The 1153433-nt window shown below is 42.3% G+C and overlaps 12 protein-coding genes, 2 long non-coding RNA genes and 1 other non-coding gene across 64 annotated transcripts in view; 6 read left to right on the forward strand and 9 right to left on the reverse strand.

Annotated features, from left to right (window-relative positions):
* Nucleotides 1-36301: 36301 nt before the first annotated feature.
* On the reverse strand, nucleotides 36302-64870 carry LOC148182751 (uncharacterized). 2 transcript variants are annotated; one of them, XR_015774265.1, is made up of 6 exons: nucleotides 64822-64870; nucleotides 64568-64607; nucleotides 48133-48418; nucleotides 44968-45138; nucleotides 44361-44428; nucleotides 36302-36697 (listed from the first exon to the last, which is right to left on the reverse strand). It is a non-coding gene; the product is annotated as an uncharacterized LOC148182751 (long non-coding RNA). The 2 variants fall into 2 exon arrangements; XR_015774264.1 differs by lacking the exon at nucleotides 36302-36697 and adding an exon at nucleotides 41869-42121.
* A 5692-nt stretch (nucleotides 64871-70562) lies between these two features.
* FBRSL1 (fibrosin like 1) lies at nucleotides 70563-572988 on the forward strand. 19 transcript variants are annotated; one of them, XM_014253901.2, is made up of 20 exons: nucleotides 70563-70856; nucleotides 205035-205235; nucleotides 289692-289793; nucleotides 300489-300524; nucleotides 402390-402419; nucleotides 477835-477888; nucleotides 517683-517728; nucleotides 545697-546093; nucleotides 547681-547934; nucleotides 551954-552441; nucleotides 554570-554620; nucleotides 555541-555636; nucleotides 559024-559095; nucleotides 559662-559700; nucleotides 560537-560608; nucleotides 561860-561992; nucleotides 565144-565221; nucleotides 566666-566749; nucleotides 567739-567979; nucleotides 570003-572988. In XM_014253901.2, the coding sequence occupies exons 1-20, from the start codon at nucleotides 70563-70565 to the stop codon at nucleotides 571234-571236; spliced, it is 4002 nt and encodes a 1333-aa protein (XP_014109376.2). In that variant the 3' UTR covers nucleotides 571237-572988. The 19 variants fall into 19 exon arrangements, with proteins under 19 accessions (XP_014109376.2, XP_014109380.2, XP_014109378.2 ...); XM_014253905.2 differs by having other exon boundaries at nucleotides 551954-552114; nucleotides 570003-572987; XM_014253903.2 differs by having other exon boundaries at nucleotides 552206-552441; nucleotides 570003-572987.
* A 32912-nt stretch (nucleotides 572989-605900) lies between these two features.
* On the forward strand, nucleotides 605901-644472 carry CHFR (checkpoint with forkhead and ring finger domains). Of its 6 annotated transcripts, none has more exons than XR_001331552.2 (21): nucleotides 605901-605970; nucleotides 606355-606502; nucleotides 608328-608427; nucleotides 613168-613277; nucleotides 614851-614910; nucleotides 615064-615276; nucleotides 615966-616181; nucleotides 616472-616628; nucleotides 616856-617010; nucleotides 617503-617665; nucleotides 618472-618614; nucleotides 619108-619227; nucleotides 619525-619608; nucleotides 620325-620395; nucleotides 621004-621091; nucleotides 621259-621366; nucleotides 622448-622520; nucleotides 624644-624800; nucleotides 634988-635123; nucleotides 635213-635449; nucleotides 644406-644472. XR_001331552.2 is itself a non-coding variant. In XM_005524353.3 (18 exons), the coding sequence occupies exons 2-18, from the start codon at nucleotides 606367-606369 to the stop codon at nucleotides 624684-624686; spliced, it is 2040 nt and encodes a 679-aa protein (XP_005524410.2). In that variant the 5' UTR covers nucleotides 605901-605970; nucleotides 606355-606366; the 3' UTR covers nucleotides 624687-627413. The 6 variants fall into 6 exon arrangements, 1 of the variants encoding a protein (XP_005524410.2); XR_001331551.2 differs by lacking the exon at nucleotides 644406-644472 and adding an exon at nucleotides 644265-644403; XR_001331556.2 differs by lacking the exon at nucleotides 644406-644472 and adding an exon at nucleotides 644265-644403 and having other exon boundaries at nucleotides 635229-635449.
* Nucleotides 631098-662961, reverse strand: LOC106628249 (uncharacterized). Of its 3 annotated transcripts, none has more exons than XM_014253657.2 (7): nucleotides 662767-662961; nucleotides 644162-645144; nucleotides 640049-640100; nucleotides 639846-639948; nucleotides 638439-638602; nucleotides 634384-634629; nucleotides 631098-633753 (listed from the first exon to the last, which is right to left on the reverse strand). In XM_014253657.2, exons 1-7 carry the CDS (start codon nucleotides 662842-662844, stop codon nucleotides 633016-633018), a joined length of 2364 nt encoding a protein of 787 aa, XP_014109132.2. In that variant the 5' UTR covers nucleotides 662845-662961; the 3' UTR covers nucleotides 631098-633015. The 3 variants fall into 3 exon arrangements, with proteins under 3 accessions (XP_014109132.2, XP_087921366.1, XP_087921367.1); XM_088065240.1 differs by lacking the exon at nucleotides 662767-662961 and adding an exon at nucleotides 658276-658338; XM_088065241.1 differs by lacking the exon at nucleotides 662767-662961 and adding an exon at nucleotides 652825-652926.
* Nucleotides 662962-669454: 6493 nt separating this feature from the next.
* GOLGA3 (golgin A3) lies at nucleotides 669455-694863 on the forward strand. Of its 3 annotated transcripts, none has more exons than XM_005524355.3 (24): nucleotides 669455-669536; nucleotides 671220-671569; nucleotides 674405-674686; nucleotides 675524-675636; nucleotides 676111-676802; nucleotides 678007-678118; nucleotides 679184-679490; nucleotides 680092-680294; nucleotides 680491-680628; nucleotides 681570-681731; nucleotides 682489-682857; nucleotides 683181-683258; nucleotides 684222-684485; nucleotides 684989-685083; nucleotides 685247-685463; nucleotides 686051-686194; nucleotides 686831-687028; nucleotides 687518-687634; nucleotides 687867-688006; nucleotides 688800-688932; nucleotides 689127-689249; nucleotides 689600-689764; nucleotides 689972-690132; nucleotides 690629-694863. In XM_005524355.3, exons 2-24 carry the CDS (start codon nucleotides 671440-671442, stop codon nucleotides 690834-690836), a joined length of 4551 nt encoding a protein of 1516 aa, XP_005524412.2. In that variant the 5' UTR covers nucleotides 669455-669536; nucleotides 671220-671439; the 3' UTR covers nucleotides 690837-694863. The 3 variants fall into 3 exon arrangements, with proteins under 3 accessions (XP_005524412.2, XP_014109352.2, XP_087921080.1); XM_014253877.2 differs by having other exon boundaries at nucleotides 674405-674563; nucleotides 690629-694862; XM_088064954.1 differs by lacking the exon at nucleotides 674405-674686.
* An 854-nt stretch (nucleotides 694864-695717) lies between these two features.
* On the forward strand, nucleotides 695718-713109 carry ANKLE2 (ankyrin repeat and LEM domain containing 2). 2 transcript variants are annotated; one of them, XM_088064865.1, is made up of 13 exons: nucleotides 695718-696030; nucleotides 699439-699870; nucleotides 700822-700962; nucleotides 701834-702027; nucleotides 702861-703049; nucleotides 703398-703520; nucleotides 703870-703936; nucleotides 704569-704750; nucleotides 706161-706267; nucleotides 707118-707311; nucleotides 707926-708607; nucleotides 708760-708891; nucleotides 709639-713109. In XM_088064865.1, exons 1-13 carry the CDS (start codon nucleotides 695766-695768, stop codon nucleotides 709856-709858), a joined length of 2928 nt encoding a protein of 975 aa, XP_087920991.1. In that variant the 5' UTR covers nucleotides 695718-695765; the 3' UTR covers nucleotides 709859-713109. The 2 variants fall into 2 exon arrangements, with proteins under 2 accessions (XP_087920991.1, XP_005524413.2); XM_005524356.3 differs by having other exon boundaries at nucleotides 695720-696030; nucleotides 700822-701013.
* Nucleotides 713110-713242: 133 nt separating this feature from the next.
* Nucleotides 713243-722437, reverse strand: PGAM5 (PGAM family member 5, mitochondrial serine/threonine protein phosphatase). Of its 2 annotated transcripts, none has more exons than XM_005524358.3 (6): nucleotides 722168-722437; nucleotides 719060-719238; nucleotides 717706-717831; nucleotides 717166-717254; nucleotides 716737-716867; nucleotides 713243-714923 (listed from the first exon to the last, which is right to left on the reverse strand). In XM_005524358.3, the coding sequence occupies exons 1-6, from the start codon at nucleotides 722422-722424 to the stop codon at nucleotides 714773-714775; spliced, it is 933 nt and encodes a 310-aa protein (XP_005524415.1). In that variant the 5' UTR covers nucleotides 722425-722437; the 3' UTR covers nucleotides 713243-714772. The 2 variants fall into 2 exon arrangements, with proteins under 2 accessions (XP_005524415.1, XP_005524414.1); XM_005524357.3 differs by having other exon boundaries at nucleotides 716737-716870.
* Nucleotides 722438-740016: 17579 nt separating this feature from the next.
* ZDHHC8 (zDHHC palmitoyltransferase 8) lies at nucleotides 740017-846785 on the reverse strand. The gene is made up of 11 exons (XM_014253949.2): nucleotides 846563-846785; nucleotides 760489-760610; nucleotides 757038-757195; nucleotides 753723-753895; nucleotides 752436-752538; nucleotides 749068-749159; nucleotides 747302-747434; nucleotides 746316-746433; nucleotides 745507-745616; nucleotides 741559-742595; nucleotides 740017-740212 (listed from the first exon to the last, which is right to left on the reverse strand). Exons 1-11 carry the CDS (start codon nucleotides 846664-846666, stop codon nucleotides 740041-740043), a joined length of 2322 nt encoding a protein of 773 aa, XP_014109424.1. The 5' UTR covers nucleotides 846667-846785; the 3' UTR covers nucleotides 740017-740040.
* LOC148182752 (uncharacterized) lies at nucleotides 787830-788820 on the reverse strand. The gene is made up of 3 exons (XR_015774228.1): nucleotides 788786-788820; nucleotides 788671-788698; nucleotides 787830-788161 (listed from the first exon to the last, which is right to left on the reverse strand). It is a non-coding gene; the product is annotated as an uncharacterized LOC148182752 (long non-coding RNA).
* A 7204-nt stretch (nucleotides 846786-853989) lies between the features above and the next one.
* On the reverse strand, nucleotides 853990-863693 carry RANBP1 (RAN binding protein 1). Its single transcript, XM_005524360.3, has 6 exons — nucleotides 863597-863693; nucleotides 861703-861839; nucleotides 860529-860686; nucleotides 858721-858849; nucleotides 856744-856809; nucleotides 853990-855837 (listed from the first exon to the last, which is right to left on the reverse strand). The coding sequence occupies exons 1-6, from the start codon at nucleotides 863609-863611 to the stop codon at nucleotides 855713-855715; spliced, it is 630 nt and encodes a 209-aa protein (XP_005524417.1). The 5' UTR covers nucleotides 863612-863693; the 3' UTR covers nucleotides 853990-855712.
* Nucleotides 856533-856664, reverse strand: LOC148182753 (small nucleolar RNA SNORA77). Its single transcript, XR_015774303.1, has one exon. It is a non-coding gene; the product is annotated as a small nucleolar RNA SNORA77 (small nucleolar RNA).
* Nucleotides 863694-863794: 101 nt separating the features above from the next.
* On the forward strand, nucleotides 863795-870845 carry TRMT2A (tRNA methyltransferase 2A). The gene is made up of 12 exons (XM_088065222.1): nucleotides 863795-863853; nucleotides 864126-864774; nucleotides 865473-865581; nucleotides 866068-866249; nucleotides 867091-867205; nucleotides 867464-867579; nucleotides 868138-868249; nucleotides 868716-868838; nucleotides 869130-869205; nucleotides 869711-869827; nucleotides 870046-870142; nucleotides 870464-870845. The coding sequence occupies exons 2-12, from the start codon at nucleotides 864194-864196 to the stop codon at nucleotides 870744-870746; spliced, it is 1911 nt and encodes a 636-aa protein (XP_087921348.1). The 5' UTR covers nucleotides 863795-863853; nucleotides 864126-864193; the 3' UTR covers nucleotides 870747-870845.
* Nucleotides 867888-891830, reverse strand: DGCR8 (DGCR8 microprocessor complex subunit). Of its 2 annotated transcripts, XM_088065221.1 has the most exons (15): nucleotides 891699-891830; nucleotides 884933-885933; nucleotides 884344-884506; nucleotides 883044-883186; nucleotides 882060-882342; nucleotides 880363-880560; nucleotides 879899-880000; nucleotides 879243-879341; nucleotides 878790-878872; nucleotides 877570-877670; nucleotides 877026-877132; nucleotides 876681-876808; nucleotides 876243-876356; nucleotides 875854-875905; nucleotides 867888-867952 (listed from the first exon to the last, which is right to left on the reverse strand). In XM_088065221.1, exons 2-15 carry the CDS (start codon nucleotides 885653-885655, stop codon nucleotides 867888-867890), a joined length of 2361 nt encoding a protein of 786 aa, XP_087921347.1. In that variant the 5' UTR covers nucleotides 885656-885933; nucleotides 891699-891830. The 2 variants fall into 2 exon arrangements, with proteins under 2 accessions (XP_087921347.1, XP_005524418.1); XM_005524361.3 differs by lacking the exon at nucleotides 867888-867952 and having other exon boundaries at nucleotides 875387-875905.
* A 4216-nt stretch (nucleotides 891831-896046) lies between these two features.
* On the reverse strand, nucleotides 896047-920857 carry TANGO2 (transport and golgi organization 2 homolog). Of its 4 annotated transcripts, XM_014253967.2 has the most exons (10): nucleotides 920793-920810; nucleotides 918417-918473; nucleotides 915470-915590; nucleotides 911277-911365; nucleotides 910955-911074; nucleotides 909844-909958; nucleotides 903008-903078; nucleotides 902465-902618; nucleotides 900678-900782; nucleotides 896047-898896 (listed from the first exon to the last, which is right to left on the reverse strand). In XM_014253967.2, exons 3-10 carry the CDS (start codon nucleotides 915523-915525, stop codon nucleotides 898776-898778), a joined length of 831 nt encoding a protein of 276 aa, XP_014109442.1. In that variant the 5' UTR covers nucleotides 915526-915590; nucleotides 918417-918473; nucleotides 920793-920810; the 3' UTR covers nucleotides 896047-898775. The 4 variants fall into 4 exon arrangements, 3 of the variants coding, with proteins under 3 accessions (XP_014109442.1, XP_005524420.1, XP_014109441.1); XM_005524363.3 differs by lacking the exon at nucleotides 918417-918473 and having other exon boundaries at nucleotides 920793-920857; XR_001331563.2 differs by lacking the exons at nucleotides 915470-915590; nucleotides 918417-918473; nucleotides 920793-920810 and having other exon boundaries at nucleotides 896047-896645; nucleotides 897111-898896; nucleotides 911277-911457.
* A 3492-nt stretch (nucleotides 920858-924349) lies between these two features.
* ARVCF (ARVCF delta catenin family member) overlaps nucleotides 924350-1153433 on the forward strand; it is a 247023-nt gene continuing 17939 nt past the window's right edge. Inside the window, exons 1-15 of one of the 16 annotated variants that reach the window (XM_088064812.1) lie at nucleotides 924890-925055; nucleotides 939024-939091; nucleotides 1007697-1007763; nucleotides 1015834-1015935; nucleotides 1020313-1020558; nucleotides 1075270-1075308; nucleotides 1082873-1083031; nucleotides 1091517-1092124; nucleotides 1098855-1099354; nucleotides 1107143-1107326; nucleotides 1120335-1120452; nucleotides 1121703-1121874; nucleotides 1124163-1124180; nucleotides 1128614-1128685; nucleotides 1152477-1152604. In XM_088064812.1, coding sequence (XP_087920938.1) covers nucleotides 1020343-1020558; nucleotides 1075270-1075308; nucleotides 1082873-1083031; nucleotides 1091517-1092124; nucleotides 1098855-1099354; nucleotides 1107143-1107326; nucleotides 1120335-1120452; nucleotides 1121703-1121874; nucleotides 1124163-1124180; nucleotides 1128614-1128685; nucleotides 1152477-1152604 — 2214 coding nt within the window. In that variant the 5' untranslated portion in view covers nucleotides 924890-925055; nucleotides 939024-939091; nucleotides 1007697-1007763; nucleotides 1015834-1015935; nucleotides 1020313-1020342. Of the gene's footprint in view, nucleotides 924596-924889; nucleotides 925056-939023; nucleotides 939092-1007696; nucleotides 1007764-1010870; nucleotides 1010890-1015833; nucleotides 1015936-1020312; nucleotides 1020559-1032995; nucleotides 1033104-1033514; nucleotides 1033838-1062928; nucleotides 1062948-1075269; nucleotides 1075309-1082872; nucleotides 1083032-1091516; nucleotides 1092125-1098854; nucleotides 1099355-1107142; nucleotides 1107327-1120334; nucleotides 1120453-1121702; nucleotides 1121875-1124162; nucleotides 1124181-1128613; nucleotides 1128686-1152476; nucleotides 1152605-1153433 lie in introns of those variants that run through there. The other 15 variants (XM_088064818.1, XM_088064814.1, XM_088064813.1 and 12 more) reach the window with 15 other exon arrangements.

Consider the following 1153433-nt stretch of genomic DNA (forward strand, 5'->3'; position numbering starts at 1 on the left):
AATAAATCACTTAAGTATTCAGAGTTCATATCCCATTAATTCAACAGCACAAGATACAGAGGAAAAGACAAAGGCTGAAGAAAAGGCCAAGGACGCTACAGCAACGTTCTTCAGTGTGGATTTTTTTACCCTCCATTCTTGTAATACAAAAGATAACTCTGTCTCCTGGCTTATCGAGATACATTTGTACAGATTAAAAACACACCTCTTTGCCTTTGCATTCTGCTGTAAATGATTAGCTCATGGTATCATTAAGCAGCCACTGTGCCAGCCCCAAGGTTCTGATTTAAGCCACAAAAACAGGGAAATTCAGAGGGAACCTGCCTGTGAACCTGTGAGGAGCAGGCAGGCAGGCAGAACACTGCCACATCCTTACCCTTGCAGGCAGATGGGGAGATGGGGCTGCACATGCAGCCTCAGCTCTACAGGAGAGGCTGGTCCCAATTCCTGCACCAGGAAAAAAGAGCATTTTCCTGCTGACTGGTGCCATTTGGAAACATGGATACTGTACCCAGGCAAGGGCATATCTCCCATCTGGAGCAGCCCAGTGACCTCACCTCCAAGATTCCGCTCTGGTTTGAGGCTGGCTGTGAGGTGGGAGTGGAAGTTTCCAAAGCCTTGGGCACAATCCAAGGAAGTGTCCCTGCAGAGAAATCGCTGTCCCCATCCTGAAAACCCAGTTCAGCAGGAAGGAGCAGGCTGCAGGAGAGTAGTCAGATAGCTCAGAGGATGGGAAACGGGATCACACCTTAGAAAAGCCACTGAAAAATAGCTGATGCACAGCCCTGCAGCCTGTAAGACCTGGATGTTGCTCTGCTGCAAAGATCTGTTTGCAAACGTTCAATGTCAGGCCTTGGAGAAATTCAAGAGTGGCTCTGGTCCCAACCCTCACACTGCCAGGTTTGTGCTGTTCCATCACCCTGCTTCATATTCCTTTTTAAAACCAGCATTGCAGGCACCTAAGTTCTCTCTGTCTCCCAGAAATTATTGCTGGGTCAGAGAAATTCAGCTACAGGCAACCTCCCAAGGAACGGGTGTGCTTGTACCCCAAAAGACTCTACTCCTAGGTTTTCTTCAGCTGCAAACCATAGAACTAACTCAAGGAAAGGCATTTCTTTGTCACATTCCAGACCGGCACAAATTAATGTATCAGCATTAAAAGTCCATGAGAAATGGGGTTAATTACAGAAACGATGACCTTTATATACAGCAGCTCAGGCATGGGCTGCTCTCATACATCATCACGTTAGGAAGAGCCACTTACTGACACACAACAGCAAATAATAAATAATAAATAATTAATCCATCAAACTAAATTGAACCTTGTGTAATGTAGTCCTGACAAACCATAGATTAATTTGCCTAATCCATCATCTGTTAATCCTTCATCCCCAAGAAATGCACATAAGTGCTACAACTGTGTCCTTCAAGCCTGTTCCTACAGGCAGGGAGACTCAGGTACAGTCTTCTTGAAATCCATCAACTGAATTTCCCACCTTTAGCAAACACTGCCAGAGCATTGCAGATTTCATATGTCAAAGGTGGATAACTGGATCATCAGAAATTCTGGATTTATGAAAGCACAAAAATAACAATCAGGGGTTTATATCATCTGTAACTAAGCCGGTTACACTGAGCTTAGTGCATTGTTTGCACTATATAAATAATAAATGCTAATATTCAATGTTAAAGGAAACTGGAGCTGTAACCCATACTAGTAGATCTACACAGTAAAGCTCATTGCATAAAAGCTTGCACATTACAATAGGGCTCTTGGTAGAAGGAGGAAATGAAGAGGATTTCAAGGTTTCAAATGTATTTTATTCTGAGTCTGTTTGGGGTTTTGCAGCTGTGGGAGAGGCGACACAGCCTAGCTGGGGAGCTGTACCTGGAGAGGACACAGAAGTGGTGGGTGTGCCCACCTTACTACAGGTTCTGGAAATTGGCAATGTATTTCTGTAGTGCAAAATGGTCCCAGAAAATCCAGCAACCACCGGATTTAAGTGCAATAAAATCTCCCAAGCTTTCTGCAATAATCAGAAGCTTTTGTGTCAAACTCAGTTGAAGTCAAAGGAGCAAACCAGCAGCTGGTACCAAGCTCTGCAGCAGGAGACAGGCAGGAAGGCAGGCACCCAGGCAAGTTTGCTACTCAGATCCTCCCAACTTCCCAGGTTAGTTGGGAAATTTGGTCCAGAATTCTTAAAAACTAAAGGAACCCAGTATATTTTTCCCCTTTCATGCTGAGTAACAAGTTCCACAGCAGTGGAAATACTAACTTATCCAAACCAGTATTAGACACCAGAAGGCTGCCTACTCCCACACAAGAGCTGGAAATCTGTGTCTGGTTTTAAATAAAAAGCCAAGAAGCCAGCAATTAAATACTTCTCCTTCCTGTAACAGATTACTCCAAAGTCGAGTTGTTTCCCAGTCTTATTGTCCAATCTAATTAATTTTTTCTTTGCAACATCACTTGCATTTGCTTTAACTGTCAAGTGACACCATGAAGTGACAGTGCCAAACCTGCCCAAGAGCTGCAGGGGAGCCCTGCAGCCCTTTTGCATTCAGCATTAACCCCTCCTGTTCACACTCAGCTTGTGTGGCTAATGGATCCTGTGTGTGCAGGCCTGCAGGGTCCTTCCCTGGCACAGGGACCAGGAGGATGCCTCTTGTGGCATCAGCACAGCAAAAATCTTGAAAAACATCCCAGAGATGTCAGGAGCAGCAAAGGCTGGCAGGAGTGGCCTTACGTGGCAGCAAAGAACAGCAGCTTGCATTGGTCCTGCACCCCCTCTATCCCCAGGCAGAAAATATAGTTTGAGGGAAAAAGCTTTCAGAATAGAAAAGCAGGACTGCTGAGTGGGAGACAACACAAACAACCATTGCTACACCTCAGGGAGAGGACACTGCACTCCTAATGAAGTCTCTAGGGCAGAATTACAAAGTATTAACATGCTCGTGTGTAAAAAGTGCAGTGATGGCTAAAAGCTGGAAACCAAGGGTTAATGGAAGAAGCCACAGTCACCTGTGCAAATGCATATTTTATGTTCTCAGAGGACAACTATGCCAACTGCTCGGCAGCCAGGAACTCTTTCTTAAGAGCTACTGTCATAAGCTTCTGATCTAGTTCATAAATAATCATCAAATGAAATGATTTATGGATTTGCTGAACTAAAACTTTCTCTGTTCTTCCTCAGCTCCTCTTCGATGCCTGGGAGAGGAGGGGGATGCAGCAGAGCTGCAGGAGCTGGGGCTGGTTAAGATTGTCCCTTGCTTTGCCAGGGGCAGTGTAGGCAGCTGAACCTGGCACAGGGATACCCATGGGATGGACCTGGGGACAATCTCAGGACCCTCCTTGGGTCCCAATGGCCACGATCATGTCTGGGACCTGGCCCAGGCTCCTGCCCTGCACAGCTTCTTTCAGGTGCTGGCTTGTGCCAGCTGGGAAAAACTTATCCCAAGGCAGTGATGGTTAGATTATTTCCCAGACATTAATCTCAAAAATCCCAGTCCATTTTTGCCAGTTATCCCTTTACTCAGAAAAGCCAGACTGAACATAAGTTGACACCCAGGTGTTAAACGATTATCACTATATAAATAAATGTCATCACATTTAAATCACAACCCAACCTAACTTTGACGTCAGCCCTGCTTTCGGCAGAAGGTTGGACTTGGTGACCTCTGGAAGGCCCTTGCAACCTAAATTATTCTTTGATCTGGTGTTTTTTCCCCAACAGAAATTTCCATCTCTTTTACCAGAAGTAATTTATTGCAAGCCACAGCCAAAAGAAAGTTTAATAATAGCTACCTCCTATTTTGGAACTGTGTTGGATTCAAAGCTTTAAGAGAAGTAAATACATTTAAAAGACACTGAAGCCTTTAAAAGAGGGCACAAGTTGCAATCCTGCAGCACTCTGCACAAGGCAGGCACCCAGTTCCAGTGCTGCCATGACTGCCTTCATATCCATTGCTATTTGATTTTATAATGGTATCCAATTACCTTTCATAGCATAGAAGACACACTTAAAATATGCCCTATATTTTGTTTTTTTCTTATTGCTAAAGCCTGAACTTGCTTGTAGTGATTTGCAGGCTGCCCTTCTCTTCCTGGGAGCACCAGTCAGCACCCAGCAGTGTATTTTTGGTTTATTTATAGGAACTGGGGGTGAGATGGTTATTGTGGGGGGGACAGTCCCTTGCTAAGACACCCCAAGAACTGCCTCTCCCCCTTGCCAGAGCCAGGGGTGTCCCCACGGCCCCGCCAAGCAGCCACAGCCGCTGCCAGGATCAAGCCGCGCTTGTGTCGGGCTTTGATGTTCCCAGGTGGAAGGAGCTGTAGCGGCACGGTGGAGTGTTGTTTTTACACAAGATTTATCAGCACAGTTAACACTCCGCCACGGAGCTGCTCTGCCAGCATGCCCTGAATGGCAATGAGCGCTCGCCAGCCCGGCTGCTGCCGCAGGTACCGCTGACACTCACCTTCAAAGGCTCCCCAAACAGCAGCCTCACCTCCAGCTCCCCAAGGACAGCTCAGCCCCTCGCAGGGAAGGCAGGGAGGCGCAGAGGTCATGGACTGGCTTTGTGATGGGCTTGGAAGAGCCAGGATTCAAAAGAGATTTAAGTATCTTATTTTCACACAGACGTTTATATAGGGCTTACGCATTGTACTGCCTGGAGGAACCTCGCGCTTCAGCGTACCAGACTTTTGGTGGGTTAGGATATATTTTATCCTGAGCTGTGTAATTTTTCAATATCCAACAGGATGAGCTGCTCTGTAAAATAGAGTTCTCAAGCAGAAGCTTTGTTGAATTTTAACAGAGACGCATCAATGAATCCACACTGAGATCCCAAGGAGATCAAACAGGAGGCTAGAAAAATTACAGGAGAAAGCATCTGGGATCCTTTGGGGGAAAACTGTCAAAGTATCACAGGAAAATATAAAGCTTGATGGGGTATCAAGAGGTCATCCATCCAGTGTTTATAAACCTTTAAAAATCACTTAACTCTTTAATCTAGAAGTCACAGACTGCTTTGTACACTGCTGGCACAATTGCCCTACTTGCAAACCTAACCAGGATTTGGACCAATGCTGAAATGTGGTTTTTCTTCTCCCATTTTAATTTTTAATCCTCCTGCATGATTTATTCCTTCTTGGTTGTCTTCTGAGCTACCATGGGAAGTACTGTGAACACCTGGCCTCACCTTGCAAAGTCAAAGTGCCATCAAAACCATCCACACCAGCCCAAGACAAAATGCTGTTCTCTTCAGTGACCTCCAACCTCCATCCCACACCTCACCCCATCATCTGAGATCAGGGTTCCTGTGGTTTCCCTGCGCAGGGACGTGCTCTGTTACAGGCTTTTAAAAACAGAGCATCTCTTCATATATCTCTTGTCAAAACATCCCCAGTTTCTTCCAATCAAAGCTGGCATGAGTAAGTCTGACAAAAGCAAATGGCTCTTACTGGATTCACAAAGGAACATAGCTTTGAAATTCCAGAGTCATCTCTGGACCTCTGTGGAGACAATATTTTACAGATCCAGCTGTGCTGCCCAAGAGAAAAGACCAGCAATTTAATTAAATACTATGCCTCTAATCCTTATAGCTCACTGTCCTGCCCAAATTTGACTGTCTCCTAACCTACCCTTTGCTGTAGGAAAGGCTTATCAATACCAGGCACTGAGACCAGATAATCTGTGCAGCCTCTGTACAAGATCCTCCTGATCTCACCCAGAGCCAATCCCACCTCTCCCAACCCTTGCTGCAGGACTCTGGGCTCATCACCATCCACCCATCAGGATACACAACCTTTGGGATGGCACCAAGCAGCACCTTTCCATATCCATACACAAAACCTTCCCCCCCATCGGCATTCAAAGCCTTTGATACGACACCAAGTGGGGTTTGGGGTTTTTTTACATATTTGGGCAGATGGAAGCAAGCATTTCCCACACCTTTCCCACACCTCCCCGGAACACGCCCAGCCCATCCAACTCCTTTCCCAACCACAGGAACCGCAACCCTCTGTGATTTGTGTACGTAACTAATGCGCCGAGGTCTGCTTTTTGTTTAAATAGCTGTGAAAAGCAGAGTGTGTGTTTTACCCAGAGATATATTACACTTGATTAGCCGGGGCGCTGGAGCGCGAATGCTACAACAGGAGACGGACGTGCTTAACCAGCGGTTTGAGCCCGCACTCCGGTACCGCGAGGTCAAGGGAAAGATTAACTATATCTGACTGCCGTGTCAAAACACTCAATTGCAGCATTTATAAACCCACAGAACTAGTTGACTCGGTCGGCAGAGCAGATTTATTTCCCTCCCCGTAGCTCCCGCGAAACCAACCGGGGCAGTTGGCGGGGCCAAGTTTGCTTTCGGCTCCTGCCAAAGGGCAGGGACAGCTGAGAAGTTCAGATGGAGATGGGAAGATTTCAATATCTTCAGACAAAAACAGTCAGTCTAGGGGAAAAGGTGGTGATTTTTCAGTTGCCTCTGCTTATGGCTGACCCCCAGCCAGGTATGTAATTCAGCTCTATAAGTCACCTGTCTAAATGCTATTTTAATAGAAGAATCCCATTTCCCCGCTCTTCAACACATGTAACACACACATAATAACTTCTGGTTTACACTCAAAAACCTTGTGAAAAAAAATCCTACTTTTCACGCTAGGGATGTTTGGGTTTTATTGCTCTGTAGAATCCTAAAAAGGTGTTTCTGTGCAAAACAAGCTGAAGGTGACCCCAGAAGAGAGCTTCCCAAGGGAGCCCTCCCACTTCAAAATCAGCATTTTTTCAGGATACTGTGTTGTAAACTCATGGTTAGATTTGGAACTGCACATACAGCTCTTGAAGTGCAAGTCTAGTGTTTTATCTTAGTATACATCACCACTGGAAAAGATTGAGTGATGACCAGTGTGAGTAGACAACTGCAGCTTGTGGCTGCTGAGAATCAGAATTTAGACAACTGGGATAAAGAAAAAAAACCAAACAAAAAAACCCCCAAACAAACAAAGAAAATACCCTCCCCCAAAAAAAACCCCAAACAAAAATAAACAAACAAATACCATTTCTTCAGCTTTATGAGATATGTATGACTGAGGAAAAAGGCTTTGCTTCCCTTCTGCTCCCAAATTCAATATTTTTTTCTCAACATCCAGACTCAATTCTGGAACTTATTCTATGCAACAATATGAACTTCTGTCACTTCAAATTTTTCCATATCAAACTCAGATGTCATCATGTGATGTTACCAACAGCTTATTCCTCCCTATTTCATCTGTGTTTTCAGCATCAAGGCCAGGACTGGAGATGTGACCAGTATTTAAAGAAAAAGGTGCCAGACATCCAGGGTCAGTGTCCCAAGAGCACATCTCCTCTTCACCACACATCTTGCAGGTACTTTAAGGAGCTATTGCTCCTGATGCTCTGCAAAATCTCTGTATTTCAAGCCTGTAAGAGCACTTTGGTTGCCAGGGGCAGGACCAGTGCATCCAAGAGATACCAAAACAAGAAGAGCTCATCCTTCAAAGCCTCCTAGGTGTTTCTTAGCCTACTCCAGGCCCTGTGAACTCCCCAGCTCAAACCAGCCATTGTTCAAGGGTTCCTGCTCTACACCGTGCTGCACCCCACAGCCGTGCCCGCCTTAGCCTGGCACAAGACACAGACACAACTTCTGTGTTGTGAATGTTTCTGGGTAGAGACTGTCTGGATAAACCAGATGCTTCAGCACCCTGAGCTATGCTGCAGGGGTGCAATTTTGTTTTTCAACTGCACTTAGTAGCGTTCTGACTTGCAGGTTTCACTTTTTAATAGCAAACACATTCTGTAGGTGCCAGAGAACATTTCAAAGCATTTCAGTGGAGTCCTTTTACCTCCACAGCCTGGGGGCACATACACTGAAACAACAGCTGAAATCCAATTACTGAGGAATATTCCCAAGTGCATTTCCATAGGTAATTTGTTAGTCTGTTGGAACATGCAAAGTGATTTTTCTCCACTTCTTGATGCTGTACCATAGGCTCCTAGGTTGAAGATTTCTATCCAAATTGCCAAGTAACTACCACAGGAAAGTAATCCACATGACATGGGGAACAACCTGCCAGCACCTCCCAGGACACAGCCCTCACCTTTGATTTGACAAGAAGTTCATCAGCCCAGACCCACCACAATCCCTGCTATCACCCGGGTTTCTCATTGCCCAATTGGTTTGATGCATAAAGACATGAGAAGCCGGAAAGTATTTTTCCTTCAGCATCCTGCTTATTGATTTAGCAAGGAGCTGACACAGACGTGCAGTTCTAGAGACAAGCAGTAATGCAATCCCTTCATCTGCTGTCACTCAAAATCACACAAGCTGGCTGCTGCCATAAGGGGAGGAGTGGCCACCCTGCTCATTTTGGGACTGCCAAACAACCCAGCCAGGAGCTTTGTCCTTATTAGGGAGGCCCCCCATGATTGCCACCACATCTGTGCTGTATGTGCCATCACTGTACATCAAACGCTGTGCCCAGGAAACCTCCACGTGCTGGGCACACACAGAGACAGCCACCATGTCCTTCCCTTCTCGTGACAGCCAAGGAAAGGGAACCATGGCATGAACCAACCCAGAAACCACCGCTGTGGTGGCCCTGCTTGGGGTGCTCTCCCACTCTGTTGGGGGTGCCCACAACTTCGACCCAGGGGAAGGACCCCAGCTGAGCCCCTCACAACCACGTCAGTAACACAGGACAGGGTCACAGCATGGGCTGGTTTGCAGGTGGGAACACCTCATCCACTCAGTGTCATCCCCACTGGTGAAATATCACTGGAAATTGGGCTAATTTCAGAAAAATGAGACAAAAATTAAACGGACAAAGTTTGGGTCAGAGTGACAAGGAACATAATCAGAAAAGAGCATAGATGAACTGCCTGTGAGTTAAAGATAATTCAGGGCAAATTAAAGGATCTGAACTCCTACTGAGAGCCACTGATTTAGAATTATGAAGTTAACTTACAGCAATCATTTTCTATATGAAAGCAATTACGGATGGGTTAAAAGCTTCTGTTATTATGGATTGTGTATGGCTGCCACAGAGGGTTCAGTCTCCCAGGATGAAATTTTAGCCTTCGTGAAAAACTACTATATCCTGTATGCCAAATCTTGTTCACCCATCAGAAAGTCATTGAACATCAGACATTTTATTAACCAATGCAAATGCAGACAGCCAGGGAGAGGTAGATAGGGAACATCCTGCTCGCCAATAAAGCGCATACACACAAATCACCATGGTTCACTTCCCAAAATAATCACACAGGCTCAAACACACAGCTGTGATGGATGGCAAATTTCCAAGTCTTAATGCATCAGAAAGCAGAACCGTTGTTTGAAGTGGTCATCTCTTGAGGGGAAGAGAAAAGTCAGGGAAAAGCTTGTGAGAAACCTGCAAGCACGGGGCCATCCCCAGGAACAGCCTGGTGGTGTCTGCAGGAAGGTCACCAGCCACGGTGACAGTGGCCTCCTCCATCTGCTGCTACCTGGGCTGAGGCTCCAAAGCAGCAGCAGCAGCAGCTCCCACAGGGAGACAAAGGGATGTCAGAGAGCAACACCCCAGCTCCTGCTCTCACCCCTTGGCAGGAGAAATGGGGCACTTGGGGTCTGGGGGCACAGCCTCTTGTGGGACAGATCAGCCTCATCTCCACTGCCCCCAGAGCTCTGAGGAACAGCCCCCAGGACAGCTGCCTGCCCTGCCTGCCCCTAACCCAGCCCAGTCTGGCCACAGGGTCACGCAGCAACAGCTCGCAAATGGAGCTGACGAAACCACTTACCAAAACAATCTATTATACTGAGCCTCTTCCTTCTCTTCATTCTTAATTGGGCTTTATTTCTTGTTTGGTGTTTTCTGAGCAGTTAAACGAGTTGACAGACCTTTTGTTTCTGGAATGAAAATGAGATTTTGACTGCAATGTGCATGGCAATGAGCCGAGTGTGTGAGGGCATCTCCATCTTTCAGGGAGGAGAATTGGAAGGTGGGGGGGAGCAAAGGGAAAGCTGTCCAAGACCTAGTGCAAACCAAAGGTTCAGAGGTGTTCTGTCAGCAGGTGCAATGATGTGGATATCTGGATTTCTGCTGCTGCCCAGGCTGTGAGAGCAGGAGGGGTGTGAAGCCACAGCCAGCCTGGCCCATATGTTCAAAGAGCAGCCTTGGGGCTCTGCAGGCATCGAGCACTTGCTCCCCAGGGGCCAGCAGGGACTCAACACAAGGCTCTGATGGTCAGCATGGATCCATAATTGACAGTTACCACAGATGAAATTTAGCAGCTAAACTGAGAGGGTTGTGATAACAGCACTGAACCCAGCAGTGCTGCAAAGGCAGGGGGGAAGCAAGGCTGGTGCATAATGCATGAGGGGGGAGCCCACAGCACTGACAGCAAGGGCTAAATGCTGCTTGCAGAGAGGTGGAAGGCGAAGATATCCTTGGATTCACTGAAATCAGAGTCCTCATGAGGAGACAGGGAAGTTCATTCTCATTACACCATCCTCCACTCCATCTTTCCTGAGTTCACTCCAGATCCTGCTCTGGCTCACCTAAGGGCAAGGGCAGAGATCTTCTGGCAGGGGGCTGTAAGCCTGAACACAAATCCTCACAGGTATTTCTGTGCTCTCCTGCTAATTCCCTCAGTGCAAGAGAATCTCTCTATTTGCTACACACAGCCATTAGTACCTGTGGGTGATCGAGATGGAGGATCCTCATGGTTTTCCCAGGGCCATGCAGAAATTCCATGGCAAACACAGCTCCAGGCACCACATGAATAATGGAGCATCCTTACAGCTTTTGGGAAACTTCTGGTTTCCTGCATGGGTTCCTGGCTTAAAGGTAAATGTGATAAATAAGTGAAACAAAGCTTTGCATTCCCAGAAATCCCCTGCTACTGTGGATTTGGAATCTTTATTACCACCTCAAAAGTGCTGTTTAAAGTGGTATCTTTTGAGGGAAAACCCCCAAAGCAGCCATAAAAACTGATAAATGATCACTGGGAAGCAACAAAAGAAGAAATTCAATCATTTTCCCTTTCTGTTCATCTTTTCCATGCATGTTGTCCATAGCATAGTCAACACAAGGAATGGCACCTATTTAGCACTATTGATCCAGCTTACTTCAGTAACAAACCACATTAAGTTAAAATCAATACCAGCCACTCTTAAACTGATTTAGGAGTGTCCACACAAAGGGGCTCACACCAGTTTAGACAGATTTGCTTTGTAACTAATTTAGTTAAAACATGCAATCTAGGGACTGATCTGTGCTGTGAACAGCTGGGAGGCATTAATTCCTGGGGTTGAAAGGCATCAATTCCCAAGTGTCATCAATGGCCCTCAAGGGACAGGATAGGGGAAGTGTCACTGACAAACATCCATTTTTCTTGGCAAAACATACAGGTCTCCCTCACTCCAAAAGCCAAAGAGATGGGGGAAACCCAAAGAAAACCAAATTAAGCTCAGAGTTAATTTTATTTCTACAGCTCAAACTTTGCATTAAAAAAAAAAAAAAAAAAAAAAAAGGCAAACTAAAGCTGCTAGAGACAAACAGCTCAGAAAGCCATGTTTTATTTTTCCCCCTGGAATATTGACTCAGCAAGGCACATGCACTGCAGATCACTGTGCCCACCATAAATCCAGCAGCACTGGAGTTTGCAGTTCAGGTTGCAGCACCAGCCAAGTGAGCAAGGTTAGGGAATGCAGCAAGGGGAGGATTTGACAGTGCTGTTTATCACAGCAACCTTCTGCTGGTTGGACACTCGAGGGTCTGTGTGTGTGCAGGACAGGATGAGAGGGAGCACAGCACAGGTTCCATCACGCACCATGACCCCTGGCAGTGCTGAGCCAGGCTGTAAATCTCAGCACAACAGAGGGATCTTATTTCAAAGGAGATGTGGCTTCAGTGTTCAGTCAAGTGCAAGCTCAAGGGCCTCCATCAGATGTGATGCCAGGGAAAGGCTCAAGGAAAACTTTTGGTGTTCCCCATCCTGGCCAAGGGGAGGGAGCCCAGGCCCTGGGAGGCCCTGCCAAACCTGTGCCTCAGCACCCAAAAAGTTGACACATCATAAAGAAATCAGTAAAGACTATCTCAGGCTTGAGCTTCAGAGGGAAACTATCAAAAGTTTGCTCAGAACTTGGGGATTCTTGGAGCAAAGAGCACCAGGCCAGAACAGCTCTGGCTCATCTACAGCAAAGGAGAGAAGAGGAAATCAAGCTCCTCATCCCATGCTTTTTGCCCACAATATCATAAAATTATTGCTTTTATGGCTCTTTTACACCTTGGAGAAATATGTGGAAAAGTATCAAGCCAGTGATGTTTGTTTGGTTTAAAACCAGATCTTTAGGTTTCAGTTGTGCCTGGGTTTGTGGTGGTTACAGCCATGGGATGATCACAGAGCACCCACACAGCACTGTCAAATCAGCAGGGGCAATCTACAGAGCCCTTCAAGAGCTACACACCTCCAGTGTCTAAACCCTGTTCATTTATTTCTCCTCCTCTCTCCCTACTCCCTCCCTGCAGCTGCAGGCACCATTTCCCATCCCTGTTCATTACCTCAGGAGATCAGGATCAGCCAACCCACTAAAAGCCTTCCAAAAGGCAGGAAACACCACACTTCACTGCTGCTTATCCACCTACAAAATATGCATGTTCAGGCATCTTCTCACCTCAGCTGCTTTTAAACCTGCCACTCAGAAGTGGTTTGGGGCTTCAGTTTTGGGCTGTAACTCTGCTTTGTGATTTTCTGGATTTCTGGAAGAGATTTTAAAATGGTTTTCCCTGCTATTCCCAGGTAATAATTTGTTTCACAGAAAAAATCAAGAGTTATACTTATGTTGCTGAACTAAACACGGGAATGTTTAGGAAATAGAAATAAACCTTTTCATGTTTTATTATTTATTTTGCTTTAAAGCCTCAGGTGCTAAAAATTAGCCTCCACTGTTCCATAAAAATACAAGGAATGGGTCTTTACCCAGAGTAAATAAATTAGGTAAAGAAAAAAAGTTACTTTCCACATATTGTTGATGGGTGTAGAGCATTCCTAAAGAGGGACAAATCCTGCTGAGATGTCCTGCCTGGGGTCTCCAAGGGCAGCAGGCACTCGGATCCCAGAGCCAAGCAGGGTTGGGTGCTTGCATCCCAAGCTCCTGGGCAAGGGATGGTATCTGTGATATGCGGATATCTCCACATGAACTGCTCCAACCACACCAAGTACTGCATCCCATCCTCACCCTGGAATCAAACACATCTGGGAGCAGCCAGTGCCTTTCCCCAGCACTGCACTGAAATCCTTATTTAGCCGACAAAACACAATCCCACTCACTCCAGAGACCAGGACTGGAGCTGGGAGGATGGGCATCTGTCATCAGGCTTAATGCTGCAGCTGAAAGGCAGAGCCAGGGCTCTGCGAGCGCGATGACAAACGCGCCACCAAGGACACCGACCACGTGGCTGTGATTGCACCGGGGGTTATCGGCAGGGAAAGCCAGCATGCAGCTCACATGGCCATTTAAGGCCTTCTCTGATGCATAGAAGGAGAGAAAATCCCTTCTGTAGGTGCTCCATTGCAGGGAAACATGAATTAAGATGAGCAAGGTGGTGAGCAAGGATTTTCCAAATCACCAGACCTAAAGAGAAAACCGAGACTCTTATGGGCACAAAGCCCACACTTGTAGAAGCTTCTGCTGGGGATGCTGATGAGGATCCTCACTGCCAAATGCTAATGCCAACTGCATTGGTGGTGGTGAGAGGGTGACATTTGGTCTGGTCTCTTTCTTTTGAGCACATACACACATTTTACAGTGCCAAAGCTACTTTGCAACAGGAGGACTTAAAACTCACTTGCAAAATATGCTGCAAGCAATGATAAGAAATTAATCTATTTTCACTGTCTAATCTAATGTGTGTGGCAAGGCTCCTGCCATTCTACTGCACCCAGTCACAGCTAATCTGGGAGAGCCCAAAAAGCTCTGCCCAGGTCACTCTGTTTCTGCTTTCCTCAGAGCCACAAAAGGAGCTGGGATGGGAAAAATCTGCAGTGCTCAAAAAAAACCACTTCCAAGCCCAGCATCTGAGCCCTTACCAGAATTTTTGGTATATACAGCCAGTCCTTAATTCAGTTTGATTCACAGAAAATGCCACAAGCCATGTTGGTTTTGCATTATTCCAGAGTAAAATAAAAGCGTATTGGGGTTTGTGGTTTCAAAGGAAGCATTAAGTGCCTATTGACCACATCCTCCCAGTCATTCCTGCTCTCCATTTCTGACAGGAGCTCAATTCACCCTCCCTGCAGTGCCCTTAGCAAGGTCTCACCTGAGGGCTCAGACTTGCTCAGGATGCTGTGGGGGCTGGTGTTCCCATGGCTTTTGAGTCCTCTCCCACTGTGAAGGTCCAGTATTAGCAATGCTCCCCCAGGCATCCCTCAGGCACATGGAACTGCACTTCTCTCTGGCCAGCCAGCCAGGAAGAAGTTGAAGCCAAAGACTAGGAGAAGAAAGGTGCTCAGGTTGAGGCAGACAGAGGCACTTTCTGACTGTTGTGTGATTCGGGCTGATGGTGCAGCAGAGGCCACAGGACTGGCAGGGGTTGTGTTTAGGGTCACAAATCCGCCCTTCCTATCATCCTGTCCTGTCTCCAACCTGCACTTATTCCCTCCACCTGCTGAGCATTCTCAGAGACATAAAAGCTCCCATCTGACTGTAAATTCACGCTGCCAAGGGGCCTGCACCTTGCTGCTGTCCCCACACGAGTATGTCCCAAACACATGGCTCTGACCCAGGAGAGCTGCAGGGATGTCTCCCACCTCTCCCCTGCACTGGGGGCATTCCCAGCCCAGGGAACAGGGACAAGCCCAGGTCACTGCACATCCTCATCAGCCCCTCTGCCCAGGCAGCTCAGGCCAAGCCCTGGGAGAGGGACAGGAGCCATCCAGCCCTTTTGCTGTGGCCATGAGTCGTGGTCAGCTCGAGGCCACCCGGCTCTGTTTGCAGCACTGCCGCTGGTTCAGCACACTCAGAGGCTGAGAAAGCAGCTTTACCACATCTTGGCAGTATAAGGACTTTTTAAAAAAATAAATTTAAAAAATCAAAAAGCCATTAACTAAGGTTTGTTTAATCAGGATTTGCAAAGCACTGAGAGATACTCAGGCACAGTTAAGTGCAGACTAACATCTCTAATCACCAAGTGTCAAGATGTACAGAGCTGCCTATAGATGTGAAGAGGCACTTAGCCCACAAAAGCCCCCCTGTTCCACTGCTTCTGGAGTATCTCTGTGAGCCTGGGGCTGGATTTACCAGGAGATGGGATGCCTCCAGATGAATGCACAGGATTTAAATGCACCTGGAATGGGGCTTCAGCTGGGTGACAGCCAACAGGATCAGGCCACCATGGTCCAGGGGTATCTTTGGGTTCTTAGGCTGCTTTGGCTGCTGAAACAAAGCACTTTACCCTTGAGACAGAGCACCATGGGAAGCACAGTGTCTCCAGCCACCCTACCTCAAGACTAAATCACATCTTTTTTGCCTTACCTTCAAAGCAATAAATGCAAGAAAGGATTTATTGCTTTTTAACAAGTGCCACAGAACATGTATTTCATTAATTTACACAGGAGGAGGGGGGGAGGCAAAGCCAGTTCAATAAATTCTCCCAGACTATTGCTTTGAAACAAACAACTGTGCAGATCCAGGCTGTGGATGTCACAGCAAAAGCTTTTATCCAGATGAGCTATGTGTTCAACAGGGTGACTAAAATGCTTCAAGAAAATTAAACAAAAAAAAATAAGAAGAAACCCAAAGAGGGTGGAGACAATGGAGCCGCTCTCTACAAAAGGCAACGTATCACTGACATGTTGTTTGAACTCCCAGTGGTATATTAAAAAAATAAAAATAAACCCCCTCTGAACCACAGCTGCATCCTTAGCTCTCACTGTTGTGTTATTTTAGCTTGGAGGGGAAAACGACATTGCTAATGCCTGTTTCTTCTCTCTTCCCCCCCACCCAGAGAGGAAGAAGCGTTTGTTTTCCTTACAGTGTTTACCATGAGGATGGTGTGGCTCCACTCCCTTCAGCCTGGGGAGAAAGGGAAGAGTGTTTGGAGAGGGGTGGCTTCAGGGTGGGATCCTTCCCATCTGATTTACTGGCGAGGCCAGAGCAAATAAAAGGGATAGTCTTTCCCCCACCCCGAGCACAGCAGGGCTGCAGATGTGAACAGTGAATACAAAATCCCGCCTGAGCCCACAGCATTTCTTTGACAATAGAAAATAAATAGCTCCATATTTGTTTATTTAGTTAACTTCACTTCTGAGGGATTCATTTTGTGCTACTGGAGAGGAGGAAATGGGGATGAGATGAGGCTGGCTGGGCAGCCTTGCAGACCCTGCTGCTGCTGACACCGGTCCTCACCACAAAGCCTGATGCTCTCCTGACTGTGTCACCCCTGGGAAACCCACAGGGATGCGGTGCCAGCCCTTTGCTGAGCTGTCTCAAGATCACCAAACATGCCAGGAGCGATGTCTCACAGTGCCAAGTGCCCCAAGCCCAGGGGCAGGTGGTGCTGCTTGGCCAGCCATGCACTCACAGGGGACCCAAAATGTCCAGGGGCTCATGCCAGCTTTGCCCTGTTTGTGACCCCCACACAGCTGTCACCCCTGCACAGCTACACAGGCTCAGCAATGCAGAGCCGAACTGTCAGGGCAAGGGTGGCTGGGGAGAACCTTCCCTCAGCTTCCTGCACTCGTGCTGCTTCCTCCACATCACCACTGCACTGAGGGTACAGGAGCACCTTCGCCCTGGGATGGGATGGGATGGGATGAAACCAGGGTGGGACAGGGAGTGTGATGAGAACCTCCACACAGCATGAGGGGATTTCCCCTTTCACCACAAAAACAGCTGCAAGAGGTCAGAAACTGGCCCATGACCACTGAGGGAGCAGAGGCAGGAGGATGAAGCAGTGAAATATCAACCAAAGTGACCCAGTGGTTCTGCAACAGAGGCAGGACAAGAAGTGTTTTCTGCTGGCACGTCCTGCACTGCTGGTTTCCATGAGATTATGGCATAAGGACTGGCACATGAATTGCACAAGCTCCAACCATCCCAGTTTCCATTTTACCTTTCCATCTCGTATTTCTTCTCTCTCACAGAAAGCAAACCAGAGGCAGACAAATACCAGTGTGTGCAAACTCATCCTTACCTCCTGAAGAACATATCAAACAGTTCTGACACCAGCAGCTCAGGCACACACTGTTCTCAATGCCACTTATCAGGCACAAACCTTTCACTTGCACACCCCTTTCTGAGCTCCAAATAATGAAGCATTCTCTTCCCTTAAAAAAAAAAAAGATCCCAAACAAAGCAAGTAAGCAAAGCACAAAGTCTCAGTGAAGGCAAGATGAGATGGGGAAGAACAGACAGATCCAAGGGTGCTCCAGGTCCACCTCAGGCTTCTTTCAGGATTCAGGCTCGAGCAGCTAAAATCACCATCAGGTTCACTGAGGGTCAGCAGGAGCAGCAGGGCAGTGCTGGGGGCCATCCTGAATAACCCTGTCAGGGAGACACCGACCTGCTGGGGAGGAACCTTCCTCCAACACCTCATGGAACACCCACTGGCATTTTAAATGTGTCCTGTCTTCCTTTGGCCTCCTGGGAGCTGGCTGCGTGTCCTCCAACCAACACACCCCATTTCATGGGTTTTTAACACCACTACCACAAAGTTAACTCAATGTAGACACACACTCAGGGGATTTTCCATTTTCTGTCAGGCTCTGTGCCTCTTGCCCAAGGCCTGCAGAGCTCCTGGACACTGGCAGCCACTGTCCCCCACCATGTTTAAAGGCAAATATTGAAGGTGTTCATTTAAACAACTAGCAAATACATCACCCTTATCAGAAAGTGTTCTGTTTGATCTGCTTTGCTGTCAGATAAGAGGAAAAGCAGAGGGTTTTGTTAAAAAGTGTACAAAATCTTTTTCCCAATAATTACTGTTAAAATTTTCTAGTTACATAAAGAGAGGAATTATTCTTTCTATTTTCTGATGATTTCCAGATTTGTTTTTAAAAATATTCCCTCAAATACCAACATTTCTGCTGCCTCCGCTTTCTGCCCTGCTCATTGCTGCACCTTCTCAGCACCTCACAAATCTCAATTAACCTCAGTCAGCCTGGGAGGTAAAGGCATATTAATAATCCTGTCTGAGATATGGAGAGACCAAAGCTGTTAGCAAATGAGGCCAACACTTCACACTGAGTGCCAAGGACTGACACTGCTTGATTTGGGGAGCAGGGAGGTAGAGTAGGAGCTTCAGGGCTCCGCACCTTCCCAGCAGCATGTCCAGAGTTCACAACACAGGGAGCTGGCTCTGGGAGCTGGTGGCAGAGCCAGTTCAACTGGAATTATTCTGCTAATTACATTTCAGCACCCTCACTGAAACATTTCTGCTCAACAAGATGTAGCACCGAAACCACTAAATCAGTTTTTCCCAAAGGATTATAGATTTTGAAACCCAAACTGCGTTTTCAACCCTAAACTCAGTCCTGTTGATTCCTTTTCCCCTCATATTTCCCCATGCTCTGGTACAGGTCATCACTCCCTCATCACTTTTACTGGGCTGATCCGCACAGAATCTACAAGATAACAAACTGCTCTTATTCCAATTTCACAAGGCAGGAGGGGAGCACAGACAAATTAATTTGGTTAGCTGCTATCACAAGCATCTATGGCACAGCCAGGGGAGGGACACCCCAAGTCAGAGGCTCATCTTAACATCTGCTCTATAATTCCTCTGAGATATCAGCTGGGATTTGACCTTGTAGCTACTTGAGCAGACATAGTGAGCTCTAAAACAACCTTCAAAGAGACAATATTACATGGCTGCTTCCTATATCACATTAAGATAACACTAATAATGTTTTTAAATTGTGCGTTATAAAAGGAGGCAACGAGAGATTAAGGCTACTGATATTTTCCCTACAAAAATTTTCAGTCTCTCCAGAGCAGCTTTGTCACAGGGTTTAGGGCTCTGAGAATTACAGTTACTCTGCTTTATTCCCCCTCGACCCTCTCAAAAGGCAATTGCCCAGGTTATAAAGCTACTAAAATGTACCACACCTTACCTGACTCCTGTTTTCCTGAGGGCATCAGCCCATGAAGCACCGTGGCAGGCAATCCCCAAAGCCTTGTCCACGAGCAAGAAAGCCTGGTGGGTGACAGCCTGCAGGTGACATCCACCAATTCTTGTGGACACACACATGAAAAAGGCATCAGCACACCACAGAACCCCTCCTAGATAGCAGGATAACAGCTTCCTATGCCAGCTTAACCAGGAGTTAACCAGCTCCACTTGCACCAACCACAGCCTCACAACATTCCTCTCTTCATTTCTTTCAAATGAGATACATCCCAGCCAATTAGCTAATAATTAAACCTGACTTCCAGGGCTCAGAAGATTTTAGGGCACCAGTTCCAAAGACTAAGCCTCCTCCCAGCCAGTTTCCCATAGGTTTGAGCTCAGGACACATTTCTGTGTCTCAGGGCTCGGGGTGATTCTTGGTGCAGGGGCTGCGATGTGCCCAGCCCAGCCTCGGTCACTGCTCTCCCTTTATCTCCCCTTGCTGCAATAAACACCAATGCAAGGACCCAGAGTTCTTGGTCCCCTGCCAAAGTCCCTTCCTCTCTGCAAATAGCCCGGAAGAGGGTTTGTGACACCAACCTTTGCCTTTTTTTCCTTTCCTTTGCAGGCACTTCCCTCTCACAGGGTGTGAGGTTTCCCTCACCTGCTCATGGGACATGCTACAAGCCTTCTGTCTGCTAAGCTTAGAGATTAATCTGCCAGCCAGGAAACCATGTGGGACTGGTGGTGAGACCCAGACTGAATGTAAAACTGGAGACAAAAGCATTGAGAGCCTGCAAAACTGCTCAGATTAACAGCAGGCGACAGAAAGGCCTTCACAGGCAGGACAGTAGCACACACTCTGCCCTCCCTTAGCTGTCACTGCAAAACGAAATTGCAGATCTCAAGTGCCAAGGGAAAAAAAAAGAACTTGATCCAAAGAGAAAATCTCACCCAAACTAGCCTTCAGATGGGTCAGCAGTGGGGAGCTGGCAGCAGCCATGGAGAGAAGTTGAGCCCCTGCTCCCCATTCTCCCCCTGCCCCAAGGATGCTCATTTTTATTTCCCCCCTGGAGCAACAAGTCAACCCATCCTGACTGATATTAATTGCTTATGGAAGAAAATAGGCATTTCCTATCATATTTTCCTCCAGCACTTGGGTGGGACAGCAGCAGGCTGATGGTGTTTTGGCAGATGATGTTTTGGCAGCAGCAGGGACCTGGGGAGTTGGTGGGAGCTCAGCCCAGCACTTGCTCAGGGTGGGACGGGAAATTCACTGTGGATGTCGGTCAGCAAGATGTGACTGCCTCGAGTTAAAAGCAGAAGCATTTTAATAAAAAATATGCCTCTGAGTCACAATGCTCCAGGGATCAGTGGTGTACTGTCTTACCCACCAACCTCACTCAGGGACTTTTTTAAGGTCAGGATCTGGGATTAAAATTGCTCAGCTGTGAAGGGAATAAACACTTGGTCATGTTTGCTCACTCGAGCTAAAGGTGAGTCACCTGTAATAACATTCAGAGGGAAAATTATATGAGTAATACTTTGAGAACAAGGTATGAAAAATACCAAGAGGGAGCCTTGTGATGTATTTAATAATCACGACCCCTTGCTGAATCATGATCCTCTCAAAGAACCGTTCCCTCGCGCTCAGCATCATTTGATTGCGTGGCTCTGGAGCGTGCTAACCCTAAACCATTCTGCAAATACATTTGTGTCTCTCAGCTCTATCTGTGTTTAGAGAGTGCCTTGGAGAACACATTAAACACTTCAGCTGCTAAAGCGAGTGTCAGCGCTGTCCCAAGAGCCTCTGAACTAAATGATGTCGTTAGGCACATCGTGGGAATAGTCATATTAATCTCCCGTCTCTGAGCAGAGCTGCCTTTACACCAGAGCCACGGGGGTCAAAGTGGGTGTGTTGGCACGTTTTCAGCAGCTCCCAGCTGCTGGTACCGGCAGCAGCACGAGCTGTACGAGGCCTGACCCTGCTGCTGGCTCCTGTGGAGCTGGAAATGGAGGAGCAGGTGGGAGATTCTGGCCAGGGCTCCCCACAGCCAGCACTTGCCTCGCCACCTGCCAGTGTCTCCTCAGCCCTTCCAGGCTCCTGCCACACACTGTGCTCCCAGCCCAGCAAAGGCACACCAGCCTTGAGGGATGAGCATCCACACCTCAAGATAGGCTTGGATCAAGGGATCAGAGCCAGGGAAGTGCCTACTGCTGTAAGGCCAGGGGTCCTGGCTGCTCCTCCCAGGCAGCTCTCATGTGCTATGAGCTGCTCTTGAAAGCTGGCCAAGTCCCTGGAGAAGCTCAAGCATCATCCTCAAGCTTCCTGGCAGGCTTCAGGTTTGGATTTACAGCATGGTAAAGCACAGTGGGGAGCTGGGAGGAGGCTGAGCCGTGGGTGCAGTGGTAGCAGAGCAACTCTCCAGCCCCAAGAGCAGAGTTGCAGGTGCCCCAGAGCACAGAGGCAGCGATGGGCTGTGCCTGGCAGAGGGAGGTGATCTGCTCCCAGCCATCAGTTTTCCTGTGCCGTCCTTGCCGTGTGCTCCGGGACGCATTGCTCACGCTGCCGGGCAGCAGGATCCTGACACAGCTGTAATGTAATTTTGCATGTGTTAATTTCATTTCTTGGCTTTGCTCAGGATCAGCTATTATTCTGCTGAGAGCGTAACCAGGAACGGGTGAAGCTGGTTCAGAGAAAACAGCCAAGCCCATGCCTTTCATTTCCCCTCTCCTCCCAACTGCTGTGACCTTTGCCCATTATTAGAACCAAAATTGAAATAAGCCTTTTCTCTCTGAAGCTCTGAAATACTCAGCTGTGAGTCAAATTCATGGAACAAGGGAACTGATTCAGACAGCCACAAGCTATTGTTTCAGTTCCACCTTAAAGCAGTTCCAGCTCTGTCAGCTCTTTTCTTTCCTCCTTTTATAACCCAGCTGGGAAAAGCCCCAGTAAGAGGCCAGTTGACACTGGGGATGGAGGCACTGGGCTGCTCAGAGCTCTTTACAAAGCAGCAGCACACACCTCCCGTGCTGTCCTGCCCAGGCAGGGGCTTGTGTCACTGAGGGGACAGACCCTGTCTGTTGTCACCTTGCTGGGAAACCAATGCCATGATATGGCAAATATTGAGTGGGTGGCTCCTGAGGCAGGAGCTGGTTCTTTGGAGTGCCTTGGTTTAACTAGATCCCAAAAAGGCCAGCAGCTCTACTGTATCCCTTGGAGAAGGGAAGAAGCCCCACTTGAAGGACTGTTCTGCACAGTCTCACTCCCACAGCACACCCATCTTTAGCCACCAGCATGACAAACTCTGCCTGGACATCCCTGCAAGCTGCACAGCTCCTAGAGGAGGCTTCCTGCACTGGTGTGAGCATTTCTCCCAATCCCACCCCGTCTCTGAACCACAGGTTTGTACTGGTACAGACCTCAGTGTAGCTACACCCATGCCCAGTTCTCTGGAGAAGGTAAGCCAAGCCCCTAGGAAAAAGGCTATTATGGGATTCTCTGAGTCACCCTGTGCCTTCTCCAGTTATACTTAAACCTGATACTGATCCATAGTGTTGTTGAAAGCAGAAATTAAGCAGATGAACAAGTAGCTGGGAAAGCACTTTAAAGACTTCTTCATCAAAGGTGTTTTCAAAGTATTTTCCAACTCGTTATCCTTTAGCATAAATACACCACCCAGGTTCCCAGGAGCCTTTGGGGTAAGAAGATCAGTGTGGTAAGGAAGCCTCCTCTCTGCCAAAGTCTGATATTTGAGCAGCTCCTACTTGCAAAATAACACAGGCACCTGTTGTTTGTTTTGGCAATTCTGAAATCACAGTGTTCCCATAAACTCCACACACACACACACACACGGGTTCTGGGAGAGCCCTGGCTCTCAGTGCTGGAGGAGATAGTGCTATTTAAATAAATAAATCCTCAAGGTTTCTGAGGGATTTAGCCAAGACTATATGGAAAAATTAGACTGCAACTGTCAAATAGTTGAGATTTAGGCCCAAAGGCCATGAAAGGTGTCTGTTCTTGTTCCATTGCAATGAGAGCATGCCAGACATGACCACAACTGAGCACAGCTCCTGGTAACAGAAGTGCTTCTTAACAAGGAGAGATGGAATTTGCTTTTAGAGCACCTTTGCCACCCAGCCCAATGGAAATCTCACAAGCAATGTGGTGAAAGGTAAAATTGAGATGCAAACCTGAATTTAAAACCACCAAGAACTAGAGCTGGCACCCACACGTGTGCAGGCATGATGATGTGTTGCTGCAGGACCCTGAGTAGGGATGGGCACAGGGGCTCTGCACCATACTAGGGAGGAATGGAAAGGAGGCTTTTTGTCCTCTTCCAGAAAGAAAAGCAAGCCCATGGATATTAACTGCAGAGCTGTGCATGAAATAACAACCTGTTAGCCAGCCTCTTGCCTGAAAAATGTTTGTTTTGTACAGTGTTTATGCAGAAAATTTTTTCAGACACCCAAGACAGTTGTGATTACTCACCTTAATGTTCAGCATTTATCCATATCTATCTCATGGTAGTTAACATACGCAAGCCAGCCAGGCTTAGCAAATCTTTGCCCTTTCCTACATTATTGATCTGACATTTCCTCTGGAGTATTTCAACTGAGAATTAAATTAACGCCGTATCTATGGATATTACCTAGTTAAAGCAGACCAGCTGCACAGGCTGGCACACCCTTTGTTCAGTCAATCACCCTCTTCCTTTTATTAATTCATGAAACCTTGTTGTTATTTCTTAAAAGTGGAAGATGCCATTAGCAATGCTAATGAAAACTACCAGGCTCATTATGGGCAGTGCTCTGCAGCCAACCCCCAAGAGCTCTCTCCGTCCTGCAGAGACCTCGCTCTGCCATTCCCAGGCAGTAGGGATAGGTTTACTTTCCCTCAGACATGTTCTTTGGGGAAGATATGCCTGTCCACGAGCTGTGTGGTGACCAGACAAACCAGCTCCCTGCTCCACCTGGGGAACCTCCAGGAGTCCCCTGGGATGGTTCCACCTGACTTCTGGTGCCAAGCAGGAGTCAGCACAGGTAGGAACAGCATTATCCCTGTTCTTTCCCTCCTCTTTTTAGGCTCAAACTATCAAGATGTTTCCACAGTTAAATATTCATTTTCCCTTTTTTCTTTTATGTCACAGAAACACCACTGAAAGATCAGCAGGAAAAACAGATTACTCAGGAAAGGCTGTTTGGCCTCAGGAAGAGGTATCCTCAGCATAGACTCAACTGCCTTCCTGGATTTGCAGGGCTTTCTTTGGTATTTAATAAAGATTGCAGCTCTGACACTAAAGAGAAACATCTGCTGCCTTGTGTCTGGCTGGCTTTAACAGCCTTTATTTTTCCTTCTTAAGAGAACAGTTTGGATTGATTAAGACTCAAGCAAAGTATTTTATACTTTGATACATCCCCAGCTTGTTGAAATCTTACCTGAAATCTTAAAAAACCCCAAACAAACCTACAAAAAAACCCAGTACACAAAATGAAAGTCTGGAAAACATGTGAAGGCCCAGAAACTTCAAAGCAGCACTTTCAAGGCTGAAGACTGGATCTAAACACTTTTGTGTTTAGACAAAAGTGCTTTTAGGCTGCTCCAGCCACAAAGAAAGCCTTCAGCTGGGCTCTGCTCAGGCTGGGGCTTCACCTGCACAAAGCTTTGCTGCAGCTGACGGGTTCCCAGCTTGTACACACACACAGGAGCCTCGTGAAGACCAAACTGGGCAAAATCCCCACTCTTGGATTCTGTCTGACCTTCCACCCATGTGGAGAGAGAAACATCCAAAAGTTTCATGTTGCTGGATGACTTGGAGATGTGATGGGAGAACCTGAGGATGCTCTAACACCTGCAGAACTGCATCTTCAGACTGGAACAAGATAAATTTTCAGTTTGAAGAGTGATAGTACACATAGCATAAGGAAAACAAACGTGAGCTGGTGTTTTTTATCACATATAAAGCTCTGAACAGGAATCAGTGCAGTCCTGTTGACTCCAAGCATAGAATACCTCTAGGTAAATAGAAATACTTCTGCTTCACATATTGCCCTGGGTTATTCCTCCATGGAATACCCAAAAAGAGGTTTTTGCTGTCAGATTTCACTTACTTCTTTAACAGTCTTCTACTTTTAGTTTGCAAAAAGGAAAGCTGCCAGAGAAGATGATAAATGTTAATGTTGGTAAATGCACTGTGCTGGGTGAAGTCAGGGAGCATTCAGGCAGATGATGGCTCTGTAAAAGCATTTCAGAGGAGAGGAGCTCAGGGCTGGCTTGATGCTGGGACATGCTCTGGGTTGCTGCTCTGCACCCCAGCATGACCAGCCACAGGGTAAGGGGTTAAGCACCTGCAGCCTCAGCAAGAGGCCTCCCTCACGCTAAAAACTCATCACTTGAATAGCCCAGCTCAGCAAAAAAAGCCTCCATTTCAGAGATAGGGAAATGATGTGCTATGGTCCCTTGCACAGCTTAGCTGATGGGGTTTAGAAATAATGTGCTTTGCTTCTGTTATCAAATATAAAATAATTCCTTGCTTCTGTGCACCCAAAGATTCCGTTTGTGTCAAGCATAGTGTATATTTTGTACCGTGGGTAACAAGTGCCCACTGGGGTTTAGGCTGGGGCTATTTCATCTCCCCCTGACCACAGGCACCAGCCAGGGACCACCCTCAGTCAGCTCCTCTGTATTTTGTTTCCCCTAAGGATTGTCCCTGTGGTAGCAGGGACATTTAATTCACTCCCTTCTCCTGTAGTTTAATTGCTGAAATTATATTATAGAACTGGAGAAGGACACAAACCATACAAACCAAATCCCTGGAAACATCGTGACACCCAACCACAACCCACTCTCCTCACAAAGAAGAAATCACATCAGGTCAGCTTCTGCACAGCCAGTTTATTTAGCTAAGACAAGAGAGTTGCTGGAGCAAATAATTGAGGAATAATATGATAAAACACAGTAATAGCAATAACTGCCTTTACTGATGTGCCTCTGAATGAGACGTGCTCAGTGTGCTGCACGTGCCCCACGTGCTGCCATGTGCTGTCATTTCCTTGCTCTGAACAGATTTGCTGAAGATTTGAGCCCTAATCTGTGCACTGTAACATTATCTCTGCATTTGTATTTGTGTGCTGATCTTCTGTGGTTAGACGTGGCTTTGGCTCCCGCAGGGCTCCCTAACACACTGTGATCCTGCCTGCTCCAAATAACTGCACACTAGGTTTTACATGGGGTTGGGGTGGGGTGGTTTTTTTAGAATTTTTTGGTTTGGTTTTTTTTGGTTTTTTTTAAAACAACAGATTTTTGGTGTCTGACCCCAATGCTCACCCTGGATTTCAGAACTGCAAAGGCATCTACTGACTTTGGCAAGGGGCCTCATCCAGGTACCCAAAAACCTGAGCACAGAGCAGGTCCTCAGCTGATGTAAAATCTGTGAGAGTCCACTGCATTCCAAGGCAGGATCTCTCTGAACCACTGTCCACTGAAAATGCAAGAAGCCAAGTGTAGACCCCAAACTGTTGCCAAATAATGTTGTTTTTTTAATGTGCTCAAAATGAAACAGTCCATGTCAGGAGCATTATCCTGAGAAGGAAGAGCACCTGCCGCTCCTATGGTCACAGCCTCCCTTTCCATTTATCTTGGGCTTCTGACTCCTTAATCTGTTGTGGAATGTCATTTAATTAAGCATTTTCAGGGTTCACTCTAGGCCGTGGGATTATGCTGTAAGCAGGCAACGCTGGCCTGAAGTTGTGATAATTAAGGCCACGAAGGACAGCTTGGCACATTGTCTAATCAGGGAGCCAACATAAATATGCCAGAGCTGGTACTAAATATTTCCATGGTAGAAGCACTCAGACTTACTAGATGGGGTTTCCCCTAATCATAAAGGAATAGAGAAATAAGAAAATAAAAGAAAGTGCTTTTTCCAGTTAAATTAAATTAAAAAAAGAAATAAAGGACATTAGAAACATTCTTGACAGAGGAGCGGCTGAAAAGGTCTAATTCCAACCTTACTAATTTTATGCTTTTATGAGTAAAGGATTAATGAGCACTAGGCAGGGGAGGAGCTGGGCAGTGTAGGGCACCGCCGCCTTCTGCACCCCAGCTCCGAGCCAGGGACTCGTGAGCTGCCCTGCGAGACCAAACCTGCTCTCTGATGGGAACTGGTGCAGCTGGGCTGACCCGAGGGAGCTGCTGTGGATCCACCAGAAGAGCTGCCAGTGCCACCTGTGCCCCTGGACACGGAGCAGGGCCAGGGCTGCAGCTGCTGAGCGCTGGCACCAGCTCCGCAAAATCTCTTCCTCCCCACGCAGGGCAGCACAGCAAGGGGTCAGAGGGGTCCCCACAGCACTCGTCAGGCAGCCTGGGGAAGGAGAAGAATAAATTAGTGGAGGAGAAGAATAAATTCAGTCCCAAGGCCCAGTTCCCTCTGCCAGTACCTCTGCGCAATGGCTCGCTGCCCAGCGGCATCCCTGGCAGGCACGGAGCACTTGTGGGTCACAGGAAGCAAAACCTCCTCCTACACTGAAGGTGAGGAGGTGTTTCTTGTGTTCCTGCCTTCACTTCTCCCCCTCAGCTCCAGCTGACACACTGCTTCCTGGGCATCACCTCTCCTCCTGTCTCCATTCTCTCCCTCCCACTGCAGTTCTGAGCTCCACACCATCACTGCTCTGTGCAGTTTCAGGCAAATGACTGTGGAAAAACACAGAACCCCTCAGCACAAGAGCACCTGCCAGGTTTCCATGCTGGTGAGACCCAGTGGGCACCCACCACCCAGTGCTGCCCTCCCAGCCTACAGTTCATGCACAGGCAACAGCCTCAGGCGTTTTCCCCTGTTCCCTGCTCCTCTCATGGGATAGGAATTTACACATCATGATGTTTCTCTTACTGATAATCTTGTCTGTTTTCCAGGTTTGCTTGGGCTTCTTGTATGCTGGCAGAGGTTTATTTTATCCTTCAACAGGCTCAAACACAGCAGATGGGTACAACCAGCTCAGCTACCTGCTGGAAAGTCTGTATTATGGCTGTACTATGAATGCTCACAGAAGTTTCTTTGAAAATTACCAAGTGTGACACACAGTTTTGGGTTCGAGGGCTCCTATTGTTTCCAGTATTGCCAGACACAGAAAGTTCATATAATACAACAACAATGTTCAGGGCATTACAAAGGAAAAGGGGGAAAGATGCATTCAATTTATACAATGTGATTATAGAAGAAAGACTGCAAGGCTGGATTTAAAAGAAGAAATAGAGAGACAAATGATAAATAAAAAAGAGCTCTATAGTCTAAGGATAAATTCAAGTAACAGTGTCTCCTGGTTACTAAACTGAATTTTACAGGACAGGGAGACACTTGAATGTCCAGCACCAAGCACTAGCAGGGCTCTCTGTGATCCAATGCAGCAGTGGATCTCACCGCTGCCATTCACACAAAGACTTGCAGGAGCCAGGCCACTCTCCTCCTTTTATGTGCACCTGAGCAAAATGCAAAACAGGCTGGGAACAAGCACTGCTCTCCCTTTTTGTGCCAAGCAGGCCCCGGGATCTGACAGCCGGGGCTGCGCACGCGGCATTGCTTCCCCAGCGCCTCCTCATTAGAAGCCTCTCCTGAAACATGCTCGGTGTCATATCCATTTAGCATCAGGTGACAGGCATTTTCTTCTGTAACGTTCACTTTAACAGTGGTATTATTACTTTTACTTGAGTGCTTTGATTTAAGCCACGGGAGATGTCACAAATTAGTGTTTACAAAACTTAACACGAGGGGGCTGTCAGTACTTGCTTGAAGACAAGGATTTAGACAGTTGAGACCCCATTGAGGAGGTAGCAGACTAATTGCAGGAGCCAGGGTACAGAAGGATTCTAGACCTAAGTGTCACCTCAAGCAGAAGTGAAATTAATGATGCTCAGAGCGTAGCTCAGTGAAATGAAACACCCTTCCCCCCTTTTGTTGTTTGTTGTTGTTGTTGTTGCTTGGGTTTTTTACACTCTGCAAAAAGGAATTAAAAGAACAGAGTGACAGAGTCCAGCTCACCTTGGTAACTGCTCTATCTGCTTACAGCATCCTGCCAGTGCCCATGAGATACATGAACACACTCAAACAGTGAGCATCTCTCTGCTCCTCACTCGTAAACCAGCACCAGAGTTCTGTGCTGCAAGAGAACAGATTCCAAGAGGGCTTGAATAAATTGCCTTGTGATTCAAGGAGCATATACAAATTCTTCTGTGATCCAAGAATTCAATGATACTATCTGTTAGTTGGGAGATTTTGTTTTCCAGCAGTTAGCTATCCAAGTGGAAGGAATCTGTTGTGCATTCAGGAAAGTGTGAAAAATACATGTAATTGCTCTGACTAATAAGCAGTCAGGAGAAATACAAATTGCAGAAGTGTGATATTTAAATTCCTTCAAGTATAGAAGGCATCAGTGTGCAGAGGAATGCAGAGTATCCCTTAGAAACACGGCTCTCCTAAGAGGCCCTTCAGCAAGGCAAGGTATTCCCATGTTCACTGCTAATGAACAACAACCTGCCACTAAACACACACCAGCACTAATGAGGAGTTTGATACAAGTGCAGCTTCCTTTGTGAGATGAACACACCACCTCAGAGCCACCAAAGTGGCCGAAGGTCCCATCAGACACCTCCTCTGCAGCCTTTCATCATGATTCATTGCACTGCTCAGTGCAAATCACAAGCTACAAAATTGCATTATCAGTGCAGCTCTTTTTAATCAATTCAAGGTAGTGATGTTTAAATATCTCCTGCACTGAAAAGCAATTGCTGTTTAAACCCAATTTTTTTTTTAAAGAAATCATTATAACATTCTCATAATTGCTTATCTCTCAGAAGAAGATAACGCAGACACAGCTGCTATTTCAAAGGCCATTTTATACATGTAACTCAAACAGTCACATCTGAAATACAGCAGAGATTCTCTCTAATTCAGGAACCCATTTATTGCTGACTGCATCGTGTGACAGGGCTGTGGCCTTAATTACACTCACACCAGAGGTATTTATACACTGTGATTTGCCCAAGGACTTTTTCCTCCGCTGGGCCCCCCTTCAGCAAAACATTTCAAGAGATGCTCAAGATCACACTCAAGTGATTTACTGAGCATTTCTACACCGATTTTAGGGAGCTGTTTTCCCGTGGATGATGCTCCCTTTGTTTCACCCAGCCAGTCACACAGAGCACCTCGTGTGCCCCACCAGCCACCTCTGCTCAGTGTGGGTGGGGGGGTTCAAACCTCAGCATCACCCCCATGTTCAACCTTGGAGCCCAGGGCCTGCCTCTCTAATAGAAAACCTCAGGAAAATATCTGTGTGGTAGATAAGGTCACATAATGCTGCTGGGGTCAACAGCCATCTCTATCTGCCTGGATTTTAAAGAGGAAATATGATCTTGCCTTGAAATTGAATATCTCCCTTGTCCGCAGGTGAGCGAGCACTTCCTCCTGCCTGTAACCTGGCACGCTGCTTCCCCTCCCAGCACAGCCACGGCAGCAAGGCTGCACCCCTGGGGGTGCTCAAATGCTCAAATGCCAGTGGCCAGGAGCAGGAGAGCACCCACAGATAAATACACCAACTCCTGTTATCAGTGGGATATCAACTCCCACAGGGCTCCCCAAGAGCGCCCCTCCCATACTGCTATCCCCCTTTTTGCTGCTTTCCTTGCCTGTCCAGCCTCTCAGGCCAGCAGGAGGGGATGATCTCCCAGGACCCTGCATCCCTGCACACAGCAGTGTCCTCAGGCAGGTGCCCACAGCATATTCCCATCCCACCCCCAGGGGTGAGCCCCATCTCAGCACCCTTTGATGCGGTGCCTGCTCCACCCAATACAATCAGAGGCTCTGGGAGATTGCAATTCACATTTCCATCGGTGATTAGATACCCCAGGAGCCTCCCAGGAGCCCATATTTCCACCAGTTCACAAGCAGTTCATGCCCTTCACCTGATGTGGCCTGAGATGTGGATCTCCAGCTCCACAGTACACATTCCTCCAGGGGTGGACCCCAGGACCAAACCCTTTCTCCCATCCTCTCCTGCAAGGAACAGAACTAAGCACAGTGCCCAAGCACCAGGTTTGGGAAGTCCCAAAACATGATGGCCCACCAGGATCATCCATCTTCCATGTAGTACAGGCCTTAGGGCTTCCAAAAATTAATGACAGTAGAAAACCAGAGAGATTTCTTAGGAAAATATACATCCCGATATTACTACTGCTAGTACTGAAGAAGGCACTGGTGCTTGTGTTGTTCCAACAGTTAATTATCTTCACTTTTAAAAATGTGCATCCTTTTTCCCCTGACAGAAAACTACGCCAACAAATTAGTCAAGCTAATCAGTGCCCTGACTCACTACCTAACATCTAAGAGCAGGAGAAAGAGATGAGATAAAATACATGGGTAATACAGGTTCTAGAAAACTACAGATAAAAAATACTCTGGAAACTAGGTTAAATTACCAGGAAGATAAAGCACATTAAAAAACAGGAGGATGTGAATCAATAATTTACATTTCAGAACAGTTACTCAGACATTTACAAGAGCTTTCAAACACCTGTCTCCCTCATCCCTCTCTAAATCTTGACCCTGACAATGATCCCCAGCAATTTCCTCAGAACTGAACTAATTTTCACAACCTCCTGTGATTTTGCTAGACAGGAACATGGCAAGTGAATGGAAAGGGAGAAAATATTTGGGGTGTAGGAGGGGATCCAGAATCTCACTTGATTGCAATTGTTGCCACCAACACAGCGTAGGTGATTTCCCACCACTTATAATTTAAACGAATTAATGCAGTTGTGCTGCTAGACATTGTGTTTAAGGACACAGAGCCCCTGATGCTGTTAACACAGCTGGAATGCCAGCTCGGAAATGTCAGCTTTCCTCCCTGCACTGCAAAACCTCTACTGTTAATTTTGACATCTGGTTTTTAGTGAGATGCATTTCTTGCAGAGCAAATGCACACTGACAAATCCAGGGCCCTCTGTGTATTTTGGTAAATTGCAATCCATTATGAATATATATCTTGCTGTAATGAAATGTTAGGTTTGCAGTTGCAACGCAAGCTGTCCAAGTATCTGGTGGGAACATTTAATAACAATAATATTTTGCTACCTCATTTAAGTATCCCTAATACACTTGCCTGGATGAGTTTTTCCCCCGATATATTAACAGCTTAATAGCACACAGGTGAAAGCAGCGAGGTGATATTGAGATTAAAAACTGCCCTGGCAGCTTGGAGCCTCTCTGCAGAGGAAGCAGAACATTGACATGTCTGCAGCAGCTCCCATTGGGATCTGGCTGACAGCAAACATCATGGATCAAGACAGTCCTGCGACGATGCACAGCTCAATTACTGCACACTGCTGGCCCCCAGTGTGTTCTGAGGGCCTGGCCACGTGTCCCGGGGATCTGGGGGTGGTGGGGGGTACACCGAGCACGTCCCCCGCAGGGAAGGAAGCAGGGCTGATGAAAAGCCCTCCCTGCACCTGCTTTCCAGCACTATAAGGAAGGAGTCCTTACTCTTTTCAGTGATAAACTATTTATTTTTCTCCATTTAGCTCAAAATATTTGGAACACAAAATTAGATCCTGATGTGGAGAATCGCATCTGTCCCAGAGGAGAAGGGCTGAGGACACAGTCGGGGTGCCAGGGGAGCAGCCCACACCCAGGCCAGCCCGAGCGCTCGCCAGGCCTCGGGACCGCGCCTTCGAATGCTTCAAACGCTGCTTGTGAGCAGCTGCAGCACGGCAGGCAGCATGCTCCAGGCTGCATCCAGGCCTGACCCATCCCGAGATCCACTCGCTTCAGCTGGCTCAGTTTGATTTGGCCCTGGGTGCGTATCCCAGTAAATCACCTCCTGTCACCAGCACAGGCCTCCAAAGGCCTCAGCCTGGTGGCAGCTCCGGCTCCCTCCACTCCAGAGGGGCTGGCTCTGCTCAGGCAGCCGGGATCTGGTGACAGGAATGCTCAGCAGCGCTTTGTCTTACAAGATCACATTGCTCCAGCAACCAGCGAGTCAGCACAGCCCTGCCCGCCTGGCAATGTGCTCCCTGCCCGGGGGGAGCTGCACAGGCTGAGGGGGCCCAAAATCCCCCTGCCCGCCCGGCCCTCAGGCTCTGCCGGCACACACAGGCGCTGCTCAGGAGCAGGAGCTTCTGGTTGTGCGCTGGACACCCAGAGGAGAGGTGATAAAACCCAGCCTTGGGACAGACACACAAACCCAGGCGCTTCAAAGCCCGCAGTCACGCAGTGCTGGTCTCAGATCTGCGCTCACACGGGGCCAGGGAGAGGAGAACAGACCCAGGCAGTGCCCTGGGAGCTCCAGCTCATCAGCTGCTCAGGGTTAGAGCCTCTCTGAGCAAAGCAAAAAGCAATCAGCCCCAGTGGGCCAGGGACCTTCACCTTTTTCTGCAATATTGCAAAGTTAGTTAATTTAGCCCAAGGCTTCAGGAATATCTGACTCTACCTGATATTAAGGATTCGGTCAGAAATAGATTAAAAAGGAGGCAGCAGTTGAGTAAATAATGGCAAGCCAGAAAAAAAAGTACAGTGGGGCCTAGACACCAGAAAAACAGACCAAGGAGATATTTAGACAATTTTTCATCTCATGAATTTTGCAAGAATTGCTCTCTATCTTAAATTATATAAAATAAAAATAAACTATAGCATCTAGAACAAAAACCTCAAGAAGGCATTAAAACTTTTTGATGCTGTTTATCATCAAGAAAAATGAATGTAAGGTAGTGGGGGGAAGGAAGCTTAGCAGCACAGGTACTATAGTTCCCAGGGGTTTATGGGCAGCCTTGGTGTGGGAAGAGGGAAGTTCTCCCAAAGCTCTGCATGCAGACTGGATTCAAGCAGCCACACAGAGTTACACCACAGACAAACAGGCAAGAAAGAGAATCACAGGTCCTCATTTCTTCTAAATTGCTCACCACGTCTTGCTCTAGGCACATAAAATTTGGAATGCTATCCAACATATATCAAGACTCCAGACAGTAAAATCTAGAAGGAATTAGGAGCTGTGTTTTTTCCTCTCAAGTCAGTACCTCGTCCATCTACTGGAGCAGTCCTGATCCCAGATAAAAAAAGTTTGCACCATCTGCTATTACTGTCAAATTTATTATTATACTCCTTGGGTGTATTTTTTTTTTTTAAAGTGCTGCTTCATAGGAGGGAAGCCAAGCTCACAGTGGAAAGACTTAACTGACATCAGGGATCTGGATCAGACCCCTAGTGAGTGGAAGAGAATGAATATTAATTCCTAACTTTCCTATTTGAGCGTGATGTGCCCCCGGGCTTGTTGCTTGTCTTAGCAGAATCCCTATCTCCTGCTTAGGCATGACAATATTTGTCAAGTGCAATGCTCATTAGTCTGCTGTGTGGTCAGGCCAGCAGTGTATAAACACTGGGGAAGATCAGGTAGGGACTAAAGGTCTGTGCTTTGTGGTCAATTACAGCCATCAGCATTAATGATGTCACCATGGAGAGCCACACGGCGAGGACAGAGGGAAGCGCTTTCCCAAGGCTGGTCTTGACAACATACCTTGGCTACGAGCAGCTGAAAAATGAAGTGTGCACCTCCAGCCCCTGCCTAACCCTCTCGGTGATTTATTTCAAGAATAGTCTAGTGGCTTCTTTTTTTAATACCTGAATGAAAGACAGGCTTTCTAACCTGAAGTGCATTCTCTTGTATTCTTCAGAATTCACACTGTTGATGATACTTCAACCTGATGTCTAATCAAAGAGAGAAGCAGCAGCACAGGAGCTGAAGGAAGTTTCCTAGCTATGCCTTTGTTTTGAACTTTACACTTACCCTCCCAAACCCTGGGATTCCTCAGCAATCCCTGACATTTTGACTCTAATTACTTGGAGTGTTCTTGTCACAGTTCCTATGCAAACTTGGGGGAAAAAAATAGGGTTTATTAGCCCTCTGCTCTTAAAAAAAATTATTTTTTAAAAATTTTAATATTTATTAAAACGGGGATTTAGGTTTGCAACCTCTTAAAAGAGAAGGATAAAAAATCCACTTTAAGTCTTACAAAAGCAGAAAGATGTGGCAATACTTAAAAATACTCGCTAGAGGAAAACTAATGTTATGGATAATCATCTTCAACTGGCAACATCCCACTTAGCAGCACAGGAGAAGGGCCACTCATCAGGCCTCTGCTGCCAACCCACTGCAGGGCAGTGCTTCAGTGAAAGCACCATCAATGAAAGCAGAAATAACACAAGCTTTTGCAGTCCTTACTCAGTTCCCCAAGCCCACTGGAGCACTATAAATACAAACAAGCATGAGACGGCAGTAGTAGGTCCTGAAAGCCCAGTGAAATTTGGCATATACATGATGGCTTAGATAAGCATGGGTATTCCAAACTAAAAAATCTAACCCAAAAATCCATGGTCCAGCCCTTCCCTAAGCAGGAAATTACTTAAGCTCAATTTTAAGCGGGATTTAAAACCATGTACTTAAGCTTAGGACAGGTTGAATGCCTTGCTGAAGGAGGAGTGCTTTGATCAGTCATCATTTGTTTAACCTATGACCATTCATTTCAATTTAATTGGCATCCATCATCCTCACCAATGCAGTGTAACAGAGCACTAATATGGGGGGCCTGGCCATATCCCAGTCATTTAATTGCATTTGTCAGCCTAAACTGAGCCCTCCATGTAAGGATATTTACGTACTTGTCCATGGACAGGCAAACTAGCATTCAATATTTGATGCATTCTCTAAAAAAGAAAACCACATTTTCTGTAAGTGAGGTGCAGCTCAGCTGGTAATCCAAACTCTCAGCATCCATGAAATCCTGCAATCCATTTGTGCCTGCTTTGTAGAGCTGACGTTTGCTTGGTGGTCTAAAGCCTTTTATTTTTCTGTTTTCCTCTCCAGCATGTGCTCTTGTACTTACCAGGGCACTTACAGTATTATTTAGGTTGCTGCCTGCGATATTTTCTAGCTACTAGAAGACAGTTTCTTAGACATTTTCATAATGTTTTGAAATGCTGATGAGGATTTAGCATTAAAATTAATGGCAGCCAGCCGTGGTCTTTCAGATGTGAAAGACTGTGCAGTATTTTCTGGGAAAAAAGGGGGAGCAGTGGGGAGAAGAATGGAGATATAAATAGCCAGTCTTGCTTTTTTCTAGGCAGGATCCTTTTAATCATGTAAAATAGATTTTAAAGATTAAAGACTCTAGGCTCCTTTCTGCCTTTGCTCATGTCTCGTATCACCAATTTTTTTGTATGCAATTTGAATGAAAAAGGACACACATGGTGTTTCCATTTGCATTATCCCAAACTGGAATTTCCTGGAAGATCTTAGCCCCTACCTCCTTTGCTGCAAGGAGGAAGCCACCACACCTGTGTGGAACAACACAAAACAAGAGGAAAAAAAAAAAGCCAAAAAAACATTACCCTGCTTCTTGGACCAGGAGCTTCAGTTTTCTGATATTTCATTTGGAGCTATGTCTTATGAGCTGAAAAGGAGACAGAAGCAATACGGTCCAGCAGGTGTGTATGTATGAGCTGCAGCCTCAGATTTCATCCAAACATCATAAAACTGTGCATGGAAAACCTGCATTTTGAAATGATTGAAATAGGGGCATCAGCATTGGGAAAAATGGCTGCACCAGGGGTAAGAGATCTGTCCCACTCAGAAGGCTCAGTGGTACCAGGGGTGTTCTGCAAGAGCTGCCAAAAGTGGAGGGCAGAGAGGAGCCCAGCTCCACAGAGGAGCAGTGAATCAAAGTTCTCCTGCAGGACAACACAGCCTGGCAAGAAGCCAGAGGAGATGCTGGGAGGAGAGGGTAGATGAAAGAATTGAAAATCTGGGGCAGAATAGTCTGTACATGCCCATGAACAGTCTGCTGACAGAGCTGGAACCAAGAGACTTCCTTCTTCTGCCACTGGCATGATAAACCCTGCTTTGCCACATCACTCCCTCTCACCGAGACACACAATGCAACAGGACTTGCATCTCAGCACAGGTCAGTTTTCATTCTTAAATCTACTTTTCCAATACAGGAAAATTATGACCAATTCCTCTTAGACATTGGCCAGAGCATCCTTTCTCCACATTACACTCCTCAGAGTTGCAGCTACAGTCCCATTCAGTTTCCACCTGCAACTCCCCTGGAGCAGGAAGTCCCTCATCTCCTCCAGGATTCTGAGGCCAACAAAAATCAGTGCTGGATGTATTGGTTTTATTATCTGTACTTAGTTTTACTTCTCAAATGACACAGGCATGGGACATCTGGATAATTCTCCTTGATTACATTTATAAATACTCAGAGCATCCTAACTTTGTTCCGTATACTAAAATATCAGTGGCCTCATCAGCTAGATATTCTTTCATATTCATAAGCCAAAGAATAGAAAGGAAACAAAGGACAGTGTTCATCAGACACAAACCATAAATCCTCCTAATGACATTTGGAATTCACCTAAAAACCCTGTCCAAACCTGAGACAGTTTTCTGGTGAACTTCAGCTCCGTGGGTTTAATAAGTAGAGTCCTGTACCCCACACAATTACTCTGCCATGCACGTGGCCTGTGGAGAGAGAGGTACCTAAGAGCAGAAAAGCCAAGTTTATATTTAAGAAGCTGTTGTCATTGTGAGCAGTGCCTTTTTGTTGGGACTGCATGGTTAGAGTGAAAATAAATCATAGCACAGTTTGTATTGGATTAGACCTTTAGACATCATGTAGTCCAATCCCTCTGCATTGACCTCAATGGGATCAGATTGCTCAGAGCCCCATCTAACCTGTCCTTGAATGTTTTCCATGGATGGGGCATCCATCACCAATCTGGGCCATGTATTCCAGTGCTTTACCATATTCATCAGAACAAAAAAATTCTCCCTTACATCTAAACCAAACACACGCAAACGGACTGCAAGAAAATAAAACATGTCTGTTATTACAGGGAAAGACTTTTTCTTGACAGCTCTGGAAGTGAAAGTTCACAAAGCACATAAAGTGTGGGAAGCACAAACCTCCCACAAGAGCCTCCAGCAGCGTGCCCAGGGCATGAGGGCAGCGTGTTCCCAGCCTCCAGGCCTGGTCCTGCCTCTGCCAAAAGTGGCCACCAGCATTTTCAATTAACTCCAGGTGGGTTCGTTCCACTTGGAGCTGAACCAAAACGCTCCCCTTGCTGCTCGGATACTGCACATACTCTGCTCACTCCCGGCCTGCAGATCTGTTTCAAGGTCCTGACCCGAGTTTTTAAAGCCCTTAATAGGCGAGGGCCTAATGAACCTTGGGGACTGCTTCTTGTTGCACAGTCCAAAGCAGCAGCTGTGATTGCTCTGGGTGAGCAGGGCTAAGTGAGCTCAGGGTGAAGCCCTCCTCGCTTTCTGCAGCCAAGCCTCCTGCCACCAAAGCCTCAGCCCTGACTTTTAACAAGAATAACACCCTCAGATGCTCATCTGCAGTCCTGCCACAGCCTTCTCCACTGTGGCTGCTGCAGCATTCATTAAAACATAGCACAAGATAAAGAAAGGCTGCATTTAAAAAAAAAAAAAACAACAAACATTTTAGGAAAAGGACATTTCTTCAGGTCTTTGCCAAAAGCCATGGTGAGGTCATGTCCTCAAGAGCAAAGGGAGAGGGACATTTTCTTAGATTATAGAGAAGCAGGTTTGGGAGTGAACTTGAGAGGTGAAGGTCTCATCCCTGCTAGGGTACAGCAAGGGCAGCTCAAGCACAGGCACCCAAATGGAGCAGCTCTGCAGTGAACAGGACCAGCTCACTTCACATCCAGAACAGCACAGCCAGACCCTCACAGCATTACCCCTCACAGCAAACTTTGGGAGAGGCCATGCCAGATGTGTGTGTGGAATCTTCATACTTGGTAGGAGCCAACACTACATGCAGCTGAAAGAAGAAATTCCCAATTCCTGGTATATTAATGCTCCCTCGTTTGCTTATCAGGCTCTTCTCACTCTTGCACATGCAGCCTCTGCTTTTTCTGCTACACAGCTATGAATAGAAATGCAGAATTACCCTGCCCCTAAATGCTGATTTGAAAGCTTGTCTGTACCTCCATCCTGTTTGCCACACGCTATTTCATACTTTAATATCAACTTTAAAATAGATGAGAGGCTGATGAGCTGAAACACATCCAGCCTGTTACTCCTACAGCACTAGCACCACTCTCTCCCTGCAGTCTTCCTCTCCTTCATATCCATCTGTCCCCTTTGGCTCGCTCTGCCACCTGTCCTATCCTTTCAGCAGAGCACAGCCCTTGCTCAGCCAGAGCTCACCTGCGCCTTCCAGGGGCCCATCAGGCAGTTTTTGCTGAAGCCCTCGTCTTGCCAAGCAAGTCATTCCTCTGCTCCTACTCTTTGAACTTCAGCTGGCCACACTGGGCCCTTCTGGACATCGTGTTCATCTGCTTTCACAGCCTGCTGTGTTTTGTAAGCACATGCTCCTTCAAAAGAATAAGCAGTAATTACTGCAGCCACACCTATACTGGAAATGCTTGTGCAATGATCTGTAGCTCATACAGAGAAAACAAAAGCTGTAAAGCAATAAGCATCCATTTGATATCTGGTCCTTCTCTGCAGCAGGGACCCAATTCTTTGAAGCCCTGAGCTGCCATAGCCCCTGAGGGACTTCAGTTTCTTCTCACACATGCAAATACAAATAAGAAGTCACATTATTGAGGCCAAGTGAGTTATGCAGGTGTAACCTCAATGTGACAGAGAGAGCTCATGGATGTCAACGGAGCCTGGAACAGGTGCTCTTTCATTCTTCACACAATTTTTCATTCTCAGCCACTTGTTTTGGCCATGTACAGCTGGTGCAATAGGATGGCTGATATTTAGGAGAAATCACACACTTAGATCAATGCACACTGCAGGTATTCAGCTGGAACCAAATATGTTGGAAGCAGTGTAAACCCCAGGGGGCTTGTTCTCTAATCAATAAACACGAGGAATGTATGCCACTGAGTTATTGCTGCAGTGTTAATTGTAGCTATACAGGAGGGGTTTTTCATTGCTAAAGAAATACATCTTCAAGAAGTGTGGCTTTTACAAAACAGAGATGATATGAAAAATACATTGCTATTCACTTCTCTGATGTTTTAGGCTTTAGGAAAGCATAGAAGGTTCTCTGTTTTGTGGCTAATTAGAATCTCCCTGTGCTGCCTCAAGAAGGAGAAAGGGAAGTGTTCAGAGTGTTTCCAATGCCCTGGCTTACCACAAGTGACATTTAAGCAGTCACCTGGGGGAAAATCCCAATGGGAGCACTGACAAAGCTTACCATTTGAAAAAGGTCACACCTTCTCTTCTTGCTCTGAATAGATGGTGCTGACCTTAAAAACCTTCCAATCCCAATCCCCCTCCTCCATAAGCATGTGATGGAGCAGCCAGCCAGGGCACTTCCAGCCAGGAGGAGATGCAGGGCACCATTGCTCTGCAGAATTTTCTTATGCCTTGTTTGCCTCTTGATAAATTGCAGGTAAAACTGCTGAGAGCAGGTGCTCCCCAGTATCAGCAGCACAGGCATCAGTACAGGAGCACCAGGCAGGGCACAGGCTGCAGTGGGGTAGAGATACCCCTCTCTAAGGTGTCTGCCTTGAAAACAGATGGCAAAAATATGATAGCACTACAAACCCAGGTGGATGTGGCATTTGGTGTAAGTATGAAGGAAAAAGGGGCATTCATAAAGAGCAGCTTTAATCAAGGCATTCAGAGCAGGAATCGCCACTTAGCAGCTTTGACTCAGCCTCTGGAAGAGCTATTAGATACAGACACTAAAAAAAAAACTAGCCAGCTAAAGTTAGCTGTGTGAGACCCCTCTCTTGTTTCATTGATTAAAGCCCATCCTCACTCATCAATTTAATTAGAGAAACAAAAGAACAGACAGATGGAGAAACTTCTTCACCCTGTGGATGGAAACTAAACCTCTGGTAACACTTTGAGCACAAGGTCAGGCCAGGCTCTCAGAGCAGAAGTCAAACCTGGATTCATGAGGTTCTAGCTCAGGACCTCAGTTGAACCTCCCAGTGTAATCCTCTTAGTCTGAACCTGTAAGTGTCAGCCCTAACTCTTCAACATTGTGGGGAGTTGCCATCCTAGCACCAGGCTGTCAGAGTAGAAGCAGCCCCATGCCAGGCAGCTGAGCTCAAATATAGCTCTCTGCCCCCCTCAGTACCAATCAGAGGCCAATCCTCCACACGGGCTGCAGAGACTTCCAACTGAGTCATCCTGTGGGATGAAACAGGACAGCCCACAGCGGTAATCCCAAATGCTGCAGTATGCTAGAAAATCAGTCCCTGACTGCTGCAGTCATGAAAATACAATAAACATGCCCTATGATTCCATTTTTAGTTGCTTTTCAATGCAGCACTGCAGTTTGTCAGGCTTTCTTGTCCCAGCTGGAATAGATGAATTGCTGATGCTTTTTAGGACCATTGGCAGATGAGCACAATAGAAACATCGCTCAGATATTGATGACTAATGCACACAGAACGTTTCCAAAAACTGTGTTGCCATCGCAGCTAAACAAAGTGTACTAAATTAACATTCACATGGAAGGAGAGGAGCTCATTTCCACATATTCAGCATTTAAATGAACCTATGGCACCACTGTGAAACTCAGCTGAAATCAAAAACTGGCCACAGTTCTCTTGAAAGTTTCATGGACCTACCAAACCCTAACTCAGGTTTCAGGTTGGCAGCAAAGCCATCTCACAGGATCTCACAGATCTCTCACAGGGTTTGGGATTTCATTATAGAAACTTCTAGCCACTACTAGAAGAGCTTCTCTCGGGTCACAGACCTGCAGATATCATCCTCTCTTTAAATTTTTGTTGCCTTGCTACAGAATTGACATGAATTACTTGTAAGGAAGAGTCTGGCACATTTCAAGGCTCAGAAATCTTTTACCAGCTCAAAGAAATTAGATCAGCTTCTTCATGGGAAACCTCCCAGACAGTTTTCCCTTCAGGACTGGAAGTAATCCGCTTGAGCATGGCACAAGACAGGGCTGCCCTGCAGAGGTAACAAAAATCCTTGCAATGGCTGAAAATGCCACCACCACAACAAGTGAAAGCACAGAAAAAATAACCTAATTTAGAAAGCAATAACCAACACATCTAAGAGCAAGACAAGGGAGCTACAGACAGACTAATGCAGCAAAAGGAAGAGCCCTCTGTCTGGAGCAGGGTTGAGAATATGACTCATGAAGAAGTTGCTGTCATCTCTGACTAAACCTTATATTGAAGCCCAGATACAAAATGATCTGACTCCATGGAGAGTTCAAGCACTTGGAGGGAAACAGAACTCCCAGCTCCAGTTCCCAGCTCTCACAGCATTTGAACTCTCCTACACAGGGTTGATCCACCCACTTGAAAAATTATAAGCAGAAAAAAAAAAAACAAATCCCAAAAAAAACCTACCCCAAAACCTTTTTTCCTGCCCTGCGTGCTCTTAAACTTCCTATTATGACAACAATAAAACTTATACATGCAGAAGCACAAACCATTTCAAGTCTCCAAGACAGTGCTGCTTGTTTTGTGGCTCAAGTTAAACATTTCCTTCAACACTTCGTGAGGACTGATGTTTCAATACACGTAGATTGTCTTGAGTATTTTTTCTAGCCCCTTATTCACATAATAGTTTGTTCTTCAGGTACAAACAGGGCAGATCTCACTATCTCTGGCTATGGTATCAAACCCAAAAAATCCCTTTTTGTACAGATTTCAATCACCTTTGCAAAGATAAAACTTGTATTGACTCACAGTGTGCTGTTTGCAGTGCCATCAAACCATTAAGAACCCTAGATACTGGCTCATATTTCATAGATAAATATCCATTATTCCTCTTTAAACAGGAATATCACCTCCATGCTCGTGGTGATTGCAACTGCTGAGAGCCAAACAGGGTGGATATATTTTAACAAAAAGCTCCCTTCCAACAGACTGAGCCCATATTCGTGAAATTATTGAGGGGAGAGAGGGAAGAACAGGAAATGTTCCTGAAAATAGTAGAATGTTTTTATATATCTCATGGATTTCTGTTTCATTTAGATATGGGAGCAGTGCCTTTAATGTAACTAACATGTGGCAACCACAGGGTAACCACTGAGAGTAAATCTGTCCTGCAGGAGGAAGCTCAAATGCAGAAGGGTTTGTTTCAACTGCTAGGAAAGAATCAAGAAGTCTTTTTAGCACTGGTCTCAACTGGGGGTGGAGGGGAGGAGAACTGAGAGAACACTAATAGTGACAGCTGAAAACAGAAACGTCTCAGCATTTGTGGGTGGGGGAATCAAACAGGTCCCAGCATCCTGTCAGTGCTCCTGTTTATGCTCCAGATTTATTCTTGTTGGGGGAAAAAAAAAAACATAGATCTACAAGTCTTGAGGTGGTCTTGGGATAGATACCTTTATTACCAGCAGTTAATCATAGCATTGCTAGAGATGCACACATTTCTGTGCAAAAGGCATGCAAGCTAGAGGAATTGCAGTAAGGCTTGGCTCAAATTGCCCTATTGTTGGGAGATCACAGTCGGTTTCACTGCTTTCCTTCAATATTCCCATCAGGACTGCAACTCCCTTGCTTTGTTCCCCAGACAGCCCAGCATTTAACAGATGTCCTGAGTAAATCATGATCATTTGGTAGGCTTTGGGAATAGAAGCTAGATGGAAAAATCACAGTCTAATAAAACAATCAAAAAAGTACCAGCACATTACAGGCCATTTCAAAATAAATTAGGGTATCTTTTAAATCTCTACACAACAATTTGTATTTGAAATCAAAAGACCGTATGTCATTGACTTTCCCCTGAGTAATCTAAGTGAGAGAGCTCTCTGAGGTGCAGTAATAGGATGTAAGTGAAGAACTGGGTATTATTTTACCCGTGCTGTGATAATCTGAATGCATCACTGCCCAGCATCATAAACAGTGAAGTGAGAAGAACAAACAGCACTTTTAAACCCCCATTGCATTTGGGGGCTGTAGGAAGGGGTGGGAGACCAGGTCTCCAGTGAGAGGGAAAGCAAACATTTAAAACTAAAGCAGAAGCAATGCAGTATTATTTAAAGTCTAAAGAGGAAAACTACAAAAGCCTGCTTTTCACCTCTCCAAGAAGGAAAAAAAGGCAAGTCAGAAGCAATGTCAAGAAATAATGTTGCAAGCAGGGAGTGCAGTTCTTAATAATCAGCAGTATTTTAAAGATCTTCTTGAAGTTTTGCACTGAGACACTATAATTAAGGAAAGAAATCAAAGCTTACCAGTTATCATCTGTCTGGAGCAGGGAGGGAGCTGATGCTACAGGATCTTTTCCACGGAGTAATGCACACTGCAGAAATAGCAGAAGGGAAAAGAAGTAACAGAGCCTTTACAGACAACAACAGCAGCCCCGTAAGTCATGCTCTGTTTTCCTTCTCTTTTCCCGGCCAGCCAGGAGGGTTTCCTCCTTCTCCCCCAGGCACAGCCCCCTTTCCCCTGCCCAGCATCCCACCACCCACACGGGGACAGGCTCCAGGCTTCATTTTAATGGTGTCAAGAAGGGGAACCCAAGCCTTTAAGCTGCCTCTGGCACAGACTGGGGTGAACAATGCAGCCACCCGGGAGCAGGATTATCTAAAGGAAGGCTCAGCTCAGTTCTGAGTCTTACCTGCACTAATCAGGGCAAATAAATTATTTTTAAAGCATGAAGACAGAGAAAAGGATGATTATGTGTAATTATTTTTAAGAACTCTTTTAACATCCTTTTCAATGTGAACTGTGTGAGTTAATGCTACACACACTGAGGAGCCCACAGAGGTTTCTCTGTCTGGGAAAGGATTCTCACACAGAGATTTGCCTCCCAGAAGATAGCTGTATCTGCTTGCCTACCTGCATCCTCCACAGCCTACACAGAGCCAGGCAGACACTGCCCAAGCAGGGCACACAGCTCCCTCCTCCTCTCTTTAATTTGTGTGTTTGCCCAAAGACACCTGGGATCACCAAGCACAAGAGTCACCCAGCACACCAGAGGGAAGGTACATCTGTTATTCTGCACCAAATCTGGAAAACAAAAAAGTGCCATCTGATAATCATATTCAACAAGCAAACTCCTGCTTTTCCCTTTCCTTCCTCCTCACTTCAGTTCACAACACAATGATCTAGTGTTGTGGGCTTGCATCTGTTTGCCAGGCCATTCACATTTGATTTCTTTCGTCTTTTGTAATTTTTCTTATGCCTTCCACAGAGAAGGCAGGTAACACTGCACAGAACTCCTACGTCACAGGACCCCAAGAAAAACACAGGTACAGTTCAGTGGGATACATACCTGCACTGAATAAAAACCCTCACGGACTGATCTGTGAGCTGCTCCTGAATTACTAAGGGTGATTGGATCTGAGAAACATAATAGCTTTGTACACCAAGCTAGTCCTCCTTTGACTCCAAATGCAAAATTACCATTTTTCTGCTGAAAGGGTGATTTCATGCCATAACTTGCATGACTAAGGTTTCCAGAGAAGACTTTTGTTTAGATAAGGACAAGAGATGCCCTGAGGCTTGTATTGTAATGTTATATGGATATATAGATAAAGAAATTTTTTGTTGAGCTGAGGGTGTGGTGTGATTTTTATCTGCATGATTACTTACTGACAGACACTGGGAACAGCAAGATTCTTCCTGACCTTTTTTCACCTCTGCCTGGTTGGTTACAAGCTTCAGAGCCAGTGCAGTTCTGAGTACCACAGGCAGCCCAAACTGCAGCTGGTTCCTCTGTGTGCCCACCATCAACTCTCCCAAGGCACTTCAGGAGCATTGCTGGAAGCTTCATTGTGTGTCTTGTCTGAGGCCATTCACTATTCTTATCTTCTACTTGAGACAGTGGATTATGTCAGTTCAGATTACTAGAAGGCTGTAGAACTCTATCTCAGCCTAAAAATTAATTCTCAGCAATTTCTGAACTCAAGAGCAAAGCATGAGATTGGATGGTTCAGATTCAGTAACGTCAAAAACAGACTCACTGAAGGGATAGCTAATCCCAAGAACTACAAAACCTTTTAACCAAATCAGAAAATGAAAATCACTCCTGTTTTCCAGACAAGAAAGGACAAATGAAACCACTGTCTGTCAAGGTATGACAGAGGACCTTCAACTGCTGGCTGAGGAAAGCTGCAGTAAGGCAGAAGAGAAAGACCATGGGATAAAAGCCCTGATCTGGCAGCCCTTCCCCAGCCTGCTGTGGAGCCCGTGTGCTGACCCTGGGCTGCTTTGGGAACACTCACAGCAAATGGCTGCCCTCCAGCTTTGCAGCTAAACATGTTTCCCTTCTCCTTGCCTTCTAATTGATATCCCAAATCAGAAACCTTGAGCTTGTCTTTAAACATGAGCATAATCTCAGGCTCAGACAACTGATCCTCCAGCAGGAACATAAAGACAGGCAGTAATCGGCTCCAGCAGTGAACCAGAGTCAAGAACAAGTCATGGAAATAGCATTTCACAGTATTGACTGTCAGGTTTTGTGATATATGATCTCGTGGAGTACTTTGTTTTGTCCAGCCATCTAAGTTTCAAAAGTTTCAATAGTAAAACTGAAGCTTTCTTCTAGCCAGAAAGATATCAGTGAGTGACACAAGTACAACAACTGCAGTTTAAGCCACGTAGTTCAACAATACCATCACAACAAGCTCCTGATAATGGGACAAGCCCAGTAGCCCATTAATTCAAGTCACAGGGGTAAGGTAGTTAAAAACAAATATGAAAATATTGCTGAAAATACAAGTACTTCTAAAACTTAATCCAACTCTAAAAGCTTCAAAATATTAAAGAAATATTTTTCCATCCAGTTTCATTGATAACAGCATTTGAAGAATCCTCTTTCAGCAAAAGTTGACAGTTTGAAAGGTTTTAAGGGTTTTTTTTCCTCCTACTTTTGCTTTCAAACTATCCATGATGCAGCACAGCATCACAGTGGCACTTTGTTAAGGGGATTGAATCCTCTGTTCCTTTAAGCCTGAAGATTCTTCACACTTTCAGCCTTATCCTTATTCAGCTATGGGAAGGGAAATAATCTGTCTTGGATTTTACTCCACATTTCAAAATACCAAAACCATCCAAACAAGAATTGCTTGTGTACAGGGCAAAGTCTCTGTTTTGACTGGCACCCAGGAGGAATTATGACATACTATCATCAAAGCAAACTGCAGATTATGGGGTAAGCAAAACGAGTTTTCTCAGTTTTCCGAGTTTTCTCATCATACAAATATCTCTGTAATTAAACAGGTAAAATATATAGGCGTTGAAACCTTGGAACCAATGTAGTAAATTGATTTTTAAAAATTAACTACCATCCACACAGAAGATGTGTCCTGAGCATATGAAAAGCATATGCAACTTTATTATATATATGCTTTTAAATAGCATTCTATCAGGTTTTGTGGATATGTATACACACAGAAGTATTTAGCACATCCACATCGTGGTCACACATGTGCACAAATGCACTGTTCTGCAGTGGAAGAATAGTTCTGCATAGGAACTATTATAAATTTCATCTTAGCATAAAGACTCATCTTGGTGCCTTGGAAAGAGGTGCAGTTCAGAACCTTCAAAAAGTTTGAGCACCAAGACTAGCACCCTAACACATTGCATAGAAATCTTTCGGCTGATTTCTTGAGAGATGTTTCTTTAGGAACATGAAGAAAAAAAAAAGAAAGTAATGGCTTTGTAGTTATTAAACACAGACATTAAGAGTTGGAATTTGAAATATTTCTGTAAGCTTATAAAAACTTGGAAGATGCAACAAATTAATTTGAATCAGATAACACAAAACAAATATTGGGCATGCACCAAAAGAGTCTTCCTGAAAGTCATCACCTCTCCCCACAGCACATCACCACCTTGACAAGATGAATAGGGCAGCCAGACACTGTCACTGAATCTCCAAATGAATAACGTAACAGATAAGGACAGAGTAAAGATTTTTAGCCAAAATGCAAATAAGAAATTCTATATTTTCCAAAGTCTGGTTTTCATCAACTTTGACCTCAATCAGTTTCTTACCTCTCAAACATTTGCTTTTCATAATTCCACTTTTCTAACAAAGCTCTTCCAAAGTCCTCTAATCGATGTGTATTTGTAAAGCCACACAGGTCCTTTGTTGAAGCTTCTATTCTAATCTGGGAACTTTAATTTTCAGAGAAGCCGATTCCTTAGTGGTACGGAAGCATCAAGATGAAGGTTCAGTGAACCCAAGGTCAGTAAGTCACGCATTTCTTTTGACTAGTATTTGTTCTTGACAAGCAGGCTGCTCACAAATCCCTTTTGCAAGTTTAAGGCTCTGTGTAGCCTGCAGAGACAAAATTAGAATATAAACATCTACTCACTAGAGAAAACAAGGGAGTTATTGTCACTGTAAAGAAGGGGACATCTAAACCATACCCCCTCTGCATTAATTCCATTATTGTACACAGGCAAGATGACAGTTATACCACCAAGTAAACTGCAGTTATCTAGTCAAATGATCATTTAATGTTCTTTATTTTACTTTTTCTAAGGAAAATTGATTTCCTGCTATTTATGTTCTGGGTATTTCATTGTGCTGTGATTATAAACCAGACTGAATGCATTTCCACTGACTCCCTGCAAAGTGTGTTTTACAGCCCTTCCTGTTTGCACAACGCAAGATGTCTTTTTTAATTGCCAGTCTGTTTTTTTTAAGTAGGATGCATGCTTGTTTGTTTACTCAGAAGCTCTGAGAGAGCCAGGCTGGACTCCAGTCTTCCAACAGGCTGCTGTGAGAAATGGAAGGAAATATCCCCAATAACAATGTCTCTATGCAAATGACAAAACCGCCCACAGCCCATTAAACTTCATCAAGGCTTTGCAGATCTCTGAAATTTAACTTGTAAGGACAATTCCTGGGGTGGGTTCTGGGTGACAGCTGTCACTTGTGTCCCATCAGGTGCTCCCTTCCATTCTGCTGGGAGGGTTTCCAGCTGGAGTGGTCAGTGCAGAGCAGCACAGCTGGAGCTGGCTGAGCCTGAGCAGCAGCAGCACCAGGACTGAACCCACATCTCCACATCCTTTCTCCCTCACCCCCATTAGCCTCTTATCTCAGCCCTGCCAGGGCACAGGAATAATGGGAAATGACAATTCAGGGAGTGCTGCAGCAACTGGTGTTTGAGCTGATAGAACAGCAAGGCATGGCCAAGCTCTGCTGCTGGTGTGAGCTGGGTTTATCAGGGAATTCACCCAAATTACCTCATCTTTGAGAAAATTAAGTGATCCCTTACTTGAGAATGTGCAAACTTTCCACCTCTCATCTAGTTAGTTTACCCACCCCCAGGCTGAGAGCCTTTGAAGGACAGACATTTAGGCTCAGCTTTTGAAACACATTCAACATCCTGTGAATATTTTTTTTTATTATTTCCTCCCCACATCTCAGTATGTAAAACCTTATTGCTGTGGAAATAAAGGTGTGAAAAATCAATCAGGGACCTGAGCAAGCAATAAAAAACCTAACGTAGCATCACAGGCTTACCACCAGCACTTAAAAAGAAGCTCTCTGCAGAACTGTGTGGGAGATACTCCCTATGACACTAGGGTTTTGATGGACATACCCAGTATTTTGCATAATCCAGCAACAATTTACCTAGAAAATCACAGTCACCTTCACAAACACATAGCTCTATAAATATTATTTTACTGCTGTCCTGGTCTTTTTTAGCATCCCCCAGACAACCCTGAAACACTCAAGAAAAGGGGGATTTTGGCAACTGAAAAGTTGACAGGCACACACAAACACACACCCTGTAACCCCAGTTACAAGACACTTTCTTGGCTGCCCATATAGAAAATTCATGAAAACTACAGTGAACAGCATGGAACAGAGGTCAGCAAAAATACAAGAGCTGCTCCATCAGCATGAGTGTCAGCCCTTTGCTGACAACAAAACACAAGTTCATCACAGCTTAACAGGGACAAATCTACATCTGAAAGAATTAAAAGTGAATAAACTCACCTTAATCCAGCCTTGCAAACCCTGGGCTCCTAATCCGCTGCTGCCCAAGCTGGAGAGTGCTATGACAGCGTGGCAGGACATGTTTAATCAGCAGCATGACCTGACCTGTTGTGCAGGGAGAGCCCTGTGTGCCCACATCCCAGGCCTGGCCTGTGCTGCAGCATTGCTGGCGCTTACTCTGCCGTTACCGCGCATGGCTCCGTCCCGGCGTCAGAGAACCCGAGAGCACGGGCCATCGCCCCTCTCTGAGCTCAACACAGCACCAGCTGACCCCCAACACCCCCACCACACTCCTCTCTTGGTTAGACAGAAGCTCACTCTCAGTAATGCCTTTCAAATTCCCAGCCATGCCTTTTTAATGGATCCTCCCCAAAACAGCCACTGCTCCTAGAAGCAGGCTCTTGGCTGGTGAGATGTTCTTCCCAGAATTCTCAAAGGCAAGAGCTGAAGAGGGGGCTTGTATGCACCAGACAAGCACATTAAGCTCTGCATGAGTCTGTGCATGCACTCTATTCTGCAGACAAGTCATTAGCTGAGCTATTTCCCAGTCAGATTAGGAAAGAAAATCCCAAAATTATGAAGTTGAACTTGCAGGGCTTGATTCTCTGCTAGACTGGCTAATTCTAGTGAAAATTCCAGATACAGCAAGTGTAAGACAATGCTACATGAGAACCAACCTCATTGAAATCACCAGGATAGTCCTTTGAAAGGACCATCTCATTCAGTGTCCCATTGTGAAAGTGTTCCCAAGAGAGGTCCAATTGCAAATGAGAACTACAGGGAATTGTGAGAAAACAATTCTCCAGGCTTTAAGGATAAATCCTCACATCTCTTGGTCACAGCTCTAGTTCTCCCAGGTTTGTGAGGAAGCTCACAGTGCTGATGGTACTGAGCTCATGTAAGTGTCAGTTATTTTGGAATCTCTCCAGAGAGAAATATTTTGACAGTCATATTCTGTTCATTATTCTTCCAAGAGAGGAAACACGCACGTTGTTATCAAAAGGAGCACAGTCAGCCCACCATGCTCTTGCCTGACTGGCTTACTTATCTTGATAAATGCCAGCTAAGATCAGGACTTAGTGCCATTAGATGTGTCTAAAACATGAAGCTGTCATTACTGTGTCAGCACCAAGGACTGTTTCCAACTGTGATAATGGTGGGACCACGTTTTGAACAAAGACAGATTTGAGCCTGCAATGGCCTGCCACACCAGCTGGTTCCCATTACTGCACAGAGACCTTTTGCTCATGATTATGAGCTTCGCCATTTCTTTCTTTTTAATTGGAAACCAGAAATATCCTCCCCATCTATGACTCATATTGGGCCTAGCAAACGGTTACCTCATGGTTAGGGGCTGGCAGGGTTGGAGTCTGCAAGAGTTCAAAGATCTGTTTGATGCAAAGCCTGAAGAGCAGCGGGTCAAGAGCTCCAGACTGCAACCAGCTCTGCCACAAAGATCCTGCATCCTCATCCTCCCACCCTGCTGAAGCTCCAGCAGCACAGGCACCACGGACACAGAGCTGGTGACACACAGTGCTGGTGCCAGAATGCATCTCTGGAGCTCCTTTTTGACACTGGTCAGCTCTAAGGTGAGAAGCTGGATACCAACAGCGAGATGGAAAGAACTCAGATTCATTCCTACCTGACTCAGCTCAACATTTAGGCAAAAATGTTCCCTGTCCAGCAAAGCACTTAAGTATGTGGTTTAATTTATAAAGGTAAATGTTTATGTGCTTTGGACTGTTGAACTGGCAGCTATTACACCATTACACCAACTGCTATGTATGTACATATAATTATATATAGACAACTGTTGTTAAAATATGTATCTATAGCTGGTTTTAATCTCAGGTTTAAGGGATTCTCAGTGGGTTTGTAGAAATTACATCACCCTGCAAACAAACATAATTACATACATCATTCAGTTGCTTTTCATTTTCCTAGCAGAGATGTGTCCCTGCAAGGCAGCAGCCTGTGCTTTCTTCCCCTAAGCCAGCACCTGAAGCTGTGTCATGTTCCTGTTCCCACCAGACTGAGTGCAGAAGATTCCACATGAATATAGATTTAAGACTTGCTGCTTGAAAATGTGCAATGTCAAGTGTCCCACTGAGTTTTACTGAGTTGGCTGTGGCAATATCAGCTACCCGGTGCAGCATGATCATTTTAGACTTTAATCCTGCCTAATCCTGTTCTACAGGGTTTCATATTCCCTCCCATCCTCTTTGCCTGACAGTTTTGGCACCTATACCACGCACATTACACTACCTATATTGAAAATTAAGATCATTCTGGTGTCTTAAGGTAAGGACTTTTGCTGACCACAGGGTTTATCTGAGACCCAAAACCCAGCAGCTTGGAGTTCTGTCCAATCTCAGCTCACACCATTTAAATTCAGTTGTGCTGAGAGCTCCCCACATTTTGCTCAGTTTACACTCCAGTTGGTGGCATCTCTTATTTACAGTACATTGTAATGCAAATAGTTTACAGCTATTCAGCATAACAAAACCTTGATTTCAGAAGAAGCAGAAATCATGTGCCTCTTCTTTTGATTTTTTTTTTCCCTCCTATGGCAAAGCAACAACTTACCACCCCTAAAATAAAATCAGTTAGAAAAAAAGAAATGTAATTAATTTCCTAGTAAATAGACACAGCATTAGAAGCAATTTGTTGCACTGTCTCTCTTGAGCTGCAGGGTTAACATCAGGTGGAAGTTTGGCCCTTGTTTGATTAGGAACTGCTGGTTTTGGAGCAGGCACTGGGTGTCCTCCCCCCCGAGGAAGGGAAGTGCTCTTTAGGTGCCCAGACACCGCAGAGGCCACAACCCAGTTGCCATTCTCTAACAGCCAAGTTTCACATTTAAAAGTATTTCACTTCCATAAAGAAGGTAATAATGCCTCCTGAAATGAGGAGAGAGATGAACCCACAACGAGCACTAGACTGAAAGGGGAGAGGCAGTAAAATGGTCTTGTAAACAACTTAGAGTGGAGACACTGTGCTGCACGCTCCTAATGCTCCAGTCCTAGAAAAATGACAGGATTCCTGAAAACAGCTGTGGGCAATGTGAAAATGAATGTCAGAGACTGCAAGGGCATCATTTTGAAAGGTAGATATGTATCTTAGAGCTGTCTTCAGGGCAAGTATAATTCAGCAAACCAAAGAGAGAAAGAAAATAACCTTGTTCAGAATATGGCAACTCATGATCCCAGGTGGGCAGCAGTAAGAAAGGAAATTGTTATTTACTACCCCCCCAATGCCTGACAGGCCCTCATTTGAGGTAAAACACACAAAGGTATCTTATGGACCAACCAGAAAGTTTTAAACGGAAAGCACCTGAGTCTATATCCAGTAAGAGCTTCTAAAGCCACAGGGGTGTCAGCCCCAGGTTTCAGGGTAAAACTTTCAATATCCTGTAAGACAAACTGTTTGCAGCCTCCTCAGGTGAAGGACAATAAGATCTGGTAATTCTCTTCTTTAGACTCTGAAAACTGAGGTGTTTCGGGGCCTTTTCATTAAGCTCAAAAACATTCAAGGGATTCACTGATAGTGAGCACCTAGGCAAGAATCTCACACTCATCTTTGGAGGGAGCCCCAGAGGAGAGGAAGGATGGCCCACAGCCTTTGCTGTTAGCTGGGATGGGGAAGTCTGGGTTCATTTCCAGGTCTGACACCAGCTAGGAGCCATGCTTCCTCCTTCTTCTGCTTGGACATCTCATCTGTGCAGTCAGAAAGACCGAGCCAACAGCAATCCTTTACCTCCCACTCTGCAGGTAATTAGCTACTGCAAGCTTCCCAGTACCACAGAGGCCTCAAACTAGAAGTGGTGCATTACATGATGGGTCAGAACAGAACAGATTTTACCAACAAAGCAGCTGTGGATATTTGAGGCAGAGGTTGAATGCAGTTAACATATTCCAAAATCATTCTGCTATCCTATGTTGTCACTATTCAACAACTAAAAAATATAGATATAGATTTTTATGCCTTGAACTTTCTTCTTTTGACAAAGCACTTTTGCTGAGGATTTTGGAAGGTTGCTACAGTACTTTTACTTTGTTCAAGTGTCCCTGATGACAACCATATCCTGGAGTGTATTAGAGTTTAAAAATATAGCAGCAAGATAAGCAGTGGCAGGAAGATAGAGGAATTCAGAACTTCGAGATTCAGAAGAAAAGATATTTCTAATCTCTGCTGCAAATATAAGACAAAGTGGATAAGGCAGACAAGCATGAGGAGGCTGCTACAAACAGGAGAGGCTGGAAAGAAGGAAAGGAGGAAGGGAGGGGGAGCTTCTCACACCAGCAAGTTGGATAGCAAGATGAGAGAGAGGTCACAGCAAGACAAGTAGAGCAAGCAAGGAGAGCTCCACAGAGATACAGCCTAGAAGACAGGTCAGGGCAAGTCTGTGTCTATGGTTTGCTTTGTTCTTATTTTTGGCTTTCCACATACTTTCAAAAGGAGAGGTTATCAGATAAGATTTGATGTGACACCATTAAGACAGAAGGTTTTTCCAGCTCTATTGTGTGCATGACATTCCTTCCCCTCTGGTCTCCAGAGAGAGCTTGTACATCTGGGGATGTAATCTGCAAAGCACGAACACAGGACTGCACAGCGATGCTGCCTTTGGTGAGGAATTTGATCAAAGGTGCAATTTAAAGTGGGTGTTTAATGGCCTCATGGTGTTTCTTTACCCTGGGATTGTACAGCCCAGCCTGTAACATACCCCTTTGTGCTACCAACAGGTGCTGGGAAGTGTGCCAATGTCCTCGTCTCACAGAAAGCTTCCTCCTTTCCTGATGGACTCCCCATGCTGAAGGAATTCTAGACCTTCACTGCTGTAAGGCAGGAGATTCAGCCACCTCAGCTAAAGAACAATAATTGGTACCAGATGTTGATTTCCTGAGGGTTAAGTCTACAAGAATATAATATATTGGAAAGGGGGAGGAAAAAAAAAAAAAGAAGCGCGTTTTATAGCAATGCTCTGGGAATTGAGGAGAGATGTAAACGGAAAGGCTGCTTTCCACTGCAGCAGTCAAAAGTGCCATATTTCTAAAGGTCAGAAGATTCTGCATAATCAACATGGGAAAAAAATACTGGTGTGGAACACTTGGCAAAAAGAATCAGTAACCATAGAGGTGTATAATAGTATCACCAGTGGTGCTGCCAAGGTGAAAGAGGACCTGATGCTGTTAGCTTGCTGAATACACACTAAGACACCAGCAGATGAGATGGGGGCTGAGGTGGGAGGAAACTATCATTCTAAGACTTCAGCTGCTCTTTTACAGGAACCTACCAATTCCTCCCTTCTCTGTACGTTCTTTCCATTCACCTTCACACTGAATAATCTCCAAGAACTCCATTCTCAAAGCATTTTCCATGTTGCCCACTGTATGCATTAAATTCTGTCAATTTATGCCTTGCACCAAAATTACTTTAGACTGCTTTAGTTTTAAACAAAACTCCAGACCTCCCATGGCCACGTGGACTCAGACAGATGGCACTGGAAAACTGCTCAGCACTCCCTTTCTTGCAGAACTTCTCTAAGTGACACACACAGGATATCACATTGCCCAGCACAGATACTGCTCCCAACAACCCACCCTCGAGCCATTGGGTTTTATCCCTCCCAGCAGTAGCCAGAGGACACAGGAGAAAGCAGAAGCAGTGACACAGCTAAACATAGGAGCTGTGGGAAGACAACAGGAACATGGCAGAGATGCATAAAGATGTCAGAGGTAGAGGGAAATGACAACAGGGATGGGCGAGACGAGGATATTGCAAAGCCGAAATGAGAAGCCTGCCAAGACTGCTGTGGTGGAGGAGCACACAGGACTGGACAAACTCCCATTGCTCGTACAAACACTCCTTGTTTGCCATTTAATATTCAGTGCTATTTTACAGCAGCAGGATGTCCCTGACTCTTCCCCTGCCTTGGAATGTAAATAGCAGCTGTCTGTGCTGGTGGTGCAGGGCCTTGCTGCCGGCGTGCTCTGCCACCAGCATGGCCTCGCAGGAGGCAGGAGAAAACCCAGCTTGTTAATCTTGACAGGGCTTAGGAGAGAGATCAGATTTGAGCAGTTCAGCATCAACAAGACTTGGATAATTCTAGACATGCAGAGGAGATCTCTAAGTACCTAAGGAACCCTCTTGGTGGTGATACTCAGCTGCTCACAGCAGTAGGCAGGAGCAGTCAGGATTATCCTTTAGGATTTAGGTGCCTAAATTCTTCCTTAAGGTCCTCCTTAGGCATCCATTCCTTCCTGTAATTCCATCACTCAAAAATAAACAAATAAATAAATCACTGCCCCTTGTCTTCCCTGTCCATGGAGCACTGGTTAAAAACACCTGACTCTCCGAATAAATCCGGGCATCCTGAAATCTCATTTGCTCTTTGCAGCCTTGCAGCTGACTTTGGTACAGCAGGGTGATACCATAAATTCACAGAACTGTTTAGGTTGGAAAAGGCCTTTAAGACCATTGAGTCCAGCAGTTAAACAAAAGATAAATAACAGATAAATAGATAAGAAGATAAATAACCTTCAGAAATAGACAAGAGTGCAAGGAACAAACAACTACAGCAGGAGATCATGAAACAAAAATACAAAAACAATAACAAAGATTGATCTACTTCGGTCCTAGTGGAGCAACTCACATTACTGCTCTGCCCCTGGGATTGCCTTTGGGTTCCCTCCAAATTGACCACAGCCACACAATTGAGGTTTTGAGGGCTACTCATAATTTTTCTCTTTTTACTGTAACTTGGCCCCAAGAATCCCTCACAGGAAGCCTTTCTAATATCCTCTCTCTTATACTAATTATAAAGGAGTAGAAATATTAAGATCCCCTTGCAAGGAACCTGAGGATTCCTGCAGAGCTTGTTTCAATGTAAATCTCCTTAGTAACAAAGGAAATGGAGGGGGGAAGAGAAGGAGTCTGCACAGGATTTGCAGCCTGCTTTTCTAGGGGTGTTTGCTGCCACGCTGTTCCAGAGATGATTCAGCCTCTCCCCATCAGCACCCCTCACCGCTCCTAACTTCTGGCAAGGATCACCCAAGAGGAATGTGGGTTTTTTTCAAAGTTCTCAATGAGGTATCAGCTGTTCTTTAAAGAGATTATGGTGGGAGCATTCCTAGCACATTGACTCCACTGTGCAGCCAGCCTTGTGATTAAATGGCTCAGCAAAGGTGGTTTCCAAGGATAAACTGTGCCAGGGATGACAACATTTCCTCACCAAAGGGGGGAGAATCTAATAAAAAATAAGGATAGAGGGAAACTGCTCTAGCTCTACAGCTATTATTAGTGTCTCAGAGCATTGTCACTGCTTTGCCTGTGCTGTCAGATGTCACTTTGCATCAGTTCTGGGCAATGCTCAGAAGAAAAATGGTGAAACTCATTGAATTCTGCAATGCATGACTGGGCTCCGCAGCAGGGCCGCACAGAGGGTTAAGTGACCTCTTAATGCTGGTGGGAGCACTGCTCAACAAGTTCAAGTGGGCTCTCCAATAATTTATGCAAACACCTTTTTGCATAGACTGGCAATTTATAGCAATTTATCCCTTCTCTCCAGCTGCTCTCACAAAGCATAAAACAGGTATTTAAAAATTAGTTCCATCACTCTGTCCTACTGTCCCCTGCAGCTGCTCCCTGCTGAACTGGCAATCCAAATGAAGGGGAAAAGACAACTGAGGCAAGGAGATGACTGATATATAATGGACACTCAGACTTTTGGGCACACTTGCTTGGAACACAAGTCTGGGCCATGAGCAACATACATAACGCAGCAGCACAGCTAAATCCCTACACCCACCTTCTCTGGGAATTTGCTTTTCCATATTCATTCTACTTTTTGGAGGACCACCCTTTTCATCCTCATTTGTTTTTCAGGGGCAGCTTCCCAGCATAAAGCTGAGCAACTTTGTCTCAGTGAAGAACTCTGCCCTCAGCAGATGCTGACTTGAATTCTTTCTGCTTTGAGGAAGCACGTTATGAACATCCTCTGCTCTCTCAGGAGTCCAGCACCAGCACATGCTCTTTTTCCCTGCTCAGGATGACAGAATGGTTGAGTTCATTCTGCTGCTCACGTGGCAGTTTACTTTGAACTCTGTGTACAAGCCAAGTTAATCGGAGCTGACATGAGACCTACACACATCCTATAGCATCCACATTACATGCTTTTAAATGCTTGCCTTTGCTCTGAACTGAAAGCCACAGCCACCAAGAAGAGAGAGACGTATCTAGTTTTCCTTATGATCTTAGTCACCTGCCAACACAGTTTGTCTGCTCCAGCAGAACACAGGATTGTTTAACAGCCAGCTAAACACAAGTTAAAATGGCAGCTTTGGGGGTGGGGGGAAATAAAGAAACAAAATCCACAGGTGTTAGTGATTTCTCAAAATGGTCTAAAATCACACCTTAAAATCCTGGCTGCAGACAGATTCTGTATTCTTGAGGTGAATTTTGGGAAGCTAATTTAAGTTCTCCTTTCAAAACATCTATTAGCAATTCGTCACACTTGATGTGACTGGGAGCAATGTCATGCTGACGGCTGCAAGATTTCAGCCAGACTTGTAGATCAGAGGACCTGATGGATTGCACTTTTAAGTACCTGCACAGCTCTGAAGCTCAAATTGACTGTCTGGCAGTATTCTTTCTGTCTGATGTCCTGCTGCACTGAAAGCTTGATATTAAGGAAAACCTTTCATAGTTTTGACCACGATGTCCAAACCTCAGAACATTGAGGGCAAATAGATTTTTATTTTCTGAAGACAACAAAAAACAGCTGTGTATACACATAGGCCGTGATGTAACATTGGGAAAATCAGAGAGAGACTGAAGCCTTTTTGTATGCAGACACACACCTGATTCCCTGGGAGAAGGCAATGCACTGGCATGAATTCTCCATGGTCATCCTGGAGGGGGAAGACAGCTCTGACAGCTGCTTGATGAGACAGATCCCACAGCTCCCATTTCATCAAGGGCCCTGTCCCCTCCATTTGCTGGGCTCTGCTCCACTACAAGTTTATTACTGGCCATGTCCTGCTACCTTGAGAGTCAAAAGCTCCACTGAGCATCTTTGTTTTTCTGGTAGACCAAATCAGGAATAACCCCAAAACTAGAGGAGAAGGAAATAAAAAAAAACTCTCATGCACAAATATTTGAGCTGTTAAGTACCACTGGGGAGCTCTTAGATTACAAAGCACAAGCAGAATTTAATGATCATCCAAAGACACAAGTGTGGAAGCACATGAATTCCAATTTGGGAATGAATTCTTTGAGTGTTGTGCTCCTTTGTTTCCAAGGTCTGAATTTGTATTATCTATTTTAGCAGCAATGCTACTGGTAATGCTTTTCCCCTTCCCTCAAGAAAAAAAGTAGTAATGTCTAGTTTAATTTGTTTTCTCTAAGCTGCTGCCTTTGAGCTTTTCAGAGTGACACAGGCGTCAACGCAAAATTTCACCAACTCCAAAAGCTTTTCCTTTGGTTTAATCACAGTTAAAGGTTGAGCAACAAGCACACAAAGGCTATCTCAGGTGTAAAAAAATAAAAGGGTGAAGAAGTACATCAAGTACATCAGAAGTCTGCCAGGCAGAAAGCAAATGGCTAAATTTATAGAGGTGGTTCCTGCTAACAGAAGAGCTGCTCAGCCCCAGCTATTTCATTACTACTGCACTAAAGGATCCTAGGGACGTTCTTTTTTGAGGTGTAGGCAATTCAGAGAGCTGAAACAGCACTGTAATTTGCCCTATGAAAAATGAGTAGGTGTTCACAGTTCATTTCCCAACAGAGAAAGTCATGCACATCACAGAAACCATCATCATGCACAGAACTAATAGCTGCCCTGCTCAGCAGGCACACCCATGCACATCACGGCAGCCTTGCAGTGCCCCAGCTCTCACCACATAAGAACAAGAGACTTTGGTTGGCAACACTGCCAGCAAAGCACCTTTTTTCCCAGATCTACAGGCAGGTGAAAAAATACAGCAGTGCTGTAAGTAAGTAAATATGAACAACCAACACTAGACTGCTGAAACCACAAAACAAATTGAAAACGGTGAAACATTCCCAGAGAAATCCCCTGCTCCCAGCTGAACTGGAATAAAAACATACAGAGAGCCATAAACACAAAGTGAAAAACTCAAGGGTGTGGGGGAGAGGATGCAAAGCTAACAAAATGTTGGATAAATGGTATAAAACCTGCTGCTGCTTATCAGAATGAGTAACATCAGCTGTGGTCAAAGGGCAGTGGCTGGACAGGACATGGTATTTTTCACATTCCTGCTGTAGGCAAAGGAGAGGGCAAGGCTTGGGAACCTCAGAGCACCAGCTCTTGGGATTCCAGCAGCTAGCTATGAGCCTACACAGGGACTCTGCCTTAAACCCAGGCAAAGTCTTGGAAAACCTCAGGACCCCTCTGGAAGGCCATTAGACTGATTTCTGCTTGGATATTGCCAAAATAAACCGAAGTCAAAATTGGACGTGGCTGAGTCCAATTTCACCTTGATTAGTATTTACATAAGGCACAGGGAAATGGGAGAGGAGCACATAAATAATGTACTGTTTGTTGCAGGTCTCTCAGGAGGGGAGGTCTCAGCTCTGGTATTGATCTGCATGCACACACCAGCTCCCTATGCAGAAACCCCAAATTTCTCTATTTGTATTATTACTTTTTAAATATATTATTTATATTAAAAAAACCCACCTCTATGCACAGAAGTAAACTTCCAGAAGCTGAGTCACACAGGTTGGGGTGCAGACTCAGGCTTTACTACACCAAAGGGTCAGACAGCTGCATTCCAGAGCCCTTTATGGAAAAACAAGGGGAGCTCCCAGATATGGTTAATTTAGAAGATGCTCTCCATTTCCTTCACTTCTTTTCTTCTAGTGAAATTCACATTTATGACAACAGTTCCAGGAAATGCAAACTTGGGAGGGGCTGATTGTTGCATTTTTCCTCCTGTTACAGTACCAGTGCTTATCCACCCAGTCCTAATATAAGTTGGGGGGACTCCAAAACAAAATTATTACCTGGGAATGACTCAATACCACCAGTTTCTAAGGCAGCTGCACAATACAGTATTACTCAACAGCCACAAGCTGTCGGTGCCACCTGTGAGAGCAAAGTGAGAACAGTTTCTCTTCCCTATTCTCATTCTTTTCATGTTGGAAGGAGTGGTTAACTTCATGCTCAGTCCACGTAGGTAGAGGTGGAGGGCATCTGGACACTTCTTCTTTACCTTGGTGAACATTTTTAGGAAAATAATTCCAATACTTTCTTTGAAGAGACTTTTTCACTTCTACTTATCCTACTCTGAACTTCTGGGTTTTTTAAAGGACACCACGATCCCCTACCACACTGCCCCCCAAAGCACCAGGTGTATCTGACCCTGGTTTGCAAGGTCCTGGGAGGCATCTGCAGGCATTCAGCCAGAATGATAGAAAATGGCAAAGCAATGATTAGACCCCACCATATGTTGGGAGCTACAGTGTTCCTCTGCAGGTTTACAGCCCTAGAGCTGGAAGTTTACAGCCTTTAGCTGTAAGTTAAGTAGCTGAGGGTATTACTAATGGCAAGAGGCATCTAAAGTGTCCAACACAGCAGCTATCCCCTGATAAGACCCTCACACTGAGCCAGCAAGAGAGGTAGCTCAAAGATTCAGCATCACAATTTTCCTGATGCATCAACGTCTCACAAGTTTGCAGCAAATGAATGTCATCCTCAAGCACACTGTTAGGAAAGATTGCTTAAAACTAATTAGCTCAGTAACAATGGCCTGTCATTATGCTACTAAGTCACCAGCACGAGCACATAAGTTACAGTGACAGCTCAGGGTATAAAATAAGTGCCTTTATATCGAAATTTGCAAAGTGCTTAGCAGTCAAATGCCAATCTATTCACTTCTGGTAATATTGCATAGTTTCCTCTTAATAGACTGCTCCAAACTCCCACACACAGATATGACTTATTTTACTACAGAGAGGTCTTTCTACTTCATACACTGTCCGTGCACAAATATAGAAAGCTTTTTAAAGTGCATTTATTTCTACAGTGTTGATTCATTCCACATCAGTATGAACATGAGATTCAGAACATGACTTTAGAAAAAGCTGAAGGTAATGGAACAAAAACTCTCTCTTGGGTGACTTAGCCAGGGATGCATGATAAACTGAAGGTAAGGACCGGATTTTGAGGGGCAAGAACATCAGCAGTTCCCACATGCAGCACTTTACAAGATTTCCCCAGTAGAGAAGGAAATAGTTATTGCTATAATTATTTCATAGTTCCAGTCAGCTGCATTCGGTTGTACTGTTATATTCCAATAGCAGGAAAATGGAATACAGTAAACTATAAATATCTGTCAGAATTCCTTTGAAAGGACAACAGTTAATTGCATATCTTGATCTCCTGCCGTGCAGAGCTTGCATTCCAGGTTAGAAAGGTACAGATTGTTATTGATTTAATTCTCTTGAAACATGTGTGGTATAAAACTGTTCAAAAGACTTATGGGGGAGAAATATATGCTTCCAAAGGAAGTCCTACAGCACAAGGCTGTGGCAGGCTACCTTCTTGTAAAATGCTTTCTGAAATTCAATACAATCCCTTCCAAAGGCCCTCACAGCCCCCTCAATAAATTGAGGCTCCTTGCTTCATTTGCAGAAGTGAAATTAAATCAGTGAATCAGATGAGGGACAACAAAAGATTAGCAATAGTATGAGGTGCATATAAAAATTCTCTGTGTTAAGAATAATTCAGTCCTTATTACACACTCACTCTAACAGATCCATTCCCATCTTTCCTGTTTTTCTTTCATCTAACTTCCAGTTCTACCCTTCTCTTTGCAAAATGATCCCAGGAAGTCAAGCCAATCCTTTTGACAATTATACTCTTCTATCTTTGAATCCACTTCTGATTTGGCTTGTGCAAAGCTGTTCTGGTGACCCAAAGGCATCAGGACATACAACTGTGCAGTAATTAGTTAAGCCTCATCCACTCTGGGAATAAATTTCATGGAATAAATTTCATCATAGGCATGGACAGCAGTGAAGGTGAAGCCCTGTTTAACACTTGTCCAGCTCATCTACTTGCCACTGAGGTAACTTGACCCAGTGTAAATTATGTATCATTGTGATTTTGCCAGCCTCCCTCAGTGCACAGCCTGCTGCTGGTACACAGAGAGCCAAAACCACACTGCAGGGAAGCCTTTACTAACAAGTTACACAGCTACTAGTAAATAGCTTACTCCCAGATTCTGTAATTAAGATGACACAACTTCCTAACGATTGCTTTAAAGTGACAAAATATTAGTGGGAGAAATGCTGCAGAAATGTTTCAGCACCTGTTTATCATGACCATGTGTCAAGCTCCATTTGCACACCCTGCCAGCCTTTATTAGGAGAGGTCTGCAAGTTGTAGACTGCCAAATATACCTTCTCTGAATCAGTTGTTACTAGCTTTCCCTTCAATTTCCAGGCTTAGGACACAAAATCACCAGTCTCAATCTTCAGGTTTCCCAGGGTGGGTGGGTGAGGGCTCTTTATTGTTCATTTGGGAATTTTTAATTTTTTTTTTTTCTTTGAAGCATTAGCTGATTAATAATATGCACTGAGGGATTAAAATGAAATGCATTGCTTTAACAAATTTAAGAATAAATTGAGCACAACCTACAGGACACTTAGAAACAGAAGCAAGTTCTACCCAAGGAAAATTCCCAACACAACATTTGCACCCAATAAAACTGAAAAGGTTGTTACTTTTATTCACCCCTAAGCACCCTGCACCACGACACACCGAGCAGGAGGCTGTGCACAACGTTCTAAAGGCAAGCAAAAGAATCATTAAATAGATGGCTGAGCCCAGCAGGATCTGGGCATCCCTAGCCAAGCAGGACACAGCATTAGGCAATCTCTGGGCCTGACAGCAGACACAGCAGAGCTTTTTCCAGGGGAGGCAAGGGGAGCTCTGAGCTGCCCCAAAGCCCCCCATAGCATGCAAGCCTTGGGCATGGAGCATCCCTTTCCCAGGGCTGCAGCAGCACTCAGAACCCGCAGCCAGCGCTGCCACCCGAGGGAGAGCAGACAGGCAGAAATACAGACAGCAACCCAGGTGTGAGAGGGGTGGGGAAAGTTTCACCGGGATGAAGTAGGTACGAAAGGATCTCTGGAGGAGAAGAAAAAAAAAATAAAAATTAGAGAGATAGCTAAGATAACAGACAGCAAACGCAGACAGGGTGCAAATGGGGAATTCTTCCAACAGATTTGTACCACGCAGGATCACAGGAAGCGTTTGGGCTCACTGCTGCATAGGTGAGGAATGTACTAAAGACATTATGGGAGAGGAGCACTGGGCTTTTGTCTCTCGAGCTCCATTTCTGTGGTTTAAAGCAAGGATAAAGATAATAACATCCTGTCCTGAAACAATTTCAGGAGCTAAATAGAGTATATACAGTCAAGTAAAATTAAGCTATTGTTATTAACTCTCACCTTCTCTCACCCATGATATCAGATGAAAAAGACAGTTTCTCTGAAGAAGGAAAAAAAGCATCATAAGAACTACCATTCATACTGCTATTAACTATAATAGCATAAATCCTCAATATCTTACTATTACAGATAGACTTGAACTCCTTCTCTTTCTTATTAAAATTCCCTCTCCTTTGCCCACAGAAGCAGGGAATTCCTCCCTCACACCCTGGCTGTGAGATGAATTCAGACAGAACCCCCTGCTCCCCACACACCTGCCTGGCAGGAAGGCTGAGTGTCCCAGAGCTGCTATGGCTGGGCTGGGGAAAGGGGCTGTACCTTCCACCCCCTCCTTTATGACTCCTCAGACCAGCAAAATCACCCCATGTCAGCATATGGAAGCAATTAGTCAAGGAGGGGAGGGTCAGATGCAGCTCTCTAAGCATTGATTGCAAGCTCACAGTTTCTCCCAAAGGCAAAAAAAAAAAAAAAAAGTGTAGTTGAACCCTTGGAGCAGATAGGCTGAAGCTGATTTATTGGGGTGATTTAGATCCGTTAAAACAAATTTAATTTTGAATACAATTTTATATCAATTAACAGAGTCTCACAAGTGTAGCCATTAAGGAATCTCTTTCCAAAACCAAAGCCAAATATTCAAGATTTATGAGACTGACTTGCCATGTTGGAAGTAACTAATTATTCGTAATGATTCTTTGTACTCTGACAGTGATTATGTATTTTCAGTGCAAATGACCATGATGAAGCAAGTGATAAAGGCAGCCCATGTTTGTGAAAGGGATACCAAGCAGTTAAGGCCTGATTGTTTTGGCAAAGTATTGGGGTAGCAGGGAAAGGAACAACAGAAAATAACTAAGCTCATCGACACAATCCCCAGTTTATTTAACATCCTGAAGTGTCTCCTGGTGCATGTCAGAGCTGTAATGAAAGTCTGTGGTCTCCTTTTATTGCCTTAAGCAATTTTGTATTCAGTTTATTTATTGTGACCTTTTGGTTGTCCTTCCACCTTGGACATGACAGTCTTTAACAAAGCAAAGCCTTGCAGACTCAGCTTGCAGCATTTGCGACAGATTGTGGAGTGTGTTTGGGGTGAGAGGAACAACAGAGATTTGGGACATGATTCTCATTTGCATTGAATTTTCTTCACCTCACTCTGATGGCACTGGGCAGGAAATCATAGCAGCAGCCCTGCTTCCACCTCCACTGGATGAAGGAAATGTCTCTGGATTACTCTGCCCTGATTGAAGTACCTGTGAATCGAAAATGATAGTTACACAGGGATTGGGTAGATTTTTCACACTGCCTCAGGCTAGGCAGGACACAAAAGCACCGCCTTTCTCCTTTCTCATAACTTCCAGTACTGCCCCAGCCACAGGAACAGAGTAATCGAGAACAAAGTCCCTGTTGCAGTGAGGTGCTCAGTGCCAGCAGGGTTAATGTCCAGGGGCAGGCTTGTGGCGAGAGCAATGCCATGTTTACTGCTGCTGCTGCTCTGATGCCACTCTCACTCCAGCTATGAACAAGGGTCTAATTTCTGATCCTCAAAAGGCAAAGGCATAGCGAGTTTGTCATTAAAATCCGCAGCAGCGTGCATGTGATTAAAATGTTAATGTCAATATTGTAATCAAGGTCTGACTCACAGGACAGCTGGTAAGAGACTTGATCTGTATTGCTTAGCCCCAGTCACCTGATGCAGACCAGGGTTCCGGACCGGTTGTGCCCCATCACATGGCAGGGATTGGCATTCACTGGCTCGTGTGGCGAGCTGGAGGCTGGGAAGGGACAATCAGCTCAAACCCAATACTGCTCAGCTCAGGTCCAATACTGGTAAGTTCAGCTGTGCCTGCACTCCAGCCAGAGGAAAGCTTTTCAACAAATTTCCTTGGCATCACCTGAGCTGCAGCTCTGCTGCAAAGGCACTCATGTCCCCTGCCTACCTGCAGTGCTGCTCCTGGCTTGTCCTGGTCCCTGGCCTCACCCGCCCATCTCCCTTGCTTTTGGAATTTTTTGTGCTAGTTTCTATCCAGTTGAGTTTTAGACATTTAAGCCTGTGGTAAATTTTGCCTGATGTTGTCTAAGCACCCAAAGAGCTATAGTCTGCAAAGCTTCTTTTCAGTAAATTCAGGATTAATGAAGAAGGCCTCTCTATTGTTGGAATGTCTAATACAATTATCCACTGAATGAATGGACTAGGCAGCAGTGGAGGGCTCCCAGGTTTGTGGCAGGGAATTGTCTGTTTTAACATCCATCTGTTTTCATTCCCTCTGATCCATTATCATTCACCTAGAGTTATAACATGATGAATATCATTGTGTGGAATGCCATTTGATGCTGGGGGGAAACAAAACCACTGTACGTCTGCCTTCCATTGAAAACACAAAATTGCCTTGGTGGAAGGAAAGGCATGATTGATTCAGAGATGCTGTTTCAAGCAGAGGCATCCTTTCCCTTGTGGACTGTTTGATTTTGTTAATTCCTTTGGATGACCCTTCTGCTGCATCTTTCAACAAGAAAAAATATATATACAAATATGAAAATAACTATGGACAATCATAGTGCTGCTGAATTTGTGGAGTTAATTGAAAAAAATAATGGTATTCACAACTTTCCCCAGAAGGCACCTTTGGTTTATGTTCCCAGTGACATTAAACTCCATACGTAAACACGGGATGAGAATCTTGATGACCCTGCTGACAGGAAATAAAGAAAGGAACTTTACAGGCAATTTCCACTGTCCTTGTTGGTCAGCAAATTTGGAAGTGAATGAAAAAAAGAGAACTAGAAATGCATATTAATGATGGAGAGCCTAAAGCACAACAGGAGCGAGATGAGTCCTAGCAGGAGAAACTGTTAAAAATGTCCCAGTTTATCTTTTTTAATGACTTGCCCTTATGATGTACTTATAAGCAACACAGAAATTACCTTGTAAATAAAAGGACAGGCTCACCAGTGTAAAAATAACTTGGTGAACTCAGTGGAAATTCTCGTTTCTAGAAAGTGTCCCTTAAAAAACTGGTAAAGCAAATGCAGTTGCTAAACCAAATCCGTTGTTTAACTGTGTGTATCCAAACAGAGACTATTCATTAATGACCATCTCCAGGATCTTGGTTGTGCCTTTTAAATGCCATCCACTTAAAAAAATATTGTACAGTTACTTAACAAAACAGGAAATATCCTTTGGAAATCCACAAAGTCCAGCAAAGCCCAGGGCAGATAACTGTCTGGCTCCCCACTAGCCTGTAATTACCCAAGGAAGCAGCTAGATTTAGCTATCTTCCTTCTTTAATTGGCATGCAAAAGATTATAGGATTTTATTAGGACACAAATGACACCGATACAAGTGTGATTGAGGCATGCAATGCATGACTGACTATTTGCATTAAGAGGCTTTGCGCTACACATGGGATTTCTACCTTTGGTTTTAAATGGCTTAAATTTAAATGACGTTTCTATGCTACATTTTAAGAGGATGATATTTATTTTAGCACTTGTCTAAGTAAGGTAGGGCAACGCTGTTGCCAGAAACCCTTCTACTGTTTGGGCCAGGTGGAAGTGGGTTAATTTTTGACTACTCTGTTGTTACAATTAGATCAGGAACAAAAGCAAATGGTGGGAAAATGGGCATTGAAGTGCCCACCTCGAAGTTTTGATGAGTGTGTTACACACTCAGCTGCCAGCCTGCCACTTCTGGGGACACCAGCCTGAGGAAACCACCATCCCTGGTGATGACTGAACTGGAATATAGTGGGAGCAAGTAGCAGGAGATTTTTTTGGCTTCCTTTATTTCCATGGCTCCCACTAACTCTGAATCTCCTTCATGGATTTTTCCCCTTATACATGAATCACAAGGGATTTCTTTAGGCTTTTTTTAAAAACATCTTTCTAATGTCTCTCACATCCAGAAATAAAGGCCCAGGGAAGGTGAAAGCAGCTGAAGAAGTAAGGAATTAAGCCGAGTCACTCCAACTGAGCAAAGCCAGCCCCACACAAGGAAGGGAGTAACCAGAAGCGATGGTAACATGCTACAATATCTGACTCTGTGCAATAAAAGATGGTATCAGGAGAATTAAGTCCTGCTACCACTGTGATATGTAGGACAGCCCCATGCAGGAGCCCTGATGCAGGCACACCTTCCTCAGTGCTGTCCTTGGGACTGGGCACTGCACAGCTGCTCAGTTGGCCACCAAGCCAGCCCCTGTCCCAAGGGAATGCCTCAGGACCAAGCCTTTGGCCAGGTGATCCTGGAGAGAGGAAAGGGCCTGAAACTGCAGGGAATCAAGAGAGGAACCAGCTGGCTCCCGCATTGCAGAGCCCGAACAAAACCTCATCGAGATGAATGGACGGGGAGCAGGAGCTAATGAACAGTGTCTCCTGCTTCCACCTCCATGAGTCCCAACCCTCGGTTCCCTTACACTGCTCCATGTCCCACCTACAGCTCCGGGTGCCCAGCGCCCGTGTCCTGCACCCACATCACCAGCTCATTTCCCAACTTGTCCCTTGACACGCAGATTGTTCCCTAGCTCATCCCTCCACTCATTCCACGTCTCTCAGCTCTTCCTGCGTTCCCCAACTTGTCCAGAGCCCCCAAGCGATCCCTCAGCCTGACCCTCGGTCCAGCATGCACAACTCATGCCGCAGCTCGTTCCCTGTCCCTGGCTCACTCCTCTCCCCCGGGAGGCGTTTGACCCCCAGCCCTTCCCGCAGCTCAGCCCCGGTCCCAGCGCTCTCCGCAGCTCGTCCCGTGTCCCCGGCTCCCCTCCATCCCCTCGGCTCGCCCCTCCATCCCCTGTCCCGGCCCGCGGCGCTGCCCCTTCCGTGTCCCGGGCCCGCGGGCCGGGGGAAACTTTTCCCGGGGGCTGGGGCGGTTGCCGGCGCCCCCGGCCCGCGCGGAGGGGAGGCGAGGCGGCGGCGGGGCGGGAAGGAGGAGGAGGAAGGGGGGGGGCCGGGGGCACGGCCGGGCCTGCGCCGGGGAATGACGCGCAGCTGGCAGCCCTGCTCATGCGCGGCCGGCCGGGCGGTGCTAGCGCCGCGTCCCAGCTCGGGGAGAATGGGGCGGCATCCGGGCAGCGCCGACTGAGCGGCTTCTGGGGGCCGGGGCTGCGCCGCGCCGCGGGCGGCCGGGCTGGGGCGGGCGGGCGAGCGCCATCCGGCAGCGGGCGGCGGCGGCGGGGGCGCCGCGCCGCGCCGGCGGGGGGCTGCGAGCCGCCGGCGGCGCCCGGCGAGGAGGGGGCGGCGGCGGCGGGCGGCGGCGGCGCGGGGCGGCGGCGGGGGCTGCCCAGGGATTGTCTCGCTCGTCCCGCGGCAAGAAAGTTGGGCGGCGAGCGCGGCGGCGGCGGCGGCCCCCCCGGCGGTGCGCGGCGGCCGGAGCGGGGCCCCGGAGCGGCGCTGCCCCCGGGGAGGGGGCGCCGCGCCTGGATTATCCCGAGCTGGGTCGAGCCTCCCGGATCTGCCTCTCTCCTCCGCGCCGAGTGAATCCGAGGTGTCCTCGTCCTGATCCAGATAAATCTTCCCCCCCTTCTCTTTTTTTTTTTTTTTTTTTTTTTTTTTTTCCTCCCCTCCTCTTCCCGTCGTTGCTTTTTTGGGGGGGTGGGGGGAGGCGGGGGGTGGAAATTTGTCAAGGTCATTCCGTGGATTTAATATTTTTTGTGTGTGTGTGCCGCTCGCCCCACCGCCACCGCCACCCAGCCTTGCTCTGTGGATTATCATCGCCCTGGATCCGAGGCTCTGAACAGCAGGATTTTTTTTTTGTTGTTGTTGTTGTTGATGATATTTTTTTTAATTATTATTATTATTATTTTTTAAGGGCTCCGGGGTTTGGAGAGGGGAAGCGGTGAGTTGGAGGGGGGCGACTTTTCTCTCCCCCCGCGCCCCCCCCACTCCCACCCACCCCCACCCCCCCTCCCCGCGCCTGGCCTTCTCCTTTTCATTTTTTTTAAATTTTTTAATTATTATTATTATTATTATTTTTAAATTTTTTTAATTTGCTTCTTCTTCGGCGATGGATGGGAAAATCCGGCAGAGCCGGAGGTCGAGGTCGCAGCGGGACCGCGTGCGGCGGCGGGAGGCGGCGGCCCGCGACCCGCGGAACCAGAGCCCGTCCTCGGGCTCCGAGAAGGAGCCGAGCCCCGGCAAGGAGAACGGCGGCCAGAACTGCACCGCCCCGCGGGGCCCGCCGCCCGCCGCCCGCGCCGCCCGGCCCCCGCGCCGCCGCCGCCGCGAGTCCAGCTCCCAGGAAGAGGACCTGATCGGTGGCTTCGCCATCGCCAGCTTCAACACCCTGGAAGCGCTGGAGGTAAGAGCGCCGGGGGGCTCTGCCCTGCCGCGGGGAGGGGGCTGGGGCGGCGGGGAGTGGGGCGGGGGGGGGGGTGTGCTTGGAAGGGAAAAGGAAAGGAAAAAAAAAAAAAAAAAGGATTTGAGAAAGGAAGCGCGGCGCTTTCAGGCTGCTGAATTTTGCAAATAGCAATTAACGTGCATTAATCCTGGTGTCAGCCCGGGGGGATCCCGGGGCTGCGGTCGGGAGGGTGCCGGGCCGGCCCCGGTGATCGCGGCTCCGCTGGCAACTTGCTGCCCCCCGTCCCTGCCCCTCTCCCCTCCTCTGCCCTGCTCCGGCCGCTGCTCGCCATCACTTCGGGCAAGTCAAATGTTTGTTTGGGGTTTTAATTGGCTGCAAAATATTCCTGGCGTGTTGGGATGGTCCGGCATTGTTGTGAATGGTGGAGCTTCCCCCCTCCCGCCCTCCTTCCTCCCACTCCCCCCTCCTCCAGCTCGGGAGTTTGTGTTTGCATTGCCAAAATGTTACTTTATCTGTCTCCGGAGATTGTTAGCAAATGGCTAGTGTTTGACATTTTGTGGAAAAGAGATGTTTAAATGGATAATAATCCCTCGGTTGTAATTCCCATTTTTGAAGTAATTGAACAAATTCTTCATCTCTTGTTGACTGTACATATTTTCCTGGTGTTAATAGGCTGGCAAAAAATATTGCTTGTCTAACTTATTACAAACAATATTTGCTGAGCAAATACTGCCTGCCTTGTCTGAGCTAAGTTAAGCAGAGCAGGAAATTTAATATTTTCAGAGGGGCATTGACAAACTATGACTTTGGCTTTTGATTATTGTTTAGTTTGTGTACGAGGGGAAGAAGTGAGTTGTCGAGAGGAAGCACCTCACAAGTTGCTTGTTGGGTGTAATAACTTGAATTCCCAGTAAATATGGGCAATCCTGGTGCTTTTGCCCACTTTCTTTGACACACCATGGTGGAAACGTGGGCAAAGTTTTGGGTGCTCTCCCTCCTTTGGATTTCCTGCCTCTTATGTATCTATTAACCTGTGTTCCAGCAGTGAAGAGTGCCGCACGGGCTGATGAACACTCTGATTTCCCCTGGGATTTTTAATGTCTTTGGCTCAGACTGTGAGGTCCCATTTTGTTCACGGGCTTTGCTGCTCCCCAGCCCACCCCTCCTGCCGCGCAGGCCTCTGGTGGCATCGTGGTTGTTGGGACTTTGCCTGTAGGACCAACTTCTGCGAGTGCCAGAGATGGGCCCTGTACACCCGTGGAGGTGTCAGCGGTGGCCTTGGCCATCTGCCCTGGTGCCTGAGCCCTTCTGGGCGGGCCAGGGCTTCTGCTCAGCAGGGACATGTAGCCCAGGGGTCCCTGAGCAGCTCTGGGTGTGCAGGTGCTGGAGAGGGAAGAGGGTTTGTCTTAGCTTGGTGATGGCTGTTTGGCTTTTTGTGGTGTCATTTGTGGGGTGTTGTCCTAACAGGAAAGCCGACTACTTTGTGTATGCAGAGCTGATAATGAGTGAGCAGTCTGCTTTCGTGTGCCTCTAAACCAAGCCCTAGACCTGTCTGTATAACCTTATTATTTTTTTTTTTTTCTTGGGCATGCTCTTAGTCAAATATGCATCAGCAGATAGGTCCAATTAAACCCCTGAGTCTCTACTGAGCTGTCAGGGAAGAAAGTAAAATTCATCTTCCTGCAGAAATTTTCAACCATGATGAGCACATTATCAGGAAATAGGATTCAAATGGTAGTGCAGTCCCTCCAGGCTGATGGGGAAAACTCTGCGCTTTTCAGATGGGGTGAGCCTTGTTACTGAATCACCCAAACCTTGATAATGAGGTACACAAGGGTAGAGAGTGACCTTAAATATCTGCCACCCCGAGGTACTTCTGTTTGTGGAAGTTCTTCTGGTTTTTCTTTAGAAAGAAACAAAAAAAGTCTTTACAAAATGATCCACTTTGAAATTCTTGCAAAAAACTTCAGTACCACCCGAAATTAACCTGTTTCTACTATATTTACCAACATGTCAGAGAACACCAGCTGAAATTAACTGATTTACACTGTACTTACCAACATGTTAGAAAACAACACGTGTACACCTCTGCAGCTGTGGTAGTTTACACCTCAGAGGGAAAAGTGTGAGCAGACTTCACCTGTTTCACACCAACCAGGTGTGTTATATTTGAGGTTGTGTTCTTGGACATAATGATGGTGTGCATTTCCTAAATCCCTGTAAAACTAGAAAGAAGGAAATACTCCACATTGTGTGGATTTTTCCCTGTAGCGCTGCCTTGGCCCGTGGGTGATGTCTGGCAGATGTGATGTAGCAGCAAGGGAAGGGGATGTTTAAGGCAAAAGCGCTTTAAAGCAGTATATGCCCATGTAAATGACTGAAATGACAAAGTCATTTTGTGTGTTCTGGAGTGGTGTTCTCTGGTGAACTTGACTTCAGCAGGTGGTTTTCTTCTCCCTTGGATGAAATCTGTATTTTGGTATTTTATATGGTATATTGGTATATTTAATATTGGTATATTTGGAATTATATCTGTATTTTTTTATTATATTTGTATTTTAAAAGGATTTAAAATCTGTAAAGCTTTTTAAATAAGAATTGAGACCTTCTAGGCTCATGAGGGGGAAGAAAGTGTATAAGTGAGTACATGGCCTAGGGACAGTAGTGAACTGAGAAAGTATTGTATTTAATTTTTTAATCCAAAAAGGAGCTTTTGCTGCATATGTGGTAGTTCATTGTGGTCTAAGTTGGTTTGTTTCTTGATGTTACAGTGATCTCTGATTATGTTTAATAGACTAACTAAGCCTTGGGTTTCCCCTTGGAAATGATATTTCTCAGTGTTTAGGTAGAACTTAATGGTAGAATCATTTGGAAGAGGTAAGGTGGTTTTTGGTTTGTTTTTCTTTGTATCTCACCATATTGTGAATTCCCCTTCCCCACTGAAGCTAATTCTCACCACTGGTGTTCCTGTAAATAAAGGGTGCTTTATAGAATAAATACATGTATTCTTCCTTTGTGTTGACCTGGGAGTATGAGCAGTTCAGGTTAATACTGACGGATGGCTTTGAGGTCTCCTTTAGCTCTCTGGTGTGAATTTTAGGCATTCTGGATTTTAACTCATGTGGCAATGTTTCCTTTGGCAGTTGTCATCTGAAAATCATGTGTCTTGTTTCAGTGATACTTGTGACTGGACTTATGTATCTCCTACCATCTTCCAAATAAAGACTGAGTTGCTTATATATGTATATTTTTTTTAATTAAGTAAAAAGAAAAACAAAAAGCCTCATAGACACACAAGCAACAGCCTCTTTCTGTATATAAGAAGTTAAAACTTCTCCTTTCTCTTCCTTCCTGGACCTTCCTGTATAAATCTGGCTCGGGTTTCGTGCAGGTTATGGCTGATGTGTGTGCAGTGGTATTTTGTTTGGGGTTTTTTAGCAGCCAGCCACTCACCACGACTTGGGATGTAATTTGCTGTGACCTTTTGGCTCGAGGTGGTCAGTGAGACGGTCCCAGCCTGGAAAAACCATCAGGTGCTGGTGCTGCCCAGGAGATGGTTGCTGTGCCAGGGGTCAGGAAAGCTGTGGGCTGAGGAAAGGGGGATTTCTCCCCGCCTTCCGAAATGAATGGGATGGATGTGAGCATGTGTGTATATTCATTACGTTCAGATGAAGCTGCTAATTATTCTTGAAGGTGATTGGTGAATCAGAGCGAGAGAATCTAAATGAGTGAGTCGGTAGTTGAGGGCTCTCTCTGATCATAGCTGTTCCTTTCAAGTATGAAAAACAGCGCTAAAAGGGAACTTCATCAGAATGTTAATGAATGCGATCTTTGAGAGCAATTGTTCTCCCAAAGTAGTTGAAAAGACAAGGGGTTGTGTTTTCTTTTTGTCTGTTGTTTATAATTTTTAGAGAATCCAGCAAAGCTTTGGAGCTCTGAATGGAAATTTTAACTTTCTTGAGGGAGGTGTGTGTGTGTGTATGGGTTTTTTAAGGAATGCTTAACCTGTTTATAGAATCTTGTGGAGAATCCATGCTCAGACGCATGTGGAGTGATGTGTTGTGTAGAAGCAGATCCCTAAGCTGAAAAGGGGCAGACCTTGACTCGCTGCACGTGGTGTTGAAGTGGAGATGCTGCCCTTACAAGCTGAGCTGGGGCCCAGCTGTGCCCCAAGGAGATGAATGCTTTACCCACTCTCCCTGTTCATATCCAGAGGTCTGGCAGTGCTGCCTCGCAGCCCCTTCTCTGCTGCTTGTGCCTCGGTGTAGCAGAGTTTAGAAAACCTATTGCTCCTGGGCTTCCGGTCAAAATCCCTAAGTTCTCCAGCTGTCATCTTGATAAGGCAGTTTTCACATGTGTGCTGTATGCTATCCTGTTACTGTTGCTCTGATCTCTCATTGATAAGAAAACCAATGTATTTAACTGCAGCTTCCTGTTCCAAAGGTTTTGTGCTAGCTCCACTGACCTAGTGTTGTAACTTCTGATTTGTCACCATTTCTCTCAATGTCTGCTTTGCAGCTTAAATTTTTCCATAGCTAGCTTATGTCTTAAAACAAATTTCTAGATATTTAAGTATTATTTCCTTTTACTTAGTTGTCAAGTGATGGTGTATCAAGCTAGCATTTGTGATGGCCAGTTATTCCTCTTAAAAAGTGCTTTTAACCTCAGGAAAGCTAATGATTTTCTGGATGATGCTCTAAAGGCTCTAAATGCCTTTTGGTTTTCCTTAAGGCTTGCTAGTCTCCATTGATTTGTTCTTCTAGCTGTTGATTTTCTTTTCTCTTTTTTCTTTTTTTTTTTTTTGTCATCTTGTCTGAAGCAGGTATTTAAGGTATCTTTGTTGTTGTTGAGGAATCAGAGGTGATTAAAGCAGAGGGGAAGAGCTCTGGGTAGCCTGAAGTATCTGCTCATCTGGGCCAGGAACTGAGGGGAGCAATGCTCCCTACAAACCGTGGTGGTTTCGGTGGTGTGCTGTGGTAAGGAAGGATCCAGCTCTTCTGCTGGATAGGGAATTCTCTGCCTCATCAGTGAAATGTTCCAGGATTAAAAGAGTGATGGGGTGCATGGCAAGTAGAGCCACTGCCTGGGGCCATCCCTGCAGCCATGGTCAGGGCACCTTTTGCGCACATAAAGTGGCTGCAGGGATGCTGGAGAAAGGAAATTGCTTGGAAATCCCAGCCAAGCTCAGGGGTCACCCTCATCCCTACCTGAGGTTTCATTTTTAACTCAGATTGCATTTGATTCTGTCTATCTGGGTGTTTTGAAAGACCTCTTAATATCCTACCAATTTTTCCAAAGTGCTTCCCCATAGTATAACTGCTCTGTCTTTCTTGAGCACTCTGAAACCTGGGGAAAAACATGAGGTGAAGTTTGCTGAAATGGCAAGTAGACCAACCATCACAGAGAAATTCAGAAGATATATTCAGTTTTAAAATTAATTAGAATCTATAATATTTTTAAAATTAAGGTACTCTGTATTGCGCAGGTAAGATTTTTTTTGGTAATAAAAGGGATATTATTGCGCAGGTAAGATTTTTTTTTTTGTAATAAAAGGGATATAATAGAATTAGTGTTCCACTTCACTTGGATAATAAATGTTTACTTTCAATAGTGCATTTGACTTCATGCCTAGTACAAAGTGAAAACTTTACTGTCCTCCCAGTATGCTAAGAAGATGCACTTTTTATCATTTATCTCAGTTATTTCACAGAATGAGACTCACTGTCACAATGTTATTTTCAGGGGAAATAGCAGTGAAGAAGGGAGCTGGGTGAGATCAGCCAGGTGTTTCTTGTTTCTGTGGTAGATCCCTGCTTGCTCTGCAGAAGGGCTGGCGGTCATGCAACTGCACTTCTGAAAAAAATCCATTTTGGTACAGAGATGCAGTACTGTGGCTGGAGACATGTTGATAGAGAGATTCTGGGGTGATTTGTTTCTTCCCCTTTTGCTTCCCTGCTTTTTTTGGGTGAGATGTGAAATTCCCCAGGCACAGCTCCTCTGTGTCAGGCTTTGCATGCACACAGATCCCAAACTTGAGTGCACCTTGTCTGGGTGGAGCGTTGTCAAAATGTTCTTACTGCTTCAGCTTCTCCAGCGGCTGGGCTTTGTCCTGGTGATGTTGTGGGAATTTTGTGTAGTGTGTGGTGCTGCAGCAAGTACTCAAGAGAGAACAGTATCAGCAGTACTGAAACGCTGTTTCCTGCTTGATGCAGTTTGGTTTTTTTTAAAATAAAGATTTGAAATACAGTGTGTAGGGTGTGCATCTTGGTATCGGTTGCAGGTGAACATCCAGCTCTAAGTGAGAACAATTTCCAATTCACTGCACTTTAATGCCTCCAGTTTATCATGGTAAACGTATAAAAGTTTTATGTAGGTGAAGTGGCTCTAGCTGTTTAAATATCTCCTGGCTCTACTGTGTTCAGCACAACAGAGGCTGTGACTGTTCCAGCCATGCTCTTCAGAAGGAAAGGAGCTGGAGCATGGTGTTACCAGCCCTCATCTCCTTGAGAAATAGTCTGCTTTTCAAGACTAATGAACTATTAAAAATACTGCTCTGATGCTGAAAGGAGAATCAGTCTTTATGTTCTTAATCCAGAAACATTTAACGTGGAGGCGAGGTTAACCAGCTCCTGAGCCACCCAGGCAAAACCGACCTGTGTGTAGTTGTCGGTCCAGTTCCTCTGGTGCGAGAGTTGTGAAAGCTGGGCAGGTCCGAACTGCACTGGCTCTGGGGCTCCCACCTGCAGCAGCCAGGCCAGCAGTGCCAAGCCCCAGTGACAGGCAGAGAGGTGAGTGTCACCCTTTGCAGCTTAATTATTTTGTAGTGAGTGACTGGATGTGAAGTGCACAATTACCTGGCTAACAGGAACACGGGGGCTGCGCTTGGATGATCCAGGATGAATGGAGAGCGTTTCTTTTGTAGCTCTGTCTTGCTTCGAGCCAAAAAGGGACTGAACTTGAACAAAAGTTGCATCTGCAAGGTCAGTGGTTGGCATGGATAAGGGGATTGAAGGGATCAAAATTATTTCCCTGCGCCACTGGCTGCAAAACATGGGCTTATGGCACCATTCCTGTCTCTCCCTTTGTGCTCAGAGCAAAGCTTTTTTAATCTTGTGCTGGCTATCTATAGTGCCACACAAACGTGGCAATTTGAAGTTAAATGTTCTATTTTGAGGGCTGCCGTGCACCGTCAGCAGGGCAAGGAGCTGTGCTGGGGCTCTTCTCCTCTGCCCACAGCCTGTCTTGCTCTCTCTTCTGCACAGGTTGTCATAGAGAGGAATTCAGAAAATACACATGGATAATGCACTTGTGCCTGTAGTCTGAATGTGAAGCTCATAATGTTTGTGGTTTGATATCATTGTGTTACCTTGCCCTTCACCAGATGTTCGTTCTAGATTCATAAAAATGAGGCAGTTATTCTTGGGTGTTTTGCTTTTTCCATCCCCCCCTCCCCAATTTTAAATATAGATTGATTCACTCTGATGCTAGGGTGTCCCTGACCTAACCTGTACTTAGTGACGAGATGCTGAAGTTAGGAGGAAGCGTGCAGCCCAAGTTGGGAAACAAGTGGTAATTCAGGGCTGCTGGGTGGCTGCTGAAGGACACCAAGCTCGTTCCTTTAACCCCTCCTGCTCCTTAGTGAAGCTGAAGCTTCTTTCCTGGGAGCTGTTATTTGTAGAGAGGAGCAAAAACCCCAAAGAGTTCCAAGGAAAGTGTGTCTCAAAGCTTACAATGACATCAAGTGCATCAGGTAATAAAATGCATTATTGCTGTTGATGTTTGGGTGGCCTTTAAATGTCTCTTGCACTGCTGTAGAAGAGGATGTGCAGCCTCTTAACTCCATTTGGCCTGAGCACATACCCGCACTCAGGGGAGTGAGACTCAGGATGATGTGCAGCTAAGAGATGTTTATGGAATCAGTCGAACTTGATATAAAATAATTATGATGTTTTGACATCTTGTTAATAACTTGCAGCCATTGGAAGAAATGGAATTATGGCATTCTCAGTCCTTGATGGAAACTTGGCATTTCTTTCAGATTGTAAAATTAAAGAAAAAATGTGAAAGCCATTAAAATAGTTGGATGTGGTGCCTGGGAAAAATGATGGGCTGCTTGATTGAAAAAGTGCTTAATTCCAATTGAAGTTCATTCCAATTCAGTTCTGCCCATTTCCCTGCATCTGTAGTGGAGAAGGAAAAGGGCTGATTCTCCCAAAATCTGTCTGTGAGAGTGTTTTGGGTGTCACTTGGCTCTTCATCTTATCTGTGAACTAAGTGGAAGGAAATCCTAGCGAGCATTAGACATGAGAGAAAAGTCTTGTCACCTGTAATGACTAAAATCCCCTGAAGTGTTGCCAGCGTGTACTTTAGGAATCATATAATTATATGATTATTGAAAGAGACATAAAAGACCTCATGGCAAAAACCTTAGAAAGGGGGAGGAAGGGAATCCGTATGCAAATGAAGATATGCAGAATTTGCTGTCTCTTTTTTTTTTATTTTTTTCCCTAGTTATTTTTCAGTCCAAAGCTCAGTAATTGCTTTTATGGGGATTACTTAATAAAACTGGGGCATGCAAAGGAGGGAGAAATTGTTTATGCCGAGTCACAGGGCTGGCTTGGAGTCTTACGGTGTTGGAGGCAAAATGGATTTTAAAAGTAAAACTGCAAAGTGGGTTTTCTGCTGAGAGAAAATAGCTATTTGTTGAAATGTTATCCTACAATAAAAGAGTTTTGTGGTCTGGCGGTTAAGCAGAGGGGTCCGGAAGCTGAGATAACGGGGTTTTCTTTCTGACTCTGCCACAAGTTTCCTCTTGCTGAGCTCTGGGCAAGTCCTTTCGTCACTGCCCGTGTCACCCTGGCTGTGCCACTGCTGGGGTACCTGCTGGGAGCTGGAAGTGCCACTCAGGGAAACTCCTGTCACCCCTGTGACGTGACAGAGCTGTCTCAAACCTGCCCTGCGTGCTGTGTTCGTGCAGGAGGTACGGGAGAGCCTCTGATGTCAGAATCTCCTTGTACAAACTCGCAGGGAAATGTTTCTCTGCTGCCACAGCAGGCGTGTGAGAGCCTTTCTTGTGGCCTGTCCTGAGCAGTGCCATGCCCTGCTCTGGGCGCTGCTGATGGTGCAAATGCAGCCAGAGATTTTCCTGAGCTCTAGTTCTCCTCTCAGAGCTAAAATACAGGCCTTGACTTCAGGCTTCTTAAGTTCCCCTAAGCTTCATCAGACCTTCCTGATGCTCTGGATTTATAATCTTGCTTGTCATAGCAGCACTCATTCATGCATTTACTAGGAAACTCTCCTGATGCAGAACAGACGTATCTCAAGAGAGGTTTTATTGCAAGATAGGCAAAAACTGCCTTCCATTTTTTTTCTCAGGCTTAACTAAAGCACTTGATGCATTAAAAAAAAGGAAAAAAAACCCTGTCATACTGCTATTAGTGTTGAGTTAGTGAATATTTTGCAAGCTCTCCCCAGGAAAGAACACCACCACTTACTCTGGTACTCTGGCTTGGCATGGAATAGTACAAAGTTGTGATACGAGTTCACTGGTGTGATTTTTAGCTGAAAATGACAATGGTTTTCCAACCAGATGGATTTTATAACTTGCCTGCCATCAGCTCATCCATCAAACTCCGCAGAGATCTGTACATTCGTGTCAGTGTGCACATGGCAATGTTGTTGATTACATCAAACAAGCTGATAACTCTCTTGGAGCCCTGTTCCCTCTTGCTGGGCAGCCCCTGGGGTGGGTTTGGCAGTGAGGGGAGTGGGTGGGGGTTTGTTCTCAGCCTGTCCCTGTGGGTTTTTGCTGGCAGCAGGAGCTGAGCTGTGTCCCCAGCTCCTGGCCATGGCTGTGGAGGTGGCTGCAGCTGCAGGGTCTGTGTAATTCGTGCGGGGAGTGGATACAGGCGCCGGCGTTTCCAGAGCTGTTTGTATTGGGAAGAGGGGTCATGGAACACAAGTGAGAGCCTCTGGGCTGCACAGGGTCTGTCACTTGATTTCACACAGCTCTTTTACGCTCATACATGACTTTTCTTCTATGTTGCTGGATGATGCTAAGTCACACAGGGTGTGTGACTTGGAAATTGAAATTTTAGCTGCATCCAGGCAAAAGTGTGTGCAAGAGTCAATCAGAAAAGGTTCCTGTGCTCATTACTAAGTCACTTGTACAAGTTTTAGGCTTTTTGTAAGGAAGGATGCTCTTTTTAGCAGCTGTTGGATAGAGGAGCCCCATATTAACATCAAGCTCATTTGCCCTGGCTGGAAAGTGACCCTGTGTTTTGGCAGGTGTAGGACAGGCTGTTTCCAAACCAGAGGTTATGGAACTGCTGTAACAGGGCCTGTGTAAACTTATGTAAGCTCCCAGGTGATGCCTCAGACAAACAGCTATATGTAGCTTGTTTTCTTGGTGGGTTCCCAAGAATTATTTTTGAAGTTTGGTTTTTTTTTTTGTTTTTTGGGTTTTTTTTAAAAAAAAAAACAAAACCAACCAAACAAAAAAACCCAGTTCACGCAAGCTGTTTACAGAGAGATCACCTTTGGTTTCTTACCTTCAGCTGTGTTGTGTCCTGAGAAACACATGGATGGCTTGTGGAGTCTCTTGAGTGTGTTGTCTGGTTCTCTTCTGCCCAGGGTTATATAATTATAAAGTTGCTGGTCTCTAAACACTTGTGCTGTAGCTCTGAGGCCAGCCATGCTATTGGATTGTAAGATTATTAATATTAATAATTAATTAATATTATTTCCCATGACTGTTGCAAGGTGCTGAGCTGCTCAGGTGGAGCAGGCACGTGTGGCTTTCCAGGGGAGGCAGTTCCAGCCTGGCTCTTGGGCATGACTGAGGGCTCTGGTTTCCTGATCAGCACTTCCTGCCCAAAATGTATCAGTGGATTTTCTTTACCACTGCCAAAATAAATGCTGCAGACAATCCAGGGCCAGGAATGTCATCATCATCAGGTTACTGGGTTTCTGCCTGAAGGTCAGCTGTGTCTGCTACTAAATAGCTGTTTGCTGATATGGTGTCTGCAATCATACACCACTCCTGGTGGCACGTTTTCACTGGAGTTTTGGCATGGAGCTCTGTGGCCCAAACAGGGGCGTGTTTGATGATACTTGTAAGGTTGGTACAACCTGCAAAGATACTAATTCGACCTAAAAAAGGGCAGAGTGTGAACTGTGAGTGTTTATCTGTGTTAAGTATGATGTGCTGGCCATCCAAAATTGAGTTAATTTGATTTGCTGTCCTCCTGTGGCATGGGATGGGGTCAGCAGCTGGGGTGGTCTTGAGCAGCGTGGTGAGATGCTGTAATGCAGAGCATGTGTTAGCATCAGGGCTGGTAAATGGGCAGCTTCTGGCGTTCCCTGCAGGCAAATAAAGCTTGTCTTCCCTTGGGGTGCTCCTTGGTTTGTTTTTTGTGTACTTCTGATTATCTGCTAGTTACCTGCAGGTGAATTTTCACTGTTCAGTGCACTTACCTGGGCAAAAAGGAGCAGCTGCTGAAGAAGGGGAATAAATTTTTGTCTTGAGCAATAAATGAATTCTCCTTGTTCTTTTACATCTTCCTCCTTTTGTGCACATGTGTGTTAAAATTCCCATTCCCTGTTTATATATGTTTAGCAGATGAAGTCAGTGGTGTTTTTTCCCAGTATTACCTTTACGATGTTCTGAACATAAGCAGAATGTGATTATTCACTGAGTCTCTGCTGAATGCTGCAGGAATAATGAGTCTGTGCCTAAAGCATAAAGCCAGACACATAAAGCATGCCAATAAGAATGCAGACATGGGGGAAAAATACAAAGTGTAGCTTCTCCTACCAATTTTACTCGAGCATTCCAGTACTTATTTTGAGTTAGGAGAAGATGAATCATGATGTAAGACTGGTATTTTGATGTGAGGGAGCTGGGGAGAGTGTGGGGGTCCCTTCCCACCATAGGAATCTGTGTTCTCTGGGGAGAGTTACAGCTCCCAGCAGTGCACTTTAACTGGTGTGCCTCTGGAAGTGAAAAAACATGGGGGTAAAAACATCACCTAGCTTTGTGTCTTTATGGGGATCAAGCCTTTTCAAAAAGAGTAAATTTTGGTATCTTGCAATGTATTCCTGATGCTGGTGAAAGGAACAAAAGTAGGCTGTGGATGTTTTCCCACCTGGTGCATCGATATCCCATTGGCTCTGCCTTCCCAGGCAGCTGCCAAATTAGAAACTTTGGAATGTCTTTTTGCAGATCCTTTTCAAGAAGGTCAGAATTTGGGTTGCAGCTGAATTACCAAGTAAAACCTTTGCTGTGTTGTGCAGAAATGTTTTTAGACTTTCTAGTTCTTCTAATGATACATTACCAGGCTTTAAAGTTGAATGAACTTGAAATATCACCTCTGTTTAGCAGCATTTGAACTTTGTTTTCTACTTCCTTCAGCCTCAAAAAAGAAATAATATTGTGTCCTCTTTAGACTATGGCCACTGAAATGGTTTGTCTCTATTGTTAAAACAAGAATGAGAAACTGGGTACCTAATTACCCAGTGCTGCTCCTTTTAATTTTGAAAGTTCATCCTTTGCCCCTGCTCTTTTTAATGTAGATTTTCTAAACAGCATCTAAAAATGTGTGCCTAAAAGACCTAATTAGTGTTGATACTTCAATATCTGAGCTTATAATTTAGCTTTTTTAATAGGGCATCTGGGTATCAGCACTAAATATGAAGAAAATTGAACCTATTCCAAAGTGAGTGTAATTTAATTGAGGATGGGGGAAGAAACAACCCTAAAACTTCAGCCTGAAATATTTGTTTGGGCACTGCATGTTTGGGCACACTTTGTTTGTCCCAGGGAGGGAAGGGGGAAAATGATATTTAATTAATGCTTCAGTAATACCATGCTCACTTAGCTTTATGGTTTTAGAAAAATTTGCCTAGGCAAAGTTGTCCTGCCCAAGGTGGATATCTGTTTAGTTGATATTTTAAGTCTGATACAGCATTGTTCACACCTTCTTGCAATGTAATACAGGAATAAATGGGAAACCCAATCTCCTTAGCACCCTGAGTCGCACAGACAGGCCGTGCTCTGAGACAGGGATTTATTTCATGCATGGTGGCCTAGACACGAAACAAATGTGTAGAAAAGGGAATTATGTAGAATTGAAAGTGACAATTATGCAAACATTCCAGTTGAGGAAGAAGTAAATTCTTCTCTTTTTCCATGTGCTCGGTTTCAGAGCTAACGAGCAGCCTCTTGGGGGTTTTGCTCTCTGTGTTTGTATCTGTCATATCTCTCTCATCTCACTTGCTTCTTGTTCCTTTTTTTTTTTTTCCCCTGGTTTGACCTTATTTTCCCTTTTGTTCCATGGAGTCATTCAATCTTTGTACTGCCGGGTTTGTTTACCTTGCCAGAGGAAAATGTTAGCACCCTTCCATTTAGGAGCCCAGGGCTGCTGTGCTCAGTCCCTTGCAGCCCAGCACCGTGGTCTTCACTCCCTGCCCAGGCACAGGAAGACTGATGGCATCCAGATCCCTTTATTCAATTGTTTTTTTGCTTTTATAGGGAGGAGAAGCTGGTGAGAGAAGAAACAAGCTGTGAAAATAGCTCTGTGTTTAGATGGACACCCTTTTGCAAGGCTAAACAAGTTGATCTTCCACGCTGCTGGGTAATTCCCACGCCTGCAGAAACAGGGAGAGAGTGAGCAGGGAGCTGGGGCTGTGACCACTTTAATCTGACATAAGTATGTGTTTTTGCTGAAGGGGATGGTCTTTTCCTGCCCTGGCTGCTTGTCCCGATTACCTCCCTTGTGCCAGCGCTAGCACTTCTGCTGCCAGGAAAATGAATTCCCTGCTTCCCTGATCTGGCTGGCTGCACAGCCACACAAATGCCCTTCTGGGTGGGACACAGGGGAGGAGGGGTTCAGAGCAGATGTGTATTGATGAAAGAAGCTCTGCAAATATGGCCTGAGCCTTTGGAGCAGGATTACAGCTACACGTTCTTTCTGTGTTTCAGGTCATCTTCCAAGTCGGCTGAAATGGGCAGTGTGGGTTGTGCTGGAGTGACTCTGGTCTTGGTTATGGTTCTGAAGTTGGTCATATATGGGGTAGTGGGGAGTGGCTGAGGGTAGAAGGGATTACTGGGAAAGATAAAACCTCACTTGCAAGTTAATTGCTCTGAGAACAGAGTTTCTACCTTGTTTGCAGTGCTTACTTTCAATGTGACAGGGAGAAAGAGGAGACAAGCTTTTTTGTGCTTGGCTGGTTGCTCGGAGTGGATGAGGTATCTAACCCTTTTGATGGCAGAAAGTTAAAAGCAGTTCAGTCTGTAAATGGCATTTGTAGCTCTGTTCACACAATAATTCCTCCTTTTTAGCCTTCTGTTCTTTTATTCTCCTCCTATCTTTCCGTCTGTACTACATCCCATGCATGTGTTGCATTAAGGAGAAACCTGTATTGGATATTAAATCCCAAGAGTGGGGGAAGAAGGAGCTCTTCTAATCAGTGTCATTTTCCCAGCTGTAATCCCACAGAGGGATTGAAGAAAGTGCTGGGAGGATAAGATCAGTGTTTGAGCCCAGCTAACGCTGGCTCTGCTGTGTGAAAATGGCTTTAATGGAGCTTGGTTGTGTGGGGAGAAAATTGCACGTAAATTGTGCAAATTTCTAAATAAAAAGCCTCTAATTGCGCTAAAAGAGGGAGGAGGGCCCCTCTTGTGTGCACATGGGAGACTTCAGTGAGCATAAGTAACCTCTGTGGCACAGCAGTCGTTGACCTTGTCAAGCCCTGCCATCGGAGGTCATGTGTGGTGAAGTGGGCTGCCACAGGGGATCAGCACATCTGGGCAGAGGGTTTTTCCTTCTGAGCTTGTGTACGCCAAATCCCACCTCCAGCAGCACACGTGGAGTCATCAGAGAGCGCAAGGAGCGAGGGCATGGGGAGGCACCTGCCAGAGGAGCAGGGCAGAAACCTGTCTGGAGCCAGGGGCTTTCTTGGCCCCAGCTGCGGGAGAAAGAACACTTGGTTACACCATGGACTCCCAGTTCCATGAAGGAGAAGGTGGACTTGAAATTTAACCATAAAACCCCACAAACTTGCCTTGGTAATCTTATAATTAGATACTTTTGAACAGAAAACTGTCATTTTGCCCAGATTTCCCTTAGAGTTTTGCATGCACAAATGTTCCCTTATAGTTTTGCATCCTCCCTACACTGGTTAGTTTGGTATGAAAGGTGCAGTTTTATCCAGAAGGAGGCTGATACGCTGATTTACTGGGCTGAAAATATGCAGAGGATGATGTTTTGTTATAAATCTCAGAAGGAATGAGCGGTGTATCGGCTCCCATGTAAGACTTCACAATTACTGAGTGAAGATATTAGGCCCAATTCACAGATGGTAGTGTCTGAAGTACAACGAAAACAGATAATTACCAGCAACTGATCCGTTTGCTCTGTGCCTAAAGGAGAGAATATTTAAGGCTGGCTTTCCTGCTTGAATGAAGTGTTTATTAGAAAGCTTGATGCCATGGCATCCTTGAAGTCTGTACATTGCAGTGTCAAATTTTATACACACCTGTTCTGCTTTGCCTCCTGTATTCTTTTACATTTCTGCCTTAGTTGAATTAATTTCATACTCCAAGAAGAAAGTATTATAAGAAAATTACCAATACTTCCAGCAGGAATAGTTGGTATCTTAGTAGGTAGAGGAGGCATTAAAGTTGAAGATCTCTGGTCTTTCTGTTTGCCAGTAAAGGACATTATTTGTCACTGATGCCCAGTCACCTCCTGGATGAGGAAAGAAATGATAATGCTCTGCTCCTGCCTTAGTTGTGAGCTCCTAGAACGAAGCTGTAGTTGGTTGTAGCTATTCAAAGACTGGGTGCTGATGGTGTTTGGTATTTGTGCTAAATTTTTGTTAGGCAGGAAAATGAGAGTTGTGCGTATTTATGAGTTGTAGAAAGCACTCTCTGAACAGCATCAGGGAAATGATGCTGAGGGTTGGTTGTTGGAGGTTCTCTGTTCGGGGGTTTCAGGCCCACAGGTGCTGGTGACACCACGAACATGCAGCCCACACTGGGGTTTGTAGCACTGGTGGCTTCTCGGGCTTCTTCAGAGGCTACACAGTTCCTACTCAGAGGTGTTCGAAACTGCTGGGCACGGGTGGTTTTGTACAGTCACCTTTAGAAGTTACACCTCGACTTCTTGCCAGGACCTATGGGGCACAGAGGAAGGTCTGGACCTTTGTCACAGCAGTGGTGGAGCTCTGGATGGAACGTGGAGTCTCCTGTTTCGGCACTTACTGCACCATATTGCATCTGAAATACCGGGTTGGACTTGGAGAATTAAGTGGCGCAATTATGAAGCGGAGGAAAAAAACACCACTTATGTGGTGGCTGTGATAAATTAGTCATTTTGTACCTCCAAATAGCCAATTATTCCTCTGACTGGCTTTTATCTGACCAATTTGCATGTGCAGTCATGGTAACTGGTTTGCAGATTAGGTGCAGAATTTCATGTGGATCTGATGTTGCGTTTTCGTCTTGCTCCCTTGGAAGCAAAACGCATGGATGAGGGGTGCTGTGTAACTCATTACTGTTAGCTGCTTTGTTTTTTCACTCTCAAAGCTTCTTCAGACTTGAAAGAAACAAGATGGCTCACTCTTCTAGGTTGGTGGTTTTGTTTTTTTTTAATATCAGATGAGATGATTTAAAGTGGTCCCAGCTCCATAGAAGTTGCATCACAGATTTCATTTGTATTGGCGTTCTTGGCTGCACCTTTTGAGAACACATTGTTTGAGGGCTGGGAACTCACTGGAGCTGCAGTGTATTTCAAAAGAGGTGTGAAAGGAGAAAAATTTAAAGAAAGGTGAAGGAAAAATGAACAGAAACAGCTTGGAGTCACCAGGGGTGAAATGGTGCCTCGCTGAAGCAAGTGTCAAAACTCTGTCCTCGCTGGTGCCAAATTGCCATGGCTGCTCTCTGACTTGGATCTGAAGCTGAAAATTAACAAATGGTAGTATATTTAATATTGTACACCTAGAGAGCTAAGTGAAGGCTTAATTTGAAGAATATTAATTATTCAGGTAGCTGAATTTTGCTAGTAGGTTACACATAAGCTCTGTTTCTGTCAGGGATTTGTGTCAATTTAGCATGCTGTGGACTTTGTAGAATCTCTGATTTGAAGAGTCTTTGAAGTGGAAAAATGATATAAAATATTTGCCAACAGCCACCCAACTTTTTAAAGCTTCATTTCCTTCAAATAAGTCAGCCTTTTTAAAAAACAAACAAAACTGAGTTGCAAGTACAAGAATAAGAGGATGTTTTTTCAAAAGCTGTTTTTTTTATATAGGCTCCAGCAATTCAGCTGTAGTTACCTTGGTCTCCAGTGCTGCTAAAGACAAATTAAGCTAATAAAACAGTATCTTGCAACATCATTAACAAATAAATGGGCTAATCTATATGCAAGTTTCTTGTCACACCAAGTTTAAACTGCTTGAGCATTTCCTCTTTTGGTGAGAGGCAGAGGTTTTTATAAACATAACCTTTTCAAGGGTCTGTGGAACAATACCTTGTCAATCATTCGGTATTTAGGGATTGAAGATTGTATGGTAAGAAGTATTTTGAGGAAATTATATGTTTATTTTCTTGTGACAGCTTCATGTTGAGCTGAAGGCAGGTTCCAGGGAGGCAGCTGTATCCACCTGCCTGGTGTTACACAATTTCATTGGGAGCTGAAGGAGTTTCCTTGGTTTCCATCATGTCCCAGCTAGTGTATGATCAGTATGAAGTGAATGTGGGTGCACATCCATGTGTGAGCAAATGTGTTTTTTCTCCTCTATGTGCTGAAAATAGTTGGACCTGTCTTAGGTTGCTTGTAAACTCCTGCTTCTTCTTTTGCCTGATCTTTTGGATTGAGCCACTCATGGCACTGTATATTTTTTTGAGTAGAGCAGCACCTGTGAAGTGTCCTGGTCTTGCATAAAGCCTTCTATTAAAATAATTGCAGGTGCACAAGCACCTAGCTTTAAATTCTCTGAGCTGTTTAAACTTGTGAGTTTTTTCACATCCTGCTTACTGAATTATCAGGGCGTACGTTTTATTAAAACTGGGTGTGAAATTTAATTTTTGCAAATAATTTTCTCTGCAGTAGTTGCTCAAGAGCCCTTCCAAAGTACTTTCAGCACAGCTTGGGGCAAAGCTGGGAAAATCAGAGTTGAAAATTGGGGCATGTCACTTTTCCCCTGTCTAGATAAGTTATTTAATCTCTGTCCCTCTGTTTCTTCTGTAAAACAAGGATAACTTATCTCCTGGTACTTTACTGCTTAGTAGTTGTAAACCCTGCAAGCAGGATCTTTTTGATAGGGAGTACATTAAGATTAAAGTACACGGTGTTTTGTTCTGAAGAGTTTGAGGATGAAATTTATAGGCAACTGTAAGCTGCATGTTTTCTTATGATAAAATTGGGAGATGCAGTATAAAGGAACAGACACTGGTACTGGCCGTGTAACTTGCAGCTTTACAGTACAAACAGCCTCTTGTTTGTGGTGATAAAGGCAAGAAATCCAGTGTATTCTACCAGCTACAAATAGCTGCATGGGGTAGAGCTTTTCACTCTGTAAAAATGGTCTTTTTCTCATTCTCAAATCAGTCTCTCAGCTGTTCCTGCTAAAAGGTCCTCTCTCCACTTGTTTAGTGGCTGTGAATTTTTGTTACTCTTAGCAGGAAAAAGCATCTTTCGATGCTGAACATCCTTCAGCCATTGCTGTTCTCTCCTCCCCCTCCCATTCCTATATTCTAAGGATTTAGTTTGTGAAATTCCCCCCAATCCTTTGGCTTAATCAGCTGGAAAGTGCAGACAGCAGCTTGGCAAGGTAGTAGGTTGCTCTGGATGATCGTCCTTCTCCCAGGCACTGTTGCCTGCCCCTGCTTGGTTCTGCAGAAGGCTGATGGGTTGCTGGCTCTGGGATTGCTGTGGCACATGGGAGTGCCCTGCAGAGCTGCCCAGGGCAGAGCCCTTCCCCTGCAGCTGCCCTTGGGAGTTCGGTCTCATCTTATTGAGCTCTGCAGAGCCCAGTAGCAGCCCTGCTTTGTTTACCCCCCACCCCCCAGTTCTTCTGGGTATTGTGTAAATATTGGGAATATTGAGGAGGGGGATAAGGTTTGTGTGGATGAGGAAGAATTTTGGGGAGAGAAATTGGCTTGGTAGCCTTGGGATATGATTTTATAACTAATAACTGGAGATGTCTCTTCGCTTCTCTCTAATGGATCCATTGTCTTAAAGGTTTTTGGTGACAAGATTCAAAATTGATATTTAATCTTCGACGCGGGAAAAATGAAAAACTGAAATATCATTTCTCCTCAAGACTGTACATTTAGATATTTCTAGATGTGTGTCTGTGGGTTGTTCTTCATTCCCAGCCCCTTCCACAAACACAGCTCATCATCTTGTGCCATTGATCATTCCCTTGTGGTTCTGAGCCAGAAAATCTCAAATGCTTTTTATATCTGCTTAGGGGACTTTTTAATAATAATGGGACCCTGGGGCAGGTGTCCTGGAAAGCTTTTCAATGGTGGATCAAAATCTACTAAAATTAAAAAAAAAAAACAAAAAACTGCTAATGCCCAACCCTAAACCCACTCAAATTGTGTAAATGCACATAACGAATACTGTGAGCCATTTGCTTCCCCAGAATTCACACTGGTGCACTGTTTAACCTGTGATGGGTTAAATACCCCAAAGAGAGGTTTTGGAGTACAGGCCTTAGATCTTGCAAAATGAGCAAATCATAGTTCAGGCAGGTGTGTGCAAGGCTACTTTAAAAAGAGCAGAGGGCCACATTAACAGGGCTGTAGCTGGGATAAGCAGGAGAGTTATGCATGGAGCTACTGTAGTAATTGCTGCCAAGGCTGGTCTGCATCCCTTTACAAGAGAATTACATCCATAGCATGGTATTAACGTGTTTGCATGAAATCAGGGTGAGTCTGGGCTGGGGCACTGCCTCTAGACCTTGCCAGAGCTCTAGATCATTGCCTAAAGAGGGAATTTTGCAGTGGCAGAGGACCATCAGGGGGAAAACTTTCCTTTGGGACTGGATCCTAGTTATTTTGTTGATACCTTTTCCATAAATTCCAGCAAAAAGCAGCAGAATACCCAGATATGGAGAAGCAGGTGGGTCAATGGCAGGGTTGCATTATGTTCTGTATCTTGTTACTTGGTCATTTTGTTTTTTCCTCTGCATTTTGTTGAATTCTCCATCTCTTGGTGTACATAGTAGATGGGAAAATTGCAGGGAGAGTTGCACAAAGCTGCCTTTCTTGTTATTTCTGCTTAAATCTCACGTGACAGTTGGACAGAAGCTGTTTTCACTGCTTGAAGTGAGGGGGAGGTGAAATGGGTGGTGGATTTCTAAAGAAAACTATATATACTTATTTTTCTGCATGCAGGCGGCTTGTGTTTGTGGTGGTGTGGGCAAGGAAGCACCTCATTACACAATCTATATCGGGTCTGTAGTGAAGAGAGCTTGATTTCCTCCTGGGAACAGATTTATCTCCCATGACAAGCGAGTTTAGATACCCCTGTGGAGGGGATTTATTCTGCCTTTCCTTCCCAACCGCTGAGTGCTGGGGAAAATGAATGCAGTGGGAACACAGGGTGCACTTTGCCTTTTCATTTCTTTGTTCCTTTTTTAGTTATTTCTCTTTCCCCCCTCCTTTCAGTGGGACAGTAGGTGCAGGGTGGAGATGTTTCCAAACCACATTAATTGGTTGTGACGCCACTTGGCCTCTGGCCAGAGCTGACCAGCCAGGGCCAGTCATCACCGCTGTGGTGTGGCCAGACCGATCTGGGCTTGCATCACAGCCCGAGCCCTTTGCTCTCAGGAGGGCTGGAAAAAACACAGTTGAGCTGTGGTTGGGATTTCCTGGCTCGGATGCAGGAGCTGCAGCGCTGTTTCCCAAGACTGGGGCTGGTGGGTTGGTAACTGCCCCAGCAAACTGCAGGAGATGGCAGGACTGTGTTTCCTGCATCTGCTGCTGCTTCCCCAGGGCCGCCTTCCCCAGGACTGTGCTGCTGGGGTTGGTGAGGCTTCACAGACACCTGGGTGTGCTGGGGCACCCATGGATCCACTGTGACTGAAAACAAGGGCAAGGAGTCAAAATAGAGTAAATACTCTAATAATGGAGAACTAGCCATGCTTGACTCCCCACACCCATGGCCTCCTTCACCCTGAGGTCAGTGGCTTGCAGGAGGACTGACTCACCCCCGGTTCCTACTGAATAAAACATTCCAACTGCAGTCTCAAAGTGGAAGTGGAGCTGGTCCTGCAGTGCTGGAGCTCCAAGCAAGCTCCTGGCCAGCCTTCCCAGCAGCAGCACAGGGCCAGGCAGTTGTTCATCCGGAGCTCTGTGAGGTGCAGCAAGCCAAGGAGAGAGGAGTGGTCCCCTGGGGGTCCTGCAGCCACTGTCCCTCGGGCTGGGCTGTAGCTGAGCAATCTGTCTTCAGTGCATTGCTCAGTGCTAGGAGCAAGTCAGGCTCTGTGTCCAAAAAGAAGTTTTGCCATGGGAGTCAGGTGAACTGAGAGCATGGCTGTGCTGCTGGGCTTGGCCAGCTTCGTTACAAAACTCTGCCCCTCCTATTGCTCTTACAGCAATTAAACCTCAAATTTGAGTTGGTGTTTTAAAATCTCTTGAGATTTAAAAACTCTTGAGAGCAGCAGTCAGGGCTGGGATGCAATACAGTGCTGTATCACGGAAAGAGAGGAGCAGTTGGCACTGGTATTACACACCCAGGTTGTTTTTAGTGTGATAGTCTATATGTTTCTTAAGGTAAATAATGAAAAGTACATTTACTTGTCGATTTAAATCTCTACATCCCTGGACTTTGGGCCAGTTCACTTCTAAACCTGAGTGTTTCTTTTGCTGCAGAAACTCTTCTCTCATTCCACCACTTTCCTCCCCCTAGGAGTGTGGGGATGCCAAGCCAGGCTCAGCTCATGTAATGCAAGTCGAGCAGTGAGCCTGGCTTTAGGCGAAGGCTGTGAGCAGGGAACGTTATCCCAGGCTGGCATTTGTGCTCTCTGGATTCATGGGGACACACGGTGTACAGCGGGAAAGGGTGGGAGAATGAGCACCATTGTTTGCCAGGGGATAATGTCTGCACAGTGTGAAAGTCAGCTGGAGACTTGGCACAACAGAATTGCAGTGTGCACACGCACGTGGTGCCCTGGGGACAGCCAGCACTTCCCTCTGCCTGTGGGGCTTCTGGTGTGGTTGGCACATATGCACGGTCTTATATGATATTTAATAGCAAGGATGGGTGATCAGGTTTAGTTTGGGTTGCTTTCATGCATGTCTAGATAAACACCTTACAAAAAGAGATGAAACAAAGGTCATCTCACGCACACAACAAAAATGTGGCAAAAATACGTTGTAGTTGCACCAATTTTCTTTACCACATGACTTTATTGGACTAGAGAGGAAATAGGAACCCAAGGGAGGTATATTGAAGAGATGACCTTTTGAAGTCCGTGAGAAAAATAATTTGTCCGAAAGCTTACAGTTACATATTAAAAGATGTCACCTTCCTGCTCCTCTCTCCATATCTTTCTCCTGTAGTTGTTTGTGCATCAGTCTCATAGGCTGTTTTCCTCTGGCTTATTTGCTGACTGTAGGTATGTGGTACTTGTCTGTTCTCTCTGAATTCTGTTCTCCTTGGCTGTCTGAAAAAGCCTGCCTTTAGCAGACAGCAGCAGTGAGCAGTAGAAGCACAGGCACATGTGAGTGAATGGCAGAACAGGATTTGAGTGTTGTTGTGTGTTTTGAGAAATGGTGATCCTTCCCCTGAAGGACTGAGCTCTCAAATGTGAACCTGGCAATCCCCCTGAATTGGACTTGGCTTTCTCTGGGAACTGTAAAACCAGCAAATTTTCAAAACCTCCTGCTAATGGCTTGCTGAGTGAAGATCAATAGAGATGCTGAGAGGAGCCAGGCCTAGAGAAAAAACATATAATGCAAGCTGCCTGATTAATTTGCTCTGGAGAATAAAAGCCTTCAGAGATGAGAACAGGGTATAAAATAAGCAGTTATAGACTTGCTTTCCACTGAGTAGAATATGTTAACTTCAGTCTGGTTAAGAGTTTCCAGCATTAGTTTTGTAATGGCATAGTATAATTTGGTGTGAGAGGGAATAGTCAAAGTATGGATGAGACCCCTGCCTATTGCTCTGCCACCCAAAAGCCACCTTTACTTCTAATCCATGTGTTGTGCAAGCACAGGAAGTGAGATGTGTTGGCTTCAAAACTGGAGTATGTATCTGCTTCTAGTCCTCCAAGTAGGTTCATGATTTCTCTTGTCAATGCAGGAGTTGAAACAGACCTGGCTGTAAACAAGAATAAGAAACTGTTTTCTTCCCTTTTGGGCGGTTTCAGTCTGTATTTAAATACAGTATTTCTTCAGGAGAATTAGAGTCATCTCTGTTCTCTGAGTCACGTTTAACCAGCTTTGTTGGGCAACCACATCTGGGGTGGGGAGTGCTGTGGGTGAACTGCTGGGTCCCAAAATTGAAGATGGGCAGGGAACAAAGCTGCCCTTGGAAGTGTTTGCACGCTTGCTGGTCAGACACTCCTAGTTCAGACTGCTGCCTTCCCAAGCCCAGTGGCTTGCATGCTTGTGGTGTTGTTCTTCTTGATGGGTCCAGTCAAGAAAAGTCAGTTTTCCAAAAGAAAAGAGCTTTAAAGGCTGTTTTCTTGCACATTCTTGTGTTGCCATGATGCCCATGCTCAGACCACTGCTGGTAAAGAAAGGAAATTAGGATTTTGGCCATGACACTGGTCCTAATATTTTCCCTCTGTTTAGAAGGGTTTGTTAATCACAGGTGTCCAGAACCCCCAGTAAATATCCCGGTGGTGCTTCAGCAGCAGCAAAGGTGTGGTGGTGGCTTGGCTAGATCCTGGAGTGATTACTTGGGCTTTCTGCACTACTGTGTTTCCACTGAGAAGAAAAATGTTATCCTAAAATCTTGTTTTCATGTTTGTTCTCAAGCTACTTAACATGCATGGTTTATTTTTAGAGAAAACAATGTCAGCCAGATTTGTGCTAATTGTTGGCAACAGTATGTTAGCCCCTCAAATGCTGACAGGGAGACAATGTTTGGTGATTGCAGCCATGCAAAAGCTAAAAATGACTTTAATTAAACAATCATGAAGTATACTTTGCAATGTATGAGTAAAATAGTGCGTTTTTCTGTATTGGAGTTTTATTTATGTAGTTCTTTTTCGCTCAGCTGATTGCAGGTGTTGTGTGACAAATTGGATCTCATTGTGTTCTGTCTTTAATTATTATTTCTGAACATATGAAAAAGATGAAGACTGTGACAAGTCCCTCTCCTCGTGACCCCTCCCCTTTGCTAGCATTGTAGCTGCTCTCTGCTTTAATTGCATTTATTTGTGGGTTTTGTTTGGTTTTTAATTTGCTGTGTAGGGTTTTCATTGGCCTTTCTTTGGTTGCATTTTCACAGATCTTCCTTTAGTTATTTGAATGTTTGAAGGCCTTGGCTCACTTCGTAGTGCTGAGGCTCAGCTGAGCGACAAACACTGGTTTTTCTTGGTTTGTGTGTGCAAGCAGAGCACATTTGGTCCCAGCTTTCTTGTGGGCCAGTTTGGGGTGCAGCACAGGTGGGTCCCTCGCCTTCCTCATGAGCTGCCCTTCCTCTGCTGGGTCTGGAGGGGCCCCACAGGATTGAGGGCTGCAGGGAGACCCCAAAGTGTTCTTTTTGTCCAGCCATGAACAGCACAGTGCATTTCTTGCCCCTGGTGTTTTGCTTTGTCTCAGGGATGTTCTGAAACTCCCTGGAATCCTGCTTGGTCTTGGGAGGAAGAGCAGCAGTTGCTCTCTGAGGATACACAAAATAATTGCTGTGTATCTGGTGCAATTACCAACTGACTAATTTGGGAGTGTACTTAGGCACCATGTGGTTTATTGTCAAGTTTCATTATAATTTTGCAAAATCTTAATAAGAAAGTTTGGGAAGGGAAAAAAATCCCCACGACCCAAAAATCCCCACAGTCGGGAATGATGAATGTTCTCCAAAGTAATATTATTAAATTTATTTTTAATTTAATTTTTCTTTAAATCTGAATATGCTTGTAGAAGTTGATGCTTCTGACTCTAGGGAGGTTCTTGTTAGCAGCCTGGGGGTCCTATTGATGGCAATTGTAGTAAATGAATTTTAATAAATATGAAATTATGATTCTGTTCCAATTCTCCTACCCTACTGAAATACAATTGTGATTTGGCCTGGAACACACCTTTTTACTTTAGTTTTATAGAATAATGAGGCTTATGGGGCTGGTTTTTTTTTTTTTTTTCATTTCTTTTCCTTGAGAAATCAATTATGTATTTTGTGTGGTGCCAGAGTAAACAGTGCATTCCAGAGCAGAGCAAAGAGCACAGCAGCTTGACTCTAATTCCAGTGTTGCATCTTGTCTACCTTAAATCTCTAGCCATTTTAAAACCACTTAGAATTAATTATTGAGCTTTAAAGCTCCCCTTCTCTGGTTCCTGCCTACAGTAGCCAGCACAAGAAAGGAGGATTGGATATAAATAAATGGAATGCATTGCATTCTCTGGTTTGAAGACATTTTTTTTTCTTCATTTATAACCTTTCAAGTGGAATTGCCTATTGAAACGTGACTGTTGGTGTTGAATCAAGTGGCAGGGCTCCATGAGGCTTCAGTGCTGTGCAGTGACAGTGCAAAGGAAATTAGGTGTTTCAAAGAGATGAACAAATTAGAAGGCAGAGAGTGCTACTTACGGCATATTAAAATAGGAGTTTTAAAGGGCCTTTGAACTTACTTTTCAGTGGCTGGGTCAGAAACATGCTGTTTAGCTTGACAAAACTGCTCTTTCCTCTTTTGTTTGCTTGCATTGCTGGGTCTAGGGGAAGCAAGAAAGGAGGTTTTGTATAAGCAAGCTTGTCCAAAAGCTTAAATCAGCTGGGTTTGTTGTTGGTGTCTCCTAAATACTCTTTAGCACTGGTAGCGCTGGTCATATATTTCTTCGTTCTTACTTCGCCGTGGTGGTTATTAAATCCTTTTTCTGCTGCAACTCAGACCAGGTCCAGTGTGTGTGCTGTTGTTTTTTCCAGAAGGTAAATATATTGGTGTGACACCTTTAGAGCATCCTCACCACCTGTACCTGTTCTAACCCCTCCTATCCCTCCTCCCGTCTCTCCACTAAAATGCCAGGCTGCCTGCTGTGGCCATCTTTGATCAAACAGCTTTTATTTTCATTCTGTACTGTGAGAAGCTGCTCCAATTTTAGTAATGTAGTGGGTAGAAACAAACTAAGAAACTACTTGGAGGAAACGTAGTGTATCCCAATTAGCCAGAAGAAGCAAAAGGAAAAACATTGAGAGCAAACCCAAGCAAGCAGCCAGGAAAGCCAGCACTGTTTATTTTTGGCAGGAGCTGCTGAATGGAAGCTGCTTGTAGTTAATGCTGTTGGTAGCAAGACGCAGCCGGGGTCAGGTTACAGCTCGGATTCAGTGACCACTAAATGGTTTTCCTTTTTCTCTCTCCTCATTTCTTCCCCTTCTCTTCCTTTTGCATAGATGCTTGGAGGACTTCTCTGGCCCTGGGTGCCCTTGGAGGAGGATGCTGGGTGAAATGATCTGCAGCAAACCCAGCAGCTCAGTAGCTGTTGCGCATTGCTGAGGGTCACTCTGCCTGTTGTGCCGCTCCTGGCACAGAGAGAGCTGCTTGTATTTCAAAGCAATGCAACAGAAAACATTACAGGGAGAGCCAGAGTGGGCCAGCACAGTGAACTGGGGCTGTCCAGCTTTGGCAGAGGGGGCAGGAGCTGCTGCAGTGGCCACAGAGGTGCCGAGAGCCAGGCTGGCACGTCTGCCATCAGCATGCCAACAGCGTATTAAACAGATCATGTTGTGTAATGCCGGGGTTTGATCACAGCCCTGGGCAGGAATGAAGGCTTTTGATATGAGTGAAAGCGCCTGATGAAAGATAAATAGAGGAATTCCTTAGAAAACAATAGGGAGATGTGCTGGAGGATGGAAAATGTATTTGCTGGTGGGTGGAAAGAGCCCCTTCCTTTCCCTCTGTGCATCCTCTACTGCTTCTGCTCCTCAGCCTCTGTGACTTTCAAAGTCACTTTTTGTTTGCTTCTCTCTGGAATTTTAAAAGGAGATAAAAGTCACACTAAAAACCAACTCCACAACAAAAAACAACCAACCCTCCCTTTCAAACACAAGCAAATGAGCACAACCACACACAAAAAACAAAAAACTTAAACAATTTTAAAGTTAAGTTTTGTGTTCTCTTTCCTGTCAATTGCTCTATTGCTTGTTTTTTTTCAAGGAGGAAAAAAACCCCAAAACATAATTTGTGTTTGTTTGTAGATTAGAAGAAACTTCTCTCGAAACAGAATATGGAGTAGATGTTTCAATATAATTTTGCAAGGTAAATAGTCTCCCTCAGTCTTCCACTTTAAATACTTGAATTCCCTGTTTTACAGTTCCTGGATTGAAACAGTAAAGAAAATTCTCCCACCAGCATCCTCTGAACTGGGAGAAGAGATCTTTTATCTAACCCACAGTCTGGCATGTTTATTAATGCCGTTTGCTACACTGTTACAGTTCATTAACGCCAAGTGGGGAAGTTTTAAATCCAGACAACAAGTACTTTCTAATTAGAGTTAAGGGATAGCTTGTTGCAGCAGTAATCTTCTGTTTTGCTGTAATGGTTTTAAAGTAAAAAAAAAAAAAAAAATGTAAAAAAAAAAAAAGGAAGCTCACATCACTACAGAGTTTCTGTGTGGCAGAACTATTGGAAAATTGGTCATCTCCTGGCAGGCAATGTCTGTGTTATTTTTCCTTCTCCTCCCTACAAATCAATGATTATAACTAGTTTTCTCCTTATGCTGTGGTTCCCTTTTTGGTGTCTGTGTAAGCGTTCAGATGTGAAATACAGCATTACTGTACTGCTGTGTGGAAGTGCAGAATTGAGATGCATTGGCTGTAGTGCTGGGGAGCCCTGCTGTATTTTTCATATTCCCATTTAGTGAGACGCAAAGATTAGCTGCAGCTCAGTCATCCTGCAGCATTTCTGGAAGTAACTGAAAATCTATCTAATTGCAAAGCCCAAGGCTCAGAAAAAGCACATATGTGTAATTCACAAAAGAGAGCAGCTAAAGATTGGAAGGCTATTGTAATCTTATCTCAGTGGGGGAAAAATTAAGGATGTATTTGGCTCAAATTATTCTCTTTGTCTCCCTAGCTGTGAGAATGAGTAATGATGGTCTTCCTACAAAACTGGTGTTTTAAATTATCTCCTTTTTGTCACTGGGTGGTCACTGCACTGTTGAGGTGGGCTTGGTGGCTGGTGTGGGTGAGATCTCAGCTGAGATTTCAGCTTCAGCAGAGGTTCTGAGATTTCAGAACCCTGAGTGCTTATACAGTGCCCTCTTCATATTAGTGCTGGGATTCTAATGTGCACTTTTCCTAAGGTTAGGAAATCTCACCTTGTGGATGACACCCAGTCACTCCAGATCCTGGAGGCTCCTGCTTGACTATGGTCACATAGGCGTTGGTAGAGCTACACTTGTTTGATGCATACATTACATTTAAACTGCTTTGGTTGTAAACTAAGGGAAGGAAGGGCAGAGAGTAAATGTTCTATTGGTACATTTCCTTCAATGCACATACCTGTCCCTGAAATGAGTTTACAGGTAGCAGCAACTCATTGAATTGATTCACTTAGTTCAAATGTGTCCTACCCCCCAAGTGGTGGGACTGAAAATCAGCTTGATAATTTAAATCTTGAAATTATTGATTTTTCACTACTGGAAAAAAAAATATTGAATTATTTTGTCTCTAAAGGAAACATTGAATCTCTGGATGGAAATGGTTGGTTGTATTTCTGGAAAAAACAATTTGCCGAGCAGTTCCCAGAAGCTACATTTGTTCCTCTTGAAGCATCTGGCCAGGAAGAAGGTCTTGCAAGGGAATCTAATGCTCCTGACTGGGCACACAAATATTCACATACTTAGGAACAGAGTTTAAATTTTAATAGGCAAGTGTAACTGTTGAGAAAGCAGATGTACTGCTTTTAGTTCAGTTGTGCAGAGACTTCTCACATGTTTACAGTTAAGGAAACGGGAAGTCCCATGGGAGGTTGGGGGAAATACTTGGAAACATGCTGTGGCTCTCTGCTAGATGAAGGCTAATGCTGTACTCATTTTTTTATTTAAATTCTGCTAACATTTTGTTAGTCAAAACCCCCTAAAATCTGCAAGAAAACTGTACAGCAGTGCTTTTAGTTAATTTCTTATTCACAAGACCCTGGAGCAATTCCTAGATTTTCTGGTAAGTTGTTGAAATTACTCCCATTTCACTACTGCTGATGTAAACCTTGCTAGTGAGACAAGAAGACAAGAATTTGCTTTAGCCAGCATTTGAACGAGCCACCACAGTGTCCCTGTGACAGCTGAGCCCAAACTGTGACAGGGTGGCCCAGCTGCCTGTTGTCCCCATGTGTGTGTTTTACCAGAGCCCATCTCTCGGCTGGGCTGAGTCAGGAGTTTCCCCGTCCTCCTTTTTGTCACAATTTTGTCTAATTAGAGTTAAGGGCCTTCAGGAAGTGACAGCCTTGACTGTGGTTTGCCTTCTTAAAAAACCCCCAAATATTTATTTTCCATATATTGCAGTTATTCTCTGAAGAGGAATAAACCGTACTGCAATATTATGTCCTATAAATGAGCCTGTGTAATCTTTCCGTTCCCTTTAGTGAGCTTCACCCACTCCTTGGAGCGGAGGGGAGGCTCTCTGCTGGCCTCCGCTCAAAGCACGCTTGGGCCTTTTCAGGGCGGAATTAAGACTTTAAGGAATGGTGCAGTTTGTTGGCAGGAAAACACAGCAACGCTGTGCATCTTCTGTGAGCACCTTCCCTGACTTTAGCAGGAGTCCCAGAGCAGTGAACCCCGATGAGCTTTCCCGGGCTCCATGGTTTGAGGCCTACATGTGGCGACTGCAGAGACGGACATGTCTGACAGCTATGGAGGAGCCAAACAATGCCTCACAATCAGGCAGTCTTAAACTCCGTGCAGCACTGATACACTGCTTTGTCCAAGTCAAAAGCAGATGGAGAGTGAGCTGCTAGAGCTGAAATAAGTAGGAGTAGTTGTTTTTAATTTGCAGCAGGTGAAATAAAGCTTTGACCACTTAGGTTCTTTTTTTAGGGGTTTTGTTTCGTTTTTTGTTGGGATTTTCTCTTGGTGTCCGTGGTGTGTGTTCTGGAGAAGCAGTTGGGACCATTAATCATTGAGGAACTTGCCCAGTTTTGGTTTTGGCTGAGCAGTTTGTGGAGGGCATTGTGCTGCGCACGGGTGGCACGATGTGTCTGGGGAAACGGAGGGTGTTGGAGTGAGGCAGGGAAGGGCAGCTATTGTCTGCAGCCATGCTTGCCTTGCTGCTGAGGACAGAGCAGCTGCTCCCCTGAGGAGCTCCGCTCTGTGTGGGTGAGCTGCTGTTCCTGCCCTTGCTTCCACAAGGGAGAGTGTAGGCATGGACTTGAAGGAACTTGTCTGCCATGGCAGGTTGAACTCGGTGGTGTGATTCCCCTGCCCACCTACTCCGTGGAGACTTCCCTGCACAACTCAGACTTTTAAATACATTTTCTACCAATTGCGTTTTCTTTGCAGCAAAGTGTTATGGCAGGGTCTTAGTGGATGAGGGTTTTTGTGTGTGTGACTCCTTCAGACTTGCATTTGGAAGTGTGTCTGAGGTGGAAGGCAGTGGAACGTGACTCACAGTGAGGATTATTTCCCTCCCAGCAGTCTTTGAGCAGGTTGGGTTTGATGGCTGAGGAAATGACAGTCTGACTTGTCTGTAAGGTCAGTGGGTTCCAAGCACTTTCTGTTAAATCTCTGTTTCTAGTATTTTCTGAAGTTTTTGAATTCAGTCCAACAGTCATTTCCTAGTTTGTCAGGAAATTGTTTTGCTGCTTTATTGAATGAACTGCAAAATAATTCCAAGGAGGAGAAAATGTCTTAAGGAGAGTCTCAGCAATGTTTTAACTGCTGGTGCCTGGTAAAACTGTGTAGATCAAAGGTACCCATCCAGCTTTTTTATCCTCATTGCTTTCAGCAATGATATTAAATTGATTCTCAGGCAACTGGAAAATGCTGGGTGGAAGTTAATCAATAAATGCACAGCAACATCTCTTCATCCATACCAGCAGGACCCTGGTTGATGGAGGAGCTGCTTTAGGTCCATTGAACCCTGAGTGTAGCAGAGGAAAAAAGGCTGTGAAGTTTTTCCTACTCAAAGGCTTAGTGGAAGGTTTATGAGCTGGGTAGAGCATCTTTTCCTTGATCCTCCTGGGCTGCAGTTTTGATGGTGGGTCACGGCTGGATTTGGTGCTGGCCCTTGACAGTGTACTTTTTTCTGGATGTGGCTCTGGCCTTCCACCTCTCTGGCCAGTGAATGAAAAACACTGCACAAGGGATTTCACCTTTTACATCAGTGTCAGTGACTTTCAATTTACAATATTATGGAAACAATATCTCTTAGTTTTCCTTTCATGGGTCATACTTAGTACTTACTTTATTATTTGCTCTCTGATAGGGTCCCACCCTCTTGCTGCATAACTTGTTTTCCTGGAGGCTGGACCTGCCTCTAGTTGAAAATATTGCCAAGCAAAAACTAAATAGCTGGCTCAGATGAACTGCTAGAAAATGTTTCTACTAAGTCTGTGTAGGAGGACAGAAAGGGAGAGGCTGTATCATGGCTGCAGAATAATGTAGAAGTCATATGCTAAGTAACTTCCAGTAAGTAGTAAACTTTTTCACTGAGTTGGTATTAAGAAATATGAAAAAGTGACACAATAATAGTGCACTTTGAGTATTGTCCTCCTTCTCTGCACTGGCCAGGCTTCTACTCTGCCTGCCAAAGCCCAAGCTTCATATAATAGATGCTTTCTTAAAATAAAGCTGTATTGAAAACCAGTGAGAGGCTTTAGTGATACTAAACCCCCACCCAGTTATGAAATGCTCAAAGGAGTTTTTGTTTTTGTAGGTTTTTTTTCCTGTTGTGGTAAGACTGATAATGTGATTGGAGAAGGTGGTTGGAACTTGAACATGTGTTTTAGAAGCACCCAGACTTTAAATGTTATATTGCTGAGGTGAAAGTGTTTAAGTGCTGCTGAGGAGCAGGGTCTGGATTTGTCCCAGTCTGGGCTTGTATAGGGTCTGGAAAAATACCTGAGGCTGGTGCTAGCAACCTTCTAAGGCTGAGGACAGCCTGCATATCCCCTGGACCAAAGCCCTTCCAAAGGGTTAGGTAGTCTCCAAAAAAATGTCCCGTTTGAGATGCCAGTGTTTGATCCCAGACACGACTAGCTGTGTAAAAAAAACCTGTGTGTAATTTACTGGATTCCTGCTGCAGGGAGGCTTTTGTTTTTGATGCACAATTTGATGGGTGCCCTGGGGAGGGTGTGGAATTCCTTCCTGATAGCAGTTTTGGGGCATGAGGGAATGAACTTTCCATGGAGGCTAATGGCCCACTCAGTGTAGCAAAGCTACATTACTTCCCTGAGCCAGAGGCAGTGGAAACAATCCTGAAGTGAAAGCTCTAGGTGATCAGACACTATATTGTAAAAATTTTTGCCACAAACGTATCTTATCTTGGGCTTGTTAGTGCCTTAGCATCCCCCTCCTGTCCCCACTTCCAGCTCTCCCCTCTTGTTTTACAGCTGCTGTCAGCCCCAGGTGGGAGCTGTTGCAGCCTCACCTTGGAGGGTCAGCAAAGCTGGACTCCATGTGCTGCCACCAGGGTCTTAGGGGAGGAACACCTGTGTGGCAAGAAGTCTGTTGCTGCTGTTCCATGGCCCCAGCCTGAAGAATGCGGGGAAAATACCCCGGGAGCAAAGCTTGACTCAGCAGGAGAGCCCTGCTGCCTGTCCGCACCAGGCAGGCCTGCTCACAGTAAATATTCTTCTTCCCAAAATGCTGCAGCAGCTCAGCCCAAAAGCTGTGTGGTAGCTTTGCCTGTTGGCATTGCTCTAGGTAAGAGTTCTCTGCAGGCTTATCTCTATCCCCTCTAAGCAGGGACGTGTCAGACCTTAATTCCCTTCGGGCTGTGTCATTGAACCTCAGCATCTCATTTTATCCCCTTACACAGAGCCTTAAAGAAGATGCAGCCATCTGAGGGCTGCAGGAGCCAGGGCTGGACTGGAGTGCTGCTCCAGGAGGATCTGCCTGAGCCTCTGATGCAGATTTCTGGCATCTCTTTTCAGTCTAATGGGTTCCTGCTCTGTCTGCTCACAGGCTTCCCTCTGAGCTGAGCCCTGGTGCTCACACTCCATGAATAAAGAGCTGCTCTGTTGCTCCTGGGATCCTTAAGACGATGCTAGGAGCTGTCTGATTTGTCTTTTGCTCTCCAAATAATTACTCAGACTTTAAGAAGTCTGAGAGCAAATTTCATGGTGAAGGAACCTCATGTGTTACACAGAGCCCAGGCTGTTCTGCAGGAAGAGTTCATGCTTTGGCTTCTGCAGGATGTTTCAAAGCAGAGGAAAGAGCTCTGTGTGTATTTATGTGTATATAGCTGTGGGTCTGATGGGATGTGGATGCCTCAGGCTGCTGCAGAATTCACCACAGTCTGGGGCTAGAAAAGTTGCAGGTAGAGATTTGTTGAGCTACAGGCTGAGCTGGCATACAGTGTCTCAGATAAATGTGTCTGTGAGTCCTGATCAGAAGAACCCTTTTATTTTCTCATGTTTTTTAACTTCAGAATTTAGTTGAGCTGGATCTCAGAGCACTCTGGATTTCAGTGCTGACTCAGACAACTCATTAATTGTGCACAATTTTATATTCCACTAGCTGCAAGGGAAGAAAACCTCCCTTTCAAGGGTTAACTGATAGGGTTAATGGCTCTGACTATGGCCACTTGACCTGGTGTTCTGACACCAGGTGTTGTGACCAGCTGCTGGTCATTATGTAAATGAGCTTCTCACCTGAAAAGAGTTACCACATTAAGTCTCACAATAAATAAATGGCTCCCACCTCACTCTGGCCAGAGTAAGTGCTGTTAGCTGGGGAGGAAGGAGATGTGCTGTTTTGACGTTGTGCCTTTTTATCAGCTCCGGCATCAGAAATTTTAATTTGACTTCGAAAAAACGTTGGAGGAATTTCAAGATCTTTTGTTACTGATACAAAGTCCAGAGGAGTTTCAGTGAGAAGACATGCTTGGCTGTCCTCTAACAACACATGAGTTATGAGTTATGTCCTGCTGTTGCTGCCTGTGCTCTGGAAACTTCTATAGAAGGCAAGTTGGGTTGTAGCTGGAAGGAGTATGCTTTTCTAGACATATTCAGTAAATACAAAATTACTTCCTTTTCCTTTTTCTGTTTGGTGGCCTGGAAATGCAGCTTACATGTATTTGATGAAATTAAGTATGTTTATTTTGAATAAGTATATGGGGTATTTTTCTTTGCTTTGAGCTCTGTAATAGGGAAGACAGGTGTATATTCTGCTGTCATTTCTTCCTGATGGTGAAATCTCAGACTGAGAAGCTAGATCAGTGCAGATAAAAATTATAATTGAAAACCCTTCCAAAGAACCCCCTGCCATTAGAATTGCAGTAGAATATGTGACACAGTGTGAATTGCAGCTTGCTCAGAAAAGGGCACTGCTGTGGGAGAGGGTTTAAGATGAAGTCTGGTTGCAGGTGAGAGATTTCCCTTTTGGGTTTCCTTTGAGAGGTGGAGCAGCTGGTAATAGCAGATTTCTTTCTTCTATGTGGCCCTTGCTATCTGTGTGCTGTGCTCATGCTGCTGGATTGTTGTTTTGGTAACAAACTGCTCAGTCACAGAAACTCTCACTCAGGCACTGGGGTGACACTGCTGTGGAGCTGGCAGACATGGGCTATCATGACTGTAGGGTTATTTTAGCATTATCAAAAGGCTGAAAGAGGAAAGAACCATCAATATATCTTGAAGCAATGGCCAGAACCTGAGATTGGCAGGGGTAGACCAGATGCACACACAAATGCCGTGGTTAAACACTTAATAGGATTTGGGGGAATTCTTCTTTTTCCCGGGTTGATTCTCTTAATATTTCTGTAGTCTCTACAGAAGTGTGCCTTTCTTCAGTGATGCTAAAACCAATTAGGGCAGAAGTTCTGACTTAGGCTTTGAATTTTCAAGTTGAAACTAAGTTACAGATAGCTTTCAAGGTCAGTATGTAGTTGCATGCTATGAAATTTAATTGATATTTTTCTTCCCTAAAGCACTGACATATTAGCAGGCAGCTCATCACTTGCATAGTATTCCCTTGGACATCATTAAATTTAACCTGGGATGCTTTATCTCTGAAGGACTTGTATTCAAATTTTAAACACTTTCTTTTTCCAGAAATAAGTGATAAATTCTACTTAATGTTTCCAAAGGAAGTATTGCACGATGAGAAACAGGAGGAAGGAGGATTTAAGAGTGGGAGTGCACACATGTAATACTGAGCAGAAATGTTTTAGATGGAAAAAGATGGAGGAGCTGAAGTTAAAGGTCTTTGGAGAAAAACAAAGCGGAGAGTTTAAGTGCACGAATATTGCCAAGATAGAAGTAATTTTTTTGTTAAAATATTTAATGCAAAATAACAGCATTTTCATTATTGTGCTTTATAGAAGCTCAAAATGTTTGGAGATCATTCCTAAAGCATTACCAAATGTACAGAGAACAGACTCCATTTGTCCTTGAAAGAGCGCATTTTGGGGGATCATTTAAATCACATAAAGGTAATATGCAAAAGCACTTGCCCTCTTCAGAAGTTTGGACTCTTTTCAAGTTTTCACTGGGTATCTAAGCAAGGCAGTCTGTATTATTAATCACCTCATACTTAAGTCCAGATTTTTCATAGCTAATGAGATTTTTCCAGAGTGGCCAATACCTGAACAGTGCGTTTGGTATAATAATGCGCAATAACAGAAAAATGATGTGTGAGCCAAATGTTATGTGATTCCAGTGCTGGACTCTGTCCTATTTATTCCTGGCAAGAGATCACATACCATAAGGGAGTGGTGATGCTTCCAGAAATCCATGGCACGTGATGTGTTTTTCTTCACTGAGGCACGAGGCGATGTGCCATGAAATGTCAGCTCCTTCTCTGTTTCATAAGTGAGTTTGTTCATTCAAGGGAGACAGCAGCATTTGTAATTAGGCAGGTGAAATTGCTAGGAGAAGCATCCTGTGTCCCTCTTCCAAATTCAGGTCAAGGTGTTGTGTGTGTAATCAACTCTATGAAGTAATTTGTGTTTATATTATAAGTTAGAATGAGCAAAACTCTGGCCTGTGAGAAGCTGGAGAGCAGAAGGGGGTTTTATTTTAGTACATAATCAAGCGAAAAGAACAATATCACTTTTATGTTGATAGCCAGGATTAAATTATTCTTGGACTCATTATTAAATGAAGCATATGATTAAATATTGAAATGAAGACTATTATTTTTCATATCTGCATTGGAATGAGGAAAAAGGGGGGAGAAACCCCTGCTATGGATGACTCAGTTCCTGTATCCAAAGCAGTGGGAGAGAAAGGAGCTGTTTCCTCACGGATGAGTCCTGGCTTTGCAGCCTGGGGAGGAGGAGGTATTTACATGTGGTTGGGGACAGCAGGCATTACTTACCCCTCATCACAGCTGTGCAGGTGGAATGAGGCACCTCTTGTAGGTGCATCACCAGCATCATCAGTGCTTGGCATAATGCTCTAGGATCTGCTGCTTTTCTCAAAGGGATCCTCTCTCTGCCAGCACTGAGAGATAATGATCTCCCAGAAGACCCAATTTCCTGCTGCTGACTTACATATGTGTACATCTCTTAAAGCAGATGCTGGCTCAAAATATACATTTAAGTGGATAAATAAATACTGGAGTATTTAGTTGCTGTGAGAGATCCCAGTGAGGTTAGTGCTGTGCTAAATCCTGCTTGACTGGGTCCTGTTTTACTCAACCTCCCTAAGAGCTGTGCCCCAAGGGTCTGCACAGCAAAGGTGATGGACAAAAAAGGAATGAAATATCATTAACCCCAAACTGCAGGAGTTGTGCTTCAGGTCCTCAATGTGTGCTTTTCTAAAGCCATGTGAAACACTTCCCAGAGGCTCAAACTCTCTCTTGTTTATGGCCCAGTTACACATGTGTGCATGTAATCTAAACAAAACCCCACTACCAGCAGCTCTTGCAGCGTATTTCTGCTTTCAGGTGGGGGTGAATGTGCTTCTTTGCCTGCAGTTTATGGGGAAGAAGCCAAATTGGTAGAAGCATGTCTGAGAGACATGGTATTTCTAGTTAAGTCAGAATACCATAGGGGGTAGGAACTGGGAAGGAAGTGAAATTGCCAAGCATGATTCTCAGTCTGTTTTGGTTTACCATATATGAATCAGTCTGATGGGGGAACTTGGGAACTTGGCTGAGAGATGGAAAAACATTACTTATGGAAGCAGAAAGTGATGTTATGTTGATTTGTGTGCTACCGAACCTCTTTACAAGAAAAGAGATTTCAGTTCTGAGTGCTGTGGATGGCAGCTGCATTGTGCTAATGGCAGTGGTCTGTCCTGCTGGGTTCTCTGTGGTTTCTGCACTCACTCCTGTGCTAAGGTGGATAAAGTGGAATGACCCTTTTTCCCTAAGTGAAACTAGAACATTTTAATTGATTTCCCTGCCATGCCTGCAGCTGAAGGAGTTTCCCTCATGCAATTACTGGCCTTTTTCACATGATGAAAAAATAAGAATTTGAAATGTCAGAGGAGAGTTGCGGATGAGAAATTGATTTCAAATTCAGGTGGTACATTATGTGTGACAGTCTGCAGTGTGAGCTGAGTGATGGGAAAGACTTCATGTTGCAATGTGTCATTCTCAACCTCCTCTGAAGGCACATCCCTTTTCCTGTGTGTTGCTCCCAGTTCCCACAGCTGGCTCAAGAGGGGAGAGCAGATGAGGAACATGGTCTTTTATCCCAGGGTTAGACACATCAAGCTCTCTTGACTCCAACCACAGAAAAGTGCATGAAAGTTTGCTGCTTCTGAGTAACATCCTCAGTGTTTCTATTTCTGCCAGATCTCAGAGGTGCGATTTTGGCTGCTGCAGCTCCCTGTTGGCCCCGTGGCTCAGAGCATTGGCTTCACTCAGCCCATCACTGTCCCCTCCCATGCCTTGGTCCTCTGTGTTTTTGCAGTCTTTGTATCTATGCCATTCCCTCAAATGGGGAGAGGGAGCTTCCCAAATCATCCTGAGGATGACTTTGATGATGAATGAAGCTGTCTGTGTTAGTTGCAAGGAACACACAAGAGTGAGTAGCACAGCAATATGTGTGTTTTCTAAGGCTTTTTTCTGCTGCTCTGGTAAAATAGCTGCCCTTGCACCATTTGTTGCTTGTTTGGTAAACTTTCTCATACAGCTATTAAAAGTATTTAGTTTATTGTTGAATTGATGGTACTATTAATAGTCTAACTCGGTAGGAATGAGTGGAAGTTGGTAGAGTTAGTAAAGGTAGGCCTTACCCAGGCTCCATTTTGTTATTTTTATCAGTGACAGATGTGCTTTGTTGGCATGCTGTCCCCCACAGCTGAATTGCATCAAAGTCCTCATAGTCTTGGAACTATACCATTTAGAAACCAAAAAAAAAACCTGGTTTGGACTGTGGAGCTGAATTTTAGATTGATTCTGTGGGGTTGTTTGTGTAATTACTTAAAAGTGTATCCCCAAACTTGCTGAGCAGTGTTTCTAAATCAGACTTCAGTCCGGTTTGCAGTGTCAATAAACCTCACGAGCGACTTGGCAGTCAGCTTTTGAACTGTCAGTGGGCAAAGTCCAGCTGCAGCCGGGCTTGCGTCACGAGCAGTACCCGAATGTCCCACGAGACGAGTGTGTCGAGTTGCAGTTTAATGTGTGTTTTCCTGTGCCTGGGATCTTGGAGTTCTTGTAGCCATTGGAGGACCATTGGCTGCTGTGTTGATTCACATCTTTAAATAACAGAACCTGCCATGGGCTGATCGCATCGATTCCACACTGGCAACTAATGAAGCAGATCAAATACACCAGGGAGGCTCTGCTCTTCCAGAAATTAAAGTTTTCGTTATAGAAGTGTGGAAATTGAAGACTATTAATTTTGTTCTCTTGACAGTTGTTATTAAATCCTACTTATTTCATGTGGTCTCAATTATTTTCAATTTTGACATTTCAGTGCACAGGAGATCTGTGCAAAAAAAAGCCCAGTTACTCTAGAAGTTACTGACAGATCTGGAAGTGTTTTAAGTGGGGAGCCTTGGGGTTATTTCTACTACATCTGGAGCTAAAATATTCACAATGAAATTCCCACTGCCAATGCTGGAACCTGCCCCTTTGCAGCCTGCCTCAGTCCTGGGCGGGCAGCATCGTGTTCTTTATATCAGAGCTTCCCTTTCTGAGGTGTTCAGAACTGCAGGTAGAAGCAGAGTAGGTTTATGTTCTAGCACCATTTCTAGGTGGAAAATAGTGTGAAAATGAGACCTTTTATCCAAGTCTCTAGCAGAGATTTCCTAAGCTCACGTAAGCCTGAGCTGGGAAAACATAAAGGGAAAGGTCTCTAAAATAAGATCCTTTTGCTCTTATTAATGCTTAGAGAAGGCTTCCCAAGTTGCTTGCAGTGAAGAGCATTATGGATTTTATTTTAAAGCTATGTCACATTTACTTCATTGCTCAATACAAAATATCCCAGTGCTAAGTCAAACTAAACTCATTTTTTTCCCCTCCTGTTTCTGCATTGCTGGTTTGATCCCCAGATATAGAAGATCAGCAGAAATCCCCTACCATTTAAAAGGATTAGAACTGGCTGGTGAGATTTTGGCTGTAGAATTAACTGGTGGGAGCAGTTTTAAAGTAATACTGCGCAGGTCAAATGTGGGGATGCATTGTGTGTTTCTGTATTGAGCAGAAAACAAGGGGTGCAGTCCTTAAGCACAATTCTGTGGTCTTGCCTGCTCAAAATGTGCTTTTATACTTTCTGCTGGGCTTTGCGTTTCAAGCTTTCTTTTTCACTTGGCACTTGTATTTCAATTACTCCTGTTGCCTTGTACCTCTTTGCTTGTCTTTTGTGGTCTGGGTAGTCCCTTTCTTTCCAAGTGAAATTCTACTTCTACCTCACTGGTCGTCCCTCTGGTGTGGAACCTGCTCTGCTGGTGATCATGATTAATGACCACACCAAGCCTGCTTGTCTAAACTCTTACTTTTTCTGGCACAAATGTGAAGGCTGAGGGGTCCACCAGGGCTCACAACAGCAGCTTTTCACTTTATTGCATTGCCTGCCACCACATCCTCTCAAAACTTCCTTTTATTTCTTGGAGCAGTAGCAGGGCGCTTGTCTCAAATGGTGTGGGAGAGCAGCAGGGAAGGGTTTGAGCTGTTTGGGGCGCTCGTGGCTCTGGTTAGCCAGGAATGAAGAGGTGCTCAGTAGAGGAAGAAGCATCCCCCCATTGCCTTTTTTTTCTTGAAGTCTGTTTTCTCTATGGCTCCCCCCTTTTCCCAGTCAGCAGAAAGTGAGGTTCAGAATCTTGTGCTGCTAGATCCTGCTGCTGAATCTGATTCCTCAATCTCCACCAGTAGGTTCAGGAAGTCAGTGAGATTTGGCTGTACCCGAGTGTTCCTTACACTGTGAATTATTTTTGTTAGAAATGGAAATGAGCCTTCTGAGGAAATAAGTTTGATTTATGCTTCAGAAGTTTATCTTCTTGCTCTCAGCTAATGTTTCTGTTGAGTTTTTTGGTACCTTCAGTACCTGATTGAACAGTTCTGCTGTGTTAATTCAAGCTATTTTCAACATTGGTATTAAGCCAGGGTTTTTAAGGAGAATGTCAGTCAAACTGACTTTGGACAGCCTTTGCCCTATTCTGACTGATGCTAATCTTTGCTCTGGAGAGCCTGTGACCACGGCAGCAGGTGACCTGTGTGTGTCTGCCCTGTGGTGGTGTTATCTGGGCCTGTGTTGGCCATCCATGCCAGTAATTAACACCTGCACAACATCCTTAATTTTGAAGTGCTACAGGAGATGTTTTCTGTAACACAGAAGCTGTTGGGAACTGTCTGAGGGAAGTGAGAGAAAACTGGAGTAGAGTGAATTTACTAAGTTAAGTGTCTTGTACAAGGGGTTGGAGGCAACCTTTTTATACAAAGGTGGGGGACACCTGTCTCGGTGTGTTTGCAGTTTTCATGTGAGCAAAATTTAGGGGAAAAATTTAGATTGGGAGCATAGCCAAATTTCCACCTTTCTGAAAGTATCTTGCAAAACTGGCTTCAGTTACTGTGCTCTAGGGTTGGCTTCTTGCAAGTGCTGTGGGGAAGGGTTGGTTTGGTTTTTAATTGCTTGTCATCTGAAATAAGGCTCCAGACCGTCTCTGGCTTGGGTTAAAAAAGACCTGTCCTCAAAAGTGAGTAATTTCCTGGCTATACTTCGCTTACTACATATATGAGCCAGAAAAAGCTCTTCAGTCTCAGAAATCCAACAAGCCATCTGAAGAGTGAGGTTTCTGGTGATTTAAATCTCTGTCTCCTGATGTGTGTATTGAGCCAAATCTAGAATGCAGCTTTTCCAGTATAACAGCAGATTGATGTGCACTGGTTTTGTCAGAGATGCTGCTGTAGTTAAGGACTGGGGAAAGTACCTGCACTTCATATGCAATATTAAATATTGCTTCTGAAATAAGATACTACTTTTGGTTAGTGTGTCCAGTTTAATAATTAACTTCAGGGAGAAAATTCTGCTGATAAGACTGGTTTACAGTTCAAGAGTTACCTGACTAATCAACAAATCCTTTTGTATACCAAATATGAATAGCTACTCGACTGAAATGTTATTTTTATTTTTTAGAAATGGAGTGTATTAGCTAAGGCTTGGAGCTTGGGAGCTCTGACTGCAGTCAGTATTATCAGTTAGATTTTAGAGATAGGAAATTGAGGCAAATAGTAAACAATTTGCCTGAGGTTAAATGAGAAATACGTGACAGCTTCTGATGTCTCCTTTTTATTTGCTGCCCGTGTCTGCTTAGAACTTGACAGAAGCTATTTTTTGTTCCCCAACCTTATTATAGCACCTAGCACTCAGATTTTGATTTAAGCCTTTAGCCTTTGATTTGAGAGCACAGTGGCTCCTGTAACATGGTAATGCTGAGCCCTGTGAGTCTCTCGGCATGTAACGATCAACATTTGAACAGAAGTAGCAAAAGGACTGCAAATACTCTTAATTCCTTTTCTCATGCTGTCTGCTGTCGTGCTAATAAATTCACAAAGCTTATGTGATTAAAAACTTGAGAACCTGGTGCACTTTATGAGCTCTAATTAAAAGCGGTGGAGAACTTGAAGCTTTCTTTGAAGGGTTGGAGGTGGCTTTGAGAGCGGGTTGCTGGCAGCAGGGCCAGGGCTGTGGCAGTGTGGTGGGGTTTGCTGCAGGGCAGGATGTGGTTCTGTGCTGGGTGTACCTCTGCAGCCCCAACCAGCCTGCCTGGGGCTCTGACACAGGGAGTGTCTCACTGAGTCACTGGTGTCTTGCTGTGACCTGGGTATTTTTGCTCAGTGCTGCAGTGGGTCGCTGACTGATGTGGCTGAGTTACTAAAGAGGACAAAAGAAGTGCTAGTAAAAATAGTGTTTTTCACCAGTGTCTAGTCCATAAAAGTGGTATGCTTGCATGGTGAGTCTGTATTTAGTGGTTCCGGATTTAAAAACAGTTCCCCTTTTTGCCTCCAGATCCAAGGATGGCACTTCATCTTCCCTCTTTAAATTGATGTGCTGCAGAAGATGCACTCCTGCTCTCCTGAGCTGCTGCCTCAGGGCTGTTGGTGCCACAGGGTCACTGATGGGGTGTTTCAATGCAATAGAACCAGTGTCTAATTGGGATCAATGGGTGGCTGAAACCTTTGTGTCCAGGCTGCCTGGTCTCTGTGCAGAAGCTGGGTGGGTGATGCTGTAGTCATGGGTGAGGTGATGGTGAAGGCCATTGTGTTCAGCCTTGGCCATCATCACACAATGAAAGCCATCACCGCCCTCCTTATGGAAGGAAATTGAAGTAAAGCAGTGTCAGGCTGTGTCCTCCAAATTTCACTGCTTGGCTTTAGCCACAGTCCTGTTGTCTGTCTTAGTTTGCTCTGTTCTTGATTTACTACAAGAAATAAATGTAATTTCGGCTTTGAGTTGGTGCACTCAATAAACTCTGGCTTCTTGGCTGCTAACCTGAGCTGAGTAATGCTGAATGAATGAATCATCTCTGCACAGCAGCAGCTGGGGAAAGGCTTCCTTCAAGGATGAATCCTGCAGTTTGTTTAGCAGCACACAGGGCAGTGGCTGTGGCATTGTCTGTGGTTCAGGGGACAACAGGATGGCTCTGCTAGCGTGCAGCAGTCTGGACTCAAGCACAGGAACACCAGGGCCCAACTGGGATTGCTGGGCTTAGCCCTGCCCTGCATTCCAGGGAACCAAGAGACAAGTACCCTACTCTGCTGGAAGCTTGATCTTACTAAAGAGTAATCGTTAACAGAGGATATGTGAGCATAATTTACTGGGTATCAGAATGTCTCTTTAAACATTGCACTAAATTAAAAAACAAAAACTGCTATGCAGGATTTTATTGTTTCTTTATGAAATGCAGCTGTTCAATTTGTGTTTTCCCTCGTTATATTCACTGTCCCTCAGCCATTCATCATTACAGCTCTCTGGAGCCGTGATTGCTCCCCACTCTCAAATGTTAAAAACCCATCAGAAGAGTCCAGTTGGAATTTTCCAAGCATGCATGGCATCTTGGCATCACAGTTTTCATTAATTCTAGTGACATTAAGGGTTGAGATCCCCCAGGTAGTCTTTTAGAAATACTTGTTTCCATGAATACTAGTTCCCATGAATAAGAAAATGGTGAAGGAATTTTTGCCTCCAAACTCTTTTTTTTTTTTTTGGTTTCCTTTTTTTATCTCTTGAAGTGACTAGAAGCAAGCACTTCAGTTATCCTGTTGGTAAAAGCTCCCTCCAGCAGTAAATGGGAGCTGGTGGTGTGATAGGGAGCCCATAGCTGGCACACAGAACACTTAAATTAAAGCAGCATCTCTGCAGGTACATATTTAAAACTAAAATATTACAGCAAGTTAAAACAACTTTGGCAGCATGTGCAAATTACTTGGCAAAAGTGTTAATTTCCTTGTTAAACGTCGTAGCAGAAAGGGCCTTTGATCCCAGCAGCCTGTTGGGAGTCCTTCCTAATTGTTATCAAACTATCCTGTAGCTTTAAACAGATAAGACCTAATTAGCTAAAGTGGTGCTGCATTTTTTCAAAATAAAGAGTGCCCTCTCAGTGTTAGGCACCTGTGTTTCTGTGCTTTCAGATTGAATTACAAATTTGGTGCAATGCCCGACATAGGACTTTAAGCAAGGGCTTGACTGTGGCACTCGGTGACTTGCAGCAGCAGAGAGGAGACTGTGGCTTGTAGACACCCCAAGAAGAAGGCACAAATAACCCCCTTCAGATGGGAGGCAGAATGTTAAACATTTCTAATGACAGCAATATGAAGGGCTGATAGAAGTCTCTGTTTTTTCTGGGTTTTTTATTTTTGTATCGTTTGTGCTGTGAAAAGGAACGGGGGAAAATGCATCAATGGAGCCAGGTCTGACTTCCTTGTCTTGATGTAAAGAGTCTTCTCCACATCAAAGGATGACTTTAATGATGGATCTGAAATTCTCTCTATTTTTAATCACAGGCTATTATTTTTAATCACAGGCCACCACAGAGGAGAAGGAGATATGTTGGAAATGCCATATTCTTGTGTCTTCTCCACCCATGTGCTTCCAAGGGGAAAACTGAAGCATTAAGGATTTGGTTCAACACCTGTTAGGTTACTCAAGGAAAAACAAAGACTTTGCCAGATGTTTAAGAAGAAACATATGGCAGGCAGGGAGGGAGAAACTGTGCCAATTTGTCTGTTTAATCAATCAAACTTGTAACAATCAATGCTATTGTCCATACCCTTAATAAATAATTGTTCCCATGAAATGATGTTTAATGCAGAGTTCACTAATGGCCCATGGCAGTGGGCAGAATGAAGCATGCAGTAGGTTTTCCTTTTTTCCCTTGCTGATGGTGCAGAGCTTTTGAGTTTTCCTTGTTCCATGTGTTTAAGACCCAAACTAAACAAAAAACAATCAATTCTGGGTATAGATCAAACCACCTGCACAGTTTTCAGAGGTCAGTTGAATTTTAGTTTCATTGAGTATCAGGGAAAGTTGTTCTGCAAGATACTTTGTGGATGTTGGTTCCTGGAAGTTCTGAAGCTTAGGTTCCTTCTTGATATAAAGTAGAAATAAAAAATAGCACCTTTTCTTTCACCACAGGCTGCCACCGTTTGCAGTCTATCTAGAAAAATACTGTTGCTGTAAATCCAGAGAAGCCCCTTAGTGGTGTGATAGGGTTGTGAAAGGCAATGGTTTCCAGTGGTTTCCTGGAGAAACTCTCCACACCGGGTCCCATCAAAGATGCTTTTGGACCTGCAAGGATTGAGCCCTGAGTGTTTAACCTGCCCCCTCCCCCTGGCTGCATTCTCCAGTCTTTGGCCGTGGGTCAGAAGGCACTGAGCAAGCTGGGGATGCTTTCTTAGTCATACAAATGTGGAGCATGTTAGGATAAGCAACTTGTCATTAAAGGCAGGGCACAGTTCAGCTGCTGACATTATCTCGCAGTGGTTCGCCTTCTGTCGCATCGTAATGATTAATCACAGCCCTGTGCCATGTGTTACCAGGCAGCCTGCATTTGCTTAGCAGTCAGGAACTACTACACGTTCTCTGCTGCCTTAATCCCCTGTGACTGTTTCCTAATGCTAACAGTGCTGAACAATGGGATATCATGACAGCTTGTGATTGATTCTTTTTTTTTTTCTTTTTCCCTCTTTTGCAAGGAATTGGGAATTTCCCGGTTTAAGATGCTTACTTAGCTACATCTTGCTGTCAGTGATTAAGAACTGCACTGGTTGCTGCCATTATCAAGTAACTTCTGACTCTTCTATAATTTGCTATTTTGGCCAAGAAAATAAGTGTATTTCCTTTCTGTAAGTTCAGTGTGTGCTCATGAATTGTTTGGTAGCCAAGTACTAGGTCAAACAGGGGAGCATTTGGAGCTCAGGTTTGCTTCAGCTCCTCTGTACAGCTCACCCCTCCTCAGGCACTGGAGAGCTTGCAGGAGCTTGAAGGACCTTGTGTCTTTAAAAAGTCTCAATTGACATCCTTGGATTCCAGCTCTGCAATCTTTTCTTCATTACAGTGCAGATGGAACTAGTTTTATTCTGCTTGGGAAACAAAAAGCCCCAGTTGTCAGAGAGCATACACAGTTTGTTAAAGGGAAGTCAGGGTTTGCCTCAGTCTGCGCCACAAGAGTTGGATAGAAGAGCTCCATAGGATGTGGGAACAGCAATGTGATTTTAAAAGGCACTAAAGTCAGCTAAAGACAGTATTTTTCTTAATTCATACCTTTTTTGCTGATGTCAGAAACTTGTTTAGGCCCAGCTCAGTGTATGCTTTAGCTGTCAGGCTCTTTGTGAGTGCGGTGATTATTGTTAAGTGAAGCATATGCTAATCCAGGTCGAAATATGCTTTTTCTCTCTTGCGTGACACTGTGTTAATTAAAACATCCCTTTGCTGTAGGAGCTGATGGTGGGGAGTGCCATGGTGTTTCCTTAGCACAGCTCAGCTCAGGTTGGCCACTGCTGCCAGCCAAGGGCTCCAGAGGCTGTGGATCCTGGCCCTGCTTCTGCTGGGCACCTCGTGCCTTTGACCAGAACTGAATAATTAATGCCAAAATTGGCTAAAATGCGGCTTTGGAGAAAAGCTGAAGTTTGTGGGGGAGTGCTCCAGTGTGAATGATTCATGGCCATTTCTTCCCCACCCTCTGCTCTGCTGTGGCTTGTTTTTCTGGGAATGAAAAATGCCAGAAGGTGGAAGGAGAAAGAAAGGGCTATCCTTTTTCCCCAACCTCATATAATCTCCTTAATTTTCTTTGCATAAACTGATTCTCATTTCCTGGCACCTTTTTTCAAACTCTGGGAGGCATTATGTCCACTGAATTTCATTTTGGAATAATGAAACTGCTTTGCATGAGGGGCTAAATTATGCCCCTGTAGAATTTTTAATTGTTCTTTTTTTTCCCCCTGACTTTCTGGGTATCTAAAGGAGGCTTTCCTGCTTTAATCCAGATCACTGGGATTTGGTTATATATCAGATGCAAATCTCTTTGCAAATCCTTCTTTATAAACTGTTGTTGACTTTTCTGTTGATATTTTTTTTTTTAATTTTTATTTTATGCCCCATCTCAATGGGGTACATATGTTCTGAGGTTTGAATTTTTGAGGAGTGCATCCCAAATGAGTTATGAGAGATCTGACAGCCTACAGTATCTATCTTGTATAAGCTCTTGCATTTTCTGGGGTGCAGAAATGAAAAGTTGGTCATTGTTCTAAAGACTTTTTTGCGTGGCTTCCCTGGCAGAGCAGTCCCTTGTGTTTACCAGGCTTGACTCTGGAGCCAGGGGGAGGAGAAAAAGTTGAGGCTGTGGTTTATTCATCATTAATGGGATCCAAGGGTGTCACATCTTGGTGTTTTCAAGTATGAGGTTCTTCAACTCTGTGAGGGTCATAACAGAAAAGAGGACTTCTGTAATTGAAATTATTCTGAAGACAGCTGGATTTAGAATAAGTGTATTAAGCAATATGTGAGGCAGCGGAAAACAGCACTTCTGTGGTTGAAAGGAGAGGGCCAAAGATGAAAATGTCTTAGAGCCTGATTAATTGGTGATCTCATGTATTACTGCCCTTTGCTACAGATGGAAAAAAAAATCCCTAGGATGACTTATTAAATGATTAGTTTTATCTTTGTGTAGTTGGCTGATTGCAGTACAATAAGTCATTTTGTTGCTATTGCTGTTTAAAATTACAGTTTGATCTGGAGTAGAGAAGTGTAACAGAAATAGGGTAAAACATAATAGCACCAGATGCTGGGATTAGAGCCTGGAAACAGGATCAAACTGAGGAATTACAATACAGGCGAATACAGAAAAAGGTGCTGGTGATAACTGATCAGAGATGGTTAATCCTCTGGGACAGGAGGGATATGGGAAAGGCAGCAATCTCCAGTTGGCTGGGAGAATGCAGCTGGGACATGCAGTGTCCTGTGTGTCAAAAAGGTGAATGCAGGAAGGAATAGACCCCCTGAAACATGTGGATGGTGATTCTGGGGTGAGCTGCTGCTTCATGAACCTCTGTTAGTCAAACAGTACCTGAGGCTGGGTTCAGTGTGGGACAGTCCCTCGTGTTCCTCTGTGATTATGAAGGTGCAGTGGATTCCTTTGGCGGATAGTAACAAAAAAAAAGCACCTCTAACCCCAAGTATCAGTGATCCTCATAGCTGATGTAGTGCCTTCAGGTAGGGTATCATAGCATGGTTTAGGTGGAAAAAGACTTCCAAGGTTGAATCCAGCCATATGGAACAGATCTTTACAGCCTCTTCTATGTTGGGTGCTAGGAAATGAAAACAAAACTTTTTTTTTTTAATCTTTACTAGAATGCACCTAATTAAAAACAACAAAAAAAACCATCCAGATTGTAATAGCAAAATATGCTTTAATCACAGTGTGACCCTTTTATAATGGTTTTCTTGTCACAACTGTAATTGCTGATGCTTTGATACTTCCACCAGCATGGCTTACAAAAGTTGCAACATGAATATAGAAAGGATGTGTACTGAATTTTGCAGTTTTAAAAACATCAAAGCAAAGCTGTGACATTGATTTTTATTCTTTTGTTGTTCATCTGCATATTCTTGCATCTGTAGGGAAAGCAGGCAGTGACTAACAGCTGGTGAGTACTTAGAGAGTGGTTTGGGGTTGGTACAAGGTGAAAACACTAAGCAGTTATCCAGGATCCATTATGTATTTACATGCAGCTGTTTACCTTTCGAGGCAGTGGTTATAATATTTAAAAGCCAACGTTTGCTGTCACATTGTAGGGTAATTTCCTTGTGTTGTGACAACAGCAGAAGTGCTGGTGTTTTGTCAGTGGATTTTCATTGCTCAAGATCCTTAAACAAAGAGAGGGACTCCTGGGCATTTCCCTCTGACAAAGAGTTTTATCTCATTGTCCCTTGTGGCAACCCAGCCTTCCTTCCTTTACAAACATCTTGCAAGACGGTGTATGGATTGAAGGAGGCTTGGTGGTAATAAACCTGCTAGGATTTTTTGCCTGGATGCTAGGAATTTATAATAAATGTGATGAAAAGCTGCTCCTTGATACCACTGCCCAAAAGCAGCCCCAAACAGAAAGCTTTATAGCCCCAATGTGCTTGGGGTGAGACAGCAGTGTTTATCCCATCTCCTTGGTGAAGGGCTTGCATGAGGTTGTTCCTAATTCCTCTCCCTGCTTGTTTATCCCTGTTTGCAGGCAGGAGCAGTTCCCACCGCCCGGGAGCTGCAGCGAGCGCGGCTGTCAGTGTGAGAGGCAGACAATTGAATCAAGGCACTAAAACATGCCACTCCAAAGCTGTTTAAATCATCCTAATGCGAATTATGAATTTATTACAATACATATTACCTCAGGGGACAGAGAGGGAAGGGAGATCTGAAGGGGCTGTTTGTAAACATGTAAAACAATAAGCGTTTCCTGCGTTGCCACCGCGACAGGGAGCTCGCCTGCTGAAATAAAACCTAAATAAATAAGTGTGTAGACAGGCAGCAGCTCACCTGGGGTCAGCTTGCTCCCAGTGGGTCAGGTAACAACTGCTTCCCAAAAAGAAAAGAAAAAGAGCAGCAAACCAGCAAACAATAGTGACCCTTGGTCCTGAGGGGACCAGGAGGGGGCCAAATCTTTGAATGTCACAGTTTGCTGTTTGTGGAGCAGAAGTGCTGTGCTTTGCATGGTGAAATGTGGCCTGTGCTTTAGACAAGCTGCCACAAACTTAGAAGACAGACAAGGTTGGAAAACCACAAATTCAGCACTGTTTCCTAAGGGGAGAGGAAAGAAATGCACACCTCTTGGGGTGTATCACAAAAAGCACATGGACACAGGATTTCCCTGAACAATGTTTCTGAATGTGTGTAGCTCTTGTTTGGGGATTTTTCTTCAGTTCTTAGCAGCAGTGCTGATCCTTGGTGTCAGCCTCAGCTGTCACTTCTGGGATGCTTTGAGAGGTGAGATCACCAGCAGCTGCCTTCCCCACCTTCAGCTCTTCACACCATCAGTGGGCTGTGTGCTCCAGAGAGGATGGGCATCCTCTGATGGTGCAGAGCCCTGCCAGCTGCTCCATGCCACTCCCTGAGGAGCAGTGCTGGGACAGCGAATTCCACTCACTGCTGACTGGGAGAACATGACAAAGGAGACGGCAGCTTAGGGAGGAATGGCTCCATATCCCAGTGCTTCTGCTCTTGAGAGCTCCACGAGGGCTCTGCAGGGGATGGCACTGACTGGTGTGGAGGTAATGATTTATAAAGTGGAGGACCTAAACATAGTTCAGGCTGCATTGCCAGCATGCTGGCTGTCCTCAAAGGACTCTGGAATATGCTGCGTTGCAAGACTGCAGCGATTTGGCTGCAAGCTATATTTAGCCTATTTATTCTTTGTTGGTGTATAATGTGCAGTTCAGTGGAAAACTTGGTCTCTCCGAAAAGGAGGTTTGAACTGGAGTCAAGACAGGGAAAACACCATCTGTCTAGAAACCATTTTTCTTAAGCGATTTGAAGGGGGAGGCTGTGTACGTAAGATATATGTGCATGTTGCTTGGTTTGCTGCTCGGGTCTTTTTATTTAAAGTTTTTTTTCCCCCCTTCTTCAATGGTCTTTTGTCCTGTATGTTATTAAAGGCTGTTAAAGATGTAGACAGCAAAATGCACTTTGTAATTCAACTTTATAGACTAAGTCTTTAGTAAGAAAATGGAATTGTTTTTCTGCTCACTGTGAACAACACCAGTGCTAGGGTAAAAATCAACTGTGCTTTGGGGAGGAGATTATTCCTGTTGGAAGCACCCTTAAATGTTGAACAAGGATTAGTCCTATTGTGTTAAGGAATGGAAAAGAGCAACAAATACTGTCTGTTTTAAAGTGCTCGCAGTCTGGGATGAAAGGTTGGCAAACTGAATAGGTCACAGTGAGTAGCAGCAGGCTGGTGGTGGCTCCCAGCAGTTCATGCGTGCAGGAAATATTTGTGCTGTGCCTTGCCAAGGAATGTGTGCCATCACTTAGAAATGAGTTCAGGAATTACCTTTGGGAAGTGGCTGTAGCCTGAGATGTGCTCCCCTGGGATTTCCTGCGTTCCCAAGACATTGTCTGCCCTCATAGAAATTAGAGCCTGATCACCTATTCAGAGAGGTAATGCAGAAGGTGTTCTGAGGTTGGCTGGGGGGGAGGAGAGAAATTGTGACAGCTTTGCTATGTATTATTTTTTTAAGTTTATATAGTGTGTCTGCATAATGATACAGGTATCTTAAAATACTGCTATAAAATGACTGTGTAAATAAATTGTGGATAGACCATACATGGAACAAAATTCCATCTATTCCTTTTGAGTTTAAATAGGCAAAGAGTCTTTATGCAGATAACCCTTTCTTAGATAACATTTCCTTAGTTTTAATAATGTTATATATGAAATATTGCTTTTTATGGCTATGCAATACCTTTTTATGCTGTTTCTTGGGTGTCTGTTCATCTGTCTCCATAATTATATTTTACTTCCTGGAATTACACAATCCATCAATGTCGGGAAGGGCAGGGTGGTTAAGGGTTGCTCTGAGACTCATCAGACAAATGCAATGCATTGCTGGCAGTTACAATTATATCATTATTACAATGGAGAAATTTCTTCTCCCCTCCCCAGATTCCACGTTTTAAAAAACACGTCATAAAATAGAAATCTCAATTTCTCACTGTGGCTTTATAAATATAAAATCTAATTTAAAAATAGCCCGTGGTGAGTATTTTTAAATGAATTGTTCTTTGGCTTTGATACAGCGTGCACATATCAAAGGGTCTGGCTGTAATGGTGTTTGATTGCTGCCTGGATTTTCTTGCTCTGGAGACTTTTTTCATGGGAAAACTTGGGTTGTACTTGGAGAATGTTCCAGCAGAGCTGACTGCAATGGGCAGAAACCACAGCGTGGTACATGTTTTACACAGCCTGAATTGTACATGGTGGCTGTCAATGACCAGTGTCAAAAAATGTAAATAGATTAAAAAAAAAACAACAAAAAAAAGTAAAATAAAAATAATACTATCTAAAAATAAGCACAACTTAAAAATCAGTAAAAATGAAAAAATAATTAAAAATCAGAAATAGTTCTGAAGTTTTTTTAAATGTAAGGATAAGGAACTAAAGAAATATAGCATGTCCTGTACTTAACATACGGTGTGAAAGACTGAGCTGAAATATTTTTGAAATTTAAAATGGGAAATGCAAGGGACTGGAGTTTGGGGATACATGGTTCATTCAGCCAGCATTACAAATATCTTATTGTGATTATTAATCCACCCCTGCAGAGCCAGGTGCCCAGCTCACTGTGAAGCAGGCTGCTCACTCTTGGGAAGAAGCATAAAAAGTCTTGTGGAACAAAAAAAGGCAGCGAGGTCCCGACCTCGCTGGGCACTGTGAGCCAGTTGTGGTGGTAAAGATGAACAGCAGGAATGCTGCCATGTGGGTTTGGTGGAAATCTGCTCTGATGAGCTGTGCTGCTTTTGAAGCCAGCTTCAAGCTCTGTCAGCTGGATGAGGCGGAGTTTCACCCCCAGGGCTCAGTGTTTTGGGATCTGATACACTTTGTTCTACTCAAGGAAAAAAAATAAACCTGAATTTCTAATTCGTGGTCCAACGGTGGTTTTTTTCTGGGCAGGCAGGTGTGATTCTCTGACTCCCTCAGCCTGTGCCATGCACAGATATTCCCACATCAGTACCCACATGGGTATTGGCATAAAGTGCAAATCTATAAATTATAGAGGCAGGTGATAAATGGGAGAGGCTGCAGGTGCACTTCAGCACTGCAGTCTCTTAAATCCTCGTAGCTGAGGGTTTTCTTCTTTTCCCTTTTCTTCCTCAGCAGTTAAGCATAAAGGCCTTGGGCTTTGCTTCCACCTCCTTGAATTCTTCAGAGTGCACATCACAGTGTCTTTAAACAGTGTGAGACGTGTCGGGGAACTGAAGGCATTAGCAGAGCGCTGGGATTTATTGGCAGATTGACAGCCTGATAGGCACACTCCCTTTCTTCTCTGTTTGTCACTCTTTGATACTTTCCTTTTCACGCTCCAGGAGGAGGGAGGGATCCCACTGTAACACTCAATGTCTTCAGCAGTTCTGCTCTGCAAAATGCTTTATCTTGGTTTAAGATTTTATTTTTTTTTTTTAAGTCTGAAGTTCACCTTATCCTTAAAAGTGCATAATTTACCAGACCTCCTGTGATAACTTTGTGTCTTGCAGAGAAACCAAAATGGGAACTGTGCTTATTAAAACTAAATTAGTATAAAAAAGACAAAAGTTTCTCCTTTGTGGGAATGCTAGCAACTGGTGTGAAAGCCAGGGATGTTGCTGCTTTGTTGGTGTGAGGATAGCAAATTGAGATGGTATCTTGGGAAACTGAATCTCTCTCATGATCTGCGTTGAGCAGTGCTCAGTTTCAGACTCAATAGACTAAGAGAGAGAGGCTGGTTACATGAGCTTGGGACTTAAATACACTTCTCAGCTCTGATGTTTCACAGGTTAATCTCCCTGTGCCTCCCTTACCAAGGTTTTCAACAAGACTAAAAATACTCCCTCTGTCACTTGCATCTGTTCTGCGTTTTTCATTTAAAAGACAGTTAAACCCAGCAGTGCTGTCTATGTGTTTTTTACTGAGTGCACTTACACACCGAGGCTGTGCAGTGAGCCTTGTAGCTGGCTTAAAGCTTGCACCCCTAAAACTGGGGTCTGTACCAATCAGAACAATTTATTTTAACCTGTATAAGCACAAAATGCTGACCCTTAGTATACAGTTTACTTTCTCCAGCTATTGGCAGCTCTGACCGTGCCTGTGTGGCGCTGAGTAGCAGCAGCCAGTATTGCTTACCCCGGATCCTCTGCCTGCAGCAGATAATGCCTCAAAGCTCCTTCCTCCTGTGCATTTAAAGTACACAGCCGTATTAGAAGATTAAGTTACTTTGAACGGGAACAGCTCCCTTATTGTAGCTCAGGCTGGTTTTCACTTTGTTCCATTTAAGATGTTGCCAAGGCTCACTGTGACTTTCTTTCTTCCGTGATGTAGTTGCAGAGCATGAAATTGTTTGGTGCTGGATAATGCAGTAACCATGGGGCTATTGCTGTTATCTTTAAGGTATTAGGCAGCTGTAATTTCTCTTTACATTTTGGTGTCCAGGTGGATTGGTTTCTGTAGGTTTGTTTAGGGTTTTTTTGGGGGTGTGGGTGCTATTACTGCCACTTCTTTTTTTCCGTAGAGTCTTTCCCTGCCTGGCTTTGTACCTCCCCAAACTGTCAGATGAAGAATGAATACATTTGGTAGAGAAATCAGACCATTAATTCTGCAAGATGTTTTCAGTGATATGTCAAGATCTCAGTTTTTTAGAAAGGACTGGTTAGAGGAGGAACCCATCTGATCACTTCAGATCGAGCAATTAACTTCTTAACAGCTGGAAAAAAGATTGCGAGTGATGTGATTCTTCACACCAGCAGCAGTTAGCTATTCCAACCACAGTTTTAAAATGCTTTGAACAGGAGATTAGTGTCTTGCTCATTTTGCAGATGAGCAAACAGAAGTACAGAGGGGAGATGAACAGGCTCAAGCAGTAGGTCAACAGCAGAGCCAAAAGAATGAATCCCGGCTGTCTAAATCCGATCTGTTAGAGCTGAGGCAATAATGTTTCCCCTAGGATTACTTCATCTGCCAGGGATGACAGGGCCAAAATTTTCAAGGCTTTATTTTATTTTAATTTTTTTTCTTTAATATGTGGGTGACTGAACGAAATCCTCATAGTGAATGTCCAGTGCTTTGCGGACACATGAGAGCCCCTGGTTCAGCATGTCTCATCTTTGTGAGACCTAAGGAGCAAAACCAGAATGCTGCTCTGCACACTTGAGAGCTGGTTCAGGGAGCCTTGAGCTGTTTCTGAGTCCCAGCTCAGTGTGCCAGCTGCCTTTGCCATGCCCTTGGTGGCATTTTAAAGCAGGTCTGGAAGGAGCAGTGGGGCTGGGGCTCTGCTGTTCATAGAGCTACAGAGGCAGCCAGTTGTGCATCCTGGTGGTGAGAGCCAGGGAACTTCCCCCTCTCCTGCAGCCCGTGCTTGGGCAGACCTGTTCACTTTCCACTCCCTCTGGGCTCCTGGGGCTCTCATCTGATGTAGCTGTTCCATGGCCATGCTTCCCCATTAATCACGGACCTGCAGCTAAATTTTGGGTTGGAGTTTGGCTGTGGGAGTTCATGCAGGCTCTGCTTTGCACTCGAGAGGCCTTGCTGCTCCCCTTGCTGTGTTGTTCTGTAGCTGGGTTTAAAATATATATTGTTGCTGGCATTGGAATCCATATCTGCTCCCAGCATATGCTATTGGCACAATACCAGCAGATGCTGTTGAGCGGTATCAAATCTCGAGGCGCAGCTCTGCTCTGAAGTGTGACTCTGTGAAATGGCACCGTGGGGTTCCTCCTCGGCGTCTCGGTGACTTACATGTGAAGCTCTCTCTCGGTGAAAGATGCTGGTTGTTTGTTTTTAACAGCCCTCTTGACAAACCAAACTTGTAATGGATTTGGTTTTAAGGGAAATGGAGGGGCTGGGGTGGGTTTCTGGCTCCTGTCCTTGCTCACAGCTTCTCTCCCATCCTCCTTCTGTCTCAGTTGTGCAGCAGGGAAGCTCTTGGGGCTGGGGAAGGGGCATTTCAGTGCCAAAGGAGTCAGGCTGCCCTTGCAGGTTACAAATATTTCCATTTTGCTGTTTAATAACAAGTTGGTCATGCTCTATTTGAAACTCTCTTAAAAATGCAAAATCCATTGGGGGGAATAAAAAATTCAGAGATGTCAAGAATTAGCATTGTCAAGAATGGGGGTTTAGTTATAAAAAAAGAAATAAAGTGAATGAATGCTGAGTAAATATTCTTCTTTACATCTTTCTATCCTTATTCTCCTTTTTGCTTGTTTGAGATGAAATGATTATAAGCAAACTTACTGCACAACTGACTCTTTGCTTATTGTTCCTCCTCCTATGAAGTGCGGTGCCATCTGGCACATGGACAAGTGGGGAAGATTGATGGCTAACAAAGAGCACCATTCATTTTCTCCTACCAGATTTGGACAGAAAACAAACGTTTTTAATCAAATCTATATGTTTCTAAGGAATATTGGCTGCTGAAAATTTGCCAGCAGCTGAATTTCCCCCCCCTTCCCTGGCTTGTGAGAATTATATCCTGCCAGGCTGATTCATGGATGGGACAGTGTGGGTGCTGTTTCTCCTGTGCCTTGTTTTCTTTCATCTTATTGAGAGACAAGCAAAATAAAGGGCTGTCGGTGCTGAGGAGAGAAGAGGGGGAATGGCTATGTGTGGTAGCACAAATAGTCTTAAAATTCAAGAGTACAGTTGTTTTAATGGCCTCACAATGAATCATGCAAAACAACTGTCTGAAGAAAACACACAGTTGCTTTCAATGAAGCAACTAAAACATCAGTGGAAAGTTGGCCTGCAGCGTTCTTTCATTTTCCTGAGAAAAATGAAAGATTCATGGATTCTTCCTCCCATCTATCTTCTCTCAATAATTATGCAGACACTGGATAATACAGGAATTTAGGATCCATAAGGGGAATTCAGCCATGGTGCTCGACTGGGAGGGGGAGATTCAGGATTTCCTGGGAGGGTGGAAGGGATGATCCCTGGTATGGAGCAGCTGAACCACAGAGTGATGGGGAAAGCCATCACTTTACCTCTTTAGACCTCTAGGTTAGGGAGCTTGGAGGAGGTTCTGGGATGTGGCCTGGCTTCCATGCAACAGAGGATAATCAGCTGCATGGCACAAGAAAGGAGGTGGTTAAGGCAGAGATTGTCAGTTTTTAGGGTTCAAGGAACGTTATCATAGATGTTTAAATATCCTGGCAAGTTAGATGTTTAAATATCCTGGGAGCTAGAGGGATGCTGGCCTTACTTAGCTGTGTTTTCACCAGGCACATTTAATATGAGGGGAGCTTTTGCTTTCTGCTAAGATACGAAAAGGGGGGGAAAAAAAAAGACTTGGCCATTTGAATATTAAATTCAGATGCCTTTAATAGTACCTATAAATTAATGGGATTTCATGCCCAGCATTCAAAAAAGCATTGTAAAGAGGATGTGGATATGTAAAGATAAAATGGATTTTGTAGCACTTTAGCTGTGGAAAGAAAATTATTTTCGTTTTGATTTTTTTAATGTATTTTTTTTCCCTTTGAAGTCAAATAATGGACTTAATTAACTCTAAGCACCTGGATTTGAAGCTTTGAAAATGATCCTTTCATTGCAGTGCTGCTGAATTTTCTGGAAAGTTGCATCTGCAGGTACACAGCCTTGTACAATGTACATGTGCTGTTTGCTGTGGTGCTGGTGGCAGGCACAGCCTGAAGCTGCTGCAAGTCTGAGCCTGGGGTGTCCTGGGGTCCCCCAGATCCCCAGGGCAGCTGGGAGCATCTGCAGAGGCTTGGGAAGAGAGGGGAGAAGGGACAGCTCTGCTGCGTGGTGTTCAAAGGAGAAATAAAACCAGCTGAGGGAAGGGAGTGACTGTGTTGACACAGAAAGTTTCCAACTGTTATATTTATATGTAAGTTCAGATCTTAAATTGCACTTGAAGCAGGCAGATTTATATTCCTTTCAAGCATTGATGCATACTGTTCCCCTCTTCTTTTCTTCCTGCTGCTATAAATCTGGATGCTCTTGTTGATATAAATATTCCGTCTTTTAAAGAAACTTAAAACTTTCCATGCCCTGAATCAAGTCTTAAGGGCTTTACATTGCATGGGATGATTAAGTTCCTTTTATAGGTCTTTAATTTGCTGCCTTTTAAATATTTCCTTGCACCTTTTTTGCATAATAGGAAAATACAGAAGGAAATGAATTTCAGATAGAGGGACAGCTGGTCTTTGAAGGAGAAAGCTTGTGTTTCTCTGCTTTGAGATGGTTTGTAGAAAAAAGTGGATCTGAAGAGGGTGGCATGGCCAGGAAAGGGTTCAGGGTGGAAATGTGCATATTCCCTGCTTCCTTAAAACGTGCTGGTGTGGCCTCTTAGCAGGGCAAAAGTGAGAAGCTGTGGCAAAACTTGGAAGGTGTTTTTTTTTTTTTTTGCTCTCCCATGACTCTGCACAAAGGCTTTAATTAATGAATCCAATGATGCTGCTAAATGCCTGTGGTGCTCCCCTGCGGACATTCCGAGCCATTTGGCCCCCAGGAGGGTGCAGAATCCTCACTCTGTGGGCTGGATAGTGCTGCCCTAGGCTGGAGACAGCCCTGGCAAATACCCCTCAGTTTGTTGAGAGGCTTGGCTTGATGTGTAAGAGCTGAAAACACTCAAATAGGAGTGCTGTGAAGAGAGGGATCTCATAATCTTTGTGCCTGACAGGAATCCATGGGTGGGCTGGGGAACCAGCACAAAGCAGTGTTTGGGGCTGGGTGTCTGTGTGCCCTCTCTGACTGGTGTTAGTGATGACTTTGATGTCATAAATGTGTATTTAACCAGCAGCGTGGCTGAGCGAGCTGATGTGCAGCCTGTAGAAGCAAAGGGGTGGCTTTCCATTGTCTTCAGTGAGTTGTGGATTAACTCTCAGGAGAATAATAATATCATGGTTTACTTGGCAGTAACAATGCTAGCAGTGCTGTTTGACTGCAGACAATAAACGGAGCAAGTTATGGAAAACATGATAGCCCTGTCTTGAACAGGAGGAGAGCCACTCAGACATGAAAGCAATTCTTTTTGCATACTATTTCTGTGAGGAACTTTCAGCAGGGTATTTTGATGTATGGCTTCTACGTAGATGAAGTGCCAGACCTTAACTGGATAAAGATATAATTAAATTTTCAGTGAAATTGCTGAGAGTGATCTATGAAGCCTCGTTTGGAAGTTCCTGGAGAAGGGGAGACCTGTTGCCCCTCGGAAGTGCAGAACTCTGGCTGTGAGATGCTCGCTGAGTTTGAGGGCTGGCACCACCACCCTTCGTGCTGTGCTGGGATGCTCCCCCTTCAACAGCTGTGCTCAGGAGCCAGTGGTGTGGTATGTCACATCTGGGAGGGACCTTCTTTGGTTTTTAAGTTCTTTTATATGAGCACACTGAACCTTTTCCCATCCTGGAGATGCTCCTGCTGATCAGACCTGCTGTGCTCAGCAGAGGAAACGCTCTGGGTTTGATGCCAAGTTAATGATGTGGACTCTCCAACTTCCCACAGGAGGATAGAAGCAGTGTTTGAATATTCACACAGGTTGAGTTTCCAGGAGGAGTCCTTGTGAGGCAGCGTTTATGGGCCTTGGGTGTCACTTAATGTTGGTCTCTGCATAGACCCAGGTGTGCCAGGGCTTGTTGACTCACTGATTTGCTGTTTGTCCAGCTAGAGTGACCATTTGTGGTCCTGCCTGGTGGTTTCTTTGTTTTGTGGGTGGCAGTGTGAAATACATAGCTGCTCAGAAAGAAAAAAAAATAAAAAAAGGGGCATTATGTCGTAGGCTTATTTAAAAAAAGGTGAGGAAGACTAAACAGAGATTAAGCAAGAGTTCTTAAACAGGAGGAGTGCAAATCCTCAAGGCACCCAAAGGTCTGATCCTCAGAGGTAATTAGTAGGTAGCCCTATTAATTTTAATGGCAGCTCTGAGCTGTTAAAGCCTGGCTATTGCCTCTACATTTTAAATATTATTAAATGTTACACATTCTAAGTACTTCATTGCTCTCATTTAAGAAAAAAGGCAGCTTGTTCATTGGGTGCCTCACTGAAAATTATTTTTATTTTTAGTGCCTGTTGGAAAGCAGGTACGCTCTTCTGGGAGGCAAGCTGCTGTTAGTGTAATTGTACTCCTGTGCTGCTCACAGCTTCAGGGAAATCCCTTCAGGCTGTGCTTGGGAAGAGGCACCAGGTGATGAAGGTGTATGTTGATAATCCTTGGCTTTGAATGTTCCTCCAAAGCCAGAGCTGTGCCACCATACAGCTTCTGAGTGACAGATGCTGGAAGTGTCACGCGGTGCCACAAGAAGTCATTTGATGCTGGAGTAGGGATAAATGGTCCTGCCAAGTTTTAACAGCCTTTTATTTCTGTGGCTGGTAGGACCCGTCCTTGGGTGGCAGAAGCTGCTTTGAAAGGCTCCTCCTTGGCATTTCCAATAGCTCTCACATGCTTGTATGCTTTGTGTCTCCTTTTACTCCCTTGCTTCTCCCAAGCAGGTGCCTGGGATCTCAGTTGAGCTTGTGACACGTGTTTTAAAAAACCCTGGAAAATACAGTTGTTTTGCAGACCTGATTCTGTGTGGGGCTGTAGCAGCTGAAGATGTTTATGTGGGGGGGTGACAGTGACTTGTTGCTGGAGGGGGGGGATGGTGCAGCTGGCTGTCCTTGGGCCAGCAGTGCAGATGTGACTTCCCTCTGGTTTTGGGAGTGAAGAGCATTTAACCTTTCCTGGGTGCTCTGTGGCATGTGAGGTGAGTTGGAAACCCCAAGTTTAGGGATTCCTTTGAGGGTGTCCTGGCAGCCTGTCAGGTCCCAAAGGGATTTGACATCCACAGTGCTACACTGATTTTCGAGTAGAGGAGGTCAGAGCTTTTCCTAGGCTTTTATTTGTTTTGCTCCTAGTTCATTCCAGGTCGAGTTGTGAATGGAGCTCTCATGGGCTGTGCCCCAGAAATGCCTGGCTGCCCTAAGCTTTCCTCTGTGTGCAGTGGGGTTGGTATTGCCCAAGAACCCTGCCTGAGGAGCTGCTCAGTATTCTTAGGGCATGGGATAGTCCTGAGCAGTCCCACGGTGATGGGGGTAGGAGATGTTTGAGAGCATTGCTGTGCTAGGGCAGGTGGGCATGGTGTGAGCAAACATCCTCACAGGAGGGGTGAAGGATGAACTGCAGTGGCAGCAAGTGGTGCCCAAAAACCTCTTGCAGAGGTAAACTGCTTGAGTGATGATCCCTTTTTACTTGCTTCATGTGTAAAATACAACCTGCAGCATCTCCCTCAAGTAGCAATGTCCTTCCACATCTCTCTTTTATTGGAATACGTGGGAAGTGTTTCAAAACTCACCTGTTCTTACTCTGTTATAGCACTGGGAGAGAGGGTAGTAAAAACAAGCCCCTGCCATTTCCGAGCAACCTTGATTGTCTGGCGCTGAGACTTACTGCAGCTTGCAGTTTGCTGCCTTCACAAATGGCTGATTGAGCAAGAAGTGAGGCAGCTCTGGATTTCTGCCTCCCTTTGCCTCCCACCCTTAGGAAGCAGGCTCCCAGTGTGGTGTACATGTATTATACCAGCTGATTTAGTATTAGCATCAAACCCTGCCCATGCTGTTATCTTCTGAGGGAGGCATTTGGAAGGGAGCTGATACTGGAACGTCTTCACAGGCTCACAACAGGATGCTGAGTTAGTCTGGGGTGCTCGGCTGGCACTCCACCAACAAGCTGATTTTGGCTGAGCAGATGTCTGTTAATCTTTGTGACTGTGGTGGGCTGACCCTGGCTGGATGCCAGGTGTCCACCAAAGCTGCTCTGTCACTCAGCTCAGCTGGACAGGGGAGAGAAGGTACAGCAAAAGATTTGTGTGTCAAGATAAGGATGGAGAGATAACTCACCAGTTACCATCACAGGCAAACCAGACTCGACTTGGGAAGTTAGTTTAGCTTATACCCAGTCAAATCAGAGTAGGGTAGTGAGAAATAAACACAAATCTTAAAACCTGCCCAGCTTTTTTTCCCCTTTCTTAAGTCTCTCATCCCAGAGGCTCTGCCACTGTCACTGATGGGCTCAGCCTTGGCCAGTGGTGGGTCCATCTCAGAGCCAGCTGGCCTTGGCTCCACTGGAAAAGGGGGAAGCTTCTGCCAGCTGCTCACAGGGACCACACCTACAGCAGCTCCATCCCCTCGACTGCCAAACCTCACCCCACAAACCCAGCACAGTGAGCAGCTACCTTGCCATTCTGTCAAGCACAGCCTAGAGGACAGATGTTTGATGAAAGCGCTGAAATATTTAACTAGGATATTTTTCCCCCTGCAGCCGAGATTGCTTGTTGTGCCTATTAATCTTTTACAAGTCTTGCATCTGCTCAGAGGTGGGTTGTTTCAGGCTTCCAATGAATTCTGTGTGTATGTGCATGGTTTGAAAGAGTAGTGTAATGAACAAACATGATGTGTATGTGAATAAATTGAATACATAAAGCAGATGAATTAATCCTTCCATTGCTGAAAATCTCTTACAGTAAAAATAATAAAAAAAAAACCTATAATGCCCCTTCTCTTCTGGGCATTTACTCCTCTCTTTCAGGAGCATCTTTACCCTCCATTTTGTAAAATTAGGATTTCAATGTGCATGTCCTTAAAGAGCGTTTGTCCTTTCATCTCTGGTTTTGTAAAGCCTGGGTGCAGCATTGCTAGGTAATGCAGCGCTCTCACCCCGAGTTAGCAGCTCTCTTGTTTATTAAGAATTTATTTTCAGCTAAAACAGTATCTTTCTGTAAAGCTTGTTTCTCCTGCATGCACTTATAATCAGAGGCACTTGTGTCTCCCTTTCCTCCTGTGGTACCAGGTGTGTTCACCAGGGCTGGTGACTGGAACAGCAGCCTGGGGGAACCAGGGGGATTGAAAAAGCAAAGAAATCACTTGCAAAATTTCCTCTCCCCCACCAGGAATAGTCTTGTTGGGACAGTATTTTGTACCCTGTGTTGAACTTCAGAAAAAAACCTCAGCCCTATAATTAATAGTTAATAGGGATTAATACTTGTAACATTATTAAAAAGGTCTCCAATGCACTTTTTCTTTCTTTGTTAATTCTGACTTAATGGCTTATAGCTGTTTTTTTCTCCTGGTCTATTGCAGCCTGCTTTTCTTTGAATATTGCAATTCTGAGCTTAAAATCCAGTATTCTTTTAAATATCTCATGGGCGTAATCCAGTTTTTGTTTTCTTTAAAGTTCCTTGGCTTTTGAATCCCCCTCTTCTTTTCTCCCTGTATTAACTAAATTGAAGTAAAATGGGAAATTGTCACACAGAGCCATCTAACTTCCCCCTTGTCTGAATAGATGATAAGTTACTCAGTAAGAGTAGCACCAATTTGAAAATGATTTAGCACAGCCAGAGTTCTGCTAACCACTTTGAGAACATTTCAGGGCAATCCCATGAGATGATGGTGTATGATGATAATTATGCTTTAGCAGAATAGGCCTATGGGATGAGCAGCTCAAGCTCAGGCACTTATATGCAGTCTGTGCTTTAAGTCTGTGCAGTTTATTCAGTTTTAAGAATCAGGTTTTCTTCTCTGCATGTTCATATTTTATATGCAAGATTAACTTGCTTGGTCTGTAAAATTCACCAGATATTTTCTGTTTGTGGGAACCTGCCTAGTTTGAGTGATGTTGCTGTGACGACAGTCCCAGTGATGTCTTCCCTGAGCAAATGTTCTCAGAAAGTGTTCTCACTTAATTGTAATCGAAAATTAATTGTTCAGCTGTCTGTCGTCTTCTTTCATGCCTCATGTATTCTGCCCAGTAACATTCTTCTTTACTATGATTCATTAGTCTTCAGATTGCTTAAAAATATCCTGGACTGGAAAGACATATTAGCGAAGTCATAACTGTATTGGCGGATGAATATAATCTCTTTTCAAGTGTCTACATATGTGCCAAGATCACATCAAGCATACAGAGAATAAATGAGTGGGCTTGTGAATGAGCAGGCTTCTGAAGGGCTTCTTTTGTTAATCACTAGCAAAATTGGCCAGAGAACTTAAACAAAAATCCAGTTGGCTTTTTTTAGAATTTTTATCACTTTTTACTCATCACCAATGTGTTTTTTTTAACGTAAGATCTTGTTGTCCACCTGTTCCTCCTGTGAAACCTGTTGTGCTGGACCTCAAAATATAATAGAGTCTTTAGAGGCGTTTGTAGAATTGCTGTATTAATCATGCCAGATTATTACGAATTTGCTGCGGGGCGGTCCCCCAATGCTTGCCATGTAAGCATAAGTAGGATTTCCTAAAGCACTGGTATTGCCTGAGAGGGGAAAATCCACAGGAGAGAGAGAAATGGTGATTTTTACTAGAAGCATAATTGTTACATTGTGATTTGCCATGATTTTTTGTCCTGTAAGTCAAGCCCAGTTGAGGGAAACCATCCTGTGGCACAGGGAGGGGAGGAGATGCTGCGGGCTGGAGGGCTTGGAAGGGTGACTCAACATCTGTCACATCTGCTTGGCAATGTTTTTTTCTCTTATTGGTGTTCAGCTGCTTTTATGAGAGATGAGCAAGACGTGGGGTCTTGAGTTTAGCTTAAGGATTGAAGAAATGACAGAATGTGTCCAAAACAGCGCACACAGTTGTGTGTGCAGCTTCCACCACGTCATTTTGTGGTGAGGAAGAGAGGTGGGGGGAAAAAAAAAATGTTGGGAACCTGAAGTGTGACCTCAGAGCTATTTACACACATCATGTCTCCATCTGTTCCACAAACATCACTGAGCAGGGGTGAGCCCTGGCATGGGACCGGCTGTGCCTCAGGTGTGAGCTCTGTTTGCAGTGTGAGCCTGGGCTTGACGTGGCTGGTTAATGGAACTCACTTGGGCAAAATAATAGAGGGTGTCAGGCTTTCCTTTTTGTTACATTCATAGGTTATTATGTAGGACATCCAAGCTGTCTTTCTAAATATGGTGAGATTTAGTACAAGGAGTACTAAAGGAGTACAAGGAAATTAAAATGGAAAGTATAAGCAAGGCAGGCATTTATAAATGATTGAACTAAATTACACTCAGTAGAAAGAGCTGCAGCTGTGACAGCGATGTTTCTTTCTTCAGGTAAATAACATTACCCATCATTACTGGTTATGCTAAAGGACCATAATTCCATGTTAACATGTCTTATTGCAGCCTGATAAGTCATAGCCTAATCTCCATTACCAGGCTGCCCATAAATATTAGAGATACGTGGCACAGGGAAGGTAAGGAATGAAATCTGGTTTTGATGCAGCAGTATCAGTGCTAACTGGCCTCTGACAGGTCACAGCTGAGTCATTTGAGATAAAGCAATTCCTGGAATGTGTATGATGACTTTTCTTTTTTATTTAGTTAAATATAAAGCTTTGTTGTCACCTGTTCACTTTTTTAAAGAAAAATAAATTGTCCCAAAAAGCCTTGATGACTTTTGCATATGAGGAAATATAAACCAGTTTTAGCTTTAAGGTTGTGAGGGTGTTGTGCCACAAATGCAATACCACTGTTGTTTTCGCTTCAGTAAGTTATTGCTTTTTGTGGACAATAAAACCACAGGCTGTTGAAATTATATGGTATAATAATGGAGTCAAATCCACATGTTCAAGTGATCCTGTGTGTTTTTGACATTTTATTAAATTGATGAGTGGGTAAAAGGTTGGTTTTTTTTCTCCTTTGCTGCTAGAGTTTGAAAGAAAACAGAGAAACACAAACCTTTTCACTTAACTATTCCTAGAAAACATACATGGTATTTTTCACTTCTTTTCAAAGCAGTTGAGAATGTACATCCCTTGGGATGGGCTGGAAGAAAAAGACACTGAATTCCCTTCCTGTTGGACTTGTTAACTTTTCAATTCATGGTGAATTGCAACCAGCACTTGTTTACTGTAGAAACACTTAGATTGAAGTTGAAATCAATGGGTTAGCTTTGTTTTGTGACCCTTTCACAAGCATCGCATGCCAAATCCACTGAAACAATGTCCTTTGAGAGCTCAGTGTGGTTTTTTCCCCTCCCTATTCTACACGACAGAATGTGCAGGAGCAGCGTTTTTAATATGTTAAAGTACCAAAGACAAGTTTGAAACTGTTACATGACTAATGACAGGTGACCATGTTCCCAACTCACCTGTCTGTTCCCTGCAGTTAGAATGATAATAGTGCTGCAAACTGAGAACTCTCTTGGACAGCCTTATCCCTGGGATGGGGTGGGAAAGGGATGCTCTGTGATCTCTCTAAAAGGTAAATAATTTTGGGCTCTAAGAGAGCAAAAGCTGACCAATAATTGTAAAAATCCTGTCAGGGAAAAGGGCAAGAAGAAACTTGAGATACAGGAGTGTGAGTAAATCAATGTGGAACAAGTTAGGGCACGAACTTGGAAAATACCTGTGGTGTCTTAAAGGTCTTTTCCAACCTAATCCCATAACTAGCTGTGTGCAGCGAGTGTGGGGAAGCCTGTCCATCTTCCCCAGCTGCAGAGATGGGTCAGTCTGGATTTGGGGAGGACCCCCACATCAATGCAGTGATGGATACACTGGTGCTGTTTTCCTTGGGCGAGTAGCGTGTGCTCACCATCATGGGTTTGCAGAGATAAAAATGAAATTTATTCCTGTTGCTTAGTTGTGTGTTTTCCTCTGATTCTGCTGGGTTTTTTCATTGTTCTCTGTTACCAATCCATGCTTTCAAATCTTGCTTTCCCTGCATTGGATTTATAGAGGGAGCACAAGGGAAAGATGAAATGAAGTAATATATTTTGCTTGTTGTTGTCTTGCTGTCAATTGAGTCTCAGTGGTACCATTACTCATTTTATGACATGCTGCCATACCTGGGTGAATTTTGCTCCCCTCTGTGTGTTTGGTTGAATTTCTAAACCTGTTTTTGTGGGTTGCCATACACCCTGAGACTGGAGAAGTGTGCATTTTCTAAATTCAGTTACTTTTTGAGCTTTCAAATCTTTCCTCCCCCCACCCCCATGTATCAGTCTGTATTTGTGAGAGCTCTCCAGGGCTGGAAGTGAGCTTTATCCTTGTTGACAAAATTAGCTGGTTTGCAGTGTGTGTGTGCCAGTGACTGTATGCAGGTCTGGTGGAGTGTAATTACAGATCCCAAAAGATGTAATAGTGAGGTTGACTGAGGTATCTTTATTTTTGCAGAGCTCTGTTCTGTAAAGGCGCTTGTGACAAAAGCTTATTTTACTTACACGAACATTCAGAATGGTTGGCTTTGTTGGATTTCTGGAATCATAGGGTGGTTTGGATTGCTAGGGACCTTCCAAACCCCCTCTTCCCCCTGCCACAGGCAGGAACACCTTCCTCTAGACCAGGTTGCTCCACCCTGTCCAACCTGGCCTTGAACAGTTCCAGGGGTGGGGCAGCCCCAGCTTCTCCTGGCATCCTGTTCTAGTATCTCCCTGTGCTCGCAGGGAGGAGCCCAATTCTGCTCCTAATCAGAACGACCACAGTCACAGATGTTTAGGAGCCTTCACTCCAGGTGTTTGGAGATGGATCTGAGCACAGCTCTGTGCTTTCCTACTTCTTCCTTGTGAGCTCCAAGTGCAGTAGAAACGTTTTATGAAGCTCACATGGCATAAGAGAAGATAGAGTTTCTTTTCTGTGTGTGAAAGCTGTGGAGTCCTTTGTGTGTGCATGCAGTTTATGATTCCTGTTGCTAACAGCTGGTTTTATAGAATGTGGTTAGCAGGATTAGCAAGTGTCTATTGGCTCCAAGGAGCTGGATGCAAGCAGCAAACTGCTAGTGCACCCCTACAAAATCCTTGTTTTTGCACTTTCAAATGATTATCTTTGGGCTATACCTGGTTAAGGGCCCCTTGGGTTCAATGCTAGAAGTGTGAAGTTTGTGGTAGCAAGTGCCTGGCTGACTAGGTATAGTTGTACTGGTTAAAAGAGAGGTGTTAAAAATGTTTTCAGTGAGAACTTTTAGCTGAGACTATGATTACAGATCACAAACTGGTTCTAAAAGTTGACTAAAAGGGTAGTAAACATGTCCCTAATTATAACAGTTGGATTTTGAGCATTTCTCACAGGGATGATTCAGCTGAAGGCTGAGAAATTTTGGTGTAAAGCCTTCAGTGAATCCCAGCTCAGGGACAGGGAGTAGAGAGTTTGAGAGCAGAGCAAGAGAGCCTGTAGGTCAAATGAACCATCTTTTAGCCCAGAGTGAAGGTGCAGGCCAAGTTTTTTGTCCCCTCCAGTGCACTCCAAGGTTTCCTATATCCCAGCTTTCTTGAAAGTGAAACAGAGTTTTTCTCTCGGCTCCTCCCGACTGTGAGTTAGAGCTGCTGGCTCTCTTGGAGTGAACCCACCAGTTGTGTCTCCACAAAGTTCAAGATCAGACCAGTCCGGAAAATAAGGCTGTCAAGTTCAATTTAAAGAAAGAGGATTTTTATTTAGTTTGGTCTATTCAAATGCAAGCATAGGGAAGACGAGCCAATGTCATCTACCACATTATTGCTATGTTGTGTTTAGGGTTATAACACTAACAGTAATACTGACACAGGCTGGCATCTGTTTTGTCTCAGCTTTAGTGATTGAAAATTACCCAAAGCCATCATGCTTTTGGGTCTGAGATAATGTGGGGGAGAGGATTAGCCAAGAAGCCTGCTCAACATGGGGCTGTTACCCCTGCTAAAATATCTCTGTGGGTGACTTGGATGTTGGTAGAGGAGATTGCATGTTGGTTTGGAGGAGAATTCTTTTGAGCCTAGACAGTAATTTCATAATTAGCCCTTAAAATTACATGGTAGTGAAAACTCAGAAACATTAAAGATCACTAACATTAAAGCATCTGTTTTATATTTTAGCTATTCTTGTCTGGATCCCACTTGCAGCCCTTTAAAAAGGAAGTGAAAAAGATAGTGTGCTTTGAATTAGTGCAAGGATTGGTTAGAAGGGTGAAGATGATTAAAAGCAGCTACCAAACTGGCCATAAGCACAGGCCATGGCATGCTCTGAAAGGACAGGGAAATATTTTTGCACAGTCAGAAGTGTGTGTGTGCTGAACAAGTAGATTCAGTCTTCACTGTCTCTAATATCTGATGATGTAAAGTTTACTTCAGGTAACATAATTTTCAGACGTCCATTGGTACAACAGTGATACTTCCACAAAGTACAGGACTTTGTCTCCTAGTATGAGCTTTGTGAGTTTGGGTAAGACTTAAGTGAATAGAATTTACAGTTTTAAAGAAGTCTGGTGGCTGTTTCCAATGTTGTTCTTGACCGAGATTTTTCATTTTCCTTCTGGTGATGGCCTGTTGCTCAAAAAGAAACAGAAAACGATGCCACTGGAATCAAGTGTTATACCAAATTACTGAAATTTAACATTGGTTTCTCCCTACTGCCCCCACCTTGTTTTCCTTACTTAGAAGCTGGTGGCTGTTTAGGAATAAATCCTACTTTTTTTTTGCATTCCAGTTGTCCAAGGTGTATGTACACAGCTGGTTTAGGAACATGCAAAAATCCTTTTTCTGAAATGGGCGTTCTAGACCAGCTCAATTCCCACCTACAAGGTCACTTAAGCTTAAACCATTTTCAAGTATTTTCAGAGCTTGTCCACAGGAGACTGCACATAGTTACTGTGTCGCTGAAAAATCCCACCTTTCTGTATGAGTGGGTGGAACCACATGGCTGGGTCAAGCCTCCTAATTATCCTCCACCTGGCAAGAAAGTCTGTGTCCAGAGGAAATTATGGCCTGAAGCTCTGTAGAGTGGAGCTGTGTGGGGCTTTGCTTTTGTCTCTGGTACTTGAGAAAAGGCTTCGTGTCACACAGACATGTGAAATGCTTTCAGCATCCCCACTGGTAACTGGCTGATGAGTCACGGATCAAAAACATTCAGAAAAAATCAATTTAGCCGTCCTTAACTTCGTATTGTAGAGAAGGAAGGTATGACTTAATTGCTTTTCTGTAACAGTAGAGGTATTTTAAAAACTGTGTTGAAAAACATTTCCATTAGTTTTTGGTCTAAATAGTGTTTATGGTATTTTCTATCTTAATTTATTCTGCCTGTATGTATCTCATTTTTAAATGTCAGTTTGCCTTTCGATAAAATTAAGTGTAAGGTGATGACTAACATCACAGCTTTTCCCAACAGTTTACACATTTGCATTTTCCTAGGGCCTTCATTCAAACAGCAAAAATACAGACTAGGTAGGAATAAATTATTTGAGGAAATGTTTAAGTGAAAGACTCATAGTACCAGCAAATGTAATTGTAATTTTTCCAGTCATGTGAGTTTCTTGCTTTTGTTTGGGTTTTGTGCCTCTTAGGAGTGTCTGAAAGAGACTTGGAAGCCCAGATCTGCCTGGGCTCTAAAGTAAAAAATGGAGCCCTTCCTTCCACCGAGGCTCCAGAGCCAGCCCTGGCCATGCCCTGAGCCCAGGCACCACCTGGTTGGGTTTGACCCCATTTTCTTCTTTGACACAGGCTTGTGTGACTCTCTGAGCGTGTCCTCAGGCACTCTGCTTTTGCTGTTTAGCCACAAAGCTGGTCTCTGTTGAGAGGTGCACCAGCAGAGCAGAGACCTGGCACAGGTCTCTCAGCGCTGCTGAAACTTGATTGTGGTTAACACCTTGCTGAAACGCCAGTGAGACCTTAGAGTCATCTGTCCTGTCACCACAGTGCTTTCCTGCCTCTCATCACTTTTTATGCCCCTTCTGCCTAGAGAAGTATTTTAAACCTTTGAAATGTTAATGCTTTATGGCTTAAGTATCTCCAGAAAACGCAAGGCAGAATCATGGATTTGTGCATGGCAGCTGAGCAAAACTAAGCTAGTGGTGTCTCCAGCCTAGATTTTTGTTGTTAAACACTGTATTCCTCAGTTCAGAGAGCACTTATAACCCCCATGCTTTGTGGAGGAAGCTTTTCTGTTTCCTGGACTCCTCACTGTGCTACCTGCTGTAGCAATGGCCAGCCACTGGGATGTTGATCTGAGATTATCTAAAATGGGGTATTTTCTGTCTGCTGACACCATCCAGATCTCTCCCACTGCTTTCAGGGAAGAGAGTGTGTAACAGATGTACCTCATCTTTTGCAGGGTGGTCTAGACTGTCATGGTGGTTTAGAAATAAAATGTATTAATAATGAATGTTCAGAACACCACCATTACTATTTGTGATATTTATTCACAACTGCTTTGATCCTCCTCTCTTCAGTCTTGGCTGCAGTGCAAGGGGCAGAATAAAACCTGTGATTTGAAGCCCTGGTGGGGAGGGGTGAGCTTGGGGATTGGGAAGTTCCTTCACACAGAGCAAACACTGCACAAGGGTGATTTCTGCTGGGAAAAGGGCAAGAGGAGGGAATGGGGAAAAAAACCATAAAATATGTTCGAGGCCAAGAGTGTCTTTTTGTTTAAACAAACTTTTGTAGTTAATAAGAAAAAAAAGCTTGAAAGAGAGGAGGGTACAGTGAAGGGAGCTGGAGGGTGAGAATGTGAATTCAGCAGCACAGAGATGCAGGTCTGACAGTCCAGCGTGGGGTGGAACTGCTGTGTGTCCGGTCTGGGCAGCAGAACGGAGGTTTCAGACTTAACCAGAGCTCTTCAGCTGCTGGGGCAATCCATGATGCCTGCCTGGGAGAAAGCCTTGGTGTTCTTGTGCATCCCCTGCCTCCTGAGGGCTGCAAAGATCCTCTTTCCATGTTTGCTGGGGAGGGCTGATGTCTTAAATCAACTGTACCCCAGTTTCAAAGGGCTGGTAAGTGGGGGAAAAACTCCGCCTGAATTGCTGGTATGAGAGGAAGTTTTATTTCAAGCAGACTTTTAAAATACATGTTCCCAGCGTTTATCAGCGCATGCCCTGAGCCAAGTTATGATTCTTCTCAGATTTTTGTTCCCAGGGCCAACCCACCCTCAATGTTCATTAGCAAATAAAAGCACCACATGACCCACACACTTGGCTAGCTGCACCCCAGCCATCTTCTAAGCATTTGAAGTAGTAGTACAACTTGCATACATTTCCCAAGCAAGCTCAGTAATGTTGTGTTTGGAGAGTTTGAGCCAACTGGTTTTAGTTCCAAGAGAAACACTGTGTGTTCACCCACTTTACCTTTAAAGCAAGAGAGAAGAAAAAGGCTTGTATGGCCTTTGTTTTGTCATCTCTCCCATGGGGCTGCTTAACTGCCCTCTTGACATTTCTTTTGCAAAAGAGATAGTAGCTTTCAATGTTTTCTTAAAAGATATAGTGAAAAGAAATCACTGAGGTGCTGGTCCCAGTGGAGGGAACTGAACTTTACGTGTTGATTGCCTCATGTTGTTGGTAGTTACCTTTTACAGACTCCTCTAGAAGCAATCAAAATGCTGCAAACTGGAAATGAGTGCAGTGGGAGACTCAGATGATTGCTGCAGTGACACAGTTTTGGTACCCTCAGGAAGGGATAGGCTGTCCCCACCATCTTTTCATCCATTCCAGCTTTCAGATTTGTGGCAAGGCTGAGAGGAATCAAAGGGTTGCTGATAGACTTGATGGGTTTGAAAAGGCTGAGGGAGAAGTGAACGTGTTTGAAGCAGCCTCTGGGGATACTGATGAATGAACATCTGGTAAAAATGAAGTATTGCTTAGTGCAATAAAAATAGCCCCAACAAAGTGCAAGGTGGCTAACAGCCAGGAGATGGCTGATGGTACAGTGGCTATGCTGGTACATTTTGCAAACTGCACAGAGGTTTCTCATGCTGCATGTAGCCCAAGCCTCACAATCCTGAATACAGCACAGACAGTACCTACTGCCCTGTCTTGGGCTATCCCCAGCCCCATTTACATAGCTCTTCTCTAGACCATCAGGCATCTGCTTTCTGAAGTCCTAACCAGTACTGTGAAGTGACCTGTGACTGTGACAGATGGTTCATAAACATACGCGTTTTGTTTAGGTGGTCAAATCGTGGTGCGTTGTAGGAAGCTGATGTACGTAGGAGGAGTTTTCAGCAAATTGGGTCCCAGGTTGTAAAAAGGACAAAGAGAAGTTTTAAAACTGGTGAAAATGGCCATAAGGTATGAAAATAGCTTTCCTAAATACAGCATCCTCTGCTGATGAGTCCACTGAGTGTCTGGTTTTCAGTTTATATGTCTGAACTTTCCTGTTGTATCCTTTGTGTCTCAGCTAAATATGTTTGAAATCAGGGCAAGTCTCTCTATTTCACTGGACCCAAGGTAAGAATTTTGCTTACAGTGAAGCAAAATTAATTGTAAGGGATCCAGAAAAGGTTTCTAAGGAATGTCATACTTTTCTGTAGTGCTCAATAAACTAATTTTAGTAAATTGACAGTGTTCTCTATTAAAGCAGATTAGACAAATCATGTGTTCACTGCTGTCAAGTGTCAACAGTGGTTTGATTAATGCAAAGTAATGTTGTTTGACTGATTGTTTGTGGCTGTCCATAAGATTTTGAATGTGGGGTTGTAAATTAATGAGTTGGGAGCGTTTTTCACTCCTGATGGTGGTCCAGAGCCAGATTTTGGAAAGAATCAAAGGTAAACCATTTGATTTGGGTGTACTTTTTGAGGGAGAGAACATTCTGTTCCCATGAGTGCTTTTCAGCGAGGGAACCTGCTTTGCCTGGCGTCTTTAGAGATGGGACATCATGCTCCAGCCCAGGGCTGTTTCACCATCACTGCCCCTTGGCAGAACCGGTTCAGGCTCTGTTCCACCACCTGCCCACAAGACTGGTATCTCAGGAAAGGTTACAGGAGATGAGAGTTCTGGTTCATGTGAGCAATTTTACATTGTATCATAGGGCAAGCAAGCAGCACTTGGTCACTGATGTACCCGAGCTGCCTTCTACAAACCCACCTGGGTAATTATTTGAAATACCACTGAATGCCTCAAGTATACTATGTGTTTGACAAATCCAGGAAAAGGTATTTTCTCTGAATAGTATCTTTTAGGTGCACTGTGTGTCAATCCCTATTTACTTCTACTCTTTCTCACTTTCCAGCTTATCTCTGGCCAATTTAAATAAATTGACCTTTGGGGTTTTTGAGGTAGAAAGGAATAAAGATGTGACTAAAATGTCATGAAAGCTGCTGGGTTGACTCAAGGGATCTCTGTACCATGTTATCTTTCCTTTTATCTAAAACTCTGTTCTGATGTGCTTTGATCTTCAAGGATTTTTAAAACATGCTTTTTTTATGTGCAAATGGCTACTAAGAATTTTACAGATTCACAGCATGTGTGTAGTGTAGGGCTCTCTCAAGACTGTTTTTGATATCTGCACAAAAAAAAAATAATCCCATAGCACCTAAACAAGCTTACTTTGTATGATTATACCTGGGTCTTAAAGGTGTTGTAAGTGTGTTTTTTTGTCTGGGTGTTGAGGCATTTTAAGGATTTGGTTTGATTCTCCTAATTTTACAGATAGTGGGGGATATTGGGAACTGGGAAATAGTTGTTTGGGAGTGGGGAGAGAGAGCAAGAAGGGATTTTTGTTTCCAAAAACGCTGGGGAATGGAGACACAAATAGCAACTGTCTTGCCTGAACACCCAGTCTGGTACTCCATAGGATTGCATATGTTTTTTTTCCAGGGCATGCAGGCCTACAGCTGATGAAGTACATGATGTCTGGTGTTTGGTTTACATGTACATTTATTTTTATTTAGCTAAGGTTTTTAATATCTCATGAAGACATGTTTATTTGCCTTAAAATCTGACTTTTCCCTTGTGTAATTTTCAGGCTCTGGAAGACTTCTAGTATCTCAGTTGAAACCAGAGCCTGATCTTCCCGTTTGGCTCTGGCAGATGTTGTGGAGGATAAACAAAGAAAAATCTGTGGAGCTTTTCTGTTTATTTTTACTGCAGTCTAATTTGTGTTCTGGTGGAACAGGAGTATGGTGTAGGACTGCAGGAAGTGCAGTACAAGTGGTGCTGGAGGAAGGGGGTATCATCTCTTTCCGATTGCACATTTGGACTGTGCATCTGAATAGCTGAACGTTTTCATGTGCTTTGCTAATTTGTTGTAAAACAAGGCTGACTGATAGCAGCGTTCCAAAGAATCTGAACTGGAAATGGTCGTGCAAATTACTCAGCACCATTCAGTCACCACCAAAGCCATTCGTTTCCTTGGAGAATGTTGAGAGGAGCCCTGATTAATTAAATCAACAGGAATGGACAGGAAAAGGAATAATAGATAAACAGCTGTTCAGAGATGAGATTTAAAAAAAAATCATTCATCAAGCAGGACACGGGATATGTGGGGAGATCTTTTCAATACTTGGCTAGTGGCATCCAGGAGGGGACACCCCCTTTTCTCCCAAGCCTTTCCAGCCGTCTCTGGAAGGAGGCAGAGATCAGGGAAGCGAGCCCTGATCTTGCTGACCCTTCTGTGCTAATGCCTTTCCTCCGTGGCACCTCCTGAGAGCTGGCACAGCTCTCCTGCACCAGCAGGCACGTCTATGCTGCCATCTGTACTGCCTGCACAGAGGCAATGGTGCCAAATTCCAGCCAGGCCCTGGCGAGAGACTCTCTCTGCTGGGCTGGGAGATGGAGCAGGGATGGAGCTCCCCCTGCACACTCTCTCTCCAGCGTGCTGTTCCCAAACCTGGTGCTCCCCACTCTTCTTGGGTGTCTGGGTGATGTGGGGTGAAGATGGTGTGTGCAGCCCAAGGCTGCTGCAGCTTCAGAGCCTTGGGTCCCTTGGTTCATTTTTCGAGTTTGACAGAGCAGGGGAATCAAACAGTGAGGGAGCAGAGAAGAGTTGTGATGGAGTGAGGAGAGTTGCAGCCCTGATGTGTTCTTCTTTTGCTCCTCTTCACCTGCTAGCGGTTGGCTCTGTTTTTCCCAGTGCACTGCTGAGAGCTGCTATAAACTGCAGACTTGATCTTGCCAAATGCAAGTTAAAATGTCACAATGTTCCTCAAATCCTTTTTTAAAACTTCAGACTTCTAAGGCACTCTTCCCCCAGTATTTTCTCCTCTTTATTCTTTCTTCTCCTATGATTCATGAAGTGACCGTGTGCTCCTGTGCATTAAAAAAAAAGCAAGCATTATGTTCATAATGCGTCAGATCACACAGAACTACGTTTTGCTGGCAGGTTTGCACAAGCTCCCATTCTGCATATTGGAATATTTTCATGCTGGCTTCCAAAATTCATGAGCAAGGGCAGGCTAGGTTTTTGTGTTGGACAGAAATCAAAGGATCTGGAAATGTAGCCAGTGACTGTAGAATAAAAGCAATTACCACATGCAACAGTATGTAAATGTGTTTATTAGGAATGTGTATGTCCCTTGTTAGCGTGTATCTTAGTGCCACAGTGTCTTTCATTGTGACAATGGTCTTGTGAAACATAATAGCGCTGTTTTTCCCATTTTGTAAAGCTTCATCCTAAATAACTTCCCCTTCAAATTAATTCTTTTGGCCCCTTTTCAGACATGCTATTATTTTCTTTCCTTACCAGCCATCTAGTGATGTGGTTGACCTTGGTTTTCATATCCTGCAGGCCCGATCAACTACTTCCTGAAAAATATTTGACCAAGGGGAAATGCAAGGCAGGACAGAGATTTCTGACATGTTCTGCTTTCTGTGCACAAGCTAGATGGTGATGAGGCAGGAGAAGCTTGTAGAATAACCTTGGAGGCTGTGGGGATGATCAGGAAATTATCTTTTGGAAGTCTGTCAGTGCTGACTCTTGAAAAGCAAATAACCTCACCCCCCAGGTAAACAGACATAAATAAGGTGGTGTGGATGGAGTGGGCAAAGGAGGTTTTGCTGTACCTGGGTAAGAAACAAGCTTTGACAGCTGGTTAAAGGCACAGGTGGTGCAGTGCAGGGTGCTCTGTGGAAATGTTTTCTGAAGCACTGGGAGAGATTTTGTTGTCATCTTTACCTTGAACCACATCTGTGCAACATCTGGTGTTTTAAAAGCACATACCTGTCATTAGGTGCACATAATTAATTTATTTTGAAACTCTGTTTAATTTTTTGTAATGAGGCACAGGCTGTTTTTCTCTTCAGTGGGGAAACTTTGTTTGAGAGTATACTTACAGCAGGCAAGTCTATCTGAAAATGTTGTAAGAGCAGCAAAGCTTTTGGCCTTGAAAAGAGGGTAAAGACTTCTGAAGAAAACACCTTCCACCACTTGATAACACATTTTTGGCAGGAAAGAGTTCTTCACGTCATAAAGTTTGTCTGATCCAACCAAACTTCCTATTCATGTAGCAGTACTTTAATGGGAATTAAGTAGATCATCTGTCTCATGTTTGTTGCTAGAGGCTGTGCAAGGTGAGGGCTGCAGGTCAGCCTCTCTGTGTCTGTCTCCTGTGGCCACCGGATGGTCAGTGCTGAAGTACAAATGTAGCACAGTGTGTGTGGCAAATCTGCCTCCTTTCCAACTTTTGAAAGCTGTCCTGAAGGCTGGAAACAGGACAGCAGTGAGCTCGAGCCAGGGTGGCTTTGGGAGAAAGGGGAAAGTATATAAAAAGTGCAGACCTGCAGCTCAGGATATAAAAACCCCTTCCTTCCTGTAAGCAGTGGCGTGAGGATTGCAGGTGATTGGTGTTCACCTACTGGTGGCTTTCCCAGCAGCTGTCATAATGTTATTCTTTTCAACAGCCTCTTTTGTTTCTGTTAAGAAACTGTTTCAAGTATTTCAGCCTTGATCCTGTGAGAAGGAATTAAAAGTTTTGGCAGCTGGAGTTGATCCACTGCTCCCTTCCCTCCCCCCAGAAACACTCCCTGGGGAGCTGTGGCCACAGTCACTGTCTGCAGTGGCCCCAGCGCTGGGTGGGCACGGGGTGGCTGCAGCTGAATGTGCCAGGGTGAGTGGCAGTGGTGAAATAGCTGTGCCAGTCTTCCCTGCTGTGTGTGAGGGAGCCCTTAATAAGAATTGAAAGCTCATTCTTGCTGTGGATACAGTTCAAAAGCCAGCACGGATGGTTGTGGGGGTCTTGTGTTGGGGAAGGGGAATCACTGCCCTTTGAGCTGGTGTTTGAATGAGAAAGGATTAGTAGAAAGGCACCAAAGACTGGCTCTCACAGCAAGTTTTCTTCAGCATTTGTGTTTGGTGGTGGCTGGGGGCTGTGTTAAGCTTGGCTGGACACCCAGCAGGACCGGTGTGTTTAAAGTGGCAGAAGAGCCTGGGCTGAGCCCAGGGGCCAGCAGCCCGTGGCAGGAGGGCACCTCTCCTGGGTGGCTCCTGTGTCACACTGGGGCTGGGGAGGAGGCTGAGGGCTCAGCCTGACCCACCTGTGCCCATCAGCAGCAGTGCCACATGTCCCTGACCCTGCTGAACGGGGCTTTGCTCCCCGCTGCTCCTGCCCTGTCCCTGAGGCCAGCCTGTGTCCTGGGCACCCAGCCCTGCCCCACCTGCCCGGGGGAGCAGCAGGGAGCAGGAGGTGAGCTGGAGCATGGAATAAGGAGTTCGTCAGGAAAAACTGGTAGGGTTCTATTTGGGGATGACACTTGGATGTGCCAGCAGGAGGGAAGGAGGGAGAGCAGTGCTGGGAAATGGAGACCTAAAGAAGTGGTGGGTGCAGGTGGAGGGGGACGTGAGGTGAAATTTTGGCAAGCGCTGCTGAGAGCAGTGAACCAGGGGGCTTCTGTATCCTGGCAGGGACACAGCAGGGCTGTTTGTCTGGGAATTGGTGGGGTCCCATCTGGGTTTGGGGGGCTGTGGTGCCTCCTGGAAAAGGGAGCAGATTTCAAAGTATCTGCCATACCTGTGACAGCTTCCTGCCAGCTGCTGGCCACGGTTGATGAAAGCAAACCACAGACATACTTGAGCCACTGGTATGATGTGGAAAAAACAGAAGAGAGAGAAAAGAAATGCAGCCACGAGAAGGGAGGGGGTCTGGCTCAGTTGGAGTGAGGCTGCTTACACAGCAGTGAGTACAGGGAATGGATGCACATCTGTGGTACTTGGGGATCATCAGGCTCGGGAGACCTTTTTCTTTCCTTTTTTTTCCTTCCAGTTAATTTCCCACAAAAGGTCATGGCCTGACATGGTCATGGCTGATTTGCAATCCCTGCCCAGCCTTTCTGTGCTCAGGGCTCCTTCGGTGTTCAGGACTGTTTGCTCAGGGCAATGATTTGACTCCAGTCCACTTGCCTCAGACTGCTAAAAACCCTTCTCTGCACTTGCCTGTAGTTAGGCTGTGATTTTTCTAGTTCTCTGAGTGATTTGCCTTCTCTCCTGATATAATTTAGACAGGGAACTGTAATCAATCAATCAGCATAGTAATTGCCTCTTTAGCATTGCGGACAGTTGAGAGATTGCCTTGCATTTAACAAGTCCTCTCTGGTGGAGACAGAGCTCAGAGGTCAGCACCTTCTGACTCCAGGGATCTGCTCCCTGGGGATTATGTGCCTCTCTTTTGGGGGATACAGTGCAGGGAGAGCAGTGCAATTGAACTTACAGTGCTTGCTCTACATGTCCTAGACAAGAATGGCAGCAGTGGGATTCTGAGATCCTTACTGGCTGCTTGGCTAGAACATTACCATGGGACACATTTCCAGGAGGAATCATAGTGGGATCATGGTCAATTGGTTTCTTGAGTTACATGGAGATTTAAAGGTGGTATTTGCTCATATTTGGCAAGGTAGCATGGGGGGACGTGATCCAGAATTTCATTTGAAAGGGAACATGTTGTGTAGACTTCCCCCCAAATACAGCTCTGAAGAGGTGGACCTGTCCTTTGAAACAAAGGGAGAGGACAGTTTGCCTGTAGGACATGTAGAAGTCGATGAGTAAGATGAGTTGGCAAGCAGACTGTGAAGCTTATTCCAGGTAGTTATACTTCCTGTGATACTATTTTCTGAGTCATTGACTTGACTTTTATCAGGTAGCAAGACCCTAGTGGGTTTTGGTCAACCTGCTTTTCCTGTCCATCTGCATAACATCTCACTGCCTGGCAGATGTTTACAGTGCTGTCCCAAAGTCCCTTTTCAAAAAGCAATAATCCAGATAAATGGCAGTTCCTGCAGAGAAGCCAGTTCAGATCATTGGTCAGTGAACCACATAGTTCTGCTGCTGTAAAACCACTACTTCTGCTATTTACAATGTTAGAAACATGTTAAAAATGTACAGCTTTATCCCTTCCCCTCTCTTCCCTTGACAGCTGCTGTGTGGTGATCCCAGGCAGTTAACTTACACTGTCATTTTTGGCAGGAGCAGGCTGGTTGCATTCAGCAGCCACCAAAACCTCACACATTTGATTTCAGAAGTTCTCCCACAACAAGGTAATAATAAAACATGAAATCAACAAACACTCCTTCAGACTAGAACAGAAAAATAAAAAAAATGCAAAGGTCAGTAAGCGACATTAAAATGTAAAATCTGAGAGCACATAAAAATGAACAAGTCTCTGACAGCAAACATGAGTGGATCTGAGCTCACAGAAATCTGAGCTCCAGTGCAGATGCCTGCAGTTGCTGGTGTCCAGTTAAACTGGGGGCACAGGAACGAGTTCTCAGTCATGCCAGTCCGAGCAGTTTTGTGTTTCTCCTTCCCACACGCGTGATGTGCTGTGCCAGCTGAAGGCTTCTGAGATGGCTGAGCTCTTCCACACTGGTGGAAGCTCTTTGCTTCCCCTCCCCTTCACCAGTTCAGGGAATTGGCTGATCCGGGAGCGCCTGTTCTGTGAAACCCAAGTGGCAGTTGTGCCAGCAGGAGATAGTCTCCTCCCCCCATTTTCTTCTCCCCCTTTTTTTAATGTTAAATAAGAGTGTTAATTCCTTCTGCCATTCTCCATTTCCTGGTCTGAATGGATGTTGAAATAGTTGTACTGCCACAACTTGCAGCAGGGAGCACCCAGTGGCATGAGGCCGGGCATGGGGTGGGAAGGGAGAGGGCATGACAGGAACTGCTGTAAGCCACTGTTACTGCCAAGCACATCACAGAACCACAGCCTAAGTGCTACTGAAAGATTCAATAAATATTCAGCAGCAGAAATATGTCCATTGTGAATTAAATTGTAAAAAAAAAAATAGTTAATTCAGATTTGGACATCCAGTAGGAGGGTGTCTGTAGCTTGCTGCAGAATTGCTCTTAGCAATTTGAGTATTTTTCTGCTTATTGTTCAGAATTCCACTGGAAGTTTGATATTTGGTTTCTGGAACCTGTTTAAAGAGAGTCTTTAGACAGTTTAACACCTTAAAATAGAATTTCTCTTGCAGTCTATACAGAGGAAATAAGCACTTCATGAACTATTGTCATTAAAAAGCAGCTGTTGAGGGTTTTACTGTGGGGCTTTGCATGTAGTTCTGTTCATTGTAGAGTCCTTTCATGGGGATATGGGGTGTGCATCATTAGGGAGTGTACAGAAACCAAGACAAAATATGGCTTTAGAAATTGCTCTGAAATGTTGCATCTAAACCAGCCAAGAAGAAAAGGATAAACCTTATCATGTCCTTTTCTGAAGACTCTTTAGAACCTGGGTTTATATAAGAAATGAGTTGCCAGGTTTCCTGCCTTGCTGGCTCCTGGTCTCACAGCACTTGTTCTCTCCTGCCCATCTCCAAAGGCTCTCCACGAACACCAGATTGCCGAGCAGGTGCTCTGTGACTCTCGCTCTCTAGCAAGGCAAAGGAGAGCTTTTGCTTGTGTTTTGCAGTAGGAGTTCATCTGTGTTGTAATTTAAGTAATTTGTTGTTCTCCAAGAAGGTTTAACACGCACCTCCCCTTCCCAAATCAAAAGCCCCACTCTGTGTCTTTATCCATGCAGTTTTCACTCCCGTGAGGTGGTTGGCACCGTGCTGCGTGGCAGTGTGAAGCCAAGCCTTGCCAGAAGGCTGATAGGTATTTTTAGCATAGCCTGTTTGGCAAGGAAAGGGCCGTGTCCCTCTTTCCCCCTGCGAAAGGAAGCAGGACCACAGGCCATGGTGTGGTTGGATGGTGCTTGTGTTGCTTTTTTAAACTCTTATTGGGGTAACTGGTTGCCTTTGCCTCTTGTTTGTAAAGAAATGTTTAATGCATGGGTGCTCCAGTTTCCACAGCTGTCTTAGCTTTTGCCTTTCCCTGTCTGTCTCTCCCTATTTTTTCCTCTCTTTGTCTCAAATTAGCGCCACAATTAAAGTGTGAAGCCTGCTGGCAGCTCACTAGTAATTACTGTACAATGAAAGAGAGGAACATCTGTCAAAGCTAGGACAAGATAACAGCTGTAATTGATTGCCACATCATGGAGCTTGACCACCAGCAGATGGCTGGGGCCAGTTTTGGAAAACCAATAACAGCAGCGATCCCAGGGATTCAGGGTGACTCTTCTGAGGTGACAGCCTGGGATTTCACCTGTTCAAGAGCTGCTACACAGGGCTCCATCCTTTTGGTTCCTTTATTTGGTTTTCCTTGTTTGTTTGTAAAGTCCCTGCTCGCCTCCGAAGCCGCACCGCAGAGCAGCATATGCTGCCGCGAGCGAGGCACTGGAGCTGCAAGCCGTGGCTCCATGGGAATTGGCAACACTTGGCACTCCACGGCTCAGGAAGTGCCTCCCGTCACTGCAACACTTGTGAAAAAGCACAGAAGCAAGTTCAAATTCATTGCAAAACGCAGGGATCCCTTCTTAGGCGAGCTTTTAACAAGCAAATGGAGGGGGAAGCCATTTACTGCAGAGCATATGGGGCTCCTGCAACAGAATTAAATTGCTCTGAGTACTTGCCTGGAGATAATAGGGTCTGGTGCCCATGTTGCATCCCCCCCAATTCATAGTTCCAACTCTCATCTCCTGTGTTGGTCTCGATGGCCAAGTTGACAGGATAAGGTCTGAGTTTGTCACAGCATCACAACTGGTAAAACCTGCAGACTCAGGCTATCCAGGAGCTGTCATTGTTTCCACTCCAGTGCTGGCACTCTGTTTGACTGCATTGTTTCCAGCGTGTTTGTGGCACATTCTCTATACACCAGAATTGTTGCTGAAGAGGCAGAGAATGAATAATCTCTGGAGAGAAGGGTCTAACTTTTATTACACATAATGTCACATGCTTTGTGGTAGCAGTGAGATAAGGCCTGAGGAATTGGTTCTGTCCTTATTCTGTAGTTTACCTTTTCTGGTCACATACATATATACAGCAAGCACAAGGGTTTTTTCTTTTCCAATGTCTTCAAACCCAAAGGAGTGTTTGGCAGGGGGGGTTGGGGGAATCTTCTCTTGTTTTCCATGAGAAAGCAAAATGCCTCAGTGTAAATGAATTGCAGAGACTGGGTGTGAATCCCAAACTGCAGAGAGCCTGAATAGCTGCTGCCATTCAGCTCTCCTGGTGTTCAGTCATAGGGTTAATTGTTGAACAATTAGTGCTGCATTTCAAAGGCAATCAGACAAATTGGCTCAGGTATGGTGAGCAGTTTCACCTTGCACACCACCCTCCTCCCATCCTTGCCGTGACTCAGTTGGATGGAGCTTCCTGGGTTATTGTGTAAAACAGCAGCTTGTTTTAAACAGTGCAATCTGTCATTAATTCAGCTAATAAATCACAGCATAAGAACAAGAGTCTTGCGAGATTAACATCTACAATCAATTGGGAATTACAACATTGGCTTTCATAGGCAAAGCTGATCGTTAAGTCATGGAAAATTTATTACTTAACAAATCTGCTTATAAAAAGCGTTGACTTGAAGCCTTTATAGATTGTACTTATTATCAGATATTCGCAGTTTTTGATGAAAGGTTAAATAACTATAGTTGTGCTCAGGGTTTGAATTGCAAAAAGCAATGGGCAATTTTCTAAGGTAGACAAATTTTTGTGGAATGATCCTATTCAAGTATGCAGTTCTTGTGAATCACAATCCTCTTATCATGACAATACCTATGTTAAATGTCATAGGAGGCCAAAAGCATCTTGTTAAGTGTTCCAACAAGTCTTCAAACCATTCCTGCTGGTGCAAAGTGAAGTGAGATGTGTTAGTTTTTCTTTATCTGCAATGGAAGAATTCAGTTAGAGCTACAGTACCACCATTGTTGAGGCTTTCATGTCCTCTAACAAAGAAAAGAAAGTCTCTTGAAGTTTTCTATTAAAAAAAAAAATAGATACCTATGTAGAATAAAACAAAGTCCAAGGAATACACTGTACAATGTTGTATTTAAGGGCATTCTTCATCCCTAAAATTAAACACCTGCTTGAGTGAGAGCATGGATTCTTCACCCTCAGTATCACCCCATACTTTCTGTTCAGAATAACCAGAAGGTAACAGTACGGTGTATGCACAATACTCGATTTTTTTTTGTGATGTGCAGAACATGTAGCCTTAAATTTAATTGAAAGTGCTACTGGATATTCCAGTGGCAGCTCACCCTGAATGAGACTGAACAGCTGAATCCTGGAGATAACTAGCAGAGTTTCCGATATTTATTTATTTGCCTGTTTCTTTCATTAGCTGGATTTTTAACAGTTGCAGCAATTTTTAAAAAAAATGTGCAGATTTGATCCTGGTAACTGCTCACTTAGCACCTGTTCAGGTATGTAGTAGTCATTTCCTACCTCGTGGATATGGTGTTTTTTGGGCTGGAGTGTCTGGGGGATGGTATCTAGCGGGTCCTAACCCAAGTGTTACTGTCACAATTTGATTTGGGAAGACCCCTCTTCTTACATATATATGTATATATTCGTGTCTGTTTCCTGTTTCTGCGTAGCCACCCTGTATTTTACTCCCAGGAGAGCTCGATGTGAGGCTGGCAGCAGCGAGGGCAGTGGATGCTCGGCGCTTGAGGTGCGGATCTGGAGGCTGAGGCAGGAGAGGAGGTGATGTCAGCATCTGGGGCGCGTGCCAGCTCGGTGCCATTCATGCTGCGCTGGCAGCGGGCTCCAGAGAGTGCAAGAAAGTGGAGAAATGGAGGGGGAGGACAGAGAATGCAGAGAAAACAGCTCTGAAAATAGAGGAGAGGAGAGGGCAAACGCTGGAATTAATAATTGAAGGAGAATATTTATGGTGTGCGGACAGGGTACAGTACCAGCCGGGACTGTGTGAAGCACTAATGCGGCTTCAGCAATGAATTCCCCATCCCTTCACCCCTGTGTGCCTTGTTGGTGGCACCTCGGGGTTAGTGTCCTTTGCATTTATATGCATTCCAGAGCGGTGGAGACGCCGGCAGGCAGCACACTTGACATGGAGAGCCCCTTTGTGCTCCTGAGCAGCAGGTCAGCGAGTGAGCAGGGTTTGAATAAGCAGCCCTTGTGTCTTCATATGTCTCTCTGATCCCTCGAACAAAACCAGCATACGAAAGGCAGTAAGGCAATGTGAAGGCCTCCTAAATGTCACCGTAATGTCAGCAGTACTGGGAGCAGAGCAGCCTCTGAAGAGCAGAAAGCTTTGTAATATTTATAGAAACAGAATTTGTTAAAAATACATTTGCCTGTTACAGTTCAACCTTTTGGAGTCCTCGCTCCTTTCAGCTCCGGGAGTGGGTGGTGAGTTGAGAGTCTCTGCATGTGTTCCAGGCTGGATTTAAGCTGTTGCAGTCAGGCTGGGATCCTAGCAAATGCTGGAAAATCTGAGAGTTGATATTGTGGTCCAGGAACAGTCATGGCCCTTCTACCAAAGGAGTTTAAAGTCTCTTTAAAAATAAGCCTTTTCTACCTTTCTCTGTGTAAATGTCAAGGGGCTCAGAACCAGTTTTGCATTTGCAAAGCAAGGGTAAATGTGGTGCAAAGCAGATAGTGATTTTTTTTCTCCTACCAGATAACTGAGTCCCTGGCAAGGCATGAGATACCTGGCACCCCATCCCTGGAAACCCGTTTTGTCTCTTGGTAGCTGGAGTGGGAGCTGACTGCTGAGAACAAGGCAGACCTGTCTGCTTGTTTTTGCAGAGCGTGCTGCCTTTAACTGCACTACCGTCATGGTTTGTCTTGTCACCATGATCACAGCCATGTAATGCGTTTACAGCATAACAAAGTGGACCTGGAAAACAACCAGGAAATGGAGCAAGAGAATGCTGTGAAATTACCCTGGATAAACCTGTCTCTTGCCCCATGTTGTGCAGAAATGCTGGTGATGGCTCTGCTGTTCCACACTGCCTGTCAAACAGCAGTGGGGGCTGGCAACAGGCAGGCAGTGCCCGTGATCCAAATGGTCAGCAGTGTTTTCCTCCCATAGCCCCTTCGAACAACTGGGACATCTGGTCCATGTGTAACAACTTGTGCTGTTAGCACTGTTGAAAGCACTGCTGCTTGAGAGCATCAGGCTGGATCCTCAGTCACAGGCACCTATGCAACATAAAAAATACTTTCTTCAGCAAGGTAGAATTGCTGATCCTCATCTAGGTTTGTTTTTTTTTTCTTGCTCTGGATTTCTTACACTGTTTCTATTCCCCCTCCAAGCTTAGGGGAAAACCTCTTCAGCTGGTCAGTCAGCACCCTGACCGGAACTTTTAAAAGACAAATTACTGCTTAAAAACAGTGTGAATCCCTCTCCTTTCCCTCCCCTTTCACTCCCTTTTTCCCCATTCCAGCTCTTAGTTGCTTACATTCCTGATGTGTCTGGCGAGCAGGAGTCTGGAAGATGCATTGATTCTTGATTCCCAGCTTGGTGCTTCTGGTCTTGCTGCTCCCATTTATCTGACCTTTGTTACAGTGAGGTGGAAAAAATATCTCTAATCCTACTGAGCTGATGTTGTCTGGGTTGAACACACAGCTGTCATGTTTTAGAGCACAGTATAAGGCTACATAGGATATATTCCATTGGGGGAGCAGGAAATAATTCTTTTGTTCTATGTGTTTGATATTGTGCAACATTTCCTGGTACCAGATTTGCTACTGTGCTGCCCGCCTCTCACTGATGTCTTCTGGTGTGTAGCAGTGTGCTGGGAGAGCAGAGCACTCACTGCCCCTTCTTGCTCAAACCATATGTTTTGCAAAGGCATTTTCTCCCTCCCTCCCACCCTTCTGAGCAGGAAAGGCCCAACAGAACACGTAACAGCTCCTGCTGGTTTCCCTTCCCTGCACATTAAAGTCACTGACAAACACACCACTTCAGTATTGTGGACTGAAAACCACCAGAGCTCAGATGCAGAACCAATCTCTGTTCATGCGCTGCTGTCACAGCAACCCAGAATCTGGGACGAGGCAGCTGGCCCAAGGTGTAACCACAGAGCCATCCTGGGCCCTGTGAGCTCTGCTGTTGTTTGTGGGTTTGCACAGCAATGTCTTGGCTTCCCTCCCAGCACCTCTGCTCTCCCAGGAGCTGGAGCTCAGCACCAGCGAGCGCAGCTTTGTTTTACTTGCTGGGAATGGCTGCGGAGGGAATGGATGGAGAAGTGCTGCTTGGTGGATTAATAGTGTTTCTCAGCAGTTAGTGGGTGCTTTGATTACAGTGTGTCTTTTTTAATGACCACTTGACTGCAGGTGGTGAAGGATGGCTTTAAAAGGTCCTTTTAAAATTACTTTCAGACTCCACAAAGAAATATAAAATTATACCTTTTCCCCTTCCAGCAGAGCTCTAGCAGAGCTGTTACTTGCTTCTAGCATATAGAGCTACGTGCACCTTTTTGATTTGTCTCTTTTATCAGTCTCTTCTTGCGTGTTTTTTTCCCTATGGGCAACTAAATTGCTTTGGAGGGAGGAGGAAGATTATCGAAAGGAGTGTTTATCCATCTTAATTAGTGCTCTGTTGACAAAAATTATTTTGAGTATTTGCTGCACAGTAGTTACTGTTCATGTAAATCTATTTTTTTTAACTTGAATTTACATGTCTATTTCTTGGACTAAGTTATTGATGGGACTTAGTGCAGCTGGCTACTGTTTCCCCTTGGCCACCAGATCCTTGATGACTATTTTTGGTTAGTTGTTTGCCCTTCATTGCCCTGCAGGGTTGCCATAGGCTGTACATCCCGTATAGACTGTGGTGGTTCAAAGCAGGAGAGCTGTGCTCTGGCAATAAGCTGGGGTCACCTGGTTTTGGAGCTCCACCAAAAGAGGTTTAGAGCTGCAGCCCTTGATCATGACCACAGAGTGACTGTACCCAGGGGTGGCTGCAGGGAGGGCTTGGGGAAAGGAGATGTCAGGACATGTCTGCAGAACTAAACAAGGATCCACTGTGTCTGGTCTCCCCTCTGTTTGTTATCAGAAGGTAGAAAAGAAGTGGTGGGCAGAAGAACTCGAATGCTGAGCACAGCACTCCTTATGCTCACTGACAGTTTCTGGAAGCTTGCACTGCCACTTCCATTAATCCTCTAACACATGTGAGAAGTTTTGTAGCAAAAGCTCAGCTATTCCCTAGCTTGGAGAGGAAGTAAAGTATCTAACGGCTTGAAGGGATTTGTGGACTTGCTTGGCTCTTGTACCCTGTAAAAAACCAACCCAGCTCTTGTAGCCCATATCCTTCTGGAATAGTCACTCAAAAACTGCTGCGGGCCTCTGCAGGGGACTGACAATACAGTTATGCAAGAACAGTATGTGTTGAGGTGTGGGATGCATTGATATCCAGTGATGAGCATGCTGTTGCTCGTAAATATCTCCCCTTCACAAGCTAGAGATTACATTTAGTGGCAGATTCTGTGCAAAAGCCCTTCTGGTGGCATGGTAGTGGTGTAAACTGCACCAAAGAAATTGAAAATTCCTAACGTCATGTGGTGTTGAATGTAAAGAGGTAATTTCCTCCATGCTCTTAGAAGAAAAGGTGTCCATGTAGTGTCATCCTGGGCATAAGTTGTCCTGGTCACTAGTGGCTGGTTTAATTTCACAAATTTATTTTTCTGACTCCAAAGAAAAATAATGGCTATGCCATCAGTAATGATTGCAGAGTGCCTTGAAGTCCTTAAGTGGAGGATACTGTAAAGGGATGGTCTTTAGGCTTTGTGCTATTGCATTAACAATTTCTAATGACAATCCCTGCCTGTCCTCTCCCATCTCCCTGTTCTTTGCCTTGGATTTTTAAAGAAACGTGGCAGGACCATTTCAGTTTTGAGCAGAACTTTTCAAATCCAGTGTGAAAAACCGCCTGCCTCTGTGGTTTACTGACTCCTTGGGTAATGTCCCTTTAAAGCAGCAGCTGCTGCCAAGGTCTGGACGCTGTGGTCACTAAATCATTTAGAGCTGTGCTGTAGCTGAGGGCTTCCAGCTTCGCCTTTTGTTACTGTCACACAGTGGGACCTGGAAGAGCGCCAGGGCTGCAGGCGCCTATTGTGCAGGAAAGCCGCACATCTGCAGTAGAAGACGAAAACTGGATGTCAGCTGCCTGAGCAAAACTTCTCAAAAGTGGTGTCGGAAGGCCCTGAAAGGGGGGCTGGCAGGCTTTTTTCTCTTCATCTTGGTGCAGCCGGGCTGTTCTGGCGTGTTTTGAATCCTGATCTGTCTCTGTGTTTTTAAGCTCTACCTTTCATTTTGGTGGAGGGGATGGTGGTGGTAAGAGAGAAGCGTGGCCAGAATCTTTATAACTGTAATAGACTGCGACAAAAGGTCTATTCACTTCTTGATGAACCAGGGATTTACGTGCATTAGTCCCCACTCTTCGGAGTACAGAGAGGGGACAACTGCCTGATGAAAGGAAAAAATCCTCTATTCTATGCACCCCTTCTGTCACCCCCACACCAAGTCAGTCAGTGATGTCTGACAGGGCTGTTCAATAATCAGGAATCTGCAAACTCTCTGCTTGGGGGAAGTGTTTCTGCACTTTGCTTTCTTGAGCATTCACACAGAGCAGCAGGAGCTCTTTTATTTATTTTAGCTTTCTATTAATTTTAATTTTCAGTCCAAATGTTTGCAAACATAAATTAAGTAGGGATGGGTTTACATCACAGCCAAGATGAAATTTGTGTATAATGTATATATATAGTACAGAAACAGCATGCTTGTCTCATTAGTGCAGTCAGAAGTAATTGCTCTGAGTCTGAACATTTATGTTATAGCAGAGCCCACAAGATTTAAAAAAGGTCCATGCTGCTGGATGCTGTATGAACTTGTGGAGTAAGCAAAAGCGAATGAGTTTTAAGACCTCCTTCAATATTCCAAACAAGGCTGGGTTTTTTCCTTGAGTTGAGGGAATACCTTTTTCTTACAATGTATTTCTCTACCCATCCCACCTCTTTGTAGGTAATCACTGAGTCAGTCTTCTCCAGGTTGTGAGTGGACTGAAACCATGCTCTGCCTTTCAGGGAGAGGACTGAGCTTGCTGTGACCACAGCGTGTCCAAAGCTGTCTCAGGGCAGCGTGGTTATGGTGGGGACCTGGGGTGGGGCTTGGCCTCTTGAAGAGCTGTGTGAGGATCTCTGTGCCTTGAGATGCTGATCAACATTGGAAATAGCTGAAGTAACTGATGCGAAACATCTTGTGAACAGTGGGAAGGCCAAATTTGCTGTATTGCAGAGGTCTGAGAGCGTCTCAGAACACTGGAAAGGATTATTCAAAACAGCAACATATGTGTATGGTATGTGGTGTAATGCAGAGGAAAACACCGGCTTCTGTGGCATCCAGCCCCTTCCTGTCTGCTGGTGCTGAAGAGCTCTGACCCTTGGCATGTGCTGCAGTCCCTTTGTGCCTGCACACGTCTGGCAGGGGACGATAGGAAGGAGAAGTGCTGCTTTCCTTTAAAAACAAAGTGGAGGACAGGAAGGAACAGCTGCTCTGTAAGCAGCTGTCTACTGATGCAAGTGTGTTTTCTATTAAGACACAATTGGGAATGATGTACCCACACTAAGGGAAGATCTGATGCTGTAGCTTATGTTCATGTTTTGGGGCTGGAAAAGTGTTCTCATCCTGTCTCCATAGCACTCTACTTTGTGAGCTCCTTCATTCACACTCCTGCATGCTGCCAAAATATGAATGTATTTCCAGGGACATGGGACAAACTCACATTCTTAATTCCTCCTGAAAACGCATTCTCTGAACCATCTCCTTGGGCAGGCATAGAAAGAACCATGTTTTGTTTCTTCTTTTAACATTTAAGCGTGACCCTGTGCTACAGTTCATGAAGTCAAAGCTGTGAATCCCTGTTCCCTGGGGTTTTCTACTAGCTGTCTTTGGCTCTGGGATAATATGCCAGGAAAACTCTCAGGATTTATGAAACCACAGCCTGGCTGGATTATGCTAGCAGTATATTTGGAAATGCAATTGGTCTCTTGAAACCAAAAATAACAGTGCGCTATTTTTCATAGGGCTCTCATACTGCTGATACAGCTAATGATTAGAGAAGATTTGGAAAGAGTTATAGCAAATCATAAAAATAAATCTGAACTGAGGTCATAATTCAAGAGGAACCTTTAGTAAGTCTAGGCACGTCATGTTTTCCTGATTAGAGGTCACTCAGCCTGCATACTTTCTGTAGTCAGTTAATTCTGTACAGCCTGCATGTTAGTGTCCTGTATCCAGTATAACCGAGCTTAAGCTTTATTTTTCAAGGGATTAGATTTTGTAGCACTCTGCCAGTCTACTTTTACAGTTACTGACAGCTGTAGTTAAGTTTTGAAAGGTGGATTAGTCCTCTTCACTGCTCTCTGTGCCCCAGCACAGCTCACCTGCAGTACAGATGGACGTGGCTGTGCTGGGTACTGGCAGAGACATTGCAGGAGCACTGGGGAATCCATCCAGCACAGCAGGCTCAGGGCTTGGGCTGTAGTTACTGTGATGGTATTTTGGTTGCAGACACACCCCTGTGGTGCCTAAAACACCAGTCAGAAATCTGCCAGGGGAATGAGAAGGTTGATACACAAATTAGGAGAGTCTACAGAGGGGTTTGGTTTCTAAAAGAAACAGACAAGTTTTGATCTTAAGGATCACCCTGCTGCCAGCAATGGGTCTGAATAGGCAGGAGTTTGAAGCAGGAACCCCCATGAATTACTGCTGTGTTTGTCTTTGGAATTGCTGGCCATGGAGGGGGTGTGGGATGTGTGTGTTGGTGGTTAATGGTGTGAAGGTCTGTAGCTGATACTGGCAGCCAGGGTCTTTAGATTATGCAAATGGCCAATGCATTATTAGTGAAGCACTGTTCAATTTTTAATGTAGTACATGGAAGCATAGTGATATTACTGCCATTATTTAATTAGAAAGTTGTCTGGGCAACCATTGCAATCCTACTTTGAATTTTTGCATGTTAATAACTGCTTTGTACGAAGTTGGAAGTGCCCAGTTTTAATAACATCACATGTGTAAATACTGTTGTCTTCAGATTGCTGAGACCTTTCAGCAATACCGAGGGGAGGGAAACAGTCTGTATACAAATGTTTAAACTTCATTCTGACCTTGTAAATCCTGTTTCCTCCCCAAGTGCAAATCTGGTGCAATGCAAACAGCAGTGCTTCAAAAATAACCCTAATTAGCAATTAGCTGCAATAAATCAAGCTTGGATGGGTGTGCTCAGTGCTGTTGAATTTGATACTATATTATGGCACAAGTTGTATAATAGACATTGAACTGTTTTAGCTTGTAACACTGCTTTTCTCACATTAAGTAAAATATCTAAATGTCATGTGAATTTCAGCAGCAATGTAGTGGATCATATGTACACTTTTGGTATAGTACAGATTTGCTTTCTGCATAAGGATAACAGATAATCTTAGCTATGTGCTGCTGAGGTATTGATGTCTTTATTCAATATTAAGAAATATAAAGATTCAGCCATCCTGGTTTCCTTCCGAACTGTGTCAGGTTTAAATATAATGATTTCTGGTAGCAGCCAGAAAAAGCTAGAGACATGAGAGGGATCTGGGGGCTAACTGGGCTTGTAAAAAGGCAAATGGTATTTTGATGATATTCTAACCGGAATGACGAGAAGTGCATTTTCATGACCCTGGATTCATGAGTTTTTTAAGATCCTTTAGCAGTAACTGGAAACTGTTCAGTGTTTTCTGACGTGTCCTGTGCTGTTCATGGATACTGGAGAAGCAATTCTTCTCTGAAAACAAGAATCAGTGCTGGTGGTCTCAAGTGTGGGAAGATGACAGCAGTCAACAGAGCAAGCACTGAGATACCTCTTCAGCAAGATATTTAAAAAAATGAAGTTCAACCTATCTCTATGAATGGCTTTTTATTTTTCCTTAGCAGCGAAGGTTTAAGGCACCGTGTGCAGCTGTGGGGCTCTGGCAGGACCCCGGTGGAGTGTGGGGTCTGTAAGGAACCCAGAGCTGCTGCTGGCCCCGAGGAGGGGCTGAGTTAGCCCCCAGTGCTGCTGTGGATGCTGCACCGGCGAGTTTTCATTCCTCTGATAGCCAGTCAAGGGTGGAGCCCTTTGCTTCCAGTGCTTTCCTTCTGATTTTGTTTTCTTCTGGCTGGTTTGGGCGTTTATTGCACCACCGAGTTCTTGTTTACGGCTTTGAATCTGCCTTTGAAACTTTGTATCACTGTTAGAGTGACATTTTGATAATGCAGATTTGGATTTTGGGGAAGTTTGCTGTCAGTTTTGTCAAACTGAAATGTCAATGTAATCCCTAAATAGTAAATACCAATTAATCTATTTTTCAAAGCAGTGATATAAATAAAACTTTATATTTTGCATACATATTTTACACAATACTTGTTTTGTTTGATCCTCCTTTAAGTTAGATAAATATTACTGTTAGGCTTCTGGGTCAGGTGCTAAAATTAGGAGCCTTTTCCATTGATTCCCAATCCCACAGCTCAGTTAAAAGATTACATTGACTGGATTTGTCTTTATTTAAATTTGCTACAATGTGAGCAGTGTGGCCTGATGGTTACATTCAGGGCCTCTAAAGTGGCCATAATTCATATCTGACTTGGTCAGACAGTTTGCTTTCTTTCAGTTAAAAAAGTCAATATTATATTACTGTACAGGAAAAAAAGTGACATTAGTGTCTCTTACACCTCAGTTTCTTTGAAAGAGAATGTAATTATTGCTACTAATTTAGATGGTGGATCCCTAATTTATCACTAGCCATGTTCTCAGTATACTTTACTTAATTCCTTTCTTGATTTTGATCTGTGCATTACAGAATTATAATGCTATTGTTAGAGGTCACCCCCCTTCAGTTTCTGGAAGGATGGTGCCTTGCTGAAGTTCTATCATGGCAGGAATGGTACTGTTGTGTTGAAGGGGCAGAGAAAAGCAGGTGCCAGAGGTCTGTTTCTGTTTGAAGCTGTAAGAACTTGTGGTGACTTTGTTCTACTGGGTGAGGGAAAAGCACTGCCCTGTATATGATCAAGTAGCAGAGGTGACATTTTCTTCTTGTGACTGAATGAGCTTTGAGGGAGTAGGAAAAAATAGAGGTGCATTTGCAAGGAAATCCAATTAAAAAAATTTAATTCTGTGTGTACAGGAGCGAAGGCTCTCTTTTGGGATGAAATTAGAAATCAGAGTAAGGGGTGATGATTTAAACCGTGTATGTATGGCTTTTAATCTGAAAGAAGTGCTTCCTCTGGGTCTGTTTCTAAATCTTCTGTTCTTATCATACCTTATTGTTTCTGCTGAGTTTCCCTGGATGTCCTCACTGTGCTGAGGCTCATTGTGACCTTCAGGACAGGCAGCTGCTGTGCAGGAGGTGTCTGTGGTACTGACCCCCCAGCCCTGCCCTCTCTGTAGGGTATCAGAGGTGTGTCTTTGTGGGTTCTTACCCTCTCTTGGACTCTTCCATATATTAAAGGATAGGTTTGACTGAATTTCTAAGTGAAATTTTATTCTCTGCAATAACTGAGTTTTAGGATATAAACCAAACAAAGATGAGTGTTGTCTTTCTCTGCATGTTTTCGATATGCTGTTTGCGTGCTTTGAATTTCTATGCAAAGACCTTCTCCGTGTATTTTGAAGACAGGTAGTTTCATTTTGAACTGTGCTTTAAAGGATGTTGGCTCTTATTCAACTAACAAGTGAAATCCTTTAACAACTCCAGTCTTAACCTGAAATTTGTGTTGTCTTCTTCATAATCTTACTCCACTCATAACTGACTGTGTGTCATGTAGTAGCAAAGATGCTGATAGTGTTGTCAGCACCAGCTGTCCCTCTTTGCAGCCGTTTCTTGTACTGAATTATTTACTACTGGGATTTATGCTGTGTATATAGTGTAAAAGTTTTATCACAGCAATTGTGCATGTAAACTAGTACTGGGTACAGAGATGGTCTCCAAAGTGTTAGAGGAATGCTGAAGGGAAGGACCTCAGTTTAATTGGTTTTATCTGTGGCTCCAGATTTATTCATTCTTCTCTTTATCTGTAGCTTTACAAATAGTCATTCTCCATAATTTGACATATTATATGGCTCAGTAATTATGTTCTAATTGTGGAATCCCTTAACTACAAGGTATAGTTCCACAAAAGGTTTGGGTCTTTTATTCCCAGTTGTATTCTACAGTTCCTTAATTGTAGGCACATTTCCATGGGATTTTTTTTTCAAAGGAATGTGAGGGTTCCCAGTACTGGAAAACTTTAGATTCGTATTGTGACTCTTATTTTCAGGCAGTGAGACAGGAGTGAGTAATGAAGAGAAGAATGAAAAGATTGAAGGGCAACTGTTAGCCAAAAGTCTTAGGTTAGTCCTTCAGTGAAGCCAGCAAGAATCACAGTACTTAAACTTTATCTGAACTAAAAGGGAGGAGAGTGTATATCTCATAAACTTACAGCATGGTACATTGATATGTAAGCAGATTGAAGTAGTTTAATGTACCTGTGACTAGTGTCTTTTTTGATGACTTCTCTGGATATCTCTAATTTAAGAGAGCACTGAAGTGCATCCAGTAGGTGGCTATTACAGTAGTTCAGGACTTCTCCAAAGTGACAGTCGGCAGATGACATTTTTTTTAAGAGAAAATAAAAAATCCAATTTATTAAAGGCTTAATTGTAGTGAGCCGAGAGTGTCCCTGAAGCGTGGTCACCACTCCTGCTGGGTGGAGTATCTGCAGTGCTTTTGTTGTAGGTTTGGAGCCCATTGTTCACTGATGCTTTCCTGGGCAAAGGCCTCACAGTGCCTTACTAAATGTGCTCAATTAGAGCTGCCTCCCTTATATTTGTACAGATTATTTCCTGTAATCTGTTGATTTAATGTCCATCCAGGTGACAGTCTCTTTGTCCTTCTGGGCAGCTGTTTGGTCAGACTGGGAGTGCTAGAAGACAACAGCACTGTGCAGTGAGGCCAGAGATGCCTGCTGGGTTAGCTCATTTCTGAGGAGTTTGAAAATATTAGCAAATGTACAAACCAGCAGCGTTATGTGCTTTGCCAAAGCAAGCATTTTTACTTGCCAGCTATTCCCTGCTGTATTAGAAATCTTCAGGGAAGAAATGCCTGCCCCCCTGCCCTCCTCAAAAAGGGCTGCATTATCTGATATTACAAAAAACAATATATTGCAGAGCTCAGTACTCTTCTAAAGTATATTTCCTAAAGATGTGTCCCAATTTTATTGTAATGTAACATCTTGGATCTATCAAGACCTGGAATTGTTATGAGATGCTGGACACGTTCCCAACCATGTAATTTGATGCTGTTTTGTTTGACAAACAAGAATATGTAGCTTGCAGTTGCCACGGTGTGAGTGGTAAGTGATAAATCACAGGTGTGGTGCTTAGCTGGGGACTCCTGGATTGTTTCCAGTAATTTTCAGAATATGTGGAGGTGGTGGTGCAAAGCAGACTCAAATCTGGTTTTCAGGGCTCAGAGACTTGGTGGGGGCAGGAAGGAAAGAGCAGAGGAAAACCCTTAATGCCATTCCTGTATGTGTGCATAGAGGTTGGAAAGCCAGTTACATCTTTTCACCTTTATGGGAGTTGCTTTTTTGTTGCAAAAGGTATAAATACCACTTTTTGTTTAGCTGTTTATATAAATTTCTAATAAGTACATTGCCTTTAATTTTAGAGAGGGATAAAGGTTTGTTTTCTTGTGCTTGAGCCTCAGAATTGCGCTGCCCTCACTTTTAGAGAGGCATTGTTTTCTTGCACTTGAGCCATGCTAAATGGGCATCAAAAATAGCTTGAGAAGGTGCTTGGGACCACGGTGAAGGCAGATACAGAGCCTTGTGTGTGTGCCTGCACAAACTCAGGGTATTTCCCAAGTATGTTTGTCAGGGTCATCTTTTAAAAAGAGTGGTGGGAGGATTTATTTATCCAGTAGTCTTCAGCCAGAGGCACTCAGAGGTGGGTGTCACATCCTCCTGACATAAAGGGTCCATGAAGAATAGTAGATCATGAGTAATAAATAGTGTTCTGTGCTGGAGGAGTTCCAGTTCAGAGGTGGACTGTCCTTTAGTTACCAAAATTGATGTAGAGAGCCCTTTACCCGGTCTGGGTTTGATGGTCGGTATTATTTCTGTCTAAAATTCTGAGAAGAGGATGTCCTGAGTCTGTTACTGCCTTCCTTATTAACAGGAATTGTACTTCACTACCAGTGGGCAGAATTTGGCTCTTTAGAGACGTCCTATTAAATGCTTTAGGGAATAGGTCATACATGATGTGTTCATTTCCTTAGTGTAATTCCCTATCACCAATGCCATTAAATGCACCATTACCAACCATCTTATGTAAATGATATTTCCAGTCTTTTCTCTTAGCTCAAAATACCCTTTTGGAGGGCTTTTGATTAGTTGAACTCAATTTGCTCAAAGGTTAGCGTGTTAAATTAGTATTTGGTTTTCATTAACCTGTGGAGTAATATCTTGTCATTAGGAAAGGCCTTTTGCAGGGTCTCCGTCATCATTCATTTCTTGTAGCCAAGTGCCTGTTCCTTTCTATCCAATTCACTCTGTAAAGGATGCTGCTGTAAAAAAGCAGCTTGTCCTTTGTATCACATAAAAAAAGTCTGTGGTGGGATGTTGACCCAGATGTGTTCTGTGTAGTGGGCTCAGTTAGCAAGAGTATCTGTTTCATTCTGGAATTTTTTTAAGTTAGTATTCAGTTAGGTTTTGTCGAGGTGTTATTGTTACAATTTCTTAAGAGCATTTATTGCTTTGCTGACTGAGGCACAGTTGAGTGATCAAAAATTAACAGTATAAAGAAATGACTGTGGGGAAACAGATGACTTTCTACAGTGGCAGACTTTCAAGAGACACAAATTAGAAAATCCAAAATACGCTCCTAAGGAAAGTTGAGTTGCATTTTGTTTCCTAAATAATGATAGCTTGCCTTTATATCTGCAGGAAAGGTTGTAAAGGCAGGGGTCTAAACATATGGTTGCAGTAGATTCCTGAATAATGCTTGGGCTATCTATTATCCTGTAATTGCTACCTATCAAGGCTGTACTGCATTAATATGACTGATCATCCGAGGTGGTGCAGCCATCTCCTGCTCCTGTTCTGCCCAATGCCTCATTCTGAAGTACAGTCATGTTCCTTCCTCCTGATGCATCTCTCCTGCTCATACCAAATTGATAAAAGCAGCATATTTGAACATAAATAAAATTAATGGAGCAATAAAACAAAAGAAATTGTATTCTACTAAATCCTCTCTGTTTGCTTTGCTTAAAAAAACAATACCTTACTCCAGGGATAAAGGGAAGCAGCACACACAAGCTCTGAATCAAGTGAGTTTCTTATGTGCTTTCCATCTCAAAAGAGGGAAGCATCCATGCAAATGGTTGCTTTTAAAAAGCAAACCCAGCAATTAATCTTTGGTGCCTAAGACCAACAGTAGAATATGGACTGAGATTTTCTTCCAGTGCTGAGCAAAAGTCAAAATCGGAGAGGAAAGATGGCAAGTTCCTGTCCTCATGGAAAATAGGAATGATTTTTGTCTTGTAAGCTAAAATTTAATCCTGCTTATGATTTATTACCTTTATCAGCTCACCAGTTCTGGCTGCAGAAACTGCTTGAGTTTTGCCCCACCAAAAAAAAACAGCTTTAAAACATGACTGCTTATAGAAAGATGTTTGACATTGAGCAACTCTTCCCCCCCACCCATTTATTCATTTTATTAGCAATTTCACAATTGCAATGTGTGCTTCTGGAGCTGTAGCAGTAATCACAGTGTAGCTGAAATGCTTCAGGTTGGTGTCATCTCATAACACAAACTGGTGACCAAAGTGCATTCAGGAGTGGCCATATGGCATCTCTAAGATGGCACTGAGATAACTCTGTTCTTCTGCTTTGCCTGCAAAGACACCAATGTGCTAAGGTAGGAGGAAATACAGATTTGTCGGAGCTTTTTTCTAAGAACAGTGGCTGTGCCCCAGGAGAAGGCTCAGACAGATAATGCCCCTTCTCACCTCTGAGGAGACTACAGGAGGGCTGGTCCTGGCAGGGCTCAGTGGGAAGAATTTGAGACCTGTGCACTTCAGGGTTTTACCTGGTAAAGCAGGAATTAGAATGCTTTAGAGTTTGAATTTTCTGTACAAGGCTTTTCTGCATTAAAAATTACAGAAACAATAAAAAAAACTCTAAAATACAAAACTCACTCTTACTTTACAAAAAAAAAATAAATCAAAGAACAGAAGCAGCCCAATTTGTTATGTTTCATTGAACCGAGATTTAGAAATTCCCTTAATGATTAATTTAATTTAACTTACTAAATTTTTGTTGCTTCTAGGTTTTTAAAAGTTAAATTACACAAATTTGTTACTACACATGAATAATAGCAAAGGAAAGAAAGTAGAACATGATTAAAGTGTGAATTTCCTGGGGAATGTTGCTTTAACAAAAGAATCACCTTTTGTTTCTGAGGCGTCGCAATATTAGAATCACGTGGGTTATGAATTATGTATATTAGAACTTTGTTTATAAACAAAGGTTGGTTCTAAGTGGAAAAAAATTATTGCTGATGCTCATGACCTAATGTAGGCAAAGGTTTAAGGCATCTGTTTTAGCTTTTGCTTTCTAATCTCGCTTGTAATTGCTTGTTCTGCATTTGCCCTTTCACTCCTAAGAGAGGTTTCACTTTTCCCCTGCCAGCAGCAGCTGCAGGGTTTGCCCTGCGTGTGGCAGAGGCCTGTGCTGCCTGCTCTCAGCATTCCCAACCTCTCTGCTGAGCCTGGGAAAGCGTTTTGTTCCCAGCTCAGCTGCAGAAACCCCTGGGATGAGGAGGATGCTCCCCAGCACCAGCGCTGATACGGGGCTTGGGAAGCTGTTCCCCTCTGCAAGGAGCCCGCAGTGCAGCTCTGAGCTTCCTCAGCCGTAATCATTTTGAAGCACGGTGTCATAAAGTAATCGTGCTTGGCTTAGAGGAATTGCCTGGGATTGTTTCAGGCCAAACTGTCAAGAGGGAAGAGTGGAGCGGCAGTTTATTGAATCTAAAGCCTGAGCTCACCTTTGGTACGTCTACATTCCAGTTTAAAGAGCCCTTAAAATCGCTTTCTTCCGTGCCTCTCAGCAGCGCTGCGTGGGCAAACACATTCTTTCAGAGAGTTTGCTTAGGGTTGTAAATGGGTGCTTTTTCTGGATCAAGTGCTCTCCTGAGCTGTGTGGCTGTCCCGTGAGGGGCTGGCTGCAGCGGCCCGGCCCAAACAGCCCGGCCTGCATGGGGCTCTTCAGGGAGGGGCCGGGGGAAATGTCAACTGGAAAATCATTTGCAGAGCAGACACTCCGCCTCAGTTTTTCCTGCCGCCACGCTCCAGATTTTCTGGGTCTTTGGGTGTGTTTTGTGTTGGGTTTTTCTGCTTTTTGACGTTGCCTTTTGAGATCACAGGGCTTCCTCTGGCTGAGCACTCAGGCTAGGTCAGCTAAACAGAAAATCAAGTGCTAAATGTTAGGCCAAAGGATATTAATATGTGTTCAGATTAATCTGTCTCATGTGCACATCCTCGGTTGCCAATGGAAATAGGGCCTTTCTTGCCATTTCCCCACCAAGCTGAGGTGCTGCAGCCCTGTGGGGGAACACTGGGCAAATAATGCTGATCCTGGGTTGAGTGGGATTCCCCCGATTGCACCCTGAGCTGATTCCAGCTCAGGATTCTCATAACAAATGATTATTGTTATGATTCTCATAACAAATGTGATTAGTTTCTGGTAGCGGGGCAGAGGGAGGGACGTGGGAGCTGACAGCAAGTGGCGGGTGCAGGGCACAGGCGTAGGCGAGACTTGGCAGGTATCCTAGAGAATTTAGAGTGCAGATTGTGATAGGGACTGCTTAGAACAAAGGGTCTGTCACTCCTTAGCTTCCCTTGGAAGAAGGTATACCAGCTCTTCTCTGATTCTATTGGCTTTATTCTCCTTTAAATCACTTTTGGAAAGGCGGAATTAAAAACTAGCTTAAGAGCAGTCAGGAAAATGAAGCAAAACAGTTGCAGGCTTAAGCTTTCAGCAGCAACACAGGCACATCTCCTGGCAAGAGACATCTTGACTTGGAAAAGCACATGCCACTTCTGCTTGGGGCTGTGTCAGGATCCTAGGACAAATTCTGAAGTTTTGAACCCTGCAGAAGTTGCTCTGATGCAAGAGCTGAGCTGGGCAGGATCATGTTGGAACAGCTCTGTCTATTTCTTCCCCCCAGGGCACTGTTTTCATCTCCGTCCTATCCCAGAAAGGGAGAAACCTGATTTGTTTCCCTCCCTTCTCAGTGCTCAGCAGTATAAGTTTTAGTAGCAAATTCCAGTCCAGTATATTATACCAGTCTTAGACTTGCCAAAACTGTGTACACCAACCAGACTTGATTGAAAATTGGAATTAAAAAAGTTGTAAAACCTCATCATTTGTGTTTAAGACTTCCCTGTTTTGCATAGCTCTTTCATCCCCCTAAAACTGGTCTCTCAGCCATCACACCTTCCCAAGCCTTCCAGATCAGAGCTTCCCTCCTCCAAAGTGCTGGGTTTTGTTCCTTCCAGGCAGCAGTGGGGATGGTGTTTCTTCCATGCATGCGTGGAAGGACCCTTTTAGCCTTTTTGGTCTAGAATCTGTGGATAATTATCAAGGGTCAATGAGAGCCAATTGACAAACCCAAGTTTGTGTGTGCTGTAGAGCAGTGGATGTATGTGAAAATTCTTTAGATGTCCACTGGCAAGAAGCCACACTTTGCAAAGACTGTAAATCATTACCCTATTAATTGATAAGGCCCTATTTTAATTTATTTTTTTTTCCAAGATTTCTGGGCAGAAGTGAAGGAATGTGAAACATGCTGAGTTAGGAACTTAATAACCCCTTGCCCTCACATGTGCAGTCTGCTACAGATGGAAACTGATCCCACAGTGCTATTTGTATTTTATACGTGTTCATTTCTTTTATTCTTTTTATGTTGACCAAAAAGGAATCTTTCATGGGAGTACAGCAAATTTATTTTAAATGATGTATTATTTACACAGTGGTAATGGCTTCTTTGTAAAGATGTCTTTTGAAACTTTTTAGCATGCATATTATCATTTAAATTCACACACAGAGACTATTTAAAATGTGTATTACAGTGTCCATGTGTATTTAGAGGCTTGTGTATATTATTTTATCCTAATGGGTAATCCATCTTTTCACTGTGTATTTAGGGACACTTAAATCCATGGATTATTCAGCAGTTGTGTATGCACATTGGCTTTGCAAGCTGAAATTCAGATCAAATGTTACTGTGTTTAAAAAGAAAAACACACCCAGAAAATTAGTAAACTAGCTTTCCTTGCACTGCTCCTGGGGGGGGGGACCCTCTAAGAATCAGTCCATGGATATTTTGTACCAAAAGGTACTGCCTTTGTCAGAAAAAAAAAAATAAAGAAAAAAACCCTCCCAGTAAAAAGTAGTGCTCTTACTCCTCTCCTGTCTTGTGTTTGCATTCCCTTTGACTTCCAGAGAAACAGTGAGGAGCTGAAAGTTTTAATTTAAGAAAAAAGATTTCTCTTAATTTTTGGCAGTAGCTCTGCCTACTAAAGCAGAGTAGTGTTTTCTTTGTCAAACCTGCTGTCATTTGAAGCAGGGGCAATTGGCAGTTTTGGAAAACTCTCCATTATGAAGACTTAATTTTCAGACTTCAACCTGGTCGTCTCTTGGATGGAGAAATACCTCTGACAAGCTTAGTTCTGGTCTCATTTTGCATGTGTGTTTTCACTGATGCCATGAAAGAACAGGTTAAGCCTGGTTTGCTTTTTCTATTTTCTTATTTTCTTTTTTTTCCAACAGTCTGCAAACCCAGAGCTGCTGACACTTTGTGGAAAGCTTTACTGTCTAGAAAAAATAAAAATTCTGCTTTTCTCTCCATTTTGCTTGTTTATTTCCATGAGTGGTAACCTGAAAAAAGAATCTCTCTGGATAATTTGTCTGCTTTTGGGGCAGTCTTGAACTGTAGATAGCAATCAGTGCTGCTCATTCTTCAAGGAACACAAAGGTAACAGAGAGCTGAGAACTTGTACACATTTTAAAGAGCAGATCTTCGGATTTGGGGTGGATCAGGCTGATGAAACAGGAATGTACAGGCAGGAAAACAGACTCCAGCAGCTTGTGAGGCTCCTTCCCTTGCTCAGTGATCCCTGGCGCAGGGCAGCAGTGTGTCCTTGGGACACTGCCTCCCACCTGAGGAACTGCTTGCTCTAGGCTTTCAGTGGTTTGGTGGGTTTTTTAAAGGATGCTAATCCATGAAAAACCATGACAGGTGCACCTGGATTCAGGACTGGAGGACTGTAATCCGCTGGTTTTTTTTCCTTAAAAGAACTCTGAGTATTTTTATTCTGAAGTCCCTTGAAAAATATACAAAGTGGATATACAAAAGCTGGTAAGCAGCTAAAGGAGTGGAATGTAGAAACTGCCTGTGTTCAGTGGTGGTAGCAAACAGTTTGTAAGCTGTGTGCAGGTGCAAAGGAGCATCTCTCAAGCCTTGGACAGCAGCCTCTGAGCATCGTCTGCAATCCTGCTAAAATCAACTCTTTGATATGCAAAAAGGGAAGGGATTGGATTCAGCCATCCGAGACAAGGCAGCTCAGGCAGTGTGAACGCTCAGGCAGAGAAAGCACAAGCGTGTCCTGAAGAATGAGGCACTTGTACCTACTGGAGTCAAGCAAGCAGATGTCTTTCTGCTCTCTTGTACTCCACAAATACGGTATTTGCTGCTGTATAAGCAGCTATGCAAGCCAGTTGCTGGAGTATCTTTTCATCAAATGGCACAAAATTGATAATCAGCACAGTTTCAAGGTGGAGGAGGGCATGCAGCAGAAAAAAAAACCAAGCAGGTAGCTTTTAGTAAGTCTACAGATGTTGGGCATGACCTCGCACAAAGTTTGTATTGGCCCTCTAGGGAGTTGCAGGTGGTGCCATCTGAAACAGTGGAACTTGGGTCTGTGTCCTTTTTTTTTTTTCATTCTTTTTCTTCCTTTTTTTCTCCCTGGAATATTATTTTTATTATCTTCCTGACTGTGCAGTTTTCTGGTACTTGGGTGCACACAGAGTTTCTCTTGGTGACAGCAGAAGGACTGCTATCATAAAAGTATTTTTCAGCTCTAGGCTGGCACCATTAGTCTCCTGTGAACCGTGAATAGAGCAGACCAGACCATCAGTCCTGCTGGTAAGAGCAAATGCCATTCCCTGGGAGTCTCTTTCGCTGGAAGTAGCTGAGCTTGGTGAAGGGAACACCCAAACTAAAAGTCACTGTTTTGCTCTTTTGATTTTTGACATAAACACTGTAATTAACTTCTGATCACCATCAATTTTCATGTGCCTAATTCCATGGAAATGTTAATGTAGGAAAGGCACAGACATTTATCAGCTCTCAACCAAGTAATGTAGGGGTGTCTGTTCTGCCAAATGCTTTAGGTTTTTCATACCAGTGTATTATTTACCATTTCCTCAAATATCTCATATAGCAGTCGTGAGTGAAGAGACCAATACCAAAGCAGAAAGTGTGAAGCTTTTGACTGTCTTGAATGGGTCATTTTGAAGGCTTTCTTCAAATCTCAGCTGTTCTAAATTAAGTGCTGCTAGGTAGATGTTACAGAATTTGCCTTCTGCATGAAGAGAGGGAATTTTTCCACCCCCACTTTTCAGCCTACTATTACTGCTACAAGAGGCTTGTCATCCTACACTTCTTAAGGAAGCCAGATTTTTGGCTCGCGTTCAAACATATGTTTCTCTGCTGCTGCCTTGTATGCTCTCTGATCTGCCATTGGAAACCAGTTTCAAGTGATGCTCTTCCCCAAATTTCCTTCCCCCACTCCTGAAATGTTGTAAGCATCTATGAAGTACGACTGGTGGATTGACAAGAAAAATCATGTCTCCTCAAAAGACTGAACTTTATTATTCTATAGCCACTTTATAGATTTTTTCAGCCTGTTTAAAACATGTGTTAAAAAAAATCTGTAGCACTGTTATCCCAGACATCAGGAACCTGTACTAAAAGAGAAAGGTATTCTATTTATTAACAGCAGTATTGTTAGTATTGTTTAAATATTTAATGGAGAAATTATAGACTGTTCATTGGCTGCAGTGCAGGAGTTTCAAGGACCTGAATTCCCATGTTAGCAATTTGTACGGGTCTGTGGTGCTTTCTAGTCTGTGTGAATGTGACCTGCATCTAAATGAAAGCAGCTGGTGGAGGCATGAAGTGCAAAACATGGTGTTCAAACACATAAAGGCTGGCTGCTCCCGTGGGCAGACACTGTCCTGGGACCTTTGCCTTCTCAGCTTTTGGAAGTTTTAATAACCAGTCTGGAGGAGTAGCTACAGCAGCAGATGCTTTGTCCTGTGAGTCTGTAACCAGGCCATCCTCAGATTGTTTCAGCCCGTAATGAAGTGTCAGTGAAAAGGTGCTCAGTGGGGTTACTGGATGTGTGATTCAAGAAAGTACTTCTATATAGAGCAAAAACTGTAAAGAAAAGCTCCATATTTGGGCCATGTAAGAGGAGGCTTAAACTCTGGGAGTTGCTGTGCCAACTGTCTGAGGTGTAAGGGAAAGAGTAGTTAGTGCTTTGTATTTACCAGGTTAGGAAGTGCTAGAGGATTTAGCAGCTGCTTAATTGGGTGAAGTCAGGGTTTATTATATTAGGTTTGGGCAGTCCTTTGTTTTGGGTTTGTTACAGGTAACTTCAAATACTGCATTAAAGAAAAAATGCCTCGCAAATTCCCAATTCTCTGTGGGTTGTTCTTTCCCAAATTACCAATTTTTAGAATCTCTCTCCATGCAGGTCCTGCCTCTCTAAATAAACCTGCTGCTTCTGCCTTACCAAGCAATTCCTGCACTCCCGTGGGTGCTGCTGGGGTTCTGATGCTGATGATACCTGTCTCAGGTGTGAGGCAGGGCTTAGCCAAGCTGGCACCTGGCTGCCAGCCCTGCAAACCTGGCCCTTGGGGCCACTGCTGGGAGGCTTTGATGCTCTTGCTTCCCAGTGGTGATAAACTCCTCCAACTCTGGGGGCTCTGCACCACTCATGGTGACTCTACTGAGCCATTTTTCACCCTGAATTTCTCTAGTCCTGAATCTGCACCTTTAAGGAGGAAGCAGCAGTCAAACAAAAGCATAAATTCAAGAAAGAGTGCTTTAAAACTCAGCAGGTTTTTATCCAGATATTCTCTCAAGTTTGGGGACTGCAGAGAGGTGTTGGGTCACCTCTGGCAGCTTTTAGTGGATTTGTTGTGGCAATCAGAAGAACAAACCCCCTTCTGCTCTAGCACATATTTGCCAGTCTGCAGAGCTCCCTGGAGCTCTGCCTTACCTGTTCTGGGCATCACCTCTCTGCTGCTACCTGCAAGCTGCTGGCAGGTGCATCACAGCTTCATCTTCCTGCTACAGCTCAAACAGCAGGAACTGCCAAAAGGAGACATTTTCACATATTTATTTATTCAAGGTTAAGCTTTCCAAGAAGGCATGTAAAAATACAGTAATGCACATGGATGCATTTTCATAAAGGCTTCAGAAAGACTTTCCTAAGTAAATGTTGAGTGACAGCTGTGTGCTTTGTTTGGAAGTTTTTGAGAAACGCTGGTAGAAAATATTTAGATCAGGTTTGGTTTTCTGGGGATTTGTTTGTTTTTTCAAGGAGTATGGCTTGTATTTGTCAATTCACAAGGTTTGTTCATGAAGTGATACTTTTTCCACAGTATTTGAAATTCTCACAACAGAGGGAGAAAAGCTTCAGTTAGCCCTTTAGCCTTCCATTCAAGTAAACAATAGTGGGCATAGCCAAAAATCTTGCTAACAGGCAAAAGCCTGTTTATACTGCTGCTGAGACAAACAATATTAATTATATCAGAGAATCAGGAGTGTACTTTTACTCCAAAGCTTTGTTTGACAACTCTCAGACTGTGACTGGAGGTGTTGCTTGCAAATTCAGCCTGCTGTCCAGGGGCCCCTGCAGTTAAAAGGGGTTTCACATACTCTCTTTTGACCATCACTTTCCTCTCTTTTTATCTTGTTTTGGCTATGGTTCTCTGTGGTTGCAGGGGTGTGTACATGCTTCGATTTAAAGAAGGATTTTTGAAAGGAATTATGATAAATATTTTCCAAATTATGTCAAAATCCGATACATTTTTCATTAGTCTGACATTTCAGGACAGAAACAGGATGGAAACTTTGTGCTTCAACAGGATCATCACAATCATCTGTGTAATGTTATCCTTGCCATAAAATGCCTCGTGTGCCAGATGATGCACTTGCATGCTTAGATAAATTTTCCAAAACCTTACATTTTCCTGTTTTGAAGGAAAAGTAGTAACAAATTGATTGGAAAGAACAACAGAAAGAAACTCCCATTAAATAATTCCATGGTCTCCAAGTCCCAGGAGTGAGTGTGGGCAGAGCCATGGCAACTTTATTCTTTGGCAGGACCTTCCCACAAGTGTCCTGGGCCAGTGGCCTGTCAGGGTTCCAGAGGCTGCAGAGGCTCTGGCAGTGTCATTGCTCACAGTGCAGGGAAGGCTTTGCAGGAAGGGAAGAAGGTGAGCAGCTTTGAAGTCCTTAGCACTAATGAGACATGGTTGTTACTGAGGAAAACTGTAGGGGCTTCATTTGTGCCTTTGGTTTAAAACTGAAGACTGATTAAAGCGTAGCTTCCAAAAAGTTGAAAGTCTTTGTGGTTGGAAATGTAGATCAGTAGGAAAACGGAAAGGATTTGTTCAGGAACCAAAGCTCTTAATTCTGACAAACCCTTGTCTTTTTGTTCCACTGACCTTCTCCAAGACTAAATACTAATGTTTCTTCCAAGTGCTCCTCCTGCCTTGACCTTTCTGCCTGGGCTGGTGAAACACTGTCCGGGTCCTTCTCGTCTCTTGATGGCTTCAAGCCTCTCACTGCTGACCTCTCACACATTTTATACCTTTCCTTTCTCTGCTCTGCCTGCACAGTTGTTCAAGATGCAATTTAGACATAATCTTTCAGGTTTATCTCTGGCTGTGCCATCCCTGGTGTTGCTGCATTAGATTAAAATGAGGAAGGGGACCAACTTCAGATGTGGTGAGTGTGGGTAGTGGACAAGAGGTTTGTCCTAGACAAGTCTGTGTATTCACTGAATGGGGAGATCTCAGCCAAATCACTTATTTATTCATTCTTCTGTTCCCCAGCCTGCCTTGGCTGCAGGTGTTCTGATATCAGAAAGGCTGGTTACTCTACTGGTGGCAGTACATGTTTGCTTTATCTTTAACCTGACAAGCCATTTGTGCTCCAGGGCATGTGTAAGAAGAATTAAATGCAAACAGTCAGAGTCCTCTGCAGGTTAGAGACAAGAAAGATAGTGCAAAGGGATTAAGGATTAAAGGGAGAACAGCCATAAGCGGGATAGAAGGTTCATTTATGCACTTGGCTCCAACTAGATAAATATTTATGAGCGAGGGGAATGGATGGTTGTAAGAATTTCTGCCGTTTGCATAAGTAGGGAAAATATAAAATTCTTGAAGATTTTGGCACTGTTGACATTCAGAGATTTTCTTTTTTCGTAGAAGTTTGAAGGAGTTAGGAGCACAGATCCCATTTAAAGCCTTTATTAGCTACATATTTATGGCCACTCCAATTCTCTTTGAAAGTTGGAAAATACTGTATTTCTTGGTTGAACTGTACTTGATCTGCTCTTGATACTCTTTTCACTTGCTTCTCTTCAGAGTAAGTTTTCTATTCATGGGTTTTCACTAAGCTATGTAGATAATACACTACTCTCACCGTACAGTATAATTTTCAATTTATTGTGCAGATTTCAATTTATTGTGGATCTACACAATAAAGTAGTACGAGGTGAAAGGTACTCTTTACTTGGGTTTTTAGTGGTGTTTTTTTTTCTTGTTTCAAAACAAATGACCAATGAAAAGACATTGAGAGGGTGGGAAGTCTGTTGGTGATGGAAATAAAAGGAAGAGTCTTTGAAAATGAAATTATGACACTAGGCCAAATTCCAGCAAAGTTTCAGGGAGACACTTGCAAGGAAATGAGGTTCGTTAATTGTTTGCCTTGAAGTATTAAGTGATTAAGAGAAAATGCTTGCCCTTAGTGATTTGATGCTTTGCCTGCTTGACTGGCAGCAGTCATTTGTGCAGTCTCAAGGGTCTAGGTTGGGTTTAACCTGCCAACTTTTGCTAGACGAGATAAAGGCTTTACACTGACATGGCTAAAAACATTGGCAAGCATCGAGAAAGTTCATTTATATAATTGTTTTGATAATTCTTATGAATATATTCGGAACCTCATTTTGCAGAGATGAGTCAAATCATAATTGCAGGAGTGTTTAAACAAGGGCTTTGCATGGGGAAGACATGCAATTGTGGTACTTTCAGAGCTGTTACTGCAGCTAAAGGAGCAGACCAGGAGGAGCTGCCCAGTCTGCACTGCAGACTCATTTCAAGAAGTCCTCATGGTTGTTCCTGCCAGGCAGGATAAGGAGCTTGTCAGTTCCAGTGACACAAAAGCCACTGAAAAATGACATGGCCAAATTTGCCAAGTGCTTTTCTTGATGGGCAGAGCGTAAGGAGGACAAATCCCCGGTGAGCACGCAAGCTGCTGGCAGAGCTGTGCGGGACTGACAGGAGAGAGCTGTCAGCTTCTCCCAGGCTGGATGTTGTAGGAAAGCTCCCAGTCCCTGCCTGCCCAGGCTCCCAGCCTTACTCTGGGCCATTCCTGCCAAGTACAAGGAAAAGCAGCACCTCCTTCAACCTTGGGATGTGGCAGTGCTGGGGATAAGGCGCTATTCAGGCTCTCGCTGCTCTGTCATACGCGGTGTTGCCCATGAAACTGCCATTTTACGTTGATTTCCTACACCTCTGCATGAATTTATCATTAACAGCTTTATCATGCTGTTCTTATGAGAAATTCCAGATTGTCGCCCCTGGGAAGTTTATCCAGGGCTATCTTTACAGCTCTTTGGGAAGTGGGAAGAGGAATCTAAGCATGGATTTAATTTCTTTAGATGTGGGGATTTAGAGACACCTGTTCTGCAGCTAATCTTAGGTTTTCTTTGCACTTAAGTTTAATTCCATGCCTTGTATTTTCATCCTTAGTCCAGAATCTCAGCACTGACAAGGACCAGAAAGTCATAGCTTCACTATTTTGCAGGTGAAGTTGCTTTTTCTTTCATTGGTGTTACCAATTCATTAAAGGACAAACCCCAGTAAGACAAAGGATGTCTTATTCCTGATTCATCCCTGTCTTTGTATGCAGGTGAGACTTCACAGCAGACCAGAAATCCTTTTAAAAGTGTGTCACTAGTGTGGAAAGTAGGCATCTTTCTTTATGGTACACTGAGGCAGCAAAAATGTTTCTTATTTTCCCTTGCACTGGCTTTTTAGCAGTGTTTGAAGTATGTGGTTTCCAGATCTTGGATTTGGAGCGGCTTAAGATCAGAGTTATGTGAGTGATTAAGGTACATGTGATTTTATGCCATCAGGAGGACTTCTTAAAGAACAGGCTTTGATTGAGAGCAAGCAGCCATGTAAGAGACAAATGGTAGAACTTTGCATTGACTTCTGCACTGTGCAAGTGTGGTGGTGCTGCTGGGAGGACAGCAGTGGCAGACACTGCTGTCACGAGGATAAATTTTGGGTTTTAGACTCAGAGGATTCAGCGGTGTATATTTATATATTATTCAGATGCATTCCTTGCATCCCTTTTCTCATGCTTGTTTGTCTGTCAGGGACTTATCTCCAACAGGACTTGTAGAAAAATGATGTTGGCTTTTTGAAGAGACTGCAGAGCAGCAGAAGGACTTTGCAATTATGGTATTTTGATACAGAAAAATCTATTTTAAGCACAAAATGGGGAGTTTGAAGTCTAGTTGGTGGCAGATGAGGTCCTGGCTGGTTTCCTGATACATTGTTCTGTGGAGATGAGGGAGGAGGGGAGCGTGTTTCATCACTGGACCTCACCATCTAGTCTGGATGACCTCCTGTTCCAGCTCTCCAGGATTTAGAAGAAACTGTGCAATAACCCCATAAAACAACTTGTAATGTTATGGATCAGCAAGCTCAAAATGCCTCCTTTTCTTCAAGTGGGGCTGTGGAGCGTGGTTGTCCTGTGCAGCTGCCGTGGGTGGGTGAGGCTGGGAGCTCTGTCTGGGGCTGCTGGCACTGTGCAATGAATGGGGCACGTCTTGCACAGCCTTCTGCTCCTCTGGAGAGCCTTGTTCTTATTGCTCTTCAGTCTCCTCCCATTACAGATAGTCTAATTCTATCATGCTGGGATTAGGTGACCCCACTGAGAGGAGCTAAGGGGACCAGTTGTTCTGTGCTTCAGAGGCACAGCCCTGGTTTCTCTAATCTCAGAAAGCCACCCTACATAACCCTGAGGAGTTTCCTCTGGGAGCGGGAGCTTTCCCTTCCTCTGCTGGGTGTGTTGCCAGTGCTCCTCCCAGGCCAGGTTTGTGACACCCCCAGATGTGCAGCTCTGCTCTCCAGGGGGACAGTGTCGGTAGATGAGCATGGACTCTTGGACACTGAACAAGCTTTATGCCATTTACATCTTGGGAACTCTGTTTTTCTCTGAGATCTGAAAGCCCCAGGTACTTGGTTCAATATATTTTGATGTTGAGGGGTTTTTTGTCCCAGCTTTATTATTTGTTAATGCAGATATTGAACAGAAGCATGAGAGCTGCATTCCAAACTGTTCAGCTGGAAGGTTTCAAAACCAGGCAGACAAAAGCAGTTTCCAGAAGGTATGTTTGTACTAGGTTCTTAGCATAGCACTATTTAACTTCTTTTAATCAGTGACCTGGAGCAGAAAAAATAAAACCATTACTCATAAAGCTCTCAGATAACACACAGATTAGGTGGAGTGCAAGATAAGGCAGGGCCTGAGTGACTGGGACCGCTCTGTGAACAGGGTGTTCTGATGCAATAAAATGCCATACTCTAGAGACAAAATGAGGGCCCTTCTGGTATAATGAGGAGATGGAAGAGGGATAGCTGTCTCCTGGGAAATGACTAGCCTGAAAGAGACTGCCCTGTCAAGGCAGATAACCATCTGAACTGGAGTTTTCCCAGCCTAACTGTGCCCAAGATGGAATGTGTAGACAGGGAAGTACTGAGCTGAGTAGGTCTATGGTGGTTATAGCCCTATATTTAGCATTGACACAAGTGTAACCTGAATTCTGTATTCCATCCTGATGCTTGCAGTTCAAGAACATTGGTTAAAATTGGAGAAACTTCAAGACAAGTGTCGTGAGGACTGTTAAAAGATTCAGAAAATCTGTTTGGCAGTGAAGGACTCCAGGAGCTCTGTCTGTTTTATTGTAGGGGAGGGCAAAGGGTGACATGACTACAATTTATAACAGCCTGTGAAGGGCAGAGAAATTTGATAATAGAGAGCTCTTCTGTCTGGCAGTCAAAACTGTAAGGAGATCCAGTGGCTGGAAGGCTCTAACACTGATACTTTTAGACAAGAGATAAGCTGCAAAATTTTACTGGGGTGAATAATTAATGACTGTAGCCGTTTACCAAGGGTTGTGATGACTCCATTTCTGGATATCTGTGAACTGAACCTTTCTAAACAAGAGGCTGTGTTTGAGTCTGGGATTAATTCAGACAAGTCTGGTGGCCTGTGTTACAGCAGTGTATCTGCAGTTTTGAGGAAGTAGATTTTTCTTTTAAAACAGTCTGGGAATTCATTGACACCTGAGGAGACAAAGCTGTTGCCCAGGTATGTGAGTTTTAAGAGCTCTCTGTGCGCTTAAAGTTTTTTTTATGTTGTTCTCAAAGTTTATGTTGATCTTGAACAGTTCCAACTTGCAGATGCTGCTAGAGCTCTTGCTAGGAAAAGTGCATTTTTGAGGTTAGTTGTACACCAGAGAGAAGTGGATCACTTTCCGTGTCATGCTGCTGCTTCTCAAGATTCAAACCATTGGGGAAGCAGTGTTTGCTGTTTTTTCCCTGATATTGCAGTTATATTTTGTAAACTGCTGAATGCTCAGTTGGAGCTTTTGGAATAGGAGGACACCTGGCACCTTTGATGCATTTTGTTTTGCCCTGAACTACACTGATGTTCATGCTGAAGAGTTAGCTGAATGTTTGCTTTTGACCTTACTCTGGAGGATCCTGCCTGCCTCCTTATCCAGGATTTTGGGGGAATCTACTAACAACTGACATTGATGATGTTGAGAAAATATTGTAATATAGGTGCACTAAAATTGCTGGGGCTCTAAGCACTCTAATCTCTCACTTCTTTATGAGGTTTGTGCTTGTTTTGCTTACATGCCACCAAGTGGGTCAAGTTTAGCCAGCGCTGTTATTAATGCTGGAGCAAGTCTCCAGCGGGCTATTTTTAGCAGCCAGGGCTGTTGTTGAGAGCTTGCGCTTGCTAAAAATGCCTTGGAATGATTTCACAAGCGATACTGTCTGTGGTGGAATTTGCACACCAGCTGTCTGTCTTCAGGCCAGTTGATTGTGTTGACACGAATTCCCTGTGATTTGTCATCTCTGCCTCCCGCTCACGATGGCTGTGACAGGCGTGCTATCAGTGTCTGATGGCAGGGAGGGGTAAGTGACAGCAGCAGCCTCGTCGCTGACAGCTTGGGAAACGCTGAGATGGCAGGGGGACCTTGGCCTTCACTGGGATCTGATTTTTCCTTTGGCACCCTACCTCGCTGCTGCCATCCTCCCTGTGAGCTCCATCCCTCAGCCGAGGCCTTTCCATGGAGCTGCTCGGCAGTATTTTCAACATCTCCCTGGTTTAAGTGGATTCCTCTGCTGCTGAGCTTTATTTTATGTCTGGGGGTGGCCTTCTCTCCTAAGCTAATAGGACAGATAAAATGTAAACCAAATTTTCAGAGAGAGAATGCCCCAAGAAACAAGGCATGACGTGGGTTCTCTGCAAATGGTGATTCTGGGTTTGAGTTCTCTGCTCGTTTCATGTGTAGTCTGACTGTGTATGGTTCAGTTCTGTTAGAGGAAAGGAAAGATATGAGGTTTATAAATTAAGTGATTAAGTTATTAAAATTTATTACCTAGTGTATATCCGGGGTAGTTTTTAACCTCCCAAATAAAATAAAAAAGACTTGCTCCTGTAAACACTATACAGAGAGATGTGAAATGGTACCTTTGACTATCTTCAAAGTGAAATTAATAGTTCAGTTAGTGAAATAAAAGGGTGTTAGCTCTTATACAGGGATTTCAATGTGTTTTAAGTCCTGGAAGTACAGAATCGGGACATAACTTTGTGCTTTGTGAGTGAGAGGTGAATCAAAGCTGCTGTGATTAAATGATTATGAATTCATTTCAGGACTTGTTTTATAACAAATCCACTGATGAATGCAAACAGTACAAAACTTTCGATTCACAGACCTTCAAAGCAACTCTTTGCTCTTGTCTCTTGAATCTGAAATATTCTACTAATTTTTTAGTGTTACACGGATACAGATTTCAAGTAAATCTGAAACTATGCTAGGAAGGCAAACAGGCAGCTAGTGATGCTTTATAATGCTGTAGGATTTTTGCTTCCAGAGGCTTTCATGCAACTCTTGGCCCAAGCCTGTAGAGGAAATGAGTTTGGTTTTATACTAATTCCTAGTGGATTTTTGTCCATGTTACAAGTGATGTGTGGCTTGTCTGGCAGTCAGAAACCTTCCCTGAGTAAAGATTGAATTAGAGAATGTGTTTTAATAAGGCTTGATGGGGAAATATGTCTGGATGAAGCTCTGTACAATTTTGCACCTCTTGATTTTATAGGCACCAAGTTTGGCAGAAATTATTAAAAAAGGGGGGAGGGGCAGAAATTGTTAGTGGTGGTATATTTATAATTTGCTGTGGAAGAAATCAGTCTCTCATTACAAGCCTGTAATGGTGTTTGTGCCCTTTTGTTTGATGTATGCAGTATTGTATTTCTGTCCTTCAGCTCCTGCGTTTTGCCACGTGGGAGACTCTGTTCTGCCACAAAGGCATCTTTCTCCTTCTCTGTCAGTCTGAGCCCAGCTCTGAGTTATCTGTCCTGAAGGTGAAGGGGCTGCACCAGCAGCAATAAGCAGCGCTTGAAAACCCCATGCAATGGCTCCTGAATAATTCAGCTGGCAGGCACTTTGTGCTTCTGCTCACTCTTTCAAGTGAGAGCCTTACCCGAGAACCTGCTTGGGGCTTTCTGGTTCTGAGTGCTTGGAAGTGATTTCAGAGGAAGGCATTTGAATTGTGCCTAAAATAATTGATGCCAGAAAGAGCTCTAGGGCCAAGACAAGTTTAAGCTGTGGGGGCACTGATGCCTCCTGTTGGAGAGGTGATGGGAAGGGTGCTCAGCCCCACTCCCTGCACAGGGTCTGCGTTTCTGGCCACTCAGCAGCAGATATCTCTGTGGGCAAACTTGCTGGAGAACCCAGATCTCTTTTCCTTAGAGTGCACGAAGACTGGAGGGGGATGTGGGCATCAAACTCCTTCACTATGCTCAAAAGAATGACATTTTTAACCCAGCTTTTTGAAAAATGAACTTTATTTCCTTTACTGTTCCCAATATCTACGTTCTCTTCTCTGTACTTCCCTTCCACTGACTTACCTATTTTTACCTTGGCTAAAGGCTGGGATTAACTCTGTGTGACTGTACATGCAGTCTCAAATGATATATTTCAATATCATGGAAAGGTCCAGAATGAAGTTTTCTGGTGATCAAGAAGCAAGGAAAGGGAAGATGTGCTGCACTGACCGGCTTTGTTAAAAATTCTGTGGTACAACCACCCCTGCTGCAGGGAGGTGAGCACAGAGCTATTCCAAGACTCCCTAACTCTTATCACTTTGTAAATTAACCCTGTGGTATGAATCCAGACTCTTGGTGCTGGGCTATGAAGAAGAAAAGCAGATTTTGGAAGTTGCTTGTTGTCAACTTGAAGTTGCAGTTTTGTGTCTGGCTCACTTGTGCTCTGCACTGGGATCAGAGGGGTCTGAAGCTGATCAGAAGTTAAGTCACATTTAATTTGTAACCTGTGAACATCATTAGTTTATTAGCTAGTCACTTGTGCCTGCTGCCTTTGGTCTTTGCAAGTCTTTGTGGCTCAAACATTCACTTCAGGTGTGTGCTGGAGGTCTTTAGGAAGTGACCTATCCAGATTTATCCTTGCAGTTGTTGGCCAGAACAAATTTCAGTCCTGTGTTTCTCGAGCTAGGATACATACTGGTTTATCTGTATTTAACAGATAATTTATGCTCTGGGCTTGTCTGTTAGAGGTGGCATCTGTGATCAAAAAAAGGAAAACGTAGAAGTGTGTGTGAACTGATTAATATAAAGGCAAGTGCACAGGTGTTATTAAGTGAGTGCATATGCTGCTTCTAAAACAGTGTTTGCTCTTTAGCTATTGCTATGGATATCTGAGCTGGTGCTGTAAGTTAATCCTTTTAATCTTTTATAAAGAGATTCAGACATGGAGTTCTGTTTATTGTTCTTTTACCTCCCCCTCCTTCCATTCACTAAAATAAGTCACCATAGCATATTCAGAGCATCATGATTTTTTGGTTCCTTGTGATATAAGGAACTTAGAAAAAGGCACACTGATAGGAGTTTCTTATTCAGATTTCCAGCCACTTAATGCAACCTCTGGCTGATAAGAGTAGAAATAAAGTGTATGCATTTTTACTGCAGTGTCCTCAAATACCCTTAACGCTTGAGCAAAGGTTTATGAGTTTATTTAAAGAATATTGAGAGCATTTGGATTTGGTGACCTTTTTTTCAGTCAAACACTGGTGGAACTTCATCATCACTTCTGAATGAGATGATTTGACCTTTATCAAGAATTTAAAACCTCTGGACCCAGAAGAAGAATCCAAAAACCTACTTCTTTCAGAGTAATTATAAGCACATGGCTAGATCTAGCAGTGCCATTTCTTTTTTAATTGCAGTAATGTGCTCTACACAAATACGTGGAGAATATGAGCACTGCTAAAGGAGACTCAAGTGAAGGAAAATTCCTGTGCTGTGGTTCTTGTTGAAAGTAGTTGAAGAAAATGCAAGTTTTCACAGTTTTTGGGGGTTATTTTCTTCTTCATTAAAATGCTTCCCTATGGAAGCCAGACTGAGGCAACCAGCATGGTTATTGACACAAATGACTTAAAACATACATCAGAAGAAAGGACAGGGTATGGGACATCCATTTCTGTGCTGGACCAGTCTTTGCAGACAAAGATCCACTTTCCCCCATGAGGAAGTTATGAGTGTCTTAAAACAATGACATGGTGTTTCCTCACTGTTTCGTCAGCCCAAACACAAGGTAAAATCAGATACTGTTGTAAAAGTGTTCCTTGGGGGGAGAATGAAATCCACACTTCTGAGTGAGTAAATTCAGCTGGAGTAGATTTTTTCCTCTTCCTTTGGTACACAAAAAGTACTTTGCTTGCTTGTTTAAATCTGTAACCCGTAATAAACCCTTAATTTTTGTGTGGTTAGCTTGAATTTACAGTTCTCCTTTTCTTTTCTTTTTAAGTTTCCTTCATCTCTGTAACCAACAAGCTGCATTAATCCTTTCTGTATACACAGATTCATAATCTGTTGTTGAAAGTATTATCCTTTCCTTCTAGGGATCAGATGTCAAAAGCAGTGTTTGGGATTCTCTCTTTTTCTTCAGATTGCTGCAACTGTAGGGTTTTTTCTTCAGTGAATGGTAGGATAAACCACTCTGTTCCTCAAGTACTTACACAGGCTGTATGAAAACTGTAGCCCAACATAATGGTTTTAACTTGGTAAGGAGGGGTTACTCCTCTTTTAATACGTAAGAAGCGAGGGCAGAGAGATGAGAGATGGGGATTCATTGTCCCTGAGGGCTCCTGCTGCAGCAGCTGAAGGTGATTTAACTGTGATCAGTTTATAGTTTGCAGTAATCCATCAGGTTATGAACCACAGGGACTGTGGGCTGGATAAGCTCTGTGCTGTCAGCTGCACTTGCGGGGTGGTAAATTCCAGCAGAAGGGCAGGGAGGAGTCAGGTGGGAGCTCTCCCAGCCACTGCCATTAAATCTACCGAGGTCACAGGGACAGGTGCCTTAAGGACACACCTTTGCAGCCCTCAGTGCTCAGGGATGGCTGGAGGGATGGCTCTGCATGGTGACCAGGGGCTTGCTGGTGGCAGTGGCTCCCAGTTGAGGGCACCTGCAGTGCCCCAGGTGCGTCGGTGTTGTATGTGAATTTAGCAGCTTTTGTTACACAGGTGGGGTCCTGGGCTGTGAGGGGAGGTCACTGCACCTGGCAGTGCTGTGGTAGCATCACTGGAGCCAGACAGTAAATTGTCCTGCCCCTGCCCCAAGCTTGGCTCCTGATGTGTCCTGCCTGCCTTTCTGCCAGGTGCTCCTTCTGCCCGGAGCCTTGGTAATGGTTCTTCTTCGATGGGCCTGAAATTTCAATCTCAATTACTTTCAGCTGCACTTCTCTGAGAACTGTGCTTCCACAGTACATGCTAAATTGTTTGGAAGGACTACATATGCCTCAGGATCAAAATGCAACAGGAAACGTCAGCAGCATGTCTAAATAAACATCTCTGTCTCCCTTACAAGAGTGTTTAGCAGCTCCGTTGGCAGATGTTTCTATAAAATGTTAAATACTGTGCTTTCCAATCCTCCTAACTGTTTTTAATGCAGCAAATAGCAGAGGACAGGGAAACCAGCTGAGGAAGGTAGGCAAAGAATGGTAGAGCCCTAAAGAGTCAGAGGTTCTGTAGAAACAAAAAGTGAAAGTGAGTCCTGGGAATTAGTGTTTTGTTGATAATGGTGGAGTTTAAAATCCTTTATTACTGAAGTGCTTTGGTTTGGATGTGTAAAAGTACAGAAGGCAATAGGTTGGTTTCATGCAAATAAAGGACTTGGTGACTGATGTCTGATTATAAAGTTTTGGGAGTTTTCTATGTACATTCTTGTATCAATAACCTGAATTACCAAGTTTTAGAAGCATAAAACCTGAACAGAACTTTGTCATCTGTTTCATGGGTTGTTTCTGTAGTTGTTGCTTTGTTTGGGGATTTTTTTTCCCTTGTGCGTCCCTTGCAACCTCTTAAAATGCTTTTATTATTATTATTACTTTTGCTTTGGTGTGGTAGGAGAACAAGAAACTTATTCTTTCTTTTTCAGTTCCTCTTTGTGTCTTCCATCTCTTCATTCCTTCATCACACAATGTGTTTCAAGTTAAGCTCAGGTTTGTGTAAGAACAGGGCAGTGACTTTGCTGCCTGGGGCAGTCCCTGCTCCCTCTGCTGCCCAGGCTCAGCAGTCCCTGCCTGGGGAGCTGGGGCAGCCAACCTGTCCAGTTCAGTGTGCTGCTGCCCAGGTTGTTTGTGGGGCTGCAGGGACTGACAGAGGAATTATGAGTTGTCCCACGGGTGTCTCCACCAGCCCTGATGAAGGAAAAGGGCTTTCTCAAGGTCATTCCCAGCTGGGATGGGTAGCAGGGATGGGAGCCCGACATGGCCCTTGCACCAGCACCTCCTCAGTGCCCAGCAGAGACAATTAGCGCCTTCATTCTAATCGCCCTGGGTGCTTCTGCAGGCTGTTTTCCTTCCAAATGTTTTAAATGCCTGCGATACTGTCAAGTACCAGAAAGTCAGATTAGATAAGGGGAAGTAGCAAGTGTGTGCTGAGAGCCGGTGGAAGTTGCCTTTGCCTGGGGACAGCGGTGGGTGCAGGCTGGGCTCTGTGCTGGAGGTTGGTTTTCCATGTTCCTGTCCCTTGTTCCTTTCCTCTGGAACCACGTCACCTTTCAGGCTTGAGGCAAGAGCTGGATCCTGAAAGCAGAGGCCAGGCATTAGGGGCTGAAGCTGGGAAAGGCACTGTGCTGGCAGTGTTATCACTGCAAAATTGAGGAAGGGATAATTGGCTTGTTCTGTAAAGCCAGCTGATCTCTGGGCATGAATGAAAACAGGTCAGGCTCAGAACAAGGTTTGACTACTCCGTGTAAAATACTGGGTTTTTAGAAGGTGGATAGGTTGTCTGTGTTTTCTTAAACTGTAATAGGCATTTGGTCTGATTACTCGGTGATTCCTGGGGTTTTTTTGAATTGGCATAATCTAAGATCATGATTGTTCTCTCTTCTCCACCACTGTGACTTTCCTTGTCTCAGTGGAGTTCACAGCTGCATAAAACCATGTAGGTGAATGCAGAATTGGATGGTAGATGTGATATGAGACATCCCACTAGTTCTCTTGAACAGATTGCAATTCATGCTGTTACCTAAGTATTCTCACTTCCTTACTGCCAAATCATCCCTGAAATGCTAGAAACTGAAACTAGAAGAATCTACAGCATTGTATCCTGGTAGCAGGAGAGAAGGAAGGAGTGGCCTGTACCATGGCTGGGAGGCCAGGCTTTAAGAAGTTCTAAAACATGGAATAACATGTTGGTTTTGTCTGCTGTGTGATGCCAGGAGACCATCATGCAAGAGTAAATGTGAAAATAGAGGTGGAAAAATCAGGCTTTTAAACGTATGGATTAGTTTTGGGGCAGGAGAAGAAATGTGATATCCTCTGCTTCAAACCTACCCCAGGAAAAACACCTTGCATCTTTGTTTGGTTTTGTTCATGGGGTTTGTTTGTTTTTATTGTCATGTTTTCTACAAACAAAACCAATGCTTACCTGGATCTTATCTGCCTGAGAAATTCTCAGCCCTTCTATTGCTCTGAAGTCACTTAACTGGCCCCGTGTTTGCAGCTTGCTGAGCTGGCTTTGCAAAGGCTGAAAAGATTTGGAGTCTGTGCTGCTGCACTGATATGTCACTTTATCTGTCAGCCAGGAGTCTCTTCTGTCCTCTTTATATACACATGCCCATGCTGGCCAGATGGTGCTGGATTTGGGTGCCATCCAGAGCAGAGCATTAGAAAGGCCAGGTTATGTGTCATATTTCAAAAGCCAAGAAGTGCTGCCAGTTCTGCTCCTCTGGTAACAAGCAGCTTGACTTAATATATTGATCATGTTGTCCTTGCTATTCTCAAGCTGATTTCATCTAAGGCACTCCAAGGGATCTAAGGTTGAAGCTGTACAGATACCACCTGTTGCCCACTCTGTAGCTAATATCTGCATTTGCACATACTGTGTGTCCTGGAAAAATCTGCTCTGTACCACCACCATGAAACCCTTCCCAGTGCCAGAAGGAGATTTTGACAGTGTTTGTCTGTTTGTTCTTCTGCAGCACAATATGATTAGGGGCTGGGAGATGAAGATTTGCCAGAGAACTGATGTTTGATTTGGGGCGAGCTGCTTTGCAATTGTTAATTTCTCATTCTTTAAAAGTAGAGGTCAAAATGCTGATTTCCTTTGTGTTGTGCTTTAAGAATTGCTAATGACAAAAGCTTGATAAAAGCCAAATTGTGATGCTATTTATAAATTATGAAAGAACTCTCCCTCACCTTCTCAGCATGCTTTTTTTTTTTTTTTCCTAGAGGCAGACTTTTGCTAATGGGATGTGAAAGCCACAAACCCCATCTGTATCAATAAGAGAGTCGTGTGGAGAGAGAGAGATGTGGTGTGGAGAGAGATGGGGAATTAAGTGCCATTAAGCACGTGTTAATTAACATGGCCCTGCACTCCCCGGGTTGCTGCCTTCTGTGGGATGGGTGCACACTGAAGCCAGTCTTTCTGGTTTTTATAGCCTTTACATTGTCAGCCCGGATCTGTAAGGTTTAAGAACAAACTTGCTTCTGATATCTGTGCAAAAAGAGTGCTGGTGTCTTGGTCACCTGCTCTTTCAGATTCTGCTGAAACTCGAGAACTAATGCTTATAATTTTGCTCGGTCACAGTGGGGAACTTGGGAAATCCAGATCCTTCACTGGAAACAAATACCTCAAAACCCCTGTGTTTTTAAACCCCTTTCTGCTTTAGTGAGCACTTCTGTTCTGATGTGTGAAATTTCCCCTTGTGCCCTTCTATCAGCTTTTTGAAATGGAGTACTCTTGATATTATCTTTTTATCAGCAGTTTTTACTATCATAGGGCTCCCTGAATTCCTTGACAAGAGCTGCTTTGCACACAAAAGCGAGATTATCAAAGGCTCCAGGAGAGACGCTGTGACCCGTTGGGTGCCGGGTTTGGGAACAGGACTGAGCACTGGGGGGGCAGAGCTGGAGGATTCTGCAGACATCCCGTGGCACTTTGTCTCTTAGCAACAGCCTCCCGAGATGGAGGTGGCAGAGGGGACACTGGCCTGCTGCACCCCAGCATCTCCCTGCTCTGCTGGCCAGGGTCTTCTCAGCTCATGCCTGAAGTGCTGCTGCTCAGGCGTGATGTGGGCTCCAAGAGTCCCCTGGGTTACACCGTGATGGAGATGACAGCTTTATTAACAGCAGCTGCAAAACGCTTTTATAGGTATTTGTCATCTTGAAAGTTCTCTGTTGTTGCACGTTTGAGCTGTGCTGCAGCTTTTACCTGATTTTATGAGCAATTTTTAAAACAGCTTTGAGACCAAGTATCTCACGCGTGAGGTGTGCTTGTTCTCCGTTGCTTGTGGTGTTGTAGGGTTGTTAGCAGTGTGTGTACGTACAATATAATTGCCATGTCAGCTTCTCTGTTTCTGGTTATCTACATAAGGAAGCAGAGAGCTGGTGGAGATGTCAGCTGTGATGTGGGTTATTAAGAACTACAAGACAGAAGTAATCACAAGAAACCCTGCTTCCACACAGGCTGTTCCCCAGAGTCTCTGGTTGCATCTGTTCCATCTTAACCCTTCTCACGTTGGCTGGGTTTTTTGGTTCTTGACAAAGGGTTATGCCTGTTTGAACAAATAAATGCTGTGTGCTGCATCTGTATTTCTCTCTCTTTGATCTTTACTGTTGACAAGGTGCTGTGAACATTAAACGAGAGGCAAAGTTGAACTCTCAGAGATGTACAAGAATCAGATATTCAAGTATTCCTAACTAATTTGAATGGGTCAGCAGGGATGAAAGTTGCTGCTCTGTATCATGTTTTAATTCCCTATTGTGCTTCAAAGTTGAGGGCTACCAGCAAATGGAAAACTTTGCATGAATGCCTCTTTCTCTAATCTCTGGCTGCAAAGTCTTGTTCCAGTAAGGAAGAAAAATGTCCTACAGGCCGGCCAGCCTTCTGTTTCGGGTCTGGGAAGTGCAGATAGATGTTTCTGTGTCTGAAAGCTAAGCATTAAAAGAGACTTGAAATTTAGCATGGGAATTGAGGAAATGGTTGCAAAGAGACACAGCTTAGCACCTCTTGGTTGGTGGAAGACTGAGGTCCTCTACACATGATGGAAAGAGAATGGCAGAGCCGATGAAAACTTGGAGCACTGTCTCTGGATTCGGTGAGAGAGCGTGGAGTGAGTGACAGCACCTGCTCTGCTGAGCTCTGTCCCTCCAGTGGGTTATTGTCCTGGCAGCTCTGGCTGTATTTGACATGCTTGGATGAGTGGATCACATCACTCCCATTCTTGCTGTGTTTGTTCTTTTATACTTTAATTGTCTGCTGTCCTCGTTGGGTGTTTGCTTAGTTACTTCTTCCTTCGTGGCAAGTGAGAGTAACCAGGCAAAGTGCAGAGGCTCCTTTTCCTCAGGAACAGTAATGGATGTGCTGATTTATCTGTTCCTTCTTGTATGGCCCGTTGCAAGCTGATGTACCCAGGATCTGGTGGTGTCATTTGTCAATCTCTCAGAAGTCTCTCTTCCTATTAGCATTACATTTGCCCTCCATTTCTTGCTTTCAAGATTTCATGTCCCAGAGGAAACTGGGCTGGAAATGAGAATGAAATATGGGTTTCCTTCTTAAAAAGAAAATAAACCAAACTTTAAGGGCTTCCTATTGGAATGTGATGGGATTGGACTCCTATCTCTTATCCTTTGAAAATCCCAGCTGGAATTATTTAATGTCAAAGCCTGGAATTTCCCAGTGTGAAATTCATGGCTGGCTAAGGATGCCCTGGGGATTAGAGAGACATCACTTTGCCAGGGTAGCTTTGCTGTCACTGCAGGAGACCTCAGTCACACAAAGGGACGTTGCTGGTCTGTCCTGCTTCAAAGCTGAATCTTGAGGATGAGATTCCTCAATTCCCATTGAGGTTACATGCTGTGTGACTGACAGCTGGATTGGGGTGGAATAAACCAGAGCGAGTAACACTTTGCACTGCCTGGGAATAAAGAGGGGAAGAAAATGAGGGAGATGAGCAAAACATAATCTGCTGATTTTCTTGTGTGCTAAGAGGATAGTTTGCTAGTGCACATCCAAAATTTCCCTGAGACAACAGCTGGGTGATTTTGCTCATCTGGCTGCATGATAAAAGAGTCAGATTAGATGATTACAATAATTTAATCTGTTCCAAAATTACAATAAAAGAAAAATCCATGTTATGGGACCCTGATGTCTTGCAAAGATTTAGCTTAGATAACAGCACTCTCCTTTGCAGAAATCTCTAAGTTTTGGAGGATGTCTTCTCAGTATCAAAGTAGTTGTATAAAGAAAAAGCAGCATATTTGAACAGGATACTGGGTAACCACTAAATGCTTTTTTGTCCCTCTGGTCAAGGATGAATGCTTTAAGTATGCATCAGTGTCTGTGTTTGGGATCTATAAAGCAAAACAGAAGCTGGTGGCTGGATGTGCACTGACTGGTGAGGTGTTAACAAGGTGCTGTTTCTGAGACTCATAAATCAGCAGTGCTTTAGGTGATGGGGGGAGAGGGAAGAGCAACTCTGAAAGCATAACCTTGCTGGCCTCTCTTTCGAAACTGTTGATCTCTCTATAAAAGAGGATTTGCCCTGCTGTTCTAATAAGAGTGATAATATATGTGCAATTAGAATTTAATAATTATTTGTGTGACTGGATCTACTGCATAAGCTGGTTCAAGTGATTGTGTAACCTTTGCATTGTGTTCATTATCTAATGTTAAAATAACAGCTGGAAGTTGAGAGACTGACATGCAGTTTTAAAATTACAGAGCTTGAAATTGCTGCTGTCTGTAAACATATGAAAATCTATTAATGACCTTTGAGCTCTCTGACTGAAAATGTTTTGTAACATAGAATACATTAAAATTGCCTGCTGCTATTGTGTATGTTTCCCATTTCTCAGCAATTGCCTAGGATATAAATGAATGTTTTGCCTCTGCCACAGATATCAGACTATTTGAAACTATTCTAGGAAGCCCTAAGGATATATTGAAACATTTTGCTGCTCGTTGTTTGTTCAAGCAAAGCAGTTATAGAAGAGCACACGTGGTGTGCTGAGTCCCTGGATGTGGGAGAACATCTCTGCTGGCCACACTGACAGCTGCAGGCCTGCACTGTGCAATGCAGCACATTCCAGCAGCGCAGGAGCAGGGGTGGCCAGGGTGGCACAGATGCACTGTCCTGGGCTTTTCATTGGCACATGTGACATTCAGATAGAAAGGCATCTCTCTCCTGCTAGATGTCATCCTGCTCAGAGCCTTCCCCTTAGGTTGCAGTAATGTGCTATGGACAGCTGTTTCTGGAGGAGGCTGACTTCTACATATTTCTTCTTGTTGAACCATCTATATTTCTTGTCATTTGTTTCCCAGCCAGAGGAAAAGTACCAGAGGACTAATTATTGAATACACATTCTAGAGCTCATGACAGCTGAACTGAAAATTGTTGCCTACCACTGAGGGCAACTGCAGAGTTGGTAAAAAAAATGCCTCTAGTGTCATGGTGTTTAAACATAGATTAATTTATAATGCAGCCCCAGGGATCAGGACATGGCTGTTTTTATTTCTGGAGACTCTCAGCCCTAGAGCAGGGCTGGCAGGAGTGAGTTAGCGAGCGCCCGTCTCTTGGCGCGGTGTTGGCTGGCTTTGTGCGGGCTGTGTGGAACTGCAGAGCTCACAGCCTGCTCTGCTGGAGCTGAGGAGCGTTCACCCTCTGCTCTGCAGCAGTGCTGGGAACAGCACCCTTCCTGGAAGGTGGGAATAAAGAGTGTGGGCTGGGAGCAGAGCCTCAGAGCGTCTGCAGTTACTGGTAGAGCGAATGTGTTCGAGGCTGTCACCGTGTGGGAGATCCGTCTGGAGCTTTCGTGCTGTAGGTGCTACTGCCTTGAGAGCAGTACATTTTTCGTGGCTGTGTTTTAAAAGTACATACCATGAAGCAAACATGTGGTGGAATCCTAAAAAATAGAGAAAAACTTTGTATTTAGCAGGTGGAAGCCTTGAATTACTTTAGAAATCAGGTGGAGGTTCCTGAAGTCATGACCAAGCTGCCTGAGGTTATAGCTGTATCTCTTCAGTCAATATGAAGCTACTCACATGGGAGTCAGTACAATCATACTGTGGCTGTTGTGTATTTCACACTGTGAAGATCAAAACTTTAAATGCAGGAGTATAGATGGAGGAGAGCAATTTAAGCCCTTGCCTTTGGTAAATGAGCCATGTGTCCAGTCCATCTGCCCAGCCTCAACTTGGCTCAACTCCATTGCCAGAGTCCAGCTCATGGAAGCATGACATTCCCCTCCACAGAGGTAGAAGCAGTTGAGTCTTCTCCTTTTAATTTTAAAGAGAGATGTAGTATTTCTAAGCATTCCTTTCTATAGTAATAAACAGGCTGGGGGCGTTTTTACTCAACACTGTGTTTCTGGTTTTATCTGACTGGCTTGAAAATTGGTAATGATGAATGCATCCAGCTGCCATACCAGTCTGTGCTGGTAGGATCCTCACGCCTTTTCCTTTCCACACCTGGCTTTCGGGAAGGAGCTGCTTCTTCAGGTCCTAATTCTGCCACTTGGTGGGAGCTGTTTGAATTCAAGGAGTGCCTGTTAGAATAGTCTGGGGAGAGGGAAATTAGTTCAGGTGAACTGCTTAAAGGCTGCTCTGTCAAGAAGTATGTGTTTGCTGGCTATCAGCAGTGTGGGTTCAGCAGTGTCCTTGGATAGTGGCACACTTGAGGAATGTCTTCCCAAAACACTGGACCTGGAGTGTGTGCCTGATTGTGTCACTTGCTTACTTGCTTGGATACCTTCAGAAGTGATGACCCCAGGTCATGTTCTTGAAGATGGGGATGTTTTTGCAGTCTGTCACTTGTGGGATGCTGGGCAGTGTGTGGTGCTGCTGCCATTCCTGAAGGGTCCCTGGGGAAGGAACTGGGAGGGTGGGAGCTAGCAGGAAGGATGTGAGCTCTGTGCTCAGCATTCACAGCTGGCAGTGCAGCGATCAAATCAGCTGGAGAAGGTGCACAGCACAAGCACTTTCCAGCTCCTTTGTACACAACATAAACCAGGCAGGCTGAGCTCCCAATCTTGCCCGAAAGCAGCTTTGGCCAAAATGTACTTTTTATCTGCAGTGAAAGCTGGGCAGGGCAGCCTGGTGGTGCATGGGCAGCAGCACCTTTCAGCACTCCTGCAGGCTGTAAAAGCTGGGCAGGCTGCACTTGCAATATGCCTCATTTCATCTACCTGAAAATGGTGCCCCAGCTTCCCTTCAATCATTTAAGCTCCCTTGCTCTCTGACACACTTTCCGCTGACAGTAATTCTGTGAGCACTCGTCGGGCATTTACTGCCATCACTGGAGGAAATACTGATGGCTTAAAATGGGATCATTTCCTTTCTGATGGACAGCAAGCACCTGTGGGAGTCCTAATAGCTGTGCAGTGTCTGCGAGGAGGCAGCAAGGAAGACGGGTGCAGCTCTCTGCAGGCTCTGAGGAGGAAACAGGAGAGGGAGAAAGTCACGGCTGGCTGCCTGTGGGGCTGGGGGAGTGCGGTTTCAAACGGGAGATTTTGTGTATCCACCTCCCTGATGGGTGATGGTGGAGAAGGGCTCATACCAAAAACATGGACAACATATGCTCGCATTGGTGCGGATTTCCTCGGCCTCCTGCTAAAATGAACGTGTTTGCTGTGTGCGTTCTGACTTTTATTGTCCCCTAAATGACTGTTAAACACTCTGTTTCCAGGTACTTCCACCTAATATCGAGGGAGAGGAATGGAATTGAAAAGGAAGGGAACAGTGTCTCCCCAGTTTTTAAAAACAGTTACTGCTCAGCACTATATCATTATTTATTCAGATCTTGTGCAAGCAAAGCCTTGTAAATTCAACGTGGATTGAAATGCATTTAAAAGAATAGTGAACTGCCCTTCCTTTTTGTAAATTTTGACTGTTTTGTTGAAGTAACATTTTTCCAAGCTTCTACTTGGTACTGTGTCTTTGAGGTCCGAGAAGCAAAGGTCTTAATTCTCGGGAGACATAACAAGCGGGTGTTCAGCAGAGTATGGCAGCTTGCTCTTCAGCTATTCATAGGTGACAGGAACGTAGCCTCTGGTAATAAATTGGAGTGTTTCAATTACAGCAAGTTTCTTGGTTCATCCACTTGTATTGCTAAGTTAAATCACGTATCATAAACCTGCAAACCAGTGTCAGCTTCAAATGTCTTAACATTTCCAAATCTGTCTTGTCAAAAAGTCATCTTATTCTTGAGCTAAGCATGTGACAGGGTCAGAGCAAATGTGATGCATTTTAAAAAGCAGGACCCCAACTCATCTGGAATATGTCAGCTGTGAAAGGAGAATTGCAGTCCAAGGTTAAACAAGCAAGGATTTCATTTGCAATCATTTTAATTGATATTGATTGCGCTGCTTGAACGTCAGGTCAAAGCAAGAAAGTCACTTCAAATCTAGACTCCTGTTTCTGCCTTTTAAAACAGCTTTAGTGTCTTTGGCTGAGAGGCTGGGGGAGCTTGGGTTATGTTTGCAGTGAAGTTCGCAGTGGGGGAGAAGAGAGGGCTGGAAAGTAAAACAAACAAGTGCGTGTAATATTACAGGAGAAGTGAGAACTTGCCATCGGTGGAAATTGAGCTGTCTGGCTGGACATGCCAGCAGACTGCTTCCCAAAGTGCCCTGGGCTCTGGGAGAGTGAATCTGGGCTGGCCTCCTGCCATGGGGGGCTCCCAGCAAGGAGCCACAGAGCTGAGCTATGGGCCAGCCCTCCTTCCTTCCAGCCTGCCTTCACTGCCAGCAAACTCTGCCCCACAGCTCCCCAGAGCAGAGCTCAAACTTCTCCCCTCTCCCACTATTAAATGTGCTTCTACTCATTTTCCAGGTCTCCAGTCATGTTTTCTGCCTGTTCACCCTGCTGAGTTCAAATTCAGTCACCTTGGGGTGGTCCTATCTGATGCCCTTCAGTGGTCCTTTTTTATCCCTTTTTTTCTTTCCTTATTATTCACCTAATTTCACTTGCCCATTGGCTATTCATCTCTTCTTGTGCTGGCTCCTGTTCTTGCAGTGGTTTCTCTCTCTCTACGGACCTGTATTCAAATCCATGCTTTAAAGTTAGTCTTTCATGTACATTTCTCATGTATATCTCCAATACTATCTTTCCATTTGAATTGCTGTTGCCTGTGTCCCCTTTATAGAAATAAATGGATAGTAGGTTTGTGTTAGTAGTGGTCCTGTCTGTATTTGTAATGTGCTTTGTCTGCTTAGAAAGCACGAGAACATTGTCAGCTATTGTTTCTGTGGTGCTATTCTATAAACTGAGTATCAAGTCAATAGGAATATTTAAAAATGAACCTACTTAAAAATCAGTTTCAGGTCCTTTCTGAGCCAGGATCTCTCACATAACTATTAAACAAACACGTTTGACAACCCTACTGCTATTTGCATGATAAAATTGATATAAGGATAGATGGTGCTCAGATCCTGAGGGGCTTTTCCATTGCAGTTTTTTGAGAGAAGCTGGAGGCAGAAGCATGAACAAGCAGGGTCAGTTTCCGAGGCAGCAGTGGTTTTTATTTCCTTTATGTGGATCCTTCTCCCATTTGATGTTCGGCAGGATATTTCACATTGCCCAACTTAAGGAATAAGTGCTGTAGTGAAGAGCTGTGGAAAGAGAAGCTGGAGGCTGTTTCCCTTCTGGGAAATCAGCCCATATCATCTTGTGAAGCTGGCAGAGGCAGTCTGGCAGGAATGGAGTGTAACCAGGCTGAGCCTCGCAGTGTCCGATGGGCCCTGGGGACAGGGGATTGTGATGGACTTGATTTTGCACCGGGGCTGCATTTCGAACTGATGCTCGAGGGCTAAGGATAGTTATTTTAATATTTGTAGGTGTTATTTTTACCCTCTGCATCCCAGCAGCACACCTCTAGTGTTTTCATCTAGCTGTGTGGGTTTTGGACATTTTCTTCAGGTTCTTTAAGTGTTCCCTGTGTATGAAAGGTATTTACAACCAGAGCGTTCCCCTGCACGCTTTCTGAGATCTCAGAGCTGTGTAAATTTGGAGGATTAAGGCCGAGTTTGAGCTGGGCTGAGCAAACGGGCAGTGATAACTCCAGCCAGTGGATGGCTGTGAGCTTGTGCCAGGCTCCTCCAGGGCTGGTCATTATTTCTTGATCAAACAGAAAACGTGGAGTCCATTGTGCAGAAGTCTCTTGCTGTGGCATTTTATGGGTAAGAACAGCCTCAATTCCAGAGCTTAGGGCTGTGCACCCACATTATTCCCAGCTTTAAACTGAGCAGTGTGTACCTTGAGTGTCTTTGGAGATTGCAGCTGTGCCTTGGTGGGAGAAGAAAAATGGCTTTTCAGGAAGGAGTGTTCCAAGTGATTAAGGGTTCCTGACAGATCTGCTGCAAGCTGAGGTGCAATTGCATAACTAGCTTGGGCTGAACAGTGATGGGAAAAAAATCACAAAGGTTTTTATTGTGGACTCCCAAAATCTGTTGCAGAGCCTAGGTTACATACTCGGGTTGCCAGCCTTTGCCAGGGTCTTTGTCAGTGAATCTTCACAGCTGCTGGTGAGCGAGGTCTCCAGGGAGAGCTGGAGGAGGTACCACAATGCCATTTTCAGGTGAAGTGTTCTTTGGTGTCTGTGCATCCAAATAAACAAATAAGGAGATAGGATCTGTATGTTTCATGGAGTAACTGCCAGGAAAGAGTCTCTGAAGAAAGGCCTAATTCTTCCTTATCTGTAACCATGTAGCAAATTAGAACCATCTGCACTCCATCTGCAGCCCAGACAGACAAGGGGCTGCAGATGGAGAGGCTGTAGCCTGCCCTGGAAGGTGTCAGAGAAATTCTGAAGTGAGGACAGGTAGGAAACAGTCCTGGAAGCAATAAGTAGTAAGGAACAAAACAGTTTTCTATGTTCTGCAGCAAGATTTAGCAGTCTTGTTTCTGGAACTGAGAAGAGAGAATGGGCCTAGATCCACCAGCCTTCCCTGGAGAAGGGGATTTACTGGACCTGTGACAGCAAAGGTAGTCAGCTCTGCAGACCCCTGGCTTGGACAGAAACCACAAGACTGATGTGAAGACCTGTTGACTTTGGGGTTTGACTTCAGATACTGTTGCTGTGTGAATCTCCAGGTTTTACCTGATGTGCAGAGGGTGAAAATACCTGCTGTTCTGGGCTTGCCTGGGGGGAAGGCTCACCTGCAGGCTGGGATTTCTGGATTGAAGTCAAGGTTGATCAATAAATGTCCACTCTTGTGATGTACTGTATATTCTGGATGTGCTTAAATTTTCCAGCAATTGCCTGTGCACAAGCACAGATGCATATCCAAAAATAGTAAGCTCTTGTGCTAAGTGAGGTCCCCAACTTGGAGGTCATAAACTTTAGTAAAAGAGCAATCACTGGAAGGCTCTTTGAGCAGAGCAAATAGAAAGGAAACAAAGGAAGCAAGAACAGAAACCCCATTAGCCCCCTCCTGCTCTCTGCCTGAGGCTGCAGAGGTCTGCATTTAGCAGCCCAGAGAACACCCCGCTGTCACCCTCTGCCAGCGAGGACATGCTGAGTTCAGTGTCCTGCCTTCCCAGAAAAAAGTCCTGGGAGCTGTGTCCTCTGCTGAAGCAGGGAGAAAAGGGACTCTGGAGCAGGGTCTCCAGTCACATGAACGAACGTGGCTTTGTCTCTGGGGCTGCCCGAGGTCTCTCTGCACTGAGGCAGGAGCAGCCTCGGCCTTGGGGCTTAATTCAAGGCTGTTTGCAAAGTGCTTGAGATTCTTGGATGGCACTACAAGTGAATGAATTATTTCCTTGGCTTTGATCCAGCTATAACTGTATTTCATGAATTAATTTTGCTAGTAGCTCAGTGATGAGACAAGCCTTAAATCTCCAGACAAAATAGGGATGAAAAGCTGCATTTCAAAGTAGGGAATTTTGTAGGATTCAGTAAGGAGAAAAACACAAATTTCCAGGCCAGTTCTGTGGTGAAAGGAATCGTCTGAAAACCTGCAGTGAATGTGCTGTGGGTACCAAGGGAAGACTTTGCCTAAAGCATTAAAAGAGGGCCAACCAGCATGTGAAACCAGGTGGAGTTTAAACTGAAATGGTAATTTATTGGCTTTGAAGGTATCCTTAGAAGTGAATATTGCCCCTCAAGCCAAGAGTGCATGATTTGCTGGTGCTCTCAGGTGGTGGCATTCCCCTGGCCCAACCTCCTTTCTCCCCCATCAAAGGTCCATGTCACCTCCTGCAGCATCTTCCTTGCACCTGCTGCCACATCCCAAGCTGCATCTGGCTTTGTGCAGAAGTGCACGTTTCTGGTGATTCCTCTTTCTAATGTTTTGCTGAATGTCAGTTAGCAGGTATCATTTCCACGTGACAAGTTTTTGATTAGTTACTGAAGATCAGCATTTTGATTTTTATCTCAGTAGCTTCCCAGTAAACAGCATTGACCTTCTTCAATTGGCATCTTGAACTACTGCTTTAAAGTTTTATCTTTAAACTAAAAACCAAACTGAGCAGCTAAACACTGATTTATAATCCTTTATCATTCATGGAGATCAGTGCCAGACAGGTGTTTTCCTTGCTCTTTCCCCAGTAATGGACTTGGCAAGCTGAGCTGTGTTCTGTACCTCCAAGACAGTGCTGGTATTTTAATTTTGGTGGAAGGGTTGTATCTTTGGGGGGTTTACAACTTGATATATCTGTGTGTGCTCTAAGAGGAGCCTCCAGCCCCACAGGACTCCTGTGCAAGGTGCACAGAGGTTGGGTGCTGGCTGATTATCTGGAGCCTGGGCTGGAATTGGAAACAGCTGTATTTTATTGCCTCAGTTCTAATTTCTGTGTCTGTGACCCTAAAGTGCCAGTGTATCATCTCACTTCCCAGGGAAGGGTAACTTTAAACAAGTGAGTGATTTGGAGTGGAATCAGCATGTTGTACACTGAGGCAGTCAATTCACTAATTAAAGGAGAGGGGGAGGAAGTAATCTGGAGCAATCAGCAGGGCATTTCATTCCAGTTTCTAATTTTCTTTTTTTGTTGGGCTTCGGTTTTTGTGAGACTAGAGAGCTAATGATTTTCATGGGCTCTTTTGCAGTACTGAAGGTGTGTGCATTGATGTGAGCAGTTGTATTGTGATCTCCATTCATGTAAGATACAAATATCTGTCATGTAACTGCTTGAGTCAAAAGACTCAAGCGAGGCATTTAGAAAAATATCTGTGGCTGAATTTTGGCGTAGTAAGCTGTGTTTTTAGGGTATTTCCTAATCTATTTACCTCACATAAAAAAATAAATGGAAGAGATATCCTACAAAACATTCCTGTAAGAATTCAGTTTTTATCCTTGAGCAGTTAATAAAAGACATAAGGGAAAAATTTATCAGCTGCAGTGACCAATGTTAGAGTGATTTGGCATGTATATTATTTCTTCAACTCTGTTTCCACATGGTGTGCATAGAGAGGAAGTTTGGTACCTTGTCTTACTGGGAGTTCAACTTCCAGTCCTCAGAGAGGCCAGGGATAGCAGGAGTAATTCACCTCTCTGATCTCACTTCCAGTGTTAATCATTATGACATGACATATCTGCTTTTAAACTGTGCTTGGATTGTGTGTTAGAGCCTGGTTCAGGGTAGACACTTAACACTTAGAAGTGTTCAACCTCTGTTGTGTGTTTGGATCCCATTGATCTCTCTGGCTCAGGGAATTCGTGGTAGGGCTTTAGAAATGCCTTTCTCCATATGAATGCTGCTGTGAATCAGAGACTGTCAGCCCCAAGGGGCAGGTCTGATATGTTTTGTTCTCAGATCAGAAACAAAATAAAACCCACCTCTGTTTCACTTGAACAGTTTAAGGCTTCCCTTCAGGATGCTGATTTGCTCATGTGCTATTGACGTATGGTTTCTGAATTAATGATGTGAGCTCATTTTCATACCCAGCTCCAGCGTCACTGAAATTAATCAAACACATAGCCTGGAGAATATTCATCCTAATATAATCTAAAATTACTGTTTGCATTGTGCATGTCTAATTCTTCATCGTAAGCCATCTCTGGAAGATACAGTCTTGTTTGTGTTTTTATTCAGTATTTATACAGCTTAATGCTTAAAGGTAGCCACAAAGAACTGAAAGAACTTACCATTCTCTTTTTTCATCTCCTTTACAGAAGGACATGTCACTAAAGCCTCAGGAGCGGAAGGAGAAATGGGAGAGGCATCCAGGCAAGAAACCTAGAGAATCTGAAAACTGTGTAACAGCTGAGCCAAGTGAAAATGGCCATAACAACGATGCGGGGAGCTCGGAGAGAGAGGCAGAACGAGGCAAGGAACGGATGAAGAAGAAATTTCCCTTGAAGCTATCCAAACAGGTAGGGAAATACTTCTCATCTGAGGCGACTGTCGTGGTGTTGGCCACTGTGAGATGATGTCCTTGCTGGTAGGTGAGGTTGTCCATGTAAATGGCTTCTCTGGTAACCTGTGCTGGTGAAAACAAAGTCTCTTAGAAGACTTGTGGCTGAGTGCACAGATCCTGTGTTGAGGGCAGGTTCCATAAGCTGAAGTGGAATCCAGGTGTACTGAGTAATGTAGGAAGGAAGGAGCAGACGTCCTTTGTGTCCTGCAGCTTTGATACAGTGCAGTGGTTCATACAGTAGATTTGTGGTCCTGAACACAAGTAGAAATCGTCCATCAGATCATAACCTCCTTTGGTTATGATAATCCTCCTTTGGAGGATTTGAGCTGGGCAATGTGAACCTGCAGGTTACAAACTTCTGTGTCCATCTCATGACTCGAGTTTCACTTACCCCCAAAACAGAGTGCTGAGGAAGAGTGACTATTCCAAGTATTTTAAAAGTGGAAAGTAATTTTACAGGAAGTTGTGCTCTGGGCAGTCTTTCCTGTGTACCCTTCTAAAATGTGGTGGAGTGTTAATGAATGAAGAGTTGTCATGCTGGAGGGAATTATTCCAGTGACTCCATCTGAGCCAGTGTGTAGAGGGTCAGGTGACAAAGAAAAGGCACTGTGGCTGGCAGGCTCTTTATCAGTTAACTGCTGCTCAGCAGGGAGGTTTGTTAGTGACTCAGTGTGCATTCATGGGTTGGCAGTCCCCATGGCCCAGCAGCATCTCTCCGTGGACACTTTCCCAGTTGTCCTTAACAGGGTGCCGAGTGGCAGCCAGTGGGAACGCCAGTGTACTTGACCTTCCAGCATTTGTTCCAAGCTAAGAAACACACTAAGATGAAAAAGTGGTTTTTATTCTCCATTTCTCCAGCAGAAAAAGAGCTGTTTAACTCAAGCCACCTTCTGTTCTGTGAAACTAATCCTGTGTGTGTGCCAGACAGCCAAAGATTGAATTGTCCAGTTACTGGAAATGTTTTTTCAGACTTACAGTACTTTAATATTTAAAAAGATGATGAAGGTTATGTCTTGCAGCCCTCCCCTATAACTTCTCCACCACATACTCTGTGCTTCAGGCTATTGATTTAAAAGGGCTCATCACATTTTAAGTTAGAAAAATGGTCTCATGGTCTGGTGGAAGTTGTTTCTTCAGTTCTAAAATTACACTGCAAGAAATGCAGTGCATGGCAGGGATTTGCATAGTTGTGGATGTGTGAGACAGTGGGGAGGTTCTCTCTTCCTGCGGGAGGAAAAGGTTGTCAACAGCAACATCTTCTACATGAAATTTAAAACTCAGTTTCACATAGTTGTGTCCACTAAGGGATTTCATGGCACTTCCATAGAAACCTCTGGAGTAAGAGATTTTGTTGTACTGGCAGACTCCAATTTCTCTCATACTCTGCTGCCTTAGTTTATTGCTATATGAATTTTGAAAAATGAGGATGTTTTTACTTACTTCTTCTGAGTAGTATTTGCCTGCCATCAGTGATTAAATAGGGGATTTGCTGCCACATTCATAAAAACCTGAATTCAATTTCCATTGTTTAGTTTTTTTTAACCTGCAAGGATAGGTAACAAACTCTAAAAAGAGTGAGGAGCTTGCATAAAGAGTATAAAAGAAAACCTGTGATGAGTGACTCATTAATACATGGTGCCTCTTTAAATAAGTCACACTTAGAATTCCTCTCTTGTTGGAAAGGGAGGTTTTTTAAATACCTGCGATTATCCTAGCTGATACAATTTTCACAAGTTTGGAAGTCTGTAAGGTTGATGAAAGTAGCAGCAAAATCTAAACTACATAAATAGGCTATTCTTAGTTCAAACTCATTATGCAAATGATATAGACAAGTTCAATAATTTTTACTTCTTTTTAGTAACCACAAAGTTCACACATAAAATTCTGGCGTTTCCTGCCAAGCTGTCTAGACAAATTGGCTGTAATATTAACTTTCCTGGAATTTGGGGGGTGATTTTTACATCTCAGGGTTATTAAACATAGGTTTATACCTAATTTGGATAGCTTACTGTAATTAATGCTAATTATACTGAAATGTTGTTTAGAAATTACTGTTCAATTTGAAGCTTTCCTTCTACTCTCATCTCTTCTCTTTACAATGCTACTGAATTGTCATCTTTTTTATGCAGCCTCCTCTAATAAATCAAATTGGGCATTATAATTATGGCATTCTGCTAATCCTTGTAGAGAGGTGCAAAGTGGTAAGCTGATTTCAGTGCCAGGTTGTCTGCTTTGTTTAGAAAATGAGATTTGTACTTCACTCCATTTGACAAAGCATCCAGATTGCTTTGCTCCTGAATATTTGGTTGTTCTGTACCTCAGGCTATGGGGAGAGGGCTGCAAGAACCAATCTGTCCTTTCCAGCCTATTACTCTCAACTGTGTATAAAAATCATTTAAACACATTTATCTCTTGCTGTAACTAAGCAGAGGGAGAAAAAGGCATTTCAAATAGTCTAGGTTGTTTTGTCCAAGATTTGTCAGAGTTTGGGGCTGCTCTCAAGTCATGTACACAAGGAAAAGTGCTGACTTGAAACTGTGGTTCTAGGGATCAAAAAAAGCTCTTGGCAGTCATCAGGATCAGGTACGTCAAGGAGCTGAGAAAGTGCTCAAAGCTGGGGGTGTATTTTGGTGTAGCAGAGTGGCCTTGGGTAAAAGCAGCCCCTCTGAAAGGCTGAAACTGCTTCCAGCACAGGAGCATTCCTTGCAGGCTGAGCCACTGCCTTCTCAAAAGGTCCTGTTCAAAGTTAACCCAGTGGTTGGGGGAAAGGAATCCCCCCCCAAAGTGCAGACAGTGCTAGTGTGGGAGAGCAGCCCCTCACCTCTTTAAGGGATTTAAAGGGTGAGATTTTTAATTTGATTAGATTAAGTAATAGATACATGTAAGATGAAACCTCTTAGTGCTCCCATGTGTGTCCTATATTCTAGTTTTTGGAGAGTCACTCTTTGAACTTGGAGTCAGTCCTTGATTAACTTTAGTTGAGCTGTTCTTCTCTTTTCTGGTTTCGTTTTTGGAGTTGCTTATTCCTCTGAATGTCTGAGCACTGCGGATGTAGAACAGTTGGGATTTTGGGTTTTTTTACCATTTTTCCTGGGCTTTAGAACCCATTGCCCTTTCTGTACAATGACCACCTTCTGAAAAGGCTTGGGGCTCATAGGAAGGAGTTGCTGGTATTTCCAGTTAGCTTAACCTCAGACCCTCTGTTTAGTCAGCTTGGGAGCATCACGGTGTGTTGAATATATTTAGATGTTAAATGCGGCTGTAATAACACAGTGTTCTGCAAATAGTCATTTGTCACGAAGATTAGTGTCTTACACCTCCTCCTTCCTTTTCTCCCCCACTGTTTAAATCACCCGAGATGAGGGAGAGTCTCAGAGAAGCTGAGGAGAGCAGGGTGGTGTAGCACGTATTTAGTGCTCAGAAATAGCGTGCTGGGTTTGGAGCCTGGGAGGAGAGGGCAGGGGAGTGATCACGGTCCTGTTGCTCCAGAGGTGACATCTCTGTGACTTGAGCAGAGCTTCCTGCAGGGAGGGAAAGCACAGCTAATTCCCGAGGCTCATTCACTGCCCAGCCTTCCCCAAACTGCTGAGCTCCATCGGGGATTAATGGATCGCCTTGCCATGGCTCTTGCTGGACTGGAACTGCTAAATTGCATTAACAAGTTTGATTAGCTCTTCATGTGGTTTCTCTGTGATGCTCATCATCTCATTATCCAACATTCATTAATGGATATAACACCCTCCCTGCCCCCCCAGGAGGGCTGTGCTCCGGGTTACTGCTGATCTGAGCTAAAGGTGATACAGTAAGTCATTTTTTCCATCCAGGATGCAAGTTGCTTCTTCTGATGTCTAGGTGAAAATTGATAGCTCCTTTTCAAGCCATTTACATACCCTTGGCCCCATTTGTGTGTGGTGGTGGTACTGAAAGGCTGTGGGGCCTTTTCCCAGACAGAGGGAAACGGTCTAGATACTCATCTGGATAATGAAATACTGTGGAAAATTTCCTTTGGCATCATATTGCTCATGCTGACAGTTGGGCAATAGGACCGTGTAGCTGCTTGAGTTCTACTTGTATTTTTCAGATAATGATAAATAGTATTTATCATGCTTGGATTTGAATCCACTGGTGGGCTGGAGGCAGTGTGTGCTTAGTGGTGCACAGTTCAGAGACTGAAATGTCCCTTTCTTTGCTGAGCTTCAGCAGCCACATAGGAGACGGAGTCTGAAAAATAACCTTTGGAGTCTTTGTCTTTAGCCAGAGGACATGGATATGCCTGTTCTTCCGTGTCTTAGTAATGTAGCATTTGGAAGCTGAGTTGTGTCTAAGAGGGTCTAGCTATAACAGTAAATTATTCTGTTACCTTCAGTATCTCAGGCTACTAAAACCCAAAGAATTCTAGTCAGTCAGTGTACAGGAAAAAAAAAAAGAAAAAGAAGAAAGGTTGCCTTTAATGTGGGTTTTGGGGATTGGTTTGGTTTGGTCTGTGCTGCTTTGGTGTTTGCATTTCACTGCTTTTGAAGGCTGAAATTATACAAACTAGTTTCTTTTTGTTTCTAATTGATGTTACCCTTTTTGTTAGCAGATATTGTTATTTAAACGTTCTTTGAAACTAAACAACAAAGCAAGAGGAAAAAAGTCCATTTTCTTTTAATCAGCAAAATGTTGCTTAAAAGCAGGATCCATTTCTACCTTTGTAAGAACAAGAATGTTCAATTTGGACACGAAAGCTCTCACGCCCGATTTCTTTTAAGCAGGCATTTGTGTTGGCTGGGGGAGCAGGGCTCATAAGGCAGTGCCATTACCTGGGTGAATTACCTGGGTGAATTACCTGGGTGAAGCCCCTGCCCCAGACTTTGGCTGTCTGGAGAGGAAAGCCAGGGTTTGGCTTCTCCCAGAGCTTTGGTTCCATCCAGAGTGGACGGGGCTGGCAGTGGAGGTCACTGGGCTTGGTGAGTCGCGGTGCTGGGCTCCAGCGAAGCCTTCCCAAACAGCAGCTCCCTCCTGAATTTATGAACAGCCTGGCTGGCTCCAAAGCTCCTGGTGAGGGTGCAGAGCAGGGTCCTGGCCCCGGGGATTTGGGAGGAGGCCCTTGTTCCTTGCAGCCACAGATGGCCCTGCCCTGCTCCCTCCCGCTAATCTGCAGCTGCAGAGGCTCCACAGCTGCCTGGGAAACCACTGGGGAGCAACGGTGCAAAGCACTGAGATGGGCAACACAGCATCCAGGCATTAGCTTTGCTAATCCAAGCCCTAAAATCAGCCTCATTTCAATCAATAGCAATCTGTTTGCACTGTCAGGAACTAATTTAAAAATCTGCTTTAAGTCTTGGTTAGGCACTTGGTATTCTGTTTTTGGGATCAAAGTAGAGGGAAGCAGTGGGCATAGCACAGCAGTGGCAGGAGGAGGAAAAACCCTTTGTAAATAAAAAGTGGATGTTTATTTTCCAAATGAAACCCTGCTATTACAAAGAAGTTGTTGTTTTTGCTAAATTTATCCAAGAATTCATCAAGATTCTTGAAGTGGCTGCAGAGCCACAAGAGGGAGAATTTTGCAGAGTGTGTAGTTTGTTTAAAATGCTGTACCAACTTTAGACCATTAAAGTCTGCAATACAGCTGTGGCACAGGTAACTTCATCATGGGATTGCAGCCACCTTTGGAGAGCTACAGCAGGGCTTCCAGAACAGATTTCTGTAACACACTGCTTCAGGAGCAGTGCAAAACAGTGCCATAAACCCTCTGGGAACTGTGACAGGAGGCGGCCTTTGCTTAAGCCAGAAAAAATATATTTCAAAACCCTCTGCAGTTCTGGTAGGGAAACATAAATTGAAGAGATTATGCTTAATAGAATTGTAGGGTGTCCAACTATTTTTAGACTAATGCTGAAGAACGAAACAGAAGCATATGCTGGTTTTTATTACACTGCAAATACTATTTTCTGAACAGTGATGTAAAGCATGTTTTGGCTGGTGGAAGTGTGATATGTGAAAGAATGTGGCTTTATCTTTTTCAGGGAAGAGTGAAACGCTTGTCTGGACCAGTGGATTCCCTTTTTGACCCTCCCTTGTCAGTACTGCTGCTCCATGTGCCCCACTTGTCCCTGCTTTCAGAGAGCTCTCCTGATTCTTCTAGAGAGGCTCAGCTGCCTCTGAGTGCAGCTCCTTGCTGTGCTGGGCAGGGCTGGCTCACCTGGCCAGAATTTTACTGCCATGGGCTTTTCTGGAGTGGGGCACAGGCATTTCCTACAGGGGGCAATCCAGGGGGAGCAGCTCCCACCGGACAGGACTCGTCCCCAGCAAACAGGGGCTTGCAAACATATCTTGAGCTGATGCTCCTGGTGGTTTCAAAGTCAAGACAGGTCAGAAAATTCAAGTGGTAGGAAGATAGTTAAGCTATGCCTGTGTGTGGAAAATCAAACCAGTTATAAGCTTCATGCTTTAAAACTCTTGCTGGCCACCTTTAACTTCTCTGCCTGCATTTAGATGACTGATAAGGACTTTGGGTCACATTTGCTTAAATTTAGCCTCAGAGAGGAGCAGAATAAAGGGAAACAAGGCGATCCTCTCTTCTCCATGACAGTCTGTGTGTAGCTGTGAATGAATCTCATTACAGCAGCTTCTTTTGAAAGGGAGAAATAAAAAGGAAATTTCATTGCCAACAGCTTATGTGGCATTAGATGCTATAAAAAAGGTTGTTGGTGGTCATTGGTTACATTGTTATAAAAGAAGAGCTAAATGGTCTGTTATTTAGTGAAGGGGATTTAATTACATGAAGTAATTTACAGGAAGCTATAACCACTTCTGTCTTTTTCTCTGTTGATATAATTGGTTGACACAATGCACTAAGTCCTCTTTAACTTCTTCCTTCGTCTCACTTTATTTGTATATTTCTTTTGGAGAAGGTACCAAGATAGAACACTTCTTTTGGATCTTGTGATTTTAGCAAGTTGAAAAATGGAGTAGTGTGAGCTATTTTAATAGATTCAGAGCCGTGGCTGGAGGTTTTTATTGTGCATCTCTTCATACTGTGGGATAGGACATGTTCCAGGTGTCCTGTGAGATGTATAGAGACCTTATTCCTGGGTTCAGTGTGGATGCTGCAGGCCCTGAAGAACCCACAGTCTTTTTGGATGTTGTTTTTCTGATTTGGACAAGAAGCATCTAAAAGGTCACTTCTTTTGATTTAAGCACTAGCTGCCCAGTGTTTTAGCTAACTTTGCAGAAGAGGCTGGAATGTGTTACCTAATTGTAGCTTCTGTTCCTCTGCTTGCACCACATGTCTGCAGTGATATTTGGGATGATCCACAGGTATTTCTGTTGGTGTGAAATAAGCACAATTGATGCAGACAGCCAATATTCTTCTCCTAGCACACTTATCAGTATGATGACTAAACCATCTGTGCCTCTCCAGTCTAAATCAGCTGATTTAAAACAAACAAAATGACATCCCAATGTCACATGTGGTTGAGGCAGGATAAATACCTTTTTTCACAGGGTACTGTTACTTTCCTCATGCAGAATTTGTCCTTGCTGACTGCTGGCCGTGGAGGCTGAGATACCCAGTGTGCCAGGAGCTGTAGCAGGATTGCTTTGGCAGCTGCCAGTCTTTGCCTGAAGTCATTCAGTGGCACTGGTCCAGCTGACTTGGCTTTCCTTGTGGAAGCATATCAAAGATGATGCTGTTTTCCACCTCTCAGTTGCTCTCGCCTCCCAAACTGCAGCCTCGGGCAGTGTTACCCACACCCCTCAGCCTCTTTCTGTGTGGGTTCTTAAGGGAGATAATTTTCATACTTCTGCCTGATGGATGGTTTACATGAGCTGTTGAGAATATACACAGCTTGAGTGAGCACATCTTTGGTTTGAAGGCATCTCTTAGGCAAAATAAGCACTTGCATTTTTCCTGCAAGCAAGGTTATTAGTAGCTATTCAGGTGAATGCCGTTGCACAATTGTTTTGGCAGAATCAGTCTATTTTCCCTAATGTTTTGTCTTAAAGAAACATAAAAATTAAATAAAGGCAGCAGGGGTTTGTGATAGATTTAAAGCTCTTCCAAACTTACTGGCTGTGAGAGTCCTAAGGTGTAGTTAGGTATCTTTAACTCAGGAGGTGAAATATGTTATGTCTGTATGTAGGTTTTTCCAGCTATTAGCATTCTGAGTTGATTCTAAAATTTTTCTGAAGTTGAGCCTTGAAATGAATTTATTAAAAAAAAAGAAATCCTAGCAAGGTTTCATGTGTTAATTTTAGGAATTATACTTGTAAACTCTCGTTATCCTTACATGCAAAAGTTTGGGCTTGTTTTTCTTTCTGGTAGCTGTCTTTCAAGTTTGCTTTTTCTGCAGTTGGAATTGTTGAGATTACAAAGCAAAGTATTCTTTGGGTAGCTACTGGATTCTGAGTGTTGGTGTCTAAAGTCAATGGTGTAAATATGTGCAGGTTTTTTAATGAAAAAAAAAAAAATTGTTTAGCTTCACCTTTTCTTCCCCATTCCACTTTCTCCTGCTTAAAGGGTTTTAGTTCAGCTCCAGGGAAAGGAGCACAGGCTGGATTCTTCCTTCATCTGCAGATCCATTTCCAGTTAAAGCTGAAGATTACCAATGGGTTTCACTTTGCTCTGACATTTTCTCTTACAGCTCTCCTTGACTCATTGAAATGAATACTAAAAACAAGGAAAAAATTCTTTCCGGGGTAAATCTTACCCACTGGAATAATATTGCTAAAAGAATCCAGAGATGAGGTAGTGGATCAAATAGGGGGTGCTGTCCAGGGCAGCTTGAAAATACCAGTGCCATGATGAACAGCCCTGTGATGCTGTAACATTGCAGCCTCCTGGAAAGTGGTACTCATGAACTTGTTTTTCTGTTGGCTCTCAAAACTTTCAAGTGGTCATAGGGCAATATTTTACAATTTAACATGACATTTATTGGCTATAGTGTCAGTCAGAAATATCTCCTTGGAGTTAGAGCTTCAGTCCTTTTAGGATCGAAGCTGGAGGTAGCTCAGCTGGACATTGTGGATGTGGAGTCAATCTGCAGCTTTAACATGAAAAAAAAAAGAATGTTCCAGTTTCCAGTTACTTTTTAGCTCATATGAAGCAGTTTCAGTGTATAAAGGTGTAAATGGGGATGACACAAAGGGAGTCATATTGCGAGTGGTGCCTGAACTGAGGGCTTTGAACTTGTTCCACATTTGTACGTGTGCTCCTTTTCTTCCTGCTTCAGACTGCAGAAAGCCACGATATAAAAATAAACCAGTTATTCTTTCCTTACTGCATAGGAAATAACCATAACAGCAGAACAAAGCAGAGGTCTCAAAACACAAACCCTGTTCTGCAGAGCTGGATTTGGTGTTTTCCCACCACGTGTCCATGCCCTCTGTCAGAGGGGCTGGCAGTGTGACCCAAAATGTTCCTGGGCCATGGTGGTGTGATGGCTGAGAGCCACTGGAGATTGCTTCCCCATTTTTGTCTCTCACTTTCCTTGTGACTGCCTCATTTTGTTCATAAAGCAGCTTGTAATTGAGTGTTTGACAAAGAAGTGTTTACAAGCAGTGTTTCTTGTGCATAACTGCCTAGCTGAGGGGAATAACAATTTGGGTCTGAATTTCAGCCCTCCTTTGTCACTGTCATATCATCGTCAGTGGCAGTGCTGTCTCTGCTTAAAGAGAAAGATGGATTAAAATTGTGTCAGGGCATGGCACCCAGGTGGGAATGTGTGGTCTGGGAAGAAGCTGCCAACTTTTCTTAGTGGCTCTGCTCATCTTTTGTCCGTGTCCTGATTTTTGAGCATACCAAGGTGTGTGTGCTGATGAATTAGCAGGTGTGGTGACTTCAGGGTTTTACATGTGGAGTCTGCTGTTTTAGGGAGAATTCTGTTCTGGCCATGTGAAATGTGAGGGTTGGAGTTCTGTCAGATTTTAAACCTTCTCTGGCCATTGTGTTGGCTGAGATGCTGTCCTAATCTGTGTGGGGGTGTGGTTGGAGTTCAGTCTTCATGGGTTGAAGCTGACAGTGCAGGTGGGACCAGTGTAACCAAAATAAAAACCACGTTTAGCTATCACACAGGGAGAAAGGTGCTCCAGGATTAAGCTTTTTAGTTCAGGCAGTATGTGGGTGTTTCAACTGTCCATGCTAAAACCCTTCTAGAAATTCTGCCAAGCGGGCAGGGTGTGAAGGGAACAGAAGCAATGCAGTTATGCATGAGTAAGGAACAGCTCAGGCTTTATTTAGATCCATTATAGGCCATTAGCAAAGGGTAATTTTTTTTTTTTCTTTTGAGGGGAGTGCCTTTTAAGGGGCTGTTTGCAGGACTTAGCATGCTTGTTCAGAAGGGATGGGAATCAGCCTTAGGGAATAAGCAAAGACAATCCCTGGAATCGCCCACAGGTAACTGGAGGCATGTGGAGCTCCAGACACACTCCGGGTTGGGGGCTGCATGGGATGGTTCCCGTTACCATCAGTGCCAGTCTGTGACTAAAACCCTCACACAGAGTGAAAAGAAATAAATCACAGCATATGAAACTAAAGTCATGCAGTCAGGCATGAGTAAGAGTGGTACTCAGGCATTGTGGCCAATGAGATTAACTCCTTTCCTGCTGCTGGATGCAAGCCTGAAGTGATTTCTGTAGCAAGTCTGCTACTGTCACATCTGATTTTCTGGGCGGAGTTATTACTTACTGGCTGATACTGGTGTGTTGAGCAAAACCAGGCCAACAGTCACAGCTTTAGTGACAAAACGAGGAGAGGGTTAATGCGATGACTGCATCTGTGAATTGGTGCTATTGCTTGTCAGAGTTATTTGACTGTAGCTATGTACTGAACTGTTAAATTCCTGTACAAAGGTGACCACACATCCAGAGTGCTCTTTATTTGTCCTTATGCAAAAACAGGTTTTTTGCTAAGACATCTTCCCAATCCCCTTAGCCTTGTTCTGAATCATCCTGCCGCGTTGAGTAGCTCGGTAAATAAACAGTGTGGTTTTATGTGCCTGTACAAATGCTGGGTATTCCCTCCCTGTTTACCTGACTTGTCAAGAGCAGAGGGAGAAGAAAAATGTCTTTGTGACAGCTTTTTTTTTTTTTTTTTTCCTTTATAGCGAAGCAAAGGAATAAAGGGATTATTTTTTTTCCCCCAGTCTACCCACAGCAGCAGCACCAGGGACCTCTAGTAAATTGATCAAGGAACATATTTGACCTTAGGGCTGCTTGTTAGAGAACATGGTTATTGGCACGTTGTAATAGCAGATGTAATAAAGTCTGCATTGTCCCAGAGAAAAAAAAATCTCAGAAGTGTATTTTGTGGTGGGTTTTTGTGTTGGTGAGGTTTTGGGGGTTTGGTTTTTTTGTGTGCGTGTTATTTAGTAAGAACTGCATTGTCATATGACAACCTTGGGTCATCTCAAATAGGCATAAGCCTAAGGCAGAGCCAAAAGCAGATATTTTGGTATTTAGTAGGGTTTTGCTGATCCAAGAAACAGGGAAATAATATTTTTCAGGAATTGGCTGTCTTTATAGTGCTTTGTGTTCATCCAACTATCACGTAGCTTTGTAAAGATGATTTCAAAAACCCAATTTTATTCCTGCAGCTTTTGAGTTCTAGCTGCTTGAATTACATTTTTTTTTTCTTAACTTTTCTTCGGTTATATAATTATCACCACGCTGGATCTCAGCATTTACTGACCTGCCACTGTACTCGAAGAATAGAAATTTTTTTACAGTCTCACGATAACTGGTCATCACAAATTATTATTTTTCTGTGGGAGTGTTTCAGTGGCTTGAAATTTGGTGTGTGTGAAGTCTGAACACATGTATGTGTCCTTCCTGTGAATGAAAAAATACAGAAGAGGATAAACTGTGTTGGGAGTTTCTTCCCTGTGAGGGTGGTGAGGCCCTGGCTCAGACTGCCCAGAGAAGCTGTGGCTCCATCCCTGGAAGTGCCCGGGTTGGATGGGGCTGAAACTGCCCCCATAAGGATTCAGTTCATTGGGAGCCTAAATCCCAATGACTTGATGATGCAATATGCTCCTTGTTCACTTCAGCATTTACACAAATCCCACATACCAAGTTTACTCTGATTTCTAGTTTCATATTCTGATCACTTTCACTAGGATAAATGTCTTCTACTTTGATAGATCCAGGCACATAAAATGTGCAAGCTGTTTTAAGATGTTTGTTGTGCTCCATTAATGAGACTCAGAATAGGATTTCTGATCATTCCAGAGGCTTCCTTCTGTGGCATCGTGTGCTCGTTTTCCTAATGGTTATTATTTATTTATTTTGGCAGAATGTCTGTAACTTACGTAGGCAATATGAGGAATTTGTACTGCTTCAGCTGTATGCACTTGCAGGATGTAGGAAAGGAGAGGATTTTTGCAGCGCTCAGCACCCACATTGATCAGGTGTATCCTGTCATTCAGAGACCTGTGGAGATGTGATGATCTTGAGGTGGATCTGCTAAACCTGTAGAAAGCTGAAGGCCTTTTCCACTTGCTTCCTGCAGCAAAGGCTGCTAATACAACTACACAAATGGGAGTCCTTAGTTAATTCCTGGCTAAGTGTTGACACACTTCTTGACTTGGAGCTTGTTCTGACAGAATTAGGATTTAATGGGTAGAAGTCAATCTTTTCTGTCTACCTATCCAATAAATGGGCTGTTTCCGGTGCTGAACTACATATGTTAAAATAAAAACTAAGCAAGTGATACATTCTTTTTCACTATCAGATAGTGTCTTTCACCTAGTAGTCACTCTGTAAAGAATTAATTTGTACGTGGTTTATTCCTGTATTGAATACAAATCTTGATCTCTAGCATGATGATATGTGGTATCTGAGTTGGGGTTTGTTTTATATTTCCAGACACATATTTTAGAAGCTCTTCTCCTCATTCTCCTCAAAAAATAGCTCTGTCTGGGAGAGGAGGAGAGACCATATTCCTGCCAGTAGTTCTAGTTGATAAAGCTGTTGAGTTTAAAGGATTTCTGCTACTGACTTGTGCTACTAGATTGTTGGGCAAGAGGATTAGCTGCTTAGCCATCTTTTGTGTGTCTGCTTATCTGTAACAGGGAGAAAATAATTTTTACTTCGTTTTTAAAATGTTTGCAATACACAGAAGAAAAGCAGCAGGGGACATGATGATTATTACCATACAGGAGAATACAACACTATTTTTTCAACCTAAAGAAGGAAGAGAGAAGGTCATTGCTGTGGGAGTCTGGGTATTGCAAGGTTTAAGGGACCAGCCTTAAGTTGTGGAACCTCATCATCCATAGACTTGTCTGGATTTGGAAACAGCACTGGCACATCAGCTCAGAGCTGACTCAGAGCAAAACGAGCTGGTTCAGACAGAGGACATGAGAGAAGTGACTCCATCCAAGTCAGTATTTCTGCATCATGCCAGATGAATGTGCCAGGTCAGGTGCCCAGGATGGATGCCAGCATCAGGTTTCAAGGGCTTGCTTAGAGGTGCTGAGCACTGTTCAATGATTTAATCCAGCAAGAACCTTGCAGAAAGCCCTGGCAATTGCCAAGGATGATCTAATGCTGGTATTAATCATCATGTCCTGATTGAGAACTAGGTGTGAGTACTGAGGGTGTTTCCACAGTACAAACCCAGGCAAGGATCTTGATAGCAAACTTGCTGAGCCAGTTTTTAAGCCTAACCATTTTCTTTTTCTTGATTATATATCCTCTAAAAGTCTTCTAGGGTAAAGAACTGGTTAGAAGTACTGAATGTGTAATTTTGTGGTTTTTCTGTCTTTGGTAGCTGCCTCCTTGGGTAGCTTTAGGAAGGAATAGATCCAGTTAAGGAAGCTTGGAATAGGGCGCAGGTATGTAATGTTCTGAAATAGCCCCACTTGATTATGAGCTTAGAGTATGAAATGTACATAGAGCCAATAGCAGTGAGCTAAATAGGCTTGCCAAGAAAAAAAAATAAGTTCCTGCAATTCAGTGTTAATTCATTTATTTTATTCTTCCCAGAAGTGGCATTTGTTTATGTGCTGCCCTTAGCTCAGAGACCCACACCTCCATCTCTTGTGTGGTCTTCTGGTCCTCCTGCAGTGAATGCAGGAACCCTTTGCTTTCCTCACTGACCTCAGGTGGGAAGTGGCAAAAGGAGTTGTCAAGGTCTAGCTGGGTGTGAGGGTGGCAGATCTGTGCTTCAGGGGGTTTGGCATCCAAAAGATTTTCCCTAACAGAAGATGGAAGGGAAATAGCAGCTGCCAGTGGGTTGTGTTGGCACCTCCGGTGTTGGTGGCTTACATTCTGTTTGCTGAAACTAACTGGAAAATATTCCAAATTCTTAAAATTCTGCCTGCCCAGCAAAATCCACAGGGAGTGTGGCATTCCTCGTCATGGGAATGATTGTCTCATTTAGCAACAAGTTGCGACTACTCAGTGGCATAGGCTTGAGCAGAGAGGAGGAGCAGGAACGCAGGCCTGTGGGGATCCCAGCTTGTTAACCTCAGCTGCCTTGGGCTCTGCTACCTCCCGTGTGCTACCTGGAGGGAAATGCTGTGGGTGCATTCATCCATGTCACAGCCCAACCTTGGCTGTGCTTTGTAGATGTTCCCTTGGAGCCACTCGTGTGGAAGTGGGACAGTTGGGCTTTATGCGAATGCATGTGCATATCTGTCAGGTTTACTCTTGCAGCTTAACCGTAATTCATTACATAAAGCCTGTTTGTCACACATGACTTTAAACATCCACGGGCCAGTCTCGTGTGCTAACTCCAGTGTTGGCTTTAAACACAGTGAGGAAGGGACTGCAGTTCACCTCAGATGTAAGCACAGAGGGTGAATGTGGCCTGTGATGGGAATCCTGCTCCTGACCCAGTGCTGTACCTGCCTTTGTTGAAGCACCAGAGGTTCAAGTGACTTGCCAAAGGTTGCAGAGCAAGGGAGTAACTCCACTGACATTTGATATCAGGAGCCTTCTGCTTCCCAGTCTGCTGCTGATTTACACTTTCATCCTTCAGTACACATAACTGCTGCTTGAATTAAGCTGTGACACATCTTCACTTCAGTGTAAAATTATTTCAAGTTAGACCTTGCAAAAGGAATGTCGTTCCTTCCACAAACACGGCGTAGGTTCAGCCCGTTCCCACCTGGTCCGTGTGCTAGTTCAGCAGTACTGACTAATAAATTACAATTATTGAGGTATCAATTCATCATGTATGAGGCATGGTGTTGCCTGTTCCACTGCATTGACCGAAGCCGTTTGCTGGCTGCTAATGTACTGCGGTTTTACTCTGTCTTGTCCCGTAATGATGGGATCCCTTGTACCAATTTGAATCCTATTAGATTGCAATTAATTTCTCTCTGCTGCAAACTGAGGCTGAGTCAAGTGCTGTTCAGTGCAGAGCTTACAACATGGATATATCACAAGGGTGAAGTGCTAAGAACCCAGCCTGAACAATTTTTTAATCTGTGCTTCATGTTCCCCAACTTCCCTAATGGCACTAATTAGCAAAGCAAATTCCTTGCTTTGGGAGCACGAGTGTGAGCAAGTGAGGAGCAGAAAGATACAACTGGTTTGAGAATGAGAATCAGAAAGGGGGGCAATTGCAGAAAGTCGTTCTTGTGGGGGAGGGATCTCTGCCTTGAGGTACAAGAGGTTTTTATTTCACTGCAGTGGGACATTCTGCTACAAGACTCGTTGAGCTGGCTTTGTTTCACAGCAAGTCATTTAATGGATGGAAAGTCCTGCTACAGGATCCATGAGGAGCCTGTTCAGGCGTTGCTTTGATATTCTTGGTAGGAGAGTGCCTCGGCAAGGTTGGTGCTGTGTTAGGATCGGTGTTTCTCAGGCAGTGCAGGTGCATTGAAACCCCTCCCTCAGAGGGGACAGCCTCAGGGCCTCAGAAAGTCTCTAAGTGGTCTTCCTCAGCTCTGATTCTGTAAACATCCTGAGGATGCCAACACACAGTGCAGTCATCTGGAGAGTAGCAAAAGTAAAGTTGCTCCGTGGAGGAAAATTTAAAAAAGCCCATCTAGGGACCCCCATCTGTGCTGGAGCTGTGCTTTCAGTGATAAGTAAATATGTAAATGTCAGCATGCAGTCACAAAACAGTGTTGTTTTACAGTTCAAGTTCAGATTTTGGAGAAGGAACTTGATTGCGCCATCACAGTGTGGTTTCTACTGGGTAAATTGATCCTTGGAGGCAAACTAGATTAATAATAGGAGGAGACAGATTTAGAATTCGTTCTTCTCTGTGGTTTCTATAAACTGAGCGATACTTCTGGGCTCTTTGTTGCTCTAGCAATTTTCTCTCTGTTGGATGATGACCCTTTCAATAAGTGGTCATCCACATTGAATTTTTCTGACTCAGAGCTTAAAAAACAGGGCTTTTTATTGACTATAGAATTCCCATACTGTAGCTTGACCTCGCTGTCGGCTTTCTTTGGAGACTATACAGAGATTTCAGCTAATGCCAAAAGAAGCCATTCACCTTTTAAGCTTTCTTTTCCCTGGCTCATAATCTACATCTGAGCAAAACATAAAGTATTGCTTATCTCCCATCTGCAAAGCCTCAGTAAGCTCTGGGCTATAAGAGTGCTGCCCGACAGCTGTGACACCGCTCTGCAGCACCGGGAGCTGCCACAGCCCTGGCAGAGGCGGCTCTTGGGGCAGGCAATGGCTCAGACAAAGTGGGCATATTGCTTTAATTTTTCTTTACTTATAGAACCACTCACATTGGAAAAGAGCTTTAGGATCAAGTATTGCATGTAAGCTTTGTATACTTACTGTCTTTTATTAACTTACAACTGCTGTCACATATGACACTGAGAGCCCGCTGGGCTGCCTTCAGGAAAGGGAATGGATTTCAACTCAGTGTAAATCCAAACAAGAAGAAGAAATGCTGTTACATATTACTATTTGCTGTTTGCATTTGAAATTTCACATTGTATTTGTTCCAATTTTTTTGTTGGTCTTTCACTGAGAGTTTACAGCTCTCTGGGGATATAGCACAGAAAAGATATTTGGGGTAGGATAGGAAGGAGAAGGAATGAAGGAGAGGATGCAAAGAAATTAAGAAAGCTTCTACTAAAGTACAATTCTAGATTGTTTGTCAAGCTGAAATGGTTTTATCTTTCATTTTGAGGCAGACACTTTTCATGTGCTGTTCTCCTCCTTAATTAATTTTGTTCTATTGCATATTTATACTGTGTCTTACTACTGTAAGTAAGTGGCTAAAATACTACCTCTAAACAAAGCTTCTTGAAATGATTAAAAGTTGATGTTTATGTGTACTTGTAGTTTTGGGGTCTTTCCACTGGAAAGAAATATTTCACCCTAATTTATACTACATGAAAATCCCCTTAATCATAGCAGGAAGAAAGGTGGTTTCTCGAGTGAGCTGTGAAAGGTGTGTGGGTCATCTCTAGATGCACAAATGACCTTCAGCAGGTTATTTAAGGTATGTTGCTCCCAACTGTTCTGTGTCTAAAGCCAGGCATAACACCTTCCTATTACACACAGAAGCTGTAGGTTAACATTTTGTGACCATTACATATTGCAATCTTGCTGAGATTGGGGTAGCCTATAAAAAGAACCAATCTAACCTTCCATGTGATCGAGTAGGAATTTGACTTTCAGACTCCCTTCAGAACGCACCTAATATGAAGCTATTAAATCTGCATGTCAGATTACAAAATAATGTAAATTGGTGGATGTTGGTGGATGAAAGGTACAGATGGCAGTCTCTGGACCCTGTCAAAGTGTTATAAAATCAAGCTTGGAAAAATGAAGGTTTTGAGAGTACCTTGTTAGGTTTGCATGGGGGTTTTGATTTGAATTACTCGGTGCTGCTTAGCAGAGGAGAGGTGGTAACTTTACAACTGCACCCGTGGGCTGAATGCAGCCTGCAAGATATGTAGGATTTTTTTGTCTGGTGCATGATGGAGCCCTGATTTACTCCTGGAATAAAGAAATCTAGGAGGGGGGAGGTCCATCAGCCCAACACGCACTGATTTGTGCTCTCTCTGGTGAGCAGTACTTCTTGGGAAGGGAAGTGCAGCGTGGCACAGATCAGCACGATGAGATGGAGCTCCAGGGAAGCAGAGCAGGGCAGGATTCCATCCCGGCTCCGAGCGTGGAATGCCGTATTTCCCCACCATGGCTTGCTGTCTGCTTCCTCCTCCTGAGAACTGCTTTGCCTTGCAGGCTGCTGCAGTGGGTGTTGGAGACTGACTTGGAGCTGGCTGCAGTCAGAGGAGTTATTTTTACAGTTTACATTGCCCGAGGGTCTGACCTGTGTTCCCCTCCTTGCAGCTCTCGCTCCCCCGGCGTGCCAGGGATGTGAAATCCAGAGCATCTCCCAACGTGCACTTGGCAGTTTGTGTCTGTATCTCTCCAGATGGAAGGGCAGTGGGGGTTGTGTGCATTGATTGCTGACCCTTTGAAATGTTGGCTCTTCCAATTGCTTGAATTTTTTATAAATATTAAGTCTCTGCATAAATGATTTTGTACAACTCCTACAAAGCATAAAAGAGGAGAGGTTAAATTGAAAATGAGGTATATTGGACTTCAGAGCACAAAGATAAATACGTATTTAAGTTGAAGTTTAAATGAATAGTTCCTCTGGATATCTACGAGTGGGTTCAGAGGGTAATTTTTTTCTTAACCTTAATATGTTCCACTCTAGCTGTGCAGATCTAATTAGTGTGAGCAGCACTGACAGGACTGTGGCACTATCACTGTGCAGGCAAACTGGGCAAGGCAGAAGGAAACCAGAGTCAATGTTCTGGACTTTTTCCCCATTTGTCATTAAGTTTCATTCATCTCAGTCCTGGCAAGTTGCTGATGTTCCCTGTCAGTGGCCTGGCCAGGGAGGATATTCCATATGCTGCATAAACCCAGGATATCCCTGGAAAGGGTAGGCACTCCAAATATATTGCAAGGTAGTAATTCTTGGATTATTTACCTTTGTTTTGGTTTGGTTTTTTTCTTTTTTTGTTTGACTTTTCTTGACCTACTGGTTCTTGGGATAAGTGATGCATGAAGACAGTAAGTGATTGCCAATCTTGTGTTGTCTTTAGTGGTTTTTTGCTGGTGCACCTTCAAGGATGTGGCCATCTCCAATTGTTCCTCTGACGCTTGGCATGTCCTATTTGGCTTCTTACAAAAGCACCAGAATTTTCATAGATCCATCAGTGTTCTTCTCAGGGGCCCTATTTGGAAAATACATTTTCCAGACAGGAAGTTTTTTAAGAATACTGCTGGGTACTTTTACAGTAACACAGACAAACCCCTTTTGAATATCCTCAAAGTGCAGAGCTATTTTCAGATCAGAGATGGATTTAAGATGTTAAAAGGACCATTTTATCATGTAAGAATTAGTTGACTGTGATTTCTGCATTATTCTAATATCAATCACAACTGTTTGCAAGTCATCACAATTGTGCAGCTGTAGCAAAAATGAAAGTTAAGCCCATGGCTTTGAGAATTCCTGTGTCTTTGTTTTGTAATCAGTCATAAACTGTCTTAAAAAGATAAACTAATGAAAGATTTGGGTTTTGATCTAGAGATAAGGAAGTCCTGTATGGTGGTTGCTCAGAGTTATGAAACCTAATGTTCAGAATCATAATATTGTCCTCAAAATAGATGATACTTCAGCATAAAATATTTAAATCTGAATGCTTGCCATTTAGGTACATAACTTTTAAATCCTGCAGTTATGAGGGCTGCTTAAAAGGCTTTGTGGAAGGAAGAAAATTTAGATTTTTTTCAGATCCCAAGACTCCAGGATGTTGAATTTGAGAAAAATCTACTAAATATCAGAAGACTGCCAACTCTCTTGAGTTAATGACTGTGTTCTCCTGTCACAATGGTTGTGCTTCATTTTGCATTAGAATGTTGTCTAACAGCAAGTGGCACTTCTGATTCTTTTGTAATTTCCAAGCAAAACACTGTTTGCAAAATAAACATGCTGAGCATTTCCTAAACCTAATGTCATCAGCAGAAGTGAACTGCATAGCTGGGTCAGTTCTTTGGTGGAACAGACATGGGTGGCTTCTCTTAATAGTTGCTGCACAGATGTGAGCCCCAAATTGTTTTCTTCCTTCTTTCAGCTTGAGCAGACTGCAGCTGTGCTATGTCAGTTTATTGCTGCGCAGTGGAGAATGAAGCAAAACCTTCCTACTTTGCTGCTGTTCAACAGAGTTGACAGTAAGACAAAGCAGAATTGCTGTGCTGCCGTTCTTGGAGCGCTGCTCTGGTGAAATGGCCCGAGGATGGCTGCCGCACCACGAGGTCTGAGCACCAGCTCAGGACAGATCTCGTAAAGGGAACTGAGCTATTTCTCCTCTGTATCACCCCTCCTTAGGGAAGGGAGAGAGGGGGGAAAAAAAAAGGTTTTGCTTAACCCCTACTGCTGTGGATTGTTGTATTATTTAATTAAAATAATAATCTAAATAATGTAAGAATATATTATGCATTATAAAATATAAATCAGGGAGGTGGCAGGATGGGCAGTGATGCAGGAACCTGGTATTTCTTCTCTGCATCTTTTTATGCTAGAACAAATCAGGCTAGAAATTCATGTATCTCCAACAGTAAAGCTTATATGGCAGCAGGGCCAACTTAACTGGGATGTGATCAGAGGGGTTTTTTTTTGCCAAGCCTGAGTTTCTCCCCCAGAGAAGCCTTCAAAATTTAAGGCAAATGTCATTAATGAGCATGGTTACTGTCACCTGTTTGTTTATGCAGTGAAGTTTATCAGCCTTGTGTTTGTGAAATCCTGCCCTGCATTAGATGAAAACCTTGAAGCTTGAGTGCAGAACGTAACTAGTAGTAACAATCAAGTGGCCACAAAACTTACCCTTTGCCATCAATTTCTTAGTCTTCTGCAGAAAGGTTATTATTGCAGTGCTGCAGGTGGGGAAGCTGAAGGCAAGGCTTGTGGGGAGGGCTGGATTCACCGTGGGTATGCAGCAAGCAAACCCAGGAGGAGCAGAAGCAGCCCCCAGGCCCCCTGTTCTCATGGCTCTGGTGGGGACTGCATTTCCTCCCTGTTACTGAACCTGCATTACGAGTGGAGATAACTTTGAAGAGCAAAGCCACAGGAGAGCAGTCAGCCATGCAGTGGTATTTGAGTTTGTTCCTACACATGGGCGATAAGTGCTGGTAGTTAGATAGCACTGTAGGAAAGCTGCGGGTAAACGTTGATTCATGTGTTTAAGGGTATCCGCTGTGTGCGCGGGGGAGGTACTGAAGTTGTCTCTCTGCGTGTGTGTAGGAGGGATATTAAAGATCCAACTTGTCAGGGTGTAAATTCATGCCAGAATGAAGAAAAGACAACGTTCCAAGTGGAGGCTTGCTGTATGGTTGAATTCCCGTGATGCATCGGGGAGACAACAAAGGTGATGCAGACCGAGCACTGAGGTTGGGTGATGCAGAGGAACTGGAAAGGAAACCACAAACCCCTGCTCTGTGCAAATGAGAGCAGTAGTGGCAGTGAAGATTAGTGCCTTCTGAGAAAGCTTCAGTGGTAGGCAGTGTAGAGGGAGTCCTGTCTGCAGGTCAGGGTGCTGGGCCTGCTGGGCTGTTGGTAAAACTGAGCTAAAACACAGGAACTATCTTAAAAATTTGCATGTAATCTGCTGAACTTTCTTGGAGCAGAAGTTGTAGAAAGAAAAGGGAACTAGGACAAAAAGCTAGTCAGTAACCCTGAGAGAGTGGTGCTTGTAGGTGAGGTGTCTGTTATACCTGTAAAGCACATCTCACTTGGAAGGCCCAAATGGCCCAGGCTCTCTTCCTGTACGTGATGATCTTTTGGTGACTTAATATTTATGGCATGAGCCACAGGCCATCCAAGCCAGTCAGACCTAGTCTGGGAGAGCTGAAAATATGACAGTCTGAGTAAGTAGCATTTGAGAGTATCAAAGAGCTATAATAATGTGGATAGCATTACATTAGAAAACCAAGGTGGGAGGATTACATGAAAGCAAAACACACAGACAGGCCCCAAGGGGAGACCATCCACCACAAAGGATAATTTCCTATGGGATTGAGACCCAAGAGCACATTCCTCTGAGGCTGCTTTAAAGCATCCAGGCAAGACATCTGAGGAGAGAGAAGAAATTCATAATGCTTTTCTTAAACAACTGTGTGTAGCTGGAGCAGATGCAGCAGTGCCTGGTCTACAGCTCTATCATTCGTCTGGACTCCTACATGTTTTCCTCCCTGTGATCTCCTTTTCAACCTAAGAAGGATGTTTTTGAGATTTTTTTTTTTTCCCTTCAGGGAGAAAAGAGGGGAAACATCTTTCATCTGTGTTTTGGTTTTGTTTTTGCTATGTAGGCAGTGCTGCAGCCAGATCCAGGCTGTTCCCTGGGAATTGTTCTGACTTTGCAGGACGGCACAGTGGTGTTACCACAGCTTTTCCCACAAAACTGGAAGGGTTTTCAAAGTGTCTTCAGTGCTTAATCCTGGTGGTTGATAACCTAAATTCAATAAGCAGTGACTTTTGTCTCCCCCTCCCAAGTTAGATGCTGTTTATAGCCCTTTCTCCCAGACGTTCTTTGGAGTAAGCGAATCCCACACAGACTTGTGTGCACGCTTGTACATGTAGTGGCTGTATACACTGCCACAAAGGATTATATACAGTCTTGGACAGGGCAGCTTTGGAGTCTTTGTGAAGCTGTTGCAGTGCTTTGCCCTTTAGTGTTTGTGTGAAGGGCCAGGAGGAGGATGCTGGCTGTATTTCCCTTTTTCCCCACTCCAGTCCATGATGGAAACACAGCAGGTCCATGAGGTGCTGCTGTTCCACACAGTGCCCTGGCAGGAGAGTTGGGGTATGTGAGGCACAGGTTTCTCCTGTGACAGCAGGACCTGCTTGTGCGCTTCTGTGCAGAGAAAAGCTGTAGTTCAGTTTGTCATTTCAGCTTCAGACCTCTGGGAACAGAGAGACTTTTATTATGGGGAATGTGCTGGGGAAGGAGCAACAGCATTTAAAAAAAACAAACCAGTCCAGTTCCTTTGCATGACAGTAAAATATTCAGAGAAATATGTGCTCTTTATGCAGTAGGCATCCTGAAACAAGGCATTGGCACCTCTATAATACAGAAACTGGAGCAAGATGTTTGGAAGAGACAGATAGACAGCTGGTTTGTGCCCAACTTGTGGTTGTACGTAATCCATCACTGCCAGGCCTGAAAACAAGCAGGAGCTCACAGGCACTGACTTCCTGGCACTGTGTCTATTCAGCAAAAGCTCAGTGGTGGCATGAAGCTTTTCAAGGCTGTGGAGAGATGCAAACAATCCCTTCATTCTCCCTTTGCTGGGGAAGCTGCTGGTAGGTGGAAGCAGCTGAAATCTTTGGGCTGCTGCAGTCCTGGAGGAGCTGAGAGCCAGATGATTTTCCCTTTATGATCAATCTGCACCACTGGCCAGCTGGTGGGATAAGCCACGTTTTCAGGGAAAAGGAGAATGAAGTAGGAGGATTTGGCTTGCGGCAGAAGGTTGTGTTAGAAAGTCTCCTAAAAACTCTTTTACTGTTCTTGCACAGAATTTGTTGTTATTATTATTACTCCAGAAGCCTGTAGTGTGATAAAAATTCCTTCTGGCCATAGTGCCAATGCTGTGCCCTCAGTGGTGATGACAGAGCAGTCTGGGGGACATGCAGATATGTCTGTATTGAAATATTGAAATACCCATCTTATTGCCGTGAGTCTTGGGACCAATTTGTTCCTTGTTACCTCATTGGCCTGAATTCCATAATTCAGGTATGGACACAAGGCTTTCTTGGAGCTTATTGGAGACCACAGCTTAGACATTCATAGTGTGTGTTGTGTGTCAACTGAATTTGGTGGCTGGATTTTTGAGGGTTTTTTATTTTGAAAATTGATGACTTTCTGGGTGATTTTTGTTTCTGTAAGAACAGCAGTACAGCCCTTGGTGTTGTGTGGTTCAGAGCATACTGAAAGCAGCAGAAAAGGTGCCTGTGGACTATGTAGGATTTGGAAGCCAGCCAAACACCACTTTATTGCAGATTTATTGCAGATTTCGTGTATTTTTCTTAAGATGATTGCTACTGGATATATGTTCAGGCCTGCTACTGATTAACAGCCAATAGGGAAATATCCTCTTTCCCCGAAATTGTTAATGATTTGCAAGCTGGTGCTTATGTTGGGAGAGGTTTTGGTGCTGGGCTTTAAGCAGAATGGGACTGATGTGTGGTATAACTTAACATATCTGTTATCAACAGTTACAGCTTCTGTAGAATAATAGAAAAGATAATACAGAATCATGTAATTAAATATCCTGTTAAAGGCCCTGAAGGCAAAGTATTGAACCAAGGAAAGGGCCTAATTTTTAATTTCTTTTCAAATTTTTTATTTTATTCTGGAGCCCACACTTCAGCAGTTAACATCGTGCTTAGCTGCCATGTACAGTTCTGCTCACTGCCCTGCAGAGGCTGAACAATGTGTCTCTTCCCTGCAGCAGGTGAATAAAATATTTGGGGAATTACTGTGGCTTAGCCCTGCTGACTTCAGTGCAACTATTGACGTATTTGGGGTTCATTCTTTGTTGCTTCAAAAGCAACAGTCTCTGGGTTTTGGGGCTTGATTTTTTCAAGCCCCTCCTCTCCAGTCTACTATTACACAAATACTTCACAACCCTTTGATCTTCAATTGCTTTCTTGCTCTTTATTTAAGCATGTTTATGACAGCTTCTGGGTTGGGAAGGTGGTTGGTAATAACGTATGTTCCAGTAAAACATGACACAAACAAACAAGTGATTCTGCAAGAAGTCCTGCTCAACAAAACGTGTTGAAAAACACAAAGCCTGTGATACAGTGTCTTTTCCTTTGGCTGTAATTGTTCTGCTCTTTGTATTATCTTACACAACATGACCACACCACCCGCTGCTCTGACTTCTGAAAAAACAAAACTGCTCATCCATGAGCCAAGAGGAACCAGAGTGATTCTAAATTACATAAATTGTAGAGGAAATGACTTATTCTGTTGGGCTGCTTACTACTGAATGAGCTTCTCTTCATCTGCAGCATGGCATTGATCAACTCCACAAATTTCTGTTAACCACGGGTTCCTCAGGGCTGTTGGTAGAGGCTGCAGTGGCAGGTGTGGAGCTGCTGGGTTCCAATCCATGCTGGTGGACTCTGCTGAGCTGTTAGTGTGCAGAACAGTGTCCTGGGATGCACAGGATTTCATGGCAGTAAACACCAGGACAGCACTCCTGGCATCTGTACTGTCCTAAGACTGTCTGGCCTTCAGTTGGTGCTGCCAACCTACACCCCACATCCCAGCTGCATGCAAATGAAACAGAATTCTGGCAAAACTGCAGAGATTGGTTGTCCCGGTGTTTTACCTCTTTTTTTTTTTGTTGTTGTTATTGCTTTATATTGTAGCAGTTGAAAACATCTCCACTCCCAAGGCTTTTGCTGGAAATTTCTTCCCCACTCACTGTCTTATCACACGTCCTCCCTCATTCTCACTTTGCATCCACTGTGAAATGACAGTTTCCCAAAGGGGAACTCACCTTAGCGGTTGCTAAGCTGTTTATTTCACTGGTCCCTAACACCCTGCAATTTCCTGCAGACAACTGGAGGGTTTAATTTGTGAGATGTCTCTGGTGGGTTGTGTTCTGCCTTTGCAGGGGACAGAGCATGTAATCTAATAGGTGGTTTGTTTGCTTTCCTTTTCCAAGTGCTAGAGTTGTGTTTCTGTTGCAATACCTTTTCTGTTTTTGAGGATAATGAATGTTAACAAATCACTGGGAGTGAAAATAAAAATAGAGAAGGAAAGTAGGTAAGATACCACTGCAAGCTTGGCTTTGTGGATCCTTTTTTAATAGCAAAAAAAAAGTGACATCAGCTCTGCTGCAGGCATGAATTAAAGATGAGAACTTAATAAAACTTGTTGGAGGGGAGAGGGAGGCAGGAAAGTGGAGCTAAAGCAACGATGTCTTTATTTTTAAGCAGACAGCACCACCTCTGCTTCAGCTCTCCGAGATGGCGATGGAGAAGAACAAAAAACAGCTTCCGAAGTGGTCTGTGAATCAAAAGTGCCCTCTGCTGGGAAAACCCTGCATGAGGGAGCGCTTCCAGCCCGGACCCAAAAGCCTAATTACCCTCTTTTCCCGGGGAAGAGGCTGGATGTGGTCCAGGACGCTCTCAGCAGTTGCCTTTGCCATTACATGCCCTGTCGGGATTGCAGTCTGAACATGTCACAGGGTATTGGTGCAGTCTGTGATTTCATTAGGGCTCGACATCACGTGTGTGTGGTTGCTCAGTCACTGCTCCGCTCCTTGAGAACAGACAACAGGAATTTGCATTTGCAGTATTGCCACGTGAAGGATAAGAATCAGGATGCGAATTCTGTGCAGATAACATCATCCTTAGCAAATAAATAAGTGATAAAATGGGATGGAGCTGGGAAGGAGCCTTCAGTAGCCCTGATTTAATTCTTATTTGTTTTACGTGAGCAGCATTGATGAAGCACGTGGTGTCTGTGCCAAACCACACAGCCCTGCAGGGAGCCCTTGTTCTTCTGGGGCTCTTGTGTGCCTCTGGCACAGGCACTGCCCCGTCTGAACCTGCTGGTGGCTTGGTTGCCCCAGCAGGAATATTTATGTGCTCCCTGCTGCTCAGCCCAATGGTGCTTCTGCATCTTCCATCAGCTCCTTCATGGGACTGTACAGAGGGGGCTCCAAGGGTGGAGGATGCAGGGCTGTGGGGAGGACATTGGTGTGAGGGTCCATAAGGGGAGCTGGGGGTAAGCACTGGGACATTCCTGTCGGGTTCATGGGCTTCTCTGGGAGTCCAGCCCTCCTGCTCTTGCAAAGCTGCCTGCAGCCTACACATCCTTCAAATTTAGGAAGAGTGGAGGCTCCATCTCCGTGCATGTCCTGTGCTTCAAAGCTGTTGTGAAATGAACTATTGGCTTGCAAAAATACAGCTCTCACCAGTTAGATCCTTGCTGCAAGTTCAGCTGCTTGCCATCTCCAGCTGGGTGTTGCTGTTCCAATCTGTAAGTGCACAGAAGCACAAACAAGAAAAATCAACAAACAATAAAAATCCAATTGAAAAAAAAAATCAACAAAGAACAGTAAAAATCCAATTAAAAACATCCACGTAAGTGTACAAGGTTTCAGCTGTTAGTACTTTGTTCTGAGCTTCTTTATCAATTTCAGTGACAAGGGCTGTTTCTTATCTAAAGTAATTTATCTTAACATCTGGAGCAAAAAGGAATTGATCTATCTTGTTATTTGTCATCACAAAAGATTGTTTTAGAAGATTAATAGAGATATAAAAATAGCAGAAATCAGAGCAAATAGCTAACCTGATCTTAAAAATACGGTTAGTACTGGTGTGCTGTTTGTGCCTCTTGGGAAGAGAAGCTGCTGTATGATGCATCAGGTTGATGTTATATAGCAGCAAGGAGTGATACTGATGAATTCTGAAGGAAGAGCTGGCCAGGAAAGGAGGGAAATAATCCTTGTGGCTATGAAACGGGCTTGAAATCCTCCGGGATTTGTAACGGAAGCCTTTTTTGTCAAAGGAGCTGTGGAGCAAGTGTCCCAGGTTTCACTGTGCTGGCACTGGTTGATTTTGGCAGGCAGGAGTTTTTCCTATAATTGTCCTTGAGAAGCCTTTGATTGTTCTGCCTGCACTCGTGGGTGGGAAGGCAGCTTTATTTAAGGAGGAATAAATATTTATTCTCTTGGAGCGCTTGCCACAGCTGCTGCTTTGCAGAAAGATGGTGGTTTCAGTAAGAAGCGAGTCATGCAAACTGTGCTTTTATGAATTTGCACCTGCTGAGCTGTGGTTTGGGTCTGAATGAATCAGAGGTAAAGTTCACCAAAAGTGGTAAGTTTTGACTGTCTAAACCCAGTGAATTATTCATTCCTTTCTCCCAAATCCATTGAATTACTGCCTAATGCTCCTGCCGATGCTCTGGGTGGATTTCTTTGTAAATTTGGATGTTTCAGGTGCACAGCAATCATTTGGCCTGTTTTCAGATTTGATTTCAGAAGAAATGCAGAGCTAAGTCTTGTCATCCAAAATACCTGTGAATTCAGAAATGGGGGTTTGGTGCCCAATTCAAACAATGCATTGAATTGTCAGCGTGGTTTCTGTCTGTTTCTGTTTACAGCAAGAAATGGTGGTTTTAAACTATGTGAAATGCCTGTGTTTGCTGTAGAGAGCTGTTATCTCTGAAACCTACCACCAGTTAAATGTCATATTGCCTGTTAGAGTGTGTTGTGTGCTTGGCAAGATGTACTTGAGCAAAACATGGATTGTACAGGAAGTATTTACATAATACATATGCTCCTAATGGTATTTGGTTTCTTAGTTACTGGGTGTTTGTTGGTCTGTTTTGGCATTTCATCCTGTCATCAACTTTTGGATCCAGACATTCAGGAGTGGCCTTTTAGGAGTTGTAGGAATGGAGAAGTGTGCTGCAGACAAAACACAAATTCAAATGCCATGAATGCAGGATTTTTCTAATCGGTTTCTTCAAAAGTGGGGTATTTAAGTGGCTTTGTAATAGTTTTTAATCCACTCCAGTTTCTTCCTGCTTCTCCATGCACACTTCTAACATAGAATTTACAGACTGATGTTCCTCTTTCCAGGTAGCAAATATGAATTGGAAAACTGAGATTACAAAAAAAGGAAAGACCCCATATTGTAATAATATAATGCATATTTCTAAGCAATATTTGGTGCATTTCTAAGAGTGGCAGTGATGTTTTCAGAGGAATTTGGTGCTCAGTTCAGCCCCAGGATATGTCTTGTAATGGAGAGGTTATGCTGGGCTTCTGTAAAAAGGCACCTGCTGCTGGCAGCTCCTCGGGAATGGTGTCCTGGGACCATCCTGCCCTTCCTCTTCCACTGTGGGAGCTGTGGATGCTCTGTGTTGGGGCATGCCAGGCATGAGCCATGTTCACCTCCAAAAGGGAAAACCCTGATGCCCCAGCTGCTGTCCCTGCCAGCAGAAGCAGAGCTTTAGCAGCTCAGTGCCCTCAATTAATGAATTAATGGTAATTGAGTGTGCCTGGGGAGAGAGTGCCAAGTGCTGATGCTGGACAGGAGTGACAGGGCACAAACCACGTCAGAGGCTGCTGGTGTGTCTGTACCAGGTCAGGGTTTCACTCTCACCGTGAAGGTCTGCACCTTGGGAGGGGGACATGCACAGGGTCTTCTCTGGAGAGGCAGCACATTGGCTTCTTCACACCTCAGTGGGAGGGGATGTATTTCAAGGGGTTGATCCAGTGATTTGGAGGACGTGTTTAGTCAGCAAAGGAAAGGAGGCTCAGCTGAGGGAACTGCCCTGCGATCTCAGCATGGGGCATGAAATGAGATCTGTGAAATGACTCCTCATTAATCTGTCTCATTAGCAAGATGGGGGGCTGTATCTGATGCAGAGTGTTCCTTTTCTATTGTTCCCCATGTTGGTGATTTCCAAGTATAACAAACCAAATTCCCTCTGCATAGGCAGTCCCTGAAGATAGCTGATCCACTGGTGTTTCTCATCTTTGCATCTCTCTCTGTTTCTGCATGGAGAAACAACTGCTTGTCTCAGTGTAGAAAGACACAGATTAAAAAGCAACACTTGGTTGCTCTTTTGTCAGTATTTCAGCATGGCATTCCTCCTCAAAGAAGTTCCAAGTTGTAAAATCCCTGAAAGCTCAAGCAGGATGTGCTGCTGTCTCTGCCCCTTTGTGGGGGAAGCGAGGGCAGCCCAAGCTCCGGGCTGTGCACTTGCTGAGGTCAGACTTTCTTGTCTCTTCCTTCCAGTGCTTTTCCTCTTTCCATTTTCTGATGAAATGAGGCCATCCTGATAGAAAAGAATGCCATGTACTCTTGGTGTTTCTGGTTTGTTTGTTATTTTAAAAGCTTGGATTTTTTTCATATTTTAGTAGTACTTTAGGAAGGAAAAAAAAAATTCATGCAGAAGTCTTCATTATTTTGATCATGATTCTTTGCAAAGAGTTTTTTTCCTAATAAGAAGTCCTGCTGTGTACATGATGTTTGGTCATTAAAAATAAACTTTATGAGGAAGTTAAATTTTAGGAATTTCCTCCTTTGATAAACTAACAGGTTTTGCTTGTGATAGAGCATTCTGAATACCAGTGCTTTCCCACTCCTCAGGAGTTGCTACCCCAGCTCATGTCCATTGGTCTGCAGCAAAGCATGAAGATGGGGAGGCAGAGAGAAAGTAGATGGAAATGTTTGGTTGCTTTGTTTGACATGGAGACAGTGAGATAGCATCCTGAAGGCTGTGGTTTTGGTTTGGACATTCAAAAATGGGCAGATCCAAAGGTTTTTCAAAATGCAGTGTAGGTCTCCTTCTGCTGAGCTGCACCTCTCTTTGCAGACGCTGCTCTGACTCTCTCTCCCCCTCGTGACTGCCTGCATCTCGTCCCTGCTGCTCCTACTCCTGCTCCTTGGATTCTCCTTTCTTAAGCACTTTGGGAAATAAACACCGGAGGTGTTCCACCAGCTACTCTGGATGGGGCCTTGTAGTGCAGTGTCAGTGGAACAGGAGCTTGAGGGAGTGTCCTGGAGTTGTCACATGCATAGAAAGCTCATGGTTTGGGGAAGTGATCATCACTTACCCAAAGAATCCTGCCAAGTGAAATGAAGAAAGCAGAAAATGTAACACTAAGTTTAAACATCCTTGAGTGTGAAACCAGTTAAGAAACTTAGCCTGAGTTACTTGCTATGCATAAACTGAGGCAGGTGTTTCTGGAGTAATATTTTACCTATTGATGTCTGTATTGGTGAGCATCTTCTGCTTATTGCCCTGGCCTGGCTCTGGGGCCTTGTTTGTTGTTGAATGTGAAGTGCTGGTGAGAACCAGTCCAGCTGGGGATTTGGTTTCCTGCTGGTTGAACTGGTATTTGCAAGCACTGAAGGATTAGCAGTGTTGTGATTTGCAGAGCTTTGCAAAGCAAAGAGGGGAAAGGCACTGCCATGGACCTGTCGCACACTGGTGAAGTGCTTAAGCACCATCTCAGGCAGGATCCTCACTGTCAGGGCAGTGTTAAAACAAGATGCTTAAACCCTTCTAAAGCTGCTGATTATTGAACAGAAACACAGAGCTCAGGAAAGCTATTAGTATGCTAAACCAGCCTTGTTTTCTCACTTAATTTTAATGTGAATAACTTTATTTTAAATTGGTGCTGGTAAGAATCGGGAAAAGCTTTCTGAGAGAGCTTTTTCCTTGCTGTTAGAATAACCTCATTTCAGGCTCCACTGTGAGACTTTGTGGCAGCTCCTTTTCGTTGGAAGGTTGCCCCAGGTGACTTACGGTTCATGCACTCTTGTAAGTGCTATTAATTTGTGAGGTTTCAGTGGTTAGACTGAGCTGCTAAGTGGGCTCTGAGCAGATAATGAGGTCAAGCAGGGAAGAGAGGGAAGAATCCTGCAGGTTCCCACTTGGCATTTGTACCCAAGTTGCACATTTTATGGAGATTTTTGTCCTAAAAGCAAAGTTCCTATAAAATCATCATTTTGCAGAGGTTGATTTGCAATATTTGTCCAAACCTGAAAGAAAACCTAGTTGTTCATGCTCTGTGGTGCTGCTCTTGAGATCACTGCTGTCACGCTGAAATGGAATTTACTGCTGTTTGTTTTGGATCATTTTGTGCTGCATTAGAATGAAGAAACTACTCAAATGCTGGTCCTTGTTCTCTGAGGGATTTTGCAAGGTAAGTTGCACTGTTACTAAGGTGGAAAAGCACTGCTTAGGATATTTGATAAAGAAAGCAGGTTGTGAAGCATAGGAGGGTGCAAAACTAGCTGTAGAAGGAGCACTATTGTCATGTATTCAGTCACAGGAAAGCCTCAAGTACGTTAGCTGAAGCAGTTTGCAAACAACTGTCTTCTGTATTTTACCCTAATCTGTCCCCTGGCTTTGATCTTTTAATAATCTTCATCTTATAAATACATCACTGAAGTCCTAGGTTGCACAAGGATTTTATGTAGTTTCTGGGATTTGATTATCCATTGCACTCACTCTGAAAGTTTCAAATACAGTCATTCAGCACGTCCAGGCTGGGAGGTAGCTGTGAGTACCTCATGAGAGGCTCTCTTTTTGCGTTTTGAGGCGAGTGCATGACCCTACACTCTTCAGAGTTGACACAAGTGGAGCCTTTGGTGGATGTTAAGTCAAACCAAGAGTTTAAGGAAAGTCCCACTGTTTCTGCCACTGCACCAGCAATCCTGTCCATTGAAGCTTTTTGTGTAACACTGAATTCTTGCAGAATTTACCTTTCAGGTGGTAATTTCAGTGGGATTATTGATGGTGCGTATAGTGAAACACTAATGTAGGATCAAGATCATCTTTAAATCTACTCCTTGCAGGTCCAGATACAAAGGGAATGTTCTGCATAAGGGAACTGGCAGCACTGGTTCTGGCCCACAGCCAGCTGCTCCTTCACAGATGAATCAAAGTTACTTGAAGAAACCAGGTCTTGAAAGGATCTCTCTCTATTTCTGCAAGCATGGTATGATTTTTAACAGCTGTCGTATTGACCCAGGCGAGGAAAGCTTCAGTCTTTTTTAATAGAGCGATGAGAACATGCCTGTTCAGTAATACTGCAGATGGCAAATGTTTCTGTGCTATGCAAAGTCTGTTGGGCGAAGGTGACCGTGGTAGTCATAAGACATTTTCTGTAATAGCGCGCTGTGGTTTCAAAATGTGCATTTATGCTCCCTTGACACTTATTTTTTCAGCACTCAGGGTTTCATTAACATTGTAGTGATATCTTCAGTTGGATTTGATTTGCATACAGAATACATGCTTAAAAAGGGGCTCATGGCTGAGTCTTCTGTTGCTTTTTGGCTGATGTCTTTCCTCCTGAGCTGCAGCTCAGTGAACAGCACAGAAACTCAGCACTGCACTGTTTCACTTGCCATTAATTTCTTTGAGAGAGGGAATTAGCATTGTGGCAACCTCCTGTTCTGTAAGCACATGGAATAAATGCATCACATTGTGACTGTGGGTTTTTTCCAAGACATGTACTAGGTGATGGTATAATTGGGTTTTTGCAACGTGAACGAGTCCGTGCTGGAAAATGTGGGTAATGGGGAGACTGGGGAGGTGTTGAAAGTGGACAGAAGCTGTTCAGGTTTGGTTAGCAGCATTGACTGGGGCAGTGGCTGAAGGAAGGGAGCCAGGGCCCTGCAGTGACAGGGGGTAAATGGCACTGCTGTCCTGTAGCCAAGGGCGCGTGGGCAGTGCTGGGCAAGCACTCACTGCTGTGGAGAGAAAAGAGAGGTGTTAGCACAGAGAAGCAGAATGTGTTCTGCAAACACTGTGGTTTAAGGAAATAGAAGGTGTGTTGGTTGTGGACAGGCTGGTGCTGGAGTTCAGTGGCAAAGGGGGATGCAGAAGACAGAAAGCCTTTGGGACGACAGTGCTGTGTGAGCAGCGTGTGGTACTCTGAGCTGACTTTGGAGTCATCCTGTTGGGTTTACAGGGCACACAGGCCTGCAGAGGCACAATCCAGCTCTCTTGCTTACCAAGGCAAGGCACAAATGTGTCTGTTGTACCACAAGTGGTGGTTTGAGTGTCCCATTGAGCTCTGTGAGGAATGTGGCTTTCCCCTCGGAGCCGCTCTGGGAAGAGCTTGGAGAATCACTTGTTCCTGTAAGCATGTCCTTAGATCTGGGTGTCAGAGCATGTGACAGCATTTGTGCTCTGCTTTGCTCAGGAACCTGCTTCAGTAGAGTGGGAGTATTGATAATAAGTTATAAAAAAATACTTCATCCACCCTGCAAAACCCATTACTGTCAGTGTTATTTATAAGTGGTGTATCAGAATCCCCCGTGAGAGGTGGGAGCTGATGACACTGAGCAAATTGCAGCCTATTGCAGGGGTTTTTTCTTGTTTACATTTGACTACTGATGCCTGGAAAATAGAGAAGGTAGCTTAGCTATCACCAGCTGAAGTCACAGTGCTTGTTGATGCCAGGATATCAAAGTGTGTATCACTGAAGTAAAAATGTGGAAACTTAGTTCTGTGTGCCTCACTTGTTGTCTGTTGCCAAATATTAGTCATAGGCTACTACAGCAGTAAACTCAGTTCCATCCTTCTGAAAGTATAACCACTTGCTATAACCTTCATAAGTTTTAATTAAAAAGTGCATGTAATGATTTTGGGATTGAATCCAATTTCATATGCTGTTTAAATTAAGAAATAAAATTATTTCCATCAGGCTTTTAGTTCAAGGCTTGTGGCTGCTGGATCATTTCCTTTTTCATCAGTTTCTGAGTTTTAAAATGGCTTATGAACTTTAGTGAAATCATTTAGAAATGGATTTCATGCGGAATAGTTAATAAATGGATAGCACAACCATGTAGCAAAATGAATCTTGTTTGCATCTCAAGCAGCACAAATTTAAATAAAACGCAGCGCTTTGCATAACAGCATTTGTTTTTAATGCTGGCAGTATTTTTCAAGCCACCTCCAGTGTCCTTCATTTTTCACCAGGATATCTTTGGCAGCAAGGAGGATTTTTCAGGGCCTGATTCAAGGTACATAATTGGAGCAGTGAGACTACACACACAAAGTGTCAGTTAATGGATGAGGCTGGTTTAATTGTAGGCTGCTCAGAAATAACCCAAGAAACACTTCACTGGTAGCTAATGCAAAGGTGTAATTAGACTTCTACACAAGTGTAATTAGTCTGATTGCATAGAAAGAAAGAGAGTTCATAAGGTATTTCAAATGTGTGCAGACATTTTGTCTCAACTGTCTTGTCCCTAAGCTTCTGCTGTATTTGTGTAGAAGTTGAATAAATAAGCACATTCCTCTTTATCTGGCAGTTACCTGTAATCCTCCATGCTTCCACAATGGGTTTTACATTGTTGTGTGGTTATTTTCAAGGGAAGCACCAGTGCTGCCATGCCCAGGCCAGGGTGAGGCTGTGCCCATGTTCAGCTGTTTAAAACAGGGAGAAAAAAAAAACAAAGCCTGTTTTTTGAGAAATGGTGTCTAGGTTTATTCTACATTTGTTTAAGCAGTGGTAAAGAAGAGAAGAATGCTTGCAGTAGTCAGTAGTTGTTGCCAGTTGTGAGCATAGAGAAACCCAGAGGAAATGTAGCTCTGAATCAGGAGCATAAAACACAGGACTGTTTCTAGCAGTGTCTAACAGGGGAAACGATTTCTACGAAAAAAATCAAATCTGCTGCACCAGTGAGGGACACTGAGGGGATGCTGTGGATTTCTTTACATCACCATGAAGCAAAAAGTATAAAGCCTTCCAGCTGGTATTGTGTGTTCTCTGAATTCCGTATGATGAATGAATAAAGGTAACATGTGACATTTAGTGTTTATAAGCTGATGTTTTAATGAAAGAAGCACACATTTTAATCAAATAAGGGCTATATGTCCCCACTCCTGTTCCCAGCATCCCAGTGCATGGCCCAGAACCCCTCTTTGGACTAAGGGGCAAAACAGGTTTTAATTTTAGTTTTGGAGAGGCTGAACTAGAGAACAATAAATTAATAACTTTCTAAATCAACGGGGCATGAGTTCATCCTTAGTTCAAGTTATTTACTTCCCTATTAAGAATGCAGTTGGGTGAAGTGTCAGCATCACTTTGCTGTCTATGTGCTTAGGTAGGTAAATAACCTCAGTGAAAAACAAGTCTCACAAAAAAGTGTCTTTACTTTGCTATTTTATACTTCCACACTAGAGTATCTCTGAATGCTTTTGTGGAGTAAATCCCAACATATGGCTCAAAGTTGATTATAAAATACAGACACTTCTGTGTGGTTATCTTGTTCCATTCTTCTCCCAGCTCGGTAATGGCCATAACTGTTCTGTCTGACAGCTGTGCAGTGACTGTACAAAACGAGACAGTGGATCCAGTCCAGCTCCCAGAGTGCCAGCATCTGCACTCGTTGGCTCCAGTTTGCTTTTGGCAGTCCTGACTGAGAAACCACTGATTCATTCAGCAGAGAGACTGAAGCTGAGTCTGACCCTTAGAGGAGCTGCTGCTGGGCCAGTGGAGACCCACACTGGTGTATTGGCAAAGTTCACACCTTCAGGCCTCCTGCTGTGTTTTACTGTGTGTGAATATGATTTCAGCATCCTGGAATACCTATGGAAGAGCAGGGCCACTTTGTCTGGCTGCAGGGGTGCCCTGTATCACAGTGGAATGGTCCAGGGGGGTGGTCATCTCTAACTGGGGCTTTGTCTTTGCTGCAGAAACAGGAAAAGAGGGAAGAGTTCCCATAACCAAAGTTAGAAACAAGAAACCAGACTACAGTAAGTGGGGAGGTGGTAACAGGAAGTCAGTGGTATGGAAGGGACAGAAGAGACGAAAATCTCCTATACCCTCATATTGCTTGTTTTGGATTAAGACCTTGTTGCTGTCTCCTGCTAGTCCAGTTTGCTCCTATGTGACCTTTAATTTCCAGTCTTTCCCTTCTCCACTCACATTTTTATTTCTTTTCCTGGTTACTGTGGGTTGTACTGAGGGGTGAAAAAAGCAGGTCATCATATGTGCTTTGATACTGGATAGCATTCATGACACATCATGGGCTCAAAAAACAGAGCTGGGGCTTTACAGAAATGGTAAATATTTATTTCCTGTCCTGAATTGGTCACATTTCTCAAGCAGAGGATGCCTGACCAAATCCTTAACTTGGGTGGTTTTCAGTAGACTTCTGCCTCCCAATTGTTTCCTTATCCAGGATAACAGGAAAGAATATAGAAGAGCACCATCCTGAGTTGCTGTTACAGGCTGGCACCCTTTAGCTACCTTTAGCTGAGGCTCTTGAGCACAGCATAGCTTATTTTCTCTAGTTTTGTTAAGTGGTAGCATTTATTATCTGCCAGGTGCTGGTAAGTTGTGTGATTACTGCAGCTTGTTTGTCTTTGCCCTCTAGCTCAGATGGCTCTTGTGGGCCTCGATAAGTGAAGAAACACCATCTGGCTGCTGCTGCAGGATGCTGGGAGATTTCCATCTTTCACTTCTTTCGAGCTGGAGTCTTTTTTTACATTTTAGAAAGCCTAGGGACACTTCCAGCTCTGTTTTCCCCTTGTTTCTTTCTGAGCTGAAGAATGTCTCATACCCTCTTATTTACAGCCACTTGCTCCAGGCAGGCGTTGTCAGAGAGCATTAAGTGTTGGGAGCTGACAGAGCTTTTCAGGGTTCCTGCCTCCCTGCTCTCCTGGTGACTGGAGGGAGGATCCTGGTGGTAGCTCAGTGAAATGTCTGACAGAGAATTGCTTTTCTGAAACGCTGCAGATGTTACGTAGCTGAGCAAAGGTGGGTGTTCTGTAATTCCCCACACACACAGCACGTAGGTCTGTTGTCAGGAGGAAAAACCCATCTTCAATGAGGTGTGTGTGTGTCAAATGAAAAGTTATATAATAGCAACTCAAATCTGACCAGGCTTTTGGGTCTAAATTAGTTTTTATACCAAGAGGGAGAGAGAGGAATAGATGTAATGGTTATTACTGTGCAGAGCTAAAGGTAGTAGGGAGACACAGTGGAGGGAGCAGCAATATTTAAGCAGGTCAGTTCTCATCCTTCTACCTCCTCTGCAGCTGCATTAAAATGTCTTTTATAAGAAACCTGTTGTCAATCAAATGAGGCAATGTTATGTATCCATTTCTCTGTAGTAGCTGCATAATTATAGGCAGTGTAACTTCAAGGAGGAGATGCAATAAGATAAATGGGAGAATTGCTCAGGACAGAGGGGTTAAGGGTGAGCTCTGTGGGTGGGAAGTGTTTGTTCCTTTGCATAGGTAATGCTGGCTGCAAACCACTTCCATGGGTTGTTTTTCCCCATTCACCCTTCAGTGGGGAAAAACAGGGTATTGTTTTCCCTTGAGAAATATAAAGTGTTTGAGGCTTCCCACATCTCCTCGTGTTAGAGGCTCCTGGTGGCTGAGTGTGTGAAGGAGCTGCTTGAAATAGGGCTCTGCAGCCCTGAGTCTATCTGTGGCTCTGCCATCTGGCTCCTCCGGGCTGTGAGGATTAAAGCTGGCTGGGGGAATGACAAAGCTGTTTTGTTGCAGCTTCTGAGATTTCAAAGTTTGTTTTGGTTCAGTGTTGCAACAAAAGGAAAAGCTTTTGAATGTTGTTTGCAACATAAGCGTGTGTTGAAATACCTCATTTTGTACAGCATGGGTGAGGATCAGCCAAGTAGCTGCCAGATGTAAAATGGCTGGAGACAGCTTTGTGCTGGAAGAGCAGAGACTGGGTTGTATTTTATTTGCCCAGCCATTTTCTTGAACACAGCACTCTTGGCATCAGAGAAAATTATATTCTTGCTTTGTTGGCCAAAAATAGCCACCTAATAGCCACCTCCAGAAAGAGTTTCCTCCTTTATGCTGTATGGGGGGCATCTATTGCATACAGTTGTGGAGCAAGGTATTATATATATTATAATTTATATATATATGTTATAGGCACTGAGCTGGTCCTGCTGCAAAGCAGCACTGCTGCCTCTTTCCACCGGGCTTTCTCCATAATGCCAGCTGCTGCCTCATGGCAGGACAGCTGTGGGTTAGCATCAGAGTCCACTGCGTTTTCTCTTAGTGGTTTCGTTTTGGTTTTGTCTTTTTCTTCCGCGTTTTGGGAGTTTTTTAGCCATACCAGTTTCCTCATGGGCACCATCACCTTTGCTAAGGTGCAGGAGCAGCAGTGTCCTGGAGAAGATTCCACGTTTTTGGCCTCTGTGTAGGTTTGTGTCACATAGAAGTCCCTGCACAATTGCGTCCCTAAGGTTGCAGCACGGGCTGATATTTTAATCTCATTAACCTGTTCAAGTTGAGAGATTATTGACATGAGTAACTCCTGGCCAGATAGAGGATTTAGAGGGGAGGAGGATGAATTGCACTTAATAAAATAATAGATCCCTCTCTCTCCAAGCCCCAGGATTCTGCTTGGAGCTGTTTAATCCAACCACAACAGTTTACAACAGCTAAAACAATCATAGGTGCGGTGTGTGCTTGCAGGTTTGTGATATGGCCATTTAGTTGAGCAATACTCTTCCACTGTGGACAAGACAACGCGGAGTTTTAACAGCACATTGAAGAGTTTTTATTTTTCAGGCAGTACAAGCTATGACAAATCATGATTTTTTCAATTAAAATCAATAACAATGCAAGCTAAATAAAAGATTCAACAGCAGGTAGGTGGTTCAGCTGGTAAATTGATCTCCTCTGGGTGCAGGTGAATGTGCATCACGATGTTTCTGTCATTAAATAATTTCTGTGGTGAGAGACACAATCAGCTTTATTAATGTGAGTATTCTTGTGGACATCTAATATAAATCAATGCCTGCTGGAGAACTTTGTGTAATTGGCTAGAGAGATGTCAAAGCAATGTATTAGAGAGCAGTTTACTAATCTTTGCAAAGTGGATTTAAAAGTGTGTTGACTGGAGAGGAGTAGTAAGTGTTCATACTGTTCTTTTCAGAGTAAAATGAAAATAAAGTTTGCACAGGCTTAAGAAAAAAAAAAATCTACAGGATTTACAACTCCCTGTGTTAGTGCTACTGTGGCTTGAATTCATGATCAAAAACAAGATTGTATTGTTTTAGTAGCACAACTGAACAAAGTTCTGGATACTTCACATTAGTTTTCAACTGTGGAAAGATCACAAAGTAACTGGGATATTGTGAATCAAGTTGGTTAATAATACACCAGAAGTGATAAGATACGAGACTGAAAAGTCCCTGAGTCTTTACCTTCCTTATCTCTTATCACTCTCCTTAATAGTTATAGTTTTAGATTAAGTAACCTCTCATATCATAAAATAATTTACAGTTTATTGGTGCACGATACAATTTTGCTTCCTATTGAGCCTTTTATTGAGCTTTCAAAAATGTCAAAGGTCAGCTTTTTTATTTTGTCCCTTGTAGCAAGTGCTTTTCATTTCACAAGTAAGAATGTTGTTACTTAAAAGATACTGATACTCACTTTCCTGGTCAAGGTTTAGAAGAGGATAAACCGGAGCAGAGGACTTTCAGTCAAGCAGGCAGGATTAGAGGCCGGGCACATTTTATTCAGCTTGCTGTGCTCTTCTCTGTGGCTTTAAGAGCTCATTCCTCAGTCTCCTCCACTGCAGAATGGAAAGAAGACTCAATCACACACTTTCCTTACTGTGGCTCTGCTAGTTAAACATTTTTAAAGATTTAGGGGATGGCAAGTTTTCAGTGTTAATTATTAACCTGCCTCTAACTGTCCTGTACTGTAGCTTTCACTTCTCCAGTTCTACATTTTTCTTTCATTGTTCATCTTGTCCTCACTGCAGTGAAGAACACGCTTTCCCTGGCTCCTGGGGACCATGCAGGGTTGTGTCAGCCCAAATAATCACAGACCCTGGTGCTGTGGGAGCTTCAGCCAGGCTGTGGCTGGGCAAGATGGGCTTTGTGTGACAAAACAGACCTGGGGAGCTGGGGCTGCTCCAGCTGAAGGTGGGAAGCAGGAGGGAAGTATTTCTGGTCCTGCCTTTCCCTTCAGTTTCTCTGTTGTATGAAGCCAGCAGGTTTTGGCTGCTTGTTTTCAGTTTGGTGAGATGGTGGAAGATAGAAGTTCATTTTTTTTTCTTGTTATTTTCTTTATTTTCCAACTTACTTGGTTTTGCTGGGGGTGGTAGTTGGTGTATACAACACTATGCTATACTCTAGAGATCTCAGTTCTGTTCTTAGTCCTTGTTTTACTGAGAAACATTCTAGTTGTCTTACTGGAACATGAAAATACAGTGAAAACTCTTCTAATTGCTTATAGCAGCTCTCCACCTGAAGGAAAAGCTTGAACTGCTCAGTGACAACAGGCTCATCCTCTGATGGGAGATTCTGCACATATTTCCAAATCCTCTATCAGTTTGTGAATCATATTAGTATTGATTAAAAACTGTTATGTGGTGCAAAGCATTGAGCAGGGGTTTAGTTGGATGATGATAGTGTCTGATTGTCTGAATACAAAATTGGTGTTAATGAAAACATTTCTGGAGCCTGTGGAGTTAAGATCACAAAGGGGAACAAGAGTTCTGAGTCTCAGCTGTTCTAACATAGAGCAGATGGTTAACTTGCCTCCTAAATCTTTGCACAAATTGAGTAAATTCTCAGGACTATCCACAATCTTTCAACCCGTTCCCAATTTTTTTTTGAACGCCAGGAATATGAAAATCAGATCCAGGCTGTGGAAAAGTAAGGATTTTGCAAGAGTGAGAAAGTGTGAGTCAGAAATAAGACCTCAGGTTCCACTTGCAGCATTTTGCCTGCCGCAGGTTGGTTTGATGGGAGTTGGGAATTCTGTCCTTGAGGCAGCAGGGAAGTGAACTGTTTAATGCCTCTTCTCTGGTAGTCTCAGATGAAGTGCAGTATAGAAATGCTTAGTCCTGGCATTCTTCAAATTATCCCAGCAACATTGTGAGAAATAATGTTATTCTAAGTTGTTTTTTCTTGTAATATCAGTACTAATTTCAGTTTCTCTGAAATTTTCTGTTCTCTAGTCTCTCACAGAACCGTGAGCTTTGTTTCAGCATTTCTCATGCATTTTCTTTTATTTCCTTTATGAAGAATTCAATTTGCTGCAGCAAAATAATCTTAGTACTGATATAATAGATATATTAAAGTTGGAATTACCTTGGTAGCAATAAAGGACAGGGTTTTATTGCTTGCTTATCAAGGGGGGTTTGTGTTTATGAGTTCGCTGAGAAGTGCATTACATTAGAACTAAATTTAACCTGGCTTGGTAGCAACAGCATGCATAGGTAATCCATAAAGACAGTTCAGATTTATATGGTAATAGTTTAAAGAAGTTAAAAAAAATAAAAAGTTAAGGGCTTTAATGTTTTTTTACTTGACAATGAAGTTGTCAGTAGTATTGATAAAATAGATGAGTAGCTATTTTTAAAGATTTTCTGGAAAGAAAACCAAATAACTGCTAATCAATAGGAAAGCTCTTGTAGATGGAAAGCATTCCTAGTCATCTGAGGAGGAGCTCAGGCTGCAGCAATTTGGATAATACTGATCAAAATCCATCTCTGTCTCTTAGGTAGAAATTAATGATTCTTGTTGCAGACTGTACAGCTCAGCAAAATCAAGTGTTGTTAGCAACAGATTATAGGCCCCAAGTGTTTTATTCTTAGATCTTGTAAAAAGTAGAGGGAAAGAGCAGACCACTTTACAGGGTAATTCCATTTTTCAGGTTAATTTAATTTATATCTGATGAGCTACAGCTTTTAGAAGGAGCAGTCGCATGTCAAGATTAGAAGCTTGGATTGACCAGAGCTGTGTATAGTGTAAAGTGGTGAGTGAGTAGTTGGGCTGCTTCTATTGAATTTTTAAGAAGTCATTATTCACCTAGTTCTGTGGTAGTACTGACAGCTGCTTTGTCATCTGAAAAACCTGATTTGAATAAAAAAAAATCAAGAGGGTCGTTTTCTTGTCTTGAGTAGCTTCACCAGTCTTGTTCCCTGAACCAGAGAAGTCTTTGGTTAACATGAAGATCCGCTTGGCATCCCAGCAGCTCAGCACCTGAAATTCTTCCGATCCCTAGCAATTTAGGAATTTTCATGTCTGAATATGTGAAGGCATTTAATAGCAATTGTTTTGGGTAACAGCATGAGTACCCACTCAAGACACCTGCTCCTCAGTCTCCACCTGGCTGCTGTTTATGTGGGTACTTTCCAGTGCCTCTGCTGTAAACTTCTGGATGGAAGATGATCTATTAATGATGTCAGCTGTTAAACAGCAGTTAATTAGAAGATCATTAATTAAGTTAATTTAAATTACAGGCAGTAAGTTGCATCCAACTGATGTTTGAGGGGGCTATTGTTGCTTTGCCAGCAGAGAGTAAGGCTGTGGTGTGGGACAGAACAACCACAGAAGGAGGAATAACTCATTTTGTGTTGAGAAGTATGGCTTCTGAAGAGCTTTAGTAATTGGTCAAACAAAAAGCTTCACTTTTGCTTTCTTCAGAAGTGCCCTTGTTCATGCAACGTGACCTCACATTTTTAGACAGCTCTTGGTAAAAGGGAATTTGAGTTCTTTTCTGTTGTGTCACACGGTGTTTGCTTCCATTTGTCAATTCAGTTAACCTAATCAGCAGCAGCAATGGTGTCCCTGTGGTTCCAGTGGCTGTGCAGACACATCTCTCTCATTCCTGCTGGCTCTTGCCCTTGGTGCTGTCCCTGGGGAGCAGGAAGCAGCACCCGGGGGACGCGCAGTCCCCAGTGCCACGCTGGGCCATCGACCCGAGCAGGTGGGCACGGCTGAGGGCCGGAGTCGATGTGGTGTTTGTCCAGCTCAGCACAGCTGGGGAGGGAATTGTTTCCATGTGCTCTGCTTTAAAGGCAGGCTTTTGCTTTCAAGGGCAGGCAAGGAGGAAGCAAATCTACAAAGTCTGGGCAATGTAGCTTTAATTAGAGTTGTACATCTTGATGGAGCAGAGGTAAAAAGGAGGAGACTGTATGGTGTAACCTTCATTTTTGTTAAGTTCCCTGATAAGCCATTGATTTGATAAGAAATATTGCTCCATTGGCTGAGTTTGCAGGGTGCAGCTCCCTGATAAGCATGTGTTTACTGTCTGCCATAAATGCCTGAAGTGACAGTTTATGGTGGGTTGGATGGGATGTTTTAAATGCTGAGTGGCTGCATCATGACTGTGCTTTCACAGGTGAGCTCGCTGTGCACTCAGGTTGGCTGAAGAATCAGCTTGAGCTGTGATGTTCATTTCTCCTTGGAGCAGAGCAGTTGGACACAGGGCAATGCACAGCCCTTGCAAATATTATACAATAGGAACCCATTAGAACACATCATCCAGCCCAAATAACCTCCCAGAAAAAGCCTTGCAGGAGGAACGCAAAGATGATGTGTATTTTGATACAAACCGCATGTCTTTCAGGACTAGCTGATCATTTTCTTCCTATATGGTAGGCACTCATGCTGTCAGATCTTGATGTCACCTCCTTTAGAGCAATATTCATATACACCCAGGTTTTCATACCTCGTGAATGAGACCACCACTGGTGGATTTCCTTGATGTCAGAGACCCAATGCTTTCCCAGTCAGAGGTATTCAGGGGTTAAAAAAATCATTGGTTTTTACAGTGTAAGAGAAAGGAAATAATAACTCATCTCTCTTTGTGCTAATGAAGGCTACCATGGTATATTTGTAGTTCTGTTCCTACCTGTGCTAGATAATTTTTCTGGAACTCAGGATATATTTTTTCTGATTAAAACTGAAGACACTCTATTATTTCTTTAACCATATTTAAGTCTTGTAATGTAAACGAATTAGTTTGCATTTCACATGTCAGACACTGATTTATAGAGGAAAATGGGAGTTTGCGTCTGGTATGTCTCTTGATTCATTAACTTTTGATTGAAGAAAGGTTTTGAAATAAGGTGTAGAAGAATTTTCCATCTTTAGCGATTTTTTGGGGTTTGCAACATCTGATTTTTATTTTTTTTTCCCCTGGTGTGCATATACCAAGAAATCTTGAATTCCCTTTCTGGATTTGGGAAGCTCAACCTGAAGGAATTGAGCAATTTCTCTAGTCTGAACTGTTCACTATCTGTTTATACGAAGACAGCACCTCTGGCACTCAGTGGTGGCACCACAGATCCTCCAGGAGCTCTCCTCTGGTCACTTTGGGTAACTTTGGTGGCTCTGCTGCTCTTGCAGGTGCTGGGTGTGCCCAGGGCCATTGCACAAGAGCTGAGCATGGCTCCCCAGCCTTGTGGGAGCTGTGGAAAGCCCAGGGTAAGCTCCTTTGGTTCTAAAGCTGCTCTGCCCTGTGCTGTGGACAGAAGCATTATGTGATACAGGCAAGTTCTGCTTAGCATTGGAGTCACAGCAATGTCTTAGTAGCTTAATATCACTTCTCTGCTCCAGCATAAAGACAGAAATAATTAGGAATTGTGTCAAAGCAGTTTGGTGACCAGAGGAAGTTGCATCAGATGGACTGATGCTTCTGTCCAGTAGAGGTAGCTGGTTTTGTTCTGGTTTTGTATATCATTTGCCAGCCACATTTAGCATGAGTGTTTTCAGATGTCCCATATATCACAGTCTAGCCTGACGTAAAAAGTCTCTTGCCAAAAAAAGAAAAAGTAGAATGAGACACTGGATGTTCTGGCCAGTGAATGATTTTGGAAGATGAGCCACTGAGCTAATCCTGCCTTGTGGCATGTGGGTGAGATGTTCTAGGTGAAAATCCCACGGGACAACGAAGAACATATTTCTGCTGTGTTACACCCAGTCACACCAGGGCTGGGGCTGATCCTGATCCTCATGTTTGATGCCTTTGATTTCCCTCTCCTCTCCCACACAGCAGCTTGTGACAGATGTAGCCACCGCTTTTAACGATGGACCTTTGTGGAGCTGGGGAAAATGGCCACTTGAATTCAGAGGGAAAATAATGATCCTTTTGATTAAGCAAGCTGGCGTTGGCGGCTGGGCTGCGCCACCGGAGGGGAGAGCTCAAAGGGCACCTGCCTGTAACACGAACGATGGCAGGAAGTGTGCCTGGCTGCAGGAGAGAAAAATTGGCCTTGTGTTTGGAAAGAACAGAGGAAGAGAGATTAGAGGTTAAACTGGAAAGGGTGTTAAAATATTCTCAGTGTATGATGGCTGTAGCAGTGGATTTAAATTGCTGAAATTACCTTGTCAGGATGCCTTATCAGCTGCTGTTCTAGAGATTGTTTGGTTTAGATAAGAACTGGAGTGCGATAAGACCTTGATAACAGTTTAGAGATTACAGCTCTTTTGAAACTGCTGGCACTTGCCAGGGGCTCTGAGCTGCAAGAGCTACGCTTGGATTTATTCCACTACCTTTTTTTTTTTTTTTTGTCTGCCCCCCTTCTCTTCTTTTGTTTCATGTTTTTATTTAAGTCCTTAAGCTGTTGTTTTAGATTCTCATTATTTTGAGCCAGGCAGCCTCTTCTGAGCACTTCTGGGGAGCGGTGCATGTGCGTAGAGGAGGGGACCCGTCCTGAGGAGTGGAGGTGAATGCTGAGGGAGAGAAGAAAACCAAGGTACTGCTGTGCCTCTTGCTGTCCGATTCCATTTCAGACTCTGAGCTGTTTCTGGAGGATACAAAATGTTGGGTCACACAGTAGGTTTGGGAGCTTTCTCTGGGTACTTCCCCAAAGTTCCTGTAACAATCTGTTAGTTTACAGCAGTTCATTGAATGGGGGTGTAAAACACCAGCCCTTAAAAATCTATGCTGTGTTTGTGGCAGCACGTTTTGTGTTCTTCATACTATTTTTGACTGTGTTATCTCTCGGGGTTTGTGATTTTGTGGGGTTATTTTTAAATAGAGACCAGTAACAAGCCTCCAGTTGAACTCATCCCATCTGCATGCAATGAATGGGACAGAAACAGGGTTACAGAAACCAATGTGGTGGTTTTGTCTACTTCTTATTGAAGGTGATTTATATGGTATGGCTGTATTTTGGTTCTGCCTTTCTTCTAATAAATTATGCACTCAGCAGCTCTTGCAAATCTGAGAGCGTGTATGCTGCTTAGTTTTCCAGAATAATTCAGATTGGTTTGTTTTTTGTGTAAATATAATTTGAAAGGAGGAAGCAGAGGAACTCATAAGTACAACAAGGAAAATTCTGAAGTTGTAGGACTATGGTTAGAAAGTGGAAATTGAGGTTGAATTTTTGTGGTGAAAATCCTTTGTAGTGTTTGCTTTCAGATTTCTGCTCGTGCTTATTAGGATTAATAGTAAAGCAGTGCATTCAGGCATTCCATCTCTACTCGTGTTTTTAGCCTGTCCAGACAAAGGATAAAGTTAAAAACACTTCGAAAAAAACATGAGGAAGAAATACTGCTGCTGTTAGAGGAGTATTCATCCTGTTGCTGTTGTGTGTACCTGAAGATACTCTTGTCCTGAGGTTATGTGGCTCTGCCAGGAGCTGCATGCAATTATAGCTGAAGTTACAGAGAAGTGGAAGGTGTTGGTGCTTCCTCATCTTGGTTATTTGTGCTGTTCCTCCAACCCAAGAGTCTGGAGATGTCAGGGTGGTTGCAACATGAACCTGCCTCTTGTAGTGTGCTTGAATTTTGGTTTTGCTTTTTATTGTGGTTTGTGTAGCACAGTGATTTGATTTTTCCCCCCCCACCTTTAGTAGCAAATCTGGTGTGTCCCCTGTTCCTCAGGTCAGCCTGATAACAAGCTGAGTGCTCCAGTTGGCTCAGGCACAACATGTTCTACAAAGTCCACAACAAAACTTTGGACCACATGAGTTTGACTATCTGGGGATATGTCAATAATTGCAACACAAAGTACCAGGGGAAACTGTACTCTGGAATAACCAGACTTTGCTTCATTGTTGGCTTTGTTTTTGTTGGGTTTCTTTCTTTGTTTTTAAACTGAAATGCTTCTATTTTTCCTATAATATGGGAGGAATTTTTCTGGCAGTTGACTTACTGAATGTATGCCCATGCCTGCCTGCAACTGCTGAAACACATCATCCAAAAGCACCAGTAAGTGAAATTTAAGGGATTGCTAGTTCTCTATATTAGTATATCTCAAAACATCAGTTTTAAAATAACACTGCAGAGTGACCACCTGAATTCCTAAGGGTTGTAAAGGAGGCTTGTGAAAGGAATTTAGCAACAGATGAACCACAGCAGAAATACAGCTCCAAACAATTTGAGTTATCAAATCTAATCAAATAATAAGAATGAACAAATAAGCTATCCAGCAACTGAGACACTTAATGAGCACTGGTTTAGAGTCTTTTTAATTGTATTCAGGCACTCATGGGCTGTGTTTGCAAGTCTGTGTTTATGACTTGAGACTGTACACTTTGTTTTTTCCTCTTAATGAAAGCTCAACATTTCTTTTGTTCCAGCAAATTTCAGAACTTAGAAGATGATGCCAAATTATCACATGCCTCACTACAAAACAAAGAGCTGGCAGCATTGCCTTCCTAGGGGAAACTGGAAATATCCCAGGCTTGCTCCAGCCGTGCTCTAATTTGAGGTTTAACGCTCTGTTAACATCAGCCCAGGGCTGCATCACTGGAGGAGATGTGGGCTGGGACTGGTGAGAGCCAGGAGTCCCCGATCTCTGCGCTGGATGGGGATGGTCAGAGCCAGGAGCTGGAGAGAACTTGCACAGAGAAGGCAGGGTGGCTTTACCCCTGGGTCAGACTGTGGCTGAGGATTGCAAAGGATGCCCAAGTGAGCTGCAGTTGGTCTGTGGTGGGGTGGTTGACAGCCAGTTTATGGTCCATCAGAGGATTGCAGTCAGTGGCTTGGGTGCAAGTAGTCCTTGTGGGTCTTCCCTTCAAGGTGCAGAGTTTCACAGAGTTCCTGTGGACACAGTCTCACTGATTCCTGTGTGAGAAGAAGCTGTCAAAGCCAAGGTGAGGCATTTCAAAGTGTTCTTCACAAAACTCAGAGGTTTTGCTTTTTACCTTAAAATTTCATTTTGAATCTCGGCTCCATTTCAGGTGATGCTAAAAGTGAAACTCAGCCACCTCTTCTTAGGCTGGAACTTACCAACAAAGATCTTGCAGCTCACCAATGGTTTGCAGTGGAAAAAGGCAAATGATGTGTCATTCTTCTGGTTCTTAAGAAGTGTCTTAGGGAGAGTTACAGTTCTGCAGATGGAGGTTCAAAAGCTGGATGTTCCTGCTCTATCTCCCTGTTGCTATCTGGATGGTTCAGCTAGAACTCCTTACAGAAGGAGATCTCAGCTTGATGCTTCCTTCAGCACATTCTGCTTAGGCAATTAGGAGGTAAACTCTGCATTACCTCTGTGATTTGGTGAAAATAGTGACAAGACAGTGGTGTCCCTTCCTCTAGAGCCTGACTCTGAGTTAGGACGATACTATTAATGAAACTCTTTGTTATATCCTACGTGCAAGTAATTCTGTCACTGTTCTCTACCAGCAAAAAGGCAGTAACTCAAATTGCACAAAGGTTTTAATACCAGTCTCAGTGGTTGCTGTGGGCCCTAGCACCACGTCTGCCTGGAGGAAAGGGTGGTGACAGAACTGCATCCCCTCAGGTTGCTTGTCTTCCTCTGTGTGTGTGAGAGAAAATGGAGCATATACATGAAGAGGGTCTAACTAGTGAAACCACAGTGCAGTTAGGAAATGCATAGAGGCTCAGAAGTTATGTCTCTAAAGATCTGGTTTGTGACCCGCTGGTCACCTTTCTCATGTCTCTTAAGACATGAACAGTCTTACAGTAAAAACTAAGTGCAATTACAGTGCTCAGAACAGCTTCAAAGTGGCCTGGTTAATTTTGGGTTTGAGTTTGACCCCAGAAGCAGGTCAGTTGCATGGGATGGCGGGCTTACATCTTGAAGATTATGACTAAACCACACCAATTTATTTAGCTACAGTGAAGAATTTGAGTTATTCAGGGTTGGTTTTTCTTTTCCGTATAACCTCTCAAGAAAGGCAAACTTTAAGCTACCACACACAGCTGGTGTTTCTAATAAGACACAGATGTGTTTTGGGATCTCTTCCCATCTCCTGCAACATTTAAATGTAGATAAATAGAACTTAATCAGCTATAAATAACAGCGTGTCATGCCTGTGGATCACTAACCTTCTCTAGGACTCCCACAGGACTAGGGTTAAGCTTAATTACCTCAGTCTACTGCAAACAACAGGATAATCAGCTGTTGGATATTGCATGGGGAAAGGTGGAGGGAGCACAAAGAAGCAAGTCAACATCCCTGGCCAGTGACTTGATGCTCCAGTGCTCAGTGTAGGGTACTTGGAATGCTTCAAGACTGAGGGGATACTTTTATTCCCTGTTTTGGTTTCAGTGCACAGGAGGTTTAATGTCAGTCCTACATCTGTGAGTGTTGTCTTAAAAACAAACTCAGGAGATGCCTATGAGCTCTTTTTTCCTCCCCTTAGGGATATCTTCCTCCCCTTAGGGATAGCTGCTCAGACTTGCTGTATAAAAAGGTGGTGATTGTGGCTGTTAGCTCTGTTGTAGATGAAGGCAAGTTATTCCTCTGTGGCCGCTGCATATTGCTAATTTAGGAGGGCAGATTGGTATGTCTGGTCTGGAGTGTGGTGGCCATCAGCCACAGGCAGTTCTCCTGGGCTGGAGGAGTCAATGTCTGTCAGCTTCCAGCGCTGGGCTCTGTGTGTCTGGCCAGGCTGGCCTGCGTGGGAATGTGTTACAGAGCTGCTGTCTTCTAGCAGCTTTCTGCTGGAGCAAATGTGAGGCAGATGGTGGTGGAACCACTGAGACCAATCATCCCTTGCTGCTGGGTCCTGCTCTTCCTGTCCAGGCACTGCTCAGCTCTTTGCTCAACACACTACTTCGTTTCCACGCTTTGGAGGGACCATGGGCATCACTCTTCCAAAGGACAGGCCATGACAAGGGAAACTGTGGTGTCCCAAACTGCTCATTGTTGGCATTTGTACTAGTATTTTTGCTGCCGCTTCTCTCAAGAGCACTGGTGAAAAGATGCTAGACATTTTTACTGCTCGACATTTTCCCCTGTTAGTTTCTGTTCTTGCCTGATGGTTAACAGAAATGGGGCTTCTTATTTCATAACCTTTTCCCAGCTACAGTAAATTTGAGCCACAGATTTGTTTTTTTACAGTAGATTTGATTTACAGCCAAGCTGTTTCTGCCCCACATGCCTGCTCTCCAGTAACACAAGTGTTGGGCTTTGCTGGGCAAAGCCTTGGCGATTCAGCCAGGAACTCGGGGCAGTCCTTACAGCTCTCCTGAACAAAAGGGCCTCACAAGGGCTGTCTGGAAGAAAAACTGCGGTGCCTGACATTCAGGGTGTGATTTGTGGTGTGGATTATATGCAGTTCAACTGCAGGGACTCTGGGTTGGGCTTGGCTCAACACTCCATGGGTTTCAATGTCTGCTACTGTCCCTGCACCGCTTCTCTTCTCAAAGAGAGAACAGGTATTGGGTGTACAGCAAACACAACATTACCTCTGACTTTTTCTCTTTCCTTGTGTCCCTGTAAGCTGCATTTCCTTCATGGCAGGTGATTAAAGGTTTTATGAGGGAGGAGAGCCATACCTGGAGGCTGTGCTGGGGCAGAGCTGGCCAGCCCTGCCGCCCCTTCCCGTACGCAGCCCCTGCTTGTTTGATTTCCCCTGCTGCGGGCCAGCCTCAGGAAGACAGGGGAATATTTATTTATAAGCTGTCTGTACAGATGTTTTCGTTGTGGTTTGCGGTGCATTGGTGCCACTTAGTGGGAGGAGAATTGAATTGACAGCTTTAACAGTTCAGGGGAAAACAAGGAGAGACGGGTTCCATGTTCCAGCCCCCCTCCACCTCCCAGCAGTATTTCTGCAGTTTAAAGACAAATCCAAACCTGCTGCTAGCCACAGAGCTGTGGTGGGTTTGGGAGCTGGCTGTTGGCAGAGTAGTGCTGGCAGGCTGGGCATGCACTGACCCTCATCCCAACAGCAAAGCTGCATGGAAGGCACTGCAGAATATTAGGCTAAATAGGCTTTGCTAATAGAAAATGCTAATCCAGCCATGCCTTGTGTTTAGCAGGTTTTGGCAGGCTTAAAAATCATCCTCTCTCTGTTACGATTTCCATTATTTTAGGTGTGGCAGGAAGGGTGATGGATCAGGATGGTATTAGCTTTGATTCAGTTTTGGAGGAGCCAATCTATACAAAATGTTAACAGTATTTATTCAAAATCATTTAACTAGGTTTTGTATTGATTTCCCTACAGAAAGGCCTGTGGGAAAGAAAGAAAACCCTGTGCTGTGATATTTGTAAGCAGTCTATTCTGCTCCCCCAGATAAATGCTTCATGTTAACTAATGGTACCTGAAATAGGCTCAATGTCTGCTGTTGGCAGTCATGGACATGGCCATCAGCCACATGTCCCCATGAGCCTGGAGAGTCACAGTGAGGGTGCAGGGGAGCACACTGCACTCAAAAGGCTTTTGCATCATCCTCTGTTGTGTGTGTGGGGGTGTTCCACCTTGTCAAGATGCTTAAGAACATCTTGTGTTTGATTGGTATCTATGTATTTTTTTCTTGTGTAGGATGGGACACCTCGGGCTGCTTTTACCTTGAGCTGAATTGAATTTCTGAATTGGATTGTTGTTGTTTGCACATGGGCTCCTTACTCCCTTGACTCATTTCTCTGTGCTCCTCATGCAGTGGTGCATGTCCCTGAGCTCCAGAGGGTTTGGAACCCCTCCACGTGGGGAACTGCTGCTAATTTTAGTGACATTTCTGGGCATGGAACGAGTTCCACTTTCAGTCCTTAAGAAAACGTGCTGTGCCCAAGGATTGTGCTTGCTGGCTTTAATCATACCTGCTGTGGCTCTCATCTTAGCTGGTCCCATTACCCTCAGCAGGAAGAGCAGCCCTCGCAGAGGCTGGCACATCCCACCCACGGAGGTGTTTCCCGGAGCCCTTGGTGCTCCATGTGCGCTGTGGAGCTCGTGGCTGGGACAGGAGGCAGATGAGAGCAGCTGTGGGTGCCTGTCCTGGTGCCACCCCTGCACAGCTCTGCACCAGCCTGGCCTGTGCTCCCTGCCTGTGGCCATCCCCTCCCAGTTCTGGGTGATGCTCCCGGGGCACAAACACTGGGATCTTGTGCCTGGTTTGGAGCCCCTTTGTGCCTCTCTTGCGCTCTCACCAGAGGGCACTGCACAACACGTCGCAGCCTAATAAATAACCTCTTAACCTGCTTAGCTGCTTTATGCTCAGTGGCATGTTTTACAACGTTACCTGGAGTCCTTGAATGCTGGTTCCCATGGCAACCTGATAATAGCATTTTTATTCTTTATTACTATCACTGTTTTATTGCTGCCTTGTTCAAATGCGCTGTCATCTTTATTTTGCCTTGGTGTGTGCGTGCAAGCCACAAATCTGTTTCTCAAAATTATATTATTAAACCATTTAGTGAATTTAGAAAAAGGGTGATGATCTGTCACTGTCGATTTAATATTAAATGGAGAAGCATGCCATAAATGGAAATGAGCTAGAAAGAAAAATAAACTAGCAACTCAAATATTGATACAGACAGCTTAGGATATTTGATGGAGGTGCAAATAGTTGGGTAAGAGCAAATTAATAGAAGAAAGGCAGCTTCTGTAAGGGAATGTAATAATCCTAATTTGCATGAGAGGGCAAATTGACAGCATCCAGATGTTCTTAGGAGTGAAGTTTGGCCAAAGATTATAATGGGAGCAAGGACCTCAACTATTTTAGGATGAATCTTAATACATTGAGAGCACCTGTATGGCCCAATGGGGAGCAGCCAAAAATCAAGCTGCAAGTATGGATCAGGCTGTGGATAACTCATTGTTTGCACCATACTTCCACTCCGTTGATCCTATGGTTGATGTCTCCCGCTTCTCTGCAAGGGTCAAGGAAGATTTCTTCTGGGTGATAGCTGGGCTTCAGGAGTGGGGGCAGGAGAATCACCTTTGCTGAAGGATGAGGTAGAGCTGGAGATGGGGTGCAAGTCCTCCCAGGGGTGCTCAATTAGAAGTTGCAAAAGTCAACCATTGGCAGATTTGGTGTTGGGAAGGACAGTGGGATTAACACAGGCCTGGGCAGAGAGAGAGTTTGCTTCCTTCCCAGTGCTGGGCACAGTGTTCATCTGTTGGGGGATTGTTTGGGGTAGCTGTGCTTCCAGTGGGGCTGGCCCTGCTGCAGCCTGGCTGGCAGGGGCTCCTTGGGGCTGGTTAATCACAGCTTGCCAGCAGGAGGGGGTTTCTGTGCAGGGCAAAGACTGCGTTTGTGGGAGCGGCAAAGCAAACAGAGTTAAAGGCAGGGTGATGCTGTGCACACAGGAGCCAGCTGGCAGACCCCAGATAACAGATATCTTCCCAAGCACATGTTAGGAGCAGTGCTGTTTTCAATGGCTCCCTTGTCCATGCTGTCGTCTTCCCATCCTGCTCGAAGTATTAGGGGGCTGCTGTAAAAATATTTGTTCTTTCTGAGCTCCTCTGTCTAAGTCACTCTTTCCTATCGACTGCTACTGCGAGCGAACACGGCTGGAGGATGTAAGTATCCCCTGTGCAGAGGGAGGATGTTGAAAGGACTGGGGTCAGGGCTGACTCCTCCAGGGTGATCTCCCGTATCTGAGGAATGGAGAGGCATCATTTGGAAAGGTATAAATTATCTAGGACAGCACATAGAATTTTACAACCTGTACTTAAATCCTTCATTATATCTTCTGCCAGCAGCAAGGCAGATTCTGCAGCCTTTTCTAAGGACACTGAGCTGAAGATTCAGATGCTTTGGAGGATGTGTTGTCTGTCCTTCCAGAAAAATCTGAGGGTTTTTTTTTTTAATCCTCTCCCTTCATTCTTTGCCAGTTCCTCTATTTTGGGGCGATGTTTTGTAGCAGGACAGGTTTGACTGTGATACTTTGGCATGAAAATTTCTTCTAAGTGCTTGAATTACACCTTTGTTCATCTCCAGAACCCAAAGCAGAACAGATGCAAACTGATCTGTAACTGGAATTCAGTCCTTGGGAAATTTAGGAAATGAGTCCACCTGGGCAGAATAGCCGTTCTAAAACAAAAACATTTCTGGATTGCCAGACTGCTGATTATTAAGAAGGAAAGTAGGGAGAGCAGCATGGGGAAGACAATGGGTTTCGGGGAAGTGGATTTCAGTCAGCTCAGAGCTGCAGTCTTGGCAAGCTGCTCTGGCTGAAGAGGAAGTTTGGGAGAGTTAAAGGTTTCTTAGAGAAGTAAATTCAATACACAAGTAGAACTCCCTTAATGGAGAGGACAGATGGGAAACATAGTAAGAGATTACTTTAGCTAAATCACGGGGTCTTTAATGACCTGAAACTCAAAAGCAACATAAAAATATTGGAGAGTAGGTAGAACTATTGAGAATAATTTTATCATGAACATGTAAAGAAAATTGAGAAGCCAAGGTCCAAATGAGCTACAATTGGCAAAAGACAAAAAGGGCAGCCAGAGGGGTTTCTGTGAATGTGTTTGCAGCAAGAGCTGGGCCAGGGAATGAGTTAGTCCGCTGTTCTGTGGAAAGGAAAAGCTCTTAGAAGATGGAAGTGAAAAAGCAGAAGTACCAAATGACTTTTTTATTCCTTCTGTTCTTCCTGAGAGGGTCAGCTGCAGCCAGCATGCTCTCAGAAAAGAGGGAAAGAATAGGTTTGAATGCAGAGCAGAGCCTGGAGGAATTCAGCTCCAGATAGTTAGAAAACTGGCTTAAGTGATTTCAGTGCCATTAGTGATAATCTTTGAAAATCTGTGGAGGACAAATGAGGCTTGAGAAGACTGCAGAAAATTTAATGGGATATCTTTCAAAAAGGGAGAAAGGGGGGAGCTGCAGGCTGGGAAGCCTGTAATGCCTAGGGAATATTTTTCAGGAGAGTATGATAAAGATGATGAAGTTGTTTTTAAGCACATAGAAGGCAGCAGTCCCTGGGAGAGGTGGAGCTCCTCAGCAATCTCCATCTCCATTAACACTTGGAAGACGAGCTAGTGATCGCAGTTGCTCTGCAGGTCCTGCCGAGCTGAGACAGGTACAAGCACAGCCAAGTTCAGGACTAGGATTCAGGGGATCTGAAATAATAGAAAAGGTCTGAAAAAGGAGGGTTCCAGCTTAGCAGTGCTAAGCAAAGAAGGACTGAACTGTAAAAGACCAGAAGTGGTTGGGTTCCTCTTCTACCAGAAATGATAAAGTGTGAGTGGAGGGTTTGGGGTTTAAAGGAGCTTGATCACAAAATGCCCTGGCATCTGCAATGGCATCTTTTTGTAGGGGTGGGGGGAAAAAGTCATCAGGAAACAGAAATATGGTTTCCTATAAGATATTCAAAGCACTTTGTTCCCTTTATTCGGTTCTGGTGGTGGCTACAGTATATTTCATTCTGGACATCACTGTCCAGGGGGAGGATACAGGCTGTCAGAAGAGACATTAGGAGAAATTTGCAGCATGAGGGCTAGTTCAGCATGGGGACCAGCTTCCCTGGGGAAGCTGCAGCTGCAGAGAAGCAAAAGCACCCTCAGGTGATAATTCAGCTCAAGATAAAAGTGATTTATTTATTATTTTTTAAATCATTCCTTTACCTCATAGCAGAAAAGCTGAGAGATTTATTCATGCTCAGGGAGTAGTAATGGTAAGTAAATGAAAATAGAGAATTCCAACCTAATTGGCAAAAAAAGGGGCTTTTTTGGGCATGCAGGTTGTAAGGTAAGACAAGCTTTTGGGCATCTCATGAAAAGGTTGTTGTGCCTGGATGCTGCTTTCTCCTTTCTTTTTATTTTTATCCCCAGGTAGCGCAGCTGGATAATAATAGTAATAAAGCTCCAACTTCTTGTGACTTTGACTCCTCTGGGATCCTTGAATTGTTACATTGAAACATCAACAAAACTGTAAAATGTTTTTGTTGTGTTCTTGTACGCGAAAGTGGAATTTTCTGATTTTATACTGTGGGTTAGTGAGAGAGATCCCTGATTTAAATACTGCTGGTTTGCATGAAATGCTAAAGCACAGTGCCTGGAAATTCCTTGGTTCATTGTTGATTTTTCATATCTCCTGTCTAGCTCTAAGGGTGCCTGAAGACCTATAAAAACATAAAACCCGAATAGACAGAAATTAATACCAAGTTCTTCAAAAGGGAAATGGAGAATATAAGTGGTGTCTGGGGTGACATCAACATTTGGATTCCCCTCTTTCAGTCTGAAATCAGGCTTAGGATGGAGATGAAATGGCATCCAAGAGTTTTCATGACAGGAAGAGTCTTCAGACATCAGAAGACTCTTTAATTATGAGCGGAGTGATTCATTCAGTGGTCGGCATCTGTATCTCGTTAAAGTCTGAAATCCTTCACTGTTTCTCCTTTAAATATGAAGGTATCCCTGTTTTATCTTTTTTGGCTTAGCAGAGCTATATTTTATGTCAGGTCAGTGCAGTGTACCGTTGGAGCGAGCCTGAGTTATGTGCAGATTATTTAATGCTGAAAATGTTGAGCAAATGTAATTCACCTGTGCTGCTTTCTCCAGAATCTTTTCTCCTTCAGCAACCAAGCTCAGCAGAAAAGCAGCTTGAAATTAAATTGGAGGATTAATTTCAAATTATTTGGGGAATGGGAGTTACCAAAGAAAATAAAATACTCTTTGTGTTTATTCCTGCTGAGCCCTAATCAACAAGTGAGGATTTTCCTGGGGCAGACTATCTCAGTGAGCCCAACCCAACTCCTGCTCAAGCTGATGGAAGGAAAAAAACAACTCCCAAGTACTTCAATGGGAGCAGCCTGCTTTGAACTAACTTTTATTGTGGTGGAGAAATATGCATTCTGTCTGCAAGACATTGACAATAAATACCTGTGCAGACCAACAGAGCTCAGTACAGCAGGATGGAGGGTCAGGCAAGATAATCACAGGTGAAAACCTTTTGTTACACGTTCCTTTCCCCCATGCCACCAGAAAACTGCAAGGTATATTTTGGATCAGTAAAGGAGGACTTTTCAGGATAAAAGTTAGAACTTGCCAGAATTTCTCAATTTTTTTCCCACCATCTTGCTGTGATTATTTTTTTAGATTTTGGAAAATGGGGTGTGTGCACACGAAGAATTTTACAACCAAGTAGAAGCAAAAATTAGTTTTTTTACATCAGTCATGATTAATGCAAGGGCTTTCTACTCTACTGCCTCTTTCCAAAATGCATTAAGGCTGTCAGATGTAAATTGGGGGCATCAAAGCACTTTCTGCATAGGATTATGAGGTGGTCTGTAGTGCAGCTTGCTCTGAATTTTCCCAATGTGTCCAGTGCCAAGCACAAATTGCATTTTAAAAGCAATGTTTTGTTTGGCCACCATGTATTAATCTAACTGCATTCAGCAGCTGTGTGGTTAAATTCTAGTTTGCCAGTTGGCTTTAGGGTTTAAAAGAGAAACACAGCAGCAACAGGTTTCTGGGCCTTGTGTGTGATAAAGTGGTGCTGGAAAGAGTGGGAGAGGAGCGAGTGTGGAGGTGCCTTAATTCATCAAGGGCAAGCACTGAGCCACGCAGGCGTTTGTTGCTCTTTGGTGGGTGTTATGATCTGCCCAGAAATACCAAAAAAGAGGGAGACCTAGGTGGAAAGTTGGGACGAAAATATATAGGGAGCTGGAAAGAGGGCTGACTGCCAAAATCTGTGGTGTTACAGTTGGCCCCCAGCTTTGCTCCTTGCTTGTCTTGGCGCTGGAGTTGCAAGACAAATATATTTGTTTTACTGTTGTTCATGAAATCTGGCTGGCTGCAGAGTGATGGTGCTGAGCAGCGGGGAGACTTCATCTCATGAGTCATCTGTGAATGGGGAGCCAGGACAGAGGGTGATGATTTGGGTCACGCAGGCTGGGAGGTGCAGGTTTGATGCTCTCTTTCATGAGCACTTCAGCAGTAAGGAAAGGCCCCAGAGGCTGAAGCTCTCTCTCCTGCAGGCTGGAGCAGCAATGCTCTGCTGGAGCAGGGCTCTCTGGTAAAGGAGAGAATGTGGGATGGAGCAGGAGCAGTTTCCTGCTGTCCCAAGAGGAAGGAGGTGGGGAGAGTAAGGAAGAATCATCGGTGGTTACAGCATCCTGATTCAGGAGATTGTTTCCTTGGAGCAGCAAAGAGCTGAATTCAGTCTCCAAGCCCTGTTCTTTCTCTGTGTAACAGAAATCACATCAATGCCCAGCTCGGCAGAGTACTGTGAGGATAAATCCACTGAGGACTCTGAAGTGCTCAGATAAATGCCTGTGAGAGCACAGGGAGGCATTTGTGCTTGTATGAGGGATAAGTGCTTTATTAGTAATGACCCAGAAAGGACAGAGCTACTTGCAGGTATAGTAAGCACAAGCACCTCCTATAGTTGACAGGCTCTTGGTATAAATCATTTGTGGAATAAATGACAAAAGAGAATTCATGCTTCCTAGAGGAGAAGGGAAAAAGTCTCTGCTGCATTTAATAAAAATGAAAATTTGGTAATGGATAATACGAGTCTAGAGAGGGTCACAGTCTGCTTGACAGGAGCTGTAAGGTCACAGATTAAGTAGGTGCCCAAGTCAGTTGCAGCAATATACAGGAGATTATTGAAGGAAGATGCATCCTGGGAGCCTCTCCCACAGAACAGCAAGTTCTGGAGTAGCTGTAAGTGTGGTTTTGCACAGAATTCAAAGTTACTTTTGCAGAAAACAACTAATTGTATGTTTGACATCACACGTTCTAAACAGCCAGGTTGGGTTCCAGCCTCATCCTCCTTTGAACTTTGGAAGATCCCTCTAAAACAGGGCAGGGAGAGCTTGCCCTTTGTTGTGCTTCCAGCATGGTCCCATCTTACAGGGAGAGGGGTGTCCAGCTCCCTCCCTGATGCTTCTGGCCACATGTTCCCTCTCCCTCAGCCAACAGTGTAAGTGTTCGTAACTTCTGGAGAGAGCTCAACCAGCCAAAAGCTAATGTGATGAGAAAAAAAATTGGGTTTTTTTGGGGCTAATTTCCTGAGTTGTCTCACCACTTAGTCATAAAGGTACGGGTACAAGAGAGAAGGTGGGAACATGTGGCTGGGGGCAAAGAGAGGAGTGGGAATTGCATAGCTTATAACTCACATCACCTAGAGCTGCCATGGGACTGCCACGTCTGGGCTGTTGTGGCTCTGTCTCCTTGGAATGGAAGAAGTGCATGGGGCCAGGGTGAGGTGTTCCTTTGGCCTGTGGCAGCCTGGTGCTGCTCTGTCTGACTGCTCCCCGTGTTCTCCCCAGGCCTGCTGCAGGGAAGGAGCAGTGGAGGCAGCATCCTCCCCATGGTCTTCCAAAAAAAAAAAATAAAATTAATGGGTTGGCTGGGGAGCAACAAGCAACTGCTGCTGCTGCTCTGCGGTGGCCACAGCCTGGGAAAGATACAGAAATGTACCTGGGCAGGTTCTGCTTGTGGAAAAGCATGAATTTTAGCTCATTAAACCACCAAGGCTCCAAACATTGTAAAGCCGAGGTCAGGAAGTAGCTGTAAATTGAGTGACTGGAAAGGAAACCCAATTAGCTGCTTGTCGTTTTTCCGGAGCTCCTGCGTGGAGGTCATGCTGGTGTTCGTCACAGCAAAAGGCCTCCAGGTTGGTGCAGTTCATCTCAATCGATACAGGCTTTCACTCTCCTGCAGTCCTGTTCCCCAGCACTATCTTTAACTGCAGAAAAAAGTATTTGAAAGGTTTCTCTTCTATCTGGCTGGATTTTCCCTGTTATAGTAGTTCAGACTTCTCCTGTGAGTCTGATTCCTCCTGCTCTCCAGAATTCACATTCTTCAGGCATATAGCAACTCCTAGCAGTTATTTTCCCCACAGTGATCACTCTAGAGCCAAGTTACACATCTCATGTTGTAGAAATTTTCTTTTAAAAATACGTTACTTCAGCTCCAGTAATAAGCATTTGTTAGTGTGGGTTTTTTTTTTTTTCCTTCCAACAGCTTTATTAGTGTCTAGAAGACTGGCCAATGTACAGAATTAAGATGCATTTAGGCTGGAGAGGTGCAGCTCTCTTCCTTTTCTGTGCAATGGTGCCTTGTTTGTACCTAGCCAAAGTTTTGCTTACCCAGGCACCTCACTTTATCATGCTGCATACTCTTGCCTAGATTGCTGTTTTTCCTCACCACCCTGGCCAGCTGTATGTGCCAGATGCACTTGTAGTTCTTGAGACACAAAGCCATGACCAGCGGTGTGACTGTGCTGGGAAAACACTTGCTGGCCTGGTCATCTCACAGCTAAGCCCAGGGGTTTGTAACTCAAGAATGAGACTTTCACTATTGCCCTGAAAACAGAAGCATAAAAGGAATTAATTTGGAAAGAGCTTCATGTAGAATGTTTATGTGCCGCCCTGCTGCCAAGACACCTTGCCAGCTGGGTGGTAGCAGCATGGGGCTTAACTTCTCTCTCTCTGTGCCAACAGGATGACTTAACCTATCCTTTTTATCCCTGAACAAAAGAAAAAGCTGATGATTTGAACAGATGTTTTGCAAATTAGGAGCTGGCTCATGGTGCAGTAGGGGAGTGGTGTGGTCTTTGAACCAAGCTTTGTCATGTGCTTCCTGCCTGTGCCCCCCACCCTGTGCCTAGCTGGGTCTTTTTCCAAAGGACAGAGATCACAGATTGCCAAATGGAGAGACCTTTGGGGCAGGAGAAGCTGGCAGCTCGTGCCTGCTTGTGAGCAGCTGTGTTTTGCTGTCAGGAGAAGCAGCAGCACAGCTCTGGGGGTGGCAGTGGCAGAAGGTGTCTCGGTGCTCATGGTGGGAAGGCGGCAGAGAGGAGGAGAAGCTGGAGGTGTTTGGGACTGGAATTGCACAGTGTGCCTGGACAGGGGGTGATATGGAAGGGTTTTGGATATGCAGCAATGAGTGAGAATCACAGCCTGCCAAGCTGGTTATGGTGGTAGGAATGGCTCATTCCCCAGAGGAAACTGGGGCTCTCCAAAGCCTCCTTAATCCAAAGAAATGGCAGCAATTTAGCAACATCATTTTCTGAGTGCACCTAGTTAAAGTGGTGCAGTCCCTTAGCATGAACACTCAAATTGGTTTAGGAGTGGCTGAGATAGATCAAATGTATTGGAACCAGCTAATTTGAGAGCGCCCATGCAACGGGGTTACACCAATTTAACATCATCAGTTTCAACGCCAGCAGCTGCATTCGTGCAGTGTTTGCAGGCTGACAGAGACAGCAACTAGGAAATGGCCTGAAGAGGCATTTTTCACTCAGAAAGTGTGCAAAGCTACTAAAATTAATAAAACCCTTGTGGTTTTAATCATAGCAGAAACTTGTGTTATGATCTCAAAGGGATTGGCCTTTCTGGGGACAGAAGGGATATTGTTTTCTTAGTTTTCTACGGAAAGAATAGTAGAAGTGCATGATTTCCATATTTTGTGCTTGTATCTCCTAAAGTCTTTCACAAACATTCTCTCAAAAATGCAAATTTTAAGACACTGAGAGACAGATCAGGGTCTGCACGACAGTCAGGTGTCCCAGCATGTGAGATTATAGTAAAAAAAATGAAAAATTAAGTCTCATTTTTCTGCACGTGAGTGCTTGGCATCCTTCGAGGCTGCTCTCATGCCTAACTAAAGTTGGTTCTTTATGCAATATATTTCTTCCTACACTTGAGAGATCTCTTCCCATCCTCCCCCTGCTCTGTGGTGTTACTGCGCTTCCCCAGCTACAATTAAAATGTTGACACCTGGCTTGGCTCTGCAGATTAGGATTTGATTTTCTGTAATTATATGTTATCGCTCACATTCAGTAGCAATTTTGCCTTCTGTACAGTATGATAACACTTATTAATTCAATAAAAGAAATCAATTCACAGGCAATTTCCAAATGTAACACCTTGGTAACTGAGTACTAACCAATCAGATTATGCATCTGACATTGTGCCTTGTCATTTAATCAGTAATGGGTGATTGCAAAAGCAGATATATGTCAGATGTTAATTACAAGTAACACAGTTTGGGACCATAATGTTAGCAGTGCCTGTTTTGTTAGGATGCTGTGCTGAATATAGCTAATATTTGACTTGCACTTAAGTATTATTTACAGTAAATGGAACGATAAGGATATTTATTCTGTCTCTGTGTTCCGACAGATGTATTAAATTTTCTTTTTAATCAGTGGAACGCTGAGTGTTAATGGACTGCCATGCGGTGTATGTGGGATGTGGAGGTGGGTTTGTTTATAGGGAACATGCTCCATCTTATCTTTTAGAAAGTTATACAGTCTTGCTTTCCTGTGGCTTTTTTTTATCTTTTTCAAGTATTTTACTGCCAATCAACTCTTTCCATCAGATGTTTGTTGTGGAAAAATACACGTGAAATCTGTGGGTATGCACCACCTCAGAAGCTGCCAAGACCTTCCCACCTCTCCCTCCTGTCCCTTGCAGCAGGTCCCAGGTGAAATGTCCTCTTCTGGAGAGAATTAACTGTGGGCAGGTGACTGGAATCACCATTTTCACCTGCCATTTTTCCCCTTTAGCTTTCACTCCCACCTGATGTTTTCTCCCCTTCAGGATGTCTTCAGGCTCAAACACAGTTGTTCACTGTTCAAGGTGTTAGCTGGGGCTTGTTGCCCTCCTGGGTCTGCTGATTGTGACTCACAACATGGGCTGTCCTTATCCTCAGCTGCCTGCTGGGCACTCCATGCGCTTCCACTGGTGACCAGAGACCTGCAGGACCTGGCCCTTTAGTTTTGTGTCTTCACTTTAAAGATATATTTATTCTGTGTGATTAGGACCTATTAGTCCCCTTGAATCAAGATGAGAACAGGTGTAATGTGCCCAAAACTGACATTTCAGCTTAGCCAAGTGTTATCATGCTGACACAACCTTCCTTTCAGCTTTGTAATTAAGTTAGAGCCAAGGCCACCAGCTATTGAACTCTACAAAGCAAGTATATAAGATGCAAGGAATCTCCAATAAAGTTGTAAAACAATTAGATGGCACCAGCCCAGGGTGCTGAGGTTTCATTGGATACTTACCTAATTTTATTATAACAGCAGCATTCTAAAACAGCAGCTCTGGGGCACAGTCTATTAATTTACCACTCTGCATATTCATTAAATCTTACAAGCTGGCATCAGTGTTTTGTTTTTAGCAACTTATTTATTGGAAGAGGGAGGCATATTCAGTGTTAGATGACTTATATTTTCTTCTCAGTAAACCACTATCATTCAGAGTTTGCCTAAAATGAGGCAATTCATACAAGTTGGGGTAAATTTTTCCATTGAAGTGATTTGATAATGGTTGATAAAGCAACATGGAGCTTATAAAACCATTTGCTGTGAAATTTCAACAGAAGTTTCTCTTCTGCCCCAAGATATCATCATTTTCAGGGAGGTGAAAGGATTGGAGATGGAAATGGCAATACATATTTCAGCCATAGCCTGTTTTCCCCTCTCTCCATTTTACATACTGACAGGGTAATGTTAAGTTCTCTCTTTATTAATCATTCATAGAGAAGAAAAAGGTCCTTCAAAATAATTCTTTTCTATGTAAGACTCTCTATTGTGATGACGAGTATTTGGTTTTGTTTCTCTTTTCATTACTGTCCTACTATAATTGAACCAGTCAGTGATGTTAGCAGAGCTCTGACAACTCAGACCCTGATGTGTGAATCTTGGCTTCTTACTCCAGTGTGGCTTTCTTGAACTTCCAAGGAAGCAGAGTGTTTATTTTAAATGTCCATGCCAGTAGTGAATCAATTTGATGTTTTGCAATAACTAATGATGAGAGCGCCTAAACCTTGTAAATGGTCAGTTTTTGAATTGTCTTGTTGCACAGAAGTTTAGAAAATCCATTGCCCCTTCAAGAGTTCTTACTGTGCTAAATATGTATTTCTGTAATGAAAGATAGTTATGGTCTTAATTCTTTTCTGAAGAAGAATAACTTAAACTATTTTATCGTGAGAATTTGCAGTTCTAGTTTGGAACTTCTGAAAGTTTTCTCAGTGTCCTTAATGCAGTGAAAAAATGTTTTTTCTCTCCCTTCCCTGCAGCTGGGCCTGGGGAGCAAAGTATGACCCTGGTGTTTCCTGGCAGAGTGTAACTGATAGATAAATTGATACTGGAAATAACGTGGAGCCACTGAAACTAGGTCAAGCGGCTGGTTTGTCTGTGATATGAGAGACTTTTATTTATCCTTTAAAAAAGGATTTATAATGGGATTCTCTGCATGTTTGTGCATATTGAAGGAGAAGCAGATCATGGGCTGCAGGGTTTGATCAAGCTGGGGCAGAGCAGTGATTTTTAAAAGGCAATGCTGGCAGAAGCAGTGAAAATTTTATGAATGCACAAGTAACCTCATGTCACACAGGGATTATTCCTTTAATGTGTTTATGCCTTTATCAAGGATGGGATGGCTTTGTTGCCTAGCTATATAGCATTAACTTGCTACTATCTGAGAAATAATACCCATTAGTAAGTTCTGACTTAGGTATTTATTTCCCATGTTCCTTATCTGGTATAGGTTGATATAAATCCTTCTCCTGACAAATCAGAACATGGATGAGTTTCCTCTGGCAAAACCTGATATTGCAGCTCGTCCTTTAGCTCTCAGGCCTCACGGGTTTAACATCAGTGGTTTGACCTCTCCCCATTCTGAGGATACCCTGAGCACTGCTATCTGTAGAGATGCATGATGACAGAGCAATCATACTTCGTGCTGAAGATTACGGTGCTTTTGGCAGTCTCAGATAAACTCAGCCTCACAAGCTGAGCATAATGACATTATGTAGAACTGGTTTCTATTTGGGGGGGGGGAAAAAACCCAGGAGGGAGAGTGATAGTGGAGATGAATGTGCCTGATGTCAGAGCTGGGGTAGAACTTGACTCTGCCATGTTTGCCAGCCCCTGTGCTGTCCTGGCTGCTGGACAGACGGCTTGTGTTTTGCTGGATAAGCAGATGTCTTGGAGAATTAGGGATTGCTGTCACCGGCCTGATGGCAAGAGTCCAATCTGCTCTTTGACATGGAGGCTTTGCCTCTATTATCTTTCCATATGTGTGTTTTCCTGTCCAAGGATTTCATGGAAATGAGTGTTAGACATTGGGATGAGTGAGTCTCCTCAAGGTCACTTTGCTCTGTGGGCAGGTACGGTGTGCTGCCGCTCACAACCAACCACCAGTCAAACCTTCATGGAGCTGTGCTGAAAAACACAGGACCACAGAGCTGGGAGTCTTCACCCAGCAGGACCTAGACATGTCAGTGGAACTCAGAGGCATTTAAAAAGCACTTTTAAGTACTTACATTCTTTCCCTATATTTAAATTCCATTACCACAGTTTTATGTTGGAAGTCTCATGGCCACCAAGAAGATTCACTGAGTTTGGGAGCTGTATCTCCTGCATTGCTTGTACTGATTTAACACATATAACCAGTTATGAGGCAAGTAAAATTTTTACCTGTAATAAAGCTTTTCATTTCAACAAAGAGCATTTCAACACTTCAGCATTCTCAGATTTGGAAGGATACAGTATAGATCTTAAAATGCATGGTTGATTTAGTTTAAGCAGTGATAGTAAAGATGGATAAAACGAGAAATAAACTCTCACTTGCAAGGTCATTATTTCTCACTTCTAGGTCATTTGATTTATTTGCCAGCATACTGCAAGCTCTGAGAGCTGAGTAGATGCTTATCCGTGGTAACAGTTTTACTTTATCCTACCCAGTGTTCCTACTGATGGGTAGAGTAAAACCTGGCTTTCAACCACGATGGAGGGGCACAGCGATCCTTAATGACAAAGCTGGAATCTCTGCTTTCTGTTCAAGCACAAGGTTTGTCAAAGAACAGTGTGGATTTTTACCATTCTAGTTGGAACTGGCTCTTTATCACCTGTTTTTCCTTTGGGAAATCAGAAATCCATGATAGCACCAAAGGACTTAATTTTAAGGCAGTGTGTAGGTCTCTAGAGCAGATGGGAGAAACTTGGATTGAATTAGAACCATATTGTGAAAGGTGATCATTGTACTCCCCTCTGAATTTTCTGAATCTACTTAGGAGGATGTTTAGGAGAAGAGGGAAAGGATTTAAAATACCAAGTTGCCATTCTGGGAGTATAATCCCTAGGCTACTTCCTTTTTTAAGGGGTTATACTCTAGAATTCAACAAACAATTAAAATTAGTCCTCAGAAGTGCTGACCATCACACAACTACTCCTGTCTCAGCCATGCCAGGAATGTCCCCTGCCTTTCTGCCAGCACCTCCTCCCTTCCACTGACCCTCCCGTCTGTCCCCAATTTGGGTCCCACTTCACGGTGAGGCTTTCAGGGCTCTGAGCCAGCGTGTGAACCTTGTGCTCTGTGTGCAGCTGCAGTTAATCCATGCTCCAGGTTGCTGTTCTCATCAGAAACGTGGGGAGAAAGCGGTGGTGGGAAGATGGGAGAGGGCTCGGCGTTCCCACGCACGACAGCAGCCCTGCGGTTTCCGGGCTCTGTGGGGAGGGAAGGAGGGTGGTGGCTTAGGGGGAGAGCAGCAGCCAATTTAAATCACTTCAGCTCTGCTTAGGGCTGTAGCTAAAACTTCCAGAAGTTAGAAGTTCATGTGACCAATCAGAGAGACTCTCCTGCCAAATTATGTGATGAAAAGCAGAGCAGATGATGTGACGGCTCCTTCCAGATGTCCCTTGTACAGCCACCGCTGCTCTCGGATTGATCATAAGGAATTGAAGAGCCTGTGCAGCAGCTAAGCAGGGCTGTGTGCCTTTCACAGCACCACGAGCTGCTTCCATGGTTTATGTTCCGTGGTATATCAGCAACAGAGCAGCCCGGGTACAAAGCCTGTGTGAAAACTGATCCTTGGTGAAATGGGAATTTACTAATGTGGTGTGTTCCTCTCAAAAATAAAATTGAGCTTTACCCATATTGCTATTAAAGTATAAAGCTTTAATTATGCCCTAAATCCACTTCTTTAGCTGGGGGGCTCACATGATTAGCAGCAAGGAAAAAAAAAATGGCATCTGGAGAGGCTGTGTGGTGCCATGTTTTCCCATATGTGAAATTTTATACAGTACAAATTATTAAACACCAAACCTCCGGAGAAAGATTGTAATGAAAAATTTAGCACTCCCCCATCAGGCTGCAACTAATTTGCCTTCTGACTAGATCTGAAAGAATGGAGGGCTGTGCTGGTGGTAACCCTTGATGAGTAGCTGGCAAGAGGAAACAAGCTCTATTATAATATAGTGCAACAGGAGCTGTGGGGTGATGCTTCTGCGGACAGCTTCTCTGAGACACATTTAAGGTAAACATAAAGAAAAAATAAATCACTGTTTTCAACAAAGGTCTGTGGGAGCATATCCTCTTTTTTCTATTTTGATTTTGGCCTCAAGCTCCCAGTTTTCATCTTGCAACACTTCTTTGGAACAGAGATGTGCAGGAGAGAGGAGACTCGGACCAGGTGCTCTCTGGCTCACGTGTTGGGGCATCCTGTCTTGTTCCTTCACCTTCCCCTGCCCTTCTCCTGCTTGCAGCTGAAACATTCAACCCTGCACACTCAGGGGCTTCAGATGTGAGAGCAGGAGGAGCTGCTCACTGCTGTCAGAGGCTGTTCCCCAGGAGATAGTGATGGTGTTTATAGAAATACACAGCTAATGGTGGACTCTTTATGGTCCTGCTTTACATTTTTGTTTGTGAAAGAACATTAATTACCATTTTCTTTAAAACAGTTAATAGATAATTTCCCTTTTTTCCTCATCTTCTTCTCCACCCCCCCTTTTCTTTTCCCCCTTTCTTTTTATTTTAAGTTTGGCCCTGCAGAATTTTGAAGGCATGCAACTTGACAGGTCAAGCCAAAAGGATGCTGAAGGTAGCCTGATGTGACTGGAGGCACCCGCTGTGTGCTTCTCTGTGATTAACCATTGTTACACTCTGCTAGGTGCTTATTACAATTAAATTCTTCCTTCCCAGAGCAGCCTGTGTTATCCTGATTGGCACGGGGAAGAGCTGACAGTGTTTGCAGCAAAAGGCTGGATTCTCCACAAGCACCTGCTTTTTTCTGGCCAGTTTTTTCCACGTTTCTTGCTAACAAAAGAAAGGCCCCATGTGACCCCAGGGGCAATTTATATTGTCTTGTTACAGCTGGAACATGATTTTAAAAACAGGGAAGTAACCTTGTCATGTGCAGTGTGTCCTCTGGCTCAGAAAGCCTCCAAATCCCAAATTTCCTTAAATAATTTACCTCACCATCCCCAAGTTCATACTTGCCCCTGAAAGCTAGGGATCCATTTTTCCTGGATACTTCAGAAGGAAAGGGCTGCAGGCACAAAAATCCTCCTCACTGAGTCAATCTAAAATCCAGATTTCGCAGTCTAAGTCCAAGAAAACTCAGCGCCGGCAGATTGCTCTTGGCCCCTGCCTGGCAGGGTGTTGATTAATAATTTGAACCTGCAAATCCTCTTTCAACTTCTGTGAAATCTAAATTGTCCATCTGAGGCTTGCTTCTTTCAAAACAATTCTACTGTGATTTTCACTGCCAGCATAATTCTTTGTAAAATAGATAACCCTGTCAGTGGCAAAGCTGTGCTGCACACCTGGAAGGCAGCACAGCTGCCTGGCTGCTGGCAGATGAATGTGGAGAGCTGAGAAGAGCAGAATGGAAAACTGAGTTCAGTTCAGAAATACCCAGCTACATTCTGCTTCATTTGTACTGAACCATATATGTTTGTTTCAGAAGTTTTAATTTTTTTTTTGTTAAGGCTGAAATTTTGGGGATAGGACAGGAGAGATTGGAATCTAAATGCCTTTAGGGGGTCAAGTTGCGGTTAGAAAATCTCAGCTTTGGGACTTGCCAGAAAATAATGGTGCAGCCACTTACTCAAGCAAGTCACTGTTTGAGGCTGCTCCTGCCACTGCATTCTCCCTGGGGCAGGAGGTGGTTTAGGGGGATAAAGCAACAGAGGTTTCTGTGAGATGAGTTACAGGCTTTTGCACAGGTGGCCTGGGAGGTGGGAGCGTGCTGGTGCTGCTGGGTGCATTTTTAGGAGGGATAACACCAAGCTTTGACAAATGTGTTGTAGTTTGCAAACTTAATGGTGTTATGAGATGCTTTCATGTTTTCTGCTTAACTGCTCTGTCTCCATTTTGGCTCCTTTTTTATGGATTTGGTAAAATGATACGATTTTACTCTTGCATCAGTGCAAATCCATAGTAATTCTATTAATGCAAGAAAAAACAACACCTGGTTTTGGAAACCGTGAGAAAAGCAATTGCTGTGGTGTTTTTGAAAAAGGACCTTGTTTGCCCAGTAATTCAATATTGCTCTATCATCTCAATAATGAGAGTTCAGCTTATAATGGCAGCACATTACAAAGAAGGCCATACAATTTAAACATGTTTTAAATCCAACTAATAAGTATGAATTGATTTTCAAGGGGAAAAATGCATAAAACTAGTCTTTTACCATATGTTTCAACTCTACCAGAAACCTTACTTGAATGGTATTTCAATGTGCTTTACCTATTGTGCCGCAAACTTTTTCAGGCTCTGTCAAGTTGTACTAAAGCTTTAAAAATACAGATGGTGGTAAAATCCCCAGTGGAAAACAGCCTTCTATTTCAAACTTCAGTACTGTTTTTTTCTCTTCTAGTTCATGCAGATTTTGACAGATCAGAAGAAATATTCACAGCTTGATGCAGCTGGATTCTTCTTTGGCATGAGCAGAAACATCTGGCCCCAAAACAGTGCATTTTACCAAAGGGCTGAAATGCATGCACGTGCATCTGTTGTGCTAATATATTTTTCTGTGAACTCAGATGTTAATTGCTTTGTTTTGCTGAGACAACAGTGTTGGTTGAGTGAATAAGGTTGTTTCCTTTAGTCCTCTGTTAGTGGTTTTCTTTAGCAAGTGATACTGTTTTAAATAGGAAACTGCCAGGTACAGTGTGAGCAGCAGTAAGATGCAAAGTGTTTTGAGCAAGGATATTTACACTGCAGTGGTATCTAGATATGTATTGTTATAAAGGATTTGTATGTCCACTGAGACAACTATTAGCAAAAAAAACCCATATGAGACCAGTTTGACATCTCCAGAAGAAATGTTCAATTTCTACATCAATATTTTAGAGGTTTTGGCTATCCCCGCTTGCTACTTCTGTTGTTCTCTTTCTTCTCGTCTGCAGGCAGCAACAAAGGAACAATAAAATTGGGATAATTACCTGGTTATTTAGCTCTACCCATAGAGCCTTCATAAGTTTTGTTATTTTGGGCTTTGTTCCTTTTCCCACACTTGTTCTTTCAGGAAGAGCTACCAGTTCAGAGAAGCTCTTTTCTTGACTTCTGATCTCTGGATTGAGCTTTCAGTTCTGTTCTCCCCGATTCTGGGCCCCTGTGCTGCTTGTAAAGATCCCATGGTGTGACAGACCCTGGTCACTTCTCTGATCTGTATCCAAGGTACTTGGAAGCCTCCTGCCTTGGGCAGCAGTCACAGATCTTTGTGCCACAGTAAAACCTCACTGACGCGTGTACCAAGAGCACCCAAATCCCACCAGTTCTTCCCAGTAGCAAAGGCCATGCTCCCTTATCCCTTTTTCACACAACCTGCCTTATCTGCTGGCTTCATTTTTTCATGCTGTAACTCTATGTCTCTTTTTACTAAAATATTTCCTGTGGAGGTGTAGGGTTTCCATGTAGAATCCAAGAAAGCAGCAATTCCTTTTTTTGCTTTCTCAGCAAGCTCTACTCTATTAACATTATGCTTTCATTCTAAGAAATATTTGCTTACATGTCACCCAGGGAGAATGATCTTGTGGTTAAGATGCAAGATGGTTGCTGTTAAAAGCAGCAGCGCTTTTAGGCATCCTGTTTTCTCTGTAGTTGTAGTCCCAGCCTTGTTCCAGGTTCATTGCTTGATGTTCCCAAAGTCATTTGGTCTTTTCATCCCTTCCGAGAAGGGGTGATAACACTACCCACTGCACATCCTTGCTATTTAAATTTGATGGGTATTTGCAGAGCATTTGGAGATGCTCTCAGGAAATATTAGTAGGATCATTAATAAATGCATCTTGCTATTACAGCATCCTCTAAGGTGCTGTGTATATAATTCTAGACTTTCCCACTGAGCAAGTAGAGAAAGCAGATGCTTATTACTGTTTAAAATACCTTTCTCTGCACCAAATGTGACAAGGAAGATGAGCATTTCCTGAAGTTAAGTCCATCCTTATGGGAAGGACTGCAGCAGGCTCAATTAACTGGGCTGTTACTTTAATTTCATTTTTAGAAGCTTCTTGTTCCAGTTCAAGTTAAATTGATTGATAACTTATTTAAACTGAGCAAAATGAAGGTTTGGCTTAAAACTTGACAAGCATTTACAATACTTTAAATCAACTCCAAATCAAGCTTTTAGTTGAACTAGTGGACTTGTTTATTTTGGGTTTTGACAAGCCTTTGTGCTCTCTGTGAAACAGTGCAGGTGCAATGGCTCACATTTCTCTGGGCCTGCCTTAGGCAGGCTTCCCCTCCTCTGGACCCTGCTCATCCCCAGGCACAGCCTGACCCCTTTCTGGAAGGCACCAATTACATTTTTCTCTCCAGAATCAGTGAGGAGAAGCTGTCTAAACTCACAGGGAGCAATTCAGGCCAGCTGGATAACCCTCAGTGTCTGCCTGGTGTTTACATCTGCAGTTTGCCCTTTCAGCTGTATCAAAGCTACAGAGTGCCAGCCAGCCCTTTTGTGACTGAGAAATGTTAAAACCCACACTTGGCTTTAGGGAGTGCCAAGCCACTCCTGTGCTGCAAATCAGGAGTACAGACAGGGCCAACAACAAGAATTTTTCTCTACTGTAAGCTACTGGAATCTGTGGGAAGAAGGTAGGGCAGGATCCCAGTCCATCTGCACTGAGCTTTCGGTGCTGGCTTTAGTTCCTTGCATGTTTGTGTCCCTTGATGGTAGCGAGTATCAACCAGCTATTTCGAGGAGCTCTGGGCTCAGCCTGACAGCAGAGCTGCCTTCCAAAGAGCTGCTTCCCCTTCCTCATCAGTGAACATTAATCTCAAAGTTCAGTGATCATTAGCTAAAATAATTGTCACCCCTTTTTAGTTACTTGGGACTGGAAATTACCAAAGAGTTTCACCTTAGTTGCTTAGCCTCTAATTGTTATTAGATTTTTGTTTTCTTCAGGATGTCGATCAGCAAACAGGATGTCCCCTGGGCATTTAGAGGAAATTGCTTCTGTGTTTCCTTGAGGAGCTGGCTGTGCCTGCTCTGGTAGTTTCAACACTTTCCTCAAATCAGAAAACCTTGCCCTGGTGGTTCATGGCCTTACTGAAAGTTTCCTTGACAACCCCAATGTTGTGACTGATCACAAGGGATGATCACCACCAGACACACAGTGATGTTTCAAGTTGCCTCTGCCTCAAGTCCAGACCTGCAGAGGTGTGAGGTTTGCTCTGATTTTTGCCAGAGGTGACTTGGTTCATCTGCTAGTGCAGGGAGCCTGGAGAAAATGGCTTTGGCCCTTGCTGAGCTGAAGCAGCTGTGGTTAGCTCTCCATTGCCTCTGGGAGACATGGCACAGCTGGCCGGGGGACAAAGACCTCTGCCAGGGAAAGGACAGATCCCAAAAGTCTAGGCAGAGTTCAAGGAGGGACTTTGTAGAGTTTGAATTAGTAATAAAAGCAAATTGTAGGTCTGGCTTGAGCAAGGTAGGAGCTGGAATAAAACAACTCATGGTGGTGTGCATGGGAATTGTCTCTGCTTTGCTAAATTCCCACTGTGCCAGCCAGCCATCAGTTCCTTCCACGTTGAAGCGGTGGTTCTCTTCTTGCCTTTACTGCCAGCAGTTCCCCCAGCTGCTGTGAGGCTGGAGCCTTGCTCCTCCTGGGTTTTATGGGATCGTCAGCCATAAAAGGGATGTGACTGTGGGCTGGTCTGAGAAGGGCTGGGAACACGAGATGTCAGGCCAGACCCTGGGCATGTGGGAGACTGTCTCCTGTCATTTGAACTGTGCCACTCCAGCTTAGCCTCACCCCAGTGATGGGCAAGAAAAGTGTTTTGGGGTCCATTTCTACTCCATGGGAAGTGTCAGGCTGTGACTGTCCTGATGGGGGCAGGGACCAGCACGGCTGGGGCTCTGCTCAGCTCTGCGATCTTTGACAGCAGTTTCTGCAAAATTCATTATTCCCTAGGCAGCCTTTGCATTTATTTATTTACTTTGTATCTTTTATTTTTTCACTTTGGTTTATTAGTTGCATGTGTGGCTTTATCTGGATAAAAATGCATGCAATTTATGCATGCCTACAGTAGCATATGTTTTATATATTGGCTTTACAGGGATGGTACTGATTCCTGAATTAATTTGAACAGCAAATTGTTGTTGTATCTGCACACAGTATGTCTTTTCTTTTTTTAACATGTATTATATGACACACATCTGGTGGTGTTTTAACTGTGTTATTGTGGTGCCTCAGAGTCCTAGCAATGAATTTGAAACTCAACTGTGCTAAGCACAGCTTTTTCACATGGGATGCTTGGAGGGGTTGAGCAAATTGTTGAGCAAGAATGTGGGTGTTTTTGTCTCTGCCTTGAATCATGGACAAGAACCCAAAGAAGGGGTTTGCAGGCTGCCTTCACTGTAGGGCAGCATCCGGGGCAGCTGTTGTGCCCAGCTCTAGATAAGGAGAGACCTGCAGTGCTCACACCTGGAGAATTGCTGCCAATTTTTGCATTTTTAAATGGTGGTTCACTTGGTCTCTGTGATCCCCGTAAGAAGGACTTGGAGCAATTCAGGACAACTCTCCAAGTTTGTCCCATGGGTTAGGCTGTACTCACCACGGGCTGTCTGTTCAGTAGAGCTGTGCCTTGCTGGTGCACTGGGGATGCTGAAGACCTTCCAAAATCATTCCTGTCAATGCTGTATCCAAGTCAAAGTGGCCTCTCTTCCCTTGCTGAGGGGTTGGATTAGTTCCCTTTGGGTGTGGCATTATGCAGGAAGCCCGGTGTCACCTCCCAGCTTTCCCCAACAGGCTCTGTTTGGCAGCACAGCCTCTCTTCTGCAGGAGCTACAGGCAGCTGCTCTCATTCCTCATACCCATGGTGCAGCCCTGCTTTGGGATATGTTTTTTCTCCTGAGGTGTGTTTTACACAGAATTCAAGCTGCTGCTTAAAGCTGCCTCCCCCTCCTCTTCCTTATTTATTCTAAAAAGGTATCATTGGCATCTGTGAATTTTATCTGCAGTGGTTTTGATAACATATTTTCCCAGATATTGATGGGACTATTGAATAGCTGCAAACCTTGTTTAAATCCTTTTACCTTCTGTAGCAAACATTAATGTTTATTTATTGACACTGCCTTCTGAGAACTCAGCTGATATGGTCTCCACTTAAAATTTGCCTTATTGATATTTATATAGCAGTAACTTTTATCAGAATGTCTTGCAGCATGAGTGCATCTAGAATCCTAAATGCATCACATTTATCCAGTTTCCTTTTCAACCAAACTTATTGAAGAAATGAAACCAAGCTTATTCAAGAAAAATAATTTTCCAGAAAAACCTTGTTGAAATAATTTAATTGAGTCAATTTACTTCAGTTCTGGTTTTCTTCTGCTGCTCAAGCCAGGAATCACAGCACTGAGCCTATAGCAGCCCAGCCAGGCCTGGTTGCTTTTCTGAAATATGTCTCCAATACTTGTCTTTTGTCTGTTTTCTCAGTGGATATTCCAAGATCAGCTGAAACACCTGTGTGACAGGGTCTCCCATTCTGTAGCTTGTGCAACAGGTCTGAACTTTGTTCTTGGTAAATGTTGTCTGATACCTTCCTTTAGCTATCAGAAGGCTGGGGAATGTCTGTTTGCTTCCCAAGGTTGAGGCTGAACTGCACTGAATGCTTTGCCTGTCTGACATAATTAGTAATAAGTTTACCTTGCTTTTTACAATCTTCTTTTACTAAAATCACTTTTGAAGGTTATCCTCACCTTTCATATAGAAACCAAAACCCTCAGTTTTGTGGAGCAGCATTACAAGAACTACTGTAATATACAGAGATATTTTTCTTGGTGGAATTTCCTAATATATTTTGAAACATCTCCTGCAGCTTTGGACAATTTAATATGTATATTAAATCTACTTTTGCTTTGAACATCACAGCTGTTGATATTAGCCTTTAATAGATGGTATCTGTATGCATAGATGGCAGCAATGTTAAAGCTGTCAATTCTGATTGCCTCCTACATGGTGTTTAAAAGCATCGTGTAAGCTCAGCCTAATTTAGTCTGTTGGCTCCAGCTGAACACAGCTCTCTTCTTGCTAAGTGGATGCTTTAGTCAATCATCCCTCTGTCCTGCTTGGAACTACTTCCCTTACAGTGATCCTTTCGCTATGGTCCACTGCACCAGATTGGTAACACTTGATGCATCTGCTCTTAAGAGTTCTGAGCTCATCTTCAGTGTATCCATTTCTTTCCCATTACCAAAAAAAAAATGTGCCAAATCAATTTTCTATTTGATGCATATTGGATGACATTTTATAACCGAGAATCACAGGTCCAAATCATCTTTATGTGAAACTTGAAGCTACAAATCTTATTTTCAAGAGGCACGGAGGCTTTCAGTTCTCTCATGGGCTATTTATTGGATGCTACTCCTTGAAACCTGTCACCTCGTTGTGATCTTCACCTCATGCTCTAGGGGAACTTCTGCTCTGCTGCCTAGAGCTCCTTCTCCTCCTCCTCCTCCTCCTTCACCGATTTAGTGACTTCGGGGCTGTTTCTCTTGCATATTCTCACTCCCCTCTCTGGCTGCAATTGATGCTCTGCAGCAACTTTTTCCCCTTCTTAACTGCGTTGTTCCAGAGGTGCTGCCACCATTGCTGATGGGCCTGGCTGTGGCCAGCCATGGAGCCAGCTGGCATTGTCACCACTGGACATGGGGGAAGCTTTGGGCAGCTGTCACAGAAGCCACCGTGCCACCAAGACTTTGCCACACAAACGCAATTTGTGCCCCTCTGTCGCCCTGCCTGCCTCTCCAGCCAGCCCCGAGGGCTGGTAGGTGCCATCTGTGTCTGCGTGCCGTGTTGTGGAGGGCAGGTTTCAGTTAAATGGGTTGGGAATGCTGTTTCCCCCTCAGCAGTCCAAGTCCCGCTCCGGCACGCGCGCTCGCTGGCTGTAACCTAAGCGGGTCTGGGCTGACACAGTTTATCACTGACGTATGTCAAACCCAGATTTTCCCAGCTGTCTGCTGCCATCTGCCAAGTGCGGCTGGGGGCATGCAGAGTGCAGTTTGCTACGCAGGCCTGATGGCAGCTGTAAAATCGAGCAGTTTTGCCTGCTTAAGCACCAGCTTTTTTCCAAAATAAGCATTAGCTCTCGCATGGCAGCGAGGCTCCTGATCCTGAGAGTGCGGGCCGTGGTGAAGCGGTGCCGGCTCTGCTCCATAGCCAAGGCCACCTGCCAGCCCAGAAGCTGTGAAAAATCATTGCAGCGGTTCCAGAGCTGCAGTAAAGCCAGCCCCACTGCTCCATACGGCCTCTGTGTGCTGGGCACTGAGGAGAAAGGCTTCTCCTGGCCCCCAGGGCACTGGCCTCCTTTGATGGCACCTCTCGAGAACCATGAGGTCAAACAGAGTTCCTGCCTAGCCAGAAGTAGCACCAGCTCTGCAGAAGTGTCTCTCGGGGAGCTGAAGCTGAGCTCATCTCAGGACATTGCCCTGGCTAGTCACAGTACCAGACAGGAGTTATTCCAAAAACTGCAAAGGCAGCTGCCTGTACCAAAGGAGCTTGGATTTAATTTGCACTTAGAAATGGCAGGTGACCCTCATATCTGGTTGCAAGCCTTAAGATGTAAAGTCAGGTTGTTATTGAGTAGTTAATATTGCTCAAGTAGCTGAGAAACTTTCAGTGGCTTTTGAATATTTTGGTTTTTCATTCATAATACTTTTTATTACAGGAGGTGGTTGTACTTGCCTTGCTTTAGCAGCTGACTCAGTCTAAGCACAGAAATCCTTTGCTAGCATCAATTCAAGTTCTCTACATCCCAAGGAGAGGTAAAAACAAGCCACTGTGTTGCAGACTGCTTGACTGCAGCACAGGCTATTGATGTAAATTAGCCAAAAGAAACTGGTAAACCAGGATTAGAGAACCAGTAGTGTGCACAGCAGGTAAATGTGCAAGCAGTAACCTTTGAAACATCATAGAACTGAGTGACTGCTAAAAAAAAAAGGACAATTATCCTTCAGTATTGTAACACTACTGCTGTTTGCTTCTTCATCACAGTAAGTAAAAACGGACATGTCATATTTAAAATGAGTTATGGCGAAGATAGCCCATCACAGTATCCACAGCAGCACCACCCAATTAGAAAAACTACTCTAATCCAACCTGATGCTACTGTCATTTTTAAAAATGAGCTCTACTTCAATCATAAAATACTCAGACCGTAACATTGCTTTCTACGCCATATGTCCTTATTTAGAGGGGAGAAAAAATGATTGCACCCTTAATTCAAAGGAAACGTTTCCCTCTGAGCCAGAACTCAATAAAATGTATCAAAAAAAATTGTGGAAAAGGCCAAGCAAAGAAAATCAAATTGTAGCGTGTGAAACGATTTAAGGAGGGACCTGGGGAATACATAATCTCCAAACTGCCAAGTTAGAGCAAGTATAAAATATACAAACAAGCCTGATATTTTTCCCAGTTGATCTCATTATGAGGTATGCTTGGGATAGATAAATTTTGTTAGAATGCATTAAGGCTGGATTTTCAAGGAAACAAATCAGAAGTAATGTGTTTAGCTGATTCCACCTTGTTTTGATACGTTGGTCTTTTCAGGTTTAAAGAAGTACATTTTTAAAGCCAAACGGTTTGTTTTGTTTCAAACATTAAAACCAGAGGCAACTGGGTGGCTTTCCTCCCCCTTCTGGAAAACAGACATTTAAAATTTCAGCGTGGTCTTTAATCATTGGGGTAGAGCTCTGTGCACTGTTTCACTGCCACTTATTGCTGCCTGCCTAAAATACACGGAGCTAGCCTTGAGTGCAATCCCTTAACAGACTGTTTCATCCACAAATAGTACTTTTTCCAAGTTGCCAATATATTTTAATTAAATTGTCCATTTGTATTTATTAAGGCAGTTTACTGTCTCCTGCTGCAGAAAGCTGCTACTGCTGATAGTCTACCAGAGAAACATGAGCTTATCTGGGACTTGATAATAAAATGCAAGCATATGTTAGCAAAAAAGTCTCTCAAAATATTGTTTAAGCATCCTTTATTGGGAAGGGGACAGGCCATACAACTATTTTGGTAAGTTTTTGGAACAGTTGGTGTTATCAATTCTTGTAGCTATAGGAAATCATGATCTTTGTTAGAATGAAATGTTACCTGCAGGAATTTTTCTTCAACCCTGTAGAAAGAGTTGGAAAAGGGTCCTTTGGCAGAGCTGATGATAAAGTCATTACCTGCTGATGAGACGTAAAGTGGTGTTCAGCAGCATTAGTTTAGATAGATGAGCATGATAAAGTTGATTCATCCCTGTCTCTGTTGATCTGAAAGCTTGGACCTAAACTCTGGGACTTGGATGCCTCTCAGCTCTACCCACTTATCTCCAAGTGGCTCCTGCCAAAATAGATTTACCATGAAGTCAGTAACATGGAAATCCAAAGGTTGTGTTTGGTCTGTCCTCTCTCTCAAGACAAATGAAAGTGGATCGTCCAGAGCTTTAAGAAGGAATTGAACTTTCTTCTTGAAGTTAATGTATTCCTGAAAGGAAGTAGCCTGGCTCAATGCTGTGTGGGACTTTTTGCCCTTTTGATCTGAAAGGGCAGCTTTGTTTTCATGGACCATTCCTGGCTCCAGAGTGCAGCACAAAGTAGGTGGGTGCCATTCCTGCTGGTGCCTGTCCACTGGCAGAGGTGACAGGATTAGCAGATTAATAGACCCATCTGAGCCACCAGAACAGAATCTCTGAGATTAATATCTTAATTATGTCTCTCCCTGAGGCTTCTGCTTTCTGTCTTTCCTTCAGAACTGTGCAGAGAGGTTGCTGGGAATTTCTTTTCCCACCCTGTGTGTATGCAAGACCCGTTTTGTACAACACAGATACAAACCCAAGCAGCAGCAAGGGGTTTAAAATGAGACTGCTGTGACTTTAAGAGTGAGGAAAAAAAACTGTTAAGGAAGGAAAATAAAAATCCCACAGCCTGTTGTAGCAGCTGTAGCTTCAGATCGTGTGGAAAATGAAGGCAGATGATTCAATTTGGCCTGTGCCCCGAGTACATTTCCAAATGCTTCTGTGTGTGCGCAAGATAATGAACAAATATATTGAGATGGCACAAGATCAGTCCGAGTTTGCCGCTGCACAGGCCGCGGAGCTCCCAGTAGGAGTGCACTAGCTGTGCTGGGTTAATGGGGGTGAGGGTCAGCAAGCCCAGCACCTTTCAGAACAACTTAAGAAAAGAATTTGTCTCCTTTTGCCCCGGGCTCCCCGTGGCACTCAAATGGAGCTTGTGATAAATCGAAGTGTATTTATTAATAATGAGCAGGGGCAGCGTGCCCATGATGTGAAAATAGGTGTGCCAAATAAAAACGTGCTTTCCTCTGACATCGGAAAAGCTTAAGTAAATGGAGAGCAGGCTGATCTATTATGATTAAAAAGCAGGGGCTGAGAGCCAGCATAGTGGTAATGAAAAAGCCCTTTTAGGGAAATAAGGCCCATTCTGCCCATTCATATATTCCTCCACCCCCCACCCCACAGGAAGAAGTAGGGAGGGGGAAGTTGGATGGGAGAGATGGAAAGGCAGCAGCATTCCAGGGTAGCAGAGCTGGAGTTATTACTGGGATGAGTTATGGTATTTAATCATGCTACATGATGTCCAACAGCGCAAGGTTCATAATTCTTGGCTCCAAACGTGGCTCGGGACTGTCCGTGAGCACCTGCAGAATGCAAATTGATCATGGCCTTGCAAACCCTCTGTACCTACCCCTGGTCCTTCCCTGCCTGCAGCCCTGGCCCGCTCCCACCGAGCTGGGAACAGCCTCTTTCATGTTCTCAAACACAAATCTGGCGTTCCTGGTGAAAGCTGGACTGCAGCTACTGCAGAGAGCTGCGATTGCCTGCTTTGCTCTGCGGTGTGTGCAGGGTCTGGGGTGTTATTTATCTCGCAGGAGACTGCGTTGGTCTGGTTTTTAAGTGGCTTTGGGTTTAATCAATGCTTTTGGAGAATTGCCTTAACTTCAGCAATGAAACTCTGCTGGAGTAAAACTTCAGCACCTATTCAAAATTTCAGTTCATATACATGGACATTAATGTCTTGCTGTCTTAGGGTTTGGAAGAGATAAATTAACAAATAGCTTCAGTTGTCCCCATGTGCCTTTTTATTTTCTTCCAGCTTTGCTCTCCTGAGGTGACACAGTAGTCAGCCTTTGTCTAAGACAAGATTCCCTCCCACCTCCAGCCCTCTGGAGACAAGGCTGAGTAGCACCTTTCCAAGCCCTTCTCTGCAGAGCTGTGGGCACCAGAGTTGTTTTGAGACATTTTGCTTCTCAGATAGCTCCCAAAACACTTTGAGCAGACCTAAGGGCAGCTCAATCAAACACACTCAGGTTTGGCCCGCACACTTCCCCTGCTGTTCCCCAGTCTCTGTTTTGGCTCTGTTATGCTCGCTGGAACCCTCCAGTTCCAGTTTGGAAGACAGTTTGGATTAATCCTGCCTCAAACAGAGAAAACCCATCCATGGAATTGTTTTTGCTCAAGGACCTGGGTGCACTCAGTGGGTAATGCAGAGGGACGGGGACAGGCTGTGTCTCAAAAGGATTTGTCTCAAAAGGATTTGATTTTAGGTGAGAACAGCCTGTAATGTTGAATTGCATTTGTAATTCTGGTTGTTGAAGGACATTGCCACTGTGTGTAAATACCCTGGGCAATCAGTATGGGCTGCTCAAGTGTTAGATGGGGTATTTGGCTGATCCACCTGGGGTGTTTAATCCCCGTGGCTGGTGTTGCACCAGTGCCTCTGGAGGTCCCTGGCAATTGTTGTATGTGGATTTGGGGAGTTGGTTGGCTTTGTGCTGAGCTGGAGGTGACATTCCCAGGCTGGGAGCAGCTCCAGGAGCCCACCTCAGCTTTGCAAACTCTGAAACAGTAATGACTTTTTCCAAGGGAGAGTGATACTAGTTTCTATAGTAAAACTCAATCGGGGAACGTGGTCAGGAGGAATTTCTGGAACTCAGGCAAAAACACCCAGAGAAAATCACTAGAAATCAAGCAGCTGAGCCAGTGGCAACTTTGGGAAAGAAGTTTTTGACCAGTTTGCTAATACCCAGGTCTGTTGGTAGTGCCCCTGAAACCAATGCATCCATTTAGCAGAACAACTTGTCCTCCTCCTTGGGTCCTGCATGTGGCTCATTAGGGTAATTACTGATGAATTAAGGCAGCTTGGCTGAGCGCTGGGGCTGCGGGTGTGCGGGCTCCCCTGCTGGCAGGCAGCAGGTGTAAATGAACAAGATCTGTCAAAAAGGCTGATGACCCTCTTAATTCACAGCAGCAAACTGGGGACAGAGGTAGTGCAGCAAGTTTAATAATTGATATTTACTTGGAAAGGTTAATGGCAGCAGTGATGCTTCTAATTTGCTTGCCCGTGCAAGACCTTGTCAGGTCAAATTGTCTCAATTTGTTACTGCGTGTGTAGGTGTAGTTTTCCTTTAATGAAATTTGGAGAAAAGAAACAGGTGGTGTTTGGAGCTGACTGTAACTCAAGAAAAGCAGCAAAAGGATCCAGTCTGGTAACAGGCTGGGTGAGTCTGTGCTAACTTTAAACAGCTGGCAATTTAGTCCTTTTGAATTAATTCTAGCAACCATTTGCACTTGGGAAGGTTAAAGGATTTGGAATGGCATAATTTATTTTCCCTTTAATTTGCAGCTGTCTAGGAGTTGTTTAGGTCAGAAGTGTAATAATTTTGACAGGCTTTGATGTGTTCCTAGGTGGGAGGGAGAAGGTTTTGGATCAGAAAGTTGCAGAATTCAATGGGCATTTCTGTACTGTATTAGGGAAATTGTAATTCTGCCCTGTAATGGTTAAGTGGCTCCTATTTCAGGGCAAAACAAAGCACCTGCTGTGTCTGGAAGGATTGGAATTGGCAGGTCAGATACTTTACATCCAAGAGTTTCAGAAGAGCTGGCTGATGACTTGAAACCAGTGGAGTTGGGTTTTGAGTAAGTGTAGAAAGACCCAGATGACAGAAAAAATCTGGTGTGCCAGTGTTATGAAAAGCTGTAATTAATGGGGTATTACCATTTGTCTTATTGGCTTGGCATCAATCCTAGGCAAGATAATGGCATAGCTGAAGTAGTAATTGCTTAATAAAGACCTCAAAAAGAGTAAAATAAGTGAATGACAATCATTTAATGTATTTAGGAAAAAAAATTTACCAAATTTACTTAATTATATGTGGAATTAAAAATTTGATGGCTTATGGCCAATATTGATGAAGGATAGTTAGATTTCTCTTTTCAGTGTTGTTGACCTATTTATTAAGGAAACAGACAGTATGGATTGAACATTATGAACTTCAAGTGGATTATTTCTTGCCTTGATACATGGTGTGGATAGTTCCAAATTCAAGCTCACTGTTGTTGGAAATGCTTCTAGCAGATCCTAGCAGGGATTGCCTCTCATTGCTGTGCTGTGCTTTTGAAGATTTTGACATAGGAGCAAAGATAAAATACTTGTTTTGATAAAAGTTTTCAGGTGGGCAATATTTGAAAGGTGGTGGGCAAGGAGTGAGCCAGGGCACTGCACTGAGAGTGGTGGTTGTGTGATGAGGTTGGCCACGATAAAATTTTGCTTTCTATCACTTAAATGTGTCCAAATGTCTTATCCTGCAGAAGGTGTATTGATGAGGCAAAGGTGGCAAAGGCATGCAGAGCAAGGACATTAATCAGAAATCTACTGAGCATGATACTTTTCCTTCTACTTCTTTTCCTTTTACTTCTGCTACCCAAGCCCATACAGGGCTGTGCACTCTGGAGGAGAACTGGAGCTCGTTGTCCGTACACTACTCTGAACATTTAATTAAAATATTAACAGACTGTGGGGCACTGGGCTGGCAGCACTGTAAAACATCCATGGAGTGCAGTGACCAGTGCTGCCAGCGCTCTGATAGCTGTGCCCATGTGGTGACAGCATGCCCAGTGTGCCCAGTGCCACAGGGGTTACATCAGCACCAGGAGCAAACCCTGCTGGCTGCCAGCGCCACCATGGAACAGGACAGCAAGAAACAAAGGGATTTTATTGCCATTAAAAATACCAATTTGTACAAGCCGACATTTTAAATAGTGTAATTTAAATGGAACCAAACTGATATGAATAGAACCTATTAATAAATTAAACACTTCTTTCCACCCAATATTTCACGAGGGAATTAGCAGAATAATTTGTTAGTAAATGAGCCCAGGAATGAAGCTGTGAATGACATCTATCCTACCCCTGTCCTCCCCCGTAACACTCTTTGCAGATGTAAGAGGAAGGTTGCTGTGATTGCAAGCGTTGGCTCTCTCACTTCTATCCAAACACAAGCACAACTTCAGGTGAAGGGAGTGGGATGATTTAGCAGTTAAAGCACCAGCCTTGGCTGTAAGAATTAATCCTGCTCTACTTCAGATTCTGTGTGGTATCTCAAATTGTTTCAGGCCAGTGTCCCTCAGAGGCCATCATGAGCTCTCAGTGCAGTCCCTGGGGTGTCCCCAGGGCACATCTCCGGGCTGGGAAGCGATGGCCTGGCCGCTGCGTCAGGCAGCAGCAGTGTCCCAGCTTGAGGGGTGCTGGGAGCAGAGTGAAGGGGGTTTGTCCATCCCCTTCCCCTCCAGGCCCCCGAGCACTTTGGCACAACCTTGCCTAAGGTTCCAAAGAATTGCCAGAAGCACTTTCCCTCTCACACTAGTGAACAGGAGTGTGGGCACACGTGGTCAAGCACGACTGCAGAGAAGCCCCGTGCATTCCATCCCTTCCACGGCGCCGTGGGCGTAGGACTGAAACATTGACTAACCTCGGGAACAGGTGTCAGAGCAGTGCTTGAAAATCTCCTTTTTCCCCCTCCTTCTTCTCCCTCTAGATGAAGGTCCCTACAAGCAGAAGTGGCAGAAATAGCGAGGAAGACAGCATCAGGGAGGCCACAAGCTCTCAGCGGAGCAGCTCAAGGGACCGTCTCAGTGATGTAAGTACCATTCAGGAGAAAGCATCGCTTCATTGCAGCAATTCCCGCTGCTGACATGGCTTTTCATAAATCTTGCTGAACAAATGTTGGCATCCAGAGGTCACTGTGTAATAACTTTTTTTTATGTCATGATTGAGTGTTACGGCATAAGTGGTTGAGCTGCCTTGCAAACACTATAATCATGGTGCAAATAATATGATAAGCGAAAGATCAGAGATGGGAAAACAAAATGGAATTGTTATTCCTTGGGGAAAAATGGCTTGATGTTTTGTCTTGTTTTTTTCAAAGAAGTTGTGTTAAAAAGCTTTTTACAGCATCTTTGGGTTTAACTGCTGCACGTAATCACATAGTTTGGGTGCAAAGTTAGTTCATCTAATTTTATGCTTCCTGCCGCCAAGATACGAGAGGGTTTTGGAGGAAAGCTGTCTTTCTCTCAGGAAATTCGATGGTACATTGAGTGAAATGTTATGATAAAACAAAAGCAAACGGTGCCTTAGTGTGTAAACACACAAATGGGCTTTTGAGTCACCAAGAAATCAATGGCAGTGCTGGGATAATTTTATACGAAGGCTTTTTGTGTTAGCAATTAGCATTTCGCCTTCATTAAAACATGATTTTTTACTAATTAGGACCTTTCCCGTTAGGAGAGATTTAAATGAAGAACAATAATCAAACGCTGGCACGAGCATGTCTGAAATATTAAATTTGCCATTTCAATGGCAAGCCACAGAAATCCCAGAGCGAGTGGTTTTCATGTTGAGTTCTATTAATGTAAAATATGCTTCATAACTAAAACCTGTCACAGAAAACGGCTCACACCAGCTAAATTCAATTGGACAGTTAATTTAGCTTTAAAATTGAAAACACTACCTCCGCTTCAGGATGCAAAAGGAAGGGGGGGGAAGCCTTTGATAAGTGTAATGTATTTGCTATTAAGGCTTTCAGAGCCCGTTCTACAGGAGGAAAAGGGAGAAAAAGGGGAAAAAAATGGCTCCCACAAATGTGTTTAAAAGCTGAAAGTATTTATTAAAAATGTCAGCAGAAAAGTGCTTTTGGCAGATTAAAGCGGGATTCAGCTTGACAGCTCTGACAGGGAAATGTGACGGGGGAAAATTCTCTCTACATGTTTGGAGTGTGAATGGGGCGCTGTAAACAGCCGACGCAGTGGGAGGAAGAGAAAAATAACGTGTCCTGTGATCTGCTTCCAGGATTGCGAGCCCACGCGCCGCCGTGGGGCCGGGCAGCCGGGGGGGCCCCGGGACAGATCCCCTTGCTGTGGGACATCTTTGGCTGTGCTATTAGTCAATAACGATGGTAATTTTATATACACGTACATCGATGCGATTCCCTGCCTCCCCTCCCCTCCTGACGGGTGTGTGAGAGCCTGGGAGCTGCAGGAAAGGAATAACATATTCTAGCTTAGCCATTAGCTCAGGTCAAAGCGTTAAGTGGTCTTGGAGACTTTTCTTGTTAAACCAATGCACTTCCAGTATTTCTCCTCCTTTCCCTTTGCCCCCAAAGTTGCAGGCTGAGCCTGTAGGAATTGACTCTGAGTGCCTAATTCCTGCAAAATCTTCAAAGCCTGTTCAGCAGCCAAGTGAAATTCAGTGGGAAATGAGCACTCTGTTCTTTTTTATTCAGCGGAGACGTTTGGGCAGTGCCTGGAGGCCGGGGCACACTTCAGAGCTTTGCTGAAGCTGCTCTCGTGACCTGGCGACCCATCGCAAATGAGAATTTTTCAAATTAGTAATTAAACAGTTTGAAAAGTAAGGTTCGTGAATCGCAGAATGCTCTTCGTTCATTATTTGATGAGTGCAATTTAGCTTTAATTACATATAACGCTGCCTCGTGCACTGGTACATGTTCTGTAGCCTATTTAGCGACTGTCTGAAAGCCTTAGCAAGTCCCATGGGTGCAGTCAGGTGGCTTTCCCCATTTCTGTGCGAAGGGATGAGGAGGCCTGGTTCTCTTACTGTAGAGAGGGAGCAGGGAAAGGGAGAGGAGACAACCACATGCTTCTGAGCGATTCCTGCAGGATTTCCTGTCCAGCCATGCCTGGTCCCTGTTGGCTCTGGAGCGGTGTGTCCCTGTTTAAATACCTGCCGTGCCACACAAGTGTCACAGCTCCTTTTGTGTCCTCAGGATCAGGACCACAGGGCAGTCAGGATGTCCGAGAAGGCAGGGATTGTATTTCCTCGAGGCTGGTGGTTACAAAGCGAGGCTCCAGTGCCCCTGCAGATGGATGCTCTGCAGCAGGAGGCACCTGGGCTGTTTCTCACTCTCCTGCTGTTCCTCGGTGCATTTGGCCTTCAGGAGTGCTTTTTGTGCTGCCTTTCCCACTAAGTGGGATGTGAACAATGGAGTAAATGAGGCAGGAGGTGACAGGTCTGGCTGCTGTAGGGTAGCACACAGCAGGTGTGGTGGGAAATGTGCCTATCAGTGCTGGCTGTAGCTGTGCCATCTCAGGAGCACTGGATCCTCCCTCCAGCTTCATTGGTCCCCATTTCAGAAGTGCTGTTCTGAACAGCTTAGCCCCTCTGTGCCATTTGTTTCTTGAGGTGACTTGTTCAATGGGATGCCAGCAAGTTGTTCTTTATTTACATTAATGCATGTCATTAGTCTCTAATGGACCATGAAGTCAAGAGGTGGCCTGGTCTGTCATGGAATAATTGCACTCTAAAGAAAACTGAGGCAAATGATTGATTATGTTGTGCACACACACACAAACAGCCATTGGTTTGTCCACTACGAAACCCAGAGCATTTTTCTCCTTCCTTGCCACAAGTGAAAACTCTGTGGGGAGAGAATGATACAATTTCATAGTGAGACAGTAATTGTCTGGCTTGTATAGTAAGTCTTTCCAGACATTACACTGAGTGGCATTTATTATGGGTCATTGGGGGAAAAAAATGCTTATTATGTTCTAGTGAAATCATCTCTGGCTGCAGAGGTTTGATTTGTTGAGGCTGGGCTCTTCTTTGGGATGATGAAACTTCAGAGCAGAAAACCAGTGAAGTTTTAGCCCAGTTTTTGTGGTGCAGAGAGGAGATGGGAATCTGCAACTTGTTTATGTTCCCAGTGTTGATGTAAAAGTTCCTTAAAAACTACTACAGAGCTGACATCCTTATTACAGGTACTCTCAGGTCTTCTACAACCAAAACAGAGTCAACAGCCTTTTTCCAAAATGGGATTTTCCTCTGCTGCCTTTCAGTGTGAGGTAATTGGAAGTTACCAGAGAATTAAGAGCCAGATAAGGCATATTGCTATTTTGTTGTGTTGACCCAAGTAAAAGTGGAAAGCTTGGGCATTTTGTTTTGGTTTTCCCCATGTTCCATAATTGTCCTAATCTTTTCTGATGTCCTGAACATTCCAAAAATCCACACAGAGCCTTGTATAATGGCTTGAAAAAAGGGTTTTTATCTTTTTCTTGACCCATCAGCTTAAGAACTGCCTGCTTTTTAATGGATTTTCTCCCTCACTAAATTGAATGGATCGTCCCTCATTATCATTTAAATAGAAGCCTCACTCCCTGTGAACATGGAAAATTTGAATGTGGTAGTAGAGCTGTGATAATTTGAAATATTCGGAAGGTGGGGGCAAGGAGGGGGAGCAGGCGGCAGAGTGCAGAATTGCTGAATGTAATTGTCATGGATTCTCAATTTTGTTGCCACAAGATGGGAAAATAGACTAATAATTGTCTTCCAACCCTAGTAGAATAGTTGCCCTAGTTAGCTGAAGCTAACACTCTAATTGTCATGGGGGCACAGAGATGAATGAGGATGTATGCAGGGCACAGCCAGGGCTAAATTGAGTGATATACTAAGGCAAAGAGCAAATTGGCAATTATTGGCCCAGCTGAAAAGGTTGGCAGGTGTGCTGCCTTCTCAGGAGCCCTTAGGGGGAAATTGGAAATATAAAATATCGACCATAAATACTTGCTGATTAGGAAATATGTTGCAAGAGGTGCTGGCCACTTAAGAGTCAAAACTCTCCTTTTCAAGGGATTGGCTTCAGCTGTGCATAAAACCAGCAAGCGCTGCTACTAAGTTGTTGAGAGCCTTTTCCTCTCATCCCCCAGGCTATCTTTTCTAATTTTTCATCATCCTATCCTTGTACATTTGTTTGTTTTTCTTTAAACATAATGAATGAAAAGCAGTCTTTTAGGAAATGCGAAGATTTTCCTCTCTCTAAATGTTCTTTGATAAGTGTTTAGCATATTGTATAGGCTAGATATAAAATTCTCTCTCTGATAGATGAATACAAAAAAACTTCTGTGATTTCTAATTCAGGCAGTTCACTGTGATCTGCTTTTCTTTGTGTGCCATCACAGGCACTGTCTCCCCCTTCCCTCCTTCTTCCCATACCACACTTCCCCTCCTGGGGCACGGGGATTAGAGCAACAGCAGGGTACAAAGCTGGAGGTCCCTCATGTGTGCCTCAGGCTGAAGTACCTTGCCAGAAGCACAATCAGATGAGCCTCTGAAGTTAGAATTGGACCACAGTCACACCACATCTCCATATTCATCCACACTGTAAACTTTGGTGTGTGTAGGATGCCTGGTCTTGTCTCCAGCAGGGTGGCAGTGGGACCTCAGTGCCATGGTCAGGGGTGTTAAAGAGAGCATTGAGGGAGTTTTTGGGAGGTCTGGGGTTAGCAACATGTGGGCTGCAAATTTTGTGGCATGTGATGTCCATTGTTCCCCACGTGTGACACACTGGGATCTGATCTGCAGTTTGAAAAGCAGAGTAAGAAAAAGAGTAGCAGCAAGATAGTTTTAAGACCCCTGCCACAAACCATGACTCTTGGGAAACTGTTTTGAATATTCATCAGAGGATCATGAGACATTGCAAATTCCATTCTTCTGGAGGCAAAAATTCCCATACCTTCAGCATGCTGTCTGCTTTTACCTGGGTCCCACAAAACACCAAATGCTTACATGGAAACATCTTCAGCAGAAATTAAGTTCTAATGACTGGCATGAGGTTTCAGTGAGGGATAGTTAGGAAGAAAGAAAGTCTGGGGAAGTTTTGTGAAGCTGGCAGAGGTGATGGTTTGAATGGAAGCAGCACTCATGTAGGTTCTCTGCATCTCTGTGAGGTCTTTTCCTGTTGTTCCTGCCTAACTGCACTCAGTTCATTCCTGGTCAGTGGCCATCTTTCCTTCTGCTGTCTGCAGCCATCAGCTGTAGGAATAAAAGTGTCTTGGGTGGAAGCTGTTCTGTAGCTTATCAAGCCAGTTACAGATGTTCAGACCTTGCAGAATTTGATATTTTACCAGACTGGTTTTGCAGTGGTTCCAAGCATAACACACTCTGTTTATCCAACAGAATAAAGTAAGTGAATTCAAGAAGGAACACATTCAAGTGTTGCATGACATCCAAATCATTCATTATGTGTTGGGGTTATCTTGTCAGGTCCGGGTTTCTAATCTCAGCGAACATCAGATGCACTGGGTGACCTTTGCCATGTCAATTGAACTCATTGTATCAGCAGACGGGAGCGTGGCTATGGAAATTAATTGCGCTAAGAGTCTCTGTGTTAAGGTCTGGGATATCTCCTGCCCTTGGCTCTTTTTGCCCTCCTCTCCACTTACCCTTCTCATTGCAAGATACTTGAGTTTTATAAGGGACTTGCTTGGGAAGGAAATGTGAGACTTCTGCAGTATTCGAAGCTGAACCCATACTCTGTTGTTGAGTGCTCTATAAATGACCAAGGGGAGGGTAAACAGATGCAGTTCCTGGTGCCTCTGCCCTCTCTGACTGTGGAATTGGGAAGGAGTGGAAGGTGGGTACAGCTGAGGTGAGTGTCATCCTGAACAAATGCTATAAAACAGAATTCAAAGCCAGATCTCTCTGTACATACTATTGATTACCTCTGCTGAGAGCTACCCAGGCAAATCAGGCTTGCAGCACTGGGGCTCATGGTAAGGTTGGGCGTGTGATTTGGCAAGGCAAGATTTGTCATTAAGTAGGAGCTGGGAATTCTGCTTCAGTTCCCTCCTCTTCTGGGTGCTCCTCGGGTGCCACTGGGCACATTTGAGTCTTTCCCTGCCTCAGTTTCCACACTAACACAAGGGTGGCATTAACAGTAGTGGTTGGAGGCTGCTTTTGGGGACTGTCCTTTGCCACATGGGAACAGCTATTGGCTGAAAACAGCCATTTCAACAGCTGCCTTGGAGGTACTTGATGCACTCCTGGTTTCAGCCAGTGAAAGTGGCACATGTCAGAAAAGCAGGAATGAACTCTTGACATTTCAGGAATACGTGAATATGCCTTTAGCCAAAGAGTATGGAAGGGAGCACTACAAACGAGCTGGTTTTGTGGCTGTGCTGCCATCAGCTGCTTTTAACTAATCCCCTTATAGTTTGGTTTTATATCAAGGACACAAAAAATCCAAGGTGAAACCTGCCTGACCCATTCAGAGTGGGGAATTGGCTTGAGGTGCCCTATTACCTTGATTATTGTTGGATTTTAAAGCCCTTCCTGCTGTCTTTCAAGTTCAGTAAGTAACCCAATAGCTTTAAGAAACTGAACAGAGGGTGTCTTAATTTCTTTTGCATCATGAGAGCAGTGGAAGGCCATGCTTTTATTTATATAAGGGAAATAACTTTTCCTGTCAATTTAATAGACAATCTTGGAAAACCTGCTGCAGGTTATTGGTGAGATTTTCTCATGATTTTCTTTTCTAAATTGCAGTTGCCATTTTTATCACAAAGAAAGAAAGAAATCTTTTAAATACAGTTGCAGATAGCATTGTAACTCAAGCTCTCAAGGACATCAGTGGGGGGGTAGTAGAGTCTTTCAGCAGTAAGATTTTGCCTTTGCTGCCAGAAAGGTGTATTTTTTTATATCTAGTGTAATTAACACAAGAGCTATCCCAGGGTAGAAATAATTCACTCTCTGACATAACTGAAATGTCTTGTCTGTGCTGTCTGGTTTTGTTTTTAACCTTGGGCTTAAAAGGAACCAAAAATCTTTAGTTGTAAAAGAGCACATCATCTGCAAAATATTATAAGCCATTTATCTTTATGCACAAATGCCACCTAGCAGTTCAGCTCCACTTCTGCATCATTAAATGCCCAGACCATATTCATTTGCCCCTAACTAATAACAGTCTCTCCCTAGGAACGCTGGGTATTCCAAACAGCCCTGGAAGAGGCAGAAGCTGGTGCTCAGGCCAGGCAGAGAGGGGAGAGGGCTGCTGCCCTCCCTGAGGCTTTGCCTGGGGCTGCTGGGTGGATTCTGTGGCTGGCTGGGTGGGATCACAGTCCTGGCTTTGAACTGTGTGTTTGTCAGCCCCTTTCCTGCCTGCCATGGTTTCTCCAGGCAGTGTTTGAGGGCCAGAGCTGAGCCTTCTTGGGTGCCTGTGTCGAAGGAGTCGGAGCTGGTTTGGGTTTCAGTCTCAGGTGAGCCAGAGGTCCCAGGCAGGTGCTGTGCTGGTGGCAGCAGCACCAGGGGGAGTGTGGCTGGCTGGGTACCACGGGCACCATCATACCCTGCTGCTTGAGGCCCTTCTGACAAGGAGAAAATTGACCAAAACAGCAAATAGACTCTTTGGAGAGTTTTCTGACAGCCCTCCATGTAAGTGCTCCTGTCCTTGTAGGTAAGAGCCTCAGTAAGTTGTTCCAGCTGAAGGCTTGCCCCAGTAATTACTCCTGCCAGACAAGCACTCATTCACTGTGAAAGGAGTTTTCTTCAGCTTTGGGTAGATGCCAAGTTAAACTTCCACTAAGATTTCTTATATTTGCAGCCACAATTGATTACTTCTCTCATTATTTGATCTTGATATAGAGACATACGGGCTGAGCTGTGTTTGTATTAACCAGCAAAGAATTTTTTCTTTAGGAACATCCATCACAGTTGCATGCAAAATGTTCTGCTCTGGCACTCGTAGCTGATATTAGCTGGGTTTTTTTCTGAATTGCTACATGTGACAATTGGTATGGATCTGCCTAAAGAGCCACAGTATTCCCAGCTAACCAAGAAAGCAATAGTGGTTTGGTAGATGTGCAAAAAAATGCATGCGAACGTGCATGAGAGTTCATAAACGTAATTGTTGGAAGAGATTTTACAAGTTGACTCCAAAGTATTCACCAGTTACTAATTTTATATATGCAGTAAAAATTCTGAGGGGGGGGAAACCCCACTCTTTTTCACCGCTGATTTTCAGGAAATTTGGTGTTAAATCTTTTAAGAGAGAAGAGGCTCTTGGATGTGAAAAATACCAGAGTCAATTGCCATTCAGTTTTAATTATTTCTGATGTAACACTTTATCCAATAACTGGTTTTATTGTTTTCTACTCAGTGGTTTTAAATCAATGGTCTGCAGATTCCTGGGGTTCTTGGACATCTTGGGGTGCCTGAAAGTTGTCTTAAGAAAAGCTGGTCTGTTGTTAGTGTGCTCAAGTTTGTCGTCCAAGAGTCTGCTCCATCCCAGGAAAATGTTTTGCATGTGCACAATGCTCAAAGATTGAAAATAAGTGTGAGAGTGAAGAGATGCTCTGAGGCTGTTTCCCCAGAGAAAAGCTTCTAATGAAACCTCTTGTTTCTGTTTTTGGTTATTTCCAATTTGTTAGACCTTGTCATTCTTGGTTAAATCTCAGTTGATGGAGGGCTGGAGTGAGAACTTCCACCCTTTTTCCTTTCCTCCTCCTGCCTTTCCAAGCAGGTAATTTGCCTCCTCGTCATTTCTGTGTTTACTTTAGGTGAACTGCCTGATCAAGCTCTCCAAAGTGTTGGAACACATAATTGTGTTCAGCTGTTTGACATAGTTATGTAGATAGCAGGATATTGTTATTAACCTTTTTCTATACAAGGCTGAATTCCATGACTACTTTGGGGTATAGAATACTTACAGAGAGGGATAAGTTTGTCATAGTTTCTCAGAAATAGAGGTGTCACTGCCCTTCATTTCACTGGTCTGTAGCTTTATTTCTGGGCAGTTTATATTAGGTAGGTTTATAAATAAATCCCTGGGTTTTTTGTGATGTATGAAGGCAGTGGCCAAATCTGTGTGCAATATGCAGAAGGTGGGAATTCAAATGCTGTTGTCAATGTTGTTGCTGCCTCAGGCTCCCCTGTGGAAGCTGTCCTTTTCCAGCAGCACAGAGGTCTCTGGAGCTGCAGCAGGACAGAGGTGCAGGTGTAGCATGCCGGGGTGGGACTGGCACCCCGTCACACCTTGGCTGCAGACCTGTTTGTAAGAGCTGGGTCACATCTTTCCTTCTGTCTGGCACTCTCATTCTTGTGCCAGCTGACAAGAGGATTAACAGGGAGCCCTTTTCCCACACCCACATAATTGTAGGACTTGGCTCTTGTCTCTTCTTTGGGAGCTTTCCTCCATGGGCACTCGTCTGGAGAATTGCCTGCCCAGTGTCAGAGGCAGGTGCAAGCCACTGGCACAGAGCTTGTGTGGGCAGAGAATTGCATTTTCCACTGAGAGCAAGAGTCTGGGAAAGCTTTTTTTGTATATCCAGGTATCCTCTGATCAAAAGGTTTTCAAACTGCTAGTACAAAGGGACTGTTATCTTGCTGGTGAAAAATTACAAGTATTTGCAATCAGTTTGTATCAATCTCTTTGGGGTGTTGTGCTGTGCTGATTTAGTAACGTGGTAACTTCTGGCACTGCTGCAAAAAGACAAAACAATCCTCAAGATCAGCCTGCAACAATTTGGTATTTTTGGTACCCACTAGAACATCAGTCTTAGAAACAGGACTGCTAAGACTCCCTGGATCTTGTTTAATAAAATCATGTAGCGAGGGCATCATGATTATAAATCACACTTGGAAATTGGCCTGCAGAGTACTTGCTGGGTTATGTGGTGTCATGTGTTCCTGGCTCCTTTTTAATTTCCGAAAAGAAGGCATATAGCAGCAGCTGGAGCTAGAGGTGGAATTCATTTAGCTGCTTCAGGAAAGCCACTGCCAGCAAAAACACAGCAGCTCAACAGTCTTTGGTTGTAGAGAGGGGAAAGGGATCCAAGTGACTGGAGCTGGTGTAATGAGAAGGAAAAGAACCAAATGATTTGGCAGCATGTGAAAGAGGTAAGGATGTGGTAGAGAAAGGAGCAGGAGGAGCTGAGATGAAGAGCAGGAGTAAACAATGTAATTTAACTTATTCAAAAGGGACAGAATGCTTATTAAAGCTCTGAGAGATGATAAATTAGTGCTTTGCTGCTATTGTTATTTCAGATAGAGTTGTCATATGGTAATGCTGCAGCAATGAAGGCTGGAGGCTCACAGATTCGTAGAGGGGAATGGAAAGTGGGATATTTGGTTACATGATTGAGAGCTGGGAGTCGATGAGGCAAAATGATTCTGGAGAGCATCCTTACATGTGCGTGCTGTTCCCAGGAAGGTGCCGTCACGTCCTGAAGAGGGATGGTTCAAAGTGTGTGTCCTGCTGCTGTGAAGACGTGTCCCACGCTGAGAGCTTTTACCTTGGTCGGGAGGAGCTGTCGAAGCCCTGCTCTGGCTTATGAAACCCTGTCTGAAATAGCCCCAGAGCCCTCACCTGGAAGTGCTCTCAGGCTGTTACTCCTGTGGCAGCACACAGAATATCAGGAGATCATTTGAGGTTGTGGAGTTTTCCCCTAAGGAATACTGGGCTGGGGGAGGGAATCGCAAAATGATTCTTATCTTACATTACACAGAATCTCTTGCATTACTTACTGTGGCATATTGTTTCCTCCCACAGAGTTCTGCTCAATCGCTTTCAGGAAGAGGCTACTCCGTAAGTCATTTTACAGCTAATTCTTTCACTTCTGTTGATGTTGATTGCAGAGGTTTACACTACCTATTGCACAGCCACTGCCATGGAAGAAATGCAGAACAGAAAACAGGGTGAGAGCTCAGGGCTGTTGTGCACCTGGCAGGGGACAGCCCTGACGTGTGAGAGTGCGTTAAGAGCCTGGGGGCTTCTTAATTTAATATTAAACTTATAGGGAGGGGTTTTTTAGTCAGTTTGTGGTGTGTTTCAGCTAGATAGTCACCTCTGGAGAGTTACAAGACCTGAGTAGGGAGAGTTTTCAATACCAGTAGGAGATGCTTCTCTCCTCTTCTCCCTTCCCCATACAGGTTTTCATTTGGGTGTTAAATACAAGAATATCAAATACACAGTTACTCCCATTTTACAAAGAATTGCAACCCTCACCATTGTGAACAACAAGAAAGGCAATATTCTCTTATTTACAAGCTTGCCTGTTTTCAGGGGAGGCTGTTGCTGATGTTTCCCTCACAGGAGTGCCACAATGTTCAAGGGTGGTGTTACAGGGTCAGGGCACTGTGCACATCTGCCTGTGTATGCAATGTACCAGACATGTTTAATTGTCCATTTCTGTTCATATGTACCTTATTTGTGTGTGCAATAATGACGTTTCTTCATGTAGAAGTGGATTAATTTGTTTGGCTTGGGTACATTTTCTGCTCAGCTGTCCAAAAAGGCAGGCACAGACATCACTGAGTAGAGTAATACAGAAATAGGAGAGGGTGTGAGAGGCTTAGCAAAGTCAACATGAAAATTCCCGGAATCACATTATATCTGACTCTCAAAACAAATGTATGGTGGGGAGATATGATACCCTGGTTGTTCAGCCAGTGAGTCATGTGGAGTGCAAAGGTTCTAGATGAAGGTATATGCAAATCTGAACGTGAATGTCTCAGTTCAGCAAACAATTCCTGCCTTCACTGATTGACAGTAATTTCTGTTTTCACAACCTCTGCCATGATAAAGTTTTGCCTTCTAGGTGAATGGTCCCAAACTGTTTCATACCAAGAGCTAAAGCTGCTCATTCTGTATAGGACCAGAACAAGGGTGGGTTTTGTGTGCTTCAGGAAGCTGATGTGGAAGCCTGGGACATATTTATTTTTTACGATAATCACCAGAATTATTTACTTTCAATGGTTTGTGTTGTAAGATTAGGGTGTTGGAACTTGCTGAGCTTCTACCCAGTGCACAGAATAAAAATTGCCAGGCAGTGCAGAATTTTTGGTCTGATTTCATAGCAACACTGTCCCATGCTATCATGCATATTATCAGAAATTAATAATCCATTACAAAATAACATGTGACTTGAAAAGTCTCACAGTTTTAATGAAATAACGTCACAAATTTTTAGACAGTAGTCACATGTCTACGAAGTATCCTCCTGTCTGAATCTTGCCGGTATCCCAGGTGAGTATCATTGCTTAATTCATTGAGGGATGATGAATGTTTGCTCTAGGACCCATTAAGTGCTGCTTACCATATATTTGGAGAATCAGATTCACCTAAGCTTCTAAAGGCAGATGCTTTATCTTCTATTTTTCTGTAAAATGCCATGCATGCCCATGGCACCACATAAATAATAATGAATCATCTTCACAGATTTTATGACTGAGGGCCTGGTTTGGGAACTAAACAATTTCCCTGTGGCTATAACATAGGTTGCAAAATCATAATGGAAAAAGGCCAAAGAATTCTTCTCAGAGTCTCAAGGCCAATAAATCATAGGACTGTTTTCTTCCATTGCTGGCTATTCAGAAATTTATTTTTGTTTCTCAGAGAAATGATTTTGAGAAAATTACTAGCTCCTTCTCTGTGCATGTGTGGGGACAAGGTTCTCTTATTTCACCAACCCATAACTTCTCAAGGGAGGTAAGAGCTTTCTGCATGCCAGAGCAGTATTTTGAGATCATGAGTAGTGTGAACTGGCATTGCTTTCCTTTCTGGATTGCCATTTTCCCTGTTAAACTGCCTTCTGCCCCATCGTGTGCCAGCTCTTGAGGCTGTTTTCCCCCAAGACTCCAATGCTGCTCTAAATGGATTTAGCAAAAGTCAGAGACTGCCATTTCCAGCACTGCCAGACCTCAGTGGCCCAAACTCCCATGGGAAGCTGATTCTCGCAGGTGGCACAGAGCTATTCAAACACCAGATCCAGACAACTGGCCCCACACCAGGAGTTGTCCATAACATCTAGAACAGTTTTCATTTTCTCACAAAAGCAGCTGTCTATGAATCATGAAGTCACTCTTTTGGCTCTGCCCCTGTTTACATCGGACAGGTTGTTTCCCAGACATGGTGAAAGCAGTGGTAGCAGGAGGCACGGCGGAGACGCCGCTGTGCTGGGTGTTCCTCCTGATAGCTGTGATGATGCCTTGTGTTGTGGAAGACTTGTGGAATGATGATCTGTATCCTTACTCAGTGAAGTTCTTGTACTGGGTTCCATTGGCAGCTGTTTAAATACCACAAACTATTTTGTGCGTGCTCAATTTTAATTACCTCATTCTGAATCCGCACTCTTCATCATTCACTTGCGTCAGCTGTCCTTGCAGAGATGTTTGCTTTCAGAAACATTTGTAGAAAATGCACATTTTAAGGGAATAAGCATTTGCAAAGAGAGAACTTCAAACCTACAGTAGGAATCTTGCATGAAAAATATCTCAGTCCAAGGTTTGGCTTGTCCAGTGGAGCCATCAAGGCCTGTCAGGCAGTCAGAGCAGGCTCGTTGGTGAAGAACCTCAGCACATGCCTCGTCCATAAAGTGCAGACTCTGGAGCTAGAGGCAGGAGGAAAACTAAATGCAAGTGTCTAAATAACTAACTTCTGAGCATTGGATATTCCAGCAACTTCCTTGACTTCAGGCTTCCCGTGGAACATTAAGTGCCTAAATAAGGAGCTTGCTTGAAATAGCTGTGAAAGTCTGGTCTCATTGAAGTTACCCCATAACCTCTGGCGAGCTCCAGTTGCACCTAGATTTAATTTGAGCCTCAAAACCACCAGTAACAGTGACCTGGCATATAGTTTCAGAGTCTCCTGTACATACCATGGGCAAAATCTCTTATAAAGCTATTTCCCAAAAGGAAGTTACAGATGATGTTTACTTTTACTTGGGTAGGAGAAGACACTTCTATGTCTGCAGTGCTGCTGCAAGCTCCTTGTCTCGTCAGCAGCATGTGTTTTGTATCCTTATCTCATTAAATGTATGCTTCTGCTGTGCTGAGAAATAGAACAGGAGTTTGTTTATGGAGGTTAATATCTCATTCCCTCTATGGTTACATTTGTCTGATAAACTACTCCAGCCATTTGTCACATTTTCTGCATGCACAAATGAGATTAGTGTTCTTAGAGAGGTCTGTCTGTCCTCTGAGCAGACAAAACAGATCCTCTTTTTTGGTAACAGGATGAGAGGCCTGTCTACCTGAACATGCACTTATTTGTTAGAAAGTACATAGAGAATCAGAAATTAGAATTAGTTGAGATTTCTATATATCACTGATAAATATCCACCCTGTGGATATTTGTCAAGTTTTTTTCTGATAGTTAACTTAGAACCAAACATAGTTATAAAGTAGTTACAATGAATATAAGATCAATACATACAGTTTGTTATTAGTTGCTAAAAAGCTGCAGTTGCTTATAAGGTTGAGTGCACTGTAGAGACAAAGCCAAGCTGCAGCTGAACTTGACTCAGTTTTGTAGAGAGGATGGAAAAGGATAGAGCTAGGGAGTATGTAGTAGCTTAAAAAAATAAACAGAAAACCTCTTCCAATAAATTATGTAGTTTATTTATAGAGCATCTGTGCAGCTGTTTGTCTTCTGAAATGGAAGGGGCTAAAATATGGGAGTGAATAAAAGAATAAACTTGAAAGGCATATGGCAAATGGGTAGCCAGTGAGCCAACCTGTCTGAGTGTGCCTTGGAACAAAAGTACAGAAGGATGAGACGTCGTTGTTTGGTTTTATTTGTTCTTGAAAGGGATTTTTCTTTTTTAAATAAAAACAGTAACATACACTTGGCAACAGCAGCAGCTGATTTTTATTCTGAGCTTCTGTAAAATATCAAAGTCTTTGTAGCCTAGTCAAATCCCTGGCAGCTGATCAAATTCTGTTGGTTTTACATCTTCCTTGTTGAGCGCCGGAAACCAGTGTCTCAGATAACTCAGGCTGGAGCTCGTGGATAGGGAGAAATGTGCAGAACACCGTAAGGCTTGCAGAGACTCTTGGGTCATCCAGAGTCAGCTCAGGGCTATCTGCTGCCTTCATTCCTCCTGCTTGGTGATGTAGCCTGAGAACAGTTATCCCCTGGGTGAAGTTGAACCTGAGGTGACTCAGGCAAGTGCTGGGAAGGCTGTGAGCACCCTGAGCCCACTGCAGCGTCTGCCTGGACCCCAGTCTGCCCCTTCCTGGCTGTTCCTCTCAAGTGATCTTGTTCATTTTTGGAACTGACTTTCCAGCCAGTTTGGATCTTTGGTGGCAAAAATCTTTACAGCCATCCAGGGCTCCTCTCCTGTGCTGCGTGCTCAGAGTTGCTGTGCAGTGGGGCTGTTGCCCAAAAGAGCTACCCACAACCACCCTGCCCCTGTCAGATGTCTTTGGCTCATGCCCATGAGTGCACTTGCTGGGACAACCAGTTCTGAGCTGCATTCCCCTGGTTTGCAGCACAGAGATAGTGCCCAGCTCAGCGACCTCAGTGTGAGGGAGGACAGGTACAAATGGCTGCAAAGTGCTGAGAAATCACCAGCTGAGGAACTGTTGACTCTGCAGGTTTATATCCCCTGTGAAGCTCTTTTCATGGCCTCTCAGCTTTGTGCCAGCTCAGTGCAGTTCTGTGAAACCCTGAAGCAGATGGTGCCCGCTGAGATGACTGTTCTCAGGCCAGAAATCCTTGGTGAGCGTGGGCAGGTTCATGGCTTTGGTGTAGTGGTTACAGGGGCTCACTGAAGATCACACCAGAAGCATTCCCCAGTCCACTGTGTGCTTCAAGATGCTCTTGTGCTGTTAGGTTGGAGCCAAATTATCACTTGGAAAAGTACCTTCAACAGTATCTTTTCTGTACAGACCCTGAGTCAGTGCCATTTCCCACGTGGATCCCAGGGATCATTGTACACCTTGACATCCTTGAGATGGCCATGGAGAAACTGATATCCTGAGAAGGATAAATTTCTACATAAAGATAAAAATATTGCAATGAAGTATGTCATATGGCAGTTTGGGAATTCTTGAGTGTGCTTCCCTCATGGTGTGGAAGCACACTCAGAGACCGGAGGCACATTGGAATTGTGACAAACAGGGTTTTTGCACCTGCTGCTCTGTCACACACTAATGAAAAATCTCTTCTGTAGGTGGGTAACGTTTCTTGGCTGGGTTGGAAAATTCATTGTATTTTAGGACCTCTGATAAATTAGCATTTTTCTGTGCCAAAAATCAATATTGGAAACAGGGCTCTTGTTATGAATCTAAAACTCCTTGAGCTGGAGCCAAAGGTAAACGATAAAACTGAATTTGTATTTCTTACAATAGTGTGCCTGTGAGCTGGCAATGCGAGAAAGACTTTCTGGGCAAGATTTATGAATAAAGGAGTAATAATTCCAAAATAAGTATCAATCTCCTTTTGCCATGATGCCAAGCATAAAAGAGGGACTCTAATTGTCTTTTTCTTCTGGACAAGAAAAAGAATGGCAGATAGGTGCCCTTCAGGTAGAACAATACTCTGTCTTCTTTGAAAGATAGAGAAAAGAAGAAAAAGGGACTATAAAAAAGTGATGTGGTCTGCAAGTGCAGTGACAGCACAAAAGATTTAAAAAGATAGAAAAATAATAATATGGAATAGAAGCATAAAGTATTTTGAAAGGAGTTTTCCCTGTAAGATACCAGGAGTTTTAGAGAGCCAGGAATAAAATGGTGGGTGTCAGCCCAAAGCACTTAACTTCTGCTGGTTTTCTTTTCCCATGTTCCTAAATAGCCTCGCTTCACAAAAGCTTTCCCCATGCTTGAATTCACCTGGACAGAGTGAGTTCACTGAATAAATAGAGAGTTTGTTTGCTCTTAGTGCTGTGTGGGATGGAGCCAGGTTGCTGTAAGCCAGCTGAGGACTGGCCTCTTGGCTCCATGGACTGTCCCATAAGCCATGAGCTCAAACTGAGCTGAGTAATTAGTCCACGTATTATTCCAGATCCGTGGGAGCTCTTTTGAGGGTTTTTGAAACATCCCATGAAAAGCTTAAGCAGAAGTACAAACATAAATAAACTACATACTTCAGCTTTACAAATATTGAAGTCCATGAACTTCCTTACAACACATTTTCCTTTAGAAGTTTGCTTTTCTGAAAGTCTGTTTCTTCTTAGATGACCTCTGCTTTTAATTAGGATGAAAAGTCCCATGGATTTTCACTCATCTCCACAGCCATAAGCAAGCACAAAGGGCCCTCTCTGGCTGAGTTTCCCCTGCCTGAGCAGTGGCCTTGGCAGTGAGGCTGTCTCGGAGGCTCAGCAGTGGTGCCCCTTTGTCCCTGTGGTCGGAGTGGGACGGGATGATCCCCATTTCCATAAACCCGCCCAGCTGCAGGGAGGCACAGCCAGCTGACACCGTGAGCCCCTCGAGGGATGGGACATATGACTTTGTGTGTGATTTTTGCCTGTGTTTTTAATCTCCTGCCGCTGCCCTCCGCTCAGGGCAGTGGGGAGGAGCAGACCTCTAATCTGACTAGAAAGACGCTATTGTTAAACAGACGCATCCCCCGAAATTCCCAGTGCTCCTTGGCTTTTGGGCTGGGATAACCTCGCTGTCACTGGCCTTGCACGCTAAAATGAGAAGTTGTCCTAAATCCATCTTGAATTCACCAGCCTGGAAAGGATTACATCCTGCTGAAGAGGAAAGGCAGAGGATTTTGAGAATATCTGGTCTTTATTTCTGGACCTTTTTGATGAAGACTGTCCTGAAGCAGTTGTGTCATATATGTGCTGTAGCTTTCTTTGTGTAGCAGGGCAGGGTTATTTGCTTGCGTGTCTCAGCTGTTCTCACATTGTTGTTTGCTCTCAGGACTCTCTTTCCTTAGAATCCATTGCCTCATTTTTACTCCCTTTTCCTTTCCCAAAGCTAACAAAAAGATGATTAAAGCAGACAGCTGATTAAAATCAGGGCTCCTTACCTAACTACCACAGTGAGCAGGGGTTAAGTGTGGGGCCTCTTGGGGGATTTGCTTTTGATTTTTGTTTAATTCTCTGATAGTCTTGTGCAGTGAGAATGGGCAGTTCTGGTGTTTTATAATTACAGAGGGGGCTAAAATAGTCCATTTCTGAGGGTGCTTGTTGTGCTGGGTGCTGTGGTAGGTTCCTCAGAGGAAACTCACGGGGGTGGTTAGAAAAGGGGTTTACACTCTCTAGTTTTGTCTCATATTTCACTGTGCCCTTGCAGAAACTGCACCCAAAACCACAGTGTGTAAGGGGAGCAGCAGAGGAAATAACAGTGCCACTTCAGAATGCAATTGTAGAAATAAAAAATGAACATGTTTTGTTGGCCTTGATAGCTGGTGAACAAGAGAGCTCAAGGAAAAGGGATCGATTGCATCAACTTTGTGGGTGTTATTGGCATTAGGGAACACTGCCTGTCATCTTGAAGCATCATAAATATTTAATTGTGCAGCTAAGTGGAATACTCTGGTTGCTTATCAGTCCCAAAATGGTCTTCCCTATGTTAAACTGTATTGAAATGAAATAGTCTAGAGAGGGTAAGTTATTCGGGTGATTGTAAAACTAGTCACTACACATGCAGAGTGTAGGGAACAGTTCCTGTAGGTTGGTGGGTTTTATTCAATTTCATCACTTGTATTTCTTCCTTGTCACCTTTTTTTTTTTTAATTGGGATTTGTTATTATAAGTGAGAGAGATCTTCAGTTTCTTTCCTGTCCTAACAGAGGACAAAAATGCAACTTTAATTTAGCAAAACAACAGATGCAACCCTAAGTCAGCTCTCACACCAAAGAAAACTTTTGATAACATGCTGAAGGTGTGGGGGCTCTGCTGTGAAAGCTGCAAATGCTTGGAAATCTGCTGTAGGCTGAGGTTTCTCTCCTCACTTCGTGTTTCAGCCTGGATGCAATCGAGCTGGCTGCTAAAATGTGAATGTACTGGGCCATGTGGCTCCTCTGCAGTGTGAAGGCAGCTCTCCTGCACTCCCTGTGGGGTGAGAGAACAGAGGGGCTCCTTGCTGCTGTCCCTGTGCAGGTGGCTCAGGCAGGAGCCTGGCGTTCTGGGCTGCCTTTCCAGGAACTGTTCAGCTCTTGCTGCAACAGTACAAGACTTGCTGAAGAGCAACTTTCTGATCTGCAGTGCTTGCATTGCTGGGAGAGGAGCATTCAGATGGAAACCCTGGTCAGCCGTGTGAGATGTTTTCTGTACAGGGTCAGTGTTTTCATTTCCTGCTGCCTCAGCATTTCAGCATCACAGCTACTCGTGGTCCACACCAGCCCCAGTCACCATGACCTGCTGGTTACATTTTAGAAATGTGTCCTTTCTCCTTTTTATAGCAAATAAATAAATTAAGAGAGACTTCCTATATGATGCAAAAGGACCTTTCTAAGAGCTGCAGTTCTAGAAAGCCAGGGAACGCAGGGAAATGGCTGCAATGGATTGGCAATACAATGGATTCATTGTAACTTGGGTGTGAGATAGCAATCAGGCTGGGGCAGCAGATCTTTGCAATACCGTTTGGCAAGTGGTAAGGCCAAGTAGTCTCTGCTTGTTCCCTGTCTCTTTATTTTGCTAGATACCTTTAGGGAGGCAGTGGTGTAATTCTGAAATTCAAGCACTGCTGTATCCAAAAGTTGTTTTAAAACCCTTCCATCAATGATACTTAGTTTCATGGAGAAATTTTTAAGTTCCAGTTCAGAATACCTCATGTTTCAGCATAGTTTTCAGGTGACTGTAGCTGTTCTTTTTTTTCTCAGCTCATCACAGGTCAGAAACTCAAAGGCATTAAGGTTGAGTAGAACAATTGTTCATCACTCTGAGCTCTGCTTTGTTTTTGTGGGAATTGTCTGCTTCTGTAGCAGCTTTAGTTTCATTACTTGTTACAAAGTTTGGTTTACTAACCTGCTCTAGGAGCAGATACAACCACCAAAGCTGCTTTTTAATTAGCCCTGTGGTCCATCCGGTGTAGATGTGCTGACGTCCTGGCTGTACAATGTACTTCCAATGAAAGGGAACAGTCTGCCATAGAGTCTTGTGACCTTGAGGTCAGTTTTGTGCTCAAAATTGCTTTTGATTATGGAGTTAGTATGTGTCTCAAAAATATAATAAAAAAATCCAGCAAGCACCTAGCAGTCCTTACAGAGTGCTGCTGAGTTACACACTCAAGTGGCATCACATCTAGATTTTAATGGAATTAACCACTTTATTTATAGATACTTTCCAATGCCATGCTTCTGGTTGTGAATATTTAAAGGTTTTCAACCTGAATGATGGAAAATTGGCGTACAATTACATCACTGTGGACATGACTGCAGTGGTTTCTACAGGAATGTAGCCTGATTCCTGCCTTTACTGTCTGCATTTCATCTCTAAGAAGATGCTATATGTTGGATAAGATTTTGTGTGCCTGAACACTTACAGCCTAGATCTGTAGTATCCTGAGGAATTTTCTTGTCTGATTAATTCACCACATGTGTTCACCAGAAAGCCTCAGGACACTGGCAGTTTTTGGGAAGATGTTAGATGTAGCTGCTAGGTACTTGCAAACCTCAGTTCAGTTTTTTTAGACTGATATTTTGTTATCTGTAAACAATAAAAAATTTTGGAACTGATTAGAAGCTCTCATGTGTGGTTTCCTGGACACAGGGTTGAAATGGTTCATGCTGCCCTGAAATCAGCAGGACAATTTTTGGACATCCTGTAGCAATTAGAGTGCTGTAGATGAGGGATGGTACAGACTGTGTAGTGTGTGCTTTGAACTCGTGCAGCAGCATTCTCAGACCAGTTGGTAATTACCAAAGGAAAAAATTGTTGCATTTGAGGTGGGTAACACATCTGGGTCGATGAAATTCTGCCATCACCTGCAGGGCAGCAGCGACATTGAACAGCTGAGAAGTTAAACTCAGTGAGATACTTGTAATAAACCAAAGATTCAAAATTTGATCTCAGAAATCACTTTTCTAAAAGGCTTTCTCTGCAAGCATTCCTCATAGCAAAATACTGAGCAGGTGTTGACACAAGCATGGTTATAAGGCTCGTGACCAAAGTTAGCTCAAACCAGTTCACAGAACATGTTTTCCTCATATATTCATGACTCCTCCAAAGCTGCTTAGTAGCATCTAGTAGCATCCTGGCTGGAGTCACAAAGATTAGGATGTCACAGAGCACTGTGTGACTGGCAGGCATCGAGCTGTAATGGGTGCAGGATACTCATAGACTTTGCCTAAGTACCTTTCTTTTCCCCTCAAGACTCATTCTCTGAGGAGCCCTAATTCAGTTCATTTCTAGAGAGCTGGGGAAGAGGGCAGGAGAGAATAATGAATGGTCCCTTGAAAACAAGAGGCAGCAATAGACGCCACAGGACGACCCAAACAGCCTATTTAACTGCAGCCAGTTTCCTGCTGAAGATTCATTTCGAAGAGATTGCGAGAGCACTCGAACAGGAAGCTGCAGCTTCACCAAACAGTTTCAGTATCAGTGTGTTATCTGTGGTCATTCCCCTCCACAGCTTGCGGCTGGCTTCTGGTTAGCAGAGACAGACACTTTGAGCTGAGCTGGCATCAGTTCCCACCTACTTAATCAGTTAAGTTGTGAGCCCTGTGGTTAGCTCGAATCCCCTGGTCGTCTTGTGGATTGCCAGTGACAGGAAGGGGGAGATGCATTGAGTGGTTCCGGCAGGAATAGCTTGGTTATCTGATGGTCACCCCAGAGACTGATAAAATTATGTGAGCTCTTTTCTGAGAAGACATCAAAAAAGCAGAAACTTGTCTCTAACCACCTGAAGAGTTTACAACGTCAAGGGAAACTTTGCTTATCTTGAAAGCCTCAAAACTGTTAACCCACCTTCACTACTGCAGACCACAGCACTGCCTCAGACTCGCGAACAGAGTACAGAAAGAAGTATAGACCGTCGTGTGCAAAGCTGTAAATTCTTACTGAGGAAACAGTATCGTTCAGATCTTCCAAAATTACTTTGGCACTTCAGATTCAGAGGTGCACAACTCAAAACATATGAGAGAACCAGGCTGTTCCGAGGAAATGTGCTCCGTATTTTTAGAAAACTTGGCCTCCTTGAGTCTGTCATGTTGTCAGGAGTTTGGGCAAGCAAAATGATGAATCACTTTTGGAAGTGTAGCCTGTTTGATGAACCTGAATTGATCAGAAGCCAAACTGATGGTGACTGTGACAAGGGCTTGCAAAGGTTAAACAGAGAAGGTGGTCATACCGTGAGAAAAACTTAGGACACTTGGTTTGTTTTTAGCATGTATTTGCTGAGCAGATTGGACTTCAGAGAAAACCTTAAGTAAATGAGCTTTTTAATTAGTACTTTTAAAGAGGTATTGGGCAGGTTACTCTGAGCCTCAGTGCCTTAGTATTTCTGGCCTTAAAATGGAGTAGTGGTACTTGGGTCTTTTTTGAGGTGTGTAGATGAGAGATTGTTTTACTGAGTATTTACCAAACTAGGTGAGGTAGTTCTGAAGATCCACTTAAATTTTTGGTTTGTACCTAGAGTATAGAGAGCTCTGTGCTGCTTGTCCCATGTCCCTGTCTGACCGTCCTTCTCCTCAAACCAAGCCTCTCAGCTTCTGTCCCAGGCCACAGCTTGCAGCCAGCTCCCCATGCTGCAGGTGCCTGTCCTGGTAGTGTCTGGGCTGGACTCCTGCAGATGCTGCTGAGCAAGCATGGGAAAATCGATGCCTCCTACTGGAGCAAGGGATTGGGATGTCTCTTCCATGGGAGGGAGGCTCCCGTGGCTGGTCCAGAGCCCTCATGCCCATCACATCAGCCCTGGGCACTCCAGCCCCCTCCTCACTCTGCTGACTTTGGAATAAAAGCTAAGGTAGGCTTGGCAGTCAGGCTCCATCAGCACAGCCTCACCCCATACCTGCACATCTCGAAACTGCACACTGAATTCACACAATGTGATGTGTGACTTGTAGCTGTAACAATCCCCGTGATGAAATCCTGCCTGTCTGCTGCTTTTATCCAGGTTTTGAAATCAAGGCTGGGTGTTTGTAAGGGTGTGTGTCTGTATAGGAGGCATGAGAGATGCTTTAGTCTGCTGATGTTGTTTGGCTCAGCCTCTGTCAGTGACAACCGCAGCAATCAGTGTATTCTGGACTCAAAGCTATTTCCTTTCCTGCTGCAGATTATGTCTGGTATGCATAACGTGTTAATTTAACAAAGCAGTTCTTTTGATACAGCTTTAATTTTTTAACAACAGCTCGAAGGCAATGATGTACAGATTATATAGTGTCAGTTTCCCAATTAAAGTTTTACAGGAAAATACTCTGGTTTTGCTTTAAGCTTGTTTTGAATTCTTCCTTCTGGCACTTGTGCAAATGGAAACTGTGCTATTGCAAAGCATCCATTTGAAACCTTGAAATATTTATTGAGGCTGCATTGAATACTGAAGCAGGAATCTTCCTGTAGGCTTGTTGATGTCTGTCATATGCATTTATTTTGTAATTAAATGTCTGGAAGCTTGTGTGTGTGCCTGAGTGGTTGGTTTCTTACGTTTTATTTCTTGCAGGTTTTGTTGTTGTTACACTGGTTTTTCTGATAAATGCCTTTAACTCATCACTTTTAAGAGTTCTATGAAAAATTATCCACAGCCAGACCACATCTTTGATTTACAGTAATGAACCTCCTACTAACTATTGTGCAAACACTGAGGAGGTGGCTAAACCGCTGCCCTTCCTAGAACACCAGGCTTGTGAAGCTCATTGCTGCAGCAGAACATGCCTGTTTGAAGGCTGGAGGACGGAGAGCACCTGAAGGGACTAGTGAGAAGATTTACACATTACCCACAAACTGAACTATTTTTTTTCCCCCTTGTTTTTTCTCTTCTTCCCAGCCCTCTGTCTTGGATAATACCAGGTCAGTGTCCTTTCCTGTTTATACAGACTGGAAGCAACAGGGACTGACCATATCCAAAATTCCCCCCAGAGTGTGTTCCAGGGGATGTGTTGGTGTGGAGCATACGCTGAATCTCAAGGGGAAAGGCACTGGCATTAGACAGCACCAGGAGTTACCAGCTCTGGTGACAGCAGACCATGCCTCTGTGACGCTGCAGAACCAAATGCTCCTTTGGCATTTCCCTTGTACCCTGGGGGCTCTCTCCAAGTACTCCCCACTGCTCATCCTGACCCGAGGCATATCCCTGCTCCAAGAGTTTCGCTGTCCTGGAGGTCGTGTGATGACTAGCACTAGAGTATCAGACACCCAGTTCAGATTAACTTGCAGCCTGGCATGAGTTATTGCCCAGATTTGCAAGGCAGCAGGGTAGTATGAAGGTCTCTGTGGTTGCATTGCAATCCAGCTGCTTTTAAAGGATAGGGAGAATGATCCCTGAACTTGTGCCCACCCAATGGGCTGGAGCTGGGCAGGCAACTTCTCTGCCTTCAGAATGTGCTGAGAGTCTGAAGAATTCCCTTCTGCCAGAGTGCCAAGGAAACCACCTGGCCCACTTTGAAACCAAATGCTGCGTCTCATGTGTTTATCACTTCCCTTGTTTCTGTTCTTTTTCTGTTTCCAACTAATCTCTTTGGATTAGTCCTACTGCTGGATAATTATGACTTTCATATCTACATCTATTTCTCAAGCTTGGCTGCATTATTTTTGGGCAGCTATTTAAGACTTTGTTTAGTTTAAAAAAATATTGTGTCCATATTTGCATTTCAGAACTCACAAACAATGATACTTCTCACAGTACATCATTCTTCAAATATTTTTCTTAACAAGTAGAACTTTTTCAGTCGTGCCAGAATCAGCTTCATTATATGAATCCTATTTATGGATCCTATTTAGAGCATTTGTAGGGAGGGAATTAAATGGGCTGTTCTCACAGATACATATATCTGGTCCCATATGAGAAGGGAGAATGTAAGAATTAGTTGATATCTCAAGAAAATTATAACAGTTACTGAAGAGAAAGGCCCTTCCTTTTTTTTTGTTCCTTCCCTTCCTTTTTTTCTTTCCTTCCTGGAAATAAAGTACACATTTATGTGGGAAATAAATGCCAAAGCCTTCATTATCAACACCAAAAGAAATTGATTCTGCAGCAGTGTTCTAGTTCAGTGACTTTATTTGTATAAAGGCCAATGAATGATGTAAAGATGATGGTTTTATCTGAAGAATGTTAGCACAAGCTGACATGTACCCTCTGCAGCATGATGGGCTGCACCTGGTTGGTGCAGAGAGCACAAGTGTGGGCAGAGTGGCCTGTCAGGCCCCACTTCATCCCTCACCTCAGGAGGTTTTAAAACATCTTGGGGAAGCAGCAACCCAGCTCAGGGATTTTGGAAAGTGTTTCTGTTGAGTTCCTCAGTTGAGTGATGGCCAGTGAGCTATTGGGTTGGCACTCCTCAAAAGTTTCCAGTACTACTGCAGCATTGAATGAAAAAAATAATGGAAGTTGTTTTAGACAATGCCGTTTAAATGAAGAGGATGTGTTCAAACGTGCATAAAGAGCAATGCAAATGAATTTTAAATTAATCTGATGTTTAGAAAGGAGGAGTTTGGCATGTTTTTAACTAGAGTGTCAGCATGGTGCCCATCTTGTTGGCCCAAAGTGCTCTGACATGCTGCCTCAGTGACTTGGGCTTCAAAGTTTCTGTTCAGGTGGTTGGGTCACCCATCAAAACAGGCTCACGGGGAGATCAAAGGGGAGGGCAGGTTCTCCACAGAGAGAGAAGAATTAGAAGGGAAGTTTCACATTCATTTTCTTCATTGCTATACTGGACAGCCAGGGAAAGTGAGCAGAAGATGGTTGTGTGAAGGGACTGAGTAATGTGAAAATGTGCAGAATCAAAGCTGCTCTGGGGGGCTGCCTGCCAGCTCTGAGGTGTGGGGCCAACAGGATGATCATTATCTATGAGGTGTGTGAATGGTTCAGCCTCTGAACAGCACATTTGGCACTACCAACTGGTTTATCTAGAGGTCTGGGGGAACATTTTAGAGGTTTTTTTTGCCTTTGTTTTACTTGAGAAATGGAGTGTAAAAGAAAGATCCTCAATAGGACTAGTTTCTGCTTCACATCACGGATGGTTTACACCTGGTCTGACCAAAACCTTATCTCTGATCTGTCTGCCTTGAGCAAACATCCTTGTGGGTATTCTGTTCAGGTAGCTCTTTACCTCACTGGCCGTGGACAATGAGTGGGAGAATAGAAAGATTTTCATCTCTGTTTATGACAGCAGTAGAAAGTTGCAGGAATCCCAAGAAAACACAATCCAGAGAAGGGAGTGGGTCTTTGTCAGCTCAGCAGGACCACAGCATGGCTGTGACTCATGGCTTTACTGAGTGTGGTGCTTTTCACTCACCAGTACCTAATCCAGTTGATTGATTTTGTCAGAATTTGTTTTAAAAGGAATGAATTCTAATCAGTGGTTGTGAAACTTAAGGCAAACATGTCATTGAAAATAAGGTTTGTTCAAGATCTCATGATGTGAGGTTTTTCAGACATTTAAATGTGTTCAATTGCTGTGAAGCTGGAAGCACAGGTAGGAAAGAGTCGTAATTAAAGTCTCATTGTGAGGAACCAGATTCAGAACTTCCTGGAGCCTTGCTGATAGCATTTTCTGATTCCAGACTCATAGTAATGTGTTTTTAATATTTATTTGGGTTTCAGTTTGGTCAAAGTCTGTTGCCATTTTACCCAAACCTCTTTTATAATGGTAGGTTTCTCTCATACCTCACTTGGAGTCTTGCTGGTGGTTTTCAACCTCTTCCAATTTGCAAACAGCCTAAGAAAAATACCACTAAAGTTGCAGAGCCCTATATTTTGAATGCAAAGCCATCTTGACCACAGGCTTGCTTTTCTTAGCTACCTTTCTACAGCTCATTTAAGAAGTACTCAGCAAAGCTGGAGGTCTTATGTCCCAGGGCTGAAAACCAGTAGCTTAATCCAGTGGGGCCCCGTTTCTGGTTCCTGGCTCTGCTGTAGCATGAATACAGACTGTGCAAACCATGTTTTACAGAAATTTTGTTCAATATAAGCATGTCTTCAGCGTCAGTGCAGACTGTCTACAGCACTGGCCTTTCTTCCTTCTGACTGGAGTTGGGGTTGGATTTGTTTGAATACTGTGGTGCTTTCTGACGCCTATTTAATTTTGCTGGAGTGGTATTTTTGTGACACCATGGTGCTGTGAGAGTTGTAAATTATTCTTTTACTCAAGCAGACTTTATAATTTGGTGGGAAAAATTGCTTTCCAGCAAAACTCAGCCTGAAAGTTAACATGTTCATTAGTCACTGCAGTGGCCCACAGTAGTACGACTTGTGGATTATTTTACAATATGTACTTTTCTGCTTTCCTGCACAAATGTAATATGAAAGTTGCTTTTATATTAATCTTTAAAGATTCGGCCTTGAATGCTTATAATTTCTGCATCCTGAATATTAACCAACAAAGGAAGTGAGGTTTTGTGTTCAAAGCCAGGAGGAGAGACAGGAGGTCTGTGCTGTATTCCCAGCGCTCCCGTAATCTTGCTCTGGGATCTGGGGCGTGCTGTTTGCTGTGCCTCACTTTAGCTCATGCGTGGGGCAGGGAGACCTTCTGGGTGTATTCACTGGCCCGCTTGTGTGGAAGCTTTGATGCTCTATGGGATTGCCGGTGGAAAAATGTCATATTGTGTTCAGAGCGCAGGAATCCGTGTGTTTAGAAGTTACCCCAGCAGTTCCAAATGGCATTTCTTCCACTTCTGGCCAGGACTGGCATCTCCCACGAACACCCCCATCTTCACTGCTATTTTCCCCCTTATTTGTTTTGCACACGGGAGCTCAAGGAGATGTGGACTTTCAGAATCAGTACAACTATAGATGATGGTTTATCCTTGAATTCTGCATTTTTCAGCATCCTGGTGTGCAAAGGTGCCTGTCCCCAAAAAGTTCCTGCAGAAGCCTGTCGCACTGTGTTACAGCTGGTCCCTTATTAACTCTGAATTTCCCTAGTTCCTTTGCCTTTCCAGGTTTGAGTTAGACGGCTTGATGTTACTTCAGAGCCGTCCTTTTGATGGCTGGAAACGATAATAGCCTGTGTCATCTGCCCTTTAGAGGGAAGGGTTATGCCTCGTCCTTTATTCCTGGTCTCTCCTGACAAAACCCGTCCCACAATGCGCCCGAGCCGCTCGCAGGTGTTCCCGCCGCTCTGCCCTCTCACATGCACCGCAAATTAGTAACAGAAGCTAATGGCCCAGCATGCGGCCATCAAAGGGCTGACAATTCCAGCCTTTGCAAAGGACCCTTTATGTCGGAGCCCCCCACGAGCCCTGTCCGGCTGAAAAGGCCGTTTGTGTGTCCCTGTGTGCGGGCCGCTGCCGCGCCCCGCCGGCCGCAGGCCTCACGCTGCGCCCCGGGCCTGTTGCTGCTGGCAACAGATAAAAATCGCTGTTCGCCACAGCGGGGCCGCAGCACATCAATCATCCGCCCAGATAAAGGCCTCGGGCCTTTGGCCCCAGCCCTCGCTTGTTCCTAAATAATTTCCACTGGCTGAGCATGCTATGGTGTAGGCTGGGTAATTCAGTCCAGAAAACTTCATTTCACTAAAAATGCTTTGATTCTTTTTTTTTTTTTTTTTTTCCCCTCTCTTCTCCCCACCCCCCCTTTTTTTTTTTCTTTCCGAAGACTGTTTTTGTTCAAATAGATGTTTGTTTCAAAAGGGGGAATTTAACTGATGAAAGGGATGCCGTGAAAGTTCAGAGTGAGAATAATAAATAGGACTGTGTGGTTAAATGTAAAGTACAACCAAGCGGCAGCAAAAAGAATTAGCATTTACCGGGAGTAACAAAGCACCTTCGCACTTTAGAAGACGCCTTTCAGCTTTGGCATCGTTCAGCTTCCTGAATTTATATATATTTAAATAGAGATTAATCTTTATATATGGATAACATCATTTCCACCACACCTTTATTAAAGAGATTTATAGCTGGATATCAAATTACACTTTTAATACAGCCTAGTTGATTTTTTGGTAGCAGCAAATCATATTTGTAACTCCGAATAACTAAACAAATTTGACAGTAGCAAATTTTCTCCTTGACACAGCTAATTCTTCATCCTGTCCTAATGTTCTGCTGTAAAGCCATAAGAAATTGTGATGCTTAGAGCCTGACAGTCATAGGTTTTGTTCTTGCCACTTAGCAATCCTTCAAAGAAGAAACCATTGCAATTTAAATTGAGGGACATCACAGACTCCATAGCAGGGAAACGCTCTTTGTAGATAAGCCCTGTTTTGTAATCTTGCTGGCTTGTGCTGTAAGGATAGGGTAGGTGGGATATAGAGGAATATTGAAGGTAAAAATCAAGTGTTAGGTCACAAATAAAATCGCTGTGGAAACCCTAAAAATTAAATCTCAGCCAGCCTGCCCTCTGCACAAGCGTCTTTGCATACTAATTGCATGGGTCTTTGTATTATTGTAGATACTAATTACCACTAGTTCTCAGTGGGAATTGGACACCTAATTCTCTAATGCTGCTTTTAACCTCCCAGCTTACAAGCCTTGCATCTCGAGGCACCTTGATCCCACTGCTGTCTTCCAAGTACAGGCTTGTTCCAGCACACAGGCACTGCTGCTGCGTTGGTGATGGAGAATCCTGCAAAATTTTGCAGTGTAGGCATCATCTCTGGGTTGGATGTGAGGATGGACTTGAACAACGGCTGGAAAGGATGGCTGAATAGCAATTCCTCTCTGAGTCTGCTGCAGTCACTTTACTGGGCTTTACTTTGCCTTATTGCTTGTATGGATGTGTTGAAGCTAAAAAGGGCAATTAAAAGAGTTAAATTCTTACCTGAATGGTATTCATGGGAGCTGAGCCTTTCCTTTCACCCAGGCAGGACTTCATCCAGAGCGCCCTGACAAAGCACAGAGCTTCTGATATACGACTTGTTGCTTTGTAGAACCTGGTCTGCATTTCACACTCTACTGGATGAATGTGATTTATATGAAGAATTTGAGAAGTTTTTTGTGGAAACAGTAGAGATATTGGCCTGACAGAGTATGCTTGTGTGCTTTGTCCTTCAGTATCTTCTCTAAAAACAAAACAGATTTTAAGATTGATCCTGTTGGATTTTGAGATAGGTAACAGTAAAATAGTTTCCATCCAGCAAGGTCACTGTAAATGCTGGCATCAGATCTGAATGATGTACCACTACCCTGTTTCCACTTCTGCTTCTTTTTTTTAAAAAACTCCTATATAATGCTGCCTAAGAAATATTGCAGGGAATGACAGAGAAGGGTAGGCTTAAATAACCCTGAGGGTGCTTATCTTCCTTGGCATTAACTTCATATCCACATTCATTACATGAATGGGCCAGGGAAACTGTTTCTGTGACAAATTGGAGTGCAGGGTAGGTTGAACAGGCTCAGTTCAATTTTGGGTAATGGTATACAATCATCTCTATGGCGATGCGTAATGCATGGTGTAGTTCCTCATTTAGAGAAGTTTGAATGCATAAAGCCCTATAAGAAACACTGAGATAACTCAGTTTCCTATTTTCAGAAGGAGTTGCAGTGTGCACAATTAGCTCCTCCATTCCCTCCTCTTCCTGTTAATAACACCAGAGAGGAGCTTCCCTCCGTCTCTAACACTGCCTTGTCAGGGCTGAGCTTCAGCTGCAGCTGCGAGGAAGATGGGGAGCATGTGAGAGGTGCTCAGGCAGGAGATGGACAGGCACATTGACACAGCCATTATTATTCCATGGCAGCCAGGATGGGTTACTCTTCCATCGCCCTGTTGCGTGCATACATCAGACAAAAGACAGCTTCAATTTGAATGGGAAGATGAGTGGAGTCGGTGCTCGGGGAGAGCAGCCTCCAGAATCTTAACTAACACGTCTGAGCCTTGCTGTACAACATGGCTGGGAGTTTGCTGAAAGGCTGCTTGTGGAAAATGTAACAGCACTTGTTGATAAATGTTCTTCGTGCTAATTGACCACTGTGTTTGCAGACAGATGCACTGACCTAGAGCTTCCCACGTGCTCGTGCAGATCCCTAAGATGGGCTAATTAACTTCTCCATCTTCATTTCCTTGGCAAAATCCACTAAACAGAGTTATGCAAAGCAAGTGAAAGAAAACATTGGGCTGTAAGGAGGAGGAGACCTGTGCTACATATAATTTGTGTGTTAAGAAACGGCCAGCACTGGGTATCATCAGGGAAAGACACAAAATTTCCTCTTTTATGTGTATAAATGAGAATAAGAAATTATCAAGAAGTCAAGAAATTGTTCTTCCTACCAGTTTTTAAATTTGGATGTAATTTTATCAGCTAAACCTAGAACTTTCATCCTGCTTTTTAAGGCTTGTCTGATAGGTACCCTATGGAAGCATTTTAATCACAGTGACTGCTGCTAGGCACCAGGAGGTTTACTTTATTTTTTTAATTAGGTACAGGTCCGCTGGCAACATTTTCTTCCATTTGTGTTAGATTGATGCCTGACTTGGCCTAAATGGTTCACAACTGTCACAACTTCCCAGTGTTACTGCCTTCGTTTCCTGGTGTGCACTGGTTATTGGGTGCTGTACATTACCATGCTGATGGCACCTGCTCAGCACTGCTGGTTACACAAGAGGATGAGACTGTTATTGTGCCTGTGATCTTTGCAATATGGGTGTGATGATGTTTCAGCCTGCCTTGCCATTCCTTTCAACGTGGTGTGGATCCCACCACCTTGTGTGTTTAAATTATTGCTAAATTGCAGTGTTTTGAAGCCACAGGAATATTGCTTAAAGAACTCTTCTCATAAAACAGCTCATTAATATGTGTGATATTCAGGGTTTGCCAAAAGTTTTGTGGTCTGTCTTGCCTCCTCCACTCTTCGCTCCTCTCTGCCCTCAAAATGTCTGCAGGAAAGCGTGGGCAAAATTCATTCCCCTGTGGCTGTTTCAAACTACACAGTTCGGGCTCATCCTTTGATCCCTCCTCATGACTTTATTTCATTATCCCTTAAGTATAAGGAGGAAAGTTAATGACATCATAAAAACTAGAACTCTATAAAAGATGTTTCTGCTGATTTACTGCCAATGTACTAGCAGCATGTCATATAACTGCCCATTAAAGATGGTGAGTTGCTCTCCTGCCTGCAGCTTTCCTTATCACCAGCCCTTTTATTTATGACCAGATTATAGGGATTGGGTGTGCATGGTAAAACATAAAACTTATTTTTATCATGCATATAATTAACCCTTTAGTTATGGAATTAAGTTGCATCCATCCTTCTTTTTAATTTGAAAAGGAATTATTAAATGTTCCTGTTTTAATGTGTTGCTGAGAGAATGCAGTTCATGGTTTCTGGTTATATCTGTCTTTCCCTGTCCAGGCATTACCTAAATAATTATGATCAGTGAAGAGGACAGGAGGGACAGCAGAACCTTCATTACTTAAATAAACAAAATCAAATTTTTCCTGTTCAAGGAAGCTGAAGTTGATCTATTAAAACCCTAATCTTCTTGTTTGCCTGCTTCTTAAATTCTAGTTCTTCAGTTCCCTCCCCATCCCCTTCTGATACACAGTCAGCTTGTTAAGCAGTTATTTGCCATCACAGGATCCTTCACCACTCTCCCTGGGAGATCTGTCTGGTCGTGCAGCTTCAGGCTGTTGCTTTGAGCACCATAACGAGAGTGTTTCTGTAGTACCCTTCCCAGTAGTACCTTTCCTGTTTGCAAGGAAAGCTTGTTTTGGCTACCAGGAACAATTTTGAATGCCGAACACTCCCTCCCTCCCACCTACAGCTCTAGATACTTCAAGATAAGCTTCCTACTCTGAAATTAGGGCTCCTCTGAAAGCATCTTGAGTTGTAGACAAGAGTGAGGAAAAGATTGGGTGTTTTCACATGACTTATTGCTCCTGAGAACCTTTGTCAGTGAAGTTACTTGTTTAAAATCAATCATGTTCCTTGTGTATCAGGCATCTTCTATTAATGCAGCCATGGTGGTTTGTGTGCTGGATGCGAGGTATTGGATCCCGGTCTTGGGAATGTGCAATGATCGACTTTACATTATTAAAAGTTGTTTGTCTTTTTGTCTTTTACCCAGTTAGTTCTGATTTTGTTTTGCTGATCATGAATTGCTGACAAAGAGCAGGCATTCCTCAAGTGAAAAGCCAGAACAAAGTTTTGCATTCATACCATCTCTGTTACCCAGGCTTTTTATTAATACTGACATAGTTCTTGAAAACGTCTAAGAACAAATGGTCTCTAATAGCTGTTTTGCTGGGTTTTTCCTTGGCTGTAGTAGGAGTTTAGGATTCCCATGTGCAGAGCTGATAGGCTGCTGTAGGGAGATGATAGTGAGGGGGACACTGTGCTGGCTACACATTTGCCACTTGTCTCAACGGGGAAATTCTCTCTGATTGTTTCAGTTGTTTTGAGCCGGTTTCCTCCCCCTCCCAGGAAAGAGAGGGAAATGTGATGTATGATTGCATAAGATCATTTTTATTCATGTGAGTGATGAAATAGGAGAAGTTCCAAATGAGGAAGTCATAAAGAAAAATAATAAAGGAAGGAAGCAATGAATTCAAGTCTCAGTGCTTTGTTGTGTGGCTGTGATTTATAAAGAAGTATTTATTTATTTCTTACTTTTCTGCATAGAGTAAGACAAATAATAATAATGTTTAAAAATAAAGTATTTCTGTGTCCATACTGGCTCCTGGCTGCCTGTGATCTGCTCACATTTTATTTAGGATACAGTAGGTATCTCTAAGCTGGCAATAGCATTGATGCTTAAATCTAGGCAATAAACAGTAATTTTGGTTTTTTTAATATCCCCATTTTATGAGTAGTAAAGAATAGCAAGTATCACACTGTTCTGAGGGAAAGGTATTGAGCATGACCCACTCTTAATTACAAAACTGTTTTAGTTGATCTGGTGGCTTTAAATGATGCAGAACAACGCTGTTGCCTTTGAGGCAAACCTTGGTAATTGTAGAACTCTGTAATAGGTGGGTGTTCAAATTGAGTGGAGACTCCCAGGTCCCTGGGTATCTGTGCTTGAGACTCAGAACCTGTCAAACAGGAGGGGAAGCTTTTTGCAGGAACCTCTCCTTACATGCTGGTTTTAAGAGTGGTGGTATCTCAGTTTGTTGGCTTAATGAGAATAGGCTTCCTAAATCATAAAGGTCAGATATTCCGTGTGTGCATTGGACCAGGTATTCCACGAGCTCTGCTCCCCCTCATCGGGGCTTCCAAAGATCCTGTGCTCATTGAAAGCTTAATTAATTAATAAGTAATCAGTTTTCAGCTCTAGGGTATCAATTTGAAGGAAAAATTGATTTTCAAACCCAAATGTCTAAGACTATTTATATTCTGAAACAACTGTGCATGTCAAAGTCCTATTTAGAAAAGTGTCCAACTCCACTCAAGGGCAGGCAGCCTGAGGAATAAATTAATTTTTACCCATCAGTGGATGAGTGTTACAGAGAAGCTCTGAATATCAGTGCACTGGTGAGGAGGAACCTTGTGATTCTCACACCTGAATCAAAATTGGCCAAGTATTTAAAATGCACATTTCATTGCTGCCAGACATTTACCTAGGATGAACATTAATAGGATGAGAGGGAAAAAAATTAGAGGTTCAACAATAATTTGAAGTTCTCTGTTTATAATGTGAGAAATCATCAATTAATTCCATACCTGGAATAAAACATGCCCTAAGGCCTACCATCTGCCCACATTTAAACTTGAAGATAATAGGTTTGGAAGAGAAGTTTGTAATTATTTGCTAGGTGGTTCTGATTAATTTACAAGGAAAATTGCTAATACTGGTAGTGTATTACCCTGGGGCCAAGTGGAAATCACAATATTGCAGAAAGGGATAACAGGTAAATGATGGCTTGTGTGTTATCTGTTAGCCTGATTGGACAGTCTGATTATTTTTTCTTAAGCCACTAATGGATGCATATAAGATTAGAGTGTGCTTTGGACAACATGACTATAATTCTCACCTAACAGGCTATAGAAAGTAGGAAGTAAATATACCCCAGTGGCATTCTTAGAAATTAAAAATGCTAAAGGCTAGATTGTGGAATTATAACAGATTTACAGCAGTGTGACTGAGATCACAATCTTGCCTTGTAGCACTGAAAAATACATTTATGGGGTGATCTGTACTAGAAAGAAATTATTACACAGGGAATGCATGGGAGCAGACTACTCTGGCAAGTACCCGTGTGCTTTCAAGATGTGCTGAAAAAGCCACTGCAGAGTCTTGTATGAAATTCAAGTTGAAAAATACTTTACTGGACTGTAGCCCAGTGAGTATGGAAGAAGATAATTTATTTTGAACTCTGAAATATTTGGTTTTGGCTGCTACTTAGCGCTCTTTGGAGAACACTGTGGACCTTCTGTGCACCATTACAGTTACAGCTGCGCAGCTGCACGATTAGAGACTGACCTTTAAAAAGGGTGTGAATTCTGTGTTGCCAAGGTACAACTGGTGGAGCACATGGCATGTGTGATGTAGAGAGTCCTGCAATAACAGCAGAAAATTGGTAAGGTGAGACAGAGAGCCCCTGTCTCCCTGGCTGCTGGCCAGAGCCACTGCCATCAGCTTCACTGCTTCTCCAGTTCACTCCTGCTCCTGTGTGGGTTGTTTTACTCAGTGATAGCAAAAGCTGAATGGTTTAGGACTCCTAAAATGTTTTGGGTGGGTCTTCAGGTTAGGATAAAACAGTCTCATCCATTTCAAGCAGGAACAAGCTCCTAAACAGTACCTCCTTCCCTGTGATAGAATTCTCCCATGTAGCTGGGATCAAGCAGGGAAGCAGAGCTGTTGGTCCTCAGCAGCTTGTGTGCACATACCCTGGTTCCTGGTGACTTACAGATCTCCCTCAGTTCCGTCAGACCCAATAAGTTATGAGTCTCTGACAGCCTGCTGCATTTTTAGAAGGAAGAGGTAACAGTCATAACAGAGGAAAAAACCAGACTGGAATAGGTTTTTGTTTTCCTTTTCTGTTCCATCTTGTGTTTTCTCTGTCATTGTAGAACCTTCCCTTACCTCCTCCCTTCTGCTGGGAGCTCTCCTGGCTGCCACTCATCTCTAAATAGTTGTGATAACTTGCAGCATCGGGTTTGTGCTGGTGGATTGTTGCCATACGCCACTGTAAGTTGTCAGTGAGCATCTGAAGCTGTCAGTCAAGCCACTCTTTCCAAGTCCTGCTGCTGTGTGAGCCTGAAAGCCTCCCCAGCTGCCCCTGCCTTCCCCCAGGACGAGGCTTTGCCCAAGCTCAGCGTGCTGCTGCGATGCTGCTGGTGTGCAGGGATAGCTGTGCTGCTATCAGACCTGGCAGGGATCTGGGCAGAAATTTATTTCCATGGTCAAGTGCCTAAGGTAGTGGAAAGCTGGTGCACCAGCAAGAAGAGAGGTTCTGGCAGGTTGCAGAGACAAGCTCCATGGCATGGGATTGTCCCCATGCCGTGGGTCAGTCCATCATCTCTCCATGCTCTGCTCTCTGCCATGGCTTCTGGTGCAGAGGAATTGCATCCACCCAGCAAAATGCTCAGGAGGGGGATGCTGTGAGAGGCTGAGTGTCTGTCTCATTCTGGTTTAACTTTGGCAGAGGGTTTGGTCCTGATTGCCCCTGATTTAATTGTTCAGACAACCATCTATTTACCATCAGTCTGTACAGAGCTTTCGTTCAAGCTAAACAGACATATGCTCTTTGTCACTGTCACCGTGTCAGCGAAGTTGCAGGCACTGCACTTCCAGCACTTCCTTCTATTGTCCAAAAACTATTTTGGAGAAACTGGAAGAAGCTACCTGCATTGTCTTGCCTGGATCTTCTTAGTTACACTTCAGCCCTTCATATTCAGGGAGTTCTGAGAGTAATGTAATTTTTTTCTTTCCTCTGGTTACTTTTTAATTAATATCCTGTAACTGCTTCAGACTTGGGAGGAAAGTGGTTTTGGATTTCTCTTTTATCAGGTGACTTTAATTATTCACACCATTGACTTCATTAAATTGAAACACCTTAAAATTATGGGTGAAATGATGATCTTTGGAACAAGACAAAAATTATTCTTAATTTTTTGGAAGCAAAATGGCTAAAGTGCCTCCAAAGCCACATGTCCCTGCTGTGAGCAGACAGATGCTACATTACTCATGCTCTGCTGTGTCCCAGTGGGTGGTGCCTGCAGACTCCCCTCCTCTGCACTGACCCATGGGGTTAAATACAAATTGACATTAAATTAGTTCCTGCTTCTGTTGGTAGTTTTTCATTTCTATTCCATAGCTTTGAGACTAAAACTAAGGAGTTGATAGGCACAAGAGGGGATGTTGGAAGCCAGTGTGGTGAGTCTGTTGTGTGGTTATTGTTCTTCATCCCGTGACATCCCAAAATGCTGGTCATTAAAAGACTTTTGCTTTAGAAAAGCACTTCCAGCTTTCAAATTCATGCATCTTAATGCAAAAAGCTTGTGCCTTGGTTATATCTCACAGCATCAAAAATTTAAGTCTTCTAACTGGCAGGATCACAGTCTCCTGCCTGTTGTTGTGAAATTCACATTGTTGGCAATATTGCAAATGAAAACAGGAAAATATGGGATGAAGGAGCATTGTTCCAGCAACTTCAGTGCTCCCTCAGTTGTATTTATTTAGACATTGCCAGTGGATTTGGTTATTTTTGTGTTCCTGTTGTTTTTAGTAATTGTGTGGATTGTGGCAGGGTGGAACGATCACACTTGCATGAACTGCTGAGTCCTGTGTTGTTTAGGACTGCATTGTGCTCTTCAGTTCTGCTGAACTTCACTGGTCATCCTGTCATTCCTCAAACTGCCTGCCAAAGTCATTAGGACCTTTTAATAATTGTTCGCTTATGGTGACAGAAGTACCAGGATCTGCTTTTCTTGTGCCAGTGCAGACGCGGCACAGATGAGAAGTTAAAATTAATGTCATCTAGGAACCAAATAACCTCCATTACACACCACATCTGGTTCAGAAATGATCATCCAGAGCAGTTCTTTCAGCCCTCACAGGTGGGTGTGCACCCACCGAGTGGGCAGCTCCATTTCTGCCAGCACAGGAAGAGCTGCAGCTGGGGATGGTGCTCCTGGCTGGCTGTGGGTGAGGTGGGTGCTGGTGGCAGGGCTCTCCTGCTCCTAAAGCCATGGACTCACAGCTGGGAAGGCACAGGGTCACAAAAACCCTGTGGGAGCAGCAAACCCTGCTCCCTTTGTCATGCAGGGGCCCTCTCTGAGTCATGTACTCCCCTTCAGAAAAAAGCATCTTAGTTTAAGTGCACCACCATATCAGTACATAATTATCCTGTAGCACAGCTATCTATTCTCTCAGTTACCTGTTCTGACTAAGTACATTTATTAAAATGTGATGGTGGGAGCTGTCTTTTAAAGGAAAATCAAACTGAGAGCTGCAGGCTGCCCTTTAGTCATGTAATAGGTCTGGTCTAAAGTGCCGCTGGGTCCTGTGCCCTGAAATCCTTTCTCAACCAGGGCAAGAAAATTAAACTTGCAAGCTAATTTGACATTTAATTATATATATATGTAAACAGGCAAGTAAGTGTGTCCAAATCAATCCTTGAAAAGTGTGTTTTGAACTACAGAACATTTCTATCCTTGCAGAATGACAGTTAAAACATTGCTGTTAAAGCAGCAAATGGAAATTTCAGTTGCTTGTCAAAACAAGCAGCACTTTCCTTCTGCAGAGCCTAAGATGCTGAACAATAGGCAGCACCTTGCAAAACGGCATCTTCGTTATGCAGGCAGGTTTCTAATTCATGCAGGAGCAGTGTATTATTTCTCCATAACACTTTATAATAAGTGGACATTAAATTAATGCTACATGACAATGGAATTCCTGCAGAGTTATGTACTACCCTGAGGCAAGTGCCAAAGGGATTTGGTGCGATTAAAAGGAGACAGTGGAAGTGGAAGGAGGAGGGAACTGATGGCTTATGGCAGGCGCCTCAGCTCAGCTGAGGATAACAGGACTGCTCAAGGGTTCCAGGCCTGAGGGAGGGCTAAAAAAATCCACAAGCCCAAACCTGAACTCAAACCATAAATGTTAGATTTTCTGGCTCAGATTCTTGGGAAAATGATTAACGTCCTTTGCTACATTCTCACAACTTTAATCATTAAAATCCCTTTGTCTTAAATGTGAGCAGGATGCATGTGTGAATTTGGCTCCATGGATCAGAGCCATGGGAAGCTGTAGCTGAGGGGGAGAGTTTCACACACTTTGAACTGAAAAGGATGGGAGAGGATCACAGCTGTCTCATGTCCACAGGGAGATCGTGCCAGTTCCTGAGGAGATCTGTGATGGGACTGTGCCATATGCATGAAACCCTCATTGGCAAGAGATCTTCTTTCCTCCCCTTTCTCCTATCCAGGGTACTGAGTTGCAGCATGCTGATTAGAAGTGTTCTTTAGAGGAAATAAGAGCCAGGCATGAAAAAGAAAGAGCAGCAGCATTTGCTGTCTTCTTGACCATGATGGAATCCCTTGGACTTGATGACTGAAGTGTACACAAGATAAAACTTGTGTTCATCTCTCCCGTACAAAGCCGAATTCCAAATAACAGGGAGTCCTGTATTCCTCCATTCTCACTGCCCATCCCAGTTTGCTGCCTTTGAAAATACCAATTTGAATCCAAGCAAGAACTCAAGAGCAGCATACTCATGGGAGAAAAAGAGAGTTGTTTTTCTCATGAGTATTTTTACTAGGCAGTGGCAGTCAATAGGCTTTTTCTGTGTGTGCCACAAAGGCATAGCAGACAGTTAGAGAGCAGGCATGCAGGCATGCTGTATCATCATCCCTGCAGAGAAGAGAAGTAGCAGGCAGTTTCCTTCCTTCATGGCAAAGAGCCTGTAAATGAAATCTTCTCTCTGAAGACATAGCAGAGGCCAGATGGGAGAGGAAACCTAACCTGGAGTGTAAAAGCGGTGTCCTGCTGCTGACTTCTTGGAGGACAACAAACAGTCGGAGGCAGCCTTTGACCAGCTCGGTTGGTGGTAGGTGCTGATGAATAATTGGGCAGAAGGCAGCGAGTGCTGCTGTTTCATGTCACCAGGACATGTTTCAGTCTGAAGCCGGAGCCATTTTCTTATTGGTACAGCAAGAGCTCTGTATTCCTTCCCTCCTGGGTCTGCAGCAACACCGGTCCCAAGGGAAGCTGCAGGGACCATCCTTTCCCCTAAAGAAAGTAAGAGTTGAACAGTTGTGTCCAGGGAACTGCAGCCCTGTTTGTCTAAAGGGGTGGTGATTTCTGTTCCCAGATCTGCTTTCTCCCCAGTCTTTACAAGAAGAAGCTGTCATTGTACGTCTGTGTAGCCTGAGCACACGCTGAGGGAGCAGGTGTATAATTGGTTCCCTGTTTCACCGAGCCGTGACCTTCCAGAAAGAGCCCCTGCATTTGTGCAGCACTTGATAATATCCCAAAATCTCCAAAATCTCACTCTGGTTTGGAGTAATCATAAAAATGAGTTTCTGTGAAAATAAATAAATAAATAAAGCTTATCCTTGTTAGCAAGTGCTACCTGAGGCTGTCAAATGGCCGTGCTGACAGGATGTTCTGTTTCCACAAAGCTCTCTGTATTCACGAGGGTATAATGTGCAATTCACAGCCTTGGCTGCTGCTTTCCAACTTCCCCAAGATCTGCAGTCTCCTCGTGAGCAGATGTTACTAAATCCCAAACCCCTTATAAAGTCTTTTCAGGTAATTCATCCTTCTCTCTCTTGTTTGATGCTCTGAAATGTATTTTTTAAACACCCACATTCAGCCAAGAAATATGACAAATAATTCAGATAGCACAGAGATCTTTCTTCTTGGTGCCTTAGAGTTAACAATGCCTGCCAATGGTGTGCTCATGGCAAATAAATATCAGAAACAGGATAGTCTAAAAGGATGTCTCAGAAAAGGAAATAGAGATAGGCAGAGATACAAAGATAAGTTGGAACAAAGAAATGTCATGAGCTAATTATTCTCAGCACATTATCAGAGATGAATGGCACATACGTCATGTGCAGTTACCTTCCTGTGAACCAGAAAGTATAGATTAGCAGCAGACGTATCTGGTGGGTCTTGATGGTCTGTTGGGCTGATCAATAGCATCAGTCCTATCTTTCTTTTCTCTAGGTTAAAATAATAATAATGCCTTGCAATTTGGTGGGCACCCAAGTTGCTGTGAGAGCAGGGACAGGGCTCTGGGCCAGTCTCCGTGGGGTTTCTTAGGCACTTTCCATTACAAGTTTGCCTAATTGCTGTAGTAAAGTATTACTGGACAAATAGTAATGACAGGAAACACAACAAACATTACTTGAAAGGTTTTGTATCAGCAGGGCTTTTGTTTTTAACTGCACAGGAGTAAATGCAACATATTATGAAGGAAAAACTAGTGGTATTTAACACATACCTACGAGTAGATACTTGCTGCATAATCTCATAAAAGGACAGTACGAATGTCTTCCTTGGGAATTACCTTTCCCTTTCATGCTGATTTAGAATGTTTTTGTTTCATGCTGAAGTCTGAGCTACATCCATGGAATTTACCAAGCCTTCTTCCCTCCCCTGCAGCTCAGCTCCAAGCCCAGGTGGGCAGTGGGGCTGCAGGAAGCAGAGCCCAGGTCAGTCTCTGAGCTGTGTCCTTGGCCTGGCCCTCCTCTGCCCTCAGTCCATCAGTGAAGAAGGTGCAAGTCACAGCTTCATTGTCTTTTCCATCAAAATGCAGGCGTGTCTAATGCTGGTAGCTGATTTTCTTTCTCCATGCCCTCTCTTTCATTTTCTGGTATTCCCATGTCCTGACTTGGATCATTCCAGCTGAGGATTTCTAGAAGGATGCCTTTGTAACTTAATGCTGAACTGAGTTTGATGATGCAACCTGTGCAAGGGAAGCAAATGAAGAGCACAGGTTCTTCCCCATTGCCTTAGTCTGGGCTGTGCTCTCTGGTGTGTGACTTGGAAAGTAAAGGTCAGGATGGTTCATTGCCTCTCTCAATCCTTTTTGCTTGTAAATTTATGCTTTCTTCCTCCAATTCAACTTAAATTTCAAAAACCAATGGGCCAGACCTTTAGCTGGAGTAAATTGTCATAGCTCCATTGATTTCAACTGAGTGTGGCAGCTTTCACCAGTGAAAAATCGGTCCTGTAAGCTGAAATTATTAACTTACAAAAACATTTGATGATCACATTTGTAGTTTTCTATTGTTTTAATGTACTGTGACAGTCTTTAGAAGGATGGTAGCTCATGATTGAATTATCTTTTTGTCCTTTCTAAAAATTTAACTATTTTTTGTTCTCTTAAGGAGATAGATGTCTGTGTTCAGAATATTTGTTTTGTAGTGATAATGCTTTGCAGATGCTGTTAAAATCCTAGTCCATGGGAGCCGAGCAGGAGCTTCTCCTTTTTAGTTATTACTTTTTAAACCTCTACCATAAGTGACTGGGTGTTGGTTTGCATGGCACCTGTGCATTATCTGCAAGTTATATGGGAATCCTTGGGAGATTTCAGGCTTTGTGTTGTAGGGCAGGTCAGCAGCTGGGGTAACTGAGCTATATTGCCTCCAGTTCACACCACTTAAGAGTCTGGACCAACTTATGAAAATGATTGTGGAATAATTTTGATGTAATGAAGACCTAGCTCTGTGTGAAAAGCACTTGGGCTGATTTGCTGAAGTCTGTGAGCACTGAGTAATCGCAGTGAGCGTGTTGTTAGGGAGGCTGTGCCATGAGCAGCTCCAGCCATTTCCCTCCAGAGCTGAGTCTGAGTCAGGAATGACAGAGAAATATCTGGCAATTTAATGCTTAGGTTTCTTGTACACAAGAAAAAATAAAGTTTTGCCTGTGCTTAGTACTTGGAAGAATTAATTATTCTGATTTTCTGCAATACCTTTCCCCACGCCGAGTGACACAGGGCATTTGTCATTTGCCGTTTGACCTGGTTTTTATAGAACATACTTAAATGCAGTTTAATTTCATCAAGATTTATGCACAGTAAATTTCCAATTATTACTCATGTCTTAACGGCTTCATCCAGAAAGCTTGAAGCTTTTCCCCAGCATATGATCAGATGTTCTTTAGCACTATAAAATTAGTTAGAAAGTAATTTTCTTAATTTGGTTTCTTGCAACCAAATAAATGAAAATCCATCTCCAGCTGAAGCTGCGGGATTTAGGGTTTTCCTTTATTAAAGAGAAATTATAATCTATAAAGCAGGGATGTGGCTGGGGACGAGTATTAACTACTAAAAGGCTTATCTGCCATAATATCTTAGAGATGCTTCAGCAGCTAGTAATTCCCCATTGACATTTCTTATATATTTTGCTTGCAGCAAGAAATAGGACAACTCTTATGTATCCTAAGTAAAAAAAAAAAGTAGGATTTGTGTTAACACTCTCTCTTCTTCATGACTTGTGACATACTGGTATAAAAACAGCAAGGACCCCGATTTAATATAAGTTTGACACCAATTCATGGAAGCATTTAAGCATTTGCTTAAGTACATTCTTATTCAACAAAGCACTTAAAACATTCTTGGCTCCAGGCACTTTCTTTAAGTCCTGTTAATTTTAATGAAATTTAAGCGTGTGCCTAACTTTAAATAGATGCTTAACGGCTCAACTGAGCAGAGCTACATTTTAGATACATGACACTGATGTTCTTTTTCTGGTGAGAAGAGAAACAGTAATTCCCCATGGTTGTGGTTACTGAAAGACATGGAGACGTGCCATGATTGACTGGAGGTAGAGGGAGAAAAATGACATAGTGCAGGTGTTGCTGACAGGACTTGAAGTGAAATTAGGAAGCCCGAGATCCCAAGCTCCTCCAAAACCTTGGGTGTCTTCAATCCTGCCTCATCAAGGTTCTATTTTGCACTGCCAGCCTCTCTGCCAATGTCAGTATTCACTGTGTAAATTCCTCTCCCTATGGAATAAAGTCTTGTCACTTTCCTCTATCATCTGTCTGTCAATTTTTCCATGTTTTGTTGATTGACAACATTATGTAAGCTGACCTCAAGCCATTTCCATAAGTACAGATGATAATCGGGGCACCCAGCAGCCAACATTAACCATGCCAGCTCCCTGTCTTCTGCAAAGAAATACATAAAATGTGATAATGAGTAAATGAAGTGTGAAGGCTTTCCTTCCTCTGATTTATGTGCAGAAGTGTTTCTAATTTTCCTGATGTTATCTCCCTTTACAGGATATAATTACCTGATTTACTTGATTGCCTTCTGGGAATATTTTTTATAAATTGACTTAAAATTGTTTATACTGTTGCAAACTGATAATTTCATAAAGTGCCTGCTAATCTGCTTGAGTTGTTTGTTGTATTTTATTTTGTATTTTTCCTCTCTGCCCTTCATTACTTCCATTTGTAGTTATTATGGGAAGTTGATATCATGCTTTGGACTAAGCTGGAAGTAGAACAGCTTGTCAAGACTATTCATGTTGTTGCCTCAACATGTTACTAAGAATAGAGCCCCTTACTTCACTTTATCAAACAAAACCAGGGCTTTAACTTTTAATATACATGACAGCACCTCAGGAGGTCTTAGGAAAGTTCTCCATGTGAAATGTGGTGCATAAGATCCCTTTTATTCAAACAGATGTTGGCGAGAAACTGTCTCACTTCACTTGTCTTAAATTCCTAAAAATGTGAAGGCTTGGACTGAGCAATAAAATGTGTTTCCATTGTCCTTCAAAGACTTTGAGCAAGGGAACATCTGGAGGAACTCTTGGGCTTCCTTGAAGTTTACGACAAGACAATAATGGGCTTTTTTGTTTACAGTCGTTACGTGGACACGGGGTAGCGATTTATCCTTTGAAATCTATAAAGCTGTATTTGGGAACAGAGGAACGAGCCTGTTGAAAAGCACTGAGTATTTGGTTTGTATTTTACATTCCTAAATGGCTTGTAGATGTAGTCCCTATGGATACCTCAAGGATCTTTGTGTTTCCAGAGAGGAAAGCAGTTTCGGGAGATACTTTACGTGCACTGCAGCCAAGAGCTCTGTGTTCCTCCTCAGTGGTAGTGATGCTCCCTGATACCGTGGCAAATTGGTCATTTGGCTCAGGATTTCATTGTGACCTGGCTGGCAGTTCTGAGCCATTTCAGCTGTCACATCTCTGGCTCTCACGTTCATATTCCATCCTATTGTGCTGTGCCCATTACCCCGGGGTGAAGGCACCTGTGCCAAGAAGGTGCCAGCAGTGGAGATGCTTTCACCTGTCTCAGGGCCAAGCTTGTGCAAAGATCCCCGCGGATTGTGGTGATGTCTCAGTAGCTTTTAGTGCCCTTATTTTGGGTTTGTAACTTCAGATGTGTTATGTTTAGAGAAGAGCTAACAACTGCTTAGTGCTGTTAAAGAGAAGGGATAATTATGATTTTATTTAATAGCTTCTCTAACATGCTGCTCTATCTGATTAGCATAAACTGAGCACTGAGCGAAGTGAAGAAGCCTCTCCGTCATTGCACTCACTGTGTTTATTGTTATTGTGCCGTGTCCCCCCTCTGGAGCTGCCTTGGGTTGATGGCTTGCATTTGTTCAATGATACTTTACCTCCAGCTCTCCCAAAATGGCATCTGTTGCCCGGAGGCCACATGCTCCTCCCGTATAGGCAATTGTGTGATCTGTAAATAGCTATTAGACTGGCATGGCCTAAATTAACTGCAAATTGACAACTCAATTGTAAAACAAAAAATGACCTAGTAATTAACAGGATATTTCCATAAAGGCGTAATTACCATTTAGCAGGCCGCTAGTTGTACTTCCCTTTATTCTAATAAAGCCTCTTTTTATTTCATCCCTCTGCCACAGAAAATATCATTGTTCCCATTTTTATCAATTTTTCAAGCTGACTTCAGGAAAATAAATGAGGACGAGTGAGTAGTCTGTCTCTGTCCTCCCCTTCCCTCTCCTGGGGGGAAGAGTCAAGTTTATTTGTACTAAACAACCTTCCCTTAGCGGGGGTTTGGTTTCTTTGTTTTAACTTGGCGATAGCATCTTAACTCTGCTTCTCAAAGTTAAAGGCCTTCTTCCTTTTGTCACTTACAATCACTGGTATGTTGGGCTCTCCCAGCAGCTCTTCCCCACCCCCTCATCCCTTCTCCTCCTCCAGCCCAGGGAAATAATGGCACTGATGAGCTCTTATCTTTTTGTCACACTCCTGCCAGCAGAGGAGACAAATTGATTTATGTATGTGGCATCCTACTCCTGATAGCGCCATAATTTACCACTAAATATTGCTTTGACACAATAGTTTTGTAACAAATACATAATGCATATTGCTCTACTTTCCCTCCACCTCAATCGGTTTTTGAATTAATGGAGTGAGACTCCCTCAATTCAGAGGAATCTCTTGTCCAACGCCTGCGTGGAGCCTCACGGAATACCAATCTGCTGCCTCTCCTCCTTCTCTGCTTAGTGTCACCTTGAAATGAAGCTGGCTCCCCCATTAGGTTTTTTCCCCTTCCTTGCACTGTCAAATGAGGCGGTTCTTCACTCCTTCACAAGGAGTGATGCTTTACTCAAAAAGGCCTGACTTGATTTATTAGATAAAGAAATAAATTGTGTAAAAGGCTGGAAGGCTTTGCTTGTCCTTGCACAGAGCTGAAGTGCTACACGGGAGCTTGCAGCCGCTGGTTTCATTACACTGGAGCAACACACTTGGAAATCCTTTCTGAATAAAAAAGGACAGACACTTTCTGTCTGACTTGATTGATAGACTGTCTCTGCCTCCCGTCCTCACCACCACAGAGAACAGATCCCACAAAGGGGATTCTTCATCCTCAGTAATTATTCAGGCAAGTGAACAGCAATACCATCCATAATGGTTCTATCACTGAAACCATCCTTGTGTTTTCTTGTCACTTGGTTTAGGAACAAAGCAAGAGAAGCAAAGGTGAAATTGGGAAGTGGAGGTGTTGGGGGCCTTTCAGAACACGTGGTATAAAACACAGACTTAAGCTGGAAATTACATAAACTGGGCCTGGTTAACAGCAGCACAGGTGTGATGACTTTTTTTTTTTACTCCTTTTGCGTATGTACTTCACATCAAAGTGCAGCTTTCCTCAGTTAACCTGATGGGTACTTTAAGAAGCAAAAAGAGGATAAAGATTTATTTTCCTGTATTATTCTGCATGTATTTTGACGAGCAAGGGAGACTGTGCCCCCATGACAACATTTGAAATTACTCTGCATTTGTGTGGCGAGCAGTCTGCTGAGGCTGATTGAAACCAATCCCCTGCCCTCCAGAGCAGTCCGTGAGATGCCATGATTACCAAAGCCCGCACACTCGATGAAAGCCCTGGCACTTTTATGTCTGCCTGTTTTCCCTGCTGCCCCTTTGCTCTCTTTTTGATTTCCCATTTCTTCCTTTACCAGTCGGGGCATAGAGAACCTGGAGGTGTGGGGGAGAATTGTGAGGAGCAGCTGCTTAGCAAATCCATCAGTGACACAGGGTAAGCCTGGCAGGGGCCGAAATGTCATATTTAAAGCCAGGCATTTTGCACTGGTTCCTGAATTCAGGTGTCCTGCCCCACCTCCCTGATCCCCTCTTGCAGTTCAAAGCAGCCATGCACCTGCTTTGTGGCAATTACCCTACACTTACGTGCTGCTAATAATGGATGTTTGCTCCTTGCGGGTCTTGTACTAATTTTCAGTCAAGCTCTATTGAAAAAGAGGAACTTCTGAAATGATTATGGGTTGTAAACTCTATCTGGCAAATTACTACATATTTCTAGCACAGTTTCAGTTGTCAAAGATACTTCTCAGCCTGTATGCTTCCAAACAGTCCTATCAATTATGTTCCTTTTGACGTTTGAGTAGAGCTACTGTCAGCTCACTTAGCAGCAGTTTTTCTTTGCTTTTGCAGCTTGCTTGTGTAACCAAGTACACGAAGCCCAGGGGAGTCTGAATCCTAAAGCAGTCATAAATGAAAAGTTCTGTTTTCTATGATTTTTTCTTTTCTGGCTGGGAGAGAGGTTATTTACAGGCAGGTCAGATTTGAATTTCAAATGATGGTGGAAAACAGAGATGGAAAAGACAGTTTGTCTAAGTGTGTCTCATTGCAGGTGATCAGACTGTGCCCAGCTGTGTACATGCAGCCTGGCTGCTGGTGGCCAAAGCAGCAGCAGCCTTTCTACATGCCCCTGGGAAGGTTGCTGTCTTGCAGTTCCTCTAAATTGTAATTTATTTAATGAATCTTAGTATTCTTCCACTGCACGCGAGCCAGAGTAACAGATTTAATGTTTCCCCTCTTTAGGTGTATGTTTCAGTATATTGTTAGTTGTAGTTTTTCTTAACATGATCTAATGACAACATACTTTCCCTCCAGCATGGCATTTTTGCATGGCTGTTGCTGTCAAGGCCTTCTTGTTCAATTCATTCTGTCATAAGTCATGAAGAGATTGCTTCAGCTCCCTAATTATTTTTGCTGTTTGATTCTCTCCAGTTGAGCAGCATCATTGTAATTCAGGAAGGTCTGTTGCTGGCCATGGTCTTTGAGCAGTGTCAAAGCTTTTAGACACAAAATGATGGATTCTCTCTTTCTCTGCCATGTAGTGCCAGCTCATACGTCACAGTGATACATCATCACTGTAAGTTTTTTCAATCAGTGTACTGAGCTGAAAATATATGACCCAGCCAGCTGATCTTAACTGAAACTGACGTTAATTCTCGTGATTTGGCAAGTGAAGACAAAAATATTGCAGGATTACATGTATGTGTCCAACTTACCTGTTCTGGATGAGCAAAGGAATAGAATTTTGTGAGGCTGCCACAGGTGTATGCTGAAAATATGGGACTGAATATAAACCCTTTAAGGCTCTAACCCACTTTTACTGCTACCCATTTCCTGGTTTTATTGTCTTCTCTGTTTTGAGGAAAAGTCTCTTGCAGCATCTTGGATTTTCTATCATTTTATTGCTTGACCCCATGAATTGTCATGTTGTCAGATGCTCATGCATTTTGAGAGGGATGCTATTAGATGTGATTCTTTCAAAAGACTCGAGAACTGGTAATCTCTAATTACATATGGCCAAGAAAATTTGTTACCTGAGCCAAACAGCATTAGTAGATGAGATATTAGTATTTCTTTCAAATTCCACATTTATGAAATGCAGGAAGTTGTGCTGATGAAAATTATGTGCAGTATTTAGCAAAGACAAGGCTGTCAAGTACTGGATTACTGCAGTTTTCTTAAACCTCTTTTCTCCTTGAAAATCACAGCATCAATTTACTATAAACATTGCCTAAGTAACCAACACTGAGCCAACTCTTCCATTTCTCTTTTGTTTGAGAAATCCCTTCTTGAATTGTTCACTAAAATTATAGCATTTAGGAGAGGGAAATAGCTCACAGTCATCAACATTATCTCTTCAATTTTAAGAATACCAGTGTCTTATCACTCAGGCAGTTGTTGAGCAATTAATTTCTCTGCCTCTATGCAAGAGGAAACAAAACAGCTGGGTGCCTATCAGAAACATTCATTATAATGCCAGAGTAATTAAGAGGTTCTCTTAAATGATAACTTTCCTGATCTTTTGGATGATCCTGAGTAGGATGCTTGCTAAGGCTGGTCACAATTGGTTAATTACTGTCCTACAAGTTATTAAAGTTTAAGAGGAGCAGTGCTAGTTGCCACTGGCTCTGTGTGTGTTTACAAGTGCAGCATTATGGAAAAGAGTGCCAGTGAAGGCACTGAGGATTTCATACATTTGGGAGGATTGATGGGGATCTACACTTCTCATAAAATACTGATAAATTGCTCCTTTTAAACCTTCTGTTTGTCTGTATCTCCCCACCCAGTTCCCTTTCATGTGTTTCATGTCCAGAAACTACAATTGAGATTTGATCTTGCCACAAGGAAAAGAGGCAAAGTTGGAAACTGTTGTTCATTAAGTGAATGGTTGTAACTCACAAAATTACTGTGTGTGACCACAGGTAACCACCAATGAAAGTTTTAGTTGACTTTGTCAACTACATCCTTAGTTGTCCCTGGAAGAGTGATATGGGTGACATTTACCTTTGTCTCATATTCTAGTCTCTGCTTTCTCCAATCTTCCCTTTCATATCTTGCTGCTGAAGGAAAGTTTACATGTTTTTCTACCCACATGGTTGCACTAATTTTGTGCAAAATCTGGGTCACAAGAATCTGAATTCCAGTCAGCACCTTTTAAAATTAACAGCTTTCTGAAAGCAGCCCTTCCCATTTCTCACAGTAAAGGTCTCCTCCTTTGATATGGGTAAGGTGAATCAGCTTGTTCTTCACACAATCATCCAGAATTTGGCTCTTGTCAGGAAACTGCCAAGCCTTTGAAGTATGGACAGTCAACAAGGTGTTTGTGCTGTGGTTCATGGCCACCTTAATATTTCCAATCAGGGGTAGTGACAGTTCAAGTACAATGCAGCCAAGTGCACTGTCTAATAAGGTTGTATAATTTTGATGTAACAGCCTAGCTCTGTTGTACTATTAAAGCTTTAAAATATTAATGCTCGTTAATGGTGTCACTCAGCCATTTTATATGATTAGTTTTAAGTCTCTCTTGGGTAGGCAAGAAGGGGAATTTTTAATGAAATGTTCCCTGCTCATCTGACCTGCTGTATTACTGCATGAATGCCATTTTTATGAGGCAGGTTTATGACGTTCATTACTCTGCTCCTTGAGCCACTTCATGGCTGCTGTAATTTTTAAAGAAGAGATAAAAATAAGTCAGTTCTTTCTTTGCAGTCAAGAAGCTCTGCATTCTAGCTTTGACCTTTAAGCTGTCATGCATGGATTAATCACATTTCAGCTGGAGATTGTTTTAGACTTAATACTAGCAGTGGACTGATTAGCTTACTTGCCTCACTGGTGACTTCTTAAGGAGGTTTGTCAATGATTTAGACAAAAAAGACAAATTCCAAATAGCTTTGTTTCTAACCTGCCAGCTTTGTGTGTCTGTGTGCATTCACATAGGTATACTTGCACATGTCAAATCTACGTGATAATGCATGTATTTTGTATGTAGATAACCTTAGTGCTACAACCATAGGTTCTTAGCATGGAAAAATATGATTTGAGAAGCACTGGAACAGGAACCAAAATTCTGGACTCCCACTTCAGAGCTATAACTAAAGAAGCTTTTTCTTTGAGAAAGAGAAAAAAAGCTAAATTTTAAAAAAAAGTTACCCCAAAACATCAGCACTTGAACAGCTGTTTCCAGGTGGAATGGTATCACTTTGTTATCTGCTGTAAATGGGATCAGAAGTTTAACTGCAGCCAGCAGCTTCATACAGAAATTTGACAGAACAATAGCACAGAGCTGCTGCTGTTATTAGCAGCAGTGTAAGGTTTATGACCTTTGATAAGCAAATCTGGTGGGAACACTACAGTGAAGTGCTTAGGACTGGCAGAAATGATATTTCATGATTCAGTGATCATTTAAAGAAAGTTCTTGAAGGAGGAAAAGAAACAAGTGCTGTCTCAGTCAGAATCAAAGTGTGGGAGAGGAACTCAGCCGTTGGAAGGTGTAAAGACATAAGGAAAGCCTGGATGGAACATGCAAAGTGAGAAATTTAAAAATCTGAGGAGTCCTTAACTTTTATAAGGGAATGCTTGTTTTTCCCCTTGGTGTCAGAACATTCCTGTAAGCACTGGAAAGTACACTTGCTTCCTAAACCAGATGTTTAGAGGATGTAGGTGAGAAATCACGTCATAAAATCTTCACTTACACAGTGAGAGCTGTGGCGTTGCACAGTAAGTAGAGTTTTAGCCAATGTGTGAGGCTTGAATGTGTTTTCTTGTTAAAAAGATCCAGCACCTCAGTGCATTGCAGCTCTTCATTAGCCAGCTGGGGAAGGACTACGACTGAAGTAATCTGTTGGGGAAAGGCAAGGAGGGAGAAGACACTTGGTGACCCTCCTGCTGCCACGGTGCCGAACATCAGAGCAGTTAGCAGGACCATGGCAGGTGTTCACATGGAGAAATGCAGACAAGAGAACAGACTAGAGAGGCACAAAGCTCAGCCTGGGTCTCCTGGATGGAGGAACAATGCAACATCCTTGTGCTGTGCTGCAGTGTGAAATAAATAGAGCCCGTAGCTTGTCAAACAGCAGATAAAAGGTTCCCTTTTATGGGGTTTTGGGGTGATAAAATAAATAATGACAGCAGAGGCAGAGCAGTTTGTGCATTCAGCTAGAAGAACCCTGTGATAAAAATAAAGCTGTATCATACATGTTGTGTAGATGTACTTTACTATTTGATACTTGTATATCAATGGAAGTTGAAGATATTTTATTCCAGCTTCAAAATTTCTGTTTTCAAATGATTAGAAGTGCTTTCTCCATGGTGCCATTGCATTCATGTGACCTTCTGTGAGCTCCTTTCTCTCCCTCAGTGCCTTGCTGCCTCCCTCATATTGCTGTGATCTGGGGTGGGGGACTGAGGAAATGCTACTGCAATGTAGTAGCCAATTTTTTCTTAAATATTTAAGAGCTCTAGTTTTCATTTGTGACAGCAGTTGGAGGAATGTTACAGTGTATTATCACAGTGCATGGTATTACTTAGTGAAATGTAAGGCTCTAAAAGACACTATTTTAGAGTCCTGGTTAAGAAACAAATGTATTATGCATGCCTACATCTGCTTTTACTAAAGTGACAGGTACTAACTGTGCTGCTCTCCTCTTCCATTCACCTTTTTAATATGATTATCTGACTGTTTCAACAGAGCATAATTTGAAGAATGGATTATATACTGAGCATTCTTAATAAGACATGATAAAAGAGCAATTCATTTACTCCTCCCTTAAGTTTCACATGAGCTGAGTGAAAATTCTGCTGGTGCTTCTTTTGTGGGAAAATCAAAAAGCATTGGTGCTGGGAGCTGCTCTCAATCATCCTGGTTTCTTTCTTACCTTTATAGGTAATGAGACAAAACATGCTGCATTATCACATCAATTAGATTCAAAGGAGGGATGATAAGATTAATCCTGTTTTATGGAGAAATTGAGTTGTTATCGCATGTGGCTCATTATTATGAAAAATAGTTAAAATAAGGAAGATGTTCAGTGTAGCAGGGATGGCCTTGGTGCAGCTGAGGATGAGGTCAGGGGTGTGATACTTCACTCAGAGGACAGACCTGTCACCGTCTCTTGATGATAATTTTTAACCACATCAGCCCTTGGATTGGAAGCCCTGCTAGCTTAATCCTGACCTTTTTTTTTTTACCCCCTAAAATTGATGGTGCAATTATTTCCTCTAAAAGTCAGTAGCTGTAGCTTTATCCTTTTCTCACTTTGCCTACCATTGAGATGTCAGTAAAAAGCTTTCTCAGGAAAGGTTATGGAAGAGGTGAGGTACCTAGACAATCTTTTATTGGACAAACTGCTGTAGCTGGAGAAAACAGACAAGCCCTTCTTTAGGTCTGGAGCAGAAGTGTCAAACTTCCTGCTGAGTGCAGCTTAGGAACGGGTAAATGGGATGAGCTTATTGTGTTCAAGTACCTCCAGTCTTACTGAAAAAAATAAAAAAGAGAGAAGCAAAAGCAAATCCAGCTTAATTCATCATGTGGGAGCTCACGGCACAGCATGTTTTCCCCTTGCTAGGTGGTTCTGTGTTCTCAGGAGGCATTGGGTGTTTCACACAAACACCAGGCAGAACGTGTGCCACGTGGTTCAAAGCTCTCTCAACTTGGCCTCAATCTGTGAGGGATCAGCTCTTCATGAAAACAGAATAATTATCCTAGCATGGACAGGGAAGTGGCTTAGTGTTAAGTGACAGAGAAAGTACCTGTTTTGCATGCTGAAATATCTATTTCCCAAAAAAAAAAAGCAACAAACCAACTCCTCCCTGGCCATGATAGCTTCTTCCTCTCGTTATTGCTGGTGTGGGATCTGTACTGGAGCACTGAACCTGATGCAGGTAGCACTCCATGATAATGTACTTAATGTTGTATTGCTAGGTACATAAAGGAATATAAATTTAATTTAATGGAATTATGAAAATCAATAAAGTTAAGCATGAAAACTCATCCAACACCCAATCCTGCATACAGTTTTTATCTTGATGTTCACTTCTGTGTTTCCCCAGTTGCAAACACTAAAATCTTCCCCATGTGACCTCAGACAGGGCACTCACCATCTGTGTCTCCTTATCTCCTATGCACATGCTGACAGTATTTGCAAAGTGCTTTTTTTGGGGGAGGAGGGGGAGTTTTACAAGGGCAACTTTCTAGCATTTAATTATTTTATGTGACCCACATGCTTTTCTTTGTACATTGCGCTCTTATGGTCTGAAGATTCCTAAATACTTTGCAGCACATTGTGTTCCCTCTGTGGGCACCAGAGAAGGAACGTGTCTGTGCTGTGTTGTGTCTGACCCTGCCGAGGGAGTTTGGCAGTGCAGGTCCTTATAATGGACAGCTCAAGAAAAGAGTGATAATCCTGCAGCAGGAAACTGTGTTTTCAGAAAGACAATTGCTTTTCCTGCCTTGTCACGCTCTCCAAGGGACCCTCCCTGCACGGAGGAGCTGTCTGTGTGTGCACCTTATCCTTGCATGGGCTCGTAAAATGATTCTAAACACAGACTTTGCTCTCTGTTACTTCCCACTTTCTAAACAGTGCCTATCACCCTCTTCCTCCAGTAAAATAATCCTGGAAGCCTAATTGTGGTGGCCTTCCTGTTGAACTGTATATCATGCAGCTGTCTCCGAGACAGCTATAAATCCCAGTATTTATGTACCCTGAGCTTCCAAGTATCTTTAACTTTTATTGAAAAAGACAACATTAAATTACAGAGTTGGAGTAGCTCTCCTCCTCTCCTCCCATCTGGCAAGAGCCTGTCCTGCCTTTCCAAGTGGGCAAAGCTTGCACAGACCTTTGATAAATTCACTGTCGGCCTCCTGAGCTTGCGTTTTCTTCCGCGATGCTGAACGTTTATCAACATGTGGGACCTTTGTTTCCATCTCTGCTGTTGTGGCCCTCAGAAATGCCCCATATCAGTGCCCCTCTTTGAAGGGCTGGTCAGGAGCACGGTGCAAGAGGGTTGTCTTTGTGGTGCCCGCACCTATCAGCACACTGCTAATTACCTCAACGTTATTTATACCTCACTTCTTGAAGTCTGGAACACAACCTTTCCATTTTAATTTGAAGCCTTATCTTGGAGCTGAAAGATAAAACCAAAACATTGCATTTGTGTGTAGATATCTGTTAGGAAACAATTTGGGCAACAATTAAGATATAGTCAGAGGAGGGGAAATTCCTCGTGCTGTGGGTCTTTGTGGAAGCACCAGAAGAGAATTTTTTTAAAACTTCCAGTGATTTTCTGGGCACTCTGAAATGGCAGAGTTGCAGCAAGCAGGCAGGGTTTATTTCATCATTGTTTTACTGAAGTCTGTACAGACATTTATGTGCCCTGTAGGACTGTACATTGTTCAGCTCAAGGGCTTGCCTTTTGCCCGGTGGTGGAGAAAACCTGCCCGTAGCAGATGTGGAATTTGGCTTGACCAGTCCTGGGCTGGTGATGGTTTTTCTGCCTGTGGTGGTTTTTCCTTAGCTGGAGTCTGCAATGGTGTGCTGCTTTCCATCACTGCCTGCAGAGCCTTGGCTGTGCTCATGCTGCAGCAATCCATGCTGGTTTCTGCTTCCATTCCTGGGATATTGGCAGAAAGGCTGCAGGACATTCCCACAAAAGACTTTGAACCAAGCTGGAGGTGAGGGTCAGTCCTGCCTGGGGTCTAGCCTGGTAGGATGACTTCTCCCCTCGCAGCCATGGGCTCCCAGTATTTCAGGAACTCTCTGCCAGAGCCACTTTCTTCCCACAATATTAAATTGTTCTGCATTTCAATTGTGTTGCTAAATCATGTAAACCTTAGTAATTAGAGTCTCTGTTGAGCAAGATGCTTGTAGGTCAGCTGCACGTATTAGTAGAGAGTTCCAGTCATAAACATGTTTAATTTGGTGGTGTGCAACTCTGCACTCAGCATGCAAGTAAAGAGTTCACTGTAGCTGCCTATTAGTAATTATCATCACTTTATAGCCTGTGTTCTCTCTGTTTCATTGTTGCTTCAAAAATATATTACCTTAGAAAAGTGGATGGGCAGAGGAGTCAGAAAATCCTCCTTATCTTCTTTCCCAAATTATATTTTAAAACTAAAAATCATAAGTTAAACTGCATCTTGCCTTATGTTATTATTTTTCTGTCATGCATGGTGAAGGGGGAATATTTTATTTAAAGGGTTTATAGACAGGTTAATTGACTTCTGACTTAGTAGAAATGTTTCACTTGGAAGTCCTGGATTCTAAAATGGATCCAATTGTCCTAAATTTGAAGAAAATTGTGCTCTGTTTTCCCTTTAGAGCTCTCCCATATGCTAATTCTTATTTTATATCATAAATATGCAGCGACAGCACTCGTGGGTTTTCTCTTTTTTCACACCATACATTATGTTACATGTTTGAGAGCAGAATTCATCATTTACACTCTGAGTGACTGGAAGGATGCTCAGTGCTGTGCACAAGTTGTTTGGGTGTCCCTGTCAGCAGGGACTCTTGGAGGACCTACTTTATTTCTAGTTTGTGTATTCTGGCTAGATTTTAAATGTACTTCAATGATTACATATTTTCCATTAAAAAAGGGGAGTGGGGGAACAATGTGATGGCAAACCAATAAATCCAGGAGCATGAAATGAGAGCTTGGTCTAGGAAGTCACATCAGGAAGCAGGGGGAAGTGGGAATGACCAATCTGAGCAGTATGCTGTAGCTTCCCTTTTATTTCCAGTACAACAAGCTGTAGGTCTTCCTTGCAAAGCACTTGTTTAATTACAGCTTCAGGAACATAAAGCCTGTTATTATTTTAACAGAAGGAGCAGAGACTGAAATAAAGCTGAGCTGGGCCCATGTCTTTTCCTGGCAACTTGTAATTTCATGGATCGAAAAAACACCTGTTCAGTGGGGAATCCTTATCATTATGTTTTAGATTTCCCCATTAATTTATTTTACAGTCTTTAAGCACATATGCAGATGGAAAGCAATCACGTTTAAGGCCTCTCATCACTCTCTCCCTAGGAATTATGGTGAGGATGTCACTTGTTCCTTAATTTACCACAGCAGGCTCAGGATTTACCTGTGAGTTACGAGCAGGTGCTCCTGGGGACAGTGGGACACAGGGACATGCTCTGCAGGGCACCAGGCACAGCCCCATCCCTGGGAAGGGGTCACCTGCAGCTCAGCACTCATAGTGCTCTGGGGCTCTGCACCCGTGTCAAGATTAAAATCTTCACCTTCAGCCACCATCACATAGCCAGGAGTTATAAAACTATTCCACTGAAATAGCTCAAAAAAATTAGACTCAAAAAGGCACCTTGTGTCCTTGTAAGCAGGATTTAGCAGCATTTGGTTTTGGAGGTGGCTGCCTTTAGTCCTGACCCCGGGGCAGGGTTTGAGGATGTGCTGTCCCCCCTTGCTGGCAGTGGGAGGCAGGGTCAGGGCACAAAGGTGAGCTGTGAGGCCACACCACGTGTGACTTGGAGCATAAACAGGAGCATTTCCCCAGAGCTTGAGGCTGGAGTCGCAGCCATTGGGTTGGATTTGAATGAAAGCAGCAAATCTATGAAGTGCTGAAAATGCTGATTTGGTTCTTTGGTCTTTTTTCTATAGAAGAATATCTGGTTTTTTGTGCTGTCGAAGTGGAATAAGGTTTGAACATTGAACTGAAGTGACCCTTTGCAGGACCAAAGAGAGCACCTGGAGATGAAGGCTGAACCCAGTTTGGCTTGGAGCAATTAGCTTGTATTACAAATGACAAAATGAGATAAGGTGATCATGAGGTCTTCCCAGCTCAGGGAACTGCCAGTGGGATATGGCAATTTCCATTTTCACTGGGCAGCTCAAATCAGAATCAGTTAAAAGCTGTAGCTGCCTGATGCCTGTTGAACACCTTAAATGGAATGCTCTGGGTGACAGCACAGTGTGTCCCAGCGGGTGGTTCCTGGTACCCACAAACTCTGGCAGTGGCACTGGCCCCAGGGCAACTGGGCTCTGCTCTCTCTGAGGCATTCACAGAAGGAATTCTTCCCTGTGAGGGTGGTGAGGCGCTGGAACAGGCTGCCCAGGAGCAGCTGCCTCATCCCTGGAAGTGTCTAAGGCCAGGTTGGATGGGGTATTGAGCAAGGAGCAGCTGAGGTCATCCCCAAGCATGGATGTGGCCACATGGCAGCAAGGGATCAAGAGTCTCCCATGGTGTGCAGTGAATTTTGTGCCACCAGCACCCTAAAGGTACCATGTGTGCAACAGGCTGTGGGGTGGGCACACTGCTGGTGCCATTCCTTGGACAGGGCCTGGTAAAGCAGAGGATGGAGTTTGTCCTAGGATAGACTGGAGTGCTGCTGTTCTAGCAATTTGTTAATAAATACGCATAAAAATTGAAGCAAAAGAGTATCGATGCTACCTCATGATCATTTGGCTCCACATAAATTTCGTGACAAGGAGGAAAGTAATCTGTTGTGGGGGAGAGCGTGGAGGCTTCTCTTCTTTCACCCTCCCCTCCTTCATTCCTCTTTTAATAAAGAAAATCACTTTTCTTTGTCACCATTTTAATGATTCCCAGGGCACTTCACAGCACAGACATAAATCTGGAAATCAGCTCTCAGAAGGAATGAGAGATTTCTCTTCTCTAAATCACAAAAGTATGCTGAGCTCTTTGTAAATCCCCACAACAATGTAATTGCGGTTCTCCCATCATTATGTGGAATGTTTTTGGTGGCTTGTTTACAAGCTAAATAAATAGCTGTGCAAAACATCTGGAACCACAGTATGTCTTAAAAAGCTGCTTTTAGTCGGGCTTGGAATCTCAATTATTACTGGGCTTGAGTCTTTCTGATCTGATTGGGATATATTAATAATCTGTATGGAAATATTTGCCTGAAATATGATTAATGCTCTTAATTATTCATAGTGAGAGTTAGAATGATTAGTGTTTTATGGGGAAACTGCATTGATCTTTCTGTGTAGTAAAAACCCACAAAACCAAGGCGTAACTACCTTGTGCCCAGATGGTTCTTTATGTCCAGTTAATGCCAACTATTAACAAGCACAGGGGGTTAGGGCAGAACCAAGAGTGAGAGAGGTGCAGGAACTTTCATCAAAATCTTAGGTAAACTCTTGGTATCCCAGGGTTTTACCTGATAGGCGTTGTACTGTGGAGCAATGTTGGGGTTCTTTCAGCCCTGCCAATATGTTTCCCAAGAACAGAAGCTAAAATTCTTAAAATGAAAGCTAATCCATTGAAGTTTAGTAGATTAGTTTGTGTAATAGTAAATAATAATAATAATAATAATAATAATAATAATAATAATAGGTGGTAGCAAGCAGTGTGGTCTCCTGAAGTCTTGGCTGAGGCATCAGGAAACCTGCAACTGCATCCATCAGCTCATGGTGACAATGTTTCTCAGCTACAGAACCTTCCCAGCTGATTTTGAAGATCCCATTGCATTACTGTGAACCTGGGCAAGCAATCTCATTTCAGCAGATGTTTTAAGCTGGGTGGGAATGCTCATAACTAGGTAAACCTTTTCCTCTGGGAGGAACACGCTGATTTTTTGTCTGTGATTCACTCAGTTGCCTTTGTGTGGTCCTACAGTGTGGACACTTGGGATCAGTAGGAGAAAGGGTCTGGAGTGGAGGGGCTCCAGGAGGAGACCTGCCCTGGGGATGCCCCTGGGCTCTGGGTAGACCTAAACAATTCTCATTTGAGTTCTGCAACATCCAGTGTAAGTTCTAGTTCCAGCACTCATGTAAGGACTTAGTAAATCAACACGAAATGTATGATAGTTACTGTACTGGTAAATCATGTTGCCTGGGTCATTGCCCACATTAGCCTAACACAGTAGCTCTTGTGATTTGTGTGGGGATGTCAGTGCAGTGCTGTGCCTGGTAGAGGTCTGTGTGTTGTTTTCCAGCCCCAAAAGAAATTCTGAATAGGCTGTCCCAGAGAAGAAATTCTCCCCTGTGTTTTTGGAATGGTTGTATTAATCTAAAATGATTTCTCAAAGGCAGAGGCAAACTGAGTGCATGAAAGGCTTTCCAAAGCTTTTGGAAAAAGCAGAGGTGCTGGGGTAGATCACCATCCTTCCAGCAATGAGCATGGGAGAGTTGATTCTGCTAAGAGAAAGGAGGGACTAGATGGTCCTATCAGAGCTGGGATGCTGTGAAGGCTGCAGGGTGAAGTTCTTCCCAAAAATCTCAGTTTAAGTGGTCAAAAGCCAAAACTGGGTGGCAGAGCCTGGAGTCTGCTACTTCTCATTGTTTGCCTCATTCTTCTGATTTTGTGGGCCTTCAGGAAACATTTGGGATTCTCATCAAAATTGGACAGTTTGCTACTGTACTCCCTTTTTTTAAAAAAAAAAAATAAATGAGGTTTTTATCATTGCAACTGGGGATTTCTTTTTTCCCTCAATACACAAGGGGATAATGGGTTCTGAGAGCAAGTGCTGCAACAGCCAGGAACCCTTGAGACAATAGACCAGCCTTCAGAAGAGTTTGTGTGACTCTGGACCACTTATTGGGGTTACCAAAATGTTGAGAGATGGAATAATTGGCAGATTCCTGTCCTTGTCACATGCAGTGAAAAAGGATTGACCCAAAAAACCTTAAGTTCTTTTCTCTATCAGGTATTTGGGAATTGCTGTAGCTGCCTCATGGCCCTGTGAAAAAAATTAAGTACAATGAAAGCAAAACAACTGATATTAATATGTGATTAAAATAAGCTTTTCTAAGCTTAACACTAGTCCTTGTGCTGGTTATTGAGTACAATGGAAATTGCACTGTAAATTTTCCATGCAACATTGAGAAAATAATACTTACAGTATGTTTGATGGTCTTTTACACTGCAATTAGCAGGGAAAGATTGCTCTGGGGAAGGGTTTTCCTTTTCAAATGCAACATTTCAGAATGGAATAAGACTTTGTTTACTAGTCTGGTATTGAAATGATTACTTTTAAAGCGTGACTTGAGCAACCCTGATTGCCTCCTGCAATGAAGGGGGAGAGAATGAAATTCCCATTTTCTACCACAGCAAAGTCTCCTTCCTTGTGTCACTTGAAGGATCTGTGGTGCTCAGCCACATGAATTGAGTCCTATGGATTTCAAAAGTTTTGCTTTTCAAAGTTGGGAGGAGCTGCACCAGTTGTAACTTTTATGAGGAAAAATCTGTTATAGAATAAGCCTAAAAGGGAAAAGAAAACATGTCTGTCCAGGCTGGCCAACTGGCACAGGCCTACGTAGTAGTAAAATGGGTAATTTTCAGCCACATGGGCCAGGGAAGATCCAGAACTGGGCTTTTTCCCTTCCTTCCTTCTTTCAGAGTACTTTGGAGACTTCTAAAATAAGCCACAGTTCAGTCCAGAAAAATAGCCACTCTAAAATCACTTCCATCCGTGGCCGGGGGTATGTCATACTCGAGTTTACTGGAGCGCTGTGGAAAGTCTGTGCACTTGTCAAAAAAAAAAACAACAAAAAAGAGGAACGGGGGATCTTTTTCTTCCAACCACCCCCTCTTTCATGCCTTCCCAAATCTGTCATAAAAGGTATCCCAAGGTGGTTGTTAGTGAGCTCCCCTCATGAGAGATGATTAAAGCCAGATGAGTCGGAGCCCCGAAACACAGTCCCTTTGTTAGGGAAAACAAAGGCCTTGGTAATTGGATTCACATTGAGTGAGGCACTTAAAACAGCAAAGTAACAAGAAAAATCTGCCGGGTTATGTCATAACTGCCAGGGTGGGTGTTTTGTTATTTTAAAAGAGCATGACCGTCTCATTTTTTTACTAGCTTAGTCTGGTATATTGAAGTGGAAGATTAAAAAAAAATATATATCCCCAATTGTAACATATTTTACACAACCAACAGAGAGAGTTTGGGACATGGGAAGCAGCAGGATCCGGAGCAGGTCACCACGCTGCTGCAACAGCCATAAAGCAAGGAGCTACTTCCATCTGTTTGCCAATGTTGCAATGTGCTGCATAGGATATACCCTCCAGGAGCCTTTGGCGGGGCAAGGAGTCAATCCCAGCATATCACTCATCCTTAAATCTCACTTATTTGGCTCATGGATAAACTATTCAGCTTCCAGTTGGCCTGTGGAGTCATTTTCCATAGCTTGGGAGCAGGCTTGTACAGATGGGAATTAGTCGTCACCATCTTGTGCTGTTTGGGGAGAAAGCTAATAAATACCAAATTGAAGGGAGACCTGAGCTGTCTTGGGGATTTACTGCAGGAGTGCGTGTCTTCCAGACCTTTGATCATCGATTTTGCTTGGAGCACTAACAGTGCAAGGAACAGCTGAATGTGCCAGGTTATCAGGCCTCCAAAAAAACAGGTCGGTGTTACTTACAGAGGTGCTGGTGAGATCTTGCAGGAAGGATGTGAAGTGGCTTTCAAGAATTGCTTTTCACTGTGTCATGGCAAACAATTTTAGATTTAATATGCAAATGTCTGCCAAAGAAAAGTATCTGGTTTGGCAAAGACTGATTTATTCCATCATAGGCTCCAGAGTAAAAATAAAAACAACTACAGAAAATAATCTGCTCTGAAGATCCCAGCGTCTATAAAAGATTAGTCTTAAGAAGAGTTAGCAGAGTGTTGAAAAATGTCGTGTCTTGTTTTCCATTGAAACTTGGCTGGCAATCTTGGATGGAAAACCCAGAATCACACAGCCTAACACCCGCAAAGCTCAGCACTTTTCAGCTCAGATTAAAACACTCGTAGTCGTCTGCTTTCTTGTTGCAAAGGCGTGATGCACACAGCTCCTGGGAAGAGCAAACCTTTGATTACCAAGTCATTAGGTAAGGGGTAGTGCTCATTCCTCGCTTTGGAGACAGTAGAGATCTTCTTTATTAAAATTTCACAATGCTCTCGGGGATTAAGGCACCCAGTTTCCATTAATTTGAATTAAGCATCCAGATCCTGCTGGTAGCTTTGTAAAAACAGCTTTTCTTCCTCAGAGTTAGTGTACCTGTAGTTCAGGGGTTTTGTTCTGGATCCCAACATCCCCAGCAGGAGCTGGGTTCAGTGTGAGGCCACAACAGGTTTTACAAACAGTCAAACTCTCCCCCTCCATCAGGCACTGAGGTGATGCACAGCTGAATAACAGGAATTTTCCCTTTTTTTTCTTCAAGTGGGGTTACTCTCCCTTGAAGGAGCTGCAGCATTTGTGCTTCACAGGGTGTCTGTCTTCCTCTCCTCAGCTGCACAGTCACTTGTCTGAGCTCTTGGTGCATCTCCATCATCCCTGTTCAGACCTGAGTTCCTATGGAAGTCCAGCAGCAGCAGCTTCTCTCTGTGCTGGCCTTTCTTGGTTCTCATTCAGCCTCTGGATTTAAGCTCCCAGGAAAAGTAAAAGAGATCTTGCAGGAATAAGGAGTTCCCACTTCATTCTTTACTTAGATGGGAAAGAGCCAAAGGGATTTAATTCTCTTTTTGCCCTTGCTGACTCTGAGAGCAGCAGGAGAAAGCTACCAAAGCTGCTCTTTGGCTGAGTTGTTGCAGAATTTAGAGCCTAAAGCCATGTCTCGTTTCTATAAGGCCCTCATGCTCTGTTGGTAATCTCTGAACTGTTTCTTCAGGGATGAACAAACCTCAGTCACTGAGTGTGAACTGAAAAAAAAGGTACTAGACTGTGGTGCAGCTTTTCCAGGAGCTGTGAGCGCAGGCTGATGTATTCCACAAGGGAATAGAGTCATTTCCCTCCTACACATCTGTTGTTACATCTCTGCTCCTGGTCCAGCACAAGCATAATTTCCCAAGACTCTCCTGCAGGGAAGAGTTGCGAATGCAGCCCTTAAGTCCTAACTGAGCCCTTGAATCTTAGGCCTTAGTGGGGTTGCTGTGATACAAATTAAGCCTAACCTGTAAATCAATTTGACAGTTACTCAGAATTGGCTGGGGATAGCAGCTGAAACCCACTTCTACAACTGCTGCAGATGATGGGGTTGCAGAAGCTCACGCATTTGGGGAGCACACAGGGAAAGCAGGGAGATAGATGGACTCTCATCTGGGAGAGACCAGGTGGAAGAGCAAAACCAAGAGCCAGCAGAGCCTTTGTACAGTCTTCCCAGCCTCATCCCCCATGGTTCAGGTGTAGCAGGCAGCCCCTCAGGGTGCTCAAAGCAGAGAAGGCTTAGCCCATCTCCGTACCAGCCCCACTCAGAATGACAACAGCAGGGTAATAAGGAGCTAGCATCTAGCACTGTGCTGGGGAGGAGGGAGCCACAGCTCTCCTCATCCCTGCCAACCCATTCCACGTTTGTCTGCAGTCGGGCTTATTGCTCACAGAAACCTGAACTGCCTGTAATGCACCAGATGTGCAAAAAGAGCAGCCGTTCCTCTTGCTATCATAGGCAGCCACACTTACAACAACAGCGACTTGTGCTTTGATTGCTTGTCTAAAACTAAAATTCAATTATGCAGTGCAGGCAGGCTTTGCTGTGACACAGAGGGTTAGAAATTAATGTTAACACTGTTTCTGGTTAAGACTTTTTGTGTTGATAAATAATTCATAAGGCAGTTAGCTCTTTGAGTCTGGCAACACAAGAATATATTAATACAGTAGACTCAGCTAAAGGTCAGCCCTGAACAGTGAAGCATCTGAGCCATCTTTTATTCATTTTCTGACACAGACTCATTAATTATTACCACATTTGAAGGTCTGCACGGGAAAAGTGCTAATGAGAAAAAGGATATTGGGTTTGATATCTGACGCTCACTCTTTGAAATTACTTTAGATTTAAAAAAAAAGGGAGCAGAGAGAACAATACAAAACAGGCCAGGTAAGACCTTTTCTTTAATAAAAATTAAAATTAAAAAATGAAAGACTAAAGATAAATTGGGAGACATTATTCAGTCAAAACCAGGTGCTGCTGGGCTGCCAGTTTGAGTGGCTGATGGGTGATGAAGTTTTTAAGGAAGCATTAATAAATACATGATTAAAAGATGTATCTATTTAGGTGAGATGTAGTTGCTTTGATGCTTACATGTTGCCCTCAGGTTTGTTTTCCATATTTTTCATTTTGTCTGACCATTTACCTTCCTACACTGTTCATGATCACAAAAATGAGGGTTCTTCTGGCTTTGTGCTGTTGCTCCTGATGTTTTTCTATACTTTTTCCATGCCATGCTGGTTTTAAATACCTTACAAAACCTACCTTGATACACTTATCTGTGCAGCCATCTACCACCAAAGGAGATGGTTGCTTTTCTCATTTAGCCTGGTTTCCTAAGAAAGCATGATCTGTGCAATCACATGTCCTTGTGTGTGTGTCTGTACTTCCCCATTCTAATAATCTTTTTAATCACATCAGAGAGTTGGTCCATCAAATTTGATGGAACAATAAATATCTCAAATCCAGTAAATTCTTGCAGTGTTTGTGAGGGAAGAAAAGGAAAAGAGCACATCTTCAGTCTTTCCAGTAGGGAAAATGTTGAAGCTTAAGCTTATACCTTATTAGATATCAGAGAATTTACACAAGAAGGAACTCTAAGCACAGGCCAAAGGCAATGGGGCCTCGTTAGCAATTCTGCTTGGGGAAGTGTCTGGGGACAGGATGTGAGCACACCTCTGTTTATCCATAACACAGATGAGGTCTCCTCATGCTTTCAAATTCGTTAGCACAGGTATGTCTTGTATTTATTAATGAACATACAGGAGCCAGACCTGGGCAGTTCATGGAATTCAGTGGGGCTGTGATGATAGCAGCTTGAAGATTTGATGTGTGTGTGTGCAACTTGAAAAAGATATATACTTCCAGCTCCTGGACTTCCAAATAATGGCTGGTCTTTAACATTAGGTTAAAGTCAGGCCACCACTACACCCTATAATCTTTACTGCTTATGGCATGTTTCCATGGAGTTCCTGGGGAAATGCAGCAGCCTGATAGGGAAATACTGCACTGCTTACATGACTTTGGTCTATGAAACATTCCTTATTTACACAGTGCAGCCTGTGCTTTGAACTGATACTGTAGCTGTGAAAGAGGGGAAGGTTTTTTTGTGTGCTAGTAGATAAATGGAAACCTGTCTCATGGGCAGAAAGAAATGATCGATCTATTTTGAGTTTCATTTAGTCTCACTCAGAAAAAAATATATTTTCTTAAACAGTGCTGAAATGGTTGCTTTACAAATAGAGCTTTTCTCCATGCAATCAAAATTGCACTAAAAGATACACCCATTATTGATGTGAAAAATTGAACCACATTGAAATACAGATATAATATGGTGGGTTTGATACAGTCATTGAAGGGAAGAGAGCACTGAAGCTAAGACCAAACTCTTCCTTAGCTTTCATGCCACTGTGCTTTGTTGCTGCTCAGTGTGCAGGAGGGGAGAGCTTGCTTCTTACAGTGCACCATCATGCAGGGCTGTCGTGCTTCATCACAGGTAATCCCATCTGTCTCACAGGAGTTTACAGAAACATCTTCTCTCCACACAGTAAAATGTCCTCATCTTCACAACCCAACTGCCAACCTGAAACTTCCACTACAATGTCACCTACTGCAGGGAGCAGCTTAGACTCCTGAAATAAGTGCAGTTATTTGTCAAAAATGACTGGACTGTGACTTCTTCCTAAATTAAGGCAAAATTAAAAGTTTTAAGGTAAATGTTACTCACCTTGGTTAAAAGTCACCTGATTTTTCAAGAAGGCTTTGAAATACAGAGATCCACTTCTCATCCATCCCTGGGTTGTAGCTGCTGGTACAATGGAGAGACCTTCCCTTTGTCAGAGCTCGGCTGAGTAAACTGGCAAACTATTCACTAAACCAGTGAATGATGTTTCAAGGCTGTGAAAATATTAGCATGTAATGTAACATCTCTGGAAATGTAATGTTTGCTACAGCTGTGTATAAATTTGTTTAATGGGTCTCTAACTCACCATCAGACTCATAAAGGCAGCCACTGTACAGGCTATTAGGCTGCAGTAACTTAATTGCTCGTTAATTGGGTAATTAGTGCTTTGTTTTGCTTTAAAGCCTAAACACTCATAAAAAGTGAATTAGCTGAGTAAACAAGAATGGAATTTTCATGATATGCTGTCCCAGTTATTGCACATAATTAATCAACCTTTTATTATCATTCCTTTTTCTTTTTTTTTCCCCTCTTGGTGAGTGCCTCAGGTAGGTTGGATAAACATCCCAGTTCAAAGCCCAAGGAGAGATACTGGAAGGCCCCCAGTATCTCTCATTAGCTGAGGGTGGTATCTACATATTCCATGGTTAAGGGGGTTTGTGGACTGTCCCCAGAAGCAGAGAGGTTCGTGGGCAACTCAAGTGGCTGGGACTTGGTGGAGCCAGTTGGCCCTTAGGTGGGAAGCTGTGCAAGAAAGGACTAATATACCTCTTCCCATTTCCTGCTATAGTGGTGTTCAGTTCCACAGCTCAGACTAATCTACCAGAAATGTAAATGAAAACCCAGCAGCCTGGAAAACTGGTTTATTTAACCAAGATGTGCATTAACATGAAACTATTGCTGTACTACCTTAGGTATTTGGGCAAGAGATGGGCCTGCAAATGAATGTTCTTAGTAGTAAATGTCCCCCTGGCTTTAACACAGGTAGTTAAACTAAATATTGGGAAAGGAAGAAATTAATGGAAAGCCTGTTTGCACACAACTGTAGGAAGCTTAATTTGCACTCCCAAACAGGATCGCAGCATCCTCATCCCTGCCAGGGTCACACAGTCCTGGAGGCCAGAAGGATTGCAATTGCCCTGCTGCTTAAACATCTTTAATTGGGACAACAGCCTTTGCTCTAACGAGTGGCTGTAGGTCCTCCATGGTGCTCTGCCTTCCATTGCTGGGCCTGACTGTTTAATGATGTCTTCATTGGCTTGGAGAACTCCTCAAGAGTAGGAGAGCAGGAAAGAAAGGGATTGGTGCCTTTTTTGTTATGTTTATTCTTGCTCTAGAGAAAATTTTAAAGGCAGGACAGCTGAGGTAGAATAGTGCTCTCATCAAGTAATATTACATGTAGAATTTTACACGTGAAGAACATTATGGTTCCAGTCTAATGCTGGGTTTCCACATTGAAGGGAAGTTAAGTATTTACTGGTAGAAGCAAATGTCAGCTGCCTGAGCGTTGACTGAGCAAGGCTAAAAGATTTGGTGCACAAAGAGAGCACGAAATGCAATTAAAGTGAGTCCCAGTAACTTTTATATTTGGCACTTGTGGTCAGATGTTGATACTAAATATAAGCAGAACTCTACTGTAAAAATTAGACCTCTTTTATTGCAGAGCAATTGAGGTTTTACGAAGAATGGCACCAATCCACAGAGGCCTTTTCCTAGTGAGCTGATAAAGGGAACAGCTGCAAACTTTGACGCGTAGAAAGTTTGAGTTAGGAATCTTTGATCTGCTTGAATATATGAAGTTAAACACTTCTTTCATGCTTTACATTTTCCAGATTCAGCACTGTCTATGGTTGCTTTCTTGGCTGTGCTCTGTACAGGCATCAGTTAGCAAAGGGCTGAATGGTCTGTGAAGGAGAGCACCAGGCTCTTCCCTCCAGCATCGTAGGTTGGCTCTGGATGGCCTCCTGGGAGCAGAGTTTCTTACAGATCTGGTTTGGTGTGTGCTTTTTATTTAAAACCCATCTGTCTGTAACATGCAGAAGTTTGCCACGTAGCTGCTGCTGCTGTGTTGTGAGACTGGAGCATGAAAGGGGTTGGCTGGTGGTGTGGCTGTGGCTTTCTAGGGCTCAGAACTCGGCTGAATATGGCCTAGACCTTTTGTTGATCCTGAGGAGGAGGAGGGCTCCTGGTATCTGCAGATAATGTGCATGATACAGATGCTGAAAAAAAGGTTTTTGCTCAGGAGGAGGGCTGGAGCTAAAGGAAGGACTGGCCAGAGTTAGGAACCAGGCGCCTGGAGTTACAATAGCCAGATGAATCCTGTCTTGATTGTCTCTTACAGACCTGGCATTTCTTGAAGTCACTAATTGAGCAATAAACACTCCTTTTCTTTGTTGACTGCAGTAACTCCACTAGACCATCACTTATGGGTTTTACTTCTTGAGAGATTGTGCCATACAAAACTTATAAAAACTCAGGAAGAGACTTTGCTGTTATGAAAAGAATGAGAAAGAGTGATCTTAATGAAAAGATTGAAACTATTTGAAATACCTTTCCCTGCACTTTTTTTATGTATGCTGCAAAATTCCCTACAATAATGCTGACTTTAAAAAAACATGTGTGAAAGGTGTGTATTTTTTTCCACGTAATCTTATACCCTCACCATTTCTGTTTAAAGTAGCATTCCGGATAAGTTTTGGAGAATCACAGAAAATGTGTTCTGTAATTTGTACTATTCATGAACTTCAAGGGTTTATTTTTCCCTTTTGAGGAGATTTTTCCAGTCTACACGGAAATATTGGCTCCTCCAAAACTGTGCTGGAATTTTTAAAATTGGCTGGAGGTCTAAATGCCGGGAATTAACAGGCTTCAGCCTTTCTTTATGAACGCATATTAAGCTATATGTAAAACATACATTTCTCCCAAATAGCGATTCATCATCTATTAATGCTCAGGCTGCAGTGCCTGGCACGTGCTGGAAGGAGTAGACAGCAGGTTTCCCGTTAACCACTGCTTGGCTCTGCCCATGAAATACCTGCAGCCACATTCGTCCCAGGCAGGGTGCAAATTTGCAAAGCAGACAGACTGCCAAGGTGAGGCAAATGTGATTTATTGTTTCATAGTTGCCTAAGTTCTGCTTGTGTCTTGGAAACTTCACTTGCTGGGTAGCTGCTGAGGAGAGGAGGAAAGGAGACAACTCTGTAAGCACCAGTGCTCAAGAGCCTTCTGTGATGGTATGTTAGGAGCAGTCAACATCCAAATTGGAACCTCTCATTGAAGACAGTCCTCAAAGCTGAAGCTCCTTGTGTTTTTTGTCTTGTGTGCAAATACACTCACATTTATCTAAGCAAGTGAAAAGCAGGTTTTGGGTTTAACCTTTAATGCATTGGCCAAATGAAAGCTTCTCTTGCTTTTGCTCAGGATCTCCGTTTTCTCATTTTTTCGGGATTATATTTTCTGTCTTTCATTTGTGAATCACCTTCCTTGAAAGCACAGTCCATAGTGGAAAAAACTTTCTAGCTGGATCCCATGTGTTCCTTAGCAAAACTGAGCCTGAGAAGTGAAGTGAGCATTGATGGAGCTGGAGGAGGCGGGTGTTACCTGGAAGCTGGCACAAATCAGCTAAGTGCTCTCATGGGAAATTGTGAAGTTCCTGGCAGGCTTGTTATTAGGTGTGGATAATTAGTAGCAAAACAGATCATAATGGGGTGAAGCATTATCGTGGAAGAGTCGTCCGTCCTTTGTGAATCCCCCAAATGGCACGGGGAGGGATTGGTTTTTTCCAAGTGTCTTGCCCTCAACCCTTTGGATATAACCAAGGAAGCATGCAGACATTTCTTCTCCCTCCCAGATTTTCTGCTGAGATAGAGTGGTTCAGCTTGATGTTATTGTTATTATTGCTGGTATCATAATAAGGGTGACAGTTTTGTCATGGCGGGATACAGCCCTGTGCAGAACCCCACCCCCGGAAGGCTGTGACATTGTTTGGCAGCTGCCTTGATCTCTCTGTTTCAGGGAGTTTTCAGGGGGACTGTAAGGGATGATAAAGGCTGACAGAGAAGATCAAGCTGATAAATAGTCGGAAATTTTTCACATAAAAAACCCAGCAAATCTCAAAACAGAGCCGCAGCAGCAGAGAGATTTATGTATTATGTATTGAAAAATACAAGCGTGGCACGCTTTGTGAATGCTGGATCGCTGGCTCTCCTCAGCTGGGCTTTCCAGTCTATTAAATTACTCTGGGCCATAATCTGTTATAATAAATCGTTTGCATAGCACCTCTGGAGCACACTGCCAAGCAGAGAAAAACAGGCGACTTTTCCTTTGAAAAGCTTGTGGCCTGACCAGTGAGGAGTCACAAATGGGGCAGTGGTTCAGGAGAAAGGAGATGGAAAAATTATTAGGAAGAGGGGGTGGCAAGGGAGGTTTTCCTGGGAGGGTTGTTTTTTATAGTGACTGCGTAAAGGACGAGAGTTGGGGCTGAAAGATGAGGAGGGAAGAAGAGGCTGGAAAATAAAAGAGAGCAGGATGGGATTTCTATCATTTAGCCTCCATGGGATCAAGTGCATTACTGCTCTGAATAATGCCCTCGTTTAGTTCCATTGTGTGATGGATTTGAAGCTTCAAAACATAAATGAAACTAAGGGCCTAGATAGCCTAATGCTGTTATAAATTTTGAAGACTTGGTTTCAAATATGATTCAGGGGCCTTAGTGAAATACGTTTGGGGATCTCTGCTCCATCCCTGTTGGGTAATTGTGCACATCACAGAAACATCACATCCTGGCATGATGCTGGTGCTCTGCCAAATGGAGGCTCTGAGGCTGCAATAGCAAGGGCAGCTGCAAGTTGTGATTTAGGAATGTTGGCTGGGAGATGTGGAGGCAAAGTCTACAAAGTTTCTGCCTAGAAAGCGTTTTAAAAAAAGGAAAGAAAAAAGAATCTCCAAGTTAATTCTCTTGTGGAAAAAAGCATGTTGGGAAAGAGGCAAATACTTTGTGAAATTGCCAATGCCCCATTTCCCTGGGTTATAAAACTTCTGGCAAACACATCAGCTGTATTCCCCTCCCCTTTCAGATTACATGTAGTGTGCTTGAAATAATTTTTTAACGAATCACAACATTAAAAAGGAGGACAAAAGTCTGATTAGTATCTGCTAGGTCAAAGATGAAATGCTGGCCTAATGCACAGCAGAAGTAGCCGCTTCCATTACTGTTGCTATTCTAAGAGTCATGGTCACTGTCTGGTTGTGTCCACCACGTGGGATTACTGACATTTCTCTCTGTCATCCAAAAACATAGAAAAACTTAGGCTGCAAACATCCTCAACTCTGTTTGAGTAGCTCTAATTTACATGCCTTAGGTAGGCGTAAAAAGTGAGAAATGACCTTTTCAACATGACTTCAGATATTAAAACGATCTTACAATCTTATTATCATGAGAACATTTCGCAGAGTATTAAGCTCAATAAATTACCTTTTCCCCAAGCTGCTAACCCTCGATCCCTCAGGGGCAGCTGCAGCAACGATGTTGGTTCACGGCCTTCTTATTTTAGCTGAATTGCTTAATTGGTATGTGTTCTACATCCCCGATTGAGTATTTGGAGCACAAATGAAGGTTAGAACCTTTGCGCTAGTTATCGACTGGAAGAAAATTGATTCACGCTCAGGAGTGCAGTTGGGAGACAATTCACAATCCTCCCTTGGAAGGAAAGATTCTGCTCTTTTCTTTTCCCCTAGATTTCTTGCAAAGGTCACTCCAGCTGAACACGGTCATATTTCTGGTTTGGTGGTTGCTTTTTACACAGCAAATCACTGTTTGAGAGCCGGAGTTTGAGTTTCCTGGATGCGTTTGTAGCTGAACTTGAAATTGAGATGCTGGGGATGTTGTCCTTCCCTCTCCCTGCCTCCCCCTGGTCTTTGCACACCTGCTGTTCTCCAGAAGAGATGTCCCTGTGTGGGGCATCTATAGAAAAACAAGTTGTAATTCCCCAAGTGTTCTCCACCTTCGTTGGATCCCAGAGAACGGAGGGGAGGGTTACGAAAGACGTCACTGTTCCAGCTCCCGACCTCAAGATGTATCCCATGAAGTGACTTCCCAAAGACATGTTTCATTGTGCTGAGCATCTTTAGTTCAGTGAGTGAAAATAAATCCTTAAGTAAAGGTCATTCAAGATGAAGCTCAGAAATGCCAGAAAGTGACAGCAAAATGTACCAAATTGCTTTGCTGAACAAATTTAAACTGAGTGCACGTGCTTTGCACTGCCTGATAATTGATCTTTTCTTTGCAATATGATCAAGCCCTTCTGCATCAGCTGCTTTGTTTTTTTTTATGATCTCTGTAGCAGGAACCTGAGCTTTCTTGTGGCCTGTATTAATAGAAACATCAAAATGGCAGCGATTCTGCTTTCTTTTTAATGTTCATTAAAGGGCAAACATGTGACTTAGCCGGCCTCAGCAAGATTCCCTGTGGCTCCATGAGTATGCCAAAAAGAGAGGCAAGGCAGCCAAAGCAAGAGGCATTCCTGGACTACAGAGCATGTTACACATAATCCAGAAGGGAAATGGAAAGAAAAAGCTTAAAAGTCAGACAGACATGGAGGGGGCAGCAGGATGTCAGCTCAGCATGTTGACATGCCACAATCTGTTAGCTCAGTCTCATTAATACGGAGGCCAGTGAGAGAGGAGATAGACAGGATTGGAAATTTGGCAGCATCAAATAAACCCAGACAGAGTCACCGGGATGCCATGAGATGCTCCGTCTAAGGAGCACTGTAAAATTAGAACAGAGCTCTGCTCTTCAATTCAGCAGTGAGCAGCGTGCCACCTTGAGTACTTTGTTCAGTGGGTGATAACTAATCTGAGCACTGGTAGATCTCCCCCATTGCTTCCAGGGACAGCAACGCAGCAGAAATGGTGATTTTTGTGTAATGCATGACCAGGTACAATGGGAGAGCCCATTTGCTATGACAGGTTTTGCCTCTGTAACTCACTCGCCCTGTGGTGAACTCCCTGCAGAGTTATGGTGGCCATTGGCCACCGTCCAGGGTCAGTGGCTTTCCCAGGCACTGCAGAGGTGGAATGATTGTGGAGGCTTGAGACAACTGATATCTTAAAGATAATTCCAGTGCTGGCTGTTTTCTGAAGGTGTGTAAATGCCATAGTCTGAAGGACCCTGTGGAAAGCTGGAGTTTTTTTATTTGGCCACTTGCCTTTATTTTTTCTTTTTTGTGGCACCCTATACTTTACTGAAAGCCCTTGGATGACACTGAGAATCTTAAAACTTGTGGTAAGCACTTTGATAGTTTAAATGTATAAATTCAGATTTGTTCTGGCAAAAGAATAAGTGTTTTAGCTACTTGCATAGGAAATCTAACAGAAAATTATCCACTGCGTGGAATGTAAAAGAGAAAGATATCACTGTCCTAGAAATCTGTAAGGTAAAAATATAAAATATCAACTACAAATCAGCATTCAGAGATAGCGACAGTAGTTCTGTGAATGTCTCGGTTTGTTTTTGGATTTACCCTGAGTTGTGTATTATCTTTATTTTAACACAGCTAAGATTTCAGAGCCAAAGTCAAATATCAGCATGATCAGTGACTGACCATAAAAATAAGTAAATGGAGCACTCCCCTGATTCTTGGCACTTCTGCAATGTTTTTTCTTGGTATTGTTTGGAAGAGTCTCTTGGGACCTTCAAAATGAAAACGTTTCCTTATGTTTTCTCTTCCATTAAAGCTGACACTGAACTGGAGGTTACTCTTGCTGTCAAACTGTTGGTGTTTGGGGCTTTTATTTTGGCCTTTTTTTTTTTTTTTCTGTGAGAAAAGTAAAAAGCCTTTCAGTAATTTCTTTTAAATACTCTTGCATCTCACACAAATACAGATAAAACAAGATAGGCAACAGCTCATGACTGAAGCAGAAAAAGTGGTATTTGTATCTTGTGTCACGGTACTTACCTTACTTAGGTTGTTCCAGCTCTCCTGCTGTGCCTGCAGAGGGTGGGAATGTCACCTTTCCCCCTCCCAAGGAACAAAAGCAGAAGGGCCAGCAATGCCACACCAGGGTTTTCCCAAAGGAAATCCAACAAATGTGAGCATGTTAGGAAAGATGCAGTTGTCTCATGCTGGAAGCAGACGTGGTGATCTGTCCTGTCCCCAGGACAAGCCTTCCTCCTGAAGGACCACACACTCTCCTGTGTTGTCTCAGTCACAGGAAAGAAACTCAGTTCTGATCTTGGGCCTTCAAAACTTATTGTCTGGTTTCTCTTTTTCTTAAAAAAAAATAAAAATATCTGCACACACATGGATTTTCTGTGGTCTAAATGTATTTATCACTCTTCTAATAACCCACAGGGTTATCCTGGCTGGGTCTGCCCTACGACATGGCCACAGCTCATTTTGCCATTCTGATAAAAGCAGCATAGTCCTGAAACCACTTGAGATCTCCCTTGGCTGAAAAGAAATATGTTTGTTATTAGGCTGTGTAGAACATAAATAATTGTATTGGGACTGAAATAATATTTGTAGCTTTTATTTATATTGTGAGTGCTTGCAGTGAAAGGTCTAAGGAGCAAATGAGCAAATACCTTTTTTTCAGTGTCTGTATCATGCACATTGTCTGCAGATACTAGACATCAATTCCATAACTTAAAAGTTACAGAAAGCTAACTGTAAATAATGTCAACATTTTCTTTGTCATCCCAGAGCACTCAGTAATCTCTTAGATAACTTGGATGTAAGCCGTGGAGTGCTGTAGCAGTAAGGTCCAAGGCTTTGAACTTGATTCAAAATTGTATGGAAACCTAGTTTAAATCATGAAGATTTTGATGTTCTTATAGTAAGTTTTCTTGCCAAAGGGACAAATTGCAGTATTTCGTATTACTTAGGCTTTTTGAGTACTGTGCTCTTCATGCCTAACATGCTGTCAGTTCTGTGACCTACATGGCAGCATTGAAGCTGCAGTCCAGCTTCCCTTCCCTCTGGACCATGTCCTTTGGCACTGCCTTGGTTGCACCCCAGATTTTTTACCTTTTGTGCATAGATCTTTCACAGGAAGAGAGAGACATTAATGTACAAAGTGTCCAACCAAGCTTTCTGTGTCAGGAAAACCACCAAAGTGGTGGCAACTTGGAGGTGAAGTAACGGAGGCATGTGACACTTTGGGACCTTTTGTGTTTATTTCCACCTTCCTGACATTTATTCAACAGTGTTGAGTCTTCAACAGCGTCTTTAAGGCAAAAAAATGTGTCCCACCTTCCTTTAACATGTTTTTCCCTTGTGCCTCTCGGCTGGTGAGCTGCTGTCGTTGACTGGAATAGCCAAGTTACCGAAAAAACAGGAGTCCTGGCTGTGTTCCTCAGGGGAAATGGGGAGGCAGAGACACCCCATATTCTGGGTGCCGTTGCAGTGGAGCCCAGGCTGAGCTGGGGGCACCAGGTCCAGGAGGAGACAGGAGCGGAAGCGTCCAATTCTCACCCTGCCAGCTCCGGGCTGGCAAACCTCCCTGCTGGCAGCCAGGCCACTGGGGGCAGCCTCCGATTGAATTTCCCAGCCTGGAAAATGTTCTAAGAAAGGAAAAGGAGTTAAAACAAAAATAGACAAAACATGCCAAATGGCAGCCAGGAAGCCAAGAGCAGGTTCTAGGCCAGAGGCCAAGCCGGGCTGAGCGTGGCGGCGTCTGACGCGCAGTCGGGACGGGGACAGGGCCGCACCTCGCAAAGGAGCAGCAGCCACCAGCATTGGTGCCAGGGGGGTTTTGGAAAAGGAAACAGCCCTCCAAGTCTCCTTCTAGGAAAAGCACGTTCTAGGGGCAAAAAGGATGAGTTTTTAAGAAAAACTAGGCAAGCCAGCACAGCGTTGGCAAGCGTAAAATTCTGGATCCTCAAGCTGGCTTTTAATTATTTCTTTTTGCCATTTTTTCACATCCTGATTTTTCAAGAAAATATTTAAATGTCAGGACAAAAGTGATCCCTGTGACACAGAGAGCAGCTGTGGAGGTGTGAAATGGGAGGGGTGTGGGTGTGAGAGCAGGCTGAGCACAGGGAGGGTGTTTGGATGAGCGATGCTGAGCAGCCACCTCGCAGTCAGACTGCAGGTGATCAAATACAGGTGGCTAAGAGCTTTAGGGAGTTTCAAGCCAACATAGTAAAATACAGAATATTCTTTCATAAAAAAGTACTTCTCAGGGCCAGATGGAACCAGTTCCTTTCATGCTTTATGTATAACCCAAACCAGTTAATTTTATTCTTTTAGTCTTGTGAGCCTGGTAACTTGGGTTTGGCCAGTTCTCATCATGCTCAGCTCCCCTAGTCTGGATCAGAAGACTGAGCAGTGATGAACCACAGCAGGCCAGGGAATGGGGCAGGGAGTGCTCTGGGGGGATAGCTGGACAGATACCTCCTGGCCTCCTTTCCTGCACATACTGCATATCATATCTGCTTCCAGCCTTGTCTTCAGGATGGTTCAAATCCACTGGTTTTCTTTCTCCTTTTTCGTATTTCAGCAGCAGCAGTGACCCACCATCTTACACCAGGTTTCTGAATTTGTCCAGTTTTACCATACCACCATTTCTTGTTTTGTTTTCTGTTCATCCAGGAATAAAAACAATTATATTACCAGTAAGTCTCTTCAAACCCACTAAAGGAAACTTTGAACCAATAGTGATTAGCTTATAATCATTGTGGTCCAAGCTTTGGCTTAAAGCAAAGAAGCCCTTGTATCCAGCATATGAAAAGATACATAATTCTAGTTTCCATCTTCTGAAGCTCCTGAATCAGCAGTAGGAATTCTTCCCAAACGTGGAGGGCGTGTATGAGCTCAAAAGCTTTGAGATTCTTGGATCTCTTTTTTCCTGGGAAGGGTGGGAGCAAAAAGAAGGCACAGAATGTTCTCATAAGCTTTCACAGGGAAAACAATATGGTGAGATTGAGAAGATAACACATGTGGAAGGAATGTACTCTTAAGATTAAGGCACTTGAGAGGGAGATCTTGGGTACAAGATGTGTTTCCTTGATTAATTCTCATTGCCTGTGCTTGTGGCAGAGAGAAAAAGGGGAATGAGTATGAGCAAGGTGGGCTTATGTCTGCTCTGCTGGGCTCTTCTGGTTCACCTTTTTGTTGTGTTCCTCAGCTCAGACATTGACTGCAGCACAAGGAGTTGCCTGGCTTACATCATCACCCAGGCTTCCGTGGGGTGGTTTTGTCACTGGTTTTCTCTTGAAGTTACAGTTGTGCAAAAGCCATCTGTTTTCAGTGAGTTGAGCAAGTTTCCTCCTCCTGTTTCTTAGAAGGATAGCAAGAAGCAAACAATCAGGTTGAAGGAGAAACTGAGAAATATTTATTAATACTTGCTTTGAATGTGTTTTACTGCAAAGAAGCTAAAGAATCAATATATATTTTAATTCCACTAGGGAGGAATGAGTGACTCACTGACAAAACTCCACTGTCTGTGCTGGGTGGAGTTTTGCAGGTTTATGCTTGTTGACATTAGTATCTTCTAAATTGACGGTTTTAATTAAACATCCCAACTCTAGTCAGAAATTTTGTTTCTTTAATGCAAAATAAGTCAAATTTTGCAAAATGGTCTTACCAATTAAGATCAGGATGTAAGTTTATCAGATTAAAAGTAAAGCTCACTTTTCTTTGTTCTTTAATGGAGGGCTGGATGTTTTGAGCATGTAGCCAGCCCAGGTCACTCAACCACAAAAGTCTTTTCAAAGGTATTTAAATTGACAGCACAGCCTAACGAAAAGAACTTGCTTTTATTTCTGTTTTCATGACAAAGAATTACATTAAATGAGGGAAGTTATCAGGCTGAATCTTTGTTATCCTAAACTTATGTTTGGAATAGAATAAATTAGAGGATCAGGTTCTTTTGTAGTCATTGCTGGATTTAGTGATTGTGTAACTGAATATGAAATTAAAGCCTCGTCTTTTTGGAAGTGGTCGAATACACAAATACATCCAAAGATTTCTTTGATGTGGTCTTTTTTTTTTTTTTTTCTTTTTGCAGTTGTAGTTTTTAAACACACAACTAAGCTTTTGTTGAAAATCTGTGGGGCACAGGTGATGATTAGGAACCAAAATTCTAGATCTTGAGAGAAGAGTTGAGATCCAGATTTGCTTGTGTTGGGGAGATTTGGAAAAGGAGGAATATTTGGTGATAGCTTTTGCTTCTTATGATGTGCATATAAAAATGGCAAAAGATCCATAAAGTGTAAATGACAAGTATGTGAAGAGGGGACTGCAGCCTCTGTTACAGATGTGGTGTCATTCCTCTCTCAGACTCCACGTGTTTTGAATAGGTGGGTTAATTTCTTGTGTTTGGGATGTTACTTGATACCCAGATGATAAGATTTTTCGGGTCTGAGGGCTGTGTTTACTCTAGAGGAGCTTAAAGTGGCCAAGGAGAGAAAAAGAGAGTAAACAGTTAATGTGTTCAGGAAACAAGACTTCAAAGTTTGCTGTGAGAGTAACATTCTTCCTCCTGAAAGTTCAAAATGCCAGACTCTAAAAGCCACTCAGTACTTCAAAAGCAAATGTATCACAGTAATGCATAACCTTCTAGATAAGGTGTCTCCTGCCAGCAGGAAAAAGGAAAGTATGTGTGAGTGTGTGTGAAACAGACAGAGATGTTGGGTGTGGTGGGCAGGGTCTGGGTTCCAGCTGTGTAGAGATGGTTTTTCTTAGTGAAACCCTGAAGCAGGGCTGGAGACAGAGCTGAGAGCTCCTCAGTGGCACTTGACTTCATCTCATCTCTCGGTATTCCTCGTGGCAGGAGGTGTGACAGAGTGCGGAGCCATAAGAGCCCACGGTGCAGCTGCTCCTGCTCAGTCCAGCAGCATGAAAATTATCTGTACAGATTGCATGTGCTCTGTGTCCTCCACATTTCTCAGTATTTCCAGTCCTGTTTCACAAAACCATGTCTGCACCAGTTTCAGCAGGAGCACACACACAGCATTTGGCAAGTGTGCTGCTACATGCAGATTTTTTGGGGAAGTGAGTCAAAGTAGGAGTAATGACTTTCATGAATCATTGTGGTAATAGAGAAATTCTCTTTATTGACCTGTGTGGCTGGCACTGATACCAGTCAGTACTCTGTGGGGCTGTGGGAAACCTTATGAACATCATTCATTTAAGGAATAAACAAAAAATAAAACAAAAAAGGCATCTAGAATGCATATTATTTCCATTGCAGCCTCTTAGCAAAAAATTGTCTCTAGTCCACTGCAACTATGCAACATTTAATATGCATTATTATTCTTCCCCTATTCTTTCAAAGACATTTTAACTGTTGTTTTCCATAATTAAAGGATTGCTCTCCTCCTCCCAAGAGATTAAATTATAGAAATCATTGTTAAGGTTGGAAAAGACATCCAAGATCATCAAGTCCAGCCATCCATGTAGCACCACCACCAATTGTTCACCACTAAACCATAGCATCAAGTCCATATCCATACATTTTTTTAGCACCTCCAGGGATGGCAATTCCACCACTTCCCCGGGCAACAAGTGGTTGATGGTCCAGCAGTAGCTGTGTGTCAGCAAACCCTGTACATCAGTGGGACAGTAATTTCAAAGAGACCTTCCCTGCAAGAGCAAAACCCGTTTTGGCCTCTGATGCTGCTTCCCATCCAGGTGCTTAGAACACTCTGGGATCAAGCTTCTTTCCATCATCCCTCTTTACTTGGTCCTGTTGTCCCATAAAGAACAAACAGCCGTCTCTGAAGCACTGAGCATGAGCCTGGGCATGAAGTGGTGGTGGTGGGTCTGTTAGAAGAGCAGGACTGAGAGCCTTCAGCTCCACTTCCAAAGCTTCCACAACCCTGCACATGGCCATTCCCTGCTTCCTCTTTAGCTTTGGAGCAGCAAATGTCTTTTATGATATTTTGGTGTGGCACGTAGCCAAAGCTTGGGCAAGGGCAAGTGATGGAGAACTATTTTTTCCCACTGTATCACCAGACAGGTAGATAGGTGAGTCAGTAGATAGAAGGATAAGGATGCAACTAAAAGTATTTCAAGCTCTGTTTCAAGCTGTAGCAATCAGCCAGTCCTTTCCCACTGATGCATAGCAGATAGGTGCATAAAACCATACAGCTTCTTTTTTCTTTAAAAGCCCGTGCACGCTTGAATATTCTGTCCTGTTTTCAGCAGCAGTGCAGCTGCACCAGGGCTAACAAAAATCAAATAGTAGACAAGGCCTATTCTCTCAGTGCACTCACAGGTTTTTTCATGGCATTGTAGTAAAAACACCTGAGCCCTGTCTATTTTCAGATACACAGGGCTGCTGGAAAATGAGTGTGTTTTGTAGTGTACCAGAGACCGCAGAGAAGGTTCCTTGGTCTATAACAAATGCTGCTGGAGAACATTAAGCAGCAATTCGCTGTTTCATTTGCAGGAAATAGGATGTTTTTGAAGTGTGACAATGTGTCTGCTTAAATTTTGATGAGACACAGATTCACAAAAAGTAATAAGGGTTTGTTAACCGTCCCAGAGTGCTTGCTGCAGAGGGGGGTGTCTGTTTTCAGTGTCAGCTGATGGGGAAGGACGTTTTGTCGGCCAGTGTCACTGCTCATTCACTGGATCTGGTCTCCATGTGTTAAGGAGAAGGACAGAAAAGTGTCACTGGCCACTGAGCATTTCTCACAGCTGACCAGTTCCTTGAAATCAAGCTATTCCAACCTGCTGGAGGTATGCACTGGAAAGAGTCCTTAATTAAAACTCACTTGGAATTAGAGCCTAATATGGGCCAGATAGCTGAAGAGCACTGCAGGAAGTGGAGACTTCTGGTGTTTTACATATTAATTTGTTAGATATGCTGTAGGGCAAGCCTTTTCCTTTCCTAGGTGCCAGGACTGATGCTTTTATGAACTGGCATGGGCTTTCTGTGTACTGATTTCCATTCCCTTTGTAAGGCCACTATCCTGGTGTTCCAGTGGTCCCTTCAGCAGCTCTGTGCTTCAGGAGCGCTGTGGGGCTGTGTGAGTCTTGCTGGGTTATCCTGTGAGCTTATTTTCACAAGGTCGATGTGAGTTAATAAGGCAGCTCCATTTCAAAGCTTAGGTGGCTTTATCCTCTTGCCTTCTGCTGGGAACTGTTAGCAGCATTTACCTTCTTCTTTCTCAGATGTCTGAGATGTACTTTGGACCATTCCACATTTTTTGTTTGTGTAAAGTACAGTAAAAACTGCAAACAGGAAGGATGTATGTGATTGCCTGCTGGTTATGAAAGCTCCTGTAAGCGCCAGCTTGGAACAAAGGAAGCACTGAAAAAGGCAACTGTAAAGAAGCAAAGGATTAATTTTAATGCAGTTTAGAAATTCCAGCAACTTTTTTCTGAGTGTAGAATAAACATTTTAGTGAATCGAGTGAAACAATCTGGAGGAAACAGGGATTTGTGTTCTTCTTGATGGACTTGATCCAATTTTTAGTGGAAATTATCCTTCAAAGCTTTACTGAGGCCCAGATTTGAAAAAAGCAGCCCTTCCTATCAAGCCTGTTCAGATGAATCATTGTTCATTATTTGTGTTATACATTAATGTGTGGTTGCTTCCATCCAGATAGATGTTCTGCCATATGCAAGCACATATTAGAGCCAGTCTTTGCCAAGAGCTTTCTTGATAGCAGAGGAGGGAAGCAGGATGGGAGAGGAGGAGGAAGGAGGGTTGGATGACAAACCAAGCGCCAACAGGGAATGTGATTTCCAGAAAAAACCTCCACTGAAAGTCTGCCAGTATAAAACCAAGGTTGCCTCCCCACACATCTTCCTCTAATAGCCCATCATCCATGGGCTCCCAAGACATTTGATTGCACCCACCTCCTCCTTGTATGCATTTCCTTAGCTGGGAAATCACACTGTCTCTGAGCATGATTTATTAAGGCTCAAATTGAAATGTTATAAATAATGGGAGGTGACTTGGTGGAGCTGTGCTGCTGTCCAGAGCACCAGCATAAAGGTCACAGCACATGCAGAAGAGAGTCACCTTCACAGCCCAGCTGTTATTCCTGGACCTAGCAATGGCCTTAGGAGATGAACTAATAAAAAACACCATGGCAGAATGGATATACAGCAGCCTGAGTGCACACTTCTTCATTTGATTCTGCATCAAATACAGTCTATGATTTTTATCTCCATCACCTCAAAGCAAAAATAAATAAATAAAATACAGATTTTCCCACCTGTTATGCATTACTATACTTACCCTGTGCAATTGAATCCAAAAGAGATGAAAAGAGGGTTAATTACCATATGTCAGTGTTTCAGATTCCACAGATTCTGGGGATTATGACACTATTCAAAAATTGCCAAAGATTCAGAGATAAATATTTTGCTTCTCATCAACAAGAAGGTTCACTGCCTGGAAATATCCCATCCCTCCATCACACAAGATCCTGTACTGGAGCAGTGGCTGGGATCAGGGAAAAAAAAACACATTTGAGTGTAGATTCATTCCTGCAGGCACATTCCATTCCAGAGATTCAGTGGGCCAAGCACATCACTGGATGCTTTGCAGCTGAGGAATAAGACAGCAGAGGTTTTGGCCCCTCTCTTCAGAAGTAAGAACCATTTATCAGGACTCCATTCCTGGTTCCTCATGTGCCCCGGGGGGGGGCTGCACTCAGCCAAACGTGAAGGGGTGTTGGAGCACTAGAGATAGTTTATCTTTCACTAAAACATCCGATCTTGATTTTCAAGTGTTACAAGGTATTATGGTGTTAGTGATGGACTGCCACATTCAGACCTTCTGAGTCTGGCAAGAGCATGCATCTGCCACATTAACTACTTCACTTCTTTTTGCTCATATTAAATACTTGAGTTTATTCCTATTTTCTGTAGGTAATTATAATCAACTGTATAGTTTTTCTCTCCATTTTTGCTAGTTATAATTAGATTTCACAGGGACTGTATGTTATTTTTCTTGTCATTTTAGGAAGACAAAAACACTGATATAATAGCTTTCATTGCTATAACGTTTTCATGTCAGCTTCAAAAAACACAGAAATGGTGAATGATCTGGAACTTCCTCACTCACCAAGAGGGAAAGAGAGGCACAGCTGAGTTAGGTCAGTTGTTCCAGTCCCAAGTGCTCATGGCTTGGTTCAGAGCAGACATTTCACCTCAGCTCCTCCTGATCTCTCAGACAAACTGGGAGAGTACTCTGGGCCCTCTCAGGGGTTTACAAATCTTCTTTTTACCTTTCTTTCTTCTGAAGAAAGGTGTAAAATAGGGTTGCTTTCACAAGATGTGCATAAAGAAGGCAGCTGTTACCAAGCTCTGAATAGACCTGATTAATCAGATGTATCCACAGCGGGATGTTGTGTGTCTTGTGTGTAATTTGGAGCTGGATGTTTTTACCTCTAGCACACCTTAAAAACCTCTCTGGATAGTTCTCAGTAAGTCTTCCATCGATCATATGGAATTTTTTCAGCTAAAATCTGCTTTCCATTTACTTTTCACCTTCAAATTGCAGTTCCCCAAGGTCCTTTATAGAGAACTATAAATTGTAGATAGACGTTTTTGATTCTTTTTATTCAAGCTTAATATCTTGCTCAGTTAGTGAACCCTTAGGAATTGCCGTGTGGCCCCTTATAACCGGGGTGGTAATAAAGTGGTGGATTTGCAGAAACCCTATAAAAATGTGTGCAACGGTAAATTGTATTTAGGCTACTACTGGGGAGAGAGGCATGAATGTACAATTATGAGAAGGATGTCCCTGAAGAGAGATTTCAGTCCGTTGCCATAGTCTAAATCCTCTATCTTGTGGTGCACAAGGTAATTCAAGCATAGAGCAGAGGATTTTTTTTTCTAAAGAGATTATATTACCCATCTCCTCTGTTGATGGATTTTATTGCACAGGTTCACTGAGAGTTTTATTATTGCATTACTTAATGTGTTTTTGAGGTTCCTGAAACATTTAAAATATAATAATGAGTTGAGCTGTATGCCTGCACTTGGCTCCTCTCAATCTGTGACCCCGGTGAGCGGCCGGCCCAGCAGCTCCCCGAGGAGTCCATGGCTGTGGTGGATCCCAGAGCCCTGATCCCCTGGAGAACGGCTTGCATGTTAAACAAACTTGTCAGATATCGCCTAAATAACAGATTCCAGTCCTTTGCCATCTTTCAAAATAGGGCAAGGGTGAGTTATGGCAAAGATGGAGCCATGGCTATGGGATGTGCCTGTGATTGACAGGCTGCTTCTGGTGCCACATCTCCTTTTCAAAGCCAGCTGCTCAGATAACGAAGTGTTGTTAAGAGCTGTGACACTGGTCACACCATTTTAAAGAAGTGTTGTGGTGTTATTAAAAAAAAAAGCATTCCCATGTGGAAATCATGGCATAACATCCTTCTTAATAATGTGATAACATGGACCGCAGTCTTAGTTCTCTTCAAACAGATAAGAACTTCTTACTAATTAGCAGGAATGTTTATATTGTGTTGATAGGCTGATTTTTGAGACTCAATGTAGAGTCTTAAAAAAAAAAAAGTGTTTCTTCATTACAGGGTTTTTTCATATAGAAAACAGAGGATTTTGCCTGCCTAACTGCATTTTTTTCTGTTGTTCTCAGGAGAGTGGGAACAGTGGAATAGTTCAGCATTCATACATTGTTTGCTAACCCAATCTAAAAGCAGCCTGGGAATATAGATCTCTATTACAGTGAATTCCCATACTGCTAATGTCAGAAATGATACAATATTTTGGTAAAATAGCAACTTCCACTACTAGCAGTAGGAAGGTTCCAGGCTTGTGATTATAACGTAAGACAAAAATTAACAAAACCACCATGACTGAACCATCTCAGGTGCTCTTTTGCAAGGTTTCCCTTGGGCTTTGCCAGGCTGTGGACTGCAGGGCAAATCCCGCAGAGTGCTGCCATGGCTGAGACAAGCAGTCATGTTGGATTTCTTCTCTGGATTTTGTTTTCCCAAATGGGTATGTGGTTACCTGCAGCACCACAAAGTTCTCTCAACAGGAAAAGTTTTCCACACCCTACAGGGCTTAATGAATCCAATTTTCAGCCATTTTTCCAATAATGGGAGCCTGAAGTAGTTCAGTAGAATGCACACAAGTGCAGACTTTTTACAGCTTGGTAAAGTCTCAAATGAGTTTGCCTGAAAGTTCGTATTCATAGCTTACAGAGCAATGCTTAACATGAGTAGGGCAGTAATACTGGATAGGGTCTCTTAAATATTTGAGTCTTTTTCACTCCCTTTTCCAGTGAATTACACAGATCTAAGGTTTAGATTCTGGCATCTGAGTGTGGGGATGAACTGAGACCATTTAGCTCAGTATGACAGTGATATACCATCTGAATTTTAGAGGAACCATGTCTCTACACTCCGGAAAGTCGCTTTATTTTTCACTATATTGAAAACAAATCTACTTTATTCCCTTAACTGTTATTGCCAAATACACTTTCCTTTTGTGTTACCTGTGCCTTGCCATGTTTCCGACGCTGGTGAATAGCAACTATCAAATGTTCAAAGGTTCCTTCAGGATTACATTCACTACAACCAAAGCAGCCCACTTGTGTCTCTGAGCTCTTGTGTCTAGTAGTCTCTGTGCTATAAGCCACATCTACAAATGAAAAAAATCCTGGATAGGCAGCTGGAGACAAGGGAAATGTTCTCCTGTTGCATGGCTGAGGACAGTTAATCTGGCAGCCTTCGTTAGGCGATGCTTAGCTGATAATGAACCTCAGCAAATGGCCTGCATTCAATATGCAGTCCTCTGTGTGTTTGAATGTTTCACCAGTCCACAATATAGTTTAAGCTTTATGCTTCTAATTTTACTCAATGGAAACCAGATGAAATGAAAACAAGAATAGTCAAAAGAAAACACTGTTTGAAATATAGGCCTGTGAGCAAGGAAAAACCCTGAATTCTTTCTAAACCCAGATGAGTCACCAACCCACTGTAAGAGCTGCCTCAATCACTTGAGTACTCTCCATCTTTTATTAAGTTCAGCAGGAAAAGAGCTTAAGCCACGATAAAACTGACCCTGCAGCTGCATTATTTTCTTGGGCAAAATCAGCCTGGGATGGAAGATGCCGTGATTTCACAGATCAGAATGGTGGAGGCTGGCCAGGTTTCACCCAGCAGATTTAGTCACTGTTCTGGTGGCTCTGCCTGGTGTATTCCCCTCCTCTTAACCATTGGCCACGATCAATTCGGCTGCGTCTGCGTCGAGTTTCCTCTTTGCGGTGGATGTGTAGGAGGCTGAATTTTGGTTCTCATGAAAGCGAGAGAGCAAGCGGTGGCCAAGCATGGGATGTGCAGGTGCTGCTGAGGAGCTCAGTCATAACTCAGAGCCTCAGCTGGGACCTGAAACTGCCCCAGCTATTTAGGGCTTAACTGAGCCGCTGTGGCCCCAGCGGGACCGAGGTGTCTCGTGTCTTGGGGACACGGACACGCTTCCACGGAGATCAATCTGTGATTCTGAGTCTTATTTGCATTACTAGTAGAGGCAGACCATTTTTTAGACATTGATCTTTTAAAATGTTAAGGTAAGATACCATCATGGTTTAAACATATTAGTAAATAATAAACAGAGATAAACCTCTTAGAGGAAAGAAGTCTGGGAACAGACATGCTTTAGATCTTCTCCTGTTTGGTGAAGGATTTGTCCTTTCTAAGTTCTATCGCTTCAATCAGACTTTATCTTGTAGATTGGACCCAAACCTGAAAAATCAATGCACTGGGTGGTAATTTAAAAATGCACAGACTGAGTATCCGTGGTTTGGTACCATGGAAGTTCCTCTTAGACCTAAAGTAAATGCCTTTTCCATGGCAAATGATAGGCCATCTTTAAGTTCTCTGTTTCTTTTTGAATACAAGCACATTTTAATTTTTTTCAAAGCCGTTACCAACATTGTTTCAGCTCAAATGCTCTTTTTCTAGGACTATCTGGGAAAAACACAAGGGATCCACTGTTTTATATACAGCTAATAGGTTTGTCTTCTCCCTTGGAGGTTTAGTTACAGGATGTCTGGTAAAGTAGAAACCAAATTGGTCATGCTGGTAGTGCTGGTGACTCACATAGAGACATTGTCATATTGAAAACTGGAGCAAAGCGGTGCAGTTGCTGGGGCTGCAGCTCAAGCTTGATGAATGTTTTGGGCCAGCAACAATGGACAAAACCTGCCCTCGTTTGCTCCATTATGTTCTCAGTGAGGAGCTCCAGAGCACAAACCAGCTACAAATTGGTCCAGCTGAGATACTGATATGAAAATCTACAGGACACTTTTCTCTAGTCAGAACTTCTTTGTGCATGAGCTGCTCTGTGATCTAACAGATTTCACCTGCAGCATTGCGGTGATCTGAAATGAGAGGCAGCACTTCCCACCATGGCAGGAGCACACAGGAGTGCAAGGGAAGAGCAGGCAGGGGAAGAGACAGCTTTGTTGGATGTAAAGGAAACAGAAAAAGAAGGCACTTAGCAGGGGTGAAGACTGAAACAAAATGGTTTGTGAAGGATTCGTGCTCACTGCTACTGAAAGTGAGTGGTGGAGCCCAAACACTCGTTTCAGAAGGAAGCTGGTCAGGATCTCAGTAACCTCAGACAGGGAGGAAGCTCAGCATCGGTGCAGGATTGACACCTGAACCCTGCTCTGTTGTTCCCCAATGAAGACTCAGAAATTACTATGGAGGTGTATTTATTTTTTCTTTTTCATTTGTGGGTCACCACAGTGTTACATGATGAAGAAGTGCAAGCTCAGGTCACGTAATCAGCAAATGGATTTTGAATTCTTCTGTTTTTTAACAGGCCAGGTGTTTTCTTAGCAGTCACAGAGTAATGTTCTACTAGAGTCATGCTAGAGTCAGGCTCAGACTGGAACCAGAAACTTCCAAAATGTTCCACACCCAGTGCTGAATTCTCCATGTGTCTACCAAGCACTGAAGCAGGCGTATGTGGATAGGATTTGCAAGTGTAGGCTGTCCAAAAGACACAGTGAGTACAGTGTCAGCTTTAGAAAAGCAAAATTAGTAATTTCACATCAGCTGTCTATCCCCACTCGCTGTTCCCAGCAGATTTAGAGTGCAGCTGAGAATCCATCCTCACAATTTTGCCAGGAAGGCAAATCTCTGAAAGACGCTTCCTGCAACAAAAATACGCATCCCGAGAAGGAGAAGATTGTTTGCTCAGAGAAGTGCAGCCAGGGAGTCAAGTATGGAAGAGAACAGCTGGGAAGAGCAGTGTTGTGTCTTTTTGCACCCAGAAGAGCTGAGAGGGGCTGGCTGAGGCAGCGGTGGCGGGGGGACGCCTGCGATGCGGGAGCTGAGCGTGCTGAGCTGAGAGCCTGTGGCAGTCACCAGCACACAGGGCACTGTCAGTACTTGAGAGAGGCACACTGAGGTTAAATGCCCTGCATCATTCTTTATCACCCAGATAACATACAGAATTGATGAAGCCAGAGTGTTTATTTACGTTGCCTTTGACTTTTCATCTCTTGTTTACTGTGTTTCCTCTAAACATCAACAGATTATCTTTCAAAGGCCAGGATGGCACTCATCCGCAACAGTTTATAAAAGAAGAGAAAAAAACTGACAGCATTCTTTCCTGTCACTTAATTGTAAAACAAAGACTTAGTATCCTTAATAACTTTTTGCTTTTAGAGTAGAAGTTGATTCCCATTTCTTTTCCTGGCAGGGACATGATGGCAATAGTGGAGTAAAGTTTTAGTAGATGTGAAGGAGAAAGTGTATTGACTGAAGAATTTGCTGCTTGTAAGGGTTTGTAGTTCTTGGAGACTTGAAACTTCCCAGTTCTGGGAATTTAGGGATTTGGCTGCATCATTCATGAGTGGTCAAAGTCTTCTGCTTTAACTGATGGGCTGCAGCTTTGCCCCTAAAGACTCAGTACTGGGAAACCTAAGTGTTGCCTTCCAATTCCAGTGTCATTATTAGAAAATTCTGGTAAATACCTCTGTGACTGCCAAACCCTTCTGGGTTTAGTGGTACCAACACTAGCAAGAGAAATGCCTCCCAGGCTCTTGAGTCACAGGCAGCAATATGGTGTTACATATTAAACGAAGCCTAACACAGGTATAGGAAACCCCTGCAAAACATTCGGACCAGGAAATTTGGGGTTCTAAAGAAGAGTCTAGTTCCAAAATAGTGCTGTAGAAGAGAATGAGTATACATTTGTGAACTTTTGGCTCCACTGAGATCTTAAACACTGCCATGATTATGAAAGGTTTTTCCTTGTTTAGTTAATATTTTTAGCTGAAGGTTCTTGCCTAAGTTTAGAGACTCAAGCATATGTTAAATCTGTCTACTTGCCAAAAAAGCTTTCTGGGAAGTGAGATTAATTAAGAAATTACCTCAAATTCCCAATTCAGGCTTCTCTTCTTGCAGCATGTTCCATGTTACTGATGTGTGGTGTTATTGTAAGATCAACACAGAGCACACAGACTGTGGTGAGGTTGTTGGCTTGTCTTTGTCCAATAGTCTGTTCTGGAACAGCTGGTATGTTGAGAATTTTGATGCAGAACAATTTTTAAAAGCATGGGAACATGGATTAAGGAAGTTTTTGATTTGAAGAGTGATTCTTAGTGACTCACCTGAGGGGTTTCTCTTTATTAAACTAACAAGGAAAGAAAACACTGAGCAGTTCAGACTTTGAAGGCCTCATCAAATTCCTGCTTCTGCTATGGTGAATTTGATTAGGGAAGGGAAGTAGTTTCACATGATCCCAAAAGCTTTTGTGTTACACTTGTTTCTTGTTAGTCCACTAAACAGCCTTGTTCTCCTCACACTTGATCTATGCCTGACCTACATGTCAGCAAACAGCAATTCCTTTTGTAATCTTAAAAAAAAAAAACCCTCAGCTGAGTTTTAATAAAGGTGCAGCCAACTTGCAAAGCATTCGCGTGTCTAAAGCCAGTTACTTGAAAAGAGGGTTTAGATCTTCTTAGAAGCCATGCCAGGCATAGTGGGATCTTGCTTCCCATTTAAAAGGTGACATTTTGGACTGTGTAGAGTCCTCATAAATTTTTTGACCAACAAAGTTTCCCTGGAGCCCAGTATCTGACTGTCAGCTCAAAGGTACATTTGGACTGTTTTCAGAGTGATGTGCAGACATCAGCACTTCATTACACCAGATGAACCATCTTAGTTGCTGTGTTTTGGGCAGGTTGGTGTTGGGAGTGCTGTGCCCTTAGCAGAACAGCCATTTCGGTTCAGTTTTATTGTAAACTGGGTGAATGATGCTGGAAGATGCCATTGGCCAGTGAAAATACATTGACAAGGTCACATGTAGCCTATAAAACTCCTGTTCCTTTTAGATCCAGCTGACAGGCATCCTTTAGAATTGAATATTGCTGTGTAACCTTCCCAAGGACCTCCAGAGCTGAAATATTTGACAAGAAAACTGAAGCTCAACACCAAGGTCTTTCCTGCTCATGAATTTTTCATGTCTTTGTTTGAAAAATGCTAGGCAGTAAAACCCTCTCGTTATCTCTGCTGTAAGGAACGGTAATTAACATTCACACTGGAAAAAAAAAACCAACAAAAACAAACCAAAACAAAAAGAACTGTCTTGTTTCTGTTGAAGCTTAATTGCTGTGTTGATTTTATCTTTTAGGTTTGTGTGTCTCAGTGAAGGCCCCACTCATGCTCTCCTCTTTCTCTTCCTTCTTCCTCGCTCTTTCTATTACAAATCCCAATATCAGTCTCATGGAAGCCAACAAAACGTACACCATTGGCTATGATCAGATCAGGATTCAGCCTTGAATCCTGCATCTTCCCATGAAAGGATGGGTTAACTATCCCTACAGGTAGTTGGTGTTATCCATGCCCTCCTTTGCATTTAGGTGCTGATAAACTGTTTTGTTGTGATGGGTTTAATAAAAGCCATGGTACCTTAGACCTGGCAGCCCAGACTGAAACAGTCCTGTTTCAGCAGCGAGGGCTCCATGCTGCTGTGCTCCTCCAAAGTCACTCCCTGTATCACAGCTCATGCCTAGATCTCACACGGGTATCTGAAGAAAATATTGCCAGCCTGAAAATACATCCTGGGAATCGTCTAAATTCCCTTAAAATATGGAAGAGTATTATTCCCTGCCCTTCAAGGGAGTAATCTTTATCCAGTGAAAGTTTTGGCACATTCCAGGTATCACTTTTCTTAGGAAGGGAGAACTGATGCTTCCTAGAGCCTTCTCTGATCCATACTCATTAATAAATAGGACCAGAGAGAAGGCACATGAGGTCTGTATTCCTCAGGCTTTCTACAGTAGCCAAAATGAACTTTTTGCTGACCTTCCTCATAGCCTGTGACAGTGACTTTGAGACCCCCAGCTTCCCCCGATGAGCTGAGGTGCTGTCCAGATCCAGTCATGTTGACCTCCAGTACCCATTTTATACACTGTGGGCAAACATGTGGTTGCAAAATGTTAATGGAAAGATAATAGTATTGCCTGACCTGCCTTTTTTTTTGGTGCAGAGAACAGTATATTGTGATAAATGACAAATTATTGTGCATAGTAAACTAATACAATGACTTTAACAGACTCACTGACAGTTCTTACAGGAGTGTGGGAACAGGTTAACCACTCTTCAGCTCTCTGGCAAACCCTAATTATTAGCTGCTTTATCAATGAATATCTGAGAAATCCTTTTTTTTTTTGACCAGAAAATCCTGTACCTAGTCCTTATTGCTGCTGAAAGGGAAGCAAGTATGCTGATTTACCTACATGCCAGTCACTCCATCAATGCAATGTAATAAAACAAATGTGGTTTGGAAAATTTGCAGTTCATTTGCATTGAGGGTGAAAAAAAAAATCTTTATTCAAAGATAATTATTGCTTAAGAACTTGCTACAAAAATACCAATGGATTTTTCTTTTTAAATATTGTTTAATATTCATAATATGTTACACAGAAGAAAAGTACATATCCCTACCGATCTGTCACAGGTAGGACTGGTGAACAATAGATACTGTTCTACATGGGAAGTGCAAAAAGCTTTAGCTAGGATAAGGGTCATTATCATCATTAGTATTATCATTTTACTCCTCCTTAAACTCTGAAATAAATTGAACTAAGACTTTTCAACAGTTAAGAACCTGATGGAGTTTAATTAACCCGTTAAAGAAAATTCCACTACAGAGTTGAAAACTGATGAGGGGAAATTTAAATTAATGTATTTTAGTTGATCAAAGCACAATCCATGGAACAAAAGCTTCTGAACATAATTTTTTTAGCCTCCCCTAGATGTTGAAGAGCATTAAGCCTGTAAAAATTATCATTAATGTATGTCAACTCCCCCAGTTTCATTTTCTGGTGACTTTGAGCAGATGTAGTTCACATTTATAACCAGCATGATCTTCACCATCTGAACATTCATGATTTTATGAAATAAGACCCTTGAGACATAATGTTTTATTCCCTCAGGGTGAGATGTACCCATGAAGTGACTCAGATGGAAAGCTTGTCTCTGTTACACTGACTAAACTTTCTCTCTGTGGTGGCACCAAGACTGTCAAATCAGTGGGCGGCGTGGTGTGATTGGCAGTGCCGTTTTGAAGGTCGTTTTGCTCAATGTATTCAAAGTGAGACAGATGTGGCTTTTTTTTTTCAGTTCTTACTCTGATTAATTGCCTCATTCAATTTCAACTCTATTGCAGTTAAACATTAATTCAGTAGGACTTAATAATGTATTCATTTATGATCTTGCTTGTGCATTAATGACAATGATTTGCTGTTTTTTTAATTATAGGGATCCATGCAATGCGTATTTTACATCCACTTACAGGAAAATGCTATACACTCTTGTTCTTTTATGTCAGATAAATTAAGCACTCAAAGAAGTGCTGAAGTACTTTATGAAATATTTCATTCTAAATATTTGCTACAAAATATGTGTTGCTACAGACTCTAGCTTTAAAAACACTTGGCAAAGATTTGTATATACCTAGGGATTACATCTTTTCATACATTATGTGAGTGATAGTCCTAGACCTCTACAAGAGCCCACTACAGACAAATGTGCATCCTGCATAATAAGAAAGTGCCTTTGTTTCATTTTAACAGTAATTAGGAGGTTTGCTTTGTTTTGTCTTTCTTCTGCCTCAGTTCTTTTCAGTAACTCAGGCATTGGAGGATGAGTGGTTTAACGTGGTTTCTGTATCATGACAATCTGTCTTCCAACCATGGGGCATAACTAGGGGACCCCACTTACCCTGGTCCCCAAATATTATTTTTAGCATCAACTTACAGAGATTTTGCTAAGCTTGAAGTGCAACTGTGATGCATCTGTAGTAGTTTTAATTCTGCATGGTTTTTGTTTTACTGGGACTTTTCTTGGTCACGTTTCTTACTCCATAAAACAAAACCAGTTTTTGTTCTCTGAGCCTCCACATGTATTTCTGCATCATAATGGAGATCAAAAGTAAACATTCACACACTGAGTGTTTCCTTGTTTTGTGCCTACTGTTTCAGTACATTTCATCTTCATTTTATTTCAAACCACGGCGTGTAGCGCCTGCTCCCACAGATGTGGTTACCTAATCTTGCTCAGTACTTTTATAGGATTAGAGCCACACGTCTTCCCTGCATTGCACTGCCTCCTGGCACCTCAGTCTTAACTCAGACATGGCTGGAGCTGGAAGTACTAGTTTGCCTGGTAATCCTCAGAGGTTACCAGATTGGGCATTAAGAGCCTTCCCGTGGTCACATTTATACTACTCGTGGTTCCTGCTAGCATAATTACTCAGTGTAGCTTGAAAGGTCTGATCACCTACCGCTAAAATGACACTTTAATGGGGATTACAGTTTTCCAGCTCGAGTGTTCAGTGGCTTTAATTAAGCAGGAAAAGGCCAGATCAGTAGCAGAGTCAACATCTCTCTGTTGGATGGCATTCTGGTTTGATCCCAGGCTCTGCATTGGTCCCACGAGAGTGATGGATTGGGATGGCCTTTTGGCTGTAAATGATTTTACATATTCTGCCACATACTATTCCTCTGATCCAGATTTCATTCTCTACCACCTTACTGAAGTCCAGTTTCAAAATTTCTGATGAGAGCTGAATTTTTTATTTTCTTTTTCTTTTTTTCCACTCTCCATTCTGAGGGTACATCTTTTTTTTTTTTTTTTTTTTTTTTTTTTTTTTTTTTTTTCCTTCTGCATGTCAGGCCAAATATTTTTTCTTTCTCATTACTACTCTTGGGAAGATAGTTGTTTATGTTCCACTAAGGCCATTAGATTTTGAAGTTTTGGTTCAGCAAATGTTTACTGATTCCTGAGTTATTTCTGTATCTCACAAACCAATGGGAGTATTACTGGTGATGGTAGAGGGAGGCAAAACAGTGTTTTTCAAATAATTATGAGCTCTATCTTTCCGTGTTAAATATTTTCATCTATCTATCTTAAATTTCTTCACTGGGGCATTGAATTCTCCTTCTCTCTCTCTTGTATAAAACTTTTGTTTATACACTTGAAATTTAAAGTGTTTCCTTGTGTCTCATGGGTTATTCAATCTTTGGGCAGAGAGTTTAAACTTCTGCAGTTTCTTATTTACTGATCTGTATTGCATTGGGGCATCAACCAGGCTAAGACAGAAATTCTAATTAGCACTTTACATCTTCAAAGCATTGTACAAACGTGAACTAATCATATATTAATCATGTTGAATTTTATGTTGGCTTATGTATTCTCTCTCATGTGCTGTATGTTACAACCATCATACCATGAACCATAACGTTGGAGAGATAAATCCAAGCTCATCAGTGTTGTGCTCTTTAGAAGAAAGGCAGTTGTCTCAAAATAGCTCCTGCTGCTTTTCTTCCTTGTCTTTAACATTTGGCACTATCAGTAGTCATTTGAAAAATTACCATCCTTATTTCTATGGACTGTCCAATTATGGTTGCTCTAATCTGTTCACTCTGATTTCTGCTTCTTCTGATTGTTGCTTCACTGACCTGTTTTCTGTCATTATGAGGGTCCTGGAGTTGCTAGGTAGCATGTAGCATTGTTTTAATTTTAAAAATATAACATGTAGTATTTGTGCCCAAATTGATTCTTCTTCCCTAAGCCCATTTAATTACTTTAGAATCTGCCTCTTGCTCCTTTTTATTTGTTTCTAAATAAAATAGCAAGAAGTTGTTAGGGTACCAATACTGTTTGCTTTGGTGAGAGCATTGGCACTGTGCTGGACTGTCTGTGACAAATGCACCCCTGTTGCCTGTGCAGTGGTTCTGATTCACATCTTTGTCAGGCCTGACTTAACTACAGGATCTACCAAAAATAAAAACACAGTAGATTCGTTTTTAATAGATTAATTTTTAATAGTCACTCCTTGAGTAAAATAAGTGAATTTAATCGTGAGGAAGATCAGCAAGAGGACATCTAATCAAAGTGTCCTGGTGTCATACTGCGGGTAAATATTTAGAACCTGGTCCTGCAGCATGTGAGTCCTGTCATTTCCCACCATCCCACCAACCATTTGCTCGTTGCAAAACCTGTGTCCACATGATTTCCAAACATCAGGGCAGGTCCTTGTGGAGCTCGTTGAGCACCACAGGCTGGTAAGGGGCAGCGGAGCATCTGAGGTGCCAGGGTGTTGGGTGGGGGCTTTAGGATCCTGAAGGTTTTCAGGTGACTGAGCATTATATAAACTTGTAGTTCGTGCTGCCTGTGCTCAGAGGATTGTTTCTGATCTGAACCTCTATTAACTCTAACATGATGCAATTTGCTTAGACATTACCGTGCTAATTACATGTTAACTTTTCATACTTACCATGTACTAAACCTCCCAGAGGAAAATACTGTATTCAGAACAAAAAAGATTTAGAGTTCATACGCTTAAAAGAATGCATAAGACACTGTCAGGAACAGAGTATTGAAGTGATCTATCTTCCTAATAACTAAAATAAGCAGCATTGTGTTGTTGATGTAGAAATTTTTCAGTGAACCTCGGTTAGTTATTTGAAATATGGTAGGATGATGGTTCCCACTCATGTATTTCATTTGTTTGTCATCCTTTTCAGAATGGAAATTTCTGAGAACAGATTGTGCTGAAAACTTTTATGAAATAATTGCACACAAAAATTTGTGTGTGGACTTAAGGTACAAATACTCTTCAGAGCAAAATATAACTTTTGTTGATACTTAATGGGTTAGTACTGCATTTCTGGATATTACATTAAATCAGATCAATAGAAAAAATGAGGAAATACATCACACCATGCATTTATCATGTGTGTCATTGTCTTTAGAGGTCATCAGATAAGCAAATAAGAAAGTGATTTCTCATTTCTTATTTTCAATGAGCAATTACTAGTAATGTTGAAATATATTATGCATCATTACTTGTTCGGTGTCCTTTATTAAAAAAGAGGAATAGAGGTTTAATGAAAGGTCTTTAGATAACCTGAAAGTTGTAGAAATATAGGGAACTCACTTAAAGCAAATTTTTAATGAAAAAAAAATTTAATGTTACTGCTCCTTTTCCCTTAGCACTGGGTTCTCACAATAGGACTCTGGGGTGAAAGATGCAGCAGTGTTGTCCTCCAAGAGTCAGGAAAATCCAGGTTCAGAACCACTTGGCAGATTGTGGTTCAAGTTAGGAAGTGAATCAAGTCCTTGCTTGCACTCTTGTCTTCTGAGCACTTCACTGCTTTCCAAACCTCCAGTGATGAGCAGCAGAGAGGAAGGTGAAGTGGATGTTACCAGTAGCATTTGCAGTAACATGGATAGGAACTGTTTTATTAACTCCACACAGGAGAACCTTCCCACCATCCCTGGTGGAGGAGCAGCCAGGGGAGAGAAGCAAAGCTCGAGCAAAGGTGGCTGATGTGCAGAGCCATGTCTCACTCTGCTTTACTACTGGTAGCCATGGCAACCCCAGGACATTAACTTATGCAGTGATTGCAAGCCGTGAGCATCAAAGCAAGTAATTAGGGAGACAAATGGGAAGTCTTGATGGATTCTTCCATCAAGATCAAAGCTTTATATTAAAGTTTTTCATTCATTTGGGAACAAGCACTGAGATTATTTGTATGTTCTATTAGGCTATCAATGAAAATGGGGACCAAAGCTAGATTGTTCCATAATTTTTCAGGGAAGGGCCACTCAACTGAGCCCAAAACCATTTAATAGCCATGATCCAGTCAGGTCCAATCAGGAGTTTGACTTGCTGAATGAGACCACTGGAGTAGTCAGCTCACCTCTAGATATTTTCAGGAGAAAATCATGCTAAGCTGAGGTTTTCCTCATCATTTCCAGGAGCATTAACTGTAACTAAAAAATTTTAAGAATGCAATTTTTAATCCATGACATGTGCTTCTAAAGATTCATATGATTAGGGGATTCACTCTCAATATCTTCAGATCAAGAACAGAGGAGAGTTACTGTCTGAAATGTAATGACTTGTGCTATATGAATGCTCTGAAGTGATACTCCGTGTTCCCTTCTGCCTTTATACTTTAACACATCTTCTTTAATGAAACACACTGGGCAGCAAAAACCCTGTGGGCAGCATGAGGTCCTCAAACAACAGGGGAGAACATCAATTGAATGAAGCAACAACAACTAATTGTAATGTAGATCTTTGCACAAACTTTTGCATGGGCAAGGTCTCTCAGTACTGGGCATTTAGAGTGAATTTTCAAACACTGTATTTCCTGTTTTCCCCCAACTGCACATGTTTCAATAACCATAGGGTCTATTTCTCTTTTTCCAAGATTTGCTTTTCTGAAAGGTAACTTATCTAAATTAGGCAGGAGTTTTTCAAATGAATGAAACTTCCACAGCACTCCATTGAGTACTGAGCTTCATGTAGGATGCAGCAACAGTCCCTAGAGCATCAATAACTTCATTTTGCTGGGAGTTTAAGGCAGGCATTAATATTTGGGTTGGACTTTCATTTTTAATTGATGAAGGAAAAGACTATCTGCCTTTCTTTGCTTCTTGATAACGCAAGCTTCTCTTTAGTAACTTCAAACACCCCAATTCTTCAGTTAAAGGCGAATTAAGTTTTCCTGTATTTAAAATTAGCTCTCTGAGGGTGGCATCAGCTCTGTTTCTTTTATGTTTTAAGTCCCAGTTCTTTAATCTGTTTCTAATACATTCTGTTCAGCAATTTTGCATTTCTGTTTTAGTGGAAGCAATGCTGATTAATTCCTTCTTATGACATCTGTGGCTGCATCCTAGATTAAACCTACTCTAATACAGAGCCTATCATTAAGTGTTAAATATTCTTGCAAGGCTACTTAAATTAGATTCAACATCAGTGGATCATTTAGTAGAGAGTCGTTAATTCTCCATCTTATGGCAAGGCCACATTCTGGTGATGCTTTTAATCAGAAGATTATTGAGGTATGATTTGAAAGGGATATGCTGCCCATATTTTGCCTTTGGGCAAATTATGAAAGGTCAAGTTGCCAAGGAAACAAAACTAAGATAACATTACTAATTCCTGACTCCAAGAGTTGTCTTTCTTGATCATATCATTTGCTCAATGTACATGCTTAGAAAAGATACCAGCTGACAATATCTCTGCCATTTAGTTTAATGGAAAATGGCTTTATAATTCTTGCTCCTCTAGATAGTGTTCACAGTGATGACAAGGCTCACCAGAATACTTAGCCTCCGTGGAATCCACACATGGGTTGGTTTGTTCACAGATAAGGTAAATTATTCCTGACTTATGGAAGGGAAAGGAAGGAAGGGAAGGGTTACAATTTACATATTCAAAGATAGCTGCAAAGTTAAGACGTTACCAGTTTTGACAGGCTAATTTACAGCTCTTTAGAGAATCCTGATGTTCATAAAGTGAAGAGCACTTGATAACACAACTTCATTAAGGCCCCTCAAGTTAAACACTCAGAGTTGCTTCTTCTGGTCACTGGTCAGGCCACTGGAAGAGCCAGGAAGATTTCTCCAATATTTGCTGCTATCCTGAGTGTCATGCTTCCTCTTTTTCTGTCATTTTCTCTTCTCCTTTCCTATTCCAGGTGGGAAGCAACAGTATAGGATTGGCTCCAGTGCAAGAGAGCCTGCACGGAGTAACAGCATGTTATGATGTTCCTGCCCCTTTCTCCTTTCCATCCACATGTATCTGTGTGTATAATGTGCGTGTGTTTGTGTTCAATTTCTTGTCCTTCCTTTGGAGAACTCATGAGAAAGGAATCATTTAGTTCCCTTGAGTATCAACATCTGAGATTGTGGTAGATTCTGTCCTTAAATTTTCGTTGGGAACTGTGCTGTGTCGTAGGGCACTGCATAATGAATACGACCCTGCCAATCAAGACACACTGTTTTATATCACTTATTACTAAATTGAAAATGGTGTTTTACTACAGCAATAAAGGGCTGGTACAGCATGAGGTACATTTTTATACAACTCTATGAACTTTGTCATTGAAAACATTATAGCCTTGAATTTGAGAGCACAGTGGAAGGCAGTATAATTTGATTACCTATATTAATCAAGTAGAGTACAACATATAAAACCAGTAATGCATAAGTCTGACTGGAGCCAGATAACCCTCTTGTGCATCTTAGAAAGATTTATTTTCAGTAATATAATTCATTTGACATGAAAGTATCATAATTGCAGTTGCTAGGAAGGATTTCTTTCTTTCCTTTTTTAGGGAAAAAAACTATCATGCTTTCAAGAGCAGTTTGTTCTTCTAAAGCTCTGCTTACTGAAAATTGAAAACAAAGATTTGTTTTCGTAATTGTGGCAATTATTCATTAGCACAGTCGTTTGTTTTGAATACTGCTTCTGCTTCATGAACAAGTATTAGGTGTGAATTTAAAAGAATATTTTCTGCTGTACATTGATTATATTGATTATTAGTACTGTCATTCTCAGCCTGTGCTTCTAAAAGCAGCCCAGAAGCTCTTGAGCCTTCAGTTACCTGTGCAAGTACTTTGCATAAACTCTGAGAAGAACTTCCCCTCACTCACTCCATGAAAAGGCTTTAAAGCATATTTAAAGACACTGATTACTCTGCAGTCTATGTAAACCCCTGTTGTTACTCGATATGCAGTAGGGACACGTACTAATAATAGTATTATTGTGAGTTGCTGTTTATGCATTTTATTGCTAAGTGTGGCTGCAATCCACACGTGAGCTGGTTAGTGTATCACAGCTGAGACAGCAAAATTCACAAGTGAAAAAAGAACAACCAACTGTGCCACAGCTCCCCTTGGAGCAGGAAAACTTGCCTGCTTTATAGTGACAATGCACACAAACTGAGAGGGGTTAAATTATCCTGGTCAAGGTATTTTCCAGTTCTTCAAACAGATTTCCTATTCGCCTGTGTTCATCATAACTTACTGGAAAATAAAAGGTTTGTATAATTCAGTGTGTTCTGACTCTGTGACAAATACATAATAGGTTGTTCCAGCTAATTATTATTTCCTCATTGTGCTAATAAAAGGTGATAGAGCCCATTCCCAACAGTGTTTGTAGCCCCATCTCATTATTGGTCCACAGAGCAGTAAGTTGTTTTTTTCCATTTTTCCTCTTCAGTCTGTTCTTTTTCTCTTCTTTCCTCTCCTGATGAGATGTTTTCTCTTTCTTTTAATCTCTAATTGCTCAAGTCTGGATTTGACATATAGGGGGTCGTCTGTGCCAAGGAAACACTTTGACATGCTGGAACTTTTATTCATAAATGACATCTATCCACATAGCTGAGCATGTCCTCATCAGCTCTGGAAGGAAAATACAAATTTAAAAAGTGACAGCAGAAAGCATAAATTTGTTCAAGCCTGTTCAGGAAGTTTCAGGGTGGCTTAGCTAAGGATACTCACATTCCCATCTTTCAGCAGTTTTGGCCAACCCTTGTCTTGGTCTTTGAGGTCAGTGCTGGTCAAGCTACCTTGGCAGTCTGAAAGCAGAGCAGTGAGAGAGGAGGCTCCATTTGTAAATCATTACCTTTCCATCAATCATGGACATCTTGGGGGCTGACAAGAACAAATTAGTATCTAGGGGCATTGAAAGAGAGGAGCAGACATAGTAAGGCAGGGGAAAGCCTTTACAGTTTTACCTGAAGTAGGATATATATGTTTTCAAAATTGCTTAGTGTTTAAAGGTTTGTCATTTAGTGGTCCAAAGTGTTCTCCAGGTAATGGCATAGGTTTTGAAGCTTTTATATTTAGCTTTTATGGGGCATAATTCTCTAAGAGTGAATAACCAACTGTGTTATTTTCATATCAAATTAGCTTGAAGTCTCTGCTATATTCCTTAGATTACATTGAAGACACCCAAATGTATGTCCTAGGGAATGCTTGTCCTTCGCTTCCAAGACATACCTACTTTAATATTTTTAAGATCTAAATAGAATGAAAGGAAAAAAGCAGACTTAATTTGCATTGTATTAATGCTAATGACAGCTGCTGGATATTGGGGGTGGTGGGGGTGTGCAGAGGTGGTTTTCAGTTTTCATATTTAAAATCTTTTTTATTTCTGTCTCGATATTTTTTTGTTCCAGGGTTGTTCGCCTGTGGTGAGTGGGGGCAGCCATCCCTTAAGGTTTATTTTAAAAGCAGTGGTTGAAATCTGTAAGCACATGCTCAGGGTTTCCTTCGAGGAATAGGCCTTCTGTAGATGTCTCAATTCTTGTGCTAAATATTTTACCAGATTTGAATTTTAATGTTCAATAATGCAAACATTAATGGTAGCTATAGTAAGCTTAATATTTTTTACCCACAACAACATAAACCTTGCTATGAGTTAAATAGCAGTGGAATTAAATAACATTAATTATTACATTAATTATATATAAGTGTAGTTAATCTTGTCCCTGCCAGCAACAGGGACTTGTAGAGACTAAAGGCATTTGACAAAACAAAGCAGCTGATTCACATAACCTTCATATATTCATTAAGTGAAGAATGAGCTGAAGTTCTTTTCACTGAATTAATGTATTTTGAGAACACAGTAGGTGCTTTAGATTGTTTTCCACGTCCAGAATCCCAAATTAAACAGTGCTCTAAAATATTCTCTTTACCCCAGTAGTGGAGTGTTTCCAGGTGTGTAGCTGGTCAGCCCAGCTTCAGCCACCTGAATTCAGCCTGGCTTCAGCCACTCCTGCCAGGGCCAGCCTAGGTGGTTACAGCAGAGATTTGCCTTCATACCTGAGTCATGTCAGCTCTGATTCTAAAATTAGTCCCCATGTCTGAATGTTCATTTTTGGGCCTTCAGCTTGAATTTGAATGTGAAAAGCTGTAATATACCTGGGGGGGAACTTTAGGGCTCTCAGATGGATGTCTTCATGCATAACCTGGTGTGTTCTTTTGTTGCTGCTCCACTTGGATTTAAAGGGAAAATAAGGAGGAAATGAAGTTGGCAACACAAGAAAAACTGTGTGTGTGTAAATATGTACATAAACAAATTAAATGTATAAATGAAATAAAATAAACATTCACGTGAATGAGCTGTAGGAAACCACAGCAAGTTTGATAACCAGAAATCCATCACCCTGATTCCGGAGGGTGGCTGTCATTAAGCAGGATAGGGAGGTATTTGGAAATGCTTTTCCTCCTGAATTCTGTGCTGAAATCCTCTCTAACAGCTTCCTGCAGCTCATAATGGTTCTGCACGGAGGGAAGACAGCCATGCATGTTCTCTACTAAATAAATATGTAAATGGAGCTCCCAAACACAGTCACACACCATGGAGTCACAAGGCTGAGAATAGCTAGATGCTTTCCATTAGAGGGAGGGTACTTTAACAAATTCTGTTGTTTTGTACTGGCCCAATAGTTTTTGGTGACTCCACAGTGACATGGACATGGTAATGGACTAGATTTGCAATCCAAATAGAAGAAAACTGATGTTTATAGTAAATGGGGAATTACTAGACAGATCATTATGGTTAAAGTGGCTTTTGACTATATCCATATTAAGTCCTGAACTCCTTAATTTTAGAGAAAGCTTATAACCCCCTCTCCAAATAGCAGCAGCCTCTCATTGTTATAAATAATGGCTTTAAGCCATTTTTCTTCTGTTGGCCATATAATCTAGGCATCCTTGCATTAAACAAAATTAGAGTTGCTCTGTGCAGTGAGTCACTGCAAATCCCATCTCGGTTTCTGCTCCCCCCAGAAGAGCGTGAGGAGGGACCAAAGCAGCTGGGGCAGGGGTCCAGGTAACTGAGCCAGGAGGTTTGTGGTAAAGGGAAGCAAGGCAAGATGTCACTTGCAAGCACATGGTGTTAGTCATAGCTTAAAACAAGAGAATTAGAAAGTAATGGGTGTTTCTCTGGTTCCTTAGTGAAAACCCAAATACAGCTCCTGTTATGTCTCCAAGACTGTCTGTCTAATGAAAAGAAAATGAGTGACAGGTGACACAATGCCCAGGCGAGGGAAGAGTGAAAAGAGCTTGTGTGCACTTCAGAAGAGAAGCAGACTGCATCCCTTTTCTTGACAGTTTCCTCTATTTTGTAAATCGGTGAAATTCAGTGTCAACCATTCAACTTTGCGTGCGCTGTTCTTTCAATTACTCAAGTGTTGCTGTGGGTGCACCAGTGGAGGTGTATGGGAAACAAGGAGACATGGGAAAGAGGTGAAAAAGCTTCAGTTCATTATTTGTGTGATCCCTGCCAATGCTGGGCTAAGTGTGGTCCATAATTCACATTACCCTTTGGTGTAATCATAGACAGTACAAGTGAAAATTACCTCCTGCATTGTCTGATCACTCTCTTTCTTGGCAAATACGGGCTGAAATTAAGCATAAAATTGTATGTTGGGCTTCCCAAGCTTTCCCAAGGGTGCTGAGATTCTGCAACCATAAATACAATGAGTCAGTCACAGTCAGTAAATTGACTTCCAGACAGCTACATCAGCCTACCATTAAATACTTAGAATGAGTCCAAATAGTGAAAGTGAGAGAGAGTATATATTGAAAGAGGTGTGTTATGTGGAGATAGATAGATAGATAGATAGATAGATAGATAGATAGATAGATAGATAGATAGATAGATAGATTTTTTTCTGACCATTGAGTAGAATAGATTGATTCTGGAAAGAGCATCATTAAATCATCCCAAAACTACGGCAAAGCATTCTACTGTATATTAAGGCCTGAAGTAGGAGTTATGATATGGTAAACCAGCCAGAAAGCCTCTCCTGAGTGTGCCACCAAACTCTGGTGTGTAGATGGCATTGGATGCTGACCTCTCTATTTTTAATGAATGTGTCTTTATTAAGCATTTAGGTAGCAACATTCATCTGTGGAGGCTCCAGTAAAAGACTGCAGTATGGAAAGATCTTTTTTACCTCTCCTATGGGGGGAAGGGCATGGATGTGGGAAATGAAGAGAAATCTGGTGGCTCTTACAGCTTTTTCAAGATGGTTTGGTCACTCTCCTTTGAACTAGGTCATTTTTAGACTTGGCTGGAAAGTAGGCAGCTATAGATCTTATTTTGCAGATATCAAGGAATAATTTGTGATCATCCCTTTTTCTCCAAAGTGCTTTCCTGTGTATAGGTATAATAATAAAGAAACCATTTTCAGCATAAAAGATGTGCTTGTCAAGCCACAGCAATGATTTTCCAGTTCCTGGCTTTTTTAGTTGTGTAGCCTTCTAATATTTCTGCTTGAATTCTTTCACGACAGAAGCAAATGAAAATTACACCGTGGTTTTTAGGTCTCTGTTCCCTGATTTTTGCTTGTCATGTCATGAACTTCTTCGAAGCAGTGAAATGGCAGCCCATCTCCCTGAGAGCTCCAGACAGATTTCTAAAGTTGTCTTGTTAACAGCTTGTCAGAAACCTACATTTCAGTCTCGCTGAGTTTATATCATGGAAAAAAAAAAAAAAAAAAAAAAAAAAAAGTTGCTGGAAATTATGATTTTTACAGGTTCTGACATTTTTCTAAAGAACTGAAATGCTCAAGGCTGCTGTCTCCCTTAACAGGCTGTGCTGTTTTGGGTAATATTCTGCGTTGCATCAACTGAACATCAGAGCAACATTCAGTTTCTTCCCTTTAACATGTTCTTTGAATTATTTAAGGTGTTTTGATGTTGGCTAGAATTCATAACAAAGTCCTCCAGCTTTTATCCTAAAATATCAAAAAGGTTGAGATTTTTTCCTTTCCCCCCTCCCTTTTCTCCCTCTTCCCTAACCCTTCCTCCCTCCCTCCTCCCGCTTTTAATAGATCCTTGCATGGATCATCAGGGGACTTTCTTTTATGTTGTACAGCATGAAATGACTTAGTCAGGGTCTTCCTGATTAATTTATGAGTGCTATGGAAAAGGGAAGGGGGGAAAAACAGTCCTTGAGGGATTGACCCTAAGCTGCAGCAGATCAACTCAATTTTATGGAATGAAAAGAGACTTAAACAGTATTTTTAGCGTCGGTTTCTCAAGCCACAGAGGTAGAGAAGCTCCCTGCATCCGGCAGGCTGGAGCAGGGCGAGAGGTGCCCATCTCTCAGGGTGGCTGATGGAGTGGAGCTCGAGTCTTTGGAGGCACCGAGCACGTTCAGAGTTAAAGCTGTGGCAGATTGGTGGATTAATGTGCTCTGCCTCCAAGGGACAAATGCTCTTTTTTCTTTTTTTCTTTTTCCCCTTTTCCCTTCCCCTTGCTCTTTCCTTCCCCACTCTGGGCTTGCAGATGACAGCTGTTGGTCACTTAACAAAATGTCCTCTTGATTGCTGCTTCACAACAGGGGCCCCCTCAGACCAAACAGCACATAGCCCGTACAATGCATCACTGCCCCTCAAAATTAGTTATAGTGCTCTGGGCTATTCTCGGCTGCCATAGCTAATACTCTCTTGCTGTTCTTCTCTCTCCCCCTCGCCCTCCCCCTCTGCAGACAAAGGCTCAGCCTATACATCTGTAGTGCTCATAACCTCCCCCTTCCCCCAGCCAAATGCTGAGGAGAGAAAGGGAAAAAAAAAAAATTGCTGCCCTGAGGCTCAATCTGTTTCTTACAGCTCTACCCCGGCACTTGGAAGCCTGAGCTGGTCTAGCCATGGGGAGGCCCTGACTCATTTCATCAAGCTGTCAGGGAGGCAGTGGAGCTAAGAGGACTCTGCTGCCTGGGGCAAGTTCAAGTCAACATTCGATTTCCGTCCTCCCCCCGGCCCCCGCCTTTTGCTTGGACACTTTCTGTGCTCTGGATCTAAACTTCTCCCTGAGCTGCAGCAGCTCACAGCTTCTTGCCAGGAGGAAGGACTTGTGGGACCTTATAAAGGACACAGTGGCAAAATTGCTGCAATAAATCAGTGGCCCTCTGACACTTGGCGGTAGCTTAATGTTTTGGCACTTTCTTTCCTGTGTATGCCTCAAGTCCCATTAGCAAGCTTTTCTGTCAGTCTGGCTCATGATAAAACTCTCTCTTCCTATCATCTTAAGCAAGCCCCTGCAGACATGAATCTGATGCCAGACTTAATAGGAAACAACACCCTCCCCTGCACACACAGGCGCGCATCCATACGCGCTGCCACTGCTCCTGGGAAGTTAGCTCAGAGGGCATGGAGAAGGGAGGGCTCTTAAAAATAGGCTTGAATTTACTCCTTCCTTTAAAAGAAACATTAACAACCCAGGATTTGAGCTTAGTACTTGCTATTAAAAGAAAATTCAGTAACTAAATATGGTTGGAAATAATAAGATAGCAGTAACATGGCTGTGGAGTGGGTGTGCAGGCTGCATAGGTGTCTATACTGTTCATATATTCTGTGCAACTTTCTGCATACGTATTCTACCCTGACAGCTTTCATTGTAATGTTATAGGCACTATATTTAATATTTTTGCCTCCTGTTTTCTCAGCCTTGCACTTCCCCAGACAGTTCTAGTTGCAGGTAGACTGGTTAGATTACATGTCCCTCCAGGCTGGGATCTGTTTCTTCGCATGGCTAGCTTAGATGTCTATCACCCTCTGCTTAATCATAATATAAATAATATCTATAGGTATGTGTGTTTATGTGGAGAGGAAAAAGCAAGCCTTTCTCTCAGCTGTCTGGGCAGGAACCTGTAATTCCTGTGCTGTACGGTGTCTGGCACCACAGGGCCCACAACCTTGGGACTGTGTAGGCACAATCTAAATCAAACCACTGGGTTTGGGTGAAGTAGGAGATAACCATGTTTGTGTGGATAAGCTGAGGTGACTTCTCAAAAGCTTGGAGGAAGTGGTTCCATTTGAAATAACCATATTTCCCTGCACCCATCATGACATCACATCCAGATATTGCCAATCTTGTCGCAGTCTTAGGAGACTTGGTTGGGTTTGTTTTCATCTCTTGGTATGAGATAGTTTACATGACTATGTGATGCCAGTTAATCAATGTAGTGTTTTTATCATGTGAAGCAAGGCTGGATGATGTAGTAGTTAAAACATTGTGGGTGAGAAAAGAATCAAAGGATGTACTTCTGATTCCTAAACTGACCAGAAAACAACAAGAATCATCGTACAGTTTTAATACAGGTTGTAAGGAGCTCGATGCCAGTCTAAAGGTAAGAGAAGGTTCTTTGCCAAATATGCTGTTGCCTGTTTTACAGTAGCCATAAGTTCATCTTTGTCCCCTCTTGAGGCAGTTTGTAGAAGCAGGTGATGGAATGTATCACAGCTCCGTGACTGATGGGAAAGCCATGATGGAGAGGGGTCTTGAAAAGTGAGATTTCACCCCAGGCATCAAAAAAATGAGAAGCCACAAGGCCCAGTCTACACACATGGATGCTCTGTCTGTGATTCCTGAGTTTTGTGTTGTTCCTGCTGAACCTCACCTCATGGGAGGCTTCGTTCTGACTGGAATCTGTCACTGCAAGAAATTTTTTTTCCAAAAAAGCTTTCCAAAAAGCTGCACAATTAGGGGTCGACTTTGCAAACATTCTTGGTGGAATTGAGAGGCAATTGGCACAACTCAGTGAATAATCCCTTTAGGAGCCTTTATGAACCCGGTACAATGGCTGTTTACAGTCCTGCTTATAGACCAGGAGTGTTAACAGGCCTTTAGAAAAATCCAGGTAATTGAAGCTTTTGTCTTTCAATGAGCCCCCGTTGCTTTCAACAGTTGCCATTCTCCACATTTTCTTTAACTTTTTTTTTGTTTTGACAAGGGCTTTTGTCCCTCAACAACAGCAGCGTGGGAGGTGAGGCTGGCCGGGTGGTGGCCTTGGTCTTCGCGGGGCGCAGCAAGGCCTCCTCCTCCTCCTCACACGGGATAAGTTGGCTTTTAAGACACAGAAAATCCTCTGTGGCCAAACCAAAGTTTCTCCTGTGACTCCATCATTCATTTCCACATCCCAGCGATGCAGGTCCCTGCCTCAGTGTCTGTGCTGAGCCGGGGCTCTGCGGGGGCGGAGGTGAGGAGGAGGAGGAGGCTGGAGGAGAGCAGGCGTGTGGAGGCTGAAGGCTGTTCCCACAAAAACTGAACCAGCCCCTCGAAACCGGAGGTTTTCGACACACACACACCCAGCCAAGGGAAGGGACAGGGGTCAGCAGTGGTTCTGCTTTTTGCAGCTCTGTCTGGGCCCGTTTGGTTTTGCTGTTGTTGGTTTTTCTGTGCTGTTGCTCATTCAGCAGCCTCTGGGTTCCTGTTTCTTGATGCAAGTGTGGGAGCCTGTTCCTTTTGCATAAAACAAAGAAAACCTGTGGGAATTCTGAAGCTTAGGGCCTTTTCCACCAAAGCTGGTTGTATTTTTTCCAGGAGTCGGTGGGAGGTTAGCATAGGTTGGTAGCCACGAGTTTCAAGTTTTTGTTTTCTCGTATGTTAAGCAGAAGCCCAAATTTTATATATATCAATGTGTTAATTCTTCCCCACCATCTCTCATCCTGTAGGCCAGTTTGGAGCATTCTCACATGGATTAAGATAAGTATTTTGGTGGTTTAAAGCCAGGTACCAGGAACCAATGCGGAGGGACAGGTTGTGTATGAGTGATCCTACATATCTGCAGAGGGGGCAGAGGACTTGCTTCACAAGGCAAACGAGAAATTAGGCAACTCTCTGCCAAAAATGCAGTTTTTAAACCACTCATCTTGCAATCACAGCTTCACAGAAGGCTCTGTGTCCACACAGAGCCACATTCAAATGTGGATTTGTGTCCACAGCCCTGCTGTCTTCTGCAATTTCAAGACTGATGCAATCATGATTGAAGTAAGGAAGATGCAAGCTAAAACGAAACAAAATTCTTTGCTGTCTTTTCCATTTTAAAAGCAATTAATTATGAAGTCTTTACAGATCCTGAATGGGGAAAAATGTATCCTCAGAGAGCAGATGTTTGCTTCATTTGTCTGTTTATAAAATCTAGCATGTGGATTTGATGGTTCACTGGCTTTTTGCAACTTTCACTTATCTACATGAGACAAAGTTGCATATTGGTACAAAGCAAAATTAGGCATCTAAATAAAGTAATTCTGCACCTTTAGTACCATAAACCATCTGTAAGAGGGTTTTATCCTCACTATAGATACACAAGTTTTGGAGGTCAAATATGTTTTCAACAGGAAAACCCTCTCCTCTTTTCTTTTTAACGTCATAATGCACTAAGAAATAGGAAGATGAGTTTTGTTACAAAAACAGAGAAGACTAAAATACTACCTTGTATTTGAATAATAATGGTTACTAAAGTTAAAAATGTTGTTTATATCTCAAATATTTTTAAGCTAAATTTGGTAATGTTTACAGTACTGAGGTTCTATTAAACCTGGATTCAATAAGCGAAAGCATCTGAGATTTAGTGATAATTTTGAATGCTTTCTAGTCAGTGGATTTCGAAGTTTAATTTATTTGGTTATTTTTTTTTACTGCAGTGTATAATTTTTAAGCCCCTGTTAGAATTAAAATTTGTGTTCATATTACCTAAGCATACCAGTTGAAGAAACCCATGGCTGAGTGTGCTAACTTATTTTTATGCCGTTCTTGCGATAGGTGTAATTCTACTGTAACATGCTTTAGTCTGAACGATGAATCACATCATCAAAATATGCTGCCTCAAAAATACAAGTGCTCATGTTGAGTGAGCACCAAGATTAAAATAGTAACCTCGGATAATTTCACATAGACAGGCTTTAAAGGGTAAAATAACAAGGTCTTTGTGACGCACTCCATTATGCCGATAATTTGGGGGAATGCACAGTCCCTGTAGCATTAGGGCTTGATTCGAGCTCCCCCTGGGTGGAGGTGAAAGGTTTCCCTCCACTCAGCCAGTGTTTCTCAGGAGCATGTAAATAATAAGAAGTGGACTGCTGTGACTGCATCTTCACCCACCCCCCACCTCAGTTTGATGAATGTGTTGCTCTGTCAGTGTGAGTTATCGTTGTCTTGAGCAAGCACAAATGCAGCAGGTACTGGGGCAGCCTTTGCCCAGCAAACCTGTTTCAGCATGTCTCACTGTGATGGACAATTAGTCCCATTCCAAGCCCAGAGCAAGCACTTTTAATTGTTTGTGGTTGCGTGACACGGGTTTGGGGAGGTTAGCAGATGGCTGCTCATGAGGATTTATCAGGACTGATTTTACTTCTAGTTTGTGAAAAAAACGGAAACTGTGTTTTGTATCATAATTTCCATAAAGGTCAGTGACAGAATAAAAGTCACAAAAAAGGCATAAATGGCTTTTGGCAAGGTATTTACTAAAGACATCTGATGTTCTTGCCTACTAGAAAGCAATTGGCTGGGACTTTGTGTGCTTTGCTGGTATTAACACTGGTTTTTCCTACAGAACTTCCCCACCCACAGCTCCTTGCCCCCACAAGGCAGTGTCCTATTACTTCTTCCATTTCTCTTCAGGTTCTTTCTTTTCCAGAATGGTTGCACATACAATTAGATCTGTGCACATGCTACTAAACAGTTGGATTTCTCTGTGGAAAGCTTGCTGTGGATCATGTGGGGCAGTGTAAAATGGTTTCCTTTTGAAAGAAAAAGAGTTCTGCTTAGACAAGACTATAGAAAAAAAGATTCCATAAACCAAACATTTCACTCTAGTAAAATGGGAATTAGGTGTGAGTTAGGCAGCTGAGCACTCTTCACTGCAGAAGCACTGTGGGAGATTCCTCCAATATATTTGGGCTGTTTGTGTGCTTGGTGTGTTTCAGAGACTTTAAAAATATAAGGTTCCTTTGAGTATTTAGAGTCAGTCATTCCATGTGCCAAATAGAAAAAGAGATTAAATATTCTCTCGTAAGTCAGCAGAAAACTAAGAATGTAGCAGCTGAAATTTCTGCTGTGTGACTTGAGGATAAAAGAATGTGACAGGAAAGATTCCCCTTCCCCACTCCAGGAGGAAATCTGGACAAAATGACCAAACAGATCATTCTTTTACATTCAGGACACCAAAGCATGTGCATTCTCATGGCCATTTCCACATTTGAAGCTTGCCACTGCTGGCTTGCAGAGTCCCCTCTTGCTGACCCAGTGAACTCTCTAGGGTGCTGCCAGTTACAGAGACCTGCTGGGCCATCCCCATCAGCAGTTGGCTGAAGGAGAAAATTCCCTTTGGGCATCAAGGCTACAGAACACACTGACCACCTCTGTCAGCATAACAGACACCAAGAAACTTACTGCTGTTCCCAACTGTAAATCTTTCTAAGCTCCAGCCAGCAAGATGTGCATGTCCTGAAATGTTCAGTGCTCAAGTTATCTTTCCATCATTTGTGCTGTGAAAATAGAGCATTTCATTTTCAGAGCTTGAAAGAGATTGCACTCCAAAACTCTTTAAGTAAACACTTCCTCCTGGGATCGTGATCTCGTTCAAACTAAAAAATGTACCAGAATTTATGATGTATTTTAATTACTATTCTTGGTACCACTCATTAAATTAGAAATTGATTGCCAGTTTCACAGTTTCCTTGTTAAATGACAAAGTGCTTATCAAGGTGAAGCAATGCAAAACTGTTACTATATATTCCACAATTTGGGATGACAAAAAGGCATGTTTTTTGTTGTGGTCCTCATGTTACGGTGGTTGTTATAATGCATCACTGATTGTCTTTTTTATTTAAAGTTTGCCTTCCCCCATCCAAGTAAGAGTACACCATAAATTTGTATAAGAGAGGATCTGGCTTTGTCTGGTTTATGCTAGCAATGTAAAAGGCATTACTGCAAACATCAGAAGTGTGTTTCATTGAACTGTGAACATCATAAACAGCTATCCAAAAGATTTAAGAGGATGATGCAAAAGATCCCTATACATAAAGGTGTTTCTCAAAATCCTTTTTTCTCTCTCTAATCCACAGTGTGACAGCGAGAGCGATATTGACGATAAGGTAAGACTGAATTTTCTTATTTCATGTGCTTGGAAATTCCCTGATAGTCAAAATAAGAATGAATTTGAAAATAACGTTTTCCTGCAGTCTTCTTGTCAAATTCAAAAATATCTACAATTGAATGAAAAAGCACCAGATCAGCTACTCTGTGATCTTCACTGGCCTCTATTTACAGGAACGCAAGTCCCATTAATATAATAGTCTTTATTGATTATTATGTGAGCATTTGGTGAGACCCGAGTTAGCGCTGTTTCAGAGGAAGTTTCCTCTGATAACTTGTCAGGAGCCAGTATTTTATATATAGTAATCTTTGAAGATGTCGATTTTGTAATCAATTTAGAAGACGGGACCTGCCCTCCCAAGGCAGTGTGGTAACTGTCAAGGAGTGTTTTGTCATGTTGCATGCATATTTATCACAGAGCAATGATTTTTCTGACCTTCTTTTGAATACAGAGGTTGGCCATTGAAAGGTTGTAGTGGTGTGTTTGTGTATGGGAATTTCTTGTTCACCTCTGCAAGGAAAACAGACAAGTCCCACTGTGTAGCACCAGTAGTACCGTGCTTTTCAACATCAAATATATAAAAGACTTGAGTATTCCTTGCCAGCTTCTGGCAGATCAAACCTGGCAGTCTCAGGTCAGATCTTCATCAAACCTCAATTATATTTTGGCTGTCCAGTCTCCTGCATTCATTCATGAGAAGCTGTGGTGCAGAGTTTTCTCCTGGATCAGCATTACACAAGTAAAAGCTGACTTCAGACAGCCCTGTGTCCTCAGCAGCACACCTGGCTGCATCAGGGGTTACCATGAGTTCAAGAGACTGCTCTGAAAGCTTCTCCTGGTTAAGTCTTTTGCTTTTTGTTAGTATTGTTAGAACTTTAGAAACATCAGGGTTTCTTCAACTTATTCTTTTAAAAATCCCCTCAGATACTAAATATCCTTGGAGTATGGCAAAAGCTGTGTGAGATGAAGGCTTGATTGACGAGCAACATTTAAATTGTGTGTGTTGAATGAAAGAAACTGTACATAATTTATTTTATATTATTTTAAATTTAGATGTGTATATATGTATAAAGTCACTCCCTGAAACCACCCCTCTCCCCAAGTTCTGTTTCTTACAAGGTTACACAGCAGCAGAGCTGACAGCAGGGGTGGTGAGGGTGAAATATTATTCCCTAAAAGCTTAGATACCATGGGGTTAAAACGTTTCTCAGACTGCCCAATCAAAGGAAGTAAAAGCAATCACTTAGAAAACTGTTTAAAGATCTGCCAGTCAAACCTCAGATGAAGTTGTAAGTGACATGTAGTTTTATTATACAGCTATGCTATTAATGATTATCTAAATTACACTGGTAGACCCAGCTAGCGGCATTACATCTGAGACTGACGTTTGTTAGATTAGGTTTGACTTCACCTTGTAGAGAAGAAATTGAAATCTGAACAACATTGATTAGCTTTCAGAATGTGGGATCTGAGGTTACCTTCAGAGGAAGCTGCATTGTGTTTGGCTGGTAACTTGCTGTCCTTTACAGCAAATGAAAGGCTATTATAGCGTTCCTTACCATTAATATGACATTTCTTTACATTTCTGTAACTGTAATTTGACCTTCTAGGCTCACCTACTTCCTAGCTACTTCTCCTTAAGGTGACTTTGCCTTAATAATAACATTTCTTTTCTTCATAAGGAAAGCAGCACAAGATCATCATCTTTCTATCTCTTGCCTGATCTGCAGAGACATGAAACATGACACGGTCCTATTAAATAAGTCTCTGGAATTGAGTGGGGTTGCTTTTATTGTCAGCAAAGGTGTAGGCATGTAAACTCACCAGGGCTGAAGTGAAGATGCTTCAAACCTTTCATAGGGCTAATGTAAGGGCAGCATTGCCTTCCAATTGGGGAACACAGAGCCTGACTCACTCTGTTGATACCTGACATACTGCACTCCCCTGGAAACTCATTCAGTGTTTGTCTAAAACTCAACCTGACTGATGCAACAAAGAGCTAGAAAAATTTTGGTGTGACTGTCCTGTGGGACTACATTCATTTTCCTCCTTCATGTGATGGGAAAATGCATCTCCTGCTAATGCTCCCAGGCTATTGCAGCCAGATGGAGTATTCAACATCGTGCCCAGCCCAGCACCAGCCTTCCCAAATTACGTGATGTGTCTGCTTCTTTCCCCACTGCTACAGAGCAATGCTGCTCTGCTGCCTGGTCAGCAAGAACCAGCTTTTTCAAGGTACACCTACACACACTGGCACTAAGGAAGGGCAGGGCAGGAATTACTAATGTACTTTTGATTTGCATAACATTTTTTGTTAGTCATAAACAGTGGGTCAGTGTTGCCTGCATTAAATTCATGAGGAAAGCAGACAAAAGAAGTTCATGTACGAGTACAAACTGAGTCAGCAACTGAGCTAGAAGCAAAACTGAAATTTTCCACCTCCTACTTCTCTCTGTACCATGCTAGTAATTATCCACTGTTTATTTAGTTCAAAGGTGTATGGGCTATTGAGCTCTTAATGTTTTCAAACATAGACGTTAGAGTAAAATTAAGGTTTTACCCTCACTACGTTGTAAAATATAAACACATTCCCAATGTTTTTTTCCTTGTGCAGGGTTCCAGGGGAGAAAAGGAATTGAGCATAGTCAGTCACATGTACAGTGTATCAGAAAGAGGAGCCATTACGTTAGTGCGAGGTACAGTTTCACAGCAGATTGTGAGTGTTTCCAAACATTGCACTGCTGTTTTTAATAATCAGAGAAGAGGAGCTCAAGGCTGGGGACTTGTCAATCCCATCTACTTTCTGAGAACTGTCTCTGGCCGAGTATAGCCTTTCACTTCTGCATCACTGCTGAAATCTCAGAGGAAGTAAGTGGGATGATAGTTTCTCACACCTATCATTCTGTCACCATGCGCTTCTCACAGAACTGTTCAAGATACCCAAACTAATAAAGTGAGCTGTCCAGCCATTTAACCAAGCGAGAAGCTTAGCAAGTCATGCGTTCCCAGGGATGGAAATGCAAATCCTGCTTCCTTTACTGTATGTTCAGTGAAGGACATTGGTTTGGGCTCTGCAGCTGTAGGAGGCTCGCAGTGTTTCTTGCTCAAGCTGTGGAAATGATACTGTGCTTTTTGAGACGGAGGAGGGAGAGAAAGGGAGTCAGTCTGATACTTGTATTACACTGTCTCTTCTCTGTGCAGTAGCTGAGATGTGAAGCTCACGGTCCATAAACATTGTTACTGAAAATATATACTTCCTTTAATAGCAACAACAGCATTAACAGATAGCAATTACCCTTCATTTTCAGGAACTATAAAGTCTCCATTAATTCAAGATTTATGTAGTTATAGCATTTAGCACAGGAATAACACCACAGAGAATTGGTTTATACACATGTAATGAGAGAGCTTATGGCATACTTTAGTGAACATTAACATAATAGAGTAATATAAACCATCAACAGTTCCACTTATTGTCTCTTACCTGCTTTAGCATCACTGTGAAAAGTGGCTAGCAGCTTGGTAATGTGCTCTGTTAAATGGTGTTCTGCAGAAAGCCAAAAGTCAACTTGTGTAAAACAAGGGAATGAGTAATCTCTGCTCGTTACTCCAAAATGTTGCTCTCATTTTTTTAATAACAGTGTTCAAGATTGCATTTAAAAAGGCGCCTGTTTCTTTCTTGAAAAGTAATTCAGTGTTCATGTTCTTTCAGTCTTGGACTTCTGTCTGCTCTGTGTGAAATTGTGGGTTGTCAGCTTAATTACATGGCCCCGCCATGTAAGTGAGCTCTCCAAATCAGGGGTTAGATATCAAGTGTTCTTCATTTAGTGTGGTGCTAAGTAAGATGTGCAAAAAATGAACTGTATTTCTAAGTTCAGTCAGTGTTTACTGTGTATTTGTTCTGTAGTTTATGTTTTAGCTATAGCAAGCAACCTCTGAGGCAGGTAAAGTTAAATCCAAGGTGAAGACAAAAAGTTTTGAAGTAATTTTTTTCTCATGACTTTCTGCAGCAGCGCAGTGAGTTCCTTAGGCTGTGCTTGTGGCAATGTGAATCAGCCTTGCAAGGCTGTAGTTTGCTAATCCCAGCATCCCAGTAGGTGCCTGGAAGTCGGCAGCAACATGAGAGCAGGTGCGGTTTAGCCCGTGATGGATGGGAGGGGAGCAGCACGGTGGTGCTGTGATCCCTCCACCTGGGGCTGGGTTCCCATCCTGCTGCAAAAACACAGAACAGCTCATGGCTTAAGGGTGAGATGAGAGAGAAGGGACACAGGTGAGTGGGGGGACACTGTCAGCAGCAGCACTGTTTCAGTATGCCAGCAGCCTCGTTGCTGTCCAGCTTTGACTTCGTAGGTAGTGATCTAAAGGGGGTATTTGTAGGTATTAAGGTTTTGGAGGCATTTGAGAGGGAAAGTCAGGTAGTTTTATGGTTGTGAATGGGAAGTTATTCTCTGTAGCAAAAGGCACAGTAGTAAGTAGTGAGGAAATGCTTATCTGAAAGTTTAGCAAGGGGGTGATTGAATCAGACCAATCATGTTTGAATTGAATGGATTGAATCAGACCAGACATACAGTGGGAGATGAAAGTTTACAACCATGCTGAATGTCTGTGTTGGGAAGAAGAGGTAAGCTGTGAAAGAGTCAAAACACAAAGAATGATAGTTTGCCATTCAGGAAGTGAGAAGCTGTGTAGGAAGCAAAGCCACAGACTGGGAAAATGATCGTGCAGCAACTTTTCCTTGGCACAAGGACACAGTTACATCTGTTGTCACCAAAGGAAAGACAAAATGGTAAATGAAGGGTGAGGTAGCTTGACCAAGAATGTAGTTATGTGGATAAACAGAAGATGTTCATTATGTTACAGAGAACAAGGATATATGGGACTTAAAATATAGGCTGAATATTTTGATGTCAGGAGTATTGTGAGTCAGAGAGTGCTGAGAACTGTGGGCTTGAGTGAGAGATAGAGGTGATAAGAGTAGAAGCAATGAGAAGAATAAACTCTATGGAAGATCTGGGGGATGAAATTATCACTATTTCAGCTGTGTCGACCTTGAAAGGGTATCCATAAACCCACAGGAAAAATCATCGATAGCTCAGGCAGCAGGAGAAAGGGATGCAATAATGAGGAGAGGTCTAGGAGTTGCTCTGGCAGAAATGGTCACTCTGTGTGTGTGTGCTTGTGTGTGAGATTACCCAGCAGTAAGAAAAGCCCCCTCTAGCACTGTTGCTGGAGGCTTATTTTCCTCTGCTCATTATGTTTTATCTGGCATCGGAAACAAGAGGTTCCACCTGATTTATTTTTGTGAGGCTGGAAGTTTAGTTCCCACTTCAGGTAATCTGTTATTTGCTATTTTTGAAGCCTACCCAGACCAAGGTCCCCAAACAGGTTTTGTCTATCATTTGATTGTCCTTCTCTCTGTGAAATTAAACTTGGTACTTTTCCAGAAATTGAGATTCATACTGGTTGCAGCAGAAGGGAAAGATCAAACATGGAATTGAACCTAGGGCTTTCACATGGCACTATTTGCACTCTGTTAGCTTTACACTTCAGTCTATGACAGTTTTCAGCTGTGGCTAATGAGAAATCTCCATTTGCCAGTTACTTCCCAGCTGTGTTCTCAGACAGAACTGAAGTGGTTTTTACCATAGGATGCTCTGGCTTATGGACAACAGTGCTGAATGTCTTTGTGGAAGTGTGTGGCTGGGCTCTGCTGCAGGCTTAGCATCATGCAGTAGTGTTGCATGTCTGCATGTGCATGCAGATGCATGCGCAGAATCAGTGCTTCTGCTAAGGTTTATTTCTTGCAGACAGAAACCCCAGTGATACAGAGTGAGAACTAGTGAGAAAGCTCTCTCCTATGTAGTAATAACTGGGTAGAGAACTGTTAGTTCTCCTAATGGAAGAAAGCCTCTGTTTTACAATCTGCATGTTGTTATTAAAAACAGATCTGCTTTTTAAACAATATCAAAATATTGAATTTAAAATAACCTTGTAGCCCTTGAAAGATTTGGGTGCTATAAACAGGCAAATGCAATGTTGTGCCAGTACGGGAAGACAAAAAAAAATACACCACTCAGTGAATTTATTTCATCGTTCTTCATGAATAGATTTACCAGAAAAATAGCATCCTCTAAGCCCACTGCTTACCCAGTTCACTCAGTTGCTTTTTGGGAAATGCCAGATGGGGGAGAGACTTGGCATGCCCTGGGCTTCCATTGCTCCACCCACCATGTGCGTGGAGCAGACACAAAGGTTCCCACTGAGACTTGGGGCAGTTGAGTTAAGCCCTGCAAGTCCTTCCAGAGGGAGAGGAGCCTTCCAAGTTGTGCTTCTCAGCTATAGCTCTGGTAAATATTATTAGTAATAATAGCCCTTTTTGACCTTTATATTTAAATAAAGCAAGAACGCAGTTAAAAAAATGAAATGGAGTCAAAGCTTCAGCACCAATGTGCTCCCCTCCTACTGAGATTTTGTGTTTTTCTCTTATCCAGACAAAAACTCAAATTTTAAATACATTAGTTGGTATATAACAAGCTGAGTCATCACAGTCTGTGGTGCCCATATTCATTTTTGAAAATGTAGAAAAGAAGTTTCAGAGCAAGCAATGAGAAGAGCCTTCTAGTTTGCTGAAAAAAAATCCATCATTAACTCTCATAAAAGGCTTGAAGAGATCTTCTGGGGAGCTCTTGGGCACAAGAGGATAATACCAGTTCTGTTGCTGGCGGTCAGCATGTCCCTGACTCTCTGCTTTCTCCACTGTTTAACATCCCCCTGTTCCAGTTCCCCATCCAGGAACATTTTCTTATCATACCAGGGACTTTGTGAAGAAACTTTTAAGATGTGAGGCAACAGAGAAGAGAGCGGTTGTGTGCAGCTGTCTACCCCCATCAAGAAACACCATTATAACTTTATGAGGTAGTCTGAACTCCAAAGGGCTACCTGTGCAATGGCAGTAACTCCTTGGAAGGTGATCAGGGAGAACATAACAGAGTAGGCAGGTGATAGGAATTGGCAATTGAGTTAGGCAATTCAATTAATTAAATGGAATGATATAATTAACCGTAAAGATGCCAAGGAGATGAGAATTCTGGAGGGTGCATGCTCCAATAGCCACAATTGCAGGCCCTCATTTGGCTTGCAGAGTTTCTCATTCCTGTATTCCAAAATCATTTGCCAGGTTAAGTAGTACAGAAGGGCACAGTGTGTCCCCTGGGCAGGAATAAAGGATACAGCTCAAGTGGGCTCTGTTCCTGCCCTGGCTGCACCTGGGGTGGGAAAATGAACCTTCCTCTGCTCTGCCCACCCTTGATACCCAAAGCACATTATCTGCAAACATGAAACTTTTCCCTCATCATGAAATTCAAGTTAGAATGTCACTTCTGATTTCATATTATTCATTAGTTTCTCCGTGTGCACTGTTAAGGTGGTGTCATTCCAGTTAATACTTCATATTTTTTCTAACGTTTTCTGATGGTCTTTAATACCAAGTTCTACCCAGCTGCATTTTTCTTGAGAGGGAAAATGTTCTCCTTAGCAAATGGCTCACATTTGGTTTTGTAGTATCTGAAAGCTTCACTTGATTCCTTTTATGGCTCATTGTCTTCCAAAGTTTCTGCATTTTGATAAGTTTCCTCTTATTTTATTGGACACCTGTATGACTGTCTGAGGAATGTGGTTCTGCATTTCAGCAGAGCTGTGCATAAGTTCAAAACAGAGCAGTGGCTTGAATGAAGCTTTTATGAGTTCTTGTCTGCTTAAGGTGAGCTCTGCAGGTTGTGCTCTGGGACACAGCTCCCATCAACTCTGTGTCTGGAGTGTCAGAAGCATCAGCAGGCCTTGATCATACCCAGTGTGATCATACCCAGTCTCCACTACTAGATGGTCAGATGGAAATATCTCAAACACATGTAACAGGCTCAGTTTCCAAGGTTTCCAAGCCTTTCCTTGGCCTTTGCCACACCTGTGTCAAAATTAGTTGGAGATCTTTGCCTAAATCTTTGGCAGCAGCTGACTTAATTTGTGGTTTACTACTCCTGACAGTTTATTGGGGAAGCAAAGCGTGCCTTCATCTCCAATAATAAACAGCCCACCCGCCGACACTTTGACAGACTTAATGGTTTTTTTATACAAAAATGGACAGACTTAATGTTTCAACTGTAGCGATCATCTGTCCTGATCTCCTTAATGAAATTAGATTAAGTGCACCTGGGAAAATGCTGAGACGGCACATTGCCTTCATCACCTTCCTTAATTTAAAACCAATTTGCGGGGAAAATATCCTCTGAAGCTGAGGGAGGCAGAGAGAAGGGGGAGGGAAGGGGATTTTAAAATCTATCTGGGTAGCTACTGGCAATTTTAATTCCTTTCCCTGCTGGCAATGTGAAATATTAACAGCCATAAGAACTGAAAGTTTAAAGACTTACTAGCCCTTTTGCCTGTCTTAGGGGAAACAGAAACAAAACAAAATCTTTACCATCAGGATCACATATAGGAACAAAGTCCAGGATATGCTGAGGCTCAGAGTTGGGGCTGGGCAGGGAAGAGAGAAATGGCTGAAAATGAAAGTATCTTCTTCCAAGAGCTAGACCATGTTTTCCTAAAATATATTGTAACCTCTAGGTATTGGTGGTGCTCACTGTCTGCTTTTACCTTGATAATGATTTAGTTGTGCCAAAAAATAGTAATCTGCCCACCTAACTGTGCAATCAGCTGCAATATGTGCAACATAATGTGACCTGAAAATGGCTGTGAATGTTCCTTTGGCTCGTTCTGAGGACAGCAAGAAACATATCTTTTTAATTAAAAACAAAATGTTGCAAAGAATAACAATAACTTTTTTTTTTTCCACAAAGGATGATTCCTGTTCTCTCACTGACTCCACTGATTGGAAACACGCTAACAGCTAGCTCAAGGTCTTCCAGTGCTGAGGTGGTCAGAGAGCACAGTAGTCTGGGATAGGCTGGAAAGTCTCTTTATAGTGGAATTTTAAATGCTTACAGCCTTTGATATTTGGGCTGTTAGAGTCCAGCCCAGCAATGCAGTTGATTCATCCATCTCCTGTCTCCAATTTCAGTATTGCAGGAACAGGAAAATTCACACTAGAGATGGGCATTCTCTGCTGCTTGAAGATGATTATCTGTTTTTGCTTGGAATTGGCTTTGTTCTTCATGAAATCTTTCATAGACCAGGTTGGGCAGAGATGTCCACCTCGTGTCTGGCTGCTCTCAGGATCACTGTGAACCCACAGCAGAAAGGGAAATCCCATGTAACCCAGTGCTCTAGAAATGCCTGGTAACAGGCTGGGGTTTTGTTGAGGTAATTGATGCACAGTCACTCCCATTCCTCCAGCTGCTCCTGACCACCCCTCAGGACCTCAGTCATGGTGACCTGTGAAGAAAAAGTCATTCAGAACAACCACGTTGAATGTCTCAGCTAAATTATATTAATTAGTGAAGGTTGGGCCCCATTTTCAAAAGTGCTGCTCACCCTAATCAGTCAGCAGTGTCCATGGATGCTCTGTGCATCCCAAAATCTGTTCAGCCATTTTCATCCACTTGACTGGTCTATCACTGGGACTCCTTACGTAAGTAGGAGTTTGTATGAGTAGCCCAATTGCTGTCAATGAATAATTTAAATGATTTAAGCCTCAGACGTGCTTCTTAATAATGAGGGAAATCAGCCCCATATGTCCTTGTCCATAAATACTAGAAGATGGGTACAAGTCACTTTTAAATGGGATTCATTTATTTTTAAATGGAATCATGATAAGTGTTTTAAAGGTAATCAAGCATGTGTCGCTATCCTGAATATTATAAATATAAAAGAACATTAGCCTAAAATTGAAGGGGATCCCGTTCATATATAAACTCAATTAAGGTATCATGCAAGGATAAAAGCACAGAGTAACCTTTGGTAACCAACAAAGATTTTAAGGTGTCTGATCTTTTTATTAATTGCCAGAAAGGTGGCTGAAATGACCAATGTCTGTTATACATGTCCCTATATATTATGGACACTCAGATCCCAGTTCCTGAGTGACTGCAGCAATTTTCACCCCCTTTAAATTTGTCAATAGCCTCACCCTGCCTGCAGAAGGTGAAACTGAAGGAAGATTTTTTTTGTACTGTGATTACTGAGCTTGTTTCCATGAAACAGCATATATCCTACCAAAAAGGTCTCCTTTCTATCCTTGTATTTTTAGTCTCCTTTTTTTTTTTTTTTTTGTGAAACATGAGTTTCTTGTCCTTTTCCCATCTCTCAGTTTTTGTCTGACAGCATCAGTGGCACCTCCTCTGCTCTGCCTGTGCTGTGGCCCTGGGCTGTGAGATGCCAATCTCTTGCTGGTGGTTTTCTCCATGAGACAGGCTGTCTTCAAGGACTCTGTGGCTCTTCCCCACAAAACCTAACAGATGTTGTATATAGGATGCTATGCAGTTTGTGATTGTATTTACAGCAAGTGTTACATTTTAGGATCCATGAGACAGAGAATCCATATTGAGACACAGGGAAGGGGAGAAGTGTGCCTGCCAGTTATTTTTAGTAGCTCTGTAAAGTCAATTAGAACTAAAGCAGATGTGTATTAGAAGTTAAATCATATTAAGAATAGCACTGTACTAGCTGCCATTTTCATCTGGAGGCAGGTGCAAGTCTGTCTGTGCCACTTGCTTATAATGTGATCTAGTGGGAAAAAAAAAAGGATCTTTTTAAGCCATCTTATCAGCTTCAAAAGTTATTATATCCCACCTTCTTAGTTGGTATGATCACTGGTGTTGAATTGGTTTGTCAGTGCTGCCAGTTTGCATTGCCATGGATGTAGAGGAGGTAGGAGGAAGGACAGTTCTCACTTGGGCAATGTTAAAGTTTCCAGCTACAATTCTTGGCTGTTCAGCTGGTGGATATATTTGGTGCAGTAGCAGTGCTTGAAAACATTTCAAACAGGCCTGTAAGCCCCAATGATCATTAAATCCATTCTGTTTTATAATTTCAAACTTTCTTCTCCTTCCCTACCCTGCCTCCCCTTTGCCTTCCCTCTGCCTCGTGGTTGTCTTTCAAGTTAATGTTGTCCAAGGCAGATAAAGAACACAAAAAGGATTGAATGGAGGTAGAAAAGGTGATGTTGTTATCTCTTAATTTAGTTACTCTTTTTCCCTCTATTCAGCAGAATGACTGAGCAATGCTAATCATGTACCTAAGTCTCCTCTGCATCAGTTTAAATCTTGAAGTGCTGTGAGACAGCGGATTAAGGCTGTACCCTAGTGCCCTGCTCAAACCAGATTTTGGTTTTTCACTCATTCCCAAACACAGGAAACCCACAGGCGTTGGGATCGTGTTTGGAGTCAGGGCTGTAGTGGCACAAGAGCCCCATTTCTTGTGGCTGAGTGCTGAAACTCGCTGTTCCCTGACCTTCAGTTGTGGCTGTGTCTCAGGCTTGTACCTTAGGCAAAACTCCCATTCATCGTGCCATTGTAAAGAGCAAACATTGGGGGGGCAAAATAACTCTGCGGCGAGAACTGGATAATGTAGTTCAAGTCCATGGCCTAATTCCTCTGATGATGTTGTTTAAAACATTATTTTCTCATTACCCTTTGTGAGCTGAGCTTCAGAGCTCTCCATTAAAAATAACAGCAGTGACTTGAATTAATTGGTTAGAAAACATTTCTTCTCTCAGCCCTGTTCCACAACAAAACCTGAGGAAGCCAAGAAAAATGCTGGCCCAGATTTGGAAGAAGTTTTGTTTAGAGGCCTGAAGCCTACACGTTGCTCTGCAGCAAACACACACACATCCATGGCTCTGTTCTAACTGCCTTGGGTTTACAGGAAAAGAAGCCAGGCTGGCTGCAGGGCTCAAAAACAGTTGCTTGCCAGATTCTGATTTATTTGACAGCCTCCATAATAAAGTAACTATTTGTCTAACTCTTCCTGATTAGTCTGAAGAGGTTCTGCCAATCTGAAGAGGATTGACTAGTCAGGAAACCGCTGGTATTTTGGCTTTTTTTTTTTTTTTTTCCTTCTTTAAGGGCTGTGATATTATTTGCAATAATTTCTCCTTTATTAAGTTTGGCATTTCAAAATTATTCACTGCTGCAATGTGAACATTTTCCACATCAACAATAAGTCTATTACGGAGAAATTTACAAAAACAAAATGACTTCATATTGCTTGCAGATGTATTCTGTAAAAGTAATTGTTTTTCACTAGATTTTAATGTTTCTAGGCCTTTGTAAACATAATGCCTAAATACTTTTATTCAATAAACGAGACCCATTCAGTAATTGCTTGCACATTTGAAGTCCAGTAAATAAGGAGCAGATTTCAACCAAAATCTGTGTATCATTTAAGCTGCTTAGGTCACAGCCCTAGGGAAGAAAAGAACTGGTGAGAAACTTGTGTTTTCAGAAGTGGAGAACTGTGACTTCAGAAACCAAGACAAATAAGCCCCATTTCTCTTTAATTAGTGGATTCCTGCTTTCTTTATTCTTCATTCAGTAAGGCTGGGAATTCAAAGGAGGCTGGAGATGTTAAGCATTCTGTTCTCTGGGCTTTCTTTATAGTCTGGGGATACCAAAGTCCTTGAGGCTCCATTGGAAATCCCATCACACAAACCCATATTTCTTTCCTTGAATGCATTGTTTTCAGGTTGGAAGCACCATTGTGTGTAGACGGAGAACATACACGCATGTGGAACGGAAATTGTGGCTGATGTCACTGAATGTGTGCCTTGGTTTTGTGTGTGTTAGGTTTAGTATGTACTAGTTTTTAAAAGCCAGAAGTATGGGAGACCTTGTTGAAGCTAGAAGAAGCTCTAGGAAGCATCTTGATGTCTTAAATTTGGGCAAAATGTCAAAACTTAAAACAAAAAAGGCAGTGCATGAATTGTCATGCAAGAAAAATAACTTACAGAGCAAAGTAGAATCCAGAAATAAAATTGAAATAAAAACAAAACCAAACAAATACCACATGTATTGTAATTTTTGTGTGAGACATGTTTGATGGAGTCCTTAAATCAAACAGCTTACTGACTGCATTGATGAGCTCTCATCATGCCTGAGGAAAGTAATACCCAGTGAAGTATTTTCTGTGGTGGTTTGTTTTCCTCTACAGATATTTTACAAGGCACGGGAACCTTTTAATGGAATCAGGGAGGGAAAAGGTGGTCTAAAAGACAATGTGTAGTTAGTTTTCCCTGGGACTTTGTTACCTTCTGTTCTCCAGACACTGTTTTCTGATGGGTGAATCTCTGGCCTGTTCAAAGGCAGCAATAAAATCCTGTTTCATTTAAGAATGACCAAGATTTCAGCTAGTATCAGCAAGAATGCACCTCACTGGCCCTTAGGCCATCATGGTCTTTTAACATGGGTGCACAGGTGAACACAGTGGCAAAGTTGGTTTTTCCCTGGATGAAGGTGTGTGCAGGAAATGAGCACAAGGAAATGTCATCCCTTGTGGCACTGGGGATGTGGGGTACAGCAGGTCACACTGACCCCGTTCCAGGTGACAAGTCATGAAAAAGCAGACCCTTTGAGAAAAACTGGCTTTGTATATATCAGTCCTTAATCTTTTGCTCATGTGTGCGACGGGGTGTTTCCCTGTTATCACAGGTCATTCCCAGCCAGCTCGCTCCATGTCTGATTCCTTCTCCTTTCCCCCCCTCCTATCCAAAGAACAACAACCCTAAAACCCCATAAAGCTTTGCAGCTGTTTTCACACATAATTAAATTGTCCTGGGTAATCCTTGCCGGTGGCCTTTCGTACAGTGGTGGGGGAATGGCATTGAAGGTGAATCACACCGTGATTTGATTACTGGGATTCCTGTCCAGATCAGCTGCTGCACGAAGGCCTCTCTGATGTTTCCAGGGCTCAGTAAAGCTTCACACAGGGAAGAGACATTCCTTGTTCCTCATAGCAGCTGCCTCTGCCTGCATAGGGTGAAGGAGACACAGAGCAGGGAGAGGAGCTTTAGACTCTAAGTGTGGTTGTGGCTTGGATGTTGCTTGTGAGCCTTCCCTGACAGACCTCTGGACAGACTGCTGTGATCCATTCTGTTTAGAAACTCCCTTACTGGTTTTGATTTATCTATCATTTTCACTTGGCCTGAGGTTTGTATCTGCTCTTCCACCTGTACATCTTCCTCTCCTGTGCCTTAACTTTTGGTTCTTTATCAGATATTTCATGTTAAAGCATAGTGTAAAAACATCAAATCAAAGGAAATAAAGGGTGTCTTGAAGTGACCCTTGAGCATCAAGAGCTGCACTTTTCTTCTGAAGTTAGCAGAGGCTGTAGCATTTTTTAGAGCAGGAGTGAGCTGGAATGTATTCTCCTTCAGGAAAGTCAGAAAAATCAGTGTAACAAACAGGGACATACCAAAGCTTTTTTTTCTTACTGGGTAATCTCTCCAGGGAATTACATATGCTGAGTATTGCCATGATACATGCTCTTCATTATGTCTCTCAGCACACACCACCCCTGCTGAAAGTGCTTCCATTCACTTGTTATCTAATCTCTGTCATCAGAGGTCAATGGATACAGCCCAAGGTCCTCCCTTGGCTTATTTCCAAGCAAAAGCCCTGCATCCCTTGAAAAAGCCTGTCTCAAATGGAGTATAAACAGGGCCTTGTCTTACACACTATCCAGGAATCCAAGTTCTTCAATGTGATTTTCCTGGGCTGTGATAGTCAGTCTCGCAGCTTTGTTACTGATTTCCAAAGATAGCTCTGGTGGTGATGTTGGAAATGACCCGTGTGTTGTATCAAAGCTCCCAGGAGCTCCAGGCAAGGACCAGATCCTCACTAGGATACTTAGATCACCAAAAGGCTTTCCCCTCTACAGGTGGCTCATGTAGCAGGGAGAAGGCAGGAGAGAGTGTGCATGGGCTCTAAAGACGTCACATAAGCCAGCAAGGTGAGGAATGGCTTTGTCAGTCCTGGGAGACCTAACTGCTGTCTATGGCACTGCTATTAAAGAAAGTTTGGAGGAGGATAATGAGGCAGGTCTGTAGGTGTTAGTGGGAAGCTCCTCCCAGGTGCGAGGAGATGGTGGAAGGAAGTGTGGTCCAAGAGGTGGGTGCAGGAGACTGGTCCCAAGCTGTTCTCACTGTGGTTGGGCATGTAGGTGCTCTCCAGATGACTGCAGGACGATGAGAGGAGATGCAGGAGAGGTGCAATGTTTTGTGCAGTAGCTGTGCTTTGTAATAACCTCTGTTGTTAGAGGAACAGAAACTTGCATCCTAAGGAAAACACCCGGGTTGATAGGCTGTCCTGTAGTCTGACTAGACATTTATGCATGAAGGAGGGTCACATCACAGTAATTGGATTACCTAATAAATAGCTGGATGTGGTCCTGTTATAGACAGGGAAGGCTTGCAGAGCACTCCCCTTTCTTTAATTGCTGCTTTAGCCTCCTGGTAGGAATTGGGAGGTGTTGGGGAAATGACACAATAGCAGTTTCAGGAGCATTGCTCATGAATCACTGTCTGAGTACATCCTCTGCTCTAGTCTGTGTCATACAGCAAGTGGTTTTTATGACTATTTTGTTTGTTCCTTTGATTTATTCCTAGCATTCTTCTGAAACTGCCAAGGCAAGGTAAAAGATGCTTGTCTCTCAGTGAGTTCTTGTAAGTCTAAAGTTCAGGGTTATTTTCTAAAGGCAAAATGAGCATGGAAAATCTTGTCCAATCTCTGCACAATTTTTTTCCTTGAAACATCATTTGTCTCTGTCATGTGCAGCTGATTTCATTCTCTGCTAGAAGATTCTCGCTGGTAAGCTTTGCTGTCATTCTGGGTACACAAATTATCCTTGTATATTTTGGAATAGCTTTGGAGATGTGTTCTCCTCATTCTTCTCAAAGTCACAGAACATAGATGTCTTTTCCACCCTCCTGTAAACAGGACAGGAAGGAAAGCCAGATGTCAAGGTTATCCTGAAATTTATACCAAGAAGCTCTGCCTTTACATGCTTACACACTGCCCAGACTTTGGCATTGTGAATTTCCTTATTGAGAGTCTTCTTCAGACTGAATTATTTGGTTGAATTTCAGCTGAAACACTTCAGCAGAGTGAAATCTTCCACTTAGTTTTCCTCGCTGCCAGCAAAGTTCTGGAGCAGAGAATATGGTAGATGGCAAAAGCACATCCGTTTACACTTACAGCTTTTCCTGTTGGCATCCAGCAGTGTGGAAGAAGATGACAGGTGCTGCAGGGTGGAGGTGTGGGCCTGATGTGGTGTTGGGGAACCAGAGCTTGTCAAGGCATTGCTGAGGAAATGTGGGAGCCAGATTTTGAAAACAAAGCACAACTAAAGCATGTGTGCAAAGGGGAGCTAAACGAAGATTGCATGGACAACCCAAAGTATTTTTTTTCCCTAGATTTTTTAAAATGCTTTACTTTGCATCTTTAAACATTTGCTTTTTTTCATGCCTGGTTTTATGGCACTTGAAATAAGTGAGACTATATAAAAAGCAGTGTTACATTTTGTGTGAGCCAAGGAGCCATCCTGAAGTGAGAAGCAAGAAAGTGTTCATCAAATGCCTGTATATGTTGTTGGGTGCAAACAGATGTTCTCTGTATGAAACTTGGATAGGAACACAAGTTTAGCAAAGCCTTCTCTTGCCTTTTGCTGCTGCTTTTAGGGACACATCAGCCTTCCAGAGATCAGTTTCTGCAGATGGTACAAACCATTGTTTTTTCTTAAAAAGGTTTGCCAAGCTTGTCCCTGATTGTAAACCTTTATTTCCTGTAATTTAAACAAATGGTGCATTTCAGAAGTGACTCAGTTCCTTGAAATAAAGATGTATCTCTGCTAGCTGACTAGATGGAAGCCTGGTTCATCTATACTGCTGCCTTTCCCAAAGCTACTGCATGGCCCATAACACTGCACACAGCTCTTCTCAGCTTTTCTCTGAATACTTCCACAATCTCTTTCATACCAACCTGAGTCTGAAAGGGTGTTTGGGTACGTTTTCAAACCATCAATATTTGAGTAGATTGGCAAAAAGCAAGGCAGTTGTTTCCAGAACTGACACTGCTTTCCAGAAAAGCAGACAGGTTTGAGATGGCCTCTGGCTTTGTGTCCATACCAGGTTGCTCAAGTATGCAAGTCAACTAATGCAAGTCAACTAAAATGATAAAGCTGAAAGCCAAGTGAAAGCATGTCCACATGGAGGATGCCTTTTGTGACATTTCTTTACTGAACTGATCTGTAAAGGTCTAAAGTTGTTTTGAGTTGTATAATTATTTTAACTAGTCTGTCTTGTCTTTAGACCTTTGCTTTGCCTTCCTTTGTCTTTCTTTACTGTACCTGTATTTTGGGTATCATAGCACTAGTTTGATGCTCAGAAAGCTCTGAGTGTTAACTAATTCCTCCTTCTAACCTGTCTTACTTGCTGCCTGATGACCCATTAGGCAATTGTTTTTAATTAGCAAGTTAACTACTAGCCTGCAGAGCCATGGTTAAAAGAAAAAACCGAAGCTAAATGAAACATTTAGCTTCTCAAAAGTGTGGGTTAGGTTATTTACAATCCTTCTTGTAAACTTCTTGAGTGTATTTATTAAGAGTGGGGAATTTTTGTAGCTGGTAGCCTCCTTATCGTGTCCTGCAGTGTCTTTAGTAAACAGGGAAAAAGAAGACACTGTTTACTTCTTGTTGAAAAACCCCAAATTATTGTCTAGAACAGAGATTTCATCAGATACTTGTGGTAGCCAGAGAGATTTGCACAGGCTCCAGACACCTGCATAAGAAGAGCTGCAAAACCTGTTGATGGAATGAATGACATGCAGGGACTCTACCAAAACTCTCCTTAGATTTCAGCATAAGTGAAAACAAATGTTCTGCTGTAAATATCCCCCAGGTGAATACATTTTTTCTCTTCACAGCTTTGAAACATGCTTCAGGCTAGAGGGGCTCCCTGGAGAGGGAATTTAGCGCTCTGAGCTAAAGGTCAGGGTCAGGTCACTCTGCTCCATTTGAAATTTGGCACCTAGGTACATATGGCAACTGCATCATCCCAGGGGCTAATTTGCCAAATCAGATTGCATCCTCTTTCATTGCTGTGTGCCAAGCTCTTATGTCAGTCTACTCCCTGCAAAGTTGACTGTTGAACATCCAAGACCTTCTTGTAGCACCAGTCACTTTCAGCAGCTGAGCTCCCTTGGAAGAAAACCAGAGCACACCTACCTGATAATAAGAACAACATTTACACGGTGGTTTGGATTTCAAAACTTTATTAAGCATCAAAGGCGAAGTTGCACTTGACCCTTGGAGGCATTTACAAGCAGCTCTCTTCCTTGCTCATGCACAAGGGCCGTGGGATGAGTGGATGGAGCTGTAGCCTCCATAGAGGTGCAGACCCTGTCTCACAGCCTCTCCTGTGAAGCCAGCACCTCCCAGGAGCTCCCCAAGAGCTTAAACCAAGGCAGAGATGGATGAGAGAAAGAAGCAGAGACACTGGAGAGGGTAAATGGTAAGGATAGGGGTATGCAAGAGCATTTGTTTGGCTCAGTGCAGAATCCACAATGCTCTGGGCATTATCACGCTTGAGTCAGAGTCAGGTTATTACAAAGCCCCACTTGGGATGCCATGGTTATCTTTACACTACAGCTTAAATAGGTTGGTCTGGGGTAGGAGGAGGTTGCCAAAAACTCCTGCTGCACATACAGTTACGCTGAGAAACTATTTTTTTCCCGGTACGGCTTTGCTTTGATAGGTTTTGTTACTGGGATGAGTTGCATGCAGTGTTTCAGTTTTACTGGCATTAATACACATGTTATTGTTGAGAGTTTCTAAACCTGGATGTCCTTTCTTTAAGACAGTTATGGAAGTGAAACAATGGAAGGACTGCAGTGAGTTTCTGCCAGTGATTAGAGTGAGATTTGGGATGGTTTTATTCCTGCTCCTGCACCCAGTTATAAAAGCTATCCTGTACTGGCAGCTATAAAAGGCATCTCTGTTGTGTCAGTCATCTGGATGCTTTTGCAAAGGCTGGGGCAGGGAGGCCGCAGGGGAGGGCAGAGGAAATGCTGAGAAAGAGGGGGGAACTTTGGAAAACCCAGAAGGTGCTGGAGGCTTCAGCTTGCTTCAATTAGTGGAAGTCAGTGTGCACCTCCTTCCCTCACTGCCTCCCTTTGATCTTTCTTAAAGGTGTAATGCTAGAAACAGATTTAATCATGATACAAAAAAAACGGGAAATGCAGTCTGTAGCTTTTTTGATTATTCCCTCAAAAGGGCCTTGGAGATTTTAGCTTTCTTTTTCTTCTGGCCTTGGAGATAGGCATGTTCATATAACCCTGCTGGTTTATCATTCCTATCAGTAACACGCCTGCTGCCCTGATCCAGCATTTCCTGATACGGAGTCTGTGCCTGAAAAGTGCCAGCTCCGAGGGGCTTCTGAGGATGACGATTGTTTTCTCTGCAGACGGGTGAGAACAGTGGTTCTGGGAGCACATTCCCTGCCAGATAATGGTGCACCCACCCTCTGCCCTCTGTTTCTGCTGAGCAGACAGTTGCCCTGATTTGTAAGTGCTCTCCAATGCCTGTGCTCCTTTTTCCTCCCCTTTTTTCAACACAACGAAAGGTTCATGTGTTTAACCTTTAGAGGCATTATCGTTGGTCTCTGTTCCCCTTGCCAAGAGGATGGGGATGTTTGTGAGTAATGAAGTCCAGGAGCAGGATGGAGCTTGGGACCAGAAGGTTGTGTTTATCTGCTATGGCATCCTCACCACAGTCATGCAGTTGGGAGGAAAGATAATCTTGTATTTCGAGTGACTGAAGCCTCTTAACAGGAGATAAAAATACCTCTCAGAAAAATTGCTGGCTAAATACCCATTGGTATTATGCTGTGTCCAAAAGTCAGGGAAGAATTTTTAGCCTGTCAAGCTACTGAGAGCAAATGTGAGCCATGTTTTACCCTAATTCAGTAAAATAAAAAACAAGCCAAAATGTTTTGTAAAAATTAGTCTTTGATCTTTCCTAATGTGCAGCCTGTGTTAGTGGTCACAGCTGTCCAATTCTCTCAGCCTGTTTCTGTTCTCCCTGATGCCATTTTTACATTGGTGCAGTTTCAGTGGCGTCAGTGGAGCGGTTCCAGATTTATACCAGCAGTTTGGCAAACCCCAAATGTCTAAAAATCATGAGTCAGGCTCCGGAAAATAACGTGATTTTTCTTAAAAATCATTATTTAGATCAACACATTGGATTTGGGGTATGTTTTTTAATTTTCTTTTGGATGTTTCTGCTGATGGGTGCAGCAGATTTTCTTTAACCTATCTGTGAGGTCTGAAGATTAGTTTGCAGTTGCCAGTGAAAGCTGTGACTCCTGCTCGAGCACAGCACTCCTTTAAAACTTCTAACCTTGGAACTTTTAAAGCAGAACTTTAGCCAGATATTCTTGCTCTCTGTCTGGGCAGCACTTGGAGGGAAGTCTCTTTTCTGGCCCATGCTCTGAACCCTAACACATATATAAAATGTGGTAATTAATTGGCACAATTAATAATCATAATTTTAATCCACATTATCAATATAACAATCATCAGTATTTTATATGAGAATCCTGAGAGTTGTCAGAATTGCATTTCAGTAAGAACAGAACACATTCACTTCTCTGTTGACTGATTTTTACCAAGCCTGAAGACAGAACACGAAGCATCCTACTCCGAGCAAGTTTAGTTTTAGCTTGGAACCACGACACCAAGAGTGCAGCCAAGTGCTGGAGTTCCTAGTGAGCTAATATTTTATATTCCTGGTTGGATTAGTTAAACTGCTCGGCAGGAAAGCCTGTGTGTGTGTGCGCTTGCACGGATCTAAACAAAGCTTCTTCACACACACACAGGAAGCCAGCCAGCTACTCCATTGATTGTGGGTTTGTCTTTCTGTTGCCCATGCCTGTGCCTTTTATCATTTATTTGGAAAGTTAATGAAAACAAGCTTAGTACAAGGAAAAGCACCCAGCAGAGCAGCCATCAATGCTGCAGAAGTTTCTTCTTGCCTGCTTATAATTAATGCCTCTTCCAGCAGAGAGAGACTTAATGTGGCAAAGCCAGCCAGCATATGCATCAGTCTGCTGGAACGGTGATTATTGATAATGGCTGGGAGGGAAAGCTGCCTTAGGTAGAAAGAAGACAGCAGGTCTTACCTTGTGTCAAGGAAAGTGGGATGACAATAATTTTTTTGAAAAATCATTTTAAAAAGTTAATATTTCGGCTGTCACAATGACACCAGCAGCTCTGGGTGGTGTTGGCTGTGCTGTAGAGCTGTTCTGAAAGACTTAACATGTATTATAAGTCCAGTCTGGCGTGCTGGTGCACAAATGCCACTTGTGTTGCTTAAAAACAGTGAGCCAAATGTATTTTGGAAACAAAAGATGAACCCAGTACAGCATTTCTGGTTAGTGTAAAGCATGAACTGTGTGAACTGGAATTAAATATGCATCGAGCTTAATGAGGAAGGTTGTAAGCAAAGCAGAGGAGTGATGGATGGTGATCTCCACTGAGGTGGTCATGCAGATCTCCTGGAATAAATGTTGTACAATTCATGTGGTTCATTGTGCCAGGCTTACCACAAACTCCTGCAGCTCTTGGCCTTGGGCTTTGGAGACACTGCCTCACACAGTATGGCCTTCAGCCATACTCAGACCAGCATTTTTCTCCTGTGGGATTTTAGAATTCCTGTGTAGATGGTGAGTTAATGACCCAGCAAATTAATTGCTTCATGAGGCTGCATTAATAATTGATGTTCTCTTACTCCTTTTCATATTATATACAAGCTCTCTGTTCAGCATCTGCAACTAAAACAGGAAAAATTACTAAATTTCTTATAATCCCTCACTGAGCATGCCAATCTGGCAGGATGGGGTGAGTACTCAGGTACTGCTTTTAGTGCTGTACTGAGGAAATAAATTGTATCAACAGGATCTGAAGTTGCAGGAACACTTGCTGCCAAAGGGGTAATGAGAGGTCACTTTTTCAGATTAGGGGTTGTGCCTTTCTTGCAGGAAGCTACATCTCAGTTGATACCTGCCTGGTGTCTGGAGGAAAGAGCAGTGAAAGCTCTGACTTAAATCCACATCAGCAAGAGAACACATTTAATTGAGAGGCCTTATCTGCACAGAGTATTGTTGGTTGTGTGACTTTGCTTTCTCAATACATATTTCTTATTCTTGCAGCTCTACCTTTGAGAGCCCCTGATAACAAATCACTGTCACTTAATTGTCTGGGACTTTGTTCTTTCTTCAGATTATTAAATGAGGTGGTTTAAACATTAAGTGCAGGAGATCACTGATGGGCCTCTGTTAAGCTACTGTACTACTGGGAGAGATAACTAGAGATAAAGCGTGATGTTTTCAGGGAAAAAAAAAGCATTTCTAGGAGGAGGTGGATGTGCTAGTGACTGGTGTTTAACCTGGTTTGATGGCAGCTGATGGCCCTGAGTCGCAGCCACGCGTTCCTTCTGGCATTACCACCATTCTGTGTTTGGGAGTGAGCTGCTCCGGGAAACTCAGCTAGCTGAAAAGTTGGAGGTTTGGGTTTGCCTTCTCTTCATCTGGGACAGCTCTGGATTTCTGTGTTATTTCATGAATTCCAGTGCTGGCACTGAAGAGGAGAGGGGAACATGCAGCCAGGGAGCCCACTGTGTTTAAAGCTCCTGTGGCAGAGCATCTAGGTATCAAAGATGAAGGAAGTTTATTTCTAATCAACCAGTCTTACATTTCAATCAAAGAGTTTAAATTTATACACATAAATAATTCATGCACTTATTATGCTCCACATTCAGAATGCGGAACGCACATTAACTTGTCCTTGTCCCACTCTAACAGATATGCAAGTGTGATCATCCCTGTTTTATTAGGGGAAAATGATACCAAAGGTGAGATCTTGGTGCATTAAAATTCGTACAGACCCCCTCCCCCTTGCAGCTAGATTTTCTCTTGAAATAACTGAGATGTCTGACTGTTGCTCTGAGGGTAGTCGTGGCACTTTCTAGCTCCAGTGCAATGACTGTGTCACAGAAAGGATATTAGGGTAGTTATGTAGCAGAAATAAGTGAGTGTGGCACTGCCTCAGTGCTCCCAGGAATTAATAACCCCACAGGGATGTGAATGCCATACCTGCTTTGCCATTTTTAGTCCACAGGGTAATGCCACCTCTCATCTGAAAACCAGAAATAAGTGTGATCACTAATGATTTATGCTGAAAAGTATATCCTTGCCTCTTCTAGGAGGATAAAATTAGTTATTAAGCTTGATTGTGTTCAATTTTAAAAATTTGGCTAGTTCTTGAAAGAATATTTCATACAATACACATGAGTAAGCCTTTGGCTTGGGGAAAAGTGTTGTGCCTTTCCAGTTGCTGCTCAGTTTTGTGTTGTTCTAATTCATTTTCTTTGTTTGATTTTTGTCTTGGCAAGATCCTGACTTGTTATTTCACAGTTTGAGGAATTAACATTTCCTTTTGATTGAAGATACAATTTAACATTATATGTAAACATTGTATTGCAGCAAGTGTCACCTGAAATGTCTAAAGTAGACTCTGAATCTGTATGAATAATGGGTTAGTCTTTCAAGTGTTATTGGAGTAGTGACTGGTCCATCTTCCCCTGCTGTAAAGTCCTCCAGTTGTAAGGCTGTGCCTTCTACACTTCAGCCTCCACGTTATTAGCAATCCACTAATCCACACCACAAATCACCACTCCTGACTCATTTAAAAGAGCTGCCTGGGAGAGGGCATGGGGCTGACACAATGTCCCTGCCTTCCTGGCCAGGCTGCAGGCGGAGCTGGAAGCCCAGCCCGATGTGGGGATTGTCTGGCACTTCCCTTGCAGGGCTGTTGACAATTGCCTGTAGTTTTGCCAAACTTTAACTTGTTGGAGCTGAAATTTTCCATGTCGTGTGTCTGCCTGCAGCTGATTTCCTTTTCTTTGAAAGTTCAAATAGAAAGATTTGGCTGCCTAAAAAAAATAAGGTAGGGAGAAATAAATTGGTTTGGTCATATTATAAGCACTTGCAAATAGTTTGCTAAGGAGCTTGCACACTTACATACTTTGAAGCAAGGACGGGAAATTTGGCCAGGACTTAGCCCTGTGGAAGACAGATGCCTTTTGCTGTCTCTACAAAAGTTTCCTAATTCCTGCCAAGTCAGAATACTCTCAGAAGGATCAGTTTGCACATTCTGAGAGTTTCAGGAAAACACAGGTAGGCTTTTGAAAGGAAAATACGATTTCCTAAGTAGTTTGCTGGATATTCTATATATGGAGTTTCCCAAAAGGCAATCTCATAAAGACAAGTCTTCCACCAGGAAAAAAATGAATGCTTAGAGCTGCTTGGCAGCCAAGATCACAAGAAACCCCAAGTGTACTTAAAGGGCACCTGATAAGATCAGTGAAAAAATACCCATTACCACCTCTTGCTTCTGGAACTCGTGTAAATCTGTCTGCACTTGCCTTTCACACTTTTAATTGAAAACATTAAAGGGTGGGGGGAGCATTTGAGCAGATTAGCTAATTGATTGATTATTTACAAGGAATCAAAATTAGAGGGACAATGATGTCTTTTTAGAGAGGCGTCAAGGCAAATTATATAATTATCAAGTTACCCATATGCACAGTTTGACGTGCACAACGCTGCAGCATCCATTTGTACACAAATCATGCATCAGGGGTTTTCCTAGCACATTTTAAGAGAATTTAACGTGCCTTTCTCAAAACCACAAAAGCAATGCCATAGTGTATTAAGAATGAAATATTTAACTCTGGCAGCAAGCGCTTGTCTACCTCATGGATGCCAGTAGAGGTTTCAGTGCAGTATTGACCATGGCTTTGCTGAATGCTCTGGGGCCAAATCCCTCTCCTGCTTATTCCTGGGCCAGAGACAGGCTCATGAAGAATGTATGTTAATGTGCACCATATTCCCAGCCATCTGTTGACCCCATCTGACTTGTTCTTGCCTGTGCCTGTGGGGCTGCTCTCAGGGGAGAGCCAGCAAAGGTCAGGAGGGCACCCAAGCCTTGTTGTAAGCTGCCGAGTGGCAGTACCATCTGTAAGACTTTCTTCCTCTGCTTCTGTTCCAAATCTGCCTTATTGGGGGTGGTGGACAAGTATTTTGATATAATTAGTTAATCCTGAAAGAGCCAGCCCCCATCCCCAGCAGCCAGCAGTCCCGTCCCGGCTGGAGCAGACCCGCCAGAGGGAGGGACCTGCAAGTTCATTCTGGTTGTGCTGTTTGCTGACAGCCCTCGAAGCCCATGGGGATAGCTTGGCCAGAAGTGATTCCTTGCAATGAATGGTGTGATTTGTGCCAAGTGTTTTGAGACTATCTTCTTCTTCTTCTTTTTTCTTTTTTTTTTTTCTTTTTAATATTCATGTATTCAGTACTTTTGTCTCGTTATGGGCAGCCTACCATTTTGGCATTTTGAAATTTAAGCACCTTTCTTAGTAGCAAAAGGCAAGTTCTCCAACGTTTCCCCAGTGACATTCACCCTTGGATGTCTGTTACAAACTTGGCAAGCAAAAATGACGGATCAAGCACAGAACCTGGCCTCCTCTCCAAGGTGCCTTGATTTCTTATCTCTGAAGCTGGATTATTTTGCACAGATCTTGCTGTTTCATAGGTTTCATGGTCCTATTTCATTTAATGCCAACTTGGGGACACATGAGCCCAGCGTAAAATGTCATCACAATGTTTGAGAGTGGTTTTGAGAGTCTGTTCTGCACATACTAAAAACTGTGTCAATACATAGTCAGGCTTTTAAAAGTGGTGTTTATAGCACCATAATGACTCTGTATCTAGGTCTTGAATCAGAACAGGGTGTGGGCCCTTTACAATGTGAATACAATAACATGTATTAAATAACATTGAGAAGTTACTGCCAGTGCACAGTAGCCAATTTTCCAATGTTGATACCTGAGAACAACAAACCACGAGTGAGGCTGGCCAGGCTGGTGGCCTCAGGCCAGCTTTTCCCCAGGCAAGTGTCTCAAATCAGCCTGGTTCAAGGTGAACTCGGTGCTCGGTGGGGCTGAGCCTTTGCAGCAGCACCCTGTCCTTGGCAGGAGCTGTCTCTGCCCAGCACCCGGGGCCTGACCCCCTCCCCAGGCTGCCCTTGCATGGCTGGCTGGGGAGCCAGACTTTAGAGACCCTGTTGTGAAAGTGTTGATCTAGATCCCCAGGAAATCCTGTTAAGCAACAACAGAAGTGCCTGGGGCAGGGGGAAAAAAAAAAATAAATCTGTCTGCTCTGAGCTGTGGCCCTCTCATTTGCATTCAACATATGTCCTCTTCGTTTGTGTGTCAAAATAACCCTGCCCCAGTTGCCTCAAGCAAAGAGATTAGATCTGGGGAGGAGGCTTGCACCAGGACAACTTTTAGCACAACAAGGAAATTCTGAAAGAGTAGAGATAATTAAAAACAAGAGATGAAAGCTAGCTCAGTCAGCTTGCTTGACATAGCCAAGTATCTCCCAATATTTCAAGAAACCTCTCAGTATCCAGAACTGTCCATCATCCACCCTGTTCTCCCCTGCCAGCACGATCTGGCATTTTAAAATTAAAATTGTTGTGCATGTCCTGCTGACTCATATGTTGTGCATCTCTCTTCTGTCCAGATTTGGGATGAAATCTTGGCCCTGTGCTGTAAGCCTGTGTTGTGCAGGAGGTCAGAGCAGTTAATCAAAATGGATCATTCTAGCTTTATAGCATAAAAGTCAGTTAAGTCATTGGCAAAACTCCTGCTGATGCCTGTAAATGCGGAATTCGAACTATATAACCCCAAGACAGCAAATGGCTGGCTGTAAGATTCTGAGCCCAGCTCTTCTGTTTAGAACTCCAAAGCCTCTCATGCTTATTTACCTTCCTTTTTTCGCACGTCCCATGGATTTGAAGTGCTGAGATTTTTTAATGACAAGAGCAAAGCCTTGTTTCCTAGGAATAAAATGTGGTTTTGATTTATTATTTTTTTGAGTGAAAATGAATGGCTTGAAAATACCCCTAATCCATTTCTTACCTTTTTCACAGTGAAATTTCTTTTGCCATTACAATAAAACAAATATATTTTTAATAGGATCAAGGGGAAAAGTTCTAGGATAAGTTTGCACCATATTTCTGCCTACAGCTGAAATCTCAAATCTACCTCACAAACCCTTAAAAATAGTGAGGAGGAAAGGATCACTAATAGCCTTAAAACTAGTTTTGAAACTCACCATAAGAACATTATCTGTAAAGGCTACATGTTGGTTACACTGACTTAGCAATAATAAGCAATAAAAATAAAGTACACTGCAAGGCTGAAACAAGCGTGAAAGCCTAAAATGTGAATTTTGGAACCTTCCATAGTGATGTGGTTGACCCGTGCTGCTGTAGTCAGGGTTTCTGCATGAAGATACACCTGCTGTTTAGCCCCCTGCTTTGTTTGGAAGCTCTTGCTCCTGCTTTTCATTGGCCCCATTGCTGGAAAATGCAACTGGGGCTGCACCACAGAGGATGGGGTGGCTGATGGGCCTGTGGAACACATTTTGCTGTACATAGGTAACCTACCAGACCTTCAGTTTAGGTGAGTCCTAAATAGAATGGAAACTAGCCTTGGATGAAATGCACAGTTACCTTTGTGTCTTCTCGGGGGGCTGGGAACTCTCCTTGGGGCAGAGAAAGCTCCAGTAAGTTATGCAAACACTATTGTGTGAGACTTGTGTAAGGGCTAAATCATTTTAGCCTCTGGGCTAAATGGTTTGATTGGATGGAAACCATTTAAGATGAGACTGGGTTTTTTTTCCTTGAAATAGTTTATTCCCTGACCACATTTTAAGTAGCTAGAATGTTTTGCTTGGTGGAGTGTATGACTGTGGGGGGTAGAGAGCAAGGGAAAGGGAATTGGGACTCATTTTTGTGGATATCCCAAAATAACCCAAATGAAGACAATCCAACCTGAAATGTAAGAATTCCCAGAGGCTTCTTGGTCACAGGATATATTTCCACATTGTATTAGAGCAATTCCCTGAACTGGAGAAGACAGAGGCAGTGCTGGCTGACTTGTAGTTTTACTGCCCAATTGTTTATTAGCAATCCTGCTGTGCAAAAGCATTGAAGAAATGGAAGTTATTCAGAGGCGACTCTGAGCCAGATTTGATTGTTAGCAGCTTTAGGGATTTGGCTATTAGCTGGTGTGTTCTGTGGTAATGGAATATTGTAAAAATGTTTATATAAAAAAGTGCAAATGTCAAGGCAGCGTGTATGTGAATAACTCTTCATACAGTAATAGTTCTTAGAAGCAAAAGTTACCAGAAGGGTAAGAGTAAAAAAAAAGTTACTCTGACAGATTTGGTTAGTCTTTAATTTACTTTGCTGTAAAACCAAGTCCTTTACCTAGCCTGCACACCGGGCCCAAATTATAGAGTTTGGAACCCCAGAACTGTCTGACCTGACTACTGATGATCAAGGCAATTCTTTTTATTACTGCCATGAGGTTTGCAGCGGGCTGCAGGGTTGTGCATTGAAAGTACATCAGTGCTTTTAGGGTGAACTGGTGTTTTAGGTCGATCGGTAGGAGATAAATTGGAGCTTTCAGCACCCACTAAAGAGATGGAGGTAATTTTTTTCCTCTTTTTCATCAGCAATTTGCACAGCCATTTCCAGTAATGGGGATAGGGCACATCACAGTTTGGGGGCCAGGGATGACTTCAACAGCAGAGCACGAATGTGGAACCCTTTATCTCCAACACAGCAACTCACAGCTGCTCCTGACTGCTCTGCTGCTCCTGTCCCCCAAAACTGCCATCCTTTTTGGATAGCCACAGAAGGGTAAATTAATTAAAGCTATCATTACACAGTCAGCCAGTTGTATTCATCTCCAGCCTGTGCTTGGTAGGTTTCTGAATAAATGCCCACTCGTGCTGTCTCAGGGTCACTATTCCTGCCTGTTTCCAGCCTGGATAACTGTGGTTGCGTCAGCTTGTGCTCGAAGGTTATCTACTCAACCAGTAGGATTACAAGGGCAATATATTTCTTAATGAAAATGTTGATTCTGGAGTACAGTTATAGGGTCATTTACATTATTATGCACATAATCTCTTTCAAAGCAGGGGGTCTAGAATGACCTTTTAAGGCCCCTTTCTGTACTGCATTTCTATGATTCTATGAAGTCCTTGCTGAAAACAAATAAATGTTATCAACATTCCTATAAATTATTCATTTTTTAAATCCACTGGTCATTATAAGATGATTGGCATAAGTAATAATCTGTGTTAGGGATGCGAGGGAGAGCGAAACGATAAAAAGCCTCCTTGATGTTCTGCTGCTGTTTGTCATCCTTTCGGGAGAAAGAGGGGTCTGACAGCCCTCCAGCTTTGCCCTCACAGGACCTGGGCTCCAGGCCCTGCACTTCCACTGCTTCTTTTGTGGTCTTGACAAGTCATTAGGGGAAGACTGAAGCAGTGTTTTCAAAGCATCTTAGCTGCACTTCAGCTGGCTGCCCTGCTGCTCCCATCCCCCCGACTGCCCGGCCTCGCAGACTGCATTAATCAAAACTGTCCGTAGACGTTCAGACACTTGTATCCATCTCCAGCCTGTCCTGCTTCTGTTTGGCCCACAAGCAGCTTTGAAATGTGCTTCTTGCCTGTGTTTTGATTTTTCTAGGTTTCTAAAAAGACCTTTGCTTTGCATTTCTGTTTTCAAACACATATTGTAAAAAATAGATCTTTTGTGTGTAAACACTGTGCCCCAAAATCAGCTGTATTCTCCTTCTGCTCACCCTCATCTTCCAGTGACAGAGAAATAAGGGGAGCTGCTTGCAAGTGGCTCAAACACATCTGACCAGACATCCAGGGCTGCAGCTTCATTGTGCTGTGCCAGGTCAGTGGAGTCACCACAAATACAGGGCTCCTCACTCCCCGGCTGACCAAACTGCTACGAAGCAAAGAACAAGAAATAAAGCTGCTCATACTCATTTGGCTGCAATAAATGGGTTTCAACCATAAGTCTTTGATTTCCTCTGCAGACACTTTCAAACACTGTGCCTGTAGTTATTATTTTTAATCCCTATGAACTCACAGCACGGGCTGGATGCTGGTGACCATGGTGGCGTGGGTTAGACAGCTCCTCGAAACATTGATTTTGAATCTCACTTTTAACTTAACCAAATGTTGCTGGTGGGCTCAGATACGTACAATTAGCTCACTTAAAATGATGCCTCCGGTGTGCTAAGACACCTAAAATTAGGACCAGAAGTTAGGCAGTTAATCTGTAAAGCTCAATAAAGCCCCCTGTTTCATCCAAGGGTTGTCAGAAAATTCGTTCCACATCTGTACAGAAAAAAAGCGAGGTGTAAACTGCCAAGAACCATTTTAATGATGGCTGGAGAAAAAAGCAGCCAGATGGCAGGCTCTGCTGTGGCTGCGGTTGGTATTTAACTGCTTTTTTATTGGAAAAATATGGGGTGAAAAATTGTGTGGGACTCATTAGGCAGCCTGCTGCGATTCTGATCAGCTTGCCAATCTGTTCAGTGTGGCAAAGATCCAAACAGCCATAAATTTTTAGCAGAGGCTTATAATCTATGACTTGGAGCTTGTTAAACCTTCTCTACTCCCCCCACTTTTGTACATTGCTTGGTTTGGGGTTTTTTTTTTCCCTTTTTTATTTTTTAATAAAAGCTTCAGGGCTCAAGCTGTGCTGGAAAAAAAAAAGGGGGGGGGATCAAGTCTCTCACAAAAAAGCTCCAGTGAATAGCACATCTCTTCACTCCTTCTCAAAGTAAGAGTCCATAACACAAGTTTAATTTTCCTGATCCTGCATATTAACTAAAAAATTGGGTGTGCAGCAACATCTGAAGCAAGAGAGTGAGTGTTGTTATCTTTCCACTGGCGTAAAGGAGCAGAGGAAATCCTCCTGCTCCTCTTTTGTCATCTTCAGAGGGAGGAAGGTTGCTGGAGGAGAGGGCTGTTTTTGCGGGCAGGCAGCTCCATGGTGTTTTACCTTTTTGCCGAAACAATCCCAAAGTGAAGAATATGCAAATTTCAGAATTTCATAGCTTGGAGCAAAGTGTTAGGATCACAGCACGGCTGGCGCTCAGGGGAGACGGTAAACTGCTGGCAGGGTTTTAATTTTCCGTCGTAGTGGTGTCTGGATACCGAAGGATTCACAAAGGATCCTAAGAGGAAACTTAAAGCTTCCTTTTTCTTAATATTTGCATATTACAGAAATCGATTTCAGACAAAGGAAAAAGAGGTTTTAGAGGCTGCTGTGACACGTTTCCAAGTAACATACACAGAGCTATTGATCTGGCCACTTTTACGGAGATGGAAAATAAGCAGCCAGTACTCCTTCATGGGAGTATAAATATTGGTTTTGAAAGATTTATGGAAGCAAGAGGCCAGCAGTGGTGTATATCGTCTCCAGTATATCTACTGGTAAAAATACTGAAATATTTCTCAGAAATTGCCCCAAAAACATGAAATAAAATTATAATCTGTGGAGTTTTGATGATTAACTGAAGCACTGCTCTGCTGAAATATTCTTATAATGATAACACTGAACTCGTGCATTTATATCTGGGCATGCACTGTGCATGTGTGCTGCAGGTTCAAGGTTATTTCAAAGAAATGTTTTAAACAGAGCAGTGAGCCAGTTAAAAAGATGTGTATGCAAATAGATCAGTGTGCACAATTGCTGTCACAAACAGCTAAACCAGAGTCCTTCTTGCTTGGCCAAGGCAAAGGTGTTGACTCCTGCAGAAAGTGAGTGGGACTTCAGCTGATTGACTTGGATTTTTTGTGCAATTTTAAATATGGCAGGAGCATTAAAATGAACGTCTGCCCAGCCCTAGTGTCAATGATTGGGATTTCCTTTTAACTAGCATTTCCAGTAGCATGTCTCTTCTCATTATATTTTGGGACAACAGTGCAACAGAAATAGAGAAGAGCTAGCAGACTTCCTTGCAAATGCCACTGAATTTGTTTTAATGCTGGCCAAGGCTTCTCTAGCTAATTGTCTGCACCAAAATCAGAGCCCACATAGATGGGTGTTCTCCTGCTTTGTCCAAGCTTACATGTACCTATTTCCCTCACCTTCTACTAAAAACTGGCATTTCTTGCTACTAGCTAATTTCTTCTAGCTGTTATCTTTGTCTAGAGTACACATGTAAATAGGGAAGATAAAAGGTGACTTCTTTCACAGAATTGTAAAAACAAGAAAAGAACACTATGAAAAAGCCTAGGGATGTTGTCTAATATTTGCTATAAACATAATACAATCAGAAATTCTATGTTATGAAAAGAGGATAAATGAGCAGATAGTGATAAGAAAATCCAAGGGTGCAGTGATCTACTTGCAGTCTTCCTCCTTTTTTGTGTTCTGCCAGTGGGAATGTTTGTATATTACTGTTCAAAGAAAAACTGTCTATTTTCTTCCTAAAGTAATAATTTATCGTGCATGAAGGACACTTTTTATTCATATTGACTTGTCTGTGTTTAGAGAAAGTTGTGTTTTTCCTTCCACTGCTACAGGACTTAGGGGTTTGGGGCTTGGGCTGGTTGTGGGTTTTTTGGGATATTTCTGCCACTTGGAGTGGGTTTTCTTTAAACAAAAAGTTGAATCACGCCTCTGTCTTCCCAGCTGGCCTCAGACTTGCAGAGACAGCCAATTTTTCTTCACTTCCAGGAAACTGGTTTATTCCTTCCCCTCCCCACCTCGACATCCATACATTCATAACACAGCTCCTGCCTGTGGAAAAGCCTCTCTCGCCCTCCAGCACACAGCATCTCCTAAAGGTGTTGAGAGGACTTTACTCTCCAGTGCCGCCTTCTTGTTTCTCTTTATGCCTGTCTGCGGGGTGTGTAGCCATGAAAACAGCCTTATCACAGCCTGTCTAGCAATAAGATCCATGAATACTTTGGCTGTTCCCCAGGATGGTGTGAGCACAGCATGCCTGTCACTCACGGCAGAGCGGGGAGCAGAGCGGCAGGGTGACAGCCGAGTCGCTGAATTTTATTTGGTGTGGGAGGAGGCTGAAGAGGGACTACTGGCGTGTCACCAAATCTTATAATTTTGCTGCAAAATGTATCCTTAAAGGCACAGCTCCCGGAAATCTGCAGTGAGATAAGGAATTTCGGCTTTGCTACAAAGGAGAAATTAACCTGTGCAGCCACTAAGGAGACTTGGCAATAGGAGTCACCCCACTGCAAAGTCAGCGAGGAAATAGAAGGAATGCCCACTGTATTTATTTAATTTAATTATTTAATTAATCCAGGTTTGAAGCCAAACTTCTGATTAGTTGGGAAAAAGGGAGGAAGGCAAATGGGCAAAGACTGATTTGTGTTCTCTACATTTGGTGGTTCACTGGAAACAAGAATTGCCAATGTGCCTCTGGTAGTTCCCACTGGGAAGAGCTTTTCCTCCTTGTTTTGAAAAAGTGAAATAATTAATTAGGATAGGATCTTCTCAGATACCACTAATCTTGCCTCTGTTTCCAGAGGCTTCCATCAAAGGCCAGCTGTGGTTTTGGGAAGTGAATGCTACATGTGGGGTGGATTCAATCCTCTTCTCTCTTCTTTTCTCTTCTCTCTTCTCTTCTCTTCTCTTCTCTTCTCTTCTCTTCTCTTCTCTTCTCTTCTCTTCTCTTCTCTTCTCTTCTCTTCTCTTCTCTTCTCTTCTCTTCTCTTCTCCTCTCCTCTCCTCTCCTTCTCTCCTCTCCTCTCCTCTTCTCTCCTCTCCTCTCCTCTCCTCTCCTCTCTCTCCTCTCCTCTCCTCTCCTCTCCTCCTCTCCTCTCCTCTCCTCTCCTCTCCTCTCCTCTCCTCTCCTCTCCTCTCCTCTCCTCTCCTCTCCTCTCCTCTCCTCTCCTCTCCTCTCCTCTCCTCTCCTCTCCTCTCCTCTCCTCTCCTCTCCTCTCCTCTCCTCTCCTCTCCTCTCCTCTCCTCTCCTCTCCTCTCCTCTCCTCTCCTCTCCTCTCCTCTCCTCTCCTCTCCTCTCCTCTCTCTCCCTCTCCTCTCCTCTCCTCTCCTCTCCTCTCCTCTCCTCCTCTCCTCTCCTCTCCTCTCCTCTCCTCTCCTCTCCTCTCCTCTCCTCTCCTCTCCTCTCCTCTCCTCTCCTCTCCTCTCCTCTCCTCTCCTCTCCTCTCCTCTCCTCTCCTCTCCTCTCCTCTCCTCTCCTCTCCTCTCCTCTCCTCTCCTCTCCTCCTCCTCCTCTCCTCCCCTCCCCCTCCCCTCCCCTCCCCTCCCCTCCCCTCCCCTCCCCTCCCCTCCCCTCCCCTCCCCTCCCCTCCCCTCTCCTCAACATCAACTAGAGGCTGAACTCAATTTATGTTAGTAATCTGGAAAGAAAGGACCAAGTTCCCCAAAAGCTGTTCATTCTTATTGTACAGTATAAAGTGTCACATCCTCCTGGCCAGGCTTTTCAGCACAGGGTGATGTGGAAGGTGATGCCGTCAGAGCTGCTGCAATCAGGGCAGGAGGTTCCTGAGCTCTGTGCTGGGAATGGGAGCAAATGCCAGTTCAGAACAGGTCCCAGCTGGGCACAGCCCTGTTCCAGTCTAGGTCCTCACCACCATCATCTGCTGCATGGACTGTGGGCGAGCAGAACAGCATCTCCAGGACTAACTTTGGGTTAGCAGGTGGACAGGAAACGTCTCTCTGGAGCTGCTATTATTTAATGTATAGCCTGGATACCAGCTGGCTGTATTTAGTGAGTGTATTTTTTTCCTGTACATCAGCAATGTACAGAAAATGTTGTTTGCCTTATTTTAAATGCCATGTTTCTATACACAGCAGCTTTGTGGGGGTTACAGAACCCTCACCAAAGCTGGGGTCGGCAGTCCCTTCCCTGTGCCACCTGCATGAACAAGCTGCTGTAACAGCCTCACTTTATAAGATGCTCCTTTAAATAAATAAAGACAACTCCCAGCAGGTACTAGCCCTTTACTTGCTAATAACACTCAAGTCCTTTTGGCTCTCCAAAACATCCCTTAAGAGAGGGGATTCTGCATTAAGCAACTTGTTCTGTCAGGAGCGATTCGCTCTGCAGCAGGTCTGGCCCGCGGAAGAGACGGTCGTCATCTGTGCAGCCTCTGCCTGGGGAGGAGGAGACACGATAAATGAAACAGATTAGTCATCTACAGGAGGACTTGATCGTCTGTCTTCCCAGATCTCTACGCTTCCAATGGAAGATCTAATTTTTCAATAAAGATAATTCAATTAGGAGGTTTTAATTAGGGAGTTGAAGCTGATTCCCCCCCACACTTCTTCCTGTAGCTGTCAGCCTCTGCACAGGAGCATCCGTGCCGCTCCATCCACGCTTCTCTTTCATTTATTTTTTTCAATTCCAATCATCCTGGTGGAAGAAAGCAGGGAAGGGGGAAAGATGATGAAGAGAGAACAGGGACATAAAAAAAAAATAAAAATAAATAAAAAAAGACCCACAGCATGTTGTGTCATTAAAAAGTGCCTTGTATTACCCGGGAGCTTCTCCATCTGCTTTCGGTGGGCATCCCAGGAGGACTTGGCGATTATGAAGGAATTCTCGGAGGCCATTACTGGGAAGAGGAAAAAAGGCTTGCTGCAGACAGCTTAATGGACTAATTTGTAACTGTGAGAGCAGGAGAAATGAGTTGTTGGCCACGTTTTAATTTGACAGCGAGTGGCAGAACGAATGCGAAATGTGATGAGTGAGCAGGCGCGCTCCTTTTCGCCGTGCACTTTGCAGGGGCCCCTTGGCTTTCCCGTGGGGGCTGTCACTATTATTTTTTGCCTTCCCCATCCAAGTGAGGATGGTGGGGGCAAATTAGTGGGAGGTGCAAGGGGTGAGGACAGGTTGGAGGAGGGGAAACGTTATCAAGCAAACAAGGCTCAGGATCCAATTTTATGCCAGTGTGAGGAAGACAGGAGGGGACAGCTAAAGAAATTACCAGTATGTCTTAATTCTTTGTGTGATGAATGGGAGGAAGGTGCCTTATGAAGAGCATTTTCTCTGTAACAACTTTGTTGTCTGACATATGTGCAACACTGCCTTTAGGTGATCCTTGTGTCCAAAGGTGATGACCAGCCAAAGCAAAACTTGGTGGTCTTACCAGGAGAAACTGGAGCTCTGAATTAGGCTCATAAAGCTGATGTGCAGTTGTTGACCATTACCCAAAACTTGTGTCCTTGCTACAGCCGCTCAGAAGCCCTTACCCTCCAGTGCTGGTGCTTCCTCTGCCTTGCAGGGACCCCCTCACGCCTCTGACTCTGCCCAGTCCTACCTGTGCCCTTTGGGCATGGCATTAATTCAGGTGGTATCTGACACTGAGCCAGGAAAGCCTGGCAACTGCCACCCCTGCTTGCTGCTCCCATGAAAAGCCTTGATTGTGGTCTGATGGGCAGCTTCAGCACCCAGCAGCCTTCCCTTGCCCTGGGGTGCCTCTGGGCACATCTCTCACCCTTTGGACTGAGGTTCCTGCCTGAGGGCAAAGGCAGTGCATTGCTTTCCCTGCATCAGGAGGCCTCTGTTCCACACTCATGTTTTGTCAGATCCGTTGTTCTTTAGCTTGTGATGTTTAAAAATCCGTGCTTCCCCACCCAGAGGCTATAGCAGAGCAGCTTGTATTTACTGATAGATAAATAAGTGTGGTTCTGTCCATGCTACCTTCTTGGCAAGCAGTGCTCACCAGAGCTCCCCATCATGCACTGTATCTTTTCTATTATGTGTTCTTTACTAAAGCTCATATAAGGGGAAAAAATTCCAATTGGCTGCTGTCTTTTCCAGTGGGTTCTCTTCAGTGACCTGTTATGAGGTTGTATGATTTAAAAAATACTAATTCTGCCAGAAAACACACATGGATTGGTAATAAAATAAATTTATATATATGAGCTGAATATTTATGGTTCTCTTCCCATGCTGCACTGTCAAGGTATGATGATGACATAAATTGCATGAGAGTTTCTTGCAGGACAGCAGACCAGATATCATCCCATACTCTTGACGGGTTCTTGGAGTGGTCAGGGAGTCTGTATCACCACCAGACAAAATTCCAGTTCCCTCTCCTGGACTGCTGTTCCTCACAGCTATGTGCTGTATGGAGGGCTCCTCTGTGGGGTGGGGGATCTACTACATGGCCCCTCTGTGTCATGTCCACCTTTAAGTGCCTGTAAAACCTAATAGGAGCCATAAATCTTCCTCAGAGCCTTTACTAAGCACCTAGAAGGAGTTTGACATTGCCTGATGATTACAAGAATTTATTTCTATTACATCCAACTCCCCTTGATTTTCTAAATGTTTCTTTAAAGACAGATTAACCTTGTTTGAAATCTTCATATAATTCACATTAATTTTATGTAGCTCTAGACTTTTCAGTGGGGTGGAAGATCTAAGAAGACAGAAGCCCACACTTGGTCATGGCATGGAGAGAAGATGACAAAGAGAAAGAAGACTATTCTCCCAATCAGTACAAAACATTGGCTTTGTGCCTCTGTAACTCGTTAAGCCTCGGCTCTTGCTTTGGTGTTTTGATAGAGGGTGACAGGCAAAGGACCTTTTCAGTGCTTATTTTCATCTCACCTACTTGCCTGTTTCATCTCTATCTCTGAACACAGATCTCCAGAAGAGAAAGTATTGGGATTTCTCCAAGCTGTCACCCAGCCTCAAGATGTGATCAGTCTAGGGCAGCAAGAAAACTAAATATAAGGAAGATAGAGTGTGTATGGCTGTATTTATCAAGAGGACTAAGTGAATGAAATCCATGTTGCCTCCAGGATTTCTGTTCACACCTCAACCTGTCCCCTTTGAATCTGGAAACATGGCCCTCTGGTTTCAATCCTGCATGCCCAGGCGTACGGATGGAAACTAAAATTCCTAGATAGCAGCAGCCAAGACATTCATTTACAACAAATGTGGTCTTATATGTGGGACTCCACTCCCACTGGGCTGCGAGCCCATTGTAAGCAGGGCTGGAGAGCTGGGGGTAGGGCTCTCTCATTCCCAGGTAAAATCTTTAAGGCTCATGTAAACTTTTGGGGGTCCCATGCTCTGGGTGTGTGGTACCTCAAAAAGCAGAGCTCGGTGGTTGTGTAAATTCCTGCCTTGCAGCAGCTTCCCTTCCCAAGCCAGCAAGGCTCCTGCTGCTGCCGTGGCCGCTCGCCCCCCTTTCACCTTCCAGCTCACTGCGTCTGTTCCTGGAGGCCCCGGGAGGCTTTAACAACCACTAGATTGTTAGTGACAGTCAGACACTTTAACACTTAAAGTAGAAGGTTTGATTTAATCGCAAGGCTGTCATTTATTATTTGTCTGCTGTGTTCCACTGGGGCGCCCGCTGATCAACTGCCTGCTCCCAGGAGGGCTTTTTTTTTCTTTTTTTTTTTTCTTTTTTTTTTTCTTCTTTTTTTTTTTTTTTTTTTTGTTATGTCTAAATCCTCAATACAAATTGCAGCGCTCCTAGATCTCCCAGCGGGACCCATTACCGCCTGTGGGGCATTAAGGATCATTAATAGTGCTGTCAGCAAGCTAGCCAGTTGGTTAGCTTCTCATAAATAGGAAATTAATCCATCTACTTCATTAATAATGCCGAGTGTAGCTATTTTGTTGCACTTGATGTAAGGGGCCCTGTGTTTGTCTGTAATGCGATAAGACAGGACTCCAAATTAGCATTGAATGTCTGATACAAGAGTGCAGACTCAATTACTTAGTGGAAAGGTTTTTGTTTTGGTTGGGATTTTTTTGTGGTTTGTTTTTTTCCCCCCCCAAACCTCTTTAAAGTTCTTGATCAGCAAGGGGAAAAAAAACAATACTACTGATTTGCTCCATTATTTGTGTTTTACAAGTTCTGTTTCCATTGCTTGTTTCTGTTTTTAAGAATAAATTGTTGGGGAGGGAAACCAGTGAGTGAGAAATGGGGCCACACCTGGCAGGAAAAGCAAAATGCATTAATTAGAGACAGGGCTAACTAGCTGCGCTCATCAAGCCTTCTGTGTTGAGGGCTTGGGGAGGGGGATTTGCTTTTTACTTGTGTCTCTAGTTCAGGAATCATTACTCCACTGATGGATATTATATTTCACTTTGGAGGAGGAGGAGAGGAGGAGCAGTAATAGAGCAGGTTAAAGGAGAAAATGATCCATGGTAAGAGTCGTCCAGCTTTTTATGAGAAAATCATTTGCCTACCCAGCAAAGGCAGAGTCCCTGATGGGTGGTATTGGAACCACTTAGAGGATATGAAGAATTCAGAGTACATTTATCTATTGCATTTCTAATTAGTTTTGCTTAATAATATCTAAGCACCAGGAACAAAATAGAGAGTTGCATGGCAATTATCTATAAAAGTACTTCATCCTATGCTTCTGTGCCGTTCGGATCTTCCTGCATTTCCTTCCTTCCTATAACTTTCTCATCAGTGCATGGGAAAATACAAGTAATTTTTCAGCCCTAATTACTAAGGAAAAGCTTTTCAACAGGGGAATGGTTTCCCTCTTGCCCTGGAAAGACTGTACATATGCCTTTTTGTACTTCAGCCTTGTGAGATTGTTTTCAGCCAAACAAAAAATTCAACTCGGATGACTGGCTCTCACTAGAGCTGGAGTTTGCAGTATGGGGAACCACTCAGTTCCATGGGAATTTTATCCAAAGCTTTGGGGAAACTTTGCTGGCAGTTTCCTTTGTGATACTTGAAGAAATTGCTTTCACTGGCTTTTGAGCAATGTGCTGTTAAGTAGCATGTGGAGGAGAGATTATAAACATGTAACCATATCAGGTCCCTGCCTCTGTCTGGGGCTCCACAGCACTGCCACAACATAAATAACAATCATTATAACTAATTACTGTTTGGGCATTAGGGAGGGAAAGCACTTGTATTTATTTTTATAATGGGAGGCAAATAAATTTCTGAAATATCAAGAGGAGAGAGGAAAGAGCTTCTATAAAGTGATGTGATAAATAGATTTGGAAACATTCCAGTTCTCAGAAGCCAGTAGTCTGGAATGGATATTTTCTGTTGACAAACTCTTCAAACCATGTGAGCTGTGCTGTATTTATTTACATCAGTTTTGCAGTAGAAATGCATTTTCCAAAAGTGGCATGTGAACGAAAAAGTACAGTACCACAGTAGGAATGATCCCAGAAGGAAAAGATGTAGAGGATTTCCATACCAGGCCATGGAGAAGCTTGCATTTTTGTGCTAGATGCACGTTGCACAGTGGTGCCATCTGAGAAATAGCCCTGACGTGCAAAACATCCAAAGAAATTCAGGAGGCAAAAACTCTACCTCTAAAAATGTCCCTATGGACACCTTCAAACTTTACAAATATTCATTGTCCAAATTCCAGTGATGGTTCTGAATTTGACAATTGCCCTCTAGGACAAGCAAGAACAAAAGGATAAATCCAAACAGCTTTGACTGTAGAATTGCACTGGATGGGGGAAGAAGGAAGTGTTGGAAATTCATCTGTAGGAACTGTGCAGATTGACTCCATTTCCAAGGCATATCTTTTTTAGACTGCTGTCTTCTCCTGTTTGGAACTGTTTTGTGGTGTACAGTGAGTGGCAATCACAGCAAGCTGTCTGTCTCCATGTCCCCTCACCTATATATTATTAGCAGCAGTGGTGCCGAGAATCCAGTGGCCGTAAAAAGCCCAGCTGCAGCCAAAATCCTAATGCACTTCCAATTCCCAGTGCATTAAGCTTGGAAGAGTCTGTTGTGTATTATCCCAGGCTCTGTCCAGTTTCTCTAGAGGTTTTCTGGTGCTAAAACCTTTGCAAGCATTTTTGTAAAATGCTTAATGCTTTGAAACTTAACCTCATTACACTCCAGTCTATTTCTGTTGAAGGAGAAGGGAGCATGGGAAGGATCTTTTCCCCGAAAATAAAAAGTCCAGCCAACATAAGTTAGATGCTTTGGAGGTTCTTTTATTGTAAACTACAGGAAAGGACTTTGGCAATGTGTTGAAATTGTTAGATTAAAGCTTTTCCCTCCATCACCCCCCATTCTGCCATTAAAGACCAATGCTGCTGTAAACAATTTATGGCTTTCTTAAAGGAAGTCAGATAATCCTGGCTGATTTGTGGCCATTCCTTTATTGCCTTGCCAAACTCTGCTTTGTCATTTCTGGTTGGAGGAGAAAGCACACACAGCCACATATGCGCAAGTTTCTGACCTCATTTTGAATGTTTTGAGAGAGTGAGCACATGTGTCTTCAGGAAAAAAAAAAAAAGTGAAAGAAAAAAATCATAGAGTAAAAGAAGAATAATTTCCCTAGTAATTATGTTTTTTAAGAAATATGGGGTGTAAAATATACCATTACTGATTTTACAATCACTTGGCCAGTCAGGCAGGAGAGCTGGCTGACCCAACCTAGCAGAGAGCACCACTTCGCATTAGTGTCAAAATGGATGTTTAGTCGTGTGCAGCCATGGTGAAATTGGAAGTGGAAAGGAGCCAATGCTTCTTTCAGAGAGAGGGCAATAAGAAACCCTCCCTCTTGTTTTACAAATCTCTCCAGGGATGATGAAAATGGCTCTCTTCAGCATCCATTCGTCTTTAGTTCTAGATCAGCACATGTGGTAGGAAAATGTGTAGATATGTCATGGCTTCAGAGAGACTGCAAAAATAAAAGGGGCACGTTTTTCCCTCTGCAGCCCTCCTCCTCCTTGCATTGGGAATAATTGTTACCAATTAGTGAATATTTATTGTTGTAAGCAGGGCTTGTAGTTGAGCATATAATGACAGTGGCCTGGCACATTTCATTAGACGCGCTTTGCGGTAGCAGGTGTGCACTGCCTGTGTCTCTGGTTTGGAGTGTGAATACACCCTGGATGGAGATAGAACCACTTCAGTTTTAGGATGGCATAGATGTGTAAACAAAAAATGTTGTGAAGAGCGGGGGTTGACAACAAACAAAAAGAGATTGATTTTAAAGACCTGTCCCGTAAAATACCCAGCGCTAAGATTGTTGAGTGCTCAATTCTGCTGTGAGCATTGGAGGGTTTGCAAGTGCCTAGCTCCTCTCCAAGTTGGGCCAGAGAAGTTTCAAGAAGTATATCCTGAAATTCAGGGACACAGAACTGCAGGGACATTTTTTTCTTAGAAATAGTGATTCTGAGATTTGTGTCCAGAGCCATATGGAGAGACTTTGATGGAACCAGACTTTCCACTTCCTAGAGTCTACACTCATCAAACTTTCTAAAAAGCAAGAATGTTGATTCTTTTACCATAAGGGTGAATTGCTTCAGGAAACCCAAGTCTGAAGGTATTTTGAAAAGCTGGTAGCAAGGAGATTCTGATTTATATTGCTCAGAAATGGCTGCAGTGGAGAAGGCCTGCACTGGCTTTAGTGCCACAGTGCTGCTATAGACTTTTCAGATACCAACTTCATTTCTCTTTCGTTCTGTCCAGTCCAACTGTGCATGAAGCAGCAGACTAGACTGGAGGTAACTCAGTTGTAAAGCATCATTTGACAAACTGTTAAAATTTCTCCTGAATGGAGCATAATCCATGTTTGTGGCAGGGTTGAGCTGATTATGTTATGAAATGGCATTCGATGCAGAACAAAGTATTGCCACAGCAATAATTTCCAGCATCCAGCTCTAACAATAAGTCATCCCCAGATCCCTACCACAGAGGGCCAGGCTCTTTGTTTATAGTCGAAATGAGAATTGTGAGACTGCAACCCTGCTTGGCTTAAGCAAGAGCTGTGACATCTCACCAGTGTTGTATTAATAAGAAGACTATTAAGACCCTACACGGCCGAGCTGTGTCTCCAGCCTGCCATGACCTCTCTCCTGACAGACTTTGTCTGAGTGGGGTTTCTCCTTGGAGAGGATCAGCAGGACTCAGCCAGAAAGGAATCTGCTCCTGAGGAAGCAACACCTGGGGAGGGAGAGCTGTGCTGAGCTCTGCCACATCTCAGCAGTCAGTGTGAGCACACACTTAGAGGTGGTTCCTTTCTCCAGTTTCACTGCTGAATTGGTTGGAGTTGCAGAAGCCCAGGGCAATACAGCTGTAGTAACACTTCCATTTTTTCAGAAAGTCATTGGTACATGAACTAATCCTTTCAAAACACATGTAACATCTGTAGGTTCTTAACTACTTTCCTTATTAATACAACACTGGTGAATAAAGGGACAATGTTGTTATAGATTATTAGTAATAAACATGTCACCCCTTGAAGTATATATATTTTATTAGCCTCTTCCTAGCACGGCCCATTTTTCAACTGGTTATAATTTCTCTTACTTATTCTTTCCTTCATAAATTTTAGAAGACTTCCTATGTGCATGCTTGCAGTAGCAAAAATAGCCTTTGAAGATTCGTGTGCACCTTTTTTCAGCCCATTTTTGAAAACTGCTTTATTTTGTGTTTAGAATGAATGATTTTTTTTTTTAGCGTAAGTAAGGAGGACTTTTTTGGTTTTAAAGTCATAATCAATAGTGATTGCAAAAGAGCCCAGAGGATGCTCTGGATTTGTAATGCCAGGAAAGCCTAAATAGGCTTTTGTGATACGATTCATTGATACCCAGTAATGGTTTAACTCAAACGATAAAGGGATTTTTCCTTTCACTCTGTGTTTTGGTGATGATGTTCCACTTCTTTGCTGGCTAATATCTGTCAATTTCCACTAGTCACAGAAAAGAGAAAGAGAAAAAGTAAATGAAGCACCAACAAATAGGAGTTTTTTCAGCAATTTCTTTGAACTACCAGCTTCAGCAGTGGCTGAAGTGGTTAGTGGTTAGATCTCTTTAACTGAACAGTCTCCAGTGGGAGCACATAGTAATAAGTGTTTGATGTCTTCTCCAGCCTCTTGGAGCAAAGTTGTCTCACCATTTCTTGCTCTCTGATGGTGTTTGTATCCAGTGGTTGTTACTGAACCCATTTCCCTGCATTTTGGGTTGCCACCATTGAACTGCCACTTCTTTATTGACACTCTGGATTCATCAAGCTCATAAAATTAAACTGGATGTGAAATGCTGCAATTAGGCTTCAGTAATATATGTGGTTTTAACATGAAATCATCGCTGGTTTAATCCTGTCCATTCCTGCTTTTTCATATCCCAGTGCTCCTAATCTTTGGAAATGTAGTTCCCTCTGTGTGGGGTGGGAGCCCTGGGTTCCCCTCCAGAGCAAACCTGCTGCAGCTGGGTCAGGCAAACCCCATCTGGCTAATTTATGAGCAGCACTAATGGGTCCTCGAGGGACCCCATCAGGAGCCTCATCCAGGATGCGATGCTCGTGACACAAACCTCCAGGGGAGACTGGGGCTGGTTTTAGGAAGAACCTCAGGATGAAACAGGAAAGCACAGGATATCTCTGGGGGATGGAAAAATTATCACCCCCACAGCTACCGTTGTTCTGTCTCTCATGATCTCTGAACAAATGTCCCTGCATCGTCAGGTCAGAAATCTGCACAGATAAATTTGTGTGACGTGTTTTTTCTCTCCTGTGTTTAATGGCTACCCAGTCAATAAATAATTATTAAGCAATGATATAAGAGCTGCACTCTCAGAAAATTCAAAGTTTAGTTTCAGGAAAATGAATTCATCCAGGAAAAACACCTTTGTGCAATAAAGACTTGAGAAAGTAAAATGAGATTGAGAGCTTTCTTTCCCCAGGCTTGGATATTGCTTTATCAATACAGTTCTGTCAATAAGCTGTGAACAAACGCAGGCCTTGTCAGATTTACTAACTAATCACAGAAAAGTGTTGGCAGGGCTTAAAGGATTGAGTGACCAGACATAGTAACTCATTTTAAGTGTTTCTGCTTGCTGCATTTTTTTTCCTTCTTTTTTTTTTTTTTTTTTCCTTTCCTGCTCCTTACTTTTGCTGTTTTAAGTGAACAGGACAGCAAATATCTTCTGGTACCTTCTGTCACACAGAAAGGAAAGATGGGAAAATTCCATAGATTTTGCTTGTCTTCAACCTAGGTCCTGAGCTACAGACACAAAAATATATGTGCCTAAATACTGCCTCTCATTAGGTGCATGCACATCTTTACAAGCAAATATATATATTACATGTATGTGCTGCCTGTGTAAGCACGTGGTAGATTCTTAACTGAAGGCATTCCATGGCTCTGATGGCTCTGCAGTGATTTCCACCCTCAGCTTTAGTGGAGCTGCTCATTTGGGCTCTTGATAACAGGTTTTCCTTTAACTGAAAAGACGAAACGGGTACATTGGAAAACGCTTTTTTCCTCTTCCTCTCCATAATTTCTGTCATGAATTCCTCTGTTTTTGCTGTTCGTTCCCTGCTGGCAGTTGCCATCTGTAGCAATTTTTTCTTCTGCCAGAAGGATTGGCAAGCAACTCCCTCCAGTGCCCACATCAGCGATGCCTGGGCGACAGCCGGGTGCCAGAGCGCTGCACTACCTGCACCTCTCCCCCCTTCCCCCACCCACACCTTCCTGCTCACACAGCCTCAATATGTCACTTTTGGAACAAAGCTGTGCTGCCAGGGCCACCAGATCTCTGCCAGCCTGCCTGGGGGCTCCTGGGGTCCAGCCCTGGCGTGCCCCTCCTGCAGCCTGAGCACGCCCCAAAGGTAGGGCTGCTTTTCCCTCCACCTTTCTCTGCAGGCAAGGGAGGATTATATTTCAGTATGGCTTGCTTGAAAGGCAGGGCTTGGCTAAAGCAGCTCCAGCTCACATTTGCTTCCCGTTGGGAGATTCAGACCTAAAGTTAGAGTTAATTAAGTCAATAGCCCCTGTTAGAAATGCCACAAAGCAATGATGGTGTCAGGAGAATCCTTCTTCAGAAAGGCTGGGGTTTAGATTGAAAGCATTAATCTTGGCAAGAGCGAGGGAAGGAAGGACAGAAAGAAAGGAAAAAAAATAAGAAAGAAAGAAAACACTATTCAAGTATGAATGTTTTTTAGATCACAAAAAAAAAAGTGTTGCTACAAGAAGGAGCAGATCCTCCATTTTCTAAAAAATGGGGAAAAAAGGGTTTTATTGCAAATTAAAAATAGTTTTGTGTGTGTGAGGCTTGTGATGGTTATTAACCTGCAGGTTGCTGATGTGAATGATGGATCTGGTGTTCTTGAGAAGCAAATTTTAGATTATTTGTTGTAAAGGGACAGATATATTTGTGTACACATATATATGCACAAGATATATGTTTCCATGTGGACTTTGGCTTTGTTTAAAGCACCCATTCTGTACTCCTAATGCCTGAGACTCTGCATCATCTTGAAAGAAGTTCAGACAAAGAGAACTCTTAACTCCACGCAGCGGTGGAAGGGATGTGGCAGCTGGAAGATGCGCTGGGGTTATCGCAGCTGCCATAAATATCCCTGAGACCTGCAAGGAGCTTGATGCAATAGCTCGGCGGGCAGGGCAGGAGGGGCAGGCAGGAGCCATCTCATGTTGGATTTTTCTGTCAGAATCCAGGTGAGCAGGAGTCCTGCTGCAAAAATGTCCTGCAGAGGATTGCTGGTGCAATTTAACAGTGGCCAGCAGTCAGGGCTGGCGCTAATTTCTCTGTGTGTGAGAACGTGCGTATCGACCTTAGTGTGAGCAGTCTGTTCCTCCCAAAGCTGAAAAAGGAACATATGCAAGAAAGACTGGGGCTTTGGTAAACCAGGTCATTTGTGGCGTGGATGAATTTGGCCATGGGACAAGTGGCTGTAGGTCTCACAGGAGCTGTGTGTGTCAGGCCTGGCTGCAGCTCCTTTCCTACTTTCCAGAGCCCCCAGAGCTCTGCCTCTGGCCATGTTTCACAGTCAGGCTCTTCCCCTCGTGTCCCTGGTGGCAGCCCAGAAGGACCTGAACTCGGCTACCTGACAGCACCTAATGCAGAGAGCAGGGCTCCTGTTTCACCCGGCAGCCAGAGCTGCACGGCTTTCCCCCAAAGTCTCTGCCGGTGTGAGAGCAGTTTCAGTGGCTCAGGCTCTGGTGGAAAGACTAAGAGCCTCTCTCTCCCCCAGCTGTCAAGGAAACTTGAGGAGGCATTCAAATGAGAGACACATGGATGTTTATAATTCACAGTTTTGCCATTGTTGTCACCAGAGATTTGTTCTTCCTGCTTGGTGAAGGGAAAAAAGGAAGGATAAAATTGGTACCATAACATGGCCAGACATAACTTGTTTGAAAGATGGGCCTCCAATTATTTACTTAAGGAAATAGTGGGAGATTTATTAATAACCTCTGGCGACTTAAATAGCTCTAGTGATTTCCATGTGTGACCTGAGGCCTCAGCCTTCCTGGCTGATTAGACACGAAACTCAACTAAAGAGCTGACCTGGTTGGTTTCAAGCGCTCTGCTGGTTAACTCCCAGATGTGAGGCCGAGGAAAAACAACGTCTGTCAGAGCCATTACAGAGCGCTCTGCTACAACAGATTTAATCTTGCCCCTGATTTCAGAGGAAACTGTGCAGTAGGAGGGCTGAAGCTGTAATGATCTCTTAACACAAAAAACTATTCTCTTCCATGCATCTGAGAGTGAGCAAAAGTCCTCATCTATCACTGCCTGAGCCGGGAAGTCTCCGCTGTCGTTTATGGATGTGTCACTTTTTTCTTCTTGACAAAAAAAAAAGGATTTTTTTTTAAATATAAAACCCAGAATAGTATATTTTTTTTTTCTGGCTATGTGTACTAGTATTTCCTGGGGCTGGTATCCATATTGCTGCTGGATGGTTTTGCCAGATGTTGTCTATATAAGATAGCTGGTGACCCTGAAATATCTCTTAGGCTTTACATCACCACACCAGGATCTGCTCATTCTCTTTGTTTCTTTTCTAATAGAAGCTGCCATGGATTGGAAACAAAACTTTTCCTAAAAAACACCAAACGACCCTCTTTTTGCCTTCCATTGCCTCCAAATAAATAAGAGTACCCCATGAGGGGGCAAGAAAAAAGAGAAAGCCAGAGGGAGAGTTTTTTTGGGGACCACTACCTCTGCTCGGCTTTTGCTGGGGTCACCACACTGATTTCTGATGCTTTTGAGCACAGGGTGGATAACTCCTTACAGATTCCAGTATGTTCCCAACTGACGGGGATGAGAAGAAATGTTAATGTCTTACAGACTTTTTGTGGGACTAGAAGACTAAAAGCAAATTAGGGAAAAACAACAGAAATTAAACCAGCTAGAATTGCATTAGCATAGCTTGGCTCTGATTGAAATTAAGGAGGTGTTCAATTACCAAATGGTGGCTGGTATCTGACCTGAAAACAACTCAACCTGATGCAACAAATTGAATAAAACAGCACTGAAAAATAATTTAGATCTACTTAAAGAATATGCTGATGTTGTGGAACTTGGTGCTGTGTTAGCATTCATCTTGATGTCTCTTTTCAAATTGGCTTCCATACTCAGGCCCTGCTCATGCCTTTTCTTTAATTTTGCAAAAATTTATGACTAATAGAAACTGAAAGGAACAAATGGTGGTGTTGTTTATAGGTGGTAGCTTTAAAAAGGAAAAAAAAGAGGCTTAAGTGTTTTCCTGTGATTTATAAAGATAGCCAAAGGCTGACTAGGGGAGTTAGGGGTTTTGTTTGGTCTGGAAATCTTGGTGATTTTCTGCTGGTTGTGCATTGTCCAGCTGACTCTTAAGGACTTAAAGAATCCACAAAATTGCATGGCCATGAAGGATCATCATGTAGAAAGCTTAAAAGAATAAAATAGTTTTATTCAAGCTGTTCAGGCTTTCTACTGCTGAAGATTCTTGTGGTAGAAGTACAGTGGATAAAATCTCAGGAGGTGTATACATGTATTGTTAAAAAAATGTTTTGGATGGCCTTTGTACAGCACAAGGGAACAATGAAAGCACAAATGAGCATTTTTTTAAAAAGCCTTTTCTAAGAATTACTTTTACAAGTGCTAAGAAGTAAAATACATCCTGACCTAGGCACTGTTGATATTCACAGTCATACTAGGCACTAAGGACATGACTTAAATCATTGATCTTAAACTGTGCAAAACTCAACATGGACTTTCTTCTTTTTTAAGCCAGGATTAAATAGATTTATCTTGATCTTAATTTAAATTTGCCTAGGCTTAAATCAAATTGAATTGGAAACAACTGATCTAAGTTTTGCCACACATTAGCAGAACTGTTTTTTAGAACTGTAGAAATTTGTACATAGACAGGAAGTTATTGTGAATTAGGCTATTTAATTAATTAGATGTCTCTGGCTAACTGCTAGCCAAGGATTTTGGATCGTGACGTTTTCATCATGTCTTGCATCAAACTTATATAGGGTAATTCCAAATCTGTGCTGTGCTTTGTAACTGAGATATGAGACTAAAGAATGTGATTAAGAACTTGTGTTATTTTGGGGTTCACAGAATATGAAATTTAAGTTACGTCTGGGTGCTTGCAATGTGGGACTTGGTTGAGTCTGATAAATAGATTTGAGTCACTTAATCAAATATCAGAAAATATTTCCCAGAAAATATTTCATTTTTAACAGGGAGGTCTTGGTTTCTAAATGAGGTATTTTTCTCTGCCTTACCCCAGCCTTTGGGTGATGAGGCAATGCATTTAGATCACATTTTTAAGCTTCAAAGTGCTAGAAATTTATCATTTTCTGTTTCATTGAACACCAAGATTCCCACAGAATTACACTTAGAGATGGGCTTCAAGAAAAACAACAATCATACAACTTAAGAATTGCACTGTGAATGTAAGTCTGAGAAGGAGCTCTAGACCTCAGAGTTATATCCCTGTTCATCTGTACCCTATTGAAGCAAACTCCTCCTGCAGAAAATGCCATAATAATTCTACTTTTGCAAGACATTTGGACACAGCATTGTTTAAATTACTTAGAGGAATAGGAGTCAAAAAACTCTACTGAATATGTTCAGCTGTTGCACCACAATTTTATCACAGTAATAGAGCAGCTGCATGATACCCATAGGAATAAACAATTTATTCAGTTTAATATCTTATTTGGATCATCTTTTTAAATTGGGATGGCAAGAAGTGCAAGATACTTTGTCACTGAAATGATTAGAGAAGCTTGTTTTTTTAATTGAGAACTATGGAAAACCTTTGAAAATTTGGGGAAAAAAAATAGCAGCATTCTGCATGTGACCGAATTCCCCGCTTTGCAGCAAATTTTAGAGCTTTGTTCAGATCCAAATGTTGTGGAGATCAGAGGAATTACCGTATGGGGACGGTTTGTCTAGCACAGAAATCCCTGCTCCATCAGTGGTCTGCAGGAGATGCTTGGGAAGGAATGTAAGAACCAGGATTGTGCAGGGTGAACCTTTCCCCAGGCTTATCCTCCCCGCCTCTGGCAATCGGCACTTCAGGAACTTCCTGAGCCAGAGGTCGTATCTAGACCATTGTGTTTAATTGCCACTGGTGGACTTATCCCCCATGAATTTGTCTAATCTTTTTTTGAACTCATTTATATTTTTGGCCTCGGCAACATCCTGTGGCAGTGAATTCCACAATTTAATGACATGTCAGTATGGAAAAACTGCTTCCTTGTGTTTGGTGTAAAGAAAGGTTTACAGGTTTTATTCAGCAAAACTGATTGCAGCTCAGACATCAAAATTAGCACTTTTCTGAAATGAGGTCTTGATTCGAAGTTCTCCAGAGTCAAGAAGGTCTGCATTATTTTTTTGCAGAATTAAAAACATTTTAAGTTTCCAGACTTGTTTGACACTAGCAACATATTTTTCTGTCAGTCAGGCAAATTATGTGAAAGAATTTGGTCATACCACTCAAAAGATGGATTTCTGACTCTTACAGCTAATTCAGTTGCTGTTATTGATGGTGTTAGTAGTAAAAACCCACTAATACCCAGCCTGAGCAGAGTGATAGCCAACATATGGTGCTGCCTGAAGTCCCTGTTTCCTCAGAATTTCATTGATAGCAAAAAGCACTCAAGCTGGAATTAGCCAAGTGTTGTTTGTAGTGGAGTATGTTTTACTTCATTTTGACCACTTCAAACAAGCGTTTTCCTTCGGCTTTCTCCAGTTCTTGGTGACATGTCAAGATTTCAGTCAACCAAGAATTGGCGCAAGATGTACTTTGGGGCTGAAGAGGGAGCAGATTTGGAGCCTTCCAAGAGAAAGGAGCACACTTCTGTTTCCTACTGTGTCATCCTCCCAGCTCAGCTTCCCTCCTGTCCTGTGAAAAGAGAAAGGAAGCGTGTCTGGGAGTCCTCAGAGAGCTGCTGGCTGCATCCAGAAGGCTGGAGCTGGCAGGCAGAGTGCTCACTTGGAAGTGGTGGGTCCCTGACAGCAGGCATCCTTTCAGAAAGGAAAAGACAGGGAAAACATGAAGAATAACCAAAATAACACACTGATCCCAAGTGTAAAATGGAGCACCAGCCTCCTTCTTTGATGGGATAGAGCAAGGCAGGGTATGGAGGGAGGCAGAGGGTGCCTGGTGTTTGGCCAGCAGATGGAACTGCGGCAGAAGGACGGGTTCTGGCACACTGCCCTCACAAAAAGGCCACTGCAAAGGCTGTCCAACTATTTAGTACAATAAAAGAAATTACCTCTGCCTACAAACCTCACCCTGTGCTTGTGGTGGCACAGAGGGGTTAAAGTGATCAGGAATTGCAGGCCATCCAGCAGCTCTCCCTCCATATTACCAGGTAGCTGGTGTCTCCACACAGGGTTCTTTTGCCTTTTTCTAAAGTGTGACAACCCATGCATCTTTCTCTATTTTTTCCCTAAATACTCCATCTCCTAAGTCTCTTATTCTTAATGATGGAAGTTTTTTTCTGCAGCTATTTGAGTGGAGTTGCAGAGGGCAGAGCTGTCCCACAGCTGGTCACCTCCCTGCCCTGGTGTCCCAGCAGAGCCAGAAAGGGAGCAGATGTTTCCTAAGCAGGGATTTCATTTTTGGGTGTTGATATCAGGAGGTTTAGTTAAATCTTTGCCTATAGTGTAAATTCATTAGTATAGGTGCAAAAAGCTAAGAACCAAAATCCATTTTTGAGTTTTCAATTTGTCTTGATTTTCAGAGCTCCTTATCTCGTATTGACTTAGGTATCTAATGACCCAATTCATCAAGTAGTTTAAGCATGTCGCTAATTTTAATCAAGTGCGTAATCCCACATTTAGTTAGGCACACGTATAAGTATCTTTCTAAATGAAAAATGGGTATAAAGCCTAATTTAAGACAAATCCCTGCTTGAAAGTGTTGCCTTTGTTCTTGGTGAGGAAAATGAAAGAGGGAGTATTTTTGTAAGGAGACGTTTTCAGGGCAGATCTTCGGCATGGAGCCAGAGATGTGCAGTGGAGCTCTTCCCCTCAAGGGCCGTCTGTAAGGTGAGGCAGCGGCGTCTCCCCAGCTCCTCCTCATGTGCTGACCCTCCCCTCCCTGACATCCATCCCCCTCGCCTAACAGTGACAAATGGAGTTATAATATTGGTTGTTGAACCATAAGCTGTAGATAAATGTGCTTCTGAGAACCACCATTAAGTCCCTAAATGGATTATATATATTTGGTTTAGAAACCTAATATTTAATATTAGTGTACTCTCCAGCGGTTGGCTTTATTTCTCTTGATAATCTATTCCCACTCCATTTCCTTTTAGATTTCTAACCTCATTAAACCTTTCATATCACAGTTATTTTCTGTTCTAAACAAAATTAAAGACACACCATCCCCAGGTTTTAAGAGTCTAATTTTACTCCTGAACTGGAGGAAACACAGAGATAAACATTCTTTTCGGTGATGAATTTTAAAACCGCTTTACGAGTCAGCTGAAATTGCTAACCATATTGAGGATTGTAAAAGTCTGTGAAAGGCAGCATAATAAATGATGCTTGAAATGGCATTTGTTGTATGGGAGTTCAGATGCTTACATGCTATCTTCCCCTTTTTTTGTATAAAATGTGAGGATGTATCTCACGTCATACAGTACCTTAAGAATTTATAACATTTTGCTTCTGGTCTGATTGTCTGCAAGGAATCTCAGTTACCAGCAGGGGTTCCTTAAATTCTCATGGCCAGGAGAAAGCTGTATCTGTGTAATACTCTGCTCCCAGTGTGCACATTAAACTGGTTTTTCTTGATCGAGGACACATTTCTTCCTTATCATCGGGCACTTTGGCACATTGCTTGTTCTGATATATATAAGTATTGCACTCTGCCTTACTAGACACATTAAAATTGTGTTTGACCATTCTTCTTGTTATACAATGCCCTGGCCCCTACAGTGGCTGCTGTAAGAAAAAATGCAATATATGTGCTGTTGAAAAGAAATCTGCAGGCTGGAGGAAGCTCTAAAACATATCCTTTATTTGCCCAAATCCATTTCTGTTTCCCTTGTTTTCCTATAAGGCCTATAATACCTCTGCTAATTATCAGATTGCATTAATGACATTAAATCAGGGTTATACACTTCATAGCCTGCCTGCTCCTTCTCTTTCCACTTCCACCAGAGTCCTATAGCTGTGTGATGACATCCCATCAATGTGCAACATTCCCAGCACAGCTGATGGGGATCTCACAAGCACAGGATCATAGGGAACTCTCTGTTGCAGGCTTGTTGTGTGTGGTGACTGCAACAGCAGCTCACATAGTTCTGCTACTTCTAATTCCAGTGCCAAGACCTATAGTCTGAACTAGTAATTAGCACTTTGCATCTCAAACAGACTTGTCTTTCCTTTGCCTTGTGGCAGGGCAGATACTGCTGTTTTCCATCCCTGTTGTGCAGGCAGGGAAGGTTGAGGCAGGGGCAGGGTACCCAGGTACTTACACTGCACATCAATAGCCAGAATTACCACCAGCAGCTCCTGGCTCCCTGTCCTTTGCTCATCTGTTAGTCTATAAGGTGGGAGCTAACATTTTAGGGATTTAAAATCAGAGACAGGGGGCTCTGCAATTTGCAGAAGCTCTCAACATGCCGCAGGAGCAGGCCTGGTGACAATAGGCATTTGTTTGACATAGAAAAAATGATAGCGAAAATTGGCCGAGCAGTTTCTGATCACTGAAGTCCCTGCTGATAGCTTTGTGCTACTCTTGTTCAAATTCACAGTAAGAAACAGCATGGTGCTAATCGCTGAGAAGTTCTGGGAGAAGCCTGGTCAGCAGGGTGCTTATATGAAGAGTGATGTGATGAATTGATAGGGAAATAGGTCTTTACCCTGACCCTTTTCCTCTCCCTTCCAATTGCATGGAGCAGTTGACGATCACCAGAAACTTTCCTGGCAAACTGACCCGCAGTTTTGCTGGTTTACATTTGTTTTCAGGGGTTTAGCATCATTGTCTTTGACAGGATGCTCTTCTCTGGGACTTGGTTGTGGCTACATATGAAGTTCCTACATCTGTGTTCTCCTCCTGTGTTCTTCCACCATACATAACATCATTCAGATGAGGACAATGTCCTTGAGTGCACTGTGATGCAAGAGGATGCATTATTACCACAAGGGCATTTTGAGCCAGTTTCCGCCAGGATTATTACACCCTGTGAATTCATTATGCTCCTGCTCACCTGTTTTTGGAGTATGTGACAGTGTGATCATCCTCCTTTCAAAGGGCAGGAGCAGGCAGCTGGGCTGCTCCGTTTTAAGCTCTAATGGTTGCTTATTTAATACGGTTTTATTTTCACCCACCCATAGCAATCATCGCCTTAAAAATCACCTCCATTATATCCATTCTGTTCTCCACTGCTGAACAAATCAATGCACCTCTGGCAGTCAGAGGCTGTGTGAGTGTGCGGGAATCCTGAGGAATCAATAGCACCCAGGTGCATCAGAGAGGATTAGAGGTTTTCCCCAGGGAGAAACGGCTGGCGAGAGAGGCCCCCTGTTCTCATGATTCAGCAGCTCCACTCCAGTTTCCCATTTCAAATACGGAACAGCAAGCTCTAAATCTTCCATGCCTGAGTGCAGAGTGGAGAGCCCAGTACAAAGTTACATTTCGGTTTGCACTGACAGATGGAAAACCATAATAACGTCCCTTTCTCCATGAGGAGTGATGGGTTCCCACAAGGCAGGAGAGATTCCGAGTGCCGCTGCAGAGGCTCAGGCAGTGCCAGGAGCTGGATGCTCATGTGAGAATCCAACGGATGTTGCGTGGTGTCTCGCCCTAGGTGGGATAGTTGCCATCTGTTCTACAGCAATGCTGTCTCAGACTGTTTGCAAATCTTCTCCAGTACCCCAAAAATGCTGGAGGTTGAAGAAAGCAGGGGGGAGTGAAAGCCTTTAAGGGCTGAGATAGATTTCAGGAGGAGATCAGGGTGGGAAAGCATGTTTCTACTCTGCTGCACGAGTGGAGACAAAGGATTTTAGACGCAGGCTTGGTACTTCTCACCAATATTATATTTACTTTTAGGGGTTAATATGGGGCATCTGAATCCACCATCACTCAGCAGGCATCAGGATGAAAGAGACAGACCCTTATGACCATAAAATAGTGATAATCCAATGCCATAATGTTAATGAGCCTCAGGTTTCCAGGCTTGCCATATGCAACCCCCTGTTGGCTTTAGCAGACGCTACCATATGTGTCAGGTGTCCAGAAACAGGCTTTTTTTCCCATTTCCCATCTTGGAAGAGATGCCTTTCTGCAGAAAAAAATCTGCAAGTTCGCCTGTAGGTCAAAATAAAAAGGTTTTTCATCAAAGGAACAAGTTTCCTTCCCGTTTTGCTCACTGATGCTTTCAGAAGCTTTTCTCATTTACGTCCATCGTGCCAAGTCAACTCCTGGTGTTCCTGTGCTAGAGACACTCAGCCTGCCTTGGACTGACTCTGAGAGTTGGGAGCAGATGTTGGCTCTGTGACAGGTCTGTGTCAGCAACGTGTTTTGATAAGAACAGACTATTCCCAGCTGGTTTCTGAAGAGTTTCACTCTTTTTCTCTGTTTTCCTCCTCTCTTGCTTTGAGCCCTTCATCAGCCTCACAGCACACATTCTGAAAAGATTCTCTTTTCTTGATGTTGTTTTATTTTCTGTATGTTTTGGGGTATTTTTTAGAATGTTATCCTTTACATGGTTGGGAATCCCCCAAATTCAGCTTTTCCTTTGCTGACTAATTTCCATGGAAGAAAACTCTGCATTTCTTTCAGTCAAGCAAGAACACGGAGACATGCAGTCCCTGTTTAATGTAGCTCTGCCACCAGGAACCAAATAAAAACCCAGATTTAACACAGTTAGCTACATCCTTTCTGGGAGCTCTTGGTGTGCAGCCCAGGGCTGAGCTTTGGTATCACTAATCTGGGCAGGCTGTGGGAGATGGGCACAGCTGAGCCCAGGGAGTGTCAGGGGTGGAGAATCACGTCCAAACGGGAATGCGTTCCCTGCCTGCAGCCCAGCAGTGCTGTCAGCCAAACCATGGGTTTCTGTCAATGTGTTACTGGCCTCCAAATAAAGACTTGAAGAGGAGGAAGCTTGTGATGTCTCTCTAGATTAAATGTGGGAACCAAAGTTCACCCACCACGCTTCTTATCTTCGATCAGATTCAGTGTTAGATTAGTGTCAGAAGACTGAAGACTGTTGGGATAATTTTTTATTCCACCTCCACCTTCATGCATCTGCTTACCTGGTTAATTGTGGTTGGAAAATCCTGCAGTCCCTTATTTTAAATATATATGACATTTCTCTTGCCTCGACAGGGCAGGAGCTCTTGGCTGAGCCCACGCTCCTAGAGGATTCTTCAGAAAGAGATCCATTTGCAGAGCCAGTAGCCAATTTCCAGGCTCATTATTGAAGCAGTGTGTGATCGTGAACAAGTTACTTGTCCTCTTTATGCTGTAAATCTATAAAACCAGGGGGAAAGTAGAACCTCTTGGAGCTCCATACAATTCACACCCTCTGTATTGTCTTGGGTTACAGTGAAACTGCACGAGCCACGCTGGCCCAAGTAAATAACTCTTCTTTTTTGCCAGGAGTCTGTAAGACCTGGTTGTTCATTCAACCGCTTTCTCCTGGAGTCCCAAACTCCCTGCAGCAGTTTCTAGGTGAACAGCAGGCTTGGGGACTGTGTTGTAATGGGAGACCTCTGCTTCCCTTTTAACCAGGACTTCAACCCTGCAAAACAATCAGCTCTTCCCTTTCCATTGAGAGGCAGCAGTATCTAATCAGGTTTCAGTCCTTTGTTGTATCTATTGATCCTCAGCACTGTAAGATGCAAATTGCCATGCCTGACAGGATTCAGGGTGTTTTATCATCAATGGAGAGTAATTATCCTTGGCTGCACCAATATTGGATTGTTAAGCCCCAGGATAATGCACAAGGTAAAGACATTTAGAAGGCAGTCCACCTTGGGGATTTGTGTAAATGTGATGGATAGAGTGAGAGCAGGATAGCTGAATTACAGCCCCAGGGACTGACAGCTGCATGGGGCTGTAGCCTTGATAATCCTTACAGAGAAGCTGGTGCTGCAGTTGGTATTGAGACACAAAGTGTGTCTAAAGCTGTAAGTTTCCCTTTCTGTTTAATCCTTGTAATGTGTATGTGCTGAAGAAGAAAACTTATGCAAGATTTGAATGGATTCTCTGTTCTTGTGAGAATAGCCAAACAACTTCTGCTGTTCATTTATTTATTTAACTAAATTTCAAGCTTTTCAAGTGAGCATATTTTATAGGCAGAAGGGTGTTTGGGTGCTTATTTCATTGTCTGTGGATTCCAGTTCAATACTAAAAGCAGAATTACAATTTAATAAGTAGGAGATGCTTTTATTTTTTTGGAAAATATCTGGTTAACCATTGCAATATTCTGGAGCATAAAGTAGTTAAGCTGTCTTAGCTGTGGGGAGAAAATGTATGTCAGCAGAGATGCCATGTTAGCTGACTAATCCTTGGCTGATAGCAGCAAACCTGAAAGTAGTTTCAGGGAAGAAAATCTCTTTTTCCAGAGTTATCCATATGAGCTGAGTCTTATACCTGTCACTTTTTTTTTTTTTTGAACAGACCATTTCTGTAGCTGTGAAATAAATAAGAGCAGAGATATAAAGAGGAAAAGGAGTGTTGGTGTCTAGAAACTGCTGAGATGAATGTTGAGGGTAGCTCCCAAAGACCTTCAGGCTTCAGATGCAACACTAAACTTGCAAGCTGCGAGTTAACATTTTTTAATGTTTTTAGTGGCAGTTCTTCCTTGTCAGGCAACTCCTTGTGTTTGACCAAGGCCATGACTAAGATCAGCCAACTTGCTTGGCATGCAAAGCATGCTTTATTCTTGTTAAAGCTGCTAAGGATACTGTAGAGCAAATGCCAGAAACTTAAGCAAATAGTCCATGTTTTACCAGAACTGGGCCAGATTTTGCAGCTCTTTGCAGCTCTGTGCTGGCAGCCCATGCCCTGTGCTGCCACGGAGGCGCTGGGGCTGCTGTACTCCTGTGGGATTTTTCTGACATCCTTCACAAGCGCCCCTGGCTGCTTCATTTCACACGTTATCATCAAAGTGTGCAACAAGCTCCTTACATTGCTCCAGACCTTCAGACAAGCGGGAGAGGGGGTTTGCTCCACAGTCAGTTCTGACTGCAGTTTGGAAATAGGAGAAAATTGAGAAAGATTAAGAAAATTGTCTCGCATACCTACGCTGTTTGTCATGTTTTTAAAAGGGAACAAGTCTCACAGATGTTTTGATTGCCAAGTCAGAAATGCAGTGCTCAGGAGGATAGAGTCCAGGGAAGTCATGTTGGGGAACAGAATGGCCCCCCAAGCTAGGAGGGGGTTCTGTGAATGAAGAAAAATGTTGCCGTGGAAGCTGGTGCTGGTTGGGTTTCTCCCCCTGCCCTTGGCTGCCCAGAGCTTTTGAGATGCCCTCCAGGGAGTGCTGCTGGGGGAAAGCAGCTCCTGCAGCCACCGGCCCCATCTGCCCTGCTCTGCTGAGCTGTGCTGGCCTGGGCCACGTCCCTGCAGGCGATCCTGCTGCCGGCTGCGAGCGCAGGAGCCCGGCAGCCGCTCGGGCAGATGCTGCGGGCCAGCAGCCTGGAGCTCAGATCCGTAATTGGCTCCCTGCAGCTCCGCAGGCTGCTCCCACCTCGCCCTGGGCTTTCCTGGGAGGCTGCAGCACCGCTCCTCCTGGGACAGCCATGCCTTGAACCCCCCGAGTGTGCCGGGCGCGCACAGCCTCGAGTGGAGACACTGAGATCCGTATTTCAATATAACCCTGATGCTTTTCTGCCCATACTCCTCCCCTGCTGCATGGGAACACTGGGGCTTCTCCAGGCTGTCGAATCTGTGGCCAATTTCTGGAAATGTCAGTGTATGTAGGGCAGTATCTTTGGGGAATTTTTGTTGTGTGCTCCCTCTTCCCCACAATCCCTCCTCATTTTCCCCAGAAGCATCTCAAAGCTGTGCAGTTCTGCAATTGAAATGTGCCACGGCTCATAGAATTCCTTGGGATGCAGAGAGCAGGTTTGTGGCCAGCTGACAGGGCTAACCACTGTACTCGTGTGGGGACCCACAAGTAGAGTTCTTCTAACGATGAACTGGTGATAAAATTCCAAATACCCCAATCCTGGAGTTTGGGGAACTCAAGACCTAGACCCTCATTTTATAGCAGGGCCTGAATCTTACTTAGACCAAGCCAGAAATCGTGTGAGCTGAGAGGTTTGGCCCTCAGAAGCGGGGGGAGATGCTGGTGCAGAACCAGAGCTGAGACCTCTCCTGCCCCATGGCATCGTGCCACAGCCAAAGCCTGCAGAATCCTGTAGTCAGTACAGATATTTTAGGTGAAGTATATGTGAGTGGAGGATCAATACCATATGGCATGCGTGTTAAAATAAAAACATGCGTACACTCAGGGCTGGATTTGCTGTATTCTGCACGAAAGTAAGGGTTTTTTTATAGGGAAAATGGTTAGATTTGATGGCGGTATGTAATTAGTAGTTTGCCAGCAATAATTACAGGGCTGTGCTCCAGAATAAATTATGTAGCATTCCTGTGCATATAATATGGTATACCACAAAATAGGAGTTGGAAAATTGCAACATTGCTGGATCATCATATATCTGACATGTTGAAGGGGTTTTTTTTTGCTCTGATAGTTTATGAAAAATAGTAAGTATGGTGCACTGTGAACCAAAAGGCTTGCTTTGTTAAATTAACCACAATTGCAACCACAAATTATGGCTTCACAAACTATAGATTTAACACTGGCTTTTCATAAATAGAGCTTCTTTGTGTTCTAACAAAACATACATGAAAGAATGGAGCTGTACAGAGATGCCAAAGTAGCACTTTCAAAATCATCAGCCCATTCAAATCTTTGGAATACAATCATAATATTTGTTTAAAGTTTAATATACAGAAAGGAAATTCATAGAAATCCCATAAGCTTAACACAGTTCTGGTGTAATTTCTGTGTGCCTTAATGAAATAATAGCAAGATAGCAACCTTGAAGGATAGGTTTGTATTAATTTGAAACTTTGTGTACATTTGGAAGTTTCACACAAGTGAATAATTAGTCACTAAGTGACTAAGCAAAGTTCCTGCAAAATGAAACAGGATAGAAAAATCCCTCTGTGTTTTTTACACATAACATGTCCCTGTATGCAAAGGACCCAAATCTTTTCCAAGCAGAGGGAGTTGTGCCAGTTTCTACCAAAGGTAAATGTACCAAATAAAAGAGTTTTCTCCAATACTGCATGATAGCTGTAGATTTCTCCAAGTTTTAAAATATCCTACAGATTATTGGCATGCTCATCCCAATTTTGAAAGGCATAGTTTTGGCAGCAGCCAACTGAGGAGGGCCATGTGTTAACATCCTGGTTTAGCAATATGTATTCCCACATGCTAAGCTCTCGTACAAATACAGTTTTTATTGCTGTTGACTTCAAACAAAGATGCTTTGACATCTAAAGTTGTATATGTTACAGATGCGATGCCTAAGCATACTCATGCTGTATATTTCAGGATGAGCTGGCTGTGGTCCCAATTATCCAATGGAGTATAAACACTCCTAGGATACAGGGCCCCATACGGAGAGTCGCTTCCCTGTGTTGTGCTGTGTTGTACTGCACTGGAACATCTTGCCGTGTCTGACGTTTTGTACTCCAGCTCATTTGCACGTTGTTGCTTAACACAATGTATAAATAACATATAGGAGCAGGCAACATCTCTTGTAGTCTGCCTTGGAACGTGGCACAAGCATCCTCAAGGATGGCTTGAGTCAATCCCAAATCCATAGGGTAGCAGGGCCTCCCTTACTTTCCCATTCTGTGTTCTCTCATCCTCACACTAACAGTGAGAAGGACAATAATAATCCAGTTTGGAAGCATTTCTAAGGGGAAAAAAAAAAAAGTGTTATTTATTGGCCAAAATCTTTTGTGCTAAGCAGTTTAAGGCTTGCCATTTTGAAATGGTGTTGGTGATTGGCTTTTCCTTTGCAGCAATAGGTTGGCTTTCTGGAAAAAAAACCTTTTAAAAGTTGAGTAAAGTAAAAAGTTAAAATGTTCCACCACTATTCTCAGCAGAAAACCAGAGTTCTGCTTTACTTCTGCACCCATTTTTACAAGTAACCTGAGTCCAGGAAGGGCTGTCTGGAGCTGTCTTCTTCTGTCCCTGTGAAAGCTCCAGGTTTTGTCCTAGCTGCTCTACAGCTGTGTTGAGTCTCCAACACAGTAAAGCAACAACTCATACACTATCTGTTCTGTTTAGACTCACCCAGCAGTAGAATTCCTGCCACTCCTTTCATTTGCATCCAGGAGGTAGCTGAGCTGGCACTTTGGAGGCGTAGAAGCAGCCCACATCTCTCAGGAGCATCCTTTTGGGGATGGTTTGCCAGGAGGGAGGTCTGTGAGGGCTGGCAGATCCACTGGAGATGGGGAACCCCGGGGGCTGCACCACATTTGGCAAGAATCCAAAAAAATACAAGTCTCACCCGTCTCCTTGTGGTTTTGTTCTTCAAAGGTAACTGGATTTGCACATAAGGTTTTCACTCCTGTGGCTGGCAGTGTGTGTACAGGAGTTCTTGTAATAATAATTAGCTGCAAATATTTTGCATCTAATTCTGAAAGGTTACTTCAAAGAAACATCAAGTCTTATCGTTCAGGATCTTTTCTAATGTCAAAATACAGATTCATGAGTGAAGCACTGCAATTACAAGGATGTATAGAGAATCACAAAGGTATTTATTCTTGTCCTGGCTAGTTTATAGTAGCAAAAATTGCAAGTGGAAAGGCTAAGAAAATGTATTCTAAAAACAAACGTGTAATTGTTTTGTTGAGAGTTAGAGTCAACAGTGTTTATTCATGAGGCTTAGCTGCCCCAGGCGAGAGCAATCAGACTGGAGGTACCACCTCCTGTATCCTTGTTCTCTTTAATTGGAGCCATAGCCTTGGATGGCCCGAGGCGAAGGGCCGTCTTTAACTGTATTCTGTTCGGTTTATGAACATTTGAAAGTGCAGTGGAAAAAAACATTCTTTTGTTTAGACAGTTTCAGACTTCCCCTCCCTTTTCTGTTCAGCAAGTGAAAATTTTATGTCAAAATCAAGCTCTTGAGCAGCTATAGATTTTGCATGTAACGTGATCCTCCAATGGCTAAATAGTTTTGCAGTGTTGTTAGGCCTGGGAGCGGAGCTGTGCGTCACCAGCAGGCTCTGGGATGGATGCAGAGCTGCAGTGCTGCTCCAGCACTGTCTGCACAGCCCTGGCAGGAGGGGCCAGCTTGGCCCCACCGCACTCCCTCGCCCCACACACGCCGGCTTTTGAGGCAAATCAGAGCATATTTTAACAGTGTGTAACTTCACTTCTATTTTAGGCCCTGTGAGGGTACCTAGCACAGCCCCAGCCTGGGGGCAGGTTCAATAACAGATTCAATAAAACTCCTCTCCGGCTGCCTCCCTGCAGAAGCCCAGGTGGGGACGCACGGTGCAGGAGGCGGCAGCATCTGTTATTGAATCTCACCCAGAGTTTATCCAAGCTCTTCCTGAGTGTTTTTCTCCTCTCTCTACTGCATAATCCTGATTTCCTCACGATATCCTTATGCAACACAATGGTTAAGTGCTTTCTCCGTCTGTTGTCAGCGCTGCCAGTATCAAGCTGCTTGAAGCTTTTAGCTCCAAAATAAGAAGTGTGCTCTGGCTGCTCAGGGTGAGAGTCTTCTGTGCTCTCTTCAAGCATCAGTCTGGTCTGATGGATCCTGTCTCGAGGGAGGGCTCTCCACTTGAGACAGATATGCTGGTGGAGTGGATGGCTGTGGTCCTGCAGCCTTGAGTCAGGCCTGAGTGAAAACAATAGCCCCAGCCTATCTCATCTCATCTCATCTCATCTCATCTCATCTCATCTCATCTCATCTCATCTCATCTCATCTCAGAGAACAATCACACTGGCCCCTCACCCTGGTGTCCCAGCACCTTCAAGAGATTAGCCCTAGCTTGGTGTGGAGTCCATCGTGTGGTCTGCTCATGCTGTATGTAAGGTGTTGGTGGTCAGATAGCATCTTTAAAAGACAAGACAACAAGAATACACCCCACCTCAGCTTGGCTTTCACATTGCCCCAGCCCAGTGCCTGGCCGTGGTGCTCTGAGAGGAGAGTTCAAGCAAGTAACACCCAATTTTGTCATCCTGGTTTGCACATTCGAGGGCTGAACCGAGAACACAAAATGAGCATCTGATCTTGCACCCTGTGTGCACTTAGCCACCAATCCCCACCTTTCTGGAAGGGTGTGAAGTGGTTTCCCCTGTCATTGATGCTACTTTAGGTTTATTCTGTGCTGCTTCAAACCACCTTTGTCCCCCATTGTGTTCTACTGGAGTCAGAAGCAGGCGAGAAGGGAAAGGGACAGTGTGGCAGGTGACTGATGGGATGAGTCCTTGGCTCCAGGAACACTTGTCCTTCATTGGTGGTGACTCACTAGGATCCTCTGAAGGTCCATGCAAACAGAGGTTTGGAGCTCTTCAGAGCCCTTTCAGGGGAATGGCCATTAATTTCCCACATCTTCTTAAAATAACATTTCTGAGTGGTTTACCAGATATCCCAGATTCTCTAGGCTATCACTCCAGTCGTATCTTCAATGCAGCAAATAACAAGGCTTTAAGAGGCACCTATTTATTTAGTTATTTCATACAATTGGCAAGGCTTAAGTCCTGTCCCTGAATGGTATCAATTCTAGTAAGAAGTATGTCATAGCCCTAGAGACTTTATCTAAACAATCACAGTTTTCTGGAGTGCAGTCTTCAGATTTGAGTTATTACATTTAAACTTCTGGTCTCCTTAGCAAAACACCCTCCCTTCCATCCCATTTCATTGCCCCAGATCCAAGGTTGAACTGTCTAGAGGATGGCATAATATTTGCTGCATATTTGCCTTGACAAATGGCTAATTCCCACTCAGATCCGTGGGGGTTTGCTGTGCACCAGGGACAGCAGGCTTCTTAGCTTCCTTGCCGAGAATATTTGTTTAAATGCAGCAAGTCCTTTCTCCAGTGTTGTCTTTGCAGAATGTGGAGGGGTGAGTCTTTTGATGTTTGTATTTACAGTGTTTTCACATCTGGATGTCATTTGTGACACAGGCTCTCCTCCTTTTTCTATCCCTGTGTCTTCCTGTAAAATTCATTTTGAACATACAAGCTCATGTGGCTTTAATGTGTGGTAGTTGGCCAATGCATTTAGCAGGCCTGTAGTAGGCCAATAAAGAACTACCTTGGGTCATGCTGTGCGCTCTTGTAAATTTATCCCGAATTAACCCTGATTGGCATCCAGCTCCCCTGCCGTAAAGATACAGATGTGCATGCTCTCCAACATCTGCTGCTTTGTGAGGAGCTGTGCCATAAATCCACAACCCCCCGTGACCTGCAGGCTGGGCTGAGGCTTTGGGGACGCTCCTGTGCTCGCTGAGCAGGGTGGGTACCTGCAGGAGGCAGGTGGCAGCGCTCCTGACGCAAGGGCAGCTCCGTCCTTGCGCTTCCACATGAAAATCCTGTTGGTGTTGCAAGAAGGTGTTCCTCTCCCTCAGCAACACCAAGGTACAGCCTCCGGTGTAGATCCTTCTTGTGGCTCCCTGTTTCATGCAAGTGGTTTGAATATCCTCGTCCAACAGGTTTCTTTGGGGCTCCTATTAAGTCAGCTTCATCTTTTAAAATGCAAACTTGGGCATGGCAGAGCAGGCTCTCTCTGCCGCCTTCACTTGCAGAGGAAAGCCGGGGAATGAGATCAGTGAGAGCAGCCAGAGCGTCGCTGCAGTCCTGCAGCCAGCCAGGATGCAAAGGGAAAAACATACCCATCAATTTCTAAATGTCAGCTGAGATCCCCTGGAAATTATTTATTGTGTCTGCTGTCATATTTAATGATTTAACAATATACTAATAATCATAATATATTAACTTTGTGTAGTGATATACCAATCAATATAAAATAATGAACGCATCTAAATGGATTTAATAGTATACAGATGTTTACCGCCTTTCTCCCTGAAGATTTTCAGATAATTTCAGCAGACCAGCTGAAAACTGAGCTCGGGCAGTTCCTTTCTGCTACCCCAGAGGCAGTCGCAGTGCTGGGGCCATTTGGGAGCACCCCAAAATCATGCCGAAGGCTCGTGGCTGTGATGCCCCAGTCCCGCACGGGGAGAGGAGGGCAGGGCTGGCCCCGTCCCCATGAATCACCTTTACTGCGGCAGGTGCTAACCAGGCATGTCAGGCAGCGGGGATTGTCGGTCCTGTGGCCATTGATTAACCATTTATTAAAGCACCTATGAATCACGGCAATAGTAATTATATTTTAAATATACCTACTAACAACTGTTTTGCAACGGGAAAGGTTAATCACGATTAAACATTTCCTTTCCTTTTCTCCCTCTGCCCGGATCCAAATGCCCTGGGGGTCCAAATGCATCTCAGGGACACAGGAGGCTGCAACTAACAGGGAAAATAGAGGGAAAGGAGCCCAACCTCAGCCCATCGACAGAGCGGTGGCGGGGAGGGAGCGTGAGCACACACGCACACCAGGCATGCACACACCCGGGCGTTCAGAGAGCGCTGACACGCTTCATCCATCCTTCGTGTGCTCACATGCAGTGTTCACAGTCCATGCACACAGAAACCACACATACCGTGCACACACCGGGCACACACCGGGCACACACCGTGCACACACCGTGCACACACCGGGCACACACCGGGCACACACCGGGCACACACCGTGCACACACCGGGCACAGCGGCTGTGTGCGCGCACACACACACACACGGACCGTGCACACGTGTGCTGGCTGTGCACAGACACGGCTCACACACACTGCACCAAGCGCACGCTCGCACACGGACACAGACTGTGCACGCACAGACACAGGCCGTGCACGCACGCGGTGCACACAGGGACAATGCGCACACACACACACCCACACACACCTGCCGTGCGGACACGGCCCCTGCACACCTGTGCACGTGTGCGCGCCCGGACGGTCCCAGGGCACGGAGCGGGCGCTGTTGCTCCCACCCACGCTCACTGCCATTCTCGCACTAAACTCGGGCTGACTCTCGCACCTCTGGCGTCCCCCGCCCGCGCGCCCCCGCGGCGGGGCGGGGCCGGGGCCGGGCGGGCGCGCGCGCGGGAGCGGCGCGGGGCCGCGCGTCTCGCGGCCGGATTGGCCCCGCGGCGCGGGCGGGCGGGGCGGGGCGGGGCGGGGCGCGGCGGGCGCGGCCGCGCGGAGCAGTCGCGCCGCGGAGCGCCCGGGGAGCGGCACCGCCGCCGCGGAGCGGAGCGGGCTCGGCGCGGTGCCTCCCCGTCCGTGCTTGGGAATAATGGCTACCGAGGCGTGAACCACGACAAGAAAGAAAGAAAGAAACCCGCCGCCGGGGGAAGCCCCTGGATGGGGCCGGGCTGGCGCTGCCTGCGGAGCTGAGCGTTCCCCTGCTCGGATGCCGGCCGGAGCCGCCGCCTGGGTCGCTTTTTTTTTTTTTTTTTTGCTGTTTTTTTTTACCTTTTTTTGGTACGTCTGTGGGCTTTTCGCCCCTTCGTGTGTTTTTGGCCCCGCGGGTGATGGACCCGTAGCGCCGTCTTCGCGGCGGCTCCGGGGCTGAGCGGGAGCGGGGGCGCAAACTTTGAGCCCCGGGTTCGGCCGGGGGGAGAAAAAGAACAAAAAAAAAAACCTAAGGGGGGGAAAAAAATAAAAAAGAAGGAAAAAAAAAAAAAGCGAGGAGACGCTGTGCCTGCAGCCCCAGGAAGAGCGGAGGGAAGGAGCGAGCGGCGGAGGACCGCGGCGGGAGGAGGAGGCGGGGGCCGGCGGGACCCCCGGGGCACCTCCGGGCCGGGAGCCGCGTTGTGCCGCTGCAGGGGGGCCCCGAGCGGCTCCGCTCCGCGCCGCGCCCGCCCGGCCGCGCCCGGAGGATCATCCCGCGGGGGCCCGGCGGGCCGGCGGGGCTCGCCATGGTCTGCGCTCCGCGCGGTGAGTAGCGGCGGGCGGGTGGGCGCCCTCCGGGCCGGGAACCCCCCCACCCCCGGGGACTTCTCGTCCCCTCCCCGAGCTCCGTTCCTCGGCGGGGGAAGTGTTTTCCAGCCGGGGAGCTGGCGGCTTTGCGGTCAGCCGAGGGGAGGAAATCGCCGTGCTTCCCGCCGGTGTGGTGGCGGCTCCGTGCGTGCGGTCTCTATGTGTTTCTCTTTTTCTTCTTTCCCTCTTGCGCCGTTTTCGGCGCGGCCGGGGAGGCTGGTTCGGTTTTGCCGGCCCCGGTGGCTTCCTCGGGGTGGTTCGCGCCGCGTTCTCCCGAGCGGGGGCCGGGATGCGGAGGGGCAGGAGCCGCTCCTTGCCCATTCCCGGAGGCGAACCGTGGAGCGCTCCGACCAGAATTATGGAGGTTTTTTTGCGAGAAACTGGGTGTGTTTAAATAAAACAGAAGACAAGAAAGAGACGCAGCACCGCGGAACTGCTTGGATGCGATGCGCTCCCGAGCTGCCTTTTTTTTTTCCTTTTTTTTTTTTTCCTTTTTTTTTTCCACCCCATTTCGCACATTCCTCCAGTGCGACCGCATCCCCCTTCCCACCCTCGCGGGGAGGGTGAATAATAAATATTGAAGCTGTGCCTTCCCCGGGGGCAGCGCGGGTGCCCCGGCGGACACGGCTGCTCCCAGCCGCGGGTGGCCGTGCCCGCCCCGCAGCGCGGCTCCCCTACAGCGGCACATCCCGGCTTGGCTCTGCCGGCTCTCGCCGGCTGCCTGCCGCTGGAGCCGGCCGCCGGATGAGGCTGATGTTGGTCTGGGATTTCTGGCTGTTGAAAACGGTAACAAACTCAAAAAAAATCCGTGCCCGGCGGTTTAACCCTTTCGGTGCGGCCACAGCCCCTCTACGCTCACAAGGAATAGCAAGTCTTAAAATGGTCGTCGTGGATTTTTTTTTATTTATTTTTTTTTTCCTTGTGTCTTTTGGGCAGAGGGATCACCGGCGCTAGTGGGCCGGGCAGGTTGTGCGGGCCAGGCTGGATCGCGGGGTGCGGGGCTGCCGGGCTCTGCTCCCCTCCCCGCGCCTGCTGCGGGGCCGCTCTGCTTAGCCTGAATGAAAAATTTAATCCAATTAAGAAATTAAACCTTGTGTGTTTAAAGTGACAAATTTGAAAAGGGGAGGGGGAGGCGAAATAAGATTTCCAGGTCACTGGTTAACTAAAGATGGTTTGGAAAAAGAGCTCGGGAATAAGGTGAGGGCAGAGGGAAGGAAAGAAGGACCTTTTTAAATGGCAAAGGCTTGTGTGTCTCTCTGGAATTTAAACTCGTTTTTAGGCTTGTAAAATCTTCTTGAAGTTGTGCATTTATCTCAGGAGGCTGCTTGCCAGCTAATCTTCTCAAGGCATGTCCTGATTTTTTGTAACACTACAGTATCTGAGGTCCTTTTAACCTAATTTTGTAACAAAGATAATTTCTTGTTATGTAAGTTGCTGTTCTGAATGATTGCTTTGGGTCTTGGAGAGCGTCCTTAACTGGTCTCCCCTGTGCCACAGAAACTGGAATTATTTACTCCGTTATCAATTCTTGAAAGAAAGCCTTGCTCAACTGGAAAAGGCTGCCAAGGTATTACAGGAAAATAGAGTCTTCCCATTCTTCTTTCTGGAGAGTTAAATCTCTGGTCATCCCTGATCAGAATTTACTTCAGAGGTTTATGTTTATGTATAAATCCGATTTTCCCCACATACAGACTTACAAGGGTGAGCTGCTTGAATTATACACACAGCATTAACTTCCTACAAGTGGCAGGCTCCTAATGCTCTCTTCAAGAATTTTCTTCTTTGCTGACAGCAGTTCCCTAAAACTGCCCTGTGCTAAAGCCAGAAGGCACCAGCTTGAGATATCTGATTTTCTTTTCCAGTGGAGATTAATGCTGTAAGACAAGGCAGGCAGTGTTTTATTTAGCTGGATACCAAGTTTTCACTGGTATACAGTGGGGTTTTTTTTAAATTTTATTTTGTTTGGAAGGTGGGCTATTCTGAGTGAAACCTTAAGCCTTGTTTATCTGAGAGGGGCAGTCTGTTCTCATAAACAAACGAAGGAGCGAAATATATCCCAGTGTTATTCTATCAGGACATGCAGTCATCTGCTGGACCTTGTGGCCTGGGCTGGCTAAATCAAATAGCAGTGTCACACATAGCTCTGGTATTTTGGAGTTAAAAAGGGGATTGGAGTATGTCTCGAGTTCCAGTGACAAACTACAGATATTTAGCAGCAGTTGATAATTATTTTCCTCTGATTTTCAAGAATGTGCAATCTGGAAGTGTTAACTTTGAGCAAGGGATATAAATATTATTGGTTGCTGCTGTTGCTTTTTAAAGCAAACCTGGTAGGATGTTTAGTGGTGATATGTTGACAGAAGTGGCAGTGAAAAGGGGCTGCATTCTTCAGCTGTCTGGTCTGTGCTGTATGGGACTTTTGGAAAGCACAGATGTGTATGTCATTTTGTACCTTAATTTTTTTTTTCTTTTCTTTTTTCTTCTTATTCCTTGATTCCCAGAATCCCTGTGTTGAATGACCCACAATATTTAGGGCTTGTGGTGTTTGGATACATTGGAATATGAAACAGTCTTTTAAAATCCATTACAGATTGATTCAAATAAAACTATTTGTAGCATCAGAATAGGAAATGTAAGATGGTTAATTTTAATGACTTTATAAGTTTGCAAGATCTGAGGTCAGGCAGGTATAAGAACGTGTTACTCCTTGCTTAACAGCGTGTTTGAGCAAAGATTGACATCGCGCACCAGAAATGGAAATTTTAGGGTCTCCTGAAAGTCTTTTTTTATCCTGCTGAATAAAGATGGAAATTCTAAAGTAGGTAAAGAAGCATATGGTTTTACCAGAAATTATTTCCTAGACTGATCAATTACTAGGAGATGTAATGAGAAATATACTCCTTAGGGGGAGGAAGGAGGGATTGCCATTACATAATATCCTTTGGGAGAATTTCTGTATCGCATAATGAGGTTGATGATGGAGCATTTGGGGAAAATGCCTATGGATAGGAATTTGTTCTTCAGATTTCCATCAGGAAAACATATTACTGGGAAACAGGCTTGTTAGAAGTAGTACTGATATGTTAGGTGGGTGCTTTGCCTCTATACACATTTCTTTTGTTCTTATAACTACTGTGTAAGAGATTAGGTAACTGTAAGATTGAAACATCCACAGAACAAGAGATGCCAGTGAATAATTTCCTCATTTACTTAACACCAAGGGTAAACCATTAAGGGCTTATGTTCTCTTCTAGGCTTCGTTGAATTATTTCTGTTTGTCTATTGAAAATAGGTCCTAAGGAGAAGTAAATCGCTAGCCTTAATGGGGTAAACTCAGAATTGCCTTACCCTCATGCTGGTGCAAATGAAATATGTAGAAACCTATGTAGATGATGTGTGGATTCAGCAAAACTTGATAGTTGGACACATATTTTCAGAGTCCATATGATATCCTAAGGATCGCCTTGGAGTTGTCTTTCAGATGGAGAAGCAAGCGCTTATTAAAAGTTACTTAAATAGGGTCTTACTCTTTTAGTAGCAGTTGCCTTAAGGAGGTAAATAATCCATTTCCACACACCTGCCCTTGAGCTCTGTTGATGCTCGGAGTCCAGGGAGAGGTGAGGCTCCAGGAGCCACAGCCTGGCCCAGAGGTGTTAAAACCAACAGAGGAAAAGGTGAACAACCTTAACACCTCTGTCACTGCTGGGGAATTTGCCTAATTTGAGCTGCTCATTTAAAACCTCGAGTGCTGGTGATTTTAGCAGTGTTTCAGATGGCTCGGCCAGCTTGCGTCCCTGGAGTTGCAAATGCATTCCAGCTTGGCGGCTTCCTCTGACAGTTGGGTTGTGGGGGCGCAGTGACCCCTGACGGTGTCGGGGGTCTGTCCCGGGTGGGCACAGCCCGGGTGGGCACAGCCCGGGCGGAATTTGGGGATTGGGGGCGGAATTTGGGGGTTCGGGTGCGGGGCCGGAGCGCTCGGGCTGAGCGCGCTCGGAGCGCGGCGTGCGCCACCGTGTGGCTGCAGGTGCGCACTGCGCCAGGTGCGCCCCCAGCACCGGCCCGGCCGCGGGGGCTGCGCCAGCTCGGGCCACCGGCACTTGTGTCACTTAGCTGTCCTGAGCCACCAGATCCTGCCCCAGCTCGGGCCACCGGCACTTGTGTCACTTAGCTGTCCTGAGCCACCAGATCCTGCCCCAGCTCGGGCCACCGGCACTTGTGTCACTTAGCTGTTCTGAGCCACCAGATCCTGCCCCAGCTCGGGCCACCGGCACTTGTGTCACTTAGCTGTCCTGAGCCACCAGATCCTGCCCCAGCTCGGGCCACCGGCACTTGTGTCACTTAGCTGTTCTGAGCCACCAGATCCTGCCCCAGCTCGGGAAACCGGCACTTGTGTCACGTAGCTTTTCTGAGCTGCCCCAGCTTGGGGCAGTGTCACTTACCTGTCCTCAGCCATGAGATCCTGGTCCATGGAAGTACAAACCACAGTGCTGGCTGCTCACTGCTAACGGGTGTCTTTCTGTTTGTGTCAGGTTTGTGTCAGGGCTTGGCTTTCCAAAAATTAGGAACATGGTGCTGGATTTAAGCGCTGAGAGTTTGCATGAAGGAATTAGTGACTTTTCTGCACAGTGTAGAAGTTGTTTCTGCACCATTGCCATCAAGGAAATGGAAGATAAGTGTGAGTGATACCGGTGTCAGGACTTGATTGCAAGTGGTGATTTTCCTTGCTGCCCTGTCCTGTTATCTGCCAGCCAGGGCTTCACAGACAGGGACCCCTGCATTAACAATCTCAGAGACACGGGTAGTGACAGCATCTCTCAAGGCAGCTAATGTAATTTTGAGCACAACCTGTGATGGATTGTTCTTGGAAACTTCAACTAGAATGGTGCTGTTGACATGGACGTAGAAAAATAGGTTCTTGAAAACACCCATTTGTACCTTATAGGGCTGCATGGAAAGGGTTAAAAATAAATGCGTTCTTTAATCCTGTAAAAATAAACATTATTTTCTGGTGGGTGGTAAGAGGAGAGCTGGAGTTTACACTATGCCAGCATTTCAAGGTGGCTGTTTATGTTGCTACCAAAGATATTTCTAGCTTGCTTACAAAATGAGGTTTTTTAAAAAAATTTGCTTTTATTTTGCAAGTATTCAGTCTAACTTATGTTCTTGTGGAAAGAGTGTTACAGTTAAATTTCTGTGGAAGGTAGCTGCAAGATTTTTAATATTGAGTTGAAGCAGTCTGGGTACATTGTTTGCCATAATGTTTCTGTGGGGGGTAAAAAACATCTGTACATGAATGCTGTTCCTGCAGTAACTGCTATTCCAGAGGAGAATCGGGGACAATAATGGATATAAATCTGAGGGGTTTTTTTTCCTGGAGGAATCAACAATAAAAAGTGTTTAGGCTATTAAGATACCTGCAAGAATATCCTCACTCCAGAGCTGTCGGTTATAAAGTTATAGTGTATTCTGCCTTCAAAATGGTTGGAAATCCATCATAAATATCTCTTTCCCACATCCCCTCTATCTCCCTGGATGATTGGCTTTCTAGCAAAGCCTTCCGTAGAGGGTGTACTGTAATCCTTTTACGTTACTCCTTCAGTGCAGATTACGCAGCAAGAAATAATTAGGAGATTAATTTTCACCTGTCACTGCCAATAATAGATAACCTTGATACAGTGACAGGGCGAGGAATTTGGGGAGAGCGGGAAAGCGTTTAACCCTGTAGCAATTGCTGCAGGGACCAGGCAGAAAATGGTTGCCAGAACATGACCTCCCTGCTCGCTGTCACGGGAAGGCAGAGGCGCGTGAAGCTTTCAGCTCTCCCGCGGACGCTTTGCCTTTATCCGCGAACGTGCGCTGCAAAATTCGCTCTGTGCCGCAACGGTGCCACACGCGCCTCGTGCTAATCAGCCCCGAGCAGCCGTCGGAGACCTTTGTAGCTTAGTCTTTTAATTCAAATGCAGTTCTGTTGCTTTTCATGATTTCAATTCCCAATCTGACTGGTATTCCTAGGCTGCGAGGGAAAGGAGCAAACTAATGAAGATGGCTTCATTAGGCAGAGCGTGGTTTAGCCCTTGCTTCTCTCCAACAAAAGCAGCTGAAAAAACATCCCAGAAGTAACTGGGCTTTTGGTCTTCAGAGAAAGCAGAGCTGAGGTGTTTCTGCTCCCTTTCAAAATTAATTACTAGCTCTCATCAGGTGAGCTTAAAATGCAGCCTGTGCTCTAAGGCACTGAAGGTAAATGGAAGGAAAAAAAAAGCCACTCTCCCCACACACACACACACTGGCTTCTTTTTTATTTTTTCTCTCTTTTGTGCTTAAGTTTACAATCTGTTGAAAATGTAATGGGAAACCAGCCTACAGAAAATGCCATTATTCATATCATCGTGAGCTCATTTATTTTATCTGCAATAGTAATGATAAGACAGACTGCTTGGCAATGCTGATAAGCTGAGAAATATCTTAGAGCTATTTGTAAAAGTTAAAGCAGATCTTGGTACTGAGAGATAGGGAAACTGATGAGCCTTTGGGCAATCTGCAGAGCTGAAAGCTAATAAAGATTTTAATAGGAAGGCCTCATTAGGATTAGGGAGATCTATTATCTGCGATTTACACAACACAAACAGTGGGGCAACTTCAATTTTTGCTTCTTTGTTCATTAAATATTATTGCTGAATGTGAAGCCTTTTAACTCGGATCTCGATCTCTTCCTCTTCAAGGAGCCATCACCAGTTGATGGCTGAGAAAAAATAAAAGGGGCAGCTGATGTGGGGATGTGTTTGCCACACGGGAGCAATGCCAGCAAGCCCTCATAGTCAGGGACCAGTCGCTTGTTGGAGGTATAGAAATGAAGTTGTTTGCAGGTGCCTGGGCGGCAGGCTTCTCCTTAGTGTCTTTTTTTCTGTTGTGAACAATATTTATAAACTTCTGGTCCTGAACAGCATCTTTAGAAAGAAATAAACACATTGCTGTTGTGCTGGTTCTCTGGATGGTGACACTGAAATACTGCTGTGGGATAGCCTGGCCACCCAGATCAGCCTGGTGGAGTGGCTTCTTCATTAATCATGCTCACCTCATGGATCTCTTCCAGTAGAGGAGCTGTCTCCAGTGCCATTGGGATTGCTGTGGTAGGAGTAGGTGCCATGGGTGAACTGATCTTGTGGTAGTTACACACAGGACTGATTTTAGCACATGTGGATTCTTACCCATGTGATGTAGAAAAGCTCACTTCTTGAGGTTGTGCAAACACCTCATGGGCTCAGTTGCTTTAGTCCTCGTGTAACACAGTGTGTAAGGTTCTTTCAGCAGCTTACTTGCACATTAGTTTACCTGGGTTACAGATGCATTTAATATTTTTCTTGAGGACCATCCAGGCACTTTTTTTTGTGGTTCAGCTGAATTGTAAAGCAGGGGCAGAAGCTGTGCTGGAAAATTCTTTGGTTTGCATTTGAAGTCCAAAACATGTTGTAACCTCATTCTGCTAACCTGCAGGTGAAACCATTTCTACACACAGGTGATGAGATCTAATTGAACCTCTAATGCAGATGAAGGGCTTTGTTAGGTGATACCTGTGCTGGCTGTCAGAGGCCACATGTGTGACCACACTTGTGTTTGGGAGTTGTCTGTTTTCTTCCCTGTGTGGAGCACACATGTGTTACAAAGTCTCAACTTCCCATTTTTGTGGCACAGACCAGCTCCTCTGCTGCTGCTGGATCAAATAACCCCAGTGGTAACTACAGCAACATTGCTTCCATGGAAAAGTAATATTTGGAAAGCATGTTCTTGTATCTTCACAGCATCAGAAGCCACAGAGAAGTCTCTTCTAGACTATAGTTTGAGTTCTGCTGGTTCAAACCAGTGCTTCCATTGGGCCTACAGAGAGCAGTGCAAAGATAGATTGAACTCCAAGTATTCCATCCTCAATGTGCTTAAGGAGCTCAGAGCAGCTGGAGCTGTAATCCCCTCCCCTGTGCCAGCAGCAGTGTGGAGACAGATGGGCAGAGCTGGGAGCACCTCCTGCCCAGGACTAGAATAAGTGTCTCACAGTGGTTGGTGTCAGTCTGTCGCACCTTTGTAACCACTCACAGGTTCTGTCAGCGAACCAGCGCGGCCTCCGAAGGAAGTAGCGCTGTTTGCACCTAACGTGTTGCTCCAGCAGGGCTGCCATTTGAGACGTTTCTAATATTTATGTTTGATATGAATGAAACTTTTTGTTTTGTCTGTAGACCGCAACGGAACTGGAGCTGACTCGTATCAGGAGTGCCTTGATAACAAGCAAGGTATGAGATCAAGTCTCTCCAACATGGGCACTTGGGACTGATTTAGCTTGATTTCTTGCAGCTGAATTGGTTGCTGTCTCTGTCTCTCTCACTCTGTCTCCCTTTTTTTCCCCCCTTTTTTTCCCCCCCCACTGTCTCCAAGCCAATTCACTGTTAACAGTTCCATGTCAGCTAACCTGTTAGCTCAGGGTCTCATTGCACATTTGTGATAAATCTTGTTTCTAGCACCCCAAACGCTCACCTATTAATGGAGGAAGTGGGAAGATTGTAAAACAGAAGTAGCATGTGCACTTGCTTGCAGCTGTCTTCTTCCTCGAGGTTTAGTTGCAGAGCCAAGCAGAAAAATACTAAAGTTGAGCTAAGCAAAGGCACGTGCTAGGCTGGGTTACCTTAACACCAGACACCCTGTTAAAATTGGTGTGCTGACATGCTGCCTCAGACTTGTCCAGCCTGCTGTCTTCTGCCATTCTGAAGTTGGTAAGAGCTGGAAACATCTCTTGTGACCTACAAGAGAGTGATAACAGTAAAGGAGGAATCTGCTCTCCTTTTGCTGTAAGCCTGGAAACAAGAGTCGCATCAGTAAAAACGAAAATTGTAAAAAGTACCTCAGAAGCAGGACTTCAAATGGCAAAATCATGGATGCTGTATTTAGGAAAAGGGTTGGTGTGTTGTGTTCTCTTCAGATACCCTCTCTGAGAACTGCAGTCAGAAGTGCCACTCCATCACTGTAGCCATGTAGTAAGTGTTGAACCTTCTGGTAATCAGGGAGCATAAGCACCCTTCAGTCCAGAATATCATTCGTTATAATCCGCAGCGAAGAGATAAGAGGAAATGCTTATCCTAACCAGGTTATAGGCATCAATTACAGGTCAACTTTTACCCTGCTGTTGACCCAGATCTGTGACAGTAGCTAGAATGATCATTTCCTGAAATTCTGATCCTTCTTGCGTAATTTTCTAAAGTAGGACCAAGAAACAGAAAAAGACCTGTCCCAATTTTGGTGCTTGGTTGGGTTTAATTTTCCACAGGTGTCTCCGCTTTCAGTATCCATCAATCAGTGTTACATGTGCTTTAAGTCAAAGCTGCCATGAGTTACATCTCCCCTTGCTTGTTGTTGGGTTTGGGAAGGGATTATTTGGGGGGTGGGGGTTGGGATTTTTTGCTTGTTTTATTTCCTCCTCTCAAAAAAAATAAAAAAATAGGTACACTGTTTCTTTGGAGGCCTTTATGGTCATCTTATTTTTCACTATTTTTCTCTACTGACTGTAGAAAATACCTAATTATTGCTAAGCTTTCATTTCAGAAGTTACAACTGGAAGACTAATGTGGAAGAACTTTAATCAATAATGGCAATTCTTATTAGATTAAGTTTAAAAGTCTTGTAGACAAGTGTAATTCAGGATGCTCCTTTGATAGATAATTTGTTCTTAGGAAGAACGGTTTTCTCCAGTAACATTTTTCTCGTTGGCTGGGGGAGGCTGATCCACTTGTCATTTTGTAGAAAGCAATCAAGTTTCATATTTAACGAAAAATGAGTATTCTCATTTTTGGAAACTAATTGCAGTCCCTTTGATGTGCCAGTTACCCTGATTTATCTGACAGGTGGTATTAAACGGCGTTATATCCATTACTTTCATTTGTCTGTTAATACTCCAGATTTTTCTTGCAGTGTGATAGGTTTCTTTGGCTTCATTGTTAACACATGAGCAAACTGTATCATTAGGAGTACTTTCAATCCAGTAGGAATTGGATCTGGTTTGGGTAATTTACCATGTCCATGCTGCATCATCATGCGTAAAGCAACAACCTTTAAGAATGCAGAGGTTTAAAGGAAAAAGTATACACAGTAACTCATAGTCAGTCTCTTACTGACTCTTTTATATTTTGTGAGCATGCCTTAGAGTTGAATCCACCATTTGCAACAATTTACAGAATATAAAATACATAGCTGACAGTGGACCCATAATTTTGGTTGTTTCTGTTACGTTCAAAACAAAACACCACCAAAGGCTGAAAGTAGCAGTGGCTTTTTAAAAGTATTAAATCATCAAGCGATGTGAAATGCTATTGCCATGGATTCCTTTTATAACAGCATGCTTGTCTCCTGGAAATTATGCTATAATGAGGTTTGGTTTATATATTTTACCCCTCTCCTCATTAAAGTGCTATCTCTCGGAAGAAGCGCTTTGTGTTTTGAAATACTGCGCGGTTAAAACGAAGGCAGGTTTATAACGATTTAATGTACTTGGGAGCCAAGGTTTTGCAGCTTTATGGCAAAGATGTTTTAACAAAGGGCTTTATGGTAAGGGTGTGCTGTATTTTAGTCAGGCAGTTGCTCAGGGGAAAATTTTCAGTGTGAGCATGTCACAGCAGCAAGGAGAAATTCAGAGCGAAACAGGCCTCCGAGATCCAGTCTCCAGCTTGGCTGGTATTAAGGCTTAATTCTATGCAGTTTCAAGCCCTGATTTTTCTTTATTTCTTTCACCTCATCACTAAAGGGAGACAAAGCCTTGTGCCATATCATGTAACATCACAAGCAGGCCATTTATGCTTGGCATTTTTGTGCTCCGAGGTAGGGTGCAGGAGGGTGTGCTGGCAACAGCCACAGGTAGGATTGTTATACCCTCTCAGAATGGAGCTTGCTTTTTCAGCTTTATAACTCCAATATTCATTATTAAAATTGCACCCTAAAAGCAAGGCATTTTCTGAGTGTTTGTGGTTTGTAAGTAGAGAGGACAGCAGTTCAGAGCAGTTGCCCATCCACCGCAGCAGAAGACGTGTCCTGGATCTGCCTGTTTCTCTGGGATACACTTAAAATCCCATGGTTTCCTGAGAGCCAGAGGGTTCTGCCATGGAAAACAGGTATAAAATTGCTACCAGACGTAGTTGTTTCTGGAGCTTCTCAATAGGAACTCACTGTTATTGTTAATAAAACAGTGCTGGTGTAGAGGTTTAGGCAATGAAAAGCCCTTAGTGAGGGCCCTGGTGACAGCCAGGAGACATCATCTCTCATCCTTGAAATAGTGTGTAGAGAAATTGAGGCTGATTCCAAGTGTTTCATGTTATCATCTGTAGCACCTTCTCTTATTCATAGAAAATGGTGTTTCACTTTGCTTGAGCAGTCTTCTCTGTGTCTCCATGCCCTCAGGTGGGCTGGTAATGGGTATTTTGCCTACTGGGCTCCAGCTTTCCAAGCAGAGCTCCAGGATTCCTGCTGGAGGAATTCAATGCCTTTCACTTTTCCAACTTCTCCTGAGGAGTTTTTCCCCACAGATGAATTAGCTGGTATTTTTCCAAGAACATGGCTTCATCTTTTTTGTGGCACTGATAACTCTTTCTGTTTTTCTTCAGCTACGTTACACCACTTCCTGAGTTCAGTGTTGCTTGCTGCTGGTTGATTTTGTTAGCTCACTGATTTTTGTTACCTCAAGAGGGAGGATGAATGTAATTTGGAGCAGTGTTTGGGGGAACATCCAGGAGGAAGGATGGTTTACCTTGACAGAGATCAAAATGTGTCTGCAGTAGAGCCAGTAGCACCTTGGAGGTGATGGAGAACCGAGTGCTCCTGCCCTGGGTTTGTGCTGTGAGTGGATCCCAGCTGGACTGCTGAGCACAGATAGGATGCCTGTAGCATCAGGCTTGATTTTGAGGTAGTGGCCATAAACCAAAGACTTTTTCATCCTGTTTGCAGTCCCCTGGGCTGTGCAGTCCCAGTGTGTGTCATCTTCTATTAGTCTCGATGCAACCAATGACCTTGTTTGTGTGAGCACATTAAGCACAACATTAATGGCTAATTTGACTACTTTGGATTCAGACAGGCTGCAATCAATCACCTGAACTCTCCTGACAGCAAATATGCTTGGATGGGATTAAGGAGAAAGGGTAAAATGCCTGCTTGGGCCAAAACTCTAGGAAATTGGAAAATTGCATGTGAGCCTGTGTAGCTGATGTAACTGTAGCACTTGGTGGAAACTTGTTCTTCACTGGAAAAAAAAGCTGCAAAAGTGAGAAATGTGTGGTCTTCATAGAGGTTTGTTCAGCCTTCTTCCTGCCTGTCAAATACTGGCATGGTAAATGAGACCACCATGATACAGAGGCATCTTTTAGAAGATGTTATTGGGATAAGTTTAACCTCTTTGAGTTTTTGGATCCCTTTTGATCCCCAGCAGGATTAGTTTCAGAATGGCAAAGATTAATTATGAAGCAGATAAATAAAAATGGCAGACTGGCATATAGCTGGACTGGAAAGTACAGTCAAAATAGTTCTGTCACTGAAGATGTTATTTCCATTAAGTGTTTTGAGATTTAATATTGATTTCAGTGAAATTACCCTTGAAAACAGATTTCCTCCAAACCTTTATTTTTATATATTTGTTTTGGAACTATTTTTGGAGGCAGAAAAATGAAACTCCAGCTTCAAACAGTTTTTATGTTTTGAAATTGGCTTTTTTCACCGTATGAACAATTTTTAAAATATTACTTTTATTTGTATTCCAGTCATGCCTGTGCATACTAGTTATGGGCTAAATGTCATTTTGCCAACCACAACGCAGACTGGGGGGGATCAGTTTCTGCCTGAAAATGCTTTGGGTGTGTATTTCTGATGGGTTGCATTGATTGCCAGTGCCTATTTGAAGAAAAACCCAGCAACATTCTCTTTTTACAATATGTTGTCTGCCTTTTTGTTTAAAGAATTATAAATAAATCAGCAGATTTTCCACAAAAACACATATGCTTTCTTCTTGATGAACACGATGATGCACCAAGAATCCTTGCAAGAGGCCTTCAGTCTCCTTCAAGTAGAGGATAGGGTTGAAACTAAAATTTTAAGTAACTCCCTTAAAAAGGATGCTGGTGGAGCCTTCTTAGCAGAAGAATTGCCATTTTCTGACTAATTTTTTTTTTTTTGCCAGCATGGGAACAAAGAAAGAAAGAAAGGAGGAGGCAGAATAAAAGCCTGTGTGAGTGTACATACAGAGGCTGCAGCTCTCTAGACTGGTAATGGTATCTGGAAAGGGTCCAGGCTGTTGTAAATATGAACTTTTGTCAATATTCCCCAAGCTTCTTTGGACTCTAGGGTGGGCTTTATTAGCTGAAGGTCACACCATTGTGCTGTGTCCCTCTCCTGAGACCTCTGATACCTTTCTGAAAGGACAGCCCATTATCCCTGGGCTTAGAAGCCAGCTTTCTCTTCAGTGGTGCTGAAGCTGATAAGCTTAAGAGGCATATTTCATCCCCCCACTGCTGCTTTCAGGAAACAAACAGTGTTTATCATTCCTGATTAATTCCAGTTGAACAAAAAAATAAAATAGAAGGCATGTGTGTGTGCACACGTGCACGGGGACACAGCTGAATTTTTTTTTGAGGCTGTTCTTGTGTAAGGTCAGCTCACGGCACTGGCCACAGCCAGCAGTGTCTGGAGCTGGAGATTTGCTTTTCCTGGGTGCTGTGTCCAAAGATGGATTTAGTTAGAGGACCCTGGACTGCAATCAGTGTGAGGAGAAAGGGGTGGAAACGGGGATGGGGTAGCAGCAGCCTGAGCATCAAGGTTGGAATTGATTTGTGGCAATTAAGCATTAAGGTCTGCAAGAGCAGGCCCACCCGCTGGGAGATTGGCTTTCCATCACCTGGGGAAGATGAATGGCCCCAGAAGAAAAAGGGGCAGGGATTTTGTACTCAGCTACCTGAAAAGAATCACAAAACCACCATATCTCACTTCGGTATCTTGCAGCCCTCTTTATCATAGCTAAATCCCTTTGCTGGGAGTTGTATGCAAGCAAGTTGGCAGATAAAAATGCTAGTTGCTGCTGCTTTTTCTCCATTCCTCTCTTTGGCTGTGGCTTGAAGTCTGCTTGGAGGTGTCTTACTGACTTTCTTGTTAGTCCTCTATCAACAGGACTGTGTTCCCTGCATGGCTCTCAGTTTCTTAGGGTTATTTTTTTCCCCTCGTACAGATATGCAGAGTGTGGAATTAATAACGATGAGTAACACGTGCAACAAATAACATATTGCCCCTCTGTGCTGATGCAGCATGTAAAGCACCCAGGTGGCGTGTCCCAGTGGCCAGGTCACCCACTCGTGCTGTGTGCTCCTCCAGCATGCCCTTGATGGGCAGGACACCTCAGCTGTCTGTACATCTCGAGGTTTTTGAGTGGAAAATGAGAGTACTGGCACTGTCCACAGTCCTGTTCATTTGGATGAGTGTGTAACTGCAGCCCAAGTCAGGTATTTTGGTCACAGCCCAAGTTGGGTCACAGATCATCTAAGTAATGTATGTTGCATCAGATTTTTATTTCACTTCCAGCGTGGGCTGTGTTTAAACCAGATTCTCTGTACTGAGTTTACAACTGGCTTAATTTCCTTTGCCAGAACAGAGATGGAACAAAATTAAAAAACAATTTTGCAAAGCTATATTTACTTTTTACCAGTGAGGACAATATTTAAAGATGGATTTTGGTACTGTGGCTCCAGTGCTAATGTAAACAGGGTCTGATGGGAAAGGCTGTAAAATAATAGGGCTGTTGGTCATGTTTGGGGAAAAAGAAATTTCCATAGTACATTTCAAACTGCAATAACTCTGAAGGTTTGGCTGGCCAAAGCCAACTAGCATTTCTGATTTAAAATTGGTGCAGTAGGATGCAGTGGACTGGTGGGCCACTAGTAGCATTTTTTCAAAGATAAACTACACAAGCCTTTGTGAATTGGGGCACTTACTTTTGTGAATTGGGTTAAACTTGTCATTCTTCACATGAAATAGAATACAGTTAAGTTTTAGAGGAGAATCTCCTAAGATAAACTGCAGACTCCTTTCTAAGGACAAAGTAGATTTGAGGAAGATAATTATCTAGTAATCTTAGTGAAAGCTGCATACATGGTTCTTTCTCCAGATGGGTTAACATCGTGGAAAGATTTTTATCAGTCCAGTCGTGCACCACAGACTGCAGTAGCATATGTACTTGCTTGGACCCCAAGTTTAGTGATAAGTGAAATGTTAATATGTGCTTGGCAGAGCAAGCTCTTAATTTCCCTTAAAATGGAGGGGGCAGAAATGATCTCATTGGACAAGATGTCTTTGGGCTACTGCCCACTGTTAGGTATGTCCTAGACAGGGTTTATTTACTTGGTGTGGGCAGATTATTTCCCTTTCCCTCCCTAAATCTGGCCTGCAGTAACTGTTAGCAAAAGAGCTTTCCACCTCCTGTATTGCAGGAAGTGTTTGAGCTCTTGTTGAAATATGAATCTCCCTTCCTTTATGAAAATTAAGAACCACTTTCTCACATGGCAAAGTGATAATAAAGACTGAAATTGGATCTATAACTTCATGAAAAGAAAAAGAATTTTTTTAAAGACAAATCATGCATGGTAATACCTTCATTGTTCTCTCACTGTGTTCTTTGTATTGCTTAACTCCCTTCGAACAAAGAACCCATAACTGGAATTGTAAAAATAATCCAGGCATTTAAGTCAAAACTCAAAAGGCCCTTGGGAATCTCACGCAAAGGTGTGCCCTTGAAATGGTGGTTTATGAATTGTCTGAACAGGTTTCAACATCCTGGCCCTGAGGAAATCTATGGGAATTTTGCTGCTGACTTCAGCGGGGTCAGGATTCCACACTTGGCGCTTTGTACGCACTGCCGGGCATTGAGCAGAGCCGTCTTTCAGCCTTTGAGAAAGTCTGACTCCCTCCTCACAGGCAGGCGGGAGATTTTCTACTTGGTTGCACTTGTGAATTCTAGTTAAGGGAATTGCTTTTGGTCCCTCCATCTTTGTCACTTACTTAAACAAACATGCAAACTGGAAACACGCACTTGCTCGAGTTTCAGCAGCGAGTGCCTCCTCGAGACTCTTGTTACTGATCTAGAACTTTGATTGGGAAAGTGGTTTTAAGATGAGGTTCAGTCATGCTTAAGTGAGACCAATTGGGCAGAGAGATGAGAAATTTTATTCTTACTTGCCATTCAGATGTCTGAACCCAGCTAGTTTAAAGTATGAAGGTTCGGTCCCTGAACTTGAGAACAGATCAGTAGGGAGGCTGTAAATTGAAGCAATGAGTATTTCTTTAGCAGTTTATTGCAAAATAATGGGGTTTTGAAAATACAGGTCTATCCAGGGTCAAAGTCACTGGGAAAGAAAGGTACTTCAATAAACAATGGGGGAATTAGTCTGAAATTTGCATGCAGACTCAGATAACCAGGGCCCTTTAAAACCCACTTGAACGTAGATTGAGGAGGAGGCAGAGCCACAGGACCTCTCCCAGCCCCTCCCATTTCAGTAACTCTGGTCAGATGTCTCATCCCTGCCAGGGTATTTGAGCAAATCAGTGGTTTGTCTGGCTCTGATTGTTGTGAACATGGACATTATCTTCCTCTGTCATGTCACAGTCCAGGGAGAGGACGGTGAGTTACCAGAGTTGGAGGGAATTTCCCTGTGTCCCCAGTCTTCCCCACTCATGGTGCAGTGGCCAGTGACATCATCTGTTGCTTAAGAACTGCTGTTGATGAAATGGGCTCTATATTTAATGAAAAGCAAAACCCAAAGAAACCATATTACCCAGAAACATGGTCTAGGGTGCCAAGAAAATGGCACACTTTAGTTGCCTCATCCTAGTTCTCCATCAAGAGGAAAAAGTTAAGGAATAATTACTAGAGAAAACCTCCTAAGCTTTCAGCAGAGCAGACTGTTGTTCATGCAGAGTAACTCCACAAAGCTCAACAACCTGGTTTATAGCAAACTTGTTTTTAATTAGTGCTAGAAAGATTAGGTCTGAAATGTGAGCTGTGTGTCACTCGTGTTGCTCTCAGTAGATGGGAAGCTACATCCCAGGTATATCACAAGAGCTTATTTAGACTTCCCTGCCACCCGGGATCGCAGAAATGTTGCAGTGGCAGAAAGATTGGCTGCCACCAAGATTTTGTTTAGCTGTAATGGAACGTGAAAAAGCTTGAAAATTTCTTGAAGTTGCCTGGAGAGGCCTGGCTGTTGTGTCAGCTGGAGTATTTTGTTTGAAAGCTGCTCAAGAGAGGGACATTTCTTAGAATAGTTTGCAATAAGTAACAATCACACCCCAGTATGAACAATTAGAGAACATTAGAAATAAATGGTTAATTTTTCCCTGCTTTTCTTGCCCAAAAAAGAATGCGTTGTTCTCACTTAGCTGCATCTTGAGGGCTTTCTTTAATGATCCATCTCCTTCTATCCAGTATGGAAAGAAAAACAAAACAGTTAGAGACCTTCCTTCGTCTCCATGTGATTTTAATCTCATTCATTCATTCCTAATAATTTTGAAGGATTATAAAAGAAAAACCTGTTAAATCTTCGTTCTTGTTTCTTTTCTTTCTCTCCCAAACATCATCATTTGTTCTGTTACCATGTTGCATTTCTTTACCCATGAATCAGCTGCCTTTTTATTTTTGCTCTCTATAACAAAAGTCGGGCGGGGAGGGAGGGAGGGAGGGGGCAATGGGAGCGCTGCTTCCTTTGATTCGTTCGATGCACAAGTGTTCCTTGGCCTTTCATACCCAGGAGTGGATGCGGCTCTTGAACAAATTGGACCTACTTGTTTGCTGGCCTAGGCCATCTTGTTATCCAGCCAGCTGTGTTTTGATCTTGGAGGGCCATTTGAAGATTAAATTGAGACATCTTTTGTTACTATTAAGTGCAGTAATTAAATCAGCTCAGTGTTATTTAAGTGTGGAAAATGTCGCTTTGCTGGCCCATGGGTGTCTGAAGTTGCCATTAGACAGCTGTGTTGCTTGCGGTGCTAATGATGAAGAGGTAGGAGAAAAGAGCCAAGTGCTCTCTAAATAATTTTCAACTCTTTCTGGGTTATGCTGGATCCCCTCCCCACCTTTTTGTGTGATGTTTCTTCTCCATCTCTCCTCAATTCATGAAGAACAAGGTTTTTGAGAGGGAACTCGAGCTTTGTCGGGCGGAGAGCTGGCAGCGAGTGCCCAGTCCTGAGCGGAGGGGTGGAATGGTGCGGGTGAAACATGCTGAGTTCTCTGGATGGCAGCTCCTGCCCCATCTCTGAGTTTGCAGTTGTTGGCTCTGTGAACAGCAGAGGCTGACCTAGCAGGGTGGATCTAATAAATGAGCATAGTTGGCTGCCTCCCCTCCTTCCTCTGTGGTGGGAGTCTGCCAGTCGGGTCAAGCACGGCGAGTACATCCCATGAGGGTCATTGTAATACAGTTTGCTGGTGCAGACTGGCCTGACTGTGAAGTGGTGGCACCTGGGAGATGTGAACTCTGGCTCAGGCCAGGGCTGCTATCATTCAGAGGTCACCTGGGGCTTACTGGGGCAAGTCAGTTGCCCTTCCCCAGCCCCCTTTGCCTGCTGCTTGCTGAGCAGATCGCTTTGAGAGAAGTGGCTGGAGGTGATGATTGGCAGCAGGGAGCGGAGCAGACAGACGCTGGAAGAGAAAGTGAGATCCTCAGTGGGAAAGGCAGTTCTTTGGAGGTCGAGTATGTTTTAATGCTGGGTTAAGTTGCACAGCAGTATTGGCTCATTGCTACTGGCAACACTGATCACTTGAGCGTTGCCTTACCCTTCCCATGGTGCCCTTTAGAACCCTGTCTTACCTCCTGTGTGCAACTGAACATTCTCCTTGCTGCTCCCGCAGTGAAACCCGGCAGCTCTCGCTCCTTAACAGAGGAGCAGCCACCAGGCTCAGCCACAGCCCGTTCTGCTGCCTGTGCCCTCCGAGGCAGAGCGTGCTGCTCCCAGCCTTCCTCCTCCCGAGCTCCCAGCCTTCCTCCTCCCGAGCTCCCAGCCTTCCTCCTCCCGAGCTCCCAGCCTTCCTCCTCCCGAGCTCCCAGCCTTCCCCATCCCGAGCTCCCAGCCTTCCCCATCCCGAGCTCCCAGCCTTCCCCATCCCGAGCTCCCAGCCTTCCTCCTCCTGAGCTCCCAGCCTTCCTCCTCCTGAGCTCCCAGCCTTCCCCATCCCGAGCTCCCAGCCTTCCCCATCCTGAGTTCCTTGTTAGCCTCTCCTCCCAGATGCGCCCAGCTCTGGTCTCCCATCCCCAGTAATTGCCCAGCAACATGTATTTGCATTGCTTTCTACGCCGCCGTGTTTTATGGAGGGGGAAGTGTGTTTGCACTTCAGGAGTGTTTCTGAGCTGTGGCAAGGGCAGAAGAATGGCAGATGGGTGGGGATGAGAGAATCGGGAGCGTGATGAATCTGTTTTCTTACCTTGTTTAAAATTGCCTGTTAAAATTCAGCAGCCGCACCTCCGATCAGCCTAATGGTGTCTGCCATGTTGCGAATACACAGTCATTAGTTGGTCCAATTCATGCATGCTGAGGTAGGAGGGTGATGTGAATGCAAAGGAGCTGGAGAGAATGGGAGCTGGGGGGGCAGGGGAAGGAGGGGGAGAAGCTTGGTAATACAGTGACAATGAAACATACGGTAGTCACACTGGAAAACTTTCTCCTTCATTAGCAGGGATCTGTTGAGTTTCTGCTCACATTAGGGTAATTAACACAAGTACAGATTGTTGAACATCTGTGCAGTTTAACTATATGGCCGGTTCCCAGGCTTTAAACAGGGCTGTGAGGAGCCAAATGCAAAGCAGTATGAAAAGCCCACACACTATTCATTTTACTGAAATTAGCATTTCTGGATGAAAGCTGATGTTGCACGTCGGCTATAAATTTTCTCTGGTCTGTTGCCAGGTTGGCTAATGATCTGAGGTTAGTGTTTGTTAAAAAAAATTTAAAATTTGTTACTTTTAATATTCTGGAGGGGAAGTTTCTTAAAAGGCAAAACAAAAAGCAAGCAAAACAAAGCATATGGGTATATTATATGTAATGTTCTTCTAATCTTTTTCCATTGGAAACTCAGGAAGGAATTGCTGGTTCAGCCTCTCTCAGAGGCTCTTGGCTCCATGAAACTATCAAGGGTTTTTTAGTATTTCTGACCAAACTGCAGTTTTAATTTTCTAGTCTTGTAAAAGCCTGGGAGGCTCTGCTTACTGTGTGTTGTAGATATGAGCAGTGTAAATGAAATGCAGAATTCTGTCTGCAGGATGGTGACTGCACAGGTATTGCTTCTCCACACATCACCATATTTATGGACAGTCTTCTGCCGTGCTTATCCCAGAGAAATGTTGTGTTTGCATCTCAAAGTTTCCTCCTTGCTCCCCTTTTTGACCTTGCCCAGCTGAGAGCACAGATTTTTTCCACAGGTGGAATTAAGTGTTCAAGGCCAGGCTGGGTGGGGCTTTGAACAGTGTGGTCCAGTGGAAGATGTCCCTGCTCATGGCAAAGGGGTTGGAACTCAATGGGCTTTCAAGTCCCTTCCAACCCAAACCATTCTATGCTTCTATGAGTTGCTGTGAGGTGGGAAGCCCTTATAGCTGGGACAAGAATTAGTGTGCCATGTGTGCCAGGAAATTTTGTCTCAATGGAGAAGACTTTCATGTGTGAAGATAAAAAGCCTACCAATGTGCATAAAAAGAATAATCCTCATTAGCACTATTTTGTCCCTGCTTTTTTCACTAAGTAAAAAATTCTGTTCATAGTGGAGGTTTTTTTTAATGTAATCCCTGTGGGCTGATGTGAACAGAGCTGACCTTTGAAACACTATTGAAATTTTAAAAGGTTTGTATATTTTTTTGTTTAATTGGGAAAGTAAGGGGTTTGGTGTCTTGGAGGAAGTGTTATTCTTACCACAATTGAGTGATTTGATCCTTCAGTTCACCCTCAGCTCCTGCTCTGTAATGGCTTATGCTCCAGCCCAGAATTCAGTTTGGCATCACTTGAGATTGTTGGTGAAGTTGTTGCTGTTGCACTCACCAGCTCCTCAAAAGTCTTCTGGCAAGCATCAGAAACTGTCATAGCTTCATATTCTTTGTGACTAAAAAACCTTCTGGGACCAAAATCCAGTCTTCAGATTCAGTCCTGCAGATGTCTCAGCCTCCAGGAGCTCCATCACCCTCATCCCTGTAATTCAGCCTCATAAATGGTTTGTCATTGAAGGATCTCTTTCTGGGGTGAAAGTGCCCACACAAGACAGACTTGCTGAATCATACAAAACTCTGCAAGTTCGTTTAAAATGTGGTTTTATTTCTGAAGCACTAATTTAACTAATCTAGTCCAAAATGAAATTTAGTCTGGCCTTCTTACTTTTGTAACAGCTTTTCAGGTAATTATGTGTGTATATGTGCACACAGGTGCACACTAGTTTAGTTAGGAAGAGAAAAACTGAGTGAAATGTTTAGCTACATTAGACTTACCTTCTCCACAAAGGATGTCAGAAAGTGGCATGTTGCTTGGTCACAAGAGCTGGGAGAGCATCATCTGAGGGTGACAGAGGGCATTGGCCCTTTCAAAGCAGGGTTGCAGTGAACTGAGCTTTGAGATTTCCTCTGTGGTGGTCTTGCCAAGAGGGTCCTGACTCCTTGGATAAGAAGTACTTGTTCAAAACTAAATTGGAAGGAAAAAAGTATCCTTGCTGTTACTGTTTGGTTTTTTCCTGGACTCAGTAATAGGGTTACTTTGACTACTGGTAGATTGTGTGACTGAAGTGGATGTTCAGTCTTAACCATGGTTAACATCTGTGCTCCCTAGATTTGTACCCTCTGTATCCCTGCTTGGATTTTATTTTGTCTCATTCAAGGAAAACCCAGCTCTATGCAAGAGAGTCATGTTCAGAAGAAAAACCCAAAGAATATTTCTGTTAAAATAAACAGACAGACCTGGATTATTTTCACTATTGGGCAAATCTAACTCACCTATTTGGGTATGTGGAACTGACCATGAAATTAAGGGGCTTTTGTATCTGTAGATAGCCAGAATTTTAACAAAATATTTCTTTATTAGTTCCATTTCACCCCTGTTTTTTGAGACTGTTTCCCACAAACTGGACTTAAAATGCCAGAAAATGGCAATGGATCCAGAGAAGTGGTTTTGTGATTTTGGTAGATAGGAAAACTGCAGCTGGTGAAACGTGTGTGTCAGCCTTCAGTTAAAACAGCTATATCTGAATATATGTGTAATGTTTTTTCTAGCAGAATTTTCCAGTGTGTACTGGAATGCACTGAGAAACTTGAGAGCATCGTTTTGAAGGCCTCTGGAAGTTCCCTTGGAATTGTCACTTCATGTATCACTAGGCCGGCTTCTGTGGAGCAACAAGTTCTCTTGTTCTCCTGCTCTGAGCAGGCAGATGTATTTATTTAGATACCTAAAATAACTCGGAGAGCTTGACACTGTTGTTTGGGCAGGCTGCACATCCTCAGCCACCTCTCAGACCTTTATCAGACTCCAAACCAAGCGTGTCTTGCTAACTCTGCAGTTGCGTGGTTGGAATTATCTCCATTGTGTAGATGGGAACGCTGAAACAGATTGGAAATTACTTGCCCCAGGCCATCTAATGCTGACAATAGACCACACAGTCCCTCAGCCTCTTTCTGTGCCAAAACCATTCTCTTGTGTCTGCATATGGAAAAAACAGAGTAGATCGAGCGGAGAGCGGTATTTTTTGTGATAACAATGTGCATTGGGTCCCACAAGGCCATCGGACAGTGATGGATACACCGCTGTGAAGTAAAAATCACCCAGAGATGTGCAGGAGGAAGGGCTGGAGCAGTCTTTGGGCAGGGGAGCAGGCAGGAGATGCAGCCAGCAGCGGGTCCGGCAGCCCCTGCGCCAGCAGCGCATTTGCATTCTCCTGTCAGGGAGCTGGAAGCTGCCACCGAGCAGTTTATACTCAGCCTGTGCTGGCCTTGAATTATGCATGACCAATTTATCATGCCCCCAGCTGAAAAACTAATTGTGTCCCTGGGATATATTTACTAGAAATTGTAGTTTGCTGTGCTGGGGTCCCCGGAGTGTCCGGCAGAGCAAACGACTGGGAAGTCGGAGCATGTTCAGAACAGGACCCCTGGCTCTACTGCAGCCCCCGTGCTGTTGATAGATTTTTCACTTCGATTGCCTTTCCAAGGGTTTTCCCCCTCCTTCCTATTTTTTTACACTGCATTACACTTAATCGGGCTGCAGGAGTCCTTCCAGTAGAGTCCAGTATTAAAAAGCACACGATGTGCCTGTAAAAAGGCAGTTTATTCAGGAAATGCCAGCCAGGTTGGGGGAAGGGGGCTGCTTTCTTCTGTGTGAGGTTTTACTCTTTTTTTTAATAAGCACAGTGTGGCTTCATATAATGTCTCCAATTACTGTGAACGTCCCCTCCCTCTCCAGGTCTGGTGATGAGATTCGCTAATTACTGTCATTTGAGCAAGAGGTTGAGGAGGAGAGGATTTCTTTTCCTCACACAGAGCTTGTGGGGTGGGCTGAAGCTTGCAAACTCTATTACCACCAGGTCTGTTGGAGGAACATACAATGTCCCAAATGGAGTTTTTCAGTGGTGAAGTGACAACTGCCAAACCTTTATCAGGCTGTAAACCCTCTCGTGAGGTTGTACTAAATCATAAAGATCATCAGTGGGGGCGAGGTTTGAAAGGGAAGGAGGCAGTTCGCTGATAAATTAATCACCAAGTTCAGTCTGTCCTCCCCCACTTGTCACAGAAGGAGAATGTCAAGGAGTTAATCACACTAAAGGAGTCAACAGTAACAAGTCTCAGAGGCAGAGGAGTCCTCTGGAATCTCTTGTTCCCTTTCTGTTCTCCTCCTTGTCTGATCTCGTACATTTCTGCCTGAGCCAAGGAGCCACATCTCCAAGGTCATCAGGAGCTGTGCCAGCTCTGTCTGCATGGCTTCACTGCTGGCAGCACAGGCACATGAGTCAAGGCCTGCTGTTCAGAGAGGCTGGGAGACCACAAGCCAGGGCTTAGGAGAGGATTGCTCCCCCTCCAGGGGCAGGAGCCTTTCTTCTGACGGTGCCAAAATGGACTGTGCACTCCATGGCCAGGCCAGGCTCTCCCACTGCTTTGATGGGATTTAGTGCATGTCCTTTTGGGAACTGAGCTGCAGGGAGTGTGAACTGGGCTGGGACAAAGGTGCTGGCAGAGGTGCTTTCTTAAGTAATTTTAAGATTTATGAAGCAGTTTATGCAAACTGTTTGTAGCAAGGGTGTTGGATGGGAAGCTGAAAGAAGTGAAGGTGGATTTACGTAGTTTCTGAGTGTCACAGATCTGGATCAGCTTGTAAACATTCAAAAGCTCTTTACAGCTTACCTCTTTATAGTTCCCCAAATTTGTATTCATCATCAGTTCCCCAGAAAGATCTGGTGAAAAGATTTGTTCAGGTGACTACACGTCCTGCTGTGGAAAAAGTAGAGCGGATCTGCCATGTGATGAAATCATGCTCCTCTTCACTGAAATATGTGATGCAACCAGCATGAAAACATCTGAAGCTTGTAAGATCATTTCACAGGGAAGGTATAAACAAGTTTGTCCCTTTATGCTCCCAACCAAAGCAAAACCACTACAGAGTTCAAGGCTGGCATGGACTGCCAAGTCAGGACTACCCATATTGTATCTCCTGAAACCCTGGTGAATGAGAAGCAGTCATGAGTCAAGAGATGTCCTTGCAGATCCAGCACCCTGAGGTTGCCTTGCTCCCTTGAAGCTGCTGATTTCCAAAGAACAGTGGGCTGGTCATGGAGCTGAGTGGTTCAATGGGTCTGTGCAGAGGGACAAAGGAAATTCTTGAGCTGAGCTGTACGATGTTTGTTCCAGTCCATTTTTCTGGAGGATGTTGTAGCACTTATGAAATTACTGTGCTTTCTGAACAGTGGGGAGAGCACAAGACAGACAGACTGGGAATAGGATGGAGACCATTTTGATGTAGCAGCATCAAAACTGGTATGTACTGGTATGGAAAAGGTAGGGTAGTAGACAATGCACATCACAGCATCTTTTGCTAGGTTTGTTTTTTTTTTAGCTGCAGCAACCCAGTGTCTGGATGCTTCTGCCCTTTCATCATTCAGAATGAAACACATTAGTGAATCCAGGTTATTTTCCTTTTGCTGGTGGTTCTTATTAGCTTGTTAATGATCTTGCTAGGTTTTAAGTGCCTACAAATGTGAGTTCACGGATAACTTGAGTTCAGGGCAGCCATCCTTGGCACAGTGTCCTGATTTTTCCTATGAAAATCTTCCATGTTTTGTTCTATTCCAGCCCCTGTTAACTTGTGATTATAAATAGAGGGAAAAAAACCACTGGCACTGTGTCACTTTATGGATATTGCTCTTCCCTGAACCTGCCTTTTCTGCTCTTTCCAAGGGAGCTTCTCTGGCAATTCACAGTTTCTGATTCGCTCTAGTGGGGTTTTTTTCCTCAGTTTTATTATTCAGGCACTTTTGGCTTTGCTGCTTTTTGTCAGTCTGTTGCTGTGCTGTGTTCAAGTTGCCAGAGCTGTTTGGTTTTCTCCCGTTCACTTTGCTGTGGTTGCAGTGGGATGAGAAGCTCCCAGGGTTGCTGGGGAGGGTCAGGTGCAGAGGAACCCACAAACAAGCCATGGCAGCAGCTCAGAAGATGCAAAAAGGTGGTGAAATTGGGGTAAAATAGAAGTCAGTGACTGTTTTATAACAGGCTACATGACACAGACTGTCACTCCCCTCACTCACATTCTTCTCACCCAGAGGTCCTGTCCTCGATCCTTTTCTTCCTCCTCCTCTTTCCTTCCTGTAGCTAGGATACACTGCAGTGTCAGTTTTCATTTAGTCCTGTGCCTAAAGTTATGTAAATAGAGAAAAGCAAGTAGTGATCATCAAAGAGAGATGTGATTTTAAGAAGGGGATCTTGTTTTATTCACGCTGAAGTGTTGAGGGGAATTACACTAACATCAGCTACAACTTAAACATAGCACTTTGCTACCACAGTTTCAAATAAGTGTGAACTTAACTAAAGCACCATTCTAGCTTGGGAATTTCTGGAGGGGTTGGATGGAGCCCCATGTTCTGAGTATTTTTAAAGTGTCACCATGTTTCTCCCACTCAGGAACGAGAAGTAATAAAAATAGATGGAGGAAAGGGGCAATGCCTTTTTCTCATAATACAACCATGGAAGCATCTCTGGAGACATGTGCACATACAGTGGCACATCCACATCCCTGCCTTAGGGAGCTGTGGAGGAATTCTGAGGCGGGGGCGGGGTGGGGGGGTGGCAGGGAGAGTGGGAGAATAAACCTTGCCGCTCTAAGAAATCCTGAAAATGTCCATCAGAAACGCAGCGAGTATTCGGAGGCTGCTGGAAGCGTTCCAGTATCGGAGTCTTTGTCTCCATCCATCAGAGGCACTGCAATCTTTGTGCCCCCAGCTTCAAACAAGGGCTTCACGCTGTCCTTGCAATCTGCCTTTATGCAGCGGAGTGTGGAGGCTTCTAATTACGAGGCCGAGCGGCGCGGCGGGTGGGGAGCCGTGCTGCGCCCCACAGCCGCGCACCTGATTATCCGTTGCTGAGGTCGTTAGAAGGGTTACTCCCGAGTTTAAGCCTGCTCTGCAAGACCCCTAATTATATGCTGCTCTGCAAGTTGCATTAAAAAGAAATTGTTGAAAAGACAAAGGACAGAATAACATTTCCTCCCTCGTCTTCCCCTCTCTCCCCCCACCGCCCCGCGGCACACACAGACACACTCCCCCACCTCTCCCTGCTGGGCCCAGAGCTACTTCTCACGCTTGAGTTGGTGCAAGCTCTGATAAAGCCATTGAAAGATGCAGCAGGGAGACAGAGCGCTCCCAGGGACAGAGGGAAGCAGAAGAGGAAGCCGAAGTAAAATGACCCCCTCCCAGGTAGATACAGCCAGGCGCTGCTTGCTGAAGGAGTTGTCCCACAGAGCAGAATTAGAGAAGAGATTAACCGTCCTTTATTGTTTTGTTTCACTTCCTAGGGAGCAATGTAATGTGGTTTCTTCCATCGTGAAAAACCTGCTTCATCTGGAGCTCCAGGAAGCCTGAATCACTATAGATAAGGCATTCAAAGTGCAGTATCCCTTGCACATGCTGCCAGTTCTCATTTTAATCTCCCCAGACATCAAAAAAATTAAAATGTAAAATTCTAAGCTATGCAGTTGAGTGACATGAAGGCTGCATTCGCTGCAGTGCAATTTGCAAATCTGGGACATGCACACATGTGTCCATTCCTGTCAGAGATAACGGGTTTATGTGTGCTTTCCATGAGCCCATGAAGTGTACCACTAGCAGAGATAGAGAATTGAATGGGTTCTTCATTACCACATGTCTGGACTGCTAATGAAACTAAGCCCAGGTTGATAACAGTAGCACTAAATATTCCCAGCACTTCCTGGTGCAAGGGTAACATTTTCAATTTATGATGGAGATTATTACCGGGGTATCTACAGTACCAAGGGCAATGTTTTTTTTCAAGATTGCTATTTCAGGGGTAGGTGTTTTTATTACTCCCTGCATTCTAGTTATACATGAAAGCCTGAGTGCCAGACCAGGATTTCTCCACACTAGGTTCTGTACCTATGTGGTGGGGAAAGAAAGGATTCTGTGCTGCAGATCTGGATTTTCTGAGATGTGGCTATGAAATTTTTTCTTTGCTTCTGTAGCTGTAGAGAAACTCATATTTGAACAGGAATTTCAAAGTCAAAATGTCAAGGTTTGAGTCACTTCCGCAGTGGAGTACCTTGCTGACTCTGTCACGTTGTACTGTGCTCTAATCTGTGAGCTTTAAACCTTGCTCGGTCTCTTGGATATCTCGGCAGCAGTGCTCCATTGTATGCTCCTTGTTTCTTACTAGTTTGGCTTCATTTCATTCTGGTGCAGAGCACTGGATTCACTGCCCGCCCAAGGCACTAACAGCAGGGGAACTTCTGCCCCTCCTGTCTCGTGAGACACTTATTTTTTTTCCCATGCCCATGTTCTCATGCATTCACTTTGTGTGGTGAGGAAGGTCTCTGCAGCAGTCTCTGGGGCTCTGGTTTGCATGGCTGAAGGGAGCAGAGGTGCAGCCACACTGGCAGCACAACACCTTATTCCTGTGCAATTGTTGGCATTCTCTCCAAAGCTCTGGCTCAGGCACCAGGGAAGGGTTGAATGAGCTTCTCCTGGTCACCATGTGCTCACCTGCATCACTCCCTCCAAGGCAAGATCCCAAACCTCTGAAGGATCACTTCTTTGTGTTTAATGTGAACTCACAAGCCTCTCTCTGTGTACAATGTGAAATAAACCCAAACCCTGAATCTGATAACCCCATTTTCTTTGCATCAGTTTGATGTACCCCTTTTTCTCTCTCGTGCCCTTCTTTTCACCATTGCCTCTTAAAACATTTCTTAGGTGTGGTTATTGTGGGGCATCGTTCCTGGCTGCCTACCCAACAGTAGGGTGAAGATGGCCCTTATCCCACCTGCAGTTTTATATGGCTTTTATGTTTTGGCAAGGATACCAGCTCCCTAAAGTTACTCTAGAGAGCAAAATCTTTGTTTCAAACAATATTTGGAGATCTTCAAGTCATGACTCTTTATTTTCATGACATCTGTGCCTTAAGATCAAAATCTCTTTGATTTAAAAATGTCATTTCATTTGGGCTGGAGGTGTAACCTTGTCTTCTGGCCAGGTGCAGGAGTGCTGGTACTTGTTTAGTAGCTGTGGTACTCTCTTTGTCCTGCACACTCTCCAGTGAGCCTCTCATCAGCTGTTTGGTTTTTGTTCTGTGGTATCTCCCTGCTTTAAAAGGTGCAAAGAGTGATCACAGTGTTTTCATGCATGGTTTGTCATTTCTTCAGCCCCAAAGTCCCCAGAGTCTGCAAGTTGAGTCATTTTTCTACTGCCAGAGTTGTGCAAGAGGTTTGCCTTAGGAGACAGCAGAGAGTCTTGAGGCTTCAGCCATACATTGTTGAACAGTCTCCAGAGTACGTGTCAGTTTGGAGTAAAAGAGCTTGAAATCTAGAAGCAGGGAAGATAAAAATGAATGTGATTATAGTGCTTTTCAAACCTCATACACAGGCAAGTTAATGAAGCAGGCAGGATGTTCAGCCATAGGTCCCTTAACTTGTGTTTGTCACCATAACCCACGCTCATGGCATGAGCCACTGCTGCCTTTGGAAAATAGCACTCTGACCTCTGTCTGCCAAGGAGGGCTAGAAGAAACAGGGTATCTCACTTGAGCCATGACACCTTTAATGTGATCATTTTTCCTGTCTCAGAATCAAAAAGTGTCTAAATTCTTACCTGTCATCTCAGATGTCTGGCTCTGGCTCAGAGGCCACCTGGATAAGAACTCAGACAAGCCAGATATGGCTTACCCCCTCTAGACAGGGGAAGGATAGCTTTTTATTTTTTATATTTTACCATGCTTTTCTTTCCCTTGTGTGAAAATGTTTTTGGGAAACAGATAAGCACTGGCTGAGATCAGGTATATGTTTGTACTACTGGAGATGAACAAAGAGTGCTTTGATAGAGCTGTATTTCTTTATTAATTACTTCCCTGTTACAAAGACTGGATCTCCTGGCTGTAGCCCAGGTAGATGTGAAATATCCACCACAAAATGCTGCAGTAGCAATGCAAAAGAAATATGCTTGGGTTTATATGAGACAGTGATAAAATGGGCCCATGAAAACACATGTGCCAAGCTGATGCAACCCTGGCCCTACAGCTGGTGTTGATATGTGGTGGCCTTGCACACCAGAAGGATTTGCTGCCATGAATTATGACTCCAGTTCCACCCTGGGCTCCTTAATTTCTGCAGAGGAGAACTGAATACTTTACAGTGGCTGCTGCAGATTTATGTTAGGATGTGTTTGTGGCAATTGTCTATATCCACTTCAGTTTGTGGCCTGGTGAAGTGTATTGAAAGAATCTGGTCTTCAAAGGTTTGGAGAGATCAGGGAGCAAAGGAAGGGATACAGATGAGACAATGAATGGCTGGCAATTATCTAAATTTCAATGGAGTGCTTTAGCTGGGACTTTCTGAACAGTTGTGCATTTTTCTGTTTGAAAAACTCAAGACAAATCTCATCCACTCTTGCACAGCTAAAGAAAATGTTTATATTTGAAGTAAGGGATGAGCAGGTGGGTAGAATGTGACTTCTTTCGTGCCAACCCTGAGCCTTAGTGTAATAGAAAGTGTAAAGTCATAGAGTCAGTGGTCATGATTCAGAGTCAAAAGGTTACAGGGTAAAAAAGAAGTGAATAAAAATAGAGTTCCTTATTTATGCCTTTTAAGTAGTTGAGCTTTCTGTCTGGCCAGCTGCCATAGCCTTAGGACTGTAGCAGCCCTGTGTATGGACAGCTTTCTTTCCTAACATTTCATCCCTCCGTTTATCCCTTCCACTCTTTAGGGTTGATACTAGGCAAATATGTTTTAAAAACATTGTCAGTGGCCACTGCTCTCACCTCGTCTTCACCAGCACTTGTGCTGTGGCTGCAACTGGTGGAGCTGGGGTGAGCAGGAAGCTGGGATGGATCAGTTCAGCAGAGGTTAATGCCACTGGTGTGCCACAAGAGCCCCCTATTAAATCTGAACCTTGCAAAGATGTCTGAAAACCAGCAGAGCGGGTGGCTAGAAGATTAACTCTGCACAGGGACACTTTGGAGAGCAGAGAGCCACAATAGCGGTTTCAGTGCCAGCTTTGTCCCAGCTGCCAGAAGGGACTTTGTCAGGGGAGTCCTTTACCATGGCACTGCTCCCCCAGCTGCTGGAACAATTGCTTGAGACCATTGGCAGTCAGCATGATTAAAGCAGCCTTCAGGCAGCTTTATTTTACATGGGCAGCTGTCCAAGTCCAAGGGTTGGCTCTGCCTGGAAGGATGGAGAAGGAAGTTTGCCATGTTGTACCTTTCTTCTGTCTGTGCTTAAGGGTCAGGCCAGGCTTTGTGGTTGATCTGTAGTCATCCCATGTTGAGTCCATTGAACGCTCCCAGTACCTCTAGGTATTGACTGATCTGACAGGACAGATTTTTTTTCCTATGTACATAATGGTGCCATTTAATTGAATTACTTACCTAATCTATTGCTAGATGAACTAGGATTTTAGCTGTATGAATTTACAATACAAGCCAGGAGCACCCTTAGAACTTAAACCTCTTTCCTTTTTCTCAAACTGGGTTGCAGCTGTTCAATCCCATTTGCAAACCATAAGTAATGCAACTGCTGATAACACAGTTATCAGTGTTGGGATTGAACAGCAGGAACCACACAATGCTTCTTGCTCAAGCTTTGGTTTCTTCCTTAGACCAGGTAGAGCCTTTCCTTTGCCTTTGTGTTTTTAAAAATGGGAGCTAGGAGGTATGCTTACCAAAATGGATTTTTGTCCCAATGGGAATAACCCTCTTTTGCTTTCCTCTGCTTTTCATATGTGAGTATGTAAATATATGTAAATGTATACAGGGGCTTGGATTTACCCTCTTCCTCTCCCCCTCCCATGTATAATGTATGTGTTAAACACGTAATCATTAATCAACTTTGTGGGGAGTGGAGACAAGAAGGGCTCTTTGGTGATAGATGTATACTCGTGACTGTGCTTGTATGCGTGTTTATTAGGCAGCACAGTGCTATCAAAAGAAACTCCAGGTCCCCAAGGATAAGAAACAGCACAGGGAACAAATGAAGAGGCAAAAAAAAATCCAACCCCTCTTACTGTAAAACCCTCTGTCTTCTACCATCTGTCTCCTTTTTTGGAGTGAAATAAATTGGGGAGAGAGCTTTGAATAAGGTGCTTATTTGTAATGCACTGAAACACTCCTGTAGAACAGAGGCGAAGTTATGGTTAATGTTGCCTCTGATGGCTGGGAGTGTTGGAGGCAGGATGACATTATTTCTTTTGTCTGTACATGCTGGAAGTGGTTTAGAGAAAAAAAAGCCTTCAGGATATCATGCACAAGCACAACTATTTCTGAGGTTTTAATATCATGTTTGATGTTATGGAAGGCACAAATTAAAGGTGGTCATTGCCCTGAAGTATTCATAATAAAGACAACAAAACCCACAGTGGTTCTTTGTGAATACCCAGCTCAGAACATGCTTCAGGCTGCTCTCTGTTGCTGGAGGAGGACTTGGGGCTCTGGAATTATGTGTCTAGAGATTAAGGTAGAGGTACAGGGATTGACTTCTTTGCATTAGTTGCATACAGCAGTAAGTCTTGGGACCTGAAAGCTTTGGACTGGATGTCGAAAACCAAATATTTCCTTGGTTGTGCTAGAGGGGAGCTTAGACTGGTAGAATTGTGCTTATGGTCTTGCACAAAATTGTGTTGTGCAAAATGATAAAGTTGCAACAGACCTGTTTGGGGAAAAAACTAAAAATCCAAACTCTTTAGGTGCCTTAGATTATTTTTTGCTGTTCTTATTTAGCTTGTGCTTACAAGTGCCTATTTTGAGAAATACCTAGTCAAATAGATATTTTAAATGAGCTTAAAAAGTGGCTTTGTCTCACTGTGTGTAGAAGTGCTGCACCTTTTGCTTTGTGTTCCTGCAGAGCTGGGCAGGAGACACCCAGGTGTGACTGGAGGTGCTGAGGAAGCAGCAGTCCCAGCTCCATCTGCTCCGAGGCCAGAAGCCCGCACCAGCCAGGGCACAGGGGAAGGGTTTGCGAGTGTGTTCATGGGGACCGGCAGCAGTGAGACCAGGAGGCAAATGGGAAAGCAAAATTCCATTTTCTGCAGTCTGCTCAATGTAGAGAAGCTGATGGATTGGCTGCAGGATGCCAGATTTGTCAAGGTGTATCTGGTATTGTTTTAGCAAAGGAAAAAGAACAATAAAATCCCAGGAAGGTTATACTCAACAACAGATACATACATTTGTTTTGCACTAAGCTAGGCGATGTTTATGATAACATACCTTCATCCATTCTGGCTATTTTTCTTTATTTTCTGTTTATTTCCTCCTCCTATATGCCAGTCAGCACTTCCAAATTGTTTTAGAGATAAGCTGAAAGCCACAGAAATTCAGAATTTTCCTAAACTGTTGACGGTTCAGGTCTGCATTTTTGTTTTTGGAGGTCTTACCACTATTTTATTTTTCACAGAAGGAATAAACCAGGTATTGGTTTAGGAAAGTGCTTCAGCTGTAGTGAGATTGAGCACATACATGGAGCTAAGCATTTGATCAAGTGCCTTTCTGAATGCACTTTCTAGAAAATTGATGTCCCTTCCGCTGCTCTTGCTAAGCTAATCGGGAGATGCTGAGGTCTGATCAGAGCCTTTTGTGCATTTTCAAGATAGTGTCTCTGGAGGATCATTACACACATCCCTCTGCAGAGACTACAAGGAGATTGTCACCAGGAAAGTGTTAGTCACTGTGTATTAACATGCAGGATTATTCTGCCTCTTTCTTCACTGTAAGCTTTTCATCTCCTTACTAAGCAGGCACAGTCATGTCTGGGCTAAAATCACAAAGGTTTCTTACAATGCTCTGTTTGTGCTTCCAGTTCAGAAATAAACTCTGGTGAAATGAGCTGTTAGCTGTTGTGGGACTTGGGAAGAGAGGCAGGGAAAGGGCAGTGGCTTCCGCCTCTCCTGCCACAAGGAGTGTGAAGGGAGATGAGCCAGGACCAAGGCCCAGGAGCCCAGTGCTCGGCTCCTGGAGGTGCAGGTGTCTGGGGGTAAATGACCTGACGGCTGAGTGGAGTTGTTGATGCCTTGGCCAATGAACAGCTGGTCAGCCAAAGAGAGGTCGAGTACAGCTTGCTCTCCTGGTCCTTCCAAAAGCATCTCCCCTGCAAAGCTGGTGGTTGAACACACAGCAGTGATGTTCCTCCTCCAGCTGGACAGCTTTCCTGCCCAGAGCCATGGCCATGCCTGCAGCAACAAGGCAAGCCATGTCTGTGAGCATGCTGGAAACCCTCCAGCCGGCGGCTGAGCATGACAAGCATTAATCAGCCACTGAAAAAACATTTCCCCCTCAGACATCACCGTGAAGGGAGAAGAGCAAAGCCAGATCAGTGGTGCTCTGCATATTCACAGGTCCATGAGCAAACACAGTAGAGAGTTTTAAAACACAAACAGACAGACATCTATCGCTCGCCGCAGGCAAATGAAATTTATGGGTGAAATTGTACCGGTATATATGGAAAATTAACCTAGTAATTGCCCTGCAATTATGCCTCATCAAAGCAACTGCTGTTTGATGGCGTGTCCTGCTACACCACCTTCCCAGTACAAGTCATGCATCTACACTTACAGCTTTCCATCCTTCTTGAGAACCACCAGACTCCAAATGGAGCGGAACTATGTTTTTGTTGGAAATAGCTGGTTACTGATACAAACCAGTTACTGGAGATGTTTCTTATAGTTTGTGTGTGAGGAAATGGCCTGTTTTTGTGGTCAGCAGTTGGCATGGTATGCATTTGACTGCTTTAATAGTTTTTGCAACCCCACCCAAATACTCACTGTAGTACAAAAGAAATAAATTTGGAAGAGCTGCTTGGGTGTAGCTGATCACATATTCACCCTATTAGCTTCAGCTGGCCTGTAGAGTTCCTGTACCCAGAACATTGAGAACACAGAGCTTTTGGAAATAAAACTAGCTGTTCCCTATGTCAGATCAGTTCATGTCTGTACAGTTGGTTTCTCGACTGGAATTGCCAGTAACATCATTGGCAAAGGCTCTGAATGACATTTTTTGTCCATTTAGGTTTGGGGGATTTTTTTGTTTTGTCTCTCTGATTGTATTCATAAAGGAAAAATTGCAAAGAAAACAGTCAAAGGAAAGTCAAGAGTACATTCATTGTACAAGAAGGAAAAGATTATAGCAGGGAGGCATAATGTATTGGAAGTGAAAGCCTGTTCCCATCTATTGGGGATTTTCTCAAGATTGTGAATGTACATGTCTACTAGAAGAATGGGGAAAGAAGGGCTGACACTTTGTGGGGTTCAGACAAAAGAATATAGATCCTTTTCCCTTCACATCAAGTGGTCCATGGAAATTAAATTGTCCTCTCAATGCAGGGGGGAGTTCCTGTCCAGAATGGATCACAGCATGGTGGTGACTGTAAAGAGGTTTTCTCTTCTACTACCCCACTCCACAGGGCATTTGCTTGAAGAGCATAATTAGGATGTGCATCTGGAAAAACACACGGCCAGACAGAGATACAGTAACACACTGGAACTCAAGTGCATTTTAGTCTGCTGCAGATGATAGAAAAACTGAGATGAGCATTGGTTAAACTTACTTCCCATGAACTTCCTCTCATCATTTCTTCACATACTTTGGTTTATTCACATACAGACCTCTTTCTGTCATGGAGAAGGTTGGGTTATTTAAATGCCATGAAAGAAGTTTGATTTAAGAGGAAGTTTGAAAAAGAGAATGAAGGCCTGGAAAGCTTGTCATGCTTTGGACAGAGGGCACAAAGAGCCTGGGTAACTCTGTTGGCCCAGGGTTTATAGTGTGGCTGTTGGTGCCACAGCTGGTTTCTCTGGGCTGGGAGGTGCTGAAGGGAGTTTGTTGTTGGCCAAGTTAGTCCTAGATTGCAGGGAGTGGTGAGATGCAGGAACTGAGAGTCTTTCAGGATTTTTGGAGACAAGGATGAGAAGATTGTTTGTGAAAGCAACTGGAATGGGGCATGGAAAAATCCAGGAAGGCTGTTTTACCCACGGGTGAAACTCTCTCTTTGGTTTGGACCATAGCCAGCGGCACAGAGTAACAGAAACTTTTGAATTCATCCATCTGCTGCTTGGCCAGTCCTCGCTGGAGGCTCAAATGGAGCTGCCTGTTCTGGAACCATTTTAGCTCGAATCAGCTCCCAGAAGACGGTTGTTAATAACTCATGTCTCACCAGCCCTCTCCTCCTTCTCTCCCTAAACACTGGGCTGGGAGACTGCAGGAACTCAGGCTCTCCTGGTCAGGCCAGCAGCAAGGTGACAGGCTGAGGTCATCTGCTAAAGCCATCGCCGTCCTGCAGAGCAGCCGCAGGTCAGAGCACAGCTCAGCACTGCGCTCACTTTCTGCCTACTTTAATGCTTTAAACAGGGCTGTGCATTCAGCAGTTATTTGTATAAGCATTCTCCAGGCATTTGAAAAAGACTTCTGTTTTCCAGAGAAGAGGAGGAAAGGGGCCTGAAGGAGCTACGTGGGGCAGAGTAGGGGCGAGCGATAGGGGAGCAACCAAAATAGAGGGGTTTGGCTGGGCTCATGTGGGGGTGGCTGTGGGCAGACACAGTGCTGCACATAGACTTGATAGGGCTCCCCCACACCTGATATTAAATCAGAGAAAAGCCTTCCACCTTCTGGTGCTGGGAGTTATGCTTTTTAGAGCTGAGTTCGACAGTTGTTATTGCAATTTTGTGGTGCTCTTTTGATTTACAGCTGTTTTTACGACCATTGAGGCAGCCACAAATCGAGGAAATCTCATAAAACAGAGAGTAAACGTCTCCTTCACAACCCAGGCAGAGTTTTGGCATCCGTGCTTATTCCATAGAGCAGGATGTGTAAACAATATTGTGTCCCCTGAGTGGCTGATATCAGTACAGTTAAGTGGTAACAGCTTGAAAAATGCATTTCTCATCTATTGGTGGTAAAACTCAAAATGGGCCCCCAGGCTAAAGTAAATTGGTGACATTTTGCAGTAGAAAGGGGGGGGGAAAAAGGGGGGGAAAAAAAGAGGGGCAGCAATTGGAAATGCAGAGCCCCAGCTTTGAAAGCAGTGGGACTGGAGCCAAAGTTGGATTTATCTGCATTATTGCAGTATAGAAATAAATGGATCCACCGCACTTGTTGCAAAGCGTATCTAATTGGAGAAGACAGATTATATGTTGGCTGCAAATGGGGGACTGCCCCATTCACCACCTTCTTATACAGATGAGGTCAGTTAATGCCATATTTAGTCAAGGTACAACAATGAGAGCTTCTTTCTTGACTTACTGTATAGCACAGGAAAAAAGCTTGGTGACCCTTTGCTATGGAAAGTAGGTGAGTGCACTTCACTGCCCTTGAATGAGTATGGGATAGGAAGCCAGATGTTTTGCAGATGTGAACCATAGGCTTCCTTCCATATTTTTTCCTCTGCAGCCTCCATTTGTAGGGAAATTTATATGTTATTCTTTTTTAAGGTGTTCCTAATCCCTTCTGTTGGGTCTTTAAATGCGTGCCTTCTGTGGTGGGCGAGGGTGTCCCACCAGTGGGAACAGAGCTGTGGGGAACAGGCACTCCAACAGAGGCTTTTTTCCCTAAAATGTAGAAACACAAGACTTGAGACAGAGGGAGAAGGGTTGATGGGCAGACTTGATAATGAAGTTAAAAGAGTCAATCTAATAAACACCAGAGAGACAGCTTCTAGAATTTCACCATGTTTTGGGATTACCGCATTCGCATTGTTTACCTAATGAATATTTGATATTTCTTTCATGTATAGAGTTGCTGTTACATGATGGGGGTGACAGGAGGTGGTGCCATCCTGCAGCTTCTCCATCTGATTACCATGGGTCTGCTGAACATAACGAGAGGGGGTCCGGTCCAGCTCAAATTAATCTGGTGTCTGTTGGCGGAGGAGAAGTATGAGAAGACCTTGGGCAGCTGTCTGCTTCACAGAGCCTGGCAGGGAGTTCTCAAATAAAAAAGCTGTCGTTCCTTTCCTGGACTCATACTCAGCATCTACTTGCCCAGTTCTAATTAACCTAATGGATAGTGTTAAAACTGGGCATCTGCAAGGGTTTGTAAACCAAAAATCCAGGTGGTTCGGGAAATAGTTTCCTCGTTGGATCAACAGAGGAGGAGAAGGCAGATGATCATTCATTTTTGTTTGATTTTGCTTTCCGGTGCTGTTTGAAAAGAGCTAGTCTGAAGATGTTGAGTTAGGTGGTGGCAGCCCTCTATTTCTGCAATTTCCATGGGCAAAATGGGAATGGCCATTCCCCAAGATCATGCACACACCCAGCGCTGTTGGTGGTAAAGCTGCACTGAATGACACTTTTATCCAAAGGTTATTTGTTAAATTCTTTACTGATGTGTTAATAGAAAGCACTGGACAGGAGGTGGTTGCAGTGTTTGCTTATGAATGTCTTCATGCTGGTAACATTTTAATTAAAATTTTACCTTCTGGAGTCATGTGCATGGGAATCTCAGCTTCCATACATATTAGGCTTCCAAGGAAAAATCCAGCTGTGTGTCGTGGTCTCAAGGATTAAACTTGAGCACTTAAATTTAGAAATTAATATTGACAAAAGTAGACAGATATCCAAATCGGTTTCCTTTAAATATAATTTAGAAGTTGTATTAGATTTTAAATCTTTTTAGTGTGAGTCCCCTTGGTTTTTATAATTATTTTGCACTGTCCTACCACAAGCACGAAGCTGGAGGGCTACAGAGGGTGCTAGCACTGAAGCAGAGGAGAGCAATCCCTGAGCCACAGTCCACTAGAAGAGGCAAATCTCCTAAATCTCTGTGCTCTTACAGCAGCTGAGGTGCTCAGAGGAGGCAGGGCCAGCACTGCTCCAGTACAGCCCACATGACTGTAATATTCATCTTGTAATAAGAATCTCTCCTACACATAATTCTGCTGGGATTGAAAATTTCCCAGTAAACCTCTTAGCAAGGCTGCTGAATTAAAAAGAGGAGATACTTCTTAGGTGGTGAAGTCTGCCTGAATCACACGATCTCTGCAGGAGCTGCCAGTGCTCCTGGGCACATCCTAACTCTGCTTGTCAGGTGCTGGTGGGCCAGTGGCCCCATCCAGGAGCTCTGAGTCTCATGGGATTTGCCCTGGCATTCAGTATGAACACATCCAGCACGCCACAGCTCTGAGCTGAAGCCAGGGATGTGCTTTGTGTCCAAACCGAGTAATCTTCTGCATGAAAGGGGAGCCCAGTTCAGCAGCCCCATCCTCCTGGGCTGCACAGCTGTGCAAGGAGTGGACCTGGGAAAGAACGGTGCTTTTGTGCAGCGCAGTTATGTGTTTAACATAATAAATGTTTATTGTCCTCTGGAGCAAAGGAGCAATAGGCTAAATTATAGCCCGGGGAAGGAAAGCTAGAATCATGAGGTATAGGCTGTTAATTATCTCTTTTTTTTTTTAGCTGTCATAATGTACTGGCGTTTGCCTGCAGCTCCCCCCCTCCCACTGCTCCATTACCTCCACCACCACTATCTCTAAAATATCTGCTTCCCCTACCACTGGGCCCTCCTCCTCTCTGGCCTCCTGCTCTTTCATTTGTAAGGCATCTCTGGCCTCCTGAGAGATTTGTGACTTCTCTCCCAGCAGCCGCTTACGGTGATAAAGGCCCTCAGACTGCCTCTCTCTGATTAATCAGCCCTCGTGCAGCCTCGATAGGGTGTTAATTTGTAAACTCAGTGGACAGGCAACTGTGATAAGCCTCTGCAGCTGCTGTGTGTCTGCCGGGGGGATGGGCAGATAAGGCTTCAGCCCTGGGACGCAGCCAAGAAATATTTTGGAGCAGTGAATTAGAAACAACAACAACAAAAGAGCCTTCTGCAGAGGCACTCCTTTGAGGTTGCTGTGGGTAAGACTGCTAGTTTCAATGGCAGCAGACAAGGGCTGCCGTGCTGATAAGCTCCCTGACCCCCCAGGACCAGGAAAGGACCACGTCAGGATTGCATCCTCAGCTGGGAAATTCTGTCAGAGGGATGTCCGTGTGTCGCATGCCATGGTCTGGGCCAGGAGAACAGTGAGATTTCTGTGCCTCATGCACTCACCTGCAGTTAACCTGATGCTTTTCAGAGAATTTGATGCTGGTTTATCAGGGATGTCTGGCGTGACATGTCACCTGCAAGAAACGCTGTCCAGAACAACATCAGTGTCAAATTATTTTTGAGCACCCTTAAATGTTTGCTCTGTGATATGGTTCACAGCATGAAATTCTGTAGAGTCCACTATGTATCTAGCATATGGATTGAAAAGAAGAATACAGCATTTTCCCTAGAGAGCAGACCATGCTGAGTGGTCTGAGAACAGAGAGTAGTGCTCTGAGAAATAGCAAAGCTGGGGGTTAAGGTCTAGAACACCCAGGCAGATTGGAGCAGGCTGTAGTGATGACAGGCATGCATTCTGTTTGTCTGCTCAAGGAGGTTATGTTGAGTGTTTCTGGTGTTCTCATGCAATTTTCCCTTTTTTATTGATTTGATTATGGTTTCTTCAAAACTTGAAAGAAGGAGATAGTTCCCTGAATTTTTATCAGTGCTTTGGTTTTGCTGAATCCTAATAATCCTGCCATTGTTGGCCTCCCTAATTGTTCTAATATTATCTGACAATATGGAACAGATGATGGAAGCAGTTCCTTCCCTGTCTGCCAATGCAGGTTGTTATTCAGTTCATTTTTGAGCTGCAGCAATCCTCAGACAGACAGTGACCTTTTTATGAAATCAAATGTCTTGCAAAACCCTCTTGGTCTCTGAGCTGTGATTTATAGCCATTTGTGTTGGAGAAAGCTGCAGGTGGGATTTGGGTGACACATAATTGGTTAAAAGATAAAATAAAATGAAGGTTGCCCTGCTGGTACAGTGATGGCAGGAGCTACAGGAATGAATTGCTTGGCAGTGCAGAGCCTGGCCCTCCTCCTCCCGCCCTCCTCCATCGCTTGCCAAGTCCTGTCTGGCAGGCCATTACAATGATAAATGCAGGTAGCTGGCAAAGACCACAGCTGAGAGTTTGTTCTAGCATGCCAAACCCTGCTTGGCATTCCCAGTTGGTGCCAGCATTTGCACTCTTACTCAGTTTGACGGAAACCAGGACATGAGGTGTGAATTTATGTCCGCATCCTTCCAGGAGAGAGTTGGGATAATGAAATGCCAAGGCAGCCCTGGGAGCAGCAGAGTAATTTGGTAGGTACCAAACAACAGTCTGCCACCTGTCATTCGCAGCACAGTCCCTGCTCTCCCCCATCACTCTTCCTACAGTGCAGCCTTTGAATGATAAGAAGTTTTAGATAGTTCTGCAAAGAGCACTCGCTGTTCCCTTTGATTTAGTGCAAATAAAAAGCCGTATCCCCGCCAAATAGATGGGCTGACTAGATAGGATCAAGCTGTAATGACAATAGTACAAACTGCTATAGCTGTGTTACACAGCATTCCCAACCTTTCCTACCTGAAGGTAGGTTTTCCCTTTTGTTTGTAGCAAATAATAAATCAGTAATCAAATCTGTGCTTGCCTAAGTGAGTGTCTAGGCAATGAAAAAATTTTGAATGTGGAAGTGTGGGCTGAAAAGTCTGTTTTGGGAGGGAGTCAGCTCTGAGAAAGGCATGAGGGCTCTGGTGTTTGAGATGTTTTAAACCACACAAAGCCCTTTTCTCACTGTTTTCCTGACTGTGGTGTGTATCAGTTGCCTTTAACACAGACACATCATTGCCTCCTACTTACCCTGAGCTGCAGCCTCATCCAGTGGCACAGGGAGAAGACTGTCCCCTGGACATTGATAGAATACCCAGGAGCATATGAACATGTGTTATGGGGAAATCACTGCTGATTAGAGTGGAAAATAGCAGGAGTGTAAAGCAAAGGTAGATTTGGTCATGGTTGGGGAGCTGAGGTTTGAAGGAGGAAGATTCTGAGATAAAGACCAAGTGCAGCCTAATTTAAGTTAGGACACACAGGCACACTAACATTTAGCAAGTATTTTGGCTGGTTTTAATAAGGGACAGCTGGAAATTCTCTTCCCTCATTGGTGTCTCTCAAAATGGCTGAGGAACCTTCTACAGCTGTCTGAGGAGCCTTGGTGAGTTCCAGGAACTCCCCAGCTTCCTCTCTTCTCCTCCCTCACTAAATTTTTTTTTCAGTACATGTATTTATTTATTTATTGGAGCTGAGCTGGGAAGGAGAGGGAGTTTGATCTTTTCCTTTGGGAGACAGCAACTGCTCAGAGGAAGATGAATCATAAAGCATCACTAATGGAGGGGATGGGAAGGGGAGATCTCTGGGCTGCAGCCATTCCCAGGGGCTGGGGGGATGGTTTGAGGAGAGAGGGAAGGGGAGTTAGCAGGCCTGTGGCCTGAGGCTCTGATGGCAGACATGCTGGAGGTCAGATGTCCCTCTGTGTCAGAGGATTCAGTCACCCTTTGTCACGGGAAGAGGCACATCTGTGCAATAAGCAACACACCACAGCAGTGTATGTTTAAGAATTGCTGCTGGATTTAAACCAGATTGTTCAGTCCCACAATGGTTGTAAAATGACAAGGAACATGCTCAGGGTTCAAAACATTGTTAATTTAAGCTTATTACTGTCTTGCCAGAAGAGGACCAGAACAAGATGTCAAACTTGTGGAGGAGCAATGAGCTTGGTTCCTCACTGCCCTGCACTGAGTCAGACTCAGCAGCGTTTCCTTCAGTGCCTTCCAGTCCTCATCCACTCCGCCTCCCATTCCATTTGCCATTGTGTAAAGTTCATGTAATTCAGTGGTGAATTAGGACCAGTGATCTTTGCTTCTAGGCTCTCTGTGGCCTAGTTTAATCTGTGTTCCCAGGCTTGTGCTAACTTCTCAAAGGGGCTGTTGCAAAAAACAGTCATGGTTATATAAACTGCTGAGAGAAATGAGCATTCTTGGAAGAAAAAGTGACAAAGAGGCGAGTGCATGGTGACAGTCCCTTCCAGGAGCAGAGCAGTGCTGAATATGTGTGTGTTAAATGAATGTGAGGTGGGAACCTAAACAAGTGTGTTGCTGTATGGAAGTACAATCCGAGAAACATTTTGTATCTAGTGAGCATTCTATAGAGTAAAGTCATTGGAAGACCCATCACTACCATGGTCTTGAATCGTAACTGAACTAGAATTATCTGTGGCATTTAAGGCATTGCCGTTTCAATAAGTAGTTGCTTGTTTGAGGTGTTTGTGCTGCATGTTTCACTGTGATGTGTTAGGGTGTAACTGAAGGTACAACTGCATTTTTAGGATTGTTGCTAGAAAGGTGGAGATTGATTCTTGCGTAGGGAATATTATTTATTATTAGTCCTTATTTGCTCTGCAGGTCAACAGATAGAATTTCATAAATGATCCTAACTATCAGCTGTAACCAGATTTATCAGTGACCTGGTCACCGTTCAGGTTTCTAAATGGATTTTTGGAAATGCTCCATACCCAGTAGCTCCAGTCAGGTTGATGCCCCAAAGGCAGCTGCTGAGTGCTGAGCCCTCTTGAAAGCCCAGTCTATAAATTCTGTGGGAAGATAATCACAGTGTGGATTTGTAGAAGTCCTGTTCCCTCTTGCTTAATCCCTCACACAGCTGGGCTGTGCTGTGTCCCAGCCAGCTGTGTACCACAAAGCTGGATATTCCTGGAAGGTTCACAAAAATTACTGAATCACAGGTCTGACTTTTCTTTTGTCTTCCTAACTGAGCTGTGGTTTCTCTCCAAAAACAGTGCAGGTTTTGGAAAGACTGTAGGCACCCTTAAAACATCTCCTCACAATGCAGGCAGTGTTACCCATGGGCTGCTTCTATATCCTGAAATGTGTAGAATACTTTGTTGGTCTTAAGGGGGATTTTTACTTTGGGTTTTTGTGTGCATGTGTGCTATTTCTAGGCTTCTCTTGCACCTTTCCATACATATCAATTTCCATTTCCTACAGAAGAATCACAACCCAAACAATACCTTCCTGTTTTAGTGATTGTTCTCATGTTACTGGATGAGGGGTCTGGTATGAATGGCTTGCAGAGTGAACTGCAAAGTAGTAAAGCAGTACTGATGTGCTGAAATTCTCTGCTGGACAAGCGATCAAATGGCATTGGAGTGGTTGGTGAAAACAGGAGAGACAGATGAAAGGAAAGAATGAAAATTGATCCAGAATTTTCAGGTAGTGTCCGTGCTTTATGCTAAAACTTTCTCTAAGCGTATCCAGCACTTCTGGTTTGGAAATCTCCCAGAGAAGGGTTTTCCTGTGAGCTACTTAGTGCTTGCTAAGTTCAGTAATTGTGCAAACAGTCTCTCTTGTGACTGGCTCTTGGCTGTCTAGTAGATAGGCAGCCATCCAGATCTAAAACTGTATTTTACTGTCTCCTTCTTCTGCCTACCGTGCTGGACTCATTTGGAGGGAATGCTTGGCTTTTGCCCTGTACATGACATACATACCAGGTCCCTAACACTACTTTGCTTGGTCCTTGTGAACCAGAACAGCAGCCTTATTAGCAGTTTCCTGGTGTCTTGCTATCAGGCTCCTGGAGTATCAGGCTTGGATCTGGCAATTGGTGCTCCAGGAGATGGCATGAAGGTCCACAGAGCCTCTGTTGTGCTGATAAGGAACAGTTCTATTCCCTGTTAGCCATTTATAGGCTACGGATAAAGGCGGGGAAAAGAAGTAATTACTGTGAGGCCTGACATAATTTACAGTGCTGTCTTTGTCAGGTGATGTTGTTCTGTTATATATAATCATTAAATTATTAATCTGCAAGAGCTCTTGCACCTTTCAGCTGCCTTGGGTTAGTGGGAACCTGGATGGATGAGGCATGGACTTCATTATGCCTCACTGCTCACCTTCAGAGGAGAGGGTGTGCTACATCCTTTGTGGTTACCACCTCACATTTGAGGAAAAAGCTGCCTTTGCTGAGCTTTTAGTGCTGAAAATTGAATCGGTGTTTATATGTGCTGGGTTCAAGGGGAGGTAGGGGGAGGGACTGCAGCACCACTCCTCTGCTTGCTCTCTGCAAAGCAGAAAAGGGCAGAAATGTTATTTGCCTCTGCAGTGTACTCAGCCTGGCTTCAAGCTGTCACAGAACTGGGTGGAGGCATTTTCCTCTGTAGGTCTAGAGTAGAAAAGAAGGAAAATCAAAAGGTGACAAAGGATTGGTAACTTCATTGAATAAGCCACAAAGGGGACCTGGAAGGCTTGGTGTCATCAAAAGGGTGCTGGGTCTTAGAGATTCAGCAACATGAGGTTAGCTCAGGAACTGCTGCTCTGGGGAGAGATGTCAGATACTCTTCAAGTGCCACGGTTGTTACTGGGGACGAGGGTGGGACTGTGCAAGCAGCATTTTTATGAACACAAGCCTGTGGTGGGTTCTGTGGTGTGGGCTGTGCTCCGGGGCAAGGGAGACGAGCAGCCAGGGAACAAGGAAGGGTGGAGGTGTCTTCTTTCTGTGAGCTTCAGGCTGGGCAGGTCTCTCTGCCTTACACAGCAACAAAAAGGAACTTGGGGGGTTTGTGAGATGGTCCTTCAGATGGAAACAGGCAGGAGGCAACAAGAAGGGGAGAAAAGGAAATTTTTAGTTTAATTTTGCAATCAAAGAACATGTGATCTCCTGTGATGGCTTGAACTCTGCATAAAAGACTCCAAATGCCTGGTTTTGTTCACAAGGGAAGAATTCCACTTTATTAATATTATTTTTAAATCCCTCCTTAAACATATGCAAGTGATTTGCTTGGAACAGCAGTATTTGGGAGGGGACTTGTTTTAGCAGATGTGTTGGTTTGCTGGATTTTTTCACTCATTAGTGGGCTCCCTCAGACACATAGGTTTTATTGTATGCTTTCTTTAAAGGGTGACTGATAGGGTTGAATGATGTATTCAGGCTCTTCCTCCCCCAGCTTCCCTCCTGCCTTTGCAGCAGCTCACAGAATATCCTATTGCACAGGCATTCACTGTTTCAGAATGGTGCTCGTGCCAAAAACTGCTCAGATCTGGAGCTAGAAATCACCAGAAGTGAGAGCAAAAGTTACTGTAAACTCTAGGTGTGAAGATTTCTGTCTGTGAACTGAAGCTGCGATGCTGAAAACGCTGCTCTGTAAATGTTGACTCTGATTGTGGAAGGCGGTGGCACACGCTGATAGCAGGAGACTGAGCAATAATCTGGGTGTTTTACTTTGTCTTTAAAGTGAATTTTCTGGCTTGACTTCCTTAAACATTGTTTTCATATAGTCTGGACCTGTAGCACCGAGGTCTTTAGCTCCCGGCTGAGCACGGCCGGTCTGCGCGGTGCCGGGGTGCACAGAAGGGAGCGAGCTGGTGGCTTCCACAAAGTGGTGGCTGTGAGACCGGACTCTGCAGACCAGGGGAAGCACAAAGCTTCTCCCAGCTGGGGTGGCAGAGCAGCTCCTGGCTCCCCAGGAAGGGCTCTCCTAAGCAGGCTCCTCTGGAGAGCTGCACACCCCAGCGTCCGGACCCGGCACTTAGGATTTGTGGCTCAGTGGCCGATTTACTGCTGGGGCTTTAGTGCAAGCCACGCCGAAGTTTCATTGCCTGTAAAATGGGGGAATCGTATTTATCCACCTGCCACGTGTCCAAGTGCTTGTGGAGTGCTTTGAGAGTAGGCCCTGGCTTTGTGTGAGCTGCTAGCATGGGTGAGTTCCCAGAGCCTGCAGATGTGTTCTGCGTCCGTGGTGACTTGGTGTTGATTATAAGTGAAAAATCTTCTAACAATGGGTTGTAAATTCAGAGTTGGCTGTCAAACGTTTTATGCACCGCTGTTGTTGCTGCTGTGTGACGCTGTTACACTTTCTTTGCAAACCAGCCTAGGCAAAACATTGTTTAATCCTGGTTCTTCCTCTTTTTAATCCATGCAGTGAAGGGATCGTGCAGGTAACTGATTTTCCCTAAGATTTTAGGGTCTTTTTGCTGAGCTGTGTAACGATCATACATGCCACAGCTACACGTGCAGCTTTGTCGTGGACATAATTCAGAATTTTTTTCTTATGTGTCTCAGCCTCAACCTATTTTTCATGTTGTTTTCCCTCTCTTTTTTATACATTTGCATTAAGTAAGACATTCAGTGCTTGCAGTGCCACTTTTCTTAGAAGTAACATTAATGGATCACTCTTGCTTCTTACTATATCTCATGCAGAACTTCTTGCATTTTACTATTTGTTTTTTTCCTTCTGAGTCGTCATTTAAAATATATAGCAATGTAATACAATTTGTAGTGCTCTTTATCCTGCAAATCTCCCAAGGCACCTTAGAATAAAATCAATAAAATCAAAAATAAAATCAACTTAGTTCAGCCATGTGTTGAATTAATTAATTGTTTTTAAAGCAGAGCCAGGGGAAAAAGGCTTTTTTCACTTTCAGTATCTTTTGCTCGTCAGCTTTGTACTTCACCCCATTTTATTCATGCAGCAGTCAGTGCCAACACGTTGATACTTTCTTGTAGATGGTAGTAAAGTTGATCGTGCTCCTGCTCCCAGACCAGCTTTGATTCTGGAGAGGCTGCTTGCTATTTTATCAGATAGCGAGGAGGAAAAGCTTATGCTGAAATCGGTTGACTGTTTGATATCAGTGGGGGGAGGAAAGGAAGCCATCAAATTAACTCATAAAAGCTTTATTTACGATGAATGGACTTTTTTTTCCTGTCTGTCGTTATCATCTTGTCTGTAACCCAGTGACCCTGATTATCTTGAAGCTGTTTACAAGGTTTAGGTTAATTGGATTTCTTTAACTATTTCCCAGAGCTGTGAGGAGCACAAATACACTGCTGTGGAGTTCAGACAGCATAGTGCAATCCAGTCTGCAAGGATACGGGCTTCTTCCAAGAGGAAGTCATTTTATTTCATACTCAACTAAGTGCATAGCAGCATGTACCTATCATTTGGCATAATATTAAACAACACCCTCCTTCATACAGATGTGTTCAGTTGCAACTTGTGTTTCCAATACACAAATTACATTCTGCATGTTCAGCAAGAACTGAGCTTATTTTCAGTGAGAGAGCCTTTGAAATGTGTTTTGGTTTGTTTTTTGTTTTTTTTTTTTCCTTCAGCTTGATAGCAGTTTCACTGGTTTTGTTTTTATATGAGGAATCATGGATAAAATAGCTGTGCATTGCATGGCTGCCTAAATAAATGAGACAGGAGGATGTAGTTGGGTGAGATCAGGACAGTCCTCTTGCTTGGCTTTCATCTCCTCAGGATGCATGCTCGTTCTTTAATGGCACAACATTGCACCCTCCAGGTGCAATGCGCAACTGCAGGTCTCCAGATAACCCACTTGTTTTATGAGCTGTGTTTTTGTGAGCAAGCCTTCCGAATTTCTCCTTCAGGATTATTCACCCTCTCTTTCTCTTCCTTTTTCAGGCTTCTGTAGGCTCTGAGAAGCTGTTCTCTCCTGCAGCAAATAAAGGTAAGTAATCCGGAGAAATGCTTTCCTTATCTTACAGCAAGAGATTTGGGTTGTGAATCCATATCGTGCGAATAGCGGGACATCAGTTTTGCCAGAGCCTGTAGCTTGGCCACACACGTTGTCACAAAGATCAGCTTTACAGGCTTGTGATGATTTAAGTTAAAATTTAGAGCTGCATTGTCTCGGTGTGGGGTGGGACTTCTTCCCTCCCAGTAAGATTTGAAGTGTCTTGGAGAGAGGGATTACTGACAAAGGTCCTTACTGTAGGGGAATATGTTTCTCCCTCTAATACAATCAAATCCTCATTTCTTTTAAACAAATCAGTATTTCAGTGCTGTCTGTGTCATCCTGACAAGGGCTTGCCCATCCCTCCCCTGCCAGTGCCCATTTGTCCCTGTGCATCTGTGTTCTCCAGGACGCGGTGGCGGGTGCTCGGCGCAGCTCCGCTCCTGCTGTTAATGACAGTTACCTGTGGTAGGCACTGGGTGTTGCTAAGAGACTGCCTCGTTCCACATCCCCCTGGGGGGCACAGACACACATCTCTAAATGCGCCAAGCCCTCCTCAGAGGGCTCAGCACAGCCGTAAAACCGGGCTGCTCTGCTTTCGTGTCTTCCCGGGGATAGTCTCACTGAGATGGATGCTGGGCAGAAATGCCGAGGAAACAGCCTTGGAGAGGGCAGAGTGTGGTACATGGTGGACAGCATTGTGCTGGGAATGGTTCCACTTCGCCATGCAAGGAGGTTTGTGTGGCTCCAAATGAATTGCCAGGGCTTGTGGCTGTCTGCAGCATCCTCTGCACTGAGCTGCAAAATAAAATGAGTTCACAGCAACAGTGGATGTGTTAGGGGCACACAAATACCCCAAAGAGGGGAGATGAGGCCCATCAGCAAGAAGTGATGAAATAACCTCCTTGCATTATTTCAGTGGGGCCAAGAAAGGAACAGTTTGCAGTTGTGTAGGAGTAGGTGCTGGACATGGAAAGGCGTTTGGTGGTTGTGTGCTCCATCACCTGGATCCAGGCCCAGTTTTTAGCTGGGCTCTTCAGCAGCAGTAACTATTAGGAATTCTCTTTCGTTCCAAGCTTTGCAGATTTTCAATGCCAAATGTGGAAACCGATGACAAGCCCATTATGTTATTACATTTGTAGATATTTTTACAAAAGTATGCAGCTTTATCTGGGGGAAAGAGGGAAATTTAAACAAATGGTGGGGAAGAACATTTCTCTTCTCTCACTTGGCTCAATGATAAGGCAAACCAGATTGCCCATACGGCACTGCCTCGGCAAAACAAAAATCTTGCCATCCTGCATAAAGCCTGGCACAGAGATTTGCTGGAGAGGCTTATGTTGAAGCGTTAGCAGCTTTGTTGGCTCCTCCTTGTGCTGAAGCCCAAGATCCCCCACCCCTTCATATCATAGAGCAGCTCAGCAACATGAGTTTTCAAAATACCTCCCTATCAGGAAGTTAAATGTGCGAATGCCTGTGAATTTGCTGAAGTTTGTGTTCAGTGCTGTTTATATCCCTGTAATTTCAGCCTGTTCCTGTTTGCTTTAATGTGGGTGTAGACACTGCCAGCTTTGGGTTCAGATCATGGGTTTTGTCTCAGACTTCTCTTTTACCCTGACCGTGTACCGATGTACATCGCTGATGGCATGGCCTGCCATCGTAGGCAAGCTCTCCTGAGGCTGCCTCAGCGTTTGGCACTTGGCTTGAGAGGTGAGAGAAATTTGCCTCGGCAAAGATTTTGTGCAGAAACCCAAACAGTGCTAAATTTTACCCCTCGCCCTGTTATCACTCCAGCAATGCAAGAGCCAGATTTGTCTCTTGCACATGCAAATGAGCGCCGCTCCTACAAGACCAGGCTCGAGGATGCCATATGGCCGGGAGAAAGTGACTTTCAAAGCATTGCACTTAAATTCCTTTTGTGAGATAAGAGCGTTGATTTAAGGCCGTGTTCTCAAGGGCTGGAGCCGTGGTGGCTCTGTGGGGAGGGGGTTAGCTCCACACAGTTTCCTGATGGGCACAAGCGTGATGCGGCACGTGCTCGTCCTCTCCCGTGGGCATTTGCACTGTGCCCTTCTTTTGTAAACACTGGCGGCCTTTTTGGAGAGATATTAGCTAGCAAATGTGCAGCATCCATGCTGCAGCTTTTATTGAAGGTAACCAGGCTTCTAAAACACATAAAGTGGATCCATTGTCTGGTGCAACTCCCCAGTGCTCCCAGTTCATTGTTTGGTGCAACTCCCTCTGTTCCCACAAACTTTCTCCCTGGGGATGTGTTTGGCCCTGTGTATTTGTTTTATTCTGTCCTAGTTTATCAGCAGCTTAGCAATGCAATTAAGTATTAAGATAGGCGGGTTACGCTTATTTGAGGCTGGAACAGCTGTAAAATGTAACCTTTGACCGCATCTGAGAGCTCCACAAAAGGCCAGAGGAGCAGCGCCTTTTGTCTGGGGCTCTCTGGGTAACGTTTGCCTTTGCCCCCTCCCCGGTGGGGCCGCCGTGGTGGCCGTGCTCCTCCTCCTGCCACCAGCTCATCTGCAACAGCAGATGCACGGCGTGGATGTCCACTTTGGGGACCAGTCACTATTATGCTGCAGAGAGAGGTGTCCTGACCCGGGGTGACCTCGGTAGTCACAGCTGTGAAATAGGCTGAATGGGGCACTTTGAGCTTCCAGCAGAAGAGGAGATTAAATCCTCTGTGTGAGGAAATAATAATTAAAAGTAAGAGCAGAGAAGCTCTGATCTGCTCTGCTGAGAGTCTTTGTTTTCTGACGCAGAAAAGTGTTTGTTTGGCTAACTTGTCACTGCAGTACAGAGTTACAAGGGCATTTGCTTCCGAGGGCCGGGTGTTACATCGTCCTGGAGAATAAATCAATAAACAAATAATAAAGGTCTGTTTGCTCTCTCATGCTGCTCCTTTCTCACAGGAATCTGCCAGCCAGCCCTTCCTTTTTCTGAAGGGCGAGTACCAGGAAAGGCAGGGGAAGCACAGGCGAAAGCCAAATCTGTCCCCATGTCTCCAGGTAGGAGCACGAGGCAGAGGGGTGACGGTCAGGATAGGGAGGCAGATGAGTTGTGGGGCTGAGGAGGTGAGAGGGACAGTCACCCCTCAGTCACTGCAAGGACCTCCTCCTGCTGTGATCGTATTTTGAAGTGTGTGGGGTAGGATAGTTTGTATTTTCTGGTCTGGAGCACTGGGTTCTCCCTGCTGGCTCTCTCCAGCTGCGGCCTTCCCTCGTGGGTCTGGCTGGAGGCAGTTGAGCTTTCTCGCACCAGTCCTTGCTCCAGAGCTGCTGTATGCCAGGGAAAAAGCAGCAGAGATGGTGCCTTTTGTACCACAATAGCCTTGCAGCTGCAGCCCAGGTGTCCTGCTGGGTCCTTAGTGTTTGTACCCAAGGCCACTGTGGCAGTGAGGGTGAAATGGGCGTCTTAAAGGAGCTGTTTCTCTTGCTTGGTTTGATAGGTCAAAGGCCCCAGGGAGGAAAACCTCCATCGAAAAATGGAGCCTGGGCAGCAGCCAGGGTTTCTCCATTCATAACCCCAGGCAGGTTGTGGGTGGGGAGGTGCCTGTGAGATGAAAGAGGTGTCCAGGAGCCCCCAGAGCATGAGATGCCCATGAAGGAGCCAGACCTGCACAGCCCTGTCTGCCCTGCAGCCCCGGGAGGCACTGGGCAGCAGCAGGGGGGAAAAGAGCTTTGAAGTCTGTTGAAGAGTATGTTGCTCGTATCTTTGGATCAGAATCAAGCTGGGCATGGAGGGAGCAGTGTAATCCATCTGTCTGGTGGCACAGAGTGGCTGGCCAGCACCCAGCCCTGCCCTGGCTGTTGGGGGCCCGCTGAGCTCCATGCCTCAATTTCCCCCTCCTGCAAAATGAAGACTAATACTTGTCAGCCAAGTGCGCTCAGAGACTTAATTAATGAATGTTTGTCAAGCGATTTATCAAGAGATCCTTTTAATGAGAAATTCCATAAACAGTGCAGGGCTTCATTTTCATGGCAATAATAAATGACAGTGAAAGTAAGTCTTATCCTTCCCCCGCATATGCACCCCCCCAGGAAAAAAGATTGCTTACCCTCCGCTCTTACTTCTCCCTGGGTTTCTAGGCAGAGGGCTTTGAAGTGCTATCTTTCATCATGAACTGTACACATCCTCAAAGCTCTAAAGCTCACAGCCTGTGTCTTATCCCTCTGACAAGAGGGAGGCAAGCTTTCTCGGCATGCAGGTCATAATTGTCAGCCATGGGATGTGCCGCAGCCACCCGCCCCAGCGGGCTAATGCAGCTTATGCTTCTTTGAAGTTCCCTCCCTTTATTTTCTGTCCTCTTGACCACAAAACTGTGCCTTGGGCCAGCAAGAGAGATTTCTTGTTCAGAGACGACACTGAGCTCTGACAAGCACATCTGAACCAGAGAAGAACCCTTGTTCCTCTGAGATCACTGCTCCATAATGTTGTTGCCTTAAGGGGACTGTCTCTCCTTTTTCTCTCTGCTTCTTCTCTTCCTTTTTCTTTTTTTTTTTTTTTTTTTCTCTTTAATTCAGCACTAAACTGTCACACTAAATCATTTTAAAAGCTGGAACTACAAAACCTCCAGTGTAGGACATGCTGTTAAAAACTGATGGTTATTACTGTGAGATGGGGTGAGAGGGCACAGGAGGGGCAGGGGGGCAGGGGCAGGATGGGAGAGCAGCAAGCCAGCTCTCCAGGAGGAACCTGTGAGTGCCCGGTGAAGCAGAAAACAACCTGAATGCAGCTGAGCTCAGAATACCGTGCTTGGCACAGGTTTGCAGCAGCAGCACTGACAGGGGAGTCAGGAGCCCAGGCTTGCCATGCTGCCTGCGTGCCTTGGTGCTGTCCCCCGGCGCTCTGTCTCCAGTTGTCAGGGCAGAGACTTCCTGTCTGGGCTGGGACAGCATCTCCTGTAATCAAGTCCACCTCTCCTTCAGGGCTTTACCTTACTGTGCCAGGAGAGAGAGCTTTCCATCACTGGAAGGTCTGCACAGACGGAGCAAACAAGTCTCATTGCACCCGGTCAGGCAATTAGCTGTGTTTTACATGAATGGAGGTCAGGAGAGATGTCATAAATTTTCCCAGTTTTCTTGTGTGGGGTCCACAATGGGATCTGAGCTGCATCCTGTCTCTTGATCTCAGTTTTATCCCTATGTCCTGGATACATTTTGATGAGGTCACCATCTTGTGCTTGATTACCTGCACAGCCAGGGAGCTTGAGTGGGATGATAATTTACAGCTGAGCCTTTGGACAAGAGTCCACCATGATTACAGGCATGCAAAAATTTCCACTGCAGCATCTGTAATAATAAATAAGTAATGCATTTAGTTAGATAGCAGCCATATTGCTATGATTTATACAGTGCTCAGGATGCTCTGCAGCTGCTCCCCATGCTGCATCTCTGGTGATTGTATCAGACTTACAAGACTCTGTGTTTTTCATGAAACCCAGGCCCTCAGAGGATTGTACCAAAATCTAAGATTTAATTTTATTATTTAGGCAAGACTTTAGTCTTCCTGACTACAGAGAAGAGCCTAGAACTTTCGATTCTTCTGTGCTTCGGAGCCAACAAGCAGTCATAAAGAAGCCCAAACACTTCAATTTCAACCTTGTTTTAAAGATGGTTTGTGATCTATAAACACTTCTGGGGTTGGCAATACTGGATACCGTGAGTTTAATGATAAATCCAGCGTGTGAGTCCATCCCACCATCCTCTTTTTGAAAAGTTCTGTCTAATTTTGCCACTACCAGGATGAGTGAATTAGCTTTCTTGCATATGTATGGACATAATTATACAGTGGTCCGAGAAGGAGGACTTGGATTTTCAAAAAAGCATGGGTCACCAAGATAATCACCCAAGTCACAGCCAGTTACCCACATTTCAAACCAAAACTAGACACAGAAAATAGTGCAGTAAGTGCAGTCTTTTAGTATTGTGGTTTTCTGATTTTGCAGGCTAGGCTCTGGAAAGTTCATTCTTCTCTTTGGGAGCAGGAATGCACTCTCTGTCTCCCCTGTTAGCTATTCTGTATGTATTTATTAGTCCAGGCTGTAGCCATCCCTATCTGCAGCAGCTGTCTGTGAAATTATGATGGACAAGCAAGAGACCATTCACTGTAACCACACTGTCCGGTTAGTTTGGTAAAACTCAGACTGCAAAAGTGGATAATTTATTAACTTTGACACAAACTGAGTGTTGTGTGCCTCCCAGAGTGAGAGCTGCCTCGTGCAGGCCAGCAGGGTTTGCTTGCACTGGTGGCCATATGGTTTGCACAGCCATCTCCAGGCTTCTCCCCTTCCACTGAACCAGCATAGAGCTTTCTTTGTAGCTTCAGGCTGCAGCCAGGAGAGTTGAAAAGTTGAATTATAAACATTTCCAGGCCTTCTGGTTGGTATCTTGTGTTTTGTTTTGTTATTTTAAGGATGTGGGGTATGTTGCTGCATTCCTGTCAGTGGGATTAGAATGAATAGAAGCAATACTGTTGGAGATAAAATGTGTTTAATTATTTATTTGAGAATTACAGACTGAAATTGCTTTTTGATTTAAAGCTTCCAAGTCATGGATATGTTTTTGGAGTAGAGAGAGACTCACAGAAACATATATATGCACAATTATCTAGGGTAATGTAAGAAGTCTCTTTGCTCAACTGCCCTTCCTCCACAGAATTTGTTCATTTCCTTAAAGATTTTAAATTTCAAATGCGGCTTTGTTAAGTATCACAGAAAGCTAACAGCATGCTGTGCCTTGCCCACCAAAACATAAATAAAATAAATAAAGTCTTCGTTGTATAAATGTTATGAAGTGGGTGGTTTATTTTCTTTAATTATATTTTTTATTTAAAATAAACTATAAAAGCAAAATATTTTATATCCTGAACGTGCCAGCACAAACTCATATTGATTGAGTAGGCACATTCTAGCTTTTCTCAGTTCATGTAAAAGTAGATAAAAGGACCATCAAACTGTAAATCAGAAGAAAAAAGCAGAAATTCCTTCCAAGTGCATGTAGAGGTTTACATTGCCTAGGCTGTTAAAGGACATTTGAAAGATATCATCTTTTCACTCCTCGTTTATAGCTTGTTTTTCTTTTTTCTCGAGTAGCAAAAGCCAACAGGTAAAGTCTCAGTGCTCGCCAGCAGTCCCTGGTTGCATCTCAGCACTGAAGGATGCTGTAGGGTGGTGAATTTAAGAGCAGCAGTTGCAACCCCCACGAAACTGTTGGGTCTTCTCAATTCTGCTTTTAAAATACCTCAGAGACATGTTTTATTCATGGAAGATTTTGTAAAGCTTCAGTTTCTGAGAAAATTAAACGCTGGATATAAAGCTGGTTCCCTCTTCCAATGAGTGAGCAGTGCAGGATGAGGGGAGGTGTCTGGTGTGGGTCTGGGCTGTGCCCAGCTCACCCCCAGGATTTAAACCAGCCTTGCTCCCTGCAAAGGGGAGTCCTTGTTCTCTCCAGCCCCCCAGCCTGAGCCTCTGCTCAGCCCAGGCTTGTGCTGGTTTTCCCAGCTCTCCCATGCCCCTTTCCGAGCTGCCCTTCCCCCTGAGCTCTGTTTCTGTGTTAGTGGAGCAGTTTGATTCCCCGTGGGTGGCTGTGCTGGGCTGTGTAAGAGCCCACTGGGGACTCTGCAGACACAGCAGCCCCTCGCTGGCAGGTCACAGGCACAGGACAGGGCAGCCTGGCCATCCACGGGGGATTTGACAAGGCAGTGCTGGTGCAGGGGGAGCTGGATCTGACCCCAGGTCAGCTGGTGTTTCCTTCTGGGCAATCAATGGGAGTGATCAATGAGACCAGGGCATGCTGTTTAATTGCAAATGGATCTGGCTACTCTTTTGTGTGCAATGCTGGTGAGGTCTGTAAGTCCCAGCAAGAGACCTGGGGAACAGAGGATGCTGTCAGCATGTTGCTGCTTCTCCTGCTCCTCTCACTGCCCCTCTGGAGACTGAGACCTTCCTCCCAGAGCAGGGCTGGGGCTGATGACAGGACCCTGCTGTCCTGCTCAGCCTGTAGCAGTTCATGCTGTTTCTGCTTTGGGCTTGGTTTTTCTGTATTAGTTTCATTTGAAATCAGTGCTGTGAGTGATGGAGCTCTCTGTTCCTGTCCTGTGGGAGGGGAGGAGGGAGGCCGGGTTCAGGGCTTGCTTTCAGCCATGGGTTCCTGCCGTTTTCTTCTTTAATAACCGTGTGAGCCCTGCACACATGTGCTCGCTGCTTCCCTCACCTCCGTGCTTCGCTGGCCATCCTTCCTGCTAACAAGGGCTGAACACATTCCCTGTGGAGCCTGTTAATGTTGCTGCCGAGCTGCCTGGGGACTCACAGCATGAGGCTTTCCTTCCATCTCTGCTGCTCCGGGCACTCGGCCCCAGCTCCCGGCCTCGGTTCAGCCAGGTAAAGCCATACTGACTCCATTGACTTCCCTCTATTTATTTGGGTTTACACCAATGTATAAGAGCAGGACTTGGCAGAGTGTTTGTGTTTGCGTGGCTCTTTTTCTGAAAAGGATACTTGTTCTAGTTTGTTGGGCTTCTTCCCCAAACGGTAAATATTTTCTTGTAAATTGCTGGGACAGAAAAGTGACTACAGTGCTTTTAGTTCATGTAGTTGCTTAAAATTGATGGCAAAGACTTGCAGGAGGTAATAGGAAATTAAAATATTTTTATATTTTTTTAACCATCCTGCAAAATTTATTGCAGAATTATATCCCCACTCTGGGATTCTGTCGGACAGTTCAAAAAGCCTGTGGAAAGGTTCTTGTTCACCATTAAATTTTTAAAGTTATTGAAGTAATTTTATGTAACCCTATTAAATTTCTGAAGAAACATACTGGTTTCATCACTAATAAATTCTTAAAGGCTTATCCATAAGGGAATAGTCAGAGTTCCAGATCTCTCTCCAATGAAGTGGACATTAACGTTTTGCCCTGTTGGAGATATATTCTTAAAAGAAATTCACCAGCAAGGTGAGTGGCGAAGCTGGGAGGGCCCAATTGCACCCAAATACATCATCCAGCACTGTGGGGTGGTAGGTGCTTTGCCAGCCAACTCCACTGGAGTTAGGGTGAAGATTTTAGAAAGTGGAAGTTTGTTGTTTTAAAAGGTGAGGAAGAAGATTGACGATGCATCTATACAGATAAATCCTGGTGGGGTGTTAAACTTAGACCCTGGCATCTTTCTGAGCAAAATAATCTTCAAGAGAGGTTGCAGCCTTGAAAAAGACACAGTGAAGCCTGGAAGGTCTCAGGCACTCATGGTGCTTTCAAATTACTGCAAAATAATGCCTTGACTGTGCTTTTGCACCGCATCCAGAAAAGCACAGAGAAACTTCCTCCCAGTGAAAGCAGAGCATCAAGCTGGCTTTGTGCTTCACTTAGTGCTCACAAGCGCCTTTCGTGTGTGAGTGCAGAGCCACCTGATGCACAGCGAACGGGCTAGGAGGGAAATAAAATTGTGTAATTGCCAGTTTCCTTCAATTCCGCTCCCTCTCCCGTTGTGCATAAAGGAGGCTATTTAAGTCTCAGCTGGAGTGAGGCTTGGTAATAAGCAGACATCTCTGAACCTGCATCTGCTGCTGGTGTCTGCTAAGTTTGTTCTGTATTTCCATATTTATTGACAATCCAGTTCTGGGAGAGATCTGTCTGTGAAAGACATACTGTGAAACCTGTGGAAGAGGAGTTTGTCCCTTCAGTCCCATGAGTCCTCATCCTTGGGACATCTTGGGAAGTGCAGGACCAGGCAGCATCACCAAAGCTCACATTAGAGTTTGCAAACCCACATGAAGCTGTGTTGGCTTGCAAAGCCAGAGCCTGCTCCCTGGGAAGCTCTGTGCAAACCAGGGTGGCAGAAAATCCTTGTTGGATGAAGCAGCTAACATTTTAGTGTTTCTCAGTATTATGTGATTTGGCTTCTGAACAGCTGAGCCGTCCCCAGCCACTTGCTTTCGTACATGGCCCACATCTCTGGGCACAGGAGAGGTGCTCACAGAGTAAGCTCTGCAGAGACAAGCTGATTTAATACAGGCTTAATGGCTGGAGGAGGAAATTTACAGAGTGAGCATTGAATGTTTATACAATGATGAACATGTCATTATTTTTGTTATTGAACCAGTCTTTGAAACTGAGCTAGAAACACGCAACCAACAACTAGAATATGTTCATTACATTCTGTACTGATCAATTTAGTAACCAAAGTGGAGTAGATTATTTTATGCCTTTCATTGTATCAACAAAAATGTTCTCTGAGCATAATATATCTTTTGGCCTGAAATACTCTTGTGTTACAGGCCAGTCTGTGGGCTCTTTATGTCATTCTAGCAGTATGTGCTGTAAAGCTGCCTTCAGCAGACATCTGGGGACTCCCCACTGACTGGCATCACAGTCAGCCAAGCTTAGTTGTGAGGCCAGGGCAGAAAAGGGCCTGACTCAGTGTTTGTGAGCAGCAGAGCACCCTTTTGCCAGCCATGCAGGTGGGAGTAATTGAGAGACCTCTGAAGATATTCCAGGTGGCTCTGTGAGCTGTAGCAGGAGTTGAGATGCCCCTGAGAGCCCATGTCAGTCATCCCAAGGCTGCTCCAGTGTAGCCTGGGCTATGCTGCTTGCAGTCTCTCCCACTAATACCATTGCTTCACACTAATAAGGCCAGCATGGCTGCATGAGGAGCCAGAGTTTGAAAACACTGCCAGAGAGGCTCTCTTCTCTCATCAATTCTCTCCTCCCAAAGACTGAAGAGAACTAGGTCTAGGTTTTTGGCTCAGACCCCTGCCTGCTGCATACATTTCCTCCACCAAATGGACACAACTATAAACCTCTTTCTGCATCATTTCCTGCAGGCCTGTACTAAACATGCTGCCCAGGTGTCCCCATGTAAAGCCACTTCTTGCTGTGTCTGCTTCTGTTGCTGCTGGCAGACTTGTCTTCGCGTGCTCACGGCAGGGCTCCCATCACAGCGTGTTCATTTTAAACAAACAAAGACTGCATTTTGATTCGGAAGGGACTTTCCCATCACTTTGTATCAGAGTTTCTCTTAAAAGGAAAGGCTGGATTTTGTTTTGGTTTATTTTGTTTTCCTCTCTTTTAATATGATCCCTGCAATTTTGTTTTCACTGAAATATTGACTGGCAGCGTTGCAAATTGCCTGCATGCAGTCAGGAGCTTGCCAGCACTTTCTTACTCAGCTAGCCGTCAAGGTTGTGGATTCCACCACAATCGGTGCCAGGAAAGCTGTTGATCAAAAATATTCCTAACATCTGTGAATCCTCTCCATCCAAATGAGATGTAGTTACATTCTCCTTTTCCCTACGCTCCTTCCGAAGTGTTGCTTCAGACACCTAGAAAGCCCTGGTTGCAAATCATAAGCTGATCTCTGTTTGATTTGCAGCTCCATTTCCAACTCTGTCGAAATCCAATATAAACTTTGAAGTGCCCTTCCCCCAAGCATAATACATGAAAAATATCTGCCTCCAAAGGGAGAGCAGATGAGGTTTCTTTGCCCCAAGCATCATTTGATCCAGATGCTGTCCCATGCTGTCTGTGGCCAGTGTGGTCACAGGCCAACAAGGAGGGTCTTGTGTGGGTGGGGAGAGAGGACAGGGTGCAGAGGAGGCTGCCAGGTGTGCCCAAAGCCTCTCTCTCTCTCTCACACACACACACAGACACATACACACACACACACACACACACACACACGAGTGTGTGTGCACACAATTCTGCCAGCAGAAGGAGGGGACTGGGGGCGGGGGCGAAAAGCCTGATTTCCCTTCCACCCTGTTCCTACCACCACCACCAATTCACAAGCCAACTATTAAATAATTAACGTACCCAGTGGGGCAGGAGGAATCAAAAGCTGTTGTGTTCCCAAGTTTTCTCTGGCTCTGAAAGGCACGTCTCGCTGTGTATTCTGGCACCTCGGAGCGGGTTTTCCTCCCTCCTTCGCCTCCCCCTTATTATCCCGTATGTGTGCTGGAGAGGGAAGTGGCGTTCCCAGCCCAGCGGGGGATGCCTGTTATTTCAGACTAGCAACAGGGGAAAAGGAACAGCCTGTTGCCTGATTGATGTTTGTTTTTTGTGGACAGACACCAAAGGTTCATTAGAGACGGAAGGTTTGGGAAGAGGGGGGTGGCGGCGGGGGAGACGCTCGCTCTTAAGGAACTATTGTACCCCTGTGCACTAACTTGGGCCTGCACTTTCTTTGACTTCTGTGAATGTCTCAGCTGTACCATTTTGGCCCTGGCAACTCTAGGAAAATATACACACCACAGAGGTTCCAGTGAAAGCTCTGCAATGAGGGGGTCAGGGGAAAAGGAAGGGGAGGAGAGAACAATGCAGTAGGTTTTGCTGTAATTAATTTCAAATGTGCTGCTTGCTCATCTGTTCTCCTCAGGTTTCAAAGAGAACAAGGGGAGCTTGCAGGGCTTTTCCTACCACATCTGCATCTTTCCAGCGGTGGGCTTGGAAAGGCATCTTTCCTTCCATCTGTGGGTTTGACCGGTCTGGTGATGTGGAACACTGAGGGCAGCACAAACCAATGCTGAAAATGATGTGCTGTCCAGGGGTGGAGGAGAGAGAGATGGAGGAGGGGTGTGGAGGAGCTTCTTTTCTTACCACACTGAGTAAATGAAGCTGGAGAGACTGAGGAGGTTGGTACTGGGTAACGCAGATTTTTCTGCAAAGAGTTAGGAGAGCCTGTTTGCTTAAATAACAAATGTTATGTGCTACTGTTGTTGGTCCTGAACTGCTTCCAGGTTTTGGTGCAGGTGAACTGCTACAAAGCTTTAAAAGGTTTGGGTCAAACTCTCAATCTCTTGCTGACTTCATGCCTTTGAAAAATCTCACTTCCTATAATTGGGTGGTAGCTAGTAAGTTTAGTGTTAAACCTTTGGTATTATGGCATCTTGAGTAGAAATAGTTTCTTCTGATTGCTGTGTCTGAAAATTCATCTGTTGGACTGTGCTGTATGACACACAAAACAGGAGCTTGGCATCTGCCAAAGGGCACTGTCCTCGTGTCCTTTGCCTTCAGGGCTCAATATCGATGAAGTCACACAATTGCAGCAGTAAAGAGAAGCAAAATGGGCCTGTTAGACTATTGACTTTACTCCCCTCAACAAGATAACCAGATGCTAATTTGATAGCACTATGAATCTTAGCCAGAAAAATCAGTAAAACAGAAACTTAAATTACACCAAATTACTGTTAGTGCTTTAACAGCTCTATTTTCAAATTGCTCCTTGCTTAGCAGCTTGCACTGAACACTGGAGCTGGTGGATAATGACCTCTTGTCTAAACACGTGGCTACTTTACGATCCTTAGCTCTTAGAAAAACCAACCTCAGTATCGGGCGATGGATATTTCTGAAGTTTGCCCATAAGGAAAACATTTCCACAGGGTGATTGAAGAAAGTGTTCTCTTTTCTGGTCAGAAACCAACTCAGTGCAGCCACAACATGCTGAATACCCCGAAGGTACTTGAGGTGGGCGCTTGTTTGTAATACAGTCCTCTCCAGGATGCCAGTGCTGGTGTGTGACAAGTAGAGCGTGACCATACAGTGATAAATGTTTCTGTGGTTCTTTGGAAGGGATGTAAATACTGCAGTGCTGTTCCAGGCTGTGTAAGGGAGTGTGTTGGGTTTTGTAGTCTTAGAAACTAAATAGACTTCCTGGCACTGGTGTGGGGCTGGCTGCTGAAAAGCTGGTCAGTGATGGAGTTTCACCAAATGTATGTGCAGTGCATGGGGTGGGGTGGGCACAACTTCAGGCTGTGAACAGGGAAAATTGGTATGGAGAACCAAAGATAGGGGGAGAAGCCCAGAGCTTCAGAATGTGGCATATCTCTAGAAGACTGCAAGGACTTCAGATCTTTTTCTCTATAAATTACTTGTGGAGGAAAGGGAAATCACATTTGGAGAACATTCAAACCCACTGTCACCCCCTCTTTGTGGAGAGAAACCCATATGAGAAAGGAGGAAGAGCTGAGTCAAGTCCAGATTTAATTTCCTGATCTTCCTCCATAGGAAGAAATATCTCTTCCTTTTAACTCTTGAACAAACAACTGCATTGGCCACATCAGAGTGAAGTATCCATTAGATCACATCCAGATAAAACTGGATTCAGCATTTTCTCCTGGTCATGGATGTTTTTGTACCTTGTGCTTGCCAGCAAATACATGCAAGAAGCAATACCTGAGGTCTCTGCAGAAAGCACATCTATTCCTCTGCCTCCTTCGCTTGTAGCTGGGTTGGAGACCATATCCTAATTCCCTGCACACAGGGAGCAGCCATAACAGCACTTTGGAGCTCAGCAGGGGTGCTTTGAATGCTCGATCTCAAGTCTTGGCCATGTCTTTCCAGCTTGTCGCCTCTCCCTTCATCAGTTTTGACAGCAAGGGAAGAAGAAAGGCGGATGGCAGGGCTGGAGAGGGGAGCAAGCTGCTGTCCCGGGGCTGCGGTTCTTTCCAGGAGAGCTGCTGTCTCCAAGTGCCACACAGTGAGCCCAGCCTTTGCCAGCCATGTCCTGGGGGTCCTTTCCAAGTCAGAATTCTTTACCTGTCAAATATAAGGCAAGAGATTAAGGTATATTGTTCACCTCAGTATATTGTGATGTTTCTCTCCAAGGCTGAAGATCAGAAAGTTACTGTAGAGGGGTTTTGCTAGAGAATAAAAGCAAAGCCCCAAGGAGGGTTTTGCAGGTCTGGCTTTTTGATCTAGCACAAAACTTTGTTCAAACATTGGATGGTTTCTATATATTTGAAAAGGATAGAGGCTTTTGCTGGTTTTGTAAAGCCAGATCTCACAATCCAGGGCAGAAGACAGGCTCAGCCCTTAGCCTGTCCCATCAGGCTCTGGAACTGATGCAGTGTTCCTGAAACTCCCCGTAATGCAGGCAGAGTCACCCTGCTCCTTGGCATCCCGGGAGGCAGGGCTGCAGGGACAGGGACAGTTCATCCTGCCTGTCCTGCAGCTGCAGGGCTGGGCTGCCAGGGGGGCACAGAGCACACACAGCAGCAGGATGTGCCTGCCATCCAGGCAGCTCCCACGGGTGCTCAGTATAAACCATGGGAATCGGACTTTTCCTCTCCTTTTATTAGTTACAAATGATTTTTCTCTCCTTTGAAGGATTCCTACCACCTGTTCCTGTCAGCCAGCGAGATTTGCTTTAGAAGCTCATCTTAAAAAGGGAGAAGGGAGGGATGGGGTATTTCAGGAGCCTTGAACCACTGAGAGTTTGCCTTTGGAGATTCACAAGGGAAGAACAGGGATAGGGAATGCTGTAGGGAGGTATTAAATGAGGCCCTTTTGTTTCACTCCTTGTAGAGCATGAAAATGCCCAAGGCATGAATACTCTGTTCAGATTATTCTTGAACATTTAAATGTCTGTTCTGGTAATTTATAAAATGAAGGGGAGGGAAATGCCTTACACAAGGAAGAAACGGGAGACCTTTACTGCCATCCAGCACTGGTAAATGGGGAGTTGTTCTCTGCTGCTGTGGGAAGAGGGGGAGAAGGTGGATTTATCTTGTGGATGCAGCAAAGCTTTAGTCCCCAGAGATGTAGTGTGGCATCGGAGGGGCTGACTGCTCCCTCGGTGTCTCTTTCCTCCTTTCATAATGGGAATATCTTTGCTTCTTTCCTGCCACTCGTGGTTGAGTTCAGTCTTAGAAGAGGACAGGATTTTTCAGAAACATACAGCACCCAGCATAAGGGGAATCTGGCTTTGGTTTTAACAAATTCATGGGAAGAAACATATTCATTCAGAGCAGGTTCTCCAAGCCTCTGGCAGGCTGAGAGCTCATTGGGAACAGCCCAGCTCAGAGCCAGCCTGCCTGCCAAACAAAGGGCTGAGGAGAACCCTCTGAAAAACACAGGAATACTTGCTGTCTGTGAGAGATTGTTCCATCATTTCCCCTGCTTCCCATCTCTATATAGAAAATAATGGGTGCTCTGTCCCTCCTGGCCTAATTCCTGTTTGTTGAGTGACCATAAGGTAGAAGGTAGCCCAGTCATTGCTGTTAGCCACGAGCATAACCTGTAACAAAAGCCCTGTTGCTTGTGTTTCTCTTGTGACAATTACCCCACTGTGAGGTCCACAAACCCAGCATGGACCAGTGCTACTGTTTTCTGTCTTCTGGGAAAACTGACAGAGCAAAGCCAATATAGGTCACTTCTGTTAGGGTGAGGAATCAGGAGAATGGTGTGGATTTTATTACTTTCAGATATTTGGGCTAGAGGCTCTCATGCTGTCAGAGCTGAATCAACTCTCAGCCAGTTTGCACACAACATATGTGATAGATTTTGCAAATGAATATGTTAATGTGGGAGGAGGTGGTTTTCCCTGAAACCAGTTGCTGGCACTTTGGAGTGCTGTCCTCAAAAACAAAATCATATTGTGTTCTCAAAACCAAGACCAGTGGCACTGGCCCTTGGATTCTGCCCCTTGAGAGATGAGGCATTTCATTTGTAATCTTTGAATTGATTAACCATTTTGAGGTCCATTAGAATAATGCATTTCTCCTCCCTGCAAAGATCTAGAATGTCATCTCCAGTTAGTTTAATATGAGCAAAAGTGCCTCAAACCATTGCTGAAGGGCTGAGATGAGGAGCTGCATCATTGCACTTCCCTGTGAGCCCCTTTGGTACAGAAGCTATGAATTGCTTCTTCCTGTGCTAAGATTTCCTATCAGTTGCAAATACTTAGTATTTCTGAGCCTTCCCTTGTGCAGAGGGCAGCACTTCTCCAGCCTGTGGGATCTGGAGTTGATGGGGAGCCAGGTAGCCCTGGGTGGAGATACAAAGGCTCAATTCTGACTTCACAGAGAACTGCTTGAAAGGAAACACAGAAATAATGAGTGAATGATGTTGACTGCTATGCTAATGTGGAAACTCTCAAGAATTAGCTTAGACCTCACTTTTCTCTCCTAATGTGCAAGAATCTGGGAATACAGGAATTTGCCAAACCCAAGTAGCTGCTTAGTACTCTAGGCCTGTTTGTGTTTGTGCAGTTTGGAAAAACTGTGACATGGAGAGGACTTGAAGGAAAAACTTACAGTGACTTCAGTGGGATTGCTGGTACACATGGCAAACATGTAAAAACAAGAATATGAATTAGACAGCAATTACTGTCTTGGAAAAATATCTGCAGGCTAAGCCCACATACTTACTTGTCTCCTTTCTTTCACCCAATACTGAAATGAAAATGTGCAGCCATTTCAGACCAGACTATTCCTGTGATTATCTTTGCAGAAGTCTGAGCCTGTACTTGTTTGTTGCCCAAGACAGAGGTTAGATGTGGCAGTGCCTGCCCAATTCCAGCTCAGAGCGTAACATGGGGATTGTGAGAGTTGTGGCTCTGCCTGGGAAGTGGGAGAGCTCCAAGCTGTGTGCTGCTGGGGCTCCTGCACACCCCAGGCACCAAAAAAGCCAAATTCCTCAGTCAGTAGAGCAGTGAATACCCTCCTGAACGAGTTCCCTCACTACAGGAGTCGTCTCATGCATGTCAGAATCACAACCTGCAGCAGATTCCATCCAGCAGCCTTGTGGAATTGGTTGTGCTTGATGATCTTCGCAGGGCCACTGCAGTGGATGTAAAGGGACCCCAAGGAGTCAGTGGGAAGAGGAGTGTAGAGCACACATCTGGGTTTGCAAGTGCTGAGTGACTGTTCCAGGCTTTTTGCACATCCAGGCTGGCATCACAGCAATCCGTGCTGTCTTGCACCCTCCAGCCTCATAAGACTTTTTTCCAGAGCCATAAACCCTCACACAAGAAGAGATTCAAGAGTACCTTTTCATTAATAGGGTGTGATTCCATTGCAAAGCACAGCACAGTGTTCCTCTGTTAGCTCTTACTAGATGCCAGATCATACATTATCCTCCAGCATATCCAGCACTAAAATATTTCCAGAATTTCTACTGCCCATTGAAGAATTCACACTTCATCAAAGGAGAAAGCTGGAAGGAGCTTTGCAGCTGCGCTTCACACACTGAGATCATACTGAAGGAGTTTTCCTTCTGCAGTGCAGTGAAGTGTTCTTTTCTTTCCCTTATTGCATACCAAACCACTCTTTTCCTGTTTAGAAGGAAAAACCAATCATTTCTCACATTTTTCTTCTCAAGCATTCTGCAAAGCCATCCCTCAGATGATGTTGCATTCTGTAAGTGTTGTTCCTGTTGAACCAGGTGGGACAGAAAAGATTTTTTTGGAAGATGCAACACCTTCCAGTGTGAGGAGTGGAGACGCTATCCCAAAAAATCAAGGATTGAGAACTGAAGGAAAGCTCCTCTGTTCAAGAACTTTTGTTATCAGTAGTTAATAACTGTGATTCATGTGCAACACAGTCCGGTTTTCTTGATAGTGGGCGTGTTTAAAGGAAGAGTGAACTTTTTCAATCTTAAAAAGCAAAAGGCCATCTGTGACTTCCTGATGCTGTTTACAAACGTTTTTTGCCTGTGCTGTGCTGTCAGTAGCTGTATTTATTCATTGCTCACTCTGTGAATTAAAATGTTGAGGCAGCTCCTGACATGCTTCTTCCAGCGCATCCTTTTGGAGTGAATTTTTGGTTGCCATAGGGACTAAATCCAAAGGGCACACACCATTCAAGTAAATGTTCCCTGATTAACAACTTGCAGCTTGTCCCTTAAATATTTTAATTATCCATGATGCAACTGGAAATGTTGTTGAATGTATTCAATCTGTTAGTTTCAATATCTCAATTTTTTCTTAAGATGCCATTCCAGCAGCTCAGGAGCTGGATTTTGACCATGCATAGAGGAGTGATGTCTTACTGCTTTTAAACTTGCAGGAAAATTCTTCCAGTTTCTCTTCATCCTGACACTACATTCTCAACCAAGTTAGTGGAAAGAGGTGCTACTTCACAACTGCAAGTGAAATGGAGGCAATTAGGTAACAGCTGAACATGCTGGTTTAGGGTAATAATGTGCTGCTACTGAATCCATGGGAGGGGTCTGCCTGAAATGGGCCTCCTTGTGCCTGGGAATGAAGAGAGAGGGCAGTGGGAAAATGCAGGGTATGGGGAGCTGCTGGAAAGCAGTGGCCCCATTTGGCAGGCATTCGATCTCAAGTGTTGTTTTCACAAATTATGAGCATATTAGCACTAATGTGACAGCAGCTACTGAGCTGTGAGGGTTGGACATAACAAATAAACAAGATGGGATTTTGCTGATTTGTACATGGTTGGTCACTCCTCTGGGTTCCTGCTGAGCAGAGATCTGTCACCTTGCAGCACAACTTTGCAGTCTCACAGCTCCATAACATCATGGACCTCACTCAAGTTACTGAGACTGTTTCTAAACAGATCTGTTTGCTGCCCTTTAGGGAGGAAGAAAACTGGTTTTTTGGGGCTCTTTCTGCTTTTGCTGGTGTGGGGAATAGATCATCTCCCTGCCTTCCTTTAGTAAAAGCTGCCTGGTGGTGGGAAGCCATGGTGAGACCCCAGCAGTAACATTGCCCCTCTGCCTGCTGCTTTTCTTGTGCTGCCTGACCTTGTGCCATTTTTCCACGCCAGCAGCAAGGGGAAGCAGGTAGGCAGGAGCCAGTGCACACAGGCTGAAGGGTAAGGTATGAACTTGTCTTGATTAGCTCTGTGGTGTGGGTCCATCACCACTTAATTGGCTGCCAATAGCTCCCCTAATGAAGGATGATGGATTGGGCTCCAGGGCTGTGGGAAGGGGCCAACCTTCAGAAAAATGGATGCTCAGAAAAACATCTCTCACCTGGAAAGGATGGAGAGCCAAGAGTCTGAGAGTGGACAGTTCTTCTTTCCTTCCATCAGGACAGGCATCAGTTGCCTTCCAAGGCAGAGGTGGGGATTTCTGTGACCCTGCATACGCTTGGCTGGTTAGGGCAATCATCTGTTCCCAGCAGAGATGATCTGGTGTTTCAGAATGTTCTTTCTTGCCTTTTTCTGGTTCTGGTTAGCAAGTGTGCTTTCTCAGCCAGACGTTGACTTAACTTCTCCAGGCTGGAAGATCCGAAAGGTCATTCACGCTCCTCCGGAACTGTCTCACTTTCTGATTTTACTTTAAATCATTCTCTGGGAGTTTGGAGCTCTGATGTAATTTTAAAAAAAAGAATCAAAACCTTCATAAGACTGTGCAGATGAAACAAAATTGTTGTCTTAGCCCACACAGGGTATTATGCAGCCTGGCAGATCCCTTCCTTGTAGCAATAAGAAAAGGATTTGGCATTTAACCTCTTGAAATTAAACCAGAGTGTGAACTTCAATAGTTCAATCTTATCAGGGCTTTGCTAGAATAACAAATTGTGAAAAAATGTAATCATGTCTCCAATGTGACCTTGGCAGATCTGACTCTGTGATGTGAGAGATTAGGTAACTCCAAGCAGATGTCTGTTTATTTTGAAAATAATAGTTATAAAATCTTTCTTTTCCCAGTTTGTTTGCACTGCCTGTGAAAGATATGACAGAGAGAATTGTGGTCTGCATGGAGCTCTGTGTTACAAGCTGCTCTATTATGCTGAGCAGTAATTGCTCTTGGAGGTTTGAGTTATCGATCTATTGGTGGGGGTTCAATTTCAGTGTAAAGACCTGTGTTCATGATTTAATTGGAGTGATTAATAACTCACTCACAGGCTAGATGGGAATCAATATGGATTTCAAACAGCAAAAGTAGTATATTTTCTCTGGTAATGTAGTAGTTGGTGGTTTATTATTTTCCTTTGTTTGCCTAATTAAAATTAAAAAATTCCTCGGTTTATAACAGTTCTGTCTGTTCAAAAGCTTACAGCTGGAGTTGAGGATGTGTGCTTGCTTGCTTTCATATTGGGGGAGTATCTTTCTAAATAACTTTTTTACCTTGTTGCTTGTCTGTCATTCAGATTAGGTGTACAAGAGGCCATCACACATTAAAAAACAGAACAAGACAAACACACCTTTAGTACACAACTACAAGAAGCTTTAGTAATGTTTTCTGGCCAGAGAAGTAGAGTGTCTCCTATGTCACTGGTTTGTATGCATTCAGCATCTGCTTAGGAGCAGTGCTGAAGAGATTTAACCCATTTGATCCAGCATTATAGCCCTGGATTAAAAAGCCTGTATGAAACTTTCAATCTCATTACAACGCCAGCATCCACAGTAGGTGATTTAGCTGCAAATCCAGTTCCAGCTTTGCATTGAGATATTGCCAGAAGCAGCATTGCTAGGAAAATGCAGTGTGACTTACTTTGGGGGGGATTTAAATGGTGATCCTTCTTCTTTATGCTGTGGCCCCAATCCCTGTGTTTGGCACCCATTTTCATTCAGCTCCTGCAGCTTTGGTGTGTCATCATGCATGCTTACAGCTAACATGCCTCGATAGAGCATGGAAAGCTCCCAAATCTCTAGGAATAAAACATCCCATTAAAGAACCATAGAGCAGCAAATAGGCGTCAAGTCCATAGATCTTATTGCAGTTGCTCAGTTTCTGCAGGAGTGGGGGAAACCTTTCTGTGCTTCAAGCTTTCTCAACAAAGGCTCTTATCTACAGAGCTGCCTGAGGAAAACATGCAGTGTAGTGTGTTTGAATTTTCTTTTTGATTTCTAGAGTCCAGTAAGCTTCCTGATGGGCAACAGAATCCCATGCTCAGATTAATCCTAGTGATGGCAGACCTTTTCTTATTAACATTCACAAACATCTTGGTGTATATGTGAGCTACAGACTGAAAACACCAATCTGAATGGAAGCATTTTCATTTTAAATAGGTATTTCTTTAAGAAATCTTTCCTACTCATTCTGGAAGGATCAAAGTAAACGTAAATTGCCATTTTTTGGTTGAGGGAGAAACTTCAATCATACTGAGAGTGCTTGGGGTAACCTGAAGCTCAGGTGGCATGAGCATTATGGGGGTGGTGATGACCCAGAGCTGGCTCTGGGGAGCGCCCACGGGATGTGTCTGTGTGGCTGCAGGAGAGAGGAGCTCTCTGCCCCGGTGTGCCCCTAACGTGGAAATCCTGGAGCACATCAGCCCTCCCTTCTTGGGAGTTGCTGGCTCTGTGATAAAAATGAGAGCTGCTTTCCTTGTCGTGACACTATGGAAATGACTTGAAGATATTTCACTTTTTAAATTCGGGCGCTTTGGGAGGGAGGGTAGGGGAAGACACCCTTGGAAGTTAATTCTGAGGACCAAGCTGACAGCTTTTTGCCACTGTTGCTTTCTTCTAGGTTGAAAAGCTGAAGGCTTGTTACAGCCCCAGCACACAGCAATCTAGCAGGTTAAATGACTTGGGCAACACAGTTTATTAAAACTGGCAAGTGCTCGCTCCAGTTCTCTTCCTGATAGTCAGGGCTGCCTGGGAGAGTAATTGATAGTGGCAGCTGTTGGGAGGGTGTTTCAGATTGCGGCGGGGCGATGTGACTTGACAGACAGCTCTGTGCAAATGAACTGAGTGATAGGGGATGAATCCAGACCGGGCTGGGGAGCTGCTTCCCACTTGGTCTTGGGAATGGGGCTGTGGGAGCCACACCAGGAACAAAGGCCAGCTCCTCTACACACGGGGTCAGAGCCGGGCACAAGGGTTTGTGCTCACACTCAGTTTACTTTTCTCTGTGAGAAAACACTGTAATTTTTTGTGGGAAATCCACCAGGAGCCCATGATGTTCAGAGGAGCCCATGGCACAGGAGAACACTGTTTTGGCACAGCCTAATGTTTAGTACTGCTGTCATGATGGAAACTTGGCCTTTGCTTCTCAGTAATGTTAAAAATTGTCGTGTTGCACACCATGGACTCTTCCAGACAGGAGTTTTATGTGCAAGTCCCACATCTTTATGTCTTATCTTGAGCTGATTTGCATTAAAATAGGTGGAGGATCTCTGTGCCCCCTTTGTTGGGGAGCTTCTGTGCTGTAGTTCTGCTTGCCTTACCTTTGCAAACAGCCTAATCGCTTAAAGTCTTAAGTAGTGCTACTCTCCTAAAATGCAATGAAAAAGCCATTTATATAAAAGCAAAAGCCATCTAGGGATAAAGAATTAGCACTTAAATATTGATTTTCACTTGTAAGCACTCTACTAGCATCACTGTTATCGCTGTCAACACAAAATGCTTTATTCTGTCTTGTGCTTATATGTTCCATATCCACAATACATTATGCAGCAGCCTAGAAGTTCAATTTAAAATAAAATTTAGAAAAAAAACCACAAAATGTTTGCTGAGGTTCATTTAGTCATTTCTTTGTTTTGACCTACTCCTGTAAAGTCCTGCTCTTCTTTACTCATTCCCCTTGCTGATTCTTCAAAACTCTTCTCTGGGACTCATCAACTGGCTCTGAAATTCTCTGCTTCTTGCCATGTATAATTCCTGTGGTGGTGCTTTTGTAGCGTTTCTTGCTGGAATATGGAGCAGGGTTCACCACGGCCAGTCTGGCCTGTGTCTGTTTACAAGGATATGTACAGGATGGATAGATGGGCTACAGATGGTGGTTGTTGTGTTTCTTGGGAAACTGCCATTGGTAAAGATGTCATTGATGGATGTAGGAGAGGAATTTCTAGCATCACCCCATCACCCTTGCTGTTTGAATGCAACAAGGGAGACTGCAGAGGGAGGCTGCAGAAAGACGTCTGAATGACTCCACTTTCCTTTTTTTCAAGAGACAAAGGAAAGGCGTGCAAGCAAGATTAGATTATTTCCAATCACATTGTACGTGTGTTGACAGTCCCCTTTCAGCAGCAACCAGCAGCTTGCAAAGAGCAAGAGGCAGGGCTGGAACTGCTGTTGCCCTAAGTACTGTTTGTATAACACAGTAACTGCTTATTGGAGTTCTCAAAGCAGCCTTTACATGTTTAATCCCTTGCACTTGAGCTACTCTTAATCAGCCTGAAAGCAAATTCCTGTAACAGAAAGGTTTAATTTGTGTCTGGGACTTTCTGTATTGTGCTTAGCCTGCAGTGCTGTGTAGTTACACACTGGCAGGCATATCACCCTGGGCAGCCTTGGGGATGGGCAGTGCACGGTTATTCCACTCACAGACTCAGAATTCAGGAAACTTTCAGATGGGGTCTTGGCTGATGGTCTCTCAGTTTTGGGCAACCCCTCCTGAAGCACACTTTATACAGTAGTTGAAGCTGTTGTTGACTTTGAGGTTTCCCTTAAACTTCACCTCCGGTTTCTACAGATTTACACAGCAGGAGCTAAAGCTCTCTGTGCTTTTAAAATTATTTTCTTCTTTACCTGTTGGAGTTGGAATTGGATGTAGCCCAAGATGTAGGGAGGTTAGCATTTTGCAACACTCCAAATGAACAAATTAGTCAATCAGGGAGGCAAGAATTACTAATCCCATGTTGTTGGAGTTTTTTTCTTGTTAGAGCAGTTTCAGCCTTTTCTTCCCTGTCTCTCACACTCAGTCATCATTCATCCCTGTGAGATCAAGACATGTTCCACTGTCTGTTCATTTAAGAAAACCTCTCAATGGAAGAAGTCCAAGGTGTTTGGTTAGAAAATAAACAAAAGTTGGCATGCTCAAAAGGGGTAGTGCTCTGCACGGTAGAGAGTGGCAGATGTGATCCAGCCTTCCTGTAGCATGGCTGGAACATGAATCATTACAAATGTCACATTTCCTGTGAAGGGGCAAGCTGAACTGACATGCGTTCAGGTTTAATTAAGGTTGAATTATTGGAGCTGACTGTCAAGTCTTAGGCAAATTGGCTCAGCCTGTTATCATTAAGCATGAAAATTACTCTAGGACTTGGTAAAAATAAACACATTTTTGCCTCTAGAACGTTGTGCTGTGGTCAGGTGGGTCTGTGTTTTTGTTGGGGCAGTTGTGCTCAGCTCCATGGGTCCATCTGCTCAGGAGGGCTGGATTAGCAGCCCAAGAACAGAAATTTCTGAAAGAATCTCAATGCAACCTGATCCAGCTTGCACAAAAGGGAATATTTGGTTGCTTTCCTTGGGATATTTCCATATGTGAGCAGCAGTCAGTCTGGTCAGAGCTTGGGCACAAAGGGGTGTAGTTCTCTTAGGAGGGATATTCAAGCATCCTGCACAGAAACTACAGAGTTTGACATCCTGATCAAAATGGGCAGCATCCCTCATTAAAATCATTAAGATTAACTTTCTGAGGGATTTCAGGAAAGATAGCTCAGAGAATTCCATGTGTGTATTGCAGCCATCAGAAGGAGAAATGACAAAGGCACCAAACACACCAGGATTGTTCCCTTCCTGTGTGGTGGCTGACAAGGCTTGGGGACTGCTCTCTCAGATGTTTTTCCCCTCTTGCCCATGAATTTACATCATATCTTTATCTTCTCAGTGCTTCTGCTTTTGTGCAACATGGCTGCAAAAGGAGAGAAGATACTCCCACTCATGCCTGTAGCTTTTCTGGCGAGGGGGAAACTGGCATGTGGATATTTTCATTGCTGTCGAGAATGAAATGCAAAAACATTGCAGTACTGCATCCTGAGAGATGGAAATTGGCAGCAGGAATTAGTCATGTACCCCTAGTACTAACTAATACAACCAGGCTTGGCTGGTCAATTCAGTCAGCAAGGGAGCCTGAGCTTTTGCTTTGAGAAAATTGCAAATGAGAACTAATGCTGAAACCACAGGGAATCAATAGTTGCACATAAAACTGGTCAAACAGCTGCTTTTAATGTGGGACTTTATTGATTTGTTTTGGATCTAATTGACTTTTTACTCAACTAACTTTTGTGGTGCCAGTGTGTTTTGAATATACACCATTAGTCTACATTGCCTATAATTACACAATATGAAGTTTAACTCTGTAGGAGGAGGCCTGTTGGATGCAAAGAGCTAATGGGCTCTGAGGAAACCTATGCTCAGGAATGAAACCCAATTGCTTTTAATGGGTAGCTCCTGAAAAACAGTGGAATCTACAGCTGTTAACCACTTGCTCCAAAAGGCAGTGTGGGGAGCCCTGGCTTGACTAGGCAATGACAATTTTTCAACTGTTAGCAGTAAAATCTGAGGAAAATTTACAAGCATAGGTGGCACTATAAAAAATAATGATGTGCAAGAGCATTGAGAATTTGACTTTAAAAATAAATTCTAAATAGCAATGGAACCAAGTCTAGCTACATCTCACAACCAGGTTACCTGTGATGCATGAATTCATATTTGATAAAGAAATTCACTGAAATGAGAGGCTTATATTTATTGTAGGGAGTAATTTAGGATCTCCAGACATTGTGTCAAACCTGTAAAGATATATAAGGTGCTGGAAAGTACAGTGTTGATAGTGCTTGCTGCCAGCCAGAACACTGGTGTTTGGAAAGGGTTCTGTTCCTGTTACTTGTGGGTTTGAGGCCCCAAGACCTCAAGACATTTTCAGCTGATAAATATGGTTCATATGTTTCCATTCATCCTCTTCTCACATTCTGAATTTGTGCATGTACAGTGATGAGCTGATTGATGGATGGATGAGGGAAATGGGGCGCTGGTGAGAGTGCAGGCAGAGCCAGAAGCAGTGTGGGAAGCTGCCTTTTATCTCCAGTAAGGAGATACCATCACCATGTGGGCTTTCTGGGTACAGAACATGAGCTGGTGTGCTGCAGGCTGTGATTCATCACTGTCCTCCTCCCATTTGATGCCAGCACGGTGGCACTCGGGCTGTGGAAGTGGCAGTGGGGGCTCTGGCCTCGCATGGGCTGGTTCTCAAACGCTGGTCAGAGTGTCTGCACGGCCAGAATTAGCTCACGGGGTGTGTTGTGTGTTATTTCCACACCCTCCTACATCAGGAACTGGCTCAGTCCTTTGATGAGATGGGAGAATTTCAAAGGTGGAATTTGTTTGTGAGGGTGTTGGGAGCATGTTAATGAGTGTAGGTAGCATCTCTTGGGTGTCTGCAAGGCAGTGAAATGCAGGCAGCCCCCAGCACATTTTGGTGGGTAACAAAAGTGTGTCTCCTGAAAGTCAGAGGTGCTGTGTGTGCACAGTGGGCTGTGTGCATGTGGAACACACCAACAAGCTTAGGTCTTGTAGCCTATGAAGAGCTTTTCTTGTAATTGTGGGTATGTGTGCACTCAAGGATACACAGATTAGGGTGAAAAGGGAGTTAGAGTGGGAGTTGAATTGCTTTCATGTTGGTCTTTTCAGTTGTCTTCAATCTTTCGGATACTGCTTGATCTGAAATATCTCTTCTTTCCTCCCTTTTTCCTTTCCAGCCTTTTAACTCTTTGGGATGCTTTGTTTAGCTTAATTATGAAAAATGGCAGGTTTTGGCACCACAAAAGGAGTAATTGCATATGGAATTCCCTCTGTAGGTGCATTTTGCAAGGGTGCAGCATTCCTGTTAGTTTCAGCAGGCCAAGCATACAGATGTTTGCACTGTTTAGGGTAAGCAGGACTACATTTGGGTGCCCACTGAACCTCTGACTGGATTTTTCCAGCATTCTCTGTTTTGTTCTTCCACACAAGTGTGTGGCCAGGGGACAGCAGCTTCTCTGCAGAGCGAGCTGTCCCATCCTTTGCTACAGAGATCCCAGGCAGTGTCCATCCTAGAAGACAGGTAGGGTTATCATTAAGGATTGATGCTTGGGTCATGGTGCATTGTAGCTGGAGTTGAGCCTAAATCCAATGTGGGTTACCTTGAAAGGGCATTGAGAAAATGAAATGTCTTAGTGATGTGTCTCAGCCTGTGTTTCATGAACATGAAACTTATATTGAGCAGGAAATACTGAGGCAGTAACTTGAGACATGTTCACACTCCTATTGTACATAACCTTGGGCCCCTGAAGAAGTCACAAAGCTGTGTGTTCTCTGTAGTACACGTTCATTTAATGACAGCTAAGTCTCTTGCACACATGCTAAAAGTACTGTGGACTGCCCAGTCAAGGACAGCGGAAGGACAGACTCAAACACACATCCATCTTGTCGCAGCAGTGCTCCCACGGTGCTCCCACGAGCTGAAACATGACTTGTTTTTTCCCAGGCATACGTTCTACCAAGCAGAGAAAGAATCACAGACCTCTCAGCATGTGCTTTGTTCTTTTTCTCGTTGCTCCATAAGGTCCCACCTTGAATGACAAGCCAGAAGCGAAAGCAGCCAATGTCCCCAAGGTGTCTGGGCTAGAGCGGAGCCGGGAGCTGAGCACCGACGTGCCCTTCGCCCTGCCCATCCCCAGCCCCCAGCCAGTCGCTGCCGTTGTGACTTCGACTTCCTCAGCGCCCACGTCAAGTGCCAGAGCAAGCCCACTGCTGAAGAAGGAGCCAGTGATTTCAGCACCAGCACCACCCAGGCTCACGCCTCAGCCGCAGCCTCGGCCGCAGTCACAACCTCAACCTCGGCCGCAGTCGCAGCCGCAGTTAATCCCTGACCTTCGGAGCCAGCCTCCGAGCCACATCCCTCCGCCTCTCAACTACCAAGTGCATCACCAGGTGGCCCACAACGGACTCAATAATATCAGGTAGGGGAAGGGATGCTCACATCATCTTCAGGCTGCTGCAGAGCTAAAGCTTGCTTCAAGCAGATAGAAATTGCTGGGAGGCAAGGCGAGCACTCATCTGGGTGAGATGGTCTATGCTTTGGATATTGGACTTCAGGATCTGACTGCAGGATGGTTTTTCCAGCTGTGGTAGATCAGTGCATTTGAAACGTGATAAATGAGGTGATAAATGCACACCTTCTGGGAGAAAGGCACGTGTTCCTTTCAGTCCAGTTTCAAGTAAAATTTTGCATGGTCTTGTCTGAGCTGGCCAGCTCTTGACTTAGAAATTTAAGGTGGTTCGAGTTTGAGCAACGCCTTCGTTCCACATTCAGAAATACTTCCATTGCTCACGGTTATCAGATTTTTTGGCTCACCAGCATTAAAAGAGGAATATCTGTCTTGGCCTCTGATCCTTGTGGGTCCTTTCCAACTCATAATATCCTGTGATCTGTATTGGAAAAGGCTGTGTCCCTGAGACCAGGGTTCCAATGTGGGCTGATAAATCTGCTTCAATCTGACACGTTCAGATCTTGCAGGAGGCTTAGCTCTGCTGTTTAAATTGCATCCATCCAGTTAGGAGGGTGTGTGAAAATGGTATGGATAAAATGTTTCTAGAGAAAAGAGTTTAGTCAGTCAACTGGAACCTGTATAGTCTTTTTGCTGGTATAGAAAACATGCCTTGCCTCCCAAGCAAGAGCTAGGCTAGTTTAAACAAGATGAGAAAACTGATTTAAAGCATAATATTTGACTGCACAAAGGTTAAAATATGAATACAGAGAGCTGCCATTAATGTGTATTTCATAGTATCCTGCATACTTAAGCTCTGTTGTGGTTTCACCTTGTAAATGCCACCATAGTATAAATGGTGAATAATATTTTTCAAACTATTCAAGATCTCTCTGAGGTTTAGCTTGCAACAGATATTCAGTATTGTGGGAATTACACGACTAATAACTGCGGTGATAGTGTGTTTCAGCCCACAAAACTTAGATCACTTGCAATGGAGTAATAATAATAGAAGAAGACATAAAATACGAATTAGTATGAGGAAAATTATTAACACGGTGTGCATTTGCATGCTTGTGTGACTACAACTGCACAGCACATGTGCAGCAGATCCAGCAGGGTCCCAGTCACTCGTGCTGTGCAGCTCTGCACACCCAGAGCAACAGAAGAAGAAATTGGTGTCACTGTGTCCTCTGGTCACAAGGATCCACATGGACTCTGCAAGGTCATTCAGAGGCTCCATAAAGGTGCTCCATAAAATCCAGCTTCCTCTGTGGCCTTCATCAGTACTCAGAGATAGCTCTGAGGGTTGTAGCACTGGAGGAAATGTCCCTCCAGAGAGCCCAAGGCCCGTTCTGCCCTGTTGGAGACCATCATTAAGATTCGTTAACTGTCTCCGCTGCCATTAAGACAAGTAAAAGCGTAAGCCTGGGGAGATCAATGTTCCATAGTTGTGTTGTTTCTGGTAGCATATTTCCTGCACTGTTTCAGTCCTGTATTGTAACACACTCCTTCTCTCTTTGTCTCTCTCCCATTCCTCCCATCTCTTTCCCTCTGCAGCCGGAGCAGCAGTGCTAGCAGCGCAACGAGCATCAGCCTCCCGAAACACCTGCCCCTGTCTCCCCAGATTCCGCCACACCATTCCTCCGGCCCAGCTCTGCCCCTCTCCATCTCTAATCTTGCTACCTCGCACTTCTCTCTCAGATCGCAGACCCAACACCAGCACCATCCGGCCATGTTCGCCACCCCACCCACGCTGCCACCTCCACCAGCGTTACCCACCAACAGCCTCGTGATACCAGGGCACCCTGCGGGTAGGTCCCTTCTTCTGCCAGGGCTAATCGGCTGTGCATGCACTGGAGGGTGTTGAGACATGGGCTGGCTGGTGGGCAGGTGAAATACCTTGACACAGACCCCTCAGTGTGTGCTGGAACTGTGACAGTGCTCATAAAGCAGGTAGGAGACCTTGACGTGCTTTACCAGATGAGAGATTGTAGACACATCACTGCAGCTTCCTATAGGAAGTCTTCAAAACAAATGCTTCAGAAAAGCCAAAAATATCCTGTTCAGGGCATGAGTGTGGCATTCCACAGTCCTCAGACACTTTTTAGATTAACAGAGGAGTGATGTACAGTTTGCCATTCTCCCCTTCTCTCTCCCCTCTTCAAAGAAAGCTGCTGCTGTTAGAACTGATGAAAAAATACTGTTCCTACAATTGTTCTAACTGAGCACTTGAATCTAACTGAATCCCTTGCCTGATCCTTCGACCAGCAGCACATCCTGCTGGCAGAGCAGGATCCTCTGCCTGCTGCAGCACAACTGCTCTGTGCCCATGGCTCTGTGGCCTTTCAGTCTGAGTCAGAGACAGCTCAGCTGACAAGCTCTGCTGTTCTGCTCTCACTGTCTTTGCATCCTTTTAAAAAGTTTCCTTTGTTCACCCTGGCCCCCATTCTATTGTCACTTCTGCCCTAAATGCCCTGTTTATAGCTTATCCATTAGCCTACAGCTGTCCCTGGAAGAGACCCTGGCAGCTGGAGACTTTCCTGCAACTTTCACTTGTTGGGGCCTCCTTTTGATCTGGCATTTGACTCCACAGCTAACTCAGCAGGGATTAAACAGGACAAGCATTCTGCAAAAAACACACTCTCCGTTTCCTATGAAGTCAGTTAAAGGAATAAGGAAATGACAGATTTGCTGTGGAAAAATCTGATGGTCTTCCATCCCTCTTTTTTGCTTCCAGGAGCAAAATAATGTCTCGTTATTTATTACTGCTCCTTTAAGTGAAAAGAAAAAGTATGAATTGGTCCAAAGTGAGCTCTGAGAACGATGATAGACAAAAGTGGTGTGGGTTCCCTGCCAGAGACAGGACCACATAGGCCAAAGCTGGCAGCTGTCACAGGCCCTGGCACCATCTAGAATTTCAACCACATGGCTGAGAAGATGTTGGCAGCGCTGTGGGAGACCTATTCATTGCTTCCCCTGTTTAAGGAAGGACTACTGTGATGGAGACTTTGAAAGCAAAGTGAAAGGAAATAGCAAAGCTCTCACTAAAAGCATGATATTGCAGACACTGAAAGCAAGTATGTTTTCACCATTAACTTCAGGAGATGCAAGATCAAGTGACCTATTCACATTCAGCTGCTTGCCAGGAAACAGAAACAGTCTTGCTCCTACTAAAAGGGTTTCTCCTGCAATTTCAGTATGAGCAGCCTAAGTTAGTGGAGGGAAAGGTCTGGGTGTCTAACCCTGCAGACAGTGAAATGCCTCTTGTCTGCACTGTATGAAATGCCTGCAAAGTGGCACATCATAAAATCAATACAGAGTGCTGCAGAACCAGGAGCTTCTGTTGTCATTCACATAAAACTTCCTTAAAAGCAAACAATATTGCTGAGCTGCCCTGAAGAGCGAGACAAGAATGCGCTTCTGGTGGCATTTCTTCCTTTTGAAACCTGAAGGTAATACAAATAACTTAGGAGCAACCCTTGTTGGGCTTCTGCCATCTGCTCAGGGGCTGCCCTGGTGAAGGATACACAGAGGAAAGAGTGGTTTGTGTCTGAATGTGAGGGCACCATGAGCAGGAGTGACCTTTCTGTGCCATGCCCAGCTGGTGTGTGCACAGTTCAGTGTTTGCAGGTCCCAAGGGCTGCTCGGGCACCCTGCTCCTTCTTATTGTGTGACTGCACTTGACATCACTGGCAGGTACCAGAGCTGAGCTCTGATCCAGACATTGCTCAGCACCCCTCACAGAGCTGGGCTGTTCCTGTGCAATTCCATCCTTAACAGCTGCTCTTCCAAGTGCCACACAGCTTCTCCAAACATCTCCAGGCCTTTGCTTTTCCTGAAGGAGGCCAAAGTTGTGGTAGAGGGCTATGGGTTGGAGCCAGCTGCAAATCAGTCTGACTTCCAGTCTCTTAAAGAAATTGGTCTTTCCAAAGAAATTTGATTGGTGTTTCCAAAGAAATTGGATATCAGAGCACTCACAACTGCCAACTTGCTTTTATCTCTCCCTCCAGAAAAGTGGATTATCTTGATGCTAACAGAAGGATTCAGTTTCTTTAAGTCATGCCAGATTTAAAAGCATAAACACACACACACATAAAATCATGCTCGTATTCTCTAAAGAGGTTAGGTTTTGAACCTAAGTGCTTTTAGCCTATAGTTTTTTTCTTATTTGCTCAATCCAAGGAGAACCCATTATAGAGTCTTCTGCTCCAGTGCCTTAGGCTTCAGTATCACAAATATATATACTTTCTGATTTTGTATTAATTATTATATGGATTGTAGCAGTACACAGTACCTACTCTTAGCAGTACATTTATTACTGAAAAGCAAATGGCTTAGGCACCCAAAATTTGCTTTCAAATGTGACTTTCAATTGTAGGCTTCTAAGTGGTAGTAGAGACCTTGAAGTTCTCCATCAGAGTGCCTGTTTTTAAAGATCTTAAACATGTCACTTCAGAAGGTGATTGATTTAGACATTTCTAATGTTACTGTAAAAAACTGAAGTGAAAGAAATCCCTGCAGAACATGAAATAAAACTTTAAAGTGCAGGTGTTCTTTTGCCCCTTTATATTCAGAGCTGTAGTTTAAAGGGGTTGTTACAGTGAAAGAAAGTGTCAATTCAGAAGCAAGTAGATCAGTCAGGACTGGGTGTGTGTCATCCACAGCTGGGGACACAGGTTGGTCTTGGTTTAAAAAATACGTAACATGTTGGATGCTAATCCCTGTTTGAGGTTCTTAGGCACAGCCACAGATAGATTTAATTGTTATACCAGCAGACATTTTGGAGAAGTGGACATTGGTCCTTATTGTCTTCAGTGACATCATTTCTAAAGCACTGGTGTCTTCCACTGCCCTGAACCACATTCACATTCAATGCAAGTTGTTATTCCAGAGGAAGATGCTGAGAAGAGGCCACGTCATATGGTGGAACATTTTGTTTCAGCAGCCACTGCAACCTTGATGAGATCTTGAGCCACTTCAATGTTTGTCCTCTTTCCACTGATTCCTCCTCTGTATTTTCTCAGAGGAGAAAAGCCTGGAGGCAATGACAAAAAACAAGAATTACAGCCTGTTACAAGTTGAGGGAAGCACTGCTTGCTATTTAAGATCTCAAAAAAAAAAAAACAACTTACTGCAAAGAAGGCCTTGATTTATAGGACAGATGTTTCTGGCCATTGCGTGCATGTCCTGAGGCTGAGCATGAGGGGATGGCACAGGGATGGATGTCCAAGCAGGCAGTTTCCAGCCACCCAAACCCACAAGTACCTCACTGTACTGCAGATCTTAACAAAATTTTACCTGTGAAGTACATACATGTCAGAGCTTAACACACACCAATTTCTGTGTGTGTGTGCGCACCTCTGACTGTCGCATGCCCAGAGGATGAAGGTCAGTCCTGCTCATTTGAAAGTGAGCTGTTGGCCTCCAGGGCACCCCCAGCACCTCACTGGGGTGGGAAGTGCAGCTCCCATGAGCCTGGGAGGTGTGACCCCAGAGGTGAGGCTGGATCTCTGAGGTGTGACCCCAGAGGTGAGGCTGGATCTCTGAGGTGTGACCCCAGAGGTGAGGCTGGATCTCTGAGGTGTGATCCCAGAGGTGAGGCTGGATCTCTGAGGTGTGATCCCAGAGGTGAGGCTGGATCTCTGAGGTGTGATCCCAGAGGTGAGTGATGCTGGCTCTCCGGGGCAGGGTCCCAGACACACCTGGTGGCAGCAGGTGCCGGGGAGGACAGAGACGGGCGGGCGCGGGCGGGCGGGCGGGGCGAGGCGGAGTGCGAGCCCCGATGATGTTTTCTGCTGTGATGACTCATGGTGTTCTCTCTTGTCTTTAGATACCAGCCTGTTGATATCATTCAACCAACCAATCATGTATTGCCAGCCTCATTCGGGGATTCTGATTGGTACTTTGTCACAGGCATCTCTCTTACCTCCACCAATGAGTCCTCACGTAGAAAACCACCACAGCATGACCTGCAGAAACAGGGAATGCCAGGTGAATATTGACTCTTTCTCCTCCGTCTTTGTGGTACTCACAGGCCCACGGGCCTCTGTGTCTTTTTTTTTTCTCTCTCTCTCTCCTCTAGATCACGAACTGCTCAGGCAAGAGCTGAACAACCGGTTTTTGGTTCAGAGTTCGGACCGGGCCGCTGCCTCACTTGGCCCGGTGCCGCTGCTGAGAGCGGAGTTTCACCAGCACCAACACACGCATCAGCACCAACACACCCACCAGCACACATTCACTCCTTTTCCATCCAGCTTGCCCCAGACGCCGCTCATGCCGCCCTCTGCACCTCCCATGGTGCGTACCCCAGCCCAAAATGTGAGGATAAGTAGAGCATCTCTGGTCAAAAAGCCTAACCCACTCTTGTCAAACAAAACCCAGCCCTCTTCATTTCAGCCAGGTGTGCTGTCCCTGCCCTTCCAACCTGGAGGCCAGCACTCCCAAAGGGACCCCCTTTCCACCCAGAGTCCCCACACCAAGCCTCCTGGTCCCCCGTGCTGCTACCCATGAGCAGATACAGCACCCACAAGACAAGTCCAGAATCCCTTTACTTTCCTTTTCATGTGTCCTGCTGTGTATTTCCACTCCCCCGTTCCCAGAGCCAGCTGCCTTGACACATCAGAAGACACCAACCAGGATGCCACAGGATGGGTGGCTTCCAGCCCTACCCACTGTCCCCACAGCTGCTGGGTGCAAGGCAGTCCTGCTGGCTTACCCACAGCTCTCACCACAGTGCAGCATCTCATCCCGTACCAGTTCTGTCCCCCTTCCTCCTAATACCTGATCTGTATTGATTTAGGCATTTTATTACTTGATTACGTCAAGAAGCACTAATCTGTGTGTGGCTGGTTCTGCTGAGAGGGATCCTCCTGGCCGTGTAATAAGCATTTGGTCATTGAATTTGCTTGTAACACAATGGGACTCTGCTGCAGCTGTTACAAAATTGTTAGGGACCTGCTACAAATGGATTTTGTCAGTACTTTAAAATGCACTCTCTCCCCATTTCTGGCAATTACTTTGTGAGATTGAAAGCACAAGATTGAGCTTTTTTCCCCCCTCTCAGTTTCACACTGTGTCCAAAATGTAGAAACAACCCTGTTTAAGGCTAGCAAAAGCAGTCTTTGGGAAGAACTACCAAGGACTCAAGGAGCATAGTGTTTCCCACTTTCTTTCCCACTGCTGACTGCTCAATGACATTCTTGGGTTGTAATCTGCTTAGCAGCGAGACAATTAAGAGCAATATCATCCACCCAAAATCCAGCCCCAGGTGTTTGCTCAGTGTACTTGTGTGTAAACACCTTCCCTTCTCTGTTTGGTCTGTGTAAAACAATCCCAAATCTTTTCTCAGAAGTCTCCTGTGTTATTTAAGAACTGTGATACCCAAGCTTGTGAACAGCTCCCTCCCCTCCCACCCGTGCCCATGGATGTCAGACTTCAGACCAAAAACAACTTGCAAGGCTCTTTTGTTATATTTCACTCACATCTTCTTATATTCCACTAGATCAGGTCTGCTAATCCCAACACCAGAGAAGTGTTGAAATTACAGCTGCATGTGTTTGGTAATTTATGGTATTTACACTGGAGGGGATATGGCTCCAGTAATAACTGTAATTAATGAAATTACAAATCTACTCTCCTGCACATAGAGGAGTGTGAAACAGCAGCTGACTTGCCAAATAAGCAGCTTTTCCTGGGGTCCTACAGCTCCCTTCCCTGGCTTCTTCCCCTTTCCCTCCTCCCCAGCAGAATGTACATATTGTTCAGAAATGCAATGTGTGTGTACTTTGGGTTTGCTTCCAAGATGGTACGGGACAAACAGGGCACAGACTACACACATGGAGGTGTTAAAACCCCGTGCTGGAATGGAAAAAGGTTACAGTCACCTTTTCTCTGGGGAACTCTCCCTTTTTCAGGGGAGGGAGAACATATCAAGATTTGTGTATCTAAAGTAATTCTGCCCTTTCCCAAAGAATTTTGGTGCTTACATGAACCCAGAAAACTGGGAATTGGTATTGGCTGCCCCACAGTAGATGTTGGGGTCTAATGGGAAAATGTTTCTTACTTGCTAGTCTGTGATCTAGTTCAGCAATCCAGGGGCAGATCCCAGATCGGGAACTGGAGCTGAACTTCCCTGTGTTCCACTGTGCTGCAGTATCAGGACTGCTGTCTTCCCAGAGCAGGAGCCTGTTCATGCAGTGCCTGAGACTGGCTTCTGCAGTGAGCCTTGGCAGTGCCCAGCATGGCCTGGGGGCTCCTCTGGGTTAGCCTGGGGAAATCACTCATCTCCCTGATGAGCGAGTATGGAATAACCAGTCAGTTCTGCTCTGTTAAACGCTTAACACACGGGCCATGATTATTTGTCTGTGTTGAAATCCTGATGTGTCTTCTACTGCCAAAACCAAACTCACCTGTTTGCTTTTTTTTTTTTTTTCTCTTTTCTTTCCAGTTTGACAAGTACGCTCCCAAATTAGACAACCCTTACTTTCGACATTCCAACGTGAGTGCTCACCTTCCTCCTGGGTTTCTTTGTTAATGGTGCTGCTTGCTCTTCTTTTGCTTGTTTTCAATTGATGAGTAGTGTTTTGATCCATTCATTTCTAAAGCTCTTTTTCTGTCTCAATTTTTATGTTTTTAAGGTACCAACTTTTCTTTGGGCTTTTTTTTTTATTTTTAATTTATTTTTTTAAATTCTCTGTCTCCTGCATTTTTGCTGCTGCGGCTCTGTATCGCTGTGCCTGGGATGGCAGGGAATGCGCAGGAATTGCTCAATCAGTGGTCATTGCAGTACCTTTGCAGCTGGTGCTTCTCCCAGTGCAGCAGCCCGGAGTGCATGGCTCTTTCACAAGGTTTTGCTCAGGTCACAGGAGTAAGTCAGACTGGTGGTTTCTTCCTGGTGCTCCCCACTGCTCCAAAGCACAAAAAACTACATGTTTTGGGACTTGTAAAACTGCTGTGTGTGCTCAGGAGAGGCCTAAGCAAAATTTCACCCAGCCTACACAACTACAAGGTGGTGTGCATGTTGCCTGTGGTTAGAGTACAGTGCAGCATCTTGTGGTTCCTTTGCTTTAAAAATTAAAACAGGTCACATTTCAAAACAGGATCAATTCGTTTGCAACAGCAGAAAAATGCAAAGTTAATGGAAAGTGAACATAAACCTCAAATTATGCTCTGTGCTTCCTGCAATAGTCCACAATTTTTAAAGGCACATTCATTCAGCACTATCTAGAAAATTTATCAGATGAGTGCATTTTTCAAGTTTTGGCTTTGCTCTTAAAAATTTTGAAAGCAAATTTATCATGTATTTTCACTGTGGCACTTGTTCAGCACAGTATTATTTTTGTATGTGCCAGGTTTGGCACCTACCTCCATTATTGTTCAAGTCATCCTGTGACATAAGCATCTCTTTTTCTTTTGTAGTTCTTTCCAACCTATCCTCCAGCAATGCCTGGAATGCCACCCATGCTTCCACATTCAGGTCCCTTTGGGTCACTTCAGGGAGCATTTCAACCGAAGGTACAAACTTCTTCTTCTGAAGGCTTTGTTCTTTTGCTGGGAGAGAAACTGTGTTCAGAGTCTCGTCTCTGGTGATTTTGTAGCACATGATTTGAATAGCAGAAGTGCAGCACAGGGTTGGAAAGGATCGCCCCGCAGAACTGTGAGCATCCTCTGCACAAAGCAGCCAACACTACAGCAGAAATTTTCTCTTGGCACTGCAGATCCTTCCTTGGAAAGGATGTAATGGTTCACTTGGGAGGTCTGCTGAAACTGGAGGAGAAGCATACAGTGAAGTGCATTATTTTGATTGAAATATTTACAGCTCATAATAGACCGATGAGTCCCAAATCATTTTATAAATCTAATGGTCTGAGATTGCAAAAGATAAACTGTGTTTATTCCCAGAAAAAAACAATGAGAATTTGACTGCACAAGTGTGGGAACAATAGGGAGAGACTGCTGGAAATGGGTAGAGCAATTTGAAGGAGCTGAATTTTTATTCCCAGCTCCAACACTGTTTGACCTTGGGCAAGTTGCTTAAACCTTCTGTTCCTCAGCTTCCTCATCTATAAAGTTATCTTGCAGTGGGTTTTATAAGGGTTGATTAATGCCTGCAAGCTTCTTTGAGATAATGTGTTTGAAAGGTGCCCTGCAGCTGTAACATGTCATTACAACTACCACTGATTGGCATTTGGAAATGTTGCCATTATAACCCCTATTTTTTGGCAAATTCTGTGGTGTGCACTGCTTTTTTTTTCCCTCCCAGACATATTATTTTTATTAACTATTTTTAAATGTACCAAAACTGTTAAATCTCTTCAAACAAGACGTAATAAATTGTATCTATATAGCATTTGTTTGAAAATGGAGCATGTACTCCATTTGTAAGGTGACATGTTCAGCTTCCTTATGTGCTGTGATTTTAGAGATTCCTTATCTTGAACTGCATTTTCATAGAACTCTGCTACTGTGTAAGAAGGCTTGAAGGACCAGCACTGTAGCCAGGCCATTCCTGTTGGCATTTGGAAGGTGATTTCCATACCCACACCAAGCAGGTCTGATGGATGTGCTTCCCTCAGCAGTCTCGCTGGCATCAGTGGAAGTCAGTAATTAGCAACTGCTGCAAATAAGGCCCTTTACAACCTTCTCCCTTAACTTAATGCTATTAATGGAAGCCAGAGGAGTTCCTCAGTGCCCATTGAATCCTTGACATCATTTTGTTTTAGGGATACATTACAAATAGCAAAGTCTCTAAAATGGCTTTGCTCAGAGGGAGTTTTGGAGGTGGTGGCTGCAGGCCTACAGAAGGAGCAGTTCATGGAAGCAGAGGGAGCAAGAGGGGCAGAACACAGCCATCCCTTGATGGAGTATGTCTGCCAGTGTTAATTGTTGTTACTCTTGCAAGGGGTGACAGGGAGTCCCTGCAGACCCCAAGTAGTCAGGGTGTGAACATGATTTTCCAAGAAAAGGAGCTGCAGGAATAAGGTGGAATTGGACAAATTTTGCTCACATGCAGCCAGGGCTGTTTTGCCATAGCATTCCTTCTTCATGAGGAGCTGCTGCCATGGCATGGCATGGCACCTTCTTCTGCTTTTCATCCTCACTACAGAGCTTCACAGATCTCACTGTGAAATACCATTAGGCCAAGGAGCAGTTTCATAGTAGAGAAAGAAAAAGTGAGCACAGACCCTTTACATTTTTAAGCAGTTCCTAGTGCTGTTATAACTACCTTTTAATTCATTTTAGATACATCCAACATTTGCTAGCTTGAGTTCAAGCAGTGCAAGGTCACACTCTGGTGCCATGGTTAATCACTGACATAATTTGTCTGCACTGATCTCTGCACAGTGCAGTATTTACATGCAATCTAACATCTGAAAAAGAGAGGGATAGGTTGAAAAATGGATCTGCAGCTTTGGCACATTGCTTTCCAGTTTCCCAGAGAAGGCAGGGCTGAACTCTAGGCAAAGCCACTCCAGTCATCGTTACTGCATCGTTCTTCCATGGTTTCTCCCTCCCAGGCTGTTTGACTAAAGCCTGCATAATCACTACAGACCTGATGATTTGGTTTTGGCACTCTGACTCCTGCAGTTCTTGCTTTCCAAAGCACAGATCTTGGTTTTGTTTTTCCCCTTCCCATGTCATTTGCCTACAGCTGTGCGTGAGTCCACTGCACATAAATCCAGGCTGACGGTAAATTTCTCAGTGAGTTTCCCGAAGGCCATTTCTCACAAGCTAAGAACTTGAAAAGGTCAGAAGTATTCAGTTTACTTTGCTGGAGGAAGCATTCACATCTTTCTCCAGGGCACAAAGGGACAGGATGACACCGTGCTATTAACATGTTGTGATCTTGAAGCTCTTGCCTGTATGAAAGCTGTAACTGATTTGCCACCTTGTATCTACCTCAGCTGTCAGAGATGCCCTGAGAGCTCCCATCTGCCTGGGGAGTGCATTGACTTACCTACACACGCACGAGAATTCGCTTCCTAATGAGTCTGGAACTTACGTAGCCTTAGACGAACTAAAATCTACCTTCCCTCCCACACCCAGGGTTGTACTCATGCCTTGTACTGTTTGAATTCTACTATAATTTGACCTAAAACATGAGTGGAATGATCTCTTGGGGAATGAGGTTTAACCCCTCTGCACTCAGCTGTGTGGAGGCACCAGGTGCAGTTGCTCTGGGAGTGGGAGATGGATGAATGCCGGGGTGAGGAGATGAACGAGTTCTTGGGGATCATCTAGGACAGGACAACAGGTGGGATCCGGAGGAGGAGGAACAGGGATTCCTTCAATGAGGTGTTTAATTCTTGCTGGAAAATGATGGGATAAACAATGCAAAGCTATAAAAGACCCACAAGCACCTTCTAAGGTTTCTCATTTTTGCCTTGTGGAAGCAAATAGATGGGCTGTTGCTGGTTCAGGCATTGTGTTACCTGGCCCCAGTCAGAGAGGGGCCATGGTCCAGTGTGTGGAATATGGGGCTGGGATGCTCAGGTTACTCTGTTCCTGACTGCTGTGCTGGTTGCTGCCTGGGAAATGGAAGGAGTCAGGCCACCTCTCTCGTTCTCTCTCCTACCTCCTGCCTGTTTTGTCTAAAGAATAAGCTTGGGGGGCAGGGACTGTCTCTTCCCATGCATATGCACAGCACAACGGGGTGTGATCTCAGCGGGGCTGAGGGGTGCTACTGGAATACTGGTACTGCTGCTCGATAATAATAAATGACATGGTGGTTAAATGCTGTTGGCTGTCAGTAAGAGATAACATTTAGCACTAATGTAGCAATATGCGTGTTCAAAGCACAGTGCAAACATGAACTAATTAATGCTGTTAACATCAGATAGAGATGTTAAATGTACCACTGGTGTGATACAGTATTATTCACGCTCTCTTCTTGTCTTTCAGACTTCAAACCCTATTGATGTAGCAGGTAGACCAGGCACAGTCCACCATACGCTGCTGCAGAAGACTCCAGGGGTAGGCAACAATATATAAACTTCTTTTCAGCTTATCTGGGTTTACAGTAAACACAGTGATTGCTGATAAAAAAAAGAGAGCAGACTGGTGAGCAAATTTGCCTTTTGGACTGGGAACATAAAATGAGGAGAGAAGTTGTCTTTTTCTGGTGAGAGTAATCTCCACCAGTCATGAATTCAAAGGGATGTATTGGTTTCTTTCAAAAGTCAGAGAAAAATGGGGCAGGAAACTCCTTCAATGTCTTTCCTCTAAGTATTGCTTGGAGAGTAGTTTTATGCGCTCCATTTCAGAATAATTACAAGGTTCAGAAAAGCACTGGCACTGTTCAGTTGCTGGCATGAAGCTGCTTTGTTTATCATAAAATTCTTCTGAGTTTGGTTCAAGGAATGAAACAGAAGTTTTAAGCCTTCTTTAAGCCTTTTAGGTATCCCATGTCACAGGGGAATGTTCTCTGGAACATTACTTTCTAAATGCTTTTACTTGTTCAGAGGAAGGAAGTTCCCCGCCTTTCAGTATATTGGCTAGTTTTAGAAAGACTGATTGTTTCATTTCTGCTTTTTCCATAGGTGTCAGACCCTTATAGGCCTCCAGTAAGAGTAAGTAAGGTTTGTGGGGGATTTTATATACATATTTATACCCAAACACTTGGAATATTGTGCATTTGCTTTTGAAATTTAACATGTCCAGTAGAAAATTTCATGCTCATCCTTAACTTAAATGTCAGTTAGCTCTCTGCCACTTCTGATTAATAACATTTAGTCTGAATCCTAGCCTTATTTTGCATCCATTTATGTGCATTAATAGTTCAGGGTATGAAATGAGGGTCACAGAAATAAGTGACTGCGAGCATGGGCAGACATTCACCAGTGAGCACAGATTCATGGTGGCTTAGGTCAATGTGCTGATGTTCCACATAAACAGTGGAACAGTGAGTGCCACAGCTCAGCTGAAAACAGGGACTTGTTCAGCTGTGGCACTGCTCATCCTGGGGATTGTTTGTCCCTACCCTTTCCCTCCCCAAAAGGCAGTAGCCAAAATAACCACGCATGACTTAGCCTGCAGTGCAGCAGGGGTGAATGAACAGGGCTCTTTTCAGAAACAGAACTCTCAACCATTAGTTGCTTTCTCTTAAGCATGGCATACTGTTCTTTGCTGCTATTCATTTCAATCTGGAAAAGGGGGAGTGCAAGTAGGAAAGAACAAGGCAGGATCTCAGATGCCCATGAGATGGGGAAGATATCCCACATTCTTCCTGTTTCCTTCTTAATTTAAACATCATCTGCTGCAGTACAGAAAATGTTGATCACCCATTGTGCCATTTTAGTAATCAGCCTTTCTCATTGCTTAGCTGCCTGGTTGACAGTAAGGGAAATGAAATGTTCTATCTGATGTAGATTGCTAACGTATAAATTAATCTAAATTCTTGTGCTTTCCACTGCAGAAACCTGGGAAGTGGTGTGCGGTTCATGTACAGATCGCCTGGCAGATCTACCATCACCAGCAAAAGATAAAGGTAATTCAGATGGTTTCTGGAACAAAGCCAAGTCTTTCAGCTTACAGATTGTATTTGAGTGAGTAATGGGCAGGAAGCAGTTACTGTGGTGGTTCTCAAGCTTGCCTGTATTGATTAACTAATACTTACACTCCTTTAACATTTATTGTAGCAACTGTAAAGTTTATCTGAGGGCAGAGAAGCTGGGTGGAAGGGTGTACAGCCAGAAAGAGGAGAAGAAAGTGAGGGGCAGAGTAATTTCCCCAGGTCAATCTCTTTTTTACAAAGCATGCATGTTTAATGTCACTTCCCTTCTGCATTAGTACTGCCTGTGGAGGAGGTAATGAGATGGCCGATGCAGTGAAGAACATTACAGAGCAGAGAGCAGGAGAGCTGATGGATAACATCAGTGTTAGGGGTTGTGGGGCTTCCTCTGCTGCTGTGATGGTGGGCAGAGGGAGGGGGTTTAACACTCAAGAGGTAACAGGATGGAGTTACCCTGGGGTGCTCTTGCAGGCTTGGGGCTCCTTATGGCAGGTAGAATAGCTGATAAAGGGACTTGTGTAGATTTTATTTTTTCATAGCTCCTGCAGTAGTTTTTTTGTCCCATTAATGAAGGCTATTCTCTGCTTAAGTAAGTGCCTCTGAAAAGGGTGTATGTCCATATATTTTTATGAGCTAATACATAATCTTTAAGCTATTGATAGGTTTCTATGGCTAAGGTGCAGTTCTGGCCATGCTCACTTCTATGGGTCAAGGATAAAAACACCCTCTGGAGGAGCCTCATAGCTCCCTTCATCCTTTGCCCCTTGCCTGCACACTGAGCTGTCCTGGCTGCAGGAAGGGCATAGTATGGGCACATCTCTCTCAAACTGGAAAGGCAGAACAGACGAGCCCATCACCCAGCCCTCGAGGCTTCTGTCGGCAGCTTTGTGCCTGCAGAGTGCTTCTTGTCAGGCTGAGAGCGCCGACCGCTCCTGGGGTGCTGTGCACTTCATGCAGCATGTTCCTGCTCCAGCGTGTGCTGAGGGGCTGAGTGCTGCCTGCAGACCTTGCCCTGGCATGGGGCAGGCAGCTGAGAGGCTGCAGGGTGGGATGGCCCCGCAGAGCCTGACAGAGCACGACCTCGACTGCGCTGCGTGACCGGGGACGCTGCTGTCACTCTCGCTAACACTCCCTGGCAGGGCTAAGGAGGAATGAGCCTTCACTCCCTCTCTTGTTCTCCCATAAAAAGGAAGTGTATAATGAGATTGGTTTTCTATCATTTGACAGCAAATGCAGCTGGATCCCCACAAGCTAGAGATAGGTGGTAAACTTGACCTGTTCAGCAGACCTCCCGCCCCTGGAGTGTTTCCAGGCTTCCATTATCCACAAGATCTTGCCAGGCCTCTGTTTTCTACCACAGGTAAGGGAAGATCATTCCTTGTTGATTTAAAAAACAAAACAAAACCCAAGAAACAGTCAGTGTATGTCATGCATATCTTTACAGCTACATATGCCTCAAAAATAGAGGCAAGGTTGGTTCAAGGGGTGCAGAGACACTGCTGTGACCAGGGCTCTGCTACCACCTCCAGTGCAGGATCCTCTGCACATCACTGAGCTGCAGCAGTTGGCTCACAGTCCTGTCTGTGCAGCTGGTTCTTCCATGCCTGATTAATAGGCTATAGAGTGATTTTTTAAAAGCAATTTTGACAAAACACTTGAAAATGTTTCCATTGCACAGGATTGGAAGTAGCTCCAGTCTCTTTCTTGCCTTTATATTTGCCATGTTATTCTTCTCAGCTCCTCCACTCACCAAGTTTCTGTTTGTTTTCTGAAAACAAGGGGTTTTTTGTAAAAGGAAAACTTCAGTAACAGCATTGAAAATATCACAGAAGGTGTATTTGTTAAGTGTTTGTTTTTTAAATAGAAAATTCCCCTATGTGTTACAAAGTTCAGCAGAGTCTGGGGCTTAAAATGATACATTGAATTTACAGAGAGCCCTAAAGAATTAAATACAGTTTACACTGATCAGTTGTTTTCCAATCTGTTGGAGAAGTATTTACAATTATGCAATTGCCAAAGGACAGTAACCTTCACTGTGTTGTTCTCAATGGCTCTGAGCATGGGAGACTGCAGCTCTCACATTCTGGTCTAGGAGGCCAGTGTGGATTCATGTGGACATCTGTCTACCAAATGCCAGATGTTGTTCCTATTCTCAAGCTTAACTTGCCTCTCAACTTCTTCACACTTTCTCCCTGTGTTTGAGATGCCAAAGTCTCCATTCTGGATGAGCTGCATCAATTGATAAGATGTAACTTAGCTCTTGATGTATGTAATTAATTGGCAAATAGTGTAATTTTCTTCCCTAATGTTACTCTGGTTTCATGATGCAATATAAAAATTGATATTGCACAGTCACCCTAACTCAGTGCAGACACTGTCATATTCAGCCTTGGTTCAACCCTGTTGAAATGATGGATGTTAGAACTGTTCTGAACTCTGTCCCAAAAATGACAGAAAAGCAAGAGATGACAATCAAGCTGAAATTTCTGTGAGAATTGAGTTTCAAATGCAGATGCCAAATAGCCTTCAGGAACTCCACAAGTGCTTCAGTCTGTCTTTCTGCTCTATCTGTGGATGGAAATTCTTGAGCATCAAATGCACATTTCTACCACACATAATCAGTGCTGGTACCAGCTCTACGCTGTAGGGTGCTACCCTCTATTTTGGTCTCTATAAAGGTGTTTTGATCATACAAGACCAAGATACTTAATGCATCTACTTGGATGCATAAGCACAGCTTATTTACAAACCTCTGGCTGTTTTCCTGTGGCAGATGTTTCCTTGTCACTGTCCTCAGTCTGTCCTGTGTTGTCATTACAAGAATCTTGTTTCATGTATTGTTTTGCTACTGAAGGCTGCTCTGGACAGAGTTACCCTAACAGACAGAAAAGCACCAGTCCAGTTGGTATCTGGAGTTTTTTTCCCTTAAAAGATGCAAGCATGGCTTGCTTTTCATTCGTAAAAGCAAGAGGGAAAGTAGTATGAAATAGAAACATTAAAGAAGGCAAATTAATAGAAAACTCTCACTAGAGAGAAACAACCTTACAACAACTTGCCTGTGAGTATATTAATCACAAGAGCCATCACACAGTAAATCCAGGTAAAGAGTGCTGTCAACATGAGCAAACACTGCAGCTGGAATACGTGGAGAAATAAATCTTTTACTCTGGAATATCTGAGGCATTCTTTTCACCTTACTGAGCACGTGTGCAGTTGATGTGAATCATTGGTTCTGCTGCATTGCCTGGTTACTGGGGGAGACATAAGTTATCTTAGGGCCACCTGTCTCCAGGACGGATGCTGGGCTGCCTGGCAGACGCTCCATTTAATAACTGCCTGACAGCCTGCAATGCTGCTCCTGGCTTTCTCCGGAGGATTTTTTATTATCAGCCCATGTAGTGGAGTTTGTAAGCCGTCTCCTTTGAAGAAATCTCCCATCCATTATACACCTTCTGAAATCTTAAAGGATTAGAAAGATGACAGTCTCCATCCATCTTGAAGCATTGGAGCAGTCAGAATGTTTATAGAGAGGTACTAGATAGGTCTTGTTGCCATGGTCTCTCTTAAGTTTCTTCAGCTCATTTTCTGGCTGCTTAGGATTGAGGTGGCAAAGCTGGTGGGGGACACAGAGCTCTGTCTCCCCCTCAAGTTTGACAGTTTGCTCATGTTCTGGACACGAGTGTGTTTCACAGCAACCATCAGGGCTTGGGCTCTGTCTCCAGGTCAGGGGCTGACCAAGCGCCCCAGTGACAGGTGACACCAGTGCTTTTCACACTGAGGTTGCAAGCCCATTCAGATTCACATATGCCTGCCTGCAAAGGAAGAAAATCTCTCATTTTTTGCTCTGAAAGGAGAGCACAGTTTTCTGCATGAGCCTGGTCCACCTTGAAATACAGGGCAGACCTGCTTGTTTCACCCCCTTACTTCCCGTCTCCTCAGCCTCGTGTAACCCAGCATGCTCAGCAGTGGTGTTCTTTCCCACGAGGAAGCATGGCACCATGGCAATGAGCAGTGTCTAGGAAAGGGAAAAAATACTGGGGGGGGAGCCTGTGGATGCAGAGACAGATGTGAGAGCGTAGCTGGAGCTCTCATGGGAGAAGCAAGATTGATGTTCCCTGCGTGCCTGTCATTAACTGGTGTTTCATATAGACTCTTAATCAGGCACTTCCGAGCACCTTCTGTCTGGGCCCATAACCTGGGCTGACCCTTTTTAATGTAAACATGGAGTAATGACTGAAAATGTCAGACAAAGAGCTTGGCTTCCTTGTTACTCCAGGTGAGCAGCAGCTCTCAGTGCAAGGTCTCCTCCTGCCTCCTAGTGTCCTGTTAGACTCCTTGGTAGGGCTCTCAGGGAAATCCAGCCTGTTGCTCTCTCAGCTGAGGTTTGGAGTCTTCCCCATACTTTGTTTAAATGGGGCCTTTGCATCCAGCTCTTGAATGTGGTGGCCAAGAGCTCTGTGTATACAAGGAGTCACTTGCCCCTGAAATAAAAAGGAACCTTGTTCTCACAGGTGCGACACATCCAGCCACCACCCCTTTTGGTCCCTCACCTCACCACAGCAGTTTCCTGCCTACAAACCACTTGGCAGGTAAGTGTAAGTAACCCTGCCTTCACCTCTGTACCTCTCCCCCTTCCTGGCTCTCAGTGTGGTCCTGCACTGTAGCACTAGGGGAGGGAAAGGCTTAAGCTGCCTCAGGATCCAGAAGCTGGCTGGCTTCTCAGCGCTGCCAGCTCCTAGCACATCCCCTCACTGTCCCCCAAAGGAGAGGGCAGTGCAGAGCTGTCACATCTGTCACTGCTGGGACACTGCACCAGAGCCAAAATGTGACCTGTAGAGTCCTGTGCTCCTAAATGTGCCTGAAGAGATGGGGGAAATTTATGCAAAGATACCTCAGACAAGCCTCAGCTTAAAATGGGCTCCTCCTGTACCAATTTCCACCTGTGAAAGGTCTTGACTAGGTTCTTTAAAAGAGTTCAGGGAACAGTTCCTGGCAAGGAGGTGTTCTGCACATTTTGCCAGCCTTTCAGTTTCCTAATTGGCAGTAAGTAGATCCTGATTTTGTCAAATTTCCTTATTTTAGAAGCTCACAAGCAGCTCATTGCCAATTAAAGTTCAAGCTCTGTTGATTAATGTTTTCGTAACATTCATCCAATCAGTAAATGTGGCATACCACATGACCTAGTAGGCTTTTTTCCTCTTGCAAATACCCAGATTTATATCAATTCCTGAACATTCTGTCAAAATTAACTATCTCTACCAAGTCACTCAGCCACTTAAGATCAAAGAGGAAGGGCAAGAACATCTGTTTTAAAATAAGTAAATAAGCAAATAGCTGTTTGCTTAAAGATAAAAGCTATTTGTGCCATTTGCCTTGATATTTTAAATGTGATGTCTGTGAGGAAGTGGAGAGCAGCATTACCTCCTGTAACATGGCAAGTTAAGGGCTTGAAGGGGACAGTCAAAAAGCCAGTGGGCAGCAGGAGTTGTTTAGAGATGACCAGCAGGAAAGAAAACAGGTACACTGGCAGGATTTAACCTTTAGATGTCTTCGGAGTGTGGAATCCTGAGATATGGGCTATGTGCTCTCAGAGAGGAACCTTTTCTGGTGAATGGTGCCTTTACTAGGAAAAAAAGTGCAGACACAAGACAGTCATCTCCTCAATGCTGACCAAGGGGGCCTGCTGAGATTCTTCTTTCAAGGCAATTGCAATGTTTCTACTATTAGTACTGATAAGGAAAGAGAGAGCTCAGCAGACACTCTTATTTCAGCTATTAGACTTTTAATTTCTAACTCACTTCTGACTCGCATACAAAAGTTTATTACAGCACCTGTTTGCAGAGTGAGCACTGAATCCCTTCTCCATTTTAACATGATGGGAATTTTCTGTGCAAAGAACCTTGCAATGAGAAGGATCAGCTTAAAGTCTGGCCTAATCCTACTTGGATTCAAACCGTTAAGAAGGGGAGGGGTGCGTTTCATTCTCCAACATTCTTGGCTAAATGCCTGCTAAATCCCTGTTTGCCTTTCCAGATCCATTTAGCAGGTCAAGCACCTTCAGCGGCCTTGGGAACTTAGGCAGCAATGCCTTTGGAGGATTAGGCAGTCATGCTCTGAGTAAGTACTGGCTGGGTTACTGCAGACAAACATCCCTTCCAGAAAAGCCACATGCTAATATTTACAGCAGCTGGTGGTAGTTTTTAAAGAAGTTTAATTCCTAACCTCCATTCTCCTATCTGAAAACACTGCACCTAAGATTTCCAGGTCTCTGCGGTGGGAGCTTTTCTGCATGTCACAGAGATCAGTAGCTGTGCTCTGTGCCTCCTCACTGCTGAGGGTTGGTACCTTGTGTGCTCAGAGAGACCGGAGCTGCAAAACCCCACCAAGCTCTGGGACCCTGTGGGCACCTAAAGTAACACCCTTCACCAGCGAAGATGGACAGTGGAGCAGCTATTGATACTTCCTCTAATTCGTGTAGACATCCTCTGTAACCGTTGGCTGAAGTTTAAATTACCTGTATAAAATAATTCTACTCAAAAAACATGTTACCTGTAGGTGAAACATGCTTGAGAGCCACACATAAGAGAGCACATAAGAGAGCATGCTTGTGCATCTCATGGTGCAACAGGAATCAGCTGAAGATGGATGGAGGAAAATCGAGTGACTGTTCTGAAAAGTCTGTAGCCAAGCTCTGTGTTTATACACACACATACATACCACCATATATGGGTTCTTCAACAAAAAAAGTCCCCGAAGCCTCAGCTGCAGGCAGCTGATTGCTTGTAACTACCAGAGAAAGGAGCTGAGGAAAAATACTGCTTTTGTGCTGGAGCCCTTGCCTGGGGTGGGGGGAGAAGAGAAGCTGGGCATTTTCAGTAGTCTCTGAGTTACTGAAATGTATAAAGCTTCCTCCAACAACAGCCTTAAAAGAGCTGATGGATCTTACACCCAGTGTTGGAATTATCTGTGTCCACTCACTAGTAGCTCCCCCTCACCATTAAAAAGCCTTAAAATGACAATTCTGGTTGTGACTAATATTGTGAAAAATGTCTGTATAATTTGCTTTGAATTACTTGTAACTCTTCCTCCCCCTACCATTATTCTAGCTCACAACAACATTTTTACCCACAAAGATGGCCCAAACCTGCAGAATTTCAATAACCCCCATGAGCCATGGAATAGACTCCACCGGACCCCGCCGTCCTTCCCAACACCTCCACAGTGGCCCAAGCCCACGGATTCGGAGCGAAGCTCCTCGGTGACAAACCATGACAGGGACAGAGAGCGGGAGCGGGAGCCCGAGAAGAGGGATCTTTCTCTGAGCAAAGACGACAGAGACAAAGACAGGTGAGCACTGTGGGTTTCTGACCGCTTCCTCCTGTGACTATTTTTCCTCTATATTTTTTCTGTTTTCCCTAAAATGTTGCTGATCCTTAATGCAGCTGAAAGGCCTTTTCCTCAGACAAGCACGAGTACTAGCAACACCAAAAAAATTCCTCTTTGCCTTTTAGGATTTGTCTTCTGTGTAAATATGGTAACCCAGTCCCTGCTAGTCAGTTAACAAAATACTCCAGGCTGAGGAATTGAGTGTGTTGTTTTCAGTGTACTGAAAGCTTCGTTGTTTTCAATGCATTTGCTTTAGGATTGCAGTGTATTCTGAAATTGTGATGGGTCCTTTGGAGACAGTCATAGTTCTCATTAATGTACAGATATGCTGATGAATTCAAATGTTAGCTGGACATTAACGAGATAAAAATGCAAATGCCTGTATCTGGAGCAGTGTGCATGAATCCATTAGCAAAACTGATTTTAAAAAATTGCATTGTGGGCAAACCCTTATTAATGATGACAGGCCTGTATCACCTGGGCTATAGTTACTTCATTAGCTCCCAGTTATATGATTTTGAAGCTATGAAGCCCTTTGTATTTCAGAGCCCAGTTGTCTCCAACAGGCTACTTCTTTGAGGGCAATAACAGCCTGCAAGTCTTAGATGTGTGTGCTTGACTAGTCAAAGGGCTTCATAGCTTGCTGGAGTGCTTTTTATGAGATCTTCAGGCAGTAGCTGTGAACAAGATTATATGGAGCAATAGGCTGAAAATCTTCTTGCTTTACATGTTAAATTGTCTGACAATTATGTCTCCTTGCAGAGATTTCATTCAGGTAGGGAACATATCCCTTCTTGGCTCTAGTGGAATTCATTTGCAGACCAAGGTTACTTTACTCTCAAGAGTGTTCACACAGGGGTTAACAGCTCTATTACACTTCTATTAATTTAGCTTAAGCTGTCCCCAGCATCCATGTTTGGCCATGGTTTTAATAAACCACATCCTTGACCAGCAATCAGCACTACCACAGAGGAAGAAAGCTGGGTTAGCAAATGTAATCATAAGGGATAAATACTTACACAGCTCCCCAAAACACCTCCAGCTTTCAGCACTCAGGTCTTACAGCTCTGAAAAACAAACACAACATAAAACTTAGGCATCAGTGAGCCTCTCAGCTGCATAATGCAGTTCTCTCAATCACACAATCATATTTTGCATTTAAAGTGTCTCTCATTCAGAGCAAAGTGCTTTTAGAAGGTGAGCATTATTTATTCCCCTGCTAAAAAGGTGGGATTAACTGTGACTAATTGGCTTGCTCAGAGGCAGAGGTGCAATTGGAAATGTAAACCTTTGTGCCTCTCTTTCTAAACCGTGGATGTTGTCATCAGACCCCTTGTTTATCACAGCAGGTCCTCTTGAAACACAGCTCAGTTGCTCAGTTTAGTGGCCGATTCAAGGATGTTTCTCCTGAAGCACCTGGCTTACTGCAAGAACTGCCAACAACAAGAAGTCTTGCAGTTCCATAGGAAAATCAGCTTCACCTTATGGCTGCTTCCAGTCAATGAGGCTGACCTGGGAAGGACCTGCATACATTTCTGTAGGCTTCTGTTTTGTGTGCCTGGATCTGTTTTTTAGGAGAAGAATCCAAGTTTTACACCTGAGAAGGTCGTTGTCTGGCAGCAAGATGTCCACATGAACAAATAATAAGCTTTTTTTAAAGAAATAGAAGCTGTCTAGAATTCTTCTTTCCCTACATTTCTCAGTGAAATGGTCTTAGGGTGAATATAGTATTCTTCCAGCCACATCTCCAGTTTAGTCTGACATTTGTGAACATTTAACTTATTTTTGTCTTTGAAGTATTTAAGGGCAGCTAGTGCATATCACTTAGCATAGCATGACAGCTGTAGCTGATGTTTGTAGAGCTTTCCAAATCCTTTCCTGAGCAATCTCAAAGTGTACAACTGGGCACAGCACTGTGCATGCCCAACATCACAGGTGTGTTTGTTCACACATAACCAAGGATGTACCTTCTGTGTTTTTACAGAGACCTCATGGATAAAAACAGACATTCGAACAGATCCTCGCCGGCATCAGCCCCAGTGACGCACCAGATAAGCAATCTCATCCGCAGCAACAGCCAGAGCTCCAGTGATCCCATCAGGCAGGTCAGCCTCGGGGACAGGGAGAGGTCCAAGGAGCCCGAGCGAGAGCACCCTGACCGGCTGAGAGAGCCGCCCATAGCTGAACACAAGATCAAAGAGAGCCGTTCCCCAGTGAAGGAAACTCCAAGCCATGATAAGAGACCCTCTGAGGACAACACAAAGCCAGTAATCCAGTCTGTATCCCCATACAGCAAACCTGCACTAAGTGAGAGCCTGAAGCTTACCAATCTAATGAGCAAGGACATGGAGAGAAAGACAGAGCTTCCCAGCGACCTCCAGAAGATTAAGAATGACATCAAAGTCAAGGAGGAGAGGAAGGAAGACAGTGATGTGCTAGTGGTTGGGTCTGAGCCTTCCCAGCACTCCCGGTCAGTGGAGCATCCCCCACCGCCCACTCTCCATGGATTATCATTGCCTCACTCGATGGCTGCCTCCATGCCCATCTCCATGGGCAGCGTGCACCAGATGAACAACATGAATGTCCTGGACCGCAGCAGGATGATGACCCCGCTCATAGGCATGAACCCTTTGTCAGGAAGAGAGAGGCTGCCACATCCCGGATTTTCCTGGGACCCGATGAGGGACCCGTTGCGAGATGCCTACCGGAGCTTAGACCTGCACCGTCGAATGGACTTCCAGCTCCGGACAGATCCTATCCATAGGTTTCCTACCACCTCTGGCTTTTATGACCATGAGCGTTCCTACAGAGACAGGGAACCACACGACTACAACCACGAGAACCTTCTGGAAGCCCGCCGAGAGCAGGAGCGGTTGCGGCAAGTGGAGGAGCGCGAGCGCTTGCACTTACGGGAAGAACTTGAGCGTGCCAGAATGCACCACTTGCACTCGTCCCCCATCGAAAGCCACCTGGCACACGTGCCATCCTTCATGCCTCATTTGAGCGGGATGCATTACCCCAGACTGAGTCCATCCACTGCCATGCACAACGGGATTTTGAACAGGAACCCGCCGACCGCAGCGCTGAGCGCGCCGCCGCCTCTCGTACCAGCCAGCAGCACCAGACCTGCCTCCCCTCGCAGGACTACTCCACTCACAAACTCTGAGTCCAGGGACTATTCCCCCTCTAGGAACCCCAAAGAAGTAGAGGCACGATAGTCCCCAACATTGAATTTTAAACTCACCTGTACATAAAACAAGCAAGCAAACAAACAAACAAACAACAACAAAAAAAACACAAACAGGAGAAAAAAACCAACAAAAAAAGAAAACAACAAACCTTTTACAAAATGCACTGCTGTAAACTTTTTTTTAATGTAAAATTTGTAGAAGTTAAGCACATTTCCATAAATAACGGGGTTGGGGACTTTCCAACAAGAAGGTTGCTGAGAATGGGAATTTAATATATAGGTATTGATTTTTGGTTTTGTTTTTTGTTTCTGTGCTAAAAAAAAATGAGTTAAGAATATCAAGTTTGTACATTTTTTCCCAAATGTGAGAAACATTTTTAATGGATTTGTATTTTTTTTAATTTTGTGCTCTTTATTCACTTAAAAAAAGAAGAAATTTTGCTTTTGTTTTTAGTTAAATTTGCATTTTGAAGGCCTCAGATCCTTAAGAAAAAAATACCCAGGGTTTCTTAAAAGTATTATTTATGGAAATACTGTAGTTTTACAGTCCACTGTGAGGTTCCCTTCTGAGGCCAATTGATCACTTACCTTGGTACTTTGGAACCGAAGTTACAGATATATATTAAAATATTAATAATAATAATAATGTACAAAACTGTTTGTTTTTTGCCTTATTATATTATGCAGAAATTTAAGAGGAATTTTTTTTGACTTCTTGTTTTAAACAAAAAAAAAAGAAAACAAACTGTAAATATTCTGTTAATATAAATGTACACCAATATTAAATTCTTAACATAGGTAGACTTTATAAAAATGGTTTCTAGAACCACTCTGGTTATTTGTTAACATGGTTACAACTCATACTCTTGTCACAGTCAGAAATTCACACTCAGAAAGCTCAGTACGGCATATATACTTCAACTATGCAAGAACTCGGAGGCAGGTCTTAGTGGATGTTGGGGGGAGGAAGGTTTTAAAAAATAAAAATAAAATTTAAAAAAAAAAAAACCAACCCAAAAACAACCAACTCGCAACTCTGGAGACAGAATGGCAATGGCATGTGAAAAGGAAGAAGGATGCTTGTGTTTAACAAAAAAAAAAAAAAAAAAAAAGAGAGACTGAATTTTTTTGTACAAACACAAGGGACAGTTCGTCAAGGAAAGAGAAAGACACACGCTCCTGGAAGGGAATTTTGGTTTCCTACTTTTCAAGCTGGCAAAAGCAGATGGAACTGGCACAGTACCATGCGGCAGACCCTTTCCTTATTTTTTTTTTCCTTTTTTTTTCTCTTTTTTTGTGTTGTGGGCAGGATCGCTGGCAAGCAAGGACAATTTTCCGTGGACCCCTTGTGCTAATTGTGCAGTGTTCTTATTGGAATCTGTATACAAGACAAAGTAGAATTTTAGGAGTGCAAAAAAAAAGTCTAATGGTTGATTAAAAAAAAAAAAAGAAATTCTGATATATTATCTATAGTACATGAAGACCATAAGCAAATGTTTGTTTCAGTGTGGTTCTGCCTTGAACTGCTTTTTGGCATGATTTATTTTTTATTTCCAATTTTACTTTTCATCCATATGTAAATTTTGCCATGTTTTACTTGCTGTACCATCCCCCCTTCCCTTATTTTATTTTTCAGTGTCCATGTTTTATATATCCTGGGCTTTTTCTCTCTAGTTAATTCAGCCATCCGCTACTATTTTCTTGGCTCTGTAACTCTTGTTTCCCCCCCTCCCCGTCCTCCCCCCTGCACCCCCTGTAATTTTAAACATTCAGTTTCCTTGTAGATCAATGAAGATAAATACAACATTGATTTTGGATGAAAAAGGCAGTTGAGTGTTTGTGTGTCGTAGCCAGCGCTGTTGACTCGAGGCTAATGGTTTATTGACGGCTGGGAGGAGGCAGCTGGCGGAAGGGGCTGGTGCTGGGACAGGGATTTGCTTTTGCCTGTGAATCCTTCCCAGCAGAAGGAACACGGCCCATGACACGCTTTGTGGAGGTGGGGGTTTGGGGAGGGGGGCAGAGCAGTGCCCCCAGCCCTGCAGCATCTCCACCCCATGGCGCGGGGGCACCTCGGGGTGGCTGGTCCAGCATCTCCTGCCAGGGGAAAGAAGGACAGCAAAGGAAACACAGCCTGTGTGCAGCAGCTCGTGTGGAGGGACCCTGCTGCCGGCGTCACCACAGGAAGGTTGTCGCCTCCAGTGCTGCTCTCCACTTCCCATTTGCTTCCCCAGCCTTTCCCGTGGGCTGAGCCGTCTGCGGGGGATGGAGCCGCACCCCAAACCCCTCGCGCTCCGTGGCTGACGGAGAGGTGGGCGACGGTGCTTTAACAGCATGTTACAGCTTCTGGGTTTAAGTTTGCGTGTGACTAAATTACTGAGCGTGAAAAAATAAAATGAAATAAAATAGCAGGGTCCTTAATCTGATGAAAGGAGGCTTAAAACAAAATAGGCATTAAAAATCAGCACCTGCTCTCACAGCTGAAATTGGAGGAACATGGAGCACATGGTGGATGTGAAAAGCGTGTTGAACTCGGCATAAAGATTCATAATGCTGGCTCAGGGGGATTGTAATTCTTCTGGTGCCAGTGTCCAACATGGGATCTTGTTTGACACCATCTCTGACATGGACCTGCATTAATGAGCCCCACTAATCTCTGTTAGAGTGCATAGCTGCGTGTTCCTAATGCAGGTACGTGTGAGCGAGGAGGTTGTTACTGCAGACGTCAGAAAAAAATGCAAAAATGGGCCAGGCCCTTTGGAAGCATTTGGTCTGTGTATGACTTAAAAAGTGAGCATTAAATCAATGTCATGCTCCCCTGGCATTCCTGAAGGATTGCTTATTGCAGCCACCCTGGTGCCAGAAGAATTCATCATGACTGATGTTGTGGTGGTCTGAATATTAAAAGAAAATCAGTGGTTTGCCATTTACTGTATTAGGAGGCATTGCTCTCACACCTTGGGAGGATGACCCATCAATAATGCTGCACTACAGTAGGATTCCTGCAGAATTGTGCAGTGTCGATTATCAGCCTTCTCACAAAATGGTTCATCATGATTAATGGTATTATTACCTAAACAGAGAAACTAATTAATTCAGCCTTATCCCTTTAAGCCACCCCAGCTGAGCTGCCTTCTGCTAAGAGAACTGGTACAGAAGGACTTCCTGGGTTTTATGTGTTTCTACCACTGTTCAGCTTTCATTTTGTGCCTTTTTCACCATTTTTATTCTACTTTTGGCTGTCTCCCCAAAGACTTCCCTCAGTCACCAAAAAAGGGTGGAATTTAGCAAACAAATGACAGTGGGTGGGAGGAAGAAGATGGGATTTGGAAGGTTCATTGCTTGCCTCAGGTAACCTGTAGTTAAAAAGACATTCAGGAAGCCATAAGGAGGGAGACCGGTGGTTGCACTTACATTACCTTTTGTCCAAAATGCCATGTGCTCACTGGGGCTCCATCTAAGATGTGTGCACCAGCTTCATTTAATGGGGTCACTCTTGGCCCAGTCAATAAAATAGACAACCAGGATATCAGGGAGTGAGGGGAAAAGCCGATCTGTAAAGCTGTAACAAATCCTCAGATCACTTGTCAAAAATACTAACTGTTCCTTGGCAAAAAGATCTAGTACTTCCCTAAAAAGCCAGGTTTATTGCCTAAAAAAAGCATATGGGACTTGTCCTTTCCAGCCTATACAGATACCATAAATACGTAGTTAGCTGTTGGTGACCTGGAGTTAGACAAACAGAGGGGTTGATGCAGGGGAGCCCAAGGACTCAGCAGCAGGCTGAGCTTCCACTGTCAGGTCTGCAATGCCAGCACCGCCCAGACCCAGAGGAGGGAAAGCATAAGAAGCCAACTAGTCAGGAATGCAATATCCTGAGAGCTTAGGGAAGAGCGAGACGCACCAGCTGTGCTTCGGGCAGCCCAGCTAGTGCCAGAATGAGAGCAGAGGTAGATCAGTGGTGTGCAGCTCAGGCTGGAGCCGAGAAACTGTCAACAGGGGAAAACAAGATCTGTGTTTTCCTTGGCTTGTGCCAAGCAAGAAAAAAAAGAAACCTTTCCCTTACCTCCCTCAGGAAATTCCTTTTTGCCACAGTCTTAAGAAAACAGTTGTGTTGCAGTGTTGGGGGATTTTGGTAATGGTCTTGTGGGAGGCCAAAATGGCATTGCCTGTCACCAAAATTTGGGTGTCCACATGCCAATACCCCTTGCAGAGCTCTCCCCAGTGCTTCTTGGTGCCCCTTCGCATAGGCAGTTGGCTCTGGGGAGAGTCCAGCTAAGGAAATAATGAGAAATGGGGGTTGGGCAAACAAATTTAGCACTTTTGCTCAAATCCTGGGGAGCTGGTAGCCCAAGCCTTAGCTCAGATGAGGTGCTTTGGGAGGAACAGGGCCGGTCATGGGCTCAGCCTCAAACTGGGCATCACTGTGGGTGAGCAGCATTGTCCAGGGGATCTGCTTCTTGTCCACTTGTGTCCAGCAAGATGACATCCCCCTGCTGAGGCCACGGCTCTTTCACAGCACCAAGATCAATACTTTGTCAGGAAAATGCCTTTCCCAGCAGTGCGCTCGCTGTATTGTGTGAAACTGAATAAAAAGCAAGGAGTGGGGGAAGGCTACACCAGGCCTAAATTACAGGCTCCCATTTCTGAACATAATGGAGAAAAAGAAAAATCAAATGATGTTTTGAAGTTTAACTTGGAAAATATTTTTCCGAAGCCTTTGAGGGATGTGTGTGTGAAGTAAAAAGGTCGGCTCCCCTCATCCCATCCCCTGCTGCTGCGGCACAGCTGGAGGCTCCCTGTGCAGCGGCTGGGACCTCCTTGCAGGTGTCGGCACGGCAATTTCTTTGTCTTCTCACAAAAAACCTTCTGCTCCATTAAGCTTCCCTAATTGCTGCATTTATCATCAGCCATTTTCTGCTTGTTCTCTTCCTCATTCAGCGAGGATGTGTCAAAATAGAGATCCACCCGCCGTCCCTCCGAGATGAAGCTGTTGGAGGCACCGGCTGCTCAATTGGCCGTTCAGCAGAAGGTCCCTCATTACCGGCTCGTGTGTCACACACATCACAGCAGCCGGGCTCTGCTGGCCGGGTGTCAGGCCCTTTGCACCGAGCCTTGATAAATAGCTGAAAGGAGAAAAACACAGGCCTTATTTTTTGACTCGAAACCCAGCCAGCTTCCTCGTCGTCGTCCTCCTCCTCCAGCTAGTGATTGGAATTGACGCAGCTAAGTGCAGCTGCCCGCAGCAGGGTGAATCCCTTCATCTCTCCCCGGAGCAGTTTGAGGAGCAGAGGATGTGTTTGACACCCAAAGGAGATGGGGCCCAGGTCACACCCACACCGGCCTCAGTCACACCAGCAGCAGGAAGAACCCTGGAAGAAAATCACTGTGGCTCAGTGGGGCGGGCAGGTTGCTGCAGCTGCTTTCCAGAGGAGTTGCCATCATATACAACGTCATAATTAGCTCTTCTGCAGCATTTGCTCACTGCTTTTTCAGAAACACTTTTGTTAATATTATTATTTCAGGAAAACCAGTCAAGACACTGAAGGAAGTGACCAGCTTTTCAAAAATGCTCCGTTCCCCTCCACAGCCTCCCCTTCTCTCCAGCATTTCCAGCTGATGGAGGGCCAGAGCCCAGCGATGCTCCCAACACACGCTGGTGGTGGTGGGATCACTCAGAGGGAATTGAAAAGCAGAAGAACTCTCCAAATCCAAATTCAAAGTGCTGGCCAGTGAAAAACACAATGGTGAGAAATTAGTTTGGGGAAGCTTTTAGGTTTCATTATTTAAAAATCTTTCCTTCCTTTTTGAATGTTATAAAAAAGCCTCCTCCTGTGGAGGGAACAAAGGAAAATGGATTAATTCATGGGGCTTTTTTCAAAACTAAGATTATTCAAGATTTTTGGTTTATTAATGGACATCTAAGAAACTACAGAGAGTGGAAAATGTCTGACAAGGGAACCTCATCTGAGGGGTGATTTGCACTAAGCCACTCTTGACAGGGGAGGTGGTAGTGCCATAAAACACACTGTTACAGCTTCCATTTAAAAGAAACCCACCTTAACTCCCAACACATACCACTGGTGGCCCTGAAAAGGCTAAAAGCCATGCTCTGCTGTCATGGGGCTCTGCAGGTTAACCATGTGTCTGCAGCTGGGAAAGCAGGGATCGAAAGCAGCCCAGCTATTGAAGGAATTAATTCAGCTGCTGGGGCTGGCTCTGGAGGTCACACACGGCCAGATTAGCCTTTCCAAGAGCTCAGCGTTTTTTGCCATGTCCTATGGAGTTTCACTAGTCCAGCTCTGCAGAATTTAGAGGTTAAGCCTCAGGCACGACACAGCCACTTTGCTGTCAGATACAGAATCAATGCCACTTCTCTGGCCAGCACACAGGGGCACTGGGCTGCCAATGACCCATGCCCAGGGCACAGCAGAGCCACAGGAGCAAGGAGACCTTCCCCCACCTGGGTCTGCAAAGTCCACAGTGGCCTGTTTGGACCATTACTGACAGATCATGTGGCAAGGGCACAGTACGGTTTTTCCACACCCCGCCTCAAATGTGTTCACTGGATGACTTCACGCAGCCAGACATGGCCAAAAATGTGCCTCTGTGAACTAATGAATTGGTTTAATTGTCTGCCAAACCTAAGAGCAGCCAAAAGTAACAAATTAAAGTTTACAATCCTGTGGTCTCATTTACAAGGGGATAATACAGCAACTGTTTATTTTGTGAGATGTTGGAGTGAGTTGGCTGAAAATTACAGCCCCTATATAATATTAATAATAATCAACATCATAAAAATACTTTTAATAGGAAACACCGACAGTTGTTTTGCTCCGTTAACTTGCACTATTGTTCCAGCCCGTCTGGCTGCCACCTTGCAGGGCAGGGGGTGTTGATTCCCTGGGGGCCAAGCTGGCTCCACAGGCACAGCAGCTCACAGCAGCTTCACACTCAGAGTTTAATAATTGCCCTGGCTGTAGCACGGCAGCACCCATGGGAGGATGCACAGGGCCAGATGATGCTCCACAGGGCCACGGAAAGAGCTTGGGGGAGGAATGAGAGGCCAGGATGCCTGGAGGCTCCAGGGAGAGTACAGCTGAGGTCCCCAGCCCAGAAGGAGCAGGCTGGGTGGGGAGGTGGGAGAGGCAGCTCTGCAGTTTTGGAAGACGTGCGAGCCACGTGCTTTGCCAAGGGATGGAAGTGCATGATCAGCCCTGAATGCCCCTGCAGCCGTGTGTCCAGGCAGGTGGGAGAGCCCTGCAGGCCCAGGGACACATCCCTGCTGCCCTGGCACACGCCCCAGGAACACCCCACGGGCAGCTGGTGTCAGATCAGCCCAGTGGCAGTGCTCTGCTCTTGCTGCTCTCCAGGACAGCACAGCAGAGCCATGACACTGCCAGGGCAGGGCCAGGAGCCTCCTGGGCTGGAGACAGCCGTGAGCCCAGCGCTGCGGGCACTGGCACCGGCCCAGTGCCACAAAACAGGGACCAGCTGGAGTGGGTGACAACAGCCTTGCACAAGGACAGTCTCAGGCTTTCAGCCCTTTTCAAGCCACTGCATCAGAAGCCCCAGCTGCACTTTCCCTCATGCACGGGTTGCTGAGCATGGGGCTGCCCCGGGCTCTGGCACCCCGATCACTCCAGCCATGGGCTCCAGAGAGCTGCGGGCTTGTGAGACAGGCTCTGGGATGAGGGACAGTCCTAAATATGGGGAAATTGCCATAACAGACTTATTTTCCCTGCAGAAGAGATGAGGCCCATATGAAGCTCAGCCGCTGGGTGAACGGCTGTGTCACCAAAGGCAGTTGAACGGGAATGCAAGAGGGGGAAAAATAAATAAATATGTCTGTACATCCCCATGAAATGAATCCCTCCCCATTCAGCCATTTCCATTTATTTCTTCCTTTTAGAAGCAAGGTTATCGGGTCTAACATCACATCCAAACATTTCAGCACTAGCATTATATGGGATGCTCCAAGGTCAGCGCCTGCAGCTGTAAACTCATTAGTCTTGTCTTTTGTGAGAGAAGAAAGCCTCTTCATTCCTCTCTCGCCCCCTTCCCCCCTAATTAAAATTAAAGTATTTCCTGGCCAAAAGTCATTTCTGCATTCATTCATCTCAATTCTTTTCTGTTTGGATAAACCACCCTTTGGTACTCCCAGGGTGTTATGTATACAAACTATAAACTCTTAATGGTCCTGCAGTGTGTTATGACTGGCCTAAAGAGCTAAAACAGGCTCCGAAAAAGTGGTTCTTGGCAACGCTGTGTATGGAGTTCAGGCTCATCAGTCATATGCAATTAGAGATTAAAAGTGCTTGATGGACTATAGGGGAGACCAGCACAGAGGGAGATTAGGAATGTAGAAGAGAAAAGGCAAACAAAAGCTTTTATCTCCCCTCAGCAGTTGCTACTACAAAAGCAGCAATGGCAGGACAGTCCCCATTTTCCAGAGGCACCCATGGCCTTTCCAGCTCGAGGGTCCCAGCATGCCCCATCCCCATTCTGATGACCACCCACATCTCCAGCAGGGTGTTGCAAGTCCTCAGGAACACCAGGGCTGGTGCCTGTTGCCCAGGGAGGGCTCAGGAAAGCCAGGCTCTGGATGAGGCTCATGCTGCAGCCCAGGCTTTCAGATCCCACTGCCAGCTGCCTGCAGACACAGTGCCTGGCAAACCAAACCCCCCCAGGTGCTGGCAAGGGCCAGTCTTCCCAGAACAGGAGCACCTGGGAGGCATCAGAAGCCTGTAGGGATGGAGAGGGAGCAGTAGGTCTTCTTCATAGAACAAAGAGGTGTTTCCCCATTAGGGTCCTCTTGCTCTGAAGGAGAGGTGGGTGGTTGGCCTGTAAATGCTTTTGAAAGGTTTGTGGCCATTTGTTTCCCGTTTTGCTGAGTGTGGGAGTCTGCTGCATGCTACAATAGGCTGTGGGAAACAGCAGCTCCCTGATGACCATCCCTGCTGGATGCTCCCAAAGATAGGAAGGAGCAGAACACAGGGGTTGGCAGGGACTGACTTCTCTCCTTCCACACCCTCAGCCTATGCTACCTCTCCAGTTTTGGGCAGGCTTAAAATGCTGGGCTAACTTAAGATATGGGGAGACATAGAAATTACGTTTCTTCCAGCAGAGAAATAGGGGGGTTTGTAGACTGGAGACAGTTTGTGCTTTGTGTAGGGGAAGGTCTGAGCAGCTCTTCAGAGCACAGTGGTCACAGTCTGATCAGTTGTTTCTTGCAGTATCAGGAGATGCAGGTGACAGTACCTTGTGCCCTTCTTGGTGAGGCTCAGAGTGTCAACCCTAGGAAAGCCTTTCTGTGCCCACAGCACAGTTGTGCTTCCTTCCATTTGTTATTCCTACCCACAGCTAAAAAGAGAGCCATGGAGGCACTTGGCCTACCCAGCCTGAAGGAAGGAGCTGATTCTTTATGGAGTTTCATTATAGAAGTCCCAATCAGCCATTAGAGGTTCATTTAAATGGGTTTTCTTGAGCATTAAGAGGATATGGTACTGCATTCACAGCCAGCTTTCCTCAGGTTTTACTGAAAGTGGTATAAGTGGGTTTCTTCGAGTACATGTGATTGCTCATAGCCACTGAAGTTGATTTGAATCACTTGCTACCAGGCTCACCAATTTTGCCTGATAAATTGTGCATTATTAAATGGAGGAAAGGAACAAAGCTGTGTTCTCCCAGAGAAGAAAATGCAGGATTTCTCATCAATGAAGAATGATTCCTCTCATCAGCACAGTCTGAAAAAGACTATAATGAACCATTTGCACCTAAGAGCACAAGCCTTCAGTCTACTACATTCCTGATCCGTCCTTGCGCTCCAAGATTGAGATGATGAGCTCTGCCCAGAGCCAGCCACCAGGGCAGGTAAATCTGACCAGCAGCTCTATGTGTTTAGCTAAGAGTGTGCTTATATCAGTGCTGCCTGGCCATGCTCATCAGACTTCAGCGCTATCCTCTGTATCTGCCTGTACAGGTGGCTCTGCCTCTCTGCTCAGGAGCACTCACGGGCTGCTAACTGTCCATGAAAAGGGATTCAACCCCTCACCCCAAGCATTAGTTCTTGATAAAGAAACAAACATATTTGGAAGGCTTTTTCTTTGTGTTGAATAGGAAGCATCTGCCATGCAGGAAATAACTATCTGACTCTGGGGAGCTGGTCTCAGCCTCACCCACACAAGCTGCTTGCCAGTCTACTGGTGATGACACAGGAGGTCATGCTTTGGGGTTTGGGAAGGGGCTGGTCTCCATTACTACTATAATGAGAGTATTGTTTTGGGTTGATGTTCTGAAATGCATTTTAGGTGGTTTCAAACCAGACCCCATCTGCAACAGTGTCTGGGTATGCAAATAACCCACTCTGTTTGGATGACACTGAATTTAGTGGTTTTAATATACTGCTTTCTGAATCCACTGCTCCATCAAGTGCCCCAGCATGCGTGGGGCTGTGTAATCAGGTACCAGGCTGCATTTCCCTGTCTCACCAGGGTTATTAAAGCACTCTGTGTGACAGCCCTGTGTGCAGGCTGTGCCACAGCCCCGCGGGACCCCGGCTCCGTGTGGCTCCCGCTCACACTCATGGCCTGATGGATGGACTTGTGCTAATGAGCTCCGAAGGGAACCACATGGAGCCCTCCTTGCTGGAGGCACAGGCCTCTAAGGGAGGGAGTTAAAAGGGGGCAAAAAAGAACAGTAGAGAAAAAGGATAGACTCCAGATAGCTCCTTTGGGGATGTGAGGGTTGTGCTTGATTAAAAGCAGTGCTTTATGAAAACGTTATTTGCTATGCTTGGAAGATGACATTCAGTGCAATAAGAGCGTACAGCAAACCTAATATGGTCCCTGTGGAAAGGGCTGGGATGTGGGCCTGGGAATGCATCCTGCCCTCTTATCTTTGATCCCTTCTCTGCAGTAGCTGGGTTTTTCCTCCTGGTGCTGGGAGGTTCCACTTTCTCCAAATACACAGGCATCCTTACTCTGTGCCAATATGCAAGGAGTGATGCAGAAAACCTCTTTGATGAGGAGATTCTCACAAGCAGAGGACTGTGACTGCCTCTCTGGGATACAAGGATGACTGGTACCCAAATCTCAACCCTCCAATACCATCCTGAACTCACAGGGTGTATTTTTTTTGGCCTCCATCAGCTTGGCTACACCAGCACAGCTGGAATGAGCCTTTCAGAAGGTGATGCACAGATCTATTTCCAAGTAGTTTGCACTAGACTCTGTCTGGATGTGTTTGGTTTTTAATGCTTTCCCAGAACACTTGTAAATTTTTTATTTCTGCTGAGAGCAGGAGAAACTAGCTGCTGTGCACAGAATAAAGTTGATTGTCTACAAAGTTTAATGCTGTTTTCTTGCTCTATTATTTGGCTGTTCTGTGTTTGTGCAAAACTGGTTTAAAGCTCACTCAGAGCTCCTGGGCTGTGCAAGGAAGAGAAAGGGGAAAAGTTATTTCTCTGCCCTGCCAAAATATACAAAATTTTATGTACCATGATGGAAAGTTAAGGTGAAAAGGGCTGGATCTGAGACAAGAAACATTTCTTTAATTTTCTCTACTTTTTTTAACAGGATTTGCTGTTGCTTTGAAAGCCTCCTGCTATTTTACAGGCAATAAAAAAGAGAGACTGAAAGCATTTATTTCCTGAGACCTGCTTGCTTCTCTGTTAAACTGAGCTTGCCTAGCAAAGGAAGGGAGCGGCGTGAGCCCAGCAGAGCCTTCATCCAGCTGGGGGGACCAGGGTTGCCTGCCTGGCCATAGTAACTGAAAGCTTCATTCTGCTTTTCAGCCCTTGTGCTGTGCCCTGTCCCGTGCAGCCCTGGGAGCTGCTGAGGATGGGAGCTGCCTCCCTGGAGCCAGGTGAGCTCCTGGTGCTTCGAGGCTGTGCAGGTGAGCAGCTGCCTCCTGTGTGCTCCATCAGTGACTGCTCTGGGCCCACAGATAGGACTGAAGGTTTTACCCAGCCAGAGGCAGCTGGCTGCACTGACATCCCCCTGCTTGGCCCACAGTGCCAGGAAGAGCCCTTCCCAAGGGCTGGCAGGGGCTGCAGACAGCAAGAGAGGCTCAGGTGTGGCCCATCCCCAGCCTGGGGAGGCACTGGAGCTTCTCCTGTGGCACAGGCTGTGCCAGGGCTCCAGCAGGATGGTGACCCTGTGCTTCCAGTCAGTCTCAACAGTTGGCAAATCCCGGCCATGGACATGAAGGTCAAACCTGCAGCTGCACGTTAACATTCCAGACCATTTCAGAAGCATGTGCTGTAAATGAGAGGATGTGTGAAATCAAAAATATTTTCACATGATTCTCATACAGTTTAGCCTTCCTTTGACCCACAGCTTTACTTTCACTTACTGCCATTGTTTTTGGCTGAAAATTACAAAGCTGAAAGAGCATCTGTTCCAAATAATGCCGGTCAGGCTTCTGCATAACAGCTTGGCAGCTTCCTGCCAGGAGCAGTTGCTTTGGCTTCTTGTACTCTTAAGTATTCAATGTTTTGAGGAGGATAAGAAAGTATCATGAGGATATCATTATCCATTCCAAGACATTTATTAGCAAAAATGATGGGAGTTTAGCCACAAGTTGTACAAAGGCTATTATTTTAGCTTTTAAACAGAATAAATAAATAAAAATAAGACCCATTGCTGAGTTTGTGACTTGATCTCTCCAGCAGCAATAGCTGGAGACTGGGGGTAACTGAACCTGCAAGCCCAGGGGTTGCTGATGTGATCTTGTGTACACAGATCCTGTGCTAGTCTGCATTCCTGCCAGATGGAAATGCACAGCAGGTTCCTTGTGTTTCTTGGGATGGGGTAGGAAGATCTGGTTTTCTCCTGATTTACTTGCCTCCTGGTTTATCTGATATCTTGGATGACTCTTTTGTGAACATGCCTGCAAGTTTCTCAGCATCTTTTTTCTCTCCCACAGTTCAGATTATTCCCTAGCTCACAGTACTTTTCTATTATCTATTCAGATGGTCAAACTAGAAATTAAATGGAGTAAAGAGTTATTCCATTGCCAAAAAAACCCACAAAAAACCTTCTAATATTTTTGGCTGAATTCCCTTGACTAAATTATATGGGGTTTTTATTTGCTGCAGCAGGTCCCCAGGCTCCTGACTAATGGTGCAAAATGTTAATGGTTTCTCTCACTTTCCTGCACTCTTTCACCCATCCCCCAACCAATATCATGGTCTGTCCATCCTGAGTGGTTTTCTGGGTTGCTTTTATTTTTTGTAAAAGACTTTACTTCCCCATGGTACTAATGCTAGTGCAAGCACACATGGGCCATGTGGTTACCCCTAGGCTGTCTAAATCTGTACCCTAACCTCCACAGAATGGAGATTATCAAAGAAATTATAAAAGGGAAATCAGTCAGATTGCCATACTTGTCACTAATTTACACTTACATGTCAATAAATATTTTCTTGCAGTCATGTTGCTAAGCCTGAAGGTAGACAGATGAGTCTTTCAAGGATAAAACTGATATTGCAATGTTGGGCTATGAAACAGCACTGCAAGAAGTGAATTCTTGGGATCTCATGGAGGAGCAGGCTGAAGCATGCCAGGAGGTTTTAGCCAAAGTGGGGCCTAAAGGTTACATCCTCCTCTGGATGGTTTGGAAATAAACAGAGCTTCCTTGGCAGAGACCAGCCCTGAGTTAGGGACAGACACAGGGCAGGAGAGGCTTCAGGAGCCATTGCCCAAAGCACAATCCTCCATTAATTACCAGGAGGGTTTCCATGTACATTCCAAGAGGCTTTGCTTGGCAGCCCTGTCAATCATTCCCAATGCACTCTAAGAAGGGAAATTTGGGAAGTTGATAATTCTTTGTTGCCTGCAGTGTGTTGAGCACAGACTTTTGCATCTGCCCTGATGCTGGTGTACCGGGCAAATGCTTTAGGGGGGCTGCTTTGCCTTGGGATGGGGCATGTGAACAGCTGGCAAAGCAGAGTGACATCCCTCCCACTCCTGTGTGCTATAGAGGCCAAAACCTTGCTGAAATGTTCATTTTTCTAACACCCTGCAAGACATGACAGCCTGCATTCTGGGGCCTGTCATGCATAAACCAGCTGCAGGTGGTGAGAGGGCATATTACAACAGCATCATTTCAAATCGTTGGGCTTATTCCCATACCAAAAACCTTACAAACATTTTTTCCCTGGGTTTTCCATGAAATGAAGCTCAACAGTTCCAAGGCAGAAAAAAAAACCCAAAAAAACAAAAAATCAACAAAAACCAAACTAAAATAAATGTAGTATAAGGGAATCATTAAGAATGTAGGAACCCACAATTTAAGCTGCATTTTAAAGACACTGCCCTAAAAGCCTAAGCAGAGCACAAACAAACAAACAAACAAAAAAGGTGATTTTATGGGTATGACATCCCCAGCAACCTCAACCTGACCCTGCAGTGACCTGCAGAATTGTGGTTTTCAGCTTGATCACTTCAGACTGAGCTTTCCAAGAAATGGAGTGGTAGGGGATGTTGTTTTTTGTTTCCTTGCCTCTTTTTGGCACTGCTGTGGGCAGCTTTGGTGTGAAGCAGCTTGACAAAGTGGCCTGGAGGTCCTTTGCAACTGCAAAACTTTTCCACAGAGATGTGGAAATCACTGGAAGTAAAACCAGTTTGCCACCACAGGATCACCTTATGTGAGCTGTACAGCTACTGAAATGCCCCTGGTGCTGGGGTGAGGGTGTGCCTGATGTAACTGGGATGGATTGGTAAACGTGGAGCTAAATTTGGAGCTAATTCAGTGATATATAGGCTATGCCAGACCCTGTACAAAAGGCTTCAGTGCTTTACAGGGGCTGCATTCCCATTTCAGTTTGTCCCCCTCACTAGTGCTACCCTAAAGCTGAGGAAAGGGGCAGCCCTTAATGATCAGGTTTTTGGGTCACTCACATGAACTTAAAAACAGGGGCAGCTGAGCCAGCTCAGGTCCCAAAGCATCCCCTTCTGTTGGAGCACTGCCTCGTCCCAGAGACATCCTTCCCCTTGTGCAGACCATCAGTCACGGGAAGGTGGTGAGAAGCTGAGTTCTTCTGCCATAATAACTCCACTTTCATTCCATGAGGTTATTTGTAGCCTATATAATCATAGCAATTACATACAACCACTCTTAGCTGCATAGCTTAATTACAACTAACGCACGTCATTTCAATTAATTTTAATTATATGGAAAATGTGAAGAGTCTGTTATTCCATTGTTAAAATCATTTGGGACAAACAAGACTAAAGTGCTAAATTTCATAGAGGACCTAGTTATTAATTTTAACTCACTAATGAATGGATGTATCTCTAAATTCTCTGAAGATAGTCTCCACTTGAAGAGTCAGTGCTATAGATTTATGGATATGCCGGCTTTTACAGAGATATTCAGTCCCAGCTTTAAATGCAAACTAGTGTTGTCTCAAGCACTGCTACCAAAGTTATTTCATGTTAATTAAAAGTAACCACCCTAAAATTAACATCCACTGTTGCTGAAATATCACTGTGTGGACATACTTCTGACAAAATAAATGTAGGCATGACCATTTACTTGGAATAATTTTAGCTTCTAATTAATCCAACAATTTTCTAAGACATTGAAATCTACCTCCTACTAGCTCATTTCTATTTAGTCTTTGAAAGAAAGAGTTTCATGCTCCTCAGGCAAGCTTGGAAAGTCTCGTTTATGATATGTACTATTTTTATCTGCTCTTAACAAATACAACTCCCTTAGAAATAAAATGTTTCTGGAGTTTGCTACATTAAAAGGAAAAGAAAACATAGCAGAAACTTTGAGTCCAGTTTTAAAGCATAAAAGGGTTTATCTTATCTAGAGCAACCAGTACAGGATAACCAGTGTTATCTTATCACCACATATTGATGTCAGGGTTTAAAAGGACTTGAGGCTGTTATGCTACATGGAGCAGAACTCCTACACTGATAAACACTGATAAAGCTGCAGTGCTCTAATCTAAACTACACCTTCTTTCTGCCCCAAATACACATGAGAAGAGCCAGAAACATTTTTTTCCTTGCACAGCACAATTCTCCAAGTGAGGGTGGGCTCCTTGTCCCACTGCTGCTGCTGGGGAAGGTCCCTGAGCATAGCCAAGGCTGACAACAGCCTTGAGGAAAAGAAATTAAACCTGTCTCCTGGCTGAGCTTTGCCCATGGGGATTTCTGAGCTCCAGCCTTACAGGAATAACCTGAACCAAAAGCATGGGGTTTGTCAAAGGGTGATATTCATGTGAGAAGGTAATGAAAGGGCCTAAACCCAATTCCTTTCTGTGAGTGCCAGCAGCCCACACTCCCAGTGTTCACTGCACCAGCTCCAACCGTTCACCAGCCTGGCTGGAATCATCTGCAATTTCTTTGGGAAGGGATGTTCATACCCAAGGATTTTACTTGGAGTAAAAGAGACACACACGAAGTGAATCAAGTTCTGCAAAGTGAGCGCTTGTCAGGTGTGGGATGCAGGCTGGGACCCCAGGCTGCATGAGTGGTTTCCTCTTGCCTGAGTGATGTGGGTGCCAGTGACTGATGTCACTGATGCTTCAGGGAAGGGGTTTCTCTGCAGGCTGTGGTAAGGGCATTGGTGTGACACTGCTAACATTGAGGCTGTTGGAGCCAAGGAAAAAACAAATTATGGACAAGGTTCTGGCTCACCTCTGTCTGCACACAGCCTGTCACTGGGAGTGGTGCAGTGCAATGAGGCAAAGGGCACAAGGGCGTACAATAGAAATGAGGATGTACAACATCAGTAACCAACATGAAAGCTTGTAGCAAGGACCAAAGTACAAGGCAGAGATAGTCATGCTGCAGATGTTCAAAATGTAGTACATAGGACACCCACACAATCTATGCATGAATTCAGAGCTTGACACCTCTTGCCTGCTCGTGCAATTCCAATTAAATTTGGGTGCATTAATCTCTCTATTCTTAATAGAAACTCACTTGCTTGCTCTCTCTCACCTCCATTTTCTGCCAGCTGCAGATAAAACACCCAGTCAGCCCTCTGCTTATTTGATCCTAAGGTGAAGCGATCAAACACGCTTGCAGCCTCACTGAAGGATCACACAGAATGAGAAAGTGGCCTGTGAGGCAGATTAGTGAAATCGCTTCCATTACAGCTCCAGGCACGGACAGTTGCTGTCTTGGCACATTTCTTTTATGACAAGCCTAACTTTTCCTACCTTTCCCTTCAGTTCTGCTGTAGCATTGGTGCCACTTTCTCTGGGTGCTGAGGTTAAAACCCCACACTTGGGAAGCATGGCAGCCTTGAAGGGCCTGATGTTATACTCTACCATCAGCTGCCCCAGCTTCTTTTACTTCAGTAGAGCTGCTCCACCCAAATGTGGGTGTCATGACACATAAGGTACAACATATATCCTCTCTGTGTTGCCTTGAGAGTGTGATTCCCAGCCATGTGGCAGCAGAGCCACTGCTCTATGGTCCTGGGACCAAGATTCTGCTCAGTCTTTCCACGCTTTTTTATAAACAATATGTGGCAATTTTACCAATTAAGTGTGTGGGGAAGCAGTGAGTTTGGATCAGATGCACACAGCAGCTGCCACAGCATGACTGCACAGCATAGAGAGGCTGCAAGCACTTAAGCAAGACAGAATTATCATAGCACAAGATTAGTTCAGATATCATAAAGCACTGTTCCAACAGCTCCCCACCAGGAAATCTCCACCCATCCCTGCAGTGAGATGTGTATCCATCTTACAATGTTAATTGTGCTGGCCCTGCCACTTTGCCATGGTTTCTGTAGGCAGCTCAACATAACAAACCTGGGCAGTAAGGGCATCCCAGTGCTGGGGTGCAGAGTCCAAAAAGGAATAAATGTAAGTCATGCATTTCTGCTGAACCTGTGGTTTAAAGCTTCTAATTGCTAACTTTCATCTTTTACCAGCATAAATAATAAATGTGGCATGTTCCCCGTTTTCCATCACCACCACATTATTAAAGCAATAAAACAATTTCAAAGGTGTGGTTATCATAAGCTAATGGCACCTCTAGGGGATTACTAACACCCCAGGAGACTTCTTAGTCTTAAAAAACCCGATACCCACTGTCAGTCTCTATTAGCTCAGTTGTGTGCCAGCAAGTGCACAGCAGGCCCTGCCCATGCGATGCCACTCAGTGGCACACAGGACAAGCCAAGTAACACAACTGCACCCATAATTAGGCCAGAAGACGCTTCCAGGCAGACAGTCAAATAAAAGAGTGGAACCTTGCAATCACACACAGCTCAGATGATGCACACACGCAGGTAGCCCAGCTGCCTACAGACCAGCTGCAGCTCCTTACAGCCCAGTTCAGAGCAAAGGGTGAGAATCTCCCTTACAGGAGAACTGGGGAACAAGCTCTCCCTGCAGAGCACTGCAGAGTGAATACAGAGAGCTCTCCTTGCTGCACACCTGGGAGATCTCCTCAAGAGCAGGCTGCTGGGACGGAGTAGGTGACTTTGAGAGAGCCACCCGCCTGCCTGGAGGCATGGCTTGGTGGGGTTTTGTTGTGCTGACAGCAGAGTTGTCTCTGAAGACAGCCTCCCATCTGCCAGATCGGGTGATTTGGGAGCACTCCTTACACACCACTGCCTTGTGGATACTCCTCCCTTACCTCCCCAGTCCCTGTAATCTTGGAATGACATCATCGGGAATTAGTTAGTTAGTTTTAGTATCTGCTGGGGCGTTAAGCCCAAGCTATTTAGCACATCAAAACAACAGTATTAGCAAACAGACCTTCCTTTAAGGTAATTACGCACCAAGGAGACTGCCTTATCTTTCATCTCCTGTTTATTTTGCTAACAGTCACCCAGATTCTTTAAGTAATACCTTCCCTGCTATCAGTTATCAAAGCAATGATGGAGGTGGAAGACAGCTGAATGCTCTAAGCTCTAACAGCAAAAACCTCGCAGGTGGGAGGAGGAGGGACAGCTGAATAAGGATGAGGACTGTCTGTCTCTGCCTTTGTCTGCCTGTCAGCAATGCTAAGCTGGGAGTTCTGATCCTACAGGACTTTGCACAGCCTGGAGCAGGGATGGGATTTGGAGGACATGCCCTATACTCTGTCATGCCACGGAGGCTTCATGTGAGCACAGGCTTTTGCTAATTGTTCTTGCAAATGATCACAGAGAATCTTCAACTTCCACTGTGCTCACACTTCACTATCATCTGCAGTGAAGATAAAGGGGGCAAGAGTGGGAGGATCCAGAGAATGGGCATAAAGCAAAGCACAAGGGCCTCGAAGATCAGTATCAGGCTAAGCAAGGTCTTTAGGTGAGCACTGCCATCCTCCCCCACATGAAGGATGAATTCACGCTCTGTAGTAGGCAGCAGAAGGCACCAGTGTGACCAATGTCTTGGCCACATCATCCAGAAAGCACACTGGGAGCTGAGCTGCTTGACCCCGTGCTCAGCTCTAATATAATAATGAACAAAGGAATCTTAGGAACATTTAAAAAGTCCTGCAGAAGTGGATGGGGTGGAGTGAGTCTGTGATATTAAAGCAATGGAGTACTTGTGTTGGGGGAGGAGTAGTGAAACTGGGGGGTCTTCTTGTGGTTTTTGTGAGGACCTGAAAGGCCAAGAGGCCAGTTGTAGAGGTAAAAATCCTCTTCCTGTGATTTGTCGAAGGACACAGTACCAGTGTCCTGTCTCTCAAGTGCATTTACAAGAAAGAGGAGTGAAATGCCTTGAGAACAAGATCTTGGAGAAAATCATAGTGCAATGACCAAATTGCAAAGCTAGCAGTAATAAGAGTGAACGTAAGATGTAGGATCTGTCTCCATTAAGAAAAGAGCAGAGGGAAATGGAAGCAGCTCTCTCTGTGAGCAGTGCTGGGACACAATGCGAGCTGGGTAGCGCTCAGTGCTTCACCAGCAGGGAGCAAGGGCAGCGAGCACTGAGCCACCTCCCTCTCCTCACTTCTGGCCAAGCAGAGCTGGGCAGAGCAGAAACCAGGGCTGTCACTGCGCAGCACTGGCACTCTGGGCAGCTCTGCCATCCATCAAGGAGAGCTTTCTCACAGGCTCTCATCAAGGGCCGCTTTAGGGGCTGTGGCAGCCCCAGTTGTTGGCACAGCCACGGCCTCCAGCTCTGCTCCTTTTTTTTAAGACAGGCTGTGTAGCATTTGATTTCAGACTATGAGGGTCGAAAATAACAGCATGTCTGGATGAAATACAGGAGTGCTGACAAAAGGAAGCGCATTTTGGGGACACAGTCTACATATGCTTTCATCCTGAATTCAATACATGGATAAAACAAAGGGCAGAGAAAGTACTCTTTACAGTCACTCACCATCTCATTTCATTCTGTTGTTAGACATGATTGCTGGATTCAAAAAATTTAATTTCTTTTCTGGGCTTATTTATAATGTTATATCCATGAATTAAAGGACAAAATATTTTCTGCTAGTTACAGCTAAGCAATGGACAATTGATATTATACTGGCAGAAAATAGGGTGAAAATTAAATATCCAAACAATTTTCAAACCAGAATCAAAAGCAATCTGGAAGTTACTGTAAGCTTATATTTAGTAAAATAATGCAGATACTAAGAGGAAAATCTTTTAACATTCAAAAGATAATGTAATTATGGCTGATAAGCAGAACAATTGGGGGAGTTATCCTGGTTTTTATAGCTTTTTCATATGTGACTGATGGAAACAGTAATTTAAATCCTTTTGGGTATTGGCACAGTCATGCAGATGACAAAAGCATGAACTGTAAACAAAGGACTGCAGGAAGTGAATGCACTGTGTTACAGAAGGACATCCAGGAATGTGTGATTCATTCATAGTTGAATACAAAGAGTAAATTGGGATACCAGAGCACTCTGCTGACTCCACTAAATGGGGAGATTTTTTAATGCACCTGGAGGAATAATAACAAAAAAAGGACCTAGATAGACTAGAAAGCAACAAAATAGGGAGATTTAATGTGGAAAACTGTAAGTAAATCTGTCTAGGGAAAACTAATCCAAAACACAGATGTTTTCCTGGAGAGAGAAATCTTGAAAGCAATCATGTTAAAGCAGACAAGGAATGACAACAGAGTTAATGGTAAGTCCCTGGTGCAACAGGCAGCACAAATTAGGCTGGGGAGTTTGTCTGCATGGACTGACAGCCCCGTGTTCACCATCCCTCACTCCTGCAGACCGCAGCTCTTGCTGTGAAATGCTAATTCTAGCTGTGCCATGGGCACAGAGAGAATTCAGAGGGGAGGCAACCCTAAGAAGTAAGGTGCAAGACAGGAGATAAGCCCATTAATTCTGAAACTGAAATATTAAATGCTCCTTGGCATGGCAGATTTTAAAACTAAACAGAAACTAGAAACCCAGTGGCAGATCATCTCTGTGTTGCAGTGTTCAGGGTGTCCTTTATCATTCATCTGAAAATTTCCTCTTAAAAACCCACCCATGACTGACAGATAAAACTCCATCCAAAGGCAACAATAGAAAAGGTTCTGTCTGTGACTTGTTATTAAGAAAAATGCTTTCCTTTTAAAGAAAAAAAATCGCTGGATTAAGAATGATTAATAAAATGTCCAGAAACCGACTCTCAGAAATGTTATTCTGGACACAGGAAAAGAAACGTTAACCCTTTCTGGGCAGAAAATCTGCAGAAGACAGCTAGTGGTGGCAGTGCCCGGTGTTGTCCAGGCAGGTGTACCCAGCACTGCCTGCAGAGCTGCAGGTAAGTAACCTGATTTTAGCTTGGGCACAAATGCAGTGCTGGCACATGGGCTGCCTGCAGATGGGGTTTCGTGCCCCATACTGTCTTGCACGGATAGCGTGGGTCCCAACAGGTGAGGCTGGGCAGGGAGGTGCCGCTCCCCTCCGCAGGAACAGGGTTGTGCCCAGCACCGAAGGGCCCCGCTGCCGGCTGCAGCTTTTATTTCCGGAAACGGATAAAATCTAATTCGGGAAGAGAAGCAGTTGTTGGAGGCACAGGACAATGACGGCCACCCGAGCAGCATGTCTTTCCACGTTTTTCCCAGGAGATCGCCTGAGGTCTTACGGGGGTTACAGGGCGGGATGGAGAGGAGCGTGCAGGGATGCGCGGTGCTGCTCAGGGGTGCCAGGGGTACCCACCCCCCGGGCTCCCCCAAACTGCCGTCCCGGGGCTGCTGAAGAGCTACATTGCCATCTAGTGCCGCCGGAGCACAAGGACAGCCGGGAGGCATTGCGGCCCCGCCGCTGCGCGCAGGTGGCCTGGGGCCAGCTCGCCCGGGGCCAGCTCGCCCGGGATCCGCTCGCTCCCCTCGCTGAGGAAGCGCAAGGTGGGGCCCGAAATCTTCTGCTGCTCTGCCAAAACTCAGAAGCCACCTGCAGCCCTGCCGTACATCCTGCTTTGTCCCACGGACACTGAAGGCCTTAAGAAAAGTGCAAATAGCTTTGCTTAAGAGGAAAACACTGCAGCCACTAACAAGCTAATCCTAACAATGGAGCGACTGAACTAAAGTTCAGCAGTTTGAAGTAGCTAATATTTCTATATTTTCATGGAGCTTTGCATACTGATGTACCTCTTACCTAGTCACCCTCAGCCTGGTTGCTGTGGCCCTGCTCTGCCCCGGTGCCCTGCAGGGCAGGGTGGGTGCAGGTTTAGTGCCCACAGGAGCATTGAGGTGGTGTAGAGGACTTTGGTCAGGTAACAATAAATGGTGACAGTTCCGGTGAGAATTGGGGTGTTCACCTTGGTGCCCTAGCCAGGATCCGGCTGGGATAGCTCAGCTCTGCCAGCTGTGGTTTGCCTGCAGGGAGAAGGCAAGGGGAAGGAATGAGGCTGAGCAGGTCGGGTCCCGCCCTGTGGCTGGTGCAGACGCTGTGTGTCTGTCCTGGCAGTGCTGCTGCTGCTCCTGTGCTCTCCACCCAGAGGTGAGCACATTGCAGCAGTAAATCTCTACCTCCAAAAGACAAGATTGTAATTACTGTATTTTCTGTGGCATCCTTCCATGCCAATCACTTTTATATACACATACTAAATATTTTTCATGGGACATCCCACCATAAGAGATTGAACTGTAAAGTGATATTATATGTGTTACAAGAACACCTAGAAGCCTCAGGTGTGGCAAGGGTTGCAGTGTGCTCAGTAGAGTATGCATGTTTAATAAAACTCAAGGCTTGTCTGTGCAGAGCTGGCAATCTGACTGGGACAGGATAGAGGAGTGAACACAGCACAGTGATTTGTTCCACATCATAAAACAGTTCAGTAGCTGACCCAGGTCTCCCAAGTTTCAGTTTGCCAGCCAGTATTTTCACTTAAATGTTATACATGGTGGAGTTTGTTTATTTTTCAGGCTGTGGTTATGCCCTTGTAACAGAGGACTCCCAGAAAAAACAGGCCCTTCATGGTTTCATGGATTCAGTGAGAGAGCAGAGACCCTGCTCACTTGCCTTCCCTTCTCATGCCATAACTGGGAACTCTGAGCACCACTTGGTGAAGGCAGAGAGATGTGGCACACTCAGCTGTAAGGACTCCTTAGTGGATCCTGAAAATTGTACCGAGCAACTTGGTGACAGAGTGCAGTTACTACACTTCACCAGTGAAGTGACAATCTGTGACCAGCAAGAACTTGTGGCTTTCCAGCAATGTAGGTACAACTGAGCCTTGTCATGACAAAGATGAGATGCAGAGCAACGTCAGCCTGTTCTTGTCCCAGGAAGGATGGCTGGAAGGGATGAAGCTTGAGGGCAAGTGTCCTCCTTGCATATCCTGGTCTTCTGTCAGGAAGACTCATAAAGAAAAAGCCACTCAGAAGCATCAACTGCTTGTGATCAGGTACTCAGCCCTCACTGGGTTGTATATGCTCTGAGGGTCACTCATCAGGCAATGAAAGGGAGAAAATAGTACTGCTTTGGTAGCTCAAAGTTTGCAGCAATCAGAAGATTGGAAGGGGGAGTTTAAACTCTTTTCACATTTTGTCTAAGGTGACAGGTGTCGCAGGGGGGAGACAGAGGGGTATGCAGAGATGCACAGTGATGCTCAAGAGAGTCCAGATTTACCCACCCCCTTAAATTACTGCTCCCTGTAAAGACATCACCTACTGAAGCCCTGTAAGCAGAATATCCTTTTATGGAGACAAGCAAACTTTCAGAAATTCAGTCACTGTAAAATCTTTCAACCCTAACATCAATTTTCCACTGAAAACTGTTTATTTTAGGCCTGCTGTGTCATAACAGATCCAAGAGCTGCATTTTCTCTTGGAAAGAGACAACGTTTTGTTTAAAAATATTAACTTTTCATGACATTCAGTCTGAATATCTATACAAGCTTTTAAACTATGGCTCTTTGGTGCAGATGAAGGAACAGCTTCTTCCTCAGTGTAATTCTGCCTAAGCCTATACATTTACAAGGGAGGTGAATTTTGTCCATCAGGTTTGTGATTCTCAGGCAGAGGCTTATTGACAGGCAGTGTGCTGAAGATATTTACATTCAGCAAGGCTCATAAACCACTGAACATCTGTTCTCTCGTTAGCAGCCTCCTCAGCATTTGCCCTGTAGGCAATAATCTACAGGACAAGTTTCCCAGCATCTAAACTACTGTAGGATAATTCTTTAACTAAATGGAAAGCAAAGCCCAAGGCCCTGGGAATTCGCTTTTGTACAATAATCTTTTGTGTGCATACAGTGGAAACCAGAGGATTATGGAGTCAAATCATGAGAATTCAGGTCAAGTGAGATTTGGAGGGGGGAGGAGAAGATGACAGAAGCACCAGTGGGAAGGTAGTGATCCCAGGGGAAGTAACGTGACGCTTGCAGATAAGCCTGTTCTGCTGTCATGGTTTAATTTTACACATCAGTATTAAAATTTCTGAGCACTGCTGAACATCAACTCTCCTTTGCTGCATGAGGTCCTTTTGTGTTGTTTTTTTTCTCCTCTAGCAGCTTTTTATTTTGGAGTATCCCTATGTTTGGGTAATTTTCTTGTGCCATGCCTCCATTTTCTAGCTCTTTATTATTTTTTTTCTGTCTGAGAATTTGTGTGCTTAAATCTCCTTCCTCCATTCAGCTCCCTGTTATTTTTCTCATTCTTGCACACTTAGCCTAGATCAAGGGTTTCAAAGATCCTTGAGATATACAAAGCAATTCATTTATCTCCCCTGGACATTTGCTTAACGGAAGGAAGGAAATGTCATTAAAGAAAAGCACTATGAAAAATGTGATGCTGCTTTTTCTCTTTCTGGCAAGGGATTGATGTGGATGTCCAGACCAACACCCAGAAACTCTATTCAAATTCTTGTCTGCTCTTCCCACAATGCAGAAAGATCCAGCTGAATCCAATCAAATGTTTATGTGCTCTTGGCTGGTTTACACTGCTAAGCTGATGGGAGGATGTGCTGTTGGGCAGTGACTGCTGAGAGAACAGTGAAATAGAAGGTGTTAAATAAGACATTGGTGTAAGCAAAGCAGGAAACAGCATCAAGGAAAATTCACAAGACTTCTGCAAAACTGAACAGCTCATCTGAACATGAGAGTTTTCCTTACTTTTTTAAGAGATAGGCAATATGGCAGAAAAGTGATGTTCTACCTGTGGCCTAAAATCCTGTCTCAACTGCCATATGTGAGACCTGGAACAAAATGCCTCCTCTACTGCCTTTGTGAAATATAACATGCTAAGCAAGACACTGCAAAAAGCAGTTTTACTTTTTGCTCTGCAGTGATCGTGGTGGTAGCAAAAGTTTTAGTCTCTAGGTGTTTGGAACCATGAATATGCTGCAGATTGGGAAATGCAGGGGGAAGAGGGTTTGGTTGGGTTCTGTGTTGGTTTGTTTGGGGTATTTTTGGTTAGTTTTTATGTTCTGTGGGGGTTTTCTGGTTTGTTTGGGGTTTTTTGTTCTGGTTTTATTAGGTGTTATTAGAGTTTTTGTTTGTTTTTGTTTTTGTTTGGTTTTTTGTGTGTGTTTTCTGTTTTGTTTTGTATTTTTTTTCCTTTGGTCACAGAATTTTCACACTTCCAAGAAAAGCCTGGATGGGATAGACCTAAGGTTGTCCAAAGAATTGTAACTCAGTCTTTGTGTGTGTTATGAAAGACCTGAGCTGTGTGCCTACACAGTTTTTCTTAACACCTCCAAGATATTCTGTGTTCTTGCTTTTTTCCTTTGTGTCCCATTTTTAGTTGTTTAATTCATATGATCCAGATGAGGACAGACTGCATGCTGAGCCAGGGAGGGAGGCAGGAGGGATAATAGAAGTCTTTGTGGGGAGTAACCCACAGTTTGGATGTCATATTTAAAAAGTATGGTACAGAGTACAGATGTTATGGGCTGTATTAGCTTGGTCTGCAGGGAATGACATCCTGTATTGGATGAAATGGTTTGACCTCTTCTATTGAAATGCTAATGTTTGACCATTTCCTCCAGCAAAGTGAGTCTCATTATTTCTCATTGTAGCCTACATTTACCCTTCCTCCACTCTGCGCCACCCTGACCCCAGAGTTTCTGCTTTTCCAATATGCACTTAAAATTTGTCTGCTATGTGATCGTTTTATGAGGTGATATCATGAAGCATAAGTATGTGTTCCAGCTGTGTTAGTGACCCTGCCTATAAACCAGGAGGCTGGCTAAGCACTCTCTTGCCCTCTTGCTTAATGTGACTCACAACAAGAAGATGCAATGATACAAACTGCAAATGTGAAAGAGAGTGAAAAATCCAGATTAGACCCTGGAAAAAGGAAACTCTAAGTGAAACTGACTTTTTATCTCTTTGTGTCTTCATGTTGACACTACATTAGGAAGGCTGACATCAGATATCTCCAGAGGCCCAAATCCAATTTTGAATCAAATGTAAAAGACCAGCTTGTAAAGGCCAAGAATGAATTGGTTCTGCCAGAAGAAAAATTAGCACAGAAACAAGCTTATTTCCAGAGAATCTACTGAAATAATGATATGATGCCTCAATAGGGATTGTGCTTATCTGATTTTTTTTTAAAATTAGTGAAAGTTCACCCTTTGAAATGACCAATCTGTATAAGGAACATATCCATCTCCAAATTTGTTGCATGAAGTAATCTGTTGTTAAGATTACTTAGTTAGCATTCAGTCAGACTGCCCTTTTTATTCTCTGTGTCTGTTTTAACACTAATCCCCAAACAAATACTTACAAAGGCAATACTGATACGTGCCTGTCCTATTCCCTTCCACTTACATCTGTGAGAAGCTGCAGAGATTTTGTGCTGCTTAGCTGTCATGCCATTTCTTTGTGCCAAGTTCTCATATTGCTCCAGTTCTAGGCCATTTGCTGTTGCGGGAGAAGATTTAGGTCAGTGGTTTTTCAACCTTTTTTTGATTTGTGGACCCCTAAAAATTTCCAGCACTAGGGCAGACTCCTTTAGGAATTTCACATATGTAGATTGCTGTCTGGCATATATGAATTTTCTTTTTCTCAATCACTTTTTTCAGACTCTTTAGAAGTTTTTCATGGGCTTGCCAGGCTCTGCAGACTATAAACTGCAAACCAGTGATTTAGGTGAGCTCTTGAACCATTGCTTCTCCACATATACACTGCTGTAAAAGATGAGAATGCCATAAAACGAGTAACAAGACCAATGTTTTGGGATTGTGACTTCCAGTACTTTACAGTCTGTCAAAGCTGAATGCAGGGTGTTTAAGTAGCCAGGGCTCACATATGAAAAACCACATGGTGATGGTGTGCCAACACACGATGTCCCATGCTCTCAGTGGCTGTGGATGTTGAGCTATGGGTGTTCCAACACTCCCATAAATCATAGCAAATTGCCTCCAGAGTTAGCTAGCAGATAATATAGGATTTTTGCCTTCTCAAAGCCTACCCCAAATAATGGTCTCCAGTTTGATTTCTTTAGACTGAGACCAGGCTTAGGAGGAAATGTGGGAAAATGGAACAAAGAATTATAGAGACTGGCAATGTGGCAGGTAAGAGGTGAGCTTTGACTCCTAAAAGTTAATTAAAATGATAGGCTGGGTAGACTTGGGTCAAAACAAATCTTGGAAAATGAATAGAATAGCTTTTTCCTTGCTGCACTAAAGAATGATGAAGCAAAGGAGGGCTGTAAATAGAAAGTGATTCAGTGATCAAAGCAGGCCACTGGCTAGGAAAAGGAATGGGGCAAAACACCAAAGGACAAAAACAGAGAGAATAATGCAGCAGTGAAGATGCAAAGCAAAGAGAACATAATTTGGGGTTCCAGCTTTATGGATGGAGACAAAACTTGTATCAGATTTGGTTTACAGAGAGAAACTATAAATGTGGACATTTTTTGACCAGGAGTGCCAAGAATGAGATTGAAGCTGAAGATGATGTATTGACCTGCATTTCCTCTTACTCTCCTTTACTTGGCCTTTGTTGTAAACCTACTATTCTGTAGCCTGACACTGATCTCAAGGTCACTGTTTTTGTTCTGCTCTTATCCCTCCCGCCAAGAGGTTTATAGAGCTTGGTGTTGTTTATAATGAAAGTATAGTGCCCATCAGCCAATACTTCCAGATTCTCAATTTTCTTTTTGGCTTCCTAAGGCTTTAATATGAAACCTTCCATCTCACTGTCCATCAGAACTACTGCTCCTGAATTATGGCTGATTTCCTCTTAATATCCACAGCAGGGATTTTTAAGAAATCAAATAACAAATAAAAAATGTTGCCACATCCCCCAGGGTTGACTCCCTGCCAATAATAAGCCAGACAAGATGTTATGGGACCTTTTGTTTCTGTACAGGACAAAGAACCTTCCCTTTCTCAGGAGAAAGTTCAGCATAAACCAGGTTAATGTGCAAGCCTGCATCTACAAAGATAATGCCAAAAATATCAGTATGTCTCTAGAATATGGCATTGAGAGAAAGTAAGGAATAAAGTAAGATGTTCCATTAATCCCAGTGTCTAGTCTGAAGGTCATGCAATTCAAGGCATGTTATCATTTACAAAAAGCATTACTAGACTTCCAGGTATGTACTGCAAGTGATTTCTAATTATTACCTGTTGTCTCTGGTTCAGAGCCTACACCAGGCACAGCTCCCTCCAGTCACAGAAACTACTCCCAGCACCCAAGGCTTTGGTTCATGAATTCGCTGTGCTTCCACAGCAATTCAAAGTCTACACAAGTGATCATATTTGTAGCTGATGCAAAGCTGCTGATCAGTGACTGCACTGGAGCTCCACTGTTATATGCAGCTGAGAATTGAGTGAGGTGATCTTTTCTGAATAATGAGCATCTCTTCTGCATCTTAGTAGGATGTTAACTGACAGCCCTGGGTCCAAGATCACTCTAATAAAGGATTAATATAATATTGAGGGTCTTCTTTCACTCTGACAATGCACATGCTTATATATTATTATGGATTAATTTTGTTGGTTTTCACTGCTAGCATTGACTGTTGTTGCTAATCTCAAAGTAAGAAATGTAAATTTGCAAAAGGACAAACTAAGTATATGTCAGAGATTTTGTCTTTTAGTATTGGAGTCTCACAGAAATTTTCTCCTTAAATACTTATCCAGCAGAGATTTTACTGTCAAGTAAAAGATAACCAGGCACTCTTTCAGTAATATTTCTGTAGCAACCAGAATAGCTTGACTGTGTGATTATTTTAGCTGCGGTGTAGATAAAAGAAAAACATGAGCAGTGAAATGTTGAAAAGGTTTTGATATTATTATATGACTTTTCAACAATTTTCTTTTTTTCATGCTCCTTTGTCTGGAAATAGTGATTAGATCAATTTCCCTAAGAGTAAAGTAGCCTCCTGTTCAAGACAAAGTTTCTGTTTTAAGTGATAGATTTCTATTTTCTGAGCCAGTGAAAGTTCTCCTCTGCTCTAATGACATTTACAGACATCCTACTCATAGCTGACATTCCCTGCAGACTTATAGAAAACCTGATGATACTCCTTACCATGTTTTCTCCAGCTTTTCTGTGTCATTTTAGTTCTTGTGTCCAGGTTTCTGTCCTTATTCATAAACTGGTTGAAGATACCCACAGCTGCCACTGCATTTGTTACTCCTTCTCTCCCCAAGGTCTCTTTTTTCCAAAGGCTGAGGCGGATGTATTTCTCCGCTCAGCCACTCTTAAAGCTCTTTTCTGAGGGTTATGTCCTATCTGAACTCGGCAGAGCATGTGTGCGACATTAATTGTAAGACCAGTCAGCAGTTTCTGATTTCAAGAGAGTTTTACAAGTGAACAGCTGAAAAATTTCACTCTGGACACTGGAGCCTTTGGCTCAGACCAGAGGGATGCATCCCTCACAAGCTACTTTGAAATACAGGATGGACAGGTCTGTCCTTGGTGTGCATAACTCACACATTTTTATTTTCCAGTGGTGTTAATCTGGCACCCCCTGGAGGAAGTATGTTTCAAAACACTGAGAGGAAAGAAATATTTTTAAAATTTTTAAAATTTTGATGCAATCAGTTCCTTAACCAGACTGTAAATTTTCCCAATTTTCTATGGATTCTTTGTGGAAATACTGATGTAATTTTTCAGTAGCCAGTTTTTCATCCTGAGATAATACATGCAATTTTTTTCTTCCTCAGAATAAAAATGTCAATCTAAGACTTACTGGGGAAGTGCTGGAAGATTTCTCAAACATCATGAATTACACGATCAAAAAGAAAATTTGGACTTTCACCTATAAATGACAAGAAGAACCATTAAAAAGGTCTGTTTGGACCTGGTCCAAGAAAAGTGAGAGTCAGCATATGTCCATATACTCGTGGCTAGGGTGGGCTCCTGACAGGTAAAGGGGGGAAGATGTTACTGTAGGGCTGTGCCTGGATCTACAAAAAAACTCAAACCCATGCCTTGGAAAACCTAAGGCTATTAGGAATAGTTACATTTTTCTAATCAAGTGGAATTGTTTTTTTTTATTAGACAAAAGAGACCATCTGATGGGGCTTGCGAGCTACCTACAGAGTTTGATGTTTGGAAACTAAAAAGTGCCAAAGGCAAGAATTTGAACTGCTTTCTCCCACCAGCCTGGGGGGAAGAAGAGTGTAAATAATGCCAAAATATGCATTTACACTGCTTTAAAATTCCATTTGAATGTAACAAAATAGTTAGTTGTTAGCATTTTATAAGAAGAAATGTCAATAAGGTTTCTTTTAAATTATTGTTATTAGCTCTCTTTGGGAAATACCTTGCTGCATTTACAAAGTCGTTTCAAAGACAACTGGGAGTGTTGTTGATCGGTGCTGCATCCAGTGAAGCTCACTGGGGAAGTGTGAACAACAACTACATTAATTTTGATCTCTGTTTGCCAGTTGGGCACAGAGCAGCCTCTCCTCACTGCTCCTTTTCCCCAGCAACAAAGCTCAGCTGTGGTCCCTGCTGAGAGGATCTTCACTGCATTGCTTCATTAGCTCCCCTGTGCATTATTTTGGTGCATGGGTTTTGTTTGTTTTCCTCGAAGGTCCTCTGAATTTCCCAGGGAGCCCTCCCTTTGGAGGTACTTAAAATCATTGCTGCTTAACCTTGTAACTCATGAGCAATTCCATGCTGGTTTTCCCAACTCTGGGAAGGTCCCAAACACTAGCAGTGGTCAGTAATGGATGTCTGGATTAACAGCATAAGAAAATGGACATGACACTTCTCTTCTTTCCTTTTCATATGATATCTCTGGCTGCCTTCCTTTCTCTACCACATAATAAGGAAGAAATCTGGGGCTGGCTGCCTGACTTGGAAAACCCTTCATGTTAATAGTATTACTATTCTCATTTACAGCATAGCAGGAACATAGATTATCTGCAGACCTGGGATATCAGTATTTGGGAAAAGACTTGAGTAGAAACCTGTCCTTGGTATGTTTTATTTTGCACTATGAAATTGCTTTTTCCTTACACACAGACAAGCAGCCAGCTGTTGGAAACCACTGCTGAAGATGGCTGTGGGATAACATTACTCTTGCTGGCTTGGGATGATTTTAAATGCTTTATTTTCCATGCAGAACACATAGTTATTAGTTTAATCATGAAATATGTTTTCCAAGTTGCTTTGGCCAGATCTGATATTAAGAATTTGGTATTGCCTTCTCCAGAAGTGAAAAAAAAAATAGAGGAGAAAATTAAATAGCACCAGTCTTTCTGAATGTTATCTATAACGGGGTGATAGAGAGCTTCGCGTTAATACAATACAAATGCATTTGAACATTTACAGTAGGATTTGAGTAGCTGCCTTCAGGTCCTTTTCAAGTGAACTCATTTTTATATTGTACTTTGTAAGGATGTCCTAAATTTCTTTTGCTAGAACCAGTATCATGGGTGACAGTTTCTAGCTTATACCCCTCAATCCACCATGGGGTATTTTCAAACTGCTGGTATGTATATCACTACTTGTAGGGAAAAAAGAAGAAATATTTGTAGCTTTTTTCTCCTAATATATGTGTACATACACAGTTCAGAGTCTGAAAACTAATTCCATCTAGAATGAGCTGGAGTCTAGGAACAAAGAAGAGGGGGAGGTATATTGCTGAACAAACATTAACTGAGGGAGCAGATGGGAATGGTGGTCTCTAGAAAGAGATCCTTTCCATTCTGCCCAGCTCAGGAGGGTGACAAGTACAAAATGGGGCTGTTGAGAGATGGATTATTTGGAATGTGGTATAAAACTACCCTGAGCTGGGAGGGAAGTGTGGTGAGTGTACATGGAGAGCAGTTACAGCAGTCAACTGCACATAGCAGATCAGTACGTCTCTAATTATTATTTGTCTGGCTGGCTAAGCAGTGCAGCATTTAAAACCTAATTTGTTGTATAATTTAATTTTAATTGAGTCTCCTATCCACACAGGACTCGTTAAGCTAGCTGTATGTTTCACTTGCTGTCTTTTTACATGGATACTATGGGAGAGCTGCAGGAGCTGAACCAATCATTTGCTTGCTCTGTGCTATCACTGAGGTGCAGTAATTCCTTGGTATGATTGCAGAGGGATCTCTTGGCAGGAATATTTGGAAAATACGTTTTCTCAATGCCACAATATAACAAAACAACTTCCTCCCTCAGCTAATGCTACAGTTTACACAAAAGATTTGGTTGTTGGGCTGTTAGTTGCATCCTCCCATGTGCTGGTATTTTCCTCTGCCACTCAGAGATAACAATTACCAGTCACTATGGGCAGTAATAAAAATGAAGCACCATGACAATGCTTTTGAGTGATTGTAACTTCCATTGATGTGCCTCTCTTCAAATGTATAAAAGGCTCTATTCCTCAGTGAGGACAAAGTTGAAAGCAAGCAGGGTATTTTACAGACAAATCCTTTTGGAGGAATGTAGACATTCAGGTCTCAAAGAATCATTTTTTTGTACTGTTATTACTAAGGGAAGTATTATAGACTAAGGTCAATAACACAAAGCTCTTAAGTACATGCATCAATTTTGAATCATGTGTGTTTACATTTTTTTCCTCACCTGGGGCTTATGCAGTTGGGACTGTGGAGCAATACTGTGTTAGGTATCAGTTAAAACTGCAGATCCAAACACTGCTGTATTTGCTTCTATCGGTGGTCCTGTCCAGTTGTCTTGCACAGGCTGGTGTTACTGTGAGATTTCTGTGTCTGAGGCGATCTGCAGGGCTTCCAGAAAAGGTAAAAAGCAAAATCTGAGAGCTCAAGCCTGTGAACCAGGGGCGAGTATCAATGCCAAGAACTGCAAGTGGTCTTGATTTTAGTGGTTTGTTTCCTTCTTCTTTTTTTTTTTCTCTTATTTAACCCAAACTTCAAAATCATTTAAGTGAAGATGAAAAAAGGGGTCACTGCCTCTGTATATATTAGATGACTCATTTAAGAAGCAGGGACATCCAGGATAGCTCAGCTTCTTCTTCCTCTTTTGGTGAACATAAAACTGTTCTGAGTCCTTCAGATGAAGATGATATGATGATATGATATATGATATGATATGATATATGATGATATGATATGATATGAGAAAGAGAGCCGTCACTAGAAGGATGTTATTGATGCTGTACAATTCGTTTGGCTAGGAAGCCACTTTATACGGGGTGCTAATTAGTCTAAGAACATTATGATGCACGTGATACAAATGTCCCAGGAAAAATAAACGAAACCAGTATAAACAAGCAGATCAACAAGTGGATAGTAGCGATACTGTTTTGCAGAAAGGACTACCAAATGGAGGACATGGAAATGTGGTGGTCGATGCGAATAACAGAGACAAGTGACGAGGCTCAAGGTTCAGAAAGCTCTGTCGCCTGCTCTTGTCCCCAATAGTGCCAGGGTTTGGTTTGTAAGAGTGTCCTGAGCAAAACTGGGGCTGCCCAGTGATCCGTGCGTGACCCCCCTCATCAGCGGGCACTGATCCTGCCCCAGTCCGAGCTTGCCTTCTAAAGCCTGGCCCTGGAACAGCACGTTATGTTCTTTATTTAGCCGCTGCTGGCGAAGCAATGACTGCTCAACATCCAAGAGTTAAACTACAACAATATTTCAGTGGATGCGACGGCTGAAACCACCTCCGCCGGCTGCCGGCATACACGCCTCACGGTCAGATTGATTTACCCGCAACAAAGATGGCGGCGCGCACCCTGTGCCGCCGGCGGGCTCTCCCACACCCAAGATGGCCGCCGGGGCGTCGCCACCGCCTCAGCCCCTTCACAGCCGCGCTTTTCCCTACGGGCGGCGCGCGACGCGGCCTCACCGGAAGTGGCGGCGCTCCGGCCGGCGAGGCCCGGCTCTGTGGCGGGCGGCGGAAGACCCGCCCCTCGCTGCGCGCCGGCCAATGGGCGCACGAGCCCGCCCCGGCCGCATCAGCTGATGGGGCAATGTCTGTTGACAGGAGCCGCCCGGGCCGCGGCGCTGGGGTGAGGGGGCCGGGACGGGCCGCGCCGCGGGGGCGCCGCATCCCCGGGCCCCGCCGGCCGCCCCCGCCCCGCTCCAGGGAAGGCAGCGGACGGACGGAGGCCGCCCCGGCTGGCTCCCCCGGCTCGGTCCCGGTCGGGCGGGGGGCGGCCCTGCGGGGTGGGGGCGCGGGGAAGAGGGTGGGCTGGCTGCGGGGGGCCGAGGGGGAGGGGGGTGTTGCGGCGCCACACAAAAGGGAACGGCGGGGCCGGGGGAGCCCCGGGCGTGCGAGGGTGCTGCGGGGCACCGGCGCGCGGGGCCCGGCCCCGGGGGTGCCAGGGAACCCTGTGTCGCCCCGCGTGCCGTGCGATGATGGGGTTTGGGGTCGCTTTGTTTGTTTTTGTCAGATGTGAATCCAAATGGAGCAATCGGAAGGAGGCGAGCAGAGCCAGCAGCAGCCGCAGCCCTGGGGGAAGCTGATCCGGCTGGGTGCTGATGAAGCAGAGCCGCACGTCCTGCTGCTGAAAAGAGAATGGACCATTGGGCGGAAGAAAGGTGGGACAGGGACGCGCTGCGCTGGCCTAGGGCGGTGTTCGGGGGACAGCAGCCATCCCCCCTCCTGGCTTTTACAGCGTTGGAAGGTGGACTGAAACTAGTTATGTTCGGTGCTTTCAGCTCTTGGAGGTGCTCGCCAGGCCGCCCCATATTCCTAATTTACCTCTTAGTTGTGTGAATAAGTAGTTTTATGACCTTTTCTTTCTCAGCAACTTGTGTCACGGGTACGTTTCAGAGTCAATGTGCCTTTTAGATAGTCTGTGGCAGTTTATATAAATAAGGAAAACCGTTTGTTGATTCAGAAGTTTCTGTGTTTCAGTCCTGTTTACGTTCTCATTTTGCTTCTGTGGTTAAAATAAGTTGGAACTGCAATACAAAATGCTTCGACTTCACAGAAAAGAAAACACCCACATAAAAGCCCTTAATTCTTCTGGCCATATAAAGACTGCCAACAAGTACTGAAAGTTTGTCTGAGAGTCGATTTGAAAGCTTTATTCTCAGGGTCTAGAAGTTGTACTGCTTGCCTCTATTTTAAAGGATTTAGTGCTTACTGTATCTGAAAAAAGGACTGTAGTGTTTTAACTTCCTTTTACTCTGCTTTGACAATGCTAATTTTCTGTTTCCTGTTCATCAGTTCAAGCTGTTTGGCTGATCAGTCACTTCCTGTAAATAGTTGTGAACAAACACCAGATGCTATAGCTCTGTGAGAAAGGCAGATAGTGTCTCGTAGGAAAAATGTTTTGCAAATTTACACTTGGTGATATCTATTGAAATTGCTTATCATTAAGCTGTGGGTAAATTCTTCAAGCCGATGTCTGAAGGTTGTCTGGCGGAAAAAAATGTGAATGCTTTCTTGTTCAGTTGCTTTCATAGCTGTTTGCTAATGGATTAGTTAGATGGATGGTTACTAGAATACTAAATTGTGAATTTATAAACAGTACTTACGATTTTTCATGAGCATTAGAATTGTTTTTTTTGAGGTAGTGGCTGCTGCTTTCCTTCTGGGATGTGTTGTTGGGCAGGCTGAGATCAGTTCACCCACAGTGGGAATAGATGGAGGGGAATCATGGTTGTTGACTATAACTTCAGTTTAAGTAAGTGTTGCTTTGAATATTCAATGTTAAAGTGAAGCAAAAAGACAGGATTTTCTCAGAGCCCTTCAGTTGTGGGTAAGAAGGTTTCCATCACATTGTCGTGACACTTCTCCTGTGTATTCTTAAATCTTAGTCTTAGATTTATGTTTCTCTTCAACTTCATTAACATAATTCATTAATATAACACTGTTAATAGAGATGAGGAAAACTTTTCCTGTTTTGAAACAAACAAAAGACTGTAAGATAGAACAGTGGTAATATTTTTTTTTTAGTCAGTTATTGATTCTACTACTTCTCCCCAATACACCAGAATGAAACAAGTTAAATCCAATGAAACAGCATCACAATGATGTGGAAAAAGAGCTGAGTGCTGTGAGATGTGTGCCTTTAGGGGTTAAACTGAGCACTTCAAATATGTGTGGATTTATTTCTGTACCACTCTAGAAAGAGTAATTGTGATTTGATTTCCATCTTTGAGGGCTAGGATTGGGGGAAAAAAGGGAACTGAAACACCTTTGAATGGTTGAAATGTTTATATCAGCACATGGGGCTATCTCACTACTTGTGTTTGTGTGTCTCACACTAGGCTGTGTTGCCTGTGTGACAGCAGGAGTTTTGAACTACTGCATATGTACATGAGTCAGTTTGTGTTGCATTTATAGCCGTGTAGAATGCTGATCTGACTGTGTAATGTGTATTTTTAAGCTTGCTGGAAAATCTTTCTTTTTAAGGCTGTGACTTATCTTTCCCTGGCAACAAGTTGGTGTCTGGAGATCACTGTAAAATCATAGTGGATGAAGAGTCTGGTCAAGTGTCATTGGAAGATACAAGGTTGGTTTCTCAGAATGTTCTTGGAAGGACTTTTGTCAAAAGCTCAGCAGGTATTTGATACTAACCCTGAGCTACCATAATAACATATTTAATTGCCTTCTGGGTTGAAACAGGGATTCAACACGATATCCTTCAAAACCTCAAATGTGAAAATTTCCTCTTTGTCTTTGTACATCATGGGCACATTCTGCTGGCCTGCCAAAGTGCCCCTGATAGCTGCTCTGCCCCTGCTTTGTTGTCATCTGCAAACCTGATAAGGGTGTATTCCCCCTCCTCTTCAAGGCTGTAATTAGAGATAGGTCCAGAATATCCAGCATAGGTCCCTGGATAGATTCCTGCAGGGTTTATACTCCCAGAAGCTGTGGGATGGAATGCTAAATTTTTGGGAAAAAAAGATGAGCTGGGATGTCTGGGACAGGTTTATAGTTGTCATTCTCCAATATAATCCTAAATTTCAGGATGTTCCAAACAACAAACCAAGCTATGTTTGCCTATCATGGCAGTCTCAGAGGGTAGCTATAAATCTCAGCTTGAGAAACTGTCCCTGGCAGAATTGGTTTAGGCTGTTGGTGTGACAGAACAAGCTAAATAAATTGTGCATGGTGCAGAAACATTCCTGCCTCTTTTTATTTTTTTTTTTAACCGCTTACCCACCCCCTGAGGTAGAAGGTGCAGCCAGCAGAAAACTAGCAAAGCCAAATTGAAGTTAATTTTGTGCATGGTATATTCATGAAAAGGTGAGGCTCGTTACAAGGTAGCATAGGAGAAAGGCTGCAACCATGAGCATTGCCAGGGAGCTGCTTGTGCCTGTTACACTTCTGCATATCTAAAAAAGAGTGAATCCCTGAAGTGCTCTCCCTCCTGTGAACTGAAGTGTGGCTGCCAGTTGCTGAATCGAGAAACAAAACAGGTTTGATGTGACTGCTTCCAGAAGACTCTTCTTGGTCTTCCAATGTTTGTGCCAAATAGCAGAAGAGTCCTAAAAAATCAGGCTGAAAGAAGATGATTCTTGAATGTTTGAGTTGGCAGTACAGATGCCCAGAGAAAAATACTGCAAGGTCAGCTTTTTCTTCTCTTAATTTGGAAACATTGCTGTGGTCAAGCTCAGATTTTTCTGGTGAAGAGGAATGCATTGAAGGAGGCAGTTAGTGGGACAGTCAAACTGAGTGGACTTTGTTTCTCTGTTACATCTAATCCAAAGAATATCATCAAATATATGTAGATAGCCAACATTTTATCTTCTGATAGCATAATGAGTTCTTGAATATACTTTGGAAAAAAATTACCCAAAATTTTCAGGTGAAAGAAAATGTGTAGAGCATTCAAAATTATTGAGTAAATAAAACTTCAGAAGTAACAAAAGCCAAGAGTTAGCAAGTAGTAAAATAAGACTCGCCCTCTTTTGGGATATGTTTCTGCTTTTTTTTTCCAAACCATGCAGTATTTGCTTTATAGTCTTGAAAGAAAACAAATTGTACAAGCTGACCTAATACAGTGGAGGCAGCAGTTGGATTTCTCCCAGTAAAAGCAGTTGTAAGATTCTCCATTTTGAAAAACAAATTTTAAAGACAACTAGTGTAATTTCTTGTTATTTTCTAGGATCTTTTCCTTTCAAGATTCTGAGTTGGAAGTGATGTTTCAGATCAGGAAATTGTTTAGACAAGGCTGATACTCTGACAAGGCAGGCAAGCAGATAGTCTCTTTCTGTGGGTAAATCAGAGGTTGAACTGCAGTTGTTGGTGTCCCTTCTGCTACTAAATTCTCCTCACCCTCCAGTCAAAACTATGTCTATGACCATGGAAAGAGTGGAGAATTACAGTACAAAAGGGATTCTGTACCTTAACAGAATTCAAAACTCATTTCACTTTATACAATGTGTTCACAATTATATGCACTTTAATAACAGATAACTGTTAACCCAGAAGCTTTAACATAAGATACATTCTTGTCCTGGATGGATGCAAATAATTATTAGAAATTATTAGACTGGCATTTTTCTTGGAAGAATGTGAAAGTTTCTTATAACACATAGATCATTTATCTACTTCAAAAGTAACCCTGTTCTGAGTGAAGGCAATCATATCAATTCTGCACAGCAGGTGGGATTGGGACATAAACAGAATTTATGGTTCATTAATGAAAATGTGGAGTCATCAACCACATTGTAATTGAGTCAGGGCCTGATTTTTTTCTTTCACTGTTTAAAAAAGTGACATTGGAACCTTTTTTGACATAGTTTCACAACACAGTTTATATCTGATAGTACTGTTTTTCTTCTTTCTTGAAAAATGGTACAGCCAGTTGGCATCAATTCAATACCAAGTCCTGATAAATGGCCTTCATATTTGAGATTCTCATTGTACTTTCTACTTATTTTATGGGGAGTTTAATTTGTAACATCAGAGGAATGTACAAATGTCATAATTTATCATGTGTGTCTGGTTAAAAAAATACCACAACATTAATCTGGAATGTCACCATATCTGTTAAAAGCCTTATGCTAAAGACTGGAATTCGAAGTGAAAGACCGATATAATTATCTGGGATTGTTGAATAATTTTTTCCCTTTGGTTGTTGGCTGAGAGATAAATACAACTGCTTTAGTTTACTAATGCATTGAAGAAAAGCTTATTATTTTCTGTGTTAAGAGATATCCATTTATTCCTACTTCATTTGGGTCCATGTGTGCCAAATAATTCATTTATCAGCTCTCACTTAAGTCTGTGTAACTACACAACTGAAAAGATTTGGCTGTCTATAGCAAATTTGATGAGCAGTCTTGCACAGCTATTTTTGCATCTTGCTTTGTGAGACCAAGCCTTAGTGGTTACTAGATGTGTAATGTTTTGGGGTTTTTCCTGTCTCCAAAAATACCTTGTGTTATTGTTCCCCAGAATAATCTTGGAACTTGGCAGTCATGACAGTTACTTCATAAAATACATTATTGTGACATTTTCCCCCATATGTTTAGTGAAATGTTTGGGCTAGGAATTGCCTGTAGAAGCTAAAATTCAGTAAAAGACAAGTCTTGTTACTTGAATTTAGCTGATTTATTACAAAAGAAGGTCTAGAACACTTGGGGCAGATGGGAAATGCCTTCTGGAAAACTGTGGAGGTCAAATTTGATGTTTCTTTTTTTGTTAAAGGTGCTCTGACAGGTTTCAGAGGTTGGTGTAAACTTGACTATTTATTTGGCAATTGAAGGAGATACAATTTTTGCTTCAACATAATCTTTTTAAATATGTTATCACTACCATCAGTATGAGGTTAAAAATCAGTGTTTTTTTTAACAGACTGACTAAAATTCTGTCTTTCCTCTTAATTGCTAAACTCTGGCAATCATTTTAGTGATTTCTCTGTTCTTCTCGTTCTTTAGTGCTTATGTCTTTCAGCCTAGTCAACATCTGTATGACTGAGGGGAAAAAGACAAGCTATAAGTAGTTTTCTTGCTTGCAGGAGAAGCTTGAAGTTTCATCAATGTGACCCAAAGTTGTTTTTTTATTTTTTCATTTCTTGAAAGTTCAAAGTAGCATTTCTATTTTTTTTTGGTATCTCATTTAAGTTGGATTAGTTGATTCAGCCGCATAGACTGTGGAAGCAGCTGCAGCAGCAAGACCAAGAACTAATGTCTTGATTAAGACTTGCTTTAGTGCTTTGAAAGGGCTTGATTTTCCTTTTGAACTTTTAATTCATATTTTTATGTCAGAAAAGAGGAGGGGGAAGGTGCTGATTTCCAAATGAATCCCCTGCAGTGAGGGACAGGCCACAGTGCCCTGGGCACGGGCTGTGCCTCCAGGAGGTGGCAGCACAGCTTTGCTGTTATTTCTTGCAGCTGCTCTTGTGGAGAGGGAAAAAGCAGATATTTTCATCCCTATTTGGTACCAGTTTTCTGAGATTTTGAGTGGCAGAAGTCTGAAATTCAGAGTTCTGCAGCCCTGAAGGATGTTTAATGCAAGTGAGCTGGAATTATTCAGTACCTGAATAACTTGACTTGGTTATAAAACATTAATAGCTTGTGTATACAACATCACCTGTAGTTAAGGGGATAAAGAAATTAATCAGCAATGCTCTGCATTTTCATTTTCCCTAGTTTAATTTCTTCTACAAGTATTGAATTTTTTATCAATACCAAAATAATTCATTCCAACTGATCTTTCATTATGTATTACTTTTTTCCACCTTGTTAACTTCTCACTTTCAAGTTGCAAATAGTCCAAGTAACCTCACAATTTTAGGTTTTTTCCTTTTTGAAGGAGGGGGAAAAATAGTAACACTGCATAGCATCCCTGACTACTGTACAGGAGAAGTTCCTTTGTCACAGAACATCTTACGAGATTCCCAGTATTAATTGGAAAACATGGCCTGGAATCTTTTGAATAGAACTCATATTGTCCTTTCAGCTTTTATACTTAAGAGGGTGAAGACTGTTGTAAGAAACAGTCATTTAATTATTTGGAGACATTGGCCAAATATATGGGGCCTTTTGTCTGTCAACTGCCATCTCTTCACCAGCAGCTGCAAATGAGCTTTGAAGCTCTAGTAGCTCTGAATTTCTGTCTTTGGGGGAAATTTTTTGTTTTCAGGCTTCCTTTTTTTAAAAAAAAATAATTTTAGTTCACTTACATTTTTGGGGGTCAGCCAATAGTTTTTCTTCTTTAAATGCATCTTGCATTTTCCCTTCCTTTTCCCATGTAATTATGAAAACATTTATGCTAAGTTATCTTTTCTTTCTCTTTACAGTACTAATGGAACAGTAATTAATAAATTGAAAGTGGTTAAGAAGCAGACATACCCATTACAAACTGGGGATGTGATCTATGTTGTTTACAGAAAAAATGAGCCAGAGAACAGTAAGTGAATAATACTTTTTAAATGGCATGCTTAGTCATTTTCTTTTGAGTCATGAGGGAAAAGAAATATCAGTATAATAAAATTGAGTAGTTCTGTTTTAAAGAGAAATATGTTTAAAAACAAGTCTCTAGAGAAGAGGTCATGGATGTGCCAGGTTTTACAGAGACAAATCTGAGCAACTGTCTGAAATTTAAATGTGCCTAGAAGTAATTTTGGTAGAACTAATGCATGAATGGTAAGTAATGAGGTTCTAATCACATGTCCAGTGCTTCTTTTAGAAGTCAAATTGCTGGGGTAGTTAGTGGTACTTTATATATCCCAGTGAAGCAGTTTTTGGCACAAGTCAGTAGGAAAGGCTGCAAAAGCTTTTTGTTTTGTTTGTGTGGGTTTTTGGTGTGTATGTTGTTTTTTTTTGTTTTAAAGAGGGAAGAGGCAAAATGGGGAGGAGATGGGGGAAGCCCTACAGTGAAAGTAGAATTGATAAACCTGGAACAATGATGTATTTACAATTTTCATACATTAATAAACATATGAATGTCAGTTAAAAAATTCTAGATACCTACTCACTGTTGAAATACTTCCTTTATGAAATTGCTGTTAATTTATATACAGACAGATTTATGCTGTCTGGTGCAAATGTTACATGAAGCAGTGATAAACTCTACAGACAGAAAAATATAGCTTATCTCACAAATCCTTTCTAGGTTGGCACTATTGCACTTGATGCTACTTAGATGAATCACTTGGGTGAATTTTCCAGGCAATCAATTGAATCACTGATTTCCATTTGGCTTAATAAGTAGTTAAATTACCAAGCCTCCAGTTTTGCTTTTTCAGCTTTTACATCTTCAAACACAGAGAAGAATTTAGATTTGGCATGCCTGTTTGGCCATTCTAAGTCCTACTGAGGGAGACAATATTTTAACTTCTGATCAGAAAAAGGATTGGTACAAACTAAGATGGTCTCATTTGCTTGTAGGTGGTTGGAGGTGACAAAAAGGTAGCAAGGTAGAGGAATTTTTGGAGTAATATTTAATAGAAGTAAGATTGAAAAGAAAAGGATATTATCCAGTTGGTGTTATTAATAGATTCTAAATCAGTTTCTGTCTGAAACTTATGGCATGTCCTAATCTGTATTTTTGAGAGTTCATGTGTCTCACAAAGAAATGAAATAATATTGATTGAAGAGGCTGAGAAGTGAGCTCAGAAATAATAAGCTTCTTTGAAGAACTTTGATTCAAGTATCAGTAAAAATACAGTCTGTTCTGACAGAGCAGATTTTAGGTTTAAGAAATGATTAAGCCTCTGGTTCCATGGCTGGCACAAGTTAAACGTCACACAAAAGCTGCTCTGCCTGGTTTCCTGAGAAGAAAAGATCTTGCCGTGCTGCTCCTAATTGCCTCCTAAGTAGGATTATTAACATGGTACTGTTGAGGTGACCCCTCATTTGCCTCTTCCATTGTCAGACACTTTGGGGATGCAGCCACTTGTGAATAGAAGCTGTTTATGTGGAATTAAGTTTAGTGAATTTTTGTTTAAAGAGCATGATTAATATTTTTAAATCTCTTTCAGATGTTGCTTATCTTTATGAATCCTTAAACACAAAACATGATGCAACTCAAGAACCAGTAGGTAAGGAAGTAATTCAAGATCCATGAAGAGGAGCTAAGCTCCAATGACTAATGTAACCCTCTTGAGAGAGTTTGATTCCTTGGAATTTTGAAGCCATGATGTGGTGACTGTCACACAGATATTTTTCTTTCCTTTCCTCCCTTCCAACTGTAGAAGTTAATGTAGAAAACCAATGCCATGTGACCAAAGATACCTCAAGTACAGGAAGAAGTAATGATGAGACCCAAATTACCTCATCACTGTCAGCTACTCAGACTTGCTATGAGGAACCACAGCCATCTACTTCTACATCAAACCTCTTTAATGCTTCTTCTACCTCTCCAGTTGAGTCTGCATCTGTTCAGCAGGATAATCCATCTACATCTGGTGAGACTTGGGTCAAGTATTTAAAGTTTGATCACACAATCATAGAATATGCTGAGTTGGAAGGGACCCATCAGGATCACTGAGTCCAGCTTATCAACTGTTACTCCAGTTTTTAATTTAAACAGATTGATCTCTTACCCCTATCTTGGGGTATAGAATTTGCTTTGTAAAGTTCTAGTGAAAATACCAGGTGAATATGGACATTTTAACTTTCTATGAGCAGCCAGGGTAAATCTTGATGGATGAGTGATGGAATTGTGAGAATTCCTTTATGCATTTGTCAGCAGCTCATTGGGACCTCACTGGCTCCTATGGAAACAAAGCTTTCCCTTTGCTGTGATCCCGACCTGTTACGTATGATCAGTATTGCATAACTCCTGCCTGGCATCTTTGTCAGGAAGACCTGGTGTGGATAATAGTCTTAAGAATAAATACTCCACAAGTGAAAGAGGAATGGGGATTTTAAGTAGGGTTACACAACTAATAGGTTGTTTTCCCCCAGGTCTTCCAATTAGTCAGACTGGTTCAGAGTGTTTAGTAAGTTATGCAGACTTTGCTTTTCTGCTCCACTTTCTCCTATTCTGATGTTTGGATTGATGTGTGTGCCTCATCAGGGTTTGAGTACCTTTTGTTTTTGCATGTCCATATCTGTGTGCAGCCGTGTTCATGTTTCTGTTTTTATTTTATAGGATCACAGTCCTCAGTTGTCACTCCTGTGCCTGCTTTCCCCATCTTGGAATCCATGTGTGTAGGAGCACTGCATGACAAGCATGAAAAGCTGGATGTGAATGCTGAAGCTTCTGCAATCACTTCAGAAATCACTGACAAAGAAAATGCAGAATCAGATCCTCTAAGAACAGGGGAGGAGGAAGGTTTGGAACCTGCTAAGAAGAAACTAAAAGGAGGCTAGTATACTGTAGTATTCTGCAACTTAACCCTTACCCCCACCCTTCCAAACTGAATTACAAGAGCTGTCATCAGTCCTTCAGCTTGTTTCTTGCATCTCACTTGATTTCTGGTCCCATGAAAATAATGTCTTCAGTTGCAGAAGCTGTAGTGTGTAAAGCAAGAACCTCTTTTGGGACTGTTGCCAGTGAACAGCAAATCAGTGCATATCTTTCAGGGTTCTTTTTAATACTTGACTAAAAATAAGTTTAAAAAAAGCTCTAAAAACTATCTCCTTCTGTCTTTGTAGATGAAGATACTTGTCCAAATCTTTCACCAGCAGCTCCAAGTGAATGTATAATTAAAATTGGCTCTGAAGATGCAAAAACATCAAATGTGAAACCAGATAAGATGGAAGAGACATTAACTTGCATTATTTGCCAAGAACTGCTGCATGACTGTGTAAGGTATGTAAGAGTGACAAAAGCTGTAATCATGTGGTAATAATGCGAGACATTCAGTGACAACTACTTGAGGAGGTCAGGATAATCAGCATTTTCATAAGCCCTCTTGATTTTCCTTTTCCTACCCCATCTAGATAGTCAAATCAATGCTAAATAGTTTTTTCAGTGTTATGGATGTATCTGAAGGAAATGAAAGATTTGTATTTTGACTCCATTTGTTTATTTTCCAGCTTGCAGCCTTGTATGCATACTTTTTGTGCTGCCTGCTACTCAGGATGGATGGAAAGATCTTCTCTATGTCCAACTTGTCGTTGTCCCGTAGAACGTATTTGTAAAAATCACATATTGAACAACTTGGTTGAAGCTTATCTGATTCAGCATCCAGGCAAGTTGAATAGTGTCTGTTGGCAGAATCCAATGGATTTCACACATGAGACATAACTGATGTCTATACACAGTTGTCTGTAAAATACCTGTGTGTTTTATTACCCTGCTGTTTTCTCTGACATGGCTTGTCAGAAAACAGGTGCATTTAACATGATATAATAACCTGTGGAAGGTGATTTAATACTGTGAGTATGCTAAGAATGCTTCGTTTTAATTTGTTACTTATATAGTAAGTATAATAAAATATACTTGAATGTAGATTTAATTAACTTTGATCATGGCCTCTTGAAAACAAAACTTAAGTTGCCTGATAGTAGACTTCCTTAATAGAGAGGGGAATTTAACTAAGATGGTCTATAACTCTGTCATCCAAAAACAAGTCTCATGGAGATGAAAACACAATAATGGTAATGTGTTAAGAAAGTAGAGTGCAGATAAGGGATGTGAGGTGTTCCTTTCTCTTGAAATTTGAATTTGGTTCTCATGCCAGATAAATGTCGCAATGAAGATGATGTTCGGAGCATGGATGCCAGAAACAAAATTACTCAAGACATGTTGCAGCCTAAGGTGCGGAGATCTTTTTCCGATGAGGAGGGAAGTTCTGAAGATTTGCTGGAATTGTCTGATGTAGATAGTGAATCCTCAGATATCAGGTATGCCTGCATTTAAATTGTGTGCTGAATTAGATGTGCCTATGTTTCAACACACAGATCCACAAACTGAGCTAGTTTCACAAATGCTACTATTCTGATAGTGTTTCCGTGATCATTGCCAGAATCTGTTTTCAGATTAAGTTCATTCTTGACAGTAATTAACTTGGCATTTTTGCTGGCCATCCTTTTGAACCTTGAGCGATCAGCAAAAATTAGAACTTTCTAGAAGTCCAGCAAGATTCAGTTTGTGACCAACAATTCTATGTAGAATTGTGCAACAAAAAAAAGACAGGTTTCTGGCTAAGATCTTGTCAGGAGATAGAGCAGTCCATGATCCTATGAGCGTGTTTGCAATGTTTGTGCTTATGTGCCTGGAATGCTGCTTTCGCTGGGTATGGTACCAAAGTAGCTGATGTTTGACTTGGGAATTCCCAAGTGCCAAAATACCTCCTCTTCATTTTCAACAACAAACACTTTCTGCTCAATGTCTAGAGGAACAGAAGAATTCTTGTAGATAACTATTCTAGCTTTGTTCCTCTCTCTTTCTGTCACATTGCTCTTTTTTTCCTTTCCTTTTGTTTAAAACTCCTTGAGGAATACCACAAAACCCCAAGTTTTTATCTGTCACAACTGCAGCAGACTTCAGAGCTGTAAGGTACTGAGTTACATAAACTTCCATCTGTTACTGAACAAGGAAATCCTAAATTTAAACTTTTGAGTCTGACCAACCTTGTCTAGCATAGTGATGCAAGTTGCATTTGCATTTGTTTGGTATAATTTCATATGAGTTTATTTTGTTCTTTCAGTCAACCATATATAGTATGCAGACAGTGCCCAGGGTACCGAAGACACTCTGTTCCAGCTGTGCCTGGCACTGGCCAGGAGACAGAGGCAGGAGGGATGCAGGTTCTGGGAGATGCTCCATCAACCTCTGCCAACTTCCCTGCAGGTCAGTGTCACATTGGCCCAGCAGTGCAGCAATAAAATACTGCAACTCAGACACTCAGGGCAGAGTCACAGATTGGCTGGGGTTGGAAGGGACCCTTGAAGATCATCTCCAACTCCTCTGAGCTAAGCAAGGAGTTGTGTTACAACAATGAACTAAGTTAGGCCTAAGCAAGATCCCTCTCACAGGACTGTGAGAGCAATTCCACACTGGTGTCTTTGCAAATACAATGTTTGGCTGTGATTGTCCAAAATGGGTTGCTAATGGTTGATCAGATGGTTGAAAACTTATTCAACTTTTCTACATACTGAAATATTTTACACACCTGTGCTGTTTAGAAGCCTGAATGCCAGTTTTCTGCTGTTTCCTAGAGTCTTTGTAAAAAGCTTCCTTGTTACTTCATGATTTTTATGTTGTTAATATTCACTAAGATTCCTCATCCAACTGTGTAAATTGTTCAATTTTTTTTTTTCTTTTCACTTTTTAACTCATCCAGCTGTTCAGGAATATGTGTGTCCTGCTCAAGGAAGTCATGTAATATGCACCTGCTGCTTTCAACCAATGCCTGACCGAAGAGCAGAGCGTGAGCAGAATCCTCATGTTGCTCCTCAGCAATGTGTGTACATTTTTATTTTCTACAGAACTAGCTCTTTCCTTATTTATTATTAAACTTAAATTTAATGGGAATACTGTTTTTTATAGGAATCTTCTTTATTTGGACTCTAACAGTGACAGCATGAAGGAATCTTCCTTTATAGAATTGTTCCTTTAAAGAATGTATTTTAAATGAGCAAGTTGTACCTTTCTTAAACTACGTTTATTAAGGCTCTGTTGTTACTGATTTCTGAGAATGGTAACTGTTGAGTTTTGTTGTGTTCAGGTCCTTACAGGGGTTTTCTTTGTTATTTTACAGGCACAGTTTGTCTGCAGCCCTTCTGTCACTTGTACTGGGGCTGCACTCGCATGGCGTGTTTTGGCTGCTTGGCACCATTCTGTGGTATTGTGCAGTAATTTTTTTTTTATCAGCCTGCTCACTTTACAATAATGTCTGTCTTTCTTGATCTTTATGTAATTTAAGAGACATAGATTACTTTGTGGCACAGTCATGCAGAAAGAAGCAAGGTCTGTGTCCTTACATCACAAATACATAACATTGAAGTGGCATGTGTCTTAACATTGAGAGGATTTAACTTTCTGTTGTCATAGAATATTGGGCTTAGAAACTACACTTGCTGAGCACAATTCTTTCCAATATAAAAAACCATGGTGTATTTCAGTCTAGTAAGAGAATCATACAAGCCAGTGCAGGAGCACTGCTGCATCCATGGTAATGGATTAGAAAAGATCCTTGCCCTCTCAAACATGCAGACTTCTGAAACTCAAGGTTTTTTGACATTTAAAAAAAAATAGAATAGTTGGAATGGCTTGGCTGCAGTTTGGAGATAATGGAATATGCTTTACTGTCACTGGTAGTTTGTGCAGCTTGATAGTGTTTGTGGACTGAAGCTGAAATTTTAGAATCTCAGTATCTTGTCTTTGCCACTAGAAGCTATAAATCACATGCATTAGCAAATGTTGAATGCAGTCATGTACTTGGTGCTCACATGAGCCTGTGCATGTTATTTCAGGAAACAGAAGAACCTTCAGAAAATGTGTGAGGGCCATGGGGTTTGGGTGAGAAATAGTAACTTTTCTTCTTCTTCTTCTGATTAGAAATAAATCTTGGTGATAAGTGTTTAGATGGCGTCCTGAATAACAACCACTATGAATCAGATATCCTAAAGGTATGTTTAAAAATCATTGTGTGTGATAGTAACAAATGTACGAAGTTTAAGATGTGTACTTGCTGATGAAATGGAAGTGATGTGCTGACTAATAGTGGCAGCATTGTGTCACTTGCAGAACTTAATTTTAAAAGACTGATTAAATGAGCTCCAAACAATCATCCAAAATATTATTTAAGAGAAAAATAATTAAATAAAAACATGCCAGGAAAGCAATGCTTGTTAAATATTTTGTCCCAGACAAGTTAAGTTTCACACTAACTTGTATGGAAAATATTTTGCCCATACTATAACAGGGTTGCCTAGATTAGGCAAACTGGATGAAATCTTGATTTGAGGTAAATCAGAGTGTGACTTGAATGAATCTATTTGCCAACTTTTGGCAAAAGTGGAAATCTGAAAAAAAGATACATTCAGACCACCAATAAAACCTTCCAGTAAGTATCGCACTAATTAAGTTACATGTATTTAATTTTTACTTGTCGTCATCATAAGCCAATTCTGAAAACATAGTTACTGACAGATTTGCAAATATTTGAGAATAAATGGCCTGGTTACTCTTCAAGGTTGGAGATTCTTCTAGCTTAAACTTAAATTGCTCTTTCCAGGATTACCTGGCATCCAGGGGTCTGACATGGAAGAACATGTTAAATGAAAGTCTCTTAGCTCTTCAAAGAGGAGTTTTCATGTTGTCAGGTATGTGTTGTGTTCAGTTTGCTGCATGCATGACTCCTTGTCTGAATGTAACTCAGCAGTGTTATCAAGAAGTTTTGAGTTCTGTGCACAGAACAGTGCAGTCCTGGCTCTTTAGTTAAATCTGATTTATTAAGCCTTACATTTTTACAAACTGGTTTTCTCCCCAGATTACAGAATTACTGGGAACACAGTGCTTTGCTACTGTTGTGGCCTTCGCAGCTTTCGAGAACTTGCCTACCAGTACAGGCAGAATATTCCTGTTGCTGAATTGCCAGGTGGGGATTGTTTTGCACAGTAAGGAGGGGAAAATTAATTTAAAGAGTTAACATTGGCTTTACCTTTGTATCGGTGTTCTTTTGGCACTTTCATGTAGCCCAGTGCAAATCTTGTTGCAGGGCTAATGTCTTACACTCCCTGCTTAGCTTGTCAGCTGCTAAGCTCGTGCATAGTTATTTTCAGACTCCCTAACGGAACTTTTTCTCTCAGTATCATTTGTCATCTGTAGAATAAGTATATCTGCAGAGTGAAAAGAGGAATTCAGTAAATCAGAATATAGTCAACAGGAGCTAATTGCTGTAATTAAATTTATTTTCTGATTTAAATACATAAAATTATGCATCTTCTGAACAATTTAACACTTTACCAGCTCTCAACTAGGAGCAAGAATGCTTTCATAAACTGATTCTAAATCTTTGCATTTACATTTTTAGTATAAAATAGGATGGAAGCAGCTGTGCCTCCTTCAGACCTAAATTTGTTTGGAACAGAAGCTGTTCCAATAGTTTTCTTTTAAATATTACTTCTGCCAATTTAGCTCTTGCTGTTAGCAACAGCTTCCCAGTCTTAAGCTGTTGAGAACTCTGCTTGTGCTGCTGTGCATACTGAGCAAAAATTGTGTACCTGGTTTGCCCTTAGCATTGCTTTTCAGTTCAGCTGCTGGACAGCTGAGTTGAAATCTATGTGAAGGTGGGGGAAAGCAGTAAACTCTACCCAAATTACTAATTTTCCTTTTGTATGGAAAAACTTCTAGACAAATGCTGAGTGTCTAATCAAGTCCATCTCTATTAAACTAAATGGTAAAACTTCAGTTGATAGCACTGAGAATCAAATACTTTCATCATAAGTATGCATTTAAATTAAATTAAAAAATTAATTAACATTAAAAACTAGTTTTTTGTCCTTCACAGTGTGTTTGCTTTTGTTTCCAGAAAGGTGAAACAATATACTTCTACAGTCATTTCTTGCCAAGCATGCCTTGTTTCTGATGAGTAACCACCATTAGCAGTGGCTTAATAATCTGTGTCACCTTTAATGACTTATGTAATAAATGTAACATTTAATTTGCTCTTCTTGTAGTGACTGTCACGTCACGTCCTGATTGCTACTGGGGACGCAACTGTCGAACTCAGGTCAAAGCACATCACGCCATGTAAGTTGTACACTTTAGAAGGTGGTTTTTCTCTGTGTTCCTTAAAAAAATCAAACCAACAACAATCTAAAAAGCAACCTTTGAGGTGCCAGAACTTGCAGCATAAAGCAAGGTTGGGTGAGCACTGGGGATATTTTATCATTTTCGTTTTTAACACAACTTTGAAATGAGCTCTCTGTGCATGTCAAGAGCACTGCCAGCACTTGTAACTTGATGTAACCCATGGCTGACACTTCTTGAGTCTGTTTTTCTACCCACTGGGGTGGAAGGATTCTTTCAGTGAAGTGCAGCTTCCATTGAAGGGATCAATTGGTGGGAATAATTAGCAACAGGAGCTTGGAGAATGTAATATAAGCCACAGCAGGTTCCTGAGGAGTTCCTAGGTCTTACATCTCTGACCCAAGGAATCTGGCATGCGTCAAAAATGAAATTTGAGGCTGAAAAGAGATTAATCTTGTCAAAAGTTTTAATACCAGCCTTGGACTCCTGGTATCTGGTCATTTATGAGAAACGTCCTTCCAAAATAAATCAAACTTCTTGAATAAAAATATTAAGACCTCTGATGACCAGTGCAGTTTTATTCTTATGAAACGATGCACATCTAGTAAGACAAATATTAAAAGCTCATAAAACAAAACAAAAATTTTCTCCCCCTAGGATCTAACTGGTTTTAGGGAGGGTTGAAAAATCCTTCTTGCCTTATGAATAATTCTCTAAATTCTCAGTGTAATTTAAGATAGAGGAGCTGTTACCCCTTATTGAGAAATTGCCTTAATGAATAGTAGATTCTGCAGTATCTTTCTAATGTTGCAATGTACATACACACTTAGCATAATTCCTTTAATATTTCAGGTACTGTGGGTTGAAAATAACCAGTCTGTGCAGCTCAGGCAAGCAGATCATAAGACAGACTTGTAAAATATTCATCTGCAGTCTCTTACGAATTCAAGGGTTTTACCAAATAGCTTTCAAAAATAATTTTGGATTTAAGTTGCAGATATAATTTGAAGTACCACTGCTATCTGTAACTTCACATTATAGGACTGTCTGTGTTCCCAGAGGAGATTTTGTTTTGAAATGTTAGTGTTAATTCAGTATCAAAGTACTCACCAGTCGTCTTTGTTCACATTGTGGGTAATTTCATCTAGAATAAAAATGACTCAGGGTTTTTTTCCTTTTTTTTCCTTCTTTCTTTTTTTCTTTTTTTTTTTTTTTTTCTTTGCCCCAAGCTTTAATCCTTCCTAGAATTTTACTGGCTGCTACTCTTAGTTCCTAAAATCCATGAAAGCAAACAATCCTGTCATACCACTCCTTTATATCCAGATAATTTTTTTTTTTTTGCAATTGAGCTAAATTGTTCTGCTAAATAGTTAGATTATGTGAGCAAAGTTTTTCTGATTTTTGATCTAATCCAGCTGAGGGGGAAATTGAGGGTCTCCTTTGCACCATTTCCTCCACATGTAGTGACACACTCAACACCCCAACTTCTGTTTCAGTTGTTTGTCAGGGACCGCATGGCCCAAGCAAGAGAAAAACAAGGAATCAACAGTGAAATGTTTTTGAAAAGTGGGAAAAAGTGCTTGGTACTAAATTGTGTTTTTTGTTTAATCCATGAAGACAGGTTTGCCATACCCATAAAACTTACATAATACAGGCTGAGATAAACTTTTTCTTTCCAGAAGATTCTAAGCCACTGAATGTGTTTATGTTGAAATGTATAATTAGCCTGTTTCATTCTAGTTTTTAATGACTTGTGTAATGCTGTCTACTAAAAGTTCCTAATATCTTGCAGGGGAAAATTAATTCACCAATTCCTGTTTTAATTGCCTTCTGGGTTTGAAGTATGCAGAAGTATAGAGGAATGCTTTTTAATAACAGGTTTTCTGTGTGCATAATAAAACTAACGAGGGTTAGACAGGAGAGATGTTGAAAATCCTGTTACATGTAAAATGGCAGTAAAGTACGATCTAAACAGGTTCTGAAAGAGATTTTAGTGTGTAAATGGTCTGCTTTAGACTATTTAACATTTAAAATACCCGGTGAAAGATGCTGACTTGCTTTTGTTGCCTTACTTCTGAGAACTTTGTTATATTTTAATACTCTTATGTTTTTCTTTATTTTAGGAAATTCAATCACATTTGTGAGCAAACACGATTCAAGAACTGAGAACTTGTAGTCTGTAGAGAGGGGACAAAAACCTGTTACACTGCTTGTACTGTTTAAGTTTTCAGGGGATTGCTCAGTTCCCCCATAGCAGGGAATCATTAACTTTTGCATCAGGTAAGCTGATGTGAGATTTTTAATTTGTAGAATTTTACAGCTGTACATGAATAAGGTAGATTTTTTTCCAAGGTGGTCCAGCAAGCATTGCATTCCATGCTCATGACTGCAGTGTCCCTGTATCACTTCAGTGAAGAACACAAATCACACTCACAAAAACCAGCCATATCTTGGGATGACCTAAGAATAAGGAGTGTATTTGCACTACTTGTGAAGAAACTAAGAAAAATCGTTAGACTTAAAATAGAGAAGTTTTGTAAAAGTATCTGATGGGTATTTCAAGAGCCATTAATATTTAAGAAGGAAATTGTCAGTGTATATTTGTAACTGCATTTTGCGGTAGTCTGATATTTTGTTGCTACCCATTGAATTTGGGCTAGAAACCACATTAATATTCCTTTTTAAAAAATCCATCCAATAAACAGCTGTTTCAACTTAAAGCTTCTACCGTATGTGCAGTGTTACAGTCGAGGTAGTACAGTTTCCTTTCTTAGTTTAGACATGTTGATGTTTTTATTCACGTGAAATTACAAAAAGATTTGCACAGAAAGTTGAAGTTCATCACATTTAAAGTTGGGGTAATACTTGAAGCAGAACAGACTTCTGCTAATATTACTTCTATAGTGTTTTATATCAGAAGACCAAACAGTGCTTTTGACATAGAGCAGCCAGTAAGACACACTGGTTCATCTTTTTTGTATTTCTTTTCTGGTTTGATACCATGTGCTAAATATGTACCTCTGCAATGCAGCTGTTCTCTAGCATGCATACACTGGTGAAAATGTAGAAAAAGCTATCATTTAGAACAGAATCTAGCGGCTTTACTGAAAGGAACAATCTTACAGAAAATAAGTGAGTTTGGACAAATCGTAGCAATATGGAAACATTTCTGGTTAGGGGTAGAGATAGGGATCATGAAGGGGCACACTGGTGTCACTGACATAGGAAATGTAGATTTTATTTTCATGCCTTCTGCAGAGCTCATTCAGGAAATATCCTAAGTGTCATTAAAAATAAAGAAATCCAAACTTTCCCCCTTCCCTACAAATTGGTATGATCTAATCTGATTCATCATAATCTGGTTGCTAATGTTGACAAACCTCGACTGGGACCAATTTTGTTTTCATCATACCTGGAAGAGTGAAGCAGAATGAGAAGAAAGCATACAAAGTTACCTCTGTAGAGACCATGTTGTTTTTAAGTACGCCTTATTTTATGAGCAGGGTTTATACTTGGGTGTTAAAAAGTGTACACACAGTATCTTGTGATATAATGGAGCACAAATGATGCAGCACATCGTGTCTACTGGTTGCAGTGAATTAAACAACTATTTCCAGTAATGCACAGCTTAATATGAATGCTAATTAGAATGATGTCTTTCTGTTTAGATTTTTTATTTTTGAAAATAGCTGTCGCAAGGATGGGTCTGTTGACCATGCCCTTATGCTATTAAAAATACACTTTGGTGTGGACTTCTCTTCCTAATCTCTGGGCATTTTCTCCTGTGAGTAGGATTGAAATTGGATCTGGAATATTACTTGAAGCTTCTTTTAACAACAACAGCGTGTTTCTGTCTTTTAGTATTATTAACGATGTTCTGTTGCTTCTGTATTTGTATTTTATGTTTAGATTTTTTAATGGTTATTATATCTTCTCAGGACAACCATTCCCAGCTGGTTTTGATCTCATTTTCATCTCTGGCTGTGCATGTAGCAAATTGAGTGCAGTTGTGGAGATCAAGCCTTTGCACATTATATGCAGAAATGTGCTTTACATTCTCATTCACCACTCCCACACCCCAGATGGGCTTTCAGCACAGCCTTATCTCTGTGCTGGTGTTCAAGCCTCTTGTGCTGAAGTTGTTTTGTTGATCAGGAGTAACTTGCATTTACTCAAGTTATGTTTGTGTAGGGGTGTATTGTGTGGCCGTAAGAAAAAAAAAAAAAATTGGGAGAAAAAACCCAAACAGCAGAACTCATCTGCTTAACATCTAAAGTACCTGTGCAGTTGATGTTCTTCAAATTCTTTTTTTAAACCCCTCTTCCTTTTCTCTGTCACAGGTAATTAATCTGCCTTTCTATGCATATAGGGTTGCGGTAGTGCAATGGAATGAAGGGATTTTTTTGTCATTTATATTGTACCAGGAAGAGATCAGAAATTGACTTGCAGATGGGGAGGGTGAATAAATCCTGATCTTTATATGCTCTTAAGTAAGTAAGAGTATCTGTCATGGGTATTACATACTCTACATTAGACCTTTTTTAAATGTATGGTTACCAGGTGATAGTTAATGTGATAAATGTATGAACTATGCTTGGTGTAATTGTTTAAATACTGTAAAGGTGCAGCATATTTTTAACCTGTCTAAAGCACATCCCCACCTCCTTTATAAGAGATGTTTGGAAGCTGAGCATGAAGTGTGGTAGAATAGATGTGGAAACCAAGGTGATTATGATAGGATTTGACATAGTGGTGAACAAGGTATATAGTCTGTCTCTTCGAAAAAAGTTCTTTTATAAAGAAGGTGGAGAGTAGTTCTTCCAGTTCTCTTTTGTGGTTTATTTTTTTCCTGAACTAAGAAGTTATTAATTAAAAAAAAAAAAGAAAAAGCTACTGAAGCTGTCTGTGTTTCTTCTGTGGCATGAACTCTCACCACAGAAATGGATGAATGCAACATTTGCTAATACTCAGTCAAGCTGTTAATTATTTGAATGTTGAGATTTTACAAGCAAATACCATCCCTGAAATTGTAGTGACTGAAAATTACATGAATTTTTACATGAGTCATTCTTTAACTTCCTTAAGAGAGTCAGATGATCCTGCAAAGGATCATCAGTATCTCTACAGGATGTATAATAAATGATATAAGCAAGAGACTAAATAGAAGTGAGAGGGCTTCGAGATGCTAGCAAATTAAAAAGTTTGCTACTTTTCAAAAAGCAGTTACTATTTTAGTTTCTTGCAACGCTATAAACACCAAAGTGACAAGTATTTTACCACCTGATTTAACAGCAGCCTAGATGAAATTACTGTAATACTGTGTTCACCTTTACTATAATTTAATTTGCATAAATTACAAGGTTTCAAATTACTACTGTTAATACAACGTTTTCTGAACAAAACTTTAGCCTTGCTGAGTAAATAGGAGGGCTTGCCTCCACCCTGTTGTATCTGAGGCAGAAGACAGTGATGCCAGAGCCGTTAAGCTTCAAATTACAGTTTAGCATCCCAGGATTTTTGTGGTGCTGCCATTTCCATACTTGAAGCTGGATACCCTTTAATGTTGTAGCTAATCTATGTTGCTGTTCTTAAACCAGCTGTCAGACTAAATTTAAGTGAAACTCAAACTCAGGTTAAGTATTGTAGAAGTGAAAACACTGTGTTGTTCTGTGCACCTGAAAGATGAGCAGTTTTAGCCTTTAAAACTGGTAATTGTGGCTGGCCCTGCACTTGCAGTGGTGGGTTTAAATGTTTTATACTTCATTATGTCAACAAATGATTTGTAACTAATTTAGTTTGAGGAAGCTACTGATTTTGGGATTTATACACTATTGAAGATAAGGTCTGGCACAACCAAAGCTCTTCCAAGCACTTTCTTCACAAAGAATAAAGAAAAATGTTGCTGTGACCGAGAAGGAACAAATGTATGTCCACTGGCAGCTCCTGGAGCCCTTGGAGTGGCTCAGGTACTTGAACTCTACAGGAGAATTTCTGCTTAAACTCTGAAACTGTTTTCATTATATTTAACAGGAAAAACTTGGTATTTGACAGTCCAAGGTTAATCATTAGCTCTTTCACCCAGCAAACAAAATACATGCATTTGGTATCAATTTTTAGTCTTCAGCAGAATTGTGTAAGGCGGATGGCTTAGCCTGCAGCAAGAGCTTAGGGAAATAAGTTGATTCAAGTAAAAGAAGTTAGGAATTTGGGAAGTGAATGCTTATTCCAAATTATGCTCTGAAAATTTGGGTTCTTATGGCCCCTTAGAAGTCTGCTGGAAAGGAGCCTTTTTTTTATGGTCTGCCCTCTTAAAAATAAGTTAACGGTCACTGAAAGTTAGGAAAAAAACATCTTGATTTTAAGAAGAACATGTGAGGATTTTGCATTTTTTTCCACCTACTTTATCTAACATTCTTTCTGCATGATGTTTGGGAGCTGAAATACCACTTACACAATTCCAAGGAATAAGTTCTGAAGAAAACTAATTATACTATTTCCCACAGCAATGCTTAATATGCAAAGATTGCTTCTAAATCTGCTTTCCAGGTCATCCTTCTTTTCTTCACACTTCCATTTTGACTTTCAATGAGGTAATTTCACCCTTAAGCTCATTAGTTTCCATAGGAAATGAATTATAAAAAATGCTAAGTGTGCCATATGAGGTTTAACATCAAAGACATTTCTAGACAGACCATGAATATATGTTGAAGCTGTATTTAGTCTCTGTTGGGTATTCTTTTTGGTGCTGCTGAGTTTCACTTGCTTTCATTAGGTAAGTGTTGGCTTAGAACTTACCTTTTCTTTTCCCTTGCAATCCAAATTAATCTTTAATTGTTTAGAATAAAATCTACTGACTGGACTGTTTGAGTCAAATGTGTTTTGGGCTCATGTGCCTCCCTCCTGAAGGAAAAAACCCAAGAAAACACTTCTGAGTAGAAAGCTTTGTGCCCTACTCCTCTTAACAAAAAGTTAGGTTTCTGAAAGGAAACCTCAGTTCTTGTTCTGCTACTAAGTTAGAAGTGGATTTTTCTTGCTAAATGTTATTCTGAATCTTCCAAGTTAGGATGCATTACCTGGATGTTAAATCTGTTGTTTTCTGTTTGAGCTTCCATTCCCAACCAGTTTAAGTACCTGACAGTAAGAACCTCAGCACACCAGATTCTTGTCAGCTTGTATAGCTTCAAGCTTTTATTTTGAAGCTCTGTTTGTACAGTGAAAAAACAGGGAACGTTCACATAGTATTGTCCTATTTAGTCTACCTAGCACATTGGCTAGAGGGTTTGACTAGTATATTCCAGAATAATTAATTTTTTTTAAAAAAAAGGTGAATATTACTCAGTTTTATTGAAAAGAATACTTCTCTTTGCTATCTCCATAATGATTTTTTTGACATTTTTCCCCCATCAGTTGTGATTGGAAGGATTTTTCCCCCTCTTCAGCAAGTGTTTGGAGTGCTTATCCCATTTGCTGCTTGGTTACAGAACACAGAATTGTGCAGCAAAACCTGCACTGCACAAGGGTGAAACTGAATCCAAGCCCATGCATGAGGCATGAGGTTTTCTGTCATTAAAAGTGGCAGCATAGCTCTCCAAAGTAATAATAGCTGTTAGGAACAAAATAAATGCCATAAGTAATACTATTTAAAAACTAATCCTAGTCAATATTTACAGCTGAGAGTATTAAAGGGCTTTATTCCACCTAGAGCTTTCAGAATTTCTTAACTCTGCACTGTGACTTTTTTGAAGAGTTTGGTTAGAAGCTGTTTGTGTTCTGGGGGGATAAAAAAAAGAAAATATGAGAACTTCAAAACACTTGCTTTAGCTGTAAGAGGAAGAAAATATTTTATACATTCTTTGAAGGTACCAAATAAAACACAAATACCTTGCTATCAGTTTATTTTAGTGATCTGCCTAAAAAGAAAAAAATCCAAAAATGTCCTAATCAAATAAAAAAACTTCAAAAGTTGGGTCAGGAACTTAAGTCTCCCCTGGGGTACCTGTACCACCCACCTGCAGGCATTGGGCTTCGGTATCATCTAGTGCAAGAAGGCATCACCTTTAAATAGTCGGTAAATCAGCCACCTCTGTTCTGATAATAAGCAGCACTGTTCAATATTGCATGTTCATCAGGAGCAGGGCCTGTCTCACCACATGTGTGTGTGTGTGTATATATATATATATATATAAATGTATATGTATATAGTCTGTGCTGCAGCCAGTGTGTCAGGTGCAGTCCTGTGAATAATTGGCCATATGCTGCTGCAGCAGGCAGTGATGGAAGAGTGTTCAGGCAACAGGATCTGAAAGGAAACACAAACTCCCACAGAAACGTCCTCTGGCAGCAGTTAGACAAACCTGGTTAGCAAAGTCTGTTCTTTGGTTACACAACAGGTAGCGGAGGAGGTCGGTGTAAACAGCCACCTCATCTTCAGTCTCAGAGAAATTGGGAAGGATGAAAAAGGAGTTTGCTTTTTCTGCTCTTCTACCACCACTGGGGTACCCCACTGGCTATCCTGGTGCTCTGAGGCACAGCTCAGACTTTCAACAAAACAAATTAAGTGTTGTTACACCGTAGAAATGAGTAGTTAAACATGCTTTTATTGAAAAAGCCACTTTTTCCAGCCCTTCAAATGTAACTATTGTCAATAATTGAAGTACTTTCCGAAAGCAGATTTTAGTATTTCAACCTTTAGAAATGTAGTAAGTAACAGAACATTGAATTATGATGTATATTAATGCAGTGGAAGTTATTGTTAGAGTACTGAAGACTTCTAAATACTTTTAAAATCATAAATATATTAACTCTTCCCTTTGAATCAAGTAGCATTAATTTAAAACAACAACAACAAAAATACCCACCAAAAAAAGAACCAACCAACACGGAGCCAGACTTTGGCACTTCAAAACTACTCAACACAGTCTGGAAATAATAAATGCAGAGACTTGTTTGCTGTTCATGGTTGAGTCAACTGCTAAAGGGCAAATGTGGTTTTGCTTCCACTGCTACCAGCTGCACGGCTTCTATGTCTAGGTAGACATGTAAACATACAGAGAAAATATAAGGCAAAACCTATAGTCTTGTGTTGCATATCTCAGACATTAATAGGTGGCAAATGGAAGCTATAATAGCAGGTGAAATCATAAATAATTCAGTTAAATATTTCAGGAATCAGTCTTAAATGCCTTCACAGAGAAGGATTAAGATAACTGGATGCACACTGCAGCTAATACAGGGGAAGACTTGTGCAGATGATTTCTTTCTGACACCTGTTTCATGACATACTATTGCTTTAAAACAATGTGCTGTCTCAGCTGCAAAATGCAGCTTCAGAGGGAATTTTTATATTTAAGAAAAATAGTTCTGAATTGTAGGATAAACATGCAGGAGTCTCTTGCAAAGATAGGAAAATATCACCAGGAGGCAATTAAAATACTGATGGGGTTATTAAAGGCAATAGGACTAGAAGGCTTCCCTTTGGTTTAGTGTTCCATTGAATGCCCTGGATTTGTACCCAGGGAGGCACAGCCACATACAGTTAATTTCTAAAGAAAGTGAACTCTCAAAGTTTGCCCCACCTTAATTCTGTCTTTCAAGTCTTGCCTGCTAAAGGAAGTGGAATAGTTCTCTAGTCAGTGTGCGTTACCAGCAATAAATAGCTGGTGGATATAGGATCAGAGCAGCTGCAAATATCCAAGTGTTGGATGCTGAAGACTATTCCTAGTATTTCAGTGTTTTTGTACACATGCTCCTGTTGCCATGAGGAGTCATTTAATGTAGTGAACTGAGGTGTTCTAAGCCTATGTAGACCTAACAAAGATAAAGCTACATCAGACTTTAATTGAACAAGCATCTGGTATTGGGTTGCTCAGCTTGTCTGTACACTTCTCTAAAGAGGAGATGAGATAATCTTGTTCTTTAATATTAGAGTTGCTAATAGTTGGTAAGCTTTGTGCTAGACTGCAGAAGATACGAAATACTTAAAATGAAGTTTACAAAACTGTATGCAAACATGCATGATTGAATTCTTACCGTTGGCTTGGCAAGGCTTGGATTGTACAGGCAGAACTATAAACAGAAGTTAACTCAGAGCTCCCAACAGAAAGACTTAAGTGATACCACAGGGACAGGGGACTGATTTACAGTTTAGATATAAACCATGGTGTGACTGCCCCAGGTTACTTTCATTCCCATCCCAGAAAAGGGTTTCTGCAGTCTGAAGTACCTTTTCAGAGGATGCTTTCTTGTACAAACTACATCCAAATCTCATGCAGGAGAAGAGAGATGAGGTTAGTGAGCATAAGGGGAGATGGCATTTGTGCTGTGCTGTGCTTTGTATCTTTGTAATCTCAGTCCCTACATGCGGGAAGCAAAGACTGCTCTCAACAAAGCTGCCACATGTGACTGCCACACTCAACTGCTCGGCACAGCTTCTGCTCTGCTCTTGTCCCTGTTCCCTCTAGGTTTGGGAACTGATGTTTCAATCTTTCTGAGGACATCACTGGACTGAAGCTTGGCACAGCGTAGGAGCAGCGGGGGTGTCGCAGTTCTGTGAGGTCTCAGTAGTGTTGGCATCTCCACCTGCTGAGCTCTGCTGGTCCCTGGAGGAGCTGGGGGCCTTCCCGTGACCTTTGTATGAACTGGGGGATTTTGCCCAAAGGGGAAGACTCGATGTGAAGGTGGCAGAGCTGTTCCCCTCTGCAGTTGGAACCACTGGCTGTTTCTCTGGCAGGGCCAGAGCATACACAGCACTTTGCTCTGACAGGTGATCTCCACACTGACTAAGGTGTTCTGCCAAGACCAGAGGCTGCTGATCATCCCCTTCTTCAGAAATAACAAAAACTGGTTTGTTTTTATCTGTTTCTGCCATAAGCTCCTTTGTTTTTGAACCGTTGACCAAGTTGATTTTCAGTGGGTTGGAGCTCTCTAGAAGATTTTTGGGGCTTTGGCTGTTAACTGGAGATGCTGCCCCTAGATGTCTTGAGGGATCCAAGGACCTTACATGTTTGGTGTCAGGGGAACTGGCTAAAAATCCAAAATAAGGGTTCCCAAATCTGGATTTCTTCAAATTGCAGGAGGTTAACTTCCGTTGCCTCTGTGCAGACAGAGTGAGGGGGTATGAGGCATTACTGGCAGATGAATCAGAGTAAACAGTCTCTGATGCTCCCTCTATCTCAGTGGCTGAGATTACCTTTCTGGTTGGCACAGCTTGGGATCTTGCAGTCGTAGAAAAGCCCTGCACAAAATAGTACCAAATTAGTAGACATGCCATAAAAAGCAGCTCTCTCTGGAAACATTGATCCCAAGAGAACTGAAAGTTAAAATTCCTGGTTATTTTAGTGGTGAGACGCATTATTTAGGAAAAACCTATGTTATTACCTTAAAAAGAAAGAAACATCCTTTATTAGCTTTGTAACAAGCTGTTGGTTTGATGACTACAGTCAATGAGACCCAGATATCTCTGCCACACCTACGGATTCCTTGCAGTGCAATAATAATAAATAAATGTTAATAAATTCAAGGCATAACCAGGGGGAAAAAAAGCACATGTCAGAACACTCAATGAGATAATCTTGTCTGAAGGCATTTTTTAATGTTCTTCTGGTCTGGCAATAATTTCTTAACCAGGTGCCAACTGCTGGAAAATACAGCTGCTTAATATTTTAGGAAAGCCTGGCTAAATCACAGTATAATTAGGCCAGAGACATGTAATTAGGCCATACACCAAGGAAGATGGACTGTGATGTGTTTGCCCTGCAGGACAGAGAGGTGAGGCACTGTCCAAGGGGAAAACGTGTGCCATCAGTGAACAGTGGGAAATACTGGAACTGAGACCCCAATATCCTCCCCTCCCTGCAAGACTTACACTGCTGTCAACCAGCTTTGTGAAGGGGCTATTGGTGCTCCAGCTACACCATTTTTTCTGTAGCTGTGGTATTGGAGCCAGGAAGTCGTGGAAGGTGCGGGCGCTCCACGTGCGCTGCCTGGGACAGGGATTCTCCAGCTGCACATTCCCCTTCTCAGCAGCGTCTGCCCCTGCAGCCGTGGGGTGCGAGCTCAGCCAGTCAGACACAGAGGCCGGGCTTGTGACACTTCTTTTCAGGTTTTTGTCCTGAAAAGAGTAAATGAAGATCATTTACAGGCATCTTTCATCAAAACATTTTAAAAACACTTTGAAAACAGGCTGTTAGTGCAAGAGTGATTGATTCAGCATTCTCAGAGGATGCAACTTCTCATTGTTCTTCCAGTGCGCTGCCTGAAGCTTGCTGGCTTCCCTGGAGGAAAGTTTTACCTTGCTTCCCCAGTTTCAGGTTTAAAGCTGAAGTGGGAAATTTCAGCTATATAAGATACAGTCTTACAACTCTCACTTAAATATATGAAATATCTACAGCTTAATTTTATTGGAAGTATTTGATAGATCAGAGTCATAAACTTCACTGTGTAAAACAGAATTCTTCCACTCTGTTTAGCTCTTGGAAGGCTCCAGGTGTGTCTCTCTGGGGAAATAAAACTTAAGGGGGATGGAGCCTGCTGAAAGAAATCCAGAGGCAAGCAAGAAGAGAATCAGAAGTCTCAAAAATGCACAGTTTGGGAGAAAAAAATGAAGTAAGTGGTGCTCTTTATCCTAGGGATAGGGAAGAATTAAAAAATAAAAATAATGAAAAATAAAGAGAAAGGGAATAATCTGTTCTCAGTGTCTGTCCTGAATAGAACAAGAAGCACAAGAACTGGATTGGAGCCAAGGAGAGTTGCATTTCACATAAAAATGCTCTTCGGGTGGACAACATGCTTTAGGAGTAGAACAAGACATCCAGACAGGTGCAAAATTGGCATCATCGGAAGGTGAGACTACATTAAACTGCTGTCACCAGCCCTGGCTATGAGCAGAGTTGATCAGACATGGGTACAGACAAGCATCTCTTCCATACATCGTAAGTTCTGATGTTGCATTTGAAATCACAATTTTTGTACTTAATATTGATATGAGCTTAGAGCCAGAAAAGTTAGAGAATCCTTGACATTCCTGTGAATCTCCTTTCATTCTTACTAATACTTCACCTCTTATTTAAGCCTCCTGTTACACAACTCTATACATATTTTTAATTTTCAGCTGTGCGAATATGGTTGTCGTGAGAAGAATGCAAAATCCACATTCCCAAAGTTTACATAGTTCTTTAAAGAGTGTCTGAAATAAATCCCACAGTGTCCTGGATTTAAAAATCCTGAGAAACCAGAAACATGTAATTTGTTATTTCTGAGAAACTGAATCTCCCAAGTTTCTGCAAATCAAAGAAACTATTTAGTGAATGTGTCATATTGGAAATGGATGGGCAGAGAGGCAAGAAATTAGCACTAGATCAGAAAAAGAAACTCAGTAGGAAGCCAGGAGAGGCATCAGGCTCTGGATAAGTTTGTTTCATTATTAAGTTCCTAGTCTAAGATTTTATTAAAGGGACAATCTTTATTTATAAATTTTTAAGCTGGCTATCTTCTCCTCAGTGGCCCTTTCAGGCTTAGGATTTTTTATTCTAATATTATAAATACCTCCAAACTGACATAAAAATTAGCCACTGGTTTTGAGATAGATATACTGGAAGTAACTGGGAAGATGAATAATGTATTTTCTAGATTTTGAAAATGTTTTGGCAAGAAATGTTTGTTAAACTTCCACGATCATACTCTTTACTCAAACCTGTGCATCTGAAATTTGCAGTGTCTGATCAGAAGTCTGAGATCTTGGTCATAAATTAACCAAAGGGTGACTGATGCCTTAAACCAGAGGGGATTTAGAAAGCCACTACTCTATTGGAGGATACCTGGATTCTCCCCAAAAGCCATCCCACCCTCCATTTCCTAATGCCATTCACAAACAGAGGGGGTTTTTTGCTCTCCCTGCTCATAACACAGAACTGGTGTCTTCAAATAGGTTTTAAAAGCTGCAGAGCAAAATCCAGTTAATCACTGTCTCAGGCCCAGCAGAGCTGAGGCTCACACTTAAGGACCAAGCAGCCAGACACAATTCCTCAGGGAAAAGATCAAGATAACTTTTTTAATGAAAGCTCCTTATAACTTGACAAATTCTAGTCAAGCATTTTGCGTGAGGTGAGTCTGCTGGCATTATTTACAGTACTGTGAAGGCTCAGGATTTCACACATGTTTTCACATGGGAATAACTGCTTAGTTCCTGCCAAGGAACGGGCTATGCTCCAGCAGATCTCTCATCCCACTGCCTAGTGCTGGGCCACAGAGCCATGCACCATCTCCTCCGTGAGGCTTGTGCCTGGCTGGCCAGCAGCATTTCACACCCTAAAAATACACATCTAAAAATTCAACTGTAAACATGTCTAACATCAGGAACCCTCGGTATCAAGTGGCCTGATGAGAACCCCTTTGAGTGCAGGTTTGTAATTAGTCTGCCGGGCTCAGTTTCCACCCCCCTGGAGAGGATGATCTTCAGCTGTGGGGAGAGAAAGGCCCAGGGCTTTGAAAAAGGCCCAGCAGTGCTGCCAGGCTTGGTTTTCTGTTCCTTGAGGAATTTGGTTGGGAATATTGCCTCGCTTGTGTGCTTGCATGGACATCACTGAGGAGAGGCTTGCAAACTAAATAACATGTTTAATTCTTCGGGTTTTCTTAAAACTTTTCACTGCTTTAACACTCTTTTATTTATTTTTTTTTAATGTATAAATACCCTCTGAAGATTGCTTGCAGAAGCAATGTCAGAATAGAAATGGCGGGTTTATGTATATTTGTTCCTTCTGACTAAAGTGGGGAGAAGGGGCAGGAAAATGGTTTTCCCTCCTGCCTAGCAGCTGGATGTGTGTGGGGCTGCCACCAGGTAAAGCTCTCTGCTCTGGAAAGGACTGGGGAGAGCAGTCTGGTGTTTGAACAAACAGACTGTTTTGTTCAAGGTGCCCAGTCTGGCTACAACTGCCAGTGCCCTGCCCCACAGAAGGTGATGTTCAGGCAGGGGAAGGCTCCAGAACTGTTTACCATTCTTTCCCCCTTGCTGTTCATCAGGGTGGCCAGCTGTAGGAGAAGCCCAACACGTGTCCTACACTAGTGTAGGAAAAGCCTGACCAGCCTGGCCTCCTGGCTAATTTCCTAATCAAGTGCAGGGATACAGAATGCTTTTGTTTTTTAAACTGTGACAGAAGTATTGCACAGCCTGTCCTGGGCATGTGAGTTCCTTGTGCTGGTTGTTTATCCTCTTGTGGGAAAAAGAGAGAGGGCACTGGAGAAGACAGTATTGACCTGGGAAAGCTTTAGCAGACATGAGTAATGAATGTGCTCTGTCTGCACTCACTCGAGGTTGAAGAGGTGACAGCCAGACCTGAGGCTTCTGAGCCATCATCTGTTCCTAAACAAATAAAGGACCAGGAGTCTGGGGGAAAGAGCTAAAATAAGAGAGAGCCTGCTGAATCAATTCAGGTTTCTGTTTGAATTTGTGAGGCCCTCAGTGCTTTCACATGAAGTAATTGATTTTTTTGGAGCCTAAACTGTTAATTTTCACATCAGCTTGGTGAGACACTTTCTGCCAAGCTGAGGAACTGAGTAACTTCCCTGATCACTTGGAGTGGTGGGCAGGAGTAGGTCTGACTCCTGTGTCTTTCAGTTGCTACAGGTGGTAATTTTAATGGAACATTAGCTTTGCCAATTAACACTTCTGCATGTTGGTCCTACTGCCCACTGGCAAACAGCTCCATTATTTGCTAGCAGAGGTGAGGTAGGGTTCTGCATTTGCTCTTCCCAAAGCTGAGAAGATACTGGCTCAGGGGATCACTGCCCACATCATTTGATGACAGCTCAGCTTGAGGGGTAGGAGAATTGCCTGCCTAAGTGGGCATTAGGCGTAAATAGACAGGTATGACAAGTGCTGTCCAAGAGGGACATCCTGCTTGCTAGAGGTGCTGGGGAATGTACCTGTATCCTGTAGGTGGTAAAGCTCAGCCCACTGGTCCCAGGTCCAGCAGAAATGATAAACACTTCATCACTCCCAGTCTCAGTGGTCACTGCAGAGATGGAGGAGGGCACATCTGGGTCAGTGTCCTGAGGAGACCGTTCCGTACTGCCTCTGCAGGAGGTGACTGGAAAAGGAAGAAAAATCAATAAAGACTGCTTGCAAGAGTCCAAAACATCTGTTACCAAATCCTCCATGACAAACCCTCCTCCCTCCCTCCCTCCCCAGACACTCCAGAATGGGCTTTGGCTGGTTGTTGCACCAGCCAGAGCAAAATTCAAGTCAACAGTTTGCTCTCCTGAAAGTGCAAGCTTTAAAAAAAAAACAAAAAAGGAGAGGAGAAACGCCCTTGGGTCTGCTTTCTAATAAAAACAGACATGAGCTGAAATTCCTTGTGTTAAACACATGAGGTTGTGCTGCAGATCAGAAACTTGCAGACTTGCTCAAATCATTATTTATTTTTATTTACTCATACATGTTAATATTGGGAGCTGTAGTTTTTTTGTTAAACCCCAGTGAAGCTGCTTCTACAGGCAGCCTGATGCTCCTGGAGGGCCATGGAGGGGGTGTGTTTCTGCACGTGTCCCCAAGGCCTATCATCTGGTCCAGGCAAGGAGAACTCTGGCCACAAGCTCAAGAAGGAGATGGGAAGCAGTCATGGCTGGGAGCACAGAATTAGCTTTTTATGGAAATGCCCTTGTGAGAGCTGAGAGTGTAGTGGCTGATGGTTCATGGGGAAACTGATGGTGTGTCACAACACCGCATGAAGTCGCTCCCTGTTGGCCTCCACTAACCAGAAGGGGCACTGGGACAGTTCATATGCTGTGACTCAAAATTGCAGCAAGTGACATTCTCTGCAGCTTGGCTGGGATGCTTTTTTCTGGAAGCACACTGAGGTAAATGTCACCCAAAGCACCTCCATCCATATAGACCCACAGAAACTGAGCTCTGGGAGCTGGAGTTGGCCAAAGACAATTTGAGCATTGTAAACCCCATCCTTTCTGGGGTTAAGCTGGGGCAGGTGAAACTCGTCCCCAGTTTATGGATCTGTGTAAGTTGTTTGTAGCAGCCTGAACCCAACGTGTTTGCTCTGCTAACCCAGTGTCTCTGCAATGCCATGTGCTGCGACAGCTTGTGTTGGCAGCGTGCTGGAGCTGTGCTTGTGTGAGCTCCTTGCCAGGGGAATTACCCTACCAGGGAGGGGGGAGCAGCAAAGGACAGCCCCACAACAAAGGTTTTCTGCTTCGGAGTAGCTCTCCAGCTGTGCATGGGTGAGACAGTGACGAGGGCTGCGGGGAAGAAACTATCTGATGAACTGGCCCAGGGCCCCAGGGTGCCCCGACCTGCTCCGGCCGATGCCCCGCACTTACCCGCCTGCTCCCGGCTCACAGAGTGGTTGTTGTTTTCATTCTCCCGACTTGGCACCACCAGCTGGAGCTCATTGATATCAACAGTGGAGTTCTGGATCCTGTTCTACAACTCAGAACATGCCCCAGTAAACATCGTCAGATAAACAGTGCAACAGCCAACATGAAAGAGAGAAACAGAAATTGCTGAAGCCATTAGCACTAACCTCCTGGTCACTGCATGCGTTGGATGAGCTCCTTTTGGGGCACGTTCTCTGCCTGAAAAGGAGAGACAGCAACAACAACAACAAGCCCTCGAGTGAGTTAAAGATCCACAGCAGGAAAGTTCTCGGCTCTGCTCATCCTGCGAGGGGAACCCAGCAGGTTATGAGCATCCAAAATACTTGCCAAGACTCAAGGCAGCAAGGCCTGTAAACAAGGGGAGAAAATTATATGCTCATGTGGTGGAAAGTCAGCTGAGAAGAGAAGAACCTGTCATCTTCTTCCCATGCTCACTGCAAAAGCAGGAACAGAGCTCAGACCTCTGCCAAATCCCACCAGGCTCCCCCTGACAGCTGCTCTTTCACATCAGTAACTGAATAGCAGGACTGAGATCCTTCAGTCTGGGCAGTGACATCCTTCTTATCCTGCTAGACAGAATATTTAATCTGCATAGCTAATTCTGCATACTGGGTTATATTTAGCAAGCAGAGAGCATCCGATGCTGTTCATTTGTATGACTGTTTCACTAAAAGGCAGTGCTGTGGCAGATGATGATGGGATTAATGTGCCCCTTGGCTGAAGGGGGATACAGGCATGTCCTTAGCAATTTTTTTCATATTTTTGTTGAAATTGACATTACAAAACAACTAGGGTTATAAACTTTTGGATGAATAAGACTTAAAGATATCACAAAGAAAGGCTGGCACTGGTGGATGTGATAATGACTGAAACAATGTAGTCTGTGCCCAATGGTTCTCCAGGGGACAGTGCAGACATGGGGAAGCATTAGGCACTGACTGATGGGATACAACCCAGATTACTGCAGAAGCAAATTCTCACCCCCAGGTGATGGATGGGCAGCATGAAGTGACTGCCAGGGCAGCTTGGGTGGGGAGAGATGGCAACACTGAAGACTTGATGGAGTCACTGGGCACTCAAGGGTTGGGAGGCTATGCAGGCATAAAGTGCAGTTGCAATTCATGGGTTGCAACCATACAGCAAGTTTGATTGCATGGGACAGGATTAAAATTAAATAAGGTGGACGTATCTGTTGTTCCTGGGGCTTGGGAAAGAAAATAAAAAATCCCCCATTACTCGAGCCAGGCTTCATGGCCAAAAGTAATTAGAAGTATTGGCCAACTAACAACTGAAGCTTTCATTCCCTCCCCAAGTAGCAAACAAAAGCTGCAGTGTGGCAGAGACTTGGAGTTTCCCCAGAGAGCTTTGCCCTGCTCAATGCAATGAGCCTGAGCAGATACTGCTGATGACTTGGTGCACTGGAGTGGCAGTGGGTGCCAAGCCCTTCCCAGGCCATTTCTACTCCTGGCAAGGCAGAGCCTGCTACTTTTAGCTGAGCAAGAGCAGCAGACAGAAATGGAAAAAAAAAAAAAAAAGAATCAACGGCTAAACCTGGTACCAGAGGAATAAATAAAGTATGAAGAGAAAAGAAAGTGGAAGGCAAGTTTACAAGGCCAAGAGCTTCCAGGTTTTTCTTGGCATCCTCGGCAGTGCCCAGTCCAGCCAGCAGAGTGTCCCTGGGCCTCGGGGGGCTGGTCCCAGTTCTGATTGTGCTGCACTGGTAAAGCACCATCATTTCCCCCCTCAGCCCACCCCGTGCTACCCTGACATTTTCTGCAGTGAGGACAGACTGTGGCTAATACACATTTGACAACTGATTTCAAGCCCCTATTTAGGACAAGAAGCATAAAATAGAGCTCGATGGGCTCAATCTAAAAGAAGTTTAGTGCTTAATGGCCGCAGCAGTCTTATTCTGAGCTGCATTAAAAACCCACAGCTGTAAGGTGTGAGCAAGCTCCAACCAGTGCCAGTGGTGCTGGGGCCAGAGACCAAAGCAGTTCCCACAGTAAAGAGGGGAAAAAGACAACACAGGTGAGATAACTCAGCACAGATCATCACTTCCACCTGGTGTCACTTAAATGCTGTGAAGTCTGACAAAAAATAAAGTGGTGTAATCAAGGCTTCCCAAGAACAGCATGCAGGGAATACAGGAGGCTGGGAGAGTAAACACCCTGTCAAGAGGCTAAAGGAGTAGGGCTAGTCTCTATTTACATTCAGTCAATATCTGGCTAAGGTATAGATATCTTTTAAAAAAATAATAAAAAAGAGTTGTAGAGCAATAAAGACATAATGAATAAAGAGCATAAATGACAGTGTTAAAAGAAACAAGCCTAATCCTGTGCCATAGGACCCCGGGTAGGATGTATTCCCAGCGACCAGAACACACAAACATTGGTGTGTGGGGCTGAAATCCTGTGGGCTTTTTTTTTTTCTGTTGGTCAGCAAGAGCAGAACATTATTTTGTAAACATCTGACAAGCAAAACGCCAAACTGTGAATGTGAGAAGCATGGCCTGACTTTCTAAACAGGCTTTGCAGAGGAAACCTCAGCCAGTGGAGCCTCAGATTGCCAGTGTACTTTTTGGGTTGAATAATAACTCTGCTTCATGGATCGTTACAGTGAAATTAAATAGGGGTATTGGAGCAAGAACAGCCTACTCAACATGTGTATCAGCCCAGACTGCTGCCATAGCAAAGGGAGCCTGTTTCTGTCTCTTCTGAAGATTGGCAAGGGTATAAAAATAAAGTATTTGGTATCTGGAAGACATTTTCCACCAGACTTTTTCCTTCAGAGCTAGCAAAAAAATTGTGGTCTAAATTAGTGTTCTGCAAGCTCTTTAAAAACAAAAAGGTTAGTCAGATGTAGTACATGCAAGTTTAACTCTTACAGCTACAAAAAGCTCAGACCCTGAAAGCAGGAATTTCTATATATGGAGCAACAGAGATGATATTTAAGCTTCACCACTGTGCCCATGTTTTCTGGTGCCCAGTGTGACTGGCCTGCGTTTCGTGTTTATTCAGCCAGAGCTAAAATGCAGCCTCCGTAAGGACAAGGAAAAGCAAGTTGCTCAAACCAGCCCCAGTGGCGAGGGCTGTCTGGGCAGTCCTGAGACCTCTGGGGTTCGATGATGCACACTGGATGAGGCAGGGGATGCAGGAAGGGAGAAACCAGAGCAGCTGTGTGATGGCTCTGGGAAATGAATGCTCCTCCTGCTGATACCCATCCACCAGAGTGGAGCCCTGCAAGGGGCACTGTTTGTTTTAGTTTACCTGATGTTGTCATTGAAGTCAAACCATTTGAAAAACGGTGTTTATTTTTACAAAAACCTGGGGAGCATGGGCTCTGTTTTGAATCTGTTGGAAGGGAGAGAAATAAATCACTGTTTCTACAAAAATGTTTTCACTAGGAAGTTAGAAAATGCAAACATATGCTGGGGGGCGGAGAAGTGTTCCTAGGATAGATACAGAGAAAAGAAATATATAAAGGAGAAGCAATTGACTGGAGAGGCATGCTTGTGTAACTGTCTGGTTTTAGCCTTTAACTAGTTAGCATCAGGACCTGGAAATTCACAACCCAGCCTGACCACCAGCTCACTTGACTGGATCATTTTGGATTGCATTTGGGAACAATGAGAGGTACTGCAACATGGCTCTGGGCTCTTCCTCAGCATCAAAGGGATGTGCAGATGACTTCTTAACATACTGAATGCATTGGATTTAAAATGTCTGCACAGTCTCTTGGATAAAATATGCTACAGATGGGAAAATATTTTTAAATCTTAATTCTACGTGGTAATACTTTGGTTATTATTTACTTTTCTGCAGAGTGCTAGTGATGGTTAGTTAGAGCCAAACTGTGGGAAAAGATGCAGTGACTGTCAGCTCAGCCCACTCAGGAGACTCAGGGAAGGATGATCTTTCTGTGCTGATTTTGTCCATCAGCCAGAAGCTGATGTGCAAAGGCACCACTACTATTGAAACTAAAAATGACCAGGAAAATCCTGACTGTTCAGGTATTTATGCAGGAAAAAGGAAAGAAATCTGAGGTAGAGGAGCTGTAGGAAAGAAAACTGAGGAGCCTAAGGCAGGAGCAGTGAGTGGCACTGACTTCCTCCATACCCACTTTACCACACTTGGAGGACAGCAGGAGTTAGCAAAGCAAAGGAAACATAACTCTTTTCTGGAAATATAACTCTTGTCTGGTCCTTTCCCTGTGGATAATATCTCATGCTTCCAAGGCTCTGGTGTGCACCACCTTACCTGCAAGCTACACAGAGGGCAGAGAGCAAAGCAAGAGCAAAAACAATGATCCCTGTTACAATTGCCAGCATCATCATGTTCTCCTTCCTCTCCTGCCTCACAGCATCCACAGTGCTGGGGTCAGTGATGTTCCTGTACTCGAACAGCATCGCAAAGCCTCGGCCCCGGTCCGTGGTGGTGATCAGCTCCATAATAACCTCAACCATTTCCAGAGATGAACCAAAGACCATGGTCTTGTTTACAGGGGAATTTGGGCCGCAGAAGCGAGAAGAAAATGTGATGAGATCGGAAACATATAATACATCATGGGGACAGACATCCACTGCTGACTGAGGGCTGGAGATTTCCAAGGGCAATGCTGTTGAGGGAAGAGTCCAGCTCTCTACTGTGACTTCATTTCTCTCACTAGCAGCCAGGTGGGCAAGCAAGATCTTCCCTTCCAAATCCTCTCCTGTTTCCAGGCCACTGGTGTTTTGCCTCTGCATTAAGACACTACCAGCCACGGGGAATGGCAGCTCCTCCTTGGTAATTGCTTTGGGTTCCTTCATCTGCTTCCACTGGTTTTCTTCAGATGCTTGTTTGGCTTCATCTTTTTTTGAGATGGTTCCTGGAAGTTCACTCAGGTGACCAGCAAGGTCCTTTGACTGGTCTCTGGTGCTGCTCAGATTCTGAGCCACCTTTGATGTCGAGGCCCGGAGAGAGGGTTTTGTGGTGTGGACAGCAAATTCCAGGTTTTCCTCAAGAGAAGGCATGTCCTTATTTTCTGTTGTAGCAGGGGCTGTAAAGCCATCCCAGGGGGTTGGAGTTTCACTAGAGCTCTCAAAAATGTCAAAGTCAAATATTTCCAAGATGAGATGGGTTCTCATGGGAATGAAAAACTGCCAGACGCAGTGTGTCCCTGGGTAATAGTTGTTTGGAAAACCTGGTGACAAAATCAGGCCTCTTTCCATTGATTCCACCACTGCACCACAGGAGTAATACACCTGGGAAATAAAACACAGAATCTTACATCTTGCCATAGATTATACCCAGGATGCAGTCTGCCAGACCAGTGGAAGTTCTGGCTCTTTTCTTTCCCTTCAGAGTCTGGTTTAAGATGCTGTCAAGACAGGGGAATTCATTAAGCTTGTGCAAGTTTTAGCTCCTACTTCTGTGGAGCATCGATCTGATATGGGAAGCCACTCTTAGAGACTATGGAAGTGTATATTGCGTGGCCAACCTCCAACAGAAATATAACCCACATAAGTAATTCACATAATTCTCACTTCCTACTACTGATAATTTGTGCTGTTGGCAAACATACAACTTTTTGACCACACGAATGTGTTGCCCTAAACAGTTGGTTGTGTGAGAAAAATCTTAAGAAGCTAAAGGAAAAATGTGTCACAGCATTTAAAACTCTGTGTTATTTTCATTACAAAAATGTTTTCATGTAAAAAAGAACCTTTGCATTGATGATTACCCATGATTCATCCAACCAACTCATCTTCTGTTTCAAGGACATTCAGCCTTATTTACTTCAATAAAATGTAGCTGCTTTGATTGGGCAAATTGTCTCTTTTTCAAGTGCAAAGCCTCTCAAAATAGTGACAGCAGATACCAGCTCTCACCAGTAAACCAGCAACCAACATACATTTTACATAACACAGCGACAGTTCCATGTGAACCTGCTATTTCTTCCCTCTCCACAAATAGCCTCCAGCCTCCAAGGAGGAAGGAAGTCCATAAATGGTGGCACTAACCACCATTCTGTGCTTTTCTAAAGGTGCATGAGGCTGCTTTTGCACATCATATTTACAACTACCTTCTCCCAAAGCCGCTCTCAGAGCCTTTTTTCAATATTCTTTCATAAATTTGCAGAGCACAGAGCCCAGTCTATGCCTTAGGCAATTGTTTTTCAAAAGGGAAAGAAAACAAAACCAGAAGTGCTTAGGTCACAAGCTCTGTCTAGGAGCATGGGTTTACAAGCATTAATTGGAAAAGAAAGGGAATGCTTTGGGTTTGGTGTGGTTTTTTATTGGAAATGATTAGTCGTCTTGGTCTGTTATCTATTTAAACACAAAGGAACTTGGCAGTAGAACAAACAAAGCTTATGAAGTCCATAGAAAGCCACAAAGATCAAAATACTCCTTTTCTTTTTCTCTTGCTCCCTCCCCTTGGCTCATATTGAAATGGGAAGAAAAAAAATGCAACACCAAATGTTAAAAGCTCCTGAATAGAAATAGAACTCCAGACCTGTTCTGTGAGGCACAACGTTTGTTTTCCAGCAGGTGCTGCTCATATTCTGGGGGATTTCAGGGTAGATGCAGGATGACCACAGAAAAGGACCAAAACAATAATGTGGGTGGAAACTGTGTTCTGTATTCAACTTGGAATCCAATATTTGACTTGTAAAAGTGTCATCTAAATCAAAGCTTATGTTAATTATAGTGGAATAAGCTGCAGGCTGCTCATTTAAGGCACCTGGGCTGGACTATGGCTGGAAGTCTCAAGTGAAAAACAAACCACATTCATTGCCACACACATATTATTCTCTGTCTAATGCCTTAGAGTCCCACATGTAAAATGAAAACATATTAATAGAAATTTGCTGATCTTTTCTCCAGGGGGTAAAATGTTGGGGTTCAGTCTGGATTTGTTAATTTATGGTAAAAATCCAGGGGAAACAAGCAAAACTTGATGTCACTTTAAGACGCTACAGGTCCTAACAGTTGGATCCATTTACTAATTCACATCAGAATTATAGAAACATTTGTTGCCACTTGGATTTTACTGAAAACTTGTGAATATGCTTCTCTTTCCTCAGAGAGAGGATGCCTCTTACACTTGGAAGAAGAATAGAGGGATTTTCTCTTTTTTCTCTTGTATTCCTTCCCTTCATCCCAGCATAATGGTGCAGTCTTGCCTTTGTTCCACACTAATCTTCTGAGCTCACTTTTAAACAAGATATTTGCATAGCAAGAAACAGTAAACACCACCTAACTTTTGCACTAACATACGTGCCCATTTTAGGAGGCAGAATGTGCACCAGAACTGCTGCTCTCGCAGGGTGGCACTCCTGGATGTGGGAGGATCACAGATTGGCTCAAACCTCCTTAAATTAGCAGTGATTGAGGGCTGAGATTTTGTTTTGAGGAATATGTGAACTGATCCAGTTGCCTTTTTTCAGACTCTGAGAAGGCGCTTGGAGGCGTTCACAGCCCCTCCTCTACTACCAGGAGACTCTCTTAACACCCGAGAGCTGCAGCCACCGGATCAGCGGGTCCTGTGGGATTCATCACCGAGTGCTGAATGGGGAATGCAGCCCCCCCAAATCCCTCGCCCCTGCTCTCAGGATAAGCTCCCTTTCCTGCCTTCACTTTCACTCAGATCTGTCAAATTGTCATCATTTGAGGAGGAATATCTTGCACGTTCTGTGTACATCCAAGGAGTCTCAGATGAAAGGTGCCTCTTGAGCCACCAGCTGGCTACAATAAAAACCCCAAGAGCTGCCCTGCACCCCCAAACGTGGGCAGAGGGGGAAATGCAATGTGTGAATTCCTGAAATATGGCTGAAAGGTCATGGCAGTGGGAGAATTGTTCATTTATTACAGCTTGTGAGACCAAAAAGATTCAAGACTTGCTCTGAGATCAGGGAAAAAAACCCACAAGGGACAGGAAATGCAAGACAGATCTGAGGGAAAGGGAGGGGGAAGGATTTCTGATTAGTTTATAATCCCCAACTGAATGAATGACAAAATGGTTTTGTTCATTTCAATCACCCATTATGAACCCTGAGTTTTGCCAATTAGACACAGATGTTCCCTTCTGCAGCAAGCTATAGGCTTGTGGGCTTTTGACAGATGCAGGCAAAAAAAAAAAAATTGGCACATTTTTAATCTTTGCAAATGGTAGGTTGTTGTCTTTTTAAAAACAACACCTGATATATGCCCACACCAATTAGGTGAATTATGAGCAGGGAGAACCAGATCACCAGTCCTGTTTGTCTGCTTTTCAGTACTTTCCTCTCTGGCCAGAGGTTCCAAATGTTTCCAACAGTTGTGCTGAACTGAATCTCCAGTCCATCGTGGTCAGACAAATCCTATCTGCTTTCTCTATTGGGGTGACAGGGGAACTGCATTTAGTATGTTTAGAAGTAACTCAAATCTCAGTTAATGCTGCTTGGCCACAGACACAATGGTTGGCTATTTCAGAAGATGACAAGATGTTGCATTTCCCTCTTTCACACTACACAGCCCACTCAAAAGCTTAAATCTTGTGCCATTACTAAAAAATGCCCCATTGTCATGTACTTACCTCCTCCTGTGCTGGTGTTTGGAGAAGTTAATATTGACATCAGCTTTGAGCTATTTAAGATACACATGTGTAAGGAGTTATAAAGCTTCTGCACCAGGAAACACAGGGCTAAGGAGTACAAGGTGGACCTTGTGCTTGTCCCTCAAAAGTGATTGTGGAAGTGGTGCTCTGATGGTGCTGAGAATGCTCTGCTGCCCTCTGAGGAGCATGGCTGCAGCAAACCCACGTGTGATGCAGCTGTAGGGAGTTTTTCTTACACATAAAGCTGTGTTGGGTAGGAACAGATGTGGCCAGAAGTGACTGCAGGCCATTGTTCAGGAATCTCACCACAGACACCAGCGGCTGCTTCCTGAGGAGCACCAGCTCCCAAAGAAAGAGAAGCCCCTGCTGTATTGTACAGGGGTGCAGCACAAAGCCAGTGTGTCATTGCTTCAAAATGGATTCTTCTGTACATCAAAGACCTCTTGAGAAGCAGGAGGCACTGATGAAAAGCAGAATTCCCATGCATAAAATGGAGAAAATTATTTTTTTTGCCAGATGGGATTTCACCATAAGGCCCACCCAAGACTATGCACGGGGAAGAGTAGTTATCATATCTGAGTAATAGAACTCTTAACTCTGCTCTCCACTCACACAACACCTACAAATGTAGGCCTGGAGCCTCTGCACTCTTCCTGCAGGAACACTGTCAGGGAATCAACACATTCTAAGGGAATCCCACTCCCTACAAGATTAATTTAATTTAATAATATAATTATCACCCTTTAGTCACAACTAGTGCCACAGAAGGCACCAGGCTGGACCAGAGGCAAGCTCAGAAGCAAGCTCACTTTGCCAGGACAGGACAAGTTCTTTCAGCAGCTCAGAGCAACCCCACGCTCAAAACCTGCAGGGGTCTTGCAAAAAGCCATGAATGGCAAGTTGTGGCAGCCTCTAGCTGGCCCACAGCCTCTTCAGTGATGGGTACCAGCCTCTGCCTGAACCACAGGGAGCAGGCATGGCTGGGTTTCTCAAGCTTTTCTGTCCTGCCTCCAGAAGAGAAGTGCTGCTGGCCTGAGGTGATGCTGGGAACCCAGAGGGAACGTGAGAGGATGCTGTGACGTGTGGCTGGTAAGAGAAGGTGTCATGGCCATGTGGTTCAGCTTGTAAAGAGACAAGCCCTGCTGAAGAGAACTGGAAACAAAGTGATGCAAGGCCCTGGGTTGGGAAATCCTCAGCCCATTCGTGTTCTTAGATTTTGTTTCTTTTTCTTCATTCATGTTAATGCTGGTTATGAGAAGCTGCTGGTTGCAACATCCATCCCACTTGCATCCCAAAGAATGTTTATTTTTGAAGTGTATTTATTTCAAAGAAAGGGAAGGAGGACATCCTGTCTTGATGTTTGATATTCCTCTGTGAGCACGATCTCAGATTCTCTGGCTTGAGACTTGTCCAACGTAGCTTGTTTTCTTTTATAAAATACCTAAGGAATAGCAAGTTCTTGTGGTGTGTACCCAGAGTCAGAGTGAAAGCTCAGCAGAGGAAACTGGAGACACACAGATGAGCCACTGAATTTCCACGACACCCTCAGGGGCCAAGCCACACACCTAATAGAGATACCCAGCTGCAAGACTGCGAGGAAATTATGTGCAAGGTTCATAACCCACTTTGCCCTCATGAATGCTTTATGCACATCTCAATTCTGTGCATTGCTCACATGTATTTCGAGTTTCAGGCAGATTTAAAAATGTCACTTCCACTTCTTTTTAGAAACAAGCGTAGGAATAATCCACTATATTTCGAACTGACTGAACATTTAAGAAGTGCTGCATTTATTAGTTTTTTCAAGCACAGAGGCGTATTAACTCCTTATCCAAGTAAAAGGGCTTTTTGGTCTTCGCTTGAAGACTGTACAAGAAAAAAACCTAATACTGGAGTAATTAGTGGAGGTGAGGATAGAAGCTTTTTATGAAGACCTTAGGCCTTTCAAAAAATCATTCTGAAGTGAGAATACTTGGTTATGATCCTATGATTTGAATCAGAGAGTTATTTTATGTTTTGTCCCTTCCTGTAAAATAGCCCCACTATTTAAACACTTCTAAGGGGAGAAAAGAAAGAACTCCTCTGTAGGTAGATTTTTTTGCTTAATTTAAAAATCAAAATCCACTGCAGCTGCCTAGTGCCAGAACAGGACAGTGTATGGGCATTCCACAGTAGCCTTGTCAGTCTACAGCTGATTCAACAGAAGCCACAGGGGTAAGCAAATAGTTTCTGCACAGAGATGGATGCAGTCTTAGAATCCAAGATTGTTCAGCCTAGATGATTAAATTTAGCCATCTGAGCTCAGCATAGCATCAGTGGGTTGAAAATCCAACAAGCTTTATTTGGGATCACTCACCCCTCCAAAATTAAAAACATCTTATGTGCACACATGCACACACACGTGTGTTTCTTTCAAAGAGCTGGAAACACTTCAAGGCTCCTTCACCAGCTCCTTCACATTTATTCTGCCCAAGGGACCTCTTTAAAACTCTGGCTGCACCAACATCTTTGCTCAAAACACAGAGGCGGAGATAAGGCATCCCAGCTACTTCCCCCTTCTCCCCTCCAAACATAGGAAGTTCATTCCAAGTTAAAGATCTCTCAGACTCCTGAGGACATTTGAACTGAGCCAGTCACCTGGGATGAAATATGAAGTTGCCCAAACATTCAGCCAGAGCAAAGAGAAAATGCTAAACTTGGGGTTTTAAAAAGAAAATGAGAAGGAAAAAGGGCAAGTTGTCATTCCACAATCCCAGCTTACAGGGGAAAAACAAAATAAAGACAAGTCTTTACTTGCTGACATGGCTGGAACTCACTGTGAAGCTACCAGAAATATGATTCTTGTGGTTCCTAGCAAAAGCCCCAAGTTCTCCTCACAGTATTTCCAAGCTAGGGAAGTCTGAGCTCTTTGGATGCTCATCAACTACAGGCTCTGAGGAAAGACTATCCCAAGTAAGATAGAAAACTCCAGTCTGTTGGTTTAAGAAGTGACCACATTTCCTTCACTAGCTGACTGATCTAGAGATCAAAGAGGGTAGGACTTTTCCCAAGCAGAGGACAAAGTTAATCAGAGATTTTGGAAAATTAGTGCTCTATTTAATTTTGCATTTTCAGCTCATCTTTGCATGCAAGGTTTATTTTCTTCCATTAGAATGAGCTAGATACAGCTGCAGCACATCTAACATGTTTTTTCCACCTGGCAGTACAAGAATTCCTAGAAATACATTGGAATTACCACTTCTCTCTCTGCCAAATTGCCTTTGCTGTTTGAAGCATGAGCAAAAGGAGACTCTTTCATCCCACATTAGGGCAACTCTTCAAGTGTCTCTGAATGAAAATAGCAGAGTTAGCAGAAGCAGGTCAGACATGAGACTGACACAGCACAACAAAAATTGCTGACATTTGCTTAGTTATTAGCTTCCCCCATCTCCTTTTATTTTAATCTTTATTTGTAATTATTTTTCAGCTTGATCTCCAAAAGAGTTCCCATCAATTATGAGAGTACCCTGCTTTCTGAGGGGTCTCCCTTGCCCTACCAATATCCCTGTCCCAACACAAACCCACCTTCTGCACACATGTAGTGCTCCCTGAGCCAATTCACACAAACAAGCTCTGAACGGGGTTCAGTGTGGGACTCAAGCTGGGCTGAGCATACATTTGCTTTTAATACATTTATGGTACCAGAGCAGTTGCACTCATGTTTTTAAACAAGGACCTAATACTTCTTGAAGTGAGTGCAACCTGCTGGATTTAAGCAAAACCAAACCCACATTTTTTAACAGATGCTCTGTTATTTTAGTGGTGGGCAGCAGCAGTTCCACCACATGAAAGTGATTACGGATGTGACATTTCCACTCTGCAAATCCCATTTTCAGGAAACTGACTTGTCTTGTATTCCTTCTTGGCTCACATCAGACAGCTTCACAGGGCCCTGTTTTCACATTTATCTCCAAGTTTTCTATTGTTTTTAATTATTTGCAGAACACTTGAAGAGAACAAATATGCAGGTAGGAAGGGAAGAAGGCTGTGAAAGCCTCTTACTGCAGGAGACAAGGAAAACAAAAATACTGCTAGAAGAGTAAGGGAGGGAAGCAGGAATGCAGTTCAGCAATTAGAGCAAAGAATGCAAAGTCTGAATGAGACATGAGAACTTGGAGGCCCAAATATGCCTCAGTCTGCAGACATGCTATTCTCTCTTATTCTTCCCATATGTGATTCTGCTGTAGCTCAAGCATCACAACAAGATTGCTAGGAAGGCACTGCTTTATTTCACTGGAGAACAGGCAACATTCTAACACTTCCTATGAAAAACAGAATAATCAGGGAGGATGGGAATGTTTGCATACCCTTGGATGGAGGCAAATAAGCTCTGCTGGGATGGAAAGAGGCTGGCAGGGCTCAGGGTACCCTCACCTGCTCTAGGTCTTCAGGGCCAGCTCCCAGAGCCTGCCTGTGGATGCAGCATTCCCTGCAGCAGCTTTCCAAACCGTTAGGCAGGCATGGCCACAACAAATCCCTGGGAATCAAAGCAGCTGCAGAAGAAGTGGCAGGAGAAGGTCAGTGATCTCATTAGAGCCAGGAGGCCAGGGCCCCCAGCCACAGCGAGGTCCCAGCTCCACAGCTGCAGTGTGTTTTGATACCTGGCTCTGGCAGATTGCATAACTACACCATGAGGTCACCATCCCTCCTCCTTGATTCTCACTCAGAACAGGAGGTGGGGAAAAGGGAAATCACAAGAAAACAAACATGGGCACTCCGACAACCACCAGGCACAGCGACGCACTCCAGCCTCCGTGGAGAACAACAGCCCTCCTCATTTAACTCCAGAGATGCTTGCTCCCAAACAACAAAAAAATGCTTGTTCCCAGAGACACAAGCAGGGGCTGTTTTCTGAACAATCACCCATGGAACAGCCCAGCTTTCCATAGCATGATCAGCAGTATATGCAGTCTGAGCATACATTGACATTTTGTGCTTGTCTTCGGGGCACGTGGAAGAAAGGCAGTCGAATGCTCTGCTGCTTTTAGGAGGTTCTGGTGAGAAGGAAAATCAGTTCATCCTCATGAGACCAGGGATGCCAACCTACACTGTAGTTATGAGCAGTAGGCAGATTTTTCTGCAGCAGCCACAGACCTTTTTGAGTACCTGATTCAAGATTCCTATATAAGATGAAGAGTGCCCAGCTCTGGGTGCAAGGCTTTGCTGGCTAATTTGGCTCACTTCCTTCTGCAGGCAGAAGCCAGAGTTGTTTCCTACCGAGGGAAATTCAGAGCAATAGTTAGAGATGGTCTTAACAGTCCTCTGGAAGAATATGTCCCTGTCTCAGCAAAGGTGGGACTGCAGGAGGCTCATTGCTAACTCAGCCACATAAGGGCTCAGAGGTGAAGTCTCAGAACGCTGAAAAGAATTCCTCTTCTTTTCCATCACATCACAAATAGGCAGAAGTTTTAGTTCTCCCCTTTCAATTCTCTAATTAGGATGGAGCTGGATTCACCTACAAGATCCTTTACAAGTTACAGCTGTGATCTATATTTTTAGAGCTAGAAATGCTTATGATGAATAGTTTTTCTCTGGGCTTGGCAGCTCATGGGTACATTTGCTACCTGTCAGACTCCCAGACTGAAGTTATCATTACAGGAGTCATCCTAGCATTCACTGACTACTCAACAGTTGTTGCATGTCTAGGTGCAGACATGCTTATGAAGTGGATAAAATGTTGGTAGAGTGTGAAATACAGATAGAAATGCTCTGGAAGAGACCTAGGCCAAGGCACAAGACATTTTTTCTTTAATTTCATTTACATCCAGGTGCTTTTACTAGAAACTAAGTGCCAGGTCTTATTCTGAACTCTTCTCTATCTTGACTGCAGCCCCACATTACAATATTAATTTCCTTCTTTTCATTTCAGTCTGAAAGGGACAAAAGCCAAATTGTTTTTCTATCAAATGATTTGAAAAATCTATTAAAATATGCAAATCCAGTGCTTGGAAAGACCCACTTGACTAGGCAGTGTTCCCATGGGGACTATAACCATTACACCCATATAGCAGAACTATTTTAAGCAGAAACCTCTCATAACTGTCTCATAAATTTATTGTGCTATGCTCATGTAACAAATGTGATCTATGTCCCTATGAGAGCAGTCTGAACACTGGCTTTCCCTTTTCATCACAACATCAGCTTTTATGCCCAAGGAAGCATACAACATATCTAACATAACATCCACAAGGGAGTGCTGGAATTCCCAGCCTTTTCTTGCAGACCTTTCGGACTAATCCTCACAGGGGGGGAAAAAGCAAAGCTAACTCTTGTGACTGGACACTCAGCAGACAAATAGAGATTCTCCAGCAAAGATGCAAGATGCCCTATCAAATAAGATCCTTCATCTATACAAAGCTGCTATCCATGTTCTAGTTTGTTGGGTTTCTTTTTCAGAAAATACCCTCATTCAAACATACAAAAAAATGTAAAGCCTTAGAAAGAGAAACAAAGGCATCATTTAGAGTGTCTCCTCAGGCAAATAATCCTGAATATGATGGGACCATGGTAAATAAAAGTAAGGCAGTGTAATGAAGAATTCAAGATGCCATGACCATTTGCTTCAGGGCTTTAATAGGTCACATAGGTCTATTCTCTACTGGAGCAAGTTCTCATTAACAAAGTGTACACAAAACACCATAGAAAAATTAACAGTAAACGATAGGGTTGGTGGGAACTGACGGGGTGATCCAGAAGATCAATCTGGTTTTCATTTTCTATAAATTGAGCAGTTTAAAGCAGCTCAAATTAAAGAGTAGAAAACATGGCCAGATTGTTTTCTACTGCTTGGTAACCAGATGGAATATATAACAAAACAAAAGCTATAGTCCTGCAGTAGAAGTTTACTTGTGGAGTTCAGTATAAAAGTCCATTGAGCAAGTTATGTACATCCATAGGAATCTGTAAAACTAATATTCACAAATTAACTACATATATATCACCTCCCAAATACACGGGAGAGATTTAAATAATGAAATCCATATGCACCTTAGGTACCCAAAACTGCTTTATTTCATTTTGAAAGGACAAGAAACAGGAGAAAGGAGAACTGAAAAGCAATCCCATGCAAAGTTTGCTGGCCACTTACTGGGAAATAAACTTGGATTTTTAAAAGCAAACAAAACACACACATATACATGTAAACTGGCCTGGCAAATATGAGCTGTTTGTGCTTGGACTTCCAGCTACATGATCCTATTGTAACATTCAGACACTTCAGATGTTTCATGTGCGGGAAGCCTATTGTACAAATGTATGGAGAAGGAAACATTCCATATGTGCTTGCAAAACCTGAAAATATTCTGTGTCACCGTTACCCTGCTGTAGAGCTGTTATCTCAACTTTTTGGGGACAAGGTTGTTGTGTCACTAAAAGTCATTAGCAGGTGGGAGGGCTCATGCAGAAGACACAGGTAGCACAAATGGAAGCAAAGAAAAAGCCTCTTTATGCAATCTTTTTAGCTTCCACATGAGCTATTGCTGCAGCTGGAGCTGGAGCATCCAGGGGTCTGCTATGGTCTGAGTGCTCAGTTTTGGATGGTATACAAACAGCAGCACTTCTCCCCACCTTGTTCTCCCAGGATTAGTCTCCTCTTGTGGACTCTGGAAAGGGAAATTTCCAAGACTCCGTCTTTGCCAGGATTTCAGAGAGCAGGATGCATGTAAATTTTACTTTAGTGCTTACACATAAGGAAAGACCACGAGGGCACAGCAGGGAGGGTTGGGAAAAAGCTGAAAAAAGTATCACAGATACTGTAGACAGAGGAAAAACTAAGCCTGGGTTTGTTGTTACAGGGTCCCAACCAGTGAGCAGTTTGTTTTCCTAAATAAATCTGCTTTGCAGACATCCTTTCTTCTTCCCCATTCAAGTTTCAACCAGGAAACCTGGAATAAGTTGCTGTTGATTTTAGAGGCAAATCAAAGTGCTCATCTTGCTAAGCTCGCATTTAAAGTTAGTCTTGATGAGCAACTCCTTGGGGCCCTTGTATTCAAATAGTGAGGTCTTGGATTTACCTGAAGTGCCCACCCATGCAGATCTGGAGCACAGGAGGAAGTCAAGGGCATGGGCAGCCCGGGCTTTGAGCCTCAGTGCTCCCAGTAAAGGCTCCAAGTTTTCAGTCAAAAAATCCCTTTAATAAAAACTCAGTCTCTCAAAACAGCAGTATATTTACTAACCAAGACCAGGAGAGAGCTGGATTTAAGTAGAATAAATGGATTAGAGCTCCCACTGCTAATCTCAAATTAAGTGCAGTATAGAGGAGGCACTTGGAAAGGCTGAGTGACCAACTTTCTGAGATTTAGACCAGGCTGGACTTTCAGAGGCATGTCATCCCACAGCTCCTGTACCCAGGAAGCTCTCATTATTGGCCTCCTTGGCACCTGACCCTAGCTAGTCCTGCTACACCTTAACAGAATAAAGAAATACAAATACTACAAAAACAGATCAGAAAGAGATCTATGAACTTCTGAAATCCCTTCCTAAGAGCTGATAGTAGTTCTGAATGGAGGCTTGTGGCAGCCCATTTTGTTTAGTTCATTTGGTGTTGAAACCTGGCTGCTAATATAAAGAAATGAGAGGAGTAAAACACAGGATGAAAATGAGATAGTGTAGCAGGTTATGGCTTGCATGTGAAAAATTCACTTTTGTTTTGCCACTTTGAACACCACCCACCCCTGCTTTCTATTGAAGCATAATGGTACTGCCTGTACTCCCCAGGACCAAGGATTTCACATAGTTTCTGTAATTAGATATTTGTGCAACTCTGAAATCCTCTGATGAAAGGTACTGTAAAAGTATTACCAACTCTTCCACCCTTGGGTGAAAGGGCTCCACCCAAACCCAAATACAGATGTTGTCCTCAATGCACATCATTACTAATCCAAGCCAGCAGTACTTATGGCCTGATTTAAATCCTCCTGAAGTCTCAGATGACTGTGAGCTCCAGTAGGGCCCTAAGAACTCTAGAAAGGAAATACAGGCAAATTAGCCTTTGCTCTTCTCAAAGTTGGAACCTCCTTTCCATTGGCAATGACGTGAGTAAGGATACTCGAAATGAACGATGGGGCCATTTGCTGCTGAAAGCTTGTAAGAGGAATGATAATGTTTTTACAGAGTTTGAAAACCAAGGCTGACAGTCAGGCTTCTCCCTGCTGCTGTGAAATTGTTACACATATTAATACAAGTCCCTACAGTGCCCTGTCCCTGCTCCACCCTTCTCCTGCCATGAATTTGTACAAGAGGATGACTTTTCTATTTAGTACTTCCCATACTCAAGCAAGCCTAAAAACCAGGCTGAATATTTATCATTTCTATATCTGGGATATCAGTGCATACTAAGAACAGTGTGTAATGGGAAGAACTGCTTTACCAGGCCTGGTCTAGCTACACTACTCCTGGGTAGCCACTCTCTGGTACAAAATATGCCATAAGGTGTTTTGTTTTTTTTAAGAAGAAAGGGAGATGGGAAGAAAGAGACCTGAATATTTTACCACCATTCCAGCACTGTCACACAAAGAAGCACGGGAGAGAATAGTTATTATTGGTTATCACAGGAAAGTTTCTTTGCTGGGTCTTTGCAAACCAGTGCAACAGGATTGTTTGCGCCAACCTCTTAGATAGTAAAGAAAAAATGTTATTTCAGCATTTTCACCCCAAGGATGGTTGGTATCTCTACCAGCACTACAGTCTTTTAGCTCCTTCTGCACAAAGATTACCCACATAATTCCAGAAATCTTCTGCCACTGGCTTGTTTTTCTTACCTTGGCTGCTGCTTCCATTGCTGGCCTTGGCGAGCAAGAGAATTATGGCTCAGTTCTACAAAGAGAGAATCCCCAGTGCTGTGCAGAACTTGAGGCCAGCCTTGTCCATCTTCTCAGCTTTCAGCTTCTTCAGTGCTTCCATAATTAGAATTATCAGGACTAAAACACTGTGGACATTATTGCTGCTTAGCGTGAAACTAACAAGAGAGTGCCAGATTTATAACACTCTGGCCAGGCAGAATTAAAAAAAAGTTACAAATCATTGCCCAGTTCCAGGGATATGTACTCCAGGATCTTATTTTGCCAGAGACTCCATGTGAACTTTAGCCCCTAGAAGAAATCCGCCTGCAATTTTCTAATTTAAATACCAGTCAGACCAGTGGCGGGATGTAAACTAACATGCATGAAAAATAAGGGTTCAATGACCCAAATCAATTATGTTTTAAGGGCACTGCTCTGGACTCAGTAGGAAATATTTTAAAGAGGAAAAAGAACTAAATAGGATCATTCATTGAACTGACTTGGAAATGAGGCAGAAATCTGGTAAATAAGAAGTTCAATGCAAGTCAGCTTTATGGACCAAATTTAGTGAATTAAAAAAACCCCAACAAAACAACAATAACAAAAAAGCCCAAACCAAAACCAGAAAAAAATAACCAAAACAATAAAAAAACAAGTTCAGATAATATTTAGGCTCAAATAATGTTTCAGGCTCCTGGGTACTAAAGTGAACAGTGCAATAAAACAAAGCAATTCTCATGCCTTCCTTGATCCCAGGCAGTTTAACACAGTTTACTTCCAGACATAAAAAAGAACCCAAAACAATTGGTTTATAGAAACCCTGAAACTGCATCTTTATTAAAATAAGACAACCCCTAGGTCTTCTGTATAAAGCAAAAATAATAATTTAATGAAAAAACATCTTCTGAAGTTCAGAACCAGATTCTGTGACTGGATTTTTAAAGTACATACACAGAAGCTAGGGAAAAACAGCTCTACTGCTTCAGAATATAAGAATATAACTGCTCCCCAAATTGGCTGAACATCCAAACTCTCTGCCCAGTAAACATCTGATCTGCCAAGATACATTGTAAACACAATAGGATGCAGTTATGGCAATTAATCAAGATATAAAGAAAATGGGAAAGACCTATCATTTCTCTGCTCCTCAAGCACAAAGTACTTTCACAAACAGTGAAGAGATTAATAGATATTAAGTTCACTGCCAAAAAAACCTTCAGGTTCTTTGAAGGTGCCTTATTTGTCTTGACTGGCTTCATCCCTTGAGACAGAAATACAGCCTGGTGTGCATACCCAGTGCCTTACAGTGATGAATAAAGCAAAAGCTACCTGGACCTAAAAATCCCATTAAAGTGTTACTAAAATAACCCCCACACCTGGCAGCTGCTGGGATTGGAACCAGATGTGCAGTACATCTGGTAAAGAATGGGACTGCTGCTAACAAACACTGAGCTATTTGAGGGATATACTTTTCCAGTCCAGCAATGGTCCAGAAAGACTAGTAAAAGTTACATATTTTGCCTCTACTTTTCTCAAGGCAGATGCTGACCACTGACAGACCTATTGTGTGCCAGTTTAAAACATTTGAGACCTTCCCTATCCTCCTGTCCCAATCAGAAGTGCATATTTTGCTGCTCCAGTTGCATAATTTACTGATTCAGCTGCATGCTTGGTTGATCTGGTAGGAGACTAGTACAGTAGTTGAGATTCTGGATACATTGCCAACTGTGCAGCGTGCTTTGTTGATCAGGGCTGTAGAATTTAATAGCTGAAATTTCATACACTTTACTAATCAGGCCACATTCTTTGCTAATTGAGGTGCATATTTTAGTAGTTGATTTTTTTTTTTTTTTAATCTTTCACTGATCTTGGGAAGGATCCTGCTCCCTCCGAAACCAGCAGGAATTTTGCCATACTTCTTGCTGGGTAAAGGACTAAGATTTTCACTAGAGGGTCTGGAATTGCTAAGATTTCTTCTCTTAAACAGAACAAGAAAGACTTGATTTTTTCCTTTAAGCCAGCAAGTGAACAGAAGAATACCAGATGAAGGATGGCACTGGCATAGAGAACTCCACAGGGATTTGATTAAACAGATAATATTTAATGGACATACAGAGACATAATTTTGAATGTGTTACTCTTTCATCAGGCTTACATTCTTCCTTCAGGATAAACAAGCCGCTTATCTGCACATCTTGTTCCATTTGATACAGACACGCAGGAGGAAACATCATGCACCTTATCTTCAAATTTTCTTTCATTTGATCTAACTCCTATTTTTAAATTGCTGTGGTACTTGGTGAAGGATTCCAGAGAGAGCTCTACTTTGCCACAAAACATGTTGCAAACATCCACGCTACCTCGCAGCATCAGAAATTTTCTCAGCTCTTACTGGCAGAGACCACCTTCCTGGATGAAAAGAACAATTCAGTTCCCTGTACCTCATGCAGACTTTGCCCTTGCCAAGGGAGTTTCTGTTATGTTTTTACACTGTTAACTCTAAGCCAGAAGACAAATAATTTCTCATAAATCGTTGAATACCTTTTTTTAACTGATAAATTGAACTACATTTGAACCACTAACTTAGAGTGGGACGTGTATTTCTTTACTAGCATAGCAACACTATCAGTGTAGCCAAAAAAGATAAAAATAGTGACGCCTACGCAGCACAGTGCAGTCCTTGATGAGTGAAGAGCAAGTGCAACTTACTCCAAGAAATAATAAAAACAGGGAGCAAGAGATGCACACACACGTCTGTTTGGACACAGAGCTCCCTGTCATATTAAGGAAGATAAGCAATAGAAAATGCTTTTCTTTCTGCAAAAGAAATTGTCCAGTATGTTAAGAGCCTATAAGCAACATGATCAAAAGAATCATTGACACAGCAAGAAGTCAAGTCAGGGAAAACAGGCAGGAGACTGCTGCTTCTTCATTAAGGAGGCAGCTTCTTTTCTGTAGTGCTGTTGGTCAATACTTTAGTTCAGTTACTGCCTGGTGCAAAATCAAACACTCTTGATTTAGAGTTAGAGAACAATAGAAATTGACTAGGAAATATTAGAGAAAAATTAGAAAAAATTAGAAAGTTTACTGATGCATTCAGAGTGCCATCATTGCTTTTCACCCCCAAATGCACAGCACACACACTTGCTCCTCATGATTGTACAGGCAAAGGCAGAAGAGAAACAGCACAGGAAGGATGCAATAATTCAGGGAAGCAACCAAGTTATGTAGTTTAATAAGAGAGGTATGCAACTGGATGAGGGTAAGCTTGCATTCTGCAATGCAATCCTGACTTGAAAGAAACAAAATACAAAGCCCCACAACCGTACAATTCAATAGATCTCGGTAAAGTTAGTATTTTAGGGCCAGAAATGTGGCTTAATTAAGTTCTTACTAAGCTATCTTCACTAGGATACCAAAGTGAGATAAAACATCTTCATTTCAGCCACAGTGATTGCTGTGTGTTCGTGTGCTGAGGCAGGGAATTACTTCATCAGGCATGTTTATAATGCTGTTTGCCACCAGAGAAAGCAACCCCACACTTTTTCTTTATATATACATATATATGTAACAAGACATAAATGCATGGAAAAATATTTTCTAATACTCTACTGGCTCACGTTTTACAGAATTGAGAATCACTACTAGAAGTGTCAAACCTTTGTTCTATCACGGTCCATAGGAAAAGCCCCACTCCCTTCAGCGGGACCAGGACCGCTCACCCTTCCCAAAGCTCAGAGTGACTGCTCTGTAGCTGCTCCCGGTTATGGGGTGCTCTGTTTCTTCCCCTGCCTTTCCACCGCAGCTCGCGTGCTACCTGTGCTCAGCCTCCCTCATCTCCCCGTGCCCGCCTGCTCTCAGCAGTGCCCGGATCTCTGCCCTGGGAGCTGTACTTGTCACTCGCAGAGTTTATCTGCTCTCCCTGCTACAGCCGAGGTGCGCAAGAACGGGGAGAGCGAGCGTGGGGGCTGTAAACCAGCACGAGGTATTTGGTTTGGACTCCCCAAGACAGGCTGTGCCCGTGGCAGGGATGCCTTTGGGCGAGCGTTCTCATTTCTGCCGGGAATCCGTAGTCATTGGGCTTTCACCGGATTTCGGGTCCGGTCGTACCGAAGCGGAGGGGTTGATCCGGAGTCCCGGAGCATCGCGTCTCGCGGTGCCTTTCGCACTCCGGAGCGAGTCCTCGGCCAGCACTACACCCCGAACACCGACAGGCAGGGGCCCAAGGGACCCGCAGCCGCCCCCGTCGCCGCCGCCCCGCTGCACCCGTCCCCTCCCGGTGTCTGCGGCGCATCCCTCGTCCCGGGAGCACCAGCGCACCCCTCACCCGGCCTGCTGGCAGCTCTGCCCCGGGACTCCCGGTCCCTGCCCTCCTGCCGGCGGGGCTCCCGGGGCACCCCGTCCCTCGCCGCCGCCGCGCTGCCCTGCCCGCTGCGGGCGGGGGCTGGTGCCGCCGGTGCTGGGGGTTACCTTGGCTCCCGCCCCGCCGAGGCAGAGCGCCGCGGCCGCCGCCAGGACGAGCCCCGCGCCGGGGCCGCTGCGGTGCATGGCGCGCCGTGCCGAGCCGTGCCGAGCCGTGCCGAACCGTGCCAAGCACAGCCAGTGGAGCTGCCGCGCTGAGCAGTGCCGAGCCGAGCCGTGCCGAGCCGCGCCAAAGCACCGCCAGCGGAGCTGCCGCGCTGAGCCGTGCCCCGAGCGGCGCCGCTGACAGCGACCCCCCGAGCCCGGCCTCCCCGCCCCTCGCCCCCTCCCCCGGCCGCTCCCCGCCCCTGCCCTCCCCCGGGGGGTCACCTGCGGCGCGGAGCTCGGCGGGGACCGGGCGAGGCGCTGCGGGAGTGGAGGGGGCTGGAGGGGAGCGGGGGTAGCCAGGTCCGAGCCCCCCGCCCCGGGGGTGCTGTAACCTCTGCGGGCTTGGGAGCCGCCGGGCTGGAGGCAGCTCAAGCCTGCGAGCAGCGGCGGGAGGGGGCTCCTGCGGGAAGTTTCTCCAGCGGGGCGGTGGGAGATGGAGGAGCTGCGGTGCTGGCGATGGAGAGGGCGGCTGCCCCGGGCAGCGCACCCGGCCGCTGCTCCAGTCCCCTGCCAGACCCCGGAGCCCAGTCAAGGGAGTGAACGGTCAGAGGAATGGGAAATAGGAAAGGGGCTCAGGCCTTTCAAAGCAGCTAAAAGCACCCCGGCTCCATCTGAGCACGAAGCAGAGGACAGGAAAGGAGTATTCACGGGCATCCTGGGGAACCCAAAGCACAGGACCTGCACAGAAACCAGCAGTCGCTGGTCAGGGTACAGCAACCACTTAACCTTTCTGAAGGTGATGGGAGGGCAAGGGACACTCCTTGTTTCTGATGCAGCTTTCTGGTTTACACTCTCCTGTGCTCCACTGATGCATATCACATCCTGCAAGTGATTCTTAATCCTGCAGATGACAACTTAATCAATGAGAAAAAGTGGCTATTATCTTCAGTTGGTGTCCAAGTGGGTGCATATAATAAGCATGAAGCTGGAGGACTGGTGTCAAAGAAAACTTTTTTTTTTTTTTCCATGAATACAGTCTTGTGTTGAATGCATCCTGGCACTGAGCTCGTCTAGTCCAGGCCCATTCACCTGCTCCATGGGTTTGGTGTTTTCTTTGGAATGTAGGAGATGTTTGGATCTCAAAGAAGTGAAACAGATCTCTACTTAATCTTTGCAGTGCTTGTGAGATGAAGCTGCCTGTTAGCTTCTATTGGACGCCTACAAAAAGTGACAAGATGATTAGCCCAAGGCTGAGGGAGGTTCCAGGACAGGACTCTGACTGCCCTCTGCCCACAGGGACCACGTTCTCTCCCTGGGAAGTTTACAAATGCTGATTGAGGAGTAGCCCTTCTATGGAAGGACACATAAGGAATGTCTCCATAGCTTAATTGGCTGTTTATACTTCTTGCACTGAAAGCAGAAGATGTAAATAATTCTTTGTGTGACCAGTTCTTATTTCATCCTCCTTTTTTCAGGGCAAACTCTGGGTAAAGGGTGTTCCTGGGCTCTGACCTTGTCAGTTATTTACTGTGAGTGCTTGTGTTTGAATTTACATTTTGCTCCCCCTGGGTAATATTTTTTTGAGTTACCTGTCAGATGAAAAAGCATATATCAGAGAATTTATAACTACATTTTATCTGTTCTGAATAAACACAAAACCCAGGACACTTGGCATCCTTGGCAGGAGGGTTTTTCTGAGAAGAACACTTCTGCCTGAAGGGCAGTCTGGTCTCTGTAGCATAGCACTGTGGCGCATTGCTTTTCTCTACACTCACAGTTAAATCTCAGGGCGATGTCACCATAAATGTATGTTAAGCTTTGAAAAATCCCCAAAACAAGAAATCTACTTTTTTTCCACATGAAGCTCAGTGTGACAGAAGTAAATGCAGAGATTCCATCTGCCATTTCCTCACGCTGATGCACAGTTGTTGAGGATGTAAGTCAAGGACTATCTGGCAGAAAAGGGTATTCAACTTGATTTTTTTCTTTGCTTGGACATTTCTGGAATAATAATAGAAAAATATCTAAATGAAAGAGAAAGAGCAAGTCCAAGTCTAGCAGCTCTCTTTTTAAGGATCTTAGAACCCTGTTATTTGGATTCCTTTCCAGGGGTCATCTAAGTGCAGGCGCCCATAATCTTTGGAGGCAAAGAGGGTGCTGTGTGGGCCATGCTGACATTCCAAGCTGTAGACCTTGGGCATGTAGCACAGACACAACTGTATGCTGATTTCTCATGTTTGTGTTTGCCCTGCTGTTGGCCTCACAAACTCTGTGAGTACGTCTTTGTTCCCTTATCTCAGCATCCCTCTGCTAGCAGAACCTGTCCACACCACACTTCATCACTACGGCTTAGCAATGACTTAGCATCTAGAATTAACGATCAAACATACAGTAGTCTGCTCATAAAATATTTTCTGCTCAGGTTGTTGACCCTTTCAAACCATATTTTTAATGAGGATCATGTTTTGTATTTATGATCTCCTTCCATGAGCAGGTAGGAGGACTCTGTATGGGCTTGAACAACTTCCCACACCAGGCAGCACAGGTCCAAAAGGTGTCTGACTGCCCACTGAAGGTAATGACCATGAAGCCAGGCTTGCAAGTGGTACCTGCAACCTCTTCCAGGTGAGCTGCCTTCCCCCAGTGCCACAGCTGCCTGTTACACAGATGTGTCAGGCAGCTGGACGTTGTAGTGGAGGGAGACTAGAGATAGATTTACTGGAAGGATCAAGAAAGGACAGAAGGGTAAAAGGCACTTTGATTCCTGCCTGATCTTTATTGCCTATCTCACACTCCCTACAGCCTCACATCTCACAGAGTTGCCACACAGCACAGATCAGTGTTGCAGCCCATTCCCACCACACATCAGGAAGGGGAGATACAGGGGCAACGACTGTGCACATCCCTGAACAAAGGCCAAGCCTCTTCCACAGACATTGAGACACCTTTAATGTAAATGTACTGTTCTCTGTGTTGGACTCCCTGTTGAAAACTTCAAGGTTTTCATGCTCTTTTAGCAAGTCCTTCCAAGGACAGTGTTTCCTATTGTACCATGCCATTTTGAGAGCTCGGGAAATGCTGAAGCAAGCACCAATTTCAGTAGAATAGTGACATTTATGAAGTTAGTGGATAGGAGTTGAGTGTGTAATGGCAGCACTTTCTTAACCAGTAGCTCCAGGCTGGGAAAGTAATTTCCAGGAAAAAAAAATAACTAGAAACTTACTGCTTCCAGACTGGCAGCAAAAATCGTTTATTGTGGGAAAGCTAAGCTTGAAACCACTAAAACACAGTAATTTTCATCAACTCTCTCACTACCACACACACACAGATACATGGAAAGGGAACTTTCTGAATTAATTTCCTGGAATATGTAAAGTATCCTGATACCAAAAGTAACTCTCCTCAACCAGAGACACTATTGTAGAATGTCCCACAGAAATGAATGCAGCTCTTAGCAGTTTCTGTTGTACAAAACACTTGGTGTGACCAAACTGAATCCAGATTTAAACAGGAGGAGGGCATTGGCAAGATACTTCCCATAACAAGGCCTTAAATCTTAGTTTATTCTCTGTATGCAAGAGCTCCCATCTGCACACCTTATGGTTACACAATGTGGCTTTTTATGCTTTCCCAGCCTTCTCTTAGGTATAGCAAAGGTTGATTAAATCCATTCTGAGCTATCAGACACGCCACAGTTGCATCTGTCTTCACTGTTTATAGAAATGAGTCAGGAAAGTAATATTTTAAATACTTATCCATGCTAGAACAGACACGCTAAAAATTGCTTAGGTATAATGCTGTAAAAATGTTTCACATATATAAATAAAAATTTGCGGGTAAATAAAATATATAAATTAAATATTAAGGCGATATTTAATAAAGCATGTTTCTGAAGACCTGCAGTCTAGTTCCATTGTCTGTATTTAATACAAAACCAGTTTTTTCTTTGTGGGTGTGAGAGGCAAGCTGGATGTCTGAGTCTGATTGCAATCTGCCAGTAATAGAGCTATTTTTATGTGGTTAGCACAGGTTTCGTTTTTGATGAAGTTTTTGCAGACTGGGTGACACCAAATAATAGAAATATGTAAGCAGAAAAACATGCAGTAAGCACGGGGAATTGGAACATCGTGTGTCAGCGGTTAGAGAGCAAGAACTTCCCTAAGGAAATATTTAGAAAAACGTGTTTGTAGCTATAAAAGCTGTAAGTGGAAAGCACTACTCATGGGCTTTGTGCTGTGCAGAGAGTGCCACCCTCTGTTCCTGCAGAGTATGGAGCCTTTCTCTCCTTTCACTAGTGCAGTTCTCACACACACAGTTACAAAACGAGCCAGCTGGACAGAAACTCTACAAATGGCCAATATTCCCTGGTAATTTTGTCAGGTCAGCTCTTTGATTGCATTATATGCTTTTCTTTTTTCTTTTTTGAGTTTTTTTTTCCCTCAGGGGAAAGATGAATAAATTTTCCTTCCCCTTTTAGGAACAAGGCCCTGTAGGTTCCTGAAAAATACAATTTTAATTAAAGTCTGACAGAGCTCACTTGAAGAAAAGGCAGCAGAGCAGCTCCTGTATGCAGTCTAGCTGCAGAGTGAGAGAATGCTGCAGCTGGCTGTAGTTAAAGAATTTGTTGTGGTACTTTCTGATCTTTCTTCTTGAAAAATTAGAGTGCTCTGCAACAAGGACTCTAACAGGCTTTGGGATAAGCCAAGGGCTCTTTCAGTGCTGGAGACAGAGACTGCAGTTTACAGAGCTGTCTCCTGCAAATTTATAAGAATCCCTTCCCTAAAAGGCCTCATTTGTGATAGTGTTTAATATTTTTTCTGGCTTTTTAAACAACTACCATGACATTCCTCTGTTGTGCTAAAAATTACATTACTGATGATGGACATCCTTCAGTATGAAGGATTCTCTTTCTCTTTCAGGCAGCCTGGTTTAGCCTGCTGCAGCTTTGTGCCATGCTTGGGCAATAGTCTCCAAACAAGTGGCTATTCCTGTAGCTGGGGCTTTGGTGCCATGTGGCAGAGTAGCAAGTAAAAAAGAGATACTTTGGAGCTTTACCCAAGTATTACATTATTCTAGAGAGATAGGATCAAAGTCAAGAAGCAAACATGGGCAAATATTCCAAGTGAAGCAAACAGCTACTTTAGTGACTCAACAATTGAGTTTGCGGTTATTGTTTTCTGGTTTTGAGTTCTCTGTGAGAAGCAAAACTCCAAGCTTTTACATTCTTTAAAGAAAATCAAAACCAGATTAAATGAAGATCAAGCAATCAAGTCTTCCTTACCATATTGTTTTTGACATCTTCCATGGAAGAGTATCCAGTGTAGGTCACTACTAACGATTTGAAACACTCATTCACACATGCAATTCTCAGGGTTTCCTCTCATATCTCAGCAGAGCCTTGCTCTCTTTCACTCAGCTCCCCTTCACACATTCAAATCCCACATATGGTTTATGAGCTCAGTGCCAAACATGCATGCAGCCAAGAAGGTCAAACTTCAGTAGACACATGTTGAGGCACAGCGTGGGATTGCCCATTCATACCAGCATCTGGCTCAGGCAGCAGAACAGCGGGAGACTGTCCCGTGAATCCAGATACACTTTCTCTGGATACCTCTGATCACCACTCTGGGAGCCTCTCTTACATCCCTGCATTTGCACTTGAGAACAGTCCTCTTCCTGACTTAGTTTGTAAAGTAATGGTCTCTTCCAAATAATTCCTAGGGGGCTGTGTAATGTGTACAGGAAAAGACCCAGTTGCTGGCAAGATCCAGGAGCTCGGTTAAGAGGTTTGCAGTTCAAACAATATGCTGGTGATTTGGTTTATCAACCCTCCTGACTTGTGGAACAGCCTCCCATCTTCCTAGAGAAACAGCTCAGAGGATTCGTGTTCGTAAGAAGGATAATTTGGAAATGCTGATAACAGAGGAATACCTGGCAAAGCGGACACTGTTTACCTGGCAATTATATTTGGGGTGGCAGTATGACATGAACAGTAGTTTTCATTATGAAATTATGTGCTCCGGTGCACTTGCTCCCAGCACCCCAGAGGACTTGTGGGATGGCCGGCGCCAGAAAGATGCTGAAAACTCTAAGGACTGATTAATGGGGAAAGGGCCAGAGGGAATGCTGAAAACGTGACATTTACAGGGCGTCACTGGACTCTCCTGCCTCAGACTCTGTAAAAGGCAACGCTCATGCAGGAACATGAATGATACAGACGCAAGGCTAGAACAGGCGCACCACCTTCACAAAGATATTTAAATTTTTAATTTAAGCGGAACTTAATTTTAATTTATGCAAGTCGGTGCCAGCCCCAGGGTCCCGACGGAGGAGCCGGTCAGACCCCCGCCCGTCAGAGAGGCCCCGCACAGCCCCGGGCGGGCGCTGAGGCGGCGCCACCCGAGAGCCGCTCCCCCTCCGTGCCTCCCTCCCCTCCGTGCGCTGCCGGAAGGGTCCGTCTGGAAAAGCCGCCGTCTCTCCAGGGGCCCGGCGGCCCCTCCGCCGCCTCGGAGCGCCCGGGCCTCGGCCGGTCTGCGCCCGGCGGGGTCCACGGACGGCGGCGCGGGGGCGGTAGAACCTCCGGGCCCCGCTCGGGCCGCGCTCGGCAGCAGCGGCGGCAGCGCTCGGCTGGCGGCGGAGTGAGAACCGCGCTGCACCGCCGCGCCCGCCCCTTCCCGGCGCAGGCAGCGCCACGTCTCGGGCAGGAGCCGGCGCCGGGCGGGCGGCTCCAGGTCTGCGGGGGACTGGCCGGGATGGGGGGCGGTGGGGGCGGCTCTTGGGGGGCCGGAGGCCGCTGCAGGCCGCGGGGCGGTCGGGGCTGTCGGGGGGCGGGGAGCCGTCCGGCTCGGGTCCGGGCTGCGGTCCCGGGCCTCCCGCTGCCTCAGCCGGCGCCCAGGGACTTGCCCGGCCCGGGGACCCCGCGGCCGTGTCTGCTGGTGCCTCCCCGGTCTGTGACCGGGAACCGTTGTCGTCCTGGTTGTTCGTGTTTTAAGCAAAATCGGTGACTTTCATACAGCTCTTTCCCTGTGGGGTTATTGCTGTGTTCCCGTGGCGTGCCTGCATCTCTGTGTGTGTGCGTCTGCTTGTGCGCAGCACAGGGGTACGAAAGGACTCTGAGGCCAGAATACTGCACCGTTTAATATTGGGAATGGGTTGTACAGGAGAAAGCCATTCTTCATCACCTGGATCATTTAAGCATGTTTTATGACAAAGACAACAAACTATCTCTTGTTAGCTGGATTTTCACAAGGTGTAAGGGGCCAAAATACTGCTTCTGTTTTGTCTGTAATTCCTCATGGTAACCTGTCATGTAGCATCTATTTGCTGTACAATGGAAGTTCCAGGAGTTTTACAGAAAGCTTTATTATACTGAAAATCTTTAAAAATTAGTAACAAATCACAGTGAAGGGGGTTTTTTTTGTTGTTTTTTGGGGTTTTTTTGTTGGTTTTTTTTTGTGGAGGTTTCCCGTTTAGAAAGGTGTGGCAGGTTTCTAGCTCCTTCACAGCTCATCTCTGTGAGTGTCATGTACATAATCGTGTTTTCCTGTGTGCCCTGAGCTGTTTGCAGCTTCAGTAACATTTTGGAGGTGATGGTGTTGTTGCAGGGTTACCAGGGCAGTGTGACACAGTAGCAGTTACACAAGTGCTCTCTGGAGATAGGGAAGGAATGTTCAGAATGTTTGCGTTCATGTAAAAATGCAGTCAAAATATTCCTGATATGATATTCTCCAGCAGCCTCCCCCATCCCCTCCAGAGGTTGCCTGAATACCTAAAGAATAAATTGCAAATTCTATAAACTGTGTTCGGAAATCCTTTTATTGGCTGGTCATAGGAGAAGGCAATGTTGAGCTGCATTCAGGCGATGATGTTCTGACTGCCAACTTGTGCTGTAATGAGTAGTTCAGAGTCTGTATGGTGATTCATACTTGTCATTCTGCAGACAAATAAAGAGTAATGATGTAATTTAATTTAGAAAAAGTTAAATCTGAATTCCGTACTTCATTTTAGCAAAAGATACTGAAACACATTCCTTTTAATGAAATATATGGTACATATATACGTATATATATATATATACACACTGTAATTTACAGAGGGGAATACCACTCTGATACTGGCTTTGTTCTTAAAGTGGAGGCTAAAGAGATCTTTCCATTAAAATGGACAAGGATTTTAAATCAGCTGTCTTGCTAAATATTACGATGCTGTTGCATCGTTCTGCAGTGCATCAGTGCTACTAAAATAGTGAGCATAAACAGATCACTTTTTATCCCCAGATCTGGATACTTAGTTGTATTTCATTGCCTCTGTTTTTATCACATGTCCTCGTTCTGTCTGTGGGCACTATTTTATTTTTAACTCATATTTTCAGAGCTCTAGTAAATGCTTGTAAATTCACTACATTTTTTTTCTAGAGGATTCAGCTCCTTGGTGATTACAACTTTGTCTACAAGCTGTTTCCATGATGTGGCATTAGCAGCTGCCTGCTGCACACCATCTCTACTGCTCAGATCCGTGCTCCTGTGTGACATCTTGATGCTGTTCTTGCTGATGGAGAGAAACAGGACTTGGTAGTTCACTTGGTGGAAAATTGTTGAGAAGAAGAACTTTCCAGGGATCTGGACCATTTTTACCATGGACTCCTCATCTGTCCAGCAGGATGTTCACTTGGAGAGCAGAAGCAGTAATGGAGCTCCCACCATCTCTGAAGAACTTTTGGATTGTAAAGCCAAGTCACATCTAGTTACAACAGATGAAATTATCAGTAAGTTATTTAATATGCACCAGATAATTTCCTAGTCATACTCAGGCTTTTATATAATCATCTGTGTTATTGTTCAGGTGAAGTTTTCCCTTGAGATCAGGAATTTCTTGTACAGCAGTTTTAAGCAAGTTTGGTGAAGTCTGTAGCTCTGTGTGTATGTAAAACTGTTTTTTAGCTGTAGAACTTGTTCTTTTGAAAGCAAAACCAAACTATTAACTTAAATACTATCAGCTGTCAGGTGAGTATTTGTTGTTCAAGGTGTTAGTCTATCTTCAGATAATGTTTCTGAGAGTGTACACCTGAGACTCTCTGGAACAATTAGTCCAGAAATGGCTGTTCCAGAGTAAGCTTGTGACTGGAGTACTTTATTCTGGCAGAAGAAATCTTCCTAATAAATTAGATCACTTAGGCAGAACCCAGAACATCTGGCTCTGCTTCCTTTTATGAAAGAGAGATGCTGGCATGTACTCACCAATTTATCTCAAAGTAACTTTTATACAAGCTAGTAGACAAGCTCTATAATAAAATAATCATGCAGCTATTTACGAGAAACTATTTAAAGCCCACTGTCTGAGTAGATTATTGAATCAAACTTGAGTTGGAAGGGAGCTGTGTGGGTTATCTAGTCCAACCTGCTGCACTGAGCACACACCTAGATCAGATTGCTCAGCGCCTCGTCCTGTTGAATTCTGAAAGTGTCTGTAGTGGGAGGTTCAGCGGCCTCCCTGCCCATTGCAGTAGTTAACTGCTTTCACTGTGAAAGTATTTTCCCTGCACTGGATTGAAATCTCCGTGTTTCCCTGGCAGGAATCTGAGGATATGTTGGTGTAGAAGGGTGTGGGGGTGGCTGGGTGGAGAGGTGTGTACATTGTGGCTGTGTAGACACAAAAACACTGTGGTTCCTTACGTGAAAGGAGGTGACGTGATGAGATTGGGGCTTTCTGGCAGCACAGGTTTGTCACCTTGTCACAGGCAGCAGAGAGGAGGCCCTGACACTTTATTTGCTTTTCTTATGCTGCCTGTTACCAGAGTGGCAGGGTGTAGTGAGGTGATGACTCATTCGTCTTTTATGGAGCTGCAGATCACAGGTTCCTGTCATCTCCTGTGTTGGACATTCAAATTGTGGCTTACAAATAGATAGTGTGTCTTTCTACTGTTTTTAATCTAATTGCATTTCCTTGCCTATTGTTCTAAAAAGACTGCAGCTGTATTGACACTACTGCCTTTAAATTACTGTAGTTCAAGGAGTGTTTAGGTTTTGAGTGTCTCCTGGCGTCAGGAAGTTGCCAGGAAACCATTCTGCCAGAATTTTGCTCCAGCATCCCTTTGGTATATGTATACCACTCACTGTTGTGAAGAAAAAGTCTGAATAAAGTATAAACCTGATGAGAAGTCTGAATAAAGTATAAACCTGATGCAGTTTCTGAGATGGGCAGAAACAGTATTTATGAATGTATGAGCTGTCTTTTTATTTTTGGCTTCTTGTGGCTATTCTTAACATTTTATACCTATTTTAAGTACGGTTTTACCAATATTCTATTTCTAAAATGTTAGTCATTAAAAAGCATTTCTGTCCTCCCTCTGTCCTGTCTTTCCCTCTGTCCTCCTTTACATTCTAGTTCAACCTACCCCTTCCATCATGCCTGCTACTGTTTTTGTGACATGGTCTAAATCAGAGAAGTGATTAAGGCTAAATAGCCTGAAATGTCTGCATGACAAATAAGATACTCAAAAGTATTTTGATTCAAATATTAGAGCTGATGGGTTTTGGCAGCCTAAGTCTGAAAGCTTTATATTTCTACCCAAATTCAGTTTCCTCACTTAGTTTCCTCTCTGCTGGTTCACACTGGGCTGGCTTGAGGGAAGATGCACTGCAGAGATGGGAACTTGACTTTTCCTCTTGCAAATGCTTTATGATCATAAATGTTAAATGTTTTCTACCGTCTTTAGGAAAAAAATTAAATCTTGCATATTATTCCAGTGAGTTCCAGTTTCTTCAGTGATAATGTGGTGTGGAATGAACAGAAAGGCAGTGGCTTTTCCAGTGCTCTGCTCATTTGAGATCTATAGTAAAGTTAGATACAAGTTTTTTTTTGCAACAGGAGATTCATAAATGTTAGTAGTCCCCAGCCAAGTGAAACAGAAATGTGTGAGAAATCCAGAGTACAAACCTATGAAATGTTTATCTGGTTTTGAATATGAATTTTTTCCTTCTGGAAAAGAAAAATATTAGTAAATGGGGATTAAATTGGTGTTGAAGTGATTCTTGAATTTCATTTTAATTGGTAGGTTTATTATTTTGATACATATGAGCTTTGCTACTGTACTTTAGATGAAGCTATCCTATTTGAAAAAATGTAAACTCAGTTTAAAATTGAGAAACTGCTTGGGCCAGGCTGGAAATTGGGATGATGGATGCTTTCTCCCCAGTGCCCAGCTGCACATCAAAGAGCTGAATCATTCAGCACAGGCCTGCAGCTGCTGAGGCTTACTTGTGGTAGATTGCTCCTCAGAGTTCCTTACACTCTGTGTTTCATGCTTCTAAACCTAACAAGATTTAAAAACCTCTGTGAAGTTTTGAAGATATTTTATATGATGAATTTGAGGTCCTGCTTGAGGGCAACATTGTAAGGCTTGTTGAAAAAAGTGCTTGTTCTGGTCTTTTAAAGTAAAGAATCAAAAATCCTCTATGAAATTTCTCCTGCCAGTTGCTGTCAGTAGCAATTTCCATATTCATGCAATATAAAGGCAGTAGTGCTGGCATTGTATTTGGGTGGAGCTATGAAGATGAATGGGGTAGCTTGAAGTGTAGCTCAGCAAAACTTTCTTTTCCAGCTACCAGTAATAACATCAACGAAGTGCCAAATGAAGAGGGAAGTCTGGAGATAAACAGCAAAGCGGATGCCTGCCAGAATGGGCCAGAGTCACTCTGCCCCGACTCTCCTGTATCTTTTGATCCTACCAGCAGTGAGCAGGGTGAAGAGTCGTCCCCAGGTGTGACTGGTTTCCATGACAGCCTAAGGAAGTCTCAGGGAACTAGTGCTGAGGGCATAGCTCTTAGAAAAGAAGCTTTGCAGTCTCTCAAACTAAGTCTTCCCATGCAAGAAACTGAATTGTGTAAGCATCTGTTTATGATGGTGCCCCTGCTTTCTCTTGCTCCATAAAGCTTTTTACTCTGAGCCTGGCTCTGGACTCCTGTATCATTTAAGCTTGAACTAAACTTCATTTTTGCAGTAAACTTTTACTTAGAACTACAATTCATTTTCTTTCAGTAAACCACCCTCTGCTGCAGCTAAGGCATGTGCCTTACCATTTAAAACTGGCTCTTCGCTGGAGGGGAATTCACGCTTTCTGGGGCTGAAGCTATTCTAATCTCCTTGATAATTAGGAGTAACAGGTGACATTAAAAAAAAAAAAAGAACAGTGGAACTAGGTGATTTTAAACTAAGAAAAAAAAAAGGAGAGAAGAGCAATGAAGGGGGAAGAAGGGAAAGCCTTTATATTAAGGTGTCTAAAAGTCTTACTATAGGAAAGGTTTAATGTGAGTTAATGAAAGGTAAGAAAATGTACCTAGGGAACAATTTTCCACTACTTGTAGGGAATGAATGGACTGTGGAGGTCTTGCTTAGTTTTAGAATTTTAGTGCTGTCAGAAATGCTGGACAGGTGAATGACAGCAATATGTTTTTTCTTGCTGTATAATCTCTTGTCATATATCTGTGGAGGAACTACAGCATTTTCAAACTGAGCAGTGGAGGTCCACAGGCTTTATCAGTGCTTACACAAGGATATATTTGAAGAGAGTCATTTGAGGTGCATGTCAGTGGGCTTTCCTTTTGTTCCTTGCTTAAGCATGAAGCATGTTGCTGATGGTAGAAGGGGCTTTTACCTTTTGCATCCATCTTGCCTGCGTTGGAGTTTTCTGTTTGACTGTGAAGATACCTTTCCCTTACAGGCTCAGTAGAGTCTTCACTGCCATTGGAAAATGAGGAACAAATCAGGCTTCAGGCAAGAAGGCGTCTGGAGGAACAGCTTAAGCAATACCGAGTGAAGAGACACCAAGAAAGAGTGAGTACCACACAACACACCTTCTAGATTGTGTTTTGTTGAGAAGCTTGAAAACTTTACCATTTCTGTGACCTGAATTAAAACATTCAGTAGTTTTCTCAAATGAGAGAAAGCACTTATTTCTCCTGGACAGGCCAAATTTGGTTCTGTTACTTCATCAGTAATGTACCATTTTGTGCTAATTAAAATAGGGGAGGGAAAAACAAACACCAAACTTAAAGTAACGTAAATGTTCAATTTTGCCTATATTTTCAGTTACCTTTTAGAGTCTCACATTAACATTTTCAACATCTATATACTGCAGCTTGATAGGGTTGATTGATGATATAATTTATCTTGTACATGAAAGGACATGTGTATAATATCAGTTTAAAAATGTAGAGCTTTCTATCTTAATTTACAGCAAAATAAGTATTTGATGCTATTGCAAAGTTAACATTCTGGAATTTATTGTTGGCTCTTTGCTTCTTTTAGTCAAGTCAGTCTACATCCAAAACCCGTCCCTCAAGCACCCTGGATCCTGAGCTTATGTTAAATCCAGAAATCCTGCCAAGAGCCAGCACTGTAGCAATGACAAAAGAATATTCCTTTTTGCGGACCAGCGTCCCCAGGGGGCCAAAGCTGGGTAGCTTGGGACTTCCAGCATCCTCAAAAGAAAGAAGAAGCTCAAAATCTAAAGCCAGCAAGATCCGGTCCTTGGCTGACTACAGAACTGAAGATTCAGATGCTCGAAATGCTGCTGGGAATTCTGTGGCTACTGACTTATCTGGGGGGGCTGTGATGCAAAGCAGAAGTGGTCCAACATCAGTTGTTTCTGAGATCAGTCTGCCCTCTGATGTGGATGATCGAGTAGAGAATTCCTCCTTGGCAGGAGATAGCATTTCAGAAATCGATGGGAGTGAAGTGGGAATGAGGCTGGATGGAAATGAGAGCGACAGCTCTACCTACAGCAGCGTGTCAGGGAAAGGCCTCTATAGCAGCTCACAGAATGCAGAAGGCAAACAGGATAGTCCATATACAATAAATGGCCAGAAGATACATCCTGAAGCAATGGGGCAATTTCCTTCCATCAGTGAGGTGCTGCAGGCTGCGGCAGTGGAGCATCAGGCCCAAGAGCAAGAAGTTAATGGAGAGGTACGGAGCAGGAGGGACAGTATTTCTAGCAGGTAAGAATGATCTGTTGTTAGTTAATGAAATTTTCTTTCTGCTGTAACAGGCAGCCTATTACTTTTCCCTCGTACTAACTTTAGATCCAGTTTTAACTTACACTGTGATTGAGTCTGTTAGTAGCTTACAAATTCTAAAAGAATCTGAGAGGTTGCTTCACTTGAGTACCTATTTACTAAGTATATCTTTAGAGAAAGGTATTTTTGCCACTGGCTGTGTTAAATATACTGCAAGCAGTTGTTTCTGTCTGTGTAGGACTTCATTCACTGAATCACTCATGAGCCTTGGTCTATAGTCTGAAAGTGCAGACTTGACTGCCTCGGTGATATTTAGTATTGTCCTTTCCCTAATCTATTCATGTACCTTTCATACCTCACGTAGTTAGGAAATGCCAAGAGTCTTGTCCTAGATATTTACCCTCTTCAGCCATTTGAGAATGAGATTTAGTCTCCCAAGCTTATGTGTATATGACAGGTATTAAACTGATTCAGAAAGCAAGTGCATGCCTAGTGAAGTCCTTAATAACAATGTGTGCTTTTTTATCAGTTGTCTGCAGATGCATGTGTCATACAGCCTACTTTTGAAATTGCTCTCCCCTGCTTTGTTGGAATAAAGTGTCATGCCCAGAGATGTTGAGGTGTACAGTCAATTGTTGGTGTTGGTGATTATTCTGGCTTAGATTTATTTCTTATGGTAATGAGAGAAGATCTTTTTCTCCAGGTGCCTTGGCTGTTCAGCAGTGAATCAGCATAAGGAATCCCTTATGCCAAATACCTGTTCTTCCTCCTTTTGCAGCAGCTGTTGGTATTTCTCAGGCACATTAAAGCAGAGAGTTGTGAGAATAATTGTGGAGGTTTTGTGATCCCATCATATCGAGCTGTCTGCTTAAAATGGGATCTGTAAATACAGAATATGAAGTCAATGATTGCACTTCTGTAAAATAACAAATATATGGTGCCACACTAGATTCTAGTTGCTTCAAGTACAGGAAACTAAAGTATAAAACCTTAGCATGAATATAATTTCTTTCTCTTTTTAATAGAGATTACACTGTGTTCTGGATCTATCATAAAGCCAGAAAAAACGTCCTACAGTCTAAGCCACACGGAGTCTGAGTACCTCTTAATTTCAGTCACTTTTCTTCAACTAGATGAGTGTTGTATTCTAATCCTGTAACTGTGCTTGTGCTGTCTCTGTCTCCAGTATTTCTATGGAAAGCTCTGTCGCAGGAACTCATGACGAGATGTTGCAGGTTATGAAGGAGAAGATGAGACTTGAAGGCCAACTAGAAGCACTCTCACTAGAAGCTAATCAGGTAGAAAATTAATTTGGAATTCTGTATTCAGCAAATCAAAATAATATTTTAATGAATTTTCAAGAGCCTCTTGCTCATTACTTGTGGAATTGTTTTGCAGCAACACTGTTGAATAAGGTACTTTACAAGAATGCTGTGGTGGACTGACCCTGGCTGGATGCCAGGTGTCCACCAAAGCTGCTCTGTCCCTTTCCTCCTCAGCTGGCCAGGGGAGAGAAGAAATAACAATGAAAGGCTCATGGATTGAGATAAGGACAGAGAGATGGGGAATCTCAGCTCCAGAGTGAGGGGCACCTCCTGCCCCTCCCTCTGCACTGACCTTGGTGTCTGCAGAGCTGTTTCTCTCACAGTTTTCTTTCTTATCTTTGCTGTTGCTCTTCTGCTGTTTTTTGGTTTTTTTTTTCACTTTCTTAAATCACTCATCCCAGAGGCTCTGCCACTGTCACTGATAGGCTCAGCCTTGGCCAGTGGTGGGTCCATCTCAGAGCCAGCTGGCCTTGGCTTCACTGGAAAAGGGGGAAGCTTCTGCCAGTTTCTCACAAGGACCACCCCTTGTAGACCGCCAGTACCAAAACCTTGCCATGTAAACCCAATACAGATGCTGAAGAGGATTAGTAGAAAGTTGGTAAAGTCTTCAAAGATCACTTTAAAAAAAAAGAAAAAAGTGACGTTTTTGTGTGTGTTTTTTTTAAAGTCAAAATAAAAGAGAGACAATAAATCTGAAGCAGTGCTAGCGATGTCTTTTAAAGTATTTTCTCTTTGTTTTAATTGATGATACAGCACTTCAAATATAAAGCATTCTTCTTTAAAGTGTGGAAATATGTGTTTTATGAAAAATCCTGATGTGCTTACTGACATACAATGCTCTATATTTTGTATGTGCTTTCCTCTATTTTCTTTGACTATCTGAAATACCTGATAGGTGAGGTGTTGCTTTAAAAATAATTTTTTACAAGCAAGTGGTTTTTGCTTTATCAAAGCAATTTTGCTGGGCATCTTTTTTAGTCAGCCATTAATATATTTTTTCATGAGACTCCTGTATTTTGATTTTCTGGACATATACAGGCTCTCAAAGAGAAGACTGAGCTACAAGCCCAACTTGCAGCTTTGAACATGAAGCTTCAGGCACAGATGGAGCACAGCCAGAACAGCCAGCAGAAGCAGGAATCCCTGAGCTCAGAAGTGGCCACATTAAAGCAGTCTTGCTGGGATCTGGAACGAGCAATGGCTGACTTGCAAAATGCCTTGGAAGCCAAGAATGCCAGTTTAGCTTCTTCAAACAATGATTTGCAGTTAGCAGAGGAGCAGTACCAGAGACTCCTGCAGAAGGTTGAAGATATGCAAAAAAACGTTCTCACCAGAGACAGTACAGGTGGGATGGTGTAAATGTCAATCTTTAAAATGTGTTGTTCCATAAATCATCTCATTTCAACTTGATTCTGAAGTCCAGGAAGAAGAAGAAGAAATTTAAACTTGTGTTTATTTGATATCATACTAATAAAATGGTCTGGATTTTAAGATGTTTGGTTTTGATTTTGTGTCACAGAAGTGTCACAGTTTGCAAGCTGCCACTGCCAGCCTGGAGAGGGAGGCATAAATATTTAGTCCAGACAGTGGCCTAGTTGTTTTTTTTGAAAATTGTACAAATGTTGATTTGTAATGATGACTCTATGTGCCAGGACACCTACTTCCTGATGTTTAGCTAGTTCTTATTTTCTGCCTCTAAGGAACTGTGAATGCTTAGAGAAGTGATTAATTTAGTTTAATTTTATTCTGCTTATGACCTGGTATTTTGGATTCTAGCACTTTGGCAGAAAAATCCAATCTTTGTATAATTAGGCATATGTGCTTTTGTTCAACAATAAAGGAAAAATAGAAAAAACTATGAATATAGCAATAATCCTTGAAAAAGTGTGCATAAAAATAGCACAATGGGGTGTGTTAGTCCAAGTTCTTTATTTTTGTTTTTCTAGTTCATGACCTGCGCCAGCAGTTGGCTTCCTTGCAGACCCAGCTTCAGAAGGTGCAGCTGGAACGGACCACACTGACCAACAAGCTGAAGGCATCTGAAACAGAAATCACATCTCTCCAAAATGTGAGGCAGTGGTACCAGCAGCAGCTGGTCCTGGCACAGGAGGCCCGTGTCAGGCTGCAGAGTGAGATGGCCAATATACAGGTATTGTGATTTATTGCATATGGGAGAATTGAGAATCTCTTCTTTCTTGTCTGTTTTATCAACAGGACAACCTAGTGCCTGGTAGCTGAAATAAAGCACACACAGTTTCAACTTTTTTTTTTTTTTTTTTTTTTTTTCCCACAAAACTCTTAAATTCTGTTGGTATTAATCTGTGATTTTTTTTTCCTTCCTTTAGGCTGGGCAAATGACTCAAGCAGGAATGTTGGAGCATCTCAAACTAGAGAATGTGGCCCTGTCTCAGCAGCTGACTGAAACCCAGCACAGGTCCATTAAAGAAAAGGAACGTATTGCAGCACAGCTACAAAATATTGAGGTATGGTTGTAGATGGTTTTCTTGAGTTATATTCTGTCTAGATTGTGTATTTATGTTTTGTAAGATCAAGGGTACTCTAGCAAAGTAACATAGAATTCTTATGAATTGGTTCAAATCCTGCATTATAAAAGCAGTAAATATTTCAGAGCAAATAAATTTGCATGGCATTATGAACAATAAGGAACAAGGCCATTATTTCCCATTTGAAGGTGATACTTCCATATTCAGTTCTGGTATTTGTTTTTAATTGAACTTTGAAGGCAAATATAAATTTGCCATCCATGAATTTATTCAAGAGGAAATCTAATTGGAAGTTAATCTAAACAAGTAACGTGCTTTTTTAAGTGTGTGAAATTGCTCAGTAATCAGGTTTGTCCTTCCTTCCCTCCAGTAAGAAAAGTTGGGTAAAATCTGAAGTGCAGTATGGTCACTTCCAAAGGTCTAAGAACCTTCAATTCCCCTGATTTTCAGTGACATTCCTGCTTCTGAGTCTCAAAGGAGAGCAAAGGAGCAGGTTAGTGGAAGCACCTGCAGTGTTACTGATAGCTTGTGTAAATTACAGGACTGTTTCCTGAATGGCTACAGTGTCCAAGGAATCCCTTTTGGTTTAGAATTTTCCCAAACAGCTTAATTTTAATAACAATTCTTTTTCTTCATATCTTGCTCATCATCTTAGAAAGGACAAGGCGTTATTTAATAGGATTTCAGATTGTCACAAGTATGCAAGACATTCACTATTATTCTAAGGTGTTTTAGGTACAGGAAACTGAGTGACTTCAGTAGAGGCATACAGGTGTGTAAAACAGACATCAGAATTATTTTTGTATTTTTCTCTACAAATTTTCCTAATAATTTAGTTTTCTATTTTCCTGGTTATTTTTTCCTTTTTCCCACTCCTTCCCTCAAACTGTAGAAGTTGATTCCATGCTTTTTCTATGCAGGCTGACATGTTAGATCAAGAAGCTGCCTTCATGCAGATCCAGGAGGCTAAAACCATGGTGGAAGAAGACTTGCAGAGAAAACTAGAGGAGTTTGAGGATGAGAAAGAACAGCTTCAGAAAATGGCTGATTCTGCAGCAACATTGGAGCAAGAATTGGAACAGGTAAACTGTTGTTAATCAACTTCCCAGGAATTCCAAGAGAAATACTTGTTTGGCAGAAAAAGCAATAATAAATAGATACTGAGTTCTGAATTTATTTTTAAAACCTGAAAGATTGCTGCAAAAATAAAGTACATATTAAAGTCATTCTACTCCAGGTGAAAAGGCCTTTTTTTTGGGACATGTCAGTAATAATACTTTATAAAAATTTCATAACTACTGTCTTGCCAGATGCTGGGTTTTCTTAGTGAATTCAGTATGTGATCACTCTAAGTATAGACAAGATCCATGTTCAAAGTTGTTAGGCAGTCAGGATATCACTACATACATTTACACTTACAGAGCCCTGCTTTTACCTTGTAACCTTATGCAGGCAGCAGGTCAAGGGCTGCAGTGACATGAAGTATGTGATAGCTCAGTGCTATATTCCATGTAATGATATGGTGTTATTAATAATGCTGAATTTACTGTGGACACATTTTTCAGGTAAAACTTTCAAATGCAATGAATGCTATAAATATTTTAAGTTTGTCATTCTGGTCATTGCTTAGCCTGTAAGGTAGCAGATGCTGCTCAAGGCAGTTGATACAATTAACAGAGCAAATAGAAGCAGCCTAAGAAAGCAGAAAGTGAAAATATTTTTTAGCTATTTTCTCCTACAGGCTAAAATATTAATTACAATACTTGTTTTTGATTAGAGTGTTTTTGCAAAGATAACCTTTGTTTTGTATTAATTTAATCTTAAAATATTTCCTGTCAGGTCAAGTTGACTTTGCATCAGCGAGATCTGCAGCTTGAATCCTTGCAGCAAGAGCACCTAGACCTGATGAAGCAATTGACTCTTACCCAAGAGACACTGCACACCAAAGAGCAGTCCCTGGATGACCTGCAAACACAGTATGATGAGCTGAAGGCCAGGCTAGAAGAGTTCCAGAGTGATGCTGCTTCTAAAGATGACACGATCCAGTATTTGCAGAACGAGAAGATTGTGTTGGAAGTTGCTCTGCAGGCAGCAAAAGCAAGTAAAGAACAACTTGATGAAGGAGCAACACGCCTTGGAGAAGATACAGAGGAAACATCACAAATCTTGGAGCAGCTGAAACAAGAAATGGCAGTCAAGTCAAGCCAGGTAATGATCCTTCTGAAATCTTGCCAGTTTTAAAACACAACAATTTGGAGTGCAGGTCACAGTTTGGGAAGTAATTTTTTAATTTGCTCTTTTTTGTGTCACTGTGGGCCAAACATCTTTCCTATGCAGTAATTTGGCTCCCAATGTGGGGACCTTCTGTATAGAATGTTGTGTTATCTAACCATTGAGATGCTTAGTCAGAAACAGCATCCTTGTTAGATTAGGCAGTTGTTACAAATCAGACAGATATGCTCACTGAACAAATCAGGTGTAATATGACATTTGGCACATAAAGCAATGTTTACTTTTCCCCCCTCTGGCAGGTGGAAAATCTGCAACAAGAAAATGCCAACCTTAAAAAACAACTTCAAAAAGTAAAGGAACAGTTCCTGCAGCAGAAGGTAAGCAAAAGCAATGAAATTTCAGAGACATAAACCCAAGGAATACACTTCTTTTTACAGTGAAGGCATGTACTTCTGGGGAGGTTATGAGGATATTTAAATCTATTCCTTGTATCACAAAACTTTGTGACATTGAAATACAGAAACTATAACTTACAGTTGAATTTCTATCTGCAGCTAATGTAAAAGCTGATCCATCAGCAAATTCATGCTTTGATAGGGCTTCAGGGAGCTTGCCAAGTGATCCACCATAGAAAATCTCTCTTTGGTTTGTTGATCAGGTTTGCTTTTGCAAAAGCACTTGTAAATCCTCAAGTGTTGTCGTTTCATTGCAGCTTTGAAAAATCATAGTTGCTTCAGTAATTAGATGGTAAATAAGTGTTTTACTGCACATTTTATTCTGAATTTAAACAATTTTGAAACAGTAATCTGAAATGGATATGTCATTAGCATTGCACATATATGTGTCTTATTTATAAGGTGGCATTAATTTGCTGCTTGATTGCTTATTAACCGAACATCAAGGTTTGTTTTAGCTTGTTATGTTTAAGTTTGGGAAGGCTGTTTAAACTGTCAGTCACAGTTAAGCCCTCTTCTCATGGCAAAAGTTACTAATTGTGTTCATGGGACGGTTATTTTTTTAAAAATTAGTTTGGTTTTTAAAAATGACACATAATTAATGCAGTTTCCATAAAGAATGTGAAGAAAAGTGTCCCTTACTGCAGAGAACACTGAGGTGTTTCATTTAATGAACTCCAAAGATGAACTGTTATTTTATATCTGAGCTTGCATAAAAGCCTTTGAACAAGAGTAAATATCTTACAGAAGCTGATGTTGGTTTGTATCACACTCCCACCCCCTCAAACTAAAAGAAAATCAATAAATGCTTTCTAGTAAATTAGTCAAAAATTTGCAAAGCTGAAACAGAGGTGACACGGTCCTCTTGAAACTCTTGTGTGCAAGGTCATGGTGGAAGCTTATCGAAGAGATGCGAGTTCCAAGGACCAGCTCATCAGTGAGCTGAAAGCTACAAAGAAGCGGCTGGACTCAGAACTGAAGGAGATAAAGCGAGAGCTGCTGAAAATCCAGGTTGAAAAACAGTCACTTGAATCTGAGCATTCAAAACTGCAGAAGGAAGTATCTCAGGTTCACCAGCAGATGGTGGAAATAGAAAATCACCTCCAGTCAGTGCAGAAAGAACGAGATGATTTGGAAACACGTCTACAGGTATGGAAGGTGTAAGGCTTTGAACTTGGAGAATGTTACATCCAGGATACACTGCTGTTTCTATTAACTTTGGATATAAAGAGAATGACCACCTGCAAGTTAATGTTCTTGATTATACACTCAAAATAGTCTAGACATTTCAACATATACCTGCCAAAATTCTGTAAATGCATGACTGCTTACTAACATCTCGTGTAAGTGAGTGGGGAGAAACACTACAGGAGTGGTAGAAGACTCTTGTGGAAGCAGTTTCTTTGGTCCTAAAGTGAACTCCATCTGAGAACAAATTTCAAACACTGTTCATGTGTGTTAATAGTGGTGGCCTCAGATGGAAGAGTTAAAGAGGAATTAAAGGAAAAGAGAGTATGGAGAACTGGAGAGCAATTTATATTTAGAGATGGAAGTAATTTTAAAATTTCATTATTTTTCTTTTATCATGAAACATACACAGCAAGCATGCTTTTGTTCTTATTCTCATGGGTCTTCTTTTCCTTCCCATTAAGTCTTTGCAGTTCGATAAGGAACAAGTGGAATCTCTTGCTGAGGCAAATCAGGCATTAAAACAACAAGTAGAACAAATGCAAGAAGAAGCAAAAAAGTAAGTGTTCTTCTAGCACAGGCAAAAGAAGTACAGCATTTGGTTTTCATATTTGGTTCTCAGATGTTTGGTTTTGTTGGATCATGTGAAAAATCAATCTTGTAGTACTATTTGTCAAGTAGCTTTTGTTTTTACTTGGTGTTTTCTTTTCCTTTCACACCAGGGCCATTACAGAGCAGAAACAGAAAATGAAGCGTCTTGGGTCGGACCTGACAAGTGCTCAGAAAGAGATGAAAGCAAAACACAAAGCCTATGAGAATGCAGTCAGCATTCTCAGTCGGAAGCTGCAGGAATCTCTTACTGCAAAGGAATCTGCTGAGGCAGAGCTGAGCAAACTAAAAGCACAGATTACTGATGGTGGGAATGACCAGATTGCTCAGGTAGGCAGATGTCCTTTGACATTGTACAAAGACAGAGCTATAAGTCTTGAAATACTATTTCACTCTGAAGTGATGAAAATATTTGGAAAATAAAACTAGATAAGAACATGGTGTTGGGGTTTTGAGCATGAGAACTTCTTTAATTATATTTGAGAGAAGTGATTTGTCAAGCTAGATTTACTGATGAAATTTTTATTGTTGGTTGGTTTTTTGGTGGGATTTTTTAATATTTTTTTTAAAACAGTTAGTATCTGAGGATTTTCCAAGATTCTAGCTCTTACTGCTTGCTTCTCATTGACAGCTAAAAGTTTTTCAAGGTAGCCATAGCTTATTTATATATGTTAGGCCTTCAATAAGAAAATTAATTTATTGAGGAAAGGTCCAGTTTCTTGAACCAATGGAGTAAGATATCAAATACACCAACAGCAGTAGCTGGATGCAAAGGTGGAAAACTCTGAGCAAGACCTTTAAATTAAACAGTAGCACCTTGTTTCATATTTGCTAGAGAAGCAGGCTTTTGAACCAAAGCAGAAGTGACTCCTGAAGATGGGTGATGCACTAATCACATGTGACCCCTTTGTCTTTAGGAGAAGATTCAAGCTCTGAAGACAGAATTGCGAGCTGTGAGCAGCAGTAAGTTGATGCTGGAAAAAGAGTTGCAAGAAGTGATTTCACTGACCAGCCAGGAGCTTGAAGAGTACAGAGAGAAAGTGCTGGAACTTGAGGATGAGGTGATTGCTTGAATTTGCTTGGTAGATGGGCATATGACAGTAAAAAGTGCCTGAGAGACAGGGAAAAATTTTAGTACCAAAATTTTATACTAATGGTGGAAAAATCAGAATCATGGATAGGAAACATCATGTTAGTGGTACTTGCAAATTTTGTTGACTTGTGCTGATTCTTTGTGGTTTCATGAGTCATTGTCCTATAGGGAAAGAGGATGAGAGAGAAGAATGGTTCCTGTATTAGATACCATGTGTCTGGTCATGAGACAGTGAGGATACATGAGTCATTAGCTTTTGGAACTACTGTGAGTCATGGAACCCCAGTGACATTGAGGGCCAGGTGATAGCGTTCAGTTGTAGAGTGGCACAAAAAATTTATAGATATCAACTACTCTGGATCTGCACCTGAACAGTACTGGATTTTTCTTTCTAGCAAGCATTTTAGTCCTCCAACAAGAAAAAACATCAAAGTGAACTTATTTTTTAATGTTCATTTAAAAAAGGAAAAAAGAAAAGAAAAAAGAAATCCCATTCTGGAAAAACAAGATGCTTAATGAGTTTAACTCACAATTTTTTTTTTGCAATAGTAGCCTGAAGCTGTTTGGTTATGTTTGCTTTATTTGTGTTTTTCTTTGACTACAGCTTCAGGAATCCAGAGGCTTCAAGAAGAAGATAAAACGTTTAGAAGAAATTAATAAGAAGTTGGCCCTTGAACTGGAACATGAACGTGGAAAACTTACAGGTCTCAGCCAGTCCAACGCTGCTTTGCGGGAGCACAATAATATTCTCGAAACAGCATTAGCAAAGAGAGAGGCAGACTTGGTACAACTGAATCTACAGGTATTTGACTTTTTAATGAAATAATTTCAGAAAGGAATTGGCTCATATGATACAAAGTTGGTGCATTTTCTGCAGCTCTGGGTCCCCACTGTTTTGCATAACAGCATCAGTATGGGGTTGAACAAGAGATCAGAAATGGGACTTGGCACTAAACAGAGTTTTCTCTAGAAAAAGAAATTATAAAATTGCACTACAGTATTTGCCATAGTGAAAGTGTAGGTACATACAGAGTTGGAACATACAAAATCCACATGTGTTACATATGGATTCATTGAGATAAATAATTTTTATTCCAATAGTAATACATTCCTGTTGACATAGGCAATGAGCTACCATTTAACCACAGCAACTTGTGAGGTTGAAGGTACTTTGTGGAAAGAGTGATCAGTGAACAGTAGAGTTGTTTTGCAACCCCTGCATTGGCTTGTGTTTATATTTCCTCTAGTGAGCCCACACAAAATGTCTATTTGTTTTTGTGGCATGTTACAGGTTCAGGCAGTCCTAAAGCGGAAAGAGGAGGAGGATCAGCAAATGCAACAACTTATTCAAGCTTTACAGGCTTCCCTAGAGAAGGAAAAGTTAAAAGTTAAAGACCTTCAGAAGCAGGTAATGGCTCATCTTTTATTTATTTACAAAGTGATTTAAAGGCATTTTAAAAGTATCTTGAAATGAAATATGTGTTTTATAACATTGCTTCCTGCAGGGGGTCTGTCACAAAGGCCAATGGCTGAAAGATCAGTTGATGCCTTCTCTGTTGTGTCCTGTATTAAGCTCCTGCATATGATTCACCTGCAGAGACACAAAACAAGAGTAAAACTGCATCTTTTTATCCTGTTAGGAAGCAGCAGCCAAAGCGGATGCAGCCCATAACCGGCGACACCACCGGGCAGCAATGCTCGAGCTCAGTGAGATCAAGAAGGAGCTCCATGCCAAAGAGCTGCTGGTCCAGGCCCTGCAGGCTGAGGTGGACAAGCTGCAGTAAGTTAATGTCTCAAAAAGAACAGTAATTAAAACAAATCCTCTGAAAAAGCCATACATTAGTAAATTTTCGGGTTTGCCTCTTTGGGGTGGTTTATGTTGAGTGTTACCCATCAGAACCTGACAACAAGATGCTTGTTTGAACTCCGAGCAAATACCTACATTTCTCTCTCTTTATAATTCAGTTAGACCTGAGGTGCACTGTTTTTAGGCTTCACTTTTTTATCTGCTTTTTTCACTTTCACCACACACTTCTACTATTTCACATTGCTAGTAAGGATTAACACTTTATCCAATTATTCTTCTCTTTTACATCCCTGAGGAGCTACATAGAGGATTGATTATTGTCTATGTTCCACAATGTATTAAAATTTAGTTTGCTCATACATAAATTCTTTCCTTAAGTTACAAGAAATTATCAGACCTACATGAAAATGGATATAAGCTTAACCCTGTTCCTCCAAAAACAAAGCAAAATTGCTGACAGGGTTTTGTTTTATTTTTTTTGCTGCATAATCTGTTGTTTGTAATTGGACTGTTATCAGTGCGGAAAAATTTTGTAGATTTTTTTTTTTTCAATCTTTAATATTTATACATCTCTTTCATAAAATCTTTTTGTGATTTAACTGTTGCTCCATGAATTTGTTGGCAAAGCCCTCAGCTCAGTCAGAGCTGTAATTAACCAGGTTCCATGCACCATCATGTCATTTATAGTTAACTGGCTAACCCAGTGAAGTTCTTGTTTTAAAGAACAGATTGAGTAACTGCTGTGTCTGTTAATCTTGCTGTGCAGGGTAGAGGATGAAAAGCATTCCCAGGAGGTATCTCAGTTTCAGCAAGAGCTGGCAGAAGCCAGATCTCAGCTCCAAGTTCTGCAGAAAAGCCTGGATGACAAACTTAGTGAACAGCCTCTAGTAAGCCAAGAGGTAAAAAATGAACCCTTACCGTGTTTATTTGTATTTCTCTTGCATTGTATGACTTTGTCCTTAATTCAATATATTTAATAAAGTTTTGCTAGGTTTTCTTAAGAAGGTTTTCATGAGACACAAGAACATATTTCAGATTTTGTGGTTGATTGCACCTTTAGATAATTCCAGTGATTTTTTTTTCCCCCTGGTAGGTGGAAGACCTGAAGTGGGAAGTAGAACGAAAAGAAAGAGAAATTGAAACACTTAAGCAGCAGCTGGACATGACCGAACAGCGCAGCCACAAGGAGTTAGAAGGGATACAAGTTGTTTTGCAGGTATTTCATTGAGCCAGTTCTGATGGACTGGAATTTTGATTGCTGTAGGGGGATAATTAAAAACAATACTTTCAATTTTTAAAAGCATACTTACACTTTTTTCTGAATTTTTATTTTGACTGTGCTGTTACCTTTGTATTTTTTCAACCTTTATGCCATTCAAATAGGCAACTGACTTTCTTTTAACCTAACCTCTGATTTTCTGTGACGGCAAATTTGTTTCAAACAGTGATGTTGTGTGTTGTTTTTTATTTCCAGTTTCATCTGGAAACTGAAAAGATTATAAAAACATGAGTTGGCTGGAATTTTTATGCTGTTCTCTACATCACACTGATTCTCTTCCCATTTAGAATATCAAGACTGAGTTGGAAATGGTGAGGGAAGACCTGTCAGTGACTCAGAAGGATAAGTTTATGCTGCAGGCTAAAGTGACTGAACTGAAGAACAGCATGAAGTCACTGCTGCAGCAAAACCAGCAGCTGAAGTCGGACCTGAAGCATGGCAAGATGAAGAAGGTATTTAAATAGGAAGAACACATTGTCAAGTACAGGAAAATTCTCTGCTAAAGCTCTTAAACTTATTAATATGAATGTGCCTGTGATTCCTGCTCTGTTGTGCAGATGTGCACCAGTAGGGTGATGTGAGACCCTTTCTAGGTGGTAAAATGATATTGATGAAATAACTTAATTGTGTTTCTGACTCCCTTTTTTTCCTTTAACCAGAGGAAAGAACTGAAAGGCGAGAATAACTCTTCCAATCCTGTGACTCCAGTCAAGATTCCTGATTGTCCAGTGCCTGCTGCCTTGCTGGAAGAACTGCTGAAACCAACAGCTGTGAGCAAGGAGCCTCTAAAGAATCTGAACAGCTGTCTCCGGCAATTAAAGTATGGCCTGTTACTTTAAACCATATTAAAGAATCTTAAAAATGTTTTCAGGAAACCAGCTGCCACCATGAGGAAAAAAGGATTTGTAAAATTAATTCTTTATTGGGACTATATTTAGGAAAGTAGGATGTCACAGACAGTTCTGTCATTGTAAGTGCTTGCTTATATGCTCATTACCATAGTGAAAGAAGACTTTACAATAAAATAAATAAAATGTCCATCCTAACTTGTGCACAGCAAAAAAAAAACAGAAACAGCTATTAATATTTTTGAATTAATCATATTTTATTTGTTTTGCTCTTAAAGAAGACAGTTCCTAATCTTCTTGTAAATTTATTTCTCTTGTATACAGCTATATCTTATATATATATATATATATATGTATATATTGGGGTAGGTATCAAGAATCAGAAAAGTAATTTTTTGGTCTTGCATTTAGCAGTTAGTTTTCTGCTTGCTAATTTTTGCTTTTTTTTTGTTCTCAATACATTCAAAGGCAAGAAATGGACAGCCTTCAGCGCCAGATGGAGGAACACACCATTACAGTACATGAATCAATGTCTTCATGGACTCATATTGAGGGCAAGTTAATGGACCTTACTTCTACAAGTCCTACAACTGCAGCAGATCAGCAGGAGACTCCTCCTGCAGATGAAAAGAAAGAGAATTGTAGTGTTAGTGACAAGGAAGCTTTGACACTATAACCTTCTTATCAGTTGTCTTTCTTCCTATTGCTTTAAGTATATAAACAAATCTTTATAAAAATTATTTATTTCATTTTTTAAAATGCTGTTCAGCATTGTGCTTTTGCCTGTAGGAGCAAAGGGCACTGATTTGAGAAACTGATGGAATAGTAAATGCAGAATATGCTATTCTAAGGGTTTGTTTGAAACCTTGCCATAACAATTCTGTCATGTTGGGTACTGCCAAGTGGTGAATCTCGCTCATTTGAGGGTTTAGTAAGAGATTCATATGAAGGTTTAAAATGAGGTCAAGAGAAGCATCTGGTTTTAAGTATGTAATTGTTCAATCTGGGTGAGTTTGTTAAGGAATTACTGTTGATTATGTAACATCTAGGTTTTCTTGTTTTGCTTTTTTTTTTTTTTTTAATTTGTGGGAGTAGGATGTATTTTTTCCCCATCTTGGGTTGTAGCCAAACTATAGAGAAAAATAAGTTCTTCTCATGTTCAGCCATTAGCAGTGGTTGAGAACTGGATATGCTGAGTATTCTCTTGTCCCTCCTATAATCTCTTATTCTTGAAATTCAGATTATAGATATCTGTATTTGAAGGAAAAGAAGTTATTGTAAGCCATTTCCAGTTCTGAAGGTGACCTCTGACCTATTGCAGAAGGAACAAGGCTAAAGACAAGCAATGCGGAGCAGTTGGTATCTTTGGCAGGTTTGCCTGGGATGTTGGCTAATGTTTTTCTCTTACAGTCACAGGCCAGTAGTGAGCTTTGCTTCACTGGACAAATACTTTGCACCTTTTAATTTCAAGTTTTGAAGTAGACACCCATTAAAAAGTATGTGTGTAATATATATATATATCTCTATAAGAAAAAAATCATAATTTTCTGACTTTGAATATCTGGTTTAATATGCTTATATACTGTAAGTTAAGGCTACAGTGAGGGATTTTGTTACAGTTACTATTTTAATGTTAAGTTTGCTCTTCTTTGACATACTGTACAAATGGCTTAGGGAAATGAGCCCCTAAAGCCAGAGCTTTTAGAAATGTAATTATTTTTATGTTAAAAGACATAATTTTAATGCCTATAAAATTATTATTTTTAATAGTTTTATCTTCTCCCACACACTTGCTCTACTTCTTGCACCCTCTATTACAAGGTGTCCACCGTGGATGGAAGTGTTGGTACTGTGGCAGCCCCTCTGCAGAACACCTTGACTAAGTTATTTTTAAAGCAGCTGACTTTAGTTTCCTTCATCTTTGGTCCTGTTGCTCCATGTGGCTCATAGTTTAGTGATAAGCCAGCCTTCTCCTCACCCTAAATTTCAGTGTTCAGGTATTTGGAAGATTTAGTGGCAATTCATGTACTAGAATGTTTTTGTCCTTAAAACATAAAACAGGTCAATTATATCCACTGTAGTTTGGTGTTTACCAAAAAAATTAAATAATTATATTAAATACAAGTGGATTCAAAGGCTGGAAAAAAGAATTGTAGTTCATGTATTTTTCCAAAAAGGCTGTCGCTGTTTTTGGGTTTGGTTGTTGCAGAGGAGGGGGAAGGATATTGCATTTTGTTTAGCAGTAAGGTGAAGAATAAATAACCAAACAAAACTCCCAAACCCACCTATATTTATCCAAAGTCTGATTTCTTGTAACTACCACTTCAAGCTCTAATCCAGTTGAACACCTTGCACTATAAGTGTTCATACTGAATGATTTCATGCCCTGCAGCTGCTGGATTTTAACTTAGATTTTATTGGGATCAATGTCAAGTGATGCTGACAGTCAAGGATTTGCAACTGGTAAAGGAAGAAATGCATTGATGTGGCATTAGGTGCCCATCAAATGGATTTACCAAACAATTTGAAGTCAAAAGCTTTACAAACCAGCTTAAGACATGTCTGCACACTGCTGCAGTCTACTTTGTAGAGTAAATGGTACTGATTATCTTGCTGTTGTCATGTTCTTGAAGTTGCCTGTATATTAGCTCAAAAAAGAAAAAAAACCAAACCACAGTATTGTTAAAGAAAAAATAAAACTGTAATGAATAATATATTCAGTACAAGAAAACTACCAAATGTCCAGGATTTAAAATACTTGTGCAGCATTAATGTTGCTGTTCACTTTATTAAATACATTGCCTATAATTCAGAATCCACTATGTTCTAATCTGTTAGTTTGGCGGTGGTTGCATGGATAAAGGTTTATCTGGTATCAAAGAAGCCAGAATTGTTAGAAACCTTCCTAGTTGTTCTGAATGTCAGCTGTCCTTTTTGTGTCCATTCTGCTGCAGTAGCTCCTGAAGACATCTGAGCTTGCACAATCAAGTAGCCTTAGATGTGTGTTTCCCTCTTCAAGATAAGGGAGCTGTTGTGGATTAGATTCCTGCATTGGCCCAACTGCTTCTGGCAGACACTGGGTATTGTCCTGTCATGTTCACCAGGTGCTTCTTCCACAAACAGAAACACCATGTCATTTACTTAAATGAAGGACAGTGAGACTTTTGAGGGTCTAAATGTGGTGAGGTACTAAGTTACAGAAGTCACAGAGAAGTCTTCTAGAAAGAGCATGCAGTGTGTGATAAAAGCAAGGCCTTTCCTTGAAGCTCATCAGCTGTGTTTTAAATGACCCAGAGAAATAGTTGCTGCTTTATATTAAAGAGCCTCACCCTGAGGCTGAGCATGCTCAGTCTACAAAGCTTCAGGTCTGCTGTCTAGGCAATAAAATAACTTAGTTGTAGGAATGAAAATTGTCTCCCCTCTGCCTGTCACAGCACTGCCAAATAATCAGGAGAACCTGAAGAATAATCTCTTAATTTATTTTCCTTTTTCAAGTACTGCAATAGAATGTATTTTCTGTGTTTCTTCAGTGGTTGCTATGTACTAAACCAAATCTCATTGAAGGAGAAATGTCACTGCAATGTAAGAATGTTCCCCAGTGCTGAAAGCTGGTAAATGATGCAGCATTATTTTTTCAGATGCTGTTGAGTTTTTGAGGGCTCTTGAATAACTGTGCATTTTTAAAAAAAAAAAAAAAAATCACAACAAAGACCAGCAAAACCTTACAATAGAATAAAATATTACTGAGTCTCTGGCATTGCTGAATATTGCATAATGCTCCATTCCATTGTCTTCCAGATTTCTTGGAAATATTTGTGCACTGTATTGGGATCAGCTGAGCCCCCTACCCACTCATGCAATGGGAGGATCTGATCCCATACTGTTTATTCAGGCAATATCCTTGCAGAAATCGTTAAGATTTTCACACGTGTAATGTCCAGGATGAATGTTCTACTGTTCATACTGTCATAGATTATATATTCCTCCTTAGGGGAGAGAACTGCAGTGGCACAGCTATTTTAGTGTTAGCTGTGACAACATCAAAGGCATGCTGGGGACAGGTAGTATTATCAATATAAATTTACCTTTAAGATAATAAATTCACTCCTGCTGATGCAGAAGCTTGTGATGTACATTTTATTAACTTCGTGGAGAAAGTGGGAATAGTTGCATGTGACTTGCTGTGATCAGAGCCTTTAAGTATTTTCCTGTGAAAGCAATTGCTATCCAGAGGAATTACTAATGCTCATCAGCTGTCATCCAATCACTCTGCCTCCTACTAATGAGCAACACTTGAGTCTTGGGCAGCCTCATTTCCAGTAGAGATGCACAGATTTCTAGGGGAGGGAAAGATGTTCTGGATATTGTAAATGAAATGGTTCTGTTTTGTGTATGACATTCAGTAATGTCTGCTTAGGCTGTATTTGTACAGACAGAAGTTAATAATTCCATGTTCTTGAAGAATGGATAACCCAGGGGCTGGAGGAGTTACACTATGTACAATTAACGTTTATGATCATACAAAGCATGTTGATTATAAAAATTATGTGCATAGGGATTCCTTTAAAAGTTTTGTGCAATAAACTATTTTTGCTAAAGGGCCCCATGTTGTTCCTACTTTGAAAGTTACCATCTTCTCTTTGGTTTTGGGCAGTAATTTTTATGTTGAAATCCTGAATATGCTGTATAGCCACCTTTAAGGAAAAAAAAAAATCTTATTTTTAAAGATTACATTATTGTGTAATGATTTTTCATACATCTAAACTTCACTGTGTTTTTATTTCCGTCATATTTTTATTTTTCTCAGTTACCTGAATTCATCAGGGAAGAAACACAATTCCTTGGCCTGAATTTGTCAGCCTGCAGAGTCTTGAGTGTACAAAATGGAACAGTGCAGAAATGTCTTCATTCTAATTAAGCCAGTTGCAGTGACAAGAAGACAAATTCCTGTACCTTGCTTGCTTGAGTTATTTTCTTCTTTAAGGACAGCAACTTAAACCAGCAAGTGCCTGCACTGCACCGACTACAGGTGCCTGTACTGCTAAGGCAGGAATGTTGCACTTACTGGGAAGGCTGGTTCAGGTTTGTGCAGGGAATTGTTTCCTTCTCATGGACTAGAGGCCTCCTCCTTCTCTGCGGTTTTCCATCTCTCATGGCTTAACTGAGACAGCTGCAGCATTTTGAGGTTAATACCCGGGCGGAATCTTTCTAAAGAGGTCTCTGGAAGTGCCTGCGTGTTCCCGGTCCCCAGGACTGGCAGAAAACCGCGTTCTAGCCGCGGGAGGACGGGCGGCCACGGTTCAAACCCTGCCCGCCTGTCCCGGCCTTGGGCAGTGCGGCCGCGGCTCCGTCGCGCTCCCCTCGGCCGGCCCCGGCTCTTCCCCGCTGCCCGGAAGCGACGGCAGAGCTGAGCCGCGCTCACGGCGAGGCCCAGGGCGGCGGCGGAGCTCCGTCAGCGCCGGGCGGAGCCGCCGCCGCGCCTGTCGGGGGGCGGGCACGGGGCGGGCGCGGGGCGGAGGAGGTGGAAGCCGCGAGGCCGCGGGGGTACCGTCCCTGAGGGCGTGTGGGCACAGCCGGCGTGCGGCGGGCGGGCCGCGGGCCGGGCATGGAGCGGTGGGTCGGGGCCGCCGCGGGCTGGGATTCGCTGTGGGGAGCCGGCTGGGGCCGATGGCCGTGCTGGGAGCTCCTGGCCGCCTGCGCCGTCATCGGCGCCGTGGGCTGGCTGCTGAGGCTGCGGGACAGGAGGCCGGGCGGCCGGCGGGCGGGGGCGGCCGCCATCTCCTCCCCGACCCCCATCGCGTCCCCGGCTTCCCGCTCCGCCCCGGCGCCGCTCGCCGCGGGGAGCCAGCGCTGCGGCGGGAGCCGCCCAGGTGAGAGACTCGCGGGAGGCCCGGGGGATGGCGCTGCCCCTCTCCCCGCGGGAGGGCCGGGAGCGGGCACCGGCCTGAGGAGGCCGCGCGGCCCTTCCCGCCTCCTGCGCGGGCCCCGCCGGGCCCGGCCCCGCGCCCCGTTCCCGTCCCGCTTTGTCACGGCCGGGCCCCGCCGTCTCGGGCTTCCGCCCGCCCCGGCCCTGCTCCCGCGGCCCCTCCCGCGCCCTGCCTGCCCGGTCTGGGGCTAGGCATAGGTGTACGTTTCTCCTCCCTGAGAAAGTGCCCCTTTTTCTTTCCCTTTCTTCCTTTCCCGTGGTTTATTTCAAGTTTGTTTAGCAGTTCCCTTTCAGCCACGTAGCTCATAACTGGTGGCTCATTTGCCCACAGGCGGTACAGACAAATCACCCCATCGCGAAGCCACGGTTGCTCTAACATATGCAAATCCTGTCGGCCGAATACAGCCAAAGAAAGGATGTGTCTCTGCATTCCTGCCTCGGGAAAAAAACAAAAAAACAAAACTAAAAAAAACAATCCATCCAAAAAGAGCAGTTTTCTTACATTACTCATTTATTGAAGAATATAATGAGAGTAGTAGAGTAGAATAATACTGCCATCCTTAGAAGTCAGTCGTTCCTTCTGTCATGGGTTTAGTCTAATTTTTTTATTGGAAACAGATTCTGCTGTTTCATACTGATCCAGTGAAACAAGGGAAAATACAATTCTTGTCCATTCTTCCAGGTTTTGATTGATTTGGAAGAACCCTTGAACATGTGGTTCTTGTGAGAGCAGTTATTCATATTTACAAAGGTAACTTGTAAGGTCTTATGTGCTGAACTAGAGGAGGTAACCTCAGTGTTGGCTGTGCTCTGGATCATTTGTAGTTATATAATACATTTTACGGTTCAAATAATCTCATTTTGCACCTGCACATAACAAATGGTTGAAGGATTGTCTCAAAACAAGCAGTTGCTGTTTCTCAGGTTTGCAAGTCATACATTTTGTTTTGGACAGATTAAAATAAGTAAAGAAATTAAAAACTAATAATGCTTTGTCTAAGTTAGCTGAAATCTTATTGTCAGAACACAAATGGAATTTGTGAGAGTTCTGTGTTGTCATTCCAACAATATTTCCCTATTTCCACACCAAACACACTGTAGAAAGCTCTTCATACTAACAGCAGATCTTAAACCTGATTCTTCACTGCTGGTCTGCTTTGCCATCTCATTTTGGTTTAGTTGTGCCAGAGTTGTAATAGACCCACAAAATAAGTAATTTTTAAAAAAAAAAAAAAATTTTTTTAAACAGACAAAATTTTGAGCACTAGGTTTTAGGTACCAGGTTCTGTCAAAACATAAGAAAGCAGAGAAATCACTCCCTTACAGCATTTTTTTGCTTATCCACAAGGCAGGAAGGATTTTTGCATGTTCCTGTCTACTCTCTATACATGAATTATACATATGTACAGGTCTGCTCTTCTGCAGAATGATTGTGCTAGTTCTGAACCCTAAAAATAGGAGCATTTCTCAGTAAATTCTTTAAAGGCATTATGTTGACTGCTTAAAGTGTTTCCATTGAGCTGTTTTTGCAATGAACTTTTTCACCCCTGAGTTTTCATCTTTCTTGTGTTTTTACAGTTATGCAGTCTCAAAAGGAAAATCCTTAGAATAGCAAGGTTGGATATTTTAATTGACCTTAAGAGCACATCCCTTGATTAAAACACACTGGTATCAAGTTTTATTAAAAAAAAAAGGATTAAAGAATTGAAAACAAGTGAGGATCTTTCACATCTGTTATTGTACTCTTGTGGGCAAGTCGGATAATCGAAACAGTGAGGTTGCTTGGAGGCTCAGGAATCACAAGGGAGCTACAATACTTTGGGGAAGTGGCTCAGCAGCATCAGCTGTGGCTCTGCTGCTGTTTTGTGGGCTTTTTCACTTGGAAATACTCTCATTTCCCATTGTTTCAGCAAGGTTCCAGTTAATACTTGTGTAATGTTCAGGGACTGAGGTTATGTTGTTCTCTAACCACAGACGTTCAAAATAAGATATTCATAAAAAAAGAGACAGCTCTCAAAGGAAATGTCTCTCTAAGGAAACAACCCTCAAACTCACATGACTGTTGACTTTTAATATTTGAAGGACTATTCAAGTTTGGCATTGAGTACATTTTCATAGCATTTCCTAATTCTAGGAATGTGTTTGTTCTGACCAAGATTGCAGTGAAACATAACGTGGTGCTGTATTGATTGCTCCTGAAAACTACAAAAACTGTGTGCATTTGGGTTTTTTAATATATGAAAAGTAGTCTCAAGTTTCATTAAGTGAGGATGAAACCTAAAATTGAAAATAAAGTACTAGAATGGCCATACACCCCTGTCCATAGCAGTACAAGCCTCATGAAATGGCTCAGCAGTGCAGGAAGGGGCAGGGTAAGGTGGGAGTGAAGTCAAGCTGAGGGAATAGCACAGCTGAATCATTTCTGTCTGGAGCTTGCCTTCCAGAGCAGTGTGTGTCAGGAGAGGCACAGCCTGTGTGCAGGTACATGGTTGCAGTACCTGATGAAATAATCTGAAAGCTTCTTACATTCTTGAGCTGCCCAAATCTTGTATTTTTCAGTTGTGTTTTTCAGAGCAAGGCATGTGTGTTGGCATCTGCTTGGTTTTAGTATCTTCTCGCTGACCGGCGTGGAAGCTGTCAGTGTGGATTGCATGGAGGGATGTGAGCTGGGAGAATTGTGTCATAGCAGAGAGAAGGATGTTCCTTTGGAAATGGAGAAATTCTCCCAGCTTCTGTTTTTTGGTGAAGAGGGAAATCTGAAAAGATCAGTTGTTTGTGTCTTCTGGCTGTTGGCTCTCAAAACAGGCCTGGGAAACAACACGTTGTGTACATATTTCCAGCCTTGCATCACAGCCAGAGAAAGCCTGCCCTTAGACTTCTGTCAGCCAGAAAGTCCTAAGGAAATACTAGAAATAGTTCTGTGCCTTTAGCTGGAGGTGCAGCCCCTTTTCTTGGGGCTGACTGGTGCTCATGTCCTTGTATTGCATTGCACAAATAGATTGTCCCTTTCTTGTCAGGAATCAAATATTTCTCAGCCTGTCATAAATTTTAAGGATTAAATGCTCTAGATTGAATTTTCACTCTAGAAGAAATTGAAAAAGGACTACCAAGAATAAAATGTAAGCTGTAAATATTCTTTTAAGTAGTTGAGAGAGGAGGAAATAAACTTGGTATAGGTCTGGTTACTTAAAAACATTGAATTGAAAAACATTTTGTCTTCTCTGCCCTGCAAGGATCTCTTCAGAATCCCAAGAAATTGCTAAGAGGCACTTTTTTCCTTGGCTTTAATACACCATTTAAGTAGCAAAAGAAAAGTTGTGGTTTTTTTTTTTCTTTTCTGCCTTTCCTGTAGGTGAAATAACAATGGATACTATATTATCCCGATTAAAGAAGCTCAGCCATGATGAGCTTAGAGAAGAGGTTGTGAGAGCAGGACTGAAATGTGGGCCCATTACTGCAACTACGAGGTTTATTTTTGAAAAAAAATTGGCTCAGGCCCTGCTGGAGCAGCAAGGAGCATTGGAGGAGGAAGGGTCTGCTCTGTCAGAGGAGGCTGCTGGAAATGTCCCCGTGAATCACAACGGCCATGGAGGCGCTTCTGAGGAGGTAGACTTCGGGTACTGTGTGGGTCTGAACCCTCCAGAAGAAGATGCTGTGACACACATGAACTGTTCAGCTCCAGCCTGTGGTGCTAATTCACAAATCACTGCTCAGACATCATCCAGAGATCCTCCAATATTCTATGGTGTTTGCCCAGTTTATGATGACATATTGGCAAGGAATGGTAAATACTCAATTCCCTTATTTCTAGTGATAGGCATTTTAGTCATGTCTGAGTAGAATTCTTTTATTTAGCAGGTGTTTTGAACACTACTGCATTAGTATTGTAAGCATTGCTTGAAGTATTTATTTGTTCCTGTAAATAGTATTTATTTGATCTTCTAAGGCAAAGAAAAGTAAGACATCCCAGGTGTTTGCCATTATAGTTTCAACACATGAGGGTCCCCTACTCTGTGTAACTCGGATGAAGAAAATTATTGCTTATTGCTACTCTTGGACCCATCCTGTGCCTTTGATCTCTCTCAAGAATAAAAAGTAATCCTGTAAATAAGCAATCAAAAAACTGTTTTTACTGTCATCAGTTGAAGCTTAAATGATCTCTTCTAAAAGTTTTCATATCTTCCTTTCTGTTCCTGGCAGTAGAGTGGAGCACAGGATCATTTCCACTGAGACAGAAGTAAAAATTCTTACGAAGAAAAAATACATTAAGATATCCTTATTTGAACAGTATCATTAAAAGGATAAGAAGAAGGATTTGTTCATTATCTAAGATTCTCTGTAGAGATCTTAAAAGTTGTGGATCAATTACAAAGCTGGTCTTTCTGAACAAGACAGCATCAAAAGTAATGTAGGGTGAATGAGCTATGAGTTTGCTATTCCATCTGGAAGTGAAATGCTTTGTTGAAGTGGTCCATCCATTAAAATGGTGTTGATTGATGGGAATGGCTGAGCCCTGTACAGGGATCACCTGACATGACCTGAAGTGTGTGGGAGGCTCCTACTCAGTTTCCAAGAGACAAGATTTAAAAGGATTTTTTAACTTTATGCCATGTTTGGAAGAGAAACAATCTGAGACCAAAGCTGCAATGACAGTCTAAGAATGCTGTAATCTGTGTCTAGGAATTGAAATCTGAGATTATTGAAACAATGTAACTTTGGTGGTTCTTTGTTGCAGAGAGAATACATGTTTATGAAGATAGGAAGGAAGCTCTCCAGGCTGTTAAGATGATTAAGGGTTCGCGTTTTAAAGCTTTTACAAACAGAGAGGATGCTGAGAAATTTGCTAAAGGAATCTGTGATTATTTCCCATCTCCAGGCAAGTCCTCTTTATGTTTGTCTCCAGTGAAAATGGGATCATTTAATAGAGGTAAGTGGGGAACTTAATTTCTGTACAGTAAATGCAATAGACAGTGTTGATTTTTTTTTTTTTTTTGTGAGAGAAGAAGCAACAGCTGCCTTAGCAAATACTAATAACAGAAAAAAATTGAAATGGTGAAGGACTGAATAAATTGAAGTTTAAAAAAACTTTCATTTTAAGTGTAGAAATGTTTAAAATGTGGAAAATGTTTTAAATGTAAAATACCATTGCCACTCTTGTAAATATGAAATGTAGGTAATGGTCTGCATGGATACCTTGCTTAGTATTCCATGGTCATATTTGTTAGAATTCGATTTTACTCATGGACTTCAGGATTTTTAGGTTTAGTAAGACGCTGATAAAATTGCACAGTATATTAAAACTGTACTCAATTCTTCAGTAAATTTGTAAGTTCATAAATAAAATACTAAGCACTGATCGTATTTCACAGTGTTCCCAGTTGCTGGATTAAAGTGATTTATGAGTCACAGAACTGCAAAAGCAATTTTAATACCAGAAAATTGTTGTTTTTTGCTGAATTTTGCTTTTAAGTTTGGATGGGAGCAGTCTGGTAATTACAAAGTTTACCAGTCCCTGTTAAAGTCCAAAACAGTTTTACAAGATGATTAATCATTTTCCTCTCCCTCCCTATTACTAATTATTAGTGTATTTAAATGTCTTGTTACTGAGTTCAGTTTCCTTACTCCTGTATATTAAAGATGCCAAATTAATACATGGTTTACATTAAAAGCATAATTTTCATGGCCTGGGTGCAAATGGTGCTACTGGAAAGAATGCATCTAGAAAGGAGTGATTTGTGTTTTGATAGATGGCTTGTGCTCCCCTGAGAGCGACACTGCGAATAAGGAGAGAGCCAACAGCTACAAAAGCCCACGTACTCAAGATCTCACAGCTAAGCTTCGGAAAGCTGTCGAGAAAGGAGACACAGCAACGTTTTCAGACCTAATTTGGAGTAACCCTCGTTACCTGATAGGGTCAGGAGACAACCCAACGATCGTACAGGTAAAAAACTGGCAACAAAACAGGAAAATCCAGGTTCTGGTTTAGTGATGTAGCTTTTGGGGCCTGAAAGCAGAAGTGGAAGGAATGATGTTTCCTGCTTCTCCTTCAAGACACCTTGTCCCACCCAGTGCAGGGTTTCTCTGTTCACTGACAGCAGCTGGGGCATTTCTCTGTAAGTCACCTTGAGAGCCCCCTGTGCTCCAGCAGAGCTTAAGGAACTGAGTGTGCTGTTCTTCAGGGGAGGAGTAGTTGTATTCAGTAGTGCAAGAATAGTCTTGTCTTCTTATTCTTTGGTCTCCTCCAAGTAATTGCAATCTTTTTTAAAGTAGACTAATTTTAAGGACCAGGGCAGGGCCTAGGCTGTAATTATGTGTTCCTACAGCATTGCTTACCTAAGCACCCCTATTAAATTCCAAAACAGCATATAAGGTGTCAGTTAGCAAACACTGACAATCTTATTTCAACTTGTATCAGACCAGCTTTGTGAAGTTGCTGACATTTCTTACATAATAGAGCAAAGCAGCTGAATTTTTTATATATATACCCATTTTCCTGCTCTTTTCTAAACTGAACTTCCTACCTCCATTTGTTGTGTAATATCTTAATTACCTTTTTTGCCACATTCTTTCCTTAAATAAGGGTACTAACTGAGTGTAAGAATAATTTAATTAATTACAAGAATAATATGGGTGTAAAGATAAGTCTTTACAAAAATATCCATGTGAGACTCAGTGTAGGAACCCATGTATTTTCCTAGTTAAATCAGTTACATCTCTGGGTGTAAGAAAGCTGTTTAGATTGAGGTTCATTCTAATATTGGTCTGTTTTTTCAGGAAGGGTGTAGGTACAATGTCATGCATGTTGCTGCCAAGGAGAATCAGCCTGCTATCTGCCAGTTATTGCTGGACACTCTGGAAAATCCGGAATTTATGCGGTTGATGTACCCGGACGATAACGATGTCATGTTGAAGAAACGCATCCAATATATTGTTGATCTTTACTTGAACACTCCAGATAAAATGGTAAGATTTGGGGGCGTTACCTCATCACTATTATTATTATTATTATTATTATTATTATTATTATTATTATTATTATTATTATTATTATTATTATTATTATTATTATTATGCAACCAGAAGGGGTTAAGGATGTGCAAGGGACACTGAAAGAGAGCAGAAGGGGAGCTGTCCATGAGTTCTGTGGGTTTTGGTAGTCATTATTCTGCACTGTTGTGGGAAAAGATTTGTTAAGAGCCCGGATAATTAGTCATGACCTGTATTTACTTTCCTCAGTCTCAAAATGAAATGTGTGGTTTTGACTATCATCTTTCTAAGTGCATGTGAATTTTTCCTTTTTTCCCACTGCAGTGGTTTGATACTCCATTGCATTTTGCCTGCAAGTTTGGGAATTTGGATGTGGTTAACGTGCTTACCTCACACCCAGCCATTGTAAAAAATCCAAGAAACAAATATGATCAAACTCCAGCAGAAGTAAGTCTCTCCATGTCCACAGCAAACCCAGAAATGTTACCCAAATCTGCATTTTTCATACTCAGACATTACTGACTACCATAGATAGAAGGCTTGTAGTAAGGTGCTAGTGTCATAATTAAAGAATAAATTCTGTATAACATTAAAAATACTTTATGCTGATTGTGTCTGTGGAAAGGTTTTAGAATTTATGGAGTTGCATGTATTTTAGTTGGTCTACTATGAATTTAAAAGTACTGGGTGAGATGGGTGGGAGCCAGTAATGTGATTGCTCAGGAAGAAAACTCATTGCAGTTGATTTGAAAATGAGGTTCTTGTGCTGCACTAACAACCAAAATTATATTAACAGGTAGTGTGTGAAAGAAGCAAGAATAAATCTGCAGAACTGAAAGAAAAGATAAGAGAGTACTTAAAAGGTCTGTATGCAGAGTTTTGTATTATATCAGGCATTTTGGTATTTTGGCTCTTTGCTGTCTTCTGTAGCATTTCAATTCATAAATGATGTTGCTGTGCAGTGCTCTGAAGAACTGAGGTAAACTGTAAAACTGAGCAGGGATGGAAAACTTTTTGTCTTTTAAGTGACAGTCAGAACTCTTGATGTATGGATCACAAGGTTGCCCTCATGACTCTGCAATGTAGTAAAGAATGTAAGCAGAGTGTTCAATCTAAAAGAAACAAAGCTCCTTTACAGGGCAAGAAATGTATCTGTCATGGTGGGGAGTCCTGCAATGTCCTTTTGTAATTTCTTTGACACAGAACTTTCTCTGTTTTGTCATGTGTATGTTTAGGAATTTGCAAAAGGAGTTTGTGAAATTTGTTAAAGAGCCTGAGGGAAGGGCTCTGTGGATCATTGCAGGTGTTCTTGTCTATGAAAGAGGAGGGAACCTGCACTAAAACGTGATTTGTAACCACTGAAGCAGTGAGTTTGAATTACAAGTAGTTATACTAAGGAAGTAAAGTCACATGGTTCAGTGTACAGGTGTCCAGGAAAAGCAGCAGGCTGATGCAACATGAACTGAGTGAGAAAGCTTTGTGTGATTTATTTTAGGTCGCTATTATGTCCCACTCCTGAGGGCAGAAGACAATTCCTCAGCTCCGGTCATTGGGGTGCCATGGTCGCCCGACCAGACAGACGATGGCCCCCAGAGAACTTGGCCGAAGTACCCTGGCAGCCCCAAAGACCCTGTGCTGTCCATCAGAGCTTTTGCAGGCCCCATGAGCCCTTCAAAGGTAAGAAGAGAACTTCCTGTGACTCCATGCCCGTGCTTCTCCTTTTTATGAATGAAGAGGATCCCCGCAGGGTTCCTTGTGTGGTGTAGCTGGCTCCTGGTACAGATTGTGGCTCTTTCTTTCGTGAGGAGGGCAACCTTCCTCCATGGAGAAGCACAGAAACTTGTGAATATTTTTTTTATTTCTGAAAACAGGAATGTGGTATAAATAAGAGGAGTAGAAGTTTAGTCAAAAATTGTTTCCTTTTTCCTCTTGGAATCTATTCAAAGAGCACCTTTGGCAGACCTTTCATTTCTTACAGATAATTGCTGTACCTTTCTAACCTGAAGCAAAGCCTTTCAAGGCAGCTATGAATCAGTTTTAAAAACCTTAACTGTATCTTTATGTCATTTCTAGAAGTTGCCACTGGATGTTAGAAGCAGTTTAACCTCTGCTTGTTGAATTAACATTAATATATTTTTCCAAATGGAAAAACTGACAACCAAGTAGTAGGTGTTGGGATGCTTTGGGAAATGTATTGACTGTATAGTGGAAAAGCAAAATCTTTAGTTTTCAGAAGGAATACTTAGATACCTGTTAAATATATTCCAAACTTAGAGTTGTTTATTTGACTCATATATTTAATGTGAACATGCTGTAAGTACGACAGCTTTAGAAACAGTGAATAAATAGAGTGAAGGACTTGGTGTCATCTGATGGTTGCGTTCTTTAAGACTGAGTTCTACCAAAATGCTTAATGCATTTTCTCCTAAATGTTCTTGATTGATTTCCTGTTCAGCTGACAGAAATTTAAATATCATTTATACTCTGAAAAATATTTTCTAGGGTGTAAATAGTTCATAGTTTTGATTGCTGACAAGTATTTTTAATGTCTGAATGTAATTCTTAGTCATTGTTGTGATCTTTGTCATATAAAGTCAAGAAGTGCAGGATTTTGCAAAAAATTTTCCTTGAGGCATTCCAACGTCAAAATAGACAGCAAGAATTTATTCTAATAATTGTAGCAAGTCTGTGCATATAAAAATATCCTCTGTGTGTCCTAGAAAACAATGACCAGGTAGCATTTGTAATTAAATAGAGTGATATGGCAAAATCACAAGATACTTCTGTTTCCTGCTGCACACATATTAAAACCAGGCAGATGTGGTGTCTGTGCAGTCGATTTTCAGATGGTTGTACATTATGGTCTTTCTCTTTCATGAGCAGTTAAGAGATCAAAATAACCACCAGTACTGAAAGGAGTAACTTTAGATCCAGTGTGAGATCTTTCATAGCTGGAGTTGAGCAGCACTTGTGGACAACAAACAGCTGAACATCTTCTAGACCTGTAGGTAGACGTGTAGCCAGCACCGCGCAGCCAGTTTATTCTGTGGGGTGGGTAGTTTTTGAATTTATTTCTGTTTTTTAAAGGCTGAAGAATTTCGCAGGCTGTGGAAGACTCCACCTCGAGAGAGAGCTGGCTTCTTTCACAATGTCAGGAAATCTGATCTGGAGAGAGGTGTTGAAAGAGTTGGAAGGTATCTAAAAGACTGTCAATATAAAAAATTAATAATAGAGCATGTAATAGCAAACGACTCTGCTGAGAGTACAGTTATTACTTACTGCACAATATCTTGGGGCAAAAGCTACTGCAGAAATGTTTAATAAAGTATCTTGCAGTTGGATTTTTACTGTATTTTTGTGTAAACAAGATAGTTAAAATGTGAGACCTGGCTTTCTTAGCTTTGGCAATAAAGATATTTTAGCTGCTGTTGATGGTATATATGGAATGCTTTTCACAGACATGTACTTGCCTCATTTGTCAGATCCAAAATTATGCATAGCCTGTTTGTTCTGTGAAAGTGAGGGATTGTTAAAGGGAGCAGAATTAACAGATCCTAATACAAATGTGCTGCTTTATAAAAGCTGTGTGTTTGTGGTGTGTCCTTGCAGTTAAAATACCTTCTATCAGCAACATATGGAAAACAATACTTGGTTAAAAGCTGACTGCATTTCATTCTTTAAAATAATCCCTCACTTCCTCCTCCCTCTCCCATTCCCAAATAGAAAAAGCTGGTGAATGCAGTATCAGTGGGATTCTTCTCTATCTGATGTCTAGATACAGTCAGCTTAAAAATAGCGATATATATGCTGCTAACTGTAAAAATAGTAGATGAAATGTGAAAAATGCTCTAGAACAAATGAGGTAATACTTTGATTGCTAAGGATGTGTCTGTGCTTTTGCAGACTGTTGATTGTTGTGGGATTGTGTTGCCTGATTGCACGTTTGTGCTCCTGTTCATAGATGTTAAGATGTGATCAGAAAAGTTATTGTCAAACTAATACTTATGTCTTCACAAATGATTCGTTTTATTTTATTTATTGCAGGGAGTTAGCTCATGAACTGGGGTTCCCGTGGGTTGAATACTGGGAATTTCTGGGCTGTTTTGTTGATCTGTCTTCCCAGGAGGGGCTGAGAAAATTAGAAGAGTACCTGAGTCATCGTGAAATGAGCGAAAAGGCTCAGCTAGAAACAGGGGAAAATGAAACCTGCAATCGATATAAAACTCCACATCCCTCTGGTAAGAAAAGGGCAAGTGCTGCAAACAATGGGCTGTACCTGGGGAGAAGAGGGACAGAAAAAGCTTGGTGCCCAGGTGAAACAGCATTCACCTGTTCTCGCTGCTATTATTCATCTGTTATCCAGACAGTCTGATTACGGCATGAAAAAAGGATCCAACAACACTGTGAATGTAGAAGTACAGTCTTTATCTTTCATGTGAAGTACTTCATTTATAGAGTGTAGCCCCCAAATGAAATCCCTGTAAGAAAACGTCTATCTTCTGTATGTTTTCACTCAGAGCATTTGGGCATTCATCTTTAAGTATGGAATTTTGTAGTCCACAGATATGGAATAAATATCATCTTAAAAATAATAGTTTTTTAGAACTGTGAGCATGGAAAGACACAAGAAGCAAAACCCAGGAAAGCTTTTATATACCTTAGACCACTGCTTGCCCTATGTACATCTTGCATTTGTAGCTTTAGTCAGATTAGTTCATGCTGTTAAATAAAAGCAGAGAGGTCTTCAGGAAATAGAATAAGGCATAAAAGTTGTGTATTTGTTCCTAGCTTATGTACTTGACATTCTGTTTAAAGTCTTTCTATGTGTTGCTCTTGTTGAAATTGTTTACAGGTAAAAGTAAAAAGTTCTGCAATTCCATTTCTGTTGGAGCATTTTTGGATGAGGATGATGATGACATGAGCTTAGAAGAAATTAAAAACAGACAAAATGCAGCACGAAATATCAGCCCCTCTCTGGTGTCCAAGGAGCCCAGCATTGGTGCCATTGGAGATGCTGAGTGTGATATCCTGTCCATGGAGTGTGCAGGAAACATCATAGAGACCTCAGCTCACCCTCGGCACTATGAGAAGGGAGCTGCTGCCAGCAAAAATGGCTTTTGCAGTCCTGTGTCCAGTGAAAGGATCATCAGTGAGAGAATGCAGCTGCATGATGGGTCAGAATGCCTCATGTCACCCGTTTCCAATTTGATGTCAGAATTTGAAAGCCTGTCATTCCGAGAACAAGAGGTTGCTGGAGTATCTCATAAAATCACTGAAAAAACTGAGAATGAGGGAATTCTGCACAAGACCTGCTCTGCAGTGTCACTGGCAAGTTCTTCTGAGCCAGGTGTTACAGGAAAACATGGAGAGACCAAGTTAAGGACAGACCACAGAATATCATTAGAAAAGGAGAGAGTGTCCAGAGAATCTGGAATTCAGACTAATGAGGCACAACACCATCAAGAACTTTCTTCCCAGAAGTTTATTTTGAAGACTTCACCCACAAATGACAATTTAAAGTTATTCCTTCTTGGGTAAGAATTGCCTTTTTTAAACTTTTACATGGACAGGTAATCTCTTTGCTTGATAAAATCTCTATATAAAATTAAGTGTTTTGGAATTGGGATGTTTTATTGCCTGAACAAATACATGGTTCTCTTTTCATCTAGTACTTTTTCCATTCTAGGGAGCAGCCCTCGAAGCTGGATGGTGATGTCTTAGCAGCTATAGAAGGAGCAGAGATTGATCCCCAGAAATTCCCAATGATTTACAAATGGAAACATGCAGTGCAATCCTGCTCGTTATCTGACAGGCAAAGGTATTGCTGCAAACTCAGTCATAAGAGTTGAAATACATTTTTATCAGGTCAGCTTGTATAGCAGAATTTCAGGCCTTGTTGCCCCCCCAAATCCATATTTTGAATATTTTCCAAAGTTAATCACCAAAGCCTTTTTGACTGGTGTCTATTGATAAGGAGTTTCCTGGTGCTGCAGTCATGTTCTTTCCATTGCACTGCTGTTCCAAGTAGCTTGAGCATGTCTTCGCAGACAAATCAGACATGACTGTTTTCCACTTGGTCAGTGTCTCACTTGGCTGTTTTGGTACTTGGATCCTTCACTGGACTCAGTGATTGTTGTGCTGTTGGTTTGTAATTTATCCCTGTTGTTGATGCAGTGCAGGAATATTGTGTTTGTTGCCTTGTGGTGCTTAGGTTGTGCCAAGGGAAATTAACATGAATTTAGTATCTTTAGGCATCTTTTTATTAGTGTTTTTATTTTTACCCTTCATTACCACAGTCCAAAGGAATTGTTCATCTGAAAGATGGTGTGTGTATTCACAGCCATTTTGAAAGAAATGATGTCTTACTGATTGGGGCAACACATCTATATAGAATATTTTGTGCTCTTCCTGTTCCTTCTCTTCTTCCAGACCTATCTCTTACCAGATAGGATTTTTCTCAGCTGGTGCATTGGTTCTGAGATCTAAAGTGATCCTGAGTTAAAGTGCTGCTCCCATTATTGCAATTTCCTTTAAAAAGTGTGCAATGACTTCTGGTTTCTTTCAGTTGGCCAAGTCCAGCACTGAAAGCAAGATTCCGTTCCCAATCCATGGCTGCTGGCCTTCCAAACGCTTCAGTGTATCCTGGTTCAGGAAGAAACAGTCCCATACCAGGAAGTCCAGGAAAACACGGCAGTGCTGCCTCCTTCCCTCCGGAGCCTGGGAGCCCTGGGCGCTACAGCCCTGCCTCTGTCCTGCGCTACTTTGCAGAGCCTCCTGCCCACTAAAATAGAGCTCATCATCCTGGGACTTCAGTTCTGTTATCATTGTTAGAGTGGAGGAAAAACTACAATGTTACTAAGGTGACATGAGGTTTGTACTTGGCTATTTATTTTTCCTCAATTGAGGACAACTGTATGTTTAAAAAATGGAATATATGTCTTAATGCCATATACAAGGTAGATTATTACTGGTGATAAGCAAGAAGTTCGTGACAGTGCAGTTGTCCAGTGGCTGAATTTAACCCTTGTTGCCAGTACCACAGTGGGCTGAACTGTCCCTCAGCAGTGGTGGTATTTGCTATCACTACTTATCCTCATTGTAATGAACACACAGCCCTCAACTGCCTTTCTTGACTTTGGAAAGTCGAGGACATGCATCATCAGCAAATAGAACACGGGAGAGGAGATTGATGGCAGGAAGTGAAACGTTCTCCTGCTTGCCAGGGGGAAAAGCCTAAACCATGCCTGGGAATGCAAGGACAACTTTGCAGTGTGGAGTAGGGATGTGAAACCCTGTGCAGAAGCAGAGGGTGTTTCCAGCAAGCTGGGCTGGGCAGTTGGTACCCACACCCACCCTCACCTGTCCATGTGTGTGTGCACAGATTTACACACATCTACTGAGTGCTTTAGAAACAGGGCACTGTAGCAACTATTGGGATCCCTCTAAGTGGTAGTGGGAAGATTTAAGGAAAACTTAAAAATTAGCTGGTTATTTTTTCCCCAGAGAAGCTGTTAACAGTAGCCTGTTCGAATAGTTGTTACACAAAAGCACATGAGCAATAATCAGCAAATTTACCAGCAAGATATCTTACCTTAATAGTCTAGTTTGTAATATATTAGCATGGTAGCCAGTGGCCCAGGAGGTGGCTGTTTCCCAGCTGTAAAGAGAGAGGACTAAGGACAAAATATTTTTATGAAATCTGAGCTTTTACTGTATCTCTAGTGTTGATGTGGTAATGAGTTTTTGTTACAGCAGTCAATAATTCTATTCTGCAGCCTTCTGTAAGAATGACTTGTTTTGACAGTGTGATGCTGAGAATAAGAAAGCTTTTCAAAACTCCAGAGATTTTCCATGTCAAGCCTAGTGCTTGTAATGTTGCATGAAAAGCTTCCAGAAACAGCTCTCTAGGTTAAAAAAAAAAGGAAAAAAAAAAAAAAGGAAAAAAAAAGACCTATCTACTGTTAAAAGATAAATCTGATCAGAAAATGAAGCTCTGCAGGGCTGTGCTGGTAAGAAGGGATGGATTAGGATGGGCTGGTGCCACAGTCAGTGAGAGCTCGGAGCCACCTGGCAGGGCTGGGAGGGAAAGGCACCAAGTTCAGCAAACACAGGTGAGAGGCAGGAGGGGCTGGCACAGCCTCCCCCGGGGTCCCACCCCACCGGGGCCATTCCAGAGCCTGGGGCTGGCCGGGCTGCTCACACGGCAGTGACTGTTCTACACACTGTGCACCCTCACAGGTTCGTGATCGGTACAAACCTAAACACTGCACTTAATGCTTTTGCAAGCTCAGTAGTGCCTTTTGTAATATATTTTTTTAATTAAAGTTTTTGTTCTTTTAGAAGTTTTTTAAAAAAAGTGGCATCCACTTACTATGGGCAGATAAAATACAGTTTTTCTCTGGGCTCTCTGAACAGGATGTCTCTTAATGTCTCTAAGTTGAATTATTTGGTGCGATAGCTCTCCATGGGGGGAGAGACACCTCTTTTAGAAATTATTTGTTAAAAAAAAAAAAGACTTATTTTTCGCTTTTGCTAAAATTATGCCTAGTTCCATGGAACTAGACATTAGGAAGTTACTTTAGATAAATGCCTCTCATTCAGTCATATTCCAGACAAGTACCAGGGGCCTGGGGGGGTGTCATACTTTAGGAAACACGTATTAGAAAAAACCCAGAACTAAAACCATAGCTTTCTGTTACCAAGTATATTAACTGACTTTTTTCATAAGGATTTTTTTGTTGCTTCTTTTTTTTTTTTTTTTTTATGTAGCAGGCTCCATGGTCTCAAAATATTTTAAGGTCCCACATACCCAGTTTTGTTCCAAAAGGTTTGAGATTGGATTTTTTTTTTTTTTTTTTTGCTGGTTCATTGGGTTTTAAAAATAATTTAATGTAAATTACATCTTTATCTTTCTTGAGAAATTGATCAGGTAAGGTAATTGCCTAATACCATGCTAGAGACAAACTGCCAGCAGCATTGCCTTTTGCTATGAGTTTGTTACTGAGCCAGGAGACTGATACTAACACTCTAGTTCTTTGTCCTTTTTACCTTTATTATGCTTTATTTTTTTTAATATTTAAATGTATGTTACTGGTATGTACATGTAGCCAGACACCCCCCACACCCACCCCTCCACCCACCCACCCAACACACCCTTGCCTTTCACTTTGTAATGTTGTTTTGGTTCAGTCAGGAGAGTACTTTTTTTATCTGTGTTATATAATGTGCATTAGTCCAGTTGTACTGCACTTAAGAGGTCATTTTTCTAACAATGTGTTACTTCAGCTATGACAAAAATAACTATTTATGTAGCGATTTGATCATTTGTGATTTTGTGGAGAAAGCCCTTCAACACTGAGCCTGTGGAGACACTTAAAATCAGAGTGATAGTGCTTGAATTGTGTTTTCTTGGCCAAAAGTTCACTTTTAAAGGTGCAAAAAATTAGTTGTGTTTTTGTTGGTTGTTTTTTAATTAGCAAAGTGTCATGTTAAAAATACAGAAGTATCCCACTTTCTATTAAAATCAAATGAATAGCTAAAAGTGTCACCCTGTGTTCAGTATGGGATGTGGGGAGAAGGAGCTGGGCATGGCAGGGCAACTCACTGGTTTGTCCAGGCCTCGCTCATACAGTACCTGCAGCTTTTGTGTGCATGCACAGTGACAATGGACTACACCACCAAAGACTTAAAAGAAGTCTCTTACAGTGTTGAAGAGACAGGAACTCAGACTATGGTAAAAAAGACATAATTTTAAATTTCACACTTTCCACCCCCACCGTGTCACCAAAATTATTGTTAATTTCTGTATCTGTGCAAAAAGGTGTTGTGTCATCTGGCTGCCCAGCAAGAGCTTGTTCACTGAAGAAGGGGATGGGCACATGTGCACATACACACACAAAAAAAAGCACAGAATTTTAACCTTAGAGGTGCTGGTGCTCCTGTTCCTTGCTGCAGTTAGGCTACAGCAGTTCCCCTTTTGGGCAGCTCTTTGGCTGATAACAATTAACTGCTCTGCTCCCACCTCAAGTTTACATTTCAGATGCTTGGTGAAAGGGCAGCAGCTCTGAGCACTGTAAGCCACAACAGGTCCTGCACTGGCAGTCCTTGCAGCACTACAGCCACACTTGCTACAGCTGCCCATGCAGCCACTCAGCTGAAGAGACAAGAAAGAAAGACAGACCAAGTATTTTATTCAAAACTTTTAAAAAGTTAATAGACAAAAACTGATAAATTATTCTCATTGCATCAATGAGAGATACGTCATGATGGTTTCCTCTTGCCCCCCACACCTTACACTACACAACAGTTTGTTCCTTACCAGTCCCTGTTCCTTGAACTTACCCTGATGCAGCAGTAGTTCAGTATCAAGCCCTTAAAGCCTCTTCTCCATAGGTTGTGTGCCCTGATTAAACTTCATACAGCTCTGACAGGAGTAAGCTAATCAACATCCTTATTGATCAGAGAATCTGTCAAGTAAGTTAGTTGTTTATGTCTGCTGTCCTACTTCTGTTTGCTGTCCTGCAGTCTGTGCTCCCTCCCCAAGGCAGACAATGTGGTGAAACTTCCCAAACCTCCAACTATTAACTGAGCCAAGTTTCTACATTGGTTCAGGCGCCCAGCAAGCTTCAGAACGCTTCTGAGCCCTCCCCTCCCAAAAGCCCAGCAATGTCAGAGCTGTATGAAGGAGGCACTTGGAATATCCAGCTCAATGCCTGTCCCTTACACTTGCCCTAGACAAGCCATTCTGTGGCCACCTGCTCACCATTCTGGCAACAGCAGTTTGCTCCAGTGCTGCAAGGACCTGCAGAATCACTACCCTGAACTCGGTGGTGCTATCGCTCTACTCTGAAAGTAAGGTATCAACAAATACAAATCAATGGGAAAGAGCACTCAAAAATGTCAGTAACTGAAAGCACTTTTAGAAGATTGCTGCTTTTCTTTCCTCCCATCTTCCTGCTAGTCTAATCCCTACAGCCTTCTCCAAACCATGTTTTGCTTAAAGGCTTTGTAAGTAAGAAAAAGTCTTAAGAACATTTTAAAGGACATCCTGAGGATGATGGAACACTTAGTATAAGCAGCAGTTAGTTCTAGCACCACAGCTCTGAGGCAAATGGTTTTTTACCCTCTTTCTTTTATGCTTGTAACCTCCAGGCACAGTTTACGTGGGCGTTTTGGGGGCAGAGGGTAAGAATGACACAACATCAACATACACACTCAACAGCTTACAAAAACTGAAGCTTTGTCCTTTGGACAGCAGAATACCCTGTTTGTCACTTCTGCAGGAGCTGGAACAAGCTGGCTCACCTTTTGTTTTAGCTGCAGTGTGACACAAGGCTGTTCCCACACCAGTCGCTTTCCTGCACAAGAAAAATACCCACAGGAGCAAGCTTTGGTTAGAGAAATTCACAGCGGGGTGGGGGAAAAGTCAGTGCTGAGCAGACATTCAACCTGTATTCCACAGCTCAGCTTTGAGTTTTGGGGAACACTTTAAGGACTGGACATGTTCAGGCTTACAAAGGTTTCTTCTTTTCTGGACTGAAAGGCAGAGATATGAATATGAAGGAGGAATGAGGCTAAAGGACATTTTAAGACAGCATCACACCCCAACATAATAAAAATCTAGTGGTACTGTAGCAGAATGTGCTAGTGCAAAGAGACTAGAGGCAACTCCTCAACAGCCTTCCATCCATTTGGCTCATTCAGGTGCGTGTGATTTTGTCTGGAGGCATGAAACCTGTGTCACCCAGTGTTCGAAGGGCCACTCTGCCGTTGGGACGTATCACCAAGTGAGTGATGCTGCCATTGTTGAGAGACAGTCGCAGCCAGCCTTCTGGGGGGAACTGCAGTGCTCTGGTGACAAGAACACATGTATTAATAATTCATGTACAGTTAGATTAACAAGCCCTCACAGCATCACTTTCTATCCCAGATAAGGGGCGAAAAGAGGGGGAAAATCAAAACTGGTGGGCACTGTGCAGCTTGCATACCAGTGCCCATAGTGAGCCTTGGAAAATGCCTTTTCTCGTGGAAGTGATATAAAACCGCAGCGTTGGTAACTGGACCGGGGCCAAGAGTGCACTTGGCTAAGCAGAGTCCAGCAGATGGGTGTGATTACTGCTGACAGGATTAGTTCAAGTGGACAGAAGGCAGCAGCTCGAATGCAGTGAGGCTGCAGGAGTGCTCTGAGCAGCCCCAGCACAGTCAGGGCAGGGGATGGCCCAGGCTCCTGTGCAGGTGGGACAGGGCGGGGCTGGCTCAGCACCCAGGGGCTGCCTCAGCAGAGGCGAGGCAGAGGTGGCAAACAGTGACTGTCACAGCCCATTTCAGCCACGCCACTACTGTAGAGGCGGCAACACAGAATTCCCTCCAGTGGCCTGCGGGTACCTAGGGAAGAAATTCCCCAGAACTACTTTCCATTGGCTACATCATTCCCCAGGAAGGAAAAGTACCTTGCACCTTCCACAGAAACACAGCACCACAGCTGGTCTGCAGTCATTCTGAATTTCCTAACGCAACAGCCTCAGGAGCTCCATCAATTGTATTAAACAGCTAGAAAAAATACCATGTTGCCTCCAACAGCTTTTGCCTCTGATACTGAGGAATAACTTGGTTTTGGCTCTTGTGACAATTTTGTAGAAAGCCTAAGAAATTAAATACCAGCTACAGCCAAGCTAGATTTGAAGAAAATGTTACATGGATTGTGTTCAGTTGTGCTATCAGATTGCCTGGAATCAAAAGCACAGAAGAAACATTAAAATGAAGAGGAAAACAACAGCCAAGAGAAAAAGTAAGTAAGTACTTCAGAAAAAGCCTTGGAAGGAACAACATGGTATTTTTTTAGCACAGGAAGGAATATTCTGTTTACCTGATCAATAATTTCAAGTATAGCAATTTTGAAAAGCTCTAGAGTAGCCCACAGAGCAGACAGGCCAGCATTTACCGAGCTCAGCTAAATAAAGCTAGCTGAAACTGTTGTAGGTATTGATCAGATTAAAGTTTAATCACTTCTGTCCTGCTCACAACAAATTACCTTACAGACAGTGGTCTGTTGATGGGAAAGAAGAATAAAACAGACTCAGATCATTGGATACAGACACAGGCAAAGATCCAAAACTGTTTTCTCCTTTATGAACAACCTTGATGTTACCGGAAAGATCCACTCTTACCTTAATCCAATACTGGATTTTACTGCAAAAACACACTAATGCAACTTGAACATAACTCAAAAGTATCCATTAGTATGGACAAATAAAGAATTCCCAAAACTGAATCAATCTTTAATTATGCAAGCTCAAATTCATGTCACCTCAAAGAGATGCATCCAGTAATACATCTATTTATAATCTTTTCCAACAGGCACTACCTTCAGGTTTATGGAAGCAGAAGCATATAGTAATTAAAGTAACTGTCCAGATGTACAAAAAAGGTTAAGTTTCACTGACTTAGCCATTTTTGCTTTAGAATTAGAATGAAAGTGTTCTAATTTTCAAATGTACCTTGATGAAGTTGCAGAAGCAGCTGCTCACAATGCAGGCACTGATCTCCAACCACTTCAAAGAAGTGAAATCAACACATCTCCTCCCTCAGTGGTGCCAGAAGCCCCTCCTGTTTCAGTGAACCCTCCCTCCAGCAGCCCCAGGTGAGCAGGGCAGCCAGCCCGTACCTGCACACGATGTAGCGGATGACGTTGGCGTGGCACACGAAGATCTCGTAGCTGTCCTCCTCCTGCTTGGCATCAGCTCTATGAATGAAGTTTCGAAAAGCAGCCTCAATTCGAGCTCCATCTTCATAATACTGCTGAAGGCACCGAGGTCACAGTTACACACAGCTCAGAGCAGCACGTGCCACTGAGGCCTCATGTCCTAAGGAGCTCTTGGTTACTGGGGTGCACACTTGGGGCTGAACTAATGCTCAAGGACTGCAGGTTATTTTAACTGTTCTGCACACTTACTGAGGAGGAGGAAAGAATGCCATTATCTAAGGGCTGTGATAACTAACATCAGCTCAGACACTGCAAGTTATTGCTACTGTCCATACAGAATATACTGAAAAAAACCTCAAACCAAAAAAAAAACTTTAAAGAAAAACTTACCACAGCCTCTGGTTTCCAGTGGGAGACTGGAGGGTCTGGTTCTATAGGTGCTCCCTCTCTCAGCAGATCAGTACTGATTTTTTTGACTCCTGAAATATTAGATACACGTTCAGAAAGGAGTTGTTCACATGCTATTGCAAACAGCCCCACAACTCTACAGTCAATATATTTTTCAGTCTTTGAGGAAGGCTGACTCTCCATCCTAAAAGTCCATTTTAGTCTTACACACTTCTGTCAAGGGATGTGAATCTCTCCAAAGATTTAAAAACTGTTTTGCCATCAGCAAGACAACTTATTCCAACTGAACAGAACAGCAAGCTGTTTTCCTTGTCTGTTACACTTTGAAAAAGTGTATTTGTACTTTTAAAGATAAACTGGAAACAAGCAGTATTACAGCTGTAGGTTTCTTTATAAATACAGACATTCACGCAGGGCTGGGAAATTGCTAAATAATATCTCAACTTTAAGGACAAGCTTAGAATTCTACAGGAAGCAGTTTTAAGGATTGAAAGACAATGAAAAATTAGGGAAGTCTCTTACCTGGGAGATGTTTGCTTATAATTTCAGTTGTTTCAGTTGCTCTAGTCATGGAGGAGTGGATAATCTGATCAAATTTTAATCCTAAACTTGCCAGCCTGTGTCCAGTCAGTTCAGCCTGCTCTCGACCTTAAAAAGCACATTAATTATATAAATTGGCGACACTCCCATTAGCACCTCACACAAACTACCAAGAGCAGGCAGACAAAAAAGGTCTACATCAATGTCAGGCTTTTTCCTTCCAAAAACCAACTGGAAAACATTTTCATCAGAGCCACTACTCAGACCAAGCTTACTGGTTGGACAATTTCAAGTCATACTTCCTTAAGTAGGAAAAAAATTTGTTTCAATTAGAAAAAACCCACAAAACCCAAAACTTATTCAGCAACTTCTACTGAAGTACCCAATATCCCTGCTAGCCCTATCCCCAGGCATCAACAATCCCCCTCAGGCCTGACAGTGTGTGGTTATTCATAAAGGCAACACTAGCTTGGCACAGTTCACAGCACGTGGGCAGCCTTAGGAAGGCTCATCCCACCTTTCAGGCAGGCAGGTGAAAAGACAACAGACAGGTTAAGTCACTTACTTAAGGCACAGGATGAGACAGGATTAACATTCTTTGTTACCAGTTTAAGATAGCACTTAAGGCCTGCAATTAGCATTTCACTCCTGTTTACACACCGGTAACTGAGATGTGGGTGGAAAAATGTCCATAGTAATAATTCTTACCCCTCTGAAAAAAGTGTTGGCACATATATAATCAAGAAGTGTTCACTGCTTTTGAAGTACATTATTGAAAGTAATACTAATTAGCATTTGAGACCTTCTCACAGGATCAGTGAGTTACGATTAACACAGACAAAGGTTATCCTCATTTCATGTAAATGATTAGCAGTACTCCCAGAAACAGTGACAGCAGCAGAAGTGCAATGTATTTAATTATAGACACTCCAGCTGAAAGTCAGAGGTGTTTTCTTTTTAATAAATTAGGAGATTAAATTAAGAGAAACAAGAAAAATCCATCTCAATGGAGTGAAGCTTAAAAGCCTCTGCCCTTAGGAATAACATAGCTGGCACAAAAACGTTTTTCAAGCAACCTTAAGATAATCTGGAATTTCCTTTGACAAGTTTCTTTACAACTGAACGTGTTTAGAACTCTCTAAATCACATATTAATGTCTGGATCAAAAGTAAAGAAAACAAACTTATTCATGACATCTTTCTGCCACAAAAGAATACAAAATGTAGATTAAGGCTTGGCAGCAAGACCCAGAACGGTGCTGAGTTACTGACCTGTATTCATCAGGTGAAAAATAACTTCCTCAAAATGCAAAGTATGATGCTGCAATGATACCTACCCAGGGGGGTCAGAGTTCTGTCTTTATCAGCCCGGCCATCCAAATTATACTGGGAATGACGGATAAGGAATATGTGCCTGGTGGCTTTTGCTTTGCAGTGATCTAAGCGAGAGGCAAGTTCTTCTTCCCCGGTTTCTTCATTTTTCTTTTTGAGGTTGATAAGAGCCAGTGGTTCACGCCTAAACAAACACATTTCAAGAGTCATTTTTCAATAGGGGAATTTTACAGATACATCATCTTGCTTTAATTCCAGACAAAGCTGAAGAACTACAACTGACAATTTAGCCACTTGTATCATGAAACTGATTCAAACCTTTGTGTGAAAAATAAAAATAAATGCCTGCAAGGAAAAAAATTAACGTCATGGGTTAAAAGGTGTAACTTGACATAGGTAAATTTCCCACTTAGTGCCAGCCACCTGAATTAATTATTGGGAAATAAGAACAATGAGCAACTAAAAAACTTGTAGGGTATGTATAACAGTAGGGTTTTTGACAACAAAAACTAACCAGGAAGAATACCCAGGAAAAGAGAGAAAGGTGCTGAGTAACCACTAAAGAAAGAAAATGTTCCATATCTAAAAGGCCCTGTGATAACACCTACAAAATTTGCACTTTATCAATCACATTTACATCAAATGACTAAAAAAATCATCCCCCCAGCAACATCCTAGAAAGACTCCAACCTTCTGCAGTGCACATTGAGAATTACTGTCTGCTTTAAACTAGGTCATATCAGGTCTCTCCAGTAAAACTTTTTCAACCTGGAGTGTTTTATTTATCCTTTCATTTTTTTCAGCACTCCCTCCTCTCATACCACTTTAATCTCTCTTCCACTTGTCACAGTGCACACAAGCTCCCTGCTCTGCACATCACCCAGACAGCTGACCCGGTTCCTCCTGAGGACACCGGGATCTTCCCCTCTCTCTGCTCTCACAGGTTCAGTGCTACAGCTCTCTCACCATCAGCACCAACCCTCCCCATGTTAGTCTGGGCCCCTCTCTGTACTGATCCCCCACCACATTAATACAAACCCTTTGCTATGTCACTCCACCTCAGAGCATATTTTATTCATACCACACCTCACTTCTTCCATTATTAAACTTGTTTATTTGATGATAGTTTTTCCAATGAAAAATAATTTTATTCAGTTTGGGGCAAAGTAATTTGTTCACAGAAAATTGCTGCTTTCCATACCTGTTTTGCACAGCAAGACTAGATGTGCAAAGCTCTCCTGCCTCAATTTTGCTTTACTGAACACGTGATTTCCATTAGACAATGAGGCTCTACACATTCCTCAAGCTGTTAAAGTTCAGACAGGCATTAAAAATGAAACAACAGTCAAATAACAAGAAGTTCTATTGCTACTTCACAGGATACTTTGGATTCACTGGAAACTGTACTGCTGGCAAGATACAATAGGAAAACAAAAAAGGTCTCTAAAATCAATTCAAGCACATTTGTAATGCAGCAAGGGGAATAGCTCATCTGATATCTGCTTATAAGTATTCCACATGAATTAAACTAGACCTATCCTCTCCAAGAACTGAGCTGCACAACTCCTGTGCAAGTGGCAGAGACCAACATTCCAAGTGCGATACCCTATCAGACCAATAACAAGTTTGTTATTTGCATTTGTTTGTTTCAAACTTGAAAAGCCATTGGTTAAGAATATTGTAGTATTTCGTTATCTGCTCAAGACTTGACTTTCTAAACATTCCCTGCCCCCAAAGAGCAGTAGTCAGACATTCTGTGTATTTATAAGCCATTTAACAACTTAGCACATTAAGTGCTTCTGCTGACAACATTCAAAAGTCAAGACTAAGATTTCAAGCAGGCACAGCCTAACTGCCACAACTGGCAGACTCCAAGCAGCAGTAAGCAAACTGATCTGGGGTAATATATTCCACTGCCACTGTTTGCACACTGAGGATTTGCTACCCTGAACTGCTAGGAAGCATTAGCGGGCCATGTTTGTTCAGGCAATGGTGACAGCTCTGTAACATATAGCACAATCTCTACTTCCTGGATTGGTTTAAAAAAAAAAAAATTACTTCAGTATGAAAGTACTTTAGAATCCTTGAAGAAAATCAACCATTTAGCTGAACCAGGAAGGCCTGGAGCTGCACTTAAACAAGCAATGTTAGTACCTCCCTCAGTATAATTGTGTAACCAGCTGTAACCTTAGTTAATGAAGGCATTATTTTCATCACTGTGGTGTACATATCCCCATTTACATGAGCATTTGATCCTGTAGCCTCTCAAAAATCAAAACTATGCATTATACAATAAAAATCTGTTAGTGCTTAGGTTTGGATTTACTGTGATTAAACTGAAGCCTGACATAAGTCCCCTCTGGGAGATAATTCTACCAGACCGAAGCTAAATGAGCCAAAGCTCCATGCAGATATTTGCACGTTCTAATTACACATTCAGAAAAAAAGGTAGTCAACCCTTGAGTGAATGTGTTTCAACGCAGAAGAACAGGACTGAGTTGGGTTCAAAGCGCCGCTGCCTTTTCACGGATTTCTCCACGAGCAGCAGGCCCTGCCCAGCACGTGAGAGCGCTTGGCGCCCACACGGAAGCTGCAGCCGAGCTGAAAAACCCCGGTGCAGACATACAGCAGCATCGAGACATGGCTAAAGAAAATAATAAAAAATTAAAAAATGGCACGCTTCTGCCTAGTGCTTACATGCATCGCAAGCCTGAGGCTTTGCAGTCTCGCTGGTTGAAAGCATCAGAATAAAGGGATCTGCACAGGGTAAATCTCAGAGCTGTCTGAACAAAACCCAGGGCTAGCGCATCCCTCCGGAGCACTCGGGCACTCCAGCGTTCCACGGGTATTTACCAACTTCAGCTGGATTCTGCTCTGAGCAGGTCACCACATGGAATTTCGCCGGGAAACCAGTGTCCCCCGCCGGGGGCTGCTCCCGCCGGGACCCGGGGCCTCCCGACCCCCGAGGGGCCCTGCCCCGCTCCGAGCGCGCTCCCCCGCGGGCTCCGGAGAGGAATTCAAGGCAGCTGCGGCCGCCCCTCGGATCTTCCCCGACCCCTCACCACAGCCGCGACCACCCCGGGCGAGGAAGCGGCCCTGCCATCGCAGCCCACCTGTCCCAGTTGCTGTCCCAGTAGCTGCTGGAGCCGGCGGGTCTCTCGATCCAGCCGGCGGTCGGCGGGCAGGAGGTGGTGGGCGGCAGCAGCAGCAAGCCGGGCGGTGCGGCGGAGGGCACGGCGGAGCCCCCCGGGCGCGGCTCGCTATCGCCACCGCCGCGGGCCGGCTGCTTGCCCACGACGACGGCGGAAAGAAGGACGGAGCCGCCCGCCAGCCCGCAGGCGGCGAGCGCCAGGGCGCGGCGGACCGACATGGCGGGGCGGCCGCGTGCCCCTCACCGGCGAGCCCGCCCCGCGCCGCCCGCCCCGCCCCGGACGGAGCGCGGTGCGGAGCAAGATTCCTCCGCGAACGGGGAGCACGGGGCTGCACCGACACCCCCGACCCGGCCCCCGCTCCCCCAGCCGCGGTGCCCGCCGAGCTGCGCCCGCCTCAGGCCGGGCTCAGGGGCTGGTCCTGCCCGGCCGCTCCCGTCACCGAGTAGAGCTGAGCCGGGGATCCCCGCCAGCCCTGCCTGGTTTAACCGGCTGATGCGGTGACCAGTCCTTCAGAGGGGAAAAGACCTGTAGGTCGAATCCACGGCAGCGCTGCCAAGTTCGTCATATTTAATTATAAGCCCTGAGCCTTATCGCTGTGTCCAGCTGCTTCTCAGTACCAGACCGGGAGTTACTGCAGAGGGTCCGGCAGAGGCTGCAAAGACGATGAGGGGTCTGGAGCATCTCTTATGAGGGCAGACTGTGGGAGCTGGGCCTGTTTAGTCTGAAGAGAAGACTCTTTGTCCTTGGTGCCCAGTGATGGGATAAGGGCCACTGGTCTTAAACTGAAACACAGGAAATTTCGCCCCAACAGGAGGAAGAACTTCTTTAAATTTAGGGCAGCAGAGCACTGGAACAGCTGCCCAGGGAGGTCATGGGGTCTCCTGGATGCATTCCTGTTCTCGGTGACCCTGCATTGTATGGGGAGTTGGACTGGATGATTTCCAGAGGTCCCTTCCAACCCCAACGATTCTGTGATTCTGTCCTACAGGAATCGATCTCTCACAGGCAGCACTAGGTCCCTAGCACTGGTAACCAGGAACCTGCATTTTAGGAAATAAAAGTGGTTATCAGCCAGGTGGACTCAGCAGAGCCGAGCATTCCTGTCCCATCTCTTGTGCCTCTGGCCTGAACGCTGCTTCCCTCTTCACACGGAGACTCCCTTCAGAAGCCAGAGCTCATTACAGCTCCACACATAGCCTTGTGCAGAAGAAGGACACGTGGAACTGGGATGTTAATTACCTCACACTGCAATGTTAATTACCTGTAGATGGCCAATGGTGCTGTCTTAACCTCACAAAAGAGGTCTCAGGGAGAGAGAATCAAACAGAGCCCCCTTTTTCTGAGCTGACATCCCAAATTCAGCACTGGTTTCTACCTGTCAGATTCAGTAGTCTGCAAATGGTGACAGAACTGCTGCTGAATGTGGACCTTGGGATGCCAGCAGATTCTACAGATTCCATGATCCAGCTTTTGCTTGTTTAATTATGCATTCTTACCACTCCTGTCCACCTGTTCAAGCTCCAACTTCATACCCACATTTCCCACACCACAAATTCTCTAATACTATTCCTGTTATTCCACTAACATGCCAGCTGGGCAGACAGTTTCCAACTGCCGGATTTCAACCAGTGTGACTCCAGAGGCACTGAGACCAGAGCCTGTCCCCTGCCGAGCACACAGAGATGTGTCCCCCTGAGCCCTGGAGCCTCCTGCGGTGCTGACAGCAGGGTTACAAGTGCCTGCCCGAAAGGAAATGGTCTTTCTGTTAAAGTTAAGCCACCTTCCAGCTTTCTCAGCAGAGTGTCTTTCCCCTGTCCACCACTCCGTGTCTCTGTCTCACACACATGTGGTGCAGAGGAGGCATATCTGACTGGAGCACAGGTCTTTTGGCTCTGGGGCATTTCACAGACCAACAGTGGCTCCCAGGGGTCACATAAGTAAATCAGACCCTGATGAAAATCTGCTACACGCCCTCCTTTATCCTTCTTGCCTGCTCATTCTCTGTATTTAAGATACTCAGCCTTCTGTTTCTTCTTATATAGCTTTAAAATGGTAATTTTATTCTTTTTCTTCAGTTTATCTTATTATAAAGGTAGGTATGTGCATTTACACTGCGTATGTTCTTTCTTACCAAGAGCCCAGAAGAAAAAGGTTTGGTTTCAAAACCTCATATCCAATTCATCCTGAAGTACCACAGTCCCTTTTCCCCAGGTCTCAGTCTCCCAAAGTCCTGCAAATGCTTTTCTAAATATTTTCACTCATAATGCCTTTTCTATTTTATACCTAATAATACTTATTCTCCATTAAATGCTCCCGCTTGTGTCCTACCTTTTCCTATCCTCCCAGCCTCCTGCCTTTTAACCTGAATCCCATTTAACCTCCAGCATCTCACAAAAGAAGGAAAAAATTGCCCCAGATACCATTGCTCACTTGGGGACAGGGACAGGCTGAAGCTGGATTGGACAAATGAAACAATTCCTGATAAATCTCTCAATAGCTTGAACTGAATCCTAAAATCATATGGTTCTGTTGGAAATTTCAGTGCTATTCAAGGTGCATTGCTTGCACAAATAACTTCCATTTGAGGTCAAAATCCCAGTAATAAACACAGGCAAGTTTCTGGAGTGCATGACAGTGTCACCAAATGCACCAGGGCAGAGCTCTGCTCACCACTAGAAAAGTTTCAGACTGTTGTTAAGCAATAGTCAATACTGTTTGCCTCAGTGCTGCATTTTGGCTGTCATTCTTCTACACTAACACTTCAGGAATATCCTGCTTGTGCTCCATTCTGCAGTTTATTTTTGCTTGGGTTAAGTACTAAGACAATTTATGTTCAAAAGTCTTCTGAGATTACCTTAGATTTTCCTCAGTATGTCCAAAAATGTTATTTTTAATTAGATTATATTTACCACTTTTTAAAAATTGCAATTCAATTAGGTAAAAAAAAAAATCTCCAAAAATAATTTGTTGAAGGTTACCACTAGCTTGAATATACAGTCCTGTGTTCCATCAATAACTACCCAGCTTCTTGCTCTTTGTTCTTTTTATATGTATTTATATTGCTGCTATTGTAATCCAGTTTTATTGTGTTGTATTTCATCTGTAAGAAGAAAATCCATCTAAGAGGATAATAACCTACTGATGCCCACTAATGGAATTATTCTGTTAGCAAAAACAGTAAATGCTTGTGCTACTGATGCCACAGGTCCAATCCTCGGGGATGGATTCCCAGGGGCTTATCCCATTTCTGTGGTTTGATGCAGAGACGCCTTCAAGGAGGATGCCCAAGGTTAGGGCAGCCTCTGAACTGTGCTGTGACCAGAACAAAGAAAAGAGAAGTCAGAAAGCCAGCAAAAGGTTGGCAGAAAGGTCAGCACAGCTGGGGCCCAACAAATGGTTTCCCCTGGCAGGCAGAAAAAGCCTGTGGCAAAAGCAGGCCCACAGCAGCCCTCGGGGTTAACTTCACCAGGAACACAAACAATTCATCTGTGGATGGGACTTGGATCAGCACAGGGATGAGTCAGTGTTTGGATGTTTTACCATTAGCTACAGGGAGAGCAAGGGCAGGTCTCTAGCTTACAACTGGCAAGCAAAGTTTATGAACTTTCAGGCTTTTTTTTTTTTTTTTTTTAGACAAAACAGAGTAATAAAAGGACATTTGAAACAAGGAAAATGTGGTTTTGAACAGCCTCTTCCACAATCTCAAAATGTTTTACTCACCATGTATCACCTTCCCAATGTGAAAAAAAAAAAGGTGTAGATTTATTCTCAAAAGAGCAACAGAGAGAGAGAAAAAAAGTTAACATTATGTCATTTGAACCACATGTATTCAGACATACACTGTGGACTTGCTGCTGGCCTTCTTAAAGGAAATATTGATGTCATCCTGGCCAGCTTCAGACCCTGCAACATTTAAATGATACACTAAACTTCTGGGTTATAAAATGATGCTACTTAAGCTCACTTACTAATTTTTCTTTCTTTTATGGAGCAAGAGAGAATACTGGTTTTAAGCAACTGGTTAGTATGAGTTGATCAGTTAAAAAAAAAGAAAAAAAAAATATTTTGAAGCAGTCAGGCTTCCTGACTGTGACTGACTGCATCACTGAAGGGTAACCAGGATAAATACTGTGTTGGTTAAATACAGCACAAACTTTTGGGAGATTGTGGCATGAAAGAAACTCTACATATATATATTATAGCAGTGATTCAGATCTTGAATTTAATTTAGGTGGTGTGAATCACCTACCAGGGGATTCTTCAGATTGCCTTTGACCAGAAAAAAAAAGAGAAACTCATTTAAGATTAAAGACTTGTCCGCTTCCCCAGTCACAGTCTCTATAAGCATATTTAAAAGCAGGCTTTGCCTTATCTAAAGCATAAAAAGTCTTTATATCATGAATGATCAATCTGTTTCTTAATTTTGCTCTCACAGTAACCATCTTTCTAATTCAAGTAGATTGAAAGAGCTTCTTTTAGTAACAGTGGGCATCACTGGTAAACTGAAGTATCTCAAATACACCTATAAGGAACTGCTCTTGTTTCCTAGGACTGAATCACTTTCCCTACTCATTTACTAAGGACTGAGTGAGCCTCTTTAGTACACTGGGACTGAGAATTAAAAAAAAAGAAAAAGTCTCCTTGCAAAGTCTTGTCCTTCTTAAACTGTCTCCAAATGGCAGAATGGATGAGACTGCAATGACAGGACAGTTCCAGGACCAAGGCCTGTCTTCTGTCTATTGGCATGTGAAGCTTTGTCTCTGACTACAGAGGACAAGAATGAAACTGTAGAAAATTCTCTCAGATGTGGGGGTATTACCTGCCAGATCTTTGTGTGCTCTAGAATCACATGGGGTGTGCCTTGAATGCTACAGGGCATTGGAGATGGCTGGAAATGGCTGTCACCCCATCATGCGCAGAGATTGTGTTTCCAGCCTTAGGTGTCTCACAGTTTGTTACTGACAAGTCCTCCTCAGTACCTTTGCTTTCAGCCAGCTAAAGCCAGAAGTTTTCACTCTACCAAACACATTCAGAGCTGCAGGTCAAGACACAACAGAAATGTAATTGCGAAAGATCTATAAAAAAAGTAATTTCTGAACTGGAAAACCAGTTTTATTAACAGTCTCTGGCCCTTTCATTAAGTAAACACTTCAGTTCTGTCCCTGAAGTCACACTCATGAAACTAAGGGTTTATAACAGCCATACTAACACTGCATTATCTAATGTAATGCTCTAATAAATGATGATGTATCCTGCCAGAAGGGTTTAATTTGAAACAGATGGTCTAAAGAATGGAAACATAAGCAAAGTATTCCAGTGCAATCATTTTCCAGGAAACAAAAGGGGATTTGATATTATTGCCTTAAGGACCACCTGCTCCCCCAACGTTTTTGTCTTAGATAACAGTAAACTTTGATTTTGCTAATGAAGCACAGGTGCTGCTGATAGTTCCCAACAATGAAACAACTCAGGCATTTCTCCTAATCCTGATTAGCAAGTGAGAATTTCTTTTTGCAACAGCACATGCTGCTTTTGCAAAGTTCAACTGATGTCCCTTTGCACCATTTTCCTTTATTTTTCTGTTTTAGAAGGAAAAATAAATAGTTGTTATGGTCTTGACAGTGTCGGCTTCTATTGCATTTGACAGTAACTGTCACTATCAAGCATTTAATGTTTAGTCACTGCAGTCTGCAAACCCAGCACTGATTTAAGGTGCCCTTGCAAACCATTTAAAAACCTGCTCTGCAAAATTCCCTTAGCAGGAAAGAGAGTGCTCTGCCTGCAGAACCATCTGAGACACCGTGACGTACATAATTACACACTTTAAGAGATTTCTAGTTCTAAGGATCCTTTTAATGCTTTACAAGAAATACAAAGGCAAAATTCTAGCTCCCTCAAATATCCTTTCCTGTCTCTCTGCCAGGAGCTGTTTTAGATATTCCCTGCTTTACTTCAAAAAAATCACCCTAGGGATGAGCTTGGCACAGGCTGTCTAAACCCTGCTGATTCTTTTTTTGGCAACAGCATTTAAATGCAGTGTTTTCACATACAGGCTGCATCGAGGATGTATAGGCAAAACCCTGGGATTAAATAGTTTTGGGGGAAGAGATGCTAACTCCAGGTCTGGAGAGGCTGGGAGATACTCAGCCACACAGGTGACATTCTCAGCTGGCAACAGGGCAGAAATATCAGCTGTGGCAGCAATTTAGCCAGACCAGCTCTCCCAACACCACCCCCTTCAGAGAGACCAAGGCCCAGACCAAGGCAGGCACTTGCTTACACTGCACCCACCTTTAAATACATGAACAATCATTCTGAAGGCACTGGACCATGTCAGTATTGTGCCTGTGTTTAAAAACCCCCACACTGTGCATAGAAATAATGACCTTTGGAAAGATTCCATTTTTGTATTTCAAGCTTCCCTCTGCAATGCTGAGGACTATTTCTTCCCCTCTTCTCTAATGAAAAACTCAGAAACCCCCAAAGCAACCATTTATTTGAGACTTCAGGAGCTTCAGGCCGTAAAAATCCCAAGCACTGTGAGACCAGTCCAAATAGCTTGGCAGTAAGAAAAGTTAATGGGATATTCAACTCTTTCAACACAGATGTGTGCTCAAGTGTCTCCTACACGTTAGTCACACTATCTAGTAAGCTTGGTACAAAGCCAGGAGCTAAGAAATCTGTAATATTAATTGCTATTCTCCTGACTCACCATGTGACCACTCTTCTGTAGTAACTGGCTGGGAGTATTGTCCTGGCTGCTGTGCAGAGTCTGTGTGAGCACGGGTGCCCTCCAGACCCTGCAGGGAGGAATTTCACAGTGTGCTCAATGGATTTAAAACTCTAGCAAGAATACCAGTGGAAAGGTGAATTTGTCCCAGTGACAGTATCTCTTGAAGAAAAAAAGGGGTGTAACATACATCTACATGACTGCTGGAACACAGAAATAGCCTTGCCTCTGCTGACAGAGGTGATGAGCAGAGCATCAGACAGCACAGTGTTCTCTCCTGACAGTGTGGTTGTGAGCACTGCTTCCATTTAAGAGGAGTTAATGCAGTCCCTATGTCAGATCAGGGTTTGTTTTTGCCTGAACACAAAATGCAAAGTCCAGGTCTGAGGAAAAAAATCTAATCTCAGTTATGGCAGTCAGCACCTGGATCCTGTGGAAGTATTCCAAGCTTCCATTAGTCTGAGACCTCTCCTACAGCATAGTACACAAACTCCCAGTCTGAGTCTCATTCCTGGGAGCAGCACATAATGGTGCTATTTCACCTGAGAGGGTTGGGTTTTTTTCATTTTTTCTCTCAACAATTAGAAAATCATGGAGAGCATCTTCTCATATTATACTACTCATTACTACATATGTCGTCTTTCTGTCTCATCCTCAACACTAATAAGCACAGGACCTAATTATCCCCATTTATAAATAACTTTCCTCATTCTATCTCTGTCCAACAACATTTTGGCAGGCATCCTCAGTAGAAGATTTGAAATTATGTCCCTGCCAAAAACTATTGCTGCTGCTGAATCACAGCACACACAATTGAAAGGCTGTGGTTGGTTTTATAAATATCTGGGCACATACATATATCTGTATATTTATGTGTGTGTGTGTAACAACTTGGAAATTCCTAAAGGTACAGATCAGGCAAAATGGCATTGTGGTTCTTTCTCTCTTTCAAATTATGTTACTGAATTTCTGCTAATGTATTCATACATTTCCGAGGGAAATGTTAAGGACCCTCAGGTGAAAATCAGCCTGATGCACTGAGCCAGTCTGAGCACCACATTAGTGTAAGTTATTCAAGTCACTAGTTGTAGGATTCAAGTGATGAATTTATCCTTAAGCCTAGGATTAGGCAGTCATGGAGCATCCAAGGAACTCAGCTTCAAAAATCAAGTAATGTCAACCCAGGCTAAGGAGAGCATTGCTTTCCCAACCCATGCAGGGGATTGCTAATAATAGTAGCAAAGTGTATATATATTTTTATACATATAGAACTGAACCAAAAGCAGAGAGCACACCCCAAGTCTCTTATGCCCAAAGAGGACTTTTTCCATAATTTGTGTCACAGTGCTGAAATGCAGTCCTGCAGCATCCAAGGCTTCAGAGATACATAAAAAGAAGCTGTATAAATATCCCTAGAACTTGGGTACATATAGCAAAAAATATTTTTCTCACAAATAAATGAAAATAGCCATAGAGAACAATATTAAAAATTCTGTTAAAATGAGGGAGAAGTACACTAAATTTCTATCATATCCATTCTTATGAAGTTTTTTACATGTTTAAAAAAACACAGCTATTTTGTTCTTCAATATAAGTGAACTTTTTTTGCCTTTACACTTAAATAAACTCATGTGACTTCTGTTTACACATGGACACACCTATTTTTTCCTATTCCTTAAATCAGGATGTGCTTTCCTGTGTAAAAATCCTAGGAATTAAAAATTTCCATCTTCCTCCTACTCCTTGAGAGAAAGACCATACTAGAAAAGGAATAATTTTGTGCACTAATAGACATATACCTTTTTTGACAAGCTTTATGTGCTGTTAATATGGCAAAGCAGATAAATGGATACTTACTTCTGTACAACACTAAAACAGACACAAAAAAAGACAGGAATTAATAACATTTTTCACATGGCAACACAGCAGCTCAGTCCTTGCTCTCAAGAGATGTGAAAGGCTGGGTTTCCTCAGCTGCCCACAACATGTCAATGGCTGTGGAACTCAGCTCTTGATGTGTTCTGTGCCTCACCAGCACATCACAGTGTCCCTCCTTTTTGAGGTCACTCCCAAGCTACAGCCATTTCTTTTATTGTGTTTCTGCTCAGTCATTTTAGTTATTATTATATACATGTATAACTGCTCCAAGAAGCAGGCAGGGAAGAGCAGAAGTGCTTAAGGCAATGAAGCATATGGTCTCTTGGAATGAGGATTGTGCTGTGTGGGTAATGTGCAGAGGCTTTGGATTACAGGGAAATATGCAGGGGGTCAGTGGAAGGATCAAGGAAAAAATTTCTTTTATCTATTTACTAAAACAGCCTTCCAAAGTCAACGTGAAATACCAAGATTATTGTCAACAACACACATCACAAACACCCAAAATCTTCCTCCCAGTACATGTACCTAAATGATGCTTTCATTTGAGGCTAAATGTGTCCCAAATATGCCCTACTGCTCCAGGATACCTGTGGGAGGCATCTGCTTGACTCCAGCTACAGAGCTGATTGCTGAACAGTAGGGCTTGAGCCTCTCACAAACAACACATTTGTGAGTCAGGAAGTCACATCCCCATCCAATATGGAGCAAAGAGGCACAGAAAGACAAACGAGGCAGCAGGAATCTGCAGTGGCGTCAGGAACTGGTGCCAGAATGCCTGAAGCACATTCCTGTGCCTCACGTGCAGCCCATGTTTGGAGGAGAACATCTGGCTGGTACCTCTGTCACCATGAGTCACAGCTCGATGCTGAGAAGCTCCCAACAACAGCAGTGCAAAGCACGTGAATTCTGATGGCAGAGATTGTCAACAATAGAGCAATTTGCCTCCACTGTGTCACAAAGTGCCCGAAAAATTAGTCATAACCAAGTACCACTTATTTATAACTACTTACTTCTCTGTTTTTAAGTCTGTTGTTTTATGTATCTGTCAATGAGACAATAAGGGCTGATCCCAAGGCCAGATGGATCGATAATACACAGGCTGCAAAAAATGGATTATGCTGTTACTCATTGAGTTTACTCAGACACTGCAGTTTCTACAAGATGAGTTTTTCCTAAGAAGAAGTAGCATTGCTTGTATTTAAAAAAAACCTCAACAATCCTTTCACCATCTGTTACAATGACTATACAAGAGAAAAAGCTGACAGCAAAGCTGTATTCTGCTAAACCACCTGTGCCTGTGACTAGAACCAAAATATAATGCAATTTTGTGAGCTTCTACAGTCAGCTCTGACCTGAAGATCCCCACGTGCTCTGCTCCTATGTAACTGAAAGAGGCTTTCAAGTTATATGAAAGTACAACTGGCACATCAGGAGCCATCCACCTCATATCCATGGGAACAGTGAATGCAGGAGGAAACCACTGCCGAGGAGCCACTCCCCTGCATACTGCATGAAAGGACAAGCCAGAAGGCAGAAGAGCCCACACTGCTGCCCCACTACTAATCCCAAATTCCTCCTTGCTGCCTGCCACTCAAAAATGCCTCCATGAAGACTATCTCTGCTCTGTAGAATAGGGACAGAAGTTCTATTAAAAATAGACTTGACCCCAGAATGGGACAGGTTTATAAAATTCCACATTTCCCTTTGTGCTGTTGTGAGAAAAAAGATGGCAAGTATTTGATTTGCTCCAAGTTAGAGGCTTGAAGAAATCCTAATGTCAATGAACTACAGCAGAGAGCAAATTCCTGTGGGTGCCACTCCCAATGGCATGTCAAGTACAATGAGGCACCATTAATGTTAAAGGAAAAATTACCACTGATTTCAGTGGAAGTAAGATTTTACTAAGTTTGAGCTACACATGGCACTAGTGAGCTCTATATGTTATTGCTGTTCTCAAAACAGGAATTCTCATTTTAGGTGTGCATTTGGGGTATCAAATCTTGGGATTTTTGGTGCTGAAAGCTCTACATTGAGTCCTCACGGCTGATTGTGTGTAATGGTAAGATTTATTGAAGCCAAACTCACGAGAATGCTTTAGTTCCAAAACAACAGTGCTAACTAAAGGACACTTCACTTGTATGGAAGGTGACTTGTCCCTCAAAGAGTTCCAGGCATTGCCATTTCTCTGGCTAACCACACATATCCTTTCCATTATTTCTTTCAGTCTTTATTATTTCACTGAGCTCAGTGGGAGGGTTTCACACACACAGACAATTCTCAAAATAAATCCTTGAAAATCCTGCTCTTACCCCACATTGAAGAAATAGTGTGGATGGACAGTCCAAGTCTCATGTGGAGGCTGGAAGTCAAAAGGTGTGAAATAAACCTCAGAAGACAGCACATGGCCTTAATGGCTTTTACCTGGCAGATACTTCACACAGTCTGCTGAAAGAAAGGCTTTTGAATTACTAATGTTTGTAAAACAATTTTATTTCAGAAAGGGGATATTTTTTAAAATAAAATACTTACCTGTGGTACTCCTTTTTTTCTACAATGCAACTAAACCCCTAGAAAAGCTCCTGGTCTGGCAGAACCTGCTGCCTCAGCCATGTTGTGCCCTTCTGCCATGTAGTCTGATCAAACTGGCCCATGCCCACAAAGGCAGAAATTACTTTGATTAATGAGGAGCAGATTGACAGAATATCTTAGCACAGTTTAGAAATGTTATTAAACACTTCCCACAGTGCTCACTGCCCATCCCAGGCCAGGGGTATTCTACATATAACATCACATGGACAGGCTATGTCAGTGCTTTATATTCCTGGCAAATAAATGGCAAAATTACTGTCTGAAAAATCCACACAAGGGATGGACGTGTAAAAGGTGAACAGGATGGCAACACAACATAACTTCTAAGGCAAGTTGCTCTTACATATTCTCCACTTCCTCCAAGCTTCCAGCACTGCCTTCCCTTCTCTCTGAGTATCCCTTAAAAAGGTGAGTCTGTCTACCAGTCTTCCAAGGCCTGCAACATAACCACTGGCAGAAACAGTTTCCAGTCTACTTTATTTGCTTACATTTTTTTAAAGTAATTTCAGTTTTGTATTTTGTTGCCAATACAACCATTTTCTTTCTGTCAAGACAGATCAGTTCAATTTAAAATACATCAGAGAGGGACACCTGTAACTAGTTTTAGTTGACTCTATGTACAGTTACATATACATTATATACATGAAGGCATTATATATATATATACATATAAATATATACACATATATATAAGGCACTGTAAAATGTACCATAATTCTCCAGCACTATTTTAATCTGTAAAAGTAGATCATATTTCTTCCTATAATTTGAAATGTTTAACCAAAACATTTTAAAAATGTTTCAGGGTTAGAGATACCAACTGTGAAATAAGCCTTACTTTTAAATTTCAAGTTACTGTGACAAGATGAGCAGAACCAATTTTGACAGTAATTCTAATCTATTTATTGTAAAACTGATTCTCTCTTAAAAGACATATTCACCTGTATAAATAGTTTCATGTGTCTCTCCTTATTCTGTTCCAAAATATGAACCTAAACTTGTCCTGCAGAGCGAAAAATAACAACAATGAAAAAATGAAACACAAAACTGGATAATTTACCCATTACTTAGACAGAAGAAAACTGAGATTGCTGTAAGCCAAGATATCTTTAAATAAAATGTACTGAAACAGATCATGGCCAAATATAATCCTGCTTGATGTAGCCAACATCAGTGGAACTTGGTGATTACAGTTTGGGCCATTTTATATAAAAGGTAATCTCTGCCACGTGAAGACGCAACAGCACACAAATATGACTGGCATTTATAATGAACATGCTTGAATGGATCCTTGCTTAATGCAATTAGCCTATATATGCAAATTATGGCATCAGAAATCCTGCAGCAGCTGCAGGGCTTGGCAGCTGTGTGTGTTGTAAGACAGTCTGACAGATCAAATGGACATATTTCCAAAGACTAGAAACAGATAGACAGATGAAGATAGATTAAGAATTGCACATGTTTGGGATTTATAAACCCAGATGACCTGGACAGAAAATATTCAACAAATACCAGTATAAAAATTTTTCCAGTTAATCTGTGGCAGTGATTCAAAATTCTGTTGAACCACAGGATCCCTATTAACCCCTCAACTTAAACAAACAGTACAGAAAACTTCATTTAGTGTTGCTTCATGGACCACCTGCTGTGGCCTCCCAAACATGATTCATTGGTCACAACTGGGAGACACTCTTAAAGACTCACCATATTTTCTACTCTACCATAGGCATCTTGAAAATGAGATTTAACCTGCAGTCACTTCTTTTAATATTTTATCAGTTTCATCCTTTGCACTGGAACTGGCCTTTCCAGTTCTGCTCTTCCAGTTCAGGTTTTGCACAAGTGGAAGTGAGAAAGGGCAGCGCACCGTGAACCATCTCAGCAAACGAATGCATCTGAGGCAGAAACAGACACTTGAAAATACTGAAGTGACTCAAAGGTTTAAAAAATATATATGTATTACGAGAGCCACAAAAAAGGTTACAGACAGAGCTCCACAAAGCCTGCACGGATACATTCCAACAATTCAAGGTGGCAGAACAGGTGAAATACAGACCATAAAAACGGTTTGACATTAACTTTCCAGACTGTCAGAGACAGAAAAGCTTGACCCCATCTTTCCCACACACACAAAAAAATATTGACTATATATATATATCTCTCTATATATCTCTAGCCTGGACCACAGTTATAGTCCAAAGAAAACCACATTGCAATTTCCATATTAGGCTTGTAGGAGAGTAGGCATCATCTGAGGAACGTCGACTGTAAGGCCCGGGAGGGATCCTCGCGGGCCGAGTTGACACAACATCACGCTTGGTTAGAATTAGAACAGCAACACCCCACAGCTCATGTGCTGCACATGGCTACCAACACAGAGCTCTGTGCAACCCCCCCAAGCTGGCTGAACCAAACTGAGTAAATACATTTGTTTTGCTTAATTAAAAAAAAAAAAAACAAAGCAGATGTAAGATATTAGGGGAGTTCCTGCTATCATCTTCCTTAAAAATTCAAGACTTGAAGACTTCTTTAATGTACTTGCTTACAGACATGTTTAGAGACTGCATTAACGATCTTCAGGAAAATATGCCACCCTGAGGCTTTTTCCTTTGTTCACTTCAGGTTATGTCTGCATCCAGTTTTAAAATGGGGCCAAATGCTGGTTGTCTGTCAGTGCAGTATTTGGCCCGGAGTTTCAAAGTCTTTGCTATTCAGACTTTCCTATGAGGTCAACAAACAAAGTAGTAAAAAAAGAAAATATTAAGGCTTCAAGTAAAAATATTTTCTCTCTCTCCCACCCATGTAGTAAGGTACATTTAATTCCATAATACTCAATATATTATACAATTAAAGATATAGAGATCCAACTTTTCAAGGCAGAAAAGTACTACAATGAAAACCTGGAGGCTAAATGGGAGCATATGAACAGGGAACAAACTGATAATAAAATGCAATATGCAATGAAAACTGATGCGTAAACTAAAAAAACCCTATTGCTCTTTTTTAAATAAGTAATACAATCCACAGCTACAAATAAAAAACATGTTGAAAATATTTAAGACTTTTGAAACATGAAATAAGCACGACAAAAATAAAGAAGCTACTTTACAGGATGTGTTAACTCATGCTGGATTTTCATGGCTGATCCCCACCTAGTATAAATTAGTATCAATTAAATGAGCTTTCATGGAGCCACACCAATTTATACCAGCTGAAGATCTGGCCTGCAGTGTCTGTAAAAACAGGATATCTGGGAAGAAGAACCTTACTCCTGATCTGTAAACTGCTTCAAGAACTATACTTTAATATGGGCTGGATTCTGCTCAAAAATTAGATTTAACAAGTAAGTCCTCAGTCCCACAACAGGAACTATGGAACAGACACATTTATGAGTAAATAGCTGCAGGTTCAGTGCCTTGGCTGGAAATGAGGCTGGATTTGCTGCATGCAATCTCCTGTTAACAGTTCTGCTTTGATTATTCTTTCAGAAAATTTGAATCATTTACTGCAGGCTATGTGCACTGAATTAAATGCAAACCTCAAAAGTCAAAAAAAAAAAAAAATACTTTGGTACCATTGTAAACCTATGAAAAAGTTGAATGTCTCTCAACTGTGGGCAAAACTACTCACAAAATACATAATCCTTATAGCTGAACCTGTACTGACACAGTGCATCCTTTTTTCTCCCTTACCCCTTGTGAACTATGTCAAAATAACCCTGGATATTAGTGCTTTATACACACAATACTGTGTTTAGTCTTACTGAGAAATTCTCTCATGAACTAATGTAGTTAACTTCAAAGGCTCTTTGGCCCTTCAAGTTCCTCAGTAGCTTTTTCATTTATAAATGCAAGAGAAAGAACGATCAAAGTGGAGCATCACTGGGATGCAAATCTCAAATATTACATTGGTGCAAATTTTCAGCCTTGCTTGCATGAATTTCATGTACATATTCAAAGATACATGATAAAATGTGCCCTTGTCTCACTCCTTAATCCCATGTGTTTCACACCCCCTCTTTTTCAGGGCTTACATATGGCATACATGATACTTTAAAAACAAGTAATTCTTGTGATACTCTATGCACCAGAGTGAATTCCAGTCCTTATAGAAGTACTGCATCTTCCTGAGGAGTTAACATCAGGGTAGACTGCAGATTTTAATAACAGTTAAAGATGGAAGAAATCTGTAAGGTCATCTGGTCTACTCCTTGTCCCTACAGGCTCACCTCTCACAGAAATTTTTTAGTGACTTGTCCAAATACAGTTTGACTGTCCTAAACAGTTTGTCTGAAACTCTTCTTGGAAGACTATTCCACTGCCCCTTCCTCTTCATCTTTTCTGCCCCATTCTAAATGTAGATCACTGATTACCAGTGACAACTGTTTGATTTACCTTTGGTTTTACAACTTTTAAGTAACATATTTGTAAAATTGTGATACTCAATTTCCACTTCATTGCTTAGCCAGTGGCATGTTTTAGCCCTTTAAATCATCTCATTAGCCAGCCCATCCAGTTCTTTAATATATATTGCTCCATCTGTACCTGATCCAGTTTGCCAGCATCCTTTTGGTACCGTGGTGCCTCCAACTAAAGACAATGTTCTACATGCCAGTGAGCAAATCTGCATAGAAAGACTATTGCTTCTCTGCTCTGCAATATCCCTACACCAGCCATTTAAAATATCACCAAGGCAATAAAATGCACACTGATTTCTACTTCACTCTCTCCAAACTTTAGCCTATTGCAGATGCATTGCTTTTCAGGTTTCTCCCTTCAGGCAACATAGAGCATTGCACAGAGAGATGATTAACTTTTGTATGTTCTCTTCAACCTTCGTCTCCAAAAAATAATGTGATATACAAGGGACATAATAACCATGTATTGCAGCAAGATGTCAAGATTCATCAAATCAAAACAGAAATCTTAACCAGGCAAAATTAAGGTCATTATTTGTCTTCTGGAATAATTAACCTCAACATACATGAAAACAAACAAGATGTTATGAACACATTCTGAATTGCTACCAAATACCTGGAGAGCTTTCCATTATATTCAAGGACTGAAAAAGATTTAACCCCTTGAAACAAATATCCTGAAAAATGATGGATTTAGATTTCTAATCAAAACTATTTACCAAGAGAACCAGGTGGGAAGTCAGCATCTTGTACGGAGACTGGCTCAGTGATAAATAATAATTTTAGTGACTTTGGCAACAGTCGCTCAGGATATTCTTAATTGCACACATGATCTTGCCTAGATAGTATTGGTCCAGATCTCAGTACTTTTGACTTCTGAGGTGGTAACTGAATGGTAAGGAAAAGGAGCTAAGGAACAGAGAAATAAAAATCCATTTGTCCCAAAATTAGCTTTGCCAGAGTCCTCATATTTTTGACAAAAGTAATGCACCCTTTCTTTTTTTTCTTTTTACGGTAAAGTTGTCTTTAAATCCAACAAAGTAAATGTAGTTTTCTGGAGACAGGAAAAAGAAATCTCAGAATGTTAAATATATTTGATTGATATTATTTTAAAAAGTTGTTCCCCAGGGGGGAAAAACCCAAATTGAAAATCCTTTTGTCTAACAGTATTGAAGACCAGAGGGAATGTGCTAGTAATTAAGCAGACAGAAAATTTATATCCTTCAGATGCACGCTTGGCTCAGTTACACACGCTGTCAATTCGACAGCTCATGATAACCTTGCTGCAGGATTACACTGATGGCACCCGGGCAAGGCAGCAAACTCTGTTATTGCCTAAATCCAACAGGTAAGGAGGGTGCAGGGAAAGCAGCTGACAGCTGTTTAAAATATGTTTCCATCCGAACATTTCCTTTTTTATCTGCTTGGTTCTGAGTCTGGGTCAGAGAAGCCTTTGAAACCCAGAGGGAGCAGGAGGTCAGAGTGGCAGATCCTTGCCGGTGTTGCGGTCCTTTTCCATGGAGACAAACACGCTTACACACACACAACTTCACACACAGGGAGGCCAATGGCAGACAGGGAGAAGCTGTTGCTATCCTTTCTCCTGCTGCCATCTGGGACCAGGGAGGCTTTTAAAGACGACGTGGTGTCTGCAGCCCAAGTGGCCTTGCCTTGTTCCTTCCTAGGAGGAGGAACCTGAGCTGCAGCACCCGGGGGACAAGGAGAAGCTCCTGCCCAGCACAGGAACCCTACTTTCCATGTCAGCAGGAAAACAGCAGTTGGTCCTCTGGCTCCTGCTGGACACATCGCTGCCCAGAACTGGGAAGGGGCATGGGAAAACTGACTGATCCTGGACTGACAGCACTTTTTCACAGCACGACTGGTACATGACAGAGTGGTAGGACAGACACGCACACAATGGCTTTAGCGCTCGCTTGCAGGAAGGAAATCTGCTCTGTGGTGGTCTTAGGTCGTAGCCAGTTCCCGCCTGTTGGTTCAGGAAGAGTCTGATAAACTGTACAATTTTATTATTCCCTCAAGAATAAGGCTGCAGCTGGTTTTTGGCCAAAAGAGAAAGATGAAAACAGAACAAACTCAAAACAAGAAAAGGAGAGTGGCCGACTGCTGCTGCTCCTTCTTTGTTGTTATTTGAGTCTTCACAGTGCTCCTAGCTTCATGGCTGGCTGAGTGGATGGCTCTTTGTTTTTAACTCATTTTATTTTACACTGAAATTTCATAGGTTGTTCCACCAACTCCAGACACCTTCTTAACATTTGAGTGTCTAGCAGGGCTGACAGGTGTCCCCTGGGAACTTGATGTTGAACCCAACCTGGCTATTCCTTTTGGCTGTCCGTTTATTTTACTGTGAGGTGTCTTCAACTGCATCTCATCCCTGCATTAAAAAAAATATCAAAAGATGCAGTATTAGTGACAAATTAGTGAAAGACTTCATTCAGAATAAACAATTACCCCTGTCACCCTGAGTTCCTAGCATTGCAAAATATTCAAGCATGGGAGCAAGCTGTTTGAAGCCAGTGCACTAGATGAAAAGTCACTGAAATAAGAGAATTAAATTGGACATTAGGCTAGTGGACCACGTCCCAGTAATATATGTTCGTTTAATTCCTTGCTTAAATGTTTTGTTGATCCAAACTAATTGCACAGGCATTTGTAGGATGTAGGAGGGCTTAACTGTCACCACTGCACACCACGGACCTTAAGCCAAACTGTGTCTTAAAATCAGAAATAAATTCTCAGAAAAAAACCATTTCCCACTTAAATATCCAGGTAAACAAAACTTTGTTGCTCATTTCTGAAACAACTTGCTGGCACTTAACTTCAGGAGACCTACAATAATGGTTCTCCCACATTTCAGTAGCTTTTCAAAACTGTTGGATAACAGGAGAGAGAAACCTGGGACCTTAACCAGAGGCAAGCACAGCACAGTAAATACCAGATACAAAGGTAACTTAGATTTTCTGAAGAGCAGCCCTCCAGGTCCCAACTATGAAATTAAATACTGCATCCTCAGCAGGATCATGATCTCTTCAGGCTTTGCAAGCTCCACAGCTTCCAGAAGGAAAAGAGAGGCACATGCAGAAGCTGCAGCTGAGGATCTTGCTCAGGTGGCAGTTACTGAGGCTTTTGGCACAGCAAATCCTCTCTCTCCACGCTTTCTCACAGAAAGGAAGGAAGCAGCAAGGCCTTAAGGTAATGTCATGAAGCTCTGTGCTTTTATGAGCACTTCTGTACTATAGACACTCAACACTACTAAATACAGAGCTCTCTTTGCCAAGCACCAGGACTGGTCTCAGCCCGTTTCCCTCAGGGCAGTGTATGTTGCCCAAGTAGGATCCCAACTCTGCCCCTGTATCCACCCAATGTCTGGGTCAGCCTCTCTTCAGCCTCTGCAAACTAGAACAGCTCCACCATTTGTGTATAAGGGGAAGGATAATCTGCTTCACACCTTGGAAATAATTCCCCAGTTCAGCTATGACACAGTATCACTACGAATTTACAGCAAAACTGACCACCTGCAGTTCAAGGTACAGCAGAAATGCAAACATTTTGTCATCATGAGGTTGCTGTGGAGGTGTGACAGAACTGAAGAGCAGCCATAAACCTCCCGCCCTCGTGGCCCACAACAAACAGCTCATCTGGGCCATGCCTCCAGCGCCGCACTCTGCCCTTGCTCGCAAGCAGATTCCCACTGCTCTCAGCCCCTCAAGTAGTACATACCTCTGTGCTCCCACTGATTGCACCTCTGTAATTTCCACAGTGTTTACAAACGACACAGCCTTCGGGCCTCCGTAAGAGGGTGACCTAGGCATCCCTGTGGGGGATGATGGGACCTGGTGGCCTGGGGATTTGTAGGAGCCATTGCTCACCCTGCCCTGTAGTGCTTGATGGGACTGCACATTATTATTGGCTAAATCAGCTTGCAGAGACGTTGTGGAAGTCCTTGGTGCTCTTGTCATTGCACTTGAGAGTGAAGACACTGAGGACTGCAGTATGGGGTTCCTTGTGCTAAAGCTGGTGGCAGCCATCAGATTGTCCCTGGACCCGTATCTCATGGCCATGCTGCGCGGGTCTTCGGAGAGCGTGCTCACTTGCTGAAGGCTGTAGGAGCTGGGCGTGTCATAGACACCCGAGTCTGCAAACACCGAGTCAGGGTGTGAGTGGAGGAGCTTCTCCCTCTCTTCCATCTCCTTCCTTTCCTGGATGGATGCCATAATTGTCTTGGAAAGGTTATCATAGCGCACTGGGGAGGGGTCTCGCTGATGTGGGGCTGGGCTCCCCAGCACTGGGCTGAAGCTCTGCGGTGGCTGGCGCTGCAGCTCGCTGCCCCGGAGGTGGCACATTTTGGCTGACAAATATGGGGAGTGGTACCCGACAGAGCTGACTGCAGAATGGGCAATGCACTTCCTCCCCGAGGGAGACATGGGGTTCAGCAAACTGTCATATGAAAGACTCCCATTTCTGTTTGACAGGGAATTGGGAGAAAAAATGCTTTTGTAAGGGGTGGAAACCGCCCCTTCAGACTTCATTGGATGAAGGGGCACTTTGTCTGTCCCTCTCCTGCCAGCAGATTTCAGGCTCAGGGATCGTGAATTGATGGCAAAGGAATCTATCTGAAGTGGGGAAGACTGATAGGTCTTGTGGAGGGAGCTCTTCCGGTAGCTGGGGATGTCCAGGCTGGGTTCGGACTGGTAATCAAGGCTTCTGCCATCCTCTTCTATCAGAGCCCCTTGACTGTGTCCCTCCTGCAAGGTGATCTAAAACAGAGGTGAATATGAGAAACAGAAGCCAGTGACATGTAAGTACAGGTATGCTCTCTCAGTGAGTGCACGGGAAGGACAGAGCTGAAAGTCTTCCTTCTGACTGTCAGCCGAGGTTCATTACAAGAAAATCTCCTGACTCCTGTTCAACATATGGATTAGCACCTTAGAAGCAAGGAGGAGTTATTCATAGTAAGTGCTAAACAACATTGACAGTAAAAATGTAAGTTAATGCATGGGCACTGAAAACACTGAATGAGAGACCCAAGCTGAGACTCAAGTCTCAGTCAAGGTAAATCAGATTGTTATCTGATGATACTGCCCTTGGAAAAAGCACTGCACTTCACATTTTCTACAAATAGCTCTTGAGTTGAGGGATGTCTGGTTTTGCATGCTGAGACAGAAATACTTTGAGCTCCGTTTCAAGATGCTGGGGACCAGCACATTCTTATCCACTCTACTCTGCGCTATGAATATTCAGTAATTCTGAATTTCTGGTCATAGGTCTTCAAAATTAGGCACCTAACCTTAATTAAAGCAGAGAGGCTCCTTCCCACCATTCAGACAACAAAATGAAGCAATTTTGTCTTTTTTACTGCCTGTGTAGGAGAAAGTGGCCGTATCAGAAAAGGAAACAAAGGCCATAATTTATTTATGTGCTCTGAAAACAGATAGGACTTCACTTTGTTTTACTCTGTGAAAATTGCTCAGTTCTGTTCACTTAAAATGCCATTCTGTGCTGAGCAAATAGTTTTCACTGTTATTTTTAAGGAAGAGTTTCCCATAATGCACAATAAATTGGCTACACTGGCTCTGCAAACAAAGAATTATTATCAGTCACATATTAAATCAGAAATGCAGTTGACACAGCTCGTTCTCTGGTTTCTTTTAAAGGAAAACTATTGAAAGAAAAAACTGAATGACAAACCCCTGGTTTATTGTAGATTTTTTTAAAAAGCTTTTTCCTTTCAGCTAGAAGATAGAGAAATATGCAAAACAGCTCACTCTCTTCTAGAGCATGGTGCTAAATTTGGCCTTCTCTGGAAAAAGGACACCAAGTGACAGCCTGTAAAGGAGGATGAGAGCAATGACGTAGCTTTTAAGTATATTTGTGCTACTTATCCTTGTGTCCCAATGCCTCTTTCCTAGCAGCTTTCACCGCTCAAAAGCAGAATTACCTTGACAGGCTGAAGAACTGATACAGAACAGACACCATGGCATTCCACACATAGCCCAGTCTCTTTCCCTCTGTACCTCCTACTTAGGCTTGGCACACAAATCCATGCCCTCCCATCAGCTCACTACGTGAACCCCATTTTATGATACTCCCAACTGATTACTAGTGAGTTGTGACTACATAATAAAACTGAGCAAGTCGCCAGAGCTCGCACACCAGCAACAGCAACAGCATTGTTTTGGGTTAGGACTGAAACAGCAACCCTCAGAGTGAAGGTGCTGCTCCCTGTTATCATTTCACAGCACTGACCAGTCCTCTGGCCTAATCAGAACCTGCCCTGTATCTATATTGCATCTCTGGCTGTGCACTCAATGAACACAACAAGCCTGCCTTCCTTGGCTCCCTGACTTTTGGCATTATGACTCAGAATGCTGTGGCTCCCACAGCTCAAAATTGCTAGACGATGCCTGGAAATAGAATATTTTGAACTGGATGTCAAGCCATTTTTCATGTAATAAAATGAAAATGATACAACATTAAGCTTTTTGGGTACAGTGCACACACTGTTGTTCTTGTGTTCCCTTTCATAAGCCATTCGTTTCCTTGTCATGTGGACAAATCCAGAGAGTAAATCTTACTCAGTAAGACTATTGCAGACAATTACTGCAGTAAGACTAAAACTTAAACTTGGTCATAGCTGGAATTCCACTTATCACCATCTTTCTTTTCAAAATGAGAAGGATTCACGAAAAGCTTTCCTCACCATTTAAGGAACATTCTGCCTTATTACAGTGTTGCTGCAGTCAATTATTTTTATCTACCTTATTTTCCTTTCCTTACTTCTTTCATAATACTCCTTCCTATCACCCCCTTCTTGTTATTCCAGGGGTGACACTGAAGGACCTGATGAAATTAATTTTGAGAAAACTGCACTGTGTGTGGTATGTGTTTTTTAAGGGTGTCTTCACTGGTGTGTGAAGACTTGGATACATATTGCAAATTTCCAAATTAGACCAGTGATTTTCCAAATGCTGTTCTCAGGCCCTGGGGGTCAAGGAATATTTGCAACAAATCCAAGAGAAATAAGTTTCATAACTTCTAAGCAAATGAGGAACTGTCAGAATTCCACAGCAAATCTGTCTAATTGTTTGGGCCTCAGTTTTCTTGATGGGTGAAAATGATACCAAGTGTTAGGAAGGTATTTTTTTCCATATGACCCAAATGCACTGAATAGGTGCTAAGGAACGTCCAACATGAGGAGTCTTCTGTTAATTTTCACTAAAATACCTCTTGGGATGCTTTAAAAGTTCTTTCTATTTTGCAAGCTGACATCTTGAGTAATCAGTGAATACACAGAGTATTGGCTAAAGGGTTTGATCCAGAGAAGCACTCAGCATGCCCAGCTCCCTCTGAAGGGAATGTGAGATGGCACCTCTGCCAGGAGAAGGCAATGGGAGGTGACACTTCTCAGCATCCCAGGATCAGGCCGAGACACTGGAGCAGCAGCAGCACACGCCTGGCAGCGGGACAGACATGTCAGCAGGGGGAAGCTGTGAAATCAGACATGTTTCCATAAGGAGCACAGTGAAAATAATACACTGTCACACAACAGTGCCAAGTGTTGTTATTTACTTTTACACTCTGACATTCACTAGAGCCCTGCAGTGAATCCATCCTCTGCTCCACACTGCTTTGTGTTAGCTGGGAGCAGAAGCTCCCGGGCTCGCTCACCTGCTCGGCCGTGGCGTGGTAGTGGACTTTGGGATTGTTGCTGAAAGCCGGTCGGTATTTGTACATGGCAGGAGTAGGAGGGCTGATAAGTTTGGGTGAGAGGCCACCTTCTGGAAAAGAAAAAAAAAAAAAAGTACTTTCTATTACAGTGTGTGTGGACAGAAAGCTGTCAGCCATAATTCCTTGCCATCCATCGTCCTCTGCAAATGGATCTGTTCTGGGGAGAATAAAACTTGATGTACTTTTGTGTAGCATTCCACCAAAATCAATGGGGGCCCTATGGCAGTAAGAGCACATTGCTGCCAGATCAGCCATCTACAGAGAAGAAGGAACAAGGCACAATATATTGAGTGGGGTGACACATTTTGGTGAGTAGAAATTTTGTGTAATTTGAAGTAGTACTACTTCTGTCTAAAAAAAAATAAAAAATAATAATTTTAATAGTATCAAAGCATAAAGTTCACATTCTTAGAAATTAAATAATTCAGTTTGCAATGCCCAAGAATTTCATGCTAACATTTCTGATTCCTTAGATATTTTTCATTTAAAAATTGATTTAAAAAGGGGTTTAAAAGAGTTTATAAACTCTGCAAAACTGACATGAAATATTCAACCTAGGCTTGAATGAGTCACTTCAAGCTGGCTTTTCTCTCCCATTCCTGCTCTTAATTCCCCTAGTCTGGAAATCCTATAAATAGAAAAAAAGCCTTCACTCAGATCCCATGTTTTGAAAGAATAAGAGAAACCTTTTAAAGACGCTAAAATAGTTTCTTATTAATAAAAATAAAACACTGATCATGCAACTATACCTTCACTTGTGCCCAGCTGCCCTTTCAGCTCAGAGTACTTGCTTGGATCCCCTTTGGGTGGGAGAGGTGGTTGCAGATCCATACTTTTATCCTCCAGACCTTCCAGGCTGATTTTAGACTGAAAATTATCCAAAAAATCAATCATTACATGCAACTTGGTTAAATAACAGCATGTGGCAGAGTGCTGGATGTACCAGAGAACCAGAACTACCAACACCTATAATGACAAACAGGATTTTGCATCCACTGCAGGCAAGGACTGTCACATGTAAAATTAACATTGTCATAACCAGCTAGTAGAGTTTCAAATGCACTATCCTGGTCTACATGGCACGCTAAGTACTATAATCATCATGTTAATTAATATGTGGTAGAAGACAATAGTGCTTTCTAGCATTTTTCAGCAACTTTCCAGGTAGCTCTCAGCAAGTAACTATCCAAAGTGTATAGGAAGTAACTAGCCACAAAAATCTTGCAAGCTGGCTTCCTTTGAATCCACCACTTTTTATGGGACTAAACAATTCCTTCTCTATTATTCAAGCCAGGAGAAACTGAAAAGAGAGGAGGAGAGAAATCGGCTTCTGAGTCAATATTCCTTGCCCTGGACCACAAGCATTCTTGCAGCCTGGAAGCTCAGAACATTCTTTGAAGTAGATCAGCTGACCTGGACTGGCGGTAGAAGGGTTTATTAAAATTAATTTGAACACCAAGAGGTGACAGGTCTCGGGACAGAAAATAACCACTGCAAAGAACAGCCAACTCTTCCAAAAGAAGCCCAGCTGGATTCCATTCTAGAGCTGCCTGTTACTGGATCAAGAGCTGCTGTTACTGAACACGTGTTACTTTCAGAGGATGAAGTATATGACAAGGACTCAAACTCTAGTTTCTGCATCATCTCAAAGAGATTTGTCAATGACAGACTCATTCCCAGGCTTGATAATGCTCAATCCATGCCCTTCAAAAGCAGAGCTTGGAGACTTCCTCACCTTGCTCCGGTTGAGGTTGGCTTGGATTCCGTTGTCACTGATCTTCACTGTGATCTGTCGCTCAGACAAATCAGGTCTCAGGAAAGGAGGCTTCACACTCACAGCTTGCTTTTTCTTGGGCTCGACCACATACCTGATTAATTGTGCAACAGTCATCATTAAAATAAACAGTAACCTAAGAACAAGGCTTAAAAATCTTCCCACTTCCAGGCTATGATTTAAGAATGTGTCAGAACCTAGGTAAGAACCTCCATTTGTTTCAACATACACAATAAGTAAGCAGCAATAATTAAAAAAAAATATATATTAGTGAGTAAAAGGCAAGGATACATTTAAAAAATCAGCAATTTTTGAAGCACTAATGGACAAGAGCATGAAGAGCAAGAGAGGCCTGCCACCAAAAGAGGTGACTGACTAGATCATCCCAGTTAATATGAAACAGCTCCCCTGTGGTGGGAGTCAGTGACTGGGGGAACAAAACCCAGCACATGTGGAATTACGATGGAGAAGATGATGTGCTGACAGTTCTAACTTACCACATGGTGACTTGTTTCTGTACCATGTTTAGTGTTCAGCTAAATGGAGGTAAAAGAGACTGATAACTCTATAGGAAGGAAAAAATCTAAGAGGAAATGGCTGACTTTAGATATCTAATTTCTCTCCAGTGAAACAGAATTCTCTAAGTGCAATTGCCCACTGGCTGTACAATGCCTAAATACCAATACACACACCAGCTTTCTCTGCTTTATGTGGTGAACAGGACATTCTAGTAGTGATGGCTTAGGGACCTTGAATATACAGGACGATCTGAACAGGTCTTCACAAAACACAAATGTTCTGCTTGCTATAATTCTGTGAATAGTCATGATGATGGTACTCACAACCCTTCTCTTAACAGAAGTGTCTCACAGCATTTAATACCCAGCTCTTCTCATCCACCTTGACCTGATTTTCATGTGTTGGAAGGTTTGGAAAGCAACTACTCCAGTGTCTATAACACATGTAACAGTCCTTTAGGACTTATTTGTTGTATAACAAAGGAGGAAAAAAAACCCAGGTAAGAGTGTCAGGGTCTGGAATTGTTCAACATCCCAAAAAGGCTCAAGTAAGTCTTGTAGTAAGATTATGAACATGTTTTCAGGCTGGATAGTTCAGCACCTAGAATTATTTATGGTCCATCTGATCTACTACATTAAGATCCTGATTTCAAAATGTGAAATGATAAATCCTTTCCCCAAAAATAGAAAGCCATAAATAAATCTCAAGTTCTGTGATGTAGACCTCATTGATAATCTGTTTTATGATAATGAAAGTGCCAGTGAGATTGAAAACCACAGCAGCCTTAAATTAGATTTAAGTCTTAAGGAGAAAGGCTGATTTTAGCTTCCTTCCTTTTCTCTGGCAGACTGGACATTGCCTGTACAGTGTAAGAAGTTGTGTGGGAAATATGGTAACATATGGATATTTACCTTGCTACTAAAAACCACTGGATAAACAAGCTGGTGAAGACAAGGGTGTGAGCTCAACATAATTTGACAAACTCATCCCAAAAAAATATTTCTGGGATAAGGGTGGTGAATTACAGGTTACAGCCATGCAACAGGGAAGCAGCTATCACAGAGCTCTCCCTTCAGGACTGTTTTGCTTTGCTTTCCTCTTATTCCATCAATGATCCTTGGCTTTTGTGCCCAGCCAAGCACACTTTCTTCCCCTGTCCCAACAACTAGACTTGTTCCCTCATTCCCAGCTGAGAGCATTTCTCTTACCTGGGAGCCAAGGGGCTGCAGAGCACATGTTCCACGTTTCCACAGCATCCTCGGGTAAAAGGATTCACACCCCCACGGAATTTCCCTGTCACCTGGAAACATGTTCAGGACAGCACTCAAACCTCAGGTTATGTAAAAGTCATCATCCAGGCCTCAGAAAGCCAAGAACAAGTCTGACCCTTTTGTCCTTTCCAAACAGATTGTTTTTCTTTGAATGCTGCACTTTTTCTCTCCAGCTCTAACATACCACCTCTGTCAGCTAATTCCAGCTAGGAGGCACTCAACTCAAGATCCTTCCCAAAAGGACACTGCTGAATGTGACTGGGTTGCAAAGTGATGTGTTCACCTCTCCATGCTACTCCTGCATTGGATTTGTGTCTGCTCCCAGCCAGACATCCTGTTTTGGTCTCTTTTATTCCCGTCACTTCCCCTCCTCTGCCTTGGCAAGTCCCCTCCAAACCAACAGCAATGTCAAATCAACGTTCCCAAATGCTGGATGACAGCAATGTTTCCTCTCTCTCAGATCCCATCCTGAGCAGCAATCAGTACAAACCACTGCCTTATGTGGGAGGGTGCCAGGAACTTCCTGGTGATTACAATGTTTGCTTGTAAATGAGCAGGTTTAATAAAAGCCAAGCCTCATTAGACTGGCAGGATCCATTCAAGGCTTCATAATCATTAAAGAGTTTGTACTCTACAGGCAGATACTTGAAAGTCAACATATGGGGATAAATACCAATAAAGCCAGGGAGATTAATAGTGGTTGCCATTAAATGCATTACTGATGTTGTTTGCAAGTAAAGTATTTTAATCAGTTCATAGTTCTGATCTAGCAACAAGTTTACAGAGTACCAGAAATACTGTAATAACTTGCATGTAAAATAGCGATTAAATGATTCTGCAGTATATTATGCTGGCCTTGTTGATATAACACAAAGCTCTTTAAGAGGCCTAGAGAGAGAGGCTGAAATTCTGAGATTTGAAAGAGCAACCTTTTGATGAAAACACAGGCCTGGGACATTTGATACATCTGCATTCAATCCTAGGATCACACTGACTTGTGCCAAATGCTGGCAAAACATTTCATAACTCTGTGCCCATTTTCTCAAACACAGTATGAAAATAAAATTTCTCCAACTCACAGATAACAGTACTAATTATATCAGTTTGGTTTCTAAAGTAGTTTGAAATCCACTGGTAGAAAGCAGTCTAAGAAGGAAGGGTACTTATTTACTCTATTCAGGAACTAAAAATACCAGGATATGAGCAGATGTTGGGTTATGGGTTATTTTGATTCCATAAAAGAATTTCAGAGGCATTCAGAAATCTCAGAAACATCTAAACCCAGCCACTGTGCACTTTTCAATCACAGTCTGCCTACTCTGAATGCTCAGAACTTGCAAACTCCAGAACTAACAAATAACAAAAATTTACAGTAAAACCACAAAAATGTCTGTACCACTGGCCTACAAAATGTACTGGGAAAAGAGGACAAGATAAGCTGAGCATATTCCAACTGGAAAGCTGACAGTAGATAACTACAAGTGTGAGAAAAGAGAATCAACACTGAGGCTGCAGGAGAAAAGAGAATATTTTAGAACAGTGGCAAAGCCAGGAGCAGATCTCACATCCATCTCTCCTGGTCTGGTGCTCTAATTACTTAGATATGCTTCCTCTGAAAGTACCTCGGGGCTGGGAACATCCATCCTCCAGTTACAGATAACTGCTACATATGACTAAGCAGAAATTACGACCAGATTATATTTAAGTTTCAAAATGGCATGGGAAGATGAATTAAATTTCAAGCGGTTTGGTAGCTCAGGAAACCAAACCTAGCTAGGATATATTTTCCAACAGTTATTTTGATCACAGAAAAAAATCTCAACCTTTCTAAATTTTAGTGCAGCCACAGAGACGTGAAGTTAAATTTTATGGTTTTTAAAGTTAAATTTTTCCTTCTTCTTCAGCCAGAAATTTTCATTGAGAGTTTATATCACTGCACTAAGACAAGTCTAACGCAAACCACAATTTGGGCTATGATACCAAAATGTCCTGTGTTTCATCCTACTATTGTTAGCACTATCAAACCTAATACTTGGCCAAAATCAATTTTACAATGAAGAGTAGATGATTCTGAGCAGGACAGAGAAAAGCATTTGAATATGACAGCTATGGAAGCTTGCTTTGTTCAAAGGCCATGTTAGGCAACAGTTCAGGATGACTTCAGATTCCTTGCTTATGTAAACCTCCCACACTCTTCTGGATCAGAGTTTTTATTGTCTCTTGTGGGATGGAGACAATGTCATCTCAGTTTATGAAGGTCTGGCCTTAGACAGATGTTTTCAACACTCACAGCCTGCCCAGGAGCCAGACAGCTCCACAGCATGGAGCCATCAGCCCCCAGGACAGCCAAAACAGCTCAGAGGGAGCTGCAGAGCACCCATGGGTGCAAGGACAGCAAAAACCCATCTGAAAAAACCCCAAACCTCAGGGGAAAAGAAGTATGGTGGGGAAAAAAGCCCAGAAATGAGGGGCACTTTGGAGCTGGAGCTGTGAAAGGGTAAAGCAGCGGAATTCACAGAGTTCATGAGCCTTGGGATGAGGGCTGAGACCAGTGCCACACCTGCAAACTGCCCCTTGGGTTGGCAGGGGCCTGTTAATGATCCCATCACACTTATCTCTATCATCCACAGCAAACCATTAATGTGCACATGAATGCTGTCCGCATCAACCACAGGGACTGTGGATCATGGACATTTGAGTAACTGCAGGGGAACTGGAGTTTTACAGGCTTTTTGGCACAAGGTGTCATGTTGGCACTTGGTTTGGAGAAGCAAAGCAAGTTGTGTCCAACAGCTCTGTGTGTGTGTTTGTGTGTTCGTATGCATGAGAACAAGAGAGAGACACAGAGGCAGACAAAGAGCTAACTCAGACCCTATTATGGGCAGTGTGGGCTTGCTGGGGGAGTTCAAAATACCAGGAGAGAGGGGCAAATGATTTAATCTTTTCCTTTCTTTCTTTCACTCAATCTCATGGATTGTTCAGTCTGACTCATAAAGTTTGAACTTCTGAGGTTGATGGTACTCACCACATAAAAACTATTTCAAGGGCACGAGTAGATTTTAAATAACAAATATGCCTGGGGTGATACTCTGTGGCTATTTAAAAGGGGAAACCTTTGCCTGCAGTGTATTAAAAAAAAATCTGAAAATAAAACTGGGTAATCTTCCTAGATCTTCACAAAAGCTCCAATAAGAGCATTATTGGTAAGACTTGGACCATCTTTTGCTTTGCCCAAGCTGACTTGCTGATTTTCCTTCCCACCTCAACACCTTAGCCACAAACATGGAGAAAGGATTGCTTCTTACCTGTTCATTCGTTGTGCGCCCTCGGGCCACTAGAACAATATGGAAGCCAGTGAGACCAATGACTGGGATAAAGAATAACCCAGCCACACACATGACAGCCATTCTGTACCAAAGAGTTAAAGAAACTGGGATGAGTGAAGGGAAAGAGTCTGTGAAAGACAGGGAGAGGAAAAGGAGAAAAAAAAAAATAGGAGAGTGTCACATAATGTCATGGAACGGTTTGGGTTGGAAAGGACCATAAAGATCACCTGGTTCCAAGCCCTCTGTTGTGGACAGGACACCTTTCACTAGACCAGGCTGCTCCAAGCCTTGTCCAGCCTGGCTTTGGACACTTCCAGGGATGGGGCAGCCACAGCTTTTCTGGGCAACCTGTGCCAGGGCCTCATAGTGAAGAATTTCATGCTAGTATCTCATCTAAACCCACTCTCTTTCAGTTTGAAGCTGTTCTCCCTTCATTCTTTCATTCAGACCCTTGTCCAAAGTCCCTCTCAGCTTCCCTGGAACTCCTTTAGGCACTGGAAAGGGCTCGAAGGTCTCCCTAGAGCCTTCTCTTCTCAGGGCTGAACAACACCAACTCTCCCAGCCTGTGTCCAGAGCAGAGGGACTTGAACTCTCTGAGCATCTCTATGGCCTCCTCTGGACTTGCTCCAGCAGCTCCATGTCCTTCTGGTGTTGGTGCAGCACTCCAGGTGGGGTCTCATGAGTGCAGAGTAGAGAGTCCCTGACCTTTAGCAAGGTCTAACTAAATTTCATCTCAAGGTTAAGTCCGTCTGCTCCTAGTCTGGGTCCTCACCCTTGAGATGGTTAAAAAGTAATGTGAACTCAGTGATTCTGGCTCTACCTTTCTGCCTTGTTAAAAATGTTCTGCACTGATCTGTCCAGAGCAGTGTCACCCCTCAGAGCCAGCGGTTCATGTGTTACACCAGCATGCAGTGGGATACTTCCAGAGCACACTCTGCTCCAAAATACAGCAACTGAGTTTTAAATACGGCAAACAGCATTTGAGAGCTACACCTGGCTGAAAGTGAAATTCAGGGAGGCAGCTCATCCTTCTGCTGGGTTGTCATGACAAAGATTGAGAAAGACAAAGGGTCAGGGACAGTTTCTGGAGCAATCCATGTTTACACACAATGGGAACAGAGGAAAACCTGCACTGAGCATTTACAGGAGGAGAGCTGTGGGGGATCAGGAGAGGCTCTGCCAGCTCCCAGAGTACAAATATTCAGATTCATTCTTGCACATTTTCCTCAGTCACTTTGAGTCTGGAAAGACCAAAAGGAAGGATACGTAATGGTAGTATGAGCTGCTCCCAGCTTTTCCATATGGTTTAGTACGAAGATGAGCCCAAAGGTGAACACTCCAACCATGTGCGTACTTAAGGACAGCAAGAAGAGAAAAAAATAGCGGTAGTTCCTCCGTCCTATGCAATTGTTGACCCATGGGCAGTGATGGTCAAAATCCTTGTAAAGAAAGGGAGAGATAGGGAAAAATATCCAAACAGTGAAAGAAAATACATTGCCTTAGAGATGAATCTGAACCACTGTCACGTAAAATTACGTCAGACTAGTTCTGCAGCTTTACAAAATTCTTGAATGTCCTTTATAAGACTTTTTAGGACCAAATTGTTTTTCTATCCATGAATGGAGAGGTACTTGAGTGTTTATAGAGTTTGAAGAGAGGATATATTAAAAATAAAGGACAGGCTATTTATCTTCTAGCAGCAGAAGACCTAATTTTTTATCATTCTTAGCATGAATCAATTACAATGAAGTTGTTATAACCTAAAATGGTTTGAAGATGCAATAGTGCTGCAGAATTCCCTGTCCAACATTTTGGTATTTATACTGAAATGAGTCCACTTTGAACAATGGACATCACAGAAGTACCTTTTTACCAAGCAGGTCACAAAGAAAAGCAACAGCTGGATCAGACACAGGCAAAGTTCTGCACGGGTTCATTAAGTTATGAATCCAAATCTAACTATTTGTCTCAGTCACAAGTCCAAAGTCCCTCACAAAGGCAAATCCCTTTTAACAGGAGATTTAATAATGAGGGCACAGAGCCACAGACACCCTCCAAGTGCCTTTACAGTTTTATAAGCATGTAAATCCACTGTCCCCAATGGGATTATTCTTGACGTGAAGACAAGATCAGGTGCAAGAAATAAACCCTCCTTACCTCTGTGTTCCTCAGAGCAGATATTACACATTCATTGTGCCAACAAATGAACTGTTTATTCTTTGCTTTGTGGCAATGCTATTTTTAAGCGCTGCTCAATGATGACACAGGGCATTTTGTATTTCTAAGTTTTGCACAACGCATTTACCAAAAATTTACAAAATACCGAAAAATGGATTAGAGCTTTCTCAAAGCACATTAGAAAATGACAGGGGCAACTTAAATATTAAGATCATCTCAGGCTATATCTGAAATACTGATGTAACATCTTTCTGTTATGCAAATCTGGCTGTATGCAGCCCAAAATACCTATGGATTATGAAACTATGTAAGAACTCATGGCAAACATTTCAATAAGGAAAACAAAAATCTGACTACTTTTTTCCCAGATTCATTTTTGTGTCCCTCTGGTAACAGTGTGCTTTAAGTTTTAATTTGTTTCTACAAGTGTTGTCTGCTTTTGCTGTTTATTCAATCTCTTATCAAACTGGTTCAAAAGTTTTATATTTGGGAAAATAATTTTTATTGTACATTCTAGACTGAAAGTGAAAACATGTGAACTACAACCCTGAGTGGATCCTATATGGAAAGCCAGCAGAGTCACTCCTGTTACTGTCTCAAAGCTCTTCTAGAATATGACAGGTGAGTGGGAAATAAGCATCACAAGAATCAATAAAACATGTTTAAGGCCATGATTTATTGATTCAGAAGTCATTAACACTTTTCACCTACATTCCTCCACAGCAGTAATAATATAATTACAAGCAGAGCTCTGTACTTGTGCACCTGAACAATAGGGAACATTCAACTGACCTGACTGTCAATAGAACTTGTTGAGGGCTAGCCAGAGTCACCTTGCCTTCTGCTATTTTATGCAGTTCCTTTTGGATTCCCTCCAATTTTCATTTCTGCTGCAGAACTGACTCCCATGGAAGCTTTACATCAGCATGAAACTTTAAGTGTTTATACCAGTGAGCACTGGGCAATCTTTTTCTGAGGAAACTTAATTTACTCAAAATGAATTTTTATGCTGAACCACCAGGAAGGTGGAAGAAAGAAAATCCATAGGACAACTGAGAATTTACCATCATCTAAACAATCCTCAGGATCTTGAGTTAGTGAAAACATTTATGTTTTAAAACTAGGAATGTACGATTCCAGTTTCCTACCAAAAATCCAGCTCTATCCAACAATTCACAGCAGTCTAAACAAATTGTCACAACTTACAAATAGCTGTGGCTACTCCCCTCAACCCAGGGACTTTGGCAGCTCCTCACTCTCAGGCTTCTAAAATCCCACATCCTTCTAAAGCCTTCCAAAACAGTACAGCCTTGTCCTATTTATTGATGGTTACTAGGCACAGCACTGCTTCCAGATAATTATAACTTAGATATATGACTGACACAAGATAAATCCAGGCAGCCTTTCTCTCAATTGTAACTGTGCTGCTTTCTCTATTCCCTTGCTTATGGCAAAGAGGATTAGGACAAAGGTAGTGTATACAGAATTCCAGCTGACTCTGGTATTTTTTCCCCTCCTGATTAGTAATTCCTTTCATTTTAATGGCACAGCTGAATATATTTTAGACATATTAAAGATTTCATATTACTCTTGAAAAAAAAAATAGACTTTGCAGCAGAAATGATCCTTTAGCAGTAGAATTTTTAGCTCAGCAATAAAAAGTCCCTTGGCAATACACTGCTGTGAATACAGTGCTCTGTACCTACCTATATGTCTGGGAGATGCTTATAGCCCAAAAGCACATCTTACTGTTCAGGGGTTATTTTTCAAATATCCTGTGTGACTCACCAAGATCCTAGGGTATCAAAAATCAAGGAAGTGCCCTAATTCAGAGCAATCAACATTAGAAATATGAATGAGTTCATGCTCTGAGCTGGGGTGCTGAATCAAATATGGGCTCCTTCCATTGACTGGAGAACCATTTGCTGAACTCAGAGTTTGGTTCTCCTGAACTCACACACCATTGTGGCTTCTCTGCTTGTCCACTAAGGTAGGCACCAGTTTGCTCCAAATTAAATGATGAGCCTTAAGTTCACACATGACAAGTTAAAATGGTTCACCCTGAATTTCTTGCTCTCTTGAACTCTGCATCAACTCTCCCATTCACCCCTTTTTTACAGTCACAATCCCTCAGCTACTTCAAGGAAGACGCAGCCAGCATTATACACTTTTATTTTAATTCTTGCTGGCAACAGGGCTGACAACAAGCATTGTAGCATTTGTAACACACATAACTGAGGGCTGTGCTTCAAATGGTACTGCTCAGTGGGAGCCCAACGGGGCTGCAGCTGTGAACTTCCAGGAGCTGGAACACTGGGACAACCCAAGCGCCTGTTTCCACTAGCAGGTGCAAGCCCAGCCCCGTGGCAGAGCCTGGAGTGCCCTGAGCCCCAGCAGGGTTACCTCCACGCAGTTGTCACAGACGCTGCAGTGGGAGCAGCGGGGCGGGCGGTAGAAGTGGCAGGTGGCGCACCACTTCATCCGTACTTGGATTCCTTTGATCTCCACGTTCTTGTACAACGGCGCGCGGAAGTCATCGTCTTTATCCTCGTCTTCGTCTGCTGCTCAACGCAAAACTGAGGGTTAGTGGAGACAGCAGAGGGCAAAGAGAAAAGAGCTAATCCTGTCAGTGGCTGGGACACAGGGACACTGCACAGTCCCGTTACTGGGGAGGATGCAGAGGACAGATGGTTCCTCACCTCTGCCCTGTTTAAGAAAAGAGTCCATATAAAAATAAATGCACAAAATAAAACCCAGTCTGTAACAGACAAATGTATACTGGGAAGAAAAGATATAATTCTAGATTCCTGTGATCTCCATTTGTTTCCTCCTGACAGAAAATCTAAGAAGTTCACATCTATTTAACACCTGGTTAAACATTATAGTGCAGCTGGCATTGGCTGACTGGCTCTAAATTAGGTGGAATTTGATAATGTTGTCCCAGAGGAGCATCAATTACTGTCATGCAGTTCTATATTAAATCTTCTCTAGATGTGTTATCACGATCCAATTTCCATTGACTTCAGAGGGAATTTCTCCCCTCGCTTAGATGAGCTTGGGATCTGGCTCTGCTACAGTATTTATCTGCAAGAGTATTCTCTGGATTAACGTTTGTGCGTGGAAGCAGAGTGCTGTACTGGCACCATTCCCTATAATTTTCCTTCATAACTAGTCAGTGGGACTCTTAGAGAGAGCCAGACTAAATCCCTTAGGCACTTCTATAAATACCGTCTGTAGGTTCTCCAATACCATTATAAACCTGCCCAAGCTGTGCAATACATGTGGGCAGATGAAAACAAGACACTGGAACAGTCAAACCATTTAAGCTTTTATAAAAAATCTGACTATGCTGACAAAAAGTTTGTACATTGTATATACCTACATGCATTTAAACATGTTCCTTTTGCAGAATTCAAGCACCAAGTTTGTATAAAACAGATTCACATCAAAAATACTGAAAGCCAATTGTTGTTGGTATAGTTAGCCAGCAAAAAATGTTGCCAGTCTAAGCCTAGACTGTAAATCAGATTTTTCAAGGCAGCCCCAATTTCAGTTACTTAATACTTCCTTTCCTACTCATTCATTCTGGTGTATTACCAGAAATTCACTCACAGAGCCAATCCTGATTCATACCAGAAAGATTCAGAGAGCAAACAAACTAAAAGGAATATTTAAAAAAATGAGTAACAGATCTGGAAGTTTGATTAAGCTCCTCTTCAACAAGCTGGGTTTCTGCTGCCCAAGTTCTATCTGCCAGACCCGTAAGCTCATATCATATACCTGGAAATGTGTTTATTTCCAGTTTCTAGTAACCTGAGCAGAAGAATACATTGACAAAGGAATGTATCTTACTACAGATTCTCATACACTGATCCACTGACATGAAGCAGCCAAGTCTCTTATTTTCCTAATAAATTTTTGGTGGCTTCCTTACAGGAAATGTGTGATTTCATTAGAGTCTCAGCTTTTGTACTGCTTATTGTTATTTTGGTTTTGAAGTAAATTCCTAACTATTAGAAATGTGATAAGAAGCTTGAAAACCAAGAAGAACCTAATTTCAACAGCAGAAAGCAAACACAGTGACTGTGTAATAATTTTAAGTCACTCCTACAATTCCTGAACTCCTTGCGCTGGCAGCTCTGTGGGCGGCGTGGGGTGGTGATAAGATTTTTTTCACATGCACACTTGTGATCTGAAATAACATCTGCTCCTCTTTCCTCCTAGCACTGGTATTTATAGTCTTTTCCATCTTCTCCCTTATCAGTTTGCTTCTTTCACACATCTAAACTCCTCCTCCATTACTTTCTCTCAGGACGAATGCCATGTCTTTTCTCTCCCCTTGCTCCCAGCAACTTCCTGACAAAGCACAGGCACGGCACAGAGATGCAAGGCCAAGGCCACAAATGAAGTGAGAGACAGTAGAGGGGTGAACTTTAGGAACTCCTCCTCTTCCTGCTTTGCTCCTGACTCCCTTGTGTAAAGGGAGATGGGATGGGAGGGACGGCGATGAGAAAGTTTCTATTTGATCTCCCTGTGTGTTTCTTCCTTAAATGCATAGTCCAAAATGAAGAACTTGTTTGCAAAAGGAAGTTAGAGAAGCCCAAAGGAAGGTATGAACTGACAATACACTGATCACTCCTGGGGCCTGGTGATGTCCAGCTCTGCTCTGAGAGAACTGCCCTGCACAAACACACTGGATTCTCAGACTGAGAATGTTTAATGTTTAATTAAACATTGCTATCTCTGCTGAGATAAAGAAACTAACAAGTCCAGGAAACTCCTTAAAACTCCACCTGCCTAAGTTCTTTTGAAAACCACTAGCATTTGTAGCTTTAAGCACCTATACACTGTATCATTTGATCTTACACAAGTGACTGAATCTTGCTTCTGCCTCAGTTTGCCTTTGCACGCAGTAATTTCCTTAACTGGAGTGCTGCAACATGTGATCAGGGGTTCAGAAGCTACAGCTGAGAGGAATGGCAGAGAGATGCTCATCTGCTACCTGGAGAAACCTGGCCTTGCTATTCAAGGAAGCCAGCAGGACTGGTACCTTGTTCTTGTCAGGTATCAATCTGAAATAGACACTGAATCTGGTGAATAGAGGTGAAAAAGCACACAGCTTGCAGACAGCACAGATCCATTGGGTTAGACAGACTGCCTAGAGCAGTCTCTGCTGCAAACTGCGTGTGAATAATTATTGGAAGACAGATAAAATGAGGTGATAATTCTCTCATTAGGATGTGTTAAAAGAGATAGCTGCACTGTGGTTCCCATTACAAAAGCTGAGTGATCTCTACCCTATTTAATCAGCTGTGAATCAGTACTAATTTAAGCAGGAATATTTTTCTAAATGTACACATTTTTAGACACTCTAAGGCAAACCTTAATCATTATCTGTTCTAGTGTTCAATGCTTCTGCATTTCTTTTAAGGTATTCTGGAAGGACTGCTTTGATGAAACTGTTTCAGAAAGTTTAGCCTTTCCCCTCTGCCACGCTCTGCTACCTATTGCGAAGACAGTGACTTAAATCCAGTGAGCCAGCATGACACAGGGGATAGCAATCAAAATCACATCCCTCAGGACAACTATGCAAGGAGAACCGTTCTACACAACCCTGTGCCCTCGAGTGCCAGTCTGAGCAAGTGCAAGGACACCCAGGAGCTCAGAAGGGAGCTGGAGGGTATCCAGCATTTCACTTCCATCCCTCCCCTACTGACAGTCAAGTATAGTAAAGAAATAAATAAAGTCTACAAGATCAATCATCAACTTGTGTGTTTGGCCACTTGGCACTTCCTTCGGCTTGGGTTTTCAATGCTCCCCTCCCCAGCCCCTGCAACATTCCCATTTCTGTTACCTCGTGGGAAAACTCCAGGGTCCATGAAAGTTGCCATGCTGAAGTTTGCCAGTACAAACAAGAAAACGAGCCCATTGTACACTGGGATGGCTGGGGAGATGGCTTTTGTCAACCAGGGGCACCTGTGGAGAAGAAAAGTTATGGGTAAGGGCTCTTTCAGCTGTAACACTTTGTTTCTTCCCACTCACCACCATCACACAGAGAAGTACTCTGGGCCCCCCCAGCCATGCAGCAAGGCTGAATTTGCAATGCAACAGAAATTTCCACGGAGCCAGTTTCAGTGATCACTGCAACACCCTCTGTAAAGCTGCTTTGTTCCAGAGCACAGAAAGCACCGATTGTTCACAGGGCTCACAGGGCTTTGCCAGCCGATTGCCTTATCTGCAACCTGGCGTTTTACTACTCTCTATAAAAGCTTCATCCCATTGTTGCATTTCTGTTACCTTCTCTACCGCCTTGTTGCAGCTGGGGTTACTTTCAATTTTCCCTGGTGTAAAGCACAATAGGATCCAAACCACTGATCCCCAAAGCAGGGGCAATGAGAATCACATTCGCTTCTCACTAAGCTTCCATGGTTTTCAACACTCAGAACCAACACTACAAAACCTCTCCTTGGGGGAAAGTTTTGTCAGACCAAGCATGGGCTTTGCAGGTGTCAGCAGAATGTGAAAATGCAGTATCAAAAAGAAAGTGGATGGCATATGCCATGTGAACAATGTTCAGAAGCACCAGAAAGATTTGCTGCTTACCCAGTGAGGCTGAGAGGAACTGAACGTAAAGGGTAAAGGAGAACGAGTAGGAGACTTTGGAAAGAGGATGGGGAAATGTCTGTTAATTAGAGGAAAATTGTTCAAACTGCAAAGAACACTTCCCACCAGCAGAGAAGGGCATGATGAGGCAGAAAAGAGCCTGCCTTACAGGCAGCTTCACCAAATAAAAAGCAGTGTGCATTCACTCAGCCATTCACAACCTCTGAACACCCCACCAAATGTATTTCTCCTGTCTGCAGGAGGAGGTTTGGTGTTACAGGGGCCCTGAGGAGAAAAATATGATCGATCTCATCATACTTGCAAATATAAATAAGGAAGAATGTGGGTCAAAGTATGTAATTGAAAAAAAGACCCCTCACTGAGTTGCTCCTTAGATTTCCATGTGTCTTGATGGCCAAGGACCTTCCAAGGCTGCTGAGCAGGCAGGCATTCAGCAACGCCTGCTGCTGTTAGCATAAATCACACACTGGCCCATGTATTCTGGTATTTTGCCTGCATTACATCTACAGTTGGATCTGACTGTCTGCCAGGCTGAAGCCTGTGCAAAAAAGGAGAAAACAACAACAAGCAAGCAGCCTTCTTCCGTGAATTTGCACTGGGTTTGCTACCAACAAGCTGCTTTGAACAGCTGAGAATGGTGTTACTGACCTTCAAGGGACACTGTCAAACGTGCTCTTGTGGCCAATGTTAGAAAGTCACCACATTTTCATCTCCCATTTCTTTGTGGGCAGGCAAAAAGAGATTGTTTTGCACTCCCCACCTCTTCACAGCTGGGCTTTACCACTGCACTGCTGCAAACTGCTTTTAAAAGGACCTTTCCTTGTGTGTGCTTCACTCAGCCTGGAGTGAGGAAAAGAAGGACAAGTCCTACCCAGGGCGAATGAACTGTAAAGCCATGAGCAAGACACATCTTTTGCCAGGGCCAAACCTCCAGGCTGACTAAGGGAGAAGGAAAAAAAACCAGCCAAAGATAGCTTGACCCTATGAGATACCTACCCTAAGAACCTTATGTTTCTCAAAAGGTGGAATTTCAACAAGTAGCAAGGTCATACTGACTTGCTGCCTTGCTCAGTTTGCCTCAAAGCAGCTGCTGATGATTGAAAACCAAAGGCACAAGTTTCTCACTTGCCAGGAAAGGTGCTGCTGCAGTGACCTTGCCAAGCAAGCTGCAGGCCTGTCACTAACAACAGTTTCTGCCACATCCTTTGGAGGAAAGCAAAATAAATCCTGAAGTAAGCAGTTATAAAATCAATTCTACTCAGGGAAGAGCTCTTCCCTCTAAATTATAGTAAAATTAGATTCAGTAATGGGCATGACTGACTTAATTTCTTCCCATGAAGTAACTGCCTACACAGAGCAAGATTATGAAGTTACCCATTGCTTGTCAAGCATGGAGGAGAGATGTCCTCGGCAGTAAAGTCACGTAGGTTGGCAAATCAAGGGACAGGAAACCCTTTCTTAAATTTAACTAGTTACTCTGAACAAGATTATAAGGAGAGAGACTGTCTCAGATGATTAGTGTAAGCATTTTTTAACATTCTCATTTGTGATTTATTTTGTCATGTTCCCAAAAAATATATCAAAATATTAGGAAGAATTTTAGCTATAGAATAAACTGCACAGCTCATTTAATGGGTAAACAGTGTATCTGAAAACGCTTCATAGAAGTTGAAATAAAGGACAGAGTGAGTCACTGTACATACTAGCCACAAGGTCAGTTCACAATCCTTCCATTTCTTCTTCCCAGAATTGTTATGCAGCATCACAGATTACATAAAATTAGATGGGACAAAAGGGGCCTCATTTGTAAACTAGACTGGCCAATAACAACAGATGTGGAGATCAAGTCCTGGCTCATAATTGTAAAAAGGTCTGAAAAAGAAAATAAAATTTCCAATAGGATTCACCAAAATGACGCAGCCTCCCTGTCCCTCTCCACTAATGCACATGTAATTTTTGGTAAAATAACAGAAATTCTAATCTGAGCCTAGCAGGTTGTTTAATCACCAGTCCATCATGTAAAAGCCTGGCTTCTGCCCCTCTGCCTCAAGAAGAAAGCTGCAGAAGTGTTGAAGCAGGACCTGTAGTGAGTTTCTTTTTACTTTGTGTATGTTATCTTTCCAGGAGATCTACTTACAGCAGCAATTATGCCTATTATACAGGAACAAATATAACTGAACTTTTCCTTTCCTTTTTCCTCACAGACGTTCTTGCAAATCCAAACAAACAGCACATATGATTTAAAGCTTTCTTTGGCTGGCGAACCCAAAACTTCAAGAGGCTACAGTTTTGTGTCTTCAACTCATCTCACAGTGGAATTATACAGCAGGAAGGGTATCACAACTTTTATAGGGCTATATGAATTAAATAGAGCCAAGACCAGTGTATAATCCTCCAATGGAGCACCACCAGATTTTTCTCTGAAAGTGATTGTACAATGTGTCCTATTCCAAGTTAATTGGAAGCCTGACTTAAACCAGAAGACCTGAAGGGTAATGTTGCTACTGTTGCAGGTACCAGCCACACTGAGTCAAGGGCTGCTCCAAAGAGAAACTTTCCTTGGCTTTGTTTACTGTAGAAATTCAGAGCCAGCACAAGCCACTATGGCACACTGGGGATAATTACGGATCTCTAATTTTTCCAAACAAAGCACACAATTACACAGGCAGCATTTCCCTTATAATTATACTTCTCTGACATAGAGTGATTCTGTTCATAACTCAGTGGAGAGTAATTCAGGGTGACAGATTTAATCTCATTTATCCTATTTGCTCTTGAAACCCTATCCTAATAAAACGGAAAGTTAAAAAGATTAACAAATAGGATCACACAACTTGCTAGGTGTCAGATAGACTTAGCATGATCAGCTGCCTTCCTCTGCTAAATTAAACAACAAATAATCCTTTCTGCTTTTTTTTGCCTGGTGCTTTGTAGCAAGACATGTTTGTGTCTTACAATTATAGTTCACCTATAATTAAGTAATTGAATAGGACATTTTTCTTGAATCCTTCTCTAAATTAAGATTTGGTATTTTTCATTAAAACATGGTTAGACAGTAGACCACAGAGAATAGAGCCCAGGATTCCAAGAACTCTGACACTGGCCACCAATGACAGAGCCACCAAAAACCACCTACTCCCCCTGGCCACCCCCGTTACCTGTTCTGCAAATGAGACCCCCGTCAGACCATCTTCCCCACTGCAGGGCAGAGAGTTTGAAAGCCTTAAAGCATCTCTGTTAGGGCCAGGCTGGTGGCTGTGGTGTTTGTGTTCCTGGAGGCACCCACCAGCCTCCCCTGAACGGGGCAGGGGTGAGGCTCCTGCTGCTGGGCCGTGGTGTGAGGATGGGTCTGTGATTTACCCCACAAACAACGGTGGTTCATTTTACAGCCTGCCTGGGGCACCACAAGCACATGTGTGCACATGTCTGGAGGTCAGAGACAAGGAGCAGGACACGGGGCAGGAGGCTACAACCCTGCCCTTTCTTGAAGCTGCTTGTACAGCACACAGAGATGTGGCAACCTCAAGACATGGGCATCCAGGCTTTGGACAATTATCCACACCTACTAAGTAGACCCTCAAAATTGTGTAATTGGCTGCTCAGCTGCACCTAGTAATCTGAGATTACCACACATCCTTCCCCTCAGCCTCAAATGGCTGATGCATAACAAAATGATTCATTTCTCCACAAATCATAAGGCATGGGGTTATAACATGCAAAAGAAAGCATCTCTTAACTCAAATGTACTTCTGGCACCATTACAGTGGTAAAAGAGTAACGTGGAATAGCCGATTCAGTGCATGCAAGTAGAAGCAGCTCAGTGAAGTAGGGACTAATTAGATAAGAGGGGTCAACAAGCAAACATAATTTGACTAAGAACAAGTACTAATTTCACTGGAAACTTTCAAACAATGACCAAAGAGTGTAGAAGCCCGTCCCTGATTCCTTTCCAAGAGTTTCTAGCCAAACCTGACTATTAGGAACATGTTTTCACTGTAAAATCCATATAAACCATTTCTAATCATCCGACCAAAGATTTAACATTTCTAACATCAGCCCTGGGAGCTGGAACCAACATCCTGGGCTACCCAAAAGCTGCCCTAACCTGTAAGGCACAACAGTCAGGATGGCTGAGAGGACACACCAGAGGAGGGACAGGTCCACAGGGGTAAAAGTCCTCTTCAACCAGCACTGCACCAGCTGGGACATAAATGAAAGAGCTGTCAACTGACTGATTCTGAACACCCACGATTTAGAAGGAATTGGATGTAAACACTGTACCTTAAAGACCATTCTACTAGTTTGTATGTGGGACAGAGAAGGTGCAAGACACATCCTGAAGGCTGTGCATGGCCCAGTCTGCACCACAGAGCAGAGAAGGGCAGAGCTCTCTTAGTCTTTAGCAGTGTTAATCTAACACATTTCTCACATTTCCCAGTCTGGGTGAGATTTTTCTATTTATATGCTTTTTCCTACCCTGAAATTACAGAAAAGTACCTTTCTGGAATAGTAATGGAAGAAAAAAAAAATGTGTTCATTTTCCATTTTTTCTCACTATCAAAGACAGCATGAAGATTACTGTACATCTAAAAATATTTTCCAAGGTGCTGAGATATCTGTAGGTTTAAGAAGGCATCACTGGAAACAGTCAGGAGAGAATTTATGTGAGTGTCATAACCAATGTGAAACAGAACAGCAGGTCTTGTGAAAAGGAGCAGGAGGTTCTGGACTGCCAGGTTCTTTGCTCACCTCTGCACATCAGATTTTGATAAGTGAACTAATTTCTGCACCATATCTTACTCATTGGTAAGACTGCAGATAGTACATCGTTGCCATAGCATTACACTCTCACTGTGAGTATGGCAGTTTTACTGACAGAAAGTAAAGGATAACAAATCCAAATGTTACCAAAAAATGGGAAAAGGACAAGTAAATACTGGAAAATTTATTACTGAAAAGCAGTAAATTATGAGAACTGAGAGCTACATACAACAGCTCATGCTGGTGATAAAAAGGACCTACCAGAACATCTACCCCGAGTTTTCAGGTGCAGTTATCCATCAGAAGAGGCAAAAAAATCACCCCAAATCCCACCACCAAAAACCACATTAATTTCATTAGTCCCTTCCTCATTGAAATACAGATGAACTCTAGAGATAGAGGTTCAAATCCAACACCTGCTTAACTGTGTTTAATTATTCACAAGAAATGTGCTGGGCTAGAATTCACTCAGGTTTAACAAGAGCTGATGGGGTTTCAGTGAACTTTCCATTACACTCTGGACTCCATCCAAAGGCTAGTGGCTCATGTCTGGCAATGTACAGATCAGAGGAGTTAAATCAATTAAAAAGTCAACTTGAGATGTAATGGTCCTTGGTGAAAAATCTTATCCGGGCTATACATCACTCCCAAAGTAAAACGCAATCTACCCTTTTCACAAAGCTGCCTGAAAGCTCTGGATCATGTTCCCTTCCTCCCTTTTTTAACAGTCTTCAAATATTTGAGAAAAACCAGTATTGTCATGTGAACTACTGTGGGAGAAACAGAGAAGGAACAAGAATACCAATAACCCAATCTAAGTGAGACCACCACAGGGGTAAACATATCCATCATCCTCACATTCAGAAGCTGTCCAGCCGTCCCAGACATGCAGCCAGTGGGCAGGACGTGCTATTTGAGCTGTGACACTGTGACTCCGCATCGTGTGCATGGCCAGCAGACACCTGGGCTGGACCCAGTGTGCAGGCCTTGCAGAGATGCTCTCTGCACACTCAGTAGCTGCTGTGAGCCCAAGAACCCCAGCTGTAGCCAAAACATTGGCTACAGCCAGGAGCTGCACTTGTACACTGCTCAGAGCAGGGCTTGGGCAGGCAGGGGTTGGGCTCACCTGCAAATACACAGCAACCCTGCAAAATCCTGCTCTACAAACTGCTTTGAAATCTGCACTGTCCTACAGTTAAGGACCTGCTCAGAGTCAGTCTGCACTCACTGACATATGTGAAGGCCCAGGACAGAGGTTCTGATGTACTTGTAAAGGATTATGCTATATTAGTGCAGCAGCACTGGAAATGCCCAGCTCTTCATTTGCACCTCAAAGGGAAGGCATTCAGTGCACACTGATCTGGGGTACACACAGGCTGGACTTCAGAGCACACAGGTAATGTTTTTGTATGAGAAGGATGATGCTGACAGCAAAGTGAGGCAGTAAGTCTTCATGGCACTTCAAGTGTCTAATGGGCTGTGAGCAGCATCACTCCAAGCAGCAGTGAATGCTCTGGTGCCTCAGGAAAGGAGCCAATTGCCAGTGTTTGGGCAAATCAGAGCAGATTCTAGGTGCAGGCACATGGGGTGAGCACACAAATCCAGAGACAAACACGTTTTGTTTGCTTTTTCAATCCTGGACTTTGCAAAGCCTAAAATGCCATACAAGCTGGAAGAGGCAAGGACAAGTGTAATCCAGGGCTTCTCAGACGTGCGTCTACCTTTTATCAGTACCATGCTGGGCTGCTGGAAATGAACCCTGCTTTTTCCAGCAGCCAGTAAGAGAGCTGAGTGTATGGGTGGTGTTTGGGTCATGACAGAAGAGAAGGGCAATAAGGAGTAACTGCAGAATAACCACAGCAGGAGAGACACTAGTTGCCCTGTCACACTGGAAGTTTTAAATCCACTTGGTTAGAAAAAGAAGGAACTGCTACTCAGTAGCATTCCTTTGCAGTTCTGTCTGCATACAGCTGGCCACCAGCATCGCTGCACTGCAACAGCTGAGCGACTTCCAGCCCATTCCAAAGGTCACAAAAGCAAATCATCAAGCCATAGAAACCTTGATAAATGGGAAATCAGAGAATTGTCTCCAAAAGATGCCGTACGAACCAATAATTCATAACACAGCAGAGTTCTCAGTGCACGAGGCTGCACTGCCCTGTCTGTGCTCCCATGTGTACCACTTCCAGCAATAATGAGAGTCCAGCTGTCCAGTGTTCAGAGAGGGCACAAGATAATTCACAGGGTCTGAAGGGGACACACACACTACACAAGCTGAGTTTTTCTGAGTATTTTTGAAAACACCATGTGGAATGCCAACTTGTGCTTCTAATTTGCAAACATCAGAACTATAAAATGAATGTCACACCAACTACAGTAGTGCTAAAAAGGACAGCCCCTCATCCTGAGTCCACCAGAGTCCCATTTCCTTGATTAACAAAGAACACCGTTTATTTGATCACCACTAGTGACCCTCACGACCTCCCAGACCTCTCAGCAATCAGTAACACAAGTTTTTGTTGTATAGATGGAATTGCATTTGCCAGATCCCAAGATGGAAAAAAAGCACAGGATAGCCCCTCCCTGGCTGAAAGACGTTCTCCTGTTTCTCTATTATTTTCATCCTTGTCAATTCACATCCAAGCAATGAATCCAGCAATGTGGAAAGCTAAGATGGGCTGCTGCTACAGAGTTGCTTTTAAAAACAAGTTTAAATTATCAGCAGCCTAATTCAGACACACTTGAGGTGATCCTAGCTACTGGCATTCAAGGATTTGTACACTTGCTCAATATATTCCCCAACCACAGACTGGCAGAACTTCTAGTACACATTCAGCATTTGAATTCATGAGATAGTGGTGTAGTGGAAACAAGGCAGCTCATTTTAAGTATGTGGTGATGAGAGAGAGAGAGAAACAAGTAAAGAAATATTATGATATAAAGAGGGAGGTGGTGACATCAGTGAAAAGACAGTCTATATTACCCTTGTTGAAAAGTTAATTTGATTTTTTAGATATTCGTTTTCCACATGAGTTCAGTAGAAAGAAATTAAACTTCACAAGATACCATCCCTTTACAGCTAGTGGAGCAATTACCTGACTAAAAGACAGCGTCTATTAGATTAAAGGATGTGCCACTTAAATTAACAATGAGCCAATATGCATAAGAAACATTCAGTGTGAGCTCTGAACTCTGTGATCATGTCCTCGGTGGATTAGCAGAGAACGGGGTTACATGACGTGCTTTCAAAGTTGCAGGGGAGAAGAAGAAAAGCAGGGAACACCAGCAGAGACAGCCCAGGTGTCTGAGGTTGATCCTGGGCAGGCTGGGTGTCCTGGTGTCAGGGTGCAGCCACGGGGCTGCATCAGGGAGAGAGCTGCCCTGCTAAAACACTGCTCTGAAAAGAGCTGGAGGGGCTGCCTGGGGGAGTGGGCATTGCCAGGGAATATCCCACCAGAGGATCTTATCCCTCTCCCACATGTGCCACTCCTCCATGAACCAGCAGTGAGATGCCAGCCGGCCCTGTCAGGGATGTTCCATGACCGGAGCTGGAAGGACAGGACAGGCCATCCACTGCAGGTGAGGTCTGACACTGCCTCCACAACCCAGGTGTTTGGCAGGGCAAAGGCACCAATGTACCAAATGTACCAATGCACCAATGTACCAATGTACCAATGTACCAAATGTACCAATATACCAAATGTACCAATGCACCAATGTACCAAATGTACCAATGCACCAAATGTACCAAATGTACCAATGCACCAATATACCAAATGTACCAAATGCACCAATGCACCAATGTACCAAATGCACCAATGTACCAAATGTAACAATGCACCAATATACCAAATGTACCAAATGTACCAATGCACCAATGTACCAAATGCACCAATGTACCAAATGTACCAATGCACCAATGTACCAATGTACCAATGTACCAATGCACCAATATACCAAATGTACCAATGCACCAATGTACCAAATGTACCAATGCACCAAATGTACCAAATGTACCAATGCACCAATATACCAAATGTACCAAATGCACCAATGCACCAATGTACCAAATGCACCAATGTACCAAATGTAACAATGCACCAATATACCAAATGTACCAAATGTACCAATGCACCAATGCATCAATGTACCAAATGTACCAATGTACCAAATGCACCAATGTACCAATGTACCAAATGTACCTACATACCCAATACCCAGCTGGCTCTGACAGATCTGCCAGCTGCTCTTTGCAGCACTGGGGCACTACAGAGACTTGGACAAAGGAGGGGCAGGAAAATACTGTCAGGTGGGTGATAACAGTTAAATTTCTTCCACAACTGGAAAACACTGTTCAGGAAATTTACAACTAATTGAAACCAGAGGTTCTTGCAGATTTGTCTGGATCTTGTATTGCCTTTGAAATCTGGAAACAATACCTGTCAATGGCCTGAATAACATGCTACACAAGGTTGTTCATCTATGCAATCGCTTGCTTATGTGGGAAAGGAAACCAGTTCCAATCTGAATTATCATTTCAAGATTTCTAGACACATAGTGCAGCAAAATTACTGCAGTTATTGCAAGCTTCCCCTGTGTGAACCAAAATGATTAGGAACTTCATATTTTATATAAGAGACAAACAAAACAAAGAGATAGAGGCACCTCTATTGCAAACAGATATAGAAGACAGGGTAGAAAGTGTAAACATTCTCATATATCAAGTACTGGAGCAAATATGTAATAAAACAAAAGCCTCACTTAGAATCTCATGTTTAATTTCCCTCTGGAATATCCTTTTGAAGGGGCTTTACGGAAACCTGAACTGGGAGCATGACATTTATATACCTCATTCTCACTACACTGAAAAAGAACATTTGCATAGCAGGTATAAAGGCACCCTAATATATTAAGATTTTTAGCAGAGAATAAAAAAATCAAAATTCTTTTAGCTGATTTAAGAAAAATATAAGAGACCTTCATGTTTCAACATAAGAACTTTGCATTTGGAAAGAACATGCTCCTGTGGCCACCTGCTTTGGGATGTTTCACCCCTTCTCAAGTCACCAGCTGGTATCAGCCACCTTTTGAAACTGGACATCAGAGGAGAATCACCAGTGATTCAGCCTATTTTGCAAACACCTTTAATCATAAACTGGAACAGACCTAACAATTCTAGCCAAGGTAACAAAACAGACCAGGACACACCATCCTGTTCAGTTCCCTGCTACCACAGGCACCACCTCTCCTGGCCATGCATTGTTCTGAAACCCAGCGACACATTTTTATACCCCACATCTCTTCCCTGCAGAGTGGATGCCAGCAACAGCAGGACAGAACTGGGGTCCTCCCAAATTGCTTCCCAGCCCTTTTCTGCCAGAGGTGTGGGACTGTTTTGGGCCCAAGGACAGAGCTGAAAAATCCTCATTTCTCCCAGCAGAGGGTAGTGGGACACATGAGCCTGCAAGCAAATGTGTAAGATTATATTGCAAGCAAGAGATATACACAGTTCAAACAAAACCAAGGGTGCAAAACCACAACTCCACTGCCTAACCCGGTGAAAATATTATAAAACTAAACATATTCCTCTATTTGCATTCATCAAATGAAGAAACACATCAAACTCAGTTTGTTCTCGTTATCTCCATCCTTCCCCAGCAACAACATCAACTTCATTCCCCTTTCAAATTTTGGGAAGGACTCCCCCAGGCAGCAGCAGAGTCAAAAGAGCCTTTTTCTAAACATCTCTACTAGAAATCTGCCTTCTTTTTCCCTCTGTGGAACTATTCTCCTTTCCTTGGATCTCCTCGACTTTCAGGCACTGTTTCATCTTCTCTCCCTCCTACTGTCCTGTTCTAAATCAAATGACTGAGCAGTCCCACACGTCCTCCTGCAGCAGAGCAACACAGAGCAGTTGCTTCTTTACTCTGGGTGTGTGGCCACTCAAAGGCATTCTCAGGTGCCTCCATGGGTCTGGAAGGCCATGGGCAGAGCTTCACACAGATGTCCCAAGCTCAGGGCAAAGGTGACACAGGCAGAGGACTCGTGGCTGTTCCCATGCAGTCTCTCAGCAGATACCAAGAAGAATCACTAAGGGAGGAGATTCACAGCCTTGTCAAACTATTAAATCACTGTCCCAAGATTCCCCTGCCTGCACATCAGTGACTGAGACATCTCTGCTTACCATCTAACAGGATTAGGGCAGGCTTCTGGAGGCAGCTTCTCCTGCAGGGAAAATCTTATTACAGAACCCATCAAAAACCAAAATGCTTTTGGGGAGCAATAAAAACCTAAACCAAACCACAGTGACTGTCACATTAACAGTAATTATTTTTTATTTAAATAATGAAACCTAGCAGCATCACCACCTTAGGTCTAAGTGTCTCTGTCAGCTTGGACAAAATATAAAGCGAGTCTTCCAATATTTGTGCTGGTGCACAGGTATTCAATTCAGGTTGACAGAAAACAAAATTACTTTCTTAGAAAACATCCTGTGAGGAGATAGCATCTTAATTACAGAGACAGGGAAGTGGCATTCAGCCTGGTATACAGATTTGTTTCTTGCCAATTCCACTCCAAAGTGCACGAGCTGAGTATCCCCCCAGCAGCCACAGAGGTGGAGCAAGTGTCACTGCTTTACTTTTGTATTATTGACTACACCCCCACACTCAGAACTTCTGATGGCAGAAGAGTAGCTTGCTCACACAGTGCAGTGGACACAGGGTAGCTGTTTTCCCTATTAATACCTCACTGTTCACTAAAAGCCCATGGGTTTTGCCTTTTTGGGGTGCATTTCTTTGGAAGAGTCGCAGCGTAACCAGAAAAGGTACAATTATGTGCTGGATATGATGAACCAAAACCCTTCCAATTCTTTGGCCATAATTCAGGAACATAAGCTAATTACAATTACCTGAGATGCATTAACAAAGCTTAATACTCCCAAGTCAAAATGGCACAATTAGCAGCTCCCATACCAAAATAGAAGACTATGGAAATGACATATGTGCCACCATCTGCTAACAATATGTAATAGGCAAACCAATTCAGGGATGGAAAAGAAAAGAAAAATAAAAAAAGACACAGTTTCTTGACGAAACTTGTTCTCATTTCCAAGAATCAAAGTGAATATTCAGCTTAAACATTACACTTTCCAGATTCCCAGCTGGGACCAGAACGTGGATCATCAAGCATTTTATGATTTAACTGCTGAGAAATTTCCAGGCCAAATTTTCAAGCAAGAGGTCTGGCTACAGATCTGAACTGTGGGACATTTGGTCTGTGAAGTTCTGTCCTTGCTTCCAGTGGCAATAGCTTGCATTAGTATGTGTACTTTTTAAATACCCAGTTGCTCCTGAACTTTGTTAAGTTCTTAATTTGTGTTTTTTTTTCCTTGATTTAATTTAAAGAGCAGGGACCATCATTCTGCTTTTCAGAAAAAAATGAACACTTACTTCTTGCTGAACAGCTGACACAGTGTAATGAAAATAATTTACTCTTCAGTTTTTCTGAATGAATCCCTTATCCCTCCTGTCGTTCCTTCCTTGAATATTTCCTGAAAGTCATAAACCACCAGCAAACTAATTTTGGCTTATACTAGAAAACTTCTTTAACTCTAGGATACCTCACTGCCCTTTACATTCGTCTTCAACAGCAGATGAGTCTGCCACAATGGATAGGGGAAGTGTGGAGTTGCACATCACAGGAGAATGGCCACAGACACAAAAGCAAAGCTTGCTAAGATAAAATTTTGCCATCATCTCCTTTGACTGGGGGGAGAAAACGAAAAAAAAGGAAATCAGAGTAATCAGAAGATCGAAGCATGGAGCTGCAATTCATATTCTAAAGAAAACTGAAGAAAACTTGTGCTTTCTGAAATTGTAGTGCAGTGCACCTGATTCCACAGGGCAAGAACAAGGTAGAAATGAACCATGATTCTGGGAAGTTAAATCCCCAAAGTACCCTTTGGTGAATATGAAAACCAATTTATTTTTCAGAGCCAGAAGAGTGGCTTTTTTATGTTTTAATTCCAGGATGCACATTTGAGTCATCCAGGTAATATTTTTCTCACTTATTCACTGGACTAAAAACAGGCTCTTGCTTATTTACCTGAAAAAGCATAGTCAGGTAGTTTGAGTGACCCGGTTGGGGGTTATTTTTTTTCACAATTTATATATTCCACAATTCAGCACATTTTTTTCCTCTGGAAACACCTCACTTTTAACATTAACTTCAGCCATTTTGTTTTCCATTTAAAACAATACAAAGATATGTCAATAAAAATTAACTGGAAAATGCTGTAGACCATCCCAAGAGAATTTCACCAACTAGGGACAGAGTTTTACTAAAAGAATGGCTGAAATTAGTGAGATTCTCAGCAACAGACTTGTACATCCTTAAACAAGAGATTTACACTGCTGCAGGTTGGGCATGGAGATGCAGATGAGGAGTGGGGCCCATCCCCTTCCTCATCCTCTGTCACAAAAGCCCTCCCAAAGCTTCTTACTTGTGATATTAATTCTGTCACGCTTATAGGTCTGTTTCCACACACTACAGAGAGGAAAAGAGCCTTTAACATTGTTTATGCCGTGGACATAAGTGACACACTTATTTTATCAGCTCTTCAACATCTGCTGTTCAACAATAAACAGAGATATCAGCAGGTTGTTTTGTTTTTGTTTTTTTACAATACCAGATCCATCTGCCATACAGCAGTTTAACTCTGTATTTAGCTTCCAAAGCATCATATTCTCTCTTCTCCCTCCCCATGACAGCTCAAGGCAAACCACAGTCCCTGGGACATCTGGAGGCCATGGTTTGACTGCATCCTCTCCTGCCATGAATAAAAGCAATCAGCTTTGCTGAATTAATAATTATTTAGGAATTGTTAATATTTCTGAATTGTAAGACTCCATGCTTGCAAAGGCTGTAGTGAACACAGCTCTCCTTCAGAAGGTTATTAGAAAGAAAAGCTCCACGTTAGTTGTCTTAACTGTGCAAGATGAGAAAATGCATCTGCCTTGTTTCTTTAGTAACTGCTATGCAGCAGCTCCTTTGGTATTCCTTGCTTCTCTCAAATTCATATAACCATGGCTTAGTTTCCCAGGGACTTTTTGTGTATGTTGGAAAAAAACAAGGTAGAGAGAATGATATGGTTATGCTAAAGATACAGTAAACACAGCCAGCAAGAAAATGTAAGTATCCTCATTCTGAATAGCAACAGATGCCAAGAAAGCAGAACCCTGCCTTGAACTGGAAATGTTTTCAATTATTCACAATTTGTGCCAGCGAAACAAAAAGGGGGTTAACGTGAATTCAGAACATCCTAACAGATGTAGAAAAAGCAGAGCCTGCAGAGCATGTGCTCCCACTGGAGCCCCTGTGCCAGTGCTCCAGACACCGAGGGGCCTCTTGCCATCCGTGCAGTTCAACCATTCCTTCGGAAAAGTCAACCTGGGTGTGCACTTCTGGCAGAAGGGCTGCCTGGACAGAGGGAGGAGCAGCCAAGGAGAACAGGTTCCCTTTCTGCCAGGAGTTTGTTTCCTATGTGTTTGATTCAACTCCGAGCCCTTGCCTGCACAAGCACTCGGGTGTTGAATTGTTCAAATTACACAGTCTTGTGTTGCTCATTTACAACAGCACAGCCAGTGACAAAGAAAAGAACTTAAAGTGCTCAGCGCCCTTCAAAAAGGAAGAAAGCCCGTGGTGACAGGCTGGAGAATGCGTGACTTGTTTTTCCACCACCCCATGATGCACACACACACACCACATGGAGTTCGGGAAGCTCCAGAATCGTCTGCACCCAGGCTCACAGCTGTCTGCAAGACAGTTAAACCTCCAGCTCCCCCTCCCTGAGTTAGGAGCACAAAGCACGAAAAGCAGAACCTCTCTGGAACATCTCTCTTGCAAATTGTTGTAATTTCCCATCTGTCTTCAGCTTGGATGACTTTGCCAGGTCCACAGGGGACAATTTCCAGCATTCGTTTTGGATTAAGGGTTCCTACACTGTGACTCAGGAGCCAGAGTAAATGACCTGCAGCTGCCTGACAGAGCCATGTCAAATGGTGAAAGTGCCAGTCCCAAGGGGCTCTGCTAGTGGGCCCTAAGTGAGTTAAAATCCAGCAGTTACCACCCAATCTCAAATTATAGGAACCAATGACTGTGTCAAGTTGATTTGCAGACTGATAACAGTGTGAAAGATTTGTTGGATAACCTCCATCAGAAAGGACAGGGTTTGTTCAGGCTTTTTTCTTTTTTTTTTTTTAACTGGCAAAGTTGTTGGCTGAACCAGTTTGATTCATTTTTTTCTACTAGTGAAATCTATTGTTAGTAATTTGCTTTTATGCTGAAAACTACTTCTAACACCACACCTTGCTTTGTGTGCAAACAATATTACAAACAGTTGTGTTTGGCTTGACACCTAGTCTAACTGCAGTGTGACTTCACAGAAGTTCACAAAGACAAACAGGCATAATAAGAATAGCATCTCCTGGATCAAAAAATGTTTTCAGAAAGGACACATTCATTTGCTCATTACTTCTCTGGAAACTTCTGAGTTTTGGAAATTTCTGGTTTTTTCAGTAGACACAAAGTCCTTCTAGTGAATAGGAAAAACATGTTTTACCTTTGTCTTTAATGATGGCATTTTGAATATATACTCAGTAAAAGCCAACACTACCATACTGGATTACTGTACCTTCCCCTCCATTTTCAGTTTCCATACAGTCACATTTTAGCCAACCAGTGTTGTTGCCTCCAGTGCTATATGGATTTTCCTGCACTGTAACACCCACAAGTGGAGGCCAGGCTGCGAGAATCACCTTGAAATATTTTGCTCTTTAAGCATCCCATCTCTGCAGAGTGGATACACCCTCACAAGTGGATGCTGCCAGCCAGTATTGGGTAATTAACTGCAGTCTGGTAGAAAAATTGTATTAGCACAGCCAAGCCTAACATCGATCTACCAGGTCAGTGCAAATCTGCAATGCAGATGCAGAAGCCTATTTAGTCAGTTTGCTTAAGTATTTTAATTTCAGTAACTGAAGCAACTCTACCAGTCTGCTGCTCACTTCCACACTGGCAGATCCTTAACTCTTGGTCACTGAGTGCTCTGTGTTGAAACCCCCATGTTTGAAACAGGGACAATGCCTGTAGCATGTGCAGACTGCTCAGAGACTCAGACACAGCAACTAAATAAGCATAAAGAAAGACAGTGCTATGGGTATTATAATAATTTAGTTCTCCTTCATGTCCTGCCACTACAGCCGTGTGAGAGGAAAATGGGTCAAATAAAGATACACCCTCAAATTTCAGGTACTTCTAGTTATGTCCTGTCTTAATGTGGTTGCAAACTCTGGCCCCTCAAAGCTCTGGCAACCACTTGCTGCAACTCCACTGTGTCAGACTCTACTCCATATTCTCATTTAAGCTAATTACAATGTGGACTTTGCAATTCACTGATAATATAAGACAGACTGAGACTAACATGTTGCCTAAGCACGCAGGAAGACAATTTTTCCTCGGTATAAGTGCATCTCTTCCTTCTGATCAAAGATCTGACAGGAACAGGACTGTAGTAAAAGCACGGGAATCAAAAAAATACCTTCCAGCACAGCTGGAGCTGAGCACCAGCTGGAGCCACCCTCGAGCCTGGTCAAAATGATAGACAGAAGCATCAAACCTTTGCCTTCTAGAGATGGGCAGCAACACTGTCACCAACATCCTGCTGTATCAGCTGGCCCTGTCTACAGAGCAGCACACAGAAAGGAAAGCAGGACTTCTACAGCTTTTCCTACAACTTCCATTTGCATCAAGGAGTGAACTAGTTAAACCTCTGCCAGCTGATAATTTCTGTTCAGAAACCAAGTAAGCATTTTGAAAAAGGTTTGAATGCAGTTGCCTGGGGAAAATGCAGGAAACTTATGTGACCCACTTATATTGCTAATCAGAAGCCTCATCCAAGCAGATGGTGAGATGGTTCATGAGGACAGCCAGAGAAACTTCAGGGTAAAGCTCTGCACAGAAATATTCTGCCATTCATTGTCTCCAACTTTCATTACCATCACCATGTAGCATGACAACTCTTCTGGGCTTTTGACTACCAAGGATACTAAATCTTCCTCATGCAATTCCTCTAGCTTTTGATTTGAACTTCTTACCTTCAATGGAGCTTTTTCTTAACTCTGGAAAACTTTGCATACTAATAATGTGTCAGGAATACTCCCTGTGCATAAAGAATTTACATACTATGCAGCAAGAACCTCTTGTAATTCTTTCATTCTGACCAGAAAGAAGGCTCAGAAAGAAGCCCCTGATGGCTCGTAAGTGGCAGCAATGGTAAAGTAGGAGTAAAATGCTGCAGCCATGAAAGAGAAAAATAATGTAGTTGAATCATGAAGTAGATGCTTGGAACATATGTCAAGGCCAGATCAAAACAGCCAATTGTTGCTATTATCTACTTAATCTTCTGTTGTGTGGAAAAGGGAGTTAGGAAATTCTTTTCAGCCAACGTGTCTGTCTAAGCCAATGCCCAAGGCAAAAAATGCTCTAAACAATAAGGCATTTTGTTTAACTCTGCAGTAAATATTAAATTTGCAAAGACAGCTGTTTGGTTGCAGTCTCCTCCTGCAATTTCCAGTCAATGTTTCATATTTACACAAATGCATAACCGTACATAATCCCCCCACCCTCAAGTTTCAGCTCCTCGAGGGAGCAGGCAAGAGTGGAAACTGGGGCTTAGAAGTTTAATCCTTGAAACAAAAAATTAGGCCGCTTCCTTGAGAGCTGCCACATGTTGTCTATTTGGAAAAGTGACATTTGTGAATTTTTACTTTAGAGCTATTGAAATCTTTTCAAGATTATCAATCACAGAACAGTTTCACTGCATAAGGATCTCTAGTAGTAGAAGGAATTGACAGGAGCAGCTCCTGTCACATGGGAACTTGGAACAACCACAGGTCAGGGCAGCAATCTTTAACCTTTGGTTTCAGAGGAGCCTGACATTGACAAATTACCAGCAGCATCTGACTATACCATGAAGTGGTTCCTGATCTTTTAGCAGCTGTATTATTCATACAGGAGATTAACATTATTGTTTGCCCTATTGTTTGATTGTGAAAAGGTAATAAATCAACTATGGCTGAAAAAGGTACATGCAAATCCATGCTATTTTGCTGAAGATGTCAGTGAAACAAGTCAAATCCAAAACCAGAAATCTTAGTTGAAAAGGAACTACTCTGAAGTTACACCTACCTTCCTCTATACCCAGTGAAGTTCTAGCATCTGTCCATTGGGAACACAATATTCATAGGTTATAATATAGACTGTAGAAAGACAGAAACATGTAAATTTAAAATATTTAATAACCCTCAAAATGCAGAGTTCTGGAAGCTCACAAGTCTTTGCCAAGCAGTTATCCATTCTTGCACTCACACCAAACTCTGCTAAACTTTCCATTCCAAGACCATCAGAGTCCCCTGAATAAAGATGAACAGATGTGGTTGTTTGCAGATACAGGAGCAGACAAAGCCCCTCCACCATAAGCACTCCCACCAATGACCAGACTTCTGCATGATGGCTCAGAACACCAGGGATGCTCATCCAGTCACTGCTGAAAACTCTGAGAATAAAGAAGCTTTGAATCATCTTTCTGGAAAAAAAAGTAATTTTTTTCCTATATGGTTCAATGCAAGGCACAAGTCCTTGTGTTTAGTGGAATGAATACAAATCTTTAACTTTGATTTGGATCCTCTGCCGTTTTCTTTTAGAAGCTAACTTGCATATGGCCACACTAAGGCTAAAATAAATACATTCTAATGTAACCACAGACCATCCATGGACTGGATCTACCACACAAAAACTCATGTGTCTGATGTGCTACTGAAACTGCAGATGCTTGAAATGTTAAAGGAGGAAAAAGGAGGAAAAGCACGCGAGTCCCAGTATAGCTCTTACACCCAGGTGCATCTTGCTTTCCCTTTCCCTTCCCCTCTTCCTCACCAGGCACACAGCCCATGCATCGACAAGTGTGTTCTCCCAGTTTGGTTTCCTGGGAGTCTCTACTGGCTGCTCATCAAGCCAAATGTTCACTTTGCTATCAACATAGCCAGGGGGCTTAGAGATGCTCGCCAACCCTTGTTCAACCAGTGTTTCTGTTTTACAACATGTCATGCTTGGTGATACTGAAAGGAAAAGCCAATAAAAGGAAAAATTAATCTTGTGATTAAACAAAACACTTTGGATTGCTGGCTGCTGACACTGGCACCAAGCCACCTTCTTCGAGGACAGAATAGAACCTGCCTGCTGTCTTCACCAACAAAAGGATTTTTACAAAATAAGGGTGTCTTGCTATGAATGATCAAAATGAGCAGCTTGGCAAATGGACCTGGCCGATCCTCAATTACAGCTTTGTTCAAGAACAAACTTAAAGATGATATTGCTTAGTTCCAGAATGATCCTGCCCTTGCAGAATTTCTGCATGGCCATGTAAATTACATCTAAATTCACAAAATACAGAATTTATAGCAAATCTGTGAAATAATAAGAGTTTGGAAATCTGTTTTTAAGGTATTTGTATGTGTCAATGCAGTGTACAGTTTAGAAATCAGAATCCTCAGGACTTGCTAAGCACCTGCTCCCTCAAAAGCAGGCTTATGTGCCATTGAAAGATTTGTGCTGGCCCTTTGGAAAGGGATTAATTCCTTTTCAACTAAGAATATTTGCATAAGGCACTGTGTTAGTTATGCCAAAGTCCTCTGTGATGCTTGCAGAAAATGTAGTTTTTGTCATCAATTGCACAATGTTCATTTTTATTCTAGCAAATGCTAAAATTTAATTTAAACACTGTTCAGTAGGTCTCTCTTAGACAAATTCAGATATGCAAATAAACTTAATGAAAACAAAACATCTCATAAGCACAGTCAAATCAGAACATGCTTCTGACTGGCTTCTCACCATAGTTGTGCTATAGGACACGAACTCCATACTATAAACAGCAGGGGCTGGGTTTGTAGTTTATAAATGGAATGCCCCCACTTCCAGTCCTGCCCTCCCTGTTTCCACACATTCTTCAGGTAACCATAAAATCTCATCAATTTATACATTAATATTCTCTTAAAGTTGAACAGCACAAGCACTGGAGAGTCCTTCCTGGTCCAAAAGCTAATCCAAAGCAGGGCAATGAAACTGGTGAAGGGTCCAGAGCACAAGTCCTATCAGGAGTGGCTGAGGGGAATTTGAGTTGTTCAGCTTGGAGGAAAGGAGGCCAAGGGGAGACCCTCAGGAAGAAGAAAGGCCGTCAAGTTGCACCAAGGAAGGTTTAAGTTGGATATCAGAAAACATTTCTTCACTGAAGGGGTTGTCAAGCTTTGGAACAGGCTGCCCAGGGCAGTGGCTGAGTCAGCATCCCTGGAGGCATTAAAAGTGTAGATGTAGCACTTGGGGACATAGTATAGTGGTGACTTGGCAGTGCTGGGTTAAGTGTTGGACTCAATGAGCCGGAAGATCCTTCCCAAATTCTATTATCTATATTTCTATCTACATCAAATCATGTGAGTGACCAATATAACATTACCACCAGAACCATCAACACCATCTTCAAACAAAAACATTTAAAATGTTATTAAATCCAACCCCCGAACACTGTAAGACCTATCATTTTTTATTTCAATATGGTTGCTGATGTTACAGTGTACCCATTAGTCTTGGCAGCACCAAGGCCCTTCAGTGGATCAGTGATGAATGTCACTTCTTATAAACCAGCTTTCTAAAAACTAGTTCCGTCCAGCAGCTGTACACATCTGTCTCCCAACAAATGGGATGACAAAGTTGCTTCCCAGTAATAAATGGTAAAGATACCACTGCTTCCCCAAACAAATGCTATCTCTATGAAAACCTCTCCATATTTTTTTTTTTAATGATCTTCAGCCATTCCTAAATACATCACAGGGGACACTGGGAAGTCTTATTGAGAGGCAAGTTTATGAAGACATAAATTGATCAGAAGAAACCTTTGATCAAATCTTTAATGATGAATAGCAAAATATCAGTTTCTGGAATCAATGTCTCAAACTTGAAATGGTTGTGACAGACAAAAATGGTTCAGAGACATAAATCCCATAATCTGACATGGAGTAGAACCTGCCTGTTTGTGTGCTTCCCCTACTGAAGGAACTGTAAGAAGCTTTTCTTGAGCTCACCAGCCAGGAAAAATCATGTGTTGATAGAAAAGTTGTGCTACCTAATGCTATGAATCTATAAAGGTGATGAATAGCCCAAATCTTAATGCAGCTGGTGAGAAGATGCTGTCAGATCATTAAACAGAGCCAGGTGATTTGTCAGCGTTCAAAGATGCAGAATTTCCTATCTTCCACTTCCTCCCTCAGGCTCCTTGCACATGCACACGTCCTCCAAAACCATCTTTCATTACAGTCTGAAAATCATATTTTATCTTCTCTTCACCCAACTCACAAATCTGCCAGGTTTCCAGAGATGATATTCAGCTCAGTCTCTCCTTTCTCAGTGAGACTGGGTCTGAGCACAAACCTTTATTAGCAAGTTTAGGCTAACACACTGCATTGTGATTATCATGTCCACTGTTCTAAGGAAATTCTTTGCTGCTGCAGCAGCTGAATGCATGTGGGCTTTTTTTTTTCCCACTCTTGTAGCTACAGACAATAAGTACTGCTGATGTGTGCTTTTTACAGAGTAGCACATTTATATTAGATTAATTCTAAAACCTATTTTATCAGATTAGTTTAATTAGCTTGGATTTCACATCTGTTCTGTAAAACATACTAAAAATCTGTCTCCAGTTTAAGTTCTGTGAGAAAAAGCAGTGAATTCACAAATGTATCCTAACAGAAACATAAAGCTACTCCTAAAGAAAAACCCAGAAGCGAGAGGCACCAAGGCAACAAGACAAATGGAAGGAGTAAAAGCACAGATAAGCATGAGGAAAGCTCCTCCAGTAACACTCTACGACAACCAGTGTGGGCACAACTTTGTTAAGCAGCACTGCAAGACGACATTGAATTTTTTACTCATGTAAGCAATCCTGATTGGCCCAGAACGACTGAGCAACCTGGCAGGGATGTTCATGGTTTAGTCCCACAGACATGGGTAAGAAGATAATTGGAGCATTCTCCAAGTTGCTGACATGGTGGATGCTCTTCTGACTTAACTGTAATGCTTTAATTGAAACATCTCACTGGACACAAGAGGAACGGACACAAATACAGTGTGAGAAAAACACCATACAGCACAAGTGTTTTTCACACTTGTGCAACTAAGATAATTTATAGTGAACATAACCCTGAATGTGGATGTTTCAACTATGACACACAGTAAAAGAGATACCTTTACATTCTCAAAGCAAGCAAACTTTTGACTGGTTGAAAGGTGAAAGTTGGAGACACAGGAACCTCACTTTTTGGTCTCAGCTAACTGCCTTCCTCTAACTCAGCAGCAGTTCTGCACAGAATTAATCTTACTTTGCAAATGCTCCACAACACGGACTGGATGGGCTTCAGGACAGTCAAAAAAAGCTCAAGTGGAAATTGCTTTTGTTTGCTCAACACTTCATTTTCAGGCCACTTGTCATCCCGGTATTAACAATGCCATGGCAATTCTACTGTGGAACAAATTCCTTATAAATATGGATTTCCAAAACTGAAATGCTTAGGTAAAAAAACAACAGAGATGCAAACCCACAAGTTAGGATCATGTTTACGACTAGTTGCAAAACGTGACTTTACTGACAACTCTTCTTAACATCTCTATAAATTTCATATATAAGAAATATGCATTTAGACAATGACAAAAGTAGCATTAGAAGACTCGAACGCAAGTCTCAGAAATGTAAATAGAGTATTTTATTATTGCACTACATTTTCAGGCTGCATAAATAAGTGTACATATATTGGTGGCTGTACTAAGCCACTCTGACAACTATGACTTTATTGTGGCAACAAAATGCCAAGAAATCCCTGTAGATTTAGCAATATTTTCTGACACCACAATCCTGCAGCTATCTCCACAAGCAATTAATTTAAAATGCTGCACTGCCTCCTGCTACATTCCAGAGAGCTCCATCAGGCAATTCAGCCTGCCTAAGAAAAACACTGACAATGCAGAACCAGTGACTGACAGCTGCCAATCAGCTCTAACCCACCACAACCTCCTGAAATGGTTCAGATAGGCTGGCAAGAGAAACACTAAACTGCATTACCCCAAAGATGTCAAGAATATCTTCCAAACAGGTTTCTCTTCCTTAAAAGGAAAGCTACATTCTTCAAGGGGCAAATAAATACATTTGTGGAAGATGCCAGGTTGCTTTACAGTTTCTATGCCAGAAACAGAGAGAAACTGGGCCATGGTGTGGGGAGCATGGCAGCAGCCACCAAGAATATCCAAAGGGGAGAGGCTCAGCTGAGTCCAGTCAGGCACACAGTCTGTTGCTATCAACTTCTTGCTCAGCTAGAGGAGAGGGAGGCTTGCAACTGGCTGAGATGCACCAATGCTGGCATAAAAATACACCCTGGGAAGGGTACAGAAAGGATATAGATGTTTCCCAGGGAATAAGGCAAAAAAACCCAGTTAGAACAGGGATGCCTTGGATTAAGCATGTAAAGGTACAATAACTGAAAGAAAAGAGAGATATATAGGAGAGAGCAGTGAGGCCAAAGTACAGAAGACAGAAAGGAAAGAAAGGTAAAGGAGGTGGCAGAAAGTGCTGGAAGAAAACAATAAGCCTGTTTTCCACATCAGTGACATATTGGAGCCAGTGTAGGTAATTTTTGTTCCAGCATTAGCTTTGGGAAAGACAATCCTTCCACCTTTATTCCCTCCAGTGTGATGCTGCTCAATCAGGCAGAGTCAAAATCTCTGCTACAGAAGGACTATTGGCAACCAACTATTCTAAGGACAACATTTTGTCCTTAGAATAAAGCAGTGAGCTGAACATGGAAAGGCCCGGCATTACACAAGACAGGTCACTGAACGCTGCTAAGAAACCTTGTACATCCTCAAGCTCAAAGCTACCAAGGGTACTTCCACAGTAAATTTACAGCATTTCAGTGGTCAAGTCAGAAGCATGTAGCCTTTAGCTCTTAGAGGTAATTCATACAGAAGACAATGACTGGTTGAAAATTTTGGCTTCTCTTTTTTGGGGGGGCATTTTCTTGCCTAGTTTTGGCTCTGTGTCCACTATGAGCTGGGTTAAGCTTAAATAGTAGATAGCTCTGCTTTGTCATGCCAGAGCTGGAGTTCACAGAGGTACAGCCTATATGTGTGTGACAGCCTCTTCCTCGCTGTCTTTAACTGTTCAAACAATTCCTGTGTGTACCAAAGGACATGTCCTATGCAGTAATCTAAGACACAGCAATTGATTTTAACACATTATTTAGGATTATGTCTGTTTTCATCACGCTTTTCTATTACAAGCAAAATGACTTTCTAGAACTATTGAAGGACCTGGCATCAAATAAAGCAGAACCTAAATTCCTACCTGGAGGGTCCATGCTGCAGCATTTGTAGACTTAATCAAAAGGCAAAGTTTGCTGATAGACAGCCAGACTTGTAAACTTCGTTTGCTCAGGCTGTACCAGAAGCATCCAGCACTAATACAATTCTAGCAAACATAGAATCATTTGTTCTGCTTGACAAAGGTCACCAGACATCAGCTTCAATCTCCCACTGAAGTTCCTTTACCAAATTCTGCTTTCAGCGGCAGAACCAAAGCTGCTCCACAACGAGCTGGGCCCCATTTTTTATAATAAGCAGTCAGGAACATTATGTGTTTTTTATACTCTGCAATTTTAAATTTACAGGGTATAATCCTGAAAACTAGGATTAAGTTTCATATGCTTTGAATTCACATGATCTCATTACAGGATGAGATGATTCTAGACAGACTCTGCACAACAGCACGGTGAATGTACTCAGGGGCCCAGCATGTGACAACTACACACGTAACTCAGTAATTCTGCTTGGAAAGGAGGGTTTGTAAAATTTTACTCAAAGAACCTTTTGATTTCAGTCTTAGTCTTTTGGCTAACTGGCAAATTCTGAACACTAAAGTAGCCTGCCATTTAGCAACAACTCCCCTCAAAGCTCTTAGGTTTTATTTCAGGGCACAAAAAAGTTAGAGAGTTTTAAATAACTTTAAACTGCTCTCTTTCACTATGGCAAGGTATCAACTTGCTCTTACCTTGCAGTAGGATTTGCGGGGTAACAGCAGGTTGATACCTTGTCTAATTCACAAATGCAGAGTTATGTGGCTTGTGTGTCTAATTTATATATGGACATTTTCAGTGTTCAAAGGGGAAAATGTGATTTAAGTATGTGATTGTCTGCCAAATTCCTGAAACAATCACAGATGTTTCATATATGTCTGACTTAAGAGGGCTGACTGCTGAAACCTAGACTTATCCAAACCACTACAAATTCCTCTACAAGCCATTTGTCTAGAGGCAAAGGACAAAATCTAGATTTATGGATCACGACACAAACTTATAAATCTTTGCTCTTAGTTTACAATTTTAAAAACATTTAAATATGAAGTCTGTCAGTCGAAGTAGCTTTTGGTCCTTTAATCCTGAGTTCCAGTTTAATGGAGCAGAAGCAGCACTTGTGTTTCCCTGCCTTAATGAGCCCTTAGTTTTGTACAGTGCCAGTGTCTGCAGCATGAACACAAGTAACCTGCAGAATTCTGGAAATGCAGCTGCCACCTCCACCATGGGGAACAGCAAAGATGAGAAACCTTTTGTCCCCAGCCTCACCAGTGGGAGGAAGAGCTTCAGGGTTCCTTGCAGAAGGCACTGCTGCTGAGACAGCAGCTATTGTTTCTACATCCTCCTGAGGAGGTTGCCTGGCATGGAAGGAGCAGACAGGCTCCTGAAAACCCACCTGCCCAACACACAGAGTCTGTGGTGTGTGTCAGTGTCACTCAGCTGAGGATGGGGCTTGGTTTTTCAAAAAGCTTGTCTTGATAACAGTGGAGCAACCCCAGAACTGCCTAATGTTCAGTTTCTATTCTAGATTAAGTTGCCCTCAAATCATTGTTGCTGGAAAATTAAAAAAAAAAAAAGAACCTATCTTCAGTTTTATCTAATTTACCGAGCTTCAACAATTTTGGGTGACTAAACATTAAATTTTCAATCTGTGACAAATGACTTTTGCAGTTAATTTTTTTAACAAGCAAAAGAAAACCACTTCTTTCCCAGTTAAAATCCAGTAACTTAATCTTTATGATACTAATGGTGAGGATGTTTGAGGCCTAAAATTTGGCAGGGTGCTGCCACTGATTTCTTCAAACCAAAACTTTTAATCATATATTATCCCAATTTTTAAAATAGCTTTAGCTGGTTCAAAACACCATTTTTCAGTGAATGAGCTATTCAAAAATCCTAATCAGGGACCCATTTTACTAGAAGCTGTATAAACACAGCTGCTAGAAAGGCTCTGGTACAGATTGCAACATAATGGTTTGAATTCTGTTTGGAGAAGAACCTCACAGTGGCAACTTAAACATTTCAAACACTCTTCTGTAGCCCCAAAAAGTATTGTGATATGGTTTGATTAAAAATAAACCATAACAAGTGAAATATAATACTGAAATACAAAGAGCAGAAGGTGGAGACAGAGCAACCATGATGTAAGTTTATGAGAATTTGCTCTTGAAGAACAACATGAGTAAAACAGGAAGAAGAGAAGCTGACAAGGAAAAACAGCTCTGAGGAAAGAGAAGTAAAAACAACTTGAGGCAAAACCAGAGCCAAGGAGGCCACCTGAAAGTTGCTCTGCCTGTGAGAGCACTGTCAGCCCTGGCCATCAAAGCATCCGAGGAACCACTAATCCTGAAGGGAGGCTTCCTGGATACAGGACTAACATGTGGAAGACTCTTCATATTGTATTCTGCTTCAGTCAGGTAATTTTCTTTCAAAAGAATTCACTGCTTTCAGGGTTCAGGAGAAATCCATTGTGAAGCCAAAACCAGATGGGAAAATGTTTAACAATATGCAGAGTACGCAGTGCTTTTCAGGAGAAAGCCCAAACACAGCTATTTAGAGACAAGGCTCATGAGGTTGCAGGTGGAAAACAGCAAGAGAGCTGCTGCAGGTAGCTGCTTCCACAGACTCTTCTGGATGCTGCAGGAAAAGAACAAATACAGGTTATACACAGTTTGCAGTGGTTTCACTGAGTGGGGTGGGGAATGTGAAGGTTGTTTGGTTTATTTGCTCAACGCTCTCAGTTGCAGCTACAGAGAGCTATAATCCCTGCAATCATTTTATTGTGTCACAGAAACATATGTTTGAGGTAGTCTGGCTGGGATTTATTCAGTATATCTAACAGCAGCAAGGAGTTTTCAAAAAGGGGTTTGTGGTTGGATTGATGGACATGTAATCACATTGGAAGGCAAGATGAATCACTCAAACTAGTGGGGTGAAGCAAAAATACACACTGAATTCCCTTCAGCCAAGGAAACAAAAGAATAAATTATCACATTCTACATGAACTGGGTGAAAAAAAAAAGGACCAGAAAATTTTCCAAGACAACTGACTTCAAAGAGTATTTGAATTTCATATTCAAAGGATTTCTAGGAAGAATCTTTTTGGAATGGATGTGAAATTTGTAATAACTCACTACACAGCTTACCTTCTTGCTGGTACTTGAATTCTTATTCCTAGGAGAAAAGAGAACATATCAGTGTTGAATCACCAGGCTGAAGCTAGGGGTGTTCTTAAGAGAATTTTCAAAAAGATCTACTTACCAAACTCTGTGCCTCTCAGGTGAGGGAAGTTCCTGTAATTTGAGTTCTTTTGATCATCTTCAATTAAAAAAAAAAAAAAAAAAAAAAGAGAAAGAAAAAAAAAAAGAGGAAAAAAAGAGAAAAAAGGGGGCTGCATTCTCAGATTGCAAATGCTGGAGTTACCCACTTGAAAAATCAGTGTTGGCTGCTGCAGATGAAATTGGCTATGGCAAAGTAAATCATGTTGCATAGCAGATGACTTAAATCTCTTCTCAGGCCCACCCGTACTATACAGAGTGTTGCATTCAATTCAATAAGCAGGCTGGGCTGCCTGAGCTTTTCCTTGGGTATTTCTGCTGGTTCCTTAAACTCATTAGCTCTTTTGACCGGACAATTTTATACAGAATAAATGGTTCCTTCAAAAAATCCCATTATAGACTACAGCTTTTCTCCCCAAGATTCTACTTCTGCTGAAGTCTATGCCTTCTCTTGGACTTTTCCTGCTGGCAAGGCAACAGATCATTGCTGTCCTTCAGATGGTTTTTGCTTGCTTGTTTATAGGAAGAGGTCTGCACTTCCTAATAGGCTGTACCTGTGAGAGATTTGCCCAAGTAGCAAAATCACTCCCAAGAAAACAGTTCTTAACCATACTACTTAATAATGATCTTTGGGATGTACTGCCTGAACTGTGGATTTCGGCATGTTGACTTATAAAATGTTTCCATGAAATAGAGATTTTGTTCTTATTATGAGGATACTTCTTGCTGGGAATGATCTTGATGCTCATTTCCCTTATGCAGAGATTGCTGATTTGGGGAGGGAGATGAGGATAGCCAAGGAGAGCTCCAGAGGTCAAAGCAAGGACAGGAGACAGGTCACTCGGTAGGGTAACTATTGATCCCTGTATTCTGCTGCAGTATTCAATTTGTACATCAGGCACTGCATTAAGAAATACAACACAAAAGCCACAAACTGTGTATCGTGTTTAATTCTGGCAACCTAAGAGAGCTACAAAGTCCAAGCCCAGTAGGAGGAAACCTCTACAATATGTTTGACATATGTTTGTTCTTATGCAGCCCCTCCCTGTAATGTCACCCATAGACTCCAGTACTTGAGTGCATAGCTCACTATTTGAGTTCAGTTTTGGAAGGTATTCACAATCCTGATAGAGGATCTTATTTCTTCCACAACAGTTTCTCAGATTCTCTCACAGGACACAGGACAAAATGATTTCAGGCATAAATTGACTACAGGAGAGTTCAATTTGTTTATTTTGCAGCTTTATGAAGAAAACACTGATGGATTTTCAATGCCTTATCACATCTCTTCCATGGCCACGTGGCTGACATTACTTTGGACCTTTAAGCAAAGAAAACTTTCAACTCCACTAACAGATATGATCCAAGAAATGTTTTTTTGTGACCTCACAGGACTGCTTACATGTCAACTAAATATCTGTTATTACTGATAAATTCTTATCTGGGGTTGAACGCAATTAAGATTTCTGTTGATTATCCAAAACCTTGGAGACCTCTTAACTTTGCGCAGTGTGATTATTCCAACTGACACAAATCAGTTTTCTTGAGCCTGTAAGGAAATCCTTCTGGGATGGGTGTTAAGTTGGTCAGAAGTGTTTGATTCACACTTGTGGAAGCTGAGGACTTTGCCTTCGCCAGTGCACTGAAATACAGTCTAAGTTCAAGTCTCTATACTTGCTGTGACAATTTGTCCTTTCTATCCATTTTTTTTCACTAGTAGAGTCTTTGCCTTCTCAATCTCTGGGATTGAGCTGCTATACTTTAACAGACAATACAAGCAATACTCAAGCCAGTAACTTAGATACGATGGGACCACTTTGCTAACAGGATTTTTCAGGAGGGTAATGGAGATATTTGTTACAGTCTCTAGCTCTAGAAGTTAAACCTATGAGTTAAAACTCTCTCTTAACTTCTCTGATTCTCAGCCTCTGACAGCACACCCAAAAGTATTAGGGGTGTACAGTACGATACTACAAGTGGAGAAGACAAAACTGTGTGGCCACAGTCAAGTGCCTTTCTATTTTCATAAAATGGACAGAACCTTGTCTGATTCCTTAAAGAACTGACCTAAGGAATTAGCTAAAAGATGAAGTTATACTACCTTCTGAAATACAATAATGAAGTTGCAGGTGGGACATAGACTGTGTCAAATTTTGATTTTTCCTCATTTAAAGTCTCTTACCAAATATAATTAAAACATTGTTCAGGTTGCACTTATCTATTTTTCACAGCAGAATACAAACACAAATGTAAATTATTTCACAGTTCTCAGTATTATCTTAAGACCTTCTTTCTAATTATACCTTTGATTATCTTAGGCTTTGATTATTAACAGCAAAGTTATTTTTGGAGAAGTAAATGTTTATTTCCAAATTAAAAAGACAAAACATGTTACTACTAAACAAATTGCTTTTCTCAGAAATCAAATTCTCCCCATCAAAACTAGACTGACTCTTGAATAACCTCTTACATTGAGACTCCAGCAATAACCAGAGATAAACTGACCACTGTCACAGCACAGAAAGGGTCAAGTTTCAAGCCTTATTTACCACCCCGTTTCACAAACAGAGAAGGGAAGCACTAAGGATATTAAAATACTTATCAAGTATGAAGGTAATAGGAGTACATCCTCATAAAATGTTGTGGGCCAGCTCCCACAGCTGGGATTTAGCTTTTATGTTGGAAGATCTTGATTCATTCAAACCCACAAACTCTTTTGGGGTCACTGCATAAGTGCTTTAGGTTTCCAAAGATAAGTAAAAGATCAGGTTCATGGTCTCTTCTCCTTAATAAATAACAGTAATAACATGAATCATTCTCCCTTTTCTGAGTCAAAGCTTCCCAGAATCATTCCAAACTTCCCCCCTCCAGCCTTATTTTCTAATAGAAATCCCTAGTAAAGTAAAATGAGGAAATTCAGTGCTTGTTTGCAAGAAGTATTCCCTCCCACAGAGCAAGCACTTTTCCATCCTTGGAAAAACACTGCTTCCCAAAATGGAGCACTGCATTACATCAATATTCCTGTAGATGAACAGGCAGAGGCATGAATTCCCCTTGTTTCTGGAGGGCAGAGCATCCCCCAGGATGATAAAAAAGTCCTAGCCAGCAGGTGTCTATTCCCAGCTCAGGATCACCCCAGGTGTCTGGTGACAGAAGTGCTGGAGCTGTGCTGCTCTCTGGCAGGGAATTGTGCAGGCCAATTCCCTGCCAAGTCTGCTCCACACAGGCACACACAGTCAGTCTCCTGGGAAACCTCTTCCTGCTTCAGTTCTCATAGCAGTTGAAACTCTTAATGGAGTATTCGACTCAGCCTTAACATAATCAGATCAATCAGATGAAGATGTAGAAAATGGTTACCAAGTACTATTAATTTCAGTGTTTCCTCTGGCAGAAACAAAAATAAGTTCTGGTAAGGCTGAAGATGTCAGGGAAGAAACATCCCCAAAGGATGACAGAGAAACTGGAATCACAAAGGCAAACACATGGTAGAGAATCAGAAAATCCTCCACTGGGTTCCAACTCCTAAATTAACAGTACTCTGACGCACACTGGGGAAAGACAGCAGTGAGACAATCTGGTTGTTCCCTTTATGAGATGAAAACAATCTCTTCTCCTTGCTCAACCTTTCACAATAATCCCATGAGGAATTGCTCCAGCCAGGCACACACAGAGCCAGCACACCCAGCCAGCCAGACTGCTCGGGGCAGGTTTTCCCCACCAGCAATCTCCCGTGTCCAAAGGGTCAGTACACAACCTCCCAGCTCTTCCAGGGACTTGAGTGCATGGGGAAGGCACAACTGTCAGACCTCCAAAAACACCTGCAGGACTCCATGGCTTGTGGGAAGGGGAGGAAGGTTATCTTTTGATGGTAGGAAAGAAATGCAAAGTTTAATTGCTATATAGGCAGTGCCTAGTACATGTGAGCAGGGATGATAAGGAAAATACCTATAGCAGTTCAAATTGGGTTTTAAAGAGAAAGGGCTTAATCCATTTCTAATTAAGTCCCACAAAGTAGTGAATTGACACTCTAAGTGTATGTATGCAAAAACAGCTGAGAAGCTGAGTAACTCCTCTCAGCACAAGTTAGATCACTTCTGCAATCTATAACTCATCTACCGACAGCAGTCACCATGCCAAAACTCCACGTGGCCACTTCAAACTGGAAAAGAAGCCAAAAGCGGAGGACAGGCGTCCAAAGGGAACACAAAAGCAGATTCCAGCAGCTTTGCTTACGGGCTCTATTCACACTGCTTAACCCCACACAATGCAGCCTGGCAGCCCTTGCCTGACCAAATTAGAAGTGTGTCCTTAATGAGTCTGACAGTTCAGGAAGCTGCCATTCACCAAGCAGTCGATGAGACTTCCCTGCTGCCGGCTCAGGTGACAGACCTGTCCTGCTCACACATGGCCACTTCCTTACAGGCAGGCTTGTGACCTGTTACAGAGGGTTGTGATTTTGGATTTTTACAATGGTGTTTTCAGTTTACAGATAACTACAGTCTTAAGCCAAGGGGCAGAGAAAGAAGCCAAATCCTCCTAGATTTGCTGAAATTACTTCTGCCCATAGAACCACTCAATAAAAAGCTACAGAAAGGGACTACCTCTTCATTGATCTCCACTAAAGAACTAGCCTGACATTGATCCTGCAGCTCAGCCAGCAGCTGTCCAGGACTCTGGCAGCCAAACACCATCGTGTCCTTCCTCAGGGAAGCAGCCTTGTTGCTTGGTCTGATGTTTTTTTGCAAGGACCTCCATCCCTCCACCCACTCCAGTCCCAATCTCCAATGTCTTAAAAATAAGAGCCTTCTTACAAGCATTCCCAAGCAAAAAAGAACTGATTGGTAGATCTGAGCCTTCTTGACCTTGAATTTTTTGACGGACACAGGATTCAAGATGGGCTAGCACCACGCTACTGAACTTCAAATATGAGCTGTGAAGATGCTCGGATAAAGTTGTTCAATATTTATTTACAAAGTTTAATCTCCTGCTGCATGATGTTCTATAGATTCAGAATTCTGTGGTCTACTTCTATTCACCTCTTTCCTCACTAGTGTGTATTCAAGGGCTCTCACAAGCAAAATTTTCATAAAAACAGAACAATCAGCCTAAAGGACACTTCAAGATAAACTCTTAAAAACCTCCCTAAATGTTTACAGTGCAAATGTACCATGGGAAGCTTTCTTCTCTAAATTAGAATTCAGCTGAGTTGATCTCTAAAGCAGTGCAGACAGAGAGTGTAACCCTGAGGTTTTTCCTAGGCTTCATTCTACAGCTGGCTCTTTCACTGCAAGATGGAGTGTTATGATACTGTGCTGCAGATTCAAAAGCAGGATACAGGGCATAAGGTACACATTCAAAGTGCCTGCAAGGATCAAACATAAAAGATACACAGCACAGTGCTGCTTTCAGAGATATGAAAGATAATGATGATATTTGTTCTATGTTAAATTAAAATCTTCCAATATCAGGTCAGCAGCAACAAGACTTGTGAATGCTTTAAAGACACTTTACTCACACTCTACACTTGGGTAGGCAATTGCCAAAGCAAGGAAACCTCAGCTATCCCAAACTGCAGCCTCTTTAACCTCGATTAGTTAAGCTGCTTTCCAGCCTGTGGTTCTTTCCTCATTATTCATGCACAGACAGGAGGAAGGTACAAAATTTCAAGCAGGAGGCTGAAATAGCTCACTGAAATCCGTAGTGACTCCTGGTCATCAGAACAGGACCTGCACATCTGTGTGAAACGAAGGCTCCAAAATATCAAAGCCAAAGTTTCCAGTACTAAGAGCCTCATTTTCCAAGAAACAAAGTTCACTGATAACAATTGCTTCTCCAGACCATGACTGTCTCATTCTGAAATCCTTGTTTCATCTCACTAACAAAGCAAACGTACTTAAGCAGCCTGGAGATGTCATGCACAGAGAGTTAGGCAGTCTCATGGAGCTATTTTACATTTTGAAAAGCACTTATATTTTTACATGTCTAAATGTTATGACTTACATTAAAAAAATACAGTCAATCAACATTTCTATCTGTTAACACTACCAAAATTTTTTAAATTTTACATAGGATATTTTTTGTTAAATTCCTTTGAGCAGCAAGTTTCAAAACTAATCTGCAGTGGAATTCTGTGTGGACAAAATTCTGAACAGAAGACATTTTGCAATTTGCCCCAACACTGACAAAACTGTGATGAAAGCAAAGCATACAACTTGTTCTGTCCAAGTGATACTTCTGTTCAGCTTTTTTGTGCACTTATTTAAGATGCTGTGAGAAAAGTTGCATAAAATATAATATTATATAAATCCTATGTATAATAATCCTGATATATAAATCCTAAGTAATACCAAAAATAAGGAAATATTCCTTCAAGGTAGAATTCTTTAAAAACCCAAGTAAACCCTTCAGTTTCACCTATAAGTGAGCTTTCTAAAAGGGAAGTATTACTGAAAAATCTTATCATTTATAAACTGATCTGCAATTAAAGCAGAACAATAAAAATACCCCCTCAAACACCAACAAAAAAAGCCCTCCAAACCACTTTTATGACCCTCTTGAACTGCTCGCTCTCCAGAGGGAAGACTGCAACCTAAACAAATCCATGAAGGTGGCAGCACACACTGGTTTCAACTGGTTTTGAAATCTCACCTGCTTTTCTACCAAACAAAATCACCCTTTTTTGCTTAAGCCAACTGAACAATAGTTTGCTTTCACACAAGCTCAGATACCTTACAATAATTACAATAATAATTTGAGTCTTGATTTTAGAAGTTAGTTTCTGAGACATATTGCTTGAGGGAGGAAAAAAGGGCAAAAGAAACCTCCAAAGCATAGATATTAGTAACAAAGATATTTGGGTTCAGATTTCTCTGAGATTGTCAAAGTGTATGTTAGGCACTAAGCTAACCTTACTCTTGCTGGTTTAATGCCATTGCTCAGCCAGTTTTCTTCATTTTGCAGAGCAAGATGATATGGGAAGAGATGCAGATTTTCGTCTCATATCTGCCACAATGGACTTTAGACCAGTAAGAATTTCTGGAGGGGAGACAGAGAAGATACATCCCACATGACACAACCCATCACCACACAAAATGACACCTTACTTAAGAGAGAAAAATGCAGATAGGAAGATGACTTGTTTAGCTCATCTGGTATGTTGCAGAGCAAAGCTTGTTTTAATTCCTGTCCATTTTACTAATTATTCCAAAGTCTATGTCTGTGTTCAGTGTTGTGAATCAGAGTGTGCAGAAACAATACCCTCTTTGCACTTAGAGCCAAATTTAGAAGTCTGCTGTCCAGTTCATAAAGTTTAGGGTTTCTATGAATAAGCTTAATTAAGCCTTGGAGAATACTCAGGCTTCAGGACATAATTCCCACACAGAGCTTTTGAAGCAAGATTTCAGCATCATTCTTCCAGGAGACAAATGGATTTGAGTGACAAAGCATCATATTTTTTTCCCCTTTAACCTGAGACAGCTTAAAATGGAACATTGTTATTGAGCAGGAACCAGCTCTTCCTTTATGTATTTTGTGTATTATGTCCTGGAATTTATCCAGATCCATAAGAAAAGTACCCAGAAATAAAACGAGGAAAAGAGCATATGAGCAGCCCCAAGCTAAAACAAATAGCACCTTACCCTTGTTTTTTAAAGAAATTCATCCCATGTACCACTAAACTTCTGGAAAAACTCTTCCCAAGCCCTCTCTCCTCCCTGCCTCATCACAGGTTCCCATTCAGGGCCAGTGACTCAACACCTCAACAGGGAAAACAGCCCAGGCTGAAATTTATACCCAACAGGATGGGAGAATGTTAAGCTCATTTCAAGGAGGAAGGAAGGAAAAGCCATTAGCAGTCAGAAAGGAAGCACATTTCAATAAGGCTCTTTTGTCTTTAGGAAAGGGAAAGCAAACTGAGAAACGTTCTCCCCACTACACAGTTGTGCTTACATAGGCTTCTTGCTTGGAAAAATCTTTGATTTTGGCAAAATCTATACAGAAGAAGAAAAAACCTAAATTGCTTAAGAAAAGAAACCTTCTAAATAACAATAACACAGATCTGTTCTGGAAGAGATCTAAATATTTGCATCTTCCAAGTAAATAGGAGGAGTCAAGGCCTGAAGGTGCCAGATAAAGAACGTGCACTGAGTCATTTTTCACAGGAGCAATGACTGTCAGACTGGCTCTGGGTGAGTGGCTGGGCACACACTGGGGACATGGTGCTGGGCTTTCTTTTCTTTTCTGTCTCACTAAGAACATAAGAAACAACACCCCAGAGTACCCCAGGAGGTTTCTTTGGTTGCCTCTGTGAGCCCACCAAGGTACAAGAACTCTTTATCATGCAGCTGTCCTCTGAAATGGAGGATTCAGCAGGGACACAGGGCAATGAGGTGCTGCTGCAAAGGAGGTAAGGCTGAGCTCTCTAGGACAGGGCCTGCAGCACACCCCAGAGATGTAAAACTTGGAAACATAAATAAGTCTTTGATTCACTTTTCTTCTTCTACGACAATGAGGAAATCCTGGAAACAGGCAAGTGTACAGCGCTGGGAGAAATGCCAGGCAGCCTCCTCCCTGAAATGGCATCTCCCTGTGCCACAGGGGCTGTGGGACCATCCATCCACTGCATGGAGCTGAGGCCCTGTGCAGAACAGCAGTGCTGTCCTGCTACCCCTGCTTGCAACACATGCCTGGGTAGTTTTTCCAGAGAAGTTGCAGCTCCTCCTGCAGCTGTCTATGTCTATCTGCTTCCCGCTCTTGATGAAAATCCTGCAGCTTGGCTAGACTGGATTTGAGCCTTAACAGGGATTGTTTCACTTTCCTCCAACCCTCTCCAGTGGAAATTAGATGCGTAAGCTATCTCTCAAGATCACAGAAGACAAAGTATAATGGGTTATCATATTAGCTCCCTTCCATCTGACAACTCCAAGAATAGGAACATTATGTACCTGTCACTGCTTGTCCCCATTGAACAAAGCCACAGTACTTTATGCTATATACTATTGACAAGTTTAGGCCAAGAACAAGTCCAAAGCACCCTGACTCAGGCAGTCCCAAAGCACTCAGAGGTGGGTGGCACCAGTTCCAGCCCAGAGTACCTTTGCATGCACTGCAGACATGACTTGGCCACGGTTCGTGCCACCACTCATAATGTGCTCTTCAGAAAAGGGCCAAACAATAGAAGATTTGTGAGATAATGTACTGGAGCAAAGCTAAGTACTTAACATTTTGAAAAATACAAGGGACTGATGGGGCCGAGCAGAGGCACACACACTGAACAAAACCTTTCAGAGGCAGACTGGAGCTGCCCACATGTTACCAGCTACCGGCCTCTGAAAGGCACGAACTGAGGCTCAATTGTGTAATGCCGATCAGAGGCTTTCACCAGAAGTCTGGCAAATTGAAAAGCTCTCTTAAGTTTTCAACAGTGGGGCTGTTAGCAGGAAGCACAGTTCATATGAACCTCACAGCCTTCCCAGGAAGAAAAGCAACAGTCTACAAATGCAACGGGATCAGCACTCTTTTGATAGTAAAACAGATCCTAATAACATGCTGCCCTTTATTTGAGGAGGCTTTTCCTCTGCATATTTCAACTCTCCACTTTTGCTGAATAGTTTTTGACTACAGAAGGTAGTATTTAGACTTATTACAATTATTTAGACTAAGAATACATTATTCTTCAGTTATGGCCAAAACATAATATTGCTTGGAAATATTATTTCTCAGGAAAGCAAATTCCCTTCCCAGGCCTGCTCTGAGTACCTGAGGTGTGGGACTGCTGCCCAGGACCTGCTGGTGGTGGAGCCACACGTTCACCTGAACAGACTGTCCCTCCCAACCTGGGCACCAGCACTGCTTCTCTATGGAGACAGCTGGGTCTGGATCTCCTGCCTCCTCCACACAAGGAGCCAAAAGCTGGAAGACCCAGCCCTGGCACAAGCTATGCTGCTGGGGCACTCCCTGCAACACAGTCTGTGATCCTAGCCTGACACTGTGCAAAGAAGGCACCACTGCTGATTTAAGAGCACTCTGAACTGCAGTTGTGGGAATCAGGGACAGTATTCTGGCCAATCTCATCTGGCTTGTTCCAACACTCCTTTTCAGGCAACTGCTACTGGCTACAGTCACTGACAGGATATAGGGCTAGGTGGACCCGGCACAGCTGAACTCATAGTTGCAAAAGAGCACTGTAAGAGGAAATACACATCAACACAGATTAAGTTTTTTAGGTGTCACACTGGGAATAATTTGGCCTGCAGAACTTTGGCAACAAGGGTAGAGTCGCACGCTGTGACTTCCAGATCTGCATGCCTGACAGAGCTCCTCAGTCAAACAGCAATTCTCATCAAGAGCCTCTCTGGTCATTCACTGTGAAATATTCTGTTCAGAGGAAAAACTACTTTCAAGTTAAAGCAGGGGTTTTTAATTTATAATGATTTTAAAACCTATTGCTTTTTGGTCTGAAGCCAGTAGACGAAATTGTATTTATATTTATAGATCAGATTACCTCTTCATCATTCACACATCCATCTGTTTAAAAGGAGCACTTTTCATATATACTTTCTTAGGGAAAAAAAAATTCCCAAACAAACCCCAAGCCTTTTAATTTCTTCAAAGCCTTTCAATAACTATAACTGAAATTAACAGCACCCACTTGTGCATAAATTCTATTCATTGCTATTTGTCATATAAGCCTCCGTTCTGTAACTACAATAACTTAGATGACAGTAAGAAGTAAGGAATTGGACAGAAACCTGGAGAAATATGAACAAGCCTGTAGAAAGATGAATAAACCTGGGGTGGGTTTTGTCCATCTGATTCTGAATGGATGGGGAATGGAGCTCCTGTCTGCAGCTACTATGTGCCAACACCCTGCTTGCTTCCCACGCTGCCACAGCTCCCCTTCTGCCTTCAGCTTAACACCACACCACAGGCTGTAAAACCCGAACTAGGAAAAAAGGAACAGGCCAACACACTCTTGTACAACTAACAATCACTTTTAACAAACACTACCTTGGATGGATGCAACAAATCAGTGGGTTTTAAGATTTGAGTCTGGTTTTACGGTTTTTTTAAGTAAAAGCTTGCCATCTGCCTCAGTGACAGATATGTAATTCAACTTTATGCCAAAGATCACAGATAACAAAAGATGTTTGGATAGTTCTCTCTTGAGGTGTACTCACAGACAAGAAAAGTGTATCAGTATCTCTTCACACAATCCTTCCTCTCTGCAGTTATCTCAAAGTAGTTCAACCTGGAGAAATTCATACTTTAGTATATGCTGCTACAGTAAGCAAGAAAGAACCATGTCTAAAGTAGAAACATTGATTATCAAAGCCATTCATGCTTTGGCCCAGATTTTGGCAGTGGCAGCTTAAATGCTGGCCCAAATGTCCCCCTGCTGCCCCTGTTTCAGCCCTGGCACAGCCCCATGGATCAGAACAGCTCTGAGCCAAATACCCAAGAGCCAGTTCCCTACTACAGCTCTTCCCAGAACTACTGTCATTCCCCCTTACCCAGGCGGATTAAAAAAATAATAACACTAATATAAAGAAAATATTTATTTAATGCTGTAATCTCAACAATGATTGTCCTGGAACAAGTAGTGATAACAATGCCTCAATCACTGTGAGCAAATGCCTGTTTTGCAGAGCAGCCTTGGAAGCCACACCTGCAGCTCTGAGCACACCTGCCAGCAGCTGCAGATGCTTAGTCACCTCCTCAGCACAGCAAACAACCCAGCAGCCTCGTCTGTGCCTGCCTCTGATTTCATTTGCAAAGTTACAGATGTGCCTACTCAAAAGCACCCTTTACACGCAGCTCCTCATAACATTAAAACCCCTTTACACCTTCTGAATAATTCTAGCTGCTTGTACAGCAGGGATATTGTTATCCCATCCTTAGGGATTACAGTTTAATTACTTTGCTGTATATTATCCTCTACCTAAATATTCAAAAATCACGTTGACTGCTTGTCTGTGCAGGAAGTTAGAGTTTCAGCTGTATCAAAGGGGAGAAAAAAATCCAAGCTGTGTCTACAGTGAGCCTCCTCTAAGATCCCTTCCCCCAGCTTGTACTGTGCAATTTCAATGTCAGCACTACTGTAGTTCAGCCAGACTGCCAAAGCCTACTTAAAAACTGAGCAACAGAGATTAGAGACGGAGTGGCTCGAAAATGAAGTTAAGCAAAACCTTTATGCATTTATCATAAAATGATAGGCTTCATAGTCCATGAGGATATTACTTGGAAAACAATCTGCAACTGTGATGAATTTCCTTAAGCTTCTGCAAGCACAGGTCTGTACAAAATGGGATTAATTTAAAACCTTATCAGCAAAAATTCATATGGCCCAGTTCATGGATCCTGCTTTACAGGGTTAAAATTTAAGCTATCTGGTATCCTATGGAAGAAAAAATTGTTTTTATAACCACAGTTATGATTCTTAGAGTACAGTTCTGCCCTTGAGCAGGTTTGCTATTTCATTGTTAATAATGAAGCCCTAAAGGAAAAGCTCAAAGGAACTAAAAGGAAAAAGAAGAAATCTCAAACTATTTTTTTTTATTTAAGTCTTCTGCTGACATTGCCATTTCCCCAAAACAAATATTTATTACACTCTTTAAGCAAAATAAGATTTAATCCACAGTTAGATAATACTGAGCGTACAATGGGTTTTAGTTCCAGCCTCGTTTTCTTGAGGTAAAAGCCATAGGTGAGAACACCCTAAACAAGTGTTTCTTTTGCTGTTGATGTAGAAAACAAAGCTTGGGCATCCTGAGGGACTTTTTGCAAGTGCAGTGAGCCACATGCCTGTCTCTACAGTGACATGACAGCAACAGCCTCTCCCATCACTCAAGAGAGGCAGATCCATGAAGCAGCAGCTTGTGTTCATGGGCCATCAATTGGATTAATCCTGCTGTGAGCAGATGGCTCTCCCTCACCTTACAGCACAGGAGGCTGTGATAAAGACATCAGTCATGGATAATTCGAGTTATCAGAAGCATCTAAAGGGTGCTGACTGCACACCAGCTGCCTTCAGGAACTGGATTTTGACTCGAGTTTGCACACTCTTGATTTCAAACCAGCCTTTTCCAATTTTTCAGAAGGCTAGCAAGATTAGTAAAGGCAGATTAAGATTAGTAAGGATGGATTTATGCAAAACTAAAATAGACTTCATTTTAAACTCCATGACGTTCTTCTCACAGTGTAACAGATTCTTCTTTCAAAATTACAGCCCATCACAGTACAGTGATAAAAATTTGCAAAGAGGGAAGCCCTTGAATATTCTGAAGCTCCCTCAATATTTATCTTTCAAGCAGAAAAGTTATCAAATCAGTTCTTCTCCCAAACAATCAGTGTGTGATGCTAACAGTGAGATCCTCTTTCTGAGACACTGGGTCCTGGGAAGCTGCTGCAACAGCCTCTGAACTTAAAAATCTAAAGCAAGAGATCAAGCTGAAATCTGCAGTAGCCCCACTTTAATTTTTGATTATGAGGCCAGGCCAGTTTCTCCACACAAGGAGTTCAAAGATTTAAGAAATGCACGTTAAGTTTAGCTAAACTTTGATGAGCATTCCTATCAAGAAGTGCATGCTATGTTTAGCTAAACTGTGATGGGCTTTCCTATCTGGGAACATTAATTAACAACATCTCTTTCTACTGAAGAAAACACAAAAAGAAACCAGGCTTGTGAATCAAAGCATAAACCATGACATCAAATACAAACACTGTCGTTCCCAGAGATGCTGACCTCTGACAGGCACTTGGAACACTGAAGCACAATTACAAGAGTTGCCAATGTCTTGATGGAAGCCAGCAGCCTGTGATCTATTTGAAACACTTTCCTCACCCAACACTTAATATATCAGCTCCAAATTTTCCAGTCTGTTTGCAGTTTTTAACAGCATTAACCGATACTCAGCCTGTAATGAGTTCATTTTTAAATGTAAGTCTCACTGGAGGCAATTCTCCACAGTTCCCAGAAGAAATGACTGCTAACTTCATGCCTTGGCCCCTGGAACTTTGTTCATCCAAAACCAGTGCTGGACTGAAACTGAAAAATTTGCATAGGTTTCTATTAAAGGACAGAAATGCAACTAATGGCAATCTCAAGGGGTTTATGATACCACTATTCAAACAACCCTGATTTCAGAATTTGAAATCATGAGTTTAGCTGGTAGAGTTGATTGAGTACTTAAGACTTTCAAGGCACATGACTTACACCACATGATACTCCAACTACAAATTTGGCTCGTGTCAATAAAGCACATGCTAAATGGATTAAGGGTTGTCTAACTGACAGATCTCAAAGTAGTTGACAGCATAAAGTCACTGGGGAATGAAATTGCTTTAGCTTGGTTTTGCATTAATCAGAGTTAGCCAAATGCTCATGCAGATACATAAAAATGCTGAAGTCTAGATATAACCAATTCCTTGGAAGAAATGCTCTGCTAACACACAGATTGGCAGGATGAAACAAAAAATAAAAGTATAAAGAAAAAATAAAAATGTGCACATATTCAGTTGACATCAGTTAAACAGGCAAAGCCAGAGAGAGTTACACCTCTGATAACAGAGAGCACAGGCAACCACTTCAGGAAAGATGTCTTGAAGAACTTCAGCATCCCGGAAGGTGAGTGACTCAGGAGCAGCCACAGCCACAGCACAATGAATAAATGACTCACAGAGCCTTCAGCTTTCTGAAACAAGGGAACAGAAAGTCAGGGCGTGATTCTGTGGCACCACTGATGTATTACATTCAAATCTTAGTATCCAAATTTTTAAATTTGCATTGGAAAATTGAAGGTGGCAGAAAAGAAGCCACCATGAAAAAAATCTGAGTGTTGAAACAACAGGTTTCTATAGGAGACTTTAAACACGCTCTCTGTTGGAAGTGACAATTATAAACATCAAGAAGTAATCCTGAGGAGATGCTAAAGGACTCTACCCAGGAGGGAGGGCACAGTGGGGCTCAGTCCCAGAAGCTGCTGCACAGTTCAAGCAAGACAAATTAGAAATATAATACCAATTTATGGATGAGGCCAATTAGTTATTGGAAGAAAACAAGAAGTAAAACAGCAAATACTTCACTTGGTGTCATTAGATTGTAAAATTGTAAAAGTTGTAAGCTTTTCAGAAAAATGTACTTTAATCAGCAAGGTAATGCCCATGGGTGAGAGATGGTGAAACAAGATAACTGTTCCTTTTAGCTGTACCTTTTTTACATCTGTGCCAGATCCTGCAGAGACTTTCAGGTACACTTATGGACAGGCACACCTCTATTATTCTTGTAAGGGTTGGATATGAAGTAAACATTGAATTACTTCAATATTAAATTTGAGAGTGGAGAAAGGTTATCAAAAACTCATCATTCAAGGCTGTGATGATGAGATGGACAGAAACATTAAGTAATTAAATTAATACTGACATTTTCTAGGCAAAATTAGCTCTTGGGAATACTGAATCAATATTACAATCTCCCCTGAACATTACAGGGGACTAGAAAGTATTAAAGCTAGTTTGATATTATATACACATTTACATAATCTTGCAGTCATTCCCTTAGACTCTTATCACAATGCACCTTTAAACATGAAGTTAAAGAGCTATGTTTTCCACATTTCACATGAATTTAAAAAGCTTCCTGTACCAGAGCCTCACAATTATGTATTGTATGCCCACAATTAGGTATTAAAACAAGTAAGAATGAAACAGGAAGGGAAGCAAAAACCATGCAGGAAAAACCCCAGCAAAACTACCTGCACTCATTCAAAACAACACTGCAAGGCAACTTTTATGTTTAGACTACTGGGCTTCAAATTTCCATTATGTGAAGTTTCAATTCATAATTCAGGAGCCAGTAGTCAGGTTTTGTTTGCAGGTGAGCTAAGTCCTAGCCTTCTCTTGGATTAGATCCAAACTCTAAAAAGGGCAAGAAGGCCATCTCTAAGAAGGCAAAAAGACATTTAATCTATTCAGGAGCTTTCAAGATCTGCCGATATTAAAGAGCATCACATGTTCCCCGTCCAAGGCTCATCCAACATGATCCCCTAAGGAGTAATGGAAAAGTTAAAGACCCAAACCTACTAAACTGAAATATTTACAAAGGAAAAAAAAGTTTGAGAGATTATTCCACTCATATCTGCCCTAGATATTCAGATACAATACAGTGCTTCCCTTTATTTCCTTATTAAATCACAAGTGGACTCATCATCCAGTTAGAAACAGATGCACTAGGATTATGTCAATATTTCTACTGCTCACAAAGCTCTAATGTCAAAAGATAAAGTGACCCCACAGATGTGTCCATGCAAGTGTTTGCAAAATCAGATTTTTTTTAGATTCATTGATGTTCAAGTCAGGAAATTTTAGAAATTCAAATTAATCAAGGAGGGAGGAAGAGCAGTGAACAAATAAACCAGCACACTCAAAAACATTATTCTTCATAGCACCAAGCTTAACTTGTTTATTTGTAATTTCAGATGTTCAAACTGGTCACATTTGCGCAAGTGAAATCTAGAGATCTCCCTAGAAACTCAGGTATTAGATAGATGGTAGATTCAATCATTTACAGCCTTCAACCTCGTATATGCAAGTCCTTCAGTCATTTTTACATTCAGTCATGCCTTTCAAACAAAAAACCCCCAGAATCTCTGGCTAAGATATAGACAACTTTGCAAAGTTAAAGATAACCAAACATTTTGTTTCCAAGGTGGTGTGTAATGAACCTCTGATCATATCTCTGCACAGCTTCCAGCTCTTCTTCAAAATATGAGTGTGATGGAGCAGCCTCCCATTTCCACAAATACTCCCTGACATGTGAGTGTGATGGAGGAAAAACCATTTGCCAAAGCTGTTTCCTTGAGAAAGTCCAAGGGATAGTGGAGTGCGGCTGACAGGATCAGGGTGAAGCCATCAGTCCTTGGGTGAAGGGAGGCAACATGAAGCAACATCAATGCTTTGTTTGGAAATTGCAGCCCTCCTACTCCCTGGCCCAAGCACGATGCATGACAGCAGTCCAATCATGTAGGACCCCCCTCCTTCCTCTCCTCTGCTTCAGAGGGAGAGAAGGTTTTCAAAATTCTTAAGAAAATAACACTTGTTTGATACCAGAGCATGAGTTCAGCAGGCTCATCCTCCTGCCTCTGACAGGGGCCAACAGCAGATGCTTAGGAAAAAACCCTAAGAACTAGTCGTTCATCACTTCTTATCTACTCCAGCGTTCTTGTGCCCATGACAGTAAAGCTCAGGGCAGACAGAGCCAGCAAGCTCATAACTTAGCACCAACAGTAAAATGTACCATTCTCATTCCAAGCAAGACATCTGAGCTATCAGAAATTTGAAGCAGTTCAAGATGCAAGATGAAGGGCAGGTACATCTATCAACTGTGCTTTCGGTTGAATGCATGTTTTTCATAGTGCTGGATTTGATGACCCATGGAGTTATTCCCTGCAATAATATCAAATCAAACAGCATTTGGTTTTTTTTGACTTCAAGCAGTGAGATGAGCCCCAAAGAAAAACAACCAAAGGATCACAGCTATATTTCTGAGGAAATTTGTTTCAGGTTTGAGGTAGTCTCCTCTCTGTCATTTGGTCTCATTTGACATGCTCAGGTATTTCTTACAGCCCTTCCCATTGTTTCAGAGATACATGTGTATATAGTTCATATATAAAGAGGAAATTCTAAGCAAAGATGACCTGTCCACACTGGACAATTCATTGGTCAGCTCCTGCCAAATGATTTGCAGTAGCTAAATGCTGCTGCTTCCTCCTGAACAGAAATGTTTGTGTCACCCTTCCATTTCAGAAAGAGCAATGCTGTTCCAGGCTTCCAGCTCTCTTCTCAAACGTGAAAACTGACCAATGAAGTTAGAAATTATTCAGCTGACAGGGTAATTGCAAAAGCCTGGCATTTCCTTAGGAAGCAGTCTAAATAGAGTAAATAGCTTTATCCAGTGTTCAGATTCAGTCTGGGCATCTTTGGTTGGAATACCAAAAATAGTAAGGAGAGATAAGAAGTTGCTCAATAGAAATGTGTTTTTTAAAAGCAGAAACTAGGAATGTAACATTTGCAGATATCTGTGAAGCTGGGAAATACCAATATATGAATCATCCAAGCAGCAAGCTTGTAGCATTCAGTGGTTTTCAGCACTAGACCTCTGGCAGGTTAGTTCTTACCAACAGAGAACACTCACCTGGACACAGCTTGCCCTCGGTAAGCCAATTCAAACCTGGCCTAACAGTATATTAACAGTTTCTATTGTCTTTTAAGGTCTATTTTGGTTTAATCTCTTCTGCAGAGTCAGATGATTAGAACTTGCTCAAGAAATATTTTTCATGAAAAAACCAGAAACCATAACTAGGCTTCCTACACTAACACCACACAGCATGCCCAGGTATTCACATCTGTGGTTTTCACTTCTTATGCAATTATGTAGTCTGCTTTTTGTTTTACTAATTGGTCAATTTTACCGTTCCACTGCATTTTACATAAGGGCCATTTATATAAGGTCTAATCTCACTAAGTGTCAGAAGGCTCATTGTTTTCAGGCAGGAAGGCAATAAAATGATCCCAGCAGAAAAGGCAAAGGCCTCCAGGATCTATTGCCAGGGGCCACTAACCAAGCACCTCCAGGCCCTCCACACACCTGAAACAACGCCGTGCTCTGGAAATGGGTCTCCTTAGGAAGGAAACTGTGCAAGGAGGTCAGAAAGCAATGGCTGCCTCAGAACCTCAGGTTATCACTTCAGCAGATGCTATTTCTGTTCTTTTCACTGAGATGAACGTGGTTGATGGAGACACTGATTAAGCCTACAGACATTTTGTACCAGTTACTATCACAGGTCGTTGTTCTAAGATTTATGGCACATGAGCACTAACACAGAGACAATGACAAACTATATCAAAGAAACAAAAATCTTTGTTAGTGAAGCCCATGATGAAGCAGTATCAGACATTTTTCTAGGCATGCAAATTAAAAAAAAAATAAAAAAAACCCAAAAACCCTTCTTTCTGTTGTGAAATAGGACACTATTTAACAATTTATTTAACCAAATATTTTCCAGCTCAGGAGAGAAGTCATGTAGGAATCAGGCACTCAGATTCCACTTTAGCTTACAGCTCAGCAAGTCAGGTGTAGGTATTGGAGGGAAGCTTGAACCCAGACGTCTATTTGTTTAGATACCTCACCGTAACAGACAACTAGGAGTTTTGGTATTCCTAAAGGTCTCAAATATGCACAAACACTGAGCACTCAATCTTGGTTTTCACTGCCTTCCTGCCAACACACAAGGCACAGCAGATATGACCTCCAGAGCTGCTGCTTTTTGTATCAGTCTTGCACAGTGGAAGTGGGAAGCAACTGTAAGTAGTCCAATATGTTGATTCCCATTACAGAGTGGAGGCACACCCTCCATTCCCTTTGAGCACCCCTACTGGCAAAAAAATGGTCTTGGAGGGCAATGTCATTTTGTAGCGTAAACTAAGAAACAAAATAATCCCCATGTGATGAAACCCTGCATTATGAATCTTTCCCACCTCCAAATCTACATCTCAAGCACCAACACCAAACATATTTCAGAGCAGACATCAGCTGTTGTACAGAGAATTCAGGCTCAGTCTCCTAGCAGCACCACTATTAATAGAATCTGTTTAGATTAATCTTCAATTTCAACCTTACCGAACTCTGTGGACTGAATTCCAAAAGCCAAGATTATTTAGGTGTCCAAAACAAAATTTTCTTCCTCAGTTTTCTGTAGTTGATGTACATAATATCAGAATAAGTCCAAACAACAATATCCTCAATAAGTAGCTTATCAGTCCAAAAGACTGGAATAAGAATATTTCACCTTCATTAGAGATTAAGTGGCCCACAGGGGCTTGTGTTTTTGCCAACATACCTCTTCTATGGTAGAGATGTTTAAGAATCATATAGTTCTACAGAGCTACTTCTAGGATTAAAGGAACTCTAATGCTAGTGTGATGCCTTTGAAATTAAAAATATACACATGCTGACATGTTTTCAAACTTGTCAGTTCCCATCTGGAGCTGCATTCACTCATCTCTGCCTTCAGCTTTAAAAAGAGTGCCGTTTGTGGAACCACAAATGGAAAAGCACAGTGTGCACAACCCTGGGCCACACAGCCCAGGGATGGGATCCATTTGAAAAGTGCAGCAAAGACAGCAATTGCAGCTTTATTACACTGACAGGGACTAACAGAAATCTGACCACCTTCTGCCCAGGCTCCAAGACAAAGCTCTCTTCCAACTTCTCTTTAATGCTCCCAGAAGGACATGTACTCCAAGCTCCAACAGCTTTTAGGTTTTTGGGAAGCAGAGTTCAATTGAGAGGTACTAACTACAAACAGCCAGTTTCTACACAATAAACAATTACAACACACACAGCTGCTTCTTTCCCCCCCATGGTTTTAAAGCACTCAAGCCACTGCCAAAGCCTTTGTTCCTTATAGCCCCTCTAAGTGTCTATCCCTCAGCTTAACCATTTACATATTGCTCAAAACTGTCTGTAACATCTCTTTGTTTTGGCTGTTTCCCCTTCAGTTCCTGAACACCTGAACACCATTTATGACAGCTAAAAATATGCAGAGATATTACTGTTGTCTGAAAGAATCTCAGAGCTGCCTCTTACCTGCAGTCAAGCATGCAGGAGACAATCACAGATCTTGTCTTGGCAGCTGTTTTGCTTACTAAGCTACTTTTACTCCTCCTACAAAGAAAGGGTTTCTTTCTTCCCCTCCTCTTGTACCCTAAATCTTGAAATGTTGGTACCCACTTGGGTCAATGTCACCTTGACTCTGGAGTCTCTAAACCAGCACATTCTGACTATTGGTATCTGTTGGTGGAAATGACTTTTATTGCATTGCTTCTTCTTCAGATGGATTTTTCATTGTATCTGCAGTGCTTTGTGCATCTTCAAATCCCACCTACTGCACCTGTTATATCCATAATGACACCCTCATGGCTCTCTTTGGTGCCTTACATCCAACTTAGGACATTTCTTTAGGGCAAGGATTATGTACTGCTTAGCATATTCTACCTCTTATTAGGCACAGGATAAATGATGATTATATTTTAAAAGGGACATTGTCACATTCAGGCCCTTTAAAATTTTAGACCACTTTTAAATGATCATGAACTAGTGATATTTCTTTTGCATTCTTTCACTGTTTAACCCTCTCAATATCCAACAGCACCAAACAGACTCACATGTTAAAGATGTAACCCACCCCTGGGATCTTTAGTTCCTGTGAAGCAACACATCAAGCTCCATGAAAATCTCTTAGCTGGTCACTGAATCACAATCCTAGAAAATGGTTTATTGGTTATGTCATACTCACACTTTAATGTAAAAGATAAGCGTTTCTCTAAGTCAATATTTAAGTGAGACATTAAATGAGCTCCCTAAAGACTTTGGACAGGTCCTTTTATTTTTTTTGTTGTTGACTTATATAGCCAATATATGACAAATGGAAGTAATTAATTCAAACATAAGTCTATATGAATAGCACCTTCATTTTAGGGGTGAAAAAACTTAGTTCTATAAGACTGATGCTGTAACTTAACACGAAGGTTGTTTTTGATCAACCTCCACCCAAAAGGCTTGACACTGAGAATTTCAGTTTAAGTGGGAACACAAGTCACTGGGTAGATTTAAATACGACTTGCTTGACTGCCCTATGCCCCATAGAATCTAGGAACTGACATGTTCTGAACCACTTGCAAGCCTGGTTGGATTGCACAGGCAGAGGAAAGAGTAGAGAGCAGAAAAACATCCCATTACAATCAATTCACCATGCATTTCCTAGCCACTTGAATTTGTAGTGTGAAACTTTGCTCTGAAGAGGAGGTAAAATAAATCAGCAGCTACCTATAAAAAATCCTCCTTCTTCTGAATTCAGTTTGAAGCCCAGGAAATCCAGAGGAGAAGAACACCAGTATTTAAGCTGAAGAGTGAATCTCACCCTAGATAAAGCTAATCCACCCCATCAGGTCTGACTTTTATCCATGGTTGAAAAGACACTTTGATGAGAGAATGTTTTGTATTTCAAATACATCTGTTTTGTATTTCAAATGCATCTCAATTCTTATGAAATACCATGCAAGGCAGGATGTCTCCTAAACCTCTCCAAGAGAGACTGCTTTTCTTTACAAATCAAAACGAGGACTAAAGTGAACCCTGGGATCTGGTTCAGACAGTTTGGGGTTTTATTACTCATAAGTAAATCCCCTCCTGGGAAAAAGGGGAAATAATGCTTCCTATTTGCTATACTTCCATCAACAAGGCATTGGGTTTTACCTGTAGTGGAGGGATGAAGGAAGAAAAATAAACTCAAAGAAACAGGTGGCAAGTAGATAGAACTGGGTTTACTACTTATCTGTGCTTAGTAGGACAATGTGCTAACACCTACTAGACCCACATAAACCATCTGAAAATCTCTCAGGTATTTGCCTCTCATGTTTGATTCCATTTTCAGTATCTATCCTGTAAATTCTGTCCACCTGACTAAATGCTGGCTCCCTTTCCAGACCTTTCTCTCCTATGCTTTAAGAAGGGTAGAAGCATAGGAATGTTGCAGAACATCAACAGTCAATTACCACAAGCATTTCCTTCACAAGTGGCACTGTGGCACTTGGTAACAGCTGATTTTATATTGAGCGTAACCTATTTTATTAACAGAATAACAAACTTCAGCTTTCAGCTAGTAAGACTCACTAAATTCTCAATTTCTACCTTTACATTTAAACATTGCTGGCAAGAGACTTGGTACAGATCATATAATGCAGGAAGCTTTGTACTTTGCAGACACACTTATTGGGAATGAGAAATTAGGTCCACCAGTCTCTTGTCCCTGAAAGGAAACAGCTGGGGTACGTAAGCAGAAGTTAGGCAGAATGCATCTGATCACAGCTTATATCACGTGCTTCAAAAGCCCAAGTTATTGCATTATTTTGTGGGAAATATTAGGGAAATAAGGCCTGCAGTTTCAAAATACAGGCCAAATTTTCAATACTTGAATGCTAAACTAAGGCAGTCTGTTCTATATTGTTTCAGATATAAACTCCAAAAATAGAATATTCAGTTATGTGTATGATCAATATTTAGTGTCAAGGAAAGCCCATTGGGTATTTTATGGAATTTAGAAACAGATTTAAAGTCTTTTAGGAATGAAGTACAGAGATACAGATCCTCTTTGGAGAAACTGATGCATGCTATGGGTACTCCACAAGACTGAAGCACAGAATTTGGGACTACGTTTTAGAAGATTTGAGATGTTAATAAGTATTTATTAGGCTCTTTTCAAGATTTGAAGTCCAGTGAGTAGGGAGAGGGGGGAGAAAGTATGATACCATAAGAATTTATTTTGTCATCACCCAAACACATGTACAATATTCTGTAGAATCTTGCCCAGCCATCTTGATAAGTACCACCAAAAAATGCCTAAAAGTTCATTCTAATCTTCTTCAAAAGTTTAAATCTCTTTATTTATATATACAGATATCCAAGTAAGCAGTAATTCTGGCATTATGACTCCAGCATATCACCGATTGAACTCTGCAACACTTGGGATTCCCTACAATCCAGGTCTCTGCAGGCAAAGTCTTTGGTCTGAACACATTGGCTGTGACTGACATCATTTTACTGTCGGATCAGCTTTTCCCAGATCTAAATTGATAATTTCAATTCCAGCAAGAGGTTTAAAACTGTACTTTTTGAGACGGTTTACAAAAAGACAGAAGCTCTGAAGGAAGCAGAATTACTACAGAGACCCAGAAGCCTATGCATAATCTTATTTTGTTCAACTGCATTGTAAATCCACCCACCATCCCACAAAAATAACAGATTGCACTATTCTGTTTCTTGGATGAGATTTGCAAATACTTTCTAGTTGGCCAAAACACACTCCAAGATTTTTACTAGCAACTTCACCAACAGAAAAACTGACATGCCTCTGGTAGCACTGAGAGCAGTCCCAGTATGAGATACGTAATAAAGCACTCGGCCTTTCAGCCATCCGGGCAGTTCAAAGGAAACACTGCCAAATATCCATCTTGAATGTGTTAGCTAAAACACCCCCAGCCAGCAAATGATCTACAGAGCATAACTGGATGTTTGCATGAAGCTTGCAGATTTAAAAAGTATCCACAGATTTGTTTCAATCTACTAAAACTGACTAAAAGCCCTTCTTTTAAGTATTGCACTCCTTGTAGATAAAACCTTTTCATTCCTCTATTACATGGTACATTATAAAATTATATACAGCTTCAACTGTGCTAACTCATAAAGCATACATTTGATTCCCTCAACACTAAGATCTGAAACAGTGGAAAGCTGGTCATCAGTCATAAGCCAAACCCTTCCCACTAATACACCTTCCTGAGCTCTTCTGCAGAACTTTGCCACCACAATAAAGACACATTTTCAAAAGAGCTCCTTTGAAAGCATCTCTGGAGTGGCAGCTCCCAGGCTAGAGCTGTGTGAAAATACAGTAGGCTTGTAAAGTCTCTCCCTAGACCAGTACTATGCAGTGCAAACTTCTACAGAAATCCAATGAAGAAATAACATTACTTGGTACCTAATAAGAGCATACTGCTACTGAGTCCCGTATTTCTCCAGATCAAAAGGCAGCAGCTGGTTATGCTCATCTGTTGACTGAGATTTGGTTCAAGCTTTGCACAGGGCAGCCTTCACAGCCTAACACCTTTCTGCTGCATTCCACAGCCAGGAGATTAATACAGCAGCAGGGTCTCTGCTAGGTTAGGAAGCCAGAGTAATTACCACTCATTTACTGCTAATGGCTATTCAAACCCTTGAATTACTATCAGAGAAGATATTAATTCAACTCCTGCTTTTTGCTAACCAAAAGCTAGCGAGTCTGCCCTGTGTTACAGTGAAGAGTCTATTTAAATCCCACTAGAAATAATGGGGCTAAAGCATGGCAAAGAGTTAAGGAAATGGAGCCCAGACTTTAAAGGAAGCACAACTATTGCTGATGCCTTCTTTTAACGCAGTTTTTTTTTCTTGAAATGTCATTGGCCTTGTACAGCAGTCTGAGAAAAGCTCACTACAGAAAAAGAACTCTAGAAGAACTCCTACCTCTAGAAATCAAGACTTCAGCTCAAAGCCCTGACTGTATCAGGGATATACAGGAAAGAACATGTGGTGGCTTTGAACTATTTCCCACTCTATCCACCATTTCTTCCCAGTGATCCTGAGAAGTTCAAATCTGTTCAACACTATTTCAGTTATTGCTTGAATAAAAACACTCTTGCCAAAGCAGAAAAGGAAAATCAATCTTGCAGATTTTTCTCTAACTATAACTTTGTCTAGTACAACCACTTTCATTGCAGCTGCTGCACTGAAATTATTATCTGTGAAATAATACCCTTTTGAAAAAGCCACACTCTTGGTGTGTTTTAGGAGAGACTGCAAACAATGTGAATCATAGTCAAGAGTGATTCTTTAAAGAATTCCATTCCTTAGTTGTCCTGTAGCATCTCACATTTATGTACTCTCCTAAAAACCATCAGGGGAATTTTATCACTGATAGAATATTGAATGTAATCACGAAGATAACTACAGCCTGTGAAATAACCTGGAAGCAACTGCAAACTATCTGCTGGAAAGTGTTAAGGCCAGTCAGCCAGGGAAGGGGAAGAAAAAACTGAAGCTTTTTTGTACTGCATACAAAATGCAGTTCATCTGGGTCTACTTTGTTGCCAAGATTTTATCATGGCTGAGTTTGGGTTTTGTTTTTCTCTTCAAAAGATTAGTGTCCAAGCATATGAATACATGGTATTTGTTTTGCTGTCAAAACATAAATACCATGTGTTTTATCCAGCAACACAGTTCATTTCAAAGATTCATCAGAAATGGAATACATACTATAGGCTAAGCCATTCCTCAATTAGGCAGCAGAGTCTGGGGTAAAATTTCTGACTTCCAGCTCACCCTATAAAGGCTGGTTATTTTATACTCCACAAGAAAGCACTGATACATTCTTTGCTCTTCTGCTGTTTGAGATCCACTCAAAGTCTCCCACAGTGCATGTGTTTTCTTTAAAATTTTGTCCCCATCCTTAATTACTTTCTCAAAGGGAACTGTCAGTGTGAAGAGGCCCATATATTTACTCGATTTATAGCCTTTTATTAGGTCCCCCTGCATGTCATGCCAAAGGCTTTTTTTCCCCAAGTTTCTTCAGTCCTTCCTTAAAGCAGAAGCAGATGCTGTGCATTGTCAGCACAGAAATATGTGTTCTGATTTAAGTCACCCTATCTCATTATTTATAGGTAATTTCAATTCTTGCAATAGTTTGAATACCACTTTCTTGTGGATAGTAGAAGAATGGCTTAGGAGTTTAAACTAACTTGTTCCCAGACCCCTCTCACTATGAATTATTCCCTCTGCATGTACAAGCAGCCCATTTCAGAGTAGAGCTGAACAGGAGAGGATTTCCCCCAGCAGCACAGCCCAGAGCTCTCACTATGCTTCTGCTGAAAAAGCCCTGCCTTTTCCCCAAGTACAGCACAATTAAACCCCAAGGCCATTGCATGTGCTGATATATTAGAAAGTCCTAAGTTACCTGACCAAAAACACCACCAAGCAGTGCTCCAGGTGCACACTGTCCTCTAATCTAATCTTTCTCTAACACAGATAGAGCTCCTGCACTTCCAATACATGTTCAAGTCTGCTCAAATTTTTTTCCCCTCCTTTAGAATTGATTTCTCAGTCATGGTACAGAATAGCCATGATAAACAGCATGTCTCAATCCTCAAGAACACAAGAAAAGCTAAGTCCCATTCTTTTCCAAATGCTACAAAATTCACTTGCCAAGCAAAGCCTGCAGCTTCAGAGCCAGCACCACACAACTCCTGGATTAGCAGTTAACCAGCTCCCAGCCACTGGGTAGACAGATTTGTGCACATCCATTCAATGGACTTCATTCCTTTCCTTGACCAGACAGCAAGTCCACAGCACATGCCAACTTGGGTACTGTTAATTACTCCTCCTTTCTCTCTGTATCCTTCTCGTTCTGCAATCCAATTAGCTCAGCTCATAAAGAACAAGTAATTTGTAGCACAATCCAAAATAAAAATATTAAAAACAATTACTGGCCATGTCCAGTAACATCATGATCCTGTTAGAGCTTTTTTCATTCAAGTTTCCTATCCAGCATATTGTTCAGACACCCACATCTTCTTGTACCTCTCTGGACCAAAGTCAAACTGTACATTAAAAAGGTGAGCCCCTGAACACACCTGTAACACTCTGGTACATCCTAACTTTCAAATTTTCCATAGGATCAATCACAGTAGTTCCAGTTACCTTGGCAAAAATCTCAGTTATGCACACTGGATGCTTAAATTCAGAAAAAAAGACCTCAGCCATCAAAATTCACCCTGGAGATTTTATTACTAAGAGCAAAAAAACCCCACAGTTTCCTTTTCCAAACCAAACAAAATCCTGGAGTAGTTTCAACACACTAGTCCAACACCTGAAAAGCTCAAAACATTATCTCCTGTTTGGACATGGCTTTCACTCACACATCCCTCATACACAAATTATGTAAAAAACCATTTAGGTGCAGTAGAAGGAGGGAACAACAAACTGCTGGATCAAACAGTGACGAAGAAACAAAGTAGAGAGAAATGCAGGTCCTGCTTGATGAGTTTGAAACTGGATGGGATGAGGAAAAAGTTGAACTGCTGACTTCTGAACAAAGTATAATTGTCCTACTTCTATTATGGGTGTTTTTATTTACATATATATGCATGTATACATATATATGCATGTGTGTATATACGTATAGATGTTAATACTGCATAAACCATTGAAAACACTATAGGGAGAAATTAATTTTCCTGGCTCCCTACTCAACTACCTCAAACTCTTACTGAAGCATCTTAACAAGGAAGCCAAAAGGCATCCAAAATGACATTTTCTTAAGTGCTTTAATTCCAGAAACACAAACCACAAGAAATGGGGTCCTATTCACAGCCCATTTAGACTTCAACCAATGGATCTAGCAATTGGCTTTTTAATCTTAAGTCACAGAGAGAAATGAGAGACAGGATCACTCCTCATTCCTTAGTAATACTGAGGCTGCCTGGAACTGAACTCTGCAGCAATGCATTTCTACTGATGCTTTATTGGCCCAGCAAGCTATTTAAAGGTTTTGACAGTTTTTGACAGTTATGAATTTGCAGTAATTTCTCCCTGCAGTTATTTTCTGATCTTTTCAGCATTCTTTTCCCTTCCTTCCCACCTGACTCCTCCAAAGATCCAAGCAGCTGAACAGCAAGTGTACAAAGCCACATCTTAATCCTGCCTAATAGACTCTTGTGCAGGGTACTAAGAATGAGTGTCTCAAAAGCAGTAACCTTTAGTGAGGCAATGCAGAGGTGTTTATGCAACAGTGTCCCCTCAAAGAGAGGACTTATTATATAAGCACAGTGTTCACAAGGACTGCCAGAAGAATGAGGCATCAGAAGCTCTTGATTCCCCAGCCCAACACATCTGTAAGCTAATTTTACACCCAAGACTGTTTAAATAGAGAGTTATGACATGTGTGAGAATACACACCAGTGCTCCAGCATCGTCTCTGATACAACTCAAACCTTATGAAACTGCAATTTTCAGATGTACATTGAAGATATGCACTAGTTCATACCCAAACCTACTTGACTGCAAAGAAACTATCAGGAGTATGAAATTGGCCTGGTCAGCCAGGCCTACATAGATAAGAAAACAGTTTTCTCAAACATGTGTCCTACACACATCCTCCCACTTACAATATACTTGCAAAACAATCTGATATGACGGAAAAGGAAAAATCATACCCTTAACATCCTATCTGGGCAGACCATTTCATAGTTTTTTTTCCAGAAAGGGAATATATTGCCAGCTTTGTAGCTACATCTGCGCTGTTCTTTGTTAGAAATGCTCCTCCAGTATCTCAGAAAAACAGCAAATATGTGAGAGACAGAGGAGGGAGATGTTGGCAAAAACAAACTTCAGAAAAACACACAAAGAAAGCCAAAACATGCAAACTCTGGAAGATCTTATGGTTTTTACACCGGTACTTTGTCCTGCTTGCTTCACAATGGGTGTTCAAGAAGAGGGGAAGGACAGAATTATAAAAAACAACAGAAGCTTGGGCTCCGGGCCCACAGGAGTGGAACTGAAGTCTAAGATAAAGCAGAAGCAAACTACAAAAGAACCCAGATGTGGCCTTGCTAGAAAGAACTGACAGATGCTGAGTTACTGCCCTTCATCATCCCTTTGCTAAAAATATGGGCCAGATTCAGAACTCTTTCAAAATAACTGGAATCATTCCACTTAAATTCAGTAGGTTTTGGATCAGATCTATAATTGGGCCAAAAGCAAACTCACCATTTGCTGGTCAAAGCTCAACAAAAGCTTCTAAAATATGTACTTTCCTTTGTAAGGGCAGTTCCTACTGAAAAAGCAACAACGAAGGCAATTGTTGGCTGATTCTTTGGTGGACCCTCACTATAGCTTGGGAATACACAAAAAAATATTTTTGTATCTGTTATTTAAGACTATTATAAGCATATTGACTGTACCATTGCCATTAAACTGAAGAAATAAATAAGAACTTATTAATACAAATAAAACTTCTGAAAACTTAGAATCGTAAAAAATCCTTTAAAATTAGTGTCCCAATGAAACATTTCTTCAAGCTGTAACGTGGACAAAAGGCTCCACTTATATAGGGAAGCTTTCTTTTTATTTGTTTAGAAAGCTTTACAACTATGGTCTGTTAGAAATCTTAAAAAAGCAGCCTCCTCAAAATGCACCTTTTCACTTAATTTACAGTCCTCCTAAAACAGGGCCTTTTCCTGCAAACACATTCTTGTGCTCCATACCTAAAGAATAGGATATTATTGTAAATAATGTGTGCACTAGGAAGGAACCATTATGTTTCCAATACAAAGTGAAATGCCAAAGACTAGACAGAATATCCTCCCAAAAAAGAACACTGCTTAGCCTCCATAAGAACGCACAATGAACTTTGCCCAGTGGACTGGCTGGCACAGAGGTATATGACCTCAGTGATACTAACACAACATCATTAGTACGAGAGGGAAGCCATTTCTTCCACTGGATATTAAACAGCAAAATATTTCACTGCCTCTAGTCCTTCCTCTAGAGGAAGATAAATCACTGCTGATGTGAAGTTTCCCTCCAGAAAATGTTTCATAAAGCATACTTAAAAAAAAAAAAAAAAAAAAAAAATTAAAAAAATGCTGCTAAGCTGTCTTATTTCTAAAGCTCTGCCAGAGAAACTGCTCTTGCTATAAAACTCTTGTTCCCTTGGACAAAGTATTCAGTCTTAGCCACAAAAAGAGGGAGAGTTTCTTACCTGCACAATTTGTGCAGGTATTAAAATCAGTTTCAAGTTCTCCCATTGAAAGATTCAAGGTGAAACAGCCTGGCAGCTGGATCTGTAAGCAACATGAAGCATGTCCAGCAGAATTGTGTTCTAGAGGATCCTCAAGTCTAAACGGGAGATGCTGCCAGCCTGCTTTTGCCAACTTTTGAGGGGGATCATTTCACTAAAACCAGAATCAGACCCTTTCCACAATTGGGCTGTGTAATAGCAATGCAAAATGCTTTGATCAAGCCCTTTATTAGGGACACACTGGAAGGGACTTAAGGAAAACAGCACGTCTGTCCTCCTTCTTTTGTGGAGAAATTGTTTAATTGTTTCTATAGACAAAAGTGTTACAAAAAAGGAGTCCAAAGTTAGTCACACACTTGTATGAAATTGTCTGACTACCTCCTCACAAGGCAAATTCACAAGTGGAGAGTAAAAATGAGCTCTCTGGCTTGCACCACTTTCAGTAACTCAAGGGGAAAAAGGCTTCATCAGTATCCCACAGATGAGAAACAAGCCAGAGAAGGGGCAGGGGGGACTACAGGGTCTTTAAAGCACAGCCCTGCCAAGTTTAGCTTTTTCTTGGTTCCAAACCACTCCAGTACTCCAGGGTTTTCACCAGAATAACTCATTTCAAATGAACAATAGCATTCTAGCATTTTTATGGTCACACCTGCATATACATTTAGGAGGTCCATTTCCTGCCTTACTGTATACAAGCACAGTGAGGCTCCTAATTTGTTTATTGCTCTCCAGACCATATTTTTATACTAATGGAGAAACAAGATGTACAAAGTGATTAAAAAAATAAAATAAAATAAAGAGAGAAGGAAAATATATTAATTATTCCAAATGCTAGTAGCTCAGGAAATGTCTGTGATTTACAAGTAGGCAGCCCAAACATTTGATGTGCAGACAGCCACCTTTGCCAAGAGTCCATTTTTTAACCAAACCACCCAAAATTCAGCCATTATAGGACTTCCAGCATTAAAAAACTGGCAATCATCCAAAATACTACACAGCATCCAACAGATCTTATCTTCCAGGTGTATGCAAGCATCTTTTGCTTAGTTCCTCCAGCCTCAAGATTCCTGAAAAGAAAACTGGCCAGGAGAATGCCTCTCAGGATCCTCAGCTATGCTCCTCCCTAGACTCTACCTGGCAGACTCACAAAGAGAAGAAGACTTCCTTCCTCTGATGGAAGAAGTGCAGCACAGGAGCTGGACATCACCTCATGGCTGCAAGAAAGGAGAGGAAATCTTGGCTTCTTTTACATTCCCTGCATAGGACAAGGGATTTCCCATTGATAGGGACACATGAAATAGCTTGGCAGCTAGCAAGAACTAACTGTAAGGAAAAGGGAGGCTTTAGAATGGTGGTGACCACAACCACAACATAGATAAATGCAGAGAAATCAACAGCACATAGATGCTACTACTGAGCCTCAAAGCATTTGCAGTGTTGCTGCCTCTACATTTTCCATCACGATTTCTTAATACTCCTCCACTCAGAACAAAAATAGTCTCTTCAAAATGCCAAATGTGCATGGCAAACATATGCCAAATGTGCATGGCTTCTACACCTCATTTTAAAATCAAAAAATGAGGAAATGAGACTGATCTGTGACAAACAGCAAGACAGTCCAGTTTAGCACGTTCTCTCTCCCATGTAAGCTTTTTTGGGGAAGGAAACTGTAGATGTAAGGACTTGGGAAAGGATATTCACCACAGCATCAACAAAAGCAGATTTTTGACAACAGCAATAAATGAAATGAAATACTTCCCTGCCATCAAAGCTGTCAGCCCCTTCTGAAAATTATTACAATGACACAACAGTTCCCAGGAAGACCATCATCACAGCTCAGCTTTGTGAGACAGTGCCATTCCCTTCTCATTCCTCTTAACAAACACACGACTATCTCTGAATTTTATTAGTTGAGCCTCTATCCCCAACTTCCTGACTATCATGCTTTAAATTCAGTTCAGGTAGAGATCAGCAAGTTTGCTTTAGGGAGACTGAGGCTCTTGCTGCCCAGCACCCTTCTGGAACCTCAGCATTGGCTTACAGCAAGACAGGGTAAAGCACAGAGTAAGACAGAGGAAAATATCTCCTGTGGGTGGCCACATGCTTGGCATGAGCAGCTCATCACTTCCTGAAATTCTATAATTTGTCTCATCTTTCTTTCCTCAAGGTCACAAATCAGCTTTAAACTGGATTTTCTGTCCTCTCCTACTTTTACAGGAAAGCACACCTCCAGCTGGTTAGTATTTAGCAATTCCCCTAGTTATAACCCAGGGAAATAATTTCAGTAGTGTAGCTGCATTCACAGTAAGAAACTAGCATGTCTTACTATGGTTCATCCCTTAAACTATTTTTAAAGAAGTCTTTCCTTCTAATTTAATTACTTGGAAGGGACTCCAAGTTCAGTTCCCTCCAGCAAGTCTGAATTTAAAAATACCTCAGACTGGTCATTCATCAGTGGCATTTCTGTTGCTCTGCAAAGCACAACAGCTTCTTTTTATCATTTCTGATTAAGTTAGAGGCTTCATTTAACGGCAAGCAAAAGAGGGTTGTAAACTGAACTGATGCTCAAAATCCAATTAACATCAATATTCACCAGAAATACACATGAGCTCTATTTGTTTTTACCCTCCACTGTTGCTTTGTGTCATGAACAACCTACCAGCCAAAAAGTAAAATATTTCCACTTCTAAAGCTTTGCAGTTTCCCTTCTGGATTGTCCACAAAGAAGTTCACGCAATAAAATGAACCTTTCTGCATGCCAACAGAAGAAGAGAAATGTGAGCCCTCCTTTCAGCCATTCTACATAAGATCTGATGAAAATTTGGAACCATACAAACCAAGATAATTATTTTTAAATATTGCAGTATGCTGTTACTCAATGGAAAAAGCCACACAATTCTTTGTATATTTGGTAGAAGTTCAATGATTATTCCAGGCTGTGAAATTTTTACACTACACATTCCTGGAATGAGTTCTTTCAGAGACAGAAAGTTGCCTTTTGTTTTTTTTTTCTGCCAGAAAAAGGGATGTTTCCTTTAGCTGAACACTTTGTTAGCAATAAAACACTCCAGGGTGCGGTGGCAAACTGTCTAATAATCACCACACCTACCAGTGAATGAAGTCAGTGTGTCCCAGCACAGATTAGGTGTGGCCAGACTGGACAACATCATCGCATCCTGTTGTGAATTATTACTTAATGAAAAAAAGCATAACTGGGGGCAGGGAGGGTTAAGTAGTGCTGAATTTTAAAACAACTCTACACACAACAGTACCCAACATGGAAGGACTAGGAAGCAGACAGAAGGATCCATGTGCATCATTTCCATTTGCCAAGTTTGCCAAAACAATCCATTCCCAAGTGTAGAATACGCAGACATTTTCTTCCCTTTTCCTCCTCTTCTGTCAAAAGAGGTTAAAATAGTTTTTTTTTCTGGTGAGATAATTCAACACTTTTACATTTCAACAAACAAATTACATGAGAAGAAGGAGTACAAGCAATAAACACATGAAATTATTACAAACCCTACTGAAGTCAAGGCAATGCTTCATTTGGTACTGGAGATCATCTTGACATTGATCAAAGGTCATTATGCCTTTTTTTTGCTAAAGCCAAACCGGGTTTAAAGTTTTTATGAAATTTAGATTAGCCACAAACTCCTGACATGCAGGAGTTGAAGTGAAAAGTCCCACGACTATGAAAAGGGTGGCCTGGCATCTTACAGAGTATTGTGCTTCATTCTGGACGTTTTCTTTCCCAGAAAAGTCGGCCCACGGTAGAATTACCCTTCCCTCAACTGTTCCTCTAGCTCAAGTTCTAACAATCAAAATTTGAACTCTTTACCCATATTCGTACAGAGAAAAGAAACTCCTACTAGAACAACAGTGATTTAAAACTTGTGACTGTTTCACAACAGACGTTCTCAGTCTAAATGTTCTTTTTCAGTATCATAACATTTTTCATATGTTTACACTCGAATCAATGTAATAGTGTAAATTTTAAGCGGTTGCTTAGAGCAATAATTATCTTTCAAAATAAATGGTCCAAACATTTTCTCCTGCCCTCTGGGGAATGAACAAGCTTTAAGAAGATGGTTGGTTGCTCAAGCAGCCAGCAGACACGGAGGCGACAGCTGTCAATACAGACAGAAACCCCCAATTCTCATAATGCAAACCAACAAACATTAGGATATTAAGAAGTCTAAATATAAAACAATTTTATTTCCTTTCTTCCCAAGCTTCTTCCTTGCTACAAAAGAAATTTTGATTCTGCTATTCCAGACTGGAATGGTAACTACTCTCCCAGCAGCCAAGTTCTCCCATTCTACTCCTGTCCACCCTTCCCACTGCTGATACCAGCCCCAGTTTGATTCCTGCAGGAAAAAAGTACCTTTCTTAGTAATTTTTAAAGATTAAAATTTCATGGAAACCAAAATGTTACTAGATTTTTAGCCTGTTTAGTCTTCTCATACACACTACATTTTTTATTCTAAAAACAATTCTGAAGATTTTTAGAGAAACTAAGGAATTAAATTTAGACAAGAAATTTTTTGTGCTTATCTCAAAGCCTGAGAGACATAGAGTTTGACTTTTTCCCCTAGTCCTTAAAAGTACTAAAGGAAAAAACCTATCTTAAATCTGTGCAGTAGGACTTTTAAGACACAATATCTTCCTTGTTTTATTGTGCCACAAAAACATGTGATTACTCCTTCTCCCCTTCCCATCAGGGACTGATTTATTTGATTGATGAATAGCTTTGCCCATAAGAATTTGAAATCCCAGTTATTTCTGCCTGAAATAGTTGCCATGCTTATAATTATTTCAAAGAATAATAATTACTTTCACCCAATCTATTTGAAGTTATAAAAAAATCCACCAGTTTTTGAACTCTAATCCATAAAACCACAATTTATAAAGTCACAAAGGATTGCAAAAGAGTCAAACTTGTGAAATATTAAACATCATGGAGAATGCAAGGAGGCCTAAGGTTTTGTTCTTAAAACATAAGACATATTTATGATACTGCTTAATACATCATACAATCCCTTTTTAGAAGTGAGAGATGGGAGAGTCCAAGATAGTCTTGCAGAAACGTGACCACAACAAACTGAAACCCATAATTCTATTTGTAAAAATAGACTGTAGGCTAAGATTAATAGACTTTACCGTAATTCCTGGGGAAGCAAGTGTTTTTCCGAATATTTCTGCATGGAGCAACATCTTTTACTTGCTCCAAGATCAGCTGTGATGATTTCCACAATAAAGAAGAAAAATGCATTGAAACAACCCAGATCAATCCAAGGGAACCCAAGTTGCCTATAACCTTTAAGCTTTCCCAATTTATAGATACAATATTGGATTTCTCACCTTCCTCAGACTAATAATTGAGTAAGGAAAAAAAACCAGCCACAAGCCCAGCACTTCTTTTTGCAACTTGATACTGTAAGCTTATGTTTGCTATCATATTTTTTAAATAAAGTGACAAGACTGGCACAAAGGCAAGTGCTCAAAAATTGGACTGCTGGAATAACACTGTCCATGAATCTTTAAAGTCACTTGCATGTAACAAGAGGGGCAAATATAATCTCTTTATTGCCTGTATTCCCTAAAGGGCTGCTGCTGCTCTGCATGCTGGCTGAGCAGGTACTGTTCAGGATCACTGTATCCCGCCAACATGTGGCCTCGGGCCATACTCACTGCATGCCGTGCACATTCTGTACTCAATATAGAATTGTTCTCCTTCTGGGATGTTCTGTTATAATTAACTTCATATGAGTGTTTTGTGAACATCAGCATTTATCATTTTAACACCCCAAGAGTTATCATCTCTGCATCTCAGTCTCATTTTGCAGATGGGAACCTGAAATGCTGTGTGTCCCCCAGCACCTGACTTTTTAGGGACCTTGGCATTTGGCAGGCAGTGAAAGGGGCACTGCCAACATAACATGAACTTGGTATTGTTCAGAGCTAGAAGCTCAAGATGAAACTGCTCTGCAAACAAACCAAGACTGAAGTCACTGTGAGATGACTGAAACCAGCTCACCCAGGTGCTTGCAGGCTCTTTGCTTTCCCCTGCTCAGCTCCCTGACTGCCCACCCGAGAAGCACTGAGAAAACACAGAACTATTTCTGAAACATCTGCTTCTGCCCTCATTTCTGCTGCTTACAGGATCCAAAGACTGGGCAAAGGGCCCCATGTCTCCTCCTCAGTGAGCAGAGCTGCCTCCCCAGGGCAGGGCAGAGGCCCTGGGCATCAGATCATGCCCTGTGAGTGAACATCAAGAGACTGTAGCATCCTGCCCATGAACACAAACCCCACTGCTCTTTTCTGTCTCCAGAGACAGAAAAAGTCCAACCACAAAAGCAATCCTGTTGTTCCATTTCAAGTCCCTACAGTTTAGTATCACTGAACTTGAAGATTCTGATAGGCAAAACATTTTTTTTAAATCATTCTGGTTTAGCCTAAGCATACAAACACTCCTTGGTGTGAAGTGTATTTCTTCACCCAAATGGCAAGTTTCACAGAACTAAACCTAAGGTCTTATAGTGGAAGTGCTGGGGATAATTACAATTAAGGTACACTGCAACCTGCAATTTAAATTTAAAACCAGTGATTTCATGCACAAGGGAGGCTAAGGGCACAGCTTCGAAAAAAAAAAAAAATTGATGCCAACAGCAGTGGCAACTGCAGAGAGAGCACAGAACTGACATTCTCTGCTACTGGCCACACAGGAACTAAACCAGACAGCACACCTGATGAAAGCCACCATCAGTGCTGGCACCCAATGGGTGTAAAGGGATGCCGGAGGGCAAGCGGTCTGGTAACTTTTTCAGAAGCAGCACAGGGTAAGTCACCTTCTGCAATCATAAACAATCCATCCATTCATCATAAACCAAAAGCCATCACACCTTTCAGTAATTCCACTGGTTGCTTCTGTCAGAAGCAACTCATATCAGAATCCATTTCACTGCTTGAAGTCTTGCTTTTCCTTATTTTCCCTCCTATTCACACAGTACCCAAAGTAGCCAGCAAAAGTTAGAATCATAGTCTACGTATTTTATTTGTTCCGTTTCCTTACTTTTGGAAGCCTTCCAGATGAAAGCCAGGAAAATATGTTTAAGAGACAGGGAATACTGACCAAGGGTTTGAGAAGCATCTGGAAGTACTTGCTTTTAAGAAGACTACCTTACAACTACTATTTTTATTCCAGCAGTACAAACCTGGGCAGTTTTCAATCCAATGCAAGCCCTGGTAGCAACACAGAAAGCTCTGGTTTAGACAAGTGATCTGCATTACTTTGACAGAGCTAAATAAATACAGAAGCTAAAAAACAGTAAAAAAGAGACATTAAATAATACCTTGGATCTCCTGTCTCATTAACCTATGAGAAACCTGTCAGACAGAAGGGTTCCCCCTCTGAAAGCATCTATTTTAGAAGTAGTACATAGCACAAACACTGGCTTCCTACAGCTTTAGTCATCTCATTTCCAGACAAGCTTGCTGCTCAAATGGGAGGACAAAGAGCAGAAATTACAGTGTCACTTTGTGCTGCTGTGGTTCTCTGGAGCTCTGTACTCTGCTCCCTCATGCCCAGGTGCCAGTCCCAGCTGCTGCAGTTTGAGGGTCTGCAAATGGAGCTACTGTGAAAGGGCACACTCAGACTGTAAAGTCCTACTCAAACCAGAGAGTGAGGTGACAAGGTCTGCAAAAATTGCAAGTCCTTTATTTTAATTAAACACATGCAGATCAATAGTCACTGTTCTAGATATGCATAGTCTTGAGTTAATTAAACCAGTTAGTTCTTTTCTTTCCACAGCAATCAATGAAAACCATTTTCATTAATTAGCTCAACAGCATCCTGGCTCTGAACAGTTTAGTATAAGCTGAAGCACTGAACAAGCGGGCAATATACAGCAGAGAGGAAAACCCACATGCCTTTAATCTGTGGAGAGCAATTACTTAATTTCAAATTCTGTTTGCTTTCCAAACAAGGCTATGCTGAAAATAACTACGGGCCATAATATCTTTTTTGTTTTCAAAAGAACACTTGGCACAAGAGTTTATCAAGGTCAAGTACTTACTCCCTTTCACCACAGTGGAGATAAAAAGGACAGAGAAACTTCCAGCAAGTGAATTGCACTTTTCATTAAGAACACAACTTTTTGAGAATGTGCATTTTCAAGTTTTGTAACTAGAATATAAAAATCATGCAGTACACACCAATGATTGAAGAAGCTGCAAATTACAACACAGAATTCCCAGTCCTGCTCTCCATCCATGCTAGCACTCATGAAGATTAGTTGTTCATACAGCTACAGGAATGAGACTGGCAATCATTGTAGTGCAGTTAATCACTTTTCTTTGCAGATGCAAGAAAATTAGGCAAATAAAAATTTAAAAAGAAAAATAAATTAACTTGTTCTGTACATATTTGCTGTTCAGTGACAGACCAGGTATGCAAAAACCTCATATTGTAACTCGGTCTCCTTTTCTATGTCAAATACCATGACAGCTTCAGTCCTTTGCATTGTTTGCTCATTCAAGTATTCATAATTCTTTCAGTATGACACAAAGAGACACATCAGTTCCACTAAAATTTCAAATACTCTTTTGCACCACCTTAAATCAATGAAATTGCTTGTATACAGAAAGAATTAAAGTCACCAACTGGTACGTGGGAGTCACTTCATTTTTCTAATGTGTTTTAAAATAGCTGATGAAGGACAGGCTTTTTATAAAGCTTGGCAGGTGTGTAAAAAATGTTTAAGCCTTAGGATCCTATTTTTTGTTAGCCTCTTCTTTTGGACCTCTGACACTGCCTACCTGTCTCTGGTCACTCTGATCACATTTCACCCCAGAAACAAAACAGGAGGCAGCAGGACAGACTTGCTTTCTTCCTGCCCAAAGACTTCAAAGGAAGGTCTCATGCCTCATTCCTACAGAGCAAAATCTCCCTGCAAGCCCCTGAGCACCTTTCTGAAATTGCCAATGGCAAATGAAAATCCAGAACAGTGACCAGAGTGGTCAGACTCACTTTACCTCTCACTCCTTCGCTCTCCTGTGCAGGTTTGTCCTGTAAGCCAGCAAAAACCACTGTGGTGATGAACAGCACTGCTGAAAAAGCACAGATTAAACACCCACTGGTTCCCAGTCACTCTTCTCCAAAAAACACTCATTTGGGCCTCACCTGCATAGGCAAAAGTGACCCAGATGAACAGCAAGGATAGTCCAGTGCACCTCAGAATGAGACAACAAGCTTGGGGTATTGCTGGGTGCTCAGAAAAGGCCAGAAGCCTGGGGTGGAACTTGGTACACAAGAATTGTGTTTGGCTGCCTCAGGAAGATGCAATTCCTGCTTGTAACAGAGCAGGCTTAAGGCTCCTGTGAGTCATCCCTAAGCAATATTGTCCTTCCTTTCAGCAGGTGCTGCAGGTGCCAGCCAGGGCTGTGCCTCAGAGGAGCAGCTGCTCTCTGAGCAGTTTCGGCACAGGAAAGGGGAAGGAGCGTGGCGAGGAAGAAAAGCACTTTGCAGCTCACAGCTGAGCAATGTAAACCCCCCAGACAGTGGGCTGTTAATGCATGCACAAGGACATTCCTCCCCAAATCCCCAAACTGCTTAAACAATCTTCACTTTGTCAATAAGGAAAACAGGATTGTTCTTTGAAAGCCTAGGATGAGTTTGCTACAGTAGGGTTTTTATGCTTTGCTAATGACTTACTGAATGAGCCAACTAGATTCACTACATCCAATTTGGGTTTCAAATATTCAACATATTCCTGGCAACAACTCTGCTACGTACCAAAGGACCTCCTACTCCAGCAGGTATTTGTTCCAGCTGTAATTTTAAAAAGTAATTCATTAAAATGCTGTCATGGTAAGATAACAATGTTTTTAATAACCTGTAAATCATTTAAATGCCTTTGAAATTCAGGAAGATTTAACAACTACCCATACTACACAGCGTTGGCCAAAACACCGACAGAAGAGGTATTTTATACTCCAAATCAATTCTCTTCTCCAGTCAGCCTTTAAAGCTTACTGCTAATATTAGCTTTGGGACTGCATGAGATTTTAGAGCTGAACACGAGAGGCACTTTTCAGAGGCACACTGGAAAACAGTTCGGTTCCTTCCAACAGGCACCGAAGCAAAATTCTCCATACTCTACGTCAGTGAACTATCAACTACAGCAAAGCTTTTACAGCGGCTTTAGGATTTGGGAGAGCAAGGGAAAAGGATGACCACTCTTCTGTATCATCCAGTTTCTTTGAGAAAGAGTTGACAAGTTCAGTGGTCTGAGCCTAGATAAAAAGGGTAGAGTGAGCACCAACTCCTTGCCAGCCATGAGTAACTGGGGCATGGGGATATTCACATGAGCAGGGAGAGGAGATGTGGCAAACTGGCTTTATAAACCATTTGGAAACAAATTGTGACCTCGAGCAGCAAGTTTGATTTAAACAACTCCAATCTTGCACTACCAGGATTATGTATTCAATGTTTAGAATAATTCTTGTGTTTCAAAACAAACTTAAAATTTATTTTATGTTTCAATCTTTCTTCCTGTGTGGAAGATATTTCTGTCAAAAACAAAACATTTCCAAAATTATCTTCCACTTCATGAAGTCTTTGTGATCAAGCAAAAGGGAAGTGTGAAGAATAGGAGATTAAATCCACTGCATTAAAGTGGATTGAAAGCCCATCAGCACAGTAAAGAGCAGCTTATATGTCACTTATATTTGCTCCAGGCACTCACAGCAGAATTATAACTTCAGTTCAATGTAAGTAACACTGTTTTTATAAACTTGAATTTCTTGCATCCAAAACATTAACCAGATTTCAAAGTTAAGCTGGAATTCAGGCTGCACAGGCAGACAGCAAATTAAAATGGTTTCTCATCAAGTCATCAAGCTTAAATACAGATGACCTAATGCAACTGGTGATGTTCACAACCACAGGTGTTGATAAGTCTGACTAATGAGCACCACAGTAACAAGGATCACTGTATCAAGTGCTGAGGAAAAACTGCTGCTCAAACTTAGCTTAGGTGGCATTAACTATTACCGCACGCCAGAGTCTGACATAAATACATATTTAGAGTGCATTGGCTTTTTCTATCCAGCCATGAGGCACTGAAATCTTAGAGAGGAGCCTCAGCTTGTTAGACTGTACTATAAACATACTTCCAGCAGTCTGGATACTGTACCAAAATAAACAGAGGCATTAAAAGCAGTTCTCCAATATTTTTAAAGGGGCCCAGGAAGGACAGTCAATTTGGTTTACACACACAATGTGTTACTGTTTGGCATTATTTCTAAATTAGGGGGAAAAAAAGCTGCTAGACCTGATCAAATACTGGAAGATGGGCACAAGCCGCCTCCGTTCTGGCAGGGCAAAATGCATTGCTGTCACACTACCAAGTTTAATGCACAGCAGTGTCATCTCTTGACAGGTGTAGTATGAGCAAAGGCAATTATGATGGAGTGCTTCAGGACAGGAAAAGAGAAAACTGTGAACTGGGCTGAAGCTTTAGTACTTCTGCTCTGGAAACTTCATTTCTCACAGAGCTTCTGACCTAGTCACTTTCCTGACATTGACAGAAGATGATTATTTCTTCCTGGCTCTTCCTATGTAGTCTCCAATAATTGGGTACAGCTGCCAAAGTTACCCAAACATACGCCTGTAAAACTGTGGTAAATGTTTCACGTTTTGTCCTTGTACTACCTGGATGTTAGTGCAGGCAGTTTCCACATCTTTAAACCTTTTCTAGTCCCCAGATAAGAGGCAGCTATTTCCTGGAAAGGCTCTTCTAAGAATCTCAGCATTATTACCAAACCCCAGCATTTAAGAGGGGTGTTAAAATTAACCCCACCAAGTTTTCTCTGGGATTAGCAGGAGGGACAAGGCTTTTCAGCAGCCAGTCAGCAGCAAAGCAGTTGGCTCGTGAGGCTACACAGAATTACCTGTTGCCAGCCCCTGGTGTGGGCACATTTTCAGCCACAGCCTCCCAGCAGTGAATTCTCTTCACCAGCAGCTTGTAAAGCACAAGAACTGATGGACTTTGTGTCCTGTGCTTGGCCTCCAACAACCCCCAGACCATGACAGAGAAGCTACAGTGCCATGCCAATGGAGGATTCTCGAGTCACAGCTGAAGAAGCCACATTAATATGACTCACAGAATCACAATGGAAATTCTGAGGAATTTCATAAATCAGAGTGAGCCATTGCTGCACTCTGACATTCAGCAATTTTCCTGAAGAGAGATTTAGTGCTACTAAAAAACAAGTAATTCATAGGTAGAAAAAAATAGGCAAATCCATTTTCCTTCCAACTTGTTTGACTGACCTTGTGGCACAGGTAGGGATGATAAAGGTCAAAACTGCATTTTTTGGTAACAATCACCTTCTAATGTATGTAAAGACTCATATAAATGTAGAACTGCTGGAACATCTATGTAGAAATGTTTACTCTGGGGTTTGGGTGTCTATGCCCAGATGCTGAGGGCTGCCAGGGCTCTGTGAGGGGAGCCCTCAGCCAGGCCGCGGCATCTTGAGAAAGGGCAAAACCTGCAGGGAGTGAGGGGAAAAGTGTGAGGAATGTCCCTGGGAGTGGCTGTGCTGGATTCCGTGGCAGCCAGCACAGAGCAAATGCACACTGCTGCCTGTGGCAGTCTGTCCTGAAGCAGGGGCTGTTTCCTGAGGGAACACCGCAGCCCGTGGAGCGCCCACGCTGGAGCAACAGAGAGGGCTGAAATGGACTGAGCACAGCCCACATTCCCCCTCCCTTCGGCCCTGCTCAGGGGGCAGGAAGAGGTGGAGCAGTTTGGAACAGAGAAATGGAGCTAAGCTTGCAAAAAACAGTATGAGGGGAAGGTGTTTAGGTTTTATCTTTGCTTTTCATAGTCCAAATCTATTTTAATTGGCAATAAATTTGCCCTGAGTTGAGTTTGTTTGGTCTCTGATGGCAACTGGTAAGTGACGTCCCTGTCTTTATCTCAGCCCACGAGGTTTTTCATCCCGTTGTCTCCTGTGAGGGGAAGACTGCCAGAGTGGCTGGATGGGCATCCAGCCAGCTGAGGTCATTCCCGAAGGGCAGGGGAGAGGGAGAGCTCTGAATGGGAACTGGCCCAGGCTGCTCCACGCTGGGCCGCGAGCCTCATGAAGCCTTTACACAGCACTAACTCTGCTTTGTAGCTATGGCTCCAGCACCTGGAACAGCCTCCCTGCACAGAATATTTCCAGCATCTGTAGCTATGAACCAGCCATTCTATAGGAAACATAAGCAAGGGTGCATTTAAACTGCTGTCAACACCAGCTCTGATCTTCCATGCTGACATTCACTACCCTCACAATCGAAGACTGAAGGAACGGACTGAGGAGAGACAGGTCTCACACAGACCACTGAGGAAACAACAGCTAAAAAAAAAAGGTTTCATCAAAAACCAGATTTTTATTAATCCTGACTGTACTTGCAGGATCTCCAAAGGACTGCAGACTAGTGCAATCCTTACGTAATTCCTGCCAATCGCCTCTTTGAGCCAGAAACACCAGATAGAAAGCAGTCTTACAAAAGAAAAAATTAAAAGGGGGGGAAAATTCAACTTATTAGCTTTAGATTCAATAAGATACTGGACTTAATGAGAATTCAGGGAAAGGAGATAAGAATCGAGAAGAAGTTAAAAAAGAAAAAAGGGAAAAAGCCAGGCATTTGTTTTGAAGACTGTTTATTTAAAATTGCTGCTGACCATAAAATGAACAAAAGTAACAGGAAATAAAATATTGCTGTATTTAAGTGCTGTGTTTCCATGATAATATGGAACAGCATCATATGCTGCAATAAAATGTTTTAGCTGATCATTTCTTGTCTTTTTGGCACTCTGCTGACACACTTTTTAAAGTGTTAATTAAAAAAAGAATCAAATCAACACTACAAATTGGATAGATTTGTGCCCTACAAACAGTCTCTTCTGACCAGTAATTTGTGGAGCTGGGGCTCAGCCAACTTCCAATGAATCTGTGGAGAGTTTCCAGCAAACTGTCATCACAGCAGGATGCAGTTCTTGATAGGGTGATCATACATTGCAAGTGAAGTGATGCCGAACTGTCACTAAACAAGTCTATTTTATTGTGCCTGAACCTTCCTTTAAGGCTCACCCAAAAATGCAGATTGACAGTTTATATCCAGATATATATTTATACCATAATGCACCTAAAACCACATGGTATTTACATGGAAACAAAATTTTTGGATGATTGCGATGTTGTGAGAGAACAACAAAGAACACTGGACCAGCCACAGCTCTAGAACACAAACACTTTTTTATATTTATAAATCAAATAGGCCATGACAAGAGACCTGAACATGGAGTACTTTCCCCTTAGGGGTTCTGACTTCTTTCTGTTTGAAATATGGAATTTTAGATTTCATATACATGAGAGCATTTTAAAGTGTGCCTAGTGTGGCACTCATCGTGTATTCATCTATTACTAATAGTTTAAGAAGGCTATTTCCAAGATACAGGTAAATAAGCACAAAAAGAAAGCTAATCTGCATGTAGAATACTAATAATAATTTGGAAATTCAGTGTAGATGTACTGACTTTTGACAGGTTTCTGCTTTCTGAACATGGACCCAGTGAAGGCAGGCAAATACAGAATAAAAATCAGCAGTCTAAGCCTGCCTTGATGTACCTTCTCTCCAGTATTCAAGCCTTCAAAATATCACAGGTAATGTCAGGAAAGTGATAGTGAAGTGTTTGCTTACTCATAGAGAAAATGCAAAATTCCTTCCGTGTTACTGCCTTAGAAATCAGAATATTCTCTCTCACTCTGCAATTTCTTCCTTAGCTAAATAAGATTGGGGGAGGGAAGGATGAAAGAAATCCTTGCCTACTGCACAATAATTCATAACAGCACTATTTTATATTCTTCTGTCTTTCCATCCTGCCCCCTACCACTTAAATGGGTGCAGACTGTAAATTGTCTGAAATGTCTTCTAAAAGAGATAATTTAGCTTAAATCGCTGTTTTCTGAACTCAGAAGAACAAAAAGAGCAAACAATACATTTTTAAGACTGTCACCCTATGGAAGAAGCATATTTAAGAGGACTGACTTTCAGAGCGAAAGCTTAGTATTTCCTGAAGTTTAGGAAGACCAACTTGAAAACTAAGCAGTGAAGAGAAGCATCTCAAGACTAGCAGCCACTGGAAAAGCTGATGGAATGTGTTCAGATATCTGTTGATGAGACTGAGAAGGGACAGGTATAAAGCAATATTGCATATTTTCCATTCTGAATCAGTTTGCCAAATTAACTGCTAGGCTGAATCTTTCTGCTACCTCTGCCCTTCAAGCAAAGTATTTATCCCAGTTAAGGCTTTAACCAAAATGATTCAGATGTTTCCAAGAGGAAGCTGAAGAATGTTACTCTTTTCTCCTGTTGAAAAGCTCATCCCTTCAGAGTTACAGAACAGGATCTTGACCTTGGCCACAGACAGACATCTTCCAGAAGGGTAAGGCCCAGGACATGTGCATGATAAAGGCAGCTGAAGGAACACAATCAGCCAAGCCAGGAGGACCAAGAGCCCTCCAAGGGATTTAAACAAAACATGCAGTCCCTTGGATGCCTTGGAGTAATCACTTTGCAGTGAGATTTCAATGGGCAGGTAGGGAGATCAGATTCAGGTTCTAGCTTTAGATGGGGTTCAACCCATCTCAGTAACTCTTACACAGCTTCATCAGGTTATTTAAGCAGGCACAGTTTAAGAAAAAGTGAGAAGGAAACTAAGAGGAGAGATCTGAATTAGATGCAGGCTGTTTAATTAACTAGCTCAATATAATTGTAAGCTTTTTTTATGAAAAAGTAAGAGAAATGTCTTCCAAAAGAAGCGGCCAAACTGGGATTAAAAGACAGAATGTATATTAAAACCTCAAGTTTTCTAACTGAGGAGTTGGCAGGACTCACATGCCCAGGGGAATCAATCTCTCATCAGACATGACACATGCAGAGTATGATGCTTTGGAGACTTATCACAACATACACAATGGCAGAAGCAACCCAAAAGAAATTTATTTCTAGGGGATCCAAGAAAAAAACTGGCAAGAAGACACACTGTTTTAATGATGCCAAGTCAATATTACACTCAAAATAGCTTTTTCTCATTTCCAAACAGTTGAAGCAACAAAAATAAATAACATCACTCTCAAAGACACAAACAAAAACACAAAACATATTAATCACAAAAATGTGGGATCAGTGCCTCACTCCACTGAACAGGGCTTTCTTGTGTTCAAAGGAGGACAATATAACTGGCAAATTGCTACACATCTCTTTCCCTTTTAACCAGCCAGCAACTCAGCTTACTGTTCTGGAGCAAATAAATTCACAAAGAACACAGAACTTCTTAGTGGGGAAGAAGATAGAAATGTTGGTCAGCTTCTTTGGAGAGGACACCAAATATGTGTGAGTCACAAATAAAGACAGTGGCCCACTGAGAGCACTTACAGTTTCAATACAGAAGAGTTGTTTCATCAACCCTTAAAAGCCACCCCAGCTCAACAGATGAGATTAGATTCTGAATTGCATCTTGTAAGGCCTCTAATCTGGCATTTCAGTGTGTGAACAAGAAGTGGATCACCCTTTGTGTGTGTATTGGGCAAAAGGCCTTATCCACCTGAACAGACTGACATGGAGATCATCTGGAGAGAGAGACAGAGAACAGCAAAAATACCAGTACAAGACGCAAACAAGATGCAGCCAGATAAGCCCAGGAAGATCCAGAGTGATGGAAAAGACCAAACCTAGGAAGTGAGAGATGCTTTCTGTAAAGGGCTCATAGCTTAGTCCACAGCCATGCCTCTCCCTGAAAAGCAGAGTGACTGGAAGCAGCTACTCAGGACACTTAAAACCCCCATAGTTCTCCATTTCCTTCTGCTGTCAAGTGCCTCTGAAAAGTAAACCATGTACTTGGGTTATGCTGAAAGTCACGGGTCATGGCAGTGGGCTGTGACAGCAGCTGTGACATTTGGGGTCAACACAAGCCCTGGGGCCAGATCCTACAGAGGATAAAGAGTCTCATGTGAGAAATGAGAGATGGAGAAAATGTGTCTGGAAACAATCGTCAGGAGCACTCTAGGGCGCAAAATTCACAACCCCACAGCACCCACCACAGGAAGAATTAAAAAAAAACTCACCTAGATATAAATGGAGAGATGATAGCTGGCTCAGAAGAGCATGTCTCTTATCAAATATGAATTATAAATCAAACACAGCAGGCTAGAGGAGGAATCATTAATTTTTCAGTCCTCAAACCACAGATATCATGTTTAGCTCTATCCCACTAGTCTTTGTAATACAATACAAGAAAAATTACTTGCAAAAGTAACTAGTCATTGTGGAATCACATACAAATAAAAGTTTAAAGACTACAATGTTACCATTAAACTTTTAAAGAGAGACAACAAAGCTTTAGTACACATATCTCTCTATTCATACGTTCATGCAGTGTTCAAGAAACAAAACAGTCTTGCTGCATGACAGATAGCCCAAAATGACATTAGATGGAGTAGAAACTGTAGAATTAAGCAAATCTTCAGAAGTGTTCTCTGAAAGAATCATCTCCCTTGAGTCCTGGGCTGACAGGGCTTCAGCCTGGAGTTGGCACATCTGTGCAAAATTTGCTAAGCATCAGCACTCCAGTTGTACAGTGTCTCTCTGCCTCAGTTTAAGAACAGGGATTACAGCACTGATGACCTTATTCACAAGTTACATTACTGGAGACCAGAAGGGATGGAGACTTCCTAAGGAGGAGCATGGCTTTGCCCCAGCAAAGTCTTCTCAACTGAAGCAGTAGAGAAGGAAAGCAGATGTTTTCCAACCTGTTTATTATTATCAGCAGGCCAATGCTACATGTAAGACCTTGTATCTTATTATCATTGCAATCTGTTTGTCAAACGCCATATTCTAAAAATACACAAAGATGTCACAACCAGTACCATTTCATTTCAAGGAACCAACCCTTCTAATATTATGAAAAACCTGTATCTATCTGCCTGTCCTCCTCCACTGTCTGCCAGATTGTTGAGAGCACTGCTCATACAGACTGGCTTTGGTGGTGCTTGTGTTTTATTTCTGATACATAACTATCTGGACATGGATTAGAAGTTTTGCTTCACAACTTAAAAAAACATATCACATTGCTTCAATGGTCGCACCAAGAAAGTCCTGTCATTTTAATCCTGCATTGTCTTTGCACTGAAATTTCTGTAGCAGATACTAATTTCCTTTGTTGCTGCAGATGCTACAACTTCCATACATGATTTAGAAGTCATCAGATTCTCATCTCCTTCTGTTTGTACTGTGTATCAGGAAGCAGCCACTGTATATACCTCTTTCTACAGAATTCTCAAAATGTAGTAATTTTTAAAAATCTAGTGCCTGTTGACACTTATTGTTTTTGCCACAAAGACTCAATAGCCATTTACACAAGATACAGTATGTGCAAAGCCAGCTTCAAAGCGAAAACAAAGATGTGAGACTTATGCATTGCACAACAGAGAAATGAGACAATAATTTTTTTAAAACCCCAAAATGAAACAAGAACCTAGAGACCTAGAGTTACTGGTCAAAGTCACTGATCTGAGCACATGAAGATGACAATACAGACATCCTCAAGACCCTCCTCCAACATAGTGCCTTGGAATGTTGGAGCCAAGTTAACAGTGTGGCTCCTGAGCCCAGTGCCAGACACAAACCCCATGGAGGGAGAGCTGCCCACCTAAGGAACTCATGGCTCCCACTGCTTGGAGCCAGGAAACTGCATCATCAAGTGCTGGGGCTTGGTAAAACACAGGAGGTGGTTCAGCAAGCTGCTGACAGCAGACAAGGGTTAACCACAACATTATTAGATCATAACACATCTGGAGAGTCTTATTGCTGGGGCAAACATTAATCTTCAGAGAAAGCTAAACATGCAAAATGAGATTTCACTCATGAGGAAGAACTGAAAGGGAGGTTATACACAATGAAAATAATCCTAAATAACTGTTGAAACTGAACTGGCTGAAAAGGGGGAGAGGAAGTGTTTTTCCATAAGAAAATACCTGCCTCTCCTAGCTGACTGGGATCAGAGTAAGTGGAGAAGTTCTACGCTAAACTTTTCCATTTTTAAGCATTTCTGTGATTGACCCAAGTCTAAATTAAAATGATGCTTGTTTATAGAAATGTCCAATCTTTCCGTATTCCCCGAACGGTACTTAAATTGTGTTGGTATAGATATTACATTACATTATTTCCCTGAAGACATGAAAAAGAGCTAATGTAAATGCCTATATAGTTTTAAGAATCCTGGGAGAATAACGCTTTGTCTGGCTTTATTTATGAAGGCCCTTATATATTTAAGCAGTCTCAAGTTTGCTTTGTTGGGCTTCAACTTAAAAGGTAATTTGTTCATTTAAGAATATTCTGTGATTAGTTTAGTCTGAGTGTGTACTAAGGTTTTCTGGAGAGTAGTCATTTCATGGTGCACACATACACTGGAAACAGCTGCTTTGGTGTTTAGATTTCAAATTCAAGAGATATTTTTCCTGCACCTGGCAGCCCTGTGTTTTGTTGCTGGATGATCTGAACACACAGCAGCAGAGTACAGGTATTTAATACAGATTTCACTTTTGAAGTGCACAAATTCTGTGTTTACACTTTCACAGAGGACCATGGTAACCACTGCAATATCTAAATATGGGCTACTGTACAGTTTATTCCATAATATCCATCCTGAGAAAAACAAAGAATGAAGTACTCACTTACAATACATTAAGAGCACAGAATTTTAGACACTTTGGACAGCTTTGAAGCAAGTCTAGCTAAATTGCATTAGCAATTGCAAAAAAAAAAAAAAAGCCAACCAGTGACTAATTAAATCCTCTTTCTGGATACAGATTACTGGCTGAAGATTTATGTAGTAGACACTACACTGTGGTGTACTCATTGGGATTAATTTTTCCAATCACCAAGCAAGGATCCCTAAAATTACCTCTCCATGGTAAAATAAGATCAAGGCTGAGAAGGCTTTTCCAATCTATGGTATTCTGTGCAAAAGAACAATACAGAATTTCCATTAAAAACTGCAGCATTTCTGTCTCAACCCCCATGTCTCTTCCTCTCAATTTCATTAGCTGCTCCCAGTGACAAATGATCAACTAATAGTAGCTCTGTAACAGGGCAGCCAAATTGAACATTACTCTTGGATTATAGAGAAATAAGTGTTGTATCTACTGGCTTGAATCAAAGGACAGTAAATCAGCATTCCACTTCTGCCCTGATTACACAAGTGTAGCTCATGTAGCTTTTACAATACTTCTCCCCCACTCCAGTATGCATCTCCTTCATGCTCTAAATTGGCTTACACCACTTTACTGCTGTATTTCAGACATCTTCAATGCAAACTGAACAAAGCTCATGGTTTCCCCTTGTTGGCCTTGAAAAGTTTCCTTGTAGTTTATACACTATGTGAAGCACAGAAAACCTGTTCCAGGTCATCCGTCACAGGTACCCCACACCACAGGCTCCTACAGCTGATTTCAGCTGAGAAGGATGTAGTAGCAGAATAAGTTGTTTACACAATAATGTTATGTGTATAATTAGCAACTATCCCAGGTAATGAACCTCAAAAATCTGATCTCCAAGGTCACCACATGTGTTTATCTCTCAGTTTAAGTTTGATGTTTTTGGCAACATTCTTTAGTTGACATTACTAACAAACCAATTGAGCTTGAACAATCTTGTAGAGATTGTTTCTATTTATAAAGGGGTACACATGTGGCATACTTGGACAAACAAGGACAGTATTTAAATTAGCATCTTGAAAAGGACTTTAGACAAAAAAAGAAAAATTGCTCATATATTCTTCTACAAAGGCTAAGAGGCCCATCCTGATCTAATTGAACCTCTCACTCCTATTTCCATATGACCTTAATCTCTGCTTATTAAGAAGAATAGCAAGGAGGTTGCTACTGGCATATATCACACACTGACTATAGCTGTAGCCCATGTACAGCAATAACTTCCATTCCAGTAGCTCTTCTGCCTTTTTCAAAGAGGATCTACAGTGAGCACTTAAATGGCACTGCAGTGGCTGCAGAAAGCTCTGCATCCACAGCTGAACATGTGTAGCCATTTACTGCCCTCAACAAACAGGATTTTCCTTTTTTACTTTCTCAAACTACGGGAAGAAAAAAATATTCCCACTGATAATAAATATCTGTTTTTTTCCTAAAGGAATGAATTTCAATAGCTTGCAGAAATGTCCTGTATTGACAACTTTGCTGTGGAAAGCAAAGATCATAAAATCAACTAGCTAAAAGCAGTAAAACTGAGGCTTCTTAAAGCATTAAAAAAAAAAAAACCAACAAAACTTTTCACACTTCAGTTAAATATATTTTCCTATTGAGACTTATCTAGAGTGACAAGTTTGTCTAGATTCTATTTCCAAAAATTTTATAGCAAGTTGAAATTGCCACAGCTTAAAAGGACATTTCTTTGTCATAACAAAATTAAATATTTTTCAGAAGCTAACAGACATGACAACTGAGATGACTCAGGTCAACCAGGCAAGCATTACCTCTTGGATTGCAGGTAGAGTGGACAGGAAAAACCTGCCATTAAAGATGCATTTAACATGGAAAATGTTAAGGTATCTCAGGAGGCCAAACTGCACTGCTTGAAATCAGTATGTGACTGTCAAGTCAGTTTTAAAATTCACCTGATTAAACTGAGGCACACTTTTTTGCACACTCTTTTTCCCCTGTAGAGTGTCACCTGCATGGCTGTCAGTGAAGCTGCTCCCTACCAGTTCCAGCAATTTCTTGGTTTGGCATATAGAAAGCAAAAAATAAAAGAAAAATCAGAAAACATTAATATTCCAAGTAGTGAAGAATGATGTGGAAAGAATGTTCAAGGAGGGGGGAAATGGTTCTTTTTCACAATTAGCATTACCACTACCAAATGGGCCCCTAGCACAGCTAGAAACAGACAAGGTAGAGGAGCTTTGTGCTCCAAAGTTTTCAGAATGCCAAGGATCTCTGATAAGACCATCTGGTTAGGATGGATGGGAAGTCTGTTTGTGGCGTGGCAGTGTTTCCATGTGCTCTCATATACACCACAGCACACCTGGAACTTCTGGCATCACACAGCACAAGCAACTGCCACCAGAGCTCTCCCAAATCCACAAGCAGCCTTCAGCAAGTTATTAGGCAGAAGCCAAACCATAAGAAGGATGTAAGACCACACTCTAAGGCAGAATTCATGATGTCCAGCAGCATATCAAGATAAAACAATCTGAGCTACAATTTTATCTTTCTTTTCTTTATTGTGCAGCTACTTCTCAGCATTCAGTCCTATTTCCTCTAGGCTGGTATAAAACACACCTGTGTTACAGACAAAGCTCCATAACATCTGCAATATACATTTTAAATCACATTTTATTGTTTGATCTAACTGAAAGGAGAACACTAAACTGGCAGGAGTGAACATCTGCACATCTGGAACTAAATACTTTAGACAAGAAAAACATCTTTGGATACAAATCAAATTCACTAAAGCAAAGATGATCTTCTATCAGCTTGGCCTTTGCTAGTGACTAAACAAACCCAAATGAAAACAGCAGACTGTATTTTTCCTTTTTGATCTGTGAACATATGCAAGTCATGGGAGGAAAAGATCTAACAGATAGTTCAAGAACTCTAGGTACACATATCAATATATTTTCATTAACTACTATCCAGGATGGTTATGAGAGTTTTAAACTTTAAAGTGCCATTACCTGTTTATTTTAAGGCTGTTCCAGTGTAGGATAAGAAAACTGCAGGAAAGGGGTAGTGCTTATGATTTAAGGGGTGAATGTATCATAAATGCATCTGGATTCAAAGACGTCTAACTACAGAAATGCTGAGTCTTTCTAGTTCATGAAATGCAGTAACAGGATATACAAATGTGGGGGGAGCACCAATTTTTCTTTAAATATTCATTAACTGAAGCCAAGCTTTCCTCCCTGTTAAGGTAAATCCAAGAGCCCTGCTATCGAACACAGTCTACCAGCCATTCTTCCTCCTTCTGCCATCTGAACAGCACAGGTTTAGGCTATTTCTCTATTTTCTTTCCTTCCCTACTGCGACTTCAACTTCAGTTGCTTTTCTACACCAATTTATCACTCCTCAGTTGTTTCCTGAAGGTTATTGGTATTAGACTCCCCGTGCCACAGACTGCATTAGAGTGCCAATTGCAGATGTCTGTGGTGTATATCTATGATTATCTCCCATTATGACTCTCAAGAACAAAGTTGTTCGCATTTTCAGTACTGACTGAATGAGTTTTCACCTTATTTGTGCTCTCACTTCACCCAGAAAATTACCCATTTTATTATCCCATTTAAAGAAATAATATACAGCCGTGTTACTGCCATTATATCAAAGAAGCAGTGGCAACTAGACCTTTGTTATGAATTACATGTTTCTGTTGTATTTCAAAGATGCTCAAGAGGCTGCATGCTACAGAAAATAGTCCGAAAATGGGTATTTTATCAGAAACTTCAGGCCTACAATATTCAGAGAGAGAATGATGAGCTTTTTTCTCCTTACTAAAATGAGCCACAGTTTCCCCTTAAAACCATACGCTTTCAGCTGGCTATGTAATCTCCAGACACAGGCATTACAGCTGCTGAACTAACTCAGAAGTTCTCAGCACCAACACCTGCAGTAAGTGGCCAATTTAAGCAGGTGAAGAGAACTATTAGCTACAGAATAATTTTAGAATCATTTAGGTTGGAAAAGTCCTTTTAGATCACTGATTCCAACAGGTTTTCTGCTTGCTGACAATTAAGCTGCATTCTCTGGTAGCACTGAAGTTGTACAATCTAAAATAAGGTGGCAAGTTCTTGAAACTCAGGGTCTTTGAACAATTAAGTTTACATCACATCACTTGGTATTCCAAGGCATAAGAGTCCAGACTTCACTGAAAGAGGTTAAATTGTTACCTCTATCAAAAAGTCTTACGAAAAATATGAAGAAAAAATATTTTGGTAGAAATAAGTTCAGGTTTGCTAGAACTAAATCACTGGATTTGTCCTATGTTAAGAAGAATTAGTTCTTCCTTCATTACACCGTTAGATTTGCTCATATAAGTAAATTAACTTAATCATTCTATACAGCATTATTGATATGTTCCTTCATAATGCTTAGAGTTAATACTTGTTTACACTCCCACTGTGACAAATTAGACCACCTACTCAGACACTGTATTTATTACTGAAGGAACACACATGGAGTGCTAAAAGCCTGTGATAATACAACTGCAATATTTAGTTGCCTTTCCAGGCAATAATCATGATAGCTACATAGTTTAGTTCCCCCTCATAAAACCAGAAGAAATACAGCAGTGATACAGTGAATACTAAATGCTTATCAGAGGAAAAAGAATAAAGGAGAATCTAAAACGCAATTTTCCTGAAGTATAACAGTACCACTGATCAGCACCATGATGAGCTAATAGCAGACACGGTGTATTTCAAACGTTCTTTATGTGCTGCTTTTTAGCAAAGGTGTTTGGAAAAAAAGCTAAAAATAAAGACCACATTGCTGAAAAGCTAACCCTGGCCTTAAAGTTCAAAGAGCTTTTCATCCAGCAGAAGACACTCATAACCTGTGGCATGAGACCACAAACGTGTCTAGGGAAAAAGCCAAGTCAGAGGCTCTGTTTTCATACATGTTACTCAGAAATTTTTCCAGTGCCCTAAAAAGCTTTTTTTTTTCTACTCAGTAAGTGGTTTTAAAATAGTTATTATTCAGTTTTTCCACATATATTAGCCTGTATTATTCAATTCCACTGCACTGAAGTTGCTCTAACCCCTGACATCACACTGAGGTGATCTGCACCCAAAATTTGACAGGAGTCCCATCCATCATCAGGTTCATGTATTTATACACAGGTTACTTCATTAACAGACACAGCAGCCTTAGAGCTTAATGACACAAATAAGGAATTAATAAACACACATGTAAATCTTCATCTGATTAAGTTCTTGTGCTATGACAAGCAAGTATGGATTTGATCAAAAGCGCTGCTAAAATTGCTACAACAATTTTAGGCCGGTGGTTCAACTGCTGCGTATCAGAGCTCTATCCAATAGCAAACAAGTTGTACAAATCAACACACCTGAAAATTCAGGTCTATCTCAACCTTTAATAATGTACCACAACAAAAAGATCTTCAGAAGACAAAACACTGCCTGTGGAAAAAGATAAAAAATGCTCAGGAAAGGGGAAACAACCCACCACCACACAAAAGAAACTAATCTCATGCATATGGCTTGCTTTGATTCCACAACAAAGACAGATTTTACTAAAACTGCTCAGCATGAAAAACAACACCAAACCCATACAAATTCATCTGAGTATTTTTGAATGGACAAGGACTTCAGATTCTGCCTGACAACAGTTGCTCAATTATGTGTTACTTTTATTACACACAAGACTTGGCAGCAGCAGAGAACGTATGTCTGGGACAATCCTCAAAAAATTTACTAACACTTCAAGATACACAGGCCAAGTTACAATATGGAGAGATCCTTAAAATACTTCATTTTGCATGTAATTATTCACTGATAACAGAGGGAGCAGAGTGAAGTTTCAGATTCAGTAATAAATTAAAGGCAATTGCTTCTTCCGTACAAATTATAAAACTAACATCTCATTTGATGTCCTGCTGCCAAAAGGATGTTTCAACAACAACTGTGTTACCAGGAAAGTCTTACATCACGAAGCAATTTGCAGCTCTACATGGGAAGTATCATATGAAAACAAACATACAGCTTCCAAAACAACCTTAGCATACATGCATTCCTCAAGCAGCCAGAAAAATAAATGCTGGTATTAAAGCCACATTTTTTTTTTACTCCTTCATATTCACGACTCTAGTTCACCACCAAACTCATCACAAAAACCAACTTCTGTCTTGTTTTTGCCTGTGAGCACCAAATTATAATTAGATGCCCAAATGATGAATGATAGGCTGATACTTGTACTGGCTCTTGAGACTTGACGAGTTCTTGAAACAGTGTAATATCCTGAAAGGATTTATCCATATTTCATATCAAATGCACTGAAAACAAGAAAGGAAAAATCAACGCACATTAAGTCAAGAGCAAAACTCAGTGTCAAAATCTGTTCCGATTTAAGAAACTGTTAGACAAAACAACATTTACACTTTATTCTCAAATCCTACATTGAGATTACCAGACCAGTGATGAGCATTTTGAAACATCGAGAATCATATCACAGCCAAACCACAAAAGATAATGACACAGACACATACTCCCACTCCTATAGAGCCTTCTGCTTCCAACAGCTTCACTGAGCTCGGTTAAAAAATAGCAACGGCAAAACAAGGAAAACAGAGTTCCAAAATAAGTGAAACAATAAATCTTAATATGCAATAGCCATGTTTTTACCTTCCTAAAGGCAGCTTAGTCAACGCTCCTTTTAGAGCACAGTTCTGTAGCATCTCTGGAAACACGGACACCTCTGCAGGGAGGGTGCTGCTACCCCCGCACAGGAAGGGTTAGCGAGCTACAGAACTCGAGCGTATAGAAACAGCCGAAGCACTACAGCACTCACATATTAATATAACTACAGGAGAGCTGCAAGCCGACAGCCACAGCTCCATTCTGCATTTAAGGGAGAAGGGAACGAGAGAAGAAGAAACAGAGAGGGGAAAAGTTTCCTCATCTTTCCTTCAAGCAAATGTAGATTTGTTCATCAGCTCCTCAAGCTTTCAGGAACAGTTACATAAAAACATGTAAAATCAGTAATTCTTAGAATAGGATTCTTTCCACTTGAAAAGGCTGTGCCGTATAAACCCTGAGACACGCGAGAGACTGACGGGAGAGGCCGGCTCTCCCTCCCGGAGCACAGACTCGCCACGGGCTGGATGCACGCCTGCCGGCAGCGGGGCGGCCGGGGCTGCATTTCTCTCCCGTACACCAGCCCTGCACAGACGGGCAGAGGGGCTGCGGGGCTCTGGCATCTCTGATGCACACAGCCGGCAGCTGCGGGAGGCTGATGGGTTTTTACGTGCCGTGAAATGGTGGATCTGACTGTCAGGCACATTTTATGATAGGGAGAGATGGTGAGCCTCTGCAAACCAAAGCCGGGCAGGGATAGCAGGAGGCAGGCGGGGAGCGGGACCAGCAGCGGCAGGGCCTGGAGGACTGTCAAGCCCAGCCGCCTCCCCCCGCCGGGCCGGGCGGCCCCAGCCCGGGCCCCCCCTCCGCCAGAGCGGTACTTACGTGAAAACAAAAAATAAAGTAGTCGAACCCACTAATAAGGCAGCTGCTGTGGAGACCGGGATGTATTTCGTAGGTTTAAACCTCTTTCCAGTGCTGCTGGGCATCCTGTAGTTTACACATCACTATGTAAATCCAACCCGAGAGGAGGGAGCCGGGAGGATGCGGGTCCCTCCGGCGCGGGGAGAGCGGGACCCGGGCGGCTGGGAGGGACGGGAGAGGGACGGGAGCAGCTGACCTCCAGCACAGGAAATCCCACCCACACCGCCCAGCCCACTCGGCTGATGTCAACCAGCCCCTTAAGGTAGCGCTGCGGGGAGAGGGAGCGGGGCTTGCAGCCAGCACAGCCCCGCCGAAGGGCGGTCGAGACGCGGCTGCTCGGGCCTCCCGCAGCGGGGCAGACCCTGCGGACGGGGGCCCCCAATTCTATCCTTTCTACAAGACACCCCCTCACCCACCCCTAAAAGAAAAATGGCAATGCACTGAGCTCCACAGGGCGCTGTGTGGGAGGCTGAAGCTCCCGTAGCAGCTCCCTGAAGAGCGGGGCTCTAGAGGGGGCTGCGGACGCGGCACCGCCGCAGCAGCCGCGGAGCGCTGCGGGTCCGCGCAGGGAGCGGCTCCGAGCCGGGCTCTGCAGGACAGGGCCAGCTGCACGCCAGTCCTACCGTGCTCGCTCGGGGAATAAACCCTTCTTTTCATTCTGCTACACCCAGAGTCACAGTATTAAGGGAATTGCTGCACTCAGCCAAATTCCGTTGATTCCAAGGTCTGTAACTGAGTGCAAACATAACTGAAATTACACTATACTCTGTTCTTTTAAAATCTATCCGTTAGCATCAGGAGGCAGACAGAAGAGGTAATTTAAGGTAACAACAGAAAGTTCACCGAATCCGCTTTCCCAAGAGCAGTGTGAGAATGGCTCCTCTGTTCACACCCGGGGGCACCACCCAGCAGCTCGCCTGTCTCAAGGAAACCCTCCCATGGGAAGAAGGGTTCAAGGCCACTTGGAAGTTTAGAAGTCAAGACCAGGAGCTGCATACATCTTGCTCCCTCCCTCCTGCTTTCTTTCTCAGCTAATCCCTCTTCTGCAGATGCCAACATGCAGATAAAGTAACCCCTACCTAATACAAAAGCCACATTTGCAGCAACTGCTGCGTGTTCTTAAAAGCAAGCTTGCCCTAGAAGGCACACACTGCAGTGCTGTTCAGAAAGGACATTTATCATTTTAAGAGACTTGATTAATTCCACAGTCCTAGAAGTCTTTAAGAACAGAACAAGTAAAACCCAACCAAAAATCTGTAAGGGTCCTCAGCTTTGCAGTTAGCAAAAAAATACCCACACAACCACAAACGAAACAAAAACCCAGTTTTTGAGCATCAGCTTTAACAAAAGCAAAGCCAGCAAGTTCCAGCCTGAGGACATATGGCTATGTGAAATCTCAGCTTTTGCTAGCAACTGCCCTGCTAAAAAAAAAAGTCTTATCCAGAGGGACTAAAGCCACAAGGCAACTTAAAATCATCTCCAGACTTAGAGTTTTTAAGGAACAGGAAGGAAAACATCTACCTAAAGTTAGTTATTTTTGCATGCTTGGTGGACTGTTTCCTATGCTTCACTACTCCTTATGCCAGTTTATTGGAATTAATTATTCTCAAGCCCTTGTAACTAATCAAAACGTCAACAAATTTTACACAGAACCAGACTCTGCATACGAGGCTGAAAGGCTTCAGGTGCAGCTACATGAGCATGTTAAAGCAGATCAAAGACACACCTGGGAAGAAAATCTCTCCAGCACCTTCACTTACCAAGACTGATGTGTATTGCTGAGTGGCCTCCAAGGAGCTGGGTCCCTTTTCAACAAAACTGAGCTGGCAGATGCATTTGAGGAGCACACCTAATGCTCTGGGCCACAAGTTTAGCATCATTTACTTGACAAAAGCAGAGACTTCATCACATCACTTCATCACTTTAATCATCCTTCCTCCCACTCAAGCAACAGTCTGGGTGAAGAATTTAAGTTGCAAACAGAAATCTAAATAATTTTCCAGGGATATTTTTATTTTAATCTAGAAAATGTTATCCTAAGTAGCACTATAGACTGTTCATGAAGTTTGGTCAGCATCCTGCAATGGATGTATGAGATTTACTCAAATGCATTTCTTAAGTCTTGAAAAATAGTAAAGAAGTTCTTCCCCAGGTGACAGTAATATCTGCATTTTTAGCATGGACCTGCAAGTTTCCAGATACATATCTGGAATTTGATGATTTATTTAAATTTCATTATTTTTAAAGATGAAGCTTTTCTGGGACAGTAACATTGCCTCTTGTGAATTGCAGAGTTATTCTTAAAGAGACTATGCCTCCTCTGCACCTAATTATTTTCAATTGTATTTTCCCCTAAGGATTCTTTCCTCTCTAGAAAGTCTGTTTCTCAAAGACAGCTTTGAAAGTGGGGAGGATTCAGCACTTCTGCTCATTCCACTCTTCAGAATGGTTTTCCCTTCATCACTCTGACACACTGATGCTGATCGAATCTCTCTGTATCAGCCCCCATTTGTTGGGCCAATCTTTCAAGCCATTCCTGTTCTGAAAGGAGGCTCTCAACAGCAAGCAACTTTGGCTTTTTTTAATAACCCAATCACACAGCACTTCTCTAGAGGGAGACTAAAGATAAATGTGAGTTATCAGGACACAAAGAATTGTGCCTTACATAGCAACAAGAAGAGGTGCATCTCCAAACTGAACTTATCTTGAAGATCACAGTGCCAGCCTGGTTTGGGCTGCACAATCATTTTGTGGATGATGACACCTGTGCTGTGCAGTCGTGCAGAACCAGCATTTCCAAAGGAGGGCTGAGACATTCCATGTCACAAGACTACAGTGTTATGCTGAATTGGGCTTTGGGATTACTTTTTTCTGGTGCACATTGTAGATTACCTATCAGAAAGCATAATTATATAAAATTATATTTTCTGTAATTTTGTGTCCAACAGTTCCCACAGTTCACCTCATTTCCTTCCCACTAACACTCCAGTTCTAAAGAATGCTCTGTTTTCAAGCCAGCACAAAGCACTGCTGAGCAACACTCCATCATGTTATTACAAGCCAAGTATATTTAAAGCAGTCAGATGACTTTACCTGTCAAACACTAAGGATGTCTGAGGAGGACTTGACTAAAGCAGAACAGGCTTGTTTCAGAATTGCTCTTCTGGAAAACCTTTATTTCAAGGACTGTTTCTGGATTCACACTACCTTATTAGTGTGCCAGAAGGTTTTGGCAGCACTGGAGTAAACGGCAATGGCAGCATGAGTTAGGGAAAGATTAAATGACAAAGAACAAACACAGCTACAAAGAACAATCTAAAAATAATCTGGCAGAGCATGGCTAGTAATTGCATGTCTTCTTGCAAGATTTTACTCTGAGGTTTTACCCCAAAGGAGGAAGGGCCAACCACAGAAGCTGGTACATGGCAGAGTACCCCTCTCAGAGCTGGTAAGATGAAAGGAGACTCATAACAGAGCAAGAATCAAGAAAGCCTGAAAGCCATGTAATTTTCATATCAAGTCACAGCACTAATTTTAGCTGGAAATCTTAGCTACGTGATTAAGAAAATTCTCTTATTTTCTTTTTATTTTTACAGTTGAAAGTACTGAATATCCCTGCAATATTTTAGTGGTCACTTGCAAGTTAGCTCCTAGCTCGAATTTGCTGTTGTCATTAAACAGTGACCACAATAAATAATTATACTTTTCTTAGTACTGGTGACCTGCAAACTGCTCAGGGTCACTGGGAGAACCCTCAGCGATCACTAATTCATTGTTTAATAAAAGCTGGTTTTCCCCTCAAATTTACAGTGCTCAGAACAGAGACACATGGATCATCTTGTGCTACACAGTGCTGCCAAAAGTCCAAGCAAGAGCCAGACAGTTCTGGGTACAAGCCAGGCCTAGTAAGTTACCCACTGGAACTTCAATATAACAATTTTCGTTTAGTTGCTTATTTCTTACCAGATAAATCAAGAAATTATTGCCTAATAATGATTTCTCAGTAGCTGTAACAGATTTATAACAACATTTTCTAGATGATTCCAATAGATATTTTTCATGGGATGACATTTGCTCAGAACAGATCTGGTATATTTCCCAACAGCAGTGATGGGGCATGTCAAGTTGCATTTACTATGAAACTCTGCAGACTGATTCCTAAATGTTCCCCACAAAAAACTACTTACATCAGAATGAGATAGACCTCCGAGCAGTTTTAAAGATTCACTAACCGTCCTGTTTAAAACCATTAGTTAAGTGCAATTCTCCTCCTCTAAATGAAGTATCGCTCTAAATTATGCTGCTGAAACTCTGCAAGCCAACAGTGTTCATAAACCAGCCAACAAGATGTTAAAACTGATAAAGACTATTTATATAAAGCAATGTAACTTCAATTATACCTGTTAGAATAGTCTTGATAAATAGCCTCTAAGCATACAAAATATTCAGTCATTTTAATGTATGTCCAATCCATTTTTGTTGATGTTTACAATAGCCATAATTGCTTTTATGGAAGAAAAGTATTAGAAAATGATGAAATTTAAACTATTTGAAATGAGGCTAGCCAGCACAACATGCATAGGCAAGAGCTTCTCTCTTAGGTTGTAAATAAATTACACATCTTGATACAACAGTTCATATCTACAATACAGTGATTCAGCTGATATAAATTTGTAGTCAAGATTGATAAACAATGAGCTGGACTGTTCCAGTTTGAAAGCTGGAAACATACTTAAGACTGTGAAGTTGATTAAATACTTGTAGTAGTCAGACACATTCCACAAAATAAAAGTTTGCTGTATGTAACAGCTAATCCAGATTTGTGCTAGCACCTTCTTTCTACTTAAAACGTTATATTGGTGTAACAGATAATACACCCCACAAACATTACCTGCAGCATTAATACTTAAAAAAAAGTGCATTTCTACAAATATAATTTATTTATGGATCTGGTATAGGTTGTGTTTTCACTAGGAGACTACAGCAAACTAGTTTGATAAGTCTTACCAATACGACCAGGTCTTAAGTCAGTGGTTGGTGTCTAATGTGACTTAAGTGACAAAGATATTCCATACCTAAATTTACATATTACAAAAATATAGTGTCCATAAATCTGATGCATAGCTGTAGATACTAACACTACTCAGATCTTAAATATTAGGAAAGTTTTTCCTCCTGTGCTTTTCAGTTTTCACAACCTTCTCAATATTTATTTCCTTATTCTTACTTGCACAAGCTGCTTGAGAAACACCTTGTTTTCACATGAACTAATCTGAGAAATCACTTACATGTAGAATCCACTCTACAGCTCATTACTTCAACTTTTCTTCCTCAAGCAAATTAATTCTGATCTGCTGCAGTTAAGTTTTCCTTAGCTCTTTACTCTGAAAATGACACATTGTCAAAGATTTAGTTAAGGTTGGTAAAAAACTGGTAATTCCTCTTCTTTCTATTTTAAAGAGTAATTCTAACTATGTCTAATTAGGAGGACCTTTAAAGTAGATCCTAAATAAACCATAATTGAATAAAATCCTTTATACACATTTATATACTCACTTCACTGAACTAGTGTAAGTTTACACAAGGCCTCAGCAATGTAAAAACACTTTGAAATTAGTTTGGCTCATCAAAATTAAAACACTGGCTTGCCATGGACATCTCAGAAAATACAGCTTGCTAGGAACAACCTGAAGCAGCCAGACAGATGGGTGTCCTGGGAACTGGAGGGAGTAAATACTGACAGCAATGGGAAGTTCATTGGAGAGGTTTGGAGCTGTTTAAATAATCACCCCCTGTTTAAGGACTTGGCACTGAAATCCAATGGCAATTTGTACAGATCAAACCCCAGTAGGGCAGTTTATAATGGAATCTCCACCATTGTCTCCATTTCTACACAAATAGGTGCAATTTAATATTACTAAGGTGTCAAGCATAGTTTTCTGAACTCTGATTCTCTTTCTTTAGAGGAAGGTTTCTAGTAACATTAAAGTTTTTCACTGATTTATGTGAAGGAATGCACTGAGCAGCTCAAGGCCCAGCGTTGCTGAGGGATGTCAGAGTTCAGCACAACTCATCATGAGCCACACACAAAATCCACCAGAGGACACAACACTCAAACTGTTAATAACACTTAGCAACAAAATCTGAAGAACTACTCAGACTCATATTTTTTCCCTTTACACACAGGTATTCCTTGAGCATGTTGCATCAAAATTAAGAATTTACAATATTGTCCATCTGCATAGTGTTGAGAAGAATTTTAATTTTCTGAGGTTTTGGTATCACTGAGAATTTATGTTTGATACACAAAGTGAGTCCTGTGATTGCTTATTACACATGAAAAAAACCCTCAACGCAGTATTAAAACACAACAAACTGGGAGCGTTTGCAATTTGTGAATGAGACATTTAGTATTATATATTAGTATACTAATGTAAACTTACTCCTGGAGAAAAAAAAAAACCCACAGATTAGCATAGTCTTCAAAACAATTAGCATGGGATCTAGAGAGAACTACTTTGAATTAATTTCTATAATAAGTAGACTTCTTTAAGACCTGAACTAGCTGTTAAGAGGATATTATTTAGATGCTTGTCAAAATGTAATAATTTTTAAGTTGAAAGCATCACTCAGGAGTCCTCAGACATTCATCCATTCAGATCATACAAAACCATTGGTACCACCAAGGGCTGGATCACCAAGCCTGGCTATATAGCATCTTTCTAAACCTGAAGCAAGCAGAAAAATTGTATGAATTGCAGACTTTAGCACCCAACAATGCTTTATTAACCTTGTTGTATTTTCCTTCTTTATAAAAAATGGATTAGAACTTTTTAAAAACCTTCACTTGGCAGTCTGCTTTACCTATTGGAGAGTTTACATTAGAATGACTTGCACAAAAAACAAGCCTTATTTCACTGAGATAATTTTAAAAATACTTACTGCTTTTTAATGTGTAGAACAGCTAAAGTGACCAGAACATTGAATGACCATCCTTTGGTTTAGCGGACTAAAACATTCTTCAGCCAAATGTTACCCAGAGAAATTATTTTACTGAGTGGTCTCTTTTAACTTTGCTCTTTGAGACTGCAGACTTGCAAGGATGGTTGCAATCCATGAACCGTCAACACAGATCAGTTAACCTGAACAGGAATGGAAATGTCTTGGAGTCATTTAAGGATGCTGAAGTAAGAGGAGAAAAAGAGAGGGCAATGACATTAAGCAGGAGTCATCAATAACTAATATTAAGACAAATTAAGTTGTTCAGGTGCTGTCCCCCCCGTTCTGTACAATGTGAAATGCAACTCGCCCATTTTGCTGCCTTCATCACTTTGCCCCTGCAGACCAAAAATGCATTCCCAGTAAGAGTTCTCAAAATAAAAAGCAAATCCTTTAAATGAAAATTTAAGTTTATTTTGAAATTTTCAAGTAATTTCTATCAATTTAGACACAGTTTGACATTATCAGATCATTTACAGTGATTCATGGATAAAGATTTGGCTTTTACATTCAAATGTTAAATACTTCAAAATAGCTTTGTCATGTTATTTCCAAACCAGAAACACTAAAGAGCATTTTATTTTGCCTTTCAACCATCTTTGTTAATTAACAGACTTCTGATATCTGCTGTAGTTGAAGGGGAATGTGCAAAACACCAAAGGAATTATTTTGTGTGAATAAAGTGAGTACCTTAATTACAGTTCCAGATTTAAGACTTGTTCACTGTAGCATCAAAAGGCAGTGCTAAGAAGAAAGACGTTATTTATTTTTAAAAAATATATTTTTCTCAGGTAGAGTGCAGAACCTGAGTTAAAAGCCTCTTTATGAAAACAAAAAGGTCTTGCTATCCCATGTTAACATCATTCAGTCTTACAGTTTAGCAAGTTTTGTCCAGTTTTCATAATTGTTTTCGAAACTATTATAAAAATTTCATCTCTATCCTAACACAATCCTTGTATTAGTCTTTAACAACAAAATTCAATTTATCTATCAAGACTTAATTGTGTTGATTTTATTGCTTACTATGTTTTTTTTCTTACTCTCTACCACTAATTTGAAACTGGATAAACAGAAAACATTTGCAGGGAAGAGATTTGACCAATTTGCCCATTCTGGCAAGGAGGGTGTCCCTCAGGCATGTGCACTACAATTGACTGTTCCAAAGTGAATTCCAGCCTGCTGCTCTCCAAGAGGGACAGCCTCTCTACCAAACATCTGAGAAGTTCAAAACTCCTCCGGTTTGTAAAAAACACGAGCTCCAAAGCCCTGGGAAAAAAGGCAAGGGGAATCTCACAGGAAGGTACTCAAACAGCTCGTTTTCCTTTGCACACACCTCAGTGTAATAGGCTGCTGCTGCTGCTGCCTTCAGTCAGCAAGCAGCACCATGGAAGATTTGTGACAACAGGAGGAACTTTCTGCTAGAATCAAGCCTTTGTACTATTAACAAATTTGGGGAGGGGGGAAGCACAGATTTTGTTTTGTGAGAGGAAAATGCTTCTCAAATCTGACATAATAAATTTTGTCCCCCATCTTTATTTTCACTGTCTGATGGATCAGCAGCAGCAATGTGCCAGGAATGCTCTAATTGTCTGATTCCAGAAGTCTGCTGCATTTCAAGAAGCACAGGCACATTCCCTGGTCAGGTACACACAGCAGCAGGTGTGAAAGGTCTGTTAGATTACAGTTTAGAAGCCATATAAGAAACACAAATGCAATCCTAATCTTCCCTCCTGACAAAGTCTGTTAACCTACTTAATCCACAGGAATGATGATATGTAGCTCAACTAAACAAGTGTATTCATAAGCCTTTACAGTATACAGAAAACTCAGTTCTGTCCCCTGACGCTGTTTTCAAGTTTGTTTTATTCACTCTTTTGGATGACTATAAATAAGTGTTTCCACTATGGAAAAGAATGTTAGCACAGTACATTTTCATGACAGGGGAATGAATTTTTCTGAAGACACCTTCCAAAGGGCAAAAGCTTAGAAAAAAACAACAATGTGAATGTTGAATTCAGTTCCATATAAAGTCCCTTGTAAAAATGAAAAACAAAAATACCTAAAAAAAAAAAAAAAAAGTGTAAAGGAAAAACGGCAAGGCCCAGGATGATTTTATTGCTTTTCTTCAGTTTTTTCCTTGGTCTCTTTCTTCTCAGATTCTCTGCTCTCTTCCTTTACAGAAAGCTCTTCTAGTTTTTCAGCAACTTTATCAGCACTATCATTTTTGTCTGTGCCTGCTGAAAGATCGGTTAGGAAAAGTATTACATACAGGCAGTAATGGATTTTCCTGTTAGAAAGAGTAAAGAAGCAGAGGGTGAAGGGGGTGGGGAGATATTCTTCACTGACCACTGGAGTGACTCATTCCATTTCTGTTCCTCTGGAAATAACTTCAGATATCAGAATTCAAGAAACACCACTTGCATACATTAATCACTACACAAGGGTTTAATCACAAGGACTGAGGACTGTGTAACATCTGGCCAGTTGTGCTGCTACCAATAAAGTATCCAGAGAAGTCCTTCGCTTCTTGTCATCTTAACCAAAAAAAACAAAGTCAAGTTCCCCAGTTTGAAATTGGGGCAAGGGAATTCCTATGACTGGAAAACTCCAATCTAAATATCTTGAAGAATGCTGACTGCAGAGCACTGGTAGCCTGTACTTAATAAAGATAATGTTTGCTTTATTTACATGGTGAGATACCTCGTCACAAAGGCAGTTCTAAAGGGAGGTGCAATAATCTATTAGAGACTTATGAACAACCTCACACAGACTAATAACTGTAAAAAACATTAAATATTGTACTTGCATGATTATACATTTGTGAAATTTGGGAAAGGGACCTGGAAGGGAGAAAGAGCACTGTGGTTGCAGTGTTCACAGTTCATTTGTTTACTATAAGCCATAAATATTTCCTTGGCAGCCTTTCCAAAGCAGCCATGTCCCAACAGCAACTGTAACAGCCTTCCACAGGAAAGAAGGCCATCGTCACTCCTGTGAGCTCTTACTCTCGCAGACAGAAAAGCACCTGAACTGAAGGCTGCAGTTCAGCACAGAGTGAGTCTGCTGGAACACAACACACCAGGGTACTGTAACCACTCACACAGCTCAGAAATGTGGCACCAAGTACACTGAGACTACCTTACCTTTCTTTGCTGTCTTGCCTACTTCATTCCTGCATTCTTCAAATTTTGCCTTGAATTTCTGTGCATCTGTTTCAGTGAAGATAAAATATTTTTTCATTACTTTTCCCACCTCACAACATTGAATACTTCTAATCTTGAAGAAAGATACCCCAGGAGAAGCTTTATGTAAACAAAATTTGTAGGGACTTATGAAGTAATCTAGTAAATCATACAAGATGCAAAATTCTTCAATCACATCTTTGTGCAAAAGCAATTCATCTTCTTCAGCAAGTTTACTGAAGCAGCTTACTTTGCAAAATACTCAAAATGTAATGCCAGCAGGAGCTGTTTTGTAGTTATTGCAACTCCCAGCTGTCTGTAGCCTAAAGGAATAGGAATATGATGTCAGAGACTGCTAATAGAACTATCTGTATGCAAAAGACTGAAAATTAGCTTGGAACTGCTATTTTTGCCAGCTGTGTTACACCCTAAGGGTCTTCCACAACCTGACCACAACTGGGGGCTCTTAGCATCAGCAAAGGAAGATAATGCCTGTTTTACCAGTACAGCATTCAGACTCTGTACCTCACTGTAACCAGTGAGGGTTATTCCTCACTGCAAGAGCCAATAATGCATAATCTTCATTACCTTCTGGTCTAAGCCACCACTCAATTCAACAACCATTCCAAGCAGCTGATCAAATTTCAATAATGTCTCTACACAAGACAAGGGATTGGGCAAGGATCTTCCTGACACCAGAATAACCAAGGTGCTACTAGCCTGGCATGCCAGGCTGGTCTGGCTGACCACAGGAGGTCACTGTTGGCCCACAGGAATTCTGAAGGCACTTTGTAACTAGTCCAGGAAGTGTTTGTATCAATTCCTTTTCAAGCATCTCAAACAGCAGAGACACCCCAAGGTCAAACTTATGTCTGTTCACCTGTCAGTTGCTTAGTCAGTACTGCAAAGGGCGAACAGGAAGAAAGGCCTACTCCCTCAAGACAGACCATTCAATAAGCTGAACAGCTTCTACCAGAAAGGGGGCAAGACTTTTCAGAGATGAGCAAGTAGTTACCCTTTCATTTCCTACTTGATCATGAAGCAAGCACTAGTCAGGAGGACCAGAAAGGTTTATTTGGCTAAACAAAATAACTCTGGAGACTGAAGGCAAAGGAGAAAGGCAAGATATACTAAGTTCTTTCCTGATGTAGCCAAATCCATTAAGTTTTAAAATATATAACCACCTTAAGATCCATCTAGTATGTAATGAGAAAAGGAGGCTAACATACTAAACTTGTTTGGCAAATTGTAAAGCAAAGAATGCAACACTTTTTTATTTTGCTTCTTTAAAAAAAAAAAACAAACCAACAACAAAACAAAACATCATAAACCTCCTCTGCCTCCAAACACTTCTTTCATTTAATCCTAGTTCATCCACTACTAGAGTTACTTTTCTGGTAGTCGGTGCAGTCACCTACAAAATCCACTAACATGATGGGTATGACTGGAATTTTGCACTGAGGGTTCCATTTAGTAAAAACAGAGAAGAAACTACATACTTCATTAAAAAAAGAAAAACCAACCCAGATGTTCTCCTAATGCAGACAGACCAGAAGTATCAGGTCAGGATTTCCTTGTTTCTAATGCAAAAATCTAATCTTAACTACAACTGAGCACCAGAATTACATGAAAGTGAGCTGCAAGTGAGTCTCTTAACTGCCTTTAGTTTTATTCTAATTGGCATTGCACTTACATGAAATGGCTTAGGTTAAAAAAGTCCCTAGGGCAGAAACTGTACAAATATTACTGCAGATCTAATTACTACACTGTTTGTAAACAGATATGGTTAAATGATTAACAGACTTCTCTCAGATAAAGAATTAATTAGCTAACACTACCATGCAGGGGTACATCTCCAATAATGGTTTAGAGCAGCATTTATACAAGCAGGGAAACAACAGTTTACAATCAGTATAAGTTCAGGGCCAGTCCACTCACTCTCTGCGTTTAGAAATCTGATTGCCAGAAGTTCAGGCTTGGGGCTCTCATCTGCAAAGTCAGCATGTGTGTTCCAGACCCATGCCCTGTCGCTTCCAGCATTAGGCTTCAGCTCCATTAAGGGTGTGACTGAAAGGAAAGCATTAAAAGATGTACACAGCACAACAGCAAATGCTTTCCACACCAGCCTCCATAAATCTCAGTGACAACAGGCTGCGATGCTTACATAAAGCACTTGACACAGAATTACTTTGGGATAAATACAAGACAGTGGTGTTCATATATACTTTTCCTTACATTGTCAGATAAAATCATGCATGGCCATTACTGTGTGAGAGGATGCTGGATTCACTACTGTTAGGAAAAAGAGCTGGATTAAATTTTTGCTTAAAACAGATGACTGTGATACTAAGAGATGCAGTCACTGAGCACAGCTCTGAAGTACCGACAAATTATTCAGGAGGAAAAGGCATCCAGACAAACAACACTCATTCTTCTTCTGCACACCAAAACTACTACCAAAATTAATTTTAAAAAGCATTATTCCTTCAATTAGTCATCAAGTTAATTACCCTTCCCATCAGTTTAAAGCTGTACTACAAGACAATACAGAATTCTGCAGTGCCGCAAAGTGGAAACAGCATCTTTTCCATCTGTTTGTTCCCTCCCAGTATATGGGGCCCTGTCTCTCCAAGACACTACAATTACCTCACCTGACTGACTGGAGAAGTTAAAATGTTACTTCCCACAGTACCTTAAGACTTTTTACATTACAGATATGCAAAGTGTAAGCAGGGCTTTTTTTCTCCTTGGGCCCTGTCTAGTTCAGGAGAAATCTGAAGAGTCCCTTCCCTGCATTTTTAACATCTAGAGATCAAAATACATTTTGCTCCATTTAATGCTTCGCAAAAACAAAGAGAGTTCTTTAGTCTGACTGTGAGTCAGCATAAATTCAATAAACAAATCTATATGGAGAGCATCTTTTTCAGGAAAAAAAACCTAAACAACTTTTGACATGAATACTGTAAATTCATCGATTCTGTTTTGCTATGTGCAACAATTATTTCCCTAAACAAAAGGTTTATTCCTCCTGGTTAGCAGCATTATTGAGGTTTGCATTAAGCTACTTATTTCAAGTTATCTAAATGTAGTTTAACTCCACAGAACACTACAGATTCCTCATATAAATATCTGAATATCACCAAAGCAAGCAAAGTATTACCCAATTGGTCTACTTGTTGCAAGTTGTGCTGACTTTCAAGTCTGTCTTGCTCTTTCATGTTTTTTTGAATTCAAAGAGGATTCTTTTTTGAATGAGTCAGCCCAATATAACATGTTCAGTTTATTTCACAAGCAGAGAAAGGCAGACTCAGATTTTTAGCACCTCAGTCTCTTGTTTTCTGATAGTTAAGGATTGGTTTTGGAAATTCTAACATTTAGCTCAAAGAAGTAAACTATTACATCATGGTTTTACAAGAGCAAGCCAGCATATATTAAATTCTTATTCCAAACAGTATTAAGGCTTACATGTTCTACACTGTATTAATCATTCAAATCACACACACACACACTGGAAGCAATCACATAATGCCTGTCTATCACAGCTAAATTTTAAAGTGACTTTAGTTAGCCTTACAGCACTCTCAGACTATGAAGGAAAAAACCTCCAGCTTCCTTCCATTAATACAATTAACCCCCCATGTTTTTTGATGCCTGTATGCCCTGTATGAAGAGCAAGAGACAACCATACTAAAATTCTACCATCTTATTTTTTAAATCAAGAATAAGTTTAGCAATGTATAACATACTGTAATGGTTTGCACAGATTTTTAGGGTTTTATCCCTCCGCATGAGGAGGCGAATTGTTCCCTTCTCCTTGTGTTTCAAGAGTTTCACATCACCAGTTCCTCGTTCTTTCCATTCTGGAAGGTCATTCTCAGATGCAAACCGGAAGAGCTTTGCTCGCCTTAAAGAACAGAAAATTTAATCAGCCTGCATGTACTAAAACGTTTATTAAAACACCACACCTGACCAAACAGCACAGTTCTTTATAAAAGACACACACAAGAAGAAAACAATTTCTTTAATAAGATCCCCTGTTCTACTTCAATATACACATTCAGAAACTGATATAATAAATTCAAATCTTAAATATTAGGAATTATGTAATAACTGTACTAAAATTCAACGGGTTCTGGATACTCTTAGGGGATGATGAACATATTTGGTGTAGGTAACCTTTTAAATTCACATAGCTAATTAACAGGTTTTGCTATAGCCAGAGTTCACCACACTACCTGTTAGAAACTGACCATCACTTTAGTTATTATCAGAATCTGTACAAGGAGAACTCAGATCTCTCTTCCAGATGAGCAATGCCATTCTGTTATTAAATAAAAGCAAAATTTTTTAAACCTATTTAAAGCAAGCACATCAGGGATCAAATTCAAAATGCTCTTAAGCCTTTAGACTACATTTTTTTCTTCAGGCAGATCAAGCCATCCTGATCTGACAATAAGTGTAATCTAAGGATGAACTGTGTTGAAGACAACGTACAGGAACTGCCACAAAAGCCCCAATACTGTACTGCAGCTGTTGCTTTTGTTATTTCAGTACCTTGTACATTACTCTTCACCAGGGATGCGTGGCAGCAACACCACATACATCTCATTCCCCTCCTCCCAAGACACTCGCTTCACATTCACACATGATTACAATTTCAATAATCATTACCTAAGTTGTTGTCTTTTATGCAAACAATGCTAAAGCCAGATTTGCAGTATCAGCTCCCTTCTATGGTTCCAGAATCCATTTTCTTGGGGAAACATCAATCACTCCCCACTCAATGTCTGCCACCACCATGCAGACCAAGTCAGATTACCCCTTCATACAGAGAATGCTGCAAGTTATGCAGCTTTAATAAACACTGTCAAGTTTAAGCCTAATGAACATTCAGATAAGAGCGAGAAATATTCTACTCACATCTTAAAGAGTTCTTCCTCATCCTCTTCCAGAGTTTTTATTTCTTGCTCTGGAAGAGAAACTATGGGCTCAAACTGAGGATCGTGGTTAGAATCATCTGCATTTTCAGTAGAAGTATCATGCTCCTCATGTGCTTCCTGAGGAGAAAAAAAGATAACACAAACTTGCTATGTACCCAAACCCTGAAGCACTCACACCTGTGTTTAAAACATTTATGACTTATCAGCAACTAGATCTTAGTAACTGAAATATCCCAAACAGTAAAGAAATATGATTATATCTGAAAACAAATGACTTTCAAGCCAACGTGCAGTTACACTAAGAAACAAAAAGATGCTCATGCAGTGCTAGGTGTTTTAATCCTACCACTTAGGAATTGTGCAGAGGCTTGGCCTTGGAGTAATAGCTCTTGGTTATGGAAAAGTAATTTCTTCTTTTAAAAGTAATTAACTTTTCCTCCATAATGTGTTTTATGCTACTAAACCCCTTCTACTTCTTAATGCCTAATAACCTATTGTTAATAGGAAAATTATTAAAAACCCCACACAACATCCACCTAATCCATCTTACGGGACACACTGCATCCTGAGTTTATCATTCTGTCTTATGTATTAGAATCACCCCCAATCAACACACTCAAAGATATTTTGAGGCACAGCTGTAACACTCATGGAATAATTTAGGTTTCTTGCTTTAAGACTCCTCAAGGAACATTAAGTTACAGGTAAATAGCCAAAATAATACTTCCTATTTAAGTTGTTTAGGAACCTGCCAGAGGATTCATTAAGCTAAAGACTGTTTTTTAGTATGTGACTAGTAAGTAAATGATAAGCATCTCTAGTGCTTCATACATATGGACTGCTAAGAAGCACTCAGCACACAAGCCTAGGAGGGAGATTCATATGCAAGTTTAACAAAGCCACACAACAGCTATCTCAGGTCAAGGGAACTGATTTGGGTTTGGGTTATGTTTTTTTGTTGCTTCTTGAGTAACAGAAAGGAAAAATAGTCTACACGTAGATGAACTTTAAATTATATTTTTACTTTACAAATGGAAGAGTCCACTCTTACAGGCTCTATTCACAATGACCTTTACAGAGAAGGTATGCACCATGTATGAATAAAGCAACAGAAATAAAGCAGTCTATTTTTACTAAATAGTAAACAAAAGAAAAAAGAGGGGGCGAGGGAAAATTAGGTAAAAAATGGTGCAAAATAAAATCCAATTGCATCAACAATGTTACACAAGCTATTGCCAGTTTTATGTCCCCAGTGTTCCAGCATGAAAAAAAGGCGAGAAAGAAGTTACTTCACATCTGTTTCCAAAAAACAGGAAAAGAAACGTTAGCCAAACTTTTATACATTGTATCCATGTGTGTAAGTAGCACATCCCGCATGGTAATTCATCATGCGTTCTGCGCCTGAGCAAGTCATTACACAGACCACGAGAAACGCACAATTCATGTGCGAGAACGTGGATCCCGTTATCACGATACGATCCCGCATTGCCGCGATATAAAGCACGTGGGCAACTGCTGCGGTACGAGGGGTCCGGCCAGCGGGCCGGGGCGGGAAGAGAAGAAAGGAAGGAAACGGGGAGGACTACCCCAAAGGTCCCGGGTTTCTCTGGCTTCCTCATGGCAGGGAACGGCCAAGGCGGGTGGAGGGGCCGGCCCGAGCGGCCACACGTGCCCGGAGTGGCCGCAAACTTCCAACCCCGCGGGCGCGGCCGCTCCAGCCCCCAGCAAGGCCCAGCGTTCGTCCCCCCCCACCCGGCCCTACCCGACCTGGGCTCCCCCCGCGTGGCCCCACCTGTTTCCGTTACTCTCCCACCCCGGCCCTCGCTGCCGCGCTCTCCCCCCCGCGGTTCCGCGCGCCCGCGGCCGCCTCTCACCGCGGTGTCCGCCATGGGCCCGATCGCCGCGCTTCGCTCGCCGCTTCCTGCCGCGCGCCCCGCCCGCCTCTACCTCATTCCCCCCGCCCGCGCCGCGCCGCCGCAAGGCTCCATGGGAAGCGCCCGCTCCCCCCCCGCCCCGCGTCCGAGCCCCGCCTCCGGCGCGGCCGGAGCACCGCCCGCCCCGGCTCCGCCACATCGGTCCCCCCACGGGTCCCCGGAACCGGCCCCGGTACCGGCCGTGTCACCGACCCCCGGTACCGACCGCCGGCTCGGCCCCTCCCGCCCCCTGAGAAGCGTTTTTGTTGTCCCGTTTCCCAGGCGCTTTTCCCATCACCCCTTGCGCCATGGCGGCGGCATCCCCCGTCCCGGCCCAACATGGCGCACGCGTGAGGGAGGGGGTGATGTATGAGCTGCTGTTTATGTGTTTAAGGGCCGCAGGTGCTCTCGGGGACGAGGAGCGGCAGCGCTGAGGAGCAGCGCTGAAAAAACCAACCAAGTGATTCCTCTGCCGTCATTCTCCCCGCAGCGGCCCGTCCGTGAGGCTACGGCCCCGCCCCGGGAGGTGTGCGGGGTGGCGGAGGGGCTGGCGGGACCATGGCGGAGGAAGGTGAGCGCTGCGACCCCGACCGTGACACGGCTCCTGTGGCGGAGGCTGGCGATGGGGCTGAGCCGGACAGCCAGGCCGGGGAAGACCTCGCGGATAGCCCCGACGTATACAGATACATTAAGGGAGACTTGTTCACCTCCGAGATCTATAAAGTAGAGATACAGAACCTGCCCAAATACATTGGGTTTAACGATGTGAAAAAGTTCCTTGCCAAGTACGGGCTCAATCCTCACAAGATAAAACTTTTCGGAAAGCAGACGTTCGCCTTCGTGACGTTCAAGAGCGAGGAGGAGCGGGACAAGGCCATGCGGGTGCTGCACGGCGCGCTCTGGAAGAGCCGCCACCTCAGCGTGCGGCTGGCCAAGCCCAAAGCCGACCCCATCGCCAAGAAGAGGAAGCAAGAGGAGGATTCGGAGCAGGGAGAGGCGAAGCGTCCGGCTCCCTGCGGAGAGGAGCCTCTGAGCAAGCGGATCGCGGATGTGGTGACCCCGCTGTGGAACGTGCCCTACGAGGAGCAGCTGGCCCAGAAGAAGCAGGAGTGCGAACAAGTGCTGCAGAAGTTAACAAAGTAATTCCTGTTTGTAACGTAATGTGTACAAGACTTGGCCTTGTGATGAGATATAGCTAAATTGACATCAATTGATACCTCTAAACTGAAGTGAGTTAGAGGTAGGTCAAAACTCGATCCCCTGTCAAAGTAATTACAAGATGATCTGTGATGCTACAGCCTAAAAGCTGTTCCATCTGACAAAACCTGCTATTGATGTTCTTGGTCACCTTCAAAAGATTGATTAATGAAGGGAACTTGGTTTTAAAGTCTCTTGTTCCATAAGCAGAAGGATCTATGTGCCTGTAAAAAAAATGGCATTGTCACATGGTGTAAGAGAGAATCAATTTGTAGAGATGGCAATTTACTACTACGATTTTCTCTTTTAAAATCCCCTCATAATATGCCTGGTCTTTGGAGATCAAAGTATTACTTCTGTCTCTTGCCTTGGATAAAACTGGTGTTAATTATCATGTGTGGGTACGTTCATAAATCCAGTACATAACCATTATAACTACATTTAACCCTTACTTTTTCAGGTTACAGCTCTTATGAAGTTGGAGAGGATTTGCTTGTTAAAAAAATTCTGGAAGAAACACTCTTCCATGTGACAATCTGATTCTTTTTTTGTGTCCTATAGGAAAAAGAAGCCTTGTGCAACTCTTGAACTCAATTTTTCTAAATGCGTGCTTTACACTTTTTGTTTCTGATTTGGGCAGGGAAATAGGAAATAACAACAGAACTTTATTACCCTGGTTGTTCCTGCAGAAGCAGAAGTTTAATAAATTATGTTGCCCAGTGGAGGGAGTGAAAGCATCACCCTTACAGGTAATGTAATCTCAGGTAAAGTGTGGAACAGAGTTAATGAGCTGAGGGTTATGTTCATTATTTGGTCTTGAGAGGCAGTGGACAAACTGAGTATTCAACTTCATCTTATAATAAATGATGAATTTTAGATGTTGTTGCCTTTAATGTAAATACTGTGTGGAAATATTAACAAGAAGCAGAAAAATGGATAACCGGATTATTATAACTTTAAAATTAATATGCTGTCCTTGTAAGCCTGTGTTGTAAGCTAATACATTCCTCAACAGAGGAAATATTTTGCTTTTTAAATAACAAGATTTACTAATACCTTTTCATTATTACTCTTAGTTCACACACATCAAAATCCACGAGTATCTTCCATATGAGCTAAATGTCCTGGGTTCATTTTCAGATGATTTTAACCACATGGGATTTGTTTCAGGAGAAACGTGGCATGTACAAATAAATGCTGTGTAAATATCTTACATAACTTTATTTTAAATCTAGACTGAATATCGCAACAAATGTGAGTTCTTGATTGGGATTGGTGTAAATCAAGAAGACAAAACTGTGGGTTGTCGTCTTGGCAAATATAAGGGTGGTACATGTGCTGTAGTGGAGCCATTTGATACTATTCACATTCCTGCTATTGCCAAAAAAGTAGTAAAAGCTTTCCAAGACTACATAAGGTGAGCATAAGTAAAATGAGTTATGCATAAAGATTTTGATATCTTAATCAAAAATATTTATACATTTAATTAGTGTTTGTTCCGAGTTTTAAGATCTAAGATATACCAGTCTCAAATTCTAGTGATTCTGTTTCCACATTGTGCCTGGATCATGGGGACTTTTTCCCTTGCTTCTGCTCAGCTGCTCAGAGGTGGGGACAGGTACCAGCTGAACACAGCTTTATTGCAAGCAATGGGATGTGTAAGTATGCAGTAAAAAGTGTCTGTTGCTCAGGAGCTTTTCCACTAATTGTAAAGAAAAACACTTCTGAAAGGCATAATTAATTAACCAAGGTCCACTGCTTCCTTGGATGAGAAGAATCATCCTACAGAAAGGAATAAACCAAAAGTTGCACATTTAAGCAAGAGTACTTCTTTAGAAAATGCATTCTTTAAAAAGCAGTTAAATCCACAAAAATGGAAACCTCAGAAGGATCATGAAGATGGAAGATTTGAACTTGATATGAAGCAGAGAAGCTGATGAAAGCATTATAAAAAGTTATGTCAGTCTCTGAATGAAGTGAGAACCTGCCTCTTGCCTCTGTAATTCTGCATGTGTTAAAATGGGTAAGAGGATTTTGAGAAGGAGGAACAGATCATTTTGCTATAGGAGATACTAAATCCATCAGTCTTTCTTAGCTGGAAGTCATTCTTTTTTTGACAAATCCATGTACCCTTTTTTTGTAGTCAGCATTTTTTCCATCGCTTCGCACAGTGACCTTCTTTTGATTCAATGCACTGTTTAATGTTACACAAAAAAAAGAATTCTTTGTATAAGTAACTGATCTTTTGCAAACTGCAGGTCAACTCCTTACTCTGTGTACAGCCCCGAAACCTATGAAGGGCACTGGAAACAGCTCACGGTCCGCACCAGCCGCAACGGCCACATCATGGCAATTGCTTATTTCAATCCTCAGGTATTTCACTTGATATGTAATGAGCAGCCCAGACTCACAGCTGTAGAACTACTTAAATTTGAGTTATGAATTGTGCATACAAAAGAGAAATAGAGTAATTATTTGGTGTGGTTTACCTTGCTTCATTGCTCTAATTCTACTTAGGCTAATCTAATACATGGATATGAACAAGTAATATTCTTATGTAAATCATACACTAAATCATATCTTGAAGTCACTAAAACAGTTATTCTCCCTTTTTTCACATGAAAACTTTAGAAATTGAATAAAGAAGAACTAGCTGACCTGAAAATCTCTCTGGCAAAATACTTCACAGAAGGGATGGGAAAGAGTAGTGGTGTTACTTCCCTGTACTTTGTGGAGGAAGGACAGAGGTGAGGGAGTTGCCTTCGCTTTGGCATTTTGGTGGTGGCTGAATTTTTGGTGTTTGCAAATTTCATAGCATTGTTTTGTCTACTTCATAGAAGTAGCAGCAGTTGTTACTAATTTGTTGAAGTTACCTTTTCCACAAGAGACTCCTGAAATTTCCCATTCTCTGGAGTTCATTCATGTAACAAGAGTTTCAGTGGGTGAACCCACTGACCACAGCTGGCTGTCAAGCTATAGAAGTGTTTACTGCAGTAGATGAATGTTCGTTATTATCAAGCAATTTCTGCCTTTCTTCCCTATTTATGTGAATTTTTCAATCTCCCCATCCTCCATAGAGCACAAGGCTCACACCATCTTCATCTAGAGATGGTGGAGGTCCTTCCACCCTGAGACATTAACGGCCAAGGAGAGCCTCCATGAGCACATGATAAATTACTGCTTAGGATGTAGCACTACAGTTTTTAGGATGATTACAGGACGATGATTTAATTTGGTGAAGATTGTAACAAACATGTTTGTCTTCTTTTTTTGGTTTTGTCTCCCTCTTCCTCCCCTGCCAACAGGAAATCTCCCAATCTAGAGGACTTGCCTTTGGAGCATGTGGCTGGTGATAAGTACATATATGAAGAACTCCTTGGCCTAAAATTTAGAATTTCTCCTCATGCATTTTTTCAAGTAAGGGTGATGTGAAGCTTCTCATTTAACTGGATCTGCATGAATGCTCTTGTTCCACAGCTTGACTAATGCTGTGAAACAAGATGTTCATACCTAGAAATTTAACCTTTTATATATTTGGTGTGATTAAACAGCAGTAAATATTATGTTTGGCTGTAAAAGCACTGTAAGCTTGATGGGAGCACATGGAAGACAACTTTTTCTGTTTACTAGTTCGTTATAATTTTCCTCCTGTTTAACGGCAGCCTTTTGAAACACTGAACATGCAAAAATACAGTACAGGAGTCTTGTATTACTAATTTTTGTTTGCTTTTCCGAAACTTGTTTCTGCCCTTCCAAAACTTTAAAATGTGTTTTTAATGTATAATGATTTGTTTTTTAGAAATAAGAAAACATGCTTTACTAAGACTCATTAAAACATATTTACTGTTTATGAAGTAGATCTATTGGAAACTTAATTTCCCAGGTGAACACACAAGCTGCAGAAGTGTTGTACACTGCCATTGGGGAGTGGGCACAACTGAGCCAAGAGAGCACCGTGCTGGACATCTGTTGTGGGACAGGAACCATTGGGATTTCTTTAGCAAAGGTTGGCAATTTCTCTTCCTGGATAGAAGCTACTTTTTACCTATTTTTAACTGTGGCTACAAGGGAAGAAAATAGTTAATGTATGTGAAATGCAAGAGATTATACCTTAATTTTTAAAATTAATTTGTAATTGAATTGCCTGCAGCTCCTTTACCACATCATTATAAAATCTCACCCTTGTGTTGAGCAGCCTAGGTAGGAGTCAAAGTCCCTGTTAATTGCTGATGCTATGAAAAATGGTTAAATTCACACATACAGACCACAGAGGGATCTTTTTCCTTTGATTCTACAGCGAGTGAAGAAGGTAATTGGAATTGAGCTCTGCCAAGAAGCTGTTCAGGATGCCAAAGCAAATGCCCAGATTAATGGTGAGTTAAGGTGAAATGCTGAGACCTGTTTGGTAAGGAGTAGTTGCACAACCAGTTGTTCTTTACCTTATCTAAGCAGCCTGGAATTACATGTTGTTGATAGTGATCTTGTCCTGTTTAAACACTTAATTGCTCTTGAAAACAAATACCTTGTTAGCCTATGAGATCAATTTTCCAGTTGAACTTTTTTTTTTAAAATTGAAAAGTAAAATATTTATTTCACTGTAAAAATGAGATGAAACCACAGATATCCTCTTAAAAAAACCACATTAACATAGCTGGTTTTTTGCTGGGCTTTTGCTTTAGTCCAGATACTGGAAGATGCTGAAATTACTGTTGTTTAAATGATCTGAAGTTAATGGTGATTGTGTAAATTACACTGATTCCAGGGTAGACTAAACAATTTAGAGTTTCTGAGGCATCAAAACTTAATATCCAAGGTGAAGAACTGAAAGCTGCTTTGACTAGACAAGCACTCTTGTAGCATCTTTTTTTTCTCTTACAGAGCTGAATAATATTGAATTTTATTGTGGGAAGGCAGAAGATATTGTTCCTTCCCTAATGAACATTTTAGCTCCTCAGAACCTGATCACCATTGTAGATCCACCACGAGCAGGGCTGCGTAAGTTTACCAGTTAGGGTTTAAGTTGGTTCTCTTAATGGGTGCTTGGTGGGGAGCCAAAGAAAACACCATTGGGATAAATTAAGTGCAGGCTTCAGGTATCGCTTGGAGCAACATTGCAGCAGTTTTGTTCATGCTGAGTATAACCTGGTATTTTTCTGTGAGGCTCTTGCTGCACACAGAACCAGTGAACAGCTGTTGTGGTTTTGATCATATAGATTCCAAGGTAATTCTTGCCCTTCGAAGAGCTGAACACCTGAAGAAGCTCATCTATGTCTCCTGCAATCCCAGAGCTGCAATGGGTAACTTCGTGGAGTGAGTGTTTCTTGCATTGTTTACTTACTAAATGTGGTAGGAAGAAAACTGTTTTTTGAGGAGGGGGAGCACTGCTGGATTTTTATTTGCAAGCTATGTTCCTGGAGGCTTACCTTTCACCAGAAACACCTGGGAGCTGCAGCAGCTGGCTTGGAATGGTATTGCCCAATACACAAGTCATAATGGAAATATTAGGGGTGGTGAATAAACCTATCATGGCATTGAAGCTTGGGGAAGAAAAAAGAGAAGAGCAGCAGTGATGAGCAGTTTACTAAAATATTAATACATTTCTTCCTGCCCTTCTTTCCCTTCCCCATCAAGCCTGTGCCGAGCCCCTTCCAACAGGGTGAAAGGAGCCTCTTTCCGGCCCGTGAGAGCCATGGCTGTGGATCTGTTCCCTCAGACCAGGCACTGTGAGCTACTGATCTTCTTTGAGAGGGTGGAACATGCTGACGGCTCTGCAGCTGCAGCACCTGCTGCCAGTGAGATCACAGCAGCACCCCGTGGCACTGAGGGTGAGGATGGCACCAGCCCAGCTGCCAGGGAGGGGAGCCAGGCAGCTGCTGGCCATGGGGACTGCAGTCCAAGAGAGGGCTCACCTTAACTCTTGAGAGACTTGGCAGAAACTACTTTTGCTTTTTAACTGCGTCAGTAACATCACTTCTGTAACATGCAGGTAATAAATCTCTGTACAACAGAGTAATTGCAAGGCTTCGACTTATTTCATCATCCTAATTTGAATTAAATTTCATTACCATAGATTCCCAGAAGGGTTTGTGTTGGAAGGAACCTTAATGATCATCTCATAACCAGCCCTCTGCCATGAACAGGGACACTTTCCACTCGACCACCTTGCTCAGAGCCCCATCGAGCCTGGTCTTGAACACTGTCAGGGACAGGATGTTATGTACTATTAGGCCAAACCCTGCTTTTCTTTTCCTGCCTAGATACATACACATACACCCAATTCCCAGAGCAAGTCATCTTACTGCAGAGACCTGGACCTACCTGTCAGTACTTCATCATGCTCTTACCCCATCAAAACTGCACCATGTTTTTTCAGTAAACAAGTAAAGATTAACCCTCCCATAAATCATATCTGCTAAATCTTCATTAGGAAGTAACAAACTCAGTCTAGTAAAAATGCTACACATTCCACAGTTGAAGCCAGTCTTAGACTGTATCACTGTATCAGCATCACTGACAAGACAATAAAGGCTCTAAGTTTCTTATACCATACTACTAAAGCTGAGGTGACTTTGCTCGAGGCATGCCCTCACCAGTGGAAACTGACAGCCACAACTGAACTGTACCCACACCAGCACCTTATGCTGCACTGCCAGTGTGTCTCCTGGGGGTGAAGACAAGCCTGGCTTGAGAGCTCCACAGGTGCCCTCCAGTCAGGACTCACTGCAGTCAGAGGCTCAACAGCTGCAATTAATGGACTGTGCTCCACACTACCGAACAGACAGCAACAGTGTTAGGAGTGATCATCTTAAATCTCATCCTGCTTCTAATACACATTTAATATGGCCAAACAGCAACAAAAAGATTCTACAGCCCATGGCTGTGCTGATAGCACACCTTTCCAGTGTTTGGTACCTCCACCCAACAGGTACCAAAACCAGCACTGGCTTGTACCACTTTTAACCTTGCCAGGGTTTTAAGTAAAAATACAAATCCTAAATCAAAGAAAGGTAACTTAATTTCACTCCAAGTGTTTAACCATGTAAACATTCAATTCCTCACCTAAAAGTGATGCAATATTTCCATAACGAACGAGGCTGCACTGATCTAATTTCTCTTTAGAAATACCTAGAGGACTTGAAGAATAAGAGTTCCTTTTTCTAGATATGCTTAAGCTATCATAATACTGATCACACTGGCACATTTTATAATATCAAACTTTATTGCTCGAAACTAATTGTCTGAAAAATACACATGTAGTACTCAAAGACTGAACACAGAGGATTACATGATTGTGCAGAAAAAAAGCAAGCAGAGGCTCAGTGAAAATGAGGCTTTATAGTTGTACCAATTTAGCACTGGCACCAAGCAACTGCACCCAACACAACTCAAACAGCAACCATTGTTACCTGCTGGGGCAATAAGGATGAACTTTGTTTTGTTTTCCCATGTTCTCAGATACACATTGAAATACTGTCATTGATAATTTTATTTGGTTAATAACAGCATGGCTTCTTGCATTTCACATTTCTTCCCACAGAAAGTTAGGAGGCTATCACTTCCTGAATCTCACTCCAGAACTAAAGTACAGTTTAGTGAATTAATAAGATAGTTACGATGCTTTTAAATACTTGGATGTTACAAATATATTTGTATAAAGCCTAACAGCATCACAGGAGAATGGAAGTTTACATACAACAGTTAAGTTTATGCATAATAGTCTTTCCAAAGTTCTGAGTACCCAACTAATTCATCAGTTTTGTCTAATAAATATGTTAAAAAAAGCTGATGACTGATGTTTCAGTAGGTAGCATCTGACTAGTCACTGGAAGTCACAGTAAGTTTTCCGTCAGTACCATGAAGATTTGAATGCACACGAATTTAATCCTTAATATACCACACTTTTGTCGAGAAGCACATAATATGCAAAGCAAAAACTGTCTAATCCCCAAAGGATGGAACAGTTCTTAAAAATACACTCCATCCCTATAAAAAATACCCATCTTCCCCTGGATATAGAAGGGATAAATAACAAGTATCAGTGACAAAAGCAGCAGTTTTATGCATTCATACAATCAGATCTAAACCTTTACAGCCGATTACCTAGAAAACACACAAGAGTTACAAGACAAGTTTAGGATACATCTTGAATCACACTGTAAGTGTTCATGCAGAAGCTGAAGTTAATGCAATGATCTATCCTCTATCACAGCAGCTCGTGCTTATGTGCAAATGCAAGACTGTTACACTCCAAACAATAGTAAACATTGAAACACAAGAATACTTCACAATGACATAAACAGCAGTTACGTTGTTTGTTCCAGCAGTTATTGCGCTATTTTCTGGACATCTCTCCAGTTAAAGGCTGCAGCAAGGTCTAATACCATCTTTTTATGTTTGTTTTGTTTAGAATGCATAATATACGTTCTAGGCTTTGGTTCACAATGAAATCTCTGGATGTTTTAATTAAGGGCAATGGTCACCTTGTGATTCTGATAGTGGCAGACTGAGGTAATACAGCAATCCTCTTAAAATTAATGAAAACAAATTGGTAAGTGAGGCATCTATGGATATTCTGCAGGTGACCTGCAAATGCATTGACATTCTGATTTCAGAAAAATAAAAAAGATCTACAAGGGTGATTTGTCTTTTACAGTGCCATCCAAGTACAGATTTTTCTGCTGAAAACACAAGCTGAAATAAAACCTATCTAAGGGTAATACATTTAGGCATAGAAGATAAAAGCCCTGTCTTTATGAAAACAGAAAAATCCCAATAAAAACAACAAAAAGAGACAAACAGCAATCGCTGCTTGTCACTACTGCACCAGTATTATACACCCTTCAAAAGATGGAGATTTATTAAAGCTATACAAAAAAAAGCAGAGGCAGTGTTTTTTTTGTAGGTTTTTTTTTTTTTTGACAGGCCACTTCTTTAAATAATAGTTTATATATTGTCTTCCAACTACCCGTATCCTGTTGTAACAGGATTACAACTCATGGAACTAAAAAGCTAAATATAATAATAAAAAATGGGTGGATTCATATTTGCAGAGACCTCCAAGCATATAATTTAAACACAGAAACAGGTAAGACTCCATGACTCCTCCTGTTTAACCTCAAACATTATATGCAACACATTAGAGAACATTAGTTTGAAATATAAATTAAAATCCACATATTTCTGAAGTAATGTGTGATGTTAAAAGGAGGTCTTACAATACTGATGCCAACATTTTTAAAATCCAGTAGGCACTAAATTCAATATACTGCAGCACTCCCTATGTAACATGGTAAATTAAAAAAACAAAACCACACCAAAATCAGAATAAAACCAAGCAAAAAAACAACAACAACAAAAAAAAACAACCTAAGAAACAAAACAAACCCTCAAGCCCCCAGATCCCTGTCAATGTAAGTACCAGGAGTTGCAGCAGGTACAGAGAACTGACCTTTCATTCCCTGCAGGAGCAGGAGGAGTGCTAAAATGGAGCAGTGCAGCTCCTGGATAAGTCACTGCAGCTCTGCCACCAGCTTGGCTTTCACTCTCTTCTTTAAGACCAAACCAAAACGTGGTTGTGAGAGAACAGTTCCTTTGCAGTCCCCCAGCAAACCCCACGTGAAGAACAAAACCCACAAAGCAGCGCTTTCACACAGCCACACTATTTTTTCTGTGCTTGGCTTAATAAAGCCTCAGATGACACAGTGAGTACTGCCTGTTTGCCAGGATTGTATTTTAGAGTAGTTGCATATTTGTGATTTTCTTATTCATGAGTATAACTGGTTATGGTTTCATTCTACTTATTACTCTATGTCATAGTCCAAATCTACATTCTAATTTTCATTGAAGAAGTTACACACTTTCTTTAAAAACTAGAAATGTAATTTAAAAAAGTAAAAACAAAAACTTCTTTAAAAAAACTCAATTGCTGCAGTCAGACTTAAGGGTTGTGTTGACTTTTTTTTTTTTGAAGTCTTTGCTTTTATGGTGAAAATTATTTAAGACTTAACTGATAAAGTCAGATGCAATCTGACACCAAACAAATGAGAAATTGTTTTATTGCTGGGAAAAGGGAGTGGAAAGTCATTGGCAAAATATTTTCAGACTATCAACCATCATCAGCTGCATTTTGGCTCGAAGCTTTGAAAACAGCCTTTCAAATTACAGTTTTTATTTTAATTATATAAGTGGGGCTATATTTTCCCTGTTCAACTGATCTGTAAACTAACACAGGCTCCTTTAATTTTAAATAAACCCCAGTAATTTTTAATCTTCAACCTGTTACTCCTAACACTACCAGGTATTCTTGTTCTTTTCAAGTAATAACAAAATCTGCTTCCTCTAATCTCAAATAACTAAGCCTGGCAGGAGACAAGAAACAAAACAGAAAGAAACAGCGTTACTGGCCTAATCCTATGGCATTAGAAACATTGCTCATCACTTTCCTGTATTTGTCACCAAAGTGTCTTATCAGTGCATATTATTATGTGCTGAAATGCAACAAAACTTTTCACAAAAATAGTTTTAGGCATGTTCATACAAGAAGACGTACATATATTTCTTTTATATATACATATATATGAATGTGTATATATATAATATCAGCTTCAACCTGTACACAGATATTCTGAATTTCATACTTAAAATACATCCATTTCAAACAACATGGATGGCTTTCCAGGAGAAAGTGCTTGATTGGTTTCATCCTGTGTGAACATGCCTGTCCTCTGCGCATTTGCCCCAGTAGAGATCTTTATGATCGATTCTTTAAACGTACATATCTCAGAGGTATTAAACAAGGAAAAAAAACCCAATGAAAAAGAAACTAGGAAAAAGGAATATTGCCCTGATGATGCAAAAAGAACAATGCATAACTGAAGCAGCTTGGATTTTAAAAGTTATCTTGCATTCTGCAGCAAACAATTTTTAAATAATTGTTGAAAATCTAGTTCCTCCATTTGTGTTATTGCTCCCCACTTGCACGTTTTCTCATTAAACATCAACAGTACAGAGAGGTTCACTACCAGGTTGAGCTGATTCCACTATTGTCATCTTGGGTTTCTTTCGGGTTTCCTCCTAAAAAATACAAAACCCCCACCACACAGTCATAAAGAGAACAGAATCATAAAACTTAAAATGCTGAACCATTTTAGCCAAACCTGTGTCAGTTGTTGCAAGAGGCTAACTAGAGATAATGTTAAAAATAAATATACAGAAGTAGGTGCAATCAAAGTTATAAGCCAGTTTAAAAGACAGGACAACAATCTGCCCCAGAAGTAGACCCCTCAATCAAATTTTGAAGAGCTCTCTTCATTTAAAATACTATGTAAAACAAGCAAAAACCCTCTGATCATTGGTACAAGTGACCAAGGACATTCATGCTGTTTGTAAATCTGTGAAAATATATACTCACTCTTTCCTGTGCCAGTTTTTTCATTTCTTCCTGTAACTTGTTCAGGATGTGCAGATTTGGCTTGTTCTTTTTGGCATACTGCTGAAGTTCTATCACACTTCTATCAGAGGTTTCCTAATCAACAGAATCATAAACAACAACTGATGAACTCTTTTTATTAAAAAAAATAATGTACATGGAGCAAAGTTTAGCATGTTACATTTCTGTAGTTTAGTCTGTAGTTAGTTTACTTCCTTAAGCAGGAACACCTACTTTCATGAGTTAGTTAAATAGGTTCTTTAATTTTGACCTGGGAGATGCAAGATTAATGCAATTATTACTGTCTGTGAAATCCAGGAATCTTAAAGTTTTGTTGTAACTTAATTTACAAATCCAAAAAAATCCAGAAGCAGAACTCCAGTCACAGGGTAGGTTATACTCAAACAAAAGCCTGCTCACCTGTTTAACCAGCTTGCTATTCTCTCTGCCATACATTCGCAGGAGAGAGCCCCAGTTTTTCACATGTGGATGCAGTAGCTGAAGGATTTTCTGAGAAGCCAATTGCTTCCCCACTCTTTTATTTTTGCCTGTAAAAATAACCATGGAAGCGTGTCAATAACAGCACGTTATGTAATGATAGCCACAGATATTCACTTGAGTTAGTCAAAACTGAGATATCAGAGAAAAGCAGGACAAGGCCACAACAGGTTCAGTGGCTGAACAAGCACCCTCAGAATGGACAACAAAGGAGAACAGGAAGAAAGGAGGAGGATATTCAGAGATCACACCAATTACTGTACTTACACCAGCCTCTCACTGTGTGCTTGCCACAAGTCATGACATACTCGCTCTTCTGATTTTTCCCAGGAATCACTTCAAACTTTATGGATGTATCACCCATTCCATGGTTTCTTAAGCACAAACACAATCAAGATCAATGTGATCTAACTATCATACTAAGATCATACTAAGTAAAACTACAAACAAGTCAAGTGCTTACAGTTATCATCTTGGACAGTCATTGCAATGACATTAGATATGTTAATAATAAATGTCAATACATTAATTAACGAAGAGATTTTTTTAGATCGGTAACTTGAGTCAAGCGAAAAAGCAACCCTGTACGACAGAAAACAAAATACATTTGTCCACCAGCTACATCCTGATCTCCAAAGAGGCACAAACAGCATATATGAATTAAAGAGGACTCAGCATTAACCAAGTCAGCCCCCACCACGTCTCCGGCAGGCCCAGGCAGCTCAGACAGGGTCACTGACAAACACCAGTAACAAACAAACAGCAGGTCCTGAGCCAACACCTCACAGGGGTCCTCATGCTGCAGCCTTACCTTTTAAGGCACTCATGGAGAATCTGATATGGAGACAAGAGTCCAGCTTTACTGGTGAGTTCATATACCCGTGAGTCCTCAATACTGATATGGTTAAAATACTGCAAAGGAAGTGAAAAGGGTTATTGTGCTTTAGGCAAATAAAACCCTAATATTGTCCTTAACTCTAATTTCTTCTTTGCTACATTTAATTAATTCTGTTGCTCTGTGCTTAGTACTTTAAAAAGTGTTTTTAAATCCATAATGGGTTGAAAGCAACATCATTAGAACATTCACACCTAACCAAATGTGCAAAATTTTAACTCCCAGTCTTACATTATTCAACATGTACATAAAAATGACTATCTTATAAATTCTTTATCATCACTTCTCCCTCAGGACAAGGTTATTTTAACTAATTATGAAATTATTTACCAAAATGCTGTGGTTTAATAAAAGTCAACAGAACTGCTATTGGTTACTGTTGAATAAATAAAAAACTAAAATACATTTGGTATTTTATTTTAAAAGAATGGAAAAAGTTGTCAGCATTTCCTTAATTACCATTTCAGTAGTGCAGGGCATCCAATACAGCTCTAAGTTAAAGCAAGGGTACAAACAATTTCTCCTGTATATTACTTCATTCTAGAAAACATTCTTTTCAGGCTGATCACTGGTTTTTCCTTTACTCCTTACTGATGGTATCACTGATTAATGAACTATTTAATTCTCCCAGAACCTGAGAATATAGCAAAACTCTCCTCTTAAAGAATTATTTCTTTTTGTTTTCTCAAATGTCACTGCCTAAACTATGGGATTACATTATGTGGCAATAAAAACAATCTCAGAAGCCTGAGCACTTTTACTTTTTACTTGATGTCCTAAGATGATCACACAAAACCAAACAGCACCTAGCTCTGAACATTTCCTGGCATCAAACAGAGGATTCTGGAAGGCAGGGCAGTGCAGGCAGTCTGGTGCCTTGGAATAATCTCAGGTGTTCAGTAAGTGACCTGTTGGTCAATAAAGAACTAGTTCTCTGCATCAGAGCAAATTTTCTGATCTATTCTGACAGAAAAAGAAGTATTTTCTTTGCCTTAAAGATCTAAATGGAGGATTTTACACTTCCATTTGACTGAGGAAACAATCTTGCTAATCTTCAGTAACATTTCTGATATTAAACATGCAATGTTTTAAAAACAAACTCAAATGATGCCAGCCAGGGAGCATGAGCTCAATACCTCAAGTTCTTGACTGTCTTTGGGCTTCTCCTCAGAGGTCTGTTTAACAAAGTCAGGAATAAGGATTTCCAGTGTAGCTCGAGCTGCAAAAAGTGATTAAACATCTTGATTAGGTTTATTTTAACTGAAAACATCACCTCTAGAAATTGTTAGGCATCTTCTTCTGGTAAGAAATTTATTCTCTTACACTTTTCAAGTTCAGCTTGATAATTAAAGCCTCATAACTAATTAAAATAAGGAGAAATTACTTTTCACAAGTGTCTACAAAAGGAAGAACATTCCAGTCTCATTTTAGAAGTAACATAGAGCTTTTAAGACCTAAAATTAAAGAGTTATTATCACCCCCTATTCTTCTGTACTTAAATCACTGTGGCCCTCAGAACCCCAGAATGGTACAAAAAGCAAACAGAAACAATTCAGCAGTTGGTACTGAGAAAGAAAAAAATACATTACCAGCTTTATTCTTGGCAAGTTTTTTGCTGCTGGCAGTTCCTGCCCCATAAGTTACTCCATCAATAATCACTGAGGCTCCAAAAGGTTCACTTGGATTCTCTGGAAATGGAGGAGGAAAGAAAAGAAAGCTTTCTGGAACTCCCAACATACATGAAATATCGCCACTATCAAGATCTGTTTTCTTCATTTCAGCTTTGAGAGGGAAGAAAATGGTTCCTTTTTCTTGAAATCTGAAAAATTGTTAACTAACAGCTTTCCACTAACACACTTACCACCATATACTTCATTCTTCCAAATAAAGAACTTAAGAGATTTTAAGAAACCACTGGTACTCTGCCAGAACTCAAATATTAATTCCAAATTTTTTTCCATCATGGTGTGAATACAAGAGCTACACATTCTGATATTGAAATTTCAGTTGTATTATGTAGTGCATATATCGGAATAGCCTAATTCTGAATATTTATAAGGTAACCTCAAAGAAAAACCCAAACAAACAGGAAAAGCAAGAATTAATGGAGCACACATCATACCACTTAGGAAAAAAAAACCCCAATATTAACCTGATTCCAGTTATGTTTTTCATATATGCAACATTTTTGGATTCTTGGTTAACATCAAGACCAGGATAGAATTGTTTAAGGAAACAGACTTACCACATTCAAAGAAATTGTAAACAGGTCGAACCTTTAGGACTCGTTGCATATATTCATGCAAGATGCAAACTTCAGACTTCCCATTGGGATTAATGACAAACTCTGCAAAAAAGATACGAAGAAGGGAAGAAGCTCATTAGTTCCAGTATTTGAAACAATTTATTTTACAAACAAATCCATACTGAGTAACACTCAGCAGTAACAAGAGATGAAGGTAGTCATTACTTACCAGGACTGAAAGCTTAAATAAAAATTTTTGTTTAGAAATTTGTCTTTCCAATAGGAAGTGTATTTTGACAGTATTTTTCCTTTCCTATGTAATATACGATGGGTTAAAGAACACAGAATATTGGATCAGGAATTAAGGGGACTTTTTACAGGATTTTTTTTTTATTTTCAGTCAAGCTTACAGCTGCAATTAGTCTTCAACACAGCCTATGTGAACTCCAGCTCGATCAGCTAACCTTTCTTTATAGGTGCATCCTGCACAGACAGGGTGATGAGTTTCTGGTTGGCCGGCAGGATGGGCCGCTCGGACTCTGCCTGCTTGCGCTTCATCTCCCGGTTGAATTGGCGTCGCTCAGCCCAGGTCCGGAATTTTTTTACAGTCACTTGTTCGAAGTCAAAACGCTTTTCAAGATAGCGTCTAAAATCTTCCAGATCTGAGAAACACAATCAAATTACTCTCTCTGCTTCACCACTGAACAAGCATTAGGTTCTCTACTTCCACTGTTTTAAATGCACCATAATTAGTTTCTTAGACTGGAAGGCAAAGGTTAAGATAGTAGTTTTGGACTAACAGAAGTAATTTTAAGTTTTCCTATTACAGGATCAAATGCAAAATGCTTGTGCAAACCAGAAAACAAAATAAAATGAAACCCCATTTCATTCTGTCACTGGATGATTTTACTAATCCCTAACCAGCATTAATACCCTACACAATTTTCAACAAAACACCAGTAATTGCTCTGCTTCATCATCAAACCACCTTCCCTTTACCTGTAGCGAGGTACAAAGTGAGGTTGTGCTTTAGCCTCAGTTCCCTGAAGCCAAACCCAGCTGTTGCTGCCTATTTATTATGCTGTGTACCATGAAACACCATACAGTGGTGTTCCATGAACTCCATGGGTATCTGCAGCCTTTGTGCAGAATTTAATATATTAAATTCACACACAGAGTACTAAAAGATTGCCACCTTGTAGTACAGCTGCTTCTCCTTTATAGGATAGTCTGCAAATACAATCAGCAAAAATAAAGAGTAGCATCCACAGATGTAAACAAACAAAAGCAAGCTGCTGGTATTATTTCCTTCCACAAGGAATTCCAAATGCAAGTCACACTTATACTTGATCACTTAGTATCTTTTCCAGTAATACAGAACAGATCCTATTTAAAGAGAGACAGACAGGTGAACTTCATGTAGAAAAATAAGTGCTTACTTTATTTTGCTGCTAAATACCAATGATTTGGGTTTGTATGGTTTTTTTTACATCTCTTGGCATTGTTTTTGGACTGGACATGACACATGTAATGACGAGTTTTATGTCTGAGCACAACAAAGACAAATGGCAGCCTATGATCCATACCAATATTCTGAGCAGCAGAAATTTACATGGATGGGATTCTTGGGTATGCAGATGTGATAAGTAACAACATGAGCTTCCTCTCCAAGTTCCTCTCCATTGGGTGATGATTTTGGCATGTTGTCTTTAGACAACTTTTTGTGTAGAGGCTATCAGATTTGCATAAATAAAATAATGAAGCATCACATCCCTCTGTATGAGTGCAATTATATTTGCATGACTTAGACTCATGCAAATACAAAAACATAGTTTAATTACATCATTTATCTTAAGAGACCATCTTGAAAATAGATATAACTCTGCCAATACAGAAAGTGCATAGAAAAGCCTACTTGAAGAAATCACATGAACATACTTGACAACAGCAAATGTACACACTGACATAACTGATTCTTATATTGAGATAAAGTCTACAGGACTAAACTACAAAAATGTTCACTTTTTTGTGTAAAAGCTTTTCATGCCAACTTTCAGAGCTTCTGGAAAGATTCTAATTCAGTAGCCAAGTCTGGAATAAAACTTCCCAAATGCCATTAACCCAACTTAAGTCAAGGAAAGACTCCACTTCCCATACATACCTACAGATTCATCTTTACATACTTCAACTTTGGCCTTAACTTGTCCCAAAGCTCCTTGTGCTGCATCTCCCCCAGAGGGGTCTTTGTCATCTAAAGGCCCAGAATCAGCAGCAGTGGAATCTGGTTCTTCTGTCTGGCAGTCCAGTTCTGATGATTTATCTAGATGCTTAACAGGTGATACTTCCCCATTTGGGGTTATGTCATTGTTTTGTTCCCTTTCCTCATTTTCCTTCATTTTTTTGTAATGAAAGCAGGGAATGCTACTAAGGGGAGGATCATGTTTCTGCAAATATAAAACAATACAGAAGTTTTCAGTATCTTAAGGTCACCAAAAGCAAAACTCAAACCCAAAAGATGCAAGCAAGATGGAAGCTATTTGTAATTCAGTCTAGGCTCAAGCTCCTCGTCGGTCAGCAAAGTCATTCTACTCAAGAGCTGAGCAGGGCCACTCCTGGGGGATCTTCACACTGCATGGCACTGACACAAACCTGTTGGTTTAGATCCAGACTATGATCTGTTCAGCAATATGCAAATACTGCACACTTTCATAAATTCCACTGAGCTTTCCTGAGGCATAAGCCCATGGCATTAAATCAAATTTCTGCAGACTCCTTGGGTTCAAGAATGTCACATCCTTATTTCTGCAAATGTGGACTATAAGCCACAGCTCGGACTAATTTATAGCTACGAATAAATGATCCCTAGATATATTTAATGGTACGATAAAACCCCAACTTTGCAGCCATACTAGAAAAGCGAAGGCACCAAACAGGATCATCTCATCCACTTTAACTGCCCAAACGGAAAAGCAAAGCACCTAAGAAAAATCATATGAGATTTTCAGAAACAAAACAATTTATTTTTCAAGAATCTAATTTAAACACAGGAAACAAGCCTGCCAAAGCAGAAAAATATTCAACTGCTTGCAGGAACATATCTGATTTTTTAATCTTAGTAAGTATTTAAGTAATTGACAGCTCTCACCCTTATGCTTCCTGTTCCCAAAAAATAAGGTCTAGACCAGGTAACAACTCTAGATTCTCTGTGCAGATATACAGGAATGCCCGAGTTATGGAATGTCATGATCCATCCATCTGGCAAAGGTTCTGTAGGAGGGCGGCCACGACCTTTAAAGCAAATAATGGCTTTAAACAGGGGTAGACTCCTTAGAAGAATACAAATAAAATCCAGGTTTTTATTTATTGCTTTTTCTGTCCCAAAGAATAAAATGGCACTGAAACAAGATTAACAATGTTTTGTAGAGAGATGTTGTGTTAGTAACAAGGTGTAAGCCTCTAACTCAAGACTAAATCCTGCAAAATTACAGACTCTGTGACATTCTCAACTAAAGGCAATAGTAGCAATAGTTTTTATATAGACTGATTTTGTTTCAGCATTGAATACTCTTTTCTTTAGTCTTTTTATACTTATCACAAGCACCACTGCAAAAGATTCACCAGAAAGGTTATACTTGCTTCAGAAACAACTTCATTTTCTGTTAAAAATTTTTCACTTGACACTCAGGAAAAAAACTGCATCAAAACACCATGAGACCCAAACAGCCAGCAAAGAGCTCATCTCTAAGCCAAAGTCTCATGCCTCTCTAAATCACAAATCAGACTATTCATCTTTGCTGGAAGCTTCCTGGCAATCCTCTGTTACTAAACAATTTTGAAACAAAAAGTTACTTGGTTTTCTATTTCAGAATACAGTGAAGCTGTAAAATGCTCCTCTAGCACGTGTTTAAATTTTAATTCTAATTCAGAATATTTTCCATTACATCTTTCTGGATGGGTTTGTGTTCTCAGCTCTTCTTTATTAGTAGTTTCTAACACAATGAAGTTGGATAAATATAAGCAACTGACTTTTCTAAATATTATTTTTAACCTAGATTGCATTCATAAAGACCTCACATGGGGCAATTTTAACAGAGAGTTATGTAACTGAAGCAGGAAAAAGACCAGAATGCCCAGAGACAAAAACCCCAGATCACCTTTGTTCACCTCCTCACCACTGAGGTAACATTCTTCATTATTTTACACAAATCCACACACTAAAATATATTCTTATTACATACAACAGATCAAAAGCAAAAGTTAACTTCACAGCTTAAGAATGTGAAAAATCATGTTCCACAGTAAGAAGCTTTCCAACAATAAAATTCTCCAACACATGAATGATTTCACACTAATTGCTGTCCTACACTTTGCTTGTCTCTAGAACAAGAGTATATCAACATCAGCCATACACAGGACCTACAGTTATTAAATGCACATTAACTTACTCTTCAGTACAGTTTTAATTTTGGTCATCATTGGCTGCACGCTTGTCTCTCCATCAGACTGGTGATCACTTTCACCACCGTATTTCTCATTATCTAGTCTCCTTGTTTTGGGTGCTCGAAGACCCTCTTCCAGCAAAGCATCCACATCATTATCAAAGTCATCCTGAAAGAGATTTCAGACACTATCCTTCTGGGCCTACCAACCTCCCCTTTCCCTTGCAAAGGGAAAGCAGACATTTTTATATGCACTTCCATACAGAGAGAAACTAGAAATTTCCAATGATTCCAGTAAAAAGACTGTAAAATAAGAAAATAAGTTTGTGAGAACTAGAATCTACGTGATAAAATGAACTGCAATTGTGTGAGAAGACTTTTAAATGCTCTTTTTACAGAAAACCATAGAAGCTGCAACACAACTCAGAAGCTTGACTAAAATAGTTTACAAAGGTTCTCAGCCAAAGCTCTGTCTCTGAAAATTCTGCAGTTTTGACTCATGTACTGCACACTTCTAGAAGAGATTATTTCTTTGCATATTTTTTCTAGCCACTTGGAAACCTCTTACCCAGCAAAGACCTGTGGATTTACTTACCTCATATGAGAAATTCAAGGTTTCTTCATCCACTTTATCTCTTTGAACGATTGCTTTAGATGTGAACCCTCCTCCTTCTTCATCTATTTCCATCAAATTGTCGGTAAAGTCTTCTAGCTCATCCAGAACTGCAAATTCCACTCTCTTTTCCTGATCAATATCATTTTCATCATCCTTCTTGTCATCACTTTCACCCCCTATCCCTACAGCTTTACCATTACTACCACCAAAAGGACAAACATGCAAATCCCCATTGACATTATTAATACCAAACTCTGTATCTGCCTTATAATCCTGCTCAACTCCAGTGTACAGAACTTTCCTATCTTTGCTTTTGCAGCTCTCTGTAAAGCTAACACTAATCTTCACATCCTTCAGTAACTTAAGATCTGGGGTGAACTTTCGAACTGATGGTGCGTGACGAGCAGTTCTCGGGCTTTGGTCACTACTGTTGGGGTCTATGAGAAGACGACTTTTGTAGCAGGCAGATCCCTTTGTGAGCAGCTGTGTTCTGCAGAGACTGTGCGTGTCCCCAGCAGGGGTATCTGACTGTCCATCACCACCAGAGCCAACGTCCATTACCTCTGCGTCACTGGACGTTTGCAGGGGAGGTGGTGGAGGCTGTTCGTTGGGCGGCAGAGGTGGGCGACAAGTGTGATTCTCCACATTCATTTCTCTTGCAGGTTCTTTAGGGAGGGGTGGAACATTTTCATAGTTCTCCATTTTTAAAACTACTGTTTTAAGAAAAAACAATGCTTTAATAAATGTTTATCTCTATATTCCTAACATGCATAAGTCCATCAGGATTGGTTTATCATGTTCTATTCAATATGCAACACTGATGATTCAGTTAAGCTGACTACATTGTTCTTTTCATTAATGTAGACAGCTTTCAGAATCACTGTCTCAATTATTGGAAATCACAATGCATTCAGCTTAAATAGCTGAAGACTAAGAGTGCATCTTCACTGGACAAGCTGGTCTCCTTTTCTTCTTTCAACCTACAAGAAGAAACAAAATAAAAAAAAAAAAATGTCACAGAAAAAAATGGAAATAGTATCCTAGGCAGAAAGAAAACATGTCACTCCTTCCAGCATAAATTTCAAGTAGAAGAGTGACAGTGAGAAAAGCAGGGTACCCAGATACCACCTTGAATGAGGCTGAAACTAGAGTGGTTTTATTGCTTGAGCTGTATACCAGCACAAGAATTTCCTAACACAGTTGCCTTTCTGATTAGATGACTATCTGCCTGGTTAACAGGCAGGGCATTAAGCATGACAGACTAAAAGCTACATTTTGGGGAAATTCTCCCATAATCTGAAACAACCTGGAATTCAAGCCATACTTACCCACACAGCAAAAAGGATAACTAGTTACAGTTTAAGACAATCTGCAAAACCAACTATGGCTTTTCAAAATTTAAGTTATCAGCTACTTCTGAAATCTCACAACTTACTAAAATATCACAGAAAATTACTCTCTAGATAACCAGACATTACACATTTGATCTTGTATTTTACATTGTTATGGAACTATTTATTCATTATATCTGAGGAAATCAGGTCCAGATACATAGCATTAAAGCTCAATTTTGGGAGGTATTTAGAAGCCAGTGTTTTAGAACATTGAACCTGGAAAAAGTATCCCATTCCCATAGGAAATTTTACAGGGGATGGGGAGTGGTTCTTTCTACCATGTCTATGATGATGGCTTCTTCAATTTTACTTTTGCCATCTGTGAAGGACCATAAGCACCTGGGGAAAAGAAGGATCATTTCTTACCTGCTTATTTTGGTTTCTCCAAGTCCCTCCATGCCACCCCAAACTAGGCTTAAATCTTCCTAAGAGCTAGAAATGAAGCACTGTCACTCTGCCCCAGGCAGCCAGCTGGCTGAATCTCCTCTGTTCAAAGTATTCCCAGCTGGCCAAGAAAATCTTCCGAAGTATTTTGGAAAGACAAACTCTGATATCTTTCATGTTGCTGTACAACATTGAAGGCAACAGGGCAGAAGGTCTGGGTTGTCAAGAGGACTTAGAGAAACCAAGGGTAATTCTCTCATGTACCTCTATGCCAGCCCAGGCGGAACAAACCAACAGCAATATCCAAACACTATCTAGGGCAAGGCACAAAGCTGGGAATCAGAAGTTATAATGGGATCAATTAAAATTCAGCAACATACAGAAGTTACCTACCTGGAAGCTGGAAGAAAGTGTAACATAGAGCAAACTCTAATATGGCAACAAAGCGAGTTTTGCTGGAGCAGCAGAGGAATTCATATTTTGTACTGGCTTTTTAATGTGTGTGAGGTTTTTTAAACCTACTCAAAACTATGACACATCCAACATGCTGAGTTTGACATGCATTATAAAATTACAAAGGAAAAAACTGGTAAGAACTCTAAAATAATCCCATCTTCTCTGATACCAACACATTAATTGTCAGATTGAAAAATGGCTCATTCACCAGTAAGACAAGCAATTCTATATATTTAAAACCATTCCACCCTACAATACCATACAATGACCTCAGCATTGAACAATTCCTTCATCTTTCAACAGGTTCTGAGCCATATAATTTAGAGAACACCCATAGAAATATATTTGTCTAATAAGTTTCCTCATCTTCAGTTTGAAAACACAAAAAAAAGCAAATTAATTATTAAATTATTCACAGTAAATCATTAGTGTCTTAATTCTGATCAGAAGAATCAAAAGTCACAGCATAAATTCAGTAACTCCAGGAAACTAAATGCCTAAGTCATCTAATTTTTCCATCTTAAAAAGTCTTCTAAAGACTCTTAAAAAGAGCAAGCAGAAGTACTTCACACAGAAGTGCAATGTTGAAATCAGTATTCTAGAATTTGAAAGAGCAAAACCTTCCCTTGTGTTTGGGGAGCTCCGTGGTCCAACAAGAAAGACTTACTTTTGACAAGGCTAAAGCATGATCCTGAATGCCACTTCCAGATCCCTGATACATGTCCTGCTCCTATACTAAAGTGTTTTAACACCACCAGTGTCAAAACATAAGAACTTAACCTTTACCTGCCCAGCTTTGGTAGTTCACCGATACAACACCTCTGCTCTTTGCAGGCAAGATGTTTTGTTATTCTATTCAAGCACTAGTAACAATTATATTCTCGTTGTCTTCCCTTTCTTGCTGGCTGTGAAACCATGAATGGCTGAACAATGAACAGCAAATCACTGCCAGGGATTGTCTGCTCCTCACTACACACACTGGGTCAGGGAAAGTACTAGACTAAGATGGATTCAAATGAGCTTTTTCCATTTCTAGCCATGAACCTTCCACATCCCTAGGGTAAGATAACAGTCTTGTAGTGATGCCAAAAAGATTCTTGCTATTTATATATTTTTCATATACCTGCAGCTCTGTAGACTACTATTATATAGTTACACAGCTCCTTAATTAACTCTAGTACTTTTCTTACCCTTTTCCATAGCTTTTGGAACAATAAGCTGACCTCCTAAACACATTCCTGGAATACTGTTTAGTCTTATTCTAAGCAGGGGAAGTACAATAAGACATAATAAGAAGTGGGCACAGTGCCCTTGGACCAAATCCAAGGGGCTGACCCAGGGGTAGGTTACTTGGGCAACTGAATCTCCTGTTGGAGATGTACCTGTTAGATACCCTAATTAATTAACCTTATAATAGTAGAAACCCAGCGCGAGGTGTGCCCATCAGGACCGGACACCTGGAAGCTTCCAAAGAAAGGTCTGTTTGATACTATTCTAATACTGTGGCAAGGGCTCTTTCTCTCTTTTGACTATAGGTAACAGTAACTCTGCAGTTACTGTGGGCTTCAATACCTGCCTATAAGCCACAAAAAGCAAGGCAGAGGTCTAATTCTCATCTACTTCCCTGCCAGCTGATATTACAATGTGCCCTTTATATCAGGAGCTGCAGAAAAAACCCAAACAACAAAACAAACAACAAAAACAAACAAACAAACCCCAAAACAAAGCAATAAAACCACTGAGGAATCAGGTATTTGAAAAGACAGAAGGGAGCAAAGGCAAAAGGATGAGTTAGATGAGCGTGTAGGTTAACAAACAGCCAAAAGGGCCCTAGATAAGGGAACATAACAGACACACACGAAAAGGCTCAGCATACGAAGTTATATCATAACATAAATCAGTTTCCTATTGTGAGCCTTCATTAAATTGTCCTGAAATAACAGACTTTATTCTCCAAGGCTCCACTAAGTTCCATTAACAGTTTCCATAAGGATTCCTTCCAAAGATACAGAACACCACTGGCAGCTGCACCAGGCAGCTACAAACACTAAAAACGTGAGTGCACAGCTCATGTTCTGCAGATCACCACCACATGGTACTTCCACATTTTTAACTGCTTACTCTTATTTTAGCTCGTCATTTAAAAAAAGTTTCATGTCACAAAATAAACTAAACCATACAGTTTGGGGGGGGAATATAAATGTAATGGAGCAAACTGCATAGGTCCCAAAGAAAGTAGAGTAATCTTAGCCTGGTTGTCTTACAGATGTACTTTAAATGCAGAAAGAAAAAAACAAAACAAAACTACTTTGTTTAATAAGTACCACTGTCCATTCCCACAATCAAACAGAAAAGGGATCGGAAAGAAACACACAGGGAAAAGGGTCTCTTTTTTCAACGCAGGAAAAAACCAGCATCTTAAAATTTGTAACCAGCATTGCCCAAACTCAAAGAAAAATTCCCTTCAGTTACATCAGCTCGGCAGTCTAGAAATGAATTTAATAAAGAACATATTTTCTTTACAAATACCTGTAGCTGCAGCAAGGAACAGCTTACCACAGATTCTCTCTTCAAAAAGTCACTTTTGAAAAGAAACTGTGTCAGAGACTGATTACTTCACATACAGTGGACCCCAAAAGGAAGAGAGGCTCAGAGCAAACTCTCCTTATTTGCTAACCAAATACAAAGTCCTTCTCCTTATCCTCCAGCCCTAGGCAACTCAGGTGCTGATCCATTAACCAATGTCAAAGTCATTCCCCACTCAGTCATCTATTTATTTTTATTATACCTAGTGTGTCTTTTCAACACATACAACTCTAGAAATAAGTTAATCCTATTTATTACCACTGCTAAAAAACGAAACAAAAACTAAAACAAAGAATCCCCCCCACAAAACAAAAACAAGAAAAAAACCCAAAACAACAACTTAAGAGACTAAATTTATTTTCTTTAAACCAGAACAGGAAGTACCAAAAGAAAATATTCTTTAAGATAATACATGTAAGAATTCTTCTCATTATCAGCTTTAGAGTAGAAAGATTCTGAGCAAAACAACCACTTGGTGTAAGTCAGTCATTAAGGATGGTTAAGAAAATGCAGCCAGAGCCCAACAATAGCATTATCAGTGGAAAATACAGACAAGGCTCAAGAACTTCTCCAGTCCATAACACATCATTCCATTTCAGAATGAACAGAGTACATAATTTTAGAAAACCATCCTCAGAAGTGGCAAAACAACAGTTGCTTTTAGAGCTTGAGTAGTTTTCTGGCAGGGTTTAGATGGTTTGATTAATTATGTAAGACAAAAAATTGATTTACAAAAGGCGAAAATCAGAGCCTAGGAAGGAGAAAATATATTCTTCCTTTCCCATCATATGTAAGCTTCTTGCTTGTAAAGAAAAACAACAGACATAAGGAACCAAAATGCCTTCTCTTTCTCTAAATAAGCAAAACAGCCCCGATAATCAAAAGGAGCTGCCCAAAAATCCTAGCGACCCAACTTCTTATCCAGAAGTAAAAATAGGAGCCCCTAAGTTTAATTACCCAAATAGACAGAACAACCTCTCACAAAACAAAAATAAAAGATCTAATTCCAAGACCTCTAAGTCACAGCCTAACGGAATAAAGAAATGGAATGTGTTCACCCAGTTCCAGTTTATGGTAGAGCAACGCCTGGATATTCAGGTCTCAGCGGGCAAACTTTGCAGACAAACCCGAAGCCTAAGGAAAGGAGGCACAAAAGAACGAACTGTTTCCAACCAAAAAAAAAGTGAGGAAAGAGGGGGGAATTAACCTTTCAGAGGCTGGACGAGATAATTTACTATTAATAGAAAGAACACACGAAGAATCCTGAGAGTTACAGAGACATCACATTATCTTCAACGTACCAGAACTAAAAAAGTCCCTGCACGCCCGCACACGCGTTGGTGCCTTTTCTTCCCAACTTTGCTCTGGAGCCGAGACACGCTCCCGTCCCCTGTACAAAGGGCTGCGTCCGGCGGAACCCCCCGTCCCTCCCTCTGCCCAGACACACGGACCTGAGGAACCGCCAGAGCCGACACTCCCCATCACCCCCGGACCAGGAGGGACCGGGGATACAGACATGGCGCTTCCTTCCCCTCCACAATCATGAACACGATCCCACGGCGAGGCGAGTAGGGAGGTGGCTAAAGGTGGGCGGGAAACAAAAAAAAAAAAAAAATCCCCCCAAACACAAAACAACCAAAGAAAAATCCTGAACAAAACAAAACACAACACCAGCTCTGAGAAGAGGCCGCTCAGGCCGGGCGCAGTGGAAGCGCCGCACGGCAATACCCGCCGGGCAGGGCGGCGCCTTCCAGCGATGGGATGTCGGGGCTCGTGGAGAGGCTCCTCTGGGCTCCGCGCCCGGGGGCCGCTCCGGGCAGGCGGCAGGAGCGCGGCGGGCCCGCTAGCGCCGCGGCCTGTGGGGCGGAGGGGCTGCTGCCCGCGCAGGCCCGCCCTGTCCGTCGCGCCGCGGGGCCCGCACCCACCTGGGCCATCCCCGGCGGCCCCACCGCTCCTGTGCCGGGGGTGGGGGGGAGAGCGAGTCCGGCCGCCTCACGATCGCCGTCCCGCACTCCGCGCCGCCGCCATCTTTAAACGCCTGCGCTGGGCCCCTCCGGTTCCCGCGGGCGGGACCCCGCGCGCGCCGAGCCAATGGCGTTCGCAGCGTCCGCGGTGACAGATTTGAAATCCCGGCTGCCATTGGTTCATTCCCCTGCCTGTTACCCCGCTCCACCAATAGAGACACCCGCCCTCACAGGCCCGGGCCATGGCGGGGCGGGCGGGTTCTTTGTGTGGCCCCGCACCGCTCGGGCCATTTCCCTCCGGACGGACCAGCTACAAAAAAAAACCGCTTTTCGTTGCAAACGCTGTTTTGTATCTTTAAGTAACAAAACTACAGCATTACTGCTTCACGACTGAATTGCCTAAAAAGGATAAATCAAAGTAGGGCTATTTCTCCTGATCTATGTAACAAGAAGTTCACAGAACAAGTCCCAAATCTGACTGCAACGTTTAGACAGCATTCCTAAATAATTATTGACGTATCTTGAACAGTTTATGTAAAATTACTTCTAAAGTGTTAATGAACATTTACTGTCCTAATTTGCTCTATTATTTTATATTTTGTCAGCGATATAGAGCTTTTACTGATATGGGATTGCTTCTTTTGTCCTTCGCCGGTTTGAAATCAACATGAGACACAAAATACTGTGATAAAATACATCCTGGTTTCGTCACCAACATTATGTGTTTGTTTCATATGTAACTTCAGGACATGAGAATCTTTCTAGTATTTCATTGATCTCATGTCTCTGAGTACCCAAACACTGCTATGAAAGAACTAATATTTTAATAAAACTTTAAAAACTTATTCAAAAGACCACTGTTAGGTGTTTCCATCTTTGTGTTTGTCTTGCTGGACCAACACATCTAATTATAGGGGTGATAATTTGGACATAATGTCACTGGTAAAGAGCAGGTTGCTTTAAATCATTGCAAGCTGCCCTCAAAAACTGAACTCAGTTTCCACTAAAAGCAGCTTCTAATTTTTAATACCCCATAACAGGCTTCTGCTCAAACAAAAAACTTCAGAATGTACATTTAATAAACACCCTCAATTTGCAAAACAGCCACTCATGTCACACTTCAATTGTCAAAGCTGAGGAAAAAGATCTCACAATTAAGTAAACAGCTTGAGCTGATGTTGGCATTTGCTGCGTCAGGTCACCTCAAACTGCTAGCACTGGGACAGAAGATTGCCCCTCTCAAAGAGCCTATCAAAATACAAGTATTGTGACTCAGTGGCATCCCATTTATGTGACTGTATAAATGAACTGTGGCACTAAGATCACATACTTCAGAAAACAGGTTAAATTTTTTACACGTACATGAACAGCAGTGCTTCAGTTAGGATCAGATGAGGCACACATAGATTTTTGCAGAGTGGGAGAATCAAAATGCCTGCAGTGCTTAAAAAATGAAAAAATAACCGGTTTTAGTCTTTCCATTGCACATCTGTTTTCAGAGACTAGTAGTACAGGCTTAAACTAATGGTGCAACAGTTGATTCTTTGAGACACTGACACAACAGGGAAATAGGCTTCTAACTGTTAATAAACAAAAGGATAATAATCCATTAACAAAACAATGTTTTCATCAAAACAGTGCTCAAATTGTGCTTAAATTTTTTAACCAGCAGGATGATGTGACCCCTGGAGAATTAAATCTGATATAATACGGTGCAAAATTCACCTGAAAATTTTCAACACGTGGACTTCTGATGGAAGACTTGTCAAACATGCTCAAAACTTTTGAATTAGAAGTGTCCAGGTCCACCTGCATGGTGCAATCAGGATTAACCATAATTATCATGAAGTGTCATTACCAACAAATGTTGATAATGCTCCTAATGATAAGGAGATTTTCACATACAAGGTATCCAAGGCTGGACAGAAACTACTGCTGTCAACACAAAATACAGCAATAAAGACTATAAAGACAAAACTATGAGCTTCCCAATAAAGCTAACAGGCTGCATTCATCAGAATGAAAATTAGGTGGAGCCAGTGGCTTTTTCATATTCTTCCTATGTCAGTAACTGCAGCACATACTGTGCTATTCCAAGCAAAAGCTGCTGCAAGACAAGTTTTTCTCAGCCTTCATTACTTTTATTTCAGTAAAATAAGCTGCACTGCAGTTTTTTGGGCACTGGTAAACTGGTATTTGCTTGCATTACATTTCTTCATCTTTAACTTTTTGCTGCAATCTGCTCTCCTCAATCTAATCTTTGTCAGACATCACTTCACAGCCATGGAAAGATGTCAAAAGGATCCCATGAGCAATCTCAGACCAGTTCTCAAATGTCAAAAGAGGTGGTTGATTGCTGCAAAAAATAATCAAAGTAGACACATCCTTTGGCTCAACGATACCACAGAATTACTAATCTTGCTCTTGCCATTCATAGATTCAACATAAACTAAATTGTGTTGTCTACAGAATCACATATGACTTCTGATTTTCCTGTTGGAAACACTTCAGCCAAATGGTTCTCCCAAGTTTCAGAGTGCAGGCAGAATTTTCCCAGGGATGCAGACTTTTTTCTAAAGACAATATTGCTTAAAGTGGGATATAGTGCCTAAGAGGAAAAATAAAAAGTAGCAGCTTTACACGGAAATCTACAAATTAAAACAAGAAAAAAATAAAGCCAAAACCAAGTAGCCTTCATATCAGAAACTGCACTGCACAAGCCATTCAAAGAACATTCTGTTCAATTGCAAGTTGCACCTGGGCTGGTGCTATCCTGCAGTGACTGAGGCTTCCCTTAGTTATTCTTCATACATAGAACAAACCTATTCCTGTGGCTGAAAATCCTGCATTCCTAAATACACTCAATTTATCTAGGGGGAATATTAGAGAAAAAGAAATAATCATCATTGTGTGTTCTCTGTTTTCCCCCTCCTTTCTACATCTTCTGATCTGCATTTAGCTTTCATTTATTTTTCTTCATTTATCTTTCTGCTACTAAGGCACAAAAATTTCATGTGCATCAGCAGAGATACTGCTTTTTTCCTCATTCATGTGGTGCATGACTTATGCATTGCAATTTTTGGTTAACCTGATTAACATTATAATATTTATGATTCCCTCATCTGTGAGCCTTAGTTCAGTGCTTATGTCTTCTGTTCTAAAAGACATGGTAAATTTGAGCATGTCAATATGATACTGGTTTGTTTTTTTTCATTTAGCTTCTAAATTCATGATACACAATGTTACAGAGATTATATATATACATATACATATGAAATATATTCAACATTCCTTCACTCTCTTCACCTTAACCTACATTTCCCAGCATGAGTCATATTGATGGGTTTTTTAATTCCCACAGTTCATGCCTCCCCAGCTGATTGCAGTACTGATTCTATTTTCAACAAGTCAAGTCTATTTCCTAAGAAACTCAGAAGCTATCAACAAGACTTCTCTGAAGAAGATGAATCAGATGAAGAACATCATCCATGTCCTGTTACATCAATCTGAATGAAATAAAACTAACTCCTAACAGCTAATATTCCATATGAATAAGGATGCTTGCTAAGCCAAAAATGTGCATTAAGTTCTACAGGATAAAATTGAAATGGAAGATACTTTAATTATTGCCTAATTACTGCTTAGTATTTCATAGCTTCATTTCAAAATTACTTATTTCTTTACAATATTACGAAAACAGTGTTCCAAATCTTATCAATATTTTATCTTAATTATTTAGTTTGGTGTATTTTACTTGTAACAACAAATATCAATTAAGCTTTGAAAACAGCGATGACCTGCAAGGGCCCAACTTCTCCTCTGCTCTGTTCAGGTGTGTTTTATTAAGCTACTACAAGGGAGATGAGACAATTCCACCTTCACTGCAGGGGCCAGTACTGTAGAACATTAATGCAGGCTCTACTCAGTGTAACGGGAGAGTCTCGGGTCTGCCATGGATCCAGACTTTTTCCACAGTGAACCTGGATTCCCATCCTCCAGTAGCATTTTGTGAGGCTCCACTTTTCCCCAAGGAAGCATTGATTTTGCTCTTTCCTACCTTTCAAATATTTTCCAATTTCTTACCTGTATAAGACAACCATACAATAGCACAGAGTTAGGAAAGACCCACAACACAACCCCCAACCCCACCCCAAAATACAGCATTCTTAAAATGGAATTAAGTACCAGAAATGGAACTTAAATCACAGCTCCTTCATTGTTAATATGGCATTAAAGATTTTACTTCATTGTATCACACCGAGTAACAGGCAAATGAACAATAACATATGTGCAAAAATGCACGATCTACTAATGTCAACAAAGACTGGTCACCAGCTTGACTTTATTCTGATTCTAGTTTTGAACACATATGTAAACAACAACTATGACACAATTTTAAGCAATAAAACATAACTGAGGTTTTACACATTTTAGAATTTCTTCCACTACCATTCCAATAGAAAAAAATCAGGAAAAAAATCTCTTGCAAATGTATGACTTTGAAGAGATGATATGTATAAGCAAACTTAGTAAAATACGATGCAATAGTTTCCTATATACACTTTTTTCCTTTATATCCTTTAAAACTGGTATTTAAAATTCCCTTTTATTATTAAAAATACTTTTATAAAAATAAAACACTTTCTTTCTTAACTGTAGGTACAGTCTCACATTTCCAGTGGATTCATTGCAACTCTAATTTGCACACAGTAGATCATGCACTCCACAAATACCTTATCACTTCTGTGGGCAAGCACCACTTGCAGTTAGCTGCACAGCAGTCTGTTTCCAGTCCTGTTTCCACTGAAGCCAATGACAAAACTCTCACAAGCTTCCAAAGAAGTTAAAAACCTCTTTATTAGCTATTCTGATGCGACAAAAAACAACATCCAAGGTTTGGGCCCTTTCCTGTTTAATTGTCAGAAAAAGCAAATCCCAGATTTAGACTTTTGATTCAAGCATACCAAAATACATGATTATAATCCATATTTACATCTAAGCTCTCACATTTCTTTGCCTATATGTAAAAACTATGAATAAATGTTCATTATTACATGACTGCTATAAAAACCAAAATTTATAAATGCTTTTAGTATGATACTGCATGCAAGTATTTTGCATGCCTTTACAATAATGTCTTCAAAGAGAATGTCATGTTTAAATATCCACTATTTGTAAGTGGATATAAAATAGTTTGCTATGCAAACTCTCAGAGCAAGCTATTGAGGCAGGGCTTTGTTTCTAGGTGCGAATGCGTCAAACTCAAATTTAAGACAGCTTTAGTTACTTTTTTGCATCTAAAAATAACAGTTAACATTTTTATCCATACAAATATAGGGTTTAAGAAGTCATTAAAAAATTAAAATGGCTGACCATTTCCTGCAGCTCAGGACAGTCTGGAAGGCTTTGAGTTCTAAACCATGTACAACCCAACACGATTGTTGATTGTCTTGACATCAAGGTGGTCAAAAAGTCATTTATACAGAACTGAATCCACAACCTGTGTCTAGTCATGTAAGCAGTCCTGGTATCTAGAAGCTATTTAAATATGCAAATATAAAGAAGAGATTTGAATAAATACAGCTTTAGTATCTCCTGACAATTACAAATCTGGGAATGGCTTTTCACAGTACTTCACCTCAATGGAGTCTCATTTACTGCCTCCAGTATAGAGACACACACACACACAGAGGAATGCCCAAACACACCAGCTTGAGTACAGAAACACAGCCGCACATCTTCCAAAGAGTATCAAAAATTTGGCTACATTTCAATAATTAATTAAAATCAGAGGCTTGTGAAAATACAGTAAAACATACCTAAAGGAAAAAAAATATTGGTGATCCACTACTAAACTAATATTCAGTATTCAAAGTAAGTCAAAACAGAACACCAATAGAAACAAAAATAGCTTAGGGTTTTAAAATATCCTGGTATTAGCTAGAATCTTCTACTACCTACACTGGTGCTGAATAATTGAAAAAAGCATGCATTTAATTAGCTTTTTAATTCACAGGTGTTAGAACATAGGAAGTACCTCTTAATATCCAACTTTTTCAACAATATAAGACTACAACAGTGTCACCTCACAACACACAAGCTATTTTTACTAAAAATCTATGAGCAGTCACTCCAGGCTGTAACACATTATACCAACAAAGAAATTAAACCAAAATTTTGTATGCACAGAACAGTCAATACATGAAAACCTCATCTTCAGCTTCTGTTTGCAAATGGGTACCTATTCCTTACCTGCTTGCCAGGGAAGAAAATAACAAAAACAATATTGCTCATTAGACTATCAGGAAACAGGATGTTACAGCACAAATAGTTTTATTCAGGTCAAAGATAACAAGTCTGCTCCCATGGTTCTTTCAGTAAAAGTGAACAGAGACTGAACTAAATGCTCTACCTTGATTCTCAGATAAAAAAGAAATAAGATCTATTGCTGTACTATCTATAGAAAAACAAATGTAAAGAATCCCCGCTCTCTGCCCTCCCCAGGCAGAACATTGCACCATGGCACTGAAAAGCTTAAATGAGACTAAAGCACTTAATACTACCAGGATAACATACATTCATTTAATGCACACTGGCATCAGCTGTACAATCTTAACAGCATATGTTGAACGTAAAGCAAAGTTTGCTAAAACCTTCACTTAGAACAATAAAAGCAGCAAATATTTCCCCACCATTATAACTAAAAACAAGTTTAAGTCTACTTATAACATATTTAAAAAAATCCACACCCACAAAAAAGCAATGACTTTGTCTTGGACAAAGATGGCCTTGCCCTGAAAGCGGGGTGGTATTAAACAAAATATTTCTCATTATAAGTTGCTACTTCATGTAAAAACAGCATCTTCATCTGGTTTTCTCCAAAGCATTTGTGAGCTTGATAGGGTATGCTACCAGTTTATTTAAACTTTTGCTTTCCTTGCTATTTTTAGCTTGTGGAGGCTGGCACAAAACATTTACTAGAGCTTAATGGCTTGTTCTGTCATTGCTATTATTACAAACCATTCATGTGGAAAGTTGTTAACTGTGCAGTTTGAATTCATAGGTGCTTGTTTTCCACTGGTTGACATCAGCATTGATCATGTTGCGCTCGGTGAAAGTAACGTGTCCCTCAGAATCGATGAGCACGACCGTGTTCGTCCTGCAACAGTGCAATGGCACAAGGTTACACCTGGTCTCCATTATAAAAACTTCTAGGCTGCCATCCCTCATTCCCATATGTTTTAACACATTATTTTACCACATAACCTTTTTATTTTTTTTTTTTCCTGAGCACATCATCATCACATGAGAAGGGCAGAAATCATCCTGGCAAGTTCAAATGGACATTTTCAGTCCATTCTTCTGTCACTCCACTGCACTGACTCCCTGCTGCACTTGCAGCAGCTGACACACAAATCTGCTCATTGCAGAGTATGGTAAAAGCTTAAACTTAATGCAAAGTGCTCCATTCAGAAAGAAGTAACATAAAACTTGGTTTTTCTTCACAGCCTATATGTACCCATAAGGATTACTCATATCAACAGTACTCTCTTCATTCCTCTTTCAAATCAATTGTCCATTAAGATTTAAACAGTTATTATCATCACAGGACACTGATACATGATCACAGAAAAAAGTTCTTCTCTCTAAAAACCTTCCAAAGAGGAAATTTGTTTTCATGAAAAGCAGGTGCCAGTTGTGCATCTATTCCACTTTGCCTTGGTAAACTGTCATTTCTCTGTGGACACTGCAGTACCCTTCCACAGAGGGATGACTGACAGTAGGGATTTCCTACCATTCTGATCTGGTGGCCTTTCCCAAGTCAATTCACAGTTGTTCACTCTTCTAAAAAAAGCATGTAATTTCCTCAGAAGAATATGTGAGGCCCAGTTAACAACCTCTATTCACCAAGCCCTGCTGCTAAGGGAAAGGTAAGTGTGAGCATACAATCACAGCAGGAGGGAGACTTGAAATGTGTACTAATTCACCAGTAGAAAGTCAGTGTTTCTACCAAGTTATCCCCATTTCCTTTGAAATGGCTGGACTCCAGTTTGTGAAATTAGGGGAGGAAGGTGCTTTGTTATCATGGTAAATAAATCTTTATTATCCTATATTTAAAATGTTCTTTTAATTCATTTTAGAAAACCACTGTAAACACTGAGTATCTCTTTCAGAATACCAGCTTAAAATGCCTACAGCAGTGAGCACTCTCTGCTTATCAACTCCCATCTCATAGAGGAAATACTATGGCAGACCATGCCACAGACCAATCTTACAAAATTATTGGCTGACTTTTAGAGGAGCAATTCCCTACCGGCAGCAACAGGGATCAACCATTTTGTCCTACTGAAGATTAAATGAAGATTAGTATTGCATTATTCTATTCTTCTTGCAGCTTTGGTGGAACAGTCAGAGCAGAGAGTGAGAATATCTCAGTAAAAACAGCAGCATCAGTTAGGGAAGAAGTGGAAATACAGGTTCTTCTGAACAAGAGCAATAGGTTTTAATGTATGAAAATGGCAGATCTGTTTTACGATGCAATGTCTAAGGAAAACTCTGATTTAGCAATGTACATGACACAATTCCTGCTCATGGAGGAGAAATGTGTTCTGCAGTATCTCAGGTAAGATGAAAGTTAGAGGTGCTCAGACCTGCTACTACACTGGGGAAGCAGGAGAACTGTATTATCTTGTCTGGGACAAGTTAAAGTTGCGCTCTCCATCAAAGATGAACCACAGTGTCAGCTTCAAATGCTCTTCAGTAGCAAATCCCAGACACTCAAATACTGATGAAGGAAATGCATTACTGAATTATACCTGATTAATATCTGAAAAAAAATTAAAGCAGTCACTATAGAATTTAAACTCACAATAGCACAATTTTGATTTGTGATATGCTTTGATCCAGTATACATCTATTTCTGGCTGTGAATTTTTTTACCTTGTTCCATAACCCGGGCAACGAACACATAAAGCTGCGTACTTGTTCAACATAGGACGGATATAGTCCTTCCCTTGGTCTTCAATTGCAGGGTCTGGTAATTGACTGAAAAGAGTAGGAAAGTAGTTAAAAAAAATAAATCTCCATTAACACACTCATCCCTCTTGAACTGGAATAAGTTCCAGGACATCCCTGAGATCACAGTCAAAGGCAGGGGTGAAACAGAAGAGAGGGCGTAATGGACAAAAACCCATCAGGAAGGAATGGAATTCTATGATTAAGCCAACTGCTGTACCCACTAAATTCCTGTAATATGCACACACAAAGAGATCACAAAGTAATATGAAACAGGATATTTTAAGAAAGTTCAAAGCTAGTGCATATCCACATGTTCATATTTATTATGAAAAGATCATTTCATCTTGAAGTGTGATTTGGAAAGATTAGAGGCTTAGTTTTAAATATTGCTTTTTGTAAGTAAATATTTCCCTTTTATAGTCAGATGGTTTCAGATGAGATCAAATGGAATTACTGAACATTAAGGGAAGATCATTTGACTATATTGTATCTTATACCTTTTCATTTTTACTAGTAAAAAGTATAAAGTCTAACAATTTTTCAGAAAATCAACTGATGTGATAGCAGATGAAAAAACCTATTAAGACAGCTTAGCAGACTCCTCAATTACTGCTCATTGCTCAGATGTCTGAGTTCTTATATAAAACTTTATTTTGAACCACTGAAAAATGCCACATTCATGAATGCTGGCATTAAAATTTGTTGTTAAGTTTGGATAACTGGATCTATATACCAGAAACAGCTTTGCTTCAACTCTAATCAATTCCCAGACAGATAAAAGTCAAGGTAAACATAAAAGTTACCAGATGGCGAGCAATGAAATTAATTTAGACCACAGCATCTCCTGTACCCTACTCCACATCTCCACACTGAAGTGGTGTCAACTTAATTTTCTTCTGAACATCCAGCTGATGGGCTCAGGTTCACTGTGCGCTGAGTTCTGAGTGCAGGAACCTTCCTTAATCTCAGACTCATCTCTTGGGGATTTCTTTGACTGGAACTTCCTTGACTGAATTCCTACAGCTGAATTGTGCAAACGCTTCCTTATTTCCTTCCCCCACTTAGCTTGAAACAACTGCACTTTTAAGGAAAGCAGCTGGTTGTACTTTGAAGTTTTGCTCCTCCATGCTCTGTCTACTCTCTGAGCAGCAATACAGAACAGCATAAGCTACTAACACAAACCTGCTCACCCTGTGAGGGTGTTGAGGCCCTGGCACAGGTTACCCAGAGAACCTATGGGTGCGCCATCACTGGAAGTGTTCAAGGCCAGGCTAGATGTGTCCCTGAGCAAGTGGACAGTGTCCCTGTCCACAACAGAGGTTGGCACCAGAACATCTTTAAGGTTCCTTCTTATCCAAATAGTAAATAAATGCTTTCTCTAAGTGCAGTAACCAAACCTACCTGAGCCTCCAAATAGCTGACAGCAAGCAGCTTGCACATCCCTAGTCAGGCACTCATTGCCCTTACTAAGAGAAGTGCAATCTTTAAAAAAAAGGGCACAGTGCACAGCTGATGAGGTCCAAGACTGCAGTAGCCTTGAATGTGTCTCCTGCTTAAAAATCAATACTGTTGAAAGTCATGCTCTGTGAGAATACTACTTTCAATTAATATCAAGGTAGAGTGCTTTTTTCTTCCCAAACAGTTTCTATATGCATTTTTTTAAATGGGTCATATTGTATTTGAGTAAATTCCAGCTGTCATGTTCTTACGGTTCTTGATTATTCATCACAGTAAGAAGCTCCTTCACTAGATCTTCTTTGGTAAGGTCTTGACTTCTTTTGACCACTTCTGTGAAAAGCTGCTTCCCATATTGAAGTTTCTTCCATGGTGTATCCAACAAAGAATTACTCAATCCATATATTCCTACACACATACACACACAAAAAAGCCCAATTTAATTGGAAAGTGCATTCTGGCGATTTCAGTTATCACTACACATTAGGGAGCTAGGGTCAGATCCCATTTCTCAAGACAGACTTCTGTCCTGCCATAGGTACCTGAGCATTAATCCACTAACTGCACTGCAGGTGGGTACACTAACATGGACAGAAACTTTTATGAACTATTGATTGTTTATTGAAAATTATTAACAAAAACTTAAACCAATTCAAGGGCGTTTAATAATATATTCTTTTAAAGAATGCAAAGAAAAATTCAGTCAGCAAAGACAATGCTTAAGTAGCTAGATTACTAGAACAATACGCTGCTACATAAGAAAAAGTAATATTCAAACCTTTCTGAAGAAAACCCACCAGCATTTAGGAAAACAGGTTCTGGATCTCCTTTGTTTCCATAGTAGCAAATTACATCTCCTTTGGTGGTACTAAAAAATATAAATACAAATTTCTCCTTGAAAAGCCATCAGCTTCTATATTTGATTATGCTTTAATTTCATGCAATCTTTGAGCACAGTAAGATGCTTCTCCCACTGTTACTCCTCTGATACCAGACATTGATGAGTTTTACTACTTTCCTCCTCTCAAAACACTGTATTAGCTCTATCACTATCAAGAAGTACCATTACTATTTTTAAACATAATAGCAATAAAATTCAGTAAAACCCCATAACTTCTGCATGGAACTAGTCAGGCTTAATGACAAAAACCTGGTTTTGATTAACTGGAGATTTAGTTGCTTGGGAGAAGGGGGGCATGTGAAAACAAAGGAACTCTCCATCATAGCAAATACCCTTTTCCCCAGTACCTCTTTTGAATCCTTCCTGCATTCTAAGCCACTGACTGCTGTGGGCCACTTTAGATGGCAGAAGTGCATTTTAGGCCCACTTCCAGCAATGCTGCAGGGCATAGTTGGGTCCTTTGTGCATTTCTTGGCTGTTTTCAGATCACTGTAGTCATTGAATCTCTCTCTAATTCTAGGCATTGGCTGCAGCACTTCCTCTCTCTTGCGCAGAGTACAGGGAGGGTCTTGCACGAGGTTCAGGAACAGCTTCCAACATTGCAAACAACTCTTATTTGACAGAGATGGTATCAGCATATCAAAACAGCAGGGATTTAAATAGTCACACTGATACTGACAACACAAACACCAAACCAACTGATAAGGGGGAAAAAAAAATAGAAAGTCATCAATAAGCCTTGTGTGTCCTACGGGAAATGGATTGCCATTAGATGGCTCACTCTCAACATCCCTCAATCAGCTGACATGGAATAGTGATTCCTCAGATCACTTCCAGTTGGTGGGGTTTGTTTTTTGTGTTTTTGTTTTTTTTTTTTTAATTTGCCAGAATACCATAATGAGATCTAATTCTGTATTTCCCCCTAGTGATTTACTTGCTCATGGATACCAACACATTTTGACCATAGCTCAGTTTTTGTCTCCCAAGCTCCAGCTCCTCAGAGAGCAGATAGACTTTCTAAATTGAAAAAAAACCCAAAAAACAACACCACCAAAACAAATAAAAAACCAAACACAAAACTTGCAATTAAGATTGAATCTGGATAAAACAGCATAAAACATAATACAGGAGATAAGCCATTTCCATCTCCTCATTTTTTTCCTAAGATAAAAAGGAGTATCTCTGCACTGATGCAAATCAGTGTATATAGAATGCAATCTCATTAATGATGTACTGGAACTTAAATTGCTCTGCATAACTTAGCATCCGCTACTCAAACCTTAATAACAAGCAAAACAGTCTTGATTTAGCTGTTTATATTCTTCTTGAAAAGCCATTATGAAAGACATTCTACAGTGTCCTTTACAAGACAGCCAAATGAAGAAGGAAATATTAATTAATTATAGAAGTCAGAAGATTCAAGAAGAGGAATACAAAAAAAGCCCACATAAAGCAAAAATAGAACTGCTTTTCTCTGTGCACTACTCTTCCTCCTCCCAAACCAACACATAAGAGTTTTCTGATACCACACAGAAAGATGATCAAGTTTTTCAGCACAGGCAGAAGACAGCAATTATAGCAGGCATATTGTATGCTCTATTTTTATTGTTAAATATCACATAAGAAGACCTCACTTACTCAATTCGCAATTTATCGACTGTTAAACGTGTAATTTTTCTGAACTTTCCTCTAGTGGCTTAAGAGACTTATTTTCCTTAGCCTTTTCTTCTCATCCTTAAGATCCTTGTTCAAATTTATTTATGCTGATGTCAAGACTTACTGACCACCTGAACTCTCCACAGACAAAACCCCACCTTAGGTGTTTTTAGTTACGACACCAGAAATCACACACACCACTGTATTGATGCATTAACTACTCTCTTTTCAAATATCTGCTATAGAAGGTCTGTAAAGAGAAAAGATCAGAGCAATTGTTATAACCTGGCATCTCACAAGACAGTGTTAGATGGAAAGGTGGACAAAGGCCCAAGAATGCCCTGGAACACAGCTGTAAGACAAGGCCTGTCATAGATAAGACTACATAGTAAGCTGGCACTGCTGACTTCCTTAGAATGGCTTTTTACATGAAAGAATACAATCCTCTAGCATCTCTTCCAAGATTTCTGTCACTGACAAATTCAGTAACAAGATCCCCTGCAGTTTACCAAGAAGACAGGGAATACATACAAACTGCAGGGTCACTAATTCAGGACATCTGTATTTTATGGCATGCACACTCCCCCAGATGAGTATTTTTGCTTACCTCCACTGCAACACTGCCGCTGCCTTCTGTCAAAGGAAGACTAAAGCCTCCCAAGAGACTTCTGAAATGGGGATGCTTTCAAAATTTAGTTCACTGTGCCAGTCAGCTACTCTTTGTTTTATCATTTGGCTCTGCCTAGTCCCTTCCTACTGTTTACAGGTACTCAGTACTCATCATCAAAGCAGAAGCCAAGATGAAAAAAAATCACTGGAAGCTTGATCACAGCAATAGGCTCAAAACCCTGGCCCACACTCAAGATTCTCTTCCCTCCCACCCTTACAAGTATAGATACCAACTTCACTGCAGAAGAAATAAAGGCGTAATTAAAGTGATGACAATAAGGCCCAGTAGACCCAGCCATAGCTGACAGCAGAAAGAAACTAAAATTATGCTCTTAGATACATCATTCTGTCAAAAAATGTAAGCAATAATAAATGTTCTAGGAAATATTCTAGGCAGCACAAATCTCAGTAGTAATAGAAGCTTCAAAGCAACATGAAAGCCATACAGAGTTTACCACAATAATTTCTTAATGCTGATGAAACATATGCAACGTCCTTCTGCCCTCCTGCCCTGCTTCAACTTCAAGGTGGCTCTAAGTCATGTCCAACAAAAATTCAGAATGAAAGAAAAAGGAAAAAAGTAGTGAGGCAGTAAAACTGCACAGAGTGTGGTTATCACCAAGTGATCACTCCCCTGGGCACTGAGTGCTACTCTGCTACAGACAAGGACATTGGATTGTTTTATGAATAATCAGTGCATGTATTTTTTGTGCAAGGACAAAAGATGAAACTGGCAGCAACACTGAAATGCTGTACTGTAGTTTTCAATAAGTAGTATGGTTCACAGATACATTTTCTTTTCTTCAATGCTCATGAGCTAATTAGGTAACTGTTCTGAAGCTAAAAATAAACAAGCAAACACCAAACCACCAACTATAAAGCCCAAACATGTACCACCTACTGTCAAATAAAATGGTGAAAAGAATTCTGCCAGATACTCACAGCATACAATGTCTGCCTTAAAACACTACTCTGCTTTTGTTGTCAGTGTCTAAACATCTCGTTGGTGCTGTCCTAATATTTTGAGCCAGGCAGAAGCTGATACCAGAGGAAAGAAATAAAATAAGAAAGTTTTTCAGAAGCATTTTTTTTTCTTTTAACATTGGACTGACCATACATCCACTAGAAATTACTAAAGATCTATGCAGAAATACCTCATTTTCATAAGGGAGTCACAAGAAGCAAGAGTGTACTCTGCAAAAGGCGATACTGAATTAGGACAGTACCTGAGAAGAAAAGGAAATGAGCTTACAGAGCAGTCCCAGAGACTTGACCATCCAGGTTCTTTTCATATCAGCACTCTGACCCTATCTCACTTTGAAAATCCAATCTCTGGAGAGCAAATCCTTCCAACCCAGCCAGGTCATGGTAACCATGCTAAGCAAGAGCCTGCAGGTGATGGTATAGTTTACTTCATTTTCCCTGCAGGGATTGAAAACTGGCTGTGACATGTGAAAGCAGAAAATCTCACCCAAAAGGCATTTTTCTGCAATCCCCTTCAGCTGACTTGTTTGTAAGGACTTTGCTTCAATTTGTCTATTCATCATGGAGGAAGTGATTCACTCCTGTTACACAGGGATCTTACTGCACATAAACTATATGGGATCTAACTGACAGCCTGTCAGAGACTCTACACTTGCTGGGTGGGTGACAAGAAGCTGCCAATTTGTCCTTCAGGACAGTCTGTATTACACACTTGGCAGTAAGGAACACAAGGGAGGTGCTGCCACAGCAGCCCTGACACAAGTTTGAGATACCCATGAAAGCCTAAGCAGGTGTAGCAGCAGATTTGCTGGACATAAACACAGGTTTCCCCTGGACAGAAATGATGTCCTAATCATCAGCAGAAGCAGCTCACTGCCTTCAGGTATTATCACAAATGGAGAAAGAAGGAAAACCCCTTTGACTATCAAACAGATATTTACTTAGAGACCAGTCCAGCCTCTGATAACCTTGTTCCTTTTTAATCATACCTACAGACAGCCAAAATGAGGGGAGTGGCAACACTGCCTTCCTGGAAGCCAATTTTGCAGCTGCACAAGAGTCCAAACAGACACTGTTTGTCACATGCTATAATTGAACATAAAAGTATGTTTAGCATAACTGAATAAATATTCATGACTCTCATACTCAGGAGGTACACCCAAGAAGATAAACTGAAAAATCAGAAAAATAAAAGTACTAAGCAATTTTCTTAAAACAAGAAACCAGTAGTGTTTAAATTGACATAAAGAGATGCCACAGAGCCAATAGATTATTACGCTAAAAGTGTCAAAACTCATGAATGTTAAAAATAGGAGTCACACCAAGCTGTGGAAATAAACAATGAGATTTTACAACCTGTATAGTTGTTTCCAGCTCCCCTACTTGTATTACTGCACCTGTCATCTAGCATACTGTCATCATAATCATATAGAGAGAAGATAAAATCTCTTTTTCTGAAATGTTTACCTGAAGATTCAAACATTGTAAATCTCTCTGAACATGCTGCTTACACTCAGCAGGATCATGTGTTCAGGTACACCCCTTACACTTTCAAGTTTCCCCTCCATTTCACACACTCTAACAAAGCCAATCACTATTTGCTACACAATGGAAAAATATGTTAAGAATAGTCCTCAATCTTTGTTTTGAACTGTAACATGGCCCAAAAATTATCATCAACTACAATAACATTTTATATTTTGACAGAGAAGTAGCTCCCATTGATATATACCACGTTTCTCTTTGGAGTAATTCTAATTTCCTAAAATGGCAAGTTTACAAATCTTATTGAAATTGCTCTGCATCATTAGCTTGCCAAGAATTTAATTTCATCAGAGTATCCAAGGCTAAGGACATGTCAAAATGGAGAAGTTAATCAACACACACACCTTTCAGAGTGACACTCAACAAGGAATTATGACCTGTATCACCATGAAAAGACTATTCAATTGAGCATACAACTCTCTATGCAGGAAAAAACAAACAAAGCCAACACAGGAATGATTGCATTAAATAACATCAGTCAAACATACTTTAATATCATCATACTAGCAGCCATTATGACTATTCTATTTACCTACATTAAAATGAAGAATCTGAAACTTATTGCTTGCTAGGTCACACCTCAAATATGATGTTTGCTTGAAAATGTCTATTTCTTCTGCTACCTTTTCAGTTAAATATAGCCTTCCAATTTATGCAACCTAGCACACACAGCAGAAAGCTCAAAAAGTCAAATCCTTTGACCATGATAAAAATGAATTAGGCAACTGAAAAATTTTGTGAAGTCTCTGGTGAGACAATGAACTTCATTAAGCAGAAAGTAAAAAAGACCAAAAAGCATCAAACCCTCCAATTGCCTGGCCATTTTTGGGTTGAATTTCTGGAAACATAACCTGTATGTTTATTTCTAAGCAGTCACACCAAGCAGAATTACACTCATGGTATCTTCACAGAACTGACTGGTAAGTCTGAGCCATGAATTGAAGCTGATCCAATACAGAAAGTAAAAATGTAAACACAATGCCAGTTAGTGAGAAAGTGCAAGAAATTATTTCCAATTAAAACAGTAAAGACTGTGGTCTTCTGCTTTAAGTGTATTCCCAGAAGCATATAGAAAAACTGAGTGGGAGAAGGCCCTGCACCATCAGGTTGTCTATTAAGATTAATGCTTCTGCAGCAAGTGTGCCAAAGCAGCAGTGTGCTCCTGGCAGTTTAGAGGTGCTCCCGGTCATGCAGTGTGCATCCAACTGGGAATTGACACATGGCCTGGAGATGCCTTAGCCCTGGATTTCCATTCTTCTCCGTCAGGCAGAATGCAAAAGAAAAGCAATAGATGTACTTGTGCATAGACTCATGCACAAGCAGTAGAAAGGATTGTGCCAACTACACTGTTTATAATAAAGTATCCAATGTCCTTTCTCGGCTACAGAAATTTTAACTTAATGTTTGTCTTGTGCCAATTTTTAATGTTTCAAGAAAGATAAATGACACAGACACTCTGACAGAAATAATAGCTTGAAAGCTTTCAGCTGTTCTAATCCTGCTGCAGCATGTCAACTCTCAGAGAAAAAAAGGTGTCTGAGAAATTATGAGCCAAGGTTTTGTTTTCTCAAAATACAAGCCCCAGAGCCTCCAGGGTAAAGACTGGCTACAGCCTATCAGTTGCAAGAAGTTTTGTGGGAAGCAATGTTTAGAATACAAGATAGCCCTCCAGTGTCTCAAAGTTAAAAAAATAACAAAGGAAAGGAAGACTACAAAAAAATTATGACCTTGCACGCCAATTAGCAAAAAACATGAGCTCTAAGTTTAGTTTGTGACAGGCTTTTGTATTGTTACACTGTGGTGATATGACTTGTATGTACAGCACTGTTATTATCCTTCTCCTTCTGACATTTGAACTGTGATGTTTTGTAGACTTACTTCAAGTCAGCTGCTAATAAATTAAATCCATTGTAAAGATGTCCCTCTACTGAAACTTTCTTCAAGTAAGAGTAGCTGTCGAGATCTGCAGTCAAGAAGTTTGTTACAAGAGCACCTAAGAAAGAGAAGTACATAGAGCAACTTGTATGTGTGTGCTCACTATTCTGACAGGCCTGGTAAAATAAACAAAAAGATAAATATTCCTGTTGCAAACAGGCTGTAACAGTGCAAGAAAACCCCAAACCACAAAATCAACCCAAATAATGAACCAACCTTTAAAAGTCTTATATCACTATACCATGTTCACATTAAAAGCTTGACTTTTACTCTGAAGAACTCAGTCTAAAGATCTTGGTCAAAAATTCTAAGAATTCACATTACTAACTGCTCTGGACTGTGGATGCACCTTTCCTCTCCTCCTACCTTAAAAAGAAATTCTTTCTTGTCTTGCTTCACTTCTCTGATATATGACCCAAAAATGAAATACAAATGACATAGTTCATTTGTTTCTCTGTATAATATGTTTCGTCATTGCAACGTATTCCCAATCCAGTATCATATGACAGTTACAAACAGACCTATTTTTACTTTAAAAAACCCCACAGATGTTTTGAGCATCCTCTTTGAAAAATGGTTTTTCCTATTGTTTCTGCTCCTCTGATTTATCAATGGGGAAGAAGAATCTTTTAGGCTACCTCCAGCATAATCCAAGTTACATTCCCTGACACAGGTGATTGAATATGAATATACATTTTAAAAAGTCTACTGTAATCTAAAACTAGTTCAATGCTTGGCTAGTTTTTCTGCCTCTTAATTACTTTCCAGAGGAGATGGTACTGCTACATTTCTTGTATGAATGTGACTTCAGTCTCTAGGCACTACATCTTGTTTTACTAGTGCCTGCTTGATCAAAAAATCACTATCCAAGTCAGGTTCCTCACATATGTACTCAAACTCATCAGTTCAAATATGTTCTTTACAGCACATAAACATTCTGTTTGTCCATGAAGCTGTTTTAAGAAAATTAATATTGTAATAATCACTATTTTACTGGAACATCAGGGTTATTTGTACACTTCCTTTTTTGTTTTTTATTTCAACTCCTCCATACCTCTTCCTTTTGCATTTTTATCAATCTTTGGCTGCATATAGTTTGTCAGGGCTGCCATCTTGCCTTTCTTACTGATTCCCAGCCATGTCCCTCCTTCTTTTCCCTCCTCCATATCCAGACCTAAGGGAATAAGTAAGAGTGAGGTTAATACATTGAAATTAAGAAATGTTTCAAACTTACAACAGGTTTTCCTTAGAGGTATAAGGGAGAATGAAATTTCTTATTAGAAAGGGAACACCACCACCCTAATAATAAAAAAATCCAGACCATGATTCCCTTATATATGATATAAAAATCACTCAAAACAGCAAGACATACATACCACTAAGGATCTCATTGCTGCTGTCCCAAAACTCGGCTGATTTGGATGGTCTGTGGTAAAATTCATCCCTATTAGCTGCTAGAATAAGCCTGTAGAACCCAAGAGGAAAAAAGACACTATTACTTACAAATTGGAACTTCACAGTACAGGCAGGAGCAGAATCCAATTTTTTCCAGAGCATTAACTCATTTCAAGCATGAAACCATCCTTTATCTTCCATCTCACCTTTATCACTCAGTGTAAAGTTCGACTGACATCTGACAGCAGCCTTCTCTCTCACTGTCGTGAGACAGCAAGTCCATCTTGTTTATTGCTTGCTTGCTGTAATTAATAAAAACTTTTCTCTGATTGAACCATATCACTCTCTTGAGTGCATTCATAACAGAGTGAATGAGGCAACTGGCGTTTTCAAAAAAGAATACTTACAGTAGATGCTGAATTAAGATTGAATAAACAACCTTAAGATTTGTCAGCACAACGTTACAGCTTAATTAAAGAAAATTATTAATATTTTGAAATTATTTTTTAAAGAAATGTTTTTCATTGGTAGAACATCCTCACCTGAGGAGCAGGTAATGGATTTGGCTGACCCAAGTAAAGGCAAAAGACAGCTGTGACACCAGGCAAGCCCTGTGTGGAGGCTCAGGGCAGCAGGTGACTGCAGACAGACCTGCACAGTTCCAGTGCAGCTCCCGAAGTCCTGCTCATCAGTACCCACAACATGACTTGTCTTTATTTCGACTACAAGACAGTGAATGCTCCCCCTTCTCTCCAGCTACATTATTTAATTTAATTTTAATGAAATGCCATCCTTCAAAAACCTCCAGATTTTCTTAACCAGTTTTCCATAAACTCAGTATCTTCTTCACTGTCAGTTTCTCCTACCAGCTGCATCTCAATTATATCTGCACAGCAGAAGACAAGTTTGCTACTGGAAACTGAAGACAGACCATACAATTTTAATTCTAATTTTTAGCCACAGCACACGAGAATCAATTCCAGTGACATCTTATTACTTTGTTCAGCATTCAGATGTACTTACATTCTCTGCAGGTTTCTGAACTTTCCTGCAAATTCATCTCTACCCTAATACAGTGTTTTAAAAGAGGACTGTGAGGTACAAGTCGCACATTAGAAATACTACAGAAAAATAATCATAATCAAGCATAGAGAAACTAGAAAAAGCTGACACTTCAATGGCATCCTTTCTGTAAGGTAAGTGCTTAGTATTTTGTCCAACAAAGATAACATCTGTTGGAAAGCAAACTGTATGGACATTTTTATCTTTCCAATGCAAATATAATATTGCTCCTTTCAAACTTACATAATTTCTCTTCTTCAAGCTGATTCTAGTCCTTGAGCTATAGGCTTTCTGCTGGTTTACCAAATTTCTGTCATCTTACTTTAACATGCTCCGTTAACAGGATGCAGCCTCCTTTCACAGATTTTAATTTAAATTAATATCTCCACTGTTAAAAAAATAGTTTGCCTGAAGTGCACTTCTCATCTCCTGAAGCTTCAATGATACTTGCCTTCAATAATTCCTGACATGAAACTACAGTTTGTTTGTAGTATTTAAATACTAAAAATCAGCAAAGTCTTTCTTGTGTGATTGAATATTCCCCATCTCAAGTTTAATGCAGACCCCTAAATTTAGCACAAGGGTAGTATACAAGAGCATAATAATAAAAACATCTTTATTTTGTCTTTTATGAAACATAATTATAGTGAAAAGGAGCAATATTAAGTGACCCTCATCTTCTAATAAATTGCAAAAAGCCTATTCAGCTATTTTATGGCTGAAACAATTCAACTGTATTAAGATTTATTTTAATATCGAGAGAAATGAAAACATGAGAAATCATTCCATTAAAGCAATTTCCTACAATGCAATTCAGCTCCAGAAAAGGGCCTGTGATCATAGCTTTGAAGCTTGAAACATTTATTTATTTGTAAGATACACATAGTACTATTCAGAAAGATGTAAAGGCAGCACATTACCTCTGACAATAATAATGGACTACAGTAAAGTGCTTGTTACACTGCACTAAACTTTACCACAAATAGGCCTCAAGAGAGAAAACAGAACAAGCTGCAAAGGTACAGGCAGATGGATTTATTAGTGTGTCACAAGGGTGAGCTTTTTGCTTAATTAGGTGCTCAAAAAAATTGACCAATATATTGGTCTAGAAGCCAGGGTCTACCTGGATGGAAAAGTCTCCCAAGTGTTACAGAGAACATGTTTTAGCTTGGCCATTTTCTTCTAGCCAGTAAACTCAGTCAATGACAAGCTGTTTGTCTTTTCAACTTTTAATGCCTATTACTGACACTTTCTTTCAGTTAGAGATGCAAAGCAGAGAACATTAAGGAAGGTTTAATTGCCTGCTTCATGATGGACAGAGAAATTAGTGTCAGGATTACAGGAATTCCCCTTTGGTTCGAAAAACTGTACCAAGATGTCACCATGAAATAAACAAAGCTACAGCACAGTGATGCTTTAACTGTAGAGAAAAATTACCCTTAGCAAGGACTTGTAGAGAGATGTTTGACTTTGTACAATGGCTATAATACTGCTTGGAATTAGGAGGGCTGGGCACCACTCCCAGCTGATACTGAGACCTGTGACTCAGTCCTTCACAAAGCTGAGGCAAAGATGAAAAAAACATTAAGAAATATTAAAAAAGAAAGAACTTCAACATTCTCCTGAATAAAGACAAGCAAGAGATTCAGTTATGGTGATCTAAGGAAACAAAAAAAGGATTAAAATTATGTATATGATACTAAAATCTGACACCAAGAACACCGTGGCTTAGCATTTATCACCCAACCAGATAGCTCAGAGTGATTTATTGCAGGTATAGAGCAAGGCATTGCTTAGCAAAAGATACAGAGAAAGTTAAATACAATTAGATGGTCCTGAATTTGGGCCAAACATCTCAAAAGTGTTGTCTTATTCTAACAATGACAGCAAGTTGTTTTCTGATATAAATAAATAACTTCAATCTTGATGCAATTTTTTATAGCAAGCAAACTACTCTAAGTTCTGCTTTTAAATATTGATCATGGCAGAAAGTTCACTTGGCAAACAACTGCAGTTTACATCCAAAGGATTTCCCAAGAGGCATCAAACTGATGAATCTGTCTTTCGCTAACTATCAACACAAAGAAAGTCAGACCAAATAAATGGATATATTAATTCAGCACCAGTCACATCATAAACAAAATCCCTTTTTAGGCAGGCTCCAGAGGCAGAAAGGAATGCACTCTGTGGACAGTTGAGGTTTTGGTTCTCATCTCCTCTCTTTCTATAGAATGGCATCTGCTTCTTAATACAAAAGGACAGGAAAACAAGTCAGTGAAAGGCACAATTTACTGAGCAGACTGACTGCGATGGTTTCTGGATGAATACCAATACTCGTATGCTACAAAATAATATATAGTATACTATACAGTATATATAAATACAGAAAGCAATAAACCTTCATAGTCTGAAGTGCTGTCTTTTTATTACATACTCAGTGTACTCAAATATACTGATGTTGGATATGAAATTTAAAAACTACAAGCTAGAATGAGAGAAAATTATTTCAGGATGTTTAATACATTGGACACTCACCGTATGACATCGAGAAATTCTTATTAAACTTACCTAGAAGCCTGCAAGCTTATTTTTTCTTCAGTTTTTGGCTAAACATTTCATACACATTACTTAGTTTATTGCCTACAGTTTTAATTGCAAGTAGATTTTGGGGAGGGAAAAGGCTAGGATACTTACTAGAAGTTCCTTGGTAACAAACTGGAAGCCCTAGATGTATCTACCACACTGAAAGCAGGGGACAGCTACAACTGTGATGCCCAACAACAGGATTCCCCTTAGTTTAAATAATAAAGTAGAAGGCAGGACTTCCAAACACTGGAGTACAGTATTTAAAGGACTTACACAGCACATGACAGATCACCAACAAAAGGTCCATGATTACAAAGCCCAAGACTTCTGACATAGTCTAAAACCAAAGGGTTCCAAAAAGGCTACAGTTCCTCCTCCAATGGGGAAAGGCATTAAGTTATGAACATTACAAAAGCACAATTAAACACATAATACTGATTTGAGTTTGTAATTCAAACAGTGTCTTCAAAGAGGAATTGTGTAAAATATTACAGAAGCAAGTCTGTTTTAACTACAACCATCTTACCTGTATGCATTTTTTGAAACTGGTCGTGGGTCAAATTTGAATAGAAGGATGCACATTGAAGAACTGATGCTTAAATCTTGTTTCTTCCACAAACCTCAATGTAAGGTCATTCTGTAACAGCCTAAAATGTAAATAAAGATTATCTATTATACTGCAAATTATAAATAGAGAAACTTGCTGCTGTACTGAAGCTTAAGGATTACAATGTACTGACTAATAGCTCACAATACATAAATACATAAATACAACTTCCAAAATAGAATAGTTCTAAAGACTGGTTTACTAACCAAATTTTTATGGTAGTTCCTTCAAAGTTATGCCTGGCTAGTTCAGATTTTTAGGGAAAAAAACTTGCATCAGGAAAATATTGACAAAGTCAGGAGTGCTAGCAGTACATGAAAAAAAGACTGTTACGCAATTTTCTGTTCATTATCAATAAAGCACCTTTACTTTTTTTCCCTCTCTTAAGTAAGGCAAAATGCTTCTGCTAGAATAAAGGAGAAAATAAGACTCAAACTATTGCAGAAGCCACAGTTTTAAAAAAAGCCTCATTAAAGACACTCACAGACCTGCAAATAAAGTATAATTTAGGCCAAGCTATTATCAATGCCCAGGAGAAATTAGTATTGTTTAGCATTGGGTAAAAGATCAGGTACAAACAGAAATACACTGGACATTTTGAGTCCAGAGTTTACATTTTGATGAGGAGTTTCCAACACTTGTGCTATATTTACAATTCTGGCCATGCAGATGGAATGACAAATGTGCTTTCCATTTCAAACCAACAAAACAGCTTTCAAATATTTTGTGTTATCCAGTGAACATTTTTCTGGTAATAAAACTGCAGTCTGTTCTTTACTTTTTGTGGCTGCTCAAAGAATTATCGGAATGCTACCACCCAATGACACACAGCCATTTTTACTGCCACCGAGAGCTTTTGTCATGCAAGGGCTTTCAAGGTAAGTCAAGGGGAGAGGGAGGCAGAATTCAACACCACAACTCTAAGGCCATCTGAACAAACCAACGACTGAAAAAATTTCTGTACAAAAACCAGGATTTTTAGCTGTACTTTCAAGATAAGTAGAAAGTGTCTCTCGCTCTTTAATTTCTATATAATTTGTCATAAGAAATATCAGGAAATGGATCATCTTGACTGCGTTCACATTACCAGAAACAGAGCTGCAAGTGCAGCACTTAAACAGCTTTTTTTTAAAATTAACAGCTTGCCCGTAGCTGCTGGCTCCTGTTAAGTCACAGTTCAGCACTACAACCAGCCTGCTGTTGCTGTCATAGCACAAGCTCAGTCTTGCAAGCCAATATCCTGCAAAGAGAGTTTTCTGCTGCAGGACATGAAATAACTCAAGAAAAGGTGCAACACTCCTGACATGCTTGACAAGAAAATTAGTGCACAGGAGCGTGTGTGTGTCTGTATATATATAAATATACCTCAAAGTATTTTAAATTCTGTTCACTGACAAAAGGAATTTCCCTCCCAAGTTGACTCATAATTCTATGAGCTAAGAGCAGCCATAGCAGGGCTATCCCAACTCTTTTATGTTTAACAGGTTGCATAATAAGGCACTGAGAAAACTGAATTAAATCACACTGTTGGCTTTCTTTGCCTCTATTAAGTCAATCCCAAAATAACTGCCTTAGAAATTCATCATAAAATGAAGATGCAGTCTTAATTTTTGGATAACTGATTTACTAGCCAGGTCCTTAAAAAGACCCATGGCCAGCTTTATAGAGAAAATCTAACCACTTTTGAGAAGGTGATATGCCCCTTCTCAGACTCCTATTGCTGAATTTTCTGTAGACTGCAACCATACTGGACTTGAACCACCAGTACTGGAGGACGTGGATCTCCTACACACAATTTCAGAAACAACACTCGCAGCTCAGAAGAGATCACCTTCAAATCTATGGGTTTAGAGGTTCCCATCTACAGCACAACTGTGAGTATGGCAGGGAATCCTTAAAACTTTTTTTTTTTTTTGGCAAAGTGCAAAGAAGCTCACTTGGTGAAAGCAGGGATACAAAATACAATTTTAATGACAACTATCACTGAGTACTCTTGCTGACTACGGCTGCTAGTATTCATCAAGTAACCTGCCATATAATTAAATGGATTACTTGACAAAAACTGTTTGCAATTAATCACTCATAAGACCACTATTTTAATAAACAGGTCTCTGGCTGCATTAGCTGATTTATTGAGTTCCCTTCAAATAATCAAGTAGGTCCAGCTGTTCATGCAAAGTTACTGGCCAACATAAAGATTAAACAAAAACTGCCAGTCAGAAAACAGCTGCAAAATAAGTTTGCAATACTCATCACAATTATCTAGATGGACAAGTATTTTGAACACTTCAGTGCCTTTATAGAATCCCCAGTCATTATTATTAGGTATTACTACTTTAACAGAACCTTTTTCATCACCCCATCGATACTGCTTGATGTTGTTACAGTTCTTTAAGTTACATTTATGCTTTTATTAACCACAAATATCAAACCAGCATTTTTTATCTCAGGCTCCACCTGCCAGCCTTGAGACAAGCATAAATGTTTATAGGTCCTATATAAACAGTCCAACCTTTTTTTTTTTTTTTTTTTTTTTAGACAGAAGTGTTTAAGCCAGATAAAACAGAGCTACCCCTTAAAATAGCAACAGCACTTAACTGGCAAAGGAGGCAAGCAATGTATTTTGGTACCTTTGATCAAAGCTGACATTGCACTTGCAACACGTGTTGTGGATATTACCCTTAAATTCTTAAATAGAAGCATATTGTAAGTCAGACTCAAATTTGGATATTTTGAAATTTACGATAATTAACAAATCACTAAGAGGAAAAAAAAACTGATGAGAGGCTGTCATAAATATAGTAAGTACATAAACATTCAATCAAAAACTCTCATGCAGGTGTCATTCTCTCAAGCTCATACTCACATAAAAGCTGGTGCTGTGACTACAGGGATGAGACAAGCACATTGCACAGAGCTGGAGCTGCAAGGCAAAATGTGCTCAATTCAGCCTCCTCCTCACTCAGCTCAAGACCTCAGACCAAGGAGAGGAGAAGGTGAAAAGATTAGGCCAGCACTGACTTCCACTTGTAACTTGATCCTACAACACCTCCAAAGCTAGATCAAAAGCTGATTTTTGAGCTCCATTTCTGCTGAAAATGTGTCTTCAGAACCATCCTTAGAGATGCAGGAGGTGCCATAGTTTAGAGTTCAAATAGAAAAGGCTAAGTTGTGGTACAATACTTGCTTTCTTATTTGCTTTTTGAGAATACAAGCCAGAATATACACCCTATGCAAAGTGGCAAGGTCTGCAGGAAGGGGGGATAAATCCTCTGCTCTAGATTGAAGACAGTGAAGACTGCTCTCTGGATAATGAGCTTTTATAAATTCTAGTTTGATTATTCCTAGTCAATAAGACAACAATTACCAAGGATGACATGATAGCAACAATCTCCTATTTCTGTAATGTTTCTAGTTTGCTGTCCAACTTATGCCTAATACACACAAACCAGCTTGACAAGAACCCCAAACATCCTGTAATTAAGCGTTCTGCTCCAAATGGCACCGCTAATTTGGAAATTACATTAAAGTAACTAACATTCTTGTTCTGTGCTACAGTACTCTGTTAGACAGCACAGTGTGTTGTTTTACTCATTTGAAGGATCTGTTAAAAGCTTGAGTGGATGCATGCCAGCATAAGGTAGCGTTTAGAGGGACTTTCAAATGACTCAAACATGATAGATTGTGTATGTTCTTTTCATAGGGTTCTACCATCATTTGGTTGATTAGAAGCAATCAGTTCACAATTTGGCATAAAACTATTTTACCTTTAAGAACTCCCAGTAGCAGGCTTTGAAAAATGAAGCCATTTGTTATGTATTTCCTTTTCACAAATGAAGCATCATAAATAACATCTGTCAGTTACCGCAGTGATCTCAACTGCTTCTCAACTGATCCAGAACTATTGTTTAGGTGCAGTCTAAAATACAGCTAAAAAATATTATTCACTGGAATCTGCTAGTTTTATTACTACAACAAGAACTCGTGATCAGCGGAATACAGAACTCTTTTACTGTCTCTTTTGAGTATGTCCAAATGCAACTGAGCCCTACAAGTCCTCAAATGCCTGTAAAATTGGATGTATTTTCTTGTACTACTGAAATAAGAGATTTTTTTATAGCAAACTTTAAAATCATCAAAAATAAGAGATGCTTGGTTAGTTCTTAAACGTAATCTCTTTTTTTTTTCCCCTCAGAGAAAAGCTCTCATGGCTGCATTTTAAAAGCAGTTTATTTCGTTTTTGCACTTCCCTTGTGTACCACATGCTGTACAGTAGCAGTACTAATAACTAAAGATGAAGTGGAATAGATGGATCTATAATTTGATGAGATTGCTCCTGATGATGAGCATTTTGAAGTAACTCAGGCTTTGTAACCCTACAAAGGTGAAGAGTCAATCTTCCCTGCAAGAGACAGCAATGCAAAAGTTCAACACTTATGAAACACATAAAATAACATGTAAGGTGAAAGGCACTCCCAAATTTAACGGGCTAATTTTATTTTCAGCTGCTTAATTTCTCTCTGGCCTTTTACTAGATTAGGTCCACTGTACAGCTCCCATGAGGAACAAACACCAGTAAACATAACCTTTCACCACATCATTATTTTAGAAACATTTACGAGAATGGAGTAAAACAGCCTTTGCCCCAGTTTCTCAAGAGCACGGGTTTCTCCTCAGCCACAGATCTGCAGACCCAGAGTCTTTGCAGGGCTTGTTCCTTAGATAAAAGCTGTATTTTTAGCTTGTACAATTCTTGGGTTTTCTTCAGGGAGGAACCACCATATGACATTAGTAGTTTTCACTGTCTACCTGTGACTATTTCTTCACCTCAGAGGATCACTACATATTAAAACTTAATTAAAAAATTACTTTATTGCTCCTGTACACTTACAATCACTCCTATACGTGACACAAGAACCAACCAGCCACCACCCACGCAGGAATGAAATGCCACCGCATAACCAACGAAAACACGTGTGAACTGACATCTGAAAATATCCTCAGAGGTGCTGCTGGATAAATTTAGGATAAAAGCCTTAAGCAAATGGCGCTCAGTAGCAGCACCTTCCTTGGCGGGGAGGGCCGGGGCTGTGGCGGTGGCCAGGAATGGCACACACAGCCCCCCAAACCAGGAGCCCGTCAGCCCGCGGCTGCTGGCGGCAGCTGAGGCGCCGCCGCCTGTGCCCGAGCCCGCCCTGCAGGCTCGGTGCCCCTCAGTCCCTCCCGCGCCTCCCTCACTCACCCACGGCCGCCGCACCGCGCGTCCCCCGCGCCGCTTCCGGAGGGCGGCCAGGCCGACCAGCACCGCCCCTCCGGGGGCTGGGCCCGGCTCCTCCTCCCGCCGGCGCTGCCGACACCTTCCCTGTGCCCGGGGCCATGTCCCGCGGGCCCTGCTGGCCCTGCTGGCCCTCGGGGTGTGTGCGAGGGGCTGGCACGACACCGCCCGGCATCCCCCAGCGCACTGAGGAGTCATCTCAGAGTGTATGAGCTGCTTCTTGGCTGCCTCAGCCTGCTGGCAGCGTATCTGGTTGCAAGCTGAGACGAGAAATTCGGGTAGTAGAAATTTTATTTCCACTGTTAGGGTGGTCAGGAATTGGAACAGATTGCCCAGGCAGAGCTGCCATCCTTGGGGGTGTGTAAGATCTGGTAAAGTGGTTTAGTGGTTTATAGAGGTTACAGTGATAATGAGGCTGGACTTCATGATCTTAAAGGTCTCTTCTCACCTTGCTGGTGCTATGATTCTATGATGGTGTGAAATAGTAACGTTACATGCCTGATCTGAGCTTCACAGAGCTTACGCCTCTGAGGACAGATGCACCCAGGCTGTTGGCAATCTTAGTGGGTTTGGATGTAGCTCCAGACCCCTCAAAAAAAGGCCCCTGTGTGTGATGCTGTTCCCCTGACTACCTTCAGCAGAGACTGCTTCCAGGAAGGCCCCAAAGTCACTGAGCCCTGAGCTTGCAATTGGATGAATTCCAGCCAGAACAGCTTTCCTGCGCACTGAGGAAAGCACAAGTAACATCAAATTTGCTTTCAGTTATTAGCACAGCATGATCAGAACTCATAACCAAACATTTAGTAATTTTACCAAAATCCGCAGATTTGGGTTGGGATTGGATCTGTGTCACCTTTTTGTCCTACTGAAATATTAATACTTAATTTTTAAAACAAAATCTCAAACTTAATTTCTGACTTTTTTTTTATGGGGGGCAATAGAGGGTTTCAGTGGAACCTGGAAATTAGAAAATGTTTTTAATGTTTAAAAGCCTGTAAGGAAACACCATAAAAGCATGGAGTGCTCTTCCAGGTTCTAACACTGATAAACACCATACACATATGATATGAAACAGTAATTAAAAGAATTCCCAGGGGTATATGGATGTGTTTAGGTGGCTTGCGGGGCAAAACATTTCATTCTGGATACAGAAAACCTGAAGTAAATTGTCAGCTTTAGCACTGCTCTGGCATATGACATTGAGCAAGTTCATCTCAGTGCTTTCTTTCTCCACAATGGGATGATCACAGTGACCTTTGGAAGGTCTCTTGAGATATACTGATGAAAATTACTGGGTGAGTGTATGATCATCATTCTTTGTACTACTGCTTCTGAAACACAGCAATATATTGCAGTTATTACCTTGAGACATATAAACCTAGAATGTATTTATGCTTTCAGGTTCAGAGTTGTTATTTAAAGCAGTTATCTGATGACTAAATAGACAAATTATACAAATCTCTGTTCCACTGAAATTAGTAAAATGCATGCACATTAAATGTATTGGTTTTTGGCACTCTGAGTCTCAAAGTATTGACTCATCACTGTGACCAAAGATTATTTAGCTTCTGTGCTTGATACCCATTTAAAATATTCAGGTGATAATCTACATACCTGCAGCAGTCATGTCTATGTGAAGAAAAAAGTATCCATAGGCTTAAAACTTAATGGTGTTTTTTACTGGTTTTTTTTTTTCTATTTTTAATACATATGAGAAGTAAGAATAAGTTCAGAATAATTTAAAAAGCCTTTCAGGAGGATGCACAAAATGAGTCCACTGCAAGAATTTGTGAATACTGATTTGATGGCCATTCTGACTCTTTCTTTTATTCTTGCATCTACCTTTTGTTCTGCCTAAACCAGCTTGGTTATTGTTGCCCCTTCTAGACCCTATCCTTGGGAATCAGTGTATAGCTCCTATGTTTGTCAAACTTGAGTAGACTGATCCCAAGCAGGCTGATCCTGTATCCAGTTTAAGAGAGTGGTATTGTCAGGGCAGAACCTTTGTGGGAGAAAGCTAAAATGCAAGCAGAAGCTTAATGAAAGGCTTGTAGAATTGTGCTGAGTTGGTTTCAAAAAGAGAAATTGTCCTGACATTTGTTTATAAGAGTGTTCTTTGAGGGCTGGACTGCACTTTATTTGGAATGCATAAAGTACACCTTAGACAGATTAAGTATATTTTCCCTGAGAGGTCCAAGAAGCAGCTTTTAAGAGGAGACACCAGGGACCCTGACAGTTTTCTAGAGATCAGTTCTTGCTCTGATTTAGTTTGATATCTCTATCATTTGTCTTGATGATGCAAGATATTTATTAGTAAATTTTGTAGCCTAATAAATGAGTGGATAATTCACAACTGGTTACAAAATAATCTGATGTGCCCAATAAGGCATCCAGTCCAGTAAGCTGAATTTCCGCTATCATAAAACACAAGGAAATTCATCTGGAAATAAAAAATGCAGGGATGGGGCTAGCATGGCAGAAAGTACCTCAAAAATAATTTAGTTGTTACTATTTCACTATGATCTCAGGGTAATACTGTGGTAAACTGGACTACTCTAACCGTTTACTGTATAAAGTACAGAATATATAGGGGAGACAGGGGAGTGACAGTCTTTGTCCACAGCAAAGTGACAGTGGAACGCTGAACCATTTCTGCCACCCATGGTTAGGGAGGAAAAACACAGAGAGTGAAGAACATAACAGAAAAGGAGGAATATTAATGGTGGGGATACCACGACATAAAATAAGGGCGTAGGAACTTCAGGCTATTCAGATTACCAAAGACAAAGCTGAGAGGTGCCGATGGCAGCGCTATCTGCAAACGCCGAGAAGGTCAAGTTAGACAAGTCCATGTGGATCGCGTGCCAGCATTACCTGGCTGCAATGCACCTGACAGGCCCTCTGCCACAGCGTTTCAGCCACCAGCTGGGCCCGCAACCTCCGGGCGAGCAGCTGTGAAAGCTGCGTTCATTCCCGAGCGCAGCAACCCTCCAGCCGCACAGCGGGGCAGGGGCGCGTAGCCAGGCAAGGAGGTGACAGAACGTTCCCTGCCGCTCCTGCCGAGCGCACTCCGCCAGCGCCCCGCTCTCCCGGGCAGGCAGCGCGGCCCGGCTCCCGCCTGGAGCTGCGGCCGCTCCTCCGGCCCCTCCCGCCGCCCGCGGGGGCGGGGCCGCCGCGCTGTGACGGACAGACCCTCGGGCCAATGGCGCGCGGCGCGGCCGGCAGCGCGCGGCGGCGGGGCGGGGCCGCGCCAATGGCGCTCCGGTTGCCGGGCGCGATGGCAGCGGCGCCGCCCAATGGGAAAATTCGCGGTGCGGGAGGCGCGCGTCGGTTCGCGTGCGGCCGCAGGCGGGCGCGGGCGCGTGGCGGCGGCGCGGGCGTGGCGCGCGGTCCCTCACGCCTCCCCTCACGCCTCCCGCGCTTTTGCTCTTAGGTACGAGTGTTGAGGAATGTGCCCTGCTTGGGAAAAAAAAATAAATAAAAAAAAGAGGTGGGCGGGCAGTGGCATCATGCACTGTCCAGGCAATGCACTCCCGTGTCCCCGTGGGCCGCTCCGGTTGTTTTCCGAGCAATAGTTTGGGGAGGGCGCGCGTTTTCCAGCCGTGTCCTTGGACCTTTTTTCTGGAGCGGCCTTGGGGCCGCCAGGAGCACCGTCCGCCGCCAAGCCGGGGTGCGGGAGTGGGGACGCCGCGAGCCCGATGGCAACGAGCCCATGTGCTTTGTAGAGAAGGGGAATTCCCCTGTGTGCTCCAAAAATCACAGTAGAAAAGGTAAATGCAAGAAAAGGGTTAATTAGTACTTCCACCTCCCCTCCTTCTTCCCCCACCTCCCCCCTCCGTTGGATAAAGATGGTCTTGGATACCCTTTGTAAATAGGAATGTGGAGGTGGGAGGGGAAAATCAGCTCGGCTCCGACTACTCGGCTGCCTCGGTGGGTGAGCAGGCGGGAGGAGCTGGTGCAGCCCGGGCGCTCTCCCGGGGAACGCGCGGGGGACGGACGGGCACCCGCGGGGCGGGCACGGCGGGAGCGGCTCCTGCGCGGGGAGCGGGAGAGGAAGACAAGGGGCTGACATGCTGCCCAGCGGCTGCCGAGCGGTTTATTGAAGAGTTGGGGGGTTTCCCCTTTTTATTTTAATTTTTTTTTAGCATTTTCCTTTTTTTGTACGCCGCCTTCTTGAAACCAGTAGGAGCAAGGAAAATAAGCTGAGGACAGAGAAATAAGACGGAGATGGTGAGCAGATCGCTGGGCTGTGGGGAATGAATGAGGTTGCCGGGCTATTTTCTGTGGGGTTCTTGCAGGGTGTAGTACGTTTTGGGGTGATTTTGCATCACGATTCCGGGCTAGACTTCTTTGTTTGCTAAAGGTTGCTGGTTCAGGTTTAACAGCGTTCATCAGTTTATTGTGAGATGCGCAACGAGGAGTTGATGTTTGCGAATGCCTGAATTACATACGCAAGCCACACACACAAGCAACCCCTAAACAAACCAACATTGTAATAATCCTGCAATATGATGGGCAGCTCGTGTCATGGAGGGAAGTCATTGCTCAGGTTATTTGTGGCATGCATAGGAGATGAGTCTCTTTGTAGCAAAGACCAGACAAAACTAACCTATTTTTTCACACACGCGACACCCATTACAGAGTTAAAAGCCAGAATTAGGGGTTATATTTTAATTTGCGCTTTCCCTGCAGTATTGAGGTCCACGGTTAAAATCTGACGTTTGTAGAAGTTGAAAAACTCGTTAAAATGTTCACTTCTAGTGCATATGAAATAGTAAAGACTGTCTTTCTTGCCTTTTTTCTTTTTTTTTTTTTCATGTAGGCTCTTGTTTGTGTATGTGAAAGGGGGAATTTTTAAAACATGCACTTTGCTTGTTACGCTGTTGTGCCTTTAGGTAGGTCACAATTGAAAACGTGATTCATAGCATGTTAAAAACCAACCCTAAACAGATTTTTTTTTATCAAGTGAAGACCTGTTATCGTACCAATAGCTTAAACCCTAAACACAACTTTGCGGGGGGGAGGCGGGAAACAGCCCTGCTTATTTGTATTAATGGGAATGCATTATGGTTAAAAAATCCTGCTTCTAAATGAGAGAATATTGACATTGGCTGATTGCAACTTCCTCTTGATAGGGTACTGCAATCTGCAGAATACACCAGTCCTTTATGGCTCCATAAATTTAGACATATTTTGTTTACAAAACTGTGCAGGACTGCATGGTGCATTAGTAAAATCTGAAATTTTAGTGATTTTAGAAATGTTGCAAGGCACTGTAAAAGAGAAAAAAATGCAGCCTTGTTTTAAATCTCCCATGGAAAAAGAAAAGGTTTGTTGTAGTAAAGTAATACAGGGTATGCACAGTGACTAAAGTAACTGCAGGGGCTGGAGAGTTTGGAGTTTGTATAGGAAAAATAAGTTGTGAACCGTGCTGGGGTCTTCATCCTGGAAGGTATTTGGATGGATGGTTCTTAAATTTATTTTAAGCAGCATGCTGTCAATTCTTGTCTGAAATACTTAAATTACATGCTTCATTAGGCAAGTGGGTTTATCTTCCCATTGCTTGGCTAAAGGAATGCATTAAGAAGGCAAGGTTTGTAAGAACAATAGTTTGGCTGCATAGTTTCTCTGCATGGTTTATCCTTGTGTATTGTTCAGAAATAATAGATTGTATTTTATTTGTCATGGGTGATCTTTAAAAGTGGACTTTTGTTATTTTATTCTTATGCCACAGTTGCTGTCAACATAAATAACTGCATTTCAATTAATATAACAATAGTTTTGACCTACTATTTAGCTAAAATTGAAGAAAAAGGATTATTTTTCTTGAATGTCATCTATTAATTCAGTATCTCTGCAACTGATTTCAGTGTCAGAAAGTTTGTAATATTACAAGAACCAATAAGAGCTACAAATAGAGGGAGTTTCCAATTTTATTGGGTTAGAACACTGTACTAGAAATGGCAAAATTCCTGCCTTTTGCTTATACTTCAAATTTTGTACAAACTGTAATTTAGATTAGATATCTTGTCCTGAAGACCATCTGTATGCATATTACAGTTATATAAAACTAAGCTTCTGTACTTGATTTTATGTAATGCAACACATTATATCTGCAGTGCTTTTGGTGGATCTTGGGTAGTGTCAGAATTGACACACTGCAAGGAAAACCTGTTAGAATTCTTGTGCTACCAGGTTTATAGTTTGTTGCTCTTAATATTTTATTGTGTGAGTATAAATCATTGACATTGACATCACAGACATTGTAAACAAATGCTGTAGCAGCTAAGTGTGATTTTACATTTGGCTTATGTCTTTCCAGTTTAACCAGAGTATGACACTGTTCTGTCAGGTGTGGGGGCATTCTAATAGTCATCACAGTTACCTTCAAAGCAGTTATGTCAAATTTTTTACTTTCTTGTCTGTCTGCAGAATAAGGAGTAAAAGGCCAACTCTGTTGTTACACCAATATGGATAGGGAAGGAATTTCACATGTGTTGCATGCAGTTACCTTATCCAGACTTAATGTGTCTCTCCTGGAAATCAGCAATGAGATTTTTAAGATCAAAATCCACCTATTTCTAGAAAATGTGTTCTTTCCATAATGCAAGACATTTAGAGTATACATGTAACTTGACAAACATATTTTCTTCAGAGAAAGGCATTAGTGGTATCATGGCTTTAAGCATTAAAATAAGAACAGGGAGATTTTCTTAAATTTCAGGTAGGATGTGGTGTACCTGTGAGCTGAAGCAAGGCAGGTAACCACCTGAGCATCTGAGAAAAGAAGCAATGATAGATAATGAAGTGGCTTTTATTTTCTTCAGCTAACTTCTGTAAAACAAAGCCAACCACAAAAACCTGTGGTGCAAGTGTTTTCTTCCCTGTTTGTCTTTTCACTCCTACCTTTGCATTGCACAGTTCAAAACAAACTGAAAAGCTACTTCTGGTGCAGCCTACTGAGGTTCTAGGAGTCTACATTTTCTCCATTAGCTTAGGTCACTTTTGTTTAAAATGGTATGTAAGAGAAATAGCTTATGCTAGTGAATCCAGTTCTTTTTGTGACTGGTTTTGTGCAACATTCTAAGAACAGACAGCTTAATTTACTAATACTCAATCTTTTGAAAGCCTGACAGTCAACTCTCTGGCATAATTTCAAGTGGCATTTGGTGTGTTGTCTGTAAATGGCTAATCATTTAATAGTAAGTGGACAATATCTATTACTCATCATTAATTTATTTACAATGATCAAGCAAAATTAATATTCTGGAGTCCTGATGAGACTCATTGATTACCGCTATTTAAGGGTAGTCTGACATTTTGACCCACCAAAAGAAATGCTCTTCTTGGAATACCAGTTAATCTTACAGATAAAAAATGTATAAGATACCCAGTAGGAATGTACATATGGGTGGCATTTTTAAATATTTTAGCCTTTTGTAGAGAATGCTTTGATTTAGTTAATGAAGCTCATAGCTAGTTATTCCTCATTCCTGCAAAGAACATTTATTTTCTTACGGTGTTGTCATTACTGGGAGCTTACCATTGTTGGAACGAATGCGTCTTTCCGAAAATAATGAATCTTAACTAAGGCAGCATTATACCCTTGAAGTGACCAGCTTCATTTTTTTTTAACAGGTTACTTTATCAAGTTCTGTAAAAATTGACGCTGCATTTATATGAGTACATATATACATACTTTTATATATATTTTGCTTTGTAGTTACATGATTTTTCTTCCATCTAGATAATCATCTCTCTGGAAGGTATCTTGGTCTGAATCTGCAAGTCTTAATGCTCTATTATCAACTTAGGTTAATTACCATGAGATAAGTTGAGTGATTTTTGACTATAGTAAAATTTATATTTTGTCCATGTATTTAGAAAAAGTAAAACTGTAATATTTAGATCAAAGATTCCAGACCAAGTGGTCCAAGAAGGGGATTCTCATCCACCACTTGCATAGTGGTGATGCTGCTGCTGGCAGTATTACAAGGTACTGAGATCCATTGAGAACATATGATCAGGGTTGTGCCTCTGTCTCGCTCTCCAGTTTATGTTGCATTGGGAAGACCTTTCTGTTCCTGAGCTACGTGCAGTATGCTTCTTCTCTTCAGATATGATGGCTTTCTTAGACAATTTGGGATTTTTGTTCCATAAGGTCCTTGACTGGGTTGTCAAAATCTTCTGTGCATGCTTCAGTTGATGTTATTTATAGTTATGCTTTTTCTGTATCTCAGAGCACATGCATTTTGTTTCAGAAGCTGTGACAGGGTTTCCATGAGATACTGTGCAGATATACACCAGTGCACCATTAATCTATTAGCTTCTGATTTGTAGGTCGGGGAGGAATTGAGATTTTGCTATCTAAGCAGTATCACCTCTTTGCTGCTTCAGTGCTTACGTGACACCTCAAGTTAGCTGAAAATTAAAAGGACACTGTCAAGGTATTTTTCACAATTTCATTTTTATTACTTACTTTGTTTGCCTTGTTACTGCTGTCATAAGCCATTGGAAACTTGAAGTCTAGTGCCTTAGCAACAGGCCTTTGTCTTCCAGAATAGGTACTGTTTAGCTGCTTATGGTTTATTTAAGAATTGTGAAGCATTTACTGTCTTCTGAAATGCATTATTGAAGAATTACAGCTTAAGCATTGCAAGCAAGAGGGAAGAAGTGAGTAAATCATTTTGAGGTAAGTCCTGACATTTTGATGTTATGGTAAACTCAAATTTTCCTTATTTCTTTCAGAATCTAGTAATTTGGAGTCTAGAATTAGGCATCAGTGCTCCTTTACACTGTTATCCTTGAGAGTGGACTTTTCAGGGGTTGATACCAAGACCTATATTCTGGTTGGATGTAGTTGGAATTACCTGATGAAGTAATGTGTGTAAGAATTCTTACAGGTGCAGTGATACAGACTGAGATGCTGAGCAGTAGCTTTACAGGACCTGGGCTTTGTGTATCACAAATACCTTTTTTCTGCCCTAAGCTTAGTTACCTTCCATTCTTACTTGTGCTCTCATAAAAGAAATGATCATGGGTTGTTTTTTTTTACAGAAAAATGTTGCCTTAACTTGTTCCTGTGTGAAAAAGTCTTTTATTAGCTGATCTACATTCATTGCAATGTAAAGTTAGTGAAACTAGACCTACTGTTTCCAGTAATTTAACAGCCTCTTCTTCATCTGCTCTGATGATGGAATAACTCCATTGAACCTTCTCATTACAGTAAATGTTCTCTGTTTAATTTGGGTTATGTAGTGATAAAATTTTAAGTAACTCTTATTCAGAACAGTGACAGAAGTGATGGCACAGACTTTTTTAGTGGATTGTCCTGTTAGTGAGGAACTGTATTGCGACGTTTCACTATCAACAGTGTCCATGGCTACTGGATTCACAGCTTGATGAGAGCCAAATGTATATAATGATATTAGATAGTCTAATTTTTGCAGGTCTTAGAAGAGCAAATGATGATCTTTTTAATAGTATGCAGAGTAGCAAAGCTTGCAGAGATTGCCCAGAGGAAAGCAAATTGCAGAGTGACTTAGAATATGGTTGATAAAGTTCCAAGGATCTTGGGGAAGGGGAATCTCAGATGTGACACTTAAGTTGGGGTAGCTACAATAACTTTAGGCATGTCAATTAAATGTCTGATTCAGAAAGGGCATCCACTTCTGTCTGTGGATTAAAACAGTAGATACAGACAGACTTCCCTGGAGACTGATCCAGTCTGTGAAGTTGAATGAAGTCTTGTAACGGGCACTTAGTGAGCATCTCTCTGCTGAGTGGCAAATATGGGTATTTTATGGAGACTGTCTTCCAAAATTAGGAATTAATAAAACTGAAATAATCTAACATTCCTTCTACAATTAATAATGTGATGCAAGAAAGCTTTAGTCTTGTTCCTCAGTAAAATGTCAATAACCACTCATGAAACTTTGTTTCAGTTTTGCATAATAGTACATGTATTCTAGTGGTCCCAAGGTATTAAAAACTGTTACTGTATGCAGGATCCATAAAGTTAGAAGTTTTCTGAAATGTTTAAGACACATACTCTTTTGTCCTGAATAAGGATCTCATTTGACTTTATCACTGTAATGTCAAGTGAAGTCTCAGATACAAATCCTAACTTAAACTGGCAGTGTTTGCTTCTTTGCACCACAGGCTGGGTCATGCCATGCTGGTATAACTTCTCCTCATATTTTTAGACTGTTTCTTTTTTAATTCAGTGTGACAATACAAGTAGTGAGTTATTGATGGCAGCTAAAGTGAGACCATTATGACTGTAATCAATAACATACCTGCATAGAATAACAACTACTACTGGGGACATATTTTGTATTGATTCAGAAATTTATGCTGTCTCTACTATACCCAGTCTGCTACTTCCATAATTTATACAATAAAATCTCTACTTTAGAGAAGCTGTTACTAAGTTAAATACCAAGAAATGATGACATATCAAGATGTAAATTACATATTGAAGATTTTACTACAAGCAGAAATAGCACTTGCTAAATTCCTGTGGGTTCTGATTCAGGACCAAGGCACTTCCTTGCTGCAGGCTGCAGGATAATGGAAATCAAAACTGTGTTCCCTCTCCTAAAGCAGTATTTTAGAGGTGGAGGGCAAGGTGCTGCTTTTAATATGGTGTGACGATGGAAGATTATTGAATTGTACAATCCATAAGTTTGAAACCTCTGTAGGTTACCACATTTTTTCTCCTGTATTTAATTGGTGGAATGTTCCTGCAAGTGAGAATCAGTCTTCAGCTTTTATAGAGTATTTACTATGCTGATGGTGGGGTTTCTGAATCCCAACCCATGCTCATCTCAAGGAAACAACCATGTCATTTCTTTTATGATGCCACAAAGCACTTTCTACTGTTATAGAAGCAGGAAAGCAGTATGATGACTCTGATTTTTAGGAACCTTAGTATTTAAGGTTCTGAAGAACTCATGTTAAACAGAACTGAAGCTTGTTATATATATAAAAGGAACATGAGAGAATCTCATATATATAAATAAATACCTTAGCTGAGACATACAGTGATCTGTTAGGAATTTAGGCACAAACTCTTAAAAGGATTTAGGCACTTACTGCCTGTTTAATTCTATTATATTTCTTTACAATATTGTCACTAAAACAAAGGATTTAGGAATCCCTTTGAAAGCTTAGATCACAGGTGTATAAACTTCCTTGACTTATTTGTTTCAGGTTTGTGTGGTTGTTACAGCTTTATTTTCAAATAAAGGTGGGTTAATTTGGTAAGATGTATTCCATGTATATTTTTTGCAACTATTTTAGAAATGCACTTAGAGATCAATTTAACAAATATGTCAATCTCCACAGACTACCAAATTTAAAGAAGCTCAAAGAAACTTCAAAGAGAGCATAAAACTTGATTTTTGTTGTCAGCATATGTGAGCATTTGTATACATTTGGATTTGAAAGACAGTCACACAATAAACACAAGAATTCCATGGCCTTGCTCACCATCCTTGTTTAAAACTGCACAGTTTTGAAGGCATTTAGTACATTCCCAAAACCTGAGAAAATAATTGAGGGACATACAGGTGTGGAGAGTTTCAAAATACAAAGTTTCCATTTATACTGATGTAAACTGTGTAATTAAGTCCAATCTCCGGTTGAGGTTGTGTAATTCAGAGAATATTGAACATTCACACTTGCTTCAGGCTGTCTAGTGGACTATATTGCCCGCAATTAAACAGATGAATGCACAAATAAGGATAGGCATCCTTCCAACCAGTTCTAGCTATATTTAGCAAATTCTTCTCATTTCCCTCTCTGTAGGAGGGTGATGTTGGTAACCTTAATATTAGCCAAGAGAACTGTCAGTGTCTTAAACTCTGCCCTACAAGGTGTTTTACTTTCCCATATTGTTTTGACCTTGTATTCACTCCCTTTCTTTTGGATTAACCATTTATATGACCTGAATGAAAAATGTGCTTTGCATCTGAATATAGAAAGAAGTAGAAGGTCATTCTCTGTGCCACAAGGGATTAGGAAGATCTTGAACATTTCACAAGTTAAATGCTCTGAAATTCATTAAAGATATAACCAAGGTAGGGGAACCAAGTGCAGAGAAATCTCCTTTTTATGGAAACCAAAGGTACAGATTCTGTAATTTTTTACCTCATTTTATGTATCACTATTTCAAGAACTACACTGACTCATGTTAAAATGCCGTAGCTGTTCTATGTGTAGTATTACCTCTAGAAAACAAAGAATTGGCTGAGAGAAGTCCTATAATTAAGCATAAACAAGACCATGCATTGGATTATTATAGATTTTAATTTTTTATACTACAGGCTTACTACCTGTGCAATGAGTAAATACTGCTGAGTTTAGCCGAAGAAATTGGCTACAGATCCTGGTAGTGAAAGAACTTAACAGGTGCCAAATGCAGATGTGTCTGTCGCAGTAATGCAGTTGGTAAGAGGAGGCTGCCAGGCAGGGATTTGGTGTATATGGGATTGAACTGTGTGATTCCACCTATGATGCAGAAAACAAGGCCTGAGAGAGAAGCCTTTTAGCCCTTGATTAGTTAAAGTAATGCAGGGTATAGTTTGTCATGGTACCACAAAAACAGGGAAAGTAAGAATTACCGGATAAGCACAGCTATTTCTTATGGAGAGATTGAAGTCTAGGGGGAAGCAGCTGATCTCACACAGGAGAGAGTGATATTTTAAAATTTTATAATTTATTTTTCTTTAATGTGCTAAAACAGCATATTTTAGATCTGTAAAAGCTTCAAAACCAGTAATACATGTATTTCTATTGTTTCAGAAATAGACAAACTGTGGAGTCATCATCTGTAGGAAAAGTACTGATCTCACAGTTTCTGATTTTGGTTAAATATGTAGAGATAAGGCATGTAGAGATTTCAGAAGCTTTAATGTCTACATAGTAGTTCAGCTAAGAAAACTAGAATTTCACATAGTTTCTGATTTAAATGAGCTGTCTTCTGTCTGTAATCTGTTAAGTATATCTGCATGTACTCAGGAGACAGCTATACAGAGGATATAACTATTTTGTTTACCGTTTTGAGATTGATGTGAATGGAATCAATACCAGCTACTTTGCTTTTCATTACTGAAGGCATCTGAAATGTTTATCAGCCTTATCTCCATTGTGTCAAATGGATCACATCCCTTATATACACACCGTTTGACCTTCTAGGACATTCTTCAAAGAACTGGCAGGCTTAGCATGTCACTTTTTTCCTCACTTGAAGAAATTAAATCTAATTAGGAGGATCCTACTAATACAATGTAGATACAGATTACAGGTGCACAGAGTGTGTGGAGAGTCCAGAATGAAAATAGCTGTAATGAAGAAGCCGGGGGAGGGGGAAGACCCTGAAATAGGCTGACTTAATTATCAGTCTTGTACTCTAAAATAAGAGACTTCAGTAGCTGCACTGATACAAAACCTTTACAGCAAGTTTGAAAAGTCTGTTGGGAAAAAATCTCTCAAGACTTTTTCTTCTAGCAGATATAAAATGAGAAAGACATTATGCACAAATGCAACAATTTCACAATTTTAATATTAGTGATTAACACTGATATTTATTTCCCTCTTCTTCACCCAGGTGTGGTTTGACTGGGTACACCTGAATTACTTAAGTGCTTTAAGAATGGAAGTATGAACAGAATTGTCTTCTCCTTGGGAAACCTTTGACATTTCACTGGCTGTTACCATTGTCCTTCTTACAGCAAATGTCACTTGAGACTTTTGTAATAGAGAACAAAAAATATGCTTGTGCATGCTTGTTATTTCACATGAAATCAAGTGACCAATTTCTGATAGAAATCTCAAGAGCATTGAGTTCATACGAGTTTCTCACAGATCCCCCTCAGAATAACTGGTTTTTGAACACATTTTTTGAGGCAAGGAATATTAATAGTAGATTATCTGAGAAACTGACTATTTAAAATACCTTTGATACTATGAAATTGAGGGAAACTTACTGAGTATGTACAAGACAAAATCCAACTGGTTTCAAGTAGATGTAATATCTAGGACTAAAAAAAGTGTTTGTTTCGTGTGTCCTTGTGTGACTGGAGAATTTAGAGCAGTCATTGGAAGATGAAGGAATCCAGCTCTCTGCATTATTGGGCCCAGAGGCCATACTGTGTAATTACTAATGCATGCAGGCACGGTCAATAAATTTCATGGTTATACATCTCATTGTCATTTTTGGAGCTCATTGATTTAAGCAGCTTGTGCTGATCAAGAGTATTACAACAGGCAGCACAGCATCATATGCTGACAGGTGTAAAGTGGAGGAGTCTTCAATCAAAAACTGAGGCAAAATTTGCTATTAAGTGTGAACTGAATGCTGGAGCAAGTTGGCCAGAGATTGCAGGGATCATGTTCCTGGAGATTTTTGAAACCTGACTGGAAAAGATCCTGAGCAACTTGCTGAAATTGACTCTGCTTTGAGCAGGAGAGTTGCCAGGTGATATCCAAGGGTATTTCCAATCTCAGCTGTTCTGTATCTCCTGTGAAAAAACCAGAAAGTAGTCCCAGGGTTGCAAAACAATCTCCCTTTATGTTTCTCGCCAGTGGGGATAAAGCATCATCAATGGATCTCCCCTTGCCTGTGCTGGCTGAGGAGAGGGAGCTGGATAGACAGAGCCGAGTCAGGCTGCAGGTCTGAGGGCACCATAATGAGCAGCTGCATTTATGAGACCACACTTTGTGTTTTTTAACCAACTTGGTTGTATCTATTTAAATTAACATTTAAGGTCAAACTTCTGCTGTTAGTGCAATAAAGAATTTTAAGATGTGTATTCGAATTCAAAGCTTCCTCTACCACTTTATACAGCTGGCTACAAAGCATATTGGCTTACATTGAACATAATCTTCTAATGAGTTTTGTTTTTGCCAGGAGATATATGTTTCTTCCATTGTTTTGTTTGCTTCTGTTTTGTACTTTGTGAGTAATAATTGCAATTACTTTTCTACAGTACCATGTTGGTAACAGCAGCAGGAAGCCATAGTTAGCTCAGCTGGAATATTTTGGCCTCTGAAATTCTTGTTACTGCATTCAGAGTAAGAAATAACTGCCTGCTTATCTTTGTCACATTTGGATACTCTTATCCCTTCTTTGTTCAATATTTCTTTATTGGTTAGACTTAAGACAGCTGGTAGGAATAGCAAATCCAAGTTGATTGTAACAGATATTGTCTGACATTGGCATGTCTGTAACTAGGAAGATGAAAACAATGTGCAGTAAATATTTTGGACAAGCTGAAAGAAGTTAGTAAAATAATTCATAATTGTCCTGCCTGCTAGACTGGATAAACAAAGTGAAAATTATTTCCTTTTCTTTGTGCACATTTTTGAAGAGACTCAGAATTGCTGTGGTGGTGTATTGAGATGTATGTCTGCTCAGTGCTTTTGTGGCCATACTTCATGTTACACAAGTAGCGTGGTTGGAAGTTACCTGGACCTTCCATCAGAGCAATGTTCCTGTGGAGAACATGTCCTGTGGCAGTTGTGGGACTGGGAGAGCTGTGCTCAGTTTGCACCTCAACAACCGGTCTGCATTAAAGCACCTTGAAGACATATTTGTATTATTAAAATAAAGGTGCTTAGCCTTTGTTTAAAATCCTGTCTCTCTGGAAGCAGGTTACCTAATGAGCATGTTTTACTCATCTCATGGGGACAAAGCCTGAGCTGTTAAATTTGTGGCAGCAAAACAAAACAATTTTTGAACCAAGTCATCATTTTCAGCATCAATAGAAGGTCATGCCCTTGTCAGCTGGCGTTGGTTCAGCATAAGGTTCCAGTCAGAATTGGCTGCGTTATGCTTAAAGCTGCTCTTTAAGAGACCTTCACCCTTCACTCTTGTTTGGAGCTGCTGCCATGGCAGGTCTATTGAATATTTATAAAAAAGTATTACGAGGCTCCTTCCTGCAGTCAGAGTGCAGAATCGTTAGTTTTCGTCTGGCAGAATGAAGCTTGCTCAAACTCATGACAGACTCTGCTTACTGTTTTGTGTTAAGCCATGATACTAATTTAAGTTCAAAATACAGCTCAACTTGTACTACTACAGTAGTTTCAAGGTTGGCTTGGTTCCTAAGAAATTCAGACCTTGCGGGACCTGGAGTTTGGCAGACTGAACTTTTTAAACAAGGTTACGAGTGAAGGCTGGAAAGCTTGTTCTCTTGCTCCGCTGCTTGACTTAACTAATGTTTTACTCAGCTGTAGTGTACAGAGATACCCAAAATCACACTGAATGCACATCCCTTGCAATGTTAAGAATATGACAGTGCAAAAAGGTAGAGATCTGTTTTAACTTTAGGTGATTGTGCTCATCAAAAATTTTTACGGTACACTTGAATTTCTCTTCCCATGAGCATCTTCATGTGCTGGAAAGAGATGAATTTTTAATCAAATGTAAATTACCAGAATGTCAAACACACTTTTTTGTGCAAAGTTGCTCATAAAAGAGAAAAAGTTATACATAAATGTAAGTTATGGATTATAATTTCTTCCTGAACTCTTCTTAGGTCTTACAGGCATGTGTAGGTAGAAGGGTATCCAGATTTGTAGCTCAAAATCAAGTGATACCTTGATTTATTGAAAACTTACATTAAATTAGCTTACTGTCAGCTTCTGTTTTTCTTACATCATCATTAAGAAAATCACTGATTATTTACTTTTTTTAAAACAGGCCATAATTTTCCACTTGTTTTGAGAGTAGAAGCTTTTAAAATGGCTTATACAGGATTGACATATTCAATTAAAAAGGATTTTAGAAGTGCAGCTTAGAATTTGTTTCTATGTTTGAAATTTTTATCAAGCTACTAGTGGCATTTTTTGAATATCTACTATCATCCTGCTGATGTCTGTTTAATATTATTTCTGATTATTATTATTATAACTGTGTTTCTTTTGGTTTTGAGGAAATTGTGTTCATTTTTTTTCTTTAGAAAAATTTTTTTAAAAGGGCAAGCATTGGTAAGATTTTGCTTCTGACCTCTGAATTGAATTGCTCATCAGGCAAAGTCTGAATTGCTAATAAAAATTAAACTTTTGAGGAAAATTCTTGCCTGAGGTTGGATTTGTTCTGATTCAGCACATTTTTTATGATTAGACAATCTCCCTGAGTGCTGTTTCTGGAACAATGTGACCCTTTTAATGAGTTTTATTTTTTGACAAACTGAATTTCCGTGTATGTACTCTACTTGCTTGTGTGTTTTGTGTTTGTGATGTGGTTTCTCTTTTGTTCTGCAGCACTTAAAAGCATTTAGTTACCAGTGTTGAAGATAAAACATCCTGTTAGTAATTAGCTAGATTTTCATTGTGTCATCGTAAAAGCCCTGGAATTACTGTATTGAAACATAGTGTTGTCTTACAACTTGTAAATTATGAAATTAAACATAAAATTTACTGTGGAAGGATGACACCTGGGGAGAAGATACAGATTTTGGGAGACAGCCAAATTTTAACTTGTTTGCAAGAATGGGGGGACAAACCCCAAAGTCTTTCTTCATAAGCTAGTTGTGTTCATATTTTTTAGCTCACTTAATAATCAGTTTCTTAGATATAAGAAGCTGTTTTTCCCACTGAGTTCACATACATCCTTGGTGGATCTGAGTGTTAGTTTTGTCTGGTGTTAGTGGGTTCAGGTGAGGCCTTGTGGGTGAGCACTCTTAATCCATAACAGTAACTCCCCCCAACAAAACAACCCTAATTATTTGTGAGAATCACTATTTAAATCACTGCTGTAAACCCCTCCGTGTCAGTGTGACTGTCCTAGAAATCCAGTGTAGCCAGCAGTAGAAGGGTCATTGGGCAGTGGTGCTTTGGCACTGTGGTGCTATAGCTACACTTGGGCATTTATTGATTTATATATTTATTCCAATTGCAAATGATTTTTAGATTTTATAACCCAAAGCTTTCAGTAGAAACTTTTTTACATACTAGAGCATTCAAACCAGATAGACATTTCAGCCTTAAGCTTTGATTTTGGGAAGTAGGAACACTAGAGACTGATGAAAGCCTTGACTTTAGCTGTTTTGAACTAGGGATAACAGTGCAGTTTTGGCAGGTGTTTGGGCTGTGAACTGTATAGGAAGTTTCTCATTCCTCAGGTCAATGAGCCCTTAGTCATGCTAGTTACAGAGTTTTCTCAGAGTTTGATCTGCCTCTTATGTTTTCCAGGGTATCCATAACTGAGTTGTGCTTTATGAACACAAGGGGAGGGGCCTAACAACTGGCCTGAAAGGGTGGTAAGAGTTGGCAAAATTTCTTACATATATTTTTATTTCTTTCATTATTACATGTGTTTGTGTGTATGAAATGTAGAAAGCAAAATTGTCTGGGACAGTAGTGGTCTCACAGTTGACATTTGTTAGCCAACAATAAAGTGATAAAAGGCTAAATTCTTATTATAGTAATAGCCTGTAGTGACCTTTCTCTCAAACAGGACTTTTGAACTGAGTATGGCTAAAATATGCAAGAGTTTGGATTAGCCTGTGTGGAATACCAAATCACCAAATAAAAACAGATGTTTGTTATAATCAAAATGTAGAATAATCAACTGCATATAATGTAGCTAATAATAAAACTTCCAAAGTTTTGTAAATGGACCTTGTCAAGATGTTTTGTTCTGCTGCTGTCTGGCTTTTAGACAAGAGGTGAACTGACTTTCCATCTCCCGATTGCCCTTTCTCAGCCCCTCAGTTTTGTGTTCAGCTGGACAGACAGATTTCATTTGGGGTTGTTCTTTTAGCTCTCCGTGCAGATATCTGTGGCATGGGACTGTTGCACAGTTCTGGGCTCAATACTTCCCTCCAGGCATGGTGGGGTGTGGGCCTTGCTGCCTCCCTGCTGTAAGAGAAGGGCCCTTGGCAGAACAGCACAGTCAACATAGGCAAAGAGCAATCAATTAAAGAATTTGTATGACTTCAACTAAGAAGCCATTCCTGAAACCTAACCAAGCAGAAGCTTCCTTACACAAGGAAAAGTCATTTACGTTGGGAGAAAGGAACATAATTAAAAAAAACCTGGTCTCTTCAATGACTAAAACCAGAGGACAGCTGTACTTGCTAAATGAATAAAAATGGATTGAATAATTCAAACTTCTAAAAGCTTTCATTTCTTTTTATTAGTCTCCTTTTAAATTTGTTTTAGGGAAAGTAGATTTTTGGGTAAAAGATGCGGATACAGTTTGCACAGTACAAGCAAAACTGAAAGCTATGGCTTCTGAATATCCTAAGGAACATAGAAGAGGTGGGAGATTTCTTAGGGGATTTTTCACTGTAATAGTCACCCTAAGGTAAAATTTGTAGTATTTAGAGCAAAGGAAAATTATTGTAGGGGTGAAAGGGAATAAAGTGACAGGAATAGGTGTTACCTCTTACCAAACAGCCTTGCTACTAGTTCAAAATTAGGTAAAAAGGTATCAGGCAATCAAAGAAATGCTGTTTGTAGTGACATGACAAACATGTTTCTGTTGTTATTCTGCCATATATTTGTGAAGGAAAGAAATGTACAGCTTTGACACTCTTCCAGCTCCTTCTGCTCTGAAGAAACAGTTCTTACTGTCCTATCATTACCAAAGGGCTTTTTTTACAGAGCATGTCTAAGCCTGATTTCTTGTTTCAGAAGTGAGGTATTCTCTGTATTCTTTTAAAGACTATGTCACCCTTAATCAGGAGAGCCATACATTTTCAGAATGATGGTGCTTTCTATTTATTGCTTGTCAGCCCTAAAGAATGCTAGTCATTTTCTTTACAAGTGCAACTCATTGACTGAGACTGCTAACTTACAAAGCAATTTTAGGTTTATTTTGATTGGTTATTGGTTTGTGGCTTTTAATGATGAGATTGAATTGCATTTCTGTGCAATAGACATTGTGGTGGAAAATCTGGAAAGTTTGAGCCACTTGGAACTGCTTTTGCTCCCACTGAGGTCAGTGGTAGCATTTCTGTGGCTTTCAGTGGGAGTAACATTATACTGTTTGAATGTGAAGACTTTTCTTTCAAAAAAAGCTTAAAATAGTCTGCTTTAGATAGGGTTACGTGTAAACTAAGTAACTATTGTACTACGTGTTTATGGAAAAACAAGGTATTTCCTAAGTAAGAGAAAGAAGTTGCAACCATTTCTGTTGTGCCAGCATATTGGGTTTTTTAATGCCTACAGCTCTGGAAGTCATTGCACCGCAAAAATTGGTTATCTAGATCAGTTTTGATTATATCCTCCAGTGTGTTTTATTATATTGTCTCTGGGAGTAGATTTGAACAGACTGAGTGCCTTCTCACAGGGCAGGCAGCGTTGCAGGATGAATCCTTGCAGGTAATAATGGTCATGTAAACAGGGAGTCTGGATTGGAGAAGAAATGTCATCTCCTCAATATATGTAGTTTTCAAAACTGTGTATTAGTTCTTAACTTTTAATAAGAAGTTTATTGTTAGTGGCATTTTCACAGATATCATTTGAGAAAAAGGTTATTTTCTACAAAGGTGAACATTTCAAAAAATGAGATGCTATGTTTGCTGTGCAATAACTTTCATAAGATTTTTTCTAAGCCCCTCTATGAAGATGTTATTACAAGTGAATTTGGCACAAAAGTTTCTAGCCGAAGGTTGCCTAGAAATGATTACTGAAACATGAAAAATAAGTGCCTTTTCAGAAATTAATCTAAACAGTCATTTCCAGAACTGTAGTTGTGCGATTGAAATGATCATTTTTGCTTGCAGTTGATTTGAAATGTATTTCAGACTGCCACATTTCAGACCTCAGCCATCCACAATGGCTGTTTTTAAGCTGTTGGAAACACTTTTTTCTCCTTGTAATTAATTTTCTTTCCCTAATTCATTGCTCATAGATTTATGGCTGCTTATTTTGCATCTCTACCATATTTTCTGGAATGATCAACTGTGATGAATTAATCTTAATTGATAGATTACTGTACATTAATCAAACTCTTACTTAATGTGCTTGATATTTCTTGCAAGTAAGCTATTTTTTAAAAACATTATCTGTAGTTAAGTTTATTAAATTAAGACTTGAGCATATAAGAGTCTTTGTCACATATGGGAAGCACAGGATATGACCCAAATACTCAAGTTATCCAAAGTTAGCATTTTGTTTTATAAGCATTTGCAGCACAAACAAATCTAACTAAGTAATTTTAGAAAGGAATTTCCCCTCCACAGAGTGTACATTATATGTAGAAGTTAATTAGGGATTTTTCATCTGTAGCTCTTGGAAATTATTTTTATCTGGTTTATCTGATGTCAAGTCTGTTTATCTCAAATGGGAAGTTCTGCTATTGTCTCTGCATGACATGGTTTACAAACTAAGTCTGATGACTTTGTGATGTGTGCCTGAGAATTTGCCTCTACATGATTATGTTTAGTTAATGATCACACAAGCCTTCCAGAATTGCTGCTGAGTCCTAATTTTGCCTTCATGGTTATCCATATCGTTGTAGTACCTTTGGTGGTGTTGAATAGATAAAAAAAATTACATTGGATTCTTATGTTCAATATGTATGAATTTAATTCATAAATTAAATGAGCATCAGAACTACTGAAATACCGATTACTGAAACAGGAAGACTTTTTTTGTAGGGTTTCTACTAAATGTTAGCAAAATGCTTGACCTCTCTGAAGTAGAATTTCATTGAATTGCCTGGCTAAGGTTGGCCTTAGAAGTCTGTATGATACAGTAGTGTGTGCTGCCCTGCTTTCTGCTTAATGGCTTGGAGAAAACCTGCTCCATCTGAAATGCTTTAGTATTCAAACCCTGGATGCTTTTCTGGACTCAAAGGACTGATAATCTGTATTTGGGATACGTATTTGGAAATATGCTAATGTACACCTATCAATGGAGCTCTACCTCTTCGAACACATTAGTATTGAAAACAAATATGTAACTTCTGATCCATGAGATCTAACTGCCAGTGTTTGTGTTCTGGTCAAACATGCGATGAAACTCCTCTGTCATATCTTTGCTGGCATATTCCCAGGTGCTATATCAAATTCCCCCATATGGATCCAATAAGGAGATTAAAAGTTTAGAATTTAATCTATACTTGCATAGCAAGAGTTATGGTAGGCCTTGTTAATATTCCTTCTTCTTGGAGACATCTCTAGCAAAATGGAGTAAGATGGACACGGTCTATTAAAGCTACAGTGAACGAAACTTTAAGACCCAATATCTTGATTTACATTTCTTACAGCAACATCTCTGTAGAATTGACAAGACATAAATATTAGACAAATTTTCTCTATTTAGATCCATTAAAGGCCTTTCCAAACGGATAGAGGAAACTTGGATGATGAAAATAATTAAACACAAAAATATAAAGCTTTATCTGGGAAAGATGTTACAATACCTGCTCCTTAGTGAGCCTCCCTTCAGAAACATAGCCTCACAGAATAGGTACAAAGGGAATTGAAGTGCAACCAGTTTAGCTACTACACCATCCCATGGTGAATGTTTTTAACTTTTTCTTCAGATGTTAAAAAGTATACTTTATAAAAGAGGACAGGCAATTTTATTTGATTTTGGGCTACTTCCTTGATTTCTTGTCATTTCAGTACTATTCTTACTTTGTAAACTTATGCCTTATGGTAAGCCTTGATACTTTTTTTTTTTCCTTTTTTTTCCTTAAAGCTTTCTATGGTTTATAAATTGGTGCTGGGCTTCAACAGGGATGTACATGGAACAAGTCTTCCAAAACTTGCAATATGCTGTAGAAACATGTTGGAAATTGTCAGGAAGAATTTTGTGTGATTTTTTTTTTTTTATCTTCCACAACTTAAATAAAGGATCTTCCTGTTAAAAACCTCATGACTTCCCTGAATTTTGAGATAGGTTCTGAAATACCTACATACTGAAGTCGAGAGCATTTGGACTTCAGTAAAACAGTCCCCTTTGCATTTTAGATTTAAAGCTGAATTTTTCCTCCATCTGGAGGGTTACGCATGAACAACTGCAGAGATGCGTTGTCCCATGAGAGTTCTGGCAGGGATTGTTTTCCTGGAATGATGCAGCCAGGAACAGAAGGGAAACATGCCCTGATCTGTCTCAGAAGCTTAAAGCATCGCTTGTTCCTCCTCTCCTTCCTGACTGAAATTCCAGTAATTGTTGTAGCTTTAGCATCGCCCACATCAGTAGAAAGGAAAACTTTGTTTCTTGCCACTGCTCCCTACCACTGCCAAGATGGACCTCGGGCATATTTGACTGGGGATATGAGGGCATATTTATCTTATTAAAATGATCATTATCGCATCCTTTTGTTGACATTATCTTCAGCATGTTCTTTCTTTTAATTAAATTGTAGCTTGTTGTATGGTAATTCTTTTGCTTTCCTGAAGTGTTTCTTCTCCTGAAGAGAGATATCTGTACAGAATCCGAACTGACAGCTGACAGAAGATTGACTTCATAATGTTGTAATGGGTTGCTGTACTTCTTGTTTTGAGCATTTCTTCTCTTGGCACTAGGCATTTGTGAAAATATTTGCTGGGGTTTTTTTCACATTTTTCTATATTACATGTATAGGATGATATTTTGGCACAAAAATGTAACACTTCATTTAGTGACAAAGAAAATTTTCAGCATTCTTGGGGGAAGTTAGTATGTTTGATAGTTGCATGTCATTCTCTCAGGGTATTTATAGATACAGGGGGCAGCACAAAGATTAGATGCTTTCCAGCATGTGTTAACGCAGTATAATATCTTTCAAGTTTTTTTTATGGAGCTGAGTTTAGAAGTATGTTTGAAAACAGCCTTGTCACACATGTCATCAAGGTCAGAAGGGAGAGAAAGCAGACATTTCAACATTCCAGCTAAGTTTTTGAAGGGACTGTAGAATGTTAGTGCTTGCTAACCAGTGAACCAGTCTCTTCATGCCTCTTGAACAGTCCTGCAGTAGAGATGGTACAGTTTATCCTGTTCCATGAAATTTTGAGCTTGGGACTTGAAGGTTAAACTTTCAGGTACTATAGTTGATAAAAACCACTGATTATGAACCCCAAGTGGCACTACATGAAAGCCCAGGGTGTAAGGGTGTGGAAAAGTCTCCAAATGAGGTTGAGAGTGAGGTGTCTGTACTTGGAAATTCTCTAATTGTTGATATAGTGGAGAACAGCAGTTCATTCTTGCTATTTATAGACAACGGAGACCTTTTTGGCACTTTTATCGTGGTTCTCCACCATCAGTTCTGGAGAAGTGTGAACAGTTGGTTCCATGTTGTAGCAGCTCAGTGGTGGTAAATACAGTTCATTCCTTGGAGCTGCTTTAGAATATGTTTTAACTTCAAATAAACATCCAGCTGAAAAACACTTTGCTGAGTACTGGACCTAATTAACACTGTCATTACATGTTTCTGCATTTAGTAATTTAAGCTTATTACTTACAGATTTGGGAAGCTGACGTGCATGTTGGTAGCATTCAGTCGTTAATTAAAAAACACATAAATAAGTAAGCATCAGTGAGACATACTATGCCCCCAGACCTGGAGGTGTGTGGCCTCATCAAAAGCAGACTTTCTGTAACACCTTTTCTGCGCCAGTGATGTTGAAGGATAATGCTGCTTCGTATTAGTCTTATAATTTGAAGAAAAAATCAACTGATTTATTGGATTTATTCCACACTTAAACCACTGTAGAAGCATACTACTGCTGTGTAAACCCTTTCTGCCAGCAGGTGGAAATATATATACAACTCATGCTTTGACTTATGTCTTTCACTGGCTGATGTTTCTTTCCCAATCACTGAAGCTGAAGGTGAGTAAAAATCCTATGTAAAATTTGAACATAATGGATCTTTCTGTGCCAAAACTTGCCAGTTCTTCTCTTTAAGAGAGAGTCTAGATTTTCTGAAAGGTAGGAATACTGTAATAGTGTTCTGTATTACCCACTACAAGTAATTAAAAGCTGTAAACATTGGTTAAGATGTCTGCAGTGTGTTCTGTAGTGTGTTTCTGGAATGATTTTCTGTGGAATGGGTTCCTCTCTTGACCTTGGGACTGCTGTATTGCAGTGAGTACACTTGTGGTACAGTATTAAGTACATAGAAGCATGGTCTTTGCTAATGAGTTTGTAGTTGACACAGAGCTTCTCTGGCTTTTCATGGCAATCTTGCTGTTTGGAATTCAGAGCTAGTCATGCTGTTGTGGCACAGGAGGACATTAATTGAAAATAACATCATGGAAGTAATTCTTCTTGTTAGAGTTTACATAAGATCTGAATTAAATCCCAGCTTTGTATTTGAGATTGTAGTTTTGTACTATTTCCATTACTATATAAACATATGATAAAGAGATGCTAATATTTATGCCATTTTAATGGAAAAATTAGACTTCCAGGTCAAGCAGAATTGTTGGATAATAAGCTTGACAAGGCACTAGGTGAGATATTGTAGATCCAGTTTTTAAGTACTAAAAGACTGAGGAAGAGTTATTTAAGTCAAGAGAAGACATTAGAAGCATTGATACTTGATGTTCAGAAGGAAAATTCTAGAAAGGAATTTGGAAAGCTTTGAAGTCTGTAGCTGGATGATGGTGGAAGCAAGGGATGGAATATATGTCTGGAGTTATAAAATGGCTAAAACAGCTTTTTATTTAACTGAAAGTGGTGACATTTGCAATATAGCATATAGGTGTTATTAAAGCTACATCAAAGGAAGCTAAATAAGAAAACACATGGGATTTTGAAAATACCATTCTGTATTTCTTTACTTTCTCTAGTCCCACCCAAAGGTGAATTCTCTAATGTGGGAGAGCTTGCCAAGCTCACGCTGTGTTAGGCAGCTTACACAGTGAGCAAACTACTGCCTGTACTCGGTGTGCATGATTTTTCTGGGCTGGAAGGAAAGAGTTACAGACAAACTTAAGAGCCTGTGGAAAAAAGGTCTTCACTCACAATGGAATTTGTCAAGCAGACACAGATATGCCATGGAATTTTTCACACTTACTGATGGCTAATGGACTGTCTGGCAGCTCAGTTTAAGTATGAAAACTCTTGCCTTCCTTTTTTCTGTATAGCATGCATGAGGAGAGAGCATTGCTGCATCATCCGGTGCTTCTAGGGTGTTACATTGAGAGCTGATCCCACCCTGATTAACTTCTGAGAACAGGCAGCTCACAGCATAACACTATTCTCTTTTTAAAATTTATTTTCCACGCTTTTTTCCTGCTTGATTAATACTACAGCTATTTTGCCTGAAACACAGAATTATTTCTCTGTACAGTTCTTACTGAGAGATCCAAAAGGCTTCTTTCCTAGTGTGCCACAATTAAATAGGAAAAGGTTATCTGGCTTTTCTGAGAGTTCATTTAAAATGAAGGGAATAAGAATATTTTACCTATTTTTTTTTTCTGAATAATAACGTGTGGAGATTACATTTTGCATCTTGGTCCAAAATCCAGTAAATTCTTTTTATTTCTGTATGTAATGTAGTTCTTTGGCATTTGAAGAAGATGGCACTGGAAAACAGTGCGTATGGGTTGGGTTTTTACTTTCTATAAGCAAGTTATTTTGATGCAATGAATGAAGTAATGAATAGAAGCCCATCCTCTGTCAGAAGGAGTTGATCAAAAGTGAATTAAATAACCAGGCTGTTTTAAAGTCGGTGACTAAAATGGTAAGTGTTAATATGATTCATTCAAAACTGCAGGTATTAAATACAGTAGATAAAAATCTATCTTGGTTTGCTAAAGTCAAGTTAATTGGAAGAAGGGTATGCAAGAGCGGGTGGCATTTTGTTTTGTCATGTTGTGACCACAGGGTGTTTCGGAATAGTTTGAGTTTGTTGAAAGGCAGATTTTGCTGGAAGGGCTAAATGCAGGATTGTGTTTTGTCAATTTCTAATAGGAGTAGAATTTCATTAGCACTACTATTCATTTATGTTGTGGGAGGAAGAGTAAAATAGATTCTCATTGACTTAAAATGTCACTGTCAATTCTAACTGCTGGAATTCTCTGCAGTTTGTTGGCTGAATATATGAAAGAAAATAGGACTGTGGGTCAGCCCTGTTCACTCTAATTAGGATCCATGAGGTTTTGTGTGGGCTTTTACATTTGTGGGTTTTGTTGCTGTATAACATTGTGCTTTTGTCTTTTCTTCTAACACCCACACACTCTTTGCTTTCTGATATTGCTTCATATTTATTTCTGTAATGCAGACTGTCCTCTTGATTGCAGAAGCATAATTTGTTGTGCTTATACTTCATACCTTTCTGTCCCTGATCTCTTGGAAAGTCTTTGACATTTCTTTGCTTGGTCTATTCAACATAATGTTTACATGATTTTCTTGTCCCACTGCTGACAGTCCTTTCTTTATAATTTTTCTCAAACTTGAGTTTATCTTCTCCTTCAAAGAGCTGTATGAAAAATATGTGTATCTCTATTTCTCTCTTCACATTCATTCTTCTGTTCTGTCTTTATAAGCTGTGTTCGTGTCACAAATTTCAGAATACTCCTTATAGGGCAGCCTTTGAAATCAAAGTCTGCATACTGGCAGGAAGATATATGTGATTAGCTTTTGCTTTAGCGTAAACAGAAGAATTACCATATCTGCCAGTTCCAAACACATAGACTTGCAAGCTGGCTACTAAATCCTAAACTTCTTGGAATAAGGTTTCTTCTTCTGTTTTGGTAGAAATACTTAGTAAAGATTACTGGAAAATTCTGTCCACCCTGCTCAAAGTGACAGATGATATTGATACGGAATTTCCTGCTAGTTGTTATGAACAGCCTTCAAATTATGGTTGCCATGAAATTCTTTATTAACACGCAGTGAAGTGACTTGAAAACAAAGCAAATTAACTCAGAAATACCTGTTATTAATCTTGCATTCAGAAGTACCACATTAGCTGAAAATCACTTCAGCTTCTTGAGACTTTTTGGTCCTGTAACTGGTGGAGACAAAGTGTTGTTCTCCTGCAATCGTTTTCTATATCTTAAAGAAATTCTTGTGAGGAAAGGCTTTCATTTACAGATGATCAATTTCCCCATCAAAATTTGTAATAACTGCATTATTTTTTCCTGATTTTGCTGCAAGTTTTTAAACTTGCAGAATAACTGCCTACATTCCCTCTTCTAATAACCTCAAAGGCAGTTATATTACCTGGAAAGGCTTCATTGCTTGTTCTGATATTTTTAAAGTTACTACCATTGGTGTTCACTATAACTGTTGGAGACCTTATGTTTACAGGTCTTCAAGGGAAAATGAGGCATCCCTTCAAACACTTGGGGACTTCCTCCTTGGTTCAGTAAGTTTGATGTCTTTATAGGAGTGACTAATGGCAGTGTGTTCAACAGGAAGCGTTATTTCTCTAAGTCCAAAAGAGCACATGTTAGACAAAAACAATTGCAAATACAAGTATTGTTAATCCCCCAACTGTTCTACAGTAGGTAAAGTCTAGCACTTCCTTTTTAAAATACGGCTTTAGTTGAACTACTGCTTCTCAAAATATTTCCACTTATCTCTGAAGTCATAATTATGGTATTCATCATATTTGAATATAATTGCTGCACTTTGCATTCAGTTCAAGTCATAGGACTTCAGTAAGGAATTAATTTCAGCTTTTGCTTTCTTGCCTACTGGAATCTGAATTTTGGACTTTATTGCCTTTGGTTTTTATCAGTTACAGTGTAATGTTTCTAATGAGGCTGTCTCATTCATGGAGTATTACTCTAAAATGGAACTAGACATTTTTACAAAATAATAAGTAAATACCACGTAGGTGGTTATCAGGTGCACAGAGATTTCTGGATATAGCAACTACAACAGCTCCATGTTAATCCTGTTGTAGACAAATTCTCCTAAATTATTTAATCTCTTTTGAGAAAAATATTATCTCTGTATAACAAGACAATACTTGTCAAGTGTTTGAGGTGCTCTGCTTTATGATAGGTATTGCTGGGTAGTTACAAATATTTTTTCTATTATGGTGCAATATTAATGAGTAGAACAGACCAGTAATATACACATGCCTCTCTCACATGTCCTGAAAGATTTAAAACACTCAAAAAAGAAATTGGAATATTTAGAGACTTGTGCTCCTGATACATGAAGATAAAGATGAAGCATTTTCAAAAGCCTGATAAATGCAATAAACTACAGATTCATCAGCTTGTTCACTGTGTGCTGCCAATCACACAGAAATTAGGATGAAGCTTTGAAGTAATGTAGGACTATATAATAATATTATTCTGTGCCTTTTTGGAATGTGTGACCTCTTCATGGAGAGAATTGCACATCTGTGCTCCAAAGTAGATATTCTCAGTTTGGAACTGATTAGAAAAGAGTTGCTAAGCCCAGTCATTTTCTATTACAACTGTGGTGTTTTATGTATTTAAATGTAACAAATTTGCTCCTAAAAATAATTAGTGTTTGTGTTTTTTCTCTCTTTATTTGATTTGGAAAGGCTTTCTCTGATGGGTAAAATTGTCCTGATTTCCACCAGAATGAACATTATGAATAGCTGCTCATTTTAGAGCCATAGAGTTTGAGCACACATCAGTGAGAACTTTAATGGAACATGACAATGCTTGACCTTGTTGTCCCTGCCACCTTTCTCTTCCTTATCTCTGCTGAAGGAGAATGAGTTTTGGGAGAAGTTGCTCACAGCAGGTTTCTCTCTTCCCCAGTGCTGGGTCCCTTCCTTTGCTGCTGCTGAGCCGTGCCTGGTGCTCTCTTCTTTGCTGTTCAGTGACATTGCTGCTGCACACCCTGAACAGAGGAATGTGCAAATCAAAGGCAATGCAATAGAGAATGGGGCCTGGGAGGTTTGTGGAGCATCCCCAGCTCTCCCCAGCAGCCCAGTGTGGAGACAGGCTCAGGACATGCTGAGCACAAATCATTCTGAGGCTCTCTGCACATTTTTCTCTTTATCACTTCTTTTCTTTATCTTCTTTTACTGGGATACTGTGAAGTTTCTTAGTCCTTGGGTATTATTTTCATGTGCAGCCTTGCAGCTGAGCAATTGTAGTAATATCAGAGTTCAATTTAACAGTATTTCTTCAAGAGCTTGGGTCCTTGACTGATTTGTAGAGGACAAATGAAAAGAGCAATTGCAAATGGGTTTCTATGCTATTAGAGCTCTAAACAGCCTTCCCTCTTGGCTGTGTGTCAGTTCATACCTCAAGGAGGGATGGGTGGGCTATGAACCTTAAAAAGATTTAAATACTTAAGTGCAGGGTCAACTTTTCATATCAGTGAGTGTCTTAAACTGGTCTTGGAGTGCTCAGCAGTAATAATTTTCTTTAATATTTTCAGGTAGCATTGAAGGTGGTAATGGCATAGCAAGTGTTTTTGAATCCTTACATTTCTTAATACTATTTCCCTATAATTTACTTAAAATTTCACTGTAGAACCTTGGCTTTGGATTAATTTTAAAAAAGCATAGTTGCAGCTGTGTTGTGCTGTTTTGTATCTAGTATATCAATAGCTGCACAAAAACTTGGTAAGCCAGAGAATGAACCAAGCCAGGAGAGAAAAAGGTCATTAGGAAGATCTTTTAAATGAGACATTAGCATGCAACTTCCTTCATTACTCAGCTATTTTAGGGTATTCCATCAGTGCATAACATTAATCAAGGGAAAGGGAACTACTAGCTTGCAGCCTCTATTCTGTAGATCCTTGAGGCTGTGTAACCTCTCTTCCCATACAAATTTGTAGACTTCACCTGTTTCTGGAGCTATCAGTCCCAGTGTACTGCAGTACTGACCATTCTCAGTGACATCCCCTTTTTTTTGCTTTACTCCTCTCAGGTGTGCAGAAAGTGGAAGGCTTCAGTTGATTCTGGCAAGAAACCGTAATAGTGATGCAAGAAGGCTGTCATCTTCTGGTACACAGAAGTGGTTTCTAGATGTGAACTCCATTCCCTGATCCTTTGCTTCAGCTGCTGTTTCAGTGGCACTGCTTGGGTTCAGTCTGTCACTGAAATATTCCCGCTTTGTTGTTTACATGTGGTTCTGTGGCTGATCTGTGACTCAGTGGGAGATAACTGCCTGGTCTCTTCATTTCTCTATTACTTTACATATGAAAAGGATGTATTGGCCACTCTTAAAGAAGTAGCCTTATCAAAGAGAAAAGGTAATTACAAATTACCATTAACATTCTTTGAGGAGGGGTAATTGTGAGAAACTGGGAGGAACAGCAGAATGGAAAAGTTTAAAGTGCCAGTATCTCTGGCCTCCTGTTTAAGCATCGAGCCTGCCTTGTGTAATAAAAGCTATTTATAAATTGCTGCTCTGTTAAACGTGTACAGAATTTTACGATGCATAAATTGGGAAGCAGAGCCAGCTAAGGGACTTAGCAGAGTGATGAATGGATGACAGGGTGCAAGACTGAAACTGTGTTTTATTCATGGATTGTGAGGTCAAGAAGAAGAACTGCTGGGAAGGGCTGGCAGTTGAAGGAAAAAGATACAGAGCCCAAGAGATAAAAAAATCCAGTAATCTGAGAATTATCAAACCACATTGTCACACTTCTTTTTGACAGTTACAACTCCAGGTAGTAGCTTTTTATTTTTACTTTGCTACATTTTCATTAGTTATTTTTATTCTTTCTCCTAGTTCCAATTGCATCGCTGTCATCGGCTGCTTCCCTTGTCACAGCCCTAATTCTCCTAAATCTCAGTAATTTATTCTCTTACATTTTAAGGAACAGGTAAAAAGGTTTTTTTCCTACACACACTCTTTTGTTTCGATACAGCTGTCCACCCCCATGCATTTACAGTGTAGAAGGTGTGTGATCATGCAATCCAAAATCATAGTCTTGATCTGGGGCCCAGCTCGAAGTTCATTAATCTGTTCAGTTTGGGCTGAACTTGTCAGGGCTCAAAAGATTGTTAGAGACTGACAACTCATTAAGATGCTGTTTAATTCTGTTGGTCGTGCAGGTATTCCTGATCAGAATGCAGTTAATGCAAGTTAATTCCAAACACATGAGTTAAGTTCATTAGTTTGCAATCATTATTTCTAGTTTTGTCACAGGATATGTTCAACCCGCAGGTACATTTTCTATCCACAAATACCACAAAGTGAGAAACAAATCAAGGCTAGAATACAGCTACTTTGGACCAATTAATGAAATCTGATTTCCTTTCATGAATTTATTGTAGGATCTTCCTGTATTTAATTTAAAATTGGCAGCTAGATTGTTTAAGGAATATGTGGTTGCACTTAAAAATGCATGTTTTTCTTACATGTTCTCATTGTCTTGCATCTGTAAGGATTTCTGCCAAAAAATATTGGAAAGGAAATCATAGAGGCACTCAAGATAATCATCACACAGAGAAGAATTCCCTTACCTGGTATGAAATGAGAAAATATACCCTGATTAGTTTTACAGTAGCAATGGCCTTTAGTTTTCTTCTGGTAGCTTGTATGGTATTTAAGAAAACAGGTGAAGTAAAGGACTTTGATATTTGGGGAATCTGCAGCACTTTTTTCATGCAGAAATGACAAGAGATTCACTTTTACAAGCCCCACTATCCTGACATACTCCTGCTATTTCCACATTGTAATGCTTTAATTTGAATTAAAAAAAAAAAAAATGTTGGTTGTGATTCTTTATAAATGAAATACATCTGACAGTGCCTGCAGTATTGGTTGTGGTCTAATTTCTGTGTTGCAGACTAACAGTATTTGCTGGCCAGATTGTATCCTGCTTTTGCCACCAGTGTTGCTGAAGACCCCCTTAGAGCATGGAGGGAGCGGGTTGAGAGTGAGTTCATTCTTTTCATAGCATCCTTTACAGTAGAGTGATACTTTTCTGGGAAAGGCCTGTTTCTCCCCAGGCTTGCAGTATCAATCTGATGAGCCTGTAGTCTGGGAATGGATGAGTGGGATCCACAGCAGAGCTGTCAGTGGGGGCACTCCTCCCAAATTGCTCTGGATGCTGGCTGGTCTACTAGGAAAACTGACTGTGCCCTGTAAAAGGCTTTTCTCCCTTAGTTCAGCAGTATAGCCTATATCTTAGTCTGCTGATTTTACCTACATGTTGATCCAAAATGTGACAAACTTGTTTGGTGCATCTGTTCTCACTGGTCGGACTAAGGTTCTTCACCGTACAACGACTACTTGGGTTTTTATTTTATTTTCTATAGCAAATGCAATTTGAGAGGGATATTAAAGTTTGTTTGCACCGATAGTACCTTGTGACTGGAATAACATAAATGTCTGTTCTGTAAATAATGGCAAATACAGCCTGCATGCTAAGCAGAATGCAAGGGGAGCATTGTGGTTGTTTTGTGAATGATTCCAGATCTTAAGTGTGAAGTTAAGGATCTATTAGTTCTATTGTAAAGTTAATATTTTTGAAAAAGAGGTTAGGCCAGGTATTTTCCCCAATGGTAATTACTTGATACTTGTCTTCTAAAGTGTCAGTGATGTTTCTTTTAGAGGAACATATTTTTGCTAGCTATTTGTTTTATGCATAAAGGCAATATATATGTATGAATATTACTAGTGTTAGTATTGTGCGATAATCAGAAATGGCTTTCCCATCACTCTTGATAAAATTTTAAAATTAAGTTTTTTTAAAATTAAATTTTTAAAATTTAAAAATAAGAGCCCACCTTTCAGTTTACAAATTAAGCAATGTGAAGCAGTACATATGAAATCCCATGCAATTTTTCATTTTTTACACTGTTCAGAGTAAGAAACCATTTTGCCATGGAGTAGGACTGTGTTTGCAATAGTTAATTGCAGCACTTTTTTGGAAATGCTGCAAAGATGGCATTGCCTGTTTCCACATATCACAGTTGGCTCACTAAGTGCCATATTTTCTCTTAAGTGCCTTCCCTGCTGTTATTTTCTCCATGAAAAGTTGATGGTTGTATCAGTCCCTGAAAGCAGAGAGCCCCTGGGAGAAGCTAAGGACACACAGGAAGCAAGCTTGGTCTCAATACAGGTGTTGGCTCATACATGAGCTGGATTTATGTGTAGTACAATCAGATAAAATGATGCATTGAAGAGAATTCATTCTTAAGCGTCTGTTTGTGCTTTCTGTATATGGGATTTTTATGGAAATTAGTGGACATGCAGCATTATGCATTTGGCTTGAAATATGAAGTGGGAAGGAGAGTACATGATGTCTTACACAGAGCTCTGGAAAGGAATCAAATTGCATGCCTACCTGAAAATAAAAGGCTCACTAACATGGTGTTTAATGTGTTTTCCCAAGAAAGCAATTACTTATTTTAATCCTGAAGTCTATGAAGTGTATGCATTACATGTGTCACTTTTGTATACATTGTTTGGCTTCTCTCTGGATTTGACAAATTAGACTTGGTTTGGACCAAAGCCAGATAATATGAGCCAATTTCATGCATTGTGAGTTATTGAAGAGAATGTTAGGTACCTAAAGCTTCAGTTTGCTGGCTCCACTCCCATTTCTCTTAATCCCTTTGAGAATCTTGGTTATAACTCTCTTTCAGGGGCTCAGCAATTTCTGAAGACTGGGTTACTATACCAGTGGAATGGAAGGAATTTTAAATATAATCTCTCTTTCCTCTGACATTTTTCCCTTTCTGGTTTGCAGTCTCCTTTTTGCTAATTCTAGAGAGAAACTATGTGAGATCACAAAATATGCTTTGATCTTACTGGAGCCTTGTCACAAAAGTCACTATCTGAACTTGGCATCAGAGGATGTTCAGGGCAGTAATTTGATTTTGTTTTCTGTATCTCTGCAATATATTTAATAAAGATTCCATGAGCTGTTCTCTTACTAAAGCATGTGTTTCTCTTTTGCTTGACAAGGTTACTTAAAAGGCAGGGCTGCTGGTTTTCTGTTGTGACAGCAGCATGGGGAAGACAAACAAGTAAATTTTTGTTGTTGGAGTAGAATATGCTTTGGTCAAATGTGAGCTTTTATAATAAATTAGGGCTGGATTTTGTTGCATACAATCCAATGAATTGTGTGAGTTTATTGTGAGATGACTACTTGAGATGCCTATTAAACTTGCCTTTAAGGCTTTTATTTTTAATGATCTGTTACCCTCTCCTTGTAGTTCTTACTATTTCAGTTTGCTAAGGTCCAAAATAACAAATATTATACATAGGAGAAGATATGTAAAGATGTTCTGAAAATGTGATTTGTGAACCTCTTTGGAATTTTTGGGATATAAGTATAAATACAGAAAGTCTGTTAGAGCATTTTAAAGACTACAAAAGAACAGTTTTCATGGAAAGAAATTATTCATTACATAACAAAATGAATGTATTGATCGTACTTTAAGAAGCAAAGGTCAAGATTTTACTCAATTTACACAGGATGCTGCATGAAAACACATCATTTTAAAAGAACTTTGAATTGTATTAATGTTCACCATCTAGAAATGTTTGTATAGCAGCTTTTGCTTTTCCCATATAGGAGTTGACTTCTGTAATCTGTGTTACCGATACACTGTAGAAAGTTTAATAATAGTACAGCTTTATTAGTGCATAAATCTCTGTTACAGCAACATAAATCTCCTATGACAAACTTAAGACAAAATCATATTCATTGTGTCCTTCTTTTGTCTTCAGCTGAGTCATGTACAGATTCTTTGACAAAATTAAGTATGAAGAAATGCAAAGAGGCTGCTTGTCAGCTTCATCTATATAGGCAAAGTAAAATAACTTAAAATAGGGAGTAACTGTTAACACTTCCTGCAGAGAAGGCGTTGTATAGATACTGATAAATTTGCCTCTTTCATGATGACAAAGTCCTCAACCACATGGAAAGAAAAGAATCTAGTGTGATATAACCAGAGTAATTGACATTAATATGTTGTAGCTGAGATTCTTGGCAAGAAATCCAATGGGCTGGAAGATGAGGAAAATCGTAATCTGGTAGCATAAACTCCTCAAGACAAAACTGTATCTATTCTCAGTGTAGGTCACTGTCTATGGGGAATGTCATCATACTTTCCTCATGTTGCAAATGGCAGCCACTAATAAGAAGCTTTGGATCAGTTGATTAATTTCTGACTGCAGTTGCTTACCCATGGTGCACTGTAATGAGCTTATTTTCCATAGAGATTGTATTTAGGTGGGGGCAGTGTAGAGAGGAAAAAAAAAAATAACTTGAGGGATTATAAAGAAAGCAAGGAACCTGATTTAAAATCCTTCATGTGGAAAGAGGGGCTTAGAGATGCCTCTTTTTCCTCACTTTCTGCATGGATACTCTTAATTTTACTAGCATCTCTAATTAACTATCTCTGTTCCAGTGACCTTCAATGTACAGACAGGGATTTGCATGAAAGTGAGAAAACTTACAAAGGTTAAGATTTGGCTTTAGCTTCTCCTTAGTCTGGTTATTTTTGTTTTATTATAATGATTTAGATTCTAAGGATAATTACCACAGCATCTGATGTGGACTAAGATCTGACAGGAGAGCTGTTTTTAACCATGCCGCTAAAAGTTCCAGTAAATTATTAATAAATTTGGTATCTTATTTGGCAAAACCTGGTAATACGTATCTTCAGTGTTCATAAGCTATGTAGTAGGCTGTTGAAGGGGTTTCATTAGAAATTAAAGAGAAATAGTAATTTTTAAAGGAAAACTACATTCTTTGTCTGAGCTCTGTTAGGGTGTAGGTAATCAAATTCAGCATCATGAATAAAAACCCAGAAAACATGTGGAACAGTTTTTGGTTTATGGTTGTTACTCCTCATTAGAAGCAGTTTGTCTCCATATATACTGGGGGAAAGGATCTGTATTAATTGCAAGTTCTCAAAAATGTAATTGTTTTTAATAGACTTGTACTGTGCTACAGATTCTAGATCTCATGACAAGCAGCATATATTGAATGAAAGGTGGCAGGGTGGGGATGTGGGACTTGTGGCACTGTAAGAGAAGGATGTACAAAATGCTTCTGCTTCCTGGAGCCAGCGACCATCAGTCAATGACAATCTGTGTCTTGTCTCTTGGTAATGCTGCGGCTCTTTGTTCTGAGGCAGAGTTCACCTTTAAGTTTAGACATGTGAACTGTCACCAAGTATAATCTGGTGTCAAGAGACATCAACTGTTTGTGACCTTGAATGAATCATTTGTCTTATGAGGAACAGAGTGTTATTTAAGTAATAAAGTTATTATCTCAAAAAAAGTCTGGAGCACATCTCTTTCAGTTCAGGATTATGAGTATGTAAGCATTCAGGTATTTTTAGGGACTCTATTGGGTATTTCCATTCATTCAGCAATCCTTTAATGAAATATGCTTTCTCTTTCTTCCCTTTAATATGATTAGTCATTTAATAACAAAAATAGATTCAAGAAGTTGTGGGAGAATTCAAAAGTCATATGAACAAGTCTAAAATACATCATAACTGATGTTTTCATCTAGCCTGGTGGTTCTCGCCTGCCTTGGCAGCTGTCACCTGCCTTCGCATCTGGGAAAAGCAGAAAGTTATGAATTACTGTTCTCATGTTCCTGTTTTATCCTTGTTCCTTCTTCCTCTTCCATATGAGAACTGACTATTCCTTCTTTTTCATTTCTTGCTGCAAAATGCAGCATGTCTGAAAACACATGATCTTGCTTTACAGCTCTTGTTCCTATGGACATGAGTGCTTTATCCTCAAGTGAAATGCTGGGCAGGAATGATGCTTAATATGCAGGATGTTACTACTGTACAAGAATGCATGGCAATGTTCTGGCATTAACTATTTGCAAAAAAAGTTTAATAGATTCAGCTATAAAAATACTGAGATCTACAAACCAGAGAAAATGAGGCATCCTTTGCCCTTCATCCCAACAAGTGCTGGTCAGGGCCTGGAAAGTGGGAAACCTGATTCAGCAGCCAGACTGTAAATCATCCCTCTTCCATCTTGGGCATGTGTTTACTGCAGGGTTTGCTGGCCCAGGCACTCTCAGTTTCTTTTCTCTTGCTTTCTTCCAGGATATTTAAAATGTCCCAGCTTGCTTGCAATCTTCTGTTTGAGTTAGTTCCAGAATAGATCTGTCTGTCAGGAGAGTTCAGGAAGTTGCTGCTTGCTTTGACGATAGGTCTGCTTTGGTCCTATCACTGGAGAAGGTCCACTTTGAATGCTCAGGTTTGTGGTAGATCTAGTCTAACTCATTGGGCAGTGAGCACCAAAAGCTCTCTCTTCTTCAGTGCTGCTCATGTTTGATAGCAGGAGCACAGGAAGGGAGGTTGGGACAGCTCCTGTCACCACGAGGGACCTGCTGCCTTGGCTTGGCTGTTCACTCTGAGTCACAGGCAGAGAAGGAGGAGCCCCCCAGAGCCTCTCCATTAAGGGGAGCTCCTCTTTCTCCTCTCTTTTTTGTGAATCTGGCCTTCATTTCACAGCTTTTGTTACAAGTCTGAAATGGAATATGTCATGTCAAAATGAAATTTTGAGAGGGTTTGAGCAAGAGAAGGAGATATTTCAAATTCAGTTCAATCTGCTGAACCGAGAAATCAATTATTCACACCGCCTGAGTTAGGACATAAAATGAAATAGTGTAATATTGTCACTTAACTTTTCTTTCGGTAGTTTTAAGCAGGATATTTTAGCTCAGAAATGGGGGTGGGTGGAGGTGTTGCTGTTGGGTTTTTTTGTTAGTTGTGTGTTACTGTTTTAGGGGGTGGTGTTTGTCGTTGGGATCTTTGGGGACTAGAATGTATGGAGCATTGACTGTGTGGGATAGCTCAGTGCTATGGACTAGAGGGGGGAAGGACACCTGAATTCCCAAGGCAGTGTAGTGAATGTGTGTCTGAGTGTGATGTGATGCTGAAGCCCCTCAGGCTGAGATCTGATGAGGGCATGGGCCAGGATGTCGTGGCTGCAGAGCCGATGCAAATGAGCAGAACATAAGTACAGATGTGCTTTCAGTAATGGCTGATCTGTTTCACTATAAGAAAATAGGTCACTGAATAGCAAGAAACATAAAAATTCTAAACTACATAAATTTCAACAGATGTGGGAATTTTCAGATCTAATATAAGGCTCTCAGCAACAGAAGTTCTTAAATAATAATTTAAAATAATTTTTAGCACCTTTTGTGCTGTCTCTGAAAATATGCATCATCAATGGCTGATATTAAGACAGTGTGTTCTGCATGCTTAGTCTTGCATCAAGCAGTTCATTCCCTAAAGGAATATTTGACTTAAGGGAATAGTGCAGCAATTAATTGGAAATAATACACAACGCTAATGCTTCCTTTTAGTATGTTAGTGAATGCAGAAAGGCTTTAGTAAATCTTTGCAGTCCAAGAGGGTAAAAAGTGACTGTGTGCCCTCCTGAAGACCTGTCTATATAGAGATGGAATCATCTTTGTTTTCTTCATTCACTACCCCAGGCCAGCACGTGAATCAAGCTCTTGCCGGGATTTAGTACTGCAGCTTCAAGCTATTTATATTAGGATAGGAGGGAGTAAGCTATTCATAGCTGGGCACAAGTGGAAGGAGATACAGGGAGGCAGAAATGGCATTGGGATTAGGATCCTTGCAGTAGGCAGTGACTTTATAGCTTTTCAGCTCACTGCTCTCCTGTTTGTAGTGAACCTTCATTTCCCTGGTGTTATGTCTGCATCTTGTCTAGGATTTGTCATTCCATCCTCAGTCCCTTTTTTCTTTGAATTTTTTCTTCCATTTTCACTTTTCTGAAAGACTCTTCTCCCTGTCCATTTTGCTCTAGTTTCCTCATAAGATTTCCCTCACATGGAAATAATGTTTCTCACATGTCCCCACATTCAATCCCACAACATTATTCTGTGTTTCCTGGTATAGAGCGCCACTTTTTGCCAACACTTTGCATGACTTGTGCACTTAGAGTGTGTTGTTTTAGTTTTAGTGTTGTTTTAGATGGGAGGCTTTAGGTGATAGGAAGACATTTTTTATATTTTCTCTGCATGATGATATATTTGTTGTGCCACCTATGAGCCGTTTCTAAAATGGGGGGAAGGAAGAGTCTTTTGCTTTTCCATGAAGTTCCCAAACTATGCTGAATGGGGGAGAGAACTTCATTATATGTTTAAGTAGTGATTCACTCTTGTAAGTGTGGTTGTATAAAGCTCTGACTTAATGTTCCCATATATGAAAATACCATATGTTACAGATACACTGGGAGATGGAGCCAAATAAGAAAATTTGGTTCTCTTTTATTTTTAAAATTGACTTAATTCCACTAGAAAGATCTCATTTATTAAATGAGTAGGTGTTATGAAACAATTTCAAACCTATTTATGGAACTTTAATAGGGATTAGATCTGTTTATAGAATTTCACAGCTTTAATGGCAAAAATCCACAAATGTGGTCTTATTCTTTCTTAAATTCTAAATAGTTCTCTCATGAGAGATGTGTTGTTTTCTTTACTTTTGGTTTTCTCTTAATTTTGTTAGTCATTGGAAGTTGCTAACATTCGTAGCATTGAAGAGATCTAAAAATTGAATCTAAAGAATTGGAAATGGTCTTCTGTCTTCCTTGTGCTTTATCTATTTACATTAAAAAGTCTAGGTTATTGACACTGTATCATATTTATTGTAGGTTCCTGGATCTTGTTGCCATAGTTACATCTGGTAGTCAGGAAGAGTTTTGCTGGGCTCAAAGTTATGCTAATTGACAGTTTCTTAGGGAGAATAATCCTCAAATTTCAGGGAATAATCATTCTTTCTTGCTCTAAAACTTGAGGAAGCACTTAAGTTTTCAACCACAACAATATCCCCCTCCAACCCAATTCGATACCAAGGCCGCATATAGTTAATTTTTCTCAAGTACTGTTCTTTATCCTTGGATGCTTTCTGCCGTTTGATCAGTCCTCCCCTTGCTTTCCTCCTCTTCCCCCATCTCAGAAAACAATGGCCCTTTTCTGATGCTAGTATAGATTTTTCTGAAGAAGTGACAGTAATACAATGTCTGCCTTGAGTTTCAAGGTTCTGCTTTTTTGTGGGGAGTGCAACCTATTGTCCAAAGAAAGATAATCAGGGTTAATCACATGGAAAATCAAAATATTATTACTGATGCACCATTCATCTGTCTTACATGTTCTTGAAGTAAATTTACTTACTCTTACAAAAGGAAGAAGAAAAAAACCCAAATGCAGAAAATGCCACCAGAACTTTGTTGTTTAGTTCTGGACTTTCTCTCGTTATTCTTGTTGAAAAAAGAGGAGAAGCCAGACCGATGTAACTGAACAGAGACATTGAACTGCAGTTTCTAAACCCTTGGTCTGTGTTAATGGTACCCTAACATGAAACCTGGGGCTTCAGGATTCCTGAGATGGGATAAGGTATAGAATTTGCTAATTTAAAGTGTTTGAAGATAAAAGCAAGCTGTATCTACCTTGAGATTCCAGTTTATTTACTTTGGTGTAAACTGATTTGTAGTATGGTAGGTTTTTTCTAGTTTCAAGAGTTTTGTCTAGTTTCAGTGCCTTGTGCGGTTTTTGCCACTTTCATATGGTCAGCTAAAATCCTCTTACAGGAAAGGCTGTATTGGAGCAGGCACTTAGATTTTGTGATGCAGTTAGATTTTATATATTTAGTGTGTAACAGTACTGATCCTGTAGTAGACTGGGAGAAAAGGAACACCTGCCCGTCCAGCTTTTCACTGCAATCTCTGCCTAGTACTATATATTCAAGGTGTTTTAAACTTCAGTCTTCTGGATGATACCCAATTAACATGTTATACCTTGGGCACTTGTAAGTCATCAAAGTTATCAACAGAACTTCTAAAACTAGATAGTCTGATTTGTCTCAGTGAAGAGGCAATTCAGAAAGGAATTACTGCAACTATGTCATTAAGCACATCTGATGAAAGTTCTGATTTAAGAGCCTTTAAATGCTTTTTTTGGACTAGTGAAACTAAAGACTTTGCAAAGGTAGAATTTTTATTGAGTAGCAGGACAGGCTCTTTTGCATCTGCTTTCTGAACCTGCCTGTTGACACGGCTTCAATCTTGAGGGGCTGGCAGTTTCTGGCTACCATGACTTAGCAGTGACCGAGAACAGTCACAGGTTCTGTCTGAGCCCCCTGTGCCCCATAAACTGCTGAGGATAGTGGTGTGGGGACCTTTCAGACAGGGAGAGATGAGTGGGAAGGTTTGAGGTGGTGTGTTTAGGAAATGAGGACTGGGCAGACAAGTCTTGATATGTGTGTAAGTATTAGTGTGGATCTCAGGGCAGAGCAGGGCAGTGGCTGGCATTACACTCATGTGCATCCCCTTGCCATGATTGAACTGCTGTCCAGGCATTGTGGTTCTTGAATTGTCCTGTGTTCAGCCCACCCTTTAATTCCTGCTGTATGTGTACATCCTGTTCCACTTCTGTTCCTAGAATGCTTTTGTCAGACTACTCCTGGAGCCTTGGAATGTGCTGTGCAGGAACCAGACTGCCCAAGGGTTCTACAACGTTTGGGGTTTTCATTTAAGGCTTAGTGCCTCGCTGGGAGTACACGGCGTAACTTGCTGAAATCAGAGCCAAGAGGTCTGTATTCTACCCCTCACTCCTCTATTGATTTCTTGAAGTATTGCAGATTTCATTTCTACTGTATGAGTTTTGATGACACTTTTTCTAAACAGGAGAGAAATATGAAGAGGGATAGGAGTGATGGCTTTAATAATATTTTAAAGGTCTTGTGGATTTAAGTTTATAGATACTGGCAGTCCTTGTCTGTGGAAGTGGTATGTGATAAAAATATTTTTACTATAATTTTCTGTTGGAATTTGATTCAGCAACAGTGGTGTTGAGATTGGCAGGGTTCAAAGGGTAGCTTACATGTTCTGAGTTTGAATTCAAAATGTAGCTTCTGTATTCTGTCCTAAAGCTGTAGTTCCTATTTACTATTGTTAGGCAGCAATTGTATGCCTGTCTTCCCTTATCACAGTCTCTGAAAGGCTGTTGTTCAAAAGTGCATTAATATTCTTAAATTTAGTACCTTGTGTTACCAATTTAAATTTGTAAGTTTTATTTTTTTTTGATAATAACATGTATAAATGTCTAACATGTTTTTGCCTTAGGTAGTTTAAATTGCTTTCTGTTGGTACTTATTTGGAAGGCCCCTTTTTTCTGCTCTTTCAATGCACTGTTCATTTCTTTCAGAGAGTTGGTGATTTAGACTCATGTATAAGAAATTTAGCTACAGGATGGTGTTAAAATTATCTTGCAGTGTACCAATCCTACTCTAACTTGGTTTTATAATATTATCTTTAGAGAGAAGAGGACAATGAACAGAATCCTCACATCCTAAAATATGACATTTATTTGAAGAAGTAAAATTTATATTTAACCACTGAAGTATTTAGAAAAATACACCTCCTGTAATCAGTGCAAATTTAAGGTTTAACATCCACTCGCTTTCATTATTTCGCATGTAGTATTTGCTACCAACTAAAACTTAATCAGTTCTCTACTACATGCATTCTGAATTTTACTGAATTAGTCGAATCTTTGTCTTTTTTCCCATGTGTACTATAGAGCTTAGTTTTCTTTGCAGATTTACATAAAAATAAACTCTGAAGGCCTGGGGAAAGGGCTTTGGTAAGAATGCCATGTGTCTGAATGGCTGCCTCTTGGTCTTTTACTAGTGTCATACTAAAATCACAGAGAAATTAGATTACAGTATTGTTTTAATTATGTAATAGAAGCGTGGTTTCTCTTCCTTTTTTGAGCACTGGATTATGCAATGACTTTAGAGGCAAATTTGTCTCTTTTTTTAAAGGTAATATTAAATTACTGATTTCCCACTACTTTGAAGCTGTCCGCAGATAAGCCGATCTTAGAATTAAATCATGTTTAAATCATAAGGCCACTGACTACATTGAAGTTGTGTAGATAGGACTGAAACTTTCCTGAAGTTTAACAGTGTTTGAATTGGGTATTTTAATTCAAGCACATCTTTTGTTCCTGAATTGGACAGCTGCCAAATTGTGCTGTATCTTTCTACTCCTTCAGGGAATTGTAGGCATTTTCAGCTTTATTTTATGCCTTAGTTGAACATGCTGTATTCTTTGGGTGTGCATAAGGGAAGAGAAGGTGGGGAACCAGTCTCTGAATACTCAGGCATGATACAATAAGCTGTAGACCGTTGATAACTAAGGATTTTTACTGACTTAAAATAGGTGCTCAGTAGCTTCCTGATAGAAGCCCTCAGATGTAGTAGCTGCTTTTAAGAGCTGAATGGTTTTATAAATACGTATCTCTATCTCAATCACTCTCTGTCCCTGACAGAGAGATGTAAGGTTCTGCTATTCAGACCATGGCTATGAGTGTAACAGTACATGGAACATAACTTTGCAAACAGGTTTGACTCTTCCTCAATCTTGACTGATATAGCAGGCTTAATTTCTAGAGTTCTGTGGTTGTGTATAAATGCTTGAATTCCTCAACCTGTAATTAGCACCTTGCTTTTTCCTTTACCTTCTTTATAATTATTTTCAAGAATGTATGTGTGTGTTTATTACATTTCACAGGAAAGAAAAGCAAATCAGATATTAATTTCTCCTGTTGAATAAATAAATCAACTTAATGATGTTTTAAATATAAAGTGTTCTTGCATAACTTAGTGTTATGCAAGTGTTTCGATTTTCAGTGTTCTCTTCATCTGTTTATAGCCACCTGCTTCAGAAATTGGTTTGTGTGTGTGTCTCATTTTCTAACCCTGTTCTGAAGGTCACACTGCCTATTGGTCGAGGAGATCAGCTGCAGTTCTTAAGTTATGGCCTAAGTTTATATTACATGATTTTGATGAATGATGATCTGATTATGCAGTAAGCTACAGTGTGATTCATGGCATCCAATTTTGTGGTGCCTGGGATGTTATTGAAGCTGGTCCTCTGATTATGACTTTGTGACATAACTGATGACATTATTTCCAAACCCAGTTTTTCTTTTAAAAGATCACCAGTATATATTCCTATCCCAGATGACATTGAGGCTCAGGTCATGTCCTTAAAATGACATAAAAATTTATATTTTTGAGTATTAGAGAGTATTAGATTCTGAGGATTAGAATATTAGATTCTGAAAAGAGAAATAGTAAGATTTTAAGTGATACTGGGTAAACAGCAGGAAAGGATGGGCCTCTTGATACTTGTCATTTATAAAGGTATCTGTCATGGTTAAAGTGTGTGTGTGTGTGCTTATTTTTACATATGTAATATTTGTAATTGGCTCACTGTTTCAGCAGATTCAGGAGTTATCTTATGCTAAGATCCTTGTCTCTGGAATGCATTAATTACATATATATACGAGTATGTATATATTAATGTCATAACTGACCTAATCTACACAGCAGATTCAGAAGTAAATTTAACTTATGCATAGCAGAAAATAGGAAGTGAGGAAACATAAGTGCATTTTTTAATGTAAAGTGCAATTTGTGTTTTTGAATAAAGAGGGCTATAAGATAAAAATGTCCAGCCAGATTTTTCAAGTGTCAGGTGTGCAATTATGTGGAAAAAGTATGCATAGTACGTAACTAATGTGATTGGGATTCAGGGATTTGTTATGTAACAGAACTCAGGGATTTGTTATGTAATAAATGCTTTGGATGTGCTCACAGCTGCAGTGGAGTTAACATTTTTTCAATAAGACACATAATTGTACACATTGCAGGCACTTTTTTTGATCTTTCCTGAACAAAATTGCCAAGTAGCATAGAAGCTTTTGTAGAAAATACCTTCATCTTTCATTTTTACTGCAATAACAACTTAATTTGGTTAGAAATGTTCATATATGATTTTATGTAATATTTGCCATAGTCTGATACGCCATAGCAATTATATAGCTCCTTATGCTTAAACTGAAGCAGCAGGTTTTAAGGAGAAGTTACTCAGACCATTAGGTGTGGTTTCCCTTTGGTACAAGTGTGTTACATGTTCATGATTTAATCTTTCATCTGCTGTCACTGGACCAGACCTAACCTAGGAGTCCCTGTGTCAGCCCATGAGTACATAAACTCATAAAAACTTGTGTTGACTCACTGAGCAGTTGAGATCTAGTGCTAATCTTATGTATTATATTGAAGATACTGAAAACTCTTGGGTTGCTCTCATCTTAATGTGGTTTAGAATTCTCAGAAAACTTCCTGAATCAGTAAAGGTCAGGCTTTGGCCTTTTTTTAGAAACTCCCACCTTGCACGGTGTCCATATTATTTGTTAGCAATCTGATAAAATTGCACATGTCTAATCGTTCCTCAGTTTTTGAAGCAGCTGTAATCCAATGCAAATATAAATGTTTGAATGGCTTTCTGTGAAACTTAGTTAAAATCAAACAAGTGCCATTTGGCTTTTGTATAACTCTTTCAGGCATAGTGCTGTAATCCAAAAGCATCTTATCTTGGCTAGATGACCTGGGTCTTAAGTTTATCTGGGCAGCTCTTCTTTATGTCTAGCCAGGCGTGATTGAGAAATTTCTATTAGTTCTTTGTCTCTTACTAACATGGGAATATTGGATCTACTTATCCACTCTCTGAAAGTCAGTGGAAGTTGGTGTTAATGAGGGAAGTGCGGAGCAGAACTGTGATGGAGTCCACTGCAGTTTTCCTTAGGGTATTAATTACTTGCTACACAGGGCTTGCTCTTGCTCAGGGCAAGGTGCTGGCAACAAAGCCTCAGGGTGTTTTGTACCAGCAATTAGGCCTTCCCCTCTTCTCTCAGTGGGAACCAAGGGGAATTCTTCCATCTTTTGAGGTATGCCTGTGTCTGTCCTGAGCAGGTGGCAGAGGTTAGCCGCTGTGCTCCGGTTGCTCCGAGCCTTGGGCCGGGTGGGCAGTGCAGAGATAGCTCTGTTCGCCTAGTGTTTGCATAGCTGTGCTTCCTTCTGCTCTGACCGCAGGGCTGGGATGAGGATTCCTGGATGTGGCTGGTAGGGTAAGGACCCTTCAGCTGAACAAAGGAATTGCTCTACTGAATGAGCAGGAAGGATGTGGTTTGCTTGTGTATCCCAGTTAGGGGAGTGAAATCTCTGGTGGAAGTTCCAGTGGCAGCAAGATGATGTTTTGCCAGAGCACACATCCAGCCGTATGCTGCAAGAGGTCTTCTGGGAATATTTTTGTGTCTTGGTGAGGTCTAAGAAACAAGTTCTACTTTCAGATTTGTGCTTGTGTAAACATGAGATGTTACATGAGGATGTTTCAGGTATTACTCTATGATTCTATGGCAGTTTACTCAGTACAAATTTTGGAAGCAGTCCTGTCTCAGGAAGGTGTGTATAGGGTATAGGTGAACACTTCAGGTTTGATATTCTTGTACTTGTGTAAGGATACTCCTTTGTTAAAGTATGTGTCTAAGTCCAGGTATGTACTCTAGTTCCAGTAACAACAGATGAGATTTAGGTACATAATTAACCCGCTGAAATGGCACCAGTTCACCAAATTTCTGTCTAAAACTGCAGGTGACTGTTTTTGTAGTATGTATTACTGCATTATAAAGTACTTCCATGTTATATTTTTTTTCCATTCAAAGAATATTGACACTATTTTATATTCCTTTTAACTCACAAAAAGGCAGGATATGGAGTATTAATTTATTTTAAGTTGTATTTCCATAGGACACATGTTCTGATTTTGCCAGTGCATTTGACATTTCTAGTGCACAGTGGCAAATTGCTATAAGGTACATACTTTTTTAATAATACATGTTCAAAAGTTACGCCAGCCTTTAACTGAGTAAATAGCATAATCTTTCTGTATGTGTTTTATCTATACAATTCTAATTTCTAAAAAGAGGCCTTTGGCCCCTGAAGAGTGAATTCATTAAAAGTAAATTGAACACTTGTACATTAAATTGTTTATTTAATGTGCAGAACACACTTGATGCAATATACTGTTTTTAGAAAATGTAGCTGACAATATAAATTCCAATTTCCTTTCCAAATAAACAGAGGAATTTAAGGATAAATAAACCAGCTCTGTAAATTGTCTTTCATTGTTGTTGTGTGCTGTAGCCATAATTAGTTGGATGTTTGTGCATCAGGAAGAGTCCACAATGGTATTACTAGAATAAAAAGGTTTAGCATGTTTTCCATTCTGGCATGGTGGCTGACAGCCAGCACTGGAGTGAAATCCTTGCACAGTGCTGACGTGTCTGGCTTGTACTGACAGGGTTTCACTTTGATTTGTGTGGAGGGAGCAGTGGTGATAAGGAGCTCTGCTCCTCTGGGTTAGATACTTCACTGACCTGGAGCTTCTCATCTTGGGAAAGTGGCCACTTCTAACCTGTAAACACACAGAACAATATGGTAAAGAAATTCAATATGGTATTGCTGCAAATGGCGTGGATTTATGGGTGGTCAGCTGCAGCAGCAGTGCTGCTTTGCTTTCCTATGGAATAAACTCAATCAATATTTCAGATCTGCTGAACTGATGGCCATTTCTGACCAAAAATAAAGATAGTAAATAAAAAAAAACTCCTTTAGTAGAAATTAGGTATTTCACATATGTTTGTGTTCTTCTGATACCAGTGGGGCAGTCTGATACTGGCTCTCCAGTCTCAAATTATTATTCTGAATATAATTATTGTTGCTCAAATGTGTGGTTTGAATAGCACTGCCAAAGATCTTTCGTCAGTTCTCTCTCTTTGGTGCAGTAACAATAAAACCGCATTCGCAGCAGGTATTACAGTCAAGTTACTCAGCTATATGAGCAGATGGACAGTTACCTTTGTGAAATAGAGAACTGACTTAAATACCTGGCTGCATTTGACTTGGAGGAAATAGTTGTTAAGGAGCAGGTAGACAGAACAGGCAGATTGTCAGGAGCACCCAGGGTATCAGTACGGCATGACCCATCCATCTGGCAGCCAAAGTTAGGGTTTTTTCTCCTTAACATTCATAGCTCAGATCTTGGAGAGAGCTGCAGAAGCATGAAATAATTGGAATTCTTCAGTAATGTGTGTGGGTTGTAGATACAAGAAGTTTACTCTCTGTATATTCATAAGCCAATCTAAATTTGATTGTACCCTGGAACAGTCCCTTAGGTGTCTTGCTGCAATTCCATCTTTTCTGGTACAGTCATTAATCTGAAGATGAATTATCTGAGACAGAACCCAGAAACTCTGGTTTCTTCAGGAGGGCATTTCCCTCTCCTTAGCAGACTTGCTTTACAGCTTATTGGTCTCTTCTGTGCAAGTCTGTTTCAGGTTTCCCCCATCTGAAGTACGGCTTTATAATGGTTAAAAACATTAAAGTTCAATTTACATTATTACATTGTTGGTTTTCTGCTTTAAGCGCTAAAAAAAGAAGCAGCCTGGCCTACTCCTTTCTTCATTTTCAGATACAAATGCCCAAAACTTTTAAGTATTCTTATTGAGTGTCTTTTTTTTTTAAACTTGATTTGTGCCCCTCTTGCAAGTCCTGCTAAGCCCTGCCTTTATTGAAGAATTAGAAATCTGATCACACAACTTTGGAAATAAACATATCTTTATAGCATTTATACATGTCTTGGGAAGACAGCTTTTCCTAGCACACTATGTTTGCCCCTATTCTTTTCATCTTTCCATTTCAGTATTTCATGATACCACGTGTCTACGGTAGTGCTCTGCACTTGAAGTAAGCAAGCTGCTAACTCTTCCAGAGGATTTAATCAAATTCAAAAGAACTCATCGCATTAGTGAGCACTGTGCTGAGCTTGTTTTTGTACACATAAATTATGAGATTCACGGCATTGGCTCAGCATCTTTATCTTCTCTGTAGGACATAGCATGTTGCTTTAGCACCACGTCCTAAGTAGTGGTACTACCCTCTGCCTATGGAGAGGGCTTTATTCAAGATACCGATGTGTTTTAATCCATCTGCCTTCAAGGCAGCACCACTGGAACATAAAAGTAAGGAATTGTATGAATATTAATACCAGCTCTTGATGTGACAGGTACCATAGCTTATATAGTGCATAGGATGGTACTTACAGAATCTGAGAGACATTTTTAGATGAAAATGAATTTTGACTTTGCTGCTGACAGATTAAGGCTATTTAAAATGTATTATTTTTTAGTTTTGCGGCTTTCTTGAAGAATATGTATTAACTCTTAATTTGCCACAGGAGACTGAAATCCAAAAGTTTGTTCTAAGAGATCTTAGAAAAGTTTCAGTGTGAGACCTCGACACGTCCCTGCTAAAACCTGTTGACATGATGTTGAGGAAACAGTTCACATCCTGTCATGAGCATCACAATGGTCTGTATTGCCAGAGGTGGGATGCCCGAGTTCAGTGGTGGGATGGCAGTGCTCTGTTGGAACTCATCCATTTGAGCACAGCTGAGAGCCAGCAGCTGTGTTTAACTATATTAATTTGGAGAAAAGTAGTAAGCTTTCATCAAATCACCTCTTCTAGTCAGAATTCAAAGTTACTTTCCCAACATTTGCTGTCCACTTTACTGAATTTTTTTAAGATTACAGATTATATTCTTTTGATTAAAAAGGGAATGTTTCTCTGTTTTGGTTTGGTTTGGTTTTTTTTGTTCAAGACATGTTGGATTCTCCTCGTTTACCTGATGACAGCTGTTATACATTAGGTCCTTTTTGTTCTTGACTGCTGTGTGTAAATCTTGCCTGATGGTCCTAGGCAAGTTATGTAGCTATACTCAAGTGACAGCAGAGGTGGCTAGTAGTCATTGCTCCTGGCTTAGTGCTATGTTTATTGACATGACAAAGCTGTTGATACCAGGAAACTGATTTGCAAATTCAACTGGTAGGATTTATTTTGCCAGTCCTTACAGAGAAGATTTACTTTCACATAGTAATAGCATATATTCAGTAAATTAACCAGAAATACAAGCCTTCTTCTAAGAAACTGTAGAGTCTTTAAAAAAGTATGAGTTCCTTCCTCTAAGGAGCTCAAATGAGAAAGCACAATATGCATGATGCAAACATCCTTTCTGTGTTTTGATATTGTTCAGGAGAGGACTTGATTAGCACATGTAGGCTTTTCAAATCTGCAGTAGATTCCACATTAAACCCAGCCCTGTTTAGTTCTGCTGCACTATGGAGAAATTTTCTTCACTAACTAATTCCTCAGACTTTCAGTTGTTAATGAATACTTACCCAAGAGCAGTGGTTTCTGGGCAAAATCTTGAAGTTTTCCATGTCTATAAAAACAGGGTAAATGATTTGAAATAGAATTTGAAATGAAAAGTTCTGTGAAGATAGATAATATTCTTCAAGTGATCGAAGAATTTGCAGTTGGTCTTTTGATCTAAACTTTAATATTTTAAACTGTTTGTTTTGGTGAGGAAGAATTATAGTCTGATTATAGTTAAACAAATATGTTTAACAACATAAGATGATTTATTACGAAGAATGCATCTGCTTGTCTAAGAGAGAGCCTGTACTGAGCTGGGAGAGAAGACCGTGCCAAGTCCTTGCCTGTTCTAAGGATTAAAACTCTGTAGGAATTGCTGAAGGTACAACCAATGCCTGATGTTAATTGCCTGAAAATTTAATTCTACACAATGTGTCTAGAAGAAATGCTGTTCAGACAATTGAGTGACTGACATTTATCTCTTAGCTTGTGGAGGGAAAAGTGTGGTTTTTTTCCTCTCAGCAATGTGTTTTCAACAAGCCAGTGTACACAGTTGGACTCTCAGCAGGGAGAAAGTCCAAGGACTGACATATTATTGTAATAATGGCAAGGTCAGCAGCACGATTGGTGCTGTAGCACAGCCGAAAGATTAATATCAAACAAATCTATTTTTAACAGGAAGCATAAGATAATCTGTCTTTAGCTGTGGAATATGTTAAAATACATTATTGTAAAATAATAAAGGGCCTAGTTATCTCTCAAGTTTCTAACAAGAACTTCCTGTAAATCTTATCATATTTAACTGATAAATAGATTAAGTTTTGCAGAAAATAGCCTTCTCGTTAAATCAGGAAGATTGTAATCAGATGAAGTACTCCATATGAAAAATATGTTAAAACTTGAACTGTCATTGTACTTGGTTGGTTGTGCTCTTTATTTAGGAATAATGGTCTTAAAATTACCCCAGCTCATAAAAATAGATTACATCAAATGTATCTAGGTATGACTGTTTCTTCTTGTACACTTGTCACTAATATCTGGATCTGCAAAATATGCTACTTTTTTACTAATATAATTGAGATTTTTGTCATAAACTCATTAACTGTAAAGCTTTCCAAAAGTGGTTTTGAGGTGGAAGTCCATGGGCATTTGTCGGTATTGAAGACTCCAAATGCTTTCATAAAGACAACTGTTGCAACACTTAAGATAAGTAAAAGAAAGGGGATCAGGAGTAAATGTTTTATGTTGTTTTTCTCATCTGTATATTGGGGTGCTAAGACTGATCATGAGTGTGAATGCTTGATATCATGTGTTTTTTGACATTAAAAAAAATCCCAAAGACTACCTTGCCCACATTTCCACTTGAGGAAGTATATATGAAAAAAACCTTCAGATAATAGTTGGAGTGACTGACATGCAATTAGGTCAATTGCAATACTGTTGACATTGATTGAGAGGTGTTAAGTGAGGGATGGAAAAAACCATATTTGATCAAGATTAATCCTTTTTCCATCAATGCTCCTGAGACTTGTATAATAATTTTTGTTTTTTTAAAGCTGCTTACAGAAGACTAAAGGGCCAAACCATGGCTGACAGAAGTACTGGCGAGTATTCTGGAATTCTGGACACAAATTCTGGACACAAAGATCTTTGGAGATTGCACAAAAGTCTTTAAAGACTTGAAAATTTATAGCTGTGCGTCTTTATTTCAGCTGACGCATCACTGCAGTTTAAGATGCTGAAATCACTTAGCATTATGGGTGCATAGTTTTGTCTTAAAATCCCCTTTTCTCATGCCCCTGGGAAAACTGAAGTGGAAAGTAAAATTATGAATGCTTTGACATTATTTCTGTGTTTAAGTGGAAACCCACCCACAGTTTTCCCAGAGTGAAGGTCACTGAATCCTAATGCTTCTCTTAAAGAGAAGGGAACTTCAAAAACTGCTAAAGATACAGTTTAGAATCTGAGTGGGAAATGAAGTTGCTTCCTGTGTTCACTCAGTGCTGATGAAATTAAGTCTGTTTTATTTGACGTGTAGTTGAAAAGTTCCAAATACAGAGCTAATGTTTGAAGTTATCTCAAACCAGATTTGGTTGCAGGGTTTTTCTGCAACAGCCACAGTCACATGGAGCTCCTTATGTAAGTCTTGGATAACATGTACCACCTCCAGCTCCTGAAAAAAAAAAAAATCCCTCTTTTTAGTCAGTCTTTCCTTGTCTTTTGATCTCAGTCTTACTGTTGCATATAGCAGAAAGTGTATCTTAACCTTGGTAATAAAATGGACTCTCTTTTTTCTTTTTGCATTATGAAAATAGGACAGTTTTTGCTGGCTGTTGCATGAAAATGCTCAAATGCTGCAGTTATCAGCATTATTCACTTTCAACAAATACCTAATTAAACTTGCGGTAAGTCATTCTTAAAGAGGGTTTTGCCTCTGTGTTTGTGGAATTCCTGACAGCTGGAAATCCCAGGTATGTCCACTGCTCTTACAAATGTGTTTCCCTTTCTTTGCTGCTGCCCAGTGCTTTGTTGGAGCCCTCTGGATTTCCCACAGGGGAGCAGTGTGTGCACAGCACACAAACGGTGCTGATGGAAGCTCTGGAGTTGCTGGCTGTGTGCTCAGAGTGTACAGCCCCCACTCCTGTGGGGTAGATCAGGGGCTGCACAACTCCCTCAGAGTTTCAAGATACCCTCTGTTCCAGGCACGACACAGCCAGGCAGGAAAAGGCCTCTTTTGAGAGTACCAGATTTCTATCAAAAAAGACACTGGCTGATGCCAGCAGATTATAGTAATTATGCATCCTCAGAAGATAATGGTCCATTATAAACCGTGGGGTTTCTGGACCCTTGCTGTCAGAGAGTTATTCGGCATTAAACCCCAATCTGTTTGCTTCCACTGGAATTTTGCAAGAAAGAGCTGCTTCTCTGCTGAGACCAGGCTCCCAGAAGGTTTCTGCTAGTTTCACAACTGTAATGCCAACAGTGGGCATTTTATGGGTACCTTGAGTCCTGATAAATTAATATTTTAATTAAAAATCCACAGTGACTTTGAAAGGGCTTTTGCCTAATCTAAGGTTAGCATTAACTACCAGTTTGTCTGTGACAATGCTGCCAGTCTGCCCTGTCAACCTTTCATTTTTAACAGCCAGCTGACCCAACTGGAATAGCTGGGATATGGAAATTCAGGCATAGAGAGAATCAGTTGAAAATAATTAGATGTTGTTGCCTCCATGCTGATAAATGAATCCACGTCCTTCTTCTAGTGTTGGTCTGGCATGATAAAATGTGCTGTCAAAATGAACAACAAACGTTCATGTGATTCTTTAAATTGGATGAACCAAATGAAAGCGTTTCATAAAATCCAAGATGGGGTGGGAGCTTCTGCAGGTAAATTGCAAAGTTTGTATGTAGATTATATTGTAACAGTAACTGAAGCATTACTCCTTTTCTACCTGTTGGGGATTATCCTTCAGTACTCTGAAGCTTTACACTGAAGTGTAGTGATGGATGCTGCTTTAGTAAAAGGAAAGCTGCGCACTGGAAGCCAGGCTGCTGGGTAACTAAGCCCAAACTCTTACCAGTGGAGTGAAATGGCTTATTAAAATTCTGTTTACTTCCAGTTTTTGCTTGACTGTTCTTTCAACTTTGTTTCCAAAGGAATGAAGCAATCTGTACTACATTATTTTGTATTTCCTTATTACAGGATTATATGTTGAATGTCAAGGATTAAGAAAGTCTAAATTCATACGGAAGAGAAATTGAGAGGGTTTTTTAATTTATTTTTTTTTCTAAATACTGATAATCTTGAAATTCAGAGCAGTGAACTGGATTCATGGAGTGAGCTATATTATTTCTGTTAAAGGCACAGAAATCTCAGATTTAGACTTCTGGGTGACCTGCTGGTAAATGTGCTTGTTAGGAGACAGGAAAGGTGTCTCCTGGAAACAAAAAATTAATCCGGGTGCTTTCTAGAATAGGTAGAGCATTCTATGTAACCTGTTCTCATTTCTACTAATTATTTTTCTTCTTAATGCTGAAGTGTCTATAAACTTGTACAAAGATACATGTAAAGACAGGTTATCAAACTTTTAAATCAGGACAAAGCTTTTCTGCAGAATCTATTCTGCTTCTCTATGAAAACAAGCAGAATAAGGGAGGAGTCCATCACAAGAAGCCACTGTTTACACTTTAAAAGTTTTTGTTTAAAAAATAGAATGCTTTTGTTTATTATAGTTCTCTTAAACTCTCTTGGTTTTGCTGTTCTGTGAGGTTTTTTTTATTAAACTCAAATTCCACTGCCATTTTTGCTTCCAGTTGACTTGTTTGTAACTCTTCTGCTATGAATGAGACCACAAATTAAACACTGGCTTGCAGTATTAATACTTTATTGTTAATTGCCTTGACTTGGTCTCTTGCAGTGCAAAATTAATGTCTGTGCCTTCTCTTTCTGCAGTCTTAATTGTAGCACAGGAAAGTTTAATCCCAGCTGGAGCAGCGTTGTTCCCAGAAAGCTGCTGGAGCAACAGTCCCTGGAGTGGGTTTCTGCGAAGGGTACAGCCAGCCACGGTGCAGAGGGAAAGGGCTCCTTGGGAAGGGGCAGGATGGCTTTGCCATGATTCGTACAGAGCAGCTGCACCGCAGAGGCGGTCCCTGCGCTGCACAGGCGGTCCCTGCGCTGTGCCAGTCGCTGTTCTCCTCCCTGGCGCGGCCCCGGCCCGGGCGAGGAGCACTGGAAGGAGCGGTGGCCGGGCTGTGGCTGCAGCTCCTCACCCGGCATCTGGCCGTGGCTGGGAGCCTTCCTCTGGAGCAGCCCTTCCCTGGAGCGCGCAGCTCCTGCCCTGAGCCCCAGCCTCTGCTGCACTCCAGAACTTGGAGCAGCCCAGTGGCCTGCAGGGGCTCTGGGAACTTCTGGGTTTTGGTTGTCTTGCTGTAACACTTTATGAGGAATATACAATCGCTCAATATAACACATACAACCCAGAGAATATTTTTAACGGTACTGGCATGGATGCCAATTTAGAGAAACATGTGGTTTCTGTAATCGTAGTTAATGGTTACAAACCAAATTAAATCTAAATATTTGAGGAAATTAGCCTGCAAAACTGGATGTGAAGGAATGAACACATACCAAATTGTTCTGATGAGCAGAAATTACCTTCTAAAGTAATGTGAACTTGGGATGACTTTTTGCTCTTTGTGTAATGAGGGGAAAATGGTTCATTTTTGCTCTTTAACAGATGCTGCCTTTGAATTGTAACAAGAAGGGGGGAGACAGATAATGATTTCCAGTGAAGTCTAATTTGTTAAAAGGCACAATTAAGCTTTGAGATAAATGGTTTAGCTTTTAAAACACTGAGAGTAAAGGAATTAAACTCAGTTCTCACCCACTGCCTGTAGGGTAGTTTTTTGATTTCTGTAAGAGGGAGCATTGTGATTTGAAAAAAAAATAAAAATTATGGTTGTGTTCTGTCTCTGAAACCACACATGTGCAGTGACAGCTATTTTGCATCTATTTTAGGGCTGGTTATCTTATTTGATTCTTCTGAGAAGCTAAGCAGGTTGCTATAGCTACTGAGCTGTGGCTCTGTTGACGTTTTTTCATCAGTTTCTAAATGTGATTGTTAAATAAGTTTGGTATAAGGCCAGTGATATTCTGCTGTTGATTGCCTTTGGAGATTTTTATTTAATTTTTTTATTTAATTCCAGCAGGTGTACGGAATCGTGTATATACTATTTATGTATGTATTTAGTGATGATGTACTGAAAAGTGAATGTGCAGGTTTTCCAAACCAGTGTTTGCCTCAGAAAGCTCCTGCATTTCTCTTGTTCCTCTTGTGGTTGGGTGTGGGTTCTGGTCTCTGTACACAGTCCTGCAGGGTGAGATGCTGCTGAACGGGATGGCTGTGAGAACCACACGCTGAAACTCTGTTGTTCCCAGTGATCTTTTCTTCCTGGTGTGCTACATCTGAAATAAATGCACAAGCAAAAGAACTACTGCTAACAACACATTGCAGCTGTTAGGTACAGGTTTTTAACATGTGTAAAGAGCTGTTCAGAATGAAATTAGCATGTCCTCTAATTTGTAAAGGCTGCTACCCATTCTTGACCCTGCCTGCAGCACTCAGTGATTCTTTGTTCCCTGCAGCTGTGGTCCAGTTGTTACACTGGCTGTACTGATACCAGGCAACATTACTAAATATGTAGTATTGGTTTTGTCATGGGTGGGTGTGGGTTTGGGTATTTTCTGGTTTTTTAGCTAAAGTCCACCTGAGGTCCAAGTCCTGTATGATTCTTATGGTGGGGTTGTTGGGGCTTTATGTGCAGTTTTTCAGCCATCCTGGAGTATGGCAGTCGGTAAAGTTCATCTGCAGAAGCAAAAGCTTTAGTGCAGACCTATTGCAAGGAGGCTATAGTGGTGTATATCAGCTGTTAAAGGCTTCTTGTTAGGCAGCAGTCAGATGGGGAGGGAAAATACTCTGTAAAGCAGCACCATCACTAGAAAGCCAGGATATAAAATATGAGCCGGATATTGAGGGATTGAAAGGTACAGTGAAGTTTTGCAAGCTGCTGATGTTCATCAGTACTCTAATGCTCATTGACATAGAGGACTGGAGGCACCCTTGTCTGGGGCATTTCAGTGAATTCCAGAACCTGTGTATTAGTATCATTAGATACTTTATGAATCCTGCATTGTGAATGTCTGACAAATTCTCTGATAGCAGTAGTGGATTTAGTGGCCACTTGCTGAAGCTGAGTGCCTGGGATGGAGCGCTTTTGAGCCACTCAGGACAGTGTAAATTTATTCTTTACACACATTTTATTCAGGTAAGATTAGTGTCCTATTTAGGCTGCAGTAGCTAATTCTGTTACTGAATAATTTATTCTGGAGCTCATAATTTTCAGAGAATTCTATATGTGCAGCTGTTGAGATCCTGTTGGATAACACTAGGTATTCTGAGAAAAGAAACTGTATTGAAGAGATTATAACAGAGTAAGAGTATTGGAGGTTGATACTGCAGACTTCTTCAAAGATGGACTTAAAGACAGGTTCATAATAATTAAATTTGTGTTACATTTTTAGCACAATCAGTCTGCTCACTGTTGTGAAGAAAAATTCCAATTCCAGGTAAATCCCTTGCTCCAGACTTCTTTTTTAGACAGTCTTTATTTACCTAAGGCCAAGGTGTTCCCAGTTATCTGTGGATGGATGAGGTGTAGATCTGGTGGTGTAGGAATCTTGCTGCAAAGTGCTGCAAGTTCTATGTTTGATGCTCTGTATTTCTGCTCAAATAGTAACCACAATTTCAGGGAACTCTTACTAATTCTGCAGCCAGGTACACAGATTGAACCTCTTAGGACATTACCACTGGCAGATGCTTAAGGTGAGCAGCGATCATCCCTATAAGGATTTGAATTTATTCTCCATATTTATTCTCAATTTTGTGTTGTTGCTTTCCTGCAGTTCCTCAAGATAGAATTATGCATGTAATCTGGGAAGTGAAGAAATGAATGCAAATCCTGGTGATCTAAGAGAATTTTGATAAACAGTAATTGTGAAAATATATTTTCTGATAGTCACCGCTCTTGACTTTTGACTGCAGTATTTGGTTTAAGATGAGTAATCCTGCAAAATATTTAAATATTTATATCCTAATTTTGGTCTTATGATTGTCTGATCATTTAGTAAAATGTACTGTTGTGTAAGATTGTCTCACTGGACTGTTTATGAACATGAGAAATATGTAGTGTCTGTATTGTGTCTGAACGTTTGCATACAGGTTAAAATTTTCAGTTACACAGACAAAATCCCATCTCAAAATGTAAAGTACTTTAACCACTAAATTTTAAAGGAATTCAAATTATACTAGCCTAATGAATTGCGCCAATATCTTTAAAAATAGTATGAACATTTGTATGCATGCATAATCACTTAAGGTGCTTATCCTATAATTTACTAAGACCTATGACGTGAGAATTCTTGGTTTATAAAAATCCAGCCTTTAATGACTACTGTAAAAAATAATTGTAATTAAATTTTAATCACCATATAAAATGCAGATATGTTAAAAACCTTTCTTTTGCTTTCTAACCAATAGGTGGTGTAGAATTTACCAGAGTGCTGCTGGTACATTACAGTACTGTCATTGCAAGAACCTGGTAATTTCATAGGAAGAATTAATTGGGCAACTCCATATTTTATTGTCAGGAATTGACTGAGGTACTGAATCAGTTCCTGAAATTTTTTACTTTCATCCTTTTTAAAAAAAAGTAGTAGATAAAGTATGCAGAGCAGTCATTGATTTACAGCTGAAGTGCAAGCAGCTTTGGGAGAAACACAGAAGCTGTTTAACAGCAGCACTGCTCTGTAGCTTAGGGCAGGAAACAAGGATGCTCCTTCCAGTTGGAACTACTGGAGGTGTAACATGCTGGTGAAGCCTGTTTTGTGATTTCTCAGTTGGCTGATCTGACTGTCAGAGAAGTGACTGCTACTAGTTCCAGCTAAAAGAATTACTCATTTAACTCAGTTGAACCAATGCTGGTGCTTTGATTCTGAAGATTAAAGTGCAGTGCCCACTGGCAGTCATTTGGGGTTGACTAGCTTAGAGTGTTGCTCTAAGTGTTGCTTAAGTGTTGCTCTGTTAGACATTGTTGCTATATAATTACCTATGCTGGGATTTGTTTGTGACATTAGGCATGACATATCTTCTGTTTCAAAGTCTGCTGTAGGCTGAGATAGCTTGAGTTTCATATGAATTGCTGATTATTACCTTATCCCTCACTTGCATTGAGAAGAAGCTATTTCACAGAATGAGGTACTTTTCTAGTACAGGGTAAATTTGCAGCTCTTGCTCATATAGAGACATAAGAATTATTTTACTTGGTCATATACTCATTTGAATACCAAAAAAATTGTGCTTACCTGATCTTTATGTGGTTCAATACTGTAGTTAGAAAGTAGAAAAATGGACAGGGGTGTATGATGCACCTCTGTCACTGTACTAACAGCAACAGCCAATTCCTTAATTAAAAAATGCATACTTACCCTTCCAGTGTCGTTCTCCTCCTCTCTCTATTTTTATGAAGAAGTGCATAAAAAGCCCCAGGGTGATTTTAAACTTATAGTATTGAAACCACAGACAGACATGAATTCTGCAAATAATCCACACAGAGCTTCTCTGCCAGTAACCCTGAGTCTTTTGCAGGGATGGAAAATCTCTTATTCACTTGTCTTCCTGATCCTATCAGTGACAGTTTTGCATAGACCGATGCTGATATCAATAGTGGAAACCTGTATCTTTGCTTCATCTCCAGATCAGGTAATGGTGACTGAAGTATTAACTTTACTGCAATCACTTAACAAGACAATATCTACATTCTTGCTTTTTGTAGATCACAAGTTGTTCATATTTGGATCCTCTGGAATGAAAACAACCTTATAAGTTTAAGAACATTATCATTTACTGAAGTTATCTTACTTCCCACTATGTTTTAACTTTCAAACTTTTCCTCCATGCCATTTTGGACGTAATTGTTGAGAAGGGTTCTCCATGTGTTAACCCCTTACATCCATGCAGAGTCCCTTGGAACATGCATATTCAGAATGTCTCTGGAGGGCCAAGCCTTTACTTTGTTCTGCTTGTCAGAACGGCTTGTGATTTTCCTGCATTTCCAGTAGAGCTTGAAATTAGTCAGATACTGATGTTCTACTGAAACAAGCATGGGAGTCAAAATTAACATGGCTTTTATTTGGAGCTTGTTTTGTGCATGGTGATAATCTGTAACATTAGAAGCACAGCACTTGCTGCACTGCCTTCCTCCAGCACCTTGCATTGGTTTATGGCAAAGCCAGCCCAGTGGCGCTGCTTCCTGGCTGGAATGTTTGCAGGCAAGTGTAGTGTGGCACAGAGCCTTGAATAGCTATGGTTGTGTGGCTTCCAGGTGGCTTAAGGCAGAGTCTGCCCTCCAGAAAACATTGATATGAACACAGAGAGAATGCAGGGGATCCTTGCCTAGCTCTGTGTCTAGAACTGCTCTTTATTAGTATCTCAGTGGTAAATGTAAGCCTGGGTTTTAAGAAGGGAAAAAATTTGAGGGGTAAAGTTGAAAGCTTCTGATTAGAAATTTTGCCATTAGTGACTGGGCAGTAAGTGTTTCATACTTTGAAGGAATGATCCCTGGAGAGTCGTAGGAGTTCCACAGTGATACTTTGGATTGAAGATCCAGAACTTGGGTGAATTTTAAGCAGATCTACTGAAAAATGGAGTGAGTTTAGCAAGAATAAAATAATTCCTAAAAAATCTGTGGTCTTTATTTTCCACTTTTGGCCATAGTTCTCTCTTTTCAAGTACCTGGTGATTCACTGCTACTGATTGCAGAGTTCTACCTGTGTGCACAGACACCTTCATGGTGTTTTGGGTCAGATACTTATTCTGAAACTCACAGATGAAAATGAATTCATAGAATTGAGTGTAAGCAGAACAGTGTCCATTGTGTTGACTACAGATGGGGTTTAATAGGCGGTAGTTTGTTGTCTGATTGATGTGACGCTGCTTCCAGTGAAATCTGGTATTTCATCTGGCTGTAGTACACTTTCAGTGGCTCTTACTGATTTTTTTTCCCTCTATTTTTCCCTTCCTCTATCTCAGGGCCTTGTTACAGTAAAAGCTGATAGGCGAAAAAAAAATAAAATTATATCAATAGATGTTTCTGGAACTTGCATACCAAGCACATAATTGTTTTTATGCCTGTTTGAAATAATTGCCTATGTCCAGCAATAATGATACACTGAGGAACAAATCAAAACCTGGTCAGATCAGTACCAGAGTTTTTCTCTTAATGAAAAGAGTATATTCTTGCTGCACAGTCGGTTGCTAGCTCCAAGAAAAGCTGGAAAGCGCTGCTTGTCCCTCAGAAGCCTTTCCCTGCTGACATGGTTTTGATGAGTGAAGGGAATACCATCTGCTTTAGGGATGGTAGAGGGAGCTGTGTAACACAAGGCTCCCAAGGGATTACAAAGCTATGGGACATTCAGAAGTGCTGAGGAGAGAGAAAAGAAGGGCAAAGGGAGTCTCTTCTGCTGAGAAGCAGACTTCTGAAGCAAGGTGTGGGTGCAATTTCTTTTGTGTTTTTGTATCATCTCAGTACATCCCAGCTCTTGCCTCTCAGGAGTTTTACCAAGCTGCCTTCTTCCTATCCCCGTAAGTCATTAGTGACGTGATAGAACATCCTTTGTAGCCTCTGCAGACTTAACTGTAATTTAGATTACTGCACCAATATGCTAATTGGCTGCATCCTCCTGTTGTCACATGCACACTCTGTAGGTGTCCTTACTTCCATTCCTCATGAGATTCATGATTCATGCCGTATAAGAGGCAAATGGTTGAAAGGGCTCTCACAGGAATGCCTTGGTTTAGAAATGCCACACATTTTCCTGATGAATTGATCTCTCCCATGGATTGTGGAACTGATCCTCTTGGCTGAGTCTACTGATCATTCAGATCTCATGGTATCTCTTTTGGGCTTACTCAGTTTCTTCTGGACTAATTTAAAAAGGAATTTCACCTCCATTTGGTGTACTGCTGTTCGACTTGTCCTACAACATCACAACTTTATGAATGTCCAAAAGAAAATCCAGTTTTAATAGAAAATGATAGAACTTGAAAATAACAAATCAGACAAGAAAATTCTGTGGCTAATGTACACTCAAGCACAAGTGTTGTAGAATAACTAACACTGTTAATGCCAGAAATTATATCTGTATTGTGATATAACAAAACCCTCTTCATGGATCATGTTGCTTTATCTACTGGTCAGGAGGTCACAGACTATAAATCTTCCTGTTTGTGTAGGGCTGAAGTAGGCAAGTGGAAATGGAAGTGACTGTGTATTGGGAGAATTGAAGAATTGCCTGAAAGCCTGAAAGTTACTCCAGGGCTGATGGAAGGTTGTGAAATGGTGAAGCATTTAGGGGACATTGTGCAGTGAGGTGCTGTTAGAACACTTCCTATCCATCCCATGGAGGGAGAATAGGTTGATACAGGAGTGCAGTAACCAAGTATTATACCTGTGAGTAAGTACATCCGTGGCTTCAAGACCTACAGCCAAATCAAAACAAGAGCAATACACATTCAGCCTTCACCTTTCATGCACTAGAAGGTGAAATCAACAGCAAGAGCAAACATCTTTGTTTTACATCAGAGTTATGAATAAAGTTTAACCTTTAACCTTTAAATTTTCTTGTTTCATTACAGTACTTCTTAAACAGACTTAAAATCTCAGTTCCCATGAACTCTTCAGAGATACCAGTTTTTATCACAGCTACAGAGGAAGTTCTGCATAGCATTAATTATGCACTGAAAATATAAAGAAAGCACTTGACATTTTTCACAGATCCATATTGTGTTGTTTTACTGGTTTTATGTTTGGGGTTTTTTAGCATTATCTTTATTGATTGAAAAAATGGGCTTTTCTGAAGAACAAAACCTGTTCTAGAACTTGCTTTAGATGTATAGGATTTTCTCTCACTGATACATAACAATCAAAGAAAATGGTTGTTTACTCTCCCTGAAGATTGTTTAGAGCTATATCTAGAGGACTGTAGCTAAACATGACTAACGAGATCATTGGCAATTACTTCCTATGTTGCCTTTCCTGGAAACAACATAAACAGAAACGTTTTGTTTGTCCATTGGTTGCATTATTAATAAATTAGTAAATCAAATCTGCTGATCCTATTTGGGTCCTTTCCAAGTCTGCAGGTTCTGAAATCTGTGAGAACCTGTGGAGTTTCCACAGCAGCTGCATCATCTTTGATGCATTTGTCTGAGAAGTTGGCAACATATCCTTTGTCTCAGTGATGATGTAGGTCCTAGTGAGTCCAGAGAGAGAGAGAGAGGATCCTTTGTTGGCTCTTAATGCTGGAATTATTTTGAGTAGTCATCTCCCATCTCTCTCTTGGTCTTGATCTCCATCCCTTGTTGCTGCAGGCAGCAGTAGCCGTGGGGGGATTGTGCTGTGGCCAGCATGGTGCAGTATTCATTCTGGATGGAATTTCCATACAGAAATGTGATGAAAGGGTGGCAGTGGAAATGAAACTGTGTTACTTACAATGTAATTGCAACAGTACTTTGAAAATACTTTGGAACTTGTAAACAGATTTCATTTAATTGTATGTTGGCCTGTCAGTTAAAAGTACAAGAAGGACTCTTCTAGCGTGATGCATTGTGTTCACTGTCACTCTTGGAGAAGGGTAAGTTAATTTGGAATGATCAGCTTGGACTTTATGCAGCCTGGGCATGGAATTGAATGCTGAAACTGCTTGTTAATCTCATTTTGCCTTTACATATCTGGCTTTAAAATAAAGCTTCACAACAGCACATGCCGTGTATTGGAAAGCAGGGGGAGCTCCTTCTGTCTGCTGCATTTAAAGAGATCAGTATTTTGTGCTAGTTCTGAGTAAAAATGTTTCCAGCCTCCTGATAAAATTGTAATTAGTAGAGTGTAACAGCTTATTTCTGTGAAGATATATAGCTTTGAGATTATCCCATGATTAGTAATTTGGCCTTGTAGGTGGCTAAGAACATGGAGTCAGCATTTAAGTGTGCCTCTCCTGCTCCTGTGCTCTGTTTCCACTGAGTAGTTGTAAAAGGGAGTGTTTACAAGCAGATCAGTAGGGTGAAGAACCATGTCTGATGTGGAATGGAGACTGTGTGTGTGAATGTATGTGGGGATGGGAGGGAGAGAGTCAAAGAAGTTACACCAGAGTTTTTACACCAAACGCTGTCTTCATGATAATAGTCACACCAGAATCTCTAAACCAAAACCTGCTGAAGGGGCAAGGGGCTGTAATTTCCATTGACTTCAAAGGAATTGCTAATGCCCAATTTCTGTCAGTATTTGACCTCCTGAAAATTCAGAGGAATAAAGCCTGAAGGTGTGGGTCCTTTTTGAAGGCTTGAGACCAGAGAGTGTTTTGTCTTAAAATCTCTGAATAATATATGTTGGAAGGGACTTTTGGAGGTCATTGGGTCCAACCCTTCTTCAAAGCAGTGTCTTTAAACCTTTTATGACATCCTTGTAAGACTGGGTATATGTGAGTGGTTTGAAGCTTTGTCAGGTTTCACTGGTTCATAAACCATAGACTGTAACCCTTTCAGCTGAAGCTAAACAGTGAGAAAAACCTCATCTTCACATGTTGAGCCCTCACACTCTCTGTGGCTGACATACAATGTCATATATTCATATGAAATAATTCAGTCTTGAAATGTAACAGTAATAGTTGGTAGGATCATTCCTGTGGGCATAAATTGGGGTTCTTCCCATTGCATATTGGCCAGGCTGAGGGCTATAGAACGTGTCCACTCTTACAGGATACGTTCTTTCTGATAATCTGTGGCCAACCTAGTACCTTAAATACACCGGTTCAGTTTTAGGAAGATATGCTGCCCTGCATTCATAGTGTCAGAGGTGCTTAAGTCAGGCATTTGATTGCCCTTGCCCTGTTCTGTGCAGGGAGAGCCATCTCTTGTAGGGTACCAGAGCTCACACACAGAGCAAAGGCAGCTAATGGTACTTTCAGATCATTATCTTTGCTTAGCATTACTGTCACTTTGTTGTTTGTTAGGCACAGGTCAGATAGACAGTCCTGTGTATGCTCATTCAGATTCTGGAACTGATGGATAATGCATTTGTTTCCTCTAAATTGGCCTGCTAAGATGAGAATGTGAGCAGCTAAATAACTGGAGTCAAGAATAAATGCTTAGCCCTTGCTTGGGTAATCAATCTTGCAGACTCAATAGGAGGCATGATATGGAAATAGCAGAAAAGAAAATCTGAAAAGATGTGGGATGATTTCTTTAGTGTAAATGTGGTTTCATGTCACTTTATTTTCATGACTCACTATATCTAATATAAACAATGAAAGAAGAGAACTGGCTTTCTGAGGGTGGAATCAAATATGAATAAATTTAACATTTAAGCTGTAGACTGCTCTAGTAGAACTTTTTTCAGTTACGTCTGACACTTACCCTGTTATTAGTGGATGAGAAATAAATGTTTCAGCCTATTTATTTAGCAACGTTGGCCAAAAAAAATAAAAAAATAAAAAGGGTCATTTTAACCCTTTGGCCCACTGCTGTACATAGTTCTCCTTTAATGCCGTTCTTAAGGAAAGCTAAGCATTCTTGGAACAAATAATAAATGTAAACTACCTCCCCAGGTAGCGGTAGTAACAGAAGCAAGAGAGAGAATGGAGTAACGACCAGGAGTTAGCAGCTTTATTTTAAAAGTACAATCAAGGCATGTTTAGTACTGGTGTGTTGCTTTATCCTCACATCTTTCAAGCTTACCACTAAAACTGAGGAATTTTGCATTAAGCACATCACCTTGCTTGTTTGGTGACTCTGTTGTGACAGAGCCTGCAGGCCCCAATTGGGACTAAGACCATACTGTGCTTAGCACAGTAAAAATGAGGAAAATTGAGTCAGTCTTTTCCCTGAGAAACTCACTAGAGAAGAATCTAGCTGTGGTGAAGTCTCAGTGGATGCATACAAAATTTTAAAGAGTCAGCTTCTGTTATAAAGAACATAAAATACAAAATATTCCTCTTTCTGTTTTGCAATTATTTTTATATGTTACCAATGTCTAATAGAAGACAGCAGAGCAATCTGCTAGAGAATATCCACGTACATGTGTTTTATTTGTTGTGCATTGTGGATGTACTTAGATTAGTTGTTATTTATCTGGCACATACTGCAGGCAACTCTGTGAAGGTGTATTTTCTAGGTTTATCTGATGAGCATGGTGGGCCAGGCACATCTGTGGGGTTTTTTTGTTTCTCTCATATCCCCAGTGTTTGGTGTGAGAAGGTTTTGCAGCTGGAGAATTTTCTAACTGCAAGGACTCCATCATTGCAGGATTATTTTTTTCCAAGTAATTCCTCTTTACATTCTGCTCTGAAATCCCACTGGGTGCCTGCTCAGCAGTGCTTTAACTTCTGAATATTGAAACCAGCAGGTATGGTGAGAATGGAATATTTTAAACTGCAGAAGAGACACTTGGTGTAGTGTATAGTATCTGTCTCTCTGTATGCTGCACTGGAGACAAAAGCTGTGTGAGTCACTTAGTGTACAGCTGTTTATGGACCAGTGACATGGACTTCCAGAGGATATGAAAGCTCTGAAACAGGAGAATGGTGCTGGGTGCTGGAAAAAAGGGGAAACATAATGACATCTCTGAATTGGTAACTCAGCTTTTAAGATAGTTTTTTAAATAAAAAAAAATTTACTTGGCAATACTCTAAGATGAAAGACATTCATCCAAAGGTAGACATTTATGGGTAAAGCATCTTACTTTAGTGCCTGTTTGCTGTACAGTGTGGAGATCATTATGGTAAATGCTTATCCTTTTAGATTAAGTTGTTGGCTGTGATACAATTGGAATTAGGTTACTTGCAAAGGTTTTTGTAACTTAGTGTGACTTCCAGCAGAAAAAGAAAAATGCAAGAGAAACTGCATGAGCATATAAAGTAGGTCTGTGTAGGTCAAACAAGCAGAAAGAAGAGTGATTTGGGGCTAAAATATGATAGCTTCTTGTCAGATCCCTGAATTAATGCTTTCCTGGCAAGCAGGCAAGTGGGCATATGTAGGGGTGTTTGAGAAAAGTGAAATCTCCCAAAATGGGATTCTTGAGCAAGGTGTTTTTCTTTTTCTTGGATGGGAGAAATAGCTGAGTAGTTACTTTCCTACAAAGTCAAAAGACGCCACCTTTGACATAAGGTCTCTATGGGGAACAGTACAGAATGTGAAAGAGAAAATAACAAGGGAATGTTTTTTAAGGGGTCTTTTCTTTTTCTTATAAGGACTGTTGAAATAGAAAACCTCCCTGAGCACAGTAAAAAGCAAATGCCAACTTAATTATGTTACTGATACTCTTCTGAAATGCCTTTCTTAGTTATCGAAAAAACAGGAAAATAAATGCTAATTCTGCAGTATGATTGTTTCCTTGCTATGCTTAATTTCTGTATATGTTTTATTCACTCTAAACCTTAAAATAGCTTTCTGGTGCTTGCCTTGCTCGCCTCTTGTGCTTTATTTACTTTTGAATTGATTTTCAAGCTTTCACTTGCTTCCTTTTGGCATGAAGATCTGTAGGGATAAGGGGATTGTATCTCTTCCTCTGTCCTCTGCTGCCATGCTTCCTCCCTTTCCTCTGTGTCATGCAACACTGACCTCATCAGCTGGGTTTTTAATACTCCAGATGGAGGGAGTTCTGTGATGGGAGTTGGGAAGCAATACTGTAATACAGTTGGCCTGTATGACTAATCAGTTAGATAAAGAATTCAGGCTGCAAAATAGCAGAGCCTTCATGCTTGATTGATGATAACAGCAGCCAACTGACTTACTGCCCTTACTGCCAGCATCCCCCACACTATTAGAGAGGATTTCTATCACAGGACAATAGATTTGTCCTAGTAAGCATAATGCTAGGGTTTGTAGCACATGACATCAAAACCAAAAGGAAAGCAGGTCAAAAAGGATGGCTCCCTGATTATACTTAGAAAAGCAGGAGTGGACGAGTCTGGAACTACTGTTTGCTCATCCCCTAGCTGCACACTTCCTACCAAAAGAAGTGGATTAGTCTCTGTACTCAGCACAGCGTAAAGAATCTCTCTCATTCCTAATGACCTTTACCATGGAGCTTGTTTTTTCTTGGCAAATCTCCCAGACCATAGGCAGGGCTGATTTCTTTGGCCCAGCAGAAGTTATTCTCTTTGAGTCAGGGCTTATGAAACTGCTATTATACATAAGGGTGAGATATATGGAGGGAAATAAAGTATCCTTTATGGAACCCATAAAAAAGAAGGGAAGGCTACACTTGTTTAATATAAATGTATCTTAATTTCTTTTGTCTTACAAGCTGTAAACAGCTCTCAGAAAATCTTATTTGCTGTGGGGTTGGGCTATTTTGTGTCTCTAGTTATGTGAACTTGCTGTGCTATCCACAGAGCCATGGATCATACTGGTTTACTGAAGCTGCAAAGAAGTTGAGGTGGGAAAACTTTTTTTGTTGCAAAGAGAAAGATGAAAGTTTTCCTGGATGAAATCAAAATCTGTTTATGAGTCTCAGGAGAGCAATTCTGCTCTCCTGCTTTACAGAAGAGAAAGGAGCCAAGAATATGGATGTTTCTAACACATACACATAGTAATACTTTTTATGGGTACCCTGAGCTTACCAGGTGTCAGGTGTTAGCAGATTGATTGCATTCAGTGTCACTGCAGAAACCAGGCTGTACTTTTTTTTCTGTTTAAATATATTTGTGACCGCTGTTCTCATTACACCTACTAAAACAGAAACAAAAGGCACCTAAAATAATATCTACGTACTGAATACTTTATTTAGATTGACATAGATGCTGTTTGGAGCATAACTCCACTGAGTATGTAAAATAATAGTTAAGATATTTCTATAATCAGACTTCAGTTGCTGGATTGAGATATGTAGATCAATTTAGTATCTATACAAAGAAATTGCCTAAACTGTAAATAGCTGGTAATGCTTTCTGCCCAGAATTTGAGCTTTGTGTTTGACTTAGTACCTAAGAAAGAAGTATTAAGCTACAGTACTGATTCTGATTTAAAGCTGAATGCTGAAAATTCATTGTGAAGTTGTTAACAGCAGGGAGCTGCTTTTGTGAAGAACTAAATTAGAAGCTTTCAAATCTTTCAGTACTGACAGACTAAATAACCTCAGCAATTGATGAAGTTTTTATTCTGTCACTGGCTCATCAATAGCTGTCCTTCTTTCCTAGGTCCCTTTTTCATAACAAAATGATTTTGGTATAAAAGGGAGTTTAACCTTTTGCAATTAGCCTTCACTTCCTGCTTGCTTCTTTCCCAGTTGCCACAGTCTAAGCCATAGAAATACAATTACAATATTGAATGACAGGAATTTGAGACAGTTAGTTCTGGAAGTGAATTTGTTGTTTGTGATGTAGGGACTTGTGCGAGTGGCTGTGAGGCGGATACCTGTGGCAGGGTTGACAGCTGACCCTTCCCGAGTGACTCCACTGATGGGAGCCTTGCCAGGCGTGCAGCTCTGCCTGGTGGCTGCCAGTGGTTACTCATCCTTGGCTGCTTCCCTTCTGCTGCACGTGCCACATGAGCTTAACATCCAGCTATCACAGAAATGAAAATGGGGCACCGTGTATTAACCTGCAGCTGAGTCAGAGAGCATTTTAATGCTGTCATAAAACTGCAAACTCTTATGAAGCTTAAAATATCCCAGATTGCATCTCTTAAGCTGTTATGCTAATGTTCTGTATTTATGTATGTGCATTACCTAAAAGATGCAAAGTTCTCAAATGGAAAATAAAGTGTGCAAAATCTACTCTGAAGTGCATCTGCACCATCTCTTTATGAGGTTTGAACTGATGAACTTGCCTTATGCTGTGCCTCCCAGACAGATGCCAGAGAGACTCAGTCCAGTTACAGAGATACCATCAGGCCAGTACAGCTTGAGTTGTTCTATATTCAGTGCTCATCCAAGTCCACAGAACTCAGTGGAGTGGCACAGGGGGAAAAAATTCTTAGATTTTGCCTTGCCTGGATGGATTGAGGGATGTTCTGGACACATGACAGCTATGACGGTGGAATTTGAAGCCATTTTGCCCAGCAGAACCAATTATGCAATCTACTTAATACTAATTTTTTTTCTTTTTCAGGCTAGGCGGCACGTTTTAAGGACAGCTCTAAATGGCAAATTAATTTTACTTTACTCTTTTGTGATTGACTTCGTCTCCTGGGTCTATAAATCAAACCATTTGGTGTTTAGCTTTTAAAAAGTTCAATAATGCCCAGACTTTTGGCTCTGATGAGCATTTTAGCCATAGAGCTCTGCACCAATGGGGAACAGATAAGGCAAGAAACATTTTGTCATTTTCATTTTTCCTTGGGGAAAATAAGCTGGGGAAAAGATTGTAATCCCACCAATGATTTGGCTAAATGGATGGGTGGTACAGAACCAGAGAAGAGTATGGAAAAAGAAATCTTCAACTGAAATGTTACTGCGTTAGTTCTGGTTCTCTGTGGAAAGTAAAGGGAGGAAAGACCAGACGGAGAACAAGAATTGTGCTGGTTGGAAAAAGCAACAACACTTGAGGTGCTCCTAGTGAAGCATTCCTGTGGTTGTCACTCACTGTGAGCTGAGTGAGCACTGTCCAGTGTCCACCAGGAACCGGTTCTTGTCTGCTGATCTCGGAGCAGTCCCTCTGCAGGAGGGGATTCATTTCCCATTTATGTTTACTTGCTGTAATTCCATATGGAGAAATGTGCAAGCATGAACAGTGGCTTCGGGACAGTGCAGAAGGGATGCAGGAGAAGGGAAATAGGAAGGACTACAGTCCTGCTTGAGATTGTGTAAGATCTGTTAAGGAACTGTGGTAGGTAGAAATCATGTCTTCAGAGTTCCTGCACCTGAAGGAAGAAAGTATAGTCTTAAAATATTGCAAAGCAATTAAACCAGTAGAGAAATAAATAATTTTTTCCTGCTACACTTGAAAGGTGTGTTTCATATTTTACCATTTCCTTTGCACTTTCAGTTTTGAGTTCTTTGGAAATCTTTGCTTGTACCTCTGCTAAAGTCTCTGCTTTAATCTTCAAAGAAATCTTAGAAACCTCAAAGACACTCCTTCCTGGTTAGTCCCAACACAGGTTGTTCTGCCAATGCATTACATCCTGACTCAAGCCAAAGGTACTGGTTCTGGGTATTTATCAGAATTCATAGTTGGAGTTGAACATACTGGCACCATTTTGAGAACTGAAATGCGTTTTATCCCACAGGAGGTTCAGATGGATGCAGAAAGTTGCTTAGAGTTGCCAGGAGAGGGCACGTGTTACCCAGGGCAGGCAATGTCTCCACCCCTGACCTGCTGCTGCCAGACACCTCTGGGTTACTCCAGAGCTGGAGAAAATTCAGGCACTAGCCCAAAAAAAAAACCTTGGCATTTTCTCTTATCATTCGGGTAGGTTACTTGCTCTTACAAGAAACATTCCTCATGGCAGTTTGCCCCCAAAGTGAAGAGTGACCACCATAAAAAGAAGCCTTAAGATCAGCTGCAAGGGTTTTTAATCTTGATCCTGCTTTATCTTGGCAGGGTTCCAGGGAGATGTAATTTCATTTGTGCTGTGTGGGGTTAATGGCTCAACAGATACAGGAATATTAATAAATATTTCTTAATTATAAGGTGTACTGAATTGTTAAAAGATGAGATAATATCGCCTTACGACATTTTGGGGCATAACACTGTTAGCCAACCAAATGAAAAAGGATAAAAATAGTAATTTGCACAGTCAGATGTTTTGAAGCCACAGAGGCAGGTAACAAGATTTCAGCATCATTGATTCATCTGTGAGCAGAACCAGAGTACAGGCAGGAAGATCAGCAAAATAACCTGCTGGTGTGTCAATTAAATCTTGCCAGTAAACAATCTAAACAAGTGAAATTCTGCTTCAGGCATTTGCTGCTTCTTTCTGTAGAAGCAGAAATTCACTACTAGACAATTCTAGTGGTTAAAAAATACCTGTGTGGGTTTTATCTTCAACTACTGTCTGTCAAACTAGGTTTTGCAAGGACTGTTGCATGAAATTTCTCAAGTACCCAAATTTTAAAGAGTCAGAAAAAATAGCAAGTGAAGTTTTAAATGACAAGCAAAAATGTAACAGAAGTTCTTAAACACAGTTTCTGCCTTTTTGGACCACTATATCTTGAACAATACCGAAGATGGACATAAATCAGTACATATATTGAGAAAACAACTGCAGTGCACCAGTTTCCTTCATGTCCTGAAGACCACCCAGAGCAATTTATCAGAAGTTGGTTGCAGATAAAATAGATAGCTTTAGGAGACCCAGCGGAAGTGCAAAATACTGTAAATATGAGTGTCTTAGCTTGTAAAAAATAAAAGTAATTTTAGATTACATCACAGTAAAATGTAGGAGAAAGAGACCTCTTTACTTAAATATTCCAGGTTCAGAGATCTAGGAGCAAACCACTATATTGCACTGTGTTGCAAGGAGTTCAGAGAACTCTTCCTGTGCAGTTCTGTGCTCCTTAGGCTGTACTGTCGATGCTCCTGCTGTAGTAGAGCGTCTGGATTCCTTATCCAGGATGGTGGCCCACATTTCTTCTGGGTGTAACTCTGTCCTGGAAAGCACTACTGTAAATTCATATCCGTGCTTTTCCTTGGCACTGATGGGTAGGAGTTCGCAGTGCTGGAATAGCTGAAATATTTAAGGCCAGTCCTATACTTCAGTAGACTTGTGCTGATGTTGAATTTGTTCCAGCTTCTACATATTTTTAGATACCGTGGCATGAAATTTCACACCCCCCAAGCCATGGCTTCAGGGCAGCAGCACTCATGGCCAGTTTTCCCAGCTCCGGTAGGGGCTAACGGTGTGAGTACAGGGTGCAATGCTGCATCCATTCCTTCCTTATTATTTAATAGAACATGTTAGCTGTCATAGCTTTGTTCTTCAAAGGAAATTTTGACACAGCCTATACATTTATTTATGAATTTGATGTACAAGGGGGAATAGTTCTCTGTGTAACAAGAATCTTCACTAGTACCTGTTGTCCTGGGCAGTTTCTGTGTTAGTAAAGGGTGAAGTTGAAGTCCAAGAGCAGCTGATGGTGAGTGATTCTGAATAAATTGATACAATAATCTGAATTGAAAACACAGCATGTAGAGTGACATTTTTAGCTTCGTTCTTGTGTTTCTGGATAAAGAGGATTTTTTTAGTGATCTGATTTTTTCCTGATTGGACTCAGAAGAGCAGTTTAACATTGAGAAGGAATAATGAGAAGGGTATGCAATTTTACAATAAATGTAAGAACTTAGAGCTATGGCAAGGGAATAAAATTTCAGGGCCATGACTGGGTAACTATGTACTAGATATAACTCCAGATGAGCACTGCACCCAGACTACCTAAGATGATGTAATTGCTAAGTCTTTAATGAAACAGAAATATAACATGAACAGATAATCACTTGGGGATATTTTTCTCTAAAATCTGAAAAAGTGTTTTTGTACCCTTGAAATTGGTTTCATTTTTTCTGTTTAGCTGTGGTTTTCAAGGGTCCCACAGTTTCAGATACGGCTTGACACTCTTGGTTGCTTTTATTTTATTCCAACATTCTCCCAAATCGGACTGTATCCGATATTACTGTAGTAACTGCATTGCTGGTGGGTATGGGTAGTTGTCCATCACTGCTGCTGTTCCTATCAAACCTTTGTGGGCACATGGACACATGCACAGAAGGGTTATTTTTCTTGAGACTTACTGTAAATTGTGGCATGAAGGACTGGTGGCCTATCACAGATCGGAAATACTGTGCCTGCCTTGATTGCGGGGAACAATACAGCAGACTCTTGTTCATCCATTTGCTTTATTATTGCCTCACTGTGTTTCCAAGATAGGAAGGAAACTGCTCTGACAGTTGAAAAAACCCAAGAAAAGATCAAACCAAGAAAAGCTGAAGGAAAACTACCCCTCCATCCCAAACCAACACCCACAACCCTATGCATTCCTGTTTCTGTCCTGGATAAAGTATTTAATGTAGTTACGTGTGGCTGTGTTCAGTTTTTCCAATAAATAAATTCTTAGTCCTTTTCTTTTATTCCTGGTTTCCCAGATTAAGCCTGAGGACTTTCTGCAGTCTTAAGTCTTTTATACCTAATTAAAGGTGTCTAATTTTACAGCAAATACTCTGATGTGAGCTTTTTAATTTAATGTACATTAACATCTTAATGTAATAAGAAAAAAATCATTGGAGTTTCTATAAATTAAAAATAATATTATATACTTTGAAGTGGAACAGCTGAGTTTAAAGTTACATAGAAACTACGTGAAAAGAATCTGTTCCTCTTATAAAATGACATGAGATTTCAGCAGCACCCTTGTAATTTGGAATGTACCCATTAATGTTTGTGAGCCTGTGTGTTGATCTGCCATAATTATGCTGGAAATGTGGAAGTTAAAACCTTCAGCTGCAGTCTGGCTGCTCAGGCACCACTGTAGTCTCTGGGCACTCCCATGCACCTGGACTAGAGCTAATGAGCACTAAAGTTAAATTTTCTCAGAAACTCTGAAAATTACTTCAAAAGATGTTTGAACACACCAGTTAGTGTGTGCAGGAAATCATAACTGCATGTGGAAATATGTACTCTTATCTACAGGTTTGGATTAATGGAATTTTTTTGGTTCCTTTTGAGCTTTCCCATTCTTAGGAGTCAGCATAGTGATCAAAGAATCAGAACAGGGTTATGAAAGAAAAAAAATTCCTTTTAATCCCAGGTTTTGCTGTACATTTTCCTTGGATACATCATGGTGTGTCTCTGATAGCAATTACTGGTGCTAACGTTACTTCCCTTGGAAAAGTTTCAAGTTGAAAATCTCTATAAATGTAAAATATTTGCATTGTGATGTTAATGGTGGTGTTTCATTAAATTGTTAACTGATGAGTGAAATGATAAAATTTATTCTACTTTCTGCATTTTCAGCATACTTTTATATTTTTTTTTGGACATCAGACAGTATTTTGAGTTTTCCTAGGGATTTGAAACTTCAGAGTTGATTTTGCTGACAGTAGGCAATGCAGGCTATGGAGACGACTGTGACAAATAATTTAGGGAGTTAATTTTCTGAATTGTCAGTTTGGAATGTTACAAGATGTCCGATCACTTGGTTGTTTTGCTTCTATTGTGAGTGACTAATTTCAGAAAGGGATTAAAAGCGGCTGATGTAACTCCTCTTTTCAGCCTGATAAAGCTGGAATCTGGATATGCTCTTTGGCCCTGCCAAAATTTTCTCTGTTATGCAGTTTTCTTTCTCTTTTCCTTAATATTATGGGAGAGGGGCAAATGCCACCCTTTAGACACGTCTAAATGATACTGCATTCTTCGAATTCCTCTTCTTAGTGTTTCACAAGTGTGGAGTTGGGTGCAGCTGAGAAATGAAGACATAAAAAGAAATGCTAGAGTTCTCTGTTAGTGGTGTCTCTATTGTATCCAGGTTACATATGCATGTAAATCAGTATAATTAATTACATTTACTTGTTTCAACAGCCAGCTCCTGAAACCGAGCTCGCAGTCAGTCTAAATAATTTCCTTTTGCATTATTTTGTCATTACAGATATTAAGGACCAAGCGTTCTCCTGATATCTGTGGCTTAAATACAGTCAGAATAATGCATGTTTTCTGCAAAGAATATAAGTACCAAATTTAAGTGCCATTTATAGTCTTGACAGAGCACTGTGTCCAGCAGCATGGCCATTACTGTAATTCCATTTAGCTTAATATATGCAAACCAGAGAGTTTCAGTCAATTGCAGCAATAAAACTTTGTTTCAGCTGCCAAGTTAATCATTTGACTCCTCATGTTTGTGTGTTTCCATGACAATTGGATGGGTTTATGATTGACACACATACAATTAAAATCTGCCCTTCAAAAATGTAAATCTCAGAGACCTAATGAAAGCTCAGTCATATTCCTGAACAGCTTTCCATTAAAAGAATGCTGGATTGTGACTTTCAGCAGCAAAAGGGCTGCAGTTTGTAGGTCTCGGCATCAGTGAACACAGCCGAGTAATGTTAAGATTTATTGTGGACTTAGCCTTGGATTTAGATCTCACCTTAATGTGGATTTTTATTCTCTTATTGATTTAAACTTCTGTGAGTTTAGTGATTTCTTTTAATTAACATCTAGAGTGAAATTACGTAGTTCTTCCACAATCTAATTTCCTGTTGCCTTCATGTAGGACTGAGTGTGGTTAACAGTGAGAGAGCCTGCTAGAGTTTTTATTAATAAAGTTATGTGTATACCAACCCTAGGAAAATATGTGCTAATGGCTTTACCAAAATTTACAAAAATTTGTGGGCACTTTGGTGGATGAAAAAATCTTATCTAAAACCATAAAATTAACTTTGTTACTAAAACTCTGGTATTGTTAATCAAAGTAGGTTAATAACAGGGTTTCAGTGGAAAGTATATTTGGCTGATTCTTTTTTTTAGTGTCTGGATGGCCTCTGGACACGTGGAAAAGTCCATCTCTGTTTCTAAGGGACAAGAACAGTGAGACGTAGATGAAGCCTAGAGGGAATAGCAGCTTATTTTACATTATCACAGAGATTTATTAGCATTATATGAGCAGCTTAATATACAGAAGCTTTTTTCTTCAGACTACTCAGGGTGATTACATTTTTTTGATATAAAGTATTTGATGTATCATTATTTATTAGTTCATTGCAATTTTTCTAGCAAGTCTCAGACAAGTATATTTTTTGGTGCAATTTTGCAAGTCTGATATGGTGTCATTATATCTGATACTGTATTCATAGGATCTGTTTCATTTCTGTATGTTTTCAGATCTGAGAAGCACCTAGTGCCTGTGACACTGTAGTGATTTAAAATCAAAATTTTCCTCATTTCCAAGCTACTTGTATGAAATATATTTCCCTTCTCTAATAACTAGTCAAGCTGAGGCCAGTATTTTTGGCATCATCAATCCTTAGCTGCATTTTTGGTGCCACAGAAATGAGAGATACCGCTGAATCATTCAAGAGGAATAATAAAATGAGAAGGGAGAAGTTTGGCAGCTGAACATTGGTGGTGTGCCCCAGCCCTGAGGTGCTGGAGCCGGCACAGCCCCGTGTGAGTGTTGGGACTGCTTGGCTGCTCCCATCCAACGGCAGCCCTTCAGGTTAAAAGAACAGATGTGCAGCCAGATTCTGTCTCTTAAATCTGCACGTTATAAATATTTAAGATGCAAATAAGGCTTGTGTGATGGAGCTACTGTTTCTGTGTTTTTGGCCGTCAGTCCTGTTCATCGGTTCTATCATGCTTGGTGCTCGTTGTGAGGACACCGTCCAGGCAAAACTGAAATTAGATCTGTCAGCTTTTTACTGCTTTGTGGTTTCTCATGTTGTGTTAGTCCCTGCTTTGCTGCTCCGCTCCCTGAGCCTGAGCTGCAGTGAGCAGAGTGCTCAGCTGAAAGGTTCTGCAAGGCTTGAGATCTCAACTACAGCTGAGCCCAGAGAGATCCCAGTGTGGCACTGTGCATTTACACCTCCAAATGCCACTGGTACTTCTCTGACTTCAATTGTTCTCATTTCTGTGCTTTTTGTGAGCAAAAGGGGAAGGGCTATGTGGTGCTAAAAAACAGATTCAACAGATGTATCAAATCTATAGTGATAAATACATAAATTTTCAAAGCAATGCAGTTCCATGCTTACTGGTCTTAGCAGGAATGTGTATTAATCCTTCTGTCAACATGAAGAGCAGGAACTGTAGCGTGGAGCAAATGTATATGAATTGTTTTCCTGTTTATTTCTCTTCCAGTAATTACCCATTCCCTTTCCTGACCAGCAACAGCTCTGTGGGCCAGACTCAGTGTGTGCTTTCTTCACTGTTCACCTTATTTTCCTTGTTTCTTCGCTGGCATGTGTTTTTTTCCTTCTTGGTTTCCCTCTGTCTAGCCACAGAGACAGTTCTCTGCAGTCATTAAACCACATATCAGAATTATCAGTTAATATGAATTAGTCCATTTCTACTTCATGCATTCAGATTTTTTTTCCCAGCAAGTTACCGCAGCAGCCACATAAAGCACGTGCAGCGAGAGGGACAAATAGAGCGCTTGAGGCTCTCTCGACAGGAGCTGGGACAGTTCTCCAGGGTCACACCTTGGCACATGCTGCCAGTGCCAGTTCACACATGGCACTGCTGTTCTGTTCACAGTGCAAATGTGGGTCTCCTGAGTTCGCTTCCTTGCCAGTGTTTCTGTGTTCTTCCCACCCACGAATGTGCTTGGTGTCAGCGTGTTTCACTGCCGGGCTTCCTAGCATAAAAAACTTTCTTTTACTTTAAGAAAGCTTTTTCTTTCTAGCTCTTCTCAGTAATATACTGCTTAATTGGGCCTTTCAAAACCTTTGGTCTCTTGTTTGTGTCTCCACTGGTAGAAAAATGCAGTGTTTGGGACTGTGAAGTCAAGCTGTCACTGAAGTAGATTTGGCAGTTTATTGTAATTGCCCAATTTCTAGTGATCTGAGTTTACTCCCCCACCTTTTTTATTTATTCCTTTTTTTTAATACTGGCTTGTCTGTCTCTAAATTCCATCACTCTTTCTTGGTTAGATTTTCTGTAGCACATCCTCCCAGTATTTCTTAGAATAACAACAAGAAGTTGCTTGAAATTAGCAAGATGTTAAAGTTTTAGGAATATGTATCATGTAATCCCCCTTAATTGGCCTTAAAGATAAATAGAAAACAAGACATTTATTTTTTTATATATGTCTAAATAGTTGATCCTACTTCTTTACAGTATATATGTAATAAATTTTCTGTATCAGAAGAGCTACAGTAATTCATGAAAAAGATGACAGCAGTCACCATAAAAAAGGAAACAGTGTGGCATAGCAAATAATTTTGCTTCAGAAGTGCCTGGATAACCAAATTCCTGCTGCTTTCACGTTTTAATCCTTTTAAAAGAAGAGGCTGAACTCTTTCAGTGTTTAAAGACCAGGTTAAACCCAACAAACTGTTACAATTCTACAATTGTTAAACATATGCACTGAAAACACTAGGAAACAAACTCTGTTAATAAATGCATATATTTACCATGCTTCAATTAATGAAAGATTATAGATACTTACAGAATTTTTATGTGATGGTGGGAACACATACTTCTGGAAACTTAACAGTGCATACTTCAGTTGCTCTTGTTTGTCCTGGGAAAGGACAAACAATTTGAGAGACTGGTAGCTTAGTATTTGAATAAGTTGGTGTACCTTTAAATAATCTGAGTGCTATGACTGCCCAGTAGCCTGAATACATTAGAATGAAGCAGGAAGCTTTTAAGAGTTCTGGGACTTGGAATAGAAATATTCTTCGTATTTCCTTCTTCATTAAGCTATCTCTGCTTTTTATGTGAATTCCCAGTTGGCTGGGAAAGGTTACTAAGCTCTCAACTATATCAACTGCAAATGATTGATTTCTTCTATCCCTAGATATTCTTCCTACCCATCTGTTTTACATTCTTAGAGCAGCCATTTTGGGTGCTATTTATATCTTTCCTTGGCAATTGTTTTTCAGTTTAGATTACTACAGTAATTCACCTTTAATTTTCCCTTTACTTTATTGAAGCAATTTATAATAGTGATCCTAATCTGTGCTAATGTCACACTGTTCCATGTGCATGACTGAGTAGAGGCCCTGCTTGTTCTCTTCGTGTGAACTTCTCCCTTCAGTTCATCATTAATAAACAGAACTTACTAAATTATTTTTAAACAAAGACAAATGGAAACATCATTATGCAGTTAAATAGAATATACATAATTGTTGTGTGAGTCAGACAGATATACCGTGCTGTTTTGCTGTCATCCAGGTACAGATTTTGCATCCTTGCAATTTCTACTGCAGAAACCTCTTTAGTCAAATCAGTGCTCCTGTGAGACGTAAAGTTTAATGAATGCCAGCACATCTGAAATGATCTGACTATTTGTACCATTTGGTTTCCTAACTGTTTATTTGCATTTTGTTAGTTTGGGAATGTTCATTAAGTTTACCTGCATACACTTACATCCACCTTGCCAGTTTTCTGGAAGATGTATGCTGCTCCTACTACCAAAAGAGTGCTATGGGTTCTGCAGGTTTGCTGCAGGACTCCCCTTCTTTAAAGCTACTTTTCTAAGTTCTTGTTTTAAAAAAAAAAATTAAAAGTCCTGCTTTGTGTGAAGAACTGTAAGAGATGTGGCTGAGGCCTCATTCAATTGTGTGTTTTTTAAGGACAAGAGGAACGCATCACTTAGGTGTTAAGGATTATTTCTGAGATTCCAGAGATTTATTACTCACAGCTCTTGACCTTCAGCAAATTGTCATTCTCTCAGTGATTTCTCCAATCTTACCTGTATTTTTTTGTTCCTTTCTTTTACCTTCATTAGCATGTGATAGTAATCTGTCTGTGGTAGAAGGTCGTACACCAGTTGCACAATTAGGTACTGATCTAGTAGTGACTGCATGAAGTATTCTAGTGGTCATCTTAGAATTTTAAGAGTATTCAGATTTATCTGCAGCAATGCAGATTATCAGGAAAACAGTTCTTAAGCTAGGCTACCCTATTATTTTATTCATAAAATATTGTTAGTTAAACTTTTGCTCAGGCTGATTTTCTTTTTCTGTTTGGGCACAGAAAGAACTGGACATTTTTCAAGTACATATTTTCGGTAAGAAATTTCCTAGCTTGACAAAATATCTAGTAGCTGCTTTTGTTGTGAGTTGAACCCTTGCCAGTGTACTTGCCAGGGCAGAGGCTGTTGGCCATGGGCAGTCAGTGCAGCATGATGAACACACCAGAACACTCAGAGCAGCACAGCAACATCTGACGGTGCTGCCTGCACAGTGCTGCTGGTTATTGTCATCCCAGCGAAACTGGGACGTAGCTCTGCTGTGTTACAGCAGCAAATCTGTGCTGTGTGAGTACAGTAGGATATTGATTGCAAATTGCAGCTTTCCTTTTTGAATTAAAATTGTGAACAAAGAATTCTAAAAATTCCATCTTGCTTTGGAAAATCTACCCTCTTAACCTTATGATTAGAGGACCGGGTCTAGCTTGCTTGAGAGAGGGATTTCTACCCTGAAAATGCAAACATCTGCAACCAGTTTCCGACAGTTGTTGTGAACTTTATTGGCACTAACGTATTATTGCTAAAACCAGGATTAATTTTTTTATCCTTCTTTTTCCAAGATTAAATTTCATTATAGAGTTTTGGAAGATCACCTTTGCCTCCCACTTAAATGAATAAATTTATCCTCTTTCTGTAATACATAAAAGGTGACTTTGGTTACCCCATGAATGCTATCAAGTTCAATTTAGATACCCTTAGTATGCTAGAAAACAAAATTAGATAATTCATCATCTAAATTAAATGAAACTCCATATTAGCATGTAATATAACAAAATTCCTTTCAGAATTTTCATTAAAAGTGATCAACTGCTGCATTTTAATTTAATTGGGTGTGATGAATTCTTACACATATTAGGCTGTAAAATTTTAAATTATGTTTTTCAATAAAAGGTGTTCAATTGTAGTTTTATTGCTATGTAACTTCGTGAAAAAATGTTGTTGGTAAAGTCTCACTTATTACATATGTATCTGCACCAATGTGGTACTAGACCGTGTATACCTTGTTTTTCCATTCCTAGATGTGTGTTCGTAATGAGAATTATTAGGAACATAGTACTAGCAGCTGTCAGCAGGCTCTTGATAAGAAGATTATTATGTGTTAACTTTAAAGAGTTAGGAATGTATAATTCATGGCTACTTGGTGGATTTTGCAAATGTCCCAGTTGTACACAGTTGCTAATCGGAATGACATGATGGAAAACAGATCTAGGAAATACTGTCGTTTAAGTTGTTGCAATCAAGAAACTGCTGTTTGAGTGCAACTTCTCTGTTTGATGTTCAGGAGGAAATCTTAGCCCTGTATTAAAAAACACTAAAGTATCTGGGCTTCTTATAAATATTAATTTGCCAAGTGCACAGCAGTCTGTGACATTTCCTTTGGAAGAAAAGATTAGCTTTAATTTTGCTGGTATCATAGCACAACAGAGTGAATACTGTACATTGGCTTTTGTAGTTCTGTATTTCATACATTTTCTTTTACTATGTCACGTCTTTATCAACACAGTAACACAGTAGAGGAAATAGGTGCACCTGGTTTGGCAGAGTTAGTTCAGCCATTGTTTCTCTCATAAATGATTTACTTCGCTGGTAGCATGTAATGACTTGAGTGACATTTTATAGGCTATTGTACATTTTCAGTCCTGACATTTTAAAAAGCCTTTAAAAAGCCACAGTTCTTATATGTGACATGTCTGTGTACTGATGCATGGGCTCTTTACTACTTTTGTAATATTTATATAAAATTTATTGGCAGTAACTGCTATTACCCAGTGCATCTCTTGAGAGGTCTGTGTATCTCTTCACATTGACTAAGCTGTTCAGAGGGGGTTTGGAACTTTCTGGGCATTTTGCCACCACTTCTGTCCGAACTTTGTCTGCATTTGTATCAGCTGCTTTAGTTAGTGGTTGCTCGCTTGATGTTAACATGCTGATTTACACTATAATTAAGAATGAGTAGGAGTTTCTAAGGGAACTCAGAGCTCCTAAGTAACACAAAAATAATGCTGTTTTAAATAAATTTCTAGAGATAATTGAGTGTAAATATTAAAATACTGAACAGCTTGAAGTCCACCTCTTCTGACTGAAAGCTTTGTAATGAGTGTGCAGGGTGGCTGCTGTATGTTATGTTTGTGTCACATCTCTAAGAGGAGAAACCTCACTTCCTTTGACTGTTTCATATGTTTTGATGCAAGTTGTGACAGAGCATATACCCACACACTGAGTTGTGTAATGTAACTACCTCATGTTTGCCATCTGATACCTTACATAAAAGCAGAACTGTACTGTCAGTCAGAATACCCTACATTTCTTCATGAAATAAAATAGCAGTTTAGCAAATGAAGATGTAAGGTGAAGGAAGAAAATTCTTTCTTTTCACCTCCTTGTCTCTTGGTTAAATAAATCACAGCAGATACAAAATACACTTTGGAGAGCTCTATTCAGCTCTGCCCAAACTTCTGGTGATTTATCTGTGACGGAGCTCTTGCCAAGGAAAACATACAATTGGAGAGAATCAGCTTCTTGCAATCAATAAAATCAAAACATGGACAGGCAAATTAATGTGGGAGTAAGTGAGCTCTTTTCCATTGGTCTCTTTTCCACTGGGGTAGCTGTTGGCAAGTGAAGTTGTGCTGACTGCAATCCACTGCTGTAAGTGACAGAGACTGTTGTTCCTTGAGGGTGCTTTGAGGTTGTAAGTGTACAGTGAGGGCTGGAGCCATGAATCTGCAGGTAATTTTTCTGCTACCAAAGAAATTACATCATCCAAATTCCTTATTAGGTATTTTAATGCCAGAAATGCCAGAGAGAAGGTAGTTTGAGTGACAGAGAGAGGCAAAGATAAAGGCTTCCCAAAATTAATACCCTGGGCAAGATTTTGGAATGCATGCTTATAGTCGTATTGCAGCTGAATTGGAAAGCAGTTTGCTTGTCCATCCACACCATGTTTTTGTGTCGTTTATTTTGGATCACACTGCTTGCTCACCTCACACTTGGCAGTGTTAATGTCACCAGTTTCTGTGCAGAGACAGGGATCTGCTCTGTGCCCTGGAACGTGTTCCAGCCGTGGTTTGTGTCACACTGGCTCCCTGTCACTGACACTCAGCCTGGCGCAGTGAGAGCCAAGGGCCAGGCAATCCAGTGGAGTTGCCCAGGCTGTACCTGGCTGAAGGCTGCTCCTCACACTGACTGAAAGCAAATGTGTTCAAGAGCTTGGGTGGATGCTCAGGAAGTCTTTTGATTAAGGGACCAAGAAGGTGTGAGGAGTGGATTACCAGCACAGGCTAGGTATAGCTGATGATACAAAATAAAACATAAGGAAAAAGGAATGGTAGAACAGGTTGCTACTGTACTTCCAATCCTGCTGTTTGTATACTCATCTGTTAGCACACATTTGCGATGGTGCAGAATCAAAATTTGTCCCTAGGTCTTCCTGTGGTCTAGTAAGCTGCTCACATTCTCACCATGTTAGAAAAGCTTTAGTAACTAATTATGTTCACTGGAGTAGGACAAGACTGAAGTGTGGTGGGGATGCAGCTGCAGAACTCGCTGACTGGCAAGAAATCCTTCGCTGATAGATGCTTTACTTTCCCAGACATTTTTGCAGTGTCAGTGCCTTGATGTTAAGTTCTTTGTTCTGAAAATATTTATCTAAATGGGTAACTATAGCTAGAGACTAATTGTCTGATTTCTTTTTTTTTTTTAGTCATTTGTTGGCGGGCAAACATAAAACCACTCAGTCTTTAACAGTGCAACTGGGGTAATTAGTTACAAGTGAGAGATAACAAGCAATTTGAAAAGGCATTACAGGTTTTTCTCCACCTTTCCCATTTGAGAGCTGTACGACACTTGATTAAAATCAGCAATAAAAGTATATCACTGGAATGAAGCAGCATTTTTATAATGAAACACAGGTGTTTTATTAAATGTAATGCTGTCCAAGCTGGTGGGTTTTCCCCCCTCTCCCCTGCACCACAGGTTGTGTTATCAAATGGGCAGCAACAAAGGACTGAAAAGGGGACATTGCAGGGTAGCCATGAGCCTCAGCAAGCTCCAGGCTTCCCAGGATTTGGGGCTGAAGCTCTGAGCTAGCATCAGCTGATATAAACCAGGACTCAGCTTCCCGCTGGCAGTTGGACTGCACCCATGTGAACACGGCATTATCTGATCCAGGTGTTTGCCATAACCCACACAGCACGTTAGGGACTGCCACTGGTTTGACAAGTACCTTGCTCAAAGAGCAAAATGAAACATGTAGATTTGTGTTAAAAAGACAAGGAGTTTTTTCTTGGTAATCAATGCTAAATTGCAGGTTATACCTGAATATCAGGTGTGATTATCACTAGAAGACCACCAGTAATAGTATGAATGTATATAAGGGTGCTGATATTTTATATACATATTTTTGAGATCTTGTGAAGCAGGCAAATGCACTTTATTCCAGTTACATGATAAAAAAAAGATTCAACATCACACAGCTGTACATGTATGCTGTAGTGGGATTGGATCTTACCCAGCACATCCCAAGCCTTAGGCAGCTTGTCTTTTTGACTCTGAATCAACAGCAAAAATACAGGTGAAAAAGGAGGAAAGAAAAATCAAAGGAAGTATTTTTGTATGTTCCAGGTGACACTAAATGTAAAAAATTACTTATTTCTGGCTTAATAAAATAAATAGCTTACTTAGAGGAGATAAGTCATATTCTTATGAGACAAAAGCTGAAAGAAATTAGGCTCCAAAGAAGCTCTCTTCTTACATCAGAGATTTAGAATTTTTTTTTTAGCACATCCCTGGTTCCAATGAGTCTGCAGGATTGAAGTGCTTTTCCTTATTTACCGCTCAGATGTTTATTTGATCACCTAGTGCTGTCCAGGCAAAGGAGGAGCAGTGAGGAAGCATCTAGTGATGGAGCCATGCATTAGTGGAAGGGCAGTGGTGTGTGTGGTTTTTGGGTAAAATTTACCTGAGTGAAACTCAGCAAAGGTGATCTGCAGGAATAACTGCTTGAAATGTTCTTGCTCTTAGAAGGAGAGAAGGAGAGTGGGAAGACAAAGGATCCTGCTGGTTAACTTTGGTTAATTGCTAGGATAAGATATGCTGTAATGGGAATGCTGCATGAAGCTCTGGCAAAAAAGGAGATTTTCAAAAACACTGAGTTCTTTCTGGTGAATTTCCTGCCCTAATTTCTCTTATATTCTGCTGTTAGAAGAAAAAATGTCAGACGGGATGAGGTGTATCTGTGGAACCACAGCTGACATTTTTAGGGCCACTAGATGGCATTTAGACCTGGATGACTGAAAATGCTCTGGTGTGTGCTTATGAGGGAAACACTTTGTGCTTTTAAATCTAGGAATTAATGGGGAATTGGATATATATTGGATTAAATTTTAAGTGTAGGAATGTGTGATTTATGCACATATGAGTGGTACCGGGACAGAAATCAGGAGGATCTTTCAATGGAGTTCACTTTCAATACTCCAGTTCTGTGGGATTTTCTTGGGATTTCAGGGGATGGTGGAACAGATGCCAGAGCTAATGCTTTTTTTGCAAACCAGCATGATTCGGGAAGGGGAACCAAGGAGATACACAAATAAAAGACTTCCACAGTATTTTGTAAATGGTATCAGTTATTCAAAAATAATCCCCTCTTCCTACTTCCCCCAGATGTAATAAAAATCTTTGTTATTTTCTTTGTTTCTCCTACAGAGTTATTATCAAACCAAGGGAGAATTTTCATCTTAAAAGCCACTACAAGAAAGAAAGATTATAAAAGGTACTGTGTTTCTGCAGCTGAGTCTCTTGAGTGTCTTGTTACTATTTCATTATGTGTGTTCTTAAATCACTGTCCTTTCATTAAATTGTCTTTACACCTCAGAAATTCCTTTGTTTGCATGCTATTGAAGGCCAGCTAAAATTTGTTTAACATAGTGGTAGAACGGTTGAGGAGCAGAAGGAAAGGAATACCCCTATGATAAATCTTAAAACTGGAACCAGGATAGGACCCTCTGCCATTGTTCATTGGGTTCAGAGCAGAGGCAGTAGTAGGGGTAAAACACAAGCGCAGCTGAGGAAATCGGGGATGACAGTTTTCTCTTTTGTGCCTTCTCTGATCCATCTGTCCCTTTTCGTATTACCTTGGAAATACTTGTTTAGCTTCATTCTACCCCTGACAGAGCAGGGGATGTCTCTCCACTGTGGGACTTCTTCCTGCAGGCAGTAAGGGTCAGACTCTCAGGATGACTTTTCCTCTCTCCATGCCCTTCCTGACAGCTATATCTTAGTCTTTCTGGAATCTGGAATCAAAAGCCAATCCTCTGGTCATTTAGAGGATGACTGTAAGCATTTTCAGCTGCTCTGAATTCACTTCAATACTTTGGTGTGGCTGTTTTAAGTCTGAGGACTTGAATAATGGGATTAAAGTACTCTTGTTTATTTTCCTGAAATATTGCTCCTTTCTGTGTACTGCTTTATTTTTCTCAGTGTAGGTGGATTATAGTTGTAGTCAAGCATTCCTCGAAAATAATCCTCTGAATAACACGTATCATGTTACTAAATTTTATTCTATATTATTTTATTTTATTCTAAATTATTTTATTATATTTATAATATAAATATTATTTTATTTTATTGTTACTAAAGTTTTTTCCATTTTCATTTGATTGTTTCTAGATTAAACATATTTCCTTTTGTATATGTCAAAGCAGAAAGTTTTATTGAAAATAAATAACCCATTTAAAGTTTCAAAGCTGTTTATAGGAAAGATTCTCAGAAGAGTTTGCATTGTGTTTACTCTATGAATTGTTGGGGACTTACCTCCGTTTTTTTCATAGTTTTAATGAAATGAGTTAGAAACGTTTATTATAGCTGAAATGTATTCCTATTTATACCGTGCAGGATTTTAGTTTTAATATAATAGAGGGAATTTTCTTTAGACATTTGAAGTGGTTAGAAAGTTAAAGCAAAATGGTTATTTTTCCCACTCAACAGTTATCAGCAGGATGGTTATTAAAATGAGATTTTTGAATAGAAAGTTGTTTCTTGCAGCAGATCTTAAGTAATTTGGAAGAAATATTTCTGCTTCCAAATAACTGTAATTAGGCACTAGTGATAAGTTCGTTCCTGGAAACAGGAAATATTCTTGATGGGGGATATAAAATACAAAATGCATTAAGATTTAGTCAAAGATAAAAATGTAGGATAGGTTTGGAAGGGGTAAGATCAGAGTCTAACTATAAGATAGCTAGAAGAAAATTACTTCTCAAAAAAAAAATTGGTACTGACCCCTAAATCAAATATTCTTCCCGATTCCTGTTGATTTTCAGGTCAGGGTCTACCTCAGCACAGAAGGTACAATATAAATGTGGTAGCTGACCAGTTCAAATGGAGGTTTATGAGCAGGTCAGATTCAGAACAGGTTTTCCATGCAGTGAAGGAGGGATGTGGAGAAGGGGGATCCCTGGAGGTCCGGTATGGTGTTGGTGTGTTGCCAGCCCAAGGCTGTGGGTGAGCTGTGCCAGGCTGTCACCACCTGCAGAGCAGCCTGGACACCCAGTGCTCTGCTTAAATTGCTTAAATTTTGATAGAGCCAAAGCCAGTGAATAAAAAGCTCTTGTAATAAAGATATAAATCTTAGTCTTGAAAATGGACACTTGCAGTTTTGCTCATTGCATGGCTGTAACACTTGGCAGTGCAAGCACAGCACCCCGTTCTTGTGGCGTGCAAAGGAAGATCTAAACGAGTAAAGAACTGGACTAATCAATGGGGTTACTATGGCATCTTGATGTGAACCAGGCGTGTCCTGAATATTATTCTCTGAGGGCTACTTTGGCTGTCAGTTTAACCCCACAGAAGCCAAGATGCTTCTCTGATAGAGTAGGAAATGCTTCTCAGGGACAAGGATTTCTGCCTTGAAAATTCAGCAACACCTTGGAGCTGGAAACTGGGGAATTGAACTGGCATTTCTTGTGGCAGCGCTTCTGCCCCTCAGCCAGGCACCACCTTTTTGCAGTGTGTAACAAAGACTTGTTTTGTTGAGAGATTTTACGTACTAAAATCCATCATATGGGATGATGACTTTCTCCAAGACTTTCATTAAAATGTATCTGTTTTTCCTGTCTTTATGTTTATGCATGAACTGAATGATTATTCAAGACAGCAGATGAGTTAAATACTTTTATTTTGCTCAGAAATTATTTATTAGTTCTCAAATGCATGTTTCCCTTGTAATACTAAAAAGCTGTGGTGTTAATCAGCACAAATTTGGATTGCATCCTAAACTTACAAGGGTAAAATGAACTTGGATTGCATTTTAAATTTACAGATGCTGAAACAGTGAAGGGTGTGCTCTGCACATGCCATTGCAGAAAGCAGAACAACAATTTTGGTCTAAACAGAGGAGACTTAGTTAGTGCCTCAGGCTTCCAAATGTAGCTTGGTGAGTGAAAAAAAGTCCTGGATTTAGAAGGACACAGATGTTACTGGAGAGAATTAAAGCTAGTGGGCCTTACTCTGTTTCTTCAGTCTTTGTATTGCTTTAATCTCTTCATTGATACTGTTCCTGGTTTAAAGCAACATAAGGTGGAAATCTGATTGTTTTTAATGAGAGAGGTTGAAATATGGGAGAGTCATGCAGTAAGATTGGTTGGTAAGCAGCTAATGAAATTATTTTGATTTAGTAGCTTCAAGAATTAAACACGAACATTATGTTCTTTCCTGTTTATACTGATGTTTTCAGTTCCCTGGTGGAGCAATGGAGCAGCCACACAATCCACTAGATGTGGCTGTGAGAGGTAAACAAGACCCATGTTCTGGAAAACAGCTGAAGGGTTTTGGTTTTGTTTTTCTCCTGAAAGCAGGTGAAAACCACAGGGAAGAGGCTCGTTATGAACACTTCAGATCTGTGAGTTTTTTTCCTAGCAGTGCCAGTTTATTTATTGGTATATTTATTTATTTATTTATTGGTATAAAGTACTATGAGAGATACAAAATATTTGATTCAGATAGGTTAAAGAATCTGTTTATATTTGATGCACTTATTTGCATTCATCTTAAAAGTAGTAATTGGAAATGCCCTCATAAACCCCAAGACTGGAGCCCTAGAATTAAAAATCATTTGTTATTACCCAGGAATGTAGCTGTGCAGTTTTATTGGCCTTTCTTCTACTGTAATCTATGGATCTCATTTAACTGCATGCAGCCCTGTTCTTCTGAAACATAAAAGGAAGGAAATTTCTCAATAGCCTGAAATCAAATTATCTCTCTATGTTAATCTACATGTAAAACATCCAAGCCCACTTCTTTAAAGGAAAATAGTTTTACTGATAAGCAGAGCTAGACTGTGTTCTTTGGATATTAGAATTAAGTGTATTTTTTTTTTTTTGTCTGCAGAGTGCTATTTATAGCATCAATTAACTCCTCATGGTTAGGCTAAGTCATTTGACACATCTGTTGCTGAGCTTAAATACTCACTGTTCTGTGGGATCATAGTTGGATTTTTCCTCTCAAAATGTGTAGTGAAAGGACAGTTTTCTACCTAATGGCTCTTAATTTGGATATGCTGCCCAGACATGCTGCCTGATGCCTTCCTGGGGCATTTGGAATGGCTGGAGCTGTTGGGCTGCCTGACTGCAGAGCTGACCTCAGCTTTGTTGCTTGCCGTTTTGTTATTTATCTGCTTGATGATAGCACAATGGTATCTTTTATGAAAAAGTTATTATGAGCTTCTGCAGGATTTTCCAGCCTTGCTGGAATATTTCAGTTACTCTGTTTCACCCTTGACAAACTGGCCTGGCTTTGGGAGCTGCTGCCAGCCCACTGACTCTTGTTCCTGTGTTTTGTAGAGATTTAATCTCACAAATCCATGGCTGTTCTCGGCTGTAGTTCCCCCACAGAGCCAGTTTCAGTCACATTCCTAGCAGTAGCCTTTCTCTTAAATGGAAGCCCTTTTGCCAAAACTCTAAACACCTAACAGACAAGAGAAGTGAGGATTCTTGTATATTGTAAAGGGAAATATTGTAAGTGTTCTGTGGAAGTAACCTGCATGAGGTTAGAATGGTGTGTTCATGTGTTTGGTTTATTCGCAGCCAGATTGGACTGTGTATTATTGAAGCCAAGCTTTAAAATACATAGGAAAGAAGGACAGACTGGAGTTATGAACTGTGCTGCTTTTGATCTTTATCTTTTTCTCTTTCTCATTGAGATAGCCCTGTTCTGAGAACGGATGTATTGATTTTGGGGGGCTCTGCTTGCAAGGGAGGCTCCACAGTAAGGAAGTCATTTCTGTTGAAAATGTCTCAGCCTCCGTGGTTAATTGAAGGCCTGATGCTATTTAATAGTCACACAGGCTGTTGGAGGAATTCTCCTTTGCTGCTTGGAAGACATTATTCCAGTGAAATGGTTGTGGTGGGGTTGTCTATTGTCTGTTTCTGCTCAGAGTGATCGTGGTCTGTTGATGTGGGTTAGGATCAGCCTGGGGTCAGAGGAACTGGGGGACATGGAGCTGCTGCTAAAGGCAGCTGTGGAATACTTGGAAGACTGGATATCCACAACTCAGAAAGGGACCACAAAGTGCAATCCATATTTTAAGCAGAGCTCCTTATTGATTTCGGTGGGGGAGACCTTTGAAAAATCAATGGCACACAGCAGCTTTAGTATGCAAGGACATGTGTTTTGGGGTGTTAAAGTGATCGGCCTATGAACTAATCAAGCTGGGAGCAATCATGTCTGGCAAGTTCCAAGGCAGAAGAAAAGGTGTCAGAGGCTTGAGATGCAGCAAATATACTATTCATATTCCAAGAGAGATTGCAAAGTGTGATCTTGTTCATTCTAGCTTTGACTTTCAAATTGCATTTTATTTCTATAGAAAAAGAAAAACTCTAAAGGGAAATATAAAAGATTTTTGGCAATATGTAAGCATGGGCCTGATCATTATAAGGTGTAGTGTTAAACAAATAGAATTGCTGAAATAATCAAAATATGAGGTTTTTTTTTTCATGAAAAACCATCTCTGCTTTGTTCAGTCTTTTGGTACTTATAAGATTTTTACAAAAACTATTCCACCTAAACACTCGTTAGGAAATATTTGAGGAGTGTTTGTTTACACAGAGAATTTACAGTGCACAGTGTGAATTTATAGACTATCACATACACCATTAAACCTTAGTGTGGACACTTAGTAGGTGTGAAGTAATATGCTGCCATTTTGCTGTGCTGTTTTATGCTTAATTAACACAAACACTGATCTCTGAAGGAAGTGTGGCATAATGAGTGCTGTGATGGAGGAGTTGAGTTTATTCAGTGTAGCCAAGTCCCCAGGTCCCAGAGAGCAAGAGCTCTGTTTCAGAAAGGTGCTCTTCGCTGTTCTGGTCTATAAATAACAAATTTTAGGAAGAAGTTGGTGGTTTTTTTACATTGGGTAAAGGTAACCATAGGCTAAAGCATTTACTTTATAAATTGCCCTTGTAAAAATATTTCTCTTTGAACTTTAGAGCATCAAACTGAATTATTTATGCTATTATATATATAGGCAGTTGTGAGAAAGATGTTCTGTATTTCCATATTTTATTTTCCTTTCCATTTGGAAGAAGAGTATAGCAGTTGAAACTTACCTTACTGGGGAAAGAGAGCTAAGTATAATTAAAGTTATGTAGACACACTGTATCAGCAAGCCCTGAGAGCACTGCATGAAATTTTGGAAGGAAAACCTGAAAAACTCCAGTAGCAAAGTGCTGAAGTTAGGAAAATTTATCAAAGGGAAGCTCTAGAAAGAAGACTGGTGTCATTTAAACATGCAACAATTATTATGAAGAGACTGAGTTGGATATAAGAAAATTCTGTATTTCTTTTGCTGAAAACTGTATGTTTTCTGAGGTACTACAGTATGATTTCAGTGCTTTTAACTAAAAGGTTAATTAAATTACTTCTTTTTGAATGGACTGGGAATCATTTTGGTAAGATTGGAGATGCTGTGGTGCTATTGACCAGAGCCAGTTCTGTAGTGAATTAAGTATTAGAACTGTATTGCCTTTACAAGCATATGTTTGGATGCTTTTGTTGATGTTGCTTAATCCAGTTCATAGTATGATATTCTGTAAATTTATTTGCAGGATTTATTTATTTATGCAGAATTATTCCTGCTGGATGATCAGATGAAATTTCCTACTAATGTAAAAGCTCAAATATTGCACGTTAACATTTTTTTTTGCAGTAATGGAAATGGTGAACTGCAGCATTCATTGCAATGTCCTTAAGATGCAAAGTTCCTTCTCAAGTTCTGTTACCATTTCCTCTGCCCTCCTTCATTCTCTAGTTTAAACCTTGTTTCACAGACTGCCTCTGTCCAAAGGAACACAAAAACCCTGACCAGCTTTTTTGTTGTTTCTTTTGACACCAGCACAATGTGTCTGTCTGTGCCTACCACAGAACTATATTGAAATAGCTTTCTTTGTGAATTCCTCATTGCTATTCATTGGTGGGGGTTGTCACGTAAGGGTCAAATTAGAACTCAGTCAACCACAGCAGCGAGAGGACCCAGGCTCAAGATAGATTTCAGCTTAAGGTCTGAGAAGCAGTTTATTTGGAATGTGTTACATGTATTTTTTTTATATATATATATATATATATATATATATATATATATATATATATATATATATGTCCAAAGTGTTACTCTTTTATCTCTAGAAACTCAGTTACTCTCTAGTCATTTACTTGAGAATTAGTTTTTCCTTGATTCTGCCTCCTGACTTTCATCTTTGGGCATGTCTATGCACAGTTTCGTTACAGCTATATAAGTTTTGAGCATAGATTGTATTTCTTTTAGTCTAAGAAAAAGTGAGATTTCTGGCATGATAGTTCTCTGCCCTTTGAGGTTGGATCCATGAAAAGAAAGTATCATATTTCTGGTAGTTTGGCTGAAACACAAGAAATTGTGTTTATGCTGGCTTCAGGAAAGCAGACAGTACCTGGTCAAGCAAAAAATCTTCCAGAGCAACATTCCTCTCTGAAAATGTTCTAAAACATTTGAACCTGCAGTGTGAGCTTGTACTGGCTCTGCATTTTGTGCCATGTGGTTGCAGCATTTCTGATGTGGTAGTAGCTTAAGACTGGCAATGCTACCTCACAGAGCCATGTCTTCATCAAACAGATTCTGTTCTGTATATTCTTCAGCAAAAACAGCAACTAAATCGACAGCTGCTGACCCATAGAAGTTTCAGTGATAAATGTTTTAAGACAAAATAAATCAGGGATTTACTGAGCTACACAGATGACCTGATATCCCACAAGCTTCTTTCGCTTTGGTTTCATACAGGATCAGATAGGTACACATACAGACAGAGAGAAGAAGATATTGTGCTGTGTGCATCTTTTAGAAATTATGTCCCCTCTCTAACAGGAATTTGTGAAATGATACTGAGCCATTTGGGTCTTGTACATATGACAGAGGCCTAAAGTTGTATGCCTAAACAGCTCTCATTTCTGAGAGCATTGTGTTAGGCTTCTGTGTTTTAAATTGCCTGACTACAGTATTCAGCTTTGAAACATTCCATCATCCTCCTTCCAGTCTAGAGTTTTCCCTGATTTAGGGCATTAACAGTAAATCTCACAGGAGCATGCAAGTATTGATCACTGATAACTGATAAATCAGATTAATCAGGGTGGGTTTTTTTTTCCATAGGAGTTTCAGGATTGGCTTCTCTGAATATTATTTCTTTTACTACAAGTTAGGAGGAAAACAATGTAATACATAATTTCTACAACACAATGAGAAGAACCTTGGAGTTGACTATGAAGAGGCTGTAAAACCTTATTAACTAACTTTGTCTCTTTTTCCTCTCTCTTCTAGCTGATTCTTCTTGAGGCTGCTCTCCTGCTTTGTCTGTCCTGTTCTAGTCATAGTGGGTGATGTCCCAGCAGCTTTAACCCTCAGACTTCAGCACCTCACTAGGTGTGTATGGCTCAGTTTTCTCTGCATGCTTTCTGGTGTCGCATGGGGGACAGCAGTCATGTTACGCTACTCATCTTTCATGGCACTTGAGGCTGAGAATGTCATTAGCATGTGTTATGCTTCAGTTCCATAGATTGTTTAAGCCCCATTTTTGCTTTTATTCTGCTGGTTTTCTTCCCTGGAGAAGCACAAAGCTGCTGTTTCCATGCACATTCACAGGCTTTCGTGTTTGCTCCTACAGCTACTGAGCAGCTCTGTGAACGAGCTTCCTGATGCTCATCTCTTGCCAGCAGGACAATACATTTGGACTGGTCTTGGATAGAGCAGTAGTGGGGCAGCTGAGTTCAGCATCCAGACTGCTGGATGAGAGAAATCCCTGAGAGCCTCTTCCTCTGCAGCTGGGAGAAGTCTGTGCTGTGTTCTGTCGCTGGCGAGCAGACACCCCGCTCTCCAAACACAGCTCAATCACAGACCCGATCTCCTTAGGAGTGCACAGGACTTTTAAGTGCAGGGGATTTGAAGTTCTCCATGACTGTTAGGATTTAGGTGCCCAAATCTCACAGAACTTGAGCCCTCTTAATCTGAAGGGCTCTTTTAAAATTCTTGACTATCAGCTACATCCTATAGTAGCAAAATTAGCATTCAGATTTGACTCATGTTTTTTGTGGAGCACCAAGTGACCTTTGGAGTCTTGGCAGTGTTTCCAAGAGCCTCAGACTCGGGTGTGAACTGGGGTATTAGCAATGAGCAGGACGCCTGTTTTGGCCCTTGGCACTGGGGTGATTTTCATCCTCGGTGGGCTCTCAGGTTGTATTGACTTAGAAGGAGCCTTTTGATGCATTAGTTGAACAGTCAGAATAAACACCTCCTCTTTGCTCTAACTCCAGTGCAACACTAATGGATTTAGAGTCACGTAGGCAGGAGAGAGATTTGCTGCTGTCAGCTTAGCCTTTGATACTCTATAGGCAACTGTTTGCTGTGTTTAGAACTGCAGCCTAAGGAATAATTTTTACCTGGCTGCTCTGGGTCTAATATTTTCGTTTATTGATACTCTTTTCAATGCACTTTAATTTATTTACGAATGGTGGCAAATTTCAAGTGGCAGCCTGAGTAACTGACTCATGAGTCGGTACTTTTATTTTTCTCCTCCAGTCTAGTCTGCTGATAATGTAAATTGTTGAAACCCTGGGTAAATAATTAGGGGTGCAATCAACAGCAAGCAAGTATTTAGCTGCTAATAAAACATTTGAAATGCAGAAGTCTGTCTTTGTCCAACAATTCTTAAAAGGCAGTTATTGGTCCTACTGCTGTTTCTGCATAGCAATTAGGATTTTTATGGTCACTAATTGTACATCTGAAAATTTATACAGTTTATTTTCTGCCTGTGTTTTTCTTTGCAAAGAGAAAGAAAGCACAATATTTATAGTTATAATGAGGTTAACACTATACTTTCTGCAGGGAGATCTCTCTAAAGATTTGTACCATTTATAGAACCCAAATTTTCTAGGTTTTGTCATGTGTGACATCAAGGGCTTATATCTCATTAAGGATTTTCTGAATGGGATCTTTGTCACATTCTCAAAATGTGACTTGGAAGTTATATACCAGCTCAGTCATCAACTTGATTTTTATTAGTAAAGCTGTAACTGCTTCTGCAGAGGGACTTGATTGTTCTTGCACTGTTGCTAATGCTTTTCCTTAGAAACTTGCATTATATGTTTTACAAGAAACCTGTTTATTTTAAATTTATAAGTTACTGTAGATAACATCTTGTCATCTTCTTTCTACATCCCTACTGGATTAACTTTTTGAACTCAGTCCACAGACATAGCCAGCCTGTGGGACCCCCCAAAAGATGACTTCTGTGTCATATCATTCTTGCATGTGAGAAGGAGCAGTTTTAGTTGCAGACAGTTCCCGAAAGCTGGGCCCCTGTCAGGGGGTACTGAGGAGACCAGAATTCCTGCTCTGCAGCACCTCGAAGGAGCCAGTCTCCATTCGTTAATCCCTGACTGATCCAGACTCTCCTCGGGCCTGGAATATCTCCTCGTGAGGTGTATTAGGGTCTGTGCATCCAGGCTGTTGATCTGCTCTGGCATGAGGACACTGATGATCAGTAACTCAGGGGTTGTCTTTAGGAATGTATGGTTAGAAATGCCACCCCACCCCCAGGTATATTTCTTCCAAAACCTGACTTGTGCCTGGGTCTTTGCAGTCCCCCTTCTTTCACACTCCAAGGAGTTTGTGAGCATGCCTGCACTCCTGGAAGTAGTGACTACAAACAGAGCTATCTCCATCTGTGCAAAAGCAGGGAATCACAAAAGCAGAAACCTGGAACTTGGCCGCACACATGCCAGCTGAGGTCCATAAAGTCTGGCTGTGTTCATGTCTAGCTGTGCCAGGGCTAAATCATGCTGAGATGGAGCAGGTGAGTCTGCTGTGACTTCCCATGAATCATATTATCCTTTTAGAGGGTTGTGATTCTCTTTTGCAGAACCCAGTGTACTCTCTGAAGGTTTTATAGACTTGTAATAATCTATTGGAAGGTCTCAGAAGTTGGCAGCTTGGTCTATATTGGACTAGTCTGTGACATCTGGAAAACCCTTTGGTGGTTTTTTGTTTTCTTTTAGAATTTCAATAGAAGTTAAACCAATGCATAAATGAGAAAAGTCACTTCTGCCTACTGGTCTACAAACATGAAAGGCTCAAGTCATGCTTATAAGTAAACATTTTATTATGAGATTAATACATTATAATCCTTACACTGTTCCTGGCATGATTTTATATTACTCCGACTCCTTTCAACAGCAACTCTCTATAAAAGGTTAACAATGAACAGAGCTACTGGCAAGTTATGCCCTATGAAATCAGGGTGTATGTCATTGGATTTCGGTCTGTCATTTCTGCCCCAGTATCTTTCTGGCTCATGGGGTGATTTCAACCATATACGACAAAAGAAAAGAGACCTTGAGCCTACTTAGGAGTTCCCAACAAACTGTGTAAAAACATGCAGTGTAGTCACTACTAATACTCCTCTTGGGAACATAACAGTATTATGACCACATTATTATGACCTACCAAAGAATCTGCACAGGAGAGAGACTTGATAAATGTAACAGTCATTAACAGGAAAGTGGATCAGTCAAGAGTGTGCATCATCTAATGGCACTGAAGGATGAATTGCAAAGCATCAGGAAGCAAGGAACTATCTGTGCTCATGGAAATCCTTGTTGATAGATGGACAACAAAGAAGCTTCGGCAGCAAATCAAGGCACAATTTCTCAGGACTTAACTCTTAGCACAGAACATGAACAATTCTTGAATTACAGGAGCCTGAGACAGTTCTGCCTCTGGTCGTCTCAGAGGCGCTTTAAGTAGTTTAGTAGTAAGGGGGTTACTTGTTTAACAAAGGATTCTGTTGAGCCCATAATTTATGCTTATAGTATATTGCTGATTTCATACTCATAGTAAAACGTTTTAAATGGTGTTCAGGTCACAGATCTGTGGAATCAGTGAGGAGTTTTACTGCATGCACCATACAGGCAGCGATAGGGTTTTAAATGGGTTGTTTCACAGCCTTGCTAGAGAAGATGACAGAAGTTCTAATCCACCACCTAGTTGGTTTCTGAGTTCCTTTTTCTGCATTGAAAGACAAGCAGTCCTGTGTGTTTTCCATGGAAGATGTTTGCTTTTTCACTTGCATTATTAGCAAACTGCTGCATGAAGGACTGTTTCATTGACTGAAATCATCAAGCATCTCAACTGCAATTGCACACTCTGCATTTAAAAGTATTTTCCATGTTACAGTGTGCTGCTGCAATTTAAAAATAAAAGCTATTTTCAGCTACTGTCTGTTAAGTTTTGGGGGGGGGTGTAAAAAATGAACACAACTGTTTTCTTCGACCATGAAGTTTCTGTCCTTTAAAACGTTAAACTTCTCACGCTGTTAAAGGCAAAAATTCCAGGTGTCTGTACTGAGAATATTTTACATTCCTCCTAAAGCCATATCTTTTTTTTAATATCTTTTTTTTTCAGTGCACAGTGAAATTAGCTCTGCAAGAGGGATGAAAACCCTTGTCAGAGCAATTTTAGCAAAAAGATCAAATGAATTAAATACAAATTTTTCTCAAAGGTGAGCATATTATTTTTTTTTAACAGGGAAGTGTTAGATGAATTACTTTTAATTTAGAATCAGATCAATGGATGGAAAGATAGATGCTTTTCAAAGAGCACTGCAGTTTGCTTCTTAGAGTGATCAGTATGAGTGATCAGTATTTTAGCAGGGTGACTAACGATGTGTATTTTTATCTTTAACCTCTGACCTGTACCCTCCCCACCCTTTACCTTTACCTAACCCTTTCCATTTGCCCCGGTCAGTTAACAGGCAGGAAGCATTTGAAAGCAGTCATGGATGACTATGATATCAGGTCTGCTGCCAGCATTTTAGCATCTGTTAAAGAGCAAGAAGCTCGTTTCGAGCGGCTCACCCGCGCACTTGAGGAAGAGCGGCGCAATGTCTCCTTGCAACTCGAGCGTGCCAATCAGCCCGCAGAGCGAATGAGCATTTGCAACATTGGCAATGGTCAGCCCCTGGCAACCGCCTGGCAGCAGCTCGTACTGCAGGTAACAGCCTGCTCCTTTCACTGTCACTGGAGTCCACCCCTAGCACAGTGTCCCATTCCAGAAAGTCAGTGCATGGTGTGTTGTTCCAGAAAGTCAGTGCATCGTGTGTTGTCAGCATTTCATTATTGCCTTCTGACAGGCCAGAGCCGGGGTGCAGCATGTGCTCCATCGAGTCAGCTCGGCCTTCAGAGCCTTGGCTTGGGAGTTGCTGTTCCTCTTAGCTCATGGGATACATTTAAAAGTATGTGCATACTTGAGTAAAAACCCTAAGGAGGGATCTTCGCACCCTCCTCCAATCTATGCACTTGCTGTAAGTGTGGTGATGTGCTGGTGATTGTAAAAGAAGGCTGAATCATAATCTCCATAGCAAACAAAATTTCCATTAGAAATAGCTGGACTTTGAATAGAGGGAGCAGCATGAAAAGCAGGGATTTCCCTCCTGCAAAGCCTTATTGTTTGTGTAGGGAGGACTTCATAATTTGTTTCTCATGTGCAGTGAATTGATAGACTATTTTAATGATGCAAACTGGCTTTGTGGGTAGCTTTAGATTTCCAAATATTGTTTTGCTTGATACACATTCTTTTAACTGTTTAAATGTGCAATGACAAACTACTTACGTCTCTAAATTACTTCAGCTCTCAAACCCCTCTGACACACAAGGTAAGTCATGCAGAAGCAATAGTACCATTTGTGAAGGTCTATTTCCTGAGAAAACATTGTTCAATTCAGAAGGAAACTGGGCGATGGGGATTCTAAAAGTTGTTTCCCAGTTACACCAGACTGTTTTACAATTATGCTTGCATAGAGCTGTATTGAGGCAGACTTTACCTTATATTATGTTAGCTAACTTTTCTAGTACCAGCTGCCATGATTTTGTACATGTAGGTGCTTGAATTTGGGATTCCATGTGAAAGGAGTAGCCTGCACTGGTTAGGCTGAAAGTCTGACCATGTCTGGTAGGAGCTGTAGGTGGTTATCCTCTGATGTGCAGCTGGGCTGAGAGAGGGGAGATGTGCTTACACATTTTTATAGGAAAAAGACAAGTTCACCTTCATTTTCTGAATGACTTTGTGCAAAGTGCCTGATTAATAGCTTCAGAATGAAATTCCTTATCCACAAAACTGATGAAGCATGAGTTTTCTGCAGTGTAATGGCTTAAGGTCTAACCACTTCCAAGAAAACTTAATAAAAGAGTTTTAAGTTACTGGGGTCTACGTGACTCTTATGGAGAACAGCCCCTGTAAGTGACCCCAGACTGAATCTGTGTATGCTCAGCTCATTGTCACTGGGTGAAGGAAGCTTTAATTCATTGATAATTAGCACTGAGGTTTCTAGAGTACCTTGTATAAGAAATAAAATGGTTAAATAGCTAAATATTCACAATTAAGAATCAATGTAAGGTTAGTTGTGTGAATTTTCATAAAATATACCGATGGCCAAATTCCTTCCTGACTTACTAGAATTAGAGTGTTTAACTGAAGGATGAAAGCTGTACATTCAGTCTTATGCAGAATATATAATCCTTTCATCTCTAGTGTTGTATGTCGCATTTCATTGTGCAGAGTACACAAAGCAAAAGGCTCTCTGTGCTCTGCTCTGTGGGGATTGCTCACACCCATAGTGAAATCCACCTCTCTGAGGCTGTTTCAGTGAGCATTGGCTGAGTGCTGCAGAACACCCCATTCAATTGTTTGTTATAAGGAATATTGCAAAGTAATTCAAGTAGCAGCTTTTCCATTTGGAACTTGTGTGGTGATTATACATAATCTAGTTATTCTGAGTAGAATTTGGACAAAAGGAATGAGGGTTAGCTCCATTTTATGAGGAAGACAAATAATCTTTAATGAGTTTCACAACCAGGCATCAGTTTTCCATGTTGTCTATTCGTCAGAGTGGAATCTGCCAAAGGGTTTTGTTGCAGGAGTGTGTATAGTCAGGGCTTTGTAAATAGAGTCTTTCTCAGCACTTTTTTTTAATATACAGTCCCACACTTACTCCCTTCTTAGAATAGAAAATTAAGCCTTTTTTTTCCCCCTTTTCATTTTAGACAAGCAGAAGTACTATATATGTGGGCAGTGTGCCAGAAGTGTAAGAGTTTTCTGAAGTCCTCAAAACACAAAATCAAGGTCTTACAAGAATATTGATTCTAACTAATGAATTCTGGATCTCTTATTTTTATTTTAATTTTAATTTATTTTTTTAATAGCAGCTTTAAACTCATTCCATAACAATAAGTCCTTGTCCTAGACAGCCCAGTTAGCCACTTGCTGGTGAGTTCTGCCTGTTCAGTGTGAATTTCAAATACTGGAATGGAACATGTGCACTCTGGTGCACTTGCTGACTTTTTCTCTGAGTGTCTATGCCATTGTGTCTTTTGGCCCTTAAAGAGAAATAACAGATCTGCAAATGAGGTCAGGGATGTGCTGTAATTGCCAGAAAGTGTATGCACAGGCTTCTTGAGTTTGCATTAAGTGTGGATATTTTTTTCTAAAAATTACCTTAAAGATGTTTTAATGGGAAAGGTTGATTACTTGAACAATCTAAAAAAATCATTAATGGTTTGTTCAGATATTAGTTAGAAATAGCTGAGATTATTTCTTTCTCAGAGGAGGGGTTTTTGGAAAACACAGTCCTCACAAGGAGAGGTCCTCACTGTTGTTGAAATGTCTCCCATTAATATTAGTGAGAGTATTTTATTCAGGTAGTGGCCAAGGCGTTTGTGTTTTCATAGCCCACTGCAGAAGGCAGTGCCTGCCAAACCCCCAGGCTCTGCAGAGGTTTGTACCCATCTCTGTTCCTGCAGGAGGCTGGGAGCACCTTCTGCCATAAGGACAGTCAGCTTTAACCCACACGGGCCCTGGTGACCGGGACAAAAGTGCTTTTTGTGCTTAATGCATTTGAATGATGGATAAACATAACTTCTGCTCTGTGCAGCTTCCCCAGGCTTCTGCTGTAGCTGCAGTTAGAGTTTGTTGCTGAGTGTGCAGCCAGTGACATGAATTAGGGTGTGTCAACTCGAGAACTTGGGGAAGATATGCAGCTTTATACATGGGTTACTGCAGATTCTGAAGTAGTCAGATAGAGTGTTCATTCAGACTAAGAACCCTCCGGACTAAAGATCATTAGTTACACAGTGAAAACCTTGGCATTAGGCTGGAAAATGTAACATTTAATGCAACTTTGGTCACAGATCTTTTATCAGGCTAATAAAATCTCCTAAAACTCACTGCAGGTTTTAACCATGCTCTTGACTGTCTCTGACCTTGAGCGGTGGGACCCACGTGGCTGGTCACTGCTGTTGGGTTTTGGAAGTGATACTGGTTGTACTAAAGACAGAAGAGTGGTCTGTTAATGTGTTTTTCTGTTTCCTTCTCTGACTTTTGAGGTAAATAATGTTCATTGGTTATTACAGTATTTCAGGCTGTGAGAGTCCTGGCAGTCTTTGCTTTTTGATCAGTTTACCAGGGCAGGTGCAGTGCAATAAGTCACTGGGGAGCAGCACCCATCATGTGTCTTCTATGTGGTCAAGTATCTAGTTGATAATGGTTTTTACAAGCCTGAGAAATCTTACTGCTCTTCATATATGAAGTATTTTGTTTAATCTACCTGGCTTTAATTAAATTCTTTCCAAATCAGCCTTCTGCTGCTCTTCACAGTGGGAACTGAAGTTGGGCAGGAAGGAGATTCAGACTTGCTGATATAGAGATGCAGTATTACCACCACAGAACATTACTAATAATAAAGAATATTCTCATATATATATATTTATATATTAAAATATATGTATATACACTTTTATTAAAACATTAGACATCTGATACTTAATAAACACAAGGCTATATCCCGACTTGGTTTAAACTGGCATGGCTCCATGGGTTTCAGAGAAGCTCTGTCAAATCGGATCATCTAGGGAGCTGAGTAAGGTTTGCATTCAAAGATTGTTTCCCATTACTACATGGTGACAACTTCCATTCCTGTTAATGTTGAATAACCAAAATAAAGAACAGCATTCACTAAACCCCTGTTGCCAGCAAAAGCACTGTAACAATATTTTGACTTTGGAGATTCTGTAGTGCCCTATAGGGATTTGACAGGGGTTTCTGTCAGAAAAAGTTATTGGTCCCCCTTCTTACAGGTAGGAAAGCTGGGGGAATTGCCAAATCTCACATGGTACAAATAACAGAAAACAGTAATTTACATGCTGATGCAGAGTTTTACTTAACAGATATATTGACTCTTATGTGCCTGTAAGAAGTAACATGAGTTGATCTAAGAAGTCTTCACACTAACAAAATCATCCAATAAGGCAGCATTTATTACATTTGACTGTTACTGTGATTCCTTTAGGTTCCAGTGCTCAGTTTGTTGAGGTGTTCTTATATAAAAAAATCAACCAAGTTAATAAAGCTAATTTTTTTTCTTCACTTTGCAAATGCGATTATAACTTTTCAAGGAAAATTAGCTCATGGAAAAAAAAACTACAGAATATTTTTATAGTTACAATTTGTATATATCAGCTTACCTTCCAGACAAATAACACCTGCTTGAAAACAAACATAGTTTACTTTTTAAAATTTTTAGACAGGTATTTTTAAGCCATAATTAAGTACTAATATTCTTCAGTCTTTATCTTAATCTGAGGTACCGGTGACTTCTGCCAAAAATGACATTTAGTGAATTGGGGGTTATTTTTAAATAAAAGGTGAACTCTAAATCACACCAGAACACATGGTGAGAATTTTTTAAAAAATACAAGAAGATTAGCTCAAATTGCTTTTCTAAGAAAATACCATCAAGTTAACCTTTCTGAGTCAGCCTGGGCAACAATAGTGCTTCTGTCTGTATTTCATTACTTTTATTTAAGATTCTCTGCTCCACACTGATGTAGTGCAGACTGCAAGAATATAGGGACTGTTTCCAGTGCTTTGATGGTAAGAAAATGGGTGCATTAATATTGTATATAATAGGTCTTTTAATATTGTATATATGTTTAAACATATCCAGAGAAGCAGCAAAAATGGGTTCTGAGCTCCACTGAATCTTCACCTTGCCTTTTCTCTCTTCTGCCTCTCATACACAATGCAATTCCATCTTTGCGTGTAAAGTTTTATGTAATTAGTTTGAGTTTGTAGTGCCTCTTGGCTTCCTGTGTTATATAACATGTTTGTGCTCATATTAAGGGACTGACAGCATGGAAAATTCCCCTTTTTTTGCCTTACAGGTACGGTCAGGTACAGACAACAATGCTGTCAGTTCATGACAGCTCCCTGGTGTTACAGTACTGTTTCCTGCTACATTGCCAAATACCAATAAAAAAAACTCATTGGTGCTTAACCCATGGATGTTCTCCATGTATTGATAGGTAGCAAAACATTGAAAGAACTTGCATAGATAATCCCTATTCTTTTATAGACCCAGTGGAACCCATAGAAATGCAAGTTCTGCTTGTGGGGTACAACATGGTTTGGTGTTGGTCATGCCCGACCTCATGCCCGACCTGCGGCTGCTGCCGCCCCTGCCCTGCTCCCCTGGCTCTGTAATTTGGCTCGTGGTCCTTTGGCCTGCGGGTTCCTGGGAGTTACAGGGGCACTCACTCTGCCCTCAGCCTCACCCTGCAAATTCAGTGTCAGTAGAGTTCTAGGAGTGACCTGGGTCAGGTTTCACCTTCTGCATATGTGCAACTATTCAAAGGTTCCCGGAGGAAGGAGGAGGGGGATTTGGGAATATGATTCCCACAGGAGAATGAGTTCTTAGATCAGAATTCAGTGTGAGCTGAGAAATACTTGCAGTACCTAGGGATCCCAGCAAGATTTGCACCAGGAGCCATTACTCAGTTACTTTTCAGGGAGATGTGTTCCCATCTGCCCCCATCCCTGGCTTCTCCGGTGTTGGACATGGCAATAATTTCATTTAGCTTGGAGGTTGGAGCTTTGAGTATCTTTTTTATGGGCGTTGTCCCATCTCTGTGAAAGCATTAGCTCCTGGTTTAGAGTGAGAGCCAGGACCTTTGGCTGATGGCTGAGCAAGAATGGAAGCTGAAGCAGGAGCTGGTGCTCCTTGGTCCAAAGCCCTGCAGCTGACTTGGGACAGTGCTGCTGCCAGAGCAGGAGCTCTCCTGGAATTACTGCATGTAATAGTCTCAGATAGAGACTTCACAAAGTGACAGTGTGGCGTGTGGCACCACTAAGGAGCTCCTGCTGTTTGCCTTTCTGCTGGGATGACCCAAATTCCAAAGGAAATACTACAGCCTGTTTCATGTATTGCAGGAGATATTCCACAGCAGAAGCCAAAAAAAAAAGTAAAAAGGGAGTTTGTGCAACAGGCATCATGGTGTATATCATATGAGAGGCTCTGAAAATGGACTCAAGTAGTATTCCAGCAAGAATTTACATTCCCTTGTTCTTCTGTTTCTTGAATAGTCTCACTCTTATGATTATTCTTCAGTCTTCATTTAAGCCCTTAGATGGTAAAAACACAGATACAAGTGAATGGGAATGATAGTATCAATTTCAGCAACAACTAAGAAGCTTTGACCAGCTGAATCAGAAGCTGTGCAGTTCTTTCCAGAAGGGATTTATTTGATAAGCAAACTACTTAAACCCCACTTATGAGAGTTATTTGGGGCTCAGAACTGCTGGCATGCAGCTGAATCCACTCAAAATCTGATGTGTTATCTGGGAAGTATTTGTATAAACTTTGTCAGTGAGTCTAGTTTAAAACGTAGATTCCGAATGATTCAATAAAAAATAAAAAGGGAACCCAGCAACTGAGAAACAGACCCTCTTTCTGGAGGAAGAATGACTTTATTCTTTATATGATTTGGTTTTTTTCAAAACTTAATTACATACTATGGTATGGCTTTACATGTGCAGGTTGAAAATATACGTCCAGCTCCAAACAGCACACCTTTGCAGAAATGTCATTTTGCTTTCTGTCATCAAAAGTACCTCATACTCAAGTCTCATCTCAGCACTTCATCTGTTGAGTATGTGCTGTTCAACTCTGTGTGGGAACTCCTGAATTCCAAAGTGCCATCTAATGTTTGTCTGCAGGACAGCAACTGCTTTGTACTACAGATTGTAATAGTGCAAAGCAATAGCCATGTTTGCCCATAGCATCTCAAATATTTTGCTTGATAGTTCCAACTCTTTTTGTTTAGTGTAAATTTTTATTGAATGATGTTTTGGAAGCAACTGAAAAGCAAGGATTTTCTTACTTTGTTTGACAAGACTTGTGAAAGAATGCTTTCTTACAACTGTTAGCCTTTCTGGCCTGGAGCTATGCCAGGTTTTAATTAAAAATATTTAAATTGAATGAAAAATTCACTGTTCCATAGCAATTTTCCATGATTTTACATTGCTTTACCAATAGACCTATGTTTTCCTCTAGGAGACTATACAAGAGAAACACATTAAAATTAAATTCTGATTTCAGTGTGTTCCCATTATATAAACAGGCATCTAGGTTGTTCTTTGCATGGTGCCTCTGAGTGTTACAACATCAGCAAGTATAACAGCAAGTAATTATTAGAAGTCTTAAAACAGGAACATTAAAATGTAAACATTAAAGGGTAGAATCAAGTTTAACAGGATTTTTTTTTAAAAACAACTTTCTAGTCCCATTTACCACATTTGCTTCTTGATAATTAACATGAATCATCTTACATTAAAGTTGTGATTTATTTTTTATGTCCTGCTGCTTGTTTGTTTCTCAGTTCAGACAGCAGGACATGATTAATTGTCCTGACTTTTTAAGATTTTTAGTTGCCCTACATTTTAGTTCCCAAGCATACGACTGTATTAGTTTAGTTGGGGTGTTCAGGAAGAAAGATTTTAAACCGTAACAAAATCTTTTTGTACTGTATCTCCCAATTAAATGAAAAGATTTTGTTTCTAATACAGGCCTTGATCCGTAGGGGGGCAGTGAGGCAGAGCTTTATCCCTGCGAGGCGTTGCCCAGGAGCCGGCCAGCCTTTGTGAGCCTCTTCCCTCACACAGCCATGTGTGCCTGCAGAAAGGTTTTGCAGAAACTTTAAAACCACCAAGCAGCCAACCTGGCAATTTCCTCTTCCCCTGAGCCCTTTGGGCTTTGGACCTGCAGGGTTCAACCTGGTTTTTAAACTCAAAAATTTTCTACGCTTCCCTTTCAGGTGTCTGCAGTGTCTGTAAGCCCTTGTGAACTAATGCTGAAAGAGCCCAAAATGGATGTTCGGTTATGATGACATTGATAAATTACTGAGTCTTTTGCTAGTTTAGGCCATCTTGTTAATGGTTCAAATTATGTTCCTGCTTGCTTTGTCACAAATGTGGAGTGATTCACTGAAGTCATCAGTGTGACTGAGAACAGAATGTCCAAAGATGGCCATGGGCAGCCTGAGGCTGTGTGCCAACTATAATTAAAGCCTTTGATTTAAATAAATGTCATGGTTTACTCCTTATTTAGATTCTATAAAAAAACCAAACAAAACAAACAAAAACCAGCCAAACAAAAAAACAAGCAAAACCCCAACAACTGCTTCTTTTTTAAGCTACTGAATTACTAGCTGGAGAGAATAGTTTTTTATCCATAGTTGTGGTGATGGGGAAATGCTGTAGAATACCATCAGAGTTCATTTTAAGGACTTAATCCAAAATGCTGTCACAGTGGCATTTTTAGAATACTGTAGTTAAAGATTGAAAAGAACTATAGTGTCTGTGTTTCTAACCCATCTCGATTAGCTCTTCTTCCTTTTTGCAGTCTTAATTTCATATGTAACTATTTAAAATACAAGAAACCTGCTCTGGAATAAATTTCCGACTTAAGAGACCTTAATTCTCTCTTCAGAAGGGACTGCAAAACAGCTTCAGGTTTTGGTTTGAAGAGGACAGTAATTACCATGAAAATAGGTAGATTGTGCAGACAGTTATCAGTCTGGTACATCATGGCAAACCACATTTTTATCTTCTGGATGAGAGAATGACGAGTTAAGCCGGTACCTTCTGAGCAAGTTCGTAATGTGCAGCATGAAATATAGCACAAATCATCTGGAAAATCCACAAACCAAAACAAAATCGAAAACATGAAAATACTGGGTCTTTCTTTCCTGCATTTGAGTCTTTGTTTTCCTTTCCAATAATTACAGCATAAAATTATGGTCACAGAACCAACCTTGATCTGTTTTACTTTCTGTTGACATTCTGTTATTGTAATTAATTTTCATTTTTTTTCCATAAACTGGAGTAGGTTTTTTATCTCTTTAAAATTTAGTTGATCTTTACCTAAATGGAGCTGCTGGGAGGAAACATAGGTCATTCATTCAACTGTGACCTATATGCAGTGACATGTACCTTCCTCTGTCCTTTGTTTCTAATGTAAGCAGTGCTGTCACCAGACTGTCCTTGTTCTCATCCTGTCATATGACAACTTAGATGAAATGGAGTTGACTGATATTAGATGTAGCAAGATGGAAGCTGTGTTGGTATACAAATTAAAATCCCCTGAATTTACTGAAATGCCTAATGGTCTCAACCTATAGGAAGTGCCTGCTTTGACTTGTTCTTCAGCCTCGTGATCCTTTAGACCTCTTTTTAATACTGGCTTCTTAAATAGACACCTAAAGTTATTCTCCATTTATATACAACAGCTCCCTATTGAGGCAACTTGGCTTTGTCTCCACTTCCAACCTTGCAGTATGAGAGCAAGAAGATTGTCAAAATGGTGTTCATGGCAATGCTAGAAATACCTGGCTGTGTCCTACTACAGTCACACAACCATTTCCAGCAATACAGATGCTCTTGTAACTTTACAAATACATTTAAAAATTATGATAATGCTAACAGGAAAAGATTTCAAAACAGATCTCGGAGATAGAATGTTCTGTTTCCATTTGTCTGGATTAAAAGCACTACTGTAGGGCACTCGGACACATCTCACTGTGCTGTGCTTTAGTTCTCCCACTTACCATGTTCATTTGCTGCATGAAATTCACAGAAGGACAATAAAATACCCTTGGCATGGAAGCCCCTGTATGAACACAGGCTCTCTAATTCGGAGAATTGCCAAGGGTGATCGTGCTGCTTTTTCTTATATGGTTAGCTGGGATTCTTGACTCATCTTGTGCCTTCTTGCTCTGTTGAGTTTATGGAAGTTGCATATCACTGAAGCCATATGTTATGATCCCAGGCAGTGCTGTAAACCATTTCCTTTTTACGGCCTCTGAGAGCAGATCAATCTATAGAACAGCACTAGTGATGGGAAATTTTTTAAGGATAATGGGAGAAAATAAGAGAAGCTTGGTTGAGATACTATCCTATTCCATCTTCCAAAGAATTAAATCCCTTCTTACTTATAAATTTTTAATTTCTCAGCAAGAAGAAAGAACGTTTTCACCCTACTTCTGCAGCTAGGAAAAAAAAAAAGAAGTGACAGATTAAGGATTTAAAGCTCGTTAAAAAAAAACAGGGGAAGGTTGTGATGTAGTCAGCGGTCTGATACTAATGGATAGAGTGTTTGTTGCCAGAATTTGGAAGTTCAGTATAACCTTAGGGATCTAATCCATAACTCTTTTTAGGTAATTAGTTCTTTGACTTCACATAGCCAAATCTCAGCATTCAGAATTATATGAGCTGGTAAAATAATTGCAAGAGGCTAAGGGGACTTGAGATGTAATTTCCCTTAAAAAAAAACTTTTAGCTTTGAATCAAAATATTTTCAAAATTCACTTTACAACCAGCAGGCCTACAAACATCTATTTCATATTTTAGAAGAAAAGTATGTTCTTAAATAATAACCTGACTCTAGCACGTGGGACTTCAAAATTCTGCAGCGCTAATCTTGAATGGCTTGCACAAATACCTGTGGGTTTATAACATGAGAGACTTCTTATGTGAGTAAGAATTGGCAAGTCTGTCCAGGAAGGTTTTCAGTTGCATTCAAGACTAGCTCCTTCAGTGCCCTATGGATGTAGGCTTTACACTGATTTTTTCTTTGACAGTGTATAAAGGTCTGGCATGTAGCCAGGTGCATGGCTAAATTGAGTGGTGCTGTTCTGTGCCAGCATGGCCTCAACAAAAGTGGAGCTATTTTAGTTTGTTAACTGAAGAAAAGTTGGACAAGGTGAAGGGGTGGGAGAGCACTGTACAAAAGTACAGGAGATTCATACAGACCTCATTCCTTTTGCTTTGGCCTTTACGTATTTATTAATGGCCACTGCAGTTGCCTCTAAATTATTCCCCTGTAGATAGAATATATCTTTTCCCTCCAGTGAAGCAAATCACTTCAGCTAAACCTTGTGCAACATCTACCATTGCCCTTGTCACACTTAACAGCATTTATTTCTAAACAAGCTAGGATGAGATGGGTAATGTAGTTCTGCGCTGTTCTCTGTCCCTAAAGCCTTAGCTCTAATTTACATCTGGAATGCTGACATTAGCAGTAGTAGGACAGCTGAAATTAGGATTAAATAGGTCTGAAACATTTCTTCCACTCAAATGTCTGTATAGGAGATGCCACTTTTTTATGTTCCTCTGGTAAGATTGATACAAATAAATTGATAGTTTTGGTGACACTGGAAGGATGTTTTAAAATTTTCAGGGAACCTGAAGCTGGGATGAAAAGAGCCTTTTGTACAAAGGCATCTATTCTGATAATTAAAGATGATTCAATTGTACCTTTCTTCCTGGTGTATAGTTTGTCTCCCTGGCTCTGACTATGCCTGTTTTCCAGGGATAGTTTCTAATTTGATGCCAGTATCTTTCAGTCCCTAATTACCATTGTTCATCCACCAGCTGTTACAGTGTCAGATTTACTTATTGCTTTGGTTTGCTGCAGGAAACTTGTAGGAAGAGGGAGAACCACCATTGCCCCTTGGCTGGTGTCTGGAAGCAGTGCTGGATTTTCAGCTCTGGAGGCCACAGTCCTTCCCAGATCTGGCCAACAGCTTCCATGGAAAGTTCAGCTGGTTCAGCAGTGGCTGAGCATCTCCTCTTGCCCTATTGTGGCTCCAGGGGGAAAACCGCTTCAGGTTTAATTAAAGTTGGTTTACACCTACCAAACTACATCTCTTTCAAGACTTGATGTCTTAAAATATTTAATACTCACTTCCTGCAGTTTTGCGGAAAAGGCAGAAAGAAAGATCAAATCCTACAATAAGAAGTATGGGAAGCCTCTCCTTCCTAGATACTTCATAGAGGTTCACACCCTTGCTGAAAAATTAATGTTAAAAACTAGGTACTTCCACTTTACTAGAAATAGATGGATGTGAGAACCGTGTTGAACCATGCTGTGAAGTCACAGGTTTTGTTGCAGAATGTGGTGGATGCAAGGCATAGCACACCTGGCGTTCATTTTGGTAATGAGTAATTTATCCAGGCAATCTTCTAATGAATGTGGGACAGGTTTGTGGGCAGGTGAATGGCTTAAAAAAATTAGGCCAGTTGTACTTTTTAGCTCTAAGCCTCACCGCACCTGTGTAAGATGCAAAAGGGAGGAGACGGTGATGGAAGATCATCGTTGTCTGGTGTTGGTGCATTAGGGATGCCATTAATCTCGAAGTGAAGTACAAAAAGTAAGCAAGCGAGGTTTCCTTTCTTGTGCTTTCTTGCAGAAAGCCCTCTAATTCCGGAGGCAGCTGCGCTCTCCGGGCAGGCGCTATGGGAAGGGCTCTGTGCCGCCGGTGCCGGCAGGTTACCGCTCTGAGAGACGCTGGGAACGGGCGGTTTCCCTCTTTGTCTCTAATCCATCAGGAGAGATCCGGGGCGGGGGCGGGCCGGGAAGCGGGGGACCCCCCGAGGCTCCGGGCGCGCAGCCGCCAGCGGCCGGAGGGACCGCGCGGCGGCGCCGGGCACGGCCGAGGCTGCTCCGGCCCGGCCGGGGCTGCTCCCGCAGCTCTCCCCGCTCCCCGGCCCTGCCCCGCTCCCCGGCGCGCCGGGCGTGGCCCGCTCCGGCTGCGGCTGCCCGTCAGTGCCACCCCCCCGCACGGAGCCTCCCGGCGCCGGGGCAGCGGCGGCACAGCCATGTGAGAGGGACGCGGACGCGTTCCCTGCCCGAGCCGCGGCGGTGCCGGTCCTCCCGGCGGAGCGGGGCTTTTCCCTGGATGGGCTCAGTCCGTAGGGAGCCTGCGGAGGGGCTCTGGGGCGCCGAGGGTGCCGGGTCGGGTACAAAAGGAGCCGGGGGAGGAGGCTCCGGAGGCTGTCAGAGCAGCCGGCTGGATCCGCGGAGGGGCTGCGGGCAGCCGGAGGTGGTGTGTGCTGGGGACAGCGGGACCGGCACCTCGCATAAATGCCTGCGGAACTCAAACAGGTTAGTGCCAAACTTGCGTCCTTCCCCTCGGGCTCTCTGGGCTCCGCGGCCGCGTGTGCAGGGGGTTCTGGTGGCGTGGAGAAAGCTGTCAGTGCTGGAAAGGGTTGTTTACTCGTGTTTTCATTTTCAGCTGAGAACTAAGAGCAAAAGCTGAGCTGCTCTTTCTAGCAGAGCATTCGAGAGAGAATCTGCTTTTGTCTCTGTTGTGTTAACTGGTGAAACACCCAAAAAAGCAAGCCATTGTGTTCTTTGACCTTCTCGTCCTGCTCAATAAATCTAGGGAGCTCTTTGACATGAGCAGCTAGAAATAGTGCTTTTAAAAGAGAAAGCTTTGCTATTGTGCTTTTGTTCAATGTTTGCTTTTCCCATACTGTGTTCCCTGGCTTTCTCTTTGATTTTCTTGCTGGACATACCAGAGAAATAACGGTGGTTTTTCACTCTAAATGTTATCTTAAACATAAAGTTCTTCCTGGCTGTCGTCTTAGTAATTGTAATGGACTGACAACTCAGTGCAAAATTATTTCAAATATTATTCTTTACTTTCAAGTGTTACTGGGTATTTCAGGGCAAAGCTATTGCAGACTAGATTTAAATAAATAGAGATCATCTAGACTCGTGTAATTCGTAGGTGCTTTGCCTGGGTAACCTTCTCCTACCTTGTAAGCCTCAGAAACCTGATAAATTCGGGTGGTGGCAGAGTAGAGCTGCTTCTCCAACTAGGATGAGGTGGTGTCTTTTTCTTAATCCTCTTTTTTCTCCTCTGCCTTTATAATTTAAAACAGAGTACCATAGAATAAGAAAGTGCATTGATAGTACATCACTGATAATACATCCCTGAATTTGTTTAGGCTCGTTGCACTGGAATTGTTAGTTTCTCTGGCTTGGTTTAATACAGTGTGTTCAAGTCACCCATCTCAGTAACAGAAGGCTGAATCATTTCATGATGCAAATAGGATGCCGATTCCCTTGTGGGGAAAGTAGCCCTTTCAGCTGGGCCTTCCAGTGAGCATTTCTTTGTCTGTGGGATTCCCTGGAATCACAGCCCTGCCTGCTGGAGGTGGCCAAATGCTGGTTTGTTTGGGTGCTTGTTTGGGTGTCATGCTACCTGTGGGCTTCTTAGGAAGGGATTTGATTTGTCTGTGGTGCTGTTCATATTGCCTGACCCACAGTTACTGTACCTGTCAAATTACCTGCAATGGATTGTTGAGTTTTAGATAGATAGATCTAGTTAGCAGCTTCGAGGGATTTTGGTTCTGTCTGGGTTTTTTTTAATACATAATGGAAAGAGCTGGAGGTAAGGAGAAGAATGCTAACGGTAAAAAAAAAAAGGTGTGTTTAATGTCTTTTGACCGGTGCAGTACAGCTATGTTCGTGTCTTCTGGGTTTTCTGTGTTGATAGGCAGAAGAGCTTGAATGAGAGTGGAAGGTTATAGTTAATCACTTTAGGTCATGCTTTTCAGTTAGCTTGTAAGTTCTTCTTCCATATCAAAACAAAAAAAAATGTCAGGGTTTTAATTTTCACACTGTCTGTCAGCTGAGGCTCAGACAGAGATAAGCTGTTTTATCTTTTCTGTTAAAGTAATGGTTCCGGACTCATTTGGAGGTCTTTTTTTACAGAATAACTGTTCAATCTGGTAGCACAGCTACTTATTAGAGAATGCTTTGCTTAATGAAAGGTGGTAGTTTTAAGCCTTGGGTTGTCAGATAAATTTATTGTGCAGTTATAGGGCCTCTAGAAAGTAATCCTTTAGCTGTAATGATCACAGTTAAGTAAAACTCAACCAAATGAATAAATGACTTTGAGGTGGATGACAAGTCTATGCAGTCTGTACAGATAAAGATACTAGAGAGATACTAGAATGGACTTCTGGCACATTAAGTGAAGGTCTGCTGTGTTTAGATAAAGGTAGCTGTGAAATAGTAATTAAAAATAATGAAGTATAACTTCTGATGATGCTTTTGCTGGGAATAGTCACGCTTCCTGAGGTTCTGGGCCACAAAAGCAGCATTTTACCTGAGAGCACTGGTAGAGGAACCAAATGATGAAAACCAAAAATGTGGCTGTGAGTGTGGAGTGGGTGTCACGTTCTTGAGTCCTCTCTTAGCCATTCCCCTTCCTGCTCATGAGGGATGAAAGGTGCTGAAGTTTGTACTGAGTATCTGTAGTCTGCAGTGGCCTTGGAAGTAAGTAAAGAATTTATGAAACTGAGAAGGATCTTGAAGTCTGGAACTGTTAAAATATATGTTCGTGCAGTATCACATACAGCTTTGATCTGGATGTGAAACCTAAAATGCTGGCTTGCCTCAGGACCATGAAGTTGTGAAGGGGAAAGGAGTCACTTAAACTGACTTTTGCCAAAAGCTCTTCAGTTCTTTCTTACTCTTGCTTTGGAAAATACTTTATTAACATTCCAAATTCAGGCACTGACCTCAGTAAGGCTGTCCTTAGTACTTTGTTCCCGAAGCATTTTGCTAGAGGATAATACTGATGTGAAAGAGTATGAAATTGTAGATCTGGCAAGATAAAAAAGCAGTTAATTCATTAGTGGCATCCCTGCTGTGAATCTTTACTGGCAATGGAAAGCTTGTGGAAGAAATGTTCATGGAGGTGCAGCATGCAATAGTATCATTTTCCAAACAGTTGGTCAAATCATTAGAAAAAACAAATAAAATGGGAGTGTGAGGTTTGGCATGGATTTCTGTAGGGATTCACCCATGGATTGTCACATGACAGGCTTGAAACAGGTCTAATATGCTCTGTGACCTTGGAGTGAAGAGATATAGCAGTCTCCAGTATTGAGTCCTCCTTGTTCCCCCGGCAGTCCCTTTGCCAGCAGTTGTGACCTCTGTATCAGAGCTGGGCAAAGGGAATGTGTTTTGGGACTCCCTGGGATGTTGGACTGTGTACAGGTGCAGCTGAGTGTAGGCACACTCTGGTACGAGCTCTGCCACAGAAGCAGTAATTCTCTGCAGAAGGGTGGATTTTGGAGCTCTTTGGGCAGATACTGCCCAATTCAGGTGTGGAATGTCAGCTCAGGTGGAAGAATGTGACTTTTACCTCTTGTGGAGGAGCTTGCACAGCTGAGTCCTTCAGCATAAGGAGGAAGCCTTGGAGCTGCAAGAGGACCCTTGTGTAAGATGTGGAAATGGAAGCGTTCTGTTCATTAAACAGTAGGAACTGTGTTCCTTTAAAAGTTCTGTTGAGGTGTGAGGGCCTATAATGTCCAATTTGTGTGACTGCACAGCTTTGTAACAGCAGTGGACACAAAATATTCCAGCAACTGCACTTCCTGAGGCTGTATTGTTTAACCACCTGTCCCAAAGGTCTGGAGCTGTTGTACGTGGAGCATCAGGCTGGCTGCAATTTTTGCTTAAGTTACATTGCATTACATTTATAAAAATAAAAACATAAAAATGTGTTTCGGTGGTTTTGATTGGGTTTTGGTTTTTTGTTTGGTTGTTTTGGGTTTTTTTTTTCCCCTGTTTTTATGTTGTTGTTTGGTTGATTTTTTGAAAATTTATTTATTTAAACAAGTGTGTGCACTCAAGGTCTTTTCCAAATGTAGAAATACTGATTATGGAAGATAAAATGGAGAAAAAAAGCATGTTAAACAATCACATTTGAAACTGGATGGACTGGATGTTTATAAAAAGGCTTTTCACAAACATTTAATTGCAAACACTTTTCTCCCAGTTCATTTCTGCCACTAAATGAAAGTTTGATTCAGTGGGAGTAGGATCAAGGCCACTGGTGAAGTTCTGGCCTTGCATTTGAATGTTAAAATAATAAGGCAATTCACTGAATACAAGGATTTTGGCATAGTCTTTGCATGTCTTTACCTGTTCCTGCCTCTGTTTGTCAGTTACTCCAAGTTATTTCTTTGCTACCAAAATTCTGTAGCTGTAATGCAGGGAAACTTCTAAAAAGCTCCTGCTTTAGACTGGAGCACTGCTTCTTCTCCTTTGTGGGAATATTTGTGGATATTGCAATGTGAGATGGGGGAGCTTAGCTTTGGGGTTCAGAAAAATCCTGTTCTCTGCTGCTGCTGGCTGTTGGTTTCCCAAAGTGTGCAACAAGGTAATGTCTGTGTTTGAGGACCATTCTGGGGACAAAACCAACAAACTGATGCAGCTGAATAACTGAAGCAAACCGTAAAGCTTCATGAAAAGAGGAGAATGGCCTCCTGAACCAGGCTGTTTGAGGCCCTTGGAAGGGTCGTATGTTCCTGCTGGGCATGAAATAAGGAGAAGTGGCTCTGTATGAAGTTCCTGGGAGAAAGAAAAGGGCAAGGGATGAACAGGAATGTGTGTGCAGGAGCTCATGTGACAGCTCTGCTGGTGAAATAAGGTGGCAATACAATACAACATCTAAAGTGCCTTGGCCTGAGAGCTCTGTATACATCTGGTTTGGTCAGATCTTCCCAAGGACAGATCGGAGCAATAGCAAGACTGTATTCTTCAGGTGTTTGTAAAACTGCTGTTATTTCAGTAGCATGTGAGAAGCGAAACATAGAATTTTGCTGGTAGGTTTTCTTTGGTTTTGTTTTTCCAGTGGAGGTTTGAAGAGTAAATGGAGTTCCTGAAACAAATCCTGAGACTAGAGAAAGCGTACTTCAAATTCTTGGCTAAAAGGAAAGCTGAAACTCAAACACTGTTAGTTTTAAATTTCGCTGTGTCCTTTGTGTCTCCTGTCTCTCATTAAATTGCAGCCAGGCTTTGGAACCTTTTTTTTCATTTGCCTTTATACCTAAGAATGAGCAACTGTGTACCTCAGACAAACCAGATGAGCAACACTTGGTTTCTTAGGGCAATGTAATCTTTTGTATCTACAAATGGATGGGCAGAATCCTTTCTGTAGTATTAAGGGGTGGAAACTCCATGAATTAAGTGCTCCCTCTATACTGTAGTAATGTGAAAATTTGTGACTTTCAGTGATGTTCGCTGCCTCTGAGTCAGGCCCACACCTGCTTACAGCAGGAGATTGAAATGTCAGTTTTCCCTTTTGTCCAATCCCACACATCTGTCCTTAGCATTACAACTCCTCAGTGTTCAAAAAAGTGTTTTAACTAAACTTGAAGAATTTTTGAGCTTTGGCATTTGTACCTCCACAAGCTAAATCACTTGGCACAGCTCTGAACTTTTATTTTCAGTAAAATTTTCTCAGCAACACTATTTTAATGTTCAGGAGAGATGTTCCTGAAAGTCTGTAATGAAACCAGAGTCAGGGCTTATTTTTATACTGTAGAGGTGGTATTTTTGTGTGTGTTTATATATATGTGCATGTGTGTGGGTATAAAAATACATACGTGGAGATGAGAAGATGATTTAATTTAAGTAGCATTACTCTGGATGTGAGTAGTGTAAGACTGATCAGAAGAATCATCTGGAACGTTCAGAAGTCCTTTCAAAGTACAAGCTTGTAATTGACTGAGGAGCTGATGAAAGAGATGCAGCACTATTTGTTTATGGATGGTAGAGCACTGAGATATAAACAGGTCCTGTGTGTGACCAGGATTATTCTACTGTTTGAATTGTAAACTTCTGGAAATTATTTTAGTAAGTTTTGCATCTGAAGATATTTGCATCCCTCTCTTTTGATATGATTCTCAGGTGAATTTGCTTTTAAGGGCATAAAGGCCCTTTTGGCTCCTGGGCACAGCAGTGAGTGGGCCTTGGCTGGTTGGGTGTGTAACACTTCAGCAAAGACACAAACCAGTGTCTGTGCCAGAGTTACGCAGATATGAGAGCTCCAGATTTAAATAAGATGAAGTCACTTGTTTAAGGAGTTCAATACAGGCTTTTGAAAGTATGTTAATTCCAAGTAGCTCTGGAGAAAGGATAGATAAAGCAACTGGTGTGAAAGACTACATATGGGGTTTCATACAATACTGCATTGCAGGAATATAAAACAAATTGTTTTGTATGGGCAAGATCAGTTATTTACAGAGCACATTTATGTGGGTGGGTAAATTTCTCCATCAGCACTTTCCTGAATCCTTATTAATCACTGATAAACCAAACCAATTATATTGAAGTTGTATCTGGAAGTTCTTTTATGGCACCACTGTCTCTTATATTGGCAGAAATTCTGTTGAGCAACTGCTCTGGTTCTGCATCTGTTCTGATGTTCTCCCATGGACATCATTTACTTCCGGGCACTTTCCTGGTGTGACTTTCTTGCCTTACTGGGGCATCCAGAATGGTCATTCTTAAGTCATGGAAACTTAGGAATTCAAGGTGTGCATAAAGCCTTGGTTTTCATGTGCCTTGAAGCTCTCAGTGCTGTGATCAGGGCTTCAGAAATGCTTTGCATCCTTTATATGCTGTTCCAGATGAACCTCCTGGCTGATTTGCAAGTACAAGGGAAACAAAATTCTGGTTTCCTCCCCAGGAAGGGAGGCAGGGTGCTGGGACAGTGGCAGGGTACCTCCTGATGCTTGTGTTTGGGTGAAGTTAACCACTGTTTTCTGGATGAAATTTCAAGGAATCAGTCATGCAGAAAGTCTGTCTTTGCCTTCTAGCACTGCCAGGAAAGTCAATAGATCTTTTTTAAATATTTGGCAGCTTTCTGAGGTATGCTGGTTATGGTGTTAATTCACTTCTGCAGGGTGATTGTGTACCAGCGCTGAGTGTCAGAGCCTGATGCTGCAGCTCCTGTCAGTTTTTCAGTAATATATTTTTTTCACCTATGTATTTTAATAATTTTATTCTACTTTCCAGTTCTTTGTTCTCCTCTTTGGTTAACAGGAGTGGTCTGTACTTCTGACTATACTGTTTGCAAGAGTTTTAAAAAATGTATTCCTCACATTAGTATATGTAAATGTGAGTGCAATGTGTGCTAGACGAGGAGCACGTCACATTTGTCCTTAGCAAATTCATCTCATGTGGGTAGTTCTTTCAACCAAGACATGTTATTGTATTACCTGAGGTTAGAATGCGTCTTGGTCATGGTGACACATTTATCTTGTATTTTATGATGCAATCTTATCACATCCCATTTCTTTTTTCTTTCCTATTCAGCTTTTCATCTGTCAGTGACAGCCATGACACCAGTTAGTGGCACAGTAATATCAGGGCTATGTATTAGTGCACACTGCTGGCAAGTTTTAAGGGCAATACTTTGCTTCTAAGGTACAATATTCATTTTAGCAGGTTGTTTCTGGAGGGAAGAGCCATTTGTAATTACATCAAAAGCACCATCCATCAGTCATTTTAGATGTAGGAGATGGCAAAAAAGACTTACTTGGATAACATTCAAGGAATATGAAGCAAACAGAAGGTGACACCGCACCCTTCTCTCACCGCAAAGAGTGCAAAGAAGCACTGATTAATTCTTTATATACTGGTGATGGACCTTCGTATTTACAGTTGCAGCTTTTATATTTTAACATACAAAAATAAGTATTTTCCATCCGCTGTATGAAAAAGCAAGGTGAGAGGGAGAACGTTATTCAGTTAATTGCTGAAAAAATTGTGACCCTTCTTAATATGTTGGTTTAAAAAATTTATTTTTTCCCTGCCATGTCTTCAAGGGCCAAATCACTTCAGAGAACTGATGCTATATAGGTAAACAGGATTGAGGGACAGACTTTCAAACCTTTAAGCTAGTACACACCAGCTGCAGATATGATTAGAGATCAATTAAGAATGCTGCGTCAATCTGCTGAATAATTTGGAAAACCTGACTGCTGGTTTTGATGTGTAAATAGGAACTGAAGTATCTGCCTGCAGTTTCTCTAAATCTAGTGTGACACACTGTTAATCTGGTAAGTTTTTCTTCTTGGTTTTTGAGACTCCAGTCAGAATAATCTTTGTTTCATTTACGTGGGATCAGTTTTGTTTTTCTTTTTCCCACAAAGCTGACACTTCAAAATTTCAGCTTAACGGCGCCAGCGCAAACTTTACAGTAGTCAGATAAAATGTAATTTTCTTCTTTTGCTGCCTTCACTGGGAGGCATAGCAGATAATGTGTAACACCCGTGCCTAGCTTGGCTGAATTCCAGAGCCCTTCCAGAAAAAGACAGTGGTAAAATCAGCATCTGCCATGTAAATCAAGATAGTAAAGGAAGAGTCATGTCCACAGCAGCTGAAGTGCTGTGTATGCTTGCATAAAGACACTGCAAATGTGTGGGTGTATTTCATGAATTGTTGCTCTTTGAATTTTCTTGTTCAGAGAAACTTGGCTGAGGTACATTAAGTAGATACTGTTTTGGCAACTGAAATCACAAAAATATTTACGAAGTCTGTTGGGTTCTTCCCCCATGTTCTTATCCTTCCTTCCTGTATTTAAAATTCCCTTAAGTGTTTTGTTTTAGTCTTCTAAAAATTCATCGTTTTCCTTTAAAGGGACAAGGAGAATTAGTTTTCTCCTGGTTGTAAATTACACAGAAATGTTTTTGAAAAATGCCTTTTAAGTTTATGACTGAAACACAACACTTAAACTACTTCTTTTTCTAATATTTCCTGTGTGTTTTTGAATGGCAAAAATTTGGGAAAAGGTACTTTTCTTCCCTCTTAAAATACAGCTCCCATGTTCTCCTGAGGTAAAATGTCAAGATGGCTTTGTTGAGCACTTCATGATATGCCCTAAATAGATGGCCTCTGTTTTGGGGTTCTGCTCTATCATGGTTCCTGCACTGGTGGTGGGAGTGTGGCCCTGGATGCCCAGAGAGGATGGCGTGGGCTCCTGGTCCCACCCGGCTGCACGCGGGCTGTCCGCCTTGCTGGGAGGCACCTCTGGGACACGCCTTGTGTGGGGGAGGTACTGTGAGGTGACGAAGGCTGCCTTCTCCATTGGACAAACAAAACTCAAATATTGGTCCTGGCGACTCTTGAGGTCCAGTTTCTCAGAATTGTTGCCCGGTTTGCCTCGTTGAGCAGTGCACTTCAGCCTCAGGTTACACTGCCGCTTCTCAATTTTTTGTCTTGTTCCTGAATTTCTCCACTCGATTCTGATAGTGCCCAAAGCCATATAGAGCTGGTGTTCTGCAGCACTCGTATCTTGTTAACTCTGGAGAAGTACGGTGCAGATTTTGGCTACAGGTAGGTCCAAGACTCTCTAAAATTATGTCTTTGGATTTAGCTGAGAATTGAAGGAAAAGGAAGAGTGCATGAACTGATCAATTCCATTGGAAATGAAAGAGTTAAGAACGGAAATCTGATTGCACAGCTGAAATCTCAAGAGGAACTTGTGGTCTCATGAGAGAACATGCCATTCAGCACCGTTGCACAGAGTTATTTCATTCTTAATTTTAATTGACATGTCCCAGAATGCAGCCTTCTCTGACAAATCCAGGCGGCACAGAGGAATTGAGAGTCTCAGTCTCTGTGTGGGCGATTGCTGTGTTTCAAATTCAGGTCATCATTAGTTTCCCTTTGATACTAGCATCTTTTCTGCCTACCTTATTCACTCAATAGGCTGATGAAATTTGAATGAATCTTCCCCTAAGTAAGATGTTGGTCACCTCCTGGGATTTCAGCGTAATAATCTTGCCCTGATCTTTTTATCTTTTATGACAGTTTTAGCCTCTTGCCTCATTGGCAAGGCTGTCCTGTGCAACTTGAATAACAGGAAGGTAATTATTTTATTGTTGTAAAAACTGGGTGCATAGGTGTTTTAACTATTTTGGGGGAGACACCTCAAGAAAAAAGTTGTTCTGGTGTAACATCAATTTTTCATAAGTCTTCTGCGTTTACTTCAGATACAGTTAATTATAAACCCAGCAAGAGTGGGGAACCATGCAGCTCCATGCTGTAGTAGTTGTGAGGAGTAGAGATATCTGCCTTAAGTATTTATTTAATATTTTATATCTCCAGTATTGATTGCATTTTTAAAATAAGATGTATGATTGACCAGTATTTGGATTATCCCAGAGTTTACAGAGTTTTCTTACAGCCTTTGTCTCTGCTTTGTATCCAGTAGGTAGCAGGTTGAAGAAATAATCTTGCAAAGAGCCTAACTGCACTGAGTAGCCACAAATAGGGTGGAAAACTTGTGCTATAGAATGTCACCTTGTCATTTAATTTGCTCTTAACCTGTAGAGGCGCAGATGAGGACAACTGCAGGTACACCTGGAAAACTGAAGTTTTCCTTGGCGTGTAGACTTGACTACCACTCCAGCTTATTGATCAGAGTCAGTGTTACAGGTCTAAAAGCTTGAAAAATATAAATTTCCAAAGTAGAATTTGGTTCTAGTTACATTCTGTGTATTCTGTTATTAATATTCTTTGTCTTCTCAGCTGTTTGAATGTTTGCTGGCATACAAGGTGGAGTAGCTATGAAAAGACAGTCTGCATTACCTTTGGAATTCTGCATAACATTAGCTCCTTCATGGAAACCATGGAGTGTTTAATGGTGGTGTTGGTGATGATCAGACTTACTGCATTTGTAGAAGAACGTTTGTTTACAAAGGGTCATTCTCAGCTTAAGGACATTTTTTCAAGTCTTCTTAAGGTTTTGGATTTGAGCCCACTGTTCAGCTTTTCCAGAAAAATTATTAGTGATAATGAAGGTAGACTGAGGACATAGGGCATGATATGATACATCCTTAATTGTTTGTGTTTTCCCTGTGAGCATAAATAGGATCTGCTGTGTTTTAACATCATAAATGGTTTTGTATTTTTACTACTTACCAAGGTTGAAGTAAGCTATTGTGAGTTGCCTTCCTAGAAAGCCTAAGTGTTGCTCCTTGGGCGGAATTCTTCACTTAACACAAATTAACAAATGTCAGTTGCCTAGCTGGTTTCTGATAATATTTGAATGCTCCTAGATAAAAGGAGACAAAGCTCCCTGAATTGAGGGGTGGTCAGCCACGGTGTCTGGACAGTGCAGTTCAGTGCACTGCTCCAAGTGATGCTGGAACTGAGTATGTAGTTCATGGCTCCTTTTCCTGCTTCAGCTTGTCCCCAGGCTGATATGAATTTCATAAACCCATAGCTATAGCCTATAACCTTCATCAAACTTTTTCTACAAATTTTGATCTGTGACACTATACCTGGAATATTTCCTGGATGCAAGCCTTCCCCTCATCTCTGGTTGGTAAGCAAGTGAATTTTACTGTTGGTGTGCTGTATAAGGTCCTGTAGAACTTGCTTTTGCCTGATGTCATTGTATTTATTGTCAAGCAAGGCATGCAAATAATTATCATCTCTGATTGGTGTTTCTTAGGAGAAATAATCACTGCTGGTTTAATTTTTGTGGCATTTCTCTGGTTTGGGCTTTGGAGCAGGAAGGGGGCCTACCCAGGCTTTGTCCATGGGTGGTTTCAGGAATAGGTGCTGTGCTCAGAAGATTCAGAAGAGAAAGGAAGTTTAGTCCTGTTACCTGGTCTCCTTCCGGTATTGGAATTTTTGAAAAATATATCTTTGCTTGATTTTTAAGCAGGTGAATTAAAAATACTGTAATTTAATGTGTTTATACTCTTGTACAGCTGTCTGCCTGCCTTAGCTGGGGTGGGGGCTTTATTAATAATTAAACCATGAATTTGTTTGAGTTTGACCAGCCTCAGTGCAGAAACAGCCTGCTGAAATAGCTGACTTGGAGGTAAGTATGAGAGCTTCATTCTGAGCAGAATTCCTCCTCTCGTGCTGTTTCCTCAAAAGCCTAAAGGTTCCAGAACCTCTTGGTGTGTACATGTGTCTGTTCCTAAGCTAGAATATGCATATTATTACAAATAGATTTGACAGCCACTAGTGTGGACTGTACCATGCAAATCTGGAATGTGTCCCTGTGTATATTGCTTGTTTATTCTTTCTTTAACTTGCTTTTTTTCTTCCCTGCCCACAGATGCCCTTATGCTAGAGGTTTGGAGGAAAAACCCCAAAGCCCCATGTTGTTTATGTGCACAGCCTATTGTTCAGTCAAACTGCATATTATCAATGGTCACATGCTTTGCTTAAATATTTTATAAGATCATTGCACTATATGCTAACCCTGGCTTCTTTCTGTTGTCTGGTTGTGCATTTCCATTTAGACTTAGTAATCTAGACAGGCTTGAAATGTGTACGTTTATAGCAGATATTTGATTTCAGACATGCTTTGTTTCTAAAAGTTCCCTTTTGTTGTCCTCAAATGACAGAGGTTTGACTAGTAAAGGTTTTTTTCTTCCTCTTCTCTTGTGATTGTACAATGCTGAAATAATCTCTTATCTGCAAATAATCTCCTGCCCCCTCATGCCTCCAACATGAGACAAAAGCCATGCAGGTGCATGTCAGAGGATTGGATTAAATGTGAAGGCAGGTTTCAGATGCAGGCTGAAGGTGAGAACTGTCCCAGCTGGCTGAGGAGTGTCCTGTGCCAGGAAAGTCTCTGCACAGGCAGTTCTGGATCCCCCGGTGAGGCAGGGCTCTGCTGTGCCCTCCTCTGAGGTCAAGTACCTCTCTTGCTTTGTTCCTTGGCTTTTGGAACACTGTCTCTTCTAGGATAAGGCCAGGTAGAAGAATAGAGAAGTGCTGAAAAGAAAATAATAAGAGCCGTTGGAACTGATCTTCTGGCTCTGGGTGGAGAAAGGTCTGTGTGGTGTGAGTGTAGCAGCGTGCGTTGCACTGCCCTGCTGGTACTTCTGGTCCAGTATCGGGAAGGCAGTGCTTGATCTCTACTTTCTCTCCCCGAGTCTCCAGTCATATAATAGAGAAATTTACAGGAGCTTTGTTTCTAAACTTGACAGAAATAGGTCTGGACTGTCTGCAGGTTCAGTAGACATTAAGACCTCCTGAGTCAGTCTCCACAGTGGCTGATGTTGTGAGCAATAATGATGATTCCTGTTTTTAGGGGGGAGGATGAGTTTTGTTCTTATTTTGGCCACAACTACTTGTTATTATGTTGGGGTCATTTACCCTGAGGGCAAGTGAAAGCAGCTTGTTACTTGGGTTCAAGCTCCAGAGTTTACTGTCTGATGATACCAGTTTCTGCCTTCTCCCCATCCAGGCAGATTTAGTGGAATGGACTTGTGATTCTTTGCTTAGAAAGTTCTTCTAGGGTCATTATTTCTGAAGGTGACTTAATTTACAGGAAACACATTCAGCTTCTTGCAGTGTGTGCATCAAGAATATTTGAGTAGATGATTAATCTGAGGAACTGGAAGTTAATTGGGAGGGAAATTGTTGCTTTAAAGGTGTGCTAAATAATTACCATTTTTCTATATTTAGCTGACTGTTGAAGTAACATAAGATGTAAAGAAGATAAATCTCTATAGTCCAATACTCCTCATTTTGGAGGGACAATACACTAATTCAAATAGCAAAATGTTTCTTCATTTAGCTTACTGAATTTTCTAAGTGCAGAAAGATGTCGTCTGTCAAGAAGGTTTGGGTGCTACTCAATGCCTTATATGTAATATACTTTTGAAAATTTCAGCTTCCTTAAAAGTTCTCCAGAACTAAAAAGCATATTGTAAATACTTTGTAGCAGGGAGACTGGAGGCTCTCCTGTTCCTCACATTCTGTGATGAAACCTTTACACTCCACAAGGCCTTGTAGGTGGCTGAGCTGCTGCAAACTGTCAGACTAGACCCAAGCTCTGGGTTATCTTTGGGGTTTCTTGCTTTAGGGGACAGGGAGTTGCTACCAAACAGGAGCAGGAGGCTGTTATATGGAGAGTGTTGATGGCACAGCAAGTTGTTTGCTGGTGCTGAGTTGAGCTTTCAGCTGTCAGGTGATGATGGTGGTGCTCTTGAAGTCAGTCTTATTGAAGTTTAATTGAAATGTGATGAATGAAGATTGTGTGCAATGTATCAGTTGCATTTTTGTAGCTGACAATAGCAAGGATCAGAGCATACTGTGGCTGCTGATTTAGCATCTAAGTGAGGACCATTTTTCTGATGAAGTGGCTGTGAATGTCAGCATATAATAATGTGGAGTGATATGTCACTACCATGAAGATAGTCTGTCAGAGATTACATGGAATTAATTCTAGACAACAATGATGTAAAGGTTAAACAAGCACAGAGTATGTCAGGGAGCAGATATCTGTTAGAGTATTAGGAATATATTGCAGGTATAAAGAACATACATGAAACATGCCTCTTTCTTACCCCTAGTGGGGACCATGTGGTTACAGGTGCCCAGTTTAAGGGAGTTGATTTGCTAGACATGAGCCTCAGGAACCTGTTCTTTAAATAAGTTAAGTCACATAGGCGGAGAGTGTAGAGGCTTTTACAATGATGACTGATAAGGAGCCATATTTTAAGGAGATTTTTAAGAGGGAGGTTGTGAAGGGTATGTTTGTATACTTTGACTTGCTGAAGTGATCCCTTTAGAGGGATCAGGGGAGACTGAAGGTGAGCAGAGCCAGCTTTGCCAGACCATCAGTCCAGCTGGGGAGTAGGGAGATGAGACAGACTGGGCAGGCTTTAGCACATCTCCTAGAGATAACTGAACTTTTGCTCCTTCCCTGAAAGGAATGAATTCTGGAGGGATTGTCAACACTTTGTTACTGAGCTAAAGGTAAGCAGGTCACAGTTCCTGGGTACTGTGCTCTGTGCTGAAGAAACCAGGGAATGTAACTTTGGGGTTATCTAAGGGAGAATATCTGTCCTTCTGGCATTTTGAGGGGTGTAGCTTTCAGACCATGCCTGAAAATACAGTGAGGTGCTTTAAACTGCGTGGAACAGATATTTCTTATTTTACTTTGTATCACTTAACATTATGGCATATTAATTATTTGGACAGATGTGTTTTTGGACGGGGTAGATAACCAGAAGACATTCCAGACTTATTTTTATATCTGTTTGCCTGTCTGATGAGAAAAAGGAAACTTGCGGTCTTCTGTGCCACGGTTAGAACGTGGTGCTGAGTGAAGTCTGTTTATTTAGCCCCAGGTAAAGCTGATCATTACTATGCATGAGTTTATGGCCACTGCAGATTTGAATGTGGGGGAGGCAATTCAGAAAGGCTTTGAGGTTTGTTTTTCCCTGTTGGCTTGCTTTAGGTGGGGAGTGTCTGGAGAGGAACTGGAATGCAGATTTATAATTTCAAAAACACTAGGATATATTTTGGAGCAAGAGACTCACCATGTGGCTGAGGCTGGAAGGGACTTCTGGAGGTCATCTGGTCCCAATCCTCTGCTCAGGAAGGGCCACTTGCATGTGGCTTTTGACTGTGTCCAGCCCCCCAGGGCAACCTCTGGCAGTGTTCAGTCAGCCTCACAGAGTTTGGTGTTGAGACAGGTCTGGAGCCTGCTGATGCTTCCAGGGGTATTTGGAATGGCAGCTGACTAGTGAGCCAAGTGCAGGAGGATCATTGCTGAGGAAATACTCCCTGTTAAATTTCCTGATTTTAAGACTATTTTTGTCTTCCTTTATGTGTGACAGGTGCTAATCAAGTGGAGGAAGGTTAAGACTTTTTTCCCCTGATCTTTCCTGGAATTGGTATGAGATTTCCATTCCCATAGGTTTGGAGAATTCCAATTCCACATTTCTTACCTTCCATGATGCGATGTGATGGTGATGCAGCAGTGAGGCACCTTAACTGCACCATGGCTTTTGGAATGTGGTTATTGGCATTGTTACTGCCCAGATTAATGCCTTTGTTTTTCTTTCCTTGTGCTTGGAAGGTCTACAGAGAACAGTTAACCTTCTGTGCCATAAGGCTCCCTGGGTTTATTTTTCTACAGAGAAAAAAAATCTAAAAAAGGATCCTATACTGTTTGCTTTGTCCTCCCTCTCTCCACCTTCTATCTTGTACGCCTTGTTTTTATTAAACAGAAAAAATTAGTCAAAAAAGTGCACACATTCTTAAGGGTAAGGCTCGTCTTGCTGCTGAGAGTTAGGGCAAGCTTTGGGGGCCCATCACCAGCCTGAAGAAAGGTTCCATAGTGGCTCTTGTCCTGGGGAATCCTACTTCAGTATGTTTTTTACAGAAGTCTGTCAGCTTGGCTGTGGGGAATCAATGTAGCATTCTGTGTGTTGTTGAATAGCTCTGAGAATATCAGTAAATAGCTATTCTCTGAAGTTTGGGATAAGTCAACCAAAAACTACTCTTCCCAGTGGGTGATGTGATTTTTCAAGACTTCTGTGTGCAAAACCTGAAAAGATGAAGTACTAAGTTTGATGATTTGAATCTAGATTTTTTTTACGTAACAACAGGAAGTGGAAAGGCATATTGGGACACTCCATCCTTGCCCCACTAAACGCTAATCTAAACCCTGGAGAGTTTCCCCCTGTGCACTCTGTGTTCCTGCTGCAGGCTCAGGGTCTTTGCCTCTGCTGGAAACACTTCAGTTGGGCGTGTTCCTCATAGAGCAGAGAGGAAAAGGAACTTTAGGAGGTTTTTTTCCTTTCTTTATAATGACTAATTTCATCCCTCTCCCCTATTAACAGGCAAATGGTCAGTCTTTGGGCAGGTTAAATGTCTCTGAATGTTTTGACAAAGTAAGTAATACGTGCCCTGAGATGAGAGCAGGCACGGTGCCAGAAGCACCTGTGGCTCCAGGGCTGAAGACTGGACCTTTTGCTGTGTCTGTGTTGCCAGCAGCAGTGAGGAGTCCAGATGCTGATCCCTGTGTATTAAGTAGGTGGTTAGAGACATGGCAAGTGAAACATATGTAGTCAACACTGGCCACAGAGTACAGCCAGTGGGAGTTTTTGCACGTACATGGGATGTCTGATCTGTTTGTGATGGATAATAAAAAAATAAACAGGAGGAATTTGTAGGTAAGTGTGGTGTTCCTGTTTGAAGCAGCTTGTTGGAGACAATGTCAGGTTGCCTGACTACTTCTGGTTGTTTCTAGTTTGAAAGCTCTTGTTTGAATACCATGGTACCCCTATCCTTTCCATTTTTCTGGTTTATTTGGTAGTATGTGTATGTCAGAGTGTCCATGGATATGGTTGGTTGTATAGTCAGCTGTAACCTGCAGTCTTTGGTTACCTGAGGGGTTGAGCAGGCAGAACTGTGAATGCCGTAGAAACTGCACGTGCTCAGGTTCACCCTGCCAGCACATCCTGACAGTTCTTTGCCTGTTGGGGAACTCTCACAGGCAACTTCCTCTGTTCCCAGGCTGATGTGAGGAACCTTCTCCCCAGAGCACTGCCCTCAGTGTTCCTTCCCTGATGGCTTTTGGGAGAAAATGTGACTGCCTGTAACTTACTGAGAGGATGGGTCTGTAGAGAAGGTTTGGACAAGAGGTCACTCATCCTGAACAAATTGCCCTTATGCTCTTTGTCACTAAAAACCCACTGGCAGCCCTTTATCTGCTGGTGCTGCATCGTTTGATTAGTCCAAGGCATCCTCAGGGGGCTGTCTCAAGGTTGTGTGATGCATGTTTCTGAAAGTCTGAGGAAGCTGGAGTTATTTTAATAGAAACTCTATAAATCCTCCAGAGTAGTATTGAACTTACTGATAGGTGCATCTCAAGCTTGCATTGCTCTTCATAATGTACCTAGTGTTCCAAATAGTGAAGATGAAAAAAATCTGTGCAGGTTCAAGCAGCGTTTGGTGTTTGAACTGCTTGCTGTCAAATTTGCACCATGTCGTATCAATTTTCCTGCTCAGTGGTGCCATGAGAAGGGAGTCATTACTCACCTGAATATCACTTCTGAAAGTTGATTTGTAACTAGAAAAGTTGTTCTTAAAGAGGGGGAGGGAAGGAGAGAGAAATACCTAATGCTGTCAGTTGGCTGCAAACAGAAGGCTTTATTTGCTTCAGATAAGCCCCTTTTCTGTCTATTGCATAATTTCTGTCATAATCTTGTTTACTTATTAAAAAAAAAAAACGAAAAAAGCAAACACGAAATTAAAATTAAAATGAAGTGGCTTTAGTGAGTAGTTTTCTCCCAGGGGTGATATTCTAGATTACTTCAAAGATGTGTCCTCAGTATTGAATTTTGGGTCTGTATAGTAAACTGTATTGATTGTTTGAAATAGATTGGTTGGGTGCTGTGCTCTGGATGAAGCACGTCAGCTTTATACAAATTCTAATGCTCTTGGCCAGGACTGAATGGAAGTTACTCGAGTGAGAATTTCCCAATGACACTAGAGGCTGAAAATTGGCATTGTGCAATATGCTCGGTTACAATGAAGCAGCTTTACTGGAATACAACAAAAAGACTGTGTTCTTAGTTTTAAAAAAAAAAAATAGGCAGATTTGATTGTTTTACATAGGTGATTCAGAAGCTCAAACTTCCTTTTCTAGAAAAAGCTATTAAAGTATCCTTTTGAAATCAGTGCAATGAGTAATTCTTACACTGCATTCACAGTTATCCCAATGAATATGCACTGACTAAACCCACATATTTAAAATTCCTGCATCAGTGCTATTTCTGCAGTAATGAGAACCTGGACTTGCTGGATTGGACAGACTTCATCTGTACAAAAGATAAATGGCAACCAAAGAAGAAGCTAGGAAGAAATTTTAATAAGACACAGGAAGAAATATTAAGAGATGACTGGAAAAGGATCTTGCCTGTTCTGTGATCAAAGCCATGTAGGAGTTAGTAAGGTACCCAGGACAATGCAGCAGCTGGGATGGAGTCTCTTGGTTCAAGACAACATTTGAAAGAAACGGGAATTCTTCAGGGAAGGTAAACCCAGTGAGTATATACTGGTTTTTCTTCTACACACCTGAGAGTGAAGAGAGAATTCAATATACAGTACTGGTACTTGGCCTACAAAACTGGTAGGGTTGGCATACCTACAGGACCCAGGTCTGGGCCCCTGGTTATTGGCTCTGACTACTGTTTTGCTGATTCTTACCATTTTTACATTTCTGAAGTTCTTACCAGCTGTCAGTGCTGCATTCTGGTTTTAATCTTTATATTTGAGCATCAGTTGGCATGTGGAACCCTCTGATTTACTCAGGTCAGAATGCTCTGCTTGTGTCTTTATAGATTATGTGCCTGTAAATTTCTTGTAATCTTTAAAGAAGCCATAAATAACTCATTTTATTTTGATATATACATATGTGATTTGTAAGTGTTTGGGAGCAGTAGCAAAAATGTCATATGGGTGTAAAATACAGGTTTTGGGGTTCTAAAATTTTTTTTCAGTGTAGTAAGGATCTGTGTCTGGTTTTGGCTGTCAGTGATTCACTTTTTGGATTATATTAATTTTTTTCTGCATTTCCTGATTTGATTTTGTCTTGACTGCTGCTGATGGATCCCTGTGTTTTCCTGCATCCAGCTCCAATTACTGAGCAAGCACAAATGATAGCAGGATTCCCTGCTGTCAACAGGCTTTATTCTAGCAAGCCGACCTTCTCTGGAGCAAATAGCTCTTCTTTGCTAGATGATAAATAGTTTTGCAAGAGCTCATCTGCTACTTCATTGCCAACCACTTTTGCTACTGCTGAAATTTGAAAAACATCTGAAAATTAACCTCTGTTCATATGACCATCACACAGTGTTTTCATTAATTAAATGCCACTATGAAGTCCTGGAACTGGTGATCCGTGAGAAATAGTGTTTTCAGAGGAATGTTACTTTGTTAGCCTGATGGTTTGGTATTTGCCTCGCTGAGAAGCTGGCTTCATTCTTGTTCTCCCTGTCCAGTTTGAGTCACTCTGCTTTGGGCTGGCAAAAAAAAAAAGTACTGCAGTTAATAAGCTCTGAAGGATTGCTTGAAAACTGCTTTTCTCTCAACTGGACTGCAGGAGAAGTTCTTCTGACAGTTAGGGATGGGAAAGTTCAGAGGGTAGAGCAGGTGTTTGTTTCCAAACACATGGTGGGTATCAGAGGCCAGAGCCATGAATCCTGCTTGTGGGAGCAGAAGGGGCATCACCCTTTGGACTGGTATGGGAACAAGGCTGCCCCTGTGTTATGAGCTTAGCAGCTGAGCTGCACATCTCCACTTCTCCGTGTGGTACAAGTTTCCTTAGCCAGGAGACCTGCAGAAATGCTTAACTTCCTCTCTGCTTCTGAGACTTCTCTAAATGAATAGGACCCACTTCTGTTAAATTCTTTAACTTTTAAACATGTTTTTATTCCCCCTTGCTTCTTGTCTTCCTTCCCCAGAGGTAGCCCAAGTGTTTTAGAAACAACATAGTCAACTGAAGCTCATTGAATAATTCAACTGTTGCCTGAAGTGATAGGAAAAAGAGGACGACCCATTTAATAAATCAACCAGAGCTAAAAGCTCTGTGGTTTGTAAAAATGTTCATCTGCCCTCCCTTTGAACTACCCAAATTTCTCTTCTGAAGCATGGGGTTTTGTTTTTTTCCTTTCAGTTGGATGTTCCCTGCTCTGGAAGGGAGCCTTATGTACCTGCAGGTTATCCTTGCAAGTTGATTCTGATAGATTCTGTTACAGCTCTTTTGCAGAGAGTACTGGGGGTGTTGCTTCACTGTGAACCATTCTGTCCATCCACACAGTGTTCCTGGATAGCTTCCTGTCTCATGATTGCTTTCGTATTATTCCTGCTGAGGCCTTCTGAAATATTCTAAGTCACTGCTGCAGAAGGAGCTCCCCAAGAACTACCAATCTCACCTCTTAGGTTGCTTGACCATTTTTAACCTGAGAAATGAAGGTATTTTGAGGGCCACTGAAGTATGCTTTCTGAAGCAAAGAAAAGTGACCTAGACTTTTCATATACGTTTCTGCTTTTCTTTAAATAAATAATTCTCAAACTGAACTTTATTTCTTATTTGTGCATTGTGCCGGTTACCTAGAATGGGTCTAAATACAAGATACTGTCTTTAAGGGGCATTGCTTAGAAATATGACTGTCTAGGGAAGTTCATAAACCTTTTGCTAAAGACATTCTTCTGTCTGTAGGCTGTGTCAGACTTCCATTTAATCCCTTTGCACAGGCGCTTGCCAGTACATCAGCGTGTTATTGTATAAATTGCTTTTTCATTGTTGCTGTAATTGTAAAATAATCCCACTATTATACCCACCCAGTGATCACTGTGTTATCTTTTTGCTGAGCTGCAACATTTCTTGGTGGTGTCCTGCCTGTTGAAATGAGAGCTGTTTATTAAATTGGCTTTTCAGTTGTGGTTCAGTTGAATAACTGGCAGAGTGATCGGTGGGAGAAACTTGCTACATGCCTTGAAACATCATCGACTCCCTTGCAGTTCATTGCTTTTTTTGGGTGTTTTTAATGGTCCTTCCTTGAATCTCTGTCTGGGCGCATGGAATCCAGATCAGGTTACCGAGCTTTGTGTTCCAGGGGCTGCTGGAGACAGTTTATGAATACTGCTGTGCATAAATAAACAATCGTAGATTTGAAATCAGGGTCTGGGGAGAAATGATCAGTTTGCTTCTGTTGCCTGTTTTGACTAGAGAGCTGAATTAGCAGCTAAAATGTGTGCTGTGGTGTGTTAAACAGCATTGAATGGGAGGCTACAGAGATAATCCTGGGGAGAGGCCATTGAGGTTGGTACTGACCCTGCACAGGCTTTGCTGTTCTCAGTGCTGAGGTGGTGGCATTTTCAGTGAAATTTTGTACCCTTCGAGGCATCCTTAGCCTCTTCCTTAATCAAGAGGTATATTGCAAGGTAACACTGTACTTGATCAGTTTTAAGAGCTTTTGGCTGGTTTTGTTTTCTGCTGTGTTTCTTACTTTATAAAAGGCTGGATTGCTTTCTCTGTAGTTATAAGGCATTGCAAAAAGAGGTTTCTTCCCCAGCCCTTCTCACAAAGCGCATTAAAAAGTAAATTTTAAAAAATCCCACTGGGTGTTTTTGTTATTTTCTCCTGAAACACAGTCAAGTTCAGATGACTTATTCCAGACATAACTAGGGAGATGGAATAGTGTGTCTGGATTTTCTTGCACTCTTGTCTTCTGTCCAAACTGGGACCTGCTTGCATGGCTTGGTTGGTGTGCTGTCGGCAGCCTGGGGTTCAAAAATTCCCCCAGGTCCGGGAGGGAAGTTGACCTAAGTTTGCAGAGTTAAAAATACACAAAGAAATAGAGGCATCTCACATCTCTTCATATATTTTTGCACTTCAGCCTTGAAAGAACTCTTAAAATTTTGTTTTTGAAGCCCTTAGTAGAACCTTGTAGAACCACTGGAGTTAGAAATAATTAAAGCAAGTGCTAGCTTCCCTAAGAGCTGCAGGTACCTTCTTGGTGACAGGTGGTGGCACAATCCCTTGCCACATAAAGCCATCATTGCAGAAGTCATGCTGACAAAGTTGGCAGCATCTGGCTGTGTCATGGGGAAGGATTGGGGAAAGGATGAATTGCTGTATAACAGAAAGTTAGAGTTCCTATATCTATGCTTGACAGGCTCTTCTTGGCTTAAACCACCCTCACCTTTCGCTGTAAATTAACATCTCCCCCTCACCCCCAGACAAAATACTGGGACTTTGTTCAAGCAGGAAGCAATAAATAAGGCAGAGTCAAATTGATACAGCAAGATTGTAAAATATTTGGCTTCTTTCAGGTAGTAGTTCTGAAACAGAGCTTCTCCTCTTCAGGAAGTTTTCATTGGCCACGTCAATGGTAGGAGCAAAGGGCCAGTGATAGTCTTGAAGTGCTCAATCTCTCATACCTACCACCATGAGTGGTTTTGTAGCCCATTTCGTCTTCAGAAAATTATTTTGCAGTAAATATGGCTAATTTGGAGACGTTTGAGTGTATTTAACACAAAGAGATCAGATATTTTTTGTTTTGGTATGGTTTGAAGCTCCATTTAAAGCTAAGCCTGCCAGTTTTCACAGATCAGCTTTAATGTTATTTTCCCCACTTGCTACACCAACAGCAAGATATGTTATCAAACGTATGAGCTGGCCAAGTCAATAAATTCTAAATGCAACCTAAATTATTTTCTGTCTGCCTTGCACATTTTTACGAGGTTGTTGAAAGGCTCACTTGATGCGTGTTCAGATGAGCAGGGGAAATTAAATTGTTTTCCCCTTTCTTTCCTCTTCCCTCCCCATGACAGAGTGATGTGCTTTGGCTTGAAATTACAAAATGTCTTTTAAAGATCTCTGAAGTAGGTAACAGAATTGGTCTCAATGGTCCTTTTTCAAAAGGATATCTGGAAATGCCTTTTTTTTTTTCCTATTCAGAAACTGCAAAGCTGATGGGGGCTTTTTTCCCCATGAAATATTACTGTACTACTGAAAGACTGTCTTGCCTAATGGAAAATCCTTTATGTTAAAATAGGACAAAACATCCAAGGTGTATGATTTTCCTACTGTATCACTGTGATGCAGCCACATTATTTTTGTTACCGTATTGAGGAATCAAGCACATCAGGAGGTGATGATATGTTCTAGTGAGTGGTTTGCTGTTGGCTGCAGCACAAACCTTGTGTCCTGTCACTGGCTGGGTGCAACCACGCATCTGCTTGGGCTGCTCCTGTGGAAATCGGTTCAAAAGCACTTTGCTCCATCTTTCATCACCTCCATAGATCATGGTTTCACTGTTCACACTTTTGTGTGCATAGGAGATGAAATCTGTTTCTACGAGGCTGATTTGGTTGTTTTTATAAGCAAAATAATGGGGTTGTGTTCTTTCCAGATGCGCATCTGCTTATGCACATGTATAAGGGGAGGAATACCAGGCATCAGGACAACTTGAGGGGTTTGGTAAATGTTGCCCAATAAACTAAGAAAAAACCTTAAATGTAATTAAGCCAGTAAAACTAGGGCTACCCAGTGATTTACATCATCTACATAAAATCAGCTTTCAAACAAAGCAGTTTTATGGGTGTCATTTAACCACTTCATAATAACTTACTTGTAAAGCCCCTCTTTTGACCAAGAAAATGACTCTTTGCTGTAGACAGCTGGTCCTGGCCTGTTAATCTGTCAGAATGACTGCTGCTGTTGTGCTTGGCTGTTCCACAGCCCAGGGAAATACTTGGGCAGATTTCGGTAGGGTAACCCCTGACATCCTTCAAGCGCAAAAACGTTTTGTTTCTAAGCTGAGGATATATCTTCATGTGAAGGTAGTGGAGTAATTTGGATGGCTCAGCTGGAGAGCAGTTACTGTGTGTTTGTGGGAGAAGGATGATGCTGCTGGAAGGCCGGCAGCTCTGGCTGCCTGCCCTGGAGCCGGCCAGCAGATCCTGTGGCACCAGCCAGCCTCACCAGCACAGCAGATGGAAACACCAGAGCCGTGGTGAGCTGTGCAGTAACGAGGAGTGATGGCCTATCCTGAACCTCATCTAATGATTAATTAACATGGAAGTCAGCAAGGGTGCAAAGAAGAACTAACAATTTTCCCCAGAAGGACCTCTATAAAGTGAGTGAGCTGGTGAGCCACAAAAAGGACTGAAGAGGCTTTGTAAGCAAAGCATGTAAGTGTGTGTACAGCAGACAGTCAAAATTGGTTGTAAGACTAGAAAATTTACAGAATGGTGCTCTGTTTTCCAGCTCACATTCACATGACTGGGACACTCCTTCAGGATTTGTACTTACTACAACAGCCATGCTTTTCTTACTGTCCATGTAAAGAAGGAGCAGGGATTGCGATTTGACCTCTGAGCTGTATGTAGAGCTGGCTTCAGTTTGGAGACTAAAGAACTTTTTTTACTTTTCTGAGAAAAAGGTTTTTAAAAAGCACGCGGTTTCTGCAAGAGCAGAAGATACTTGAAAAGTTCATGTTAATGTTAAGATTGAACTGAGGGACTTCAATCCATTGGAAAAGGCTTTTCTTACCATGTAGGAATAAGAAATACATTCCTGTAATACTTTACCTTTGTAGATACAGAGTTTTAATTTGCTTACCAACTAAAAAATAAGAACTTCTCTAAGCTATCTCCTTTGTAGTTTACTTTTTGCCTTCCTTTGTTACTAGCCTGTATTAAAGAGTCCAAGAGATGATTGTGTTGATACTTCCCAGGAGGAAAGGAGCTGCTATTAATATAGCAACTTCAGCAAAAATTTAGATTAAGCTTCATGGAATTGAAACTGGGGCTCTACAAATAACCTGAACACTTACAGCTTGTAAAGCTTCATGTAAAGAAGATAAACATGTGTTTCTGCCTCTGTTGATGGATGCCACTGGGGCAGTCTCTGTATATCCCTGTTTCTCAGGCTCCTTGTTATACCATTGAAGGAGTCAACAGTCTCACTTGTTGTCCTGTTCCCTATATACATCTCTTAAAATGAGCAATCCCTAGGACACTGTGCCAAGTATGCTGAGAATAGCAGTGATGGACAGCAAGTTGCAGGACTAGCGAGTAAGATGGTTTGTTTTGGCCCAGTGCCTTTTTTTGAAAGGGACTGGTAATAAAAACTCTGAGCAGAGGTCCTGTGAATTGTATTTGACAGTTGGAGAAGGTTGTGAAAGGCAAGGAAGAAATGGCTCCTTTGACCATGTGATTAAAGAACTGGCTTTTCACAGTTACTAAATGGAAGTCAGAGTGCTTCACTAAGGTGGGGTGGGCAGTGAAGACCGAGAGAGAAAATGCTGTTGAAAGTACTGAAGGAGACAAGAACCTCTGCAGGAATAGTAGCTGATGTTGAGAATTTAAGAAAATTGACCAGCATATTGAGTGCTTAGGCAAAGTTTAGCAAACACCTATGAATTTTAGCTGAATTGTGGGAAAAAAGTGTGAGACGAGGACAAGGTATGGCCTACAGGGCCAGGGGCATTGTGCTAGTGAACTTCAGAGGACTGTCAAGTTTTTTGCTTTGGTTGTTTCCGTGTTGGATATTGGGATAGTCTCATTGCCATGAGAGAGAATTAGTCAGTGTTCATGGGAGTCCTGCAGTTTCAAGTCCAGTGGAGTTAATCCTTCATGTTTGAGTTGAACTTGAGTTGTGACTTTTAGCAGGAGCCTAAAGTGATACACAACATCTGTGTAGAGCATTGCTGAAATTCCTGATAAATGAGTTCCAGAGGCAACCTTCCATTTGTGGGACATTTCAGAAAACCTTCCACACAGAAAGAATAAACTTTTCAGCTGGGCTCTTCAGTGGCCTGAAAAGTTAAAGAACCAGAGTCTTCTCTTTGGATGATGGAAGAGACCAGAGTCTGTCAGACGCCGATCACTTCAGACTTACTGATGTTGCTGACCACCAATGTGCCATGTAAGCTCAGGATGACTGGAGGCACTGAAGCACTGTGGAGTAATCTCTTGACAGTCTGTGCCTCAGTTTCCTCATATAGCCTTTAAAATGAAGGCTGGTTTTGAATTTCCCATGATTTGGAGAAGGTAGTGATTGTGAAACGTAAAATATTTTTGGAAGGTCATTGAATTATTTCAATTTATATTTCAATTTACAAATGGAAATAGGGCCTTTATTTGCTTGGGACGTATGCAATATTGGAGAGCTGGTGATATCCCTGCTTTTGTAGCAAGGTCACGTCTGTCAATACCATCCAGATGTGTATCCTCAGGGTTTGTCTACACATGGTTTGCACGGCGTGGTGTTAATAGCTCTTATGTTGTCTCCCAGCAGGGTCCCACCCTTGTGCTTTCACCTCTGTGTTTATGCCCTTTTGCTGCATTCACACTGCTTTGTCTTCCTGTCTTCATCTGTCTTGTTTCAACAATTTTGGGGGAATAAATCTTGCATCATTTCCCTGTATGGGAGAAAAAAAGAAATAAAAATAATTTAAAAAAAAAGTACTAAGAAGCCCATCACAGAATGACAGTGAATAGGAGAAGACCTGAACCTTTTTGTCTCTGTGATTCTTCCTAGCAGCAGAGAAGCAGTGTAAATGTTAGGATAGGTGAACGCAATGCAGGATTAACGGTCCCAGAAGTCATCTTTGTATTACAGTACTTGTGGTATTCAAAATGGATTGATCCTAAATGGAGAGGAGCAGGGGCACAGGGTTCTGTTCGTATTCAGTGCACGGTGTCACAGCAATGGCAGTGCCTGGGTAGGTGCACTTGGGTATTGCAAGACAGGAAGGTCGGATGCCTGCTCTTAGATGACATTTTGTCATCCCTGTTTTCTTGCTTCTTTTGACAAGTATCAAGTGACTTTTAATTAAGCTCAGGAAAAAGGTTATGAAAGGTTTTTCCTCTTTGCTGCTAAGTGGAGAAGGGATGCTGTGGGTGTGCAGTGTGGAGGATGAAACCAAACATGTCCTCTTCGAAATGTGGAATGTGATACTGCTGTTGCTCAAGGCATCAGTACTGAACTTGGTGTAGGAGATAACTGCTTTGAGCCAGCATGGCCACATTCCAATCAAAACTTCATTTTTTGCCTGATTGTGTTGGCCTGAGCAAGTCAGATGTTCCCCAGTTTTCTGACCCAGTTCCGTTTTGTGCCTCCGGGACTTGTATGCTTCTTCTGAATGTGTTTGTGAGAGTTGCAGAACAATTTCAGAAATGGGGGAGAGTAGTATAGAACACAAGAAAAAGGATAATATAAGCTTCCAGTTGTTTTTTTTTCCTCACCTCTGACTTTTCTTCTGATGTGTTTTTCCCAGCTGAGGCAAAGTGTTCCTTCATTTGAGCTGTTGCACTACCATGGGTTGAGCAGAACCGTGCCTGAGACTACTTGGTGTAGGTGATAGCTCAGTGACGTTTCCTGATGAAAGGTGTCCTGCATCACCAAGTGATGGCAGCTCAGGCTGGGCCCTCCATTTTAGGGTAGCTGCTGTGGTTGACCTGAGTTGACTGCTTGAGCTTCCTGTAAGATCTTTAAAATGAGGTTTGAAGAAATAGACAGAAAGTGAATCCCATGAGGTTGTGAAAAAACAACTTTTGAAAGATCAGAATGGCTCTTCGGGTACAGGAATGAGTGACAAGGGAAAAGCTTGACACTACCCACTGCTGCTGATGCAGCATTCAGAGTGCAGCTGCAAAATGGGAAGCGAGCGCATTTTTTCTAAGTTTTGCAAAGTGGCTGAGAATCTATGGCTTAACTGTAATGGAGTTGTAATTCAAAGATGCCCCTTGTCACTGTGGTTTATTTATCCTGGTTGATAACATCCAATTGGGAAGTTTCTCTGCCTTCCAACATTTTGCTTGCCTGATACTTAATTGTGCTTTGGTTGTACGAGACTTGGCTCCTGACACAAATGATGCCACGTTCATTTAATAGATTTGTGCTGGAGATGAATTTTCCTCTCAGTGCTAAATCTGGGACACGAGTCAAGTAGGTTCTGCTGGCCTAAACACAGGCTAAGCCCATCACTGCAGGGTCAAAGTTCTGCACAGGATTTTGTAAGTGCATAAGAGCTGCTTCAGTTTTTTTCTTTCTTTCTTAATAACACAGCTGCGCTACATAATGTGCCTACACAGCAGTTGGGAGGAAAAAATTTACAGACCAAGATGGTTGGCTTTTGTTTAATGTTTTTAATTGGCAGTTGGTGTGCTGTGTAAATTCACCCAGCTATCCTGGGTTTATTAGGATAGCTGTATTGTTAGGACAGCTATTAGGGCTGTCCTAACAATATTTGTGCAGATTTTAGTCTTTTTGCTTTCTCGCACCCAAATTATTGTAATTTCTCAGAAGAACCTATTGTTTCATGTAAAAATTGTGTACATTGTTCAGTTGCACTTCCGTGACTATATTGCAATAGAAGTTTTTGCCTCCTGTGTAAATCTTGAGTTTAACAGCCCTGGTGCCTGCTGAAGTAATGAGCTGCATCATTTCAGGTGCTCAGTGAACAGTTAAGAGGAAGGTGTTTGGCAGTTCCTATGCTGTTGCTGCATGGAAAATCAGTTTCATTACTTTCAAATGCTTAAATTCATTATCAGCTTAAGAAGCTTTTCTTGCAGAAATTGAGGGATTGGTTAATTACTCTGCTTTAGTTGCAGTCACAAATGGTACATTCTTGCCCCTTGCCAGGGTACAGGTGGTTCCATGGCTAAAAACTACAGTGCGAGGGAGGGCAATTAAAGGGAATTATTTCAATAAACAGTTTGTACTGAAGCCTTTGACTCCCCACACCCACCCACCCTGACCGCTGTTTGGAAATGCTTGAAGAAAACACCACTCCCTCAGTAGGAACTCAAGCGTGGCTGTGGCTTTGTTTTGATTTGTTCCAGTTGTGTTTTGCCACTTGGAGTGATGTTGTGATGGGCTTGTCCACCAAGTAAAAGGCTCCCAGACATGTTGCCATTTCTGTTTTTCTCCAAGGCTCCAGCTATTGCACTCCAGCTGAAGATTAGCTTGCTCCTCAGAACCGGAAGAGAACAGTGTTTGAACTGCTAATGCATCCTCTCAGGCCAGTCCATGTGCTGACTTCAATTATCACTTCCAAGAAAGGTGCCCCTGTTTGAGGAACACTTAATCATATGCTAACATTACCAGGAAAAGGTGTAGTTATCTTCTGAGCTATATAAATGCCAAACTGAAATGAAGCATGGAAAGGTGAAATGTACTTCTTCTTAAGGGAATCACAAGTGCTGTGCCTTTCTGAAATGGAATGGATGCAGGATATAATTGAGGTCATGTGGGAGGTGCAGGAGGTGGGAGGTGTGTTGGTGGGAGGTGTGAGGTCTTGAAGGTGTGTTGCCCTTGTTTCCCAGGTGAGCCCTATTGTGTATTTATAGAAATCCTGATTTTTCAGAAGAACAGTCGTTGCAGCTGTATGCAAAATAATGAATTCAGAAGCAACAGATGAGGAAAAGGGAAGTGGATTAATAATGAAACAATACACCTGTTCTCTCCCATTGGGAATGTTGTCCTTGTTCATGCTGAAAGGTGACCTTTTTTCCCCGAAATAAAATTGGAAAGTTGCATGTAACCATCCCAAAAATCCACACAAAGGCTGTGGAGGGACTGATGGCAGAAGGGACAGGAAGCTCTATGAAAGCTGTGCTGTATTGAGCTGTGGAGTGATAGAACAGTCTCAAGGGGGTCAGAGACCCCATAAACCTGGGTGAGGCTGTAGGGGACAGGTCCCCAGTGGGCAGAAGGGGGGATAGGCTGAATGGGTGTCTTCTGTGTCTGATCTTGGCTAATGCTGAATGAGCTTATTATTTAGATGTTCATTGCGAATTAGATAAACAGTGAAATAATTAACAAAGCAGGCACTTAAATGGTTATTGCATGGTTTAGAGCTGACTTTATTTAGATGAATGAGGTACTTCATTCTACTATTAGCTGTGCCCTAGCATAAAGGATTCCTTTCCCCCCTCTCTTTTTAATGATTGAACACCACAAACAGAAAATGCACTGTGGCTTTTGCTGGAAATACGGCACAATAGCCTGCTTCCTTCAGAGGGAGTTCATCAGAGACTCCCAGAGATTCCAGACATGCAACTTCTGAAAATACTGTCTTAGTTTTCTCAAATGTCAAAAAATTCTCAGGGTGTTTGATACAATAGAAGAGATCATCAAGTCATGAAATGTGGATGCTTGACTTCACTGTCTAATTAGAGCACGTTGTAGCACAGTATTCCAGGTACTGTTAGGGTATACTTAGAAATCTGTCATCATTTTTGATGTTCTCCGAGCTGCTGATTCTTTTTCTTCAACTAGTTTTTAGACCCAAGTAATCAGTCAGCAGAGCTGCTGACACTGGAATGCTCATGGATTCTTTCTGTAACCCCTGGTCAGCTGTAGGACTCCAGATACCTCACACTCGGTTACTGGACCCTAAACTGCAGATCTTTCATTTTTCACTATACCTCATAATCTCTTTCTGTGTTGTGTGCCTTTCATGATTCTTACTCAGTACAGATAATTTAACAGGACTTGCAAGCTGTTTGCTTTAGCTTTCATTCTTTCACACACACCACGTGTAGCCCATTGCCTCTGCCAATGAAAAAGAAAAGCAGTTACCAGAGGTGTAGACCCCTGACCTCAATTCTGCAGGTTTTCTCTTTTACCTGTTGCAGTACAGCATCCTGTCTATGCAGGGCTTGGATCTTGTGAGAAAATTCAAGGGCAGTCAGAGGGGTGATTCAGATTACTGCAAAAGCTGACTGAGTTTCTGATGCTCTAAGGTATGTCACAGATGGGATTTTTCCCTCCTCCTATTTTTTTTTTTTTTAAACGACAAAGGGAGAAGGACTTATGACATTGACCATGACTGTGCAGACCAGTCCTTGGAGTAGATGCTCTGTGTACTCTGTCTGACATGGTTTTCTTTTTAAAGGCGTTACCAGAGAGACAAAATGCAGCAGTTACACAAAGCCTGCCTTGGGAGAACATTATTAGTAAATCCCTAGATATGAACTGTTCTTCAGAAATCTCAATCAAGGCAATTTTATTTCCCTTTCTCCTTTTGGTTGGGGAGGGTGTGTTTTCGTCTGGCCTTCCCTTACTAAACCCTTCAGCTGTTTGGTACTTCCCTGGTCATCTGGCTATATTTTGCTAAGACTGTTGTTACCTCCTGCTGTTCCCAGAACGTCTCAATGATCTGGAAGAGCAACTGGATGGAAAAAACATTTGTCATTTTTCATAGTGGACTTGCTCCATCAGAAACAAGACATTTAAGCATGTTCTGTAAAAGTGCTTGATTTTATTTTTTTTTGTACTTCAGATTTTTCTGTGCTCCATATATGAAATTGTCAAAGATTTTTGGTATATTCTACTAAATTCCTATTGGAAACCTAGCTGTGAATTTGGACAAAGATGTATTTGGATAGATGTCTGTGTAGTCTCTTTAAGTGTAAATTTTATACATTACAGTTGTCCTTGCATGGATTTTATTATTATTAAAAGTGGCTTCTCTCCAGAGTAATTCCTCTGCTTTACTAGTGGTTTAATTTTATTTTAAAAGAGCATTGTTTTTCCTTCAGGACAGTATTTGCGTCAGGAGTTACACTGAGAAGCTATAGCTGTACCTTTCCTACAGACAGCCTCCAGGTAATGTACAGCTACAAAGACATCAAGGACTCATCTGACAACCTGTACTGTGAAAGTTGGACTCGGAAACTTTTTGAGGGCTTTTGCTACATTATATCTTCCAAAAAGTCACTAGCACTTCTTGTCTGGGGAGATCTTTGCAGGAAGTTCCTTTTAAATCTGTTGTGAAAAACCTTAGTAATACTTTCCGTTTCAAGAGCAGAGAAGCAGATAGGTGAGCTAAATCTAAATCACGTCTTGGTTCCACTGATGGCACAGATGTGGATTTGGAGATAAATTTAATGTAGCTGTGGCTTCTTCCCTGTTTACCAGATCTTAACAGGTGTATTTCCCCTTCCTCTGTCCGATGCTTTCATGTTGTGGCAGTTGAGCTGCAGTAGCTCCTCGTGGCCTGCTGGAACAAGCTCCTCTGGAATACCTTCAGAGCAAGAGCTGTCTGGAAGGGTCTGAGCTGGTGCTTAATGAAGTGAGCGCGGGGCGCTTCTGTTGCTGGTTGCCTTTCGGGCTCTGTTCAGCCATTCCCCAGAGCTGCTCTGCAGATACGAAAGAACAAATATGACATTTTTCAAAGGACCAGGCAGGAGTCATTGTGGATGTCGTCTTTCACCATCAACTGAATTGTGTCTGCATGCAGATCCCACTTCAGCATGGACCTCATCCAAATGCCTCCTCCGTCCTCAGTGTCCATGCTCCCAAGGTGAAGCTGACAGTACAAATCACATCTTTGTGTCTTTGTCTTTTCACCTAGTCTGATTTATTTAATAAAAAGATGAAATTATGTTTGCAAATTAATCCACTGGATAACAGTTACCTTGCGTGACAGAAGACAGGATTTGATCCGGCATGCACTTGGTGTATTTGAAATAATTTTTCTTAATCCTTTGATTGAAGCCTTTGACTCCCCAGCTATTCTGCTGAGATTGAAAAATACCGCAATGTTTTAATATCTATAGCTGGATTTTGCATGATATTCCTGTTCTTTCTTCTTCAAAGCAAGCAGTGAAGAAACAGTGGAAAAAGGAAACCCCAACAGCTGTGTAGAGCTGATATGCTTGGGAATTAATCATTAATGTCTTGCAGGTGGGCAGCAAATGCATTATGAAGTTTTCTGTATCTGCAGAAAAGATCCCTTCAAGCCTGAATGCTTGAAGAGCAAATAGGTGCCTCGAGGAACATCTCAGTCTGTACACAGGGGGTTATTGAGGTTATGCTGATGTGATGTTGTGGGTAGTTACTGCTTCTCCAAATCTTTTCTGTAGGTTTGTGCTGTAAACCAGAGTGGCTGGAAACTGAACATCTACCATTTGTTGCTGTTGTCTGCCTTTTACTGGCATCTGGAAGAGAAATACATCCTCCTAAATTAGCTGTCAGAGGACTTAATCACTGGGTGGGGCAGATACACTGAATTAAAGAGGAGCAGTTTATTGCTTTAAGAAAGGTTTGCCATCTCTTGGAAAGATGAAGTGTTGTACCTGGTGCCATGTGGCATGTTACAAATCTTTTTGAAACAGCCCTCCCAGACAGGAGTCGTCATCCCACCTTTTCCGTTTGCAGTGTTCTAACCACTGCGTTGTGCACTAATGTTTTATACGGGTCACTTCAAAAGTCTTGCTTGTCATAGGCCCATTATCAAGTGAAAATATGTTTGCCAGGCAGGTAGCACAGATCCTGCTGACTCTGTTAGCAGCCTGCCTTACAGAAGATATTATTTTCTGAAGGTAGCTTTAATTTTTGTTCTGGTTATTACATACTTATAACGAAATTATTAACAAGGCCTCTGATTTTATGTCTCCTTGCAGCATGTTCTGCTGCTCACCAGCATGACCATCTTCCTCTGTAGGAAACTGTTTTGAACTCAGCACAATCACACCTGTTTATATTGACAAATGTTTATTTTGTGATGTGCTTTAACCCTTTCCTGCAGCGGAATTGACTCTTTAAGTTGTACAGTTGGGCTGTCCTCAGCTCCATTTTCTTGAGGTAATAAGCTGAAGAAACTCCAGCCTATCCTAACGTGTGTTTACAGGAGTGTGGTTGTAGGACTGCTCTCCCTCCTCTGCTACTGCAGGCTGAGCACAGGCCGTACGGAATTAAATAATGCCATTATGGCTGCACCTGAGACCTTTCTGGTGCTGTGAGAGCAGTTTCTGTCTGAATTATGCCAAATGCCTGGTCCTTGGGCCTGTCCAGCTTACAGTAAGCAGTGTGTTGTAGTGGTGGTACAATGGTAAAATCTTGGAACATAGTATGTTAATATAGCTGAGACACTCCTTTTCTACTGTAGACATCAACTGTAGACTATTTCTGAAAGAGAACCAGGGTGACCAGCATCGCCTGCCTCGGGGATGCTGTTGCTGCAGTCTGAGTTCACCACTGGGTGTGGTAATTACAGTTGTCGATATTCAGGTTTCTGAATTGGACTCAGTGGGTATTGTATACGTGAGGGAATGTTGAAATTGGAGACCTGGACTACATAAACATCAAAGGTCTCTGAATCTGCTAGAGAGGCTGCTATAATGCGTGCTTGTCCTCCCATACTCTAAGAAAAGGTTTTCTGGCCTCTGCACTGTGGGGTGCATCCAGGGGGGTTAGGAGAGGTGGCGTTGCAGTGGAGGAGGAATGTCTTGGAGAGTAAATTGTCTCTCTCAGGGATGAGGATGCACAACCTGTGCTGTGATGTACTTACAAGAGGGAGGTTGCAGGACTGCTCTCCCTCCTCTGCTTAGAGTCTGAGCTTACACAGAGAGGCTGGTGCAGGATGAGTGCCTTAGTACCAGGAATAACAGCAGTTGTGTGACACTGCCATATGATGAATAAAGTTTGTCATTGAGAGATTGGTAACTTTAGAAAAAATGATGTCACTGCACACAGTTGTGCCATAGTCAGAATCCAAAAATACCTCTCCTGCACTGATGAAAGGGAGCAGAAGAGGATGTGATGGATGTAAAGGTTAGTTTGGTAGTAGTGGCTGCAATTGCTAGGAACAGGTTGGTGTAAGGAATGTAACAGTGTGTGAAAGGATCAGCAAGGGTTACTGCAGGTGAGGGGCCAAGAGATGAGTTGATGGCCTCAGATGAGCACTTCTTTCTGTGCCTCTGCTATATACCACACTTCTGGCTGAAGTTAAGAGCGTGTGTTTGCTTTTTAAAAATTATTATGGATTATTATGGATTAATTATTACTAATTGCCTTTTCCATGTATTCTACCGTAGATAGACTGTGAATTTGATGAATACAAAAGCATACATGAGTTTTTCAGATTGACTGAAGTATTCTGATGAACCTCCTGGGTAGTCACAATGCCTGATGCCTTTCTGTAACAAAAACAGGGCTCCAGTCTTAGAAGCACAGCAGGGCATATGGGGAGCAAATTAATTCAGTAGATATTAATTAATAAACACATTTCCTCTGGGGAAAACCTTTTAGCACATCTACTGTTTGGCCCGAGATTGCTTGCACGCATGAATGGATAGCAAACGTGCTTTCCTGAATTGTCACTTGTTATTTCTTGATCGGCTGAGGAGTGCCTCCTCCAGACTACTGCTGCCAGGCTTTGGGAGAACAGACTGCAGCTAATGCTCGAGCTGTCTCTCAGCCACCAGCATTCTCACACAAGTGATGTCAGCGCACGCCGCTTTCCAGCCTGGCCCCGCGATGCTGAGCTGAGCCCGGCCAGCTCCCAGCAGTCTGAGGTCTCTTTGTTTGGAGCGCCCTTCATCCGTGTGCGCGTGTGGAGTGATCAGCTCTGATACAGCTACTGTACATCCCGAGGCACAGACCTACCCTTGCAGAGCAGAGCTGCTGTGGAGTGGGCAGGGCATTGCAGAGCCTTCCTCTTCCAATGCAGCAGCTGTTCACATCCCTCTGTGGCCCTGCACTTGCTGAGCAGGGTGGGCTGGATAGTTAGTACAACACTGCAGGGCAATTCACCTGAGCTCCACACCTCCACAAACTCGTGTTCTTTTAGAAATAAATCCATTGTTCTGTCATCACGTTCATATTTCTCTGAGGGTGAGAACAGTGAACACTTGTGCTGGAGTCTGATCATTGATGATGATGATGTTAGCATCTCTCCACCTCCTGATAATGAATTAGTTCTCCTGTAAAACTTTTTAGGAGAAACAAGATCCAAATGGTTTATAAAAGCTTTGTGCTGCTGACCATTTGAACTTGCTTGACTGTTCAAACTGCAAAATGCTGCATAATATTATAAGAAATTACTTTCACTGATGTTTTCTTCTTTGGGTTGCTGCAGGTGTGACGGTAATGTTCTTGAAGCAACTCAGTGATTTGCTCTGAAGTTGCCATTTTAACGGTGTAAAATTGCATTAGATTAATTACACAGACTTGTACTGAAATTTGCTTCTATTGCTGCTGAGTATGAAGACAGAGACCTACTGTGGAGGTGAGTGCAAATCCCTACGGTGGAAAACCATCTTCATTGCAAAATATGGCAGTGCTTTAGAATGTGCAGACTGCTGAGGTGTGAGCTTACCTGTAGAGGACCAGAAGCGCTTGTTAGTCTGCTTTTATGGTTTCTTAGGTGCTTAACATTACGTGAAATACTCTCCATTAAAAAATGGTTTTATTTCTTGTGGTATGTGTGCAAGAGTGAAGTTGTGAAGAGGAGGTTTTTTTTCATAAAAGTCTGTAAAGAATGCAGAGGCTTCTCTGATGATCTCACTTTCTCTTAGAGAAGTTATGGGTATAAAATGCATGATGAAAAAATTTTATCAATTTTATCTTTCAAAAGAAATAAAATTTCTAAAGCATTTAAAATTTAAATATGCTACTTGAACTTTATGGAAGAAACAGTTAAGTCCCCTTAAGTGCTCACTCATAGTGTGTATATATTACTTATCAAAATGTTACCAGTCTTTTTCAGCCACATGTGTAACCTTTCCTACTTGGTATTTGCAGCCTGTATCCTTAGCAGGGAAAAATACTAATCCCTGATGAGTGCAACTGAAATGGTAGGTGAAGTCAGCAGAAATCTTTCTACCCAGTGAGCTGGCAGGGCGTGTTTGTAAGCCAGCAAACTGCAGTGCTTTGCAAAATATTATGGATCCAAAAGCACAATGAATTATGTCTACCAGATTCACAAAGCTGGGATTAAGAATAGCTGTAACCTCTGCCGCTGAAAGTATATACAGCACATTATCTGGTCTGTTTTCTAGGTTTCTAAACACATTTCAGATATGTACTAACAGCCTGTTATAATATATTGGGTGGTTTTTGTTAAGTGAATGATATGGTTATCCTTTGGTTTCATGTCATTTTCCAAATGGAGCCATGCTCTGTTCAAACTTCTTGGCAAAAGCAGTTCTGTGGTTTTTTCTGTGATCAGAGTTTGCTGATGATTCCTTGTTCACGAGTCAGTTTAATTTCTCTGTGTGTGAACTGATAAATGGTGGGAGGCTGTAAATGCTGATGTGTTTGGTCACTGTTGACATAGATAATTGAATTAAGTGTAGAATCAGGCTAGCTTTTCTGCCTGTGGGGTGTGAAGTGTTCATGGTGTTGGACACAATTTGCTGTTCAGGATGGATATCTTTGTCTTCCACCCGGGTAGCTAGATGGGTACATTTGCTCTTCCTGACATGCTGTCATCCCTTGTAAGCAAGATTTATTAATTTGGCTCCATCTTTGTGTTGTGTTGTTCTTGTGCTTCCCTGGTATTTGTGGCTCAGGGCAATATTTTCCTCCCAGTCCTCAGCTCGTCTGCCAGAGCCCTGAGCTGTTCTGCCCGGGGGCTGGAAGTGCTGGGGCTGGCACAGCAGCTTCTGGTGTGGGACATGGGTTGTAATGCAGCTGGATCTGAGCTCTCCTCCCCTTTCTGTACTTCCCCAAATTAATTGTTCATATACCACTATGGGACAGTTCAGACCCATTCTGTTCATGCTGAGGAGATCCAGAAGTATCCCCAAGTCACACACAAGGCATCCTGCTGGTGCCTGAGAGTGTTCATTTGTGTCAAATCAAATACTGGGCTTGTGCTCAGGCTTCTTGTATTTTATAATCTCTTTCCTGTCAGTACAAGATACACATCTAATGAGAGCTTAGCAACAAAACATAGTCTAGGCAAACCACATAAAAAGCCAAAGAATGACATTAGGGTGTTTGGAAAGCCTTAATAAAGAATCTTAATATACTGCCGTGTGTGGAGGGAGCTACTGTTCACCGAAAGATTTATACAGTGAACGAAAGCAGTGTTAACAGGATGGAATTAAAAACTGAAATACTTCTTTCATGCTTCCACCCTCCTCTTTTCCTGCCACTTTTTTGCGTGTGAAAGCCAATAATTTGGCTTCCACATGACACTCTTCCCTTTTATAGGTTCTGTATCTTCTCATTTTTATCTGTCTTTCTCTTTCCCTGATGTACCTTATTGTTTGGTTTTGCCCTCCCTGGACAGACTTAGGCATTTTATAATGCTTTTCTCCTCTGCTTATCTTTTTTTGGCATTCTTCAGGCTCCGGCCTTGCTTTTGCACCTGTTTGCCAAGCTTACCTTCTTCCATGCATATGTTTATCTATTGCTAACTGTTATACTCCTGATTTAGCAAGTTGAGATGTAGAATATTTTGGATTTCTGTCAGATGAGCCTACTTGTTAACAATTTGTTAATATAATTGGCAAGTTAGTCCAGGTCAACAATCCTGACTTGTGGGTTCAGCAGCAGCTTTTTGGGGGTGTTTTTGGCTGCTGGAGACTCTAGGAAGGAATTAAAAGACACTGGCTTTCTCTTGGGAAAAAAAAATAAACCCACAAGCTTAAAATCAAAGTAGGATGAACCCTGCTGGTGTGTGTTTCTGAGAATATTCCCAGTGCTGTGCTCAGGGTGAGTCCTGGAGGCAGGAACAGTGTTTATGGCAGGGTGTTCATTGTGGGTGGTGGACTTGCTGCTGAACTTGTAGTGATTGAGTCTGTCTTACTATTTAAAAAAGGTGGGTGGGATGACTGTTTATCTTTAATTCCTTGTGAAGAATTGGGAGAAAAATAGCTTCATTTGAAGTCTGGGAAAGACATCTGTGTGTATAGATGATCCCAGGACAGCTAATGCTTTATGGAAGACTTTGGTTTATTTCTGCCAAAATTTTGGTAGTGAAGGCGGGTCATAGGAAAGCCTTTAGAGGAGAGAAAGCAAGACTGGGAACCTGGGTGCTGCATATTCTGCCAGAAGATGTGAAAATGGCATGCCCTGTGCACACCTGATCTATGAAAGGAGTCTAACACAGGAGGAAGGTTTGGGAGAAAGGGAGGCAGTCGCTGCTGCCAACGTGCATGCAGGGATTTAGGTGCTTCGAGCAGTTCTGGCCAGGGTGTGAGCAAGCTGCCTAGGAGTTTACTAACACACCAGATCCTATTTGCAGCCTCAGCTTGGCAGGACATCTCTGGAAAAATTAAATATTCTGTTTTCTGGCATCAAACCACAACAGGGAGTAGGAGGGAAGTGCAGCTGTCCTGTCCTTAGGTTCAAACAGCTTGTCTTGCCAACTGCAGAGTAGTGTAGCCTTTGGAGCATGAGTTTAGTTTTTCTGATGGTTGTTAATATCAAGTCCTTAATGTCATCCTGATATTTCGTTTTTATCTCTGTGTGTTTAATTGAGAAATGGCTCTCTCAACGTCCCTCTGAGAACCTGTTTAAAAGTGATTTAGACTGCTGACTCTTGGGCTGTGCCTTGTCTTAGTCTTTCTCATAGTTGAATTTCATTGTGAAATCCCAAACAAAAGCATATCAGAAATAATAATAAAAAGGGTACTATGTAAATAATTGAGTGCTTGGCAAATGTGATAGGATTTTGCAGTTCCAGTACGTTCATGTAGAAGAGCTGACTGTATACATGGTACCAGGAGGAGTCACTGCTCGTAGAAAGATGCCTATTTCCAGCAAGTATGTGGAGCCATTAGCCAGAGCTGATGACAAATGGAAAAAGCCAAACATGTTTAACTAAGAAATTGAGAGCTATTTTACTTTGCTGGTGAAGGTATTTACCTTTGGGCAAGTGACTTCCACCTTAGCTTAAATGACTTTTTCCTTTTTGAGATTCATGCTCATCATGCTGTAATAGCAATCCTTGCTGAATGGCCTGACTGTCGATACTGAGCGCTCTTATTATAAACTGAATGGAGCCAGTGGTTTCCCATTAATTTTCTAGGTGACAGTGCCTGGATAAATGGTGCTCATCTCTTTCCTTTCCCTTCAGTCCCTGGTTCCTGCTATCCCACGGTTATTTCAGTTATGCTGGCTCCACAGGTTTTTGGGAGCTGTGCTACGGACAGCAAAGGCTGGGGAATGGCCCAGACAGTCCTTCCTGGGCGATGGTTGTTCATCACAGACACTGGCATTGGTTAAACCTTTCTCTCTGAAGAGTTCTCCATCAGCTTTCCAGTATACCTTTAGGCACTTGACTTGTAATCAAATCCCTCCTTGACCTTCTTCTGAGGTTAATAGCATGGACCTTAGGTGTGAAAGAGGGACCTCTGATCCTGTCGCCTGGCTGTTCTGTTAGCTGTGCTCTGAGCCCACTGCAGTGCATCCACATCCTTCGCAGCTGTGGATACAAGAACTGAACAGGTCCTTACTCAGCATCTTCCCTCATATCCAAGTGCTCACTTTCATCTTTTGTTTTTCTTTTTTTTTTTTTTTCTTTCCATACTGTTTATTGCTAATTTAGCATGGGCACACACTCTATTACCAGTGTGTATGAGGGCTGACCATGTACAAGTAGGGGTTATGAAGTCAGTCTTAGGGAATAAACAGAAAATATGTGAAATAAACAGACTACCGGACATCAGTGAACTCTCTTGAGTAGTTGAAATAGCACAGTAACTGCCTTGCACTTGGAAAAATTGTCTTTCTGCTGGAATCTCTTCCATTTGGAAGATTTACAGCAGTAGGAGTGTGGCCTTTGGCTTTGTTGACTTGTTTGCGTCTTTTGGTGTTCCAATGGTCCAGAGACCTCCTGCACAGTTCCCTTCCTGCTGTCCCTTTCCTGCTCTCTGGGGTTGCACAGCAGTGGGAGCCAGGCTGTGGCAGAGGCTGTTCACACCTTCCTGCTGTGCTTTGTTCAGGCCATGGCTTTCAGTGGGAGGCTGGAACTGGGTGAGATGCAGGGGGAAGTAGTGTGTGATTTAACAGGGGTAATGTCCTGGGGAGCTGTTTGGACTGACACAGTCCTGCAGCCTCACTGCCAGGCAGATCTGCTCTGGGCCTTCATAGTAGGAGACACTGGCAGGCACCGTCCTTGTGAGACAGGTGACTGGATTTATTGTCAATTGCTTTGTATTCCCTAGAATGAGAAATCATTTATTTTAAGGAACAGCTTTCTTGGAATGCAGGCTTAAAAAATCATCAGTGGTCTGTTTATTCTGTTTCCCTCAGGATTAGAAAAACTTTTTTTGTTGTTTTTTTTTTGGATTTTTTTGCTTTTTGTGTTGTGCATTTTTCCACGAAAAGCATTTTTGTTGTGTAGTTCAGATCTACCAGCAAGATTGTGGGTGGGTGAGGAGATGAGTTAAATTTAACACTGATCTGATGTGGCTCCTAGGACACTCAAATAATGCTTCAGCCTTGGTCGTAATTCAAAGAATGCAGAGATGGTTTACATCTGCCTTGAAGTTAAAAGCAATTCTCTAAGGTAGTTTTGTAGCAGTGCAAGTAGGCGTGTGTGTTAGCCTAGAACGGGCTGTGTCTGGCAGGCTTTGGTTTAACTCACTAATGATGTGTGAAGGTTGCTGGGGTAGATTCTGGGACACACAGACTGCATAAAGAAACTTTCTGCTCTCACCTGCCGAACTGACGGTTGTTTTTTTTGTTTTAGATGAAGGACCTAGCTTGTACTTCTGACTCCCATGTGCATGTAAGTTTGTGGACTTGATATCTAGTAATAAATGCATCCAGTTTAATTTGTGATCCAAACTCTGTGGGGCCTGGGAGAAATGAAATTTGAATGCTTCTCTTGCAGAAAGGAATGTAAAATTAGTCATCCCACACCACCCTTAATGCCAGTGCTGTAGAAGCAGCAGGTGGAGATGAAGGAAAAAACTTGGTGGAAAATTGTAATCCGTGATATAACCTCGTCCCACTAAAAATATCCTGATTTAGCCTTAGTTAGTTCATCTGAAAGACTCCAGAGAGGAAGCAGGTCAGATCTGTTTTGGGTTTGGTCAGAGATTAGGCATGCAGATTTACATTGTATTTGTCTTGGGAGGTAGTTTGGCAAATTGCAGTGAACTCTCTGTACAAATCTTGGTGAGTAACAGTCATTTCCTGCTAGTTTCCTACTGGGCAGGCTATCCAGATGAACACTGGCCATGCTGTTGACAGTTAAGGTTAGGAGAGGTCTGTGTGCCAGGTGCTCTTTCTATTTTTGAGGTTTGGTGGTTTTTTGGTGGTTTTTGTTTGGGTTTTTTGAGGGTTTGTTTTCGTTTTGTGGGTTTGGGGTTTTTTTTGTTTTGTTTTGTTTTTGAGGGTTTGTATGTTTCTGTGTTTTGTTTTTTTTGTTTGTTGTCTGTTTTTTGTTGTTTTTGTCCTGTATCACTTTCCTATTACAAGTAATGGCTTATTGCTTCTATTTTACTACTTGATCTTGCTGAACTACTGAGAGAAAAAGGGCTTGTGACTATGGACTGAATGATGACTTGTGATACCTTTGTTCTATTCTGGGCTCTACACAGAGTATTTACACTGTGGCTTTAAGGCCTGGATTCATCCTCCAGCTTTAATGCTGTCTTGAAGCACTTGATACGATTTCCCTGCAGAATCAATGGCAAGAGCTGGATGTGTCTAAGGAAGTAATTTTTTCTGTGTAAGATCTGTTCTCTGAGGCTCCTACTCTTCTTTTTGACTAACAAGAAAGAATTAAGTTATCCTGCATTTAGATACCTTGCTAAGCTGCCTAAAGTTAGATGGTGTGAGGTGGAACCTATTACTCACCCATTTCCCCATGTGGAAGATTCATGTCCTCAGACTTCCTTCCCCAGGAGCTGTTGAGGTGAGCAGATAGCTGTCACATTGCAGCGCTGTTGCCCTTTGCAGTGCAAAGCTGCCAGTGATGGTTTTGTTCAGAAAATCAAGGGGCATGTGTGCTTTCCTGAGCATTACCTTAATGTAGTGGCACTGATTAACATGCAAGTTTTAAGTATATATCATCACATCTGTTGAAGTTGACTGAGATGTAATGTCTTGACATCCTTGGTTAAAACCCAGTCAATCTGAAAAGCAGGGCAAGGCAATAGTGAGCCCTGAGAGACACCTTGTCAGAGTGACAAATTGCCCTTTCTGATTCAAAGGACCAGCTCTGCATGGCAGAGCTAAACAGCTCCTGCAGAAAGGGGAGGAGAGCATGGGAAAAATACCCTATTTCTTTAGGCCTTCCCATGTATTTTTTGTTTGTTGCTCAGATTTGAAGCTCTTTGTTTTCCTCTGTCTGAAACAACTCAACAGCAGGTTGAGAGGAGCAAAGCCCCTGGGATTCTGCCTCTCCCACTTCTCGTTCTTATAAACTGTTTACAATCTCCTCCAGTTTCCTAGCTTTGTATGGAGAAGTTCAGTGGGTCAGCTTTCCCTTTAGCTCCATCCATCGTTCCAGTCAATTAGAAATAGTTGAGGGCCAATTGCCCGGTCTTCCATTAACTGAGACACTTCAGATTGTTTAAAATAGCATAAAAGCCCTCTTTGTTGACCGTTGGGCAGGCTCTGGATTTCCCTGTTGATGGGCAGCTACCGCGTGGCTGAACAGAACCCCAGTGTGTCTTGCTGTACTTAAGGGTTGAATATTGCTACTCCAGGCCTTGTCTGGGGTTTGATTCCTTCTCCTTCACCTCCGCCTCTTGCTCTCCCTGAAAGGTGTGATGCCCTCAAAGGCTGAATTACCATGCCTGCTTCCAAAAAACCCCTCTCTTGTTTGTGGCTTTTCAGAACTCCTGTAGTTAAGGGTTTTCTCCAGTTGCTGAAATGTTCCTTTTAACCTTGGTGCTTTAAAAGCTCTTGGCATTATTTGTTCGTTGCTTGTCGTGTGTGTTTCTGAAGGACAAAGGAAGTGTGTAAGTGTTCAGAAAACAGTTAGTGCATTGTGGTGTGGGACTGAGTTCATTCTGGTACCCTGTGCCAGGACAGCCTGCTTTCATTTGGGGCTAACATTTCCCTTCTGTTCTGAACTGACCAGCCGTAGGGTAGAGCTTGTCAGAGCTCTGGCAGAGCTTGAAGCTTTCTCATAGGTTGATGTGTTTGGGTTCACATTGAAGTGCACTGAATCCATTGTATACATACATATACATAAATATAGACATACATATTTATGTATATATAAACCGTACATTTTATTTCACATGAGAAAACAAAACAGTAGCTTTACTAAATGGAGGTTAGTTTATCTGCAGCAAAGTGGATATTTATGTATTCCCATATTTAGGTTATTGTCTGTATTGCAGACTCTCCTTCCAGCATCATGTGCTGCCTGGGTTTCAGTACAGGCTGGTCCATGTGCTTTTTGTTGCTCTAGAGCCATCTTGTTTGGATGTGCCATGGTTTGATCCCAGTTTTGAGATAGTGTTTCCCCAGTCCTGACGAATCTGGCTAGGTCTGTGCCTTGGTGCTGAAGCCTTGGACCTTGCTGTGTTTTTTGAACTGGAGGAAATGGCCTGTGGCAGTCCTTAATGTCTTCATGTGCTTGCAGAAGGTGCTGTGCCTTGCAGTAGTGCAAGCACTGCAGTGTATGAGGGCTCACCTGATTGTGAAGAACAAACTGGTAAGACTGGGACAGTCTCCTGTACTGCTGCCCCTCGGGTGACGCGGGCTCAGCAATGGGTACGAGCTGCTCAGCTTGGGGTCCAGCTTTTGCCCTGCTGACATGCGTGGCAAGCTCTCAGGACAAATCAGGCAGAGAGCACGGCAGGGATCTTGAGGCTATGGTGAAAGAAGGGTGCTCTGACAAGGCAGGAGGATGCGATAAACAGATTTGAGTCTTCAGCTGCTGTGGAGTTGGATCTTATACTAGAAAAAGCCTACCTCAAATACACCCAAGTTCTACAAATTCCATCAGTGATTTTCTTCCTCTCCGATGTCCCAGTCTGATGCAGATCTCAAGACAGACTTTTTTCAGCAGCTGTGTGCCAGCAGACTTGCCTTTTGTGTCTTTCTCCACATGCCCTTAGCAAATAAAAGGATGTGACTGAGCTGGGAGTGCAGACCTGAGTGGGAAGGAGACCATTGGGGCAGAACATCAGCCTGAGACTTGACTCTGACAAAGCCGTTGTTTGCTTGCTTTACTCTTAGAAATAATCTCATGCTTTGCAGGGATTGAAGCTTTAGCAAGTAATTTAAAGAGTAGTAGAGGAGAGAGAATCCACATTTAATTCAATTAGCATTGTTGTCCAATGCCATTAATTATGCCCAGACTTGTAATGTGTTTCACAGGAGCTGATACACTTGAGCTTTGTCTTTTCTGGGGTTGACTGAGGACAAGTATGTCCACTGATGTAGAATCCAGCCTTTGTGATTTGCAAAAACCCTCCAATTTGGTATCTGACAGTAGCCTGGAGTAAGGAGTAGCTGGAATAGTCTGCACTGCAATCTTCAGAACAAAGAAGATCTTGGGGAGAATGAAGATTCGATGTACATGATTTCAGCGTTCTTGAAGAGAGGCTGTTTTAGTGGTAATAATAATCTCCTGCAATTTTATGTTATTTCCAGACTGTTTAAAATTGTTCCATAGGCAGAGAATAAAGAACTTTGTTTACTGTCTTGAAGTAGGATGTCTGATCCTCCTGGGGGAGGTTATTCTTTTATTAAAACATATAAAATAGCTACTTTGATGGAAATACAACACTAGGAATCGAAATGGTGATGATTACAGAAGCTGTAGTATTCTAATGCAAAATAAGCCCTAGGAGATATGTGCCTTAAATGATAAATCACTGTTCTTTAACAAAACAAGAATTACTGGTATTTTATGTTTCTTGCTTATTTTACAAGGTCTTTAGCTGTTTCATCTGCGCTTAACTTTTACAGGCTGGAGGTAAATTGATTGTTGCTTTGTGTTTTAAATAGCGTGGCTTTTTTAAAGCACACTGGAGATGGAAATACAAATCAACAGGATAGAATTCATTTGGTCTCAAAAAAGCAAAAGTGAAAAGAAGAGTCATAACTACTGACATCACATGCAATAACTGCACTGGAACCTGTTCTTATAATTTGGTAGTGTTTTGTAATCTTACTGCTTTTGCTTTGAAAGCTTCCAGTAAGGTAAATGAGTACATGTTGTTTTGAACTGGAATTAGCCTCCTCCTAGCAGGCAGGGAAGCACTAGTAGTGTTATTCATTAGGGGTCTCATGTTCCAGCCCTATCCAGCAGCTTGTGGTTTACTCTGGATAATTAGGCATACCTGCCAAATGTTTGGAACCTGAGATGCTGAGGTGTATTTAGCAAAAAAGAGCGTCCTAAATACTGGCTTCGAAGCTGAGCACAGAGGAAGTAGTTGAAAGGGGTAATGTGTCCCAGTTTCTGCAGTTTGTGATGACCTAAAATCCTTAATGGTGGTGTCTAAAAACAGATAACAAAACCTTTGCATCTTTTCTGTGTTAATGTTAGCTTGTGACAGCTCCAAGCTAGCAATGTAGAGAAAGTAGTGGGCTTGGAGATGAAAGAGCCACCTGGTTCAGGCACTTCAGGGGTAAGCTGGGTGACAGGCTGTCCCCTTGGCTCACTGCATTCCTCAGTAGCTCACGTAGAAAGAAGACACGGTAGATGCAGACTGGGTACCAGTCTGTGTTGAGATATCTACCTTGAACTTTGAAGGCTTTTAGGCTTTCTGATGCCTAGGACTGTCTCTTGCTAACAATAGTTTTCTCTTGTAAGAATGCATATCTGTACCCTATCTGCCTGAATCTTCATTTTAGAAGCAGCCAGAGGATAAAACCCAGCACAATGCTCATTTAAAGTCAATATGCTCTAGCTTGCAATTTGCTTATGTTTAAGTGCCCTGCTTTTAAGGTTTCCTTTGCCCACAGGCAGTCTGAATACAAAGGCAGATTCTCTTTTTTTTTTTTAATAAAGAAAAGGTATTGCAAAAGCTCAAACAACAAAATATTTCTTTCCACCTTCCATCTCCTCAGGTTTATTATCAGAAAACAGAGGCTGCCTCTATAAAGTCTAGAGGGGAACAAAAATATACCAGCACCGCAAGCAGCTGGAAATGAAGGTGGTGGATGAGCTGTGTGTGTATGTACATGTGTGAGAGGAGTGAGAGGGTCCCACCTTGAAGCAATTTTGGCGTTTGATGGTGAGGTTTACAGGGATAAGGTGTTGTGCTAAAACCCTCTACATGTAACTGATTTCTTTGTTCTTGGTAAGCTTTGGTTGAGTAAAGATGAGTAGAAGCTCTGCATCTCTACGGTATTGCAGTATTGTGTAAATTATTCTCTTTGGAGGAAAGCTTTGCTATGGGGTGTGAGAAAGGGAGTTGCAGTTATAACTCGGTATCTTCAAGAAAAATGTGAAGAGAATAACATATTTATTGCAGGAGCAAATTTCCTTTCTGGAGCCATGTGCAGAAGACATGAAGTGACATCTGAACTCTGCCATAAAAAATTCAGCATGTATCATAAGTTATTTGCCATTAATGATTTGAGTTCTGCAGACTGGAAAGAGTGGTTTTCTTTAGGATTATTTCAGAAGCCGTATTCTCATTCATTGATTCTGTAACCTGAGTTATTCTGTGGTATCAACAGAAATGGAAGTAGTGCCTTCTTGTATCACTTCTGGTGCCTTACCTTTGAAGGTTGGCTGTGTTGAATTTTGCCTCAGGTGATTGGCAGAGGCTTATTGTCATGGTCTTGGTTAATGAGAAATGAGAACTGGAAAATGAGAGCAGCTTTCTTACTGAAGTCTGAGTTCCAGAAGGTCAGAATACAGCTGTAAATAAAGGAGAAAAAAAAAAAGGAAACCTGATTAGGGGCACCTTAGCTTGTTTAAAGAGAAATTATAGATCATGCAGGAATTAAATACAGACCTTAACGAGACATTAGCTACAAAACGTCACTGGGGGTCTACAAAAAGCATGGCACAGCAAAAGGGGAAATCCAAAGGCTATAGATGGGTTGAAATACAGTTTTTCTAAATGATACAAAATTCAGTTTTGTAGTTAACTGGTGATGAAGCTGTTCACATGTGGAAAATATTTAAACCTTTATGTAATTAGGCTGAGCACCTCTATTGCTGTTGTCCAAACTGTTGTTTTATCCCAATCCTTTTTATATTCCTGTGATGTGAAGAGATGGAGTGCATTTGTCCAGAGTTTTCTTTTGGCAAAGTGTGTTCACTTTGCAGTTTTGGGCTGTCATTCTTCTTGGATTTTTTGTTTTTAAAATATGTGTGTAAAAAATTTGTGTGTATATAGTCCTTAATAAAGGATATTCTTTGAGTGTCTGTCAGGATGTGCCAACAGAAGCTCTGCTTTGACTTTTAAGCCTGTGTAGCCAGATACCTTCAGGGCTTGTAATGAAATGATCAGTCTGTCATTTCATTTTATGTGCCTGAGGATTCATAATGCTGGGCAAAAGTCTGAGTTCTCAGTGCATAAGCTGGTTCTTTATTGGCCTCGTGCTGGGAAACTTCTGAAAGACATTCATCTACCAAAGGGAGCTTCTCTGATTTCTCTGCTGAAACACACAATTGCATAAGAAAAAGGAAGGTTCAGACGCCAGCGCTGGTGAACAGCAGTGTTCTCTTTGGGCAGTAGCCCTGCAAGAACCCGCCTTTGATCTCCTTTCTTTCTGTTTAGATTTTATTATGTTGTCTATCTGTTATAAATTTTAAATAAGCTTGTAGCCAGTTAGACCTTACAGACTTAGAGAAGATGTGGGAAGGGAAGCATTTCACTGAATTAATCTCTAGCCATGACTTTTTTGTTTAATTATTGTTGCTTTGGGCAGTTTGAGGAAGGTGTCTATTTAATTGTAGCTGTTGATGTTTTATAGCCTTCTCTAGTCTCCAGCTGAGTGTACTTCATCAAATAAAAAGAAACTTCCAGTGGCGTGTAAGATGAACTGCTCTGAAAGCCAGTGGGGCCTGTTCACTGCAGAACTGAAAGAATGTTTTTGCAGACAAAAATTCTACTCTTATGGAGGGCATTGAAGAGAAAGCTTAAAGTAGATTTAAATATCAGATGGTTAGTCTGCTGCCTGTTAATATGAAGTAATTGATAGATGCTTCACGTGATTTCCGTTGGCTGCACAGCCCGGTCATACAAGCACAGTTACAGCAAGCTTGTCTGAGACAGGAAATAATCCTGTCTCTGAATCTCTGCTTGCAAATTTTTGGGTAAAATGTGTTTTTTGCAATCAAAGAAGCTGAAATCAATGGAGTAGCTATACCACGATGGTAGAAGTAAGAAGTTAATTTTTTTTTACCTGCTTCTTTATAGGAACAAAGCCCCAGTAACCAGACTTCAATAGCAATGATGCAAGAGCCTCAAGAAATGGTGGAAGAGACAGTTACTGTGGAGGAAGACCCAGGGACTCCCACTTCCCACGTGTCTATTGTCACTTCTGAAGATGGAACCACAAGGAGAACTGAAACCAAGGTGAGAGGTTAATAACCACTGAGGAAAATGGCAAAGTGCCATCTAATCATGGAATAGAAATAGCAGGGAGTAGCCTGAGTGATGACAATCATGCTATTGTGATCCTCGGTGATTTTGAACATTGTGTTTGCCGGCAGAGCTGAGTTCAGGGCTTTTTCAATTTCACCTCTGTGTCTAGATTGCTCCCTATCAGCTGTGCTGATACAGCTGTTCATGGAGCTGTGAACTGAGCAGTAAGAATTATCCAGGTTAACCAAATAAAAACACCAGAACCCCTTCTCAAACTGCTTAGTCTTAAAACATTCACTTCATTGCACTGAAGCTGTTCACAGTATTGCTCTGCAAACAAAAATTGATGAGTGGGTAGGGCTTGGCTGAGGAAAATGTCTTAAATTAGTGACAGTCTATAATAACATTATGTGATTATTTATTTCTCCTTTAGAACAAGAAACAGCCTATGTAAATAACACTTCAGCATTTAAAATCTGCAACAATCTTGTGAATGGCATCTTCCTCCTAATGCATAGGGAAAGCTGGGTGTGCTCTCAAGTGACTGTACCTCAGGTTTGGCTGGATTACAGGTGTTGCAAATGTTCTCATTTTCCTGATACCTTTTTGTTCCTTGTGGAATGTAATTTTGAAGTCTCTGTTGAGCAGGTGCTCTGTGTTCATGGCTGCCTTGCATGCTTTTCAGTGCCACTGCAACATTGTGAAGATTACGGGCGATTCCCTTTTTAAATGCTTCTAGACAGACAATGACACTTCTAAACAAATGACGTGTGACAAACTGATTTTTTTAAAAAAACAGAGGGGATTGTTCAACTGCTTTCTGTATTAAAAGGAGATGAAGAGAGGTCACTGCATAAATCAGTGTTTGTTTTCACCGGTGTTCCAGAGTTGCAGTCCTCTAGGATATCTATTTAGGACATCAGATCCTCAGGTTGAAGTAAATTAATGTTTATTTCTTGAGGTCATTGGGCCTGTACACATTATAATAAACTGAGTATCTGGTTTAATAGTTGTTGCAGTTAGTTAGAAGGTAAATATAACTGGCCTATTTTCTCTTTGTTGGAAGGAGATTAAGGTCTTTAAATAAAAATAAAACAGATGACAAAAAACCCCCACATTTTTATTAGCTCTTCAAATAATCTAATGTGTTTAGTTTGTGACTTACATGAAAGAAATGGTATTTTCTTTCTAGTGGTAGCAACAACAACTGTTATTTGTAGGAAGGAAGTGATAAAATTACAGTGGGGATAGACACCTTTTTATATGTACTAATAGTAGTGCATAGTTTTAGGAGGCTGCAAGGGCATAAGATTATAGCTATGACTGTAAAAATAGAGGTGAGGCCATGCCTCACATAGATAACAGGACCACATGGAGTGGAGCAGTTTGTCTGAAATAGTCGTGGCCCTGATAAAAGCTGCGTGCTTGTCATGGCCTCAGAGGTGCGATTTTCTCTGTGTCAGGGACCTCCTGTTTTTCCATCTTCCCACAGAAAAGTACAGTAGCAGCTTCAAAACAGGCATTGTAGCTGCATATGGGAAAGGAAAATAGAAAAAACAGCAACCCTGCAGCTACTGTTCCATTTCAAAGAGCAAGGCTTTCTTGTGTTACCATAGGTCATTGCAGGCACTGAAGTGTGTCCAGGATGGGGGTAGGTTGCGTAGCTGTCTTAATTTCCATTTGTGTTGTTTCAAATAATGCCACTGACTCCAGCTTAAATACTACCCAGAGCTGTTTCCTAGTAATTTGTTGCTAAAAGGAACGACTAAAAAAGTATTAAAAACCCAGTTGTTTGAGAGAAGTGATTCTGAAAAAGTCAAAACACAGCCTGGCTTAGCCCTGACTGTCAGAAGGAGTGCTGAGACTTTGCTGGGGTTGTTGTTGCCTCTGAAATGGTTTTGTTTTGACTTCTCCTTGCTGTGATATAAAGGCATAGATTTAACAGCTCTTAGATGCTAATCTGAGGTCAGATTTTACAAGTGTTTTCATCACTTTGGTCTTCATCTTGCATTTTGTTTTGGTAGGGACTGTGAAAATGAAAACTGTATCACTGGGGTTTAGTAGCATCAGTTAATTGCTCTGGAGTTAATTGTCATTGACACAATCATTTCTAACAGGTATCATAGTGCTTTCATAGCTCCTGCTATTATAGGTGAGAACCTTACAGAGAAAATTGTTTCCTGGTACCTCTGTGCAGAATTCTGACCTTGCTGCTCAGAGGAGAGTGGTGAAGAAATCTCCCTGGCATGGGAGATACAGCCACATGGCTGCTGGGCATCCTACTTGCCAGGAGTAGGAGGTGGTGAGCCCCAAAGCCAGTTTCGTGTCTCTGCCTGTTCCCTCACAGATTTAAAGAAATTAAAAATACAGATAACAAATCCCCCCCCCCAAACCAAAAAATCCCACAGGAATCTGGCCTTGCATTCAGTGTGCAGGTGGTACTTGTCCTTATAGAGGAGCAGCATTTCCTGTGGTGGGAATCCTCTCATCTCTTTCAGTACTACCCAGTGTGTAAAGTTGAGATGGTCACACTGTGCTCAGGGGGCTCAGGTTTGTACTCAGCTTTTCTTTTTACTCTGAGCAATAGTCTTTTATGCTCTACATTGCTGTGCTTGCTCCAGGCTCCTTTAAGGAAGGGTTCAGAACCTATTTTTGTTGTGCCTATACCTAAAGGCTCTGCTGGACAGTGTCAGCCACAGTCTCCAGCATATCTGTCTTGCAAAGAAAGTGGCAGCATAAGATACATCTTCTGACAGAGTAAATAACACAGGTCATGTTTTTTTAAGAGCCAGAGAGACCAGAGATGTTTTTCAAATGTATTCTTTCTTTGCTGGATAGCTTATGTGGGGTTTAGTCAACCTAATGCCATTTAGTATGCATTTTTAGATTCTTAAAAGGAAATTGTCGCTTATTTTTGCTAAGTTGTGTGAATTTCTAGCTTGCTGGAGAGTGATTCCTCTGAAATTCTTCCTCTTGAAATGCAGCACAACAAGGCTGTAAACCTGAATGCTCCTGGATGCTGCTGTTCTTTATTTTCTGTTCCTTCCCTTGTTGTTTCAAACCTGTAATTTATAGAGGTTATTCTTTTCAATAGTGTATTAAGTAAACAACCTTAATCTAGATGCATTGACAGTTTTGCTTTGCTTTTCCCTCATCTTTGAAAGTGCCTGTAGCAGTGAAGCAGGAAGAAGGCGTAATAGAATTTAATATTTGACATATTTTAAATAGAGAACATCTGCCTTTTCAAAATGAGATATCTGAGTAATTTTCCCCTACCTGTTATTCTTTTAGTGTTATACTAAGTCCCTACATAACATTCATTGCACAAAAGATGTAGCAGATAACACTTCATTTCAACTTTATAATATCTCTGGAAGCCAAATACCTATCAAGCTAAAACTGTGAAAGTCACCTTGGGGAGAGACTTCCACATCTTGCTGCTGGCTGGGCCACTGCCAGGTGTTAAAGGGAGCCTACTGTAAGTGGCTCAAGAGAACTCAGTAAAGCAAATCAGATGTGTGTGTGTGTTTGTGTAAATGTTCTTTAATGTTTTTTTTTTTTTGTCACCTTTTATTTTTATCTTTGAAATGCCAAAAGATTGGAGAGATTTAGGTCACTGTTACTCATTGAAATTGATGTTTTATCATAGCAAACTGTGAAATTAATCTTTATACAAAGTTGCTTAATTTGTAGTCCATCCATTTTCTTTGAGGTTTTCAATACTCAGCAAGTCCAGCTTGTTCCCTGTAGTGATTTACTGCTGTTCCCACTTTCTTACACCTGTGATGAGAAAGAGCTTCTGACCAAAATGGGCTGTGCTAGTACCAGGTACCCCAAGAGGTAGTTCTTCAAAACTTTGCAGGAAATTTAAAGGAATTAGGCAATAGAGCAGGAATGGATTTCAGCTGAAGTTGAAGGCCTTTTCAAAATATGAAATACTAGGCTTAGAATTGAAGGGGAGAGATTTCAGCTGTTGTTTTGAAAACCTGCAGGGTGATTTCTTCCACAGCATTTAATAGAAAGGTAATAGCTTCAACCTGCATGGGCTGATAAATTTTTACAGTCTGTAGTTCAAAAATAAGCTCACAGAAAGGTCAGGATGCGTTCCTTCTCATCTGATGCTTGCTTTATGACAGTTTCAACGAGATTGTTGCCCCTGTCAGCTTTTATAATGAACTTAATTTATTTTTTTAAAAAAAAATAGAGACAAAACAAAACCAACCTCAAAAACAAAATGGAAGGCAGAATTATAGATGACTGCATTTGACCATAACCCAGTTCCTCAGAAATTTCTGTACTGTCTTTACTCCTCTGTGACCAAGCCACAAGTAGGTGAGGCACCTACTTGGACCATATGCACATGCATCCAGTAAATCTAATTGTTGGATAGTTTCATGTTTGTTTTCCCATCCTTCTACATAAGGAGGACAAGGGACAGAAGAATACAGAAGCTACTTCAAATGTGTGAATATTTCCTTTATGTTCAATTGGCAAATGCATTTCCAGAAACAGAATTGGTAAAACCATTATCATGGGGCTTGTAAGGAAATTACTTACAAAAACAATGATTTGTGGGGTGAACAATAGTAGTAAGGTCAGTAAACATGAAGTATATTTAGATTTTGGGGTGTGGAGAACAGCAGGGAAAGCACTGACTTGTAGAGTTGCAGAATTTTGGCTCCACAGAGCCTGAACTCATCAGAAATTGTATTTTTTTATACTATAGCTGAAATCTTGGTATCTGTACAGGTAATAAAGAATTACATATGTATTGTAAGCATACCCAGACAGCCTCTTCATAGGGAAGTACTCTGAAGCTTTCCTCTGGTACTCTGAGATTGGGGCATTTAAACAATTGAGCATCTTTGATTTGTCATTGGGCTGAAAAAGCCTTTTTCACACAGGTTTTCTTCAGGGATGGAAAACAGGAAGTCAAATTGCACTCAAAGTAACTTGTAACTCTAAATTTTTTATTAGAGTACCCATCCATAGTGAGGAATTGATGCTAATAAATCTTTTTTAAGATCGGGTACCTCTGAAGGACCAGGTGTCTCTCAGATAAGGCTGTTGGGACTCCCATTTGGAACAGCTTCATTCTCTCTGGCTAATGCAGTAGTGTTAAAGAAGATAAAAAAATGTTGGGAGAGAAGATTACTGTGCTGTCAGCTGTTCAAGATTGCCTGTGTTCTTTTAAGAAATACAAATGAAACATTCCCTTGAGCAGGATTTCCTGAAATAAATGTGTTTGGTTTGTTGCTTGGGTTTCTTCTTTTGTTTGGAAACCTTTCATTAAATGGACCTTCATCTGTGTGCTGGCTAATTGCTGCCAAAAAGCTTCCCTTTATTGTCCTGTCAGCAGCAAAATCTGTTTATCACATGATAAATCTTCTATCTCAGTGCCTATGCCTGACAAATGAGGCATGAGTGCAAATACTCCCTCTCTCTCAAAATATAAAATGGCTCTGTTTGGTTGTGCCAGTATAACACCTTTAGCATTACTGAATGCTTTTATGCTACAAGAAATGCATACTTTAATGCTTGAGTGAAATGTTCCTTTTTATGTGTCTGACAAATGAGTTTTGACTGTCCTGATACTTGGTGTTTGCTGCTGGGTGCAGCGTTCAGAAAATAGTAGGAGGTGAAGCTGTGTGAATGCTGTGAACTTGTTTTCACATGTGCTGTGCTGCCTGACACTGAGTGTGGCTTTTTGATGAGCCACAGCCATTGAAAGCCTGTCTCTGCTAGTATAAAAGACAAGAAAATAAGGAAAATTTGGTATGAATTGCAAATTAATCCCTTGAATTCTGTGTTGGTAATTTAAACTAAAAACCCAAAGCTCTTTTAATACTCTGTAGAGTGCCAGAGCATGGTGAAAAACTCACTGAGGGTAACTGGTAGGTCACACATTGTCTAGGAGGTGATTTTCAGTGATCTGAAATTCTGTTTTGTGGGGTTTGTGTGCATGTACCAACTGCTGGAGACAGTTGTCAAGGCTGGAAGGTTTCTGTGCTTGTACCTTGTCCTGGTTACCAGTAACAAGGAGCAAATCTTGATGAAGGTGGACCTGATCCTGCAGGTCAAGGTTGATTCCTCCTTTTTTGTGCTGTTGCTTCAGCCAGACAAGGTGTATTAGGTGCTTCCTATTGTCTGATCTTAACAGCTTTAGGAAAAATGACATGTGACAAACCGCAAGCATGGCAGCTCATGTCTGAGAAGCAGTGTTTGGGCTTAGATTTGTTGTATAGTGCTGAAAGAAAGAGCTTTGTGAGGTTATGCAAGGGCACTTCTTGGCATTTAGAAAGATCCTTCATTGTTCCTTTCTGAGCATAAGTATCCATTTCTGATTCATCAAATTGCTGACGTCCTACCTAAATTTCTGTTATTCCCATAACTGGTTCCCAAATTCAAGAACACAAAGGCCCAGCACTTTGCATGCAGTTCTGTCATGGTTTTGCAAAACTCGCATATTTCAGGCCTGAGAAATGTTGTTTTTTCTGCTCTTAGAAGATGACTTATGAATATGGTACTTTGAATAAAAGTATTGTTTCCGACTTCAGTAGGAGAACACTGAGCTGTGTTGCTTTGTGTGTATCCACTTCACAAAGAGCTACTGTAAACTCTGCCAGCTCTTCTTGTCCTCTCGCTGCTGAGTTTATAAAGGCTGTGACAGTGGTCACGCTGACAACTGAGCAGAAAGGAGAAGTATCGTGCACAGGTAACACACAAAAATCCCTATTGGACTGTATGTCATGAAATAAATGTTGAGTTTCTAGTTTCCTTTCTTCCACTTAGTAAATGTCTGCTTTGAAAATGGGAGAAAAGATCCAGAGGCATGGAAGGGGGATATCATCTTTCCTGATATTTACTTGCTGAGGAAATCCCTTTGCGTTGAAGAGGAAAACTCTTTTCAGCTCTGGCTCAAATTAGATACAGAGGACATGTTGGTACCTGGCTTTGCTGTATTCAGCATCGTGCTGCTGTTAATTACACCTCTGGTGGAGAGGCGTTTGTGCTGCTTTCAGTCTTGCAGAGGATTTCATTACTTCATTATGTTGAAGTATCATTTGCTCACAGATGTGTCTAGGAAAAGAAATGCTGTTTGGGTGAATCTTTTTTCTGTTTGGGGTTTCTATGTGAAAACATCTGGCTAGAGGACATGTCTGGAGCCACTTCAAGAGACGTACTCCAATTATTTTGCTTTGCAGCAGCTTGGCTAATCTGTTGCCAATCTAAATGTTTAAATCGGAGGCTATAGGTCAAAATATTTATTTGGACTTAAGAGCCACAGAGCAGTCCAGGGATACATGTTGTGGTTAACATTTCCCTTGAATGTAGCATTTCATTCTGAGACTAACATAAGAAAAGTGTCATTTGCTGATGCTTATTTATGTCTGTAATAGCTTAGAAACCCCAAATACCTTTTACTAATTTTGTGTTCTTCCCCTGGTGTGTGTAATGCTGTCAGGTGGGTTGAGTCTCCCTCTCATCTTTGTGGATGTGCTGTTTTGTTGCTTGGTTGGGCTGAAAAGTCAGCACTTACTTGCATTAGGGTAACTTTATATAGGCTAAAGTAATTTTATTTGGGTTAGGGCTACCAAGGATAGACTGGCATCTGCTGGACTTCCTGTTCTTCCCAAAAGAGCTTTTGCTGGTCACTCTGGAAGACAGTACAGAAGTTGATGGAGCCCAGATAGCAACCCAAACAGAAGGCCCTTTGCTAGTTTCTAAATATAGTGGCTTTCGTGCAACACTGTCTTGCGCAGATTACCAGACCTTTGCCACAAAGGCAGATAGTTCTTGCAGAGTTTTAAGGACTCTTTGTTCTTACCCTTCAGCAGGAAACCCTGAATGCAAGAGCCCTCTGGACATTTTCAGTTTTTGCAAATTCTGTTTTGAAGTAAAATGTGATTTCTGGAAGTAAAGATAAAGTTGTATTTGTATCCAGATTTGACTTCAGTGTTTTAAACAAGCTCGTCTGGGATGTTTAGGTAGCTGCAATTGCAAAAAACAATGTGGTGTTAGTGTTCATTATTGCAAATTTGTTAGTAACCAAAATAATGACAACAACTACCTGTTGGGCTTGTGTGGTGGTTGGTGGATGTAAGAATATCTTAAAACAGAAATCAGGTGTGTTGTCCAGAATCCTGAAGCCCAAAACCTCCCTGTTTGAGATCAAGGTTTCCTAAATATTATTGCCAAATTTGAGCTCCGTCAAATTACACAGAGGTGCAAACTTGATCCAGATTAGGCAGAATCACATAACTCTACTTCTTTTCTCAAAGTGCTTTTACAAAGTGTTTTTCCACTGTTCATTGCACAAGCTAATAGGTGAGCGGATTGCTACACCAGTGTTATAGGCACGGCATAGTTTGCTTTGTGGTGCTCTCTCTCCATTTTACTCTTCCGCCTCCCCCTGTGTCTCACCACATTATGCAGCAGGAGAACATTAACACATTTACTCCCTGCTTCCTGCCAGGTTACCAAGATGGTCAAGACAGTCACCACGAGGACGGTGCGGCAGGTGCCGCTGGGGCCGGACGGGCTGCCTGCCATGGACGGCTCATCGCCCATGGGCAGCTACACAGACTCCATTGACAGGAGGTACCTGAAGAACGGGGAGCGCTTCATCACCCCCCAGGCCTCGTCCACCCTGACCCGATCCTACAACAGCTACAACGACTCGTACCCCGAGAGCCACGAGGGCCAGTACCGCCCCTACATCGGCCACGACGGCTACGGAGACCTCTCGGACAACTACGGCAGCTTGTCCCGGGGCGTCAACTACCGGCCCCGCTATGCCTACGTGCCAGGGGGCACCTACCGGCCCGATGATGGCAGCTTCACCCTGCCCAGCAGGAGGGAGAACTACGGCCCTGTTGCCCAGCCTCAGGTGCCAGTGGGCAGCAGCGTTGACTTGAACCGCTCTCAGCCCGAGCGCTTCCAGCCGGAGCCCTATGGACTGGAAGATGACAACCGCAGCCTCGGAGTAGATGATGAAGGGTATGAACTGGATCCAGATTACTCCACTGTGAACAGGAGGACGTCTGCAGGTGTGCCAGAGAGAGGAAGACCTCACAAAGGAAGGTAAAATCCGTTTGTTTTTCACAGTGCTGTTGTGCAGCTTTTGTTTATTTGATCATGTACGTTCAAACTCTGATCTGGTATGTTCTGGAATTACTTGACAGAAAAACAGCCCATTAATGACTGCAAAACACACATGAGGTATGGAAGAGAGGGAGGGCTGGGGCCCAAGGACCCTTTCAGTGATTCTGGGCTGCTTAGTTCAGGTTGAATTTAGAAAGAAAGATGACCTTGTACAGGAAGGCTAAGTTACTTTTTTTTCCCTCTTCTTTAAAAAAGAGTTGTGAATTGTGTTGTCCCAGAGCCATCCCACACTAGCAAGGTGAAAAGAGGGATTTGTGATCTTTGAGAATCCTCACAGTTCTGGTTGTGTGCACATCTGCCAAACAAAAGTTTTGAACAGCTGGCTGGGGTTGCAGATGATCTGGTCCCTAGTGGTGAAGGAGTGCCAAGCTGTCTTGTGAGGTTAGCCCAGATCCTGTGCTAACTACACACCCTCAGCTGTCTGACCCACCTGTGCTGAACCTCACAGATCTGAAAGACTAGATAATTTTTTTTTTTCTCCTGTGCCTATAGAAGGGGAGAAAAGAGTATCTGTGTTGCATTTAAAGTGACTCGTTGCAAATTACTTCTGCTTCAGCCTGGTTTCTGAGGAATGTTCTATTTTATGCTCTGTTTTCTGTGTTAGTTGCTTGTGCTGTGTTCACAGCTATCTGCTCTTGCATTTGAGAAAAAAACCCAACAACCCACAGGCTGGGAAAAGAGTCCTGTTACTCAGCTGAAAGTCATCTTGTACAGACCTGAAAAACTTGTAATACTTTGTTTTCTAAGGGGTTGTACAAATTTTACGTGTGCCTGCTTGAAGTCACATCCTCATGATTCATGTTTTGATATGGATTTAGTTCTCATTCTTTTCCTTTTAATTTAGAAAAGTTTCCAGAGATGTAAAGAGTCTGGATCCCCCTGCCTCTGTGTGTAGACATTCTTTAGACTTTACATTTCTGACCTCAGGCTTTGCTGCATCAGCAGCAATTGTCGGTGGGATTTGTGTTGGCCTTTTTGTTCTTCTGGAGTCCTCCTACTTGGAGATGTTATGTCATTCATGGTTTTATGGCTCTCTTTTCCTTCCCTGTTCTGGAAGTTCATTCCAAAGGTAGACAGAATCAATCACTTCCAAATTATCATCTGCACTTGTGAGAAGGAAAAAAAAAAGACAAAAACCCAGCAAAAAGGTATCAAGGTGCATCTCCCAGAACACCTTCAAGTCCTTTGTGACATCTTTGATTTTGCAGGCTTACCCAGCAGTGGAATCATGTCCCTGTTTTGTGGGGCTGAAAGAAATAGCTGCACCCAGTGAGTGCCAGAATCCTGATCAATCTGTCAGATTTGGATTAGTGCTTCCCTGAACTAAGCAAGTTTACAGTTTTTGCTAAAAGAAGTCAGGCATCAGTGCTTTTAATTTTTTATTAACGTTTTTCCAACTGCTTGTGAAATGAATAATTAAATGTATTCTTAGAACCTACCCATTTGCATTTTAAAATTTGGTTTTTTTATTAAACATCCCTTTGATTTATTGTTCCTTGCAGTTTGGATAGGACCAATTCATAGTTTTTCTTTTACATTTCTTTTGTTGTGAGGTTTTTTCCATATTTAATGTGATCAAGAGGCTTTGACAAATAATTAGCCTGACTGTGGCAGCAAACTTTAGCTGTTGAGAACATAAGAAGATTGTATGAGGGCCTCTTCATAAGCAGTTACTTTCTGACATTTCAAAGAAGTACTTGAACAACTCAATAAACCTGCATTTCTGATATGCTACTGATCTGCAAGAAAATAAAGACTACAAGTAGTGCTTGGCACTAGATGAGGGTAATTGCTAATTTATTATTCCTCTCTAATTTTTTATAAATTTTCATTTCTGTGAAAATTATTAAATGAATGTGATTAATTGATGTCAGTTTTGATTCCAAAAAGTTTGTGTGGAGCAGGTTTAACAACTCTGCCGGATGCTGTTCTGTTGCACCAGCTTTCAGCTTGGGCATCTTGTCCTGTCCTGAACAGAATTCCTCCACTAATGACTCACTGAGCTATTCTCTCATATCCTTCCCAGAAGCTGCTACTTCATTAGGTAGTAGCTTAAAGGTAAAATAAGAGTCTTTTACTGTCAGTTCCTGTTCTGAGAGGGCTTGAGTGGAGGTTTCTCATCTGAATCTCTGCTAGCGAGTCTGACTCCCTGTGTGATGAGGAGGCAGCCCAGCTGTGTCTGGAGGGGTTCGTAGGCAAGGGGATTACAAGCACAGATTGTTCTTTCCAGCTCCTGCCTGCTCCGTTTGATCACAGAAATAAATACCTATTTGTGCTTTTCTTCTGTCAACACCAGCCTCATTTTAAGCTACTTATATTTCATTTTAAATTGGGGAAAAATGTGCCTCCTCACAAACATCTCCAAATCCAGATAAATGCACAAAGGCAAATATTGCCTCTGTTGGCTCATCATTGCTAGTGGCTGGGCTTTCATGTTTTTCTTCATACTGAGTCTCTCATGTAAGATACATCACTTCCTGCAAGAGTACCTGGCACTTCTTGTTCTTCCCCTTAGCTTATGCTCTGGTTGGGTATAAGTCAGGTTGCATAATACATTTGAGTTAGAGAAAAGCATTTGGGGTTTATAATACTGATTTAATGTTACTTGAGTTTACTTGTGAAGGCATTTACACATCTTTGAGTATGTGCCCTTTTTACCTTCATTTCATAGGTTTCCCTTATTACACTAGGTGTTTTATTATAGTGTTTAAAAACATCTCATTTTACTGTGTGCTGGATGGTTTATATACAGTCCTTTTTGAAAGAGAGGTAGGAAGTACTGAATACTTCTGCTCACAAAACACATCCCTACTACTATTTGTATATTTGTTATTAATTAAATTGAAATTAACACATACAAGCTGGGAAAAAATGGCAAGTCATAGTTAATCTTACTGATTTAAATAACGTCTGTTCCGGTTTTTGTTTCCTTGGTGGTGATTTCTTCCCAGAGTGGATCACTGCAGTCTGCACTAGTATGAGCATTCCTGGGACTTCTTTTTTCCCCAAGAGCTCTGGAGCAGCTATTGCCAGTGCTACTATTCCAGACTACACAGGATATAAATTTTTAATGGTGACTAAGTCAACAACAAAATAGTTTTCTACTGTTAAATTGTCTATTCCAGAAGCCTGATTTAAGACACTGAGACTGCATTTGGTGGTCACTTCACAGTCCAAATTATCATAACCAGGACATGAGCCAGATTTTAGATTAAATAACCTTTACGTGTGCGTCTGTCTGTTGTTTATAGACAGTGAGAGTACTGGTAACACCACACATGTCAGTCTCATTCTTCTTCTGATGCTTTTTTTTTTTGTTCAGAATAAAAGGCTTGTAATTGTAGATAAACTTTCAGTTAGCAGTTGTGGCCCAGGTTCATTCATTCCAGGTGTATATAGGCAACATTGGGAAATTGTCTAGTTTGGGGCAGGAGTTTATGGACATGCCTGGGCAGAACAGGGTGAGGCAAGCAATGTGATCAGTTTGCAAAATCTTTGGGTTTTTTTTCTCTGTTCCTTAGTGTGAATTCAGTTTGATAATATTCTGGGGTCAGAAGGTGATGAATGGCAGAGTTTGATGTGGCAGGAGGCAACCTGAGCCAGCTCATCCATTGGCAATTCTTAGGTGTTTCCAGTTAAGGGGATTTTGGTGTTTTCACCATATGGCCCATAGCTCAGGCTTGTCTCAGCAGAGGATTCACTCCAGTTTTGAATCCTCTTGTGTATCCTATCGGGGAACAGAGCCTGGCAAAAGTAGAATCTCATTCTGCAAAGTCTTTGTCTCCTCTTCAATGTTTGGCACAAAGTTTCCTACTGAAATCCCAAGCCTTTCTGGTCTTTTATCCAAAGCAGACACCAGCTGCAAACTGTAATGAATGTAACACTTGTAGAACTTGTTGAGGATTAAATGTTTAAATCCTTCACCTGTTTACTCAAATGTGCCTATGTTGAAGCCATAAGGAAGATGGTAAATCCACAAGCTCTCTCCCAGTTTTTAACTATGCTAGAATGTGTTTTGATCAATTCCCTGAGACAGGTGATTAGTGAGACCCATGGCATCCTAAAAACTCGGCTGCCTTGCTACAGACAGACGGAAGGCAAGATGCTTGCAGTCAGCAACTCTGGCATAGCACCAGAGCTCTTCAGTCCTGAGAGTAAAGAGCTCTTGGTCTCCTGAGAGCAGTATCTGCTGAAGCTCTTGTTAGTCCTGTTCTGTATTGAGTGGCTTTTCCTTCCCAGCCTAGCTGCTCCAATGATATATGGAAGTGAAAAATCACATTTGGCCCACACCACTGTGACTCCGAGGATGTTTTTTACTCTCCCAGTATGTAAATATGTTGGTGACCAGGGTGTGTTTAATGCCCTGACAGACACTTGCTTTTGATTTCCTCACTCTGCTAGTCTGTTAAAGGAGAGGTGATGAGGCTCATGGTGGCACTTCTGCCTTGCTCTGCCTGAACTCCTTCTGCTCCTTTGCAGATGACCTGTTCTGGTAAACTGCTTCCCCTGTTGTTTTTTTTTTTAATTTTCCCTCACCTTGATCACTGTATTTAGTCATGTGAATCTGAAGTGGTGGGATACTTGCCATGTACAGCTCCTAGCTTCACACAGGATCTGAGTTTCTACATAATGATTTGGGGTCTTCAAGGGTCAAATGTGCCGCTGTTTACTTTGCTGCCAGGTACAGTCATTGAGTTATGTCACTGCTGCATTAGCAGTGGCTCTCAACACTGTTTTGTCTTCAGAGCAATGTTGGATCTGGCCTGTGTGGGCTTATTCCAGCAGTTGTGGGTTTTTGTTTTCACCTTCTTCTCTACTGATACTTGAGAGATGCTGTCCTGTTTTATAGCAGGGTTGTGATCTTACTTAATTTTTCTTCTTCTTTGTTAATGATTAAGTCTTGACTTTGGGTATTTTCACTCATATTTAGTAAGTAGTGATAGCAATATTTTTTAAGAAAGTGTTGTTGGTACAAGACTTGTAGTAGTACTCTTCTGTCGTGACAGTGTTGCAATTTAAAGACCTAGCTCTGAAGTTTTTTTTTGACAAATGTAATGAAACCAAGGAGCTTTGTGTGGCAAAGGGAAGAGGATACAAAATGAGGAAGATAGGCCCATCTGTGTGATTCTATCTGAAAGGCTTTGTGGAGATAACGCAAACAAACTGCATCCCAAGACAGTAATTATCTTTGTGTACTTGCACGGATGAGAAGGAGAGAGAAACTTAATTGTGCAGGTGTAATTGAGGTGGTGCACGGTTATCTTGTGGGCAGCTCACAGGACAGACGTTCTGAATTGTGAGTTACCAAGTCAAGCAAGGAACAGCTGTGCAACTATTAAAATTCATCTTCTGCTGTTTTTATGAAGTGAAAAGGAATTTAACATGAGGATGAGTTTGAGAAATGAGATTTCGTTGTAGTTTTAATGCTGGTGATCACAAATTTGCATTTGTAAAAGCAGAATTTTGAGGAGTAGCTAAGGGGTTTTGTTATTCCTTCTGCCCTGTGTGCATTGACAGAAGTAAATCGTTTCAATGTTGTTGCTTTCTGCTTGGAGTGATGGAAACAGCTTTGTTCTGTAACAGAAAACACGACTGTCCAGATAGTGTAAATTACAGTGTAGAGCAACTGCTGAATTATACATATACAAATAACTGCATCAATAAAAGCATTTCTTCAGATTCATTCTGAGTTTTGGATACTTGCCCATTTTTATCCTTTCATTCAGTTTATGGTTTAGAACAGCAATTAAAACAGTATACAGTCAGGAGAGGTGCTTTTAACATTAAAAGCATTAATTGTACAAGACTAAGTTCAGTCTCCACCTCTGATTGCTCTTCTCCCCAGAGCCCAGTTTAATTATCAGTCCCTTTGGGATGACAGCAAGCTCCATTTTCTTCCTGACTTCTAATAGTCTATACTTCAGCATGACATCAGAAATGGTTCAATAACATCCCTCAGTGTTTCAGATGAAAGATTTTAAGAAATGTTTTGTAGCAATTAAAACCACTGGCTTGACTGAGCTAACTGCAATACTGAGACAGTAGTAAGCCTGTCCAGGAAAAGCCTGTAAAGCAGAAGGCTGCTGCTGGTTTGAAAAAATACATATATAAGAGGATGTTTTATGGCAATATCGATTACGAGTAGTGTTTAGAGTACACTTGTGTGTACTCAACAACACGGAAATGTAGTGGAACTTGTCAGACTTGCTGAAATGTATCTGTGGTCTCTGCCCAGGCCTTGAATGACTTCAATTAGAGTTTTGGTTTGTTGCAGAAGTAGCAGCATTAATGAAGATCAGTGTTTCCTACTAAATGTAATCCAGCTCTGTTGTAATTGCTTTGCTAAGTGACCAAAATGAAAGCGATCTTTTTGATGGCTTGCAGTTCCTGTCATCATTTCATTGCTAGGCAAACAATGTGCTGGAGTCCCATCACTGCTGAGAACTCAACTATGGTTAATTTTCAAGTTACTACAAATAAACTATTGGAAACTCTAAATGTGTTTCCTCAGTGATGTTTGTGATATTAAAATGTTTGCTCATGACCATTGCTCATGATTAATACATATTGACTCAGAGTTACTAAGTGTTTAAACGTGATTTTCCCCACCCCCCTCCCTTCTTTGTCTTGGGATGGTTGCTTGTCACAGGGGCTACGATGACCCCATCGAGACAGAGATGGTTGAAGAGAGGATCCCGTACCTGCACGGCGGCTATGCGGCGCCGCTGGCCCAGCCGGAGCGGGGCAGCATGGCCAGCATTGACCGGCTGGGGAAGCGCTCGCCGTCCATCGACAGCATCCGCAAGGACCCGCGCTGGAGGGACCCCGACCTGCCCGAGGTCATCGCCATGCTCAGCCACCCCATCGACCCCGTCAAGTCCAACGCCGCGGCCTATCTGCAGCACCTGTGCTATGAGAACGACAAAATCAAAAAGGATGTGAGGCACCTCAAAGGGATCCCGATCCTGGTGGGCCTGCTGGATCATCCAAAGCCTGAGGTCCATCGTAAGGCCTGCGGGGCTCTCAGAAACATCTCCTATGGGAAGGATAATGAAAACAAAGTGGCGATAAAGAACTGTGATGGGATCCCTGCATTGATCAGGCTGTTGCGAAAAACAAACGACATGGAAGTCAGAGAGCTAATTACAGGTCAGTGTCTGTGATTTTGTTAATGGATTAGTCTTTAGAACAGACCTTCCAGCTTCAGGAGGAAGAATTTCTGGAGATTAGAGCATTGAACAAGACTTGAGATCACTGGGTGCAGCTGTTCTGTAGTGCACCATGTTTGTGGGGTGAGAACCTGACATGTGCCCATCAGGAAGGGATTGAGATCACCTCTGTGTGTGTGGTGTACTTGGGATTCTCTGGCTGCTGAGGGATGATGCTGCTCCTTGGGGGTAGCATGCAGTTGCGTATGCTTGGCTTACTAAAGCTTAAATGAGTTACAGCAGCTTCATTGACAGGTAATTTGTAGTGCATGTGCCCTCAGTGTGTTGTAATCAGGAGGTAAGATATGCTGAGCTAAATCTTTCCTTGTTACTCTCTTATAAAACAATCCTGCTGCCGTGTCCCCACTCCCTCATATTTAGAGAACAGTCAGTCTCATCAGGGGCACTTCCAGCCTGGTGCTGAGGGCTCTGAGGCTGTATATAAAGTTGCAGCACTTCTGGGCTGGAAAATTCGGGTTTTAGGGGGCATGGGGTCTGCACTTGCTACTTCTTCTAGTTTCAAAGTTCAGCCATTAAATGGAAAAGGGTGGAAAAGTATGTCAGCTCTTAAAGCAAGGAGAAAGATATTGTTCTTCAGTCTCCCATTAATCATGAGGAGTGAAATGGATTTCCCTTTCTGTTCTCAGAAGCTGCAGGGGATGTTTGGATGGAGATCAGGGTAATTCCAATGAATTTCTGTGCCAGAACACAATCTTTCAGTAGCCTTTGTGAGGATGAAAATGGGTCCAGGGCTGAAACTGTTTTTCTGCCTTATCAATGTTGGTTTGTGCAGGTAGACCCTGTTGTAAACACTGATTAAGCCATTCGAGGTAAACATCTTAATTCTGTAATTTCCTCAAAAATTATAGTAGCTCTCTTTAAGTTTTTACTGGTAATCATAATTCTCTGAGATGAAGAGTGGCCTTGGGTGTTCCATCTGTTCTTCCACAGCCATTACAGGCTCTTTAGCAAACTAGGTCTAAATATACAGTGTTGAAACTAGGAAGGATATTTTTCCAGCCTTCTTCCAGTGAGCTAGCAAAGGAGAGCTGTCTGACTTGTCAGAGAACCTCTGAGTAGCACGTGCTTTGAGAGCTGTCTGTGCTCTGCCTCAATATGGAAACTGCAGGTGGTATTTATATTCCATTTGTTGCACTCATTTAATATGATGGCAGACCTATTTTTTTTTTTAATAAAGAATATATGTTTATCTAGTGTTCTAGTTTAATCAAAACTCATTTCTGGAGTGCTGAGAAGCAATAAATTTATTTCCTTAGATTCAAGAAAGGAGAAGCTGGTCTATAATTTACTCTGAAGGAATATCATTATAGTGCTAAGTGGTAATCAGTCACTTCTGAGATGGCAAAAGCAAACTGGATGTTTTTCCTTTTCACTGTAAATGGCGATTGCTTTGATTTCACATCGATTAATTAATTAGCTTTAGAGTTCAAATGCATTTTATTTGGCAGTAGTTTTTGCCAATTAAAAGTAGTGGTTTTATTCCACCTTGGCTTTTGTTATTTAGAGCTCTTTATTTCCCCTTACTGAAAAACACCAGGAATAACCAGGGCATTAACCTAAACAGATGTCCTGTAACAGATGATGTGCATTTAATCTCCACATAACCAGGAATAATTTCTTTCCCCTTCTGAAATGATATCACCAGATCCGGTGTGAGACATTCAAGCATCAGCACAGAAAAGAATATTCCAGCAATGCCTCTGTGGCTGGTGCTGCTGTACTTGGAGTCCGTGTTCAAAGCTCTGGCTGATAATGTGGAATTGTCCATTCGTAAAATGAGCTCCAGAAGTCAGCAGAGAGAAACAAGAGCCAGCTTGAAGTGCAGAGGGAGCATTCAGGCAGGGCTGCTACAAAAGGACTGTGTTCTGCAGCCTCAGAAATTCAGATCACAATTCCAATGTTCTCCTGGTAGCAATCGCAACTTCCTATCTGGGTGCTTTTCCCTAGTGATAAACCAAAGCCTACCTTTGCCATGAAAGTTTTTCTGTGTATCTGGAGGGAAATGTCTGGGGACTTCATCAGCAATGCATTAGGAAAAAGAAAAAGGAGAAAGAAGAAAATACAACAGCATACAGGATTTTTGTGTTTATTTCTTTCAACAGGCTCCAAATTCAAGTTTGGTATGACGCATTGATTTTTCTACAGTTTAATCTTTCTTTAACTCAATGCTGGCTGCTTTTCAAAAGCTCAGTAGTAATCACCAGCTGGTCATCCCAGCTAAGGACAAATGATAAAATAATCCTGCTTTCCAAAGAGATTTAATTTAAAGAAGTTGTAAAAATTCAGTTATCTGAACTCAAGGGTGGTTCCAGGCTTGAAGTTTTGTTTCTCTGGCTGTGGAACACTGCCTTCCTGCAGGACAGAAGATACCTGTGTGCATACAGTAGGACACCCTGTTTGGAGCAGGGCTTTCTGGCAAAAGAGACCATCGTTTTTGTCTAGTGTGAGTCACTCCTTGGCTTTGGTACAGCTCCATGGCTTCTCTTTTGCATGGTGATCTGGTCACTGCATTAATGGAGCGGGGGAAAAAGCCACACCAGTGAGTTAAAAACACCCAAGATGTGGATGCAGCGTCGAGGGAGAAATCAGATGTGTGGCATCAGTGCTGAATGAGTCTGGATGTCCTGGGAGTGCATTCCCTTGAGCATTTCCCAGGATACATGTTTGGAGAAGACAAGTTAGACAACTCTTTTGAGACAGCTCTTTAAATTTTGGAAGCAGACAGCATGTACTGATACACCACTGCTGCCAGATTAAGCCACTCAGTAGATTATTTTCTTACAGATAGCACTGGTTTTAGCAGAAGTGGAAAAACTTTTGGGTTAGTGCCATCTCTTTTTTACCCGGTGTTCTGGACATATCTGCAAATGGCACTAAACATGATGTCACTTGAGGTCAGAGATCTGTCAAGTGTGCAAAAACTGTCTTCTAAATTCAAAGATACATTCATAAAATACCACAGATCTAACTTGTCTTTTTAAGATGTGGAGTTACAAAATGTTTCCTAGCTACTGCACTGAGAAAAGCTTGATTCAAGTGTTAGAGTGTCCATAAGTAAATCATGAGTAGAGTTGTGTTGAGAAATACTCCATAAAATTCTTCCTTTATTTCTTGCTAGGCTTGTAGCTGTACTGCTTTACTCTCAGTGGATCATTTTCTTGAGAAAAAGAGAGAAATGAGAATTAAGCTGATAAGGAATTAAATCTGCTCTGATTGGGGAAGCTACAAAAATTTTATCTTGAGTGATAAGGTTTTTGTGGAGGAAATGTTCCCATCAGATATGCAAGCCCAAAATTCTATTACATTCTTTGAGAAGCAGTCAGAAGTTGGTAGCTTTAATGAATAATTTTGTTCTTTGTGAGAACGTTGGGGTAATTTTGTTGTTTAATGACATTGCACTGATTTGAAGTGGTGCAGGACATAATTTTTCTGCTGCGAAATTGGTTATAATTGAAAAATGATTGACCTTCAAAATGCTCTGCAGATGAAATATTTTGATCTAATGCTCGAATAGCAACTTGCAGATAAATCAGCTGGCTCAGACCTCCCAGCTCCTGGGCACTGATGTGTGCTGAGGTCCTGTCAGCTGCTCAGACCTGGACTCCTCTTTGAAATGCCCTGCTGTCTTCAGCTTGCTGATCTCAGATGAGATTTCTCGTTCCATTTTCTTTTTTCTGTTCCAAGGCGTCTCAGATCTTTGTTCATGGTGGGTTCTGTCATACACTAGCTCATGCTGAGGTTCTCAACTTGACCACTACTGAAAGGGGCACAGCTCTAATCTTTAGGGCTTTGATACAAACAAGTCTGTCAAGCAAATGCCCCCTGGACCAACAGGCAAAAATTCCTCAGGGAATATATTGCAGAGTGTTTATTTTTGCAAGTGATAAACTATCTGGTATGGACCCAGAAAAGGAATGAAACAACTTCTAGTTTCTTTATGATGTTGGATTTTTTGGATAAAAAAGCTTGTGGTTATTTCCCCTGCCTACCTAATATGTTGAAAAATCAGGGCTGATGGTTGAAGTTAAAAGTACATAAGTGCATTGCTCATAGTATTTATTAATAAAATACAGATTGGCAATGATCATGTTCATCTTCTGAAGAGCAATACTTCATCTTTTACTAGTCCTAAAACTCATTCAGTCTGTGGTCATAAAGTTCAAGGCTTGTACTGAAAGCACATGGAAAATTTAGATAACTTCATTCACCTTGTGCTGCTGTGTTAGTGACATGATTTCTCCTGAGTGCTATTCATTTGCATTTATTAGAGTTTTAAAAACAGTGTTTCCAGCTTGTTATTGAAGCACTAGTATGTTAATGCTAATAGTAAAAGAGAATGATATTTAAAGATGGATGTCAAATTTACAGCAATTTTTTTCCCTCAGATTTTTCTTGTACTGCTAAATGTTACAGTTGGATCTGAATTTGTTCTCTTTAAGGTTCTGTGGCTGTCACTGTCAGTGACTTTTCCATAGAATTTGTTTTCTCTAGAGCAGAAAGGATGCTGGGATTTAGAGCTCTTTGTTTCATAATTTTGATTAATAAAAATGTACTGTCATTGTGTTTATTTTCTATATCCTTTCTTGTGAAATATTTTCCCCATGAAGTCAGTGTTCAACCTGAAGTTTTTTCCTCTGTCTTTGGAACCACAGGACTCCCTCACCTCTGTTTATCTTGTGCTACATTTCTTTTAAGTGCTTTGCATCTTCCCTTGCTAAATGCTGTTTAGTAGAGGGATTCATTCAGATTTCCTTATGCAGCTATCAAGGAGAATATTATAAATTTAAGTGCTTTGACCTTTTGAATAATTTGAGGAGTTTGCACTAATTTCTTTTAAGAGTAAGGCTGTCCTTTATTCTTCTTCAGTTCATTGTTTTGTAGGAAAAATTTTAGAGATCGGAGGTAGATGAGAAATTGAAAGCTTCTAAAATGCTGGGGGAGGGAGTTTTGTCAAAAAGGGTGGGGGAAAGTTGTGGTGTGTAACTCCAGCTCCCTTTGTCTGGTGGTCACTCACTGAGATTTACAGTCAAATTGTGTTTGCCCTAAATAGTTCATTGCATACATCACAGCAGCCCCTTAATAAAACCTCTGTGTAGGTAGAGGAGCTGCTTCCATAGGGGCAGGGGGTTCTCTTGGTCAGGGTGGGGTTACAGCATTAAAGCTGATTTGTGTGGTAGATGGGCAGGTCAGTGCTGCCAGCCAGCTGGAACACCGTTGAATCCACAATTGCATTTATTTAGTCTCTTAAAATAACCTCCAGTGAACGAGAATATAGGAAGAGTTTGGAGATGATGATTTTGTTTTACGTGCTCTAGTTGAAGGTATTGAAGTATATACACAAATCTCTAAATCTTAAAACAAGCCAAAGGTTTGAGCACTGGAGAACTTTCGTATAGTCTGTAATATTAGAGGTCATGAAAATTTTATATGTATTTTTTAATTATATATCTGCCTTATTCTTCTTAAGCAGTAAAATTTGTCTCTCTAGTTTGCTCTAGAGATAATAGATTAGGTCACTGGTCCAGGAAAGGGGAAGGAGCAGACTCTCAGGGGCACAAGTAGCATGTACGTTCAGGAAAGAGCTTTTCAAATTCAGATTTCAAAAGGGCTGTGAGATTTTAAAGCTTAGCTCTTCCCCATCTCAGCAGTATTTCCGGATGAAATATTTTGCAGTTTCAGAAGAACAGGATCCTTAGTAACCCTGTAGTGGGTTCCTTGGCTGATGCCATCTTTTCCAAATCATGGGGTTTTGACCACTGAAAATCCCCACCCTGTTCTCCATTTCTGGTCCTGAGAGGGAACCTCCAGAACCAAGGTACTCAGCACCTACTATTCTCCATTTGAATCTGGGTTTCCTCCAGAGATGATTATCCTGTATCATTTCCAGGGATTCATCCATCTCGTTCAGTGCTGGCTGTTCAGACGTAGAATTTGAATTGTCAAGTCCTGAGCCAGCCGTGCATTTAGGGATTTAATTGTACTTAATATTTTCATATGAGTGAGTCTGATACGCTTAAAAAATTGGTGTACAGTAACTGAAGCAAAACAGTCTAGTAAAGTATTTAAAATTAACAGGGTAGCATATATGTCCATTTTTTTAGTCTTACTATAACTGTTGACTTACATTTGGTTTATGTATGTTGTATATTTTTTAAGCCAGTTAGAGATGTAAATTTTGATAAGAAAATGGGGCCAGCTAGCCCTTTCTGCTGAGTTTTGCTTCTTTTCTTATTCTTCAACATTTGTTGTTTTGCAGTCACAAACACTCCTTTAATTGTAGTAGGTAGAAAGATAAGGTTCATCTTTTACCTACACAGTCTTGTTTGTAAGCTAAAATTAGTCTATAAAAATCTCATACAGTAGTGTCTGTGTGTGGCAGGGGCAGTAGGCCAAAAAGGTATTACTTTTGAATTACTTCAGAAAAAAGACTACAAGAAATATGATGTTCATTCTGTTGTCTGCCTCAGAGTTTCTTTATTAATACGTTATTCTATGTCCAGTCACTGCTAGGCTCCTGCAGGTCCCCGTGTCAGGCTGTACCATGTGGTCATAGATCCAAAGCATTTTCCCAGTCACCTTTAAAGCTTGAAAATTGTAGGTTTTAAAACCTGGGGAGATTGAAAGGGGCTGAAACAAAAGGTTGCACTTCAGTTGTTCGATTGCGTTTTTTAGATGTATGTACAGTGAGGTGGGAATTTACAGTCTGCACTATAATCTGCAGAAGTTCATACTCGTAATAACACAGGGAACCTCAGGTTGATATTTGATCTGTTTAGGAAAGTTTCCTTGTGTGTTTTAGGGAATCTGGGTTTTCTGTTTGGGCTGTCTGAAATTTTGCTAGAACTCACACATTTCCTTGGAGACCAAAAGCTTGTGTCTGGCTCCCTCCAAGTGTTGTTACTGACAGTTCTCAGATGGTACCGGGCTGGGTCTATGCAGAAATTCTCTCTGAAGTGAGTGTTCTGTTTTAGTCCTACTCTGATGAGTAATAGCTGTCAGGACACTGATACAGGTCTGCTGGGAGGCTGTATCACTTATCTAACACTCGGGATTTTGCAGCTATAAAGTTGTTGTTCTGTTATTCTGTTTTGATGTTTGACTTCTGTCTGCTTTGGCTCATAATTGAGGCAAAAATGAAAAGACAGTGGAGTTCTGGTTTCCAGCTTCTTCAAGAAATCATATGCTTGTGGCACCAGGAGATTTGAACGCAGATATTGCTTGTGACAGGAAAATGTGAAAATAAAATAGAGAGGAGACTTCAATGAAATATTATCTTGTGCAGAAGATAAGTGTAAGATCAGTGATCCTCCAGAAATTCATCTCTCCCAGGACTTGCTCAATATACTTTGCTTCACTGGATGAATTTGTACTTTTTGAGGCATAGTTAGACTTGAAAGTGTAACATAGTTTGTATACAGAAGAAAAATCCTATTAAATGCCAATAGTACATCACTTTTATGTACTCTGTGTAGAGCTTAATGAGTTCAACAATATCCATGTCTTGATACAAGTTCTTCCCTGTTTTGTTGAAGAAGCTGTGGGATTTTCCCTAAGCTAGTTCTGGTCTGGCACCTCATCAAGTTGCTTTGCCTTCTTGTTTAGTTTTATGATTTAACCTTCAAGCACTTCTCCGTGATTCCTGTGATTCTATTTAACCTACAGATTTAATATGGTTGTTATACTCCGGTTATTTAATAATCCCCTGCAGGCACTCTGTGGAATTTATCCTCCTATGAGCCCCTGAAGATGGTCATCATCAACCATGGTCTGCAGACGCTGACCAATGAGGTGATCATCCCCCACTCGGGCTGGGAGAGCGAGCCTAACGAGGACTCGAAGCCACGCGACGCCGAGTGGACAACGGTCTTCAAGAACACCTCTGGCTGCCTGCGGTAAGGCACAGCTGTGGATTGGTTTTTCCACAGTTTCTTGGTTTTTTAAGTGAAGAATTTGAGCTGCTGACTGTTTAGGATTCTAAGTATTCCTTCTAAAATGCCTTGGAAAGGAGCCTTTTCTGGTTTCATACTGTGTTAGCAATTCTGAGAGCACCTTGTGAGCAGGACAGTCCATGCTGAAAGCTAAAGTCAGGAGGATTCCTAAAGCAGTCTGAAAAACCTCAAGTACCAATGTTCCCTAAACAGAGTGCGTCTAATTTTGCTTTTCGTTTGAGAAAAAATAGTTATGCTCCCTTTAAATTTTTCAGCTTTGTGATGAAGTCAGTTGGTTTGAATAAAACAAATAAGGATTTGGTATTATACCTTCTGTTGCTCTTAAATGTACTCCTGTCAGATTTCTGCTGAAGAATGCATCTTCAGAAGGTAGTTCATTTCTGTTTCTTGGGCTTGTGGTCTCTAAATTGCAATAACTATTGCCCCAAATAACTTCACAAATGAAGAAAGTAATGAAAAGTGTTCTGAAAGGGCCCATTACTGAAATTATTTGCAGTCCCACTGGAAGCTGAGGTCCTTTAAGCAGACTCCAGGCATCATAGGGTTTTACTTACTGGTGTCTCATTTCTAAGGGTGTTCTGCAAGAGGAAATTAGTCATGGTGAGGGAATAAAAGGATTATCTCAATGAATATGAGATTCTCCAGTAAGTATAGACAATAAATTGGTCATCAGTAGACTAGCCTAATCCACATCAAATTGTATTAGTATGTGGATCCACTCAAACTTCTGTATTCCAGGGTATCTCTTGGTTTATTCATCAGTTGGGTTTGGGTTTTTGTGTTTGTTTGTTGGGGCTTTTTTATTTTAAAGTAAGGCACTGATTTTACAGGAAACTCAAAAACTTGTGCCCTTTTGGACATTGTATTCTTAAAGCCTACAAAGAAGGGTGAGGAACAGTACTGAGTTGTCAGAGAATTTAGACTTCTGGTATTTCAAAGTTGTCTTCATGCACCCTGAAATGCATCAGGTCAGCACCCACTGAATGGTGTCTGCTTCTGCTGTTGAAGGGGGAAATATCTTTCAGTCTTTTCATCTCTGGTCACTGCTGTCATAGTCAGGAGGGACTTTGTGCTTCCTGGTGGAAAATTTGAAGCTTCCATCAGATGTGTGGCAAGGTGATCTCATGCTTCACTGAGGCTGTCTAAGGTAGATGGGCTTGTGAGAGCAGGGAAAGGTAATCTGGAAAAGGTAATCTGTCCATGTCTCAGCTGGGAGACACTACCTCTTGCACAGGAGCTGGGGAGGGCTGCCTTGCTGTCTCCCCTCTTCGTGCAGTGAGGTGAGTGAAAGCAGGAATGAGACAGGAGCAGGTGAGTGCTTCCTGTTCCCATGTCAGGGATATTACACACGCCTTTTGTAGAGCACTTCCGGATCTAGGGGTCTAAATGGACATATCAAAAGTAATTAACATTAAAACTGTTGGAAATTATTTTGTGTTGTGTGTTGAAATCCTCTGCAGCTCATCTTTAAAAGCAGCAGCAAGATGTGATAGTTAACACCAACAGAGAATAAATTGTTACAGCCATCTGTCTGACAGACATCAGTGTTTAAAAACCCCTTTGCCTACGCTTCTCTCATTGACACAGTAGCTGGTCCTAGAAATTCAATCTTCCACGAATGGAGCTTATTGCAGACTGCAAACTGTTCACCAGTTTGATACTTAATTGGGAGGTTAGGCCTCTTGATGATGTGCCAGCCTCCCTTTGTCCTCTTTGAAAGTGAGCCTCAGGTGTGAGCAACGTTGTCTCCCAAAATAACTGGAACAATCTGTGAGCTTCTGAGGTTTCAGATGTCCTTGCAGTTCAGGTATCTAAGCAGAAGACAGGCATTGTGCATGCAGGATGGCATTAGTTTCAGTATCATTTTTTCAGTTAATGAAGTTTATCAACAGATGTGGGTGAGTTTGTTTCAAACTCAGTGATTCACAGCATGAACTGCCAGTTAATTACTTGATTTTTTTTTAACACTGCTTACTCATCTTTATTTTGTTCTTAATCGAGGTTTCTCCTTTGATAATGTGGAGCCATGAAAACATTCATTTCAAAATAATTAACAACAAGTAATTAAAAAAAGCCCACACTACAATTATTTACCTTTACTTCTTCAATTCCTGGTCCATCTCATTTTCCTTTCCAGTCTTACCCATTTTCCCCCTGTGTAGCTTGTGTCTCCCTCTCCTCACTCTGGGGGTTCACTGGTGTGTGTGCAGGTCTGAGTAGGTCAGGGTGAGCTGATGCCTGATACCAGGTATCCTATCTAGGCACCTTGGCCCAGTGGCCCAGGGTGGATGAAGAGCTGCATTAACAGCAGGGATAGTGTGGTGTGGCAGGCACCTGTGGGATGGAAGGGTGCTTCAGCTGCAGGGTCAGTAACTGGGGCCAATACCTGAGCAAAGATCTGTAGCTGCACCAGGGCTGGGAATTCACTTAAAAGATAAGTGCCATGATCCATGCACTCTGCCCTTGGCTGGAGCTGAGGTGGCTTACTGGCTTTCTGTAGCCCTGATTTACCCACTTGGTGAAGTAACAAAATTCCCTCTGCGATGCTGGATACTGATTTTGGTTTGTGTGGCCACAGGACTTGTACCCAAAAATGGACCTGCTCTTTATCTGTGTCTGATATGGAAAAACATCGGACCTGATAATTTACAAACTGGAAATCAGAGAAGCTGCTCACAGTTTATCTTCAAGAAATCTGCTTTGCCGTGTGATTTTATTCTGGGCTTACCTGGGACACTCAGTGGTGTCCATTCCAGGTTACTGTAGCTGACTACAAACACCCAGAGCCAGTGGGAATCCAAGGAGGAAGAGGCCGCTGGTGCAGGTCTATATTGACTTGTTTATTTAAAGGGGTCCTTCTAAAGTCAAGCCCTCTCCTGTGACTGTGCCCATTGTAGGGATTTTTTGAATCCTGGTATCATGTGCAGCATAGCTGGTGGGTTCTGTGTGCCATCTCACTCTGCACTTCACCTGCCAAAACCTCTGTTCATAGAAATGTTTGGGGGAATCCTTTGTTCCCCTTTGGAAAGTTGGCAGCACAGCCAATTTGCACAGTATGATCTGATAATTAAATTTATTGGCTGCTCTTTTGTTATCTTGCCCACTGAAGTTTTCAGAAACTAGTGCAGGTGATGATAATTTTGACTCCATTCTTATCCTGAGATCAGGAAAAAGATGCTTCCTCTTACCTTGCTGTGTTTCTAAGGGCAGACCCAATATGATGAATAGATCTGCAATATCCATAATCGCTTTACTGCTCCAAATGGTCATGGGCCTTCTGTGGGATGCTGCCTTGGGTGTCATTTTATAAAACAGGATTATTCTTACATTCTTATATTGAAGCTGATAAAAGAAACGTGTGGTAGAAAGCTGGAAAGGAACAGTAAAAATCAAAGCAAAGTGGATTTTTGGTTATGAAGCAGTAGGACTGGGGAGGAAGTAAGGAAGATGTTTGCTTACTGTAGGAGAATCATTAAGGTATGCACAGATGTTCCTTCGTTTCATTTACAATACTAATTTTATGTCTTCATATTGTACTTTATTCTTTTAAGTATGTGGAGAATGTCTCTTCTAGTTACTGCCTTTTTAATTTTTTTATTTTTTTAATTTTTTTTTTTTAAACCCTTAAATCCCTACTGGCATTTGCAATCCAGAAGCATTTGTCTTCAAATTGCACTTCAGGTGAAATAATGGAATGATTTAGTGCATCTTCATGAGGCCATTTCATGATCCTTCCTACAGCTTTTACCCAGACATTGAGGTACTTTAGGAGAAGATTATGAGTTGAGCTCTTGTGGGAAAGATGGATCTGTGGTTCCTGAACACCCAGGCGGTACAGAGACCTTCCCTGGGTCCCCTGGTTTCTCCTAAGGTGCTTCCCTGCTTTGGAGGGAAGTTGCTGCATCTGTGGATCAGAGGACTGTTGCAGTCACATCATCTTGTTAGTTTTCTGTGGAGATACCTACCATGATTCCTAGTTATCTGGAAGCAGCAAGAATTTTAATGGTTTAAAAATTAAATTCATTCTGGGTTTAATTGCTGTTTTCTGCCTAATTACTTTTAATTCTCTCTTGGATTTTTTCACTTATAAGAGGACAGAGTAGAACTTACTTCCTAAATTGCCAACTTTCTAGCCTGATTCCTGTGCTAAACTGACCTGCTGTCAACAAATGTTAAATGAATTAATTTGCATAGCAAACAGATGCAAAGTGCTCCTTTTTCCAGGAGTACCATCTGTAGTTGTAGCATTTCTTGTCAGTTCTCCAAGTACACAGAAATTCGTATTCACAAATACCCTCAGGGTTCAGAGCCCTGGCCAAGGTGTATGAACACAAACAAACTGCACCCACCTGACTTTCCCTAAAAACACTCATTCTTCAGCTGGAGATTGCGCACAACAGCTTGTCCAACATCAGCCCTTAGAAAGGAAAGGGATAACCTGGTGGCTGGAGCTGTACCAGGAGGCTTGAGAAGTATGGATTTATTTGCTGTTGGGTTACTGCACTGACATAATTACAGGCAAAATTAATGGTATAAACCTTTTTGTGGTTTAATTTTTAATAGCCCTGTCTCTTTCTGGCTTTGTTGAGGTTCAGGCTGCTTAAGTGCCTTAAGGGAATCTAGACTTCACTGATCTTCACTCTTCTGTCTTTAATGTGGGACTGGTACCTCAGTGTGTACCTTCCCCTGAAGTTGCTGTAAATACCAGTAGTTCAAGGATTTTGAAATGGTTCATCCTACAGACATCAACTGGGAATAAGCAACTCCTGTAGGTATAAATTAAGGGTTTGGTCCCATGGAATCAAAACCTGAGCGGTTTGGGGTTTGGTAAATGTGAGATAACGATGTTTGAAGACATGGCATAAGGACTCGGTGGATTCAGAGCCAGAAATATACTCCATCAGGTTGAGAAATGATGTAAAAGTATCTGCAGGCTCCTCTTAGGTACTTCAGAGGAAAGATGACTGCCAGAGCTTGATGGTAAATCAGTAATACTTGAGATGTGTCAAATCATTTTTGTATGGAAATATTCTAAGTCTTTTTTCTGAGGAGGACAGAGCATTATGGTACATGCCTGTACATCTTGTCCTGCAGATGTCACTTGCAGTGTTTCAGTCACAGGTAAGGCTGAGTGAGAGTCCTCATGTCTTTATATATTTGTAACACATGTGTGTACCCAGACAAGCCCTGCACATACTGTTTGTAGCAGGAGTGTGGGCGTCTGTGAGGCACCTTGAGGTAGAGAAGGTTTGTCAGGTAACCTGTGGTCTTGTTTGGGCAGAAAAGGTCTCTCTCTTTTTTTTCCCCGAAAATACCTGTATTGAGTGTATCAGTGGTGTTGGTGTGCCTGTTTTTTCTTCCCATTGCTGTGTGCTGAATTTGAGGAATGAAAAGAAGGTTGTCAAAACCTGGTTCTTATGCCCTCCTTTCTTATTAATGATTAATGTGTGGCTTTTATCTGAAGAAAAATGCCTGGGAATTAGAGCTTTCAAAATGCATTACTATCCATCTCTAGATCCTGGAGGCATGATAATAGTATGTGGTGACAGTCACCTAACGTTTGTCCTGTGTGCACTCATATACTGAAGGCAGCCTTCATCTCCAGCTGAGGTGAGAAGGCACTGAGGTGCCAGTCTGTGACCTGCAAGTGCTGCCTAGTGCAGAGCAGGGTGCAGGAGGTGAGGCTCAGGTGACACTGCTGTGGTACTGCAGATGAGCTGCCCTTGGTGTCAAGGGAGCTTTACTCACTGAAGCATGGCAGAATTGAGAAGGTAGAAACTAAAGGCTGGCACCTGAAAATTCACATTTCCTGCTTTCATATCAGCAACCAGTTTGCATTAATACAGAGCCCTCCTCAGCAGCTACACTTCTCCCCATCTCCAAAAAGGGTTCTTAGACAAAGTCATTTGTTTGATGTTCCCTCTTAATCTGTGTGTTCTCCTATCCTAGTTCAAGTAGTCTTTCCTGTGCTTTTGCAGGGCAGTTATTTAACCAAGATCATCTGGAGAGGACTTGTCCCAAAGGTAAATGCTTCACTGTCCCATGCAGGGGAGCTGAGGGCAGATGCTGCCATCTCTGTCACTCATCCGCAGTGCTTGGAGGCCGCTGTGCTCGGGTTGTGTTCAGAGTGGGTGCAGCCTTTGGGAGATGGATGCTTCAGGTACTGGAGCTAATGATACTGTCAGTCTTTTGGTGTGCAACAGGTGCTTTTGAAGTGGACTTCCAGTGAAGGAATAGTTTCAGAAAGAGATAAAAATGGAAGTGAAATTTGCCTGTGAATCTTCACTTTGGGGGCAGCAAGTAGCACGAAAAGGGAGAAGCTTATCTGCCCAACCCAGACTGGAAAAAATCAACTCAAATTAAAAACCCACACAAAAGAGAGGAGTGAGGGAAGGCAGTTTCTTAATTAGCTTACTGATACTGTGCAGGATCACAGCATATGGCTGTCCTGGGGCTTATATGATGAGCAGAGCGTTTAATTCGTGCTAGTAAGGAGCTGTTAGGGTTCCTCCTGACAGTTCCTGATGTTTAGCTTGTAATATAAATAAATTATGCATAGATTTTAGCAGCAGAGACATAACCTAGTTACATGCAACCTTAATGCTTTACAATCATATCTTGAGGTATAAATTTAAAGTTGTGCACTTGCTTACTGCCTTTTGTCATTACTTAGGAATGAATCTAGGTCCCTCCTCCCCTGGCTGTCAGGAAAGGGAATCTACAAATATGTCTGTTGCTGTGGTGGGGTGAAGAGCAGGACTGCAGCAAAGCTCCCTGCACTCACTCTAATGGATGTAGTCTGCTTTGGAAGGCTTGTGAGCCCTGATCCTTTTAAGAGTAGTGCCACCTCTTTTCTGTATTTTTGAGATTCTTTGTCATGGCAGCAAGCATGTGTGATGAAGCAAGCAGAGCCCCTTGGCCTTTCCTGCAGGCGGAGACTGGGATAATTTGCAAGCTAAGTAGCTGCTGGCTATCAAGGAATTCTCGTGCAATGCGTTTCTGCATCATTTTACATTACAGGAGAGCAAGCTAAGGCCCTCCAAGTAGGTCATGCAGGAGTAACCAGTCATTATTTTACTGAAAAGGCATTACAAGCTGTTTTGGGTGTAGAATGCCACAGATAAGAAGGTACAGATGTCAAGTCCATCCTTTGTTAAACTGTACTCTTGAGCTCCAGCCTGTTGGAGATCTCTTGTAGGTGGTGCAGACATGGATATGAGGTGACAGGGTGACCTGTAGATCTCTTGCTCTGTGCCAGTTTTGCTGGAGCACAGACTAAGCTCATAAAGCCCTTTTTCAGGGGTGGCTTTTGCCCTGTCCTTTTGAGCAGTCAGTCAGCTAAACAAAACCAACCACTCTATTTAAATAGGTGGAAGGGTTTGCATCCAAAGAAACTGGGGCTGCTCTGCTGCTTCTCTCTTGGGTGCAACTGGTCAGTGAATGCTGGAATAGAGCAGCAGTATCCACTTGGGTTCCAGGTCTGAACAACTACTACCCAGCTGCTCCCTTACCTAAATCAGCATCAGCAGAGCTTCTCTGGCTTTCTGCACATTTCTCTTGGACTTTCGGCATTTTTCTTCTTTCTTTACCATATTCTCTGCTTGAGTTCTGATTGAGCTGTCTGCTGACAAACTGCATTGTGCTGTGGAGGGCCCTCTGACCAGAGCCACTTGGATCAGGCTATCTTTGTGTCACAGGCAGCTTCTTTCTTTTTCTCTCATTTTCAGAACAATGAACTTTAATACTAATTAAACTTTCTGATATTTGATGTGAACTGAAGTAGGGAATCCATTCTATTTCTGCATGAAATGATGGAATGATTTTTAAGTGTTGTACATTCCTCCTTTGAGACATAGCAGACTTCAAATGCACTTGGAAATAAAGTTCATTTACTACAGCTATTATTGATCCATCTCCTTTGGCTGGCATCCAAATAAAAATTTCTTTATTATGAAGCAGTGTGTGGGTATGGAAGGGTTTTTTGTATAGCAAGGATCCTGCCTGCCAGAGTAGGTGGACAGAACAACTAATAAATTTTAAGCTAGACTTGTGAGAAGCTGGCAGTCTTTCATCAGCTGAAGTATGCAAAACTCAGTGTCTGGACAGCAAAGCCTCAGTGATGGTGCTGGTCACAGCCTAGCAAGGGGTTGGAAAGAGCTCATCACTGTCTCAGCTTCATCTCTTAGCTGTGATTCTTCCAGGGAAAGGTGGAAGCGTTACTAGGAGGATGTCTTGAAAATTTCAAGTTCAACTTCCTATTTATAGAAAAAGCAGAGTCTTCAAGCTGTTGTCTTCATTCCCAGCTAGATCTCTAAACAAAGTGCTTTTTACACCTGCTGAACTGAGGCAGGAGGGTAGGTGTTCAGTAACACTCCAGCTTTGGCTTCATCTGCAGCACGGTGGGATAGCAACTGATGGGGCCCTCCAGCCAAGTGACAGACACAACAGTCCTGGAAATACTAGTTTCAATTTTCCGAGAAGAAGGTGTGTCTGCCTTTATTTTCAAGTTTCTCTTCATCATTAAAAAGAAAACAATCCAAAAGCTCTCCACATCTCCATTCTGTCTGTCAGATTATTAGGGAGAGCACAGAGGGGGCACTGCCACATGATTGCGTTGAAAGAGTGCAAATTAAGTACCCTGTACTTAATTACTTTTAAGTCTTTTCTCTTGAAGATAATTCTGGTGTGTGGCACAGACAGTAGTAACAGCTCACCTCTCCTAGGGATGAGGAATGCCAGCTCTGTTCTGCAGATGTAAATGTAGCATTCAGAATTGCATATTAAGACAACTCTTTGGTGATAATGATAACCTTATCTAAGGTGTGAACAGATTTCTCAGCGCGCTTGCCCCCGTTCTCTGAAGTCTTTAATAGCAACAGACTGCATTCCTGGCCTGATGAGTTTCTATGCTGGTGGGTATTTACTTTTATTTAACATTTACTTAGTGCTTCTTTGCTTTGTTGTTTTGGGTTTTTTTTTCCCAGGGAAAGCACATACTGCAACATCCTTTACAAATTCTCTTCCACTAGTCCTGCCCACAGTCTGGACTCCAAGAATTTGAGGAAGAATCCAGCTTGCTTTTTCTAGATAAAGGCTGGAGATACAAAATCTCTGGAATAAGATTTGTGCTTTACTGTGTTAAATAAATCAGTCATGCAGTTGGTTTCTTTCCTATATACCTGGAGTTACGTAATTCTGTGTTTTGTTTTTGTTCAGACTGTGTATATTTACAAGAAGCACACTGAAGTTTTCTATTACCTTTTGCATTGTGACATAAGAAAGACAGTTCTGTTTTTAAAATATATTTGTCATTTAACAGACTTTTGGAAAAGTATTGAAAAGCAGGAAAGTCAGGGAAAGCAGCAGAGACCTGAGACCTTCCTGGGGGTGAAGAGACAAGGCAAGACAAACAGATTGTACAGAATACTGGGGATGAATGGCAGGTCTCATTTGTTGCTGGTTTGCGTAAAAACAGTTTGGGTAGTTCCCCCTCACCATTCCCACCCTTCTGAATGGGCAGTCATTTTTTTCTTTATTTTCCTTTGTAACAGGATATTTGCTCATCAGCAGAGTCTCAAAAGCCTTGCAGAATTGTTCAAACTTCAATAAGTAGTTTTGACTTATATCTGCAGAGGTTCTTGATTTTAATTTGCCCCAGCAAGAAAGTCAGTGAGATCATTTGTTGAATTGCAGAATCTTGTGGCCATGCCAGTTCTTGCATGGCAGCCTGTTTCCTAAGTAACAGAGTTAGCAGCACCTCAGCTGGGGTCTCAGCTGCCTTTCTGTTTGGTATCTTGTATGAAACACTCCATCTACTGAAAAATTACTTCTAGTGTAAAGCAATACTTGTCTAATGTGTAGAAAAGTTAAATGAAAAGCAAAGCTTTCTACTTTCTCCAAGTCTGGATGCCATATGTTACCTGTCTCCATTGCATGAGTTTCTGGCCAGGATGAGGCTTGTGCATTCCTTCTGTGGAGTGTTGCCCTGTGTAAGGGGACTCCAAAGCCTCTATTAACTGCTGGAATCAGTCATGTTTGTTGATTTCCATCACTCATAGAAGAAGAAGGGTGTTCAGAAACCTTGCTTTGAAAACTTCCTTTGGACAATGGTTTGGTTACATTTCATTCCATCACGTTTAACAGATAAAAGATGCAGAACAGTCCAGGTCAGACGTGAAATGGGAAGAGATTTTTCCTGACTCCTGCCACTGGAGTGTACTGTCAGGTTGACTATTCCATGGCAGTTTCTGTCCTTTTTTATGACCAGTGCCAGCAGTAGCCCACCTGTCCATGTCGTCCCTTTTGTTTTCATCCCCCAGCCCTTCCTGAAGACCCAAGGTGAATTTGATCAATGACTACCAAGTGATGCTTTTCAAGGAGGTTGATGGTATAGTCTTAACATCACAGCAGAAATACAACCTGGCATTTTCTTGGGTTGCAGGGACTTGTGAAGGCAGCTCTGGATCATGGAAGCCAAACTTTGCAGCACTTCTCCCGGGATTGCCAGATGAGAATTTAGTCGAAGCATGCTGTCATCGTTTTCATAGGGTCCACCTTAGTTTAGAGCTTAGAGATGACTGATGGATCTGAAATGCAAATATTTCCATGGGGTTTTGGAGATGTTCACTGCCTTCTGCAGTGTTGGAGCAGCAGGAAGAGCAGACTCATGATGCAGGTGCTGATCTCCCTGGGCTTTGTCTGCCTGAGATCTGCCTGGACTGCTGGGACAGGAGTGGGAGCTGAGCTCTCCCGTAGGTCTGGGGTACAGTTACAGACAAGGAAATGGGGTTTGTTCTTCCATGGCAGGTAAATCCCAAGGGCTGCAGGAAGCTCATTACCCAGGGAGGGAGGACTAACAAAATCCTGAGAGCTGGGTATTTATAGAGCAGATGTTTCTGCATGAGATGCTCATAAAGATACATTTTGTGATGTGCTAGTTAAAATATTAAAACTGCAAAGTTTGATGTCTGGATAACTTAGTCATAGCATTAATTAGCTATTAACTTGATCTTGCAGAGTTTTCATGCTTATTTATGTATGATATATGTGGGAATATTTTCTCGGGGCATTAATTTTCGGTAATTTTTTCTGTAGTTCAAGAGACGGTGAAATCAGCAGGTCACACATACAATATTATGTTTTTTCAGTCATAACCTTATCAGTGTCTACCTTGGTATTAGCCCCAGTACAGATCAAGAAGAAAGCAGGATACACAATACTGTGACGCTGTTCATAACCAAAGTTAAAACTAATTTGGTGCAAGTGTGGTAGCACAAATGAGCCAGAGAAAAATCTGTTCTGAGTGGGCCATAGGGCAAGGAAGGTGTGAAGGTTGAGCTGTTCTGCCTTTAGTCTGCAAGTGTTGCTTCTGAATTCTAACACTCTGAGACTTAATGAGGGAATAAAAAATGTGATACACAGCTCCAGATAAGACCATTTATAGTGCATTTCTGTCACCCTGAAGCTTAATAAGTTGTGTTCCACATTAATAGATGTGCTTGAAGGTGGAGCTGCTATCATTTATTGTTATAACTCCTGAAAGGTATTTCAGAGAATGTGAATTCTAATTTCAGTTTCATAAAGACGTAGCATTAAAATTCACATTTGTGTTTTTGATACAAAAGGATTAGTACAACTGGAGATGGGAAAACAGCATGTAGAATTCTCTTCCATCTATCCTGTAGAATCATTTTAATATCCACTTTACCTGCCTCCTAGCATTCATTGCCAGAGGTGAAGCTGTGTTAGGATTTGAGGAGAGACTTTGTTTATCTGTGCATTTAATTTGTGTTCTTAATTGAAAGCTAATGTGCTGTTACAGCTCACAATTAAGTGCCTTCAGATTTTGAGAGGTCTTTGAGAAAATGTGGGTTTTCCTAGCTACGCAATTAACACAGTAGCTTGCCCAGAATGACCAGGACATGAGAAGGGACCATGATTGATTTGTTAATTACTTGGAGATTGGCAGTCCGTCTAGTTAAAAGCAAAAACTGACTGGATGATCCTGATAACAGAAGGTAATGATGTTGTCCTGAGCTTTTGAGAGGTAACCTTACATGGCTTTGTGGGATTCAAAGACCTGGAAGTCGAAAGGTTGTGTGTGTTATGGTTGAAAAAAGTGCCTTTCAGCTTTGGGAAGAGCTTCCATACAGGTTTGGTCAGTGAGCACTATTAAGAATAATTCTGTTACTTCATTTTCCCCTAAATAAAAATTGGGGGGAGGCAGCATTTCGAAAATTGACTTGAATTTTATATATTCATTGGGTAATGACAGACTGATGCTTCTGCAAGGCTGGGATATCAGTTTGTGCCTGCTTGGGAAGAGACCAAGTTCAAAGGTCCCCTCTGACAGTTTCTGCAGTCACTGACAAGTGTAACTTACAGTGACTCCAAGTAGCCTTCCACTCTGTCTGGTTTCTTCTACCTGTGCAATTCTCTTGTGCAGTGTTTAGAAATTCAAAGCCATGTAAACTGTTGTTCCCTTTCCAGAGGTGACTGATCAAGACTTTGTGCTGAATCTGCTGCACACAGCGTTTTCAGTTTCTGTGGCCATGATACTGCTGAGCAATCTTGTGACTTTGCATGTTTTTCCTAAGGTGGTGAAAGTATCTTTCAGTTTGGAACTGCTGGTTTTGAAATTAAATTTTTGGTTTGCATACTGTTTGCTCTGCAGACTCCAGGCTGGTTTAAGGTAGTCTCTGGACTCACCCACAAAGTAGAGAACGTGTTTGTAGGCATCTCCTTGTGTTCCCCTTTTTGATCAGGCTCAGAGAGTTGCAGATGTGCATTGCCCATGCTTTACTGAGATGTAGGAGGTTTGTCAGTCTATTTGGCCTCCTAATTTTTCATCCAAGGTGATGAGTTCTTAATAATTGTAGTATAAATCAATGTACCTTCAGCTTTGTAGTGAAGGCTACAGGGCTGAATTTTCTTTCAACTCTCTCCTGTCAGGAATGTCAGTTCAGATGGAGCAGAAGCACGCAGAAGACTGAGAGAGTGTGATGGCCTGGTGGATGCCCTCCTTCATGCTTTGCAGTCTGCGGTTGGCAAGAAGGACACGGACAATAAGGTGAATTTGAGTATTGAAACATAGTGGATGTTTGCATTAATTTATGCTGAAGTGTTGCACTGGGATCCAACTTCTGTTTTCTGGTATCAGAAGAAGATCATGCTTGCCTCAGAAAATAGAGTAATTGTCTTCATCTCATCTCTGGTATCTGTGGTACTGCTGATGGGGTATCAGCAGGATGCTGCTGTGTTTCTCTCTATGGCTGGTGAGGGGAGCAAAGGCTGGTTGCTGAGAGAGGTGGGGAGAGTAGGTCTTTATTATCAGTGACATTATTGCTATTGTTCTGCATTACTTAATTGGCATTTATAAGTGCAGTCTCCAAATCAGAATTGAGTCCCATTTGCACAAAGCAGCAAAGGAGTCAGTTCCCATTTTAAAGACTTTATTCAGCACCATCTCTGAAGACTGAAGTGCTTAGACACTAAGAAATGTCTTCAGACCTGCAGCACTTTCACTGTAGCTTTTTTTTTTTTGATGCAGATTTTATTAATCTGTTTTTATCATCTCGTGGCACTTGAAAGTTTATTTATATGCATAAGGAATATCATAAATTTAACCTGTTTAAAAAAAGAGCATACTATTTCTTTATAACACCAGAAGGCTTGTAAAGCATCGTTATTTTATTCTGAATCTCACCATGTGATGGCCTGAACAGGGGAGTTACAAAGCCCTGTTACTTAATCAGGTAATTTTGGAAGTGGATTTTGTAACCACCTGGTGGTTTCCATTGCAACCTACAGAGCATTGCTCTTGTCAGAACCCGATGTGCTGTGGATTAGCTATTACTACAGGACAACATGTGTTCGCATTGAAGTCCTCACAAGGCCTAGGTTTTGACCCAGAGAAAATTTAATAAAATGGGCCCCTTGGAGATTGTAAATGTTGGAAGAACGAGAGAGAGAGACTTGGATTAAAATAAGATCCTTATATGATCATTTTCTGCTGTGTGTTTGATCTTTTGGTGAATTGTATTCTTTATGTAAGATCAAGTGGTATTTTTGATTAGCGAGTTTTCATTTTGAATGGATACTATTTATAAAGCGTTTCACTTTTGGAAAAATAAAATGGGGTTTAGAAGAAGAATGAACTTTAATTTAAGGGTCTTGACTAAATCTTCCTTGAGAGCTGCATGGATTTCCTGGAACAGGTGGCCTTCTTTTTTCAATTTCCCCGAGCCCTCCTCTGTACAATACAATGGTTTGCAGGTAAGGGGTGCAATACTTCGTATAACATCAATTTCTCTGTGACAGTCTGTGGAGAACTGTGTGTGCATCATGCGGAACCTTTCCTATCATGTCCACAAAGAGGTCCCTGGAGCCGATAAGTACCAAGAACTAGATGCTGGTCAGACTACAGGCACAGGAGGCTCCCAGAAGAAGAAGAAAGATGATGCTGGTTGTTTTGGTGGAAAAAAAGCTAAAGGTATGTGCTGCAGAAAGCTCAGACCTGTAAATGGATTTGGGGGTAATGTTGCTGTGCAAGCACATTCATCGTGCTTGTTTAGGATGATGCAGCTTTTGGAGTGTCCTGGCATGTGTTTATCTCCCATGTTGCACCACTATTGGATGTTTGGGATTCTTTTTTCCACTATTGCTGTAAGTTTGTTTGGCTTTAAACAGGAGTGCTGCATGCTGACGGATGACACTGCTGTTGGAAAAAGATGGATGTGCTCTGCCTCTCCTCTGCATTGCTGTGTTCTTGCATCTGTCACCTCTGCTCAGTCCCCTTGCCTGGCTGTGTAGCATGTGTCCCCTTCTTGGGAAGCCAGGCCAGCATGGATCCATCCATCCATCCCCTTGCATGGCACTCCTGCCTGTACATCTTCCATGCCTCAAGACTCTCATACTTGAAAACAAACTAAAAGCCTTCCCTTCCACTCAGCCAGAATTTACAACCTCCCAGTTCAGTCACTATTTCAGTAATTTAAATTGCAAACACGATTTTGTAGCTTTTAATTGTCAGTCACTTTTAGACCTGTTCTCTCCTCTGGGGCATGAGTGTTGCAAATGAGTTTCATTACAAAAGAGGATTAATAGTCTCAGTAGCCCCCCTTCCATGTTTCCTTTACAAAGAGACACTCAAATTATAATCTCTTTTCTTTGTTGTTTTAGAGAAATTACTATTTTAGACTGAATTCTGTTTTCTTTCCTTTTTTAGAGAAATGACTGTTCCAGATGAATTCAGAGATAATAAATTCCATTTTCTGTCTAGGCTTCATTCTCCTCATTCATGTATACGCACATCCTGGCTTATTATTTATAGCCAGGTACAAGGAAGGGTTTTGCCCCTAAAGAACTGATACGGAGTTGTTTGAACTTGATGGACTGTGTGGTGCTCATTACTCTTTGATATGACCTGCACAAGTTATTAAAATATTATGTGTTTCCATATGTGTTAGGGAAGTCATCACAGTGTGAACTTGCTTTTGCAGACTAGTCTGTCATCAACTACATTTAAACTGTTTTAAAATAAAAAATTGATGGGAATCTTGTGAAAGAGGGGAGCGAGCTGGGGGGAACTAAGGAAATAATTCTGCCTGCCTGTTCTCACAGGGAGTGACTAAACCTGCAGTGTGATACCCTTTGGAGACCTTGCATGAGTGCTGACTTGAGCCTGTTCCCCTCCACGTACAGTCCATGTTGTTGCTTTGCTTGAGAGCAACACATCAGTGGAAGCCACTTATAGCCATAAAAGCTCTGAGTGCCCCGTGGGAGGAGGGGAGGGTGTTGTGCTGAGGGGGACCTGTCCTCATCCACTCGATGGCAGTGACCAGGAGCACTCCCAGCTGTGTCCCACGCCAGCTGTCTGCCAGAGCCCACGTAGAGATCCCTCTCCTGGGGCTGTGCACCCGGGTACTTCTGTTCATCAGCTGAAGCACCAGCTCATGTCTTTTGGGATAAATTGGTCTCAGAATCATCAGACACTGGGGATGAGCCTGTGGATTGCAGCAAGCGGTGCAGGCATTCAGTGACAGCTTGGGTTTGGCTCTGTGTGCTCAGCAGGAAATGACAATATTTTTTAATGGTTTTTTTCCACCTTTTTGCAGTGCTTTTTTGAAAGCATGCTGTTCCCCTGAGGGAAATCAACTGGTGATAATGCTGAGCTCACAGCTCATAGGATGTAGATCGGAAGAATAGAGGGTCTCAGACAACTGTTGTGCTTAAAAAGAAAAGTTAAAATCCATTCATAAATGTGCTTTTAAAATCATAAAGAGAAGCTCTCTTGTCTCGCTGTTAAATTTACGTGGATACTGGTCTGAACCTATCTTAATTTTCTCAGTCTAGAACTTCAAAATTGACCTATTCTCTCCTTTTCATGTTCACTTAATCTCACAGTGTTTCCATGTTTCTTTTGTTTTATTTCATGGTCATTGATCACAGCATTTCAAACACTTCTGCAAAGGGCTAGTCATCCTTCTGTCCCCTCAATTCTGTGAGCACCTTTTCATTTAATAAAGAGAAAGAAAAGCTTAAAAAAAAAAACCAAACAAACCAAAACTGTGCATAGAAAGATTGGGAGTTTTTAGCAGGAATAGAAGGGAGAAAGTTAAATACCTTGGTTTGCTTTTTTAATTGATGAAGCTTCTGTAGTCTTGTAATACTCAGGTTTTGAACCTGTTCTGTGAAATTCTACCTCTTTGTGACTGTTCCTTTGTATTTTCTTCATCCTGTAAATTTTTGTTTTTCTTTTGCTGCTTTTCTGGTAATTAGAGGAGTGGTTCAATCAAGGTGAGTCTGCAATATTTTCTTTTCATCATCACCATAACATGCTTTGCTCGGCTTTCACGTGCAAGGCTAAGAGCTGAAATCAAGGTCTTGTTCATCCACCTTCTCCTCTGCTCCCCCAGCGCATCCTCCTGTTCATTTCAGCAGACATGGAAAAATCCTCTGAGGGAGCTCTTGCAGTTTGGTCTTTCCATGCCACAAATGGAAAACACAAGGATTTATTCATTTTTGGAGTAAGCGCAGTAGGGGAATTGCTGAGCAGCTGGCCTGCTAAGCCCGGGAGAGCAGGAACACCCAAGTGTGGGTTGTGTCACTAGTGCTGTCAGATGGAAGGCTCTGCTGGCTGGGCTGGGGAATGGAAGGAGCTGTGAGCTGCAGCACTTGGGTGTGTGTTCTCAGGGGTGCTTGGTACTTTTTCTTTGTGGGCATATGCCTGGGCTGCTGCAGCTCTGTTATTGTCACGCACAGGAGCTGAGTGAAGCTACCTCAGTACCTTTCTCAGGGGCTTCAGTTGGCTGGCTTCAGCTTCTCCTCCCAGTATAGTAAGTAAAATTGCACCTGGAAGACAGAAAAAGCTTCCCTTGGCTGGGAAGTTGATAGGCTGTGGGTGCCTGGGAGACTGCTTTACTGAGACCGATTTGGGGGTGAAGGCAGGGGCATTTTCAGGTTGTGACATTTGCTTCAGATCACGGGTTCAGGAGGGTTGGGCCAAAGGAGAAATGCTGGGGATGGGAAAATCCAACCAACCAAAACCTGATTGCTCCATCCAAGAAATGGTGCTGGGTGGTGTTCTGCAGGACACTGATTTTGGACTGTGAGTGGTAAGGCTGTGGAGGATGGACATATTGGCAGGACAGAGCTCAGCCCTTGGTTTCTATCGCTCCTTTGTGGCCAGCTCAGGGGCTGTATTAATGAGCACCAGGGAGGATAAGGTGGGATTGTAATGAAGAAATACTTTGCCTTAAACTTTAATTTCAACCAGAAAGCGAGCATTTGGGAATTAATCCTTTCGCAGAAATGATCTGGCTGCACCATGGTTTGATTATCCAGTAAAGCAAAACAACATTTGAGGAAGATCAACAACAACATCAGTGGTTAATAACGCTGGGTCACACTTCAGAGTCTGTATGGAGTTTCTGACAGATGGAAAATGCTGAAGGTCATGTTTTGGTTGTCTCTTACATAATGAAAAGTAGCAAGGGGAGAGAGGGGAAGAATTTTAATCCCTCTGTTTCAGAGACTGTAAATTGCATCTTGCACAAGCAAGTCTCCTGTCAGGCAATTTTCCCAAACCAAAGTGCTGTGCCAATGCTACAGCCAGGTCTCATAAAACAGGCCTGTCAGCGGGCATGTTCAAAACTGTCTCTTGGCAAAGTTTGGAACTATGCTTCTCGTCCAACAGCGTTGGCTTTTCTCTAACACACCTCAGGCTGAAAAACCTGAAGAACCTGGACATGAGTGGAAATAGAAATGAACAAAAACAGATCTTAAACTTCTCTCCTACTGCAGGTGCCGTTTGTGCTGTGGTTTTAGACCCCTGTGGTGCACAATTCGATTGTGAAGGCCCAAGAAGCAGCAGTGGTGTGCTCCATACAAATCCCAGCCACCTGGGTTGTGTGTGTTCACATCCGTGTTGTGAACAAATGCACCGGCTCAAGAGACAGAGCAGGGTGTTCAGAGCTACAGAATCTGGCAGTGACACTGATTATCTCAAATTATCAGGGGTGCATGGGGATGGCTGAGAGGGTTTTAATCAGTAGACTTTTGAATTGCTAAATTTGGTCACCTTTTTAGAAACTCCAGTATTTGTGAAAATCAAATGGGAAAAATAACTGCTGGGCCTCAGACTGAAACCTTCGCTTTCAGGGTGGATTTGTTTTGGAGTGTTCCTGCAGCTTGCTCACCTTGTCTCTGTAGAAAAGCCCTGGAAATGTAGGTGCTTGGGATATTTCCATACCAAATCCATTTGATTAATTAAGTAATTTGTAGAGTTGAAATCCCCTTGGTCAGAGTTGTGTGTTCTGTACTGCTGCCATTGGCAAGCAGCTGGCAGCTCATGCTTTGAACAGACGGGCTTTGGCCTGTGAGGTGGGAGTTACTCAGAGGGCTGAGACACAAACCAGCAGAGGCTCCTCCAAACCAGTGTTTGCTGTCTGGCCCAGAAATAGACAGCAACTGAGGAGCCCAGAGCACAGGTGGAGGGTGCTGTCTTTATGAAAGATGGGTCAGTAAATAGGCAGCTGCTTTGGCATTCCCAGCTCAAAAGTAGCAGCCAACGCTGCACTCCTGGACAATTCCTCCTTAACAGGTTGTGCAGACAGTGTTTACTAAACACTGCCACTGGGAAGAAGGGAACTCTTGCTGTGCCATCTCTGTTCCGCAGAGCTGATGGAAGTGCCAAACCAACCTTTAAATTACAGAGAGAACTTTCAAAATGAGTAGTTGTGTCAAGTAAGGTCTGGCTCTCTGAGAACGTGTTCTGAGGTTTAAACTACCTAATGGCAAAGACGTGAAATTTGGGGTCATGTGAAAAAAGTTTGTCCTACTTGTACATAAGATGGAGTCACATTTAGTGGTTTGCTTTAAGTCTGTAATTTTTCCTACACTGAGTTCCTTACTTGAATGCTTTTTTCCTTTTAATTCCTTCTGCCCTGCTTTTTCCTGTCAGTGCCCTAAGGGTCAACAATGGTTTGCAGCAAGTAAGTGGGTTCAGCTGCCATTAGGAAATGGGAAATGCAAAGTCCTTTGGTGATGTACAGCACTTTTTCTTTCTGGTATTTGATTCCCCAAGCAATGTGTTGCTCCTTTCACAGACCAAAAAACTGTTGAAAGGCTGCAAAGTGTCACTGATTCCTGTCCCTTCGTTTAGAAAAGATACCTTTCAAGGAGTGCTGTGGTACCTGGCTGTGTGACCTTTTGGCAGCTTAGATGGGCATTTACATACTTTAGTTAAGGAAATTACTTCAGATGGGCAGAATTTCCAGGTGCGTGTTTTGTTTTGCACAATAGTTGAAGTTGGCTGATACTCTGGGTTGGCATTTCAAAATAAAAGTGTGATTCCATCTCCTCTGAAAGAAAGTGAGAGGATGGAATATTACCTCGAGGGGGGGTTTCCCTCTTAGTGTTATTCCTAAATATTCATAACAGTATTTAAAAGCTCTAATTCTTCTCTGTACACTACTCATTATTTTTGTCCTTTTGTCAAGAGGAAAGGTAGAGTGACCCATTGAATTCACTGTGCATGTACCAAACCCCCCTGCTGTAACAAGGCAAGGACTGGCCTTTCTCATCTCGTGACCTGTTGGCAGTGGAGACTCAGACTAATCTCCTCATTACATTTTCAAGGACCAGTTTCCTGTTTGCTTTTAAGCAGCCTGACTGGTGGAGCTTCCAGCCCTTTCTGTAAAACCTCCATTAAGAGCCTGGTAGTCCCTGTGCAGAAGCCAATTCTGGCAGTTTAAATTGCATTGTCTGAATTCATCCCATCACACCTGCCTTCCCTGCTCTGGAGGCAGAGGGACTAAATAACTTGATTTTTCCCCCCTCAGAATAATTTGGGAAAGCTAAGCTGTACACTGCTGTCCTCAGAAGCCATGCAGATTCTTGCACTGCCTTCCCAATCTCACTCTCTGCTGCCAATATTCCTCTGATGGCATAGTTCCTGCTTATCCCACAGCTTCCATGTGGGCTTACCCAAGGCAGTGTGTTTCCTTGGGGGCATGGAAACTAACTCTTCCCTCCCCGTGTGTTTACATAACCTTGAATTCTCAAACTAAAGTGCAGATTTTGTTCTGTTTTATGTAAAGGTTGTATAAATTAAAGCTGATGTAATAGTTTGGCACTGTTTCTTAGCAAAAGTACGGGATTATTTCCATTAACCTCTAATAAAGAGCAAAAATGACACTTTGTTGATTGAAGGGCAATTCAAAGTTAAGTTGTTGGATGCTGTCTGTACAATATATTAAATCTAGGTCTTCCTGCCTGGTTGTTGCATTGAGAACAGAGGCTGCAAAGCAAAGCTGTTACGTTTTTTTGCTCTGCTGCTGAGTTTTTGCTTCAGCTAAGCTTCAGGTCAGAATTCCTCTGTGTAAACAAGTAAACACTGGGCTTCTGAGGGAGGGGCACAGCTTTGCCAGGATGGGAAATGGCACAATTTTCCAAGGTTTAAGGCACTCCTAAGAGTCTCTGAAATGCTAGTGCTAAGCATGTTTGCAGATCAACCTGAAAGCAGTGTGGGTGTTGGTCCCTAAGTTTGCTCATGCTAAAACCAGAGCTGTGCAGCTGGACTGCGAGTCAGATACATACAATTATGGGTAGCAGTCGGTGATTGATATTCTGGGTCTGTATCTTCTCCCATCTTGTAGATGCACATGACAGTAACTTACCTGTCAGTTTACTGACAGTCTTCTCCATCTGTTGTCTTCTTTTTTGCACAGGAAAGAAGAATGGAGATTTGGACAGGAATTTTGATACACTTGATTTGCCTAAGCGGTCTGAAGCAGCAAAAGGTAATGCTAATGTTTGTGCTTTTGGAAATAACAAGTAGCTTGGGAGCTGGAGGCTCTTAAAGGGACTGGAGACATGAGCTCTGATCTCTTTCTTTTGTAGTCAGTTAATTGAAATAATGGATGTATCTGTGCATGCTGTTATCTAGTGTTGAATACTGGATATGAATTTTTATGTAAGACTGCTGAATTGGTGGAATCTCATAGAAGCCGGTCTGATTTGGTGTTAGGTGATTGTAACTTCAGAGAGGGGTGAGTGCAAGCTCTCCTCCTCTGTGGCTCCATCTGCAACCCACCTGCACCAGACCTGACTGTAAGGAGTTGTGAAATGCACTCAGTGAGAGTACTTGGCACTAACCCTTTCCCTTCCCTGGCATCTCTGTCATTCTTCAACATTTTGTGGAATTGGATGACAGCAGGGGCATGAGGATTTTTGCCTTTACTGATAGTCTGTCTTCCCCTGAACACGGTATTCCTCCCTGTCTGTAGTGAGAGGTACATAGAGTTGTCCAAAATATAGGAGATTCACAGAAAAAATTCTTCTGCATTGTGCTTTTGTATTTCAGCTCTGGCAGAGGTAGAATCTTTCACAATCTGAATTCCCTTCTTGCATGCATGGTACTTTTTTAAATTGGAGATTAGGAGGTGATTTGGGATTTTGTCAGAATTCTTAAAGCATTGGATGGTGCTTTGAGACTTGCACAGGTTTTGATTTGAAATGTGTGCGATGTCTCTGCAAAGATCCAGCCATTGTCATGGCAACTGCTGCGGTGCCACCCTGTCAGCCTCACCTTAATGAGCTCTGAATACCCAGAACTACCTGAGTATTCCTCAGAAGAAAAATTTTAAACATTTCCTGCATCACATAGAGAATTTTGGAGAGTATAAAGAGGCAGTCTGACTCAGTGGACTTGGGATACCTGAATTATGCTCTTTTGGTGACCTCAGTCCAGTCCACTTATCTGTGCTTCAATTTCCTTGCTATTAACTGAGAGCAACATCAGAGGCCGTGTCTGAGATCCTTAGAGATGTGCTGATAGTCAGTAATGGTGTCATAATTATACACACATATTGCTGCACTCAAATTCACAGTGAAACTCTGATGATATGCAAACTAATCCTAATATGTAGATGAATCTATTTACAGACACCCTTTATAGTGGATGCAGTTTCTAGTCTTAGGCCTAAACACCGATTTTCATTTGGTGCATTAGTGCACAAGATCTTCTGTATCTTGTGAAATAATGTAAGATACTGATGAACCTCTCAGAAGCCGCAGTAGCATCCTATTTAGAGAGCTGCAGGAAACTTCTTACCAGCCTTCAGTGGCTGCCATCAGTTCAGACTGGGAGCTGATTACAGTGCAGAGCAAGGAGGCACCTTTAGAGGATGCAGGAAAAGAAAGGAATGCAAAATACGGAAAAGGCTTCAGCATTTGCATTCCTTTCTAAATGCAATTGGAGTGTAGGTGCCACTAAAGGGAAAAGATGGAAATCAAGAATTTCTGCAAGGAAATGTGTCTTGCCTAGCTCTCTTTAAAATAAGATTAAAATCTTTCATGTGGCTCTGTTAATGGTAGAAGTGATCATGCAGATCTGATGGGAGAGGTATCTGTCTCTGAGCTTATGCAGCTTGTTATAATATTCAGTCGCACTCCTGAAGAGGTTGTTTGATAATTTTGAGATACCCCCATTTAATCAAAGTCAAATAAAATACATATCTCATGCTAGATAAGGTCAGGAGATTAATCCCACAGCATTTTGAAAGAAGCACTTTGACATGAGTACAGGCACAAGTAACTATTGACTTTCGTGCTAAGAAAAAGCCAAGACAGTGATGCATTTTTGTTCACTTTTTTGCCGGTAGCTTCCTGCCAAGCATTCATTTGCTTGAGAGTTCCTGGATACTAAAGGTTCTAACAAGGTTTGCTTGAACTTTAAATTGTTCAGTAAAATAAAGAAAATAAAATTGCAGTTTTAAAATCCTTAAGAGGTCTGGTCAGATGTCTTCTATGGAGTATAATTGGCTCTGATGAGATCAGCTCTCAGCTGAGGCAGAACCTCGTTACCAAGATGGAAAAATCATGCAAGTTTTAATGATCAAAAGCACTCAGATTGAGTGACATGATGAAGTGCTATTTCAAAAATCAACAATTATAGATTAATCTCTTTCATGTATTATTAAAGCCATATTAAAGTGAATTTTCAGCTGGAATCTTTGTGAGCAAATGAAATTGCAGTTGTAAGATTTGTTCATGCAATGCAGCAAATGAACATTGTGGTAGTTAACAAATATTGGGATGTAGTGATGTTAAGTGTCCTGTAATCTTACAGTCAACATCCATGGAGTTTGTGTCGTGTCCAAAGATGTGGTTTCAAGAATTTGACATTATGGTTTCCCTACGAGGTACTCCTAGGTATGACCACTGAGCTTAATTGAGAGTATGTGTGTGATCACTTGAAAAACCGTGGACTAGTAGCAGCAAACTAGTTCAGACCTATTTTCTATCAGCTCTGAATTACTTTAATGCTAGGAATCTCTGCCTGTCGTGCAGCCAAACATCATAAAACAAGAAACTCCTGTCAGTTGTGGGTGGGGACTGGCTACTGTCTGTGCAGGATGCAGAGGTTTCTCAGTCCTTCAGAACATCTCTCCTGCTGCTACAATATCTTAGGAGCATCTTCATATCCTGAACAATCCAAAGGGTCCTGTGAGTTGCAACCTAGTTTACATGTTAATATTTCACTTCCCCCCCACCCCCAGAATTTGTTCTAGTGAGGAATGAATGAAGGAAGGCAGTTCTCTTTTTCAGCATGATGAACTGGAGTCTCTTCCTGATGGCTCCTGGTTTTTTAATGGGAATCAGGTTTTGCTGCAGCACATCATTTGAGCAGCCCTGAAACCACTGCTAAGCCTTTAATAATTTTATGTGCTAGGCATTCTGGCAGGGGAAAGCTTCCAGTTCAGGGTTGTTATCTGTGGTAAACTGGATAATGTCAGACAGGAGAACTTGCAGTGCTTTCAGAACCTGTCTCATCTGATATTAAAAAATAAATGTATATGCCCTGGCAGTGTCCAGAGTACTCCTGTCCTCGTGAGGAAAGATTGTGAAAGAGAAGCTTCTTGTTTCCTCTTTGTTGAAAGGAGCTTATTTATTTTTCCTGACAGTCAAAGAGAGAGAGCATAAATTTTGGGGGAAAGTGATATGAACTTGAGAAGGGAACAGCACTAACAAGAAATTATGAATGCTGTTCTCAGAACCTTGCTAAATTTAGGACTTCCAAAAATTGCTGCTTCTGGAGGGGGGGAAGTCTTACTGAAATCCCTTCCCCAGTCTAAAGTAGGTCAGTGATATTGGTGCCTCCTCTGCAGCGTGTTCTCTCCTGCACTACCGCGGCGCTGATTTCTCCTGTGTACACATTAAATACATAGCGTAGTACAACTCCTGTGCTTTGTTCACAGAGTACTTAATTTCTGAGCAGGAATAGTGGCAGGAGGCTCAGACACTGGGGGAAGATGAGGATTAATCATATATGTGCAGGGGAAGGCAGTGTCTCAGATGGCACTAACTCTGCAATAAAGTTTTCTGAGCAGAATCAGGATTGATGTGTGTCAGCCCTCCAGAGATGTTACAGGGGTTGTAACATTCAATCCTCCTGTGTGAAGGTGTTGGACTGTCCACCTCTGTTCCTCAGTGCTGGAGTATGGGAGGAGAAAGTCCAGTAGTGCAGAAAAGTTTTTTTTAATACAGACTCAGCATTAGGTTATTTCTTATTAAATCCGGACCTCTGTCCTGTCTGGTTTAAGCAGAGCTCATGGCTTGTTGTTTATGTGCACGTAGATCTGAGGGCAGAACAGTAGCTGCTCTCTGGAGCTTTGGGTGTTGAAGTTCAGCACTCATTTCAGTTTATCTCATTAGGGAGTTGAAAGTCTTCAGCCATAACAAGACATTTCAGGTACATTTCAGCCTGGTGGATGAGCTAACTCATTCATTTTCTCCTTTAAAACAGTTATTAAGCCGCTTAATAATAAGAGTAATTTCTCTTTTCCTTTTTGATTACTTTAGTTCCATTTTAATGGGAACATAAGTTTAGGAGAGAGTTGTGCTGAAATACTGAACTAGCGTTAAAAATGCTAGTAATTGAAGAAGTCTATTTTATTGCAGTGGAGACCTCACAGAAAAGCTGAATTTATCTGAAGGCTTTGCTTTGTGTGTACACTTAACCTGGTCAGCAGACTATGTAGGCAGGGAATGAGATTTTGGATGAACTTGTCAGCAGGTGAATTTCTTCTTCTCCATTATCTGAAATCCTCAGTCACTTTCCATGTAGCCTCATGCTGATGATAGATTTTCTATTCCAGAAGGTGAGTGTTTAAATTCCCTTATAAATCTTTGTATTACTGCTCCAGGAAATTAGACTTCCTGGCACTGTCAGGGTAATGACTTTAACTTAGTAGATTACAAAAGTGCCAGCAATTTGTCTTCAGCTAAAGGCAACATGTAGTGGAAGGAGAGGGAAACTTCACTTTACTCTGGCTTTGGTTTGTAATTAAGATTGGCTGCAGTTTGCATTTCACTGCTGCTTTAATTTGCTTTCTTTAAATCTTTACAAGTTGACTCAAGCACACCTGCCTTTTCCAGCTCCCTTCCATCATTAATTTTGATTGTTGTATTGTGAATAAGTGAGTAGACCTGATTGATTAGTGACACCATCAAAACCCCTCCTGTGCCTGCTGGTGGAAATTCAGGGATTGGGAAGATCTCCTCTGTGAGAGCAAGTAACATGTTCTTGTGTTAACATCTTTTGAGCATTTCGTGCACATTATTGAGAATTCTGATCAGAATTATTAAGTATCTCTTACTTCTGTTGCTTTCCTAAGATAAGTATTTATTTTGGTCCCGTGTGTTTTTCATAATTTACAAAGCAGTGAAAGGTTTCTCATCTGTCTTCCAGTGCTTTGAGTCAGAGAGAATTTATTGCCTAGAATAGGAAAATTCCCATATGGAACCTGCCCTTGCCAAACTTTCTCTAATCTGGTACCTTTAAATTCCAGTTATTTTTCCCAATATTTTCAAGGAATTCAAAGCAGGCATCTGGATTTTCCTTTCTTGTGTTCACACTCTTTCCAAAGCTGACTGCTAATTGTTCTGGAATCTTCTGCCTTTTTTGTCATAATATTCTCTGATTCTTATGTTCAGTGTTCTTATTTGTTCAGAGATGGCAGACACGAGCATGAATTTCTCCCTGGCCTGCTGAGCTGTGCTCTACAGGTGAAAACTTTTTTATGATCTTTATGGATCTGTTAAATTTGAATATGTAGAACATAAATGGTAAGTTTAGGGTTGAAACTGAAGGCTTTGAAAAATCATATGGGGAGATGCAGTTGGCATGTGAATTGCAGGTCCAGGAGTACTGTTCTGTCTCTGTCACAAATTCTTTTCCCTTGGTAATACAATTCTGTCCTACAGTATTCTTACTTTGGAGACTGTAAGGAAACAAATATTTTTCTGGGAGAGATACTAAATATATGACTGAAACCCTGTACACTGTGTACAACAGTGCTGCTGAGACTCACAGCTCAGCAGAGTGAAGTTGAGTTATTCCACAAAATCATGTGAGAGGAATTTGAGAATGTTACAGGACCAGCTCTGGTGTTACCTGTCTGCTCAGGAATGTGAAGAATAGTTTTGGCTTTGCGTCCTGGTAATTGCTGCTGTGTTTGTCAAACTGTTGCTCTCTGGCTTCAGAGAGCGCCTTGACATTGCAGCCCTGAGCTGTGGCTTCTAGCCCTTTGCTCCATCCATGGGGACATCCAGGCAAAAATTGTGTTTATAGATAAAACAGGCTAGATTCCTGGCAGGGGTGAAATGGCGTCTCTGGAACAGAAAAGCTCTTGCAGCTGAGTAAGGGAAAGCGCATTGTTTGTGTGTGTAGACTGTGCAGTGAATGGCCCAGGTGAGAGATTGTCTCAGGAAGATTTCAGCTGGGGACTTGAAATAGTTCTGCTACATGGAGGATACAGAACCAATGTAAACTGAAGAAGAAATTCCAACTGTGATATATGCCTCCCCACCCTCAGCATGGACACTTCATAGTGTGAATGTCTTTCAGATTTAGGTCATAAAAATTAGAAGTTTAAGCTGAGGGACCAGTGGGAAACAACTGCTGGGGCAGAGAGGCAGGAGGAGCAATAGTGATGCAAGAATTCCATTCAGCTCTGTATTTATAGAAGCTGAAACTCTTTGTGAAGTCACAAGGTGGTGTTTCTTGTCCATCTCTTGTTTAGTTCTGCTATAATTCATTTGCCTGTAGAACTCCTGCTTGTCCCTTTGTCTTCTGTCTCTGTCTTAACAGCTAGAGGTCTAACTCATGCAAGATGAGTTAGGACAACAGCTTTGCTTGTGAATCATTTCAGATTTTTCCTTCTGAATGAGAAAAATCTGACTCACTTCTAAGGTACTTTGGTTATCTTGGAAATAGTGAATCTGCATCAACAGCTGTTCCTCTTCTTTATCCTTCTTTTGCATTCTCAAATGTTTAGTGTCCCTCAGCACATGAGGCAGAATAGCTTACAGCTGGCGGCAAGATTCTCCCTCCCCACCTTTAGGTCCTTTCACCTCTGGGTGTAAGTCCTCTCATAGGACTATGAAGACTCCAGTAGTCAGCTTCCAGCTCCTTCTTGGCTGAGGCTGGCACCCAGGAATATAGATCTATTATAATAACCAGCAGTATCTTCAAACTACAAGAATCCCAAGTGGTAAATTCCCTTTCCAACTTGATGTGAATTTGTGGCCAAATTATAAGTGCACAGAAAATGAGATTTAGGCATCTTAAACAGGAAGAGCCTATATATACTTGCATAATAAAGTAGCCTATGAAAAACTAAACAGCAGGAGCTCCACTAGAGCACATGGTAATTACAGCAGCTAATAGGGAGATGGAGTGATCTGGAGCTTCAGCTAAAGACAGAGCTGGAAGAAGAGTCTCATTTTCTCAGTCCAGCATCGCTACTGACTTTCTGAGTGGCCTTAGGCAAGTTAATAGCATTCGGTTGCTGGGGTTGTAGTGAACCTGTTCATGAAGAGTCTATTATTTCCACTGCATTCACTAGAAGAATCATTTCACCAAAATAATAGCTGGAATAATTACCTCACTAAAATAATTAGTGTTTTCACTGCTGCTGTGATAACCAATGCAAATGGAGTGCATGTGATATATTTGTAAAACAGCAAAATTCTGATGAAGTATGCTGTATCCCAGCTGTTGCTAGCAGCACAGTGATAGAAAAATTAAATAAAAACATCATTTCAGTTAAGGGTGGATGGTAGAGGTTTGCCCCAGTGAAATACTGTGGGAATGGACTGAGGCATTCATGTTACAGAGAGAATTTTGCGAATAGGTAGTACTGTGAATTGTTTTCTGCTCTCACTATTCATATTGCACTTACTGTGTTTTTTTATTCAGAAGTTCAACTGCATTATTTATGATGCTTTGTATAGAAAGGTGTATACATAAACCAGTGCATAACTGAAAACCTTGGTAAGTTTTACTGCCCAGCTACATTTACTTGAGTTATAGCAATGTGTGCTCTCTGGCAATGCAGCATCTTAACTCTTCAACCACTGATTGGATTTTCATGTCGCTTGGCTAATACTTCTGATGAAAAATAGTTAATGTTGGAAAGCTATAGTTGTCAGTCATATGTTTTTAATTTTCACAGCTTTTCCTGTACTGTTTGCCCTGCTGAGAATGGTAAATTCTCTTCCCTCCCTACATTTCAGGTTGTGTATATATTTTTGCATGTCTCATTTAGCATTTCAATTCTACAAGTAATTCTAATTGTTGCTCTAAAATAGAATGCCTTTTGTTACAGTGCATAGCTCATTATACAGATGCTGCTCCAGGACTTCTTGTAAAATTAGAATGTGCCAAGAAAGCCTGCCAGGAATAAAAGCAGGAGTTGATGGGAAGGTGCTTATCCCTCGTAACTGTAGCTGCCTCAGTCTTGGGACTCAGTCACTGCAGTGAAAGACGACTCACTTCATCCAGCCATCCATCACTGTTGCCATATCTCAGCTTCTTCCACACCACTTAGTTTCGGTTAAGAAACAATAACAATGAAATTTCTCGGCATTCCCCCCCTCCCTTTTAGCATAAGCATAAAAAATGAGATGATCCTTCGAAGAGGGGTACGAATCCGAAAGTTTGTCTGGTTGGCCAGCCGGTATCGCCAGGAAGCTCAGGGAAGAGGAACTCAGCTTCTGTTGGAATTTAGAGATGAAATTTCATGTCAAAATCAATTACAGAAACCTTGTTGCACAAAGTTACGGTTGTCTCTGGTGTCCATCAAAAGTACCGCAGCGGAGTTGTGCTGACGAAGCTGCTTGACAAGTTAAGAGAACTGTAGAATGTTTCAGAACAGCTGAGGCAGGAAAGTGGTGTAATGTTGATTTAAATCCCTTTCCAGATTTCCAGAAATAGTAGCAGCAGAAGCAAAAGAGGTAGTTAGAGCTCCGTGTGAGTGCTCTGAAGGCTGTGCCTTTAGGATTAACCAGAATGTAGATTTCGGAGAGCCTGAGATGACTCGGTGCTTTCAGAACTCAGCACTAGATGGACATCACTTGAATCTCACTGAAAGCATCTGTCCCATCTGGCATCCTTCTGTCCGCAGAAAGGGAGGCTAATGCCACATAACTGGGCATTGGAGCAGGTTCCTCAGAGAGGTTTTGAAGGGTTCTTTATGTCATTGAAGGATTTCAAGACCTGACTGGACAAAAGCATAATAGCTTGGTCTGATTTTGGCATTGAGCCTACTTTGAGCAGGAAGCTGACCCAGGTGACCTCCCACGTTCCCTTTCAGCCTAGTTGTTCTGTGTGCCTCTCATTAACTGATTACAGAGCCAGCCAGGAAAAGTATGTCTACATAAAAACAGCACATTTTCCCAAAACAACTTAATCCACAACTGGTGGATTAGGTGACTCAGATGAGAAGAATGAAAAAGTCCATTTGCCCATGGAACCTGAGAAAGGAGCATATATACAAAATGGAGTGTATCAGGTTGCACCTCAAGATAGGGCTTATTTCAAAGAAAAATATATTTTAGTAATAATATCTGTTCTACTGGTGCCAGCGCAATAAATTATGGAATCCTCAGTAATACACTCAATAATCAGCCTTTGAGGGTCTGCTTATAACAGCTAATGATGGCAGACAGAAAAGGGAATGAAAATCAAATAGTTGTGTAATTCTGAACTAATTGCAAATTGTACTAGAGATCAAGCAAGGAGACCTTCCTTACTGTGCAGCCAAGGCAGGGAGGTACATGCATTTTTTCCACTTTTGCTTGAACAGTATTATAGTTAATGGAAAGCTTTAATCATAGAGTTAATCTGAAAATTAAAACAAACTGGAATGTCAAATAACCTGGGCATTTTAAATTGCAGAAGCCACTGATGCTCATTAGTAGGGCTGAAGCTGCAGTCATGTTTTGCAGAAGATCAAATAAAGAGAATCAAAAAATTAAGACTTCCGTTTTCTCAGCATTAATTTCCAGTGAGTGTACCTGCACAGCTGCTGCAGCCCTATTATCTTACTCATTACTTTGTAAACCACTGTGAGATATCTTGAATGTGAAAACTGCTATGTAGAGCCATATTTATTTCTGTAACCCCAAGTGCTCTGCTCAGGCTTAAAAGCCTCCCCCCCTACTTCTCCACCATGACAGGGGAATTATAGGACTTAATGTGCCATATACCTCTAACTGTGGATTGAAGAAAAATGACCTTGAACTGAGAGTCAGGCATTTTACATGGTAAAACAGTCACTTAAATTTACCTGTCAACTGGAGGCGGGGAGGACCTCACCTCTGCATGGCTTAGAAAGCAGTGTCAATCCAACTGCTGTTTGCTCTGAACCCACTGAGAGCTTGATTGCTGACCCAGGCATTTCCAGATGATCAGTGAGAATGTTGATCAGTATGTGGTAGAAAAAGCGTTTTTATTTCGGCCTCACAGACCATTAGTTTCAGCCCTGAATTTTCTGTGTCTTGATCACAGGGAAAATTGGAAGTCTGTAATAGCATGAAATGTTACTTGTCTGTGCAGGAATAGACTCTGGTTCAGGCAGATCTGGAAGGAGGCAATGTGGAGAGCAGTCCTTGCACTTCGTGTCCAGTTCATTCGTGTTTTGTACACCTTGCCATCTCTTTACTAAAAATCAGGTTGCTTTTGTCGGAGATGTCTAGAGCAAATTTGTGGGGTTTTTTACCAATAGCCTCAGTAAAGTGCAAGGACCAGCACACTGTGATGATGCACTTGTGCAGGGGGGCCCTAGATGAGCAAGTCTGAACTCATGTGGGAGGGGAGAGGGGGCACCACTGCTGAGGTGAGTTGTGCAGTTAGAGGGCATTTCAGTGGCACAGCTGGGAACAGAGATGAGATTTCCTGATTCCTAAAGCAGTATCTTAGCTTGCTCATGGTAGCAAGCCCACTCCATTTAGAGATGTCATTTCTTTTTGTCCCTCTCATACAAAGCCAGAAAGAACATTTAATCTAATGACTTTTGTTTTGAGACTTCTGAAATCACAACCAGCAAATCTGTAATCATGATTGAGCATATAATTGCATTTTATCCTGCTGAGAGCTTAAAAATAATGAGCAAGAAAGACGTTTCCAAAGACTTATTCAGAGTGTGAGGGAGCAAGAAGGTCTAGAAAGCATCTGCCTTACCTGGAGTGTCCCCAGTGACCTTTAAACACTCAGGAAATTGGAAGCCTGCATTCCTTGCAGATGCATGTTGCCTGCTTCCCTTTTGGGGCTACTTTTCACATGGAGTAATAAAATGAGAAAGCACACGAGGCAACCTGCAGGTGTGTGAGAGAAGAGATAGAAGTGGGAAGGTTGACTGAGGTGTTGTGTTCTTGGCACTGTGTTCAGAATTTCTCAAGGAATGAAAATTCACCAGGGGTGTTAGAAGCATGAGACCTAATCCCATTTATTCAGTTACACGAATGCTGCTCCTGGGAGAGTATTTCAAGTTAGTGATAGCATCCAAAATGTAAGACTTGGGAAATGCATGTGTGACTTGGATTTGGGCAGTTCCGCATGGTTTTGCTTAATAGTTAAATTCTGACAAGCACATCTCTTCCAAATACAGTGTCCCTGCTTGCTGAAAACACTGCTGAGATTAAACCCATGGACAATAAACTGTATTGGCAGTTTTCTGGGTGGCTGGATCCTGCTTTCCATAAAACACTAAATACTTGGTGCCAGTTGTTTCCCCAGTGTCTGGAGACCTATTTATGGATCAAGCTCTGTGGACTCATGTGGCTCATGAGAAGCCATCAGGGTATTCATAACATGTCTTGCATGGAGAAATGGGTATAGGCCCTAACATGATGGAAATTTCTACACTTCTGAGGAAGTATCTCACCTTATTTGCGTTTATACTGACCTTTTCAGAGTTTTCTATAGGCATGAAGAACCTCCACAGTAAATGTCAGCTTCTGCTTAGAATCTTTTACATGGGTAATTTTAAGCTCAATTTTTAATTGCATAATATTACCATAAGAAAGCTGCATTGAAAATGAAAGCTCTCCAAGACAAAGTGGCTGTTGGTTTGGGGATCTTTTCACTGTTTTAAAGGCGAAGTGGTTTTATAGAGGCCGTCAGAGTTGCTTTGAGGTAATGTCTGCTGTGGCTTTGTTGCAGAATTCTCATATGATTTCCTACTGCTTTATGAAGTCAGGGCATTGCTGTGGGGTGGTGAAGATGGGGCAGGCTGCAATTGGATGCTGTGTAATGTTTCTCCTTGCCTCTTGAAAGATGTCTCTGTGCTGCCTCTATTCATTGCAGCAAAGTATCTCATTCACTGCTACACTCTGGGGCCCCAATCTCTTCTCTTTCTTAACTTGCAAATAGATTTATTTGTGGTGGTATTGTATGTGTGTGTTTAGCCAGCTAAGACTTCAGGGAGCTACCTCTCTCCAGATCATGCTGTCTTACCTCACATTTTAGTCCAGCTTCAAGTTTCACAGCAAGATCTGTGTTTCCAGGAAATCTATTATTCTGTAGACAGAGCTGGTTTTGTGTCAGTTCTGCCTGTGATTATCCAATATTCAGGCAGTGCACTGAACAGCAGGTGGGTTTATATTTAATAGAAACTTCCCTGGTTTTCCAGAAAGCTGCAGAGAGCAGTTGGCAGGAAGAGGGAGAGTACCTGTTCTCTCAGTACTTTGATGTGATATGTTCCAGTGTGTCCCAATTTAAACGAGGGAGGAGCAGCAGCATCTTCTTTTGTCTCTCATCATCTGTAATCCATGCCTGGATGCTTTGAGGATGAGTGCAGAATCTGTTCTTGGAGGCATTAATGTCTCTAGCTTACACTGAAATCCATGAGAATTAAGTACCCAAATATGGTACCTTTAAAAAGCTGGGCTGCAAGGTCCATTTTTTTTTATTAGAGAAGTTAAAGAAAACCTTCTGTGCTACTTCCACTCTGGCCTGACATTCATTTGACATTGAAAACATCAAATTCTTTTTCTTGGATGCTTGGGAGATACTTGCCTGACAGCAGCACAGTGACTGTAATTGAGACAGATCAGAGGCACTGGGCTGCCTTTAGGTGCATGAGGCAGCCTTCATGAAATGGAGAGAGAAATTGAAACACACTTTTCACTTTGGAAGCTGGAGCAGGGACTAATTAGCAATTTCAGGACACAAACAGGATTGGAGGAAGTGTTTGGGTTGGCGTATAATAAATTATTTATTAACATGAGGGAGTCTTTCCATATGGCAGTTGCTTCTAAAATGCTTATAAAGGCAAGGTTGCAGGACTTTGCATGTAATGAACCAAACAGGCTTTGGTCCCAGTGATTAGGAGTCACTGACTTTTCATTTCTGCAGGCTGAGACTGGACCTGGTAGCTTTTGCTCAGCTTGGATTCTGATACGCTTCTCCCAAAAAATATTAGTTGTTTATATCCAAATATTTTCTTCTTACTGGGATGTATTTTGAGATGTTTGATGTTTCTGTGAGGGTATATCCACTGGAGAATAGAAAAATTTATTCTGCCTTCTTATTTGAGGAATTCAAGCTGTGGAGTTCTGCAGCCCTTCACTGCCTTAAGCAGACGGGCCTCTAACAAGCAGCTGAATTGATATGAATAACCAAATACCTGTGTAATGGCTTATGACCATTTATGAGACTTTCTATAAAAATCATGATGAGCAGTGGAAGTATAAGAAGACTCGGTGAAGCATGAGTAACCCAGAAAGAAGCTTTCAGTTTGGCTTCTAAGCATATTTCAGTGTGCACGAGCTCTGGAAGAGTTGGGTTGGTTTTTTTTTTTTGACGTTATTTTTCCCTTGGCACTGAAGATAAAACCCAGACGTGCTGTGAAGGGGAGAACCTGACAGGTGCCAGCCCAAGTGTAAATGCTGTCAGTCGATCCTTGTCTGTCACAGCTCCAGCTCTGATCCACCCAAGCACTTGTCAGGACCATGTGGGCTTTCAAATCCGAGCAGGAGGTCCCTCAGCAGCAGGGATGTTTTGAAGCACCGTCAGTGGGAACCCCCATAACTCCCACACCTGACAAAGTAATCCTGTTCCTGTAAATTCCTGAGTGATGGAGGATTTGGGTTTGCCTTGCTAGCCGGTTTTAGTGCCAGCACCCCAGTGCGTAGCAGCACAGAAGGGCTGACCAGAGAAGGTGCTGTGGGTCCTCCCACACCTCAGCTCACCACAGACCTGGTGGAAACAGCATCTGTGCACATCTGGAGGAGCGGGCTGCTGTGTGCAGGCAAAGCACTCGTTACTGCTGCAGCCACCCTGAGCCCAGCCTGGCTCCAGGGCTGCGGGTGCTCCTTCCCTCGGCTGCCGAGCTCCTTCCCTCGGCTGCAGGCTCTGCGGAACCCCCTTGCACCTCTGCACTCCGAGTGCTGCTTCTGCCTGCTGCTGCACCCCACAGCTTGGCACTGCAGAGCACTGCGGCCGCTCCTCCACTCCACAGTTCCTCTCAAGCCTTGCTCCACTGGGCTGCTGTGGCTGGTCTCTCAAAAGGGAGGGGAGGGCACTTGGTAGGACCATGCCTGGCCTCATGATCCAGCATGTTTCATACACCATCTTGGAGACAGGAAGGAAGATACTTCAGAGATGTGCAGAGGTAAGAAAGATTTTTTTGTAGTTTTTCTACCTTTCTTGCATACATCTGTATTTAATGTCTGAGGGTGTGTGGATATTTCAATTAAATATGCATTACCATGTAGGGTTATTTATTTTGTCATGCAGCTGTCTGCTGGAGTATTTCTTCCCTTTGCTGTTCTTCTCTGTTTGCTGGTGTTTTATGACAGAGAGTTTATAAAGCTATTCAGTATCTCAACAGTTCTAAATAAAGTCAGACTATTTTTAATAAAACAAATATGCTTAGGTGGCATCTGGAGCCAAAGGCTAAAGAATGATTCCTTTTGCACTAAGTTTTTCTTTGCAGACAGGTTTCCACTGAGCTGGGAGGAAGCTAAAAGCTCGTTAGTTTCCTGGAGTAAGAGCAGCTGATTGGCATCTGGAACTGCAAAGCTGAGTTTTACAGGGGCTTGAGGCCAAAAAAGGGCAATTTGGAACACATGATCCTTGGTTAAACACACACTGAAGACCAGAGGAAAGAAAATGGTAGGCTCAGGCAGCCACAAGTTAAAGAAAGGAGTCCCTTAATAGTGCTGTTGATTTTCAGTGATGAATCCAGTTCTGAGATATTTTTGTGTTATGGTACTAACAGCAACATATTGTGTTTTACTACTGCACTTAGCTGTGGTGTATTTTTTTTCTAATGGGCTTTCCTTCAAGGAATCACTCAGTATCTTTCTCTTTAGTAAGCACATTTTAGACACTAAGCTCAAACCTGCTGATGGTTGGGCTGGACAATTAGGCATCTGCACTAGTCATGGCAGTGAAAAGATTCTCAGATTCTCAGATCCCTTCAACTACACCACATGGCAGCTCTGATCAGAAAGCTGTATTGTGCTTTACAGATCTTGGGTGAGGGTTGTAAGGAAAATGGTTTTTGTCTGCATTTGATTGTCTCAGTTCAAGGACAAGTCCCAGAAAACACACATGTTCTGGAATGAGTACATTAATACACAGTTGAAAAAACACATTAGTTTATCTTATATGGAAAGTAATAATTTTCCTCATGTTCCCAATCTTCATTAACTTTGCCAGCCATCTTTTTATTTCTTTTGTTCCTTTGGGAAAGCTTAGCTAAATAGAAAAGGGTTGCAGTGTGCTCCGAAAAGCAGTGTCTTCAAGCCTTTCCGAGGCAGAGAGTAAGTAAGCGTGTTCAGGCCTAGAGGTTCCTCCACTTGTACCCTTTCCCCATTAGGAAGATAGGGCCACTTTCCACCTGCTTGTAGCCAGGTGAGGCATTCTGTAGTGTCACTTCCTTACTGCATCTTTCCAGAGCTGCAGTTGGGAAGTGATCTCTGGCAATGCTATGGGACAGATTATTGTGGCATCCCCACATATTCTTGGATGGAGTTTGCAGCTCTGAGGTCAGTAAGTTGACAGTTCCCGAGCCTCTTGACATTTTCTACTGCTGTCACTGGCCCAGGAGCCAGATAAGCCATGTGGGCTGGGCAGTGGTCTCCTTTCTGGAGAGGATTGTGCAGTCCTTGGAATTGCTTTTGCTGGCTAAAATGGAGTGACAAAATAGAGCTGTTTGGTGGCACTCTCAAGGAGACGCCCCTCGGGGCATGTGAGCAGTCACCAAGCACTGCCATCTGGGTCCTTTCAGAGAGGAGAAAGAAAACCAGTCAGTCATGTAATTCTGGGCCCTTGCAGAGACAGGAGCAGACATATCAGAAGCACCCATGGCCAGTAGGAGCAGCAGCAGCACTGAGATCTAAAAGAATAAGCATGAATGTTTGACCTTGTCACTGTTGTTCAGATATCCCTGTGATGTAGCAGACAGCATCTGGAAATTCAGGTTTTCCCTCCCAGGGAAACAGAACGTGATCAATGACACGCTTGATATTGATCTTGTATGCATGGGCCGGATTGCTGTCTGTTTAAGACCTCCCCAGTGCAATTCACATCATCACTGTGCCCAGCTCCTTTTGGTATCAGCTGTTAGAAGTGTGAGCCCAACCAGGAAGCTTCAGGAAGGAGCTTCCCTGAAGGGAGCAGGCAGGATTGCTCACATCTAGAAGCTGCTCCCTTGGCTTACTGATCTGCTGTCAGTGAGTTCACCAGCCTGATAAGCATAATCAGTCTTTTGTCTTAAAACACTGTCGTGTTTGAGGCAAGCATAAGGGGCAACCAGTAAGAGACAGTCCCCTGGGAACAGCCTTTCTCCAGGCCAGAGGGTGTTCATCCCTAGCTTAGAGTCCCGGGTGTGCCTGAGCTGCCAGAAATTCCGTACTCCAGCATGGCTGGCAGTATCACACTGTGAAACCCTGCAGAGCTGGCAGACCTTTGATGCAAATTAGTTTTGTACTCACGTATGTGAACCAGGATTTTGAACCAAGTCCCACTTTGAGATGTTGCAGTGGTGATGCAGGGCCTGGGCTGAATTCTGTGAGCTTGCAAACACCATGGTAAGCTGGTGGTGGGAAAGGGGGACCTGTCATTCCAAACGGTTTGCATTTGATATGTAGCTCACAGCTCAGAGACTCCAGTATGTGCTCTGTGTGCAAGAGAGAGGGAGAAAATGTTATTTAATGTTTGATTTTCGGATACAAACTGCATTTCAAAACAGATTTGCTTTTGGAATAATATGATTGTCCTGTTCCCTTTAAAAGAAAATGCATTCAGCTATCACTGTGAAGTAAATAAAAATAACTTTGGATTAGAGAAGCTGGTGAGAGAGCAGTGTTAACATTCCACGTACTGTGCTGAGAGTCTCCAAGGTCAGAGGCAAGTCTTCTGGGACTGGGGTGAAGGAAGCTATTTACATGAACTCTCCATTTTAATCATGCAGCCAAAGGACTTAACGTTAATTCCAATCCAAAGCATTGCTGCTTATAACAATAGTGTTTCTCAAAAGCAAACAAAAACCATTGCCAAAGGTGACCTAGAAATGCTTAAATGTGCTGCAGTTCACCCACGTGTCTCCTCTCCCTGTGGGTGCAGACCTTTAGCAGCTCTCCCATCCCTGCATCAGCCTGGCTGCTGGGGATTCCCTGTGCTTTAGTGACAGCCCTGCGGGACAGAGCACTCCCCTTTTGAACCAGTGGCTTGGGTAGTGCTCCAGTTATCTGCAGCAGCTTTGAGATTCTTATTAAGCATTGGTCCTCCAGAGCCTTTGCTACTGATTAGTGAGGAGAAAAGGCTGTTAATGGAACATCTCCGGTTGCAAAGAGATTTAGCTGCATGTGTTTGGAAAAACCTTTGTATTGGGCAGTGTGTCAAACGCTGTTGGGAGAAATGCTGCTTGCAGGTCCTTTGGAAAGGGAAGATTGTAGTAGCTCTAAAATGTATCACATTTGGTCACAGAAAACAGAATTGCTGGAACTCACACAGGACCAAAATGGGTTGTGTTTGATCAAGCCACCTCTTTGTTGAATTGTATATTCTTTGGATATGAAGTGGGATGTATAACCAACCTTGTACAAATCACACTCTGTAAGAAGGTACTTTGATGACAGCTTGTGGAGCTTGGGAAGTGTAAAGACTAATAGAAATAGCCAAAGACAGTTTGCTTTCCCAGGCATCCTTTCTTTCTCCTGCACTGCCTTGTCCTCCATTTCCTTTCCCTGCTGCCTTTCTGTCTTTCCTACAGTCACCTTAGCTCCCTGTGTTATTCTTCTGCATACCTCACTCTTGCCTAGTGCTGGTAACATTCCTGCTACATCCTTTGGGCTGGGGGTTTGTTTGCATCCCTTTTTGAGTAGTGTGCCAATGGTAGGAGTACATGATAAGCTGGGAAGACTTTACATCATTTTAGAACTTGGTTATGACTTAATTGGAAGGTCACACATTGTGGTGTTCATTTCCTGAATAGAAAAACTCTTCTTAAGTATTCCCTCAAGCCTGATTCGAGTCTCATGTGTCCCACATTATCTGGTGGTTTTTCTTTTCAATACTATTCAAAGACTGTTCTGTCTGTCCTCCAAGCTGCTGCTCAATGGTGGATGCTGCATTTGTGATTGAATCTTTGCAGTAAGCTCAGTACCTGTCCTGACTTGTGCTGTACCTTGAAGTGAAAGCCACGGGGACTGTTCAGAACTTTGCACCTATTATTTCATCTTCATTCGTTGCAGAGTTTGCTGTGCCTCTGCCGTGTGACACTCAGTATTCTGCATGTATCTGCATCCTCAGGCAGCTATGCCAAGCGTTTGGCTCTGTTGGAGCTGGCTGCGTTCTCGCTACTGTTAAGCCTTTCAATTAGGAGAATCTTGCAAGTTTATGTTGGCATTCAAGCTGCTCTGTGCACTGGGTGCTGAAGCACCGTGTACAGATGGAATGGAGCTGATGGGTTGGGTTTTTTAAGGATCTGATTTTTTTTTACAGAAAGTAACCAGCTGCCTCCCCCAGCCTTCTATGGGGCTTTTCATGTAGTCTGCTGTAAAACCACACTGCAGGGTGAGGGGTTCCTGGGAGGGGAGAATTGAGCTGCAGGATTGATCTGCTGCTGAAGTGTTCCGAAAACATTTTTGTAGCAAATACTTCTGAGCCCTGGTTTAGACCTTGCAGACAATGAGCTGCACAGGCTGTGGTGAAGGTACCGACCGGTTGTCAGCAGAGGGCAGGATCCAAGCTTGGGATGTGGAGCTTCGCTTTGGTGCAGATTCTGAGTGTTTCTTTTACTGTCACGATTCTTGACTCTGTTTTGGTTTTTTTTACTTTTTTATTTTGTTTTTGGCTTTTGACTGGCAGCTTCCTGGTTGATGAGGGTGATGCTTTTTCCGTGTGCAGAGTCTGTTTTCGGGTGACCTTGCAGGGGCGGTGCGGTCCGGGTTACTCTCGCTCCATCTGCCGGCGCTGCAGGTGCGGCTCAGAGCGAGCACAGTGGCCCCAGAGTGCCCGGTGCCCGCAGCCCCTGGGCTCTGTGGGCTGGGAATGCACCTCCTGCTGTAGTGGCAGCCCAGAAGGAGTCCAGGTGCGGCTGCATCTTCTGTCGGGAACCAAAGTGCAGTAAGTGGGAATTGCCTCTGCACACTGCAAGAGTGAGTGGCTATCAGAGTTCAGTGATTCCACAGACACACAGCCCCTCGGTTTTAGGAGTTGCTTGGGTTTTTTCTACGGTGTTGCCAGCATCCTTCCAGCTTCCTGTGGAATTTGACAGTTGTTTTAAGCATCAGTCCAGAGGTTTGTGTGGATAGAAAATGAAGCAGTGTATTTCTGCTGCAGCAGCAGGAGATCTCTTGTCTGTCCAGCATCCACATGTGTATAATTTCCCGTGCCTGTGGTGGGGTAATAAATTCTAAATTGTACGGGTGGTGAAGGGGAATAGGTTTGGCAGCCTTATTCCAGAAAGAGTTGTCTGAATTTGGGATTAAGTGAGTGTATCAGAGATAGGCACCTGGTGCAGTATCTTACATTACTGCCAGAATGTAGCTAAGTATAGGCACAGGATCAGCATTGCCAAGATGAAAGCAAATAGTTTTGTGGAGGAGATAATCCAGGAGCTGCTGCATCATTCTCAGCATGGGGACTGAGGGCTGAAGGGATGGAGATGGCTAATCAGCCCCAGCTAATTCCTCGGGTGTTTTCCATTCAGGATTCAAATTGCTGTCTGTGCTGTCAGTGTTCCCTGGGCAGATAATCTACTTGCCATGTGCCTGGTAGTGTGAACTTCACACAGAACTAGTCCCATTTCCCAGCTTTGAGCAACTCTGCTGCAAAAAAGCTCTTTTTCCTATTTCTCAGAAAGATGAGACTGCAGTGTGTTGGAGATAACTCTAATATGGAAGATACTCCTCTGTGACACATTCTTCTTGTTGGTAGCTGGGGGAATGCTTACACACTGTAAAAGGTCTGATTCTCACAGTGACATGAGTGTCCAAGGCGTTTCCCTGTTTCTCTAAAAGCCAAAAGCTAATACAGTGAACTTGTTTGCTTTGCTTTCTGCAATGAACGAAGCAATAAATTACTTATCCCCATGCTTTTCCAGGAGGAAACTGTAGATTGCAACTCAGCACAAATCCATAACCAATGGAAAAATCTCATTTTTTCCAGGAAGATTATCTTTTTAAGGGCAGGGCTGAATCTGGGCTATAATTAAAACAGCTTTTTAAAGAAAAAAGAAAAACAGTGGATGTTTTTCTTGTTTGATGTATTCTCCATCACTAATGACCCTCTTTTCTCATTTCTTCTATCCATTTTTAAATGGGTGTAAGGAGTTAGCTGTATATTGCATAAAGTAACATTACCTGAAAAAATAATTAAGATGATCTCGAAATTAAGGAAATCAGTTTTGAAAAGAAGCAGGTGCTTAATGGAGGCGAGACCAGCTGTGCTTCCCAGGAACGTGCTAGAAGCGCTTCATGGAAAAATGTGCAAGGCCTCCATGCAACACTGGAAGGAAATGTATAATAATTCAGACAAATTGCATCCTATAAATAGCAGAGCTGGATTCATTAGGACAGGAGGCAGATGGAGAAAATATAAAACTTGTTTGCTTCTTTTTAAGGCACTATAATGCTTATGAAAAGTGTCAGCTTGCTGTCAGAGAGGGAAAACCCTCCAGTGCAGCAGCAACTTTCTCGTTATTAGTTTCTCATCCCTGCTAATGAGCAGCCACCATGAGGGACATTCTTGGTGCTTGGCTTTAGCAGCTCCTGCTGCCTTTCCCTGGCATACCCAGGCTGACTCAGAAGAGCTGCAGTGCTGGGAGAGGAGCAGGGGAGGCAGGAGGGAGGACAGAGCTGTGTGTGGTGTGTAGCACTTGCTGACTCTGTTTGAGATAGGTGCCAATAGGGCAGAGGCATAAATGTAGTTGGAAAGAGGGGGTGTGGAGTGAGGGTGGGAATCCTCCACCACCTGCTAAGCAGTTATGCCCCAAAGCAGGAAAGTACTAGTGGTTGGTAGAGAAAATGCTGTGCATTATTGAAGAGAGAAGGTTGAAGGCATTTTTGAGATGCTCTTACATTAGAAAGTAGGAAAAAGGAGAGGCTTCCATGCAAGGAAGAGAGGTAATGACAGAGTGGGTGAGAGGTGTGTGACTGGAATGCCACTGTGGCCGCATGCAGAGAGCAGAGGTGAGGGAGTTGGAGCATCTCTGTGTTCACACACAGCAAGGTTCTGAAGAAGGAAGTGTGTTCAGCCAAAAAGAAATGTACAGACTGACAGGGCACATCACAGACTGCATTTAAATAACAGGACAGAGTAACAGTGTGGGGCTGTTTCCAAATGTGCTAGAATTATAACTGGGTACTTCTAACCAGAAGACTGGCTGAACAATTGCATCCTGTTGAACCACAGGCAAGTCTGAGCTCAGATATAGAAGCAGAAAATGTTCTGTATGAATATTATCTGTTAATGAACCTGCCTTCATCTCTTCCACTGATCTGATTTACATTTCAGCAAAGCTTCCTTAAAAGATAACAGTGTCAAAATTCCAGTAGGCTATCCTAAGAGATTTTTAAGTATTAGTGTTCAGGAAAGGAACACCAGGCACTTATCAGCAATGTTTTTTCTTGAGAAGTTCTTAGGTTGCCAATTCACCTTGTGAAGTGGCAGGGGGAAAGGGTGATATGAAGGTCATACTGGAGTCAGATAATCAGAGACTTATTCAAGGAATGGAGAAAAGCTGTACAACTGCTCATGCTTCATGGATTAAGTAATGATAGTTTTTCCTCAGCATTCAATATAGAGGGCAGTGATCCCAATGCAAGGAGAGGACACTGGAGAAGAGGAAAGTCAGTGGTATGGATTGGCAGGATGCCTTTGGGGGTTGCCATCTGTTGCAGCTTGCATGTATCTGTAGGGTGTCATGTGTAGCCGGCAAGTGGTGGCATTAAAATGAGGCACAGACGTGGAGCAGGTTTAAGTATCCGGTCACTGGAGAAGGATCCAGGCGTGCTGGGATGCATGTGAGAGGCTGAGCACGGAAAGTATGAGCCAGCACATGGATCCTCATGGATCCTCAAGCATAGATTGGATCTTTGGTATGGAACAAACCTTGGCTGATTGTGTTTGCTTGCTTTCAGTGGGATAAGTACCCCCTGTACAGCCAGGGGATTAACGCAGCTGGTGTTCATAAGGCAGTGTTATACTGGGTTTAGAGGGCTGAGTTCTGAGATCTTGACTCGCAAAGCTACATAGCCATAACTGGTATGAAGGATGTGGAGAAATAGTTACATTTAAAATCAAGGCTTTTATTTCAGGAAGTCTTTAGCAACAGGGGGGAAAAACAAAAGCAAAACAAAAAATTTTAAAAAATAGCATAGCCATTGGATAGGACATCATTGCTCCAAGATGTCTAAAATATGATAATCTGCCATGTGTGTATGAGAGATGGGTGGTTTTGAAGGGAAAGTGATTTGTGTTTGGAAGTCTCCTTGTCTTACTAGTGGAAAACTTGGTTTGAATTATGGTACAATTCTAAGACAGCGTCTTATGTGAAGAACATTTCTTTTCATGTGTACAAATAATAAAAATTATTTTGCTCCAAGCAAGCTTAAAATTCCCTCTTTGCCCAGGCCTCTTCACACCTTTATGCTTTCTTTAATGTCATGTTTTTCTAGAAATCCTCACCTAGGTAATGCTTGCTGCATTACCTAATGCTTACTTACTGCAAACGTCCCAAAGGCCACCAGAGCAGCTATAGTGACTGCAGATGGGTCACATTGACCAGAGGTTGCTTGTGCCATCCTGCACCCACCAAGGCAATTTAGGGGTTTAGTTTTTTGTTCACATAACCTGAACAGCACTTTGAGGTGCTTTGTCTGGCCAGTCCTTTGAGCAGATGCTTGGCATACTCTGTCTTCATTGATGCAGTGTGTCATGCTACACTTAGTGAAGGAAGATAGATAAAAATTGCTTCAAATTGTTCAGCAATTTGAAGTGATGGAGTTCTTGCCTAAGACCCTGTTTTTATGTGGGTAGATGCATAAATTGTCATCTGTGGATGAGGAAGTCGGGACATGATGATACTGTCAGTTACTCAGCATCACAAAAGGAAATCCTTGGCAGAGCTGGTAATAGCTCTCATTCCTGTCATGCTTAAACTGCACAGCTGATACAGTGACTCTGGGGACCTGCAGTGAGCAGATGTGACTATCACAGTCTCCCAGAGTGGGACAATGCCAGCATATTTCTGTGCTGCATATTTGAAGTGGAGTCAGTGTTCCTTGGAACTTGGGGGTTCCTGTGACTGACATCCTGCCTCTTCCTTCTTTTCCCTGGGTGTGTGCAGGGTGTGGCTGACAGGATGGTGTAGCTCACTCTTTGGCCCTGCTCTTTGTGTTGAGAGAGATTTGAACAAGGACAGGAGTGCAAGATGAATTTGCAGCCCAGTCTAGAGATGCAAAGTAATAATTGTTACAGGAAAAAATTGTCTCTTGTCACCTTGCCATCACCTACATGCTGTGCAGTTTATAGCCTAGGATAGATTCCGGAAAGAATTGTCAACATTAAGCAAATTGACCTGCAGCCCAGGTGAACATTTCTCTGCATGAGTTTCTGTCTCCACCATTTCCAGTAACTGTGGATAGAATGTCCTGGACGTGACAGAAGCTCTTCTGTGCTGTAGCAGCTTTTGCTTGGCTGCTCTCTTATGTTATTAAATAAGGGAATGTGTTTGCTTATACACTGTCTTCTCTGCTTCTCTTGCTTCTGTTCTCTTGCCCCACATGCAGGCTTTGAATTATTGTACCAGCCAGATGTGGTCCGACTGTACCTCTCCATCCTCACCGAAAGTCAGAACTTCAACACTCTAGAAGCTGCAGCAGGAGCTTTGCAGAACCTTAGTGCTGGCAACTGGATGGTGAGTGCAGTCTTCACTTCAGTCTTTTTTGTTTCCTTTGTGTAAGCAAAGAACAAGGGGATGTCACATTGTAAGTGTGCTGTTTCTTTGTACATTTGTATCTCCTTTAAAAAGGAAGGAGGTGGGAATGTCCAGGAAATTAGTTCCATTTGCTTATTGAAGACATTCTGCATCTTCTGGACTGGTGATGTTTACGTAGTGCAAGTGGCATTAAGTTCATGACAATTTAATAATGAGCAACTTTTACAACTTTGACCACTTAACCGTTGCTTCGTCCATTCAGAAAAGCCTGGTATTAAGACAGGTGTTTTGACTACTTAAGTTGTTTGATTGACAGTTGGCTGAGGAAACTGCTCTCCAGTGCCCCCTAGTAATCTCTGTGAAGCATCCACAGCACTAATCAGGCAGTTCTCTGAAAGATTTGTCTGCTCACTCTAGAACCACAGCAAAGTGGGACTGATAGCAGCTGGAGGGTCGGCAGTGTGGTGTTTCATAGCTGCCTTGAGTACAGCTTATTTTAAATAATACAGGCTTGTTTTAAAAACAGTCATGAAACAGAATAAAAGCATGAAATTGGAGGAGGAGGAAGATAACAGATGCTTTAGATGCATTACTGTTTCTTCCAAGTGACCTCTTTTTTCCTAATCCAGAGGAATGTGTTTTCACACCAAGGTGTGTACAGAACATATGCTGGCAGATGATGCTCCTTCCTTCTGTTCCTGCCCTCTTTTCCCATAAGCTGGCTTAGCTGTAGGATGAACTCATACACCCATTCTTCCTCGGTGCTTGGTGAACTTGAATGAAGGGTTAAGGCAATGGGATAAATCAG

The sequence above is a fragment of the Pseudopodoces humilis genome, chromosome 20 (genome assembly GCF_049639895.1).
Source record: "Pseudopodoces humilis isolate 2021_Gansu_Grassland_sample_001 chromosome 20, ASM4963989v1, whole genome shotgun sequence".
NCBI lineage: Eukaryota > Metazoa > Chordata > Aves > Passeriformes > Paridae > Pseudopodoces > Pseudopodoces humilis.

Bases quoted from the DNA above. Each gene is read 5' to 3' on its own strand.
- LOC106628249 (XM_014253657.2), bottom strand. From the start codon at position 662,844: ATGCACCGCAGCGGCCCCGGCGCGGGGCTCGTCCTGGCGGCGGCCGCG. The intron at 645,145-662,766 runs GTAACCCCCAGC...TTTATTTCCCAG, and splicing joins TCGGCGGGGCGGGAGCCAAG to GTGTATTACTCCTGTGGTGC. The intron at 633,754-634,383 runs GTAAGTCTTGCA...TATTTTGTGCAG, and splicing joins CAAAGCTGGTTGACAGCAGT to GGCTTTTCTACGACTGCAAG.
- PGAM5 (XM_005524357.3), bottom strand. From the start codon at position 722,424: ATGTCGGTCCGCCGCGCCCTGGCGCTCGCCGCCTGCGGGCTGGCGGGC. The intron at 719,239-722,167 runs GTGGGCTGCGAT...GTGTTTGTTTAG, and splicing joins TGGGACAGCAACTGGGACAG to GCGTGAACCACTGGCTCTTA. The intron at 714,924-716,736 runs GTACGGGCTGGC...TCTTGTCACCAG, and splicing joins ATCCGCTACATCGTGTGCAG to AGCACTGCAGTTCCCCCCAG.
- TRMT2A (XM_088065222.1), top strand. From the start codon at position 864,194: ATGGCGGAGGAAGGTGAGCGCTGCGACCCCGACCGTGACACGGCTCCT. The intron at 868,250-868,715 runs GTAAGGGTGATG...TTAATTTCCCAG, and splicing joins CTCCTCATGCATTTTTTCAA to GTGAACACACAAGCTGCAGA. The intron at 868,839-869,129 runs GTTGGCAATTTC...TTGATTCTACAG, and splicing joins TTGGGATTTCTTTAGCAAAG to CGAGTGAAGAAGGTAATTGG.
- RANBP1 (XM_005524360.3), bottom strand. The intron at 858,850-860,528 runs GTATGTTATACA...CTTTCCTTTCAG, and splicing joins AATCTGTGCAAACCATTACA to TCACACCCTTAATGGAGCTG. The intron at 855,838-856,743 runs GTAAGGTAGTCT...CCGATCTTTCAG, and splicing joins AGGCAAGACAGCAAAGAAAG to CAGGCACAGACAAAAATGAT.
- DGCR8 (XM_088065221.1), bottom strand. From the start codon at position 885,655: ATGGAGAACTATGAAAATGTTCCACCCCTCCCTAAAGAACCTGCAAGA. The intron at 883,187-884,343 runs GTAAGTTAATGT...TTTGCTTTAAAG, and splicing joins AATTAAAACTGTACTGAAGA to GTCGTGGCCGCCCTCCTACA. The intron at 880,001-880,362 runs GTTAGCTGATCG...TCTTTTTTGCAG, and splicing joins GGATGCACCTATAAAGAAAG to AGTTTGTCATTAATCCCAAT.
- FBRSL1 (XM_014253901.2), top strand. From the start codon at position 70,563: ATGGATGGGAAAATCCGGCAGAGCCGGAGGTCGAGGTCGCAGCGGGAC. The intron at 205,236-289,691 runs GTAGGGAAATAC...TTCTCCCTCTAG, and splicing joins CCTTGAAGCTATCCAAACAG to ATGAAGGTCCCTACAAGCAG. The intron at 555,637-559,023 runs GTACAAACTTCT...CTTGTCTTTCAG, and splicing joins AGGGAGCATTTCAACCGAAG to ACTTCAAACCCTATTGATGT.
- ANKLE2 (XM_005524356.3), top strand. From the start codon at position 695,766: ATGGAGCGGTGGGTCGGGGCCGCCGCGGGCTGGGATTCGCTGTGGGGA. The intron at 699,871-700,821 runs GTAAATACTCAA...TCTTTGTTGCAG, and splicing joins TGACATATTGGCAAGGAATG to AGAGAATACATGTTTATGAA. The intron at 703,521-703,869 runs GTAAGTCTCTCC...TTATATTAACAG, and splicing joins ATGATCAAACTCCAGCAGAA to GTAGTGTGTGAAAGAAGCAA.
- GOLGA3 (XM_005524355.3), top strand. From the start codon at position 671,440: ATGGACTCCTCATCTGTCCAGCAGGATGTTCACTTGGAGAGCAGAAGC. The intron at 671,570-674,404 runs GTAAGTTATTTA...TTTCTTTTCCAG, and splicing joins TACAACAGATGAAATTATCA to CTACCAGTAATAACATCAAC. The intron at 685,464-686,050 runs GTAGGCAGATGT...CTTTGTCTTTAG, and splicing joins GGAATGACCAGATTGCTCAG to GAGAAGATTCAAGCTCTGAA.
- ZDHHC8 (XM_014253949.2), bottom strand. From the start codon at position 846,666: ATGCCCAGCAGCACTGGAAAGAGGTTTAAACCTACGAAATACATCCCG. The intron at 749,160-752,435 runs GTAAGAAGCAAT...ACATGTTTCCAG, and splicing joins GGCGCACAACGAATGAACAG to GTGACAGGGAAATTCCGTGG. The intron at 742,596-745,506 runs GTGAGCGAGCCC...CCTCTGTTTTAG, and splicing joins ACCACGCCACGGCCGAGCAG to ATCACCTTGCAGGAGGGACA.
- CHFR (XM_005524353.3), top strand. From the start codon at position 606,367: ATGGAGCAATCGGAAGGAGGCGAGCAGAGCCAGCAGCAGCCGCAGCCC. The intron at 606,503-608,327 runs GTGGGACAGGGA...TTTCTTTTTAAG, and splicing joins GACCATTGGGCGGAAGAAAG to GCTGTGACTTATCTTTCCCT. The intron at 613,278-614,850 runs GTAAGTGAATAA...AATCTCTTTCAG, and splicing joins AAAAAATGAGCCAGAGAACA to ATGTTGCTTATCTTTATGAA.
- TANGO2 (XM_014253966.2), bottom strand. From the start codon at position 911,457: ATGCTCTGGAAAAAATTGGATTCTGCTCCTGCCTGTACTGTGAAGTTC. The intron at 911,075-911,276 runs GTATGTATGTCT...TTATTCCCTTAG, and splicing joins CAGCAATGAGATCCTTAGTG to GTCTGGATATGGAGGAGGGA. The intron at 903,079-909,843 runs GTAAGTCTACAA...TATATTTTTTAG, and splicing joins TTATTAGCAGCTGACTTGAA to TACCACCAAAGGAGATGTAA.